The 1153433-nt window shown below is 44.0% G+C and overlaps 1 protein-coding gene and 1 long non-coding RNA gene across 3 annotated transcripts; one reads left to right on the top strand and one right to left on the bottom strand.

Annotated features, from left to right (window-relative positions):
- Positions 1 to 333683: 333683 nt before the first annotated feature.
- Positions 333684 to 337316, bottom strand: LOC123405880. Of its 2 annotated transcripts, none has more exons than XR_006611985.1 (3): positions 337274 to 337316; positions 336866 to 336932; positions 333684 to 333866 (listed from the first exon to the last, which is right to left on the bottom strand). It is a non-coding gene; the product is annotated as an uncharacterized LOC123405880 (long non-coding RNA). The 2 variants fall into 2 exon arrangements; XR_006611986.1 differs by lacking the exon at positions 333684 to 333866 and adding an exon at positions 336612 to 336654.
- Positions 337317 to 1149316: 812000 nt separating this feature from the next.
- LOC123402955 (aluminum-activated malate transporter 10-like) lies at positions 1149317 to 1151463 on the top strand. The gene is made up of 3 exons (XM_045096925.1): positions 1149317 to 1149884; positions 1150026 to 1150166; positions 1150269 to 1151463. The coding sequence occupies exons 1-3, from the start codon at positions 1149542 to 1149544 to the stop codon at positions 1151240 to 1151242; spliced, it is 1458 nt and encodes a 485-aa protein (XP_044952860.1). The 5' UTR covers positions 1149317 to 1149541; the 3' UTR covers positions 1151243 to 1151463.
- Positions 1151464 to 1153433: the final 1970 nt, after the last annotated feature.

Here is a 1153433-nt window from a genome sequence, read left to right as displayed (position 1 = left end):
GGCGATCAAATCTTGTGGGGAACGTGTGCAAAACTCTGCAGAGTGCCCAAACATAATCGATTAGCCGTGTCCACGGTCATGGACAACTTGAGCCGAAGGCATTGAAATTTCCCTGAACTCTCGAGACAACTTAATAATGTTGTGGGAATTATCAACAACTCAGATACGAGAATTGGTTGGTGGAACCATCTCGTTAACAACAAACAATGTAGTAATATTTTGCTTTCAGCCCTCTCTTGTTGTAGGAGAAAATTGGCTTTATGCTAAAACTTATAGCCCCACCTGCCAAATATGCATGTAGAGATAGTTGGTTATTATTTTTCCCTCTCTTTGATGACTTGCCGGCATATTCCATATGCTGATCTACACGGCTGCAACGTATCATGTTGCACAGTACTTTTCCGACCAGGAGTGAGGCTACGATCTATGCTGAACGACATGCCCTGGAGTCGGATGGACTCGTCTACCTGATGCTTCTGCTAGTCTTCGTTAGATATCTCATGAGATGGCCTTCAGCCACTTTATTGTAATTCATTATTGTAATAAAGTACTCGATATGAGATTTCGATTAATAAAGTTGTGTGATTGAACTCTTTATATATTCATTGATGTACTGAGTGTGTACCAGCATGATCTTGGGATGGTACGGAAACACCAGAGGCTTGACTCGTATTGAGTCGGGTTGCTACATTCATTGAAAAACTTTTGTTCAAGTAATCCTTTACGCTCTCCAAAAACTCTACATTGTTTCCAATCAGCAGTATGTCACCCACATATAATGTTAGAAATGCTACAGAGCTCCCACTCACTTTCTTGTAAATACAAGCTTCTCCTACAACTTGTATGAACCCAAATGCCCTGATCACCTCATCAAAGCGTTTATTCCAACTCCGAGACGCTTGCACCAGTCCATAAATGGATCGCTGGAGCTTGCATACTTTGTCAGCATTCTCTGAATCGACAAAACCTTTGGGTTGCATCATATACAACTCTTCCTTAAGAAACCCATTAAGGAACGCCATTTTGACATCCATTTGCCAGATTTCATAATCGAAAAATGCAGCTATTGCTAACCTGATTCGTACGGACTTAAGCATCGCTACGGCTGAGAATGTCTCATCATAGTCAACTCCTTGAACTTGTGAAAAACCCTTTGCCACAAGTCGAGCTTTATAAACGGTCACACTACCGTCCGCAACCGTCTTCTTCTTAAAGATCCATTTGTTCTGAATAACCTTGTGACCTTCAGGTAATACTTCCAAAGTCCACACTTTGTTTTCATACATAGATCCTATCTCGGATTTCATGGCCTCTAACCATCTGTTGGAATCTGGGCCCACCATTGCTTCTCCATAATTCGCAGGCTCATTTTTGTCTACAACATGATAGATAAGACAGGATTCCCGTACCACTCAGGAGTAGTACGTGCTCTTGTCGACCTGCGAGGTCCGAGAGTAACTTGATCCGAAGCTTCATGATCATCATCATTAGCTTCCTCTTCAACTGGTGTCGCCTCGACAGAAATTTCTTTCTGTCCTGCGCCACCATCTTGTTGAAGCAGAGGTTCCAGAACCTCATTAAGTTCTATCTTCCTCCCACTCAATTCTTTCGAGAGAAACTCTTTCTCAAGAAATGCTCCATTCTTAGCGACAAACACTTTGCCCTCGGATCTGAGATAGAAGGTGTACCCAACTGTCTCTTTGGGTAACCTATGAAGACGCACTTTTCCGCTTTCGGTTCCAGCTTTTCAGGCTGAAGCTTTTTGACATAAGCATCGCATCCCCAAACTTTAAGAAACGACAACTTTGGCTTCTTGCCATACCATAGATCATATGGTGTCTTCTCAACGGATTTCGATGGTGCCCGATTTAAAGTGAATGCAGTTGTCTCTAATGCATAGCCCCAAAACGATAATGGCAAATCCGTAAGAGAAATCATAGATCGCACCATATCTAATAAAGTATGATTATGACATACGGACACACCATTACGCTGTGGTGTTCCAGGCGGTGTCAACTACAAAAAAAAAACCACATTGTCTTAAGTGAGCACCAAACTCGTAACTCAGATATTCACCCCCTCGATCAGATCGTAGGAACTTGATCTTCTAGCTACGTTGATTTTCAACTTCACTCTGAAATTGTTTGAACTTTTCACATGTTTCAGACTTGTGCTTCATCAAGTAGATATAGCCACACCTACTCAAATCGTCGGTGAAGGTGAGAAAATAACGATATCTTCCGTGCACCTCCACACTCATTGGTCCGCACACAGCAGTATGTATGATTTCCAACAAGTCACTTGCATGCTCCATTGTTCCAGAGAACGGGGTCTTAGTCATCTTGCGCATGGGGCATGGTTCACATGTGTCAAGTGATTCAAAATCAAGTGACTCCAAAAGCCCATCAGCATGGAGTTTCTTCATGCGCTTAACACCAATATGACCTAAGCGGTAGTGCCACAAGAAAGTGGCGCTATCATTGTTAACTCTACATCTTTTGGTCTCAATGTTATGGATATGAGTGTCATCACAATCGAGATTAAATATGAACAAACCCCTCACATTGGGTGCATGACCATAAAATATATTACTCATATAAATAGAACAACCATTATTCTCTGACTTAAATGAGTAACCGTCTCGCAATAAACAAGATCCAGATATAATGTTCATGCTTAACGCAGGCACTAAATAACAGTTATTTAAGTTCATAACTAATCCCGATGGTAACTGAAGTGAGACCGTGCCGACGGTGATCGCATCAACCTTGGAACCATTTCCCACGTGCATCGTCACTTCATCCTTCGCGAGCCTTCGTTTATTCTGCAGTTCCTGCTTCGAGTTGCAAATGTGAGCAACAGAACCGGTATCAAATACCCAGGCACTACTAAGAGAGTTGGTTAGGTACACATCAATAACATGTATATCACATATACCTTGTTTGGCGTTGGCCGCCTTCTTTTTGACAAAATACTTGGGGCAGTTGCGCTTCCAGTGACCAGTCCCCTTGCAATAATAGCACTCAGTATCTGGCTTAGGTCCAGCCTTGGGTTCCTTCGTCGAAGGGGCAACAGTTTTGTTGCTCTTCTTGGAGTTACCCTTCTTGCCTTTGCCGTTTTTCTTGAAACCAGTGGTCTTATTGACCATCAACACTTGATGTTCTTTCTGGATTTCTGACTCTGCGACTTTCAGCATCGCAAACAGCTCACCGGCTGACTTATTCATCCCTTGCATGTTATAGTTTAACAAGCTTTCATAGCTAGGCGACAGTGATTGAAGAATTCTGTCAGTGATAGCTTCTTGCGGGAGTTCAATCCCTAGCTCAGCTAGATGGTTTGAGTACCCAGACATTCTGAGCACATGTTCACTGACAAACGAATTCTCCTCCATCTTGCAAGCATAGAACTTATTGGAGGTCTCATACCTCTCGATACGGGCGTTCTTCTCAAAGATAAACTTCAACTTCTGGAACATCTCCTATGCTCCATGACGTTCAAAACGTCTTTGAAGTCCCGGTTCTAAGCCATACAAGACTGCACATTGAACTAGTGAGTAGTCATCCTTACGCAATTGCCAAGCGTTCAAAACGTCTTGGTCAATCGTGGTGGGTGGTGCATCTCCTAGCGCAGCATCAAGGACATAATTCTTTTGGCCAGCAGCGAGGATATGCCTCAGATTACGAGCCCAGTCAACGAAGTTGCTTCCATCACCTTTCAAGTTAGCTTTCTCTAGGAACGTATTGAAATTCAGGCTTGCTATTGCGCGAGACATTGATCTAGAACATAAAATATTGCAAAGTTTACTTAGACTATGTTCAAGACAATTAGAGTTTAGCTAATCATATTACTAATAGATTCCCACTCAAATAGACATCCCTCTAGTTATTTGAGTGTGGCATGATCTAAATTCACTAACTCAAGTCTGATCATCACGTGAGTTGAGTATAGTTTCAGTGGTGAACATCTCCATGTAGATCATATCAACCATATGATTCATGCTCGACTTTTCGGTCTCTTGTGTTCCGAGGCCATGTCTGTACATGCTAGGCTCGTCAAGTATAACCCGAGTGTTCCGTGTGTGCAACTGTTTTGCACCCGTTGTATGTGAACGTTGAGTGTATCACACCCGATTATCACGTGGTGCCTGACAATCCCCGACAACGGCGCCAGAAAAGGCCTTGATGTCCCACAAGCGTATGGGATCGCAGCAGTTTTCGAGGGTAGAGTATTCAACCCAAATTTGTTGATTCGCCAAGATGGGAAGCGAAAGAATATTCTCAAGTATTAGTAGCTGAATGTGTCAGATTCAACCACACGTGAAAGATTAGTGTCTGCAAGCAAAGTATAAGTAGCAAGGTAGTATGATAGCAACGGTGGCAGGAAAAGCCTTGCTGACGGCATGGTAGTGCCACTTACCTAGACCGGCAACGGCGCCAACAAAGTCTTGCAACAAGTAACAACGGAGTAGTAAGGAACAGTACTAGTAGCTGCAGCAAAGTAACAAGTAACAGCAGTAGTGACAACATCAGCAAAGTGGCCCAATCCCTTTCGTAGCAAGGGACATGTCGGGACCCCGATCCTAAGCCATAGGAATCCAGCCTGTAACACATCGCATCCCTTTGCGGTCTCACGCACGGTTAACCCCACGGCTGCAGCCTTACCTTAGCCGGGACCGTTTGCGCCTTTTGACTCACGTATGCAATAGTGTCGCTAGCATTCCAATGACAAAGAACCCGGATCGACATGTCTAGTCATAAACCAAAGTGGCAGTTCCGCACAGGGACAGGCATACATGACCCAGCAAAGCAGGTGTCGGTCACCAGCGAATGTAGACGAGTCGTAGCAAGCTACAAGGACTCCATTACATCGCGTGACATTTCCCCAAAGGGGACAGACACAGCAGCTAAGAAGGACACACGCCGGTCAACCAATGTGTCCGGAGCAGTAGCGAGCTACCATGGCTCGTTGCATCACAAAGGGGCATTTCCCTATAAGGAGTGCTACTAAATTTTACGGCTAGGTAATCGAACCCCATACATATCAAGTACGACACACGTACGCATGGCATACCGATATGTATAGATACATCGATGGCATCACAACATAACATAAACATACAAGCTTCATTTAAGAGGCTCGAAAGAGGCACACACATAATATTACATAGTAAGGGTCTCACGACCCATCATAGAAGTCATTTAGTTACAAGCCAGCGGAAGTGTTTAAAACTGTCTGAGTACAGACAGGTGAAACTAGAAGGCACATGGCCTGACTATACTACACACCCAACCTAGGGCCAGATCGTAGCTGGGACACCAGCTACTCGTCGTCGTCGATGTCTAGGAAGAACCCTCCGTTCGGGTCATTAACAACCTCTGCAACAATTATTAAACAAACATGAGTACGAAGGTACACATCAAGACTTTAGGATAACTATCTACTCATGCAATGTATCAATAAGGAATTGTGGGGTTTCATGCGGAAAGCCAGCATTTGACTCGTGGCTAGACAACTTACATTTTAAAAAGAATTTTTGACAACTTGATTTCTCGCACACGCGTCCACTAACACCACAACAATACTCCATCATGGAATCATTCCGTCTCCATACGGAAATGCCGTCCACGACACTCATGCTTATCTTGACTATTTTATGAGTAGCCATTGAAGTTATCTATGAACAACATATCTCTCCAAGTAGTCCATATCCGCGGATGCGGCTATTCGAATAGATCATAACCCTGCAGGGGTGTACTTCGTCAGACACGCTCTCGCCACTTATCGCCATGTGCACATCATGCACCTCGGCAACCTTCAAGCGGAAGCCCAGCGAGGGAGTCGGCCACGACCGTTAACCACACTAGTATCTAGTCCAGGTCTATCGCCTATATGAGGGCAACCCGCACGGAAGTCCGGCCGAGGTTTCCGCCACGGCCCCAAACGATGTGCGCAGGGTTCCCCAGCCCACCGTCCGGGTGCCACTTGGTACACCGTGCCACTGCCAACCGCATCACAGCCCACCTCTCAGGTCAGCACTATGCACGGCCTCCAGCATGACTATAAACACCAGAATCTACTTGCAACTCCTGGACCGAGTACTAAGTGATTAATAAATCGAGCGGGGTCATATTTCCGGGCCCAGCATGTGGTAGTATCTCGTCTTGGATTACATACACGGAACTCAATTCCTACGGATGTTTCCAATGAAACAACCCGCCATGTACTCCTACACAGCCTTTCACGGGTACCTTTACCAAATCGGATTCAACACACAACCCTTGTTACCGAACACATTCTCACAATTCTTTTCATCTCCCAGATGACAGACCATACACAACTCTAAGCATAGCATGCATAGCAGGATAAGGCACATCATGGCTCAGGCAACTACCAGGTATGCTAGGTTGCAAGGTTCAGCTATTTACTGTGACAAGGACAGGTCATGCAAAGGAAGTGGGTTCAACTAACGTGGCAAAAGCATTTGAAGCATTTGATCCTAATGCAATAAGTAAGTGCAGGAGCGAGAACATGGGATTTATCGGGATGATCAAAATGGTTGCTTGCCTTGTTGCTCAGAGGAGGGACAATATCCGTCAGTCGGATATTCAGTGGAATCCGGAGGAGCGGAGCCTACCGAAAAGAGTGACAACAATCAATCACAAGCATATGCAACAAGATGATGCATGAGCATGGCATGAGGATGCAAAGTGGTATACTATTATAGCTAACATTTATTAGGTTTGAAGTTGATTTGAATGAAATTCAAATATTACTTCAAACGAGGTATTCTCGGATACCATTTTATTTGATTCGACCTGATGCTCAGATCAACTTGCTTTTAACATGCATGGAGTGACATGTTAGGTTGCTGGTTTGTGATTTGGACAGCGTTTGATCATATCATTTGTAGTGAAATTTAAATAATTTCCAAATTCCATCTCTAAAGTATTCATAAGAATTAACTTATTCATTAATCTACATGTTTGGGTTCAGTAACATTTTCAAACATGTTTGAAAATGACATATTCAGATTCCTTGAATTTTTATGATACTTTTTCATATATAAATTATTTTCATTGGACTTACAGATTATTTTCTATGATTCTTAGAAGTTTTAGACATTTCTGGAATTATTTTTATATTAGAAAATCCCTTTATTACGTCACAGTGACGTCTCTAGTCAACAGAGACTGGGCCAGGTCAAACCTGACCAGTGGGGTCCACTGGTTAGTGACCAGGGACTAATCCCCGAGTTGACCAGCCCCTAACTGGGGTTTGACCCACCCTGGGGCCCACTGTCAGCGGCTAGGGGGGTGTTTAGTGGGTAATTAGTTTGACCACGTCAGCCCCCATCGGAATATGGCCGGCGGCGACCACGGGCGGGGCGGAGGACTCGCCGGAGTTGAGCTAAACGGCGCTACACGCATCGGTTTTGGGCGCGGTTTAGTGCTACGGCTAGCTAGCGAAGCACCCCATCTAAAGGGGGAGGAGCTGGACCCAGTGGTCACCGGAATCCACGCCGGCGACGAGGTCAGCGGCGGCTGCGGCTCGGGCATCATCGGGTGTGGCGTTGCGGGGCACTAGCGAGCTGGGGAAAGGGCTCTACGGCATCTACAGAGCTCCACGAGCTCATTTCTGAGCTCGGTCTCGTGAGCGGGGTACCACAACGACGGCAACGACATGGCCGGTGACGAGGACCTTCGGGCTCCGGCGGCTAACGGGGTTACAGGAGGGGAAAGGCCTCGGGAAGAGGGGGAACGGGAAGAGGAGCTCACGGCGGTTCTTGTGAGGCTGCCGGCAGGGTCGGGGAGGACCGGGAGGCGACGGATCAACGGCGACCGGAGCTTCGGGTAGAGAGAGATCCGAGAGGGGAAAGGGGAACGAGAGGCCGAGAGGAGGAGATAAGGCCGCGGGGAGGAGGAGAAGTAGGCTCGGGGCGTCGCGCTCGCGCTCCTGGGGGCCTCCAGCGGTGAGCAGGAAGGCAGGAGGTGGTCGGGGCTTGGCTGTCGTGCTCATCTTCTCCTCGGCCTACTCGCAGGAGGAGGAAGATGACTGGGGAGCCCCTGGTGGGCTGGGCCGGCGATAGATAACAGGTAAGCTCTTCCTTTCTCTTTTCCTTCTGTTTTATTTACTAACATTGTTTCCCATTTATTTTGGCTTCACAAACAAACCATAAATAGTTTGGAAAATGCTGGGGTGTTAGTTGGAATATTTCTAATCACCCATAAAGTTTTCAGCATTTTTGAAAACTATAAATCTTTGAATTCAAATTTAAAACTTGAAACCAGTAGTCTTTTGCATTTATTTAAAATGCCAAAAGTATAAAGGAAATGGTTTCCTTCATTGCTTATTAGTTTTCAAGAATTATCAGAAAAGTTGAACATTTCTTGAGGCCATTTTGGGTTCATTGATTTGAATAAGTTTATAATTCCTTTGAATTAAGAAGTGGCTAGGGTTTTGAGTTTCCCTTCACCACTTACTTTGATCTTGTTGACATTTTCTTGGATGCAATGCAAAGAAAATATGAGCACAATGCTAAACCTTGGTTAGGGTTCCAGGGATGTGACAACTCACCCCCACTCAAAAGAATCTCGTCCCGAGATTTAGAAGTCGTCGGGAATAGCGCGGGATACTCTTGTCGAAGACGATCCTTTCTTTCCCATGTTGCCTCTTTCTCAGAATGAATTGACCATTGAACTTTAAGAAACTTAATGTTCCGACGTCTAGTAGTACGCTCACCTTGGTCGAGAATACGAACAGGGTATTCTCGATAAGAAAGGTTATCCTGGAGATCAAGCGTTTCGTGGTCCACTTCACAGATAGGATCTGAAAAGCAACGCCTGAGTTGCGAGACATGGAAGACATCATGAACCTTGGAAAGATGCGGAGGAAGTTCCAACTGGTAGGCAACTTCTCCTCGTTTGGCAAGAATGCGAAAATGACCAATGTAACGAGGAGACAACTTGCCCTTGATACCGAATCGATGGGTACCCTTCAAAGGTGTAACCCGAAGGTAAGCCTTCTCGTCAACTTCAAAGGTCACAGCCTTATGATGACGATCATATTGGCTCTTTTGACGAGACTGGCCTGTTTTCAACTTTTCTTGAATAATGTGAACCTGCTCTTCTGCATCCTGGATCATATCCGGGCCAAAGAGTTGCCTCTCTCCGGTTTCTGACCAATTAAGAGGTGTTCGACATCTTCGTCCATAGAGAACTTCAAAAGGAGCTTTGCCCAAGCTTGATTGATAGCTATCGTTATAAGCAAATTCGGCGAATGGAAGGCACTTCTCCCAATTCATACCGAATGATATAACACAAGCTCGGAGCATATCTTCTAAGATTTGATTCACTCTTTATACTTGACCACTTGATTGGGGATGGAAAGCGGTGCTAAAAGATAAGTGAGTCCCCATGGCATTCTGAAAACTTTCGCAGAAGCGAGAAGTAAAGATACTCCCACGGTCCGAGTTAATCTCCAGGGGAACACCATGAAGAGACACTACTCGAGAGATATACAACTCCGCTAGCTGGCTAGCTGTTATACTCTCACGATCGGGAAGAAAATGAGCTACTTTGGAAAGACGATCAATGACCACAAGGATAGCATTATTTCCTTTATTGGTCTTGGGAAATCCGGTAATGAAATCCATACTAACTTTATCCCATTTCCATTCACGAATAGCTAAAGGTTGAAGAGTGCCAGCAGGCCTTTGATGTTCTGCCTTAACTCGACGACAAACGTCGCAGTTAGCAACGAACATAGCAATTTCTCTCTTCATCCTAGTCCACCAGAACCTCTGGCGTAGGTCCTGATACATCTTAGTACTACCAGGATGAATGGTGAGAGGAGAATCAAGGGCCTCCTTAAGAATTAACTGCCTTAGATGTAGGTTCTTAGGAACCACTAGACGATTCTGGAAGAACACAACACCTTGATCATTCATGGAAAATTCTTTAGCGTTTCCGCTAATAATATTCTCCTTGATCCGTGATATACCCTTGTCAGTGAGAGCAACATACTGTTCACATTTATCGGAGATGAATTCTTCGAGTCCGACGTTGTGAACAAATGCATCAAACTCATCTTTGAAGCCTGCCTCAATCATAAATTCATCAGAAGGCCATTCACATGGTTGTACCTGCGCGTCCCTAGGTTGGTAAGGATCAGGCTCCCGAATCGCAAGACGGGGACCTCTCTTGCTTGAGGAACCACCATGAAATTTTCTCCTGAACATCTTCCTTTTCTGAAATTTTCAGTGACCCAAAGGAAAGGTGAACAAGGTTTAACTAAACTTCTAGCAACTACTCCCACAAGTTCCTAGAGACCATATTATGCATCAAAACTACTTGGGACCAACTAGAATAGCATGCAAAGCTCAAAAACATGGTCACCAAGGCAGCAAAAATACGCGGAGTATAAGGCACTAGAGCAAAAACTAATTGCACCAATGGAGGAGTCACTTACCATGGAGTAATTTCCCCAAAACGGTTCGGAGAACGGTGATTTGAGCAAAGAGATCGAAAATCCTAGCAAGAGGAGCAAGAACACGGGTTTGAGATGCGAAACAATTTTTTCTGGAGGTAGGAGAACTCGATGGGAGCAAGAATGAGTGGATGGGGTGCCTATGGGCCCCACAAGCCTGGGTGGCGCGACCAGGGGGGTGCCCGCTCCCCTAGGGCTTGTGGCCCACTCGTGTAGCCCCCACACGGACTCTTTGTCCCAGTATTTTTCAAAAAATCCAGAAAAAATCATACTTGATTTTCACAGCGTTCGGAGAACTTTGATTTTCGGGATATTTTTCCACCGGACGCTAAAACAGAAAACAGGGAAAACTAAACTAAAACATATCATTTTTCTTCTAAGCAACCAAAAGTGAAAGCTTGAAACACAGGTTTGTGACTCCTTGATTCATCCATCTCATGGTCATCGAAAGAAATCCGTCATTGGGATTGATCAAATCCCCTCGACAAAACTTTCTCGAATCGCAAAAGAAGACGGAGAATTTTCGAATAGTCACTAGGTCACCTCAATGGGGATGTGAATCTCCCCAACAAGCAAGTCATACTTCATCTTGACACGAGGAATAGGGCATTCAAAGCTCCCAATAAGAACCGATGAAGTCTTTTCGATAGCATTGATGCAATGTACTCGATATTGTTTCTTCAGAAAGTGCACCGTATACTCATTACCGTTGACATGGAAAGTGACAGCCTTTGTTGCAATCTATAACAACCCCTGTAGTGTTTTAAAAGGTTCTTCTGAGGATGACAGCCATGGCATCGTCCTCGGGAATATCCAAGATAACAAAGTCTGTTAAGATAGTGGTGTTAGCAACCACAACAGGCACATCCTCGCATATGTCGATAGGGAAAGCAGTTGATTTGTCAGCCATTTGTATAGAGATTTTAGTGGGTGTCAACTTATCCAGTTCAAGCCTACGATAAAGAGAGAGAGGCATAACACTAACACGGGCTCCAAGGTCGCCCAACGCAGTTCTAACATAGTTGCCTTTAATGGAGCAAGGTATAGTGGGCACACCGGGATCACCTAGTTTCTTCGGAGTTCCACCCTTGAAAGTGTAATTGGCAAGCATGGCGGAGATCTCAAGATCAGGTATCCTCCTCTTATTAGTCACAATATCTTTCATGTACTTAGCATACGGAGACATCTTAAGCATATCAGTCAAACGGATCTGCAGAAAGACAGGTCTCATCATTTCAACGAATCGCTCAAAATCCACATCATTCTTTTTCTTGGATGGTTTTGGAGGAAAGGGCATAGGTTTCTGAACCCACGATTCCCTTTCTTTGTTGTGCTTCCTAGCAGTGAAGTCATTCTTATCGTATCTCTTATTCTTAGGCTGTGGGTTATCAAGATCAACACTAGGTTCAATCTCCACATCCTTATCATTGATAGGTTGAGCATCTTCATGAACATCACTATTGATATTATCATTAGGCTCATGTTCATCAACAGATTATGTTTCAACATCAAAGATAGAGGCATCGTTTGGACTCTCAGGGGTAGCAGCAACAGGGTTGCTAGCGTGCAGGTTCCTATCATCTTTCTTCTTCTTTCTAGGATGACTAGGTGCATCAGTGCTAACTCCTTGAGAATCTTGTTCAATTCTCTTCGGATGACCCTCCGGATACAAAGGTTCCTGGGTCATTCTACTGCCTCAAGTGACGACTCTGACGAAATTGTCATTCAACTCATTGAGCAAGTCATTCTGAGCTTTAAGTACTTGTTCTACCTGAGTAGTAACCATAGAGGCATGTTTACTCAAAAGCTTAAGAACATTGACGTTTCTGTCCACACAAGCACTTAAATGACTAAGCATACGAGCATTCTTTTCCAATTGTCTGCTAACATAATCATTGAAACTCTGTTGTTTGGCAACGAAGTTATCAAATACATCCATGCATAGGCTAGCAGGTTTATCAAAAGGAATATCACTCTCATCAAACCTACGCGGAGAATTTACTTCTACTACCTGTATCGGGTTATCGAGACCATGGATCTCTTCGATAGGTGGTAGATTTTTGACATCTTCAGATTTAATGCCTTTCCCTCGCATAGATTTCTTGGCTTCTTGCATATCTTCAGGACTGAGGAATAGAATACCTCTTTTCTTCGGAGTCGGCTTAGGAGGTGGTTCGGGAATAGTCCAGGCATTCTCATTGCACAAGATGTTGTTCAGTAGAATCTCAGCTTCTTCTACGGTTCGTTCCCTAAAAACACTACCGACACAACTATCTAGGTGGTCTTTGGAAGCACCGGTAAGTCCATTATAGAAGATATCAAGTATTTCATTCTTCTCACGAGGTTGATTAGGCAAAGCATTCAGTAGCTGGATAAGCCTCCCCCAAGCTTGTGGGAGACTCTCTTCTTCAGCTTGAGCAAAGTTGTATATTTCCTGCAAGACAGCTTGCTTCTTATGGGCAGGGAAATATTTTTCGGAGAAGTAGTAGACCATATCCTGGGGGCTACGCACACAACCAGGAGCAAGAGAAGTGAAGCAGGTCTTAGCATCATCCTTTAGCGAGAAAGGAAACAGCTTGAGCATATAGTAGTGGCGGATCTTTTCCTCACTAGTGAATATGGTGGCTAAATTGTGCAGTTTGGTAAGATGGGCTACAACCGTTTCAGACTCATAACCATGAAAAGGATCAGATTCGACCAGAGTGATTAACTCAGGGTCGACAGAGAATTCATAATCCTTATCGGTCACAAAGATAGGCGAAGTGGCAAACTTCGGGTCGTATTTCATCCTAGCATTCAGAGATTTTTCTTTCCACTTGCGCAGAAGTTTCTCGACATCATAGGTATCCTTACACGCAAGAAAGTCCTCAGCTATCTCTCCCTCCATAACATAGCGCGTATCAGGCATAACAGGCAATTCAGGCATAGTAGCAGGTTCTACTTCAATAGTATCAGCAGTCTCTGAAGTGTCATCACATCTAGCAGCAACTCTAGCAATATGTGCATCAAGGAATGCACCAAGTGGCAAAGCAGTATCAGGCATAGCATCATCAGGCATAGTATCAAGCATAGCATCATCAGGCATAGTATCAAGCAAAGCATCATCAGGCATAGTATCAAGCATAGCATCATCATAAGCATCATGGGCAGCAGAAGTAGCATCATCAAGCACAGGCGACATATCAAGATTTCTAGCACGAGGCGAAGTCGCAAACTTACTCAAAACTGAAGGTTAATCAAGTGCAGAGCTAGATGGCAGTTCCTTACCTCTCCTCGTAGTGGAAGGTAGGATTTTATTTCTTGGATCTTTCGGATTCCTCATAGTGATCAGTAGACGTCAATCCCAAGTGACTCAGAGAATATAGTTGTGCTTCCCCGGCAACGGCGCGAGAAAAAGCTTTGACAATCCCCGACAACGGTGCCAGAAAAGGCCTTGATGTCCCACAAGCGTATGGGATCGCAGTAGTTTTCGAGGGTAGAGTATTCAACCCAAATTTGTTGATTCACCAAGACGGGAAGCGAAAGAATATTCTCAAGTATTAGCAGCTGAATGTGTCAGATTCAACCACACCTGAAAGATTAGTGTCTGCAAGCAAAGTATCAGTAGCAAGGTAGTATGATAGCAACGGTGCGAGGAAAAGCCTTGCTAACAGGATGTTAGTGCCACTTACCTAGACCGGCAACGGCGCCAACAAAGTCTTGCTGCAAGTAACAACGGAGTAGTAAGGAACAGTACTAGTAGCTGCAGCAAAGTAACAAGTAACAGCAGTAGTGACAACATCAGCAAAGTGGCCCAATCCCTTTCGTAGCAAGGGACATGTCGGGACCCCGATCCTAAGCCATAGGAATCCAGCCTGTAACACATCGCATCCCTTTGCGGTCTCACGCACGGTTAACCCCACGGCTGCAGCCTTACCTTAGCCGGGACCGTTTGCGCCTTTTGACTCACGTATGCAATAGTGTCGCTAGCATTCCAATGACAAAGAACCCGGATCGACATGTCTAGTCATAAACCAAAGTGGCAGTTCCGCACAGGGACAGGCATACATGACCCAACAAAGCAGGTGTCGGTCACCAGCGAATGTAGACGAGTCGTAGCAAGCTACAAGGACTCCATTACATCTCGTGACATTTCCCCAAAGGGGACAGACACAGCAGCTAAGAAGGACACACACGCCGGTCAACCAATGTGTCCGGAGCAGTAGCGAGCTACCATGGCTCATTGCATCACAAAGGGGCATTTCCCTATAAGGAGTGCTACTAAAGTTTACGGCTAGGTAATCGAACCCCATACATATCAAGTACGACACACGTACGCATGGCATACCGATATGTATAGATACATCGATGGCATCACAACATAACCATAAACATACAAGCTTCATTTAAGAGGCTCGAAAGAGGCACACACATAATATTACATAGTAAGGGTCTCACGACCCATCATAGCAGTCATTTAGTTACAAGCCAGCGGAAGTGTTTAAAACTGTCTGAGTACAGACAGGTGAAACTAGAAGGCACATGGCCTGACTATACTACACACCCAACCTAGGGCCAGATCGTAGCTGGGACACCAGCTACTCGTCGTCGTCGATGTCTAGGAAGAACCCTCCGTTCGGGTCATTAACAACATCTGCAACAATTATTAAACAAACATGAGTACGGAGGTACACATCAAGACTTTAGGATAACTATCTACTCATGCAATGTATCAATAAGGAATTGTGGGGTTTCATGCGGAAAGCCAACATTTGACTCGTGGATAGACAACTTACATTTTAAAAAGAATTTTTGACAACTTGATTTCTCGCACACGAGTCCACTAACACCACAACAATACTCCATCATGGAATCATTCCGTCTCCATACGGAAATGCAGTCCACGACACTCACGCTTATCTTGACAATTTTATGAGTAGCCATTGAAGTTACCTATGAACAACATATGTCTCCAAGTAGTCCATATCCGCGGATGCGGCTATTCGAATAGATCATAACCCTGCAGGGGTGTACTTCGTCAGACACGCTCTCGCCACTTATCGCCATGTGCACGTCATGCACCTCGGCAACCTTCAAGCGGAAGCCCAGCGACGGAGTCGGCCACGACCGTTAACCACACTAGTATCTAGTCCAGGTCTATCGCCTATCTGAGGGCAACCCGCACGGAAGTCCAGCCGAGGTTTCCGCCACGGCCCCAAACGATGTCCGCAGGGTTCCCAAGCCCACCGTCCGGGTGCCACTTGGTACACCGTGCCACTGCCTACCGCATCACAGCCCACCTCTCAGGTCAGCACTATGCACGGCCTCCAGCATGACTATAAACACCAGAATCTACTTGCAACTCCTGGACCGAGTACTAAGCGATTAATAAGTCGAGCGGGGTCATATTTCCGGGCCCAGCATGTGGTAGTATCTCGTCTTGGATTACATACACAGAACTCAGTTCCTACGGATGGTTCCAATGAAACAACCCGCCATGTACTCCTACACAGCCTTTCACGGGTACCTTTACCAAATCGGATTCAACACACAACCCTTGTTACCGAACACATTCTCACAATTCTTTTCATCTCCCAGATGACAGACCATACACAACTCTAAGCATAGCATGCATAGCAGGATAAGGCACATCATGGCTCAGGCAACTACCAGGTATGCTAGGTTGCAAGGTTCAGCTATTTACTGTGACAAGGACAGGTCATGCAAAGGAAGTGGGTTCAACTAACGTGGCAAAAGCATTTGAAGCATTTGATCCTAATGCAATAAGTAAGTGCAGGAGCGAGAACATGGGATTTATCGGGATGATCAAAATGGTTGCTTGCCTTGTTGCTCAGAGGAGGGACAATATCCGTCAGTCGGATATTCGGTGGAATCCGGAGGAGCCGAGCCTACCGAAAAGAGTGACAACAATCAATCACAAGCATATGCAACAAGATGATGCATGAGCATGGCATGAGGATGCAAAGTGGTATACTATTATAGCTAACATTTATTAGGTTTGAAGTTGATTTGAATCAAATTCAAATATTACTTCAAACGAGGTATTCTCGGATACCATTTTATTTGATTCGACCTGATCCTCAGATCAACTTGCTTTTAACATGCATGGAATGACATGTTAGGTTGTTGGTTTGTGATTTGGACAGTGTTTGATCATATCATTTGTAGTGAAATTTAAATAATTTCCAAATTCCATCTCCTAAGTATTCATAAGAATTAACTTATTCATTAATCTACATGTTTGGGTTCAGTAACATTTTCAAACATGTTTGAAAATGACATATTCAGATTCCTTGAATTTTTATGATACTTTTTCATATATAAATTATTTTCATTGGACTTACAGATTATTTTCTATGATTCTTAGAAGTTTTAGACATTTTTGGAATTATTTTTATATTAGAAAATCCCTTTATTACGTCACAGTGACGTCTCTAGTCAACAGAGACTGGGCCAGGTCAAACCTGACCAGTGGGGTCCACTGGTCAGTGACCAGGGACTAATCCATGAGTTGACCAGCCCCTAACTGGGGTTTGACCCACCCTGGGGCCCACTGTCAGCGGCTAGGGGGGTGTTTAGTGGGTAATTAGTTTGACCACGTCAGCCCCCATCGGAATATGGCCGGCGGCGACCACGGGCGGGGCGGAGGACTCGCCGGAGTTGAGCTAAACGGCGCTACACGCATCGGTTTTGGGCGCGGTTTAGTGCTACGGCTAGCTAGCGAAGCACCCCATCTAAAGGGGGAGGAGCTGGACCCAGTGGTCACCGGAATCCACGCCGGCGACGAGGTCAGCGGCGGCTGCGGCTCGGGCATCGTCGGGTGTGGCGTTGCGGGGCACTAGCGAGCTGGGGAAAGGGCTCTACGGCATCTACAGAGCTCCACGAGCTCATTTCTGAGCTCGGTCTCGCGAGCGGGGTACCACAACGACGGCAACGACATGGCCGGTGACGAGGACCTTCGGGCTCCGGCGGCTAACGGGGTTACAGGAGGGGAAAGGCCTCGGGAAGAGGGGGAACGGGAAGAGGAGCTCACGGCGGTTCTTGTGAGGCTGCCGGCAGGGTCGGGGAGGACCGGGAGGCGACGGATCGACGGCGACCGGAGCTTCGGGTAGAGAGAGATCCGAGAGGGGAAAGGGGAACGAGAGGCCGAGGGGAGGAGATAAGGCCGCGGGGAGGAGGATAAGTAGGCTCGGGGCGTCGCGCTGGCGCTCCTGGGGGCCTCCAGCGGTGAGCAGGAAGGCAGGAGGTGGTCGGGGCTTGGCTGCCGTGCTCATCTTCTCCTCGGCCTACTGGCAGGAGGAGGAAGATGACCGGGGAGCCCCTGGTGGGCTGGGCCGGCGACAGATAACAGGTAAGCTCTTCCTTTCTCTTTTCCTTCTGTTTTATTTACTAACATTGTTTCCCATTTATTTTGGCTTCACAAACAAACCATAAATAGTTTGAAAAATGCTGGGGTGTTAGTTGGAATATTTCTAATCACCCATAAAGTTTTCAGCATTTTTGAAAACTATAAATCTTTGAATTCAAATTTAAAACTTGAAACCAGTAGTCTTTTGCATTTATTTAAAATGCCAAAAGTATAAAGGAAATGGTTTCCTTCATTGCTTATTTGTTTTCAAGAATTATCAGAAAAGTTGAACTTTTCTAGAGGCCATTTTGGGTTCATTGGTTTGAATAAGTTTATAATTCCTGTGAATTAAGAAGTGGCTAGGGTTTTGAGTTTCCCTTCACCACTTACTTTGATCTTGTTGACATTTTCTTGGATGCAATGCAAAGAAAATATGAGCACAATGCTAAACCTTGGTTAGGGTTCCAGGGATGTGACAACTCACCCCCACTCAAAAGAATCTCGTCCCGAGATTTAGAAGTCGTCGGGAATAGCGCGGGATACTCTTGTCGAAGACGATCCTTTCTTTCCCATGTTGCCTCTTTCTCAGAATGATTTGACCATTGAACTTTAAGAAACTTAATGTTCCGACGTCTAGTAGTACGCTCACCTTGGTCGAGAATACGAACAGGGTATTCTCGATAAGAAAGGTTATCCTGGAGATCGAGCGTTTCGTGGTCCACTTCACGGATAGGATCCGAAAAGCAACGCCTGAGTTGCGAGACGTGGAAGACATCATGAACCTTGGAAAGATGCAGAGGAAGTTCCAACTGGTAGGCAACTTCTCCTCGTTTGGCAAGAATGCGAAAATGACCAATGTAACGAGGAGACGACTTGCCCTTGATACCGAATTGATGGGTACCCTTCAAAGGTGTAACCCGAAGGTAAGCCTTCTCGTCAACTTCAAAGGTCACAGCCTTATGATGACGATCATATTGGCTCTTTTGACGAGACTGGGCTGTTTTCAACTTTTCATGAATAATGTGAACCTGCTCTTCTGCATCCTGGATCATATCCGGGCCAAAGAGTTGCCTCTCTCCGGTTTCTGACAAATTAAGAGGTGTTCGACATCTTCGTACATAGAGAACTTCAAAAGGAGCTTTGCCCAAGCTTGATTGATAGCTATTGTTATAAGCAAATTCGGCGAATGGAAGGCACTTCTCCCAATTCATACCGAATGATATAACACAAGCGCGGAGCATATCTTCTAAGATTTGATTCACTCTTTCTACTTGACCACTTGATTGGGGATGGAAAGCGGTGCTAAAAGATAAGTGAGTCCCCATGGCATTCTGAAAACTTTCGCAGAAGCGAGAAGTAAAGATACTCCCACGGTCCGAGTTAATCTCCAGGGGAACACCATGAAGAGACACTACTCGAGAGATATATAACTCCGCTAGCTGGCTAGCTGTTATACTCTCACGAACGGGAAGAAAATGAGCTACTTTGGAAAGACGGTAAATGACCACAAAGATAGCATTATTTCCTTTATTGGTCTTGGGAAATCCGGTAATGAAATCCATACTAACTTTATCCCATTTCCATTCACAAATAGCTAAAGGTTGAAGAGTTCCAGCAGGCCTTTGATGTTCTGCCTTAACTCGACGACAAACGTCGCAGTTAGCAACGAACTTAGCAATTTCTCTCTTCATCCTAGTCCACCAGAACCTCTGGCGTAGGTCCTGATACATCTTAGTACTACGGGGATGAATGGTGAGAGGAGAATCATGGGCCTCCTTAAGAATTAACTGCCTTAGATGTAGGTTCTTAGGAACCACTAGACGATTCTGGAAGAACACAACACCTTGATCATTCATGGAAAATTCTTTAGCGTTTCCGCTAATAATATTCTCCTTGATCCATGATATACCCTTGTGAGTGAGAGCAACATACTGTTCACATTTATCGGAGATGAATTCTTCGAGTCCGACGTTGTGAACAAATGCATCAAACTCATCTTTGAAGCCTGCCTCAATCATAAATTCATCAGAAGGCCATTCACATGGTTGTACCTGCGCGTCCCTAGGTTGGTAAGGATCAGGCTCCCGAATCGCAAGACGGGGACCTCTCTTGCTTGAGGAACCACCACGAAATTTTCTCCTGAACATCTTCCTTTTCTGAAATTTTCAGTGACCCAAAGGAAAGGTGAACAAGGTTTAACTAAACTTGTAGCAACTACTCCCACAAGTGCCTAGAGACCATATTACGCATCAAAACTACTTGGGACCAGCTAGAATAGCATGCAAAGCTCAAAAACATGGTCACCAAGGCAGCAAAAATACGCGGAGTATAAGGCACTAGAGCAAAAACTAATTGGACCAATGGAGGAGTCACTTACCATGGAGTAATTTCCCCAAAACATTTCGGAGAACGGTGATTTGAGCAAAGAGATCGAAAATCCTAGCAAGAGGAGCAAGAACACGGGTTTGAGCTGCGAAACAATTTTTTCTGGAGGTAGGAGAACTCGATGGGAGCAAGAATGAGTGGATGGGGTGCCTATGGGCCCCACAAGCCTGGGTGCCGTGACCAGGGGGGTGCCCGCTCCCCTAGGGCTTGTGGCCCACTCGTGTAGCCCCCACACGGACTCTTTGTCCAGTATTTTTCAAAAAATCCAAAATAAAATCAGACTTGATTTTCACAGCATTCGGAGAACTTTGATTTTCGGGATATTTTTCCACCGGCCGCTAAAACAGAAAACAGGGAAAACTAAACTAAAACCTATCATTTTTCTTTGAAGAAACCAAAAGTGAAATCTTGAAACAGAGGTTTGTGACTCCTTGATTCATCCATCTCATGGTCATCGATAGAAATCCGTCAATGGGATTGATCAAATCCCCTCGACAAAACTTTCTCGAATCGCAAAAGAAGACGGAGAATTTTCGAATAGTCCCTAGGTCACCTCAATGGGGATGTGAATCTCCCCAACAAGCAAGTCATACCTCATCTTGACACGAGGAATAGGGCATTCAAAGCTCCCGATAAGAACCGATGAAGTCTTTTCGATAGCATTGATGCAATGTACTCGATATTGTTTCTTCAGAAAGTGCACCATATACTCATTACCATTGACATGGAAAGTGACATTGCCTTTCTTGCAATCTATAACAACCCCTGTAGTGTTTTAAAAGGGTCTTCTGAGGATGACAGCCATGGCATCGTCCTCAGGAATATCCAGGATAACAAAGTCTGTTAAGATAGTGGTGTTAGCAACCACAACAGGCACATCCTCGCATATGCCGATAGGGAAAGCAGTTGATTTGTCGGCCATTTGTATAGAGATTTTAGTGGGTGTCAACTTATCCAGTTCAAGCCTACGATAAAGAGAGAGAGGCATAACACTAACACAGGCTCCAAAGTCGCCCAACGCAGTTCTAACATAGTTGCCTTTAATGGAGCAAGGTATAGTGGGCACACCGGGATCACCTAGTTTCTTCGGAGTTCCACCCTTGAAAGTGTAATTGGCAAGCATGGCGGAGATCTCAAGATCAGGTATCCTCCTCTTATTAGTCACAATATCTTTCATGTACGTAGCATACAGAGACATCTTGAGCATATCAGTCAAACGGATCTGCAGAAAGACAGGTCTCATCATTTCAACGAATCGCTCAAAATTCACATCATTCTTTTTCTTGGATGGTTTTGGAGGAAAGGGCATAGGTTTCTGAACCCACGATTCCCTTTCTTTGTTGTGCTTCCTAGCAGTGAAGTCATGCTTATCGTATCTCTTATTCTTAGGCTGTGGGTTATCAAGATCAACACTAGGTTCAATCTCCACATCCTTATCATTGATAGGTTGAGCATCTTCATGAACATCACTATTGATATTATCATTAGGCTCATGTTCATCAACAGATTATGTTTCAACATCAAAGATAGAGGCATCGTTTGGACTGTTAGGGGTAGCAGCAACAGGCTTGCTAGCGTGCAGGTTCCTATCATCTTTATTCTTCTTTCTAGGATGACTAGGTGCATCAGTGCTAACTCCTTGAGAATCTTGTTCAATTCTCTTCGGATAACCCTCAGGATACAAAGGTTCCTGGGTCATTCTACTGCCTCTAGTGACGACTCTGACGGAATTGTCATTCAACTCATTGAGCAAGTCATTCTGAGCTTTAAGTACTTGTTCTACCTGAGTAGTAACCATAGAGGCATGTTTACTCAAAAGCTTAAGAACATTGACGTTTCTGTGCACACAAGCACTTAAATGACTAAGCATACGAGCATTCTTTTCCAATTGTCTGCTAACATAATCATTGAAACTCTGTTGTTTGGCAACGAAGTTATCAAATACATCCATGCATAGGCTAGCAGGTTTATCAAAAGGAATATCACTCTCATCAAACCTACGCAGAGAATTTACTTCTACTACCTGTATCGGGTTATCGAGACCATGGATCTCTTCGATAGGTGGTAGATTCTTGACATCTTCAGATTTAATGCCTTTCTCTCGCATAGATTTCTTGGCTTCTTGCATATCTTCAGGACTGAGGAATAGAATACCTCTTTTCTTCGGAGTCGGCTTAGGAGGTGGTTCGGGAATAGTCCAGGCATTCTCATTGCACAAGATGTTGTTCAGTAGAATCTCAGGTTCTTCTACGGTTCGTTCCCTAAAAACACTACCGACACAACTATCTGGGTGGTCTTTGGAAGCACTGGTAAGTCCATTATAGAAGATATCAAGTATTTCATTCTTCTCACGAGGGTGATTAGGGAAAGCATTCAGTAGCTGGATAAGCCTCCCCCAAGCTTGTGGGAGACTCTCTTCTTCAACTTGAGCAAAGTTGTATATTTCCTGCAAGACAGCTTGCTTCTTATGGGCAGGGAAATATTTTTCGGAGAAGTAGTAGACCATATCCTGGGGGCTACGCACACAACCAGGAGCAAGAGAATTGAAGCAGGTCTTAGCATCATCCTTTAGCGAGAAAGGAAACAGCTTGAGCATATAGTAGTGGCGGATCTTTTCCTCACTAGTGAATATGGTGGCTAAATCGTGCACTTTGGTAAGATGGGCTACAACCGTTTCAGACTCATAACCGTGAAAAGGATCAGATTCGACCAGAGTGATTAACTCAGGGTCGACAGAGAATTCATAATCCTTATCGGTCACAAAGATAGGCGAAGTGGCAAACTTCGGGTCGTATTTCATCCTAGCATTCAGAGATTTTTCTTTCCACTTGCGCAGAAGTTTCTCGACATCATAGGTATCCTTACACGCAAGAAAGTCCTCAGCTATCTCTCCCTCCATAACATAGCGCGTATCAGGCATAACAGGCAATTCAGGCATAGTAGCAGGTTCTACTTCAATAGTATCAGCAGTCTCTGAAATGTCATCACATCTAGCAGCAACTCTAGCAATATGTGCATCAAGGAATGCACCAAGTGGCAAAGCAGTATCAGGCATAGCATCATCAGGCATAGTATCAAGTATAGCATCATCAGGCATAGTATCAAGCATAGCATCATCATAAGCATCATGGGAAGCAGAAGTAGCATCATCAAGCACAGGCGACATATCAAGATTTCTAGCACGAGGCGAAGTCGCAAACTTACTCAAAGCTGAAGGTGAATCAAGTGCAGAGCTAGATGGCAGTTCCTTACCTCTCCTCATAGTGGAAGGTAGGATTTTATTTCTTGGATCTTTCGGATTCCTCATAGTGATCAGCAGACGTCAATCCCAAGTGACTCAGAGAATATAGTTGTGCTTCCCCGGCAACGGCGCGAGAAAAAGCTTTGATAATCCCCGACAACGGTGCCAGAAAAGGCCTTGATGTCCCACAAGCGTATGGGATCGCATCAGTTTTCGAGGGTAGAGTATTCAACCCAAATTTGTTGATTCGCCAAGACGGGAAGCGAAAGAATATTCTCAAGTATTAGCAGCTGAATGTGTCAGATTCAACGACACCTGAAAGATTAGTGTCTGCAAGCAAAGTATCAGTAGCAAGGTAGTATGATAGAAACGGTGTGAGGAAAAGCCTTGCTAACAGGATGTTAGTGCCACTTACCTAGACCGGCAACGACGCCAACAAAGTCTTGCTGCAAGTAACAACGGAGTAGTAAGGAACAGTACTAGTAGCTGCAGCAAAGTAACAAGTAACAGCAGTAGTGACAACATCAGCAAAGTGGCCCAATCCCTTTCGTAGCAAGGGACATGTCGGGACCCCGATCCTAAGCCATAGGAATCCAGCCTATAACACATCGCATCCCTTTGCGGTCTCACGCACGGTTAACCCCACGGCTGCAGCCTTACCTTAGCCGGGACCGTTTGCGTCTTTTGACTCACGTATGCAATAGTGTCGCTAGCATTCCAATGACAAAGAACCCGGATCGACATGTCTAGTCATAAACCAAAGTGGCAGTTCCGCACAGGGACAGGCATACATGACCCAGCAAAGCAGGTGTCGGTCACCAGCGAATGTAGACGAGTCGTAGCAAGCTACAAGGACTCCATTACATCGTGTGACATTTCCCCAAAGGGGACAGACACAGCAGCTAAGAAGGACACACGCCGGTCAATCAATGCGTCCGGAGCAGTAGCGAGCTACCATGGCTCGTTGGATCACAAAGGGGCATTTCCCTGTAAGGAGTGCTACTAAAGTTTACGGCTAGGTAATCGAACCCCATACATATCAAGTACGACACACGTACGCATGGCATACCGATATGTATAGATACATCGATGGCATCACAACATAACCATAAACATACAAGCTTTATTTAAGAGGCTCGAAAGAGGCACACACATAATATTACATAGTAAGGGTCTCACGACCCATCATAGCAGTCATTTATTTACAAGCCAGTGGAAGTGTTTAAAACTGTCTGAGTACAGACAGGTGAAACTAGAAGGCACATGGCCTGACTATACTACACACCCAACCTAGGGCCAGATCGTAGCTGGGACACCACCTACTCGTCGTCGTCGATGTCTAGGAAGAACCCTCCGTTCGGGTCATTAACAACCTCTACAACAATTATTAAACAAACATGAGTACGGAGGTACACAGCAAGACTTTCGGATAACTATCTACTCATGCAATGTATCAATAAGGAATTGTGGGGTTTCATGCGGAAAGCCAGCATTTGACTCGTGGATAGACAACTTACATTTTAAAAAGTATTTTTGACAACTTGATTTCTCGCACACGAGTCCACTAACAACACAACAATACTCCATCATGAAATCATTCCGTCTCCATACGGAAATGCCGTCCACGACACTCATGCTTATCTGGACAATTTTATGAGTAGCCATTGAAGTTATCTATGAACAACATATGTCTCCAAGTAGTCCATATCCGCGGATGCGGCTATTTGAATAGATCATAACCCTGCAGGGGTGTACTTCGTCAGACACGCTCTCGCCACTTATCGCCATGTGCACGTCATGCACCTCGGCAACCTTCAAGCGGAAGCCCAGCGAGGGAGTCGGCCACGACCGTTAACCACACTAGTATCTAGTCCAGGTCTATCGCCTATCTGAGGGCAACCCGCACGGAAGTCCGGCTGAGATTTCCACCACGGACCAAAACGATGTGCGCAGGGTTCCCAAGCCCACCGTCCAGGTGCCACTTGGTACACCGTGCCACTGCCTACCGCATCACAGCCCACCTCTCAGGTCAGCACTATGCACGGCCTCCAGCATGACTATAAACACCAGAAACTACTTGCAACTCCTGGACCGAGTACTAAGAGATTAATAAGTCGAGTGGGGTCATATTTCAGGGCCCAGCATGTGGTAGTATCTCGTCTTGGATTACATACACGGAACTCAGTTCCTACGGATGGTTCCAATGAAACAACCCGCCATGTACTCCTACACAGCCTTTCACCGGTACCTTTACCAAATCAGATTCAACACACAACCCTTGCTTACCGAACACATTCTCACAATTCTGTTCATCTCCCAGATGACAGTCCATACACAACTCTAAGCATAGCATGCATAGCAGGATAAGGCACATCATAGCTCAGGCAACTACCAGGTATGCTAGGTTGCAAGGTTCAGCTATTTACTCTGACAAGGAAAGGTCATGCAAAGGAAGTGGGTTCAACTAACGTGGCAAAAGCATTTGAAGCATTTGATCCTAATGCAATAAGTAAGTGCAGGAGCGAGAACATGGGATTTATCGGGATGATCAAAATGGTTGCTTGACTTGTTGCTCGGAGGAGGGACAATATCCGTCAGTCGGATATTCGGTGGAATCCGGAGGAGCGGAGCCTACCGAAAAGAGTGACAACAATCAATCACAAGCATATGCAACAAGATGATGCATGAGCATGGCATGAGGATGCAAAGTGGTATACAATTATAGCTAACATTTATTAGGTTTGAAGTTGATTTGAATCAAATTCAAATATTACTTCAAACGAGGTATTCTTGGATACCATTTTATTTGATTGGACCTGATCCTCAGATCAACTTGCTTTTAACATGCATGGAGTGACATGTTAGGTTGCTGGTTTGTGATTTGGACAGTGTTTGATCATATCATTTGTAGTGAAATTTAAATAATTTCCAAATTCCATCTCCAAAGTATTTATAAGAATTAACTTATTCATTAATCTACATGTTTGGGTTCAGTAACATTTTCAAACATGTTTGAAAATGACATATTCAGATTCCTTGAATTTTTATGATACTTTTTCATATATAAATTATTTTCATTGGACTTACAGATTATTTTCTATGATTCTTAGAAGTTTTAGACATTTCTGGAATTATTTTTATATTAGAAAATCCCTTTATTACATTAGAGTGACGTCTCTAGTCAACAGAGACTGGGCCAGGTCAAACCTGACCAGTGGGGTCCACTGGTCAGTGACCAGGGACTAATCCCCGAGTTGACCAGCCCCTAACTGGGGTTTGACCACCCTGGGGCCCACTATCAGCGGCTAGGGGGGTGTTTAGTGGGTAATTAGTTTGACCACGTCGGCCCCCATCGGAATATGGCCGGCGACGACCACGGGCGCGGCGGAGGACTCGCCGGAGTTGAGCTAAACGGCGCTACACGCATCGGTTTTGGGCGCGGTTTAGTGCTACGGCTAGCTAGTGAAGCACCCCATCTAAAGGGGGAGGAGCTGGACCCAGTGGTCACCGGAATCCACGCCGGCGACGAGGTCAGCGGCGGCTGCGGCTCGGCATCGTCGGGTGTGGCGTTGCGGGGCACTAGCGAGCTGGGGAAAGGGCTCTATGGCATCTACAGAGCTCCACGAGCTCATTTCTGAGCTCGGTCTCGCGAGCGGGGTACCACAACGACGGCAACGACATGGCCGGTGACGAGGACCTTCGGGCTCCGGCGGCTAACGGGGTTACAGGAAAGGAAAGGCCTCGGGAAGAGGGGGAACGGGAAGAGGAGCTCACGGCGGTTCTTGTGAGGCTGCCGGCAGGGTCGGGGAGGACCGGGAGGCGACGGATCGACGGCGACCGGAGCTTCGGGGAGAGAGAGATCCGAGAGGGGAAAGGGGAACGAGAGGCCGAGGGGAGGAGATTGTTGGAAATATGCCCTAGAGGCAATAATAAATTAGTTATTATTATATTTCTTAGTTCATGATAATCGTTTATTATCCATGCTATAATTGTATTGATTGGAAACACAATACTTGTGTGGATACATAGACAAAACACTGTCCCTAGTAAGCCTCTAGTTGACTAGCTCGTTGATCAAAGATGGTCAAGGTTTCCTGGCCATAGGCAAGTGTTTTCACTTGATAACGGGATCACATCATTAGGAGAATCATGTGATGGACTAGACCCAAACTAATAGACGTAGCATGTTGATCGTGTCATTTTGTTGCTACTGTTTTCTGCGTGTCAAGTATTTGTTCCTATGACCATGAGATCATATAACTCACGGACACAGGAGGAATGCTTTGTGTGTATCAAACGTCGCAACGTAACTGGGTGACTATAAAGATGCTCTACAGGTATCTCCGAAGGTGTTCGTTGAGTTAGTATAGATCGAGAGTGGGATTTGTCACTCCGTGTGACGGAGAGGTATCTCGGGGCCCACTCGGTAATACAACATCACACACAAGCCTTGCAAGAAATGTAACTTAATGTAAGTTGCGGGATCTTGTATTACGGAACGAGTAAAGAGACTTGCCGGTAAACGAGATTGAAATAGGTATGCGGATACTAACGATCGAATCTCGGGCAAGTAACATACCGAAGGACAAAGGGAATGACATACGGGATTATATGAATCCTTGGCACTGAGGTTCAAATGATAAGATCTTCGTAGAATATGTAGGATCCAATATGGGCATCCAGGTCCCGCTATTGGATATTGACCGAGGAGTCTCTCGGGTCATGTCTACATAGTTCTCGAACCCGCAGGGTCTGCACACTTAAGGTTCGATGTTGTTTTATGCGTATTTGAGTTATATGGTTGGTTACCGAATGTTGTTCGGAGTCCCGGATGAGATCACGGACGTCACGAGGGTTTCCGGAATGGTCCGGAAACGAAGATTGATATATAGGATGACCTCATTTGGTTACCGGAAGGTTTTCGTGCATTACCGGAAAAGTTTCGGGCTCATCGGTAGTGTATCGGGAGTGCCGGGAGGGGTGCCGGGGGACCATCGGGAGGGGTGTCACGCCCCAAGGGGTCTCATGGGCTATGGGAAGAGATAAACCAGCCCCTAGTGGGCTGGAATAAGTTCCCACTAAGGCCCATAAGGTTTGAGAAGGAAAAAACACAAGGTGGAAAGAGTTTCCAAGTGGGAAGGTGGAATCCTACTCCAAGTAGGATTGGAGTAGGACTCCTCCACCTCCAATTTCGGCCAAACCTTTAGGTTTTGAGGCTGCCTCCTCCCCTCCCTCCCACCTATATATACGGAGGTTTTAGGGCTGATTTGAGACGACTTTTCCACGGCAGCCCGACCACATACCTCCACGGTTTTTCCTCTAGATCGCGTTTCTGCGGAGCTCGGGCGGAGCCCTGCTGAGACAAGGTCATCACCAACCTCCGGAGCGCCGTCACGCTGCCGGAGAACTCTTCTACCTCTCCGTCTCTCTTGCTGGATCAAGAAGGCCGAGATCATCGTCGAGCTGTACGTGTGCTGAACGCGGAGGTGCCGTCCGTTCGGTACTAGATCGTGGGACTGATCGCGGGATTGTTCGCGGGGCGGATCGAGGGACGTGAGGACGTTCCACTACATCAACCGCGTTCACTAACGCTTCTGCTGTACGATCTACAAGGGTACGTAGATCACTCATCCCCTCTCGTAGATGGACATCACCATGATAGGTCTTCGTGCGCGTAGGAAAATTTTTGTTTCCCATGCGACGTTCCCCAACAGTGGCATCATGAGCTAGGTTCATGCGTAGATGTCTTCTCGAGTAGAACACAAAAGTTTTTGTGGGCGGTGATGTGCGTTTTGCTGCCCTCCTTAGTCTTTTCTTGATTCCGCGGTATTGTTGGATTGAAGCGGCTTGGACTGACATTACTCGTACGCTTACGAGAGACTGGTTTCATCGTTACGAGTAACCCCCTTTGCTCAAAGATGACTGGCAAGTGACGGTTTCTCCAACTTTAGTTGAATCGGATTTGACCGAGGAGGTCCTTGGATGAGGTTAAATAGCAACTCATATATCTCCGTTGTGGTGTTTGCGTAAGTAAGATGCGATCCTACTAGATGCCCTTGGTCACCATGTAAAACATGCAACAACAAAATTAGAGGACGTCTAACTTGTTTTTGCAGGGTATGCTTGTGATGTGATATGGCCAACGATGTGATGTGATATATTGGATGTATGAGATGATCATGTTGTAATAGAAATATCGACTTGCACGTCGATGGTACGGCAACCGGCAGGAGCCATAGGGTTGTCTTTATACTAACGTTTGTGCTTGCAGATGCGTTTACTATTTTGCTAGGATGTAGCTTTGGTAGTAATAGCATGAGTAGCACGACAACCCCGATGGCAACACGTTGATGGATGATCATGGTGTGGCGCCGGTGACAAGAAGATCGTGCCGGTGCTTTGGTGATGGAGATCAAGAAGCACGTGATGATGGCCATATCATGTCACTTATGAATTGCATGTGATGTTAATCTTTTTATGCACCTTATTTTGCTGAGAACGACGGTAGCATTATGAGGTGATCTCTCACTAAAATTTCAAGACGAAATTGTGTTCTCCCCGACTGTGCACCGTTGCTACAGTTCGTCGTTTCGAGACACCACGTGATGATCGGGTGTGATAGACTCAACGTTCACATACAACGGGTGCAAAACAGTTGCGCACGCGGAACACTCGGGTTAAGCTTGACGAGCCTAGCATGTGCAGACATGGCCTCGGAACACATGAGACCGAAAGGTCGAGCATGAATCGTATAGTTGATATGATTAGCATAGAGATGCTTACCACTGAAACTATTCTCGACTCACGTGATGATCGGACTTGAGATAGTGGATTTGGATCATGTACCACTCAAATGACTAGAGAGATGTACTTTTTGAGTGGCAGTTCTTAAGTAATATGATTAATTGAACTAATTCTCATGAACATAGTCTAATGGTCTTTGCGAATTACGATGTAGCTTGCGCTATAGCTCTACTGTTTTATATGTTCCTAGAGAAAATTTAGTTGAAAGTTGATAGTAGCAAACTTTGCAGACTGAGTCTGTAAAACCGAGGATTGTCCTCGTTGCTGCACAGAAGGCTTATGTCCTTAATGCACCACTCGGTGTGCTGCACCTCGAGCGTCGTCTGTGGATGCTGTGAACATCCGACATACACGTTTCTGATGACTACACGATAGTTCAGTACAAAAATACTTAATGGCTTAGAAGCAAGGCGCCGAAAACGTTGTAAAACGTCACGGAACATAAGTGATGTTCTAAAGAGATGAAATTGTGATTTCATGCTTGTGCCCTTGTTAAGAGGTACGAGACCTCCGACAAGATTCTTTGTCCACAAAGCATAGGAGAAAAGGCTCAATCATTGAGCATGTGCTCAGATTGTCTGAGTACGACAATCGCTTGAATCAAGTGGGAGTTAATCTTCCAGATGAGATAGTGATAGTTCTCCAAAGTCACTGCCACCAAGCTGTGAGAGCTTCGTGATGAACTATAACATATCAAGGATACATACAATGATCCTTGAGCGATTCGCGATGTTTGACACTGCGAAAGTAGAAATCAAGAAGGAGCATCAATAGTTGATGGTTTGTAAAACCACTAAGTTTCAAGAAAGGTAAGGGCTAGAAGGGATACTTCGTGAAACGGCAAAACAATTGCTGCACTAATGAAGAGACCCAAGATTAAACCCAAACCCGAGACTAAGTGCTTCTGTAATGAGGGGAACAATCACTGAGGCGGAGCAACTCAAGATACTTGGTAGATAAGAAGGCTGGCAAAAGTCGAAAGAAGTGTATTTGATATACATGATGTTGATGTGTACTTTACTAGTACTCCTAGTAGCACGAGGGTATTGGATACCGGTTCGGTTGCTAAGTGATTAGTGACACGAAATGAAAGCTACGGCATAAACGGAGACTAGCTAAAGGCGAGGTGACGATACGTGTTGGAAGTGTTTCCAAGATTGATATGATCAAACGTCGCACGCTCCCTCTACCATCGGGATTGGTGTTAAACCTAAATAATTGTTATTTGGTGCTTGCGTTAAGCATGAACATGATTGGATCGTGTTTATTGCAATACGATTATTCATTTAAAGAGAATAATGGTTACTCTATTTTCTTGAATAATCACCTTCAATGGTTTATTGAATCTCGATCGTAGTGTTACACATGTTCATGATATTGGTGCCAAAAGATACGAGTTGATGATGATAGTACCACTTACTTGTGGCACTGCCGCTTGAGTCATGTTAGTATAAATTGCATGAAGAGGCTCCATGCTGATGGATCTTTGTACTCACCTGATTTCGAATCACTAGTGACATGCGAATCATACCACATGAGCAAGGCCTTGTTTTCATTGAGATGAAACAAGATAGTAACTTGTTGGAGGTGATACATTATGATGTATGCAGTCCAATGAGTGCTGAGGCACGCAGTGGATATCATTATGTTCTTACTTCACTGACGACTTGAGTAGATACAGGAGTATTTACTTAATGAATCACAAGTCTGAAATATTGAAAAGTTCAATTCCGTTTCAGAGTGAAGTTCGTCGTAACAAGAGGATGAACTGTCTACGATATGATCATAGAAATGAATATCTGAGTTATGAATTTTTGGTACACAGTTAAGACAATGTGGAAATTATTTCACAGTTCATGCCACCTGGAACATCATAGTGTGATGATGTGTCTGAACGTCATAGCCACGCACTATTTGGTATGGTGCATACTATGATGTCTCTTATCGAATTACCACTATCGTTTATGGGTTATGCATTAGAGACAACCGCACTCACTTTAAATAGGGCACCGCGTATTTCCGTTGAGATGACACAGTATAGACTGAGGTTTAGAGAAATCTAAACTGTCGTTTCTTGAAAGTTTGGGGTTTTGACACTTATGTGAAAAAGTTTCAGTCTGATAGGCTCGAACCCAAAGCGGATAAATGCATCTTCATAGGATATCCAAAACAGTTGGGTACATCTCCTATCTCAGATCCGAAAGCAAAGTGTTTGTTTCTAGAAACGGATCCTTTCTCGAGAAAAGGTTTCTCTCGAAAGAATTGAGTGGGAGGGTAGCGGAACTTGATGAGGTTATTGAACCATCACTTCAACCAGTGTGTAGCAGGGCGTAGGAAGTTGTTCCTGTGGCGCCTACACCAATTGAAGTGGAAGCTGATGATGGTGATCATTGAGCTTCGAATCAAGTTACTACAAACCTCGTAGGTCGACAAGGTCACGTACTGCTGCAGAGTAGTACGGTAACCCTGTCTTGGAGGTCATGTTGTTGAGCAACAGTGAACCTACGAGTTATGGAGAAAGCGATGGTGGGCCCAGATTCCGACAAATGGCTGGAAGCAATGAAATCCGAGAGAGGATCCATGTATGAAAACAAAGTGTAGACTTTGAAAGAACTACTTGATGGTCATAAGACTATTGAGTAAAGATGGATCTTTAAAAGAAGACAGACGATGATGGTGATAAGTCACTATTAAGAAAAGCTCGACTTGTCGCAAAAAATGTTTTCGATAAGATCAAACAGTTGACTATGATGAGACTTTCTCACTCGTAGCGATGCTAAAGGTCTGTTAGAATTATGTTAGTTGTTGATGCATTATTTATGAAATATTGCACGTAGGATGTCAAAACATTGTTTTCTCGACGGTTTCCTTGAGCAAACATTGTATGTGATACAACCAGAAGGTTTTGTCGATCCTAAAGATACTAGCAAGTATGCAAGCTCCAGTGATCCTTCAATGGACTGGTGCAAGCATCTCGGAGTTGGAATATACACTTTGATGAGATGATCAATGATTTTGGGTTTGTACAAGGTTTATGAGAAACTTGTATTTCCAAAGAAGTGAGTGGGAGCACTATATAATTTCTGATAAGTATATGTGGTTGACATATTGTGGTTCAGAAGTAATGTAGAATTTCTGTAAAACATACAAGGTTGTTTGAAAGGAGTTTTCAAAGGAATACCTGGATTATGCTACTTGAACGTTGAGCATCAAAGATCTATGGAGATAGATCGAAAGCGCTTAATAGAAGTTTCAACAAGATGCATGCCTTGACAAGTTTTTGAAAGAGTTCAAAATAGACCAGCAAAGAAGGAGTTCTTGGTTGCGTTGTGAGGTGTGAATTTGAGTAAGACTCAAAACCCGACCGCGGCAGAATAAAGAGAATAGACGAAGGTCGTCTTCTATGCCTTAGCCGTAGAGTCTAAAGTATGCCATGCTGTGTACTGCACCTGAAGTGTGCCTTGACTCAAAGTATGTTGAGAGGTACAGAGAGTGATCCATGATTGAATCACTAGCAGCGGTCGAAATTTATCCTTAGTAACTAATGGACTAAGGAATTTTTCTTGATTATGGAGGTGGTTAAAGAGTTTGTCGTAAAGGGTTACGTCAATGCAAGCTTTGACACTAATCCGGGTAACTATGAGTAGTGAAACGGATTCGTATAGTAGAGTAGATATTTGGAGCATTTCCGAATAGCACGTAGTAGCAGCATCTATAAGATGACATAAAGATTTGTAAAGAACGCACGAATCTGAAATTTTCAGAACCGTTGACTAAAACCTCTCTCACGAGCAAGACGTGATCAGACCCCATAACTATATGGGTGTTGGATTCGTTGGAATCACATGGTGATGTGAACTAGATTATTGACTCTAGTGCAAGTGGGAGACTGTTGGAAATATGCCCTAGAGGCAATAATAAATTAGTTATTATTATATTTCTTAGTTCATGATAATCGTTTATTATCCATGCTATAATTGTATTGATTGGAAACACAATACTTGTGTGGATACATAGACAAAACACTGTCCCTAGTAAGCCTCTAGTTGACTAGCTCGTTGATCAAAGATGGTCAAGGTTTCCTGGCCATAGGCAAGTGTTTTCACTTGATAACGGGATCACATCATTAGGAGAATCATGTGATGGACTAGACCCAAACTAATAGACGTAGCATGTTGATCGTGTCATTTTGTTGCTACTGTTTTCTGCGTGTCAAGTATTTGTTCCTATGACCATGAGATCATATAACTCACGGACACAGGAGGAATGCTTTGTGTGTATCAAACGCCGCAACGTAACTGGGTGACTATAAAGATGCTCTACAGGTATCTCCGAAGGTGTTCGTTGAGTTAGTATAGATCGAGACTGGGATTTGTCACTCCGTGTGACGGAGAGGTATCTCGGGGCCCACTCGATAATACAACATCACACACAAGCCTTGCAAGCAATGTAACTTAATGTAAGTTGCGGGATCTTGTATTACGGAACGAGTAAAGAGACTTGCCGGTAAACGAGATTGAAATAGGTATGCGGATACTAACGATCGAATCTCGGGCAAGTAACATACCGAAGGACAAAGGGAATGACATACGGGATTATATGAATCCTTGGCACTGAGGTTCAAACGATAAGATCTTCGTAGAATATGTAGGATCCAATATGGGCATCCAGGTCCCGCTATTGGATATTGACCGAGGAGTCTCTCGGGTCATGTCTACATAGTTCTCGAACCCGCAGGGTCTGCACACTTAAGGTTCGACGTTGTTTTATGCGTATTTGAGTTATATGGTTGGTTACCGAATGTTGTTCGGAGTCCCGGATGAGATCACGGACGTCACGAGGGTTTCCGGAATGGTCCGGAAACGAAGATTGATATATAGGATGACCTCATTTGGTTACCGGAAGGTTTTCGTGCATTACCGGAAAAGTTTCGGGCTCATCGGTAGTGTATCGGGAGTGCCGGGAGGGGTGCCGGGGACCATCGGGAGGGGTGTCACGCCCCAAGGGGTCTCATGGGCTATGGGAAGAGATAAACCAGCCCCTAGTGGGCTGGAATAAGTTCCCACTAAGGCCCATAAGGTTTGAGAAGGAAAAAACACAAGGTGGAAAGAGTTTCCAAGTGGGAAGGTGGAATCCTACTCCAAGTAGGATTGGAGTAGGACTCCTCCACCTCCAATTTCGGCCAAACCTTTAGGTTTTGAGGCTGCCTCCTCCCCTCCCTCCCACCTATATATACGGAGGTTTTAGGTCTGATTTGAGACGACTTTTCCACGGCAGCCCGACCACATACCTCCACGGTTTTTCCTCTAGATCGCGTTTCTGCGGAGCTCGGGCGGAGCCCTGCTGAGACAAGGTCATCACCAACCTCCGGAGCGCCGTCACGCTGCCGGAGAACTCTTCTACCTCTCTGTCTCTCTTGCTGGATCAAGAAGGCCGAGATCATCGTCGAGCTGTACGTGTGCTGAACGCGGAGGTGCCGTCCGTTCGGTACTAGATCGTGGGACTGATCGCGGGATTGTTCGCGGGGCGGATCGAGGGACGTGAGGACGTTCCACTACATCAACCGCGTTCACTAACGCTTCTGCTGTACGATCTACAAGGGTACGTAGATCACTCATCCCCTCTCGTAGATGGACATCACCATGATAGGTCTTCGTGCGCGTAGGAAAATTTTTGTTTCCCATGCGACGTTCCCCAACAGAGATAAGGCCGCGGGGAGGAGGAGAAGTAGGCTCGGGGCGTCGCGCTGGCGCTCCTGGGGGCCTCCAGTGGTGAGCAGGCAGGCAGGAGGTGGCCGGGGCTTGGCTGCCGTGCTCATCTTCTCCTCGGCCTACTGGCAGGAGGAGGAAGATGACCGGGGAGCCCCTGGTGGGCTGGGCCGGCGACAAATAACAGGTAAGCTCTTCCTTTCTCTTTTCCTTCTGTTTTATTTACTAACATTGTTTCCCATTTATTTTGGCTTCACAAACAAACCATAAATAGTTTGAAAAATGCTGGGGTGTTAGTTGGAGTATTTCTAATCACCCATAAAGTTTTCAGCATTTTTGAAAACTATAAGTCTTTGAATTCAAATTTAAAACTTGAAACCAGTAGTGTTTTGCATTTATTTAAAATGCCAAAAGTATAAAGGAAATGGTTTCCTTCATTGCTTATTTGTTTTCAAGAATTATCAGAAAAGTTGAACTTTTCTTGGGGCCATTTTGGGTTCGTTGATTTGAATAAGTTTATAATTCCTTTGAATTAAGAAGTGGCTAGGGTTTTGAGTTTCCCTTCACCACTTACTTTGATCTTGTTGCCATTTTCCTGGATGCAATGCAAAGAAAATATGAGCACAATGCTAAACCTTGGTTAGGGTTCCAGGGATGTGACAACTCACCCCCACTCAAAAGAATCTCGTCCCGAGATTTAGAAGTCGTCGGGAATAGCACGGGATACTCTTGTCGAAGACGATCCTTTCTTTCCCATGTTGCCTCTTTCTCAGAATGATTTGACCATTGAACTTTAAGAAACTTAATGTTCCGACGTCTAGTAGTACGCTCACCTTGGTCGAGAATACGAACAGGGTATTCTCGATAAGAAAGATTATCCTGGAGATCAAGCGTTTCGTGGTCCACTTCACGGATAGGATACGAAAAGCAATGCCTGAGTTGCGAGACGTGGAAGACATCATGAACCTTGGAAAGATGCGGAGGAAGTTCCAACTGGTAGGCAACTTCTCCTCGTTTGGCAAGAATGCGAAAATGACCAATGAAACGAGGAGACAACTTGCCCTTGATACCGAATCGATGGGTACCCTTCAAAGGTGTAACCCGAAGGTAAGCCTTCTCGTCAACTTCGAAGGTCACAGCCTTATGATGACGATCATATTGGCTCTTTTGACGAGACCGGGCTGTTTTCAACTTTTCATGAATAATGTGAACCTGCTCTTCTGCATCCTGGATCATATCCGGGCCAAAGAGTTGCCTCTCTCCGGTTTCTGACCAATTAAGAGGTGTTCGACATCTTCGTCCATAGAGAACTTCAAAAGGAGCTTTGCCCAAGCTTGATTGATAGCTATTGTTATAAGAAAATTCGGCGAATGGAAGGCACTTCTCCCAATTCATACCGAATGATATAACACAAGCTCGGAGCATATCTTCTAAGATTTGATTCACTCTTTCTACTTGACCACTTGATTGGGGATGGAAAGCGGTGCTAAAAGATAAGTGAGTCCCCATGGTATTCTGAAAACTTTCGCAGAAGCGAGAAGTAAAGATACTCCCACGGTCCGAGTTAATCTCCAGGGGAACACCATGAAGAGAAACTACTCGAGAGATATATAACTCCGCTAGCTGGCTAGCGGTTATACTCTCACGAACGGGAAGAAAATGAGCTACTTTGGAAAGACGGTCAATGACCACAAAGATAGCATTATTTCCTTTATTTGTCTTGGGAAATCCGGTAATGAAATCCATACTAACTTTATCCCATTTCCATTCACGAATAGCTAAAGGTTGAAGAGTGCGAGCAGGCCTTTGATGTTCTGCCTTAACTCGACGACAAACGTCGCAGTTAGCAACGAACTTAGCAATTTCTCTCTTCATGCTAGTCCACCAAAACCTCTGGCGTAGGTCCTGATACATCTTAGTACTACCGGGATGAATGGTGAGAGGAGAATCATGGGCCTCCTTAAGAATTAACTGCCTTAGATGTAGGTTCTTAGGAACCACTAGACGATTCTGGAAGAACACAACACCTTGATCATTCATGGAAAATTCTTTAGTGTTTCCGCTAATAATATTCTCCTTGATCCGTGATATACCCTTGTCACGCTTCTGGCAAGCTATAATTTGATCCTTAAGGGTAGGCTTCACCACCAGGGTAGAAAGGAATCCTTGAGGAACAATATGAACATTCAACTTCCGAAAGTCCTCATAGAGATGTGGTTCACCTTGTTGTAGCATCAAATTGTTACAATAAGATTTACGACTTAGTGCATCAGCCATAACATTGGCCTTCCCCGGGGTGTAAGTTATCCCTAAGTCGTAATCCGAGATCAACTCAACCCACCGTCTTTGCCTGAGATTGAAATCCGGCTAGGTGAAGATATATTTCAGACTTTGGTGATCAGTGAATATTTCACAACGATTACCGAGAAGGTAATGTCGCCAGGTTTTTAGTGCATGGACCGCAGCTGCAAGCTCAAGGTCATGTGTGGGATAATTATCCTCATGTGTACGCAACTGTTGAGATGCGCATGTGATCACATGACGATCTTGCATGAGAATGCAACCTAATCCTTGTCGCGAGGCGTCGCAATAGATAACAAAGTCCTTAGAAAAATCTGGTGGTAGCAACACAGGTGCGGAAGTGAGGCGTCTTTTCAATTCCTGAAAACTATGCTCACACTGTGGTGTCCACTCAAAATTTTTATCCTTCTTGAGGAGTTCAGTTAGAGGCTTTGCAACCTTGGAGAAATTCTCAACAAAGTGGCGACAATAGCTCGCTAGACCAAGAAAACTCCTAACTTGCTTAACCGATTCAGGTTGAGTCCAATCAAGGACGGCTTGAACTCTCTCGGGATTGACAGCAATACCCTTACCCGAGATTACGTGACCTAGATAGGTCACTTCTGGTAACCAAAATTCACATTTTGAAAACTGGGCATAAAGGCGATGCTCTCGAAGTTTCATCAGTACCAGCCTTAGATGCTCGGCATGTTCTTGTTCGTTCTTTGAGTAGATGAGAATATCATCGAGGTATACCACGACGAATTTATCCAAATACACCATGAAGATTGAATTCATCAGACGAGAGAAAGTGGCTGGGGCATTGGTTAAACCGAAGGACATGACGGTGTACTCGTATTGGCCATAACGAGTAACAAAAGCCGTTTTTGGAATGTCCCCGTTCTTGATCTTGATTTGATGGTATCCCAACCTCAAACCCATTTTGGAGAAGACTGAGGATCCAGCGAGCTGATCGTACAGGTTGTTGATCCTGGGGAGCGGATACTTATCCTTTATGGTGACCAGATTAACTGGTCGATAATCTACAACCATCCGATCCGTTCCGTCCTTCTTCTTGACGAAGAGGACGGGGCAAGCCCAAGGAGAAGAGCTAGGACGAATGAAACCTTTATTCAAGGCCTCATCTAGTTGCTTCTCAAGTTCGGCTAGCTCCAGGGGTGCCATCTTATATGGTCTTCTTGCTATTGGAACAGTTCCTGGAACAAGATCTATCACGAACTCTAGATCTCTCTCAGGTGGAATTCCTGGCAGTTCCTCTGGAAAAACATCCGGGAAGTCACGGACAATCGGGATGTCTTCAAGTTCCGGAAGAGGGTTGGCATTTAGGGAATAGAGTTGGCATTTGGCAACTCGAGTAGAGACATTGACTATCTCACCCAAGGGATGGGTAAGCTGAACATTTCTAGAATGAGTATCAATCTTGGCATAGTGAGCTGACATCCAGTCCATACCCAAGATGATATTGATATCCGAAGATTTCAAGGCTATCAATGAGGCTAGAAAAACTAGCCTGTCTACTAGAATTTCATTGTCATAGGTTATCCTAAAGGTTTTCCATTTACTACCAGGAGTTTGGACAACCAATGGAATTGGCATATCACAAAAAGACATGTTATGCAACTGTGCATAACTTTCTGAAATGAAGGAATGAGAAGACCCAGTGTCAAAGAGAACAGATGCTGGGTGATGATTAACAAGAAGCGTACCCAGTATGACGTCGGGATCCTCTGCAGCTTCTTCTGCTGAGACATAGTTCACACGGCCATGTGCAGGAGTTGGCTTCACATAGTAAGCTTTGCCCGACTTGCCTTGCCCGACGGACTTTCCGGGTTGCTTGGCACCCACATTTTGAGGACACTCACGGGAATAGTGCCCTGGTTCTCCACACTTGTAGCATATCACTTGGTTGGCACGTGGTGCAGCATTGCTAGCTGGACCACCATAAGTTTTTGCTGGAGGGTTGGTCTGATTCGTCTGAGGCACTATCTAGGATGGCCTCGGAGTGTATCTTGGCGGCAGAGAACTGTTCGGAACCCACAGCCTGCGGTTTGGAAACGCGGAACCAGATGACGAGCCAAAGTCACGGGAGTGCTTCCTTGTGGCTTCAAAGTTGGTATGACCAGTCTCGGCACTGATCGCCTTGTTGACCAGGGCTTGAAAGCTTGCACACTCATGGAGGCGAAGATCACGACGAAGCTTAGGGCTCAGACCCTTACGGAATCTTACTTGCTTATTGGCATCAGTAGACACCTCCTCTGTTGCATAGCGGGCGAGGTTACCGAACTCGCGGCTATAGGCATCCACGGTCAACTTGCCATGGCTGAAAGCACAGAACTCCTCTCTCTTTCTGTCCATCAGGCCCTCTGGAATATGGTGCAGACGGAAGGCTGCACTGAAGTCTGCCCATGTGGCTGCTGGTTCCGCAGGACGCATAGCTTCAAAGTTCTCCCACCACAGATTGGCGGGTCCTTCCAGAAAATACGCCGCAAAGGTCACCTTGTCGGCCTCAGAAACATTCGTAGAGCGAATCTTGCGTGAGATGTTGCACAGCCAGTCATCAGCGTCGAGCAGATCGACGGAGTGACGGAACTTTGGAGGATTTAGCTTCACAAAGTCGTTGAGGGACACTACAGCATTCCTAGGCTGGCGAGCCATATTCTTCTCAATACGCTCTAACAGTCGGTTGGTCTCTCTTTTGTTCCTCTCTGCCTCAAGCATAACTCCCGCTAGAGAGGGCGGGTGAGGCAGGTCTTCCTGCGACGCTTGAGTACCCTCGCCTTGCTCATGAGCAGGGGCACGGTTCAACCTGGTGAACACCATCCTGGCAAACAAACTCACAGCTTAGACCAATATCATATCAATACTAGCTATGGATTATGAATGTATTGAACACACAAAATGCGGAAATGAATATCCGAACAACATGGTAACAAGCATATGCTATATATACACCATGGTTCATACACACCCTTACATAGTTCAGTACAACCTTGATCGAAGAGCAAACTACTGAAATTATGAAACTACTCATCAGAGGCTTACAAGCTTCCTATACATTATTTATCTAGGCCTCCGGAATTCATTTCACATCACAAGCATACTTCACAAGTCACGCAGGACTGTGAACGTATGACTACTACCATACTATCCTTCCGCTCACAGCTCAAACATCCGCATAGAACATATCATAGAGATTACCTTCATGGCCTGGAAGCTCAACCTGTGGATCAGGAAACACTCTGGCCTGAGATCCCTGGGATCCATAAGGACACGGATGTGGCGTTGGTCCCCTGACTGGTGGTTGTAGGGGTCCCCGAAGAGGGGTGACTCCTCCTATAGCTGGCCAGTCAACGTGGGTCGGAAGATGGGTCCTAACAGGGTTCAGCATCTCCATATCTCCGTACCCTGTCTGGACTACCGGTGCCAGCTGCGTCAAAGTCGTCCACAGACGGGCACGGGTAGCATAAAGCTCCATGCGGAGAGCACGAGCATCCCTGTCTCTGTTCTCTAGCATCTCAGCAGTGGACTGCAGTAGCGGATCCTCCATAGAGGAATCAAAATAGACTCCGCTGAGGTATCCCTCTTCACCAGGCTGAGAGGCAGGAACATAGCAGAACTCTGAATTCTGCAACAGTGCATGTCTCGCTCTCATAATGGTTAGCATTGAATAGGAAGCATCTTGTACTGCCATGTCAACAGTGACTCCCAACCCATAGGACCAACGGATTGGCTCCTCAGCTCTAGGGTAGTCTGGAAATACCCTAAGAGTGCAGATATACTGGCTCTGGTTGAAGTCTCGGTATTGTTCCTCCACTGTGTACTCGGGGTACCAGCGGTAACCGCACACCGACATCACCCTGACCAGCATAGCCGTATGACCCGGCACATCAATGCACCTGGTCAGACGTACCACCTGATGAGAAGGACGGCCAGGCATCTGAAAAATAGAGAGTAATGCAAAAGCATTAGAGCTCTCAATGCAAAATTGGGCAGCATAACGGCTGTAAATGCTCAAAAACAATTTTGACACAACCCCAAAAATAGGATGGCGTAACCACTCAACTATCAAGTTCAATTCTCTGATCATCAAACTTACTTCCTTTTTCCTAGGGATAAAAGGAACCCAATATAACTCTCGACCCGTAGTCTTATAATCTATCGATCAGAAACACGAGCCTAGAAGAAGATGAGTAACCTAGTCCTTAATTCCCGCAAACAAGACGAGGATGACCAGAATAGAATAACTTGAGAAGAGAACAAGAGTCTTACGTTCCCTTCCACAAACAATTCCCTTATATATAAATAAAGCAATTCTAGACTCAACTTCGACCAGTTTGGCTTAGTAGTCCTACAGTCAGTCAGGCTCTCATACCAACGCTGTCGGGACCCCGATCCTAAGCCATAGGAATCCAGCCTATAACACATCGCATCCATTTGCGGTCTCACGCATGGTTAACCCCACGGCTGCAGCCTTACCTTAGCCGGGACCGTTTGCGCCTTTTGACTCACGTATGCAATTGTGTTGCTAGCATTCCAATGACAAAGAACCCGGATCGACATGTCTAGTCATAAACCAAAGTGGCAGTTCCGCACAGGGACATGCATACATGACCTAGCAAAGCAGGTGTCGGTCACCAGCGAATGTAGACGAGTCGTAGCAAGCTACAAAGACTCCATTACATCGCGTGACATTTCCCCAAAGGGGACAGACACAGCAGCTAAGAAGGACACACGCCGGTCAACCAATGTGTCCGGAGCAGTGGCGAGCTACCATGGCTCGTTGGATCACAAAGGGGCATTTCGCTGTAAGGAGTGCTACTAAAGTTTACGGCTAGGTAATCGAACCCCATACATATCAAGTACGACACACGTACGCATGGTATACCGATATGTATAGATACATCGATGGCATCACAACATAACCATAAACATACAAGCTTTATTTAAGAGGCTCGGAAGAGCCACACACATAATATTACACAGTAAGGGTCTCACGACCGATCATAGCAGTCATTCAGTTACAAGCCAGCGGAAGTGTTTAAAACTGTCTGAGTACAGACAGGTGAAACTAGAAGGCACATGGCCTGACTATACTACACACCCAACCTAGGGTCAGATCGTAGCTGGGACACCAGCTACTCGTCGTCGTCGATGTCTAGGAAGAACCCTCCGTTAGGTTCATTAACAACCTCTGCAACAATTATTAAACAAACATGAGTACGGAGGTACTCAGCAAGACTTTAGGATAACTATCTACTCATGCAATGTATCAATAAGGAATTGTGGGGTTTCATGCGGAAAGCCAGCATTTGACTCGTGGCTAGACAACTTACATTTTAAAAACAATTTTTGACATCTAGATTTCTCGCACACGAGTCCACTAACACCACAACAATACTCCATCGTGGAATCATTCCGTCTCCTTACGGAAATGCCGTCCACGACACTCACGCTTATCTTGACAATTTTATGAGTAGCCATTGAAGTTATCTATGAACAACATATGTCTCCAAGTAGTCCATATCCGCGGACGCGGCTATTCGAATAGATCATAACCCTGCAGGGGTGTACTTCGTCAGACACGCTCTCGCCACTTATCGCCATGTGCACGTCATGCACCTCGGCAACCTTCAAGCGGAAGCCCAGCGAGGGAGTCGGCCACGACCGTTAACCACACTAGTATCTAGTCCAGGTCTATCGCCTATCTGAGGGTAACCCGCACGGAAGTCCGGCCGAGGTTTCCGCCACGGCTCCAAACTATGTGCGCAGGGTTCCCAAGCCCACCATCCGGGTGCCACTTGGTACACCGTGCCACTGCCTACCGCATCACAGCACACCTCTCAGGTCAGCACTATGCACGGCCTCCAGCATGACTATAAACACCAGAAACTATTTGCAACTCCTGGACCGAGTACTAAGGGATTAACAAGTCGAGCAGGCTCATATTTCAGGGCCCAGCATGTGGTAGTATCTCGTCTTGGAGTACATACACGGAACTCAATTCCTACGGACGGTTCCAATGGAACAACCCGCCATGTACTCCTACACATCCTTTCACCGGTACCTTTACCAAATCAGATTCAACACACAACCCTTGCTTACCTAACACATTCTCACAATTCTTTTCATCTCCCATATGACAGACCATACACAACTCTAAGCATAGCATGCATAGCAGGATAAGGCACATCATGGCTCAGGCAACTACCAGGTATGCTAGGTTGCAAGGTTCAGCTATTTACTGTGAAAAGGATAGGTCATGCAAAGGAAGTGGGTTCAACTAACGTGGCAAAAGCATTTGAAGCATTTGATCCTAATGCAATAAGTAAGTGCAGGAGCGAGAACATGGGATTTATCGGGATGATCAAAATGGTTGCTTGCCTTGTTGCTCAGAGGAGGGACAATATCCGTCAGTCGGATATTCGGTGGAATCCGGAGGAGCGGAGCCTACCGAAAAGAGTGACAACAATCAATCACAAGCATATGCAACAAGATGATGCATGAGCATGGCATGAGGATGCAAAGTGGTATACTATTATAGCTAACATTTATTAGGTTTGAAGTTGATTTGAATCAAATTCAAATATTACTTCAAACGAGGTATTCTCGGATACCATTTTAATTGATTCGACCTGATGCTCAGACCAACTTGCTTTTAACATGCATGGAGTGACATGTTAGGTTGCTGGTTTGTGATTTGGACATTGTTTGATCATATCATTTGTAGTGAAATTTAAATAATTTCCAAATTCCATCTCCAAAGTATTTATAAGAATTAACTTATTCATTAATCTACATGTTTTGGTTCAGTAACATTTTCAAACATGTTTGAAAATGACATATTCAGATTCCTTGAATTTTGGTGATACTTTTTCATATATAAATTATTTTCATTGGACTTACAGATTATTTTCTATGATTTTAGAAGTTTTAGACATTTCTGGAATTATTTTTATATTAGAAAATCCCTTTATTACGTCACAATGACGTCTCTGGTCAACAGAGACTGGGCCAGGTCAAACCTGACCAGTGGGGTCCACTGGTCAGTGACCAGGGACTAATCCCCGAGTTGACCAGCCCCTAACTGGGGTTTGACCCACCCTGGGGCCCACTTTCAGTGGCTAGGGGGGGTGTTTAGTGGGTAATTAGTTTGACCACGTCGGCCCCACCAGAATATGGCCGGCGGCGACCAAGGGTGCGGCGGAGGACTCGCCGGAGTTGAGCTAAACGGCGCTACAGGCATCAGTTTTGGGCGCGGTTTAGTGCGACGGGTAGCTAGTGAAGCGCCGCATCGAAAGGGGGGGGAGTTGGACCGAGTGGTCACCGGAATCCACGCCAGTGACGAGGTCAGCGGTGGCTGCGGGTCGAGCAACGTTGGGTGTGGCGTTGCGGGGCACTAGCGAGCTGGGGAAAGGGCTCTACGACATCTACAGAGCTCTAGGAGCTCATTTCTGAGCTCGGTCTCGCGAGCGGGGTACCACAATGACGGCAACGACATGGCCGGCGACGAGGACCTTCGGGCTCCGGCGGCTAACGGGGTTAGAGGAGGGGAAAGACCTCGGGAAGAGGGGGAACGGGAAGAGGAGCTCACGGTGGTTCTTGTGAGGCTGCCGGCAGGGTCGGGGAGGACCGGGAGGCGACGGGTCGACGGAGACCGGAGCTTCGGGGAGAGAGAGATCCAAGAGGGGAAAGGGGAACGAGAGGCCGAGGGGAGGAGATAAGGCCGCGGGGAGGAGGATAAGTAGGCTCGGGGCGTCGCGCTCGCGCTCCTGCGGGCCTCCAGCGGCGAGCAGGTAGGCAGCAGGTGGCCGGGGCTTGGCCGTCGTGCTCATCTTCTCCTCTGCCTACTGGCAGGAGGAGGAAGATGACCGGGGAGCCCCTGGTGGGCTGGGCCGGCGACAGATAACAGGTAAGCTCTTCCTTTCTCTTTTCCTTCTGTTTTATTTACTAACATTGTTTCCCATTTATTTTGGCTTCACAAACAAGCCATAAATAGTTTGAAAAATGCTGGGGTGTTAGTTGGAATATTTCCAATCACCCATAAAGTTTTCAGCATTTTTGAAAACTATAAATCTTTGAATTCAAATTTAAAACTTGAAACCAGTAGTCTTTTGCATTTATTTAAAATGCCAAAAGTATAAAGGAAATGGTTTCCTTCATTGCTTATTTGTTTCCAAGAATTATCAGAAAAGTTGAACTTTTCTTGAGGCCATTTTGGGTTCATTGATTTGAATAAGTTAATAATTCCTTGGAATTAAGAAGTGGCTAGTGTTTTGAGTTTCCCTTCACCACTTACTTTGATCTTGTTGCCATTTTCTTGGAGGCAATGCAAAGAAAATATGAGCACAATGCTAAACCTTGGTTTGGGTTCCAGGGATGTGACAAGACAAGCCTAGGCAAAGTAACATAGCGAAAACCAGTAGTAAAAGACTCGTAGGCAGTGGATCGGTGATGGATGAGTGTGACGAATGTGATTCATCATGTAACAACTATAACACAGAGAGATATGTAACTAGCTCACGTTCATCAATCTAATGTAGGCATGTATTCCGTATGTAGTCAGACGTGCTTAGGGAAAAGAACTTGCATGACATCTATTGTCCATCCCTCCCGTGGCAGCGGGGTCCTAATGGAAATAACGGGATATTAAGGTTCTCCTTTTAATAAAGAACCAGACCAACGCATTAACACGCAGTGAATACATGAACTCCTCATACTATGGTCATCTTCGGGAGTGGTTCCGGCTATTGTCACTCCGGGGTTGCCGGGTCATAACACATAGTAGGTGACTACAACTTGCAAGATAGGATCTAAAACACACATATATTAGCGACAACATAATAGGTTCAGATCTGAAATCATGGCACTCAGGCCCTAGTGACAAGCATTAAGCATAGCCAAGTGGTAGCAACATCAATCTAGAACATAGTGGATACTAGGGATCAATCACCGTCAAGAACTAACTTGATTACATGATATATCTCATCCAAATCATCACCGTCCAGCAAGCCTACGATGAGATTACTCACGAATGATGAAGAGCATCATGGAATTGTCGATGGAGAAAGGTTGATGATGACGATGGCGACGATTTCCCCTCTCCGGAGCCCGAAACGGACTCCAGATCTGCCCTCCAGATGAAGAACGGGATGTGGCGGCGCCTCCATATCGCAAAACGTGATGAAACCTTCGCTCTGATTTTTTTCCACGCGAAACGGAAGATATAGAGCTGAGTTTGGGGGCCGTGGTGCCACGTGGGCCCCACAAGCCTGCACGGCACGACCATAGGGGGTGGCTGTGGCCTATGGGCTTGTGCCCCACTGGCACGCCCCCTCAGGTGGATCTTTGCGCAGGTATTCTAGAAAAAATCTCCGTAAATTTTTAGGACATTCCGAGAACTTTTATTTCTGCACAAAAACAACAACATGGCAATTGTGTTGAAAACAGCATCAGTCCGGGTTAGTTCCATTCAAATCATGCAAATTAGAGTCCAAAACAAGGGCAAAAGAGTTCGGAAAAGTAGATACGACGGAGACGTATCAGTGTCTCGAAAGACGAACTGTCGCAATGGTGCACAGTCGGGGAGAACACAAGTTTATATTGAAATTTTACTAAGAGATCACCTTATAATGCTACCGTCGTTCTAAGAAAAACAAGGTGCATAAAAGGATTAACATCACATGCAAATCATAAGTGACATGATATGGCCATGATCTTGTGCTTCTTGATCTCCATCACCAAAGCACCGGCATGATCTTCATCGTCACCGGCGTCACACCATGATCTCCATCATCATGATCTCCATCATCGTGCCGCCATCAAGGTTGTCGTGCTATCTACGCTATTACAACTAAAGCTACAACCTAGCAATATAGTAAACGCATCTGCAAGCACAAACATTAGTTTACAGACAACCCTATGGCTCCTGCCGGTTGACGTAGCATCGACGTGCAAGTCGATATTTAACTATTACAACATGATCATCTCATACATCCAATATATCACATCATGTCTTTGGCCATATCACATCACATGCATACCCTGCAAAAACAACTTAGACGTCCTCTAATTTGTTGTTGCATGTTTTACGTGGCTGCTATGGGTATCTAGTATGATCGCATCTTACTTACGCAAAGCCACAACGGTGATATGAAAATTGCTATTTAACCTTCTCCAAGGACCGCCTCGGTCAAATCCGATTCAACTAAAGTTGAAAAAACAGACACCCGCTAGTCATCCTTATGCAACAAGTTGCATGTTAGTCGATGAAACCGGTCTCTCATAAGCGTACGAGTAAGGTTGGTCTGGGCCGCTTCAATCCAACAATACCGCCGAATCAAGAAAAGGCTAATGAGGACAACAAATTGAACATCAACGCCCACAAACTCTTTTGTGTTCTACTCGAGATATCATCTATGCATGAACCTAGATCATGATGCCACTGTTGGGGAACGTTGCATGGGAAACAAAAAATTTCTTACGCACATGAAGACCTATCATGGTGATGATCATCTACGAGAGGGAGATCGGATCTACATACCCTTGTAGATCACTAAGCAGTAAGTGTTAAGAAACGCGGTTGATGTAGTGGAACGTCTTCGTGATCCAAATCGCCACCGTCCCACGATCCGTCCCGATCTACTACCGAACGGATGGCACCTCCGCGTTCAGCACACGCAGCTCGATGATGATCACCACCTTCTTGATCCAGCAAGAGAGACGGGGAAGTAGAAGAGTTCTCCGACAGCGTGACGGCGCGTCGGTGGTGGTGATGATCTTATTCCTGCAGGGCTTTGCCTAAGCACCGCAGAAATCCGATATAGAGGAAGAACTATGAAGTAGAGGTTTAGGGTTGCACGTGGCAAAGTTGTGTCTCAAAAACCGTAAAAGCTCTAGTATATATAGGAGAAACCAAGGGGTGGGGCTTGCCTCCTACTCCAAGTAGACGGCTTCGGCCGAGGGAGCAGAGGAGGGATCCTCCTCCAATTCGGTTTGGAGGGAGGAGTCCCTTCCTTCCTTCCCACCTCCTCTTATTTTTTTCCTTTTTCCTTGTTTTTTCTCCTTGACCGAAATATCCCTATTGGAATGGCTTCACCAGCCCACTAAGGGCTGGTGTGCCACCCGTGGGCCTATTAGGTTCTCTCCCGGGTGGGTGGCCCCTCCCGGTAAAACCCGGGAACCCATTCATCACTCCCGGTACACTGCCGGCAATGCCCGAAATCTTTCCGAAAGCCAAATGCAACAATCCTATATATCAATCTTCGTCTCCGGACCATTCCGGAAACACTCATGACGTCCGAGATCTCATCCGGGACTCCAAACAAAACTTCGGTCACCAGCACCTATAACTCAACTATACCGAAACGTTACCGAACCTTAAGTGTGCAGGCCCTGCGGGTTCGAGAACTATGAAGACATGACCTGAGACACTCCTCGGTCGACATCCAATAGCGGGACCTCGATGTCCATATTGGATTCTACATATTCTACGAAGATCTTATCGGTTGAACCTCTATGTCAAGGATTCAAACAATCCCGTATATCATTTCCTTTGTCCTTCGGTATGTTACTCGCCCGATATTTGATCGTCGGTATCCCCATACCTATTTCAATCTCGTTATCGTAATACAATATCTCGTGACTAACCCTTTAGTCACATTGCTTGGAAGGATTGTATGTGATGTTGTATTACCGAGTGTGCCCTGATATACCTCTCCGTCACGCGGAGTGACAAATCTCAGTCTTGATCCATGCTAACTCAGTGGACACCTTCAGAGATACCTGTACAGCACCTTTATAGTCACCCAGTAACGTTGTGACGTTCCATACACATAAGGTATTCCTCCGGTGTTAGTGAGTTACATGATCTCATGGTCATAGGAATGAATACTTGACATGCAGAAAACAATAGCAACAAAATGACATGATCACATGCTACGTTTATAGTTTGGGTCTTGTCCATCACATCATTCTCCCAATGATGTGATCCCGTCATCAAGTGACAACACTTGTCTATGGTCAGGAAACCTTAACCATCCTTGATCAACTAGCTAGTCAACTAGAGTCTTACTAGGGACATAGTTTTGTCTATATATGCATACATGCATTTATGTTTTCGTTCAATACAATTATAGCATGAATAATAAACGATTATCTTAAAATAAGAAATATAATAATAACTATTTTATTATTGCCTCTAGGGCATATTTCCAACATAGCCATCACCTTAAGGAGCACCATCGTAGCCCTTACCTACCATATAACCATGCCGGCAAGACAAGGATGTTACCTCCCGTGGAGGGCCCCGAACCTGGGTACATTGTGTGTCACCACCACTTGTTCCCAATTCCGCTCCCGGAGTCCGTCAACGCAAATTGGCCCCAACCACACGAGATAAGCCACCCCATGGCATCAGTTGTGACAAAACGACGACACACTGCATTTATCCTCCCCCGTCCTCTACATCAGCCTCATCCGTGGCAATTTCTCTGCGATGGCGGCGCTAGAAACTAGTTCATCGCGACACGAGCAAGAACGCTCGTCCGACACTTTCTGCTCATCATGTCAGAAGCACCGCCTCGGTCACCGCTCACCGCACACGCCATCGTCCGACACACACTGCATTTTTCCTCGCCCGTCCTCTGTCTGAATGCTCCTCCGCACGAACTTTCTCTGCGGCCACGGCGCTAGCAACTTGTTCGCTGCGGCGCCGGGTGGAACACTTGCCCGGGACTCCGTTCTTGTTGTGTCGGTCGTGGCGCTGCAATCACTGTCCATCGCAGTCACGGCGCGCGGTGTAATTGTGTGTGTTAAGTATAAATGTTAGCTCTTAATCGTATCTCGCGTATGCAACAAAACACATTATAGTTGTATGAGCCGAGCGAATGCAGGCAACCAAACACTATGCCAAAATTGATCTCCTAATGCGAGAGGAGTAGATGCACGCAACCAAACAATGTGCATATGTTAGTTTTTGGCATGCATTTCCTGACCCAGCCTCCGATGAGCCAGCCTGTGTTAGAACGGCTGCCAAACATGCCCTTAGGGATTTGCCTCATCTCGCTATTTGCGTCGTCATCGTAGTCTACTCCAACACGGATGCTAGTGTGCACGGGTGAACGAAGAGTAGTGTTCGGTAACGTAGCATAAATTCAAAAAAAATCCTACGCATATTCAGATCTTCCTATGGAGAGACCAGTAACGAGAGAGGGGTGAGTGCATCTTCATACCTTTGAAGATCGCTAAGCGGAAGCGTTGCTAGAACGCGGTTGATGTAGTCGTACTCGCGGTGATTCAGATCGCGGTGTGATTCCGATCTAGTGCCGAACCACGGCACCTCCGCGTTCAACACACGTGCAGCCCAGTGACGTCTCCCGCACCTTGATCCAGCAAGGAGGAGGGAGAGGTCGGCGAAGATCTCCAGCAGCACGACGGCGTGGTGTCGATGGAGAGACGAGGTCTCCCGGCAGGGCTTCGCCAAGCACCGACGGAGAGGAGGAGAAAGAAGAGCAGGGCTGTGCCGAGGGAGAGGGAAAACTGTGTCTCCAAAAGCCCAAAAGTGCCCTCTATATATAGGAGGAGGGGAGGGGGGTGCCACCCCTAGGGTTCCCACCCTAGGTGGTGCGGCAGCCCTCCCCCAGATGGGAGGTGCGGCGGCCAGGGCAAGGGGAGGGGGTGGTGCACCCCTAGGTGGGCCTTAGGCCCACCAGCGCCTAGGGTTTCCCCCCCCCCCCCCCTCTCCACCTCCTGCGCCTTGGGCTGAGTGTGGGGGGCGCACCAGCCCACCTAGGGGCTGGTTCGCTCCCGCACTTGGCCCATCTAGCCTCACGGGGTCATTGCCCCCTTCCGGTGAACCCCCGGGGCCACCTCCGGTGGTCCCGGTACGTTACCGGTGACGCCCGAAACACTTCCGGTGTCCGAAACCATCTGTCCTATATATCAATCTTTACCTCTGGAGCTCCTCGTGACGTCCGGGATCTCATCCGGGACTCCAAACAACTTTCGATAACCTCGAATAACAATAACCCTAGTGTCATCGAACCTTAAGTGTGTAGACCCTACGGGTTCAGGAGACAGGCAGATATGACCGAGACACCTCTCCGGCCAATAACCATCAGCGGGGTCTGGATACCCATGGTGGCTCCCACTTACTCCACTATGATCTCATCGGATGAACCACGATGTCAAGGATTCAATCAATCCCGTATACAATTCCCTTTGTCTGTCGGTATAGAACTTGCCCGAGATTCGATCATCGGTATACCTATACCTTGTTCAATCTTGTTACCGGTAAGTCTCTTTACTCGTTCCATAGCACGTCATCGTGTGACTAACTCCTTAGTCACATTGAGCTCATGAGGATGTTCTACCGAGTGGGCCCAGAGATACCTCTGTTGGGGAACGTCGCATGGGAAACAAAAAATTTCCTACGCGCACGAAGACCTATCATGGTGATGTCCATCTACGAGAGGGGATGTGTGACCTACGTACCCTTGTAGACCATACAGCAGAAGCGTTAGTGAACGCAGTTGATGTAGTGGAACGTCCTCACGTCCCTCGATCCGCCCCGCGAACCGTCCCGCGATCAGTCCCACGATCTAGTGCCGAACGGACGGCACCTCCGCGTTCAGCACATGTACAGCTCGACGATGATCTCGGCCTTCTTGATCCAGCAAGAGACACGGAGAGGTAGAAGAGTTCTCCGGCAGAATGACGGCGCTCCGGAGGTTGGTGATGATCTTGTCTCAGCAGGGCTCCGCCCGAGCTCCGCAGAAACGCGATCTAGAGGGAAAACCGTGGAGTTATGTGGTCGGGCTGCCGTGGAAAAGTCGTCTCAAATCAGCCCCAAAACCTCCGTATATATAGGGGGAAGAGGGGGAGCCTTGCCTTGGGGCTCAAGGAGCCCCAAGGGGGTCGGCCGAGCCAAGGGGGGAAGGTCTCCGCCCCACAAACCGAGTCCAACTTGGTTTGGTGGGTGGAGTCCTTCTTCCCTTTCCCACCTCCTCCCTTTTTTTCTTTTCTCTTTGATTTTCTTCTTATGGCACATAGGGCCTTCTTGGGCTGTCCCACCAGCCCACTAAGGGCTGGTGTGCCACCCCCAAGGCCTATGGGCTTCCCCGGGGTGGGTTGCCCCCCCCCCCCCCCCGGTGAACTCCCGGAACCCATTCGTCATTCCCGGTAACTCGGAAAACCTTCCGGTAATCAAATGAGGTCATCCTATATATCAATCTTCGTTTCTGGACCATTCCGGGAACCCTCGTGACGTCCGTGGTCTCATCTGGGACTCCGAACCACATTCGGTAACCAACCATATAACTCAAATACGCATAAAACAACGTCGAACCTTAAGTGTGCAGACCCTGCGGGTTCGAGAACAATGTAGACATGACCCGAGAGACTCCTCGGTCAATATCCAATAGCGGGACCTGGATGCCCATATTGGATCCTACATATTCTACGAAGATCATATCGTTTGAACCTCAGTGCCAAGGATTCATATAATCCCGTATGTTATTCCCTTTGTCCTTCGGTATGTTACTTGCCCGAGATTCGATCGTCAGTATCCGCATACCTATTTCAATCTCGTTTACCGGCAAGTCTCTTTACTCGTTCCGCAATACAAGATCCCGCAACTTACACTAAATCACATTGCTTGCAAGGCTTGTGTGTGATGTTGTATTACCGAGTGGGCCCCGAGATACCTCTCCGTCACACGGAGTGACAAATCCTAGTCTTGATCCATACTAACTCAACGAACACCTTTGGAGATACCTGTAGAGCATCTTTATAGTCACCCAGTTACGTTGCGACGTTTGATACACACAAAGTATTCCTCCGGTGTTAGTGAGTTATATGATCTCATGGTCATAGGAACAAATGCTTGACACGCAGAAAACAGTAGCAACAAAATGACACGATCAACATGCTACGTCTATTAGTTTGGGTCTAGTCCATCACATGATTCTCCCAATGATGTGATCCCGTTATCAAGTAACAACACTTGCCTATGGCCAGGAAACCTTGGCCATCTTTGATCAACGAGCTATCAACTAGAGGCTTACTAGGGACAGTGTTTTGTCTATGTATCCACACAAGTATTGTGTTTCCAATCAATACAATTATAGCATGGATAATAAACGATTATCATGAACAAAGAAATATAATAATAACTAATTTATTATTGCCTCTAGGGCATATTTCCAACAGTCTCCCACTTGCACTAGAGTCAATAATCTAGTTCACATCACCATGTGATTCCAACGAATCCAACACCCATATAGTCATGGGGTTTGATCACGTCTTGCTCATGAGAGAGGTTTTAGTCAACGGTTCTGAAATTTTCAGATCCGTGTGTTCTTTACAAATCTTTATGTCATCTTATAGATGCTGCTACTATGTGCTATTCGGAAATACTCCAAATATCTACTCTACTATACGAATCCGTTTCACTACTCATAGTTATTCAGATTAGCGTCAAAGCTTACATCAACGTAACCCTTTACGACGAACTCTTTAACCACCTCCATAATCGAGAAAAATTCCTTAGTCCATCAGTTACTAAGGATAAATTTTGACCGCTGCTAGTGATTCAATCATGGATCACTCTCTGTACCTCTCAACAGACTTGCTGCAAGGCACACATCAGGTGCGGTACTCAGCATGGCATACTTTAGAGTCTACGGCTAAGGCATAGAAGACGACCTTCGTCTATTCTCTTTATTCTGCCGTGGTCGGGTTTTGAGTCTTACTCAAATTCACACCTTACAACGCAACCAAGAACTTCTTCTTTGCTGATCTATTTTGAACTCCTTCAAAACTTGTCAAGGCATGCATCTTGTTGAAAATTCCATTAAGCGCTTTCGATCTATCTCCATAGATATTTGATGCTCAACGTTCAAGTAGCTCAATCCAGGTATTCCTTTGAAAACTCCTTTCAAACAACCTTGTATGCTTTACAGAAATTTTACATTACTTCTGATCCACAATATATCAACCACATATACTTATCAGAAATTCTATAGTGCTCCCACTCACTTCTTTGGAAATACAAGTTTCTCATAAACCTTGTACAAACCCAAAATCCTTGATCATCTCATCAAAGTGTATATTCCAACTCCGAGATGCTTGCACCAGTCCATTTAAGGATCGCTGGAGCTTGCATACTTGCTAGTATCTTTAGGATCGACAAAACCTCATGGTTGTATATCATACAATGTTTGCTCAAGGAAACCGTCGAGGAAACAATGTTTTGACATCCTACATGCAATATTTTCATAAATAATGCAGCAACTACTAACATAATTCTAACAGACTTTTAGCATCGCTACGAGTGAGAAAGTCTCATCATAGTCAACTGTTTGATCTTGTCGGAAACATCTTTGCGACAAGTCGAGCTTTTCTTAATAGTGACTTATCACTATCATCGTCTGTCTTCCTTTAAAAATCCATCTTTACTCAATAGTCCTATGACCATCAAGTAGTTCTTCCAAAGTCTACACTTTGTTTTCATACATGGATCCTCTCTCGGATTTCATGGCTTCCAGCCATTTGTCGGAATCTGGGCCCACCATTGCTTTCTCCATAACTCGTAGGTTCACTGTTGCTCAACAACATGACCTCCAAGACAGGGTTACCGTACCACTCTGTAGTAGTACGCGACCTTGTCAGCCTACGAGGCTTGTAGTAACTTGATCCGATGCTCGATGATCACCATCATCAGCTTTCACTTCAATTGGTGTAGGCGCCACATGAACAACCTCCTGTGCCCTGCTACACACTGGTCGAAGTGATGGTTCAATAACCTCATCAAGTTCTACCACCCTCCCACTCAATTCTTTCGAGAGAAACCTTTCCTCGAGAAAGGATCCGTTTCTAGAAACAAACACTTTGCTTTCGGATCTGAGATAGGAGATGTACCCAACTGTTTTGGATATCCTATGAAGATGCATTTATCCGCTTTGGGTTCGAGCTTATCAGACGGAAACTTTTTCACATAAGTGTTGGAACCCCAAACTTTCAAGAAACGACAGTTTAGATTTCTCTAAACCTCAGTCTATACTGTGTCATCTCAACGGAAATACGTGGTGCCCTATTTAAAGTGAATGCGGTTGTCTCTAATGCTTAACCCATAAACTATAGTGGTAATTCGATAAGAGACATCATAGCATGCACCATACCAAATAGTGTGTGGCTATGACCTTCAGACACATCATCACACTATGATGTTCTAGGTGGCATGAACTGCGAAACAATTTCCACATTGTCTTAATTGCATACCAAAACTCGTAACTCAGATATTCATTTCTATGATCATAACATAGACAGTTTATCCTCTTGTCACGACGAACTTCACTCCGAAACTGAATTGAACTTTTCAATATTTCAGACTTGTGATTCATTAAGCAAATACTCTAGTATCTACTCAAATCGTCATTGAAGTAAGAACATAATGATATCCACTACGTGCCTTAGCACCCATTGGACTGCATACATCAAAATGTATCACTTCCAACAAGTTACTATCTTATTTCATCTCAATTTAAACAAGGCCTTGCTCATGTGGTATGATTTGCATGTCACTAGTGATTCAAAATCAAGTGAGTATAAAGATCCATCAGCATGGAGCCTCTTGATGCAATTTATACCAACATGACTCAAGCGGTAGTGCCACAAGTAAGTGGTACTATCATCATTACCTCGTATCTTTTGGCACCAATATCATGAACATTTGTAACACTACGATCGAGATTCAATAAACCATTGAAGGTGAATATTCAAGAAAATAGAGTAACCATTATTCTCTTTAAATGAATAATCGTATTGCAATAAACACGATCCAATCATGTTCATGCTTAACGCAAGCACCAAATAACAATTATTTAGGTTTAACACCAATCCCGATGGTAGAGGGAGCGTGCGACGTTTGATCATATCAACCTTGGAAACACTTCCAACACGTATCGTCACCTCGCCTTTAGCTAGTCTCCGTTTATGCTTTCATTTCGTGTTACTAATCACTTAGCAACCGAACCGGTATCCAATACCCTCATGCTACTAGGAGTACTAGTAAAGTACACATCAACATCATGTATATCAAATATACTTCTTTTGACTTTTGCCAGCCTTCTTATCTACCAAGTATCTAGAGTTGCTCCGCCTCAGTGACTGTTCCCCTCATTACAGAAGCACTTAGTCTCGGGTTTGGGTTTAATCTTGGGTCTCTTCATTAGTGCAGCAACTGTTTTGCTGTTTCACGAAGTATCCCTTCTAGCCCTTGCCTTTCTTGAAACTTAGTGGTTTTACTAACCATCAACTATTGATGCTCCTTCTTGATTTCTACTTTCGCAGTGTCAAACATCGCGAATCGCTCAAGGATCATTGTATCTATCCTTGATATGTTATAGTTCTTCACGAAGCTCTCATAGCTTGGTGGCAGTGACTTTGGAGAATCATCACTATCTCATCTGGAAGATTAACTCCCACTTGATTCAAGCGATTCTCGTACTCAGACAATCTGAGCACATGCTCAACGATTGAAATTTTCTCCTTTACTTTGTGGACAAAGAATCTTGTCGGAGGTCTCGTACCTCTTAACAAGGGCACAAGCATGAAATCACAATTTCATCTCTTTAGAACATCACTTATGTTTCGTGACGTTTCAAAACATCTTTGGCGCCTTGCTTCTAAGCCATTAAGTATTTTGCACTGAACTATTGTGTTGTCATCAGAAACGTGTATGTCGGATGTTCATAGCATCCACAGACGACGCTCGAGGTGCAGCACACCGAGTGGTGCATTAAGGACATAAGCCTTCTGCGCAGCAATGAGGACAATCCTCGGTTTCATAGACTCAGTCTGCAAAGTTTGCTACTATAAACTTTCAACTAAATTTTCTCTAGGAACATATAAAAACAGTAGAGCTATAGCGCAAGCTACATCGTAATTCGCAAAGACCATTAGACTATGTTCATGACAATTAGTTCATTTAATCATATTACTTAAGAACTCCCACTCAAAAAGTACATCTCTCTAGTCATTTGAGTGGTACATGATCCAAATCCACTATCTCAAGTCCGATCATCACGTGAGTCGAGAATAGTTTCAGTGGTAAGCATCTCTATGCTAATCATATCAACTATACGATTCATGCTCGACCTTTCGGTCTCATGTGTTCCGAGGCCATGTCTGCACATGCTAGGCTCGTCAAGCTTAACCCGAGTGTTCCGCGTGCGCAACTGTTTTGCACCCGTTGTATGTGAAGTTGAGTCTATCACACCCGATCATCACGTGGTGTCTCGAAACAAAGAACTGTCGCAACGGTGCACAGTCGGGGAGAACACAACTTCGTCTTGAAATTTTTAGTGAGAGATCACCTCATAATGCTACCGTCGTTCTAAGCAAAATAAGGTGCATAAAAGGATTAACATCACATGCAATTCATAAGTGACATGATATGGCCATCATTACATGCTCCTTGATCTCCATCACCAAAGCACCGGCACGATCTTCTTGTCACCGGCGCCACACCATGATCTCCATCAACGTGTCGCCATCGGGGTTGTCATGCTACTCATGCTATTACTACTAAAGCTACATCCTAGCAAAATAGTAAATGCATTTGCAAGCACAGACGTTAGTATAAAGACAACCCTATGGCTCCTGTCGGTTGTCGTACCATCGACGTGCAAGTCGATATTATCTATTACAACATGATCATCTCATACATCCAATATATCACATCACATCGTTGGCCATATCACATCACAAGCATACCCTGCAAAAACAAGTTAGACGTCCTCTAATTTTGTTGTTGCATGTTTTACATGGTGACCAGGGGTATCTAGTAGGATCGCATCTTACTTACGCAAACACTACAACGGAGATATATGAGTTGCTATTTAACCTCATCCAAGGACCTCCTCGGTCAAATCCGATTCAACTAAAGTTGGAGAAACTGACACTTGCCAGTCATCTTTGAGCAACGGGGTTACTCGTAGCGATGAAACCAGTCTCTCGTAAGCGTACGAGTAATGTCGGTCCAAGCCGCTTCAATCCAACAATACTACGGAATCAAGAAAAGACTAAGGAGGGCAGCAAAACGCACATCACCGCCCACAAAAACTTTTGTGTTCTACTCGAGAAGACATCTACGCATGAACCTAGCTCATGATGCCACTGTTGGGGAACGTCGCATGGGAAACAAAAATTTTCCTACGCGCACGAAGACCTATCATGGTGATGTCCATCTACGAGAGGGGATGTGTGATCTACGTACCCTTGTAGACCTTACAGAAGAAGCGTTAGTGAACGCGGTTGATGTAGTGGAACGTCCTCACGTCCCTCGATCCACCCCGCGAACCGTCCCGCGATCAGTCCCACGATCTAGTGCCGAACGGATGGCACCTCCGCGTTCATCACACGTACAGCTCGACGATGATCTCGGCCTTCTTGATCCAGCAAGAGAGACGGAGAGGTAGAAGAGTTCTCCGGCAGCGTGATGGCGCTCCGGAGGTTGGTGATGATCTTGTCTCAGCAGGGCTCCGCCCGAGCTCCGCAGAAACGCGACCTAGAGGGAAAACCGTGGAGGTATGTGGTCGGGCTGCCGTGGAAAAGTCGTCTCAAATCAGCCCTAAAACCTCCGTATATATAGGGGGAAGAGGGGGAACCTTGCCTTGGGGCTCAAGGAGCCCCAAGGGGGTCGGCCGAGCCAAGGGGGGAAGGTCTCCCCCCCCCAAACCGAGTCCAACTTGGTTTGGTTGGTGGAGTCCTTCTTCCCTTTCCCACCTCCTCCTTTTTTTTCTTTTCACTTTGATTTTCTTCTTATGGTGCATAGGGCCTTCTTGGGCTGTCCCACCAGACACTAAGGGCTGGTGTGCCACCCCCAAGTCCTATGGGCTTCCCCGGGGTGGGTTGCCCCCCCCCCCCCCGGTGAACTCCCGGAACCCATTCGTCATTCCCGGTACATTCCCGGTAACTCCGAAAACCTTCCGGTAATCAAATGAGGTCATCCTATATATCAATCTTCGTTTCCGGACCATTCCGGAAACCCTCGTGACGTCCGTGATCTCATCCGGGACTCCGAAAAACATTCGGTAACCATACATATAACTCAAATACGCATAAAACAGCGTCGAACCTTAAGTGTGCAGACCCTGCGGGTTCGAGAACTATGTAGACATGACCCGAGAGACTCCTCGGTCAATATCCAATAGCGGGACCTGGATGCCCATATTGGATCCTACATATTCTACGAAGATCTTATCGTTTGAACCTCAGTGCCAAGGATTCATATAATCCCGTATGTCATTCCCTTTGTCCTTCGGTATGTTACTTGCCCGAGATTCGATCGTCAGTACCCGCATACCTATTTCAATCTCGTTTACCGGCAAGTCTCTTTACTCGTTCCGCAATACAAGATCCCACAACTTACACTAAGTCACATTGCTTGCAAGGCTTGTGTGTGATGTTGTATTACCGAGTGGGCCCCGAGATACCTCTCCGTCACACGGAGTGACAAATCCCAGTCTTGATCCATACTAACTCAACGAACACCTTTGGAGATACCTGTAGAGCATATTTATAGTCACCCAGTTACGTTGCGACGTTTGATACACACAAAGTATTCCTCCGGTGTTAGTGAGTTATATGATCTCATGGTCATAGGAACAAATACTTGACACGCAGAAAACAGTAGCAACAAAATGACACGATCAACATGCTACGTCTATTAGTTTGGGTCTAGTCCATCACATGATTCTCCCAATGATGTGATCCCGTTATCAAGTAACAACACTTGCCTATGGCCAGGAAACCTTGGCCATCTTTGATAAACGAGCTAGTCAACTAGAGGCTTACTAGGGACAGTGTTTTGTCTATGTATCCACACAAGTATTGTGTTTCCAATCAATACAATTATAGCATGGATAATAAACAATTATCATGAACAAAGAAATATAATAATAACTAATTTATTATTGCCTCTAGGGCATATTTCCAACAACCTCTCCGTCACACGGAGTGACAAATCCCGATCTCGATTCGTACCAACCCAACAGACACTTTCAGAGGTACCCGTAGTGCACCTTTATAGTCACCCAGTTACGTTGTGACGTTTGATACACCCAAAGCACTCCTATGGTATCCGGGAGTTGCACAATCTCACGGTCGAAGGAAAAGACACTTGACATTAGAAAAGCTTTAGCATACGAACAATACGATCTAGTGCTACGCTTAGGATTGGGTCTTGTCCATCACATCATTCTCCCAATGATGTGATCCCGTTATCAATGATATCTAATGCCCATGACCAGGAAACCATGATCATCTATTGACTAACGAGCTAGCCAACTAGAGGCTTGCTAGGGACACATTGTGATCTATTTATTCACACATGTATTATTGTTTCCTGTTAATACAATTATAGCATGAACAATAGACGATTATCATGAACAAGGAAATATGATAATAACCATTTTATTATTGCCTCTAGGGCATATTTCCAACAAGTAGGTCTTCGAAACCTCTCGCTCTTGTGATCCTGCGTCGGAAGAGGACGAATTAACTTTGCACTACGCACGACTGTTTAAGTTTATCACCATGGGTCGTCTTTCATCTGAGTCAGACGACATCGTGTACCGATGTCTTCAACACCGTGTGCTTCAACGTATGTTGGCCAATGTTGTCGTGAGAAACATCTCCTCTGCAATAGCCACTCCTGCTTCATTTGCAACCAATTAGTACGTGTGTCGTGACATGATCGAGTCTTTTATTATGGCTGCCGTTGCGTGTGTGATGATGATGTACATGTTTTTCTGCTTATAGATGTAGGCTAGGGATCGCAGTTCTGGAAATCTATCCAGAGCATTAAGCACGAGATTAGGTTGGTCCTGCGGGTCTCGGTGGGCAATGGGTCTGGGACCCAGTTTTGGTTAGATCCCTGGTTGGAGGGGGAGCCTTTACGCTTTCGTTTTCCGAGGCTCTTTGTTGTCTGCTCCGACCCTGTTGTCCTGGTCTCTGCATCTGCTCTGGAGGATGGATGGCATGTTGCTTTCCGCCGTCCCCTTGGTTCAGCTGAGGTCCAGGACTAGGAACTACTACTGGCATTGGTTCCCCTCCCGGTCTCGGCGGTCAGCGATAGTGTTTCTTGGAGTCTTTCTCCCTCGGGAGAATTCTCTGTTAGTTCGGCCTACTAGGCGTTGTGTAGCACTACAAGGAATATGCTAATACACGACGCCATTTTTTCGTTGCTACATCGTCACGGTTTTCAATTTACGACGAACTCACGACGAAATACCAAGCATCGAAAACAGAGCGTCACAAATGAACAGCAGCGATGTTTTGATCAAAATCGTCGTAACTTTTACGACGATTCCTGGGTTGTCGTAACCTTTACGACGATCCTAAATCGTCGTTGGCAATCAAACCCAGTCCTACGTGGCAGTCCTACGTGGCAAAATTACGACAAAATCAAAACGTCAGGGTTGAAATCAGCCCAACCCATTTCAATTGATCACATGGGCTGGTTTTATTTTTTTGGTCTTTTCTTATTGGGCTTCTTTTTGGGCCTTGGCCTATTTACAGCCATTTTAGTATATTTTTTTCGAATTTTTTTTTGGGGCCCTAACCTTTTAGTGCCCAAATACATTTGGTCCAATTTCAGTTTTGGCCTTTTTTCATTTTTGAATTCAGAATTTTTTTTCCAGAACTTGGTTTCATTTCTATTTCTTGGGCCTTTTCAACCAATTATTTGTCCAATATTAAATGCAGCACTATTTCATATTCAAATCAAGAAAACTCCAAGTCAAATTAAAATCATCCATCATATAACATCACATAATACATCTCCCAGGTTTACATAACACAATAACTCATCTCATGGATACATTTCCTTACACAGGAATATAACAAAAACGGACAGAATATAGCAAATACATTTCCTCCAGCTTTCCATTCACCCGTATCGCGCCAGCGTACTTCTCTTGAAAACAGATCCATAGCAATGGCCTTCAGCATGAACAACAATGTGGAGGAAACAATTCAATCGCTGTAAAGATAAGCATGATAATTAATAATCCATTTCTTCCAAGTAGGAGAAGATATTAGTATTAGTATAACATTATGCAAGTTCAACCACTGAGGTATACCAATTTCCAGGTCTATACAGAGATATATTTATTTAAATTCTGCAAATATTGCCAAAGATAACTCGGGTTAAATGTTGTTTTATCAGCAGGCATATGTTTAACAGTCTGGAAAGATGTGATAATACAGGGGACAAACCATTTAAATTCTGTAAAAGGCTACACGAGTAACAACCTATTTATTTAAGCAAAAGGAGGCATCAATTGTGGACATAGTAAATAAGTCCAGTTATCCAAATACTAAATGTACTGTGATTGTGAGGTCTCAGTTTCTGTGTTGCCAGAGTAAGGTCTTTGTTCCGTGCGTTAGATATGATGAAATCATATATAATAAGAAAGAGACCTGGTGCAGAAAACAAGCATAACTCTCATTATGGCAAAAGGAGGCACACTTTTGCTATCTGTTATTATGTAGATGTTTTTATTAAGACAAGCAAAACAAATAGATCATGTTCTTGACAAATACTAGTACATGCACATAACACTGAGCCATGGGAAATATCCATTTTGAACACGTTCTGAAATCTCAACTGTACTAAATACGATACCCAATTTTTACATAGTTGTCAGATACAGGCAGAAATACTACATGATCAATCCACATCAAAGGATAGTTGTCGTACATGGATGGGTTAGACAGATGCTATAAAAATAGAAACTTCTCCTTGAGCATGTATTTCTGCAGCACCAAGGAAACCCAACAATTATGTCTAGCAACGGACAGTCGGACACCATATGTGCCTCTCCTAAGTTGTAAGCTCAAATGTGACAAATAAGCGATAAATTTGAGCATGGCATAAGGCAGGACAATCCTGCCGGTGGTGCGATGTAAGGTTACCATAAATATTAATAGTTAAATAGCCAGATTACGATGCGAATGATTGCTTAAAATAATAAACGAGATCTGTTGCAGAAAACAAGCATATCTATCATTATGCAAAGAGGAAACACACTTTTGCTAACTGTTGTTAACTTACTATGAAATGAATTGTTAAGGCAAGCAAAACAAATAGAACATTCTTTTGACAAATATCGGCACATGCACATGACATTGAACCGTTGTCACTATCTGAAATTTTCAAGACAGATTCTGAACTGTGCTTCCCAACAGTTCCAGATACGGTTGGAAATACTAGTACACGGCCAATCTAGAACATGTGGCATTTGCCGTACACGGATGGTTATGCAGGTCATATAAAAATAGCAACTTCTCCTTTGTAATATTGTACATGGTCCAACTAGGACTAGATCATTTGCCTCCCAACAGCTTCGTTCTGCGGCTTCCTTGCCCTGGAAAGGAGATGCGAGAGAGCAAAGAGAATCGAACCTGGGCGATGCTGATGATGAAGTCATGAAACTTGGGGTGGATGGCTGCCTGGCTCTTGAGGCGGTTGGCGATAGGCTTGGACAGCGTCCGCAGCAGCAGCGTCCCCAGCTTCATCACCGGCAGCGCGGCCATGGCAGCGGCGGCTCGGCTAGGACCTCTTGGTCGCCATGGAAGCAGAGGAGCAGACCCCTTCTGCCCTCCTCTCGAGCAAGACAGTGTTGCCGGCTGGGCGCACCCCTACATATAAGAAATATGTTCTAACTATGTGGGAAATTGCGGTCTAGGTATAATTATGGGAAATTGCGGTCTAGGTATAATTGTGGGTTATACACTAGTTGTAAATTTGAATAGAGTTGATTTCTGTGTCGAAATGAGCAAAAAGTGAAAAAGAAAAAGCATGTACATACCCCATAAAATGAAACAACTTCTTTATCCACTGTTGGATAACCAAAGTTTTTAGCTAGGTCGGCAATACACACATGGGTATCTTTCACGTACTGGCGGCTTCCAATATCTAACCAACCGCCTGATCTAACATTTGGAAGGAAATTGCTGAAGCTACTCTGCTTGAAATCAGCAGTTGTGGTGTTCTCACAGACACTCTCCATCTGTATGTTAAAAAACACATTAGCATAGCTAAGAATGTAAATAAAGTAGGCGAACCCTATAACTGAGAGCAGAAATAATAGGAAAGAATTCTGATGAAAAAGATGAAGCGCCACTTTGCATAGTGATGGCAACCCATCCCATGACAGCAGTAAGCAACATTCACGATACAATCAGGTCTATCACTGACATAGTGCAGACACTTAGAAGGGAGCAATCAACATGGATCATTGCAAGAATAACATGTCCTTCACTCAGCACAGCATTAGGGCTATGTTTGTTTAACTTCAGCCTTGGAGAGGAAAAGGTAGCAAGTACTCTAATGCACATGGAGTACTAATTATTCATGTTTGCTAGGTACTACAATGATCTCAAATTAGGACCTCCCTGCCTGCCACCATGTGGCAGTAAATCTCATCATCACAATTATCTAGCAAATGATTGGGCACAACGTGCACGCTGCGGTGGATGGACAAACAACAAACTAGTGATAGAAACATAAGCACAAACAGATCTGGCTACTGCCAAATCCTAAAACCGCAGCCGCACCTAGCATCGCACCGCGTCCTCGTCGCCGAGCGACGCCGCGAGGACTGCCTTTGTCGTTCCATCTTCATACACGGGCCTCTGCTTAATCAGCCAGAGAAAAACAACACATTAACAGTCAGAAACCGATTTCGGTTTACCAATCTATAGCCGCACAGCGTGAACACACAAAAGAAGAGCAAATGATATGATTGGCATGTCCATTATAAACCCATTCTAAATTATAAACCCATTCAAGTAAGTAAATATTCTGCATGTCCATTATACGAGTTATTTGCATAGAAGGCACGAACAAATTATAAACCATAGAAATGAATCCTACATTCAGGTATGTCACTTCTGGTTGGCACTGCAATCTGCAGTAGAACTACTTTGTATTCCGAATCCAATTCCTTGTTTTCCACAAGAAATTTATCAAAGGCCAACACCTTTTGCAGGAATCCTTTAATCATGTCTAGCCGGTCCACACCAAGTATTACCTATCACATTAGCAAACAAAAACGATTGCTTAGATGTAGATGGATGGATGGATGGATGTAGATAGATGGATGGATGTTCCTGGGCACCCATCCGTCGAGCTCGAAGGTCAAGAAGTACTTGACCTTGAGGGCCCCAGCTTTGCTATTGTGGCCAAATTAGTAAGTCTTTATTGTGTCATGGTAGTGCACATATAAAACTTCAACAACTTCAGTTTTAGATGAATAATAAAATAACTATACAATTTTAGAAGAACTAAATAGCTGGTGGAAATCGAAATCTGAAGTAAAGGGCTCACATGATCACTGGTTATTGACGCGATGAAGCTTAAAAAATCGGAGATTGGGAGATTGGCCCGAAATTTCCTTGCTTTTCAGGTGATTCAGGTCCACCCTGCCGGCTGTTGTTAGGCCGTTCCTCCTGCCCTCCTAAATCCCGAAAACGACATGGCTGGAGGTTGGAACGGACTTGCTGGACATGAGATTTCTAAGCAAGGAAAATAAGGAGACTCGATCGCAGGAACCCTAACCTCCGCGCCGATGGCCGCCAGTGCCAGACGAACAGACGCCTTGTCGCTTCGCTCGTCATCGTCGGCCGGCACGGCGTGGGCCGTCTTGTTGACGGAGTTGGTCTCGCCGGTGAGCTACCCCTGCTCGACCCGGAGGTTCGACGAGACGAGCCTGAGGACGCGCATATCGGCGGGGACCTTGTCCCCTACGCGGACCATGACGACGTCCCCCAGGACGAGGTCGCGCGCGGGGAAGGCGGGCGCCCACTCGGCGTCGCGGAGCACGGCGGCGTGGTCGAACTGGATCTGGCGCAGCGCACGAGCGCCTTCTCAGCGTTGGTCTCCTGTCAGACCCCGACGGCGGCGTTGACGACGAGGATGAGGAAGATCACGAGCGGCTCGACGAAGGCCGAGAGCGTGAGCGCGCCGGCCGACGAGGAGAGCGCGAGCGCGAACGAGACGGCGCCGGCGGCGAGAGGGATGCGCACCAGCGTGTCCTCGAACTGCTGCGCCACGAGCTGCAGCACCGAGTGCCCCGGGTGGTCGAGCAGCTCGTTGGGCCCGTGCGCGCGCCGCCGCGCCGCCGCCTCCGACGAGGACAGCCCGCGGTCCGTGTCCTCAAACGAGGTGGTGGGGATCGGGAGGGGGGCGGGGACGGGGAGGAGGTGGCGGCGGCGGCGAGGAGATGGGGACTAGGGAGGAAGGGTGGGATGGGGGGATCTGACCTAGGGTTTGGGTTGCTTTTTTTAGTTTTTTTTCTGTAGATAGATGGATGGATGGATGTGGGATGAAGAGATGGATGGATGGATGGACGGGCGCCATGTCATCGATCCGTGGGAAGGGTTTTGATTGGTTCGGAAAATCAGTGATTTAAAATACTCCCTTCGTCCCAAAATAACTGTCTCAACTTTGTACAAGCCCTAGTACAAACTTGTACTAAGCTTGAGACACTTATTTTGGGACGGAGGGAGTAGTTTGCAAATACTAAAAATAGAGGAATCTATGTTTTGGGCACATAGATGATGTGGAAAAAATTCAACTTCGATGTGTCCATTAGCTATGTGAAGCACTCATCTCAACGCCTTTTGATAGCAGCTTCGATGATGCCAAGATTCCAAGAAGCAAAACACACACAGGCCAACCTCGTGCTCCATCCAAAAGACACTGGCATGGGTGGTTGCGGCGTGGTGCACCAACTGTTTTCATCGTCGTCACCCGTCCGTTGGATCAATGCGAGGCGGCAGCCGGAGACCAGCACAATGCCCAGTCTCACCGGCAGCTGCGGACGAGCGTGTCACTGCTTTTGCGCTCATAAAACGGCAAGTGAAGAGAACTTTGGAGCGGTACAGATGAAATTTTTGATGCGGTCAAGCTTTATTCAGTTTGTTAGCAGGAAAGGAATACGATGATGGATTTGCAACCTGGAGGTAGAGCTGAAAGCATGTATATGTAGAGAGAGAGCGAGGAGGTACCAGGATGGAGTGGCAGTACGTGGTTTTGAGGATCTCCTTGATGTCCTCCCACGCGCTCTTGAGCTGCGCGGCATCCGACGCCGCCATGCATCGGACCACCCGCAGCCACGGCACCACCCTGGCGGCGCCACCGCGCGCTCTCCTCGCAGCCTTCCTTGCGCAGTTGAATAGAACCAGGTCATCGATCCAGGAGAGCTCTATTCCATCCAATAGGAAAGCTTTAAATAATTTGTGTTTCTTTAGACTATTACTTTTGTCAAAATAAACATGATAAAACTTAGTAATTTTTTTCACAAACTTTCCACGCCTTCTAGAGACTATAAACCAATACCACACCAAATTTCATAAACATGAGAGCTTGTTACATTTTCAAATAATATGAATGGTCGACATACCCGCCGTTTTGACCACATTTCGAAGTGGACGTGAAAAATTCAAAAAAAATCAAAAAAATAGAAGACCTTCACATTGTGTCATTATATGTGACAAAGTTACTAGGTAAAATAATAACCTTGTAATATGGCAATTATTTTTAAAAAATATTCTCGGAAATGAGCTATCATGTGTGAAGATTAATGGCTTTCAAGCCAAATGATCAATCTTATGATCACATTCATGGCATAGTTTTTCAAAAGATCTAATATTGTGCACAAGGGTGCATATTGAAATGGCAAACAATGTTACTTAAGGAAGTTTTCATTTTTCTTGCATGAAAAAATCATTTTCCATTTTTAAGTGCCCAAAATGAGTTTTTTTGTGAAGCCCTACCATATATTTGTAACAAAATTGTACCAAATCATTTTTCTAACATACTAGGACATATTTAATGTACAATTGACCAAATGGTTGGGTGTTAATGGATTTTATCGACCTCTCATGAAAAAGACAAATTTTCGTTGAATCAGCTAAAAACGGGTCAAATTTGAACTGCAGCTACATTATAGTTTGCTCTTTATTTTTCTTAAAAAACATTTTAGGTACACAAGTATCTATTTAATCATAGAAACACCAAAATATTGTCAAGGTTCAACCACTAGGTAGGAACGGTCATACCCGATGTTTTGACCGCGTTTTGAAATGGCCATGAAAAATTCAAAACAAATTCAAAAAAATGGAAAACCATTGCATTGTGTCATTATATGTGACAACGTTACTAGGAAAAATAATAAACAAGTAATGCGACAATTATTTTAAATAAGTGTTCTTAGAAATGGGCTATTATGTGTGAAGATTTGTGGCTTTCAAGCCAAATGATCAATCTTATGACCACATTCATGACATAGTTTGTTGAAATGAAATAATATTATGCACAAGGGTGCATATTGGAATGGCAAACAATGTTGATTAAGGAAGTTTTCATTTTCCTTGTATGAAAAATTCATTTTCCATTTTTCAAGTGACCAAAATGAGTTTTTTTGTGAAGGACCTACCATATATTTGTTTCAAAATTAGACCAAATTATTTTTATAAAATACTAGTCCATATTTAATGTACAATTGACAAAATGGTTGGGTGTTAAAATCTTTTATCCACCTCTCGTAAAAAAGACAAATTTATGTGGATTCAGCTGGAAGCGGGTTAAATTTGAACTGCAGCTGCATTATAGTTTGCTCTTTATTTTTCCCAAAAATCATTTATAGGTATATAAGTATCTATTTAATTAGAAATACATGGTGTGGTGCCTTGACGTCGAGGTTTGGATGGTGGTCGAGGGCCCCAACTCCAAAGCGCGTGAACTTGCATGCCAGCCGCATGGTCACCGCCTGACCGTTGCGTTGCCACGCGTTCTAGGTGGAATAGGCATGTCTGGTGGGTTGGACAATCCCTCGGTAGGTGTTAGCAATAAGAATACAATAGAAGAATCTCACGAGGAGACTGAACTAAGCTCAAACATAAATTAGCAGCCAAGTGTTTGATTAGCGGTGCGGGTAATTCACATAGACAATGGGACTAAATTCTGGCTGAGTATGATCATCTACTAAGGAGACTCTCTTGGCAAATTTTTAGCTCAAATGGATGAATCTAGGTGGCACTTGCTTTGCAAACTAACACATTGTGCAGAAATATGAATGTTGAAGATGGGATCAAATGAATGAATGGATTGAGCTAAAATTTGGTGTATGATGTTAATTTGGGCGTATGAAGGCACTGTATAAAAATTATAACATTTGGACATGCAAAAGTGGCACTTCCTTTACAATGTGTCAATCTGGACAGAAAATGGTAATTGAAACTGGGTTCACATAGATGATTGGATTGAGCTGAAATTTGGAGGAGGATGATAATTTGGGCACATTAAGGTACTGTAAAAATTTCATAAATTTTGGATAAAGAAAAATTATACTTCCTTCACAATGCTCTCTACTGAACAGAATATTGGGAAAAATATTGAGGGAAACTGGCTGAATTAAATGAGTTAAAATTTGGTGGAGTGAGGTTATATGGTCAGTGTCATCCCGTGGTAAATTTTCATCAACTATAAAGCAATATAAAGTATAGTTGCTTCACAAAATGGAAATATAACAGAAATAAAGATTGGATGATGAGCTCACGTGGATTGTTAGATGTGGCTAAAATTTTATGGAGAGCTATGTTTTGGGCACATAGATGATGTGGAAAAAATTCAACTCATCAGGATATTCTTATCTAGTACTTCCTTCACAAAGCTGTTAGCTGAACACAAACTTTGGAAATTTGCTGAGAAAGATTTACTAGGCAAATCGTTACGAAAGTTTTCATGAGGCAATGATTTGGATAGGAAAGAGTGCCCAAACAATATGAGGGTAATCAAAGAAATAGAAATAGCACTTCCTACACAAAGTGCTATTCTGAACAGAATAGGAAAATGAATATTTTTGAATTATTTTTGAACTATGGAAGGGAGGGTTTTCACATATTTGAAAAATATATAGTCCAAAGTATTTATGAGAATTTTTCGAGAATTTTCGGAATGATAGAATAGTAGGTTGCTTCACAAACTAGGATCAGGTGGGATAGAATGGACCCACGAGTGACATGTCAACATAGTTAGAACATGTTACGACATTTTTACAATCGTCGTAAAAGTTATGACGATCTCATCTTATGCGGTTACGACGTTTTGACTCACATCGTCGTAATTTATATGTAGATTTGATCCCCTCAAACGGTTTACGATGATCTCGGATGAAATCGTCATAGATTTATGACGAATTCGTCAACGACATTTTAAAAAGCATCACATATGAGCATATTTCTTGTAGTGTAGGATGCCGGTCCTCCCGTGGCTATCCCCACTCTGGAAGGCACCGTTGCCCTTGAAGATTAAGATTTTTGTTTGGCAGCTTCTCCGAGACCGTTTACCTTCTGTGACCGAGGTGCTGAAATGCCATGGTCCGGGTAATGGCATTTGTCCCCTGTGCCACGTCCCGGAGACTGGTTCTCACATTCTGTTCTCCTGCGTCACGGCACAGGCACTTTGGTGCTTTGTACGTGAGGCTCTGGGACCGGAGTGGGAGGCCTATGACCTTGCAGATTTTCTGCAGGTGCGGGCCACCCAGGTCGGCTGTAAACGTCGACTGTTTTGGCTGGTCTTCGCAGCTATGATGTGGACTCTTTGGACTACTCGCAATAAAATGGTGATTGAGAAGGTGTTTCAACGGCGTGCATCTGACTCGTTCTTCAAATTCCTTGCATTTTTGCAGCATTGGCATCCGCTCGTTAGACCACGAGACCGGAACCGGCTTCAGCGCTACCTGGACGCGTTGATGGTGGCCGCCCGACGGCTCTCCTCTACCTCGCTTGCAGCTTAGCTTGTCCCTGGGATGATATTTTTTGTTTCTTCTCTTTTCTTGGGCTGGATTGTGCTATTGGCCCAGCGGACCCTCTTTTCTATTTCTTTGTTGGGATATGATGTATGGATTCTGGTCTATGTGCTTTATATATAAAACGGGGCGAGAGCCTGTTTCGAGAGAGATATATGTAGGCTAGGGCATTGCATGCTAATATTTGTTTTGTTCTGAAAATAATCACGAAATTGCATGATAGCGATTGTTTTAGTGGGGGAATTTCAGATTTCCTTGGAATGTCTTGATAGGGACACATTGGAGCAACATTTTCTTACGGCCGTCAAACCAGAAAGCAACATAGTACCACTTGATCTCGCGAGATTTCCGATCCACGCCGTATGCTCGACGCTGACACGGCCGACGCAACGCGTACGGCAAGCTGACAAGGACGCGCCGTCATTCGTCCTCCCCATTAATTGTCCTCCCGATCGGGAATTTAATGGCAGCAAGCCCAGCGCGTCGTTGTCAATCACCAGCTCACCGCACAATCCAAGCACAGTTTAGACGCACACGGGAGACGCGCGCGGTGGGGCGACGGATATGCTCTCCTCTCCTACCTCGTCGCGCGGCCACGGTGCATGCATGTAGTATGATGGAGTATGTGCGTCCCAGTGCCGTGGTGATCACGGTGTCAGCCGACGTCGGTGTGCGCGCCAAGGTTCAAACATGTCGGCGCTCCATTGCGTCCTGGATCAGCCGCGACGAGCACGACGTACGATTGAGGCCGCCGGTGGCGATTCGGATCCGCGGACTGTAGCGCTTGGATTCTTGGGCGTACCGGTAGGGATCAGCAAGGTCCGACAGCTACGCCTGGTAGATCTCCTCTCCGCGACGTATACATGCAGCCGGCTAGCCTACGATCCACCACCAATTATAGCCGTCCGCTGCCTTGCCGGCTGCATGATCGGGATCGCCGGGTTGGATCTTCCTCGACCGCGACGAGAAGCGATAGTGGCAATAATGCTTGCAAGTAGAGACCTGTAGAGTGACAGGTCGGGGCCCAAGCAAGATTTGGTACTGTGGGAATGTGGGATACGATCGAGCACGTCAGCCCAAAAGCCCGACGTGTAGAAGTTCTTACGGTTTACATGTGGGCGGAGGGATGATCTTGCGATTAGGAGCTTTGGTTTCGCTCCCTCTCCCATGGTCTTGTAGCGCCAGTTGCTAGCAGGACCACCACAAGGAAGACTGGGAAAAAGCAAGGAAGAACCAAAGACGTAGCTAGAACTTTTGCCCGGCACGGCGTTGGACCATCCCCGCCAAAAATTGCGGGGTGAAGATTAGGGCATCTTCGATTATTATAAGATTATGTGCTGATAAAATTCAAGGTTGACGATGCACATATGCAGAACTAGAGAGAGTTAATCTAAGAAAATTTAACAGAGTTAACTGTGAGCAACCAAAGCGTACCTAAAAGCCTGTTTCAGACTGCTCTATTTAAGAAAATTCAGCTCCCCTTTAAAAAATGTAAATCAAACGAGATAGCTTCAAAAAACTAAAATCTGGGATCCAACTCCTTGTTTTTCTGAACCTTTCTAGGAGGTGTTCCATTAAATTATAGAAGCTGGAGTTGAAAAAAAATTATCCATCACTGCCACCTGTAAGTGGATACCTCTTCGTTTCTTACCTCTCATTCAATCAAATAGATTATTTTCATCAAATTTTCCATTTGTGAAGCTGGAGCTAATTGAGAGTCAAACATTCTCTTGAAATGGTTGCAACTCCTATATAAAATCTAAAGTGGATTTGGTGAAGTGAAACAGATTTTGACGAAGCAGAGCGGTCCCAAACATGTCCTAAATGTACCTAAAATATAAGTTATAAAGCCGATTAGTGTTACTTTTAAACTTTATGTATACGCCTGTATATTCACCGTGCAAGTTCATATACATAGGTGTAATTAACTCTTGCATAAACTTAAGTAAACTTAGAGATCGGAGTGACACTCGGCCACCATGGAGGCCTTTTATCCAAAAAAAATATTTAAAACTCATACTTTTTTGTTTTAAAAATCTCAAAAAAAAATATGTATATAAACTGTTATGTGTATGTGTGTAAAATTTCAGAATGAAAAATATTAAAAATAGACAAGTCGATTTTCTAGAACATTAAATTAGGATCCAACAGGCAGTCCTTCGTTAGAGCATCTCTAGTAGACCCCGTATAATTGGTCAAACACATAAAAAAAATTATGTTTTACAGTTTTGGTCGCAAAAAGTGTGCAGAACAAAAACCATAAAAGTGGTCCAACCCGTAAATATTTTAAGGAACAGGAAAAAGCCACACCCGAAATCCTTATTTTTGAAGGTTGGAAGGCCGATTCTAAAGGGGGGGCGTATACCGGTCAAACCTAATCGGAGCAAACACGTCGCCGCGAGTTTGCCGAAATTCGTCCTAAACTCGATGGAATTCATCACGGTACGTCCAAATAGACCGTTGGACGCTGAAACTGATCGCCGCCGGTTTGAATTGGATGAGCTCAACCTCGCCATGGCCTCCCATGACCTCTCAGTCTGGCCGCCAGAATCCTCCCAGCGCGGCAGGCAAAGGGACATGACTCGGACGGCGCGGCTGGCAACAAAGCAAGGTCAGGCGACAGGGCATTGCTGGCGGGCGACAAGGCGTGGTCGACAAGGCTGGGCGCGACCGGCATGGCGATGGGGCGCGGGCGACGGGGCGCAGCCGACAGGGTTGGACGCGCCTGGCATGGCCGGCACGGCTAGCTGGAGGAAGGGGCAGGCGACCGCCGACCGGAGCAAGAAGCACTTTATCGTAGTTTTACAGTTTCTGTTCGGGCATAACTAAAATGAACCCTTCCTTAGGATACATTTTTTTCAACCCGTATTCCAGTTTCACAGTTTTCATTTTACGGGATCTGCTAGAGATGCTCTTAGGCTGTCTTTCTCCACCAACCGTTCTTCTTTTCTAATATAGACTCGTCGAAGTTACTCCCTTCTTTTTTATTTACTCTGCATATTATGTTTGATCAAAGTTAAGCTTTATAAACTTTAACATAATTTATATAAAAAATATTAACATATATAATAACAAAACAGTGCCGTTAGATTCACTACTGTTTGTATTTTGCACATAATATCAATTTGTTATGGTAAATATTAATATTATTTTTTATGGACTTGCTCAAACTTTAAGAAATTTAACCTCAGTCAACTTTAATAAAAACAAAGGGAGTACAAATTAGTTACCTAAATTACAAATTTAGGTATAGCTACTGTGATAAACTGTAGAAAACTTGATGTAAGACAAAGCTTAGAATATATTCTGTGGGTTAATGCAGCATGTATCTCGATCTCGTGGAAATTGCAGCTTCCAGTGAGATAATCTAGCGCCCATAGATGAGTCCTTTGTGTCCAATCACGTACGGCGGAGAATGTCCGGCCGCCGCACTTTTGACCATCCCGTGATCCCTCGTTCGTCCAGGCCACCCAGGCCCCAGCTCGCCCGCCGGCCCCGATTTCACCCATCCGCCGCCTGGATCGTCGCGCTGGAGACACCTCACGTGCCCGTACCGTACCCATCACTGACCGGCTCGTCACCACCACACTCCATTGCCCATTTCTCCAGTCCATTGCCCTACACGGCTGCTACGCCCTATGTCCCTCGATCCCCGCGCGCCCGGTCGACCGGCCTTCCCCTGGCCCCGGCCGGCGACTGTCGGCCACCTGCCGCCCACCCAGGGAGCACGCTGGCCAGGAAGCACAATGCATGGCAGGCCAACACGTAGTCCCGTGGCCATGATGCTTCTTGATGCATCGCGCTCCTCCCGGCCCACTGCCACTAGAACCGCCGCGCTTCTCTGTGCCGTTGGCGCGCGGCCATGGCATGGGCTGGCTGGGCGCGGACTGTTCACTTCCCTCTCCTCGCGTCTACTATCGGCCTCCTTTTTAGGTGCAAAGCAGGCATCATCGCGGTGTTAACGCAGGGCTGGTCCTGAGTTTTCCGGGTCCCGGGACGAAGCTAAAATACTGGGTCTTCAAGATTTTATAATATCCGTAGAAAAAATTTATTTACCAACAAAAAAATAGTGAGCAAAATTTCGTAAAAATTGGTGTTGATATGAAGAGAATAACAGACATACCTCCTCTTAAATGTTGGTTTTGTTGTGGTGCCGTTCCAATATGCCTTTAGGGGTGTGGTTACGTAGGAGATCAAGTCAATTTTGCCTTTCACTAGTGGGGACGGGGCCTTTAGCCCCGGCTCATAAGGGGTTTTAGTCCCGGTTCATCAACCGGGACTAAAGGGGCGGGATTAAAGGCCTAACCTTTCGTCCCGGCCCTCTTACAAGCCGGGACTAAAGGTGCTCCACGTGGGCGCCTCGTAGCGTCCCAGGGGTTGGACCTTTAGTCCCGGTTCGTTACATGGGACGGGACTAAAGATTTTCAGATTTTGCTTATTTTCGGGTTTGTTTTTAATGAAATTATTTTTGGGTTTTAGGGTTTTAGGGTTTAGGTGTTCGGGAGATTAACGTGATGCCTCCTTTGGTGTTCGGGAATTAGTTTTCATATAATTTAAATAGAAATAATTATGCATATATATATATAAGGTTAACTTATCTTAAAAGCGAGCATATATATACAATTATATGGAGATCTGAATTATCGGGACTAGAGCCCGTCTATTTGATTACATGGACGAACATCAGTAATGGCCCCTAGCTACACTAAATCGTCCTTTGTCATCTATAGCTTCCATCCTCAGAAAGGTCGCAAGCTCCTCTGCAACAGCAATCGCGCGTTGCTCTGGTAGGACCTTCGTTGTCATGGCCGTGTGCTATATAAGAAGAGGAGATGAATATGAATATCAATCATGATAACAAAGAATGACGGGTAAAAATAGAGGTGTGAATGTTCATTGCTTACGTCGAATCTGTGATCCTTGTGCTCAGAGGTAAACGTGCGAATGGTCTCGCAAACATAGTATCCGCATAGATGCGTTCCCCGTGGCTGCTGGTCGCACTTTACGAGAATAGAATATATATAATCAAAATAATAATCTAGCATCATAAATGTATTGAAAATAGAAGTATATCATACTACTACTTACCTGAGCCGCTCTAAAGGTCAACTTCTCATGCTCGATACCGGGAGTCACGCACTTGAACCGCTTCCAAACCCTGCCCGACAAGGATAATGATTTGCCAAGTTTTTCATTAATTGATATATCAGAAAATCATCGAAAGAGACCGATAGAGCGCAAGAATGATTGAAATTACCCTTGGAGCATGTCCTGCAGGCTTTGGAACTGTTCCAAGGGTCTCGATAATGGGTCAAAGGCATCAACTCTTCCCTTATCAATTTGAATGTCCAACAGAATCCAATGAAAGCTGCACATGTATATATATATATATGTGTGTGTGTGTCAGTAACTTATCAATTACACTTATAAGTGAATGGACACAACAGAGTAAAGACCCTCACCTGAAGTTGTATGGAAACAGTATGTGGTCACAGAATTTTTGATCTGTTAGAAACCTTAGAAGGTTTTCCTCCGTCTCCTTGGGATAATTAGTTAGCGTCGCTATATGTATTTTATCTGGGTCAATAAACCCAATATTTAGGATGCTCTTACTTTTACAATCCAGAATCTTCATTCTGCATAATAGAGTACAAGTTATATATAGACAATGAATTGAAATAACTAAACAAGTTATATGTAGACAACGAATTGAAAAACTTACAGACAATAGCAACTCATAAGCGATTTGTCGAGGGCGTCGCCATTGTACATCTGGAAGAGTTCATCAAATTCGATATGGATTTGTTCGGGGCGGCCGTAGTACTCCTGTGGGACACTCAGCACGATCATCGTTCTCCTATTCTTTGATTCACTTAAGTACCATTGATGCAAGTAACGCATATTTGTTGGGAGATCATCTTTGCTGACCAAAGGCTCACCCATCACAAACTGTGGCTTAGGGGCTACCACAGCCTTGGGTATCTTGTCGTCTTGGGAAGACAACAATTCTTCAACCGAGACACCACATGCAGCCGCCAACTCCTTTGCTCTTTCTAAAGCTAGCCCCTGCACCGGAGGGCGAACATTCTCGGTTAACACCTTGAGGGGTGGGATCGACTGTTTGGCCTGTTGTCCAAGCTGAGGAACGTCTGATTTTTTCTTGTTTGTAGTTGAACTTGATTTGCTCCCACTTGCACTTGCACGTGATCTGCTCTTTTTCACTTCCTTCTGCAATGTGCGTGTATAGTCATCAGGCTTATGGTGTAAGTCATAAGGTCTGATAGGAAGATTAGCATGACGTACCTTTGGGAGGGGCGACCGTTTGCGCTTTGGGGTGCTCTGTGGCTTAGGAATCGTCGGCGGAGCGTTCTTGGTGGCACGCTCCCACTTAGTATCCGGAGCGGGCGGCTGCGGAGACGGATGACCCAAGTCCGGCGGCGGTGATCGAGATGGACTCGTGTTGTGCTGGCCGACGTCATGTGGAGGGCTTGCACGTGATCTGCTCTTTTTCACTTCCTTCTGCAATGTGCGTGTATAGTCATCAGACTTATGGTGTAAGTCATACTGTGATGGAAGGGTCGTGAAGTATTTTGCAAATGCTATTTGCTTCTAGGTGTATTCCGGGCGGGGCTCGGGTTCCTTCTTTTTCATCTGCGCATCATGATGTTCCTTTGCTATCCTAGCGTTTTCCTCGGAGGTACGATCATAAGGTCCGATAGGAAGATTAGCATGACGTACCTTTGGGAGGGGCGACCGTTTGCGCTTTGGGGTGCTCTGTGGCTTAGGAATTGTCGGCGGAGCGTTCTTGGTGGCACGCTCCCGCTTTGTATCCGTGGCAGGCTCAGGCATTGTATCCGGAGCGGGCGGCGGCGGAGCGTTCTTGGTGGCACGCTCCCGCTTTGTATCCGTGGCAGGCTCAGGCTTTGTATCCGGAGCGGGCGGCGGCGGAGCGTTCTTGGTGGCACGCTCCCGCTTTGTATCCGTGGCAGGCTCAGGCTTTGTATCCGGAGCAGGCGGCGGCGGAGCGTTCTTGGTCGCACGCTCCCGCTTTCTATCCGTGGCAGGCTCAGGCTTTGTATCCGGAGCGGGCGGCGGCGGAGCGTTCTTGGTGGCACGCTCCCGCTTTGTATCCGTGGCAGGCTCATGCTTTGTATCCGGAGCGGGCGGCGGCAGAGCGTTCTTGGTGGCGCGCTCCCGCTTTGTATCCGTGGCAGGCTCAGGCTTTGTATCCGGAGCGGGCGGCAGCGGAGACGGACGACCCAAGTCCGGCGGCGGTGATCGAGATGGACTCGTCTTGTGCTGGCCGATGTCATGTGGAGGGCTTGGAGGTAATGGAGGTGTAGGTGACGTGCGACCACTCGGAGGCGGTGTTTTCCTTGGGGCCGAGCCTGGAAGCTTGATGTAGTTCTTGTCCCATAGGATGACTCCACCCAGTACTTATCCGAGTGTCCTCTCATCTTCGGGTCCAGCTATGTCGAGCTCCATATCATTAAACCCCGTCATGATTTCATCCACCCCGACTTTAGCAAAGCCAGCTGGAATCTCACGGCCATGCCAGCGTGCATCAGGGCCAGAATGTAAAGCTTGTCCGACGGCCACCTTCATGGATATGTTCTTGAATTTCTGATGGAGTTCACATGATGTTGACTCCTTGATTCCATCCACGGGGTAGCCGGGACCGCCCTCTATCATTTTTCGTTCATCGTCGGGCGGGGCCTCAGATTCAGCCACGCTGCTTTTCCGCTTAGATGGGGCACCGGTAATATCAAGTGCAGGATCTTCCTGGCGCGGTACTCCTCTAAGCTCATCAATCTGCTTCTGTTGCTCGTTAATCATGGCAAGCAACTGGTTGAACTTGTCATTCTCCTCATCCTGCTGCCGCTTCTTTGCTCTCTCTCAGCTTCTGTGAGTGTCTTGGTCTCTGGCAAATCCAAGCCACCACGGGTAAGATGGACCGAAGCCTCGCGTTCGTCCTCCATGTTCGTCATTGCCGAGGACTAGTGTGAGCAAATCTTTATCTCTATCTACAGTGAACTTTCTTTGTCCCTCCTTAATTTCTTTCACTATTCTTTTCCAATTCTCCCTGGGTATCCTAAGATTGTCATTGCAGATGAGGCCCCCTGTTGTTTCGTCGTACGACCCACCATGCGCAAGGAACCAATTTCTTGCTCTCAATTCCCACTCATCACGGAGTGGTTCAGGTACGATGCCTTTATCTATCAGATCTTGCTCTTTCTTTTCCCACTTTGGGATGGCAGTCTCATAGCCCCCTGGCCCCAGCTTGTGGTGATATTTCTTCTTGTCGGCATTTATCTTGTTCTTTTCTGATAATGCCTGGGCATCTTCTGACTCCTTGTACTCTCAAAATTCCTTCCAGTGATTCGCCTGCTTGGCTAGATACCCCTCGAATACTGGCACTATCTTTGTCTTCAGATAGTTTTTCCATAGCTTCTTCTTCCAGCTATGGAACAGTTCGGCCATCTTCTTTAGAGTCCACTGCTTGACTTTGGCCCTCAGTTTGTCTACGGCGTCTTCATTCTCACATTCTGGCAGGTTGAAATGTGACATGAGATCATTCCAAAGATTATCTTTGTACCTTTCGGCGACATAGTCACTATCGGCTGCCCCTTTGCGCTTGTTCCACTCCCGAACGCTGATCGGGACGTGATCCCCAATAAGAACTCCGCATTGCTTCTTGAATGTGTCAGCAGCATTCTTAGGAAGCTTGGGTTCGCCCGTAGGCATTATCACCTCAAAGGTGTAATGCGTCCGTGCATCCAACTTTCTAGTCGGGCCTCGTTTCATAGATTTTCTTGATGTGGAGGCCTAAGAGGGACAAACATTCGTCAAATGAATGTATATGTATACAATATAGAGCTATCTCCAATATTTTTCACATATTACAAGTGATTGTCGAACTTCATATGTATACCTCGCCGGACTTTATTATTTCTTCATTGGCTTCTCCATCAGTGGAGCTATCACCTTCTCCATCATTGGCCCTATCTCCTGCCCCATCGGCTTCATCTTCGTGTCGCTCGACCTCCATTCCATATCCGGAGTCGTTTAGATATGACGTCGGAGATTCAGCTGGTTCAACGTCGGGGCCGTCTTTGATTATATCTTCGAGAAGTTCTTCCTCTTCGAGGTTCCTAATATGTGGATCCATAGTTCTGCAAAAAACAGACATTTGATTAACTAATAAACTAACAAACTATATAAGAGGGGCTGGAAACTTCGAAGGCTCGTTTTATATAGGAGGACCTTTAGTCTCGGGTCTTGGCTAGAACCTAAACTCTAAAATACCAGCTGGGCGGAGCCCAGTCCCGGACACTTAAGCATATACAATAGCAAAATTAAACTAGTTCTATTAATTTTCTTGCTAAAAATAAACTATTAAGACTTAAGCATATACAATAGAAAAATTAAACTATTAACACTTAAGCATATACAATAGCAAAATTAAGCAATAATCTAAGAAACACTATTAACACTTAAGCATATACACTATACAATAGCAAAATTAAATGACAAAAAAAATATTTCTTCTTCTTGTAACCCTAAACTAATTTTTCCTCTTCTTCTATTTCTCCTCTTCTTCTACTTCTTCTTCTACTTCTACTTCTCCTCTTCTCCTACTACTTCTCCTCTCCTCTTCTTCTATTTTTCCTCTTCTTCTCCTCTCCTCCTCTTCTTATTCTCCTTTTTCTTATTTTCTTCTCCTCCTCTTCTTATTCTCCTTTTTCTTCCTTTCTTCTCCTTTATCTTCCTTTCTTCCCTTTTTCTTCTTTTCTTCTCCTTTTTCTTCTTTTCTTCTCCTTCCCTTTTTCTTCCTTTCTTCTCCTTTTTCTTCCTTTCTTCTCCTTTTTCTTCCTTTCTTCTCCTTTTTCTTCTTTTCTTCTCCTTTTTTTTCCTTTCTTCTCCTTTTTCTTCCTTTCTTCTATTTTTCTTCCTTTCTTCTCCTTTTTCTTCCTTTCTTCTCCTTTTTCTTCTTTTCTTCTCCTTTTTCTTCCTTTCTTCTCCTTTTTCTTCATTTCTTCTCCTTTTTCTTCCTTTCTTCTCCTTTTTCTTCTTTTCTTCTCTTTTTTCTTCCTTTCTTCTCCTTTTTCTTCTTTGCTTGTGCTGGCCGGAGTGTTGGGGAGGAGGGGGCGTGGGGCTTACTGGTCGGAGGTGTCGACGGCGCGCGGCGAGGACGATGGGGTGGCGCGCGGCGAGGAGGGCGGCGGCGGAGAGCAGGACGACGACGACGGCAGGCGGCGGCGAGCAGGACGGCGGGCAGCCTGACGGCGTCGTCGAGTTCATCGCTGTGCCGCGCCGGGCAGGAGAACGAGAGGAAGAAGAAGAGAAATGGACGATTTGGGTTCGAAATTCTCTAACTCCCGCTTATACAGGTGGATCTTTAGTCCCGGTTCGGGGCTCGATCCGGGACTAAAGACCCCTTTAGTCACGGGTGGAGCCACGACCCGGGACTAAAGGCCCTTTTTCGGCAGACCAAAAGGCGGGAAGCAGGGGCCTTTAGTCCCGGGGCGTGGCAAGAACTGGGACTAAAGGGTGTCTTTAGTCCCGGGTGGAGCCACGACCCGGGACTAAAGACTCTTTTTCGGCAGACCAGAAGGCGGGAAGCAGGGGCCTTTAGTCCCGGGTGGAGCCACGACCCGGTGCTAAAGGCCCTTTTTCGGCAGACCAGAAGGCGGGAAGCAGGGTCCTTTAGTCCCGGGGCGTGGAAAGAACCGGGACTAAAGTGTTGCCTATATAAACCCTCGCCCCTTCCCACCATATCCCCTATTTTTTGGTTGTTGAAGTGTGACCATGCCATGCTCTTGCCACTCTAGTTCATGCACATGACGTGTTCGATGAAATGCCCGAGCCACTCTACTTAAGCTTTATCCTCTCCAAGCTCGACCTCCAAGCTCCATTTTCCTTAATATTTGTCTAGGTTTGGCCGTGCACCAACTGCGAGCACCACCGTGGTGAGCCTCTTGTTCTTATCTTCTTTTTATAATCAAAAAAATCTTACTTGTATGATTTAGATACATACTTGTATAAATTACTCACTTTCATTTTTTTTATTATATAGTGCGATGGTTTTGGTATCCGCCTCCGTCGGCCCTCGTCCTGTCTACGATTCAGATGTGGTATATATTATCTTTTATAACTATTTGTTTTATTTAGTGTTTATGACAATTATGACGACCAATGTGACATATATTTTTTTAATCTAGGAGGTATGTGAACCGGAAATTCCAACCCACATAAAAATTCTTGTCGAGAAGTTAAATTTGGTTGAAAAAGAAAACAAATACTTGAAGAAAAAATTGAAAATAATTGAGGATAAGAATATGGAACTGGAGTTGCATGTCGCCGATGTCATCGATGATCGCAAGATGAAGATCGATGCGATGCGGTTGAAGATGGATGCAATGCGCTTGAAGATGGATGAAATGCGCTTGAAGATTAGGAATATTAGAAAATATGTCATTGATAAAGAGGCTTGGTATCATTATGCTGTTGGGTCAATTGTTACCTTAGTTGCGGTTTTGATCACGTTTGTTGTTGCATTTAAATGTTTTACATAGTTGTATGTTGTTTTATGAGAAAACTTTATGTATTTATTTTTTGCAATAATAACATTTGATCACTACTGTTCTTTGGCTTTAATGTGATGATGAACTTGTATTAATTTGGTCATATGTTCTGCAATTGTTTTTTGATATATTTAATTTCATAATAGAGATGGATCGCCAATCATAATATTTAATTTCATAATATGGTTTTTTGAACTCCATACTTTTTGTGTGTTCAACAATTTCTGACTTCATTTGGTATATTTCGTGCATTTACTTATTTTTTTTTGAGCTAGTTGACCCTGAAACTGAAAAGCACTACAAATGAACTCTGAAAATGTTGAAAGTTGGCATGTTATCATCATTTCACCCACATAGCATGTGTTAAAAAGTTGAGAGGGCTACGACAAAAACTGGATGCACTTCCTGTACAAAACGGACAATCTCTCTCGAAGTATCACGGTTTCGAACGAGAACTCATCTCTTACAAAGGGATTTCATTTTTTTGAACTTATTTGAACTCCATACTTTTTGTGTGTGCAAAATGCACCATTCAAAGGCACATCACAAAATTTCAACAATTTCTGACTTCATTTGGTATATTTCGTGCATTTACTTATTTTTTTTGAGCTAGTTGACCCTGAAATTGAAAAGCACTACAAATGAATTCTGAAAATGTTGAAATTTGGCATGCCATCATCATTTGACCCACATAGCATGTGTTAAAAAGTTGAGAGGGCTACGACAAAAACTGGATGCACTTCGTGTACAAAACGGACAATCTCTCTCGAAGTATCACGGTTTCGAACGAGAACTCATCTCTTACAAAGGGATTTCATTTTTTTGAACTTATTTGAACTCCATACTTTTTGTGTGTGCAAAATGCACCATTCAAAGGCACATCAAAATATTTCAACAATTTCTGACTTCATTTGGTATATTTCGTGCATTTACTTTTTTTTGAGCTAGTTGACCCTGAAATTGAAAAGCACTACAAATGAACTCTGAAAATGTTGAAATTTGGCATGCTATCATCATTTCACCCACATAGCATGTGTTAAAAAGTTGAGAGAGCTACGAAAAAAACTGGATGCACTTCGTGTACAAAACGTACAATCTCTCTCGAAGTATCAAGGTTTCGAACGAGAACTCATCTCTTACAAAGGGATTTCATTTTTTTGAACTTATTTGAACTCCATACTTTTTGTGTGTGCAAAATGCACCATTCAAAGGCACATCACAAAATTTCAACAATTTCTGACTTCATTTGGTATATTTCGTGCATTTACTTATTTTTTTTGAGCTAGTTGACCCTGAAATTGAGAAGCACTACAAATGAACTCTGAAAATGTTGAAAGTTGGCATGCTATCATCATTTCACCCACATAGCATGTGTTAAAAAGTTGAGAGGACTACGACAAAAACTGGATGCACTTCGTGTACAAAACGGACAATCTCTCTCGAAGTATCAGGGTTTCGAACGAGAACTCATCTCTTACAAAGGGATATCATTTTTTTGAACTTATTTGAACTCCATACTTTTTGTGTGTGCAAAATGCACCATTCAAAGGCACATCACAAAATTTCAACAATTTCTGACTTCATTTGGTATATTTCGTGCATTTACTTATTTTTTTTGAGCTAGTTGACCCTGAAATTGAAAAGCACTACAAATGAACTCTGAAAATGTTGAAAGTTGGCATGCTATCATCATTTCACCCACATAGCATGTGTTAAAAAGTTGAGAGGGCTACGACAAAAACTGGATGCACTTCGTGTACAAAACGGACAATCTCTTTCGAAGTATCAGAGTTTCGAACGAGAACTCATCTCTTACAAAGGGATTTCATTTTTTTGAACTTATTTGAACTCCATAAATTTTGTGTGTGCAAAATGCACCATTCAAAGGCACATCAAAAAATTTCAACAATTTCTGACTTCATTTGGTATATTTCGTGCATTTACTTGTTTTTTTGAGCTAGTTGACCCTGAAATTGAAAAGCACTACAAATGAACTCTGAAAATGTTGAAAGTTGGCATGCTATCATCATTTCACCCACATAGAATGTGTTAAAAAGTGGAGAGGGCTACGACAAACACTGGATGCACTTCGTGTACAAAACGGACAATCTCTCTCGAAGTATCAGGATTTCGAACGAGAACTCATCTCTTACAAAGGGATTTCATTTTTTTGAACTTATTTGAACTCCATACTTTTTGTGTGTGAAAAATGCACCATTCAAAGGCACATCAAAATATTTCAACAATTTCTGACTTCATTTGGTATATTTCGTGCATTTACTTTTTTTTTGAGCTAGTTGACCCTGAAATTGAAAAGCACTACAAATGAACTCTGAAAATGTTGAAATTTGGCATGCTATCATCATTTCACCCACATAGCATGTGTTAAAAAGTTGAGAGGGCTACGAAAAAAACTGGATGCACTTCGTGTACAAAACGTACAATCTCTCTCGAAGTATCAAGGTTTCGAACGAGAACTCATCTCTTACAAAGGGATTTCATTTTTTTGATATTATTTGAACTCCATACTTTTTGTGTGTGCAAAATGCACCATTCAAAGGCACATCACAAAATTTCAACAATTTCTGACTTCATTTGGTATATTTCGTGCATTTACTTATTTTTTTTGAGCTAGTTGACCCTGAAATTGAAAAGCACTACAAATGAACTCTGAAAATGTTGAAAGTTGGCATGCTATCATCATTTCACCCACATAGCATGTGTTAAAAAGTTGAGAGGGCTACGACAAAAACTGGATGCACTTCGTGTACAAAACGGACAATCTCTTTCGAAGTATCAGAGTTTCGAACGAGAACTCATCTCTTACAAAGGGATTTCATTTTTTTGAACTTATTTGAACTCCATAAATTTTGTGTGCGCAAAATGCACCATTCAAAGGCACATCAAAAAATTTCAACAATTTCTGACTTCATTTGGTATATTTCGTGCATTTACTTGTTTTTTCGAGCTAGTTGACCCTGAAATTGAAAAGCACTACAAATGAACTCTGAAAATGTTGAAAGTTGGCATGCTATCATCATTTCACCCACATAGAATGTGTTAAAAAGTTGAGAGGGCTAGACAAAAACTGGATGCACTTCGTGTACAAAACGGACAATCTCTCTCGAAGTATCAGGATTTCGAACGAGAACTCATCTCTTACAAAGGGATTTCATTTTTTTGAACTTATTTGAACTCCATACTTTTTGTGTGTGAAAAATGCACCATTCAAAGGCACATCAAAATATTTCAACAATTTCTGACTTCATTTGGTATATTTCGTGCATTTACTTTTTTTTTGAGCTAGTTGACCCTGAAATTGAAAAGCACTACAAATGAACTCTGAAAATGTTGAAATTTGGCATGCTATCATCATTTCACCCACATAGCATGTGTTAAAAAGTTGAGAGGGCTACGAAAAAAACTGGATGCACTTCGTGTACAAAACGTACAATCTCTCTCGAAGTATCAAGGTTTCGAACGAGAACTCATCTCTTACAAGGGGATTTCATTTTTTTGATATTATTTGAACTCCATACTTTTTGTGTGTGCAAAATGCACCATTCAAAGGCACATCACAAAATTTCAACAATTTCTGACTTCATTTGGTATATTTCGTGCATTTACTTATTTTTTTTGAGCTAGTTGACCCTGAAATTGAAAAGCACTACAAATGAACTCTGAAAATGTTGAAAGTTGGCATGCTATCATCATTTCACCCACATAGCATGTGTTAAAAAGTTGAGAGGACTACGACAAAAACTGGATGCACTTGGTGTACAAAACGGACAATCTCTCTCGAAGTATCAGGGTTTCGAACGAGAACTCATCTCTTATAAAGGGATTTCATTTTTTTGAACTTATTTGAACTCCATACTTTTTGTGTGTGCAAAATGCACCATTCAAAGGCACATCACAAAATTTCAACAATTTCTGACTTCATTTGGTATATTTCGTGCATTTACTTATTTTTTTGAGCTAGTTCACCCTGAAATTGAAAAGCACTACAAATGAACTCTGAAAATGTTGAAAGTTGGCATGCTATCATCATTTCACCCACATAGCATGTGTTAAAAAGTTGATAGGGCTACGGAAAAAACTGGATGCACTTCGTGTACAAAACGGACAATCTCTCTCGAAGTATCAGGGTTTCGAACGAGAACTCATCTCTTACATGGATACTATGAAAATGAAAAGTGTTTGAAATTTAGTACATTCCATACATGCATTATATAAAAGGTTTAATACATTATTACATTATTGCACCAATATTCTTATCTATTATTTCTGTTTTCTTCTGGGTCGTAGCCATGGAGAATCTTCATCATTTAGTAGGATGCTTGGGTCAGTTTTCACTTTGAAGGGCGGAATTTCATGAAACTTATTATAATCTTCTGACATGTGTGTCTTGTCATCTACTCCCACGATGTTTCTTTTCCCTAAAGAACTATGTGGATTTTTGGCTCATCGGACGATATCTTCTTTTGCTGATTTCTTTTTCTCGTTAATGTAGACATGTCCTTTACATAGAAAACCTGAGCGACATCATTGGCTAGGACAAATGGTTCGTCCATGTACGCAAGATTGTTGAGATCCACTGTTGTCATGCCGTACTTTTGGTCTACAACTACCCCGCCTCCTGTCAGCTTCACCCATTTGCACCGAAATAAAGGGATCTTAAAAGTAGGTCCATAGTCAAGTTCCCATATCTCCTCTATGTACCCGTAATATGTTTCCAAACAGTGTCCATTCTCGTCTGTTGCATCAAAGCAGACACCACTATTTTGGTTGGTGCTCTTTTTATCTTGGGAAACCGTGTAAAATGTGTTCCCATTTATCTCATACCCTTGGAAAGTACATATAGTCAAAGATGGTGGCCTGGCCAAACAGTACAACTCATCTCCAACGGTGTCGTCATTCATGAGATGTGTCTTCAACTAACTGCCGAAAGTCTTCTCATGTTCTCCTTTAATCCAAGAGTCAGCCTTCCCCGGGTTTCCGGAGCGTAGAATATTCTTGTGTCTCACGATATACGGAGCCACCACGGTGGAATTGTGTAGAACTCTGTAGTGTGCTTGAGAGAAAGAATGCCCGTCCATACATACTTTTGCTTTCCTTCCTAGTGTGCCTTTTCCTGTCAGCCTACCCTCATACCGAGATTCAGGAACACCAATCGGCTTAAGGTCAGGAAGAAAGTCCACACAAAACTCAATGACCTCCTCTGTTCCATAGCCCTTGGAGATGCTTCCTTCTGGCCTAGCACGGTTACGAACATATTTCTTTAAGACTCCCATGAACCTCTCCAAGGGGAACATATTGTGTAGAAACACAGGACCGAGAATTCTAATCTCTTCGACTAGGTGAACTAGGAGGTGTGTCATTATATTGAAGAAGGATGACGGGAACAACAACTCAAAGCTGACCAGACATTGGACCACATCAATCTGTAACCCTGATAGACTTTCTCGATCGATTACCTTCTGAGAAATTGCATTGAGGAAGGCACATACCTTCACAATTGCCAGGCGAACATTTTCCGGTAGAATTCCCCTCAATGCAACCGGAAGCAATTGCGTCATAAGCACGTGGCAGTCACGAGACTTTAGGTTTTGGAATTTTTTGTCTTTCATATTTACGATTCCCTTTATATTCGACGAGAAGCCAGTCGAGACATTGATACTGAAAAGGACTTCAAAGAAGATTTCCTTCTCTTCCTTAGTAAGAGCGTAGCTGGCACGCCCTTGAAACTGCCCTGGATGCATGCCATCTCTTCCTTTATGACGTTCCTGGTCCTCCCGTGCTTCCGGTGTATCTTTTGACTTCCCATACAAGCCCAGGAAGCCTAGAATATTCACACAGAGATTCTTCGTCAGGTGCATCACGTCGATTGCCGAGCGGACCTCATGGACTTCCCAATAGGGTAGCTCCCAAAATATAGATTTTTTCTTCCACATGGGTACGCGCTTATCAGGGCCGTTAGGAACAGGTTGGCTGCCAGGACCCTTTCCAAAGATTACTTTTAAATCTTTGACCATATCAAATACTTCAGCACCAGTACGGATGACAGGCTTCCCCCGGGGTTCTGCCTTGCCATTGAAATGCTTGCCTTTTTTCTTTAAGGGATGCTTGGGCGGAAGAAAACGACGATTGTACGGATACACATTCTTCCTACAGTTGTCGAGATATATACTTTCTGTCTGATCCAAACAGTGCGTGCATGCATTGTATCCCTTGTTTGACTGTCCTGAAATGTTACTAAGAGCAGGCCAATCATTGATGGTTACGAAAAGCAACGCTCGAAGGTCAAATTCCTCTTGTTTGTGCTCGTCCCACACACGTACACCTGGTTCGGCCCACAGCTATAAAAGTTCATCAACTAATGGCCTTAGGTACACATCAATATCGTTGCCGGGTTGCTTTGGACCTTGTATAAGCACTGGCATCATAATGAACTTCCGCTTCATGCACAACCAAGGAGGAAGGTTGTAGATACATAGAGTAACGGGCCAGGTGCTGTGACTGCAACTCTGCTCCCCAAAAGGATTCATGCCATCTGTACTCAGACCTAACCATAAGTTCCTTGCATCAGCTGCAAATCTCAGTAACTCTCTCTCGATTTTTCTCCACTGCCGACCATCAGCGGTGTGCCTCAACTTATCGTCTTTCATACGATCTTCCATGTGCCATCGCAACAACTTCGCATGATCTTTATTTCTGAACAGACGTTTCAACCGTGGTATTATAGGAGCATACCACATCACCTTGGCAGGAACCCTCTTCCTCGGTGGCTCGCCCTCAATATCACAAGGGTCATCTTTTCTGATCTTATACCGCAATGCAGTGCATACCGGGCATTTATCCATATTCTCGTACTTCTCACCGCGGTAGAGGATGCAGTCATTAGGGCATGCATGTATCTTCTGCACGTCTAATCCTAGAGGGCAGACAAGCTTCTTTGCTTCGTACGTGCTGGCGGGTAATTCGTTCTTTCTTGGAAGCATCTTCTTCATCAGTACCAGCAACTTTTCGAATGACGAGTCAGTCACACCGGTCTCTGCCTTCCACTTCAGCAATTCCAGTGTGCTACCCAGCTTCTTCTGGCCATCTTCACAAGTTGGGTACAACAATTTGTTGTGGTCCTATAACATCTGCTCGAACTGCAACCTCTCCTTTTCTGTGTCGCAACCTCGCCGTGCATCAGAAATGACCCGGCCAAGATCATCAGCGGGCTCATCTGGTTCCCGTTCTTCATCCTGATCTTCCTCTTCATTGTCTTCAATTGCGGTATCAGCATACTCAGGGAACATAGATAGGTAGTTGTCATCATCGTTCTCTTCTTCTTTATCGTCGTCTTCCATCATAACCCCTCTTTCTCCGTGCTTGGTCCAAACATTATAGCCCGACATAAAACCGGACCAAAGCAGGTGGCTCTGAATGACTCTTGAGGAAGTGTAGTCCTTCTCATTCCGACATTCAACACATGGACAAAACATATAGCCACCACCATGCTTGTTCGCATCGGCTGCATCTCAAAAAGAATGCACGCCTTCTCTGTAAGCGGCTGTGCGTCGATCACCGTACATCCATGGATGGCTCATCTGTGTTATACGACAGTATATCAAATACAATCACGATCCTAAAAATTAGTACCGCACGGTCTAAACGAGGAAATATAGTTGCTAACCTTTTAGAATAAGTAGAAATAAAGAGGAAGAGGTTTAAGCGTGGCTCAGGCATCTCATATCGTAGTTGTGTTCGGTGAACTGAAGCGGCATCGCTCTAACACACATTTCAACAAACACCTCTAGTGCATCAAAAAAAGTGGAGAGCAAGCACCCACCTACAATCCTCCATCCAAGAAAATTGCAAGGAAGAGGGGAGAGGGGGGCTGTGCTATATATAGGCAGAGGACTTTAGTCCCGGTTTGAGACACAAACCGGGACTAAAGGTGGCGCACATGCGGGCTACCCACCGTGTAGCCCTTTAGTCACGGTTTGGGACACGAACCGGGACTAAAGACTCGTTACGGACCGGGACTAAAGCCTCGATGGAGGCATTGAGAATTGGGGCGACGTGGCCGGGCCTTTAGTCCCGGCCCAGAGGCAGACCGGGACTAAAGGGTTCAGGCCAAAGGCCCATTTTCCACTAGTGTTTACCATCTGTTGAGCCAAATTGTGCTCACGTGTGGAGGCCGAGGACTAAACTTTTTGTGGGTGAAACCGATATAGCATGTAGAGAAAGTGATATGATGCCCGAAAAATGAAGAGAAAATGATATGACATAAAATATAAACTCATCATTTATGTCCACATTAAGATCAAAGTAGGATCTATCACCAAATAAATTTTATAGGGCACTATCAATTTATAACATGGAATCAATCTTTAAAAATATATAAATTAATTTGCTAGGATTACGCCAAGTTTGCTAGGGTTTTCCTTTTTCTTCAAGTACTGTATTATTTTGCTAGGACCCCGTTGCGTGGCTAACCTAAAAGGATTTCGTCGCAGCACTGCAAAGCGAGGAGCACACTAATATCGGTTAGATTGCTAATTACATGTTTGAAAATCAAAACCGGTCAGTCCAGCTGAACATGTGCGCTCGGTGCCATAAGCCCATATTATCCTGTGGACCAATCACCACCTATTTTGCTGAAAGCCTAAGTAAGCACGCACACATTTGATGCAAAGGACAAAAAGCTCAAGGGCCAGATCGCTATCTGATAGAACGTTTCGTCTTTCTTCTTCCTCTAGCAGACACAGAACACAACTTCTGACTAGTCTAATGGTGCCTCCTTTGGGAGTAGAGTTCCTCACGGACACCTATGACAGGGCCCCCTTTGATCTGGGGCCCGGGGCAGGCGCTCCGCTCGCCCTCCTCAGAGCAACTCCAACTGATCGATCCAAACGAATGGCGTTTTGTCCGGATTTTGTCCGTTTGGATCGGCCGTCCGTCGGGTGTCCGTCTTGTTTTAAATTTGGATCGGCACTTCGCCCAACGCGCCGACCCATACATCTCTGCGGACGAAATGGATCGTCCCGTTGAAGTTGCCCTCAGGGTCGGTCCCGTGTTGTATATATATTTCCAAATAAATCCTACTTTTTATAATAAATAGGACTATCCCTACTTTTTTATGAAAATATTTATAAAAAGCATCTTATAAGAAAAGTTGGAGTTTTGAGAGTTTTGAGAGTTTTGAGAGTTTTGAAAGTTGGAGTTTTGAGAGTTTTGAGAGTTTTGAATTTTTTTATTATGAAAATATTCAAAACTCCAAAATACTTCTCTTGAACTAGGACAATTACAAATAAATTTTATAAAATTTCACAAAAAAATTGTGAGATCCTCTGATGTTTATATATCACTTTTGTGCAACAAACCATCTTTGTATTTTGAAAATTTTGAGCAAACCATGCTCTTTCCAAATCTGGTCCATATGAGGCGTATGGCTACAACCCTATTTTTCCTAGCTCAATAAATCCTCAAATTGTTCCATCTTGTAGTCCATCCAAAGAAACCCTTAAGTCCCGGTGCTCATATTCATTGCATCTTCCAAGTCCACCAAATAATCCCCTAATGTTCTGATCGAGAACTGAAATTCACCAAAACTTGCACTTGCAAGTTACACCTTGTGTTCATACAACTCTACAATCATTTTTGTCATACAATGAGTCTTCACCCTGCCAATTTTCACATTCAACAAAATATCCTACATAGCCATATCATTCCATCGAGAACCTCATATGCATGGCAGAAATTGGCTAGCTCCTAAACCCGTACTCGACATTTTCTCCTTCTAAAAAAACAAATTTGTCCAAAACCCCTATCATCCAAAGGATCATCACCCTACCAAAATCTAGCTCATTGGAACCAGCCTAGGTTACCATGGCATTCCGTCGAGCACCTTGTGTACGTGTTCAATGCGTGAGAAAAGCGCTTGTAGTGCACTCGCTGACGCTGAGCCCCTATCACTTCCCAGCTACCTCCCTCGCTCGTTCTGGTCTTCATTTAAATCACCCGATCATCCCCGAAGCTCGCCGACATCTCTCCTGGTCGCTGGCGCCGACCACCACCAACCTACACCGTCCGACTTCGTAGTCAATTCGGGGATGGTGTCGTCCAAGCCACCTAGAGCCCTTCCAAGCCAACCAGCATGCCCCACATTATCTAGCAACCACTCATGATCATCCGAAGTTCAACCAGCTTGCCACCGCCCGCATTCTGCCATCACTGGTGGATGTTGTCGCGTCCATCTCGAGAAACCGCGAAACTGGCCTCTGGTGCCTATATAAACCCTTACCGAGCTCATCTAAGCTCACACATTTCAGCCTCAACCCACTAGTAGCCCCCATCGGGAGTAATTCAATTTCTAGTGCTCGTTCCCTTCACCTATGAACGCCATTACCGTCACCGACCTCCTCTGAAATGTGAGCTATCATTAGCATAAATGCGTCGGTTACTTCCACCAGAGACCTCAACCACCACTACAAAGCTCCCTTCCTCTTCCAATTGATCCTCGATGAGCCACATGCCGAGATCACCAACAGAGTCATTGCCAGCTTCCACCATGGTTGACTATCCGCTCAATGTTGAGCTTCTCGGAGATCCCCTCCTCCTCCAATGGAAGTGGTCCATCCTCTTGAACACGTTGATGTGCCGAGCACCATGAACGGCACATCCAAGACAATCATTGGCCAAGGCTACCCCAGTTCCACCGATCGGTGCTCGCGGGAGGTAGGAGACAAACCTGAGAGGTGGGTCCCACATGTTGGCGAGTCACCTTTCCCCTCCCGTAGTGCATCCTCGTGGGTACACTTTCTTGCAAGGAAACGTACTTATGTGACTGCGCATTCTATTCCGAGAAACATATTTATAACCAAACCGTTTTCTTTTAAGACCACACGGGACCTAGATGTAGCTATTTTTAATTACAGAAAGCTCCTTGATATTAAAACCCTGACAACTTTTTATTCCTAACTCCAAATGTATTGATTCTTTGCGTGAAATTCCTCATTTTCCTCTAGTGTGTTTTAGTAATTATTTACAATTTTTTAAAGCAACTTTTTTGTACAGTTTAGAATTTATGTGGTTTATGCACATTTATGAAAAATATGAAAATGAAGGGAAAGTGATTTTTCTAAGACTTATGGATTGAACGCACCTTTTCTACACTCTCAAGGCAAGCATTCTAAAGACTTGATATGATGATTGCTTGCTATAATGTGTGATTACAGAGGGGCCAACGTGGAGGTACCGACTGATTAGCGGATTAAAGCCTGCCACTTGGTCAGGGGGCATGGATGTTTCTTGTTAGGACCGAAGAGGGGCCACCCCTAGTTGAGCACACATTATAAATATGACCATTATTCCATGCTATTCGAGGTTGTGACCTCCCCGACATAGAGTTTTTCTTGAAGGATGCTTTGGGTGATTCCTGGCAACAAGAAAATTAAAACATGGGGATACATTATGCATCACCCTTGTTTCAGCAAATATATCTCGCCACCAGTTATTTGCAACCGCTCTATCTAGCCGCACTCTCACATTCGTGCGACCTTTCTACCTATTATCACAAGTAAATTGTAAGCAAGAAAAGCCAAGATCCATTGACTCACATACCTCGAGTATGTCACAGAAAGACAATATTTGACCCTCGATGCGGGTTATGTTAGAGAAGTGTTCAAAGGACAACATAGCTTCATTGAAATCTCCAATAAGACACCATGGAAAATCAGATTGTTGCTTGAGATTCTGCATTAAGGTCCACATACTTTGCATGTTTTCTTTTCTTGGTACACCATCGACAGAAATCAAGTGCCACATAGGACCATACTCAGGGAGCCTCAGATATGTATCAGTATCTTTCATTCGACGATTGAACTTCCACATGCAAGCTATAACTCTAGAAGAGTGCAAGCCCTCCAGTCAACCCATTACAACTGACTCCAGAGAAACCACTTCGCCCTAACCTACCACGCAAATGCTTTATATTCTCCGAACACTTCCTAGCTTCACACAATAGACTAACTTAGCATGTGTTGTTTTCACCATGCCAACCAAATCACCATCTTTCAGTTTATTGGCCGCCTCCCCGCGTGTGATAGTTACAACTCATGTGTCACATTCCTAAACCTTAAGCTAGATAGTATTGTGCTCATGTCTTCTTGCATTTGCATCTAAGAAGTTTCAACAAAAACAACAAAGTGGCAAAGGAAAAACTCAAAACCCTAGCCACCATTTCAATTAAAGGAAATTTCAAACTAGTTCAAAATCAATGAACCCAAAATGGCCTCAAGAAATGTTCAAACTTTCTGATAAATCATGAAAGTAAATGAGCATTGGAGAAAACTATTTCCTTGACACTTCAAGCATTTTAAATAAATGCAAAAGCCACTGGTTTCAAATTTAAAAATTTGAAAACAGAAGCTATAATTTTCCAAAAATGTTGAAAGTCTTGGAAATGAGTGGGGACATTATAACAAATATTTCAGGAGGTTTAAAATAGTTTTTACTTTTTGTTTTGGAGCTGAAATAATTAGCAAAGCAATAAATAGCAAAACAGAAAAACAAAAACAGAAGAAAAGGGAAAAGTCTTACCTGACGCCCACGCCAGGCCCAGCCCACCTCGCCGCTCGTCCCCTTCCCCGCGCCAGTAGGCAGCAGGAGGTGGCCGTCGCCTCCTCCGGCGCGGCCACGCACCTGCGTGCCTGCCTGGCCGCCGGTTCGCGCTGGCGACGACGGGGATAAGCTCCCCAGAGCCTCCCCTATCCATTCCCCGCCTCGGTTCTCCTCCTCCGCCCGGATCCCCTCCTTCTCCCTGCTGCCGCCATTAGAGCCGAGCTCGAGCTCGAGCTGGCCGTTGCCCTGGCCACAGGAACCCCTCCCCGAGCACGCCTTTAGATCCGCCTCGTCGCCCTGGTCGTCTCTGCAGAAGCCGAAGTCCCCTCGAGCCCTGCAACGCCCGCAACGCCGTCGTCTTCTTCCTCCGGCCGCCGGACATCTCCCGTCGATTCATCGCCCCCAGGCCTTCCCCGAGCCGTCTGAGCTCTTCTCTGCACTCCCTGTGAGCATGCGGTGGTTTCCCCTAAGCTTCCCCCATCGATCCCCTTCTCTAGCCCTAGTTTCTCTGGAGCCCGACGAGCACCGCCGCTGCCGCTCGTCGCCGGTAGCCCTCCGATATCCAGCTCGTCCTCCCGTGAGCACCAGAAGCTCCAGGACGACGCGTAGATGCCGTAGCAGCTAAGATCTAAGCGTGGATCCCCCTGATTCAAAGCCCCCGACGACGGCCGAGCTTCGGCCGCCGCTCCGGCTCGTCGCCGACGCCTCTTCCGGCGACCCTAGCCTCCCCAGTTGGTCCTGCCAGATCGGCCGCTTCGCGAGCTTGCTGTAGCTGCTATCCGCGTGCGATTTGGTGCGGTGCAGCGCCGTCTAGGTCGCCTCCGGCGAGCCCTCCGCCGCGGGTTTGGTCGCCGGCGACCACCCTCCGGTGGCCGTCGACGTGGCCGGCCATTAGGGCCTAATCGCCCTCCTCTGGGTCGCTGACAGAGGGCCCCACGCCTGGTCAAACCCCAATTAGGGGCTGGTCAGCGCGGGATTAGTCCCAGAGAGGCTGACCAGTGGGGCCCCCCTGTTAGGTTTGACCTGCACAGGTCGGCTGACCTGCTGACGTCAGCCTGATGCAATAAATAGAATTTCCAGTTTAAAACTAATTCAGGAAATTGCTAAAAGTTGTAAAAATCATAGAAATTAATCTGTAACTCCAATGAAAATAATTTATATATGAAAAAGTATCAGAAAAATTCAAGGATTCTGATTATGCTATTTTCATCTATGTTTGAAAAAATTACAGAACCCTAAATTGTGAAATAAGGAATAATTCAATTCTTTTAATCACTTTATAAATGGAATTTGCAAAAATATCCAAATTTCATTATAAATGCAATGATCACACATTGCCCTAGATGTAAATCAGTACCATAACATGACATTTCATGCATGTTAACATTAGGTTGATCTGAGCATCAGGTCGAATCAATTAAACCGGTATCCGGGAATACCCGTTTGAATTACTATTCGAATGTGATTCAAATCAACTCTAAACCTAAAACATCTTGACTATAATAACTTATCACCTGTATTCTCATGCCATGCTCATGCATCATTTTGATTGCACATGATTGTTAGTGAATGTTGCCGTTCATTTCGGTAGGCTCCGCACCCCCGGATTCCACCGAATATCCGCCCGACGGATATCGTTCCTCCTCTGAGCAACAAGGCAAGCACCCCTTTTGATCATCCCGATAACACCTATGTTCTTCCTCCTGCACCTATTTAATGCATTAGGATCAAATGCTTCAACTGCTTTTGCCACGATAGTTGGACCCACTTCCTTTGCATGACTTAACCTTGTCACAGTAAATAGCCGAACCTTGCAACCTAGCATACCTGGTAGTTGCTTGAGCTATGATGTGCCTTATCCTGCTATGCATGCTATGCTTAGAGTTGTGTATGGTCTGTCATCTGGGAGATGAACAGAAATGTGGAATGTGTTCGGTGAGCAAAGGTCGTGTGTTGAACTTGATTTGGTAAAGGTACCGGTGAAAGGCTGTGTAGGAGTACATGGCGGGTTGTTTCATCGGAACCGTCCTTAGGAACTGAGTTCCGTGTATGTAATCCAAGACTAGATACTACCACATGCTGGGCCCTGAAATATGACCCCGCTCGGCCTATTAATCGCGTAGTACTCGGTCCAGGAGTTGCAAGTAGTTTCTGGTGTTTATAGAAATGCTGGAGGCCGTGCATGGTGCTGACCTGAGAGGTGGACCGTGATGCGGTAGGCAGTGGCACGGTGTACCAAGTGGCACCCGGATGGTGGGCTTGGGAACCCTGTGCACATCGTTTGAGGCCGTGGCGGAAACCTCGGCCGGACTTCCGTACGGGTTACTCTCAGATAGGCGATAAACCTGGACTAGGTACTAGTGTGGTTAACGGTCGTGGCCGACTCCCTCGCTGGGCTTCCGCTTGAAGGTTGCCGAGGTGCATGACGTGCACATGGCGATAAGTGGTGGGAGCGTGTGTGACGAAGTACACCCCTGCAGGGTTATGATCTATTCGAATAGCCGCGTCCGCGGATATGGACTACTTGGAGACATATGTTGTTCATAGATAACTTAAATGGCTACTCCTAAAATTGTCAAGATAAGCGTGAGTGTCGTGGACGGCATTTTCGTATGGAGACGGAATGATTCCACGATAGTGTATTGTTGTGGTGTTAGTGGACTCGTGTGCGAGAAATCAAGTTGTCAAAACTAATTTCAAAAAGCAAGTTGTCTAGCCACGAGTCAAATGCTGGCTTTCCGCATGAAACCCCACAATACCTTCTTGATACCTTGCATGAGTAGTTAGCCATCCTAAAGTCTTGCTGAGTACCTTCGTACTCATGTTTGTTTAATAAATGTTGCAGAGGTTGCTAATGACCCTAATGGAGGGTTCTTCGTAGACATCGACGACGACGAGTAGCTCGTGTCCCAGCTACGACCTGGCCCTACGTCAGCTCTGTAGTATAGTCAGGCCATGTGCCTTCTAGTTGCTCTGTCTGTACCCAGACAGCTTATAACTCTTCCACTGGCTTGTATTGTGTGACTGATATTATGGGTCGTGAGACCCTTAATGTGTAATAATATGTGTGAGGCTCTTCCGAGCCTCTTCAATAAAGCTTGTATGTCTATGGTTATGTTGTGATGCCATCGATGTATCTATACATATCGGTATGCCATGCGTACGTGTGTCTTACTTGATATGTATGGGGTTCGATTACCTAGTCGTGAACTTTAGTAGCACCCCTTACAAGGAAATGCCCCTTTGTGATCCAACGAGCCTTGGTAGTTCGCTACTGCTCCGGACGCATTGGTTGACCGGCATGTGTCCTTCTTAGCTGCTGTGTCTGTCCCCTTTGGGGAAATGTCACACGACGTAATGGAGTCCTTGTAGCTTGCTACGACTCGTCTACGTTCGTTGATGACCGACACCTGCTTTGTTGGGTCATGTATGCCTGTCCTTGTACGGAACTGCCACTTTGGTATATGACTAGACATGTCGATCCGGGTTCTTTGACATTGGAATGCTAGCGACACGATCGCATACGTGAGTCAAAAGACGCAAACGGTCCCGGCTAAGGTAAGGCTGCAGCCGTGGAGTTAACCGTGCGTGCGACCACAAAGGGATGCGATGGGTCACATGCTAGATTCCTATGGCTTAGGATCGGGGCCCGACATCATGTAATTCAATGCTACTCACACAGCACCTCCTGTGACCCCGTGAAGGCCACTGGTTGGTTGCCTCCATGTTATCTGCCTCGGTCACGTCCCACATGTTCACCTCCTCTGTGTTGAATAAGTTTCAGGTTCAGTTTCGTTAGGGTTTTAGGTGTCGATAGAAATGCAGTTTCATCAGAGTTTTCTTTCTGTTTGATTTAGTCTGACGACGGCGCGATTTGTGCGTTCGCGTCCTGGTCCTTAGGTGAGCCGTGCGCTCGATCCAAGTTGTGGGTTGGCACGACTTAGTAGGGATCGTGGCGATAGCCGCGGTAAGTTTTTTTCCCAGCTGAATAAGAGGAAGAACAACGCAGAAAAGCGGCAAGTCGCACGCTGCACAAAACCTCCTGAGTTCATCCTCTTCCACCCTCTCTCTCGAGCTGATTCCACCGCAGTTTGATTGCGAGATTGTAGTGGTATAGCTGACAATTGGCATCAGAGCTTTGTTGATCCATACCTGGAGGAGGGATGCCGAAGAACGGAGGAGGCGACATGTTAAAGAAGGTCGCCGACGGCGCTGACGACGCGACCAAATCCACTCTGTCCCTTCCGTGCTCCGGGCGCGATCTCGGCGGCGGCTCGGGCACGGTGTGGCCCACGTTGACGAGGACCAACTACAACTCGTGGTCGCTGCTGATGAAGGTGATCCTCCATGTACGACACCTGTGGGACGTCATCGACACCGGAGTAGGCGACTTCGACGACGATCGCATGGCGCTGCAGGAAATCCTCCGGGCTGTGCCGCAGGAGATGATTCCGATGCTCGCCGTCAAGGACACGACGAAGGAGGCATGGGACACGGTCAAGGCGATCCGGGTTGGGGCTGATCATTTCTGCGACTCGAAGGCCCAAAACTTCCGCAAGTAGTACGAGGATCTCAAGTTCAAGCCTGGTGAGTCCGTCGATGATTTTGGGTTGCGGCTGTAGGACCTGGTCCATCAGCTGGACGTCCAAGGCGACCCCATCGACGACAAGAAGGTGATCCTCATGTACCTGCGGATCGTGCCGAAGAGGTACAGGCAGATGGCGCGGTCGATCGAGAGCCTCCTCGATTTGAACACCATGTCCATTGAAGAGCTCACCGGGCGTCTCAAGGTGTGCGAGGAAGACGACGACGAGCCCGCGGGCACCACCAACGACGGCCAGTTGCTGCTCACGAGGGAGAAGTGGCGCACGCGTGGGAAGGAGGACCCTCCCTCCGGGAGTGGAGGCAGTGGCGGAAACCGCCGCGACAAAGGACGCGGCCAGGACGGCGCGCGTGACAAACCGCGCGGCGGCACTGGAGGAGCTGTCTGCGATGACAAGTGCCGTTACTGCGGCAAACTCGGGCACTAGGACCGAGAGTGCCGTAAGAAGAAATGCAAGGAATCCCACCTCGTGAAGGAGGGGGGCGAAGATGAGCCCACGGCTTACCTTGCGGCACAACTGAACCTCGTCCTCACCGTTGCTACACAGGAGCTGGACGGCGGCCGGGTGTTTCTGAACGAGGAGCACGCGATCGTGCGGCTCGGCGACGAGAAGGAGCCGGTCGACATGCCCTCGTACCTCGACAGCGGCGCAACAAATCGCATGACGGGCAGCCGCGACGCCTTCGCTGATCTGGACACCAGGATCGCCGGCACCGTGCGGTTCGGCGACAACTCCATCGTGGACATCCGAGGGCACGACACGGTGGTGATCTCGGTGAGGGGCGACGAACATCGCGCTCTGACTGACGTGTATTTCATCCCGAAGCTCAAGACCAGCATCGTCAGCCTGGGGCAGCTCGATGAAAACGGCTGCCCATCCTCGATCCGCGGCAGCTACATGTCGGTGTGGGATCGGCAAAACCGCATGCTCGCAAAGGTACCACGATCACCCAATCGCCTCTACAAAGTCAATCTGAAGATTGTACAGCCGGCATGCCTCTCTGTGCGCCGCGGCGACACGGCCTGGACCTGGCATGAACGCCTCAGACACCAGAACTTCGGAGCTCTCCGCACCATGTCCCGTAGCGGCATGGTTCGCGGTCTGCCGGAGATCGGTCATGCCGACAAGGTGTGCGACGCGTGCTTGGCAGGGAAGCAGAAGCGTGCGTCCTTCCCTCAGGTGGAAAAATTTCGGGCGACGGTGCGTCTGGATCTCGTCCATGCCGATCTTTGTGGGCCTATGTCGCCGGCAACCCCGGGCAGGAAATGCTACTTTCTCATCATGGTGGACGACTACAGCCGCTACATGTGGTTGGTGATGCTCTCCACCAAGAACGAAGCGGAGACGATGATCAGGCGCATCAAGGCCCGAACAGAAGTCCAGATCGGGTGCGTGCTGCGCACCCTGCGCACCGATCGGGGAGGGGAATTCACCTCCTGCTCCTTCAACGATTTCTGCGCCAACAATGGCGTCCAGCGCCACCTCACCGCTCCGTACACTCCGCAGCACAACGATGTCGTCGAGCGGCGCAACCAGACGATGGTGGACACCACAAGAAGCATGCTCAAGGGGAGAGGCGTTCCCAGCGTGTTTTGGGGGGTGGCAGTGACGACAACAGTCTACCTGCTGAATCGCTCCTTCACGCGCGTGGTGGACGGCAAAACCCCCTTCGAGCTCTGGCATGGGACGCCGCCGAGCCTGCATCACCTCCGTGTGTTCGATTGCGTCGTCTACATCAAGACAGCGCGGCCACACCTCAAGAAACTTGATGATCGAAGCACCAATATGGTGCTGCTCGGCTACGAGCCCGGTACCAAGGCGTGGAGGGTGTTCGATCCACTAACCCAGCGAGTGCACGTTACCAGAGATGTTGTCTTTGACGAAGCAGCGTCGTGGAGCTGGGAGAGCGCCGGCGTGGAGACGCTGAACGACGACTTCGACGTCACGTACACTCCACCAACTACGGCCCTGCGCAGCTCTGCGGGCATGCGTGAGGGCGCACCAGCCTTGTCAGAGAGCGCACCAGCGGACGTAAATGGCGAGGACGACCACGTGGAGGCGCCACCTGCTATACCACCGCCAACGGGGACCCCTACAACACCATCCGCCGCTACACCACCTGACCCACCGCGTGCGGGGGTGGAGTTCGCCATGCCAGGAACCGACAACACTCCCACCGCACAGGAACGCGATCCTCCCATTAGTAGGTACAGAACCCTGGCAAACATCGACAAAGAAGGGGAGGAACCTACAACGCTTGCAGAGGCTCAGTCTGAAGCGGGATGGCTGTGGAGATGGCATCGATCAAAGAGAACGATACTTGGGAGCTCTGTGATCACCCGGCCGGCCATCTTCCCATCGGTCTTAAGTGGGTCTACAAGCTGAAGAAGAACCCGGCAGGAGAGGTGGTACGACACAAGGCGAGGCTCGTCGCCAAGGGGAACGCACAGCGCGCCGGCATCGACTTCGATGAGGTCTTCGCACCAGTGGCGCGCCTGGATTCCGTGCGCGTTCTCCTCGCCGTAGCAGCACACCACAGCTCGGAGGTGCACCACCTTAACGTGAAGAGCGCGTTCTTGAACGGCGACTTGACGGAGGTGGTGTACGTCTCCCAGCCCCCGGCTTCGTCGTCAGCGGCGAGGAGGGCAAGGTGTTGCGCCTGAAGAAGGCGCTCTACGGTCTCCGTCAGGCACCGCGGTCATGGAACACTAAGCTCGAGTACACTCTTCGCTCACCAGGGTTTACTCGGTGCCCGTCTGAACACGCCGTGTACGCTCGCGGAGAAGCCGGCTCTCGCTTGCTACTGGGAGTGTACGTCGACGACTTGATCGTCACCAGCGGCAGCACACTGGAGATCACCAAGTTCAAGAAGGAAATGATGCACAGGTTCAAGATGAGCGACCTAGGCCTCCTCTCCTACTACCTCGGCATCGAGGTGACCCAGCAGAGCGGCAAGATCACGCTCTGCCAATCTGCATACGCTGCCAAGCTGCCGGAGAAAGCAGGCATGGCGGACTGCGCTACGGCACAGGTGCCCATGGAGCCGCGGATCAAGCTCAGCAAGACGAGCTCCAACCTGCCGGTGGACGTGACACTCTATCGCTCCATCATCGACAGTCTTCGCTACCTGGTGCACAGCAGGCCGTACATCGCCTTTGTTGTGGGGTATGTGAGCCGCTTCATGGAGAAGCCCACGACAGAGCATTTGAGCGCTGTCAAATACCTCCTCCTCTACATCGCATGCACCAAGAATTACGGGTACGTCATCCATAGCAATAGCGAGCAGCTCGAGCTCGTGGGTTACAGCGACTCGGATCATGCTGGTGACCTAGATGATCGCAAGAGCACGACGGGCAGTCTGTTCCTCATCAACGGCTGCCCGGTGAGTTGGCAGTCTGCAAAGCAGCAGGCAGTAGCTATGTCGTCGTGCAAGGCCGAGTATATGACCGCCTCTGCCACGGCGTGCCAGGCTGCTTAGCTCCAGTGTCTCCTAGGGGAGCTACTGAACAGGGAGGAGGAGATGGTGAAGATCTACATCGACAACCACAGCGCTATCCAGCTGATCAAGAACCCGGTGTTTCATGAGCGCAGCAAACACATTGATACGCGCTTCCACTACATCAGAAGGTGCGTCGAGGACGGCAAGATCGCCTTCGAGCACATCGGCACCACCAATCAACTCGCCGACATTCTCACCAAGTATCTTGGAAGAATTCAGTTCTAGGACCTGCGTGCGAGGATCAGCATCACCAACATCACCAAGGACTAAAACTTAGAGGGAGATATGTTGAATAAGTTTCAGGTTCAGTTTCGTCAGGGTTTTAGGTGTCGATAGAAATACAGTTTCGTCAGAGTTTTCTTTCTGTTTGATTTAGTCTGACGACGGCGCGATTTGTGAGTTCGCATCCTGGTCCTTAGGAGAGCTGTGCGCTCGATCCAAGTCGTGGGATGGCACGACTTAGTAGGGATCGTGGCGATAGCCACGGTAAGTTTGTTTCCCAGCTGAATAAGAGGAAGAGCAACGCAGAAAAGCGGCAAGTCGCATGATGACCCACAAGTATAGGGGATCTATTGTAGTCCTTTCGATAAGTAAGAGTGTCGAACCCAACGAGGAGCAGAAGGATCTGACAAGTGGTTTTCAGCAAGGAAATATCTGCAAGCACTGAAATTATCGGTAACAAGTGATTGTGTGGTGAGATGATTCGTAGCGAGCAACAAGTAACAAAAGTAGCAACGGTGCAGAAAAGTGGCCCAATCCCTTTTGTACCAAGGGACAAGCCTAGACAAAGTCTTATAGGAGGAAAAACGCTCCCGAGGACACACGGGAATTTCTGTCATGCTAGTTTTCATCATGTTCATATGATTCACGTTTGTTACTTTGATAGTTTGATATGTGGGTGGACCGGCGCTTGGGTACTGCCCTTACTTGGACAAGCATCCCACTTATGATTAACCCCTCTGTCAAGCATCCACAACTACGAAATAAGAATTAAGACAAAGTCTAACCATAGCGTTAAACTAGTGGATCCAAATCAGCCCCTTACAAAGCAACGCATAAACTAGGGTTTAAGCTTCTGTCACTCTAGCAACCCACCATCTACTTACTACTTCCCAATGCCTTCCTCTATGCCCAAATAATGGTGAAGTGTTATGTAGTCGACGTTCGCATAACACCACTAGAGGAAAAACAACATAAAACACATCAAAATATCGAACGAATACCAAATTCACATGACTACTATTAGCATGACTTATCCCATGCCCTCGAGAACAAAAGTAACTACTCACAAAGCATAATCATATTCATGACCAGAGAGGTAATGAGTAGCATCAAGGATCTGAACATAAACTCTTCCACCAAGTAATCCAACTAGCATCAACTACAAAGACTAACTAACACTACTAGCAACCTTACAAGTACCAATCGGAGTCGCGAGACGGAGATTGGTTACAAGAGATGAACTAGGGTTTGGAGATGAGATGGTGTTGATGAAGATGTTGATGTTGATGAGTCCCCTCGGATGAGAGGAGTGTTGGTGATGACGATGGCGACGATTTCCCCCTCCGGGAGGGAAGTTTCCCCGGCAGGATCGTCCTGCCGGAGCTCTAGATTGGTTCTGCTCAAGTTCCGCCTCGTGGCGGCGGCGAATCCACGAAAAAGCCTCCTCCTGATTTTTGTCCGGACGAAACCATTCATATAGCAGAAGAGGGGAGCCAGAGGGCCAGCTGGGTGCCCACAAGCCCCCTAGGCGCGACTAGGGGGGTGGCCGTGCCCAGCCGGCTTGTGGCCACCTGTTGGCGCCCCTCTGGCACTTCTTCGGCCCAATATTTTTTATAAATCCCGAAAAAAACCATCATTGATTTTTACGGCGTTTGGAGTTGCGCAGAATAGGTATCTCAACTTTGCTCCATTTTCAGGCCAGAATTCCAGGTGTCGGCATTCTCCCTCTTCATGTAAACCTTGCAAAATAAGAGAGAAAAGGCATAACTATTGTACCGTGAAGTGAAATAACAGCCCAAGAAGTGATAAATAACAACATGAAAGCATGATGCAAAATGGACGTATTAACTCCCCCAAGCTTAGACCTCGCTTATCCTCAAGCGAAAGCCTAGCTCAATAAATATGTCCACATGTTTAGGGAGAGAGGTGTCGACAAAACTAGATACGAACATGCATGCATCATGATCATGATCAGAACAGCAATACCAACATATAATCTCTCATGCTAAAGTGACAATCCCTTCACAAAGTAAAGTATGGATCAAGAACCTTACCGAGAAGTAACAACCGATAGTCTTTTGTCATTGAAGCAATTGCAATTTATCACAACATCAGAAAGAGTCAAATAAGAGCTTGTAAAGCAAATCAACATACTCAATCATCCTTTCGTTCTCTACAATTTCTACAACTCATGTGGTACTCATGAGATCAAAGTTTCAGCTGAACACAGAGAAAGATAGGGGCTTATAGTTTTGCCTCCCAACTGCTTACCTCAAGGGTAATGTGAGCAATAATAATTCATGAATGCTTACCTCCAAGTTGACATATGAATATAGATCTTTCCCTAGCATATGACGTTAGCAAAGATAAAGGCGAAACAAGGAATTGGTGAAGATCACCATGACTCTTTCAAGGGCAAAAAGTAAAGGTACAAGATAGGCCCTTCGCAGAGGGAAGCAGAGGTTGTCATGCGCTTTTGAGGTTTGGATGCGTGTCCTCTTAGTGTGGAGGAACGTCCCTTTATATTGCCTCCTGTGATAAAGAAGTTTATTATGCAGACTGTCGCTTTTATGTCTTCCTCATCACAGGTTCGTACAAAGCTTATTTTCCACACACTAATAGATCATACACATTAGGGAGCAATTTTTATTGCTTGTACCGATGACAACTTACTTGAGGGATCTTATTCAATCCATAGGTAGGTATGGTGGACTCTCATGGCAAAACTGGGTTGAAGGTTTATGGATGCACAAGTAGTATCTCTACTTGGTGCGGGAGTTTTGGATAATATGAGGTGGAAGCAACCGTCACATGCTAAGGGATCTCTAGTCATATAACATTGTTCAGAGAGAGGCAAACACAATTCATTATGTTGTCTTGCTTGTCCAACTTCTACTTCTAGGCATGCAATAGTTTAGTGAGTGTTCACAATCATAGATGGTGTCAAAGATGATGTATTTATATGTGAACCTCTCCTTCTTTATCACTTCCTATTAATTGCAACAATGACCAAGGTCTACGTTTGTCTACCCTCAACAAGTTTCAATCAACATTCTTTTTATATGTGAAGCCATCACTTCTCATAAGATCATTACATAATCTTTCATGATTTTATTCTTTTCTCACTCTTTTGATCATGGCAAGAGGCAAAGCCCTCAACTAAGACACTCTTTATTATATGGCTCATGAACTCGAATACATCGGGGGTGACACAAATTAAAAATCAAGACTAAAACACTAAGACTTTTATTCTACTAGAGAAAAAGAAAACTGAAAAGGAACAAACTAAAACAAAGGTAAAGGCAAAAGATGTGATGGTGATACGATATCGGGGTAACTCCCCCAAGCTTGGCAAAAGCCAAGGGGATTGCCCATACCTATGCTTAGTTGTCTTCCTTTGGAGGTGATGGTGGTGGAGTTGTTGCAACATTTGATTCCAAGAGGGCCATCAATCTTTGATTTATACCTTGGAGATCTGTGATATGTTTCTCCAGCAAAACAACTTCACGAGTGAGATAAGTATTGCAAGCACGAGTTGTTTCAGATCAGCATGTACTTGTTGAGGTAGGTGGAGACAGTAGGTGGAGGTAGGGTTGGAGGAAATCCACTTCTTCAACTTCTTCCTTGTTGACCATAGATTGCACTTCATCCCATGCCTGATTCTTCTCCTTAGCTTTGCCCTTGGTTTCTTCAGGTAGCCTTTCCTTAGCCTCCATGACCTCCATCCTTTTCAGATCAGCATGGACTTATCCATAGACTTGAGGGAGATTGTTCTCCCCCACAGATTACTGGGACGGCATCTTGCTCTAAATCTGTGGTAGAAAACAGGCTCGAAACGAAAATACAGGAAATCTGCGTGATACGAGGGTCAGACCTTTCAGGAGAATATATAATGATTTTTTCCAGACCAGAAGGAGTACTCCGCACGAAAACGGAGTCCGGAAGGCACACGAGGTGGCCACAAGCCCCCCAAGCGCGGCCAGGGGGTGGGCCCACGCCTGGCAGGCTTGTCGCTTCCTCGCGCGCTTTCCGGACTACTTCCAATTTTTCTATTTTTTCAAACATTCCAAAATGGAGAAAAATTCCTACTGGAAAAGTTTTGGAGTCTGTTTTCTTACCGAATCACATACCTCTTCGTTTTCGGAGTCTGAAACAGGCTGATAAATATCCCTTAGGTATTCTTCCGTAGTTATGGTATTGTTAATATTGCTTTCAACATTTATGGGAGTACCTGAGATATACTGCTTGATTCTCTGCCCATTTACAACTCTCGGACAATTACCTTTCGTGTTGTTGATCTTGATAGCACCGGAACGATATACTTCCTCAACAATATAGGGACCTTCCCATTTAGAGAGAAGCTTGCCTGCAAAAAATCTTAAACGAGAATTATATAGCAAGACATAATCACCTATATTGAACCCACGCTTTTGTATCCTCTTATCATGGCACCTCTTAACCTTTTTTTTGAATAACTTGGCATTTTCATATGCCTGAGTTCGCCATTCATCAAGCGAGCTAATGTCAAATAACCTATTCTCACCAGCAAGTTTGAAATCAAAGTTGAGCTCTTTGATTGCCCAATAAGCTTTATGCTCTAGCTCAAGAGGTAAATGACATGCTTTACCGTACACCATTTTGTACGAAGATATGCCCATGGGATTCTTATAGGCAGTTCTATAAGCCCACAGTGCATCATCGAGCTTCTTAGACCAATTATTTCTAGACCTGTTGACAGTCTTTTGCAGAATTAGTTTAATCTCTCTGTTGCTTAGCTCTACTTGACCACTGGACTGAGGGTGATAGGGAGACGCAATTCTATTGTTGACATCGTACTTAGCAATCGTTTTACGGAAAGCACCATGAATGAAATGTGAACCACCGTTGGTCATTAGATATCTAGGGACTCCAAATCTAGGAAAGATAACATCTTTAAGCATCCTAATAGATGTGTTGTGTTCAGCACTACTAGTGGGGATAGCTTCTACCCACTTAGTGACGTAATCAACAACAACTAGGATGTGAGTATACCCATTGGATTTTTGAAAAGGTCCCATAGAATCAAAGCCCCAAACATCAAATGGTTCAATGACAAGTGAATAGTTCATAGGCATTTCCTGACGTTTACCGATATTACCTACTCTTTGACATTCGTCACAAGACAATACAAACTTGCGGGCATCCTTGAAGAGAGTGGGCCAATAGAAGCCTGATTGGAATACCTTGTGTGTAGTTCTATCTCCCGCATGGTGTCCTCCGTAGGCCTCAGAGTGACACTTCTGTAGGATATGTCCCTGTTCATGTTCAGGTACACAACGTCTAATAACACCATCTACTCCTTCCTTATAAAGGTGAGGATCATCCCAAAAGTAATGTCTCAAGTCAAAGAAGAATTTCTTGTTTTGCTGGTATGTGAAACTAGGTGGTATATATTTGGCAACAATATAGTTTGCATAATCAGCACACCACGGTGCACTACATGAAGTATTGATGACATTCAATTGCTCATCCGGAAAGCTATCATCAATAGGTTGTGTCTCAGCAAGAACGTTCTCTAACCTAGACAAGTTATCTGCTACGGGGTTATCAGCACCCTTCCTGTCGACAACGTGCAAATCAAATTCTTGTAGCAAGAGAACCCATCTGATAAGTCTAGGTTTAGCATCCTTCTTCTCCATGATGTACATAATAGCAGTGTGATCAGTGTGAATAGTGAGTTTGGAATCAACTATGTAAGACCTGAAATTTTCACATGCAAACATGACTGCTAAAAATTCCTTCTCCGTAGTAGCATAGTTTCTGTGGGCACTGTCTAGAGTTTTACTAGCATAGTGAATAACATTCAACTTCTTATCAACTCTTTGCCCTAGAACAGCACCAACAGCATAATCGCTAGCATCACACATGATTTCAAACGACAAGTTCCAATCAGGTGGTTGAACAATAGGTGCGGTTATCAAAGCCCTCTTAAATATTTCAAAGGCTTCCTCACAATCTTCGTGAAAAACAAAAGGAATATCCTTTTGCAAGAGATTGGTGAGAGGCCTAGAAATCTTAGAGAAGTCTTTAATGAACCTTCTATAGAAACCAGCATGACCAAGGAAACTTCTTATACCTTTGATATCTGTGGGGTTTGGCATTTTCTCGATCGCATCAACCTTAGCCTTATCGACTTCAACACCTCTTTCAGAAATTTTATGTCCTAAGACGATGCCTTCATTAACCATAAAGTGGCACTTCTCCCAATTCAAGACAGGATTGGTGTCTTTACATCTCTGCAAGACTCGATCAAGGTTGCTGAGGCAATCATCAAAAGAAGACCCGTAAACGGAGAAATCATCCATCAAAACCTCGACAATCTTTTCACAAAAGTCAGAGAATATAGCCATCATACATCTTTGAAAGGTGGCAGGTGCATTACATAAGCCAAAAGGCATACGTCTATAAGCAAAGGTACCGAAAGGGCAGGTGAAAGTGGGTTTCTCCTGATCAGATTGTGCAACTGGTATTTGAGAGAAACCAGAATAACCGTCTAGAAAGCAGAAGTGTGTGTGTTTAGACAGTCTTTCTAGCATTTGGTCGATAAAAGGCAAAGGGTAATGATCTTTCCTAGTGGCTTTATTCAATTTCCTAAAATCGATCACCATCCTATAGCCAGTAATAATCCTCTGTGGGATCAATTCATCCTTATCATTAGGGACAACAGTTATACCTCCCTTCTTAGGGACGCAATGCACCGGACTCACCCAATCACTATGAGCGACAGGATAGATAATACCTGCTTCTAGGAGCTTTAGTATTTCTTTTCTTACTACTACTTTCATCTTAGGATTTAATCTCCTTTGATGATAAGCAACTGGTTTGAAATCAGGATCAATTTTAATCTTGTGCTGGCATAGAGTGTGACTAGTGCCCTTAAGATCATCAAGAGTATATCCAATAGCAGCACGGTGCTTTCTTAGAGTTTTTAGTAACTTATTTTCTTCATGCTCTAAGAGGCTAGCAGTAATGATAACATGATATATCTCTTTTTCATCAAGATAGGCATACTTAAGAGTATCTGGCAACTGTTTAAACTCGAACACAGGATCACCCTTTGGTGGGGGTGAATCCCCAAGTAGTTCAACATGCAAGTTATCTTAAGGATAGGATATTGTTCTAAGACAACTCTATCTATCTCATCCCTTTCATCCATATGCATATCATTTTCATGGTCAATCAAGTATTGCTCTACGGGATCTGTAGGAGGCACGACAATAGAAGCTAAGGCAATAGTTTCATCCTTACGGCGGTTCTCTACCAAACTTGGAGAAATTGAACTCATGTGACACACCTTCAAAGCCAACAGTGACAATTTGCTTCTCACAGTCAATATGAGCATTGACAGTATTGAGAAAAGGACTACCAAATATGATGGGACAAAAGCTATCTTGTGCGGTAGCAAGAACGAGGAAATCAGCAGGATACTTCGTTTTACCACACAAGACTTCAACATCCCTAACAATTCCCACAAGGCAGATAGTATCTCTATTGGCAAGCTGAATAGTGACATCCGGGTTCTATCTCAACAAGTGCAATCTCATCTTTGATTTCATCATATAAGGATTGAGGTATTGCACTAACACTAGCACCCACGTCATATAAACCATGATAACAATGATCTCCTATCTTAACAGAAACAAGATGCATGCCAACAACATGCCTATGTTTGTCTCTAGCGTGTGGTTTAGCAATTCTAGCAGCATCTTCACATAAGTGAATATTATGTCCCTCAACATCGTCGGACATAAGATCTTTGATAATAGCAATGCTAGGTTCAACTCTAATTTGCTCAGGGGGTGTAGGTGTTCTAATGTAGCCTCTACGTATCACAGTTGAAGCTTTAGAACGATCCTTTATCCTAACAGGGAAAGGTGGTTTCTCAATGTAAGCACTGGGACCAATAGGATCATTATAGGCAATGACTCTCTCTTCAACTGGATTGGATTTAACTACATTGACTTCTAAAGGAGGATGATATTTAAACCACTTCTCTTTGGGGATATCAATATGAGGAGCAAATGATTCACACAATGAAGCTACTATCTCATAGTCAAGTCCATACTTAGCGCTAAAATCACTAAAGGTATTTGTTTCAACAAAGGATTTAACGCAATCAAACTTGAAATTCATACCTGGCTCCTTACCTTCTTCAAGCTCCCAATCTTCAGAGTTGCGTTTAATTCTCTCCAATAAACTCCATCTGAAGTCCATATCTCTCTTCATAAAAGAACCGGTACAAGAAGTGGCAAGCATGGTGTGATCATCATGAGAAAGCCGAGCATAGAAGTTCTGAATGATAATTTCTCTCGAGAGCTCATGGTTGGGGCATGAATATAACATTGATTTAAGTCTCCCCCAAGCTTGAGCGATGCTTTCTCTGTCACGAGGCAAAAAAATTATAAATATAATTCCGATCACGATGTACTAAATGCATAGGATAAAACTTTTGCTGAAATTCCAATTTCAACCGATTGGAGTTCCATGATGTAGTATCATCACATAGCCTATAACATGTCAACGCCTTATCCTTCAAAGATAAAGGAAAGACCTTCTACTTGACCTCATCCTCGGGCAAACCTGCAAGCTTAAATAAACCACAAACTTCATCTACATAGATTAGATGAAAGTCTGGATGTGATGTTCCATCTCTTGTAAAAGGATTAGCCAGCACTTTCTCAAGCATACCCGAAGGAAATTCAAAGCAAATATTTTCAGTAGGTGTAGCAGGTTGAGGAGGAACTCTTTGTGCTTCCGTTCTAGGTGAAGATACCCCGAACAAGCCCCTCAAAGGATTAGTTTCCATAGTGACAAGTGATAATAAATTTAAGCACACTATATGAATGTTTCCTTACCAAGTTCCACTTACCAAAGGCGCTTTAATCCCCGGCAGCGGCGCCAGAAAAGAGTCTTGATGACTCACAAGTATAGGGGATCTATCGTAGTCCTTTCGTTAAGTAAGAGTGTCGAACCCAACGAGGAGCAGAAGGATCTGACAAGTGGTTTTCAGCAAGGAAATATCTGCAAGCACAGAAATTATCGGTAACAAGTGATTGTGTGGTGAGATGATTCATAGCGAGCAACAAGTAACAAAAGTAGCAACAGTGCAGCAAAGTGGCCCAATCCCTTTTGTACCAAGGGACAAGCCTAGACAAAGTCTTATAGGAGCAAAAACGCTTCCGAGGACACACGGGAATTTCTATCATGCTAGTTTTCATCATGTTCATATGATTCACGTTCGTCACTTTGATAGTTTGATATGTGGGTGGACCGGCACTTGGGTACTGCCCTTACTTGGACAAGAATCCCACTTATGATTAACCCCTCTCGCAAGAATCCGCAACTACGAAATAAGAATTAAGACAAAGTCTAACCATAGCATTAAACTAGTGGATCCAAATGAGCCCCTTACGAAGCAACGCATAAACTAGGGTTAAGCTTCTGTCACTCTAGCAACCCATCATCTACTTACTACTTCCCCATGCCTTCCTCTAGGCCCAAATAATGGTGAAGTTTTATGTAGTCGACGTTCACATAACACCACTAGAGGAAAAACAACATACAACACATCAAAATATCGAATGAATACCAAATTCACATGACTACTATTAGCATGACTTATCCCATGTCCTCAGGAACAAAAGTAACTACTCACAAAGCATAATCATATTCATGACCAGAGAGGTAATGAGTAGCATCAAGGATCTGAACATAAACTCTTCCACGAAGTAATCCAACTAGCATCAACTACAGAGAGTAATTAACACTACTAGCAACCTTACAAGTACCAATCGGAGTCACGAGACGAAGATTGGTTACAACAGATGAACTAGGGTTTGGAGATGAGATGGTGCTGATGAAGATGTTGATGTTGATGAGTCCCTTCCAATGAGAGGAGTGTTGGTGATGATGATGGAGTCAATTTCCCCCTCCGGGAGGGAAGTTTCCCCAGCAGGATCGTCTTGTCGGAGCTCTAGATTGGTTCTGCTCAAGTTCCGCCTCGTGGCGGCGGCGAATCCATGAAAAAGCCTCCTCCAGATTTTTTTCCGAACGAAACCCTTCATATAGCAGAAGAGGGGAGCCAGAGGGCCAGCTGGGTGCCCACAAGCCCCCTAGGCGCGACCAGGGGGGTCGCCGTGCCTAGCAGGCTTGTGGCCACCTGCTCGCGCCCCTCTGGCACTTCTTCGGCCCAATATATTTTATAAACCCCGAAAAAAATCATCGTTGATTTATACGGCGTTTGTAGTTGCGCAGAATAGGCATCTCAACTTTGCTCCATTTTCAGGCCAGAATTCCAGCTGCCGGCATTCTCCCTCTTCATGTAAACCTTGCAAAATAAGAGAGAAAAGGCATAAGTATTGTACCCTGAAGTGAAATAACAGCCCAAGAAGCGATAAATAACAACATGAAAGCATGATGTAAAATGGATGTATCATCGCATGCTGCACAAAACCTCCGGAGTTCATGCTCTTCCACCCTCTCTCTCGAGCTGATTCCACCGTAGTTTGATTGCGAGATTGTAGTGGTATAGCTGACACTCTGTAACCATCACCTCCCTATCCAGCTTCAGTTTCTCCAACGTCCCATCTAGACTTTGCGCCCTAATACGAACCTGCCTAACTAAAGGAATGATAGTAGTGTTGGAATCAACCACCATACTCCCCGAAGTCTATTGTTCGCCCAGTCCTCTCTTCCCCAGCGTGCATTGGCTCTTCTCACGAAACTTCGAGTAAGTAACCCGAGCATATAAGTATCAACGTGTCGCGTGATAGACTCTCCCACGTAAGGATTTATCAGCATGCCCGAGCATACAACATGTGGATCACAAGCCACCTCCATGGTCTTTCTTTCTCCTTGTGTAACAACGAAGACAACATAGACATTAGGGCTGGCCACCAGCAGGGCCGCAGTTTCCCATCGTAAGGCTTCGAGTGGGCGACACCGCTATAGGAACCCCTTTTTCAACCCCACCAACTTCCAGATTCACCATGGTTGTGTCCGACGAGTTAGCAGACAACAACGTAGTGTAAATCATCACAATAAGGCATATTTGTAGGGGTGATTGTCGATTGGTAGAACAACCTTGATTAGGTGGCTCTCGGGGTTTGATATTGGTTGCAACTACTGGATATATTCCCTAGATGCTATAATAAAGATATTTACCATATTTTCTTGTTCATGATAAATATTTATTATCCATGCTAGAATTGTATTGATCGGAAACTAAATACATGTGTGGATACTCCAACGATTACTATGTCCCTAGTAAGCCTCTACTAGACTAGCTCGTTCATCAAAGATGGTTAAGTTTTCCTAACCATTGTCATGAGTTGTCATTCGATATTGGGATCACATCATTAGGAGAATGATGTGATGGACAAACCCAACCATAAGCTTAGCGTATGATCATAGCACTTAGTTTAATTGCTAAAAATTTCTTCACATCAAGTATATGTTACTTGGACCATGAGATTGTGCACCTCACTGTCACTGGAATAATATGTATCCAAACGTCACTTCATAACTAGGTGATCATAAAGGTGCTCTATAGGTATGAGAGAAAGTGTTTGTTGGGTTGCATGGATCAAGACTGGAGTTTGTCACTCCTTATGACAAAGTGATATCTCTGGGCCCTATCAGTAACATGATATCCAAAGTACCTTGCAAGCGTGAGACTAATGAGTTTAGTCATGGGGATATTGTATTACGGAATGAGTAAATACTGAAAGCACAATTGCTCCCTAGGGTGGTTTTGATAATTGATCACAACATATGCATCATTGGACTAATATGTTTTCCAAGTATATTTCAGAAAAGTTCAAAATATGTTATGTCTAAAGGTTTATGTGGAGATGCCCCTTGATGCAAGAAAGGAATAATATTGGCTCAAGCGTCAAGCTAGAGACTCTTCATTTTCCATTTTGTGAGAACTCACATTTGAGTCCATAGGAAAGCTAATACTATTAAAAGGGGGTGAGGTAGTAAAATGAACGGATTACTCAAAGTGCTCTAAGTTAGCCATCAAAATACTCAGTCATTTTTCCCACATAACAATTCTGTCAAATTCCACTTACACAAATTCGGTGTCACCAACTTTCATGGTTCGGACCCACCGAGTTTAACCTCACACAGAAATCGTAGCCATTCCCACCAAATCGGTGCAACCGAATCCATATCAGTGCTACCAAGTTTTGGTGACCAACTTTCGGGTGCCTTGATACACAAAATCGGAATTTCCGAGTTTGAGTATGAGTGCCACTAAGTTTGGCCATCTCACCGTTAGCCAGCATTTCGGTGCCACCGAGTTTCATATATCGGTCTCACCGAGATTCAAAAGTTCACACATTTGTGCTAATCAGTACAACCTAGTTTTCAGCTTCCGCGTCACCGAGTTTGCCACTTTGTGTGTAACGGTTGGAATTTGGATGCTGCCTATATATAACCGGTCACCCACCTCTCATTCATGGGATAAGCACTCAGAACACACACTTCATATCCAGATCCATTTTCTGAGAGAGAATCACCTACTCATGTGTGGAGACCAAGATATTCCACTCAATTCATTTGAATCTTGATCTCTAGCCTCCCCAAACTTCTTTCCACCAAATCAACCTCTCCTACCCATGCATATCCTGTGAGACAGTGATTTTGTGTTGAGGAGACTATCTTTAGAAGCACAAGAATAAGGAGTTCACTGAACTACCCAATTTATTACCTTTTGGGGGGTGGTGCCTCCTAGATTGGTTAGGTGTCCTTGGGAACCTCCTACTTCATGTTGTGGAGTTGAACCAAGATGTTTGTCAAGGCAACGAGATCGCCTACTTCGTTAAGATCTACCGTGAGTAAGGCTAGTCTTCCATGGACGGAAGCCATGGTGGAATAGACAAGGCCGCTTCTTCGTGGACCCTTCGTGGGTGATTCCCTCCGTGGACTCTCGCAGCCATTACCCTCCGTGGGTTGAAGTCTCCACTAACATCGACATACGATAGCGCCACCTATCGGAACCATGCCAAAAATTGCCGTGTCAACCTCATGCGTTTGATCTCCCTACCTTACTCCTTTACGTTACAGTCGCATGTTTTACTTTCTGCTGCTACACTCTTAGAAATGCATGTGTAGGGTGTAGTTGACTTGTTCTAACTACCTTAGTTGCCTCTCAACTAAAATTGGGAAAAGGCAAAAAAATTATCTTGCCAAGTAGTCTAATCACCCCCCTCTAGACATACTTTCGATCCTACAAATAGACTTCGTGGTAACGAGATTGAACTAGGTATGGCGATACCGATGATCGAATCTCCGGACAGTAAAATATTGCTGGACAAATGGAATTGTATATTGGAATATCTAAATCCTTGACACTGTGGTTCAAACCGATAAAGATCTTCGTTGAATATGTGGGAATCCATATGGGCATCCAGGTCCCTCTATTGAATATTGATCAGAGAGGTGTCTCGGCCATGGGTGCATGATTGTCCACCCGCTAGGGTAGTATTGGGATATTCATAATGGCAAGATTGGATATTTTTTTGAGTCTCGAATGTGAAAGCACAGATGCTCCCTTGGTGGTTTTGATAATTCATGAAAACATACGTTCTCTTTGAATAATACTTTTACCTAGTATATTTCATATATAGTGCATAGAGAGGATTGGTTAAGGATTGTGAGGAGAAGCCCCAAGGAAGGAAAGGAATAGGATTAGCCAAGATTCAAGCTTCAAGACTCTATATTTTATATTTTGTGAGAAATCACACTTGAGTCCATAGGAAAGCCAATAATATTAAAAGAGGATGAGGTGGCTATGATGATCTCTTTTCTCAAGTGCTTAGAGTTATCCACAAAAAATACTCATGAAATTCTCCCACAAATATTTTGTCCAAAATCCTAAATATCCAATATTCGGTGCCACCAAGTTCTTCCATTCGGCCCTACCAATTTTTTCATCAGACATATCCAATGCCAAACCCTAGAGTCTCGACACCACCGAGTTCCATTTCGGTGCAACCGAAATTAGTGCCCCCGGATTTGTTAACCAACTTCTTCAAATAGGAATTTCCGAGTTTTGGGAATGGTTCCCACCGAGTTGAGGAAACTCACTAGGCGAGCTTCGGTACCACCGAGATTCATATATCGATCTCACCGAAAAGACAAAAGTTGCAACATTTTGCACTAGTCGGTGCCACCGAGTTTCACTTCGGTTTCACCGAGTTAGGCAATAATGTTGTAACGGTTGGATTTTTGGAGATGCCTATATACACCCCTCCACCACCTCTCATTCATAGAGGAAGCACTCACAACGACCCAACACTTTTCATATTCATTTTTCTGAGACAGATACACCTACTCATGTGTTGAGATCAAGATATTCCATTCCTACCATATGAATCTTGATTTCTAGCCTCCCCAAGTTTCTTTCCACCCAATCAATCTCTTCTACCCAAGACAAATCTGCGAGAGAGTGATTGAGTGTTGAGGAGACTATCTTTTGAAGCATAGGATAAAGGAGTTCGTCATACTACCGCGTCTATTACCTTTTGGACAGTGGTGTCTTCTAGATTGCTTAGGTGTCGCTTGGGAGCCTCCTACTTCCTGTTGTGGAGTTGAACCAAGCAGTTTGTACGGGCAAGGAGATCGCCTATTTCATGAAGATCTACCCCTAGTGAGGCTAGTCCTTCGTGGACGTAAGACATGATGTAATAGAAAAGGTTGCTTCTCCATGGACCCTTCATGGGTTGAGCCCCCCGTGCACTCGCGCGCCCATTACCCTCCATGGGTTGAAGTCTCCATCAACGTGGACGTATGATAGCACCACCTATTGAAACCACAGCAAATATCAACGTGTCAATATTTGTGTTTGATATTCCTCAACTCTACTCCTTACTTTACATGTGCATGTCTTTACTTAACGCTGATATAATCGTAGACTCGCATGTGTAGGATGTGTTTGACTTGCTATAAATGCTAAAATCTGCCAACCATTAAAATTGGGAAAAGGCTAGGTTTTAATTTGTCAAGTAGTCCTTTCACCCCCATCTAGACATCCCTTCTAGTGATCCCACAATTGTTATGAGAGCTTTGGTCTCTATAGCCTTGGTTTAATAACCATTGGAGGAAGATGGATGTGTCTACTTTGGGGAATCTTAGTTGTAGAGTTCCTATTATCAATGGGGAGTACTATAGTTAATGGAAATGTGAAATGCTTGATATATTTGATGAATTAAATTTTAGCAAGTATATTGAGAACCCCTATGTGCCTCCCATTGATCCCTCACATCCTTCTCATGATGAAGAAGTTAATATGCTTTGCAATCTTAAAACTGTTAATCTCATCACTGGAGGATTGCTAAGAATTGTGCTCAATCAAATGAAGAACTTTGAGTGTGCTTATTCATCGTGGAAACTTTTGGAGAAAAGATATCCTAACTACTCATTGAAAAATCTAGATGTCATTTTCCAAAAATCTATTGTCTTTCAAAAAATGAAGCACAATGATCCAAACTTTGATAATTGTCCATTTGAGCTTCGGGACCTCATGCGTGCTAAAGGAGATGTCATTACCATCAATAACATCATTGTTGAAGGCATTCATATTCATAAAATTGAACATTCTTATGGTGAAGATTCTAACGAATCTCTTGATTCTTGTGACGAGGATATTCCATTTGACAATGACATGGTGGAGCTTGGCTACTACGGTGAAGACGATAAGTTTGACATCGAATATGAAGAGACCATGAGCATCCTAAGTCTTATGGCAAACCTTAGAGACTACATGGATGGAGGAAAGGAGTGGATCCTCGACAGTGAATGCACCAATCACATGACCGGGGATAGAGACATGTTTCAAGAGATCACACCAAACCATGGACCACGAAGGTATGTGTATTTTGGAGACAACTCCAAGGGTAAGGTACTCGGTCTTGGTAAGGTGGCCATATCTCATGGTTGTTCCATTCAAAATGTCATGATTATTGAATCTCTTGGCTACAATCTTATTTCTGTATCTAGACTAGCGGACTTTGGTTTCAATGTGCTATTTATGAAAGTTGATTGCCAAGTGTTTCGTCAAGATAATCATAACATGGTATTTACCGGCTTTCGTAGAGGTGATCTATACATTGTCGATTTCACTAAAAAATCCAAGCCTCGTACATGTCTTATTGCAATATCTTCTAAAGGTTAGTTTTGGCATAGAAGGCTAGGACATGTTGGAATGTGTAATCTAGACAGGCTTATCCAAAGTGATCATATTCTTGGTGTTAAGGATGTCATCTTTGACAAAGATAGACTTTGTAGCGCTTGTTAAGCAGGAAAACAAGTTGGTGGAAGTCTTCCCGTGAAGAATATCATGACTACTAGAGAGCCACTTGAGCTAATTCACATGGATCTCTTTGGTCCCAATGCTCACAAGATCTTTGGTAGAAATTATTTTGGTCTAGTTATTGTTGATGATTTTTCCATATTTACATGGGTATTATTTCTGGATGACAAGTCACAGGTACAAAAGATCTTTAAGAACTTCGCTCGGAAAGCCCAAACTCAGTTTGAAGTTAGGCTCAAGAAAGTTCGAAGCAACAACAGATTGTTGTTCAAGAACACAAATGTGGATACTTTTCTTGACGAAGAGGGTATTGATACGTCTCCAACATATCTATAATTTTTTATGGTTTCATGCTATTATCTTGTCAAACTTTGGATGTTTTGCATGCCTTTTATATATTTTTTTGGGACTAACTTATTAACTCAGTGCCAAGTGCCAGTTCCTGTTTTTTCCATGTTTTTGACCCCTTTCAGAGGAGGATTTTGAACGGAGTCCAAACGGAATAAAACTTCCGAAAAGATTTTTTCCAGAACGGAAGAAGATCGGGAGACTTGAGAACCAAGGCAGGGGGTCCTCAGGGACCCCACGAGACCTCATGGCGCGGCCAGGGGGGATCCCGCATCGTCCAGGCTTCTGGGCTCCCTCGGCCACATCTGCCCTAGGTTTTACGCCTATATATTCCCAAAAATTCCATAAAAAATAAGGAGATCATCGAAAGTACTTTTCCGCCGCCGCAAGCTTCTGTCTCCACAAGATCCCATCAGGGGCACGTTCTGGTGCCCTGCTGGAGGGGGATTCGGATACGGGGGGCTTCTTCATCAACACCATGACCTCTCCGATGATGTGTTAGTTGTTCACCATAGACCTACGGGTCCATAGCTAGTAACTAGATGGCTTCTTCTCTCTCTTGGATCTACAATACAAAGTTCTCCATGATCTTCATGGAGATCTATCCGATGTAATCTTCTTTTGCGGCGTGTTTGTCGAGATTCGATGAATTGTAGATTTATGATCAGATTACCTATGAATCTTATTTGAGTTTCTTCTGATCTCTCTTATGCATGATTTCATATCCTTGTAATTCTCTTTTTGTTGTGGGTTTTGTTTGGCCAACTAGATCTATGATTCTTGTAATGGGAGAAGTGCTTGGTTTTGGGTTCATACCGTGCGGTGACCTCACCCAGTGATAGAAGGGGTAGCGAGGCACGCATCGTGCTATTGCCATCAAGGGTAAAAAGATGGGGTTTTCATCATTGGTTTGTGATTATCCCTCTACATCATGTCATCTTGCTTAAGGCGTTACTCTGTTCGTCATGAACTCAATACACTAGGTGCATGCTGGATAGCGGTCGATGTGTGGAGTAATAGTAGTAGATGCAGAAAGTATCGGTCTACTTGTCTCGGACATGATGCCTATATGTATGATCATTGCCTTAGATATCGTCATGACTTTGCGCGGTTCTATCAATTGCTCGACAGTAATTTGTTCACCCACCGTGGTATTTGCTATTTTGAGAGAAGCCTCTAGTGAACACTATGGCCCCCGGGTCTACTCCACACCATATTTTCAGCCTTACACTTTTTACTTCGTTGCACTTTCCGCCTTCAGATCTCACTTTGCAAACAATCTTGAAGGGATTGACAACCCCTTTGAAGCGTTGGGTGCAAGCTCGTTTGTGTTTGTGCAGGTACTCTGGACTTGACGAGACCCTCCTACTCGATGGATACCTTGGTTCTCAAACTGAGGGAAATACTTACTGCTCCTTTGCTGCATCACCCTTTCCTCTTCAAGGGAAAAAACAACACGAGCAAGTCTCCGTCAACGTGTCAATTTCTGGCGCTGTTGTTTGAGAAGTAGCATGAAGAATTTTTGGCGCCGTTGCCGGGGAGGAAGATCAAGTCAAGAACTCATCCAAGTAGGTGTCGCAAACTCATCTCTTGCATTTACTTTGTTTGCCAGTTGCCTCACATTTTCCTCTCCCCCACTTCACCAATTTGCCTTTTTCGTTTGCCTTTTCGTTCAATTTTTTCTCGCTTGCTCGTTGTTCGCTTGTGTGCTTGCTTGCTTGCCGAAGTCACCATGAATGAAAACACCAAACTTTGTGACTTCTCGAATACTAATAATAATAATTTTATTAGTACTCCGATTGCTCCCGCCACTAGTGCGGAGTCATACGGAATCAATGCCGCTTTGCTGAATCTTGTTATGAAAGAGCAATTCTCTGGCCTTCCTAGTGAAGATGCCGCATCCCATCTCTATACCTTCATTGAGCTTTGCGATATGCAAAAGAAGAAAGATGTGGATAATGACGTGATTAAGTTGAAGCTTTTTCTTTTCGTGTTGCGAGATCGCGCAAAAACTTGGTTTTCTTCTTTGCCCAAAAATAGTATCGATTCTTGGGATAAGTGCAAAGATGCTTATATATCCAAGTATTTTCCGCCGGCTAAGATCATCTCTCTCCGTAATGATATCATGAATTTCAATCAACTTGATCATGAACAAGTTGCACAATCTTGGGAGAGAATGAAATTAATGATTAGAAATTGTCCCGCTCATGGCTCGAGTCTTTGGATGATTATTCAAATTTTTTACGTTGGCTTGAATTTCACTTCTAGAAATATCTTGGACTCCGCCTCAGGTGGAACGTTCATGGAAATCATGTTAGGGGAAGCCACAAAGCTCCTAGACAACATCATGATGAACTACTCTCAGTGGCAGACTGAAAGGTCACCTACTAGTAAGAAGGTACACGCTACAGAAGAAATTAACTCGCTGAGTGCTAAGATGGATGAGTTAATGAATTTGGTTGCTAGTAGAAGTGCTCCTTTAGATCCTATTGATATGGCCTTGTCTTCTTTGATTGAGAGTAGCAACGCTAGCTTGGACGTTAATTTTGTTGGTAGGAATAACTTTGGCAACAACAATGCTTTTAGAGGAAACTATGTTCCTAGGCCTCTTCCTAGTAACTACTCTAATAATTTTGGCAACTCCTACAACAATACTCATGGAAATTACAATACATTACCCTCTGATCTAGAGATTAATATCAAAGAGTTCATCAACTCTCAAAAGATTTTCAATGCGTCCATAGAGGAAAAGCTACTCAAAATTGACGATTTGGCTAAGAGCATTGATAGAATGTCTAGTGATGTTGATGCTTTGAAAGTTAGATGTGCTCCTTCAAAGATCAACATGGATGAAACTTTGAAAGCTATGCGTGTTTCCATAATTGAGAGCCATGAAAGAACCGCCCAAATTCGTGCTAGACATGATTGGCTTAAAAAGGCGTGTTCTCGTGATAAGAATCACGAAGATCTTAAAGTGCTTGGTGTGACTCCCATTGAATCTTTGTTTTCTTGTGTCAAACCTAATGATTATGTGCTGGATATGAATCCACTTTGGTTGAAAAGTGCCCCAATGATTCGGAGTCCATCTATCTTGATGCTAAAAGCATTGAAAGCGGAGTAGAAGATATTAAAACTTCGAGTAGTAATGAAATTACTATTATGGATTTCAAGGAATTCAATTACGATAGTTGCTCCTTGATTGAATGCATTCTTTTATGCAATCCATGTTAAACTCTCCACACACTTATAGCCAAAACAAGGCCTTTACCGATCATATCGTCGAAGCTATGATAAAATCTCTTGAAGAGAAAATTGAATTGGAAATCTCTATCCCTAGAAAGCTTCATGATGAGTGGGAACCTACTATCAAAATCAAAAACTATGAATGCAATGCTTTGTGTGATTTGGGTGATAGTGTTTCCGCGATTCCAAAGTCTTTATGTGATGTTCTAGGTTTTAATGAGATTGAAGAGTGTTCTCTTAATTTGCATCTTGCTGATTCTACTATCAAGAAACCCATGGGAAGGATCAATGATGTTCTTATTATTGCAAATAGGAACTATGTACCCATGGATTTCATTGTGCTTGACATTGATTGCAATCCTACATGCCCTATTATTCTTGGTAGACCTTTCCTAAGGACTATCAGTGCTATCATCCATATGAAGGAAGGGAATATTAGATTTCAATTTCCTTCCAGGAAGGGCATGGAACACTTTCCTAGAAAGAAAATAAGATTGCCTTATGAATCCATGATGAGGGCCACTTATAGTTTGAGCACCAAAGACGAGGATACGTGATTCTATCGCTTTTATGCCTAACTAAGGGCGTTAAACAATAGCGCTTGTTGGGAGGCAACCCAATTGAATTTATATTTTTCTTTCTGTTTTGTTGCGTACACACCATCATAATTCTGTTGTGATTGCATTTTTTGTGTTTCTTTTTTTGTTTGAGCCAAGCAAAACCTTTATGACTAGTCTTGGTAATGGTTGTTTGATACTGCTGGAAAAAGATAGAAACTTTTCGCTCACGAGATGATTTTTCATTTTTATTCAGAAAGAGCTTTTGAGTTGATTATTTTTGCTGATGGTTGATATGCCTTTTTCCCAGGCAGTCATAAGTTTGCATATTTTTTCAGGTATCATAAGTATACGAAGTATACAGATTGCTACAGACTGGTTTGTTGTTGACAGATTCTGTTTTTGTTGAGTTGGTTGCTTGTTTTGATGAAACTATGGTTAGTATCGGGGGGTACTAGCCATGGAAAAGTGAGAATACAGTATCCCAACACCAATATAGATAGAATTCAAGTTTGCTACAGTACCAAAAGAAGTGGTAGTTTGTTTTCTTGTGCTAATGTTATCACGAGTTTCTGTTTAAGTTTTGTGTTGTGAAGTTTTCATGTTTTGGATGATGTTCTCATGGACAAAGAGATAAGGAGTGGAAGGAGCTCAAGCTTGGGGATGCCCAAGGCATCCCAAGCCAAATTCAAGGACACTAAAAAGCCTAAGCTTGGGGACGCCGAGGGAAGGCATCCCCTCTTTCGTCTTCAATCCAATGGTAACATTACTTGGAGCTATATTTTTATTCACCACATGATATGTGTTTTTCTTGGAGCGTCTTGTATCTTAGGAGTCTTTTCTTTTTGTTGTGTCACAATCATCCTTGCTGCACACCTTTTTGAGAGAGAGAGACATGCACTCATCGTGATTTTGATAGAATGCTCATAGTGCTTCACTTATATCTTTTGAGCTAGATACTTTTGCTCTATGTGCTTCACTTATATCTTTTAGAGCATGGCGGTGCGTGACTTGGTAGTTGGCTAATGCTATGAAAGTAGTCCCAAAGGTAATAGGTACCCAAAGAGGATGCAAAAACCTCCATCTTCATGTGCATTGAGTAGAAAGAAAAGTCTTGATTCCTCTCAATTAGTTTTGAGACGTGGATTCTGTAATATTAAGAGTTATGTCAGTAGGGTGTTGTGAATCTAGAAATACTTGTGTTGAAGTTAGTGATTCCCGTAGCATGCACGTATGGTGAACCGCTATGTTAGGAAGTCGGAGCATAATTGATCTATTGATTGTCATCCTTTGTGTTGAGGTTGGGATCGCGCGATGGTTAACACCTACCAACCTTTTCCCCAGGACTATGCGTTTAGCACTTTGTTTCGATTACTAATAAAATCTTTCGCAACAAGTATGTGAGTTCTTCATGACTAATGTGAGTCCATGGTATAGATGCACTTTCACCTTCCACCATTGCTAGCCTCTCTAGTGCCGCGCAATTCTCGCCGGTGCACAAACCCAACATATGCCTTCCTCAAAACAGCCACCATACCTACCTACTATGGCATTTTCATAGCCATTCAGAGATATATTGCCATGCAACTCCCACCGTTCCGTCTCATGATTTGTGCCGTCACTCTCATATTGCCATTGCATGATCGTAAGATAGCTAGCAAGATGTTTCAACGTCATACGCCAAGCTAGATCGTTGCACATCCCGGTACACTGTCGGAGGCATTTCCTATAGAGTCATCATCATTTTGAGCTTTGAGCTGTGAGTAAATAAAAGTGTGATGATCATCATTATTAGATCATTGTCCCATGTGAGGAAATAAAGAAAAAAAGAGGCCAAAGAGCCCAAAAATAAAAAAGAGAAACAAAGAGGCCCAAGAGCCCAAATAAAAAAAAGAGAAAAAGAGAGAAGGGACAATGCTACTATCCTTTTCCACACTTGTGCTTCATAATAGCACCATGTTCTTCATGATTGAGCACTTCTTGCTTTGTCACTACCATATGCTAGTGGGAATCTTCATTATATAACTTGGCTTGTATATTCCAATGATGGGCTTCCTCAAAATTTCCCTAGGTCTTCATGAGCAAGCAAGTTGGATGCACACCCACTAGTTCTCCTTTTGAGCTTTCACATACTTATAGCTCTAGTGCATCTCTTGTATGGCAATCCCTACTCATTCACATTGATATCTATTAATGGGCATCTCCATAGCCCTTTGATACGCCGAGTCAATGTGACCACGTCCTCCTTTTTGTCTCACAACCACCACCACACTCTATTTCACTTATAGTGCTATATCCAAGGCTCATGCTCATGTATTGCATGATAGTTATAAAAAGTTTGAGAAAGTAAGAGTGCGAAAACAATCACTTGGCCAATACCGGGGTTGTGCATGATTTACATTAGTTGTGTGAGGATGATGGAGCATAGCCAGACTATATGATTTTGTAGGGATAACTTTCCTTGGCCTTGTTACTTGAAAGTTCATGATTACCTTGCTAGTTTGCTTGAAGTATTATTGTTTTCATGTCAATAGCAAACTATTGTTTCGAATCTTACGGATCTGAACATTCATGTCACGTGAAAGAAGTTGCAAAGGACAACTATGCTAGGTAGCATTCCGCATCAAAAATTCATTCTTTATCACTTCCCTACTCGAGGACGAGCTGGAGTTAAGCTTGGGGATGCTTGATACGTCTCCAACGTATCTATAATTTTTGATGGTTTCATGCTATTATCTTGTCAAACTTTGGATGTTTTGCATGCCTTTTATATTTTTTTGGGACTAACTTATTAACTCAGTGCCAAGTGTCAGTTCCTGTTTTTTCCATGTTTTTGACCCCTTTCAGAGGAGGATTTTGAACGGAGTCCAAACGGAATAAAACTTCCGAAAAGATTTTTTCCGGAACGGAAGAAGATCGGGAGACTTGAAAACCAAGGCAGGGGGTCTTCAAGGACCCCACAAGCCCTCATGGCGTGGCCAGGGGGGAGCCCGCGCCATCCAGGCTTGTGGGCTCCCTGGGCCACCTCTACCCTAGGTTTTTTGCCTATATATTCCCAAAAATTCCACAAAAATCAGGAGATCATTGAAAGTACTTTTTCGCCGCCGCAAGCTTCTGTCTCCGCAAGATCCCATCTGGGGCACGTTCTGGCGCCCTGCCGGAGGGGGGATTCGGATACGGAAGGCTTCTTCATCAACACCATGACCTCTTCGATGATGCGTGAGTAGTTCACCATAGACCTACGGGTCCATAGCTAGTAACTAGATGGCTTGTTCTCTCTCTTGGATCTTCAATACAAAGTTCTCCATGATCTTCATGGAGATCTATCTGATGTAATCTTCTTTTGCGGTGTGGTTGTCGAGATCCGATGAATTTTGGATTCATGATCAGATTATCTATGAATGTTATTTGAGTTTCTTCTGATCTCTCTTATGCATGATTTCATATCCTTGTAATTCTCTTCGAGTTGTGGGTTTTGTTTGGCCAACTAGATCTATGATTCTTGCAATGGGAGAAGTGCTTGGTTTTGGGTTCATACCGTGCAGTGACCTCACCCAGTGACAGAAGGGGTAGCGAGGCACGCATCGTGTTTTTGCCATCAAGGGTAAAATGATGGGGTTTTCATCATTGGTTTGAGATTATCCCTCTACATCATGTCATCTTGCTTAAGGCGTTATTCTGTTTGTCATGAACTCAATACACTAGATGCATGTTGGATAGCGGTCGATGTGTGGAGTAACAGTAGTAGATGCAGAAAGTATCGGTCTACTTGTCTCGGACGTGATGCCTATATGTACGATCATTGCCTTAGATATCGTCATGACTTTGCGCGGTTCTATCAATTGCTCGACAGTAATTTGTTCACCCACTGTGATATTAGCTATTTTGAGAGAAGCCTGTAGTGAACACTATGGCCCTCGGGTCTACTCCACACCCTATTTTCAGCCTTACACTTTTTACTTCGTTGCACTTTCCGCCTTTAGATCTCACTTTGCAAACAATCTTGAAGGGATTGACAACCCCTTTGAAGCGTTGGGTGCAAGCTCGTTTGTGTTTGTGTAGGTACTCCGTACTTGACGAGACCCTCCTACTGGATCGATACCTTGGTTCTCAAAATGAGGGAAATACGTACTGCTCCTTTGCTGCATCACCCTTTCCTCTTCAAGGGAAAAAACAACGCAAGCAAGTCTCCGTCAACGTGTCAATTTCTGGCGCTGTTGTTTGAGAAGTAGTAGGTATCTCACATGAGTTCTCGGTGACGTACACACCTCAACAAAATGGAGTTGTTGAGGGGAAGAACCGGCCTCTCATAGAGATGGCTAGAACGATGCTTGATGAATACAAGATGCCAATACACTTTTGGGCAGAAGCCATGGAAACATCTTGTCATGCCACAAACTGACTCTGGTTACACAAGATTCTCGGTTTCTAACTTGGTTACACATCAAAGTCTCACACTTATTGTGTCTACAATAACTCCACTCAAAAAGTTGAAGAGACAATAGATGTTAAGTTTGATGAATCTAATGGTTCGCAAGTCAAACAACTCCCAAATGATGTAGGATATAAGGAAACTTAAAAAGCCATTCAAGACTTGTCCATCGGCGAGATTCATCCCAAGGAGGTGAAGGAAAGTACTTCATCCACACAAGTGGAAGCTCCTACTTCACATCAAGGCGAACCACAAAATGACATGGAGCAATCCATAAGAGGTACACGACATGATGAAGAGGAGGAAGGAGTACATCATGATGATGCACCTCAACCTTATTCACCACCACCTCAAGGAGATGCCATCTTCAACGACCACAAAGAAGAATATGATGATGAGGAAGCTCCACCATAAAACAAGTAAAAGTTGTTAGGAGGTCGAGCACAAGTGAACAAGAATCGTCCGCTAGATCAAATCTTCGGTGCTTAAAAACCAGGAGAAGCACTCTAAAACATGTTTAGCTAATTTTTGTGAGCATTACTCATTTATCTCTAGAATTCAGCCTATGAAGGTAGAAGAAGCACTTCAAGATAGGGATTGGGTGAATGCCATGCACGAAGAGCTACACAACATCGAGAGGAATGAAGTTTGGATACTCGTGGAGAAGCCCAAGTACGAGCACACCATCATTGGTACAAAAAGGGTGTTTCGGAACAAGAAAGATGAATATGGCCAAGTGGTACACAACAAGGCACGTCTCGTAGCTCAAGGTTATAGGCAAGTCGAACGTATGGACTATGGTGAGACCTATGCCCCCGTTGCTAGACTTGAAGCCTTTTGCACTCTTATAGCTTATGCCAGTAACCATAATATTACTATTTCGCACATGGATATCAAAATTGCTTTTCTAAATGGTGAAATTGAGGAAGTTTATGTCAAACAACATCCCGGCTTTGTGAACCCTAAGAAACCTAATCATGTTTATAAACTACGAAAAGAGCCCCTCGAGCTTGGTACAAATGCATAGCAAAGTTTCTTATTGAAAATGATTTTGAGATTGGTAACGCGACCTTATTCACTAAAAGATTTAATGGTGAATTATTTGTGTGTCAAATATATGTGGATGATATTATATTGGGATCTACTAATCCACATTTTAGTGAGAACTTTGGAAGGTTGATGTGCGAGAAGTATGAGATGTCCATGATGTGTGAGCTGAAACACTTTCTTGGTTTGCAAATCAAAGAAACGAGAGAAGGTACGTTTATCTCTCAAACCTAGTATACAAGGACTTGATTAACAAGTTCAACATGCCAGAGTCCAAAGGAATGAAAAATCCCATGCCTACTAGTGGACATGTTGATCTCACCAAGGAGGACAAAGCGGCTGATCAAAAGGTTTATTGATCAATGATTGATTCATTGCTATATCTATGTGCCTCCCGTCCCGATATCATGTTGAGTGTTTGCATGTATGCCCGATATCAAGCGGCACCCAAGGAGTGTCATCTAAAGTTCATGAAAATAATTGTGAGATACATGATACATACACCAAACCTTGGCATATGGTATCCCAAGTGATATTCTTTTAATCTTGTTGGCTATCTGACTCGGACTATGTCGGAGACAAGGTTGATAGAAAACCCACCTTTGATACATGTCAATTTCTTGGGAGATCTCTTATGTCTTGGTCATCTAAGAAACAAAACTCGGTATCTCTATCTACCGCCGAAGCGAAATACATTGTTGTCGGATCACGTTGTGTGCAATTGCTATGAATGGCGCAAACTCTTAAGGGTTATGGCAGTCATGTGAAACATGTCCCATTTTTATGTGAGAATGAAAGTTCTACTAAAATTTCTAATAATATCGTGCAACATTCTCGAACTAAACATATTCAAGTTCGACATCATTTCATCTATGATCATGCTGGTAAAGGAGATATTAATCTCAAGCATGTTCGTACCGATGAACAATTGAACGATATCTTTACCAAGACACTTGATGAGAGAGTGTTTAGTCACTTGAGGAGTGAATTGTACATCATTGATGCTTCAAACTTGAGCTAGACTCACTCGGATGCATGCAATGATATGAGCTTACTTAATTATTCAATGATGCTATTGATATGACACTATCTTATATCTTAGAAAATTATGCTCCCTTGTATTGCATCTAACCTTTTGTAGGTACTTGGAAGAACTACACTCCATAAGATTGCCATCAACCCAAATCAAAAGCAATGTTGCCATGGCCAAGCATCAACAACCCTCTCTTTGGAGATGGGGGAAGAAGACAACAAAATCATATCCTTGACAACTATTTGATGAATAAATTCCGTCTTGTCATTTGGATATAATATGTGCTTCCTTGCATAACTAACCCATGTATGTTAAAAGTGTATCGAAACAACAAGGATTGCTCCCAACTCAAGATGATCTTCATAAACATTGAGCATCCACAAACAAGTTCACCTACATGCCACGTCACAACATCATTCAAAGGTATGTACTCATATCCTTGATAAAGCTTTACACCAAGTGATGAGGTAAAGCAACTCAAGTGATATGAAGACATTAAAATACTTAACAAAAAATGGTAATCCCATTTGAGCTTATCGATGAGATGACCTATGATCAAGCATTCTTCCTTGGCTCCTTAAGTCAATGTACTCTAATATACGTGAACTAGTCACCGACCAACATCTAGATGAATATTCTTGTATGGTTCTAATTCACTTTGCAGGCTTTCTTCGAACCGTTCAATTCTTAGCTAGTTGTGAAATTTTCTAGCATATCTTTTTGAAAATCATGTGAAAACTTTTTGAGAGCGTTAGCCAAAATATTTGAGAATTTTTATTGAAAAAATGTCCAGGAAGGATTTACGTTTGCTTTGAAGAGTTCCCAGTCTTCAAGTAGCTAAGTTTATATTTGCAACTTGGTCTCTCCGAACTAGGAAAATTGGTCAAACCGACTTTTTCCCGAGGCCCAGGATCATTCTCGGCTCTGTCGAACCATTTTTTCCTTAAAGACTCCGAAATTTTATGCTACATGTGGCCTTAATGATTATCTCATTTTTTCCCTAAAGGAGGAATCCTTCAATAAAGTTCTCAAAATTTCAAAGGGGGAGAAACATTTGGGATCCCTACTGAAAGGGGAAGAAGTTTCAAGGAACCCTTATCAATACTCATGGGGGAGAAGAATCAAGGAACCCTTCACAAAGAAAGAAGAATCCAAGATCCCTTACTCTTAATGAACCCTTACCCTCTAAACTTTTTAAAATTAATGCCAAATGGGAGAGATATATCGAAGCTTCTACAAATCCTACACTTTCAAGGGGAGATATACCATTAAGGAGGAGAGAAATCAAAGGAGGAGAAATACTTTAGGGGGAGAGATATCGAAGAGTTATCTAAGCTTATGCTTACCGAAAGGAGGAGAACTACAAGAAGGAAATTAAAATTAAAATTTGGATGCTTCTTGTATTGGACTTGTCTCACCCTACCTACTCCCAATATTTACATGTTATGATTCAGAGGGAGAGGAAATCCTACATATTCATACTTAGGGGATAAAGTTCTAAATATTCTTGGAGACATATCTATCATCAAATCCTACTTTCAATATGTCTTCCATGTCTTGGTACTATTGAAGCTCTTTGAATCTTTACAATAGAATACTTATGTGTTATCTCACAATTGTTTTCTCAAGTGTATTCCTAGTGCTAAGATGCTCAAAAACCTCAAGGTAAGTATATGCATCATATCCTTGTTTAGGATGATCTCTTATCGCTTCCACATATTGTTTACAAGAGTGAGTCTTGAACATGGAAACATTTCATTCACATATGTTTGATGCATATAGCCAAGATTCACGTGACTTGTGTTGTCCCTTTTACTATGTGGGTGCCCATTCAGTCCAAAGAAAACATCTCTTAAAAGGGGATTGCACATATTTAGGAGGAGGTTGTATTAGTCATGTATCTTTCGAAGCTTTCATATTCTAATGCCTATTTCTATTACAAGCTTTGAGTGTATGTTGTCATAAATTACCAAAAAGGGGGAGACTGAAAACACAAATGCTTCCTTGGTGGTTTTGATAATTCATGACAACATACATTGTCTCTTGGACTAATACTTTTACCTAGTATATTTTAGATATAGTCCACAAAGAGGATTGGCTAAGGCTTGTGAGAAGAAGATCAAGAATCTATATTTTATATTTTGTGAGAAATCACACTTGAGTCCACTGGAAAGCCAATACTATTAAAATGGGATGAAGTGACTATAATTATTTGGTTTCTCAAGTGCTTAGACTTAGCTACCAAAAATACTCACGAAATTCTCACACAAATATTTTTTCCAAAATCATAAATATCCAATATTCGGTGCCACCAAGTATTTCCATTTGAACATACCGAATTTTACATTAGACATATCTCATGACAAACCCTAGAGTCTCGGTACCACCAAGTTCCATTTTAGTGCAACCGATACCAGTACCCCCAGCTCTGTTAACCAACTTCTTAAAATTGGAGTTTCCAAGTTTTGGGAATTTGTCTCACCGGGTTGAGGAAACTAACTAGGCCAACCAAAATTGGTACTACCGAGATTCATATATCGGTCTCACCGAAAAGAGAAAAGTTGCCACATTTTGCACTAGTCGGCTCCACCGAGTTTCAATTTGGATTCACCGAGGTTGGCTCTAATGTTGTAATGGTTGGATTTGTCGAGATGTCTATATATACCCCTCCACCACCTCTCATTCATAGTGGAAGCACTCAGGATGACCAATAGTTGTCATATTTATTTTTCTGAGAGAGAGACACCTACTCATGTGTTGAGAGGAAGATATTCCGTTCCTACCATATGAATCTTCATTTCTAACCTACCCAAGTTTCTTTCCACCCAATATTTCTCTTCTACCCAAGAAAAATCTGTGAGAGAGTGATTCAGTGTTGAGGAGACTATCTTTTGAAGCAAAAGAGTAAGAAGTTAATCGTACTACCACATCTGTTACTTTCTGGAGAGTGGTGTCTCCTAGATTTGTTAGGTGTCGCTTGGGAGCCTGCTACTTCGCGTTGTGAAGTTGAACGAAGAAGTGTGTATGATCAAGGAGATCGCCTACTTCGTGAAGATCTACCCTGAGTGAGTCTAGTCCTTCATGGACATAAGCCGTGATGGAATAGACAAGGTTACTTCTCTGTGGACCCTTTGTGGGTTGAGCCCTCCATGGAATTGCATGACCATTACCCTCTGTGGGTTGAAGTCTCCATCAGCGTGGATGTATGATAGCACCACCTATCGAAACCACGCCAAAAATCACCATCTCAATCTTTGTGTTTGATCTTCCTAAACTCTATTCCTTAGTTTACATGTGCATGTCTTTACTTTCCGCTGCTATACTCATAGACTTGCATCTGTAGGGTGTGTTTGACTCGCTATAAATTCTAAAAATTTACCAGCTACTAAAATTGGGAAAAAGGCTAGTTTTAATTTGTCAAGTAGTCTATTCACCCCCCTCTAGACATCCCTTCTAGTGACTCCACACGATGGGATCCATGACATCACGAGGAGCTCCAGAATGGTCTGGAGGTAAAGCTTTATGTATGAGAAGTCATATTGTGGGTTCCACAAATTGTTTGGGTTTTTTGGTATAGTATTTGGAAGGTTCTAGATGATTCGATAGTAGGGCTCACTTGCATGGGGGACCCACGTGCACACGGTAATACGTCAAGGCCCCACACACCTTGTCTAGGTGCACCAAGATCCCCCCTAAAAGGTATACACTACTGCAGGATGCTCCAAATGCGACACTACAATGAGAGACCCTTCGATGAAACTATGCCTGATGTATTAAACGCAAACTGTGTTGTAAAAAACCCACAAAAAGATGCAAAATATTTGCGATGGCGGAGACATAAAAGACGATTCAGATTAGAGTAGCGTGTGTGATGCGTAGGATACGATTCACTTGAATGAACTGTTTGCGATGGGGCAAAACAAGAGAAACGTGCAGCCAGATGAAGGTGTGTGCGATATTCGACAAACAGTTCACTCGTATGAACTATTTGTGATTAGGCAACGCAACAAAAACAGTCAGCCAGATCAAGGTGTGTGCGATATACGACATACGGTTCACTAGGACGAACTATTTTCGATTAGGAAACACAACAAAAACGGTTCAATTTAGCAAGATGTGTGTGATATGCGGCATACAATTCACATAGATGAACTATTTGCGATGAGCGAAAAGAACACAAACGATTTGCAGTGAGAAAATATAACACACACGGTTACTACCGTTAATGGTTCGAGAGTAGAGCTCAGCTGCATGGGGGGCCCACATGCAGACGGTAATAGGTCAAGGCCCCACACCCGTGGTCTAGGTGCACCAAGATCCCCCCTAAAAGGTATACACTACTACAGGATGGTCCAAACGCGACAATACAATGAGAGACCCTTCGATGAAACTATGCTTGATGTACTAATCGCAAACGGTGTTGTATAAACCCATAAAAAAGACACAAAACATTTGCGATGGCGGAGACATAAAACACGATTCAGATTAGAGTAGCGTGTGCGATGCGTGGCATACGGTTCACTTCAATGAACTGTTTGCGATGAGGCAGAACAAGAGAAACGGGCAGCGAGATGAAGGTGTGTGCGATATAAGGCAAACAGTTCACTTGTATGAACTATTTGCAATTAGGCAACACAAGAAAAACGGCCAGCCAGATCAAGGTGTGTGCGATATACGACATACGGTTCACCAGGACAAACTGTTTTCAATTAGGAAACACAACAGAAACAGTTCAATTTAGCAAGATGTGTGTGATATGCGGAACACAATTCACATAGATGAACTATTTGCGTTGAGCCAAAAGAACACAAACGATTTGCAATGAGAAAATATAACACACACGGTTACAACATGATTGTATAATCTCATTAAGCATCCAAATACATATGAGACTACACACATAACATTGGCGCACACCTCAACACACTATTACATGTATAATAAACTTACCCTACTAAAAGTATAAATATTTTGGCACAAAGTGAGTATGCAAAACAATCAACACATCATCTAGTTCCTGGGACGCTTGTCGCGACCATTCTGCTTGTGGCTCGATCCCTCGACATATTCAGGTAGGAGGGAGTTCCTCATGTCGACGATCCTCCTGAACGTCTCGTAACATGTGTACGCTTCCTTGGTCGCCGTCTGGAGGTGATGTTCATCCAGTCTCTTCGCCCAAGCCATGTGCCAGGAAACCTTGTTCTTCTCCCACTCAGCCTTCATGCCTCCATAGTAGGGGTCGATGATGGCCTCGGCCAGGTCAACATGGTTGTCCATGCCCTTCTTGCTGCCCGAGGTCTTGTAGTGGCCGCGGATGCCGGCAAGCTTCTTGCAGGCCAAGCCTGAAATCTTTAGCACCTTTAAATTGTTGGTGGTGTCCACCATAGCGAACATGTAGTCGGGGTTGTGGAAAACCTAGTAAAATGCTCGTAAGGCATTGTGGCCAGGCCGTAGTGGTAGAGGAAAACATGATGGTGCATGCACAACTGTGCGACGGAAACCTTCTAATCATGTCCGGCACGACCACCGGTGTAAGCGAGGTCAAAGCCGACCACTTTGTACTTGTCATCCTCAACAAGCAACCGCTCCACAGTGTTGATGGAGTCCTCCACCATGACTGGGTCGTTGGTGTACACCACCATGAGGTCCATCTTCCTCACGTGGGTCTCCACAAGATGCACGCCGAACTCCATTGCAACGCTACTATATATCCTCTCTATATGCGTTGTCAAGGGTGTGCTTATTATGTTGTGGGGCATCATCGAAAGTGTGAAGAGATTATGTTTAATGGCCGCGAGTATAAATGGGGGTCAGACGTCCTGGAAAACTGGCACAGGGCGACGCTCATGGCGCAACCGCATGTGTATGGAGCCCCGAACGTGATTGAGGGTAGGCCCGAACCGTTGACAAAGCGTCGTACGGTTCACTCGAATGAAGTGTTTTTTATTAGAAACACAACAGAAACGGTTCAGCTTAACAAGATGGTTTGTGCGCCGGCCCCAACCGCTAGCAGAGCACGCATGGAGGGACGTGACCTGAGCGCGACTTTGCGCCTAAACGGCGATGAGAGCACACGAAGGGACGCGAGGAAAGCGCGTTGCGGCCGCCTAAACGGCGAGCAAGCACATGCATAATTACTGCATATAACAGCAGAACATAGCCATACGAAGGTGTGTTTCGGGCTTCGAGCCTAGAACCATCAATAAATTTTAAGCTTGTTTATCATCACATTCTAGATTACCACGCAATAAGTAATTGGAAATCTCTCTCCATTGATCAAACCTAAATGTGTTCACACTTAGCACCGGGCTATATAAACTACCCACTCAAAAATTACTTCTCATTTTCTCTCCTCGTCACCCACTAAACAGTTCTTTCCTATCAAGTCTTTCCGCCATGACCGGTTGGAGGAGTTTCGGGTCGACATATAACCAGGGAGAAAAGACCAAAGCCACAAAAGCAATAGAGAGGTCTCGCCGCTGCGCAACTGATGCAACATAGATGTCCTCGCACGCTGCGGAGCCCTTGAATGAGCTCTTACCGGTAGACTAGGTCTCTCGCAAGCACACTCGCTGCATCGGCGAACACAAAGGAACGGCGGTGCTAAAGTCCTTGGCTATCGATGATGCTAGTCTTGATCGCCTAATTAGGCATGAGGAGCTGGTCGACAGATTGGTGAAGCTACTCAAGATTAGCGATTCCTCGGCTGGGAAGGTGACCAGCCTCGTCATGCGACTCATGGGTGACAATACAAAGTTCCTCAAGGAGCTCGCCAAGAAGGAGGAGGAGGTCGTTGGCTAGAAGAAGCTGTATGAGCAGAGCAGTGCCTCAGGGATGGCACTAAAAGCGGTCGTCGAGGAACTTATGGATGACTTGAGGAAGGTCCGCATCGAGCGCGAGTAGGAGGTGGAGGAATCCATGGCTGTTGTCTAGCAAATTCATGATGATTTGAAGGAGCTGGGGGAACTTTTCGCCCGGGGATCCATCGAGGATTAGAAACAGTAGCGACCTAGATCATTTTCTGCGATTTTCTTCTTCTCTTGTCCCTGTGTCTTTCGTGCCTTGCGACGTGTGGCATTTAAAATTATTAGGAAAATATAATACAATTATTAGTCGTGCCATAGTAAATTTGTTCTTGTATTATATGTTGCCATTTTATTTTCTCGTCGTATTATTCGTTGCAGCATGTGGCATTTTAAATTATCCAGAATACGATTTGGAAACAAGCTAAAATCACATTCTAAGCGAGGCACGAACAAAACAACTTCGTAACATTGAGCGAGGCCATGGGATCACAAGCAAACACCCTCCTTCCAAATGCTTTAATTAACCACATGTTCAATAGTAGCTCGGGCTGCTCGCACACGTCCCATCGAGCCTGCACGACAAACTCCTCGAGCTTTTCCCATCAGATCAAACAGTTGCACGCACACCATCGACTATGGTTAAATTTTTGCACAAAATACAAAGATGACCAATGATCCTGGACCGAGGTAGTACTCTTCAATAAAAAGAGACGTGTGGCTGCACTTAAATTGGTATAGGAACACACATGATTCACAAAATACAATCGTTTGCGATAGTAACGTGTCAGCATTGGGTATTAATGTGTGCACCTTGTCTCAAATTGGATGACTTTTTTACCAGGGCATATACGTGCCATGTCATGAAACCATGCAAAGTTTCATGATATTTGGGTGATTTATTCAGTTTACTGGGATTTATAAACCAAGATTCTCAATGTTTCAGGACGACGAGACCTATCTAATTCATTCACATTCCTTCAGTGTGACCTAAACATTTACCCAAGGACACATGTATAATTTTTGTAGACAACTTGGTGGACTGGGGCATGTATATGTAGCCATATTTGAATTAGAAAACAATACAAGGTAAGAAGAGGTATCAATTAATTAACATTTTGCCATGTTCCTTACCGGAACCACGAGGGTTCCTGTGATAAGCTCCTGTTTGTAAGAGTTTTGTAATAAAGATTGTCCCAAATTGGACAATTATCTTACCACGACATATATGTGCCATCTTGTGACACCATGCCAAGTTTCATGATTTTCTGGTGAGTTTTGGATTTACAGAGACATAAAAACTGAGATTCCCCGTGTTTGAGGCCGAGCGAGGACCCTGATATGGTTGTAATCCATTCACATTTCTTGCATGGGACTTAAACATGCAACCAAGGACACATGTAGGATTTTTCTAGACATTTCAATGCATTGGAGCATGTATTTTAGTTCAAATTTGAATTATGGACATCATATGCCTAGAAAACTCAATTAATGTATAAAAAAGCCAAACGAACCCTGAATAATTTCAAATTTGAGCATGAATCTGAAGTTGTCCCATGTTACCTATAGAAAAAAATACAATGCGAGAACAGGCAGCGATTATCATTTTGCCAATAAGGTGGACACGTTTCCCTATCGGAACCACGAGGCTTCTTGAGAGAGAAGCTCCGGTTTGTAAGAGCTTTGTAATAAAGCTTGCTCCAAAATGGACAAGAGAAATTCCATGACAAATATGTGCCATGTCATGACACCATGCCAAGTTTCACGATTTTTGGATAAGTTTTTGTTTTACGGGATCTTAAAAACCGAGATTCTCAATGTTCGAGGCCGGACCACACACCGATATGGTTGTAATCCATTTCCATTCCTTGCATGGCACTTAATAATGCACCCAAGGGCAGATGTACGATTTTTCTAGACATTTTAATGCAACGAAGCATGTATTTGTAGTTTAGTTTTGAATTATGGACATTAAATGCCCAGAAAACTCAATTAATGTATAAAAAGGCCAAACGAACCCAGAATAATTTCGAATTTCAGCATGAATCTCGTGTTGTCCCATGTTGCATGTAGAAAAAATACAATGCAAGAAGAGGGATCAATTATCGTTTGGCCCACAAGGCGGAGACATTTCCCTATCGGAACCACGAGGCTTCTTGAGAACGAAGCTCTGGTTTGTAAGAGGCTTGTAATAAAGCTTGCCCCAAATTGGACAATTTTGTTTCCATGGAAGATATGTGCTATCGTGACACCGTGCCAAGTTTCACGATTATCGGATGAGTTTTGGATTTACGGTGATTTCAAAACCGAGATTCTCATTATGCGAGGTCGATCTAGACACGGAGATAGTTGTATTTCCTTCCCATTCTTTGCATGGGACCTAAACATGCACCCAAGGACACATGTACAATTTTTTAGACATTTTAATGCACTAGAGCATGTATTTGTAGTTGAAATTTGAATATGAACATTAAATGCCTAGCACACTCAATTAATGTATAAAAAGGCCAAACGAACGCTCAACAATTTCAAATTTCGGCACAAATCTCATGTTGCCCCATGTTGCCAATAGAAAAATACAAGTGAGAAGAGGCAACAATTACCGTTTCGCTCACAAGGGTGTCACTTTTCCCTATCGGAACCACGATGGTTCTTACGATAAGCTCCGGTTTGTAAGAAGTTTCTAATAAAGATTGGCCCAAATTGGACAATTCTTTTACCATGACATATATGTGCCATGTTCTGACACCATACCAAGTTTCATGATTTTCTCGTGAGTTTTGGATTTACAGGGACATAAAAACCGAGATCCCAAGTGTTTGAGGTCAAACCAGGACACCGATATGGTTGTAATCTATTACCATTCCTTGCATGGGACTTAAACATGCACCCAAGGACACATGTAATTTTTTTCTAGATATTTTAATGCAAATTAGCATGTATTTGTAGTTCAGATTTGAATTATGGACATTAAATGCCTAAAAACTCAATTAATGTATGAAAAAGGCCAAATGAGCCCTGAATATTTTCAAATTTAAGTATGAATCTCCGGTTGTCCCATGTTGCCTATAGAAAAAATACAAGGTGAGAATAGGCAGCGATTATTGTTTCGCCCACAAGGTGGACACATTTCCCTATCGGAACCACGAGGCTTCTTGGGAGATATGCTCCGGTTTTAAGAGGCTTGTAATAAAGCTTGGCCCAAAATGGTCAATTTTTTCCATGGCAGATACGTGGCATGTTGTGACACCATGCCAAGTTTCACGATTTTCGTATGAGTTTTGGATTTACAACGATTTAAAAACAAAGATTCTCAATGTTCGAGGCTGGGCTAGACGCCGAGATAGTTGTATTTCATTCCCATTGTTTGCATGGGACCTAAACTAACATCGAAGGACACATGTATGATTTTTGTAGCTATTTTGGTGCACTTGACCATGTATTTGTAGTTCAGACTTGAATTATGCACATTAAATTAATGCTTAGAAAATTTAATTATAATGTACAAAAATGGCAAAATGAACCCTGAATATTTTCAACGGTTCTCGGCAACTTTGTGGCACTCGTGGGTAAGCACTTTGCACACATGTCGTGCTAGCTTTCACTTCCTTCTTTACTAAGTTTTACATATTATTGGTGTTATATATCCAAACACGCTACCATTTCCCACGACTTCTCCCATCAGCTTCCTACCTCTTCTCCCATTGGTTTCTCGTTGCCAGTGTTAATGCTGATATAGTAAAATTCCAGTAGCCGAGGCATTTGAACCACCACCCTCCCCCGTCCACCACCATATCCACCCACCGTTACTAAAATTTTCAGTAGCCACGGATTATCTTTAAACAACACCCTGCGTCCCCTACCTTCTCCACAACCCCCTCCAAAGTCCCCCTCTCGCTTGAACCCCAGATCACTGGCGCCGCCACCGTCGGCTTCACCACCCCCTGCCGGTCTGCACATGCCTCCTAGCTTACATAATAAAGTTCAGGTTACCCAGCGATTCCCATACCATCGTCCCCCCTAAGTCTTGAGATGAGGCCTGCGGTGTTCCTTCCCTCCAGATCAACATCCCCATACTCCAGAGAATCGCAGCCTAAGCCCGACCATGTATCCAGGGCAGCCCGTCGAGCGTTCGACTAAAAAGAGGTTTATCATGGCCTCTTAGGCGGACGTTGGTGAGCTGACCATCATTCGTCCCGAACTATCGATCCTGGAGCAACACCTCGCCGCGAAAGCCAACGAGGACGTTGACTATGTTGCCATGCCGCAGGCTTCACATCAGTGGGCTAGCGTACTATTGTATCTCCGGAAAGCTGGCTACAACATCAAGCTCGTCGACAGCGACGGCTTCACGCGGGAAATGTCACAGGTCAAGTGGTCCATCCCCAACCCCCTGGTTCAATCGCCATCGATCTCTTTGAAGGCCCTCCCGCCGATATCCTCTGCCACCCGGTCAAGGATTTGCTATCCTTGCATGCCATCGAGCCAATTTTTTCATTTCTGAAGGACACGTGTGCAACAACGGCTTGGTATACTCAACTGCCAAGTTAGATCTCATCGACCACGACCACGAGGAGGACACCCGCAAAGGGTCTTCCAAGGTGAAGCAACGCATTTGTGACATTAGAGAGTGCACCATGGGTTTGTGCCCCTCGAACTGGAAGGATCACGTCCATGACAAGTGAGGCAACATGCTATCAACAAATCTTACTTTTTCTAACTAACCAAACCACACCCTTTGTTGTAGCACATTATTCCATGCGATGTTTTAACTATGCTGTGTTTAATTATTTCATTTATGCAAAAATGTAATGTTCAATAGGGCTATGTGATGTTTAAGTATGAATAGTCCACTTCAGTTTCACGAATGGCTATATTTGGTTGTTTATAGTGAGTTGATGCCTTGTTTATATGTATTTGCTTGTTAGGTTGGTTGTAGTGAGCATTTTTCCAGTTTTCAAGAAGATGCCTTTTTATCTGTATTTGCTTGTTAGGCTGGTTGGAGTGAACATTTGTCTAGTTTTCAAGCATATGCCATGTTTATCTATATTTTCTTGTTAGGTTGGTTAAAGTGAGCGTGTGTCTAGTTTTCAGTGGCTATATTTGGTTATTATACTGATCATATATGCCTTGTTCATGTCAATTATTCACAATGTGATGTTCATTATGTCCAAGTCGGAATTGTGCAGTTTGAATTCATCAATACGAGTCGAACGATTGTATTTGGTTCCTACTATATTTGAAGTGAGCATTTGTCCAGTTTTCAATCATATACTACACATGTTGTTTATTTCAGTTTTACTCATTCATCCATTGTGATGTTTAAGCATGAGCTCTGTTCTATTCATTTTCAATAATACCAGTTTGAGTTACAATATTTGGTGGTTCTTAAGCCTATTGTAGTTAACATTCCCTTCCATTTTATATCCGATTTATCATTTGGAGATGATGTTGTTTATCTTGGCTATATTTGTTTGATGTTAAGGTTGTTGTACTTATCATGCCTTTCCACTAGTTATGCGGGACAACAATGGGAATGGCCAGCATTTTCCGCCGAGGTTAGTTTCATCCCTCGGCCAGTACTCCCTCGTCGTTCCACAATGTACTGCATATAGATCTAGGCCAGGACCTTTTTACTTTCTAATATTGATTTGTTGGTTGTAGGTACATATATCCTTGGCAAAGATCCATGCATCGACCCTTTTTGCGTATGGGGCCATGATATATTCATGAAACATCAAGTGAGGAAACTGATAAGGATTATTAGCAAAAAGATACAAATGGTGGCAATCAGATTATATAGTTACGCACTATCCAACATAATAGTGAGTTGTAGGATGGTAATTACAAACTCTGAAGCCTTCTATTTTTACTTCCCATAATGAGTTGTTACACAACAATGTGTGAATCTTTTTTTTGTAGTGGTCCCCAAAGCAGTTTACTCAAGATTACCTCGCAACGTACATTGATCGACATGCAATGAAGGTTAAAGTATTTCATCAAGACTACAATGAGAATTGAGAAGTCCTAATGAAGACAGTGAAGGATGAGCGGGCAGCCATCACAAGCGGTTAGCCTAGAGTCGTGTGCACATTACGCATGGAGGAGGGCACAATATGGGCATTCCGCTTCACCTTCTCCAGCAACCATAATGTCTTTTGCCTCTCTCCTTACTGTCTTTAGTACAACTGTGGTTCATCATTCTTTAGTTGGTGCTTCTACATGGTTCGTTATGAATTATCCATTCGTGCTTGAACCTATATTTGTAATAAACATGGTTCGATATGAAATAAGTGATTGCCTACTTTCAAATTCAAAATCTGTTATTTGGGATATTGGAGATATCACGAACAGTTGTCTCAAGGCTCGCATTTGGGATAGATGCCAGCATTGCATACGCTGAGTTACGCAAAACGTATGAATTCCCACACCCTAACCTCGACGGTTTTTGGGTCATGTCATAAGGACCCCCCTCTCGCCCACACTCACTATGCGACGGTATAAAATGCCGTCATGGAAAAGGGTTAAAACCCGTTTCTATAGCACGTCGCTACACTACTGATAGGATCATATCCTAAAAGGATAAGATCAAGATCCCCCAAAAGGGGGATAACGATCGTTGGAGAAGGAAAGAAGGGATTTCCGTCCTCACCCCTTGGCCGACGACCCTCACTACAGGAATCAGCTTCTTTGCCGTCTGCCATGACAGACGACAAAGGGCCACGTCAGCGACGACAAAGCCCTCTGTCGTCCACCGGCGGTCGGCAAAACTTCTACAACTGCTTGCGCTAGTAAAGGGACTTCTTTTCCATCTACCGGTAGGCAACGAACGGCCAAGGCCTTTGCCACCTGTTTGCCATGGCAAGCAGAGGAAAAATTATTTGGACAGCAGCCCCATGCACCTACTGCGTTAGGTGGCTAACATAGTATTTGCCGTCTGCCAGGGTCACCCCTTTGCCGTCTGCCAGGGGTCAGACCTCTGCCATCTGCATGGCGCTCCCCCCTTTGCCATCTGCATGGCGCCCCCCTTTGCCATCTGCTAGGGGTCACTCCTTTTCCATCTTCCAGGTGACCTCCCTTTGTCGCGTGTCATTTGCCAGGTGACCCCTAGGTGCCCCTCCTTTGTTGCCTGTCGTCTGCCAGGTGATTCCCTTTGCCGTCTACAGCAGACGGCAAAGTGACCATATGGTCCGGCCGGTTACCCCAGGTTGCACAGGTCAGTGACATGTGGCCCCTTTGCCGTCCGTTGGCAGACAACAAAACTCCAGCATTGCCAATGTTTTGTTTGATGTTAGTGATTTACTTGCATTTTAAAAATACACATGTGATATATATAATTTCTAACACCCACATATAGTTTCAAAATACACATATTATATAAGCAGCATATATGGCATGTATCGAACATCATCTGAGAGCAAGAAAACAAATAGGCTAGCTTCCACTACATATATACACATACTTATCTTATCTCCATACATACACATAATTTCATACTGTTTATCCATACAAACCGAAACAGAAAATAAACAGTAGCAATCCATCATGCTCGCTTCCCTGAATACCAGCTTCCATGAAGTGAATCTAATATGCAAAATGAAAATAACAAAGTTAGAACAAGAAGAAGAATAAAACTAGAACAAGAAGAAGACGAAAACTAGAAGAAGAAGAAGAAGAAAACTAGTAGAAGAAGAGTAGAAGAAGGAGAAGAAGAAGACTAGAAGAAAAAAAAGAAGAAGAAGGAGAAGAGGAAGAAGAAGGAGAAGGAGAAGGAGAAGATGATTACTTATCTTATTTTAAGCTTCTTATGTCATTTTGGAGGAAGACACGCTAAGTTATGAGCTAACCAAAGTTCTTGTGCTATTTTTGACCTAACTAAGCTAATTAAGTCATAAATGATCTAAATAAGCTAATTATGTCCTTTTGGAGGATAATTAGCTAAGTATGTCATTTTGGAGAATAAAACTAGAAGAAGAAGAAGAAGAAGAACAATCCTAGAAGAAGAAGAAGAAGGAGAAGAAGAAGGAGAAAAAGAAGAAGGAGGAGGAGAAGAAGAAGGAGAAAAATAAGGAGGAGGAGAAGAAGGAGAAGAAGGAGGAGAAGGAGAAGAAGGGGGAGAAAAAGAAGAAGAAGGCAAAGATGATTACTTATCTTATTTTGAGCTTATTATGTCATTTTATAGGAAGGTGCGCTAAGTTATGAGCTAACCAAGGTTCTTGTGCTATTTTTGACCTAACTAACCTCATGATCTCATGAATGAACTAAATAAGATAAGTATGTCATTTTTGAGGATAATTAGCTAAATATGTCATTTTGGAGAATAAAACTAGAAGAAGAAGAAGAAGCAGGATGAGAAGGAGGAGAAGAAGAAGGATGAGAAGGAGAAGAACAAGAAGAATGAATGAGAAGGAGAAGGAGAAGAAATAGGAGAAGATGATTAGTTATCTTATTTTGAGCTTATTATGTCATTTTGGAGGAAGGTACTCTAAGTTATGAGATAACCCAGGTTCTTGTGCTATTTTTGACCTAACTAAGATAATTATGTCATAAATGAACTAAATAAGTTGTGTATGTCATTTTGGAGGATAATTGTCTGTGTATGTCATTTTGGAGAATAAAACAAGAAGAAGAAGAATAAGGAGAAGAACAAGACTAGAAGAAGAAGAAGAAGAATGAGAAGAAAAAGAAGGAGGAGAAGAACGAGAAGAAGAAGAAGAAGAAGGACAAGGAGGAGAAGAAGGAGAAGACGACGAAGTAGAAGAAGTAGAAGGAGAAGGAGAAGACGATTACTTATCTTATTTTGAGCTTATTATGTCATTTTGGAGGAAGATACTCTAAGTTATGAGCTAACCAAGGTTCTTGTGCTATTTTTGACCTAACTAAGCTAATTATGTCATTTTGGAGGATAATTAGCTAAATATGTCATTTTGGAGAATCAAATTAGAAGAAGAAGAAGGAGAAGGAGAAGAACAAGACTAGAAGAAGAAGAAGAAGAAGGAGAAGAAGAAGATGGAGAAGAAGAAGGAGGAGGAGGAGAAGAAGGAGGATAAGGAGGAGAAAAAAAGAAGGAGAAGATGATTAATTATCTTATTTTGAGCTTATTATGTTATTTTGGAGAAAGATACGCTAAGTTATGAGCTAACCAAGGTTCTTTTGCTAGTTTTGACCTAACTAAGCTAATTATGTCATAAATGAACTAAATAAGCTAAATGTCATTTTGGAGGATAATTAGCTAAGTATGTCATTTTGGAGAATAAAACTTTAAGAAGAATAAGAAGGAGAAGAACAAGACTAGAAGAAGAAGGAGAAGAAGAAGAAGGAGAAGCTGGCGAAGAAGAAGGAGGAGAAAAAGAAGAAAAAAGATAATAAAAAGGAGAAGATGATTACTGTCGTGGGCATAAGTGTGACAGTAGATGTGTAGGGTACGAAAGGATGGGGAGAGCCTTAGCTACGGCGAGGTTGTATGAGTTCAGGCCCCTCTACGGTGGAGGTAAAAGCCCTATGTCTCAGTGCTCTAGGGAGCTTAGTGTCGAGTGGAATATAGGATTACAGTAAATGCCAACCCCTGCACCAGTGGGGAAGGGTGGCTTATATAGAGTGCGCTGCCCTCCACAACGGCCCGGTGGACAGGGGTGGAATAGTGGCGAATAAATGCCTACGTTACAGGTAACATATGCCTTAAATGCTAATAATGGTGTATGAAAACGTATGACCGTTGCCCTCCTGGGAGGTTACGATGTACAGAGTGGAATTCAGTCTGTACGTTAAATACGTTCCGAATGCTCGTCACCGACTGGATGATGGGGGATTCCTTAGTTCAGTCGGAACTGTCTGAGGGCCTTGTCCTTTATGAAGGGTAGTCCTTGGGTAGGACCTATAGGGCAGGCCTATGACCCTACCCTGGGACTATAACCCCATCATTAGTCCCCGAATGGACCGGGGTTGGAACGACGAAGTGATGCGTGGAGTACGGATCCGACTGGTATGGATGTGACTTTGGCGTTGTTTGCCTCGATCCATTTTATCCTTTCAACCAGTGATCCGAGTGAATATACCAGGGAAATGAACCGTCAGGGACCGAGTGCTTCCGCGGAATCTTTCGATGTGACCGGTGAAACTCATAGCGGTGGATTTTCCGGGATCCTCAAATTTCGGTTGCCGCACGCTCAGCGGGGATGACGACATCGCCATCAAGTAGTTTCTGCTGCCTCAATTATGGCGCCGTTATCTTCTCCACTAACATCGCAGCAGCCGGTCGGGGGATAAGATTTCGGGGCCACCTGTTAGTGACTTAGTCGAAAGCTTATTTAAGTCTCTCCGGCGGGGGTTTCTTGTTGCGCTACCCTTGTTACTCGCAATCACCTCGCTCCTCCTGTAGCTCCCTGCGCGCTCCAAGCCTCCTCCTTCCTCTCCTCCTCGTCGGATCTGTTGCCTTCACCATGACGAAGGGACAGACCAGCAAAGTCGAGTCGCAGAAGAAGAAGAAGAAGAAGAAGAAGAAGGGGGCGGCCCCTGCTTAGCGGCGACAGCGGGCACTGCCGGCGGGTTGGATCCAGGGGGATTTCCTCCCTTCCACGGTGACGGCGGACGACTTGCTGGAGCTAGTGGAGCACGGCATGATCGCCAACAAGTCGTGGAGGCTGCCGGCGGAGGGCGAGACGGAGCCGGCGCCGCAGGAGGGGGAGCGCGTCCTGCTGCTCAGCCACGTGTTCAGGGGCTTCTCCTTGCCTCCCCACCCCTTCTTCAGAGGTATTATGAATCAGTTCAGGGCGCAGCTCCATCATTTTCCTCCGAACGCGATAGCCCATCTTGCCGCATTCGTCACCCTTTACGAGTGCTTTATTGGATGTCCCCCCCATTGGGGGATCTTTAAGTACATCTTCTCCGCTAGGTACCAGACTGTCAAAAAGCTTAGCCAGTCGGACGATAAAACCCATCTCCTCCAGCTCTGCGGGGGCTTGGGCTTCCAGAAGAAAACGAAGAGTAGCTACCCCCCTCTCCAGTTGTCCGAGTCAGTTAGGAACTGGCAGTCGACCTGGTTCTATTGCCAGGACATCGCTTGTCAGAATGCCGCGACTGGGTTGCCACCCTTTAGCCTAGACCGTCCGGCCCCTCCCAGGCAGCTTGCGCTCTCAAAGTTGGAAAAGATCCAGATCCAACCTCTGGTCGACGCGCTGATAGCTGTCGTCCGCAAGGGAGTCACCGGCACAGATTTGCTGGAGACTTTTCTGGGTCGTCACATCCAGCCGCTGCAAGCCCGACACCACGCCATGTGGCACTACACGGGGCGTGAGGATTCCACTCGGACTCATCCAGAATGCGTGACCGGGGAGGTTGTGACAGCGTGGGTCCGCGACATCACAGGCGCATGCGACAACCCCAGAGGAGCCCGGCGGGTGAAGCCCTTCCGCGCCGATAATCCTCCTCCGAATGAGGTGAGCATCTCTTGTCGAGTGCTTTCAATCTTCTTAGATTTATCGCTGTTCTTGTACCACCGCCTGACATCTGATGTTGCCGACTGTGTCTTGTGCAGGAGTGGACCAACTGGTATTCTCCCGTCTCGAACGGGAATCCAGCTGAGGAAGAGGAGGGCAGCCAGGAGGGCAGCGTGGATAGCGCCGAGTACGTCTCCGACAGTGGGGAGACGGAGGAGGAGACTGAAGAGGAGGAGGGGGAGGTTGGGGAGCAGAGTTCGCCACCTCCACCATCAGAGCCTCGAACTAAGCGCCATCACGAACTTGCGGCTCCGCCGGCTCCTCCAGCGGCCCCGAGTGCTCCGCCAGCCTCTCCCGTGGCTCCGAGTGCTCGGAGCGTGAAGAGGACTAGGGACGCTGCTGCCGAGCCCACGGATCAGCCGTCCAAGGTGGCAAAACCTTGCGGGCCCAAGCCTTGGAAAGCTTTGCCTCGGATGAGGATCGCTGTTCCAGTCACCTCAGCGTAAGTGTCCTGTTCTCCCATCTTGCTTCAGTATCTAGTTGAACTCATGCTTATCCGTGGAGTGGATTTTACTCGACAGAGCTGCTACCTCCGCCACCTCTCTGCCGCTCCAAGATGATGATCCCATGGACACGGATAACGCTGCCACATCCCAGCAAGGTACGCTGTCATGACTCCGAGAGTTTGTATTATTGTTTCATGAGCGCTGTCTTTAATCTTGCCCTTTTTCTGTAATTTCATGTTGTTCAGTCGGGCTTCCTTCGTAGGTGATTCACCTGGAGGATGACGACCAAAGGGGGTCAGGGCCAGCTTTGGCGCATGTCCTTGAGGTTGTCCCATCTGCTGCTGCTCCCACCATGGACGTACCGCTGACCACGACGATGCCGCCGACTGAGACAGTGCCCCTCGCAGCGGAACCGACTGGAGCGGAACTTGGGATGCCCAAGGAGTCTTCTGTCGTGCCGGGTCCGTCGACCGTCCAGTACGACGCCCGACACCTCCCGAAAGACCAAGTGGGGGCCGCCAAGGAGGCCATGGTGCAGGTGGAGCTGATGGTGGATGACGCCAAGGGAGCGTAAGACTCCATCACGTCTTTGTACAAGAGAATCTTGGAACTCCGAGACAATATCTGAGTAAGTGCGATAGTAAGTGTTTACTTTCCTCTTGTTACCCACTGGGGGTTTAAGTGATATACTCGGATACGGTAGGATTAGTTTGCAGTGGGTTCACTCCGAGTGAACCCAGTGGGTGTAGTCCCCGAGACTTCTGTCGAGTGCTTGCACCGGCAGTTGTCTTTATATGCATTTTCCGTGACTTGATCAGATCAGAGCTGATCTTCCCGAATGGTACCAGTGGGGGCACTCCGAGTGCACCCACTGGGTGTAGTCCCCGAGAGTAGTGTTACTCAGGTCGGGTAATAGTAGTCTCATAGGCTTGTCTGTTTGTCATGTAGCTCAATAGGGCCGGCCTGTTCGAGCTTCATGCCAGTGGGGTCACTCTTAGTGAACCCACTGGGTGTAGTCCCCGAGATCGCTGTCGATTACTTGCATCGGCAGGGGTCTGAAGAACTTTGAGCTTTGTTTGTGTTCCTTGTTGAATGTGTCTGATCTTCCCTTTGCGCTGATTTGGCAGAAGACTTGCGAAATGGGATCCGCGTACAATGCTCTGAAGGCTGAAAAGATTCAGCTTGCTGCGGAATTGGAGGCGGCTATGAATGACTTGGCTAGTGTGAAGGAGGCTCTTGCTGACCGAGAGAAGTCTTTGGAGGAGTCCCGGGAGACCAACAAGGCATTGGTGGCCGAAATTGAGAAAATGGGCAGGCAAAGAACCGAACGGATGGGTCAGCTAAAGTTGATGAACAATCGGTGCATGGCGCAGGAGAAGTACGTCAGCGACTGGGCAAGGAAGATGATTGCACTGCTTGGTGGTAAGCTTTTTGCCGAGTGCTTCTTGTCTTTGGAGTTTATTTTGCGCTTACTTTCTTCTTGTCTTTTCTTGGCAGATTTTTGTCTGGACGCTGAGGCTGAAGCAGCCAACATTGAACGGTCGGTTGTTCCGAACGTTCCACTCGGCGACGAAGCCAACCGGGACATGCTCCGAGCGCATATTCGCCTTGGCACAATGGGACCTTTCATTGGCCGCCTGAGAGAAGTCATCGGCCGGATCGACAAGGAGCGGTGGCCCAAAGACGATTCCCGGCAAGAAATAGAAGGGTTGATGACTCGGCTGGAGGACGTCCCGAACAGAGTAAAGGCATGGAAGAAGTCTGCCGCTCATTGTGGTGCGGACGTGGCGCTATCGCTGGTCCGAGTGCATTGCAAGGAAGCTCGCGAAGAAAAGCTGAAGGCGTTGTAGGTCGCCAACACCAAGAAGCTTCGATTCGAAGATTTCATGGAGACCTTCCTCGAGACAGCCACTCGCATCGCAGACGGGATCGACCTTGACACCTTTGTGGAGCCTGTCAGTCCCGGTGCCAGTCCCGGTGACGCTTGAAAAACTTTACCTCGGTACGCCGAGTGGTATCTATATTAAACTTTGGCCACTTTTGTTGGCCGTTACATTCGTGGTTCGGTGTGGATAAGCTTGATCCATACCGAGCCGACTGATCGTAGATCCAACTTTGAATTCGAATCGAATATTTTGCTCTTCTTTCGCCAAGTTTTTTTGACACGATTTTGGCTCGTGGTTTTTGTTTGGCGATTCTTGGTGAAGCCAATGGCAAACATGCGGAGCATGCAGTTGTCATTGTCTTCACATCCACATGAGCCTCAATGAGGGTCTGCTAAGCCTCTGAGTGGATCTCGAGGATACACTCGTAGGATGCTTTTTTACTTAGGCGATTCTGGATCGCAGCTAAGTCCCCGAGTGCGGCTTTTAGTGCGCACTCGGAGCGAGTTTGTACTTAGGCGATTTTGGGTCGCAGCTAAGTCCCCGAGTGCGGCTTTTCGTGCGTACTCGGAGCGAGTTTTTACTCATGTAGTTGTCAGTTGTCTTCACATCCACATGAGCCTCGATGAGGGTCTGCTAAGCCTCCGAGTGGATCTCAAGGATACACTCGTAGGATGCTTTTTTACTTGGGCGATTCTGGGTCGCAGCTAAGTCCCCGAGTGCGGCTTTTAGCGCGCACTCGGAGCGAGTTGTTACTCATGTAGTTGTCAGTTGTCTTCACATCCACATGAGCCTCAATGAGGGTCTGCTAAGCCTCCGAGTGGATCTCGAGGATACACTCGAAGGAAGCTTTTTTACTTAGGCGATTCTGGGTCGCAGCTAAGTCCCCGAGTACGGCTTTTAGTGTGCACTCGGAGAGAGAGAGTTTTTACTTAGGTGACTCTGGGTCGCAGCTAAGTCCCCGAGTGCGGCTTTTAGTGCGCACTCGGAGCGAGTTTGTACTTAGGCGATTCTGGGTCGCAGCTAAGTCCCCGAGTGCGGCTTTTAGTGTGCACTCGGAGCGAGTTTGTACTTAGGCGATTCTGGGTCGCAGCTAAGTCCCCGAGTGCGGCTTTTAGTGCGCACTCGGAGCGAGTTTTTACTTAGGCAACTCTGGGTCACAGCTAAGTCCCCGAGTGCGGCTTTTTGTGCGCACTCGGAGCGAGTTTTTACTTAGGCGACTCTGGGTCGTAGCTAAGTCCCCTAGTGCGGCTTTTAGTGCGCACTCGGAGCGAGTTTGTACTTAGGCGATTTTGGGTCGCAGCTAAGTCCCCGAGTGCGTATTTTAGTGCGCACTCGGAGCGCGTTTTTTACTTAGGCGACTCTGGGTCGCAGCTAAGTCCCCGAGTGCGACTTTTAGTGCACACTCGAAGAGAGTTTTTTACTTCGGCGACTCTGGGTCGCAGCTAAGTCCCCGAGTGCGACTTTTAGTGCACACTCGGAGAGAGTTTTTTAGATCGGAGTGTGCAAACGCGGAAGAATTTTGGACCTGCAAGAAATCAGTCTGCTTTGTATTACTTCAATGATACTTGTTCTTTACATTGCCTCCGTCGACGGCACGTATAGAAGCGCTTCAGGAGATCTCCGTTCCATGCTCGCGGCTCGTCCGTTTCCCTGTCGAGGTTGTAGAGTCGATATGCTCCGTTGTTCAGCACCTTAGAGATGATGAAGGGCCCTTCCCAGGCGGGAGCCAACTTGTGAGGCCTCTGCTGGTCCACTCGGAGCACCAGGTCGCCTGCTTGGAATGTGCGACTCCTGACGTGCCGCGCGTGAAATCGCCGCAAATCTTGTTGATAAATTGTTGAGCGAGTCGGTGCCATCTCGCGCTCTTCTTCTAGTAGATCCACTCCGTCTTGCCTGGCTTGCTCTGCTTCGGCTTCAGAGAAGAGTTCGACTCGTGGAGAGTTGTGAAGCAAGTCACTCGGAAGGACCGCCTCTGCTCCATAAACGAAGAAGAACGGGGATCGCCCTGTAGATCTATTTGGAGTTATGCGGAGGCCCCACAACACCGAAGGTAGCTCGGTGACCCGTACGCCGGCGGCATGTTCAACTTCTCGCAGGAGTCGAGGCTTCAACCCTTGAAGAATAAGTCCATTCGCCCGCTCTGCTTGCCCGTTTGTTTGGGGATGCGCCACAGATGCAAAATTCACTCGGATACCTTGGCCTGTGCAAAAACCCTTGAATCTGTCCGAGTCAAAGTTTGTGCCATTGTCGGTGATTATGCTGTGCGGAACCCCGAATCTGGCGATGATGTCTCTGACAAACTTGATGGCCGTAAGGGCGTCAAGCTTCTTGACGGGCTTGGCTTCAATCTACTTGGTGAACTTGTCGACTGCCACCAACAGATGAGTGAATCCCCCTTGGCCTGTTCTGAATGGTCCGACTGTATCTAATCCCCACACTGCGAACGACCAAACGAGAGGGATTGTCTTCAGCGTAGATGTTGGCTTGTGGGACTTGTTCGAATAGAACTGACAGCCTTCGCATCGGTCGACCATATCTTTTGCAATTTCATTCGCCTGCAACCAGAAGAAACCAGCTCTGAATGCTTTGGCGACGATTGCTCTTGAGGAGGCATGATGGCCGCAGGTTCCCGAGTGAATTTCTTCCAGGATTAACTGTCCCTCCTCAGGGGAGATGCACCGCTGAAGGACGCCTGAAACACTTTCCTTGTACAACTGGCCATCAATGACGGTGCAGGACTTGGACCCTCGGACGATCTGCCTAGCTTGGACTTCGTCTTCTGGTAATTATTGCCTCAGGATGTACGCAATGAACGACACAGTCCAATCGGGGATGAGAGCAAGAATCTCCATGATTAAATCAACCACAGCAGGGACCTCGACTTCAGTCGGATCTGTTGAACTCTTCGGTTGTACTGGTTCCTCTGTGAAAGGATCTTCTTTTACTGAGGGAAGGTGTAGGTGCTCGAGGCAGACATCACTCGGGACCAGTCTACGAGTGGATCCAAGTTTTGCCAATTCGTCAACTGGTTGATTTTTAAGTCGCGGAACATGGTGAAGTTCCAGACCTTCAAACTTCTTCTCGAGCTTCCTTACTGCGTTGCAGTATGTAGTCATGGTGGGGTTCCTTGCATCCCACTCCTTCATCACTTGATTAACCACCAGATCTGAATCGCCATAGACCATCAGGCGACAGACGCCGAGTGTGATGGCCATGCACAATCCATAAAGGAGAGCTTCATACTCTGCCTCATTGTTGGAAGAATCGAAATGTATCTGCAACACATACTTAAGTTTATCACCTTTTGGCGATATGATCACTACGCTAGTGCCGGAGCCATTCAACATCTTGGACCCATCCAAGAACATGATCCAATGAGCCGAGTAGATGTGAGTCGGTTGCTGTTGTTCTACCCATTCTGCTATGAAGTCAGCCAGAGCTTGAGACTTTATAGCCTTCTTGGCTTCGAACTTGATGTCATAGTATAACATCTCCATAGCCCACTTCGCCACTCGGCCTGATGCGTCTCGATTGTGGAGGGTTTCCGACAACGGAGCATCAGAAATGAAAGACATCGAGTGGTCTTGGAAATAATGAGCCACCTTCTTTGCAGTCATGTAAATCCCGTAAATAAGCTTTTGATAATGGGGATACCTCTGCTTGGAAGGAGTCAGGACTTCGGAGACATAATATACTAGCCGCTGAACCTTGTACGCTTTGCCTTCTTCTTCGCGTTCGACTGTGAGAACAGTGCTGGCGAGTTGATTTGTAGCCACGATGTACAGAAGAAGGGGTTCTTTACTGAGCGGGCAGTAAGAACCGGCTGGGTGGAAAGCAGGGCTTTGAGGTCGTCGAATGCAATTTGGGCTTCGTCTGTCCACTCGAAAGTATCTGATTTCTTCATGAGTCGGTACAGAGGTAACGCCTTCTCGCCGAGTCGAGCGATAAACCTGCTCAAAGCCGCTAGGCAACCTGTGAGCCTTTGAACATCATGTATTCTGACCGGCCGCTCCATTCGGACGATGGTCCCAATCTTTTCGGGGATGACATCGATCCCTCGTTCGGAAACGAAGAAACCGAGTAACTTTCCGCTGGGAACACCGAATGAACACTTGGCAGGGTTGAGCTTCATATCGTACCTACGAAGGTTGGCGAATTTTCTTCCAAGTCAGTCAGCAGGTCGGAACCTTTGCGTGACTTGACTACGATATCGTGCATATATGCCTCCACATTTCGACCGATCTGGTCAAGGAGGCATTTTTGGATCATGCGCATAAAAGTTGCTCGTGCATTCTTCAAACCAAATGGCATAGTGATGTAGCAGAAACACCCGAATGGGGTGATGAAGGTTGTTTTTAATTCATCCGGACCATACAGACGGATCTGGTAATAGCCCGAATAGGCATCAAGGAATGATAAACGCTCGCAGCCCACACTCGAATCAACAATTTGATCAATGCGGGGGAGCGGGAAATGATCTTTCGGGCAGACCTTATTGAGATGCTTGAAGTCGATGCACATACGGAGAGGCTTGACCTTCTTGGGCACCATGACAACATTGGCGAGCCACTCGGAGTGGTGCACCTCGCGAATGAAGTTAGCTGCCAAAAGTTTAGCCACCTCCTCTCCGATTGCCTTCCTTTTGTGCGCGGCGGACCGACGCAGGCGTTCTCGGACGAGCCGAGCGGCAGGATCCACATGCAGTCGGTGCTCAGCCAACTCCCTGGGTACACCTGGCATGTCAGCGGGCTTCCATGCGAAAATGCCCCAGTTCTCACGGAGGAATTGGATGAGCTCGGCTTCCTATTTTGGATCCAGGGTGGTGGAGATATTCGTCGGGGCAGCGGTGTCGTCCGTCGGGTGGATGCTAACTTTCTTCGTGTCTCCCGCCGACTGGAATGCAGACTCCGAAGCTGGCTTCTTCGAATGCATCAAGTCAGCGGGGTCGGATGTCTTCTTGTACTCATCCAGCTCGAGGATAGCCATCTGCTGATCGGCAATCCGCGACCCCTGCTGCAGACACTCCTCGGCCCGCTGCCGATTGCCTGTGACCGTGATCACACCTTTGGGTCCCGGCATCTTTAGCTTCAAATACACGTAACATGGACGGGCCATGAAACGCGCATATGCCGGACGGCCCAGAATCGCATGGTATGCACTCTGGAAGTCCACCACCTCGAATGTCAGCTTTTCCTTGCGGAAGTTCTTGTCGCAGACGAAAACAACGTCCAACGCAATCTGGCCGAGTGACTTGGCCTTTCGTCCTGGGACGACTCCGTGGAACTGCATGCTGCTCTCGCTAAGTTTGGACATCGGAATGCCCATCCCTTGAGAGTGTCGGAGTACATGATGTTCAAGCCGCTGCCGCCGTCCATGAGGACTTTGCGCAGTCGGACTCCTTCCACCACCGGGTCGAGGACCAGAGCTTGCCTCCCTGGGGTGGGCACGTGTGCAGGATGATCCGACTGATCGAAGGTGATCGCAGTCTGAGACCATTTGAGGAGCGTGGGGTTGGTTGGGGTTGCCATGTTCACCTCCCTGTTCACCAGCTTCAATCGACTCTTGCTTTCCACGTCAGAAAAATCATCAATGTTGGATGGACTTGGGGGAACGGATCCTCCTTGTCCTCATCATCCTGCTCGTTGTCCTTTTCACTCGGCTGCCCTTCGCCGAACCCTTGGATCAGGAGGCGACATTGCCGAGTGGTGTGCTTCGGGAATATGGCGTTGCTTTCTTCGTCCATCTTCGTGTGGATTGGACATGGCTGATCCAGGATGGAATTCCCGAACTGTTTCTTCTTGGGGGTGTACTGAGCTTTCCCCTTGCCCTTGAACTTGGCATTGGTAACGGCTGCTGCCTCTGCCTGCGGAGTGGACGGAGCTTTCTGCTTCTGCTTCCGATTGCTGTTTCCATCTCCGTCGGCGACTGCCTTATGGTTGCCGCTACGTATGCGGTCCTCCTCCTCGCCATTTGCATAGCGTGCGGCTATCTCCATCATCTTGCTCATGGAGATGTCGCCTGTCCGACCAAACTTCAGGTACAGATCTCTATACCGCACGCCTGCCTTGAAGGCGCAGACCGCTTGGTGCTCTGTGACATTCTCCACCGTGTGGTAGAGGGTCGTCCAGTGCTGGATGAAATCGCGCAGGGGCTCATTCTGCTTCTGGACACAGTGCTGGAGCTCCACGAGACCAGCAGGGCGTTTGCACGTGCCCTCGAAGGTCCTGATGAAGACTCGGGACAGATCTGCCCAGTTGTAGATGCTTGATGGAGCCAACTGGTTCAGCCACGCTCGTGCCGAGCCGTCGAGCATCAGGGGGAGATGTTTCATGGCGACCTGGTCATCTCCACCACCGATCTGGACCGCCACTCGGTAGTCGTCCAGCCACGTTTCTGGCTTGGACTCTCCTGTGAACTTGCTGATCCCCGTCGCCAATCGGAAGTTGGGAGGGATGTCAGCTGAACGGATGGCCCGACTAAAGCACTCGGGGCCACAGACGATGGTCCTGCTTCCACTCGGACGGTCTCTATCGTGATCATCACGGTGGGCTCGACTCTTGTCAACCTTCCTCTGGGCGATGTACCCTCTTGCGTCGGGCCTTGGATCATACGCGTCACCGACTGAACGCCGATCATCATGATGTCAGGGCCCGTAAGGCCCACCCCACGGAGGGGTGCGTGAACGGCGACGATCTTCGGGATTCATGGAATGGCTGCCCCCTCTGCGTCGCTGATGAGAGTCGGGGCTGAAAACCGACCGATGCGTGTTCACGTGAACAGAACTGTTGTGGATCCTGTTGTGCGACTGGGAGACCGCCGAATTCTGCTGCTGCGCCATGTGCAACAGGGCACGAATCTGCTCGATCCCTTTACCAGCCTCTGAATCAGTCGGTTGGAGGGAATCGACTATCTTAGCAGCGGCAGCCAGGTTGAGGACGGGTGTGCGGAACACCTCGACGTTGCTCTGGCGAGTGCGTCAACTGGCAGAACGGTGGTGTTGATGATGAGCGCCGGATGATTCGCCGACCTCATGCTCGTTCCGACCAGTTCGGCGGGGACTTTCATGGGAATCAGCCATGAGAACTTCGGCTGCAGGCCCGCGACCCAAGTACTCGGAAGGTAACTCAGTCGGAACTGAGTCCAAGCACTGGGACGGCGGCGCGACCACAACCGACTCGAGGACTGCCACTTGAGAGGACGCGTTCTGTCGCGCCTGGGCGTGTCGCACCCAACGCTGGAGTCGCGGACGGCAGGACCGCTTGTTGCGGCGCGTGACGGGGGAGAAGATCGACAACGGGGCCGATTGCTGGAGAAGAAGGACGCCGCGGGCACCGGCACGGAAGTGCGTAGCCCCGCGACTGGGGAGCGCCTCGACGTCGAGAGCCGCATCCCGAAGCCATGCCGAATCATCGACGATGAAGGAGAGCGCGCCGAAGAGGATCTCATGACCCATGCACAAATCTCCGCCGGACGACATGATGAAAAAATGAAGTTGCAAACTCGCCGGAAGTCGCTTAGACGCCGGCCCCACGATGGGCGCCAACTGTCGTGGGTATAAGTCCGATAGTAGATGTGTAGGGTACGAAAGGATGGGCAGAGCCTTAGCTACGGCGAGGTTGTATGAGTTCAGGCCCCTCTACGGTGGAGGTAAAAGCCCTACGTCTCAATGCTCTTGGGAGCTCAGTGTCGAGTGGGATATAGGATTACAGTAAATGCCAACCCCTGCACCAGTGGGGAAGGGCGGCTTATGTAGAGTGCGCCACCCTCCACAACGGCCCGGTGGACATGGGTCGAATAGTGGCGAATAAATGCCTACATTACAGGTAACGTATGCCTTAAATGCTAATAATGGTGTATGAAAACGTATGACCATTGCCCTCCTGGGAGGTTACGATGTACAGAGTGGAATTCAGTCGGTATGTTAAATACGCTCCAAATGCTCGTCACCGACTGGATGATGGGGGAGTCCTTAGTTCAGTCGGAACTGTCTGAGGGCCTTGTCCTTTATGAAGCGTAGTCCTTGGGTAGGACCTATAGGGCAGGCCTATGACCCTACCCTGGGACTATAACCCCATCAATTACTTATCTTATTTTGAATTTATTATGTCATTTTGGAGGAAGATACGCTAAGCTATGAGCTAACCAAGGTCCTTGTCCTATTTTTGACCTAACTAAGCTAATTATGTCACAAATGAGCTAAATAAGCTAATTATGTCATTTTGAGGATAATTATCTAAGTATGTTATTTCGGAGAATAAAACTAGAGGAAGAAGAAGAAGGAGAAGAACAAGACTAGAAGAAGAAGAAGGAGGAGAAGAAGAAGAACAACAAGAAGAATAAGAAGAAGAGGGAGAAGACGAAGAACAACAAGGAGAAGACGACGACGAAGAAGAAGAATGACAAGGAGAAGGAAAAGAGGATTACATATCTTAGTTTGAGCTTATTATGTCATTTTGGAGGAAGATACACTAAGTTATGAGATAACCAAGGTTCTTGTGCTATTTTTGACGTAACTAAGCTAATTATGTCATAAAAGAACTAAATAAGCTTAGTATGTCATTTCGGAGGATAATTAGGTAAGTATGTCATTTTGGAGAATAAAACTAGAAGAATAAGACGAAGGAGAAGAACAAGACTAGAAGAAGAAGAAGAAGAAGAAGGAGAAGAAGAAGGAGAAAAAGAAGAAGGAGAAGAAGGAGAAGAAGGAGGATATCGAGAAGAAGGTGGAGGAGAAAAAGAAGAAGGAGAAGAACAATGAGAAGATGATTACTTATCTTATTTTGAGCTTATTATGTCAATTTGGAGGGAGATACGTTGAGTTATGAGCTAACCAAGCTTGTCCTATTTTTGACCTAACTAAGCCAATTATGTCCTAAATGAACTAAATAAGCTAATTATGTCATTTTGGAGGATAATTAGCTAAGTATGTCATTTTGGAGAATAAAACTAGAAGAAGAAGAAAAAGGAGAAGAACAAGACTTGAAGAAGAAGAAGAAGAACGAGAAGAAGAAGAAGAAGAAGGAGAAGAAGAAGAAGGAGAGAAGAATGAGAAGGAGGACAAAGAGAAGAAGGACAAGATGATTACTTATCTTATTTTGAGCTTATTATTTCATTTTCTAGGAAGATACCCAAAGTTATGAGATAACCAAGGTCCTTCTGCTATTTTTGACCTAACTAAGCTAATTATGTCATAAATGAACTAAATAAGCTAAGTATGTCATTTTGGAGGATAATTAGCTAAGTATGTCATTTTGGAGAATAAGACTAGAAGAAGAATAAGAAGCAGAAGAACAAGACTAGAAGAAGAAGAAGAAGAAGGAAAAGAATAAGGAGAAGAAGGAGGAGGAGAAGAAGGAGAAGAAGGAGGAGAAGGAGGAGAAGAAGGAGCAGACAAATAATAAGAAGGAGAAGATGATCACTTATCTTATTTTGAGCGTATTTTGTCATTTTGGAGGAAGATACGCTAAGTTATGAGCTAAGCAATGTTCTTGTGCTATTTTGGACCTAACTAAGCTAATTATGTCATAAATGAACTAAATGAGGTAATTCTGTCATTTTGGAGGATAATTAGCTAAGTATGTCATTTTGGAGAATAAAACTAGAAGAAGAAGAACAAGACTAGAATAAGAATAAGAAAAAGAAGAAGGAGAAGAAGAAGAAGAAAAAGCAGAAGAAAGAGAAGATGGAGAAGAAGGAGGAGAAAAATAGGAAAAAGGATAAGATGATTACTTATCTTATTTTGAGCTTATTTTGTCGTTTTGGAGGAAGATACAACAAGTTATGAGCTAACCATGGTTCTTGTGCTATTTTTTTTACCTAACTAAGCTAATTATGTCATAAATGAACTAAATAAGCTAAGTATGTCGTTTTGGAAGGTTGATGTTCGAGAAGTATGAGATGTCCATGATGTGTGAGCTGAAACACTTTCTTGGTTTGCAAATCAAAGAAACAAGAGAAGGTACGTTTATCTCTCAAACCTAGTATACCAAGGACTTGATGAACAAGTTCAACATGCAAGAGTCCAAAGGAATGAAAAATCCCATGCCTACTAGTGGACATGTTGATCTCACCAAGGAGGACAAAGCGGTTGATCAAAAGGTTTGTTGATCGATGATCGATTCACTGCTATATCTATGTGCCTCCCGTCCCGATATCATGTTAAGTCTTTGCATGTATGACCTATATCATGCGGCACCCAAGGAGTGTCATCTAAAGCTCATGAAAATAATTGTGAGATACATGATACATATACCAAACTTTGGCATATGGTATCCCAAGTGATATTGTTTTAATCTTGTTGGCAATCTGACTCGGACTATGTCGGAGACAAGGTTGATAGAAAATCCACCTTTGATACATGTCAATTTCTTGGGAGATCTCTTATGTCTTGGTCACCTAAGATACAAAACTCGGTATCTCTATCTACCGCCGAAGAGGAATACATTGTTGTCGGATCACGTTGTGTGGAATTGCTATGGATGACGCAAAGTCTTAAGGGTTATGGCATTCATGTGAAACATGTCCCATTTTTATGTGAGAATGAAAGTCCTACTAAAATTTATCATAAGCTCGTCTAACATTCTCGACCTAAAGATATTCAAGTTCGACATCATTTCATCTATGATCATGTTGGTAAAGGAGATATCAATCTCAAACATGTTCGTACCGATAAACAATTGGACGATACCTTTACCAAGACACTTGATGAGAGAGTGTTTTTTCACTTGAGGAGTGAATTGAACATCATTGATGCTTCAAACTTGAGCTAGAATCACTCGGATGCATGCAATGATATGAGCTTACTTGATTATTCAATGATGCTATTGATATGACACTATCTTATATCTTAGATAACTATACTCCCTTGTATTGCATCTAACCTTTTGTAGGTACTTGGAAGAACTACACTCCATAAGATTGCCATCAACCCACATCAAAAGCAATGTTGTCATGGCCAAGCATCAACAACCCTCTCTTTGGAGATGGGGGAAGAAGACAACAAAATCATATCCTTGACAACTATTTGATGAATAAATTCTCTCTTGTCATTTGGATATAATATGTGCTTCCTTGCATAACTAACCCTTGTATGTTAAAAGTGTATAGAAACAACAAGGATTGCTCCCAACTCAAGATTACCTTCATAAACATTGAGCATCCACAAACAAGTTCACCTACATGCCACGTCACAACATCATTCAAAGGTATGTACTCATATCCTTGATAAAGCTTTACACCAAGTGATGAGGTAAAGCAACTCGAGTGATATGAAGACATTAATATGCTTAACAAAAAATGGAAATCCCATTTGAGCTTATCAATGAGATGACCTATGATCAAGCATTTTTCCTTGGGTCTTAAGTCAATATACTCTAATATACGTGACCTAGTCACCGACCAACATCTAGATGAATATTCTTGTATGGTTCTAATTCTCATTGCAAGCTTTCTTGGAACCATTCAATTCTTAGCTAGTTGTGAAATTTTCTAGCATATCTTTTTGAAAATCATTTGAAAACTTTCTGAGAGAGTTAGCCAAATATTTGAGAATTTTTATTGTAAAAATGTCCAGGAAGGTTTTACGTTTGTTTTGAATAGTTCCCATTCTTCAAGTAGCTATGTTTATATTTGCAACTAGGTCTCTTCGAACTAGGAAAATTGGTTATACCGACTATTTGCCGAGGCCCGGGATCATTCTCGGCTCCGTCGAACCATTTTTTCCTTAGAGACTCCGAATTTTTTATGCTACATGTGTCCTTAATGATTATCTCAATTTTTGCTAAAGGAGGATTGCTTTGATAAAGTTCTCAAAATTTCAAAGGGGGAGAAGTTTCAAGGAACCCTTATCAATACTCATGGGGGGGGGAGTAGAATCAAGGAACCCTTCACAAATAAACAAGAATCCAAGATCCCTTACTCTTAAGGAACCCTTACCCTCTAACCTTTTTGAAAATTAATGCCAAATGGGAGAGAGATATCAAAGCTTCTATCAAATCCCACACTTTCAAGGGGAGATATATCATTAAGGGGGAGAGATATCAAAGGACGAGAAATACTTTAGGGGCAGAGATATCAAAGAGTTATCTAAGCTTATGCTTACCCAAAAGAGGAAAACTACAAGAAGGAAATTAAAATTAAAATTTGATGCTTCTTTTATTGGACTTGTCTCACCCTACGTACTCCCAATATTTACATGCTATGATTCAGGGGGAGAGGAAATCCTACATATTCATACTTAGGGGATAAAGTTCTAAATATTCATATCTATCATCAAATCCTACTTTCAATATGGCTTCCATGTCTTGGTACTATTGAAGCTCTTTGAATCTTTACAATAGAATACGTCTTTGTTATATCACAATTGTTTTCTCAAGTGTATTCCTAGTGCTAAGATGCTCAAAAACCAGAAGGTAAGTATATGCATCATATCCTTGTTTAGGATGATCTCTTCTCACTTCCACATATTGTTTTCAAGAATTAGTCGTGAACATGGAAACATTTCATTCACATATGTTTGATGCATATAGCTAAGATTCACTTGACTTGTCTTGTCCCTTTTACCATGTGTGTGCCCATGTAGTCCAAAGAAAACATCTCTTAAAAGGGGATTGCACATATTTAGGGGGAGGTTGTATTAGTCATGTATCTTTCGAAGCTGTCATATTCTAATGCCTATTTCTGTTACAAGCTTTGAGTGTATGTTGTCATAAATTACCAAAAAGGGCGAGACTGAAAACACAAATGCTTCCTTGGTGGTTTTGATAATTCATGACAACATACATTGTCTCTTGGACTAAAACTTTTACATAGTATATTTCAGATATAGTCCACAAAGAGGATTCCCTAAGGCTTGTGAGGAGAAGATCAAGAATCTATATTTTATATTTTGTGAGAAATCACACTTGAGTCCACTGGAAAGCCAATACTATTAAAATGGGACGAAGTGACTATAATGATTTGGTTTCTCAAGTGCTTAGAATTAGCTACCAAAAATACTCATGAAATTCTCAAACAAATATTTTTTCCAAAATCCTAAATATCCAATATTCAGTGCCACCAAGTTTTTCCATTTGAACATACCGAATTTTACATTAGACATGTCTCATGACAAACCCTAGAGTCTCGGTACCACCAAGTTCCATTTTAGTGCAACCGATACCAGTACCCCCAGCTCTGTTAACCAACTTCTTAAAATTGGAGTTTCCAAGTTTTGGGAATTTGTCTCACCGGGTTGAGGAAACTAACTAGGCCAACCAAAATCGGTACTACCGAGATTCATATATCCGTCTCACCGAAAAGAGAAAAGTTGGCACATTTTGCTGTAGTCGGCTCCACCGAGTTTCAATTCGGATTCACCAAGGTTGGCTCTAATGTTGTAACGGTTGGATTTCTCGAGATGTATATATATGCCCCTCCACCACCCCTCATTCATAGTGGAAGTACTCAAGATGACCCAATAGTTGTCATATTTATTTTTCTGAGAGAGAGACACCTACTCATGTGTTGAGAGGAAGATATTTCGTTCCTACCATATGAATCTTCATTTCTAACCTACCCAAGTTTATTTCCACCCAATATTTCTCTTCTACCCAAGCCAAATCTCTGAGAGAGTGATTCAGTGTTGAGGAGACTATCTTTTGAGGCACAAGAGTAAGAAGTTAATCGTACTACCACATCTCTTACCTTCTAGAGAGTGGTGTCTCCTAGATCGGTTAGGTGTCGCTTCTGAGCCTGCTACTTCGTGTTGTGAAGTTGAACCAAGAAGTGTGTATGATCAAGGAGATCACCTACTTCGTGAAGATCTACCCCAAGTGAGCCTAGTCCTTAGTGGACGTAAGCCGTGATGGAATAGACAATGTTGCTTCTCTATGGACCCTTTGTGGATTGAGCCCTCCATGGACTTGCATGACCATTACCCTCCGTGGGTTGAAGTCTCCATCGGTGTGGATGTATGATAGCACCACCTATCGAAACCACGCCAAAAATCACCATGTCAATCTTTGTGTTTGATCTTCCTAAACTCAACTCCTTAGTTTACATGTGCATGTCTTTACTTTCCGCTGCTATACTCATAGACTTGCATCTGTAGGGTGTGTTTGACTCGCTATAAATGCTAAAAATTTACCAGCTATTAAAATTGGGAAAAAGGCTAGTTTTAATTTGTCAAGTAGTCTATTCACCCCCCTCTAGACATCCCTTCAAGTGACCCCACACGATGGGATCCAGGACATCACGAGGAGCTCCAGAATGGTCTGGAGGTAAAGCTTTATGTATGAGAAGTCATATTGTGGGTTGCACAAATTGTTTGGGTTTTTTTGTATAGTATTGGGAAGGTTCTAGATGAGTCGATAGTAGGGCTCACCTGCATGGGGGACCCACATGCACACGGTAATAGGTCAAGGCCCCACACCCCTTGTCTGGGTGCACCAAGATCCCCCCTAAAAGGTATACACTACTGCAGGATGGTCCAAATGCGACACTACAATGAGAGACCCTTCGATGAAACTATGCATGATGTATTAAACGCAAACTGTGTTGTAAAAAACCCACAAAAAGATGCAAAATATTTGCGATGGCGGCGACATAAAACACGATTCGGATTAGAGTAGCGTGTGTGTTGCGTAGCATACGGTTCACTTGAATGAACTATTTGCGATGGGGCAGAACAAGAGAAACGGGCAGCCAGATGAAGGTGTGTGCAATATTCGGCAAACAGTTCACTCGTATGAACTATTTGTGATTAGGCAACACAACAAAAACAGTCAGCTAGATCAAGGTGTGTGCGATATACGACATACGGTTCACTAGGACGAATTGTTTTCGATTAGGAAACACAACAGAAACGGTTCAATTTAGCAAGATGTGTGTGATATGCGGCATACAGTTCACATAGATGAACTATTTGCGATGAGCCAAAAGAACACAAACGATTTGCAGTGAGAAAATATAACACACAAGGTTACTCCGTTAATTCGTGTGCGATTCTCAATGTAGAAAAAACTTTGGAAACTGCAAACTTGTTAAGCATCCAAATAACAACATGATTGTATAATCTCATTAAGCATCCAAATACATATGCGACTACACACATAACATTGGAGCACACCTCAATACACTATTACATGTATAATAAACTTAGCCTACTAAAAGTATAAATATTTTGGCACAAAGTGAGTATGCAAAACGATCAACACATCATCTAGTTCTTCTGACGCTTGTCGCGACCATTCTGCTTGTGGCTCGATCCCTCGACGTATTCAGGTAGGAGGGAGTTCCTCATGTCGACGATCCGCCTGAACATCTCGTAGCATGTGTACGCTTCCTTGGTCACCGTCTGGAGGTGATGTTCATCCAGTCTCTTCACCCAGGCCATGTGCTAGGAAACCTTGTTCTTCTCCCACTCAGCCTTCATGCCTCCATAGTAGGGGTCGATGATGGCCTCGGCCAGGTCAACATGGTTGTCCATGCCCTTCTTGCTGCCCCAGGTCTTGTAGTGGCCGCGGATGCCGGCAAGCTTCTTGCAGGCCAAGCCTGAAATCTTTTGAACCTTCAAATTGTTGGTGGTGTCCACCATAGCGAACATGTAGTCGGGGTTGTGGAAAACCTAGTAAAATGCTCGTAAGGCATTGTGGCCAGGCCGTAGTGGTAGAGGAAAACATGATGGTGCATGCATAACTGGGCGACGGAAACCTTCTAATCATGTCCGGCACGACCGCCCGTGTAAGCGAGGTCGAAGCCGACCACTTTGTACTTGTCATCCTCAACAAGCAACCACTCCACAGTGTTGATGGAGTCCTCCACCATGACTGGGTCGTTGGTGTACACCACCGTGAGGTCCATCTTCCTCACGTGGGTCTCCACAAGATGCACGCCGAACTCCATTGCAGCGCTACTGGATATCCTCTCTATATGCGTTGTCAAGGGTGTGCTTATTATGTTGTGGGGCATGATCGAAAGGGTGAAGAGATTATGGTTAATGGCCACGAGTATAAATGGGGGTCGGACATCCTGGAAAACTGGCACAGGGCGACGCTCATGGTGCAACCGCATATGCACGGAGCCCCGAACGTGATCGTGGGTAGGCCCGAACCATTGACAAAGCGTCGTACGGTTCACTCAAACGAAGTGTTTTTGATTAGAAACACAACAGAAACGGTTCAGATTAACAAGATGGGTTGTGCGCCAGCCCCAACCGCTAGTAGAGCGCGCACGGAGGGACGCGACCCGAGCGCGACTTTGGGCCTAAACGGCGATGAGAGCACACGAAGGGACGCGAGAAAAGCGCGTTGCGGCCGCCTAAACGGCGAGCAAGCACATGCATAATTATTGCATATAATAGTAGAACCTAGCCATACGAAGGTGTGTTTCGGGCTTCGAGCCTAGAAACATCAATAAATTTTAAGCTTGTTTATCGTCACATTCTAGATTACCACGCAATAAGTAATTGCAAATCTCTCTGCACTGATCAAACCTAAATGTGTTCACACTTAGCACCGGGCTATATAAACTACCCACTCGAAAATTACTTCTCATTTTCTCTCCTCGTCACCCACTAAACAGTTCTTTCCTATCAAGTCTTTCCGCCATGACTGGTAGGAGGAGTTTCGGGTCGACATATAACCAGGGAGAAAAGACCAAAGCCACAAAAGCAATAGAGAGGTCTCGCTGCTGCGCAACTGATGCAACATAGATGTCCTCGCGCGCTGCGGAGCCCTTGAATGAGCTCTTACCGGCAGACGAGGTCTCTCACAAGCACACTCGCTGCATCGGCGAACACAAAGAAATGGCGGTGCTAAAGTCCTTGGCTATCGATGATGCTAGTCTTGATTGCCTAATTAGGCATGAGGAGTTGGTCGACAGATTGGTGAAGCTACTCAAGATTAGCAATTCCTCGGTTGAGAAGGTGACCAGCCTCGTCATGCGACTCATGGGTGACAATACAAAGTTCCTCAAGGAGCTCGCCAAGAAGGAGGAGGAGGTCGTTGGCTAGAAGAAGCTATATGAGCAGAGCAGTGCCTCAGGGATGTCACTAAAAGCGGTCGTCGAGGAACTTATGGATGACTTGAGGAAGGTCCGCATCGAGCGCGAGTAGGAGGTGGAGGAATCAGTGGCTGTTGTCAAGCAAATTCATGATGATTTGAAGGACCTGGGGGAACTTGTCGCCCGGGGATACATCGAGGATTAGAAACAGTAGCGACGTAGATCATTTTCTGCGATTTTCTTCTTCTCTTGCCCCTGTGTCTTTCGTGGCTTGCCGCGTGTGGCATTTAAAATTATTAGTAAAATATAAGACAATTCTTAGTCATGCCATAGTAAATTTGTTCTTGTATTATATGTTGCCATTTTATTTTCTTGTCGTATTATTCATTGCAGCATGTGGCATTTTAAATTATCTAGAATACGATTTGGAAACAAGCTAAAATCACATTCTAAGCGAGGTACGAACAAAACAACTGCGTAACATTGCGCGAGGCCATGGGATCACAAGCAAAAACCCTCCTTCCAAATGCTTTAATTAACCGCATGTTAAATAGTAGCTCGGGCTGCTCGCACACGTCCCATCGAGCCTGCACGACAAACTCCTCGAGCTTTTCCCGTCAGATCAAACAGTTGCACGCACGCCATCGAATATGGTTAAATTTTTGCACAAAATACAAAGATGACCAATGCTCCTGGACCGAGGTAGTACTCTTCAATAAAAAGAGACGTGTGGCTGCACTTAAATTGGTATAGGAACACACATGATTCACAAAATACAATCGTTTGCGATAGTAACGTGTCAGCATTGGGTATTAATGTGTGAGCCTTGTCTCAAATTGGATGACTATTTTACCAGGGCATATACGTGCCATGTCATGAAACCATGCAAATTTTCATGATATTTGGGTGAATTATTCAGTTTACTGGGATTTATAAACCAAGATTCTCAATCTTTCAGGACGACGTGAGCTATCTAATTCATTCACATTCCTTCAGTGTGACCTAAACATTTACCCAATGACAAATGTACTATTTTTGTAGACAACTTGGTGGACTGGGGCATGTATATGTAGCCATATTTGAATTAGAAAACAATACAAGGCAAGAACGAGGGTTCTTGTGATAAGCTCCTGTTTGTAAGAGGTTTGTAATAAAGATTGTCCCAAATTGGACAATTATCTTACCACGACATATATGTGCCATCTTGTGACACCATGCCAAGTTTCATGATTCTCTGGTGAGTTTTGGATTTACGGAGACATAAAAACTAAGACTCCCCGTGTTTGAGGTCGAGCGAGGACCCCGATATGGTTGTAATCCATTCACATTCCTTGCATGGGACTTAAACATGTAACCAAGGACACATGTAGGATTTTTCTAGACATTTCAATGCATTGGAGCATGTATTTGTAGTTCAAATTTGAATTATGGACATCATATGCCTAGAAAACTCAATTAATGTATAAAAAGGCCAAACGAACCCTGAATCAAAATTTGAGCATGAATCTCAAGTTTCCCATGTTACCTATGGAAAAAAATACAATGTGAGAAGAGGCAGCGATTATCATTTCGCCAATAAGGTGGACACGTTTCCCTATCGGAACCACAAGGCTGAGAGAGAAGCTCCGGTTTGTAAGAGCTTTGTAATAAAGCTTGCTCCAAAATGGACAAGAAAAATTCCATGACAAATATGTGCCATGTCATGACACCATGCCAAGTTTCACGATTTTTGGATAAGTTTTGGTTTTACGGGCTTTTAAAAACCGAGATTCTCAATGTTCGAGGCCGGACCACACACCGATATGGTTGTAATCCATTTCCATTCCTTGCAGGGCACTTAATAATGCACCCAAGGGCAGATGTACGATTTTTCTAGACATTTTAGTGCAACGAAGCATGTATTTGTAGTTTAGTTTTGAATTATGGACATTAAATGCCCAGAAAACTCAATTAATGTATAAAAAGGCCAAACGAACCCAGAATAATTTCAAATTTCAGCATGAATCTCGTGTTGTCCCATGTTGAGTGTAGAAAAAATACAATGCAAGAAGAGGGAGCAATTATCGTTTGGCACACAAGGCGGACACGTTTCCCTATCGGAACCACGAGGCTTCTTGAGAACGAATCTCTGGTTTGTAAGAGGCTTGTAATAAAGCTTGCCCCAAATTGGACAATTTTGTTTCCATGGAAGATATGTGCTATGTCGTGACACCGTGCCAAGTTTCACGATTATCGGATGAGTTTTGGATTTACGATGATTTCAAAACCGAGATTCTCATTATGCGAGGTCGAGCCAGACACGGAGATAGTTGTATTTCCTTCCCATTCTTTGCATGGGACCTAAACATGCACCCAAGGACACATGTACAATTTTTTAGACATTTTAATGCACTAGAGCATGTATTTGCAGTTGAAATTTGAATATGAACATTAAATGCCTAGCACACTAAATTAATGTATAAAAAGGCCAAACGAAGCCTGAACAATTTCAAGTTTCAGCACAAATCTCATGTTGTCCCATGTTGCCAGTAGAAAAAATACAAGTGAGAAGAGGCAACAATTACCGTTTCGCTCACAAGGGCGTCACTTTTCCCAATTGGAACCACGAGGGTTCTTACGATAAGCTCCGGTTTGTAAGAAGTTTGTAATAAAGGTTGGCCCAAATTGGACAATTCTTTTACCATGACATATATGTGCCATGTTCTGACACCATACCAAGTTTCATGTTTTTCTCGTGAGTTTTGGATTTACAGGGACATAAAAACCGAGATTCCAAGTGTTTGAGGTCAAACCAGGACACCGATATGGTTGTAATCTATTACCATTCCTTGCATGGGACTTAAACATGCACCCAAGGACGTAAATTTTTTCTAGATATTTTAATGCAACGTAGCATGTATTTGTAGTTCAGATTTGAATTATGGACATTAAATGCCTAAAAACTCAAGTAGTGTATGAAAAAGGCCAAATGAACCCTGAATATTTTCAAATTTAAGTACGAATCTCCGGTTGTCCCATGTTGCCTATAGAAAAAAATACAAGGTGAGAATAGGCCGCGATTATTGTTTCGCCCACAAGGTGGACACGTTTCCCTATCGGAACCACGAGGCTTCTTGGGATATATGCTCCGGTTTTTAAGAGGCTTGTAATAAAGCTTGGCCCAAAATGGTCAATTTTTTCCATGGCACATATGTGGCATGTTGTGACAGCAGGCCAAGTTTCACAATTTTCGTATGAGTTTTGGATTTACACGGATTTAAAAACAAAGATTCTCAATGTTCGAGGCTGGGCTAGAGGCCGAGACAGTTGTATTTCATTCCCTTTGTTTGCATGGGACCTAAACAAACATCGAAGGACACATGTATGATTTTTGTAGCTATTTTGGTGCACTTGACCATGTATTTGTAGTTCACACTTGAATTATGCACATTAAATTAATGCTTAGAAAATTTAATTATAATGTACAAAAATGGCAAAATCAACCCTGAATATTTACAATGGTTCTCGACAACTTTGTGGCACTCATGGGTAAGCACTTTGCACACGTGTCGTGCTAGCTTGCACTTCCTTCTTTACTAAGTTTTACATATTATTGGTGTTATATATCCAAACACGCAACCATTTCCCACGACTTCTCCCACCAGCTTCCTACCTCTTCTCCCATTGGTTTCTCGTTGCCAGTGTTAATGCTGATATAGTAAAATTCCAGTAGCCGAGGCATTTGAACCACCACCCTCCCCCGTCCACCACCATATCCACCCACCGTTACTAAAATTTTCGGTAGCCACGGATTATCTTCAAACAACACCCCGCGTCCCCTCCCTTCTCCACATCCCCCTCCAAAGTCCCCCTCTCGCTTGAACCCCAGATCACCGGCGCCGCCACCGTCGGCTCCACCACCCCCTGCCGGTCTGCACATGCCTCCTAGCTTACATAATAAAGTTCAGGTTACCCAGCGATTCCCATACCATCGTCCCCCGTGAGTCTTGAGATGACCATCCCCATACTCCAGAGAATCGCAGCCTAAGCCCGACCATGTATCCTGGGCAGCCCGTCGAGCGTTCGACTAAAAAGAGGTTTATCATGGCCTCTTAGGCGGACGTTGGCGAGCTGACCATCATTCGTCCCGAACTATCGATCCTGGAGCAACACCTCGCCACGAAAGCCGACAAGGACGTTGACTATGTTGCCATGCCGAAGGCTTCACATCAGTGGGCTAGCGTACTCTTGTATCTCCGGAAAGCTGGCTACTGTTGGGGAACGTCGCATGGGAAACACAAATTTTCCTACGCGCACGAAGACCTATCATGGTGATGTCCATCTACGAGAGGGGATGAGAGATCTTCGTACCCTTGTAGATCGTACAGCAGAAGCGTTAGTGAACGCGGTTGATGTAGTGGAACGTCCTCACGTCCCTCGATCCGTCCCGCGAACAATCCCGCGATCAGTCCCACGATCTAGTACCGAACGGACGGCACCTCCGCGTTCAGCACACGTACAGCTCGATGATGATCTCGGCCTTCTTGATCCAGCAAGAGAGACGGAGAGGTAGAAGAGTTCTCCGGCAGCGTGACGGCGCTCCGGAGGTTGGTGATGACCTTGTCTCAGCAGGGCTCCGCCCGAGCTCCGCAGAAACGCGATCTAGAGGAAAAACCGTGGAGGTATGTGGTCGGGCTGCCGTGGAAAAGTCGTCTCAAATCAGCCCCAATACCTCCGTATATATAGGTGGGAGGGAGGGGACCTTGCCTTGGGGCTCAACGAGCCCCAAGGGGGTCGGACGAGTCCAAGGGGGGAAGGCTCCCCCCAAAACCGAGTTGGACTTGGTTTGGTGGGTGGGAGTCCTTCCCTTCCTTCCCACCTCCCTTTTTTTTCTCTTTGATTTTTCTTTGTATGGCGCATAGGGCCCTTTTGGGCTGTCCCACCAGCCCACTAAGGGCTGGTCCGCCACCTTTATGGCCTATGGGCTTCCCCGGGGTGGGTTGCCCCCCCCCCCCGGTGAACTCCCGGAACCCATTCGTCATTCCCGGTACATTCCCGATAACTCCGAAAACCTTCCGGTAATCAAATGAGGTCATCCTATATATCAATATTCGTTTCCGGACTATTCCGGAAACCCTCGTGACGTCCGTGATCTCATACGGGACTCCGAACAACATTCGATAACCAACCATATAACTCAAATACGCATAAAACAACGCCGAACCTTAAGTGTGCAGACCCTGCGGGTTCGAGAACTATGTAGACATGACCCGAGAGACTCCTCGATCAATATCCAATAGCGGGACCTGGATGCCCATATTGGATCCTACATATTCTACGAAGATCTTATCGTTTGAACCTCAGTGCCAAGGATTCATATAATCCCGTATGTCATTCCCTTTATCCTTCGGCATGTTACTTGCCCGAGATTCGATCGTCAGTATCCGCATACCTATTTCAATCTCGTTCACCGGCAAGTCCCTTTACTCGTTCCGTAATACAAGATCCCGCAACTTACACTAAGTTACATTGCTTGCAAGGCTTGTGTGTGATGTTGTATTAACTAGTGGGCCCCGAGATACCTCTCCGTCACACGGAGTGGCAAATCCCAGTCTTGATCCATACTAACTCAACTAACACCTTCGGAGATACCTGTAGAGCATATTTATAGTCACCCAGTTACGTTGCGACGTTTGATACACAGAAAGCATTCCTCCGGTGTCAGTGAGTTATATGATCTCATGGTCATAGGAATAAATACTTGACATGCAGAAAACAGTAGCAACAAAATGACACGATCAACATGCTACGTCTATTAGTTTGGGTCTAGTCCATCACGTGATTCTCCTAATGACGTGATCCAGTTATCAAGCAACAACACCTTGTTCATAATCAGAAGACACTGACTATCTTTGATCAACTGGCTAGCCAACTAGAGGCTTGCTAGGGACGCTGTTTTGTCTATGTATCCACACATGTAAATGAGTCTTCATTCAATACAATTATAGCATGGATAATAAACGATTATCTTGATACAGGAATTATAATAATAACTATATTTATTATTGCCTCTAGGGCATAATTCCAACAGTCTCCCACTTGCACTAGAGTCAATAATCTAGCCCTCACATCATCATGTGAATTACATTGTAATAAATCTAACACCCATAGAGTTATGGTGTTGATCATGCTTTGGCCGTGGAGGAGGTTTAGTCAGCGGGTCTGCTACATTCAGATCTGTGTGCACTTTGCATATATTTACGTCCTCTCCCTCGACGTAGTCGCGGATGAGGTTGAAGCGTCGTTTGTTGTGTCTGGTCTTCTTGTGAAACCGTGGTTCCTTTGCTAAGGCAATGGCACCCGTGTTATCACAGAACAAGGTTATTGGATTCAGGGCGCTTGGCACCACTCCAAGATCCGTCATGAACTGCTTCATCCAGACACCCTCCTTAGCCGCCTCCGAGGCAGCCATGTACTCCGATTCACATGTAGAATCTGCTACGACGCTTTGCTTGGAACTGCACCAGCTTACCGCACCCCCATTAAGAATAAATACGTATCCGGTTTGCGACTTAGAGTCGTCCGGATCTGTGTCAAAGCTTGCATCGACGTAACCTTTTACGGCGAGCTCTTCGTCACCTCCATACACGAGAAACATCTCCTTAGTCCTTTTCAGGTACTTCAGGATATTCTTGACCGCTGTCCAGTGATCCACTCCTGGATTACTCTGGAACCTACCTGCCATACTTATGGCCAGGCTAACATCCGGTCTAGTGCACAACATCGCATACATGATAGAACCTATGGCTGAAGCATAGGGGACGGAGCGCATATGCTCTCTATCTTCATCAGTTGCTGGGCACTGAGTCTTACTCAATCTCGTACCTTGTAGAACTGGCAAGAACCCTTTCTTGGACTGTTCCATTTTGAACCTCTTCAAAACTTTATCAAGGTATGTGCTTTGTGAAAGTCCTATGAGGCGTTTTGATCTATCCCTATAGATCTTAATGCCTAGAATGTAAGCAGCTTCTCCTAGGTCCTTCATAGAGAAACTTTTATTCAAGTAACCTTTTATGCTCTCCAAAAACTCTACGTTGTTTCCAATCAGCAATATGTCATCCACATATAATATTAGAAACGCCAGAGAGCTCCCACTCACTTTCTTGTAAATACAAGATTCTCCAACCACTTGTATAAACCCAAATGCTTTGATCACCTCATCAAAGCGTTTGTTCCAACTCCGAGATGCTTGCACCAGTCCATAAATGGATCGCTGGAGCTTGCACACCTTGTTAGCATTCTTAGGATCGACAAAACCTTCGGGTTGTATCATATACAACTCTTCCTTAAGGAAACCGTTAAGGAACGCCGTTTTGACATCCATTTGCCAGATTTCATAATCGAAAAATGCAGCTATTGCTAACATGATTCTGACGGACTTAAGCATCGCTACGGGTGACAAAGTCTCATCGTAGTCAGCTCCTTGAACTTGTGAAAAACCCTTTGCCACAAGTCGAGCTTTATAAACGGTCACATTGCCGTCAGCGTCGGTCTTCCTCTTAAAGATCCATTTGTTCTGAATGGCCTTGCGGCCCTCAGGTAGTACCTCCAAAGTCCACACTTTGTTCTCATACATGGATCCTATCTCGTATTTCATGGCCTCTAGCCATTTGTTGGAATCTGGGCCCACCATTGCTTCTTCATAATTTGCAGGTTCATTGTTGTATAACAACATGATTGATAAGACGGGATTACCGTACCACTCCGGAGCAGCACGTGGTCTCGTCCACCTGCGTGGTTCGATAGAAACTTGAACTGGAGTTTCATGATCATCATCATTAACTTCCTCCTCAACCGGCGTCGCAATGACAGAGGTTTCCCCTTGCCCTGCGCCACCATCCAGAGGGATGAGAGGTTTGACAACCTCGTCAAGTTCTATCTTCCTCCCACTCAATTCTCTCGAGAGAAACTCCTTCTCGAGAAAAGCTCCGTTTTTAGCAACAAACACTTTGCCCTCGGATTTGAGATAGAAGGTGTACCCAACTGTCTCTTTTGGGTAACCTATGAAGACGCACTTTTTCGCTTTGGGTTCCAGCTTTTCAGGCTGAAGCTTTTTGACATAAGCATCACATCCCCAAACTTTAAGAAACGACAACTTTGGCCTTTTCCCATACCACAGTTCGTATGGTGTCGTCTCAACGGATTTTGATGGTGCCCTATTTAAAGTGAATGCAGATGTTTCTAATGCATAACCCCAAAACGATAACGGCAAATCCGTAAGAGACATCATAGATCGCACCATCTCTAATAGAGTACGATTACGACGTTCGGACACACCATTACGCTGTGGTGTTCCAGGCGGTGTTAACTGTGAACAATTCCACATTGTCTTAAGTGAGTACCAAACTCGAAACTCAGATATTCACCCCCACGATCAGACCGTAGGAACTTGATCTTCTTGTTACGATGATTTTCCACTTCACTCTGAAATTGCTTGAACTTTTCAAATGTTTCAGACTTGTGCTTCATCAAGTAGACATAACCATATCTACTTAAATCGTCAGTGAAGGTGAGAAAATAACGATATCCGCCGCGTGCCTCCACGCTCATCGGACCACACACATCGGTATGTATGATTTCCAACAAGTCACTTGCACGCTCCATTGTTCCGGAGAACGGAGTCTTAGTCATCTTGCCCATGAGGCATGGTTCGCACGTGTCAAGTGAATCAAAGTCAAGTGACTCCAAAAGTCCATCAGCATGGAGTTTCTTCATGCGCTTTACACCAATATGACCTAAACGGCAGTGCCACAAAAATATGGCGCTATCATTGTTAACTCTAACTCTTTTGGTCTCAATGTTATGTATATGCGTATCGCTATCAAGATTCAATATGAACAATCCTCTCACATTCGGTGCATGACCATAAAAGATGTTACTCATAGAAATAGAACAACCATTATTCTCTGACTTAAAAGAGTAACCGTCTCGCAATAAACAAGATCCAGATATAATGTTCATGCTCAACGCAGGCACTAAATAACAATTATTTAAGTTCATCACTAATCCTGACGGTAACTGAAGTGACACTATGCCGATGGCGATTGCATCAACCTTGGAACCATTTCCTACGCGCATCGTCACTTCATCTTTCGCCAGCCTTCGTCTATTCCGCAGTTCCTGTTTCGAGTTGCAAATATGAGCAACAGAACCGGTATCGAATACCCAGGCACTACTACGAGAGCCGGTTAAGTACACATCAATAACATGTATATCAAGTATACCTGATTTTTCTTTGGTCGCCTTCTTATCTGCCAGATACTTGGGGCAATTGCGCTTCTAGTGACCCATACCCTTGCAATAGTAACACTCCGTTTCAGGCTTAGGTCCAGCTTTGGGTTTCTTCGTCGGATTGGCAACAGGCTTGCCGCTCTTCTTTGAATTTCCCTTCTTGCCTTTGCCGTTTCTCTTGAAACTAGTGGTCTTATTCACCATCAACACTTGATGCTCTTTACGGAGTTCAGACTCTGCGACTTTCAGCATCGCAAACAACTCGCAGGGAGACTTGTTCATCCCTTGCATGTTGTAGTTCAACACAAAGCCTTTATAGCTTGCGGCAGTGATTGAAGGATTCTGTCAGTGATAGCTTCTTGCAGGAGTTCAATCCCCGCCTCAGCTAGACGGTTTGAGTACCCAGACATTTTGAGCACATGTTCACTGACAGATGAGTTTTCCTCCATCTTGCAAGCATAGAATTTATCGGAGGTCTCATACCTCTCGATCCGGGCGTTCTTCTGAAAGATAAACTTCAACTCCTGGAACATCTCAAATGCTCCATGACGCTCAAAGCGACGTTGAAGTCCCGGTTCTAAGCCATACAAGACTGCACATTGAACTATTGAGTAGTCCTCCTTACATGCTAACCAAGCGTTCTTAACATCCTGATCAGCCGTAGCGGGTGGTTCGTCTCCTAACGCAGCATGAAGGACATAATCCTTCTTCCCAGCTTGTAAGATTAGCTTAAGATTACGAGCCCAGTCTACAAAGTTGCTTCCATCATCTTTCAACTTAGCTTTCTCTAGGAACGTATAAAAATTCAGGATGACTGTCGCGTGAGCCATGATCTACAACACAAATATATTCAAAGTGGACTTAGACTATGTTCAAGATAATCAGAGTTTAACTTAATCAAATTATTCGCTAAACTCCCACTCAAAAAGTACATCTCTCTAGTCATTTGAGTGGTTCATGATCCACTTACACTAGCTCAAGTCCGATCATCACGTGAGTTGAGTATAGTTTCCGTGGTAAGCATCCCTATGCTAATCATATCATCTATATGATTCATGATCGACCTTTCGGTCTCATGTGTTCCGAGGCCATGTCTGCACATGCTAGGCTCGTCAAGTTTAACCCGAGTGTTCCGCGTGCGCAACTGTTTTGCACCCGTTGTATGTGAACGTTGAGTCTATCACACCCGATCATCACGTGGTGTCTCGAAACGACGAACTGTAGCAACGGTGCACAGTCGGGGAGAACACAATTTCATCTTGAAATTTTAGTGAGAGATTACCTCATAATGCTACCGTCGTTCTAAGCAAAATAAGGTGCATAAAAGGATTAACATCACATGCAATTCATAAGTGACATGATATGGCCATCATCACGTGCTTCTTGATCTTCATCACCAAAGCACCGGCACGACCTTCTTGTCACCGGCGCCACGCCATGATCTCCATCAACGTGTTGCTATCGGGGTTGTCGTGCTACTCATGCTATTACTACTAAAGCTACATCCTAGCAAAATAGTAAACGCATCTGCAAGCACAAACGTTAGTATAAAGACAACCCTATGGCTCCTGCCGGTTGCTGTACCATCGACGTGCAAGTCGATATTTCTATTACAACATGATCATCTCATACATCCAATATATCACATCACATCGTTGGCCATATCACATCACAAGCATACCCTGCAAAAACAAGTTAGACGTCCTCTAATTTTGTTGTTGCATGTTTTACGTGGTGACCAAGGGTATCTAGTAGGATCGCATCTTACTTACGCAAACACCACAACGGAGATATATGAGTTGCTATTTAACCTCATCCAAGGACCTCCTCGGTCAAATCCGATTCAACTAAAGTTGGAGAAACCGACACTTGCCAGTCATCTTTGAGCAACGGAGTTACTCGTAACGATGAAACCAGTCTCTCGTAAGCGTACGAGTAATGTCGGTCCAAGCCGCTTCAATCCAACAATACCGCAGAATCAAGAAAAGACTAAGGAGGGCAGCAAAACGCACATCACCACCCACAAAAACTTTTGTGTTCTACTCGACAAGACATCTACGCATGAACCTAGCTCATGATGCCACTGTTGGGGAACGTCGCATGGGAAACAAAAATTTTCCTACGCGCACGAAGACCTATCATGGTGATGTCCATCTACGAGAGGGGATGAGAGATCTACGTACCCTTGTAGATCGTACAGCAGAAGCATTAGTAAACGCGGTTGACGTAGTGGAACGTCCTCACGTCCCCCGATCCGCCCCGCGAACAATCCCGCGATCAGTCCCACGATCTAGTACCGAACGGACGGCACCTCCGCGTTCAGCACACGTACAGCTCGACGATGATCTCGGCCTTCTTGATCCAGCAAGAGAGACGGAGTGGTAGAAGAGTTCTCCAGCAGCATGACAGCGCTCCGGAGGTTGGTGATGACCTTGTCTCAGCAGGGCTCCGCCCGAGCTCCGCAGAAACGCGATCTAGAGGAAAAACCGTGGAGGTATGTGGTCGGGCTGCCGTGGAAAAGTCGTCTCAAATCAGCCCCAATACCTCCGTATATATAGGTGGGAGGGAGGGAACCTTGCCTTGGGGCTCAAGGAGCCCCAAGGGGGTCGGCCGAGTCCAAGGGGGAAAGGCTCCCCCCCCCAAACCGAGTTGGACTTGGTTTGGTGGGTGGGAGTCCTTCCCTTCCTTCCCACCTCCCTTTTTTTTCTTTCTCTTTGATTTTTCTTTGTATGGCGCATAGGGCCCTTTTGGGCTGTCCCACCAGCCCACTAAGGTCTGGTGCGCCACCCTTATGGCCTATGGGCTTCCCCGCGGTGGGTTGCCCCCCCCCCCCCGGTGACCTCCCGGAACCCATTCGTCATTCCCGGTACATTCCCGGTAACTTCGAAAACCTTCCGGTAATCAAATGAGGTCATCCTTTATATCAATCTTCGTTTCCGGACTATTTCGAAAACCCTTGTGACGTCCATGATCTCATCCGGGACTCCGAACAACATTCGGTAACCAACCATATAACTCAAATACGCATAAAACAACGTTGAACCATAAGTGTGCAGACCCTGCGGGTTCGAGAACTATGTAGACATGACCCGAGAGACTCCTCGGTCAATATCCAATAGCGGGACCTGGATGCCCATATTGGTCCTACATATTCTACGAAGATCTTATCGTTTGAACCTCAGTGCCAAGGATTCATATAATCCCGTATGTCATTCCCTTTATCCTTCGGTATGTTACTTGCCCGAGATTCGATCGTCAGTATCCGCATACCTATTTCAATCTCGTTCACCGGCAAGTCTCTTTACTCGTTCCGTAATACAATATCCCGCAACTTACACTAAGTTACATTGCTTGCAAGTCTTGTGTGTGATGTTGTATTACCGAGTGGGCCCCGAGATACCTCTCTGTCACACGGAGTGACAAATCCCAGTCTTGATCCATACTAACTCAACTAACACCTTCGGAGATACCTGTAGAGCATCTTTATAGTCACCCAGTTACGTTGCGACGTTTGATACACACAAAGCATTCCTTCGGTGTTAGTGAGTTATATGATCTCATGGTCATAGGAATAAATACTTGACACGCAGAAAACAGTAGCAACAAAATGACACGATCAACATGCTACGTGTATTAGTTTGGGTCTAGTCCATCACGTGATTCTCCTAATGACGTGATCCAGTTATCAAGCAACAACACCTTGTTCATAATCAGAAGACACTGACTATCTTTGATCAACTGGCTAGCCAACTAGGGGCTTGCTAGGGACGGTGTTTTGTCTATGTATCCACACATGTAAATGAGTCTTCATTCAATACAATTATAACATGGATAATAAACGATTATCTTGATACAGGAATTATAATAATAACTATATTTATTATTGCCTCTAGGGCATAATTCCAACAGCTACAACATCAAGCTCGTCGACAGCGACGGCTTCAAGCGGGAAATGTCACAGGTCAAGTGGTCCATCCCCAACCCCCCCGGTTCAATCACCATCGATCTCTTTGAAGGCCCTCCCACCGATATCCTCCGCCACCAGGTCAAGGATTTGCTATCCTTGTGCGCCATCGAGCCAATTTTTTCATTTCTGAAGGACACGTGTGCAGCAACGGCTTGGGATACTCAATTGCCAAGTCAGATCTCATCGACCACGACCACAAGGAGGGCACCCACAAAGGGTCTTCCAAGTTGAAGCAACGCATTTGTGACATTAGAGAGTGCACCATGGGTTTGTGCCCCTCGAACTAGAAGGATCACGTCTATGAAAAGTGAGGCAACATCCTATCAGCAAATCTTACTTTTTCTAACTAACCAAACCACACCCTTTGTTGTAGCACATTTTTCCATGCGATGTTTTAACTATGCCGTGTTTAATTATTTCATTTATGCAAAAATGTAATGTTCAATAGGGCTATGTGATGTTTATGTATGAATAGTCCACTTCAGTTTCACGAATGGCTATATTTGGTTGTTTATAGTGAGTTGATGCCTTGTTTATATGTATTTGCTTGTTAGGTTGGTTGCAGCGAGCATTTTTCCAGTTTTCAAGAAGATGCCTTTTTATCTGTATTTGCTTGTTAGGCTGGTTGTAGTGAGCATTTGTCTAGTTTTCAAGCATATGCCATGTTTATCTATATTTGCTTGTTAGGTTGGTTAAAGTGAGCATGTGTCTAGTTTTCAGTGGCTATATTTGGTTATTATACTGATCATATATGCCTTTCTTATTTCAATTATTCACAATGTGATGTTCATTATGTCCAAGTCGGAATTGTGCAGTTTGAATTCATTAATACGAGTCGAACGACTGTATTTGGTTCCTACTATATTTGAAGTGAGCATTTGTCCAGTTTTCAATCATATACTACACATGTTGTTTATTTCAATTTTACTCATTCATCCATTGTGATGTTTAAGCATGAGCTATGTTCTATTCATTTTCAATAATACCAGTTTGGGTTACAATATTTGGTGGTTCTTAAGCCTATTGTAGTTAACATTCCCTTCCATTTTATATCCGATTTATCATTTGGAGATGATGTTGTTTATCTTGGCTATATTTGTTTGATTTTAAGGTTGTTGTACTTATCATGCCTTTCCACTAGTTATGCGGGACAACAATGGGAATGGCCAGCATTTTCCGCCGAGGTTAGTTTCATCCCTCGGCCAGTACTCCCTCGTCGTTCCACAATGTACTGCATATAGATCTAGGCCAGGACCTTTTTACTTTCTAATACTGATTTGTTGCTTGTAGGTACATATATCCTTGATAAAGATCCATGCATCTACCTTTTTTGCGTATAGGGCCATGATATATTCATGAAACATCAAGTGAGGAAACTGATCAGAATTATTAGCAAAAAGATACAAATGGTGGCAATCAGATTATATAGTTACGCACTATCCAACACAATAGAGAGTTGTAAAATGGTGATTACAAACTGTGAAGCCTTCTCTTTTTTACTTCCCATAATGAGTTGTTACACAACAATGTGTGAATCTTTTTTTTGTAGTGGTCCCCAAAGCAGTTTACTCAAGATTACCTCGCAACGTACATGATTGATCGACATGCAATGTAGGTTAAAGTATTTCTTCAAGACTACAATGAGAATCGAGAAGTCCTAATGAAGACAGTGAAGGATGAGCGGGCAGCCATCACAAGCGGTTAGCGTACAGTCGTGCGCACATTATGCATGGAGGAGGGCACAATATGGGCATTCCGCATCACCTTCTCCAGCAACCATAATGTCTTTCGCCTCTCTCTTTATTGTCTTTAGTACAACTGTGGTTCATCATTCTTTAGTTGGTGCTTCAACATGGTTCGTTATGAATTATCCATTCGTGCTTGAACCTATATTTGTAATAAACATGGTTCGATATGAAATAAGTGATTGCCTACTTTCAAATTCAAAATCTGTTATTTGGGATATTGGAGATATCACGAACAGTTGTCTCAAGGCTCGCATTTGGGATAGATGCCAATATTGCATACGCTGAGTTATGCAAAACGTATGAGTTCCCACACCCTAACCTCGACGGTTTTGGGGTCATGTCATAAGGACCCCCCGCCCCTCTCGCCCACACTCACTAGGCGACGGTATAAAATGCCGTCATGGAAAAGGGTTAAAACTCGTTTCTATAGCACGTCGCTGCACTACTGATAGGATCATATCCTAAAAGGATAAGATTAAGATCCCCCAAAAGGGGGATAACGATCGTTGGAGAAGTAAAGAAGGATTTCCTTCCTCACCCCTTGGCCGACGACCCTCACTACAGGAATCAGCTTCTTTGCCGTCTGCCATGACAGACGACAAAGGGCCACGTGAGTGACGGCAAAGCCCTTTGCCGTCCGCCGGCGGTCGGCAAAATTTCTTCAACTGCTTGCGCTAGTAAAGGGACTTCTTTGCCATCTACCGGTAGGCAACGAATGGCCAAGGCCTTTGCCACCTGTTTGCCATGGCAAGCAGACGACAAATTATTTGGACAGCAGCCCCACACACCTACTGCGTTAGGTGGCTAACATAGTATTTGTCGTCTGCTAGGGTCACCCCTTTGTCGTCTGCCAGGGGTCAGACCTCTGCCATGTGCATGGCGCTCCCCCCTTTGCCATCTGCATGGCGCCCCCCTTTGCCATCTGCTAGGGGTCACTCCTTTGCCATCTTCCAGGTGACCACCCTTTGTCGCGTGTCGTCTTCCAGGTGACCCCCAGGTGCCCCTCCTTTGTCGCCTGTAGTCTGCCAGGTGACTCCGTTTGCCATCTACAGCAGACGGCAAAGTGACCATATGGTCCGACCGGTTACCCCAGGTTGCACAGGTCAGTGACATGTGGCCCCTTTGCGGTCCGCTGGCAGACAACAAAACACCAACATTGCCAATGTTTTGTTTGATGTTAGTGATTTACTTCCATTTTAAAAATACACATGTGATATATGTAATTTCTAACACCCACATATAGTTTCAAAATACACAAATCATATATGAATCATATATGGCATGTATCGAACATCATCTGAGAGCAAGAAAACAAATAGGCTAGCTTCCAATACATACACATACTTTCAATCATCATATATACACATACTTATCTTATCTCCATACATACACATAGTTTCATACTGTTTATCAATACAAACCGAAACAGAAAATAAACAGTAGCAGTCCATCATGCTCGCTTCCCTGAATACCAGCTTCCATGAAGTGAATCAAATATGCAAAATGAGAATAACAAAGTTAGAAGAAGAAGATGAAAACTAGAACAAGAAGAAGAAGAAAACTAGTAGAAGAAGACTAGAAGAAGGAGAAGAAGAAGACTAGAAGAAAAAGAAAAAGAAGAAGAAGGAGAAGAGGAAGAAGAAGGAGAAGGAGAAGGAGATGATTACTTATCTTATTTTAAGCTTCTTATGTCATTTTGGAGGAAGACACGCTAAGTTATGAGCTAACCAAGGTTCTTGTGCTATTTTTGACCTAACTAAGCTAATTAAGTCATAAATGATCTAAATAAGCTAATTATGTCCTTTTGGAGGATAATTAGCTAAGTATGTCATTTTGGAGAATAAAACTAGAAGAAGAAGAAGAAGAACAAGACTAGAAGAAGAAGAAGAAGAAGGAGAAGAAGGAGAAAAAGAAGGAGGAGGAGAAGAAGAAGGAGAAAAATAAGGAGGAGGAGAAGAAGGAGAAGAAGGAGGAGAAGGAGAAGAAGGGGGAGAAAAAGAAGAAGAAGGCAAAGATGATTACTTATCTTATTTTGAGCTTATTATGTCATTTTAGAGGAAGGTACGCTAAATTATAAGCTAACCAAGGTTCTTGTGCTATTTTTGACCTAACTAACCTAATTATCTCATGAATGAACTAAATAAGATAAGTATGTCATTTTTGAGGATAGTTAGCTAAGTATGTCATTTTGGAGAATAAAACTAGAAGAAGAAGAAGAAGCAGGATGAGAAGGAGGAGAACAAGAAGGATGAGAAGGAGAAGAAGAAGAAGAATGAATGAGAAGGAGAAGAAATAGGAGAAGATGATTAGTTATCTTATTTTGAGCTAATTATGTCATTTTGGAGGAAGATACACTAAGTTATGAGATAACCCAGGTTCTTGTGCTATTTTTGACCTAACTAAGCTAATTATGTCATAAATGAACTAAATAAGTTGTGTATGTCATTTTGGAGGATAATTGTCTGTGTATTTCATTTTGGAGAATAAAACGAGAAGAAGAAGAATAAGGAGAAGAACAAGACTAGAAGAAGAAGAAGAAGCATGAGAAGAAAAGGAAGGAGGAGAAGAACGAGAAGAAGAAGAAGAAGAAGGAGAAGGAGGAGAAGAAGGAGAAGACGACGAAGAAGAAGAAGCAGAAGGAGAAGGAGAAGACGATTACTTATCTTATTTTGAGCTTATTATGTCATTTTGGAGGAAGATACTCTAAGTTATGAGCTAACCAAGGTTCTTGTGCTATTTTTTGACCTAACTAAGCTAATTATGTTATTTTGGAGGATAATTAGCTAAATATGTTATTTTGGAGAATCAAATTAGAAGAAGAAGAAGATGAAGAAGGAGAAGAATAAGACTAGAAGAAGAAGAAGAGGGAGGAGGAGGAGAAGGAGGAGGATAAGGAGGAGAAAAAAAGAAGGAGAAGATGATTAATTATCTTATTTTGAGCTTATTATGTTATTTTGGAGAAAGATACGCTAAGTTATGAGCTAACCAAGGTTCTTGTGCTAGTTTCGACCTAACAAAGCTAATTGTGTCATAAATGAACTAAATAAGCTAAGTATGTCATTTTGGAGGATAATTAGCTAAGTAGGTCATTTTGGAGAATAAAACTTTAAGAAGAAGAAGAAGGAGAAGAACAAGACTAGAAGAATAAGGAGAAGAAGAAGAAGGAGAAGATGGCGAAGAAGAAGGAGGAGAAAAACAAGAAAAAAGACAATCACAAGGAGAAGATGATTACTTATCTTATTTTGAATTTATTATGTCATTTTGGAGCAAGATACGCTAAGCTATGAGCTAACCAAGGTCCTTGTCCTATTTTTGACCTAACTAAGCTAATTATGTCATAAATGAACTAAATAAGCTAATTATGTCATTTTGAGGATAATTATCTAAGTATGTTATTTCGGAGAATAAAACTAGAAGAAGAAGAAGAAGGAGAAGAACAAGACTACAAGAAGAAGAAGAAGAAGGAGAAGAAGAAGAACAACAAGAAGAATAAGAAGAAGAGGGAGAAGAAGAAGAACAACAAGGAGAAGACGACGAAGACGAAGAAGAACGACAAGGAGAAGGAAAAGAGGATTACATATCTTATTTTGAGCTTATTATGTCATTTTGGAGGAAGATACACTAAGTTATGAGATAACCAAGGTTCTTGTGCTATTTTTGACCTAACTAAGCTAATTATGTCATAAAAGAACTAAATAAGCTTAGTTTGTCATTTTGGAGGATAATTAGGTAAGTATGTCATTTTGGAGAATAAAACTAGAAGAATAAGACGAAGGAGAAGAAAAAGATTAGAAGAAGAAGAAGAAGGAGAAGAAGAAGGAGAAAAAGAAGAAGGAGAAGAAGGAGAAGAAGGAGGATATGGAGAAGAAGGGGGAGGAGAAAAAGAAGAAGGAGAAGAACAATGAGAAGATGATTACTTATCTTATTTTGAGCTTATTATGTCAATTTGGAGGTAGATACGCTGAGTTATGAGCTAACCAAGCTTGTCCTATTTTTGACCTAACTAAGCCAATTATGTCCTAAATGAACTAAATAAGCTAATTATGTCATTTTGGAGGATAATTAGCTAAGTATGTCATTTTGGAGAATAAAACTAGAAGAAGAAGAAGAAGGAGAAGAACAAGACTAGAAGAAGAAGAAGAAGAAGGAGAAGGAGATCGAGAAGAAGAAGAAGAAGAAGAAGGAGAAGAAGAAGAAGGAGAGAAGAATGAGAAGAAGGAGGAGAAAGAGAAGAAGGAGAAGATGATTACTTATCTTATTTTGAGCTTATTATTTCATTTTCTAGGAAGATACCCAAAGTTTTGAGATAACCAAGGTTCTTTTGCTATTTTTGACCTAACTAAGCTAATTATGTCATAAATGAACTAAATAAGCTAAGTATGTCATTTTGGACGATAATTAGCTAAGTATGTCATTTTGGAGAATAAGACTAGAAGAAGAATAAGATGCAGAAGAACAAGACTAGAAGAAGAAGAAGAAGAAGGAAAAGAATAAGGAGAAGAAGGAGGAGGAGAAGAAGGAGAAGAAGGAGGAGAAGGAGAAGAAGAAGGAGGAGACGAATAAGAAGAAGGAGAAGATGATCACTTATCTTATTTTGAGCGTATTTTGTCATTTTGGAGGAAGATACGCTAAGTTATGAGATAAGCAATGTGCTTGTGCTATTTTGGACCTAACTAAGCTAATTATGTCATAAATGAACTAAATGAGGTAATTCTGTCATTTTGGAGGATAATTAGCTAAGTATGTCATTTTGGATAATAAAACTATAAGAAGGAGAAGAACAAGACTAGAATAAGAAAAAGAAAAAGAATAAGGAGAAGAAGAAGAAGAAGAAAAAGAAGAAAGAGAAGATGGAGAAGAAGGAGGAGAAAAATAAGAAAAAGGATAAGATGATTACTTATCTTATTTTGAGCTTATTTTGTAATTTTGGAGGAAGATACAACAAGTTATGAGCTAACCATGGTTCTTGTGATATTTTTTACCTAACTAAGCTAATTATGTCATAAATGAACTAAATAAGCTAAGTATGTCCTTTTGGAAGGTTGATGTTCGAGAAGTATGAGATGTCCATGAGGTGTGAGCTGAAACACTTTCTTGGTTTGCAAATCAAAGAAACGAGAGAAGGTACGTTTATATCTCAAACCTAGTATACCAAGGACTTGATCAACAAGTTCAACATGCAAGAGTCCAAAGGAATGAAAAATCCCATGCCTACTAGTGGACATGTTGATCTCACCAAGGAGGACAAAGCGGTTGATCAAAAGGTTTGTTGATCAATGATCGATTCACTGCTATATCTATGTGCCTCCCGTCCCGATATCATGTTAAGTGTTTGCATGTATGACCTATATCATGCGGCACCCAAGGAGTGTCATCTAAAGTTCATGAAAATAATTGTGAGATACATGATACATACACCAAACTTTGGCATATGGTATCCCAAGTGATATTCTTTTAATCTTGTTGGCTATCTGACTTGGACTATGTCGGAGACAAGGTTGATAGAAAATCCACCTTTGATACATGTCAATTTCTTGGGAGATCTCTTATGTCTTGGTAATCTAAGAAACAGAACTCGATATCTCTATCTACCGCCGAAGAGGAATACATTGTTGTCGGATCACATTGTGTGGAATTGCTATGGATGACGCAAAGTCTTAAGGTTTATGGCATTCATGTGAAACATGTTCCATTTTTATGTGATAATGAAAGTCCTACTAAAATTTCTCATAATCTCGTCTAACATTCTCGACCTAAAGATATTCAAGTTCGACATCATTTCATCTATGATCATGTTGGTAAAGGAGATATTAATCTCAAGCATGTTCGTACCGATAAAAAATTGGACGATATCTTTACCAAGACACTTGATGAGAGAGTGTTTTTTCACTTGAGGAGTGAATTGAACATCATTGATGCTTCAAACTTGAGCTAGAATCACTCGGATGCATGCAATGATATGAGCTTACTTGATTATTCAATGATGCTATTGATATGACACTATCTTATATCTTAGAAAACTATGCTCCCTTGTATTGCATCTAACCTTTTGTAGGTACTTGGAAGAACTACACGCCATAAGATTGCCATCAACCCACATAAAAAGGAATGTTGTCATGGCCAAGCATCAACAACCCTCTCTTTGGAGATGGGGGAAGAAGACAACAAAATCATATCCTTGACAACTATTTGTTGAATAAATTCTCTCTTGTCATTTGGGTATAATATGTGCTTCCTTGCATAACTAACCCATGTATGTTAAAAGTGTATCGAAACAACAAGGATTGCTCCCAACTCAAGATGACCTTCATAAACATTGAACATCCACAAACAAGTTCACCTACATGCCACGTCACAACATCATTCAAAGGTATGTACTCATATCCTTGATAAAGCTTTACACCAAGTGATGAGGTAAAGCAACTCAAGTGATATGAAGACATTAAAATGCTTAACAAAAAATGGTAATCCCATTCGACCTTATCAATGAGATGACCTATGATCAAGCATTCTTCCTTGGCTCCTTAAGTCAATATACTCTAATATACGTGACCTGGTCACCGACCAACATCTAGATCAATATTCTTGTATGGTTCTAATTCTCATTGCAAGCTTTCTAGGAACCATTCAATTCTCAGCTAGTTGTGAAATTTTCTAGCATATCTTTTTGAAAATCATTTCAAAACTTTCAGAGAGCGTTAGCCAAAATATTTGAGAATTTTTATTGTAAAAATGTCCAGGAAGGATTTACGTTTGTTTTGAATAGTTCCCATTCTTCAAGTAGCTAAGTTTATATTTGCAACTTGGTCTCTCCGAACTAGGAAAATTGTTCATACCGACTATTTGCCGAGGCCGAGGATCATTCTCGGCTCTGTCGAACCATTTTTCCATCTAGACTTCGAATTTTTTATGCTACATGTGTCCTTAATGATTATCTCAATTTTTGCTAAAGGAGGATTGCTTTGATAAAGTTCTCAAAATTTCAAAGGGGGAGAAGTTTCAAGGAACCCTTATCAATACTCATGGGGGGGGGAGAATCAAGGAACCCTTCACAAAGAAACAAGAATCCAAGATCCCTTACTCTTAAGGAACCCTTACCCTCTAACCTTTTTGAAAATTAATGCCAAATGGGAGAAAGATATCAAAGCTTTTATCAAATCCTACACTTTCAAGGGGAGATATATCGTTAAGGGGGAGAGATATCAAAGGAGTAGAAATACTTTAGGGGCAGAGATATCAAATAGTTATCTAAGCTTATGCTTACCCAAAAGAGGAAAACTACAAGAAGGAAATTAAAATTTGGATGCTTCTTTTATTGGACTTGTCTCACCCTACGTACTCCCAATATTTACATGCTATGATTCAGGGGGAGAGGAAATCCTACATATTCATACTTAGGGGATAAAGTTCTAAATATTCATATCTATCATCAAATCCTACTTTCAATATGTCTTCCATGTCTTGGTACTATTGAAGCTCTTTGAATCTTTACAATAGAATACGTCTTTGTTATCTCACAATTGTTTTCTGAAGTGTATTCCTAGTGCTAAGATGCTCAAAAACCTGAAGGTAAGTATATGCATCATATCCTTGTTTAGGATGATCTCTTCTCGCTTCCACATATTGTTTTCAAGAGTTAGTCGTGAACATGGAAACATTTCATTCACATATGTTTGATGCATATAGCCAAGATTCACTTGACTTGTCTTGTCCCTTTTACCATGTGTGTGCCCATGTAGTCCAAATAAAACATCTCTTAAAAGGGGATTGCACATATTTAGGGGGAGGTTGTATTAGTCATGTATCTTCCGAAGATGTCATATTCTAATGCCTATTTATGTTACAAGCCTTGAGTGTATGTTGTCATAAATTACCAAAAAGGGGGAGACTGAAAACACAAATGCTTCCTTGGTGGTTTTGATAATTCATGACAACATACATTGTCTCTTGGACTAATACTTTTACCTAGTATATTTCTGATATGGTCCACAAAGAGGATTGGCTAAGGCTTGTGAGGAGAAGATCAAGAATCTATATTTTATATTTTGTGAGAAATCACACTTGAGTCCACTGGAAAGCCAATACTATTAAAATGGGATGAAGTGACTATAATGATTTGGTTTCTCAAGTGCCTAGAGTTAGCTACCAAAAATACTCATGAAATTCTCAGACAAATATTTTTTCCAAAATCCTAAATATCCAATATTCGGTGCCACCAAGTTTTTCCATTTGACCATACCGAATTTAACATTAGACATATCTCATGACAAACCCTAGAGTCTCGGTACCACCAAGTTCCATTTTAGTGCAACCGATACCAGTACCCCCAGCTCTGTTAACGAACTTCTTAAAATTGGAGTTTCCAAGTTTTGGGAATTTGTCTCACCGGGTTGAGGAAACTAACTAGGCCAACCAAAATCGGTACTACCGAGATTCATATATCGGTCTCACAGAAAAGAGAAAAGTTGGCACATTTTGCACTAGTCGGCTCCACCGAGTTTCAATTCGGATTCACCGAGGTTGGCTCTAATGTTGTAATGGTTGGATTTTTTGAGATGTCTATATATTCCCCTCCACCACCTCTCATTCATAGTGGAAGCACTCTGGATGACCCAATAGTTGTCATATTTATTTTTCTGAGAGAGAGACACCTACTCATGTGTTGAGAGGAAGATATTTCGTTCCTACCATATGAATCTTCATTTCTAACCTACACAAGTTTCTGTCCACCCAATATTTCTCTTCTACCCAAGACAAATCTGTGAGAGAGTGATTCAGTGTTGAGGAGACTATCTTTTGAAGCACAAGAGTAAGAAGTTAATCGTACTACCACATCTGTTACCTTCTCGAGAGTGGTGTCTCCTAGATTGGTTAGGTGTCGCTTGGGAGCGTGCTACTTCGTGTTGTGAAGTTGAACCAAGAAGTGTGTATGATCAAGGAGATCACCTACTTCGTGAAGATCTACCCCGAGTGAGGCTAGTCCTTCGTGGACGTAAGCTGTGATGGAATAGACAAGGTTGCTTCTCTGTGGACCCTTTGTGGATTGAGCCCTCCGTGGACTTGCATGACCATTACGCTCCGTGGGTTGAAGTCTCCATCAGCGTGGATGTATGATAGCACCACCTATCGAAACCACGCCAAAAATCACCATGTCAATCTTTGTGTTTGATCTTCCTAAACTCTACTCCTTAGTTTACATGTGCATGTCTTTACTTTCCGCTGCTATACTCATAGACTTGCATCTGTAGGGTGTGTTTGACTCGCTATAAATGCTAAAAATTTACCAGCTATTAAAATTGGGAAAAAGGCTAGTTTTAATTTGTCAAGTAGTCTATTCACCCCCTCTAGACAACCCTTCTAGTGACCCCACACAATGGGATCCAGGACTTATGTATGAGAAGTCATATTGTGGGTTCCACAAATTGTTTGGGTTTTTTGGTATAGTATTGGGAAGGTTCTAGATGAGTCGATAGTAGGGCTCACCTACATGGGGGACCCACATGCACACGGTAATAGGTCAAGGCCCCACACCCCTTGTCTAGGTGCACCAAGATCCCCCCTAAAAGGTATACACTACTGCAGGATGGTCCAAAATTCGACACTACAATGAGAGACCCTTCGATGAAACTATGCATGATGTATTAAACGCAAACTGCGTTGTAAAAAACCCACAAAAAGATGCAAAATATTTGCGATGGCGGCGACATAAAACACGATTCGGATTAGAGTAGCGTGTGTGATGCGTAGCATACGGTTCACTTGAATGAACTATTTGCGATGGGGCAGAACAAGAGAAACGGGCAGCCAGATGAAGGTGTGTGCGATATTCAGCAAACAATTCACTCGTATGAACTATTTGTGATTAGGCAACACAACAAAAACAGTCAGCTAGATCAAGGTGTGTGCGATATATGACATACAGTTCACTAGGACGAACTATTTTCGATTAGGAAACGCAACAGAAACGGTTCAATTTAGCAAGATGTGTGTGATACGCGGCATACAATTCACATAGATGAACTATTTGCGATGAGTCAAAAGGACACAAACGATTTGTAGTGAGAAAATATAACACACACGGTTACTACCGTTAATTCGTGTGCGATTCTCAATGTAGAAATAACTTTGGAAACTTCAAACTAGTTAAGCATCCAAATAACAACATGATTGTATAATCTCATTAAGCACTCAAATACATATGCGACTACACACATAACATTGGAGCACACCTCAATACACTATTACATGTATAATAAACTTAGCCTACTAAAAGTATAAATATTTTGGCACGAAGTGAGTATCCAAAACGATCAACACATCATCTAGTTCCTGTGACGCTTGTCGTGACCGTTCTGCTTGTGGCTCGATCCCTCGACGTATTCAGGTAGGAGGGAGTTCCTCATGTCGACGATCCGCCTGAACATCTCGTAGCATGTGCACGCTTCCTTGGTCACCGTCTGGAGGTGATGTTCATCCAGTCTCTTCACCCAGGCCATGTGCCAGGAAACCTTGTTCTTCTCGCACTCAGCCTTCATGCATCCGTAGTAGGGGTCGATGATGGCCTCGGCTAGGTCAACATGGTTGTCCATGCCCTTCTTGGTACCCCAGGTCTTGTAGTGGCCTCAGATGTCGACAAACTTCTTGCATGCCAAGCCCGAAATCTTTAGCACCTTTAAATTGTTGGTGGTGTCCACCATAGCGAACATGTAGTCGGGGCTGTTGAAAACCTAGTGAAATGCTCGTAAGGCACTTTGGCCAGGCCGTAGTGGTAGAGGAAAACATGATGGTGTGATACGTCTCCGTATTATCTATAATTTTTAATTGTTTCATGCCAATATTCTACAACTTTCATATACTTTTGGCAACTTTTTATACAATTTTTGGGACTAACATATTGATCCAGTGCCCAGTGCCAGTTCCTGTTTGTTGCATGTTTTTTGTTTCATAGATTATCCATACGAAACGAAGTCCAAACGCAATAAAAAACCTACGGGGATTTTTTGGAATATTTATGAATTTTGGGAAGAAGAATCTACGTGAAACGATGCCCAAGGAGGTCACAAGCCCCCTAGGCACGCCCTAGGGGGGGTCACGCCTGGTAGGCTTGTGACCAATCCCTAAGGCGTTTGGAGCCCTTCTCTCGCAGAAAGAAATCTAATATCCAGAAGAAAATCGTGTTTAAATTTCTGCCCAATCGGAGTTACGGATCTCCGGGAATTTAAGAAACGGTGAAAGCCAGAATCTGGGATTGCAGAAACAGAAGGACACAGAGAGAGAGATCCAATCTCGGTGGGGCTCTCGCCCCTTCGCCGCCATGGATACCATGGACTAGAGGGGAAACCCTTCTCCCATCTAGGGAGGAGGTCAAGGAAAAATAGGAAGGGGGGCTCTCTCCCCCTCTCTCCCGGCGGCGCTAGAACGCGGCCCGGGACATCATCGTGTGACGGCAATCTACACCAACACCTCCGTCATCTTAACCAACACCTCCATCACCTCCCCCCATCTATATTCAGCGGTCCACTCTCCCGCAACCCGCTGTACCCTCTACTTGAACATGGTGCTTTATGCTTCATATTATTATCCAATGATGTGTTGCCATCCTATGATGTCTGAGTAGATTTTCGTTGTCCTATGGGTGATTGATGAATTGCTATGATTGGTTTAATTTTCTTGTGGTTATGTTGCTGTCCTTTGGAGCCCATCATATGAGCGCGCGCGTGGATCACACCATAGGGTTAGTAGTATGTTGATAGGACTATGTATTGGAGGGCAAGGGTGACAGAAGCATCAGCCTAGCATATAAATTGATGCATACAGGATTGAAGGGGGACCAATATATCTTATTGCTATGGTTGGGTTTTACCCTAATGAACGTTAGTAGTTGCGGATGCTTGCTAATAGTTCCAATCATAAGTGCATAGAATTCCAAGTAAGGTATGCCATGCTAGAAGTGGCCTCTCCCACATAAAACTTGCTATCGGTCTAGTAATGTAGTCAATTGCTTAGGGACAATTCCGCAACTCCTACCACCACTTTTCCACACTCGTTAAACTAACGTAATTGTTTCTTAACAGCCCCTAGTTTTTATTTACGTGTTCTTTCTTTTCTTGCAAACCTATCCTATCACACCTACTAAGTACTTCTAGTTTCATACTTGTTCTAGGTAAAGCGAACGTAAAGTGTGTGTAGAGTTGTATCGGTGGTCGATAGAACTTGAGGGAATATTTTTCCTATCTTTAGATCCTCATTGGGTTCGACACTCTTACTTATCATGAAAGGCTACAATTGATCCCCTATACTTGTAGGTTATCAAGACCTTTTTGTGGTGCCGTTGCCGGGGAACAATAGCATGGGGTGAATATTCTCGTGTGTGCTTGTTTGCTTTAGCACTAAGTAGATTTGTTTGCTGTTCTAAGTTGTTCTCTATCTTTAGTTATGGATATGGAACACGAAATACCAAAACAATTAGGTGTACTTGCTACTCATGGAGATGCGGAACCTCCTAAAACCCTCAATGCTCGCTATGTGGAAAATATTATGCACTTCTTTAATAATCTTGAGAAAACCCCATCAAATTATATAATGGGAGACATGTTGGATAAACGTGAATACTTTAGGGATTATCGCTTGACTCAAAAAGGGAAACTATTATGGGATCAAATTCATATGTTGAAATGGTATGCTTGGGAGCGATGCTCGAGATATGATATTACTTGTTGATCTAGGATGAAGGCTAAACACCTTCCCTTTTCTTGCAAATTTAATTCTAATGAAACCTTGGCTTCTTATGCTAATGGTATATATGATTACTATGATGTGGAGCAAATAGAAGAGTTTGTTGCTTTTATGGGCGCTTATGAAATTGAAGCTATGTTTAAAGGGTGTGATGATAATGATGATGCTGCTTACCGATCTGAAAATTTGGTTATGCTTTGTTATTGTTATACTCATTATGAATATAATGCCCATATTTATCGATTTATGGAGAAATTATACGCTGCCCAAGAAGAGATTAATATTTTGCAGGAAACTATGGAAGAAGAAAATGCTGAAACTGTGAGCTCATTAGATGAAAAACATGACGAGGAGAGCGAAGAACAAAAGGAGGAAGAGCGGACTAGCTACCCGTTCCCACCTTCTAATAAGAGTAACTCTTCAACTCATACATTGTTTAATTTCCCTTCGTTCTTACCGTAGGATGAATGCTATGTTGATTGCTATGATCCCTTGGATTCGTTTGAAATATCCCTTTTTGATGAACTTGATGCTTGCTATGCTTGTGGCCATGATGCCAATATGAATGATGATTATGAAGATGAACTTGCTATAGTTCCTTATGTTAAACATGGAATTGTTGCTATCGCACCCACTTATGATAGTCCTATTATCTTTTTGAACTCGCCCAACTACACTATATCGGAGAAGTTTGCTCTTATTAGGGATTACATAGATGGGTTGCCTTCTACTATTACACATAATGATTTTGATGAATATAATATGCATGTGCTTGCTGCTCCTACTTGCAATTATTACGAGAGAGGAACTACATCTCCACCTCTCTATGTTTCCAATACGATAAAATTGCAAGAAACTGCTTATGCTATGTATTGGCCTTTACTTGATGTGCATGAATTGTTCTTTTATGACATGCCAATGCATAGGAGGAGAGTTAGACTTCGTCATTGCATGGTATATGTTACCTTGTGCTCACTACTAAATTACAAATCATTGTTAATTAAAATTGGCTTTGATATACCTTGGGATCCGGGTGGATCCATTACTTTAGCACTTTATGCCTAGCTTAATGGCTTTAAAGAAAGCGTGCCTAGGAGACAACCCGGAAGTTTTAGCGAGCCTTTTATTTATGTTGAGTGCTTTTATATAGTTTAAAAACAAAAAAATATAGATGGGAACTTAAAACTTTTTCAAAAAGAGAAGTGATTGAAACACCTTCCCTTCTTGTTGCTCTAGGATGAAGGCTAAACATCTTCCCTTTTCTTGCAAATTTAATGGTAATGAAACCTTGGCTTCTTATGCTAATGGTATATATGATTACTATGATGTGGAGAAAATAGAAGAGTTTGTTTCTTTTATGGGTGCTTATGAAATTGAAGCTCTGCTTAAAGGGTGTGATGATAATGATGATGATGCTTACCGATCTGAAAATTTGGTTATGCTTCGTTATTGTTATACTCATTATGAATATAATGCCCATATTTATCGAGCAAGCAACCGCTCCACAGTGTTGATGGAGTCCTCCACCATGACCGGGTCGTTGGTGTACACCACCATGAGGTCTATCTTCCTCACGTGGGTCTCCACAAGATGCACGCCGAACTCCATTGCAACGATGTTGGATATCCTCTCTATATGTGTTGTCGAGGGTGTGCTTATTATGGGGCATGATCAAAACTGTGAAGATATTATGGTTAATGGCCGTGAGCATAAATGGGGGTCAGACGTCCTGGAAAACTGGCACACGGCGACGCTCATGGCGCAACCGCATGTGTACGGAGCCCCGAACGCAACGATGTTGGATATCCTCTCTATATGTGTTGTCGAGGGTGTGCTTATTATGGGGCATGATCAAAACTGTGAAGATAATATGGTTAATGGCCGTGAGCATAAATGGGGGTCAGACGTCCTGGAAAACTCGCATACGGCGACGCTCATGGCACAACCCATCGTGGGCCGGCGCACAAACCGTTGACAAAGCGTCGTATGGTTCACAAGGACAAACTGTTTTTGATTAGAAACACAACAGAAACGGGTCAGGTTAACAAGATGGGTTGTGCGCCGGCCCCAACCGCTAGCAGAGCGCGCAGGGAGGGATGCGACCCGAGCGTGACTTTGCGGCTAAACGGCGATGAGAGCACACGGAGGGACGCGAGAAAAGCACGTTGCGGACACCTAAACGGTGAGCAAGCACATGCATAATTATTGCATATAGCAGTTGAACATAGCCATATGAAGGTGTGTTTCGGGCTTCAAGCCTAGAACCATCAATAAATTTTGAGCTTGTTTATGGTCACATTCCAATTACCATGCAATAAGTAATTGCAAATCTCTTTGCACTGATCAAACCTAAATGTGTTCACACTTAGCACCGGGCTATATAAACTACCCACTCGAAAATTACTTCTCACTTCCTCTCCTCGTCACCCACTAAACAGTTCTTTCCTATCAAGTCTTTCCGCCATGACCGGTAGGAGGAGTTTCTGATCGACATATAACCAGGGAGAAAAGACCAAAGCCGCAAAAACAATAGAGAGGTTTTGCCACTGCGCAGCTGATGCAACATAGATGTCCTGGCGCGCTGCGGAGCCCTTGATGAGCTCTTACCAACAAACAAGGTCTTCCGCAAGCACAATTGCTGCATCGGCAAACACAAAGAAATGGTGGTGCTGAAGTCGTTGGCTATCGAATATGCTAGTCTTGATCGCCTAATTAGGCATGAGGAGCTGGTCGACAGATTGGTGAAGCTGCTCAAGATTAGCGATTCCTCAGCTAAGAAGGTGACCAGCCTCGTCATGCGACTCATGGGTGACAATACAAAGTTCCTCAAGAAGGAGGAGGAGGTCGCTGGCTAGAAGAAGCTACATGAGCAGAGCAGTTTCTCGGGGATGACACTAAAAGCGGTTGTCGAGGAACTTATGGATGACTTGAGGAAGGTCCGCATCAAGCGTGAGTAGGAGGTGGAGGAATCCTTGGCTGCTATCAAGCATATTCGTGATGATTTGAAGGGGCTGGAGAAACTCGTCGCCCGGGGATCCATCTAGGATTGGAAGCAGTAGCGACCGAGATCATTTTCTGCGATTTCCTTCTTCTCTTGCCCCTCTGTCTTTCGTGCCTTGCTGCGTGTGGCATTTAAAATTATCAGGAAAATATACGACAATTATTAGTCGTGCCATGGTAAATTTTTTCTTGTATTATATGTTGCCATTTTATTTTCTTGTCGTATTATTCGTTGCAGCATGTGGCATTTTAAATTATCCAGAATACGAGTTGGAAACAAGCTAAAATGACGTTCTGAGCGAGGCACAAACAAAACAACTGCTTAACATTGAGCGAGGCCATGGGATCACAAGAAAACACCCTCCTTCCAAATGCTTTAATTAACCGCATGTTAAATAGCAGCTCGGGCTGCTCCCACACGTCCCATCGAGCGTGCACGACAAACTCCTCGAGCTTGTCCCATCAGATCAAACAGCTGCACGCACGCCATCGACTATGGTTAAATTTTTGCACAAAATACAAGGATGACCAATGATCTAGGACCGAGGTAGTACTCTTCAATAAAAATAGATGTGTGGCTGCACTTAAATTGGTATAGGAACACACATGATTCACAAAATACAATCATTTGCGATAATAACGTGTCAGCTATTTGTTCCAAAGGACTGCATTGGGTATTAACGTGTGCACCTTGTCTCAAATTGGATGAATTTTTTACCAGGGCATATACGTGCCATGTCATGAAACCATGCCAAGTTTCATGATATTTGAGTGATTTTTTTCAGTTTACTGGGATTTATAAACCAAGATTCTCAATGTTTCAGGACGACGTGACCTATCTAATTCATTCACATTCCTTCAATGTGACCTAAACATTTACCCAAGGACACATGTACTATTTTTATAGACAATTTGGTGGACTGGGGCATGTATATGTAGCCTGATTTGAATTAGAAAACAATACAAGGCAAGACGAGGTATCAATTAATTATCATTTTTCCATGTTCCCTACCGGAACCACGAGGGTTCTTGCGATAAGCTCATGTTTGTAAGAGGTTTGTAATAAAGATTGTCCCAAATTGGACAATTATCTTACCACGACATATATGTGCCATCTTGTGACACCATGCGAAGTTTCATGATTTTCTGGTGAGTTTTGGATTTACGGAGACATAAAAACTGGGATTCCTAGTATTTGAGGCCGAGCGAGGACCCCGATATGGTTGTAATCCATCACATTCCTTGCATGGGACTTAAACATGCAACCAAGGACACATGTAGGATTTTTCTAGACATTTCAATGCATTGGAGCATGTATTTATAGTTCAAATTTGAATTATGGACATCATATGCCTAGAAAACTCAAATAATGTATAAGAAGGCCAAACGAACCCTGAATAATTTCAAATTTCAACACGAATCTCATGTTGTCCCATGTTGCCTATATAAAAAAATACAATGCGAGAAGAGGCAGCGATTATAATTTCGCCCATAAGGTGGACACGTATCCCTATCGGAACCACGAGGCTTCTTGAGAGAGAAGATCCGGTTTCTAAGAGGCTTGTAATAAATCTTGCTCCAAAATGGACAAGAAAAATTCCATGACAAATATGTGCCATGTCATGACACCATGCCAAGTTTCACGATTTTTGGATAAGTTTTGGTTTTACGGGATTTTAAAAACCGAGATTCTCAATGTTCGAGGTCGGGCCACACACTGATACGGTTGTAATCCATTTCCATTCCTTGCATGGCACTTAATAATGCACCCAAGGACAGATGTACGATTTTTCTGGACATTTTAATGCAACGAAGCATGTATTTGTAGTTTAGATTTGAATTAAGGACATTAAATGCCCAGAAAACTCAATTAATGTATAAAAAGGCCAAACGAACCCAGGTTAATTTCAAATTTCAGCATGAATCTCGTGTTGTCCCATGTTGCGTGTAGAAAAAATACAATGCAATAAGAGGGAGCAATTATCGTTTGGCCCACAAGGCGGACATGTTTCCCTATCGGAACCATGAGGTTTCTTGAGAGCGAAGCTCCGGTTTGTAAGAGGCTTGTAATAAAGCTTGCCCAAAATGGACAATTTGGTTTCCATGGAAGATATGTGCTATGTCGTGACACCGTGCCAAGTTTCATGATTATCGGATGAGCTTTGGATGTACGGTGATTTCAAAACCGAGATTTACATTATGAGAGGTCGAGCGAGACACCGAGATAGTTGTATTTCATTCCCATTCTTTGCATGGGTCGTAAACATGCACCCAAGGATAGATGTACGATTTTTTAGACATTTTATTGCAGTAGAGCATGTATTTGAAGTTGAAATTTGAATTATGAACATTAAATGCCTAGCACACTCAATTAATGTATAAAAAGGCCAAACGAACCCTTAGTAATTTCAAATTTCAGCACAAATCTCATGTTGTCCCATGTTGCCAATATATAAAAAATACAATGTGAGAAGAGGCAACAATTACCGATTCACTCACAAGGGTGTCACTTTTCCCTATCGAACCACGAGGGGTCTTACGATAAGCTCCGGTTTGTAAGAAGTTTGTTATAAACATTGGCCCAAATTGGACAATTCTTTTACCATGACATATATGTGCCATGTTCTGACACCATACCAAGTTTAATGATTTTCTTGTGAGTTTTGGATTTACGGGGACATAAAAACCAAGATTCCGAGTGTTTGAGGTCAAACCAGGACACCGATATGGTTGTAATCTATTCCCATTCCTTGCTTGGGACTTAAACATGCACCCAAGGACACATGTAATTTTTTTCTAGATATTTTAATGCAACGTAGCATGTATTTGTAGTTCAGATTTGAATTATGGACATGAAATGCCTAGAAAACTCATTTAAAGTATGAAAAAGGCCAAATGAACCATGAATTTAGTACGAATCTCCGGTTGTCCCATGTTGCCTATAGAAAAAAATGCAAGGCAAGAATAGGCCGTGATTATTTTTTCGCCCACAAGGTGGACACGTTTTCCTATTGTAACCACGAGGCTTCTTGGGAGATATGCTCCGGTTTGTAAGGGTCATGTAATAAAGCTTGGCCCAAAATGGTCAATTTTTTCCATGGCAGATATGTGCCATGTCGTGACACCATGCCGAGTTTCACGATTTTCGTATGAGTTTTGGATTTATGACGATCTAAAAACAAAGATTCTCAATGTTCGAGGTCGGGCTAGACGCCCAAACGGTTGTATTTCATTCCCATTGTTTGCATGGGACCTAAACAAGCATCGAAGGACACATGTATGATTTTTGTAGCTATTTTGGTGCACTTGACCATGTATTTGAAGTTCAGACTTGAATTATGCACATTAAATTAAAGCTTAGAAAACTTAATTATAATGTACAAAAATGGCAAAATGAACCCTGAATCTTTACCACGGTTCTCGTCAACTGTGTGGCACTCGTGGGTAAGCACTTTGCACACGCGTCGTGCTAGCTCGCGCATCCTTCCTTACTAAGTTTTACATATTATTGGTGTTATATATCCAAACATGCTACCGTTTACCACGACTTCTCCCATCAGCTTCCTGCCTCTTCCTCCCATTGGTTTCTCGTTGCCAATGTTAATGTTGATATAGTAAAATTCGAGTAGCCGAGGCATTTAAACCACCACCCTCCCTCGTCAACCACCATATCCACCCACCATTACTAAAATTTTCAGTAGCCACAGATTATCTTCAAACAACACCCCACGTCCGTGATACGTCTCAAACGTATCTATAATTTTTGATGGTTTCATGTTGTTATCTTGTCAACTTTGGATGTTTTATATAGCTTTTATATCTTTTTTGGGACTAACTTATTAATTCAGTGCCAAGTGCCAGTTCCTGTTTTTCTGTGTTTTTGACTCTTTTCAGATCTAATTTTGGAACGGAGTCCAAATAGAATGAAATACCCGAAATAATTTTTTCCAGAACAAAAGAAGATCGGGGGACTGGAGGGCCAAGGTAGGGGGCCCACAGGGAGCCCACAAGCCCTGTTGCCGCAGCTAGGGGGGCCCACGGCAACCAGGCTTGTGGCCTCCCTAGCACTCCCCTGCCCTAGCTCTTTCGCCTATAAATTCCCTAAAATCGCAAAAAAATCAGGGCATCCACGAAAACACTTTTCCGCCGCCGCAAGCTTCCGTTTCCGCGAGATCTCATCTCGAGACCCTTCCCGGTGCCCTGCTGGAGGGGACTTTGGAGTTGGAGGGCTTCTACATCAACATCATCGCCTCTCCAATGACTCGTGAGTAGTCCACTTCAGACCTACGGGTCCATAGTTAGTAGCTAGATGGCTTCTTCTCTCTCTTGGATCTTCAATACAAAGTTCTCCATGATCTTCATGGAGATCTATCCGATGTAATCCTCTTTGGCGGTGTGTTTGTCGAGATCCGATGAATTGTGGATTTGTGATCAGATTATCTATGAATTATATTTGAGTCTTTGTTGATTTCTTATTTGCATGATTTGATATCCTTGTAAGTCTCTCTGAGTGTTGGGTTTTGTTTGGCCAACTAGATCTATGATTCTTGTAATGGGAGAAGTGCTTGGTTTTGGGTTCATACCGTGCGGTGACCTTTCCCAGTGACAGAAGGGGCATCAAGGCACGCATCATGTTGTTTCCATCAAGGGTAACAAGATGGGCTTTCATCATAGATTGGAGATTGTTCATCTACATCATGTCATCTTGCTTAAGGCGTTACTCTGTTCCTTTGAACTTAATACACTAGATGGATGCTGGATAGCGGTCAACGTGTGGAGTAATAGTAGTAGATGCAGAAAGTATCGGTCTACTTGTTTTGGACATGATGCCTATAGATATAATCATTGCCATAGATAACATCATGACTTTGCGCGGTTCTATCAATTGCTCGACATTAATTCATTCACCCACCGTCTACTTGCTTTCATGAGAGAAGCCACTAGTGAACACTACGGCCCCCGGGTCTATTCACAACTATCGTCTCCACTTTCACTTTTACTTTGCTTTGTTTACTTTTTGCTTTCAGTTCTCACTTTGCAAACAATCTATAAGGGATTGACAACCCCTTCATAGCGTTGGGTGCCAGTTATTTTGTGTTTGTGCAGGTACTTGGGACTTGACGCGATCCTCCCACTGGATCGATACCTTGGTTCTCAAACTGAGGGAAATAATTACCGCCGCTGTGCTACATCACCCTTTCCTCTTCAAGGGAAAACCAACGAAAGGCTCCAAGGCCGCGGGGAAATCCTTTGCATATTTGCCAAGGAAGTCCCTATAGGCGCCGTTGCCAGGGAAGGTCTGTTGTCGCAGTAGCAGAAGGATTTCTGGCGCCGTTGTCGGGGAAGGTCTGTTGTCGCAGTAGCAGAAGGATTTCTGGCACCGTTGCCGGGGAGGAGAGATCAAGTCAAGATCTATCCAAGTAGGTGTCACAAACTCATCTCTTGCATTTACCTTTTTAGCCAGTTGCCTCTCGTTTTCGTCTCCCCCACTTCACATTTGCCGTTTTCATTCGCCTTTCTCCCTTGCCGTTTTCATTTGCCTTTTTGACTTTCTCCTTTGCCGTTTTCTTTTGCCTTTTGCCGTTTTCCTTTGACAGTTTTCTTGCTTGCTTGTGTTCTTGTTGGTTCGTTGAAGTCATCATGGCTGAAAACATCAAACTCTGCGACTTCTCGAGTACCAATAATAATGATTTTATTAGTACTCCGATTGCTCCCGCCACTAGTGCGGAATCTTATGAAATCAGCGCTACCTTGTTGAATCTTGTTATGAAAGAGCAATTCTCTGGCCTTCCTAGTGAAGATACCGCATCCCATCTCAATACCTTCATTGTACTTTGCGATATGCAAAATAAAAGAGATATGGATAATGACGTGATTAAGTTGAAGCTTTTTCCTTTCTCGTTGCGAGATCGCGCAAAAACTATGTTTTCTTCTTTTCCTAAAAATAGTATCGATTCTTGGGATAAGTGCAAAGATCCTTACATATCCAAGTATTTTCTGCCGGCTAAGATTATCTCTCTACATAACGATATCATGAATTTCAAGAAACTTGATCATGAACACGTTGCACAATCTTGGGAGATGATGAAGATAGTGATTAGAAATTGTCCCGCTCATGTCTTGAGTTTGTTGATGATTATACAAATCTTTTACACTGGTTTGAATTTTTCTTCTCGCAATATCTTGGACTCTGCCTCAGGTGGAACGTTCATGGAAATCACGTTAGGAGACGCTACAAAACTCCTAGACAATATCATGACCAACTACTCTCAGTGGCACACTGAAAGGTCACCTGCTAGCAAAAAGAAATTAACTCGCAGTGCTAAGATGGATGAGTTGATTAATTTTGTTGCTAGTATAAATGCTCCTTTTGATTCTAATGACATGCCACTATCTTCCTTGACTGAGAGTAGCAACGCTAGTTTGGACGTTAATTTTGTTGGTAGGAACAATTTTGGCAACAACAATGCTTTTAGAGGAAACTATGTTCCTAGGCCTTTTCCTAGTAACTCCTGTAACAATTATGGCAATTCGTACAACAACACTTATGGAAATCATAACAAATTACCCTCTGATTTAGAGAGTAATATCAAAGAGTTCATCAACTCTCAAAAGATTTTCAATGCGTCCATAGAGGAAAAACTACTCAAAATAGACGATTTGGCTAAGAGCGTTGAGAGGATGTCTTGTGATATTGATGCTTTGAAAGTTAGATGTGCTCCTCCCAAGGTCAACTTGGATGAAACTTTCAAAGCTATGCGTGTCTCCATGCATGAGAGCAAAGAAAGAACCGCCCAAATTCATGCTAGGCATGAATGGTTTAAAAGGGTGCGTTCTAGTGATGCAAATCACGAAAATCTTAAAGTGCTTGGTGTGACTCCTCTTGAATCTTTGTTTTCGCGTGTCAAACCTATTGATGAAGGGGCTGGATATGAATTCACTTTGAAAAACGCCCCAATGACTCGGAGCCCACCTATCTTGATGATAAAGGTGTGGAGAGTGGAGTAGAAGAAATCAAAATTTTGGGTAGTAATGAAACTCCCACTTTGGCTTTCAAGGAATTCAATTATGATAGTTTCTCCTTGTTTTAATGCATTTCCTTGATCCAATCCATTCCAAACTCTCGACATGCTTATAGCCAAAGCAAAGCCTTTACCGCACATATCGTATATGCTATGATGAAATCTTTTGAAGAGAAGCTCGAATTAGAAGTCTCTATACCTAGAAAACTTCATGATGAGTGGGAACCTACTATCAAAATCAAGATCAAAAACTATAAATGCAATGCTTTTTGTGATTTGTGTGCTAGTGTTTCCGCGATTCCAAAGTCTTTATGTGATATTCTTGGTTTTCATGAGATTGAAGAGTGTTCTCTCAATTTGCATCTTGCGGATTCTACTGTCAAGAAACCCATGGGAAGGATCTATGATGTTCTTATTGTTGCAAATAAGAACTATGTACCTATGGATTTCATTGTACTTGACATAGATTGCAATCCTTCATGTCCCATTATTCTTGGTAGACCTTTCCTAAGGACTATTGGTGCTATCATCGATATGAAGGAAGGGAATATTAGATTTGAATTTCCTCTAAAGAAGGGCATGGAGTATTTTCCTAGAAAGAAAATAAGATTTCCTTATGAATCTATGATGAGGGCTACTTATGGGTTGAGCACCAAAGATGACTATACGTGATTCCATCACCTTTTGCTTTGCTAAGGGCGTTAAACAATAGTGCTTGTTGGGAGGCAACCCAACGAATCTATCCTTTTTATTTCTCTTTTTGTTTTCCACACTTTCATAATTCTATTATGATTGTGTTTTTTGTGTTTATTTTTGCGTTTGTGCCAAGCAAAACCGTTATGATTAGTATTGGGGATGATCGTTTGGTCTTGCTGGAAAAGACAGAAACTTTCTGCTCACGAACAGTATTTTCATTTTTTTCTATAAGAGATTTTGAGTTGATTCTTTTTGCTCCTGATTGCTACGCAAATTCTTCAGACTGTCGCAATTGTTCAGAAATTTTGAAGTACCATAAGTATACAAAGTATACAGATTGGTACAGACTGGTCTGTTGTTAACAGATTATGTTTTTGTTGAGTTGGTTGCTTATTTTGATGAAACTATGGATAGTATCGGGGGGTACTAGCCATGGAAGATTGAAAATACAGTAACCCAACATCAACATAAGTAGAATTTAAGTTTGCTACAGTACCTAAGGAAGTGGTGGTTTGCTTTCTTATACTAATGTTATCACGAGTTTCTGTTTATGTTTCGTGTTGTGAAGTTTTCAAGTTTTGGGTGAAGTTCTTATGGAAAAAAAGATAAAGAGTGGCAAGAGCTCAAGCTTGGGGATGCCCAAGGCACCCCAAGTTGATTCAAGGATGCCGTAAAAGCCTAAGATTGGGGATGCCCTGGGAAGGCATCCCCTCTTTCGTCTTCAATCCATCGGTAACATTACTTGGGGCTATATTTTTATTCACCACATGTTATGTGTTTTGCTTGGAGCGTCTTGTATCGTAGGAGTCTTTTATTTTTGTTGTGTCACAATCTTCCTTGCTGCACACCTATAGAGAGAGACATGCACTCACCGTGATTTTGTCGAGCTTCACTTATATCCTTTGGTTAGACAATTTAGCTCACATGTGCTTCACTTATATCTTTTGAGCTAGTTGATTTTTCTCTATGTGCTTCACTTATATATTTTAGAGCACAGCGGTGCGTGCATTGGTAGTTGATCTATGCTATGATAGTAGTCTCAAAAGGGGTAGTTATCCAAAGGGATATGAAAACTTCCACCTTCATGTGCATTGAATAGTTAGAGAAGTTTGATTCATCTCAATTAGTTTTGAGTTGTGGTTGTGGTAATATTCAATTTATACTAGTAAGGTGTTGTGAATCTAGAAATACTTGTGTTGAAGTTAGTGATTCCCGTAGCATGCACGTATGGTGAACCGCTATGTGATGAAGTCTGGGAATGATTAGTCTATTGATTGTCATCCTTTGTGGGGCAGTCGGGATCGTGCGATGGTTTATACCTACCAACCCTTCCCCTAGGAGTATGCGTTGAATGCTTTGTTTCGATTACTACTAAAACTTTTGCAACAAGTATATGAGTTCTTCATGACTAATGTTGAGTCCATGGTTTAGATGCACTTCCACCTTCCACCATCACTATGTTCTTTAGTGTCGTGCAACTTTCGCCGATGGACCAAACCCACCATATAGCCTCCCTCAAAACGGCCACCATACCTACCTACTATGTCTTTTTCAAAGCTATTCCGAGATATATTGCCATACAACTACCACCATGACATGTGCCACCACTTCTACATTGCCATTGCATGATCATAAGATAGCTAGCATGATGTTTCCATTGATGTCTATGCCATGCTAGATCATTGTCACGGTACACTACCGAAGGAATTCCATATAGAGTCATCATTGCTCTAAGTTTTGAGTTGAAAGTGTGATGATCATCATTGATGGAGCATTGTCCCATGTGAGGAAATAAAAGAGGCCAAAGATGCCCACCAAAAAAGGAGTCCAAAGAGCCCACCAAAAAAATGAGAGAAAAAGAGAGAAGGGACACTGCTACTACCTTTCCACACTTGTGCATATTAAGCACCATGATCTTCATGATTGAGAGTCTGTCGTTTTGTCACCACCATATAGCTAGTGGGAAATTTTCATTATATAACTTGGCTTGTATATTCCAATGATAGGCTTCCTCAAAATTTCCTTAGGTCTTCGTGAGCAAGCAAGTTGGATGCACACCCACTAGTTTTCTTTAAGAGCTTTCACATACTCTTAGCTCTAGTGCATCATTCGTATGGCAATCCCTACTCATTTACGTTGATATCTATTGATGAGCATCTCCACAGCTCATTGATATGCCTAGTCAATGTGACCACCTTCTCCTGGTTTCCCTTGCAACCTCCACCACACTCCATTCCACTTCTAGTGCTAAAACCATGGCTCACGCTCATGTATTGCATGAGAGTTGAAAAAGGTTGAGAAAGTAAAAGTGTGAAAACAATTACTTGGCCAATACCGAAGTTGTGCATGATTTAAATTCGTTGTGCAAGGATGATAGAGCATAGCCAGACTATATGTTTTTGTAGGGATAACTTTCTTTTGGCCTAGTTATTTTGAAAGTTAATGATTACCTTGCTAGTTTTCTTGAAGTATTATTGTCTCCACGTCAATAGCAAACTATTGTTTTAAATCTAATGGATTTGAACATTCACGTCACATAAGAGGAGTTACAAAGGACATCTATGCTAGGTAGCATGAAAGCATCAAAAATTCATTCTTTATCACTTCCCTACTCGAGGACGAGCAGGAGTTAAGCTTGGGGATGCTTGATACGTCTCAAACGTATCAATAATTTTTGATGGTTTCATGTTGTTAATTTGTCAACTTTGGATGTTTTATATACCTTTTATATCTTTTTTGGGACTAGCTTATTAATTCAGTGCCAAGTGCCACTTCCTGTTTTTTCTTTGTTTTTGACTCTTTTCAGATATGATTTTGGAATGGAGTCCAAACGGAATAAGATCCCCGAAATAATTTTTTCCAGAACAGAAGAAGATCGGGGGACTTGAGGGCCAAGGCAGGGGGCCACAGGGAGCCCACAAGCCCTGTTGCCTCGACCAGGGGGGCCGCGGCAACAAGGCTTGTGGCCTCCCTGGCGCTCCCGTGCCCTAGATCTTTGGCCTATAAATTCCCTAAAATCGCAAAAAAAATCAGGGCATCCACGAAAACACTTTTCCGCCGCCGCATGCTTCTGTTTCTGCCAGATCTCATCTCGAGACCCTTCCCCGTGCCCTGCCGGAGGGGACTTTGGAGTTGGAGGGCTTCTACATCAACATCATCGCCTCTCCAATGACTCGTGAGTAGTCCACTTCAGACCTATGGGTCCGTAGTTAGTAGCTAGATGGCTTCTTCTCTCTCTTGGATCTTCAATACAAAGTTCTCCATGATCTTCATGGAGATCTATCCGATGTGATCTTGTTTGGCGGTGTGTTTGTCGAGATCCGATGAATTGTGGATTTGTGATCAGATTATCTATGAATTATATTTGAGTCTTTGTTGATTTCTTATTTGCATGATTTGATATCCTTGTAAGTCTCTCCGAGTCTTGGGTTTTGTTTGGCCAACTAGATCTATGATTCTTATAATGGGAGAAATTCTTGGTTTTGGGTTCATACCGTGCGGTGACCTTTCCAAGTGACAGAAGGGGCAGCAAGGCACGCATCGTGTTGTTGCCATCAAGGGTAACAAGATGGGCTTTCATCATAGATTTGAGATTGTTCATCTACATCATGTCATCTTGCTTAAGGCGTTACTCTATTCCTTTGAACTTAATACACTAGATGCATGCTGGATAGTAGTCGACGTGTGGAGTAATAGTAGTAGATGCAGAAAGTATCGGTCTACTAGTTTTGGACGTGATGCCTATAGATATAATCATTGCCATAGATAACGTCACGACTTTGCGTGGCTCTATCAATTGCTCGATAGTAATTCGTTCACCCACCGTCTACTTGCGTTCATGAGAGAAGCCAGTAGTGAAAACTACGGCCCCCGGGTCTATTCACAACTATCGTCTCCGCTTTCACTTTTACTTTGCGTTGTTTACTTTTTGCTTTCAGTTCTCACTTTGCAAACAATCTATAAGGGATTGACAACCCCTTCATAGCGTTGGGTGCATGCTCTTTGCGTTTGTGCAGGTACTTGTGACTTGACACGATCCTCCCTTTGGATCGATACCTTGGTTCTCAAACTGAGGGAAATACTTACCGCCGCTGTGCTACATCACCCTTTCCTCTTCAAGGGAACACCAACGCAAGGCTCCAAGGCCGCGGGGAAATCCTTTGCATATTTGCCAAGGAAGTCCCTATAGGCGTAGCCCGTAGCAGCAGGATTCCTCGCGCCATGGCCAGGGAAGGTATGAAAGTGCGTTATATCGACTAGAGGGGGGTGAATAGGAGATTTTTAGAATTTCATCACTGAGGAAATTCCTTTTGAGGAAATTCCTCACTGATGACTAACTTACAACGGAAATAGTAAAGGATCAGAAGTGCAAAGTTTCACAACAGCAGTTTTTCAGAGTGAAGAATGTGAAAACAGATTGCACTGTGAGCAGGCACGCAGAATACAGATGAGGATTAACTAACGTGAAGAATTTGGGGTTGAGGAAATTCAGATAAAGTCTTCAGCAAATTCTTCAAACAGGCGCAGTGAAAGTCATCAAAACATAATACGAGGAAAGTAAGGAGTCGAGGAATTAGAACCCGTTTGTCAGTGAAGATAGTCGTTGATGACCCAGTTCCAACTGTTGTGACAGTCGTACATCTGGTTTGGAGCGGCTTGGTATTGAAACCAAAGGACACACAGTCCCTACCATATTCTCCTTGAGCTAAGGACACACAGTCCTCGCCCAACACTCGTGGTAAGTCTTCAGGGCAGACTTCCAAACCCTCACAAACTTGGTCACCCGGCGATCCACAATTGACTGCTGGAAAGCTCTAGACCATGACGCCTAACCGTCTGGAGGATGCACAGTCCTCAAAGGTAAAAGGCTTCAGTCCCACACAGGAACAACTTCTTCAGTGATTCTCAATCACTAGGTTTGGTTTGTGGTTTCGGTGTATGGGGTATTTCCTCACTGATGAATTACTCTCTAAGGCACTGAGGAATTGGGTTGCTCTTCTGACAAGTGTCAGTTTCTAACGGAGCAGCCAACCAGCTAGTGGTTGTGGGGGTGGCTATTTATAGCCTGGGAGCATCCCGGCATGATTTGACACTAATGCCCTTAAATAATATGACCGATGGAGTGGATAAGACCAATGACTTGGTGTGGCTATCGAAACGGTCGGAACACTCAACTCTGAGAGTCCTCATGTCACTCGTATTCCTCACTTGAGGCTTTTGGTATGATTAGGCTTGGGTTGAGCATCATGAGTAAATTCATTCCAAAGTGTAACTTCGACCCCCTTTAACAGTACGGTGTTCCTTTTACTCAAATGCGAAGAAAATAAAACAGAAACTGTAAATCTTCATGCTTCAAATTCTTCAGAGTGATTTTCTTCAGGACACACCGGACTTCTCAATATCAGTATCTTCATGAGGAATATCAATTTCATCGTAGATTCCTCGCGATTCATTTCTTCAGCTTCAGACCAATTTGTTCAACTGAAGACATACATTTTTAGGGGTCGATATTCTTCAAATATCTCAAACTCCTCAATGACTTATAGATCCTGTGTATACTCACAAACACATTAGATATTTAACCTATAAGTCTTCAAACCACCAAAATCACTAAGGGACACTAGATGCACTTACAAGGTCTGTTGTCGCAGTAGCAGAAGGATTTCTGGCGCCGTTGCCGGGGAAGGTCTGTTGTCGCAGTAGCAGCCCCCTCCCTTCTCCACAGCCCCTCCAAAGTGCCCCTCCCACACGAACCCCAGATCACCGGCGCCGCCACCGTCGGTGTTGCCACCCCTTGCCGGTCTGCACATGCCTCCTAGCTTACATAATAAAGTTCAGGTTACCCAGCGATTCCCATACCATCGTCCCCCCTCAGTCTTGAGATGAGGCCTGCGGTGTCCCTTCCCTCCAGATCAACATCCCCTACTCCAGAGAATCGTAGCCTAAGCCCGACCATGTATCCTAGGGAGCCCGACGAGCGTTCGACTAAAAAGAGGTTTATCATGGCATCTTAGGTGATAGTTGGCGAGCTGACCATCATTTGTCCTGAACTATCGATCCTGGAGCAACACCTCGCCGCGGAAGCCGACGAGGACGTTGACTATGTTGCCATGCAGAAGGCTTGACATCAGCGGGCTAGCGTACTACTTTACCTCCGAAAAGCTGGCTACAACATCAAGCTCGTCGACAGCGACGGCTTCACGTGAGCCATGTCACAGGTCAAGTGGTCCATCCACAAGCCCCCCGGTTCAATCGCCATCCATCTCTTTGAAGTCCCTCTCGCCGATATCCTCCGCCACCCGGTCAAGGATTTGCTATCCTTGCACGCCATCGAGCCCATTTTTTCATTTCTGAAGGACGCGTTGTTCAGCAACAGCTTGGGATCCTCAATTGCCAAGTCAGATCTCATCGACCACGACCACGAGGAGGGCACCTACAAAGGGTCTTCCAAGGTGAAACAACGCATTTGTGACATTATAGAGTGCACCATGGGTTTGTGCCCCTCGAACTGGAAGGATCACGTCCATGACAAGCGAGGCAACATCCTATCAGCAAATATTACTTTTTCTAACTAACCGAACCACACCCTTTGTTGTAGCACATTTTTCCATGTGATGTTTTAACTATGACGTGTTTAATTATTTCATTTATGCAAAAATGTAATGTTCAATAGGGCTATGTGATGTTTAAGTATGAATAGTCCACTTCAGTGTCACGAATGGCTACATTTGGTTGTTTATAGTGAGTTGATGCCTTGTTTATAATTATTTGGTTGTTAGGTTGGTTGCAGTGAGCATTTTTCCAGTTTTCAAGCAGATGCCTTTTTTGTATGTATTTGCTTGTTAGGCTGGTTCCAGTGAGCATTTGTCTAGTTTTCAAGCATATGCCCTGTTTATCTATATTTGATTGTTAGGTTGGTTACAGTGAGCGTGTGTCCATTTTTCAGTGGCTATATTTGGTTATTATACCGATCATATATGCCTTGTCTATTTCAGTTATTCACAATGTGATGTTCATTATGTGCAAGTCGGAACTGTGCAGTTTGATTTCATCAATACGAGTCGAACGACTGTATTTGGATCCTACAATATTTGAAGTGAGCATTTGTCCAGTTTTCAATCATATACTACACATGTTGTTTATTTCTGTTTTACACATTCATCCAGTGTGATTTTTAAGCATCAGCTATGTTCTATTCATTTTCAATAATACCAGTTTAAGTTACAATATTTGGTGGTTGTTAAGCCTGTTGTAGTTAACATTCCCTTCCATTTTTTATCCGCTTTATCATTTGGAGATGATTTTGTTTACCTTGGCTATATTTGTTTGATGTTAAGGTTGTTGTACTTATCATGCCTTTTCACTACTTATGCGGGAGAACAATGGGAATGGCCAGCATTTTCCGCCGAGGTTAGTTTCATCCCTTGGCCTGTACTCCCTCGTCGTTCCACAATGTACTGCATATAGATCTAGGCCAGGACCTTTTTACCTTCAAATATTGATTTGTTGCTTCTAGGTACATATATGTTTGGCAATGATTCATGCATCGACCCTTTTGCGCATGGGGCCATGATATATTCATGAAACATCATCAAGTGAGGAAACTGATAAGGATTATTAGCAAAAAGATACAAATGGTGGCAATCAGATTATTTATTTACTCTCTATCCAACACAATAGTGAGTTGTAGGATGGTAATTACGAACTCTGAAGCCATCTCTATTTACTTCCCATAATGAGTTGTTACACAACAATGTGTGAATCTTTTTTGTTTACAGTGGTCCGCAAAGCAGTTTACTCAAGATTACATCGCAACGTACATGATTGATCGACATGCAATGAACTTTAAAGTATTTCATCAAGACTACAATGAGAATCGAGAAGTCCTAATGAAGACAGTGAAGGATGAGCGGGCAGCCATCACAAGCGGTTGTCCTAGAGTCATGCGTGCATTACGCATGAAGGAGGGCACAATATGGCCATTCCTCTTCACCTTCTCCAGCAACCATAATGTCTTTCGCCTCTCTATTTACTGTCTTTAGTACAACTCTGGTTCCTCATTCTTTAGTTGGTGCTTCAACATGGTTCGTTATGGATTATCCATTCGTGCTTGAACCTATATGTCTAATATACATGCTTCGATATGAAATAAGTGATTGCCTACTTTCAAATTCAAAATCTGTTATTTTTAATTGTAGGGATACATTTTGTTCTACACGACAGTACCATGCACACGGTTTGCAAAAATTTGGTACAATTTTAAATAGCAGCAATTAAATTAGGGTGATAATACGGCCTGCAGATCATTACACGCACACGGTCTATAAAGCACATCGTGTGTGATATACATCATAATACGACATTGTTCATGGAGAGGAAACGCGTGTAACCATGCACACAGTTGTTGTTTGCAAAGTGTGTGTGATGTGGCATGCATCTAAACATAGAGCCAGTTTGGTATATGCCTGGAAAAATCCCATGCATGGACTCTCCGTGCACTGGGCCTGGTAATTAAGGTAAACCACAAAAGTCCGACAATGATGGTAATGCGATCACAAACGAGTAGCAAGGATTGAGCATTTGGGATATTGGAGATATCACAAACAGTTGTCTGAAGGCTCGCATTTGGGATAGATGCCAGCATTGCATACGCTAGCAAAACGTATAAATTCCCACACCCAAACCTCGACGGTTTTTGGGTCATGTCGTAAGGACCCCCTATCGCCCACACTCACTAGGCGACGGTTTAAAATGCCGTTATGGAAAAGGGTTAAATCCCGTTTCTATAGCACATCGTTGCACGATTGATAGGATCATATCCAAAAAGGATAAGATCAAGATCCCCCAAAAGGGGGATAACGATCGGTGGAGAAGGAAAGAAGGGATTTCCTTGCTCACCGCTTGGCCGATGACCCTCACTACAGGAAGCAAAGGGCCACTTCACGGACGACAAAGCCCTTTGCTATCCACCGGCGGTCGGCAAAACTTCCATAGCTGCTTGCGCTAGTAAAGGGCCTTTTTTGCCATCTACCGGTAGGAAACGAACGACCAACGCCTTTGCCATCTGTTTTCCATGGCACGCGGACTGCAAATTATTTGGACGGCAGCCCCACGCACCTTCTGCATTAGGTGGCTAACAGGGTATTTGCCGTCTACCAGGGTCACCCCTTTGCCGTCTGTCACGGGTCGGACATTTGTCTCTGCATGGCGCCCCCGCCCCTTTGCGTCTACATGGCGCCCCCCTTTGCCATTTGCTAGGGGTCACTCCTTTGCCGTCTTCCAGGTGACCTTCCTTTGCCGTGTGCCGTCTGCCAGGTGCCCCCCAGGTGCCCCTCCTTCGTCGTCTGTCATCTGCCAGGTTACCCCCTTTGCCATTTAAAGCAGACGACAAAGTGACCATATGGTCCGGCCGGTTGCACTGGTCAGTGACACGTGGCCCCTTTGTCGTCCGCTGCCCGACGACAAAGCCCTTTGTCGTCTGCTGGCAAACAACAAAAAACCAGCATTGCCACTGTTTTGTTTGATGTTAGTGATTTACTTGCATTTTAAAAATACACATGTGATATATATAATTTCTAGTACCCACATATAGTTTCAAAATACACATATCATATAACAGCATATATGGCATGTATCGAACATCATCTAAGAGCAAGGCAACAAACAGGCTATCTTCCAATACATATACATATTTTCAATCATCATACATACACATACTTATCTTATATAGTTTCACACTGTTTATCAATACAAATCGAAACAGAAAAAAAACAGTAGGAGTCCATCATGCTCGCTTCCATGAATACCAGCTTCCATGAAGTCAATCAAATATGCAAAATGAAAATAACATACTTAGAATAAGAAGAAGAAGAATAAAACTAGAACAAGAAGAAGACAAAAACTAGAAGAAGAAGAAGAAAACTAGAACAACAAGACTGGATGAAGGAGAAGAAGAGGACTAGAAGAAAAAGAAAAAGAAGAAGAAGGAGAAGAGGAAGAATAGGAGAAGGAGAAGGAGAAGATGATTACTTATCTTACTTTGAGCTTATTATGCCATTTTGGAGGAAGGTACACTAAGTTATGAGCTAACCAAGGTTCTTGTGCTATTTTTGACCTAACTAACCTAATTCTGTCGTAAATGAATTAAATAAGCTAAGTATGTCATTTTTGAGGATAGTTAGCTAACTATGTCATTTTGGAGAATAAAACTAGAAGAAGAAAAAGAAGAAGAAGAAGGAGAAGAACAAGGAGAAGAAGAAGAAGGATGAGAAGGAGAAGAAGAAGGAGGAGAAAAAGAAGAAGACGGAGAAGAAATTGAGGAAGATGCTTACTTATCTTATTTTGAGCTTATTATGTCACTTTGGAGGAAGATACACTAAGTTCTGAGCTAACCCAGGTTCTTGTGCTATTTTTGACCTAACTACGCTAATTATGTCATAAATGAACTAAATAAGCTGTGTATGTCATTTTGGAGGATAATTGTCTATGTATGTTATTTTGGAGAACAAAACGAGAAGAAGAAGAAGAACGAGAAAAACAAGAGTAGAAGAAGAAGATGAAGAAGAAAAAGAAAGAGGAGAAGAATGAGAATAAGAAGAAGAATAAGAAGAAGGAGAAGGAGAAGAAGAAGGAGAAGACGAAGAAGAAGAAGGACAAGGAGAAGACGATTACTTAACTTATTTTGAGCTTATTATGTCATTTTGGAGGAAGATACGCTAAGTTATGAGCTAACCAAGGTTCTTGTGCTATTTCGGACCTAACTAAGGTAATTATGTCATATTGTAGGATATTTTGCTAAGTATGTCATTTTGGAGAATAAAATTGGAAGAAGAAGAAGAAGGATAAGAAGAACAAGACTAGAAGAAGAAGAAGAAGAAGAAGAAGAAGAAGGAGAAGAAGATGGAGAAGAAGGAGGAGGAGGAGGAGAAGAAGGAGGATAAGGAGGATAAGGAGAAGGAGGAGAAAAAGAAGAAGAAGGAGAAGATGATTAATTATCTTATTTTGATCTTATTATGTTATTTTGGAGGAAGATACGCTAAGTGATGATCTAACCAAGGTTCTTGTGCTATTTTTGACCTAACTAAGCTAATTAATTCATAAATGAACTAAATAAGCTAAGTATGTCATTTTGGAGGATAATTAGCTAAGTATGTCATTTTGGAGAATAAAACTTTAAGAAGAAGAAGAAGAAGGAGAAGAACAATACTAGAAGAAGAAGAAGGAGAAGAAGAAGAAGAAGGAGAAGAAGAAGAAGGAGAAGAAGGAGGAGATGGCAAAGAAGAAAGAGGAGAAAAAGAAGAAAAAGGAGAATAACAAGGAGAAGATGATTACTTTTCTTATTCTGAGTTTATTATGTCATTTTGGAGGAAGATACGCTAAGTTATGAGCTAACCAAGGTTCTTGTCCTATTTTTGACCTAACTAAGATAATTGTGTCATAAATTAACTAAATAAGCTAATTATGTCATTTTGAGGATAATTAGCTAAGTATGTTATTTTGGAGAATAAAACTAGAAGAAGAAGAAGAACAAGGAGAAGAACAAGAATAGAAGAAGAAGAAGAAGAAGAAGAAGAAGAAGAAGAACGAGAAGAAGAAGAAGAAAAAGGAGAAGAAGAACAACAACAAGGAGAAGATGACAAAGAAGAAGAAGAACGACAAGGAGAAGGAAAAGAGGATTACTTATCTTACTTTGAGCTTATTATGTCATTTTGGAGGAAGATATGCTAAGTTATGAGATAGCCTAGGTTCTTGTGCTATTTTTGACCTAACTATGCTAATTATGTCATAAATGAAATAAATAATATAATTATGTCATTTTGGAGGATAATTAGCTAAGTATGTCATTGTGCAGAATAAAACTAGAAGAAGAAGAAGAAGGAGAAGAAGAAGACTAGAAGAAGAAGAAGAAGAAGGTGAAGAAGAATGAGAAGAAGAAGAAGAAGAAGAAGAAGGAGGAGCAGGAGAAGGAGAAGAAGGAGGAGAAGGAGAAGGGGAGGAGAAAAAGAAGAAGAAGGAGAAGATGAATTCTTATCTTATCTTGAGCTTATTATGTCATTTTGTAGGAGATACGTTTGACGGGGAACGTTGCATGGGAAACAAAAAAATTCCTACGCACACGAAGACCTATCATGGTGATGTTCATCTAAGAGAGGGAGATCGGATCCACATACCCTTGTAGATCGCTAAGCGGGAAGCGTTAAGAAATGCGGTTGATGTAGTGGAACTACTTCGTGATTCAAATCACTGTCGTCCCACAATCCGTCCCGATCTAGGACCAAACGGACGACGCCTCCGCATTCAGCACACGTACAGCTCGATAACGATCTCCGCCTTCTTAATCCATAAAGAGAGACGGGTAACTAGATGAGTTCTCCGGCAGCGTGATGGCGCGCCAGTGATGGTGATGATCATATTCCTGCAGGGCTCCGCCCGATCTCCGCAGAAATCCGATCTAGAGGAAGAACTATGAAGTAGAGGTTTGGGGTTGCACGTGGCAAAGTTGTGTCTCAAAAAACCCTAAAACCTCTAGTATATATAGGAGGAGGGGAGGGGCTAGCCTTGAGGCTCAAGGGAGCCTCTAGGGCGTCGGTCGAAGTAGGAGGAGGAGGGATCCTCCTCCAATTCGTTTTGGAAGGAGGAGTCCCTTCCTTCCTTCCCACCTCCTCATTTTTTTCATTTGCATTGTTTTTTCTCCTTGGCCGAAATAGCCCTATTGGGCTGGCTACACCAGCCCAGTAAGGGCTGGTATACCACCCATGGTCCTATTAGGTTCACTCCCGGGTGGGTGGCCCCTCCCGATAAAACCCCAGAACCCATTCGTCAATTCCGGTACACTGCCGACAATGCCCGAAATCTTTTCGGAAGCCAAATGCAACGATCCTATATATCAATCTTCGTTTTCGGATAATTCCGGAAACCCTCGGGATGTCTGTGATCTCATCCGGGACTCCGAACAAAACTTCGGTCACCAGCACCTATAACTCAACTATACCAAAACATCACCGAACCTTAAGTGTGCAGACCCTACGGGTTCGAGAACTATGCAGACATGACCTGAGACACTCCCCGGTCAATATCCAATAGGGGCACGTGGATGTACATATTGGATCCTACATATTATACGAAGATCTTATCGGTTGAACCTCTGTGCCAAGGATTCATATAATCTCGTATACCGTTCCCTTTGTCCTTCGGTATGTTACTTGCCCGAGATTTGATCGTCGGTATCTCCATACCTATTTCAATCTCGTTACCGACAAGTCTCTTTACTCGTTCTGTAATACAAGATCCCCTGACTGACTCTTTAGTCACATTGCTTGCAGGGCTTATATGTGATGTTGTATTACCGAGTGGGCCCCGAGATACCTCTCCGTCACACGGAGTGACAAATCCCAGTCTTGATGCATGCTACCTCAACGGACACCTTCGGAGATACCTGTAGAGCACCTTTATATTCACCCAGTAACGTTGCGACGTTTGATACACACAAGGTATTCCGCCGGTGTCAGTGAGTTACATGATCTCATGGTCATAGGAATGAATACTTGACACGCAGAAAACAATATCAACAAAATGACATGATTACATGCTACGTTTATAGTTTGGGTCTTGTCCATCACATCATTCTCCCAATGATGTGATCCAGTCATCAAGTGACAACACTTGTATATGGTCAGAAAACCTTAACCATCCTTGATTAACTGGCTAGTCAACATGAGGCTCACTAGGGACATAGTTTTGTCTATATATCCACACATGCATTTAAGTTTTCATTCAATAGAATTGTAGCATGGATAATAAATGATTATCTTGAAACAGCAAATATACTAATAACTCCTTTATTATTGCCTCTAGGGCATATTTCCAACAGTCTCCCACTTGCACTAGAGTCAATAATCTTGTCTCACATCGCTATGTTATTTACATTGGAATGAATCTAACACCCATACAGTTCTGGTGTTGATCATGCTTCCCTCGTGGAAGAGGTTTAGTCGGTGGATCTGCAACATTCAAATCCGTGTGCACTTTGCAAATATTTACGTCCTCTCCTTCGGCATAGTTGCGGATGAGGTTGAAGCGTCGTTTGATGTGTCTGGTCTTCTTGTGAAACCTTGGTTCCTTGTCTAGAGCAATGGCACCAGTGTTGTCACAGAACAAAGTTATTGGATTTAGTGCGCTCGGCAAAACTCCAAGATCCGTCATGAACTGCTTCATCCAGACACCCTCCTTAGCCGCCTCCGAGGCAGCCATGTACTCTACTTCACATGTAGAATCTGCTACGACGCTTTGCTTGGAACTGCACCAGCTTACCGCACCCCCATTGAGAATAAATACGGATCCGGTTTGAGACTTAGAGTCATCCGGATCAGTGTCAAAGCTTGCATTGACGTAACCCTTTACGACGAGCTATTCGTCACCTCCATAAACGAGAAACATTTCCGTAGTCCTTTTCAGGTACTTCAAAATACACTTGACCGTCGCCCAGTGTTCCACTCCTGGATCACTTTGAAACCTGCCTGCCATACTTATGGCCAGGCTGACGGGCCGTCTTGTGCACAACATTGCATAGATGATAGACCCTATGGCTGAAACATAGGGGACGGTACTCATCTTTTCTCTATCTTCTGCAGTTACTGGACACTGAGTCTTACTCAACTTTATACGTTGTAACATAGGCAAGAACCCTTTCTTGGATTGTTCCATTTTGAACTTCTTCAAAACTTTCTCAAGGTATGTGCTCTGTGAAATTCCTATCAGGCATCTCGATCTATCTCTATAGATCTTAATACCTAATATGTAAGCAACTTATCCTAGGTCTTTCATTGAAAAACTTTTGTTCAAGTAATCGTTTACGCTCTCAAAAAACTCCACATTGTTTCTAATCAGCAATATGTCATCCACATATAATATTAGAAATGCTACATAGCTCCCACTCACTTTCTTGTATATACAAGATTCTCCTACAACTTGTATAAACCCAAACGCCTTGATTACCTCATCAAAGTGCTTATTCCAACTCCCAGATGCTTGCACGAGTCCATAAATGGATCGCTGGAGCTTCCATACTTTGTGAGCATTCTTTGGATCGACAAAACCTTCGGGTTGCATCATATACAACTCTTCTTTAAGAAACCCAATAAGGAACGCTGTTTTGACATCCATCTACCAGATTTCATAATCGAAAAATGCAGCTATCGCTACTAGGAAAAGGGCTATAGATGATATAGACACTAATGGCGCACCAGACAAGTAGTGCGCCACTACTATATAGCAGTGGCGCACCATGTACATGTGTGCCATTAGTGTGACGGATACTAATGGCGCACCACACACTCGATGCGCCACTACTATAAATTTTTTTGCAAAACTACTAATGGCGCACCACCAGCTGGTGCGCCATTAGTAACTAGGGTTACTAATGGCGCATTTGTAGGTGGTGCGCCACTAGTATATTTTTTTGCAAAACTACTAATGGCGCACCACCAGCTGGTGCGCTATTAGTAACCAGAGTTACTAATGGCGCATTTGTAGGTGGTGCGCCACTACTATAATTTTTTTATGCAAAACTACTAATGGCGCACCACCAGCTGGTGCGCCATTAGTAACCAGGGTTACTAATGGCGCATTTGTAGGTGGTGTGCCATTAGTAACCTGGGACCAGCTAGATATTTTGGACAGCCACCTACCACACTCACTTTCCCCACTTTCATTCTCTCCACCTCCTCCTCCAAGATTGTCTCGGGTGCCTCCTCCTCCTCACCTCATTTGCATCATAGATTCACCCAAATTAAGTAGTTAAATTACCTTTTTTGATAGGTAAGTAAGGGGAAAGCATTTATGTTGTAGATCTACTTTTTTCTCCCTCCAACAACGTGCACATGCACTTTTTATGGCCTAGCTAGATCTACGTATGTTTGTGGTGTTGCATATGTTTGTGGTGTTGCATATATGTTTGTGTTTGCAGGTACCGGTATTTGAAATGTGATAGTTGCTAATATTTTGCCGGAATGTTGATTCATTTCCGTTTCGGCGAGAATTTGGCACTATGCATTCTTTTTGGTCCTATTTTTAGGCAAAGTCGTGCCAAATTGTTTTTGGTTCTAAAATATCGGTTTGCTCTACCCCGTAGGCGACCATGGTACGCACGATGACCGAAGGCATCGTGAATAGGTTTTTGAGCTCCGCGAAGGCCGAGATGCTTCAAAAGAACGAGACGGAGATAAGTTGTCCGTGTCGAAGATGCAAGCTGAAGAGCCTTATGGACCCGGATTCCGTAAAGGTGCGGGACCATCTGCTCTTGCGTGGTTTCATGGATGGCTATCGGTGGCAAGGTGATGAAGATGATTATCAAGTCGTCCATGGGGGCCGGGCAAGAAATGAGGAAAGGCATGAGCAAGACAACCGCGGTGAGGGCGGGCGAGAAGACAAAGAATCTCCAGGACACAATCATCATGTAGAAGATGCCGGACATGATGATGAGGAAGATGCCGGAGCAAACGAAGGGCATGATCATGAAGATGAAGATGCCGGAGCAGACAACGATGGACCATCGATGGCCTGGGTGTAGGACCCTCGTATTCAAGAGCTGCTTCTCAGGCAGACGGATAACGCAAAAGCTGCCGCCAGAGAGAAAGCCCAGCTGGATCAATTGGAGATAGACGCGGTTACTCCATTGTATGAAGGATGCAGGCCCGAGGATACCTGCCTGAAAGTAATGCGCATGGCTCTAGAGATGAAGGTAAAACACAAAATGACCGACGCATGCTTCGACGAGAACATGTCATTCTGGCACGAACGTCTTCCCAAGGGGAACAAGTGCCCGACCAGTTTCGAGGAGGCGAAGAAAATCCTGTGTCCTCTGGATTTACCGCACGTGAAATACCAAGTGTGCATGAACAATTGCATCATTTATCGGGACGAGCACGCGGAGTCTACCATATGTCCGGTGTGCGGCGTCAGTCGATACAAGAAGAGGAAGAAAGCTCCTCGAAAAGTGGTGTGGTACTTTCCGATCACTCCTCGTCTGCAGCGGTATTTCGCGGACCCTAAGGTAGCGAAGCTCCTGTGTTGGCACGCGGATAGGGAGGAGAAAAAGAGAGAAGATGACGGAAATGATCCGGAGATAAATAAAAAAGACAAGATGCTGAGTTTCGCTAAGGATGCGAGCCAGTGGCAAGCGTTGAACTTCGAATACCCAGAATTTGGGGACGATCCAAGGAACATCGTGCTGGGCGTGAGCACCGATGGAGTCAATCTGTTTGGAAGCCAGAGAAGCACACATAGCACCTGGCCTATGTTTGTGTGGATGTATCTGGGGCTGCTGAAAGAGGAGCTAGACACGCTGTGGAAAACGCCAGCCAATACGTGGGACGCCGCACAGAAAGAATATTTCCCGATGAGAGCCGCACTGCTCACGACATTACACGACTATTTCGGTTAAGGATATGTCACAGGGCAGGTGGTCCATGGATTTTCTGGATGCGTCAAGTGCATGGATGACACAACGTATCGCTAGCTAGATAGAGATCCCGGGTCTTCGAAAACCGTGTTCATGGGACATCAAAGGTGGCTTCGCGATGATGAGTCATGGAGAAAACGCAAGGATCTATTCGATGGTGAAACCGAATCCCGAAGACGCCCCAGTATGAGGAGCAGCGAGGAAATAGACGAGCTTTTGAAAAATTGGAAAGAGTGCCCACCGTCGGGAAAGGAGCCAGAGCCGGGAAAGAAACGGAAGGCGCCAAAGCCGCTGCTGAAGGTATGGAAAACCAGGTCTGTTTTCTGGGACTTGCCGTACTGGAAGATCCTCCGTCTGCCTCACAGCCTTGATGTCATGCATATCATGAAGAACGTGTGCGAGAGTCTGCTTGGTACCCTGCTCAACATGCCAGAGAGGACCAAAGATGGGCCGAAAGCAAGGGCAGACTTGAAATCAATGGGCATCAGGGAGGAGCTTCACGCTAATAATGATGATGATGATGATGATGATGATGAGGTTAAGCAGGACACGGAAAGTCATCGCAAAGGCAAAAAGGCCAAGAAGACTGGAAATGACTTCCCTCCCACGTGCTTCACTCTAAGTCAGGAGGAGATCGATCAGTTTTTCACCTGCCTCGTAGGAGTAAAACTTCCTTATGGTTACACTGGGAAGATAAGCAGATACCTAGACTCAGCGAAGCAGAAGTTCAGCGGGATGAAGTCTCACGACTGTCATGTGCTGATGACGCAGATACTTCCAGTTGCAATCCGTGGGATCATGGACGCGCACGGCCGTGAAACGCTATTTGGCCTATGCAACTTTTTCGACATCTTCTCTCGGAAGTCGGTTGGCGTGAGGCAACTCAAAATGCAGCTATTGCTAACATGATTCGGACAGATTTAAGCATCGCTACTGGTGAGAATGTCTCATCGTAGTCAACTCCTTGAACTTGTCAAAAACCCTTTGCCACAAGTCGAGATTTATAAATGGTCACATTACCGTCTGCGTCCGTTTTCTTCTTAAAGATCCATTTGTTCTGAATAGCCTTGCGACCTTCAGGTAATACTTCCAAAGTCCACACTTCGTTTTCATACATAGATCCTATCTCGGATTTCATGGCCTCTAATCATTTGTTGGAATCTGGGGCCACCATTGCTTCCTCATAATTCGCAGGCTCATTGTTGTCTAACAACATGATAGATAAGACAGGATTCCCGTACCACTCAGTAGTAGTACGTGATCTTGTCGACCTGCGAGGTCCGATGGTAACTTGATCTGAAGCTTCATGATCATCATCATTAGCATCCTCCTCAACTGGTGTTGCCTCAACAGAGATTTCCCTCTGCCCTTTGCCACCATCATGTTGGAGCAGAGGTTCCACAACATCATCAAGTTCTATCTTCCTCCCACTCAATTCTTTCGAGAGAAACTCTTTCTCAAGAAAAGCTCCGTTCTTAGAAACAAACACTTTGCCCTCGGATCTGAGATAGAAGGTGTACCCAACTGTCTCTTTTGGGTAACCTATGAAGACACGCTTTGGGTTCCAGCTTTTCAGGCTGAAGCTTTTTGACATAAGCATCACATCCCCAAACTTTAAGAAATGACAACTTTAGCTTCTTGCCATGACATAGCTCATATGGTGTCGTCTCAACGTATTTTTATGGTGCCCTATTTAAAGTGAATGCAGCTGTCTCTAATGCATAGCCCCAAAACGATAATGGCAAATCGGTAAGAGACATCATAGATCGCACCATATCTAACAAAGTATGATTACGACGTTCGGACACACCATGACGTTGTGGTGTTCTAGGCGGTGTCAACTGTGAAACGATTCCACATTGTCTTAAGTGAGCACCAAACTCATAACTCAGATATTCACCCCCTCGATCAGATCGTAGGAACTTGATCTTCTTGCTACGATGATTTTCAACTTCACTTCGAAATTGTTTGAATTTTTCAAATGTTTCAGACTTGTGCTTCATCAAGTAGATATATCCATACCTACTCAAATCATCGGTGAAGGTGAGAAAATAACGATATCCGATGCACGCCTCCACACTCATTGGTCCGCACACATCAGTATATATGTTTTCCAAAAAGTCACTTGCACGCTCCATTGTTCCACAGAACGGAGTCTCAATCATCTTGACCCTGAGGCATGGTTCGCACGTGTCAAGTGATTCAAAATCAAGTGACTCCAAAAGCCCATCAACATGGAGTTTCTTTATGCGCTTTACACCAATATGACCTAAGTGGCGGTGCCACAAAAAGGTGGCGCTATCATTGTTAACTCTACATCTTTTGGTCTCAATGTTACGGATATGTGTGTGATCACAATCAAGACTCAATATTAACAAACCCCTCACATTGGGTGCATGACCATAAAATATATTACTCATATAAATAGAACAACCATTATTCTCTGACTGAAATGAGTAACCGTCTCGCAATAAACAAGATCCAAATAATATGTTCATGCTTAACGCAGGCACTAAGTAACAATTATTTAAGTTAATAACTCACTACTCGAAGACAGTTTTTTGCCATCTGCTGCTTCTTTGCCGTCTGCTGGCTGGTGGCAAAGACCCTCTTTGCCATCAGCTACCAGAAACAAGACGGCAAAGAGTAGGCTGATGCCAAAGGTACTATTTGCCATCAGCCAGCTCTTTGTCGTCTGCCAGCTCACGGCAAAGAGCATTCAGGCATACGGCAAAGAGCATGGGCGGCCCACCCCGCAGCCCCTCTCTCCCCCCTAACGGCCTCTCTCTTTGCTATCCGCTTTTCTTCTGTGTGTCGTCGGGAGGCGGACGGCAAAGAGGGTGCCCCCTAACGTCCGTTAGCCCCACCCCCATGCACCTCTCTCTCACCCCTAACGGCCACCCCAACCCCTCTCTCTCACCCCCGACACCACCACCGCTGTCGTGCCCTCCTCCGGCCTCCATGCGCCGCCGCCCCTCCTCCTCCGGCATCCCTGCGCCCCCTCCTCCTCCGGCCTCCCTGCATCCCCTCCTCCTCCGGCCTCCGGCCTCCTTGCGCCGCCGCCCCCTCCTCCTCCGGCCTCCCTCCGCCCCCTCCTCCTCCCTCCTCCGGCCTCCGGCCTCCCTGCGCCCTCCTCCGGCCTCCCTGCGCCCCCTCCTCCCTGCGCCCCCTACTCCACCACGCCCACTCCTCCTCCCCGGGACCTCCTCCTCCACCACCGCCGTCGACGCTCGCCCCTTCTCCACCACCACCCCCTCCGCCACCACCGCCGTCTCCTCCATCGCCGCATCCTCCTCCTCCTCCCCGGCCGCCCCCCTCCGGTGAGTCCTTTTTTTTCTTTTTTTGCTCAATTACATATTTAGTTTTGTTTTGTTAATTAGTGGTAGCTAGATTATTGTTCGTAGTTTTAGTGGTAGATTTAGTTAGGTTAGTAGTTTTAGTTAGGTTAGTTAGTTAGCTTGGTTAGTTAGGTGGAGGAGGAGAAGAGGAGAAGAGGAGGAGGTGGAGGACGAGAAGAGGAGAAGAAGAAGAGGAGTAGGAGGAGGAGGAGGAGGAGGAGAAAAAGAAGAAGAAGAAGAAGAAGAAGAAGAGGAGAAGAAAAAATAAGAAGGAGAAGAAGAAGAAGAAGAAGAAGAAGAAGAAGAAGAAGAGAAGAAAAAATAAGAAGGAGAAGAAGTAAATAAGAAGAGAAGAAGAGAAGAAGAAAAAAATAAGAAGGAGAAGACGAGAAAAAAGAAGAAGAAGTTGATTTTTTATTGTTTGGTATTTAGTGGTAGCTAGATTCTTTTTTAGTTACTTAGTGGTAGATTCTGTTTTTTTTTGCTGTTTAGTGCTATCTAGGTTTAGCGATAGGTTTAGTTAGCTTGGTTAGTTAGGTTAGTTAGTTAGTTAGCTTAATAGAAAGAATAGGAAGAAGAAGAAGAGGAGGAGGAGGAGAAGAGGAGAAGAGGGGGAGGAGAAGAAGAAGAAGAAGAATAAGAAGAATAAGAAGAGGAGGAGAAGACAAAAATAAGAAGGAGAAGAAGAAAAGAAGAAGAAAAGAAGAAGAGAAGAAGAAGAGAAGAAGAGAAGAAGAATACCTTCTCCTCCTCCTTCTTCTCCTCCTTCTCCTCCTCCTCCTTCTCCTTCTTCTTGATTTCTTCTTCTTCTCCTCCTCCTCCTCTTTCTTCTCCTCTATCTTATTCTCCTCACCTTATTTTCCCCAACAATGAGATAATTAGCCCATTTAGCTACAAAATGGCATAAAACCTTGGTTACCTCATGAATATTATATTCTTAACTTGTTTTCCTCTAAAATGACATAATTAGAATATTTGTGTTGATCGGGTGGATTTACATGTGATAGTTGTCTCATCGCTGTGAGGTCTGCTGTGCGAAGACCTGCCCGTGCGTTGTACGAGCTCCACCCCTGCATTCGTGGGTCAGTACAAATTTCATCTCCTCCCCGCCCCTTCATTTACTGTGGCTCGGTTTCCGGATGAAACTTTCTAGATTTAGGTAATTAATTTAATTTATCAGTATGCGTCTCCCGTTCGAAAGGGTGACATATATAAATATGCATGTCTTTGCATATTTATAACCGCCATCCTTTCGAATTGTCCAACATTATCCATGGACAGCCCGAGTATGTGTAGATTGGGTTCGTTTTTCTGTATGTTGTGTTCTGGATCCGATGCGGAATTTCGTCAGTGCCTCCCTGTTGTTCTCCCGATGCACATCCTCTCTGTTTATTGCGGAGACGTGTATCAGGAGAACAACGGGGAGGTGCTGCCGAAATTTTGCATTGGATCCGGAGCAGAGCATGGGAAAACGAACCCAATCTACACATACTCGGATGGGATTAGGACCTATCTTTACCTATTAGCGTCTAGGTTGCCTGGACGTAATAAAAATGGCGAACCTGATTAACCGATGAATATAAATGCTAAATTATATATAAATATATTTCTTCTGTCTTTAGTAGCTATGCAAGATGAGTGATCGTGCGTGGATGTATACCGGTCACCCTAGTCAGAAAGAGATGACGAAAGAATGGTTTGTAAAAACAAAGGAATTTGTGGAAGCCGCATTCGCAAATGGCCAGGAAAGAAACTATTGCCCCTGTTCTGGATGCGACAACTATAAAAAGACGACAGAGGCTGTAATGATTAAACACCTGCAGAGGAGGGGTTTTAAGCCTAATTATACGGTGTGGACATTTCATGGTGAGTCTATACAACGCACAAGAGCTGAGGTGGTCCGTCGTCGCACGGACGAGCATGGTACCAGGATCGAAGACATGGTGCAAGACCTTGATGATGCTTGGGATTCGGAAGATGAGATGGATGAATCTGCAAAAGCCTTTTATGAAATGTTGGAGTCTTCAAAACGTCCTCTCCATGAGCACACTTAGCTCTGTCAGCTGGATGCAATTGCACAAGTAATGGCTCTGAAGGTTCAGTTCAACTTGGGAAGAGAATGCTACGACGCGATGATGACACTATTTGGACGCTTCCTACCCAAAGGCCATGTCATGCCTGCAAACCTGTACCAGTCGGACAAAATACTTCATGTACTTAAGATGCCCTATGAGAAGATAGATGCATGTGAGAAAGGATATGTCTTATTTAGGAAGGAGTATGCACACTTGGACTATTGTCCCAATTGCGAGTCTTGCAGGTATCTTGTGGTAGACAACGGTATGGGTGAGAAGAGGCAGACCAAAATTGCAGTTAGTGTTCTTTATGTATATGCCAATCGTACCAAGACTTCGACCTCTTTTCATGGTCGAAGAGACAGCGAGACAGATGACATGGAACAAATTGGGCAAAAGAACCGAACTAGATGCGGATGGGAATAAGATGATGGTACACACATTGGATGGGGAAGCGTGGAAACATTTCGATGGATTGCTTCAGGATAAAGCGGCAGATCCAAGGAATCCTCGAGTCTGCACCGCCACGGATGGTTTTAATCCCTTCGGCATGACGGCAACCTAATACAGTTGTTGGCATGTATTTGTCATTCCACTCAATCTCCCCCCCGGGCAGATTATGCAAAGAAAGAACATATTTTTGACGTTGATAATTCCAGGGCCCAATTATCCGGGGAAGAATATGAATGTGTACCAGCAACCACTTAAGGATGAATTGGAAGAAGCTTGGGATAATGGGGTCAAGACATACGATGCCGCTAGAAAAGAAAACTTCAAAATGCATGTGTGGTACATGTACTCTATGCATGACTTGCCAGCGTATGCGCTATTCTCTGGATGGTGTGTGCATGGAAAGTTCCCATGCCCCAATGCAAGGCAGCTCTTCAGTTTCATTGGTTGCAGGAGGGTCGGAAGTATTCTTGCTTTGACTTGCATAGACAGTTCCTGGATCTTGACCATCAGTTTAGAAAAGACAAGAAGAACTTTACCAAAGGTAAAGTTTTCAAAAACTTGGCACCACATGCGTTCACAGGCCAACAGATCCTGGATCAGTTAAACGCCCTCGAGCCTGATCCAGAGCGTCCAGGGTATTTCAAGGGGTATAATTCAAAACACGCCTGGACTCACAAGGCATGCTTCTGGGATCTGCCTTACTTCGAAGACCTCCTTCTTCCACACAATAACGACATGATGCACACTGAAAAGAATATCGGAGAGGCTATTTTTGGTACATTGTTCGACATAGATGGGAAGACAAAGGATAATATTAAGGCTAGAGTCGATCAAGAGACACTATGTCATAGACTGTTACAAAACAAGCGAGAAGGCAAAGGAAAGCAGAAGTGGTCGAAGCCAATGGCCTGGTTCAATCTTGGAAGGCCAGCTATGAGGGAAATTATCTTGTGGTTCAAAATGCACTTGATGTTCCCCGATGGGTATGCAGCGAATCTAAAGAGGGGAGCGAGTCTTGAAAAAATTAAAATCTTTGGTCTCAAGAGTCATGATTGGCACATATGGCTAGAGCGGGTAATGCCGGTGACGTTATGTGGCTTTATTCCTGAGGATGAATGGCTAGTACTGGCGGAGCTGAGCTATTTCTTCCGTGTTCTTTGTGCGAAAGAATTTTCACCCGGCGTGGTAGAAGACATGGAGGGGTTTGCACCGGAGTTGTTGTGCAAGTTAGAGAAGATCTTTCCACCGGGCTTCTTTAATCCAATGCAGCATTTGATTTTACATCTACCGACCGAGGCAAGATTGGGTGGGCCCGTGCAAGATCGTTGGTGCTATGCAACTGATAGGATGCAGAAGACCCTTCGAGCTAAATGTAAAAATAAGCGTAGAATTGAAGCATCGATGGCTGAGTCATTCAATACTGAGGAGGTGGCAAACTTTGTGACAACACACTACGAAGCCAAAAATCATCATTTGCATAATACGAAGCCTCATGGGTCCAATCTCAGCCTATTCAAAGGGAAGCTCGCACCAGCCGGTGCTTCGAAACCAATAACGTTGGATGTCGAAGAATTGCGGAACATTTCGTTGTATATCTTCAACAACCTAACAGAAGTGCGGCCGTACATCGAGTGAGTTCTCGGCACATTGATGAGATGGACCAGACCACGGCACGATGGCATAAGAACCTTGGTTAGCTCATGAATATTATATACTTAGCTTGTTTTCCTCTAAAATGGGATAATTAGCCCATTTAGCTCCAAAAAGACATAATTAGGTAATTTAGCTCCAACAAGAGGAGAAGAGGAGAAGAAATAGGAAAAATGAAAAGAAAGAAGAAGAAGAAGAAGAAGAGAAGAAGGAGAAGGAGGAGGAGGAGGAGGAGCAGGCCAAGGAATTTCTAGTCCTTCTCCTCCTTCTCCTCCTTCGTCTTGATTTCTTCTTCTTCTCCTCCTCCTCCTCTTTCTTCTCCTCTTTCATATTATCCTTGCTTCAATTTCCCCAACAATGACATAATTAGCCCATTTAGCTCCAAAATGCCATAATAACCTCAAAATGGCATAAGAACCTTGGTTAGCTCATGAATATTATATTCTTAGCTTGTTTTCCTCTAAAATGGTATAATTAGCCCATATAGCTCCAAAAAGACATAATTAGGTAATTTAGCTCCAACGAGAGGAGAAGAGGAGAAGAAATAGGAAAAATGAAAAGAAAGAAGAATAAGAAGAAGAAGAGAAGAAGGAGAAGGAGGAGGAGGAGGAGGAGGAGGAGAAGGCCTAGGACCTTCTAGTCCTTCTCCTCCTCCTCCTTCTCCTCCTTCTCCTCCTTCTTCTTGATTTCTTCTTATTCTCCTCCTCCTCCTCTTTCTTCTCCTCTTTCATATTATCCTTGCTTTAATTTCCCCAACAATGACATAATTAACCCATTTAGCTCCAAAATGCCATAATAAGCTAAAAATGGCATAAGAACCTTGGTTAGCTCATGAATATTATATTCTTAGCTTGTTTTCCGCTAAAATGACATAATTAGCTCAAAAACATCATATTTTGTTCTTCTTCTGACTTTCTTATTCACATTTTTGCAGATTGGATAAACTACATGCATGGAAGCTGGCATTCATGGAGTTGAACAATGTCGATGGATGAAGTTTATATGTATATCATCTAGTTTTCATTTGAGTTGATGAACAATGTCGAACTATATGTATATTTATATATGGATAAACAGTGCAATACTTTGTATGTTGGTTCTTTCGATATATGGGGATGTACATTGATTTATATGTATATCATATATGTGTGGTGAATTATATATATATATATATGTGTGTGTGTGTGTGTGTGTGTGTGTGTGTGTGTGTTGGCAAGTATATGTGTGGTGAACTATATATCATATATGTGTGGTGAATTATATAAATGTGTTGTCAAATATATATATGTGTGTGTGTGTGTGTGTGTGTGTGTGTGTGTGTGTGTGTGTGTGTGTTGTGAAATAATATAAAACAAGAAAACAGGTACTATATGGGCTCTTTGCCGTCTGCCAGCTGATGGCAAAGACGTGTGCCATCAGCTGGCAGACGGCAAAGGTGCCACATGGCACCCAGCTATGCATCCTTGGGTGTCCATATAGGCTCTTTGCCGTCTGCTTCCAGGGTGGGCAGACGGCAAAGAAGAGGGCATAGAGGAGGGGGAGGAGGAGGCAGACGACAAAGAGTGGAGGGCGGGAGGAGGAGGAGGCAGACGGCAAACAAGAGGGGGGAGGCAGACGGCAAAGCCTCCGTTAACCGCTAACGGAGGCAACGCCTGTCGGCTGCCGTCTCGAGCACTTTGCCGACTGCTCCTATGAAAAGCTGACGGCAAAGCTCTTTGCCATCCGCTTTGGGGAGACAGACGGCAAAGAAGGTACGATGCCGTCGTAGGCTGACGCAGAAATTTTGCCGGGCGTGAGATTCTTTGCCGTCTATGGTATTCTCTTTGCCGTCCGGGATTTACTCTTTGTCGTCTGTGATGGCAGACGACAAAGAAGCTGATTCCTGTAGTGACTAATCCCGATGGTAACTGAAGTGAGATCATGCCGACGGCGATTGCATCAACCTTGGAACCATTTCCCACGCTCATCACCACTTCATCCTTTGCGAGCCTTCGTTTATTCCGCAGTTCCTGCTTCGAGTTTCAAATGTGAGCAACGGAACATGTATCAAATACCCAGGCACTACTACGAGGGTTGGTTAGGTACACATCAATAATATGTATATCACATATACCTTGTTTGGTGTTGGCCGCCTTCTTATCAGCCAAGTACTTGGGGTAGTTGCGCTTCCAGTGACCCAACCCCTTGCAATAATATCACTTAGTTTCTGGCTTAGGTCCAGCCTTGGGTTTCTTTGTCGGAGGGGCAACAATTTTGCCGCTCTTCTTGGAGTTACCCTTCTTGCTGTTGCCGCTTTTCTTGAAACCAGTGGTCTTATTGACCATCAACACTTGATGTTCTTTCCGGATTTCTGACTCCGCAACTTTCAGCATCGCAAATAACTCAATGGGTGACTTATTCATCCCTTTCATGTTATAGTTCAACACAAAGATGGTTTGAGTACCCAGATTGAAGAAATCTGTCAGTGAGAGCCTCTTGCGGGAGATCAATCCGGAGCTCACCTAGACGGTTTGAGTACCCAGACATTTTGAGCACATGTTCACTGACAGACGAATTCTCCTCCATTTTGCAAGCATAGAATTTATCGGAGGTCTCATACCTCTCGATCCGGGCATTCTTCTCAAAGATAAACTTCAACTCCTGGAACATCTCATATGCTCCATGACGTTCAAAGCGTCATTGAAGTCCCGGTTCTAAGCCATACAAGACTGCACATTGAACTACTAAGTAGTCCTCCTTACGTGCTTGCCAAGCGTTCAAAACATCTTGTTCAGCCGTAGCGGGTGGTTCATCTCCTAGCGTTGCATCAAGGACATAATTCTTTTGCCCAGCTTGTAGGATAAGCCTCAGATTACGAGCCCAGTCTACAAAGTTGCTACCATCATCTTTCAGCTTAGCTTTCTCTAGGAACGTATTGAAATTCAGGGTTGCTACTGCGCGAGCCATTGATCTACAACATAAAAATATTGCAAAGTTTACTTAGACTATGTTCAAGACAATCAGAGTTCGGCTAATCATATTACTAATAAAATCCGACTCAGATTCATAATCCTCTAGTTATTTGAGTGTCACATGATCCAAATTCACTAACTCAAGTCCGATCATCACGTGAGTTTAGTGTACTTTCAGTGGTAAACATCTCTATGTTAATTATATCAACCATACGATTCATGCTCGACCTTTCGGTCTCTTGTGTTCCGAGGCCATGTTTGTACATGCTAGGCTCGTCAAGTTTAACCCAAGTGTTCCGCGTGTGCAACGGTTTTGCACCCGTTGTATTTGAACGTTGAGTCTATCACACCCGATCATCATGTGGTGTCTCGAAACGACGAACTGTCGCAACGGTGCACAGTAGGGGAGAACACAATTTTGTCTTGAAATTTTAGTGAGGGATCACCTTATAATGCTACCGTCATTTTATGCAAGATAAGGTGCAGAAAAGGATTATCATCACATGCAATTCATAAGTGGCATGATATGGCCATGATCTTGTGCTTCTTTATCTCCATCACCAAAGCACCGGCATGATCTTCATCGTCACCGGCGCCACACCATGATCTCCATCGTCGTGCCGCCATCGAGGTTGTCGTGCTATCTATGCTATTACTACTAAAGCTACAACCTAGCAATATAGTAAACGCATCTGCAAGCACAAACGTTAGTTCAAAGACAACCCTATGGCTCCTGCCGGTTGCCGTAGCGTCGACGTGCAAGTCGATATTTAACTATTACAACATGATCATCTCATACATCCAATATATCACATCATGTCTTTGGCCATATCGCATCTTACTTACACAAAGCCACAATGGTGATCTGCAAATTGCTATTTAACCTTTCTCCAAGGACCGCCTCGGTCAAATCCGATTCAACTAAAGTTGAAGAAACAGACACCCGCCAGTCATCTTTATGCAACAAGTTGCATGCTAGTCGATGAAACTGGTCTCTCGTAAGCGTACAAGTAAGGTTAGTTTGGGCCGCTTCAATCCAACAATACCGCCGAATCGAGAAAAGACTAAGGAGGGAAGAAAATCGAACATCAACGTCCACAAAAACTTTTGTGTTCTACTCGAGATAACATCTATGCATGAACCTAGCTCTGATACCACTGGTGGGGAACGTAGCATGGGAAAAAAATTCCTACGCACAGGAAGACCTATCATGGTGATGTTCATCTACGAGAGGGAGATCGGATCCACATACCCTTGTAGATCGCTAAGCGGGAAGCATTAAGAAATGCGGTTGATGTAGTGGAACTGCTTCGTGATTCAAATCACCGGTGTCCCACGATCCATCCCGATCTAGCACCTAACGGACGGCACCTCCGCGTTCAGCACACGTACAGCTCGATGACGATCTCCGCCTTCTTGATCCAGCAAGAGAGACAGGGAAGTAGATGAGCTCTGGCAGCATGACGGTGCGCCGGTGATGGTGATGATCTTATTCCTGCTGGGCTCCGCCCGAGCTCTGCAGAAATCCAATCTAGAGGAAGAACTACGAAGTAGAGGTTTAGGGTTGCACGTGGCAAAGTTGTGTCTCAGAAAACCCTAAAACCTCTAGTATATATAGGAGGACGGGAGGGATTAGCCTTGAGGCTCAAGGGAGCCTCTAGGGCGTCGGCCGAAGTGGGAGGAGGAGGGATCCTCCTCCAATTTGGTTTGGAGGGAGGACTCCCCTCCTTCCTTCCCACCTCCTCTTTTTTTCCTTTTGCATTGTTTTTTCTCCTTGGCCGAAATAGCCCTATTGGGCTCGCTACACCAGCCCACTAAGGGCTGGTTTACCACCCATGGGCCTATTAGGTTCTCTCCCGGGTGGGTGGCCCTTCTCGGTAAAACCCCAGAACCCATTTGTCACTCCCGATACACTGCCAGCAATGCCCGAAATCTTTTTGGAAGGCAAATGCAACAATACTATATATAAATCTTCGTTTCTGGACCATTCCCGAAACTCTCGTGACATCTGTGAAATCATCCGGGACACCGATCAAAACTTTGGTCACCAGCACCTGTAACTCAACTATACCAAAATATTACCGAACCTTAAGTGTGCAGATCCTGCGGGTTCGAGAACTATGCATACATGACCTGAGACACTCCCCGGTCAATATCCAATAGCGGGACTCGGATGTCCATATTGGATCCTACATATTCTACAATGATCTTATCGGTTTAACCTCTGTGCCAAGGATTCATATAATCCCGTATACCATTCCCTTTGTCCTTGGTATGTTACTTGCCCGAGATTTGATCGTCCGTATCCCCATACCTGTTTCAATCTCGTTACCGTCAAGTCTCCTTACTCGTTCTGTAATACAAGATCCCGTGTCTGACTCTTTAGTCACATTTCTTGTAAGTCTTGTATGTGATGTTGTATTACCAAGTGGGCCCCGAGATACCTCTCCGTCACACGGAGTGAAAATTATAAGTCTTGATCCATGCTAACTCAAATGACACCTTCGGAGATACCTGTAGAGCACCTTTATAGTCACCCAGTAATGTTGCGACGTTTGATACACACAAGGTATTCCTACGGTGTCAGTGAGTTACATGATCCCATGGTCATAGGAATGAATATTTGACACGCAGAAAACAATAGCAACAAAATGACACAATGACATGCTACGTTTATAGTTTGGGTCTTGTCCATCACATCATTCTCCCAATGATGTGATCCAGTCATCAAGTGACAACACTTGTATACGGCTAGAAAATCTTGACCATCCTTGATCAACTGGCTAGTCAACTAGAGGCTCACTAGGGACATAGTTTTGTCCATATATCCACACATGCTTTTACGTTTTCATGCAATACAATTGTAGAATGGATAATAAACGGTTATCTTGAAACAGGAAATGTAATAATAACTATTTTATTATTTCCTCTAGGGCATATTTCCAACAACGTTAAGTTATGAGCTAACCAAGGTTCTTGTGCTATTTTTGACATAACTAAGCTACTTATGTTATAAATGAACTAAGTAATCTAAGTATGTCATTTTGGAGGATAATTAGCTAAGTATATCATTTTGGAGAATAAAACTAGAAGAATAACAAGAAGGAGAAGAACAAGAATAGAAGAAGAAGAAGAAGGAGAAGGAGAAGAAGAAGGAGAAGGAGAGGAAGAAGTAGGAGAAGAAGGAGAAGGAGAAGGAGAAGGAGAAGGAGAAGGAGAAGAAGAAGGAAAAGGAGAAGGAGAAGGAGAAGACGATTACTTATCTTATTTTGAGCTTATTATGTCATTTTGGAGGAAGATACACTAAGTTATGAGCTAACCAATGTTCTTGTGCTATTTTTGACCTAACTAAGCTAATTATGTCATAAATGAACTAAATAAGCTAATTATGTCATTTTGGAGGATGATTAGCTAAGTATATCATTTTGTGGAATTAAAATAGAAGAAGAAGAAGGATAAGAACAAGACTAGAAGAAGAAGAAGAAGAAGAAGAAGAAGAAGAAGAAGAAGGAAAAGAAGAAGATGGATGAGGAGGAGAAGAATGAGAAAAAGGAGGAGAAGGAGAAGATGGAGCACAAAAGGCAGAAGGAGGAGAAGGAGAAGATGGAGCACAAAAGGCAAAAGGAGGAGAAGAAGAAGGAGAAGACGATTACATATCTTATTTTGAGATTATTATGTTATTTTGGAGGAAGATACACTAAGTTATGAGCTAACCAAGGTTCTTTTGCTATTTTTGACCCAACTAGGCCAATTATGTCATAAAAGAACTAAATAAGCTCAGTATGTCATTTTGGAGGATAATTAGCTAAGTATGTCATTTTGGAGAATAAAACTAGAAGAATAAGATGAAGGAGAAGAACAAGATTAGAAGAAGGAGAAGAAGAAGGAGAAAAAGAAAATGGAGAAGAAGGAGAAGAAGGAGGATATGGAGAAGAAGGAGGAGAAAAAGAAGAAGAAGGAGAAGAACAAGGAGAAGATGATTACTTATCTTATTTTGAGCTTATTATGTCAATTTGGAGGAAGATACACTGAGTTATGAGCTAACCAAGGTTCTTGTCCTATTTTTGACCTAACTAAGCCAATTATGTCCTAAATGAACTAAATAAGCTAATTATGTCATTTTGGAGGATAATTAGCTAAGTATTACATTTTAGAGAATAAAACTAGAAGAAGAAGAAGAAGAAGAACGATAAGAACAATACTAGAAGAAGAACGAGAAGAATAACGAGAAGAAGAAGAAGAAGGAGAGAAGAATGAGAAGAAGGAGGAGAAAGAGATGAAGGATAAGAAGAAGGAGAAGATGATTACTTATCTTATTTTGAGCTTATTATGTCATTTTCTAGGAGGATACCCTAAGTTATGAGACAACCAAGGTTCTTGTGTTATTTTTGACCTAACTAAGCTAATTATGGCATAAATGAACTAAATAAGCTAAGTATGTCATTTTGGTGGATAATTAGCTAAGTATGTCATTTTGAAGAATAAGACTAGAAGAAGAATAAGAAGGAGAAGAAGAAGACTAGAAGAAGAAGAAGAAGGAAAACAAGAAGGAGAAGAAGAAGCAGGAGGAGAAGAAGCAGAAGAAGGAGGAGAAGGAGAAGAAGAAGGAGGAGACAAAGAAGAAGAAAGAGAAGATGATTACTTATCTTATTTTGAGCTTATTTTGTCATTTTGGTGGAAGATACGCTAAGTTATGAGCTAAGCAATTTTCTTGTGCTATTTTGGACCTAACTAAGCTAATTATGTCATAAATGAACTAAATAAGCTAATTTTGTCATTTTGGAGGATAATTAGCTAAGTATGTCATTTTGGAGAATAAAACTAGAAGAAGAATTAGAAGAAGGAGAACAACAGGACTAGATTAAGAAGAAGAAGGAGAAGAAAGATAATATGGAGAAGAAGGAGGAGAAAAATAAGAAAAAGGATAAGATGATTACTTATCTTATTTTCAGCTTATTCTGTCATTTTGGTGGAATATACAATAAGTTATGAGCTAACCAAGGTTCTTGTGCTATTTTTTACCTAACTAAACTAATTATGTTATAAACAAACTAAATAAGCTAATTGTGTCCTTTTGAAGGATAATTAGCCAAGTATGCCATTTTGGAGAACAAAACTAAAAGATGAAGAAAAAGGAGAAGTATAAGACTAGAAGAAGAAGAAGGAGAAGGAGAAGGAGAAGAAGAAGAAGGGGGAGAAGAAAGAGAAGAAGGAGGATAAGGAGAAGAAGGATGAGAAAAAGTAGAAGAAGGAGGAGAAGAAGGAGAATATGATTACTTATCTTATTTTGAGCTTATTATGTCATTTTGGAGGAAGATACGCTTAGTTATGAGCTAACCAAGATTCTTGTGCTATTTTTGACCTAACTAAGCTGATTATGTCATAAATGAACTAAATAAGCTAATTATGTCATTTTGTTGGATAATTAGCTAAGTATGTCATTTTGGAGAATAAAACTAGAAGAAGAAGAATAAGAACAAGACTAGAAGAAGAAGAAGAAGAAGGAGAAGAAGAAGGTGAAGATGAATACTTATCTTATTTTGAGCTTATTATGTCATTTTGGAGGAAGATATGCTAAGTTATGAGCTAACCAAGGTTCTTGTGCTATTTTTGACCTAACTAAGCTAATTATGTCATTTTGGAGGATAATTAGCTAAGTACGTCATTTTGGAGGATAATTAGGTAAGTATGTTATTTTGGAGAATAAAACTAGAAGAAGAAGAAGAAGACTAGAAGAAGAAGGAGAATAAGAAGAAGAAGGAGAAGAACAAGGTGAAGATGATTACTTATCTTATTTTGAGTATTTCATTTTGGAGGAAGATACGCTAAGTTATGAGGTAACCAAGGTTCTTGTGCTATTGTTGACCTAACTAAGCTAATTATGTCATTTTGAAGGATAATTAGCTAAGTATGTATTTCTGGAGGATAATTAGCTAAGGATGTCATTTTGGAGAATAAAACTAGAAGAAGAAGCAAAATAAGGTGAAGAAGAAGACTAGAAGAATAAGGAGAAAAAGAAGAAGAAGGTCAAGATGCTTGCTTATCTTATTTTGAGCATATTATTTCATTTTGGAGGAAGATATGCTAAGTTATGAGCTAACCACGGTTTTTGTGCTATTTTTGACCTAACTAAGCTAATTATGTAATATTGGAGAAAATAAGGTAATATGCCGCAGAGCACTAGGGAAAACTTACCGTCGTCGTCATCAAGGATGTCAATCATGGGGGTTGCTAGGGGTGGGTTGACTTGGAGAACATTGCCTTGGAGAAGGGTTGTGCGATGCGGCTTGGGGGTTATTATGAACCAAAGGTATTTTGCAAAGTATTTTTACCATGATGACACCCAAATGTTAATACTACTTACAAATAACCATTGAAATGAAACTCGCTCCTCCAACCCGAGAAATGTCCGGCATCGGCGGAGGGGCCTGACCATTCTGGAGGCACATAGACTACACATTTGGTTTTGAAGGGTCAGTCATATCAGTTAGTAATGAAACGGACATTGCATGCATGATTTGGCTAATGTGAAAAAGAAACTTACCACAAGGAGATCGTACATGGCCCTGTTAGCTGCCTCATCCCATGCTCTCTCCTCCTCCGACAACCAAGCCATGTTCTCCACCGCGGCCCGGTCCCTCTCCTCCAAAAGTGCCTGGGTTGCTGCTCTCTCTTTCTGAAGAGCAGCATGCAAGACCACCCCTCGTTAGCATTGTAATTGTCGATGGCCACACACACAATGTAATGGATGAAAGTTTTATAAGTCCGTATAACTAACTCATTGGCGAGATCGACTGGCCGTGGACGAGGCCTTATCTTAGGACAGGAGCTCGACTAGCGCGCCTTGTTCTGCGGGAGAGTGAGTGGACAACGTATCACCCCATCTCCAATGGCTATCGAGCCATGGGGCCTCCCGTAACCAGATATCATCAACAGCTCTGGATCCAAAGGTTCCTGGCTCGGGTTAAAGTCCTCCCCTCTCCTCTTCTTCCCCTCGTCCTTGTATCTCACGAGTTTGTTGTGGGAGGATATGTTGGTGAACTTCTTTGGTTGATCAAGGTCGGACTCAGAGAATGCCTTGGCCTTCATGTAGGAGGCGGTATGGGCCATGCCATAGAGATCGTACAACTCTGGCACCTTCGTATTATTGTGATGCGCCTAAAAGAGATGAACAAAGTGTTAGTAAAGGGCTCAAGCTAGCATGAAGAATGAATTGCATGAATCATGAAGAAAACCACATACCCACTTCTGTCCTAACTAAAATAAGTTGGCGCTGCCTTGATGGTATGGCACACCATCCATTAGGGTACGCCGGTCCTTCGCATTGTTGTGGACGGCACGCCATTGGCATGTGCACCACTCATCCACCAACGCCTCCTAACAATCCATCTGATCTGCACACCATCTCGGGGGCACCTTGTGACACCCTCGATTTAATCGTACGCTAATCATACACGCAAATGCGTGTGATCAAACTCAAGGACTCACGGGAGGATATCACAACACAACTCTAGTCATAAATAAAACAAAACAAGCTTCATTTTACAAGCCAGGGTCCTCGAGGGCTTGAATACAGAATCTCGATAAACACACGAGTCAGCGGAAGCAACAATATCTGAGTACAGACATTAAACATAGGGTGCCTTAGAGAAGGCTAGCACAAAAGATACAACGATCGAACAAGGCGAGGCCTCCTGCCTGGGAACCTCCTAACTACTCCTGGTCTTCAGCGGCCTCCACATAGTAGTAGGCACCGTCGGGGTAGGAGTCGTCGTCGGCGGGATACTCCATCTCCTGGGCTCCATCGTCTGGTCGCAGCAACGGATCAAGGGGGTAACGGTGTGGGCGGGAAGCAACGATGAGTGCTCATCCAAAGTACTCGCAAGACTTATGTCAGAACTATGCTAAGTATGCATCAGTTTCAAAGAAGGGGGTTTATATGTAGACTGACTGCAGCAATGCAAGAACAGAGAGAGAAGGCCTAGTCCTATCAAAGACTAGCATCTTCAGGGGGTCTCGCAGCAAAAGACAAGAGTAGAACACGGAACACAAATAATAGTCATATTGTCATGGGCCCACTTGCCCTGTGCGCTCCTCCATGATGCGTGGCCGACTAAGGTCAGTCCTAGCACCTCTTACTACAAGCGCGATGCATCTCGGGACCACTCGGGCGCGAGCCGCTCCATTGCTGACGTCTAAAATGCTTCGGTTTATACCACGGAGTCGAATACCCATAATTCTTCCCACGCAGACGGTTAGTGCGTAATAAGGCCTTCCGACCAACCCAGATCAAACACCCAAATCCATTATCATTTTAATTAAGTCATCGACACATCCACGCGGAAATCCACCCGCCTAACATCTATTCATCAAAGATCCGAGTAACAAGGTAAAGTAACTGTCTGGTTGTAACATCAGGGGGAATCCAAGGTATCACCCTCTTTGGATTCCGAACGATGTAACCGGCAAGGTGGACTTAGAGGAATCACCTTGAGGGTCCCACACTTAAGGGGTTGCACGGTAGAGACATCGTCGAGAGTGGTGAAGGAGGAATCAACCTCGATAACCACGACCGACTAGCTGTACTACCGAGATATCATCCTGAGTACTTCGTGAGGTGTCACCCTCAGTACCCGATAGTAGCTGTGTAGTGCCGCACAACTAAGGGGTTGTAAGTGTTGTGCTGGGTTTGGCTCGTCGATCAGGGATCGACACTTGATGACAAAGCGGGGAAACTGGACTAAGGGGTCAGAGGGGATGACTGTTCCACCTATACTAAACAATTTTAAAGTACAGTACTGAAAGTAGCAGTTCATCAAAATTAGGCTATGCATCAGATATAGGAGCTAACTACAACAGTAGGAAAATAATAATGCAAGCAAGAGGGAGAAAGAATAGGCGATATAGGAATGATCAAGGGGGTTTGCTTGCCTTGTTGCTCTGCGGCAAAGGGCTGGTCATCGAGTGGGTAGATGTACCCGACAGAAGTGTTAGTCTCGGGGTCTACCGGTAAGAAGACGGGGAGAAACAATAAATAACAGCAACATGTGCAACACTAAGCATGACATGACAATATGCGGGTTTAGGCATGAGCTAACGCAGTAACATTCGTCATGGACAGATCGGAAAAATATCAGATGATATTTTCCGGGTCTCTGGCTACTACCGGTCGGACGAAAAATGGTGGATAAGTTCCACGTTTTCTATGCTAGGGACGCGTGACAAACGAATGGACCGTATATCCGGGTTTGTCTTGTTGTGCTGTTCAACTTTCATGTTGAAAATATATTCATGTGAGCTACGGTTTATTTTATATTAAATTTCAAAGTTTTATTAATATTTACGAATTAAAAACAGATTTAATTAATTTAATTAAAAGCATTTATGACATCAGCACCAACAGAGCTGACTCGTCAAACTGACAAGTGGGTCCCATGTGTCATAGACACAATTTTTAATTAGGGTTAATTATTAATTAATTAGATTAATTTAGTAGGGGAGCCAAGTGTCATACACATATTAGGCTAATTTATTTATCTATATTAACATATTTATTTAATTTATCTATTTACTTTTAATCATATCAATAACTCCTAATTATCTAATTAATTAATTCACTAGTTAATTAATTAATGAACTTAACTAATTATTTATAGATAAATTAATTAATTAATTATTATTATTATTATTATTACTTTATTTTTTTTGCTTTCATTTTCTCTTTTAGCTTTAAACGTTTTAGGGGGGTGGCCCCACCAGTAAGTGGCATCGGCCACACCACAATTCACAAACACACTACACACATATATATTCCTCCACCCATAATACACACATGCATCTATACACATTTATACACGCATTTCACATGTACGCAACATACATATGAACATACATATACATATATTTGCATACATACACATACCACTTTCTACATACACACATACATATATCCATTTATTTTACTTTCTTTTCCTATCATCTCTTTTATTTTTCTCTCTTCTATCTATCTGCTCTACCTCTATTCTAACTCTCTCTCTCTCTCTCTCTCTCAACTGACAGAGGAGGAAAATACTCCACCTCCTCCTCTTACAGGAGAGATCAACGCCCCGGGATGAGGCGGTGAACGCCGGAATGGAATCGGAGGGGGAAGGAAAGGAGAGGGGGCGTTCTCACCCACGTTGTAGGGGGGCGGGTCGGTGAGGCTCGATGGAGCCGTCGGAGATGAGATGAGGAGGTCGGTGAAGAGGAGGGGGAGTGGATCCGGCGGTGCGGTGGCCTGGGGCGGTGGAGGAAACTCAGTGGCAGCGGAGCCCTAGCGGGAGAGGAGGGAAGGGCTCCGGTGGCCTCGGTGTGGTGGTGGTGAAGTGAAGGGCGTCCCGGAGCGGGGTGTCGCGGCGCCGCCGACGCGGATTCCGCGAGAAGGGAGTGCAGTGTCGGCGACGAGAGGCATCTGGGAAGGAGAGAGCGTGGCGTGGGGGGGCTCGAGCCAGGGAATGGAGAGGGTGACGAGGGGAGGAGAGAGAGCGGGCGTTGGGGGGGGGGCTCGCTCGATGGGATCGGGGGGCATGGGGGTTCCTGGCGAGCGAGACTTGGGTGGGGGGTTCGATGCGGGGGTGTCGTGGGGCTGAGGGGGAGACGAGGGGGGTTGTCCCCTCGTCATTTCTGGCGGCGGGGCAGGGAGGAAGTGGGAGCATGGGGAGGGGCTTATGGTTTCCCCTGGGCGTCTTATACCCCGAGGTGGATGGGCTGGTGGGGTTGGGCCGTTTGGCCTAGTTGGGCCTTGGCCTTTTGAGTTTTTTATTAGTTATTTTTTTAATAGTTTGTGTTTTAAGTATATAGGGGTTCCAAATAATTTGAAAAATCTCCGATGCAACTTTATAAATTATTAGGAAATTTTTGTAACTCATCCGACATTTTTATTTTAACATTCGAAAACTTTTCTCGTTTGACTTATTTTAAAATTTTGAATTTGACTCGGTTTCGACTAAGACGAGATCAACGATAGAAATCATAGTGATGTGGCATCATTAGCGTGGGATCACTGTAGCTTAATTACATATATTACTGTAGAAAAAGTTAAGGATGTCACAACTCTCCCCTACTAATAAGAATTCTCGTCCCGAAAATTAAGAGGTAGAACGAAAGAGCTCGGGGTATTCATCACGAAGATGATCCTCACGTTCCCAAGTGGCTTCATCTTCAGAATGATTTGACCACTGCACTTTAATAAACTTTGTGACTTTGCGACGAGTCTGACGTTCAGCCTGGTCGAGAATGCGGACTGGATGCTCCTTATAAGAGAGGTCTTGTTGCAGCTCAAGCATATCATGATCCACTGCTCGAATAGGATCAAAGCAGCGGAGGACCTGAGACACATGGAAGACATCATGAACCTGTGAAAGGTTCGCCGGTAGTTCCAATTGATAAGCCAGTTTTCCACGCCTTTCGAGAATAGTGAAAGGACCAATATAGCGAGGAGCCAACTTGCCCTTGATCCCAAAACAGTGTGCACCTCTCATTGGTGTGACACGAAGATAAGCCTTTTCGCTAGGTTGATAGACCATATCTTGATGATGACGGTCATACTGACTCTTCTAACGAGACTAAGCAGCCTTTAGATTCTCATGAATAATGCGGACTTGATCTTCAGCATGTTGGATAATATCCAGACCGAAGAGTGATCGTTCCCCAGTTTCTGACCAATTCAGAGGAGTTTGACACCTTCGTCCATACAATACTTCGAAAGGGGCCATCTTCAGACTAGCTTGATAGCTATTGTTGTAAGAGAATTCGGCATACGGGAGAGATTCCTCCCATTTCTTATTGAAAGAAATAACACAAGCTCGAAGCATGTCCTCGATAATTTGGTTGACTCGTTCAATTCGTCCCCGGGATTGAGGATGAAATGCAGTGTTGAAGGACAGATGAGTCCCCACAGCTTTCTATAAACTTTCCCAGAATTTTGAAGTGAACAAGCTGCCACGGTCCGAGATGATTACCAACGCAATACCGTGCACAATTCTTGACATATAAAGAACTGCCAGCTGACTAGCATTAATTGTTTCTTTGAAGGCCAGGAAATGTGCAACTTTGGACAGTCGGTCAATAACGACAAGAATAACATCATTACATTTCTGAGATTTGGGAAAACCAGTGACAAAGTCCATTTCAACGTGGTCCCATTTCCACCTAGGAATAGAGATAGGTTGGAGAGTTCTAGCAGGCTTTTGATGTTCTGCTTTGATCCGCCAGCAAATATCACATTCTTCTACATATCATGCAATGTATTGTTTCATACTGGGCCACGAGAATCTCTGACGGATGTCTTGGTACATCTTGGTACTACCTGGGTGAATAGACAATGGTGTGTCGGGAGCTTCTTTCATCACCTCTCCGGTCATTCTGAGATTTTCCTTCTTATTTGGGACGAATAGACGACCCTTGAAGTACAAGGCGCCATCTGCAGCAACAGTGAAAAAGGAGGGTTTACCATTCGCAAGATAGCTTTTAATCCTGTTGACATCATCGTCAAAGCCTTGCAGATTCTTGATGGTGCCCACAAGATCTGGTTGAACAACCAGGTTACTAAGGGAACCCTCATTAACAACACGAAGGTTCATCTTTCGGTACTCTTCAGGAGGGGGAACAAGGTAACCGCGAGGAACAATATGGAGGTTCAGCTTACAAAATTCCTCTTGCAGGTGATCGTGAATCTTATGAACCTAGAGTTGGTTGCAGTATAACTTGCGACTCAAGGCATCAGCCATTATGTTAGCCTTGTCGGGGGTATATGATATACTACAGTCAAAATCTGCTATACGCTCGATCCATCTTTGTTGACGTAGATTCAGCTCCGGTTGAGTGAACAAGTACTTCAGACTTTGATGGTCGATGTAGATTTCACAGCAATTACCGACAAGGTATTGTCACCATTCTTTCATTGCATGAATAACTACGGCAAGTTCCAGATCATGAACTGGGTAGTTCTCTTCATGAGGACACAGCTGACGTGAGGTATAAGCAATCACCTTGCGATCCTGCATAAGGATACAGCCTAATCCTTGACGAGAAGCGTCACAATACATGACGAAATCCCTTTTTGTATCTGGAGGCGCAAGTACTGGAGCGGATGTCAGTTTTTCCTTGACTGTCTGTACACTTTCCTGACATTTATCAGTCCACTCATACTTAACACCTTTGTGAAGCAGATTGGTTAAGGGCTTCACAATCTTGGAGAAGTTCTCGACGAATCAACGGCAATAGCTAGCGAGTCCGAGAAAACTTCTGACTTGCTTGACATTCTTTAGGGGAGTCCACTCAAGAATAGCTTGAATTCATTCGGGGTTGACTGCAATATCATCCTTGGAAATCACATGACCAAGGTATGTCACTTTGTCTAGCCATAATTCACATTTGGAATACTTCGCATAGAGTTTATGCTCCCGAAGCTTATCTAGTACAAGACAAAGATGTTCGGCATGTTCTTCTTTATTCTTCGAAAATACCAGAATATCATCCAGATATACCACGACGAATTTGTCAAGGTAGTCCATGAATATATAATTCATCAATCGAGAGAAGGTTGCCGGTGCAGTGGTTAAGCCGAAGGACATGACGGTGTACTCGTAAGATCCATAACGAGTAACAAAGGCGGTCTTTGGAATATCCTCTTTGCGAACACAGATCTGGTGGTATCCCAACCTCAAGTCGAGTTTAGAGAAGACTTTGGAACCAACAAGTTGATCATACAAATCATTTATCCGAGGAAGAGGATATTTGTTTTGAATAGTGGCCTGGTTGATAGGACGATAGTCTTGAACCAATCGATTTGTCCCATCCTTCTTCTTAACAAAGAGAGAAGGTGCTCCCCAAGCAGAGGAACTCGGCCGAATAAAACCCAGACGAAGCGAGTTGTCAATTTCTTGCTTAAGTTCAAGAAGTTCATGTGGTGGCATTTTATAAGGACGCTTGGAGATAGGAGTGGTACCGGGTACGAAGTCAATGACAAACTCGACAGCTCGAGCAGGGGGAATCCCGAGAAGTTCTTCTGGAAAGACATCTTGGAATTCTAGGACAACTGGAATGTTTTCGATCACCCCAAGAGGCGACGCATTTAATGCATTCAAGGTATATAGTCGTGCCTGAGCATCTCGAACGAGATGAGCATGGTAGCTTACTAATTCATCTGAAGGGTGTAGGAGGTGGATGGTCTTGGTGGCACAAACGATCGATGTCGTATGAGCATTCAACCAGTCCATTCCAAGTATGAGATCAATGTTGGACGACTTTAGTAAGATGGGGTTGGCAAGGAATTTAAATCCTTCAATTTCAACTGAAACATGGGGGCAAACCACAGAGGTTCCGCATTAACCCCCCGGGGTGTTTACCACTATCGGGATGTTCATCTCTTCGCTCCTAATGTCATGCATGTATGCAAAATTTTCTGACATGAAGGAATGCGATGCTCCTGTATCAAACAATAAGAAGCAGGTACTGAGTTAACGAGAAGTGTACCCATCAAGGTAGTTGGCTGGTCCTGAGCTTGACCCATCTCAATGTTGTTGGCCTGACCACGAACACAAGCAGGCTTAGCATTGTTGTTGCGGTTCGGGTTGTTGCCACTGCCAGTTGAAGGAAGTGCCAGCTGATTTGGATTCTGCCTGCAGTCTCTAGCACGATGACCTGGACAGCCACACTTGAAGCACAGCCCGTCCTTAGGTCGGAAAGGAGGAACTCGAGGCAGTGGAGCTGGAAGCCTTGGCTGCCTAGGTGGTGGAGGAGGCAGGCGAGGTGCAGCATAGGACGGCCTTGGAGCAGGAGCAGGTGCATAGTACATGTTGTTGGGAGTCCAGATCTTCCGCTTCTGTGCAGATGAGCCCGAAGATGAGCCCATGTCACAATTGCACTTGCTGCTATCCTTGTATTCCTACACACCAGTCTCAACCTGAATGGCCTTGTTCACCAGGGTGTCGAAATCAGCATAGTCCTGAACGAGGAGCGCCAGCTTGATGTCAGGGTGAAGGCCCTCATGGAATTTCTCCTGTGTGCGTGCATCAGTTGCAATGTCTTTTTCAGCATAGCGAGATAAGTCCAGAAACTCCCGTTAATAAGCATCCACAGTCTTGTTGCCTTGGACAAGGTTGCGGAACTCACGCTTCTTCCGGTCCATGATTCCCTAAGGAATGTAGCAAGCATAGAAAGCAGCCTTGAACTCCGTCCAAGTGATGACAGTTCCAACGGGCTAAGAGCGCCTGTGACTGTCCCACCATTGAGCAGCGGGACCCTTCAGGAAGTAGGCGGCAAAGTTAACATAGCTCGTCAGGGGCACGTTGGCAGACTCCAGCTCATAGGTAATGTCACGGAGCCAGTCATGAGCATCAAGAGGCTGAGTTGAGCTGCGGTAGATCATAGGGTTGAGGCGGCAGAAGTCTTGTAGTGTCACGCCTTGCTGCTGGTTCATGTTCGCCGTTGGAACTGATCCATGAGCCCTTGCATAAACTGGCGGTTCAGTTCAAACAGTCGGATCATCCCCGCCATATACTCAGAAGGCGGGGTGGTGCACCGTTGGCGGGGCCACGCGGGCGGCCAGTTGGTCTAACCATCCTACTAAATATTTAATAGGGGTAGTTTAGCTTAAAGTAATTGCAAAGGCATCGTACGCATTCATCAAGTAATCAAGCATGACGAAAAGGAAATGCGATAGATACTTCATAGTAGTTGAGTTCGACATACATACCCATACATAAGTTCGATTACAGACCATCGATTACAAATTATAAATTTGGCGATAACCTGGACTCACTAGGCGGCACGCACGCACACAGTGGAAGAGTACCACAACGAGACATAGCGATAAGGCTACATCAATGTCGGAGAAGACGAACAAATCCTGGTAGCTGGCGATGATAGAAGGTAGGAACAGGACCATGCGTTCCATGGTGACTCTGGTGAAGGTACTACATCCAGTCGGGGAGGAGAGGTCCAAGTGCAGGGGTACTACCCCCAACATCAGTCCACTCAAGACCTGATGGTAGCTCTGTCCTGCTCGGCTCGCGGATGTGCGCAGGGGGAACCCTCGGGTGGTGTGCTGGCTGCAGCTCTGTCAACGCGTCGTAAAGACGAGCACGCATAGCGTACAGCTCCACAGTCAGAGCTCGAAAAGCACGATCCAGTGCCTCAGTGTACTACACCAGAACCAGTGCGTCGTAGCGACGCGTCACGTAGGGGGCACACAGCAAGCTACGACCGGTCATTGCCCTCCCGAACGCTAGCAGTGTAGGCAGTGAGATCACACCCAGTCACATCCCCAGCAAGAACATACGGGATGTATCTGAAAGCACTGTCCTCTAGGTGAGGGTACGCTCCACGGAGATGGGTGATAGCAATATAGGCCGCATCATGGATGGCCATCTCGATCGACAATCCAATACTGCAGAAGGCCTGGCGCTCGTGGGTGGAGTTGCCCATCAGGTCGAAGATGCGAACATCAGCCTGGTACCAATACTGATTGAACTCGCGAAAATCCTCGTACACAGTGTACTCGGGGTACCAGTGATATCCCAGCCTGGTCAATAGGTCGACCAAAATGGCCGGGAACCCAGTCTTTCCAGTGGCCAGTGTCAGGCGCACGTGCTGTCTCGTGGGACGCATCTTAAAATAAAGATTCACGGATGTCAAATGACATTGTGTGCAATATATATTTAGACGAAAAAGAGTAGATAGTCCAGCCCTCCGGGTCGATATGATTACGAGAACCTAATGTTAGAATTAGCAAAATCTTTAACCCGAAAGAGAAGAGAGAGTAGAGCCCAGAGTATAGGAAAGGAGTAAAAGATACTAATACCACCCAATTGAGATGTGGGCCCGTAAGCCACAACATCAGTGTTAGTAAAGTTTTTCAAACACTAGACTCAACTTCGGCCAAGGAGTTGGAAAGGGGGCTACCTACAAGCAGTCGGCTCTGATACCAACTTGTGACGCCCTCGATTTAATCGTATGCTAATCATACACGCAAATGCGTATGATCAAACTCAAGGACTCATGGGAAGATATCACAACACAACTCTAGACACAAATAAAAGAAAACAAGCTTCATATTACAAGCCAGAGGCCTCGAGGGCTAGAATACAGAAGCTTGATAAACACACAAGTCAGCGAAAGCAACAATATCTGAGTACAAACATTAAACATAGGGTGACTTAGAGAAGGCTAGCACAAAAGATACAACGATCGGACGAGGCGAGGCCTCCTGCGTGGGAACCTCCTAACTACTCCTGGTCTTGAGCAGCCTCCACGTAATAGTAGGCACCGTCGGGGTAGCAGTCGTCGTCGGCGGGATACTCCATCTCTTGGGCTCCATCATCTGGTCGCAGCAAAGGATCAAGGGGGAAAAGCAACGGTGAGTACTCATCGAAAGTACTCGCAAGACTTATATCAGAACTATGCTAAGTATGCATCATTATCAAAGAAGGGGGTTTATATGTGGACTGACTGCAGCAATGCAAGAACGGAGAGAGAAGGCCTAGTCCTATCAAAGACTAGCCTCTTCACGGGGTCTTGCAGCAAAAGATGAGTGTTGAACAGGGAAGACAAATAATAGTCATATTATTGCAGCAATATTAAAGTGAAGTCACGAACAGAGATCCTTGATACGTCTCCAACTTATCTATAATTTTTTATAGTTTCATGCTATTATCTTGTCAAACTTTGGATGTTTTGCATGTCTTTTATTTATTTTTTGGGACTAACTTATTAACTCAGTGCCACGTGCCAGTTCCTTTTTTTTCATGTTTTTGACCCCTTTCAGAGGAGATTTTGAAACGGAGTCCAAACGGAAGAAAATCCCCGAAAAGATTTTTTTTGGAATGGAAGAAGATCAAAGAACTTGGGAGCCAAGCCAGAAGAGCCCTAGGGGCCACACAAGCCCCCACCCCGCGGCCAGGGGGCGCACCATCCAGGATTGTGGGCCCCCTAGAGGTCCCCTGACCTAGATCTTGCGCCTACATATTCCCCAATATTTCCAAAAAAATCAGGAGAGGATCGCAATCTCTTTTCCGCCGCCGCAAGCTTCTGTCTCCGCAAGATCCCATCTGGGGCACGTCCTGGTTCCCTGTCGGAAGGGGGATTCGGACACGGAAGGCTTCTCCATCAACACCATGACCTCTCCAATGATGCGTGAGTAGTTCACCATAGACCTACGGGTCCATAGCTAGTAACTAGATGGCTTCTTCTCTCTCTTGGATCTTCAATACAAAGTTCTCCATGATCTTCATGGATATCTATCCGATGTGATCTTCTTTTGTGGTGTGTTTGTCGAGATCCGATGAATTGTGGATTTATGATCAGATTATCTATGAATCTTAATTGAGTTTCTTCTGATCTCTCTTATGCATGATTTCATATCCTTGTAATTCTCTTCGAGTTGCGTGTTTTGTCTGGCCAACTACAACTATGATTCTTGCAATGGGAGAAGTGCTTGGTTTTGGGTTCATACCATGGGGTGACCTCACCCAGTGACAGAAGGGGTAGCGAGGCACGCATCGTGTTGTTGCCATCAAGGGTAAAAATATGGGGTGTTCATCATTGGTTTGAGATTATCCCTCTACATCATGTCATCTTGCTTAAAGCGTTACTCTGTTCGTCATGAACTCAATACACTAGATGCATGTTGGATAGCGGTCGATGTGTGGAGTAATAGTAGTAGATGTAGAAAGTATCGATCTACTTGTCTTGGAAGTGATGCCTATATGTATGATCATTGCCTTAGATATCGTCATAACTTTCCCCGGTTCTATCAATTGCTCGACAGTAATTTGTTCACCCATCGTAATACTTGATATTTTGAGAGAAGCTTCTAGTGAACACTATGGCCCCCAGGGTCTACTCCACACCATATTTTCAGCCTTACACATTTTACTTCGTTGCACTTTCCACCTTCAGATATCACTTTGCAAACAATCTTGAAGGGATTGACAACCCCTTTGAAGCGTTGGGTGCAAGCTTGTTTGTTTTTGCGCAGGTACTCTGGACTTGACGAGACCCTCCTTCTGGATCGATACCTTGGTTCTCAAACTGAGGGAAATACTTACTGCTCATGTGCTGCATCACCCTTTCCTCTTCAAGGGAAAAACCAACGCAAGCCCAATCTCCGTCAACGTGTCAATTTCTGGCACTGTTGTTTGAGAAGTAGCAGAAGGATTTCTAGCGCCGTTGCTGGGGAGGAAGATCAAGTCAAGATCTCATCCAAGTAAGTGTCGCAAACTCATCTCCTGCATTTACTTTGTTTGCCAGTTGCCTCTCGTTTTCCTCTCCCCCACTTCACCAATTTGCCTTTTTCGTTTCCCTTTTTGTTCGCCCTTTTCGTTCGCCCTTTTTGGAAAGGTCATTGGGTCGCCTTTGGAAGCTAAAGCGAAAGTTGTAGGCGTGCTTTTTGTTTGCTTGTGTGCTTGCTTGCTTGTTGAAGTCACCATGAATGAAAACACCAAACTTTGTTACTTCTCGAATACTAATAATAATGATTTTATTAGTACTCTGATTGCTCCCGCCACTAGTGCGGAGTCATACGAAATAAATGCCGCTTTGCTGAATCTTGTTATGAAAGAGCAATTCTCTGGCCTTCCTAGTGAAGATGCTGCATCCCATCTCAATACCTTCATTGAGCTTTGCGATATGCAAAGTAAAAAAGATGTGGATAATGACGTGATTAAATTGAAGCTTTTTCCTTTCTCGTTGCGAGATCACGCAAAAACTTGGTTTTCTTCTTTGCCCAAAAATAGTATCGATTCTTGGGATAAGTGCAAATATGCTTATATATCCAAGTATTTTCCGCCGTCTAAAATCATCTCTCTCCGTAATGATATCATGAATTTCAAGCAACTTGATCATGAACATGTTGCACAAGCTTGGGAGAGAATGAAATTAATGATTAGAAATTGTCTCGCTCATGGCTTGAGCCTTTGGATGATTATTCAAATCTTTTACGCTGGCTTGAATTTTGCTTCTAGAAATATCTTGGACTCCGCCTCAGGTGGAACGTTCATGGAAATCACGTGAGGAGAAGCTACAAAGCTCTGAGACAACATCATGACGAACTACTCTCAGTGGCACACTGAAAGGTCACCTACTAGTAAGAAGGTACACACTATAGAAGAAATTAACTCGTTGAGTGCTAAGATGGATGAGTTAATGAATTTGGTTGCTAGTAGAAGTGCTCCTTTGGATCCTAATGATATGCCTTTGTCTTCTTTGATTGAGAGTAGCAATGCTAGCTTGGACGTTAATTTTGTTGGTAGGAATAACTTTGGCAACAACAATGCTTTTAGAGGAAACTATGTTCCTAGGCCTTTTCCTAGTAACTCCTCTAATAATTTTGGCAACTCCTACAACAATACCCATGGAAATTACAATAGGTTACCCTCTGATCTAGAGAGTAATATCAAAGAGTTCATCAACTCTCAAAAGATTTTCAATGCGTCCATAGAGGAAAAACTACTCAAAATTGACGATTTGGCTAAGAGCGTTGATAGGATTTCTTGTGATGTTGATGCTTTGAAAGTTAGATGTGCTCCTCCCAAAATCAACATGGATGAAACTTTGAAAGCTATGCGTGTTTCTATGATTGAGAGCCAAGAAAGAACCGCCCAAATTCGTGCTAGACATGAATGGCTTAAAAAGGCGTGTTCTCGTAATGAGAATCACGAAGATATTAAAGTGCTTGGTGTGACTCCCATTGAATCTTTGTTTTCTTGTGTCAAACCTAATGATTATGGGGCTGGATATGAATCCACTTTGGTTGAAAAGTGCCCCAATGATTCGGAGTCCATCTACCTTGATGCTAAAAGCATTAAAAGTGGAGTAGAAGACGTTAAAACTTTGAGTAGTAATGAAATTACTACCGTGGATTTCAAGGAATTCAATTATGATAGTTGCTCCTTGATTGAATGCATTTCTTTGATGCAATCCATGTTGAACTCTCCACACGCTTATAGCGTAAACAAAGCCTTTACCGATCATATCGTCGAAGCTATGATGAAAGCTCTTGAAGAGAAACTTGAATTGGAAGTCTCTATCCTAGAAAGCTTCATGATGAGTGGGAACCTACCATCAAAATCAAAATCAAAAACTATGAGTGCAATGCTTTGTGTGATTTGGGTGCTAGTGTTTCTGCAATTCCAAAGTCTTTATGTGATATTCTGGGTTTTAATGAGATTGAAGAGCGTTCTCTTAATTTGCATCTTGCTGATTCTACAGTCAAGAAACCCATGGGAAGGATCAATGATGTTCTTATTATTGCAAAATAGGAACTATGTACCCGTGGATTTCATTGTGCTTGACATTGATTGCAATCCTACATGCCCTATTATTCTTGGTAGACCTTTCCTAAGGACTATTGGTGCTATCATCGATATGAAGGAAGGGATAATTAGATTTCAATTTACTTTAAGGAAGGGCATGGAACACTTTCCTAGAAAGAAATTAAGATTGCCTTATCAATCCATGATGAGGGCCACTTATGGTTTGAGCACCAAAGACGACGATACGTGATTCTATCGCTTCTATGCCTAGCTAAGGGCGTTAAACAATAGCGCTTGTTGGGAGGCAACCCAATGAATTTATATTTTTCTTTCTGTTTTGTTGCGTCCACACTTTCATAATTCTGTTGTGATTGTGTTTTTTGTGTTTCTTTTTGTGTTTGAGCCAAGCAAAGCCTTTATGATTAATCTTGGTAATGGTTGTTTGATCCTGCTGGAAAAAGACAGAAACTTTTCGCTCACGAGATGATTTTTCATTTTTATTCAGATAGAGCTTTTGAGTTGATTCTTTTTGCTGCTGATTGATTTTCTTTTTCCCCAGACCTTCGTAATTGTTCAGATTTGTTGAGGTACCAGAAGTATACGAAGTATACAGATTGCTACATACTGGTCTATTTTTGACAGATTCTGTTTTTGTTCAGTTGGTTGCTTGTTTTGATGAAACTATGGTTAGTATCGGGGGGTACTAGCAATGGGAAAATGAGAATATAGTAGCCCATCATCAATGTAGATAGAATTCAAGTTTGCTACAGTACCAAAAGAAGTGGTAGTTTGTTTTCTTGTACTAATGCTATCACAAGTTTCTGTTTAAGTTTTGTGTTGTGAAGTTTTCAAGTTTTGGGTTATGTTCTCATGGACAAAGATATAAGGAGTGGAAAGAGGTCAAGCTTGGGGATGCCCAAGGCACCCCAAGCCAAATTCAAGGACACCAAAAAGCCTAAGCTTGGGGATGCCCCGGGAAGGCATCCCCTCTTTCGTCTTCAATCCATCCGTAACATTACTTGGAGCTATATTTTTATTCACCACATGATATGTGTTTTGCTTGGAGCATCTTATATCATAGGAGTCTTTTCTTTTTGTTGTGTCACAATCATCCTTGCTGCACACCTTTTTGAGAGAGAGAGAGACATGCACTCATCGTGATTTTGCTAGAATGCTCATTGTGCTTCACTTATATCTTTTGAGCTAGATACTTTTGCTCATGGTGCTTCACTTATATCTTTTGAGCTAGATACTTTTGCTCATGTGCTTCACTTATATCTTTTGAGCTAGATACTTTTTCTCATGTGCTTCACTTATATCTTTTGAGCTAGATACTTTTGCTCATGTCCTTCACTTATATCTTTAGAGCACAGCGGTGCGTGATTTGGTAGTTGGCTTATGCTATGCAAGTAGTCCCATGTGCTAGGTACCCAAAGAGGATGCCAAAACCTCCATCTTCATGTGCATTGAGTAGAAAGAGAAGTTTCGATTCCTCTCAATTAGTTTTGAGACATGGATTTGATAATATTAAGAGTTATGTTAGTAGGGTGTTGTGAATCTAGAAATACTTGTGTTGAAGTTAGTGATTCCCGTAGCATTCACGTATGGTGAACCGTATGTTAGGAAGTCGGAGCATAATTGATCTATTGATTGTCATCCTTTGTGTTGAAGTCGGGATTGCGCGATGGTTTACACCTACCAACCCTTCCCCTCGGAGTATGCGTTTAGTACTTTGTTTCGATTACTAATAAAAACTTTCGCAACAAGTATGTGAGTTCTTCATGACTAATGTTGAGTCCATGGTATAGATGCACTTTCACCTTCCACCATTGCTAGCCTCGTAGTGTCGCGCGATTCTCGCTGGTGCACAAACTACCAAATTCCTTCCTCAAAACAGCCACCATACCTACCTACTATGGCATTTTCATAGCCATTCCAAGATATATTGCCATGCAACTACCACCGTTCCGTCTCATGACTTGTGTCGTCACTCTCATATTGCCATTGCATGATCATACTAGATCGTTGCACATCCCGGTACAGTGTCGGAGGCATTTCCTATGGAGTCATCATCATTGTGATCTTTGAGCTGTGAGTAAATAAAAGTGTGATGATCATCATTATTAGAGCATTGTCCCATGTGAGGAAATAAAAAAAGGCCAAAGAGCCCAAAAACAAAAAAAATAGAGAAAAGAGAAAAAAAGAGGCCTAAGAACCCAAATAAAAAAAAGAGAGAAAAAGAGAGAAGGGACAATGCTACTATCTTTTTCCACACGTGTGCTTCATAATAGCACCATGTTCTTCATGATTGAGAGCTTCTTGCTTTGTCACTACCATATGCTAGTGGGAATCTTTGTTTTATAACTTGGCTTGTATATTCCAATGATGGGCTTCCTCAAAATTGCCTAGGTCTTCATGAGCAAGCAAGTTGGATGCACACCCACTAGTTTTCCTTTTGAGCTTTCATATACTTATAGCTCTAGTGCATCTCTTGTATGGCAATCCCTACTCGTTCACATTGATATCTATTAATGGGCATCTCCATAGCCTATTGATACGCCGAGTCAATGTGACCATCTCCACCTTTTTGTCTCACAACCACCACCACACTCTATTCCACCTATAGTGCTATATCCATGACTCACGCTCATGTATTGCGTGATAGTTATAAAAAGTTTGAGAAAGTAAGAGTGCGAAAACAATTACTTGGCCATTCCGGGGTTGTGCATGATTTATATTAGTTGTGTGAGGATGATGCAGCATAGCCTGACTATATGATTTTGTAGGGATAACTATCTTTGGCCTTGTTATTTCGAAAGTTCATGATTACTTTGCTAGTTTGCTTGAAGTATTACTGTTTTCATGTCAATAGCAAACTATTGTTTTGAATCTTAAGAATCTGAACATTCATGCCACATGAAAGAAGTTGCAAAGGACAACTATGCTACGTAGCATTGCACATCAAAAATTCATTCTTTATCACTTCCCTACTCGAGGACGAGCAGGAGTTAAGCTTGGGGACGCTTGATACGTCTCCAACGTATCTATAATTTTTTATGGTTTCATACTATTATCTTGTCAAACTTAGGATGTTTAGCATGTCTTTTATTTATTTTTTGGGACTAACTTATTAACTCAGTGCCAAGTGCGAGTTCCTGTTTTTTCCATGTTTTTGACCCCTTTCAGAGGAGATTTTGAAACGGATTCCAAACGGAAGAAAATCTCCGAAAAGATTTTTTCTGGAACGGAAGAAGATCGGAGAACTTGGGAGCCAAGCCTGAAGAGCCTGATACGTCTCAAACGTATCTATAATTTTTGATGGTTTCACACTGTTATCTTGTCTTCTCTGGTTGTTTTATGTGCCTTTTATATCTTTTTTGCGACTAACTTATTAATTCAGTGCCAAGTGCGAGTTCCTCTTTTTCCGTGTTTTTGACTCTTTTCAGATCTGATTTTGGAACGGAGTCCAAACGGAAGAAAAACCCCGAAATGATTTTTTCCCAAACGGAAGAAGACCAAGGGCCCTTTGGGCCAAGCCAGGTGGGCTCCAGGGAGCACACAAGCTCCCACAACGCCACCAGGGGGGAGGCGGCGGTCGGCAAGCTTGTGGCCACCCTGGCCGCCCCCTAAGCTAGATCTTTGGCCTATAAATTCCCAAATATTCCGCAAAAAATCAGGGGAGCCTCGAAAATACTTTTCCGCCGCCGCAAGCTTCCGTTTCCGCGAGATCTCATCTGGAGACCCTTCCCGGCACCCTGCTGGAGGGGACTTAGGAGTTGGAGGGCTTCTTCATCATCATCATCGCCCCTCCAATGACTCGTGAGTAGTTCACTTCAGACCTACGGGTCCGTAGTTAGTAGCTAGATGGCTTCTTCTCTCTCTTGGATCTTTAATACAAAGTTCTCCATGATCTTCATGGAGATCTATCCGATGTAATCTTCTTTGGCGGTGTGTTTGTCGAGATCCGGTGAATTGTGGATTTGTGATCATATTATCTATGATATATATTTGAGTCTTTGCTGATTTCTTATATGCATGATTTGATATCCTTGTAAGTCTCTCCGAGTCTTGGGTTTTGTTTGGCCAACTAGATCTATGATTCTTGCAATGGGAGAAGTGTTTGGTTTTGGGTTCTACCATGTGGTGACCTTTCCCAGTGATAGTAGGGGCAGCATGGCACACATCAAGTAGTTGCCATCAAGGGTAAAAATATGGGGGTTTTATCATTGGTTTGAGATTATCCCTCTACATCATCTCATCTTGCTTAAGGCGTTACTCTGTTCTTATGGACTTAATACACTAGATGCATGCTGGATAGCGGTCGACGTGTGGAGTAATAGTATTAGATGCAGAAAGTATCGGTCTACTTGTTTCGGACGTGATGCCTATAGAAACAATCATTGCATAGATATCGTCACGACTTTGCGCGGTTCTATCAATTGCTCGACAGTAATTTGTTCACCCACCGTCTACTTGCTTTCATGAGAGAAGCCACTAGTAAACACTACGTCCCCCGGGTCTATTCACATCCATCGTTTACACGTTCGCTTTTACTTTGCTTTGTTACTTTGTTGCTTTCAGTTCTCACTTGGCAAACAATCTAAAAGGGATTGACAACCCTTTCATAGCGTTGGGAGCAAGTTTTTGTTTTTGTGCAGGATCTTGAGATACTCCTCCACTGGATTGATACCTTGGTTCTCAAACTGAGGGAAATACTTACCACCGCTACGCTACATCACCCTTTCCGCTTCGAGGGAACACCAATGCAAGGCTCCAAGGCCACGGGGGAAATCCTTTGCATACTTGCCTAGGAAGTCCCTTCAGGCGTAGCCGCAGCAGAAGGATCAAGCCAAGTATTCTCCCGTCTACGTGCCTATTTATGGCGCCATTGGAAGGTCTTTTGTTGCAGTAGTAGAAGCATTTCTGGCGCCGTTGTCGGGGAAGACAAATCAAGATCTATCCAAGTAGGTCTCACAAACTCTTCTCTTGCATTTACTTTTGTTGCCAGTTGCCTCTCGTTTTCCTCTCCCCACTTCACATTTGCCGTTTTCATTCTCATTTCTCCGTTGCCGTTTTCTTTTGTCCTTCCCGTTTTCCTTTGCCGGTTTCTTGCTTGCTTGTGTGCTTGTTTTTTTGTTGAAGACATCATGTATGAAAACATCAAACTTTGCGACTTCTCGAGCACTAATAATAATGATTTTATTAGTACTCCGATTGCTCTGCCACTAGTGCGGAATCGTATGAAATCAACGCAACTTTGCTGAATCTTGTTATGAAAGAGCAATTCTCTGGCCTTCCTAGTGAAGATGCCGCATCCCATCTCAATACCTTCATTGAGCTTTGTGATATGCAAAAGAAAAGAGATGTGGATAATGATGTGATTAAGTTGAAACTTTTTCCTTTCTCGTTGCGAGATCGCGCAAAAACTTGGTTTTCTTCTTTGCCTAAAAATAGTATCGATTCTTGGGATAGGTGCAAAGATGCTTACATATCCAAGTATTTTGCGTCGGCTAAGATCATCTACTTACGTAACGATATCATGAATTTCAAGCAACTTGATCATGAACACGTTGCACAATCTTGGGAGAGGATGAAGCTTATGATTAGAAATTGTCCCGCTCATGGCTTGAGTTTGTGGATGATTATACAAATCTTTTACGCTGGCTTGAATTTCGCTTCTCGCAATATCTTGGACTCCGCCTCTGGTGGAACATTCATGGAAATCACATTAGGAGACGCTACAAAACTCCTAGACAATATCATGACCAACTACTCTCAGTGGCACACTGAAAGGTCGCCTGCTAGCAAAAAGGTGCACGCTATAGAAGAGATTAACTCGCCTAGTGATAAGATGGACGAGTTGATGAATTTGGTTGCTAGTAGAAACGCTACTGTAGATCCTAATCACATGCCACTATCTTCTTTGATTGAGAGTAGCAATGCTAGTTTGGACGTGAATTTTATTGGTAGGAACAATTTTGGCAACAACAATGCTTTTAGAGGAAACTATGTTCCTAGGCCTTTTCCTAGTAACTCCTCTAACAATTATGGAAATTCCTACAACAACACTTATGGAAATCACAACAAATTACCCTCTGATCTAGAGAGTAATATCAAAGAGTTCATCAACTCTCAAAATATTTTTCAATGCGTCCATAGAGGAAAAACTACTCAAAATAGACAATTTGGCTAACAGCGTTGATAGGATGTCTTGTGATATTGATGCTTTGAAAGTTAGATGCGCTCCTCCCAAGATCAAATTGGATGAAACTTTTAAAGCTATGCGTATCTCCATGAATGAGAGCAAAGAAAGAACCACCCAAATTCGCGCTAGACATGAATGGTTTAAATGGCTGTGTTCTAGTGATGCAAATCACAAAGATCTTAAAGTGCTTGGTGTGTCTCCTCTTGATCTTTGTTTTCACATGTCAAACCTACTTATGGAGGGGCTGGATATGAATCCACTTTGGTTGAAAAACGCCCCAATGATTCGGAGTCCACCTATATTGATGATAAAGGTGTGCAGAGTGGAGTAGAAGAAGTCAAAATTTTGGGTAGTAATGAAACTCCCACTTTGGATTTTAAGGAATTCAATTATGATAATTGCTCCTTGTTTGAATGCATTTCTTTGATGCAATCCATTGCAAACTCTCCACATGCTTATAGCCAAAGCAAAGCCTTTACCACGCATATCGTAGATGCTATGATGAAATCTCTTCAAGAGAAGCTCGAACTAGAAGTCTCTATACCTAGAAAACTTCATGATAAGTGGGAACCTACTATCAAAATCAAGATCAAAAACTATGAGTGCAATGCTTTGTGTGATTTGGGTGCTAGTGTTTCCACGATTCCAAAGTCTTTATGTGATATTCTTGGTTTTCATGAGATTGAAGAGTGTTCTCTTAATTTGCATCTTGCGGATTCTACTGTCAAGAAACCCATGGGGAGGATCGGTGAGTTTCTTATTGTTGCAAATAAGAACTATGTACCCGTGGATTTCATTGTACTTGACATAGATTGCAATCCTTCATGTCCCATTATTCTTGGTAGACCTTTCCTAAGGACTATTGGTGCTATCATCGATATGAAGGAAGGGAATATTAGATTTAAATTTCCTTTAAAGAAGGGCATGGAGCACTTTCCTAAAAAGAAAATAAGATTGCCTTATGAATATATGATGAGGGCTACTTATGGTTTGAGCACCAAAGATGACTATACGTGATTCCATCACTTTCGCCTAGCTAAGGGCGTTAAGCAAAAACGCTTGTTGTGAGGCAACCCAACGAATCAATCCTTTTTCTTTCTGTTTTGTGTTTTCCACACTTTCATAATTCTGTTATGATTGTGTTTTTTGTGTTTATTTTTGCGTTTGTACCAAGCAAAACCGTTATGATTAGTCTTGGGGATGATCGTTTGGTCATGTTAGAAAAGACAGAAACTTTCTGCTCACGAAAAGAATTTTCATTTTTTTATGTAAGAGATTTTGAGTGGATTCTTTTTGCTGCTGATTGCTACGCAAATTCTTCAGACAGTTGTAATTTGTCAGAATTTTTCATGTACCAGAGGTATACGAAATATACAGATTGCTACAGACTGGTCTGCTGTTAACAGATTCTGTTTTTGTTGTGTTGGTTGCTTATTTTGATGAAACTATGGATAGTATCGGGGGGTATTAGCCATGGAAGATTTAAAGTACAGTAACCCAACATCAGCACAAGTAGAATTTAAGTTTGCTACAGTACCTAAGGAAGTGGTGGTTTGCTTTCTTGTACTAATGATATCACGAGTTTCATTTTAAGTTTCGTGTTGTGAAGTTTTCAAGTTTTGGGTGAAGTTCTTATGGACAAAGAGATAAAAAGTGGCAAGAGCTCAAGCTTGGGGATGCCCAAAGCACCCCAAGAGATTCAAGGATGTCGTAAAAGCCTAAGCTTGGGGATGCCCCGGGAAGGCATCCCCTCTCTCGTCTTCAATCCATCGGTAACGTTACTTGGGGCTATATTTTTATTCACCACATGTTATGTGTTTTTGCTTGGAGCGTCTTGTATCGTAGGAGTCTTTTATTTTTGTTGTGTCACAATCATCCTTTGTGCACACCTATAGAGAGAGACATGCACACACCGTGATTTTGTCGAGCTTCACTTATATATTTTGGTAGACAATTCAGCTCACATGTGCTTCATTTATATCTTTTGAGCTAGATACTTTTGCTCTATGTGCTTCACTTATATCTTTTAGAGCGCAGCGGTGCGTGGCTTGGTAGTTTATCTATGCTTTTAAAGTAGTCTCAAAAGGGGTAGTTATCCAAAGGGATACGAAAACTTCCACCTTCATCTGCATTGAATAGTTACAGAAGTTTGATTCATCTCAATTAGTTTTGAGTTGTGGTTATGGTAATATTGAAGTCATGCTAGTAAGGTGTTGTGAATCTAGAAATACTTGTGTTGAAGTTAGTGATTCCCGTAGCATGCACGTATGGTGAACCGCTATGTGATGAAATCTGAGCATGATTAGTATATTGATTGTCATCCTTTGCGTGGCGGTCGGGATCGCGCGATGGTTTATACCTACCAACCCTTCCCCTAGGAGTATGCGTTGAATGCTTCGTTTCGATTACTAATAAAACTTTTGCAACAAGTATATGAGTTCTTCATGACTAATGTTGAGTCCATGGTTTAGATGCACTTTCACATTCCACCATCACTATCTTCTTAGTGCCATGCAACTTTCGCCGGTGCACAAAACCCACCATTAGCCTCCCTCAAAACAACCACCATACCTACCTGTTATGGCTTTTTCAAAGTCATTCTGAGATATATTACCATGCAACTACCACCATGACATGTGCCACCACGTCTACTTTGCCTTTGCACAATCGTAAGATAGCTAGCATGATGTTTCCATTGATGTCTATGCCATGCTAGATCATTGCCACGGTACACTACCGAAGGCATTCCATATAGAGTCATAGTTGCTCTAAGTTTTGAGTTGAAAGTGTGATGATCATCATTAATGGAGCATTGTCCCATGTGAGGAAATAAAAGAGGTCAAAGAAGCCCACAAAAAAGAGGCCAAAGAGCCCACCAAAGTCTAAAAAAATGAGAGAAAAACAGAGAAGGGACAATGCTACCACTTTTTCCACACTTGTGCATATTAAAGCACCATAATATTCATGATTGAGAGACTCTCGTTTTGTCACCACCATATAGCTAGTGGGAAATTTTCATTATATAACTTGGCTTGTATATTCCAATGATAGGCTTCCTCAAAATTGCCTTAGGTCTTCGTGAGCAAGCAAGTTGGATGCACACCCACTAGTTTTCTTTAAGAGCTTTCGCATACTCGTAACTCTAGTGCATCATTTGTATGGCAATCCCTACTCATTCACATTGATATCTACTGATGAGCATCTCCACACCTCATTGATATGCCTAGTTAATGTGACTATCTTCTCCTTTTTTGTCTTGCAACCTCCACTACATTCCACACCATCTATAGTGTTATAACCATGGCTCATGCTCATGTATTGTGTGAGAGTTGAAAAGGTTTGACAAAGTAAAGGTGTGAAACAATTACTTGGCCAATACCGGGGTTGTGCATGATTTAAATTCGTTGTGCAATGATGATAGAGCATAGCCAGACTATATGCTTTTGTAGGGATAACTTTCTTTTGGCCTTGTTATTTTGAAAGTTCATGATTACCTTGCTAGTTTGCTTGAATTATTATTGTTTCCACGTCAATAGCATACTATTGTTTTGAATCTAATGGATCTCAACAGTCACGTCACATAAGAGGAATTACAAAGGACACCTATGCTAGGTAGCATGAAAGCATCAAAAATTCATTCTTATCACTTCCCTACTCGAGGACGAGCAGGAGTTAAGCTTGTGGATGCTTGATACGTCTCAAACGTATCTATAATTTCTTATGGTTTCACGTTGTTATCTTGTCTTCTTTGGTTGTTTTATGTACCTTTTATATCTTTTTTGGGACTAACTTATTAATTCAGTGCCAAGTGTTAGTTCCTGTTTTTTCCGTGTTTTTGACTCTTTTCAGATCTGATTTTGGAACGGAGTCCAAACGGAAGAAAAACCCCGAAATGATTTTTTCCCGAACGGAAGAAGACCAGGGGGCCTTTGGGCCAAGCCAGGTGGGCTCCAGGGAGCCCACAAGCTCCCACCACGCCACCAGGGGCGAAGCGGCGGTGGGCAAGCTTGTGGCCACCCTGGCCGGCCCCTGGCCTAGGTCTTTGGCCTATAAATTCCCAAATATTCTGCAAAAAATCAGGGGAGCCTCGAAAATACTTTTCCGCCGCCGCAAGCTTCCGTTTCCGCGAGATCTCATCTGGAGACCCTTCCCGGCACCCTGCCGGAGGGGACTTTGGAGTTGGAGGTCTTCTTTATCATCATCATCGCCCCTCCAATGACTCATGAGTTGTTCACTTCAGACCTACGGGTCCGTAGTTAGTAGCTAGATGGATTCTTCTCTCTCTTGGATCTTCAATACAAAGTTCTCCATGATCTTCATGGAGATCTATCCGATGTAATCTTCTTTGGCGGTGTGTTTGTCAAGATCCGATGAATTGTGGATTTGTGATCAGATTATCTATGATATATATTTGAGTCTTTGCTGATTTCTTATATTCATGATTTGATATCCTTGTAAGTCTCTCCAAGTCTTGGTTTTTGTTTTGCCAACTAGATCTATGATTCTTGCAATGGGAGAAGTGCTTGGTTTTGGGTTCTACCATGTGGTGACCTTTCCCAGTGACAGTAGGGGCAGCAAGGCACACATCAAGTAGTTGCCATCAAGGGTAAAAAGATGGGGGTTTTATCATTGGTTTGAGATTATCCCTCTACATCATGTCATCTTGCTTAAGGCGTTACTCTGTTCTTATGGACTTAATACACTAGATGCATGCTGGATAGCGGTCGACGTGTGGAGTAATAGTAGTAGATGCAGAAATCATCGGTCTAGTTGTTTCGGACGTGATGCCTATAGAAACAATCATTGCATAGATATCGTAACGACTTTGCGCGGTTCTATCAATTGCTCGACAGTAATTTGTTCACCCACCATTTACTTGCTTTCATGAGAGAAGCCACTAGTAAACACTACGGCCCCCGGGTCTATTCACATCCATCGTTTACACCTCCGCTTTTACTTTGCTTTGTTACTTTGTTGCTTTCAGTTCTCACTTGGCAAACAATATATAAGGGATTGACAACCCCTTCATAGCGTTGGGAGCAAGTTTTTGAGTTTGTGCAGGATCTTGAGATACTCCTCCACTGGATTGATAACTTGGTTCTCAAACTGGGGGAAGTACTTACCACCGCTACGCTACATCACCCTTTCCGCTTCGAGGGAACAGCAACGCAAGGCTCCAAGGCCATGGGGGAAATTCTTTGGATACTTTCCTAGGAAGTCCCTTAAGGCGTAGCCGCAGCAGAAGGATCAAGCCAAGTATTCTCCCGTCGACATGCCCATTTCTGGCGCCATTGGAAGGTCTTTTGTTGCAGTAGCAGAGCCCCAGGGGCCCCACAAGCCACCACCCCGCGGCCAGGGGGCCGCGCCATCTAGGCTTCTGGGCCCCTTGGAGGTCCCCTGACCTAGATCTTGCGCCTATATATTCCCAAATATTCCAAAAATCAGCAGAGGATCGCAATCGCTTTTCCGCCGCCGCAAGCTTCTGTCTCCACAAGATCCCATCTGGGGCACATCTTGGTGCCCTGCCGGAGGGGGGATTTAGACATGGAAGGCTTCTCCATCAACACCATGACCTCTCCGATGATGCGCGAGTAGTTCACGATAGACCTACGGGTCCATAGCTAGTAATTAGATGGATTCTTCTCTCTCTTGGATCTTCAATAAAAAGTTCTCCATGATCTTCATGGAGATCTATCCGATGTAATCTTCTTTTGCGGTGTGTTTGTCGAGATCCGATGAATTGTGGATTTATGGTCAGATTATCTATGAATCTTATTTGAGTTTCTTCTAACCTCTCTTATGCATGATTTCATATCCTTGTAATTCTCTTCGAGTTGTGGGTTTTCTCTGGCCAACTAGATCTATGATTCTTGCAACGGGAGAAGTGCTAGGTTTTGGGTTCATACCGTGCGGTGACCTCACCCAGTGACAGAAGGGGTAGCGAGGCACGCATCGTGTTGTTGCCATCAAGGGTAAAAAAATGTGGTTTTCATCATTGGTTTGAGATTATCCCTCTACATCATGTCATCTTGCTTAAAGCGTTACTCTGTTCGTCATGAACTCAATACACTAGATGCATGCTGGATAGCGATCGATGTGTGGAGTAATAGTAGTAGATGCAGAAAGTATCAGTCTACTTGTCTCAGACGTGATGCATATATGTATGATCATTGCCTTAGATATCGTCATGACTTTGCGCGGTTCTATCAATTGCTCGACAGTAATTTGTTCACCCACCGTAATACTTGCTATTTTGAGAGAAGCCTCTAGTGAACACTATGGCCCCCAGGGTCTACTCCACACCATATTTTCAGCCTTTCACTTTTTACTTCGTTGCACTTTCCGCCTTCAGATCTCACTTTGCAAACAATCTTGAAGGGATTGACAACCCCTTCGAACCGTTGGGTGCAAGCTTGTTTGTTTTTGCGCAGGTACTCTGGACTTGACGAGATCCTCCTTCTGGATCGATACCTTGGTTCTCAAACTGAGGGAAATACTTAGTGCTCCTGTGCTGCATCACCCTTTCCTCTTCAAGGGAAAAACCAACGCAAGCCCAATCTCCGTCAACGTGTCAATTTCTGGCGCTGTTGTTTGAGAAGTAGCAATCCTCCCTCGACTCCCTGCGAGGAAGCAATCCCGGGGCAACTAATTTTAGTTAAGTAACAGTTGTAGTTGTATAAGATCAGGGCACAACTCCAAGTTGTCCTGTAACCGTGGACACGGCTATCCGAATAGTTCATTTCTTCCCTGCAGGGGTGCAGAACATATTCCCCGTCACGCTCGATAACACTCTGGCCGGACACACTTTTTTGGGTCATGTCCGGCCTCGGAATATCGACACGTCGCACCCTCACCTAAGCTCAACAGAGAGGCCAGCCAGCTGGTCTAAATCCTGAGCACAAGGGGTCATGGGCCCACTTGCCCTCTGCGCTCTGCATGATGCGTGGGCGGCCGAGGTCAGTCCTAGGACCCCTTACTACAAGCGCAATGCATCTCGGGACCACTCGAGCGCGCGCCGCACCATTGCTGACGTATGAAAAGCTTCGGCTGATACACGACGGCGAGAACCCATAATTCTTCCCACGCAGATGGTTAGTGCGTAATAAGGCCTTCCGACCAACCCAGATCAAATACCCAAATCCATTATCATTTTAATTAAGTCATCGACACATCCACACAGGAATCCACTCGCCTAACATCTATTCATCAAAGTTCCCAGCAACAAGGTGAAGTAACTGTGTGGTTGTAACATCAGGGGGAATCCGAGGTATCACCCTCGTTGGATTCCGAACGACGTAACCGTCAAGGTGGACTTAGAGGAATCACCCTGAGGGTCCCATGATACGTCCATTTTGCATCATGCTGTCATGTTGATATTTATCGCTTTTTGGGCTGTTATTACACTTCACGGTACAATACTTATGCCTTTTCTCTCTTATTTTGCAAGGTTTACATGAAGACGGAGAATGCCGGTAGCTGAAATTCTGGCCTGAATAAGGAGCAAGTTTGAGATACCTATTCTACGCAACTCAAAAAGCCGTGAAAATTAACGTGGATTGTTTTTGGGATTTATAAAAAATACTGGGCCAAAGAAGTACCAGAGGGGCGCCAGCAGGAGGCCACAAGCCTTCTAGGCGCGGCCTCCCCCCTGGCCGCGCCTAGGGGGCTTGTGGGCTCCCACTTAGCCCTCTAGCCTCCCCCTTTTCCTACAAGAAGGGTTTCGGTCTGGAAAAAATCAGGAGGAGGCTTTTCGGAGGATTCGCCGCCGCCACGAGGCGGAACTTGAGCACAACCAATCTAGAGGTCCGACAGGACGATCCTGCCGGGGAAACTTCCCTCTCGGAGGGGGAAATCGTCGCCATCGTCATCACCAACACTCCTCTCATCGAAGGGGACTCATCACCATCAACATCTTCATCAACACCATCTCATCTCCAAACCCTAGTTCATCTCTTGTAACAAATCTCCGTCTCGCGACTCCGATTGGTACTTGTAAGGTTGCTAGTAGTGTTAATTACCCTTTGTAGTTGGTGCTAGTTGGATTACTTGGTCGAAGATTATATGTTCAGATCTTTGATGCTACTCATTACCTCTCTGGTCATGAATATGATTATGCTTTGTGAGTAGTTACTTTCATTCCTGAGGACATGGGATAAGTCATGCTATAAGTAGTCATGTGAATTTGGTATTCGTTCGATATTTTGATGTGTTGTATGTTGCTTTTCCTCTAGTGGTGTTATGTGAACATTGACTACATAACACTTCACCATTATTTGGGCCTAGAGGAAGGAATTGGGAAGTAGTAACTATATGATGGGTTGCTAGAGTGACAGAAGCTTAAACCCTAGTTTATGCGTTGCTTCGTAAGGGGCTGATTTGGATCCACTAGTTTAATGCTATGGTTAGACTTTGTCTTAATTCTTCTTTCGTAGTTGCGGATTCTTGCGAGAGGGGTTAATCATAAGTGGGATGCCTGTCCAAGTAAGGGCAATACCCAAGCGCCGGTCCACCCACATATCGAACTATCAAAGTAACGAACGCGAATCATATGAACATGATGAAAACTAGCTTGACAGAAATTCCCATGTGTCCTCGGGAGCGTTTTACCTCCTATAAGAGTTTGTCCAGGCTTGTCCCTTGCTACAAACGGGATTGGGCCACTTTGCTGCACCGTTGTTACTTTTGTTACTTGTTGCTTGCTACGAATCATCTCGCCGCACAACTACTTGTTATCGATAATTTCAGTGCTTGCAGATATTACCTTGCTGAAAACCACTTGTGAGATCCTTCTGCTCCTCATTGGGTTCGACACTCTTACTTATCAAAAGGAATACGATAGATCCCCTATACTTGTGGGTCATCAAGACTCTTTTCTCGCATCGTTGTCGGGGAGTGAAGCGCCTTTGGTAAGTGGAATTTGGTAAGGAAACATTTATATAGTGTGCTGAAATTTATTGTCACTTGTCACTATGGAAACTAATCCTTTGAGGGGCTTGTTCGGGGTATCTTCACCTCGAACGGAAGCACAAAGAGTTGCTCCTCAACCTACTGCACCTACTGAAAATACTTGCTATGAATTTCCTTCGGGTATGCTTGAGAAACTGTGGGCTAATCCTTTTACAGGAAATGGAACATCACATCCAGACTTGCATCTAATCTATGTAGATGAAGTTTGTGGTTTATTTAAGCTTGCAAGTTTGCCCGAGGATGAGGTCAAGAAGAAGGTCTTTCCCTTATATTTGAGGGATAAGGTGTTGACATGTTATAGGCTATGTGATGATACTGGATCATGGAACTACAATCGGTTGAAATTGGAATTTCATTAAAAGTTTTATCCTATGCATTTAGTACATCATGATCGGAATTATATTTATAATTTTTGGCCTCGTGACAGAGAAAGCATCGCTCAATCTTGGGGAGGCTTAAATCAATGCTATATTCTTGCCCCAACCATGAGCTCTCGAGAAATTATCATTCAGAACTTCTATGCTCGGCTTTCTCATGATGATCGCACCATGCTTCACACTTCTTGTACCGGTTCTTTTATGAAGAGAGATATTGACTTCAAATGGAATTTATTGGAAAGAATTAAACGCAACTCTAAAGATTGGAGCTTGATGAAGGTAAGGAGTCAAGTATGAATTTCAAGTTTGATTGCATTAAATCCTTTGTTGAAACAAATACCTTTTGTGATTTTAGGGCTAAGTATGGACTTGACTCTCAGATAGTAGCTTCATTGTGTGAATCATTTGCTGCTCATATTGATCTCCCCAAAGAGAAGTGGTTTAAATATCATCCTCCCTTAGAAGTCAATGTAGTTAAACCCAGTCCAGTTGAAGAGAAAGTCATTGCCTATAATGATCCTATTGTTCCCAGTGCTTACATTGAGAAACCACCTTTCCCTGTTAGGATAAAGGATCATTCCAAAGCTTCAACTGTGATACGTAGGGGCTACATTAGAACACCTACACCCCTTGAGCAAATTAGAGTTGGACCTAGCATTGCTATTATCAAAGATCTCATGTCCGACAATGTTGATGGCCATGATATTCACTTCTGTGAAGATGCTGCTAGAATTGCTAAACCACATGCTAGAGACAAACATAGGCCTATTGTTGGCACGCCTGTTGTTTCTGTTAAGATAGGAGATCATTGTTATCATGGTTTATGTGATGTGGGTGCTAGTGTTAGTGCAATACCTCAATCCTTATATGATGAAATCAAAGACGAGATTGCACCTGTTGAGATAGAGCCTATTGATGTCACTATTCAGCTTGCCAATAGAGATACTATCTGCCCTATGGGAATTATTAGGGATGTTGAAGTCTCGTGTGGTAAAACGAAGTATGTTGCTGATTTCCCCGTTCTTGCTACCACACAAGATAGCTTTTGTCCCATCATATTTGGCAGACCTTTTCTCAATACTGTCAATGCTCATATTGATTGTGAGAAGCAAATTGTCACTGTTGGATTTGAAGGTGTGTCACACGAGTTCAATTTCTCCAAGTTTGGTAGACAACCTCATGAAAAAGAGTTGCCTAGTAAGGATGAAACTATTGCCTTAGATTCTATTGTCGTGCCTCCTACTGATCCTTTAGAGCAATACTTGCTTGAGCATGAAAATGATATGCATATGGATGAAAGGGATGAGATAGATAGAGTTGTCTTAGAACAATATCATATCCTTAAGAATAACTTGCATGTTGAACTGCTTGGGGATCCACCCCCACCAAAGGGTGATCCTGTGTTCGAGCTTCAATAGTTTCCAGATACTCTTAAGTATGCTTATCTTGATGAGAAAGAGATGTATCCTCTTATTATTAGTGCTAGCCTCTCGGAGCATGAAGAAAATAAGTTACTAAAAACTCTGAGGAAGCACCGTGCTGCTATTGGATATACTCTTGATGATCTTAAGGGCATTAGTCCCACTCTATGCCAACACAAGATTAAAACTGATCCTGATTCCAAACCAATTGATGATCATCAACGGAGATTAAATCCTAAGATGAAAGAGGTAGTAAGAAAAGAAATACTAAAGCTCCTGGAAGCAGGTATTATTTATCCTGTTGCTCATAATGATTGGGTGAGTCTGGTGCATTGCGTCCCTATGAAGGGAGGCATTACCGTTGTCCCTAATGATAAGGATGAATTGATCCCATAGAGGATTATTACTGGCTATAGGATGGTGATCGATTTTAGAAAATTGAATAAAGCCACTAGGAAAGATCATTACCCTTTGCCTTTTATCGACCAAATGCTAGAAAGACTGTCTAAACACACACACTTCAGCTTTCTAGACGGTTATTCTGGTTTCTCCCATATTCCAGTTGCACAATCTGATCAGGAGAAAACCACTTTCACCTGCTCTTTCGGTACCTTTGCTTACAGACGTATGCCTTTTGGCTTATGTAATGCACCTGCCACCTTTCAAAGATGTATGATGGCTATATTCTCTGACTTTTGTGAAAAGATTGTTGAGGTTTTCATGGATGACTTCTCCGTTTACGGGTCTTCTTTTGATGATTGCCTCAGCAACCTTGATCGACTCTTACAGAGATGTAAAGATACCAATCTTGTCTTAAATTGGGAGAAGTGCTACTTTATGGTTAATGAAGGCATCGTCTGAGGACATAAAATTTCTGAAAGAGGTATTGAAGTCGATAAGGCTAAGGTTGATGCAATCGAGAAAATGCCATACCCCACAGATATTAAAGGTATAAGAAGTTTCCTTGGTCATGCTGGTTTCTATAGGAGGTTCATTAAATACTTCTCTAAGAATTCTAGGCCTCTTACCAATCTCTTGCAAAAGGATATTCCTTTTGTTTTTGACGATGATTGTGAGGAAGCCTTCGAAATACTTAAGAAGGCCTTGATAACTGCACCTATTGTTCAACCACCTGATTGGAACTTACCTTTTGAAATCATGGTGATGCTAGCGATTATGCTGTTGGTGATGTCTGAGGGTAAAGAGTTGATAAGAAGTTGAATGTTATTCACTATACTAGTAAAACTCTAGATAGTGCCCAAAGAAACTATGCTACTACGGAAAAGGAATTTTTAGCAGTCGTGTTTGCATGTGAAAAGTTCAGATCTTACATAGTTGATTCCAAAGTCACTGTTCACAGTGATCATGCTGCTATTAAGTACCTCATGGAGAAGAAAGACGCTAAACCTAGACTTATCAGATGGGTTCTCTTGCTACAAGAATTTGATTTGCATGTTGTCGACAGAAAGGGTGCTGATAACCCCTTAGCAGATAACTTGTCTAGGTTGGAGAACGTTCTTGATGACCCACAACCTATTGATGATAGCTTTCCTGATGAGCAATTGAATGTCATCAATACCTCACGTAGTACACCGTGGTATGCTGATTATGCAAACTATATCGTTGCCAAATATATACCACCTAGTTTCACATACCAGCAAAAGAAGAAAATCTTCTTTGATTTAAGACATTACTTCTGGGATGATCGTCACCTTTATAAGGAAGGAGTAGATGGTGTTATTAGACGTTGTGTACCTGAACACGAAAAGGGACAGATCCTATAGAAGTGTCACTCTGAGGCCTACGGAGGACACCATGCAGGAGATAGAACTGCACACAAGGTATTGCAATCAGGTTTCTATTGGCCCGCTCTCTTCAAGGATGCCCGTAAGTTTGTCTTGTCTTGTGACGAATGTCAAAGAATAGGTAATATCGGTAAACGTCAGGAAATGCCTATGAACTATTCACTTGTCATTAAACCATTTGATGTCTGGGGATTTGATTATATGGGACCTTTTCCAAAATCCAACGGGTATACTCATATCCTAGTTGCTGTTGATTACGTCACTAAGTGGGTAGAAGCTATCCCCACTAGTAGTGCTGATCACAACACCTCTATCAGGATGCTTAAAGAAGTTATTTTCCCTAGATTTGGAGTCCCTAGATATCTAATGACCGATGGTGGTTCACATTTCATTCATGGTGCTTTCCGTAAAACGCTTGCTAAGTACGATGTCAACCATAGAATTGCGTCCCCCAATCACCCTCAGTCAAGTGTTCAAGTAGAGCTAAGCAATAGAGAGATTAAACTAATTCGGCAAAAGACTGTCAACAGGTCTAGAAAGAATTGGTCTAAGAAGCTCGATGATGCACTGTGGGCTTATAGAAATGCCTATAAGAATCCCATGGGCATGTCTCCGTACAAAATGGTGTACGGTAAAGCATGTCATTTACCTCTTGAGCTAGAGCATAAGGCTTATTGGGCAATCAAAGAGCTCAACTTTGATTTCAAACTTGCTGGTGAGAAGAGGTTATTTGATATTAGCTCGCTTGATGAACGGAGCACTCAGGCATATGAAAATGCCAAGTTGTTCAAAGAAAAGGTTAAGAGGTGGCATGATAAAAGGATAGAGAAATGTGAGTTCAATGTAGGTGACTATGTCTTGCTATATAATTCTCGTTTAAGATTTTTTGCAGGCAAGCTTCTCTCTAAATGGGAAGTGATAGGTCTCCAACATATCTATAATTTTTGATGGTTTCATGCTATTATCTTGTAAAACTTTGGATGTTTTGCATGCCTTTTATTTATTTTCTGGGACTAACTTATTAATCCAGTGCCAAGTGCTAGTTCCTATTTTTCCATGTTTTTGACCCCTTTCAGAGGAGATTTTGAAACGGAGTCCAAACGGAAGAAAATCCCCGAAAAGAATTTTTCTGGAACGGAAGAAGATCGGAGAGCTTGGGGGCCAAGCCAGAAGAGCCCCAGGGGCCCCACAAGCCCCCACCCTGCGGCTAGGGGGCCGCGCCATGCAGGCTTGTGGGCCCCCTGGAGGTCTCCTGACCTAGATCTTGCGCCTATAAATTCCCAAATATTCCCAAAAAAATCAGGGGAGCATCGTAATCACCTTTCCGCCGCCGCAACCTTCTGTCTCCGCAAGATCCCATCTGGGGCACGTTTTGGTGCCTTGTCGAAGGGAGGATTCGGACACGGAAGGCTTCTCCATCAACACCATGACCTCTCTGATGATGCGTGAGTAGTTCACCATAGACCTACGGGTCCATAGCTAGTAACTAGATGGCTTCTTCTCTCTCTTGGATCTTCAATACAAAGTTCTCCATGATCTTCATGGAGATCTATCCGATGTAATCTTCATTTGCGGTGTGTTTGTCGAGATCCGATGAATTGTGGATTTATGATCAGATTATCTATGAATCTTATTTGAGTTTCTTCTGATCTCTCTTATGCATGATTTCATATCCTTGTAATTCTCTTCGAGTTGTGGGTTTTGTTTGGCCAACTAGATCAATGATTCTTGCCATGGGAGAAGTGCTTGGTTTTGGGTTCATACCGTGCGGTGACCTCACCCAGTGACAGAAGGGGTAGCGAGGCACGTATCGTGTTGTTGCCATCAAGGGTAAAAAGATGGGGTTTTCATCATTGGTTTGAGATTATCCCTCTACATCATGTCATCTTGCTTAAAGCGTTACTCGGTTCGTCATGAACTCAATGCACTAGATGCATGTTGGATAGCAGTCGATGTGTGGAGTAATAGTAATAGATGTAGAAAGTATCGGTCTACTTGTCTCGGATGTGATGCATATATGCTAGATCATTGCCTTAGATATCGTCATGACTTTGCGTGCTTCTATCAATTGCTCGACAGTAATTTGTTCACCCACCGTGATATTTGCTACTATGAGAGAAGCCTCTAGTGAACACTATGGCCCCCAGGGTCTACTCCACACCATATTTTCATCCTTAGACTTTTTACTTCGTTGCACTTTCCGCCTTCAGATCTCACTTTGCAAACAATCTTGAAGGGATTGACAACCCCTTTGAAGCGTTGGGTGCAAGCTTGTTTGTTTTTGCGCAGGTACTTTGGACTTGACGAGGCCCTCCTTTTGGTTCGATACCTTGGTTCTCAAACTGAGGGAAATACTTACTGCTCCTATGCTGCATCACCCTTTCCTCCTCAAGGGAAAAACCGATGCAAACCAGATAAGTAACAAGAAGAATTCCTACGCGCCAGGGAAGGACTTCTGTTGCCGCAGCAGAAGAATTTCTGGCGCCGTTGCCGGGGAGGAAGATCAAGTCAAGAACTCATCCAGTAAGTGTCGCAAACTCATCTCTTGCATTTACTTTGTTTGCCAGTTGCCTCTTGGTTTCCTCTCCCCGACTTCACCAATTTGCCTTTTTTTCTCGCTTGCTTTCTGTTCGCTTGTGTGCCATGTGCCTTCAATATGCTTGCATCTTTGCTTGCTGAAAATCTAGTGATATGGATCCTCATCCACTTGCTAATCTCTTTAAGAGATCCAATTATGTTGATCCAATTGCTAGTGAGTTGAGTGCACTTGACTATCTTTATGAAGTTTTGCTTGAGATGCGTGAATTTGAAAATTGTGAGGAAGAAATTTATGAAGTGATTCACGAGGGCTCCTTGAATGAAAAACATGATTGCAATGCTTTCATTATAAATTCTATTAATGACAATCATGCTAAAAATGTGCAAAACCCTAAGCTTGGGGATGCTAGTTTTGCTTTGTCCACTACTTGTTGCAATGATATTTGCAACAATATTGAAAGTGGGTTTGGAGAAGTCATGACTTTAGTTGATGATAATCCCACTATTTTTGAAGAGCATCAACTTTGCATGCATGTGGATCATGAAAAGAATATCCTTTGTGATAGCTATTTTGTTGATTTTGATTATGATCCCACATGTAATTGCTATTGTCTCTCGTTATGTGGAGATTGCTATTGTCTCTTTCTTCTTCCTTGCATATGGCAACTATTGGTTGTCTTGACAATCTGTTTTCCTATAAAATGCCTATGCACAGGAAGTATGTTAGACTTAGATGTGATTTTCACATGCTTTATGATGCTCTCGTTGTGCTTCAATTCTTGTCTTTTGTGTGAGCATCATTGAATTATCAATGCCTAGCTAAGGGCGTTAAACAATAGCGCTTGTTGGGAGGCAACCCAATGAATTTATCTTTTTCTTTATGTTTTGTTGCGTCCACACCATCGCAATTCTGTTGTGATTGTGTTTTTTGTGTTTCTTTTTGTGTTTGAGCCAAGCAAAGCCTTTATGATTAGTCTTGGTAATGGTTGTTTGATCCTGCTGGAAAAAGACAGAAACTTTTCGCTCACGAGATGATTTTTCATTTTTATTCAGAAAGAGCTTTTGAGTTGATTATTTTTTATGCTGATTGATATGCGTTTTTCCCCAGACCTTCGTAATTTTTCAGAATTCTTGAGGTACCATAAGTATACGAAGTATACAGATTGCTACAGACTGATATGTTTTTGACAGATTCTGTTTTTGTTGAGTTGGTTGCTTGTTTTGATGAAACTATGGTTATTATCGGGGGGTAATAGCCATGGAAAAGTGAGAATACAATATCCCATCATCAATATAGATGGAATTCAAGTTTGCTATAGTACCAAAAGAAGTGGTAGTTTGTTCTCTTGTACTAATGTTATCACAAGTTTCTGTTTAAGTTTTGTGTTATGAAGTTTTCAAGTTTTGGGTGACGTTCTCATGGACAAAGAGACAAGGAGTGGAAAGAGCTCAAGCTTGGTGATGCCCAAGGCACCCCAAGCCAAATTCAAGGACACCAAAAATCCTAAGCTTGGGGATGCCCCGGGAAGGCATCCCCTCTTTCGTCTTCAATCCATCGGTAACATTACTTGGGGCTATATTTTTATTCACCACATGATGTGTGTTTTGCTTGGAGCGTCTTGTATCTTAGGAGTCTTTTCTTTTTGTTGTGTCACAATCATCCTTGCTGCACACCTTTTTGAGAGAGAGATGCGCACTCATCGTGATTTTGCTAAAATGCTCATAGTGCTTCACTTATATCTTTTGAGCTAGATACTTTTGCTCTAGTGCTTCACTTATATCTTTTGAGCTAGACACTTTTGCTCTAGTGCTTACCTTATATCTTTTGAGCTAGATACTAATGCTCTTGTGCTTCACTTGTATCTTTAGAGCACGGCGGTGCGTGATTTGGTAGTTGGCTTATGCTATGAAAGCAGTCCCATGTGCTAGGTACCCAAAGGGGATGCAAAAACTTCCATCTTCATGTGCATTGAGTAGAAATAAAAGTTTTGATTCCTCTCAATTAGTTTTGAGACATGGATCCGGGAATATTAAAAGCTATGTTAGTAGGGTGTTGTGAATCTAGAAATACTTGTGTTGAAGTTAGTGATTCCTGTAGCACGCACGTATGGTGAACCGCTATGTTAGTAAGTCGGAGCATAATTGATCTATTGATTGTCATCCTTTGTGTTGAGGTCGGGATCACGCGATGGTTTACACCTACCAACCCTTCCCCTCAGAGTATGCGTTTAGCACTTTGTTTCGATTACTAATAAAAACTTTCGCAACAAGTATGGGAGTTCTTTATGACTAATGTTGAGTCCATGGATTAGATGCACTTTCACCTTCCACCATTGCTAACCTCTCTAGTGCCGCGCAATTCTCGCTGGTGCACAAACCCACCAAATTCCTTCCTCAAAACAGCCACCATACCTACCTACTATGGCATTTTCGTAGCCATTCCGAGATATATTGCCATGCAAGTACCACCGTTCCGTCTCATGACTTGTGTCGTCACTCTCATATTGCCATTGCATGATCATACTAGATCGTTGCACATCCCGGTACACTGCTGGAGGCATTCCCTATGGAGTCATCATCATTGTGATCTTTGAGCTTTGAGTAACTAAAAAGTGTGATGATCATCATTATTAGAGCATTGTCCCATGTGAGGAATTAAAAAAAGAGGCCAAAGAGCCCAAAAACAAACAAAAAAGGAGAAAAGAAAAAAAGAGGCCTAAGAGCCCAAATAAAAAATAAGAGAAAAAGAGAGAAGGGACAATGCTACTATATTTTTCCACACTTGTGCTTCATATTAGCACCATGTTCTTCATGATTGAGAGCTTCTTGCTTTGTCACTACCATATGCTAGTGGGAATCTTTTATATAACTTGGCTTGTATATTCCAATGATGGGCTTCCTCAAAATTGCCCTAGGTCTTCGTGAGCAAGCAAGTTGGATGCACACCCACTAGTTTTCCTTTTGAGCTTTCACATACTTATAGCTCTAGTGCATCTCTTGTATGGCAATCCCTACTCATTCACATTGATATCTATTAATGGGCATCTCCATAGCCTATTGATACGCCGATTTAATGTGACCATCTCCTCCCTTTTTTGTCTCACAACCACCACCACACTCTATTCCACCTATAGTGTTATATCCATGGCTCGCGCTCATGTATTGTGTGATAGTTATAAGAAGTTTGAGAAAGTAAGAGTAAGAAAACAATTACTTGGCCAATTCTGGGGTTGTGCATGATTTACATTAGTTGTGTGAAGATGATGGAGCATAGCCAGACTATATGATTTTGTAGGGATAACTTTCTTTGGCCTTGTTATTTTGAAAGTTCATGATTACTTTGCTAGTTTGCTTGAAGTATTAATGTTTTCATGTCAATAGAAAACTATTGTTTTGAATCGTACGGATCTGAATATTCATGCCACGTGAAAGAAGTTGCAAAGGACAACTATGCTAGGTAGCATTCCACATCAAAAATTCATTCTTTATCACTTCCCTACTCGAGGACGAGCAGGAGTTAAGCTTGGGGATGCTTGATACGTCTCCAACGTATCTATAATTTTTGATGGTTTCATGCTATTATCTTGTCAAACTTTGGATGTTTTGCATGCCTTTTATTTATTTTCTGGGACTAACTTATTAATCCAGTGCCAAGTGCCTGTTCCTATTTTTTCCATGTTTTTGACCCCTTTCAGAGGAGATTTTGAAACGGAGTCCAAACGGAAGAAAATCCCCGAAAAGAATTTTTCTGGAACGGAAGAAGATTGGAGAGCTTGGGGGCCAAGCCAGAAGAGCCCCAGGGGCCCCACAAGCCCCCACCCCGCGGCCAGGGGGGTCGCGCCATGCAGGCTTGTGGGCCCCCTGGAGGTCCCCTGACCTAGATCTTGTGCCTATAAATTCCCAAATTGTAGCGACCCAACTCAAAACGAGTCAAGCCTCTGTGTATCTGTGCCATCCCCGGATCAGTATGCTGGCACACACAGTACATCAATGTATATATCAAAGTGCAATCACATGTAAATAGCGTAAAACTGATATATACCTGAAATATCTCAGCGGAAGCAGTCAAGGGAGTGGAGTCCCAATAAACACCAACGGCAAGTTGAGTGCGGATCGTAACCCTGAATCGTACTCTTACTTGTCGAAGAAAAATATTTGCAACATAAGATGTTGCAGCCGTGTAGGCCAGCATATTGAATATGCCGGCAAGTCACATAAGAGAGGGGTGAAAAGTAATCATCTATACTATATGCATATCTGGCAGGTGGGGCTATAAGTTTTTAGCGAAAAGCAAGTTTTCTCCTACATCAAGAGAGGGTTAAAAGCAAAATGTTACTACGTTGTTTGTTGTTAACGAGATGGTTCCGCCAACCAATTCTCGTACCCGAGTTGTCAATAATTCCCACATCCATATTATTATTTGTGTTGAGAATTTCAGATATCTTCAGTTCCTTTGGCTCAAGTTGTCCATGACCGTGGACACGGCTAATCAATTAGGTTTGAGTACTCTGCAGAGTTTTGCACACGTTCCCCACAAGATTTGATCGCCTCCGTGTATGTCCTCGCACTTCAGGGTGTTTGAAGACCGGATGATCAAAACATGGTCTTTCAACGGGTCCCTCTGAATCCCTGTCGGTGCCCATCCAATCCTACCGTTTTTCTACATCTGCTAGCACCGCCTGTCCAGAGTCGCCGCGTTGTCCAACCAAGCCAGAGCCCATAATGACTTGTGGCTGTGCAGGTAAGCCTTGGGTCTTGAAAATATCCGCCCGTCTCTTTGAGCCTGGGTGAAGCTTTCCGCAAGATGTCATGGCCGTCTCCAGCATCCCGGGTCATCCACTGGTTTCTCCATGGAGCCGATCAACCGTCCTTCACCCAGAGTTGCATTGCATCACGAGGTCTTGAAAAGTCTTGACTTAACCGGTCTTGGTTATTAAATTATTCTCGCATCACTCGTGATAAACTCTCAACCAGAATCCCGTCTACTCAAGCATAGCAATATGAAATTTGTCGTCCCGGGCCAAGTAACGGGGTTGTTGGGTGCCTACCACATGATACTATAGTATGTAACCATAATTTCCAAGTACCTGCTCAGCAAGCAATTGGGCATAGGATGGTAGAACTACGATGCATAAAACATAGGTGATACATGATCAAATGACTTGCCTGGCGATGTTGACAAAGACGAATTTCTCGAGAAATAACTTCATAGACTACTCGTCACTCTCCGATGGAAATCTAACATAAGCACTCATACTAGCGATCATTCTAGCAATCAAAACAAAAGAGAGAGTGAATAAGAATCCGGAGGAAACATCAAATAAGACTAGGGAGTCTTCTACTACATCAAACACTAAATAGTTTTTGTCCAACAGAAAATAATAACAAGGAACTAAGATAAAATAGAGTATTTTTCACAAAACTTTTTGAAAGTATTTCCAAACGGGATTTGAAACAGTGGAGAAACCAATTGCAAGTTATTAGAGAACTAGAATTTATTTCATGATAACATATAAAAATAAAAATAAAAACTTGTTGCAAACCTACTGTTAACTAACAGAAACAAAACATAATCTTTCTGAAATATAAAAGAAAATAATTTAAAAACAATTATAGAAAAGGAATTAGCCATAGTCCTAAAAGAGGTGAAACAGAAAATGTTTCACAAGAAACAATGAGCTAAAATACTCAACTAATTCTGAATTTATACCACTGATAACTAAGATCACTAGTGATCAGTAGCAAAAAGAATCAAATTAAAAGCTATTTTTAAACTCCTGGAATAAGCAAAACAAGGTTTAAAATAAATCTGATCTAATTCAAATTTCAAACATAGACAAATTATATGTTTTTAAAAACTACAGAACAATTGAGATCTACTGGAACAAGTTTCAACTCTATTGGAGTTCGGGATCAAAAGCTATGATCAAAACAAGATTGGAACTTTCTCTGTTTTCTAATCTAAAACAGAAAAAGAAGAAAAACTACTAGTGGACACGGGGGTATGTGACAACTCCTGATTGGCCTAGATGGTGTGTGCTGCGGGGCTAACTAGCAAACGGCCAATAACTAAACAAAACTCCGGCTAAAAATAAGTGAGACAGAAAACCGTTCGATTCTTTAACTAAAAACCGAAGGGGTAAGTTGTTTTTAATGTACGCGGTTGGATCTAGATCTAACGGTAGGCTACACAATACAAAAACAAAAACAAAACAGACAAAAGAAAAAAAAAAGGAGGAGTTACCTCCCATGGATGGAGTTGCTGGGCACGACAAAGGTGTTCCGGCGAGGGGGCTACGCCGGTGAGGTGGGGGAGAGCAGCTCCGGCGTGGGGAAAGGGTCGCCGGCGGGGTGGGGTGGGGGAGGAGGGGGCCGGTGGAGGAAGGGGTCTCTGGTGGGGGGAGAGGCGCTCCTGGGCGAGGGGCCTGGCGTCGTTCCTGGCAGGGAGGCGCCGGCGCTGGGGTCCTGCAGGTGACGGGGTAAGTGGGGGCGTGGGGTGGTGGAGCGGGGTAGGGGAGGGCTGCAGGGGGGTGCGGCAGGAGGGGGTGCGGCGGGAGGGGGAGACCAGAAGGCTCCCGGAGCTTCGGCTCCGGCGATTTTGAGGCGGGTGGCGCGGCGTCGTGGGGCAGGGGGCGGTAGTGATGGTGAGGAAAATGGAGAGAGGAGGACGGTGGGGATTTATAGGCGGCCTCGGATGTGCTCCAAGAGGCAAGGGGAGGGAGATCGCGGCAGATCCGATGCTTCCCACCATGGATGGAAGTTCCTGGAACGAAAGAAGGAAGGAGATGATCAGGGGAAGAAGAAAGGGGATCGGGCCCAAACCTTCCTATTGGGCCTCAGGCGATTTTCCTAATTTAGGAAGATTTTCCTTTTAATTAAAATAGGAAGGTAAAAGGAAGATTTAGGCAATCAAAACAATTCCGAATATGGGCATGTTATATACCAAAATTATCAGCAGAAAATATAGAATTAGTTTAACATTTTTCCACGATAAAAATAAAAACTAAGAAAAAATGTTTTTCAGAAAATCCCCTAAATGCTTTATTTCTTTTTGCAAATAAATTTTTAAATAAAACTTTGGTTTTTATTGGCTCAAATATTTTAAAAATATCCCTGATTTGGGAGGGTCATTTTCCTTCGCTCTTTCTTGCTTGGCAAGAATTATTTTCGGGGTATTTCTTGGGGAAGAAAAATATAGAAGCAAGGGCAAATATTTGAAAGGATTCAAATGCAAACTCCATTCAAATTCTTTATAGTTGAAGAAGTCATGTCATCTTCTCTCTTTGCTTTTATATGATTGAATTTGAATTCACCAGAGAAGGGGAAAGTCATTTTATTCCCTCTCATTCAAAAGTTTTGAAAAGTTTTCAAATTTCATTCAAGTTTCAATCACTCAAAACAAACAAACAATCAATCTAATGATTATATTAACATTCCAAAATTTGGGATGTTACACAAATATTCCCAAAAAAATCAGGGGAGCATCGTAATCATTTTTTCGCAGCCGCAAGCTTCTGTCTCTGCAAGATCCCATCTGGGGCACGTCCTGGTGCCCTGCCGGAGGGGAGATTCGGACATCGAAGGCTTCTACATCAACACCATGATCTCTCCGATGATGCGTGAGTAGTTCACCATAGACCTACGGGCCCATAGTTAGTAACTAGATGGCTTCTTCTCTCTCTTGGATCATCAATACAAAGTTCTCCATGATCTTCATGGAGATCTATCCGATGTAATCTTCTTTTGCGGTGTGTTTGTCGAGATCAGATGAATTGTGGATTTATGATCAGATTATCTATGAATCTTATTTGAGTTTCTTCTGATCTCTTATATGCATGATTTCATATCCTTGTAATTCTCTTCGAGTTGTGGGTTTTGTTTGGCCAACTTGATCTATGATTCTTGCAATGGGAGAAGTGCTTGTTTTTTGGATCATACCGTCTGGTGACCTCACCCAGTGAAAGAAGTGGTAGAAAGGCACGCATCATGTTGTTGACATCAAGGGTAAAAAGATGGGATTTATATCTATTGCATGAATTTATCTCTCTACATCATGTCATCTTGCTTAAGGCATTACACTGTTTGTCATGAACACAATACACTAGATGCATGCTGGATAGCAGTCGATGTGTGGAGTAATAGTGGTAGATGCAGAGAGTATCGGTCTACTTATCTCTCTTATGCATGATTTCATATCCTTGTAATTCTCCTCGAGTTGTGGGTTTTGTTTGGCCAACTAGATCTATGATTCTTGCCATGGGAGAAGTGCTTGGTTTTGGGTTCATATCGTGCGGTGACCTCACCCAGTGATAAAGGGGTAGCGAGGAACGCATCGTGTTGTTGCCATCAAGGGTAAAAAGATGGGGTTTTCATCATTGGTTTGAGATTATGCCTCTACATCATGTCATCTTGCTTAAAGCGTTACTATGTTCGTCATGAACTCAATACACTAGATGCATGCTGGATAGCGGTCGATGTGTGGAGTAATAGTAGTAGATGCAGAAATTATCGGTCTACTTCTCTCGGACGTGATGCCTATATGCTACATCATTGCCTTAGATATCGTCATGACTTTGCGTGCTTCTATCAATTGCTCGACAGTAATTTGTTCACCAACCGTGATATTTGCTACTACGAGAGAAGCCTCTAGTGAACACTATGGCCCCCAGGGTCTACTCCACACCATATTTTCAGCCTTAGACTTTTTACTTCGTTGCACTTTCCGCCTTCAGATCTCACTTTGCAAACAATCTTGAAGGGATTGACAACCCCTTTGAAGCGTTGGGAGCAAGCTTGTTTTTTTTGCGCAGGTACTTTGGACTTGACGAGGCCCTCCTTTTGGTTCGATACCTTGGTTCTCAAACTGAGGGAAATACTTACTGCTGCTGTGCTGCATCACCCTTTCCTCTTCAAGGGAAAAACCGACGCAAACCAGAGAAGTAACAAGAAGAATTCCTACGCGCCAGGGAAGGACTTCTGTTGTCGCAGCAGGAAGGTCCTTACATTGTTGAGGAAGTATATCGTTCCGGTGCTATCAAGATCAACAACACGGAAGGTAATTGTCCGAGAGTGGTAAATGGGCAGAGAATCAAGCATTATATCTTAGGTACTCCCATAAATGTTGAAAGCAATATTATCAATGCCATAACTCCAGAGGAATACCTAAGGGATATTTATCAGCCTATTTCAGACTCCGAAAATGAAGAGGTATGTGTTTTGGTAAGCAAACAGACTCCAAAACTTTTCCAGTCAGAATTTTTCTCCGTTTTGGAATTGTTGAAAAAATAGAAAAATTTAAAGCAGTCCGGAAAGCGCACGAGGAGGCGACAAGCCTGCCAGGCACGGGCCACCCCCTGGCCACGCCTAGGGGGCTTGTGGCCACCTCGTGTGCCTCCCGGACTCCGTTTTCTTGCGGAGTACTCCTTCTGGTCGGAAAAAAAATCATTATATATTCTCCCGTAAGGTGTGACCCTCGTATCACGCAGATTTCCTCTGTTTTTGTTTCGAGCCTGTTTTCTGCCGCAGATTTAGAGCAAGGATGCCGTCTCAGGAATCTGTCAGGGAGAAGAATTTCCCTCAAGTCTATGAAGAACTAGATGCTGATCTGAAAAGAGTGGAAGTCGTGGAAGCCAAGGGCAGAACTAAGGAGAGGAATCAGGCGTGGGACGAAGTACAATCTGTGTTCAACAAGGAAGAAGTTGAAGAAGTGGATTTCCTCCAACCCTACCTCCACCTACTATCTCCATGCTTGATTGAACTCTTGAGGTTTTGTGAAACAACTCATGCTCGCAATACTTATCTCACTCATGAAGTTGTTTTGCTGGAGAAACATATCACAGATCTCCAAGGTATAAATCAAAGACTGATGGCCCTCTTGGAATCAAAGGACAAAACAACGCCATCACCATCACCTCCAAAGGAAGACAACTAAGCATGGGTATGGGCAATCCCTTGGCTTATGCCAAGCTTGGGGGAGTTGCCCCGGTATCGTAGCACCATCACATCTTCTGCCTTTACCTTTGTTTTAGTTTGTTCCTTTTCAGTTTTCTCTTTCTCTAGTAAAATAAAGGTCTTAGTGTTTTAGGCTTGAGTTTTGCTTTGTGTCACCCCCGATGTATTCGAGCTCGTGAGCCATATAATAAAGAGTGTCTTAGTTAAGGGCCTTGCCTCATGCCATGATCAAGAGAATGAGAAAAGAACAAAAGCATGAAAGATCATGCAATGATCTTATGGGAAGTGATGGCTTCACATAAAACAAGAATGATGATTGAAACTTGTTGAGGGTAGACAAACGTAGACCTTGGCCATTGTTGCAATTAATAGGAAGTGATAAAGAAGGAGAGGTTCACATATAAATATATCATCTTTGACACCATCTATGATTGTGAAGACTCACTAAACTATTACATGCTCAGAAGTAGATGTTGGTAAAGGAAGAAAACATAATGAATTGTGTTTGCTTGGTTCTGAACAATGTTATATGACTAGGGATCCCTTAGCATGTGACGATTTCTTCCACCTCATATTAGCCAAAACTCCCGCACCAAGTAGAGATACTACTTGTGCATCCATAAACCTTCAACCCAGTTTTTCCATGAGAGTTCACCATATCTACCTATGGATTGAATAAGATCCCTCAAGTAAGTTGTCATCGATGCAAGCAATAAAAATTGCTCCCTAATATGTATGATCTATTAGTGCGTGGAAAATAAGCTTTGTACGAACCTGTGATGAGGAAGACATAAAAGCGACAGACTGCATAATAAAGTTCTTTATCACAGGAGGCAATATAAAGTGACATTCCTCCACACTAAGAGGACACACATCCAAACCTCAAAAGCGCATGACAACCTCTGCTTCCCTCTGCGAAGGGCCTATCTTGTACCTTTACTTTTTGCCCCTAAAAGAGTCATGGTGATCTACACTAATTCCTTATTTCGCCTTTATCTTGGCTAACGTCATATGCTAGGGAAAGATCTATATTCATATGTCAACTGGGAAGTAAGTATTCATGAACTATTATTGTTGACATTACCCTTGAGGTAAGTGGTTGGGAGGCGAAACTATAAGCCCCTATCTTTCTCTGTGTCCGACTGAAACTTTGATCTCATGAGTACCACGTGAGTTGTAGCAATTGTAGAAGACAAAAGGATGATTGAGTATGTGGATTTTCTTTACAAGCTCTTATTTGACTCTTCCTGATGTTGTGATAAATTGCAATTGCTTCAATGACTAAAGGCTATCGGTTGTCAATTCTCAGTAAGGTTCTTGATCCATTCTTTACCTTGTGAAGGAATTGTCACTTTAGCATAAGAGATGATATAATGGTATTGCTGTTCTGATCATGATCATGATGCCTGCATGTTCGTATCTTATTTTGTCAACACCTCTCTCTCTAAACATGTGGGCATATTTATTGATCTCGGTTTTCGCTTGAGGACAAGCGACGTCTAAGCTTGGGGGAGTTGATACGTCCATTTTGCATCATGCTTTCATGTTGATATATATCACTTTTTGGGCTGTTATTACACTTCATGGAACAATACTTATGCCTTTTCTCTCTTATTTTGCAAGGTTTACATGAAGAGGGAGAATGCCGGCAGCTCGAATTCTGGCCTAAAAAAGGAGCAAGTTTGAGATACCTATTCCGCGCAACTCCAAAAGCCGTGAAAATCACGTGGATTTTTTTTGGGATTTATAAAAAATACTAGGCCGAAGAAGTACCACAGGGGCGCCAGCAGTAGGCCACAAGCCTGCTAAGCGCGGCCTCCCCCCTGGCCGCGCCTAGGGGGCTTGTGGGCTCCCACTTGGCCCTCTGGCTTCCCCCTTTTGCTACAAGAAGGGTTTCGGTCTGGAAAAAATCAGGAGGAGGATTTTCGGAGGATTCGCCACCGCCATGAGGCGGAACTTGAGAAGAACCAATCTAGAGCTCCGGCAGGACGATCCTACCGGGGAAACTTCCCTCCCGTAGGGGGAAATCATCGCCATCGTCATCACCAACACTCCTCTCATAGGAGGGGACTCATCACCATCAACATCTTCATCGGCACCATCTCATCTCCAAACCCTAGTTCATCTCTTGTAACCAATCTCCGTCTCGCGACTCCGATTGGTACTTGTAAGGTTGCTAGTAGTGTTAATTACTCTTTGTAGTTGATGCTAGTTGGATTACTTGGTGGAAGATTATATGTTCAGATCTTTGATGCTACTCATTACCTCTCTGGTCATGAATATGATTATGCTTTGTGAGTAGTTACTTTCATTCCTGAGGAAATGGGATAAGTCATGCTATAAGTAGTCATGTGAATTTGGTATTCGTTCGATATTTTGATGTCTTGTATGTTGCTTTTCCTCTAGTGGTTTTATGTGAACGTCGACTACATAACACTTCAACATTATTTGGGCTAGAGGAAGGCATTGGGAATGTTGGAATTATGCCCTAGAGGCAATAATAAATATTGTTATTATTATAATTCCTGTATCAAGATAATTGTTTATTATCCATGCTATAATTGTATTGAATGACGACTCATTTACATGTGTGGATACATAGACAAAACACTGTCCCTAGCAAGCCTCTAGTTGGCTAGCCAGTTGATCAAAGATAGTCAGTGTCTTCTAATTATGAACAAGGTGTTGTTGCTTGATAACTGGATCACGTCATTAGGAGAATCACGTGATGGACTAGACCCAAACTAATAGACGTAGCATGTTGATCGTGTCATTTTGTTGCTACTGTTTTTTGCGTGTCAAGTATTTGTTCCTATGACCATGAGATCATATAACTCACTAACACCAGAGGAATACTTTGTGTGTATCAAACGTCGCAACGTAACTGGGTGACTATAAAGATGCTCTACAGGTATCTCCGAAGGTGTTCGTTGAGTTAGTATGGATCAAGACTGGGATTTGTCACTCCGTGTGACGGAGAGGTATCTCGGGGCCCACTCGGTAATACAACATCACACACAAGCCTTGCAAGCAATGTAACTTAGTGTAAGTTGCGGGATCTTGTATTACGGAACGAGTAAAGAGACTTGCCGGTAAACGAGATTGAAATAGATATGCGGATACTGACGATCGAATCTCGGGCAAGTAACATACCGAAGGACAAAGGGAATGACATACGGGATTATATGAATCCTTGGCACTGAGGTTCAAACGATAAGATCTTCGTAGAATATGTAGGATCCAATATGGGCATCCAGGTCCCGCTATTGGATATTGACCGAGGAGTCTCTCGGGTCATGTCTACATAGTTCTCGAACCCGCAGGGTCTGCACACTTAAGGTTCGACGTTGTTTTATGCGTATTTGAGTTATATGGTTGGTTACCGAATGTTGCTAGGAGTCCCGGATGAGATCACGGACGTCACGAGGGTTTCCGGAATGGTCCAGAAACGAAGATTGATATATAGGATGACCTCATTTGATTACCGGAAGGTTTTCGGAGTTACCGGGAATGTACCGGGAATGACGAATGGGTTCCGGGAGTTCACCGGTGGGGGCAACCCACCCCGGGGAAGCCCATAGGCCTTGAGGGTGGCGCACCAGCCCTTAGTGGGCTGGTGGTACAGCCCAAAAGGGCCCTATGCGCATTGGAAGAAAAATCAAAGAGAAAAGAAAAAAAAAGAGGAGGAGGTGGGAAAGGAAAGAAGGACTCCACCCACCAAACCAAGTAGGACTCGGTTTGGGGGGGAGTCCTTCCCCCCTTTGGCTCGGCCGACCCCCTTGGGGCTCCTTGAGCCCCAAGGCAAGGTCCCCCCTCTCCCACCTATATATACGGAGGTTTTAGGGCTGATTTGAGACGACTTTTCCACGGCAGCCCGACCACATACCTCCACGGTTTTTCCTCTAGATCGTGTTTCTGCGGAGCTCGGGCGGAGCCCTGCTGAGACGAGATCATCACCAACCTCCGGAGCGCCGTCACGCTGCCGGAGAACTCTTCTACCTCTCCGTCTCTCTTGCTGGATCAAGAAGGCCGAGATCATCGTCGAGCTGTACGTGTGCTGAACGCGGAGGTGCCGTCCGTTCGGCACTAGATCGTGGGACTGATCGCGGGATAGTTCGCGGGGCGGATCGAGGGACGTGAGGACGTTCCACTACATCAACTGCGTTCACTAACACTTCTGCTGTATGGTCTACAAGGGTACGTAGATCACTCATCCCCTTTCGTAGATGGACATCACCATGATAGGTCTTCGTGCGCGTAGGAATATTTTTGTTTCCCATGCGACGTTCCCCAACAGTGGCATCATGAGCTAGGTTCATGCGTAGATGTCTTCTTGAGTAGAACACAAAAGTTTTTGTGGGTGGTGATGTGCGTTTTGCTGCCCTCCTTAGTTTTTTCTTGATTCCTCGGTATTGTTGGATTGAAGCGGCTTGGACCGACATTACTCGTACACTTACGAGAGACTGGTTTCATCGCTACGAGTAACCCCGTTGCTCAAAGATGACTGGCAAGTGTCGGTTTCTCCAACTTTAGTTGAATCGGATTTGACCGAGGAGGTCCTTGGATGAGGTTAAATAGCAACTCATATATCTCCGTTGTGGTGTTTGCGTAAGTAAGATGCGATCCTACTAGATACCCATGGTCACCACGTAAAACATGCAACAACAAAATTAGAGGACGTCTAACTTGTTTTTGCAGGGTATGCTTGTGATGTGATATGGCCAACGATGTGATGTTATATATTGGATGTATGAGATGATCATGTTGTAATAGATAATATCGACTTGCACGTCGATGGTACGGCAACCGGCAGGAGCCATAGGGTTGTCTTTATACTAATGTTTGTGCTTGCAGATGCGTTTACTATTTTGCTAGGATGTAGCTTTAGTAGTAATAGCATGAGTAGCACGACAACCCCGATGGCGACACGTTGATGGAGATCATGGTGTGGCGCCGGTGACAAGAAGATCGTGCCGGTGCTTTGGTGATGGAGATCAAGAAGCACGTGATGATGGCCACATCATGTCACTTATGAATTGCATGTGATGTTAATCCTTTTATGCACCTTATTCTGCTTAGGACGACGGTAGCATTATGAGGTGATCTCTCACTAAAATTTCAAGACGAAATTGTGTTCTCCCCGACTGTGCACCGTTGCTACAGTTCATCGTTTCGAGACACGACGTGATGATCGGGTGTGATAGACTCAACGTTCACATACAACGGGTGCAAAACAGTTGCGCACGCGGAACACTCGGGTTAAGCTTGACGAGCCTAGCATGTGCAGACATGGCCTCGGAACACATGAGACCGAAAGGTCGATCATGAATCATATAGATGATATGATTAGCATAGGGATGCTTACCACTGAAACTATACTCAACTCACGTGATGATCGGACTTGAGCTAGTGTAAGTGGATCATGAATCACTCAAATGACTAGAGAGATGTACTTTTTGAGTGGGAGTTTAACTAATAATTTGATTAAGTTAAACTCTAATTATCTTGAACATAGTCTAAGTCCACTTTGAATATATTTGTGTTGTAGATCATGGCTCACCTGACAGTCACCCTGAATTTTAATACGTTCCTAGAGAAAGCTAAGTTGAAAGATGATGGAAGCAACTTTGTAGACTGGGCTCGTAATCTTAAGCTAAACTTACAAGCTGGGAAGAAGGATTATGTCCTTAATGCTGCGCTAGGAGATGAACCACCCGCTACGGCTGATCAGGATGTTAAGAACGCTTGGTTAGCACGTAAGGAGGACTACTCAGTAGTTCAATGTGCAGTCTTGTATGGCTTAGAACAGGGACTTCAACGTCGCTTTGAGCGTCATGGAGCATTTGAGATGTTCCAGGAGTTGAAGTTTATCTTTCAGAAGAACGCCCGGATCGAGAGGTATGAGACCTCCGATAAATTATATGCTTGTAAGATGGAGGAGAACTCGTCTGTCAGTGAACATGTGCTCAAAATGTGTGGGTACTCAAACCGTCTAGCTGAGCTGGGGATTGAACTCCCGCAAGAGGCTATCACTGACAGAATCCTTCAATCACTGCCGCCAAGCTATAAAGGCTTTGTGTTGAACTACAACATGCAAGGGATGAACAAGTCACCCGGCGAGTTGTTTGCGATGCTGAAAGTCGCAGAGTCTGAACTCCGTAAAGAGCATCAAGTGTTGATGGTGAATAAGACCACTAGTTTCAAGAGAAACGGCAAAGGCAAGAAGGGTAATTCAAAGAAGAGCGGCAAGCTTGTTGCCAATCCGACGAAGAAACCCAAAGCTGGACCTAAGCCTGAAACAGAGTGTTACTATTGCAAGGGTATGGGTCACTGGAAGCGCAATTGCCCCAAGTATCTGGCAGATAAGAAGGCGGCCAAAGAAAAATCAGGTATATTTGATATACATGTTATTGATGTGTACTTAACCGGCTCTCGTAGTAGTGCCTGGGTATTCGATACCGGTTCTGTTGCTCATATTTGCAACTCGAAACAGGAACTGCGGAATAGACGAAGGCTGGCGAAAGATGAAGTGACGATGCGCGTAGGAAATGGTTCCAAGGTTGATGCAATCGCCGTCGGCACAGTTTCACTTCAGTTTCCATCAGGATTAGATGAACTTGAATCATTGCCTGCGTTGAGCATGAACATTATATCAGGATCTTGTTTATTGCAAGACGGTTACTCTTTTAAGTCAGAGAATAATGGTTGTTCTATTTCTATGAGTAACATCTTTTATGGTCATGCACCCAATGTGAGAGGATTGTTCATATTGAATCTTGATAGCGATACACACATACATAACATTGAGACCAAAAGAGTTAGAGTTAACAATGATAGCGCCATATTTTTGTGGCACTGCCGCTTAGGTCATATTGGTGTAAAGCGCATGAAGAAACTCCATGTCGATGGACTTTTGGAGTCACTTGACTTTGATTCACTTGACACGTGCGAACCATGCCTCATGGGCAAGATGACTAAAACTCCGTCTCCGGAACAATGGAGCGTGCAAGTGACTTGTTGGAAATTATACATACCGATGTGTGTGGTCCGATGAGCGTAGAGGCACGCGGCGGATATCGTTATTTTCTCACCTTCACTGACGATTTGAGTAGATATGGTTATGTCTACTTAATGAAGCACAAGTCTGAAACATTTGAAAAGTTCAAGCAATTTTAGAGTGAAGTTGAAAATCATCGTAACAAGAAGATCAAGTTCCTACGGTCTGATCATGGGGGTGAATATCTGAGTTTCGAGTTTGGTGCTCACTTAAGACAATGTGGAATTGTTTCATAGTTGACACCGCCTGGAACACCACAGCGTAATGGTGTGTCTGAACGTCGTAAACGTACTTTATTAGAGATGGTGCGATCTATGATGTCTCTTACCGATTTGCCGTTATCGTTTTGGGGTTATGCATTAGAAACAGCTGCATTCACTTTAAATAGGGCACCATCAAAATCCGTTGAGACGACACCATACGAACTGTGGTATGGCAAAAGGCCAAAGTTGTCGTTTCTTAAAGTTTGGGGATGTGATGCTTATGTCAAAAAGCTTCAGCCTGAAAAGCTGGAACCAAAAGCGGAAAAGTACATCTTCATAGGTTACCCAAAAGAGACAGTTGGGTACACATTCTATCTCAAATCCGAGGGCAAAGTGTTTGTTGCTAAAAATGGAGCTTTTCTCGAGAAAGAGTTTCTCTCGAGAGAATTGAGTGGGAGGAAGATAGAACTTGACGAGGTTGTCGAACCTCTCATCCCTCTGGATGGTGGCGCAGGGCAAGGGGAAACCTCTTTCGTTGCGACGCCGGTTGAGGAGGAAGTTAATGATGATGATCATGAAACTCCGGTTCAAGTTTCTGTCGAACCACGCAGGTCGACGAGATCACGTGCTGCTCCAGAGTGGTACGGTAATCCCGTCTTATCAATCATGTTGTTGGACAACAATGAACCTGCAAATTATGAAGAAGCAATGGTGGGCCCAGATTCCAACAAATGGCTAGAAGCCATGAAGTCCGAGATAGGATCCATGTATGAGAACAAAGTGTGGACTTTGGAGGTACTACCTGAGGGCCGCAAGGCTATTCAGAACAAATGGATCTTTAAGAGGAAGACAGACGCTGACGGCAAAGTGACCGTTTATAAAGCTCGACTTGTGGCAAAGGGTTTTTCACAAGTTCAAGGAGTTGACTACGATGAGACATTCTCACCCGTAGCGATGCTTAAGTCCGTCAGAATCATGTTAGCAATAGCTGCATTTTTCGATTATGAAATCTGGCAGATGGATGTCAAAACGGCGTTCCTTAACGGTTTCCTTAAGGAAGAATTGTATATGATGCAACCCGAAGGTTTTGTCGATCCTAGGAATGCTAACAAGGTGTGCAAGCTCCAGCGATCCATTTATGGACTGGTGCAAGCATCTCGGAGTTGGAACAAACGCTTTGATGAGGTGATCAAAGCATTTGGGTTTATACAAGTGGTTGGAGAATCTTGTATTTACAAGAAAGTGAGTGGGAGCTCTGTGGCGTTTCTAATATTATATGTGGATGACATATTGCTGATTGGAAACAACATAGCGTTTTTGGAGATCATAAAGGATTACTTGAATAAAAGTTTCTCTATGAAGGACCTAGGAGAAGCTGCTTACATTCTAGGCATTAAGATCTATAGGGATAGATCAAAACGCCTGATAGGACTTTCACAAAGCACATACCTTGATAAAGTTTTGAAGAGGTTCAAAATGGAACAGTCCAAGAAGGGGTTCTTGCCAGTTTTACAAGGTACGAGATTGAGTAAGACTCAGTGCCCAGCAACTGATGAAGATAGAGAGCATATGCGCTCCGTCCCCTATGCTTCAGCCATAGGTTCTATCATGTATGCAATGATGTGCACTAGACCGGACATTAGCCTGGCCATAAGTATGGCAGGTAGGTTCCAGAGTAATCGAGGAGTGGATCACTGGACAGCGGTCAAGAATATCCTGAAGTACCTGAAAAGGACTAAGGAGATGTTTCTCGTGTATCGAGGTGACGAAGAGCTCGCCGTTACGTCGATGCAAGCTTTGACACAGATCCGGACGACTCTAAGTCACAAACCGGATACGTATTTATTCTTAATGGGGGTGCGGTAAGCTGGTGCAGTTCCAAGCAAAGCGTCGTAGCAGATTCTACATGTGAAGCGGAGTACATGGCTGCCTTGGAGACGGCTAAGGAGGGTGTCGGGATGAAGTAGTTCATGACGGATCTTGGAGTGGTGCCAAGCGCACTGAATCCAATAACCTTGTTCTGTGACAACACGGGTGCCATTGCCTTAGCAAAGGAACCACGGTTTCACAAGAAGTCCAGACACATCAAACGACGCTTCAACCTCATCCGCGACTACGTTGAAGGAGAGGACGTAAATATATGCAAAGTGCACACGGATCTGAATGTAGCAGACCCGCTGACTAAACCTCTTCCACGGCCAAAGCATGATCAACACCAAAATTGTATGGGTGTTACATTTATTACAATGTAATTCGCATGATGATGTGAGGGCTAGATTATTGACTCTAGTGCAAGTGGGAGACTGTTGGAATTATGCTCTAGAGGCAATAATAAATATAGTTATTATTATAATTCCTGTATCAAGATAATCGTTTATTATCCATGCTATAATTGTATTGAATGAAGACTCATTTATATGTGTGGATACATAGACAAAACACTGTCCCTAGCAAGCCTCTAGTTGGCTAGCCAGTTGATCAAAGATAGTCAGTGTCTTCTGATTATGAACAAGGTGTTGTTGCTTGATAACTGGATCACGTCATTAGGAGAATCACGTGATGGACTAGACCCAAACTAATAAACGTAGCATGTTGATCGTGTCATTTTGTTGCTACTGTTTTCTGCGTGTCAAGTATTTGTTCCTATGACCATGAGATCATATAACTCACTAACACCGGAGGAATACTTTGTGTGTATCAAACGTCGCAACGTAACTGGGTGACTATAAAGATGCTCTACACGTATCTCCGAAGGTGTTCGTTGAGTTAGTATGGATCAAGACTGGGATTTGTCACTCCATGTGACGGAGAGGTATCTCGGGGCCCACTCGGTAATACAACATTACACACAAGCCTTGCAAGCAATGTAACTTAGTGTAAGTTGCGGGATCTTGGAATGAGTAAAGAGACTTGCCGGTAAACGAGATTGAAATAGGTATGCGGATACTGACGATCGAATCTCAGGCAAGTAACATACCGAAGGACAAAGGGAATGACATACGGGATTATATGAATCCTTGGCACTGAGGTTCAAACGATAAGATCTTCGTAGAATATGTAGGATCCAATATGGGCATCCAGGTCCCGCTATTGGATATTGACCGAGGAGTCTCTCGGGTCATGTCTACATAGTTCTCGAACCCGCAGGGTCTGCACACTTAAGGTTCGACGTTGTTTTATGCGTATTTGAGTTATATGGTTGGTTACCGAATGTTGTTCGGAGTCCCGGATGAGATCACGGATGTCACGAGGGTTTCCGGAATGGTCCGGAAATGAAGATTGATATATAGGATGACCTCATTTGATTACCGAAAGGTTTTCGGAGTTACCAGGAATGTACCGGGAATGACGAATGGGTTCCGGGAGTTCACCGGGGGGGCAACCCACCTCGGGGAAGCCCATAGGCCTTGAGGGTGGCGCACCAGCCCTTAGTGGGCTGGTGGGACATCCCAAAAGGGCCCTATGCGCATTGGAAGAAAAATCAAAGAGAAAAGAAAAGAAAAGAGGAGGAGGTGGGAAAGGAAAGAAGGACTCCACCCACCAAACCAAGTAGGACTCGGTTTGGGGGGGAGTCCTTCCCCCCTTTGGCTCGGCCGACCCCCTTGGGGTTCCTTGAGCCCCAAGGCAAGGTCCCCCCTCTCCCACCTATATATACGGAGGTTTTAGGGCTGATTTGAGACGACTTTTCCACGGCAGCCCGACCACATACCTCCACGGTTTTTCCTCTAGATCGCGTTTCTGCGGAGCTCGGGCGGAGCCCTACTGAGACGAGATCATCACCAACCTCCGGAGCACCGTCACGCTGCCGGAGAACTCTTCTACCTCTCCGTCTCTCTTGCTGGATCAAGAAGGCCGAGATCATCGTCGAGCTGTACGTGTGCTGAACGCGGAGGTGTCGTCCGTTCGGCACTAGATCGTGGGACTGATCGCGGGATAGTTCGCGGGGTGGATCGAGGGACGTGAGGACGTTCCACTACATCAACCGCGTTCACTAACGCTTCTGTTGTACGGTCTACAAGTGTACGTAGATCACTCATCCCCTCTCATAGATGGACATCACCATGATAGGTCTTCGTGCGCGTAGGAAAATTTTTGTTTCCCATGCGACGTTCTCCAACAGGGAAGTAATAAGTAGATGATGGGTTGCTAGAGTGACCGAAGATTAAACCCTAGTTTATGTGTTGCTTCGTAAGGGGCTGGTTTGGATCCACTAGTTTAATGCTATGGTTAGACTTTGTCTTAATTCTTCTTTCGTAGTTGCGGATGCTTGTGAGAGGGGTTAATAATAAGTGGGATGCTTATCCAAGTAAGGGCAGTACCCAAGCGCCGGTCCACCCACATATCAAACTATCAACGTAACAAACGCGAATGATATGAACATGATGAAAACTAGCTTGACAGAAATTCCCATGTGTCCTCGGGAGCGTTTTACCTCCTATAAGAGTTTGTCCAGGATTGTCCCTTGCTACAAAAGGGATTGGGCCACTTTTCTGCACCGTTGTTACTTTTGCTACTTGTTGCTTTCTACGAATCATCTCACCGCACAACTACTTGTTACCGATAATTTCAGTGCTTGCAGATATTACCTTTCTGAAAACCACTTGTCAGATCCTTCTGCTCCTCGTTGGGTTCAACACTCTTACTTATCGAAAGGACTACGATAGATCCCCTATACTTGTGGGTCATCATCCCACACTTGAGGGGTTGCACGACAGATACATCATCGGGAGTGGTGAAGGAGGAATCACCCTCGATAACCATGACCGACTAGCTGTACTACAGAGATATCATCCTGAGTACTTCGTGAGGTGTCACCCTCGGTACCCGATAGTAGCTCTGTAGCGCCGCACCAACTAAGGGCGTGTAAGTGTTGTGCCGGGTCTGGCTCGTCGATCAGGGATCGAGACTTGATCACAAAGCGAGGCAACTGGAATAAGGGGTCAGAGGGGATGACTACTCCACCTATACTAAACAGTTTTAAAGTACAGTACTGAAAGTAGCAGTTCATCAAAATTAGGCTATGCATCAGATATAGGAGCTAACTACAACAGTGGCAAAATACTAATGCAAGCATGAGGGAGAAAGAATAGGCGATATAGGAATGATCAAGGGGGTTTGCTTGCCTTGTTGCTCTACGGCAAAGGGCTGGTCGTCAAGAGGGTAGATGTACCTGGCAGAAGCGTCAGTCTCGGGGTCTACCGGTAAGAAGAGGGGGAGAAACAATAAATAACAGCAACAGGTGCAACACTAAGCATGACATGACAATATGCAGGTCTAGGCATGAGCTAACGCAGTAATATCCATCATAGACGGATCGAGAAAATATCACATGATATTTCTCGGGTCTCTGGCTACTACTAGTCGAACGGAAAACGGTGGATAAGTTCCATGTTTTCTATGCTAGGGACGCGTGAGAGACGAATAGACCGTGTATCCGGGTTCGTCTCGTTCCGTTGATCAACTTTCATGTTGAAAATATATTCATCTGAGCTACGGTTTATTTTATAATAAATTTCAAAGTTTTATTAATATTTAGGAAATAAAAACAGATTTAATTAATTCAATTAAAAGCATTTATGACATCAGCAGCCAACAGAGTTGACTCGTCAAACTGACCAGTGGGTCCCATCTGTCATAGACACAATTTTTAATTAGGGTTAATTAATAATTAATCATATTAATTTAGTAGGGGACCCAAGTGTCATACATAGATTAGGCTAATTTATTTATCTATATTAACAGATTTATTATATTTATCTATTTACTCTTAATCATATCAATAACACCTAATTATCTAATTAATTAATACACTAATTAATTAATTGATTACTGAACTTAACTAATTATTTATCGATAAATTTATTATTATTATAACTTTATTTTCTTTTGCTTTCATTTTCTCTATTAGCTTTAACATTTTAGGGGGGTGGCCCCACCGGTAAGTGGCATCGGCCACACCACAATTCACAAACACATTACACACATATATATTCCTGCACCCATAATACACACATGCACCTTTACACATTTATACACACATTTCACATGTATGCAACATACATACATACATATACATATATTTGCATACATACACATACCACTTTCTACATACACACATACATATATCCATTTATTTTATTTTCTTTTCCTATCATCTCTTTTCTTTTTCGTTGTTCTATCTCTCTATTCTACCTCTATTCTAACTCTCTCTCTCAAGTGACAGAGGAGGGAAATACTCCACCTCCTCCTCTTACAGGAGAGATCAACGGCGCCGGGACGAGGCGGTGAACGCCGGAACGGACCGGAAGGGTGAAGGAAAGGAGAGGGGCGTTCTCACCCACGTTGTAGGGGGCGGGTTCGGCGAGGCTCGATGGAGCCGTCGGGGACGAGATGAGGAGGCCGGCGAAGAGGAGGGGGGAGTGGATCCAGCAGTGCGGCGGCCCGGGGCGGCAGAGGCAACTCGGTGGCGGGGGAGCCCCGGCGAGAGAAGAGGTAGGGGCTCCGGTGGCGTCGGTTCGGTGGTGGTGCAGTGAAGGGCGTCCCGGGGCGGGGTTCCGCGGTGGCGCCGGCGCGTCCCCGACGTGGATCCCGCGAGAAGGGAGTGCAGGGCCGGCGACGAGGGGCGATCTGGGGAGGAGGGAGCGTGGCATGGGGGGGCTCGAGCCAGGGAATGGAGAGGGTGACGAGGGGAGGAGAGAGAGCGGGTGATGTGGGGGCTCGCTCGATAAATGTCTGATCCAACTTTATAAACTATTAGGAAATATTTGTAACTCATCCGACCTTTTTATTTTAACATTCGAAAACTTTTCTCGTTCGACTTATTTTTAAATTTTGAATTTGACTCGGTTTTGACTAACATGAGATCAACGATAGAAATCATGGTGACGTGGCATCATTAGTGTGGGATCACTGTAGCTTAATTACATACATTCGAAAAGTAGAGGATGTTACACACCTGTAAGTTAGTAAGGAAAAATTTGAGCGCAATGCGTACGAATCAAATCAAGAAAACTATGTACAAGGCCTTAAGAATAGGTAATTACCTTCATGTACTGCTCCTTCTTCAGATACTTTTCATGGCACAACTTCTTGTCCTTCTTAATACCATGCATGGTGTAGTAGTCTCGAACAGCCTGCGACCGAACCTCGTGGCGTAAGTTGTGTAATAGCCGCTTGCACTCGACTTCAATAACATTGGCTGCCGCCTCCTCATATCCCTCCTGACACCTTTAAAAGGTCTGCAATTACACGAGACAACACTGGTTATTAAAATAACTAGCTATATTGTTAATTTTAGATTGTGTAAAAGGAAAAAATACCCAAAATCTGTTGATCACCATCTCGTCCCTCTTGTGGCACAAGAAACCATTGATAATCTCCTCCGACGGGGCCTGGGCAGCCTGGTAGTGCTCCCAGCTCAATCCTAGTGTAGGAAGCTCACCCTCACCGGGCAACGTGACAACCCCCGGGAAATTTTCCCGGCAAAGCACACTAAGGACGGTGTTTAGCTTGCGGACTCCAAGGGGTGACTCCAACCCCTATAGTATGACAAGGACAACATATTCGATATTTGAAAAAACTTGAAGACAAAAGGTACAAAAAGAGTAAATGCACTTACTTCTTCCATTCAGGCTTAATCACCAGCCTCTGCTCGCGGCTCGCTAGCATGACCGGGAGACGTGTACTACCACGTTGGTACACGGTGAACTCCTCAACCACATCGCCTCACTATCAGTAAACTCATCACTGGCCTCCCCGCCACCATCAGAATGTCCACCAGGCCCCTCGGTCCGATCCGCCCAGGTATCCCATCCGGACGTCTCCGTGTTGGTCGAAGCCTCTGGGCGGGAGTCTCCTGGGACGTAGCCCCTGGTACAGGAGTCTCGTGGGCCGGAGCCTTAGGAAGCGCAGTCTCATGGGTCAAATGCCCATCGACTCGAGGCTCCTGGACCGAAGTCCCTGTAGCCTCCACCTCAAACGGGTCCACCATAGTAGTCATGTGCTCGGGTGAATCAGATGGGGTGGTGGTGAGGACGGCGTAGCAGTCCGCCTACCTCTCCCACGGCCACGTCATATACCCTTCGCCTTCTTCACAGTCCGACCTCCCCTCCTAGTGAGAAATGACACCGACGAAAAAGCACCTATGGGTGTCCCCAGACTATCTGCCAAGAATCTACGGAGAGACTGGGGTGGAATAGAAGTACCCCTCGCGCGGTCCGCCGAGCGATCTGGACCCGCGCCCACCATCTTTCAACACCTGCCATGATAAAGAGTAAAAGAAATTAGTACAACATAAAAAAATTGAATACATGACATGAATAATAATATGTACATATATAATTTAAGTTGGGCTGCATACAAACTAATAGTAGTCTGGATCAATAAATGCATCATCATCATCACTATCACGCGTGTCTTCATGAATGACGTGCTCATCGGGTTCACCGGCATCAACTTGTGGAAGGCCTTTCTGTTATCGGTCAAGCATTGATAGGTCATACACAACAATAACCTCTTCTAGTTCCGGCTCAGGGGTGAAGTCGGATTCACTGTCGCTATCTACTTCCACGTTCTCGGATGAAGTACAACGGTTCTTGAGACGTTTCTTCAAAAGACGTGTTTCTTGGAAGAATTCTCCGTCATATGTGTCAGGGTTAATGTGAGGTTCATAATACTCTTCATCTAGGGGAGGTGGTCTAGCATGTGGCGGCACTTCATAAACAACATCTCAACCATTCAAATTCTTATTAGTTTGACGGGCCCATGGTAGATAGAAAACTTTGGTCGCCTGTTGAGCCGTAATATAGACATCGGGAACATCTAAATGGGTGCTTTGTTTGATTTCGACTAGATCTATATGTTCGTGAGTCCTTCTAGTCTCCTTCGTTTGGAACCAATAACATTTGAAGACTACAACGTACGGTGGGTTTTCACCATAGAATTGAAGTTCATAAACTGCTTCAACTCTTCCATAATACTCGGTACCTCCGTCAGCGATAGCAGAGACACCACAATTTGTAGATTTCTGGTCGGGCATAGATAGTTGTTTGCCAAAGGTACAAAAGCGATACCCGTTGATGTTGTATTTAAATGAACGGACCTTTTAGTCAAAACCATTAGCGTCTTGTCTCAATTCGACGTCCATAGACTTTAAATTAGCCTACAAGTTTAATACAAAATGATTGTTGCATTAGCCACAAATTAGACCAAGAAATGAAATGGTCCATTATTGATAATTACCGTTTGTTTGAACCAAGAGATGAAACCGGGATAGCCGCCTCCATGCTTTGCCAGAACCTCATACTCTTCGACTAAATCAATTTAGTTGACCTCTCCATCTGAGAATTTGGTGACATATCGACTGTATCAAATATCCGGGAATAAGAGCATATCAAAGGAATTAGAAGTTGCGGAAAAATGTACAAAGAACTTACTCGATGTACAGCCGCACTTTTGTTAGGTTGTTCAAGGTATACATCGAAATGGTCCGCCATTCTTTGACATCCAACATTATTGGTTTTGAAGCACCGGTGGAGCGAGCTTCCCTCTGAATAGGCTGAGGTTGGATCCAACTTTTTTAGGGTCGGCATCATTGTACCGAGGCTTCGAATTATGCAAATGACGATTTTTGGCTTCGTATTTTGCTGTTGTGAAGTTTGCCACCTCCTCAGTAATGAATGCCTTGGCCAGCGATGCTTCAATTCTACATTTATTTTTACATTTAGTTCGAAGCGTCTTCTGCATCCTCTTAGTTGCAAAGCACCAACTATTTTGCACGGGTCCACCCAATCTTCCCTTGGTCGGGAGATGTAAAATCAAATGTTGCATTGGATTAAAGAAGCCCAGTGGAAAGATGTTCTCTAACTTGCAGAGCAACTCCGGCGCCAACTCCTCCATGTAATCTACCACGCCAGGCGATAGTTCTTTCGCACAAAGAACATGGAAGAAATAACTCAGCTCTGCTAGTACTAGCCATGCATCCTCAGGTATAAAGCCACATAACATCACCGGCATTACCCGCTCAAGCCATATGTGCCAATCACAACTCTTGAGACCAAATATTTTCAATTTTTCAAGACTCGTTCCCCTCTTTAGATTCACTGCATACCCATCGGGGAACATCAAGTGCATTTTGACCCACAAGATAATGTTCATCATATCTGGTCTTCCAAGATTGAACGAGGCCTTTGGCTTCGACCAGTTCTGATTTCCTTTTGATTTTCACATGTTTTGTAACGGTCTATGACATAGAGTCTCTTGATTGACTCTAGCCTTAGGATTATCCTTTGAAACAACCTCTATGCCGAACAATGTACCTAAAATGGCCTCTCTGATATTCTTTTCAGTGTGCATCATGTCAATGTTGTGTGGAAGAAGGAGGTCTCTGAAGTAAGGAAAATCCCACAAGCATGGCTTGTGAGTCCAGGCTTGTTCTGAATTATACCCCTTGAAATACCATGGACGCTATGGATTAGGCTCAAGAGCGTTTAACTGATCGTGGATCTATTGGCCTGTCAATGCAGGTGGTGCTTAGGTTTTGATAACTTTACCTTTGGTAAAGTTCTTCTTGTCTTTTCTAAACTGGTGGTGAGGATCCAGGAACTGTTTATGAAAGTCAAAGCAAGAATACTTCTGACCCTCCTGCAGCCAATGAAACTGAAGAGCTACCTTGCATGTGGTGCACGGGAACCTTCCATGCAAACACCAGCCAGAGAATAGCGCATACGCCAGCAAGTCATGAATCGAGTACATGTACGAGACAAGCATTTCAAAGTTTTCTTTTCTAGCAGCGTCATATGTCTTGACCCCATTATCCCAACCTTCTTGCAATTCATCCTTAAGGGCTGCATGTACACATTCATATTCTTCCCCGAATAGTTGGGTTGTGGAATTATCAACGTCGGGAATATGTTCTTTGTTTGCATAATCTGCCCGGGAGGGGGGTGAGTGGAATGAAAAATACAGGCCAACAACTGTATTGGGTTGCCATCATACCAAAGGGAATTAACCCATCCTTGTCAACGCAGACTCGAGGATGCCTTGGATCTGCCGCTTTTATAAGGATGCAATGCATCGAAGTCCTTCCACGCTTCCCCATCCGATGTGTGTACCGACATCTTATTCCCATATGTATCTAGTTCGGTTCCTTTGCCCAATTTGTGTCATGCCATTTGTCTGTCCATCTCTTCGACCACGAAAAGACATTGAAGCCTTGGTATGATGGGCACATACCAAAGAACATTAACTAGGATTTGGGTTTGGCTCTTCTCATCCATACCGTTGTCTACCACAACATACCTGGAAGACTTGCAAATGGGACAATATTTCAAATCTGCATACTCAAGCCTAAAAAAGGAACATTCTGTCTCACAAGCATGTATCTTCTCATAGGGCATCTTAAGTACACGAAGTATTTTGTCCGACTGGTACAGGTTTGCAGGCATGACATGGCCTTTGGGTAGAAAGCGTCCAAATAGTGTCATCATCGCGTCGTAGCATTCCCTTCCCAAGTTGAACTGAGCCTTTAGAGCCATTACTTGTGCAATGGCATCCAGCTGACAAAGCTCAGTGTGCTCATGGAGAGGACGTTTTGAAGACTCCAAAATTTCATAGAAGGCCTTTGCAGATTCCTCCATCTCATCGTCTGAATCCCGAGCATCATCGAAGTCTTGCACCATGTCTTCGATCCCGGTACCATGCTCGTCGGTGCGACGACGAACCACCTCAGCTCTGGTACATTGTATAGACTCACCATGAAATGTCCACATCGTATAATTAGGCTTAAAACCCCTCCTGTGCACGTGTTTAATCATTACAACCTCTGTCCTGTTTTTATAGTTGTCGCACACAGGACAGGGGCACTAGTTTGTTTCCTGGCCATTTGCAAATGCGGCTTTCACAAACTCCTTGGTTTTTATAAACCATTCTTTGGTCATCCCTTTCTGACTAGTGTTACCGGTGTACATCCACACACGATCGCTCATATTGCCTAGCTGCTAAAGACACCATATATATATATATATATAATTCAGCATGTATATTCATCAGTTCATCTAGTTTCTAAATTTTTTACGTCCTTGCAACCTACAAGCTAATAGGTAAAGATAGGTCCTAATCCCACCTGAGTATGTGTAGAGTGAGTACGTTCTCCATGCTCTACCCCATTCCGAGACAAAATTTTGGCAGCATCTTCCCGCTATTCTACAAATACACGTCTCGACAAAAAGCCGAGAGAACATGCATCCGGAGAACAACGGGGAGGCGCTGCCGAAATTTTGTCTTGGAATGGGGTAGATCATGGAGAACATACCCAATCTACACATACTCGGGTTGTCCGTGGAAATCAATGGACATTCCGAACGAGTTACGGTGATAAATATGGAATTCAATGCATATTTATCGATGCAACCCTTTCGTACGGGAGACGCCTAGGTTACACGACTTAGCATGAAAATAAAATCTACTGACATGATTAAAACAGCGTAGGAGGTGAAGGTGCATTCGTAGCTCACCCTCGGCTGTAGCGCAAGTAGTCGAACAACTACGGGATCATGGACCAAAAACTTCAACGACGATGACTCCAAGGAGATGAAATAGGACAAACCCTGTAAATTTTACCGTGTGAAAAAAAATTAGGGCATCACATCACATAAAGCATTAACAGTTCAAACTATGAAAAAATCATATTGCTAATTACATCTCCTCTCATCCTCCTCCTCCTCCTCCTATTCTTCTTCTTCTTTCCTTCTCATGTTCTTCTTCTTCTTCTTCTCTACTTATTCTTGTTCTTCTTCCTCTTTCCTTCTCCTCCTCCTCCTCCTCTTCTTCTTCTTCTTTCCTTCTCATGTTATTCTTCTTCTTCTTCTCTACTTATTCTTGTTCTTCTTCCTCTTTCCTTCTCCTCCTCCTCCTCCTCTTCTTCTTCTTCTTCTTCCTTCTTTTCCTTTTTCCTCTTCTTTCTTCTCCTCTTCTCTTCTTCTTCTTCTTCTTCTTCTTCTTCCTTCTTTTCCTTTTTCCTCCTCTTTCTTCTCCTCTTCTCTTCTTCTTTTTCTTCTTCTTCTTCTTCTTCTTCTTCTTCTTCTTCTTCTTCTTCTTCTTCTTCTTCTTCTTCTTCTTCCTCTTCTTCTTCTTCTTCTTCTCCTCATCCTCTTCTTCTTCTTCTTCTTCTTCTTCTTCTTCTTCTTCTTCTTCTTCTCCTCCTCCTCCTCCTCCTCCTCCTCCTCCTCTTCTTCTTCTTTTTCCTTCGGAGGGGCGTCGGAGCGGCAGGGTCACTAGGAGACCGAAAAGGTGTCGGGGGTCGGGGTGATTGGCATCGGGAGCAACATATTAACAGTTACGTGGGGTATTGTAACGGTGATCTATCAGTGACATCTTCCCGTCGCCACACGCAGGTGCAGGTTTGTGGTGTCGTGCCGGGCTATCATCTCGTGGTGTCATCGGGGTGTCGTGACGGTCGCCGGGTTGTCATGTAGGGGTGTCGTGTAGGGGGCTCATCGGTGGGGCGTTGCCGGGGGTGTTATGTTGGAGTGTTGTGCCGGGGGTGTCGTGGAGGGGGCTCACTGGAGGGGCGTCATCGGGGTGTCGTGTCGGGGTGTCGGGGAGTCGTGTCGGGGCGTTGTGTCGGGGCGTCGGTGTGTCGTGTCAGGGTGTCGAGGTGTCGTGTCAGGGTGTCAGGGTGTCGTTTTCTTACTCTTCCTATCCTTCTTTTTTTCATCTTCTTCCTTTTCTTCTTCTTCTTCTTCTTCCTTTTCTTCCTTTTCTTGTTCTTGTTCTTCCTCTTTTTCCTCTTCCTGTTCTTCCTTTTCTTCATTTTCTTCTTCTTCTTCTTCTTCTTCTTCCTCTTCTTCCTCTTCTTCATTTTCTTCCCTTTCTTCTTCTTCTTCTTCTTCTTTCTTCTCCTCCACCTCTTCTTCTTCTTCTTCTTTTCCTTTTTCCTCTTCTTCTTCTCCTCCTCTCCTCCTTTTCTTCTTCTTCTTCTTCTTCTTCTTCTTCCTTTTTTTTCTTCTTCTTCTTCTTCTTCTTCTTCTTGTTCTTCTTCTTCTTGTTGTTGTTCTTCTTGTTGTTGTTCTTCTTCTTGTTGTTGGTCTTGTTCTTCTTCTTCTTCTTCTTCTTTTCTTCTTCTCCTCTTCTTCTTCTTCTTCTTCCTCTTCTTCCTTTTTTCCTTTATCCTCTTCTTCTACTTAATTATTCTTCTTTTCTTCCTTTTCTGCACTAAGCTAATTAACCTAAACTAACAATAACCTATTTAACACTAACAGTGACCTAAATTAACATTAAAAATGACCTAAACTAACCCAATTAGCCCAAACTATCACATGCAATGAAATGAAAAAAAATGCAAAAAAATATAAAAAGGATGAACACACCGGTACCGTAGGTGAGGTGCCGTCGGGGTGGAGGAGGGCCGTGGGGAGGGGGCTCACCACAGGGAGGGAGGGGTAGCGTCGCGGGCTGGCTTGAGCAACGGGGCTCTTCGCGGGGAGTGGGCAACATGGTGGGGCAAGATGCGGTGGCTCCGTCGATGGGGAAAGGGGGTGGCGCCCACGACGGGGAAGGGGGTGGCACCGCGGGGAGGGGCGCACCATGGTGGGGGAAGGGGGTGGTGCTGCGGAGGTTGTGGTGTGTGGGGGAGGGATAGAGACAGAGGGGTGGAGAGGAGAGAGAGGGAGAGGGGTGTTGGTCCGGGGGAATGACCATTAGGCTAGGAGCCCTCTTGATCCTCTGCGGGAGACGACAAATAGGGGGGTGGGGTGGGGGTGGCGTCGATCATTAGGGCATCCTCTTTGCCGGCTGCCTGCCCCTTCTTTGTCGTCCGCTGGTAGATGACAAAGTGGGGGAGGGCATCAGCCCTTTGGCGTCTGCCTCCACCTTCTGTGCCGTTTGCTGGCAGACGGCAAAGATTTGACTAATGGCAAACACTGTCTTTTCCATCGTCCATATCTTTGTCGTGTGTTTTATGGAAGCTGAGGTAAAGAGGCTCTTTGCCATCAGCCTGCAGATGGCAAAGAACTAGCTGATGGAAAATTCCCTTATTCCAGTAGTACCTAGGGTCTATGAGAGAAATCCGCTAACCCCTCCTACCCTTATATAAAGGTGGGGAGACATAGGGGCAGTACCCGACCATCCTTGGCCACCCGCTTCTCCCATATCTCCTTCTCTCATATGTAGCTCTTAGTGAAGCCTTTCCGGTGTTTCGTTGCCACCACTCTCACCATGCCGTTGTGCTAGCCTAAATACCATCTACCTCTCTTGTCCTGCTTGCTGGATAAGGAAGTAGGAGAAATCGCTGAGCTATATGTGTGCTAAAGTCGGAGGTGTCGCTCATGTGGTGTTTGGATCGGACTGGATCCTCACGCGAGTATGACTACACCAAACATGATCTTGATTGTTAACATTTTTGGTCTATAAGGGTATGTATATACCTCTCCCTCTCGTTGCTTGGATCTCCATAGAATATATATTGGGTGTTGACAGGATTTTGTTTGTTTTTCATGCAATGTTCCCCAACAGTGGTATAATGAGCTCGGTCAGATGTTATTTGCACGAGTAGAAGACAAATTGGTTGTGGGCGTTGATGTTCAAATTGCTTACTTCCTTTGTTATTCTGGATTTGGTGGTATTACGGGATGAAGCAGCCCGGACCAAGCTTACTTGTCCTCCCACAAGAGATCGATTCCACGACTAACAAGCAACTTGTGTTGCATATGTGGATGGCGGGTGCTTGTCTCTCCCACTTTAATTTAATTTGAATTGACAATGATGGTCCTCGTATAAGGTTTAAGGAAACTTGTATATCACCATTTTTTGTGTAGGCAAGAACGATTCTTATTAGTTGCCCTACAAGCCACGTAAAAGATGCAACAACAAAGTAGAGGATGTCCTAGTTATTTTTGTGGGGCATGTGATGTGATGCGGTATGGCCAATATGGTGATTTGATATTTGTTGATGTATGAGATGATCATGTTTTCTAATAGGTTCACAACTCGCATGTCGATGAGTATGACAACTCGCAGGAGCATAGGGTTATCTTAATCTATTGTATGACATGTGTGTCAATAATTAAACGCCATGTAATTGCTTTACTTTATTCCTATGAGTTGGCAGTAGCTCTAGTATCAATAGTTGGCAGAGTCAACTATGTGACGAAGCCTCAAAGATGATGGAGATGAGAGGGCTATCCCAATGATAATGGAGATCAAGCCGGTGCTTTGCAAATGTAGATCAAAAGCACATGATGATAATGGCCATATCATGTCACATATTGATTGCATGTGATGTTTATCCTTTATGCATCTTATTTCACTTAGAACGATGGTAGAATTATAGGATAATCCTTCACACTTAATATCAAGATAAAAGTGTTCTCCCTTAGTATGCACCATTACAAAAGTTCATCATTTCGAAGCACCTCGTGATGGTCGGGTGTGATAGACTCTACATTCCAATACAATGGTGTAAGCCGGTTTTACACATGCATAAATACTTTGGTTATCTTGATGAGCCTAGCATGTACACACATGTCCTGAGAACACGGAGGACCCAAAGGTCGAACATGGCACATCTAGAAGATATGATCAACATGGAGATGTTCACCATTAAAAGTACCCCATCTCATATGATGATGAGACTTGGGTTAGTGGATTTGGATCATGTATCACTTAGCTACTTCAAGGATGTTGATTTAAGTGCGAGTTCATTAGTAATATTATTAGTTGAACTAATTATATTGAACATAGTCTAAAAACATCTTTGCAAATATCTAGTAGATCACTGGCTCGCGTTGTAGCTCTTCCCAATTTTAATGCATTCCTAGAGAAAGAAAAGTTGAAAGATGATGTAAGCAACTTATGAGGATTGGCTTCATGATCTAAGGATTATCCCTACTCATGCACATAAGGCTTATGTCCTTGATGCATCACTAGAAGTGCCACCATTCCCTGCGTTTGTAGATGCTATGAACATCAGGCATACATGCAATGATGACTACTTGATAGTTCAGTGCGCCATGCTTTACAGCTTAGAACCAAGGTTCCAAAGAAGTTTTGAGGACCACGGGATAGGTGAGATGATTGAGGAACTAAAAATGATATATCACACTAACGCCCGAGTGGAGAGGTATGAAGCCTCGGAAAGTTCTATAGTTGAATGATGGAGGAGAACAACTCTGTTACTCAGCACGTACTCAGAATGTTTGGGTATGCCAACCGCCTAAATTAGTTTGGGAAAAACATTGTTGAGGAAGTTTCGGTTGATAGAGATATTCAGTCATGGCCACCAAGCTACAAGGGCTTTGTGATGAGCTACTATATGCAAGGGATGAACAAGTCACTCTTTGAGCTTTTCGCGATGCTTAAAACCGCGGAATGAGAGATCAAGAAAGAGCATCAAGTGTGATGGTTAAGAAGACCAACAATTTGAAGAAAGGGAATTTCAAGAAGAATGGCAAGCCAGTTTCCACTCCTATGAAAAACCGAAGGATAGACCCAAATCTTAGACTGGGTGGGTACTTCTATTGGAAGGGGAATGTCCACTAGAGGTGGAACTGCCCCAAGTATTTGGCAGACGAAGTCTTGGAACGTCAACAAACGTATATTCGATATACATGTTATTGATGTGTATCTTACTAGTGCTCGTACTAGTGCCTCGGTATTTGATACTGGTTTAGTTGCTAATATTTGTAACTCAAAACATGAGCTATGGAATAAACGAACACTAGCTAAGGACGAAGTTACGTTATAAGCTCGAAATGGATCCAAGGTTGATGTGATCATCGTTGATACACTCCCTCTATGTATACCTTCGGGATTAGTTTTTAACATAAATATTTTTTATTTCATGCCTCCGTTAAGCATGAACATTATATCTGGATCTTGTTATTGCGAGGCAGATATTCATTTAATCCTAAGAATAATGGTTGTTCTATTTGTATGAGTAATATCTTTTATGGTCATGCACCCAGTGTGAATGGTTTATTCTTGTTGAATCCTTATAGTAACGATGCACATGTTCATTATATTGATACCGAAAGATGCAAGATCAATAACAATAATACCAGGTCATATTGGTGTAAACCACATAAGGAAACTCCATACTTATGCACTTTTGGAATCACTCAATTTTGAATCGCTTCACACATGACTAAGACCCTATTTTCTGGTAAAATGGACCGGGCAAGCGACATATTGAAAATAATACATATATACTGATGTATGTGGTCCGATGAGTGTTGAAGCACATGTTGTATATCATTATTTGTTGACCCTAACATATGACTTAAGTAGATATGGGTATATTAACATAATGAAACACAAGTCTGAAGCATTTAAAAAGTTCAAGAAATTTCAGAGTGAAGTTGAAAATCATTGATCATGGTGGTGAATATCTGAATTACGAGTTTGGTGTGCATTTAAGATAATATGGAATTGTTTCACAACCGACGCTAGTTGGAAAACCACGATGTAATGGTGTGTTCGAACGCCATAATTGTACTCTATTACATATGGTACATCCTATGATGTCTCTTACCATTTAACACCCCAAATTTTTTAATTTGGTTTAAAAAATTATTTATTTAAAGAGGGTTATATGAAAATTTTGGTAAAGACTTCCTTTTTAAAATCTTATTGGTTGAAAAACCGTGATAAAACTTTTCATGAATTTGATTCTTGACTTCCAAGATTTCAAACTTGCTTCTTTCAAGACCAAGATTTTCCACGGTGTATATTTTCTTTTTATTAGAAAGAAAGCAATTGAAGTTTATTCTTATATCTTCTCTTGAAAATCTTTTGTCACTTCTTATCTTAGCCTATATCCAAATGTTCTTCCACAATATTTCTCCCATGCCCCAAGACAACAACCTCATCATATTTATTAAGATTATACCATTCTAGATATTTATAGTCCACTCAACTTGTTTTAAAACAATTTCTAAAAAATTATTTGGACCCCTAGCTTTTTGTAAAGGATCTCCGAGCTGCCTTGAGCTTTTGACCCCAAGTTAATTGCCCCTGCCAGTCCTTAGTGTCTACAACCTAGTTATCCAAAACCCTTTGGTGAGCTGTTCAAATTTTTCAAATTTTGTTTGAAAGAAATTTGGACCTGATTTGCATTTCTTGCTGAAAACCCCTCTTCCTATTCTTCAAAAATTCTCAACAAATTCATGGGACCTCAAGTCACTCCAGTCAAGCCTCACACCAAAAATCTGCTCTAGGAAAATTGTTTAGAGACCATTGGCATTTCGTCGAGCATATGGTGGGAAAGATTTCAGTGATTAGTCAAATCTGAACCCAATCTCACTGGTGCGTGGTTTTGGTCCATTCTTCCTGCTCGTCAGAGCCACCAGCGCGCCGCACGGTCTTTTGGGGCGTGTTTGGTTGGGTGGCTCGCACCTGGCTTGCATCCGAGATGCAAAATGGCCCATGTTTGGTTGGCTGCATGGTCTTCTCAGCCTGGCCCAGTCGATGCAAAAAAAGGCCTCCCAGCCAGGCTGAGGGAAACGCAGGATCGGAGCGTTTCTTTCATGCAGGCTCGTTCTTGCCTTTTGCCTGCACCCGCGATGCAGCCCACCACTCCGCCGTCGTCATCCTCGCCGGAGGATGATGTCGCTCCTCCATGCCTTTCACTGGGCCACGAGTCTACGCGCCGCCATGCCAGCCCCTTCCCCACCACCGGCGCCACCCCTCTCCCCCACCGCAACGCCCCCTCCCTGCGGCGAGCCCCACGGCCAGAGCCAGCTCGCGGCCACCCCCTCCCTCCCTGCGGCGAGCCCTCCCGCCTCATCCAGCCCGCGGCCACCCTCCTTCCCCACCACCGGCGCCACCCCTCTCCCCCACCGCAACGCCCCCTCCGTGTGGCGAGCCCCACGGCCAGAGCCAGCTCGCGGCCACCCCCTCCCTCCCTGCGGCGAGCCCTCCCGCCTCAGCCAGCCCACGGCCACCCTCCTTCCCCAACACCGACGCCACCCCTCTCCCCCACCGTGGCGCCCCTCCCTGCGGCGAGCCACCTGCTAGAGCCATCCCGCGGCCACCCCCTCTGTCCCCGTGGCGAGCCCGCCGCCACAGCCAGCCCGCGGCCACCTCCTCCCTCCCCGCGCCGAGCCATCCCGCGGCCACCCCCTCCCTCCCTCCCCCTGTTACATAATTAAGCTCAATTTTTACTCGAAATAATTAAGCCCAATTCAGCCTACCAAACAACATCTGTCATGTATAGCATCTCTGGTGCATCCGTATCATGCAATCAACCAAACACTCATCTCACCCCATCCCTGCATCCACTCAAACAGGCCAGGCTCACCCAGGATGCCCCATACGATGCAGGCTAGAGCCACCCAGGCAACCAAACACGCCCTTGGCCGCCTCTGCGGCTCTGCCTCTCGCTGATGAGCTGGCACATCGGTGCCATCCTCATCCACAGCGACAGTAGCATCTGCTGCGATCACTAGGGGGCACATCTAGAAGAACGGCGCCGTCCAGCACTGTCCCTTGCCCCTGAGAGAGTTGCGTGTGTGTCCCCAGCATGCCTGCACCGCCTGTTCGTCGCAACATCCGAGACAGCAGAGAGCGCGGTGACTACCATCCGCCGCACCCATGAGCCCGTTCCGTCGCGCCATAGACTTAGCTCGAATTCGAGCTTGATTAGGCCATAAATGAAGGTGTTGGATCGTACCTAACCCTTCCCACCACCGTAAACGACCGTAGAAGCCCCGTGCCTCGCCGTCATCCATGCTGAAGTAATCTGTCATGGCAACCATCTCTGTCCGTCCTATATATAGACCCACTAGCTACCCCTCGACCTTGCACCACCATCACCATAGAACTCCCAATTCCGTGCCTAGCCCCGCAGGAGGCCTCAGGGTGGTCTTCGTCACCAGCTTCCCCTGAGCGTGCCTGCATCTTCCCCTTCCCTGGTTCACTGAGCGTGCCTGCATCTTCCCCTTCCCTGGTTCACTGCCGATCATCGTCGGTGACCGTTGTAGTCCTCCGTCGCTGGTGAGTTTTTAAAACCTGATGAGAGGGACCCACTCGTCAGGATCCTCTCCTTTTCCAATCATTTTCTGAAAGCGTATTTCCCCGAAAATAGTTTCCCTCTCTGGCTCGTGTATTTTTTCCCAAAAACATTTTCTATTTTCTCACTCTACCCCCTTGGAACTTATGTGTTTACCACAAATAGGTCCCTAAACTTGCTTTCTTCATAAATTTTTGTCAAAAAATAATTTGATGGTGATTCTTTTTCTGAAAATTTTCTTTTTCAATCGACTTTTTTGTAGTATTTATCTGAAATTTTTTGGGACAAATATTTATACCAGCACAGTATTTACATAGATATCCCATGTTCTATGGTATAGATATCGAAGGAGGAAGCGCTGCCGTCAATTTCATAGAGTCTGCTTCTGACTACGTTGATCCAGGCAAGCATGTTTGAACCTTTGATATGATGATTGTTGTCATGTCTACGTAATAAAATTTTGCTGCATGTAGACACGATAGCATGATCTGGTTGTTGTGTTGCATGCATGAATGCTTTGCATATGAGCTAAAACTTGGTAAGATCATGAAATGATTTGATGGCCTAGTCACGGATGGCGTAATAGGTTGTAGCGTGGTCATGTTGGAGCATGATAATAATATAACAAGCTAAGTAACTCCAGTATCGTCATAGATCGAGTCTTGTCCCAGTGTTACCTTACTTTTTCTGTGCTACCACATGTTTTTCCGAAAGAGGATACTATTTAGTAACTTGCAAACCTATTTCCATATACGCGGTATAAGTTTTTCTTCGGTGTGGCTTCGGGTGATTCCAAGCCTCGTGAGATGAAATGGGTGTGTACTGATTATGTGTGTTTACTTCCAAAATACTGTAAGCGGAATTAGTCACTCTGACTATTGAAAGCCATTGCCTATGGGTAAAGAGTAAAACTTTTGCAGAGTCAAAACTATTCGAATAGTCATGTCCACGATCAAGGACATGTCGGTCTCAATGTTGGTCTCTAGCGAGTAAATAATTTTCATGACAGAATTAAACATATGATTTATATGAGTATTATGGTTGCTTCTTGACTAACCTGTTAAATTTATTGATTCCTCAAGTATCACTTGGGATTTTTGAATATAAGCCCTTTTCCTAGTGTCGCCGAGACGTCCGACTATGGCACACATGTTATTATTTTTAATATAAGTCTTTTATGTTGCGTCATCCGACGTCCGATTGTGGCAGTTTATATGTTTTACCTTTCGAGGCCTTGCTCCACACACCCGATGAGTTTATTTTGTTTTCTATTTACCTTTCGAGGCATCGCTCCAGACACCGGATCAGTTTATTTTATTTTCAATTTACCTTTCGAGACGTCACTTTAGACACCCGATTGGTTTACCTTACTTTCTTATTCACCTTTCAAGCCGTCGCTTCGGACACCCGATGAGTTTATTTTATTTTCTGCTTACCTTTTGAGCGTCGCTTGAGACACCAGATTAGTCTATTTTTACCTTTTTGGAAATTTTGGGACGATTGCCGCCCGACTTCTCCACTTCATGAATTATTTCATTTCTCAATTGAAATACTATGCTTGTTGAAATATATTATTTAATCTAAATTGAATATGTGCATTCTATCGGCATTCAATATATGTTATGTCCAAACTATCTTGCGAGTACATTCAAAGTACTCACCTGGCTTGTTGATTTGACCAGATTTTGATGAAGGCGGTCGTATGGATGAAGATTACGTTAACGAGTCTGGCACATAGAGGAGTCCAAGTCAGTCATTAGTGATCCTGGAGTCCACCACTTGTATTATCCAGCGATGCTTCCGCCACGCGGATAGATTGTCGAACCTCACCTTGACACTTGTACTGTTGTAAAATATTAGAGTCATGTCACCCACTCCATTGTGATATATCCACCACCACCATTTATCGCGAGTCAGTAGTACTACCACCATTTCAACTCGGACATATCTGCCTGTATAATAAATATTGGCGCACTTGTAATAAATTGTTGAGCCGCGTTGGCTCAACCATGTATAATATTAAATACTACTAGATTTACGTATCAATGATTGTCTACCACTGTGAATTACTTTCTATGTTGGAATGACATTAAGGGCTATATTTCGGTAAGCATTTTATTCGGAAATCGGTCCTGACAATTTTTCACTATCGTTTTGGGGTTATGCATTAAAGACAGTTCCATTCACTTTTAATAGGGCACCATCTAAATCGTTGAGACGACACCATATGAATTATCGCTTGGCTAAAAACCTAAGTTGTCACGTCTTAAAGTTTGGGGATGTGACGCTTATGTCAAGAGGCTTCAGCCTGATAAGCTTGAACCCAAAGCGGAGAAGCGCGTCTCCATAGGTGTAACAACCCGAAATCGAGGCTCCAAAAGATTCCCCTTTTATTCTGTTGTCATTGTGTGATTTACATCGTTGTCGCATTCATCATCACATCATGCACATCATCGGCATTGCATCGGCACTCCGTTGCTATCAATTTCCAAAACTTGCATCCGTTATTAGTTGTCAGTTATCTCTATTTTTGTCGTTGACCGTTTTGAGACCAACCACACACGCACGCGCCCGCGACATCGTTAAATATTGTTTTTAAAAGTGTGTATAAAACTTCCTCGGATTGGGTTGAAAGTTGGTGTGCGGCCTTATTATCATGTAGGTAGAACGTGTGCCAAATTTCATCACAATCGGAGTCCGCTTGATACCCGAACCATTAAACCTATAGCGGCACTATAGTCGGTTTAATTATCGGACCTTTTTGGGTTTTAAAACTCGTGTCACAGGATGCCAGTTCTGTCCCTTCTTGTCCAACCACTCTTCATGGCCCACTAAGCCCAGCAACCCACCTCTCCGATCAGACCATCCGATCGCGATCGGTGGGTCAAAAAACCACCCCTAGTCCCAAACCCTAGCCCCATTTGTTATATATATATATATAGCCCCCTCGTCCATTTTTGGCCTCCCCTAGCCACCACAGTTGATTTCCGCGCCCCTCCTAACCCTAAATGCCACTTGGCGCTCCGTGTCTTCCTCCTAACCAAACCTGGCCAAACGGGCCGGGCTAAACAGGTCGGCCCGCCACGACGGCACGAGCCCGGCCCGGCATGATTTAAACGGGTCGTGTCAGGCACGCGGCACGCCTCGGGCCGTGCCTGGACCTGAGGGCTGGGCACGCGGGCCGACACGGCACGACCCGTTTATTTTTTTATTTTTTTAATATATAGGATAAAAAAATAACCTAATAGATCAAAATTGGTCCAAAACACAGCCCAATATATTAAAATAGGTCCCAAAAACAGCCTAACAGGCAAAAATCAGCCCAACAATAACCTAAAAAAACTAACAGGCAAGCGGGTCTGGCGTGTCTACGGGCAGGCCCGTATAGCCTTCGTGCCGTGCCTGGGCCGAAAGGCTGCGCCGGTGGGCCGGCACGACATGGCCCGGCTAATAATTGGGTCCAGGCATGCCGTGCCTGGCACGATTATGGTGGCCCGGACCGTGCCGGCCCGTTTGGCCAGGTCTGCTCCTAATCGCCAGGCCCGCCGAGCCCAGACGAGGCCCAAGCGAGGCCATCTGACGATGCCGCCGCTTGGAGCCCGAGCCCCCGTGCGCCACCCCAGGCCTCACGTCTGCTGGATCTCACCGGGGGTCGCCGGACGCTGTCCACGTCGGAGCCAGGCCGGATCTCGCCGTCGCCCTCTCCTTCTTCCCCCTGGATCGTCCTCCTCTCAGATCTCTCTCTCTCTCTTGCACGCGTGCAGGACCCCACGCCCGCCATGGCCTCAAGCTTTGTCTCGCAGCCACCAGGGGGTCGTAGATGCCCTCGTCGGTCGCCATGCCCTGCCTCGTCGCCCGCGCTCGTCCCATCCACGTCGCCGCTCCAAGGCCGCCTCGCATGGGAATCCCCCTGCCCGCTCTGCTCCGTTCGTTTGGGAGGACAAGGACGCCCTGCTCGATCTCCTCGCCCGTGTTGACCACACCCTAGTCAGCGTCCGCACGAGCTAGCCTAGACAACCTGCTGGCACTAGCCCAGCCGCGGCCTTGCCTCATCCCCAACCAACCCAAACGCCCTTGGTGAGCGCCCGTGCCCTATCCAGCACGTGTGCACTGTATTGCTATGTGACACCCATGCATGTTGGCCCACTAGCTGCAGAATTCGGCCCATGTATATTTTTTCACCACTTTTGAATGTGCCTAATTATCCATCAAATTTCTGAATTACAGAAAATTGCATCATTTTGCATTGCTAATAAATATGTATCCATGCATCATATGTAAAAACTTAGATATGTATAATTTTCAGAATTTTGTGTGCATTAAGAATATCCCACTTTCACACATGTTAAAAATATTTAAACATGTTATATGCATTGTTTTGCATGATGCTATATTAAAATTATTTAATTTAAAGCAAATTAAGCGTGCATTGGATTTAAAAACTTTATACATTAAAATGCTTAGAATTTTATGTAGATTAACAATATCCAACTTTCAACCATGCTGAAAATATTGAACTTGCTGTTTTTATGTAATTTGCATTAATGTCATATAAAAATGGTTGTCTCATAATTGATTAACCATTGCTCCCATTAAAATGATACACATATGTAACTCGACTAGAAAAATGTGTAGAATAACATGGTGGCATTTATTTCCTGTTAAACAACTATAAAATTGTGTTATAGGCAAAACAATACTGAAATATTAATTTGCATATCGGGACCTTCCAGAATTGTTGTTCGTTGTTCCGGCCTCATCTAAACTTGCGTAGAATTTTGTGTAGTTTTATAATATCTTGTTTGCGTCCATTTCAACATGCTAGTGGCTGTCATTTGCATACATTTTGCATTCATGACATATCATCTTGTGTTGCTCATATCTTTTAAACTAGCTCCGTTGTAAATGATCTAGACATGTAAATCAACTAGAATGATGTGTAGAATCACATGATCAACTTTATTTTGCTGTTTAATAAATATAAAATGTGTTTAGTACAGATCTAGACCAATTTCTAAATTAACATATGGGGTCACCTCGGAATTCCTATAAGTTGTTTCCGACCTCATTTAAAATGCCTAGATAGTGTAGTTTATTTATGCTTCACCTTTTGCCATGTTTAACAATATTTAATATTATCGAGTACCTAAACAGGAGTGAACTAAGTAATTAAATGTGGAGTTTCGTCAATATGCAACTCATTGCATATTGAGCTTCATTTAATGTGTAATAATAAATCATTGTGCTCTGTCGTGTTATGCATAATTAAATGGACATGCATCATAATTGCTCGCACATCATGTCATGCATATGTTGTGGTGTTTATCGTGTGTGAATTGTTATTTTCGGATTGTTTCTTCTCGATAGAGTTCCGAACCACTTCGGAGTGTGAGGATTCGTTCGACTACGTTGGTTCGTCTGCTTCACAGATTCGTTATTCTTCCAAGCGGGATCAGAGGCAAGATGATCATTTCCCTAGATATCATTGCTATCATTGCCATGCTAATTGTCTCGTTTCTATCGCTATGTATCGCTGCCTACCACTTAAATGTCAGCCTTCCAACATTGCCCTGAAAAGCCTCTAACCCCCTCCACATCCCAACAAACCACTATCTGGCTATGTTACTGCTTGCTCAGCTTTCTTATAGTGTAGCTAGTTGCACGTGCAGTTGCTTTCCATGTGAAAACATGGGTTCCTTGATATATACCATACTATTGATATTTAATTTAATGCATCTATATACTTGGTAAAAGGTTGAAGGCTTGGCCTTCTAGCTTGGTGTTTTGTTCCATTTTTGCATCCCTAGTTACTTGTGTACCGGTGTTATGTTCCATAATTGAGCACTCCTAACATGATTTGGGATAAAACTCTTCTCGCAAGGCCCAACATTGGTACTACATTTTCCTAATAACTAATAAACTTGCATAAGGACACGTCGACCATCATGGATAATTAATCAACCCCCCCCAAGGTCCAATGCTCCTCATGAGTGTTGGTCCAACCGAGTGCAACTTATTAACGCTACCCGGGGCAACTTGGTGTTTGGTGTGGTAACCATCACTCATCCGTCGTGTCCTGAGAACGAGATACGCGGCTCCTATCGGGATTTTCGACACGCCTGGCGCCCTTGCTGGAATTGTTTTACTTTTCTCGAACGTCTTGTGCGAGAGATTCCGAGGATACTTCGGGCTATCTCGAGGTTGAGGTTTTCAACCAAGAATCCAAGGAGATCACGAGTTTTCTGTGGTCGAGTTTTCCGATGCAGCTTATGGTAGTTTAAGATGGACTAGTTGGAGCACCCGTGTAGGGTTAAATATTTCTCAAAGTCGTGCCCACGGTTACGTGGCAACTTGGAAGCTTTGTTTAACACCCGGTCATAACAAATTGAAGTAAGCTTAAATTAAATATGCCAACTCTGTGCGTTACCCTGACTGTCTCTTCTCATTAGTTCTGCACCTGGAAGAGGAAACAGTGGGGTTATGTTTGACCTAAGTATGTGTTTAAGATCACTTCGTGATCATTATTAGTTCATGTACGTTTATGCGTAGATCGCCCCCTCTTTTTCTTATACTCGTAAGTTAGCCACTCAAATAAATGCTTAGTTGCTTGTTGTAGCCTTACCACTTAGCCATACCTCACCCATTAAGCTTTGCTAGTCTTGGCACATTTGGAAATGAGATTTATAAGTTTGTGTGGCTCACATATTACTACAACAACAGTTGCAGGTACATGTAAAACGATACTTTGATGTGAGCGCGATGATTATTCTATTTGGAGTTTCCTTCTTCTTCTTCTTCTTCTTCGATCTAGGATGGGTTCCACGCCAGCAGCCTGGGATAGTAAGGATGGACGTTGTTTTTTTATCATTTGTTTTCATCCGTAGTCGGATCCTCGTCTTCTACATGGTGATTGACTCTATTGTTGTAATGTGATGTTCATGTTCTAGCTTGTGGAGAGTGTAAGCGAATTCCATATACTCATCTCTTATGTACATGTACTTGTAATGATATCCATTCTTGCAAAACGTCGAGATTGGCTTCCATCTGTGTCGAGGCCCTCGAGCAAAAATAAGGATATGATCGCATCTTGGGTGTTATAAATTGGTATCAGAGCAGTACCGACCTAGGATCCCCCTTGATTGTTCGAACTTGGCCGAGTCGAGTCTAGTGGAAAACTATTTTGGGTCTTAGTTATATCAGAGAGTAGGATTCTCTTTACTCTTCTTCTATGCTCTAGTGAGGAATCCTGACGTAAGAATTTTAATTCTACTCCTCTTCTCACTCATGCGGGTATTTTGGAATCTCTACGATATCGTTGTGACCGAGATTTTGTTCTTAGTGCATCTTGTTATCGAGGAGCTGAGCTCCAAGTGATTCTTGTCACACTCTCTATCGTTCAGTTTTCTTAGTATCTCGGGGTGGAGGATGTTCAAAACTGCTTCAATACTAGTAGTGGCGAGAGGAGTCTGTCCTCCCTAGTACTGGTGGAGAGTGTCCACATGTCCCGCCACAATTGGTATCTTTGTTATTACGAGGGTCTGAGGTAGATGAGTTTCCGAGATCTCTGATTATGTTTTCACGGAGACAATACACTAGACGGGAAGTGTTATTGCTAGGAGTTAAGTGATGGATTTTACTCCTTGTATCCGTGAACCCGATTACATAACCGGAAAAATTCGAGAGTTCTCAGATGGGAATTCAAGTAGTTACCTATGATTATCTTCCAATAGATGTATGATGTGAGGTTGGGGTTCGACATCTTGTGGATTCATTTATTCACGGTCTTTCTTACAGACTATAGTATCGATATACGTCGTTAGATCTGCTTCGCCAGGGCTTGTAGTTCTCCACACCTATGGAGCATACTCGATCGTCATTTCAATATGACAATCAATTGTACGATCAAGCCCGTGCGAACCTTACCACGAAAATATCAGACAAAATCTCTCTTATGTATTTGTTTCTGGTTTAATTTGTGAGCCTCATCCTTTGTTTTGTTGGAATATGGTCATTCGAGTTGCTTCAATGTCAAGTGATGAGTTCATATATTTTCTAAGTGGTGTTCTCATATTTCTAAGAGAGTGCTAATCATTTTTCTCAATCAACTGTCATGTCAATTCTTTGAACTGGTGTGCTTCTCTTCAAGTGAATCCTATCCTTCTCAATATTTGCAAGATCAATCCTTTTATTTCTTATGGAGTTCGTTTCATCCATCCAAGTTGTATTTGTTTTTTCATTGCCCTCCTTCCCTTTTTTAGTGATTTAATTACCATCCAAGTGCATTTCTTTTCTTGATGCTTCCATTATCTTCTCTTTCGTGTTGTATCTGGTGATTCATTCTGAAGATGCTTCAGTGCTAAGCTCATCATTCTTCATTCTTTTTTTCTTCTCTGGTGGAATCAATTCATGATTTTGGTGTTCATCGTATCATTTTAATGCTTTCTATGCTTTATCATGTTGGTAATTCTTATCCAAGCCTGTCTTATTTATTCATCACTCTCTATTCTATCTCGAGTGCTGAAGATGTTTCAGAAGATTCATGTTTTTCATTCAATCCTTTCAATTATTTTGGTGTTCATCATATCATTTTTAGTTTCGTATCGGTGCAATCTCTCCTTCTAAGCAATTGTTTCAACAATGTTCTCTTTGAGGTGGCCCGTAACCCAGAGGTTTTCCTAGGATCTTACCTAGCTCTTCTAATATTTTCCGGAGATCTCTAGATCTTTTCAAGTATGACGTAAGTATGGATTCCATCAGTCATATTGCTTGTACAAGATCGCTTAAAATTATTTTCGTGGTTGGCCCAACCATTCCTTATTAATTATTCTGGAGTGTCTCAGTAATTCTTGATGCTCTTGCCATCATTCTCTGCATTGAAGACAGAAGAATGATGGTTTCAGATTAATGCTATCCTCTCAATTCTTTCTGATCATGAGAATCCTTTTCATAGCTATCCGATGCTTTTCAGTGTTGTGTTCATTTCTTGATCCTCCGAAGGCCTTCATTTCAGAAGAGTTCTTCGATCTCATCTTTCAACTTTTGTTCTCAAACTCTTCTCCATTGTTGTCTCTTCGTTCGTATCTCAATTATTTTGGTGCCTCATTCAAGTTTCCTGTTAGGTGGCTCAAGATCTCTTCGTTCTCGTCTATCTTCATTCATTCATCATATCCCCATTCGTTTGAAATTCTTACCGGTGGTTGTTCAAGCATTCGCTAATCGAATCATGAACTCCTTGTCCTCATGTAGCCCAGTTCATTTGTAGTATCCTCTTTCATTCCAAATTCATGCAGGTGGTTCGTTTAAGACTTCTTCAATTTGTGTATCTATCTCTCCAATCCTTTGAAGACGAATAAGTGGTATGCTAAATCCGTTGCTTGTCATCAATTAAACTTGATGGAGGATAAGCATAACATAATTCTTATTCTTGTTCATTAAAGTGATTTAAATTATTCTTCTAGAGTTGTTCATGATATCAAATCCTCGATTTCAAGTGTTCTCATATTTTTTGCCCGGAGTCCCATGTTTTCTCAACTATCTCTTCGCGAAGTTCCATCTAAATCTTGGCAAGGTTTATCTTGTTCTTTACAACCTTCATTTCTTTTGATCATTCTTGTGTATATGGAGATTCTTCATAGTGTTTCTTCAAGGATTTAATTCATTCTCAAGGGGTTCTTGTTGGAGAACCTCAAGTGTTCTTTCTCTTGCATTTCAAAGTGCAATGCTTCCTCCATTATCCTTTGAGGTGGTTTTATAGCATTTTTGATTCATGAAGAGTCTTGAATAGAAATTGTTTCAACAATGAGATATTTAAACCCACCAATTCTTTGATCATTTGATATTTTCAACTCATGGTGAAGTTATCTTGGATTGTATTTCACCTAAATCTTTTTCTAAGGATTGTTGCTATTATGGTGATTATCATTGATCCAAGTTCTCATTGTATCCTCTTGGTGAAAGAAGTTTTGGATATCTTGTTGCTCCCAAGCAATCTCTGTTTCTCTTAGTGGTTGGTTGTCACCTCATTATTTGTGATGGTTTTCCTAAGTACACTACAAGATTTTTCTTTTCGTTGTTGATTTTCCAACAACTCCTTTCAATTCTTCTTGTAAGGATACTCTTCAATTCGATATGTCAGAAGTAGTTATTTCATTATCCGTTCTTTTCTTTCTAGAGATCTAGTTTCTATTCTTTTGTTCCGGAGGCTTTGTGATGTTGCCTTATTTCATCCATTATCTTGTTTTATCAAGATCATGTTCTTCCTTGTTTATCCATTTAATCGAAGTGTTGTGAAATCTTTTCAAGTTCTTTCCATCTTATCAAGTTTTGGCTCTTTTCCTATCGAAGTGGTGCCGGAATTTCTATTGAATTCTCTCTTGTTTCTCATGTCATTCTTCATCTTTCGCAACCTTAAAAGAAGCAACTAAAATTTACCTCGCCCTCTTCTCTCCATCTTCCCCTTTCATTCTTAGATCTCAGTTCGAGATCTCTTGTTAATGGAGGAGAGTTGTAATAGCCCAGAACCGACGCACCAGAAGATTCCCCTTTTATTCCATTGTCATTGTGTGACTTATTTGGTTGTCGCATTCATTATCGCATCATGGACATCATCCGCATTGCAAAGACACTCCGTTGCCATCAATTTTCAATACTTGCATCCGCTAATAGTTGTCGGTTTCCTCCTTTTTGTCGTTGACCGTTCCGAGACCGACCACACACACACGCGCCCATGGCATCATTAAAATATTGTTTTTAAAAGTGTGTATAAAACTTTCTTGGATTGAGTTAAACGTTGGGGTGTGGTCTTATTATTGTGTAGGTAGACCGCCTGCCAAATTTCCTCGCAATCGGAGTCCGTTTGATACCCGAACCGCTAAACCTATAGCGGCACTATAGTCGGTTTAATTATCGGATGTTTTGGGGTTTTAAAACTCGTGTCACAGGCTGCCACTTCCCTCTCTTCTTGGCCCGACCACTCTTAATGGCCCAGTAAGCCCAACAACCGACCTCTCCGATTGGACCATGTGATCGCAATCGGAGGGTCGAAAAACCACCCCTAGACCCAAACCCTAGCCCCATTTTCTATATACAGACAATCCCCTCTTACATTTTTGGCCTCCCCTAGCCGCCGCCCTTGATTTTTGTGTCCCTCCTAACCCTAGCGACCACTTGGTGCTCCTTCTATCCCTCCCAGCCAACAGGCCCACCAAGCCCAGATCGGGCCCAAGCGAGTCCACCTGGAAGTGCCGTCACATGGAGCCCGAGCCCCCGAGCGCCCGAGCCGCTAGAAGATCCACCCCGAGCCACCCACAGAACCCGTGTGCCACCCGAGGCCTCATGTCGGCTGGACCTCGCCGGAGGTCGCCGGACGATGTCCACGCTGGAGCCAGGCCGGATGCCCCGTCGCCCTCTCCTTCTTCCCCCTGGATCGTCCTCCTCTGAGATCTCTCTCTATCTCTCTCTCTTGCACACGCGTGCAGGACTGCCCTCCTTTCATGGCCTCATGCTTCGGCTCGCAGCCACCGGGGCCGCCGTAGGTGCCGTCGCCGATCGCCATGCCCCGCCTCGCCGCCGGTGCTCGCCCCATCCCTGCCGCTGCTCCAAGGCCGCCTCCCATGGGAATCCACCTGCCGGCCTCTCCTCCGTTCGTTCGGGGAATTTTTGTCCAAAAGGACCCCCTGTCGAGTGGGATTGTCAAAAGAGACCACCTGCGAGTGCAAATGAGAAAAAAGACCCCCACCCTGGGTGGCGGCAGGCGCGCCAGGCGGCACGTGGCACCTGCCGCCACCGCACGAGGCGGCCGTGGGGCCTGCCGCCACCACCCCTGGCGGCCGGGGCCTGCCGCCACCGGCAGAGGCGGCCAGTGCCGGAACCCGTTCCCGCCCACTCCTGTCCGTAACGGACAAAGCCGGGTGGGCCGTGCCGCCTCGGGAGCAGGCGGCCAGGCCACTGTTTCCGTGCGGCCGACACTGTTGCTGATTGCGCTGATCTCCGCGCAGCCAGATTCCCAGGCTTATTTCCCGCTCGCACCAACGAAACAGTGGGAATTTTTCCCGCTCTCCACCGACGAAACAGTCAAAATTTACTCCTGCCAACTTGCTCCGGTTCGGACCGTGCAATCCTTTTGAACAAAAATATTGTGCAAGTTGCACGGATGGCTAAGTGCATGGCAGGCATATACTATGGATATTTTGTTGGGCCGTGGTTATCCCCCATCCCTCGAACCAAACCAAGATATCCACGCCGGTGAAGGCGGGCGGTTTTTTCCGTGGTTTCACGGGGCTCTCATCTTCGGGTCAGCATTGTTCACCGCGGCGATTTCAGAGGGACTCTTTGTCTCCTGGTCGACACTGTTCGTTACGGTGGTTTCGTGTGGCTTTTATCTCTAGGTCGACATTGTTTACAATAGCGTTTCTTATATTTATTTATAGAGAAAGTATGGTTTAGCTCTCGATCAAATATTTTGGGAGTGAATGTTTGATTTCTATAGCAGTAGTGACACTGCCATGGAATAAAGTAGAAAACATTACTAACTAATCACTTGGTGATGTTGCTCTCGTTGGTCGCCATAATATGTAATCTTAATACTTAAAATGCAACTATCATTTACATGAAAGTAAATGATTTTGAATCCTTGTTCGTATAATCACACACAATTCTCTTTCATGGTTCTATAATGATGCTCTTAGTAAAGTTGGTCTTTTTTTTGTATGACGCTTAGAGCTTTGTACTTGTTTCTTCTTTATCTTCTATAATGATAACACACAATTCTCTGTCATGGTTTGAAAAAAAAATATCATTTATACAAAAGTAACTACAAGAGTCTTTTAAGAGTTCGTACTACAAGACTACATATGGATGTATATGGACTTATTTTAGAATGTACACGCGATAACGACGGACGAGCAGTGCAATAGTTTCCCGCCTAATTTTCCCGCGTTATTTTCCCGCCAAATTTTCCCGCTGCAGTTTCTCGTTTTCGCGTCCTTTTTTCCCTTGTAGACATCTGACAGAGCCTATAAAAGGAGGCAGGGAGTGAAACTCTCTTCACCATCAGACAGACTTCAAAGCACCTGCACCTCCATAGTCAGTATGAATTTGCCTTGTTCGGATCAGAGCATTAGGCCTAGGAAAATGCAGAGTGCAAGCTTGCCTCGGGGAGTGGAAGCAGTTCGATGTTGGTGCGGAGATGTCTGCAAGGTGAAGGAGGTGACGGATTTTTCAGATTGGTTGGGCATGAAGTTTTTCATGTGCGCCAATTATGAATCTGATCCACCCGAATCTATTTCTGCGTACGTCAGGCCTCCGGTATGCTCAAGTCATCCAGATTATTGTTATTTGATATTATTGTTTACTTGAATCTGATCCATCCTTTAGTCTCCTCCTCCTCTCTGCATGTACTATCGTTGGATTGACACGAAAATGTCGGACTGGGCGGTGACCGAGATTCGTGAAAGAGGTCGCCGTGCATGGGCTAGCTTGGACTTGGAAGAGCGTCGTGAGAAGGCTGAAGCAGAGGAGAAAGCAGAGCAGAAGAAAGAGTGGGAAGATTACTGTGTGGAGCAGAGGGCTTTTCTTGATGAGATGATAAGGAAAAATCAAGAAGAGAAACTTCGGCTGGAGGAGGTTTACAGACAGCGGGAACAGGCCCGTGAAGCTGAGAGGGAGAGAAAGAGAGAAAGGGCTCGTGCCGCCAAGGCAGCAGAAGAAGCTGGTGATGGAAAAGGAAAATATCCATGTTGGACTCAGTAGATTTATTTTATTGTATGTTAAGTTGTGTTAGTTGTATCTTAATTTCTGCAAGTTGTATCTTAATTTCGGCAAATTGTATCTTATTTTCAGTAATGTGTATCTTAATTTCCGCAATGAGTATCTTAATTTCAGCTACGTGTATGTTCATTTTATCCCGCCATTTATTTGTCGCCTCGCTTTCCCGCCATTTTATCCCGCGTATAGCTTTGCCGCCAGTTTGTTCCCGCCTCGCTTTCCCGCCCTTGCTTTCCCGCCCTCGCTTTCCCTCCTCGTTTTCCCGCCATTAGTTATTCGTCTCGCTCTGCTGCACCTATAAAACCCCCTCCAGACCAAGGTGGGTAAGGAGTGTGCTGAAAATGTCTCATTATCCTTTCGATCGTAGTTTTCATAGTGGTATGTCCGAGTGTCTTCTGCGCTTAGCTAGCAATTTCAAGATAGATAATAGAATAGTTTCATGGGACGAACTCATCAGTAGTGACACGCTACTGAATGAGGTTGCCCACGCATTAGCTAGGAAGGGGTGGCCTGCAAGGACATATGAGGAGATTCGGAAAGAACTTCTGCGGTTGAATGAAAGATGGAAGAAGAAAGGCCAACACATACGCGGTGGAGGTGGAGTAAAACATCCCTTCTTATGGATTGACGATAGTGAGGACGAATACGATTTCTTCATGCCGAGTACCAAGAGCGCGTCATCGACGAAGGCCAAGAGCGCATCATCATCGAAGGCCAAGAGTAGCGCTTCGTCAAAGGGCGAGAGCTCTGCATCGTCGAAGGATGACGACGACTTTATGTAGTTTTTTTATGAACTCTACATCTTAATGTATCTTATTTTATGTATGTTATTTTATGTATGTTATTTTATGAATCTTATTTTATGTATCTTATTTTATGGAAGCAACTTCAAATATATCGCGAACTTTTATTTCATGAAACTACATAGATGTCTTGTACGTACATATGAAAGTTTGAAACTGACATAGAGAGATGCAATTGTTCGCACACATACATAGACGAATCACCCTATGCGACGACGACCAGCTGGCCTTGCCCGACGACCGGAGGGTGACAATCGATCAGGGGGTCTGTGTTCACGAAGACCACGACCGTACTGTCCCTCGTGTTCCTGTGTCTGCGACTCATGCATAGGTGGTGGAGTCTGAAATCCATATTGAGATGATGATTATAAATTGTAGGTGAATGGTTGTGACTCAGAATTGATGTAATATGGACCAATAACGTCCTGCTCGAAAAAATCATTTATCATTCCTGGGAGCGTGCATTGAGTATCATGGGTTTCTGTGAGTATTTCTTTCTGTACGCCACGCTGGGTATGTTCATCTCCCCATGATGGATCATTAATTTCCTGCTCCACGAAAAAATGTTTTTAAAATAAATTGTGTGTAGCAAAAAGATGTGTAAATAGAAGTTATGTAATTGCTTATTATAATTGTACATACCTGACCGCTGTTGTAGCTTTGTGCTCCCTCGCTTGTCTCAGCCCAACGATTCTCCTCGGGCATCCTAATCCCTCGCGTGGGAAGATATGGCTGAGATCCTTGAATGTGTGCGCCATATGCTGTATATGCATCCTGCTCCACGAAATGAGTCTGTTCGGGTGTCGAACCTACATCTGGAGCATTTACCTGTGATGTCTGCCCATGTATTGGTAGAGACGAGTCATGTTGTGGAAGTGTCGGCGTAGTATTACGACCCTCTCCCCACCGCATGGACGACGACGGCGCCGCACTCGGTCTAGCTGACCTCGGATCCGGAATGTTGTACGCTGCAGTGACAACGTCGTTCTCTGTACCGCATCTCGTAAACCTTGTGCTCACGAATTCGCTAATTTTTTTAAACCACGACATGCCTTTAGGATCAATTCCCTGGGCTCACATTCCTTCACTCGCCATCGCTTGTACTTGGGTGCAAATATCAATCTGAAAAAAATCGTTGTTCGTTGGTTAAATTGTTCATGAAATGATGGACCTGAATAGCAAGATGTTCATTATTACCGCGGAGTCACGATAGTAAGCTGATGATGTGTCCATCCGTCTCTGCAACTGTTCCATATGCGTTGGATGTGTTGGCATCGTAGGTGGTTCACTCGTCAGTCTAGTACGCGTGCTCATGCGATACCAATTATAGTACGCTTCTGTCGTAGTTACATCGTACGTTCTGCATAAATAAATTAACATTACTAAATTGACATCACATTCTGTATTTTATAAGCACATAATTAAATTAACATTAGTAAAATTACCGTTGCTGAGGCACTATATTTTGTAGAGCTTTATTATTCCACTGATTTATCCATTCAATGTTTTCTGCATTCCAGTCCACACCAGATCTGCCCATATTGCTCATCATGTAATTATAGATAACAAAAAAAAATTCAAGAATAGTTGATGGAATATCTATTTAGCTAGGTCACATCTTACTTACTTATGAGTTTCTTCGTCGATACATCTTGGAACCGGTGGTGGAATATCTTGATATAGACCGAACTGTCTCATGACACGGTCAGGATTATACGGTTCCACAAACCATAGATAGAGTAAATTGCAGCGAGTCATCCAAAAGGCACTATCTCTCACGCATTCCACTGGCATGTGTTGCGAACCAAATACCATATCAATGTGCGCCTCAGTCCACGGGTTCCATGTTATTAGTGAGTCGTTAAGAAGCTCAAACTGATCATGGTATATGGGGTAACAATTTTTTGCAATTTTAGTAGACCATTTTTTCGACCCAGCATCCACCGAGTGGACATAGTTACAACACCCTCACCATAGTTGTACGGGGTTGCGGGTTCTACTATCTGCGGTCGTCCTACAGGTAAGTATTCCCAGGACCACAACTGTAGAAACTCGTAGGAGACACAAAGTAATGGAGCTTTATATGTGAATGCCGTTTTTTGAGTGGCATCACACAACCCTCGGTATGTGTGAGAAAGCAAAGCAGAACCAAAGCTATATGGTGGATTTTGGGGTAAAGGTTCGTCTACTATCTTTGCGGCAAAATAGATGAGACCAGGCAAAACTACATCCCCGTGAGAATTAGGAAACATCACACCGAAGAGCCACAACAAATATGCAAACAAGTGTGTCTTCGTTGTCTCAGGATCAGCATGGGTAGATAAAATTTCGAAGTTAATACGAAGCCAGCTGTGTGGGACACCTCGAGGCGGACCAGAACGATCTGATATGGGCATTTCGAGCCTCATACGGGCAGAGACATCTGCTGGCCAGTTAGGAGAAACTCGTGGGTGTACCACTAGCACACCTCTAATTGGTAAAGCTGTGATCATTGACACATCTTTTAGAGTAGGTGCAAGCTCTCCACATTGAAAGTGAAATGTGTGGGTCTCCGGTCTCCATCTATCAACGAGGGATGTCAAAAGGGATGGGTCGGCAGTAAAACTACCTCGACGAGCTGCAATGTTCGCAAAATGTAGGAGTCCATAAGCCTCAAGGTGTTCAAGGAACCGATTCTCTATTGACCAGGGCGTCTTTACAGTTCGAAGCCGGAAGGTCTGAGGAGGATTTTCATGATTTGGATTTATGAAAAGCTGGCAACGGTGGTGGTTGTCGTGATAACCATTCAAAAGCTGGGGCATTTCAGCCATAACCTGCAATCACGATGAAAAAAAATTAAATATTCCGAATATTACATCACGATTAAATTAAAATACATATTCTGAATATTACATCACGATTAAATTAAAATACATATTCCGAATATTACATCACGATTAAATTAAAATACATATTCCGAATATTACATCACGATTAAATTATGAATACATAGCATGATTACATATCACGCAGTGTTGTTGTTACGATACGGACACTCCCTACGCGGGTGACCAGCACACCTACATACGCGGCATCGCCTTGGTTCTCCCAACTGGCTGTGGTCCATGTCATTGCGATGACGCCTAGACTGACGACGTCCCTTGCTGGTTCGCATCAATGCGGGATCTGGAACCCATGTGGTGCCTTCTGGCCATAATTGCTTGTAGTTCGTATCAATGCCCCATGCCCAAAACTCACCGTTCCAAGTGTTGTACAAATTGAGCATGTTGAAGTATGGTGATACGTATGGCTCGACACTAATTTGTTGATCTGCAGCTGCCCGTAATACGTGACTACAAGGATATCCCAGAAGCTTGGGCTTGTTGCAAGTGCACTCACACGAGGTTGCGCCAAGCGTCACAACTTGTTTTTTTTCTCCCCTGTGGTGACCCTTCACAAACTTTGCTCGCACACTAACTTCCCATTTATTCCTAAGTGCATCTACCTGCCTGCACCCATGTCTTTGCGACTTCTTTGCTTTGTCATCAAGATGTCTTTGCATCTTCTCAGACCAGGTCTTGTTCAAGTCAACTAGTGCCTTGGCAACGGTGACTCTATCTGCAAAGTATGACACAGTCCGGTTCCAAGTTTCATCAATTAGTGTTGTGATAGGTAGTGCCCTCACCCCTTTAAGAACACCATTGTACACCTCGAACATGTTGCTTGTCATTATACCGTATCTAGCGCCTGTGTCATGAGACTGCGCCCACTTGTACAAATTGGGACAATTCTCATTAATCCACTGGCTCAAATTTATTGCTGTTCGACGACCCCTCCGGTCTTCTCTCGCCGGGAGGGATGCGCGCTTGATCTGACCATTGATACCTGCCCAGATAGCATTCATTTTTGCTGTAGTTTTCTGCATGCACATCCTCTTGAATAGCTTGAACCAATCTTTGTTTTTGAATTTCGAATAAAAATTAGCTGCCAAATGCCTCATGCACCACCTTGTCTCCAGATCGGGCCACCCCCAATCTGGATCTAGTGAAGCCTTAATTATCTCAAGCGCGCTTAATAGTCCGGTGTTGCGATCAGAGATGATGCAAACCCCTTCCCGATCTTTGATGACACCCATCTTCAGGCAACACAGGAACCATAGCCAACTATGTTTGTTTTCGCTCTCCACTAGTGCATAGGCAATAGGAAGAATTTGATTGTTTGCATCAGCTGCCATCGCCACTAAGAGTGTGCCCTTGTACTTTCCAGTGAGAAATGTACCATCAATTGATACAACCGGATGACAATGCTTGAATGCTTGTATAGTCTGGGCGAATGCCCAGAATAAGCGGTCCAGGATTTGCTCGTCCGGGTTCAATGGATTTGGACGTTCTTTCCGGAAAACTTGAGTCCCCCTATTAGCAACTGAAATCTGATGCAACATTCTAGGGGCAAAAGAGTACGCCTCCTCATAGGTTCCATACAACCTCTGAAATATCTTTTCCTTTGCATGACGAGTCTTGCTATAGCTGACAGGGAAACCAATCAGATCAGATGCAGTTGCACGCAAAGACCTAATACTAATATTAAGACTTTGCTGCACAATGGTTTGCATCACCTGTGACACATATTCTGCAGTCACGTTGCGGTGCTCTGAAAGAGTGCCGGTTTGCTCACAACCATGTTGCTCTATTTTTGTGACATGCCATGGCTGACATACCCCAGGCTTCTGGCGAGCAATAACTCTTCCGCGGCAACCCGCTTCGCGATGGATGCATATGAGCTTCAACTCCTTTTTATCATACTGCTTCACTCTATGTTGCCTGTGTATAGCAATTGCATAGCTATGTATTGCTTGTTTAGCAGATTTCTTATCTGGGAAAATCTGTCCAACGGCCAGACTCCCCGCGTCTAGGCCAGCAACAGAGTGAAATTCATTGGTGATGCTCATAACCTGTAAAAACTCTGGGTTGATTGCTGCAGCGACCGCATTCTCAGGAGGAACAACTTCATCATCATCTGATTCCGAAGACGCAGAAGAATGACCATCATCGTCATCATCTAGCGCCTCCGGCAATCCCTCGACATGTTCGCTCATGTCAACGACCGCAGACCAATATCCCGTGTCATACACTTGTTGGCCACCTGTTGGTTCCGTTGGGCCGGCGTCGGGGGCTACAGTTATGGCCATATGTTCGCCACCGCTTGGTTCCGATGGGCCGGCGTCAGGGGCTACAGTTATGGCCAACTCGGCCTCACCGGCACCGCTACTGCACTCGGCGACATCACTGGCACAAATGAACTCCACATAAACCATGGGTTGTCCATACATGGAGTTATTTGGATTGCTTGCAAAACCCATGTACGACGCCCATGCTCTTTCACCAGTAACCCGTCGCAGAACCCAACGATTTCCTCCCTCAACCACGAAAGCCTCCAGGGTCATTTTTTTTCCATTCATCGCTGAACCAAACACCGATCGGATGCACCTTCTAACTGCCGCATACTCTACATTAACCATGTCTTTCACTACAACCGTAGTCATCCCGCACCTAGACACATCCACACCAGAAGGACCCTCACGTACGATGTGCCCATAAAACACTAACAAATTTTCCATAGTACCTAACGAGCAGCCATATTTACATCGTTAGTCCACTAAAAATCATATTTTTAGATTTACATTGTAATAACAACATCCATTACTTATCTTTTTTACATATAACAATTTAACAACATCCATTACATCTACGCATAATAATTTATATTGTATCATTTATCGTGACACTATATCTATAAAATAAATAGAAGATGAATTACAATATGTCATTCATACCTCTGGTTTAAATAAGGATATCCTTCCGAATATAATATATCACCAGAATAATATCAGCGAATTCCACCTATTTTCATATGAACAAAAATATTACACACATAATTATTTCCGTGCTAGCAAAAGTCTAAAAATACATACTGCATATATATATATATATCACGAGTCATATTTCTATGGGGTTGACAAATTATCAAATAAACAAATATATTACACACGCGTCTTGCATGTAATAATACTAATGGAGCTAACATATTATTACATATTTTTTACAAAAATGCTAGTTACATAGGCATTTTTCCGGCTCCTTTCTAAATACCAGTTGCATGCAAACACGAACAAATCATCGGTAATATATGAACATAGTCGACCTATTATCACATGAACACAAATATGAACAAAGTCTCATACCTTGATCTTCAACTTAGTAGTTCATATCGCATGACAAAATAGTTCCACAAAAGTGATAATACGCTCCCTAAGACAAAAGAAAACACATACTTAGAAACTAATCAAACAAAATAAAAACATCATGCATGCAAACACGACCAACAGAAATGGAAAGCTCTTACCTTGATCTATCTTTTCTTCAACTACAACGTCTTCAAAATAGTTCCACAAAAGTGATAATACGCTCCCTAAGACAAAAGAAAACACATACTTAGAAACTAATCAAACAAAATAAATACATCATGCATGCAAACACAACCAACAGATATGGAAAGCTCTTACCTTGATCTATCTTTTCTTCAACTACAACGTCTTCAAAATCTAACTTTAAACCGTCCTAAATCGCCACATAAACATTCATACGGAGTAGCTCTTGTGAGAAAGAGAAGAGAGTGAGAAAGAGAAGAGAGTGAGAAAGAGGAGTGACATGGGAGGAAACGGCAGGAGAAGAGAGTGAGAGAGGAGGCAGCGACGCGGTTCTCTTATAAAGAAGAAGTTTCGCACTGTTTCGTCGGTGGAGAGCGGGAAAAATTCCCACTGTTTCGTCGGTGCGAGCGGGAAATAAGCCTGGGAATCGGGCCGCGTGGAAATCAGCGCAATCAGCAACAGTGTCGGCCGCGCGGAAACAGTGGCCTGGCCGCCTGCTCCCGAGGCGGCAGGGCCCACCCGGCTTTGTCCGTTACGGACAGGAGTGGGCGGGAACGGGTTCCGGCACTGGCCGCCTCTGCCGGTGGCGGCGGGCCCCGGCTGCCAGGGGTGGTGGCGGCAGGCCCCACGGCCGCCTCGTGCGGTGACGGCAGGTGCCACGTGCCGCCTGGCGCGCCTGCCGCCACCCGGGGTGGGGGTCTTTTTTCTCGTTTGCACTCGCAGGTGGTCTCTTTTGACAATCCCACTCGACAGGGGGTCCTTTTGAACAAAAATTCCTTCGTTCGGGAGGACGAGGACGCCCTGGTCGATCCGCTCACCCGTGTTGACCGCGCCCGAGTCAGCACTCGCACGGGCCAACCCACACGGCGTGCCAGCCCAAGCACAGTCGCGGCCTCGCCTCCTCCCCAACCGACTCGAAGGCCCTTGGTGAGCTCCTCTGCCCTATCCAGCAAGTGTGCACTATATTGCTATGTGATGCCCATGTGTGTTGGCCCACTAGCTGCAGAATTCGGCCCACATATATATTTTTCACCTATTGCGAATTTGCCTAATTATCCAGAAAATTTCATAATTATAGATAATTGCATCATTTTGCATTGCTAATAAATATTTATTCGTGCATCATATGTAAAAACTTTAGATATTTAAAATGTTCAGAATTTTGTGTAGATTAAGAATATCCCACTTTCACACATGTTATTAATATTTGAACATTTTGTTTCCATTGTTTTGCGTGATGTTATATTAAAATGATTCAATTTGTAGAAAATTAAACGTGCACCGGATTTAAAAACTTTATACATGAAAAATGCTTTAGAATTTTGTGTAGATTCGCAATATACAACTTTCAACCATGCTGGAAATATTTAACTTGATGTTTTCATGTAATTTGCATATGGGGACCTTCTGGAATTGTTGTTTGTTGTTTCGACCAGCTTGCGTAGGATTTCATGTAGTTTCATAATATCTTGTTGCATCCATTTTAACATGCTAGTAGCTGTCATTTACATACATTTTGCATCCATGGCATATCATTTTCTGTTTCTCATATCTTTTAAACCTTAGCTCCGCTTTAAATGATCTAGATACGTAAATCGACTAGAATGATGTGTAGAATCACATGGTCCTCTTTATTTTGTTGTTTAATAAATATAAAATGTGTTCAGTACGGATTTGGACCAATTTCTAAATTAACATATGGGGTCACTTCGGAAATCCTATAAGTTGTTTCCGACCTCATTTAAAATGCCTAGATAGTGTACTTTATTTATGCTTCACCTCTTTCCATGTTTAATAACATTTAATATTGTCGAGTACCTAAATGGGAGTGACCTAATTAATTAAATGTGGATTTTTATCCATATGCAACTTGTTGCATACTGAGCTTCATTTAATGTGTACTAGTAAATTGTTGTGCTTTGTTGTGTCATGCATAATTAAGTGGACATGCATCATAATTGCTGGCACATCATCTCATGCATATGTTGTGGTGTTAATCATGTGTTGATTGTTGTTTCTACATTGTTTCTTTTCGGTAGAGTTCCAAACCGCTTCGGAGTGTGGGGATTCTTTCGACTACGTTGGTTCGTGTGCTTCATGGATTCGTTCTTCTTCCAAGCGGGATCACATGCAAGTTGATCATTTCCCTAGATATCATTATTATCATTGCCATGCTAGTTTACGCGTTTCTATCGGTATGTCTCACTGCCTACCACTTAAATGTCAGCCTTCCAAAATTGCGTTGAAAAGCCTCTAACCCCCTCCACGTCCGAGCAAACCAATGTTTGGTTCTATTACTGCTTGCTCAGCCTTCTTATAGCGTTGTTGGTTGTAGGTGTAGTTGCTTTCCATGTGAAAACATGTGTTTCCTAATATATCACCATGCTATTGCTATTTAATTTAATGTAGCTATATACTTGGTAAAATGTGGAAGGCTTGGCTTTCTAGCTCGGTGTTTTGTTCCATCTTTGCCGCCCTAGTTACTTGTGTACCCATGTTATGTTCCATAATTGAGCGCTCCTAATATGCTTGGGGTTGTTATGGGGACCCCCTTGATTTTTGTTTTGGGATAAAACTCTTCTGGGAAGGCCCAACATTGGTACTACATATGCCTAATAACTAATAAACTTGCAGAGGGACCCATCGACCTCGTGGATAATTAATCAACCACCCCGCTCCAGTGCTCCTCATGAGTGTTGGTCCAACCCAGAGCAGCTTATTAATGCTACCTAGGGAAACTCGGAGTTTTGCATGGTAACCATCACTCATCTGTTGTGTCCAAAGTATGAGTTATGCGGCTCCTATCAGGATCGTCGACACATCGAGCGGCCTTGCAGGATTTGTTTTACCTTTCTCTAACGTCTTGTGTGAGAGATTCTGAGGATACTTTTATCTATCTCGAGGTTGAGGTTTTCCACAAGGAATCCGAGGAGATCACGGGTTTTTCGTGGTCGAGGTTTCCGACGCAGCTTGTGGTAGTTTGCGATGGACTAGTTGGAGCACCCGTGCAGGGTTAAATATTTCTGAGAGTCGTGCCCGTGGTTATGTGGCAACTTGGAAACTTTATTTAACATCAGGTAATAGCAAACTTGAAGTAAAATTAATTAAAATATGACAATTGTCTGCGTAACCGTGACTGTCTCTTCTCGTGAGTTCTGCACCCGGAAGAGGAAAAAGTGGGGTTACGTTTGACGTAAGTAGGTGTTCAGAATCACTTCGAGATCATTATTATTTCACGTACGTTTATGCGTAGATCACCCCCCCTCTTATTCCTATACTCGTAAGTTGGCCACTCAAATAAATTCTAAGTTGCTTGTTGCAGCCCCACCACTTAACCATACCTCATCCATTAAGCTTTGCTAGTATTGATACCTTTGGAAATGAGATTGCTGAGTCCCTATGGCTCACAGATTAATACAACAACAGTTCTAGGTATAGCTAAAGTGATACTTTGACGTGAGCGTGATGATTGTTCTATTTGGAGTTTCTTTCTTCTTCTTCTTCATCTATCTATGATGGATTCCGGGTCGGCAGCCTCGGATAGCAAGGACGGACATCGTTCTTTTATCGTTTGCTTTCCGTAGTCGGACCCTGCTCTTCTACATGGTGATTGATTGTATTGCTATAATATGATGTTCATGTTGTAGCTTGTGGCGAATGTAAGCCAATTCCGTATACTCATATCTTCTGTACATGTACTTGTAACGATATCCATTCTTGCAAAACGACGAGATGCGCTTCTATCCCTGTCGAGGCCCTCGAGCCAAAATAATGATAGGATCACATCTTCGACCTTACAATAGGATACCCTAAAGAGACAATTGAGTATACCTTCTATCACAAATCTGAAGGAAAAACCTTTGTTTCAAAAATGGATCCTTTATAGAGAAGGAGTTTATGTCGAAATAAGTGTGTGGGAGGAAGGTAGAAGTTTATGAGGTTATCAAACCTTCTCTTGAATTAGAAATTAGTGTAACATAGAAAGATGTTACTATGGAGCCTACACCAACTGGAGAGGAAGCTAATGATATGATCATGGAACTCCGGATGAAGATCCTACAGAACTTCGTAGGTCGACAAGGACACATATTGCACGTGAGTGGTATGGTAATCCTATCTTGCACGTCATGTTGTTAAACAACAGCGAGCCTGCGAACTATGAGGAAGCGATGAAGGGCCCGAGTTCTGACAAACGGCTAGAGGTCATGAATTCGAGAATAGGATCCATGTATAAAAACCAAGTATGGACTTTGGAGGACTAGCCACATGATCGTAAGGACGTTGCGAATAAATGTCCCTTCAAGAAGAAGACGAACGGCGATGGTAATGTCCTTGTCTATCAAGCTTGACTTGTCGCAAAATGCTTTCGGCAAGTTCAAGGGATTAACTTCGATGAGACTTTCACACCCGTAGTGTTGCTAGAGTCTATTAGGATTATGTTAGCAATTGATGCATTTTTTTTATTATGAAATCTCTTAGTTGGGCGTCAAAACACCGTTCCTTAATGGTTTCCTTAAGAAAGAGTTGTATATAATTTAACACGAAGGTTTTTTTCGGACCTAAGGATGCTAATAAGGTATGCAGGATCCAGCCATCCCTTGTTGTCTCGTGCAAGCAACTCGGAGTTGAAATCTTCGCTTTGATGAGGTGATCAAATATTTTGGATTTATACAAGTTTATGGATAAGTTGTATTTATAGGAAAGTGAGTGGGAGCTCTATAAAAATATTAATACTATATATGGATGATGAAAAGGACGTGGATGTCGCCTAGAGGGGGGGGGGTGAATAGGCGCTTTAAAATAGTTAAGGTTTAGGCTTGAACTAATGCGGAATAAAACTAACGTTTAATATGTCAAGCACAAAACCTACAAACAACTAGGCTCACCTATGTGCACCAACAACTTATGTTAAGCAAGATAAACAATTAAGTGATAGCAAGATATATTACAATAAACAATATGTCTATCACAAAGTAAAGTGCATAAGTAAAGGGTTCGGGTAAGAGATAACCGAGGCACGGGGAGACGATGATGTATCCCGAAGTTCACACCCTTGCGGATGTTAATCTCCGTTAGAGCGGTGTGGAGGCACAATGCTCCCCAAGATGCCACTAAGGCCACCGTAATCTCCTCACGCCCTCGCACAATGCAAGATGTTGTGATTCCACTAAGGGACCCTTGAGGGCGGTCACCGAACCCGTACAAATGGCAACCCTTGGGGGCGGTCACCGAACCCGTACACGTGGCAACCCTTGGGGGCGGTTACCGGTACCCGTACAAATTGCTCGGGGCAATCTCCACAACCTAATTGGAGACCCCGACGCTTCCCGGAGCTTCACACCACAATGATTGAGTTCCGAGACACCACCAAGCTTCTAGGACGCCAAAGCATCCATGAAGAACAATATCAAGGGTACTAAGTACCAAAGGTAGTAAGCTTCTCAACTTCTCACTTCCACGTATCACCGTGGAGAACTCAAACCGATGCAACTAATGCAATGGCAAGAACACACGAAGTGGTCAAGTCCCTCACACTCAAATCCCTCCACAACAACAAAAGCTATGGTGAAATATGAGAGGAAGAACAAGGAGATCACAAAGAACTCCAAGATCAAGATCCAAGGGGTTCCCCTCACATAGAGGAGAAAGTGATTGGTGGAGATGTGTATCTAGATCTCCTCTCTCTTTTCCCTCAAGAACAAGCAAGAATCATTGGAGGGATCGAGAGTAATCAAGCTCTAAGAATGTCAACAATGGAGGTAGAACAAGAGCTCAACTAATGGATAAGGCCAAGGGGAAAGAAGACCCCCTTTATATAGTGGGGGAAAGAATCAGACCGTTACCCCCACTCTCTGCCCGAGCTCCAGCGGTACTACCGCTGGCTGCAGCGGTACTACCGCTGGCCCCAGCGGTACTACCGCTGGGCCCCTGGTAGTGCAAAGGCACTACCACCGCCAAGAAAGTCTTCGCAAAAAGGTCCGTCCACGAACAACCGCTAGGCAGGCGGTACTAAGCTCCTGGAGCGGTACTACCGCTGACCAGGGGCGGTACTACCGCGAGCCAGCGGTACTACCGGTAGGGCCAGCGGTACTACCGCCAACTCTAGCGGTACTACTGCTAGGTCCAGCGGTACTACCGCTCGCCACTCAAACAGCCATAACTTTCGCATACGAGCTCCGAATCGAGCAAACCCAAGCTTGTTGGATTCAGGACGACAAGGGCTATCCAAACAGAGAATATGCCAAAGATATAGAGATGTGAGATCTCTATGAATGAAGAACCGGCAAAAACTCCAACATCGAAAACATCATAGTAGATGCATATGGACTCCGTTTTCGATGAACTCGAGCTTGTCACGAAGATGACCATAAGCTCTAAAACTCACAAAGAGAAACACCAAACAAGAACCAAGAAGTATGATGCAAGGATGCAAATGGTTTGAGCTCTCGACGAACGATACGATCAAGCTACTCACTTGAGAGCCCCCCTTGATAGAACAGCAATCTATCCTAACCAGAAAACCTATCAAGGGCAAACCTATACCTTGCACCTCGTCCTCTTGAGCTAGATGATGATGATCTTGGCTTCCTCAAGAAGGACCACCTTTCTTGATTGTGTTGGCTTGATGAAGACTAGTCGATTGCTCCCCCATACTCACTATGGGTGAGGCACTCTTCAGCATATCTTCACAAGTCCATTGCCACCACAATGGACGACAAGCTTCAAGCATGCTATCTTCGTGCTGATCCACTTTAACTTGCACATCGCAATCTTGATGACGATCACAACTTGACGTCATACTCCATGGGTTGTATGAGATCTTCCCTTTGACGCAAGCCCATGGAAACACACCTAACCCCCATATAGAACTCTCACGAAGACCATGGGTTAGTACACAGACACGTAATGGATAATGCTTACCATACCATGGGATCACTTGATCCCTCTCGGTACATCTTGTACGCTTTGTGTGTTGATCATCTTGATTTACTCTTTGTCTGAGATCTTGATCAACCATTGATGATGATCACAACTTGACGTCATACTCCATGGGTTGTATGAGATCTTCCCTTTGACGCAAGCCCATGTAAACACACCTAACCCCCACATAGAACTCTCACGAAGACCATGGGTTAGTACACAAACACGTAATGGACAATGCTTACCATACCATGGGATCACTTGATCCCTCTCGGTACATCTTGTACGCTTTGTGTGTTGATCATCTTGATTTACTCTTTGTCTGAGATCTTGATCAACCATGTGTCTCTATGACCATTCTTTGGATAATACCTTGAATACCATCTTGGTCATCATATAAACTCCTTGAACCCAACAGATGGACTTCAAGAAGTGCCTATGGACAAATCCTATAAATGTAACTTAAGGCAACCATTAGTCCATAGGAATTGTCATCAAGTACCAAAACCACATATGGAGATATATGCTCCAACAGATGACATATTATTGATTGGAAATAATATAGAACTTCTGAAAAGAATGAAGGGATATTTGAACAAGAGTTTTTTGACCTCACAGAAGCATGTTACATATTGGGCATTAAGATCTATAGAGATAGATCAAGACGCTTAATAGGACTTTCATAGAGTACATACCTTGACAATGTTTTGAAGAAGTTCAAAATGGACCAGTCAAAGAAGGGGTTATTGAATGTGTTGCAAGGTGAGAAGTTGTGTAAGATTCAATGCCCACCAACGGTAGAAGATAGAGAAAACATGAGGGTCATCCCCAATGCCTCAGCCATAGGCTCTATCATGTATGTCATGATGTGCACTAGACGTGATGTATGCCTTGCCATAAGTATGGATGGAAGGTTCCAGAGTGATCCATGAGTGGAACACTGAATATCAGTCAAAAATATCCTAAAGTGCCTAAAGAGGACGAAGGAAATGTTTCTCATTTATGAAGGTGATGAAGAGCTCGTCATAAAGGGTTACGCCGATGCTAGCTTTGACCGAATGACTCAAAGTCTCACTCCAGATACATATTTGTTTTGAATGGTCGAACGGTCGTTTGGAGTAGCTCCAAGTAGAGCATGGTAGCATCATGTACATGTGAGAGACATTTTCAAAGTACATATGGGTCTGGATTTTGCAGACCCGTTTACTAAACCTCTTCCACGATCAAAGCATGATTAACACCAGAACTCTAGGGGTACTAGATTCATTATGATGTAAACTAGATTATTGACTCTAGGGCAAGTGGTAGAGTTTTGTAAATATGTCCTAGAGTCAATAATAAAGATATTATTATCATATTTCCTTGTACATGATAAATATATATTATCCATGTTAGAATTGTATTGACCGGAAACTAAATACATGAGTGGATACACAAATGAATATCGTATCCCTAGTAAGCATCTACTAGACTAACTCATTAATCAAAGATGGTTAATTTTTCCTAAACATATACATGCTTTGTCATTTGATAACGGGATCACATAATAAGGAGAATTATGTGATTGATAGACCCAACCGTAAGCTTAGCATAGATCGTATCACTTAGTTTAATTGCTATAACATTCTTCATGCGCATATGTTCATTAGACCATGAGACCGTGCAACTCTCTTACACTGAAAGAATGCTTTATGTGTATCTGAACATCACTTCATAACTGGTTGATCATAAAGGTGATTTACACGTATCACGAGAAGTGTTTGTTTGGTTGCATGGATCGAGACTGGAATTTCTCACTCTGTATGACAAAGAGATATCTCTCGACCCTCTCGGTAACACCATATCCAAAGTAAGTTGCAAGCGTGTGTCTAATGAGTTTAGTCACGGGGATATTGTATTATATAATGAGTATAAGGATTTGCCGATAACGAGATTGGACTAGGTATGGCGATACCAACGATCGAACCTCTGGCAAGTAGCATATCGCTGGACAAAGGGAATTGTATGTGGGATTATCTGAATGTTCCACAATGTGGTCAAACCAATAATAATCTTCGTTTAATATGTATGAATCAATATGGGCATTCAGGTCCCTCTATTGATTATTGATCAAAGAGGTGTCTGAGTCATGTATGCATGATTCACGAACGTGTAGGGTCACAGAGTTAACGTTCGCTAACGGTAGGGTAGTATTGGGATATTAATAATGGCAACACAAAATATTGTTCGGAGTCTTAGATGGTATCCAAGACATCACGAGGAGGTCCAGAATGGTTCAGAGGTAAAGATTTATATATGGAAAGTCATATTCCGGGTTCTAGGAAATGTTCAGGGTTTTCGGTATTATACCAGGAAGGTTCTAGAAGATTCTAGAGTGGGGCCCACCTGCATGAGGGACCCACATGGACATTAGTAGCGGGAAAAGTCCCCACACCCCTCGTCTAGGCGCACCAAGAGCCCCCTATAAGGAATTGGACCATATCCCGAAAGGATAAGATCAAGATACCTATTAAGGGGGATAGCAATTTGTGGGGAACGAAAGAAGGGATTTCCTTCCTCCCTCCTTCACCAACGACCCCACGGGCTTTGAGAGGAATCCACCAACCCCTTCTACCCATATATAAAGGTGGGGAGGCGTAAGGGGCACTACCGGACCACCCTTGGTCTCTCCCTTCTCCCATATCCTCATTCTCCGTGTAGCAAAGCGCTCTCGGTGTTCCGATGCCATCATCACCACGCCGTCGTGATGGCCAAGATCCCATCTACCTCGCCTTCCCATTTTCTAGATCAAGATGGAGCATACATGACAAAGTCATGTGTGTGCAAAACTCGAAGGTGCCGCTCGTGCAGTGCTTGCGTCGGATTGGATTGCGACGCGAGTACGACTACGCCAACCACAATCTCTAGATTCTTAACTCTTTCGGTCTACAAGAGTATGTAGACACCTCTTCCTCTCATTTCTAGCATGTCCATAGAATAGATCATGGGTGTTCGTATTTTTTTGTTTTACATGCAATGTTCCCCAAGAGTAACAATGAGCCTCAGTCTCATGGACTATGGGAAGGATGGGGCCTCCAATTTCTTGACGGAGGGACTAGGGTTTCGTAGCTACATCAGACTCGTTCTTTTGTATGGGATATGAAGTCACAATCATTGTCTTTCCAATCTGATAAGTAACTAATCTGCCACGAGCACGCAGCCCCAGTAGAGAACAGGTGGACATGGCTACAACGGGTCCATAGCCCTCCCAGAAGACATGAAAACGGCGCCGACTGCCACGAGGCATATACAGCGAGTGATAGCAGCGTTGCCTCGGACGTAACCCTAGAATCGCCTAACCCTCGCATAACGTTTCATTGAGTTTAGCTTGATGCAACATATCTAAAACTAACTCACAAGTAACACTTATGTTACGAAAAAGTTTCACAAGTAACACTTTGATTTTCTTTTAAGGGTACCATGACACTTTACACTTTAAGGTCTATTTCATTATTTTTTTTAATTGCGGTCTAGTTCATTGTTACACACGCGCGCGCGTGTGCACATACATAGAGACACACAGAGAGAGAGATGTGGGAAAGAGATGTGGGAGCGTCTATAGCTGACATATTTTGAATTGGAAGTCGCTCTCACCCACGGTCACGCCGGTCATGGGTCGGCCCCAACTGTCAATTCTGCATCATAATGTCCTGAGTAGTGCAGTACGGCACAACTATGATTGAGTGGCAGTTAGTAAGCTTCGTGCACTTTGCTTGTTTTCCTATATCTTTTGTTAAGAAACGGTACTGCATTGTAGGTATATTTTTTTCATGTACTTATAAGTCCCGAGAATTTTTTTAAACATTAATGTATTTAAAAAAGTGTTGGTGCATGCATTTTTTAAATATGTTCAACATGTGTTCAAAGGATGCTCGTTGTGTATTTTAAAAGTTTCAATATCTTAAAATGTTCAACAAATAAATTGTCACAATGTATTTAAAAAACCTAATGTCTATCTTAAAAAGACCAGCAAATTAAAAAATGTTCCTCATAAATTTATAAACACTCAAAATATATCTTAGAGAGTGATCAACTTATATTTTTTAAACGTCCACCATGTACTTATAAAATATTGACATCTATTTGCATTTTGAATTTGCTTCTGGAGAATGCTGACATATATGTGAAAAATAAGTTCATGTATTCGAAAAATCAACAGGTATTTCAATTTCTTTTTAACACATATCTGAAAAATATTCAAAACATATATCCAAAATGTGTCAACGTGTATCCAAAAAATGAAAAAATAAACATGAAAAAGGAATATAAAAAGAGAAACCCAAGAAAAACGATAGTAGACAAATCATAGAAAATCATCCAAAGCACATTCATAAAAAATATTGTTTTCTTTTTTTGAGAAAAGAAACAAGACTGGGCAATTTTGTTAAATGGGGCGTGTAGCGTTTGTAAATGGGCTGGCCCATCCAGGCGCCGTTTTACGATTTTTTAATAAATTCTGTAAAAAAAAGTAAATATCGTTGAAAGTTCTTAAATTTTGATGATTTCTTTTAAGATTGATAAAGGTTTCTCTGAAAGTTGATGAACCTTTCCTAAAACATTAAAATTCTATGAACTTTGTTGAATAAAGATGAACTTTTTTAAAATTTGATGAATATCTTTTCAAGAATAGATGATTTTTTATAAAAATTACTGAACTTTTTAAAGATTTATGAACTTCTTCGGTTCAAGGAATGAACTTTAAAAAAATATATATGAACTTTGCCTTAATTTTTGTGGAATTTTTTCTTATTGAATGAACTTTTTAAAAATGTAATGAACCTTTTCCAAATTGGATGAACGTTTTTTCAATTTTAGTGAACTTTTTTTTCAAATTGATGAACCTTTCTAAAGGTATGATTTTTTTTTCAAATCTATGAACCATTTTCTTTAAATCTGTAACCCGTTTTATATCATATTTTTATTCTCGTAACCAATAGAAAATTTGGGTTTTTTTCCTACTCGATCAACAGAAAAAACCGATTAAAAAACTAGACAGCATGCTAGTGGGCCGGATCGTTAAAGGACGCATGCAGCGTTGCATACAAAATCTACTGGTGGCCTGCTGATCTGCCGAGCCAGAGCCCGAAACAGGACTCGCATTGGCATGGCTATATGTGTTGCCCATGGAAGCACTAGTTAGCGAGCGCTCCTTCAGAACTCTCGCAGCCATCACTTTCACGCGTCATCACTTGTCATGTTCTCAGTCACCGCCACGTGTCGCGTTCTAAGCATTTCCTTTGGATTTTTTTTATTTTTTTATTTTTCCGCACATGTTTTCGGCTTTTTAGATTGTTTTTTTCGATTTTTTTGGTGTTTCGGTTTTTCATAGGTCTTTCTTAGCTTTTTGATGAAAAAACTCAATTTTTGAGAGTTTAGTTTTGCTTTCGCGAGAGGCATGGTTTTTCTTTCGCGAGAGGCACCGTTTTGCCTTCGTGAGAGGCACAGCCGTGCGTCTCAAAAACGAAGAAAACGTGTTTTTTGATATATTGTTTGCGAGAGGCACGGTTTAGCTTCCGCAAGAGACACGGTTTTGTCTTCACGATAGACACGGACGTGTCTCTCGGAAAGGAAAAAAATTCATTTTTTGTTTTTTTCGCAAGAGGAAGGGTTTGCTTTCACGAGAGCCATGGTTTTGCCTTCATGAGAGGCACGCCCGTGCCTCTCGGAAAGGGGGAAGAACATGTTTTTTTTGCAAGAGGCACGATTTTGTTTCCGCAAGTGGTATAGTTTTACCTTTATAAGAGGCACGTCAATGGCTCTCGGAAAGGAAAAAAAACACGGAAAAAACGTGTTTTCTAGTTTTTTCCTATCACGAGAGGCATAATTTTTTGTCCGCTTTTTTTATGAAAAAAAGTTCGTCAAAATCTATCATCATGAGATCTATTTTTGAAGATGTCGACGCGAGAAACCCAACAGTGAAAACGCGAGATTTAGACGCACGATTTAGGAGATAAAACATTCTAAAAATACGAATCTATGAAAAAAGAAAAAACTCCTAGGTTGAGACAAGTGGCATGCATGCAATGCACCACTTGTCACAATCTGGAAAGATGAGAGTGATCTTTGAAAGACGTACTCCTCAATTAGTGATTTCGGATGCCCATTGCGATTCCTAGCATGGGATCGCCTACAGGAGTGGTTGCTGGCTGGCACAATAACTACCTGGTTGTGTCATGCTAATGTCACTATATCTACACAATTCTGTTTAGTATTTCGTTTTACTTTTAATATTGTTTATACTTCGAGATAATTTGAATATATATATTACAAAAAACAGTCTATATAAAACTTCAAAAAATTTAGTCATGCATTTTGAAAGTGCTAAATGTGTATCAGAATACTTTAATCATCTATAAAAATATATTTGTGACATCCAAAAAATTGCATGCATTTTAAAAACTATATGTGACATTAAAAAAATCGTACAATGTAAAACCATGTTTGCGAAATTCAAGAAATATGTTCCATACATTAACATAAGTCCTTATTCTAAAATATATTGACCTGTTTCAAAAACTTTTTTCTGATATTTTGAAAAACAGTGTATACAATGTAAAAATATGCGCTTGCATAATGTAAAAACCTGTTTTATACCATTAAATATACATGTGAAATTTATTTGAAAAAAATGCATACAATTTAAGAAATTCTTAAAAACGTGGATTTGTAAAATGTCAGTATGTATGCAAAATGGTGTTTGAAACATGTATTTTCTAAAAAATATGTACATGATCTATTTAAATAATGTGTGAAGTATATCTAAACAATGTTCCACATGTGTGCTGAAAATGTAGATTGTGTTGTGAGAAAAATATACATGTGTCAAAAAACGACAATCGGTTAAAATCAACAAAGGAGAAAAGAAGAAAAGAAATAAAAATCAATCAATATGAAAAAACCAAGAAATAAACAAAAGAAATCCAAAAAAAAAGAAAATACAACAACGGAGAAGTATAATGGAGATTTTTTTTAAAGAAATCCAATGAAAGATAAGGAAAAAACCATAAGAAACGCAAAATGATGTAAAAACAGTAGCAGAATGTGCGGACTTACATTTACGTACGAACGACACGAGTGACTGAGTTGGTGGGATCGTTGGAGTCGCTCATTCGTAGGCGATTTCCTAATAATAATTGTTTGAGGCGACACTTAGCCCCGACGTAGATTTAGTGGCAAATTCTATCCACCGCCTACGTGCAAGCTAAAACTTTTTAAGTATTGTTAGTTAGCTCATTATCCTCGCCGCGGCCAAGCTGGCATCTTTCAAAGTGAACCTTCAAAAGAGAACTGGAAAACTCTTGTCCCTCATTCATAATGTTGCTGTTGTTATTTAGACGGCTTTTCAAGACTTGCAATATAGCACGATGCAAAGGAGGCGGTAGGCCTTGATCTTGCCGACAATATCCCACGAGTTGAAGAAAATAGTAGATCCAGATGGGCCTCTCCTAAATTATGACACATGTAACGCTTGCTACTTTTCAATAATTACAATCCTATTACATGTTGAAAAGATAGTAACTTCTGCCAAGAAAATAATTCTAGAAAATTATACACTTGCACTCACTTTGAGTTGCACTTGTTTCTAGTCATGCCAAGCCACCTCGTCCATGTTCACATTGTGTACCCATAAAATCGGCCCTTTGTACCAAAAAATATGATCATGCAAAGAATTGTAACTCCCTTAATTCTAGAATATTAGCATCAAAAAGAGCATCATGACTATTCATATTGTTCATAACTGAGCAGGAAGACTTACTGTGAATTATGATTGTTTATGTTTGCACATACTCTTATCCAATACATCTTTCACCAGAATCCCAACAATAGTTTTTCCTCTTGTGTGCGGATTTAACTAACCTTGTTTTATTCGTGATGTTGCAAGAACCATCAGAAGGATGTTCATATGAAGTTAAAGCCTACATGTACATGGTTTCTAATGTCAGCTTCCTGCAATGATTTTCTTTAACTTTTTAGCCGTATGCTAGATGTATAGTGAGGTTTGTTTCCTGTACATATCATTGTGCCCGATCTGACTATTGGCTTAGCAATGATTATTTTGAACATAATACCTTTCCCTCTACATCTTTGTCGAGAGAACATGTACATATCTCGAAAGAAAAGGAGGAACCATAATCCTGCTCTAACAAACAATCTACTATTTAGATCTAGGTTACTATGAAATATTTAAGAACTGCACTTTGCCTCAAAGTAATATATTGATGTTGATTTTGGTTGTTTCAAAATGTACAAGGGATATCACTTAATGATTATATAGCTATTTTTAATTCCAAGTACCATATATCTTAATTTAGAGCTATTTACATGTTGTTTACTTGAGTAAAAACCCAAGTTGTCTTCGGTCATAGCTCTGACTATATCAAGAAGGATGTCTTATGCAAACGTATATACATCACAACCACCAAGACCCATTGGTTGTCATCGTTTTTTGTAACAATCAAGATGTAGCCAGTTTCTGACCATGGCCTTAGTAAGAAACTCTCATCTTTAGCAATGCCCGGAAGAATGGAAGGTAGAAATCCTAATCAGCCATAGTTCAAAATATCATCTTAGCCAAATCATTATGTTTATGTCTGTATGTAATGTTTGGTTCATGGATAATTGCATTTATAGTGAGAAATGGTGTAAAAACCGAAGAGCGAGAAGTATCTTATTAGTGGACCATGTACGCCGTTGTAGTAGCATAGAGCACTCGAATAAAAACCACAATTATATATATATTGGTGTTATTGAACTACTTTCAAGGGAAGCATGGGCATCAACATTAGCATATGAGTACATTCTTTGTTCATAAAATGATGTAAGTTTTGCATAGGTCTGCAGAAGAAAACAACACATTGTTATATGTGTTAGCATTGCACTCTGAAATTACATAGATAAGAGCGTCAATAGCTACTTACCTTTGCATATGGATCAGCAGATTGTTGATGCACTAGGGGCCATGTCGTTGTACCCACCGCATCAATCTTCTTGCGAGAGCATCCAATGGAGCATTTAACCAAATAGTGAGTCCTTTCTTCAGATAAATCCTGCAAACCTCACACAATAAAATTTGTAAGCATTGCCTTAAAGACCAACTCGGGCTAGATAGGCAAAGCCGAGTGCAGTTTTCGGCGACTACGACCAACACAATGTGCGCCAATAGAACACTAATCATATCGTGGATATGGGGCACGAGTATCCTCATGGAGGAAGGTCGTGGACCATCATGGGATGTGGCCCAGCAGTCCGACTTAAACAATCTGAGTAAGACACGGACTTCTATCCGTCTTGTAAATAGAAGATGAGACTAGTTTGTATCCTACTAGGACTCTACATGTAAGCCGACCCCTTGAACCTATATAAGGTGGGGCGAGCGCCCTGAAAGGCACACGTTAGAACATGATCTCTAGGGCAAGACAGAACTAGAGGAGAGCAGACACATAGTGACAACTCCCCCATGAACATATGGGATAAGACCTAGCCACAAACAACATGTAGGGCTATTACTGGATGATGTTTCCTGGGGCCCGAAGCTGTCAGAATCTTGTCTCTTGTGTAAACCCACCTCGATGATCTCAACACATACCAATCCTTACAATCATGATCGGTTGATACCCACTGGTAAACAACATCGACATTGGAGCCTACCGTGGGGCCTGCGCAGAGTGGTATTGTATTTTTCCAGGGTGCTCTCCTAAAGACGAGAAGTTTGCGGTCGGACACATGAGGAAGAGTCAACATGGAGAGATCTACATCAACAACTCAACTTGGGTCCAGACTCGACCGAGTTAGTATTCTAGGTCGACCTTCAGCAAAATCAACGAATTCATCGAAGAAGAGGCCACCTTGGAAGAGATGACCATAGAGGATCCGACCCTGCACAAACCAGCAGCGTTGGCAAAAAGTTCAGTCTCTCCAAAATTCCGGCTTACGATCAGAAGTTTTAGCTGTGCAAAATTCCAGCTTATGACCAAAAGTTATGGCTCTCCAAAATTCTGGCTTATGACTAAAAGAACGACTTATGAGCAAAATTTTGGCTTATGAATAAAAGTTCCGTCTCTCCAAAATTCTGGCTTATGACCAAAAGCCCAGTTTATAACCAAAACTTCTGGCTCTCCGAAATTCCATCATATGACTAAAAGTCCAGCTGATGACCAAAACAATTCTGGCTCTCATAAAAACGGAGCTCTCAGAAAATTCCGTCTTTGAGAAAATTCGAGCTCTCAGAAACTTCTGGCTCTAAGAAAATTAGGTCTCCCACAAAAATCCTGGTTCTTGGAAAAATGCTTGTTCTTTGAAAAGTGTCGGCTTTCGCCACCATCTCAAACCACCCGTCGGGTTGCCGACTTGTGCCTCCTCAAATCTTCGTTGGTTTATACTATGTCATCAAATGTTGAGGTTGCCAAAGAGGACTACGATGCTTGTGATCTGCGTTGAGTTTTCCCCGAAAAGGAAAAGGTGATGCATCACGATATAGGTAAGTATTTCACACAGTAGAGAACCAAGGTTTATCGAACCAATAGGAGTAACAACTAACCCCCTCTTCCAAGGCTGGACAAAAAAGTAACAAACACTTGCACCCAACGCGGGCAAGAGGGTTGTCAATCCAGTTGTCTCGTTATTTGCAAGCAACTAAAGTGTGTAGATAGAAGTTAGAAAGTGAAAAGTAAAAAAAAAGTAAAGTCAGGTAGCGAGGAATAGTAACGTTTCTAAACTTATAAGTGAATAGACCCGAGAGTCGTAGTTTTCCCTAATGGCATCTCTTATGTAGTAGGCATACGATGGGTACACAAATTACTGTAAGGCATTTCATAGACAAGCTCATAGTTATATGATATTCACCGCAATGATCATATGTATATAGGCATCACGTCCATAAGCAAATAGGCCAACTCCTGTCTACACCTATTACTATTACTCCACTTCAAGAGCGCTTCTATGCTTGCCTCTTTATGTATTAAGTTCATGACAAATAGAATAATGCTTGGAGAAAAGTGACATGATGTAGACAAAGAGAATTTGAATTAACCCCATCATTTTATCCTTAGTGGCAACAATACAAAGATTTATCTTGTCCTCTTCTGTAACTGAGATATAGAAATCCGTCATATTGAACCCACTATGATGCACCCCTCTCACTGAAGAAATATCAATCTAGTTGGCCAAACTATTTCAATAGATCGGAGAGATTTATGAAGCTATGATAATCATGCAAATAAGAATCATAATTAGAATTCATAGAAGACTCAAATTTTGATCATTAATAATCTGAACATAAACCCACAATTCATCGAATCACAACAAACGCACAGCACAAAATAATTACATTGGATAGATCAAAGCGAATATGCAATGACCATTGTATTGAAGATCAAGAGAGAGAGGGAGAGATAGCCATCTAGGTACTAACTATGGACGCGTAGGTCTGTGGTAAACTACTCACACGTGACCAAGGGAGCAGCATGGTTGATGTAGTGGTCACCCTTGATCGATCCCCCTCTGACACGGCACCGGAAAAGGGCTCCAGATGGCCTCACAACGGAACAGAGACTTGAGGTGGCAAAAAAAGTATTTCGTGTGGATCTCAATAGTTTTTGTGGTATTTGAGAATTTAGAGGACGAAGAGTTGCGCCACGAGCCACAAAGGGGGGCGAACACACATCAGGGCACGACCAACCCCCTGGGTGCAACCTTTTTGTGCTGCCACCCTCGTGCATCGTGTGGTCTCCCCCAATGCTTCCACGTCTTCTTTTGGTCCAAAAGAAGCATAGAAAAGTTTTGGGGCAATTGAACTTCATTTGGTACTACAAACCAGAAAAGCCAAAAACATGCAGAACACAACAACTGGAACTGGGCATTGGGTTAATATGTTAGTACTCAAAAATAATATTAATCAGTAAATAAATACCCAAAATACCCTAGAACGGTAATATTATAGCATGGAACAATAAAAAAGTATAGATACGTTGGAGACCTATCATCATCCCCAAGCTTAATTCATGCTCGTCCTTGAGTAGGTAAATGATAAAAATAGAATTTTTGATGTGACATTTAAAGTGCGTTATATCAACTAGAGGGGGGGGGGGTGAATAGGCGATTTTTAGAATTTCATCGTCAAGGAAAGTCCTTTTGAGGAAATTCCTCACTGATGAATAACGTGCAGCGGAAATAGTGCAGGATCAGAGGTCCAAAGATTACAACAACAATTTACTTGATGAAGATTCCTCATGATAGTTTTCTAAGACTCAAGTGTAAAAAAGCGAAACAGAAAGAGTAAGTCTTCACGCTTCGAAGTATTCAGATAGTTTTTCTTCAGGACACACCGAATTCCTCATCTTCAATATCTTCATGAGGAATTTCAATTTCATCGCAATTTCTTCGCGATCAAAGTCTTCAAGTTTAGACCAATTTCCTCAACCGAAGATATTCATATTTAGGGGTCGATATTCATTGTATAACTCAAACTCCTCAGCGACTTATAGATCATGTGTACACTTATAAACACATTAGTTACTTAACCTATAAGTCTTCAAACCACCAAAATCACTAAGGGCACTAGATGCACTTACAATCATCCCATTTTTGGTGGTTGATGACAATTAGGTTAAGTTTTCCACGGGGATAACAATATGAAGTGTAAATACTGAGTTTGAGGAATTTGAAATCAAGATACTAAGAGACTCCCCCTGAAGATGTGCATATTTTGAGGAATGTGCTTTTCACAGCAGATGTACATTGATGATTTATATCATGGAGATCTCCCCCTATATCTTGTAAATCATGCATACATTTGACATATAAAATGAGGAATTTGAGAATGCATGATCAGAAATGGTGTCTGACGAATTTCAGCATGCCTGCATTAATATACTTTGAGGAATAAGCATGCGAAGAAAAAAGTTCAAAAAAGTCAGCGCGCCATCGGGCTTAAGTTACAACTCATTACATAAAACATTTTAGAAGAACCAAGAGTTTGTAACTTAATAATGTTTATAAGCCCCAAAATAGATCCCGTTTGAAGACTACCTCAGATTTCTCCCCCTTTGTCATCAAGTGACGAAAAGGGACAAAACTAAGGACTAACGCCCTTTGAAGAAATTCACTTCTTGGCTGGTGAAGAGGCGTGAGGATTCTTGGCGATAGGCTTCTTCCTTGGACCAGTTGCAGTGTCTTCTGGTTCTTCATCCGACTCAGCAGTGCAAAATGAAGAAAAAGAACTATCCTCAAGGTCAGGAACTGCAATTGGCTTGAATTTCTTCTTGGGAGGCCATGACCAGTCGAAATCCTATGTAAACTCCAATTCAGCAAGTTCCTCTTCAGTCTTCAGATGAGCCAAGCTAGCCCAGGTACGATCAAACACCTCATGAAGATAATAGTGATTTTTCCTCACTGCATTCTGATTCTCGCTGATGGTTTTCACAATGGCACTGAATTGACGTTTGACCCATTTGTGATTGTGATCGACCTTCTGATAAAGACTAAGGAGTAGCTCTCTGTTATTCGTCACTCTTGGGGCAGTAGGGCTTGGTGGATCTTGGGTAGCAGTGTCATCATATGAAGAATATGACTCCGCTTGACGAAACTGGCCATCAAGGGGCCGATTTCCTTCATCAATCACAGATTTGCCTTTGCCTTCAACATGCTCAAATGTTTTCTTGATGACTCTGATTGGCGGCAGATATCCGATGTGATTAGGAAAATCAGCATGGTAGTTGATGCCTAACCTGCTTCTGATGAATCTCATGATCCATGGTGCATAAACTTCATTTCAAAGCGCGACAGTGCATTATCAGCCAAAGTCCTTAGGAAGAAATCATGAAGATTCATTGGTATGCCATGGGTGACATTGAAAAGGATATTCTTCATGATGCCTATGACATCTTCTTCATCATTGTGCCCTTTGATAAGAGTGATGATATTGGCCAGGATTCTGTAGACTGTTCGTGGTTCATACCTCAGGTCTTGAACCAGAAAGCGAGTCCGTTGAGGTTGGTCCTTGGCCAAAGGCTTCATAAGGACTTCCATCAGTCTGTTAGGCAGTTCACGTTCATCATACATCAGCACTACATCTCTCAAGGAATTGAGACTGGAAGAACTCGAAGAAATTCAGTGGCAGGAGCTTTGTAGTGCGTGTGCTCAGTCATCCAATCCAAAACCCAAGTATTGACATCCTTTGGGTCGCCAGAGATGTGCAGAGTGGCGTAGAACTGAACAATGATGTCGTAGTTCCAGTCACCAATGTCAGTGCAGAGAGGCAGTAATCCATCTTCGTGAAGAACGTTGAGGACTGGAGTGAAGCAAGGTATTTCCTCCATATCACAGTGAGGAATATGTTTGTGCTAAAATATCTTGTCCCTCACATAGAGCACTGAAGCATAGTAGTTGAGTTGGTTCCTTGTCCAAAACTTCATGTGCCTGATGCGAAGCTTATCATATGGATTCTCGCCAGTAAAGTACGCGCGTTCTTCATAAAATGCCTCATTTTGAAACTTTGGACTTTTGGAGAAATGCTGATTCTACTGCGGTTGAAGATTATGCTGCTATTCTTGAGGGGGGCTACTATCATTGTCGTTTCTATGTTTACCACAACAATAGAAGTTCCAGTGTTTGGGGCAGGAGCATTTTCTTCATTCTGAGCATTTTCATTAGGTTGAGGGTTTTCCTCAGCTTGAGGATTTTGCTTGTTGGAGGAGGCTGTTGTTGCATTTGTCGCTGCATTTTCTTTAGCTGATGCAGCTCATTCTTGAGCAGATTCCTCACTAAAGGTCTTCCATCAGATCCAGTGAGGATTTCTGTTGCCGCAGGAGTCGGAGGAATTTGAGTTGACCTGGTGAGCGATGAGTTTCTTCCTAGAAGTCATCATGAATCACTGGTGTCCTGCACCGAGTTTCATCATCACCCACACGTTCTTCAGAGGTCTTTTGAGGAATGGTGGATTGAGGAATATCGTCAATCAGTAATTCCTCATCCATGATTTCTTCAGCTTCAGCACCCTCCATTTCTTCATCATCTTGAGGAATGACGCAGTCAACTCCGAAGGGAACCATTAAGTAAGATGGATCTACATTCAGAGGAGTAGCATCAACCGGGGCAGTTGAAGATTCTGACTGAGTGACCTTTTGGCGCTTTGCCTCTGAGGATTCTGAGGTCATTGAAGCTTTTCTATTCTTTGCTTCTTTCTCAGTAGCTTTGGTCTTCTTCACGTCTGATGCAGATGTAATCATCTTCTTCACCTTTGATGGTTGAGATGAAGGAATAGTTTCATCACGAGCTATTGCTGATTCAGTCCTGACAGTTTCCTCAGCTGAAGCATTTTTTTCAGCTGGAACAGTTTCTTTAGCAGGAGCAGTTTCTTCAGCTGAAGTATCTTGAGGAATTTTCTCAGCAGCAGGTTCAACGGCTTCATCTTCCTCTATGAGCTGAACCGTGTAGCTAGACTCAGGTAGCTTTTGTTGCATAGGAGGAGCAACTTTCTTGTTGTATTTATCAAGTGCAACTGTTGCAGCCTTGATGAAATTAACCTTGACGATCAGATAGACTTGTGTACTTACCTGTCAAGGTTTTCAGTTTAGCCTGAGTTGATATAAGAGCTTCAGGCATCAACTTGAGGAGATTCTGCTTGAGAATTTTCTCCTTCTTGAGTTTAGCAGCCTTTGCTTGTTTGGCTTACTGTTCTTTCCATTTTGCCTTGTTGATGAAAGTTGCAACCATGTGGATTACACCAGGGGGAAGCTTCAAGTGTCCAATGGGAGTGTTTGGATCTTCATACCAGAGGTTGATGAAGTCCAGCAGAACCTTAGGGTCCATGGCAAGAGGAATAGAGCTGCCTGAGGCTTGAGCAACTCGTGCCTGCTTGTTTCTCATGATGGCTTGAAGTGTTTCATCATCAAATTCCTCACTTCCTTATGATGCAGAAGGAACATTGATGACTTTGCTAGGACTGGGCCTGATGCCTCTTCCAGCAGTCGTTTTAGTCTTCAGTAGTGGTGGTGAAGACTTTGTAGCAGAGCTCGTGGAAGACGTCACTGAGGAAATTGATTGAGCAGGCTGATGCTTAATTATCTGCTTCTGTTGAGGCTGTGAGGACTGTGGTGCTGTTGAAGATTTTGGCACTGGTGCAGCCTTCCGAGGCAATTGCTCTTTTGGCACTGAGGCCTTTGTTTTCTTCGGCACAATCTTCTTGTCAGGAATTGCTGTACCAGAGGCCTTAGCAGCTGAAGAGGTGGCGGCAGTGGCAGCAGCAGCACAGTCATCGTTGAATTTTTTCACGGCTGCTTGTGTCTTCTTCTGTAACTTAGACAAATATTTGTCTTTCTCATCAGGGTAATCCTCAATAGTTTCTACTCTTGAGGGATGAGCAGCTTGTTGATCACCATGAGGAGGCCTCTTGCAAGGTGGCTTGAGGGCGAATTTCTTCACATATTTTGGAGTAACATATTTGTACTCCTTACACTCCTTACCCCACCTGCGTTCAATCTTCTGAAGCCTTATATTGCGCTTCGCCATGGTTTCTTTTCCATGAATTTCCTCATCACGAGTGCAGTAGTCAGCGTATATATCTTCAGGAATCTCAAAAGCTGTGTTCTGTTCAAGCTTCTTTCCTCCCTTCTGCTTCCTGTCATCTTCCATTTTCTTCAACTGAGGCTTTTGCTGAGGAATTTGCACTCTTGAAGATTCTGATGACACTGGTAAAGTTTCTTCGAGAAACGCTGCAAATGAGTTAAGTTGATGAGAACTTAGTGATTCATCAGCTGACATTTTTGTACCTGTGAATAGTGTATAGGTGCGAAGAACTTGGAGAGGTCATATGCGTTCTTAGATTTGAAGAAATTGAAAATTTTAGAAGTTGAGGAATTTGACCAGTGGGTTGAGGAATTTGACTAAGCATTCTGATCTTGGGTTAGAGAGTTGTGCAGATTCGAGAATTTACACAATTGACGAATCTCATGAAGAATTTGAGTGGCTTAGTGAAATTTATCAAGTGTTTGCGGAATGAGTGTGCGTGGCTGACAGTCACTCTGATGAAAAACAGAGTTCACGAGTCTAACATGAAATAATGGATTAACACACGCAGCAAAATAAGATTTTAATTACCCTGAGCGAAGAACATGAAGAACAGGAGTAGTAAGAGTGAAGTTCTTTGGTTCAGATCTTCTGCGTCCTAACTTGGCGGCAGAAATCAGCTACGACGATGGCGGAGGGAGAGATTCCGCTTCTGGCGTGAGTTTGGCGAGGGCGAGGGCGAGGTAGTGAAGCTTTTCCTCACCGGCGACGAGATTGGTAGCAGTGGCGCTAGGGTTGAGCTCGAGCGGGAGAGAAGATGAGAGGACGAAGAGTTTTGACTGAGGGGGTAAGGGCCTATTTATAGCTTAGGTGAAAAACTGTTCGGCCGAAACTTTCGTTCTCAACTGCCCTTGCCCATTCATTTCCGCACGACACGTGGAGCCCATGATTGAAGCGGTGGAGTTCGTGGTTATCCAATCATGGGAAGTGGGTCCAGTTAGTGTGTAACGTTATAAATATTGATTTTTGAAGTTTTGAGGATTTCATTGCAAAGTCCTCAGGTGACAAGGACACACTGAGGATTTTGAACAAGTGTCAAGTAGAACGCATATCAAGAAATGAATAGACTGGGTTGAGCTTAGCATAGAGGGGAGTCGGGTCCGATCACATTCACTTAGATGAAATATCAAATTGAAGACTGGGCTATATGTGAATGTTGTTGAGGACTTTGAAATGTCATTCTATATATATATATATATATATATATATATCTAAGCAAATGAAAATCATCAAACATTTGGAATAATTTGAAGATTTTGAAAAACTTGAGGATTTTGTAACTCATCTTGCTTGTTTCGGAAAATCCACTTGGTGCCGATGACATTGTGCTTGTGAGGATCTGGTCGTTTGATTAGTTCCCACACGTCATTTAGCTTGAATCAAAGAAGTTCATCTTGCATGGCTTGAATCCACACAGGTTCCATGAAAGCTTCAACAAGTTTTGAGGGTTCTGTGATAGACACAAAATAGGAATGCCCACAAGTTAACTAAATGTGAAGCTTTTGAGCGAGTGAGAGGACCTGGTGCATCGATGTCATCGAGGATTTTGTTGAGTTCTACTTCATTTGCAATCCTTAGATGAGCTGGTTGAGGATTTTGTCTGGGCTGAGGAATTTGATCTTGAGCAATTTCCTCAGGAGCACCTTCTTGAATTTTATCAGTGCTGAGGATGATTTCTTCAGTAATTTTCTTAGTAGGAATAATGTCTTCAGTATCTTTGAACTTGATTGCTCCCTTAGGAGATAATTTATCTGGCACACGAGGCAATTGCTCTCTTTGCGAGCCATTAGTTTCATCGAACCGCACATCTACAGTTTCAACAACATTGTTGTGATAGGAGTTGAAGACTCTGTAGGTGTGCGAGTCCTTTTCGTAATCAAGCATAGAACCCTCATGTGCTTTAGGTGCTAATTTTGAGCTATGGTGAGGATTTGTAATCCAACATTTTGCACCGAAGACTTTGAAATAACTTACATTCCATTTCTTATCAGTGAGGAGTTCATATGATATTTTCTTGAGGAATTTGTGAAGATATACCCTGTTGATGATGTGGAAAGCAGTGTTGATTGCTTCAGGCCAGAAATGACGAGGAGTCTAATATTCTTCAAGCATAGTCGATGCCGTTTCAACCAGAGTCTTGTTCTTGCGTTCAACGACGCCATTCTGTTGAGGAGTATAAGGAGCACATAATTCGTGAGTAATACCAAGTTCATCAAGATAATCATCAAGACCAGTGTTTTTGAATTCTGCCCCATTGTCACTCCTGATGTGTTTGATCTTGACGCCAAAGTTCGTCGAGGCCCTTGAGGAAAATAATTTGAAAACTTCCTGCACTTCAGTTTTATACAGAATGATATGTACCCAAGTATATCGAGAATAGTCATCAACAATGACAAAGCCATATAAGGATGCTGCATTGGTTAGAGTAGCATAATGAGTAGGTCCAAATAGATCCATGTGAAGCAATTCAAACGGACGAGTAGTAGTCATGATAGTCTTTGAGAGGTGTTTGGATCTGGTCATTTTTCCACACTCACAAGCACCGCAGAGGTGCTTCTTGAGGAATTTGACCGATTCGATGCCAATGACATGCTTTTTCTTTGCCAGCGGGTGCAAATTCCTCATGCCTGCATGACAAGTCTTTGATGCCATAGCCAGCCTTCTGAGGTTTTTGCTAGTAAGCATGTGGCTGGTTGAGGACCTGTGGAAAAATCAACAATGTACAAACCTCCACTCCTAAAGCATTCGAAGACTTTGGATCTGTCAGATTCCATGATGACTACACATCTATATTTTCCAAAGATAACAACCATATAAAGATCACAAAGCATTGAGACTGACATGAGGTTAAACCCAAGGGATTCGACAAGCATCACTTTGTCCATGTGCCTATGCTTGGAAATAGCCACTTTGTCAAGTCCCAATACCTTGCTTTTACCTTTGTCAGCATAAGTGATTTGCTTCAGTGGTGATGGAGTCACTGGCATATTCATCAGCAAGCTTTTATCAACAGTCATGTGGTTTGTGCAACCACTATCAAGAACCCACTTAGTACTCTTGGGGTTTCCATCCTGTAGATGAATTAGTATACCTTACCATCTCATATGCTTCAGACTTGAAGAATATGATATCAATTTCATCAGATAGGAATTTCATCATAATCAGTAAATTTGTGGACGTGTGAAATGTTATCATTTCATCAATTTTAGCTTGCGTCCAATCAAGCATTTTCCTCAGGTCTCCAGCAAATTCTTCAGATGATGATTTTCATCTGGAGACCTGACCTGCAGAAGTGATTAGTTCAAATTCTTCACCACCCACATCTGAAGGGGTGGCAAAGAGTCCATCATCCCGCGACCACCATATGAGAAAGGGGGCACTGAAGCTAATACACAAATGAATAAGCAAAGAAGTGCTTTGAGGATTTGTGAACATAATGATTTGAGGTATAATGCTCATATTCATATACCTTGTAATTTCCCTGCATATCAGAAGTATTAACACGAGTACGAGCATAGTTTTGACCATTTGAGGATTTTGATCCTCTTGAAGACTTTGGTCCACCTGAGGAATTTGATCTTGGGTTCACGTTCTTCACATGTGGTGTCATGAGGACATTAACCTGAAGATTTTCCAAGCATCTTTTGGGGACCCAGATTTTCCTCGGGGGTGGTCCATTCCTGCAGTTAGTTCCAACATATCAAGTAAATACTTCACGAGATTGATTTTTGAACTATTTATAGTTGGAGTCAAATGACTCATCTGAGGAATAGGTTAATTCACATGCAAAGCCTGTTAGATTGGATGGATCAACAGGAGGTCCTTTAGCACCAACCCATGAGGTTTTGGGATATTGCTCAGGTTTCCAGTATGATCCATCAGCATTCAGTTTCCTTTCAAAGGCAATTCCTTCTTTCCTTGGGTTCCTGTTCAAAATCTGTTTTTTGAGCACATCGCAAAGGGTTTGATGCCCTTTGAGACTTTTGTACATGCCTGTCACATACAATTACTTCAGTCCTGCATTTTCGTCCGTAACATTCGTGGTTTCCTCAAGTGAGGAATTTGATACCACAGGAGCAGTTGAAGAATTTGTAGCAATAGAAGCATTTGATGATTGTGGTGAAGAATTGGAAGTTTCACGCTCGATGCATTTGAGACATGGTGGAGTGAATTCAACCTGAGCGGCACTGATCTGTTGAGAAAGTAGTGAATCGTTTTCCTTTCGAATGTCATCTTGAGACATCTTCAACTTCTCAAGATCAAGTTTCCTTTGAAGAAATTCACAAGAAAGTTTTTCATGATCAGCCAAGAATGTGCCATAACGATCTTGAAGACTATCAAATCTGGATTGAAGACTTTTCACATCTTCAGTGAGGATTTGAGTATGATTCATTTCATCATTCAACAAGTCATCGCTTCTGTCTAGTAGTTTTTGAAGCTTTTAAATTGCACTTTGTTGTTTAGTTGCAATGTAGGCAAGTTTACTTTAACTGGGGTTTTTATAATCATCAGGTTCATAGTCACTTGAATCAGAGGAGGAAGTGTCGTTCGGTACCTTTGAACCTTTTGCCATGAAGCAATAGCTTGGAGCGAAGTCATCAGCATAGTCATCAGTGTAGATATCGTTGTCATTTTCTTTAAGGTTGAAGATTGACTTGCTGATGAATGTGGTAGCCAGTGCAAGACTTGCCACACCAGATTCCGAGACTTCTTCAGAACCTTCCTCTTGATCACATTCCTCAGATTCTTCCTCATAATCCATTTCCTTGCCAATGAGTGGCCGAGCATTTCTGAAACTCGTCTTCTTGTGCGATGAGGACTTTGAGGATGAGGATTTTGAAGATTTCTTTTGTTTCTTCGAGTCATCAGAACTTTCATCCTGGTATTTCTTCTTCTTTGATTCCTTCACCCAGCGAGGACAATAAACAATATAGTGACCAGATTTCTTGCATTTGTGGTAGGTTCTTTTCTTGTAGTCCTGAGATGAAGATTCTGATTTCCTCATATCTCTTCTTGAAGATTTACCAAACTGGCCACGCCTTGTAAACTTCTGGAATTTCCTCACGAGCAGTGCAAGCTCCTGTCCAACTTCTTCAGAATCACCAATGCTGCAATCTGAGTCTTCTTCTTCAAATGAGGAAATTGCTTTGGCCTTCAGCGCACGAGGTCTAGAGTAGCTTGGTCCATACATATCTCTCTTATCTTCCCGTTGGAATTCATGAGTATTGAGTCTTTTGAGTATATCAACACGATCAAGCACCTTGTAGTCCGCTCTTTCTTGAATCATCCGAACCAGTGTATCAAATGACGGATCCAGATATCTTAGCAGTTTCTTCACAACTTCATGGTCAGTGATGTCTCGAGCTCCGAGTGCTTGCAGTTCATTTGATATGTCAGTGAGGCGATCAAAGGTGTCTTGGCAGCTTTCATTGTCAAGCCTCTTGAAGCGATTGAACAGATTGCGAAGAACATCGACACGAGAGTCATGCCGAGTTGAAATTTCTTTATTGACTTTGGACAGCCTATCCCAGATAAGCTGTGCTGTGCCCAAAGCACTCACTCTGCCATACTAACGTTTGCTCAGATGGCCACAGATGATATTCTTTGCTTGAGAATCAAGTTGTTTGAATTTCTTCACATCAACGACAAAGACAGTAGCAACGATGGAGGGAATGCCATGTTCCACAATGTACCAGAGATCATTGTCAATAGCCTAAAGATGCATCTGCATCTTGGTCTTCCAGTAGGGAATGTCCTTTCCTTCGAAGGTAGGACATCCTGCAGTAACCTTGATCATACCTACAATCGACATAACTAAAACTCCAGGTGGTTAAACCAAAATCACACAAAACAAGGGAGTACCTTGCTCTGATACCAATTGAAAGTGCGTTATATCGACGAGAGGGGGGTGAATAGGCGATTTTTAGAATTTCATCGCTGAGGAAATTCCTCACTGATGAATAACGTGCATCGGAAATAGCGTAGGATCAGAGGTGCAAAGAGTACAACAGCAGTTTACTTGACGAAGATTATGAGAATCGGTTTGCACAGTATGCAGTCAAAGAATAAGCAGGTGAAGATTAACTCGTATGAATAATTTGAGGTTGAGGAAATTCGGAGAAAGACTTCAGCAAATTCTTCAAACAGTGACAATGAAAGTCTTCAACATACAATATTGAGAAATTTAAGAGTTGAAGAAATAGAACCAGTATGATGATGAAGATGGTCGTTGATGACCCAGTTCCAACTGCTGTGACAGTCGTACGTCTGGTTTGGAAGCTTGGTATTGAAACCAAAAGACACACAGTCCCGGGACACACAATCCCTACCATATTCTCCTTGAGATAAGGACACATTGTCCTCGCCCAACACTCGTAGTAAGTCCTGAGGGCAGACTTCCAAACCCTCACAAACTCGGTCACCCGGCGAGCCACAATTGACTGTTGGATGCTCTAGACCATGACTCCTAACCGTCTGGAGGATGCACAGTCCTCAAAGGTAAAAGGCTTCAGTTCCACACAGGAACAAATTCTTCAGTTATGCTCAATCACTTGGTTTTTGGTTTGTGGTTTGGTGTTTGGAGTATTTACTCACTTGATGATTTACTCTCGAAGACTGAGGAATTTGGGTTGCTCTAAATAACAAGTGTCAGTTTCTCGTGGAGCAGCCAACCAACTAGTGCTTGTGGGGGGTGGCTATTTATAGCCTGGGAGCATCCCGACATGATTTGACATAAATGCCCTTAACTATTGTGACCGTTGGGTGGATAAGATCAGTGAGGTGGCGCGTGGCGCGGCAACGGTCAAAACTTTCAACTGTGAAAGTCCTCATGTCTCTCATATTCCTCACTTTGAGGCTTTGGTAGGTTTTGGCTTGGGTTGAGCATCATGAGGAAATTCATTCCGTAGTATTACTTCGACCCTCTTTAACAGTACAATGTTCTTAAGACTCAAGTGTAAAAAAACGAAACACAAAGAGTAAGTCTTCACGCTTCGAAGTCTTCAAATAGTTTTTCTTCAGGACACACCGAATTCCTCATCTTCAATATCTTCACGAGAAATATCAATTTCATCGCAATTTCTTCGCGATCAAAGTCTTCAAGTTTAGACCAATTTCCTCAGCCGAAGAGATTCATTTTAGGGGTCGATACTCATCGTATAACTCAAACTCCTCAGCGACTTATAGAGCATGTGTACACTTATAAACACATTATTTACTTAACCTATGAGTCTTCAAACCACCAAAATCACTAAGGGCACTAGATGCACTTACAGACATGCTACCCAAGATTAATTCCTACTTGTACTCTTTAACACACTTTAGCTTATTATTACATACTCAATATATGAGCGTGAACCATGGATATAGCATAAAACTGGAATACAATATGTGCTATGTTTCAAAGGGGTGAAAGTGGAGAAGAAAGTCTCGCTTCAACTAGGCATATCAATGGGCTATGGATATTCCCATTAGTAGATATCAATGCGAGGAGTAGGGATTGCCATGCAACCAATGCACGAGAGCTGTAAGTGTATGAAAGCTCAACTAAAGGTAAGTGGGTGTGCATCCAACTTGCTTGCTCATGAAGACTTCGGGCATTTGAGGAAGCCCGTCATTGGAATATACAAGCCAAGTTCTGCAATGAAAATTTCCGTGTAGCATAAGAAAGTGACAAAATATGAGACTCTATATGAAGAACATGGTGCCACTTTGAGGCACAAGTGTGGAAAAAGAGGTAGTAGCACTGTCCATTCTCTCTTTCCTCTCATTTATTTCTTTTTTTTCGTTTTCCCCTTTCTTTTCTTTTTTCTTTTTTTTCTTTCTCATTTTTCGTGCGGAGTCTCATCCCGACTTGTGGGGGAATCATTGTCTCCATCATCCTTTCCTCACTGAGACAATGCCCTAATAATGATCACCATCACACTTTTATTTATTTACAACCGAACATGAAAATTGTAGTATGCCTCTATATAAATGCCTCTGGCAGTTTACCAAGATGTGCAATGATCAAGTGTAACATGTATAAAAAATGATGAACGGTGGCTTTGCCACAAATACTATGTAAGCTTACATGATCATTCAAAGCAATATGACAATGGAAGTAATAGTCATATGATGTGACGGCGGAAGTTGTATGGCAATCTATCTCAGAATGGCTATAGAAATGCCATGCTAGGTAGGTATGGTGGCTGTTTTGAGGAAGATATAATGATGCTTATGTGCAACGGAGCGTATAATGTCACGGGTTTTGGATCCACCTGTGAAGGTTGCATCCATCCTCGAGGTGAGAATGGGCAATGCATGGTACAGAAGAGGCTATCAAATATATGGAGGTGAGAGTGCGTATATCCATGGATTCACATTAGTCATTAAAACTCACATACTTACTGCAATATTTTATTATCTCTCTTGAAGCAAAGCACTACTCGCATACCCCGAGGGAGGGGGTTGGTAGGAGTAATCATCGCGCACCCTCGGCTCAAATACCACTAGGATTTCAACGAGGAATAAGTATGCTCACACATCATCACCATGCCATAAAAATATTTGGATAAACTGCAAGTTAACACCTCTAATTCACGATACCTATATTAACCAATGAACATCCGCTCATGATTTTTCAAATTACCACAATAATATCATTAACCATGATTTCTCTTTTATGTGCTACATGTGGTTTTGATTATGCACTCATTGAATACATATTATTTTTGAACTAATTTTATAACCCGTGCAAATGAACGTTGTTGTTTATTATCTATCAAACAAATATAAATGAAGAACTAGAGTTCAGTTATTTCTTTGAAATCTATACGCCATTGTTCTCTAAAAGAAATAAGTGAAGCACTAGAGCAACTTCTAAGCTCACAATATATAAGTGAAGCACATAGATTATTCTAATAAATCAAGGTGATCTTGTGTCTCTCTCAAGTGGGTGTAGTCAAAGAATGATGATTTTGGAAAACTAAAACAAAGACAAACTAAATCAAATGATGCTCCAAGCAAAACTCATATCATGTGACGAATAAAAATATAGCTCCAACTGACATACTGATGGATTGAGACGAAAGAGGGGATGTCCTCATGGGCATCCCCAAGCTTAGACGCTTGCGTCTTCCTCAGAATATTACCTTGGGCATCCCCAAGCTTCGGATCTTTCTGCTCCTTCTTCCTTCATCCGTCGTGATAACACCCAAAACTTGAATACTTCAGCACACAAAACTCAATAGAAACTTCATGAGATCTGTTAGTATAATAAACCTATGAAATACTTTAGGTACTGTTATAAGTTGATTCATATTTTATTATTGCATAAGATACTGTATTCTAACTTTTCCATGACTTATTCCCCGTGATACAATCCATGGCATTATCAAAACAAGCAAACTATGGAAGCAAAAGAGAATCTATCTAAAACAGAATAGTCCGTAATGATATAGTTAACTACCATACTTGTGTAACTCCAAAAATTCTGAAACAACTAGAAGATTTAAGGAATTTTTATAGAAATACAATATAGAAAATTCAGATAAAAAATACGTCTCAGTAAAATCAGAGAAATTCAGCGCTAGACGCTAAAGCTTTTGGTTTTGCACCACCTCAATTCTACTATCATTCAAATCACCCCAAAGGCTTTACTTGGCACAAACACTAATTGAAACACAAAAACACAATAATTACAGTGGTAACAATCACTTTATCACACACAAACAGAAAGTAAAAGCAAAATATGAAGATAAGTATTGGGTTGCCTCCCAACTAGTGCTATTGTTTTACGCCCCTCGCTAGGAATAATGCAAATGGTTCACGTTTGTCATCTTTGACAAGCCATCCCAATTTGTAATTGAGGACTTTCATTTAATTTTTCAAGTTTTTGATCCAAATTTTCAAATATTTTATTTTGCATAACAACATTCCTGTTGATTTTAGTAGTCATGTTGTAAAGTCCCCTAAAATTGGTTTCCATGATAGCCTTAGTTTCGTTTATTAGCTCAGTTTGACAATGGCTAACCAATATGGTAGGTTCAATAGTTTCTTTGTTGGGTTGACCAAATACAATTTTCATATTTTCGTAATTATGAATGGCATTATTCCCAAGAAAATATTTTTCAAACATGGAGTCGAGAACACATTTATGGAATATAGTTAAGACAATGTAAAAACTCCTCAAAAGTAATTTAATGTGACACTTGGGATTATCTCTCATTTGTATCAGTGGTAACCTATCCCAGGCTTCCTTTGAAGATTCTTTACCAAAGTACTTAAAATTCAAAACCGAGAACCTTCTTCCAAGTTCTAGCAAGCAAAAAAGTAAACTAGTGACAAGCAAAGATAAATATTTTTTTATTTTTGATTTTTATAGCGTGAACTAAATAAATAGAAAATAAAAAGAAGAACAAGTGAATGATACTTTCTGTGAAGTTACTTGATAGTAGGTTGATGATATTCCCCAGCAACGACGCGAGAAATCCTTCCTGATGCTTGTGATGTGCGTTGGGTTTTGTGTGCAGAGGAATGGGTGATGCAACACAATATAGGTGAGTATTTCCCTCAGTAGAGAACCAAGGTTTATCGAACCAATAGGAGTAATAACCAACCCCCATCTTCAGCGACTGCACACAAAAGAAACAAACACTTGCACTCAACGCGGGCAAGAGGGTTGTCAATCCCCTTGTCTCGTTATCTACAAGCAAGTAAAGTGTGTAGATAGAAGTTGCAAAGTGAAAAGTAAATAAAAAGTAAAGTAAGGCAACGAGGAATTGTAACTTTTGTAAACTTATAAGTGAGTAGACCCGTGGGCCGTTGTTTTCCCTAATGGCATCTCTCGTGTAGAAGGCATATGGTGGTAAAAAAATTATTGTTTCACAATTGATAGAAATGGGCATAGTTATGTGATATTCACGGAAATTATCATATGTATATAGGAATCATGTCCATAAGCAAAGAGGCCTACTCCTGCCTAATCTATTATTATTACTCCACTTTAAGAGCGCTTCTATGCTTGCCACTCTATGTATTAAGTTCATGGCAAACAGAGTAATGCTTGGAGAACAATGACATGATGTAGACAAAGCAAACTCAATCAATACGAATTAACCACATCGTTTTATCTTTAGTGGCAACAATACAAAGATGTATCTTGTCCCCTTCTGTCACTGGGATATAGTAATCCGTCAAATTGAACCCACTACAATGCACCCCTCTCACTGAAGAAATATCTGTCTAATTGGCCAAACTATTTCAATAGATCGGAGAGATTTAGGAAGCTATGACAATCATGAAAATAACAATAATAATTAGAATTCACATAATACTCAAATCTTTATTATGAATAATCTAAATATAAACCCATAATTCAACGGATCCCAACAAACGCACCGCACCAAAAAATTACATCGGATAGATCAAAACGAAGATGCAATGATCATTGTATTGAAGATCAAGAGAGAGAGAGAGAGATAGCCCTCTAGGTACTAGCTACAGACATGTAGGTTTGTGGTAAACTACTCACACATCACCAGAGGAGCAGTAAGGTTGATGTAGCGGTCCTCCATGATCGATCTCCCCTCCAGTAGGACACCAGAAAAGGGCTCCAGATTGCCTCACAATGGAATAGAGACTTGCGGCGGTGGAAAAACTATTTCGGGTGGCTCTGCAGGATTTTTGGTGTATTTGAGAATTCATAGCATGAAGAGTTGCGCGAAGGGCTATAGAAGGGGCCAACAGACAACACGGTGCGACCACTCCCTGGGCGCGCCCTGTTGCGTGCTGCCTCCCTCGTGCAGCGTCTGGTCTCCTCCCGATGCTTCCAGGTCTTCTTTTGGTCGAGAAAAATCAAAAAAAAGTCTCGGGGCAATTGGACTTCGTTCGATAATGTAAACCTAAAAAAGCTAAAAACATGCAGAAAACTGAAACTCGCACTGGGCACTAGGTTAATAGGTTAGTTCTCAAAAATAATATTAAATGGTATATAAACACCCAGAAAGCATCCCAGAATGATAATATTGTAGCATAGAACAATCAAAATTATAGATACGTTGGAGATGTATCACACTAGGTGCCACGGTGCGCTGTTCAAACATAGGTATCCCGCCTTATTAGGGAAAAATTAAAGGTTTACAAACAGGACTAGCTGCCATGATGCGCAGTTCAAACATAGGTATCCTACCTTATTGACGACAAATTATATGTTGCGGAAGAGGACTAGCTGCCATGGTGTGCAGTTCAAACATAGGTATCCTACCTTATTGGCAAAAAGTAAGGTTACCAAAGAAGACTAGCTGCCATGATGCATAGTCCAAACATGGGTATAATGGTCAGTAATGATCAAGGGAATAAAGATGGCACCTGTGGAGATGAGAGTTTTGTTGTTTCACTTCATAATATCGTGTTGTTTAGTCCTTATTCTTTGATCATTGGTCAGTTGGGGCTTCTAACTCATTGAGTTTAGCCGTTAATATCCCTCTCGACCCGGAAATGCCATCATTACACTTGGTTAAACATGTGTGTTAGCTTGATGCTACTCCGACAAGGTGACACCGATGTCTACTGTGCAACTTTATTCTTATATACGTTGTTGGGCCTTCAAGTGCAGAGTTTTGTAGGACATAAACAAATTTCCCTCAAGTGGGTGACCTAAGGTTTATCAATCCGTGGGAGGTGTAGGATGAAGATGGTCTCTCTCAAAGAACCCTCCAATCAAATACAAGAAATCTCTTGTGCCCCCAACAGACCTAATACAATGATAAATTGTATAGGCGCACTAGTTCGACAAAGATGTTGATACAAGTTTAGTATGGATAGTAGAACTATTTTTTTATAATCTGAATAAATAAAAATAGAAACGTAACAAGTAGTAAGTACCAAACAAAATGTTATATAAATGCTTGGAAATGAGTCCTAGTGTCAGGCCCGGTTTTTCGGGATATAAGATTCCAAGCAAATGACCCTTGTGTTCACAAGCCTCAAGATTACTGTTAGCTGGTGGACACTCACTTGATACAGAAATTCCAACCAAATTACAAAACAGAGGGTACATGACCATGAAGGTCCATGGGGTATAACAAAATGTCTAGTGGATGATGGCGGACGACACTCGTGGATCTCCAACATCCATGGGACTTAATTCCTAGAGGAACAACTAACCAGGATAACTCCTATCTCGCAAAGCTGTTATTCTTGACGCCTAGGTTCCAGGGTTTTCATCATCGTACTCCTCTTCAAATATGCGATCTGGCCAAGACAATAGTGAGGGTCAAGCCAGTGAGTATGTTTGAATGTACTCGCAACATCATGAAAACAGACAAGTTACAGTAGGTGAGATGCATGCACTAGTAATTCAACAACATCTGACGTGCCACAAGATTTAATTTATGAAGGAAATTATGCAGATAATTCATTTCTACTGATGACAAATAATCAATTAAAGGAATAAAGTAACAATAACATAAAATGTGCAGATCGGGCATCTGAAACGAGACCTCGAAAGGACACGCAAAACGAGCCACACTCGAGCGTGTGAGTGATGCCTCATAAGGGGCTGTAAATTGAAATTAATAACACAACTGCCATAGTCGGGCATCTAGAGCAACACCGCATAAAGGGCTTATAAAAAAATTAATGACAGAATTGCCGCGGTCGGGCGTATGGAGCGATGCCACATAAAGGGCTCATAAAGTGAATAATAACATGCATGCAAAAGTTGGGCGTCTGAGCGATGCCACATAAAGGGCTTATAAGAAGATAATAACAACGAGTATCGAGGAGGTAGAACCTTCCCAAGGACACTCAAAAAAATCATATACAGGAAATGGTTAGTCTACAACAAAATTCATAATAATTATGATCATCCATCATGATTCACGATCATCATCATATTCCAATTAATTCCTCCAAAGACCGACAGTTGACACAACCCAGACTGTAGTCCTTAACAGCGCACACGGCTATTCAAATAGTCATTTACTCAGCAAAGTGTGTACTCTTTACCCGCGAGAAATGGATTTCCATAGTCAACTTGAGACGTTGGCTAATTCCGCTTACGGTCTTTGGGTTGAAAACACACCTAACCGCACACACCGGCTTAACTTCCCAATGCCAGAAATCATCCAAGGCGACCGCTAAGTAAAACTCTAAGTGGGGAGACCACTCCAGTAGCATGGGATCAACATATTTATAATGCGCACAAACAGGTGCGCTACCCCCTCGGTGCAACCGGAACACCCATGCCCCCGGACCAGGTGACATGCCTACCAGTGATTAGTGGTACCTTTCACAAAGGCGTTTTTGTACGGTGTGTGCAAGGAAAGGGGTTGTCGACTTACTAAACCGTACCCTACCCGTGGCTGGGACAAGTGGTAGAACAATTCAAGTATGGGGGTTACTGGCACAAGACTCGATCTATGGTCGAGTCAGGAGGTTTAATTTTCCCTGCAATGGTTAGCATCACAAAATTTTGGAAAGATATCCAACAATGTTACCACCATCATGGATAAATATGAAAATAAAATAGATGAAATTTAAAAAATAATAGAAAATGTATCAATCCATTTGGAGTTATGGTTTAAAAGCTAGTGCTAGTCAAAGTTAGGTCAAGTTTCTATTTTTAAATAAACTAAGAAAAGAAAATGTTTCAGGAAACAACATGCTACTGGGGCAGTAAAGGCGTACTTATAGGAGCACGCTTCCTCCGAGAGAACACGCACCACAAGGGATGCACCATTGGTGTCAAGGGTTGGCTCACCGATAGGTGGGACCCACCTGTCGGGTTCATCTCCTTCCCCTCACGCACACGAACACAGGAAGGGGCAGACTTCGATGATGATTGCCGGTGCTAGGATGCACCGTTCCGGGTGTTGGGAATACCTACGTGCTGAGGGGGAAGACCACATCCTCTGGAAGGCAAGGGGGACGCCGAAGAGATTGAGGGTGAGCACACCTTCAACCATAGCGGAAGGGAGGCTCCGACGTACAGAGCTTCTGCCTACGGGCTCGTTTTGGTGAAATAGGGCATGGAAATTGGTTCCATGAGTCATGATAGAACTATTGAGGGTTAAGGTGGATAGGGAGGGGCTCCGGTGCGCTGGAATTCGACCGGAGGTTGGTGGCGGACGAGGTGGCCAAAGATGAGAAGGATGGTCGTCCCCGGTTAAATTGCCGCTATGGGAGGGTTACTACGGGTCTAGAGAGGGTGATGGCATGCGCTGAGAGCTTGGGGGAAACCTTTTACAGGCGTGCGACATCGGTTCGTCGGTTGCCAATGGATAGGCACGGCGGTCAGCTACTAGAAGAAGATGGGAGGTGGTGGCTGGTGGCGGAGTTTTGTTGGGGATGCTGATATGGCTCTGGATGAGCTCGACGACCTTGAGCGCTTGGGGGGGGGGGGCTCGCCTGGAGGCTTGGTCGGTGCTGAACACCGTAGGCGGTGGTGGCGGATAACGTCTGACGCGTCGGGGGCGTGGCGGGGTGCTACAGAGCAAGAGGGGGAGGTTGTTTGGGGGCTTGGCGCGACGCAGGGAGCAACAAACATATCAGAACAAGCGGGGGAAAGGGACAACCCTTGGACATGGTGGCTCGGACGCGAGCACGTGCAAAACGCGCGCTCTGCTCGTGCTCGGGGCACGCACGGAAAGTGCTCGACGGAATGTCGCAATGACTAATCATGCTTTGATGAAACTAGGAGTTAACATGGTGATGGTTTAGGGTAAAAAGGGTCTAGAGGACATGTTTTCTTAGCCAGATAAGTAAGTTTCGAATGCAGGTTTAGGAAATGGCCAATATCTGTCATGTCCATAAGGTGTATGATGAATTGACCGAAGGACCTAGGTGTTTTAGTTGACTACTGAAATACCCACGATGATGTGTCTTTAGGTCAAATACTTGATGGGGGGCTTGGTTTGAGGAAAGAGGAATCTTGCTAATGCAATTTTTGCAAAAATGAAGTTCTATACAGAAATTACAAAGAATATTTTGGCAAACTTAGAGGATGAAACTGGGGCTAAAATCTTGGAATTAAGAGTTTGGTTGGAAGGACTACTGGAGGGAAACTTTTCATGACCATTAGAGAAAAATAAAATAGGGTTGCAGTTCAAACTACTAAACTGGACTAGAATAGAAATTGAGATGTTTTGCTCAAAATTTTCAAAGAACAAAAGTGGGTTTTTTCATAAAAGTGAATTATATACATCACGTGACATCTCCAAATTTTTATGGAACTTTTAAATAAAGCTTCTGAAATGGTTGCAGTGCAACACGCGCCCTTAAAAGAATGAAAATGTCTTTAAAAGAATTTTAATGTGGAAATTGTTTTTATAAAAATATTTGCCCACTACATTTATAAAATGAAATGAAACGATTTCCAACAAACACTCAAGTCCACAATGCTTTTAAAAAAAGTTCTACTTGGAGAGATTTTTTTAGAAAGGAAGGTTCTCAAATAAGCAAAGAAGGAATTTATATTAGAAGTTTTATTTTAGGGAAAATTTAATTAATAAAATATCTTTAATTTGTTGGGGTGTTACAAACTCTAAGGCCCTTAAAGAAAAATATCGTCCTCGAAAGTTGCTAAGGAAAACAAAGTAAATCTCGTTTGAACACGGTAACAAAATCACTCACATGCAAATGCAATCAGAACAATCATTTATAACACAGATTCATTGATATCGCATCATGCAAATAACTCTTAGACTAATTAACACTCCGTTGGATGCTAACAAAGGTACGATCAATAGGGCTCCGAAGAAATATCCTTGGTCATGGGGACACATTCTACTTCCCCTTGGAGCAGTTCGGAGACTGTGCCCTCCCTGATGTGGCAATAGCCATCTATTGGGGTGATTCAAGGATTCAAAATAGCAAGAGTGTGGAAATAATCCATCAGTTGCTGTCCAATGCTCATGGCGATGACATATTGGACAAGGTTGGTTAGTCATGTGCGTGTCTACATTGGGTTCTGGGGAAACGCGGATTCTGCTCCGGTGCTGCCTGGCTCGGGGGTAAAAATTATCCTTTCCTCTAACTCCTATTTCCACACATCAAGGACGGACAATTTCCTTGAAGGCATCAACTTCTATGGCCATGTCTGGTGTCGGCATGGATTCCCCGACAATGATGATGTTTAGAAAGGGTTACTTGTCTGGGTTTATTAGTGGGTCATCCCTAATTGTCCAATATTTTGAGAAACAGTTAGGCATCCTTCCTTTGAAAAACTCGCACTGGGTTTGGTGGGGTAAAGCCAAGAATGTTACGGATGGAACCTCACAATATCCTGACTAAGCTGTCGGGGTTGCATCCAGGGTTTCCAGATGAATCCCAATGTGCAACATGGGGAAAGAGGGTTGTGGGGGAAGTGCACACGGTGAGGAGTGCTTGTGATGGCCATGGACGTGGTCTCATACAGAGTGCCTAGTTTAGGGGCCTACAATTTGCACTTTGTGCGATCTCGGGTTGTCGGGTCCAGGGTCTCGGATATCAATTCCCAAGGTGACGTATCACTGGGTTTGCTAGTTAAGTGGTCTTTGTATTCACGCCCAAAATCTTTACTTTAAAGCCATACAACAACTTGTTTATGCTGGTTGCACATATTACCGTTGAAATAGCGGCATACAGGCATCCTGCAATTTTATTTAAGACGGCCTTATTACAACTTTAGGAAATACACGGATATAGCATTACATGGCAACACGACCACTAGGGCCTGACAACTACTCTAGTGGACTCGCTCCACCTACGATAGCTTCTAAGCTGACGTGCTCAGAAATCGACGAGGCTTCTCCGGTTGCTATAGCTCCAGGGTTGACTCGGCCATGTAACAGAGTTGCAGGGTTGCTATGACGACGATGTCTTGGGTGGCGCGCCCTAGGCACAATCTCATTGCAGTAGGCATTCAAATTACGATGAAGCTTTTCTTGGGTCATGATCAGGTTGTCTAAAGGGAATACTGGGGTAGACCTCGAGGATCCAACAGGTCTTCCAAATAACACGAGTTGGTTGCTGGAGGCGGCTGCAGCTTCACTGCTTACCGGGGTGTGGTGAGCAAACATCATGTAGTTTTCTACCACACCAAAGGTGATCTGATCAATCAGCACCTCTTGCGCTCTTAAGTTGCGCACTACATGCACCAATGCCGAATCCATCTCAAGGTCTCCGTTGCCGACTTGGGTCTGGCTACCATAGCCTTCACGGCTAGGACAATAAAAGAATGGGCGGCTATTCACCGTCGGTGACAAATGGCGAAACTCGACTATATCTTCTCGGGCTGCAAGCTGACGGGCTTGGGATTCACTGGTAGCCGCTCTTCCAGTGTAATGGTAAGGGCGTTCCAATGAGGTACTCCCTCCTTAGATGTGTACCGTTACCCAAAAGAGATGGATAGCGTCACTCACAGGCTACTCATGCACAACATACATTGGGGTTCTTCTATGCCAAAAGCTTGGCAGGTGAAGTCAACGAGCATGGCTACAAGTCTTCAGGCTTGGATGCGGTGGTATCGTTGCAAATGACGGGGCCTGAAATCTTGTTGGTGTGGGGTTATTAGACTGGGATTGAAGGTTGTGGGGTGCTGGGTTGAGGCAAAGCTTTCCTTTATAGGCCAAGGGAGTCTTCCATCCCACGCTAGGGGATGCGATAACTCTAGTGTCAGTCACGGACAAATGACCTATGGGCTAGGCTGATAGGTTGGACACCGACTACCAAAAAGGTGTCCGATGGCCACTATGGAGGCTATCGGGTAGGTGAAACCACAACTTCTCCCTAAGGTGGTTTTGATAATTAATAACAACATATGTTTCATTGAACTAATGATCTTATCTAAGTATGTTTCAGAAAAGTTCAAAGATGCATTGGCCAAGGATTGCGAGGAGAACCCATTGAAACAAGGAAAGTAATATGATTGGCCAAGCTTCAAGCTACAAGACTACATTTTATATTTTTGAGAAATCACATTTGATTCCATAGGAAAGCCAATACTATTAAAAGGGGGTGAGGTATCTATGATGAATTGGTTGCTCAAGTGCTTAGATATAGCCATGAAAAATACTCATCCATTCTCCAACAAAAGTTCTTTGTCCAAATCCTAAACATCAAAATTGGTGCCGCCAAGATTTTCCATTCAGCCATACCAATTTTCCACCAGACAGAACCTTTGACGAACCCTAGAGTCTCGGTACCACGAACATTTCTTTCTGTGCCACCGAAATCAGTGACCAAGTTTCTGGTATGTCATTTTCAAGAATCGGAAATTCTAAGTCTTGGAATCGGTCTCACCGAGATTTGGAAACTGCCCTAGGTCACCATATCGGCACCACCTAGATTCCTATATCGGTCTCACCGAATTGGGCAATAATGTTTAACAGTTGGATTTTTGGAGATGGCTATATATATCCATTCACCACCTCTCATTTGCAAAGGAAGCACTCAGAACACACATACACTTGCCATATTCATTTTTCAGAGAGAGAGCCACCTACTCATGTGTTGAGATCAAGATAATCCATTCCTTCCATATGAATCTTGATTTCTAGCCTCCCCAAGTTGCTTTCCACCTAGTCAATCTCTTCTACCCAAGCCAGATTTGTGGGAGAGTGATTGAGTGTTGAGGAGACTATGTTTTGAAGCACAAGATCAAGGAGTTCATCATACTAAACCATCTATTTCCTTTTGGAGGGTGGTGCCTCCTAGATTGGTTAGGTGTGGCTTGGTAGCCTCCTACTTCGTATTGTGGAATTGAACCAAGAAGTTTGTAAGGGCAAGGAAATCGCCTACTTTGTGAAGATCTACCTTGAGTGAGGCTAGTCCTTCGTGGACGTAAGCAATGATTGAATAGACAAGGTTGCTTCTCCATGGACCCTTCATGGGTTGAGCCCTCCATGGACTCGCATGACCATTACCCTCCATGGGTTGAAGTCTCCATCAACGTGGATGTATGATAGCACCACCTATCGCAACCACGCCAAAAATCTCTGTGTCAACCTTTGTGTTTGATCTTCCTATCCCTACCCTCTATTTAGATGTGCATGTCATTACTTTCTGCTTCTATACTCTTAGACTTGAATGTGTAGGGTGTGCTTGACTTACGATAATTTCTAAAACTTGCCCAGAACTAAAATTGGGAAAAGGCAAAGTATTTATTTGGTCGAGTAGTCTAATGACCCCTCTCTAGACATACTTCGGATCGTACAAGAGTTATGAGAGCATTGGTCTCCATTGCATTGGTTTCACAACCTAGGAGAGTATGTCATCTAGTGAAAGAAATTACCACCGTAGAGGTCCATTTGATGGTACAAACTTTGCTAGTTGGAAGCATAACATGAAAATGCATATTCTTGGTCATAACCCTGTTGTTTGTGTTGTTATTCGTGTTGGTTTGCAAGATGAATTCTTTGGTGATGGAAAGGAACCGGATCGTGACACAAGTGTAGAAGAACTGAAGATGTTGCAATACAACGCTCAAGCATGCGACATTCTATTCAACTGCCTATGCCCCCAAAGAGTTCAACAAGATTAGTCGTCTTGAGAATGCCAAGTAGATTTGGGACAGTTTGGCATGAAGGTACCAAATTTGTCTGGGAATCTAAGTTGGATGTGCTATAAAGTCAGCTTGACAAGTTCAAGATGAAGGATGGTGAAGGAGTCGCTGAGATGTACTCTAGGCTTGCTCTCATGACAAATGAGATTGCTGGCTTAGGAAGCAAAGAGATGACCGGCAAATTCATCATCAAGAAGATACTTAGATCCTTAGATTGGAAAGTACGACACCATGTGCACATTGATCCAAATGATGCCAAACTACAAAGATCTCAAGCCAACGGAAGTCTTTGGAAGGGTTGCCGCTCATGAAATGTCACTCCGGGACATAAAAGAGTTGCACAACAAGTCAAGCGGTGCTTACAAAGCTTCAAGTGATGCTCCCACTACTTAAAATGAAAACCTTATCACCAATGACGAGATAAGACTCATTGTCAAGAAATCCAAAAAGTTCTACACGAGTAGAGGCAAAGAGAGAAGCTCCAACTCTGGATATGAAGAGAAGCGTTCATGTAGTCGTGACCAAAGCTGCTATAATTGTGGAAGGACCGGACACTACTCCAATGAGTGCTCCCCCCAACAAAGGAAGAGAAGAGTCACCTATAAGACGAAGCTCAAGAGAAGAGTCACCTCGAAGAGAGAGAGAAGGAGTAGAGAAGATCGTTACGAATGAAGACCCTCCCGGAGAAGCAAGGAATCAAAGAAGAAGGACAAGTACAGCAAGAGCCACTCAAGAAGAAGACATCAAGCTCATGTTGGGGAATGGGTATCCGGCTCCGAGTCCTACAACCAATCTGAGATAAGCTAGCACTCCAACTCCGACTATAGTCAAGATGAAGGTGTTGCCGGTTTTGCACTCGTATCCTCCAACTCCTGTGACATATGAAGGGATTGGAAACTGCTTCATGGCTAAAGGCTCGAAGGTATCACACTCCTAGTACTCTGACTTTAATAGTGATGAGGATCACTTATTAGGAGATGATGACTTGTTATTTGATAAAACTAGTGATATCAATGAAAATTAACTTGATGATAATCATGGTAATAAAGTTATGTCATGTGATGATAATAAGAAGGAGATTGAGCGGCCAACTAAATAATTAAACACTCTTAAGTTAGCTAATGAATCTACTCTAGAAGATCACTGAGAGGATGCAAAAGATGCTTTGAGAAAAATGTACAAATAAACATAGAATTGAAGCATCAATGGCCGAGACATTCATTACTAAGGAGGCGACAAACTATGTGAAGTCACACTACAAAGCCAAAAATCATCATTTGTATAATCCAAAGCCTCGATACAATGCTGACGACCCTAAAAAGGTTGACCCAACCTCAGCGTATTCAAAGGGAAGCTCGCACCAGTTTGTGCTTCAAAACCAATAGCTCTAGATGTCGAAGAATGGCGGACCACTTCGTTGTATATCTTCAACAACTTAACATAAGTGCGGCCATACACCGAGTAAGTTCTCGGTACATTGTTTCGCACCTTCTAATTCCTTTGAACTCCTCTTATTCCCAGATATTTCATATAGTCGATACGTTGCCAAATTCTTGGATGAAGAGGTGATCCAAAAGGATTCCATCGAAGAGTATGAGATTTCGGAAAAGCATGGAGGCGGCTATCGTAATTTCATATCTTGGTTCAAACCCATGGTAATTACCATTAATACACCGCTTCATTTCTTCGTCTAATTTGCTGCTAATGCAACAATCCTTTCGTATTAAACTTGTAGGCTAATTCAGAGTCTATGGACGCCGAATTGAGATAAGCCACAAACGGTTTTGACTATAAGGCCTGTTCATTTTAGAAATACGACTTCAATGGGTGTCACTTTCATACCTTTGGCAAAGAGCTATCTATGGCCAACCAAAAATCTACAACTTGTGGTGTCTCTACTAACGGCAAAGGAGGTACCGAGTATTAAGGAAGAGTTGAAGCAATTTATGAACTTTTATTCTATGGTGAAAACCCACCGAACGTCGTAGTCTTCAAATGTTATTTGTTCCAGAGACTAGAAGGACATATCTAGTTGAAATCAAACAAAGTATCCATTTAGATGTTCCCGATATATATATTACGGCTCAACAGGCGACCCAAGTTTTCTATCTATCGTGGGCGTGCCAAACTAATACAAATATGAATGGTTGGGATTTCGTTTATGAAGTGCCGCCACGTGCTAGACCACCCCCCCACAATGAACATGATTATGAATCTCACATTAACCGAGACACATATGAAAGAGATTTCTTCGAGGAAACACGACTTTCCAAAAAATGTTTCCACAACTGCTCTACTTTGCCACAGAACATGGAAGTAGACAATGATAGTGAATCTGACTTCACCCTTGAGCCGGTAGAAGAAGATGTTACTGTTGCGGATGACCTGTCAATGCTTGACCGATTACACAAAGGCCATCCACATGTTGATGCCGCTGAACCCGATGAGCACGTCATTCATGACGACCCGAGTGATAGTGATATTGATGATGCATTTATTTATCCCGAAGCATATATAGACGATCCAGACTATTATTAGTTTGTGTGCATCCTAACTTAAATTATATACATATTATTATTCATGTGAGGGATTCAATTTTTTTAATGTTGTATTAATTTCGTTTACTCTTTTGTCTTGGCTGGTGTTGAAATATGGTGGCCGCGGGTCCAGAGCGATCTGCGGGTACTTCTTCGTCGGCGGCCCATGGGAGGGCTACTTCCATTCCACCCCTATCTCTCCGGAGAGCATTGATAGACAGTATGGGGACACCAGCGGGCGCTTCTTCGTCGACATTGTTTCCCACCGGGAGAGGAGGTTGGGGAGGGAAGAAGAGAGGTAAAGGACGTGGTCACAGGAGAGGTAGGTAGATTGCTACACCTTCATCGCCAACACCCCATGTCATTCAACCAAGCATAGGACTACTAGCGTGGATCCATCTGAGCTGGAGGCTATGCGGACTCCGAACCACAAGCTTCGGCCCACGAGACTCGGAACCAGGACAGGGATCGGGCTTTGTCCCAGGAGACGTACGGATGGGGTACTACATAGCCTAAGAGGCCGAGTGGTCATGCTGATGGTGGCGGGGACCGGTCTACTGATTTTTAGGGTGAGGTGGTTGAGGGGATCACCGTGTACCAGCGTGGTGGTACACGGCTCTCACCCTTGCCGGCGAACCGCGACCGAAGGCTGATGCTTACGCGTGATGGGGAGAAGTAAGTGTGTTTATTCTTTTTGTAACTTTTTCCTTCACATTTCTTAAAATATCTCATGTGTTGGCGTTGTCATACTGTACAGGTTGGCGACACGCCATTGGACTCTGCAAGCCCAACGACATCCTTGGTGTGCTTTGCTGGCAAAATTTATCATGGTTTGTCACATTTCCTGTTGAGGGTTAGCTTCCAAAGCTAGGATTGAGCTGGGAGCACTACTTGGCTGCCCCGACCCCGTCGGAGGCGATGATCGACGGTGTCTTGTGCCACACGAGGGCCGAGATGGTGATCATAAGATTTTGGGTTATTTATCATTTACAAAATAAGAAGTTAACAATAACAAGTTATTATACTAATCAATGTTTTCTCGTTTGATTGCAGATCTTCTACATGTGTGAGGAGGGATACGAGGAGGCTGCGGCAAAGGTTATCGATACCGAGTGAAAAGGCCTATTACATAACTTATGACATGAGGCTCGACCGCATGCTGTTCAAGACTACTACACCACACGTGGTATTAAGACGGACAAGCCATCGTGCCGTGAAAAGTTTCTGAAGAAGAGCCAGTACATGAAGGTAATTATCTATTCTTAAGGCCTCCTACTTAGTTTCCTTGAATTGATTCGTGGGAGTAGCACTCAAATTTAACTTTACTAACTTAGGTGCCCCCGAGATGGTGTGTCGATAAGATGGATTATTGGGAGGCGTTGGTGGATGAGTGGTTCATAGACCACTAGAGAGCCATCCACAACAATGCCAAGGACAGACGTGCCCAAATTGTTGGTGTGGCAGACCATCAAGGCGGCGCCAACTTATTTCAGTTTGGGTGGAACTGGGTATGTGGTTTGCTTCATGATTCATGCAATTCATTCTTCATGCTAGCTTGATCCCTTTACTAATAGTTTGTTCCTCTCTTTTAGGCACGACAAAATAACACAGAGGTTCCAGAGGTGTACGACCTCTATGCCATGGCCCATACTGCCTCGTACAAGAAGGCCAATGCATTCCTTCAGTCTGACCTCGATCATCTAGAAAAGTTCACCAACATCTCCTCCCACCACAAGCTCATTATGTGCAACAAGCAGACGAATGCGAGGACAGGGAATGACTATAACCCGAGCCGACATCCTAATGATCCACAGATGGTGATGATAGCTTGTGGTGGGAGGCCCCATGTCTCAAGAGCCATTAGAGATGGACTGATATGTTGTCCTCTCACTCTCCCAGAGATCAAGGCACGCCAAACGAGGCCCTGTCCTAATATAAGGACTTGTCCACGACCAGTCGATCCCTCCATCGAGGTTAGTTATACAGACTCGAATATCTTTCCTCCATTACATTGTGTGTGCGGCCATCGATGATTACAATGATAATGAGGAGTGATGTTGCAGGCCGAGCAAAAACTCAGGCCCTTCTCGAGGATAGGGACTGGCTGGTGACGGAGAAGGAACTACCGGCGAAGGAGAGGATAGCTAGGTTGTTGGAGGAGGAGAGGACACGGAATGAGGCGGCTCACTAGGCCATGTATGAGCTCCCTGTGGTAAGTTTCTTCTGTATATTTGCCAGATCATTCATGTAATGTTCGTTTCATTACTAACTAATAGGAATGACTCATCAAAACCGAATGTGCAGTCTGTGTGTGAGAAGACCGGTCATACCCCTCTACCGATGCCAGTCATTACTCTGGTGGGAATGGTGGGCTTCATTTGAATGGTCATTAGTTACTAGTCTTAACATTTGTGTGTCATCATGCTACCAATACATTGCAAATGATCTTTGGTGTAGAACAACTCGCGAGCCGCATGGCACAACCCTTCTGTATGGCAATGTTCTCTAGGTGAAACCGACCCGAGCAACCCCTGTGCTTGACCTCCGTCATGATGATGACGGTAAGTTTTCTCTAGTGTTTTACTTAACAAATGCATATTTAGCTTCGTACATGCTAGTTAGCACAAATATGCCATAGACTTAGCTTATTATCCCCCAAAAAAGACATACTTAACTAATTATCCTCCAAAATGACATAATTAGCTTATTTAGTTCATTTATGACATAATTAGCTTAGTTAGGTCAAAAATGGCATAAAAACCTTGGTTAGCTCCTGAATGTCACATACTTAACTTACTTTCCTCCACATGACATAATAAGCTAAGTTAGCTCAATAATGACCTACACTTACCTAAGTTATCTCAATAATGACCTATACTTAGCTTCTTTTCCTCCAAAATGATACAAATGAGGAATAAGAAGAAGAAAAACAAGGAAGAGGAGAAAAAGAAAGAATAGAAGAAGAAAGAGAAGAAAAAGAAAGAATGAAATAAGAAGAATGACAAGGAAAAGGATAAAAAGATAGGAGAGAAGAAGAAAGATGAGAAAATCAGAGAAGAAGAGGAAAATATGTTCGTATTCTTCCTTTTTCTCTTATTTATTTTTCTCCATCTTTTACCCCTTCTTCTTATTCTTATTCTTCTTCTTTCTTATTCTTCTTTCTTTCTTCTTCTTATTTTCTTCTCTTTCTTCTTCTTCTAGTCTTCTTCTTCTTCTTCTAACTTTCTTGTTCCCATTTTCAAGATTTGATTCACTTCATGGAAGCTGGTATTGATGGACTGCTAGTGTTTAGTTTTTGTTTTGATTTGTACTAATGAACAATGTGAAACTATGTATGGAAGAACAATGTGAAACTATGTATGTATTGGTTCTTTTAATAGCATGTGTGTTCTCTTGTTTAATGTTTCACGAGGATGTTGGATAGTATGCACTATTTGTTGGAATACATTGCCTACGCTAGTGCTTGAAACTATATATATCATATATGTGTTGTTGAAATACAGGAAATAACAGAAAACAGATAAAAAGTGGTAATACAAGCACTTTGCCGTCTGCCAGCAAACGTCAAATCCCTTTGCCGTCGCTAGGCAGACGGCAAAGGTGCCACGTGGCAGCAACCTCTGCAACTTAGGGGCAACATGTGTGCTGGCAGATGGAAAGACAAAGCACAAAAAACGGCAAAGGAAAAGAAGGAGTAACGTGCAGCACATGTCTGCTGACGAAAGAGGGGAGACGAAAAAGGCAAGTGTCTGTTTGCCGTCCGCACGCAGACGAAAAAGTTTGTCGTCAGCCATCTAACGGGACTAATAGCTATATTTGTCGTCTAGTACCTTTGTAGTTAGTGAGGGAGTATAGGATTAGGGGGGTCCTTGGGTCGCCTATGTTTCTTCCTAAGCCGGGCCCAGTGGCCTATTCGAGCGTCGACAGAAGTATTGGGCTCGAGATGGACTCTTCCGAAGACTTGGCATGTAATCCAAGAAGATGTAGTAATCGGAAAATTTCTTCTTTGTTGTAACCGACCTTGTGTAAGCCCTCGCACCCCTGGCGTCTATATAAGCCAGGGGTCATAGCTCATAGGACACATCAAGCTCATTATGATTAATTAGGGTTTAGACCACAACGTCAATCTCGGAGTAGATCAACTCTGTATTCTCTACTACCCCATTAATAAGTAACAAGGGTAGGACGTAGGGTTTTACCTCGATCAAGAGGGCCCAAACCTGGATAAACACCGTCTCCATCGTCTCTTGTTACCCATCGACCTTAGATCCACATTTCGGACCCCCTACTCGAAATCGACCGATTTTGACACTAACATTGGTGCTTTCATTGAGAGCTCCTTCGTGAGATCGCAAAAGGCTCGATGGCTCGCTTGGGCACCAGCGACAATGTTAAGTACGGAGATATCTTTGCCTCTGGCCAATCCTCTACTTTCACTAGTACCTCACACTTCGAAGCGGCTCATCGTCAGATCGATGGGGTCACCCCGGGTCAGGAATTTAAGTTCGGTGAGTTGGAATTTGTTGTTAACACCCGGGGCGACCCGATCCTTTCCGAGGTTCCAGCTATGCTGAAAACCTTGAAACATCCGAAGCTTTAAATTCGGGCCCTATTCTAGACTTCTAATGTGGAATAGATTTTAAGCTTCATTCAACCTCGAGCCAAGATCCGGGCATAGAATCCGAGGGCACGGGGGTCATCCGTCCCGAACACACGTCCTACGCCCAAGCCTAAGGACACAGTTCTGTCATGGCTCCAAGTGCCAGTCCGAGAAATCTCTCATGGTCGAATGTGACAAGGACCCAAGCCCGCCCGATGACTATTTGGACAAGCGTTCTCTGACCCAAGAGCTTTCCGGCCCTAGAGCTAGGTGTAGGGAACTTTATTCCCCACCCACCACTCACTTCGTCGCCACCATCGAAGATCTAACCGATCTGTTAGACTTCTTTACTGAATAAGCCGAAGACATGGACATGACTTTTCAATCACCAGACCCTCCTGTAACGGGACGATGGACATCCACCTCCACATACGATCTCTACATGGTGGACACTCCCACGGACGAAGGTGATACAGGAAAAAGCGATGATGACAGCCCAGCCAAAAACAACGGTGACGAACCCTTCAAACGCCACTGCCAGCACAAAAAGCCTAAAGCTCGTAAGGGCCATGAAAGCAATGCAGACATAGGGGAAAATCCAGATCCCGAGGATACAGAAAATCTCGCCGAATCATCAAAACCTTCATACATTGCTTATGACCTGGACTTATCACGATACATGGATACACACGAGCCTAAAGATCTCGATGACTCCAAAAACACCAACTACGACCCTTCGATCGAGGAGGACGAGAGCGTGGGAGCTGAAGATTTTATTGTCCCCGAAGACCCATTGGATCAGGAAGTGTTCATGCAACAACTCATTACAACTGCTTGGAGCCTTAAGCTAAAGCAGAGACAGATCAAATCCGAACAAGACTCCATTAATGAAAGATGGACCAAAGTCTTGGCCGCTGAAGTAGGGTACGGACAGGAGCGACACGGGCAAACCAAGAGTTACCCATGTCAACGCCTATTACCAGAATTCAAAGACAAGTCCTTGGAGCCCGCACCACCCAGATTCACACAAGATGATCAACCAAACCATCCTCCTCGAGGACGGCACAAGCAAAAGGAACTCGTTCAACCGAAAGGCCGATATGATGTGGATCCGAAAAATTAACTGTAAAGCAGAACAAACCAGATCCATTTACGGATCCGGAAGTCGCACTCCCGCAAGACAGAACATATACCAAGCTCGTCCCAACCAGAACCATGGAGTTCGGGGCATGCAACACGGTAGAACCTTGATCGATCTCCAGCATGACATAGCTCGAATAAGGGGAGCCGCTGACACAATGTGCTTCACAAATGAGGTAATGCAGCATTAGTTCCACGAAGGGTTTAAACCCGTAAATATCGAATAGTTAGACGGAACAAAAGATTCGACTATCTGGATCGAGGATTTCCTCCTTCATATTCACATGGCCCGTGGAGATGATCTCCTTGTCATTAAATACCTACCACTTAAGCTCAAAGGCCCAGCTAGGCACTGGCTGAACAGCCTCCCAGAAAACTCTATCTGGAGTTGGGAGGATCTTGAAGACGCCTTTCAACACAACTTTCAAGGCACTTATGTTCGGACACCTGGGTCCGATGACTTAAGCCACATAATCCAGCAGCCCGATGAGTCATCATGAGAATTGTGGAACATATTCCTCGTGAATTAAAATCAGATTGTTGATTGTTTGGACGCTGAGGCATTAGCTTCCTTCCGCAACAACATTCGTGATGAATGGCTTGTCAGGACACTTGGACAGGAAAGGGCGAGGACAATGGCCGCCCTCACCTCCCTCATGACCCGTCATTGCGTGGGTGAGGATACTTGGCTAGCTCAGCGAAATAACCCTCCCACAAACCCATGCACTTCTACAGTTCGGGACAGTAATGGAAAGCCACGACGGAACAAGAATACGTGTCAGCAGAATGACGGTGAAGCCGATGACACGACGGTCAATGCCGGATTTGGCAACTCTAGGCCTAGACCCAAGAAGAAACCTTTCAAGGGAAAACGGGACGGGCCGACAATGCTGGACAAAATACTCGAGAGGCCGTGTCAGATACATGCCACTGAAAATAAGCCTACTACACACACAAACCATAACTGTTGGGTGATCAAAGCGGTGGGTAAGAGCATGGGTGAAGATCAGGCCAAGAGCCCGCACAACAAGGACGACGAAGAGCCTTGTCACCCAAACTACGGGGCCCAAAAATAGTTTCCCCTGAGGTAAAAATGGTGAACATGATCTATGTCACCCACTTTCACAAAAAGGAGAGGAAGCATGCGCTTCGGGATGTATATTCCATAGAGCCGGTAGCCCCGAAGTAAATTACATGGTTGGCACGTACAATCACCTATGATCGCACAGACCACCCCACCATTATTCGGCATGGGGGTCAGCGGCCTTGGTACTCGATCCCATCATTGACGTGTACCATGTCACAGTGTCCTCATGGGGGCAACAGCCTTATTCTTATTTACGAGGATACAATGCGGAAAATGGGTATTGATCCATCGCAAATCAAACCCAGCAAGACCACATTCAAAGGATTAATTCCTGGAATCAAAGCTTGCTATTCGGGTACGATAACCCTAAAGGTAGTGTTCGACTTACCCAACAAGTTTTGCAACGAAGATTTGATCTTCGACATCGTCCCTTTCTGCAGCGGGTACCATGCACTCCTCGATCATACGCCATTCGCTCGCTTCAATGTCGTCCCCCTTTATGCATACCTCAAGGTGAAGATGTCAGGGCCTAAAGGTGTTACTACAGTCAATGGTAACACCGAACGATCCATTCAGACCGAGGAACACACTGCGACCTTAGCAGCCGAAGTACATGCCGGTGACACGATTCCCAAGCCAAAGGTATTTGTCAAGGAGCATAAATGGCCTCGTGCCCCGCCACAGTCACATAACTAAGGCAGGTAAATAGGGATAAGCTGCTCATAGAAGCACTTTGCCACTAGCAAAGTATGTACCTCGAAGACACAATTTTGGACTCAAGATACCATAGGCAGCTATGAGGAGTAATAATATAAGGCTTACTATTTTGATAAACCGCAAAATGGGCACTACAGTCTTCGGACATATGCAGGTACCATTAAGGACCGATCTCTACGTCAAGCACGCATACACATCAGCGGCTTCTCAATACCACCATTGACCACAAGAGCTGTTCATCGAAGTTCTCTCATGTCCAAGGAATATTCTCCGACGAGTAAAGTCATAGACGTGCAACATGATGCTTATAGGAACAACCCAACCCTATCTAAACTTCTACTCTTTACCATTTCATTCATCTATACATATACAACTACTTGTGAAGTTTGGATTATACAATTCAAAACTCTTCGAAAGTATGGAACACTCTTTGTTATTTATGAGCTTTCCAATGGTTTTTTGCTCCCTAACTTTCTCGAACTGCTTCCCAAACACTAATACAAGTTTGGTTTTACGCACATAGTGGCTGAGTTAACGGGAGGCTTGGTCATCACAACCGCCCCTTTCAAACCGTTACATTAGCATTTGGCATTTCATGAGTGTGGCATCTTGGATTTGTGTTATATGCATCAGTTCTGAATTATGTCTTTCGTTAAACGTTGGGTTGCCCCGCCTGTGTGTTTACCCATTTATGTTCCGCTAGTTCGGCTAGAAAGGGTAAAGGGAGAACCACTGCGATTGTATTTCCGTTTAGTCTGGTTAAGTACCTCAGTGGAGAAAGCCGAAAAATGAACGGCATGATGAGCGAGAGCTCGTCTGCAATTCGAAGGCAAGTGTTAAACTACAGAATCTTTAGGGGTTCATCTCTTCTTGCAAAAGGTTTGAAGTCATTCAGACCAAGTGATTACAGGTTTTTACACCACGGCATAAGCTGAATATCACAAATTTTCGAAAGGGTTTCACTTAGCATCCATGGACAAGATCTTATGGTTAAATGAAAGCATTAATGCCATATAGTCTGATTGTCTGGTTTTCTCCCACATTACCGCCTTAAGGGTGCCAAGACGTTGGCAAAGGCTAACTATACAGAAGCGGAAACACCCTCGCCAGAGTCTCGGGGGGGGGGGGGGGGGGCTGAAGCCGACGACTGGAAACTTTCAATATCAAAATAACCAAAACAAGAGTTGCAATTTAAAGACATGGTCTACAATGAAATAATTACAAGGCATTGTATTGTAGAACCACTTTTACATCATATTATTTTCTAATCAAAGACTACGTCCTTAGGAGATAGTTCCTCTATAGCTCGAGCACCTTCCATAACAGTGACGAAATACCGTTCAGGGCGCGTGTGCTCTGTCCCACGCGGCAGAGGTGCGGTGCCCATCTTCATGAGCTCTAACTTCGGAAAATGCGTCATTGTTTCCGCGAAGGCAATACAAGCTCCTTTTATGCAGACCGAACGGTTCGAAACGTCGATTCGTGGAACCGCAGCAATCATCTTTTGAAGCAAGCCGAAGTAGCTACTCGGCAAGGGCTCGGCCGGCCACAACCTGATGCACAAGTCCTTCATGGTAGGCTCGGTCATCTTGTGCATCTCCATCAGCTGCTTCAATTGATCAGATGCCAGCTGAGGATGCTCCGAATTTTGGAACTATGCCCCGAAGAGCCTTTGTTGCACCGCGCCCTCCTGAGAAGCATAGTACTTCTCAGCCTTTGCCGCACTCTTCGGTAGATCGGGAATGACACTTATAGAATTCCATATTTTATTAAGAGATAGAAATCTTAGCCCATCAAATGTACAATGTAGTAAATATCGCTTACCAACTGCGATTTTATTGATTTGATGGACCTCTTTCCGGAGATCGTGTGCCTCCTTCCGCGCTTCATGGAGGGTAGTGGTGGCAGTATTCGTGATGGCCTCCTTAAGTTCTTACTGAACTTCGCTGACCCGGGGCTCGATGTTATCGCTAACATCTTTTGCATGTACGATGACTGCCCTTTGTTTGGTAGCCTCTTCTTTGGCTTGGCCCAGTTTGGCTTTGAGTTGATCAACGTCAGCAGCAAAAACTATGATAGTCATTTGGACAACACTCATTTAGGGACAAATATTGCAAATAGTTTGATAAGAGAGCTAAAGCTTGCACACTTACTTTGAGCGTCTTCAGAACGCTTGTTCGTGCGATCCAACTCCTCTTTGGAAACTTTTAGTTTCTAGTTCATCTCCTCCAACTCCAGAGAGTTGGGGGCCATGGCTAATATAGAAGCGTGCAAAAGAACATATTTTGTTAGTTTTCAGATTCTTTCAAACTATTTTTGCGAGGGTGCGTTCTAATCAACCCACCAAAGCCTTGGGGGCTACACGCACTATTTCAGAATCATTCTAACCCCGCATGAGTCTTTCAAACTCACACAGGGCTTGGGGCCTACTGGCATAATAAAAGTTTTAGACAATGCATAATTACATACATAACAGTATGCAGATTACCTTGATGCCTGCTATGAGTGCGTTGAAAGCTTCTTTCGGACCGTTATCAACGGACTGAATCCTTTGCAAAACCACACTCAGATGAGTGCGACATTCTTTAGGAATGGAAGGATAATTTAGACCGTCCTCCCTCAAGTTAGGCCATCAAGTCCGGAGTGGCTCCATTGTGGATGGCTTCGAGTGTGTTGTAGAAGGCTCCCTTTGTGGAGAGACTACTACTGATGGCAGCGGAGAGGGAGGACCCTCGGGAGTTGTCTTCGGAGGAGACGTGGAAGGTCTGGGCCCTCCCTCCTTTGCCTCCAGGGGGAGTTCATCCTCCTGATCCTTTGTGGCTGAAGTATAGACCTCGGCCATAATATCATCACCCCCTGCCATGGTATCCAGCACAGGGGGGACCTCCCTCGATACCACCTCTCCAATCCCCTCGGTTACAGGGGGAGGTGAGTGGGGCGAGTGTTGGAAATATGCCCTAGAGGTAATAATAATTAGTTATTATTATATTTGTTTGTTCATGATAATCGTTTATTATCCATGCTATAATTGTATTGATTGGAAACACAATACTTGTGTGGATACATAGACAAAACACTATCCCTAGTAAGCCTCTAGTTGACTAGCTCGTTGATCAAAGATGGTCAAGGTTTCCTGGCCATAGGCAAGTGTTGTTACTTGATAACGGGATCACATCATTAGGAGAATCATGTGATGGACTAGACCCAAACTAATAGACAGAGCATGTTGATCGTGTCATTTTGTTGCTACTGTTTTCTGCGTGTCAAGTATTTGTTCCTATGACCATGAGATCATATAACTCAGTGACACCGGAGGAATGCTTTGTGTGTATCAAACATCGCAACGTAACTGGGTGACTATAAAGATGCTCTACAGGTATCTCCGAAGGTGTTCGTTGAGTTAGTATGGATCGAGACTGGGATTTGTCACTCCGTGTGATGGAGAGGTATCTCGGGGCCCACTCGGTAATACAACATCACACACAAGCCTTGCAAGCAATGTGACTTAGTGTAAGTTGCGGGATCTTGTATTACGGAACGAGTAAAGAGACTTGCCGGTAAACGATATTGAAATAGGTATACGGATACTGACGATCGAATCTCGGGCAAGTAACATACCGAAGGACAAAGGGAATGACATACGGGATTATATGAATCCTTGGCACTGAGGTTCAAACAATAAGATCTTCGTAGAATATGTAGGATCCAATATGGGCATCCAGGTCCCGCTATTGGATATTGACTGAGGAGTCTCTCGGGTCATGTCTACATAATTCTCGAGCCCGCAGGGTCTGCACACTTAAGGTTCGACGTTGTTTTATGCGTATTTGAGTTACATGGTTGGTTACTGAATGTTGTTCGGAGTCCCGGATGAGATCACAGACGTCATGAGGGTTTCCGGAATTGTCTGGAAACGAAGATTGATATATAGGATGACCTCATTTGGTTACCGGAAGGTTTTCGTGCATTACCGGAAAAGTTTCGGGCTCATCGGTAGTGTACTGGGAGTGCCGGGAGGTTTGCCGGGGACCATCAGGAGGGGTGTCATGCCCCAAGGGGTCTCATGGGCTATGGGAAGAGATAAACCAGCCCCTAGTGGGCTGGAATAAGTTCCCACTAAGGCCCATAAGGTTTGAGAAGGAAAAACACAAGGTGGAAAGAGTTTCCAAGTGGGAAGGTGGAATCCTACTCCAAGTAGGATTGGAGTAAGACTCCTCCACCTCCAATTTCGGCCAAACCTTTAGGTTTTGAGGCTGCCTCCTCCCCTCCCTCCCTCCTATATATAGTGGGGTTTTAGGGCTGATTTGAGACAACTTTTGCCACGGCAGCCCGACCACATACCTCCACGGTTTTACCTCTAGATCGCGTTTCTGCGGAGCTCGGGTGGAGCCCTGCTGAGATTAGATCACCACCAACCTCCGGAGCGCCGTCACACTACCGAAGAACTCATCTACCTCTCCGTCTCTCTTGCTGGATCAAGAAGGCCGAGATCATCGTCGAGCTGTACGTGTGCTGAACGTGGAGGTGTCGTCCGTTCGGCACTAGATCGGAGCGGATCGTGGGACGGATCGCGGGACGGTTCGTGGGGCAGATCGAGGGACGTGAGGACGTTCCACTACATCAACCGCGTTTCATAACGCTTCTGCTGTGCGGTCCACAAGGGTACGTAGATCGGAAATCCCCTCTCATAGATGGACATCACCATCATAGGCCTTCGTGCGCGTAGGAATTTTTTTTTGTTTCCCATGCGACGTTCCCCAACAGTGGCATCATGAGCTAGGTTCATGCGTAGATGTCTTCTCGAGTAGAACACAAAAGTTTTTGTGGGTGGTGATGTGTGTTTTGCTGCCCTCCTTAGTATTTTCTTGATTCCGCGGTATTGTTGGATCGTAGCGGCTCGGACCGACATTACTCGTACGCTTACGAGAGACTGGTTTCATCGCAACGAGTAACTCCGTTGCTCAAAGATGACCGGCGAGTGTCGGTTTCTCCAACTTTTGTTGAATCGGATTTGACCGAGGAGGTCCTTGGATGAGGTTAAATAGCAATTCATATATCTCCGTTGTGGTGTTTGCGTAAGTAAGATGCGATCCTACTAGATACCCATGGTCACCACGTAAAACATGCAACAACAATTAGAGGACGTCTAACTTGTTTTTGCAGGGTATGCTTGTGATGTGATATGGCCAACGATGTGATGTGATATATTGGATGTATGAGATGATCATATTGTAATAGTTAATATCGACTTGCACGTCGATGGTACGACAATCGGCAGGATCCATAGGGTTGTCTTTAAACTAACGTTTGTGCTTGCAGATGCATTTACTATATTGCTAGGACGTAGCTTTAGTAGTAATAGCATGAGTAGCACGACAACCCCGATGGCGACACGTTGATGGAGATCATGATGATGGAGATCATGGTGTGACGCCAGTGACAAGAAGATCGTGCCGGTGCTTTGGTGATGGAGATCAAGAAGCACATGATGATGGCCATATCATGTCACTTATGAATTGCATGTGATGTTAATCCTTTATGCACCTTATCTTGCTTAGAACGACGGTAGCATTATGTGGTGATCTCTCACTAAAATTTCAAGACGAAATTGTGTTCTCTCCGACTGTGCACCGTTGCGACAGTTCTTCGTTTCGAGACACCACGTGATGATCGGGTGTGATAGACTCAACGTTCACATACAACGGGTGCAAAACAGTTGCACACCCAGAACACTCGGGTTAAGCTTGACGAGCCTAGCATGTGTAGACATGGCCTCGGAACACATGAGACCGAAAGGTCGAGCATGAATCGTATAGTTGATATGATTAGCATAGAGATGCTTACCACTGAAACTATTCTCGACTCACGTGATGATCGGACTTGAGATAGTGGATTTGGATCATGTACCACTCAAATGACTAGAGAGATGTACTTTTTGAGTGGGAGTTCTTAAGTAATATGATTAATTGAACTAATTGTCATGAACATAGTCTAATGGTCTTTGTGAATTACGATGTAGCTTGCGCTATAGCTCTACTGTTTTTATATGTTCCTAGAGAAAATTTAGTTGAAAGTTGATAGTAGCAAACTTTGCACACTGAGTCTGTAAAACCGAGGATTGTCCTCGTTGCTGCGCAGAAGGCTTATGTCCTTAATGCACCACTCGGTGTGCTGCACCTCGAGCGTCGTCTGTAGATGTTGTGAACATCCGACATACACGTTTATGATGACTACACGATAGTTCAGTACAAAATACTTAATGGCTTAGAAGCAAGGCGCCGAAGACGTTTTGAAACGTCACGGAACATAAGAGATGTTCTAAAGAGATGAAATTGTGATTTCATGCTTGTGCCCTTGTTAAGAGGTATGAGACCTCCGACAAGATTCTTTGTCCATGAAGTACAGGAGATAAACTCAATCGTTGAGCGTGTGCTCAGATTGTGTGAGTACGACAATCACTTGAATCAACTGGGAGTTAATCTTCCAGATGAGATAGTGATGGTTCTCCAAAGTCACCGCCACCAAGCTGTGAGAGCTTCGTGATGAACTATAACATATCAAGGATAGATACAATGATCCTTGAGAGATTCGTGATGTATGACACTGTGAAAGTAGAAATCAAGAAGGAGCATCAACGGTTGATGGTTAGTAAAACCACTAAGTTTCATGAAAGGCAAGGTCTAGAAGGGATACTTCGTGAAACAGCAAAACAGTTGCTGCACTAATGAAGAGACCCAAGTCTGAACCCAAACCCGAGACTAAGTGCTTCTGTTATGAGGGGAACGGTCATTGAGGCGGAGCTACCCTAGATGCTTGGTAGATAAGTAGGCTGGCAAAGTCGAAAGAAGTATATTTGATATACATGATGTTGATGTGTACTTTACTAGTACTCCTAGTAGCACGAGGGTATTGGATACCGGTTCGGTTGCTAAGTGATTAGTGACACGAAATGAAAGCTACGGCATAAACGGAGACAAACTAAAGGCAAGGCGACGATACATGTTGGAAGTGTTTCCAAGGTTGATATGATCAAACGTCGCACACCCCCTCTACCATCGGGATTGGTGTTAAACCTAAATAATTGTTATTTGGTGCTTGCGTTAAGCATGAACATGATTGGATCGTGTTTATTGCAATACGATTATTCATTTAAAGAGAATAATGGTTACTCTATTTGCTTGAATAATCACCTTCAATGGTTTATTGAATCTCGATCGTAGTGTTACACATGTTCACAATATTGGTGCCAAAAGGATACGAGGTAATGATGATAGTACCACTTACTTGTGTCACTCCCGCTTGAGTGATGTTGGTATAAATTGCATGAAGAGGCTCCATGCTGATGGATCTTTATACTCACTTGATTTTGAATCACTAGTGACATGCAAATTATACCACATGAGCAAGGCCTTGTTTTCATTGAGATGAAACAAGATAGTAACTTGTTGGAAGTGATACATTTTGATGTATGCAATCCAATGGGTGCTGAGGCACACAGTGGATATCATTATGTTCTTACTTCAATGACGATTTGAGTAGATACAAGAGTATTTACTTAATGAATCACAAGTCTGAAATATTGAAAAGTTCAATTCTTTTTCAGAGTGAAGTTCGTCGTAACAAGAGGATAAACTGTTTACGATATGATCATAGAAATGAATATCTGAGTTACGAGTTTTGGTACGCAGTTAAGACAATGTGGAAATTGTTTTTCCAGTTCATGCCACCTGGAACATCATAGTGTGATGATGTGTCTGAACGTCATAGCCATGCACTATTTGGTATGGTGCATGCTATGATGTCTCTTATCGAATTACCACTATCGTTTATGGGTTACGCATTAGAGACAACCGCATTCACTTTAAAATAGGGCACCTCATATTTCCGTTGAGATGACACAGTATAGACTAAGGTTTAGAGAAATCTAAGCTGTCGTTTCTTGAAAGTTTGGAGCTGCGATGCTTATGTGAAAAAGTTTCAGTCTGATAAGCTCGAACCCAAAGAGGATAAATGCATCTTCATAAGATATCCAAAACAGTTGGATACATCTCCTATCTCAGATCCGGAAGCAAAGTGTTTGTTTCTAGAAACGGGTTCTTTCTTGAGGAAAGGTTTCTCTCGAAAGAATTGAGTGGGAGGGTGATAGAACTTGATGAGGTTATTGAACCATCATTTCGACTAGTGTGTAGCAGGGCACAGGAAGTTGTTCGTGTGATGCCTACACCAATTGAAGTGGAAGCTGATGATGGTGATCATTGAGCTTCGGATCAAGTTACTACAAACCTCGTAGGTCGACAAGGTTGTGTACTACTACAGAGTGGTATGGTAACCCTGTCTTGGAGGTCATGTTGTTGAACAATAATGAACCTACGAGTTGTGGAGAAGCGATGGTGGGCCCGGCTTCCGACAAATGGCTGGAGGCCATGAAATCCGAGAGAGGATCCATGTATGAAAACAAAGTGTAGACTTTGGAATAACTACTTGATGGTCGTAGGACTATTGAGTAAAGATGGATCTTTAAAAGGAAGACAGACAACGATGGTGATAAGTCACTATTAAGAAAAGCTCGACTTGTCGCAAAGATGTTTCCGACATGATCAAACAGTTGACTATGGTGAGACTTTCTCACTCGTAGCAATGCTAAAAGTCTGTTAGAATTATGTTAGTAGTTGTTGCAATATTTTTCAAATATTACACATAGGATGTCGAAACATTGTTTCCTCGATGGTTTCCTTGAGCAAACATTGTATGTGATACAACCAGAAGGTTTTGTTGATCCTAAAGATACTAACAAGTATGCAAGCTCCAGTGATCCTTCAATGGACTGGTGCAAGCATCTCGGAGTTGGAATATACACTTTGATGAGATGATCAAAGATTTTGGGTTTGTACAAGGTTTATGAGAAACTTGTATTTCCAAAGAAGTGAGTGGGAGCACTATAGAATTTCGGATAAGTATATGTGGTTGACATATTGTTGATCAGAAGTAATGTAGAATTTCTGTGAAGCATAAACGGTTGTTTGAAAGGAGTTTTTCAAAGGAATACCTGGATTGAGCTACTTGAACGTTGAGCATCAAGATCTATGGAGATAGATCAAAACGCTTAATAGAAGTTTCAACAAGATGCATACCTTGACAAGTTTTTGAAGGAATTCGAAATAGATCAGCAAAGAAGGAGTTCTTGACTGTGTTGTAAGGTGTGAATTTGAGTAAGACTCAAAACCCGACCACGGCAGAACAAAGAGAATAGACGAAGGTTGTCTTCTATGCCTTAGCCGTAGACTCTAAAGTATGCCATGCTGAGTACCGCACCTGATGTGTGCCTTGCAGCAAGTCTGTTAAGAGGTACACAGAGTGATCCAGGATTGAATCACTGATCAGCGGTCAAAGTTATCCTTAGTAACTAAATAGACACTAATCCGAATAACTATGGAGGTGGTTAAAGAGTTCGTCGTAAAGGGTTACGTCGATGCAAGCTTTGACACTAATCCGAATAACTATGAGTAGTGAAACGAATTCGTATAGTAGAGTAGATATTTGGAGCATTTCCGAATAGCACGTAGTAGCATCATCTATAAGATGACATAAAGATTTGTAAAGAATGCACAAATCTGAAAGTTTCAGAACCGTTGACTAAAACCTCTCTCACGAGAAAGACGTGATCAGACCCCAAAACTATATGGGTGTTGGATTCGTTGAAATCACATGGTGATGTGAACTAGATTATTGACTCTAGTGCAAGTGGGAGACTCTTGGAAATATGCCCTAGAGGAAATAATAATTAGTTATTATTATATTTCTTTGTTCATGATAATCGTTTATTATCCATGCTATAATTGTATTGATTGCAAACACAATACTTGTGTGCATACATAGACAAAACACTGTCCCTAGTAAGCCTCTAGTTGACTAGCTCGTTGATCAAAGATGGTCAAGGTTTCCTGGCCATAGGCAAGTGTTGTTACTTGATAACGAGATCACATCATTAGGAGAATCATGTGATGGACTAGACCCAAACTAATAGACGTAGCATGTTGATCGTGTCATTTTGTTGCTACTGTTTTTTGCATGTCAAGTATTTGTTCCTATGACCATGAGATCATATAACTCACTGACACCGGAGGAATGCTTTGTGTGTATCAAACGTCGCAACGTAACTGGGTGACTATAAAGATGCTCTACAGGTATCTCCGAAGGTGTTCGTTGAGTTAGTATGGATCGAGACTGGGATTTGTCACTCCGTGTGACGGAGAGGTATCTCGGGGCCCACTCGGTACTACAACATCACACACAAGCCTTGCAAGCAATGTGACTTAGTGTAAGTTGCGGGATCTTGTATTACGGAACGAGTAAAGAGACTTGCCGGTAAACGAGATTGAAATAGGTATACGGATACTGACGATCGAATCTCGGGCAAGTAACATACCGAAGGACAAAGGGAATGACATACGGGATTATATGAATCCTTGGCACTGAGGTTCAAACGATAAGATCTTCGTAGAATATGTAGGATCCAATATGGGCATCCAGGTCCCGCTATTTGATATTGATCGAGGAGTCTCTCGGGTCATGTCTACATAGATCTCGAGCCCGCAGGGTCTGCACACTTAAGGTTCGACGTTGTTTATGCGTATTTGAGTTATATGGTTGGTTACTGAATGTTGTTAGGAGTCCCAGATGAGATCACGGACGTCACGAGGGTTTCCGGAATGGTCCGGAAACGAAGATTGATATATAGGATGACCTCATTTGGTTACCGGAAGGTTTTCGTGCATTACCGGAAAAGTTTCGGGCTCATCGGTACTGTACTGGGAGTGCCGGGAGGGGTGCCGGGGACCATCATGAGGGGTGTCACGCCCCAAGGGGTCTCATGGGCTATGGGAAGAGATGAACCAGCCCCTAGTGGGCTGGAATAAGTTCCCACTAAGGCCCATAAGGTTTGAGAAGGAAAAAACACAAGGTGGAAAGAGTTTCCAAGTGGGAAGGTGGAATCCTACTCCAAGTAGGATTCGACTAGGACTCCTCCACCTCCAATTTCGGCCAAACCTTTAGGTTTTGAGGCCGCCTCCTCCCCTATCTTCCTCCTATATATAGTGGGGTTTTAGGGCTGATTTGAGATAACTTTTGCCATGGCAGCCCGACCACATACCTCCACGGTTTTACCTCTAGATCCCGTTTCTGCGGAGCTCGGGCGGAGCCCTGCTGAGATTAGATCACCACCAACCTCCGGAGCGCCGTCACGCTGCCGGAGAACTCATCTACCTCTTCGTCTCTCTTGCTGGATCAAGAAGGCCGAGATCATCGTCGAGCTGTACGTGTGCTGAACGCGGAGGTGCCGTCCGTTCGGCACTAGATCGGAGCGGATCGTGGGACGGATCGCGGGACGGTTCGTGGGACGGTTCGCGGGGCGGATCGAGGGACGTGAGGACGTTCCACTACATCAACCGCTTTCTTAACGCTTCTGCTATGCGATCTACAAGGGTACGTAGATCGGAAATCCCCTCTCGTAGATGGACATCACCATGATATGTCTTCGTGCGCGTAGGAATTTTTTTTGTTTCCCATGCGACGTTCCCCAACAACGAGCCGGTCCTACTTTCAGCCAGATCGGCTAGCAAGGAATCCCCCTCCAAAATTTGATTGGTGGGGATATCACACTGCAGGCTGTAATGCGGAGTGTGAGCCTAATTATAACCATGACAAATAGAGTGAAGGTATATTCAGATTTTTTGTAAATACCTTCTAGCTCGGGGTTTTGTGGCACCCCGATAGAGGGCCAACACACGTCCATCCCCAGGATAGGACCGGACACACGTCAAGAGCATGATACAGAAATTCCAGGCAAATATGGCTTTATTAATATGATGGAGTGTTACAATACTATTGCTTACAATAATATTACATGACTCCAAGGCTAGCTAAATGGCAGCAGAGGTCTCGATACAGCGGCAACGACGTCCCTGGCTGGGCTCCATAACTTGCAGGACTGGCTTGGCTACGATCTAGCACGACGAGTCTTCTCCTGCAACTAGCCACGTGCAAGGCCAGGTGAGTACTTTGAATGTACTCGGAAGACAACCAAATACATAGCAATCAAACAAGCATGTAACAACGCAAGCACAATGATTATATAATAGCTATTCTAAGCATGGCATGGAATCAACATGAAAAATATAAATCAAGCATAGCATGACATGGCTAAACATGTAATCTACCTCACTAGCATGGCAAAGATCACAACAATTACTTAACCAGCTTACTGTCACCAAATATCAACTTACTCTTTTCTAGGTTGTACCACAACCCTCGACATACTCATAATCGAACCTGAATGGATCACATGACACGGTCATCTGACCGCTCATCATGTAGCCTTCTCTTGGCTACCACATCATGTTATCAACATCCTCTGATGTTCATACGAGACGAGTTCTTCCATCATTACTAACACTGATATGGTTGACCATCTCCTGAGGTCTGATCGGGCTTTCCATTGCCGTCGACTCGTCTATTCAAATAGGTCTGACACTCTGCAGAGGTTGCACACTTTACCCACACTCTGGAGCACTGACCTCGTGATCCCATTCGGGTGGACCAACATTGCTCCAACGAAACTTTCCTAACCCGTGACTCTCTCAACGTACCACCGGCAACCACTCCCTTCTGGAGTCCTGCCCTGGGTGGCCCTGTGTCCTCATGTCACCTGCCACCGTCGTGGCCAAACAAAACTGTCCCAACCATGGACGGGTACCCAACTCAACTTAACTGGGCTCACAGGATTATCATCGCCTACCTGATCAGGGTCAGCGCGCGTGCATAATCCTCCCTCTTTGGAGGTACTGGTGAGAGATCACGTGATCAGCTCAAGTCACGGCCGTCCCATATCGGCAAGAGGTGGTTGTGCGGATGGGCCCGGACAGGTGACTCTAATCAACCAACTAGGTATCTTATCTATCTTAGCTGATGCTACAATGTCATAGCAATCTGATAATCAGATCAAGCTATTACTGTTAAGCTACATTCAAAAAGTGTCGGATAAAACACAAAGTAATCATAGACAGTAATCTCAACAGTATAATGTAAATGGCAAACTATTACTTCACCGATTATAACTATAAGCTGGACCTTCGAAACCCTCGCATAAAATCAGCAAATAAATCGGTAGCCACTAGATCGGTCTTTACAACACAGATGTGGGACATTACCGGAATAACTCAACCCCAGCTTAAGATGGCTGGAAAGCAGCTCATAGCATGAGACGGTGTTGATAAGAAGAAAGTAGCAGTTCCCTAAGACGGTTGAAGCACAGCTCAGAGCATAGGGTCACCGCTATGGAGAGGAATTCAACAATTTCCTGTGACGCTCGAAAAGCAGCACAGAACACGAGATGGCTGCTGACAAAATAAATATAAAATTGGCATCCACCCCGGACGGCTGGAAACATCACAGACTCAGGCATGGTGCTAGTATTGAAGGAAATGCGAGCAAGGGTTCGTCAGCGTCACACACATCACCTCACTATGTACTCTGATATAAGCATTATAAATTAAATATGCAAGAGCAACATCTCAGGGCGTATGTTGGATGAAAAGTAGTACTAGGAACTATTATTAATGTCATCACAGTTATATGCAAATGGAGGCTAACCGGTGATACAGGTAAACACACAAAGTGCAAGCAAAGTGATCACGCAAGTCCGGAGCTCATGGTAAGAGGTTGGCTTTCCTGGGGGTCGATGAATACTCCGGGAAGAAGCGCAATAACACACCAGAAAGCTTTGCCGGAGAGGGTTTCCCTCTCGGAAGGCTCAAACAAAGGCAAGGGAAAAATGGTCATTTCTACTATGCAAACACATTATGAAAATGATATTATCAAAACGGGCTCAACAAGACGAAGACGTGGGCGCTGGTTTTACCTCAGTCGGAGTTACGGTTACGGAGATACGCTCGTTAGAGCACCATGGACCAATCTGTAAAAAGAATAATTACAAATGAGTCCCTGTCGCTGAAACGGAGAGCGGCTTTCGTCAGAATACGTTTTCCCAACAGGAAAAGGAAAACGTATTCTTCGAGAATGCGTCTCCACTTAAAAACGCGCGGGCCCGGGGGGGTTGACTCTCTCTCTCTGACTGGTGGGTCTCTCCTCTATCTCCCTGACGAATGGGGCTGTCACACCCAGTTTTTGGCTTTCCTGAATAATTAACTCATTTCAAAATTTAGGACCAATTAATTTTTTTTTGTGAATGCTTGTGATGCTTGGAGTGACTATTGTTGCCTGTTTGCTTGAGTGCATGTGATTGCTCCCCAATAATTCTCTCTATCCTCCAACTCACCTCCTCATCCCATGTTCCTCTGCCTAATGATCATGCCATGTGTTTAGGATCAAAATCTATTTTTACCAGATATTGTTTCATCAAAAAGCATTTCTTTGAATTGAACTTTCAAACCCCTGAGATGGGACTTGCACTACAAGTCCTCAAATTAGGGAATTTCTTTGCACCAATTATTTTATTTAAAACCTATTATCAAAATATCTTCCAAAAACCACCATACTATTATTTTAAAAGTTATTTTATTATTTTATTTAAAAGCCTTTCTGTGAGGCCAGAAATGGTCTCCTATGAAGTAAAGTTATTTTTATTGCTTTCAAAATATTTAAGAAAATTTAGGGAAACTCAGTGGATATATTTATTCCATATATATGAGTTTCAACATATGGTCATGTTCAAATATTGGGCAAACCCCTCCAAAACCATACCTGCCTATTTCAAGATTTTGAAATATTTCTATTAGAAATATTCTCAATAAATTCCAGTAAAATTCTATCAGGTCATCTATGATATTATTGATGATCTTGCCAAGCTTCATCTCAATCCAAGTTGATTTGACACTCCAAATAACTCTAAAACCCTTCCTGTCCAGATTCAAAATTGAGCAACTCTACATTGTGAAGTGCCTCCAATGGTGCTCAAATTTGGTGGACATGTTCTAATACTCCAGTAAGGTATCCACACCAAGTGGTACATCAAGGAGAATAGAAGAACTTGTACATCAATAAGGTATCCACACCAAGTGGTACATTATAAAGTTTCTCCAATTGACCTCAAACTTTTTGTGCATGCCTTAATACTCAATTAATGCCCCTACACAAAATATTGGATTTGTGGGAATTTATTTGAATAGGGTCGTAAGCAGAAATCCATTTCTGCCCATTTTAGGGGTTTTCCAAGTCTACATCGGAAAACTTCTCCAGCAAATCCCAAATTTGGTGTGCAAGCCTATTTTCATCTATTATTTGATCGTGTTAAGTTTCATAGCCATTGGAATCCATCTGGTAGCCTAACCACAAATCAAACACCTTGTGTGCACTCACTAAATTGGCTTCTTTTGCCCCTTCCACTTTTACCCTTGAAATCAACTTTCTACCACAGCCTCACATAGTTACATTTTACCCCCAGTAACATCCCCATGGCCACTCCTCAATTATTAGAGAAGGACCCTTTGTAACTATCTCTTATTTTACCCTTGAAATCACTATTTTTACCTCTCTTCTCATACTTCTGCTTAACCCAAGGCTCCCAATTCTTTCCAGAGCCTCTTTAGTGTGTCAATGCTTCATTTCAAACAAAGATATGGCATGATCATGTAGGAAAAATGAGCAGCACCTCTTCAAGTAGATTTCTGGCTGAAATGTAGCTTGTACAACAAGTACTAGCTACCCTTCTCCTCTTGATCTCAAACTTGGCAGAGATGTAGTCCTTGTATAGCTAGCACTACTAGAAATGCTTGTTCCCCATTATCTCTCCTGTTAGTGCCCTCATTAGTAGCCCTAACTTTTCTACTGCAAACTTATCACCAGTCAAAACCTATTCAAATCAACTCCACTAGGGACCAAACTCCTCACTCACCTTCCAGGTAGCATGCCCCACCTCCCAGACGTCTTTGACTGCTCATTAGGACCCTGTACGCACAGGTGGCCGTGGTGACCACCACCCAGACCACACCTAGCCAAGCCAGCATGCCCCAATATGTCGCAGCCCTTGCTTTTGACCGTTCAAACCGTTCCCCACCATCAGCTAGCCTCCAAGCTCCTCTTGGGGTGCGTGGCGACCATGCACCGAGAGCTCCAGAGAGCTCCCGAGCTGTCTCATCCTTCCCCTCTCATATCTTCTCACCCCAAGCCTATCTGGTTCCCTCAGATCCTCCTCCTCTTCCCCTGTGAACCTCCTCGAGCTCTCCCTTCTCCCCTACGCCTTCCTTCCCTCCTCCTTCTTCCATGGCCGCGGGGTCGAGCTCCGGTCTCCGCATGGGCTGGCGTGCTCGGAGCCTCCCCTCACCTCCTTTCACCCCTGTCGGAGACCCCAGGCCGCCGCAACTCCTCTGCAGCACCTCCTGCTCTCTCCCTTCGCTGCTGGTGCCGAAACCAGGGGGTAGACGGCCTCCGAGTAGCCTCGTCACCGGTGCCCTGGCAGCCCTCCCCTGCAGGTGCTGAGCAGGGGAACGGGTGCGGCTCGCCTCCCTGAGCTCTCCGATGGTTGGAGCACTGGGAGCTGTGCCGTGTAGCTCCGGAAGCCGCCGCCGGCCTTCCCTGCTCTCTTCTGCGATGGGAGGTTGAAGACGGCCGCGGGCCCACGCGTCAGACGGCTGGCAAGACCGCCAGGTGGGCTGCGCGACTTAAGTGGCCGCGCCTCGGTGGGATGCCGTCACCCCGCGCAGAAAGCGCATTTCGCGCAAGGCGCCTCCTGCGTGGCCCCTCGTTGGTGGCCCGAGCCACTGGGCCGGCCCGAAGGCCTATCTGGTGCTGGTGGTGCAAGATAACCCCCAGAGGCTGAGCTCTTCTTATTTTCATTTTTCTCCTTAAATTGTAAATTCCCTCATAAATTCATACTAACTCCAAACTTGATGATTCAAAATTCTGCAGGTTTCTAAAATCCAGTTCTATCCAGATTTGAGCATTGCACCCTTTTCCAAAATACTTCCCTGTGATATTAATATCTAAATGCCCATTTAGATATGTGAAAACCATCTTTGCAAATTCCTAGCAGATTAAAATCAACTCCAATTGGAGTGATTCAAATTTCCAGAGCCTTCTTATATCATTCCCTATTTTTAGAACCCTGGTCAACATTTTTGTGTGACTTACTTCTACTGCAATAAATAAATAGCTTCATATTGCTATTTATTCCACATTAGAAAATTCCTAGTATATTCATTCCAACTCCAAATCTAGTGAAACAACTTCCTAAATATTTCTAAAATCATGCTCTGTTTATTGAGTGCCCCCACTCATTTTTAAGAGAATGATTTCTGTAGGCTTCTTCAATAATCACCTACTGCTCTTTCCATCCATTCAAAAATCCTCGATGATCCAAACCTCCTATGGCAAACTTCAGGTATTTATCTTATGACCAGAGAGGTCTAAGGTAAAATAAAACTTCTATTTATAGGACACTTTTATTTCTGCTTAGTGTGTGGCTTACCGTGGTTATTTCCGACGATAGTTGACGGGTAGACGGAGTATTCAGAGTTGGAGTGGAAGACCTCGAAGACTCCGAGGACTTACGTGACCAAGGCAAGCAACCCTTTGACCATGATTGAGCATATGTTACTTTGCATGTTAAGATAGCAAGTTATTCCCGTGGCATATGATCATAACTGCCGGTAATCATTTGATATGATTTCACCGAAGGCTCCTCCGGAGCATTTGCATTGAGCTTGACTCTACCCCTTGAGGGTCATGCTAATACCATGTTGACAAGTAAAGATAGAAGTAGTGTTATCATGAGCATGTCGTTATCATAAAGCAAGAGTTTATGAAAACCCCGTCGGGTGCCACTAATACCCGAGGGTGATGATGAGTTAGGCGGTCACTTTTGGTGAAGTGATGCACCCGGTATTTGTGTGAGTATGGTTTCGGAAATGGGATTAGATATATAATGTGTCGACCGTCCCAACCATACCAGTACGACCACGTTACCCCTTATGGGACGGGGCTGTGTTAATTACTCTGGTTGGTGCTAGCAAAGAGCCACATTACTAGTGTCGGGAGTGATGTGTGGTCACTCTCGTGATGGGGTCATGCCGGGTAGGACGACTATGCCATTTTTATGAGTTCCAGTCACACCGTTGGTCCCCGCATGGTTGGTACTGTCCAGAGTTGGTGCTCGTAAGACGTACAACATGTGGGCTGGGTACCAATCGAGTGGATCTCTTTGGCTAGTATCGTCAGGGGAAAGACATTGATCGGGTACTTACCTCGGGTATGTGATATACCGCGAGTCGTGGATGACACGGAAGTTTCTCGGATCTCGTGGGTCCTGCGTACTACCTCTGCAGAGAGTAAACTATTCAAATAGCCATGTCCACGGTCAAGGACAGTTGGGTAATCCTGCTTAAACTACGTCCTGATATTTCTGCATAAACCAAGTGTGTGTGAGTGAGTGTGTGTGTGTGGTGATGAGAAAGGTGTTGCTATGATAGCAATGATATGACCAAGTTCGGTGACTGATGTGGTTATAGTCCCAGGGTAGGGTCATAGGCCTGCCCTATAGGTCCTACCCAAGGACTATCCTTCATAGAAGGCAAGGCCCTTAGACAGTTCCGACTGAACTAAGGACCCCCCATCATCCAGTCGGTGACGCGCATTCGGAGCATATTTATCGTACCGACTGAATTCCACTCTGTACATCATAACCTCCCAGGAGGGCAACGGTCATACGTTTTCATACACCATTATTAGCATTTTAGGCATATGTTACGTGTAACGTAGGCATTTCTTCACCACTATTCCACCCCTGTCCACGGGGCCGTTGTGGAGGGCAGCGCACTCTATACAATCCGCCCTTCCCCACTGGTGCATGGGTTGGCATTTGCTGTAATCCTATATTCCACTCGACACTAAGCTCCCAAGAGCACTGATACGTAGGGCTTTTACCTCCACCGTAGAGGGGCCTGAACTCATACAACCTCGCCGTAGCTAAGGCTCTGCCCATCCTTTTGTACCCTACACATCTACTATCAGACTTATACCCACGACAGTTGGCGCCCACCGTGGGGCAGGCGTCTAAGCGACTTCCGGTGAGTTTGCAACTTCACCTTTTCATCATGTCGTCCGGCGGAGATTTATGCATGGGTCGTGAGATCCTCTTCGGCGCACTCTCCTTCATCGTCGACGATTCGGCATGGCTTCGGGATGCGTCTCTCGATGTAGAGGCGCTCCCTAGTCGCGGGGCTACGCACTTCCGTGCCGGTGCCCGTGGCGTCCTTCTTCTCCAGCAATCGGCCCCGGCGTCGATCTTCGCACCGTCACGCGCCGCAACAAGCGGTCCCGCCGTCCGCGGCTTCAGCGTTGGGTGCAACACGCCCAGACGCGACAGAACGCGTCTTCGCAAGTGGCGGTCCTCGAGTCGGTTGTGGTCGCGCCGCCGCCCCAGTGCTTGGACTCAGTTCCGACTGAGTTACCTTCCGAGTACTTGGGTCGCGGGCCTGCAGCCGAAGTTCTCATGGCCAATTCCCATGAAAGTCCCCACCGGACTGGTCGGAATGAGCACGAGGTCGGCGAATCGTCCGGCGCTCGCCGTCAACACCACTGTTCTACCAGTCGATGCACTCGTCAGAGCAACGTCGAGGTGTTCCGCACACCCGTCCTCAACCTGGTTGCCACCGCCAAGATAGCCGATTCCCTCCAACCGACTGATTCAGAGGCTGGTAGAGGGATCGAGCAGATCCGTGCCCTGTTGCACACGGCGCAGCAGCAGAATTGGGCGGTCTCCCTGTCGCACAACAGGATCCACAATAGTTCTGTTCACGCGAACACGCATCGATCGGTTTTCAGCCCCGACTCTCATCAGCGACGCAGAGGGGAAGCCATTCCATGAATCCCGAAGATCGTCGCCATTCACGCACCCCTCCGCGGGGTGGGCCTTACGGGCCCCGACATCACGATGATCGACGTTCAGTCGGTGACACGTATGATCCAAGGCCTGACGCAAGAGGGTACATCGCCCAGAGGAAGGTCGACAGGAGTCAAGCCCACCGTGATGGTCATGATAGAGACCGTCCGAGTGGAAGTAGGACCATCGTCTCTGGCCCCGAGTGCTTCAGTCGAGCCATCCGTTCAGCTAACATCCCTCCCAACTTCCGATTGGCGACGGGGATCAGCAAGTTGACACGAGAATCCAAGCCAGAAACGTGGCTGGACGACTACCGAGTGGTGGTCCAGATCGGTGGCGGAGATCACCAGGTCGCCATGAAACATCTCCCCCTGATGCTCGACGGCTCGGCACGAGCGTGGCTAAACCAGTTGGCTTCATCAAGCATCTACAGCTGGGCAGATCTGTCCCGAGTGTTCATCAGGACCTTCGAGGGCACGTGCAAACGCCCTACTGGTCTCGTGGAGCTCCAGCACTATGTCCAGAAGCAGAATGAGCCCCTGCGCAATTTCATCCAGCGCTGGACGACCCTCTACCACACGGTGGAGAACGTCACAGAGCACCAAGCAGTCTGCGCCTTCAAGGCAGGCGTGCGGTACAGGGATCTATACCTGAAGTTCGGTCAGACAGGCGACATCTCCATGAGCAAGATGATGGAGATAGCTGCACGCTATGCAAATGGCGAAGAAGAGGACCGCATACGTAGCGGCAAGCACAAGGCAGTCACCGACGGAGATGGGAACAACAATCAGAAGCAAAAGCAGAAAGATCCATCCACTCCGCAGGCAGAGGCAGTAGCCGTTACCAATGCCAAGTTCAAGGGCAAGGGGAAAGCTCAGTACACCCCCAAGAAGAAGCAGTTCGGGAACTCCATCCTGGATCAGCCATGTCCAATCCACACGAAGATGGACGAAGAAGGCAACGCCATATTCCCGAAGCACACCACTCGGCAATGTCGCCTCCTGATCCAAGGGTTCGGCGAAGGGAAGCCGAGTGAAAAGGACAACGAGCAAGATGATGAGGACAAGGAGGATCCGTTCCCCCCAAGTCCATGCAACATTGATGATTTTTGCTGACGTGGAAAGGAAGAGTCGATTGAAGCTGGTGAACAGGGAGGTGAACATGGCAACACCAACCAACCCCATGTTCCTCAAATGGTCTCAGACAGCGATCACCTTTGACAAGTCGGACCATCCAGCACATGTGCCCACCCCAGGGAGGCAGGCTCTAGTCGTCGACCCGGTGGTGGAAGGAGTCCGACTGCGCAAAGTCCTCATGGACGGCGGCAATGGCTTGAACATCATGTACGCCGACACTCTCAAGGGGATTGACATTCCGATGTCCAAACTTAGCGAGAGCAGCATGCAGTTCCACGGAGTCGTCCCAGGACGAAAGGCCAAGTTAGTCGGCCAAATCGCGTTGGACGTCGTTTTGGGCTCTGACAAGAACTTCCGCAAGGAAAAGCTGAATTCGAGGTGGTGGAGTTCCAGAGTGCATACCATGCAATTCTGGGCCGTCCGGCGTATGCACGTTTCATGGCCCGTCCATGTTAGATGTATTTGAAGCTGAAGATGCCGGGTCCCAAAGGTGTGATCACGATCACGGGCAATCGGCAGCGGGCCGAGGACTGTCTGCAGCAGGGGTCGAGGATTGCCGATCAGCAGATGGCTATCCTCGAGCTGGATGAGTACAAGAAGACAGCCGACCCCGCTGACTTGATGCGTTCGAAGAAACCAGCTTCGGAGTTCGCATTCCAGTCGGTGGGCGACACGAAGAAAGTCAGCATCCACCCGACGGACGACACCGCCGCCCCGACGAACATCTCCACCACCCTTGATCCAAAATAGGAAGCCGAGCTCATCCAATTCCTCCGTGAGAACTGGGACATTTTTGCATGGAAGCCCGCTGACATGCCAGATGTACCCAGGGAGTTGGCTGAGCACCGATTGCATGTGGATCCTGCTGCTCGGCCCGTCCGAGAACGCCTCCGTCGGTCCGCCGTGCACAAAAGGAAGGTAATCGGAGAGGAGGTGGCTGAACTTTTGGCAGCCAACTTCATTCGCGAGGTACACCACTCCGAGTGGCTCGCCAATGTTTTCATGGTGCCCAAGAAGGACAAGTCTCTCCGTATGTGCATCGACTTGAAGCATCTCAATAAGGTCTGCCCGAAAGATCATTTCCCGCTCCCCCGCATTGATCAAATTGTTGATTCGACTGCGGGCTGCGAGCGTTTATCATTCCTAGATGCCTATTCGGGCTATCATCAGATCCGTCTGTATGGTCCGGATGAATTAAAATCATCCTTCATCACCCCATTCCGGTGTTTCTGCTACATCACTATGCCATTCGGTTTGAAGAATGCAGGAGCAACTTTCATGCGCATGATCCAAAAATGCCTCCTTGAGCAGATCGGTCGAAATGTGGAGGCATATATGGATGATATCGTAGTCAAGTCACGCAAAGGTTCCGACCTGCTGACTGACTTGGCAGAAACATTCGCCAACCTTTGTAGGTACGATATCAAGCTCAACCCTGCCAAGTGTTCATTCGGTGTTCCCAGCAGAAAGGTACTCGGTTTCTTCGTTTCCGAACGAGGGATCGATGTCAACCCCGAAAAGATCGGGACCATCGTACGAATGGAGCGGCCGGTCAGAATACATGATGTTCAAAGGCTCACAGGTTGCCTAGCAGCTTTGAGCAGGTTTGTCGCTCGACTCGGCGAGAAGGCGTTACCTCTCTACCGACTCATGAAGAAATCAGATACTTTCGAGTGGACAGACGAAGCCCAAATTGCATTCGACGACCTCAAAGCCCTGCTTTCCACCCAGCCGGTTCTTACTGCCCCGCTTAGTAAAGAACCCCTTCTTCTGTACATCGCGGCTACAAATCAAGTCGTCAGCACTGTTCTCACAGTCGAACGCGAAGAAGAAGGCAAAACGTACAAGGTTCAGCAGCCAGTATATTATGTCTCCGAAGTCCTGACTCCTTCCAAGCAGAGGTATCCCCATTATCAAAAGCTTATTTATGGGATCTACATGACTGCAAAGAAGGTGGCTCATTATTTCCAAGACCACTCGGTGTCTGTCGTTTGTGATGCTCTGTTGTCGGAAATCCTCCACAATCGAGACGCATCAGGCCGTGTGGCGAAGTGGGCTATGGAGATGTTATACTGTGACATCAAGTTCGAAGCCAAGAAGGCTATAAAGTCTCAAGCTCTGGCTGACTTCATAGCAGAATGGGTAGAACAACAGCAACCGACTCACATCTACTCGGCTCATTGGACTATGTTCTTCGATGGGTCCAAGATGTTGAATGGCTCCGGCGCTGGCGTAGTGATCATATCGCCAAAAAGTGATAAACTTAAGTATGTGTTGCAGATACATTTCGATTCTTCCAACAATGAGGCAGAGTATGAAGCTCTCCTTTATGGATTGCGCATGGCCATCACACTCGGCGTCCGTCGCCTGATGGTCTATGGCGATTCAGATTTGGTGGTTAATCAAGTGATGAAGGAGTGGGATGTCAGGAACCCCACCATGACTGCATACTGCAATGCAGTAAGGAAGCTCGAGAAGAAGTTTGAAGGTGTGGAACTTCACCATGTTCCGCGACTGAAGAACCAAGCAGCTGATGAGTTGGCAAAAGTCGGATCCACTCGGAGACCAGTCCCGAGTGATGTCTGCCTCGAGCACCTACATCTGCCTTCGGTGAAAGAAGATCCTTTTACAGAGGAACCGGTACAACCGAAGAGTTCAACAGATCCGACTGAAGTCGAGGTCCTCGCTGTGGTTGATTTGATCATGGAGATTCTTGCTATCATCCCCAATTGGACTGTGCCATTCATTGCGTACATCCTGAGGCAAGAATTACCAGAAGACGAAGTACAAGCGAGGCAGATCGTCCGCAGGTCGAAGTCCTTCACCGTCATTGATGGCCAGTTGTACAAGGAAAGTGTTTCAGGAGTCCTTCAGCGATGCATCTCCCCTGAGGAGGGACAGTTAATCCTGGAGGAAATTCACTTGGGAACCTGCGGCCATCATGCCTCCTCAAGAGCAATCGTCGCCAAAGCATTCAGAGCTGGCTTCTTCTGGTTGCAGGCGAATGAAATGGCAAAGGATATGGTCGACCGATGCGAAGGCTGTCAGTTCTATTCGAACAAGTCCCACAAGCCAACATCTGCGCTGAAGACAATCCCTCTTGTTTGGCCGTTCGCAGTGTGGGGATTAGATACAGTCGGACCATTCAGAACAGGCCAAGGGGGATTCAGTCATCTGTTGGTGGCAGTCGACAAGTTCACCAAGTGGATTGAAGCCAAGCCCATCAAGAAGCTCGACGCCCTTACGACCATCAAATTTGTCAGAGACATCATCGCCAGATTCGGAGTCCCGCACAACATAATCACTGACGATGGCACAAACTTTGACTCGGACAGATTCAAAGGTTTTTGCACAGGCCAAGGTATCCGAGTGGATTTTGCGTCTCTGGCGCATCCCCAAACAAACGGGCAAGCAGAACGGGCGAATGGACTTATTCTTCAAGGATTGAAGCCTCGACTCCTGCGAGAAGTTGGACATGCCGCCGGCGCATGGGTCACCGAGCTGCCTTCGGTGTTGTGGGGCCTCCGCACAACTCCAAATAGATCTACAGGGCGATCCTCGTTCTTCCTCGTTTATGGAGCAAAGGCGGTCCTTCCGAGTGACTTGCTTCACAACTCTCCACGAGTCGAACTCTTCTCCGAAGCCGAAGCAGAGCAAGCCAGGCAAGACGGAGTGGATCTACTAGAAGAAGAGCGCGAGATGGCACTGACTCGCTCAACAATTTATCAACAAGATCTGCGGCTTTTTCACGCGCGGCACGTCAGGAGTCGCACATTCCAAGCAGGCGACCTGGTGCTCCGAGTGGACCAGCAGAGGCCTCACAAGTTGCCTCCCGCCTGGGAAGGACCCTTCATCATCTCTAAGGTGCTGAACAACGGAGCATATTGACTCTACAACCTCGATAGGGAAACGGACGAGCCGCGAGCATGGAACGGAGATCTCCTGAAGCGCTTCTACACGTGACCGCCGACGGAGGCAATGTAAAGAACAAGTATCATTGAAGTAATACAAAGCAGACTGATTTTTTGCAGTTCCAAAATTCTTTCGCGTTTGCAGACTCCGGTCTAAAAAAAACTCTCTCCGAGTGTGCACTAAAAGTCGCACTCGGGGACTTAGCTGCGACCCAGAGTCGCCTAAGTAAAAAACTCTCTCCGAGTGTGCACTAAAAGTCGCACTCGGGGACTTAGCTGCGACCCAGAATCGCCTAAGTACAAACTCTCTCTGAGTGTGCACTAAAAGTCGCACTCGAGGACTTAGCTGCGACCCAGAATCGCCTAAGTACAAACTCTCTCCGAGTGTGCACTAAAAGTCGCACTCGGGGACTTAGCTGCGACCCAGAGTCGCCTAAGTAAAAAACTCTCTCCGAGTGTGCACTAAAAGTCGCACTCGGGGACTTAGCTGCGACCCAGAATCGCCTAAGTACAAACTCTCTCCGAGTGTGCACTAAAAGTCGCACTCAGGGACTTAGCTGCGACCCAGAGTCGCCTAAGTAAAAAAACTCTCTCCGAGTGTGCACTAAAAGTCGCACTCGGGGACTTGGCTGCGACCCAGAATCGCCTAAGTACAAACTCTCTCCGAGTGTGCACTAAAAGTTGCACTCGGAGACTTAGCTACGACCCAGAGTCACCTAAGTTAAAAAACTGGCTCCGAGTGCGCATTAAAAGCCGCACTTGGGGACTTAGCTGCGACCCAGAATCGCCTAAGTACAAACTCGCTCCGAGTGCGCACGAAAAGCCGCACTTGGAGACTTAGTTGCGATCCAGAATCGCCTAAGTAAAAAGCTTCCTTCGAGTGTATCCTCGAGATCCACTCGGAGACTTCGCAGACCCTCATTGAGGCTCATGTGGATGTGAAGACAACTGAAAACTACATGAGTATCAACTCACTACGAGTGCGCACGAGATGCCGCACTCGGGGACTTAGCTGCGATCCAGAATCGCCTAAGTAAAAAGCTTCCTTCGAGTGTATCCTCGAGATCCACTCGGAGGCTTAGCAGACCCTCATTGAGGCTCATGTGGATGTGAAGACAACTGACAATTACATGCTCCGCATGTTTTCCATTGGCTTCACCAAGAAAGGCCAAACAAAAACCACGAGCTAAAATCGTGTCAAAAAAAACTTGGCGAAAGAAGAGCAAAATATTCGATTCGAATTCAAAGTTGGATCGGCTCGGTGTGGATAAGGCTTATCCACACCGAACCACAAATGTGACGGCCAACAACAGTGGCCAAAGTTTGATACAGATACCACTCGGCATACCGAGGTAAAGTTTCTCAAGCGTCACCAGGACTGGCAGGCTCCACAAAGGTGTTAAGGTCGATCCTGTCCGCGATACGAGTGGCTGTCTCGAGGAAGGTCTCCATGAAATCTTCGAATCGAAGCTTCTTGGTGTTGGCGACCTGCAACGCCTTCAGCTTTTCTTCGCGAGCTTCCTTGCAGTGCACTCGGACTAGCGATAGCGCCACGTCCGCACCACAACGAGCGGCAGACTTCTTCCATGCCAGCACTCTGTTTGGGACGTCCTCCAGCCGAGTCATCAACCCTTCTATTTCCCGCCGGGAATCGTCTTCGGGCCACAGCTCCTTGTCGATCCGGCCGATGACTTCTCACAGGCGGCCAATGAAAGATCCCACTCTGCCAAGGCGAATATGTGCTCGGAGCATGTCCCGATTGGCTTCGTCGCCGAGTGGAACGTTCGGAACAACCGACCATTCAATGTCGGCTGCTTCAGCCTCAGCGTCCAGACAAAAATCTGCCAAGAAAAGACAAGCACAAAGTAAGCGCAGAATAAACTCCAAAGACAAGAAGCACTCGGCAAAAAGCTTACCACCAAGCAGTGCAATCATCTTCCTTGCCCAGTCGCTGACGTACTTCTCCTGCGAAATGCACCGACTCTTCATCAACTTCATCTGACCCATCAGTTCAGTTCTTTGCTTCCCATTTTCTCAATTTCGGCCACCAATGCCTTGTTGGTCTCTCGGGACTCCTCCAAAGACTTCTCTCGGTCAGCAAGAGCCCCCTTCACACCAGCCAAGTCATTCACAGCCACCTCCAATTCCGCAGCAACCTGAATCTTTTCAGCCTTCAGAGCATTGTATGCGGATCCCATTTCGCAAGTCTTCTGCCAAATCAGCGCAAAGGGAAGATCAGACACATTCAACAAGGAAAACAAACAAAGCTCAAAGTTCTTCAGACCCCTGCCGATGCAAGCAATCGACAGCGGTCTCGGGGACTACACCTAGTGGGTTCACTAAGAGTGACCCCACTAGCATGAAGCTCGAACAGACCGGTCCTATTGAGCTACATGACAAACAGACAAGCCTATGAGACAGTACTATCACCCGACCTGAGTAACACTACTCTCGGGGACTACACCCAGTGAAATGCACTCGGAGTGCCCCCACTGGAAACATTCAGACAGATTAGCTCTGATCCACTCGGGTAATGGAAAATACATATAAAGACAACTGGCGGTGCAAGCACTCGACAGAAGTCTCGGGGACTACACCCACTGGGTTCACTCGGAGTGAACCCACTGCAAACTAATCCTACCGTATCCGAGTATATCACTTAAACCCCCAGTGGGTAACAAGAGGAAAGTAAACACTTACTAGCGCACTTACTTGGATATCGTCCCGGAGTTCCAAGCTTCTCTTGTACAAAGACGTGATGGAGTCATACGCTCCCTTGGCGTCACCCACCATCAGCTCCACCTGCACCATGGCCTCCTTGGCGGCCCCCACTTGGTCTTCCAGGAGGTGTCGGGCGTCGTACTGGACAGTCGACGGACCTGGCACGATAGAAGACTCCTTGGGCATCCCAAGTTCCGCTCTAGTCGGTTCCCCCGCGAGGGGCACCGTCTCAGTCGGCGGCATCGTCTCGATCGGCGGCACGTCAATGGTGGGAGCAGCAGCAGATGGGACAACCTCAAGGACAGGCGCCAAAGCTGGCCCTGACCCCCTTTGGTCGTCGTCCTCCAGGTGAATCACCTCCGAAGGAACCCCGACTGAACAACATGAAATTACAGAAAAAGGGCAAGATTAAAGACAGCGCTCCCGAAGCAATAATACAAACTCTCGGAGTCGTGACAGCGAACCTTGCTGGGATGTGGCAGCGTTATCCGTGTCCATGGGATCATCGCCTTGGCGCGGCAGAGAGGTGGCGGAGGTAGCAGCTTTGTCGAGTAAAATCCACTCGGCGGATAAGCATGAGTTCAACTAGATACTGAAGCAAGATGGGAGAACAAGACACTTACGTTGAGGCGACTGGAACAACGATCCCCATCCGAGGCAAAGCTTTCTGAGGCTTGGGCCCGCTAGGTTTTGCCACCTTGGATGGCTGTTCCGTGGGCTCGGCAGCAGCGTCCCTAGTCCTCTTCACGCTCCGAGCACTCGGAGCCACGGGAGAGGCTGGCGGAGCACTCGGGGCCGCTGGAGGAGCCGGCGGAGCCGCAGGTTTGTGACAGCGCTTAGTTCGAGGCTCTGATGGTGGAGGTGGCGAGCTTTGCTCCCCAACCTCTCCCTCCTCCTCTTCAATCTCCTCCTCCGTCTCCCCACTATCGGAGACGTACTCGGCGCTATCCACGCTGCCCTCCTGGCTACCCTCCTCTTCCTCAGCGGGATTCCCGTTCGACACGGGAGAATGCCAGTTTGTCCACTCCTGCACAAAATATAGTCGACAACGTCAGACATCACGCGGCGACACAAGAAAAGCGATAAATCTAAGAAGATTGAAAGCACTCGACAAGAGGTGCTCACCTCATTCGGATGAGGATTATCGGCGCAGAAGGGCTTCACCAGACGGACTCCTCTGGGGTTGTCGCATGCGCCTGTGATGCCGCGGACCCACGCTGTCACAACCTCCCCGGTCACGCATTCTGGATGGGTCCGAGTGGAATCCTCAGGCCCCGCATAGTGCCACATGGCGTGGTGTCAGGCTTGCAGCGGCTGGATGCGCCGACCCAGAAAAGTCTCCAGCAAATCTGTGCCGGTGACTCCCTTGCGGACGACAGCTATCAACGCGTCGACCAGAGGTTGGATCTGGATCTTTTCCAACTTTGAGAGCGCAAGTTGCCTGGGAGGGGCCGGACGGTCTAGGCTAAAGGGCGGCAACCCAGTCGCGGCATTTGGACAAGCTATGTCCTGGCAGTAGAATCAGGTCGACTGCCAGTTCCTAACTGACTCGGACAAGTGGAGAGGGGGGTAGCTACTCTTCGTTTTCTTTTGGAAGCCTAAGCCCCCACAGAGCTGGAGGAGATGGGTTTTATCGTCCGACTGGCTAAGCTTTTTGACAGTCTGAGACCTAGCGGAGAAGATGTACTTAAAGAGCCCCCAATGGGGACGACATCCAATAAAGCACTCGCACAGAGTGGCGAATGCGGCAAGATGGGCTATCGCGTTGGGAGTAACATGATGGAGCTGCGCCCCGAAGTGATTCATAATACCTCTAAAGAAGGGGTGGGGAGGCAAGGAGAAGCCCCTGAACACGTGGCTGAGCAGCAAGACGCGCTCCCCCTCCTGCAGTGCCGGCTCCGTCTCGCCCTCCGCCGGCAGCCTCCATGACTTGTTGGCGATCATGCCGTGCTCCACCAGCTCCAGCAAGTCATTCGCCGTCACCGTGGAAGGGAGGAAATCCCCCTGGATCCAACCCGCCGGCAGTGCCCGCCGTCGCCGTTGAGCAGGGGCCGCCCCCTTCTTCTTCTTCTTCTTCTTCTGCGACTCGAGCTTGCTAGTCTGTCCCTTCGTCATGGTGAAGGCGACAGATCCGACGAGGAAGAGAGGAAGGAGGAGGCTTGGAGCGCGCAGGGAGCTACGGGAAGAGCAGAGTGAATGCGAGTAACAAGGGCAGCGCAACAAGAAACCCCCGCCGGAGAGGCTTAAATAAGCTTCCGACTGGGTCACTAACAGGTGGCCCCGAAATCTTATCCCCCGACTGGCTGCTGCGATGTTAGTGGAGAAGATAACGGCGCGGTCATCGAGGCGACAGAAACTACTCGATGGCGATGTCGACATCCCCGCTGAGCGTGCGACAACCGAAATTTGAGGATCCCAGAAAATCCGCCGCTGTCAGTTTGACCGGTCACATCGAAAGATTCCGTGGAAGCACTCTGTCCCTGACGGTTCGTTTCACTGGTATATTCACTCGGATCACTGGTCGAAAGGATAAAATGGATCGAGGCAAACAATGCCAATGTCACATCCATACCAGTCGGATCCGTACTCCAGGCACCACTTCGTCATTCCAACCACGATCCATTCGGGGACTAATGATGGGGTTATAGTCCCAGGGTAGGGTCATAGGCCTGCCTTATAGGTCCTACCCAAGGACTACCCTTCATAGAAGGCAAGGCCCTTAGACAGTTCCGACTGACCTAAGGACGCCCCATCATCCAGTCGGTGACGAGCATTCGGAGCATATTTATTGTACCGACTGAATTCCACTCTGTACATCGTAACCTCCCAGGAGGGCAACGGTCATACGTTTTCATACACCATTATTAGCATTTAAGGCATACATTACCTGTAACGTAGGCATTTATTCGCCACTATTCCACCCTGTCCACCGGGCTGTTATGGAGGGCAGCGCACTCTATATAAGCCGCACTTCCCCACTGGTGCAGGGGTTGGCATTTGCTGTAATCCTATATTCCACTCGACACTAAGCTCCCAAGAGCACTGAGACGTAGGGCTTTTACCTCCACCGTAGAGGGGCCTGAACTCATACAACCTCGCCATAGCTAAGGCTCTGCCCATCCTTTCGTACCCTACACATCTACTGTCAGACTTATACCCACGACAGTGACTTGGCATACAGGGTGAACTCGGATGGTTCAGCCCTCGGCAGATATATTGATATTTGTAACCTGTTCTTCAAGAGTAATTATTAAACTTGATGCATATTCATGATCATTCCACCCAGATGAGTTACACTAAAGATGCATGATATTGTTAACCTTCACTTTCGTTGTTCATGTCGTGGGCTGTTTGCGAGTACATTCAAAGTACTCATTGGCTTGCCACTGGTTATTTCATTGACCACGTATGAGAGAACAGGATGTGGTGAAGATTAACTGCGTGACGTTCTTGCGAGCTAGGATGCTTCCCAGTCAGAATTCCTGTAGGTTAAGGTTGATGGCATGGGTTCACGCTTTCAACCTGTAATTCCGCTGTTGGTCCAGTTTGGAGTGTGAGCCTTTAAGGCCCTATATATGTAAAATTCTACCGAGGTGGTCATTTATTGTATCAAACGACACGTATGGATGCAAGACTCATTTATTCGGTATCTGTGTTCGGTGAGCATTGATCTCTGGGATCACTGAGCACGGCGGTCTCAACTCATAAGTCGGGGTCCCCACAGAGCTGGTATCAGATCCATCCTGACTGTAGGAAGCCCTTAGTTAGCACGGACATTAGTTAGGATAAAACTGCTTTCCAGATCCTTCAAAATACTTACAAAACCTATATATTTTCTCGACTCTCCTAAATCTTCAAAGAAATTGAAGGTTATGCTCTAGCCTTCCACTCTTATTTTCTTGACACTCCTCGTCTACTTTTTCAAAATTGGCAAATGGTCGCTAGTACCTTATGCCCTATGACCACGGGATAAATTAAAATCCTCGTGGGCAGCCCGGAAGGAAGTAACCTTTCCAGGCAAACACCTGTGCTTGAAGATAGAGAAGACAACTCAGCTACCAGACGACACCAACAGAAGTACCTCCATGAGGAACACGGACATCGAGGCTTAGAAGATGGTGAAACCCTAGGCACTGTTCCAGAGTGATGACACTCTCGCCTACGATAATCTGGACATAATGTATGCAAACCTTGATCTGCATCACTAATAGAGCGACCCTGTCAATTATAAGGATTGTGTCGACCACCACCGGTGGATGAGAACCTCACCATTTGGTCCGCCTCACCTTAGTGAGCAGGAAAACGGTTCTCTTCATCCCCCGCTCTAGGTGTCGATATCGCAACTAGTATGATTGACAGATCAGAACTCTATCATGTCTTGCAAAAATCGATGCATGAAGATGTCCACTTGAGACTCTCGAGGCCTCAGAAGACAAGAAGCGAAGACAGGATCATGAGGACAACAGAAGACCCTGTCAAAGATAGCCATGAAGAACCACCTTCGTCAGCAACTTCCTAGACGAGAAGACAACAAGAGTTCTTTACAACTCAAGCGAATTGCTTCGGCAAGCGATAACAAGAGGCGTGACAACACCATGAGAAGGTCCAGAAGACTTAGCGGACTCCTCTCTGAGGCATGAAGCAAGCACGACTGTCGAGTCCCAGAACCTAGGCTAGGATGAGTCGTGAATTCCCTATGCGAAGTTGAGTCCATGAGATGGTTCGGATGGACCATGTTGTGTGTTGCTTATTTTGTTGTTTGTGCTATAATATAAGTCGCACGTTTGCCTAGGCAACGAGCATGCAGATATATCACTTGTCTTATTTGGATATTCAAAATAATTTTAGCACTTGTTTGAGTTGACTTTTCAACGCTTGTTTGATTGCACCAAGACCCTTAGACACTCCCCTCTGTTCTCTCTCTCTCACCCCTCTCGACAACTGAATACGACAAGGCAAGATGCACCAAGGATCCACTTCGAGGGACGACTGACGCTGAAGACACTGACTGTGCTATGCTTACCCACACGTAACCGTGATAGTGATGCCTTTTCCTGAAGATTGGAGAACCACGCTAGACCAGACTAACTTCCACAAGCTTTTCCGGCTCAAGTATTTTGGTCGCGTGTCTAGTACACGGACATGCCAGAACACCGGTAGATCCCCGATAAACCCCTCATAGCACTAGGTTCTTGATGGAACCAGAGATCACAGTGAACAAGTATCCTTCAATCTTAAGCTAGCACTGTAACCTTGATGCCATAAGAGGATCGTTCTTGGATATAGAGTATCAGACTAAAGATTGTCGTGATGATATGTGTCCTGAGGATATAGCTAGACTATCTTAGTGGATCATAAGACCCTTATGAAGGTAGGTAAATTTGGTGGAACAAATAGATATAGTAGCATAACATGCATATCCTTGGAGTAAGATTGGATTAAGTAGGACTATCCTTATCGCGATCAACAATATTTTGGTGGTATACATGACTTTAGCAAGTAGTTGGCATGATTTGATGCCCTTACCATAATGGCTCGGAGTATCAAGTAGGCTTCTTAATGGATTTGAGTCTTGGATTTAGATAGTTAATCTTAATAGAGCATCGAGGATGACAGAGACCACATGGTTCGGAGTAAATTGGATTTAGCCCGATAATCTCGATCATGATACCATGTTTCTCGGTGGATATAGAGTGCGTATACTTGGAGTTGCCAAATTGATTTACAACCTATGTGGTTGGGCCTTGGAGATTAGCTGGCCATGATTATTGAAGTTGGTGGATATACTATGACGTAATCCTTGCAGTAATATGTGAATTATGAGGACTCTAAGAGATTATGTAGAATCCCGTCAATATTGGATTTGTAGGAGTGACAGGTCCAGTAATGAATGATCGGAATGATGGATCACTTGATCGGATTCATAAAAAGGAAACAAGATATTGGATTGGTATACTATGTGTTGGGGATATTATCTGCCATGTGACCCGCCCTATTTGGGCCGGGTCACCAAGTGGGCGACTCATACTTTGGCGGTTCAAGCTTTGGCCCAGAAGGCCCAGGAGCTGGATGGCAGTTCAAGATCTACATGGAGGATAAGTCATCAGGGAGTCCTCTGGTCTTGGAAAGCATGGCGATTTAGAGATTAAAGGAATCATGACTTATGTTATGGCAAGGACTCTTGTAAACCCTAGGGCCTCGACCTGTATATAAAGGCGAGTCCTTGGAGAGGGGAGGTTAGGTTAGAAATCATCGAGAGCTAGGTCAGGCGAGTTACGCCCTCCTTGTAATCGAAACATCGTCAATACAACACAAAGTAGGACGTAGGCTTTTACCTCCTCACGAGGGGCCGAACCTGGGTAAATCTGAGTCCCACTTCCACTCAAACCCCTTTGAGTCGCCACCAAGGTGCGATGGCTCCATCATTAAGTCCTTTCACTAGGACATCTGCCGTGAGAAAACCATGATAGTTGGTGCCCACCGTGGGGCCTACAGATGGTGGAGTTGAGTTCTCGAAGGGAGCCCTACCAGGGTCAGGGAGCTACGCGGCTGGCTCATGACCCGGAGCCGCCGCGGAAAGTACTACATCGACAACTCGCTGTGGAGACCCAAGGCCAATTCGACCGAATCCGGTTACAGAGTCCCCTTCGGCAAGGTCAACATCTTCATCGGCATGGTCGGAGCACCCATGCCTGAGCCGGACATCTTCACCGACACCGTCCAGCCGACCAGGTATGTCCGTCCTGTCACGCCACAAAGCCTGACGCGCCCAGTTTTCGTCGGCTTCACGCATGGATCTGATGAGCCAGAGCGGTCGGTGACTCGAGAGGCCACGCCGGTCAACTCTGACGACGAGTCATCCATGGGCGACACAGATTCAATCCAGTCAGTGCATGAAGGCCGCCTCGGAGATCTGTCGCTGGTGATGGATCATGAAGTCCTCGACCGGACCCGTCGTCAGATCGCCATATACATGGCGGGGGCAACACAACCCCAGTAAGACCCTGTAGGCAACAACGAGGCTGGCGGCCCATCCAAAAGCCCAGCTGCGGTCCTGGTGGACCTGTCGGCGGAGATAACGAGGCTCATGGCAACCCGTGTGACGGTAGAAAACCAGGAAACGATCAACGCCGAGTTGGCAAAGCTGCGAGATGAGATGGCGAAGGCCCAGCGAGATGCAGAGGCAGAAGCCGCCAGGATTGCGACCCAGCAAGCTCAGATCGCCGCGGAGACGGCCCGCTTAAACACCGAGAGCTGGCGACTTGAAAGACAGTAGCATGAGTTCGACGGTGTCCATCAGAGGAGGCACCAAGGGCGTTTACCCCCTGATCTGAACCCTATCCGCCTTTTCGACACTCCGCGTACCCCTGGGATGGGAACCATTCCAGGGGGAGGGCCCGCTCAGCCACGAAACCCACCGCCTCAGCCAGCGGAGGATCGCGTTCCCCATTTCCAAACACCTTAGGGCCACTTTTCCAACCACATGGACAATGTGCTCGCAGCAACTCGCCACTTGGGGTCCCTTCCAATTTATGGAAACTCCCCGGCTGAAGTAGAAGTAAGAAACGCCATTGAGATGTTGAAAATGGCGGTGGTCCAGAACGCGCAATTCTCACACTACCTCGACTAGCTACACTCCCCCCTCAGGCGAGCCACACCAGAAGCCGGCCGGAGGATCCACCCGCCGTCACCAGCGGACCGCGACACCTACCTCAGGTTAACTCGCTCGACCATCGGGACCCTCCCGCCCGCAACACCGTTGGTGCGACATGCCAGGATCATCAAGGTCACATCCAAACCCACCCAGCGTCACTCAGCGGAGGCGGCAGGCACGTCGGGGTGCCGTGTTTGGCCCTTGCCCTGCGCAACGAGCGAATGCCGAAGGACTTCAAAGGACCAAGGAATGTGCCCAACTACACCCCGGATCTTGAGCCGGCATCGTGGGTTGAGAGTTATGAACTCGGGATGGACATGCTCGACTTGAGTGAAGCGCTCTGTGCCAGGTACTTCACAATGATGCTCGAAGGAACGGCGCGCACTTGGTTGAAAAACCTGCCACCCAACTCCATCCAGACTTGGGCTGAACTGAAGGAGCGTTTCATCAAAAACTTTCAGGGAACTTGCAAATGCCCAATGATGATCGTCGACTTACAACATTGCATTTAGCGGCCTGATGAGTCAGCTCATCATTGGGCGCGGCGGGTTGCAGAACTGCCACAATCATCCACTCGTCGGACGACATCACGACGGCTCTGGCTGTGCTGATTCTGGAGCAAAACTGCCACTACGAGCCCCTGGTACAGAAGCTGGGGCGGCTCAAGCTTAAGGTCCAGGATATGGGAGAATTGATGGATACCCTCACTTGGTACACCGAAGCGGACGATACCAAATATCCAGGAGAGGACGGTAGCAAGGCCAACCCGCCAAGGAAAGGTGAGTCATCCAAGTTTCAAGGACGCGCCCACCATAATAATGGTGGAAATGCCAAGAGAAGGCAGCTGGAAGGACCCACGGATTTCGTCGCCAATACCAACGCTAACAATGGCAACCACCGCCAGAAGAAGAGGGGTTACGGTGGCAAGAAGCCGCACAATTATACTGAGATACCTAAGGGCCCCTGCCCGCATCACGCCATGGCAGAAGGACCGGCGACCCACTCTTGGGAAGACTGCTACGTGATGCAAGAATTTCGGGCGGAGGCACTCAAGAAAGGCCAAGCCAGCGACCAGAGCCAACGGCAGGAACAGTTCGGTGCGCCTAATCAACGTCAGAACCCGTTCGGCGGCTTTCCTGAACCAGGACCCCAGGGCGGCTCGCAACCAAGCAGTGGCCAGTACCCTGTGCATAACCAGTAGCGGTATAACCCGCCCGGAGTGTTTCAGCAGCCACCCCCGCAGGGGGCTCCACAGGGGCAAGATGACAATGGCGGATTCCGCAGCAATCCCAAGCAATTGAACAACGGACAATACCATGTATTCACCACCAGTTCCTGTAAGCGAGACAAGAAGGTGAAGCACAAGACGTATAGCGTGTCCGAGCCGGCGCTCCCTAGGTACCTCCATTGGTCTGAGCAAAATATCACTTGGAGTAGGGAGGACCACCCGCCCAGAATTGACAACCCCGGCGACTTAGCACTAGTCGTGGCCCCCAAGTCGGTGGATATACCCTTTCAAAAGTTCTTATGGATGGTGGCAGCAGCATCAACATATTATATTTCGACACCTTTCGAAGGATGAACCTCTTGGAGAAGGACCTAATGCCGTCAACTACGGTTTTCCATGGTATCGTTCCGGGTAAGTCGGTATACCCAATTGGGCGAGTCAAACTTAACGTGGCTTTTGGTACAACATCCAATTACAGGAGCGAGTCGCTTATATTTGAGGTGGTCAAGCTGAAGATCCCTTATCGTGCAATGTTCGGGCGGCCGGCTTATGCCCGGTTCATGGCTCGCCCCTGCTATGTCTACCTTAAACTCAAGATGCCTGGCCCTAAGGGACCCACCACGGTCGATGGTGACAGGAGGATAGCAAAGGAGTGTGAGGAAGGAGATGCGGCTTACGCAGAAATCGCTTGCGCCGCGGAAGAGCTCAAGTATCACCAAGCCAATGTTGACCCGGCGGATATGTCGCCTCTCAAGAAGCCAACAACTGATGCTGAGCCGCCCCTCAATTTTAAGCCGACGGATGACACTAAGATGATGGACTTCACTCCTGGCGACTCGTCCAAGCAGTTCACTATCGAGGCGGGTCTGGATCCCAAATAGGAAAGCACGCTCATCGAATTCATCCATGAGAATCGGGACATCTTCGCATGGAAACCTTCTGACATGCCTGGTGTACCGAGAGAATTCGCTGAGCACCATCTTAATGTTGACCCTAAGGCAAAGCCGATTCAACAATATCTTCGCAGATTTAATGAGGAGCGACGCAAGGCGATCGGAGAAGAAGTCGCCCGTCTTTTGGCCGCCGGATTCATCGTTGAGGTCTTCCACCCTAAATGGATGGCTAACCCGGTCCTGGTGCTCAAGAAGAACGACACTTTTCGCATGTGCATCGACTACACCGACCTCAACAGAGCTTGCCCAAAAGATCCTTTCTCCCTTCCCCGCATTGATCAAATCATTGACTCGGTTGCGGGATGCGTGCGTTTGTGTTTCTTGGATGCCTACTCCGGATACGACCAGATCAAGATGGCTGTGGAAGATCAGGAGAAGACGACCTTCATAACCCCGTTTGGGGCTTTTTGCTATGTATCCATGCCATTTGGGCTCAAGAGCGCTGGGGCGACTTACCAGCGTTGTATCCAAAACTGTCTCCGCGGCCAAAGCGTATGCAACGTCCATGCTTATGTTGATGACCTTGTGGTTAAATCTCGCAAGAAGGAGACGCTCTTGGAGGATCTCAAGGAAACCTTTGACAATTTGCGTGTGTATCAGATGAATCTTAATCCCACGAAATGTGTCTTTGGTGTTCCTGCAGGAAAGCTTTTGGGTTTTTTGGTGTCAGAACGCGGCATTGAGGCCAACCCGGACAAAATCGAAGCAATCACCTCGCTTGGGAAACCAGCGAATATTAATCAAGTCCAACGCATGGAGGGTCGTATTGCGGCCTTGAGTCGCTTTATAAGCCGTCTGGGGGAGAAAGCCATTCCCATCTATCCGTTGCTTAAGAAAGTTGATCAGTTTGTTTGGACGGACAAGGCCAACGAAGCTTTTGAAGCCCTAAAGCAGCAACTGGTCAACCTGCCGGTTCTGGCCGCCCCGACTGAAAAGGAGCCTATGCTCTTGTACATCGCAGTGAATACCAAGGCGGTGAGCGTGGCAGCGGTTGTTGAACGGAAGGAAGATGGAAAGGAATACTCGGTACAGCTCCCGGAGTATTTTATCAATGAGGTTCTAACCCTCTCCAAGCAACGTTATCCACATTGGCCGAAGTTGGTTTATGGGGTGTTTATGGCGAGTCGGAAGCTAAAACATTACTTCCAAGAACATCCTATCACGGTGGTTAGCTCTGCTCCTCTTGGGGATATCATCCAGAACCGAGAAGCAACGGGACGAATCACCAAGTGGGCAATTGAGCTCGGGCGACACCACGTGCGGTATACGCCTCGCACGGCTATCAAGTCCCATGCATTGGTCGACTTCATCAATGATTGGACCGAGTTACAGATTCCCGAAGACAGGCCTGATCTCACGTACTGGACCATCTACTTTGACGGGTATAGGAAATTGGAGGGCTCAGGGGCTGGCGTGGTGTTGATTTTACCCCAGGGAGACAAGTTCTGTTATGTTCTCCGACTCATGTTCCCGTGTACCAATAACGCTGCGGAGTATGAAGCCCTGCTTCATGGTTTGTGACTCGCCAAGGAGATGAACCTCACACGCGTCAGGTGCTTGGGCGATTCCGATCTGGTGGCACAACAAGTTTCAGGTACATGGGATTCCCGGGACCCCCTAATGGAGGCTTACAGAAGGGCTGTGTCTGATGTGGCGGGTCATTTCCATGGTTATCATGTTGATCATATCAACCGACGACTCAACGAAGCAGCTGATGCCCTCTCGCGTCTCGGCTCGCAACGTAAGCCGGTTCCTCCTAATGACTTTTTGGATATTATGCATAATCCTTCTGTGAAGTTGCCTTCAGAAGAGGAATTGGCGATACCAGATCCTGAGTCTCAGCTTGTGGCGGCTCTACGTGTTACCCCGGATTGGGTTCTTCCTTACTTGGCATACCTCACACAAGGCGAGTTACCTTCGGATGAGGTGTTGGCCCGTCAAATCGTATGTCGGAGCAAATCCATGGTCGTCATCAACGACGAGTTATACAAGCGAAGTACTTCTGGGGTATTTCAAAGATGCGTTTCTTCTGAAGAAGGGTGCATAATTCTCAACGAAATCCATGTAGGAGATTGCGGGCATCACGTCGGGTCACGTTCCCTGGTTTCCAAGGCGTTCCGACATGGATTCTTTTGGTTGACGGCTCATGCGGATGCAGAAGAGATAGTTCGTCGATGTGATGGCTCTCAACGTTTTGGACGATAGGTTCATGTGCCGGCTCAAGAATTAAGGATGATCCCCATCACTTGGCCTTTTGCGGTCTGGGGGTTAGATATGGTTGGTCTCTTTAACATGTCATCCAATAAAAAGACTCATCTACTGGTGGCGGTCGATAAATTCACCAAGTGGGTCGAAGCAGAGCCCGTTGGCAGAGAAACAACCGTCAAATTCTTGAAAAAGTTGATATTCCGGTTTGGATACCCACACAACATTATCACTGATAACAGTACCAACTTATCACAAGGGGCGATGCAGGAGTTTTGCAACCGGGAGCATATCCGACTTGATGTGTCTGCGGTTGCTCATCCACAATCTAATGGACAGGTAGAACGGGCGAATCTCTACGAGTTTTACTCCTTTCTTCTTGGTGTACGGAGCAGAAGCCATTCTTCCTAGTGACATTAGGCATGACTCGCCACGAGTCACCGCTTATGTGGAGCAGGATAATGAGTTGGCACGACAAGATTCTTTGGATGCTTTGGAGGAAGCACGCGCTTTGGCTGCCTCCCGATCGGCTATATATCAGCAAGACTTGCGGCATTATCATAGCCGCCGGGTCAAGAGCCGAGTTTTTTACGAGGGCGACTTAGTGCTCCAGTTGATCCAAGATTGCATTGGCATGCATAAGTTGTCACCGCCATGGGAAGGACCGTTTGTCGTCAGCAAAAATCTTCGCAACGGGTCATACTATTTGGTGGATCTTCGGCCTGATCGGCCAACCACGGAGGCTGAGTCAACTCGCCCCTAGAACATAGCCCATATGCGGCCTTACTACACTTGAGCTATTGGCTCCCCTTTTTCCTTTCTCTCTCATCTTTGGAAAATGTAAGTCCTTTGTTTATATAAAGCAATAAAGTTGATACCCACAAATTTTGGGTTTTCCTGCCACTTCATCTTCTTGAAAGCATGGATCTTTATTGTTCTTCAACAAGTTGCCCAAGCATGGATGCTATCAATACCAGAGAGCATAAGTCGCCATGCTGCACTTATTACAACACTGGGTATCGATAAGCCAAAGAATATTAAGTCGCTACAAGCGCACGATTCAAACATGGGCGCCTTATATGATTCTGAGGATTAGGCCGGCTTACTTGGGGGCTATCAGCTCCCAAGTCGTTTTGTGGTAAGAGCGTATACGCTTCTACAATCCTATGACTGGTCTTTCCCCTAATGATAGGTCACTTGGGGGCTTCCTCTCAGTGAGATCAGCCTAACTACCCATTTGGCTAGCCAAAAATCACCGCACTACAAATGGTTATACTGGACTGTGTGTTGGCCAAATCGCCATATGGACCCATCAACTCTTGGCGAGTCAATCCGCTATTTGGACCCTGAACTCACCTTGGTTAAAACATGCATGGTACCGGCTAGCGCCCCACATGGAAAATAGAAAAACCATTGGTTCACTGAACCTGCTTCATCGAAGCTTGACTCGCGCCTAATCAACCGGTCTAAATACTTGAGTTTTTTTATACAAAAAGTCTCCTTTGGGTAGCACTTGAGTTTTTCTAACTCGTCCTATCCTGTCGCGACTTGAACGAGCCGACAAAGTTCTTACTATCACCTTCCTGGCACTTCCACAAGGTTTCATACATTTATGAGACTCGCCGTGTCTCGTTGAGCCGGTTTTCTTCATGCAATTGGCCAAGACACCTTGAGTCGGTTATTATTTATCATCATCCATTACTCATTGAGATGGTTTGATATATGCTTTTGCTAGAAAAACAGGTTTGTGATCGAATCTTTACTGACATGGCGGGTCAAGCATTATGGCACCCCAAGGGTGGCCCAAGGTTTTTTTCAAAGGTCACAGAAGAGTTCCACAATAGACATAAGCAAAGGATTGTTTTCTACAATGCCCTATTACATGGCTCAGATGGCCAAATCAGTAGGGTCTATTCTCCTGGTGCCGCCGGGTCAACTTGCCTCGAGCTCTGGCCGACTTCAATTTGTAAATCGCCCAGTACCCAATTACACTTAGATAGAGCCGCAAATTCGTCTTCATCGTTCAAGAATGCCGATAGATCCGACTCCAAATCAAAAGGGTTCTTGGGCCGACGAGGAGTTAAGCTGGTTGTCACAGATGTAGGCGAATTTACTTTCTTGTTCTTGTCATCATAAGCGGCTTGGTACTTTGATAAATCCACGCTTGCTGCTAGCTAAGTCGCCGCCGAGCGTGATTCCTTGACGACGCAATGATAATCATCTTGAGTAAACTCCGACTCGTCATACTTGAGATGCTGGAATCCTGCTGCTACCTCTTCGGGCTTCAGTTCTGGAGCATATGCTAAACACCGACTCAAGGTAGTCAGCGCCCCCTTCCAGGCGGCTGATCGAGTGAGCTCACCTATCTGAGGTAGAAGGGTGGATAAGCATCCAAGCATCTTTTTGATTGATGTGATTGGTTCCTTGGTGCCCATTACTGCCTTCATGGTCAGCATGCTCCCAGTATACAGCTACTCAGTCAGTGTGTAAATCACCTTTAACTTCAAGATGTAGTCGTCCTGAAGGTTGGCGGCTCTCGGACATAATGGTTAGTACTTTGTTTTTCACACTAATTTTTTCTTTCAGAGATACGAAACTAGGAATTCCTTCTTACCAAAGATGGCCTGTGTCATACTAGAAATATGTTTCTCTAAATCGGCCAGCTCTTGTTGCACGGCTCCCAGTTTTGTTTCAGCCGTTTCAACTCGCTTTAGCACGGTGGCTTGATCAACTTGAGATTTCTTGTTGGCGGCTTTCAGCTTTTCCATATCAGCTAAGATCACCTGGTATTTTTCTTCTGCTTGAGCCCGCGCGTCTTGCTGGTCGGCTAAACTTTTCTTTAAGTCGCCCAACGTCGACTCGCTTGGGTCATTGTTTCCTGTCAACATATTTTGGAGGGACAAGTCTCAGAATTGTTGCAAGCAACATCCCTGACACATGGGGGCTAATGTATATTTTTTTTAAAAACAAAATTATACCACGAGCAAGACCTGGCTCATCTTTCAATAGATGACCCGGCCCTTAGGGGTTACAGGTCGAAGATTTTTTCTAAGTCAAGACCCGGCTCATCTCTCAAAAGATGACCCGACCCTTGGGGGTTACAGGTCGAAGATTTTTTCTAAGTCAAGACCCGGCTCATCTTTCAAAAGATGACCCGACCCTTGGGGGTTACAGGTCGGAGGATTTTCTAACGCAAGACCCGGCTCATCTTTCAATAATATGACCCGGCCCTTGGGGGCTAATGAGGAGGGCATGCATTAAGGCGTACCTCATGTTTATTCTTCATCATATGGAGCAGGTTCTTATCCATTTCATAACTTGTTTCCAGGCGACTTGCGAAACCGGAGCAGAGTTCATCAAACTCAAGTTTTTCATATTGAGGTAGTTTGGCCTTGGAGATCTCATGTCTGGTGGAAGGATGGGACGATGTTGATACATGCTTCCTTGGGAGAACTTGGAAGGTTAATTCGGTCATCAGGTATATCTTTTGCCGGGTCAACATGAGCCGGTGCTGGGTCTTCTTTAAGCTCTAGAGCAGAAGGCGTGGAAGTTGAGCCGCCAGTTTTCCTCTTCTTTGCTTGCGCTCTAAGAAAAAAGAGGGTCATGTTTAAAGCAAGCATCATTATCATCAGAAAGACATAAGTATTATAAGGACTTACCCTTGTACATGAATCATTGGCGGAAGGGCCAACATCACTGAGTCGCCCGATGAAGGGGGAGAAGTCTGCAAAAGTAATATCTCAAAATACGAGCGAGTTACAAGTGTGATCCAAAAGAAAACAAAGGTGGAAATTGATAGAGGGTACCTCATTTCACCGTTTCTTGGTAGGGGTTTTTTCTGGTAACCTGGACATCAAATCCACTGAGTGGCTTCAAGTTTTCCGAAGGGAGGTGTGTTGCGCCTTCTTCAAGAGGAAATTAGGGTCCAGACAAGCATTCGGGTGAGACATGGGAACTTTCCTACAGACTCGCCTGGCCGGCTTACGCGAAGGAGAAGTTGAGTCGGAAGAAATGGAAATTACCTCTACGGTGTCACCCTGGCTTTCATTATCATCATTCTATACATGGAAATGCAGAGATATAAGCACAAATTAGAGTAAAAGGGCGTCAAGACAAAGAGGATAAAATTTTACCTCTGAAGACGCTTCGCCGACTTGGGATTCGTCCACATCAGACGATTCGGCGACAGCGGCTTGGTTTTTACCCTTGGACTTGTTTTTTGGAGGCGGTTTGGTTTGCTTCAGGGCAAGCTTCTTCGGCCTTCGTGACCAGAATCGGTCGCCCTTCTGAGGTAGAATTGTCATTATGCAAGTCAGAATCCGGGTAAGTCGGAAAGAGTGAACCAAGGGCGGGTCAAATTATTTACCTTAGGAGCCGGGTTAATCTTGCAAAATGGCCTAAGCCCTATTTTGCTACACTTGGCCAAAGGCTTGCCGGTTTGTTTCTTGATGATGCTCACAATGTCTTCCTCTGTGAGTGTTGTGTGGAAGTAGCATTGCGGGTGGTTCAAAGTACCATCAAACTCGCACATCAAGCCGTCTCGGCGACTCAAGGGAAGGATGCGCCATTCCACCCAGCAGCGGATCAGATCAATTCCAGTAAGACCATTGTTTGTCAAAGATCGTAACTCAGATATCACTGGAATGAAATCCGACTCATGTTCTTCGGTGAGCTTGTGAGGAAGTTTGAAGTTTGTGGGCAGACGCTCATTCCTGTAGCCTAGGAGTTTGTTCTCACCCGAAGGAGAAGTGTCTCGGCAATAAAACCATGAGTCAGCCCAGCCTTTGGGGTGGCTGGGCATGGCGAGTGATGGGAATGGACTGTCCTTGCGTCGTTGAACGTTAACCCCTCCAAGTTCTAAGCTAGGGCCATTGGAGAACTCGGTCTGGCGATTCAGGTGGAAGAAATACCAAAACAAAGTGACCGACGGTTCCATTCGTAGGTAAGCTTCACAGAATACCTAGAATTGGCACATGTTGCTGATTGAGTTGGGGCCTAGGTCTTGGAGGCGGACATTGATGAAAACAAAGCATCCCAGAGGAACTTTGACCCTGGCGGCTTAAACCCTTGTTCGAGGTGGTCAGCAAAAACAACTATTTCCCCTTCGGACAGGTTGGGAATTTCGTCGCCTAGTCCAGATCGCCATCCAATGACTTCCTTCGGGTCAAGGTTCCCTGTCTTTACGCACTACTCGAGGAAGGTGTCGTCAATTTTGGTCGGGAGCCATTCGGCCTTAAAGACGGTACCCATAGCTACAAAGGAAAAGGTCATGGGTAAGTTAACCCGCCAAAACGCTTGTCGAGTGGCTGAGGGAATCTATTAACTCGCCAACAAGGGACCAGGTTTGGGCACGAGTGTGATTTAGGAATTTCCCATTACTCAGAGGAGGTATCTCAGGGTATCAAGAACATGCAGAAAAATGATGAAGTATGAATCTACAAACAGTCTTCTACATAGCAAGCAATGCAATGTGGATCTACGAGACAGGTAAAATAACGGAGAAAGCCTGGATAAAGTGAAACAGGTCACGGTTGAAAGCAAATACGGCAGGGGTGATTTAACCAAAGCCCTCTTGGCTCTCTAAACCGAAATTAAATGGATTGGAGATGCGAGCGGTGCTAATATGCTGAGCTACCATTTTTAATCGAATGGCAACACCGAGGAGTTCGAGGAGTTCTAGGGCGCAGCGAATGGCGAACGTTGAAAAGCTCGGATCTGTTCGTAATGGCGGAGGATTAACCTGTTAAATGACGTCCGGAGGCGGTTGTGCAGGCCCGCGGTGGAGATGGTGTCCCCGTTTAGCTCCATGATGCGACGGATGCAGTGGCCGGTGACGGAGACCCTGGGGCGGCGGCGGAGTTCCTTGCGTGGCTACAAGGAAGAAGAAGAATTAGAAGACGAGTGGGCAAAGATTCCCTCCGCCCCTGTTCCCGAGCCTATTTAATAGGTCAGGTGTCGGGATCAAGGCGCCTCGCGCGGGAACTGAAGGGGGCAAATTAAAGATTCACACTTATGGCGCCAAGATTTTTGGGATATTTGCGCCGAGAGATCCGGTGGGGATTGTGTCATCATTTTTCAGAATTAGAGGGATAAGGTGATGTTATCAGAAACGGTTCGGTGACTTGGGTATTTCCATGGTGGATGGCGGCTTAAGCGTATGGTGCACGAAAAAGGTGGAATAAGTCGTTCCTAAACTAGGTAAAAGTTTATGGGCATGAACAGGTTCAAGTCAATCTGGGACCTAATGTTGGGGATATTATCTGCCATGTGACCCGCCCTATTTGGGCCGGGTCACCAAGTGGGCGACTCATACTTTGGCGGTTCAAGCTTTGGCCTAGAAGGCCCAGGAGCTGGATGGCGGTTCAAGATGTACATGGAGGATAAGTCATCAGGGGGTCCTCCGGTCTTCGAAAGCACGACACTATGATTTAGAGATTAAAGGAATCACGACTTATGTTATGGCAAGGACTCTTGTAAACCCTAGGGCCTCGACCTATATATAAAGGTGAGTCCCTGGAGAGGGGAGGTTAAGTTAGAAATCATCGAGAGCTAGGTCAGGCGAGTTACACCCTCCTTGTAATCGAAACATCATCAATACAACACAAAGCAGGACGTAGGCTTTTACCTCCTCACGAGGGGCCGAACCTGGGTAAATCTGAGTCCCGCTTCCACTCAAACCCCTTTGAGTCGCCACCAAGGTGCGATGGCTCCATCATTAAGTCCTTTCACTAGGACATCTGCCGTGAGAAAACCACGACACTATGTGTTTCCTTAATATAGTAATGTAGTACCCTGTCCATTTGATGACCTAGATGGACATTTGGATTTGTTGTGTCTTAAATTCAATCATAGGAGCTTGTATGTCTCCCCGAGGTTCTTGCATGGAATGCATGTGCATCGTTGCTACACCATACTTGTAGTGTTTGGGTTTAGTTCTTCCCTCAACCCGGAGTTTGCTAGCATGACCAATATGGAGTTGACCCACGTGGGATGGTATCTTTGATGAGATGAGGTGATATAGTCCCGAGATTTGAAGTCGAACTATTGGCATCTAAGGAACGTGCTTAGAGATAAGATGATAACTGATCGCCCACATCCTAAGTTCCTTGAGACCCTAAAGCTTCGCTGAGCCACAAGATGGACGGATTACGACCATAGAAGACGACTTTAAGTCATTAAAACATGGCTAGTGACCGCCCATCGAAAGTTCCCGTTCTCCTCACCTCACTCTTGAGCACTGTGCTTATGTCTTGTTTGGGGAAAGTGTGTGGTCATCCTCACTAATGACACACTTATTCACCTAGTGAGAGGACGAGAGCCTCAGTGCCGTTTAGATGAACCACAGACACCGCAGACTGCAATCCTCCGGCAACCGAAGGTAGTCTCCACGAGCATGGTGAAGCATCCACATGATCAAGGAGCCTCGGCGACACCAAAGAAACGACACATTTTATTGCCACACCAACATCGACTACGCCGGCCACAACATGCTAGGTAGTAAGGCCAGCAAGGGCAAACACACCGGGAGCAGCCTCCAGCCGGACCACGACTGTGTTCACGGCCACACACCACATCAACGCCTAACCACTTGCCACTATGGCACACCTCGTTTCCTTCATAAGAAGAGACCGCACGGACACCACTAGCACACCAACACCACACATGCACCGAGCCGATGCCTAATCATCATGAACCCTGCCGCTGCGGAGAGCCACCGTGCGGATAGCAGCATCTTGGCGATGATCATGGACGATCGCGCAGTACAACGTCGAGACCCCGACCAGCAACGCCACCATCCCAGATAGGAAGATGATGAGCCATCCTGGGGTCTCGTCCACCATTGGCATCCCTCCTCGGGCACCTGCAGCAGAAGAAGGAGAGAACCGGAGCAGCAGCAAGTAGCGAGGCTGGGTGGAGAACGAGAAGGACTCCCTGGCCAATTTATAGTCAGGCTCAAAGAGCCACTAGCCTGGCCACCAGCCCCGTTTGTCGCTCGGCCGTCGGTGCTCGCTCGGAATCCCAGAGCAGTGCCGACATACCAGGCCCGCGAGGTGAGTGCTCGCTGCACCGGCAGATGGCTCACCGCACACCACCGTAGAGCGGCCCCGGACACGGTAAGCCTAGACACTGCAAGTGGAGGCAGCCACGGGACTCACCCAAGAAAGAAGAATCACAGGAAGAAGAAGAGGCTGACGGCGGACCCTAGGCCCACTTGTCAGCCGGAGTAGGTACTGAGCAACATGTATGACTAGCAACCAGGTATGACAACTTTCCCTTTCTCCAACATCCTCGTAGAACGCAGATGCACTAATAAGTGGCACTCTTGAGGTGACCTCATCAGACCGCGTATTTGGATTATTGCTGCTAGTAAGTCCTGCAGCATAGCAGGAGTAGACCGTTGATTCCGCCTTAACAAATCTCGGGGACGAGATTTTCATAAGGGGGTAAGGTCTGTCACACCCAGTTTTTGGCTTTCCTGACTAATTAACTCATTTCAAAATTTAGGACCAATTAAATTGTTTTGTGAATGCTTGTGATGCTTGGAGTGACTATTGTTGCCTGTTTGCTTGAGTGCATGTGATTGCTCCCCAATAATTCTCTCTATCCTCCAACTCACCTCCTCATCCCATGTTCCTCTGCCTAATGATCATGCCATGTGTTTAGGATCAAAATCTATTTTTACGAGATATAGTTTCACCAGAAAGCATTTCTTTGAATTGAACTTTCAAACCCCTGAGATGGGACATGTACTTCAAGTCCTCAAATTAGGGAATTTCTTTGCACCAATTATTTTATTTAAAACCTATTATCAAAATATCTTCCAAAAACCACCATACTATTATTTTAAATGTTATTTTATTATTTTATTTAAAAGCCTTTCTATGGGGCCAGAAATGTTCTCCTATGAAGGAAAGTTATTTTTATTGCTTTCAAAATATTTAAGAAAATTTAGGGAAACTGAGTGGATATATTTATTCCATATATATGAGTTTCAACACATGGCCATGTTCAAATATTGGGCAAACCCCTCCAAAACTATATCTGCCTATTTCAAGCTTTTGAAATATTTCTATTAAAAATATTCTCAATAAATTCCAGTAAAATTCTATCATGTCATCTATGATATTATTGATGATCTTGCGAAGCTTCATCTCAATCCAAGTTGATTTCACACTCCAAATAACTCTAAAACCCTTTCTGTCCAGATTCAGATTTGAGCAACTCTACATTGTGAAGTGCCTTCAATGGTGCTCAAATTTGGTGGACATGTTCTAATACTCCAATAAGGTATCCACACCAGGTGGTACATCAAGGAGAATAGAAGAACTTGTCCTAAGACCCTCAAAACTCTCTCTGTTGATTTCTGACTTTGGTTAACTTTACATTATAAAGTTTCTCCAATTGACCTCAAACCTTTTGTGCATGCCTTAGTGCTCAATTAATGCCTCTACACAAAATATTGGATTTGTGGGAATTTATTTGAATAGGGTTGTAAGCACAAATCAATTTCTGCCCATTTTAGGGGTTTTCCAATTCTACATTGGAAAACTTCTCCACCAAACCCCAAATTCGGTGTGCAAGCCTATTTTCATCTATTATTTGATCCTGTTAAGTTTCATAGCCATTGGAATCCATTTCGTAGCCTAAGCACATATCAAACACCTTGTGTGCACTCACTAAATTGGCTTCTTTTGCCCCTTCCACTTTTACCCTTGAACTCAACTTTCTACCACAGCCTCACATAGTTACATTTTACCCCCAATAACATCCCCATGGCCACTCGTCAATTATTGGAGAAGGACCCTTTGTAACTAACTCTTATTTTACCCTTGAATTCACTATTTTTACCTCTCTTCTCATACTTCTGCTTAACCCAAGGTTCCCAATTCTCTCCAGAGCCTCTCTAGTGTGTCAATGCTTCATTTCAAACAAAGATATGGCATGCTCATGTAGGAAAAATGAGCAGCCCCTCTTTAAGTAGATTTCTGGCTGAAATGTAGCTTGTACAGCAAGTACTAGCTACCCTTCTCCTCTTGATCTCAAACTTGGCTGAGATGTAGTCCTTGTATAGCTAGCACTACTAGACATGCTTGTTCCCCATTATCTCTCCTGTTAGTGCCCTCATTAGTAGCCCTAAGTTTTCTGCTGCAAACTTATCACCAGTCAAAACCTATTCATATCAACTCCACTAGGGACCAAACTCCTCACTCACCTTCCAGGTAGCATGCCCCACCTCCCAGACATCTTTGACTGGTCATTAGGACCCTGTAGGCATAGGTGGCCGTGGTGACCACCACCCTGACCTGCAATTAGAAAGCTTTGCACCTTGTCTCCTTCTTCCAGACCACACCTAGCCAAGCCAGCATGCCCCAGTATGTCTTAGCCCTTGCTTTTGACCGTTCAAACCGCTCCCCACCATCACCTAGCCTCCAAGATCCTCCTGGGGTGCTTGGCGACCATGCACCGAGAGCTCTAGAGAGCTCCCGAGCTCTCTCGGCCTTCCCCTCTCATATCTTCTCACCCAAGCCTATCTGGTTCCCTCAGATCCTCCTCCTCTTCCCCTGTGAACCTCCTCGAGCTCTCCCTTCTCCCCTAAGCCTTCCTTCCCTCCTCCTTCTTCCACGGCCGCGAGGTAGAGCTCCGGCCTCTGCACGGGCTGGCGCGCTCGGAGCCTCCCCTCGCCTCCTTCCACCCCTGCCGGAGACCCCAGGCCACCGCAACTCCTCTGCATCATCTCCTGCTCTCTCCCTTCGCTGCTAGTACCAAAACCAGGGGGTACACGGCCTCCCAGTAGCCTCGTCGCCGGCCCCCTGGCAGCCCTCCCCTGAAGGTGCTGAGTAGGGGAACGGGTGCGGCTCGCCTCCCTGAGCTCTCCTGTGGTTGGAGCGCTGGGAGCCGTGCCCTGTAGCTCCGGCAACCGCCGCCAACCTTCCCTGCTCTCTTCCATGGCGGGAGGTTGAAGAAGGCTGCGGGCCCACGCGTCAGACGGCTGGCAAGACCGCCAGGTGGGCCGCGCCTCGGAGGGATGCCGTCACCCCATGCAGAAAGCGCATTTCACGCAAGGCGCCTCCTGCGTGGCCCCTCGCTGGTGGCCCGAGCCACTGGGCCGGCCCGAAGGCCTATCTGGCGCTGGTGGCGCAAGATAACCCCCCCAGAGGCTGAGCTCTTCTTATTTTCATTTTCTCCTTAACTTCTAAATTCCCTCATAAATTCATACTAACTCCAAACTTGATGATTCAAAATTCTGCAGGTATCTAAAATCCAGGTCTATCCAGATTTGAGCATTGCACCCTTTTTTCCAAAATACTTCCCTGTGATATTAATATCTAAATGCCCATTTAGATATCTTAAAACCATCTTTGCAAATTCCTAGAAGATTCAAATCAACTCCAATTGGAGTGATTCGAATTTCCAGAGCCTTCTTATATCATTCCCTATTTTTAGAACCTTGGTCAACATTTTTGTGTGACTTACTTCTGTTGCAATAAATAAATAGCTTCATATTGCTATTTATTCCACATTAGAAAATTCCTAGTATATTCATTCTAACTCCAAATCTAGTGAAACAACTTCCTAAATATTTCTAAAATCATGCTCTATTTATTGAGTGCCTCCACTCATTTTTAAGAGAATGATTTCTGTAGGCTTCTTCAATAATCACCTATTTCTTTCCATCCATTCAAAAATCCTTGATGATCCAAACCTCCTATGGCAAGCTTCAGGTATTTTTCTTATGACCAAAGAGGTCCAAGAAAAATAAAACTTCTATTTGTAGGACACTTTTATTTCTGCTTGTTGTGTGGCTTACCGTGGTTGTTTCCGACGATAGTTGATGGGTAGACGGAGTATTCAGAGTTGGAGCGGAAGACCTCGAAGACCCCGAGGACTTACGTGACCAAGCCAAGCAGCCCTTTGACCATGACTGAGCATATGTTACTTTGCATCTTAAGATATCAAGTTATTCCCGTGGCATATGATCATAAGTGCCGGTAATCATTTGATATGATTTTACCGAAGGCTCCTCCGGAGCATTTGCATTGAGCTTGACTCTACCCCTTGAGGGTCATGCTAATACCATGTTGACAAGTAAAGATAGCAGTAGTGTTATCATGAGCATGTTGTTATCATAAAGCAAGAGTTTATGAAAACCCCGTCGGGTGCCACTAATGCCCGAGGGTGATGATGAGTTAGGTGGTCACTTTTGGTGAAGTGATGCACCCGGTACTTGTGTGAGTATGGTTTTGGAAATGGGATTAGATTTATGATGTGTCGACCGTCCCAACCTTACCAGTACGACCACGTTACCCCTTATGGGACGGGGCTATGTTAATTACTCTGGTCGGTGCTAGCAAAGAGCCACATTACTAGTGGCGGGAGTGATGTGTGGTCACTCTCGTGATGGGGTCGTGTCGGGTAGGATGACTATGACATTTTTATGAGTTCCAGTCACACCGTTGGTCCCTACATTGTTGGTACTGTCCAGAGTTGGTGCTTCTAATACGTACAACATGTGGGTTGTGTACCAATCAAGTGGATCTCTTTGTCTAGTATCGTCAGGGGAAAGGCATTGATCGGGTACTTACCTCGGGTATGTGATATACCGCGAGTCGTGGATGACACGGAAGTTTCCCGGATCTCATGGTTCCAGCATACTACCTCTACAGAGTGTAAACTATTCGAATAGCCGTGTCGACGGTCAAGGATAGTTGGGTAATCCTGCTTAATCTACGTCCTGATATTTCCCCATAAACCAAGTGTGTGTGAGTGAGTATGTGTGTGTGTGGTGATGAGAAAGGTGTTGCTATGATAGCAATGATATGACTAAGTTCGGTGACTTGGCATATAGGGTGAACCTGGATGGTTCAGCCCTCGGCAGATATATTGATATCTGTAACCTGTTCTTCAAGAGTTATTCTTAAACTTGATGCATATTCATGATCATTACACCCAGATGAATTACACTAAAGATGCATGATATTGTTATCCTTCACTTTCGTTGTTCATGTCGTGGGCTGTTTGCGAATACATTCAAACTACTCATTGGCTTGCCACTGATTAATTCATTGGCCAGGTATGAGAGAACAGGATGTGGTGAAGATTAACTCCATGACGTTCTTGCGAGCTAGGAAGCTTCCCAGTCAGAATGCCTGTAGGTTAAGGCTGATGGCATGGGTTCATGCTTTCAACGAGTAATTCCACTGTTGGTCCAGTTTGGAGTGTAAGCCTTTAAGGCCCTATATATGTAAAATTCGACCGAGGTGGTCATTTATTGTACCAAACGACATGTATGGATGCAAGACTCTTTTATTTGGTATCTGTGTTCGGTGAGCATTGATCTGTGGGATCACTGAGCACGGCGGTCTCGACTCGTAAGTCGGGGTCCCACAGGGGCCCGCCCCATTCTCTCTCTCTCCTCTCCTCTCCTGCCCGACTCCTTCTTCCTCCTCTCGCCGCTGGGGTTACAAACCTTCCCCCCTTAGAAGAATCTCGTCCTCGAGATTCCCAGGGTTAGCTTAGCACAACAACCATTACTACTACGCCTCCTAGAGAAACTTCTGGGTTCTGCCTTAACCCTGTGGTCGAAAATAACAGAGTTAAGAGTACCAAAATTGGCACACCCAGAGCGATACACAACTATCACGGGGTCTACTCTATACGCGGGGATCACTTGGTAGCCCTATCATTTAAAAAAAGCAAAATTTCCCTTTTCCAAAAATGCTTGGGGTACCCTCATGAACAGTGGCCTCCACTCGCTGGCGAGTGGGACCAGGGTCCACTCGAAGCCTTCTCCTTCTTCTCCAGCCAACAGCTCTCACTCTCTCTCGCTCCTGCGTCGCTCGGAGTGCGGCTAGGCACTGCGCACTCCTAGCTCCTAGGGTGTAAAGCACCCTATGACGGTAGTGCGCAGCGTGCACGAGGCCGACGCAAAGAGCACTACCATGGCGGGCCAACGTCGGTCGACACTGCTCTCGTATTCCCTCCTGGATGCCGGTGATCAAGCAGTGCACGGGCTCCTGGACCTCGCTCACCGTATGCCAGACCAGGGCTAGAAAAGCGACCTTGGTCTCTCTGTCTTCTACCTCGCATCCTCCCTCACTACTTCCTCCTCTTCTCCTACTCTTTCCGGTTGCAGGAGCACGAGCCAAGGCGCTAATGGCGGGCGTGGGGTCGGAGCTGCTCACAATCCTCCTGGCTGGTCTACTAGCGGCGCTGGTCGGCGGATCGATGCTACTGTGCGCGATAATCCTCGATGATCGTCGTGATGTTGTGGCTAAAGAGATAGCTGAGGGTCAACTACGCCATCTCAAGCAGGCGAAATAAGCGCCAGCGGGGCGGCAAGGGCGGCTTGTCAACATCGCACCGGATGATGACAGAGGCGCTGCTGGGACTGGGGTTAGCGTGGTGTAGTCAGCACAGTTCTCGCAGTGCGGAGACCATGTTGCTGGTTGCTCCTGGCTGAACAGCATCCACAGCTAGTGGGCACTAGGGGTAGAACTACGGTCTAGGCCTTGGTGTGGAAAGGGTTGTAACGGCCTATGCTGCAATAAACTCTCTCGAAATCTCTCGGAGATTGCAACACTGCTCACATGATGCACAAGCAATCTATTTAGACTAATATGCAAGACGATGCAGAATGCACATGATGGCAAAATGCAGGCAAAGAAAGAATCACAACAAGCCGATTACACTAAGGTGTTTTAATGTTAGTGGGTGTATGTACTCCCGGCATACATACACCTGCACCAACTCGCATTTTATTAGGGACTCTGGGCGAGTCCGATGTTTACTAGGTGTAAGTGTGCTACTGACTAGGATCTTGTTAAGAAACCACTGTTAGCTCTATTAAACATTTCTGCTTAACAAGGTGACAAATGATTCCAAGCACAGAGAGCAAACATGCATACATATAATTATAACAACACACAGGTGCAAGCAGTACAACAACACACGGCCCAACTGGGCGGCTACGAACAACGCACTCCAAACAACAGCGTCCTAATCCTATGTGCGGGCAAATAAACAGTATTCGCAGCACACCTATGTGCGGCATCTTCTGGCTTCGTTCACTCTCGAAGCCACCAATGGGCTTACTCCTGTTGGGGCTCTCCTAGGGGACCAAGGCTAAGCCAACTTTTGTCTAGGTCTTCGGGCACTACTATGGGTTGGGACTCAACTGCTGGAGCTGCAAAGGGGGCTTGACGGGACACATCCCGACGACGAAGTCACCTGATCGCTCCCAGGATGGAGTTACGGTGGATGTCTCCGGGCTGATATGGGTCCACGGGTTGCGAGGGCAGTACGAGCTGCGAAGGTGGCACCGAGCCTGGCAATAGGGACTGGGTTGACTGGGGCTCCACTTGATGGGCTGTACGGTATGGTTCCGCAACAACCCGCGTGGCGTCCTGATCCACGGCCTTAAGCTCTTTGAGAATGCCGAAGAGCAATAATCCCTGGGCAGCAGCAAACTGGATCAGCCAATCTATTGCTGGGTCTACATCTTTGACTGTGCCGGAGGGATTGCAGCCTCTGTCCGATGCAGGGGGATAATAGCGAAGTTCCTACATCTCCCCCACTTGCGGAAACTGAAGCCGAAGATGGGTGATAGCGTCCGCAGCAGCTATCTAGACAGCCAACTCAAGAGTGGGCATGGGATGGCCACGAATATTCGTGGGTTTCCCATCCGCCGCTGGCCCTGGGTTGATATGCACCTTTGCATAGAACCGACAAAGATGGGGGACGGGTTCCGACTAGAACACCAAATACATTGGGGGCTTACTAAGGCCAAAGGCTCAGGAGAGCATACTAGAAAGGATGGGCGGGAAGCCAGCATAACCTTTGGCTAGGGTTCGGCTATGGAAAGTGGGTGTCTTGGAGGAACTGGCCATGGCTACTGGTTTGGGGATACTGGTCTAGGTTCTCTTGCAAGGCTCTGGCTTACTGGGTGGGGAGAGCTACAGCTCAAAAGTGGGAAGGGTTTAAATAGGTAGTCGGGCTGGATCACACCAAAATGGTGTAGATCCTTCTCGTGCCGGGTAGAAGATACACTCACACGGCCGACAACTAGGTAGGGTCACATCCAATCTAGAGTGGCTGGGTGGGCAGACAACTGGGTAGGGATACGTCCATTCTGACTGTGCCATCTATTGGTGAATAGTGGCCATGTCGGATGCCAGAGACGGGTCAAATCTATCGGGCTCACTACCGGTCGATACTAAGGTGGTTTGGGTGCTAGGGTAACGTATAGCCAGCCTAGCTCTGATACCACATCTTGTGGCACCCCGATAGAGGGCCGACACACGTCCGTTCCCAGGATAGGACCAGACGCATGTCAAGAGCATGATACAAAAATTCCAGGCAAATATGGCTTTATTAATATGATGGAGTGTTACAATACTTTTGCATACACCAATATTACATGACTCCAAGGCTAGCTAAATGGCAGCAGAGGTCTCGATACAGCGGCAACGACGTCCCTGGCTGGGCTCCATAACTCGCAGGACTGGCTTGGTTACGATGTAGCACGACGAGTCTTCTCCTGCAACTGGCCACGTGCAAGGCCAGGTGAGTACTTTGAATGTACTCGCAAGACAACCAAATACATAGCAACCAAACAAGCATGTAACAACGCAAGCAAAATGATTATATAATAGCTATTCTATGCATGGCATGGAATCAACAGGAAAAATATAAATCAAGCATAGCATGACATGGACTAAACATGTAATCTACCTCAGTGGCATGGCAAAGATCACAACAATTACTTAACCAGCTTACTGTCACCAAATATCAACTTACTCTCTTTTGGGTTGTACCACAAGCCTCGACATACTCGTAATCCAACCTGAATGGATCACATCACATGGTCATCTGACCGCTCATCATGTAGCCTTCTCTTGGCTACCGCATCATGTTATCAACATCCTCTGATGTTCATACGAGACGAGTTCTTCCATCATTACTAACACTGATATGGTTGACCATCTCCTGAGGTCTGATTGGGCTGTCCATTACCATGGACTCAGCTATTCGAATTTGTTTGACACTCTGCAGAGGTTGCACACTTTACCCACACTCTGGAGCACTGACCTTGTGATACCATTCGGGTGGACCAACATTGCTCGAACGAAACTTTCCTGACCCATGACTCTCTCAATGTACCACCGGCAACTACTCCCTTCTGGAGTCCTGCCCTGGGTGGCCCTGTGTCTTCATGACACTTGTGTCCTCATGACACCTACCACCGTCGTGGCCAAACAAAACTGTCCCAACCGGGGTCGGGTACCCAACTCAACTTAACTGGGCTCACAGGATTAGCACCGCCTACCTGATCAGGGCTAGCGCGCGTGCATAATCGTCCCTCTTTGGAGGTACAGGTGAGAGATCACGCGATCAGCTCAAGTCACGGCCGTTCCATATTGGCAAGAGGTGGTTGTGCGGATGGTCCCGGACAGGTGACTCTAATCAACCAACTAGGTATCTTATCTGTCATAGCTGATGCTACGATGTCATAACAATCCGATAATCAGAACAAGCTACTACTGTTAAGCTACATTCATAAACTGTCGGATAAAACACAAAGTAATCATAGACAATAATCTCAACAGTATAATGTAAATGGAAAACTATTACTTTACTGATTATAACTATAAGGTGGACCTTCGGAACCCTCGCATAAAATCAGCAAATAAATCGGTAGCCACCAGATCGGTCTTTACAACAAAGATCTGGGACATTACCGGAATAACTCAACCCCGTCTCAAGACGGCTGGAAAGCAGCTCAGAGCATGAGACGGTGTTGATAAGAAGAAAGTAGTAGTTCCCTAAGACTGTTGAAGCACAGCTGAGAGCATAGGGTCACCGCTACGGAGAGGAATTCAACAGTTGCCCGCGACGGCCGAAAAGCAGCACAGAACACGGGACAACTGCTGACAGAATAAATATAAAATTGGCATCCACCTCGGACGGCCGGAAACAGCACAGACTCAGGCATGGTTCTAGTATTGAAGGAAATGCGAGCTAGGGTTCGTCAGCGTCACACATGGCAGCTCACTATGTACTCGGATATAAGCATTATAAATTAAATATGCAAGAGCAACATCTGAGGGCGTATGTTGGATAAAAAGTAGTACTAGGAACTATTATTAATGTCATCACAATTATATGCAAATGCAGGCTAACCGGTGATACAGATAAACACACAAAGTGCAAGCAAAGCTATCACGCAAGTCCGGAGCTTATGGTAAGAGGTTGGCTTGCCTAGGGGTCGACGAATACTCCGGGAAGAAGCGCAATAACACACCGAAAAGCTTTGCCGGAGAGGGTTTCCCTTTTGGAAGGCTCAAACAAAGGCAAGGGAAAAATGGTCATTTCTACTGTGCAAACACATTATGAAAATGATACTATCAAAACGGGCTCGACGAGACGAAGAAGTGGGCGCTGGTTTTACCTCAATCGGAGTTACGGTTGCGGAGATACGCTCGTTAGAGCACCAGCGACCAATCTGTAAAAAGAATAATTACAAATGAGTCCCTGGCGCTAAAACAGATAGTGCCTTTCGTCAGAATACGTTTTCCCAATAGGAAAATGTATTCTTCGGGAATGCGTCTCCACTTAAAAACGCGCGGGCCCGGGGGGGTTGACTCTCTCTCTCTCTCTGACCGGTGGGTCTCTCCTCTCTCTCTCTCTAAAGAATGGGGCCCGCCCCATTCTCTCTCTCCTCTCCTCTCCTGCCCGACTCCTTCTTCCTCCTCTCGCTGCTGGGGCAGAGGAGATCGGCCGCTGGTCAGCCGGCAACTGGCGGCCGCGGGAGTGCCGGCCGGCGAGTGCGGGAGCTCTGCCACTCCCCGGCGAGCTCGCCTGTGGCCACGGGGTCGGTTAGGGTGGCCCGTAGCATTTTTGCCATGGCTCGGGCGCCTTGGCCGGAGACGGCCGAAGGTGGGCGACGCCAGCAGGCCTTCTCGGCAAAAACAGAGGGCGGCGGTGGCTTCACCAGCTTCTATAGGGGCTCTGGCCGAAGAGAGGGGAGAGGGGGAGCACTGTGGAGCTGACTTCGCCATGGGGACCTGATGGGAGCTCTCGGCCATTGGAGGGGCAGGGAGCTCCTGGAGCTCAATTAGGAGGGGGAATGGGACTGCGAGAACTCGATGGTTGACATGGGGGACTCAGGACATGCCTAAATACCCTCAGGAGGGAGCTCTCGCGACATCGGGAGAAGCTCCAAGAATCCATGGCGGGATTCCCTTCGGTGCACGCCTCCAGGGGCAAGAGGACGAGGGGGAGAGGGTTCCAGAGCATGCGGGAGAGTAGTGGGGATCTTGCCGACACCTCAAGACAAGATAGGATCCACTGTAATCGAGCTTACATCAACTCGAACGCATAGAGCTCTGTTTTGGCATGCTCTGCCCATGGTCAGCATGTGGTCATGGCCTTGGCTTGCCCCTCAAGCTGCCAAACTCTGTCTAAGCTTATCTACATACTGTTCTAAGGATAAATGACACAACACACACCACTGGGGAGCACTAAGGTGACAACACCAAGGTCAAATAGTCTCCAACATCAAGGTGTTTGTGTTGTGGTGTCACCACCACAGTGCACCTCTTGGCATGATATTTGGCTGAGGTTGACCACTCACTAGGGTCACTATACTGGCCAAAATGCATCACAATCCAATAAGTCTATGGGGAACTTCCTTTGTAACTTGGCATATGCTACCTCTCCAACGTATCTATAATTGTTGATGGTTCAATGCTATTATCTTGTCAAACTTTGGATGTTTTGTATGCCTTTTATATCTTTTTTTTGGGACGAACTTATTAACTCAGTGCCAAGTGCCAATTCCTGTTTTTTCCGTGTTTTTGACCCTTTTCAGAGGAGAGTATTAAACAGAGTCCAAACGAAATAAAACCTCCCAAAATATTTTTTCCGGAACAGAAGATACGCAGGGAGCTTGAGAACCAAGGCACAGGGCACCAGGGGAGGCCACAAGCCCCCTAGCCGCGGCCTGGGGGCGCGTGCCTAGCAGGCTTGTGGGCCCCCTATGGCTCCTCTGCCCTACTTCTTCCGCCTATAAATCCCCGAAAAATCCAAAACCACGGAAGAGAGCCACGACTTTTCCACCGCCGCAAGCTTATGTATCCGCAAGATCCCATCTGGGGCACGTTCTGGTGCCCTGCCGGAGGGGGGATGCGGACACGGAGGGCTTCTTCATCAACACCATTGCCTCTCCGATGATGCGTGAGTAGTTCATCATAGACCTTCGGGTCCATAGCTAGTAGCTAGATGGCTTCTTCTCTCTCTTGGATCTTCAATACAAAGTTCTTCATGATCTTGATGGAGTTCTATCCGATGTAATCTTCTTTTGCGGTGTGTTTGTCGAGAGCCGAGGAATTGTGGATTTATGATCAGATTATCTATGAATCTTATTTGAGTTTCTTCTGATCTCTTATATGCATGATTTCATATCCTTATAATTCTCTTTGAGTTGTGGGTTTTGTTTGGCCAACTTGATCTATGATTCTTGCAATGGGAGATGTGCTTGTTTTGGGTTCATACCGTGCGGTGACCTCACCGAGTGACAGAAGGGGTAGCAAGGCATGCATAGTGTTGTTTCCATCAAGGGTAAAAAGATGGGGTTTATATCTATTGCATAAATTTATCCCTCTACATCATGTCATCTTGCTTAAGGCGTTACTCTGTTTGTCATGAACTCAATACACTAGATGCATGCTGGATAGCGGTTGATGTGTGGAGTAATAGTAGTAGATGCATAAAGTATCGATCTACTTGTCTTGCACGTGATGCCTATATGTATGATCATTGCCTTAGATGTCGTCATGACTTTGCGCGGTTCTATCAATTGCTCGACAGTAATTCGTTCACCCACCGTAATATTTGCTATCATGAGAGAAGCCTCTAGTGAACACTATGGCCCCCGGGTCTACTTCACATCATATTTTCAGCCTTACACTTTCACTTTGTTGCACTTTCCCCATTTAGATCTCACCTTGAAATCAATCGTGTAGGGATTGACAACCCCTTTGTAGCGTTGGGTTTAAGTTTTCTGTTTTTGCGCAGGTATGGGGGAGACTTGGCTTGATACTCCTGCTGGATTGATACCTTGGTTCTCAAACTCAGGGAAATACTTACTGCTACTGTGCTGCATCAACCTTCCTCTTCAAGGGAAAAACCAACGCAAGCTCAGGAGGTAGCAAGAAGAATTTCTGGCGCCGTTGCCGGGGAGCATCAAGTCAAGAATAGTCTTCCTCCAACGTGTCAATTTCTAGCACCGGGGATTATTCTACGTGAAGCTTATCCAAGTAAGTGTCGTAAACTCATCTCTTCCATTTACTTTTTGAAATCTCGTTTTCCTCTCCCCCACTTCTGAAAAACAAAAATTTGCAAATAAAATATTTGCCTTTTTCGTTCGCCTTTCCTTTGCTTGTGTGCTAATTGCCTTCAATATGCTTGCATCTTCGCTTGCTGAAAATCTAGTGATATGGATCCTCACCCACTTGCTAATCTCTTTAAGAGATCCAATTATGTTGAACCAATTGCTAGTGAGTTGAGTGCACTTGACTTTCTCTATGGAGTTTTGCTTGAGATGCGTGAATCTGAAAATCGTGATGAAGAAATTTATAAAGTGATTCACGAGGGCTCCTTGAATGAAAAGCATGATTGCAATGGTTTCACTATAAATCCTATTAGTGTCAGTCATGCTAAAAATATGCAAAACCCTAAGCCCGGGAATGCTAGTTTTGCTATGTCCACTGCTTGTTGCAATGATCATGATTGGGGTAATGATTTTTCTTATGATCTTGAAAATTTGTTTAAGCCTCATTATGATTATGGTATTTGCAATAATATTGAAAGTGGGTTTGGAGAAGCCATGACTTTAGTTGATGATAATCCCACTATTTTTGAAGAGCGTCAACTTTGCATGCATGTGGATCATGAAAAGAATATCTATGCGATAGCTATATTGTTGAATTTGAATATGATCCCACATGTAATTGTTAAGAGAGAAGAAAATATTGTGGTAGAAACTTTCATATCACTAAATCACCTCTCGTTATGTTGAGACTGCTATTGTCCGTTTCTTCTTCCTTGCATATGGTCGTTATTGCTTGTCTTGATAATTTGTTTTCCTATAAAATGCCTATGCATAGGAAGTATGTTAGACTTATATTTGATTTTCACATGCTTTATGATGCTATCTTTGTTCTTCAATTCTTGTCTTTTATGTGAGCATCATTGAATTATCAATGCCTAGCTAAGGGCGTTAAACAATAACGCTTGTTGGGAGCCAACCCAATGAATTTATCTTTGCTTTTTTCTTTCTGTTTTGTTCTGTCCACACCATCATAATTCTGTTATGATTGTGTTTTTTATGTTTCTTTTTGTGTTTGAGCCAAGTAAAACCTTTATGACTAGTTTTGGTGATGGTTGTTTGATCGTGCTGAAAAAGACAGAAACTTTTCGCTCACAAAATTATTTTTCATTTTAATCCAGAAAGAGATATTGAGTTGATTCTTTTTGCTGCTGGTTGATATGCCAATTTCCCAAATGTTCGTAATTGTTCAGAATAGTTGAGATACCAGAAGTATACGAAGTATATAGATTGCTACAGACTGGTCTGTTTTTTACAGATTCTGTTTTTGTTGTGTTGATTGCTCATTGTGATGAAACTATGGATAGTATCGGGGGGTACTAGCCATGGAAATGTGAGAATACACTAATCTAACACCAATATAAATAGAAATCAAGTTTTCTACGGTACCTAAAGAGGTGGTAGTTTGTTTTCTTGTGCTAATGTTATCACGAGTTTTTGTTTAAGTTTTGTGTATTGAAGTGTTCAAGTTTTTTGTGATGTTCTCATGGACAAAGGGATAAAGAGTGGAAAGAGCTCAAGCTTGGGGATGCCCAAGGCATCCCAAGACAAATTCAAGGACACCAAAAATCCTAATCTTGAGGATGCCCCGGGAAGGCATCCCCTCTTTAGTATTCAATCCATCGGTAACATTACTTCGAGCTATATTTTTATTCACCACATGATATGTGTTTTGCTTGGAGCGTTGTGTATTATAGGAGTCTTTTCTTTTTCTTGTGTCACAATCATCCTTGCTGCACACCTTTTGAGAGAGACATGCACTCATCGTGAATTTGCTAGAATACTCATTGAGCTTCACTTATATCTTTTGAGTTAGGCAATTTAGCTCACATGTGCTTCACTTATATCTTTTGAGATAGATAACTTTGCTCTAAGTGCTTCACTTATATCTTTTAGAGCACGGCGGTGTCATATTTTGGGGAAATAAGAACTCTCGATCTTCACTTATATCTTTTTGAGAGTGCTCTCTCTCAGTAACTTGGTAGTTGGCTTGTGCTATGAAATTAGTCCTAAAGATGATAGGTGTCCAAAGAGGATATTATAAAACTTCCATATTCTTGTGCATTGATTAGAAAGAGAAGTTTGATTCCTCTCGATTAGTTTTTAGACATGGATTTGGTAATATTAATAGACATGTTAGTAGGGTGGTGTGAATCTAGAAATACTTGTGTTGAAGTTAGTGATTCCCGTAACATGCACGTATGGTGAACCGCTATGTTAGGAAGTCGGAGCATAATTGATTTATTGATGGTCATCCTTTGTGTTGCGGTCGGGATCGCGCAATTGTTAACACCTACCAACCCTTCCCCTTGGAGTAGGCGTTTAGCACTTTGTTTCAATTACTAATAAAAACTTTCGCAATAAGTATGTGAGTTCTTCATGACTAATGTGAGTCCATGGTATAGATGCACTTTCACCTTCCACCATTGCTAGCCTCTCTAGTGCCGTGCAACTTTCGCCGGTACCCAAAACCACCATAGATCTTCCTCAAAACAGCCACCATACCTACCTATCATGGCCTTTTCATAGCCTTTCCGAGATATATTGCCATGCAATTCCCACCGTTCCGTCTCATGACTTGTGCCGTCACTTACATATTGCCATTGCATGATCATAAGATAGCTAGCGAGATGTTTCAACATCATACGCCAAGCTAGATCATTGCACATCCCGGTACACTGCCGGAGGCATTTCCTATAGAGTCATCATCGTTCTAAGCATTGAGCTGTGAGTAAATGAAAGTGTGATGATCATCATTATTAGAGCATTGTCCCATGTGAGGAAATAAGAAAAAGAGGCCAAAGTTACCCACAATAAATAAATAATATATATATATATATGGAAAGAGGCCAAAGAGCCCAAACAAAAAAAAGAGAAAAAGAGAGAAGGGGCAATGCTACTATCTTTTTCCACACTTGTGCTTCATGATAGCACCATGTTCTTCATGATTGAGAGTCTCTTGTTTTGTCACCACCATATACTAGTGGGAATCTTCATTATATAACTTGGCTTGTATATTCCAATGATGTGCTTCCTCAAAATTGCCCTAGGTCTTCGTGTGCAAGCAAGTCAGATGCACACCCACTAGTTCTCCTTTTGAGCTTTCACACACTTATAGCTCTAAGTGCATCCATTGCATGGTAATCCCTACTCTTTCACATTGATATCTATTGATGGGCATCTCCATAGCCCTTTGATACGCCGAGTCGATGTGACCATCTCCTCCTTTTTGCCTCACAACCTCCACCACACTCTATTCCACCTATAGTTCTATATCCATGGCTCACGCTCATGTATTGCGTGAGAGTTGAAAAAGGTTTGAGAAAGTAAGAGTGCGAAAACAATTACTTGGCCAATACCAGGGTTGTGCATGATTTAAATTCGTTGTGTGGGGATGATGGAGCATAGCCAGACTATATGATTTTGTAGGGATAACTTTCTTTGGCCTTGTTATTTCAAAAGTTCATGATTACCTTGCTAGTTTGCTTGAAGTATTTTTTTCATGTCAATAGCAAACTATTGTTTTGAATCTTACGGATCTGAACATTCATGTCACATGAAAGAAGTTACAAAGGACAAATATGCTAGGTAGCATTCCACATCAAAAATTCATTCTTTATCACTTCCCTACTCGAGGACGAGCAGGAGTTAAGCTTGGGGTTGCTTGATACGTCTCCAACGTATCTATAATTTTCGATGGTTCCATGCTATTATCTTGTCAAACTTTGGATGTTTTGTATGCCTTTTATATCTTTTTTTGGGACTAACTTATTAACTCAGTGCCAAGTGTCACTTCATGTTTTTTCCGTGTTTTCGACGGAATAAAACCTCCGAAAAGATTTTTTCCAGAACAGAAGATACGCAAGGAGCTTGACAACCAAGGCAGAGGGCACCAGGGGAGGCCTCAAGCCCCCTAGCCGCGGCTTGGGGGGCCGTGCCTAGCAAGCTTGTGGGGCCCCTGTGGCTCCTCTGCCCTACTTCTTCCGCCTATAAATCCCTGAAAAATCCAAAACCAGGGAAGAGAGCCACGAAAATACTTTTCCGCTGCCGCAAGCTTCTGTCTCCACAAGATCCCATCTGGGGCACGTTCTAGTGCCCTTTCGGAGGGGGATTCGGACACGGAGGGCTTCTTCATCAACACCATTGCCTCTCCAATGATGCGTGAGTAGTTCATCATAGACCTTCGGGTCCATAGCTAGTAGCTAGATGGCTTCTTCTCTCTCTTGGATCTTCAATACAAAGTTCTTCATGATCTTGATGGAGATCTATCCGATGTAATCTTCTTTTGCGGTGTGTTTGTCGAGAGCCGAGGAATTGTGGATTTATGATCAGATTATCTATGAATCTTATTTGAGTTTCTTCAGATCTCTTATATGCATGATTTCATATCCTTGTAATTCTCTTCGAGTTGTGGGTTTTGTTTGGCCAACTTGATCTATGATTCTTGCAATGGGAGAAGTGCTTGGTTTTGGGTTCATACCGTGTGGTGACCTCACCCAGTGACAGAAGGGGTAGCGAGGCATGCATCGTCTTGTTCCCATCAAGGGTAAAAAGATGGGGTTGATATCTATTGCATGAATTTATCCCTCTACATCTTGTCATCTTGCTTAAGGCGTTACTCTGTTTGTCATGAACTCAATACACTAGATGCATGCTGGATAGCGGTCGATGTGTGGAGTAATAGTAGTAGATGCAGAAAGTATCGTTCTACTTGTCTTGGACGTGATGCGTATATGTATGATCATTGCCTTAGACATCGTCATGACTTTGCGCGGTTCTATCAATTGCTTGACTGTAATTCTTTCACCCACCGTAATATTTGATATCATGAGAGAAACCTCTAGTGAACACTATGGCCCCCGGGTCTACTTCACATCATATTTTCAGCCTTACACTTTTACTTTGTTGCACCTTCCGCCTTCAGATCTCATCTTGCAATCAATTGTGAAGGGATTGACAACCCCTGTGTAGCGTTGGGTGCAAGTTTGCTGTTTTTGCGCAGGTATGGTGGAGACTTGGCTTGATACTCCTACTGGATTGATACCTTGGTTCTCAAACTGAAGGAAATACTTACTGCTACTGTGCTGCATCACCCTTTCCTCTTCAAGGGAAAAACCAACGCAAGCTCAAGAGGTAGGAGCATACTGACCAGAAATGAAGAAGATAATGCTGGGGTCAAATGGCTAAATGGAAATGTCTGAAATTTGGAGGAGAATCATGATTTAGGCATATGAAGGTACTAGCAAAGATTCATACCATTTGCACAATTATAAATGGTACTTCCTTTACAATGCTTCATTCTGGACAGGATCTTAAATAATTTGTTGGGGAAGAATGAGATGATGAAATGGGCTAAATTTTGGTGGACAAAGATTATTTAACATGGTGAACCACTCTGCAAAATTTCAACTCAAGGGGAACAAGGAATCAAGGACTTTCTTTGCAAACAGAAGATTAGGATGGAATTTTGCAAAGGGACATTGTGCTCAATTTTTGAACTAGGGAACTTGGTATTTTGATGGAAATGATGATTATATGGATATTAGAAGCTCCACATATTATTTGGGATTTTTCCTAGCTACCAAAATGGTAGTTCCTTTGGAAAGGCCCCAAAATGTCATATTGGCATAAAATAGGAAAATGCAATTTTCCTATATTCTATGATGGACAATATTTTATGGGAGATCAATATGATCACAAATAATATCTCTACAAGATTTCATGAGCATTAGAGATGGATAGCTATTTTCCAAGATTTAATTCCTCACATAAGCAGAAGCAGGAATTAATTCCAAAGGGGAAATATTGCATATGACCTGGCAATATTTTTGCACATCTGGGGGTCTATGAGGCAATAATGATCTGTGGGAAGACCTGGAGGATCAACAGAGCAAGGGAAATGATGGCTCCTTTGAAAACACAAAAAACAGGATTCCCCGTTCCAATATTTCGAAGCTAGGGTTTCCAAGAGGTTCGGAGTTTACTCAGCAAGGACAAGAGGGCACAAGGATATGGAAAAGCACTGAGAGGTTGAGGATAGACTGGATTCACCTGGTCATTTGCCAAATTCCAGAGGAAAAATCCGGGAGAGAAAAGCTAGGAAGGAATAACAACACAAAAATCGATCACCCAATTTTTCGGGTGTTACAGTTTCACCCTGGGGGTCCTTAGAGGGACCGGTGCCTCATCGGCGGACTCCTCATCTTTGTCTCGTATGTCATTGAATAGGGCCATAGGGGCCCTATGTGGCTTCTTCAAGGCAACGATATCTTGATCTCCCTCGACATTTTTGCATGCCGCTCTGTTTTTGGTGTGGGAGGAGTCACTTACCTCCTCCTCATCTTCCTCTTTCTCTCCCTCAGTGTGGGAGGGAGCTAGTGTCTCTTCGGACTTAGTGGCCGGGGGACACTTCGACCGAAGACCCTCCCGGTTCTTCTTCTTCCCCTTATTCTATTCCCCCTTCTCCCTCGGAGCCGTATACGGCTTCTTGACGAGCATGGCTGCGAGCAGAGGGGTCATGACATCCTCGAGAAAAGGCGTCGGATAGTTAATACGTTCAGATTTCTTCAGCTAGATCTGTAGGTATTTGGGGAGGAAGGGGTCAGTGCCTTGCTAAAATTGGAAGCGATGAAATTTAAACGACATGGTAAAAATATTACCGGTCCTGCATGATTGAGGAGGGAAATGCATTCGTGTTCCTCCTTGTTAGGCCAAGTCTGTTGCGACTTGAGCAGTGCGTTCCACAATTTCTCGAGTGTGGTATAGAAAAAGCTCTGCACTGGGCCAACCAAACTGTCTGGATTCTTCAGATTATATTCCCACATCTGGACAAGGCCGTGATGTAGCATCACTTGAACCACATTTGTGAGGTCGATTTTCTCCATTAGACCAGATATCCTCTTCGTGAGCTCCTTCACCTCCATGGCCTCCGCCAATCTAGGGACTTTTTTGTCCAGGACACAAGACACGTGGGGGGCAGATCTGAATGCAGCACGAGCTTCCTTGCCTGCATTGCGCAACTCGATGATGTAGAACCATGACTTGTTGGTGTTGGTGATTGTGCCCTTCGGCCATGTAACCCCATTGAACTTATCGATCATCGTCCCTCCATAGTCAGCCTGCTCGCTGTTAACAACCTTGGGATTGACATTGAGAACCTATAGCCATAGGTCGAAGTGAGGTTGGACCCTCAAGAAGTCCTCGCAGACCGTGATGAAAGCAGAATGGTGGGTGATGGAGTTTGGGGGAGATCGTGGAAGTCAAGCCAATAGTAAAACATGATCCCCCGAGAAAATGGGTAAAGGAGAAAACTTAAGCTTCTAATGAAAAAAGGAATGAAAACTACTCTTTCCCCATCTCTAGGGGTGGGGATAACCTGGTCCTTCTTTCGAGCACACTCGGCTATGTTCCCTGGAAGATAGCCGCAACTCTTCAACTCCAAAATGTCCTTTTCAATGATCGACGATGCCTGCCACTTGCCCTTGGAACTGGTGCTGGCCATTGCTAGACTGGTGAGGCGATTCGAGAGCTTGGGAGAGCAAGGAGAGCTAGGGCGCTAAAGCTTTGGGATCAGGAAATGGCGATGGTGAGTGAGATCTTAGGTGCGTGAGCAGGCCAAGGTGACGATTTTTACCTATTCTAACTCGCCAGAATACCGAAGGCCTCACAACTGCACCATAAAGTCCGCCACATCCCAATAAAATCGTGATTTTGGGGCATGGGATAAACCCAAACCATAAACCATATCCTTGGAATAGGGGGGCACGATATCAACGAGTGGACGTGTCAATAAAACGGTCTCGAATAGCTTGTTCAAAAAAAAGCAAGCCCTCGCCAACTGCGACCTTTCGAATTAGGAAAGATGTCGCTCATTGCTAAATGGTTAGCCTAGGGATAAAAGTTTATATATATATATACATATATATATATATGTGTGTGTGTGTGTGTGTGTGTGTGTGTGTGTGCGTTTAAAGAAGAAGGAGTCATCGGGAGCCGAACTATCTTCGGTTAAAGGAAAAAATAATAACTCACCTCGCAAGCTAGAGCTCCCGTGACATCATAAATGGAGGAAGATTTTGGCGTTGGAGGCTAGTTCGGGGGGATACTTAGGGAGTCCGGGATTAGGGGGTCCTTGGGCTGCCTACCTGTCTTCCTGGGCCGTACCCTGTAGCCTGTTCCATTGTCGGCAGAAGTATTGGGCTCGAGATGGACTCTTCCAAAGAATTCGTGTGTAATCCAAGGTGATGTAGTAATTGGCATATTCCGTCTCTCTTGTAACCAACCATGTATAAACCCTGACACCCCGACATCTATATAAGCCAGGGGTCATAGCTCGTAGGACACATCAAGCTCATTAAGATTAGGGTTAGACCACAACATCGATCTCGCAGTAGATTGATGACCCACAAGTATAAGGGATCAATTGTAGTCCATTCGATAAGTAAGAGTGTCGAACGCAATGAGGAACAGAAGGAAATTACAAGCGATTTTCAGCATGGTAATTGCTATAAGCACTAAAATAGAGGTAACAAGGTGTTCGATAGCAAGATAATTGTAACAAGTGACGGGTAGAAATAGTAACAATAGGTGCAATAAGGTAGCCAAATCCTTTTGTGTCAGAGGAAAGGCCGGATCAGTTTCCTATAATATTCCAAGCGTTCTTGAGGGCCCACGGGAATTTCATCTAGTCACTTTGTCATGTCGAGTTAATTCGCGTTCGGGACTTTGATAATTTGATATGTGGGTGGACCGTTGCTCGGATGCTATTCTTACTTGAACAAGCCTCCAACTTATGATTACACCTACTGCAAGCGTCCGCAACTACGAGAAAAGTATTAAGAAAAATTTCTAACCTTAGTATTGAACATATGGATCGAAATCAGCCTGTTATGGAATATCGCATAAACTAGAGTTTATTTTTCTATCACTCTCTTAACTCATCATCTAATACTACTCCACAATACAGTGTTATGTAGTCGACGGTCACATAACAACACTAAGGGAATCACACCATTCATATCATCAAAATAAAGAATGAATATAAACTTCACATGACTACTTGCAACATGACTTCTCTCGTGGCCTCAAGGACAAAAGTAACTACTCACAAGTGATAAACATGCTCATGATCAGACATGTATTAAATAGCATATTGGATCTAAACATATGATCTTCCACTGAATAAACCATAAAACATTAATTACAAGATGTAATCAACACTGTTAGTCACCCCAGGTACCAATCTGAGGTTCCGGTACAATATTGAGAACAAGAGATGAACTTGTCTTTTGATAGGAGATGGTTCTATTGAAAAATGTTGATGAAAATTGGCCTCCTCAAGATGAGAGGGTTGTTGGTGATGATGATGGCCTAGATTTCCCCCTCCGGGAGGGAAGTTCCTCCGATGAAATCGCTCCGCCGGAGGGCAAAAGTGCTCATGCCAGGTTCCGCCTTGAGATGCCGACGCTTCGTCCTGAAAGTCCTCTCTTGATTTTTTTTCTAGGTCAAAAGATAATAAATACGAGAACATGGTCGCCGGAAGTGGGTTGGGTGGCCCACTACCCACCAAGCCGTGCCACGGGGACTGGTGCGCCCAGATCCCTAGTAGCCACCTGGTAGCCCCCTCTGGTACTTATTTCCTTCAATATTTTTTATTTACGCCATAAACATTCCTCTTAATTTTTCAGCCCATTTGGAGATGTTCAGAATATGTATCTGTGACGTAGCTTTTTGAGGTCGAGAATTCCATATGTCCGCATTCTCCCTCTTGGTGTAAACCTTGTATATTATGAGAGAAAAGGTAGTAGAATTACTCCATAAAGTGGTATAATGCATAAAAACACTATAAATAACACTAACAAAACGTGATGCAAAATGGACATATCAACTCCCCCAAGCTTAGACCTCGCTTGTCCTTAATCGAAAGCCAATAAGGAAAATCATGACTACATGCTTTGAGAGAGAGGTGCCGATAAAAACAAAATACGAGCATAGTAGCATCATTCTCATTATTATAACAACAAATAAAGTTTATAAAATGCTTCGTCGCAGCATTTGCATCATATAAGTTTCATCATAAAGACATCTTATAAACAAGTAACAATCCGTCACAACATCAAAGCATGAAGCATAAACTATGTTGAAAACTAATAAACTATGTTTTAGTCAACTTTGCAACACAATTCATCACATTTTTAGGGAGGGTCACATATCGGAGCTTTTAAGGAATTCTACATACTCAACCATCATTTAGTCTTGTATGATTGCTAACACTCATCGCATACATATGAGCAAACAATTTGAACCGTACACATAGAAAGATCGGGGCTTAAAGTGTCGCCTCCCAACATATTCACCTCAAGGGTGATGTCAACAATAATAACTCATGACCATCCACATTCAACTGTATATATATGTCTAGATATTTCCCCACCACATGATGCTTGCAAAAGAGGAAATAAACATGAGTAGAAAAGAATACTTGGACTCTTGCATAAAAGTAAATACATAAAACTAAAATACAGGTTGTTCGCACAGGGAGGAGGTTGTCATGCGCTTTTTGGTTATATGTCAAATCCCTTAGTGCAAAGGAACGTGACGTTATATTGCCCCTTATGATGCCAGCCTTTATTATGTGGTTTATCAGTTTTATTATTGCCATCACAAGTTCGTACAATGCTTAATTTCCCTTACACTAAATGATCGAACACGTTTAGAAGCAATTTTTATTGACTTGTGCACCGATGACAACTTACTTGAAGGATCTTACTCAATCCATAGGTAGGTATGGTGGACTCTTAAAACATAGATTTGGGTTTAAGGTTTTGGATGGACACGTAGTATCTCCACTTAGTGTGGAATTTTTCCTAGCAAAGATATTGGGAAAACATCACATGTTAGAGGATCTATAACAATATAACTTCTATGTGAATGTGAACAAACATAAATCATTACGTTGTCTTCCTTGTCCAACGTCAATAGTGTTGGCATACTATAATTAATGGGGGCTCACAATCATAAAAGATGTCAAGCATAGTGTATTTGCATGTAAATCTTCTCTTCCCTTATTAATTCTTTCATGTGTTGCATAACCGTCCAATGCTATGTTTGTCAACCTTCAACAAATTTTACCACTTATACTTCTCCTTATGTGATGTCACTACTTACTATAAGATTATCATATGATATTTTCATTATTTTACTTTATTTTGATTGAAGAAAGAAAGTAAAGAAGCAAAAAACAAAAACTAAACTTTATGATATAACTCTCACTCGATTACATAAATAGATAGATAGATCACAAAACTAGTAGTCAAATATACTGATGGAACTAAACTTTTATTTTACCAAATCGCGAAATAACTAAAGATCGAACTAACATGGATAAAGGTAACAAGAGTTATGGTGATACAATACTGGGGCACCTCCCTCAAACTTGGCACAAGCCAAGGGGAGTGCCCATACCTGTATACTCAAGTCTCTTTATTTGGTGATGAATATGAAGGTGGTGGTGGTGTAGATGATGAGGTAGCGTCACAATGTAGCCTCAAGAGGTTATCAAGTTGTTGAATAACTCTCTGGAGGTCGATGAATTGGTCCTTTAACAAAATATTTTCATGAGTATGATATTTATTCTGAACATGAACTGTTTCAAAGGCACTAAAGGGTTCGATTTTAGTAGGGGTGAGATGCTCATAGTTGAGTTGGAGGTATTCTTCTCCCTCCTCTTCCTTTGCCGGCATGGCCGACCCTTCTTCTCGAGATTGACCCCCCTTGACTTCCTTGCCCTTGTTATCCTTGGTGGCTTCAAGTGGTTCCTCATTCTCCAGTTCCATCTTTATTAGCCAAGCATCCTCTTGTACGCGGTTGGAGGAGGGAGAAGACATGATGCCCGGCTTGATAGTTCTGACAAAAAAACAGCACGAAACAATAGCATAGGCTTTCTCCATGGTACTTGGGTCAAATCATCGGGAGATATATATAAAGATTGTTTTATATATGGAAATACTTGTCCTATAAGAAAATAGAACCAAGAAGGTGCCTGAGGGGCCCACTACCCACCAGGTTGCGCCAAGGGGGCTGGCGTGCCCTGGTTCCTAGTGGGCACCGGGGTTGCCTTCCCTTGTGTTTATCAATGTCCTAATTTTTCTACTATTCCAAAGCTAACGGAATTTTTTTTTGCGGATTTTTGGGGTCCATTTACTTATTGTATCACATACCTCTTCCTTTTAAGGGTTCTGGAGTGTTCTAGAAGGTCTCCTTTATGTGTTCCACCGGTGTCATCTTCTCAATAATATTTGTTTGACAATTAATAGGTGTACCCGAAATATAATGCTTTATTCATTATCCATTTATCACCTTTGGGTTAGTGCCTTGAGGATTATTGATCTTAATTGCTCCAGACCAATAAGCTTCTTCGATGATATATGGTCCTTCCCATTTGGAGAGAAGTTTTCCTGCAAAAAATCTAAGATGATAATTGTACAATATAACATATTCACCAACTTAGAATTCTTGCTTTTGGATACTTGTTTCATGCCATGTTTTAACTTTTTTTGAATAGTTTGGCATTTTCATAAGCTTGGGTTCTCCATTCATCTAATGAGCTTAGATCAAATAACCTCTTTTCACCAGCAAGTTTGAAATCATAATTCAATTCTTTAATTTCCTGATAATATTTATGTTCTACCTCAAGAAGTAAATGACATGCTTTTCCATAAACCATTTTATAAGGGGATATACCCATAGGATTTTTATAAGTTGTTCTGTACGCCGACAATGCATCATCTAACTTCTTAGGCCAATTCTTTCGGGACCTATTGGCAGTCTTTTGCAATATTAGTTTTATTTCTCTATTGGTTAATTCTACTTTACTAGTAGATTGCAGATGATAGGGAGATGCAACTCTATGGTTAACATCATATGTAGCAAGCAACTTACGAAAAACACCATGAATAAAATGTGAACCACCATCAGTTAAGTATCTAGGGACTCCAAAACATGGGAAAATAACTTCCTTACGCATTTTAATAGATATGTTATGATCACCACTATTGGTTGGAATAGCTTCTACACACGTAGTGATATAATCAACAATGACAAACATATGTGTATACACATTAGAGGAAGGAAATGGTCCCAAATAATCAAATCCCCAAACATAAAATGGTTCAATAACAAGTGAATAATTCATAGGCATTTCTTTACGTCTACTAATATTACCAATTCTTTGACATTCATCACAAGAGAGGATTAACTAACGAGCATCTTTGAAAAGAGTAGGCCAATAAAATCCAGACTGTAATACCTTGTGTGTAGTTCTATCTCCCACATGGTGTCCTCCATAGGCCTCAGAGTGACACTTTCGAAGGATTTGTTCCTATTCACGCTCATGTATACAAGGTCTAGTAATACCATCTACTCCCTCTTTATAAAGATGTTGGTCAACCTAAAAGTAATGTCTTAAATCAAAGATGATTTTTTTCTTTTGCTGATAGGTGAAACTAGGTGCTATGTATTTAGCAAGAATGTAATTAGCATAATCAGCAAACCATGATGTGTTATGAGAAACATTGACCAGAACTAATTGTTCATCACGGAAGCTATCATCAATAGGTTGTGGGTCATCAAGATTGTTTTCAAACCTATACAAGATATCAACTATGGGGTTCTCTGCTCCTTTCCTATCAATAATATGCACATCAAATTCTTAAAACAAAATAGCCCACCTAATAAGCCTAGGTTGAGGATCTTTCTTCTCCATAACATATTTAATACCAGCATGATCAGTGTGACCAATTACTTTAGAATCAACAATGTAAAGATCTGAATTTATCACCAGAAAATACAACTCATAAGTATTCTTTTTTAGTGGTAGCATAATTTCTCTTGGCACTTTCTACAGTTTTACTAGCATAATGGATAACATTTAATTTCATATCAACTCTTTGTCCTAGAACAACACTAACATCATAATCACTACCTTCACACGTAATTTCAAAAGGCAAGTTCCAATCAGGAGGTTGAACAATGGGTGCAGAAGTTAAGGCTTTCTTAAGTGTTTCAAAGGCTTCTACACAATCATGATTAAAAACGAAAGGAACATCCTTTTGTAATAAATTAGTAAGAGGCCTAGAAATTTTAGAGAACTCTTTAATAAACCTTCTATAGAAACCAGCATGACCAAGGAAAGTACGAATACCTTTAATACCTTTAGAACATGGCATCTTCTAAATTGTATCTACTTTAGCCTTATCTACCTCAATACCATGTTCGAAAATTTTATGACCCAAGACAATACCTTCATTTACCATAAAGTGTCACTTTTCCCATTCAAGACAAGGTTAGTTTGCTCACATTTTTACAAAACTCGATCAAGGTTGCTTAATCTATCATCAAAAGAAGTTCCATAAACGAAAAAATCATTCTTGAAAACCTCAACAATCTTTTCACAAAAATAAGAGAATATAGCAGTCATACATCTTTAAAAGGTAGTATATGCATTGCATAATCCAAAAGGAATATGTCTATAATCATAGGTTCCAAAAGGACAAGTAAAGGTGGTTTGCTCTTGATCACGTTGTGACACGGGTAATTGAGAAAAAACAGAATAACCATCTAGAAAGAAAAAATGTTCGTGCTTCGATAACCTTTCTAGAATTTGGTCTAAGAAAGGTAGAGGATAATGATCTTTTCAACTAGCTTTGTTTAATTTTCTAAAATCAAATACCATTCTATAGCGAGAGAGAATTCTTTGTGGAATGAGTTCATTTTTATCATTAGGAACAACAGTAATATCTCCTTTCTTAGGAACACAATGAACGGATCTTACCCATCTACTATCTTCTATGGGATAAATTATACCTACTTCGAGAAGATTTATTATTTCATTTCTTACAACTTCTTTCATTTTGGGATTCACTCTTCATTGGTGATCAACAACGGGTTTAGCATGTGGTTCCATATTAATCTTGTGCTGACAAAGATTGGGACTAATGCCGTGTAGATCATCAAGAGTATACACAATAGCCGCTTGGTACTTCCTTAGAGTTTTTAACAATCTTTCTTCTTCATTCTCTCTAAGGCTAGCACTGATAATAACAGGATATATCTTCTTTTCATCAAGATAAGCATATTTTGAAGTGTTAAGTAATTGCTTCAATTCAAACACAGGATCACCCTTGGGTGTAGGAGGGCCTCCTAGAGTTTCAACATACAAGTTGTGTTTAAGGATATGCATTTGCTCAAAGAACATTTTATCTAGTTCATTTCTTTCACGCATATGCATATCATTTTCATTGTCTAGAAAATATTTTTCTAATGGATCAGTAGGAGGAATGGAAATATAAGCAAGACCAATTACTTCATCTTTACTAGGAAATTATTTATCATGGGGTTTCTTACTGAACTTGGAGAAATTAAACTCATGAGACATACCACCAAAATTAACACAGACATCTTCCCTTTTGCAATCTATTTGAGCATTGAGAATGTTCAAGAAGGGTCTATCAAATATTATGGGACAAAAATCATCTTTTGGTGAGCCAAATAGGATATTTTACTTTTCCACACAAGACTTAACAATCCCAAGTCGTGTGATGGTGTCTCTATTAGCAAGTTTAATAGTAACATCTATGTCTTCTATTTCAGCGGGTGCTATCTCATGAATAATTTCTTGATACATGGTAAAAGAATAGCACTAACACTACAACCCATATCACATAAACCATGATAACAATGATCTCCTATTTTGACTGAGATGATAGGCATGCCAATAACGGGTCTATTTTTATATTTAGTATCACGTTTGGCAATTCTAGCAGCTTCATCACATGAATAAATAACATGCCCATCAATATTTTCGACCGGGAGATCTTTAACCATAGCAATACTAGGTCCTACCTTGATTTTCTCAAAGGGTTTGGTTGTTCTAACATAACTTTTGTTAACTTGGTTGAAGCTTTAGCATGTTCCTTTATCCTAACAGGAAGGGTGGTTTCTCAATATAAGTAGTAGGCACAACTGGGTCAACATTGGAAATGATAGTTTCATCCTCAACTTTAATTGGTTCTTCAAATTTTTCTGTAATAGGTGGATGATATTTAAACCATTTCTCTTTAGGGAGATCAACATGAGCAACAAAGGTTTCACAAAATGAGGCTACTATCTGAGAGTCAAGTCCATATTTAGTGCTAAAATCATTGAAAGCATTGTTATTCATAAAAGATTTAACACAATCAAACTTAAGTTTTATACCTGACGCTTTACCTTCATCGAGTTCCCAATGTTCAGAGTTGAATTTAATTCTTTCCAAAAGATCCCACCTGAATTTAATAGTCTTCTTCATAAAAGAACCAAAACAGGAAGTGTCGAGCATGGTTTAATCATTACGAGAAAGCCAATCATAAAAATTCTGCATAATAATTTCCCCCGGGAGCTCATGATTGGGCATTAATATAACATTGACTTAAGCCTCCCCCAAGTTAGAGCGATACTTTCTCCTTCACGAGGCCAAAAATTATAGATAAAATTCTGATCACGATGAACAAGATACATAGGATAAAATGTTTCGTGAAACTCCAATTGCAATCGATTCGAGATCCAAGATCATGTATCACAACATAGCCTATCCCATGTCAATGATTTTACCCCCAAATAAAAAGGGAAAACCTTCTTCTTGATTTCATCCCCGAATAAACCAGCAAGCTTAAAGAATCCACAAACTTCATCCACATAGATTTCGTGCATATCGGGATGTTTTGTACCATCACCTCCATAAGTATTGGCTACAGTTTCTCTATCATACCCGAAGGAATTTCATAATAAACATTTTAAGTAGGTTCAGCAGGTTGAAGAGCAACTCTTGGTGTTTCTGGTAGAGGTTAAGATACCCCGAACAAACCCCTCAAAGGATTACTTTCCATAGTGAAAAGTGACGGAAAATTTCAACACGTAATATAATTTTTCCCTTACCAAATTCTGCTAACCAAAGTCGTTTCACTCCCCGGCAATGGCACCAAAAAAGAGTCTTGATGACCCAAAAGTATAGGGGATCAAACATAGCACTTTCGATAAGTAAGAATGGCGAACCCAATGAGGAGTAGAAGGAAATGACAAGGGGTTTTTAGTAAGTTAATTTCTGCAAGCACTGAAATTGCGGTAACAAGGTGTTTTATAGCAACATAATTGTAACAAGTAACGAGTAGGAGTAGTAACAATAGGTGAAGCAATGTAGCCCATTCCTTTAATCGCAAAGGACAGGTCGGAACTGTTTCTTATAATACGGAAAGCGTTCTTGAGGGCACATGGGAATTTCATCTGGTCACTTTCGTCATGTCGAGTTAATTTGTGTTCGGTACTTTGATAATTTGATATGTGGGTGGATCGGTGCTTGGTTGTTGTTCTTACTTGAACGAGACTCCCACTTATGTTTAACCCTCCTGCAAGCATCCGCAACTATGATAAAAGTATTAAGAATAAATTCTAACCACAACTTTAAACATAGGGATCCAAATCCGCCCTTTACGGAATAGCGCATAAACTAGGATTTAATTTTCTGTCACTCTTGCAACCCATCTGTCGGTACATTAAACACTGGGGTCCTTGGTGCCCCAGACTTGTGCACGGGCACAAAGAGCCCCTGCCAGCAGAGCACGACAGGGCCCACACAAGATACATCCCCAAGAGATAATCAAGGCCTCGGCAAGCCTGCCTTGCAGGGAAGATAATCAAGACCTCGGCAAGCCTACCTTGCCGGGGTGTGTCCAAGCCACACCTGTTTGGTGGGCGTGATGAGCTCACCAAGTACAAGACCTCGGCAAGCCTCCCTCGCCGGGATGACAACGAAGCCCTCAGCAAGCTTCCTTGTCGGGACAAAGATCCAAGGCCTCGGCAAGCTCCCTTGCCGGGATGACGAGGCTAGGCACTAGAGGGCGACCACCCTTACCACACTGCCACCACCCCCAAGTTCCAGCGCATTCCACATGCGCCAGCACGACGTCCGGGTGTCGAAACACCTGGATACGTGTCTTCACCAGCACATTGCTGATAAGGACAAAACATGCATTTAATGCACCTGACAGCGGTAGATGGATAAGCACCGCTCTAGGTTCACTGTAACTTCTTGTGAACCCACCACCGAGCACTGTAGGTGACCACTTTCTCCTATAAAAGGAGGCCCTTAGCTCATTCACAAGTGGTTAGACTCTTTGGAAGATTTCCCAGAAGAACGATCATCAATGTAATAAACAACAACACGCTTAATACAACCAAACAAGCCGAACGTAGGGTTTTACGCGTAAGCAGCCCGAACCTGGGTAAAAAGGCTTGCCGGGTGCTGATCGTTAGCTCTGCTCTGGACGTCATCTTTCCCCGCCCTACAATCACAATGGTTTCACGTTGATTCCTATATGTTTCGACCTAGCTTCGCCGACATCTTCGGCACGCCAGGTAGGCGGTGCGGAGCTGTGCGTGAATCAGAGCAAGCTCGGCACCAGATTCTTCGAAGTTTGGGTGCTACGCCCCGTTCGCCCGGAAATGGGGTACCGCGGCGGACGCTTTGTTATGCTACGGCTTCCCAAGGCCTGCATGAGCGTGGGGTAGGGAGGCAGAGGCTCCAAGGGCGGTGCCGACAGGCCGATGCGTTGCTCGGGGCCAACACACGGCTGTCGAGCGCGTGTCTGTGCGCTTCACAGATGCCTCGGTGCATACTCCGGCGGACGCACCTCCGCGGAGTGATGCATAGTCGTTGAGGATGCGCCACACGGTCCCGAAGCCCCGACGCGCACTCCGGCGCAAGTGTTGCGCCCCCAAGAGCGTCGCATCATCGCCCAAGGACGCGCCCGGGGGCTCCGCGAGCACAACCTAGGAAGAGAAATGCAAAGGGGTTACACCATGGCTAGCTTTTTCTCCAAACGGTAGTCACGGGCCGTCGACAAGAAGTCTTTGCCCGAGAAAAGGCCGCCGGGAGAGGTGATTTCCTGCTTGCCGAGGGCTCCAATGCCCCGGCGAAAGATTCAAGCGCCTCGCAGCCACGGCGTGAACATATAAGTTTTGCCGTTTAAGAATCAGATCTGAGATAGATAGATTCTCTGCTTTCCCCTTTGAAACTTTCCAATCTTTGTCTGTGGAGTTTACTCGTACTAGGACCTTCCCAAAGTTCAGTACACCTTGTCTTTGTTTCGAACTCGTTCAAACGACCTGAACGGCCATAGAGTGCCTTCAAACAGTTGTGAACCTGATCAACAGAGCAAGCGGCTACGTAGCACCCGATTTCGTCTCAAGCTGCGCTTGGCGCTTTCCATGGTTGTACTGAATGCGGCAAGGAGCCTTGTCGGTAGTTGCCAACGAGCTCCCAGATTATGCAAAGACGAATCATACAAAGAACGGAACCGGAAAAAGGGAAAACAGTCTTTTCATTCATTTGTTTGGGATATTCTCAAGCATATTACATGGGTGATATTATTTACTCTAACCTAGAACTATTTTCCTTGGCGAGGAACTACGCTCGCCGAGCTAGAGTTCAGGAAGACGGGAAGCACCCCCCGCACGATCCAGGCTGGTTCATCCGGGCCCTGCATTGCATGGAGGAGAACGAAGCCCGAAGAGATGTAGGAGCAGAAGTCGGGGCGCTGACGGGAAGATGAGGCAGCTCCGGTCGGTCTGGCGCGGATGGGAGCGAGCGGCAGACTGACGGCGATGGTACGGTCGGCGGTTAGCCCAAGGACATGCCCTCTTACGCAGATAATGTCTGCAAGGGACGTGACCCGCTTCTGTTGTTGTCATCATTCGTCTCTTCCTCGCCACTCCCACGCGAGGAAGGGCTTTCAGTCCCGCTCGAGCTCTCTTCGCAGCAGCCGAGACGCGCACCCGAGCTCTCATATAGCTTGACAGAGAGCATGTTGACCGCCACCCTCTTGAAGCGGAGAACGTGCCTATCCTAGAGGCTATGGGCGCGGGTGAATCTTTTCCACCCGCGGCCGAGGAATAGGGTTCGAGGCCTAGTACGCTCCGCAACCACTGGCACGGCACCATTGCCGCACCCATGCATGCGGAGCCACAGGGTCGGGGCCCGCTCTCCTTCCGTTGCCTCGGCAAAGACACCAGGGAGTCAGAGACAGGACCGGATAGGTCCTCGTAACTCGAAGAGGAACTCCATCAGGTTCCTTTCAACATGGACCACCTCAGGAGCAAGCCCCGAGGAAGGTGGAGGCGTTGTAGTAGCGCTCCGCCTCCCCCGGCCTCGACATCCACGACGGCCGCGGCCCCTCGCCCTTCCTCCGCCACGTGAAATCGGTCCGTCTTCCGCCGCGGCGCCCCCAGAAGCTGTAGCATGATCCGAACGGGATCCGCTCGCCGCCCTGACAACCGACGGTGGCCGACCCCGTCCCCTAACCATGGTTAGGGGCGAGTTCCACCCGCAGACAAAAGAAGATTCTGAAGACCAAGGCGGAGGAGTTGGTGGATTCAAGGGGAGTTGGGTGAGCAAAACCCCTCGCACACCCTCCCAATTTATAGGACGGGGCGCGGGGGCTAGCGTCCCTTACTCCAGAATCCACCACACTTCTCGCCCAATCGCTCGACCTCACGGGAGAACAGAGAACCGCCCTGTTGCACCAATGCATGCACGGGCGTTCCCAGCCACCACTGCGCCTTTCGAGGCCACGCCTGCCACCAGTCCGTCCTAACAGTGCATGCCACGCGCGTGGCCGAGGCGTTTCAGGAGGCGGAGAGGCCAGTCCGCGCATGACCTCCCATTTCACGCATCCGATGCACGACGTGGGAAACGCAACCGCCAGCAGATCCAGCCACGGAGGCCCGTGCACCTCTTTGGACCTGGCCTAACAACGCTTCGCACGCATGCGTGTCCCAGGCCTAGGGGCTCCTGTCGGTGCACTAAATACTGGGGCCCCTAGTGCCCCACGCTTGTGCATGGGCGCAAAGAGCCCCTGCCAGCAGGGCACGACAGGGCCCAGACAAGATACATCCCCCAAGAGATAATCAAGGTCTCGGCAAGCGTGCCTTGCCAGGAAGATAATCAAGACCTCGGCAAGCCTGCCTTGCCGGGAGGGTGTGCAAGGCCACGCCCATTTGGTGGGTGTGATGAGCTCACTAAGTACAAGAGCTTGGCAAGCCTCCCTCGGCGAGATGACAACCAAAGCCCCCGAAAATCTTCCCTGCCGGGACAAAGACCCAAGGCCTGGACAAGCTCCTTTGCCGGGATGACGAGCCTAGGCACTAGAGGGCGACCGCCCTTGCCACAGTGCCATCGCCCCCAAGTTCCAGCGCATTCCACATGCGCCAGCACGACGTCCAGGTGTCGAAACACGTGGATACGTGTCTTCACCAGCACATTGCTGACAAGGACAAGACGTGCATTTAATGCACTGGACAGTCGTAGATGGATAAGCACCGCTCTAGGTTCACTCTAACTTCTCGTGAACCTACCACCGAGTAGTGTAGGTAACCCCTTTTGCCTATAAAAGGAGGCCCTTAGCTCATTCACAAGAGGTTAGACTCTTTGGACGATTGCCCAGAAGAACGTTCATCACCAGTCACTGTAACAAACAACAAAACGCTTAATACAACTAGACGAGTAGGACATAGGATTTTACACGTAAGCGGCCCGAACCTGGGTAAAAAGGCTTGCCGGGTGCTGATCGTTAGCTCTGCTCTGGACGTCATCTTTCCCCGCCCTACGATCACAAGGGTTTCACGTTGATTCCCATAGGTGTCGACCTAGCTTCGCCGACACCATCATATAATAACTACTCCACAATGCATTCCCTTAGGACCAAAGATGGTGAAGTCTTATGTAGTCGACGTTCACCTAACACCACTAAGGGAATGACAACATTCATATCATTAAAATATCAAACGAACATCAACTTCACATGACTACTTGCAACATGACTTCTTCCCTGGCCTCAAGAACAAAAGTAACTACTCACAAGCGATAAACATTCTCATGATCAGAGAGGTATTAAATAGCATATTGGATTTGAGCATATGATCTTCCACGAAATAAAACATAAAACATCAACTACAAGATGTAATCAACACTACTAGTCACCCCCATGTACCAATCTGAGGTTTCGGTACAAGATTTAGCACAAGAGATGAATTGGGTTTCAGGAGGAGATGGTGTTGTTGAAGATGTTGATGAAAATTGGCATCCCCAAGATGAGAGGGTTCTTCGTGATGAAGATGTCCTCGATTTCCTCCTTCAGGAGGGAAGTTCCTCCGACAGAATCGCTTCGAAGGAGGGAAAAAGTGCTCCTGCCCAGGTTCCACCTCAAGACAGAGTCGTTTAATCCCGAAAGTCCTCTCTTAATTCTTTCGAGGCCAAAAGAGAATATACACTGAAAGATAGTCGCCACAAGTGGGATGGGTGGACCAGTACCCATCAGGCCCCGCCAGGGGGGCTGGCGCGCCCTGGTGCCTAGTGGCTACGTGGCAGGCCCCCTATGATACTTATTTCCTCAAATATTTCTTATTTATTCCATAAAAATTCCTCGTAAAGTTTAATCCCATTTGGAGATGTGCATAATAGGTATATTTCACGTAGCTTTTTAGGGTCCAGAATTCCATGTGTCGGCATTCTCCCTCTTGTTGTAAACCTTGCATATTGTGAGACAAAAGGCAATAGAATTACTCCATAAAGTGGTATAATGCATAAACCACTATAAATAACAGTAAAAAAACATGATGCAAAATGGACGTATCATAGATCAACTCTGTATTTTGTACTACCCCATCAATAAAAACAAGAGCATGATGTAGGGTTTTACCTCCATTAAGAGGGCCCGAACCTGCGTAAAACACCGTCTCTATCGTCTCCTCATACACACTAATATTAGATCCACAGTTCGTCCCCTACTTGAGATCGGCCTATTTTTACAACGACAGTCAGCTAATCTAGGAAGGCGAACTACAAACATCTTTATCATCCGATCTGGTTTTGCAAACAGCAAAGACGTTCATTATTGTGGCTTCTATTGCTGAAGGTGGCGCCGTCAGCCAACACACAACAAAGGTCTTTGCCGCCAGTGTCCTAGTCCTTTTCCATCCACTATGGCATATGTCAAAGTAACTGATTCCTGTAGTGCCTAGGGTAGGATGAGTTGTGTATCCCCTATACGAAGTTGAGTCTGTGAAATGGTTCTAATGGAACCGTGCTGTGTGTTGCTTGTTTTGCTTGGATATAAGTCGCACTTTCTCCCTAGGCAACAAGTACATGACTATATCACCTATCTTGTCTTAATGTTGCGTTTGCCTTTCTGGCACTTGTTTTATTACACTTGCACTATAACACCCCCTTTTGGTACCTCCCCTCTATGCTACTTTTATTTATCACCTTTCTAAAAAACTGAAGACCGACAAGAGAAGATACACCAAGGACCCACCTCGACTAGCACTGAAAAGATTAGTGACAACCTATCATGACCTAGTTCAACCCAGTGGACATATGATTTTACCTCAAGATTGGAAACCCCTCCCTAGACCAACCTAGAATTCAGAAGCTACCCCATCTCAAACCTTTGATCAAGTGTTTAATACACAGTTTTGCCAGAGCACGTGTTTAGCTTTAATAGCCCTGCTTGGCATTGGGTTCCTTATGGAATGAATGATCATAGTGAACATCTTTATTCGTAAGATAGCACCAGAACCTTGATGCTAAAGGAAGGATCATTCTAAGTATATACGACATGTAAGTAATGATTAGAGGTGACTATAATAGGTGTCTTGAGGTTGTAGCTAAGACCCCTTGGTGCATCGTAAGAACCTTGTGTTGGTGGATCAAAGTTGATAAAGTAGCATAACTTACATATCCCTTGAGTAAATTGAATTTAGTAGGAAAATTGGGGTCACAAGTCAAAATTCTTGGTGGTATGAAAATTGACTTCGACAATTACTGGTCGTGGATTGATGATAATGAATTGAAGTAACGAGTAGAAATTCTTGTTAGACATGAGATTTGGATTTAAATAGGTCATCCTAATAGAGTGTTGGTGTTAAGTAAGTCTACATGGTTCGGAGTAATCTGGATTTAGTGCAATAATCTTGATCATGTTACCATGTTTCTCGGTGGATGCTAAGTATAAGAAATTGGATGATGACAAGGATGATTTAAGAATCTATACAAGAGTGACCTTGGAGTTTACTTGGTCATGATATTGGAAGTTTGTGGATATACTGTGATAATAGTCCTTGCAATGATATGTGGATTATAGGAACTCTATGAAATTATGTAGAACTCCATCAATATCGGATTGATAGGAGTAGTGGGTCATGTAACGATTCATGGCATTTAAGGACCACTTGATCGGGTTCGTAGGATGGCAACAAGATCTTGGATAGATATAATACATGTTTCCTTGGTATAGAAGTGCAGTACCTTAGATCTTGGATAGGCAAGTAGAGCACTTGGATTTGTACTTCCATGATCAATCTTAGCAGCTTGTAAGCGTTCTCGAGAATCCTTACATAGGAGTACATGTGAATTGGCTATAGTATACATAAGAGATTTTTGTTTAGTCTTTCGCTCAAAACCTTGGAGTTGACATATATATATGAGATGGTACTTTTGATGATATTGGATGATTCTGTTTGGAGAAATAGGTTGGACTATTGGCATCTAAGGACTATGCTCAAGGATAAGATGATAGATGTTCACTCACATCCTAAGCTCCTTGAAACCCGGAAGCTTTACCGAGACATAATCTGGTCGGATTAAGACCATAGGTCTTGGCTCCAAGTCCTTATACTATGGCCAATAATCCACCTCGACCACCACCAGTCATGTCCATGAGGAAGGTGGACATGAAGAACTAGATTATGTTGGATCACAAACCCCTGGACAAGTGACCATCCGTAACAAATGCCCACTCCTCTCACATATCACATAAGCAATGTGCTTATGTGATAGTTGGAGAAATATGTTGTTGTCCCCATGGATGACATACTTATTTACCCAATAAGAGAAGGAACACCTTAGTCCTATTTGGATAAGCCCAAGAAGCATCGATTGCCATTCTTCTCAAGTGTAAGGTTTTACCTTGAAGAAGTGGACTCCCTGAAGCACCCTCCAAGAAGCAGAAGATAATCTTACCCAAGCAAGATGAAGAACCACTGCGGTATGGAAACAATGAAAAAGAAGCAATAAAAGTCAACCACCACTCCTGTGCATGCTACATCAGCCAGACTATGTCAAGAAGCATCGGCCTTGAAGCACGATGAAGCCTTTGGGTATTAAGAGATATTAAAGAGCCCCTTTTTGGTCCAATCAAGGATGTGAATCCTGACTATATCATGGTGAAACCCATGTAAAAGGTGGTTCACCCCTCTTGCCAAGCCTCGGACCTAGGGGATTGGATGGCTAATCTATACTTTTGGGTAGCCAGCTCATCTAGGACCCCCTTAAAAACTCTCCTAGGTGGTAGAACCCATTTTAACACAAAGTCTCTAAACTTAGCCTTAGGGACGAGACTCAACCCAGACTCTTACCATGAATGGCTACGAAGGAACCAGAAGACCAAACGCTCGAAGGAACGCCGAAAACATGCATCCACGACCATGAAGACAAGTGGAAGAAGACGAATGAAGAGCATACCTAGGCAACTTACTCATGCAGAAAATCTCGACAAGAAGCCTACATTGACACTTCAACACTCTCAAGGATGAAGCACACCTCCGATTAAGATTGCTTGCTTTAAGAAAGTCAAGGATTTTCCTATTAAAAAGAAGGTACACCAAAATCTTGACCCTTCTATTCTAACACGATATATATAGATGTCAATAAACAACGTAAGTAATCACGGGACCAGCACGCAGACACACTACCTTGCCACGTATCCCGGCTGTTGGAATACACACGCAAGCCAAGCCCTTGACCTTTAGTAAAGCCTATCATATTACAAGAACCTCATTCGCCCTCAGATAAAGCCCATCAGAGAACTCAAAGATGTATCGTCAAGCACTTCAAGGTCAAATGGAGCAATCACGGCGCAGAAGAAGCAACACGGGAACGTGAAGACTACCTTAGACCCAGATTTCATTATCTCTTAAACGCCTAGCCTAGGTATCTCAGTGATGAGATTCTTGTTAGGGGGTAGGACTGTCAAACCGTGTGTTTTGCCTCTCCTCACAAAGTTGACATAGCTCAAAAATTAGGACCAAGAAAAACTTTTTTCTTTGTACTTTGATGCTTCAATTGATTGCTATTTGCTTGCTTGTTTGTTACTTCGGTAACTTAGAAAATTCGAAAAAATCATGACATGTTAACCAATTTTCATAATAGTATTGTGCAAATTTTCACAAGTTTTTGACATTCTAGTAAAAAAGGAAAACTCAAACACTATAGCCAAAGTTTCTATTTTGTAGAACACATATCAAACAAGAAATTTAAACATCGAAAAGGTAAATCTTGGCACACTATATTTATATTACAATGGATTTATACATGGGGATAATTATTTTAGTTGAAAAGTTGTTGTAATCAAGATTCACAACTTTTCCATGGGATGAACAAAGTTCAAGGCTAGCACCCACTTCAATGGTGCTCATCCTTTTTTACTTTTCTTTTTGAAAACGTTTTAGGTTCCCCACTTTATTTTTTTTGTTTTTAATTTTTTAAGAGCACACACCAAAATAAAATGACTCACTAAATCTTTTGGGTTGTCTCCCTACCAGCGCTTTATTTATTGCCATTAAGCTAGGCATATAGTGCGCAAGTAATTGATCCACCCGGATCCCAAGGTATATCAAAGACAATTTTAATTAACATTAATTTATAATTAAGAACTCAGTTAATAGCATAAGTAGTTTCTTGCAGTCTTATCATATTGGAAACATAGAGAGGTGCACATTTGGTTCCTTTATCATAATAATTGCAAGTAGGAGCAGAAAGCACATGCATATTATATTCATCAAAATATCATGTGCGGGTACAATAGCAACAATTTCATGCTTAACATAAGGAAGTATAACAAGTTCATCTCTGTAAGCATAATTCATATTGGCATAATGGCCGCAAGCATAACCAACATCAAGTTCATCAAAAAGGGATATTTTAAATGAATCCAAGGGGTCATACAAATCATCATAGAATTCATCCTTCGGCATGTGCAAAGGGAAATTAAATAATGTATGAGTTGAAGAATTACTCTCATTAGAAGGTGGGCATGGGTAGCAAATCTGCTCTTTCTCCTTTCGTTTTTCTCTCTCCTCCTCATCGTTTTCATCTAATGAGCTCACAATTTCAGCAATTTCTTCTTCCATAGATTCCTACAAATTATTAATCTCTTCCAAGGCAGTTGACATTTTCTCAATAAATTCATTAATATAGGCATTCAATTCACAATTCTCATGGCAATACTTAAGTTTGGCAAAATTTTCAATCAAAGAAGCAATTTCATAAGCACCCTTAAAAAGCAAAAAATTGCTGTATTTATTCCACATCATAGTAATCATAAAAACCATTAGCATAAGAAGTCAACGTTTCATTGTCATTAAATTCACATTCGAAGGGAAGGTGTGGAGCCTCCATGTTAGAGCAACAAGTATAATCAAATCTCAAGCATAAATTCCAAGAATACCAACTAATTTGATCCCGTAAGTGTTTCCATTTGTGAGTCAAGTGATAATCCCTAAAGTACTTAGGTTGATCCAACATGTTTCCCATTATCAAGTTAAATGGGGTTTTCTCAGGATTATCAAAGTAGTATTTAATGTTTTCCACATAATATCGTCAAGGGTTTTAGGAGGTGCACCATCTCCATGAGTAGCAAGTACAACTAATTTTTTGGTGTTTCGTGTTCCATATCCATAAGTAAAGATATAAAACAACTTATAACAGAAAGTAAAATTACTTAGTTATAAAGCAAACCAGCACGCACAAGAATATCTACCGTTGCACTATTGCTCCCGAGCAACGGCGCTAGAAAAAGTTCTTAATAACCCACAAGTGTAGGGGATCTTTTCTAGCCTTTTTTGGTAAGTAAGAGTGTCGAACCCAACAAGGATCTAAAGGTAGAATTAAAATTCTCTCAACTTCTATCGACCATGATACAACTCCACACGTGTTAATGCTTACTTTACCTAGAATAAGTATGAAGCTACTTTGGAGGAAGTATACTAGAAGTACTTAGTAGGTGTAATAGATAGTTTTGCTAGTTAATAAAGAACATGAAAATAAAAGTTAGGTGTTGTTTAGATAAAGATTAATTAAGTTAGTTGTTTAGTTGAAATCTTTCTGTAGGGAAAGATAAATATTGTCCCTTGTCAATTGAATATAACACGATAGATACTTATCATATGCAATGAAGGTGAGGCATATGTTAAGAAACTTTCGTACTTGGATCATATGCACTTATGATTAGAAATCTAGCAAGCATCCGCAATGACTAAAGAGATCTACTCAAACATTATAAGATAGAAACAGATCATTGGATAGTAATATACAACATTAAGGACCGTTTTAATTAGAGATTGCAATGGGGAAGAGAGGTTTTACACCGCTGCATAGAGGACGAGAGAGTTGGTGGTGACGGCGGCGACATGGCTGGTGTAGATCGCCATCATGATGGTTGTCGTGGAGATATCGGTAGAGAGGGAGACAGATCCCCCTCCTTCTTCTTATTCCTTGGTCTCCCCGAAAGATGAGAGGAGAGTATACCCTCTGTTCCATGGCTCCCATGGCTCCCCAAGGGCAAGAGCCCCTCCGGGATTGGATCCCCCTCTCTATTTCTCTCCTATTTTGGCTATAGTTTTCTATACCTTCACTTTTTCTTAAATACCCAAATATCCGTAACTTTGATTGGGATGAAATTTTGAGGCGATTTTTATCGAGAAATTATCTTTTTTGTGGAAAACTAGGGCCCCAACAGACTTAAGGGGTGGCCACAAGTAATGATCCTCAGGCATTGTGTTGTGGGGCCCTCAGGCATTGTGTTGCATTGAATATTCTTTCCAAAATTCACATATATTCGAAACAAAATCTATGTAAGTATTTATCGTGTTTGTAATACGCTTGATATGGATTTTCCACAAAATAAAAAACACACAAAAAAGGAACTGGCACTAGGGACATGATAGCTAATTTAGTCCCAAAAATAATATAAAATATTGCCAAAAGTGTATGGATGTTGTATAATATTTTCATGAAACAATAAAAAATTATAGATATGACAAAGACGTCTAACGCACGGTGCTGTGTCTTCTTTCCAAAATTCACATATATTCCAAAAAAATGTTTGTAAATTTTTATCGCGTTTGCACTCTATTGGATTTTCTCGAAAAGATACAAATACAATAGGAACTGGTACTAGGCACTGGATGAGTAAGTTAGTCGCAAATATTATATGATGTTACCACAAGTATATGAAAGTTGTATAGTAGTGGCATGAAACAATCAAAAATTATAGAACACGATACTACTTTGAAGCAAAAGTGTGGTAAAGGATAGTTGCAAAGTCACTTCTATCTTTTTCTCTCATTCTTTTTTCCTATTTTTTCCTTTTCTCTTTTTTTTCCTTTTTTTCTTGATGGGCTCATTTGGCCTCCCCCTTTTTCATTTAAGGTCAGGAGTCTCATCCTAAAGTGTGGGGGAATCATAGTATCCATCGTCCTTTTCTCACTGAGACAATGCTCTAATAATGATGATCATCACACTTTTATTTAATAACTCGATATAATGATAAATCTATACAGGATGACTCTTTATAAATGCATGTGGCAGTGTACCAGGATGTGCAATGATCTAGCATATCAAAGCTATCGAAAAATGGACAAACTAGGGAATTATCATGCTAGCTATCTTACGGTCATTCAAAGCAATATGACAAGGAGTGCTCAAGTAATATATATGATGATGGTGGAATTTGCATGGCAATAAATCTCAGAATGGCTATGGAAATTCCATAATAGGTTGGTATGGTGGCTATTTCGAGGAAGATATAAGGTAGTTTATTTATGATAGAGTGTATCATATCACGGGATTTGGATGCACTAGCGAAGGTTGCACCGATCCTCGAGGTGAGAATGGGAAATGCACGGTACCGAAGAGGCTAGTAGTTATGAAATGTGAGAGTGCGTATATTCATGGATTGTAACATCCCAAATTTTGGAATGTTAGAATAATTATTAGATTGTTTGTTTGTTTGCTTGAGTGATTGAAACTTGAGTGAAATTTGAAACTTTTCAAAAACTTTTTATCGAGAGGGAATAAAATGACTTTCCCCATCTCCGATGAATTCAAATTCAATCTTTTAAAAGCAAAGAGAGAAGATGACATGACTTCTTCAACTAATGAGAATTTGAACAGAGTTTGCATTTGAATCCTTTCAAAATATTTGCCCTTGCTTCTTTATTTTTCTTCCCCGAGAAAATACCCCGACAAAATTCTTGCACGCAAGAAAGAGCGGAGGAAAATGACCCTCCAAAATGTGAGGCATTTCTGAAATATTTTGAGCCAAGAAGACCCAAGTTTTATGGAGAAAGTATTTTTCCAAAAGAAAATAAAGCCTTAGGGATTTTTCTGAAAAAAAACAAATCGGGGGCCAGATCCTCCCAGATCGCTCGGAGGGAATTCCCAAGGAGCGAGATCGCTGGCCAACCACCCCTCCAGCGCACCCCCATCCTTTTTTTTCTCTTTCTTTTCTTTCCGTTCTGTTTTCTTTCCTTCTTTCTTCTTCCTTCCTTTTCTTCCCCACGTGACTTCTTCTTTCCCCAGCGACCAGCCCCTCCATGGCGCACATCCTGCAACCTCCTGGATCGCTAGGATCCCTCCCGATTCCCCCTCCCCTTCCTTCCCTCGGCGCCCCCTGCCCCCTATATAAGTCGCCACCCCGAGCCCCCCCTCGACCCCCTCCTCCCCACGCCGCCAGGCCTCGCCCCAGCCCCGTGCTGCCTCGCCGGAGCAACACCAGAGAACCGCCCCGCCACCCTACCGTGCCACCGCCGCCTCCCTGCCCCAACCGAGACCACCATCGAGTTCCCCTCGTCCACCGCGCTCCATTTTCCCCCTTCGACAGCCCCCTCGCCGCTCCACGTTGCCGCTCCTCACCTCGCCAGAGACCGAGCTCCACAGGAACTCCCCGACCGCCCCGACTCCCCTTCGCTTCGACGACGACGTCGTTCGACGGAGGAGACCCGCTGCCACCTCCCCAACACCTCGGACGCCATCACCGACCACCACCGCGACGCCGACGACGAGCAACTCTTCTCTGTCTCGCCTGAGAAGAAGCAGCCCCAGCAACTCACGGTGAGACCCCCCAACTTTCATGTAGCCGTTAGATCAAAGATCAACGCCCGAGGATATAACCTGCGTACCCCTTCGGTCTTCTATTTAAAACCGAACGGTTTTTCCCGTCACTTATTAGTTAGCCAGTGCTTTTGCTTACATACCGGTCGTTTGCTAGATAGCCCCGCAGCACACACCATCTAAGCTAATCAGAAGCTGCCACCTAACCCCCTGTCCAGTAGTAGTTTTTCTTCTTTTTTGTTTTAGATTAGAAAATGGAGTTGAAACTTATTCCAGTAGATCACAATTTTTCTGTAGTTTTTAAAAACATATAATTTGTCTATGTTTGAAATTTTCAAATTTGAATTAGATCAGATTTAGCTTAAACCTTGTTTTGCTTATTCCAGGAGTTTAAAAATAGCTTTTAATTTGATTCGTTTTGCTACTGATCACTAGTGATCTTAGTTATCACAGGTAAAAATTTCAGAATTATTTGAGTATTTTACCTCATTGTTTCTTGTGAAACAATTTCTGTTTCACCTCTTTTAGGATTGTGACTAATTTCCTGTCCTTAGTTGTTTTTAAATTATTTTTCTTTTATATTTCAGAAAGATTATGTTTTGTTCCTGTTAGTTACCAGTAGGTTTGCAACAAGTTTTGATTTTTATTTTTATATGTTATCATGAAATCAATTCTAGTTCCCTAATAACTTGCAATTGGTTTCTCCACTGTTTCAAATCCCGTTTGGAAATACTTTCAAATAGTTTTGTGAAAAATACTTTATTTATCCTAGTTAAATTTATATCTTAGTTCCTAGTAATTTAAGTATTTTATTTTCTGTTAGACAAAAACTATTTAGTGTTTGACGTAGTAGAAGACTCCCTAGTCTTATTTGAAGTTTCCTTCGGATCCTTATTCACTCTCTCTTTTGTTTTGATTGCTAGAATGATTGCTAGTATGAGTGCTTATGTGAATGATATGTTTGTTATATAGATTTCATCGGAGAGTGACGAGTAGTCTATCAAGTTACTTCTCGAGATATTCTTCTTCGTCAATATCGCCAGGCAAGTCATTTGATCATGTATCACCTATGTTTTATGCATCGTAGTTCTACCATCCTATGCCCAATTGCATGCTGAGTAGGTACTTGGAAATTATGGTTACATATTGTATTATCATGCGGTAGGCACTCAACAACCCCGTTACTTGGCCCGGGACGACAAATTTCATATTGCTATGCTTGAGTAGACGGGATTCTGGTTGAGAGTTTACCACGAGTGATGCGAGAATAATTTAATAACAAAGACCGGTTAAGTCAATACTTTTCACGACCTCGTGATGCAAATGCAACTCTGGGTGAAGGACGGTTGATCGGCTCCCTCGAGAAACCAGTGGATGACCCGGGATGCTGGAGACGGCCATGACATCCCGCGGAAAGCTTCACCCAGGCTCAAAGAGACGGACGGATATTTTCAAGACCCAAGGCTTACCTGCACAACCACAAGTCATTATGGGCTCTGGCTTGGTTGGACAACGCGGCGACTCTGGACAGGCGGTGCTAGCAGATGTAGAAGAACGGTAGGAATGGATGGGCACCGACAGGGATTCAGAGGGACCCGTTGAAAGACCATGTTTTGATCATCCGGTCTTCAAACACCCTGAAGTGCGAGGACATACACGGAGGCGATCAAATCTTGTGGGGAACGTGTGCAAAACTCTGTAGAGTACTCAAACCTAATCGATTAGCCGTGTCCAAGGTCATGGACAACTTGAGCCAAAGGAACTGAAGTTATCTGGATTTCTCAACACCATTATATACATTTGATGAGGGTAATAATGATAACTCGGGTATGAGAACTGGTTGGCGGAACCATCTCATTAACAACCAACTACGTAGTAATATTTTGCATTTAGCCCCTCTCTTGTTGTAGGAGAAAATTTGCTTTCCGCTAAAACTTACAACACCACCTGCCATATATGCATATAGTATAGATGATATTTTACCCCCTCTCATATGTGACTTGCCGGCATATTCAATATGCTGACCTACACGGCTGCAACGTCTTATGTTGCAGATATTTTCTTCGACGAGTAAGAGTACGATTCAGGGTTACGGTCTTCACTCAACTTGCCGTTGGTGTTTATTGGGACTCCACTCCCTTGACTGCTTCCGCTGAGATATTTAAGGTATATATCAGTTTTACGTTATTTACATGTGATTGCACTTTGATATATACATTGATGTACTGTGTGTGCCAGCATACTGATCGAGGGATGGCACAGAAACACAAAGGCTTGACTCGTTTTGAGTCGGGTCCCTACAGAAATGGTATCAGAGCACATGTTGACTGTAGGACGTGACCCTAGAAACTGGAAATTTCTTAGGAAAGGATCTCTCAAAATTTCTATTTTTCAAGAACACCTTTTACTTCTCATCTCTTCTGATTTCATCAAACGTTCTCTCTCACCTCAAATAGTTAGACAACGCCTTTTCCCCTTTGACCATGTGAAGGATCAACCGACTCCCACTTCAAAGTAAAGAGGGTTTCATCATGCAGTTGAAGCTACACCAAGTGAAGACTCTCAAGACCCGAAGAACTCGAAGACCCCGAAACGTTCCAATGTTTGATAAAAGTCCAAACCCCAATTATATACCCACGTTAGTTACGATGATTTGTGAGCCATCATTGGTGTGTGTTTTCCGACGGCCACAACTAAAACCTATTCTCAAAAATATTGTTTGTATTGTGTGTATCTCCCTCCCTCTCTTACCCTTCTCATCCCCAAAACAACCACCCTACCAGATGGAGTATGAAGCTGGACTTGTAGTCTCTGGACCAATGACACAGCTGGAGGCTGAAATATGGATTCAGAACATGGAGAATCACTTCGGGAGCAACTTGATCTCAAGGAAGTATGAAGTGGAACATGCTCTTCAGTACTTTACACAAAGTGCTGCAATCTGGTGGAAAATGCATCATGCCATACAAGGATTTAGTGGAGCAGAAACCTGGACGAATTCAAGAAGACTTTGTTAAGATCCCGTCTTATTCAGAAGTGCTATGATAATCCGAAGGAGAAGACCTGTGCATGCAAGATCTGTGGAGAAATAGGACACACCCAGGAAGAACACAAGGATGGATGCACTCATTGTGAAGAAAATCACCCAGCTAAGGAATGCCCAACTAGTCAGGTGACTTGTTTCTTGTGTGAAGGAACCACCCACTACCCAGCGGTGTGTCACATTTACCCGAAGTATGCCTGAAACCCACAGACCCCAGGACTAACAAGGATCAAGTACTATCTTTTTGGAGAAAGAAACTTGTATCAGCAAACGTTTTCTTAGGAGCATACGACAATCTGAGAGTGGTGAAGAAACGATAGATATTTTGTTCAGCTTGCAGAACCAATGGTTTATCCGAACTTCGTTCGTGGACAAGAGAAACTCTGTAACACTTGTGAGGATGCCCAAGTGTTAGTATACGAGATTCACTAAACCTTATACAAGGTAATGATTTCAGTGCGACATGGCTTGGCCACCATGATGACTTACTCTTATCATTCTCTTGCTATTCGGAAAGGTAAATCTGAGAGACTTACCCACAGTGAGAGACGACGTCCTTTGAAGCTTTTGTTTGAGCCTTAGAATGGTATAATGAAAGCCCATGTACATGGCACTTGTTGTCACGCGTTGGAAATTTTACGGTGAGGATGAAGACAAGACCCCTCTCTCTGCAGGATAACCACAAATGGTACACCACCATGAGAACCATCGATATGTTATTTAGAATTGACCGTGAGACTGTCAGTTAAGAAGACCCAGTAACGGAAGAAGCTTAAATCAACAGAAGAACTCTCGATTTTGATGGAAAACGTTAAGAATGTAATGAAAGAGCTTCACCAGAGGAGTTAGTATGAAGACTGTGAGGAGTCAGATGCCAAAAACCCCAGAGGTTTGTTAAAATCTTAAGGGACCAGTAGCACTCATTTTAAGTGTGGTAGCATCCCACTTTGCCGGAAGTTGGATTTGTTAGAAGACCCCCAAACCCTAACCTTTCTTTGTAGCCTCTTCGAATCTCGAGGACGAGATTCATTTTAAGTGTGGTAGGTTTGTAACATCCCAAATTTTGGAATGTTAGAATAATTATTAGATTGTTTGTTTGGTTGCTTGAGTGATTGAAACTTGAGTGAAATTTGAAACTTTTCAAAAACTTTTGAATGAGAGCGAATAAAATGACTATCCCCATCTCCGATGAATTCAAATTCAATCTTTTAAAAGCAAAGAGAGAAGATGACATGACTTCTTCAACTAATGAGAATTTGAACAGAGTTTGCATTTGAATCCTTTCAAAATATTTGCCCTTGCTTCTTTATTTTTCTTCCCCGAGAAAATACCCCGACAAAATTCTTGCACGCAAGAAAGAGCGGAGGAAAATGACCCTCCAAAATGTGAGGCATTTCTGAAATATTTTGAGCCAAGAAGACCCAAGTTTTATGGAGAAAGTATTTTTCCAAAAGAAAATAAAGCCTTAGGGATTTTTCTGAAAAAAAACATTTAAAAAAAATTATTTTGGTTTTGGAAAAATTATAATCAATTAGGAAAAAAATTTCTGATCGATTTGGTATATAATACCCCATATAAATATTTTTATTTGTTTCCTTTTATTATTGTTTCTCTTGCTGTTTAAAAAAAACAAATCGGGGGCCAGGTCCTCACAGATCGCTGGAGAGAATTCCCAGGGAGCTAGATCGCTGGCCAACCACCCCTCGAGCGCACCCCCTTCCTTTCTTTTTTTTCTCTTTCTTTTCTTTCCTTTCTTTTTTCTTTCCTTCTTTTTTCTTCCTTCCTTTTCTTCCCCACGTGACTTCTTCTTTCCCCAGCGACCAATCCCTCCATGGCGCAAATCCTACAACCTCCTGGATCGCTGGGATCCCTCCCGATTCCCGCTCCCCTTAATTCCCTCGACGCCCCCTGCCCCCTATATAAGTCGCCACCCCGAGCCCCCCTCGACCCCCTCCTCCCCACGCCACCAGGCGTCGCCCCAGCCCCGTGCTGCCTCGCCGGAGCAACACCAGAGAACCGCCCCGCCACCCTACCACGCACCGCCGCCTCCCCGCCCCAACCGAGACCACCATCGAGTTCCCCTCGTCCATCGCGCTCTATTTTCCCCCTTAGACAACCCCGTCGCCGCTCCACGCTGCCGCTTCTCACCTCGCCGGAGACCGAGCTCCACAGGAACTCCCCGGGCGCTTCCCCGACCGCCCCGACTCCCCTTCGCTTCGCCGACGACGCCGTTCGACGGAGGAGACCCGCCACCACCTCCCCAACACCTCAGACGCTGTCACCGACCACCGCCACGACGCCGACGACGAGCACCTCTTCTCTGTCTCGCCTGAGAAGAAGCAGCCCCAGCAACTCACGGTGAGACCCCCCAACTTTCCTGTAGCCGTTAGATCAAAGATCAACGCCCGAGAATATAACCCGCGTACCCCTTCGGTCTTCTAGTTAAAACCGAACGGTTTTTCCCGTCACTTATTAGTTAGCCAGTGCTTTTTCTTACATACCGGTCGTTTGCTAGATAGCTCCGCAGCACACACCATCTAGGCCAATCAGAAGCTGCCACCTAACCCCCTGTCCACTAGTAGTTTTTCTTCTTTTTTGTTTTAGATTAGAAAACAGAGAATGTTCCAATCTTGTTTTAATCATAGCTTTTGATCCCGAATTCCAATGGAGTTGAAACTTATTCCAGTAGATCAGAATGTTTCTGTAGTTTTTAAAAACATATAATTTGTCTATGTTTGAAATTTTCAAATTTGAATTAGATCAGATTTAGTTTAAACCTTGTTTTGCTTATTCCAGGAGTTTAAAAATAGCTTTTAATTTGATTCTTTTTTCTACTGATCACTAGTGATCTTAGTTATCAGTGGTAAAAATTGCAGAATTATTTGAGTTTTTTAGCTCATTGTTTCTTGTGAAACAATTTCTGTTTCACCTCCTTTAGGATTGTGACTAATTTCCTTTCCTTAGTTGTTTTTAAATCATTTTTCTTTTATATTTAAGAAAGATTATGTTTTGTTTCTGTTAGTTACCAGTAGGTTTGCAACAAGTTTTGATTTTTATTTTTATATGTTATCATGAAATCAATTCTAGTTCCCTAATAACTTGCAATTGGTTTCTCCACTGTTTCAAATCCCGTTTGGAAATACTTTCAAATGGTTTTGTGAAAAATACTTTATTTTATCCTAGTTAAATTTATATCTTAGTTCCCAGTAATTTAAGTATTTTATTTTCTGTTAGACAAAAACTACTTAGTGTTTGATGTAGTAGAAGACTCCCTAGTCTTATTTGAAGTTTCCTTCGGATCCTTATTCACTCTCTCTTTTGTTTTGATTGCTAGAATGATTGCTAGTATGAGTGCTTATGTGAATGATATGTTTGTTATATAGATTTCATCAGACAGTGACGAGTAGTCTATCAAGTTACTTCTCGAGATATTCTTCTTTGTCAACATCGCCAGGCAAGTCATTTGATCATGTATCACCTATGTTTTATGCATCGTAGTTCTACCATCCTATGCCCAATTGCATGCTGAGTAGGTACTTGGAAATTATGGTTACATATTGTAGTATCATGTGGTAGGCACCCAACAACCCCGTTACTTGGCCCGGGACGACAAATTTCATATTGCTATGCTTGAGTAGACGGGATTCTAGTTGAGAGTTTACCAAGAGTGATGCGAGAATAATTTAATAACCAAGACTGGTTAAGTCAAGACTTTTCAAGACCTCGTGATACAAATGCAACTCTGGGTGAAGGACGGTTGATCGGCTCCCTCGAGAAACTAGTGGATGACCCGGGATGCTGGAGACGGCCATGACATCCTGCGGAAAGCTTCACCCAGGCTCAAAGAGACGGACGGATATTTTCAAGACCCAAGGCTTACCTGCATAGCCACAAGTCATTATGGGCTCTGGCTTGGTTGGATAACGCGGCGACTCTGGACAGGCGATGCTAGCAGATGTAGAAGAACGGTAGGAATGGATGGGCACCGACAGGGATTCAGAGGGACCTGTTGAAAGACCATGTTTTGATCATCCGGTCTTCAAACACCCTGAAGTGCGAGGACATACACGGAGGCGATCAAATCTTGTGGGGAATGTGTGCAAAACTCTGTAGAGTACTCAAACCTAATCGATTAGCCGTGTCCACGGTCATGGACAACTTGAGCCAAAGGAACTAAAGTTATCTGGATTTCTCAACACCATTATATATATTTGATGAGGGTAATAATGATAACTCGGGTATGAGAACTGGTTGGCGGAACCATCTCATTAACAACCAACTACGTAGTAATATTTTGATTTTAGCCCCTCTCTTGTTGTAGGAGAAAATTTGCTTTACGCTAAAACTTACAACACCAGCTGCCATATATGCATATAGTATAGATGATATTTTACCCCCTCTCATATGTGACTTGCCGGCATATTCAATATGCTGACCTACACGGCTGCAACGTCTTATGTTGCAGATATTTTCTTCGACGAGTAAGAGTACGATTCAGGGTTACGGTCTACACTCAACTTGCCGTTGGTGTTTATTGGGACTCCACTCCCTTGACTGCTTCTGCTGAGATACTTAAGGTATATATCAGTTTTATGCTATTTACATGTGATTGCACTTTGATATATACATTGATGTACAGTGTGTGCCAGCATACTGATCCAGGGATATAAAGAACTCACATACTTATTGTAAATCCCATTAGCTCTCTCGAAGCAAAGTACTACTCGCATGCCCCTAAGGAGGAGGTTAGTAGGAGGTAACCATCGCCCCCAGTTATAATAGCAAAAAGGATTTCAATGCAGGATAAATTATGCTCCAAATTTATCGCAAAAGTAGAGACCATACATGTATGCTTCGGGAACCACTGACTTTAACACCAATATTCTTACTAAACCACAATCATTCACCAGGACCCCCATATATGACCATCTTAATATCACAAAATTATTACAAGGAAAACATATCATATTCAATAATTCACGTTAACTCCGTAAATAGCTATAAGTGAAGCACGAGAGTTTAATTTGTTTATACAAAAGTCCACACTCTAATATGTATAATTGAATAAAAAGAGCTTTCTACAAATAACGGTTTTCTATATATATATATAGAAATAACACTACAAGGAATACGATCTATTGCAACAAAATATATTTCTACAACAAACTTTCGTGGCAATAAAATGCTATATTACCACAAACTTTCAGTTCGTGGTAATATGCCCTACATATTGCCACTTTTCAGTTTTGTCGCTCTAAGTACTCCGTTTTGTTGCAATAGAAATCGTGTATTGCCACGAACTGGATCACCGTTGTAATATGGCAGTGATATTGCAACAAATAAGTTTTGTTGCGGGAGTTAGTCATTTTGTTGCGATAGAGACTTAGGTAATGCAACAAAGTAAATCTTTGTGGTAATATGCTGGCGCATATTGCAACAATTTCGAAGTGAGGCACTAGACATAGACATTGTTGCAAACAAATGGCTTTGTATTGCGACAATACACGTATTGGTTGTAATAGGACGACGTTTTGCCTCACCTTCATTGTGTTGCAATAACTATTATATATTGCGACAAATTGTGCAATCATGGTAATATCTACAGCATGTTGCAACAATCCCCTAGTGATGCAAAAAAGGAGCAATAGAACATCTCTGCATTTTCGTCTTAATTATGGACATATAATTAATATTCGGATTTATAGATACTATGTGAAGATTTTTGCAAGTTTTAAGGAGGAATTAAAGTATTTATTAATTGCATAAATTTTAATTAACCAAAACAATGAACAAAGTTTACAAATGGATATAGCACATTTTCTGCTAAAAATACCAATTTTATTTTTCTGATAGGAATGCATATTTTATTTTGGAACTAGGGTGTTTTCTCCCAAAAACAAGGACTTGTGGGATAGAAATAAAAAACAAAGTGGTGCAAGGATTCGTACTCACGCCCTCTAGGGTGCACAAGCAGATTCAAACCACTGGGATATTAACATCGCGTCAACGTTCCTATTTTTATGTGTGTTGTTTTGCATGCAACGGAGATTAACCTTCTGTCTTAATTTTAATACAGTTAGTTTGTTACAATAGAGTCTTCCATGCCTCCACTAAGGATGGGAGTATGTACACCCAGGAGTATAAAACAACAGTCGCTATATATTTATACATACACACACACACACACACACACACATATATACTACTCCCTCCGTCCCAAAATTCTTGTCTGATATTTGTTTACTGTCATGTTCTTAAATATTCATACATTGCAGCTGAACAAGTTTCTTTATCTCCTTTGTAGAAAAGATCTACAAACTGAAAATTAAGATTATCCGAGTAGTCTCTACCAATGACTCGTGGTACATGGGCTGTAAGATCTGTTTGAAAAGGTTAAAGACACATAAAAATGCTATATTGAAGTGATCTGACTTCCCCGGGGTTGATGCAGTTAAGCAGTGGCTATTCAAAGTATATGCACTCTTATATGAACGAATCATAAATTGTGATTGGTACAACAGATGAAACATGAAGCAAGTTCTAACATCTTGCAAAATGCGTTGATGACATTTTAACATCTTGGACCGCAGAGTGCTATTGATACCAAAAGATTATTAGCAACTATAGTGCAAGACACGAGCAGGTGTCTTAGCCTTCAGGAACATACGGGACCTTCCCATACAAGTCACAGTACATGTAAAATTTCATGCATATTTCCGGGCTACAGATGCTTAGTAATGTGTGGCAAAGATCCTCGGCGTTGCTTTCAGTAACTGACTGATGGAAAGTTATCATCACTACTTTTAGCACTGTTGCCCAATTAAGCAACCGTTCCACAAAAGCAACTTCATTTTCAGTTCCACTCCAGGCCCTGATTTGAATTATTTCGAGGTGACTCAACAGGAGTTCGTTAGTTTTCCAGTTTGGTGGCTGATGGCATATGCAACCGAGTGAGCATGTAGTTTGAGCCTGAAACAACATATCGGCTCAATAAGAATAAGTGAATAACTGTTATGATTTGATGATGTAAACTGAGAGTGATTAAACTGAAAATTATCAAACTATGACCTAAATACTTTGAGATATGCCATCAACAACATTAGCAAAATTATACTACCTAGAGATTAGTTGGGGCCAACCTATTGCAGAAAATTGGTACCTTTTCATCAGTTCTATCAATTGAGATTTAGTCAAAGGTTATTGGTGCTTGATTTCCCACTAGGTTTCTTCTTACAATATATCATCTGAAAGAGATAATTCCATTTTTGGATTGTATATCAGCCAAAGTAGTTACTTCATCATTCTCTTTCCACCATGGGGTTTCACTGCTGTAGGTCCAGATGCAAGGCCATCAGCAACATAATCAGTTGCATTAATCAGAAAGTGTAAAACAAGTATGTTGCTCTGAGCCGGTCAAGGACTCACATCGCATCTTTGTTGAGGCTCTTAAGTTCTCTCTTAACCTACAAAATAATTTCTGTAGGATTATTGTTTATGTTATCATATATCTAATATCTTTTGCAATTTTTGTAGCGACCCGACCTGAAACGGCCAAGTCTCTGGTGTTTCCGTACCATCCCAGGATCATGTTGGTACACACTCAGTACATCAATGTATATATCAAGAGTTCAATCACACAGCTTTATAAATCGAAATCTCAAATCGAGTACTTTATTACAATAATGAATTACAATAAAGTGGCTGAAGGCCATCTCATGAGATAACTAACGAAGACTAGCGAAAGCTTCAAGGGTAGACGAGTCCATCCGACTCTAGGGCATATCACCGAGCGTAGATCGTAGCCTCACTCCTGGTCGGAAAAGTACTCTACAACATGATACGTTGCAGCCGTGTAGGTCAGCATATGGAATATGCCGGCAAGTCACCAAAGAGAGGGGTGAAAATAATAATCAACTATTCTACATGCATATATGGAAGGTGTGGCAAAGTTTTAGCGTAAAGCAAATTTTCTCCTAGAACAAGAGGGGGCTAAAAGAAAAATATTACTACATTGTTTGTTGTTAACGAGATGGTTCCGCCAACCAATTCTCGTACCCGAGTTGTCGATAATTCCCACATAATTTTAAATTGTGTTGAGAGTTCAGGAAAATTTCAATGCCTTCGGCTCAAGTTGTCCATGACCGTGGACACAGCTAATCGATTAGGTTTGTTTACTCTGCTGAGTTTTGCACATGTTCCCCAGAAGATTAGATCGCCTCCGAGTATGTCATCGCACTTCAGGGTGTTTGAAGACTGGATGATCAAAACATGGTCTTTCAACGGGTCCCTCTGATCCCCTGCCAGTGACCATCCAATCCTACCGTTATTGTACATCTGCTAGCACCGCCTGTCAAGAGTCGCCGCGTTGTCCAAGAAAGCCAGAGCCCATAATGACTTGTAGCTGTGCATGTAAGCCTTGGGTCTTGAAGCCTCCGTCCGTCTCTTCGGGCCTGGGTGAAGCTTTCCACAAGATGTCATGGCACGTCTCCAAGCATCCCGGGGTCGTCCACTGGTTTCTTCAGGGAGCCCGTCAAACCGTCCTTCACCCAGAGTTGCATTGCTATGCGAGGTCTTGAAAATCTTGACTTAACCGGTCTTGGTTATTTAATTATTCTCGCATCACTCGAGTTATGCACTCAACCAGAATCCCGTCTACTCAAGCATAGCAATATGAAATTTGTCGTCCCGGGCCAAGTAATGGGGTTGTTGGGTGCCTACCACATGATACTACAACGTGTAACCATAATTTCCAAGTACCTACTCAGCATGCAATTGGGCAAAGAAAGGTGAAACTACCATGCATAGAAAACATAGGCGATAGTATGATCAAAGTGACTTGCCTTGCTGATAGTTGTCGTGATCGAGCGCTTCTAAGTAGCAAGCTTCGCACTCCGGGTGATATATCGATACAAGCAAATACACACCATAAGCACTACAATCAACAACAAGCAAAAATAACAACACAAGCATAAAGTTACTTTGCCATAAAGTGAAGGAATTCACTTCACCTAACAAAAATAGAAACTGTTTTTGATAAAACCCCACGTAAAATTATTTCAAAAAATTTGAAACTTATACTACAGAAAGATATAATCACTAGGAAACAGTAGCAAAAAGAATCAAATTAAAAAATATTTTTAAACTTCTGGCAAAAGCAAAACAAGGTTTAAACTAAATCTGATCTAATTCAAATTTGAAAATTTCAAACATAGACAAATAATATTTTTTTGAAAACTACAGGGACATTGTGATCTACTGGAACAAGTTTCAACTCCATTGGAGTTCTGGATCAAAGGTTATGGAGGAAACAAGATTGAAACTCTCTCTGTTTTTGAATTAAAACTAAAAAAAGATTAACTAACTAGTGCACGGGAGGGGGTATGTGGCGTGCTCTGATTGGTCTAAGGGTGTGAGTGCTCCGGTGATAACTAGTAAACTTCCGATATTTAGATAAAACCCCTCGGTTAAAAAGTAAGTGAAGTAAAACTCGGTTCGGTTTTTAACTAAAAACCGAAGGGGTACCTCGTTCTAATCTATACCGTAGAAGGAAGATCCTACGGCTACAGGAGGGAGATGGGGAAACTCACAGCGGTAGGAGCTCCGGTGAGGTCTCCGGCGAGGCCGAGGCGGAGCTGGCGATGGGGAGGGGCTTCGGTGGTGTCCGACGAGGCCTAAGGGGTCGAGGAGATGGCGGCGGTCCTCCTCCGTCGGTTGGTGGCAGTGGGGAGGCAAGGGAGGCGGCGGAGCGAGAAGTAGGGCGGCCGGGAGCTTCGGCTCTGGCGAGCTCGGGCACGGGGCGGTGAGGGGTTGGGCAGGGCATCGGCGAGGGGTAAACGGGGTGAGGAGGGGGCCGGGGTGCGGGCTTTATAGGGGGGAGAGAGGGCTTAAAGGGGAAGGGAATCGGGGTGGAGAGAAACTCCGGCGAGGGCGGGCTCCGTCGGCTGAGAGGAAGGAAAGGAGGGAGCCAGAGAAGGAAGGGGGAGGTGGGGCAAGGCCGATGCGGGGGTGGGGTCGGGCGGTGGGGCCGGGCGGTCAGCAAGAGTGGCGCAGAGTCGGGTCGGTCGGTCGACCGAAATGGAAGGCGCAGGGGATCCCGGGCCAGGCGGTGGCGGCCGACACAAAATCGCGCCCAGGGCGCTTTCCTTCCCGTTTTGATTTTTTTTCAAAAACAGCAAGTAATAATAAAAAAAAGGAAACAAAATAAATAATAAATATAGGGGTATTATATACCAAAATTTTCAGACAAAAATTCTCTATCCGTTTGACATTTTTCCAAGGAAAAAATAAAAACTTAAAAAAATGTTTTTTTTAGAAAAAATCCCTAAGGTTTTATTTTCTTTTTGGCAATTATTTTCTGTGTAAAACTTTGGTTTTTCTTGGCTCAAATATTTTCGCAAATACCCCTGATTTGGGAGGGTCATATTCCTCCACTCTTTCTTGCTTGCAAGAATTTATTTGCGGGGTATTTCTTGTGGGAAGAAAAATAGAGAAGCAAGGAGCAAAAATTTGAAAGAATTTCAAATGCAAACTTTATTTCAAACAAAGTGCATAGATGCTTTGCTATATTTGTAAAACATTCCAATGTAGGAAATTTGGGATGTTACAAACCTAGCCACCTCGAGATTCGGGTTGGCTAGCAAATAGGTGCGGGTGGTCTCGACGAAGATCCTCTTCTCGTTCCCAGGTGGCTTCTTCCTCGGTGTGGTGGCTCAACAACACCTTGCAGAACTTGATGATCTTGCTGCGGGTAACTCTGTTGGCAGTCTCGAGAATCCTGACGGGTTTATCCTCATATGTCAGATCACTGTCAAGGTGTATGGCCTCTAGGGGCACTGTATCTCTCAATGGTACATCAGCCATCTCAGCGTGGCATTTCTTCAACTAGGAAACATGGAAGACATCATGAACGCCGGACAATCCTTCCGACAATTCCAGTTTATATGCAACTTCGCCTCTACGTTCAAGAATTTTGTAGGGGCCAATGAATCGGGGTGCTAACTTTCCTTTCACACCAAATCTCTTGATTCCTCGAAGTGGAGACACCCGTAGATAAGCTCGCTCTCCCACTTCGTATGTCACTTCCTTGCGTTTGCTGTCAGCATAACTTTTCTGGCTGGACTGAGCTATCTTGAGTCGGTCGCGAATCAGCTTGACCTTCTCTTCAGAATCTTGGATAAGGTTGGGACCAAAAAGTTGTCGGTCTCCAACTCCATCCCACATCAATAGTGTTCTGCACCTCCTTCCGTATAGAGCTTCGAAAGGGGCCATCTTCAGACTTGTCTGATAGCTGTTGTTGTATGAGAACTCGACATAGGGTAAATTGTCATCCCAGCTAGACCCATAGTCTAGTGCGCAAGCTCTCAACATGTCCTCCAGAATCTGATTGACTCTCTCGGTCTGTCCGTCGGTCTAAGGGTGAAAAGTTGTACTGAACTCCAATCTTGTTCCCAAGGTTTCGTGTAGTTGGTGCCAAAATTTTGACGTGAATTGAGTCCCTCTATCTGACACAATACTCTTCGGTACTCCATGCAGACATACGATCCTGGTCATATAGATCTTGGCCAGCTTGGCACTCGTGTAGGTAGTCTACACGGGAATGAAGTGAGCTACCTTGGTCAAAGGATCGACCACAACCCAAATAGAATCATAACCAGAATGGGTCCTGGGTAATCCTGTGATGAAGTCCATACCAAGCTTTTCCCATTTCCATTCGGGTATCGGTAGAGGTTGAAGCAAACCTGCTGGCTTCTGATGCTCCGCTTTTACTCGCTGACAAACATCGCATATTGCTACAAATTCGGCAATGTCTTTCTTCATTCCTGTCCACCAAAAACTTTCTTTCAGATCCAGATACATCTTGGTGTTGCCTGGGTGTATCGAGTACGGGGAATCATGGGCCTCCTAAAGTATCAACTTCCTGAGTTCGGGATCATTGGGTACATAGATGCGATCCTCAAACCATAAAGTTCCGTGTTCATCCTCACGAAAACCTTTAGCCTTCCCGTCTTTCATTTTCTGCTTAATCTCAGCTATCTCCGTGTTTGTCTTCTGTGCTTCGCGGATCTTTTCGGTCAAGGTGGACTGAATTTCCAGTGTTGCTACATATCCTCTTGGAACTATCTCCAATTTGAGCTCTCGGAGATCATCGGCTAACTCCTGGGGTAATCCTCCCACTATGAGTGTGTTCACATAACTCTTGCGGCTCAACGCATCGGTTACAACATTTGCCTTGCGTGGGTGATAATGCAATCTCATGTCATAGTGCTTGATCAACTCTAGCCATCGCCTCTGTCTGAGGTTCAACTCCTTCTGTGTGCAGATATATTTCAGGCTCTTGTGATCATGTAAACATCACAACTATTTCCGATCAGGAAATGTCTCCAGGTCTTGAGAGCGTGCACTACGGCTGCTAGTTCCAAGTCATGCGTGGCATAATTCAACTCATGGGGTCTGAGCTGTCTGGATGCATAGGCTACGACTTTACCTTCTTGCATGAGCACTCCTCCAAGTCCTTGACGAGAAGCGTGACACTAAACCTGGAAATCCTTCCGATTGTTCGGCAATATCAGCACTGGGGCTGTAACCAGACGTTTCTTCAACTCTTGAAAACTGGCTTCACATTCCTTGGTCCAAACATACTTCGACTCCTTCTTCAACAACTCTGTCATGGGCTTGGCGATCTTTGAGAAATTCTCAATGAACCTCCGGTAATATCCAGCAAGTCCGAGGAAACTGCGGATCTCCTTAACTGAAGTGGGTGCTACCCATTCGGTGACTGTTGCAACCTTAGCAGGATCCACTGCTATTCCTTCTCCTAAAATGATGTGTCCGAGGAATCCGACTTCCTTCAACCAAAATTCACATTTGCTGAACTTCGCATACAGCTGATGCTCTCGAAGTTTCTCCAGAATTAGACGCAGATGTTCCTTGTGTTCTTCCTCGTTCTTGGAGAATATCAGTATGTTATCGATGAACACCACGACAAACTTGTCCAAGTATTCCATAAATACCTTGTTCATCAGATTCATAAAGTATGCCGGGGCATTAGTCAGTCCAAATGACATGACCGTGTACTCATACAGACCATACCGGGTGGTGAAGGCTGTCTTGGGTATATCTTGTTCACGAATCTTCAGCTGATGATACCCAGATAGAAGATCGATCTTGGAGAACACTCGGGCTCCGACTAACTGGTTAAACAAGTCATTGATCATCGGCAAAGGGTACTTGTTCTTGATCGTCGCCTCGTTCAATGCACGATAATCGACAACCATTCTCAAGGACTTATCTTTCTTTTCAACGAAGCGCACCGGGGCTCCCCAAGGTGAAGAACTCGGGAGAATATACCCTTTGTCCAACAACTCCTTAATTTGCTTCTTGATTTCTACTAAGTCATTTGCACGCATCCGATAGGGTCTCTTGGATATCGGTGTGGTTCCGGGTAATAGCTCAATGAGGAACTGAATCTCTCTATCCAGTGGCATGCTCGGCAATTCTTCCGGAAATACATGTGGGTATTCTTGGACAATCGGTACTTCCTCCTGAACTACTCCCGTGAGAGAGTTTACTCGTTTACTCCGTGTCGGGCGCTGGGATACGTACTTGATCCGCTTTTGCTCGGGGGTGGTGAGCAAAATAGACTTAAGGGCACAATCAATATTCCCTTCGTACTTGGCCAACCAATCCATGCCTCGGATTACATCCAATCCCTGAGACTCTAATACGATGAGGTCGGTGGGAAACTTATGGTTCCCGATGTTGAGACTCAAAGCATGGCATCCTATCCCGGCTGTTATCATGCCTCTTGGGGAACTGACCTTAATAGGCTGGCTGAGGGTTCTAGTTGGCAAAGTATACTTTTCCACAACTACCCTTGATATGAATGAATGCGTCGCACCAGAATCAAAAAGTACCAATACTGGACGTGAATTTAGCAAAAACTTACCAACCACAATATCGGGGTGAACATAGACCTCTTCAACATCAATGTGATTCACCTGAGCTCGAGGAAAAGGGTTGGGCTTCTTTGCTGCTGAGTTGCCATTGCCGTTTCCATTTCCCTGCTTGTTCTGAGGACATTCAGTGGCATAATGTCCCGTCTTCTGACACTTGAAGCAGGTGATATGAGTCAGGTCCTTCTGAGCTGGAGCGGAATGATGTTGAGTGCCGGTACCGCCATTCTTGAAGTTGCAGTTGTTGCGGTGGTTCCCATTTCCTCCATGGTTGTGGCCTCCATGGTTGTGCACTGGGTGGTTATGCTGGACGTGTCCTCCAAACTTATCGAATCCAGTCCTGGTATTCCCTGAATCGGGGGTGTCTCGGGGCTTCTACTAAGTGCCGGAGTTGAACTTCCCATTGCCATACTTGCGCTTGCGGTTCTCCATCTGCTGATGTTTCCCCTCCAAGATGAGGGCCTTATCTACCAGCTCCTGGTAGTTGTTGAAGTTGGCTACAGTCAGCTGGATGCTTAGCTCATCATTGAGTCCCTCCAAGAACTTTTCCTGCTTGGCCGCATCATCGGCCACATCTCCAGGTGCATAACGGGCAAGCATGCTGAATTCATCAACATACTGAGCAACAGAGCGATTTCCCTGGCGTAAGTTGCGAAACTCACGCTTCTTCAGACTCATTGCACCAGCTGAGAGATGTGCGGTGCGGAAAGCTTGCTTGAACTGCTCCCAAGTGACTCTAACAATGGGGTATGTGGTGGTGTAGTTCTCCCACCATGCAGCTGCACGGCCTTCAAGTTGATGCGCGACAAAGTGCACCTTCTCAGCTTCAGTACTCCCAGCAGTGATTAGTTTCCGCTCCATCTTGCGGAGCCAATCATCTGCCACAATGGGTTCAATGCTGCTGGAGAAAGTCGGAGGGTTCAACCTCAGGAAACGGGTGAGATTGTCGGCCTGGGGTGGATGATGGTTGTTGTTATTGTTCTGGTTCTGAATGATCAGCTGCATCAGGGTATTCTGTTGGTGAATCAACTATGTGAGTTCCGGCGGGAAGTTGGAAGCAGGGTCACGTCTCGGAGGCATTTGGTGTTTGTAGAGGGGTGAGATTAGCATAGAACAATGGTCTAAAGAGTAATTACACTACCCATATGAAATGCAACAAACAAGTAGCACACCACACATTTTATTCAATACCATCACAAAAGTTTCACACACGGGGATACAAGTTTCAATAACCTAAACATCTGCCTAAGCGTTTAACGCTAAGATAAATTGGTGGACTAGTCTAAGTGTCCTCCTCAGAAAAGCATGGTGGTGGGTTCTTTCGTGGAGCTTTCTTCGTAGTCCTCCTCATTGCTGATCAAGGGGGCTACGTCTCCTTCAGGATGAAGGTTCTCGCCCATGTCCAGTTCTTCCTCCAGATACGCGACACGAGTCTTCAACTTATCGATCCTCTCAAGGAAGTCCTTCACCTCCAATTCATGTTCATAGTGGGCTTCCCGGGCTGCTTCTTCGAGTTCGAGTTCGCGGAGCGACAGTTGCTTGATCTTCCAGGCGTCCTTGATCACACGATGCTCCAGAGTCCCGCTGTGCTTCTCCAGGGTCTAGGCATAGGACAGGAGAGCGTCCTTGGTCTTGCTTGAGATGATTTCTCCATCTTCTCCTCTCCGGGATATCGTGAATAGGTCCGGTGAAATAGGGCAGCCTCTGTACACTTCTTTGATACGTCTGAGTGTACAATGGACCGCATGTCTCTTCCGAGAATCCAGCTGGGTGCGATGAACTTGAAGTCCACAGGCTCAGTGCGCGACTCGAGTGTCCTTCTCGGAACGTGCACCTCAATCATGTAGCATGAATCCTCCGGGTAAGACGAAGTAGGCTTCCCTGTGATAGTCGGTAGAACAATCCTCAAGTCCTTGGTGATCTGCATCAGCTCCTTTCCGAAAGTCATAGTGGCGTCGGGCTGGCAAAACTCCGTGAACTTAACGGGGATGAAGGTGGCCATCTAAAACATTGAAAAATCGGAGAGAAGTGAGAAATGATCAGAAGAGGAAATAGAAGATTTATAGACATACGAAAATAGTTTTCTTCCTAAGGCTTTTCCATTCCTAGAGGTTACGTCCTACGGTCAGCGTGTGCTCTGATACCATTTCTGTAGTGACCCGACCTAAAACGGCCAAGTCTCTGGTGTTTCCGTACCATCCCAAGATCATGCTGGTACACACTCAGTACATCAATGTATATATCAAGAGTTCAATCACACAGCTTTATTAATCGAAATCTCAAATCGAGTACAATAAAGTGGCTGAAGGCCATCTCATGAGATAACTAACGAAGACTAGCGGAAGCTTCAAGGGTAGACGAGTCCATCCGACTCCAGGGCATATCACCGAGCGTAGATCGTAGCCTCACTCTTGATCGAAAAAGTACTCTGCAACATGATACGTTGCAGCCGTGTAGGTCAGCATATGGAATATGCCGGCAAGTCACCAAAGAGAGGGGTGAAAATAATAATCAACTATTCTACATGCATATATGGTAGGTGGGGCTAAGTTTTAGCGTAAAGCAAATTTTCTCCTACAACAAGAGGGGGCTAAAAGCAAAATATTACTACATTGTTTGTTGTTAACGAGATGGTTCCGCCAACCAATTCTCGTACCCGAGTTGTCGATAATTCCCACATCATTTTAAATTGTCTTGAGAGTTCAGGAAAATTTCAATGCCTTCGGCTCAAGTTGTCCATGACCGTGGACACGGCTAATCGATTAGGTTTGGGTACTCTGCAGAGTTTTGCACATGTTCCCCACAAGATTTGATCGCCTCCGAGTATGTCCTCGCACTTCAGGGTGTTTGAAGACCGGATGATCAAAACATGGTCTTTAAACGGGTCCCTCTGATCCCCTATCGGTGCCCATCCAATCCTACCGTTCTTCTACATCTGCTAGCACCGCCTGTCTAGAGTCGCCGCGTTGTCCAACCAAGCCAGATCCCATAATGACTTGTGGCTGTGCAGGTAAGCCTTGGGTCTTGAAGCCTCCGTCCGTCTCTTCGGGCCTGGGTGAAGCTTTCTGCAAGATGTCATGACACGTCTCCAAGCATCCCGGGGTCGTCCACTGGTTTCTCCAGGGAGCCCGTCAAATCGTCCTTCACCCAGAGTTGCATTGCTACGCGAGGTCTTGAAAATCTTGACTTAACCGGTCTTCGTTATTTAATTATTCTCGCATCACTCGGGTTATGCACTCAACCAGAATCCAGTCTACTCAAGCATAGCAATATGAAATTTGTCGTCCCGGGCCAAGTAACGGGGTTGTTGGGTGCCTACCACATGATACTACAACATGTAACCATAATTTCCAAGTATCTACTCAGCATGCAATTGGGCAAAGAAAGGTGAAACTACCATGCATAGAAAACATAGGCGATAGTATGATCAAAGTGACTTGCCTTGCTGATAGTTGTCGTGATCGAGCGCTTCTAATTAGCAAGCTTCGCACTCTGGGTGATCTATCGATACAAACAAATACACACCATAAGCACTACAATCAACAACAAGCAAAAATAACAACACTAGCATAAAGTTACTATGGCATAAAGTGAAGGAATTCACTTCACCTAACAAAAACAGAATCTGTTTTTGATAAAAACCCAAGTAAAATTAGTTAAAAAATTTCAAACTTATACTACAGAAAGATATAATCACTAGGAAGCAGTAGCAAAAAGAATCAAATTAAAATCTATTTTTAAACTCCTGGAATAAGCAAAACAAGGTCTAAACTAAATCTGATCTAATTCAATTTTGAAAATTTCAAACATAGACAATTAATATGTTTTTGAAAACTACAGGAAAATTTGATCTACTGGAACAAGTTTCAACTCCATTGGAGTTCTGGATCAAAAGTTATGGAGGAAACAAGATTAAACTCTCTTTGTTTTTGAATTAAAACTAAAAAAACAGATTAACTAACTAGTGCACGGGAGGGGGCATGTTGCGTGCTCTGATTGGTCTAAGGGTGTGAGTGCTGCGGTGATAAGTAGCAAACGGACGATATTTAGATAAAACCCCTCGGTTAAAAAGTAAGTGAAGTAAAACTCGGTTCAGTTTTTAAATAAAAACCGAAGGGGTACCTCGTTCTAATCTATACCGTAGATGGAAGATCCTACGGCTACAGGCAGGAGCTCCGGCGAGGCCGAGGCGGAGCTGGCGATGGGGAGGGGCTCCGGTGGTCTCCGGCGAGGCCTGAGGGGTTGAGGAGACGGTGGCGGTCCTCTTCCGTCGGTTGGTGGCGGCGGAGAGGCAAGGGACGCGGCGGAGCGAGCAGTAGGGCGATCGGGAGCTTCGGCTCCGGCGAGCTCGGGCATGGGGCGGCGAGGGGTTGGGCAGGGCGTCGGCGAGGAGTAAACGGGGCGAGGAGGGGGCGGGGGTGCGGGCTTTATAGGGGGGGAGAGGGGGCTTAAAGGGGAAGGGAATCGGGGTGGAGAGAAACTCCGACGAGGGCGGGCTCCGTCGGCTGAGAGGAAGGAAAGGAGGGAGAGAGAGAAGGAAGGGGGAGGTGGGGGAAGGCCGATGCGGGGGCGGGGTCGGGCGATGGCGCGGGCGGGCAGCGAGAGTGGCACAGGGTCGGGTCGGTCGGCCAACCGAAATGGAAGGCGCAGGGGATCCCGGTCCAAGCGGTGACAGCTGGCACTAAATCTCGCCTAGGGCGCTTTCCTTTTAAAAAAAATTACCTTCCCGATTTGATTTTTTTCAAAAATAGCAAGTAATAATAATAAAAAGTAAAGAAAATAAATAATAAATATAGGGTTATTATGTACCAAATTTTTCAGAAAAAAATTCTCTATCCGTTTGTCATTTTTCCAAGGCAAAAATAAAAACTTAAAAAAAATGTTTTTTTTCAGAAAAAACACCTAAGGTTTTATTTTCGTTTTGGCAATTATTTTATCCGTAAAACTTTGGTTTTTCTTGGCTCAAATATTTTCACAAATACCCCTGATTTGGGAGGGTCATATTCCTCCACTCTTTCTTGCTTGCAAGAATTTATTTGCGGGGTATTTCTCGTGGGAAGAAAAATAGAGAAGCAAGGAGCAAAAATTTGAAAGAATTTCAAATGCAAACTTTATTTCAAACAAAGTGCATAGATGCTTAGCTATATTTGTAAAACATTCCAAGGTAGGAAATTTGGGATGTTACAATTTTCTTATAGGCACCAACATAAATGTCTGCTTGGTTCTCAAAAGTAATAGTGATAATGTTCCATGGTACATGAAAAGAGAGTATGGATTCGTTGCTATATTGTAGTAGTTATGGACAATTCAAATTTTGCGCCGAGGAATTTTATTTTGACTGATGTGAGTATTTCTTAGCCATCCTTTATATTCTGCTTTGACTGAAAATAACTCTCCTGAAAACTGTTGGCAACACTTACAATGTAGCCTACAAAGTATTTGAGGGTCTTGCTTCATAACTTGGCCGGTGGGAAGAAAATGTGTTTGTTAGTACCATTCATGCATTCGCTTTCACAAATCGTTTAACATGGCTTCTTATTTTACTTTTAAATGGCTGCTAAGGCCTATAGGAAATAAAGCAATATGTAGCATTTTGGCTACAAGTAAGGAAACATGTACCTTATTTCTGCTTAGACGTGCTATGTTTGTTTATAAGTGTTTTGCATTCCCTATAGAAGCTGACTGGCTAAACTTATATTTGGTACACCAGCATAGTTTCTTGAGTACCACTCGTAGGTAACCATAAAAAAAGTTCAGGAATTCATATTCATGGCTTAAACATGTGAAAAGCACCTTACCAAGATATTTAAGTCTACACAAAGAACCCCTCGTCATCATCCAATTCTTCTTCTCCCAAAGGAGCAACGTGGCCATCATTTACATAAGCATCACCATCATCCGTATCATCATCAGATTCGAATTGAACATCTTCAAACTCAATAGGTTTTATATTTGTTATGACTAAAACATCAACGCTTGATCCTTCGTCATCATTTCTACTCCAACTAGTGATCTCTTCAGGTAGTGTAATCTTTGGCATTGTAAATTCTGCATCTATGACATCCATTACATGTTCCTCACCACCTTCATCGTCTTCAATAGCTTCATCAAGTCCTACACCATTTAAAACAGAAGGAGCAAACAAATTGCGTGGATTCATTTTAATAATAGTTGCCCAATCACGGTTCTTCACATCTCGCACCCTGCCATACATCGACTCATTGTTGCAGATATGATAGTGCGTACAATCTTTTTCACATGTGTTATCTTACTTTACTATCTATAATGTAGTGCTTATGTATGTTCATTTGTTGTATGCTTTACAGGATAGATGGGATCTGGAAGATACACCTAACATAGAAGAAAAGGTACTCACAATTGCGAAAGAGCGATACAGAGGCTGGCGATCAACTCTAAGCTCCACTTACAATGCATACAAAACAGATGCAGCTAGATTGGCTAATCTACCGGAAGATTTACAACCAGAAGAATGGGAATGGATGATTGAGTATTTTGGCACTGATTTAAAATTCCAGGTTATCTCTAAGAACACAATTTGTCTACTATGTGTTAAGATGAAATGGCTTGTTTGACTCGTTATATTTGGTTTTCATGAATTGATAGGAACGTAGCCAAAAGAACACCGATAACCGTAAGAAACAAAAGACAAAACACATAATTGGATCAAAATCTTACTCGCAAGTAAGTTTTGAGAAGGTATGAGTCTAACTAATTATTTATGCCTCGTTGCTAAACATGGTTTCATGTTTCAATCTTCTCATTGTTATATCACTTGTAGAGAAACCCGGAAACTGGAGAAGAGCCATATTGTATTACTCTGTGGGAACTCACCCACACGAAGAATGGAACATGGTCTAACACAGAGTCACAGGATGTTTATGTGAGTACACTGACTTTTGATATTCTATAGTTATTCAATGATGTGCATTCTACATGCTTCATCATCAGCTGGGGTTATTCATGCATTGGATCGTGTTATTCTTGTTTCATATTTTATAATGTTAAAATAATGCCATATTTATAATTGTTCTTTCCATTTTTAGGACAAAGCATGTGAAGAGGTTAAAAACAAAGAGACTAAAACTCAAGGTCCACTTTCAGATGAGCAAAGACACAATATTTTCTAGACCACATACAAAGGCACTCTGCAATGCAAGTCATCGCAGCCTCGTGGGTACGGATACATGGCCAAACCGTCAACTGGTTCTAAAAGGATTCATATCCAGATTGAAGAGAAAGCTCGTGCTACAGCAGCCTTCCAGCAGCGAAACTCTGAGCTCAGCCACCAGGTCAATGATTTACAAGATCAACTATAGGCTGAGCGTGCAAACACACAAGAGATTATTAACTTGGAGCGTGCTGAGAGAGAACAATTTGAGGGCAAGTTAAAAGAAGAGCTTGCTGAAAGGGAAAGATTGTTGGAAGCGGAGCGAACATCAAGATTGAAATTTGAAAAAAACATCATGGCAAAGTTTGCAGAATTCAGCATACAGATGGGAACCCAACAGGTGATTACATGCATATGTTTCAAACCTCTTAAGATTTATGTTGGTTACTTGCATTGTTAAAAGTGCACTTCTATTTACAGGTGTTTACGAACAGGATTGACAAAGAAAATAGTAATCCAAACTCCAAAATACTCTTTTACAGAGACCTAGTCCTAATAAGGCTCCAGGTGCAAGGCCAACTATTATTTCTTCAAATGCTCTCATACATGCTTCAACAAGAAATTGTCGAATGTTTAAAGCAATTGTAAGTCACAACTTTGCTTTCTCTTCATTTTCACCTGCATTTTATATGTCATCGACCTTCATAATTATCAAGCTTCTTATTCTTTTTACCATGTGTTGTTGTTGCATCGAGTCACAACTTGAACAAAAACCGAATATGTGCTAGGTAGGACATGAACTTAACTAAAATTATACACCGATTCACAAATTAAATCAATAGTGGAAGCTATACACTCTAGGGGACCACTCTCAGGAACGCAGTAACCCGAGTACCTTGGCTACTGGCCACATGGAAACTGGGACGCAGGTGTAGCATCAACCGTTTTTTCTGCAGTTTGACTATCTAGTGCAGTTACATGTGTAGGGTGGTCTCCTAAGTTCTGGAGTAAATATTCTTAGTCTTCCACCATTAGAAAATATAACCACACATCCCCTGCTATTTGGTACACGCAAGTAAATATACATTGTGATATATATAGGTAACTACTAATTGTATTTTGCCAGATTGATTAATCAATACATCTGTCTCCACGGTTCACATATAATTGCAAATAAGATCTTGCAATATCTAAACATTACTTCACTGTGCAAGGAATTATATCAATTCATGGAGATTCTGCTCATCGTCTTACCTCGATGATGCATGAAGAAATAGGATTCCCAATCTTCATAGAAACTAATGGTTACTACAAGTCAAGACCTTAATCAAGAATTAAATAGATAGTCAGGGCAGAAAGGAGAAATCAGAATTTTAATCATGGTCCACTAAAAAAGCATGTGAAAATAGGAATTTCAGGATCAAAATATGTTTATTAAAATTCATATATTTATCCTAACCTCGTCGGAAGAGATTCAGATTCAACAAGTAAGAAGCGAGAGGAATCAGATGAAGGAGTGCTACACGGGGCTTTTTTAGGGAGAGGTGTAGTACAATTTTTTGTTTGACAAAATAGGTAGGTACAACTATTCATACATGGAGTCATGCTACAGGTCTCTTGTTGTTGAAAAAGTATACTTCCAGAATGATTGAGTGGTTTGATTGATACAACGTTATTAAGATTAACCAAGTGGACTCATAGTGTCCCCATCTCCTACTCCATCAAACGGATGTAGTTTAGTTCAGGTTTGAGCCTTGTCACGTGTATTTTGAGTCTTTTTTTCCACCATGAGAGTAACATAAATTGTGGGGTTAAGATTGATCAATTATATATGTCAATGGTGTAATTAATTTTAGTGATGTGGATTATTGTGGAGATTCGTATGGTGCATCCAATTAGTAAATATGAGATTTTGCATTATTGCAGTACCATTGATATGATTTTTTAGGTATGTTATACTAGGCTCATTAAATGGATTTTTTTTGATTTCTTGATTGCAGGGTCCAAATAACTAGCTGGACTGGACTCGAGACGACGGAGGATCCAAAAAACTACCTGGACTAGACTCGAGACCACACACAATTTAGTCTATGGCTGGCCAGTTTCTTTTGATGGTTTGCTATGAGAATTATGAGTTTTATGAATCTATTATATGGACGGTTTTGAATAGTGTAATTGAATGCCATTTTTTTATGGTTGTAATAGGCTATTACCATGACCCACTTTTGGTTGCCACATGTTTGCACAACGAAAAATATAGTGTTGCAATAGAGCACTTTATATTGTCGCAATAGCTTTGGCACCACAATTTTTCCCCATGATGCAATAACTATGTGGCGCGACAAATGCAAGTTTTGTTGAAATAGATTATCACCACCAAAAGTTTACATTGTCGCGGTAGCTTCTCGCTACAAACATGTTGACGTTGCGATAACTATTTGGTGCCACCAAGATAAGTTTTGTTGAAATACAGTATCACCACGAAATTTGTAAATTGTCGCAATAGTTTCTCGATGTAAACATTTCATCCGCTGCGATACCTTTTTATCACCACCAACATGATTTTGTTGCAATTTCCTGTTACGATGAATGGAATATTTGTTGGGATACGTTAATGCCACAAGTGTAGTGGTTCGTGGCAAAATTCCTAATGCCACGAAAATAAGGATTGTTGCCACAATTTACTATTGCCACGAAAGACTATGCGCCACAAAATGATCGTCGTTGTTATAGGTTCTTTCCACAAATGTCTACCGCCACAAACTATGAGGCACGATGATTTGTGGCATGTTGCATTAAAGCTATCTCCACAAATCAAATTGTGGCATCAGGTGAGTATTGCGACGGGGGAACATGTGGCAACTTCCCGCAATGGATGTTGCAATAGATCACTTTATTGCCACGATTGATTTTTTGTGGCAATAACCTATTACCATGCATCCAGTCGCAAGGGCTACCAACGAATGTCGTTTTGTGGCAATAGGTACTTATCGCCACAAATCGTCATGTATTGCGACGAACGATTTCGTTGCAATAGACCGAAATTCTTGTAGAAGCATCCAAAGTTCAAAAGATATAAGTGAAGCACACGAAGCATTCTATAAAGCCATAGTCAAAAGATATAAGTGAAGTGCATGAAGTATTCTATAAATCAACCAAGGACTATCCCATACAAGCATGGTACATTGCTAAAACAAAAATAAAAGGCACACGACGCTCCAACAATTTACACGTACCATGTGAACAAAAGAAAAATTGAGAAATACCGATAATTGTTGAGGAAGAAAGATGGGATGCCTTCCGGGGCATCCCCAAGTTTAAATGCTTGAGTATCCTTTAATATTTAATTGGGGTGCCTTGGGAATCCCCAAGTTTTAACTCTTGCCTCTCCTTATTCTTCTCATATCGATACCTCCTCGATCTTTGAAAACTTCACCCACACAAAACTTAACAAATATTTGATTAGAAAGGTTAGTACATATAACATCAAATATCATCATGTAATGCCATAAAATAACATTATAATTATAATATAACATTAGCTAATGTATTGTATCACAATTTTATGGCTCCCAAGTCAATGGGGCTCAACAAGAATTTAAACATAAGCAAACAATGAAACTATAACAACAATTTGTGAAAAACACGATAGTGTGTAAAGATGCACATGAAACATATACTTGTGTAACTCCAAAAATACTGAAAAATTAGGACGTGGTAAACAATTTGTATAAGAGTAGGTTGTAAGTTTTCATAATTTTTTATTGTTACAGTAAAATAGGAAAAATCAAACACTACACCCACAGTTTGTGTTTTGCACAACACATATAAAACAAGCAATTTAAACATCCTAAAGGTAAATCTTGGCACATTTTTTTATAATACAATATATTTGTACAAGGGGATACGTATTTTTGTTGAAAATTTTTTGTAATCAAGATTCACCAAGTTCCCATTGGCAAGAACAAATGTTGAAGGATGCCCCCACTTCATTGGTGCTCATCATTGTTACTTTCACTTTTCTTTTTGAAAATGTTTTAAGTTCCCCATTTTATTTTTATTTTTTAATTAGTTTAAAAGCACATAACAGAATAAAATGACTATCTAAAACTTTCGTGTTGTGTCCCTGGCAGCGCTTTCTTTAAAGCCATTAAGCTAGGCACATAGTGCTAAATTAATTGATCCACCCGAATACCAAGATATATCAAAGCCTATTTTAATTAACAATGATTTGTAGTTAAGTAGTGAGTACAAAGTGATATATATCATGTATAAACAAATTCTATATCTCTCCCTATGCTTTGGCATGTCATAAAAAACAATTCATTCACACAAAGTAAAGGCCAACACATATCATATGCAGTTTCTTGCAATTTTATCATATTGGAAACACAGAGAGGTGAAGATTTGGTTCCTCCCTCATAATAATTGCAAGTATGAGGAGAAATCACATGCATATTATATCCATGAAAATCCCAATGTCTAGGGGTAAAACGCACCTATTAATATAATCCTTAATAAGTGAAAACTTCTCCGATATGGTATGGTAGAATTCAAAAAGATAATAGGACTATCATGTGTGGGTGCAATAGCAATAATTTCATTCTTAACATAAGGAACTATAGAAAGTTCATCTCCAGAAGCATAATCCATATTCGCATCATAACCACATGCATAGCAAGCATCAAGTCCATCAAAAAGGGATATTTCAAACAAATCCAATGGATCATAACAATTATTATAGAATTCATCCTTCAGTATATGAAAAGTGAAATTAAACAATTTATGAGTTCAAGAGTTACTCTGATTAGAAGGTGCATGAGCAGCTAATCCGCTCTTCCTCCTATTTATTTTTGCTCTCCTCCTCATCTTTTTCATCTAATGAGCTCACATTTTCAGAAATTTCATCTTCCATAGATTCATGCAAAATATTGGTCACTTCCAAGTTAGCAGGCTTTTTCTCAAAAAGTTCATCAATATTGGCATCCTATTCATAGTTCTCACAACAATATTTAAGTATAAAATATTTTCAGATTTGTAAAAAATAGCATCATACTTTTCAATCAATGAAGCTATTTCATATGCACCCTTAAAAGCAACAAATTGTTATATTTGTTCCACATCATAGTAATCATAAACACCACTAGCATAAGAATCCAATGTTTCGTTATCATTAAATTCACATTGAAAGGGAAGGTTTGGAGCCTCCATCTTAGAGCAATAAGTGTAATCACATCTCAAACATAAGTTCCAAGCATACCAACACAACATTTTAATTTGATCCCGTAAGTGTTTCCCTTTTTGAGTTAAGTTATAATCCCTAAAGTACTCACGTTGATGAAACGTGTCTCCCATTATCAAGTTGAATGCGGATTTCTCGGGATTATCAAAGTAGTATTTAATGTTTTCCACACAACCAGCATCGAGGGTTTTAGGAGGTTCCCCATATCCATGAATAGCAAGTACAATTATTTTTTGGTGTTTTGTGTTCCATACCCATAACTAAAGATATAAAACAACTTATAAAATGAAATTAAATTACTTAGTGATAAAGCAAACAGCCACACACAAGATTATCAACTCCACACTACTGCTCCCAAGCAACAGCACTCCAAAAAAGTATTGATAACCCATAAGTGTAGGAGATCATTTGTAGTTTTTCATAAGAACAATGTCGAACCAAACAAGGACATAAAGCTGGAATTAGTATTATCTCAAGTTCTATCGACGATCGATACAACTCTAGGCGTGCTAACACTTACTTTACCTAGAACAAGAATGAAATTATTTTGCGGGAATAAAACTACTAGTACTTTGATAGAATAATACTAAAGATACTTTGCAAGATAATAAAAGCTAGTTGTTTAGTAGAAAGATTTCTGTAACACAAGAGAAAGATTTGTCCCTGGGCAATCCATAACTAGATCGGTAATCATTATTGAAGTTTTATATGAGGGAGAGGCATGAGCTAACATACTTTCCGTACTTGGATCATATGCACGTATATTGGAACACTAGAAAGAGTTCACAACTAATAAATATCATTAAGGTAAAACCCAATGATAGCGTTAAGGAAAAAGTCTGATTTACTCATGTGATTCCCCCGCCTTACCCGTATGCTAATCGCACATGCAAATGCATATGATCAAGATCAGGGACTCACGGGAAGATGCCACAACACAACTCTAGACACAAATAAAATAATACAACATTTATATTACAAGCCAGGGGGCGTGAGGGTTCGAATACATAAGCTCAAATACAAATGTGTCAGCGGAAGCCAAAACATCTGAGTACAGACATAAACACACAAGTTTGCTTTAAGAAGGATCTACAAGAATGCGAAAGAGAAAGGAAAGAAATAGTACTATCGATGACTAGCATCTTTAGTGTCTTGCAGCATTAGAAGAGTTCAGATTATTAAAACATATACAAACATGTTATAGCAAGTCCCAAAGATCCTTCCTCGACTCCCCGTGAGGATGCGATACCAAAGCCAACATTTCAATTTAATATAACAAGTATCCAATTCTAGTTATAGAAGATGAGTATATTCTCGGAGCATCTGTTACAGTGGACATGGTTGTTTGAATTGATGTACTTCCCTGTAGGGGTGCACAACATTGTCGAACACACTTGATTAACTCCGACCGGACACACTTTCCTGGGTCATGCCCAGTCTCGGTTGATCGACAAGCCGTAGTTCTACCTAGGATAAACAGAGAGGCCACACACGGTATACATCCTAATCGCATAGGGTCATGGGCTAATCACCCTTTGCAATACTGCGCGTTGCAAGGACGGCCGATGTCAGTCCTCGCACCTCTTAATACAAAGATGGTGCTTAAGCGAACCACCCGGGCGCGTACTTCTCAACTGTGACGTCTGACGAGCTTTTGGGAGAATGTACAATTTAGAGTTCCCATACTTATTCCCACATGGTGGTTAGTGCGATAAAGGGCAAAGGCCTACTGAGACCATATATCCAAATCCATAAATATTTTGTTAGCTACGGTAACGATGAATGATCCTGCCAATCCTGTTGGCCCGTCTCGAGGACTTGCGGCAAGGGTCAGGCCCATCCCTCTCCTGGATGGCCTTCTTGCCCAACCACGCCTCGTAATTATCTCACCGGTGCTTTTCGGGGCCGACCTGAGTGACAGGAGTGTGTCAAAAATTCAGGTCCACCTCAATAGGGGTGGTACCACTTATCCCTTCAGTCCCACCCCATGAGTAAATGGGCTATATTTAAAAGTAAACGTGTTTCCTTGTTATCAAGGGGGAATTCCGAAGAATCACTCTCGATTAGTTTCCATATATGTAACTATGAGGGTGAATTAGAAGGTACCACCCTCGATAGTTGGTAGTAGTTTTGTAGCATCATACATCCAGGGTGGTGTGCGATGATGTGTCAGTGTTGTCTTGTCAATCACCTGGATTGGATCTTCCATCACCCTTGATAGTCAGTAGTAGCTCGGCAGAGTCGTACAACTAAGGGGGATGATGTGATGTGTCGGGCTTAGGATTTCGATGAGGTTCACCGAGTCATCACTGATGAAGGAGGGACACCATGGACAAAGTGAGGGGGTTGATATGTCTCCAATGTATTTATAACTTTTGATTGTTCCATGCTATTATATTATCATCCTATGATACTTATTGGGTCATATTTACCAATTTATATTATTTTTGAGCACTAACCTATTGACCTTGTGCCTATGCTAGTTGTTGTTTTGTGTGTGTTTTTTACTTTTCAGGTTTACAGTACCAAATGAAGTCCAATTGCCCCAAAACATTTTTATGAATTTTTGGACCAAAAGAAGACCTAGAAGCCTCGGGAGAAGATCATATGCCACAGGAGGGAGGCACAAGCCAACAAGTCGTGGCCACGGCGGGAGGGCCAGCTTGGCATGATGGCTTCTCCATCCCCGGTGTCCCCTCTGCCTTCGTTCTATAGCCTATAAATTCTCATATATTCCAAAAACCCTAAATATCATCGCCAAACACCTTTGCCACTATCACGAGTATCTGTTCCATGATGACGCCATCTGGAGCTCCATCCTGACGCCTCTCGGAGGGGGATCGATCATGGAGGGCCTCTTCATCAACCTTGCTACCCTATTGATGATGTGTGTGTAGTTTACCACAGACCTATGGGTCCGTAGTTATTACCTAGATGGCTATTTCTCTCTCTCTCTCTCTCTCTCTCTCTCTTGATCTTGATCTTCAATACAATGATCATCATATCTTCGCTGTGATCTATCCAATCTAATTCTTTTGTATGGTGCGTTTGTTGCGATCCGATGAATTGTGGGTCTATGTACAGATTATTCATAAAATTATTTGAGTCTTATCTGAGTTTTACGATTCTTATTTTCATGATCATCGTAGATTCGTAATTCTCTCCGATCTATTGAATTGCTTTGTCCAAGTAGTTTGGTATTTCTTCAGTGAGAGGGGTGTGTTGTAGTGGGTTCAAACTTGCGATTTTCTATATCCCAATGATAGAAGGGGACAAGTTGCATCATTGTGTTGTTTCCACTAAGGATAAAACAATGGAGTTTATTCATATTGCTTAAGTTTACTTTCTCTACATCATGTTATCGTTCTCCATGCATTACTCTGTTTCTCATGTACTTAATACGTAGAGAGGCAAGCATAGAATCCCTCTTGAAGTGGAGTAATAATAGTAGGTGCAGGCATGAGTCATCCTATTTCATTATGGATGTGATGCCCATATACACATGATCATTGCCGTGAAAATCTCATAACTATCTGCTTTTCTGTCAATTGCTCAACAGTAATTTATTTACCCACCATATGTTGCTTTCATGAGAGATGCCACTAGAGAACACTAAAACCCCTAGGTCTATTCACCTATATATTGAGAAAACTTATAATTTCCTTGCTGTTCTTATTTGTCTTTTGAGTTTATTTTGCAATTTAAAATTATCTACACACCTCATTTGCTTGCACATAACGAGATCAAGGGGATTAACAACACTCTTGCCCGCATTGGGTGCAAGTTGTTTGCTCTTTTGTGTGCAGCCCTTAAAGATGGTTGAGGATTGATATTCCTATTAGTTTGATAAACCTTGGTTTCCTAACTAAGGGAATTACTTACATGTATTGTGCTACAATTACCCGTTCCTCTTCATGAAAAACCCAACGCAGATCACAAGTATCAGGTTTCACACAAATTATCGTGGAATATCATCACCAACTATCAAGTAACTTCACACAAATTATCATTCAATTTTTCTTATTTTTATTTTCTATTATTTATCTTTATTAAAAAACAAAAATACAAAAAAATTACTTTTGCTTGTCACTAGTTTGCTTCTTTGGTTGCTAGTTCGCTTGCCGTGCTTGTTACTTTGATTGCTTGGTCACCATGTCTCAAGATACTACTAAGTTGTGTGACTTCTGAAATACTAATAATAATGATTTTATTAGTACTCGTATACCCCTCGCGAGTACTGCGAAGGCTTTTGATATCAATGCTGCAATGCTGAATTTGTCATGAAAGAACAATTTTCGGGAAGTCCTAATAAGGATCCCGCTGCACATCTTAATACATTTGTTGAACTTTGTGATATGCACAAGAAAAATGACATGGATAATGATATTGTGAAATTAAAATTATTTCCTTTTTCACTAAGAGATAAAGCTAAGGATTGGTTTCCATCTTTACCGCGTAATAATATTGGAACATGGTGAAAGGATCGATATGGTTAACTAGAGGGGGCTGAATAGGCAACTACCAATTTTTATCTTATCTTAACAAATTAGCGTTAGCAACTAAGCTTCTCTATGTGAACAATTAGGTGAGAAACCTATATGATGCTAACTACAAGGATAACAAGTGCAAGCAAAGTATAAACCACAACAACAATAAGTGCAAAGTAAAGGTAAGAGATAACCACAAGTGGAACCGGTGCAGACGAGGATGTGTTATCGAATTTCCTTCCCTTTGACAGGAAGTACGCCTCCGTTGGAGCGGTGTGGAGGCACAATGCTCCCCAAGAAGCTACTAGGGCCACCGTATTCTCCTCACACCATCACACAATGTGAGATGTCGTGATTCCACTATTGGTGCCCTTGAAGGCAGCAATCGGACCTTTGCAAACAAGGTTGGGGCTATCTCCACACAAAGCTTGGAGGCTCCCAACCAGACCACGAAGCTTCACCACAATGGAATGTGGCTCCGAGGTGACCTCAACCGTCTAGGGTGCTCAAACACCCAAGAGTAACAAGATCCGCAAGGGATTAGTGGGGGAATCAAATATCTCTTGCTAGAAGTGTAGATCAAGGCCCTCACAAGCAATCCCTAGAAAATCAACAAGTTTGATTGGCTAAGGAGAGAGATCGGGCAAGAATAAGCTTATGGAGCAACAATGGAGCTTGGAGAGGTTAAAGGTGATCTCCTCGAAGAAGAAGACACCTTTATATAGTGAGGAGGTCAGATCCAACCGTTACCCACCCACCACAGCAATAGCCAAGCGGTACTACCGCTCTGGGAGCGGAACTACCGCTGCTATGAGCGGTACTACCACTCTGCATCTCACCAAAAGTTTGCGAAAAAGTCCGTCGGAACGGTAGTAAAAAATTACTACCGCTCTGAGGGCGGTAGTACCGCTCATGGAGCGGTAGTAAAAAATTACTACTACTCTGAGAGCGGTACTGCCACTGTGCGAGCGGTACTACCGCTGGCCCTTTTGCATAGATATTAAAGATGGGTATGGAGCTCCATTGTAGCTAGGGAAAAGGTGGTGCACTAAATGTGTATGTGATGATTCCACCCAAAACTTTCGGACGCGGACCCCCTCTTAATATTACGTCTTTCCTACGACTCAAATTCACCATAGAGAAATGTAGAAAGCAATCGTCTTCAAGAGATTCAGAGGGGCATCGAATCGTCTTGTGCCTAGATATGAATTATCTGAAATGCTCAATGCACATGATTAGTCCGCACACGCATTGTCATCAATCACTAAAACCACTTAAGTAGAAATATGCCCTAACAATCTCCCCCTTTTTGGTGGATTGATGACAATACAGGATTTGCACATAAAGGATATAGAGAAAGCATATGGAAAACCCGAAATCTATAAACTAGAGACAAGCTCCCCCTGGGTGTGTGCAAACCAACACACAACCAAGGACAAATGACTCCCCCTAGATTTTATTGACTAAGCAATCCTTGCAACATAAAAGAGTAGATAATTATATATGGAAGCAAGGCATAGCATGTGAGCATGAAGATAAATGCACAATATAATAGGACTCACAAGCTATTAATAAAAAGGATAATAATGAGATAAAGAATATGGAGGATATAGCATATGTCTCACACCATATGATAAAGTCTGACGTCTCATAGTTTCACTCATAAAGCAAAGACAACCAACAAAATCAACTAAGTTTCAACAAACCAAAACAACCATGAAAACGAGAAAACGAGGAAATCCTACACTCTCCCCCCCTTTGGCATCGGGACACCAAAAAGGCAGAGAGGACACCTACGACATAGATGGTAGCTCGAACTGGAGAGAATATATCCATCAGTCTTCGGTCTCCCACTACTAGGGAAAATCCTATACACAGGACCTCACTAGTAGCGCTGGAAAAAATAACACGCTGCTGCTAATTAGCAGTAGCGCTGATCCAGTTGGGCGCTTCTACTAAGAGCTTAGCAGTAGCACTGATCCAGTTGAGCGCTACTACTAAGAGCTTAGCAGTAGCGCTGCTTGTCAGGATAGCGCTACTACTATGTGGGACCAGACGATGCCACCGATGCTAGCTGTAGTAGCAGCGTTGTCCATAATCCAGCACTACTGCTAAGTTTTTAGCGGTAGCGCTTTGTTTTGCACCACCGCTGCTGCTAGTGGGCCCCAATTAGTAGTAGCGCGCTTCTGTAACAAGCGCTACTACTACAATAATAGCAGCAACGCGTTCTGGTATGCAGCGCTACTGCTAGTTGCGGCTGGTGCCACCTTTCTACCCCTCTCCCCCACTTTGACCTACCTCCCCCTCCTTTCCCCTCTCCACTCTCCACACCATTGTTGCTCTTCTTCTCTCTTCCTCCTACCTCTATTCTCTCCTCATTAATGTCCCCCTCCACCATAACTCTCCTTCATAAATGGCCTCTCTCACATCTCTCTTGGTCCTAGCTAGATAGATCTCTTCCTTTCCCCATTAATGCCCCCCTCCACCATAACTCACTCTCCATTAGATAGATAACTAGATTCACCTCTTATCCCCAACAACTAGATGTAGCTAGCTATTAAGCCATCCACACGTGCTCTTTCAATCGGTCACTCTCTCATCATCTCTCTCGTACCGGGAGGTATATAGGTGAGTAAAAAAATTGTTCATTTGAAGAACGGGAATATGTGTGTTTGGGAGAGATTTGTGCGAGTGTGACATGCCCTTGAGTTGCTTATGTTTTGCCTAAATGTTGATTTATTTCTGTTTCGGTGAATTTCGAGCAAACTCAATATGTCCTATTGTTAGGCAAGGTCATGCCAAAATTTTATATGACTTTGAAGCATGCATGCATGCATTATTTATTTTATAACCCTTTTGCTTGTTATATACCGTAAAGTCGGTCATGAAGGTGAGTGGATAGAAGGTGGAGCGGTACATACAATCCGCGGTGATGGACATGCATGCAAATAATCGGACTAGGATTAGATGTCCGTGTGCAAGATGCAAGGAAGGAGTCCTTTTGGACCCTTTTGATCGTGGCACTTTGAAGGCGCACCTGCTGATGAATGGTTTCACTGATGGATATACTAGGTGGATAAGTGAAGAAGAAGATGATTATGTGGACGTACAAATGGCAGGGAATAACGACATGGGGCTAGACAAAGAGATGACCGATCGACACGAAGACCATGGTGATGTACATGGTGGCGGGGAAGACTCCCGAAATGACGGCGGCGGAGAAGATTCCGGACACGGCGAAGAAGAGTCCGGACATGGCGGAGAAGAGGCGGTGCTCACGCCGCAGTCTTCGACGCTACTAAGTGTAGTCGTGCAAGACCCTCATGGTCAAGACCTCCTTCGCAAGAGTACGACTAGCGAGAGAGCTACTTCTAGAGAGGAGGCCAAGCTAACTCAACTTGAAGTGGACTCGAAGACTCCATTGTATGACGGTTGCGATCCCGAGGTGACCCGGTTGAGTTTCACGCTCGGACTTCTAAAGACGAAGGCCAAAAACAAATGGACAGACAAAAGCCTCGATGAGCATTTGAAGTATCTACATAATAAAGTTCTTCCAGCGGAGAACCTGTGTCCTAGAAGTGTCGAGGAGGCCAAGAAAATCGTTTGCCCTTTTGATTTGTCGCACATTAGGTACCACGCATGCATCAACTATTGCATCAATTATCACGGGGGGGACTCGGAAAAAACCAACTCTCTATTGTGCAATGCTTCTCGATAGAAGAAGGAAGGAAAGAAAGCTCCTCAGAAAGTTGTATGGTACTTTTTGATCACTCCCCGTCTGCGGTGGTATTTCGTAGATCCTAAGGAAGCAAAGCTCATGAGCTGGCATACGGAGAGGAAGAAGCCCGACGATGGAGATGATCCGAGGCTGAGACACTTCGTAGATGGTAGCCAGTGGAGATCATTCAACGCCGTATATGGATTTGCTAAAGAAGATTCAAGGAACATCTTGCTTGGTGCGAGTACCGATGGCATGAATCCGCTTGGAAACCAGAACACCAACCACAACACATGGCCCATGTTTGTATGGATGTAGAACCCCCCCCCCCCATGGAAATGCATGAATACAAAGTACATACACATGTGCATGCTGATTCAAGGGCCGAAACAACCGGGAAATAGTGTTAACCTGTATATGGGGCTTCTGCAAGAGGAGCTAGACACATTATGGAAATCACTGGCATAGACATGGGACGCCAGCAAAGGAGAGTATTTCCATATGAGAGCCGCGTTGATGACGAAGGTGCATGACTAACTCGGTTACAAGTACACCGCAGGCCAGGTGTTCCACGGATACAACGGATGCACGAGGTGCATGGATGATACAACGTCTCAGCAGCTTACGTCAACGAAAGATGGAGGTTCTGGGAAAATCGTGTACATGGGGCATCGTAGATGGCTCGAGAAGGATGACCCGTGGAGAAAGCGTGGAGATCTATTCAATGGGTTGGCTAAGCTTCGAGGACTTCCACGTAAGAGGAGCGGTGCCGAAATCGCCTCGTTGTTGAGAAACTGGGAACAATGCCCCAAGCCAGGAAAGATCAAAAAGGCGCCAGAGCCGCTGCTGAAGGTATGGAAAATGAGGTCTGTTTTCTGGGACTTGGAGTACTGGCCCAATCACGACACGCCTCATTGCCTTGATCAAATGCATATTACGAAGAATGTCCTCGAGAGATCGCTTGGCACACTGACGAACATGCTGGAGAAGACCAAGGATGGGCCGAAGGGGGAAAGGGGCAGAAAGGTCGAAAAGAAGGAGGAGGATTATTGCCCCCCTTCTTGCTTCACCTTAAGTCCGAAGGAGATCGATCAATTCATCAAGTGCCTTATGGGAATCAAAGTCAGTTCCGGTTACTATGGGAAGATAAGCAGATTTCTAGACCCCAAGAAGAAAAGGTTTAGCGGGATGCAATCTCATGACTGTCACGTGATGATGACGCAGATACTCCCGGTTTCCATTAGAGGGATAATGGAAAAGCACGTCCGTGATACACTTACTATTCTCTGCAACTTCTTCGACGTTATCTCTCGAAAGTCTGTAAGTGTGAAGCAGCTCCGAAGGCTATAGGAAGAGATCGTTGTCATACTATGTGAGCTTGAGATGTACTTCCTGCCCATGTTCTTTGACGTCATTGTGCATCTGTGTGTCCACATCGTGGACGACATCATCGACCTCGGGCCGAAATTCCTTCACAGCATGATGCCGTTCGAGAGGATGAATGGGGTGATCAAAGGATTCGTTCGTAACAATGCCCGTCCCGAAGGGAGCATCGTCCAGGGGTATCTGACGCATGAGTGCGTCTCCTTTTGCGAGAATTATATAAGCGTCGGAGACCCTGTTGTTGGTTTTCCCATCAACAAGCACGATGGATACTCGAAGGAGATGGTCACAACAATGGCCGGAGGGAATTGCACGTGCACTACTCGGATCGATGGAACGACTTTGACATGGCTAACTTAGTAGTGCTACAAAACCTAGATGTGGTAGATGATTATGTGGCACGACACAAAGTAAGCATCACAAAGAAGTACCGTGATAAGGGGATGCTCAAGACGGACGACGAAATTATTGTACAACACAACACTAGTTTCTTGTGTTGGTTCAAAGAGCAAGTTCTTGAAAATCCCCCAGAAGAGGGTAGTTCGGACGGATTGCTCATACACGCCTTAGCACATGGCCCTGCGCCCAAGCTTGCGACCTATCAGTCCTACGGTATCAATGGGTACACGTGCTACACGGAGGCCAAAGATATGGACAGTGATTACCAGAACTCCGAGGTGACAATTCAATGTGTGACCGACGCCAACGGCACAACTGAAAGATTCTACGGAAGGGTCGAAGAGATGTGGGAGCTTGACTATGCTGGAATGCACGATGCGACGATGTTCCGTGTTAGGTGGGCCAAGGACGTCGTAAGAGAAAACAAGTATTTCACCACCATGTCTATACCCGACGCGAAGAGCACTCCCGTGAACGTTAACATCATTGCCAAAAATGAGCCATGGGTACACGCTAAGCACTTGACACAATGCTTCTTCATAACCTCCCCAGCCAATCCCAGCTGTGTTGTTGTGAGGAGATCCAAAAGGAGCATCGTCGGAATGGATGGAGTCGCCAACGAGGAAGACTACGACCAATATGACAACTCGATGAGGGAAGATGATGATGACCATGTAGCATACGTGAAAAGAAGATTCAAGGCTACATGGCGGCGGAACGATCGTACTCCATGGCTCCGGAAAAGTCACAAGGAGGTGCTCCATTACTCAGAAACGAACAAGAAAGGGAAGAAGAAGCTCAATGTGAAACGTCGTCGACGCAGCTGATCAGAAACTTACATTTATATATTTGTATATATTTTGTGTAAGCACTTAAGTAACCGTTATCGGTCAACTGATATGTTACCACATGCATGGTTCCGGTGATATTCGCGCATAGGGGGGAGAGGGAGATGTCGTCGTCGTCGGGAGAAAAACAAATAATAAAAAGAAAAGAAAAGTAAACAGAAAAGGAAAGAAAAATAATAAAAAGAAAAGAAAAATAATAAAAAGAAAATAATAAAGAAAAATAATAAAAAGAAAGTAATAAATAAAATAAAGTAAAGAAAGTTATTTAGCAGTAGCGCTCGTACTAAACCAGCGCTACTACTATAGCAGTTAGCCGTAGCGCTCGTACAAAGCGAGTGCTACTACTATGGCTTAGGAGTAGCGCTGGTACAAAGCCAGCGCTACTAATATGGCACTTAGCGGTAGAGCTGGTACAAAGCCAGCGCTACTACTATAGTTAACCCGGCCCAAAATATCCTAACTCCCCCGCCCTCTCCCTCCACTCCCCCCTATCGACCCCCCTCTCCAAACGCTCTTGTTTTGCCGCCGCCACCCGCGGAGACCTTCAGGCGCTGCCTCCCCCTCCAGGCACCGCTGCACCCCCTCCAGGCGCCGCCTCCCCCCTCCAGGCGCCGCCGCACCACTCCAGGCGCCTTCGTCGCACCCCCTCCAAGCGCTCCCTCGACCTCACATCGCCCCCTCGATCCAAGCGCCACCGCACCCCTTCATGGCGGCCTCTTCTCCCCAGTAAGTCCTCCGCGCCCCTCCATTCTCCTCGACATTCCCTCTCAGAGCATGTGGGTACCTGTAAATTAAGTGTCAATGGTGAACTTCAAACATCAGAGTAGGAACAGTACCTCTCGTTCCAACATCAGTGTAGGACACTTTACTGAGATTTATAATTTTTCATTTTTAACATATATTATCTTGGCACTGATAACCTACAAGTAAAGGGGATCGCAACAGTTTTCGAGGGTAGAGTATTCAACCCAAATTTATTGATTCGACTCAAGGGGAAGCGAAATAATATTCTCAAGTATTAGCAGCTGAGTTGTCAATTCAACCACACCTGAAAGATTTAGTATCTGCAGGAAAGTATTAGTAGCAAAGTAGGGTCATAGCAGCAGTAGCAACAGTAACCAGTAGCAGCAAAGTGACAGCAGTAGCGGCAAAGTAACGTAGCAAGGACCAGTAGTGAAAGACTCGTAGGCATTGGATCGGTGATGGATGATTATGCCAGATCGATTCATCATGTAACAGCTATAACACGGAGAGATAAGTAACTAGCTCCAGTTCGTCAATCTAACGTAGGCATGTATTTTGTATGTAGTCATACGTGCTTAGGGAAACGAACTTGCATGACATTTATTGTCCATCTCTCCCGTGGCAGCGGGGTCCTAATGGAAACGACGGGATATTAAGGTTCTCCTTTTAATAAAGAACCGGACCAACGCATTAACACTTGGTGAATACATGAACTCCTCATACTATGGTCATCTCCGGGAGCAGTTCCACCTACTGTCACTCCGGGGTTGCCGGGTCATAACACATAGTAGGTGACTACAACTTGCAAGATAGGATCTAAAACACATATATATTGGCGACAACATAATAGGTTCAGATATGAAATCACGGCACTCGGGCCCTAGTGACAAGCATTAAGCATGGCAAAGTAGTAGCAACATCAATCTCAGTACATTGTGGATACTAGGGATCAATCCCCGTCAAAACTAACTCGATTACATGATAGATCTCATCCAACCGATCAGCGTCCAGCAAGCCTACGATGACATTACTCACGAACGGTGAAGAGCATCAGGGAATTGGCGATGAAGGAAGGTTGATGATGACGATGGCGACGATTTCCCCTCTCCGGAGCCCAGAACGGACTCCAGATCTGCCCTCCAGATGAAGAACAGGAGGTGGCGACGCCTCCTTATCGTAAAACGCGATGAACTCTTCTCCCTGATTTTTTTTCCGTTCGAGACGGACTAAATAGAGCTGAGATTGGAGGCGGTGGAGCAACGTGGGCCCCAGAAGCCTGCCAGGCGCGGCCAGGGGGGCCCGCGCCTGGTGGGCTTGTGGGCTCACAGCTCCACCCCTCCAGTTGATTCTTGCGCTAGTATTTTTGATTAATTCTAGAAAAATTCTCCGTCAATTTTTAGGTCATTCCGAGAACTTTTATTTCTGCACAAAAACAACACCATGGCAATTCTGCTGAAAACATCGTTAGTCCGGGTTAGTTCCATTCAAATCATGCAAATTAGAGTCCAAAACAAGGGCAAAAGAGTTCAGAAAAGTAGATACGACGGAGGCGTATCAGGCACCAAGTTGAAAGGGAGATAAATGTTTACCTTCCATTTTGTATAGAAATAGCCAATGGTTCCAACAACAATAGCAGTTAAACCATAAGCACTAGCGTCTGAAGAGAACGAATTCGATTCATTCAGTATAAAAACATATTTGATACAAATTCAATTTGTAGCAATTTAAATTAATCTAACAAACATTGACAAATAAAGTATATTCTCTGATATTTAGGTTCACATAGGTAGAGGCAACATGGGATCACGTAGCACTTATTTGGTGCCATCTAGGAAACACCCATTCTACAAAGCTTGGAAATAATAATCTCCATCCATATGTAACTTTGTATGGCTCACATATGATCCACTGATCGAGGATTTGAGCTACCTCTAGACGTGAGGATGACGACGACGATGGCAGGGGCATGTATATATTAACTATTTGTTTGTTCGCATGAACAAGCAACAACCTTTATGTTTGGACAAGGAGAAGGAAGCCATCATGCATGAAAATAGTAAAAAGACGGCATACTGGACCCTGCAACCATAGTTTCATTTTATTGCCTGGCTAATTAACTTCCATATATTAGTGAGGAACAAGAATTAATCCTTGCATATATAAAAAGAAAGAGGTGCTCTGTTGGATTCCAAAGCACATATAGTATTAAACAATGATCACGTGGTCTACTGGATTGTGTAGCCAAGAATTTATTACTAAGAATCTAAGAAAAATAGGCGCACCCTACAAACATAAATGCAAATCAACATGCATATATTTGTTCCCAAGCAGAGCCTCGATGATCCAAGCTAACTTAAATGTTTATAATCAGCGTGTATGAAATGGTTAGATATTTCGGGTAGCTTGCCAAAGAAAAGTTTTGCATCCCTTTGCTATGTGGCAATATTCATAATCTGCATGTGGCAATATTCATAATCAGCATGTGGCAATATTCATAATCAGCATGTGGCAATATTATTTTCTGTTTATATTTGTATAAATAATCTTCTGATCGTGTCAAAAGAAGATTCTCATGTTATCCCTCCTTGCCATTGATTTTTTGCCAGAATGTCCGAGTGGCCTATGTTTTGCCGGAATGTTGATTCATTTCCGTTCTGGCAAATTTCAGGCGCTCCATGTGTCCAATTTTTAGCAAAGGTCATGCCGAAATTTTTGGCATGACTTGTGCTAGAAACTAGGATATATGGAGTACCCGGGATTTGCCGGAAGGGGAATGAATCAACATTCCAACCAAATATAGGCCCCTTTTTTCTCTTCATTATATCTTTTATTTACAATTGTTGCATAGGAAACATGTCTACCAACGCCGAAGTCGTGGGTGGTTCTGCTCCCTCCGCAGACCCAATGGAGGCAGCAAATCACTATTTCGATTACCTGGACGAACACGCCTTGGGGTTGCATGCTGGCGGCAGTGGTCCTAACCCCGACACCGGCACCAGCACTGGCACCAGCACCGACACCGCCCCCGAGACCGACAACGATGATGTCTTAGCCAGTAAAGCACCGAAGAAGAAGAGGACAAGAAAACCAAATGCGCTTGGCATCGGACAAATTGTGGTCACGGAGATTCACCCCAAGAAGTTAGAGCCAACGACGCCAGAGGAAGCGCGCAAGTGCTGGGGCAATCAACTTGGATGCGTGCTCAGGGAAACCGCCAACATCAACGACGAGAGGTTGAAGCACATACCACATATGGAGCACATGCGCCTAAAGAAGTTGCACAATAGGTTCATGTTCCCTGGCCAGAATTGAAAGGAATATAAAGAGTCGTGGGATGATCCCGTCATGACAAAAATAAACGAGAAGGTGATGGTGACGTTCACAACTGACTTGTCCTCCTGGAAAGTTCGGGTGAAAAGCGGTTGGGAAAAATGAACCGTGGTCCAAGATTCATGCCGATAATCCGAAAATAACGAAAGATGACTTTGCAAAATTCCTGGAGAATTGCGAAAAAGAAGAAGCCAAGGCAAATTCGGAGAAAATGAAGGCACTCCAGGCCAGGAACACGCCTCCCCACTGCCTTGGAAGCCATGGTTAGGAGGGGAAGAGGCACATATGGGACAAGGAGGACGTCGAACGTGAAAGTCTCGGGATCCCAAACCCCTTGGCGGAGTTCAGTGACCCACTTGATCATGACTGGATTAGGGCCCGGTACAAGTGGGACAAAGAGAGAAAGATCTTTTACACGGACCCGAACATGAGGGAGTTCATGAGACTTCTGGTAATTGTTATATTACCACATTATCTTATTAATTAGCATCCAATCAATTCGACTGCAAGTTTTGTCGCATTAGTAAACCATCCACATTCCTTTTGCAGAAAGAGCAGCACGAGAAGGCAACAGAAAGCGACGAGTCGTCACAGTCGTCGGCGACGCCCAAGTGGGACACCCCATTCAACCGGGCCCTGATTATACTGAAAAAGGTCCCGGTGGACAAGTCGTCATCCTATGGACGTGTGCATGGCGTCGGAGATGGGGCCTTGTGGAAGACGTGCTACCCCGAGGAGCCAAAGGAGAGAAGGAAGAGATGGTTGGTCGTCACTCAGGAGAGCATCGACGAGAAGGTCGTGATTGCGGTCAATAAGACCAAAGCTGAGACCAAAAAAGGGTTGGTCGGGGTAGTCAGTGGGTTGGTTACTGACGCGGTGGCCAGCTTGATTCCGGCAATTTTCAATTACACGAAGAACAATCAAAATGCACAGCTGGAGGACTTTCCAATTCCCAGCTTTGTCGGGAGCAACTCGGCGAACACCACAGCACCAGCACCTGCCCAAGCAACCGCAAAAGGTCCCGTTCCTGTTCATAGCAGCCCGACCTCAGTCTCTGGCATGCTCGACGGGCCTTCCTCGCTGGCTGAGCTCGACGCCCTCATGGTAATTAAGCGTCATACCATTTTCACCAGCATCTCTATAGTCTTCCATTTCAGTTGCCTTTCAGATGTTTGATGTCATACACATGTCTCCTTCGTAGGCTCACGACACCCCGTGCACCCTACTCTACGACATCAAGGGCCCGAGGTGGATGTGGGAAAGGAAACCATCGTGAAGCCGAAGGACCGCATGTTCCACAACCGACAAATGCCGATGGCGTCTTCAGGGTTATCATGGCCAGTGTCTTATCGGGCTACGTGAATTTGCCTCCTCCTATACTAGTTGATGACGACGAGACCCCTAAGACGATTGGCGCATGCAAGAACTGGTTCTTGACTTGGTCGAAGTCTCTTCTTCGTCTCGAGGAGCCCAGTATCATCACTCCAACGCAAACTTCTCAAGAAGGTATGAACACCACCCCACCTACCACAATACATGTACCTATCATGGAGGATGATGGTAGCATAGGACGCGAGGGAGAGCCTCCATTAGTGCGAGATCATGTCGCCCCCGTTGTCGACGAAGCAAATGTTGATGATGACATGGAGGATGATGATGATGACCCGAACCAGTATTTCAATACCTCCTATGATGGATTGATGGCTCAGGACGCCGAAGACTCAGGCTATGACCGTGCAGATGATGACTTCATGCTGCCTCAGGCCGGATCCGGAAGGTCCTAAGGTGGAATGCAAAAAGTCTCTCTTCAAGCCATCCTCGCAGGAGACGCAGTTGTGTGGTGAGATGATTCGTAGCAAGCAACAAGTAACAAAAGTAGCAGCGGTGTAGCAAAGTGGCCTAATCCCTTTTGTAGCAAGGGACAATCCTCGACAAAGTCTTATTGGAGGAAAAACGCTCCTGAGGACACACGGGAATTTCTGTCATGCTAGTTTTCATCATGTTCATATGATTCACGTTCGTTACTTTGATAGTTTGATATCTGGGTGGACCGGCGCTTGGGTACTGCCCTTACTTGGAGAAGCATCCCACTTATGATTAACCCCTCTCGCAAGCATCCGCAACTACGAAAGAAGAATTAAGACAAAGTCTAACCATAGCATTAAACTAGTGGATCCAAATCAGCCCCTTATGAAGCAACGCATAAACTAGGGTTTAAGCTTCTATCACTCTAGCAACCCATCATCTACTTACTACTTCCCAATGCCTTCCTCTAGGCCCAAATAATGGTCAAGTGTTATGTAGTCGACGTTCACATAACACCACTAGAGGAAAAACAACATACAACACATCAAAATATCGAACGAATACCAAATTCACATGACTACTGTTAGCATGACTTATCCCATGTCCTCAGGAACAAAAGTAACTACTCACAAAGCATAATCACATTCATGACCAGAGAGGTAATGAGTAGCATCAAGGATCTGAACAAAAACTCTTCCACCAAATAATCCAACTAGCATCAACTACAAAGAGTAATCAACACTACTAGCAACCTGAAAACTACCAATCGGAGTCGCGAGACGGAGATTGGTTACAAGTGATGAACTAGGGTTTGGACATGAGATGGTGCTGATGAAGATGTTGATGGTGACGAATCCCCTCCGATGAGAGGAGTGTTGGTGATGACGACGGCGATGATTTCCCCCTCCGGGAGGGAAGTTTCCCCGACAGGATCGTCTTGTCGGAGCACTAGAATGGTTCTGCTCAAGTTCCACCTCGTGGCGGCGGCGAATCCACGAAAAAGCTCTTCCCTGATTTTTTTCCAGACGAAACCCTTCAAATAGTAGAAGAGGGGGGGCAGTGGGCCATCAGGCTGTCCACGAGCTCCCTAGGCGCAGCCAGGGGGTGGCCGCACCTAGCAGGCTTGTGGACACCTGCTCGCGCCCCTCTGGCGCTTCTTCAGCCCAGTATTTTTTATAAATCCGGAAAAAAAGTCCTCGCTGATTTTTACAGCGTTTGGGGTTGCGCAGAATGGGTATCTCAAACTTGCTCCACTTTCAGGCCAGAATTCCAGCTGCCGGCATTCTCCCTATTCATGTAAACCTTGCAAAATAAGAGAGAAACGCATAAGTATTGTACCGTGAAGTGGAATAACAGCCCAAGAAGCGATAAATATGAACATGAAAACATGATGCAAAATGGACGTATCAACTCCCCCAAGCTTAGACCTCGCTTGTCCTCAAGCGAAAGCCGAGCTCAATAAATATGTCCACATGTTTAGGGAGAGAGGTGTCGACAAAACAGAATACATACATGCATGCATCATGATCATGATTAGAACAGCAATACCAACATATAATCTCTCATGCTAAAGTGATAATTCCTTCACAAAGTAAAGCATGGATCACGAACCTTACCAAGAAGTAACAACCGATAGCCTTTAGTCATTGAAGCAATTGCAATTTATCACAACATCAGAAAGAGTAAAATAAGAGCTTGTAAAGCAAATCCACATACTCAATCATCTTTTCATTCTCTACAATTGCTACAACTCACGTGGTACTCATGAGATCAAAGTTTCAGCTGGACACAGAGGAAGATAGCGGCTTATAGTTTTGCCTCCCAACTGCTTACCTCAAGGGTAATGTCAACAATAATACTTCATGAATGCTTACCTCCAACTTGACATATGAATATAGATCTTTCCCAAGCATATGAGGGTAGCCAAGATAAAGGCGAAATAGGGAATTGGTGAAGATCACCATGACTCTTTCAAGGGAAAAAAGTAAAGGTACAAGATAGGCCCTTCGTAGAGGGAAGCAGAGGTTGTCATCCGCTTTTTGGTTTGGATGCGTGTCCCCTTAGTGCGGAGGAACGTCACTTTATATTGCCTCGTGTGATAAAGAACTTTATTATGCAGTCTGTCACTTTTATGTCTCCCTCATCACACGTTCGTATAAAGCTTATTTTCCACACACTAATAGATCATACATATTAGAGAGCAATTTTTATTGCTTGCACCGATGACAACTTACTTGAGGGATCTTATTCAATCTATAGGTAGGTATGGTGGACTCTCATGGCAAGACTGGGTTGAAGGTTTATGGATGCACAAGTAGTATCTCTACTTGGTGCGGGAGTTTTGGCTAATATGAGGTGGAAGCAATCATCACATGCTAAGGGATCTTTAGTCATATAACATTGTTTGGAACCAAGCAAACACAATTCATTTTGTTGTCTTCCTTGTCCAACATCTACTTCAAGGCATGTAATAGTTTAGTGAGTGTTCACAATCATTGGTGGTGTCAGAGATGATGTATTTATATGTGAACCTCTCCTTCTTTATCACTTCCTATTAATTGCAACAATGACCAAGGTCTATGTTTGTCTACCTTCAACAAGTTTCAATCATCATCCCTTTTATATGTGAAGCCATCACCTCCCATAAGATCATTACATGATCTTTCATGCTTTTGTTCTTTTCTCACTCTTTTGATCATGACAAGAGGCAAAGCCCTTCAACTAAGACACTCTTTATTATATGGCTCACGAGCTTGAATACATCGGGGGTGACACAAAGAAAAACTCAAGACTAAAACACTAAGACTTTTAGTCTACTAGAGAAAAAGAAAACTGAAAAGGAAAACTAAAGCAAAGGTAAAGGCAAAATATGTGATGGTGATACGATACCGGGGCAACTCCCCAAGCTTGGCACAAGCCAAGGGGATTGCCCATACCCATGTTTAGTTGTCTTCCTTTGGTGGTGATGGTGGTGGATTAGTTGCAGAGGTCTTGAGCTTGTTTAATTTCACCCTGAGCATAGAATTCTGCTCCCTCATATCATCATTTTCCTCTTCAAGCTTCAACACCCTTTGGCATAATTCCTGCTTGCTCTCCTGCAAGAAACGAGAAGGGATAAACAAAGTTTTAGGGTTCTTCCTCGAGTCAGGGAGGCTCGACTTCTTGAACTCCACATGGGTGTGTCCACGTTGAGGTAGAGGAGCCTCCTCTTCTCTGGAGCTTGTTTGTTCCTTCCCCTTGGGATCATAATCTTCTTCCTCATCAGTGGTCCAGCCATAAGGATCCAAGTCCCCATATACCTTGGGGTTAGCGAGGTCAGCCACATAGCTCTCCCCCTCTGAATCCTGAGAAGACATCTTGACCGAGATTTGCGGCAGAAAACAGGCTCGAAACAAAAACAAAGGAAATCTGCGTGATACGAGGGTCAGACCAAATGGGAGAATATATATTGATTTTTTTTAGACCAGAAGGAGTACTCCGCACGAAAACGGAGTTCGGGAGGCGCATGAGGTGGACACAAGCTCCCGAGGCGCGGCCAGGGGGTGGGCCCGCATCGGGCAGGCTTGTCGCCTCCTCGCGCACTTTCTGAACTACTTCCAATTTTTGTATTTTTTCAAATATTCCAAAACGGAGAAAAATTCCTACTAGAAAAGTTTTGTAGTCTGTTTTCTTACTGAATCACATACCTCTTCGTTTTCGGAGTCTGAAATAGGCTGATAAATATCCCTTAGTTATTCTTCCGGAGTTACGGTATTGATGATATTGCTTTCAACATTTATGGGAGTACCTGCGATATAATGCTTGATTCTGTGCCCATTTACAACTCTTGGACAATTACCTTCCGTGTTGTTGATCTTGATAGCACCGGAACGATATACTTCCTCAACAATATAGGGAATTTCCCATTTAGAGAGAAGCTTGCCTGCAAAGAGTCTTAAACGAGAGTTATATAGCAAGACATAATCACCTACGTTGAACTCACACTTTTGTATCCTTTTATCATGCCACCTCTTAACCTTCTGTTTGAAAAACTTGGCATTCTCATATGCTTGAGTTTTCCATTCATCAAGTGAGCTAATGTCAAACAACCTCTTCTCACCAGCATGTTTGAAATCAAAGTTGAGCTCTTTGATTGCTCAATAAGCTTTATGCTCTAGCTCAAGAGGTAAATGGCATGCTTTACCATAGACCATTTTGTACGGAGACATGCCCATGGGATTCTTATAGGCTATTCTACAAGCCCATAGTGCATCATAGAGCTTCTTAGACCAATTCTTTCTAGACCTGTTGATAGTCTTTTGCAGAATCAGTTTAATCTCTCTATTACTTAGCTCTACTTGGCCACTTGACTGCGGGTGATAGGGAGACACAATTCTATGGTTGATATCGTACTTAGCAAGCGTTTTACAGAAAGCACCATGAATGAAATGTGAACCACCGTCGGTCATTAGATATCTAGGGACTCCAAATCTAGGGAAGATAACTGCTTTAAGCATCCTGATAGAAGTGTTGTGATCAGCACTACTAGTGGGGATAGCTTCTACCCACTTAGTGACGTAATCAACAGCAACTAAGATGTGAGTATACCCGTTGGATTTTGGAAAAGGTCCCATATAATCAAAGCCCCAAACATCCAATGGTCCAATGACAAGTGAATAGTTCATAGGCATTTCCTGACGTATACTGATGTTACCTACTCTTTGACATTCGTCACAAGACAAGACAAACTTACGGGCATCCTTGAAGAGAGTGGGCCAATAGAAACCTGATTGCAATAGCTTGTGTGCAGTTCTATCTCCCGCATGGTGTCCTCCGTAGGCCTCGGGGTGACACTTCTGTAGGATCTGTCCATGTTCATGATCAGGTACAGAACGTCTAATAACACCATCTACTCCTTCCTTATCAAGGTGAGGATCATCCCAAAAGTAATGTCTCAAGTCAAAGAAGAATTTCTTCTTTTGCTGGTATGTGAAACTAGGTGGTATATATTTGGCAACGATATAGTTTGCATCATCAGCATACCATGGTGCACTACGTGAAGCATTGATGACATTCAGTTGCTCATCGGGAAAGCTATCATCAATAGGTTGTGGGTCATCAAGAATGTTCTCCAACCTAGACAAGTTATCTGCTATGGGGTTATCAGCACCCTTCCTGTCGACAACGTGCAAATCAAACTCTTGTAGCAAGAGAACCTATCTGATAAGTCTAGGTTTAGCGTCCTTCTTCTCCATGAGGTACTTAATAGCAGCGTGATTAGTGTGAATAGTGACTTTAGAATCAACTATGTAAGACCTGAACTTTTCACATGCAAACACGACTGCTAAAAACTCCTTTTCCGTAGTGGCATAGTTTCTTTGGGCACTGTCCAGAGTTTTACTAGCATAGTGAATAACATTCAACTTCTTCTCAACTCTTTTCCCTATAACAGCACCAACAGCATAATCGCTAGCATCACACGTGATCTCAAAAGGCAAGTTCCAATTAGGTGGTTGAACAATAGGTGCAGTTATCAAAGCCCTCTTAAGTATTTCGAAGGCTTACTCACAATCAACGTCAAAGGAAAAAGGAATATCCTTTTGCAAGAGATTGGTAAGAGGCCTAGAAATCTTAGAGAAGTCTTTAATGAACCTTCTATAGAAACCAGCATGACCAAGGAAACTCCTTATACCTTTGATATCTGTGGGGTATGGCATTTTCTCGATTGCATCAACCTTAGCCTTATCGACTTCAACACCTCTTTCAGAAATTTTATGTCCTAAGACGATGCCTTCATTAACCATAAATTGGCACTTCTCCCAATTCAAGACAAGATTGGTATCTTTACAACTCTGCAAGACCCTATCAAGGTTGCTGAGGCAATCATCAAACGAAGACCCGTAAACGGAGAAGTCATCCATCAAAACCTCAACAATCTTTTCACAAAAGTCAGAGAATATATCCATCATACATCTTTGAAAGGTGGCTGGTGCAATACATAAGCCAAAAGGCATACGTCTATAAGCAAAGGTACCGAAAGGGTAGGTGAAAGTGGTTTTCTCCTGATCAGGTTGTGCAACTGGTATTTGGGACAAACCAGAATAACCGTCTAGAAGGCAGAAGTGTGTGAGTTTGGACAGTCTTTCTAGCATTTGGATGATAAAAGGCAAAGGGTAATAATCTTTCCTAGTGGCTTTATTCAATTTCCTAAAATCGATCACCATCCTATAGCCAGTAATAATCCTCTGTGGGATTAATTCATCCTTATCATTAGGGGCAACGGTAATGCCTCCCTTCTGAGGGACGCAATGCACCGGACTCACCCAATCACTATGAGCAACATGATAGATGATACCTGCTTCCAGGAGCTTTAGTATTTCTTTTATCACTACTTCTTTCATCTTAGGATTTAATCTCCTTTGATGATCAGCAACTCGTTTGAAATCAGGATCAGTTTTAATCTTGTGCTCGCATAGAGTAGGACTAATGCCCTTAAGATCATCAATAGTATATCCAATAGCAGCACGGTGCTTCCTCAGAGTTTTTAGTAACTTCTTTTCTTCAGGCTCTGAGAGGCTAGCACTAATAATAACAGGATATATCTCTTTTTCATCAAGACAAGCATAGTTAATAGTATCAGGCAACTGTTTAAGCTAGAACACAAGATCACCCTTTGGTGGGGGTGGATCCCCAAGCAGTTCAACAGACAAGTTATTCTTAAGGATAGGATATTGTTCTAAGACAACTCTATCTATCTCATCCCTTTCATCCATGTGCATATCATTTTCATGCTCAAGCAAGTATGGCTCTAAGGGATCAGTAGGAGGCACGACAATAAAAGCTAAGGAAATAGTTTCATCCTTACTAGGCAGCTCTTTTTCATGAGGTTGTCTACCAAACTTGGAAAAATTGAACTCATGTGACACACCTTCAAAGCCAACAGTAACGGTTTGCTTCTCACAGTCAATATGGGCATTGACGGTATTGAGAAAAGGTCTACCAAATATGATGGGACAAAAGCTATCTTGTGAAGTAGCAAGAACGAGGAAATCAGTAGGATACTTCGTTTTACCACATAAGACTTCAACATCCCTAACAATTCCCACAGGGCAGATAGTATCTCTATTGGCAAGCTGAATAGTGACATCAATAGACTCTATTTCAATAGGTGCAATCTCGTCTTTGATTTCATCATATAAGGATTGAGGTTTTGCACTAACACTAGCACCCACGTCACATAAACCATGATACCAATGATCTCCTATCTTAACAGAAACAAAAGGCCTATGTTTGTCTCTAAAGTTAGGTTTAGCAATTCTAGCAGCATCTTCACTGAAGTGAATATTATGTCCCTCAACATCGCCGGACAAAAGATCTTTGATAATAGCGATGCTAGGTTCAACTCTAATTTTCTTAGGGGGTGTAGGTGTTCTAATGTAGCCTCTACGTATCACAATTGAAGCTTTAGAATGATCCTTTATCCTAACAGGGAAAGGTGGTTTCTCAATGTAAGCACTGGGAACAATAGGATCATTATAGGCAATGACTTTCTCTTCAACTGGAATGGGTTTAACTACATTGACTTCCAAAGGAGGATGACATTTAAACCACTTCTCTTTGGGGAGATCAATATGAGCAGCAAAAGATTCACACAATGAAGCTACTATCTCAGAGTCAAGTCCATACTTAGCGCTAAAATCACTAAAGATATTTGTTTCAACAAAGGATTTAACGCAATCAAACTTGAAATTCATACCTGACTCCTTACCTTCTTCCAGCTCCCAATCTTCAGAGTTGCGTTTAATTCTCTCCGATAAATTCCATTTGAAGTCAATATCTTTCTTCATAAAAGAACCGGCACAAGAAGTGTCAAGCATGGTGGGATCATCATGAGAAAGCCGAGCACATAAGTTCTGAATGATAATTTCTCTCGGGAGCTCATGATTGGGGCATGAATATAACATTGATTAAGCCTCCCCCAAGCTTGAGTGATTCTTTTTTCTGTCACGAGGCCAAAAATTATAAATATAATTCCGATCACGATGTACTAAATGCATAGGATAAAACTTTTGATGAAATTCCAATTTCAACCGATTGTAGTCCCATGATCCAGTATCATCACATAGCCTATACCATGTCAACGCCTTATACTTCAAAGATAAAGGAAAGACCTTCTTCTTGACCTCATCCTCGGGCAAACCTGCAAGCTTAAATAAACCACAAACTTCATCTACATAGATTAGATGCAAGTCTGGATGTGATGTTCCATCTCGTGTAAAACGATTAGCCAGCAGTTTCTCAAGCATACCCGAAGGAAATTCAAAGCAAGTATTTTTAGTAGGTGCATAAGGTTGAGGAGCAACTATTTGTGCTTCCGTTCGAGGTGAAGATACCCCGAACAAGCCCCTCAAAGGATTAGTATCCATAGTGACAAGTGACAATAAATTTCAGAACACTATATGAATGTTTCCTTACCAAGTTCCACTTACCAAAGGCGCTTCACCCCCCGGCAACGGCGCCACAAAAGAGTCTTGATGACCCACAAGTATAGGGGATCAATCATAGTCCTTTTGATAAGTAAGATTGTCGAACCCAACGAGGAGCAGAAGGATCTGACAAGTGGTTTTCAGCAAGGAAATATGTGCAAGCACTGAAATTATCGGTAACAAGTAGTTGCGTGGTGAGATGATTCGTAGCAAGCAACAAGTAAAAAAAGTAGCAACGGTGCAGAAAAGTGGCCCAATCCCTTTTGTAGCAAGGGACAAGCCTGGAAAAAGTCTTATAGGAGGAAAAATGCTCCCGAGGACACACGGGAATTTCTGTCATGCTAGTTTTCATCATGTTCATATGATTCACGTTCCTTACTTTAATAGTTTGATATGTGGGTGGACCAACGCTTGGGTACTGCCCTTACATGGACAAGCATCCCACTTATTATTAACCCCTCTCGCAAGCATCCGTAACTATGAAAGAAGAATTAAGAAAAAGTCTAACCATAGCATTAAACTAGTGGATCCAAATCAGCCCCTTACGAAGCAACGCATAAACTAGGGTTTAAGCTTCTCTCACTGTAGCAACCCATCATCTACTTACTACTTCCCAATGCCTTACTCTAGGCCCAAATAATGGTGAAGTGTTATGTAGTCGACGTTCACATAACACCACTAGAGGAAAAATAACATACAACACATCAAAATATTGAACGAATACCAAATTCACATGACTACTGTTAGCATGACTTATCCCATGTCCTCAGGAACAAAAGTAACTACTCACAACGCATAATCATATTCATGACTAGAGAGGTAATGAGTAGCATCAAGGATCTGAACATAAACTCTTCTACCAAATAATCCAACTAGCATCAACTACAAAGAGTAATCAACACTACTAGCAACCTTACAAGTACCAATCAGAGTCGCGAGACGGAGATTGGTTACAAGTGATGAACTAGGGTTTGGAGATGAGATGGTGCTGATGAAGATGTTGATGGTGACGAGTCCCCTCCGATGAGAGGAGTGCTGGTGATGACGATGGCGACGATTTCCCCCTCCGGGAGGGAAGTTTCCCCGGTAGGATTGTCCTGCCGGAGCACTAGATTGGTTCTGCTCAAGTTCCGCCTTGTGGCGGCGGCGAATCCACGAAAAATCTCCTCCCTGATTTTTTTTCCAGACGAAACCCTTCAAATAGTAGAAGAGGGGGGGCAGTGGGCCAGCAGGGTGCCCACAAGCCCCCTAGGCGCGGCTAGGGGGGTGGCCACGCCTAGCACACTTGTGGCCACCTGCTGGCGCCCCTCTGGCGCTTCTTCGGCCCAATATTTTTTATAAATCCTGAAAAAATCCTCGTTGATTTTTACGATATTTGGAGTTGTGCAGAATAGGTATCTCAAACTTGCTCCACTTTCAGGCCAGAATTCCAGCTGCCCGCATTCTCCCTATTCATGTAAACCTTGCAAAATAAGAGAGAAAAGGCTTAAGTATTGTAACGTGAAGTGGAATAACAGCCCAAGAAGCGATAAATATCAACATGAAAACATGATGCAACATGGACGTATCAGACGCCTCCAGATGCCGCCTCTACCCAGCAACCCCCAAGGCCCGTCCACTGTTTAGCCCGAGGACACTTGGGGTGGTGGTTAGGGAAGGTATGGTGGGCTCACTACCGCCACCCCCAAGAAGCAAAGGAAGAGACCGACCAAGAGACCTAAAGGCGCAATAGGTGCTTCAAGCAGCCAGCCGCCTATGAAACCCCTGGTGGTAGACAGAATACCTGTCGAAGGTAAGCCGCGTGTCCACATCGCCGGCGAGTCGATCCTACCTGCCAAAACGCTAGATCACATACTCAACAATGATCTAAAGAGACTCCATGAAGATGTGCTGGACAGAGAGAAAAACCTTCTTGCCATGAAACATCCAGGATACCCGCTTTATGCGGCTCATGTGCCGGGTGGGAAGATGTACGTCGATACCTGGCCCGCGAATACGTTCATCCTGCGATTTGACTACATCTACAACATGTTCCACATGACCAATCTGGATTTCCAGTTAATCCGCATGTATGCGCTGTATCTCGACTACGTCATCAGGAGGGAGAGCATCAACTATATCTGCGTCGCGGACCCATACTATATGCACAAGAGCTTCTTGGAAGTATGCAAAGAGCACCGTGAGTATGCGAGAAAGTACCTCGGCGAATTCATGATCACTAATAAGGACAAGGAAGTGATTCTCCTGCCTTATCATCCCTCATAAGTCATCCGCGCATATCCTTTCGACATGTTAATCATTCCTTTGCAAGCATGGTGGCACAACTGAGGTGTACTTAATTTGCACAGCGGGGACGGCGCCGTCCTCATCATTCTGTACCCGGAATACTCCCATGTTGTGTACTTGGACTCATTGAAGAACCTGTAGAAAAAGGATTACACGTACGTCAAGAATGTTCTCAACTCTGCCATCTGGACCTTCAGCATGATTGGTGGATATATCAAGGTGAAAAGGTCCAGGAATAAAGCACCAGCTTTCGGCCATAAGATCGACTTCTGCTGCATCCAGCAACCGAACGAGAGTCAGGGTGATGGATTCTACCTCATGCACCACCTGCTGGAGAATAGAAGGGATCATCAACGCCTTCGCATGTCAGCTACTGCAGAAGATGCCGAGATTGTTAGCTGGGCCACAAGCATTGGAAAGACACCGGATCATCGAATTCGAGCTGAGTTTTATAATGTACAGTGTGAACTAGCTCAGGTAATCATGAAGTAAGTCCTCGAACCAACGGGGAGGTTCTACCATGGGCCAATCACGTGGGTTGATGTCCGAGCACTTCTAAGCGCTCAGCGTCTGGACATGAAGCCTTTCACGAAGCTCGGTTGCGTCCTCCCTGACTATAAAGATTGGAACGCCGACCTGGACGACTGATTGTCAATGACAATGCGTTGTAACTAAACCGTGGTCCTGAACTAGCGCGCCTTATCAGTACTATCTTTCTATGGAAAAACTTTGAAATAATGCACGGTGAAACTATGTGATGTAACTAAACCGTGGTCCTGAACTAGCGTAGATCGTTCTAGTTAATTAGTTTGGGTATGAGGAACTTCGTCATTTATGTTTACTATTGGTTGCTTTTATTTTAGTAATCATGTCTCTTTTTGTTTTCTTAAGTAAATTATGTAGCATATTATCGTTCAAATCAACAACTCACGGTGCAGGTACTAGCTAGATCACATATGGCGAATGGCTACTACGTCGTGTACGTTGGGAGGGTTCCAGGAGTCTACAACCACTGGCCAGACGCTGAGGCCCAGGTGCGCAGGTACCCGGGTGCTAGCCACAGAGGGTTCGACACCAGAGCCAAAGAGGAAATTAGTTACTTGAGGTGGTCGACACTCCAGCATGAGCAGGGGCGGCACCGTCGGTACTACATAGTCGCGCTCGTCTTCATGTTGATTGCTCTTCTGTTCTACATCATGTTGTAGATAGAGATGATGAAACTTGTGGGTGTGCCATGACCATGCAGTTGCACTTACTCGAGACATGACATGATCGCACTTATGTATCGCTATTTTCGAGACTATGTGATGATATTTTCTGTTGATTGATAATGATGATGATGATGATGATGATGATGCATGGTATTATGACAAGACTATTGTATGTCTATGATATGTGAGAAGGGTCTATGTTTAATATGATGTGATGAAACTATTGTATAGAATCTATATAAATAAATCACAAATACGTAGAGGTTGCAAATCTGCAAAAACTGTAAAAGTTAGCAGTAGCGATGGTAAATACTTACCAGTGGCGCGCCTTAGTAGCAGCGCTTTCTGTGAGCATGCGCTACTACTATAGTTAGCAGTAGCGTTGGAGGGGGAAGCGCTACTGCTAACTATACTTACCAGTAGTGCTGCCCATACCAGCGCTACTACTAGTTATTAGCTGTAGCGTGATAGCAGTAGCGCTCGCCGAGCGCTACTACTATAGGATTTTCAAGCGCTACTGGTAGGATTTTCCATAGTAGTGTCCTCCTGAACATACTCCTCATCTGAGTCATCGACGGTCTCCTCTGCAGAGTCCTCGTCAGACGTAGACCACTGTAGATTGTTCTTCTGCATCCACTCAGCCTCCGGGGTGATCTCTCGCTCTGATCCACTAGAGATGTGCACATCAAGCTTCCTCATGATCAGCTTATCACGCTGACGACTCTCCTTCTGAGCGACATGGGTCATGTACTATCCCTTGGCCTGCATGCAGAACAAGGTCTTCATCTTGTTGGTGAGCTTTTTGTCCCATGAAGGCTCGGCAGAGGAAGGCATACGTGACTCTACAACAGCCTCATCCTCAGCAGCAGCCACATCCTCATCAGAATCCCTAGGGCCAGCAGGTGTATGTAGTTGAATTGTTTGCCCATTTGTCCTTCTCGCGCAGTTTGATGGGCTCATGACGAATCCAATTAGGAGCAAGAAACTTAGTAGTTGGAAATATCTTGGTCCACGTTATCTTGATAAGGTAGAACAGATAAGGACCGTAGATTGAGACCTTACGATTGAAGACCGCGGGGTACAGCTCACTCCACATAACATGAGAGACATCCAGTGGTCCAAAGGGGCGAATCCGCCCTTTCTGACACATGATAAGCATATCTACCAGGTATGAGTGGACCTGGTCCTTGGTGCTAACTATAGGAAACAAGGTGTTGCGAAAAATGCGGTGCATCACATCCAGAAATGGGTTCATAACATAGGAGACATCACCAGATGGGGTTTCCTTCACAATATAGTATGGTAGCAAGTTCTCCTTGGCTATGGCAGTAGGGTTGGCATGTGGGCACAAGCCGATTGGATGGTGAAGCCCCGCATCCTAGACATGCAGAAGATCCATGAAGTCCTTCCACTTAGCAGACAACACTTCCCCATTTGTCAGTGAGGTCATGGTGCATTCATCATCAGTATGAAAGTGAACAATAGCGAAGAAGTGTGCCAAAATCTTGTAATCAAAATCTTGCTGAAAAGTAATAAGTTCCTCAATCTGAAGCTGGTCCACTATGGACAGAGCATCACCAAAGTATGCAAGGTCTTCCTTCAGATGGTGATATCAATCCACTACACAGGAACATACATATTCTTCTTTGTTTTGGTGACGTCTTCACAAATAAGAAACTGATCTTTATTTCAGAACATTGCACCTCCAGGGAACTGTTCCCTATTGCTATTGTACGGGTTCACCTTTCCACGTAGCTGAAACTCTGCAAGAGGCATGGGATTCCAGTCAACAGTCTTCCTAGGCTTCTGAGCAGTCTTCTTGATGCCCTTGGGTGCTTTGGAACTTTCGGGGACATCTCATGAGCGGGGACGCTTGGAGCTGGCATCCCGAGGTGGGTTAGAGCGCCTGGAACCACCACCTATGATACGCAAAAAGCAAACACAACACAAAGGACACAAGACATCAAGGCAAAGATCAAGAATCAACAGAAAAGCCCCAAAAGGAGAGGGTACAATGTGTGTGCTAAAGGAAGGGCGGTAGTACCGCCGCTGGAGCGGTAGTAAAATTTTACTACCGGTCTAGCAGCTGTAGTACCGCTCTAGGAGCGGTAGTACTGCCGCTGGAGCGGTAGTAAAATTTTACTACTGCTCTCACAGCGGTAGTACCACTCCGGGAGCGGTAGTACTGCAGCTCGAGCGGTAGTACCGCACAGGAGGCAGAGTGCCAGATCTGACAGTTCCATGAAACCAAAAATCCCCAATCCTTCGAAACAAAACCTGAGCTCTGGAACTACTGGGCATCCCTACACACAATACACCGTACTACAAGAAGGATATACTACCCAAAATCCCCAATCCCTATAGGAAGAGGATAGGGTGCCATGAAGAAAAGAACATATATCTGCCCTTAACCCAAGATCCAACAAAAACTAAGAAAAAACAAAGGGAAAGAGGGGCAGCACCAAGGTCCATGGCACGTGGGAGAGGATCCCACAAAACGGAATCGGAGAAGGGTGGCCGGAGATGGAGATCCCGCGAGTCTCTTGGGCAACAACTTGAGAGAGGAGAGAGAGAAAAGAAGAACTCGGGATGAATGGGTATAGGGGAAAAACTGCCTCCCCTGCCCTTTGAATAACCCCCGAGGTCGTGGTGGCGCGGTAGTACCGTTGTCATTGCGGTAGTACCGCTTGGCCAACGGTAGTACCGCTCGCCGAGCGGTAGTAAAAGTTTACTACCGTGCTGGGGGCGGTAGTACGGTGCCCCTATTAACAAAACTGCCTGGAAAACTAGTTCTACTCTCCTCTACAATAAAAAGAACTTGAACAATGCCAGTCATCAAGAAAAGAGAACAGAAAACCCAAACAACGATAAGAAGCAAGACCGAATCTTCTAACGCAGAGAGGGCAGTGGCCGAAGCCACCAATGTTTGAGACAAATGGTATGACACCGCGAAGAATTATCCTTGCGTTCATGACCACTGCTCGTCTTTGAAGCACAAGTGCCATTAATAATGGATAATGTGAAAGATTTGATCAATTTATGCATAATAGGGGGAGGAGAATTTCATTGAGAGAACAACACTCCCCCTATGTCCATGCCTATATCTAGAGCCAAGTATCATGATGAGTGAGGTGTGATGTGCCTGATTTCAATCTACATTACTTGAATCAATGATATTAAGCTCATGCCTTAACTCGCGAAACCTTGCTTCATCTAGAGGTTTGGTGAAAATATCTGCAAGTTGCTCTTGAGTGTTGATGAAGAGGACCTCAATATCTCCTTGCTTGATATGATCTGGAATGAAATTATGACGTATATCAATTTGCTTTGGCTTGCCATGTTGCACCAGATTAAGGGATATCTTGATAGCACTCTCATTGTCACACAGAAAAGGCACTTTGTCACAAGTGACACCGTAATCCTTTAAAGTTTGCCTCATCCATAATATTTGAGCACAACAACTTGCAGCAGCTACATACTCAGCTTCGGTGGAAGAAAGTGACACACAATTTTGCTTCTTTGAAGACCAACTTACCAAGGAACGGCCAAGGAATTGGCATGTTCCATAGGTTGAATTCCTTCCAACATAGTCTCCAGCCCAATCTGAGACAGAGTAACCTAATAAACTGAAGCTTGTTCCTTTGGGGTACCATAAGCCAAAGTTTGGGGTATGAGACAAATATTGAAAGATTCGCTTGACTTCCGCATAGTTTCTTTCCTTTGGTGTGGATTGAAACCGTATACAGATTCCCACACTCAGCCTGATATTGGGTCTAGATGCACAAAGGTAAATCAAGGATCCAATCATGGAGCGATATACCTTTTTATCCACGGCTTTCCATTGGGATCACTATCGAGCTTGCATTTGGTTTGCACGGGAAATTTGACTAGCATAATGTCCTCGAGCTCGAACCTCTTGAGCATGTCTTGTGTGTACTTGGCTTGTTTGATGAATGTTACTTCTCTTTCTTGTTTGATTTCAAACCCGAGAAAGAACTTCAACTCTCACATCACCGACATCTCAAACTTCTCGGTCATTAGTGCAACAAATTCTTCATTGAAATATTTGTTAGGAGAACAAAATATAATATCATCAACATATAGTTCGCATAAGAACAACTCCCCTTTGACCTTCTTGGTAAAAAGAGTGGGATCAATTTTCCCAATCTCAAACCCACGGTCTTGAAACAACTCAGTAAGGTACGCATACCATGCACGTGGGGCTTGTTTAAGACCATAGAGTGACTTCCTGAGTTTGTATACATGAGTGGGGAACTTGGGATCCTCAAATCTCGGGGGTTGTTGAACATATACCAACTCATTTAAAGGACCATTAAGAAAAGCACTCTTCACATCCATTTGTTGCAATTTAAAGTCATGATGAGAAGCAAAATTAAGTAGCATGTGAATAGATTCAAGACGAGTGACACGAGCAAAGGTCTCACCGTAGTCGATACCCTCGACTTGGGAGTAACCTTGCGCCAACAGTCTTGCCTTGTTTAGAATGATCACACCATTTGTATCCTGCTTGTTCTTGAAGATCCATTTAGTTCCAATGACATTATGTTCCTCCATTGATCTTGACACTAATTCCCAAACTTGATTGCGCTCGAAGTTGTTAAGTTCATCATGCATAGCTTCAAGCCAATCCTCATCATCAAGCGCATCATCTACCTTTGGGGGTTCAACACACAAAACAAACGTGTGATGCATTCAAAAGTTTGATAATTGTTGACGAGTGGTTACCTCTTTATTGAAGCTACCTATCACATTCTTGAAGATGTGTTGTCGAACTCGGAGTTTGTTCGCTATCTTGGCAGCACACGGCTTCATAATTTCCCTACTTGATATTGGAGGGTTTTTTGCTTGAACACTTTGAGCACCGTCTTGAGCTTACACACCATATTGCCCTTGATCTTGTGGTAGCACTTGATCTTGAGGTTGCACTAGATCTTGAGCAGGCTCGGAATCTGGAGCATGATCTTGGACATCATTGGGTGCGACACCATCTTCATGAGGTTTATCTTGTCCTTAATCAGGTTTGTCAGGTTGAGGGCCTTCACTTTGTTTTTCGGAAGCGTGTGGGTCTAGAGCAAAGACCACTTTCCTCCACTTGGGAGCTATTATTCTCATCAAACTCCATGTTACACGTCTCCTCAATGAGTCCGGTGGACTTGTTGAGAACACAGTAAGCATGGGAGTTTGTAGCATAACCAACAAATATGCCCTCTTGAGCTCTAGCTTCAAATTTAGACAAATGAACACTTTTCTTGAGTATGAAACACTTACAACCGAACACACAGAAGTACTTGAGGTTCGGCTTGTTCCCGGTAAGAATCTCATACATAGTCTTGTTCAAACCTTTGCAGAGGTAGAGCCGATTGGATGCATGACACGCGGCGCTAATGGCTTCAGCCCAAAAGTTGTACAAATATTTGAATTCCGCCATCATGGTTCTTGTCGCGTCCATCAATGTCCAGTTCTTCCTTTCCGCAACACCATTCTGTTGGGGGTATAGGGTACTGAATATTGATGCTTAATCCCCTCACCACTAAGGAACTCATTTAAGGTGTACTTCTTGAACTCAGTACTGTTGTCACTTCTAATCATCAATATCTTTGCTTCATGTTGACGTTGAGATTCATTAGCAAAGTCGGTGACAGTTTGTTGAGTCTCACTCTTCTTCTTGAAGAAATATACCCAAGTGTGTCTTGAGTAGTCATCCACGATCACCAAGCAGTACTTTCTTCCCCCAAGACTATCAAAAGAGGGAGGTCCAAAGAGATCCATGTGAAGGAGATCCAAAGGCCTTTTAGAGTAGATGACACTTGTGGGACGGTGAGCTATTTCATGAAGATTTCCTTCAATACAAGCACTGCAAGCATGGTCTCTGGCAAAACTCACATTTGTTAGTCCATGAACATGGTCCCCTTTGATGAGACTTTGGATACATCTCATATTGACATGGGCTAGTCGGCGATGCCATAGCCAACCCACATCAACCTTAGCCATTAGACAAGTCGCGGTTTTAGTAGGTCGCTCAAAAAAGTTCACTGCATAGAGATTGTTCTCGACATATCCAACAAAGGCTACTTTAAGAGTCTTCCTCCACAAAAGGGCCACGGTATCAAGATTAAAGAATGTTGCGAAGCCCATAATTGCAAGCTGAGAAACTGCAAGCAAATTTTATGCAAGGTACGCAACAAGCATGACCTTCTCTATAGGCAAATCTTGAGAGATGACCACCTTACCAAATCCCATTACCTTAGATGTTGAAGCCTTAGCAAATTGGACATGGGTGGGCATAGATGGTATCGGATGTAGATCCACCACCAAGTCCTCGCTCCCGGTCATATGATTTGTTTCTCCACTATCAAGCAACCATGACACTGCACCCGAAGAAAACTCCTGCAATAGATCAATGCTTGTATTTAGGTACCCATTTTTGAATGGGTCCTTTAATGTTAGAAACAAGGGTATTAGAAACCCAAATAGCCCACTCAATGAACTCATAATAAGAACCAACAAATTTGGCATAAACATGCCTATGACTAGCACGACATAAAACATAAGAGGGGTTAAAATCGCCGGCAGTGTTGGTGGGAGTCGTTTTGCCCTTCTTGACATTGTCACCCCCTTCCTTGTTCTTCATCTTCTTATGAGTACTTGCACCCTCTTTGACAAAGTTGTCCTTGAGATAGCAAGATGACTTGGTCGTGTTCTTCCTTCTCTTCTTAGTCTTGGTTGCAAACCCAAGTCCTTTGTTTCCCGCAACTTCCTTTTGATTACTCAAAAGATCATTTAGGTTTTTGTCCCCTTGGATGCACGTAACAAGGCCCTTTTCAAGCTGTTCTTTCAACTTGGCATTCTCTTCCACAAGATGCACATGCTCCCAACAAGGGTTAGTAGCACAAGCATTATCAATTAGAACAAAAGGAGGACATGTAGAAATCTACTTGTTTAGTTTTACTTGGTGTTGATCATCAGACTCCTTACGGGAGGAATGATAACTTTTCAAGACCTTGTGGGACTTGTCAAGTATGTCCAATTATTCCTTGAGTCTATCAAGGCCAACCCCGAGTGAAACTTTCTCAGATTTAAGCACACGAGTAAGAACACTAGCATGATCAAGATACTTTGGTAATTTAGCATGATCAACGTTGTGTGACTCGTCAAGAGTCAAATGAAAACCACGCTCTTCTTCTAGAGCGATGGATAGATCTGCTATCTCATCAGTGTAATCACGACTATGTTCTTGCATCTTGGAGATAGTATCCACATGAGTCTCAATGAGATCATTGGCTTCACCAAGTTGTTCCAAAAGAGCAACAAAGTGTCTTTTGGTTTCACCCTTGATCTTACACAAGAATTTATCAAATTCATTTTCATCAAGTTCTACTACCTCTCTATTATCAACACAGTCTAATAATGAACGATAGGTACTGAGAGTGGTCTTGATGCTAGGGGTTACCTTATTGATACCTTTGGCCATGAGGCACTTGGCGATACGGTTCTCGTTCGTGGCACCGAAGAGAGTTACCTTGGGCGAGGAAGTGGCAAGGGCGACGGTGTCTCTTTCCATCCCCTCACTGCCTGTATCGTCTTCATCATCATTGGAGGTGTACTCTTCATGGGCCAACAATCCCCTTGGATGAGTCTTCTTGGTGAAGGTGTTCTTGTTAGGGAAGGACTTGGGCCTATCCTTGTGAATGAGCTTGCCCCCGTTGTCCTCCCTCTTCCCATAGGGACAATCTACAACAAAGTGACTCACATTGCTAAAGTTGTAGCATGTCCGTACTCGTTGTTTGTTCTTGGACCCACTTGAGTTGTCCTCGGAGAAGTTGGGTCTTGTGTTCTTTTGTTTCCCCAAAACTACCTTGAAGCAAGAGCCATGTGCTCATGATAAGTTTACTTTGTGTCTTCGGGGCAGCCATCTTCTTCCTCTTCTTCTTGATCAACAATGGCCTTGGTTTTTAAGGCAAGGTTGGGTGATGCTGTTTTTGACCGAACAGGAGCAAGAGCATTGTTGGCGGTCTTGTTCATAATATCCATAGCAATGAACTCATCCAACACTTCGCCTGAGGACAAGGAGTGAAAATCCGGTCTTTGCCGAATGACGGAATACATGGCTTTGTTGAAAGGCATGATGGCCTTGAGAAACTTGCGCTTGATCCATGTGTCATCCGTATCTTTGCTCCCATGGTCTTGGAATGCAACAATGAGGGCAGTCACCCTCCGATAGAGATCACGGGGGTCCTCATCTTCTAGCATCACAAACTCATCGGCCTAATCAAGGACCACTTCAAAGTTTGACCGTTGAATGCTTGAGTTCCCCTTGTACAGCACCATGATGTACTCCCAACAATCCTTTGCACGAGTGAAGGGCCGCATGTGTGGAAGATCTTCTGGCATAACTGCGGATTGCAGGATGAACAATGCGGAATGGTTGTATTGGTTGTCCGCCTCTTCTCTTGGAGTAAGGTTCCTTGGATCATGAGGATAATAACCTTGCTCGATGAGTCAAAGATTTGTTTAGCTGTGATTCAAATGAGTCTTGATAGAAAAAACCCAATTAGCGAAATAACCTTTAACAAGTTTTGGAGGAGGTCCTAGGTTATTAATATGCACGGTTGGAAACGGTCCTCCATAGACCGGGGGAGGGGGAACCGAGACAAAAGTCCCCGTCCCATTCTTGTTATGAGGGGAGGAGGTTTGAGTACCTTTAACCGCTTCCTTATCGGAATTGGCCTCCGACACCAACGAGGTGGGTTTAACCACAAGCAACGGGTCGGGAGAATGTCACATCCCCTCAAGTAATTCTTTAAGCATGGCTTTGTGTAACATCCCAATTTTCATAAATTCAGATGTTAATAGATCATTCATATGCATCTCATATTTTCCTATGCATTATTTGCTCTTTTGAAAATTTATTCATTATGTAACTTCGGGCAATTTATTGGAGTGGAGATAATATGACTTCTCCCCTGTCAAATAAAAGTGCATAATGTTTCGAATATTATTTGGAGTCACCGATTTTGTTTTGCAAATTTTATAAACTTCAATTTATGTTTAGTTGAGTTCTCACTCCTCATTGTGTGGCCTATTGCATAAAACTCATTTTTCAAAATTTTGCATTAGGTGGAACTAGGGTTCCTTTATTTTTTTTATTAGTGGATATTATATATACATATATATTAGTATATATATTTTCTGTTTTTCTAAGTATTTTACTATACGTTTTCTGGTATTTATTTTAGCTAGAAAATATATTTTTATTTTACTTTTTGTGGCTGTTGTATTTTTTTTTAAATGAAGTACAAGCTGGTCAGGCCGAGCCAGGTTGGCTCAGCCCAGCCAAACCGAGCCACCAGCACGAGCCCCAGCCAGCCCCAGCAGCTCCCATCGCCCTTGGGATAGGGACCGAGCCCCAGCCAGCCCCAGGTGGCTAGTTCGCCCCAGGACACGAGCAAGGCAGCTCCACGGACCGAATCCCAGGGACTCCTGTCCCGAGCCGGACCCGAGCGATCCCCAAAACCGAGCCAGCCTCTGCCTTTTTTCTTTCCAGGAGCCTCGTGCTCATATATCAGGAACCATAGCATTGTTCCGATATGATTCCTCTATTTGGATTCGTTTTTCCCCACAACCTAAATTCCTTGCTGCCCCAAATTCGACCATCACTGGAGCCTCGTCCACCGGAGCATCACCAGAGTTCGTGCGTGTCCACCGGAGTTTATCCGTGTTTGCCGGAGTTCGCGAAGCTGCCGTCACCGGAGTTCATTCGACCGCCACCGGAGCACCGACGGACGAGCCATACTGAGACCGTTCCGTTTTTCCCCGCTGTTCGTGGTGAGCACACGCACGATCCGATTCAGCCAACTCTGATGAACTGCTACAGGACGAAATTAAATTTGTTTTTGCCCTATTTATTTTCGAGACAAATTCTCGATAACATCTTTTTGCTCGTAACTCCGAATTAGGAAATTCTTTTTTCCTGTGATCTTGTATTGATGAGTAGAACATGATAGAACCAATAGTTTTCAGGTTTGCGAAGTTTAAAATTTTAGTTGGATCAGATTTGATTTAAACCTACTAGAGGCCATATTTTGCAAACAGTTAGTCCAATTTAGTTGTTTCCTTTTGCGTTGTGATTGTATCAGCATGTAGATGATTTTATACCTACTGCCATGCTATTTATGCTTTGGTTTTAAACAAGTTGTTTTATTGCCGTTGGTTTTATTTGGTGTTATGTGATTGTGGTGATTGATTGGTGTGATTGTTTGCAACGTGTAGATTGTCCGGAGTGCGACGCAAACTATTGTCACGAGTGTGACTTTCTGAACCAGAATCAAGGCAAGTTACATGTTGATCTTCCTTTACCTACTATTTTCTATGCATGTAGTATTATATCACCCTATGAAAATTATGCATGTATAGGAATATTATTATTATTGCTATGCTATTGAGCTATATTCCCTCGTCATTGAAGATCGTGGTATTTTTAGTTTTGCTATGCTATGTAGACGGGGATTGGTTCCTGTATTAATTGAGATTATGTGAGGATTACTACAAAATAAATTGAGTAGTAATTAAGGATATAATACACCTCTCGGCGGATATGGCATTGCTGGGTGGTTTCAAGAACATCATGGTTTCAACCCTCTGAATGTAAGTGGAATGCCGCCCAGGTTCAAAAAGATCAAACAGACTTAGTGACTAGTAGCTTCCTTGTGCGACCACTGGCTATTATGGGCTCTAGCTTAGTTGATACCTTACCCGGATGTGCCAGCTGATGTAGCTATGATAGGTGGGATGGGCCTCCTGTGGGACTAGGTGACTGCTTCTGAAAGACTTCGTCTCAATCTTCGGGTTGGGTCCAGTGGGTACAACGTACTAACCTCTGTAGAGTGTATAAACTAATCATGATTAGCCGTGTCCCCGGTTATGGACAATTTTGAGCCGCTAGACCATTACAGTTGTTGGATGATCTTGACAGATGACACACTTAATAAAACTTGGTGGGAAACTTAATAATGGTAATAGGTTGGAGTTGGAGATGCCAATTCAACCATATGTGAGTTATTGTAGCAAATAAACTAAAACTTGACTATTAGGTAGTTGTGAGGATAAAATCAGCTTTCTACAAAATAACCATCAGCCTTTCTCTTGTTATACTGTGCATATACATGTAGGTCTATTATATTACTTTCCGTGTGTAACTTGCCAATACATTCAAAGTATTGACCTATATGGCTGCAACGTATCATGTTGCAGGATATTCAGATGAGGAGTAAGGTACCGTTTGGGTCGCGAGTCTTCACTCAACATCGCCAGTGGGCTATGATGGGACTCATCGTTATTATTCTGCTACTTTTCCGCTATTTCATAGAATAAGGCTAGCTAAGTGCTATGCAGATTGATATACTTTATAAATTATGGATCATACATTTTAATAAATGATGCACTTGCTATATCTGGTTTTCACTATACTGTGTGTGCTAGCGAGTCGATCCAGGGACTAGCACAGTAAAGGACACAGACTCAAATCCTTCGAGGTTTGGTCATTACAGATGGCATCAGAGCAATGCGTTGACTATAGGTCGTGGCCCTAGAATATGGATTAGAAAAGCCATAGGAGTGAGTGAAAAATTATTCGATAAACTTTATCTACATCTTGCTCTTTCATTAGATAACCACTCTAGTATCTTCACCAGCTTAAGTAGGAACTAGTGCAGAGACCACCACTTATCTTGTTTTATTTGTGATATTAACGTGTTAGCGTATCTAATTATGCCCGCTTTGTGGCATGACGATACTAGGTTGCTTGCTTGATTGTTATTTTGCTTGTTTGTTAAACTAGGATGTTGTCGAAATCATTCGACTATATATATAGATATGTTTGATTAATTTCATGCTTGTTTGTGTTTTGTTGCCTCATATATATTACCTACCGGAGGCCATATTTTGCAAACCGTTAGTCCAATTTAGTTGTTTCCTTTTGCGTTGTGATCGTATCAGCATGTAGATGATTTTATACCTACTGCCATGCTATTTATGCTTTGGTTTTAAACAAGTTGTTTTATTACCGTTGGTTTTATTTGGTGTTATGTGATTGTGGTGATTGATTGGTGTGATTGTTTGCAACGTGTTGATTGTCCGGAGTGCGACGCAAAATATTGTCAGGAGTGTGACTTTCTGAACCAGAATCAAGGCAAGTTACATGTTGATCATCCTTTACCTACTATTTTCTATGCATGTATTATTATATCACCCTATGAAAATTATGCATGTATAGGAATATTATTATTATTGCTATGCTATTGAGCTACATTCCCTCGTCATTGAGGATCGTGGTATTTTTAGTTTTGCTATGCTATGTAGATGGGGATTGGTTCATGTATTCATTGAGATTATGTGAGGATTACTACAAAATAAATTGAGTAGTAATTAAGGATATAATACACCTTTGGGCGGATATGGCATTGCTGGGTGGTTTCAAGAACATAATGGTTTCAACCCTCTGAATGTATGTGGAATGCCGCCCAAGTTCAAAAAGATCAAACAGACTTAGTGACTAGTAGCTTCCTTGTGCGACCACTGGCTATTATGGGCTCTCGGTTAGTTGATCAGTCGTGGAAACCTTACCCGGATGTGCCAGCTGATGTAGCTATGATAGGTGGGATGGGCCTCCTGTCGGACTAGGTGACTGCTTTTGAAAGACTTCGTCTCAATCTTCGGGTTGGGTCTAGTGGGTACAGGGTACTAACCTCTGCAGAGTGTATAAACTAATCATGATTAGCCGTGTCCCCGATTATGGACAATTTTGAGCAGCTAGGCCATTACAGTTGTTGGATGATCTTGACAGATGACACAATTAATAAAACTTGGTGGGATTTTTAATAATGGTAATATGTTGGAGTTGGAGATGCCAATTCAACCATATGTGAGTTATTGTAGCAAAGAAACTAAAACTTGACTATTAGGTAGTTGTGAGGATAAAATCAGCTTTCTGCAAAATAACCATCAGCCTTTCTCTTGTTATACTATGCATATACATGTAGGTCTATTATATTATTTTTCCTGTGTAACTTGCCAATACATTCAAAGTATTGACCTATATGGCTACAACGTATCATGTTGCAGGATATTCAGACGAGGAGTAAGGTACCGTTAGGGTCGTGAGTCTTCACTCAACATCGCCAGTGGGCTATGATGGGACTCATCGTTATTATTATGCTACTTTTCCGCTGTTTGACAGAATAAGGCTAGCTAAGTGCTATGCAGATTGTTATACTTTATAAATTCCGGATCATACGTTTTAATAAATGATGCACTTGCTATATCTGGTTTTCATCTATATTGTGTGTGCTAGCGAGTCGATCCAGGGACTAGGATAGTAAAGCACAGATACTCAAATCCATCGAGGTATGGTCGTTACAATTTGACTTCGGTAGTCATGGACGTCTTGAGTGAAGCCATGGCCTCATTCAAGTCATCCTGTGTGACCGAAACCACCTCCATGGCCTCCGACCCTTCGGGCCGAACCTCACCATCATCAACCATACTCTTCGGGTGGTGAAACCCTAAATAAAGAGACGTAGCTCTGATACCAATTGAAAGGATCGATATGGTTGACTAGAGGGGGGTGAATAGGCAATTACCAATTTTTAACTTATCTTAACAAATTAGCGTTAGCAAGGAAGGTTATCTATGTGAACAACTAGGTGAGCAACCTATATGATGCTAACTACAAGGATAACAAGTGCAAGTAAAGAATAAACCACAACAATAATAAGTGCAAAGTAAAGGTAAGAGATAACCGCAAGTGGAACCGGTGGAGACGAGGATGTGTTACCGAAGTTCCTTCCCTTTGACAGGAAGTACGTCTCCGTTGGAGTGGTGTGGAGGCACAATGCTCCTCAAGAAGCCACTAGGGCCACCGTATTCTCCTCACGCCCTCATACAATGCGAGATGTCGAGATTCCACTCTTGGTGCCCTTGAAGGCGGCGACCGGACCTTTACAAACAAGGTTGGGGCTATCTCCCCACAAAGCTTGGAGGCTCCCAACCAGATCTCCAAGCTTCACCACAATGGAATGTGGCTCCGAGGTGACCTCAACCGTCTAGGGTGCCCAAACTCCCAAGAGTAACAAGATCTGTAAGGGATTAGTGGGGGGAATCAAATATCTCTTGGTGGAAGTGTAGATCAAGGCCCTCTCAAGCAATCCCTAGAAAATCAACAAGTTTGATTGGCTAGGGAGAGAGATCGGGCAAAAATAAGCTTATGGGGCAACAATGGAGCTTGGATAGGTTAAAGGTGAGCTCCTTGAAGAATAAGACACCTTGTATTAGTGGGGAGGTCAGATCCAACCGTTACCCACCCCCCACAATAATAGCCAAGCGGTACTACCGCTGTGGGAGCAGTACTACCGCTGCTCTGAGCGGTACTACCCCTCCTAAGATCGATACTACCGCTCTGCATCTCACCAACCACCTACTACTACGGGGGGAAAAGTATGCACAAAAGTCCGTCGGAGTGGTAGTAAAAAATTACTACCGCTCTAAGGGACGTAGTGCTGCTCATGGAGAGGTAGTAAAAAATTACTACCGCTCTGAGAACGGTACTACCAATACTTCTGCTGGCCCTTCTGCATAGACATTCAACATGGGTATGGAGAACCATTATAGGTGGTGCACTAAATGTGTACGTGATTATTCCACCCAAACCTTTCCGACGCGGACCCCATCTTAATAGTACTGCTTTCCTACGACTCAAATCCACCAAAGAGAAACGTAGAAAGCAACCGTATTCGAGAGATTTAGAGGGGCATCGAATAGTCTTGTGCATAGATATGAATTTTCTGAAATGCTCAGTCACACGATTAGTCCGCACAGACATTTTCATCAATCACTAAAACCACTTAAGGAGAAATATGCCCTAACGTATGGGATAAGTTTAAAGTTGCTTTTATTGCCAAGTATTTTCCTCCTACTAAGATCATCTCCCTTAGAAATCAAATAATGAATTTTATGCACATGATCATGAACATGTTGCATAAGCTTGGTAGAGGGTGACATTAATGATTAGAAATTGTCCTACTCATGGTTTAAATTTTGTATGATTATCCAAAACTTCTATGCTGGACTAAAATTTGTATCTAGAAATCTTCTAGATTCGGCCGCAGGTGGTACCTTCATGGAGGTGACCTTAGGAGAGGCCACCAAACTTATGTACAACATCGCAAACAACTATTCTCAATGGCATACTGAAAGAGGTCCAACTGGTAAGAAGGTAAATCGTATTGAGGACATTGCTACTTTGAGTGAAAAAATGGATGCTCTTGTGAATTTGGTTGCTAATTAAAATGCTCATGTTGATACTAATGACATGCCCTTGTCTACTTTGATTGAGCAAAATGATAATGCCAATGATGTGTATTTTACCTCGCGAAATAATTTTAACAACAATGCCTATAGGGGTAATTTCCATGCTAGGCCATATCTCAGTAATCCTTCTAGTGGTTATGACAACTCTTATGGCAATTCTTATGGAAATCCTTCTACCAATAATAATAAGTTCTCCTATGATCTTGAAAACACGATTAAATAATTCATTAATGCTCAAAAGGTTTTCAATACTATGGTAGAAGAAAAGCTACATATGATCGATACTTTGGCTAAAAATATAGATATAATTTCTCTTGATGTACAAACTCTTAAAAGTAAAGCTTTTCCACACAAGCATGATTTTAATGAGAATATTAAATCTATCCAAATTTCTATTAATTAAAGAAAGGAGAGGACTGCTAAGTTGAAAGCTAAGCGATAATACCTAGAGAAAGCTCTCCTACTCGTTTTTACTGAAATCATGATGAAGATCTTAAAATGACTGGCACTTCTCCTATTGAATATTCATTTGCTCCTCTCAAAATAAATGATGTGAGTCAACTTTAACTAGAGAGTGTCCCGTTTTCTTGGAGGGTGATGATTCTAATGTTAAAACTAAAAAAAGTGGGTTCGGAGACATCAAAAGTTTAACTAGTGATATGCCCACTATCTTGGATTACAAGGACTTTAATTATGAAAGTTGGTCTTTAGTAGAATGTATTTACTTGTTACAAACCATTATTAGCTCACCCAATGCTTATGGATAAAACAAGGCTTTGACTAATCATGTAGTGGAAGCAATGATAAAAGCATATGATGAGAAACTTCAACTAGAAGTTTCTATTCCTAGAAAATTGCATGATGAGTGGGAACGTACTATCAAAATAATATAAATAAATATGAATGCAATGCTTGGTGTGACCTTGGTGCTAGTGTTTCAACAATACCCAAATCCCTTTATGATGTGCTTGGTCACACTAATATTCAAGGGTGTTCCCTAGACTTGCATCTTGCGTATTCTACCATTAAGAAACCCTTAGGTAGAATTAATGATTTTGTCATTATTGGAAATAAAAATTGTGTGCCTATATATTTCATTGTGCTTGATATATATTGCTATCCTACTTGTACAATAATACTTGGAAGACCTTTCTTACAAACTATAGGTGCAATTATGGATATGAAATAGGGAAACATAAGGTTCCAATTTCCATCAAAGAAAGGGATGGAACACTTCCTAGAAAGAGAATCAAACCACCCTATGAATCCATCATGATGGCTACATATGGGTTGAGTGTCAAATATGAAAACACTTGATCCTATGCATTATGCCTAGCTAGGGGCATAAAACAATAGCGCTTGTTGGGAGGCAACCCGATAGATATCTTAACTTTTGCTTCTTACTTTCTGTCTTAGTGCGATCACAAGATTATTGCCTCTGTAATGATTGTGTTTTATGTTTAAATTAGTGTTTGTGCTAAGTAAAGCATTTGGGATCACATGTATGATAAGTTGAATTGATACGGTGCAACAATAGAAACTTTGACGTCTAGTACAACATTTCTTTGGTTTCACTCGAAGCTCTTTTGAAGATGAATTTTGATAGACTATTGTTGTACAAACTCCTGAGGTCATACTAATTTTTCAGAATTTATGGAGTTACAAAAGTATAGGTTCTTTATAGATCATTGTAGGCTGTTCTATTTTAGAAAAGTTCTGCTTTTTGCTTGCTTTGATAATGCTATGGATTGTGTTGGGGGTATAAGCCATTGATAACCCCACAAGTATAGGGGATCGCGACAGTCTTCATGGGTAGTATTTTAGCCTAATTTATTGATTTGGCACAAGGGGAGCCAAACAATATTTATAGGCCTTGTCAGTTGAGTTGTCAATTCAACCGCTCGTGGGATATCTCTCTATATCAAAGGATTAGTATCACAACAAACAGTAGTAGTAACAGTAACAGTGATAGTAGAAATTTTGGTATCGGCAGTAACAATAGCAATGGAGTAACAGGTGTGACAGTAACAACAGCATTAGTAACTTAGCAAGATTCAGTATATGTAAAGCGTAGGCGCATGCATCAATGATAAAAAGATATGGATGACATCAATCATGTAATAGTTACACACTAGAGCGACACAGAACTAGCTCCAATTCATCAATATCATGTAGGCATGTATTCCGTACATAGTCGTACGTGCTTGCGATAAGAATTCTCATGACATCTTTTGTCCGACCCTCCCTTCACAACCGGGTTATATTGGAAACTTAGGGGTATTAAGGCCTCTTTTAATAGAGAACCGAAACACATCATCAACATAGAGTGAATACATGAACTCCTCATACTACGATAATAACCGAAAAGAATCCCAATTATTATCACCTTGGGTATGCAGATTAGGACACGTAATAGGTTCATACAACTTGCAAAATAGGATCTAAATATTTTTCATATTCACAGAGAACATAATAAGTTTAGGTACGAAAACATGGCACTCGGGCCCTAATGAGAAGCATTAAGGATAGCAAATTCATAGAAACATCAATCCCGGAATATAGTGGATACTAGGGATCAAACCCTATCAAACTTAACTCGATTACATGATCAATCTCATCCAAACCTCATCACCATACAGCAATCCTACTAAGAAATTACTCACACCCGATGGTCAGCATCATGGAATTGTTGATGGAGAAGGGTTGATGATGATGATGGTGACGTATCCCCCTCTCCGGAGCCCTAAATGGACTCGATATTAGCCCTCCCGAGGAAGAACATGAGGTTGCGGCGGTTCCTTCTCGTAAAACATGATGAAATCTTCTCTCTATTTTTTTTTCTCTCAAGATGTCAATCTAAAGGACTGGAATTAGGGTTGATGGATCCACGTGGGCCCCACAAGCCGTCAGGGTGCGCCCAGGGGGTGGCACAGGGAGAGGTCTAGGGTTCGGGGAGGGAGAGAGAGCACGGGGGTGCTCTTATCCACCCGGGGAGCCGTGGGATGGCCGACACGGCACCATCGATGGCCATGGCTGCTTGGATGGACGCCACGACCCCCTGCTCCCACTGTTGTGGGAGGTAAGAGATGACCCAGGTGGACTGGGCTCTCCTATGCACTAGAGGCCAAGTAGTGCAATAAGTTTTAGTCTTTTCTTTTTAATTTTTGTGCCTTTATTTCCTCTAATGCTTTGTATTTTGTTGAGCAACTAAACAAAATTAGTTAAATGTGAAATTTAGCACATAAATATTATGCATTATTTTAATGTAGCACAAAAATTTTGAAGTCATTTGGAACAGCTTAAATGTTTGTTTATTTTTGAAAAAGGCTATTTTAGTTGCTATTGGACCACTTCATAATTTCCTATGGGTTAATGGGTGGGCCAAATAATGTTGGATTCAACATGACAATTACTTAGTGAATATTTGCATCCCAACCTACTTTTTTTACTGCTCGAAGAAATAATTTACTTGACTTTATTTTAAATTTTGAATTTGGCTTTGTTTTTTGTCAAGTAGCAATTTGTCTTAGTCAAACCTGGTGACATGGCAACATTAGTGTGAGGTCATCGTAGCATGACATTAGGGGTGTTACAACTCTCATACGGAAAAACAACCCCATTACTCGGGTGTAAGCTTCTGTCACTCTAGCCGCCCTCTATAAGCGAATCATGAACATATTGCAAACCCTGTAGTGGGGATCCTACGTGCTTGCGCGGCGTGGAGGGCACCATAGGATAGCACAAAATAAACCATATAACTCAAACCTATCACGATCATCAATCGACCCATAGGACAGAAGATATCTAATCAAACATCATAGGATAGACACACATCATTGAATAATAATACATAGCATTAAGCACCATGTTTAAGTAGAGATTACAGTGTTAAAAATAGGTTTTACACCACTGCATAGAGGGGGATTAAGTTGGTGATGACGGCGGCGAACTTGTTAGTGGCGATCACCGTCACGATGGTTGCCCCAGCGGTCTTTCGGCGCCACCGGCAGAGAGAGGGATAGAGACCATTCCTTCATATTCTTCCTTGGTATCCCCTAGATGGGAGGAAAGATTCCCCTCTAGTCCATGGTTGACATGGCTTCCAGAGCGCAAGAGCCCCTCCAAGATTGGATTTTTGTCTCCGTTTCTCTTTTGTTTTTGTGACTATTTTTTGACCCCTTCACCGTTTGTTAAACATTCGGCGACCCATAAATTGTATTGGGCTGAAATTTTGAGGGAATTTCTGTTGGAAATTGTCTTTATTGTGGCGAAAGAAGGGCCCCAACCGATTTACGAGGTGGTCCCAAGCCATGAGGGCACTTTGCTGCATTGATTCTTCTTCACAAAATTCACGTATTTTCCAAATACAATCTTCATATATTTTTATCATGTTTGGACTCCGTTGGATTTTCTTCAAAGCCATGCAAAAAAAGGAACTCGCATAGGGCACTAGATCAGTAAGTTAGTCCCAAAACTATTATATAATGTTACCAAAAATATAGGAAAGTTGTAGAGTATTGGCATGAAACAACCAAAAAATACATATACGCCGGAAACATATCAATTGCTTTTCCCTTTCCGACTATTGTTGTGGACGAAAAGGAGATGAAATAGGATGAAAATGGAGCTTTTCGCTCTGTTCTCCAGACGTTGGAGCTTGAGGGGCTTGGACGTTGGAAGAAATGATGAAGGGGTAAAAATGAACTAGATTCATCTTGCTTACTTTACACACCGATAAAATAATACCAAGAGGAACAATGTCGCACGGTAATTTCACTATTACCCAACACAACATGCATTATATGTGTGCAAGAATTAAGGGATTTTTGTTGAGGATGCTGCTGAAAATTCAGAGCACGATCCCTTTAATGATGGGGCATGCCAATGTAACGACGTAGATCCATGGTAAATCATGGTCTAAGAACCGCTGATGGAACAGTTTGATTCTAAACTATATGGTGGTGGTTCATTTTTCAGTCAAAGTTTAAAAGGACGGCCCTATCACCTTACTACTCCATTCCAACAAATACTTCATTCTTAAGTTATCAATGTTGATGTGATTTCTTCGGATTCGACAACACAGAAACATCTTGAAGAAGGTTGTTAATATAATGTCCACGGATCTGTGAAGTATACAACTTCTCATGCTCAAATGGTTGCAATAAATATAAATGACAAAGGGGCTAGGTCAATCATCTTGCATGTGCTTTGGGTCGAGTGATGTCCTTGGATATGTGATACATCCATTTTGCATCATGTTTTGTTAAAGTTTTTGTAGTGTTTTTATGCATTTTTCCACTTGGTGGAGTAATTCTAATGCATTTTCTCTCATAATATGCAAGGTTTACATCAAGTGGGAGAATGTCGGCAGATGGAATTCTGCACCTGAAAAAGCTACGTCAGAGATACCTATTCTTCACATCTCCAATTGGGATGGGGATTTACGGAGATTTATTTTATAATAAATAAAACTTAATGGAATGAAGAAGTGTCGGAGGGGGCCACCAGGCAGTCACTAGACACCAGGGCACGCCAGGCGCCCCTAGCGCGGCCTGATGTCTAGCAGGCCACCTGGCCCACCTCTGGTGCCAATCTTGTGGTTTAAATTCTCCTTCACCTAAAAAAATTAAGGAGAGGAATTTCAGGATGAAGCGCCACCGTGTCGAGGCGGAACCTCGGCAGGAGTACTTTTTTTTTATGGAGGAGCGATTCCGCCAGAGGAACTTCCCTCCGAGAGGGGGAAATCAAGGCCATCGTCATCACCAACAAGCCTCTCATGTCAGGGAGGCCAATCTTCATGAACATCTTCATCAGCACCATCTCCTCTCAAAAACCTAGTTCATCTCTTGTACTCAATCTTGTACAGGAACCTCGAATTGGTACCTTGGGTGTGTCTAGTAGTGTTAATTACATCTTGTAGTTGATGCTTTATGGTTCATTTGGTGGAAGATCATATGTTAAGGTTCATTATGCTATATAATACCTCTCTGATTATGAACATATTTATCACATGTTAGTAGTTAATTTTGTTCTTGAGGCCACGGGAGAAATCATGTTGCAAGTAGTCATGTGTAGTTGATATTCTTTCGATATTTTGATTATATGAATGTTGTGATTCCCTTAGTGGTGTTATGTGAACATTGACTACATAACACATCACCATATTTTGGGTGAAGGGAATGAATTGTGGATTATTGATTAGAGGGTGGGTTGCGAGAGTGATAGAAACTTAAACCCCAGTCTATGCACTACTCCGTAAGGGGCTGATTTGGAAACCTATGTTTAATGCTATCGTCAGGATTTATTCTGAATACTTATCTCGTAGTTGCGGATTCTTGCGGGAGGGTTAATCATAAGTGGAAAGTTTTTTCAAGTAAGAACAGAACCCAAGCACCGTTCCACCCACATATCAAACTATCAAAATACTGAACGCGAATTAACCCAACATGACAAAAGTGACTACATGAAATTCCCGTGTGCCCTCAAGAACGCTTTCCCTATTATAAGAATTTGTTCTGGCCTCTCCTTTTCCACAAAAGGATTGGGCTACCTTGCAGAACCAATTGTTACTATTGCTACTTGTCACTTTTTACAATTATCTTGCTATCAAACAACTTGTTACCACTATTCCATTGCTTGCGGAAATTGCCTTGCTGAAAACCGCTTGTTATTTCCTTCTGTTCCTCGTTGGGTTCGACTCTCTTACTTATCGAAAGGACTATGGTTGACCACCTATACTTGTGGGTCATCAAGACTCTTTTCTGGCGTCGTTGTTGGTGTTAGATCCCCGGATTATGCTACAGTTACCATTGTAATTAAGCTATAGTGATGGTCGTGATCAATGCCAAACAGTGCATGATCACCTTGAACTTCGTATCTTATTTCAATTTGCTATTGGAATTCAAAATACAGTTAATGAGTGGAATAATGAGTGGAATTCAAACACGAAAACAAAAATCATGGTTAGATTGCAAATATTCATGTGATAATTATAAAATATGAAACCCTATTTATCAAGCCCTTTTTTGTCTCAAAACAATTATTAACTGTGTCCAATGCATTATTAAATGCCCTTTTATTTTAGCCAATTTCAAATAATAAATCTCAAATATTTTATGATATTGCCACAAATTGCAATATGAATACTAAAGCATGCCATATTTTTACAAAAGTTTTTTTATTACACAATAATGAAAACAGAAGTAAATAAAGAAAACCTATATAACAAAAAGAATAAAAAAGTAAAACAAAAGGAAGTTGAAAAAGAAATTAGAAAACCCCCACCCTTATTTGGGCCGGCCCCAGCCAGCCCATCATCCCACCTAAAATGGGGGGGGGGGTATTTAAACCCCCCAAAACCTAGACCCCCACCCGAGCCTCGCATTCGCGACATACACACCCACCAACCGCTCCCTCCCCCTCCCCTCCCGATCCAGATCAGATCGGGGCTAAGGCCGCGCCGCCCCGTCGGTGCCCCACCGCCGGGCCACTACCGCCCACGCCATCGGCCGCTTCCCCATCGGACTGCCCCGCCTCCTCCTGACCAGACCACCCCACGCCTCTACCACAGCTACAACGGTGGTGTGCACCACCCAGGGACCCCTCTCCTCCTCTCTTTCTATCCCCTCTCTCGGCGCGCCTCCCCTAGCTCCGGCCGCCGCCCTCGGCCCTTCGTCTGCACTCCTACGGACCCTGGCCCCCTTTGGTCTCCCCCCGTGCTCTGGCCTTGCCCCTGGCTGTGTCGTGCCTTCGGCCGCCCCACCAGCGCGTCACTCAATCACGCCACCCCGTTCGGCCCCCGTGTGTAGCTCGCCTTGCTGCCGCAACTTCGCACGCTAGCCCGCGCAGCCGTGCCCTGGCTCGTCCAGCCCTGACCCGTCTCGCCATGTCGTGGCCTCGCCCGGCAACTACTCTGGCCGTCCGGGCCGTCCCCATGGCCATGGTCGCGCCCCAGCGTGGCTCCGGCCGCTGCATCCTAGCTCAGCATGCGCCCTGACCCTGCCATGCGCTGCCCCCCCAGCAGGCCTCTCCGGCCTCCCCCTCGCCTATTGCCGCCGTAGTTGGCCCTTGCCAGGGGCGGCTCGATGTGGTTAGTGGGGAGCTAACAACCCCACTAACCCCCCCCCCCCCCTTGTGTGGATGAAAACACGGGCCCATCCCCCTGCTAATTAGAATTGTTAAAAGATGAATATAAAAATGTTTACAATAATTAATAACTAATTAAATAATTAAGTAGTTAATTAACTTAATTAGAGTAATTAGATAGTTTTTAAAACACTCTTAAGTTGTTGTGAAAATGACATGTGGATCTAGCCGCATTAACAACTAATTAAACATCTTAGTTTAATTCTGTTAATTTATTAATCTTATCGGTGAATGACAGGTGGGTCCCCCCTAAATTAAGTTGGTTAATTATTAATTAAATAAAAATTAAAATGTGGTTATGACATGTGGGACCCACTAGTCAGTTTGACCAGTCAACATGACTATTGAGTGCACATGCGAGCATGACATCATGTTGATGTCATAAATAATTAATGAATTTAAGTAAATCTGTTTAATTCCTAAATAATTAATAAAACTATGAAAAATAATATAAAATAATCCGTAATCTGGATGAAAATAATTTGTACATAAAAGTTGATTAGCAAAACGAGACAAACCCGGATACCCTATCCGTTCGTTTGTCACGCGTCTCTAAAATAGCTAACATGGAACTTTTCCATCCATTTCACGTGTCCGGTAGTAGCTAGAGACTTGAGAAATATCATCAGATATTTTCCCGATCCGTCGATGATGGGTGATACTGCGTTAGCTCATGCCTAGAGCTGCATATAGCTATGGCATGCTTTGTTATGCATTTGATTGCTCTGTTATTTAGTGTGTTTCCCCCACGTTGCTTCCTTTCTGGGAGACCCGAGACCGAAGATGATCCGCTGATTGGCTACTCTCCGGTCGAGGATCTGTATGTCTCTGCAAAGCAACAAGGCAAGCAAACCCCCCTTGATCATTCCTATATCGCCTATTCCTTCTCCCTCATGCTTGCATTAGAATTTTGCTATTGTTGTAGTTAGCTCCTATACCTGATGCATAGCCTGTTTTTGATAAACTCCTACTTTATAATACTACACCTTAAAACTGTTTAGTATAGGTTTAGTAGTGATTCCTTTGACCCTTAGTCCACTTGCCCCAGCTTTTTCCTCAAGTCTCGATCATCTGATTGATGAGCCATGACCCATCACAGCACTCACACCCCCCTTAGTTGAACGACGTTGCAGAGATACTATCAATACATACTCCTGATGTTAGCTTTGTAGTGTAATTAATCGGTAGTGGTTCTCAGAGCGTGATTCCTCCTTCGCCACTTCCGGTAACGAATCTGTCGTATAACCCTTCAAGTGTGGCCCATCATGGGTGATTCCTCCCTGGCCACCTTGACGGGTACATCGTTCGGAATCCATCGAGGGTGATTCCTCGGATCCCTGTGATGTTACAGCCGCCCAGCTACTTGACCTTGTTACTGGGAACTTGATGAATGGTGTGTTGCAGGTAGATTCCCGTGTGGATGTGATGATGAGTTAATTAAAATGCTAATGGATTTGGGTATTTGATATGGCTTGGTCGGATACCTTTTCTCACTAACCGTCTACGTGGGAGAAGTTATGGGTACTCGACGTCGTGGTATCAGCCGAAGCTCTTCAGACGTCAGCAATGGAGTAGAGCGCGCACGAGTGGTCTGGATAAGCATCGTTCTTTTTATAAGAGGTGCCAGGACTGACATCAGCTGCACACGCAACATGCAGGGGCGCAAAGGGTGATGGGCCCATGAACCCTGTGCGCTTATGATTTGGACTGGCGGGCTGGCCTCTCTGTTGAGTCTAGGTGGGGTTGCCACATGTTATTGTTCCGAGGTCGGGCATGACCCAGGAAAGTGTGTCCGGCCAGAGTGTATCAAGCGTGACGGGAAACTTGGTACACCCATGCAGGGAGGAAAATTAACTATTCTAATGCCATCTCCATGGTTACCGAACGATTTGGAGTTGTGCCCCGATCTTATACAAGTACAACTGTTACTTAACTAGAATGTTTGCTCGAGGATTGTTTTCTCGCAGGGAGTTGAGGAAGGATCTTTGGGCGCGACCTCATATTAAAATTGTTGTAAGAATATGATTGTATCTATGTTACTTGCTATACTCTCATCTATTTTTGCAAGACATTGAAGATGCTAGTCTTCAATAGGACTAGTCCCCTCTCTCTATTCTCTCATTTCTGCAGTCAGTCCATATATAAACCTTCCTTTGATACTGATGCCTAACTTAGCATAGTTCTGACGTCATCTTGCGAGTACTTTGGATGAGTACTCACCATTGCGTTGCTCCCCTTTTCCCCTAGATACATTGTTGCGACCATATGATGGAGTCTAGGAGATGTATCCTGCCGATGACGGCTGCTAACCCCAACGGTGCCAGCTTCTACGTGGAGGCCGCTCATGACCACGAGTAGTTTAGGAGGTTCCCAGGTAAGAGGCCTCGCCTCATTCGATCGTTGTATCTTTTGTGCTAGCCTTCTCTAAGGCATTATCATGTTTCATGTTTGTGCTTCGATATTTGTTCCTTCCGCTGACTCGTGTGTTTATCGTGATTCTATATTCTAGCCCTCGAGGCCCTGGCTTGTCATATGAACCTTGTATGTTTTTATTTGTGTCTAGAGTTCTGTTGTGATATCTTCCCATGAGTCCTTGAGATTGGTCGTACGCATTTGCGTGTATGATTAGCGTACGATGAAATCGAGGGTGTCACAAGTTGGTATAAGAGCCGACTGTCTGTAGGTATCCCCCTTTCCAACACCTTGGCCGAAGTTGAAAAACTTACTAACATTGTTGTGTGGCTTACGGGCCCACATCTCAATCCGGTGGTATTAGTATATTTTACTCCTTTTCTATACTCGGGGTTCTACTCTCTCTTCTCTTTCGAGTTAAAGATTTTGCTAACTCTAACATTAGGTTCTTGTAATCACATCGACCCGGAGAGCTGGATTATCTACTGTTGTTCTTGTGATAATATGGTACACACATTATCATTTGACATCCTTGAATCTTCCTTTTCTGATGCGTCCTGCAAGGCAGGTCGTATGCCTAACTATGGTTGTCAATGCGACTGGGTTCCCAGCCATTCTGGTCGACTTCTTGTTCATGTTGGGATATCGCTCGTACCCCGAGTACACTGTATACAAGGACTTCCGCGAGTTGAACCAGTGCCAGTACTAGGCTGAGGTTCACATCTTCGATCGGATGGACACCTCCACCAACAAGCTCCACACCTTCTGTGGTGTTGGGTTGTGGAGCGTACCCTTCTCTGGAGGAGACTTTTTTCACATACATCCCGTATACTCCTGCTGGGGATGAGACCACATCTGATCTTACTGCCTACACTGCTCGCGTTCGGGAGCGCAAAGCCCGATCCTACGTCGCTGTCTGCACCCCCTACGTAAGGTGTCGCTACAACCCACATGTTTTCGTGCAGTACATGGCGGCGCTGGATCGTTCCTTTCCGAGCTCACACTATGGAGTTGTACGCCATGCATACCCGTCTTTACAACGCGTTGGCACAACTGCAGCCAGCAGTCAACGCGAGGATCCACCCTGCGTTCATCCTCCACCCGTGCAGGACAGAGCTACCACCAGGTCTTGAGTGGCCTGTTGTTGGAGGTCGTAACCCTGCACTTGGACCTCTGCTCCCCTATTCGATGTGGTACGAGCACAGGAGTCGCCACGGGATGCAGAATCCAGCCCCTAGGTTCTCCTATCAGGGTCACCGTCAGCTACCTGGATTTAGCCGTTTTCTCCGACGTTGATGTAGCATTATCGCTATGTCTCATTGTTGTATCCCTACACTGCGTGCCTGCGTGCCACCTAGTGAGTCAAGGTTATCGCCTAATGTGTCCAGGTTATCTCCTAATTTCGAATTTGTAATCGATGATCTGTAATCAAACTTATGTATGGGTTTGTATGTCGAACTTGGCTACTATGAAGTATCTATCGCATTTCCTTTCGTCATGCTTGATTTCTTCATGAATGACTACTATGCCTTTGCAATTACTTTATGCTAAACTACCCCTGTTAAATTTTAGCAGGATGGTTAGACCACTTGGCCGCCCGCGGGGCCCCGCGAACGGTCCACCACCCCCACCTCCTGAATATATGGCTGGGATGATCCAACTGTTTGAACTGAACCGCCAGTTTATGCAATGGCTCATGGACTAGTTCCAAAGGCCGAACATGAATCAGCAGCAATGCGTCACCCTCCAAGACTTCTGCCGCCTCAACCCTCCAATGTACCGCAACTCAACTCACCCTCTTGATGTTGATGACTAGCTCCATGACATTGCTTATGAGCTCGAGTCTGCCAATGTGCCCCTGGTGAGCTATGTCAACTTTGCAGCTTACTTTTTGAAGGGTCCCGCTACTCAATGGTGGGATAGTCACTCGCGCTCTCAGCCTGCTCGAACTGTCATCACATGGATGGAGTTCAAGGCTGCCTTATGTGCTTGTTACATTCCTCAGGGTATCATGGACCGGAAGAAGCGTGAGTTCCCCAACCTTGTCTAGGGCAACAAAACCGTGGATGCTTATTAGTGGGAGTTTCTGGACTTATCCCACTATGCTGAAGAAGATATTGCAACTGATGCTCGCAGACAGGAAAAATTCTGTGATGGCCTCCTGTAACGACCAAGATGCGTTCCTTTCCGATCTGGGGGTCGAGGCCCCCGAATAGGAAAGAAGCGCATCTAAGCGTTTCGCAAGCAAGTAACATAGCACAAATAATAATAAAAGTAGACAATTCGGGATTCAACTGCCTTCTTATATATAACTCAGAGTACATCACAGATACAATCAAGGTAGTTCCGCTACGGACTACAAAACATGGAAATGCTATGCTACCCGGCCTGCAGGCCCACGATCACTTCCACGCCTCGGTCCTCTGGATAGTTCACGTAGAGGCGGTCTGTCTCCTCGTCGTACTACCACGCTAGCTGGGTGCCGTCGGGATCATCTGTCTTTGGGGTACCTGTACCTGCTGGGAGTTTCGGAGGAATCCGTGAGCCACGGGGACTCAGCAATCTAAGACCTTGGTGCCAGAACTAGTCATGTTATTAGGTAGGGTAAGGGTGAAGTGTATAAGGTTGCAGCTTCCTAAGCTTGATTAAATGGCTAACTTACGCAAAGTAATTGTGAAGGTGGTCTACACTAGCGGACGGGATTACTTGATCACTAAGTGATCCTGAACACCTACCTACGGCATTCATAACCCCACCGTGTTCCCGATCGAGGAGAGATCTTCAAGGGGACAGTCACGGTTACGCACACAGTTGGCAATTTTATTAGCTTATGTTTGAGTTCTCTAATACCGGCTGTTAACAAAATATTGCAAGTTGCCACATAACCGCGGGGACGGCTTTCCGAAAGATTAAACCCTGCAGGGCTGCTCCAAATAGTCCATCACAAACAAACACAGGCCGCAAAGGCATCCTCTCTCACGAATTTCGTGATTCGTGAGATTCCTTAGAGGAAAACCTCAACTCTGGGGGAAACCAAAGCTTCACTGGGATTCCTATACGCTAGATATACCGCTAAGGTAAGACAAGACTAGGAGGACCTCCCGACGTGTCAACGACCCTGATAAGAGCCGCGTATCTCAGTCTCAGGACACGCCGGATAAGCGAAGCGTACGGTGGTCAGAGAAATCTCCCGAGTTGCCCCGGGACGGCCCCGCACGGTGCTCTAGTTTGGACCAACACTCATGAGGAGCACTGGCCCGGGTTGTTGATTAAAATCCTCAGGGTAGCTATTCCCTATGCAATTTATTATTAAGTGATTAGTAAATTAACACCAAATTTGGGTCCTGCTGGACAAGCCTTAGCACTACGCGATTTATCGAGGGGGTCCCCATAACAACCCCGAACGTGTTAGGAGCGATTATTATGGAACCAAACACCGGTAACCGGTAACTAAGGCGGCAATAACGGAACAAAACACCCGGCAAAAGGCTAGGCCTCCCTCCATTTACCAAGTATATAGGTGCATTGATTAAATAACAGAATTTAAGATAATGATATCAAGCTCATGTCGTCACATGAGTCAAAGCACCTGCATCTAGCAATGCTAACATTAGTAGCTGAGCAAAGCCTACTTAGCCATACAAGTATTGCAAGGAAGGAGAACAGTGTTTGGGCTCATGGCATATCAAGAGGCAATTTAATTTAGTGGTAGGCAGCGAGCAATCTGACATGGAAACGAAACTAGCATAACAAGTCTAGTGATGGAATCAAGGTCATATCATCTTGCCTGTGATATCCTCAGCTTGGAATGGTTCTGGTTCGTCCTCCACGTACTCTCCTGACTCCACGTATTCGTTCTCCAAACCCGGTTCTACCCAACATAATAATAACAGCCAAAGAACAGCAGCACCTCAAGATGCAACAATCACATGATGCATGAGATGAAAATTGAGCATGCACCACTATTTCTATCACTAGCACAAGCAAAATAAACTACTGCAAGTTTCTGGACAGAAATGTACACTAAGATATTTTGACATGCATGAGGATGGCATGAACAGATGCAGCTCGTGACAACGATGCAAAACCATATAAAGAACATTGCAAACAGAGCTACGGATCAACGGGAATCAACGAAACAAGATATGAAGCTCTACGTGGAAGAATCAACACCACACTCACAATTGGCACAAATCTGGTATTCCCAGGTTGCCAAGACATATAAAAACCCAACATGAATGGATGGGAGCAAGGAAGAACACCACAACATCAACTAAGCACACACATTGATCAAAATGACTATACTACATAATCTGCCATAATCTGCATCTTAGCTCTTTGGGAGCTACATTCAACATAGCTACAGACCTCCAAACATGACAAATAATATATGTGGTTGTAGCCCAGCAAGAACACTACCAACACCAGCTATAATCACAGCAAAAGGAATTAAACTCTAGAAGATACAAGGCCACAAACTTTCCCAAAACCATCAGATCTCAGGGACTTAGTGAAAATTCCTGCACCTGAATTTCTGTCTTTGTTCTGAAGCTTTTTGACAGCACTCAAAACACAACCTACTGGACTCCAAATGAGACTAAATTTGACAGGGAGCTTCAAAAACATATCAGGTCCAAAATCCTAGCACCGAACTAAGGCTAGTTCTCAACAGAATGACCAGCACATCCTCATCTATAAGAGAAGAAAATGTTACCAGATTCCCAGACTTGGTGAAAATCCAGATTTCACTAAGCTGGACTTTTTTCAGCCACATGCCCACTTTGTCTAGGCATAGTTTGCATGCAAATAACACCAAGTGATAAATGACACCACTATGGTGTAGAGCAAAACCCCTACTTCTATCACTCAAAAACACATGCCCTTGGGCTCCACCTAATCCATGGAAACCAAGATCAAACTTGCAACAAATCTGAATATGTCCACTCCATAAAGTTTCCCAATGGCAAAAGTAACTTCACCACTGGATTCCTTGGGAGTTTCTACCCTAAGATCATATATAAAATGTGGGCACCTACTTGGGACAAGTGACCACAAATTAAGGGAGAGAGAACTACTTCAAATCATGCCTAGGGAATGAGCATCATTTCATGTAGTTCCTAGTACAACAACAACTACAAAGGTGGAGCTCATGTGCACAATGACAAAGTGACATGGGGGTTTGAACCCCATGTTTTTGTCATGCACATCAACTTCCCAAACCTTACTACTAAGCTTCTCACACAACTATCATGCCATGCCCTCTCACATACGGACATGTGGAGGTGCAAGGCTTGCTTGCCAAGGTGGCGTGCTACTCACACACACTCCTAGTCCACATCACCCACAAGCACTACATGCTCAAGATCATCACCACACACTTACACATATTATCTTAGCAACCAACTAGAACAAGGTCCACTCCATATATAAGCACACAACCTAGTGCATCACCAAATGATAGTACCTACTCAAAGAAGAAGCTACACAAGTTACCACTTCACTTGCTAGCTTTACCTAGGATAATCTACTAGGTAACACCACCCTGCACTCACAACAAGTAAAGCTACTCCATATATATATGGCCTCACACACACATGGAATTCTCACAAGCCACACACTACATCACCTAACATAGATATAACAGCAAGACAATAGAATAGAGACAAGATGCCTTGATCACCTATGATTGTAAGAGGAACTACAATAGCAAAGATGAAATAATATTGCAGCAACGGGAAAAACAAAAAAAGGGGGGGACTTCCTGGGATTCGAAACCAGTACTCCCTCTGGTAAACCAGAGCACCACTACCACTCTACTCGTCACCATGCACTCGACACAGGAGGGGAACATAGCAGGTTAACCTCTCTGCTGCTGCTACTACTATCAACCAAAAAAATGAAATAAAAAAGGGGGGAAGATCCACCACCGAGGATTTGATCCCTGCACCTCCAGAGAACAAACAGAGACCACAACCACTGCGCTACAAATCGGCTACTGACGGAAGGAGGGGGCATTTCTAGGAATACCACCACCTCCCCTGTCTCTGCTCTGCACCTGCGCGCCAGAGACGCGCCGGCGACAGGGAAGGGACACCAGCGCCTCGCCGTGCTGCTGCGCCACCAAAGGAACCCTCCACCACGACAAGCAACACAAAGGGGGAGATCCCCTGCTACTGCTACAAGCCTACATGTCGCCCTGATAGAAAGATACACACGCACACATCCCCTGCTGCCCTGGTACACCCTGCTTGACAAGAACCTGGCGACAGGGAAGAAGGTGGCACGCCGTGCTGCCGCAGCGGCTTCGACGCGCCGGATGGACGCGAGCTCCTGCTCCTACTACTACCAATCAACAGCATCACGCATATCACACCACGCTATACACACGCGTCACCTCGCTACTCTCTGACAAACGGCAACAGAGAGGGAAACGACGAACCCTTCTTCGGATCTTGACCGAACCAAGGAGGAGGAGGCAAGGGGGCGATGATCCTCACCTTGGGGAGGCAGTAGGGTTTTCGAGTCGGAGACATTGGCGCCCCCGGAGAGGAAGAAGAAGGCTGGGGAGGTTCCTGCTGTCGAACCGACGGAGAGGTGGAAGAACGCCGCGGGCACGTCCTTGACGGGCTCAGGGTCGTCAGTGTGGTCGATCCCCAGGGCTCCTAGCGCCGGGAATGGATCGCGGGGATCCACCCCGAGCTCCCGGACATGGCGATGGCGGCGAACAGAGACGGGGGCGCGGCGGACGTCGGTGATGGCCTTCTACCTCTCTGTGCTGCTCCTACCAGGGCCTTACCTGACAGAGGAGAGGGGGAGAGAGATGGGGAAAGAGATGGTGGCGGCGTGAGATGGGAGAGAAGGAGGAACCCAAGATGAGGGGAAGAGGGCACGGACACCAACGCGTTTAAAAGGGGGGACCTCGACGTCCGTGAGACCTCACGGCGTCGCGCGTGTTCTCTCTGGCGCCTGACGGTCAGCTCGCGCGGGGAGGAAATGGCGTCAGAAGGAGGGAAGGAGGCCGCGGGCGTGGGCTCCTAGCGCGAGGGAGGGCGGTTAGATGGGCCAGCAAAGTGGGAGGGAGCCCACATAGTGCGCCGGATAGAAGAGAGAGGTCCTCTGGCTCTTTTCCTATAAAAATTAAACCAGAGAAAGAAAATAGGTACAGGGCAAACTAAGGAAGATAAAATCAACACAAAAATGGCCCTGGACCTGAAAATGAACATACTATTTAAATAAAATACTAAAAGTATTTATGGGGCTACTTTAATAAATACCAAAACAGCATTTAAATAATCTGTTTTGTTATTTATTTGCACCCTCAAGTCAAACAATAAAACTCCAAACTATCACATCATCAACTCCACAATATACTCTAAACACAAGACATTTTTAAATCAGCTTTGGGGAAGATGGAATTTTTAACATGAAATAAAAGGAAAAGAAAAGGGTTTGAATTGCAAGGAGTTTTGAAAATACATAGCAACCACTCCTACACTCCTCAAACCATCACCACATGTGCATCAACACATGAAATCACAAGTCTCCACTCTAAGACATGGAAAGGTATAGATGCAAGCAAAACAAGGCATGGTAAGAATGGTATGGCATGGATGCATGCATGCAAAAGAAGAAATACAAGGTGACACATGAATTCATACATGCATAGATAGCTCTCATGACAATGTCAAGGTGGTCCCACATGGAAGGTTACAAAAAGGGAAAGCTTTACACTTGGGGCACTACAAACTCTCCCACACTACAAAAAAGATCTCGCCCCGAGATCTACGCCTGAAAGAAATCGGGAAATTCGGAATGGAGGTGATCCTCGCGTTTCCACGTAGCCTCTTTATCGGAATGGTGAGACCACTTCACTTTGAGAAACTTGACAGTCTTGTTACGGGTCTTGCGCTCAGTCGCCTCGAGAACCGCAACTAGATGCTCACGATAAGAAAGGTCAGGTCGAAGGTCGATATCTTGAAGATGCACAGTGCGCTCGGGGTCTTGAAACACCTCCGAAGCTAAGAAACATGGAACACATCATGGACATTTGCAAAGGTTGACCGAATGTCGAGCTGGTACGCAAGGTCGCCGCTCTTGCCAACCACTCTGAACGGACCAACGAAATGAGGCGCAAGCTTGCCTTTGATGCCAAAGCGCTGCATACCCTTCATAGGCGACACCTTGAGATAGACAAAGTCATCAAGCTCATAAGACATGTCACGGTGCTTGCTATCGTAATAGCTCTTCTGACGGGACTGCGTTGCTCTGAGGTTGTCGCGAATGATCCGACACATCTCCTCAGCTTCTTCGATCATATCATTGCCAAGGATCTGACGCTCGCCTGTCTGGGACCAGTTGAGCGGAGTAGGCACTTCCCGCCGTAGAGAATTTCAAACGGAGCCTTGCCAGAACTAGCTTGATAACTGTTGTTATACGAGAACTCCGTGAAAGGCAGACAATCTTCCCACTTCATGCCAAAAGAGATACCACAGGTTCTCAGCATGTCCTCAAGAACTTGATTCACTCTCTCCACTTGACCACTAGTCTGAGGATGGAACGTTGTGCTGAAGCGGATCTTCGTGCCCATAGCAGACTGAAAGGAGTCCCAGAACTTGGAAGTGAAGATACTTCCGCGATCTGAAGAGATCATCATCGGCACTCCGTGCAAAGAGACAATCCTGGAGGTGTACAACTCTGCCAGCTAAGCTGCTGAAATGGACTCATTGACTGGAAGGAAATGAGCCACTTTACTGAATTTGTCGATGACGAAGAAGATAGCATCATTGCCCTTCTTGGACTTCGGAAACCCGGTGACGAAGTCCATCTCAATGTGATCAAACTTCCACTCGGGAATCGACAAAGGCTGCAAGAGGCCTGCTGGTCTTTGATGTTCTGCTTTCACCCTTCCACATACATCACACTCATTTACGAACTGTGCAATTTCACGTTTCATACGAGTCCACCAGAAAGTCTGCTTCAAGTCATGGTACATTTTGGAACTTCCAGGATGAATAAAGAGCAGAGAGTTATGAGCTTCTTCCATGATCACCTTCCTGAGATCACCTTTCGGGACGACAAGGCGATCCTCGAAAAACAATGTGTCCCTGGCATCAACAGTGAAACACTTATACTTGGGAAGACTCTTTCCCACGCCAATCTTGACCTTTTTCACCATAGCGTCAAGTAGTTGAGCTGCTCTGACCTGATCTTCCAAGGTAGGAGAGATCTGAAGGTTCACAAGAAAACCCTAAGGAACTAGCTGAAGATTAAGCTTCCTGAAAGACTCAGAAAGACCCGGCTGGAGAGGTTGCAGAATCAGACTGTTGCAATGTGCCTTCCTGCTCAATGCATGTGCCACAACATTTGCCTTGCCTGGCGTGTACTCAACACTCGGATTAAAATCCTAGAGCATTTCCACCCAACGTGTTTGCCGAAGATTCAAGTTAGGCTGAGTGAAGATATACTTGAGACTCCTGTGATCGGTGAAACCTTCAACCTTACGTTCCAACAAGAGATGTCTCCAAGTCATCAAGGCGTGCACAACAGCTGCTAGCTCGAGATCGTGCATAGGATAGTTCTTCTCCGCAGGCTTCAGCTGCCTGGAGATATAAGCAACCACCTTCCTATCTTGCATCAAGACTGCACCGAGACCCTGGAGAGAAGCATCGCAAAAGACCTGGTACGGCTTGGAATCATCCGGAGGGGCCAATACCGGAGTGGAGATAAGCTTCTCTTTGAGTGTATCGAAACCAGTTGACACTCTGGAGACGAAACATACTTGACACCCTTCTGAAGAAGACTAGATTGCGGCTTGGCGATTTTGGAGAATTTCTCAACGAATCTTCTGCAATATCCGGCAAGCCCGAGAAAGCTTCGAAGCTACTTCACATTCTGCGGAGGCTCCCATTCAACAATGGCTTGAACCTTGGATGGATCAACCTTAATGCCCTCGACAGAGATAATATGCCCAAGATAAACCACTTCTTTCAGCCAGAACTCGCACTTGGAAAACTTGGCATACGGCTTGTATTCTCTCAGTTTATCAAGCACCAACCTGAGATGTCTCTCATGTTCTTCCTCATTCTCAGAAAAGGCCAGAATGTCGTCGAGATAGAGCAAGACAAATTCATTCTTGTGTGGTGAGAAAATAAAGTTCATCAATCGACAAAAAGTCGGAGGAGCATTAGCCAGACCAAAAGACATGACCGTATACTCATACGAGCCAAAACTAGTCCTGAATGCCGTCTTCGGAATATCTTCCTCGCGAATGCGAATCTGATGATAGCCCATTCCGAGATCAAGCTTGGAGAATACTTTAGCACCTTTCAACTGTTCGAACAACTCAGTTATGTTCGGAAGTGGATATTTGTTCTTGATTGTCTTCTTGTTCAATGGGCGGTAATCGACACACAGCCGGTCCGAACCATCCTTCTTCTTGACAAATAGAACACCACATCCCCAGGGAGACGAGCTTGGTCTGATCAAACCCAAACGCTCCTGCTCATCGAGTTGCCTCTTGAGTTCCTTCAATTCTTCTAGACCCAGCTTGTACCGCCGTTTGCACACTGGCTCTGTGCCTGGCTCAAGCTCAATGACGAACTCAACTTCACGGTGCGGAGGCATGCCTGGTAGCTCTTGAGGAAACACATCTTGACATTCGCAGACCACTTGAACATGCTCAATAGGATTGATCTCACCCTTTTCATTCAAGGAGAACAAACAGATTGTATCATCGCGCGCCGCGAATATAATCACATCCTCCGAAGAGTGGGTAAGCTTGACTTCTTTAGCTTCACAATCAATTGACGCCTTGTTCATGGCCAACCAGTCCATACCAAGAATCAAGTCGATGTCGGAATTGCCCAAGACATACGGAGACGCCATAAAGGAATAATTGCCCAACTTGATAGAAACATCGGGAACTCTACAATTTGACCTCATCTGAGCAGCCAGAGAAACAACACCCAAAGGTCTATGCAAACTTGTCGAGGGAAAATCATGCTTAATGAAAAATGAGTTTGACATAAAGCAATGCGAAGCACCAGAATCGAACAAGACTTTAGCAGGAAAATCATTGACTAGGAGATTACCCATGATCACATCAGAGGAGTTGTCTGCTTCAGCTGCATTCACCATGTTGACTCGAGCTGATGTGGGGTTGAATTTGACAAGAGCGTTGCTTGGAGGTTTGCCTAGAGGAGGAGGCGGCAGACGGAGCTGAGAAGTACATTTGTTCGCATAGTGACCTTTCTGCCCACATTTGTGACAAGTGACATCTGCGTGGGTGGGAAGAACCACGTCCACCTGAGTGCTTCAGCTGCTGTGAGTGCCGAGGAGGAGGAGGAGAAACCCAAAACTGTTGTTGCTTCTGAACCACCTGAGTCGAGGAAGAGCTGGACTCTCTGAAGCGCTTCTTGGAGTTTTCCACCCCGAGCAAGGCTGCCTCTGCTCGGAGAGCTAAGTTGTAGAACTTGTCAAACTCCTCATGATCGTGCAAAGCAAGCGCTAACTGCAAATCCTCCTTTAAGCCACCCCTGAACTGGTAGATCTTGTTCTTCTGGTCCGGGACATCCTGCAGCGCGTAACGGGCCAGCTCGTGGAACTCGACATTGTACTTGTACACATAATTGCTGCCCTACTTCAAACGCCTGAACTTCTCATGCATCTCCTCAACAAAACTGGATGGGATGTAGTGGGACCTGAAATCACGACAAAACTCATCCGAAGACATCACCCTATCACCTCTGGAGTCCTTAAGCTGCTGCCACCAAATAGAAGCCTGCCCCTTCAACTGAAACGTTGCAAACTTGAAATAGTCCTCCAGATGCACATTGCTACAGTCGAAATGCTTGTTCATATCACGGATCCAATCTTCCGCATCAAACGGCTGGTCGCAAGATGTGAACGTCTTAGGCTGGTTTGAGAGGAACTGACTCAGATTGGCGAAGTGATTGCCACCCTGCTGGAAATTGCCCTGCTGATGATTGGCTCTCTCCTGGATCAACTGCAATAGCATCTGAGTGTTTGCATTAGTGGCTGCCATCATCGCCTGCCAGGCCTCTGCAGGAGGAGGCGGCGGCGGCAGAGGAGGAGGTGGAGGCGGCATATCCTCACGCCCTGGGGTCTGACGAGTCGGTGGAGCCATCCTGAAGATGGGCAGCATATTAGTCCACAGAATAATTGAAGATATTGCTGAATCAAAAGACAAGAATATCTGAACAGAATTTAGCATTGCACTCGAACAACATAGCAAGAGTGCATCCTCAAAGTAACAGATGACAAAATTCCGATAAGGACCACTGGAAACAAGTGTGAGCTAGAACTGCTCGGAACAAACATATGACCGAGATTTCCCAAACCTCAATCAAGTGTCCGTAGGAAGATAGTCCTATAAGATACTACTAGATATCCCACCTATGAATTCCCGAAATAACTGGTCATGCAATCAGGTACACGGATACAAGGAGTATTTCACACAACTCCTAAACTAACCCGTCACCTGTATCACATCCTTCAACACACGACCAGCATCTCGGACCTTCATCTACAACAGATCCTCGTGATCACAACGATACCAAGTGTGGTAGTACCCCCGAACAATCTACACCAGTACTGGGGACATCAGGGTTATCTCACCACTACCAGTATTGAAGCAATAACGAACAAACTCCGTTCTTAGATACTCAGAAATCTGAATGATGGTGATGTGCGCGATAAACCCTGGAGCTCAACTCCCCTGATACTTAGAGCAGATAGGAAGCACCAGGACAGGATTCCGTCACATCGAAATCATATAGATTTCACAAATACCCGCGTGACCCTAAAAATTTTGAGCGAGAAAAGGAGTAGAGTTAAAGATTTCCTAAGACTGGAACCTCACCAGAGCATAGAAGAGGAGAAAAAAAAGAATCCTACTCTCCAATATAACTAAGACTCCAAACATTTTCTAGACTCGACTCGGCCAAGTACGATCACACAAAGGCTCCTATGGTCGTAAGGCTCTGATACCAACTTGTAACGACCAAGACGCGGTCCTTTCCGATCTGGGGGTCGAGGCCCCCGAATACGAAAGAAGCGCATCTAAGCGTTTCGCAAGCAAGTAACATAGCACAAATAATAATAAAAGTAGACAATTCGGGATTCAACTGTCTTCTTATAAATAACTCAGAGTACATCACATATACAATCAAGGTAGTTCCGCTATGGACTACAAAACATGGAAATGCTATGCTACCCGGCCTGTAGGCCCACGATCACGACCACGCCTCAGTCCTCTTGATAGTTCACGTAGAGGCGGTCTGTCTCCTCGTCGTACTGCCACGCTAGCTGGGTGCCGTCGGGTCATCTGTCTTTGGGGTACCTGTACCTGCTGGGAGTTTCGGAGGAATCCGTAAGCCACGGGGACTCAGCAATCTAAGACCTTGGTGCCAGAACTAGTCATGTTATTAGGTAGGGTAAGGGTGAAGTGTATAAGGTTGCAGCATCCTAAGCTTGATTAAGTGGCTAACTTACGCAAAGTAATTGTGAAGGTGGTCTACACTAGCGGACGGGATTACTTGATCACTAAGTGATCCTGAACACCTACCTACGGCATTCATAACCCCACCGTGTTCCCGATCGAGGAGAGATCTTCGAGGGGACAGTCATGGTTACACACACAGTTGGCAATTTTATTAGCTTATGTTTGAGTTCTCTAATACCGGATGTTAACAAAATATTCCAAGTTGTCACATAACCGCGGGCACGGCTTTCCGAAAGATTAAACCCTGCAGGGGTGCTCCAACTAGTCCATCACAAACGAACACAGGCCGCAAAGGCATCCTCTATCACGAATCTCGTGATCTCGTCGGATTCCTTAGAGGAAAACCTCAACTCTGGGGGAAACCAAAGCATCCCTGGGATTCCTATACGCAAGATATACCGCTAAGGTAAGACAAGACTAGCAAGACCTCCCGACGTGTCGACGACCCTCATAAGAGCCACGTATCTCAGTCTCAGGACACGCCGGATAAGCGAAGCGTACGGTGGCCAGAGAAATCTCCCGAGTTGCCCCGGGACGGCCCCGCACGATGCTCTAGTTTGGACCAACACTCATGAGGATCACTGGCCCGGGTTGTTGATTAAAATCCTCGGGGTAGCTATTCCCTATGCAGTTTATTATTAAGTGATTAGCAAAATAACACCAAAGTTGGGTCCTACCGGACAAGCCTTAGCACTACGCGATTTATCGAGGGGGTCCCCATAACAACCCCGAACGTGTTAGGAGCGATCATTATGGAACCAAACACCGGTAACCGGTAACTAAGGCGGCAATAAAGGAACAAAACACCCGGCAAAAGGCTAGGCCTCCCATCATTTACCAAGTATATAGGGGCATTGATTAAATAACAGAATTTAAGATAATGATATCAAGCTCATGTTGTCACATGAGTCAAAGCACCTGCATCTAGCAATGCTAACATTAGTAGCTGAGCAAAGCCTACTTAGCCATACAAGTTTTGCTAGGAAGGAGAGCAGTGTTTGGGCTCATAGCATATCAATAGGCAATTTAATTCAGTGGTAGGCAGCGAGCAATATGACATGGAAACGTAACTAGCATATCAAGTCTAGAGATGGAATCAAGGTCATATCATCTTGCCTGTGATATCCCCAGCTTGGAATGGTTCTGGTTCGTCCTGCACGTACTCTCCTGACTCCACGTATTCGTTCTCCGAACCCGGTGCTACCCAACATAAGAATAACAGCCAATGAACAGCAGCACCTCTGAAAAGACCTCGATGACGCCTAGAGGGGGGTGCCTAGGCTATTTAAAAACTTCTTCAGATTTGGCTTGAACCTAATGCGGAAATAAACTAAGAGGGTACTTGTCAAGCACAAATCCTAATGCACTAGGCACTACAACGTGTATCAACAACACGATCTACCAAGATGGACACAATGCAGTTACTAACAAGCACAAGTAAGTTACACAAACTTACTTGAGCTATATCACACGACAAGTAGGTGAACAACACAAGATACTAGATCACACTATATCACACGATATATCAAGGGCTGCAAGTATGTACGTGTGGATATAGAGGGTATGCTTGAATGATTAATCTTGTACAAGACATAGCCAACACAATATAATGAGCACAAACAATATGCAATGTATGTATGCTCAAGTAACACAAGTAAACAACAAGTAAGGAGTTAGGGTTAAGGATAACCAAGGTCACTGAGACGAAGATGTATCCCGATGTTCACTTCCTTGGAGGGAAGCTAGTCACCGTTAGAGAGGTGGATGTTACCACGAAGGCACACCAACGCCACGAAGGCTCACCCTATTCTCCCTTTCAGATAACACCACGAAGGCGTTTCTCAACCACTAGTGGTAAGCCTTTGAGGTGGCTTCCAAACCCTCACAAACTTTTCCGGGGGAAATCATACGAATTGATTCCTCTCCGAAGAACTCCTACCGCCTAGGAGTCTCCAACCTCCAAGAGTAATAAGATCACGGGGAATGCTCAAAACTTGCTGAAATCACAAATATCTTGGGTTGAGAGAAGGACAGGGAGAAGATCTATCTTTTGATTGGAATAACTCTCAAAGGGGCTCGCTAATGCTCTTGGGATCTAAGATTTGGAGTGAGCAAATGTGTGTGAGGTGGAAGTGTGTTCTTATGACGATAAGGCTGTGTTAGACAACCCTCTCATGAAGTGGGAGGGGGGTATTTATAGTGTGGAGAGAAAAAGAGCCGTTGGGGACACTTTAAGTCACACAGGGTCCGGACGTCCGACAGTTGTCGGAAGTCCGGGCGACCGCGAGGGGTCGGACGTCCGACAGGGGTCGGTCGTCCGGGGCCTGTAGATACGACTAAAACTATTTTGAAATAAACAGCGACCGGACGTCCGACAGGGGTCGGTCGTCCGAGGCCTGTAGGTGTGCCTAAACATATTTGAATTCATCAATATAAGGACGTCCGGAGTGGCCCGGAAGTCCGTGTTATACAGCACAAGTTCTACTGGTGGTGGCTTCCGGATTTCCGATGGGTGTCGGACATCCGGTGCTCGGGCATCCGGAGGAAGCCGGATTTCCGAGATATAGTGCACACATTCTACTGGTGTTGACCTCCGGATTTCCGGAGCTTGACCGGACGTCCGGCCCTCGGACGTCCGGAGGTAGCCGGATTTCCGAGATATAGAACTCAACTTCTACTGGTGCAGGCTTCCGGATTTCCGGGACTTGGCCGGACATCCGGGCCTCGGACGTCCGGAGGTAGCTGGAAGTCCGAGTAAAATGGCTCTGATTTCTCTGGTATAGGATGCCGGATTTCCGAGGTAGTCGGTCGTCCGGCCCTCGGACGTCCGGAGGAAGCCGGATGTCCGAGGCACTGGTTCTGTTCACAAATAGCAGCAAAGCAGTGGAGATGTGGTCTGAGCAGAAAGTGAAGTTGTAGTTTGAGGAAGTTCATCGCAAAACCTGTGATCCCCTCTTAATAGTGTGGGATCCCTAAGGACTCAAGAATCATAAAAGAGTACTGATGATCCGTACTTGAGTGTATACTTTTATTCGCTCATCATCACTCCGCACCACTAACGTCAAAGGAACTGATACCTTTGAGTTAGCCCTTTCACCTGAGCTTGATGTTGTTGTTCCTTCTTGGCTCAAGTTGAAAGCAGGACATGATGAAGTCTTCAAGTAGCTTTCCCATACACAATGTGGAAAGCCTAGCTTATGTATTTATCTTCATTTGTCCACCATGTGAACATCCACAAGAATCAAGCATGTAGTGCTCAAGAATGCTTATCTTGATCTTGTCCTATCCACCAAGTTTAGAGAGTTTACTTTGGATATGTTTAGAGGGTTTTTCTTTTATTGCGTAAGCATTTACATCTTGCTCACATGCACTATTACCTTGTATGTGTGCGCTTGGTTATGCTTATTTCCTTATATAAACTCCCTTGAAGTGGTTGTCTTCAATTACCAAAATGGGGGAGATTGTTAGAGCATAATATATCTCCGTATGTGGTTTTGGTAATTGATGACAATTCCTATGGACTAATGGTTGCCTTAAGTTATATTTATAGGATTTGTCCATAGGCACTTCTTGAAGTCGATCTGTTGGGTTCAAGGAGTTTATATGTTGACCAAGATGTTATTCAAGCTATTGTCCAAAGAATGGTCATAGAAACACTAGGTTGATCAAGATCTCAGACAAAGAGTAAATCAAGATGATCAACACACAAAGCGTATAAGATGTGCCGAGAGGGATCAAGTGATCTCATGGTACGCATTTGTCCATAGGCACTTCTTGAAGTCCATCTGTTGGGTTCGAGGAGTTTATATGTTGACCAAGATGTTATTCAAGCTATTGTCCAAAGAATGGTCATAGAAACACTAGGTTGATCAAGATCTCAGACAAAGAGTAAATCAAGATGATCAACACACAAAGCGTATAAGATGTGCCGAGAGGGATCAAGTGATCTCATGGTACGGTAAGCATTGTCCATTACGTGTTTGTGTACTAACCCATGGTCTTTGTGAGACTCCTATGTGGGGTTAGGTGTGTTTCCATTGGGCTTGCGTCAAAAGGAAGATCTCATACAACCCATGAAGGATGACATCAAGTGGTGATCGTCATCAAGACTGCGGTGTGCAAGTTCAAGTGGATCAGCACGAATATATCATTGAAACTATTGTCAATGATCATGTGTTGATAAGGAAAATCTCATGTGCTAACAAGGACAAGATCAAGATAAGCATGTAGTGCTCAGGAATGCTTATCTTGATCTTGTCCTTGTTAGCACATGAGATTGTCCTTATCAACACATGATCATTGACAATAGTTTCAATGATATATTCGTGCTGATCCACTTGAACTTGCACCCCGCAATCTTGATGACGATCACCACTTGACGTCATCCTTTATGGGTTGTATGAGATCTTCCTTTTGAAGAAAGCCCAATGGAAACACACCTAACCCCCACATAGGAGTCTCACAAAGACCATGGTACACAAACACGTAATGGACAATGCTTACCGTACCATGAGATCACTTGATCCCTCTCGGCACATCTTATACGCTTTGTGTGTTGATCATCTTGATTTACTCTTTGTCTGAGATATTGATCAACCTAGTGTTTCTATGACCATTCTTTGGACAATAGCTTGAATAACATCTTGGTCAACATATAAACTCCTTGAACCCAACAGATGGACTTCAAGAAGTGCCTATGGACAAATCGGTACCTTGAGATCACTTGATCCCTCTCGGCACATCTTATACGCTTTGTGTCTTGATCATCTTGATTTACTCTTTGTCTGAGATCTTGATCAACCTAGTGTTTCTATGACCATTCTTTGGACAATAGCTTGAATAACATCTTGGTCAACATATAAACTCCTTGAACCCAACAGATGGACTTCAAGAAGTGCCTATGGACAAATCCTATAAATATAACTTAAGGCAACCATTAGTGCATAGGAATTGTCATCAATTACCAAAACCACATATAGAGATATATTATGCTCTAACAATCTCCCCCATTTTGGCAATTGAAGACAACCACTTCAAGAGAGTTTATATAAGGAAATAAGCATAACCAAGCGCACACATACAAGGTAATAGTGCATGTGAGCAAGATGTAAATGCTTAAGCAATAAAAGCAAAACCCTCTAAACATATCCAAAGTATACTCTCTAAACTTCTCCCCCATTGGCATCGATTGCCAAAATGGACGAAAAGTTTATAAAGCAAATATAGTAGGTGGTCCTCCAAAAAGTGTGTACTTCTCGGCAAATGAGTGCAAAAAAATACACAAATACAATGATAAGTAGTTGGAGGAAAACAAACTATTTTAAGGACCCAAAGATTGCAAAAAGAATCGTATGCCACAAAGACATACAAAGATAGAGGCAAGCAATCAAAAGATTCCAGATGGAACAAACAATCATATGGTCCTTCGAACCACATGAATAAAAGATATTATGATAGAGGCAACATAGTGCTTTATCAAAAACTAGAGAAGCTCCCCATGATTTATGCACTAATATGAGATTTTTGTATTTGACACAGGTGCACAAAATAGGATCGTTGCTCCCCTAGAATTAATAGACACACACAACGAGTGCAAGATGATAGATGAGACAATAGGCATATAAATTGCACAAAACTAATGGTTGAACAACATGTAAAGGAAGAAACTCAAGAATAAGCTCAACCAAAGTAATGTGTGTGAGTCATGGCAAAGCACTTGAGAAGACTTAAGATAAGGATGAGCATTGCTCATCAACATAGTCTTGATGAATATGAGATACAAAGTGCAAGACATATCATTCCCACACACACATACTAAAAAATGGGTTCACAAGCTTACTAATAAACAAAATAAGAACCAACGCTTGTGACAACCCATTGTGAAGATAGGAAGTAAGAATCTTGTCAAGAGGAGGGATACTAATTGAAAATGGCAAAACCCTCATCAAGACAAGCATGAGGAAAAATAATCTTCACGCCAAAGAGTGCACCAAGATGTAGGAAAATAAGATACGCACTCAAAACAAATCCTTTCACGTTGCCACCAAAACCGAAAAAAAGGAAATGCAGCGGTGGAAGTGAAAGAAAAGAGGATATCAATTAGAGATGTAACTTCTCTCATGTGACCAAGATGCTAAGTAGAAGACAATCATGATGATATATATATCCACAAAGAAGGATGTACACACGAAATGGTTACAAGAAGGAAGAACACTAGATATCCAAAAAGGGAAGTCATAAATATATCAATGAAATCTTTTGCTTGGAAGCATAGCACATGGCCTAATATTTTCTTATTGTATAATATGAACTTCCAACATACGAACATCAAAGACATCCCAACTAGCAGTAAGACATCATTGTTCGGATGCTTTGAGAAAGCAAACAAGTACTACGAGAACAAATCAAGAGATTCATGCCATGATGCAACCTGGAAAAGAAAAGACAGGTTGGGTCCTTTGCAACAAAAGAATGCATGAAGTGGATACTTGTTACCGAGACAACATTGGATTGATGTAGTAGATAGTTGTTCTTTGATCATCCTAACTTGGCTCCAATAATCACATGGTCTCAACATCTTCCTTATAGGTGAGCCGAGCATCCAATGCATCTCCAGTTGTTCCTGGAACAACAAAAACAAACAAAATCGTGCCCAAACTCATTGGGACCAAAGAGTTAGAAAACCAGCAACACATAGGACAAACTCCACACACATATGTGCATATAGATATGAATTTGAATTTCATGCACACCTTAGCCAATTTATGACAGGGTGGAGTTTCCCTTGTATATTGGGTCAAAGGAGGAAAGCACGCAAAAGAAGTTGTATATAGTAGCTAGATATGCATGCTCAAGACTCTCAAGAATCAACTCAACACAAAGTTGATAAGTCATCAAAAGACAAGATATCAAGTGATAATAAGATCCTAAAACAAAAGAACTATCACTTGAAAGATATCAATTAAAAGATACATCAAGGAATGAGATATCCATTGACACATGCCAAATAGAAGGCAACAAGAAACCAATTAAAGGAAAACAAACACGAGGTATCTAGTTTCTAAGAGAGAGCTAGGTTCCAACAAACAAAGCCCTCTACAAATTTTCATGATGGCACAAAGAATCATAAAGAGCAAGACTTGCCTCCCATCAACACACACTTGATGGGGATCAAATGATTTTATGATGGGTGAATAAGGAGAGTGTTTTTAAAGAGAATAGGATAGCTCCCCAAGAGACGTGCATTATATAGAATTTGCATTTGAATACAAAACGCACACGATGGGATCATCACTTTCTCTATATCTATAACCACACTAGACATGTTAGAAATAGATTCATAAGAGGCAAGAAAGACAAACGAAACACAAAATCCAATGTAAAGATGATTATCAATTCCAATCATATGATGGGAATACCAATTGTCAAGGACAAGAAGTATTTTTGAAATGATGCTCATTGGTAGATCACAAATATATCCAAGATCATCTTTACCCATACAACGCAAGCAAATGACACTTGTAGAGCTAACATGCCACCTAGGAACAGGATAATTTACAATATCAACACTAAGTGGCAACACCTCAGATGTACATATTTTCTAGGTTTTTAATATGCACATACCATATTACTCCCCCATAATGTGATAAACCAACAATATTAACAAGTGGCAAATTTAAACCAACAAGAGATACTTAATGGACCATATAGAATTTGAATTTCTCATGAGTAAGACATACCACATAGACACTAGATAATCTTGAAGCATCAAAACTAAGTGGTATTCCCCATGTATACACATTTATAGGATTGTGAGGTGTGCAAAGCACAGCACTCCCCCACAATGGGATAGTCCATTAATCTCTCACAAGAGCCAACAGAAATACAGACAAGATGCAAATAGGCTCAATACAGGACTCACATGTACATGATGTGCAAAACAACATACACATACTCGATTACTCAAGATAAGCAAGTTGGAAGCACAACATATACAAACGCATGCAAGGTACAAAACCACAACATGCATAGGGGCAAGCACCTAACAATGTAAACAGTTTAAGTATAAGTTACCGTAAAGGAGGCACATTGGATATAAGGTAGGAACTCGGTAATCCAAATGACTTGGCTTGAGATAATATGAATGATGAAGACCCCTTAATTCTTCATTAGGTATCCAAGTCTCTAATGTCCTCCAAGGTCACCTATTGATCAAGTTTGAGCTTGTTGGTCCCCAACTACGTTGGGTCCTAAGAGGTTAATGACAATAGGCTTGGCAACCCAAATGGTTCTTTTCTTGACACCATTTTGAGTACCAACAAACTTGGCAAACACATTGCCAACCTTATCCATCCCAAGGGAATATGTATCCTCAATAGTGATTGGGTTGGATAAGTTACCTTTCGTGCAAGACGAAGCGACGTGACCCTTCTCACGACATAAGTAGCAACATCTACCCTTTGTTTTCTTCCCAGTTGATTTGTCACCTTGGGGAGTGTTGGCTTGGGTCTTATTGGGAAGAGGCCTTCCTTCAACTTGTAGTTGAATATGTGATTGAGTTTGTGGCCGCTTCCCTTGTTGCTTGTGACTTTGAGACTTCATCTTTAGAGGGCAAGATCTAACATGGTGCCCTTTAACTTTGCACTTGAATGAAATGATTTTGGCCGAATTCTTGACTTGTTCTAGGCCCCTCTTGTTCTTGTTTGAGTTTACTCCAAACTCATTTTTGTCATTCGGAGATGTTTGCTCACACAGGACGTTGTTGAGTGTGGGCATCCCTTCATGACACTGTTCCAAGTCTTTCTTCAAAGAAGTGACTTGGGCCTTGAGCTCTTTGATTTCCTCTGCACGGTTAGTATCAATGCAAGTACTAGAGGAAGTGTAGGCTTCAATGTTAGAGCAACAAGGCAAGGAAAGTAATTCATCACATGAGGTAGCAACATTATGAGTAGACGAATTACGAGGACTAGCACATGGAAATATAGTACTTTGACTAGAAGTAGTGCCATTGTCCACATGAGGCTCGCTTGATGTTACCTTGGTGATGATAGCCTCATGAGCTAACTTTTGCACATTATGGGATGTTAGAAGATCGGCATGAGAGCTTGTGAGCATTACATGGTTTTCTTCCAACTTCCCATAATTGCTAGTTAGTAAATCAAGTTGAGCACGTAGCTCAACATTCTCCTTCAATGTTGATACTTCAAAAGAGGTAGAGTTAGATGTACAAGTATCATCAACAATATGAGAGGAGTAAGTAGCAAATAGAGACTTCTCATGAGTAGATTGAAGCTCCTCATAGATCTTAGAGGTTTTGATGAGCTCTCCCTTGACATTATTGCATTCAAGGAGAAGGACCTCAAAATCCCTTTTAAGTTTATCATGAGCAACTTCAATCTCTCCTTTTGAAGATCTTAAGTCTCTACATGCTTGATGACTCTTCTCAAGTTCATGTTCAAGTTGTTCACTTTTAGCTTGTTCATGATTAAGTGAATCATTACATTTTTCAAAGTAAGCAAGAACATCTTGGAACCTTTGAAGAGAGTTATTTTTAGCTTTATGAAGAATTTTATTGATCACATAGATATTTTCAGTCAAGTCATCATCATCATCCTCATCGCGAATATCATCGTTATTGCACAGGGAAGATGATACCTCATTATTACCTCTTGCCATGAGGCACATGTGAACTGGAGGAGTTGATGATGATTCTTTTGGTGAATCAGATTCTTCATTAGTCAAAAGTATTTCATATTTCTTGATTTCCCCTAAATGGTTAGTCATAGAGCAACTAGGGAGAACCAAGATATTTTGATCAAGAGGACACGAGGAAGCAGGCATATCACCACAGACATTTGTCAAGGAATCTTTAGGTGAAATGCATGACCTATCAGCACAATAATTTACACTATGTGTGGTGCTAGATATGCTCGTGTCCATAGAGGCTATGCCATTTTCATCAACATATATTTCTTCACTCACCATGTCATTACCTTGTGAGATTGAAGATGCTGAGGTGTGCAAGCAATCGGATATGGGAGTAGTGGTGGACTCTTTAAGATCGAAAAGAGTGAAGAGCTCATGCACCAACTCCTTCATCATAATACCGTCTTCATCAAGATTGGACCCACCATATATATCTTCAAGTTTAGTCCAAACTTCATGAGCTGACTTGCAAGTCGAGATAGACTTGAACACTTCAGGACTTATGGTTCTATGAATGGCAAGAAAGGCCTCGCAATCAAGATACATTTCATTAGTAGATGAAGATGCATCATCCCTTTTGTCGGCAATCCCTACAAGAACAATTCGTAAAGTATTTGGGCCCATGGCCCGAAAGTGATGAAGCATACGAATTATCCATAGGGTATAATTTGTGCCATCAAAGTCAAAGATGCCATTGTGCACTAATCCAATAGTCGACATCGATACTCTCTAGGTCATGAAACCTAATTAAAGAGAGACCTAGCTCTGATACCAATTGAAAAGACCTCGATGACGCCTAGAGGGGGGGTGAATAGGCTATTTAAAAACTTCTTCAGATTTGGCTTGAACCTAATGCGGAAATAAACTAAGAGGGTACTTGTGAAGCACAAATCCTGAATGCACTAGGCACTGCAACGTGTATCAACAACACGATCTACCAAGATGGACACAATGCAGTTACTAACAAGCACAAGTAAGTTACACAAACTTACTTGAGCTATATCACATGACAAGTAGGTGAACAACACAAGATACTAGATCACACTATATCACACGATATATCAAGGGCTGCAAGTATGTACGTGTGGATATAGAGGGTATTGTGGCGACCCGACTCAAGACGAGTCAAGCCTCTGTGTTTCTGTGCCATCCCTGGATCAGTATGCTGGCACACACAATACATCAATGTATATATCAAAGTGCAATCACATGTAAATAGCGTAAAACTGATATATACCTTAAATATCTCAGCGGAAGCGGTCAAGGGAGTGGAGTCCCAATAAACACCAACGGCAAGTTGAGTGTAGACCGTAACCCTGAATCGTACTCTTACTCGTCGAAGAAAAATATCTGCAACATAAGACGTTGCAGCCGTGTAGGTCGGCATATTGAATATGCCGGCAAGTCACATAAGAGAGGGGTGAAAAGTAATCATCTATACTATATGCATATATGGCAGGTGGGGCTATAAGTTTTTTTTTAGCGAAAAGCAAGTTTTCTCCTACATCAAGAGAGGGCTAAAAGCAAAATGTTACTGCATTGTTGGTTGTTAACGAGATGGTTCCGCCAACCAATTCTCGTACCCGAGTTGTCAATAATTAGCCTCATCAAATATATATAATGGTGTTGAGAAATCCAGATAACTTCAGTTCCTTTGGCTCAAGTTGTCCATGACCGTGGACACGGCTAATCGATTAGGTTTGAGTACTCTGCAGAGTTTTGCACACGTTCCCCACAAGATTTGATCGCCTCCGTGTGTGTCCTCGCACTTCAGGGTGTTTGAAGACCGGATGATCAAAACATGGTCTTTCAACGGGTCCCTCTGAATCCCTGTCGGTGCCCATCCATTCCTACCGTTCGTCTACATCTGCTAGCACCGCCTGTCCAGAGTCGCCGCGTTGTCCAACCAAGCCAGAGCCCATACTGACTTGTGGCTGTGCAGGTAAGCCTTGGGTCTTGAAAATATCCGTCCGTCTCTTTGAGCCAGGGTGAAGCTTTCCGCAGGATGACATGGCCTCTCCAGCATCCCGGGCATCCACTGGGTTTTCCAGGGAGCCGATCAACCGTCCTTCACCCAGTGTTGCATTGCGTCCGAGGTCTTGAAAATCTTGTCTTAGTCCGGTCTTGATTATTATATCAACCTCGCATCACTCGTGGTATACACTCAACCGATAACCCGTCTACTCAAGCATAGCATTAAGAAATTGTCGTCCCGGGGCCAAGTATCGGGGTTGTTGTGTTCCTACCACATGATACTACAACTTATGCTAAAGTTTCCAAGTACCTAGGCAGCATGCAATTGGGCATATGATGGTAGAACTACGATGCATAAAAACATAGGTGATAGTATGATCAAAGTGACTTGCCTGGTATTACTTGATGAAGATAGTCGCTCTCATAATCCTGATAATTCTACCCGCCACACTCCGAGCAATCTATCGTAAACAAATAGCATTCAATAAACATTCATGCCAAAAAGGAAGAACCAAGAGAACATAAAAACAAAGCATGTCTTGGTGCAAAATAACAACGTACTAAGGTTTAATAAGAAGGTCCTAAGTGTGTTGTAAAGTGAAGGTGCATGAATGAGATCAAAAGAGTTAATGGACGATGAACTATTGCTATATAAGCTCGACTTGCATATACTATGGGAGATGATAAAAATATATTGGGAGAACAACATGAATGTTATTTGACAAATAGTATAAGACATACGAATTTATTTGTAGAAAGAATTTCTTGAAATGGAGCACTACAACGCAAGTTATAGCGAATTGAAGTATGAATTGAATTTGCATTCAAAAGGTCAAGAGAAGTTGAACTGAAGTACGATGGTTACGTACAAAAAGATATGACATGAGTGTTTAGGGGTAAAAGGAATCAATTGAAAAGGTGGTACGATTTGCAAGATAAGATCAAATGAATGTTCGAATACAAATTTGAATCGCTCAAATTTGTAAGGTTCAAAGGTCGAAACTAATGATGCCACTAGATATAGGAGATCAATATGAGCGTGTAGAAAAAAGAATTACTAGATTTGAACTAGCGGATCAAAAGATACAAATACGTCAATATAACATTGAATCGGCTTAAAACGATGTGAACACTTTTGGGCACTAATAGATAAATCTGATTTGATCAAAATCATAAGTTGAAAAGTTAAAACTAATGATACAAACGGAAAGATTAGTTTGATACGGACCCGACGCAATTGAATTCATCTAAAATGGAGCTACGGATAAAAAGATATGATCAAAAGAAGTTTGAGTATGAACATGAACAAATTTCGAAATTTGAAAATTTCAAAAAAAGTTGATATGATAGGTTCATCGGATAGGTGGGATCAAGATGAAACTCTAGGCGTTGGTTTCATCTAATTCGGATAAACGAGTAAAAAGTTATGGCTATTTGAAAAATCAGGGCCAAGCTGTTTTACGGAAGAAAAGTGCTATGTCTAAAAGAATTCTAGTACTAATGTGTAAATACACAGACTAACTGATAAATCTAATTACTCTATCGTATACTGGTGTAGGAATAATAGTCTAGAAATAATAAACTACGGGAGTATAAAAAAATACAAAGCAAAATACCTTTAGAATGCAGAGTAAGAATTAATTCCAATGAGCAGACGACTTCGAGAAATCCCGCCGAAGAGAAAAGAATATTTTTATTTAATAAATCTAGTTAAACCAAAAGATTGATTTAACCCGAAATAGATGATTTTTGGATGCTCCTATGGGTCTATATTTATAGGTGGAAGGGAGGTCTAATGGTCCATAGATAGGCAATGTGGGACTAAACATATACGTAAAGAGGAGGAAATAGAAAAGAAAAAAGAATAAGTGCCGCATGGGCTGAACGGCCAGCATGCATGCACACGGCCGGCCATGGCGTTTGTTTTTTTTTTTTTGTTTGCGAACGAACAAATTTTTTTTCTTTAAAAAAACAAAAAAGAAAACGTATAAATAAAAAAAAGAGAACATTTTATATAGACATATTATATATCAAAATTTTCAGAATAAAATTTTCTAAAACATGAACATATTTTAAAAACCAAAAAAAATACTTTTAAAAAAAAATTATTTTTTTGCAATAACTTTAAAATGAAAAGGAATTTGAATTTCGAATAAATTGCAAATACTTAAAATTTGAATCAGGACATAGCCTCTGATTTTGGAGGGTCATTTTCCTCCTCTCGTTTGATTTTTTTTTTAATCAAAGGGTTTTGAAAATATTCAAACTCAAAATTAAAAAGGGATTCAAAATAGAAAATTTTGGGAAAGTCATTTTATTGCCTCTCATTTTTTTTTTTTTTGAGAAGTTTCAAATTCCACTCAAGTTTCAATTACTCAAACAAACAAACAGTCAATCAATCTAATAATTGTATTAACATTCCAAAATTTATAATTTTGGGATGTTACAGGTATGCTTGAATGATTAATCTTGTACAAGAAATAGCCAACACAATATAATGAGCACAAACAATATGCAATGTATGTATGCTCAAGTAACACAAGTAAACCACAAGTAAGGAGTTAGGGTTAAGGATAACCAAGGTCACTGAGACGAAGATGTATCTCGATGTTCACCTCCTTGGAGGGAAGCTAGTCACCGTTAGAGAGGTGGATGTTACCACGAAGGCACACCAACGCCACGAAGGCTCACCCTATTCTCCCTTTGAGATAACACCACGAAGGCGTTTCTCAACCACTAGTGGTAAGCCTTTGAGGTGGCTTCCAAACCCTCACAAACTTTTCTGGGGGAAATCACACGAATTGATTCCCCTCCGAAGAACTCCTACCGCCTAGGAGTCTCCAACCTCCAAGAGTAATAAGATCACGGGGAATGCTCAAAACTTGCTCAAATCACAAATAGCTTAGGTTGAGATAAGGAGAGGGAGAAGATATATCTTTTGATAGGAATAACTCTCAAAGGGGCTCACAAATGCTCTTGGGATCTAAGATTTGGAGTGAGCAAATGTGTGTGAGGTGGAAGTGTGTTCTTATGAGGGTAAGGCTGTGTTAGACAACCCTCTCATGAAGTGGGAGGGGGGTATTTATAGTGTGGATAGAAAAAGAGCCGTTGGGGACACTTTAAGTCACACAGGGTCCGGACGTCCAACAGTTGTCGGAAGTCTGGGGGACCGCGAGGGGTCGGACGTCCGACAGGGGTCGGTCGTCCGGGGCCTGTAGATACGACTGAAACTATTTTGAATTAAACAGCGACCGGATGTCCGACAGGGGTTGGTCGTCCGAGGCCTGTAGGTGTGCCTAAACATATTTGAATTCATCAGTATAAGGACGTCCGGAGTGGCCCGGAAGTCCGTGTTATACAGCACAAGTTCTACTGGTGGTGGCTTCCGGATTTCCGATGGGTGTCGGACATCCGGTGCTCGGGCATCTGGAGGAAGCCGGATTTCCGAGATATAGTGCACACATTCTACTGGTGTTGACCTCCGGATTTCCGGAGCTTGACCGGACGTCCGGCCCTCGGACGTCCGGAGGTAGCCGGATTTCCGAGATATAGAACTCAACTTCTACTGGTGCAGGCTTCCGGATTTCCGGGACTTGGCCGGACATCCGGGCCTCGGACGTCCGGAGGTAGCTGGAAGTCCGAGTAAAATGGCTCTGATTTCTCTGGTATAGGATGCCGGATTTCCGAGGTAGTCGGTCGTCCGGCCCTCGGACGTCCGGAGGAAGCCGGATGTCCGAGGCACTGGTTCTGTTCACAGATAACAGCAAAGCAGTGGAGATGTGGTCTGAGCAGAAAGTGAAGTTGTAGTTTGAGGAAGTTCATCGCAAAACCTGTGATCCCCTCTTAATAGTGTGGGATCCCTAAGGACTCAAGAATCATAAAAGAGTACTGATGATCCGTACTTGAGTGTATGCTTTTATTCGCTCATCATCACTCCGCACCACTAACGTCAAAGGAACTGATACCTTTGAGTTAGCCCTTTCACCTGAGCTTGATGTTGTTGTTCCTTCTTGGCTCAAGTTGAAAGCAGGACATGATGAAGTCTTCAAGTAGCTTTCCCATACACAATGTGGAAAGCCTAGCTTATGTATTTATCTCCATTTGTCCACCACGTGAACATCCACAAGAATCAAGCATGTAGTGCTCAAGAATGCTTATCTTGATCTTGTCCTGTCCACCATGTGAACATCCACAAGAATCAAGCATGTAGTGCTCAGGAATGCTTATCTTGATCTTGTCCTTGTTAGCACATGAGATTGTCCTTATCAACACATGATCATTGACAATAGTTTCAATGATATATTCGTGCTGATCCACTTGAACTTGCACACCGCAATCTTGATGACGATCACCACTTGACATCATCCTTCATGGGTTGTATGAGATCTTCCTTTTGACGCAAGCCCAATGGAAACACACCTAACCCCCACATAGGAGTCTCACAAAGACCATGGGTTAGTACACAAACACGTAATGGACAATGCTTACCGTACCATGAGATCACTTGATCCCTCTCGGCACATCTTATACGCTTTGTGTGTTGATCATCTTGATTTACTCTTTGTCTGAGATCTTGATCAACCTAGTGTTTCTATGACCATTCTTTGGACAATAGCTTGAATAACATCTTGGTCAACATATAAACTCCTTGAACCCAACAGATGGACTTAAAGAAGTGCCTATGGACAAATCCGTACCATGAGATCACTTGATCCCTCTCGGCACATCTTATACGCTTTGTGTGTTGATCATCTGGATTTACTCTTTGTCTGAGATCTTGATCAACCTAGTGTTTCTATGACCATTCTTTGGACAATAGCTTGAATAACATCTTGGTCAACATATAAACTTCTTGAACCCAACTGATGGACTTCAAGAAGTGCCTATGGACAAATCCTATAAATATAACTTAAGGCAACCATTAGTCCATAGGAATTGTCATCAATTACCAAAACCACATATGGAGATATATTATGCTCTAACAAACTCAAGATGCAACAATCACATGATGCATGAGATGAAAATTGAGCATGCACCACTATTTCTATCACTAGCACAAGCAAAATAAACTACTGCAAGTTTGTGGACAGAACTGTACACTAAGCTATTTTGACATGCATGAGGATGGCATGAACAGAAGCGGCTCGTAACAACGATGCAAAACCATATAAAGAGCATTGCAAACGGAGCTACGGATCAACGGGAATGAACGAAACAAGATATGAAGCTCTACGTGGAAGAATCAACACCACACTCACAATTGGCACAAATCTGGTATTCCCAGGTTGCCAAGACATATAACAACCCAACATGAATGGATTGGAGCAAGGAAGAACACCACAACATCAACTAAGCACACACATTGATCAAAATGACCATACTACATAATCTGCCATAATCTGCATCTTAGCTCTTTGGGAGCTACATGCAACATAGCTACAGACCTCCAAACATGACAAATAATATATGTGGCTGTAGCCCACCAAGAAAACTACCAACACCAGCAAGAATCACAGCAAAAGGAATTAAACTCTAGAAGATACAAGGCCATAAACTTTCCCAAAACCATCAGATCTCAGGGACTTAGTGAAAATTCCTGCACCTCAATTTCTGTCTTTGTTCTGAAGCTTTTTGACAGCACTCAAAAGACAACCTACTGGACTCCAAATGAGATGAAATTTGACAGGGAGCTTCATAAACATATCAGGTCCAAAATCCTAGCGCTGAACTAAGGCTACTTCTCAACACAATGACCAGCACATCCTCATCTATAAGAGAAGAAAATGTTACCAGATTCCCAGACTTAGTGAAAATCCAGATTTCACTAAGCTGGACTTTTTTCAGCCACATGCCCACTTTGTCTAGGCATAGTTTGCATGCAAATAACACCAAGTGATAAATGACACCACTATGGTGTAGAGCAAAACCCCTACTTCTATCACTCAAAAACACATGCCCTTGGGCTCCACCTAATCCATGGAAACCAAGATCAAACTTGCAACAAATCTGAATATGTCCACTCCATAAAGTTTCCCAATGGCAAAAGTAACTTCACCACTGGATTCCTTGGGAGTTTCTACCCTAAGATCATATATAAAATGTGGGCACCTACTTGGGACAAGTGACCACAAATTAAGGGAGAAAGAACTACTTCAAATCATGCCTAGGGAATGAGCATCATTTCATGTAGTTCCTACTAGAACAACAACTACAAAGGTGGAGCTCATGTGCACAATGACAAAGTGACATGGGGGTTTGAACCCCATGTTTTTGTCATGCACATCAACTTCCCAAACCTTACTACTAAGCTTCTCACACAACTATCATGCCATGCCCTCTCACATATGGACATGTGGAGGTGCAAGGCTTGCTTGCCAAGGTGGCGTGCTACTCACACACACTCCTAGTCCACATCACCCACAAGCACTACATGCTCAAGATCATCACCACACACTTACACATATTATCTTAGCAACCAACTAGAACAAGGTCCACTCCATATATAAGCACACAACCTAGTGCATCACCAAATGATAGTACCTACTCAAAGAAGAAGCTACACAAGTTACCACTTCACTTGCTAGCTTTACTTAGGATAATCTACTAGGTAACACCACCATGCACTCACAACAAGTAAAGCTACTCCATATATATATGGCCTCACACACACATGCAATTCTCACAAGCAAGACGATAGAATAGAGACAAGATGCCTTGATCACCTATGATTGTAACAGGAACTACAATAGCAAAGATGAAATAATATTGCAGGAAAGGGAAAAACAAAAAAAAGGGGGGACTTCCTGGGATTCGAACCCTGTACTCCCTCTGGTAAACCAGAGCACCACTACCACTCTACTCGTCACCATGCACTCGACACAGGAGGGGAACAGAGCAGGTTAACCTCTCTGCTGCTGCTACTACTATCAACCGAAAAAATGAAATAAAAAAGGGGGGAAGATGCACCACCGGGGATTCGATCCCTGCACCTCCAGAGAACAAACAGAGACCACAACCACTGCGCTACAAATCGGCTACTGACAGAAGGAGGGGGGCATTTCTAGGAATACCACCGCTTCCCCTATCTCTACTCTGCACCTGCGCGCCAGAGATGCGTCGGCGACAGGGAAGGGACACCAGCGCCTCGCCGTGCTGCTGCGCCACCGAAGGAACCCTCCACCACGACAAGCAACACGAAGGGGGATATCCCCTGGTACTGCTACAAGCCTACATGTCGCCCTGATAGAAAGATACACACGCACACATCCCCTGCTGCCCTGGTACACCCTGCTTGACAGGAACCTGGCGACAGGGAAGAAGGTGGCACGCCGTGCTGCCGCAGCGGCTTCGACGCGCCGGATGGAGGCGAGCTCCTGCTCCTACTACTACCAATCAACAGCATCACGCATATCACACCACGCTATACACACGCGTCACCTCGCTACTCTCTGACGAACGGCAACAGAGAGGGAAACGACGAACCCTTCTTCGGATATTGACCGAACCAAGGAGGAGGCGGCAAGGGGGCGATGATCCTCACCTTGGGGGGGCAGTAGGGTTTTCGAGTCGGAGACGTTGGCGCCGCCGGAGAGGAAGAAGAAGGCCGGGGAGGTTCCTGCTGTCGAACCGAAGGAGAGGTGGAAGAACGTCGCGGGCACGTCCTTGACGGGCTCGGGGTCGTCGGTGTGGTCGATCCCCGGGGCTCCTAGCACCAGGAATGGATCGCGGGGATCCACCCTGAGCTCTCGGACATGGCGACGGCGGCGAACGGAGACGGGGGCACGGCGGACGCCGGCGGTGGCCTTCTACCTCTCTCTGCTGCTCCTACCAGGGCCTTACCTGACAGAGGAGAGGGGGAAAGAGATGGGGAAAGAGATGGTGGCGGCGCGAGATGGAGAGTACGAGGAACCCTAGATGAGGGGAAGAGGGCATGGACGCCAACGCGTTTAAAAGGGGGGACCTCGACGTCCGTGAGACCTCACGGCGTCGCGCGTGTTCTCTCTGGCGCCTGACCGTCAGCTCGCGCTGGGAGGAAACGGCGTCAAAAGGAGGCAAGGAGGCCGCGGGCGTGGGCTCCTGGCGCGAGGGAGGGGGGTTAGATGGGCCAGCAAAGTGGGAGGGAGCCCACATAGTGCGCCGGATAGAAGAGAGAATCCCTCTGGCTCTTTTCCTATTAAAATTAAACCAGAGAAAGAAAATAGGTACAGGGCAAACTAAGGAAGATAAAATCAACACAAAAATGCCCCTGAACCTGAAAATGAACATACTATTTAAATAAAATACTAAAAGTATTTATGGGGCTACTTTAATAAATACCAAAACAGCATTTAAATAATATGTTTTGTTATTTATTTGCACCCTCAAGTCAAACAATAAAACTCCAAACTATCACATCATCAACTCCACAATATACTCTAAACATAAGACATTTTTAAATCAGCTTTGGGGAAGATGGAATTTTTAACATGAAATAAAAGGAAAAGAAAAGGGTTTGAATTGCAAGGAGCTTTGAAAATACATAGCAACAACTCCTACACTCCTCACACCATCACCACATCTGCATCAACACATGAAATCACAAGTCTCCACTCTGAGACATGGCAAGGTATAGATGCAAGCAAAACAAGGCATGGTAAGAATGGTATGGAATGGATGCATGCATGCAAAAGAAGAAATACAAGGTGACACATGAATTCATACATGCATAGATAGCTCTCATGACAATGTCAAGGTGGTTCCACATGGAAGGTTACAAAAAGGGAAAGCTTTACACTTGGGGCACGACACCTCCACCATGACATCAGGCTTCCGCTCCTTGTTCATAACTATGCTGATTTTCCCACCCTGGTGAACAAGTTCATTCAGGTTGAGACTGGTTTACAAGAACACAAGGATAGCAGCAAGCGCAACTGTGACATGTGCTCATCTTCGGGCTCATCTTCTCACAATCGGAGGATTCCCCAAAACATGTACCACGCACTTGCTCCTGCTACAAGGACGTCATATGCTGCACCTCGTCTGCCTCCTCCACCACCTAGGCAGCAAAGGCTTCCAGCTCCAGTGCCTCGAGTTCCTCTTTCCCGTCCTGAGGACGAGTTGTGCTTCAAGTGTGGTCGTCCTGGTCACCGTGCTAGAGGCTGCAGGCAGAATCCGAACCAGCTGGCACTTCCCTCAACTAGTAGTGGCAACAACAATCCGAAGCCTACTTATGTTCATGGTGTGGCCAACAACATTGAGATGGGTCACGCTTAGGACCAGCCTACTACCGTGATGGGTACAGGAGCATATTGTTTGATACAGGAGCATCACATTATTTTATGTTAAAAAAATTTGCAGACATGCATGACATCAGAAGCAAAGAGATGAACCTTCCAATAGTGGTAAACACCCCTCGGGGCCAATGTCGAACATATGTGGTTTGCCCCAATGTTCCTGTAGAAATCGAAGGATTGGAATTCCTTGCCGCTCCCATTTTACTGAAGTCCTCCAACATTGACCTTATACTAGGGGTGGACTGGTTGAAAGCTCATACGGCTTTAATCGTTTGTGCTACCAAAACTGTACACCTCCTACACCCTTCAAATAAATTAATAAGCTATCATGCTCATCTCGTCCGGGATGCTGAGGCATGGCTATATGCCTTGAATGCATTAAATGCGTCACCACTTGAAGGGATTGATGTTTTCTTGAAGAACTTCCGGGTATTCCCCCTGCTCGAGCTCTCGAGTTTGTCATCGACTTGGTACCCGGTACCACTCCTAGCGCCAAGCGTCCTTATAAGATGCCACCACATGAACTTCTTGAACTTAAGAAAGAAATTAACAATGCTCTTCGTCTGGGTTTCATTCGTGCAAGTTCCTTTGCACGGGGAGCACCTTCTCTCTTTGTTAAGAAGAACGATGGAATAAATCGTTTCGTTCAAGACTACCATCTTATCAATCAGGCCACTATTCAAAACAATTATCCTCTTCCTTGGATAAATGATCGGTATGATCAACTTTTTGTTTACTCGGTCTTCTCTAAGATCGACTTGAGATTAGGATACCACCAGATCCGTGTTCGCAAAGAGTATATCCCAAAGACCACCTTTGTTACTCTCTATGGATCATACGAGTACACAGTCATGTCCTTTGGCTTAACCAATGCACCGGTAACCTTGTCTCAGTTAATGGATTATATATTCATGGACTACCTTTAAAAGATTCATCATGGTATATCTGGATGATATTCTGGTATATTCGAAGAATAAAGAAGAGCATGCCGAACATCTTCGTCTTGTACTAGATAAGCTTCGGGAGCATAAACTTTATGCAAAGTATTGCAAATGTGAGTTCTGGCCAGACGAAGTGACGTACTTTGGTCATGTGATCGCCAAAGATGGTATTGTGGTCAACCCCAAATGAGTTCAAGCTATTCTTGACCGGACTCCAGTGAATAATGTCAAGCAAGTTAGAAGTTTTCTCGGACTCGCCAACTATTGCCATTGATTCGTCGAGAACTTCTCCAAGATTGCAAAGCCCTTAACCAATCTGCTTCACAAAGACGTTAAGTATGAGTGGACTGATAAATGTCAGGAAAGTTTCCACCCACTCAAGTACAAACTGACGTCCACTCCGGTACTTTCTCCTCCGGATACAAATGTCAGGATATATTGTGACGCTTCTCGCCAAGGAATAGGTTGTATCCTTATGCAAGATCGCAAAGTGATTGCTTATACATCACGTCAGTTGTGTGCTCATGAAGAGAACTATCTAGTTCATGATCTCGAACTTGCTGCAGTTGTACATTCACTACAAGATTGGTGACAATACCTTCAATGTAATCAGTGTGAGATCTACACCGATCATCAAAGTCTAAAGTATGTGTTCACTCAGCCGGATCTGAATCTACATGAGCAGAGATGGATGGAAAGCATAGCAGATTTTGAGTGTGGTATATCATATACCCCTGGAAAGGCTAACCTAATGGATGATGCCTTGGGTCACAAGTCATACTACAACCACCTCCAGGTTCATAAGGTTCATGACCGTCTTCAAGAAGAATTCCGTAAGCTGAAGCTCCATATTGTTCCTCAGGGTTACCTTGTTCCCCCTCCTGGAGAGTTTCAAAAGATGAACCTCCATGTTGTTAATTAGTGTCCCTCGATAACCTGGTTGTTGAACCAGATCTCGTGAGATCCATCAAAGCTATTCAACTATTTGACCCTGAAGTCGACAAGCTTAAGAGCTACCTTGCAGAAGGTAAACCCTCTTGTTTCACTCTTGCTGATGATGGCGCCTTGTACTTCAAGGGTCGTCTTTACATACCGCATAAGCGAGAAAACCCGAGGATGACTGGAAAGGTGATGAAATAAGCTCATGATACCCCACTATCTATCCATCCGGTAGTACCAAGATGTACCAAGACATCCGTGAAAGATTTTGGTGGCCAAATATGAAACAAGACATTGCACGATATGTTGCAGAATGTGACATTTGCCGGCAAATCAAAGTAGAACACCAAAAGACTGCTGGAACTCTGCAACCTATCTCTATTCCTGAATGGAAATGGGACCATGTTGAAATGGACTTTGACATTGGTTTTCCCAGATATCAGAAAGGTAATGATGCTATTATTGTCTTCATTAACCGACTGTCCAAAGTTGCACATTTTCTGGTCGTGAAAGAAACAATTACTGCTAGTCAGCTGGTAGATCTTTATATGTCTAGAGTTGTTTCACTTCACGGTATTCCGTTGATAATCATCTCGGACCGTGGTAGCTTGTTCACTTTGAAATTCTGGGAAATTTTTCAGAACTCTATGGGGACTCATCTGTCCTTCAGTACCGCATTTCACCCTCAATCCCAGGGACAAGTTGAATGAGTCAACCAAATTCTTGAAGACATGCTTCGAGCTTGTGTCATTTCTTTTGGTAAGAAATGGGAGCAATCTCTCCCATATGCCAAGTTCTCCTACAACAATAGCTATCAAGCTAGTCTTAAGATGGCCCTTTCGAAAGGTTGTATAGATGAAACTAGGGAACGATCACTCTTCGGTTCAGATATTATCCAATATGCCGAAGATCATGTCCGTGTTATTCATGACAATCTGAAGGCTGCTCAGTCTCATCAGAAAAGTCAGTGTGACCGTCATCATCAAGATATGGACTATCAACCTGGCGAAAAGGCTTATCTTTGTGTCACACCAATGAGAGGTGCACAACGTTTTGGGATCAAGGGCAAGCTAGCTCCTCGGTATATTGGTTCATTCACTATTCTCGAAAGGCGTGGAAGAGCGGCCTATCAATTGGAACTGCTGATGAACCTTTCTCAGGTTCATGATGTCTTCCATGTGCCTCAGCTCCGCCGCTACTTCAAAGGTCATGTTAGAGCAATGGATAATGATATGCTTGAGCTGCAACAAGACGTCTCTTATAAAGAGCATCCGGTCCACAATCTCGACTACTAAACGTCAGACTCGACGCAAGGTCACCAAGTTCTTTAAAATGCAGTGGTCAAATCATTCTGAAGATGAAGCCACTTGGGAACGCGAGGATCATCTTCATGATGAATACCATGAGCTCTTTCCTTCTACCTCTTGATTCTGAGGACGAGAATTCTTGTTAGTAGGGGAGAGTTGTGACATCTCCGGATTATGCTAGAGTGATCATTGTAATTAAGCTACAATGATGGTCGTGATCAATGCCGAATCTTTTTGCTAAATTGTGAGTGGTCACCTTCAACTTCGTATCTCATTTCAATTTCCTATTGGAATTTAAAATTCAGTTAATGAGTGGAATAAATATTTTTGTCAAACACGAAAACAAAAATCATGGTTAGATTGCAAATATTCACCTCATAATTATAAAATATGAAACCCTATTTATTCAGCCCTCTTTTGTCTCAAAACAATTATTAACTATGTCCAATGCATTATTAAATGCCATTTTATTTTAGTCAATTTCAAATAATGAATCTCAAATATTTTAAGAGATTGCAATAAATTGCAATACGAATACTAAACCATGACATATTTTTACAAAAGGTTTTTTATTACAGAACAATTAAAACAGAAGTAATTAAATAAAACCTATAAAACAAAAAGAATAAAAAAATAAAACAAAAGGAAATTTTAAAAGAAATTAGAAAACCCCCACTCCCATTTGGGTCGGCCTTAGCGAGCCAATCAGCCCTCCTAAAATGGGGGGGGGGGGGTATTTAAGCCCCCCAAAACCTACCCCCCCCCCCCCACCCGAGCCTCCCACTCGCGACCCCCACAGCCACCCACCACTCCCTCCCCCTCTCTCCCAATCCAGGATCGGATCGGGCCTGACGTCGTGCCGTCCCGCACGTGCCCTGCCACAGGGCTACCATCGGCCCATGCTGCCGGCCTCTTCCCCGTCGGACTACTCCGCCTCCTCCTCACCGGACCACCACACGGCTGTGCCACCCCTACAATGGTGGTGAGCACCACTCGGGGCCCCCTCCCCTCCTCTATTTCTCTCCACTTTCCCGACGCTTATCCAATAGCTCTGGCCGCCGCCCTCGGCCCTCCGTCCGCACTCCGGTGGACCCCGGCCCCCTCCGATCTCCCCTCGCACGCCGGCCTCGCCCCTGGTCGCGCCATGCCTTTAGCCGCCCCACCAGCGCCCCACTCCATCGTGCCACCCCGTTCGCACCCCTATGCAGCTCGCCTCGCCCCCGCGGCTTCGCACGCCATCCCGCGCCGCTCCGGGACGCACCCTGGCTCACCCAGCCCCGACCCTCTCACCACGTCGTGGCCTCACCCGGCCACCGCTCTTGCCGTCCAGCTCGTCCCCGTGGCCATGGTCGCGCCCCACCGTGGCTCCAGCCACCGCATCCCCGCTTGCCATGCGCCCTGATCCCACCATGCACCTGCCTCCCCATAGCGCGCCTCTCCGGCCTCCCCCACGCATGCTACCACCGCTGCTGGCCCTTGCCACGGCGGACTCGATCTGGTTAGTGGGGAGCTAACAACCCCACAACCCCCTCCCCCCTCCGTGGATGACAGCACGGCCCCATCCCACTACTAATTAGAATTGTTAAAAAAATGAAGAAAAATGATAATAAAAAAATTTAAAATACTTAATTATGAAATAAACAAATTATTTAAATAGTTAATTAACTTAGTTAGAGTAATTAGATAATTTTTAAAACCCTGTTTAGTTGTTGTGAGAATGACATGTGGGTCTAGCCGCATTAATAACTAATTAAACCTCTTAGTTCAATTTTGTTAATTGATTAATCTTATGAGTGAGTGACAGGTGCCCCCCCCCTAAATTAATCTGATTGATTATTAATTAAACTAAACTAAAATGTGGGTATGACACGTGGGACCCACTGGTTAGTTTGACTAGTCAACAGGACTGTTGACAGCTGATGTCAGCATGACTTCATGCTGATGTCATAAATAATTAATGAATTTAATTAGATTTGTTTAATTCCTAAATAATTAATAAAACTTTGGAAACTAATATAAAATAATCTGTAATCCGGATGAAAATAATTTGTACATGAAAGTTGATATGAAAAACGAGACGAACCCAGATAACTATTCGTTCGTGTGTCACGCGTCTCTAGCATAGAGAACGTGGAACTTATCCATCTGTTTCCCCTGTCCGGTAGTAGCCAGAGACCCGCGAAATATCGTTAGATATTTTCCCGATCCGTCCATGATGGGTGATACTGCGTTAGCTCATGCCTAGCGCTGCATATAGCTATGTCATGCTTTTTTATGCATTTGATTGCTCTGTTATTTATTGTGTTTCTGTTATGTTGCTTCCTTTCCGATAGACCCCCAGACCTTTGATGATCCGGTGATCGGCTACTTCCCGGTCAAGGATTTGTATCTGCGTGAAGAGCAACAAGACAAGCAAACCCCCCTTGATCATCCCTATATCACCTATTCCTTCTCCCTCTTGCTTCCATTAGAATTTTGCTACTGTTGTAGTTAGCTCATATATCTGATGCATAGCCTCTTTTTGTTAAACTGCTTTTTTATTCTACTATACCTTAAAACTTTTTATTATAGGTGGAGCAGTGATCCCTTTGACCCTTAGTCCAGTTGCCCCTGCTTTTTCCTCAAGTCTCGATCATCTAATCAATGAGCCATGACTCGTCACATCACTCGCACCCCCCTAGTTGTACGACACTGCAGATCTACTATCGAGTACCAGGGTGACTCCTCGATACGTACTCGTGATGTTAGCTCTGTAGTGTAATTAATTGGCGGTGGTTCTCAGAGGGTGATTCCTCCTTCGCCACTTTCGGTAACGACTTTGTCGTACAACCCTTCAAGAGTGGCCCATCGAGGGTGATTCCTCCCTGGCCACCTTGATGGGTACATCGATCGGAATCCATCGAGGGTTATTCGTCGGATCCCTCTAATGTTACAGTCGCACAGCTATTTGACCTTATTACTGGGAACTTGATGAATGGTGTGTTGCGGGTGGATTCCCGTGCGGATGTGATGATGAGTTAATTAAAATGCTAATAGATTTGGGTATTTGATCTGGGTTGATCGGAGACCTTTTCGCACTAACCGTCTACGTGGGAAAAGTTATGGGTGCTCGATGTCGTGGTATCAACGGAAGCTCTTTAGACGTCAGCAATGGAGGGGGGCACGCTCGAGTGGTCTGGATAAGCATCGTTCTTGTATAAGAGCTGCCACGACTGACATCAGCCGACCACGCAACATGCAGGAGTACAAAGGGTGATGGGCCCATGAACCCTACGCGCTTAGGATTTAGAATGGCGTGTTGGGCTCTCTGTTGAGTATAGGTGGGGTTGCGACATATTGATGTTCTGAGGCCGGGCATGACCCATGAAATTATTTCCGGCCTGAGTTTATCAAGCGTGACGGGAAACTTGGTGCACCCCTGCAGGGAAAAAATAACTATTTGAATAGCCATGTCCACGGCTACAGGACGAGTTGGACTTGTGCCCCGATCTTATACAACTACAACTATTACTTAACTGGAATGGTTGCTCCAGGATTGCTCTCTCGAAGGGAGTCAAGGAAGGATCTTTGGGCGTGACCTCATATTAAAATTTCTACAACAATATGATTATATCTGTGTTACTTTCTCTACTCTCGTCTATTGATGTAAGGCGCTGAAGAGGCTAGTCTTTGATAGGACTAGTCCCCTCTCTCCATTCTTCCATTTCTATAGTCGGTCCACATATAACCCTTCCTTTGAAACTGATGCATAACTTAGCATAGTTCTGATGTCAGTCTTGCGAGTACTTTGGATGAGTACTCACTGTTGCTTTGCTCCCCCTTTTCCCCTTGATATGTTGTTGCGACCAGATGATGGAGTCCAGGAGATGGTGTGTCACGGTGACAACGGCTTCTAGCCCCAACGGTGCCTGCTTCTACGTGGAGGCCGTTGACGACTAGGAGTAGTTTAGGAGGTTCCTAGGAAGGAGGCCTCGCCTCTTTTGATCATTTTATCTTTTGTGCTAGCCTTCTCTAAGGCATTATCATGTTTCATGTCTGTTCTTAGATATTTGTTTCTTTCGCTTACTCGTGTGTTTATCCAGCTTCTATATTCTAGCCCTCGAGGCCCCTGACTTGTAACATGAAGCTTCTATGTTTCTAGTTATGTCTAGAGTTGTGTTGTGATATCTTCTCGTGCGTCCTTGAGCTTGGTCATATGCATTTGCATGTATGATTAGCGTATGATCAAATCGTGGGCGTCACATTCTGGGAGTGAAGCGCCTTTCGTAAGGGAAAAATTACATTATGTGCTGAAAATTACTATTAGTTGTCACTATGGAAAGTAATCCCTTGAGGGGCTTGCTCAGGGTATCTTCATCACGACCAGAAACACCAAGAGTTGTCCCTCTACCTACTGAACCTACTGAAAATGTTTACTATGTAATTCCTTCAAGTATGATAGGGAAACTGCTAGCTAATCCTTGTACGCCAGATGGAACAAAACATCCAAATATACATGTAATCTATGTGGATGAAGTTTGTGGATTATTTAAGCTTGCAGGTTTATCCAGAGATGAAGTCAATAAGAAGGTTTTCCCTTTATATTTGGAGGGAAAAGCATAGACATGGTATAGGCTATGTGATGATATAGGATATTTGAACTGGAATCGATTGCAATTGGAGTTTCACCAAAAAAATTGTCATATGCATCTTGTTCATCGTGATCAGAATTTTATCTATAATGTTTGGCCTCGTGAAGGAGAAAGTATCCCTCTCACTTGGGGGAGGCTGAAGTCAATTCTATATTCATGCCCCAATCATGAGCTCTCAAGAGAAATTATTGTTCAGAAGTTTTATGCTCGGCTTTCTCGTAATGACCAAACCATGCTCGATAATTCTTGCTCAACAAAGTTAACTCTAAATATTGGGAACTCGACAAAGGTAAAGAGTCATATATAACACCCAAGTTTGATTGTGTTAAAGCTTTTATGAATACCTATGCTTTCAATGATTTTAGCACTAAGTATGGACTTGACTCTGAGATAGTAGCCTCATTTTGTGAGACCTTTGATGTGCATGTTGATCTCCTAAAGAGAAATGATTTAAATACTATCCACCTATTAACTAAAATATTGAGGAACCAATTAAACTTTAATCTGAAGCTATCACTTACAATGTTGATTTAGTTGTGCCTACTCCTTATATTGAGAAACCACATTTCCGTGTTAGGATAAAGGACCATGCTAAAGCTTCAACTATGCTTTACAAAAGTTATGTTAGAACAACTAAAACCTTTGAGCAAATCAAGGTGGAACCTAGTACCGCTATGGTTAATGATCTCTTGTAGACAGTATTGATGGGCATGTTATTTATTTACGTAATGAAGCCGCTAGAATTGTCAAACCTGATACAAAATATAGGAATAGACCTGTTGTTGGCCAGCCTGTCGTTTCAGTCAAAATATGAGATCACCGCTATCATGGTTTATGCGATATGGGTGCTAGTGTTTGTGCTATCCCTTTTACCTTATATCAAGAAAATATGCATGAGATAGCACCCCCTGAGATATAAGACATAGAGGTTACTATTAAACTTGCTAATAGAGACACTATCATACCACTTGGGATTGTTAGAGATTTTGAAGTCTTGTGTGGAATAGTAAAATACCCTACTGATTTTCAGTACTTGGCTCACTACAAGGTAATTTTTGTCCCATAATATTTGGTAGACATTTCTTGACCACTGTTAATGCTCAAATAGATTGCAAAAACGGAACTATTAGTGTTAATTTAGGTGGTATGTCTGATGCGTTTCATTTCTCGAAGTTTAGTAAGGAACCCCATGACAAAGAATTTGCTAGTAAAGATGAAGTAATTGGTCTTGCTTCTATTTCCATTCCTCCTACTGATCCATTAGTACAATATTTTCAAGACTATGAAAATGATATGCATATGCATGAAAGAAATGAAATAGATAATATGTTCTTTCAGCAAAAACCTATCCTTAAACACAACTTGTCTATTGAAACTCTAGGAGGTCCTCCTCCAACCAAGGGTGATCCTGTGTTCGAATTAAAGCAATTACCTCACACTTTGAAATACGATTATCTTGATGAAAATAAGATATATCATGTTATTATCAGTGCTAACCTTATAGAGCATGAAGAATAAATATTATTAAAAAATTGGAGGAAGCACCGAGCAGCTATAGGGTATGCTCTTGATGATCTTAAGGGCATTAGTCCCACTCTGTGTGAGCACAAGATTAATATGGAACCAGATGCTAAACATGTTGTTGATCACCAACGAAGACTGAATCCCAAAATGAAAGAAGTGGTGAGAAATGAAGTATAAGGCTTCTACAAGTAGGTATAATTTATCCCATAGCTCATGGTAGATGGGTAAGTCCTGTTCATTGTGTTCCTAAGAAAGGAGGTATCACTGTTGTCCCTAATGATAAAAATGAACTCATTCCACAAAGAATTGTGACTGGCTACAAAATCGTAATTGATTTGAGAAATTTACACAAAGCTACTAGAAAATATTATTATCCTTTACCATTCATAGACAAAATGATAGAAATATTATCGAAGCACACACATTTTTGCTTTCTAGATGGCTATTTTAGTTTCTCTCAAATACATGTGTCACAACCTCATCAAGAAAAAACCAACTTTACTTTTCCTTTTGAAACCTATGGTTATAGACACATGCCTTCTGGATTATGCAATGCACCTACAACCTTGCAAAGATGTATGACTGCTATATTCTTTGATTTTTGTGAAAAGATTGTTGAAGTTTTCATCGATGATTTTTATGTTTACGGAACTTGTTTTGATGATTTCTTAAGCAACCTTGGTTAATTTTTCTAGAGAGGTGAGCGAACTAACCTTGTCTTGAATTGGGAGAAGTGTCACTTTTTGGTGAATGATGGTATTGTCTTGGGTCATAAAATTTCCGAACAGGCTATTGAGGTGGATAAGGCTAAAGTTAATGCAATTGAGAAGATGCCATGCCCAAAAGATATTAAAGGTATCTATATTTTCCTTGGTCATGTTGGTTACTATTGGAAGTTTATTAAAGACTTGTCTAAAATTTCTAGGCCTCTTACTAATTTATTACAAAAGGATGTTCCTTTCGTTTTTTATGCTGAATGTGTAGAAGCCTTCGAAACACTTAAGAAAGCCTTAACTTCTATACATATTGTTCAACCAACTGATTGGAACTTGCCTTTTGAAATTATGTGTTATGCTAGTGATTATGCTCTTGGTGATGTTATAGGACAAAGAGATGATAAGAAATTAAATGTCATTCATTATGCTAGTAAAACTCTACACAGTACCCAGAGAAATTATGCTATCACTGAAAAAGAATTCTTAGCAATTGTATCTGATTGTGATAAATTCAGATCTTAGATTGTTGGTCCTAAAGTAATTGTTCACATCGATCATGTGTGGGGACCCCGACTTACGAGTCGAGATTGTCGAATGAACGTGCTCAATGATCCCACATATCAATGCTCACCCAATGATCCCACATATCAATGCTCACCGAACAAACATATACTGAATATTAAGAGTCCTACATCCATATACCGAATTATTACATCACGTGACCAAATGGTTAAGTTCACTAGGTAGGGCCTATAAGGCCAAATCACACGGATACAACTAGTAGAGGAAATCTTAGGGCTAAGTGGGTGCCCATGCCATCAGCCTACACCAACAGGCATTCTGACTAGGAAGCATCCTAGTTCGCAGGTGCGTCTCTGAAGACGTACTCATCTCCAAACTCCGGTCCTTCCATGTCTGGTCAATAATATAACTAGTGGCAAGCCTATGAGTACTTTTGGATGTACTCGCAAACAGCCCATGATATGAACAATGCAAGTGAAGGATAACAATAATATGTATCTTTGGTGGACAACATCTTGTTGTAATAAACATGATCATGTGCATGCAACATACTAAATGTTACTTTTGAAGAACAGGTTGTAGATACCAATATATCTGTCAAGGGCAGAACACTCTGGGTTCACTGTGGGGACCCCGACTTACGAGTCGAGACCGCCGTGCTCAGTGATCCAAAAGATCAATGCTCACCTAACACAGATACCGAATAAAAGAGTCTTACATCCTTACATATCATTTGATACAATAAGTGACCACTTTGGTCAAGTCTTACATATATAGGGCCTTATAGGCCAACACACCAAACTGGACCAATAGCAGAATGATTGGTTGAAAGCGTTAACCCATGTCATCAGCCTTAACCTACAGGCATTCTGACTGGGAAGCATCCTAGCTCGCAAGAACGTCACCGAGTTAATCTTCACCATATCTGTTCTTTCATCCTGGTCAATGAAATAACCAGTGGCAAGCCAATGAGTACTTTGAATGTACTCGCAAACAGCCCATGATATGAACACTGAAAGTGAAGGATAACAATGTCATACATCTCTAGTATAACTCATCTGGGTAGAATGATCATGAATATACATCAAGTTAAAGAATTACTCTTGAAGAACAGGTTACAGATATTGACATATCTATTGAGGGCGGAACCATCCGGGTTCACCCTATATGCCAAGTTACCGAACTTGGTCATATCCTCAATATATCAGTTGAGGGCTAAACCATCCGGGTTTAGCATATATGCCAAGTCACCAAACTCGATCATATTATTACTTTCATAACAACATATTTTTCCAACACCACACACACACATACTCACACACACTTGGTTTATGCGGAAATATCAGGACGTAGTTTAACCAGGATTACCCAACTGTCCTTGACCATGGACACGGCTATTCGAATAGTTTACACTGTGCACAGGTAGTATGCTGGACCCACGAGATCCGAGAAACTTCTGTGTCATCCATGACTCGCGGTATATCACATACCCGAGGTAAGTACCCGATCAATGCCTTTCCCCTGACGATACTACACAAAGAGGTCCACTCGATTGGTACCCAGCCCAAATGTCGCACGTCTTACGAGCACCAACTATGGACCATACCGACCATGCGGGGACCAACGGTGTGACTGGAACTCTTAAAAATGGCATAGTCGTCCTACCCGGCATGACCCCATCACGAGAGTGACTATAATCACTCCCGCCACTAGTAAGGTGGCTCTTTGCTAGCACCGACCAGAGTAATTAACATAGCCCCGTCCCATAAGGGGTAACGTGGTCGTACTGGTAAGGTTGGGACGGTCGACACATCATAAATCTAATCCCCTTTTCGAAACCTTACTCACACAAATACCGGGTGCATCACTTCACCAAAAGTGACCACCTAACTAATCATCACCCTCGGGCATTAGTGGCACCCGACGGGGTTTTCATAAACTCTTGCTTTGTGACAACAACATGCTCATGATAATGCTATTGCTATCATGACTTGTCAACATGGTATTAGCATGACCCTAAGGGGTAGGGTGAAGCTCAATGCATGTGCTCCGGAGGAGCCTTTGGTAAAATCATATCAAATGATTACCGACACTTATGATCATATGCAACGGGAATACTTGCTATCTTAACATGCAAAGTAACATATGCTCAGTCATGGTCAAAGGGCTGCTTGCCTTGCTCACGTAAGTCCTCGGGGTCTTCGAGGTCTTCCGCTCCAACTCTGAATACTCCGTCTACTCGCAAATATCGTCGGAAACAACCATAGTAAGCCACATAAGAAGCAGAATAAAAGTGTTCTATAAATAGAAGTTTTATTTGTCTGGGACCTCTCTGGTTATAAGAAAAATACATGAAGCTTGATATAGGATATTTTGATCATCAGAGAATTTTTGAATGGATGAAAGGTGAAATAGGTGACCATTGGAGAAGCCAACAGAAATCATTCTGTTAAAAATGAGTGGAGACACCCATTTAACAGAGAATGAATTTATAAATATTTAGGAAGTGGTTTCACTGGATTTGGAGTTGGTATGAATATTCTAGAGATTTTACAATGTGGAATAAATAGCATTAGGAGCTATTTATTTATTGCAACAGAAGTAAGCCACACAAAGATGTTGACCAAGGTTCTAAAATTAGGGAATGAATTTAGATGTCCCTAGGAATTGGAATAACTCCATTTGGAGTTGAATTGAAGCCTCTAGGATTTTCACAACTGGGGTTCAAATTAACCAGAATTGGATTTAAATAAAGACACCACAGTAACATGTCTTGGAAAAATGTGCAAGTCACATAGGTGGATAGAGCTTGAATTTAGGAACCTGTAGAAATTTGAATCATGCAATTTGGAGTTAGTATGAATTTATGATGGATTTTATAGTTAAGGAAATATTTAAAAAGGAGAAGGGCTCGGCCTCTGGGAAAGGTTATCTTGCGCCACTGGCACCAGATAGGCCTTCGGGCCGGCCCACTGGCTTGGCTTGGCCAGCCGAGCCACGCAGGAGGCGCCTTTGAGCGAAATGCGCTTCCCACGTGGGGAGACGGCATCCCACCGAGGCGCAGCCACTTAAGTGGCGCGGCCCCACCTCGCGGCCTAGCCAGCCGGCTGACGTGCGGGCTCGTGGCCTTCTTCAACCTCCCGCCACGGGAGAGAGCAGGGGAGGCCGACTGTGGCTGCCGGAGCTACACGGCATGGCTCCCAGCGCTCCGACCACAGGAGAGCTCAGAGAGGCGAGGCGCGCCCATTCCCATACCGAGCGCGAGCTGGAAGGGGCCGAGGTGGCGGCGCCTCGGACGACCGCGGAGGTGGCCGTCGGAAGTCGCGGCCTCGAGCTCTTGGCGCCCCCGGGAGCGAATGAGGGCTGACCGAGGGTTCCACACGGAGGTGCCATGGCGCCGGAGGGGGTCAGGGGAGAGGGGAGGCTTGGAGGACCTCAAATTTGAGAGGAGGCCGAGGCGGCTCTGCTGCAGCCGTTAGAGGATTGGGGAGCTCGGGAGCTTATGCGGCTCGGTCCAGGGGTTCCTAGTGAGAGAGGGGAGTGTATTCGAGGCTCTGGTGCGCGGGGAGGCCCTAAGTGGGGGAAGGAGGAACCGAGAAGGACCTCAGATCTCTCTGGTGCACCCAGGGCACGGCGGCCACGCATCCCTGAGCCTTCTTGGAGCCTTGCTGGCATCGTGGAGGGGCTCAAGGAGGGATGGGGGATGCTCTGGCGCTCTGGGGCATACTGCAGCTGCGGGACATGAGCTAGGGAACAAGGAAATGGTGCAGAGCACCATTAGTGCAGGCTGACAGCGTGGTCACCATGGCCACGCGTGTCTAGGGTGTCTATTCGACCTGAAAAAGATGTCTCCCATGCAAGGCATGCTTGCGAGAGGTCACTGGTGGAGTTTGGAGCCAAGTGTAGAAGGTTTGAATGTGTGCTGACTTTGATTTAGTTTGCAGCAGCAAACTATGTGCTAGCAAAACTAGTTTCTACAGGGAGTTAGTTGAGGGAAAACCATGTCCAGCACTCTTGTTAATAGAAGGACTACTAGCCTGCCAAATTTCTGCTCAGGAAAGTGAGCCTAGCTAGTACTTCTAGTGCAATCCTATATTTTGGCCAGAAATAAACTTGAGGAGGTGCTTCTCATTTTCTCCACATTATCATGCTATATATTGGTTCTAAATGAAGCCTTGGCATATAATAGATGCTCTGGAAAGAGTTGGGAGCCTTGGGTTAAGCGGAAGAATGGGAAGGAGGTGTAAAATAGTGATCCAAGGGTGAAAATGAGAGAAAGTTACAAAGGGACCTTCTCCAATAATTGACCAGTGGCCAAGGGAAAGTTACTGGAGGTAAAATTTAACTAGTTATAGCTGTGGTAGAAATCTGAGCTCAAGGGTTAAAGTGGAAGGGGCAAAAGAAGCCAAATTAGTGAGTGCACACAAGGTGTTTGATCTGTGGTTGGGCTACCAGATGAATTCCACTGGCTATGAAACTTAACAGCGTCAAATAATAGATGAAAATAGGCTTGCACACCAAATTTGGGATTTGCTGGAGAAGTTTTCCAATGTAGACTTGAAACACCCTAGAAATGGGCAGAAATGGGTTTCTTCTTAGAACCTATTCAAATAAATTCCCGCAAATCCAATATTTGGTGTGGGGCATTATTTGACAATTAAGGCATGCACAAAAAGTTTGGGGGTCAATCGGAGAAACTTTATAATGTAAAGTTTACCAAAGCCAGAAATCAACAAAGAGGGTTTTGAGGGTCTTAGAACTAGTTCTTCTATTCTCCTTGGGGTACCACTTGGTGTGGATGCCTTATTGGAGTATTAGAACATGTCCACCAAATTTGAGCACAATTTGAGATACTTCACAATGTAGAGTTGCTCACATTTGAATCTGGACAGATAGGGTTTTAGGGTAATTAGGGGAATCAAATCAACGTGGATTGAGGTGAAACTTGGCAAGATCGTCAATAATATCATAGATGACATGCTAGAATTTTACTAGAATTTATTCGGAAAATTTCTAATAGCAATATTTCAAAAGCTTGAAATAGGCAGGAACGGTTTTGGAGGGATTTGCCCAATAATTTCAACATGACCATGTGTTGAAACTCATAAATATGGAATAAATATATCCACTCAGTTTCCCTAAATTTTCTTAAATATTTTGAAAGCAATAAAAATAACTTTCCTTCGTAAGAGACCATTTCTGGTCTCACATAAAGGCTTTTAAATAAAATAATAAAATAACTCTTAAAATAATAATGTGGTGGTTTTTGGAAGATATTTTGATAATAGGTTTTAAATAAAAGTATTGGTGCAAAAGAAATTCCCTAATTCGAGGACTTGTAATACAAACCTCATCTCACGGGTTTGAAAGTTTAATTCAAAGAAATGCTTTTTGGTGAAAATAATATTTGGTGAAAATAGATATTTATCCTAAACACATGGCATGATCATTAGGTAGGAGATCATGGAATGAGGAGGTGATTAGGAGGATGGAAAGAATTAATGGGGAGCAATCACATGCATTCAAGCAAACAGGCAAACAGTAGTCACTCCAAGCATCACAAGCACTCACAAATTTTTTTAATTGGTCCTAAATTTTGAAATAAGTTAATTATTCAGGAAGTCCAAAAACTGGGTGTTACAGACCTTACCCCCTTAAGAAAATCTCGTCCCCGAGATTTCTAGGGTAGGGGTTGGTGAGATACAAAATCTAGAGTCGGAGGTAGTCTTCATGTCCCCATGTTGCTGTGGTGGTCTTGAGGTGCGTGATGATACAACTTCGAATGTTTGCACGTCCTTGCGTGATCGTGGGTGGGGTCTAGCAATAAGTTATGCTTGACCGAGGTCAAGGGCTTGGTGAACTAAGTTCGTGCAAGGTTCTGGCTTGCGAATGTATTCCAAAGTCAGAAAACATGGCAAGATGGTGTGTCTGGGATCTGGTCCTAGGGCTTCGCATGCCGGTTAGTGACATCAAGATGTCTCGTGTTAGAACGCACTACCAAAGTCTTCGTGTAGCTTCCCACTTACGGGGAAGTCTTTGACTTTCTTTCGGCAGTCAAGCTATGGTCGCAAATAGTCTTCGAAGGCTTCTCGTGGAAGGTCCGGGTTGGGTCTGACCCATGAGTCTAAGCTTGAAGCCTCAGAGTTCAAAATAGGTCCTGCCATCTGGGAGGGGTTGCGAGGGTTTCTGGATGAGCTGGCTACCCAAGAGTATAGGCCAATCATCCATTCCCATGGTCTGCGACTCGGCAAGCGGGAATCGCCTTTAGCAGGTCTTCACCATGACTTATTAGTACTCGCGTCCTTGATTTGGACCAAGGAGAGGCTGCCTGATTCTCTCGCTTGTCCAAAGGCTTCATCATCTTGAATCGTCGAGGCTTCTTGACGTCGTTGATGTAGTCGGTGCACGGTCGGTGGGTGACCTCTATTGCTTCATCTTCATTGTCGTGGCTTCCTCGCCACGGCGGTTCTTCGTCTTGACTTGAGTAGGATAGACTCCCGTCGTCTTGAGATTGCTTCAAGAAGTCTACCTTCTCGAGATATCCATGTACCCTCGAGAGGCCTAACAACCGGCGTTCCTGGGCTCGTCCACGCAGGACTAATGTGTTCCCCCTCTTACTGGGTGAGTAAGTATGTCACCTGTGAGGATGACATCATAATTTCCTCGAACATGACATAAGCACAGTGCTCAAGAGTCGGGTGAGGAGATAAGAACTTTTCTACAGGCGGGTACTAGCCACATTTTAACGACTTAGAGTGGTCTTCTATGGTCGTAATCCGTCCATCTTGTGGCTCAGCGAAGCTTTAGGGTCTCAAGGAACTTAGGATGTGGGCAAACCGTTATCATCTTATCTCTAAGCACATTCCTTAGATGCCAATAGTTCGACCTCAAATCTCGGGACGATATCACCTCATCTCATCAAAGATACCATCCCACGTGGGTCGACTCCACACCGCTCACGCTAGCCAACTCCAGGTTGAGGGAAGAACTAAACCCAAACACTAGAAGTATGGTGTAGTTACGATGCACATGCATTCCTATGCAATAACCTCGGGAGGCATACGAGCTCCTATGATTGAAGTTAAGACTCCACAAATCCAAATGTCCATCTAAGTCATCCAATGGACAGGGTACTGCATTACTATATTAAGAAAACACACAATATACCAATCCAATATCTTGTTTTCTTTCTACGAATCCGATCAAGTGATCCATCAATCCGATCAATCATGACTAGACTCACCACTCCTACGAATCCAACATTGATGGGGTTCTATATAATCTCTTAGAGTCCTCATAATTCCCATATTACTGCAAGGATTACGTCGTAGTATATCCACCAACTTCAATAATCATGGCCAGCTAATCCCCAAGGCCAAACTACATAGGTTGTAAACCAATCTGACAACTCCAAGTACACACACTCTATATCCACCGAGAAACATGGTATCACGATTAAGATTATCGGGCTAAATCCAATTTACTCCGAACCATGTGGCATCATATACCACCAACAACCTTTGGGACTACCTATTAAATCCAAAACTTATGTCCAATAAGGACTCTTACTCGATGCTCCGAGTCATCATGATAATTATCTCCAAACCATGCCAACTACTTGCTAAAGTCATGTATACCACCAAGAATAATGTTCGCGATCATAATCGTCCTACTAAATCCAATCTTACTCCAGATTATGTAGGTTATGCTACTATACCAACTTGTTCCACCAAGTTCACCTACCTTTATAAGGGTCTCACGATCCACCAAAATAGTCTAGCTGTATCCTCAAGACACATATCATCATCACCATGATAGTCTTTAATCTATACTCCATATCCAAAAACAATCCTACTTATGGCATCAGGGTTGTGGTGCTATCTTTAGATTGAAGGATACTGGTTCACTGCGATCACTCGTTCCATAAGAACCCGGTGCTAAGCGGGGTTTATCGGGGACCTACAGGTGTTCTGGTAAGTCCGTGTACTAGACACGTGACCAGAAAATTTGAGCCGGAAATGCTTGTGGAGGTTAGTCTGGTCTAGTGTGGTTTTCCAATCTTGAGGGACAAGCATACTCCTACGGGTTGCGTGCGATTAGGCATAGCACAGTCAGTGTCTTCAGCGTCAGTCGTCCTTCGAAGTGGATCCTTGGTGCATCTTGCCTTGCCGTCATTAGTTGTCGAGAGGGGTGAGAGAGAGCACAGAGGGGAGTGTCTAAGGGTCTTAGTGCAATCAAACAAGCATTGGATAGTCAACTCAAACAAGTGCCAAAATTCTTTTTGAACATAAAAAATAAGACGAGTGATATAACCGCATGCTTGTTGCCTAAGCAAAAGTGCGACTTATATCAAGCACAAACAATAAAAACAAACAACACATAACATGGTCCATCCGAACCATTTCACGGACTCGACTTCGCATAGGGAATTCACGACTCATCCTATCCTAGGTTCTGGGAATCGACAGTCGTGCTTGCTTCTTGCTCCGGAGAGGAGTCCGCTAAGTCTTCTAGACCTTCTCATGGTGTTGTCACGCCTCTTGTTGTCGCTTGCCGAAGCAATTCACTGGAGTTGTAAAGAACTCTTGTTGTCTTCTCGTCTGGGAAGTTGCTGACGAAGGTAGTTCTTCATTGCTGTCATTGATAGGGTCTTCTGTTGTCTTCATGATCTTGTCAGTGTCTTCTTGTCTTCCGAGGCTTCGAGAGTCTCAAGTGGACATCTTCATGCACCGATGTTTGCATGACATGATAGAGTTATGATCTGTCAATCATACTAATTGTGATATCGACACCTAGAGCGGGGGATGAAGAGAACCGTTTTCCTGCTCACTAAGGTGAGGCAGACCAAACGGCAAGGTTCTCATCCACCGGTGGTGGTCGACACAATTACTTATAACTGACAGGGTCGCTCTATTAGTGATGCAGATCAAGGTTTGCATATATTATATCCAGATTATCGTAGGCGAAAGTGGCATCACTCTAGAGCAGTGCCCAGGCTTTCACCATCTTCTAAGCCTCGATGTCCTTGTTCCTCATGGAGGTACTTCTGTTGGTGTCCTATGGTCGTAGAGTTGTCATCTCTGTCATTCAGCACAGGTGTTTGCCTGGAAAGGTTACTTCCTTCCGGGCTACCCATGAGGATTTCAAATTATCCCGTGGTCAGAGGGCATAAGGTACTAGCGACCATTGCAAGTTTTGAAAAAGTAGAGGAGGAGTGTCAAGAAAATAAGAGTGGAAGGCTAGGGCATAACCTTCACTTTATTTGAAGATTTAGGACAGTCAAGAAAATATATAGGTTTTGTAACTATTTTGAAGGATCTGGAAGGCAGCTTTATCCTAACTAACGTCCATGCTAACTAAGGGCTTCCTACAGTCAGGATGGCTTTGATACCAGCTCTGTGGGAACCCCGACTTACGAGTCGAGACCGCCGTGCTCAGTGATCCCAGAGATCAATGCTCACCGAACACAGATACCGAATAAAAGAGTCTTACATCCTTACATATCGTTTGATACAATAAGTGACCACTTCGGTCAAGTCTTACATATATAGGGCCTTATAGGCCAACACACCAAACTGGACCAATAGCGGAATTATCGGTTGAAAGCGTGAACCCATGCCATCAGCCTTAACCTACAGGCATTCTGACTGGGAAGCGTCCTAGCTCGCAAGAACGTCACCGAGTTAATCTTCACCATATCTTGTTCTTTCATACCTGGTTAATGAAATAACCAGTGGCAAGCCAATGAGTACTTTGAATGTACTCACAAACAGCTCATGATATGAACATTGAAAGTGAAGGATAACAATGTTATACATCTCTAGTATAACTCACCTGGGTAGACTGATCATGAATATGCATCAAGTTAAAGAATTACTCTTGAAGAACAGGTTACAGATATCGACATATCTATTGAGGGCTGAACCATCCGGGTTCACCCTATATGCCAAGTTACCGAACTTGGTCATATCCTCAATATATCAGTTGAGGGCTAAACCATCCGGGTTTAGCATATATGCCAAGTCACCAAACTCGATCATATTATTACTTTCATAACAACATATTTTTCCAACACCACACACACACATACTCACACACACTTGGTTTATGCGGAAATATCAGGACGTAGTTTAACCAGGATTACCCAACTGTCCCTTATCGTGGACACGACTATTCGAATAGTTTACAATCTGCAGAGGTAGTGCGCTGGACCCACGAGATCCGGGAAACTTCCGTGTCATCCACGACTCGCGGTATATCACATACCCGAGGTAAGTACTCGATCAATGCCTTTCTCCTGACGATACTAGACAAAGAGGTCCACTCGATTGGTACCCAGCCCACATGTCGTACGTCTTACGAGCACCAACTCTGGACCGTACCAACCATGCGGGGACCAACGGTGTGACTGGAACTCATAAAAATGGCATAGTCGTCCTACCCGGCACGACCCCATCACGAGAGTGACTACAATCACTCGCGCCACTAGTAATGTGGCTCTTTGCTAGCACCGACCAGAGTAATTAACATAGCCCCATCCCATAAGGGGTAATGTGGTCGTACTGGTAAGGTTGGGACGGTCGACACATCATAAATCTAATCCCATTTCCGGAACCTTACTCACACAAATACCGGGTGCATCCCTTCACCAAAAGTGACCACCTAACTCATCATCACCCTCGGGCATTAGTGGCACCCGATGTGGTTTTTATAAACTCTTGCTTTCTGACAACAACATGCTCATGAGAATGCTACTGCTATCATTACTTGTCAACATGGTATTAGCATGACCCTAAGGGGTAGAGTCAATCTCAATGCATGTGCTCCGGAGGAGCCTTCGGTAAAATCATATCAAATGATTACCGACACTTATGATCATATGCAACGGGAATACTTGCTATCTTAACATGCAAAGTAACATATGCTCAGTCATGGTCAAAGGGCGTCTTGCCTTGCTCACGTAAGTCCTCGGGGTCTTCGAGGTCTTCCGCTCCAGCTCCGAATACTCCGTCTACTCGTAACTATCGTCGGAAACAACCATAGTAAGCCACATAACAAGCAGAATAAAAGTGTTCTATAAATAGAAGTTTTATTTTTCTTGGACCTCTCTCGTTGTAAGAAAAATACCTAAAGCTTGATATATGATATTTGGATCATCAGAGAATTTTTGAATGGATGAAAGGAGGAATAGGTGACCATTGGAGAAGCCAACAGAAATCATTATGTTAAAAATGAGTGGAGACACCCATTTAACAGAGAATGATTTTAGAAATATTTAGGAAGTGGTTTCACTGGATTTGGAGTTGGTATGAATAATCTAGAGATTTTACAATGTGGAATAAATAGCATTAGGAGCTATTTATTTATTGCAACAGAAGTAAGACACACAAATTTGAATCATGCAATTTGGAGTTAGTATGAATTTATGATGGATTTTATAGTTAAGGAAAAAATTAGAACGGAGAAGGGCTCAGCCTCTGGGAAGGTTATCTTGCGCCACTGGCGCCAGATAGGCCTTCGGGCCGACCCACTGGCTTGGCTTGGCTAGCCGAGCCACGCAGGAGGCGCCTTTGCACGAAATGTGCTTCCCACGCGGGAAGACGTCATCCCACCGAGGCGTAGCCACTTAAGTGGCGCGGCCCCACCTGGCGGCCTAGCTAGCCGGATGATGTACGGGCCCATGGCCTTCTTCAACCTCCCACCACGGGAGAGAGCAGGGGAGGCCGACGGCGGCTGCCGGAGCTACAGGGCATGGCTCCCAGCGCTCCGACCACAGGAGAGCTCAGAGAGGCGAGAGCACCCATTCCCATGCCGAGCGCGAGCTAGAAGGGGTCGAGGTGGCGGCGCCTCGGGCGACCGCGGAGGTGGCCGTCGGAAGTCGTGGCCTCGAGCTCTTGGCGCCCCCGGGAGGGAATGATGGCTGACCGAGGGTTCCACACGGAGGTGCCATGGCGCCGGAGGGGGTCAGGGGAGAGGGGAGCCTTGGAGGACCTCGAATCTGAGAGGAGGCCGAGGCGGCTCCACTGCGACCATTAGAGGATTGGGGAGCTCGGGAGCTTATGCGGCTCGGTCCAGCGGTTCCTAGCGAGAGAGGGGAGTGGATCCGAGGGTCTGGTGCGCAGGGAGGCCCTAAGTGGGGAAGGAGGAACCGAGAAGGACCTCAGAGCTCTCTGGTGCAACCAGGGCACGGCGGCCACGCGTCCCTGAGCCTTCTTGGAGCCTTGCTGGCGTCGTGAAGGGTGTCAAGGAGGGATGGGGGATGCTCTGGCGCTCTGGGGCATACTGCAGCTGTGGGATACTACTGTGACAACAGACCTTCCCTGGCAACGGCGCCAGGAATCCTTCTGTCACGGGCTACGCATTTAGGGACTTCCTTGGCAAATATGCAAAGGATTTCCCCGCGACCTTGGAGCCTTGCATTGGTGTTCCCTTGAAGAGGAAAGGGTGATGTAGCACAGCGGCGGTAAGTATTTCGCTTAGTTTGAGAACCAAGGTATCGATCCAGTGGGAGGATCACGTCGAGTCACAAGTACCTGCACAAACACAAAGAGCTTGCACCCAACGCTATGAAGGGGTTGTCAATCCCTTATAGATTGTTTGCAAAGTGAGAACTGAAAGAAAAAACTAAACAAGGCAAAGTAAAAGAGAAAGTGGAAACGATAGTTGTGAATAGACCCGGGGGCCGTAGTGTTCACTAGTGGCTTCTCTCATGAAAGCAAGTAGACGGTGGGTGAACGAATTACTGTCGAGCAATTGATAGAACCGCGCAAAGTCGTGACATTATCTATGGCAATGATTATATCTATAGGCATCACGTCCAAAACAAGTAGACCGATACTTTCTGCATCTACTACTATTACTCCACACGTCGACCGCTATCCAGCATGCATCTAGTGTATTAAGTTCATAAGAACAGAGTAACTCCTTAAGCAAGATGACATGATGTAGATGGACAATCTCATATCTATGATAAAATCCCATTTTGTTACCGTTGATGGCAACAACACGATGCGTGCCTTGCTGCCCCTTCTCTCACTGGAAAAGGTCACCACACGGTATGAACCCAAAACCAGGCACTTCTCCCATTGCAAGAATCATAGATCTAGTTGGCCAAAAAAAACCCAAGACTCGGAGAGACTTACAAGGATATCAAATCATGCATATAAGAAATCAGCAATGACTCAAATATAATTCATAGGTAATCTGATCACAAATCCACAATTCATCGGATCTCGACAAACACACCGCCAAAGAGGATTACATCGGATAGATTTCCATGAAGATCATGGAGAACTTTGTATTGAAGATCCAAGATAGAGAAGCCATCTAGGTACTAACTACGGACCCGTAGGTTTGAAATGGACTACTCACGAGTCATTGGAGAGGCGATGATGTTGATGTAGAAGCCCTCCAACACCAAAGTCCCCTCTGGTAGGGCACCGGGAAGGGTCTCCAGATGAGATCTCACGGAAATGGAAGCTTGCGGCGGCGGAAAAGTATTTTCGTGGATGCCCTCATTTTTTCTGGGATTTTAGGGAATTTATAGGCGAAAGACCAAGGGAAGGGGAGCTCCAGGGGGGCCACAAGCCTGGTAGCCGTTGCCCCCCTGGTAGCGGCTAAAGGGCTTGTGCGGCCCCTATGGCGCTCCTGCCTTGGCCCTCAAGTCCCCTGATCTTCTTCTGTTCTGGAAAAATTTATTTCGGGGATTTTATTCCGTTTGGACTCCGTTCCAACATCAGATCTGAAAAGAGTCAAAAAGACAAAAAAACAGGAACTGGCACTTGGCACAGAATTAATAAGTTAGTCCCAAAAATGATATAAAAGGTACATAAAACATCCAAAGTTGACAAGATAACAACATGAAACCATCAAAAATTATAGATACGTTTGAGACGTATCACGGGACACGAGCTAGGGATCAGGGAAATGGTGCAGAGCACCATTAGTGCAGGCTGACAGCATGGTCACCATGGCCACGCGTGTCCAGGGTGTCCATTCGACCTGAAAAAGATGTCTCCCATGCAAGGCATGCTTGCTAAAGGTCACTGGTGGAGTTTGGAGCCAAGTGAAGAAGGTTTGAATGGGTGCTGACTTTGATTTAGTTTGTAGAAGCAAACTTAGTGCTAGCAAAACTAATTTCCACAGGGAGTTAGTTGAGTGAAAACCAATGTCGAGCACTCTTGTTAATAGAAGGACTACTAGCGTGCCAAATTTCAGCTCAGGAAAGTGAGCCTAGCTAGTACTTGTAGTGCAATCCTATATTTTGGTCAGAAATCAACTTGAGGAGGTGCTGCTCATTTTCTCCACATGAGCATGCTATATATTGGTTCTAAATGAAGCCTTGGCATATAATAGATGCTCTGGAAAGAGTTGGGAGCCTTGGGTTAAGCAGAAGTATGGGAAGAAGGGGTAAAATAGTGATCCAAGGTTGAAAATGAGAGAAAGTTACAAAGGGACCTTCTCCAATAATTGACCAGTGGCCAAAGGAAAGTTATTGGAGGTAAAATGTAACTAGTTATAGCTGTGGTAGAAATCTAAGCTCAAGGGTAAAAGTGGAAGGGGCAAAAGAAGCCAAATTAGTGAGTGCACACAAGGTGTTTGATCTGTGGTTCGGCTACCAGATGAATTCCAATGGCTATGAAACTTAACAGGGTCAAATAATAGATGAAAATAGGCTTGCACACCAAATTTGGGATTTGCTGGAGAAGTTTTCCAATGTAGACTTGAAAAACCCTAGAAATGGGCAGAAATGGGTTTCTGCTTAGAACCCTATTCAAACAAATTTCCCACAAATCCAATATTTGGTGTGGGGGCATTATTTGAGCATTAAGGCATGCACAAAAAAGTTTGGGAGTCAATTGGAGAAACTTTATAATGTAAAGTTTACCAAAGCTAGAAATCAACAGAGAGGGTTTTGAGGGTCTTAGGACAAGTTCTTCTATTCTCCTTGGTGTACCACTTGGTGGGGATGCCTTATTGGATTATTAGAACATGTCCACCAAATTTGAGCACAATTGGAGATACTTCACAATGTAGAGTTGCTTACATTTGAATCTGTACAGATAGGGTTTTAGGGTAGTTAGGGGAATCAAATCAACTTGGATTGAGGTGAAACTTGGCAAGATCATCAATAATATCATAGATGACATGCTAGAATTTAACTGGAATTTATTGGGAAAATTTCTAATAGAAATATTTCAAAAGCTTGAAATAGGCAGGAATGGTTTTGGAGGGATTTGCCCAATAATTTCAACATGACCATGTGTTGAAACTCATAAATATGGAATAAATATATCCACTGAGTTTCCCTAAATTTTCTTAAATATTTTGAAAGCAATAAAAATAACTTTCCTTCATAAGAGACCATTTCTAGCCTCACAGAATAGCTTTTAAATCAATAATAAAATAACTTTTAAAATAGTATGAGGTGGTTTTTGGAAGATATTTTGATAATAGGTTTTAAATAAAAGTATTGGTGCAAAAGAAATTCCCTAATTTGACGACTTGTAATACAAACCTCATCTCACGGGTTTGAAAGTTTAATTCAAATAATTGTTTTTTGGTGAAAATAATATTTGGTGAAAATAGATATTTATCCTAAACACATGGCATGATCATTAGGCAGGAGATCATGGAATGAGGAGGTGATTAGGAGGATGGCAAGAATTAATGGGGAGCAATCACATGCATTCAAGCAAACGGGCAAACAATAGTCACTCCAAGCATCACAAGCACTCACAAAAAAAATTAATTGGTCCTAAATTTTGAAATAAGTTAATTAATCAGGAAGGCCAAAAACTGGGTGTTACATTCACCCTATATGACAAATCATCAACCTTGGTCATATCCACTGTTTAATTTAACACCATGTTACCACATACTCACACACACTTGGGTTATGCGGAAACCACTAGACGTAGTTTAAGCAGCACCACCCAACTGTCCTTGACTGTGGACATGGCTATTCGAATAGTTTTACCCTCTACAGAGGTAGTACGTTGGACCCACGAGATCCGGGAAACTTCTGTGTCATTCACTACTCACGGTATATAACATACCCGAGGTAAGTACCCGATCAATGCCTTTCCCCTGACAATACTATACAAAGAGGTCCACTCGATTGGTACCCAACCCACATGTTGTACGTCTTACGAGCACCGACTCTGGACAATATCAACCATGTGGGTACCAACGGTGTGCCTGGAACACGTAAAAACGGCGTAGTCGCCCTACCTGGCACGACCCCATCACGAGAGTGACCACACATCACTCCCGCCACTAGTAATGTGGCTCTTTGCTAGTACCGACCAGAGTAATCAACACAGCCCCGACCCATAAGGGGTAACGTGGTCGTACATGTAAGGTTGGGACGGTCGACACATCATAAGTCTAATCCCATTTCCAAAATCATACACACACAAACACCCGGTGCACCACTTCACCAAAAGTGGCCACTTAACTCATCATCACCCTCGGGCATTAGTGGCACCCGACGGGGTTTTCAGAAACCTTTGATTTATGTCATCATCATGCTCATGCTATTACTATTCTAATATTACTTGACAACATGATATTAGCATGACCCTCATAGGTGGTAGGATCAAGCTCAATGCATGTGCTCCGGAGGAGCCATCGGTAACATCACTTCAATGATTTACCGGTACTTTGATCATATGCAATGGATATATTTGCTACACTAGCGTGGATCATATCATATGCTCAGACATGGTGAAAGGGTTGCTTGCCTTGGTCAGCTAGGTATTCGGGGTCTTCGAGGTCTTCCGCCCCGACTCCTTCGTCACACGGGTTTTCTATCGTCGTATAAAGATAAAAAATAATAAGTAGCTCACTCCAAAACAGATCACAAAGTCATTTTAAAATGTTGGTTATTTTTGATAAATCCAACTTGTTATTTTGAAAATATTTGCTTCTGTTTTTAGTGAAGGAATATTTTTAAATCAACTTAACAGAAGCAAAACTATTCCAATTTAATCATTTTTATTATTATAAAACAGAATAGTTGCTGCAAAAATTCAACCAATGGTTCTGTTAAATACTAAACATTTTTAGAAGAATAACAGTGGAAAAATAATATTTTTACACTGATTAAATATTTTTATAAAAATCATTTAAACTCACGTTATAAATAAAAATAATAAGGCTACATACCCTGGCCTGGCTTGGCCTGGGACTGGGCCGGCCCAAAAGCCAACCAACTAGCCTGCCCAGGCGCGTGCGCCGTCAGGTTTGAACGTGACGCGCGGGCCCTTGCGGTCAGTGGCTGCGGGCAGCGAGGGAGAGAGAGATGGGCCACCGACTGGTGGGGTACACTTGTCGGGGTCATCTCTGATGACCCACAAGTGTAGGGGATCGATCGTAGTCCTTTCGATAAGTAAGAGTGTCGAACCTAACGAGGAGCAGAAGGAAATGACAGTGGTTTTCAACAAGGTATTCTCTGCAGGCACTTAAATTATCGGTAACAGATAGTTGTGTGATAAGATAATTCGTAACGGGTAGCAAGTAACAATAGTAAGAAAGGTGCAGCAAGATGTCCCAGTCCCTTTTGTAGCAAGGGACAAGCCTGGACGAACTCTTATATAAGGTAAAGAGCTCCCGAGGACACATGGGAATTTCTATCAAGCTAGTTTTAATCATGTTCATACGATTCGCGTTCGCTACTTTGATAGTTTGATATGTGGGTGGACCGGTGCTTGGGTGCTGTCCTTACTTAGACAAACATCCCACTTATGATTAACCCCTCTTGCAAGCATCCGCAACTACGAAAGAAGAATTAAGACAAGGTCTAACCATAGCATTAAACTGGTGGATCCAAATCAGCCCCTTGAGAAGCAACGCATAAACTAGGGTTTAAGCTTCTGTCATTCTAGCAACCCATCATCTACCAATTACTTCCCAATGCCTTCCTCCAGGCCCAAATAATGGTGAAGTGTCATGTAGTCGACGTTCACATAACACCACTAGAGGAAAGACAACATACAACGCATCAAAATATCGAACGAATACCAAATTGACATGACTACTTATAGCAAGACTTATCCCGTGTCCTCAGGAACAAACGTAACTACTCACACAGCATAATTATGTTCATGAACAGAGAGGTATGGAATAGCATTAAGGATCTGAACATAAGATCTTCCACCGAGTAAACCAACTAGCATCGACTACAAGGAGTAATTAACACTACTAGCAACCTTACAAGTACCAATCGGAGTCGCGAGACGGAGATTGGGTACAAGAGATGAACTAGGGTTTGGAGATGACATGGTGCTGATGAAGATGTAGATGGAGATGAGTCCCCTCCGATGAGCGAAGTGTTGGTGATGATGGTGGCGACGATTTCCCCCTCCGGGAGGGAAGTTTCCCCGGCAGGACGACCCTGCCGGAGCTCTAGATTGGTTCTGCTCAAGTTTCACCTCGTGGCGGTGGCGTTTCTTCCCGAAAGCTCTCTCCTAATTTTTTCTGGGACGAAACCGTCCTTATAGCAGAAGACGGGAGCCGGAGGGGTAACAGGGGGCCCATGAGCCCCCCAGGCGTGCCTCGCAGGCTCGTGACCTCCTGGTGGCTCCCCTCGAGTATTTCTTCCACCAAATATTTTTTATATATTCCAAAATAATTCCTTGCTGATTTTCACGGCTTCTGGAGTTGTGCAGAATAGGTATCTCAAACTTGCTCCTTTTCCAGCCCAGAATTCCAACTGCCGGCATTCTCCCTCTTCATGTAAACCTTATAAAATAAGAGAGAAAAGGCATAAGTATTGTACCATAATGTGTAATAAAATCCCATAATGCGATAAATATCAATATAAAAGCATGATGCAAAATGGACGTATCAACTCCCCCAAGCTGAGACCTCGCTTGTCCTCAAGCGGAAGCCGAGATTAATAAATATGCCCACATGTTTAGAGATAGAGGTGTCGATCAAATAAAATACGGACATGCAGGCATCATGATCATATTTAGAACAACAATATCGTCATATAATCTCTGATGCTAAAGTGAAAATTCCTTCACAATGTAAAGTATGGATCAAGAACCTTATTGAGAATTAACAACTAATAGTCTTTAGTCATTGAGGCAGTTGCAATTTATCATAACATCGGAAAGAGTCAAATAAGAGCTTGTAAAGCAAATCCACATACTCAATCATCTTTTAGTCTTCTACAATTGCTAAAACTCACGCGGTACTCATGAGATCAAAGTTTAAGTTGGACACACAGAAAGATAGGGGCTTCTAGTTTCGCCTCCCAACTGTTTACCTCAAGGGTAAAGTCAACGATTACTTACTTCCAAGTTGATATATGAATATAGATATTTCCCTAGCACATGACGCTAGCCAAGATAATGACGAAATAAGGAATTGGTGTCGATCACCATGACTCTTCTAAAGATAAAAATTAAAGGTACAAGATAGGCCCTTCGTAGAGGGAAGCAGAGGTTGTCATGCGCTTTTGGGGTTTGGATGTGTGATCTCTTAGTGTGAAGGAACGTCACTTTATATTGCCTCCTGTGATAAAGAACTTTATTATGCAGTTTGTCGCTTTTATGTCTTCCTCATCACAGGTTCGTACAAATCTTATTTTCCACACACTAATAGATCATACATATTTAGGGAGCAAATTTTTTATTGCTTACACCGATGACAACTTACTTGAGGGATCTTATTCAATCCATAGGTAGGTATGGTGGACTCTCATGGCAAAACTGGGTTGAGGGTTAATGGATGCACAGGTAGTATCTCTACTTAGTGCGGAAGTTTTGGCTGATATGAGGTGGAAGCAAGCGTCACATGCTAAGGGATCTCTAGTCATATAACATTGTTCGGAACCAAGCAAACATAATTCATTATGTTGTCTTCCTTGTCCAAGATCTACTTCTTAGCATGTAATAGTTTAACGGGTGTTCACAATCATAGACGGTGTCAAAGATGATTTATTTATATGTGAACCTCTCTTTCTTTATTACTTCCTATTAATTGCAACAATGACCAAGGTCTACGTTTGTCCACCCACAACAAGTTTCAATCAACATTCTTTTTATATGTGAAGCCATCACTTCCCATAAGATCATTACATCATCTTTCATGCTTTTGTTCTTTTATTATTCATTTCGTTAGATCATGGCATGAAGCAAGGCCCTTAACTAAAACACTCCTTATTATATAACTCACAAACTCGATTACATTGGGGGTAACATAAAGCAAAACTCAAGCCTAGATCATACTAAGAACTTTATTCTACTAGATAAAGATATTACCAAAAAGGATAGAACTAAGATAAAGGCAAAGGCAAAAGATGTGATGGTGATACGATACCAGGGCAACTCCCCCAAGCTTGGCACAAGCCAAGGGGAGTGCCCATACCCATGTGTTTAATTGTCTTCCTTCAGAGGCGATGGTGGTGGAGTTTTTTGAGTCTGGGGTTGATTCTCCGTCTTACAAGGCATAGATTCTCCATCATGGGAAGATGATTGAGTCTCCGCAATCCTCAGATCTGCAGCCAACCGCATTGCTTTAAATCAATACTCATACTCACAGTTTTGGTTCTGTAGGTCGTAGATCTGGGCTTGGAGATGATCGATTCTGTCATAGAGCTTGAAGAGGTGCTCCCCGATGTCCTTGGCATCGATCTTGTGCTTGTTGGTGAAATCCGTGATCATCATGTGGTTGGCGTTGATTCTGCGTTCCACCATCCCTTGGCACTTGAAGACTTGCTGCTCCATTGCTTCGAGCCTCGCCTCTACGCTTCCGGTCCTCTTGGGCCCCTCAACATCATGGATGTGCAACACCCCCTCATGCATCTCGATAGATTGAGGGTGTCGCAGCACCTCCGCAAGGTAGGGATTGATGACCTTCTCGAAGAACTTGTCCTTCGGAACTTTTGGGGACGCCATAGCGATCTGGATCTGTCTGCACAGTAGCTCGAAATGAAAACAGAGTATATTTGCGTGATACGAGGGTCAGACCTTTCGGGATATTATATAATGAATTTTTACCGACCAAAAGGAGTATTCCACAAGAAAACGGAGTCCGAGAGACACACGAGGTGCTCACGAGCCCCCCATGCGCGCCCAGGGGGTGGTGCGCGCCTGGCAGGCTTGTCACCTCCTCGTGCGCTTTCCGGACTACTTTAAATTTTTCTATTTTTCTAAATATTCCAAAACGGAGAAAAATTGCTATTGGAAAAGTTTTGGAGTCGGTTCACTTACCGTATCACATACCTCTTCGTTTTTGGAGTCTGAAACAAGCTGGTAAATATCCCTTATGTACTCCTCCGGAGTTATGGTATTAATAATATTGCTTTCAACATTTATGGGAGTACGTGAGATATAATGCTTGATTCTTTCCCCATTTACAACTCTCGGAAAATTACCTTCCGCGTTGTTGATTTTTATGGCACCGGAATGATATACTTCCTCAACAATGTAAGGACCTTCCCATTTAGATAGAAGCTTGCCTGCAAAAAATATTAAACGAGAATTGTATAGCAAGACATAATCACCTACATTGAACTCACGTTTTTGTATCCTTTTATCATGCCACCTCTTAACTTTTTCTTTAAACAACTTGGCATTTTCATATGCCTGAGTTCTCCATTCTTAGCAAGGCATTTCCTGACGTTTACTGATATTACCTATTCTTTGACATTCATCACAAGACAAGACAAACTTACGAGCATCCTTGAACACAGTGGGCCAATAAAAACCAGATTGCAATACCTTGTGTGCAGTTCTATCTCCCGCATGGTGTCCTCCGTAAGCCTCGGAGTGACACTTCTGTAGGATTTGTCCCTGTTCATGCTCAGGTACACAACATCTAAAACACCATCTACTCCTTCTTTATAAAGGTGAGGATCATCCCAAAAGTAATGTCTCAAATCATAAAAGGACTTTTTCTTTGCTTGGTATGTGAAACTAGGTGGTATATATTTAGCAACAATATAATTAGCATAATCAGCATACCATGGTGTACTACGTGAAGCATTGATGACATTCAATTGTTCATCTCGAAAGCTATCATCAATAGGTTGTGGGTCATCAAGAATATTCTCTAACCTAGACAAGTTATCTGCTACTGGGTTCTCTGCACCCTTCCTATCAACAATATGCAAATCAAATTCTTGTAGCAAGAGAACCCATCTAATAAGTCTAGGTTTAGCATCTTTCTTTTCCAAGAGATATTTAATAGCAGCATGATCAGTGTGAATAGTAACTTTGGAATCAACAATGTAATATCAGAAATTATCACATGCAAACAAAACTGCTAAAAATTCTTTTTTAGTAGTAGCATAGTTTCTTTGGGAACTGTCTAGAGTTTTACTAGCATAATGAATAACATTTAATTTCTTATCAACTCTTTGTCCTAGAACAGCACCAACAGCATAATCAATAGCATCACACATAATTTCAAAAGGTAGGTTCCAATCAGGTGGTTGAACAATAGGTGCAGTTATCAAGCCCTTCTTAAGTATTTCAAATGCTTCTTCACAATCATCATCAAAAACAAATGGAATATCTTTTTGCAAGAGATTGGTGAGAGGCCTAGAAATCTTAGAGAAGTCTTTAATGAACCTTCTATAGAAACCAGCATGACCAAGGAAACTTCTTATACCTTTAATGTCTGTAGGGCATGGCATTTCCTCGATCGCATCAACTTTAGCCTTATCGACCTCAATACCTCTTTCAGCAATTTTATGTCCTAAGACGATGCCTTCATTAATCATAAAGTGGCACTTCTCCCAATTCAAGACAAGGTTAGTATCTTTACATCTCTGCAAAACTCGATCATGGTTGCTCAAGCAATCATCAAAAGAAGATCCGTAAACGGAGAAATCATCCATGAAAACCTCAACAATCTTTTCCCAAAAGTCAGAGAATATAGCCATCATACATCTTTGAAAGGTAGCAGGTGCATTACATAAACCAAAAGGCATACATCTATAAGCAAAGGTTCTGAAAGGGAAAGTAAAATTGGTTTTCACCTGATCAGATTGTGCAACAGGTATTTGGGAGAAACCAGAATAACCATCTAGAAAGCAAAAGTGTGTATGTTTAGACAATATTTCTAGCATTTGATCAATAAAAGGTAAAGGGTGATGATCTTCCTTAGAAGCTTTATTTAATTTCCTAAAATCAAATACCATCCTATAGGCAGTAACAATTCTTTGTGAGATCAATTCATCTTTATCATTAGGGACAACAGTAATACCTCCCTTCTTAGGGACACAATTCACCGGACTTGCCCAATCACTATGACCAACAGGATAGATAATACCTGCTTCCAGGAGCTTTAGTATTTATTTTTCTTACCACCTCTTTCATCGTAGGATTTAATCTTCGTTGATGATCGACAACTGGTTTGGAATCAGGATCAGTTTTAATTTTATGCTGGCATAGAGTGGGACTAATGCCCTTAAGATTATCAAGAGTATATCCAATAGCAGCACGGTGCTTCCTCAGAGTTTTCAATAATTTCTTTTCTTTATGCTCGGAAAGGTTAGCACTAATAATAACAGGATATATCTCTTTTTCATCAAGATAAGCATACTTAAGAGTATCAGGTAATTGTTTAAGCTCAAACACAGGATCACCCTTTGGTGGAGGTGGATCTCCAAGTAATTCAACAGGCAAATTATTCTTAAGGATAGGACGTTGTTCATAGATAACTCTATCTATCTCATTCCTTTCATCCATATGCATATCATTTTCATGTACAAGCAGGTATTGCTCCAAAGGGTCAGTAGGAGGCACAACAATAGAAGCAAGAGCAATAATTTCATCCTTACTAGACAATTCTTTTTCATGAGGTTGTCTACCAAACTTAGAAAAATTAAATTCATGTGACACACCTTCAAAGCTAATAGTAACAGTTTGTTTCTCACAATCAATATGAGCATTAACAGTATTGAGGAAAGTTCTACCAAATATGATGGGACAAAAGCTATCTTGTGTGGTAGCAAGAACGAGAAAATCACTAGGATACTTAGTTTTACCACACAAGACTTTAACATCTCTAACAATTCCCACAGGGCAGATAGTATCTCTATTAGCAAGTTTAATAGTAACATCAATAAATTCCATCTCAACAGGTGCAATCTCATTTTTAATTTCATTATATAAAGATCGAGGTATTGCACTAATACTAGCACCCATGTCACATAAACCATGATAACAATGATCTCCTATCGTAACAGAAACAACAGGCATGCCAACAATAGGTTTATGTTTGTCTCTAGCATGAGGTTTAGCAATTCTAGCAGCATCTTCACAGAATTGAATAACATGCCCATCAACATTATCGGCCAAGAGATCTATAATAATAGCAATGCTAGGTCCAACTTTAATTTGCTCAGAGGGTGTGGGTGTTCTAATGTAGCCCTTAAGTATCACAGTTGAAGCTTTAGCATGATCCTTTATTCTAACAGGGAAAGGTGGTTTCTGAATGTAAGCACTAGGAACAATAGAATCATTATAAGCAATAACTTTCTCTTCAACTGGATTGGGTTTTACTACATTGACTTCTATGGGAGGATGATATTTAAACCACTTCTCCTTAGGGAGATTAATATGTGCAGCAAATGATTCACATAATGAAGCTACTATCTCAGAGTCAAGTCCATGTTTAGCGCTAAAATCACGAAAAGTATTTGTTTTAGCAAAGGATTTAACGCAATCGAACTTAAGATTCATACCTGACTCCTTACCTTCATCAAACTCCCAATCTTCAGAGTTGCATTTAATTCTTTCCAATAAATCCCATTTGAAGTCAATATCTCTCTTCATAAAAGAATCGGTACAAGAAGTGTCAAGCATGGTGCGATTATCATGAGAAAGCCGAGCATAGAAGTTCTGAATAATAATTTCTCTCGAGAGCTCATGGTTCGGACATGAATATAACATTGACTTAAGCCTCCCCCAAGCTTGAGCGATACTTTCTCTATCACGAGGCCAAAAATTATAGATATAATTCCGATCACGATGTACCAAATGCATAGGATAAAACTTTTCATGAAATTCCAATTTCAATCAGTTGTAGTTCCATGATCCAGTATCATCACATAGCCTATACCATGTCAATGCTTTATCCCTCAAAGATAAGGGAAAGACCTTTGATACGTCTATTTTGCATCATGCTTTCATGTTGATATTTATCGCTTTATGGGCTGTTATATTACTTTGTGGTACTATACTTATGCCTTTTCTCTCTTATTTTGCAAGGTTTATTTGAAGAGAGAGAATACGGGCAGCTGGAATTCTGGACTGAAAAAGGAGCAAGTGTGAGTCCTCTATTCTGCACAACTCCAAATGCCCTGAAAATCGACGTGGATTTTTTTAGAATATATAGAAAATAGTGGGCGAAAGAAGTGCCACAGGGGAGCTACCAGGGGCCCACAAGCCTGGTAGCTGCCACCTACCCCCCTCGCGGCGGCTACAGGGCTTGTGGGCACCCTGGCCCCCCTCTTTTGCTATATGAAGGGCTTCGTCCGAGAAAAAATCAGGGTGGAGCTTTTTCGTGGATTCTCCGCCGCCACGAGGCGGAACTTGAGCGGAACCAATCTAGAGATCCGGCAGGACGATCCTGCTGGGAAACTTCCCTCCCTGAGGGGGAAATCGTCGCCAGCGTCATCACCAACACTCCTCTCGTCAAAGGGGAGTCATCTCCATCAACATATTCATCAGCACCATCTACTCTCCAAACCCTAGTTCATCTCTTGTAACCAATCTCCGTCTCACGACTCCGGTTGGTACTTGTAAGGTTGCTAGTAGTGTTGATTACCCTTTGTAGTTGATGCTAGTTGGATTACTTGGTGGAAGAGTTTATGTTCATATCCTTGATGCTATTCATTACACCTCTGATCATGATTATGATTATGCTTTGTGAGTAGTTACTTTTGTTCCTGAGGACATGGGATAAGTCATGCGGATAATAGTCATGTGAATTTGGTATCCGTTCGGTATTTTGATATGTTGTATGTTGTCTTTTCCTCTAGTGGTGTTATGTGAACGTCGACTACATAGCACTTCACCATATTTGGGCCTAGAGGAAGGCATTGGGGCGTAGTAAGTAGATGATGGGTTGCTAGAGTGATAGAAGATTAAACCCCAGTCTATGCATTGCTTCGTAAGGGGCTGATTTGGATCCACTAGTATAATGCTATTGTTAGACGTTGTCTTAATTATTCTTTCGTAGTTGCGGATGCTTGCGAGAGGGTTAATCATAAGTGGGATGCTTGTCCAATTAAGGGCAGTACCCAAGCGCCGGTGCACCGACATATCAAACTATCAAAGTAACGAACGCGAATCACATGAACATGACGAAACTAGCATGACAGAAATTCTCGTGTGTCCTCGGGAGCGTTTTTCCTCCTATAACACTTTGTTCAGGCTTGTCCCTTTCTACAAAAGGGATTTGTCCACTTTGTTGCACCGTTTCTACTACTTGTTACTTGTTACTTTTCACCTGCTGCGTTTCACCTCACTACACCATCACTTGTTACCGCTACTTTCAGTGCTTGCAATTATTACCTTGCTCAAAACCGTTTATCAGAGCCTTCTGCTCCTCGTTGGGTTCGACACTCTTACTTATCGAAAGGACTATTATTGATCCCCTATACTTGTGGGTCATCAACACTCTTTTCTGGCGCCGTTGCCGGGGAGTGAAGCGCCTTTGGTAAGTGGAATTTGGTAAGGAAACATTTATATACTGTGCTGAATTTATTGTCACTTGTCACTATGGAAACTGTTCCTTTGAGGAATTTGCTCAGGGTATCTTCACCACGAACGGAAGCACGAGGGGTTGCTCCTCAACCCAAGGTACCTACTAAAAATATCTTTTATGAAATTCCTTCGGGTATGCTTGAGAAACTGCTGGCTAATCCTTTTACAGGAGATGGGTCATCACATCCACACTTGCATCTAATCTATGTAGATGAAGTTTGTGGTTTATTTAAGCTTGCAGGTTTGCCCGAGGATGAGGTAAAGAAGAAAGTCTTTCCTTTATCTTTTAAGGATAAGGCGTTGACATGGTAAAGGCTATGTGATGATACTGGATCATGGGACTACAATCGGTTGAAATTGGAATTTCATCAAAAGTTTTATCAAGCATAGCTCAAGCTTGGGGGAGGCTTAAATCAATTCTTTATTCATGCCCCAATCATGAGCTCTCGAGAGAAATTATCACTCAAAACTTTTATGCTCGGCTTTCTCATGAAGATCGTACCATGCTTGACACTTCTTGTACCGGTTCTTTTATGAAGAAGGATATTGACCACAAGTGGAATTTATCGGAAAGGATCAAACGTAACTCTGAAGATTGGGAGCTTGAAGAAGGTAAGGAGTTAGGTATGAATTTCCAGTTTGACTGTGTTAAATCTTTTGTTGAAACAAACACTTCTAGAGATTTTAGCGCTAATTATGGACTTGACTGTGAGATAGTAGCTTCTCTATGTGAATCTTTTGCTTCTCATGTTGATCTTCCCAAAGAAAAGTGGTTTAAGTATCATCCTCCTGTAGAAGTCAACATAGTTAAACCCAATCTAGTTGAAGAGAAAGTCATTGCCTTTAGTGATCATATTGTTCCTTGCGCCTACGCTAAGAAACCACCTTACCCTGCTAGGAAAAAGGATTAATCTGAAGCTCCAACTCTGATACGTAGGGGTTACATTAGACCACTTGCACCCCCTGAGGATATTAGAGTTGAACCTAGTGTTGCTATTATCAAAGATCTCTTAGCCGAAGACATAGACGGGCATGTTATCAAATTCTGTGAGGACTCCGCTAGAATTGCTAAACCTCACGCGAAAGACAAATACGGACCTGTAGTTGGCCTGCCCGTTGTTTCTGTCAAGGTAGGAGATCACTGTTATCATGGTTTATGTGATATGGGTGCTAGTGTTAGTGCAATACCCCGGTCCCTATACGATGAAATCAAAGATGAGATCGCACGTGCTAAGTTAGAACCCATTGATGTCACTATTACGCTAGCTAATAGAGACACTATCTGCACTCTCGGAATTGTGAGAGACGTAGAATTCCTGTGTGGTAAGACGAAGTATCCTACTGATTTCCTCGTCCTTGCTACTGCACAAGATAGCTTTTGTCCCATCATATTTGGTACACCCTTTCACAACACTGTCAATGCTCATATTGATTGCATTAAACAGACTGTCAGTGTTAGTTTCGAGGGTGTGTCTCATGAATTTAACTTCTCCAAGTTTGGAAGACAACCCCATGAAAAAGTGTCGTCAGGTAGGGATGAAATCATTGCTCTTGCCTCTATTGTCGTACCTCCTACGGATCCTTTAGAGCAATATCTGCTTGAGCATGAAAATGATATGCATATGGATGAAAGAGATGAGATAGATAAAATTGTTTTAGAACAATATCCTATTCTCAAGAATAATCTGCTTGTTGAACTGTTTGGGGATCCTCCCCCACCAAAGGGTGATCCTGTGTTCGAGCTAAAACAGTTACCAGATACTCTTAAGTATGCCTACCTTGATGTGAAGGAGATATATCATGTTATTATTAGTGCTCACCTCTCGAATCACGAAGAGAAGAAGTTATTAAAAACTTTGAGGAAGCACCGTGAGGCCATTGGATATACTATTGATGATCTTAAGGGTATTAGTTGCACTCTATGTGAGCACAAGATTAAAACTGATCCTGATTCTAAACCAGTTGCTGATCATCAAAGGAGATTAAATCCTAAGATGAAAGAGGTAGTGAGAAAAGAAATATTAAAGCTTCTGGAAGTAGGAATCTTTTATCCTGTTGCTCATAGTGATTAGGTATGTCCAGTACATTGCGTACCTAAGAAGGCAGGTATCACTGTCGTTCCTAATGATAAGAATGAACTAATCCCACAGAGGATTATTACTGGTTATAGGATGGTGATAGACTTCCGGAAACTGAACAAGGCAACCAGGAAAGACCATTATCCTTTGTCGTTTATCGACCAAATGCTAGAAAGGCTATCTAAACACACACACTTATGCTTTCTAGACGGTTATTCAGGTTTCTCGCAAATACCTGTTGCACAATCTGATCAGGAGAAAACCACTTTCACCTGCCCCTTCGGTATCTTTGCTTATAGACGTATGCCTTTTGGCTTATGCAATGCCCCCGCCACCTTTCAAAGATGTATGATGGCTATATTCTCTAACTTCTGTGAAAAGATTGTTGAGGTTTTCATGGATGATTTATCCGTTTATGGTTCTTCCTTTGACGATTGCCTCAGCAACCTTGATCGAGTCTTACAGAGATGCAAAGATACCAACCTCGTCTTGAACTAGGAAAAGTGCCACTTCATGGTTAATGAAGGCATCGTCTTAGGACACAAAATCTCTGAGAAAGGCATTGAAGTTGATAAGGCTAAGGTTGATGCAATTGAGAAAATGCCTTGCCCCACAGATATCAGAGGTATACGAAGTTTCCTAGGTCATGCTGGTTTCTATAGAAGGTTCATTAAAGACTTCTCTAAGATTTCTAGGCCTCTTACCAACCTCTTGCAGAAGGATGTTCCTTTTGTTTTTGATGAGGATTGTGAGGAAGCTTTCGAAATACTTAAGAAGGCCTTGATAACCGCACCTATTGTTCAACCACCTGATTGGAACTTGCCCTTTGAAATCATGTGCGATGCTAGTGATTATGCTATTGGTGTTGTTCTAGGACAAAGAGTTGACAAGATGTTGAATGTTATTCACTACGCTAGTAAAACTCTAGACAGTGCCCAATGAAATTATGCCACTACGGAAAAGGAGTTTTTAGCAGTCGTGTTTGCATGTGAGAAGTTCAGATCTTATATAGTTGACTCCAAAGTCACTACTCACTCTGATCATGATGCTATTAAGTACCTTATGGAGAAGAAGGACGCTAAGCCTAGGCTAATCAGATGGGTTCTCCTGCTACAGGAATTTGATTTGCACGTTGTTCACCGAAAGGGTGATGATAACCTTGTAGCAGATAACTTGTCCAGGCTAGAGAATGTCCTTGATGACCCATGACCTATTGGTGACAGCTTTCCTGATGAGCAATTAAATGTCATCCGCACTTCACATAGTGCACCGTGGTATGCTGATTACGCAAACTATATCGTAGCCAAATACATACCACCCAGTTTCACCTACTAGCAAAAGAAGAAATTCTTCTTTGACTTGAGACACTACTTTTGGGATGATCCTCACCTTTATAAGGAAGGAGTAGATGGTGTTATTAGACATTGTGTGCCTGAAGATGAACAGGGACAGATCTTGCAGAAGTGTCATTCCGAATCCTACGGAGGACTCCATGCTGGAGACAGAACTACTCATAAGGTATTGCAATCAGGTTTCTATTGGCCCACACTTTTCAAGGATGCCCGTAAGTTTGTCTTGTCTTGCGATGAATGCCAAATAATAGGGAACATCAGTAAGCGTCAGGAAATGCCTATGGACTATTCACTTGTCATTGAACCGTTTGATGTCTGGGGCTTTGATTATATGGTACCATTCCCGAGTTCCAATGGGTATACTCACATCTTAGTCGTTGTTGATTATGTCACTAAGTGGGTAGAAGCTATCCCCACTAGAAATGATGATCATCACACTTCTATTAAGATGCTTAAAGAAGTCATTTTCCCAAGATTTGGAGTCCCTAGATATTTGATGACTGATGGCGGTTCACACTTCATTCATGGTGTTTTCCGCAAGATGCTTGCTAAGTATGATGTTAACCATAGAGTTGCATCTCCTTATCACCCTCAGTCTAGTGTTCAAGTGGAGTTGAGTAATAGGGAGATCTAATTGATCTTACAAAAGACTGTCAATACATCTCGAAAGAATTGGTCTAGCAAACTTGACGATGCACTATGGGCTTATAGGACTGCTTATAAGAATCCCATGGGCATGTCACCGTATAAAATGGTTTACAGTAAGGCCTGTCATTTACCTCTTGTGCTAGAACACAAAGCTTATTGGGCAATCAAAGAGCTCAACTTCGATTTCAAACTTGCCGGTGAGAAGCGGTTGTTTGATATCAGCTCATTAGATGAATGGAGGGGCCCAGGCATATGAGAATGCCAAGTTGTTCAAGGAAAAGGTTAAGAGATGGCACAATAAAAGAATACAAAAACGAGAGTTCAATGTAGGTGATTATGTCCTGCTATCCAATTCTCGCTTAAGATTCTTCGCAGGCAAGCTTCTCTCTAAATGGGAAGGTCCTTACGTTGTCGAGGAAGTATATCGTTCCGGTGCCATCAAAATCAATAACACGGAAGGTAATTTTCCTAGAGTGGTGAATGGGCAAAGAATCAAGCATTATATCTCTGGTACTCCCATAAATGTTGAGACCAATATCATAACTCCAGAGGAGTACATAAGGGATGTTTATCAGCCTGTTTCAGACCCTGAAAACGAAGAGGTATGCGTTTCGGTAATTAATTGGACTCCGAAACTTTTCCAATAGGAAACTTTCTCCGTTTTGGAATTTTTGGAAAAATAGAAAAATAAAAATCAGTCTGGAGAGCGCATGAGGCGGCCACAAGCTTCGTAGCCGCCACCTACCCCCCTGGCGGCGGCTATAGGGCTTCTGGGCACCTCGTGTGCCTCTTGGACTCAGTTTTCTTGCGGAGCACTCCTTCTGGTCTAGAAAAAATCATTATATATACGGCCGAGGGTTTTGATCTCCGTATCGCGCAGTTTTCCTTTGTTTTCGTTTCGAGCCTGTTTCTGTTGCAGATCTAGATCGTCATGACTTCCCCAAAAGCTCCTAAGGACAATTTCTTCGAGAAGGTCATCAATCCCTACCTCACGAAAGTGCTGAAACAACCTCAATCTATCAAGATGAGTGAGGGGATGTTTCACATCCGTGATGTTGAGGGGCCTAAGAAGACCGGAAGCATGGAGACGAGGCTCGAAGCAATGGATCAACAAGTCTTCAAGTGCCAAGGGATGGTGGAGCTGGACTCAATGCCAACCACATGATGATCACGGAGTTCACCAACAAGCACAAGATGGATGCCATTGACATTGGGAAACACCTCTCCAGGCTCTATGACAGGGTTGATCAACTCCATGGCCAGATCTATGACCTGCAGAACCAAAACTGTGAGTATGAGTATAGATTTAAATCAATACGGTTGGCTGTAGATTTGAGGATTCCGGCAACTCGTTCATCCTGCCATGATGGAGCACCTATGCCTTGGAAGACGGAGGATCAGACTGCTTCAACAACACCACCACCATCAGCACCAAAGGAAGAAAATTAAGCATTGGTATGGGCAATCCCCTTGGCTTTTGCCAAGCTTGGGGGAGTTGCCCTAGTATCATATCACCTTTATATCTTTTGCTTTTACCTTTGTTTTAGTTCTTTCCTTTTCAGTATTTATTTCTTCTCTTAGTGGAATAAGTCTTTAGTGTTTAGTTTGACTCTTTTGCCTTGTGTCTCCCCTGATGTATTCGAGCTTGCGAGCTATATAATAAAGAGTATCTTAGTCAAGGGCTTTGTTTTGTGTCGTGATCAAAAGTATGAAAAGAATGATAGCATGAAAGATCATGAGATGATCTTATGGAAAGTCATAGCTTCACATATAACAAGTATGATGATTGAAACTTGTTGAGAATAGACCAACATAGACCCGAGTCATTGTTGCAATTAATAAGAAGTAATAAGGAGAGAGAGGTTCACATATAAATATATCATCTTACACACTTTTTACAATTGTGAGCACTCACCAAACTATTACATGCTTAGAAGTAGATGTTGGACAAGGAAGACAACATAATGAATTGTGTTTGCTTGGTTCCAAACAATGTTATATGTCTAGAGATCCCTTGGCTTGTGATGATTGCTTCCACCTCATATTAGCCAAAACGCCCGCACCAAGTAGAGATACTACTTGTGCATCCATAAACCTTAAACCCAGTTTTGCCATGAGTGTCCACCATACCTACCTATGGATTGAATAAGATCCCTCAAGTAAGTTGTCATCGGTCCAAGCAATAAAAATTGCTCTCTAATATGTATGATCTATTAGTGTGTGGAAAATAAGCTTTATACGAACCTGTGATGAGGAAGACATAAAAGCAACAGACTGCATAATAAAGTTCTTTATCATAGGAGACAATATAAAGTGACGTTCCTCCGCACTAAGAGGACATGCATCCAAACCTCAAAAGCGCATGACAACCTCTGCTTCCCTCTGCGAGGGTCCTATCTTGTACCTTTACTTTTTGCCCCTGGAAGAGTCATGGTGATCTTCACCAATTCCTTATTTTGCCTTTGTCTTGGCTACCGTGACATGCTAGGGAAAGATCTATATTCATATATCAACTTGGAGATGAGTACTTATGCTTTATTACTGTTGACTTTACCGTTGAGGTAAATGGTTGGGAGGCAAAACTATAAGCACCTATCTTTCTCTCTGTCCAGCTCAAACTTTGATACCATGAGTACCACGTGAGTTGTAACAATTGTGGAATACAAAAGAGATGATTGAGTATGTGGGTTTGCTTTACAAACTCTTATTTGACTCTTTCTGATGTTATGATAAATTGCAATTGCTTCAAGGACTATAGATTGTTGTTGGCTACTTCTCGGTAAGGTTTTTGTTTCATACATTGATTTGTGAAGGAATTGTTACTTTCCATAAGAATATTTATGATGTATTGCTGTTATATGTGTGATCATGATGCCCTCATGTCCGTATTATGTTTTATCGACACCTTCATCCCTAAACATGTAGACATGTTTATGGATCTTGGTTTTCGCTTGAGGACAAGCGAGGTATAAGCTTGGGGGAGTTGATACGTCCATTTTGCATCATGCTTTCATGTGGATATTTATCGCTTTATGGGTTGTTATATTACTTTGTGGTACTATACTTATGCCTTTTCTCTCTTATTTTGCAAGGTTTATTTGAAGAGGGAGAATACGGGCAGCTGGAATTCTGGACTGAAAAGGAGCAAGTTTGAGTCCTCTATTCTGCGCAACTCCAATTGCCCTGAAAATCAATGTGGGATTTTTTGGGAATATATAAAAAATACTGAGCGAAAGAAGTGCCAGAGGGGAGCTACCAGGGGCCCACAAGCCTGGTAGCCGCCACCTACCCCCTGGCGGCGGCTACAGGGCTTGTGGGCACCCTGACCCCCCTCTTTTGCTATATGAAGGGTTTCGTCCGAGAAAAAATTAGGGTGGAGCTTTTTCGTGGATTCTCCGCCGCCACGAGGTGGAACTTGAGCAGAACCAATCTAGAGCTTGTTGGGGAACGTCGCATGGGAAACAAAAATTTTCCTACGCGCACAAAGACCTATCATGGTGATGTCCATCTTTGAGAGGGGATGTGTGATCTACGTACCCTAGTAGACCGTACAGCAGAAGCGTTAGTGAACGCGGTTGATGTAGTGGAACGTCCTCACGTCCCTCGATCCGCCCCGCGAACCGTCCCGCGATCAGTCCCACGATCTAGTGCCGAACGGACGGCACCTCCGCGTTCAGCACACGTACAGCTCGACGATGATCTCGGCCTTCTTGATCGAGCAAGAGAGATGGAGAGGTAGAAGAGTTCTCCAGCAGAGTGACGGCGCTCCGGAGGTTGGTGATGATCTTGTCTCAGCAGGGCTCCGCCCGAGCTCCGCAGAAACGCGATCTAGAGGAAAAACCGTGGAGGTATGTGGTCGGGCTGCCGTGGAAAAGTCGTCTCAAATCAGCCCTAAAACCTCCGTATATATAGGGGGAAGAGGGGGAGCCTTGCCTTGGGGCTCAAGGAGCCCCAAGGGGGTCGGCCGAGCCAGGGGGGGAAGGTCTCCACCCCAAACCGAGTCCAACTTGGTTTGGTGGGTGGAGTCCTTCTTCCCTTTCCTACCTCCTCCTTTTTTTTCTTTTCTCTTTGATTTTCTTCTTATGGCGCATAGGGCCTTCTTGGGCTGTCCCACCAGCCCACTAAGGGCTGGTGTGCCACCCCCAAGGCCTATGGCCTTCCCCAGGGTGGGTTGCCCCCCCCCCCCCCCCCCCGGTGAACTCCCGGAACCCATTCGTCATTCCCGGCACATTCCCGGTAACTCCGAAAACCTTCCGGTAATCAAATGAGGTCATCCTATATATCAATCTTCGTTTCCGGACCATTCCAGAAACCCTCGTGACGTCCGTGATCTCATCCGGGACTCCGAACAACATTCGGTAACCAACCATATAACTCAAATACGCATAAAACAACATCGAACCTTAAGTGTGCAGACTCTGCGGGTTCGAGAACTATGTAGACATGACCCGAGAGACTCCTCGGTCAGTATCCAATAGCGGGACCTGGATTCCCATATTGGATCTTACATATTCTACTAAGATCTTATCGTTTGAACCTCAGTGCCAAGGATTCATATAATCCCGTATGTCATTCCCTTTGTCCTTCGGTATGTTACTTGCCCGAGATTCGATCGTCAGTATCCGCATACCTATTTCAATCTCGTTTACCGGCAAGTCTCTTTACTCGTTCTGTAATACAAGATCCCGCAACTTACACTAAGTCACATTGCTTGCAAGTCTTGTGTGTGATGTTGTATTACCGAGTGGGCCCCGAGATACCTCTCCGTCACACGGATTGAAAAATCCCAGTCTTGATCCATACTAACTCAACGAACACCTTTGGAGATACCTGTAGAGCATCTTTATAGTCACCCAGTTACGTTGCGACGTTTGATACACACAAAGTATTCCTCCGGTGTTAGTGAGTTATATGATCTCATGGTCATAGGAACAAATACTTGACATGCAGAAAAACAGTAGCAACAAAATGACACGATCAACATGCTACGTCTATTAGTTTGGGTCTAGTCCATCACGTGATTCTCCGAATGACGTGATCCAGTTATCAAGCAACAACACCTTGTTCATAATCAGAAGACACTGACTATCTTTGATCAACTGGCTAGCCAACTAGAGGCTTGCTAGGGGCAGTGTTTTGTCTATGTATCCACACATGTAAATGAGTCTTCATTCAATACAATTATAGCATGGATAATAAACGATTATCTTGATACAGGAATTATAATAATAACTATATTTATTATTGCCTCTAGGGCATAATTCCAACAGTCTCCCACTTGCACTAGAGTCAATAATCTAGCCCTCACATCATCATGCGAATTACATTGTAATAAATCGAACACCCATACAGTTCCGGTGTTGATCATGCTTTGCCCATGGAAGAGGTTTAGTCAGCGGGTCCGCTACATTCCGATCCTGTGCACTTTGCATATATTTACGTCCTCCCCTTCGACGTAGTCGCGGATGAGGTTGAAGCGTCGTTTGATGTGTCTGGACTTCTTGTGAAACCGTGGTTCCTTTGCTAAGGCAATGGCACCTGTGTTGTCACAGAACAAGGTTATTGGATTCAGTCCGCTTGGCACCACTCCAAGATCCGTCATGAATTGCTTCATCCAGACACCCTCCTTAGCCGCCTTCGAGGCAGCCATGTACTCCGCTTCACATGTAGAATCTGCTACGACGCTTTGCTTGGAACTGCACCAGCTTACCGCACCCCCATTTAGAATAATTACGTATCCGGTTTGCGACTTAGAGTCGTTCGGATATGTGTTAAAGCTTGCATCGACGTAACCTTTTACGGCAAGCTCTTCGTCACCTCCATACACGAGAAACATATCCTTAGTCCTTTTCAGGTACTTCAGGATATTCTTGACCGCCGTCCGGTGATCCACTCCTGGATTACTCTGGAACCTACCTGCCATACTTATGGCCAGGCTAACGTCCGGTCTAGTGCACAGCATTGCATACATGATAGAACCTATGGCTGAAGCATAGGGGACGGTGCGCATATGCTCTCTATCCTCATCAGTTGGTGGGCACTGAGTCTTACTCAATCTCGTACCTTGTAAAACTGGCAAGAACCCTTTCTTGGACTGTTCCATTTTGAACCTCTTCAAAACTTTATCAAGGTATGTGCTTTGTGAAAGTCCTATCACGCGTTTTGATCTATCCCTGTAGATCTTAATGCCTAGAATGTAAGCAGCTTCTCCTAGGTCCTTCATAGAGAAACTTTTATTCAAGTAATCCTTTATGCTCTCCAAAAACTCTACGTTGTTTCCAATCAGCAATATGTCATCCACATATAATATTAGAAACGCCACAGAGCTCCCACTCACATTCTTGTAAATACAAGATTCTCCAACAACTTGTATAAACCCAAATGGTTTGATCACCTCATCAAAGCGTTGGTTCCAACTCCGAGATGCTTGCACCAGTCCATAAATGGATCGCTGGAGCTTGCACACCTTGTTAGCATTCTTAGGATCGACAAAACCTTCGGGTTGCATCATATACAATTCTTCCTTAAGGAAACCGTTAAGGAACGTCGTTTTCACATCCATCTGCCAGATTTCATTATCGAAAAATGCAGCTATTGCTAACATGATTCTGACGGACTTAAGCATCGCTACGGGTGAGAATGTCTCATCGTAGTCAACTCCTTGAACTTGTGAAAAACCCTTTGCCACAAGTCGAGCTTTATAAACGGTCACATTGCCGTCAGTGCCCGTCTTCCTCTTAAAGATCCATTTGTTCTGAATAGCCTTGCGGCCCTCAGGTAGTACTTCGAAAGTCCACACTTTGTTCTCATACATGGGTCCTATCTCGGACTTCATGGCTTCTATCCATTTGTTGGAATCTGGGCCCACCATTGCTTCTTCATAATTTGCAGGTTCATTGTTGTCCAACAACATGATTGATAAGACGGGATTACCGTACCACTCTGGAGCAGCACGTGGTCTCGTCGACCTGCGTGGTTCGATAGAAACTTGAACCGGAGTTTCATGATCATCATCATTAACTTCCTCCTCAACCGGCGTCGCAACGACAGAGGTTTCCCCTTGCCCTGCGCCACCATCCAGAGGGATGAGAGGTTCGACAACCTCGTCAAGTTCTATCTTCCTCCCACTCAATTCTCTCGAGAGAAACTCCTTCTCGAGAAAAGCTCCGTTTTTAGCAACAAACACTTTGCCCTCGGATTTGAGATAGAAGGTGTACCCAACTGTCTCTTTTGGGTAACCTATGAAGACGCACTTTTCCGCTTTGGGTTCCAGCTTTTTAAGCTGAAGCTTTTTGACATAAGCATCACATCCCCAAACTTTAAGAAACGACAACTTTGGCCTTTTGCCATACCACAGTTCGTATGGTGTCGTCTCAACAGATTTTGATGGTGCCCTATTTAAAGTGAATGCAGCTGTTTCTAATGCATAACCCCAAAATGATAACGGCAAATCGGTAAGAGACATCATAGGTCGCACCATCTCTAATAAAGTACGATTACGACGTTCGGACACACCATTACGCTGTGGTGTTCCAGGCGGTGTCAACTGTGAAACAATTCCACATTGTCTTAAGTGAGCACCAAACTCGAAACTCAGATATTCACCCCCGCGATCAGACCGTAGGAACTTGATCTTCTTGTTATGATGATTTTCAACTTCACTCTGAAATTTCTTGAACTTTTCAAATGTTTCAGACTTGTGCTTCATTAAGTAGACATAACCATATGTACTCAAATCGTCAGTGAAGGTGAGAAAATAACGATATCCACCGCGTGCCTCTACGCTCATTGGACCACACACATCGGTATGTATGATTTCCAACAAGTCACATGCACGCTCCATTGTTCCGGAGAACGGAGTTTTAGTCTTCTTGCCCATGAGGCATGGTTCGCACGAGTCAAGTGAATCAAAGTCAAGTGACTCCAAAAGTCCATCGGCATGGAGTTTCTTCATGCGCTTTACACCAATATGACCTAAGCGGCAGTGCCACAAAAATATGGCGCTATCATTGTTAACTCTAACTCTTTTGGTCTCAATGTTATGTATGTGTGTATCGCTATCAAGATTCAATATGAACAATCCTCTCACATTGGGTGCATGACCATAAAAGATGTTACTCATAGAAATAGAACAACCATTATTCTCTGACTTAAAAGAGTAACCGTCTCGCAATAAACAAGATCCAGATATAATGTTCATGCTCAACGCAGGCACTAAATAACAATGATTCAAGTTCATAACTAATCCTGATGGTAACTGAAGTGAAACTGTGCCGATGGCGATTGCATCAACCTTGGAACCATTTCCTACGCGCATCATCACTTCATCTTTCGCCAGCCTTCGTCTATTCCGCAGTTCCTGTTTCGAGTAGCAAATATGAGCAACAGAACCGGTATCGAATACCCACGCACTACTACGAGAGCCGGTTAAGTACACATCAATAACATGTATATCAAATATACCTGATTTTTCTTTGGCCGCCTTCTTATCTGCCAGATACTTGGGGCAATTGCGCTTCCAGTGACCCATACCCTTGCAATAGTAACACTCTGTTTCAGGCTTAGGTCCAGCTTTGGGTTTCTTCGTCGGATTGGCAACAGGCTTGCCGCTCTTCTTTGAATTACCCTTCTTCCCTTTGCCGTTTCTCTTGAAACTAGTGGTCTTATTCACCATCAACACTTGATGCTCTTTACGGAGTTCAGACTCTGCGACTTTCAGCATCGCAAACAACTCGCCGGGAGACTTGTTCATCCCTTGCATGTTGTAGTTCAACACAAAGCCTTTATAGCTTGGCGGCTGTGATTGAAGGATTCTATCAGTGATAACCTCTTGCGGGAGTTCAATCCCCAGCTCAGCTAGACGGTTTGAGTACCCAGACATTTTGAGCACATGTTCACTGACAGACGAGTTCTCCTCCATCTTGCAAGCATAGAATTTATCGGAGGTCTCATACCTCTCGATCCGGGCGTTCTTCTGAAAGATAAACTTCAACTCCTGAAACATCTCAAATGCTCCATGACGCTCAAAGCGACGTTGAAGTCCCGGTTCTAAGCCATACAAAACTGCACATTGAACTACTGAGTAGTCCTCCTTACGTGCTAACCAAGCGTTCTTAAGATCCTGATCAGCCGTAGCGGGTGGTTCATCTCCTAGTGCAGCATTAAGGACATAATCCTTCTTCCCAGCTTGTAAGATTAGCTTAAGATTACGAGCCCAATCTACAAAATTGCTTCCATCATCTTTCAACTTAGCTTTCTCTAGGAACGTATTAAAATTCAGGGTGACTGTCGCGTGAGCCATGAACTACAACACAAATATATTCAAAGTGGACTTAGACTATGTTCAAGATAATTAGAGTTTAACTTAATCAAATTACTCGCTAAACTCCCACTCAAAAATTACATCTCTCTAGTCATTTGAGTGGTTCATGATCCACTTACACTAGCTCAAGTCCGATCATCACGTGAGTTGAGCATAGTTTCAGTGGTAAGCATCCCCATGCTAATAATATCATCTATATGATTCATGATCGACCTTTCGGTCTCATGTGTTCCGAGGCCATGTCTGCACATGCTAGGCTCGTCAAGCTTAACCCGAGTGTTCCGCGTGCGCAACTGTTTTGCACCCGTTGTATGTGAACTTGAGTCTATCACACCCGATCATCACGTGGTGTCTCGAAACGATGAACTGTAGCAACGGTGCACAGTCGGGGAGAACACAATTTCATCTTGAAATTTTAGTGAGAGATCACCTCATAATGCTACCGTCGTTCTAAGCAAAATAAGGTGCATAAAAGGATTAACATCACATGCAATTCATAAGTGACATGATATGGCCATCATTACGTGCTCCTTGATCTCCATCACCAAAGCACCGGCACGATCTTCTTGTCACAGGCGGCGCACCATGATCTCCATCAACGTGTCGCCACCGGGGTTGTCGTGCTACTCATGCTATTACTACTAAAGCTACATCCTAGCAAAATAGTAAACGCATCTCCAAGCACAAACGTTAGTATAAACACAACCCTATGGCTCCTGCCGGTTGCCGTACCATCGACGTGCAAGTCGATATTATCTATTACAACATGATCATCTCATACATCCAATATATCAAATCACATCGTTGGCCATATCACATCACAAGCATACCCTGCAAAAACAAGTTAGACGTCCTCTAATTTTGTTGTTGCATGTTTTACGTGGTGACCAGGGGTATCTAGTAGGATCGCATCTTACTTACGCAAACACCACAACGGAGATATATGAGTTGCTATTTAACCTCATCCAAGTACCTCCTCGGTCAAATCCGATTCAATTAAAGTTGGAGAAACTGACACTTGCCAGTCATCTTTGAGCAACGGGGTTACTCGTAGCGATGTAACCAGTCTCTCGTAAGCGTACGAGTAATGTCGGTCCAAGCCGCTTCAATCCAACAATACCGCGGAATCAAGAAAAGACTAAGGAGGGCAGCAAAACGCACATCACCGCCCACAAAAACTTTTGTGTTCTACTCGAGAAGACATCTACGCACGAACCTGGCTCTGATACCACTGTTGGGGAACGTCGCATGGGAAACAAAAAATTTCCTACGCGCACGAAGACCTATCATGGTGATGTCCATCTACGAGAGGGGATGTGTGATCTACGTACCCTTGTAGACCGTACAGCAGAAGTGTTAGTGAACGCGGTTGATGTAGTGGATCGTCCTCACATCCCTCGATCCACCCCGCGAACCGTCCCGCGATCAGTCCCACGATCTAGTGCCGAACGGACGGCACCTCCGCGTTCAGCACACGTACAGCTCGACGATGATCTCGGCCTTCTTGATCCAGCAAGAGAGACGGAGAGGTAGAAGAGTTCTCCGGCAGCGTGACGGCGCTCCGGAGGTTGGTGATGATCTTGTCTCAGCAGGGCTCCGCCCGAGCTCCGCAGAAACGCGATCTAGAGGAAAAACCGTGGAGGTATGTGGTCGGGCTGCCGTGGAAAAGTTGTCTCAAATCATCCCTAAAACCTCCGTATATATAGGGGGAAGAGGGGGAGCCTTGCCTTGGGGCTCAAGGAGCCCCAAGGGGGTCGGCCGAGCCAAGGGGGGAAGGTCTCCCTGAAGGGGAACGTCGCATGGGAAACAAAAATTTTCCTACGCGCACGAAGACCTATCATGGTGATGTCCATCTACGAGAGGGGATGTGTGATCTACGTACACTTGTAGACCGTACAGCAGGAGCTTTAGTGAACGCGGTTGATGTAGTGGAACGTCCTCACGTCCCTCGATCTGCCCCGCGAACCGTCCCGCGATCAGTCCCACGATCTAGTGCCGAACGGACGGCACCTCCGCGTTCAGCACACGTACAGCTCGACGATGATCTCGGCCTTCTTGATCCAGCAAGAGAGGTGGAGAGGTAGAAGAGTTCTCCGGCAGCGTGACGGCGCTCCGGAGGTTGGTGATGATCTTGTCTCAGCAGGGCTCCGCCCGAGCTCCACAGAAACGCGATCTAGAGGAAAAACCGTGGAGGTATGTTGTCGGGCTGCCGTGGAAAAGTCGTCTCAAATCAGCCCTAAAACCTCCGTATATATAGGGGGAAGAGGGGGAGCCTTGCCTTGGGGCTCAAGGAGCCCCAAGGGGGTCGGCCGAGCCAAGGGGGGAAGGTCTCCCCCCCCCAAACCGAGTTCAACTTGGTTTGGTGGGTGGAGTCCTTCTTCCCTTTCCCACCTCCTCCTTTTTTCTCTTTGATTTTCTTCTCACGGCGCATAGGGCCTTCTTGGGCTGTCCCACCAGCCCACTAGGGGCTGGTGTGCCACCCCCAAGGCCTATGGGCTTCCCCGGGGTGGGTTCCCCCCCCCCCCCCCGGTGAACTCCCGGAACCCATTCGTCATTCCCGGTACATTCCCGGTAACTCCGAAAACCTTCCGGTAATCAAATGAGGTCATCCTATATATCAACCTTCGTTTCCGGACCATTCCGGAAACCCTCGTGACGTCCGTGATCTCATCCGGGACTCCGAACAACATTCGGTAACCAACCGTATAACTCAAATACGCATAAAACAGCGTCAAACCTTAAGTGTGCAGATCCTGCGGGTTCGAGAACTATGTAGACATGACCCGAGAGACTCCTCGGTCAATATCCAATAGCGGGTCTTGGATGCCCATATTGGATCCTACATATTCTACGAAGATCTTATCGTTTGAACCTCAGTGTCAAGGATTCATATAATCCCGTATGTCATACCCTTTGTCCTTCGGTATATTACTTGCTTGAGATTCGATCGTCAGTATCCGCATACCTATTTCAATCTCGTTTACCGGCAAGTCTCTTTACTCGTTCCGTAATACAAGATCCCGCAACTTACACTAAGTCACATTGCTTGCAAGGCTTGTGTGTGATGTTGTATTACCGAGTGGGCCCCGAGATACCTCTCCATCACACGGAGTGACAAATCCCAGTCTTGATCCATACTAACTCAACGAACACCTTCGGGGATACCTGTAGAGCATCTTTATAGTCACCCAATTACGTTGCGACGTTTGATACACACAAAGTATTCCTCCGGTGTTAGTGAGTTATATGATCTCATGGTCATAGGAACAAATACTTGACACGCAGAAAAATAGTAGCAACAAAATGACACGATCAACATGCTACGTCTATTAGTTTTGGGTCTAGTCCATCACATGATTCTCCTAATGATGTGATCCCGTTATCAAGTAACAACACTTGCCTATGGCCAGGAAACCTTGACCATCTTTGATCAACGAGCTAGTCGACTAGAGGCTTACTAGGGACAGTGTTTTGTCTATGTATCCACACAAGTATTGTGTTTCCAATCAATACAATTATAGCATGGATAATAAACGATTATCATGAACTAAGAAATATAATAATAACTAATTTATTATTGCCTCTAGGGCATATTTCCAATAGTCTCCCACTTGCACTAGAGTCAGTAATCTAGTTCACATCACCATGTGATTCCAACGAATCCAGCACCCATATAGTTATGGGGTATGATCACGTTTTGCTCGTGAGAGAGGTTTTAGTCAACGATTCTGAAACTTTCAGATCCGTGTGTTCTTTACAAATCTTTATGTCATCTTATAGATGCTGCTACTATGTGCTATTCGGAAATACTCCAAATATCTACTCTACTATACGAATCCGTTTCACTACTCATAGTTATTTGGATTAGTGTCAAAGCTTGCATCGACGTAACCCTTTACGATGAACTCTTTAACCACCTCCATAATCGAGAAAAATTCCTCAGCCATCAGTTACTAAGGATAAATTTTGACCACTGCTAGTGATTCAATCATGGATCACTCTCTGTACCTCTCAACAGACTTTGAGTCAAGGCACTCATCAGGTGCGGTACCCAGCATGGCATACTTCATATTCTACGGCCAAGGCATAGAAGACGACCTTCGTCTATTCGCTTTATTCTGCCGGGGTCGGGTTTTGAGTCTTACTCAAATTCACACCTCACAACACAACCAAGAACTCCTTCTTTGCTGATCTATTTTGAACTCCTTCAAAAACTTGTCAAGGCATGCATCTTGTTGAAACTTCTATTAAGCGCTTTCGATCTATCTTCATAGATCTTTGATGCTCAACATTCAAGTAGCGCAATCCAGGTATTCCTTTGAAAAACTCCTTTAAAACAACCTTGTATGCTTTACAGAAATTCTACATTACTTCTGATCCACAATATGTCAACCACATATTCTTATCAGAAATTCTATAGTGCTCCCACTCACTTCTTTGGAAATACAAGTTTCTCATAAACCTTGTACAAACCCAAAATCTTTGATCATCTCATCAAAGTGTATATTCCAACTCCGAGATGCTTGCACCAGTCCATTGAAGGATCGCTGGAGCTTGCATACTTGCTAGTATCTTTAGGATCAACAAAACCTCCTGGTTGTATCACATACAATGTTTGCTCAAGGAAACCGTCGAGGAAACAATGTTTTGACATCCTTTGTGCAATATTTCATAAATAATGCAGCAACTACTAACATAATTCTAACAAACTTTCAGCATCGCTACGAGTGAGAAAGTCTCATCATAGTCAACTGTTTGATCTTGTCGAAAACATCTTTGTGACAAGTCGAGCTTTTCTTAATAGTGACTTATCACCATCATAGTCTGTCTTCCTTTTAAAGATCCATCTTTACTCAATAGTCCTATGACCATTAAGTAGTTCTTCCAAAGTCTACACTTTGTTTTCATACATGGATCCTCTCTCGGATTTCATGGCCTCCAGCCATTTGTCGGAATCCGGGCCCACCATTGCTTTCTCCATAACTCGTAGGTTCATTGTTGCTCAACAACATGACCTCCAAGACAAGGTTACCGTACCACTCTGCAGTAGTACGCGACCTTGTCAACCTACGAGATTTGTAGTAACTTGATTCGATGCTCGATGATCACCATCATCAGCTTTCACTTCAATTGGTGTAGGCGCCACAGGAACAACTTCCTGCGCCCTGCTACACACTGTTTGAAGTGATGGTTCAATAACCTTATCAAGTTCTACCACCCTCCCACTCAATTCTTTCGAGAGAAACCTTTCCTCGAGAAAGGATCCGTTTCTAGAAACAAACATTTTGCTTTCGGATCTGAGATAGGAGATGTACCCAACTGTTTTGGAATTCCTATGAAGATGCATCTATCCGCTTTGGGTTCGAGCTTATCAGACTGAAACTTTTTCACATAAGTGTCGAAGCCCCAAACTTTCAAGAAACGACAGTTTAGATTTCTCTAAACCTTAGTCTATACTGTGTCATCTTAACGGAAATACGCGGTGCCCTATTTAAAGTGAATGCGGTTGTCTCTAATGCATAACCCATAAACGATAGTGGCAATTCGATAAGAGACATCATAGAATGCACCATACCAAATAGTGCGTGGCTATGACGTTTAGACACATCATCACACTATGATGTTCCAGGTGGCATGAACTGCGAAACAATTTCCACATTGTCTTAACTGCGTACCAAAACTCGTTACTCAGATATTCATTTCTATGATCATATTGTAGACAGTTTATCCTCTTGTTACGACGAACTTCACTCCGAAACAGAATTGAAATTTTCAATATTTCAGACTTGTGATTCATTAAGTAAATACTCTTGTATCTACTCAAATCGTCATTGAAGTAAGAACATAATGACATCCACTGCGTGCCTCAGCACCCATTGGACTGCATACATCAAAATGTATCACTTCCAACAAGTTACTATCTTGTTTCATCTCAATGAAAACAAGGCCTTGGTCATGTGGTGTGATTTGCATGTCACTAGTGATTCAAAATCAAGTGAGTATAAAGATCCATCAGCATGGAGCCTCTTCATGCAATTTATACCAACATGACTCAAGTGGCAGTGCCACAAGTAAGTGGTACTATCATCATTACCTCGTATCTTTTGGCACCAATATCATGAACATGTGTAACACTACAATCGAGATTCAATAAACCATTGAAGGTGATTATTCAAGCAAATAGAATAACTATTATTCTCTTTAAATGAATAATCGTATTGCAATAAACACGATCCAATCATGTTCATGCGTAACGCAAGCACCAAATAACAATTATTTAGGTTTAACACCAATCCCGATGGTAGAGGGAGCGTGCGACGTTTGATCATATCAACCTTGGAAACACTTCCAACACGTATCGTCACCTCGCCTTTAGCTAGTCTCCGTTTATGTCGTAGCTTTCATTTCGTGTTACTAATCACTTAGCAACCGAACCTGTATCCAATACCCTCGTGCTACTAGGAGTACTAGTAAAGTACACATCAACATCATGTATATCAAATATACTTCTTTCGACTTTTGCCAGCCTTCTTATCTACCAAGTATCTAGAGTTTCTCCGCCTCAGTGAATGTTCCCCTCATTATAGAAGCACTTAGTCTCGGGTTTGGGTTTAATCTTGGGTATCTTCATTAGTGCAGCAATTGTTTTGCCGTTTCACGAAGTATCCCTTCTAGCCCTTGCCTTTCCTGAAACTTAGTGGTTTTACTAACCATCAACTATTGATGCTCCTTCTTGATTTCTACTTTCGCAGTGTCAAACATCGCGAATTGCTCAAGGATCATTGTATCTATCCTTGATATGTTATAGTTCATCACGAAGCTCTCACAGCTTGGTGGCAGTGACTTTGGAGAACCATCACTATCTCATCTGGAAGATTAACTCCCACTTGATTCAAGCGATTGTCGTACTCAGATAATCTGAGCACACGCTCAACGATTGAGCTTTTCTCCCTAACTTTGTGGACAAAGAATCTTGTCAGAGGTCTCGTAACTCTTAACAAGGGCACAAGCATGAAATCACAATTTCATCTCTTTAGAACATCTCTTGTGTTCCGTGACGTTTCAAAACGTCTTCGGCGCCTTGCTTCTAAGCCATTAAGTATTTTGTACTGAACTATCGTGTAGTCATCAGAAACGTGTATGTCGGATGTTTACAGCATCCACAGACGACGCTCAAGGTGTAGCACACCGAGTGGTGCATTAAGGACATAAGCCTTCTGTGCAGCAACGAGGACAATCCTCTGCAAAGTTTGCTACTATCAACTTTCAACTAAATTTTCTCTAGGAACATATAAAAATAGTAGAGCTATAGCGCAAGCTACATCGTAATTCGCAAAGACCATTAGACTATGTTCATGACAATTAGTTCAATTAATCATATTACTTAAGAAATCCCACTCAAAAAGTACATCTCTCTAGTCATTTGAGTGGTACATGATCCAAATCCACTATCTCATGTCCGATCATCACGTGAGTCGAGAATAGTTTCAGTGGTAAGCATCTCTATGCTAATCATATCAACTATACGATTCATGCTCGGCATTTCGGTCTCATGTGTTCCGAGGCCATGTCTGCACATGCTAGGCTCGTCAAGCTTAACCCGAGTGTTCCGCGTGTGCAACTGTTTTGCACCCGTTGTATGTGAACGTTGAGTATATCACACCCGATCATCATGTGGTGTCTCGAAACGAAGAACTGTCGCAATGGTGCACAGTCGGGGAGAACACAATTTCGTCTTGAAATTTTAGTGAGAGATCTCCTCATAATGCTACCGTCGTTCTAAGCAAGATAAGGTGCATAAAGGATTAACATCACATGCAATTCATAAGTGACATGATATGGCCATCATCATGTGCTTCTTGATCTCCATCACCAAAGCACCGGCACGATCGTCTTGTCACCAGCGTCACACCATGATCTCCGTCATCATGATCTCCATCAACATGTCGCCATCGGGGTTGTCGTGCTACTCATGCTATTACTACTAAAGCTACGTCCTAGCAATATAGTAAATGCATCTGCAAGCACAAACGTTAGTTTAAAGACAAGCCTATGGCTCCTGCCGGTTGCCGTACCATCGACGTGCAAGTCGATATTAACTATTACAACATGATCATCTCATACATCCAATATATCACATCACATCGTTGTCCATATCACATCACAAGCATACCCTGCAAAAACAAGTTAGACGTCCTCTAATTGTTGTTGCATGTTTTACGTGGTGACCATGGGTATCTAGTAGGATCGCATCTTACTTACGCCAACACCACAACGGAGATATATGAATTGCTATTTAACCTCATCCAAGGATCTCCTCGGTCAATTCCGATTCAACTAAAGTTGGAGAAACCGACACCCGACAGTCAGCTTTGAGCAACGGAGTTACTCGTAGCGATGAAACCAGTCTCTCGTAAGCGTACGAGTAATGTCGGTCCGAGCCGCTTCGATCCAACAATATCGCGGAATCAAGAAAAGACTAAGGAGGGCAGCAAGACACACATCACCGCCCACAAAAACTTTTGTGTTCTACTCGAGATTACATCTACGCATGAACCTAGCTCATGATGCCACTGAAGGGGAACGTCGCATGGGAAACAAAAAATTTCCTACGCGCACGAAGACCTATCATGGTGATGTCCATCTACGAGAGGGGATGTGTGATCTACATACCCTTGTAGACCGTACAACAGAAGCGTTAGTGAACGCGGTTGATGTAGTGGAACGTCCTCACGTCCCTCGATCCGCCCCGCGAACCGTCCCGCGATCAGTCCGACGATCTAATGCCGAACGAACGGCACCTCCGCGTTCAGCACACGTACAGCTCGACGATGATCTCGGCCTTCTTGATCCAGCAAGAGAGATGGAGAGGTAGAAGAGTTCTCCGGCAGCATGACGGCGCTCCGGAGGTTGGTGATGATCTTGTCTCAGCAGGGCTCCGCCCGAGCTCCGCAGAAACGCGATCTAGAGGAATAACCGTGGAGGTATGTGGTCGGGCTGTCGTGGAAAAGTCGTCTCAAATCAGCCCTAAAACCTCCGTATATATAGGGGGAAGATGGGGAGCCTTGCCTTGGGGCTCAAGGAGCCCCAAGGGGGTCGGCCGAGCCAAGGGGGGAAGGTCTCCCCCCCCCAAACCGAGTCCAACTTGGTTTGGTGGGTGGAGTCCTTCTTCCCTTTCCCACCTCCTCCTTTTTTTTCTTTTCTCTTTGATTTTCTTCTTATGGCGCATAGGGCCTTCTTGGGCTGTCCCACCAGCCCACTAAGAGCTGGTGTGCCGCCCCTAAGGCCTATGGGCTTCCCCGGGGTGGGTTGCCCCCCCCCCCCCGGTGAACACCCGGAACCCATTCGTCATTCCCGGTACATTCCCGGTAACTCCGAAAACCTTCCGGTAATCAAATGAGGTCATCCTATATATCAATCTTCGTTTCCGGACTATTCTGGAAACCCTTGTGACGTCTGTGATCTCATCCGGGACTCCGAACAACATTCGGTAACCAACCATATAACTCAAATACGCATAAAACAACGTCGAACCTTAAGTGCGCAGACCCTGCGGGTTCGAGAACTATGTAGACATGACCCGAGAGACTCCTCGGTCAATATCCAATAGCGGGACCTGGATGCCCATATTGGATCCTACATATTCTACGAAGATCTTATCCTTTGAACCTCAGTGTCAAGGATTCATATAATCCCGTATGTCATTCCCTTTGTCCTTCGGTATGTTACTTGCCTGAGATTCGATCGTCACTATCCGCATACCTATTTCAATCTCGTTTACCGGCAAGTCTCTTTACTCGTTCCGTAATACAAGATCCCGCAACTTACACTAAGTCACATTGCTTGCAAGGCTTGTGTGTGATGTTGTATTACCGAGTGGGCCCCGAGATACCTCTCCGTCACACGGAGTGACAAATCCCAGTCTTGATCCATACTAACTCAACGAACACCTTTGGAGATACCTGTAGAGCATCTTTATAGTCACCAAGTTACGTTGCGACGTTTGATACACACAAAGTATTCCTCCGGTGTTAGTGAGTTATATGATCTCATGGTCATAGGAACAAATACTTGACACGCAGAAAAACAGTAGCAACAAAATGACACGATCAACATGCTACGTCTATTAGTTTGGGTCTAGTCCATCACGTCATTCTCCTAATGACGTGATCCAGTTATCAAGCAACAACACCTTGTTCATAATCAGAAGACACTGACTATCTTTGATCAACAGGCTAGCCAACTAGAGGCTTGCTAGAGACAGTGTTTTGTCTATGTATCCACACATGTAAATGAGTCTTCATTCAATACAATTATAGCATGGATAATAAACGATTATCTTGATACAGGAATTATAATAATAACTATATTTATTATTGCCTCTAGGGCACAATTCCAACAGAGCTCCGGCAGGACGATCCTGCCAGGGAAACTTCCCTCCCGGAGGGGGAAATCGTCGCCATCGTCATCACCAACGCTCCTCTCATCGAAGGGGAGTCATCTCCATCAACATATTCATCAGCACCATCACCTCTCCATACCCTAGTTCATCTCTTGTAACCAATCTCCGTCTCGCGACTCCGATTGGTACTTGTAAGGTTGCTAGTAGTGTTGATTACCCTTTTTAGTTGATGCTAGTTGGATTACTTGGTGGAAGAGTTTATGTTCAGATCCTTGATGCTATTCATTACACCTCTGATCATGATTATGATTATGCTTTGTGAGTAGCTACTTTTGTTCCTGAGGACATGGGATAAGTCATGCTGATAATAGTCATGTGAATTTGGTATTCGTTCGGTATTTTGATATGTTGTATGTTGTGTTTTCCTCTAGTGGTGTTATGTGAACGTCGACTACATAAAACTTCACCATATTTGGGCCTAGAGGAAGGCATTGGGGAGTAGTAAGTAGATGATGGGTTGCTAGAGTGATGGAAGCTTAAACCCAAGTCTATGCGTTGCTTCGTAAGGGGCTGATTTGGATCCACTAGTTTAATGCTATGGTTAGACGTTGTCTTAATTATTCTTTCGTAGTTGCAGATGCTTGCGAGAGGGGTTAATCATAAGTGGGATGCTTGTCCAAGTAAGGGCAGTACCCAAGCGCCGGTCCACCCACATATCAAACTATCAAAGTAACGAACGCGGATCACATGAACATGACGAAACTAGCATGACAGAAATTCCCGTGTGTCCTCGGGAGCGTTTTTCCTCCTATAAGACTTTGTTCAGGCTTCTCCCTTGCTACAAAAGGGATTTGGCCACTTTGCTGGACCGTTGCTACTATTTGTTACTTGTTACTTTTCACCTACTACGTTTCACCTCACTACACCATCACTTGTTACCGCTACTTTCAGTGCTTGCAGTTATTACCTTGCTGAAAACCGTTTATCAGAGCCTTCTGCTCCTCGTTGGGTTCGACACTCTTACTTGTCGAAAGGACTACAATTGATCACCTATACTTGTGGGTCATCAACCTTCTTCTTGACCTCATCCTCGGTCAAACCTGCAAGCTTAAATAAATCACAAACCTCATCTACATAGATTAGATGCAAGTCGGGATATGATGTAACATCTCCTGTAAAAGGATTAGCCAACAGTTTCTCTAGCATACCCGAAGGAATTTCATAATAAATATTTTTAGTAGGTGTAGTAGGTTGAGGAGCAACTCTTTGTGCTTCCGGTCGAGGTGAGATACCCCTCACAAGCCCCTCAAAGGATTAGTTTCCATAGTGACAAGTGACAATAAATTTCAGCACACTATATAAATGTTTCCTTACCAAATTCCACTCACCAAAGGTGCTTCACTCCCCGACAATGGAGCCAGAAAAGAGTATTGATGACCCACAAGTGTAGGGGGTCTAACGTAGTCTTTTTGGTAAGTAAGAGTGTCGAACCCAGCGAGGACCAGAAGGAAATGACAAGTGATTTTCAGCAAGGTATTCTCTGCATGCACTGAAATTATCGGTAACAGACACTACAAGAAATAAGGTCAATTATGACTCCCTATATTGGTCACTAATTCGTCATTGTTGTCGTTTATTGACCTTTTTTGACCAAATTTACAACGTCAACAGTTGGCCGTCAAGAATGAACAAACATGACCTTTCTAAACTTTTGGTCGCAGGTCTCTATCGACCAAATTTTTGGTTTGGTCATTACCCATTTGTGTGAGCCACGTAGGATCTGACGTGGCCAAGCTGACGTGGCATTGCTAGTGACCAAATGGGGATCGCGAAGAGAGATGGGGTCGTGGGATTTTTGTCTTTCACTTTGGGCAGCCAGCCTATCACATGCGAGGCCACGGATCCCATCCCAGAAACAGATCCTGCCCATCCACTCCTCCTACATCCAACGCTCCAAAACCCTTCCCTCATGCAACACACCTCTATCATTTGTTCTCTTCTTCTTTTTTCAATTGGTAGCACTTAATGACCAATTTGTGCAATAGTATCATGACCTAATGGACGCAAAAGGTCATAACGTTATGGGCTTTGGACCCTCTTAGACTTGTCATGACTAATTTTGGAATTTTGGTCATGGATCAATGACCAATTAAACCACCATCATTTTTTTGGGTCATAATTGAGCATTTTTCTTGTAGTGAGATAGTTGTGTGATAAGATAATTCGTAACGGGTAGAAAGTAACAATAGTAACCAAGGTGCAGCAAGATGGCCCAATCCCTTTTGTAGCAAGGGACAAGCCTGGACGAACTCTTATATAAGGTAAAGCGCTCCCGAGGACACATGGGAATTTCTGTCAAGCTAGTTTTCATCATGTTCATATGATTCGCGTTCGCTACTTTGATAGTTTGATATGTGGGTGGACTGGTGCTTGGGTGCTTTCCTTACTTGGACAAACATCCCACTTATGATTATCCCCTCTCGCAAGCATCCGCAACTACAAAAGAAGAATTAAGACAACGTCTAACCATAGCATTAAACTGGTGGATCCAAATCAGCCCCTTGTGAAGCAACGCATAAACTAGGGTTTAAGCTTCTGTCACTCTAGTAACCCATCATCTACCTATTAATTCCCAATGCCTTCCTCTAGGCCCAAATAATGGTGAAGTGTCATGTAGTCGACGTTCACATAACACCACTAGAGGAAAGACAACATACAACGCATCAAAATATCGAACGAATACCAAATTCACATGACTACTTATAGCAAGACTTATCCCATGTCCTCAGGAACAAACGTAACTACTCACAAAGCATAATTATGTTCATGATCAGTGAGGTATGGAATAGCATTAAGGATCTGAACATAAGATCTTCCATCGAGTAAACCAACTAGCATCAACTACAAGGAGTAATTAACATTACTAGCAACCTTACAAGTACCAATCGGAGTCGCGAGACGGAGATTGGGTACAAGAGATGAACTATGGTTTGGAGATGAGATGGTGCTGATGAAGATGTTGATGGAGATGAGTCCCCTCCGATGAGAGGAGTGTTGGTGATGACGATGGCGACGATTTCCCCCTCCAGGAGGGAAGTTTCCCCGGCAGGACGGCCCTACCGGAGCTCTAGATTGGTTCTACTCAAGTTCCGCCTCGTGGCGGCGGAGTTTCTTCCCTAAAGCTCTCTCCTAATTTTTTTTGGGACGAAACCCTCCTTATAGCAAAAGATGGGAGCCGGAGGGGTAACAGGGGGCCAACGAGCCCCAGGCGCGCCCAGGGGGTAGGGCGCGCCTCACACGCTCGGGACCTCCTGATGGCTCCCCTCCAGTATTTCTTCCTCCCAATATTTTTTTATATTCCAAAATAATTCCTCGCTGATTTTCACGGCTTTTGGAGTTGTGCAGAATAGGTATATCAAACTTGCTCCTTTTCCATCCCAGAATTCCAGCCGCCGTCATTCTCCCTCTTCATGTAAACCTTATAAAATAAGAGACAAAATGCATAAGTATTGTACCAGAATGTGTAATAACAGCGCATAATGCGATAAATATCAATATAAAAGCATGATGCAAAATGGACGTATCAGTCTCCTACCTCTGGCCAGAGAGGAGGAGGAGCACGCTGGCATGGCTACCGACGTCCTCGGGCCCTAACGGCGACAGGAATGGGTCCGACTCATCATTGCCTACCTGATGGTGGTCGAGACAACGTCGGAGGGGCTCGGGTTCACCGGCGATGAGGTAGCCGCGGCGGAGGGGTTTGGGGCGAAGGTGGAGGTGGTAGCTAGGGGCACGGATTTGCTCGGGGAAGAAGGGGGAAAGATTCCTGGTGTCACAGGGAGTGGTTTGGTGGGCAGAGTCATGCAGGAGCCGACGTGTAACCGGAGATCGTCCGGAGCTCCGAGGCGGAGGGGCCTCGGTCGATCTCGAGCACCGGGGCTCTGCTGGCTTACTAGGGTGGCTACAGAGGTGATTGAGGTTGTTGCGATGAGGTTTGAGGGGTGCTGGAGCGAGGGGGAGGCTATATATAGGCCCGCGACGGTGAGCCCACTCGGGAGCGCCGGTGATTCACCGTGGCGCGCATGGGGGTGCAGAGATGAGTTGGGGTCGAAACCACGATCTCAGCACGTGGTTTTGGATTGCCATGACTCACTGCGAGGAAGGGAGAGAGAGGAGAGGCGAACACCCGTGGCGGCGCATCTGTGGTTGGTTCTGGTGCGCGCGGGCACGCATCGCACCAGCTCTTAACGCGGGAGAGGAGGGGCCCTGATGGTCGCCTGATGCACAGGGGCTGTCGGGGAAGAGGTTAGACACTTCGGGGGAGGTTGGAACTGGCCGAGGGTCTCGCCCCCACCTCGGTGGTACTCTGTAGCATGCCAAGAGCGCAGCTTTGGCATGCCACAGCATGCTGGCGCGCTCTGGGTGCCTTGGACGTGTCTAGCATGTCCTGGGCACTGGCTGAGAGATGCCTAGCCGTTGGAGACCCGTGGGAGCTTCGGCTGGTCAAGGGGGACAAGGAAAATAGGTGTTGTCAGCCTTGAGCTAAAGCTTAGATTGTGGTTTTTGTCATTTCTACTTTGAACCAGAGAGGGGCCAGTTGAGTGGGGCTTGGCATTGATGTTGGCCACCTAATCTGAGAGTTTGGGAGAAAGGATTGGGGTTTAGCTAATGTTAGAAGGGTTTTTACCCATCTGAAAGAAGGTGCTCGACAGTGGTTTGTGGTGGTTGCACCCCACCACTGGCTCTGCAACTTAACAGGATTGGGTTTGGTGCTAAAACAAGGGGCTTCACCAAGTTTGAGCTCCACTGGACAAGTTTAGCTTTGTAAACTTGAAAACATCATCAAATGACCAGATATGTTCCTTCCAAAGAGAGTGTGGGCAATATAAGTCCCACAAATCCCATTTTTGGCATGGAGCCCTCATTTGAGGTATTAGGCACTCATGCAAAGTTTCAACTCCATTGGACAAACTTTGTTGTGCAGAGTTTCTCTAACTTCATTCTGGACAGAAGGGGTTTTGCAACTATTTGGTGTCCTTAATCACCTTGGATCAAGGTGAAATTTTATATGGGCACCAAATATGGCTTAGGGATACCATTGGAGTTTTCTAGGAATTTATTGAGAATATTTCCTTTGGAAACATTTCAAAAGGTCAAAACACACAGAAAGGGTTTTCAGGGTTTTACTCAAATAATAATAATAATAGGGGGTTGAAATTCTTATTTATGGAAAATATATGTCCTTCTCATCATCTCCAAATTTTATCAGATTTTTTGCAAGGCAGAAAAGTATTTTTCCATATAGGAATACCATTTCTAGCCTCACAAATGGACATGCAAATAAATTAAAAAATAATTCATAAAATAATTATTTTGTGGTTTTGGTGCACAAAAATGGTGCTAGAACCAAATCACCAACTTTGGGTAAGAACACTTCTTGCTATCAAGGACTTGTAGTGCAATCCCAAGCAGGGTTTTACTTTAACCAGAAATAATAAAAGGGTTTTGAAAATAATTAAGTCATGAGAAATGTGGTTTGTGATATCACATGATCAAGCATACAAGCATACAGTGACATTCATGGAACTCACAACATTAGTTTTGAAAAAGTTTTAATAAACTCTTTCAATTACAGAGAAAGTGGTAGTGAAAACAGGGTGTGACATGATGCTGCTATTAAATATCTTATGGAAAAGAAAGATGTTAAGCCTAGACTTATTAGGTGGGTTCTCTTGCTACAAGAATTTTATTTGCATATCATTGATAGGAAAGGAGTTGAGAACCCCGTAGCTGATAACTTGTCTAGGTTAGAAAATGTTCATGATGACCCACTACCTATTAATGATAGCTTTCCTGATGAATAACTAGATGTGGTCAACGTTTATCATAATACATCATGGTTTTCTGATTATGCTAATTACACTGTTGCTAAATACATACCACCTAGTTTCACCTATGAACAAAAGAAAAAAAAATTCTTTGATTTAAGACATTACTTTTGCGATGACCCACATCTTTATAAAGAGGGAGTAAATAGTATTATTAGACATTGTATACCTGACCATGAACGTGAACAAATCCTTCGGAAGTGTCACTCTCAGGCTTATGGAGGACACTGATACGTCTCCATCGTATCTACTTTTCCAAACTCTTTTGCCCTTGTTTTGGACTCTAATTTGCATGATTTGATTGGAACTAACCCGGAGTAACGTTGTTTTCAGCAGAATTGCCATGGTGTTGTTTTTGTGCAGAAATGAAAGTTCTTGGAACGTCCTGAAAATTTACGGAGAATTTTTCTACAAATATGAAAAATACATGCGCAAAGATCCACCGGAAGGGATGGGCCAGCGGGCCACAAGCCCTCTTGCCGCGGCCACCCCCCTGGCCGCGGCAACCAAGCTTGTGGGGCCCATGTGGCTCTGCCGCCCCCAATCTCAGCTCTATAAATTCACTTTCGTCCAGAAAAAAATCAGAAGAGAAGATTTCGTCGCGTTTGCGATACGGAGGCACCGCCACATCCTGTTCTTCATCTGGAGGACAGATCTGGAGTCCGTTTTGGGCTCCGGAGAGGGGAAATCATCACCATCGTCATCATCAACCTTCTTCCCTCTCCAATTCCATGAATCTCTTCATCGTTCGTGAGTAATCTATTCGTAGGCCCACTGGACGGTGATGAGTAGGATGAGATCTATCATGTAATCGAGTTAGTTTTGACGGGGATTGATCCCTAGTATCCACTATGTTCTGAGATTGATGTTGCTACTACTTTGCCATGCTTAATGCTTGTCACTAGGGCCCGAGTGCCATGATTTCAGATCTGAAATTATTATGTTTTCACCAATATATGTGTGTTTTAGATCCGATCTTGCAAGTTGTAGTTACCTACTATGTGTTATGACCCGGCAACCCCGGAGTGACAATAACCAGAACCACTCCCGATGATGATCATAGTTTGACGAGTTCATGTGTTCACCAAGTGCTAATGCATTGTTCCGGTTCTTTATTAAAAGGAGAACCTTAATATCCCGTAGTATCCTTTTGGACCCCGCTGCCACGGGAGGGATGGACAATAGATGTCATGCAAGTTCTTTTGCCTAAGCACATATGACTACACACGGAATGCATGCCTACATCACATTGACGAACGGGAGCTAGCCACATATCTCTCCGTGTTATAACGGTTGCATGATGAATATCATCCAAACGAATCACCGGCCCATTGCCTACGAGTTTGCCCCACTCCTGCTGTTACTTGTCTTGCTATGCTGCTACTGCTGTTACTACTGTTGCTGCTACTGTTACGTGCTTTGCTGCTACTACTGTTACTTGCTTTGCTCTACTGTTGTTACTATTGTTGCTACTTGGTACTCCTGTCACTACTGCTGTTCCTTGCCACTTCTGTTACTCGTTACACTGCTGCTACTGCTACAACTCTGGTTCGCTCGTCGTTGATGGGAAAAGACAATTTCCGTCAATGGGCAACTTCTAGCGCCATTGATACGAGCATTAGAAATAGTCTGCCGTATCAACAGATCGTTTCTCACACCGTTGTTATCATACTACTTTGCTGCTGATACTTTGCTTGCAGATACTAATCTTTCAGGTGTGGTTGAACCTGATACATTTAGCTGCTAATACTCGAGAGTATCCTCTCACCTCCTGCCTGGCGAATCAACAAATTTGGGTCGAATACTCTACCCTCGAAAACTGTCGCGAACCCACGCGCTGGTGGGCCATCAACAGCATTCTTCTGGTGTCGTTGCAGGGGAAGGTCTGTTGTCACAGTAGCAGCATTTTTCTGGCGCCATTGCCAGGGAGGTATTGCTATATTCTCTGAGTCACTTGGGATTTATATCTGCTGATCACTATGAAGAATCTGAAGGATCCAAAAACCAAAGTCTTGCCCTCAACTACGAGGGGAGGTAAGGAACTGCCATCTAGCTCTGCACTTGATTCACCTTCAGTTATGAGTATGTTTGCGACATCACCTCCTGCTAGAAATCTTGATATGTCGCATGTGCTTGATGATGCTTATGATGCTACTATGCCTGTTGTTATGCCTGATACTGCTAGAGATGTTATGCCTGATACTGCTATGCCTGATACTGCTAGAGATGCTATGCCTGATACTGCTAGAGATGTTATGCCTGATGTGCCACTAGGGGTATTCCTTGATGCTCATATTGCTAGAGTTACTGCCAATGCTCGTGATGCTTCTGAAACTGCCGATACTATTGAGATAGAACCTGCTTTTGCTCCTGCTAGATCTAGCTCTCCTAGATATGAATTGCCTGATATACCTGAGGGTTACGTATGGAGGGAGAGATAGCTGAGGATTTTCTTGCGTGTAAGGATGCCTATGACGCTGATAAATTACTTCTCAAGTGGAAGGAAAAATCTCTGAAAGCTAGGATGAAATACGACCCGAAGTTTGCCACTTCACCTATCTTTATCACCGATAAGGATTATGAATTCTCTATCGATCCTGAGATAATCTCTCTAGTCGAACCTGATCCTTTTCACGGTTATGAATCTGAGACGGTCGTAGCCCATCTTACCAAACTGCACGATATAGCCACCCTTTTCACTAGTGAGGAGAAGATCCGCCACTACTATATCCTTAAGCTATTTCCTTTCTCTCTAAAGGATCACGCTAAAGCCTGGTTCACTTCTCTTGCTCCTGGATGTGTGAGTAGTCCCCAGGATATGGTCTATTACTCCTGTGAGAAATATTTCCCTGCCCATAAGAAGCAAGCTGCCTTGCAGGAAATATACAACTTTGCTCAACTCAAAGAAGAGACTCTCCCACAAGCTTGGGGGAGGCTCGTCCAGCTATAGAATGCTTTGCCTGATCACCCTCTTAAGAAGAACGAGATACTTGATATGTTCTATAACAGACTTACCGATGCTTCTAGAGACCACCTAGATAGTTGTGCCGGTTGTGTTTTTAGGGAACGAACTGTAGAACAAGCTGAGGCTCTACTGAATAACATCTTGATCAACGATAATGCTTGGACTATTCCCGAACCACCTCCTAAGCCAACTCCTAAGAAAAGAGGTATTCTATTCCTCAATCCCGAAGATATGCAAGAAGCCAAGAAATCTATGCAAGAGAAAGGCATTAGATCTGAAGATGTAAAAAATCTACCACCTATCGAGGAGATCCATGGTCTCGATAACCCGATACAGGTAGTAGAAGTAACTTCTCTGCGTAGGTTTGATGAGAGTGATATTCCTTTTGATAAACCTGCTAGCCTATGCTTTGATGAATTTGACATCTTTGTTGCCAAACAACAGAGTTTCAATGATTATGTTAGCAGACATTTGGAACAAAGTACTCGTATGCTTAGTCATTTAAGTGCTTGTGTAGACAGAACTATCAATGATCTGAAGCTTCTGAGTAAACATGCCTCTATGATTACTACTCAGGTAGAACAAGTACTTAAAGCTCAGAATGACCTGCTCAATGCATTAAATGACAACTCTGTCAGAGTCATTACTAGAGGAGGCAAAATGACTCGGGAACCTTTGTATCCTGAAGGTCATCCTAAGAGAATTGATCAAGATTCTCAAGGAATTAATGCAGATGCACCCAGTCATCCTAAGGAGAAGAAGAAGGATGATAGAAACCTACATGTTAGTTCACCAAATACTGTCACACCTGAAGAACCAAATGATATTTCTGCGTCTAATGCAGAAACACAATCTCGTGATGAACATGAACCTGATGACGATGTGGACAGCGATGTTCATAATGATGCTCAACCTAGCAATGATAAGGATGTGGAGGTTGAACCTATGGTTAATCCTGATAACCCACAACCTAAGAGATACGATAAGAATGACTTCACTACTAGGAAGCATGGTAAAGAAAGGGAGCCATGGGTTCACAGACCTAGGCCCGTTCCTCCTAAGCCATCCAAGAAAAAGGATGATGAGGATTTTGAGCGCTTTATTGAAATGATATGACCCGTCTTTCCGCAGATGCGGTTAGTTGATATGCTCAAAATGTCTCTGTATGCCAAGTACATGAAAAGATATCGTGACCAATAAACAAAAGATACCAGATCTTGAGATCTCCACCATGCTTGCCAATTACACTTTCAAAGGTGGAACTCCTAAGAAACTTGGTGATCCCGGAGTGCCCACTATACCTTGCTCCATTAAAAGAAACTACGTAAGAACTGCCTAATGTGACCTTGGAGCCAGTGTTAGTGTTATGCCGCTCTCTCTTTATCGTAGACTTGAACTGGATAAGTTGACACCTACTGAAATTTCTCTGCAAATGGACGACAAATCAACTGCTTTCCCTGTTGGCATTTGTGAGGATGTGCCTGTTGTGGTTGCTAACACCACTATCTTAACAGACTTTGTTATCTTGGATATTCCCGAGGACGATGCCATGGCGGTCATCCTCGGAAGACCCTTTTTAAAAAATTCAGGGGCTGTTATACATTGCAACAAAGGCAATGTCACTTTCCATGTCAATAGTAATGAGCATACCGTGCACTTTCCGAAGAAACTATATCAAGTACATTGCATCAATGCTATCAAAAAAACTTCATCGATTCTTATTGGGAGCTTTGAATGCCCTATTCCTCGTGTCAAGATGAAGTATGAATTGCTTGTTGGGGAGATACATATCCCCATTGAGGTGACTTAGTGGCTATTTGAAAATTCTCCGTTCTCTCTTGCGATTCGAGAAAGTTTTGTCATAAGGATTTGATCAACCCCATTGATGGATTTCTTTCGATGACCAAGAAATGGATGAATCAAAGAGTCACATACCTCTGTTTTAAGCTTTCACTTTCTTTTTCTTAGAAGAAAAATGATAGGTTTAGTTTAGTTTTCCCTATTTTCTGTTTTAGCGTCCCGGAGAAAATTACCCCAAAAATAAAAGTTTTGTGATGGTCCTGAAAATCTAGTATGATTTTTTCTGGAATTTCTGAAAAATACTGGGACAAAGAGCTGGCCTGGGGACCACCCCAGTGGGCCAGAAGCCCTATCACCGCGGGCTACCCCTTTGGCCTCGGGGAGCAAGCTTGTGGGGCCCACAGGGCCCCCCTCCACTCACTCCAGCTCCCATCCTCTTCTTCTTCCTCCAGAAAAAATTGTTTCGCAGCTCAAACCCGTGTTCTTGCTCATTTGGCTGTGATTTTCGATCTCCTTGCTCAAAGCATCATTCTCCGAACCGTTTTGGGGAAATTGCTCCTTGGTAAGTGACTCCTCCATTGGTCCAATTAGTTTTTGCTCTAGTGCTTTATCCTTCGCGTATTCTTGCTACCTTGGTGACCCTGTTCTTGAGCTTGAAATGTTGATTTTAGCTGGTCCCAAGTAGTTTTAGCACGTGATACGGTCTCTAGGCACTAGTTGGAGTAGTTGCTACAAGGTGTGGTTGGTCTTTATTCACTTTTCTCTTGAACTTCAAAATTTCAGCAAAGAGAAATTATGTTCAGGAGGAAGTTTCATGGTGGTTCCTCAAGTAAGAAGGGTCCCCATCTTTCTTTTCGGGAGCCCGATCCTTATCAACTAAGGGACGCACCGGTACAACCATGTGAATGGCCTTCCGATGAGTTCATGATCGAAGCAGGCTTCAAGGATGAGTTTGATACACTTGTCCGCAATGCCGGGTTAGAAGAATTCCTCTCAGACAAATGTGAACAGTATGCTATGCTCACTGCCTCTTTCGTGCGTAGATTTAAATTTTCAGTTGGCCGTGACTCATCCATACTGTTTGATCTGTATGATAAATCCTATGCCATGGATTTGGAGGATTTCAATAGGATTTGCAAAATACCCGATGGGGGTAATCTTAAAGATCCTGCTAAATCTTCGGTTAGAGATTTTTTTCTCTAGTATTTCTATTGGAGAAACTAGAGACATCACGCAAGCTACCATAGGAAGCATTCATCTCCCTGCCTTGCACTACTTTGCCCTCTTCATAGGAAGATGCATTAACCGTAAGGTTGAACATTGTCACCTATGCGCATCCGACCTTACTATCCTTAAGAGCGCAGTTACGGGTGACAAAATCTTCAACGTGGGAGCTATTATAGGAAGGAGGCTGAATAAAAACGCTATTGAGGGAGATTTCTTTGGCGGCATCTATGCCACTCGCATAGCAAATTTTCTTGGAGTACCCATCCGCGCAGGAGATCCCCCGCTCCATACAGCTTTCCTTGACCGCGTCGCTTTGACACGCTACCAGTTTCTTGAGAGGCATGATGAATCCCTCCTATACCGATTGATATTTAACTGGCAGCGTGTCTTCCATATTACCCTTCCTGCTCCTGCTTTCTTTGACTTTCAGGTAAAACGGAGATACTACATAACCATAGGAGAGGCAGAGGAGTATGAGAGGGAGGCAACGGCTGCTCGTCTTCGTGAGGCAGCTATTCAGGCAGTGGCTGCAGCACTCCTGTATAACCCCGATTATGATTTTGGGTTTCGCCAAGACCATCCTTGGGAGTAGACCAAGCTAGGCCAAAAGCCTAATCTTGGGGGAGTACGTGTTCTCACCGATCTTACATTCATGCTTATGCATTTACTTTCTTCGTCGGTGTTTACACTTTGCCACTGTATTATCCATGCTAGTTTATTTTCTTTTTCTTGTTTTCTTGCTTTGTGTCCTTTTGCGAAAACCCAAAAAGATTTTCCTTTCTTCTTTTGCTTGCTGGGAGCTTTCCCGTGTAAATAGTTTTCTTTTTCTTTGGGTCAAGGTAGAAGATATTGGTTACAATGTTTAGTGGCTTTTGCATGCATACCTGTTTAGCTTTCAAAGAGCCATATTACTTTGTCTTCTCCTTTGTGTTTGCCTGCAGATTCAGCTTAGTCCGTTGCACGAGCACGCTTATTATTGTTCACATCGTTCGACGTGCAAGTGAAAGGTAATGATGATGATATATGATGAAGTGACTGAGACTGGAAAAGCTGGTATGAACTCTATCTATTTTGTTTTTGTAAATATGACTAACTTGTCATCCCACATTCAGCTTTGTTGTGAGAGAACCATTTTTGCAATGACAACTTAGAGATCATAGTTTCTGATGCCATGCTTATTTAGCTAGGAGCTTATAATGGTTTGTCTTGAATGCCAACATAGATTTTGAGATGACTATGATGTAGTATGATAGGATGGTATTCTCCTTTGAATGATTCAAGTGGCCTGACTTGGCGCATGTTCATGCATGTAGTTGAAACAAAATCAACATAGCCTCTATGATGTTCGTGTTCATGGTGATTTATATCCTATTCATGCTTGCACTCCATGTTAGTCAAACTCATTGCATTTTGATGACTGTTGTCGCTCTCCAGTCGGTTGCTTCCCAATCTTTTGCTAGCCTTCACTTGTACTAAGCGGAATACTGCTTGTGCATCCACTACCATAAACCCAAAGTTGTGACATATGAGTCCACCATACCTACCTATGTGCAGTATCTACCTGTCGTTCCAAGTAAATTTGCATGTGCCATTCTCTAAACCTTGAAAAAATAATCTGTTTTGCATGCCCGAACTGCTCATGTGGTGACAGGGGGCTATTGATATCTTCCATGTTAGGCGTTTTATCCTTGACATGTGTTTATTCACTGTCATTCACGAGAAAGGGGCCGGTAATTGGAATGCCCAGTTCCACGCTTAAATCAAAAACATAGTTGTAAAACAAGACTCCCCCTGGATTGATGTTAGTATGGACGGTACCCGAGGATTCGGCTAGCCGTGGAGTGTGATTGATTGGTGGTGGGGGGGTTAAAACTTTACTTTTCTGTTTGGGAACCGCCTATAGCATGAGTAGCGTGGAAGATATTGAGAACTCTTGGTCATTGCGTTGACAATGAAAGCATGTCACCCAAAATTATTATCTCTTTTTTCAAAGCTTGAGCTCTCGCACCTCTGCAAATCAATGCTTCCTCTACGAAGGGCATGTCTATTTACTTTCCTGTTGAGTCATCCTCTTCTTATAAGCACCAATTAGAGAGCACCTTTGTCATTTTTATGCTTTGCTTTTGATTGATATTGAGTATGAATATGACTGGATCTCTGTTGCTATGAATTACAATGTTTAGTCAGCCCTTGATCTTTGAAAGTGCTCTGCGTTTATGTTTTGCGGTCTCAAAAAGAGCTAGCGAGATACCACCTATTCATATTGCTTCATGACTGTTTTGATTGAATTGTTGGTAACTGAAACTCATTATTATTTGTTCGCTAGTTGATTATGCCATTGATATTAGTTTACCGTGAGACCTTTGTGTCACTTGCTTATGTGGTTAACTTGTGCTCTTGCTGAAATTCTGTTTACGAGTTAGACATAGTTGCAACAACAAGATCAAATAGAGTTTGTCAAAGCTTTTCTTTCTCTTTCAGTTTGTCAACTGAGTTGCTTGAGGACAAGCAAGGTTTTAAGCTTGGGGGAGTTTGATACGTCTCCATCGTATCTACTTTTCCAAACTCTTTTGCCCTTGTTTTGGACTCTAATTTGCATGATTTCAATGGAACTACCCCGGACTGACGCTGTTTTCAGCAGAATTGCCATAGTGTTGTTTTTGTGCAAAAATGAAAGTTCTCGGAACGTCCTGAAAATTTACGGAGAATTTTTCTGGAAAATATGAAAAATACCTGTGCAAAGATCCACCGGAGGGGATGGGCCAGCGGGTCACAAGCCCTGTTGCGGCGGCCACCCCCCTGGCCGCGGCAACCAAGCTTGTGGGGACCACGTGGCTCTGCCGCCCCCAATCTCAGCTCTATAAATTCACTTTCGCCCAGAAAAAAATCAGAACAGAAGATTTCGACGCGTTTGCGATACGGAGGCACCGCCACACCCTGTTCTTCATCTGGAGGACACATTTGGAGTCCATTTTGGGCTCCGGAGAGGGGAAATCGTCACCATCGTCATCATCAACCTTCTTCCCTCTCCAATTCCATGAAGCTCTTCATCGTTCGTGAGTAATCTATTCGTAGGCTCGCTTGGCGGTGATGAGTAGGATGAGATCTATCATGTAATCGAGTTAGTTTTGACGGGGATTGATCCCTAGTATCCACTATGTTCTGAGATTGATGTTGCTACTACTTTGCCATGCTTAATTCTTGTCACTAGGGCCCGAGTGCCATGATTTTAGATCTGAAGTTATTATGTTGTCACCAATATATGTATGTTTTAGATCCGATCTTGCAAGTTGTAGTTACCTACTATGTGTTATGACCCGGCAACCCCGGAGTGACAATAACCGGAACCACTCCCGATGATGACCATAGTTTGAGGAGTTCATGTGTTCACCAAGTGCTAATGCATTGTTCCGGTTCTTTATTAAAAGGAGAACCTTAATATCCCGTAGTACCCTTTTGGACCCCGCTGCCACGGGAGGGATGGACAATAGATGTCATGCAAGTTCTTTTCCCTAAGCACGTATGACTACACACGGAATGCATGCCTACATCACATTGACGAACGGGAGCTAGCCACATATCTCTCCGTGTTATAACTGTTGCATGATGAATATCATCCAAAGGAATCACCGACCCATTGCCTACGAGTTTGTCCCACTGCTGATGTTACTTGTCTTGCTCTGCTGCTACTGCTGTTACTACTGTTGCTGCTACTGTTACTTGCTCTGCTGCTACTACTATTACTTGATTTGCTCTGCTGCTGTTACTACTGTTGCTACTTGCTACTACTGTCACTACTGCTATTCCTTGCCACTGTTGTTACTCGTTACACTGCTGCTACCTGCTACAACTCTGGTTCGCTCGTCGTTGACGGGAAAATACAATTTCCGTCAACGGGCAACTTCTGGCGCCATTAATACGACCGTTAGAAATAGTGTGCGGTATCAACAGATCGTTTCTGACACCGTTGTTATCATACTACTTTGTTGCTGATACTTTGCTTGTAGATACTAATCTTTCAGGTGTGGTTGAATTTGATACATTCAGCTGCTAATACTCGAGAGTATCCTCTCACCTCCTGCTTGGTGAATCAACAAATTTGGGTCGAATACTCTACCCTCAAAAACTGCCGCGAACCCACGCGCTGGTGGGCCATCAACAGCATTCTTCTCGTGTCGTTGCAGGGGAAGGTCTGTTGTCACAGTAGCAGACACCATGTGGGAGACAGAAATGCACACAAGGTATTACAGTCTGGATTTTATTGGCCTGCTCTTTTCAAAGATGCTCGTAAGTTTGTCCTCTCTTGTGATGATTGTCAAAGAATTGGTAATATTAGTACACATCAGGAAATGCCTATGGACTATTCACTTGTTATTGAACCATTTGATGTTTGGGGATTTTATTATATGGGACCTTTTCCTTCCTCCAATGGGTATGCACATATTTTGGTTGATGTTGATTATGTCACTAAATGGGTAGAATACATTCCAACCAATAGTGTTGATCATAACACCTCTATTTTAAGATGCTTAAGGAAGTTATTTTCCCATGTTTTTGAGTCCCTGAATACTTAATGACTAATGGTGGTACATTTTATTCATGGTGCTTTTCATAAGCTGCTTGCTACATACGATCTTAACCGTAGAATTGCATCTCCCTATCATCCCCAGTCTAGTGGTCACGTAGAATTATCCAATAGAGAAATAAACTTAATATTGCAAAAGACTGTTAATAGGTCCCGAAAGAATTGGTATAAGAAATTAGATGATGCATTGTGGTCCTAAAGAATAGCTTATAAAAATCCTATGTGTATGTCTCCTTATAAAATGGTTTATTGGAAATCATGTCATTTACCTCTTGATTTAGAACGTAAAGCTTATTGTGCAATTAAATAACTCAACTATGACTACAAACTTGTTTGTGAAAAGAGGTTATTTCATATTAGCTCATTAGATGAATGGAGAACCCAAGCTTATGAAAATGCCAAACTATTCAAAGAAAAAGTTAAAAGATGGCATGAAAAAAGAATCCAAAAGCGAGAATTCAAAGTTGGTGAACATGTTCTATTGTAAAATTCTCGTCTTAGATTCTTTGCACGAAAATTTCTATCCAAATGGGAAGGACCATATATCATTGAAGAACTTTATCGGTCTAGAGCTATTAAGATCAATAATCCCGAAGGCACTAACCTGAAGGTGGTCAATGGAAAAAAGAATAGAGCACTATATTTCAGGTAAACCAATTAATCTTGAAAGAAATATTATCCAAACCATGACACTGGAGGAGCACATTAGGGAAACCTTCCAGAACACTCCACGACCCTTAAAAGGAAAGGTATGTGATTCGGTAAGTAAACAGTCTTAGAAAAAACCGTAAAACTAATTTCTGGCAGTTTTGGAATTTTAGAAAAAATAGGAAATTGTGAAACACACGAGAAGACAACCCACATGTCCACTATACACCAGGGTGCGACAGCCCCCCCTGGCGCGGGTTGATGTCTATTGGGCCCCTCGGGTACCTTCCTGGCTCTGTTTTCTTGTGGAACATGTATTCCCATGTATAAAAGTTCTCTCTATATATATATATATCTCCTAATTATTTGACCCCGGTACCATAGAAAAATCCTCTATTCATGTTTCTTCCTGTTTTTTTGTCAGAACTATCAAGTCGGACATCATGTCTTTTTCCTCCTCCAACCACTTAGAAGAAGATGCTTGGCTTATGAAGATGGAGGTGAAAATGAGGAACCGAAAGAAACTATCAAAGAGGAGTTCATTTCTCCTTTTCAATCTGAGGGATGGCACGAGAAATTCACGAGCTCAGTCCTGCCAGATTCGGTTAAACCTCCCAATGCTAAGTTCATCTCTTATAATAACTGGAGAAGGAGTGTTGCTTTTACCCCGTAGCCAGGTTACATCCGTGGGTGGACGGTGCATTAACTATCATCGGAAAGCTATGTAAGGAAATAATGGAGCTTAAATATCTAGTAAACAATCTCGAGGTGTAAAATCATATCCTTAGGGGCATCATTGCCAATAATCTACCATCTTCACCACCAAAGAAGGAGACTTGAGTACACGGGTATGGGCACTCCCCTTGGTTTTTGCCAAGCTTGGGGGAGGTGCCCTATATCGTATCACCATCACTCTTCTTTGTATTTACCCTTCCTATCCTTAGTTATTTCGTGATCTAGTCAAATAAAAGTTCAGTTGAATCTTTTCTTTGAGTGCTAGTTTCGTGATTTATCTATCTATCTATGTAATCGAGCGAGAGTTATATAATAAAGTTTAGTTTGAGTTTTGCTTCTTTACTTTCGTGCTGCAATCAAAATAGAGGAAAATAATGAAAAAATATCATATGCCAATCTTATAGTAAGTAGTGACATCACATAAGGAAAAGTATAAGTGGTAAAATTTGTTGAAGGGTGATCAACATAGCATTTGTCGGTTATGCAACACTTGAAAGAATTAATAAGGGAATGGAAGATTTACATGCAAATACACTATCCTTGACATGTTTTATGATTATGAGCCCCCATTAATTATAATATGCCAAAATTGTTGACATTGGACAAGGAAGAAAACGTAATGATTTATGCTTATTCACATTCACATGGAAGTTATATTGTTATAGATCCTCTAGCATGTGGTGCTTCCCCAATACCTTTGCTAGCCAAAACTCCGCACTAAGTAGAGATACTACTTGTGCATCCAAAACCTTAAACCCAAATCCATGTTTCAAGAGTCCACCATACCTACCTATGGATTGAGTAAGATCCTTAGAGTAAATTGTCATTGGTGCACAAAGCAATAAAAATGCTTCTAAACATATTTGATCACTTAGTGTGAGGGAAATTAAGCATTGTAGAAACATGTGATGGCGATAATAAAAGCGACGGACTGCATAATAAAGGTCTCCATCACAATGGGCAATATAACATAATGTTCCTTTGCACTAAGAGATTTAGCATACAACCAAAAAGCGCATGACAACATGTGCTTCCCTATGCGAAGGGCCTATCTTTTACCTATATGTATTTACTTTTGTGGAAGAGTCAAAGTATTTTCCTCTAATTCATTTATCTTCTCTTTGGCAAGCATCATGTGGTGGAGAAATATCTAAACATATAAATCCAGCAGTATGTGGGTGACCATGAGTTATTATTGTTGACATCACCCTTGAGGTGAATACATTGGGAGGCAACACTATAAGCCCCTATCTTTCTATGTCTTTGGTTGAAACCTTTTGCTCATATGTATGCGGTGAGTGTTAACAATCATAGAAGACTAAATGATGGTTGAGTATGTAGACTTGCTTAATAGCTCCGACATGTGACCCTTCCTGAAAATATGATGAATTGTGTTGCAAAGTTGAGTGAGAACATAGTTTGTTCGTTTTTAATAGAGTTTATGCTTCATACTTAAATGTTGTGATGAATTGCTACTTGTTTATAAGAAGCATTTATGATAAAAGTTATATGATGAGAATGTTGTGATGAATTATTTTATAAAGTTTTATTTGCTGTTATAAGAATGAGCATGATTCTGCTATGTACGTATTTTTTTATCAACACCTCTCTCTCAAAGCATGTGGTCATGATTTTCGCTATCAGCTTTCTCTTAAGGACAAGCAAGGACTAAGCTCGGGGGAGTTGATACGTCTATTTTGCATCATGTTTTGTTACTGTTGTTTATAGTGTTTTATGCATTTTGCCACTTGCTGGAGTAATTCTAATGCCTTTTCTCTCATAACATGCAAGGTTTACATCAAGTGGGAGAATGCGGGCAGATGGAATTTTGGACCTGAAAAAACTACATCACATATACCTATATTGCACATCTCCAATTGGGCTAAAAATTTGTGGAGATTTATTTTATCATAAATAAAAATACTCGAACAGAGAACTGCTCCAGGGGGGCACGAGGTTTCCACTGGACACTAGGGCGAGCGAGGCATCCCTAGCACGGCCTGATGTCCACTGGGCCACCTATGGTGCCCATCTTCTAGTATAAATTCTCCTTTGCCCTAATAAAATTAAGAAGAGTACTTTCCGGACAAAGCCCCGCCGTCTCGAGGCGGAACCTGGGCAGGAGCACTTTTGCCCTCCGATGGAGCGATTCCGCTGGAGGAACTTCCCTCCTAGAGGGAGAAATAGAGGCCATCGTCATGACCAACAAACCTCTCATACTGGGGTGGGAAATATTCATCAACATCTTCATTAGCACCATCTCCTCTCAAAACCCTAGTTCATCTCTTGTACCGGAACCTCGGATTGGTACTTAGGGTGTGTCTAGTAGTGTTAATTACATCTTGTAGTTGATGCTTTATGGTTTATTTGGTGGAAGATCATATGTTCATATTACTTGTGCTATATAATACCTATCTGATCATGAATATGCTTATGACTTGTGAGTAGTTACTTTTGTTCTTGAGGCCACGGGAGAAATCATGTTGCAAGTAGTCATGTGAAATTGATATTCATTTGATATTTTGATGATATGAATGTTGTGATTCCTTTAGTGGTGTTACCTGAATCTCGACTACATAACACTTCACCATATTTTGGGCCTAAGGGAATGCATTGTGTATTAGTAATTAGAGGGTGGGTTGCAAGAGTCACATACACTTAAACCCGAGCCTATGCAATACTTCGTAAGGGGCTGATTTGGATCCCTATGTTTAATGCTATGGTTAGAATTTATTGTTAATTCTTTCTCATAGTTGTAAATGCTTGCGGAAGGTTTAATAATAAGTAGGAGGTTTGTTCAAGTAAGAATAGCACCCAAGCACTGGTCCACCCACATATCAAATTATCAAAATACCGAACGCGAATTAACCCAACATGATCAAAGTGACTAGATGAAATTCCCATGTGCACTCAAGAATGCTTTCCCTATTATAAGAATTTGTTCTTGCCTCTCATTTGCCAAAAAAGGATTGATCTATCTTGTTGGACCTATTGTTACTATTTCTAATTGTCACTTGTTACAATTATCTTGCTATCAAACAACTTTTTACCACTATTTGAGTGCTTGCAGAAATTACCTCGCTGAAAACTGCTTGTCATTTCGTTCCACTCCACGTTGCATTTGACACTCTTACTTATCGAAAGGACTACGACTAACCCCCTATACTTGTGGGTCATCAATATGCAATTAACAAACAAGCATCAAAGTTTGTTGAACCCGCCTACGAAGCCAAAGACTCAAGTTGAATCCACTACGAGGAGTTCTCCAATATCCTCAACTTGAAGAATTGTTCAGGGGATACTAACGGCATCCTAGACTACGGGTTCTAGCCACATCGGCCTATGAGCCACGGGCCGAGACAAGGACCCACATACAAGCTAAGAATGAGCCACATTTATCATGGTCCCTAGCTTACCCAAGATGGAATCCGCTGAAGGCTTGGCGCACACTTCAAGACAATTTTATCCATAGATGTAATCGACCAATTTGTAACCCTAGGTACCCCGGTCCTATATAAGCCATGGGATTTAGTCCATAGGTTTACATTAAGTTAGATACATACAATTGATCTCAAGGTATATCATGTTGTACTGTATACTCCAACACAATAAATATAACAAAAGAAGGACATATGGTTTTACCTCCTCGAGAGGGCCCGAACCTAGGTAAACACCATGTCTCTTGTTTCACTAGTTACTATCAATCTAAGACCACTTTCATGTCGACCTATTCCATTCTTTGATGACGTCGATCTGCCCGGGAAATTCGCATCACCTTATCTGCCTGCAACAACCATGATCCTCACACGACCCTGAATTTTGTTCCATAGTCATCATTTCCCCGAGTCATCATGGATCGCGTCATGTCATCACTCCTTTCTCTACCGCGTCGAGGCTGGCTTGGGGGATGAGAGCTCATCTCTCTATGAGCTCTGACCGTGTCATCAAAGCCTGGAGCAGAAAAATAACTCAGCGACTTTCATTCTTAAACATTTTATTTTTTTACTTTATCTTTTAGTTTTATTAGACATTATATGTGAGTTGAACAAATATATGTTAAGCTCTGTTTACTTTTCTTGTTCAAAATGATTTACCTTGTCATTCTCCTAGTCGTTTGATTTGGTTCCGCCGGGACGGACTCTAGGCTATTATGGCCATTATTCAATTTGCGCTGCTAATTGGTGTAAGAATTTTGTTCCGTAGTTGTTTGCTAGTTTTCTCTCCTATGAGTTTTGAGTTGTGTCCTTGTCCAAGCCGGGTTATGTTGCTCCGATGACTGCCCTTAATTTCCGCTAGTTCATCTATGTTTTCTATGGGAGCACTGCTTTAATTTGCAGCCTCAGTTTGGCTAATCGGCTCTGAAGGAGGTTGAAGTCGAATACTAGACGACATAATTCACGAATTGATATGAAGGATTTTTGAAGGCATAATAGAAGAAAAAATTAATATTTTAACACCAAGTAACTTAGCACAGGAGTAAAAATAGATTCAATCTTTAAGTTTTTACATGAGCAATTCATATTTTCGAGCTCATGACACGGCCAAGCTGTTATATGATTTTGATCCAAGAGGCGGGACTTTCCTTGGTTGTGGTTGAGTACCGGGAGGTTAATCCATGATTTTTTTTCTCAACACGTAAAGTATCATAGATAGGTGCTCATGACGAATATTTTGATCCTTTGGATGGCTTTCCAACCCGGCATGAGTTCCAGGGGTTACTAGATCCATATTTAATGAAAGACTGAGCCAATTAACAAGGAGATTTGGTCCTCAGGTCAGCCAGTTTCCCGACCTAAGTGTCGGGTACCACATCGCATATCATGTTGGTGTTTCACATGCTAACTGATGGATCGTGCAGAACCTAGCTTGAGGACTATTTGCGCCCATGCCACAAGTCGGCTAAATTATATTTGAGGTAGACATCTAACAAGTTGAGCGACGGATCCTGCAGAACCAACTCTAGGGTCTTTTTGCGCCCATGTCATTGGTTGACAAAATTATATTCGAGGATGACATGTGACAGTTCAATCGATGGATCTCATAGACCAAGAGAAGGGCTTTTTGCTTCCATGACACTCATCAACTAAATCATATTCCGGTCTGATGTCTCGCAAGTTGATCAACGGATCCTGCACAACCAAGCCTGGAGGCTACTTGTGTCCAAATTCCGCTACTTGGATGAGGTAGTTTCCAAGGGGAGATTCAATCACCAAGTCGACCATATGTTTCCCAACGTGATTCTAGGGGCTACTGAGTTGATGTGTTAGTCAAAATTTCTAAGTGCATTGAACAATCCAAGAAGATTTGATCCTTGGGTGAGCCATTCTGCCCTACTTGACTCTCGGGGACCACTTCACACCATTTCTGTTGGGGAACGTCGCATGGGAAACTAAAATTTACCTACGCTCAACAAGATCAATCAATGGAGATCAACAACTACGAGAGGTAGAGTGCATATATGAAAGCACAGCTACTCCCTAGGGTGGTTTTGATAATTGATCACAACATATGCATCATTGGACTAATGTGTTTTCCAAGTATATTTTAGAAAAGTTCAAAAGATGTTATGTGTTAAAGTTTATGAGGAGATACCCCTGTATGCAAGAAAGGAATGATATTGGCTCAAGCTTCAAGATAGAAGACTCTTCATTTTATATTTGTGAGAAATAACTTTTGAGTCTATAGGAAATCCAATACTATTAAAAGAGGGTGAGGTAGTAGAATCAAGTGATTTCTCAAATGCTCAAAGTTAGCCACCAAAACACTTAGTCAATTTTCCCACATATCCACTCTCTCAGGTTCCATATACACAAATTCGGTGTAACCAACATTGCCACTTTGTACCCACCGAGTTTGAACCTCAGACAGAACCCTAGCCATTTCCACGAAATTGGTGCAACCTAAACTGTATCGGTGCTAACAAGTTCAGTGTCACCAACATTCTGATGCCAAGATACACAAAATCGGAATTTCCGAGTTTGAGTATCGGTGCCACCGAGTTTGGTCATCTGATCGTTAGTCACATTTCCGGTGCCAATGAGTTCTATATACCGGTCTCACTGAGATTCAAAGTTCACACTTTTAGTACTAGTCGGTACCACTGAGTTGTCCACTTAGGTGTCACCGAGTTTGCACTTTTGTGTGTAACGGTTCTATTTTGGTTGCTGCCTATATATACCCCTTCACCCATCTCTCATTCGTGGCAGAAGCACGCCGAACACACACTTCACTTCCATATCCATTTTCTGAGAGAGAACCACCTACTCATGTGTTGAGACCAAGATAATCCAATCCAATCGTTTGAAACTTGATCTCTAGCCTCCCATAACTGCTTTCCACCAAATCAACATGTCCTACCCATGCATATTCTGTGAGATAGTGATTTGTGTTGAGGAGAATATCTTTAGAAGCACAAGAGCAAGGAGTTCATTGATCTACCACATCATTACATTTTGGAGGGTGGTGCCTCCTAGATTGGTTACGTGTCGCTTGGGAGCCTCGTACCGTGTGTTGTGGAGTTGAACCAAGATGTTTGTGAGGGCAAGGAGATCGCCTACTTCGTGAAGATCTACCGTAAGTGAGGCTAGTCATGTGTGGACATAAGCTGTGGTGGAATACACAAGGTCGCTTCTTTGTGGACCCCTTGTGGGTGGAGCCCTATGTGGACTCTCGCAGCCGTTACCCTCCGTGGCTTGAAGTCTCCACTAACATGGATGTACAATAGCGCCACCTATAAGAACCATGCCAAAAATCGTCGTGTCAACCTCATGTGTTTGACCTCCCTACCTTACTCCTGTACTTTACACTTCCATGTTTGTTTCCGCTGCTATACACTTAGAACTACATGTGTAGGGTCTACTTGACTTGTCATAACTGTCGTAGCTTCCTCTCAAGTAAAATTGGGAAAAGGCGAAAAATATATCTTGTCAAGTAGTTTAATCACCCCCCCCCCTCTAGACATACTTTCAATCCTACAAGTGGTATCAGAGCTTTGGTCTCCATTTCATTGGTTTAGCAACCTAGGAGAGTATGGCATCTAGTGAGGGAAATTATCATCATAGAGGTCCTTACTACGATGGCACTAATTTTGCTAGTTGGAAGCATAAAATGAAAATGCATATACTTGGCTTTAATCCACATGTTTGGGTTGTTATTCGTGTTGGTGTGCAAGGTAACTTCTTGAGAGAAGGGCATGAACCAGATCGTGATGCAACAGCTGATGAACTGAAGATACTCCAAGTGAATGCTCAAGCCTACGAGATCATCTTCAACTGCCTTTGCCGCGAAGAATTCAACAAAATCAGTCGTCTTGAGAATGCAAAAGAAATTTGGGATACGTTGGTTGACATACACGAAGGTACTGATTCTGTCAGAGAATCTAAGTTGGATGTGCTTCAAAGTCAGATTGACAAGTTCAAGATGAAGGATGGTGAAGGAGTCGCTGAAATGTGCTCTAGGCTAGCTCTCATCACCAATGAGATTGCTGGCTTAGGAAGCGAAGAGATGACCGACAAATTCATCATCAAGAACATACTTAGAGCTCTTGATAGCAAGTATGACACGGTGTGCACATTGATTCAAATGATGCCAAATTACAAAGATCTCAAGCCAACTGAAGTCATTGGTAGGATTTTTGCTCATGAGATGTCAATCAAGGACAAAGATGAGCTGCACAACAACTCAAGCGGTGCTTATAAAGCTTCATGTGATGCTCTCGCTACTTCAAAATAAAATCTTGTCAGTGATGAAGAGATAAACCTCATGGTCACAAAATTCAACAATTTCTACAAGAGTAGAGGCAAAGATAGAAGCTCAATTCAAGACACGATGAGAAGCATTCGTCCAGTCGTGACCGGAACTACTACAAGTGTGGGAAGCCCAGACACTACTCAAATGAGTGCTCGGCTCCCTACAAACAAAGAGAAGAGTCACCTCGAAGACGAAGCTCAAGAGATGAGTCACCTTGTAAAGAGAGAAGGAGTAGAGAAGATCACTATGAATGAAGGCACCCACGAACGGGCAAGGAATCGAAGAAGAAGGACAAATACACCAATAGCAGTTCAAGAAGAAGACATCAAGCTCATGTTGGAGAATGGGTCTCTAGCTTCGAGTCTGATCACCACTCCGAGAGAATCTATCACCTTAACTCCGACTATAGTCAAGATGAAGGTGTTGCCGGGATTGCGCTTGTTTCCACCAACTCCTACGACTTATTTGATTCACCAAATGAGGGAGTCGGAAACTGCTTCATGGCTAAAGGCCCCAAGGTATCACACCCTGAGTATCTTGATTTCAATGGTGATGAGGATGACTAGTTAGGAGAAGATGACTTGCTTCTACATAAAGCTGGTGAATGCACTAAAAATGAACTTGCTATTTATCATGCTAGTCAAGAAAAATCGAATGATGATGATAAGAAAGAAATTGAACAACTAACTCAAGAATTAAAAACTCTTAAGTTAGCTCATGAGACTACTCTAGAAGATCATAGAGAGCTTGCAAGAACCCATGATAAGCTATGCTTCGAGAAGCTCAACTTGGAGCAAGACCATGAGTTCTTAAAAGCAATCAATGATGATCTTCCAAAGAAGAGTTCTTGTTATCTAGCCAAATGAGGTATCTTTTCTAACTTTGTTCCACAAGTTAAACCTAAGAACACTTGTAACAAAGGCAAGAAGGTTCCTTCACCTAGTAACAACAATGCTAAAGCTAAATACAATAATCTTGTTGCTAGTACCTCTATTGATTCCACTAACAATTCTGTTAGCCGAGTTACACTTGAGCAAGAATATGATCTATTGGAAGGAATTATAGAGAGAGGTGTCTTCATGAGTCTTACCGGTAGTAAGCAATTTGAGGAAATTGTGCGCAAGCAAGGAGGACGTCGGAAGAAAAAAGGTGTTGGCTACTTCAACGTCAACGGAGATATTTGGGAAGAAGGTCCATATCCCACTCCCAAGTTTGTTCCCCAAGAGGAGAAGTCAACTCCTTCCAAAGGAAAAAAGCTCACAAGATGGCCTTCTACCACAAGACCACAAAGGCAAGGGAAAGCTTCAAGATGACATTGACCTATTTGAAGAAGAACCCCAAGCCAATGTCAAGTGGGTTCCCAAAGACACTGCAAGCTCTACCTCAGCAAGTGCTACCACAACTCCAAGGATTCCCATCAATTTGGTGTGGATTACCAAGAGGAAGAACTAGAAGTTCTTGAGGGGTGACTCTGCCAATGAAATTCACTCTTAGTCATATTGGCAAGAACTATATGCAATCAACCTCAACCATGTGCATTAGTTCGATGAGTCACACATTCCCTCAAGGTAAGCAAGGAACAAGGTAATTAATGCATCTTTGGACATTATCCCATGTGTGCTTCACTCCATGTCCATAGATATTCTTGCATATGTTCCTTTGGCTTTGGGACTAACCCATGTAGGTGAGAAGAGTATGAAAACAACAAGGATTGCTCCCAACTCAAGATGATCTTCATCAACATTGAGCATCCACCACTACTTCACCTACCTGAAGTCTTCTACGACAAAATCCAAGGTTAGTTGATCCCTCTTAGTGGGGATATCATATCAAGGTGGAGCTTTACTCTAAGACTTGAGTATAAGCATCTCCTAAGGATATGAACACATTAATGCTTATGTAAAAGTGGTAAACCCACTTGTGTTTAATGATGAGTATGACCTATGATCAAGTATTCTTACTTGGCTCCTAAGTCAATATACACATATATAGATGACTTTGTCATCGCCCAAGTGCTTGATAGTTGCTAGGATGTGTGTGCATGTTCACCATGTTTTATTCATCATCCTTATTGTGTGAGCATGTTGGTCTGCATGTGTTCGATCATTCGAGGATATCCAATTATTGTTATTTGGCTTTTGATTTATCTTTTGCCAATTGGATGGACAAGAATGCTTAGGACCCTTCTATAGCTATCTATGCTATATCATCTCAAGTTCTATTCATTCTTCATCACAAAACTTGAACAAGCACTTGTCGATCCCTATGTGTGAAGGTGCACTTGGAGTTCCGTATCGTCAAAGGCTGCCTTCCAAAACCTCTTTGAAAAACTCAGTGTGACCAACTCCACAAACTCGGCGCCACTGATTTTTCAAAGTTGATCAGATTTTCCTATCTTGGTACCACCAAAATCGCCAACTCGGTTACACCGAGTTTCCCAGTCAGCTGACAGTTGAGGAACTCGGTGACACCGATTTTCCCATCTCAGTGACACCGACAGCGCACGGGTATATATACATGCAGACCGAATCTTTGACATCACTTCGTCAAAACATTTCGTTCGCCAAAACCCTCGCTGCCCAAGAGACCCCCGGTCATTGCCATTGACTCCCCGAGTGCCGCCGCCTCTAGGATTCGCCAGCGTCGACGCAATCGGCCCCGCCGTCCTTGCCGTAGCCGGACCACCGCCAAGTTAGGGTACGGTTCGATCTCCTTTGCGTTTCCCCGTCTGAATCTCACGCATTGGAATCTTTATTTCTCTTACCACCATGTGCAAACCCTTCATTCCACCAGATGAATCTTGTAGTGTAGAAGAAGTAGAAATTTAGGATCTTATCTTCCACACCATGCAACTCGGTGAGACAGAGTTTGCAAAATCAGTTCCACCGATTTCTGTTTTAGGGTTCGTGAGAAGCAACTCAGTGAGACCGAGCAGCTCTTTTCGGTGCCCCCAAAAATAACTGCCGAGTCTCTGTTAAGCGAGTAAGCCTTTTCCGTGACTCCAAAAATGCCAACTCGGTGCCACCAACTTACATCCTGCAGAAGATCATACCGTGAGTTTCAAAACTTCAAATTTTCAAAAACCATCTCAATTTTGTGATGCTTATCAATTTTTTCTTTCCTATATCCACTTCACAGGTTCTGTTGTTTTCTGCTGAGCGTGTTTGTCAGTATGTCAAGTTCAGATGACAGTCAGAATGATTTCAGAGAGTTGAGTGTCAAGATGCATGCTAGCACTAGTCCACAGAGAACAGACTCTGACCCGGGATCATATAGTTCTCATGGCTTGCCCAAGGCAGCCACCAGGCAAAGGAGGAAGCTAAATTCTGATGAGGAGGAATTTTTGCTAGAAGAAACTTCAGCCCCTCCTAAGGCTCCTCCAAGGAAAGTTGTCAGGAAGATGTCTGCCGGTGCTGCTGATCAGAGAGCACCTGATTATGCCAAGAAGGGGAAAATTATTGCCAAGGAAGAACCTGCAAAGAAGGCTGGTGTGAAGAGGCCCAGGAAGAGAACTATCCATCTTGTTGGCAGAAAGACTTCTATGTTTGAAGACCCAGAAGAAGGTGAGGAAGAAGCTCCTGAGGAGATCCCAGTTCCTCCCAAGAAGAAGAAGCTAATGGGTGATGCAATGAACTCTGCTCCAAAGCCTGTTGCTAAAGCAAAGAAGGATGTAGCTTCCACGAAGGCCACTAAAGATATACCTGCAGCTGCTAACAGCAAAGGCCGTGCATCAAGTGCCCATGATGCAGAAGAGGAAGAAGATGAGAATGCTCAAGTTCTTAGGAAGCTCAGACCATACCTTCCAATCTACAATGATGCTCATCATGTAGTAGAATACATGAAGAATAGGAAGGATGTTGGATTAAGAAAGTGACGAGTTGCTGATCCATATGCTGTCAGAAGAAGAACTGTTGTTGATCCAAGGTTTCACACCAAGGAACAACAAGATTTTTATGAGACTGTCTTATATGACAAGGGTCCTACTGTTAGTGATATGAGGTATGTCGACTGGGCATACATCAAGGAGAATGAGAATTTCTTTCCACATGTTCAAGAGAACTTCAGGCTAGTTGGCATAGAAGATTTTGTTGGGAAGGAGATGACCCCATGGAATGACGAGATGATCATGGAATTTTATGCAACAGTTCATATCTATGATGACTCTTTAGTCTGGATGACCGATGGACACAGGTATGATGCTACAATTGCTGAATGAGCTGCTATCATTGGTGTTCTCAAGCAGGAAGAAGCAGATGTAGATGTGTATGCACAGGCTAAGCAGAATCACAACTCCATGGCCAACATCTACAAGACCATTCCACATCAGTACTTGTCCAGCTTGAGTTCCACAGCTCAGAACTCAAGCTGAGAAAATGGAATTTCTAGTAAGCACTGTCCAAGGCATGGAGAGGAACATTCAGGAGATTATGCAAAATCAGAAGAGTCCTGAGAGAGTTGTGGAGACAAAATTCCACAACATGGATATGAAGGTAACTGAGTTGACCCCCATTGTCAGACAGCTTCAACATGAAGTTGACTCTGTGAAGATTCCACGCTCAGAGGATGAAGATGAAGATGAAGATGATGATGACGAGGATGAGTCTCCTCCTCCCACTACCACATAGTTCAGCACCAGGTCCCAGTCAGTTGATGTTCCTTCTCTGGAGACAAGACACACATGTTCAGCACAAGCTTCAACACCTTCAGCACCATCTCTAGCTCAAGCTCCTTCCGTATCAACTCCTCCAGCTCTAGGGACGTCAGGAGAAGCCTTCGCTGACGATGTTTTATCGACTCCATCATCAACTGCCCACAGAGACGAGTAGTTCTATACTTTTGAACTTTTTGGTAACTTGTTGCCAAAGGGGGAGAAATGTATAGATCATAGACTTCGTGTCAGAGAGAGCTTTTGACTTTATTTTCTCTCGTTTGGTTTTAAAAACTTTAGTTTTTGGATGACTTTATCCTATCTGTGTGTGTGATCATACGCTTTATCCTGTGTGATGCTACAATATCATCTTTTAGCTATCCCTGCGATGATCACTCACTTATCATGTTGGTGTCATGTAAATTACTTTTACTTTTACGCACCACCAAGATGTATGTGACATGGAAGAGTAACCCATGATCCTAATCGATTGTGAATTTTCATTGAAACGCAAATTTTAAATAATGCACAAATTTAGGGGGGGGGGGCTCTTGCTTTTCACATAGTTCTCAAAGCGTCGATGCTAGTCATTGATTATGTATCTTGTCAAAGCTTTGATCTATATGTTGTCATAAATTACCAAAAAGGGGAAGATTGAAAGCACAATTTCTCCCTAGGGTGGTTTTGATAATTGATCACAACATCTGCATCATTGGACTATTGTGTTTTGCAATTATATTTTAGAAAAGTTCAAAATATGCTATGGCTTAAGGTTTATGTGGAGATACCTGTGGATGCAAGAAAGGAATGATATTGCCTCAAGCTTCAAGGTAGAAGACTCTTCATTTTATATTTGTGAGAAATCACTTTTGAGTCCATAGGAAGGCCAATACTATTAAAAGGGGGTGAGGTAGTAAAATGAACTGATTGCTCAATTGCTCAAAGTTAGCCACAAAAAGACCCAGTCATTTTTCCCACATATCCACTCTGTCAAGTTCCACATACACAAATTCGGTGTAACCAACATTGCCTCTTTGGACCCACCGAGTTTGAACCTCACACACAACCCTAGCCATTTACACCAAATCGGTGCAACCGAAACTCCATCGGTGCTATCGAGTTCAGTGTGACCAACATTCTGTGGCCAAGATACACAAAATCGGAATTTCTGAGTTTGAGTATCGGTGCCACCGAGTTTGGTCATCTGACCGTTAGTCACCTTTTCGGTGCCACCGAGTTGTATATATCGGTCTCACTGAGATTCAAAGTTCACACTTTAGTACTAGTCGGTACCACCGAGTTGTCCACTTTGGTGTCATCGAGTTTCCACTTTTGTGTGTAAAGGTTGGATTTTGGTTGCTACCTATATATACCCCTTCACCCACCTCTCATTCGTGGGAGAAGCACTCAGAACACACACTTCATTTCCAGATCCATTTTTATGAGAGAGAACCACCTACTCATGTGTTGAGACTAAGATATTCCAATCCAATCCTTTGAAACTTGATCTCTAGCCTCCCCAAACTGCTTTCCACCAAATCAACCTCTCCTACCCATGCATATTCTTTGAGAGAGTGATTTATGTTGAGAAGACTATCTTTAGAAGCACAAGAGCAAGGAGTTCATTGATCTACCACATCTATTACCTTTTGGAGGGTGGTGCCTCCTAGATTGGTTAGGTATCGCTTGGGAGCCTCCTACTGTGTGTTGTGGAGTTGAACCAAGATGTTTGTGAGGGCAAGGAGATCACCTACTTTGTGAAGATCTACTGTGAGTGAGGCTAGTCATGTGTGGACATAAGCTGTGGTAGAATATACAAGGTTGCTTCTTCAGGGACCCCTTACTAGTGGAGCCTTGTGTGGATTCTCGCAACCGTTACCCTCCGTGGGTTGAAGTATCCACTAACGTGGATGTACTATAGCGCCACCTATCGGAACCATGCCAAAAATCGCCATGTCAACCTCATGCGTTTGATCTCCCTACCTTACTCCTCTACTTTACACTTGCATGTTTTACTTTCGGCTGCTATACTATTGGAACTGCATGCGTAGGGTGTACTTGACTTGTCATAACTGTCGTAGCCGCCTCTCAAGTAAAATTGGGAAAAGGCAAAAAAATTATCTTGTCAAGTAGTCTAATCACCCCTATCTAGACATATTTTAGATCCTACTATATACATACCCATGTAGATCGCTAAGTGGAAGCATTTATAAACACGGTTGATGTAGTCTAACGTCTTCGCGGTCTAATCACGATCCGTCTCGCGATCCAATCATGAACGTCCCGATCAAGTGTCGAACGGACGACACCTCGGCGTTCAGCACACGTACACCTTGATGACGCCTTCAACACCTCGATCTAGCGTCGATGGGAGAGGTAGTAGCTGAGTTCTCCGGCAACATGACAGCGTGGTGGTGGTGCTATTCCGACAAGGCTACGCTGAGCGCTACCGAATCCATAAAAGGAGGAGAAAAAGATCTAGGGAGATGGAGGGGCGCCAAGGGCTTGGTATCTCCTCTTGGGGCACCCCCTCCCCTTTATATATAGGTGGAGGGGTGTGGGGAACAGCCCCTCCAACCCCTAGAGTGCAGCCAAGATGGCAGAAGGTGGAATCCAAGTCCTCCTTCTTCCCTTCCATACAAAGGTGGACTTTCCTCCTTTCCCAACTACATGGGCCTTGAGGGAGTTGTGCGCTTGGCCCAATAAGATCAGGGCACCTACCCTCAACACATGCAAACCCTTGGGACCTGGTGGAACCCTTGGTGGACTTCTGGACTCCTTTGGAAGTTTCCGGAACCTTCGAGAAGCTTCCCGGTACCATACCGGAAAAACCTGAAACTTTTTCGGTAGCCAAAATATGACTTCCCACATATAAATCTTTACCTCTGGACCATTCCGGAGCTCCTCGTCACGTCCAAGATATCATCTGAGACTCTGAACAACATTCGGTCACCAACGCAATAACTCAACTATATCTATATCGTCATTGAATGTTAAGTGTGCACACCTTGCGGGTTCGAGAACTATGCAGATATGACCAAGACACCTCTATGATCGATAACCAATAGTGGGACCTGGATGCCCATATTGGTTCCTACATATTCTACGAAGATCTTTATCAATCGAACCACAATGTCAAGGATTCAGTTAATCCCGTATGGAGTTCGCTTTGTCCATTGGTATGTTACTTTCCCGAGATTCGATCGTGAGTATCTCCATACCTAGTTCAATATCGTTACCAACAAGTCTCTTGACTTGTTCTATAATACAAGATCCCGTGACTAACTCTTTAGTCACATTGCTTGCAAGCTTACGGTGATTTTGTATTACCAAGTGGGCCCCGAGATACCTCTTCGTCACACGGAGTGGCAAATCCCGGTCTTGATCCATGCCAACTCCATAGACACCCTAGGAGAAATCTATAGAGAATCTTTATAGTCACTCGGTTACATTGTGAAGTTTGATACACACATGGCATTGCTCTGGTGTCAGTGAGTTTCATGATCTCATAGTCATAGGAACAGATACTTTGGCATGCACAAAGCAATAGCAGTAAACTGAATACGATCAAACTCTATGCTTAAGGTTTGGGTCTTGTCCATCACATCATTCTCCTAATGATGTGACCCCTTTATAAATGACAACTCATGTCTATGGATAGGAAACCTTAACCATCTTTGATCAACGAGCTAGTCCAGTAGAGGCTCACTAGGGACACGATGTTGTCTATGTATCCACACATGTACCTGACTTTCCAATCAATACAATTATAGCACGGATAATAAATGATTATCATGAACAAGGAAATATGTTAATAACTAATTTATTTTTGCCTCTAGGGCATATTTCCAACAGGTTCAATCTAGTTCAAGTATACGTGGATGGTTTCATACTTAGGTTGGCTTTTTGAACCGTCGTGAATCTCACGGGCTACTAGATCAGTGATTTTACAATAAGTTATAATGTGAGGAGATTTGATCCACAGGTCGGTCATTCTGCCATTGAAAGTGCGTTATATCGACTAGAGGGGGATGAATAGGAGATTTTTAGAATTTCATCACTGAGGAAATTCCTTTTGAGGAAATTGCTCACTAATGACTAACTTACAGCGGAAACAGTAAAGGATCGGGAGTGCAAAGTTTCACTACAACAGTTTTTCAGGATGATGAATGTGAAAACAGATTGCACGCGTGAAGAATTTCGGGTTGAGGAATTTCAGAGAAAGTCTTCAGCAAATTCTTCAAACAGTGAAAGTGAAAATCATCAACACATAATCTGAGGAATATAAAGAGTTGAGGAATTAGAACCCGTTTCACAGCGGAGACAGTAGGTTATGACCCAGTTCCAACTGTTGTGATAGTTGTACATCTGGTTTGGAGTGGCTTGGTATTGAAACCAAAAGACACACCGTCCCGGGACACACAGTCCCTACCGTATTCTCCTTGGGCTAAGAACACACAGTCCTCGCCCAACACTCGTGGTAAGTCTTCAGGGCAGACTTCCAAACCCTCACAAACTTGGTCACCCGGCGATCAACAATTGACTGCTGGATTGCTCTAGACCATGAAGCCTAACCGTATGGAGGATGCACAGTCCTCAAAGGTAAAAGGCTTCAGTCCCACACAGGAACAACTTCTTCAGTGATGCTGAATCACTTGGTTCTCGGTTTGTGGTTTGGTGTTTGGGGTATTTCCCCAGTGATGAATTACTCTCGAAGACTCTGAGGAATTTGGGTTGCTCTTATGACAAGTGTTAGTTTCTAACGGAGCAGCCAACCAGCTAATGGTTGTGGGGGCGGCTATTTATAGCCTGGGAGCATCCCGACATGATTTGACATTAATGCCCTTAAATAATATGACCGTTGGTGTGGATAAGACCAATGATGTGTCGTGTCTATCGAAATGGTTGGGACCCTCAACTGTGAGAGTCCTCATGTCACTCATATTCCTCACTTGAGGCTTTTGGTAGGATTAGGCTTGGGTTGAGCATCATGAGGAAATTCATTCCAATGTGTTACCTCGACCCCCTTTAACAATACGGTGTTCCTATTACTCAAGTGTGAAGAAAACAAAACAGAAAGAGTAAATCTTCATGCTTCGAAGTCTTCAGAATGATTTTCTTCAGGACACACCGAATTCCTCAATTTCAATATCTTCATGAGGAATATCAATTTCATCGCAAATTCTTCGCGATTCAAATCTTCAGCTTCACACCAATTTCTTCAACCGAAGATATACATTTTTAGGGGTCGATATTCATCGAACATTTCAAACTCCTCAGCGACTTATAGATCCTGTGTACACTCACGAACACATTAGATACTTAACCTATAAGTCTTCAAACCACCAAAATCACTAAGGGGCACTAGATGCACTTACAATCTCCCCTTTTTTGGTGGTTGATGACAATTAGGTTAAGTCTTCAACAGGGATAAAAATATGAAGTGTAAATACTCATTTGAGAAATTTGAAATCAAGATCGAGAGAGACTCCCCCTAAAGATGTGCATATCTTGAGGATTTTTCTTTTCACAGAAAATGCACATTGATGATTTATATCATGGAGATCACCCCCTGAGTCTTGTAAATCATGCATATATATGACATATAGTATGAAGAAATTGAGGATGCATGATGACAAATGGTATCTGACGAATTCCAGCATGCGTGCATTAAAATTTTGATGAATAAGCATGCGAAGAAAAACGTTCAAAAGCATCAGAGTACCATCGGGCTTAAGTTACAACTCATTACATAGACACTTCAGAAGAGCCAAGAGTTTGTAACTTAAATATAGTTCATAAGCCCCAAAATATCCCACGTGAAGACTAACTCTCAAGTTTCTCCCCCTTTGTCATCAAGTGACAAAAAGGGACAAACTGAGGACTAACGCCCGTGAAGACTTTCACTCCTTGGCAGTTGATGAAGACGCGTGAGGATTCTTGGGAGCAGTCTTCTTCCTTGGACCGATGGTAGTTTCTTGTTGTTCTTCATCAGATTCACCAGTGCGGTATGAAGAAAAAGAATTGTCCTCAAGGTCTGGAATTGGAATTGGCCTGAATTTCTTCTTTGGTGGCCACGACCAGTCAAAGTCTCGCACAAACTCCAAATCTTCAAGTTCTGTCGGAGTCTTCAGATGAGCAAGTGTGGCCCGGGTGCGATCAAAAACCTCATGAAGATAATGATGGTTAAGCTTCACAGCATTCTGCGTTTCATTGAGGGTTTTCACAATGGTGCCGAACTGGCATTTGACCCACTTGTGATTCTGATCCACCTTCTGGTGAAGACTGAGAAGAAGCTCTCTGGTATTCAGCACCCGAGGAGCAACAGGACTTGGAGGATGAGTCTCAGTGTCATCCCATGAAGAATAAGCTTCGGGCTCTGTGAACTGGCCATCAAGGGTCCTACGGCCTTCATCAATGACAAACTTGCCTTTTCCTTCAATAGGCTCGAAAGTCTTCTTGTTGACCCTTATAGGAGGCATATAACCAACATGGTTGTTGAAACCGGCGTGATAATTGATGCATGACCTTGTTCTGATGAATCTCATGATCCATGGAGCATATATCTTGTGGTCAAAAGGACACATTGCATTGTCGGCCAAAGTCCTCAAGAAGAAGTCATGGATGTTGATTGGAATACCGTGTATGATGTTGAAGAGGATATTCTTCATGATGACTACGACATCTTCTTCATCATCATGGCCCTTGATTGGCGCAAGAACGCTGCAGACGACTCTGTAAACCGTCATGGGTTCATATTTGAGCTCATGGATGAGGAAGGTTGTTCTTGGTGGTTGCCCCTTAGCCAAAGGCTTCATGAGGACTTCCATCATCTTGTTAGGAAGCTCACGCTCATTATAAAGCTTCACGGCCTGCTCTGAGGGAATTGACACTGGTAATTCAAGCACGAGCTCAATGGCAGGAGCCTTGTAGTGTGTTGTTTGCGTCATCTAGTCAAACACCCATGTGTTGATGTCTGTGGGATCTCCTGATATGTGAAGAGTTGCATAAAATTGAAGAATGAGCTCACTGTTCCAATCACAGATATCTGAGCACATTGGGAGGAGTCCAGCTTCATGAAGGACGTTGAGGACTGGAGCAAGGCATGGTATTTCTTCAAGCTCAACATGAGGAATATGCCTATGCTAGAAAATCTTGTTTCTTCCACACAGCACAGAGGCATAGTAATTGAGTTGTGTCCTCGTCCAAAACTTCAGATGCCTGATGCGAGGCTTGTCATAGGGATTTTCTCCGATGAAGAACATGCGTTCTTCAAAGAAGGACTCCTTTTGAAACTTTGGCCGCTTGGAGAACGGCTCACGCTGCATGGGCTGAAGGTTTTGCTGTTGGACCTGAGGGAAGACAACTATTGCAGACTTTGGGTTGAGGACGACGAAGGCATAGTCTGGGTCTGGTCCATTTTCCTCAGCATGGTCCTCAGGGTGAGGAATTTCATCAGCTTGAGCTTCAGGCTAAGGAACATGCTCTGGTTGCGCTTCAGGCTGAGGAATTGGGTCTGGTTGAGCTTCAGGCTGAGGAATGTCGTCAACTGGAGCATCCCGTTGAGGGTTTTGCTCTGGAGGAGGAATAGGTTCGTCCTGAGCCTCAGCTTGAGGATCTTGCTCAGGAGGAGGAGGAGTTGGGTCAGCCTGATCCTCAGGTTGAGGATTTTGCTCAGGACTGTGACTTTCATCAGCTTGAGGATTTTCACTTTGTTCTTCCTCAGCTTGCTTGGTGATGGAGCCAGATTCATCAGCTGGTGCAGCTGATCCTTGTGCAGTCTCTTCAGGAGGAATGGAGGGTTGAGGACTGTCATCAATGCGAATTTCCTCATCAGTGTGTTCCTCAGTTTCGACATTCTTCATTTCCTCATCTGCCCCTTGCTCCTGGTCTTCGCTTGCGAAGGGAATCATCTCAAGGCCGTGAAGCTCTTCTTCGCCGGTGTCGAGACTTCTAGCGGTGGCGCTAGGGTTTGGAGCTTTGTTGTAGCAGGAGGGCGATGGAGCGAAGAAGATTTTACTGAGGGAGATGGGGACATATTTATAGCCAGGTGGTAACAGTTGGCGCGAGGAAATTGGACCAAATATCCCATGTCTCTACGTCTCCGCAGGACACGTGTAGCTCACGAGAGAAGCGGTGGAGATCATGGTTATCCGAATGAGGAAAGTGGGGTTCAGTTACTGTGCATTAAAAAAACATTTTTGAAGATTTGAGGATTAAGATTTGAGGATTTTGTTACAAAATCATCAGCTGTCAAGGACGTGGTGAGGATTTCGAACAAAGTTTCAAGTAGAACGCATATGAAGAATTGAATAGACTGGGTGAGAATAGCATAGAGGGAAAGTTGGGTCCGATCACATTCACTTAGATGAAATATCAAATTGATGAAATAGCTATAAGTGAATGTTGTTGAGGACTTGAAATCACAGTCTATCTAGGTAAATGAAAATCATCAAGTGTTTTTGAAGATTTGAATGACTTGAGGATTTTATGACAAATCGTCACTATGATGAATTTCAATTTTGAAGAAAAACGATTTTGAAGAACAATTGTTTTGAAGAAAATCAAATTTTGAAGAAATGAAGCTTTGAAGAAATTCAACTTGAGGAATTTCACGTTGGGCGGTGGCGTGACCCACCATATAAGAATGTTGATTACACACGCCGCGTACAATTGTCGTAGGGCCCTGAGAATCAATTTCTTCGTTGATTTCTTCACACTAAGAGTGATATTCTTCATTGGTTGAAGAAAATCGATTCATCGTGTGTTGCACATCTAAGTCAACAATTTTGCATAAGTGTTAGGATGTGTGCATGTTTTTACAAAACATTTGAAGATTCTAAGATATTTAGCTCACACCGCAACTTGCAAAACCTTTTCTCATCCAAGGGCTTAGTGAAGATATCAGCCAGTTGATCACCAGTCTTCACATGGTCGATGAGGATATTGCCCTTGAGGACATGGTCCCGAAGAAAATGATGACGAATCTGGATGTGCTTGGTCTTTGAGTGTTGTACTGGGTTGTATGCAATCTTGATTGCACTCTCATTGTCGCAGTAGAGAGGCACATTCTTCATGTTGATGTCGCAGTCCTTGAGGGTTTGCTTCATCCATAACAATTGAGCACAGCATGAACCAGCAGCAATGTACTCAGCTTCGGCAGTGGAGAGTGATACGCAGTTCTGCTTCTTTGAGGACCAGCAGACTAGTGATCTTCCGAGGAAATGGCATGTGCGAGAGGTTGACTTGCCATCCACACGGTCACCAGCATAGTCAGAATCAGAATACCCTACCAGATGAAGATTTGAGCCCTTGGGGTACCATAATCCTAGTGTTGGTGTGTGAGCTAAGCATCGAAGAATATGCTTCACAGCTTTATGGTGTGATTCCTTCGGTTTTGCTTGAAAACGTGCACACATGCAAACACTAAGCACTATATCTGGCCTTGATGCACATAAATACAATAAAGAGCCAATCATAGAGCGATATACCTGCTGATCGAATTCTTTACCATTTTCGTCAGCGCAGAGGTGGCCGTTGGTAGGCATTGGTGTCTTGGCACCTTTGCATTCATGCATGTCGAATTTTCTCAGAACATCCTTGAGGTATTTCTCCTGTGATATGAAGATTCCATTGCGTTGTTGACGAATTTGAAGACCTAAGAAGAATTTCAGCTCCCCCATCATAGACATCTGATATTCTTCACTCATCATGTAAGCAAATTCATCACTGTATCGTTTGTCAGTACAGCCAAATATAATATCATCGACATATATCTGGCACACAAATAGCTCATTATCATAGGATTTAGTGAAAAGAGTTGGATCGAGTGAACCAGGTTTGAAGCCTTTCTTCGTGAGGAATTCCTTCAATGTATCATACCATGCCCGAGGGGCTTGCTTGAGACCATAGAGCGCCTTTTTAAGTCTGAAGACTTTGTCTGGATTCTTGGGATCCTCAAAACCTCGGGGCTGAGCAACATATACTTCTTCCTCAAGCTTACCATTGAGGAATGCACTTTTCACATCCATTGATATAAGATGATGTTATGATGATTAGCATAAGCAAGTAGTATTCGAATAGCTTCAAGTCTAGCAACAGGTGCAAAAGTTTCATCGAAATCTATTCCTTCAACCTGGGTGTAGCCTTGGGCTACAAGTCGTGCCTTATTCCTCACCACTTGACCATCCTCATCTTACTTGTTTCGGAAAATCCACTTGGTTCCGATGATATTGTGCTTGCGAGGATCTCGTCGTTTGACGAGCTCCCGTACGTCATTCAGCTTGAATTGAAGAAGTTCGTCTTGCATAGCTTGGATCCACTCCGGTTCCAGAAAAGCCTCAGCAACTTTTGAAGGTTCTGTGATAGATACAAAGAATAAATGCCCACAAAAGTTAACTAAGTGTGAAGCTTTTGAGCGAGTGAGAGGACCTGGCGCGTTAATGTCATTGAGGATTTTGTCAAGTTCCACTTCATTTGCAATCCTCGGATGAGCTGGTTGAGGATTTCGTCTGGGCTGAGGAATTGGTTCTGGAGCAATTTCATCAGGAGCACCTTCTTGATTTTCATCAGTGATGGGTATGATTTCTTCATCAATTTCCTTAGTGGGAACAATGTCTTCAGTAGGTTTGAGTTTTATTGCTTCCTCAGGAGATAGCTTATCTGGATCAAAAGGCAATTGCTCTCTTTGCGAGCCATAGTTTCATCAAACCGCACATCTACAGTCTCAACAACTTTGTTGTGATAGTTGTTGAAGACTCTGTAGGTGTGCGAGTCCTTTCCATAACCGAGCATAAAACCCTCATGTGCCTTAGGTGCAAATTTTGAGCTATGGTGAGGATCTCTAATCCAACATTTTGCACCGAAGACTTTGAAATAACTTACATTGGGTTTCTTATCAGTGAGGAGTTCATATGAGGTTTTCTTGAGGAATTTGTGAAGATATACCATGTTGATGATATGGCATGCAGTGTTGATTGCTTCAGGCCAAAAGTGACGAGGAGTCTGATATTCTTCAAGCATGGTTCTTGCCATTTCTACCAGAGTCCTGTTCTTCCTTTCAACGACACCATTCTGTTGAAGACTATAAGGAGCAGATAATTCGTGAGTAATACCAAGTTCATCAAGATAATTATCAAGACCAGTGTTTTTGAACTCTGTTCCATTATCACTCCTGATATGTTTGATCTTGATGCCAAAGTTCGTCGAGGCCCTTGAAGAAAATCGTATGAAGATTTCCTGCACTTCAGTTTTATATAAGATGATATGCACCCATGTATATCTGGAATAATCATCAACTATGACGAAACCATATAAAGATGCTGCATTTGTTAGTGTGGCATAATGAGTAGGTCCAAATAGATCCATGTGAAGCAATTCAAATGGACGAGTAGTGGTCATGATAGTCTTCGAGGGATGCTTGGATCTGGTTATTTTCCCAGATTCACATGCACCGCAGAGATGATCCTTGAGGAATTTGACTGATTCGATGCCGATGACATGCTTCTTCTTCGCGAGCGTGTGCAAATTCCTCATGCCTGCATGACCGAGTCTTCGATGCCACAGCCACCCTTCTGAGGCTTTTGCTAGTAAGCAAGTGGCTGGTTGAGGACCTATAGAGAAATCAACAATGTAAAAATCCCCTATTCTAACACCTTCGAAGAATAAGGTTAAATCCAAGGGATTCAACAAGCATCACTTTGTCCATGTGCCTATCCTTGGAAATAGCCACCTTGCCAAGTCCCAATACCTTGCTTTTACCTTTGTCAGCATATGTGATTTGCTTCAGAGGTGATGGAGTTAGTGGCATATTCATCAGCAAACTTTTATCACCAGTCATGTGATGTGTGCAGCCACTATCAAGAACCCACTCAGTACTCTTGGGTTTGTCATCCCGCAGATGAATTAGTACAGCTTACCATCTCATATGCTTCAGACTTGAAGAATATGATATCAATTTCATCATTACAGAATTAAAACGACGTGTGAAATATTTCTATTTCATCAATATTAGCTTGCGTCCTATCAAGCATTTTCCTTAGGTCTCCAGCAAATTCTTCATATGATGATTTTCATCTGGAGACCTGACCTGCAGAAGTGATTAGTTCAATTTCTTCACCACCCACATCTGAAGGGGTGGTAAAGCGTTCATCATCCTGCGAGCACCATTTGAGAAAGGAGGCATTGAAGCTAATGCACTTCTCTTAACAGTAGGGGGGTTAAAGTACTCATATGAATATGCAGAGAACTGGTTTGAGGATTTATGAACATAATGATTTGAAGAGTAACGCTCATATTCATATTCCTTGTAGTTTCCCTGCATGTTAGAAGCATTAGCACGGGTATGAGCATAGTTTTGACCAGTTGAGGATTTTGATCCTCTTGAAGACTTTGGTCCTCCTGAGGAATTTTATCTGGGGTTCAAATTCTTCATCGGTGGTGTCATCAAGACATTCACTTGAAGATTTTCAAGACAACTTTTGGGAACCCAGATTTTCCTCGAGGGAGGGCCATTCCTGCAGTTAGTTCCACCATATCGAGCAAATACTTCACCGGATTGATTTTTGAACAGATTATAGTTGGAGTCAAATGACTCATGTGAGGAATAGGATAATTCACATGAAAATCTAGCTAGATTGGATGGATCAAAAGGAGGCCCAGTAGCAGCAACCCATGAGGTTTTCAGATACTGCTTAGGTTTCGAATAAGGTCCATCAGCATTCAATTTCCTCTCGAAGGCAATTCCTTCTTTCCTCGGGTTCCTGTTCAAGATCTGCTTTTTGAGCACATCACAAAGGGTTTGATGTCCTTTGAGACTTTTGTATATGCATGTCACATACAATTCCTTCAGCCCTGCATTTTCATCAGTGACATTTGTGTTTTCCTCAAGTGAGGAATTTGATACGACAGGAGCAGTTGAAGAATTTGTGGCAATAGAAGCATTTGATGATTCTGGTGAAGAATTAGCAGTTTCACGTTCAATGCATTTAAGACATGGAGGAATGAATTTAGCTTGAGCAGTGCTGATCTGTTGAGCTAGTAATGAATCATTTTCCATACGAAGATCATCATGAGAAATCCTCAACTTCTCTAGATCAAGCTTCCTTTGAAGAAATTCATAGGAAAGTTTCTCATGGTCAGCGAGGAGTGTATCATGACGATCTTGAAGATTATCAAATCTAGACTGAAGACTTTTCACATCTTTAGTGAGGATTTGGGTAATATTCATTTCATCATTCAACATATCATCGCTTCTATCTACCAGTTTCTGAAGCTTTTCCAGGGCAGTTTGTTGTTTAGTGGCAATGATAGCAAGTTTACTGTAACTGGGTTTTTTATAATCATCAGGTTCACATTCACTTGAATCAGAGGAGGAAGCATCATTCGGTACCTTTGAACCTTTTGCCATGAAGCAATAGGTTGGAGCGAAGTCACCAGCATAGTCATCAGTGTGGATGGTGTTATCATTTTCTTCAAGGTTGAAGATTGACTTGCTGATGAATGTGGTTGCAAGTGGAAGACTAGCCTGTCCGGATTCTAAGTCTTCATCAGAACCCTCTTCTTCATCACATTCCTCGGATTCTGCCTCGGAATCCATTTCCTTGCCAATAAGTGCCCGAGCTTTTCTGAAACTAGTCTTCTTGTGCGATGAGGACTTTCAAGATGAGGATTTTGAACATTTCTTCTTTTTCTTTGAGTCATCAGAACTGTCATCCTTGTATTTCTTCTTCTTTGATTCCTTTCCCCAACAAGGACAATCAGCAATGTAGTGACCAAATTTCTTGCATTTATGGCAGGTTCTTTTCTTGTAGTGCTCACATGGAGATTCTGATTTCCTCATGTCTCTTCTTGAAGATTTACCGAACTGGCCACGTCGTGTAAACCTCTGGAATTTCCTCACGAGCATTGCAAGGTCCTGTCCAAATTCTTCAGGATCGCCAATGCTATCATCCAAGTCTTCTTCTTCAGATGAGGAAATTGCTCTTGCCTTCAGTGCACGTGGTCTAGAATAGATTGGTCCATATAGATCTCTCTTTTCTTCTTGCTGGAATTCATGAGTATTGAGTCTTTCGAGTATATCAGCTGGATCAAGCATCTTGTAGTCTGGTCTTTCTTGAATCATCAAAACTAAAGTATCAAATGAAGAATCCAAAGATCTTAGCAGTTTCTTCACAACTTCGTGATCAGTAATGTATCGAGCTCCCAGTGCTTGCACATCATTTGATATGTCAGTGAGGCGATCAAAGGTATCTTGGCAGCTTTCATTGTCAAACCTCTTGAAGCGATTGAAGAGATAGCGAAGAACATCAACACGAGAATCACGCTGGGTTGATACTCCTTCATTAACTTTGGACAGTCTTTGCCAGATAAGTTTCGCTGAGCCCAAAGCACTCACTCTGCCATACTGGTCTTTGCTCAGATGGCCACAAATGATATTCTTCGCTTGAGAATCAAGTTGCTTGAATTTCTTCACATCAGCAGCAGAGATACTAGAAGAGATGATGGGGACGCCATCTTCCACAATATACGAGAGATCATTGTCAATAGCTTGTAGATGCATCTGCATCTTGGTCTTCCAGAAGGGAAAGTCCTTTCCTTCGAACGTAGGACATGCTGCAGTAACCTTCATCATGCCTGCAGTCGACATAACTAAAAATCCAGGTGGTTAAACCAAAATCACACAGAACAAGGGAGTACCTTGCTCTGATACCAATTGAAAGTGCGTTATATCGACTAGAGGGAGGTGAATAGGAGATTTTTAGAATTTCATCACTGAGGAAATTCCTTTTGAGGAAATTCCTCACTAATGACTAACTTACAGCGGAAACAATAAAGGATCAGGAGTGCAAAGTTTCACTACAGCAATTTTTCAGGATGAAGAATGTGAAAACAGATTGCATAGTAAGCAGGCACGCAGAAAACAGATGAGGATTAACTTGCGTGAAGAATTTGGGGTTGAGGTATTTCAGAGAAAGTCTTCAGCAAATTCTTCAAACAGTGACAGTGAAATCATCAACACATAATCTGAGGAATATAAAGAGTTGAGGAATTAGAACCCGTTTCACAACGAAGACAGTAGTTGATGACCCAGTTCCAACTGCTGTGACAGTTGTACATCTGGTTTGGAACGGCTTGGTACTGAAACCAAAAGACACACAGTCCCGGGACACACAGTCCCTACCGTATTCTCGTTGGGCTAAGAACACACAGTCCTCGCCCAACACTCGTGGTAAGTCTTCAGGGCAGACTTCCAAACCCTCACAAACTTGGTCACCCGGCGATCCACAATTGACTGCTGGATTTCTCTAGACCATGACGCCTAACCGTCTCGAGGATCCACAGTCCCCAAAGGTAAAAGGCTTAAGTCCCACACAGGAACAACTTCTTTAGTGATGCTCAATCACTTGGTTCTCGGTTTGTGGTTTGGTGTTTGGGGTATTTCCTCACTGATGAATTACTCTCGAAGACTCTGAGGAATTTGGGTTGCTCTTATGACAAGTGTTAGTTTCTAACGGAGCAGCCAACCAGCTAATGGTTGTGGGGGCGGCTATTTATAGCCTGAGAGCATCCCGACATGATTTGACATTAATGCCCTTAAATAATATGACTGTTGGTGTGGATAAGACCAATGATGTGTCGTGGCTATCGAAACGGTCGGGACCCTCAACTGTGAGAGTCCTCATGTCACTCATATTCTTCACTTGAGGCTTTTGGTAGGATTAGGCTTGGGTTGAGCATCATGAGGAAATTCATTCCAATGTGTTACCTCGACCCCCTTTAACAGTACGGTGTTCCTATTACTCAACTGTGAAGAAAACAAAACAGAAAGAGTAAATCTTCATGCTTCAAAGTCTTCAGAATGATTTTCTTCACGACACACCGAATTCCTCAATTTCAATATCTTCATGAGGAATATCAATTTCATCGCAAATTCTTCGTGATTCAAATCTTCAGCTTCAGGCCAATTTCTTCAAGAGAAGATATACATTTTTAGGGGTCGATATTCATCGAATATTTCAAACTCCTCAGCGACTTATAGATCCTGTGTACACTCAAGAACACATTAGATACTTAACCTATAAGTCTTCAAACCACCAAAATCACTAAGGGGCACTAGATGCACTTACAACCATACCTAAGTCTTGGGGGCTACGACCCTTTTTTTAAAGTCTAGAATAAGATGACCACAACCCAGTACTAGCCTATAACTCAGGAGCTAGGATACACGAAAGTGTGGAAGGGCTCTAAGGACCTATGATGTGGATTAGATGTAGTGTCAATCTGCACCGTAAGGGCTACTAGCTATATTACTTGGCAGAGAATAAATTGTATTGATTTGAAATTTTACAAGTGCTTCACAGGAATATATGACTATAGAGGCCGGCTTGGCGGGAGGGTATTCTGTCAAATATGACTTACCTCATCAACATTTTTTCATGTGTCCTGTAGAAAATCGTCTTGCAAGAGCTGACTTCATGGAAAATCATTCTGCGAAGGCCGGCTATCTACATCGAAAACTCAAAACCAATATTTTGCGTGCCATTTCAAAAGCAGTCCTGACAGGGAGGCCGATTGTGAGAAAATGTTGTTGAGAAAGTTCTACTAAATTGGTTACTCTGGTATCAAAGATGTTGTGTAGCTCCAAGATGGTTGCGAATGAACTAAGTTTAAAGAACGGTTTAGGAGTTACTCATGATATCCGGACCGGGTCTCTCTCAAGGCGTCAGTTCTCGGTCAAGCTGGTTGGGCTGTGGACCCTTCGTCGGTTCTACCATGGGTCATAATTGGTGGTGGATAGCGTGTTATACTAAATCTATAGAAGCCTTGCCGTCCATGAAAAGGAAGCGAGATCCATGGAGGATTCTCGTCCACCGACGTAGCTGACTAGGAGTCTCATAAGCATAGGCCGCTGGTATCTTTATAAGCGGGTTTGAGCTAGTCAAGGGATTGTTCACATTGCAATATCTCAGTACTTACATGTACTTTGTACGCACCCCAACGAAATGTACACAAGTAAGATGTAGGCTATTATCTCCTTTATTAGAGCATCAACATGGGTAAAACCTTGCCCCTATTACCATCGTACGAAGTTGCGTGCTAAGATACCCTACCATGGGATCTGCCAGATTTAGTTTGAACACACAACATCGAGAAGCATTAAAGAACTAAATGACAACGACATATTCGATCATTTTTAAGAAAAACTTTACATTTTTTGGAACTCCAGAACAAATATTTGAAAGCCGCAAACATTTTTTGGATATGTGAATTATTTTTTAAAAACAAAAACATTTCAATTAGACTGAAACAACATCATACAAAAATGAATCGGTTGTCTGAATTATTCATGAGTGGATCAAAAAATTGGGATGAGAATTTGATTAGGCAACTTTTTACCATCATGATGAGGAGGGGATTCTATAGACGCGAGTCCAGTCTAGGGTGTGAAGATTTTGTTGCATGGCATTATGAAAGGAATAGTATCTTCTCAGTTAAAAGCGTGTATAATTTGGCACTTAATGTTAAGGGGAGTAAGGAGGATTTTGGGACGACCAACACGACACCAAAGAGGGATAGGATACTTTGTGATATTATGTGATACTATTTGGATGGCCAATGTCCCTTATAAGATAAGGATTTTTGCTTGGCGCGTCGTAATAAATAATTTGGCAGTTTAACATAATAGAGTTTAACACCACGGTCCCTTTCAGGTATGTGCTCTATTTTGTGGTGTGAAATATGAGAATGCTTTTCACGCTGTTATGACTTGTCATAAGGCTCGTGTGCTACGTTTCACTTTGAGGGGAGTTTCGAACCTTCTTGGGAAGAGGCTTTATCCTTTATAAGGCTGGATTGGTTGCTAGTTTTGTTGGATCAACTCAGCTTGCATTAGCATGAGCAAATATTATTTTTCTACTAAAAGGCAAACCATTTGAGAAATGACTTGATTTTCGCAAGGATAAGGAATCGGTTGTTGCATCCGCATTTTTTGTCGGTAATTATTGGTCGTCATTCTCGTGTGTCAGTTATAATGTCCTCGTGGTTTCTAACAACAAAGAAAAAAAAGGAAAGGTGGATTGGTTTAAAAGTGCAACCGGTAACTCGAAGATCAACGTTGGCATTAGTTTTGTGGACAGTTTAGGCGTAGCCAACGTGGGAAGCTTCTAGTCGGCGCCTCAAGCGCCAGCTACCGCCCACATGCCCTGCAAATTGGGTCGGTCCATAAAATGCTTCGACTAGCAAACTCGTGCAAAATTATCCCAAAAAAATTAGCGGCTACAGGATTCCAACCGAGGACGCCCGTTCCACTTACGAACAAGCTAACCAATGGAGCTACCGTCCTAAAGTGATTTGTTAATACCTGAAAAACCTAATAACACGGTCCCAACGCTATTTGGTAATACATAACCATGTACTGAATCGCTCAATTTTTTTGAAAAAAAATCGTGATAATTTTTATGGATAAAACATGGTGACAAACTTGAAAAAAGTACATCAAAATTCAGAAATGTTTGTATATTTAAAATTTTCATAAATTTTAAAAAAAACTTCATAGAAATTGAAAAAAGTTTGTATATTAAAAAAGTTCATCAATTTTGAAAACAATTCATCAAAATTTAAAAATTGTTCATGACTTCACAAAAAAAGGAAAACTGCAAATTTGTAGATCGATTGAATTTTGATTTGTTTTTTAAAAAAAGTACACCTGTTTTGAAAAAGTTCACCGGTTTTAGGAAAAAGTTCATCAAATTTGAAAAAATGACAATTTTGGAAAAAAGTTCATCGAATTTGAAAAGAGTTCATGAAATTTGAAAAAACGTTCGTCGATTTTAAACAAAAGTTCACCGAGTTGGGAAAAGTAAATCATCAAATTTAAAAAAAATTCAAAATTTTGAAAACATTTCAACATTTGAATTTTTTTATAAAATTTTAAAAAATCATCAAATTTGTAAAAATATTCATAGATTAATAAAAATGTGGACGCATTTGTAAAAAAATCATTGAACAAGTAAGAAGGAAAAATAAGAAAGAAACCCGAAAAACCAAAACACAAAACGAAAAACAGAAAAAATGAAAAAAAACAGAAAAAGAGAAAATAGTAGAGACGAAAGAGAAGATGAAAAAAACAAAACCTGCTTGCATTAGCACATGAAGTTCTCGCGGTGGATTGGGAGATCCCGGTTTGATTCCTTGCTCTTGCATGCTTGTTTCGCTGGACGGGAAGCGAGCAAAACGGACCGAGCCCAGCTAGCGCAGCTGCAGGCGTCCATTTACAAAAATGCATGTTAACATGCACGTGTGGCATTAAATAGGGATTGCCGTTAATGTGGGCGTTGTGGTGAGGAATTCCTCCGTGAAGTCATTCTCTCATCATGAGATTTTATAGGACGATGCCCGTGTGTGAATGTAGGTGAGCTTCGGGCGTGCTTGGCTGGTCTCTACATTGGTATATCTCTTCACATGTCTATTATTTTAGAGTGTAAGTGCGCGTCTGTGGCTTTCATCTTTGCAAATTAATATCTTGATAGGTCGCCTCTTATTGATATGAAGGAGGCCTTGTCTATTTCAAAGATGCTTCGATATTTTCAAAAAAAAAAAAAAAATCGACTCGCGAACGGGGTGGCGCATGAGATTGCGATGCATAGTTCCGTACTGCGTGGCTTATGTTGTAACGAATGATTCTAATAACATTTCGAGTAATTAATATATGTGTTTTCTTCAAGAAAAAGGAAAACCTTTTTTAAAGCCCGAAAGTTGATATGTAGGCAATTAAACACACACTTATTTCTTCGGATCAAATCAAACACACACTTAGAGCAACTCCAATGGGGTGGCCCATTTCATCCGTCGTCGTCCGTTTAGGTTGGCGCGGACGAAAAGTCGGCCCAACGCGTTGGTAAAAATGGACGCGCGTCCGCTTTTTATCCGCGTGTCGATCCATTTCTGGTCCAATTTTATGCCTGGTGGACACGAAGCGGACGCGCGCGGTGCGCGCCTACTTCCCTCTCTGGCCCTCAAGTCAGCGACAAAGCGGCCACTTTTTCCCATCATTTCCCTCAAACTCTCCTGCTCGCTCCCGCGCCCGCTCCCACCGCCATCGACGACGACTTCGAGGCCGCCGCCGCCATCGCCTCAATGGCCACGTCCATCGCCGCCACCGAAGGCAGAGGCAAGGCTCGAGCCCCCCGAAAGGCCGGGGCGCCGCCCAAGAAGAAGAACAAGGAGTTGACTCACGAGGAGTTGGTCATGGAGTCGGCCAAGAGGAAGGGCCGGAGGCACGCGCAGGATGCAAGGGGCGAGGCAGCTGCCGTCGCCGCCTTTGCCGCCGCCGTGCAGCAGGAAGACACCAATGCCCGGGTGAATGTGGCAACGATGGAGGCCTTGTTGTACCTAGGGGTAAACCCTAGCGAGGACGAGCTTGTCAACGCGTCGTTGCCACGGCCGCGGCGAGCACGGGCTCGTCACCATATCCTCGGATGATGTTGTCAGTGTCGCCACGCGCGTCTTGCACGCAGCCGATTCCCGGCTTCCACGTCTACCCGCAAGGCAGCCGCTTCTCCGGGGAATGCTCCCCAGAGGTGAGCATCGTGCCTCCTTCCACGCCCACGCCGGTGACCATCGACCTCAATGCCGCACCGGTGGCAGGTAGATCATCGTCCGGGGGCATGAGAAAATGCAAGCACGAGATTCCAGCCGACATGCTCACCAGCGCCCGCAATCTGTTCGACGGAATGCCAGCGGCCGTCGACGATGACACGGCCAACCATTTACTAGAGAACATGATCTTCAAAGGTGCGCGAGCGGCTGGTGTGTACGATCCCGATGAGACCCAAAGCTAGGACGGCCGAGCGCCGTTCATGCAAGCCACCAATGATCTACATGACGCCTTCATGGAAGATCAGGTTGGCCTAGACGGCTTCCCGCTCGATCATGAGTTCCTGAAGGACTACGGCCTTGAGGAGGAGGACGATGACATGGACATCGACGGGGAGCCTTTGTTCGAGGAGGAGCTCGCTAATCAAACTGCTGTTGGGACGAAGCCAACGCGCAAGAGCAAGCGGACAAAGGCATACACGATGACCGAGGACAAGCTCCTTTGCAAGTGTTGGACGAACGTTGGGCAAGACCCGAAGATCGGCGTCGAACAAAAGTGGTCAGCCTTATGGACTCGTGTTCATCGTGAGTTTCATGAGCACAAGAAGTATTCCCCGTACCAAATGCAAAGCAAGCGTGGATGGGTCTCACTTTCAAAACGTTGGAGGGTGATTCAACAAGGGCGCAAAAAGTTTTGTGCCACCTATGTGAGTATCAAGGCACGCCCCGTGAGCGGCCTTGGCATGCAAGACATGGTATGCTTTTGGTGCCACGTTTTTTCCCGTGGATTGCTTGTCCATTTGCTCACATATGCTTGCTTGGTTTCAATTGTAGGTGTTTCAAGCTTTGAAGGCATTCAAGGTTCAGCACGACGGCAAAGCCTTCCATCTCGCCCATTGTTTGACTATCATCGATGGGGAGAAGTTCAAGGCGCAATATGCCGCCCTCTTGGCCCGTGGGGGGGAAAGAAGTTGTGCAGGACCATGGTGACGGTGAGAAGGCCCGGTCGCGGGAGAAGGCCAACTCGAAGAACGAGGACAAGCGGGACGCGACGTCGATCGCCTTGCTTGAAAAGGTGGAGGGCATGCTAAGCAAGAAGGACTTGAGGAAGGACAAGTGCCGGCAAGAAAAAGAAGAGCAAATGCACGCCTTTATGGAATTCCAAAGGAGGAGGCTCGAGATGGACGAAGAGAGGCAAGCCAAGATGCTTGAGTTGGAGGAGGCGAAGCAAGCCAAGATGCTCGAGATCGAGGCCACCAATGACAGGACCAAGGCGAACGAAGTGGCCCTCGCAAGTATGAAGACGGGCACGGAGATCAGGAAGGTTGATCTAAACACCGTGTCGCCGAGGAAGAGGCTATGGTTCGAAAAGATGCAGGCCAAAATGCTCAAATTCGACGATCTGTGATCTGCTCAAGTTCGACGACCTTTTTTGTATGCCGGCAAGTGTGCTGGCATGACCACGGGCGTGGTCGAATTCTCGCGTCTTTTGTGTGCTGGCATGTGCCGGCCGCTGGCAAGTTTGCCAGCATGAACTGCGCGGTAATTTTATGTAGGATGACAATGTATGGCAATCGTGCCGGCATGAACTCTTGGACGTCGGCATGGAGCCTTTTTCAATCTAATGTACGGACATAAAATGAGTCGTCCGCATTAAATACATGGCCGACTCAAAAAAAAAAACGAACGAACGCCGAACTGATGACCGACCTACACGGACAAAAAACAAACAAAATCAAATTCGTTTGGACAGGCCTCTTGGAGTTGCTCTCGGAAAGGATGTGCGTTTCCAACGAAGAGAAGGCCGGATTCAATCAGCGTCAAGCTGACGGTAGCTGCTGCCTAGATGCTCCTGAATTTTGTTGCTTTCAGGCCGTGCGGCAACCAACGTACGTACGTATACGTACGCACGCATTTCATTTTGTCGTGCCACTGCTTTATTTTGTCGTTCCACTGCTCTATGTGATAGGAGATTTGGCCTTTCAATCACCGATTTGCAGCGGTAGCATGATAGCGCCTTTTGCACGGCGAGATAAGTGCTCTCTCCTGCGCTCGCAACCATCCGTCGGGGCTGCGGCCGCTTTTACACCATCGTCAGAATAAAAATTTACGACCGTTGAAAGGTTGCTTAGCCACATGATTAGGTTGGGTCGATGATCGTCGTCCACCTCTTCTTTTCCTGGTAGGAGAGCAGGTTCGGTAGTGATGACCTAATTCTACCATTCACTTGGAGTTCTCTTTTTTCCTCTTTTCTAGAGGGAGTATCTGTAAACAAAAACATATTTTGCACACCTTCAGGACATACTTTACACTTGGAGTTAAAGTAGCATATAGTACTGTGTTTTCATAAGAGAAAGTAGCACCTTGAGTACTGAACGAGTGGGCCGTAGCACTGTTAGTAATGTTACATACATCATGGGAGAGGGGGGTGAAGCACCACCGAGTTATACATGACAAAGAAACAATCCACACTGTCTGGACGACAACTTTCTGCTACGAAAGTAACGGATAGCCCGCGAGCACGTTCACATGATTTACTGTCGCGGAGCAATTTTTTGCAAATTAGGATTTCGCCTCTGCTGTGTGCATGCCAAACGTGCCGGCATGGTGGCCCAGACTGTAACACCGATGGAGTTGGTGAACAAAAGATCAAGACATGCACAAACTCCATTCTGGAATTTGGTTCTTGTCTCCCTGGCCAAGGTCAACCCCCCATCTTTTACGTACTCCGTAGAAGTCAAACTTTCTAGGTACGGACTTGCGATGGTGGTGTACGAGACCAACTTTCAGGTGCCGCACCGACGAACGCCATGATGCAACAGCGGTCGCCAGGCCTCTCACCGCATGATTCATCGCTGGACATTTCACGTAAAGTCTGGAGAAAAGCTGGCCTCGTATGAAGCGGTACAGACGCCGTACGATCGTCCTTCCAATCTCCTTGTCAAACTGTACTCCACAGTTGACACAAACATTCGGTTCTTCCTAGTAAGATCCTCGTTCCGCATGTGGGTGGCACATTGGGCCAGTGCGTTCTACAGGGAAAACGTGACGCCTTCAACCTACGGACCGCATCAACTTGCTTCCGCCTGGCGATGTCGTCGTATCTTGCATCCACTAGTATATTTATATTAATATAGTATATATTAAGTATTTTGCACCTCACATCTTACCTAGTAACACTGCAGAAGATCATTCAGGCCTGCTTTTGCTAAGCACATGACAGCGTCATCAGCAAGCAGGTCGCCAACTCGGGTACGGTGCATCGGAGTGCTCTTTTCCATCAGTGCAAGCACCGCTTTATGCACCCATCAGCCGCACGCTGGAGATTTGAAGTACAAGAGGGTACGTACCAGGGTTCGTGGCCTGCCTTTTCCAGGTCCAAACCCTAAATTATACCAAGGAGATAGCCTCCATTCCAGACATTAGATATTGTTGCATCCACTTTGCTTTCACCAGTTTTGGGCCAGACCATGATCGAAACCCCGCAAGGACGGTACGAGATGCACGGAGAAGAGGGCCGAAACACCGAGGAGTGAATGAGTGAGGGAGTGACCGATGAGTGCGCACGATAGCGACTCTGTCAGTTGAAATCCTTGTGCGCTTACCGAACTGGCTTTACTTTACATAATCCGCGAGGCAGATCAGATGATGCTCTGATAGGATGTCGGAGTGAGGATAAATGGTATGTAAGCTTTTGTGCGTCGTGCTTTGCAGAGACACGGGGGCACGGCCTGCCGATGTGTCAATAGGTGGTCGCTTTGAAGCTACACGTTGGAGGCGCATTTGTCTGACAAGGTGCGCCAGGTTAAATTATGAGCCCTAGCCGCGTGGTTGATGCAGATTTGTTGGGGAAGTGGCAGAGAATTAAAACAAAGATAATAGTACAGTCACCACCAGTTGGCTGTATAAAAAGCACTATCTTTATACTATAATAATTGTAGTTGGAGAGACTATAAATAATGGCCGTTTTTACGGTACCCTGTACTACTGAGCAGAGAGTGGACGGTATACTAAAATCTCATCATTGATTTTGTGAGGTAGGAAAGACATTTTGTGTACTAGAAACTACTCCACGAAGTGGGCGAGAGCTTTTTTTAAGCAAGGCTCGACTAAGTCGATCGATCTATTCGCCCCTTCTATCCATGCCATCGCCCATCACCACTCGCCAGTCGCCGCCACTATCCCGCGCTCCCTCACATACATGTACCTTCGGCCGCGGCCCCCCTACTCTATGAGCCAGGACTCAACCTGTGGCCAGCCATGGAAGAGCACCATGCTGGAGCCTCACGGCCTGTTAGGAGAGACCTGTACCACGCTGTTGACCGCCTGGTTCACATGGCGAAGAAAGAGAAGCCGAGCTGATGAAGGAAGAGGAACACGACAGTGGCCTCTGCCAATGAGGGGTTGTGTGCGTGCCGTGACAGTTAGGGCGCTCGCGGCGGCCAGAACCTTAGGGGCGTCGTTGACTAATATTGGCGACCAAAAATAAGTATGGCTTGCGTGCCCGCAGCGGCCGGAACCTGGGGCCAACCGTGGTCCTTCCCGGCCAGCCGCCATCACGAACGAGCAACATGCGCCTCGAGTCGTCGGATTTACAGAAGGCGTACACTTCGGTAGTAGTTCGGTTCAGTCGTCGTGCAACTTGCCGGCCCAGACGTGCTCACCCGGGGAGGCGGTAGCGGTCGTCCCCGGAGGGCGATACAGCAAGGTTGAAGTCGGCGGCGCGGCCAAGCCGGGGTAAGGATGCGCGCTCTAAGGAAGATGAGATGGTCGACACACACGCGGGCGGGCTGAAACTGTGTACATCCCAAAATGCCCCTAGAACTTGTATAGTGGAGGACGGGATGGAAGCGGTTCCAACTATGCCGCTTACGATTCCACTCGCAAATTGGAGCAGTACCAATTGGTCATCGCCGTTAGATTTCATGAATGAATGGTCTATATTGGACGCAAGGTATCATAAAAGAGCTCATAAATAATACTACCTCTATACCATAAAATAGAACTAGATGAAATAGACGGTGCCTAAATTAATCAATCTGGTGCCTGTTTTTTATTTGGAAACTAAGCCGTGACTAAAGGAGCAAAATACATGAGATTAATGTTCAAACTTGTCCAAGAGTGTAAATATGGTGCTCTTGGGGCAACGAAGCACGACAACTATGGGATCGCGTGGGTCCCTTTACGGTTTGGCGGGGAGGGGGAGAGATTGCACCAAGAGCAGAACAAACAATCGAGCGTGAGGGGAGTTTTACCCATGTTTGGGCAGTTCGGAAGCGTAAAACCCTACTCTTGCTTTGTGTATATTGTACGTGTTCTAAGGTTCGAGCTACAGGAGCGCTATGCCATGCACAACAACTACGTACTAAGACTCTAAAGCACTAGAGATTGCGTGTGGGATCGATGCCAGGTAGATGCTGGATCGTAGATCAGATACTAGATGCCCCTCTAAGCTGCGCCTTGGGCCTTCTTTTATAGGTCAAAGGGGTCACCAACAATGGCAAAATAGGGCAGCCACGGGGTGCACAGTTAATAGTGCAGGCACATGATGTACAATGCTTAATGATGCTCAGGGCACGTGCATTAAATGTCTGTCATGCTCCGACACCTCCCGTGACACGGGACAGAGAAGCGTGCTATCAACACTGCTCATCCCCCAGATATCGCTCGACACTTATCCTGAAGGATCGACACGTATCAAGGGAAAAAGGACAGTTGGTCGCTGCGCTGGAGTGGTGACGGATTGGGACCTTGCCGGGACCTTCACTAGCTCCCCCGGCAAGGATCTTGCGGGGGGCCTTAGCCTTCGGTCTTCAGTCGTGCTTTGCGGAGAGATGGGCGCACGGCGTGCCGATGTGTCAATAGGTGGTCGCTTCTGAAGCTACATGTTGGGGGCGCATTTGTCTAACGAGGTGCGCCAGGTCAAATTGTGAGCTAACCGCGCGGTTGATGCAGATTTGTTGGGGGGAGGCAGAGAATTAAAACAAAGATAATAGTACAATTACCAGCAGTTGGTTGTATAAAAAATATTACTTCTATATCATAATAGTTATAGTTGAAGAGAATCAGATGAAATAGACGGTGCCTAAACTAGTCAGTCTGTGCCTGTTTTTTATTTGAAAACTAAGCCGTGATTAAAAGGGCAAAATACATGAGACTAATGTTCAAACTTGTTCAAGAGTGTAAATACGGTGCCTTCTTTTAATATACTTTGTCCGTGTGTCGTGCCAGCATGGCGGTAGCCCACGTGTCAGTGGATACATGGGGTGAGGCGTTGGTGCCCGGCTCGTGAGAATTTATTTTTGTAAAAACACCCTTCATATTTTATTAGGTTGTGGCAAAGGATTGGAGCAAACATAATAGTACAATCACCAACCGTTGATTGTATAAAAATAAAGCCAAATAGGAGTACGTCGGAAGTGTCTAAACTTGTTAATACCGATCTGTTTAGTGCTTTTTTTATACGAAACTGGATAGTGTCTAAAGTTGCAAAATACATTAAACTAGTGTTCGAATTTGTTCATATGTGCAATGCCTCCTTCCAGCACGGCGATGGCCCACATGCTTGTGGATACATGCGAAGAGGCGTTGAATGCCCAGCTCGTGAAGAATTATTTTGCAGAAACACGCCCCGTATTTTGTTTAATCATGTAGAAAAGCCCCCTAGTGTATGCTAGAAAGAAATAAGATGAAAAAACAAATCTATAAAGGGGTTTCGATCCGGTCAAGTGGGCAAACTATCCGGTACATGCAAGTAATGACATGTACAATGGTTGAATGGTTGATAAGATAGTCTTAAATTAAGTTTTGTCTTTAGTTTAAAGATGAAAAAAATATATCTTACAATGAGTCATCTCTTAGCTTTATCTTTAATAACTAGTTATTCCTAAAAACATGGTGAGATATATTTTGTTAAGAGATCACCTCTTGTTCTCTCTTAAATAAGAGAAGACAAACATTTTCTTATGAGTTCTCACTTCTCTACCTCATCATTTATCCTACATAACACTTCTAAGTTAACATCATTATACATACCCTAATAGCTAGAGAGTCATGTAGACCAATCCCACGTGTCGCTTTGCAATTTTTCTAATGAATTATCTACATGTTTTATTTTTATTTTTTTTCAAGTTCCTGTTTAGTTTTATGATATAAAAATACGATAATTATCAATATGCAATTAGTCTGTATTTTTATATATTTTCTATTTTACATCATTGTGTACTTTGAAGAGATAAAATTAACTTTTTCAAAAATTTATGAGGATTTAAAACTTTCAACCAATATTTAAAATTATTTTAAATTTATATATCTTGATTCCGGACCATAAGTGATGGAGTCCTAGATTAGAATGTACTTGGTCGCCGACAATTATGCGGTACCCTAAAGTGCAACAATGTCATCCTGGGTGATTACGCCTAGCCTTTTATCCCCCTTGTGCTCGCCCCTTCTAGCTTTCACCCATTGCCTTCTCCCATGGTGGCCTTCTTGTCGCCCCTCGAGGCCTTCGCCACTACAGTGAGGGCACCCTCGTCGACCAACTCTGGGAGCTGTAAGGAGAAAGGGTGAGCTGGAAGCTTTTTTGTGCTCTGGATCTTGGGAGCTGGAGCTCAAGGAGGACGAAGCATGAATGAGATTGGAAGCGTAAACTCAAATCCTCCTTACCTATAGCCTCTTAGAGAATCTCTAGCAGATCCCTTATTTCCGCGAAAATTGTAAAATAACCGTCGTTTTGCCGTTTCGGGCCGAAAACGCACACACACGAGATCCCGCAAAAGTGACCGGCCTCCAAAAAAATTCGAGGGGCGCGGCAGTTTTCCCCGCGGAACTGTCAAAATCGCGTTTTGCACGGTCGACCCGGCGGCGACCTCTATTCTAGATCGATTTGGCGGGAGGGACATTTCACCGCGGCAGTTCACCTTTCCTCTTCCCCTGCTGCCGAGGATCTTCACCTCCCCGCTCCAGCCGAGCTCCCGGCGGCCCTCCAGCGCAGCGATGGATACCCCCGACCCCGCGCTCATCATCGTGGAAGTAGAGGTAGCCAAATCAATGGCGGACGGAGCTGCGGTGGATCTCCCCGTCGGCCATCTCCGGGCCGCGCCGGAAGCCTCCTCCAACATCGTTCCTTCCAAACGCCTTGGTAACATCATTGTGCAGGGAGGCGCGCCCGTTCCCGTTGCCACCGTTGCCGCCAGCAAGGGGGACGGTCGCCCTAAAGCTCGCCCTCCCGCTCGGTATAGGGACGCCGACAATATTTGCGAAACCGAGGCGGCGGAGGCAGCGAAGAAGAAGGTCGTGCTCAAACGCAACGGGCGCCTCCAGCCAACAAGGCCCCGACGATTTCTACGCGTGCGACCGCCGCCGTCCCACCCGTGTTCGACGAAATGCCCGAAAGGTACTTTCGACCAAATTACGTATTCTTCTTCGTCGCCCTTGGGGGTTTTTGCTCAAGAATTCACCATCTCTTTTCTAGGTCTATTTCACATCATCATGGTTTCGCCACTTTAATGTGGTTCTTTTGATGCAAAAATGATCTATTCGGTTGTTTGGATGCTTAAAACTATATTATTTTCTATTTGTATGTGAGAACTATGTTGAATTTCCGAACTTTTCATGTTAATTGTCGAAATTTATTTTTGTTTGTGCAATTCTGTTTTTGCGGTTTGTAGGTCCACTTTTGGCTGCGGCAGAACAGACACCGCATTGCCGAACTGCAAAACAGAAAATTCTGTTTTACGATTCGGCAATGCGGTGTTTGTTCTACCGCAGCCAAAAGTGGACCGGCAAACCCGTTTTTCACGCCCCGCATCGCGGGTTTGCAGGCTGGCGAAATGTGGTGTCTGCTAGAGATGCTCTTATAGGCAAGTGAAAATGCAGGTTGCGTACCACGTGACAGTGAACTCGTGGGTTCCCCATGCGGTATGCGTTAAATACACTCAAGAATAAAGGGGCTTGTTGATAGTGTAGCTAAAAATCCGATGCACTATCTTTTTATTAATTTTGCATGCCAATAGCAGAGGCCTCGAGCTGCATTCTCGCGTTATGATGACATCTGAAATGATTGCATGACGTAGTAGTGGGTGGTGACGCTTCGGGTAATTCAAGGTTGTGAGAGCAGGACCAGACTGTCATCCTTATCACAACCCGAGAAGGCTTCGCCACTAAGCTAACCCCACCTTGGGAAGGGGTCCTCGAATCTAAGGTTTTTTTCACGATGAGAAGAACCATTTATTTAAATGAAGGGAAAAATTGTTGCGGGGGGGGGGGGGGGGGGGAGGGCTCGAATGCCCAAGGTATACGGTCATCCAAGACTTGATCACTTCGGGAACCGCATAAGGAACTAACTGAACCACCTTGTAAGACTAAAGACCAAAGTTGGAGAACAACTCAGAAGGATCGAGGAGCATCCTTAGCTTGAAGAACGGTTCATGGGCTACTGATGAAGTCCTGGATTATGGGGTACTTGCCACGCCGACCGCCACTCGTATGGGCTGGGTCGAGGACCCCTTAAGATTATCAACCGATGGGCCTCGCTCTTCAAGTCCAAAGAGCTCCAAGGAGGAATCTCCCAATGATTTGACGCATACTCCAAAGTTTAAAGGTAGTCTTTGACCAATTTGGCCCTAGATGCAATCAACCTAGTAACCCAAGGTACCCCCCCCGGTATCTATAGAAACCGAGGGGTGAAGATGGTAGACCCTCTCCCCCCTAAAAAAATCATACACACACGATCTCACGGTGTATCACATGTACATTGTACCACTTCGACAACAATACAATAAAAGCATGAGTAGGGGGTTATTTCTTTTGTGAGAGACATAACCTGGGAAAATATTGTGTCTCATGTTACCATCATGCCAAGGTTACCTGTTTGAGACCCCCTAACTAAGATCCGTCGGATTCAGCTCCACAATTACTGGCCCATACATGTCCCTCTCGGTAGTCAAATCGGCTCAATGGCGCTCCTCCAGTTCAACATCGGTTGTGGCATGAACTTTTGTCATGACAACTTTTTGTCTTAAACAACATCACCCTCCATGTATATTCAACTGCCAACCTCAGGCAGATCAAAATGTCGCTCGAGTACAGATCGTTAGATTTGGGAACCTAGAATATGCCGCACATTCTCGCGGCATACCGTATCAAAAACCATATTGACACACCCTTTCAACCTCAAAATTAATCCCAGCTCAGGACGACACTGCGATCCCAACCTCGGATCCGACTTTGAGTCTGGAATCGAGCACCCTCGTTAAGGCTCAAGCATCCAACTTGGCCGATGAAGAGCCCAAGACCATCTCAAATCGGATCTCGTACAAGTTCCTATTGGACCTGATTTGATCCGGTCATGGATGAACGCGAGAAGACCCTCATGTATGAGATGTTTGTTCGCATGCAGAAGCTCACCATCTTGGATGATCAGACCTTGGTTCACAAGCGGATCTGGGGATCACCAGGCATGATCAAAAGAATTGTCCCACCCAACACACACCTAGTGGCCAACATCGAGAATTTAACCTACGTTCTCACCAGCGCCTCCGAGAATACAATAGACATGGCTGAAGATGTCAAAGAAACTTCAGATAATATGAACATTTTCAAAAACAGGTTATAACTTTTAAAATATATATTGTCAATTTTTTTTTCCAAAAAATGTTATTATTTTTATGGCAGTTATAAATTTTCTTACATTCCTTCTCTCAAAAGGTTAAAACCGATATGAAAAACAAAAATAAAAATAAAACCTACAGACCCATAGGAGAAACATATATAAATAGATCTCTTGAACATGTACGTAGCAACGAAAGTGGAATTTTGGGGCACTCTAGCCACCGAACATGTCTTTTTCATTTTTAAGGGTTAAAAACTAACTGAAAGGACGTGGATGTCGCCTAAGGGGGGGGGGTGAGCAGGCACTTTTAAAATAATTATGGTTTACGCTTTGAAGAAATGCGGAATAAAACTAATGTTTAATTTTTCAAGCACAAAACCTAAAACAACTAGGCTCATCTATGTGCACCAACAACTTATGCTAAGCAAGATAAATGATGACCCACAAGTATAGGGGATCAATCGTAGTCCTTTCGATAAGTAAGAGTGTCGAACCCAACGAGGAGCAGAAGGCTCTGATAAACAGTTTTCAGCAAGGTAATAACTGCAAGCACTGAAAGTAGTGGTAACAAGTGATGGTGTAGCGAGGTGAAACGTAGCAAGTGAAAAGTAACAAGTAACAAGTAGTAGCAACCGTGCAGCAAGTGGCCCAATCCCTTTTGTAGCAAGGGACAAGCCCGAACAAAGTCTTCTAGGAGGAAAAACGCTCCCGAGGACACACGAGAATTTCTGTCATGCTAGTTTCATCATGTTCCTCTCAATCCTCATCAAAAACAAAAGGAACATCCTTCTGCAAGAGGTTGGTAAGAGGCCTAGAAATCTTAGAGAAGTCTTTAATGAACCTTCTATAGAAACCAGCATGACCTAGGAAACTCCGTATACCTCTGATATCTGTGGGGCAAGGCATTTTCTCAATTGCATCAACCTTAGCCTTATCAACTTCAATGCCTCTTTCAGAAATTTTATGTCCTAAGACGATGCCTTCATTAACCATAAAGTGGCACTTCTCCCAATTCAAGACGAGGTTGGTATCTTTGCATCTCTGTAAGACTCGATCAAGGTTGCTGAGGCAATCATCAAAGGAAGACCCGTAAATGGAGAAGTCATCCATGAAAACCTCGACAATTTTTTCACAAAAGTCAAGAATATAGCCATCATACATCTTTGAAAGGTAGCAGGTGCATTGCATAGGCCAAAAGGCATATGTCTATAAGCAAAGGTACCGAAGGGGCATGTGAAGGTGGTTTTCTCTTGGTCAGATTGTGCAACGGGTATTTGCGAGAAACCTGAATAACCGCCTAGAAAGCAGAAGTGTGATTGTTTGGATAGCCTTTCTAGCATTTGGTCGATAATCGACAAAGGATAATGGTCTTTCCTGGTTGCCTTGTTCAGTTTCCGGAAGTCTATCACCATCCATAGCCAGTAACAGTCCTATGTGGGATTAGTTCATCCTTATCATTAGGAACGACGGTGATACCTTCCTTCTTAGGTACGCAATGTACTGGACTTACCCAATCACTATGAGCAACAGGATAAATGATTCCTGCTTCCAGAAGCTTTAATATTTATTTTCTCACGACCTCTTTCATCTTAGGATTTAATCTCCTTTGATGGTCAGCAACTGGTTTGAAGTCAGGATCGGTTTTAATCTTGTGCTGACATAGAGTGGGACTAATACACTTAAGATCATCAAGAGTATATCCAATAGCCGCACGGTGCTTCCTCAGAGTTTTTGATAACTTCTTCTCTTCGTGAATCGAGAGGAGAGCACTAATAATAACAGGATATATCTCCTTCTCATCAAGGTAGGCATACTTCAGAGTATCTGGCAAATGTTTAAGCTCGAACACAGGATCACCCTTCGACGGGGGAGGACCCCCAAGCAGTTCAACAGGCAGATTATTCTTGAGAATAGGATATTGTTCTAAGACAGTTTTATCTATCTCATCTCTTTCATCCATATGCATATCATTTTCATGCTCAAGCAGATATTGCTCTAAAGGATCCGTAGGAGGTACGACAATAGAGGCAAGAGCAATGATTTCATCCCTACCAGACGACTCTTTTTCATGGGGTTGTCTTCCAAACTTGGAGAAGTTAAATTCATGAGACACACCCTCGAAACTAACAGTGACGGTCTGCTTAATGCAATCAATGTGAGCATTGACAGTGTTGAGAAAGGGTCTACCGAATATGATGGGGCAAAAGCTATCTTGTGCAGTAGCAAGGACGAGGAAATCAGTAGGATACTTCGTCTTACCACACAGGACTTCTATGTCTCTCACAATTCCCAGAGAGCTGATAGTGTCTCTATTAGCTAGCGTAATAGTGACATCAATGGGTTCTAACTCAGCAGGTGCAGTCTCATCTTTGATTTCATCATATAGGGAACGGGGTATTGCACTAACACTAGCACCCATATCACATAAACCATGATAACATTGATCTTCTATCTTGACAGAAACAACGGGCAGGCCAACTACATGTCCGTATTTGTCTTTCGCGTGAGGTTTAGCAATTCTAGCGGAGTCCTCACAGAATTTGATAGCATGCCCGTCTATGTCTTCGGTTAAGAGATCTTTGGTAATAGAAAAACTAGGTTCAACTCTAATTTCCTCAGGGGGTGCAAGTGGTCTAATGTAACCCCAACGTATCACAGTTGGAGCTTTATAATAATCCTTTTTCCTAGCAGGGTAAGGTGGTTTCTCAAAGTAGGCACAAGGAACAACAGGATCACTAAAAGCAATTACTTTCTCCTCAACTAGATTGGGTTTAACTATGTTGATTTCTACAGGAGGATGATACTTAAACCACTTCTCTTTGGGAAGACCAACATGAGCAGCAAAAGATTCACATAGAGAAGCTACTATCTCAGAGTCAAGTCCATACTTAGCGCTAAAATCTCTAGAAGTGTTTGTTTCAACAAAAGATTTTATGCAATCAAGCTGGAAATTCATACCTGACTCCTTACCTTCTTCAAGCTCCCAATTTTTAGAGTTACGTTTGATTCTTTCCAATAAATTCCACTTGTGATCAATATCCTTCTTCATAAAAGAACTGGTACAAGAAGTGTCAAGCATGGTACGATCTTCGTGAGAAAGCCGAGCATAAAAGTTTTGAGTGATAATTTATCTCGAGAGATCATGATTGGGGCATGAATATAGCATTGATTTAAGCCTCCCCCAAGCTTGAGCTATGCTTTCCCTGTCACGAGGCCAAAAGTTATAAATATAATTCCGATCACGATGTACTAAATGCATAGGATAGAACTTTTGATGAAATTCCAATTTCAACCGATAGTAGTCCCATGATCCAGTATCATCACATAGCCTATACCATGTCAACGCCTTATGCTTCAAAGATAAAGGAAATACTTTCTTCTTTACCTCATCCTCGGGCAAACCAGCAAGCTTAAATAAACCACAAACTTCCTCTACATAGATCAGATGCAAGTTTGGATGTGAAGATCCATCTACTGTAAAAGGATTAGCCAGCAGTTTCTCAAGCATACCCAAAGGAATTTCATAAAAGATATTTTCAGTAGGTACCTCAGGTTGAGGAATAACTCCTCGTGCTTCCGTTCGTGGTGAAGATACCCCGAACAAACTCCTGAAAGGAACAGCTTCCATAGTGACAAGTGACAATAAATTTCAGCAGAGTATATAAATATTTCCTTACCAAATTTTACTTACCAAAGGCGCTTCACTCCCCGGCAACGGCGCCAGAAAAGAGTCTTGATGACCCACAAGTATAGGGGTTCAATCATAGTCCTTTCGATAAGTAAGAGTGTCGAACCCAACGAGGAGCAGAAGGCTCTGATAAACAGTTTTCAGCAAGGTAATAACTGCAAGCACTGAAAGTAGCGGTAACAAGTGATGGTGTAGCGAGGTGAAACGTAGCAAGTGAAAAGTAACAAGTAACAAGTAGTAGCAACGGTGCAGCAAGTGGCCCAATCCCTTTTGTAGCAAGGGACAAGCCTGAACAAAGTCTTATAGGAGGAAAAACGCTCCCGAGGACACACGGGAATTTCTGTCATGCTAGTTTCATCATGTTCATATGATTCGCGTTTGTTACTTTGATAGTTTGCTATGTGGGTGGATCGGCGCTTGGGTACTGCCCTTACTTGGACAAGCATCCCACTTATGATTAACCCCTCTCGCAAGCATCCGCAACTACGAAAGAAGAATTAAGACAACGTCTAACCATATAATTAAACTAATGGATCCAAATCAGCCCCTTACGAAGCAACACATAGACTGGGGTTTAAGCTTCTGTCACTCTAGCAACCCATCATCTACTTACTACTCCCCAATGCCTTCCTCTAGGCCCAAACATGGTGAAGTGTTACGTAGTTGACGTTCACATAACACCACTAGAGGAAAAGACAACATACATCATATCAAAATACCGAACGAATACCAAATTCACATGACTATTATCAATATTACTTATCCCATGTCCTCAGGAACAAAAGTAACTACTCACAAAGCATAATCATAATCATGATCAGAGGTGTAATGAGTAGCATCAAGGATCTGAACACAAACTCTTCCACCAAGTAATCCAACTAGCATCAACTACAAAGAGTAATCAACACTACTAGCAACCTTACAAGTGCCAATCGGAGTCGCGAGACGGAGATTGGTTACAAGAGATGAACTAGGGTTTGGAGAGGAGATGGTGCTGATGAAGATGTTGATGGAGATGACTCCCCTCCGACGAGAGGAGTGTTGGTGATGACGAAGGCGACGATTTCCCCCTCCGGGAGGGAAGTTTCCCCGGCAGGATCGTCCTGCCGGAGCTCTTGATTGGATCTGCTCAAGTTCCGCCTCGTGGCGGCCGAGAATCCACGAAAAAGCTCCTCCTTGATTTTTTTCTAGAACGAAACCCTCCATATAGGAAAAGAGGGGGCCAGTGGGCCGTCAGGGAGCCCACAAGCCCTGTAGCCGCCTCCAGGGGGGTGGCGGCTACCAGGCTTGTGGGGCCCTGGTAGCTCCCCTCTGGTACTTCTTTCGCCAAGTATTTTTTATATATTGCCAAAAAATTCCACTATGATTTTCAAGGCATTTGGAGTTGTGCAGAATAGAAGACTCAGACTTGCTCCTTTTCCAGTCCAGAATTGCAGCTGCCGGTATTCTCGCTCTTCAAATAAACCTTGCAAAATAAGAGAGAAAAGGCATAAGTATGGTACCACAAGGTAATATAACAGCCCATAAAGTGATAAATATCAACATGAAAGCATGATGCAAAATGGACGTATCAATAAACAACTAAGTGATAACAAGATATATAACAAGAAACAATATGTCTATCACAAAGTAAAGTGCATAAGTAAAGGGCTCGGGTAAGAGATAACCGAGGCACGCGGAGATGACTATGTATCCCGAAGTTCACACCCTTGCAGATGCTAATCTCCGTTTGGAGCGGTGTAGAGGCACAATGCTCCCCAAGATACCACTAAGGCCACGGTAATCTCCTCATACCCTCGCACAATGCAAGATGTCGTGATTCCACTAAGGGACCCTTGAGGGCGGTCACCGAACCCGTACGAACAAGATCGGGGCCATCTCCACAACTAAATTCAGGGCTCCCTACAACACCACGAAGCTTCACCACAATGGAATATGGTTTCGAGGTAACCTCAAATGCTCGGGGTAATCTCCACAACCTAATTGAAGACCCCAGAGCTTTACACCACAATGATTGAGCTCTGAGGCACCACCAAGCTTCTAGGACACCAAAGCATCCATGAAGAACAATCTCTAGGGTACCAAGCACCCAAGGGTAATAAGCTTCTCAACTTTTCACTTCCACGTATCACCGTGGAGAACTCAAACCGATGCAACTAATGCAATGGAAAGAACACAAGAAGTGGTCAAGTCCCTCGGACTCAAATCCCTCCACAACAAAAAAAGATATGGAGGAATATGAGAGGAAGAACAAGGAGCTCACAAAGAACTCCATGATCAAGATCCAAGGGGTTCCCCTCACATAGAGGAGAAAGTGATTGGTGGAAGTGGATCTAGATCTCCTCTCTCTTTCCCCTCAAGAACTAGCATGAATCTTTGGAGGGATTGAGAGTTAGCAAGCTCAACGAAGGTGAACAATGGGGGGGGGGGGCAAATACGAGCTCAACGGATAAGACACAATTGGGGAAGAAGACCCCCTTATATAGTGGAAGAAAATCTGACCGTTTTCTGCCCATAAGTCGTCGAGGAGCGGTACTTCCGCTTGCAAGGAAGTACACGCCGAGCCAACAAGCAGTCTACAAGGGGAGCGGTAGTTCCACTGGAGCGATACTACCACTCCAACCAGCGGTACTACCACTACTCACTGACAAGGAAGAAACAAGGTAGAAGTACCGCTCAAGGCGGTACTTGCGCTCCAAAATAATTGCTAAGCAGAATCAAAAAACTGGAAACATAAGCGGAAGTGAGGCCGGAAGTAGGAAGCGGCAGTACCACCTAAGAGATAGTATCGCTCTACTCCCAACGGTACTTCCGCCCAAGCGGTAGTACCGCTCTACTCCCAGCTGTACTTCTGCCTGAGAGAGAAAAACTACCATATCACTAAAACCGCCGTAACTTTTGCATACGAGCTCCGAAGTGAAAAAACTCAAGCTTGTTGGACTCAAGACGACAAGGGCTTCGAATTGAGCTAACTCAAGCTTTTTCGACTCAGGAAATCTTAAGAATATCCAGTTATGAAAATTCCAATGATATAGAGATGTGAAACCTGTATGAATGAAGAACCGTCAAAAACTCCAACATCGAAAATATCATAGAAGCTGCACATGAACTCCGTTTTCGATGAACTCGATCTTGTCATAAAGATAACCATAAGCTCTAAAACTCACAAAGGGAAACACCAAAAAAGAACCAAGAAATATGATGCAAGGATGCAAATGGTTTGAGCTCTTCACTAACGATACGATCAAGCTACTCACTTGAGAGCCCCCCTTGATAATACGACAATCTATCCTAAAATAGAACACCTATCGAGGGAAAACATATACCTTTCACATAGTCCAATTGAGCTAGATGATGACGATCTTGACTTCCTCAATGTGGACCACCTTTCTTGATTGCGTTGGCCTGATGAAGACTAGTTGATTGCTCCCCCATACTCACTGTGGGTGAGCCACTCTTCAGCACATCTTCACAAGTCCATTGCCACCACAATGGACGACAAGCTCCGAGCATGCTATCTTCGTGATGCTCCACTTGAACTTGCACACCGCTTGCTGACGATCACCACTTGATGTCATCCTTCATGGGTTGAATGAGATTTTCCTCTTGACCCAAGCACATGGAAACACACCTAACCCCACATAGAACTCTCACGAAGACCATGGGTTAGTATAAAAAAGCCTAATGGACAATGCTTACCATACCATGGGATCACTTGATTCCTATCGGGACATATTGTACGCTTTGTGTAATGATCAATTTGATTTACTCTTTGACTTAGTCTTGATCAACCTTGTGTCTTTATGACCATTCTTTGGATAATACCTTGAATTCCACCTTGGTCATCATATAAACTCCTTGAAACCAATAGATGGACTTCAAGAATTTACCATGGACAAATCCTTCGAATATAACTTAAGGCAACCATTAGTCCATAGGGATTGTCATCAGTTACCAAAACCACATCTACAGAAATATCCACTAACACTAACACTTAAAAGTTCCAAATAATCACACAAAAAACGTACGCATGTGCACTCACTCTCAAGTTTCGTTCAAAATTATGTTATATGATACCCTGGAATAAACACTAAACTTCGGCGAAAATCCATGCTGACTTTTTTTCATGTATTTGTCTTTGCTATATTTCTCACATACAAACACAGATTTAGATGAAAATTCACATAGTAGATTACATTTCTATGTGTGCGTGTATAATATTTTTTGTTTATCTTTTTATATTTCTCATGGAAGTCCACCGTGCATACATTGGCGTGTGGATAGCCTGTGCGTTCAATGCAATCTACGACTCTGAGATCCCACATCGAGTCTTTTTATTAATACAATACATACGGAAGCGCTCATATATACGTGCATACACCAACTCTTATAAATGCACATATGCACATCATACCCCTACGAACACCTTCGAGAGACTGAGCCGGCATTTCATCTTCAAATTTATGAAGTCACCGTAGGCACCTCATCGTCGGGAATGTCTCCTCTCACTAAAAGCATATCGCGAGAAATCCTGAAATAAATTCAGGAATAATGCAAGCACCAGGACTTGAACCCACTAGGGCTAGGGATACCACTGTCTCTTTAATCATCAAACCACAGGCTAGTTTGCACCTAACATCGAGTCTATATCATACAATTTACTGCTGGTTTTCCTACATGATGATTAAAAAAATTGTGGGGTGAGGGAGGGGCGGGGTCGCAAAAAAAAAAACTCATGCGTGGGCCACCCAGCGCATCCCCCGCCCTCCACCATATACATCTGGGCCCTCCACCACATACATCTGAGCCACTGTCACTATTTTTGAAATAACATTTAGACTTTATTCATCCGAGATAACTAGTACATCATTTTAAGAATCATTACAATATTATTTAAAGGTTCCTCAAATCATTCAAGACTCAATGAAAGCCTAGCTTATCTAGCAAGCTCATGAGCAACATTATTTGCTTCTTTATTACAATGTTTGAATCTAGTAACTAAGAAATCACAAGCATAATGAAAACAATGGTCAAAATATTTCTGCCGCTACGCCCGTCGACCGTCCTCCATCCTTCATAGTATCAATTACCTTCAGGTTGTCTGAACTAATAATGAGACAATTACATCCCGCCCTTTGCGTCAAAGTTAGACCGAACTTGAGAGCCAACGCTTTAGCCATCAAGACATTTGCGCAATAGTCAACCTTCCCATTCCCTTCGGTGATAAATCTACCTTTGTCATCTCTCCTTACCGCCCCCATCATGCCCGTGAGAAAGTCATGATCAAAAGAAGCGTCAACGTTTAGTTTCACAAAACTCCGAGAATGACAAGACTAGCCCCTCCTTCTTATATAGGCCTTTAGGGAAGATGCATTAACAAAGTTTGTCGTAAGAGCTAGGATTCCCATGGAGATCTGATGCACGTTCTCGGTCGCCTCCTTGTGCATTAATTTACGTCTTTTTCACCATATATAGCATGTTGAGTTGGCAATCAGTTCACGCACATTGTATTGGCCCATAATCCATAAATCTTGATCTTATATAAGAAGTAAATACTCCAATAGTGCCTCTCCACCCGATCAACCTCACAAGCTTTTTCAATGATATGATCCAACCCCAAACCTCCTTTGCTTATGTCACGAGACATAGTATTTGCATGGTTGAACAAGTTCGAGCACCAGTTTTGTGGATTTTGCAACTTTAGGAACCAAATTTACTGCACGGAACAAGTTAGAGCACCCCTAGTATATTTAACTCTAAAAAACATCATATCATGTGTAAGATTAATTCTTAATTAGTTATTATTTTCATCTGCTTTTCTTCTTTTCATTTAATGTTTTATTTAGGAGCATGTGTAGTGGTTTAGGGAATCGCCAACGCTATCCTCTAAAATATACATACTACCTCCGTCACGGTTTAGAAGGCACAGATGTACGTGCATTTTCACAATAGACAAGGTTTAAGACGCATTGCATTTATTGCTAGCAACTAATTAGTACTACGTTGTACTACTTCTATATGCATGCGTAGTGTGAATGCTATTTTTTAATCCATCTCACATCCAATAAATAACCACCTAGGTTACAGAGCATTTCCAAACATGTTTTCTAAACCGTAACGGAGGAAGTAATATTTGTCTGCAAACACATCCCCACATAGTCATAGGAGAGACGTCCATCAATGCTAGTCACGAACGTCCACACGCAATACAAAAAGATTTGGATGAATTCTTGTAAACAAGACAAAATTCATTTAAGTTTGAATATAATTCAAATGAAACGTACGATATTACATTCATTCAACTAATTTTATGAAAACTAAACTAGCTTGTTGCGTACGGTGACCATGTATGTGTGGCCAATCTAGTATTCACCTCCTACACCGTTCAGGCCGTTGTCCTCATAAGAGTGGTCCCTCTAGGGGCAGAAGGGCATGGAAGCCATAACTGACCACCGCCTCGTGCTCACGGAGGATCCACTCCGCTCCCTCATTCGTCGTGTGGAGGGTCTCCTCGACCAACGCCGAACCTTGCTGGGTTTCCCTCGTCTTGACCTGCCGACAACGGCGGAGGTGTCATAGTGTGAACACTCCTCGATGATCTTGGCGTGCAACCCATTAAGGAGGTGTGGTAGAAGCATGGACATTTCCATTATCGTCATCGACCAGTTGCAGGCTGAACCCTTCTGGTGGCACCGCGCGACCCCAAACGAACGTCCGTTTTGTCCGGATACGGTTCGTTTGGGTAGGGAGATGGGTGGTGTCCTGCCCTGTCCTAGGATGCGATGGCCGTGCGCCTAGCGCGTGGCCGCATCCTTTTGCCCCATCCTGTCCGCCAAGGCCTAAAATGCCCATATTTTCGTATCAAAACAAGTTTGCACATCAACCCAAATTGAAATTGTCACTAAATAAAATAGTTTTACAACCAAATCAAAATTGTCTCTAAATAAAATAGTTTTACATCTATTGGTTGCCAATATGTTCCCACATGTGCTCAATCAAGTCATTTTGAAGATTCAAATGAGTGTGCCAATCACGCATCTCACGACGGAACTGGACAAATTGTTGAATTGTGACCGGTTCTTGGTGCAGGGGCTCAACATTTTCACCTTGAAAATCAAATCCTTGATCAAAGATACTGTCATCACGATTCGTCCTCGACGATCATGTTGTGCATGATCACACAAGCAGTCATCACCTCCCAAAGCTTCCTTTCATCCCATGACAGTGGAGGGTTTCGAACGATACCCCATCGGGATTGAAGCACACCAAAAACACGTTCCACATCCTTTCTAGCACTCTCTTGCATTTGGAAAAAAATATTGCTCTTCTCATCTTTGGGGTCCGAAATTGTCTTCACAAAAGTTGACCACTTAGGATATATACCATCAGCTAGATAGTATCCCTTGTTGTACTGGTGGCCGTTGATCTCAAAGTTGAAAGGTGGGGAGTGGCCTTCTGCAAGCCTGGCGAAGACTGCAGAACGCTGCAGGACGTTGATATCATTGTGAGAACCTGCCATGCCGAACAAAGAATGCCATATCCAAAGATCCTGCGAAGCCACCACTTCTAATATGACAGTGCACACTTTTACATGGCCCTTCTACTGGCCCTGCCAAGCAAATGGACAGTTCTTCCACTCCCAGTGCATACAATCTATGCTGCCAAGCATGTCTGGAAATCCTCTAGCTGCGTTGGTTGCCAACAATCTCTCTGTATCAACGGCAGTTGGCTGCCTCAAGTACTCAGGGCCAAACACCTCGATCACAGCTTGGCAGAACTTGTACATTGACATCAGACATGTTGTCTTACTCATACGCACATACTCATCCACCAGATCGCCTGGAATTCCATATGCAAGCATGCGGATGGCCGCGGTGCATTTCTGGTAAGAGGAGAATCCTAGCTTGCCAAGGGCATCCGTCTTGCACTCGAAGTATGGGTCATGAGCAACCACTTCCTCTCGAATACGACTGAACACATGCCTTGCCATACGAAAATGGTGACGAAATTTATGCGGCTTGAAGAGCGGTGTGTTTTCAAAGTAATCGACATAGAGCAGGGCCTGGCCTCTCTCCCTGTTGCGGTTCAGGTTCGGAGCACGGCCAGGGTGTGATCCCTTGTACCGAGGAAGCTGCCGTTCAATGTGGTCGTGAACCATCACTGCAGCCACCACAATATATTCATCATCGGACGACTAATCGTTCGATGAATAGATGAAGTGGTGGAAGAAAAACTCGTCACCACTGTCCATACCTTTGCGGGCAAAGTGTCGAACACCTTGCACTCGTGGTGGAAAAGAGGCCGCGATGGCCACCTCGATGCAGGGGTGGTTGGTGGCTGGCTACTGGCCACTCTGTAGCACTCGTCGGAAGCTGCCGCGGCCATCGTGGTACGTCGCCTGCGGCCGTATCCACTCTATTGCTGGCTACGACGCCGACGGCCAAACCTCCTCCGATCGATGCCCAAACTACGGAGAAAGCGCGGGTGTGGTGGCGGCCATGGCGAGACGGGATTTTCTATGGACGGTCGGGGGATGTGGTGGCCGAAGAATAGCGGTGGCGCCGTCGGCGGGGCGGGGCGGGAGAGGGGGTGGAGGCGCTGGAATTTTTGGGAGTGCTTGTGTCCCCGACACGCGGGGCACGGGCGGACAAGGGCGTGCGGCGAGCGCGTCCGCGTGATGTCCGTTTCCCCCAAACTGGGCGCAAGTTTGGGCCGGGGATGGGTCGAAAACGGACGAAATCCAAACATTTGTCCATTTGGGTCCGCGCGTTGGGCCGTGGTATTCGCTCGTTCTACCCCAAATGGACGCGCGCATACAAGATGGGTTCGCGCGGTGGAGTTGGCCTGATGACCCATGCAGTGTGGCGTCGAATTTGATTAATGTTGAGCACCAGCCGCTCCTATCGCACCAGCTGCATGTCCACCCTCTCTTCTGGCATGCCGATGCTCCGTCACGAGGAGGAGCCGCAACCATTGCGACTAACGTGGTGGCGAAGGAGTCGCCCGCGCGCCTTCTTGATTGTCGACGACACATGTTTTCGTCCTTGTCGTGCAAGTCGCTCGCGACGACGCTGCTTGTTGATGTGGCCGTATCGGATATGCACTAAAGATGTCACGACATGTACAATGGTTGATAAGATAGTTTTATTTTAAATCTTGCATGTAATTTAGAGATGATAAAAAAAGTCTATAATGAGTCATCTCTTAGCCTTATCTTCTATAATTAGCTATTCCTAAAAACATGGGGAGACATATTGTCCTAAGAGATCACCTCTTGTCTTCTCTTAAATAAGAGAAGGCAAAGCCTTTTTTTTCGAATTCTCTCTCCTCCACCTCATCATTTATCCTATGTAGCACTCTTAAGATATCATCATTGTACACGCCCTTAGATTATCCTTCACGCGGAGCCGATTTGGACGCCGCGGTTATGCGTGAGGGAGGGGCTCTGCCTTTACACTATGGAGACGTGGCATCGCTTGTTCCATTTTGAGGCGGGTTTGCGGGGTGTTACTTTGTAGATGCGTTGGATTTTTTTCCTAAGAGGAAGGGATGATGTAGTAAAGTAGAAATAAATATTCTCCTCGGTTGTGAACCAAGGTATATCGAATCAATAGGAGAATCACACAAACATCTGTCGACAGTACTTACACACACAAGAGTAAATACTTGCATCCAACGTGGGCAAGAGAGTTGTCAATCCCCTTGTACTTGTAATTGCAAGAATCAAATCTGATAGTGGAGATAGATAAATAGCAAAGTAAAATAAAAGTAAAAGAATTACAACAAGATATTTTGGGTTTTAGTAAATATGTTGAATAGACCTGGATGTCATAATTTTCAGAAGTGACATCTCTCTTAAGAACATAGTATATAGTGGATAGATAAATTATTGTTGGGCAATTGATAGAAAAGTGCATAGTTATGATGTTATTCATGACATGATCATGTATATAGGCATTACGTCTGTGACAAGTAGACTGACTCATGCGTGCATCTACTACTATTACTCCACCAATCGACCACTATTAGCATGCATATATGGTATTGAGTTCATGACAAAGAGAGTAACACTTTAAGAAAGATTACATAACATAAACAAAATAGAATCAAGCAATATGATTAAACTACATCTTTTTGTCCTTACTATAAACAATAAAATAAGTGTCTCGCTACCCCTTCGGCCACTGGATGAGAACACCGCAATATTAAACCTATTAATATGCACCACTCCCTTTATGATCTATTCATATACTTGGCCAAAGCAAATTCATAAATCAGAAAGCATACATAGCTATAGAAATCACACATAATAAAGTTTAGGAAAAACTCAATTACTTATAATGAATAATCTGATCATAAACCCACAATTCATCGATTACCATCAAACACATTGCAAAAGAGGATTACATCATATGGAGCTCCTAAGAGAACATATGATTCAACTATATTAACAAAGCTCGTGATACATCAAGATCGTGTGAAATAAAGAACACGAGAGAGAGAGAGAGAAATCTAGCTAATCACTATGGACCCGTAGGTCTCTGGTGAACTCTCATATATCACCATGGAGACAACAAGGTTGATGAAGATGACCTCCATGATCGATTCTCCCTCCGACAGAGTACCAACGGAGGGATCTAGATGGGATCGAGGAAGATCGAACGCTTGTAGTGGGGAAAATTATTTAGGGTCTCCCTCTTGAGTTTTGGGGATTTATGGGAATTTATAGAAGTGAAATTAGGGCAGACAGAGCTACGATTGGCCCACAAGCTCAGGTGGGGGCGTGCCATGTGAGCTTGTGGCCCTCTCGTAAGTCTTCTAGACTTATCTTGAAGCTTCTGAGCCCCTTCTGCTCCACAGAAAATTACTGTAAACTTTCATTGCGTTTGAACTTCGTTTGGTATTGGTTTTCTCCGAAGCAAGACAATAGGCAAAAGGAGGAACTGACACTGGGCACTAGGTTAATAGGTTAGTTCCTAAAAATCATATAAAATGGCATATAAAGTATACAAAGTTGATAATCTAATAGCATGAAACAATAACAATTATAGATACGTTGGAGACACATCTGGCGGCGATGCCACGGTAGACCAACGACTGCTTGATCATGAGATCCATCTATCGGTGAAGATGACAATGTCCTTCTTATCGAAGGAGACGACAACCATAGAGGTCAAGGAGAGATACATCGGCGACGAAAAGATACAGAAGGAGATCCGCCGTCGCAGTCAGAGCGGAAAATCAAGACTTTTACATGGTGAGGACACGATGGTTTATACGGTGTCAAAGACGAGGGGATTATAGAGGCTGCGAGCAAAGAGGAAGAGGGTGATGCAGTGTGGTGAAGACGGTGTTGAAGCCCTATTTAAATAGGCAAGGCTAGGTAATGGGACGGGATGCCGACTTTAATGCAGCGACCCGAGTTGGCTTCTCAGACACGACATTGGCATTGAAGCGGTTCCACCAATCTTCGGGATGCGTTACTCTGACCAGCATTATTGCCGTGGAGTTATGTCCGCTCTGGAGAGACACTTACTGGCATGAATGCGTGACAACTACTTCGCGCGGAGAGGGTTCTTCAGGCAAAGAGGTTTTTGGATAGGATCGGGTTGTCACATGGGTACGTGATGGAGGTCCAGAAACCCGTAAAGCCCCTGGTTTACTTCCCTTTGTAGGAAAACAAACAACCGGTTGGGTGCATAGACCAATGAAGTATTGTATTGCATGATAAACTATGTCCACACTACTTGGTCTAGATTGTTGCGGGCGTTTTAAGAGTCTGCTTGGAGAAACCATTACTGTTGCATAAGATCTCACTTTTTCCTTGGTTCTTTCTTTCATATAGAAAAAATTGATTTATAAGGCCATCTTTAATTCGTAGAATTCTCAAAACGCAAGAACGTAAAAAATGTAGAATTGGAGTGGCATCCCCACTTGAATTTTACAGGATTAGCATAGAGTTTTTGATCGCACACGGAAAACAAATAAATTCTAAAAGAGGTTGGAATAGATGCTACATTTTCAATGAAACGTAGTACAGATAATTTCATAGAGAAAATCCTATTGGATTCGATTCTATGTATGAAACCTCGAATTGTTTTATAGGTAATCCTATAAATCCAATGATCAACTTAGAGATAAAAAATCCTAAAAGTTATAATCCTCCATAAACATGCTTATATCATAATATTATGCTTGCTCTCATGAGGGTTGTATGATGGGCCTTCTATGGCTTCATGGATGGAAGCATCAAGGAGCAGCTGGTGTGCTCGACAAACACGACACAATGAGTGAGACAACCTCATCCACCTGGTCTAGTGGGTCCCTCTAGGGACTCACGGGATGACTCGCCGCCACCGTCCCAGTGCACGTCCTCCAGACGCTCCTCCCCTTGTTGCTATCGTCGGTAGACTCTTCGCAGGCCCGCGATGGCGGTGGGTCCTCCCTTCCTTCTCCTGCTCCCCTCTACACTTGATCCCGTAGTGGCAAAATTCATTGTTTTGACCTTTTTGCTAAAGTTAAGCCGGATTTGACCTCGTTTGCAAACTTTTTTCGGATCTGACCCTTTTGCTACCGCCAGACCTTTGGCGGTAGGGTATGACAACCTACCGTCAAGGTCCGTGGCGGTAGGCAAGTGGCCTACCGTCGCAGGGGATGGCGCTAGCATGTATAACCCTTCCGCCAAGGGGTCCGGCGGTAGGCACGTACGCGCGCTGTGTCCGCAACTTAGAATTTTTTATGGTAGATGTGCAACCCTACCGCCAGGGGCCTCGGCGGTAGGTTGTTGTACCCTACCGCCAAATGGTCCGGTGGTAGCAAAAGGGTCAGATCCGAACAAAGTCAAACGGGGCAGATCCGGCTAAATTTTAGGGAAAAGGTTAAAACAGTGAATTTTGCCTTTCGTAGCGCCTCCCGGCCTTCAACTGTAGTTGGTCCCTTTCGCCTTGATCTTGGAACTCAGACTGTCGTACCAGCGCTCCCGCTGTAGTACACCGGGCCAGGTCAGGGGCCTTGCCCTCGTATGGTTTGGTCGGAGCCAGTCTTTCGGATTTGACGGCGGTCGGGTCCTACTAGATGTTGCCATCCGTATTGGCTCAACATCTGACCCATGCAGCACCTCTATAGGAGATCCTCCAAGGCGCAGATCTAGATGGTGGAGGCAACGCTCGCGTCAGCTTCTCCAGCGATAGTGTTGCGGGGCGACGATGGCTGGTGAGTGGCTCGGAGGGATCACGTAGTGGTTTTGACCTAGCGTTCTTCTTCCCCCAAATCGTCTTTCTGCCATATGTTGACCTCTTGGATCTGGCCACTGGCGAGTTTCGGTCTTTCCGTGTGAGATCTATATGGATTGGTGTATCTCCCCCTGGATATCTATATCGGAAAGGCTCCGATCATTCGTGCTCATATTATCAGCCAACACAACCTTAAGAGGGTGCGCCGTGAAGCTTAGATTTCTTATTCGTGTCATGGGACATGTCTAATTCAAGATTCCCAAGGCATTGATGGAGGTGGAGAAAGTCATGATGACTACGATTGGTGATCTTGAAGCTTTGGTGGAAGGGTGTATCGGATGCGATGAAGACTTTGTGCCAAGTGTTTGGTGACTTGCAATAGTGGTCTCGGCAAGCGGGGGCATCAACATTGGAGGACTGCATTTTGGTGGTGCTACTCGAGTATCAAGTCTCGATCCAAGGGTGAAACCCAAGGACTGGTCTTTATTGGTTGTACATGTCAATGGCCTTGTTGAAGGAATTGTTTTTGATTGAACTCGTACATTCTCTAAGATGAAAACATAAGATCTTCGATCGGGCAACAACAACGTGTGCATTGTTTCCTTCTTGAACGTGTTGCTTTTGAAGAACCTCTTTTGTAATCTCGGTGCTGTATCCGGTAGTCGTTAGAGTGTTGTTGATGCTAGTGATTGATCACCGTAGCACAACGTTTTTTCTTCTATTCTTTTTATTTTTATTTTGTGGTTGTGTGTATCCTTGAAAGCTTTGAACATCTTGTTGATATAAAGGCCGGGTGTAATTGATATCATCGCAAAGATAATATATTCCCTTTTGTAAATAAAGAATATCTACTAGACTACTAGTATCCTCCCAAAACGTATAGGCTAAGAGCGATGATCATTGTCTAGATAGAAAATAGGAGGAAAAAAGTGACCCCTCACTTTATTCCCATGTGTTCGGATTTTCCACAAATTTTTGTATTCACGTCATATATAAGGAGGATATAAGGATATTTGGACGTGTCCGGGCAGTTCTTTATGTAGGATCGGGCTCACCCTGAATCATCTTTTTTTTATTCTTTCTTTACTCTCTCTCCCTCGGGCCCATCAATCACATGTATTTGAAGAAAAAATTGAAAACAATATAGGCTATAGTTACATGCATAAATAATAAAATCTTGAAACAAACATGCCCACACGGTTACTGAATGCGAAGATAAACATTTGAAGTGCCAAATTTGTCTAGTATGTTTATAGACGCCCTAAGTTTAAGCGATAACTAATGTGTAAAAGCAACACGGCCTGGATACTGAACTACTGTGCTTGGCTGGCATGGCAAAAGAGATACTTACGTTAGGGCATCTACGACACTATCCATAAGTTTCATCAGTACCCGTCCGTGAACAGGAGGGCCAGTCCGTACACATGAATGTAGGAGCTAGCCACACGATCCATAAATTTCTTTTGTATCTGTCTGTGAACAGGAGGACTAGTCCGCACACACGGATCTAGAAGTTGACCATGCAACCATGCCCTCAAATGTCCATTTTTATTAATTTAAAATATATTAACCAAGCCGTTCAAAGATTCTTTGGGCCAATTAATCCATCCACCTTTCGCCTAATCCGATGGTGCATTAGCATTTAAATAACAATTATACAACCTTACATCAAGTAACAAGTTGACCTAAAATGGCCTTCAGCCAACACCATGACATAATAGCCCATTAATTAGCAAGTACTAACACTAATTAAAATATTATAGTGATTTTTTACTAACACTAAGAGAACTCCAATGTGTCAACCAATTTTTTCTCCGACGTGTCCGCTTGGGTCAAAATGGACACAAAAGTCGGCCCAACGTGTCGACTGATACGTTCCCAATGTATCTGTAACATGTTATTGTTCCATACTATTATATTATCAATCTTGGATACTTTATATGCATTTATGTCTTGTATCATATCATTTTTAGGAACTAACCTATTAACCAAGTGTCCAGTTCGAGTTGTTGTTTTCTGCATGTTTTTCACTTGTTTAGTAAATCAGTACCAAACGAAGTCCAAATGAAAAGAAACTTTTTGATGATTTTTCTGGACAAAAATAACATATGGAAGCTTCGAAGGGAGGCCAGACACCACATGATGTGGTGCCAAGGCAACAAGGTGCGCCACATGGGGTAGGCGGGCCCTTAGGGACACCCCATGTCGCCTCCTGACCTAACTCCACCTTTATAAATCTTCTAAAATCGAGAAAACACGAGAGAATCATTTGAAACACTTTTTCCGTCGCCGCAAGTCTTTGTTCTGTTGTGATCCCATCTGGAGCCCTGTCCCGGTGCCTTGTTGGAGGGGGGTCAATTACAGAGGGCCTCTACATCAACCTTGCTGCTCCCATGATGTTGTGTGAGTACTCTACCACAGACCTACGGGTCCATAGCTAGTACCTTGTTGGTTATCTCCCTCTCTCTATTTCTCCCTCTATGTTCTTCAATCTAAAGTTCACCATGATTTCCGCGATGATCTATTTGATGTAGTCTTCTTTGCGGTGTGTTAGTTGGGTCCGATGAATTGTGGGTTTATGATCAGTTTATTCATGAATAAATATTCAGTATTTTCTGAATTCTTTATGCATGATTATTATAGCTTCGTATTTCTCTCTGATCTATCGGTTTAATTTGGCCAACTAGATTGGTTTATCTTCACTGGGAGTGGTGCGTGTCATTGGTACAATCTTGTGGTGCTCAATCCGAGTGATAGAAAGGGACATGACGTGTATTTGTGTTGTTGCCATTAAGGATAAAACATGAGGTTTATTCATATTGCTTGAGTTAGCTTGTCTGCATCATGTCATGTTGCTCCAAGCATCACTCCGTTTCAGACTTAATACTCTAGATGCATGTTGGATAACGGTCGATGAGTGGAGTAATAGTAGTAGATGCAGGCAAGAGTTGGTCTACTTGGTTATGAACGTGATTCCTATATACACGATCATTTTCGTGAATAAATATGTCATAACTATGCGCTTTTCTATCAATTGCCCAACAATAACTTATCTACCCACCTTATGCTATCTTCGATAGTGATGGCACTAGAGAAAACTATGCCCCCCCGGGTGTACATAAAACATACTACATAAAAACGTAAAAATATCACTGCCATTTATATTTTAAAATTTTATTTATTTTTATATTTATATTATCCTTCTGTAACTATTTAATCCTTGGAAGTAAAAAGTTAAAGGGGCTTGACAACGCTTTTGCCCGTGTTGGTTGCAAGTCTTTTCTCTTGTATGTGTGTAGGTGCTGACGACGAGAATTTGCGTGGTTCTCCTATTGCTTAGATAACCATGGTTCTCACTGAGGGAAATACTTATCTCTACTGTGTTACCTCTCCTCTCCTCTTAGGAGAAAATCCCAACGCGGTTTACAAGTAGCAGGAAGAATTTCTCGTGTCATTGCCGTGGAGACATCATCGGATTCTTGTCAGTTACCTATGCACACATTATCATTCACTTGTTCTACTCTCTATTTGCCTACCAATGCTATCTTTATCTTTGTCACACAAAAACACAAAGTAAAACAAAATTTTAAGATAATTGGATCCTTATCCACTTGCTAATCTTTTCAAAAGACGTGATTATGTTGTACGAGTTGATAGTGAGTTGAGTGGACTAGCTCATCTCTATGAGGTCTTGCTTGAAAATTGTGATGAAGTGTTAAACGAAATTTACAACGTGATTCATGATACTTCGCTGAATAAAAAGTATGATTACAATGTTCTTAGTATAAATTCTATGAATGTCAATTGTGCTAATGATCATAATTTGGGTGCTAATCATGACACTCTCAGAGGCATCCATATATAGTCCTTTATTTCGTCATCATGGAGTTGTTATATCGAGTTGTAAGTAAGTAGAAGTGGGATGTTCATCATTATTAGAGCACTGCCTCAGCTAGGAAAGGATGATGGGACTATGACCCCCCCACAAGTCGGGATGAAACTCCACACAAAATAAAAAGAGGAAAAAAGAAAGAAAAAAAACAAATAAATGAGAGAAAAGAGAGAAGGGACATTGCTACTACCTCTCTTTCCACACTTGTGCTTAGAGAAAGCACCATATTTTTCACATAGAGTCTCATGATTTATCATTTTCATATGCTAATGGGAATTTTTCATTATAGAACTTGGCTTGCATATTTTGAGCAAGCAAGTTGGATACACACCCACTTAGCTTCCGTTGAGCTTTCATACACTTATATCTCTAGTGCATCCGTTGCATGGAAATCCCTACTCCTTGCATTTATATAGATTGATGGGCATCTCTATTCCACCCATGCTATGTCCATGGTTCACGCTCGATAACTGAGTGAGGTTGAAAATGTTGAAGCAAGTTAAGAAATACGATTTAATTGCCCGACTTAACACCGAGGTGTTCATCATTTGTTTTTATGTGGTGAAGACGGAGCCATGCCATGATAATATGATAAAATGAGTGGGGAGTAACATTCTTTAGGGATCGTGTATTTTGAAAGTCAATGATTGTGTTACTTATGTTTATGGATATTACTATGTTGATCTTTATTACTTCATCACTTCTAAATGATCATACGTGGAAAATATAACATGTTAGGTAGCATGTCACATCAAAAGTTTTATTTTTATCATTTGCCCACTCGAGGACGAGCGGGAATTAAGCTTGGGGATTCTCGTACGTGTCTAATGTTTCTATAATTTTTTATTGTTCCATGCTATTATATTATCATTCTTGGATACTTTATATGCATTTATATCTCATTTTATATCTTATTGGGAACTAACCTATTAACCCCGTGCCTAGTGCAAGTTGTTGCGTTTTTTTGGCATTTCCGGAAATCAATACCAAACGAAGTCCAAATGCAATGAAACTTTTTGGCGATTTTTTCTCACGAAAAATAAGACTTGGAAGCTCCGGAGGGAGACCGGAGGCCGCTGATATGTCTCCAACGTATCATAATTTATGAAGTATTCATGACATATTTGGCTATGTTTACAATACTTTTATAAGGTTTTGATGCACTTTATATGATTTATTAATAACTATCACGAACTAACAATGTTTTCAGCAGAATTACCATGGTGTTGTTTTTGTGCAGAAAATAAAAGTTATCAGAATTGTTGGGGAACGTAGCATGGGAAACAAAATTTTTCCTATGCACACGCAATACCTATCCATGGTGATGATCATATACGAGAGGGGAGAGTGAATCTACATATCCTTGTAGATCGCTAAGCGGAAGCGTATATAACGTGGTTGATGTAGTGGAACATCTTCGCGATTCAAATCGCAGCTCGTCCCGCGATCTCATCACGATCCGTCCAGCGATGCCATCATGATCCATCCCGATCTACAGCCGAACGGACGGCACCTCCACGTTCAGCACACGTACATCCTGATGACGACCCCGCCTTCTCGGTCCAGCAAGATATAAGGGGAAGTAGATGAGTTCTCTGGCAACATGACGGTGCGCCGGTGATGGTGGTGATCTATTCCTGCGGGGCTTCGCCTAAGCACCACAGAAATCAGATCTAGAGGAAGAACTACAAACTAGAGGAGAGGGTAGCACGTGGCTGAAATTGTGTGTCTTAACAAAACCCACAATACCTCTAGTATATATAGGATGGAGGGAGGGGAGGAGGGAGCCTCAAACCCTCAAGGTTTGGCCGAATTGGAGGTGGAGGAGTCCTACTCCAATCCTAATAGGAGTGGGATTCCTCCTTTCCACTTGGAAACCCTTTCCACCTTTTCCACCTTTGGGGTTTTTCCTCTCAAACCTCATGGGTCTTAGTGGGAGCTTATGTCAGCCCACTAGGGGCTGGTTTGTATCCTCCCACAGCCCATAACGCCCCTCGAGGCGTGACACCCCTCCCGATGGTCCCCGGCACCCTCCCGGTACTCCCGGTACAGTACCAATGAGCCCAAAACTTTTCCGGTGACCAAAACAGGACTTCCTATATGTCAATATTTACCTCCAGACCATTCCGGAGCTCCGCGTGATGTCCGGGATCTCATCCACGACTCCAAACAATTTTCGGTTACCAACACCTATAACTCAACTATACCGAAACGTCACCGAACCTTAAGTGTGCAGACCCTGCGGGTTCGAGAACTATGCAGACATGACCTGAGACATTCTCCGGTCAATAACCAATAGCGGGACCTAGATGTCCATATTGTCTCCTACATATTCTACGAAGATCTCTATCGGTTGAACCTCTATGTCAAGGATTTAGTTAATCCCAGTCTTGATCCATGCCAACCCAACAAACACCTTTGGAGATACATGTAGAGCACCTTTATAGTCACCCAGTAACGTTGCGACGTTTGATACACACAAGGTATTCCCCCGGTGTCCGAGAGTTGCATGATCTCATGGTCATAGGAACACATACATTGACATGCAGAAAAACAGTAGCAATAAACCGACACAATCATATGTTACGTTTATAGTTTGGGTCTTGTCCATCACATCATTCTCCTAATGATGTGATCCTGTTATCAAGTGAGAGCACTTGCCTATGGCCAGGAAACCTTGACCATCTTTGATCAACGAGCGAGTCAACTAGAGGCGCACTAGGGAGAGTGTGTTGTGTATGTATCCACACATGTATTTGAGTTTCCAATCAATACAATTCTAGCATGGATAATAAACGATTATCATGAACAATGAAATATAATAATAACCAATTTATTATTGCCTCTAGGGCATATTTCCAATATTCTCCCACTTGCACTAGAGTCAATAATCTAGTTCACATCAGTGTGTGATTGTAATGAATCTAACACCCATACAGTTCCATGGTTCGATCATGTCTTGGTTGTGAGAGAGGTTTTTAGCTAACGGATCTGAACCTTTTAGATCCGTGTGTGCTTTACAAATCTCTATGTCATCCTATAGATGCTACTACGTGCCATTTGGAACTATTCCAAATGACTGCTCCACTATACGAATCCGGTTTACTACTCACAGTTATTCGGATTAGTGTCAAAGCTTGCATCGACGTAACCCTTTACGACGAACTCTTTAATCACCTCCATAATCAAGAAAAATTCCTTAGTCCACTAGTTACTAAGGATAACTTTGACCGCTGTTTAGTGATTCAATCCTCGATCACTCTTTGTACCCATTGACAAACTCATGGCAAGGCACACATCAGGTGCGGTACACATCATGGCATACTTTAGAGCCTACGACTAAGGCATAGGGGACGACCTTCGTCCTTTTTCTTTCTTCTGCCATGGTCGGGCTTTGAGTCTTACTCAAATTCACACCTTACAACACATCTAAGAACTCCTTCTTTGTTGATCTATTTTGAACTCCTTCAAAAACTTGTCAAGGCATGCATTTCATTGAAAGTTCTATTTAGCGTTTTGATCTATCTCTATAGATCTGGATGCTCAATGTTCAAGTAGCTCTATCCAGGTTTTCCTTTGAAAAAATCCTTTCAAATAACCCTTTGTGCTTTCCAGAAATTCTACATTACTTCCGATCAACAATATGTCAACCACATATACTTATCAGAAATTCTATGGTGCTCCCACTCACTTCTTGGAAATACAAGTTTCTCATAAACCTTATATAAACCCAAAAGCTTTGATCATCTCATCAAAGCGTCTATTCCAACTCCGAGATGCTTGCACCAGTCCATAGAAGGATCGCTGGAGCTTGCATACTTGTTAGCATCCTTAGGATCGACAAAACCTTCTAGTTGTATCATATACAACCTTTCCTCAAGGAAATCTTCGAGGAAACAATGTTTTGACATCCTATGTGCAATATTTCATAAATAATGCAGCAACTACTAACATAATTTCAACAGACTTTTAGCATCGCTACGAGTGAGAAAGTCTCATCATAGTCAATTCTTTGAACTTGTTGGAAACATCTTTGCGACAAGTCGAGCTTTTCTTAATGGTGACTTTGCACCATCATCGTCTGTCTTCCTTTTAAAGATCCATATGTACTTAATTGTCTTATGACCATCAAGTAGTTCTTCCAAAATCTACACTTTCTTTTTATACATGGATCCTCTCTCGGATTTCATAGCCTCCAGCCATTTGCCGGAATCCGAGCCCACCATCGCTTCTCCATATCTCGTAGGTTCATTGTTGTTCAACAAGATGACCTCCAAGACAGGGTTACCGTACCACTCTGTAGCAGTACGCGACCTTGTCGACCTACGAGGTTTGTACTAACTTGATCTGAAGCTTAATGATCACTATCATCAGTTTCCACTTTAATTGGTGTAGGCGCCACAGGAACAACTTCCTGCGCCCTGCTACACACTGGTTGAAGTGACGGTTCAAAACCTCATCAAGTTCCACCACCCTCCCACTCAATTCTTTTGAGAGAAACTTTTCCTCGAGAAAGGACCCGTTTCTAGAAACAAACACTTTGCTTTCGGATCTGAGATAGGATGTATACCCAACTGTGTTGGGTGTCCTATAAAGATGCATTTATCCGCTTTGGGTTCGAGCTTATCATGCTGAAACTTTTCCACATAAGCATCGCAACCCCAAATTTTTAAGAAACGACAGCTTATGTTTCTCCAAACTATAGTTCATACGGTGTTATCTCAGCGTAAACACGTGGTGCCCTATTTAAAGTGAATGTGGTTGTCTCTAATGCATAACCCATAAATGATAGTGGTAATTCAATAAGAGACATCATAGTATGCACCATATCAAATAGGGCGCGGCTATGACATTCGGACACACCATCACACTATGGTGTTCTAGGTGGCATGAAATGTGAAACAATTTTCACATTTGTCTTAAATTGTGTAACAAAGTCGCAACTCAGATATTCATCTCTATTATCATATCGTAGACATGTTACCCTCTTGTCACGACGGTCTTCAACTTCACTCTGAAACTACTTGAACCTTTCAATAGTTCAGACGTGTGTTCCATCAAGCAAATACACTAGTATCTACTCAAATCATCTGTGAAGTAAGAACATAACGACATCCACTGCGTGCCTCAGCTCTCATTGGACTGCATACATCCAAATGTATTACTTCCAATAAGTTATTTTCTAGTTCCATCTCACTGGAAAACGAGGCCTTCAGTCATCTTGCCCATGTGGTATGATTTGCATGTCTTAAGTGGTTCAAAATCAAGTGATTCCAAATGATCCATCTGCATGGAGTTTCTTCATGCGTTTATACCAATAGGTATGGTTTTCATGTCTCAAACATTTCAAAAACGAGTGAGTACAAAGATCCATCAGCATGGAGATTCTTCATGCATTTTATACCAACATGACTCAAGCGGCAGTGCCACAAGTAAGTGGTACTATCATTACTACTTTGTATTTTTTGGCATCAATATTGTGAACATGTGTAGCACTACGATCGAGATTCAATAAACCATTGAAGGTATTTATTCAAGCGAATAGAATAACCGTTATTCTCTTTAAATGAATAATTGTATTGCAATAAACACGATCTAATCATGTTCATGCTCAACGCAAACACCAAATAACAATTATTTAGGTTTAGCACTAATCCCGATGGTAGAGGGAGCGTGCGATGCTTGATCACATCAACCTTCGAATTACTTGCAACACACATCGTCACCTCACCCTTGCTAGTATCCATTTAATCCCTAGCTATAATTTTGAGTTAATAACACTTAGCAACTGAACCGGTATCTAATACCCTCGTGCTACTAGGAATACTAGTAAGGTACACATCAATATCACGTATATCCAATATACTTTTGTCGACTTTGCCAGCCTTCTCATCTACCAAGTATGTAGGGTAGTTCCGGGTCAGTGACCGTTCCCCTCATAACAGAAGCACTTAGTCTCGGGTTTGGGTTCAACCTTGGGTTTCTTCACTAGAGCAGCAATTGGTTTGCCATTTCATGAAGTATCCCTTTTTGCCCTTGCCCTTCTTGAAACTTGTGGTTTTACTAACCATGAACGATTGATGCTTGATACGTCTCCAACGTATCTATACTTTTTGATGGTTTCATGCTATTATCTTGTCAAACATTGGATGTTTTGCATGCTTTTTATTTATTTTCTGGGACTAACTTATTAACTCAGTGCCAAGTGCGAGTTCCTGTTTTTTCCATGTTTTTGACCCCTTTTAGAGGAGATTTTGAAACGGAGTCCAAATGGACGAAAATCCCCAAAAAGATTTTTTTTGGAATGGAAGAAGATCGGAGAACTTGGGAGCCAAGCCAGAAGAGCCCCAGGGGCCCCACATCCAGGCTTGTGGGCCCCCCCTGGAGGTCCCCTGACCTAGATCTTGCGCCTATATATTCCCAAATATTCCCAAAAAATCAAGAGACGATCGCAATTAATTTTCCGCCGCCGCAAGCTTCTGTCTCCGCAAGATCCCATCTGGGGCACGTTCTGGTGCCCTGCCGGAGGGGGGATTCGGACACGGAGGGCTTCTTCATCAACACCATGACCTCTCCGATGATGCGTGAGTAGTTGACCATAGACCTACGGGTCCATAGCTAGTAACTAGATGGCTTCTTCTCTCTCTTGGATCTTCAATACAAAGTTCTCCATGATCTTCATGGAGATCTATCTGATGTAATCTTCTTTTGCGGTGTGTTTGTCGAGATCCGATGAATTGTGGATTTATGATCAGATTATCTATGAATGTTATTTGAGTTTCTTCTGATCTCTCTTATGCATGATTTCATATCCTTGTAATTCTCTTCGAGTTGTGGGTTTTGTCTGGCCAACTAGATCTATGATTCTTGCAATCGGAGAAGTGCTTGGTTTTGGGTTCATACCATGCGGTGACCTCACCCAGTGACAAAAGGGGTAGCGAGGCACGCATCATGTTGTTGCCATCAAGGGTAAAAAGATGGGGTTTTCATAATTGGTTTGAGATTATCCCTCTACATCATGTCATCTTGCTTAAAGCGTTACTCCGTTCGTCATGAACTCAATACACTAGATGCATGCTGGATAGCGGTCGATGTGTGGAGTAATAGTAGTAGATGCAGAAAGCATCGGTCTACTTGTTTCAGACGTGATGCCTATATGCATAATCATTGTCTTAGATATCGTCATGACTTCGCGCGGTTCTATCAATTGCTCGACAGTAATTTGTTCACCCACCGTGATATTTGCTATTTTGAGAGAAGCCTCTAGTGAACACTATGGCCCCCAGGGTCTACTTCACACCATATTTTCTGCCTTACACTTTTTACTTCGTTGCACTTTCCGCCTTCAGATCTCACTTTGCAAACAATCTTGAAGGGATTGACAACCCCTTTGAAGCGTTGGGTGCAAGCTTGTTTGTGTTTGCGCAGGTACTTTGGACTTGACGAGACCCTCCTTCTGGATCGATACCTTGGTTCTCAAACCGAGGGAAATACTTGCTGCTCCTGTGCTGCATCACCCTTTCCTCTTCAAGGGAAGAACCAACGCAAGCCCAGCCTGTGTCAACGTGTCAACTTCTGGCGCTGTTGTCTATGGGATATCAGAAGAATTTCTGGCGCCGTTGCCGGGGAGGAAGATCAAGTCAAGAACTCATCCAAGTAGGTGTCGCAAACTCATCTCTTGCATTTACTTTGTTTGCCAGTTGCCTCTTGTTTTCCCGTCCCCCACTTTACCAATTTTCCTTTTTCGTTTTCCTTTTTCGTTTGCCTTTCCTTTGCTCGTGTGCTATGTGCCTTCAATATGCTTGCATCTTCGCTTGCTGAAAATCTATTGATATGGATGCTCATCCACTTGCTAATCTCTTTAAGAGATCTAATTATGTTGATCCAACTGCTAGTGAGTTGAGTGCACTTGACTATCTTTATGGAGTTTTGCTTGAGATGCGTGAATCTGAAATCCGTGATGAAGAAATTTATGAAGTGATTCATGAGGGATCCTTGAATGAAAAGCATGATTGCAATGATTTCATTATAAATTCTATTAATGACAATCATGCTAAAAACATGCAAAACCCTAAGCTTGGGGATGCTAGTTTTGCTATGCCCACTACTTGTTGCAATGATCATGATTGGGGTAATGATTTTTCTTATGATCTTGGAAACTTGTTTAAGCCTCATGATGATTATGATATTTGCAATAATATTGAAAGTGGGATTGGAGAAGTCATGACTTTATTTGATGATAATCCCACTATTTTTGATGAGCGTCAACTTTGCATGCATGTGGATCATGAAAAGAATATCCTTTGTGATAGTTACATTGTTGAATTCGAATATGATCCCACATGTAATTTCTATGAGAGAGGAAAATATCGTGGTAGAAACTTTCATGTTACCAAATTACCTCTCGTTATGTGGAGATTGCTATTGTCTCTTTCTTCTTCCTTGCATATGGCAACTATTGGTTGTCTTGATAATCTGTTTTCCTATAAAATGCCTATGCATAGGAAGTGTGTTAGACTTAGATGTGATTTTCACATGCTTTATGATGCTCTCTTTGTGCTTCAATTCTTGTCTTTTGTGTGAGCTTCATTGATTTATCAATGCCTAGCTAAGTGCGTTAAACAATAGCGCTTGTTGGGAGGCAACCCAATGAATCTATCTTTTTCTTTCTTTTTTGTTGCGTCCACACCTTCACAATTCTGTTGTGATTGTGTTTTTGTGTTTGAGCCAAGCAAAACCTTTATGACTAGTCTTGGTAATGGTTGTTTGATCCTGCTGGAAAAACACAGAAACTTTTCGCTCATGAGATGATTTTTCATTTTTATTCAGAAAGAGGTTTTGAGTTGATTCTTTTTGCTGCTGGTTGATATGCTTTTTGCCCAGGCCGTCATAATGTTTCAGATTTTTTGAGGTACTAGAAGTATACGGAGTATACAGATTGCTACAGACTGGTATGTTTTTGACAGATTCTGTTTTTGTTGAGTTGGTTGCTTGTTTTGATGAAACTTTGGTTAGTATCGGGGGGTACTAGCCATGGAAAAGTGAGAATATAGTAGCCCATCATCAATATATATAGAATTCAAGTTTTCTACAGTACCAAAATAAGTGGTAGTTTGTTTTCTTGTACTAATGCTATCACAAGTTTCTGTTTAAGTTTTGTGTTGTGAAGTTTTGAAGTTTTGGGTGACGTTCTCATGGACAAAGAGATAAGGAGTGGAAATAGCTCAAGCTTTGGGATTCCCAAGGCATCCCAAGCCAAATTCAAGGACACCAAAAAGCCTAAGCTTGGGGATGCCCCGGGAAGGCATCCCCTCTTTCGTCTTCAATCCATCGGTAACATTACTTGGAGCTATATTTTTATTCACCACATGATATGTCTTTTGCTTGGAGCGTCTTGTATCATAGGAGTCTTTTCTTTTTGTTGTGTCACAATCATCCTTGCTGCACACCTATTTTGAGAGAGATAAACATGCACTCATCGTGATTTTGCTAGAATGCTCATAGTGCTTCACATATATCTTTTGAGCTAGATACTTTTGCTCTAGTGCTTCACTTATATCTTTTGAGCTAGATACTTTTGCTCTTGTGCTTCACTTATATCTTTAGAGCACGGCGGTGCGTGATTTGGTAGTTGGATTATGGTATGAAAGTAGTCCCAGATGTTCTAGGTACCTAAAGAGGATGCAAAAACCTCCATCTTCATGTGCATTGAGTAGAAAGAAAAGTTTCGATTCCTCTCAATTAGTTTTGAGACGTGGATTCGGTAATATTGAGAGTTATGTTAGTGGGGTGTTGTGAATCTAGAGATACTTGTGTTGGAGTTAGTGATTCCCGTAGCATGCACGTATGGTGAACCGCTATGTTAGGAAGTGAGAGCATAATTGATCTATTGATTGTCATCCTTTGTGTTGAGGTCGGGATCGCGTGATGGTTTACACCAACCAACCCTTCCCCTCGGAGTATGCGTTTAGCACTTTGTTTCGATTACTAACAAAACTTTCACAATAAGTATGTGAGTTCTTCATGACTAATGTGAGTCCATGGTATAGATGCACTTTCACCTTCCACCATTGCTATCCTCTCTAGTGCCGAGCAATTCTCGCCGGTGCACAAACCCACCAAATTCCTTCCTCAAAACAGCCACCATATCTACCTACTATGGCATTTTCATAGCCATTCCGAGATATATTGCCATACAACTCCCACTGTTCCGTCTCATGACTTGTGCCGTCACTCTCATATTGCCATTACATGATCGTACTGGATCGTTGCACATCCCGGTACATTGCCGGAGGCATTTCCTATGGAGTCATCATCATTGTGATCTTTGAGCTGTGAGTAAATAAAAGTGTGATGATCATCATTATTAGAGCATTTTCCCATGTGAGGTTAAAAAAAGAGTCCAAAGAGCCCAAAAACAAAAAAAAGAGAAAATAAAAGAAAAGAAAAAAAGAGGCCTAAGAGCCCAAATAAAAAAATAGAAATGAGAGAAAAAGAGAGAAGGGACAATGCTACTATCTTTTTCCACATTTGTGCTTCATGTTAGCACCATGTTCTTCATGATTGAGAGCTTCTTGCTTTGTCACTACCATATGCTAGTGGGAATCTTCATTATATAACTTGGCTTGTATATTCCAATGATGGGCTTCCTCAAAATTGCCCTAGGTCTTCGTGAGCAAGCAAGTTGGATGCACACCCACTAGTTTTCCTCTTGAGCTTTCACATACTTATAGCTCTAGTGCATCTCTTGTATGGCAATCCCTACTCATTCACATTGATATCTATTAATGGGCATCTTCATAGCCTATTGATACGCCGAGTCAGTGTGACCATCTCCTCCTTTTTGTCTCACAACCACCACCACACTCTATTCCACCTATAGTGCTATATCCATGGCTCGCGCTCATGTATTGCGTGATAGTTATAAAAGGTTTGAGAAAGTAAGAGTGCAAAAACAATTACTTGGCCAATTCCGGGGTTGTGAATGATTTACATTAGTTGTGTGAGGATGATGGAGCATAGCTAGACTATATGATTTTGTAGGGATAACTTTCTTTGGCCTGGTTATTTTGAAAGTTCATGATTACTTTGCTAGTTTGCTTGAAGTATTATTGTTTTCATGTCAGTAGCAAACTATTGTTTTGAATCTTACGGATCTGAACATTCATGCCACGTGAAAGAAGTTGCAAAGGACAACTATGCTAGGTAGCATTCCACATCAAAAATTCATTCTTTATCACTTCCCTACTCGAGGAGGAGCAGGAGTTAAGCTTGGGGATGCTTGATACGTCTCCAACGTATCTATAATTTTTGATGGTTTCATGCTATTATCTTATTAAACTTTGGATGTTTTGCATGCTTTTTATTCATTTTCTAGGACTAACTTATTAACTCAGTGCCAAGTGCCAGTTCCTGTTTTTTCCATGTTTTTGACCCCTTTCAAGGAGATTTTGAAACGGAGTCCAAACGGAAGAAAATCCTCGAAAAGAATTTTTTTGGAACGAAAGAAGATCGGAGAACTTGGGAGCCAAGCCAGAAGAGCCCCAGAGGCCCCACAAGCCCCCACCCCGTGGCCAGGGGGGCGCCATCCAGGCTTGTGGCCCCCCTGGAGGTCCCCTGACCTAGATCTTGCGCCTATATATTCCCAAAAATTCCCAAAAAAATCAAGAGACGATCGCAATTACTTTTCCGCCGCCGCAAGCTTCTGTCTCCGCAAGATCCCATCTGGGGCACGTTCTGGTGCCCTAGCGAAGGGGGGATTTGGACACGGAGGGCTTCTTCATCAACACCATGACCTCTCCGATGATGCGTGAGTAGTTCACCATAGACCTACGTGTCCATAGCTAGTAACTAGATGGCTTCTTCTCTCTCTTGGATCTTCAATACAAAGTTCTCCATGATCTTCATGGAGATCTATCCGATGTAATCTTCTTTTGCGGTGTGTTTGTCGAGATCCAATGAATTGTGGATTTATGATCAGATTACCTATGAATCTTATTTGAAATTCTTTTGATCTCTCTTATGCATGACTTCATATCCTTGTAATTCTCTTCGAGTTGTGGGTTTTGTCTGGCCAAGTAGATCTATGATTCTTGCAATGGGGGAAGTGCTTGGCTTTGGGTTCATACCGTGCGGTGACCTCAGCCAGTGACAGAAGGGGTAGCGAGGCACGCATCGTGTTGTTGCCATCAAGGGTAAAAATATGGGGTTTTCATCATTGGTTTGAGATTATCCCTCTACATCATGTCATCTTGCTTAAAGCGTTACTCTGTTTGTCATGAACTCAATACACTAGATGCATGTTGGATAGCGGTCGATGTGTGGAGTAATAGTAGTAGATGCCGAAAGTATCGGTCTACTTGTTTCGGACGTGATGCCTATATGCCTAATCATTGCCTTAGATATCGTCATGACTTTGCGCGGTTCTATCAATTGCTCGACAGTAATTTGTTCACCCACCGTGATATTTGCTATTTTGAAAGAAGCCTCTAGTGAACACTATGGCCCCCAGGGTCTACTTCACACCATATTTTAAGCCTTACACTTTTTACTTCGTTGCACGTTCCGCCTTCAGATCTCACTTTGCAAACAATCTTGAAGGGATTGACAACCGCTTTGAAGCATTGGGTGCAAGCTTGTTTGTGTTTGCGCAGGTACTCTGGACTTGACGACACCCTCCTTCTCGATCGATACCTTGGTTCTCAAACTGAGGGAAATACTTACTGCTCCTGTGCTGCATCACCCTTTCCTCTTCAATGGAAGAACCAACGCAAGCCCAACCTCTGTCAACGTGTCAACTTCTGGCGCTGTTGTCTATGGGATAGCAATGCTCCTATTTGATTTCTACTTTCGCGATATCAAACATCGAGAATAGCTTTAGGATCATCATATCTATCCTTGATATGTTATAGTTCATCATGAAGCTCTAGTAGCTTGGTGGAAGTGACTTTGGAGAACCATCACTACCTCATCTGGAAGACTAACTCCCACTCAATTCAAGCGATTGTAGCACTTAGACAATCTGAGCACATGCTCAACGATTGAGCTTTTCTCCCTTACTTTGTCGACAAATAATCTTGTTGGAGGTCTCATACCTCTCAACAAGGGCACGAGCATGAAATCCCAATTTCATCTCTTGGAACATCTCGCATGTTCCATGACGTTCAAAACGTCTTCGGTGCCTCAATTCTAAGCCGTTTAAGCATTACACACTGAACTATCATGTAGTCATCAAAAAACATGTATGTGAGATGTTCGCAACATCCACAGACGACGCTCGAGGTTCAACACACCGAGCGGTGCATTAAGGACATAAGCCTTCTGCGCAGCAATGAGGACAATCCTCAGTTTACGGACCCAGTCCGCATAATTGCTACTATCATCTTTCAACTAAATTTTCTCTAGTAACATATCAAAAACAGTAGAGCTACAACACAAGCTTCAACATAATTTGCAAAGACCTTTTGACTATGTTCATGATAATTGAGTTTAGCTAATCATATTACTAATAACTCCCACTCAAAATAGACATCCGTCTAGTCATTCGAGTGGCGCATGATCCGAATCCACTAACTCAAGTCCGATCATCACATGAGTTGAGTATAGTTTCAGTGGTGAACATATCCATGTTGATCATATCAACTACATGATTCATGCTCGAATTTTCAGTCTCTTGTGTTCCGAGGCCATGTCTGTACATGCTAGGCTCGTTAAGTTTAACCCGAGTGTTCCGCGTGAGCAACTGTTTTGCACCCGTTGTATGTGAACATTGAGTCTATCACACCCGATCATCACGTGGTGTCTCAAAACGACGAACTGTCACAACGGTGCACGGTCGGGGAGAACACAATTTTATCTTGAAATTTTAGTGAGGGCTCACCTTATAATGCTACAGTCTTTCTAAGCAAAATAAGGTGCATAAAAGGATTAACATTACATGCAAATCATAAGTGACATGATATGGCCATGATCTTGTGCTTCTTGATCTCCATCACCAAAGCACCGACATGATCTTCATCATCACCGGCGCCACACCATGATCTCCATCATCATAATCTCCATCATTGTGCCGCCATCGAGGTTGTCGTGCTATCTATGCTATTACTACTAAAGCTACTACCTAGCAATATAGTAAACACATCTACAAGCACAAACGTTCGTTTAAAGACAACCCTATGGCTCCTGCCGGTTGCCGTAGCATCGACGTGCAAGTCGATATTTAACTATTACAACATGATCATCTCATACATCCAATATATCATATCATGTCTTTGGCCATATCACATCACATGCATACCGTGCAAAAACAAGTTAGACGTCCTCTAGTTTGTTGTTGCATGTTCTACGTGGCTGCGATGGATATCTAGTATGATCGCATCTTACTTACGCAAATCCACAATGGTGATATGCAATTTGCTATTTAACCTTCTCCAAGGACCGCGTCAGTCAAATCCGATTCAAGTAAAGTTGAAGAAATAGACACGCGCCAGTCATCTTTATGCAACTAGTTGCATGTTAGTCGATGAAACCTATCTCTCGTAAGCGTACGAGTAAGGTTGGTTCGGGCCGGTTTAATCCAAAAATACCGTCGAATCGAGAAAAGACTAAGGAGGGCAGAAAATCGAATAACAACGCCCATAAACTATTTTGTGTTCTACTCAATATATCATCTACGCATGAACCTAGCTCATGATGCCACTGTTGGGGAACGTAGCATGGGAAACAAAAAAATTCCTACGCACACGCAATACCTATCAATGGTGATGATCATCTATGAGAGGGGAGAGTGAATCTACATACCCTTGTAGGTCGCTAAGAGGAAGCGTATGTAATGCGGTTGATGTAGTGGAACATCTTCGTGATTCAAATCGCAGCCTGTCCCGCGATCTCATCACGATCCGTCCTGCGATCCCATCACGATCCATCCCGATCTAGTGCCGAACGAGCGGCACCTCCGCGTTCAGCACACGTACAACTCGATGACGACCACCGCCTTCTCGATCCAACAAGAGAGACGGGGAACTAGATGAGTTCTCCGGCAGCGTGACGACGCGTCGATCATGGTGGTGATCTCTTCGTGCAAGGCTTCGCCTAAGCACCGCAGAAATCCGATCTAGAGGAAGAACTACAAACTATAGGAGAGGGTAGCACGTGGCTGAAATTGTGTGTTTCAAAAAACCCTCAATACCTCTAGTATATATAGGAGGGTGGGAGGGGAGGAGGCAGCCTCAAACCCTCAAGGTTTGGCCGAAATTGGAGGTGGAGGAGTTCTAGTCCAATCCTACTAGGAGTAGGATTCCTCCTTTCCACTTGAAAACACTTTCCACCTTTTCCACCTTTGGGTTTTTGCCTCTCAATCCTCATGGGCCTCAGTGGGAGCTTATGTTAGCCCACTAGGGGCTGGTTTGTATCCTCCCACAGCCCATAAGGCCCCTCGGGGCGTGACATCCCTCCCGATGGTCCCTGGTACCCTCCCGACACTCCCCATACACTACCGATGAGCCCGAAACTTTTCCGGTGACCAAAACAGGACTTCCTATATATCAATATATACCTCCGGACAATTCCGGAGATCCTCGAGATGTCTGGGATCTCATCCGGGACTCCGTACAACTTTCGATTACCAACACCTATAACTCAACTATACCAAAACGTCACCGAATCTTAACTGTGCAGACCCCGCGGGTTCGAGAACTATGCAGACATGACGTGAGACATTCTCCGGTCAATAACCAATAGCGGGACCTGGATTTCCATATTGGCTCCTACGTATTCTACGAAGATCTTTATCATTTAAACCTCTATGTCAAGGATTCAGTTAATCACGTATGATGTTCCCTTTGTCCTTCGGTATTTTACTTGCCCGAGATTTGATCGTCGGTATCTCCATACCTAGTTCAATCTTGTTACAGGCAAGTCTCTTTACTTATTCCATAATACAAGATCTCGTAATTGACTCCTTAGTCACATTGCTTGCAAGGCTTGTTGTGATGTTGTATTATCGAGTAGGCCCCGAGATACCTCTCCGTCACACAGAGTCACAAACCCCAGTCTTGATCCATGCCAACCCAATAGATACCTTTGGAGATACCTATAGAGCACCTTTATAGTCACCCAGTAACGTTGCGAAGTTTGATACACACAAGGTATTCCTCCGGTGTCCGGGAGTTGCATGATTTCATGGTCATAGAAACACATACATTGACATGCAGAAAAAGTAGCAATAAACTGACATGATCATATGCTACGTTTGTAGTTTGGGTCTTGTCCATCACATCATTCTCCTAATGATGTGATATCGTTATCAAGTTACAACACTTGCCTATGGCCAGGAAACCTTGACCATCTTTTATCAACGAGCTAGTCAACTAGAGGCTCACTAGGGACAGTGTGTTATATATGTATCCACACATGTATTTGAGTTTCCAATCAATACAATTCTAGCATGGATAATAAACAATTATCATGAACAAGGAAATATAATAATAACCAATTTATTATTGCCTCTAGGGCATATTTCCAACAAGAATCGACCGAAACTTCTTTATGATTTTTTGGAGGAAATAAGAAATAGCGGAGCGAAGAACAAACAGAGGGAGCCACCTATCAGCCACAAGCCAACAGGGAGCGCCCACCCCCCTTGGCACGCCCTCATTGCTTGTGGGGCCCATGTGGCTCCGTTTGGCGTGTTTCAAACACTGAGAAATCCTATATACATAGAAACATATGAAACTAAACCTAGAACTTCTGCTCCAGCGCCGCAACTCTCTGTATCGACGAAAAAACCCATCTGGAGCCTTTCCAGTACCCTTCCGGAGGGGGAAATCATCTCCAGTGTCCATCTTCATCATGTTGGCACAAGCCATGATAAGGAGGGAGGCTGAGGGTATGCAGCAGTATCTATGTGTTCAGTCTCTCTCTCTCGTGTTCTTGAGATGGCACAATTTTGTTGTATCACGGGCTTTGTTAATATAGTTGGATCATATGGTGTTCTGCCATTGCTATCTTGTTGTTATGAATCGAATATTTGTCTTTGAGATCTCATTATGTTGGATTGACTATTTTGGTTTGAGAAGACTTGATGTATGTCTCGCATGTGGATACTCGTGGCGACAGTGGGGTATTTTATTGATTCACTTGATATATGTTATGACATCAACTTGCGACTTCCGGTGACGTTGGGGATCCATGCATAGTGGTTGATTGCATGTTTTCATACTATGTTCTCCGACATAAATCTTGGGGTACTCTTTGAAGTTCTTTGTGTTGGATTGAATATGATGAATCTGAAATTGTTTCATACATGTCATATAATTAGCCCACAGATACTTGAGGTGACATTGGAGTATCTAGGTGACATTAGGGTTGATTGATATGTATCATGGGTGTTATTCTAGTACAAACTCTCGGGCTGTTTGTGACACCTATAGTAATAGCCCATAAGATTGATCAGAAAGAATAACTTTGAGGTGGTTCGCTGCCTACAACAATTTCATCTTATGTTCTCTGCTACTTGTGAATTTTGGAGTGATTCTTTGTCGTACGTTGAGGGATGACCATTTGATTCTACTATGTTAGCATTGTTGAGAGATTGGACTAGCGAAAGTATGAACCATATGCCTTATTTACAAGCATTGCTATAACATTTTGCTCGCTGTTTTTCACTTGCTACCTTGTTGTTTTTATGTTTTCAGATTACAAAAACCTATATCTACTATCCATACTACACTTGTATCACCATCTCTTGACCGAAGTAGTGCACCTATACAATTTGCCATTGTATTGGGTGTGTTGGGGACACAAGATATTTCTTGTATTCAATTGCAGGGTTATTTGAGATGGACTGTGACAGCCCGAAACCGACACTCCCGAATATTCCCCTTTTAATTTGTTGTTGGCGTGTTAATTATTTGGTTGTCACATTCATCATTGCATCATTTACATCATCCACATTGCATCGGCACTCCGTTGTCGTCATTGTTTTCAAAGTTTGCATCCACGTTACTTGCCGGTTCTCTCCGATCTTGTCATTGACCGTTACAAGACCAACCACACATGCACGCGCCCATGGCACCGTTAAAATATTGTTTTCAAAAGAGTGTATAAAAATTTCTTGGATTGGGTTGAAAGTTGGTGTGTGGTCTTACTATAGTGTAGGTAGGCCGCCTGCCAAATTTCATCACAATTGGAGTCCGTTTGGTACCCAAACCTTGAAATATATAGCGGCTCTAGCTGGTTTATTAGTGGACGTATTCGGTGTTAAAATAACTCTGTTGCCGGGCCGCAAACCTCCCTCTCATCTCAGCCTAGCACTCTAACATAGACTAGCTATCCCACCTAAACCTACCCCGCGATCGGAACCGTCCGATCACTACTGGAGGATCCGAAAATGGGAAAAATGCCTAAACCTAGCCCCCTTTCCCTATATAAACACCCCCTACCTAATTAGGGAACCCTAGCCTCTCCATCGAAATCCGTGTAGCCGTCATCCTCCCAAACCTGTGGCCGCAATCTCCACCCACCTCCAGTCGTTGGTCTGCCGAGCCCATCTAGTGCCCGCCTGGGCCCGGAACCGCGTCGTCGAACCGTAGCCTGGCCCGCCGCCCGCGCGAGCGCGCGTGTCCGAGCTGCTCGAACTAGTGCCCTAGCCATAGAGCTCCTTGCTCGCCCCGTGCCCCGACAACCCACCGGAGCCTCTACCGTTGTTGGACAGGTCGTCCACATGGTAACCCCAGGTCCTTGCCGCTCTGCCCGCCTCTCCTCCTTCATCTCTCTCTCACCCCTTGGTCTCTCTCCCTCTTCCCCATAGATCATCACCACCGTGGACTCCGACCGCCGCTAGCGCGAGTCGTTGCCGGACGCGCTCCTTCGGTGGCCAGATCTCCCGTGCGCTTTCATCCCCGGCTACCTGCGGCGCATCCCATCGACACCCTGCAGCACGTCGCCGCCGCGCCCATGGCCTCGCCTCGGCCTCGATTGTAGGAGATCGAGGACGAGCCCCGCCAAACAACCCGCATGGGCCGGACCAACGCCTCCATGGCCCACCTGCACGAGCACCATGGCCCAGCAGCTCTACATTGGCCCGACTCCGCATCGCTAGCGCCGCGCCCAACACCTCCAAGGCTGGCCCAGTCGCACCCCACCCGACCGGTCTACCTCCGCTCCTCTCCTCGGCCCAAGGCCACTCTGGTGAGCCACCCGATAAAACCCGCCCGTGCACCATTTTGCTATCTGTCGCCCATGCCTCTATTCGGGCCCATTGCAGATTCGGCCCGTGTATCATTTTTTTCCTGTTGCGATTTATCTATTTTCCAGGATCTTACAAAATTACAGAAAATTGCATGATTTAAAAATTCTAATAACTAATTAACCGTGCATGCATGTAAAAACTTTCAACATGTAAAATGTGTAGAATTTTGTGTAGTTTAATAAAATCCAACTTTGAACTGTGTTTAAAAATGTTTAACTTGTTATTTGAATTTAATTTGCATTTCCATGTTAAAATGGTTTATTTCGTAACTAAATAACCGTAGCTCCGATTAAAATGATCAACATATGTAACTTGATTAGAAAATGTGTAGGCACAATAGTTCCGAAATCTTAATTTGCATATGGGGACTTTTGGGAATTGTTATTCGTTGTTTTGGCCTCATTTAAACTTGCCTAGAATTTTATGTAGTTCCGTAATATCTTGTTGCATCCATGATTTAACATGCTTGTGGTTGTCATGAGCAAACATTTGACATTCATGACATATTCATCTTGTGTTGGTCATATCTTTTAGACGTATCTCCGTTTTAGATGATCTATATATGTAAATCAACTAGAATGGCGTGTAGAATCACATGGTCCACTTTATTTCGATTTTTAATAAATATAAAATGTGTTTACTTCAAATCTGGACCAATTTCAAAATAAACATATGGGCTCATTTCTAAAATGCTATAAGTTGTTTCCGACCTCATTGAAAATGCCTGGATATGTAGTTTATTTATGCTTCACTTCTTGCCATGTTTAACAACATTTAATATACCTAAACGGGAGTGAACTATGTAATCCAAATGTGGATTTTCGTCAATATGCGACTCGTTGCATATTGAGCCTCACTTAATGTGTAGTATTTGATTGTTGTGATTGTCATGCCCCGCATATTTATACTGGACATGCATCATATGTGTTTGTGCATCATGTCATGGATATGTGGTGGTGTCTATCTTGTGTTGATTGTTGTTTTTGGAAAGTTTCTTGTCGATAGAGTTTCGAAACCGCTTAAGAGTGTGAGGATTCGTTTGACTATGTTGGTTCGTCTATTTCATGTATTCGTTCTTGTTCCAAGCGGGATCACATGCAAGATGATCATTTTCCTAGATACGACTACTATATTGCTATGCTAGTTGTCTCGTTTTTATTGTTATGTCTTGATGCCTACCACCTATTATGTCAAGCCTCCCAACATTGCCATAAAAAGCCTCTACCCCCCTCCACACTCGTGCAAACCTTTGTTTTGCTATGTTACCGCTTGCTTAGCCTTCTTACAACATTGCTTGTTGCAGGTGCAGTTGCTTCCATGTGACAACATGGATTCTTTGTATCACCATATAATTGCTATTTAATTGAATGCACCTATATACTTGGTAAAAGGTGGAAGGCTTGGCCTTCTAGCTCGGTGTTTTGTTCCACCTTTGCCGTCCTAGTTACTTGTGTACGGGTGTCATGTTACATATTGAGTGCTCCTAACATGTTTAGGGTTGTTATGAGGACCCCCTTGATTTTCGTTTTGGGATAAAACTCTTCTAGCAAGGCCCAACATTGGTAGTATTTGCTTAATAACAACTAATAAAATTTGCATAGGGCACTGATCACCCCGTGGATAATTAATCAACCCCCATGGCCAGTGCTCCTCATGAGTGTTTGTCTGATGACCCACAAGTATAGGGGATCTATCGTAGTCCTTTCGATAAGTAAGAGTGTCAAACCCAACGAGGAGCAGAAGGATCTGACAAGTGGTTTTCAGCAAGGTAATATCTGCAAGCACTGAAATTATAGGTAACAAGTAGTTGTGTGGTGAGATGATTCAAAGCGAGCAACAAGTAACAAAAGTAACAACGGTGCAGCAAAGTGGCACAATCCCTTTTGTAGCAAGGGACAAGCCTGTACAAAGTCTTATAGGAGGAAAAAACGCTCCCGAGGACACACGAGAATTTCCGTCATGCTAGTTTTCATCATGTTCATATGATTCGTGTTCGTTACTTTGATAGTTTGATATGTGGGTGGACCGGCGCTTTGGTACTGCCCTTACATGGACAAGCATCCCACTTATGATTAACCCCTCTCGCAAGCATCCGCAACAATGAAAGAAAATTTAAGACAAAGTCTAACCATAGCATTAAACTAGTGGATCCAAATCAGCCCCTTATGAAGCAACACATAAACTAGGGTTTAAGCTTCTGTCACTCTAGCAACCCATCATCTACTTACTACTTACCAATGCCTTCCTCTAGGCCCAAATAATGGTGAAGTGTTATGTAGTCGACGTTCACATAACACCACTAGTGGAAAAACAACATACAACACATCAAAATATCGAACTAATACCAAATTCACATGACTGCTATTAGCATGACTTATCCCATGTGCCCGGGAACAAAAGTAACTACTCACAAAGAATAATCATATTCATGACCAGAGAGGTAATGAGTAGCATCAAGGATCTGACCATAAACTCTTCCACCAAGTAATCCAACTAGCATCAACTACAAAGAGTAATTAACACTACTAGCAACCTTACAAGTACCAGTCGGAGTCGCGAGACGAAGATTGGTTACAAGAGATGAACTAGGGTTTGGAGATGAGATGGTGCTGATGAAGATGTTGATGGTGATGAGTCCCCTCCAATTAGAGGATTGTTGGTGATGACGATGGCGACGATTTCCCCCTCTGGGAAAGAAGTTTCCCCGGCAAGATCGTCCTGTCGGAGCTCTAGATTGGTTCGGCTCCAGTTCCGCCTCGTGGCGGCGGCGAATCCTGTTGGGGAACGTCGCATGGGAAACAAAAAAATTTCCTATGCGCACGAAGACCTATCATGGTGATGTCCATCTACGAGAGGGGACGTTTGATCTACTTACCCTTGTAGATCGTACAGCAGAAGCGTTAGTGAACGTGGTTGATGTAGTGGAACGTCCTCACGTCCCTCCATCCGCCCCGCGAACCGTCCCGCGATCAGTCCCACGATCTAGTGCCGAACGGACGGCACCTCCGCGTTCAGCACACGTACAGCTCGACGATGATCTCAGCCTTCTTGATCCAGCAAGAGAGACGGAGAGGTAGAAGAGTTCTCCGGCAGCGTGACGGCGCTCCGGAGGTTGGTGGTGATCTTATCTCAGCAGGGCTCCGCCCGAGCTCCGCAGAAACGCGATCTAGAGGAAAAACCATGGAGGTATGTGGTCGGGCTGCCGTGGAAAAGTCGTCTCAAATCAGCCCTAAAGCCTCCGTATATATAGGGGGAAGAGGGGGAGCCTTGCCTTGGGGTCCAAGGACCCCTAAGGGTTTCGGCCGAGCCAAGGGGGGCAGCCCTCCCCTTCCAAACCGAGTCCAACTAGGTTTGGAAGGAGGAGTCCTTCCCCCTTTTCCCACCTCCTCCCTTTTTTTTCTTTTCTCTTTGATTTTCTTCCTATGGCGCATAGGGCCTTCTTGGGCTATCCCACCAACCCACTAAGGGCTGGTGTGCCACCCCCAAGGCCAATGGGCTTCCCTGGGGTGGGTTGCCCCCCGATGAACTCCCGGAACCCATTAGTCATTCCCGGTACATTCCCAGTACATCCTATATATCAATCTTCGTTTCTGGACCATTCCGGAAACCCTCGTGACGTCCGTGATCTCATCCGGGACTCCGAACAACATTCGGTAACCAACCATATAACTCAAATACGCATAAAACAACGTCGAACCTTAAGTGTGCAGACCCTGCGGGTTCGAGAACTATGTAGACATGACCCGAGAGACTCCTCGGTCAATATCCAATAGCGGGACCTGGATGCCCATATTGGATCCTACATATTCTACGAAGATCTTATCGTTTGAACCTCAGTGCCAAGGATTCATATAATCCCGTATGTCATTCCCTTTGTCCTTCGGTATGTTACTTGCCCGAGATTCGATCGTCAGTATCCGTATACCTATTTCAATCTCGTTTACCGGCAAGTCTCTTTACTCGTTCCGTAATACAAGATCCCGCAACTTACACTAAGTCACATTGCTTGCAAGGCTTGTGTGTGATGTTGTATTACCGAGTGGGCCCCGAGATACCTCTCCGTCACACGGAGTGACAAATCCCAGTCTCGATCCATACTAACTCAACGAACACCTTCGGAGATACCTGTAGAGCATCTTTATAGTCACCCAGTTACATTGCGACGTTTGATACACACAAAGTATTCCTCCGGTGTCAGTGAGTTATATGATCTCATGGTCATAGGAACAAATACTTGACACACAGAAAACAGTAGCAGCAAAATGACACGATCAACATGCTACGTCTATTAGTTTGGGTCTAGTCCATCACGTGATTCTCCTAATGACGTGATCCAGTTATCAAGCAACAACACCTTGTTTATAATCAGAAGACACTGACTATCTTTGATCAACTGGCTAGCCAACTAGAGGCTTGCTAGGGACAGTGTTTTGTCTATGTATCCACACATGTATATAAGTCTTCATTCAATAAAATTATAGCATGGATAATAAACGATTATCTTGATAGAGGAACTATAATAATAACTATATTATTATTGCCTCTAGGGCATAACTCCAACAAATCCTCCAAAAAGCCTCCTCTCGATTTTTTCAGACCGAAACCCTTCTTGTAGCAAAAGAGGGGGGCCAGTGGGCCAGAAGGGTGCCCACAAGCCCCCTAGGCGCGGTTAGGGGGGTGGTCGCGCCTAGCAGGCTTGTGGCCACCTGCGGGCACCCCTCTAGCACTTCTTCGGCCCAGTATTTTTTATAAATCCCAAAAAAAATCCACGTTGATTTTCACGGCTTTTGGAGTTGCGCACAATAGGCATCTGAAACTTGCTCCTTTTTCAGGCAAGAATTCCAGCTGCCGGCATTCTCCATCTTCATGTATACCTTGCAAAATAAGAGAGAAAAGGCATAAGTATTGTACCATGAAGTGAAATAACTGCCCAAGAAGCGATGAATATCAACATGAAAGCATAATGCAAAATGGACGTATCAACTCCCAAAGCTTAGACCTCGCTTGTCCTCAAGCGAAAACCTAGATCAACAAACATGCTCACATGTTTAGGGAGAGAGGTGTCGACAAAACAAGATACGAACATGCATGCATCATGATCATGATCAAAACATCAATACCATCATATCAACTCTTATGCTAAAGTGACAAATCCTTCACAAAGTAAAGTATGGATCAAGAACCTTATCGAGAATTAACAACCGATAGCCTTTAGTCATTGAAGCAATTGCAATTTATCACAACATCAGAAAGAGTCAAATAAGAGCTTGTAAAGCAAATCCTCATACTCAATCATCTTTTCGTTCTCTACATGCTACAACTCACGTGGTACTCATGAGATCAAAGTTTCAGCTGAACACAGAGAAAGATAGGAGCTTATAGTTTTGCCTCCCAACTGCTTTCCTCAACGGTAATGTCAACAATAATAATTCATGAATACTTACTTCCAAGTTGACATATGAATATAGATCTTTCCCTAGCATATGACGTTAGCCAAGATAAAGGCGAAACAAGGAATTGGTGAAGATCACCATGAATCTTTCAAGGGCAAAAAGTAAAGGTACGAGATAGGCCCTTTCGCAGAGGGAAGCAGAGGTTGTCATGCGCTTTTGAGGTTTGGATGCGTGTCCTCTTAGTGCGGAGGAACGCCACTTTATATTGCCTCCTGTGATAAAGAACTTTATTATACAGTTTGTCGCTTTTATGTCTTCCTCATCACAGGTTCGTACAAAGCTTATTGTCCACACACTAATAGATCATACATATTAGGGAGCAATTTTTATTGCTTGCACCGGTGACAACTTACTTGAGGGATCTTATTCAATCCATAGGTAGGTATGGTGGACTCTCATGGCAAAACTGGGTTGAAGGTTTGTGGTTGCACAAGTAGTATCTCTACTTGGTGCGGGAGTTTTGGCTAATAAGAGGTGGAAGCAATCGTCACATGCTAAGGGATCTCTAATCATATAACATTGCTCGGAACCAAGCAAACAAAATTCATTATGTTGTCTTCCTTGTCCAACATCTACTTCTAAGCATGCAATAGTTTAGTGAGTGTTCACAATCATAGATGGTGTCAAAGATGATATATTTATATGTGAACCTCTCCTTATTTATCACTTCCTATTAATTGCAACAATGACCAAGGTCTACGTTTGTCTACCCTCAACAAGTTTCAATCATCATTCTTTTTATATGTGAAGCTATAACTTCCCATAAGATCATTACATGATCTTTCATGCTTTTGTTCTTTTCTCACTCTTTTGATCATGGCACGAGGCAAAGCCCTTAACTAAGACACTCTTGATTATATGGCTCACGAGCTCGAATACATCGGGGGTGACACAAAGCAAAAGTCAAGACTAAAACACTAAGACTTTTAATCTACTAGAGAAAGTGAAAACTAAAAAGGAACAAACTAAAACAAAGGTAAAGGCAAAATATGTGATGGTGATACGATACCGGGGCAACACCCCCAAGTTTGGCACAAGCCAAGGGGATTGCCCATACCCATGCTTAGTTGTCTTCCTTTGGAGGTGATGGTGGTGGAGTTGTTGCAACATGGGTTTGATCCTCCGTCTTCCAAGGCATAGGTGCTCCATCATGGAAAGATGAACGAGTCTCTGGAATCCTCAAATCTGCAGCCAACCGTATTGATTTAAATCTATACTCATACTCACAGTTTTGGTTCTGCAGGTCATAGATCTGGGCCTGGAGGTGATCAATCCTGTCATAGAGCCGTGAGAGGTGCTTCCCAATGTCATTGGCATCGATCCTGTGCTTGCTGGTGAATTCCATGATCATTATGTGGTTGGCGTTGAGTCCACGCTCCACCATCCCTTGGCACTTGAAGACTTGTTTCTCCATTGCTTTGAGCCTCGCCTCCACGCTTCCAGTCTTCTTAGGCCCCTCAACATCACGGATGTGCAACATCCCCTCACGCATCTCGATAGATTGAGGGTGTTGCAGCACTCCCGTGAGGTAGCGATTGATGACCTTCTCGAAGATCTTGTCCTTCACAGCTTTTGGGGACATCATAGCAATCTAAATCTGCAACAGAAACAGGCTCGAAACAAAAACAGAGGAAAGTTGCGTGATACGAGGGTCAGACCTTTCGGGAGAATATATAATGATTTTTTTTGACCAGAAGGAGTACTCCGCACGAAAACGGAGTCCGGGAGGCACACGAGGTGGCCACAAGCCCCCCAGGCGCGGCCAGGGGGTGGGCCCGCGCCTGGCAGGCTTGTGGCCTCCTCGCGCACTTTTCGTACTACTTCCAATTTTTCTATTTTTCAAATATTCCAAAACAGAGAAAAATTCCTTCTAGAAAAGTTTTCGAGTCTGTTTTCTTACCAAATCACATACCTCTTCGTTTTCGGAGTTTGAAACAGGCTGATAAATATCCCTTAGGTATTCTTCCGGAGTTATGGTATTGATAATATTGCTTTCAACATTTATGAGAGTACCTGAGATATAATGCTTGATTCTTTGCCCATTTACCACTCTCGCACAATTACCTTCCATGTTGTTGATCTTGATAGCACCGGAACGATATACTTCCTCAACAATATAGGGACGTTCCATTTAGAGAGAAGCTTGCCTGCAAAAAATCTTAAACGAGAATTATATAGCAAGACATAATCACCTACATTGAACTCACAATTTTGTATCCTCTTATCATGCCACCTCTTAACCTTTTCTTTGAACAACTTGGCATTCTCATATGCCCGAGTTCTCCATTCATCAAGCGAGCTAATATCAAATAACCTCTTCTCACCAGCAAGTTTGAAATCAAAGTTGAGCTCTTTGATTGCCCAATAAGCTTTATGCTCTAGCTCAAGAGGTAAATGACATGCTTTACCGTATACCATTTTGTACGGAGAAATGCCCATGGGATTCTTATAGGAAGTTCTATAAGCCTACAGTGCATCATCGAGCTTCTTAGACCAATTCTTTCTAGACCTATTGACAGTCTTTTGCAGAATTAGTTTAATATCTCTATTGCTTAGCTCTACTTGACCACTGGACTGAGGGCGATATGGAGACGCAATTCTATGGTTGACATCGTACTTGGCAAGCGTTTTACGGAAAGCACCATGAATGAAATGTGAACCACCATCAGTCATTAGATATCTAGGGACTCCAAATCTAGGGAAAACAACTTCTTTAAGCATCATGATAGAGGTGTTGTGATCAACACTACTAGTGGGGATAGCTTCTACCCACTTAGTGAGGTAATCAACAACAACTAGGATATGAGTATAGCCATTGGATTTTGGAAAAGGTCCCATATAATCAAAGCCCCAGACATCAAATGGTTCAATGACAAGTGAATAGTTCATAGGCATTTCCTGACGTTTACCGATATTACCTATTCTTTTACATTCGTCACAAGACAAGACAAACTTATGGGCATCCTTGAAAAGAGTGGGCCAATATAAACCTGATTGCAATACCTTGTGTGCAGTTCTATCTCCCACATGGTGTCCTCCGTAGGACTCGGAGTGACACTTCTGTAGGATCTGTCCCTCTTCATGTTTAGGTACACAACGTCTCATAACACCATCTACTCCTTCCTTATAAAGGTGAGGATCATCCAAGAAGTAATGTCTCAAGTCAAAGAAGAATTTCTTCTTTTGCTGGTATGTGAAACTAGGTGGTATATATTTGGCAACGATATAGTTTGCATAATCAGCATACGACGGTGCACTACGTGAAGTATTGATGACATTCAATTGCTCATCAGGAAAGCTATCATCAATAGGTTGTGGGTCATCAAGAACGTTCACCAACCTAGACAAGTTATCTGCTACGGAGTTATCAGCACCCTTCATGCCGACAACGTGCAAATCAAATTCTTGTAGCAAGAGAGCCCATCTGATAAGTCTAGGTTTAGCGTCTTTCTTCTCCATGAGGTACTTAATAGCAGCATGATCAGTGTGAATAGTGACTTTGGAATCAACTATGTAAGACCTGCACTTTTCACATGCAAACACGACTGTTAAAAATTCCTTTTCCGTAGTAGCATAGTTTCTTCGGGCACTATCTAGAGTTTTACTATCATAGTGAATAACATTCAACTTCTTATCAACTCTTTGTCCTAGGACAACACGAACAACATAATCACTAGCATCAGACTTGATTTCAAAAGGTAAGTTCCAATTAGGTGGTTGAACAATAGGTGCAGTTATCAAGGCCTTCTTAAGTATTTCGAAGGCTTCCTCACAATCATTGTCAAAAACAAAAGGAATATCCTTTTGCAAGAGATTGGTAAGAGGCCTAGAAATCTTAGAGAAGTCTTTAATGAACCTTCTATAGAAACCACCATGACCAAGGAAACTTCTTATACCTTTGATATCCGTGGGGTATGGCATTTTATCGATCGCATCAAGCTTAGCCTTATCAACTTCAATACCTCTTTCAGAATTTTATGTCCTAAGACGATGCCTTCATTAACCATAAAGTGGCACTTCTCCCAATTCAAGTCAAGATTGGTGTCTTTACATCTCTGCAAGACTCGATCAAGGTTGCTGAGGCAATCATCAAAAGAAGACCCGTAAACGGACAAGTCATCCATGAAAACCTCGACAATCTTTTCACAAAAGTCAGAGAATATAGCCATCATACATCTTTGAAAGGTGGCAGGTGCATTACATAAGCCAAAAGGCATACATCTATACACAAAGGTACCGAAAGGGTAGGTCAAAGTGGTTTTCTCTTGATCAGCTTGTGCAACTGGTATTTGGGAGAAACCGGAATAACACTCTAGAAAGTAGAAGTGTGTGTGTTTAGACAGTCTTTTTAGAATTTGGTCGATAAAAGGCAAAGGGTAATGATCTTTCCTAGTGGCTTTATTCAATTTCCTAAAATCAATCACCATCCTATAGCGAGTAATAATCCTTTGGATGGTCATTTCATCCTTATCATTAGGGACAACGGTAATGCCTCCCTTCTTAGGGACGCAATGCACCGGACTCACCCAATCACTATGAGCAACGGGATAGATAATACCTGCTTCCAGGATATTTAGTATTTCTTTTCTTACTACCTCTTTCATCTTAGAATTTAATCTCCATTGATGATCAGCAACTGGTTTGGAATCATGATCAGTTTTAATCTTGTGCTGGCATAGAGTGGGACTAATGCCCTTAAGATCATCAAGAGTATATCCAATAGCAGCACGGTGCTTCCTTAGAGTTTTTAGTAACTTGTTTTCTTCATGCTCTGAGAGGCTAACACTAATAATTACGGGATATATCTCTTTTTCATCAAGATAAGCATACTTAAGAGTATCACACAACTATTTAAGCTCGAACACAGGATCACCCTTTGGTAGGGGTGGATCCCGAAGCAGTTCAGCACACAAGTTATTCTTAAGGATAGGATATTGTTCTAAGACAACTCTATCTATTTCATCCCTTTCATCAATATGCATATCATTTTCATTCTCAAGCAAGTATTGCTCTAAGGGATCAGTAGGAGGCACGACAATAGAAGTTAAGGCAATAGTTTCATCCTTACTGGGCAACTCTTTTGCATGAGGTTGTCTACCAAACTTGGAGAAATTGAACTCATGTGACACACCTTCAAAGCCAACAGTGACAGTTTGCTTCTCACAGTCAATATGAGCATTGACGGTATTGAGGAAGAGTCTGCCAAATATGATGGGAGAAAAGCTATCTTGTGCGGTAGCAAGGACGAGGAAATCAGCAGGATACTTCATTTTACCACACAAGACTTCAACATCCCTAACAATTCCCACAGGGCAGATAGTATCTCTATTGGCAAGCTGAATAGTGACATCAATAGGCTCTATCTCAACAGGTGCAATCTCGTCTTTGATTTCATCATATAAGGATTGAGGTATCGTACTAACACTAGAACCCACGTCACATAAACCATGATAAAAATGATCTCCTATCTTAACAGAAACAACAGGCGTGCCAACAACAGGCCTATGTTTGTCTCTAGCGTGTGGTTTAGCAATTCTAGCAGCATCTTCACAGAAGTGAATGTTATGGCCATCAACATTGTCGGACAGGAGATCTTTGATAATAGCAATGCTAGGTTCAACTCTAATTTTCTCAGGGGGTGTAGGTGTTCTAATGTAGCCTCTACGTATCACAGTTGAAGCTTTAGAATGATCCTTTATCCTAACAGGGAAAGGTGGTTTCTCAATGTAAGCACTGGGAACAATAGGATCATTATAGGCAATGACTTTCTCTTCTACTGGATTGGGTTTAACTACATTGACTTCTAAAGGAGGATGATATTTAAACCACTTCTCTTTGGGGAGATCAATATGAGGAGCAAAAGATTCACACAATGAAGCTACTATCTCAGAGTCAAGTCCATACTTAGCGCTAAAATCACAAAAGGTATTTGTTTCAACAAAGGATTTAACGCAATCAAACATGAAATTCATACCTGACTCCTTACCTTCATCAAGATCCCAATCTTCAGAGTTGAGTTTAATTCTCTCCAATAATATCCATCTGAAGTCAATATCTCTCTTTGTCATGGTTTTGTCACGGCAGATGTCTTCGTGAAAGGACTTAGTATTGGAGCCATCGCACCTTGGTGGCGACTCAAAGGGGTTAAGCGGGATAGACACGGCGATTTACCCAGGTTCGGCCCCTCATGAGGAGGTAAAGGCCTACGTCCTGATTTGCTTTGTATTGATGTGGTTTCGATTACAAGGAGGGGGTAACTCGCCAAACCTAGCACTCGATGATTTCTAACCTGCCCTCTCCTCCCCTGGGACTCGCCTTTATATACAGGTTGAACCCCTAGGGTTTACAAGGGTGCTTTCCTTCCTACAAATCATGATCCCTATGGTCTCTAAATCGCCGTCTTCCAAAGCTTGGAGACCTTCCAGAAATCACAAACCGTCATACGACCTTGATCCGTCCAGGACAAGGCCCAAATAATAGTTTGGGTGAATCGCCTGATTGGTAACCCGACCCAACTAGGGCGGGTCATTAACAAGTAATATCCCCAACATTAGGCCCCAGATTGACTTGAACTTCTTTTTCACGCCAATACTTCCGCTTAGTTGAAGGCCATTCATTCCTCATTTTTCTTCATACGTCAGAAATTGTAACCCGCCATCTGGCACCGAAAACTCTTTAAGTCGCCAAACCATTTCTTGTTGGCCTCTTCTTATCCCTTGATTTTTGGGAAGACTGACATAACCCCAACGGATCTTAGTGCATCGTTATCCGAAAATCTTCGGACCGCATTTATAGCGAATCTTTTTATTCCCCGGCGGTTCCCGCTCGCGGCGCCTTGATTCCAGCGCCCGCCCTGATAAATAGACGGGGGGGGGGGGGGAGGGGGGGACAGGACTGGCGCTTCCCACCTACCAGTCTCGTCAATCTCCTCCCCATTATCACAGCGAAGAAATCTCGTCACCTCCCGAGGGCTCCGCCGCCGATCACACTCTCCGTCTTCGCCCAAGAAGTTCTGGCGCCGCTCAAAGGCCTTCGTCGTCATCAAGCTTCGCACTGCGGCCAATCTGTCTGCCGCCATTGACCGTCGCATCGTCGTCGACCATCTCGCCGTTCGCGACGAACTCCATTGCCGTCGAAGATCTCTTCGCTTGACGGGGCCTTTGTGCTTTTCCAACAACCTTCGTCACCGTCGGCCTCCTTCGACCGAGAGCATCAAGTTAGGCCTCCACCTATTTAGGAACAGATCCAACCTCCGCTTGAAGCTCCAGCCACTGTCATGTTCTTGATGTTCTTCGCGTGTCGGTGTCGCATACCCTAAACTGATTAGCATAAACATCGACGAGATAGCCAATGTTTTGAATACCTTTATTCCTCTGCCCTTGCTTGTGAACTGAGAATAATGTTTTATCAAACGAAGGGCGTCACCTTGCCTCGGTAATAAATTGCTGTATCCAGCCATTTTTCCCACGTTTTTTCACCTGCCTGATAGATCCATCTTTTACCTACTGTTTGTAGAAAGTTGTTTGTAGTCTTTACACTTTGACGTTTTGAACAAACGTGTCCATCATCCATAGAACGTAGCTCCCGAGAATAACCAGACTTCGTAAGTCGCCATAGCAACCCAACTCGGCTCTTGATATGGCGGGTCAAGTTTCCCTCTCCGTACGCGAACAAATTACTTGGCGCGTTAGATGAACTTATTTCACCCCTTACAGTAGATGTTCAAGGCGTATAAATCCATACTTTACTTCTTTGTAGCATGGGCGCCGTCTTCAAAAGTGACTGGCTCCCTACCAAGGTCGATGACACCATACTAGCAGACTATGTAAAAACGGGCAACTTGGACCCTCAGAGTGTTATTGGCTGGCGTACCGGGTTCGGAGAAGATCTCCCTAACCCCAGAGAAGGGGAAATAGTCGTTTTTGTTGAACACCTGGAGCGCGGTTTTAAGCCGCTCGGATCGAAGTTTCTTAGAGACGCCATGGCTTTCATGAACGTCCGCTTCCAGGATTTGGGACCCAATTCCATAAGTAACTTATGCCAATTCCAAGTGTTCTAGGAGGCTTATCTGCGGATTGAGCCCTCTGTTCCTTTATTCTGGCACTTTTTCCATCTGAATCACCAAACGGAATTCCACAACGGCCCCAGCCTGGAACTTGGCGGTGTCAATGTCCAGCGTCGCAGGGATAGCCCATTTCCCTCACTCGCCATGCCCAGCCATCCCAAAGGTTGGGGCGAGTCTTGGTTCTACTGTCAAGAGACTTCTCCTGCAGGCGAAAACAAGCTTCTGGGCTACGGAAAAATCGCCTTCCAACGAACTTCAAGCTTCCAGACAAGCTTATCGAGGAGGAGGAATCAGAATTCATCCCAGTACTGTCCGAGTTAAGATCCTTGACAAACAACGGCCTTACTGGGGTTGACCTAATCCGCTGCTGGGTCGAATGGCGTATTCTCCCTCTGAGTCGTCGGGACGGTCTGATGTGCGAATTTGATGGCACCCTAGATCATCCTCAATGTTATTTCCATACGGCTTTAACAGAAAAGGACATCATCACCATTATCAAGAAGCTGACTGGCGAGCCTGCGGGAAAATGCGGCCAAATCGGCCTCAAGCCTTTCTGCAAAATTAACCCGGCGCCCAAGGTGAACAAATCTAACCCGCCTTTGGTCTTTACTTCTTATGCTTCATTTGTATTGTGGCTTTTGTAACATACGCTATTTCAGAAAGGCGATAAGTTTTGGTCCGGGAAGCCCAAAAGGCCAGCCATGAAAAATGTTAAGCCGCCTTCAAAGAAAACCAAGGGTAAGGGCAAAGCTGCTATGGCTGAGCCGTCCGAAGTCGATGAATCTCAAGTCGGCGATGCACTTTCGGAGGTAAAAGTTCACCCTCTTTTTACTTGCCATTCACTACTGTTAATCTTTGTATTTATATCTTTGTCTCTCTTGAAATAGAATGAAGACAACGAAAGCCAGGAGGACTCTGTTGAGGTAATTTCTGTTTCCTCCGATTCATCTCCTTCTCCACCTAAGCCGGCCAGGCAATTTTGTGGGGAAGTTCCCTTATCACACCCAAATGCTTGTTTGGACCCAAATTTCCTACTGAAGAAAGCACAGCATACTTCAAATCGGAAGACCCGAAGTCATTCCGGTGATCTGGTGTCCGGCTTACCAGCAACGAACAAAAGGAAACCAAATGAGGTACTTATGAATAACAATTCTTCATGTTTCTTTGGATCACATCTGTAACCCGCCTACATCTTTGACTTATAATTCTTGTAGAACTCTCCTCCCACATCTGGCGACTCAGTGATGTCGGCACTTCCGCCAATGATTCGAGTTCCTGGGTAAGTCTTTTGATAATCTTACTTTGAATTCTGAGGGTAATAGACTTCCAGTTCCTTATTGCGCTTCTCCCTTATTTTAGGGCACATGCCAAGAATAGGAAAACCAGCGGATCAACTCCTGTCACAACTTCAGAGCCCATCAAAGAATCAATGCCGACTCAGGACAACCCGGACCAAGGCGAGCCTGAAAATCAAATGGATCTTCCAGACTCGCCCAAGGAAGCAATGGATGCCCCTAAGTCGCCAAGCCCATTGATGACAACAGAAGACCCGGATGCTGTAGTTATTACTGGTACCGGCTTCTCTAAGTCGGCGGCAACGGTTTTGTCAAGGCATGTGGCATCCTCTTCTCAAACCATTCCCGAATGTGGACTCTCCAAGACGAAGCTTTCTGAATATGAAAATCTGGAGTTCAAGGAACTCTGCTCTGGTTTTTCAAGTCGCCTGGAGGCGAGCTACGAGATGGAGAAAAGCCTGCTGCGGATGTTGAAAAACAAACATGAGGTAAGTTTGTTATATTGTATTACTCCCATTAACCCCCAAGGGCCGGGTCATCAGTAAAAAGTTGAGCCGGGTCTTGAAAAAACTGAGAAAAACTTTGCGACCAGTAACCCCCAAGGGCCGGGTCATCAGTAAAAAGATGAGCCGGGTCTTGAAAAATTTAGAAAAAACTTTGCGACCAGTAACCCCCAAGGGCCGGGTCATCAGTAAAAAGATGAGCCGGGTCTTGAAAAATTTAGAAAAACTTTTGCGACCAGTAACCCCCAAGGGCCGGGTCATCAGTAAAAAGATGAGCCGGGTCTTGAAAAATTTAGAAAAAACTTTGCGACCAGTAACCCCCAAGGGCCGGGTCATTAGTAAAAAGATGAGCCGGGTCTTGAAAAATTTAGAAAAACTTTTGCGACCAGTAACCCCCAAGGGCCGGGTCATCAGTAAAAAGATGAGCCGGGTCTTGATATTGTATAATTTCATCTGAAAAGAAAAATAAATATATATTAGCCCCCAAGTGTCAGGGATATTGCTTGCAATAGTTCTGAGACTTGCCCTTGTTTTGTACTTTCAACAGGAAACTCTTCCTCAGACAGAATCGGCGCGTGGCGATTTAAAGAAAAACATATCTGGTCAGCAAGACGCCCGAGCTAAGTCGGAGGAGAAATATCAATTGGCCTTGGCTGAGCTGGAAAAACTCAAAGCCGAGTTGAAAAGAGCTCGGGCTAAGCAAGATGCCGCCATACAAAGAGTAGAGAAGGCTGAAGCCAGGCTGGCCACTGTGCAAAACAGGAATTGTCCGGCTTGAAGCGTCATATCTCCAACATGACGCAAGCCGTCTTCAGTAAGCTTACTCAAACTTTTGATCTCCTCTTCTTTTTTATAAATAATTCTTATCATAAGTCGCTGATCATCATGACCCCTTACTCAGGTCCAAGAGCCGCCAACCTTCAAGAAGACTGCGTGCTGATGCTGAAGGCGATTTACACGCTGACAGAGCAACTGTACACCGGCAGTGTCTTGACTGCTAAAGCTGTGATGGGTGCTAAAGAGCCTATAACTTCCATAAAGAAGGTGCTTGGCTGCCTATCCACACTTCCCCCTCAGATTGGCGAGCTAACTCGGTTAGCCGCCCGAAAGGGTGTTCTGACTGCCCTGAGTCGCTGCTTGGCGTATGCTCCAGAGATCAACCCGGAAGAGGTAGCAGCAGGCTTTCCTCAACTTAAAGACGATGGGTCAGAATTCGTTGAAGAGGACTATCAACGTGTTGTCAAGGACTCCCGGCTGGCAGCAACCCAACTCGCAGCAAGTCTTGATTTATCAAAGTATCAGGCGGCTTATGATAGCAAAAACAAGAAGGTCAACCCGCCAACCTTTGTGTCGACCAGTTTAACTCCTCGGTGACCCAAGAACCCTTTTGACTTGGAAGCAGACCTGGCATCAATCCTGACTGATGAAGATGACTTCGCAGCTCCGGCTAAGTGCAACTGGGTACTGGGCGACTTGCAAATTGAAGTCGGCCAAAGCTCACAACAGAATGATCCTAAGGTGCCAGCAGAATAAACCTCATTGATTTGGCCTGAGAGCCATGTAATAGGTCTTTTTCACAAGTCGGTACTATTTTTGTGATACCCTTTCGAAGGAATCTTTATATCGCCCTTAAGGCGATTTGAAATATTTGACCTGCCCTTTGAGAATCCTTTATGATGCTTAATTCGCCATGGACGAAGTAATTCTGATCATCATCCTGACTTAAGCTTTGAAAATAGCATATGTGAAACCAAACAAATGATAACAAATATTTTCAATAGGCATCAGAAAGAAAAGTTAAAAACCCTCGAGGCTATGCCACGAAGAAAAAATAGCAAACAGCAATTTCGTCGGCTCATAAGGTCGCGACAGGATGGGGCGAGTCAGAAAGCTCGAGCACACACCTTAAATGCAGGTTTCGTCGGCTCATAAGGTCGCGACAGGATGAGGCGAGTCAGAAAGCTCGTGCACACACCCTAAATGCAGGTTTGTTCGGCTCATAAGGTCGCGATAGGATGGGGCGAGTCAGAAAGCTCGAGCACACACCCTAAATGCAGGTTTCGTCGGCTCATAAGGTCGCGACAGGATGAGGCAAGTCAGAAAGCTCGAGCACACACCCTAAATGCAGGTTTCGTCGGCTCATAAGGTTGCGACAGGATGAGGCGAGTCCGAAAGCTCGTGCACACACCCTAAATGCAGGTTTCGTCGGCTCATAAGGTCGCCACAGGATGAGGCGAGTCAGGAAGCTCGAGCACACACCCTAAATGCAGGTTTCGTCGGCTCATAAGGCCGCGACAGGATGAGGCGAGTCAAAAAGCTCGTGCACACACCCTAAATGCAGGTTTCGTCAGCTCATAAGGTCGCGACAGGATGAGGCGAGTCAGGAAGCTCGAGCACACACCCTAAATGGAGGTTTCGTTGGCTCATAAGGTCATGACAGGATGAGGCGAGTCAGAAAGCTCGTGCACACACCCTAAATGTAGGTTTCGTCGGCTCATAAGGTCGCGACAGGATGAGGCGAGTCAGGAAGCTCGAGCACACACCCTAAATGCTGACTCTGTCGGCTCATAAGGTCGCAACAGGATGACACAATTGCTCTTTAGTGAAAAAGCCCCCAAGCCAGGGAGTATTTGTAACTTTATTACTTCATAATGAAACTGAAAAACTTACAAAATGTAGAGCTTAAGAGCTCAAGTGTAATAAGGCCGCAGGTGGGCAATATTCCAGGGGCGAGTTGAATCAGCCTCCGTGGTTGTCCGGTTAGGCCGGAGATCCACCAAATAATATGAGCCATTGTGGAGGTTCTTGCTGACGACGAACGGCCCTTCCCAAGGTGGTGACAACTTGTGCATGCCTGCACGATCTTGTATCAACCGAAGAACTAAGTCGCCTTCCTGAAAGGTCCGACTTTTAACCCGACGGTTGTGATAACGCCGCAGATCCTGCTGGTAGATAGCTGAACGGGCCGCAGCCAGGTCATGCGCCTCCTCTAAGGCGTCCAAAGAGTCTTGACGCGCCAGCTCATTGTCTTGTTCCACATACGCGGCGACTCTAAGTGAGTCATGTCTTATGTCAGTAGGGAGAACAGCCTCTGCTCCATAGACCAGAAAGAAAGGGGTGAAACCCGTGGATCGGTTCGGGGTGGTCCGAATACTCCACAACACTGAAGGTAGTTCTTCAACCCAACACCCTGGGGTTTTTTCCAGGGGAACCATGAGTCGGGGCTTAATCCCTCGCAACACCTCCTGATTCGCCCGCTCTGCCTGCCCATTAGATTGTGGGTGAGCGACTGCAGAAACGTCAAGTCGGATATGTTCTCAATGATAAAACTCCTGCATCGCCCCTTGGGACAAGTTAGTACCATTATCAGTAATGATACTGTGCGGATATCCAAACCGGAAAATCAACTTCTTCAAGAATTTGACCGCTGTTTCCGCATCGCAAGCTCCAATAGGTTCCGCCTCAACCCACTTGGTGAACTTGTCAACCGCCACCAGCAGATGGGTCTTCTTGTTAGAGGACATTTTAAAGGGGCCGACCATGTCCAGCCCCCAGACTGCAAAAGGCCAAGTGATGGGGATCATTCTTAATTCTTGAGCCGGCACATGAGCCTGCCGCCCATAACGCTGGCACCCTTCGCACTGACGAACTATATCTTCTGCATCTGCATGAGCCGTCAGCCAAAAGAAACCATGACGGAAAGCCTTTGATACCAAAGAACGTGACCCGACGTGATGCCCACAGTCTCCGGAATGAATGTCATTTAAGATTATGCATCCTTCTTCGGAGGAAACACATCGCTGAAAAACTCCAGAGGCGCTCCGCTTATATAACTCGCCATTGATGATGACCATGGATTTGCTGCGCCGAACGATTTGACGAGCCAAAACTTCATCTGCCGGTAACTCGCCCCGAGCGAGATAAGCCAGATAAGGAAGAACCCAATCCGGCGTGACATGGAGAGCCGCCACAAGCTGAGACTCAGGATTTGGTATTGCTAATTCCTCCTCCGATGGTAGAGTCATGGATGGTTTATGTAAGATATCGAGAAAAACATTAGGAGGAACCGGCTTTCTCTGGGAGGCAAGTCGTGAGAGGGCGTCAGCTGCCTCGTTGAGGCGCCGATCAATATGGTCCACCTGATAACCATGAAAATGACCCGCCACATCAGACACAGCTCGCCTGTAAGCCGCCATCATGGGGTCCCGAGAATCCCAGGTACTCAAAACTTGCTGTGCCACCAAATCAGAGTCGCTAAAGCATCTGACTCGTGTTAGATTCATCTCCTTGGCCAGTCGCAAGCCGTGAGGCAGAGCTTCATATTCCGCCGCATTGTTAGTGCACGGAAACATGAGTCGGAGAACATAACAGAACTTATCTCCTTGAGGGGATACCAACACCACTCCAGCCCCCGAGCCTTCCAGCTGCCTAGACCCATCAAAATAAATGGTCCAGTAAGTGAGATCAGGCCGTTCTTCCGGAGCCTGTAACTCCGTCCAGTCGTTGACGAAATCAACTAAGGCCTGGGACTTAATGGCTGTGCGGGGAGTATACTGTATGTGATGGGGCCCAAGTTCTATTGCCCACTTGGCGATTCGCCCTGTTGCCTCCCGATTCTGGATGATGTCCCCAAGAGGGGCAGAGCTAACCACCGTGATAGGGTGTTCTTGGAAATAATGCTTAAGTTTTCGACTCGCCATAAACACCCCATATACCAATTTATGCCAATGTGGGTACGCTGCTTGGAAAGAGTTAGCACCTCGCTGATAAAATATACCGAACGTTGCACTGGGTATTCCTTCCCTTCCTCCTTTCTCTCAACGACCACCGCCACACTTACTGCTTTGGAATTTGCCACGATACACAGAAGCATGGGCTCCTTTTCAGTTGGGGCAGCCAGGACCGACGGGTTAACCAATTGGCGTTTCAAGGCTTTGAGCGCCTCGTCTGCCTCATTTGTCCAAACAAACCGATCGGATTTCCTCAATAACTGATAATGAGGGATCGCCTTCTCCCCCAGGCGACTCACAAAACGACTTAGGGCCGCAATGCGACCCGCCAGTAGTTGAGCTTGCTTAACGTTCGCCAGCTTTCCAAGGGATGTAACCGCTTCGATCTTGTCCGGGTTAGCTTCAATGCCGCGCTCCGATACCAGGAAACCCAGTAATTTCCCTACAGGTACACCAAAAACACACTTGGTGGGATTTAGCTTCATCTGATATACCCGTAGATTATCGAACGTTTCTTTGAGATCCTCCAGTAGCGTCTCCCCTTGGCGGATCTTGATTACAATATCGTCGACATAGGCATGGACGTTGCGACCAATTTGGTTACGGAGGCAATTTTGGATGAAGCGTTGATAAGTCGCCCCCGCACTCTTGAGTCCAAAGGGCATGGACACATAACAAAAGGCCCCAAAGGGGGTTATGAAGGCTGTTTTCTCTTGATCCTCCACGACCATCTTGATTTGGTGATATCCTGAATAGGCGTCCAGAAAGCACAATCGTTCGCATCCAGCCACCGAGTCAATGATTTGGTCGATGCGGGGAAGAGCGAAGTGATCTTTTGGACAAGCTCTGTTGAGGTCTGTGTAGTCAATACACATACGAAAGGTACCATTCTTCTTGAGTACCAAAACCGGGTTAGCCAGCCATTTGGGGTGAAAAACATCCACGATGAACCCGGCGGCTAAAAGACGGGCAACTTCTTCCCCAATTGCCTTGCGTCGCTCCTCGTTAAATCTGCGAAGGTACTGCTGGATGGGTTTGCACATTGGGTCAACATTAAGATGGTTCTTAGGGAATTCTCTCGACACACCAGGCATGTTAGAAGGTTTCCGTGCAAAGATGTCCCGATTCTCACGGATGAATTCGATGAGCGCCCTTTCCTATTTGGGGTCCAGACCCGTCCCAATGGTGAACTGCTTGGATGAATCGCCAGGCACGAAATCAATTGTCTTAGTGTCATCTGTTGGTTTGAACGTGAGGGGCGACTCAGAATCTGTAGTCGGTTTCTTCAGGGGTGACATATCTGCCGGGTCAACATTGGCCCGATGGTGTTTGAGCTCTTCCGCAGCACAAGCGACCTCCGCATAAGCCGCGTCCCCTTCTTCGCATTCCTTTGCAATCCTTCTATCTCCATCAACCATGATGGGTCCTTTGGGACCAGGCATTTTGAGCTTGAGGTAGACATAGCACGAGCGAGCCATGAAGCGGGCATAAGCCGGCCGCCCAAACAGCGCATGGTAGGGACTTTTCAATTTGACCACCTCGAAGATCAGTGACTCCGACCTACAATTCTGCGCAGTTCCAAACGCCACTGTGAGCCTGACCCGGCCTATGGGATAAGCCGACTTGCCTGGGACAATTCCGTGGAAAACCGTGGTTGAAGGCATCAGATCTTTTTCCAATAGGTTCATCCTTTGGAAAGTGTCAAAGTATAGGATATTGATGCTGCTGCCACCATCCATTAGCACTTTTGATAGGGTGTAACCCCCGACTTGGGGAGCCACGACCAACGTCAGATCGCCCGGGTTATCAACTCTCGGCGGGTGATCCTCCCTTCTCCACGTTATGGTTTGCTCAGATCAATGGAGGTATCTGGGAAGCGCTGGTTCAGATACACTGTACGCCCGGTGACTCACCTTCTTATCATGCCTGCAAGCATTAGTGGTGAAAACATGATACTGCCCATTACTTAACTGTTTGGGGTTGCTGCAGAAGCCCCCATTATCGTCCTGACCCTGCGGAGCCCCCTGTGGCGGTGGCTGCTGGAAAACTCCTGGCGGGTTATACCGCCGCTGGTGGTGCACCGAGTATTGGCCGCCGCCTGGCTGCGGGCCTCCCTGAGCCCCCTATTCGGGAAAGCCGCCGAAAGGGTTCTATCTTTGGTTGGGTGCGGCGAATTGCTCCTGACGCTGGTCCGGGTCATCGTTTTGACTCTTCTTGATCGCCTCCGCCCGAAACTCTCGCATCACGAAGCAGTTTTCCCAAGAGTGAGTCGCCGGACCGTCTGCCGTGGCGTGGTGCGGGCAAGGGCCTTTGAGTAGCTCTTCGTAGTTACGCGGCCTCTTCCCGCTGAACCCCCGATTTTTCTTCTTGCCGTTGTTGGCGTTGGTGTTGGCGACTAAGGTCGAGGGCTCCTCCTGCGGTCTCCGCTTGCCATTGGTCCCTTGATTGTGACGGTTATGCCCCTAGAACCGGGTATGATTTTTGGATGACTCGCCCTTCTTAGGCGAGTTAGCCTTACCATCCTCGCCAGGACCTTTGGTATCATCGGCCTCAGCGTATCTAGTGAGGGTGTCCATCAGTTCTCCCATGTCTTGGACCTTTCGCTTGAGTCGCCCCAATTTTTGCACCAAGGGTTCGTAATGGAAATTATGCTCGAGGATGAGCACAGCTTGAGCCGCCGTAATACCATCTGATGAATGGATAATTTCTGCAACCCGCCGTGACCAATGGTGGGCCGACTCATCCGGGCGCTGAACACAGTGTTGTAGATCGACGATCGTCATCGGACGTTTGCAAGTTCCTCGGAAGTTTTTGATGAAACATTCTTTTAACTCGGCCAGGTCTGGATGGAATTGGGAGGTAAGTTTTTCAACCAAGTGCGTGCTGACCCTTCGAGCAACATCGTGAAGTATCTGGCGCAAACCGCCTCGTTCACGTCGAGCATGTCCATGGCGATTTCATAACTTTCGATCCATGATGCCGGCTCGAGGTCCGGGGTATAATTAGGCACTTTCCTTGGCCCTTTGAAGTATTTGGGCATCTTTTCGTTACGAAGGGTGGGGGACAAGCATGGTACCCCAACTCGCCCTCCGCCCCCGACGAGGGGGGCCGGGGCGTCTTGGGTGTTCGGGAGATCCCGGCCCGGCAGTTTCCGTTCAGGCGGGTTGTCCTGTGGGACATGTCGTGGCCCGCTGTTTACGGCGGGCTGGTCCTCTGGCCGGCTCCTGGTGTAACCTGCCTGGGGGATGGAATGCAATCTCTCGAGGCTATGCGAGAACTGGGCGTTTTGAACCACCGCCGTCTTCAACATCTCGATGGCGTTCCTTGCTTCTATCTTGGCAGGGGTGTTGTCGTGAATCGGAAGAGACTCCAGATGGCGAGTTGCACCAAGCACGTTATCCACCGGGTTGGAAAAGTGGCCTTGAGGCGTCCGGAATCGGGGAATGTGATCCTCAACCGGTTGAGCCGGCGGGTTAGGCGGGCGGCCCGGTCCTCCCCCCGGGGCGGCTCCCGCCCCAGGGGTTCGTGGAGTGTCGAACAGGCGGGTCGGGTTGATATCATGGGGCAGGCGACCCTGGTGTCTCCGCTGATGGACAGCGTCGGACGCGCTCTGCTGTCTCTCGAGCTGCCAGTTGTCAGTGTTTAAGCGCATCCTTTCAGCCGTAATTTGAGCTTGTCGAGTCTCGATCCTGGCGGACTCCATCTCGGCGTCCCGATGAGCCTTTGCCAGTGCCTTTCTGAGTTTCGCCAGCTCCGTGTTTATCTCCTCTTGGTTCTCTGGTGTGAGGGGAGTCGCCATTAGCCTTGTGATCTCCGCCGCTAAATCCACCAGGACTACGGCCGGGTTCCTGGACGTCTCGCCGGTTCCATCGCCTCCAGTAGGGTTTTGTGTGGGCTGAGTCGCCCCAGCCATGTAGATGGCGATCTGGCGGCAAGTTCGGTCAAGGATTTCTGGGTCCATGGCCAGCGACAAGCCCCCAAGACAATCCCCATGCAGAGAGCGGATTGAATGTGAGTCGGCCATGGATGATTCGTCATCAGAGTTGACCGGTGTAGTTTCCTGAGTCGCCGAGCGTTCTGGCTCCTCCGATCCCTACGTGAACCCCACAAAGACCGGGCGAGTCAGATTTGGCGTTATGACTTGGCGGACGTACCTGGCCGGCTCGACGATGTCGGTGGAGATGTCCGGCTCAGGCGCGGATGATCCGGTCATGCCGATGAAGATGTTGATCTTGCCGAAGGGGACCCTGTAACCAGATTCAATCGAATCCTCTTCAGGTCCCCATTGCTGGTTGTCGCTGTAGGTTATCCCGTGGCGGCTCCGAGTCATGAGCCCCGTCGCGTAACTCCCAAAACCTGGTAGGGCTCCCTTTGAGAACTCAACTCCACCGTGCGTAGGCCCCACGGTGGGCGCCAACTGTCGTGGTTTTGTCACGGCAGATGTCCTCGTGAAAGGACTTAGTACTGGAGCCATCGCACCTTGGTGGCGACTCAAAGGGGTTAAGCGGGAGAGACACGGCGATTTACCCAGGTTCGGCCCCTCGTGAGGAGGTAAAGGCCTACGTCCTGCTTTGGTTTGTATTGATGTGGTTTCGATTACAAGGAGGGCGTAACTCGCCAAACCTAGCACTCGATGATTTCTAACCTGCCCTCTCCTCCCCTGGGACTCGCCTTTATATACAGGTCGAACCCCTAGGGTTTACAAGGGTGCTTTCCTTCCTACAAATCGTGACCCCTATGGTCTCTAAATCGCCGTCTTCCAAAGCTTGGAGACCTTCCAGAAATCACAAACCGTCATACGACCTTGATCCGGCCAGGACAAGGCCCAAATAATAGTTTGGGTGAATCGCCTGATTGGTAACCCGGCTCAACTAGGGCGAGTCATTAACAAGTAATATCCCCAACACTCTTCATAAAAGAACTGGTACAAGAAGTGTCAAGCATTGTGCTATCATCATGAGAAAGCCGAGCATAGAAGTTCTGAATGATAATTTCTCTCGAGAGCTCATGGTTGGGGCATGAATATAACATTGATTTAAGCCTCCCCAAGCTTGAGAGATGCTTTCTCTGTCACGAGGCCAAAAATTATAAATATAATTCCGATCACGATGTACTAAATGCATAGGATAAAACTTTTGATGAAATTCCAATTTCAACCGATTGTAGTTCCATGATCCAGTATCATCACATAGCCTATGCCATGTCAACGCCTTATGCCTCAAAGATAAGGGAAATACCTTATTCTTGACCTCATCCTCGGGCAAACCTGCAATCTTAAATAAACCACAAACTTCATCTACATAGATTATATGCAAGTCTGGATGTGATGTTCCATGTCCTGTAAAAGGATTAGCCAACAGTTTCTCAAGCATACCCGAAGGAAATTGAAAGCAAATGTTTTCAGTAGGTGCAGCAGGTTGAGCAACAACTCTTTGTGCTTCCGTTCTAGGTGAAGATACCCCGAACAAGCCCCTCAAAGGATTAGTTTCCATAGTGACAAGTGACAATAAATTTCAGCACACTATATGAATGTTTCTTTACCAAGTTCCACTTACCAAAGGCGCTTCACTCCCCGACAACGGCGCCAGAAAAAAGTCTTGATGACCTACAAGTATAGGGGATCTATCATAGTCCTTTCGATAAGTGTCAAACCCAACGAGGAGCAGAAGGATGTGACAAGTGGTTTTCAGCAAGGTAATATCTGCAAGCACTGAAATTATCGGTAACAAGTAATTGTGTGGTGAGATAATTCGTAGCGAGTAACAAGTAACAAAAGTAACAACGGTGCAGCAAAGTGTCCCAATCCCTTTTGTAGCAAGGGACAAGCCTGGACAAAGTCTTATAGGAGGAAAAAAGCTCTCAAGGACACACGGGAATTTCTGTCATGCTAGTTTTCATCATGTTCATATGATTCACGTTCATTACTTTGATAGTTTGATATGTGGGTGGACCGACGCTTGGGTACTGCCCTTACTTGGACAAGCATCCCACTTATGATTAATCCCTCTCGCAAGCATCCACAACTATGAAAGAAGAATTAAGACAAAGTCTAACCATAGCATTAAACTAGTGGATCCAAATGAGCCCCTTACGAAGCAACGCATAAACTAGGGTTTAAGCTTCTGTCACTCTAGCAACCCATCATCTACTTACTACTTCCCAATGCCTTCCTCTAGGCCCAAATAATAGTGAAGTGTTATGTAGTCGACGTTCACATAGCACCACTAGAGGAAAAACAACATACAACACATCAAAACATCGAACTAATACCAAATTCACATGACTACTATTAGCATGACTTATCCCATGTCCTCAGGAACAAAAGTAACTACTCACAAAGCATAATCATATTCATGACCATAGAGGTAATGAGTAGCATTAAGGATCTGAACATAAACTCTTCCACCAAGTAATCGAACTAGCATCAACTACAAAGAGTAATTAACACTACTAGCAACCTTACAAGTACCAATGAGAGTCGCGAGCCAGAGATTGGTTACAAGAGATGAGCTAGGGTTTTGAAATGAGATGGTGTTGATGAAGATGTTGAAGGTGACGAGTCCCCTCCAATTAGAGGAGTGTTGGTGATGACGATGGCGACGATTTCCCCCTCCGGGAGGGAAGTTTCCCCGGCAGGTTCGTCCTGCCGGATCTCTTGATTGGTTCTCCTCAAGTTTCGCCTCGTGGCGGCGGTGAATCCTCTGAAAAGCCTCCTCTCGATATTTTTCAGATCGAAACCCTTCTTGTAGCAAAAGCGGGGGGGGGGGGCAGTGGGCCAGCAGGGTGCCCACAAGCCCCCTAGGCGCGACCAGGGGGGTGGCCGCACCTAGCAGGCTTGTGGCCACCTGCTGGTGTCCCTCTGTCACTTCTTCGGCCTAGTACTTATTATAAATCCCAAAAAAATACACGTTGATTTTCACGGCTTTTGGAGTTGTGCAGAATAGGCATCTCAAACTTGCTCCTTTTTCAGGCTAGAATTCCAACTGCCGGCATTCTTCCTCTTCATGTAAACCTTGCAAAATAAGAGAGATAAGGCATAAGTATTGTAACATGAAGTGAAATAACAGCCCAAGAAGCGATAAATATCAACATGAAAGCATGATGCAAAATGGACGTATCATGGTCAAACCAGAGCATTGTGCGGGGCCAACCCAGGGCAACTTGGGTGATTTCTATCACACATCCGTACGCGTAGCTTAGCTGACGTGTCCTAAGAACGAGATATGTGACTCTTATCAGGGTCGTCGCCACATCGGGTGGTCTTGCTGCATTTGTTTTACCCTTCTCGAATGTGTTGTGCGAGGGATTCCGAGGATACTTTGGGCTATCTCGAGGTTGAGGTTTTCCATCGGAATTTCTAAGGACACTATGTGTCTTCTGTGGTTAAGGCTATTCCACACAGCTTGTTGTAGTTTGTGATGTGGAGCACACTTGCAGGGTTAAATCTTTCTGAGATCCATGGCCACGGTTATGTGGCAACTTGGAAACTTTGTTTAACATCCGGTCATAGCAAACTTGATGTAAACTCAAATAAAATATGCCAACTGTGTGCATAACCATAACTGTCTCTTCTCGTGAGTACTTATACGAGGAAGGACAAAATAGAGTTATATTTGACTCGTAAGTAGGTGTTTAGGATCATTTCTTGATCATCATTAGTTCACGCACGTTTATGCGTAGATCACCCCCTCTTATTCTTGTACTCGTAAGTTAGCCATCCAAGTAAGTCCTTAGTGCTTCCTATAGCCTCACCACTTAACCATACCTCACCCATTAAGCTTTGCTTGTCTTGATACCTTTGGAAATGAGATTGTTGAGTCCTTGTGGGTCACAGATTACTAGAACAATAGTTGCGGGTGCAGGTAATGCGATGATTTGACGTGAGAGCAATGATTGTTTGATTTCGTGTTCTTCGTCTTCTTCTTCCTCATCGATCTAGGATGGGTTACAGGTTGGCAGCCTAGGATAGCAAGGATGGACGTTGTTTTATTCATTTGATTTTGTCCGTAGTCGGACCCTGCTCTTCTGAATGGTGGTTGAATGTATGTTTGTATTGAGATGTTCATGTTCTAGCTTGTCGCGAGTGTAAGCCAATTCCATATACTCATCTCTTCTATACATGTACTTGTAACGATATCCATTCTTGCAAAACAACGAGATGCACTTCTATCCTTGTCGAGGCCTTGGAGCCAATCTAACGATAGGATCGCATCATGGGCGCTACAGAGACCATCTTGATACTACACCTCCCACGGATTGATAAGCCTTAGGTCATCCACTTGAGGGAAATTTGTTGTTATCCTACAAAACTCTCCACTTGGAGGCCCGATACCGTCTACAAGAATAAAGTTGCCTATTATACATTAGCCACACGGAGTGGTGCGAAGCCAACATGGCACACCCAGGGGGAGTGGCCGCACCCTGATAGCTTGGGACCACCTACTGATACGTCCATTTTGCACCATGCTTTTATATCAATATTTATTGCATTATGGGCTGTTAATACACATTATGGTACAATACTTATGCCTTTTCTCTTTTATTTTACAAGGTTTACACGAAGAGGGAGAATTCCGGTAGCTGGAATTCTGGACCAGAAAAGGAGCAAATCTAAGAGACCTATTCTGCACAGCTCCAAAATTCCTAAAAAGTTACGGAGAATTGTTTTGGAATATAAAAAAAATATTGGGCGAAAGAAATACCGACCCACCAAGAGGTCACAAGCTAGGGGGCGCGACCTACCCCCTAGCCGTGCCCTGTAAGCTTGTGGGCCCCCTGGCAGGCCTCCGGTGCCCATCTTCTGTTATGAAGGGATTTGACCAGGAAAAAAAATCATATCACAGCTTTCGGGATGAAGCGCTGCCGTCTCGAGGAGAAACTTCGACATAACCAATCTAGAGCTCCGACGGAGCTATTCCGCTGGGGAAACTTCGCTCCCGGAGGGGGAAATCAAAGACATCATCATCACCAACGATCCTCTCATCGAGAGGGGGTAAATCTCCATCAACATCTTCATCCGCACCATCTCCTCTCCAAACACTAGTTCATCTCTTGTATCCGATCTTTGTCTCAAAACCTCAGATTGCTACATGTCGGTTGATAGTAGTGTTGATTACTCCTTGTAGTTGATGCTAGTTGGTTTATTTGGTGGAAGATTATATGTTCAGATCCTTAATGATTATTATTTATTAATACTCCTCTGATTATGAACATTAATGTGCTTTATGAGTAGTTACGTTTGTTCCTGAGGACATGGGATAAGTCTTGTTATAAGTAATCATGTGAGTTTGGTATTAGTTCGATATTTTGATAAGATGTATGATGTCTCTCCTCTAGTGGTGTCATGTGAACGTCGACTACATGACACTTCGCCATTATTTGGTCCTAGTGGAAGGCATTGGGAAGTAATAAGTAGATGATGGGCTGCTAGAGTGATAGAAGTTTAAACCTAGTTTATGTGTTGCTTTGTAAGGGGATGATTTGGATCTATATGTTTCATGCTATGGTTAGATTTATCTTAATTCTTCTTTCGTAGTTGCAGATGTTTGCGAGAGAGGTGAACCATAAGTGGGAGGTTTGTAAAAGTATGGGCAACACCCAAGCACTGGTCCAACCACATAGCAAATTATCAAAGTAACGCACGCGAATCATATGAGCATGATGAAAACTAGCTTGACATAAATTCCCATGTGTCCTCGGGAGCGCTTTTCTTTATATAAGAGTTTGTTCAGGCTTGTGCTTTGCTACAAAAAGTATTGGGACACTTTTCTACACCATTTTTACATTTGTTACTTGCTACCTGGTACAAATTACCTTATCACAAAACTATCAGTTACAGATAATTTCAGTTCTTGCATAGAATACCTTATGGAAACCGCTTGGTCATTTCCTTCTGCTCCTCGTTGGGTTCGACACTCATACTTATCGAAAGGATTATGATATATACCCTACACTTGTGGGTCATCAATACTCTTTTCTGCCACCATTGCCGGGGAGTGAAGCGCCTTTGGTGAGTATGGAAAAATTTATATATTGTGCGGAAATTTACTGTCACTTGTCACTATGGAAAATAATCCTTTGAGGGGCTTGTTCGGGGTATCGTCACCCCGACCATAAGCACAAAGAGATGCTCCTCAACCTGGTGCACTGATAACCCACTAGTATAGGGGATCAATTGTAGTCCTTTCGATAAGTAAGAGTGTCGAACCCAACGAGGAGCAGAAGGCTCTGATAAATGGATTTTAGCAAGGTAATAACTGAAAGCACTGAAAGTAGCGGTAACAAGTGATTGTGTAGCGAGGTGAAACGTAGGAAGCAAAGAGTAACACGTAACAAGTAGTAGCAACGGTGCAGCAAGTGGCCCAATCCGTTTTGTAGGAAGGGACAAGCCTGAACAAAGTCTTATAGGAGGAAAAACGCTCCCGAGGACACAAGGGAATTTCTGTCATGCTAGTTTCATCATGTTCATATGATTCACGTTCGTTACTTTGATAGTTTGATATGTGGGTGGACCGGCGCTTGGGTACTCCCTTACTTTGACAAACATCCCACTTATGATTAACCTATCTCGCAAGCATCCACAACTACAAAAGAAGAATTAAGACAAATTCTAACCATAACATTACACTAGTGGATCCAAATCAGCTGCTCACGAAGCAACGCATAGACTGGGGTTTAAGCTTCTATCACTCCAGCAACCTATCATCTAGTTACTACTTCCCAATGCCTTCCTCTAGGCCCAAATATGGTGAAGTGTGATGTAGTCGACGTACACATAACACCACTAGAGGAAAAACAACACACAACATATCAAAATACCGAACGAATATCAAATTCACATGACTATTATTAACATGACTTATCCCATGTCCTCGGGAACAAAAGTAACTACTCACAAGACATAATCATAACCATGATCAGAGGTGTAATGAATAGCATCAAGGATCTGAACATAAACTCTTCCACTAAGTAATCTAACTAGCATCAACTACAAAGAGTAATCAACACTACTAGCAACCTTACAAGTACCAATCAGAGTTGCGAGACGAAGATTGGTTACAAGAGATGAACTAGGGATTGGAGAGGAGATGGTGCTGATGAAGATGTTGATGAAGATGCCTCCCCTCCGACGAGAGGAGTGTTGGTGATGACGATGGCGACGATTCCCCCCTCCGGGAGGGAAGTTTCCCCGACAGGATCGTCCTGCCGGAGCTCTAGATTGGATCTGCTCAAGTTCCGCCTCGTGGCGGCGGCAAAACCACGAAAAAGCTCCCTCTTGATTTTTTATGGACCAAAACCTTTCATATAGCAAAAGGGGGGAGCTAGTGGGCTGTCAGGCAGCCCACAAGCTTGCCCTCGCCACGAGGGGGGTGGTGGCGGTGGCAGGGCTTATGGAGCCGTGGTGGCCCCCCTCCGGTAGTTCTTTCGCCCAGTATTTTTTATATAATCCAGAAAAAATCCACGTAACTTTTCAGGGCATTTGGGGACGTGCAGAATAGTGGACTAGGATTCGCTCCTTTTCCAGTCCAGAATTCCAGCTCCCTGAATTCTCCCTCTTCAAATAAACCTTGCAAAATAAGAGAGAAGGCATAAATATGGTACCACAAGTAATATAACAGCCCAAAAAGCAATAAATATCAACATGAAAGCATGATGCAAAATGGACGTATCATGCACCTACTGAAAATATTTTTATGAAATTCCTTCGGATATGATAGAAAAACTGCTAGCTAATCCTTATGTAGGAGATGGAACACTATATCCTGATTTGCATCTAATCTATGTAGATGAAGTTTGTGGATTATTTAAGCTTGCACGTCTTCCCGAGGATGATGTCAAGAAGGTATTTCCTTTATCTTTGAAGGAAAAGGCGTTAACATGGTATGGCCTATGTGATGATATTGGATCATGGAGTTACAACCGATTGAAATTGGAATTTCATGAGAAGTTTTATCCTATGCATCTGGTTCATCGTGATCGGTAATATATTTATAATTTTTGGCCTCGTGAAGGAGAAATAATCGCTCAAGATTGGGCAAGGCTTAAGTCAATGTTATATTCATGCCCCAATCATGAGGTCCCAAAAGAAATTATTATTCAGAAGTTTTACGCTCGGCTCTCTCGTAATGATCAATCCATGCTCGACACTTCTTGTGCTGGTTCCTTTATGAAGAAAGATATTGAATTCAAATGGGACTTATTGGAAAGAATTAAACGCAACTCTGAAGATTGGGAACTCGACGAAGGTAATGAGTCGGGTATAAGCCTTAAGTTTTATTGTGTTAAATCCTTTATAGACACCGATGTTTTTCGTGAATTTAGCACTAAATATGGACTTGACTCTCAGGTAGTAACTTCATTCTGTGAATCTTTTGCTACTCATGTTGATCTCCCCAAGGAGAAGTGGTTTAAATATCATTCTACCATTGAAGTTAAAGTGGTTGAACCTATTAAAGTTGAAGAAGAAACTATTATTTATTATGCTGATCCTATTATTCCTACTGCTTATATTGAAAAACCACCCTTTCTTGTTAGGATAAAGGAACATGCTAAATCTTGAACTAGGAAAAAATCCACGTAATTTTTCAGGGCATTTGGAGATGTGCAGAATAGTGGAGTAGGATTTGCTCCTTTTCCAGTCCAGAATTGCAGCTGCCTGAATTCTCCCTCTTCAAATAAACCGTGCAAAATAAGAGAGAAAAGGCATAAATATGGTACCACAAGTAATATAACAGGCCAAAAAGCTATAAATATCAACATGAAAGCATGATGCAAAATGGACGTATCAAGTCCCCCAAGCTTAGAACTCGCTTGTCCTCAAGCGAAAACCAAGTTCCATAAACATGTCCACATGTTGAGGGACGAAGGTGTCGATAAAACATAATACGGACATGAGGGCATCATGATCACACATAGAACAACAATACATCATAAAGATTCTTATGGGAAAGTAACAATTCCTTCAGAAAGCAAAGCATGAAGTAAAAACCTTACCGAGAAGTAACCAACAATAGTCCATAGTCATTGAAGCAATTGCAATTTATCACAACATCGGAAAGAGTCAAATAAGAGCTTGTAAGGCAACCCCACATACTCAATCATATCTTTTGTTTTCCACAATTGTTACAACTCACGTGGTACTCATGGTGTCAAAGTTTTAGCTGAACACAAAGGAAGATAGGGGCTTATAGTTTTGCCTCCCAACCATTTACCTCAAGGGTAAAGTCAACAACAATAAAGCATAAGTACTCAACTCCAAGTTGATATATGAATATAGATCTTTCCCAAGCATGTGACGGTAGCCAAGACAAAGGAAAAAGGGAATTGGTGAAGATCACCATGACTCTTACAAGGGCAAAAAGTAAAGGTACAAGATAGGCCCTTCGCAGAGGGAAGCAGAGGTTGTCATGCGATTTTGAGGTTTGAATGCGTGTCCTCTTAGTGCGGAGGAACGTTACTTTATATTGCCTCCTGTGATTAAGAACTTTATTATGCAGTCTGTCGCTTTTATGTCTTCCTCATCACAGGTTCGTACAAAGCTTATTTTCCACACACTAATAGACCATATATATTAGAGAGCAATTTTTATTGCTTGCACCGATCACAACTTACTTGAAGGATCTTATTCAATCCATAGGTAGGTATGGTGGACTCTCATGGCAAAAGTGGGTTGGAGGTTTATGGATGCACAAGTAGTATCTCTACTTGGTGCGGGAGTTTTGGCTAATATGAGGTGGAAGCAATGGTCACATGCTAAGGGATATCTAATCATATAACATTGTTTGGAACCAAGCAAACACAATTCATTATGTTGTCCTCCTTGTCCAACATCTACTCCTAGGCATGTAATAGTTTGGTGAGTGCTCACAATTGTAAAAAGTGTCTAAGATGATATATTTATATGTGAACCTATCTTTCCTTATTACTTCTTGTTAATTGCAACAATGACAGAGGTCTATGTTGATTTATTCTCAACAAGTTTCAATCATCATACGTGTCATAAGTGAAGTTATCAACTTCCATAAGATCGTCTCATGATCTTTCATGCTATCGTTCTTTTCATACTTTTGATCATGGCGTAAAGCAAAGCCCTTGACTAAGATACTCTTTATTATATTGCTCGTAAGCTCGAATACATCGGGGGAGAGACAAAAGCAAAAGACTCAAACTAAAAACTAAAGACTTATTCCTCTAAGAGAAGAAATAAAAACTGAAAAGGAAAGAACTAAAACAAAGGTAAAAGCAAAAGATATAAAGGTGATACGATACCAGGGCAACTCCCCCAAGCTTGGCAGAAGCCAAGGGGATTGCCCATACCAATGCTTAGTTGTCTTCCTTTGGTGGTGGTGGTGTTGTTGTCGGAGTAGTCTGATCCTCCGTCTTCCAAGGCATAGGTGCTCCATCATGGCAGGATGAACGAGTCGCTGGAATCCTCAAATTTGCAGCCAACCTTATTGATTTAAATCTGTACTGATACTCATAGTTTTGATTCTGCAGGTCATAGAACTGGCCCTGAAGTTGGTCAACCCTATCGTACATCCTGGAGAGGTGTTTCCCAATAGCAATGTCATCCATCTTGTGATTGCTAGTGAACTCCGTGATCATCGTGTGGTTGGCGTTGAGTCCACGCTCCACCATCCCTTGGCACTTGAAGACTTGTTGCTCCATTGCTTCGAGCTTCGTCTCCATGCTTCCGGTCATCTTAGGCCCCTCAACATCACGGATGTGCAACATACCCTCGCTCATCTTGATAGATTGAGGGTGTTTCAGCACTTCTGTGAGGTAGGGATTGATGACCTTCTCGAAGATCTTGTCCTTAGGAGCGTTTGGGGAAGTCATGATGATCTGGATCTGTCACAGAAACAGGCTCGAAACGAAAACAGAGGAAAACTACGCGATACGGAGATCAAAACCTTCGGGCGACTATATATTGATTTTTCTGGGCCAAAATGAGTCCTCCGCAAGAAAACGGAGTCCGGGAGGCACACGAGGTGCCCACAAGCTTGCCCTCTGCCACCATGGGGGTAGGGGGCGGTGGAAGGGCTTGTGGCCACCTCGTTCGTTCTCCGGACTGATTTTTATTTTTCTAATTTTCCAAAAATTCCAAAACGGAAGACATTTCCTATTGGAAAAGTATCGGAGTCCAATTTCTTACTGAAACAGATACATCTTCGTTTTCAAGGTCTGAAACAGGCTGATAAACATCCCTTATGTACTCCTCTGGAGTTATGACATTCATGATATTGGTCTCAACATTTATGGGAGTACCAGAGATGTAATGCTTGATTCTTTGACCATTTACCACTCTAGGAAAATTTCCTTCCGTGTTATTGATTTTGATGGCACCGAAACGATATACTTCCTCGATAACATAGGGACCTTCCCATTTAGAGAGAAGCTTGCCTGCAAAGAATCGCAAACGAGAATTGTATAGCAAGACATAATCACCTACATTAAACTCTCGTTTCTGTATTCGTTTGTCGTGCCATCTCTTAACCTTTTCCTTGAACAACCTGGCATTCTCGTATTCCTGGGCTCTCCATTCATCTAACGAGCTGATATCAAACAACCGCTTCTCACCGGCAAGTTTGAAATCAAAGTTGAGCTCTTTGATTGCCCAATAAGATTTGTGTTCCAGCTCAAGAGGTAAATGACAGGCCTTACCGTAAACCATTTTATACGGTGACATGCCCATGGGATTCTTATAAGCAGTCCTATAAGCCCATAGTGCATCGTCAAGTTTGCTAGACGAGTTCTTTCGAGATCTATTGACGGTCTTTTGTAGGATCAACTTGATCTCCCGATTACTCAACTCCACTTGACCACTAGACTGAGGATGGTAAGGAGATGCAACTCTATGGTTGACATCTTACTTAGCTAGCATCTTGCGGAAAATACCATGAATGAAGTGTGAACCGCCATCAGTCATCAAGTATCCATGGACTCCAAATCTTGGGAATATGACTTCGTTAAGCATCTTAATAGAGGTGTGGTGATCAAAAATTTTAGTGGGGATAGCTTCTACCCACTTAGTAACGTAATCCATAGCAACTAAGATGTGAGTGTACCCATTGGAACTCGGGAAGGGTCCCATATAATCAAAGCCCCAAACATCAAATGGTTCAATGACAAGTGAATAGTTCGTAGGCATTTCCTGATGCTTACTGATGTTCCCTATCCTTTGCCATTCGTCACAAGACAAGAAAAACTTACGGGCATCCTTTAAGAGAGTGGGCCAATAGAAACCTGATTGCAATACCTTATGGGCAGTTCTATCTCCACCATGGTGTCCTCCGTAGGCTTCGGAATGACACTTCTGCAGGATCTGTCCGTGTTCATGTTCAGGCACACAACGTCTAATAACACCATCTACTCCTTCCTTATAAAGGTGAGGATCATCACAAAAGTAGTGTCTCAAATCAAAGAAGAATTTCTTCTTTTGTTGATAGGTGAAACTGGGTGGTATGTGTTTGGCTATGATATAGTTTGCATAATCGGCATACCACGATGCACTATGTGAAGTGCGAATGACATTTAATTGCTCATCAGGAAAGCTGTCATCAATAGGTAGTTGGTCATCAAGGACATTCTCTAGCCTAGACAAGTTATCTGCTACAGGGTTATCAGCACCCTTTCGGTCAACTACGTGCAAATCAAATTCCTGTTGCAGGAGAACCCATCTGATCAGCCTAGGCTTAGCGTCCTTCTTCTCCATGAGGTACTTAATAGCAGCATGATCAGAGTGAATAGTGACTTTGGAGTCAACTATGTAGGATCTGAACTTTTCACATGCAAACACGACTGCTAAAAGTTCCTTCTCCATATTGGCCTAGTTTCCTTGGGCACTGTCTAGAGTTTTACTAGAGTAGTGAATGACATTCAACTTCTTGTCAACTCTTTGTCCTAGAACAACACCAACAGCATAATCACTAGCGTCACACATCATTTCAAAGGGCAAGTTCTAGTCAGGTGGTTGAACAATAGGTGCGGTTATCAAAGCCTTCTTAAGTATTTCGAAAGCTTCCTCACAATCCTCATCAAAAACAAAAGGAACATCCTTCTGCAAGAGGTTGGTAAGAGGCCTAGAAATCTTAGAGAAGTCTTTAATGAACCTTCTATAGAAACCAACATGACCTAGGAAACTTCGTATACCTCTGATATCTGTGGGGCAAGGCTTTTTCTCAATTGCATCAACCTTAGCCTTATCAACTTCAATGCCTCTCTCAGAAATTTTGTGTCCTAAGACTATACCTTCATTAACCATAAAGTGGCACTTTTCCCAATTCAAGACGAGGTTGGTTTCTTCGCATCTCTGTAAGACTCAATCAAGGTTGCTGAGGCAATCATCAAAGGAAGACCCGTAAACGGAGAAGTCATCCATTAAAACCTCGACAATCTTTTCACAAAAGTCAGAGAATATAGCCATCATACATCTTTGGAAGGTGGCAGGTGCATTACATAAGCCAAAAGGCACAGGTCTATAGGCAAAGGTACCGAAAGGGCAGGTGAAAGTGGTTTTCTCTTGATCAGATTGTGCAACAGGTATTTGCGAGAAACCTGAATAACCGTCTAGAAAGCAGAAGTGTGTGTGTTTTGATAGCCTTTCTAGCATTTGGTCGATGAACAACAAAGGATAATGATCTTTCCTGGTTGCCTTGTTCAGTTTCCGGAAGTCTATCACCATTCTATAGCCGGTAATAATCCTTTGTGGGATTAGTTCATCCTTATCATTAGGAACGACGGTGATACCTCCCTTCTTAGGTACGCAATGTACTGGACTTACCCAATCACTATGAGCAACAGGATAAATGATTCCTGCTTCCAGAAGCTTTAATATTTATTTTCTAACGACCTCTTTCATCTTAGGATTTAATCTCCTTTGATGATCAGCAACTGGTTTAAAGTCAGGATCGGTTTTAATCTTGTGCTGACATAGAGTAGGACTAATACCTTTAAGATCATCAAGAGTATATGCAATAGCAGCGCAGTGCTTCCTCAAAGTTTTTAGTAACTTCTTCTCTTCGCGCTCTGAGAGGAGAGCACTAATAATGACAGGATATATCTCCTTCTCATCAATATAGGCATACTTAATAGTATCAGGCAACTGTTTAATCTTGAACACAGGATCACCCTTTGGTGGGGGAGGATCCCCAAGCAGTTCAATAGGCAGATTATTCTTGAGAATAGGATATTGTTCTAAGACAATTTTATCTATCTCATCTCTCTCCTCCATATGCATATCATTTGCATGCTCAAGCAGATATTGCTCTAAAGGATCCATAGGAGGTACAACAATAGAGGCAAGAGCAATGATTTCATCCCTACCAGACGACTCTCTTTCATGGGGTTGTCGTCCAAACTTGGAGAAGTTAAATTCATGAGACACACCCTCGAAACTAACTATGACAGTTTGCTTAATGCAATCAATGTGAGCATTGACAGTGTTGAGAAAGGGTCTACCAAATATGATGGGACAAAAGCTATCTTGTGCAGTACCAAGGACGAGGAAATCAGTAGGATACTTCGTCTTACCACACAGGACTTCTACGTCTCTCACAATTTCCAGAGGGTAGATAGTGTCTCTATTAGCTAGCGTAATAGTGACATCAATGGGTTCTAACTCAGCAGGTGCAATCTCATCTTTGATTTCATCATATAGAGAACGGGGTATTGCACTAACACTAGCTCCGATATCACATAAACCATGGTAACAGTGATCTCCTATCTTAACAGAAACAACGGGCAGGCCAACTACAGGTCCGTGTTTGTCTTTCACGTGAGGTTTCGCAACTCTAGCGGAGTCCTCACAGAATTTGATAACATGCCCATCTATGTCTTCAGCTAAGAGATCTTTGTTAATAGCAACACTAGGTTCAACTCTAATCTCCTCAGGGGGTGCAAGTGGTCTAATGTTAACCCTACGTATCACAGTTGGAGCTTTAGAATAATCCTTTATCCTAGCAGGGTATGGTGGTTTTTCAGTGTAAGCACAAGGAACAACATGATCACTAAAAGCAATGACTTTCTCCACAACTAGATTGGTTTTGGCTATGTTGCTTTCTACAGGAGGATGATATTTAAACCACTTCTCTTTGGGAAGATCAACATGAGCAGCAAAAGATTCACATAGAGAAGCTACTATCTCAGAGTCAAGTCCATACTTAGCGCTAAAATCTCTAGAAGTGTTTGTCGCAACAAAAGATTTAATGCAATCAAACTGGAAATTCATACCTGACTCCTTACCTTCCTCTAGATCCCAATCTTCAGAGTTGCGTTTGATTCTCTCCAATAAATTCCACTTGTGATCAATATCCTTCTTCATAAAAGAACCGACACAAGAAGTGTCAACCATGGTACAATCTTCGTGAGAAAGCTGATCAAAAAAGTTTTGAGTGATGATTTCTCTCGAGAGCTCATGATTGGGGCATGAGTATAGCATTGATTTAAGCCTCCCCCAAGCTTGAGCTATGCTTTCCCAGTCACGAGGCCAAAAGTTATAAATTAAGTTCCGATCACGATGTACTAAATGCATAGGATAGAACTTTTGATGAAATTCCAATCTCAACCGATTGTAGCCCCATGATCCAGTATCATCACATAGCCTATACAATGTCAACGCCTTGTCCTTCAAAGGTAAAGGAAAGACTTTCTTCTTTACCTCATCCTTGGGAAAACCTGAAAGCTTAAATAAACCACAAACTTCATCTACATAGATCAGATGCAAGTCTGGATGTGAAGATCCATCTACTGTGAAAGGATTAGCCAGCAGTTTCTCAAGCATACCCGAAGGAATTTCATAAAAGATATTTTCAGTAGGTACCTCAGGTTGAGGAGCAACTCCTCATGCTTCCGTTTGTGGTGAAGATACCCCGAACAAACTCCTCAAAGGAACAGTTTCCATAGTGATAAGTGACAATAAATTTCAGCACAGTATATAAATGTTTCCTTACCAATTTCCACTTACCAAAGGCGCTTCACTCCCCGTCAACGGCGCCAAAAAAGAGTCTTGATGACCCACAAATATAGGGGATCAATCGTAGTCCTTTCTACAAGTAAGAGTGTCGAACCCAACGAGGAGCAGAAGGCTCTGATAAATGGATTTTAGCAAGGTAATAACTGCAAGTACTGAAAGTAGCTGTAACAAGTGATTGTGTACCGAGGTGAAACATAGCAAGCAAAGAGTAACAAGTAACAAGTAGTAGAAATGGTGCAGCAAGTGGCCCAATCCCTTTTGTAGCAAGGGACAAGCCTTAACAAAGTCTTATAGGAGGAAAAACGCTCCCGAGGACACACGGGAATTTCTGTCATGCTAGTTTCATCATGTTCATATGATTCGCGTTCGTTACTTTGATAGTTTGATATGTGGGTGGACCGACGCTTGGATACTGCCCTTACTTGGAGAAGCATCCCACTTATGATTAACCTCTCTCTCAAGCATGCGCAACTACAAAAGAAGAATTAAGACAAAGTCTAACCATAGCATTAAACTAGTGGATCCAAATCAACCCCTCACGAAGCAACGCATAGACTGGGGTTTAAGCTTCTGTCACTCCAGCAACCCATCATCTACTTACTACTTCCCAATGCCTTCCTCTAGGCCCAAATATGGTGAAGTGTTATGTAGTCGACGTTCACATAACACCACTAGAGGAAAAACAACATACAACATATCAAAATACCGAACTAATATCAAATTCACATGACTATTATTAACATGACTTATCCCATGTCCTCAGGAACAAAAGTAACTACTCACAAGACATAATCATAATCATGATCTGAGGTGTAATGAATAGCATCAAGGATCTGAACATAAACTCTTCCACCAAGTAATCCAACCAGCATCAACTACAAAGAGTAATCAACACTACTAGCAACCTTACAAGTACCAATCGGAGTTGCGAGACGAAGATTGGTTACAAGAGATGAACTAGAGATTGGAGAGGAGATGGTGTTGATGAAGATGTTGATGAAGATGCCTCCCCTCCGATGAGAGGAGTGTTGGTGATGACGATGGTGACGATTCCCCCTCCGGGAGGGAAGTTTCCCCGGCAGGATCGTCCTGCCGGAGCTCTAGATTGGATCTGCTCAAGTTCCGCCTCGTGGCGGCGGCGAAACCATGAAAAAGCTCCCTCTTGATTTTTTCTGGACCAAAACCCTTCATATAGAAAAAGGGGGGAGCTAGTGGGCCGTCAGGCAGCCCACAAGCTTGCCCTGCGCCACTAGGGTGGGTGGTGGCGGTGGCAGGGCTTGTGGAGCCCTGGTGGGCCCCCTCCAGTAGTTCTTTCGCCCAGTATTTTTTATATAATCCAGAAAAAATCCATGTAACTTTTCAGGGCATTTTGAGATATGCAGAATAGTGGACTAGGATTTGCTCCTTTTCCAGTCCAGAATTCCAGCTGCCTGAATTCTCCCTCTTCAAATAAACCTTGCAAAATAAGAGAGAAAAGGCATAAATATGGTACAACAAGCAATATAACAGCCCAAAAAGAAATAAATATCAACATGAAAACATGATGCAAAATGGACGTATCATGCACCTACTAAAAATATTTATTATGAAATTCCTTCGGGTATGATATAAAAACTGCTAGCTAATCCTTATGAAGGAGATGGAACACTATATCCTGATTTGCATCTAATCTATGTAGATGAAGTTTGTGGATTATTTAAGCTTGCACGTCTTCCCGAGGATGATGTCAAGAAGAAGCTATTTCCTTTATCTTTGAAGGAAAAGGCGTTAACATGGTATAGGCTATGTGATGATATTGGATCATGGAGTTACAACCGATTGAAATTGGAATTTCATGAGAAGTTTTATCCTATGCATCTGGTTCATCGTGATCGGTATTATATTTATAATTTTTGGCCTCGTGAAGGAGAAATAATCGCTCAAGATTGGGCAAGGCTTAAGTCAATGTTATATTCATGCCCCAATCATGAGATCCCAAGAGAAATTATTATTCAGAAGTTTTACGCTCGGCTCTCTCGTTATGATCAATCCATGCTCGACACTTTTTGTGCTGGTTCCTTTATGAAGAAAGATATTGAATTCAAATGGGACTTATTCGAAAGAATTAAACACAACTCTGAAGATTGGGAACTCAACGAAGGTAATGAGTCGGGTATAAGCCTTAAGTTTGATTGTGTTAAATCCTTTATAGACACCGATGCTTTTCGTGAATTTAGCTCTAAATATGGACTTGACTCTCAGGCAGTAGCTTCATTCTGTGAATCTTTTGCTACTCATGTTGAACTCCCCAAGGAGAAGTGGTTTAAATATCATTCTACCATTGAAGTTAAAGTGGTTGAACCTATTAAAGTTGAAGAAGAAACTATTAGTTATAATGCTGATCCTGTTATTCCTACTGCTTATATTGAAAAACCACCCTTTTTGTTAGGATAAAGGAAGATGCTAAATCTTGAACTAGGAAAAAATCCATTGAAGTTAAAGTGGTTAGAGATATTGAAGTCTTGTGTGGGAAAATAGAGTATACTACTGATTTTCTTGTTTTTGGTTCCCCACAAGATGATTTTTGTCCCATTATATTCGGTAGACCCTTCTTGAATACTGCTAATACTAAGATTGATTGTGGAAAAGAAACGGTTATTGTAAGTTTTGGGGATGCATCTCATGAGTTCAGTTTCTCTAAATTTTGTAGACAACCCCATGACAAAGAATTGCCTAGTAAAGATGAAATTATTGGTCTCGTTTCTATCGCTGTGCCTCCTACCGATCCCTTATGACAATATTTTCTAGACCATGAAAATGATATGCATATGAATGGAAGGAATGAAATAGATAAGATTTTATTTGATCAGAAGCCTATTTTGAAAGACAACCTGCGTGTTGAAATACTTGGGGGTCCTCCTCCACCTAAGGGTGGTCCCATGTTTGAGCTTAAACAATTACCTGATACTCTGAAGTATGCTTATCTTGATGAAAAGGAGATATATCCTGTTATTATTAGTGCTAACCTTTCAGAGCATGAATAAAAGAGATTATTGAAAACTCTCCGGAAGCACAATGCCGCTATTGGATATACTCTTGCTGATCTTAAGGGATTAGTCCCACTCTACGTTAGCACAAAATCAATATGGAGCCTAATTCTAAACCAGTAGTTGATCACCAACGACGATTAAATCCTAAATTGAAGGAAGTGGTAAGAAATGAAATACTAAAGCTTCTGGAGGCATGTATAATTTATCCTATTGTTGATAGTAGACGGGTTAGTCCCGTTCATTGTGTCCCTAAAAAGGGAGGCATTACCGGATTTTCTAATGGTAAAGATGAATTGATCCCGCAAAGTATTGTTACTGGATATAGAATGGTAACTAGTTTCAGGAAATTAAATAAGGCTACTAGGAATGATCATTACCCACTACCTTTTATTGATCAAATGCTAGAAAGACTATCCAAACATACACATTTTTGCTTTCTAGATGGTTATTCTAGCTTCTCTCAAATACGTGTATCAAAAGAAGATCAAGAGAAGACCACTTTTACTTGCCATTTTGGTACCTTTGCTCATAGATGTATGCCTTTTGGTTTATGCAATGCACCTGCTACCTTTCAAAGACGTATGACGATATATTCTCTGACTTTTATGAACAGATTGTTGAGATTTCCATGGATGATTTTTCTGTCTACAGAACTTCTTTTCATGATTTCTTGAGAAACCTTGATCGAGTTTTGTAGAGATGTGAAGAAACTAAGCTTGTCTTGAATTGGGAGAAGTGCCACTTTATGGTAAATGAAGGCATTGTCTTGGGACGCAAAAAATATCCGAAAGAGGTATTGAAGTTGATAAATCTAAAGTTGATGCCATTGAAAAAATGCCATGTCCAACAGATATCAAAGGTATAAGAAGCTTCCTTGGTCATTCTGGTTTCTGTAGGAGATTTATTAAAGACTTCTCTAAGATTTCTAAGCCTCTCACTGATCTTTTGCAAAAGGATGTTCCATTCGTTTTTTATGATGATTGTGTAGAAGCATTTGAACTTCTTAAGACAGCCTTGATCACTTCACCTGTTGTTCAACCACCTGATTGGAACCTACCCTTTGAAATTATGTGTGATGCTAGTGATTATGCTGTTGTTCATGTTCTAGGACAAAGAGTTGATAAAAAAATTAAATGTCATCCATTACGCTAGTAAAACCCTAGACACTGCTCAGAGAAACTAAGCTACCACTGTAAAGGAATTTATAGCAGTTGTGTTTGCTTGCGATAAGTTTAGACCTTATATTGTTGATTCCAAAGTAACTGTTCACATTGATCACGCTGCTATGAAGTATCTTATGGAAAATAAAGATGCTAAACCTAGACTTATTCGATGGGTTCTTCTGCAACAAGAATTTGACCTACATATTATTGATAGAAAGGGCGCTGATAACCCCGTAGCAGATAACTTGTCTAGATTAGAGGATGTTCTTGATGACCCACTATATATTGATGATAGCTTCCTTGATGAACAATTAGTTGTCATAGATGCTTCATGCAATGCTCCTTGGTATGCTGATTATGCTAACTACATCGTTGCTAAATTTATACCGCCCAGCTTCACATACCAACAAAACAAAAAAGTTCTTCCATGATTTAAGACATTACTTTTGGGACGATCCAGACCTTTAGAAAGAAGGAGTAGATGGTATTATTAGACGTTGTGTACCTGAGCATGAACATAGACAAATCCTACAAAAGTGTCACTCCGAGGCCTACAGAGGACATCACGCTGGAGATAAAACTGCACACAGAAGGTATTGCAATCTGGTTTTTATTGGCCTACTTTCTTCAAGGATGCTCGTAAGTTTGTCTTGCCTTGTGATGAATGTCAAAGAATTGGTAATATTAGTAGTCGTCGGGAAATGCCTATGAATTACTCTCTAGTTATAGAACCATTTGATGTATGGGGTTTTAATTATACGGGACCTTTTCCAAAGTCCAACGGGTATACTCATTTTCTAGTTGTTGTTGATTATGGTGCTACGTGGGTAGAAGCTATTCCAATTAGTAGTTCTCATCATAAAACTTCTATTAAAATGCTGAAAGAGGTTATTTTCCCTAGATTTGGAGTCCCTAGATATTTAATGACTGATGATGGTTCACACTTTATTCATGGTGCTTTCCATAAATTGCTTGCTAGCTATGATGTTAATCATAGAATTGCATCTCCTTATCATCCTCAGTCTAGTGGGGAAGTATAATTGAGCAATAGAGAAATTAAATTCATCTTGCAAAAGACCATTAACATATCTAGAAAGAATAGGTCTAAGAAACTTGACGATGCATTATGGGCTTATAGAACCCCTTACAAAAACCCTATGGGTATGTGTCCTTATAAAATGGTGTATGGTAAAGCATGTCACTTACCTCTAAATCTAGAACATAAAGCTTATTGGGAAATTAAAGAGCTTAACTATGACTTCAAACTTGCTGGTGAAAAGAGGTTAGTTGACATTAGCTCACTTGATGAATGGAGAACCCAGGCCTATGAGAATGCTAAATTATTTAATGAAAAGGTTAAGAGATGGCATGATAGAAGGATACAAAAGAGGGAATTCAATGTAGGTGATCATGTCTTGCTATACACCTCTCGTTTAAGATTTTTTGCAGGAAAACTTCTCTCTAAATGGGAAGGGCCTTACATTATCGATGAAGTATATCGTTCCGGTGCCATCAAGATCAACAACGCCGAAGGCGCAAATCCAAAAGTGGTGAATGGACAAATAATCAAACGTTGTATCTCAGGTACTCCCGTAAATGTTGAAACTAATATTATCAATACCATAACTCCGGAAGAGTACATTAGGGAGACATATCGTAACGTTTCTGACTCCGAAAAGGAATATGTATGTGTTACGGTAAGCAAACCGACTCCAAAACTTTTCCAGTGGCAATTTTTATCAGTTTTGGAATATTTAAAAAATTAGGAAAATTTAAAGCAATCCGAAGAGTGCACGAGGAGGCACAAGTCAGGAGGGCGCGACCTACCCCACTGGGCGCGCCCTGCAGGCTTGTGGCCACCCCGTGTACCCTCCGAACTCTGTTTTCTTGTGGTATATTCCTTCAGGTTTTGACCTTTGTATCATGACAATAGCTCCTGTTTTTGTTTTGAGCTGTTTCTGTAACAGATTTAGATAAACATGATGTCTTCAAGAACTCTCAAGGACAAGTTCTTTGAGAGGGTTATCAACCCCTACCTTGCGGAGCTGCTGCAACACCCTCAAACTATTGAGATGCATGAGGGGGTGCTGTACATCCGTGATGTTGAGGGCCAAAGAAGACCGGAAGCATGGAGAGAAGGCTCGAAGCAATGGAGCAACAAGTCTTCAAATGACAAGGGATGGTGGAACGAGGACTTAATGCCAATGAGCCGATAATCGTGGAGTTTACCCATAAGCACAAGCTAGATAGCAAGGACCTCTGGGATCATGTCTTCAAGATTTATGAGAAAATCGAGCACCTCTATGCCCAGATCTATGATCTGCAAAACCAAAACTATGAGTAAGAATACATAATTAAGAAAATGAGTTTGGCTGAAGGCTTGAGGATCTAGGAGACTAGTTCATATTTTCACGATGCTGAGCCCATGCCTTGGAAGACGGAGGACGAACCTTCAAACTTACCAAGAACTCCAACATCACCACCTCCGAAGAAAGACAACTAAACACATGGGTATGGGCACTCCCCTTGGCTTGTGCCATGCTTGGTTATATCTTGATCTAGTAGAATAAAGTTTTAGTGTGATCTAATTTTGAGTTTTTCTTTATGTTCCCCCTATGTAAGCAAGTCCGAGTGTTATATAATAAAGAGTAGTTTTGAGTCAAGGTCTTTGCTTGCATGCTATGATCTTGAGAAAAGGAAATAGAAAGAAGTATAGAATAAAAGCAAAATAGCATACATAATGATCTTATGGGTAGTGATGACTTCACATATATAAAGTATGTCGATTGAAATTTGTAGTGAGTTGGAAAACAAAGATATTGGTCATCGTTGCAATTAAAAGGAAGTAATAAAGAAAGAGAGGTTCACATATACATATATTATCTTGGACATCTTTTATGATTATGAGCACTCATTAAAATATTATATGTTAGAAAGTTGATGTTGGACAAGGATGACATCATAATGAGTTATGTTTTCCTATTTCTGAATAGAAGTTTTATTGTTGTATATCCTTAAACATGTGTCGCTTGCTTCCACCTTATATTAGCTAAAAACTTCTTCACCAAGTAGAGATACTACTTGTGCATCCAAAAACCTTTAACCCAGTTTTGCCTTGAGAGTCCACCATACCTACCTATGGGTTGAGTAAGATCCTACAAGTAAGTTGTCATTGGTGCAGGCAATAAAAATTGCTCTTCAAATATGTGTGATTTATTAGTGCGAGGAAAAAAACTTTATAGAACTTGTGATATAGAAGAAATAAAAGCGAAAAATTGCATAATAAAGTTCTTTATCACAAGGGGCAATATAAAGTGACGTTCTTTTGCATTAAGGGATTGCGCATCCAACTACAAAAGCACATGACAACCTCTGCTTCCCTCTGCGAAGGGCCTATTTGTTACCTTTATGTAAGAGTCATGGTGATCTTCACCATTTCCTTTATTTCGATGTTATATTTCGGCAAGCGTCATCTGTCCGGAATGATCTAGACAAATATATGCACTCGGATGTGGGTGATCATGAGTTATTATTGTTGACATTATTGTTAAGGTAAATAGTTGGGGGGCGAAATTATAAGCCCATATCTTTCTCTGTGTCTGATTGAAGCTTTCACCTCATAGGTACCGCGTGAGTGTTAGCAATTATGAAAGACCATAAGATTATTGAGTATGTGGATTTGCTTTACAAGATCTTATATTGACTCTTTCCTACTTTGCGATAAATTGGAATTTCTTCAATGATTGAAATCATAGTTTGTTAGTTCTCAATAGAGTTCTTGATTCATATTTTGCCTTGTGAATAAATTGTTACTATAGCATAAGATATTCTATGTCAATATGTGTTGCTGTTCTAAATATAACCATGAAGCCTTCATGTCCATGTTTTATTTTATCGACACCTCTATATCTAAACATGTCGGCATATTTATCAATCTCGGATTTTGTTTGAGGACAAGCGAGGTCTAAGCTTGGGGGAGTTGATACGTCCATTTTCAATCATGATTTTATATCAATATTTATTGCATTATGGGTTGTTCATACATATTATGTTACAATACTTATGCCTTTTCTCTCTTATTTTACAAGGTATACATGAAGAGGGAGAATGCCGTCAGCTGTTATTCTGGAACGGAAAAGGAGCAAATCTGAGAGACCTATTCTGCACAACTCCAAAAGTCCTAAAAAGTTACGCAGAATTGATTTGGAATATATAAAAAATATTGGGAGAAAGAAATACCAGAGGGGACCCACGAGGAGGTCACAAGCCATGGGGGGCAGCCTACCCCCCTGGTCGCGTCCTTCAGGCTTGTGGGCCCCCTGGCAGGCCTCCGGTGCCCATCTTTTGCTATATGAAGGGTTTTGAACTGGAAAAAAATAATATCAGAGCTTTCGGCATGAAGCCCCGCCGTCCTAAGGCAGAACTTCGACAGAACCAATCTAGAGCTCCGGTGGAGCTATACCGTTGGGGAAACTTCCCTCCCGGAGGGGGAAATCGAAAACATCGTCATCACCAGCGATCCTCTCATCGAGAGGGTGTCAATATCCATCAACATATTCATCAACACCATCTCCTCTCCAAACCCTAGGTCATCTCTTGTATCTGATCTTTGTCTCAAAACCTCATATTGGCACCTGTGGGTTGCTATTAGTGTTGATTACTCCTTGTAGTTGATGATAGTTGGTTTATTTGGTGGAAGATTATATGTACAGATCCTTAATGATTATTAATACTCCTCTGATTATGAATATGAATATGCTTTGTGATTAGTTACGTTTGTTCCTGAGGACGTGGGATAAGTCTTGTTATAAGTAATCATGTGAATTTGGTATTCGTTCGATATTTTGATAAGATGTATGGTGTCTTTCCTCTAGTGGTGTCATGTGAACGTCGACTACATGACACTTCACCATTATTTGGGCCTAGGGGAAGGCATTGGGAAGTAATAAGTATATGATGGGTTGCTAGAGTGACAGAAGCTTAAACCCTAGTTTATGCGTTGCTTTGTAAGGGGCTGATTTGGATCTATATGTTTCATGCTATGGTTAGATTTATCTTAATTCTTCTTTCGTAGTTGCAGTTGTTTGCGAGAGAGGTTAACCATAAGTGGGAGGTTTTTCCAAGTATGGGCAGCACCCAAGTACCGATCCACCCACATACCAAATTATCAAAGTAACACACGCGAATCATATGAGCATGATGAAAACTAGTTTGACATAAATTCCCATGTGTCCTCAGGAGCGCTTTTATTTATATAAGAGTTTGTTGAGGCTCGTACTTTTCTACAAAAAGGACTGGGACACTTTTCTTCACCATTTTTTACATTTGTTACTTGCTACCTGGTACGAATTACCTTATCACAAAACTATCTGTTACCGATAATTTCAGTGCTTGCATAGAATACCTTACTGAAAACCGCTTGTCATTTCCTTCTGCTCCTCGTTGGGTTCGACACTCTTACTTATCAAAAGGACTACGATAGATCCCCTACAGTTGTGGGTCATCACCTACCAATGCCTCCTCACTTAACTCCTCCTTTATAATCCTAAAATATTGGGAAAATACCAGAGAGCCACCCGAAACACCTTTTTCATCGCCGCAAGTTTCTTTTCCACCGTGATCCCATCTGTAGCCCTCACTACTGGAATCAGAGATTTTGCCGTCTGCCTACTCTTTGCCGTCAGCTAGCAGACGGCAAAGACACTCTTTGCCATCAGCTTCAGCAAAACTGACGGCAAAGAACTAGCTGATGGCAAAGAAGGTCTTTGCCAGCAGTCAGCTCTTTGCCGTCCGCGGGAGATGGCAAAGAAGGCGCCAACAGACGGCAAAGATGCTCATCTGGCCGGGGGAACCTTAGGTCAACCTACTCCCTTATTTGCCGTCTGCTGGCTGACGGCAAAGATGCCAGAGGCAGACGGCAAAGAGTATAGACCCCTTTGCCATGTGCCAGCAGACGGCAAAGGTCTTGAATTAGTAACGGCTGTCCCGCCCCCACCGCAGCCCTCTCTCTCTCTCAAATGGCCCCTCCCTCTCTCTCTCCTCCCCCGACGCCCAACGCCGCCACCACTGTCGCCCGGCCACCCCCGGCGCCGCCCCGGTGCCCCTGGTGCCGCCCCGAAGCCCCACGACCCCCCGACGCCCCCTGGTGCCGCCCCTCAAGCCCCACCGCCGGCGCCCCGTGGTGCCCCTGTTGCGCCCCCGCTGCCCCACCCGAGCGCCCCTGGTGCCGCCCCCGCAGCCCCACCGCCGGCGCCGCCGGCCCAACCACTGCCCCGCAGGCCTCGGCGCCGCCCCCACAACCCCACTGCCGGTAAGCCCATCCACCCCCGCCCCCTTGGATTTTTATTTTTTGGTATTTAGTTCTTTGGAATTAGATTATAACTACCGGCATGATTTTTTATTGTTGTTGTAGTAGTTGTTCTTGTTATTGTAGTTGTTGTTGTTATTGTAGTTCTTGTGGCATATATAGTTTAGTTGGTAGGTTAGTTAATTAGTAGTTTTAGTGGTAGTTTAGTTAGTTGGTAGATTTAGTTAGTTAATTAGTAGATTTAGTAGGTAGTTTAGTGGTAGATTTTGTTTTGTTATTTAGTGGTAGCTAGATTATTTTTTAGTTACTTAGTGGTAGATTCTGTTTTTTTTGTTGTTGTTTAGTGCTATCTAGGTTTAGCAATCGGTTTTGTTAGCTTGGTTAGTTAGGTTAGTTAGTTAGTTAGCTTACTAGAAAGAATAGGAAGAAGAAGAAGAGGAGGAGGAGGAGAAGAGGAGAAGAGGAGGAGGAGAAGAAGAGAAGAAGAATAGGAAGAAGAAGAAGAGGAGGACGAGGAGAAGAGGAGAAGAGGAGGAGGAGGAGGAGAAGAAGAAGAAGAAGAATAGGAAGAAGAAGAAGAAGAATAGGAGGAGGAGAAGACAAAAAGAAGATCACATGTTTGGTATTTAGTTTTTTGGAATTAATTAGTCCATTTAGCTCCAAAATACCATAATAAGCTCAAAATGGCACAAGAACCTTCGTTAGCTCATTAATATTATATACTTAGCTTGTTTTCCTCTAAAATGACATAATTGGAACATTTAGCTCAAAAAAGACATAATTAGATAATTTAGATCCAACAAGAGGAGAAGAGGAGAAGAAATAGGCAAAATGAAAAGATAGAAGAAGAAGAAGAAGAAGAGAAGAAGAAGAAGAGAAGAAGGAGAAGGAGGAGGAGGAGGAGGAGGAGGAGGAGAAGGCCAAGGACCTTCTAGTCCTTCTCCTCCTCCTCCTCCTTGATTTCTTCTTCTTCTCCTCCTCCTCCTCTTTCTTCTCCTCTTTCATATAATCCTTGCAATTGCTTTAATTTCCCCAACAATGACATAATTAGTCCATTTAGCTCCAAAATACCATAATAAGCTCAAAATGGCATAAGAACCTTGGTTAGCTCATGAATATTATATACTTAGCTTGTTTTCCTCTAAAATGGGATAATTAGCCCATTTAGCTCAAAAAAGACATAATTAGGTAATTTAGCTCCAACAAGAGGAGAAGAGGAGAAGAAATAGGCAAAATGAAAAGAAAGAAGAAGAAGAAGAAGAAGAGAAGAAGGAGAAGTAGGAGGAGGAGGAGGAGGAGGAGGAGAAGGCCAAGGACCTTCTATCCTTCTCCTCGTCCTCCTCCTTCTTCTTGATTTCTTCTTCTTCTCCTCCTCCTCCTCCTCCTCTTTCTTCTCCGCTTTCATATTATCCTTGCTTTAATTAACCCAACAATGACATAAGTAGCCCATTTAGCTCCAAAATACCATAATAAGCTCAAAATGGCACAAGAACCTTGGTTAGCTCATGAATATTATATACTTAGCTTGTTTTCCTCTAAAATGACATAATTGAAATATTTGTGTTGATCAAAGGATTTACATGTGATAGTTGTCTCGTCGCTGTGAGGTCTGCTGTGCGAAGACCTGCCCGTGCGTTGTACGAGCTCCGCCCCTGCATTCGTGGGTCAGTACAAATTTCATCTCCTCCCCGCCCCCCTTCATTTACCGTGGCTCGGTTTTCGGATGAAACTTTCTAGATTTAGGTAATTCAATTAATTTATCAGTATGCGTGACCAGTATGCGTCTCCCGTTCGAAAGGGCGACATCTATAAATATGCATGTCTTTGCATATTTATAACCGCCATCCTTTCGAATTGTCCAACATTATCCATGGACAGCCCGAGTATGTGTAGATTGGGTTCGTTTTCCCGTATGTTGTGCTCTGGATCCGATGCGGAATTTCGTCAGTGCCTCCCTATTGTTCTCCGGATGCACATCCTCTCTGTTTATTGCGGAGACGTGTATCAGGAGAACAGCGGGGAGGTGCTGCCGAAATTTTGCGTTGGATCCGGAGCAGAGCATGGGAAAACGAACCCAATCTACACATACTCGGGTGGGATTAGGACCTATCTTTACCTATTAGCGTGTAGGTTGCCTGGACGTAATAAAAATGGTGAACCTGATTAACCGATGAATATAAATGCTAAATTATATATAAATATATTTCTTCTGTCTTTAGTAGCTACGCAAGATGAGTGATCGTGCGTGGATGTATACCGGTCACCCTAGTCAGAAAGAGATGACGAAAGAATGGTTTTTAAAAACAAAGGAATTTGTGAAAGCCGCATTCGCAAATGGCCAGGAAAGAAACTATTGCCCCTGTCCTGGATGCGACAACTATAAAATGATGATAGAGGCTGTAATGATTAAACACCTGCAGAGGAGGGGTTTTAAGCCTAATTATACGGTGTGGAAATTTCATGGTGAGTCTATACAACGCACAAGAGCTGAGGTGGTCCGTCGTCGCACAGACGAGCATGGTACTGGGATCGAAGACACGGTGCAAGACTTTGATGATGCTCGGGATTCGGAAGATGAGATGGAGGAATCTGCAAAGGCCTTTTATGAAATGTTGGAGTCTTCAAAACGTCCTCTCCATGAGCACACTGAGCTCTGTCAGCTAGATGCAATTGCACAAGTAATGGCTCTGAAGGCTCAGTTCAACTTGGGAAGAGAATGCTACGACGCGATGATGACACTATTTGGACGTTTCCTACCCAAAGGCCATGTCATGCTTGCAAACCTGTACCAGTCGGACAAAATACTTCATGTACTTAAGATTCCCTATGAGAAGATAGATGCATGTGAGAAAGGATGTGTCTTATTTAGGAAGGAGTATGCACACTTGGACTATTGTCCCAATTGCGAGTCTTGCAGGTATCTTCTGGTAGACAACGGTATGGGTGAGAAGAGGCAGACCAAAATCGCAGTTAGTGTTCTTCGGTATATGCCAATCGTACCAAGACTTCAACGTCTTTTCATGGTCGAAGAGACAGCCAGACAGATGACATGGCACAAATTGGGCAAAAGAACCGAACTAGATGCAGATGGGAATAAGATGATGGTACACACATCGGATGGGGAAGCGTGGAAACATTTCGATGGATTGCATCACGACAAAGCGGTAGATCCAAGGAATCCTCGAGTCTGCGCCGCCACGGATGGTTTTAATCCCTTCAGCATGACGGCAACCCAATACAGTTGTTGGCCTCTATTTGTCATTCCACTCAATCTCCCCCCCGGGCAGATTATGCAAAGAAAGAATATATTTCTGACGTTGATAATTCCAGGGCCCAATTATCCGGGGAAGAATATGAATGTGTACCTGCAACCGCTTAAGGATGAATTGGAAGAAGCTTGGGAAAATGGGGTCAAGACATACGATGCCGCTAGAAAAGAAAACTTCAAAATGCATGTGTGTTACATATACTCTATGCATGACTTGCCAGCGTATGCGCTAATCTCTGGATGGTGTGTGCATGGAAGGTTCCCGTGCCCCCAATGCAAGGCAGCTCTTCAGTTTCATTGGTTGCAGGAGGGTCGGAAGTATTCTTGCTTTGACTTGCATAGACAGTTCCTGGATCCTGACCATCAGTTCATAAAAGACAAGAAGAACTTTACCAAAGGTAAAGTTGTCAAAAACATGGCACCACCTGCGTTCACAGGCCAATAGATCCTGGATCAGTTAAACGCCCTTCAGCCTGATCCAGAGCGTCCAGGGTATTTCAAGGGGTATAATTCAAAACATGCCTGGACTCACAAGCCATGCTTGTGGGATCTGCCTTACTTCAAAGACCTCCTTCTTCCACACAATATCGACATGATGCACACTGAAAAGAATATTGGAGAGGCTATTTTTGGTACATTGTTCGACATAGATGGGAAGACAAAGGATAATATTAAGGCTAGAGTCGATCAAGAGACACTATGTCATAGACCGTTACAAAACATGCGAGAAGGCAAAGGAAAGCAGAACTGGTCGAAGCCAAAGGCCTGGTTCAATCTTGGAAGGCCAGCTATGAGGGAAATTATCTTGTGGGTCAAAATGCACTTGATGTTCCTCGATGGGTATGCAGCGAATCTAAAGAGGGGAGCGAGTCTTGAAAAATTAAAAATCTTTGGTCTCAAAAGTCAAGATTGGCACATATGGCTAGAGCGGGTAATGCCGGTGATGTTACGTGGCTTTATTCCTCAGGATGAATGGCTAGTAGTGGCGGAGCTGAGCTATTTCTTCCGTGTTCTTTGTGCGAAAGAATTGTCGCTTGGCGTGGTAGAAGACATGGAGGAGTTTGCACTGGAGTTGTTGTGCAAGTTAGAGAAGATCTTTCCACCGGGCTTCTTTAATCCAATGCAGCATTTGATTTTACATCTACCGACCGGGGCAAGATTGGGTGGGCCCGTGCAAGATCGTTGGTGCTATGCAACTGAGAGGATGCAGAAGACCCTTCGAGCTAAATGTAAAAATAAGCGTAGAATTGAAGCATCGATGGCTGAGGCATTCATTACTGAGGAGGTGGCAAACTTTGTGACAGCACACTACGAAGCCAAAAATCATCATTTGCATAATCCGAAGCCTCGGCACAATGATGGAGACCCTAAAAAAGGTGGGTCCAACCTCAGCCTATTCAAAGGGAAGCTCGCACCAGCCGGTGCTTCGAAACCAATAACGTTGGATATCGAAGAATGGCGGAACATTTCGTTGTATATCTTCAACAACCTAACAGAAGTGCGGCCGTACATCGAGTGAGTTCTCAACATTCATCCCATGAGACTCCGGTCGAGGAGCAGCCTCGGGTCGAGGTGCATTCGGCCCAGGAGCAGCCGGAGGAGACTACGGTTCCGGAGGCTTCACCCGACGTGGAGAGGGTCGGATGGGAGCCTTAGCCGGATTGTACCGAGTTGCCGGATTGGACCAAGGATCTGGGTGGCTCAAGGGGCGGGGATGGCGGGGATGAGCTTACAGATAATGAGGGCGATGTGCAGGTGGACGGGGCCACCGTGTACAAGCGTGGTAGTACACGTCTCTCGGTCGCCCCGGCTACCCGCGAGCAGAGGCCGGTGATTAAACCTGAAGGAGATACGTAAGTACCCTTTTTTAGCTTTTTCCTTCAAGTTTGTTCAAATATCTAATGCGCTGACCTTATCATACTGCAGGGGATGGGTACACCCTCTTGGAGTCCGCAGGCCGAACTCCGCCCTTGGTGTGCTTTGCCGGACAAATTTCCCGGGGTTTGTCACGTTGCCTGGTGAGGGTCAGGTTCCTACACTAGGATTTACCTGGGAGCACTACCAAGCTGCGCAGGCCCCGCCGGAGGAGATTATAGATGGTGTCTTGTGCCACACGAGGGCCGAGATGGTGATCAGGAGCTTTTGGGTAAATTATCCTTTTACAGAATCTAAAATTAATAATATACCTAATTATTGTACTAATCGGTGTTTTCACGTTTGATTGCAGACCTGCTATAGGTGTGAGGATGGATATGAGGAGGAGGCGGCCAGGGTTCTCGAGGTCGAGTGTAGGCGGTTACTACAGAACTTGCGCCACGAGGCTAGGCCGCAGGCTATTCGAGATTACTACGCCACGCGTGGTATTAAGAAGGAGAAGAAGGATTGCCGCGGAAAGTTTCTTAAGATGGAGCAATACATGAAGGTAATAACCTATTCTTAAGTCCTTCTACGTAGTTTTCTTGATTTCATTCATAGGCGTAGCGCTGAAAATTCTTTCTAATAACTTACAGGTGCCCCCGAGATGGTGTGCGGATAAGATGGATTGTTGGGAGGCGTTGGTTGATGTGTGGTGCACAGGCAGCTGGCGAGCCGTCCACGAGAATGCGAAGGATCGGCGTAGCCAAATGGTTGGTGTGCCACACCATCAAGGCAGCTCCAACTTACTTCAGTTTGGACGAAACTGGGTATGTGATTTGCTTCATGATTCATGCAATTCATTCTTGATGCTAATATTTTGTTCCTCTCTTTTAGGCGCATCACAATAAGACTGAGATGCCACACTTGTACGACCTTTATGGCATGGCCCATACTGCCTCATACAAGAAGGCGAAGGCATTCTCTGAGTCTGACCTGGATGATCCCAGTAACTTCACCAACATATCATCCCACCAGAAGCTCGTGGCATACAGGGACGCGGGGAAGGCTACAAAAGGGGATGACTTTAACCCTAGCCAGGAACCTTTGGATCCAGAGCTGGTGATGATATCTGGTGGCGGGAGGCCCCATGGCTCGATAGCCATTGGAGATGTGATAGTACGTTGTCCACTCACTCTTCCGGAGATCAAGGCGCGCCAGTTGAGAAGATGTCCTGAGATAACGCCTCGTCCACGGCCAGTCGAACTTGCCATCGAGGTTAGTTGTACGGACTAAGAACACTTTCATCCATTTCATTATGTGTGTCACCATAGATCATTACTGTGGTAACGAGGAATGGTTTTTCAGGCTGCTCTTCAGAAAGAGAGAGCGGCAAACCAGACTGCTCTTGAGAAAGAGAGATTGGCAAGCCAGGCTGCTCTTCAGGCTGCTCTTGATGAGAGGGACCAGACCACGACACGATTGCTTGAGGAGGAGAGGGCCCGGAATGAGGCGGGTCAACGGGCGCTGTACGAGCTTTTTGTGGTATGTTTTTTTTCACATTAGCCAAATCAGGTGTGTAATGTCTGTTTCAATACTAACTAATATGACCCACTCTTCAGGGTCTGTGCGAAAAGAGCGGTCAAGTCCCTCCGCCGATGCCCGTTTTCTCTTCGATTAGCACGGTGAGAATTATTATAAACTAGTATTAATAATTGAGTGTCATCATGCTAACTGAGACATTGCAAAATATATTTTCTGCACAGTAACTCCCGAGCGGCATCGCACGACCCTTCTCCAGGGAAACCGTCTCCAAACGAAGCCGGCGCGAGCAACCGTGGTGTTTCTCCTCCTTGATGACCACTACGGTAAGTTTCTCCTCCAAACTTAGCTTGTTTTCCTCTAAAATGAGATAATTAGCCCATTTAGCTCGAAGAAGACATAATTAGGTAATTTAGCTCCAGCAAGAGGAGAAGAAATAGGAAAAATGAAAAGAAAGAAGAAGAAGAAGGAGGAGGAGTAGGAGGAGGAGGAGGAGGAGAAGGCCAGAAGGTCCTTGGCCTTCTCCTCCTCCTCCTTCTTCTTGATTTCTTCTTCTTCTCCTCCTCCTCCTCTTTCTTCTCCTCTTTCATATTATCCTTGCTTTAATTAACCCAACAATGACACAATTAACCCATTTAGCTCCAAAATACCATAATAAGCTCAAAATGGCACAAGAACCTTGGTTAGCTCATTAATATTATATACTTAGCTTGTTTTCCTCTAAAATGACATAATTGGAACATTTAGCTCAAAAAAGACATAATTAGATAGTTTAGCTCCAACAAGAGGAGAAGAGGAGAAGAAATAGGCAAAATGAAAAGATAGAAGAAGAAGAAGAAGAGAAGAAGAAGAAGAGAAGAAGGAGAAGGAGGAGGAGGAGTAGGAGGAGGAGGAGGAGGAGAAGGCCAAGGACCTTCTAGTCCTTCTCCTCCTCCTCCTCTTTGATTTCTTCTTCTTCTTCTCCTCCTCCTCTTTCTTCTCCTCTTTCATATTATCCTTGCAATTGCTTTAATTTCCCCAACAATGACATAATTAGTCCATTTAGCCCCAAGAAGAAGGAGGAGATGGAGAAGAAGAGAAGAAGAAGGAGAAGGAGGAGAAGAAGAAGGAGAAGGAGCCCTCCTTCTTCTTCTCTCCTTCTTCTCCTCCTTCTTCTCCTTCTTCTTCTCTTCTTTTTTCTTCTTCTCCTCCTCCTTCTCCTTCTCCTCCCCTTCCCCTCCTCCTCCTCCTCCTTCTTGTTTTTCTTCTCCCTGTTCTCTTCTTGCTTCTTCTCTTTCTTATTCAATTTAGCTTATTTGTCATATATATGTTGTTGTTGTTCTTCTTCTTACTTTCTTATTCCCATTTTGCAGATTGGATGTACTACATGCATGGAAGCTGGCGTTGGAGTGCTTTAGTTTCCGTTTTTATTTGAGTTGATGAACAATGTGTTGGTTCTTTGTATGTGTTGATGAACAATATATGTGCAACTATATGTATGTATATATATATGGATGAAACTTTGTATGTGTTGGTTCTTTTGATATATGGGATGTACGTTGATGAACAAATGGCATTGATGAGCTTTATATGTATATCATATATGTGTTGTGATCTATTTATGATATATGTGCTATGAATTATATGTATATGTGCTGTGAAATAGAAAAATAAATAAAAATGTGACAATATAGGCTCTTTGCCGTCTGCCAGCTGATGGCAAAGGCCTTTGCCGTTAGCCAGCCGACGGCAAAGGTGCCACGTGGCGCCCAGCTGTGCAACCTGGGCAGTAGCAGCTGGCCATATAGTATCTTTGCCGTCTGCTCCCTGGGGGCAGACGGCAAAGAAGAGGGCACAGAGGAGGGGGGAGGAGGAGGAAGGCGACAAAGAGTGGAGAGAGGGGGGGGGAAGGACCCGGTAGACGGCAAAGATTGACGGGGAGGCAGACGGCAAAGATGGAGGGGAGGGGAGGGGAGGAGAAGGCAGACGACAAAGATTGACGGGGAGGCAGACGGCAAAGATTGACGGGGAGGCAGACGGCAAAGGCTCCGTTAACCCCTAACGGAGGCAACGCCTATCGGCTGCCGTCTCAAAAGCTTTGCTGACTGCTCCTAATGAAAGCTGACGGCAAAGAACTTTGCCGTCCGCTTTGGGGGGGCAGACGGCAAAGAAGGTCCTATGCCGTCGTAGGCTGACGCAGAAATTTTGCCGGCCATGACAATCTTTGCCGTCTGTGGTATTGTCTTTGCCGTCAGGGATACTGTCTTTGCCGTGTGTGATGGCAGACGACAAAGAAGGTGATTCTTGTAGTGCCTGTTCCGGTGCCCTATCGGAGGGGGGATCAATCACGATGGCCTCTAAGTAAACCTTGCTGCTCCCATGGTGATGTGTGAGTAGTATACCATAGACCTACAGGTCCACAGCTACCACCTTTATGGTTATCTCTCTCTTTGTTTTCCAATACAAAGGTCACCGTGGGAATCTATTCGATAATCCTCTTTGCGGTGTGTTTGTTAGGGTCCGATGAATTGTTAGTTTATGGTGAGATTATTCATGAAAATATATTGAGTCTTCTATGAATTTATTATGCATGATTATTATAGCTTCATATTTCTCTTCAATCTATCTGTTTGGTTTGGCCCACTAGATTGATTTATCTTCATTGAGAGTGGTGCATTGGGATGGGTTTAATCTTGCACTGCTCAATCCCAGTGACAGAAGGGGACGTGTCGGGGGGATAACCCCGGGGTAGGCTCATCAAGCCTATTCCTTCATTTCCTGTCCAATGAACATGAACGTATACAGATTCCCAAGGCCCAAGTCTTCTGGGCGGCTAGGCATCACCTACCGGCTAGAGGATGAGGCGGCCATCCTTCTGGTCGGCCAGGCAACCCATGTCGGCTAGAGTCAAGGCGGCCTCCTCTTCTGAGTCGGCCTGGTCCCGCCAGCCAGACTAGGGAGGAGGCGGCCGCACTTAAGCCGGCTAGCCAAGCAGGCTAGCCGGCCGAAGATCACATGTCACATCAGATCATAGGTCATGATAAGACCTCACGATTAAAGATAGCTACGCATCAGCAAAGGTATTGGATCGGGGCGCCCGACAGGTACGAGCGTCGGCGGCCACGCCGCTGACCTACCCCGGCTCTGATCCATCACCTAGCATAGTGTCGGACCGTCACACTACCACTCCATTACTGCACTCGGCGTGGGGAACAGTGGAGGCGGCCGTACTACCTGCCCATGAAGAATCTCGCGGGGTGACGCTTGACGTATAGCGCGTGCTCGGCGTCAACCTTACGCGAAAGCCTCATTGGCCAGCCGGCGGGTCCCACGGGCAATCGAGACCATGCAGCCGGCGGGCCCCTCAAGCGACAAGACAAGACTCTTATGGGCCCCTGGCCAGCCGGTGAGGCTGCCATCCGGGTCCCACACTTGTACCCTTTATCCATATTGTAGGCCGGCGGGTTCGCCTATAAAACCCCCCGGTGGCCCTCCATGCAGGGGGGATGATCATTCACCAGTCATACAACACAACACCTTCACCAACCACAGAGGGAGAGGGAGAGACGAGCCGGCTGCTCCCATCTTCCTCCGCCCAACACAGCTCCAGGAGCAACATTGTACTCTGTTCATATACATCAAACACTCCGGCAGGATTAGGGGTATTATCTCTACGGAGAGACCTGAACCTGGGTACATCGTGCGTCCCATGCGTGTACCAACCTCGTTCCCAGCGTCCACCTTTGTCCCTTCAGTTCTCACCGACTTTACCCTACCTATGGAATATGTTCTGAGTATTCACCGAGATTTGGCGCCCACCGTGGGGCCGATCGCGGCATCGGCTGGCTTTACGCGCTGGGCGGGGCCCCGCATCTACACCATCGGATGCATCGCGTTCAGATCAGTTTGCATGCGTGTGGAGCCCGCTTTCGACGAGGCAACACCCATGATGATCGATGTCCCCGTCCGGCATGCGGATTCAGACGAAGATTCTGATGATGAGGCGCTCCCTAGCATCATCGTCGCTGCTATGGAGAACCTCACTGTTCTCTTCAGCGACCTTCGTCTCAACGACGGCCCGCGCTACTTCGGCGAGGACTTCGACGTTGAGGCGCTCTCCGCCAGCTTCAACAGCCTGCCCACAACGTATATACCAGCAACGTCCTCGTCTTCGACGGCCCTCCGCCGTCGATGGGGTTCTTCACCCCATCCACGTTGCTGCAGTCTCCAACACTGTGGAAATGATGGTTATCCACGCCGGCACTAGAACGGCTCCCGACAAGGCATCACCAGGTGCTAGCGAGCCCGCTGCTGCCGCCGCCGATACTCTTCGGGACGCCATCGCTGGCCTGAAGACACCCGTCACCGCTTCTGCAAACCCTACTGACGCTCGGGCCTCGCTGGAGGAGGCTCGGAAGCGCATCCTGGAGGAGGGCATCGCTGTAGCTTCGGCGAAACGTCGGTTGGAGGCTACACAGCGCGAGTATAACTCCGCATACGGCCTTACTCCGATTTCCGAGGCCCCTAGCCGGCTCGGATCGGTCCGTAGCCGCGGCCGGTTCATTGCCGAGGTCCTAGGCGGCGATCTGCCCACCTACGACACTCCTGCGGACAACATGCGAGCGGCACAGGCAGCCATGGAGGAGATGGCAACTCTGGAAGGCGAGGAGCGCGCCTTCCAGGAGAAGCGGGTCTAGGATCTCCTTGACGCCGCCAACTAGCAACACGCTCGGCTTGACCCCGGTCAGGCTCAATCGGAGTCCCCAGGACCCAACTCAGGGGCACGCCGCAATCCTAGCGGTTAGCACCATGCAGAAGGATCTTCCTCGCATCACCCTTCCGGCCGGAGGGGCGAGGAAAGCCAAGACCGGCGCTCTTAGCGCCAGAGCGAGCACACTTCGTGCTTGCGTCGCGGAGGCGACGAGGGCGATTTGGAGTGTGAGATTCTTCCCCCGCGAAGAACTCACGTCTCTGGCTCACGAGGCGCCTCCCCTGTCGCCACCAGGGCTGGTGCTCACGACACCCAGGATGAGCGGGACGCCTGCCGGCGTCTCATCCTCCTGGCCCAGTCAGCCCTCCTAGAGGAAGACGGACCCATCGGTCCAGCATGCTTCAGCCCCCGGATCCGAGGGGAGGCATTCCCCCGAGGTTTCACCCTACCTCGGGACACGCCAAAATACAATGGCACGGCCAAGCCACAAGACTAGCTGATTGACTACACCACGGCCATCGGCATTGCCAGGGGCAACAAGCGCGTAGCACTCCGCTACATGCCACTCATGTTGACCGTCTCGGCCCGGACTTGGCTTAACAGCCTCCCAACTGACAGTGTCAACTCCTGGGTGGACTTCGAGGAGGCGTTCGTCCGTAACTTCACTGGCACCTACAAGCGCCCTGGTTGGCCCCGCGAGTTGGCTATGTGCGTCCAGAAGGCCGACGAACCCCTCCGCGACTACGTCACCCGGTGGACTGAGCTCCGTAATTCCTGTGAGGGGGTGCATGAGGTACAAGCCATCCAGTACTTCATCGACGGCTGCCGAGACGGCACCCTCCTCAAGAACAAGCTCATGTGCACCGAGCCCACCTCTCTGGCGGTGCTCATGGCCAAGGCGGACGAATACGCCTCGGCCGACTCAGCGATGCGCGTCAAGGTGACCGCCTCGGACAAAGTTGTGCCTACGCCGGCTACTCCCAAGCCGGCTGGGGACAACCGAGGCGGCGAGAACAACTACAAGCGCAAGGCGGATCAGATGGATCCCCGCTCCAACAACAAGTTGGTGACCAGCGTGGAGGGAGAAGCATTGGCTCCTCAAGCCGGCCCTCCACGAAAGCGTCCCAACTGGAGCAACTCCAACTGGCTGCCCAAGCATTCCTTCGAGGAGCTGCTCGACGCCCCGTGCAAGATACATTCTGGGGTGAAACTGTCTACCCAAACCTTTCGACAGTGCAGCTTTGCGCGCCGGCTGTCGCAAGGAGATGGCTTGCCAGCTCCTCCAGGTGCGCAGGCGGTCCCTTGTGCACCGGCTCCCAACCATGCTCCGGCTCCGCCGCCGCCGCCTCGCAATGACGATCACCACCAAGACGACTACCCTCATAAAGACGGAGTGTTCGTCGTCTTCACCAGCGAAGGCGACGAAAAGCACAGCCTGCGCCAGAGGCGGCGCGAGGTAAACGCCACAGTCCCCCCGGTTCCCCAGTACATGCATTGGTCTGACAAACCAATCACATGGAGCCGGGTGGACCATCCTGCGGTGATGCCCAAACCGGAATCATACGCACTCGTCCTCGACCCCACCTTTGCCTCCAAAAGGCTCACCTACCGATTCTCCCGGGTGCTGGTCGACGACGGCAGCAGCATCAACATCCTCTACCTCGAGACTCTCCTCAAGCTCGGGCTCAAGGAGACGGACGTCCTACAAACCAGTACTGTCTTCCATGGCATCGTGCCTGGGCAGTCCTGCTCGCCCATCGGCAAGATCCAGCTGGACGTCCTCTTCGGCGACAAAGCCCACTTCCGCCGAGAGTCCATATGGTTCGAGGTAGTGGACTCAGTAGCCCGTATCACGCGCTGTTGGGAAGACCCGCTCTGGCCAAGTTTATGGCTATTCAGCATTACGCCTACCTAAAGATGAAGATGTCGGGTCCCAAGGGCATCATCACTGTTGTTGGTGACTACAAGAAGTCGCTCGAGTTGCCCAAGATAGCAGCCGCCTCGCCGACGCCTTGGTGATTGCTGAGGAGAAGCGGCAGATCGACCGGCTCGTGGCCCAGGCTACCGAGCAGCCGGCGATTCCTTCTCCTCCGTTCCAATTGGCTGGCGAGGGCTCTTTCAAGCCGGCTAAAGAGACCAAGCAGGTCCCACTCGACCCTGCCAACCCCAAGCAATGCATCACCATCGGGGCTGGCCTCGGCCCCAAATAGGGAGGCGAGCTCGTCGACTTCCTATGTGAGAATCGGGACATCTTTGCATGGTCCCCCAAGGACATGCCGGGTGTTCCGAGGAAGTACGCCAAGCACAAACTTCACGTGCGACCGAATGTGAAGCCGGTGAAACAACCCCTGCGCCGCTTCGCCGAGGGGAAGCGGCGCATGATCGGAGAAGAAATCACCCGGCTCCTTGCAGCCGGCTTCATCATGGAGGTTTTCCACCCGGACTAGCTGGCTAACCCAGTCCTGGTGCTGAAGAAGAACAACACATGGCGAATGTGTATCGACTACACTAGCCTGAATAAGGCTTGTCCGAAAGACCCTTTCGCGTTGCCTAGGATAGATCAAGTGATCGACTCCACTGCAGGTTGCGAACTGCTGTCGTTTCTGGATGCTTATTCAGGCTACCATCAAATCAAGCTGGATCCAGCTGATCGCCTGAAGACCTCCTTCATCACGCCCTTCGGGGCCTACTGCTGCACCACCATGATGTTCGGTCTGAAGAACGCAGGTGCGACATTCCAACGCTGCATGCAGCAGTGCCTACTGCCATAGATTGGCAGAAACATCCACGTCTATGTGGATGACATTGTCGTCAAGGTGAAGCAGCACTTCAGCCTCCTCGACGACCCGCGGGAGACTTTCGCCAATCTGCGCGAGTACAAGATCCGGCTCAACCCTGAGAAGTGCGTCTTCGGGGTTCCAGGCGGCAAACTCTTGTGGTTCTTCATGTCTGCCCGCGGCATCGAGGCGAACCCTGAGAAGATCGGCACCATCGAGCGGATGGTGCGGCCGGCTCGAATCCTCGACGTCCAGAAGTTCGCCGGCTGCTTGGCGTCCCTTAGCCGGCTCGTCAGCCGGCTTGGCGAGAAGGCCTTTCCACTCTACCAACTCATGAAGAAGACAACAAAGTTCGAGTGGAACGACCAGGCGGACGAAGCCTTCCGCGACCTCAAGCGGGTAATCTCAAGCCTGCCAATCTTGGCAGCACCGTCTGAAAGGGAACCCATACTCATATACATTGCGGCGACCACCCACGTGGTTAGCATAGTGTTGGTAGTTCAGCGTTAAGAGGAAGGCAAGGCCCTGCCAGTGCAGCGCCCTGTCTATTACCTTAGCGAGGTCTTGTCCACCTCTAAGAAGAACTATCCACATTATCAAAAAATGTGTTATGGTGTTTACCTTGCTGCAAAGAAATTAAAGCAACACTTCCAAGAGCATGCCATCACTGTGGTGAGCACCGCTCCGCTCTCAGCGATCATGGGAAACCGTGATGCCACGGGCAGAATTGCCAAATGGTCCATCGCCATGGTGGACCATGATATTCGGTACGAACCTCGCACCGCCATAAAATCGCAGGTGGTGGCTGACTTCTTAGTCAACTGGGCCCAGACCCAGTTTGAGCCACCGCCTCCAGACTCCACTCATTGGCGAATGCACTTCGACGGCTCGAAGATGCGGACATGACTGGGAGCTGGCATCATATTGACGTCTCCAAAAGGGGACCAGCTCAAGTACGCTCTCCAGATCCATTTCACCGCCTCCAACAACGTTGCCGAGTATGAACACTGGCTCATGGCCTCCGACTTGCCAAGGAGATCGGTATCCGGCAGCTCATATGCTTCGGCGATTCAGACTTAGCGGTGCAGCAGGTCTCTGGAGAATGGGACGCCAGGGACGCCAACATGGCGAGCTATCGCTTCCTCATCCAACAGCTCAGCGGTCCTTTCGAGGGCTATGAGTTTCACCATGTTCCCAGGGCGGAAAATGAGGCGGCCGATACACCGGCGAAGATCGGCTCCACAAGACAGGCCATTCCAGTCGGCGTCTCCCTCGAGCAACTCCATAAACCGTCTATTAGGCCGTCTCCCGAGTCGGCATCGATCTTTGTGCCGGCCGACTCTACGATGCAAGCGTCGTCAGCTCCAATAGTTACACCGGCTGCAGACCTCGCGCCGGTTGCGCTAACGGCGCCGACTCCAAAAGCGGCACCGACTGAATCCACGGTGCAAGCGCCGTCGGCTCCACCAACTACGCCGGCTGCGGTTCCTATGCCGGCTAAATTGGTCCCACCGACTCCAATGCCGGCGCGGGCTACGACAACAACCCTGGCTCTGCCCGGGCTTGAATCCTCCCAGTGGGTGGACGTCATGGAGGTAGACGGTGAGCCGGCTGCTGTGGCAGCACTAGAGACACCATCAAGCTTGGGGGCTGCAGAAGCTCCCAACAGTCAAGACAAAGCGGAGGCGGCCCTTGTGTCGGCTCCATCATGGGCTCAAACTATTCTGGCCTTCCTTCTTCACGGTGAACTTCCTCAGAACGAGGCGGAGGCGAGACAGCTCCAGCACAGGTCCGCCGCCTACGCCATCATCAATCGCGAACTGGTACGACGCAGCGCGACCGGCGTGTTCCAACGCTGCGTCGAATCAGAAAAGGGGCAGGAGATCCTCAGAGACATCCACCAGGGGGAGTGTGGGCATCACGCCGCCTCCAGAACCCTGGTGGCCAAAGCATTCCGCCATGGATTCTACTGGCCCACGACCCTCGAGGAGGCCGTGGATCTGGTTGACAAGTGCAAATGTTGCCAGCGCTTCAGTGCGCAGAGCCACATGCCGCCTTCGGCCCTCAAAACCATTCCCCTGTCATGGCCATTCGCCATTTGGGGATCGGACATGGTAGGGCCCTTTAAGACGGCTCGCGGAGCGATGACACATCTTTTGGTGGCCGTCGACAAATTTACCAAGTGGATCAAAGCCAGACCTATCAAAAAGCTTGACGGCCCTACTCCTGTCAGGTTCATCACACACATCTCTCTCCGATATGGCGTTCCCCACAGCATCATCACCGACAATGGCAACAACTTCGCCAAAGGCGCTCTAGCGCTCTACTGTTCTAAGGTAGGCATCCGGCTCGACTTGGCTTCAGTGGCACACCCTCAGTCGAATGGCGAAGCAGAGAGGGCCAACGGCCTGATTCTAGCCGGCATCAAGTCAAGGCTGGTGGCAACACTGGTCAGATCAGCCGATTGCTGGATTAAAGAACTGTCGGCTGTGCTATGGAGCCTCCGCACCACGCCCAATCGGTCGACCGGCTTCACTCCATTCTTTCTGGTATATGGGTCCGAGGCTATTATTCCCACGGATATCGAGTTCGACTCGCCTCGGGTCACCTTGTACACAAAAACGGAGGCGAAGGAGGCAAGAGAAGACGGTGTGGATCTCCTCGAAGAAGCAAGGGACTTGGCCTTGAGCCGGACGACCATCTATCAACAGAAGCTGAGATACTACCACAGCAAAAAGATCAAGCCTCTCTCTTTCAGGGAGGGAGACTTGGTCCTCAGAAGAATCCAGCGCACTGCCGGCCAGCACAAGCTCTCATCCCCATGGGAGGGACCCTTCATCATCAGTAGGGAGTTGCACAACAACGCTTACTACCTGATTGACGCCCAAAAGCCAAGGAAGCACAAGAGGGACGACTCCGGCCAAGAAACGGAACGTCCAGGGAACGCGGCGTTGCTTCGCCCGTTCTATTGCTAAAAGGCAAAATACAAGCAAAGGAAAGAGCATGCACATGTATCTTTCTCCCTCTTCAGGGAACAACAAATGCAATAAAAAGAGCATGCTTCATGTTTCTTTTTATTGAGAGTTTTCACTCAGTGTACGCCCTCTGACTCGCTTCAGTAAGCTCTGGGGCTACACTGCGTTCACCCCTTGCTGGCTTAATCAAGCTCGGAGGCTATGCAGCACATGCCCCTTGCTGGCTTTAACAAGCTCGGGGGCTCGCTAGCCGCTCGTACGCCTTCCCTATTGTAAATGAACACATAGTCTAACCGGCTGATCCCTGGTCACCTCGTACGAGCCTGCGGGTTGGCTCCAGCCGCCTGGTTTGCGAGGTGACGCCAGGTCAGGTCAGATACTTGCAAAGTTTGGCTACAAAGGGTCACCGGCTCGGGCTGGCTCGATCATATATACGATCTCATTCAAGTCAGCCTCTGATTGGCTTATGTCTTGTTCTTTAAGTCTTGATGGCTTCGAAAAAAGGAGTCAACCAGGAATCAAAAGACAAGGTCATAAGACAACACGCTTGGCATACTAATATAATGCTGAATATATACATTCACAAAAGCATTGGCCCACGGCCCACGTTCATTACATCCCTCCGGGGGTAGAACAAAGCACAAAAGGACACCGACTACGGGGCTGCGGTCTCATCGGTCGCCCCGGCCGCTGCTCCTCATGGGAGACCTCGAGGACCTCGCGCTCCTGCACCTTACTCGCATCAGTAAGGCGGGCAACCTCCTCCTCGAGAGTCGCTGCAGACTCCAAAGCCTTGGCCAGCTGAGTCTGCTTCTGGACAAGGGCCTCCTCCTTCTCCCTCAAGGCGGCGTCCTTGAGGTCCATCTCCTTGAGATGAAGCAATGCAAGGCGGTCCACGTCGGCAGAGTAGGAGGCCTCCTTCTCCTGCAACGTGGCATGCAACCGCTCCAGCTCGACCCGGCCGGCCGCCTCGAGCTCTTTCTTCTCCGTTTGAAGAAGGTCCAACTGCTCCTGGAGCTGGTTGCCGGCGTTACGCAGGGCGTCCCGCTCCGCGGCAGCCTCACCCAGCCAGGCTTCAAGCTCGGCGATCCGGCTATCGGCCCCCAGGTGCTGGGTCCGCAGGTCATTATAGGCCTGTGCCTGAGCATCATAAAGCGCCTGCCAAAAGAGCGAAAAAGGAACATGATTAAGACTCGACCTGGTTAAAACCTAACAAGCCCGATTCTCGGGGGCTACACCTAGTCGGTGTGCTAGCGCGCCCCCAGTGAAGAAAACCATGCAGGGAAAAGGGCCTCCAAGAGATTCGGACCGGTCGACAATCGACCCGCCCGATTGTCAGGGGCTATACCCAGTGGGTGCGCTGTGGCGCCCCCATTAACGCCAAAGGAAGAGAAAAAAATACAAAAAGCCAAAAAGGTAACACCTACCTGGGTGCGGGCCTCCAGGCGCTCCATGTCGCTGCATACCACGCGGGCCGACTGCTCCATGTTGGACCGGCTGCTGGAAAACATCGTCACCAACTCTGGTACGCTGGAAAGCACGGTGCCGGCGGGCAGTCGCAGGCGGGCTAGGTTTGCCGACCGCCATGTCTTCATGGGCCGGCTCCCAGCCCGACCCTCGGCTCCTGGGGCAATAGGGCCGTACTGGGGAACGACGATGGCACCGGCTCGTGGCACCGGCTCAGCAGCCGGCTCGGGCGCCATCCCAGCCGGTGCTACCTCCTCTGCGGGAGGCGGATGGGCCGCGTCCGGCGCATCCGTAGTCGCCCCTGGGCGTCAGGGGCCGTGTCCGGCGTAGCCAAGTCCAGCTCTGGCGCGTCGGGTGCCGCCTCGGCCCTGGGAAAGGCATGGACCATCTCTAGGTCCACTTGCGTCGGGGCTTCCAGCTTTGATGGCTGGGCCCCCTCGTCCCTTGGGGCTGGCCTAGAGGCGGACTCGCTAGCTGGCTCCTCCACACGAGCATGTGCAGGGGGGTCATGTCTAGCCTTCGCACACTTCTCCACCGGCCTCTCGACCCGGCTGGGGCGAGGCTGGCCCACCGGCGCTTGGACTCCGTCTCAAGATCCCTCTGGGCAGCATCAGCTGCTGCCCAGCCAGCCCGCTCGGATGCGTAGGCGGTGTATTCATCCACATCCTCCGCCTCCCTGTCAAGCAAAACTCCTAAGGAACGAAGCTCATCACAAGATGGACAAAGGAAAAGAGGAGGAAATCTTACCCCGTTACCACAGGGACCTGCCTCCGGTCAGCACCACGGCGTCTCTTGACGCTGCCTGCTTGCTGTCCGGCTAGAGGACCCCACGCCGGCCGCTTAGAAGCCGGCCGGGAAGCTGTGGCACCCTTGCCCTTCTTCCCGGCTGCCTTGTCAGTAGTGGTCGCTCTGCCCCTTTGACGCCTGACGCGCTCAGTGGTGGGCTGGTGGCCTCCTCCACCTCATCAGAGTCCTCCTCGAAGGCTGCACTAGAATAGAATGAGGCTATCTCGTCGTCGTCCATCCAGTCTGGAACGACGGGTCGTGCGTACTCACCAGACGGCGGCAAAGGAGTCTGAGCGGGATTCCATCACGCCCTCGTCCTCAATCTCCGAGGCGTCACACACCTCCACATCGGGGGCGGGCGGACGGAGGGACCCCCGCAGGGTCTCGAACAACTACGGAAAAGGATTCAACCAACGGCTCAACAACACAACCGGCTTCAACACAAACAACAGAGAAGAAAGAGGCCACCTACCATCGGAGGCGGATGAGCCCTGTTGAAAGGGGACATCCCCCACGTCCATTCCCCGCTCTCATCCATGCGGGCGATGGAGATCAGGTTCACCCTTCGCGCTACAGCACCGGGGGTGAACCTCTTGGTGGATAGCCGGCATGGATCATGCCGGCCGCCCATCTGGCAGACCAGATGCGGCCGCCTCTGCAAGGGTAGAATCCGGCGGACCACCATGGTGGTGAGAAGGTCGTGGCCGAAGAGGCCGCTCTTCTCCAAAATGTCGAGGTGGGCACAGATTAGCGCCACCTCAGGAATCGGCTTGGGAGTCTTCGCATCCCAGTTCCGCTGCGTCGGCGGGGCGATGTCGAACGGGGGCATGTTGAGGGCGTCCTAGGATGGGTCGGCGCTCTTCACGTAGAAGAAATCCTTCTGCCAATGCTTGATGGATTCTTGCAGAGGCATCTGGGGGAAGCCGGACTTCGAGCGGTGATGCACCAACGCGGCCCCGCACGGCGTCATTGGGCATGGCCCCTTGAGCTTCTCCACCTCGGATTTCTCCATGTCGATGGATTGCTGTTTGAAGAAGAACAGGTTGTCCCAGAGATCGACGCGAGGCTCGATCCCCACAAAGCCCTCGCACAGGACCACGAAGGCAGCCAGCTGCAGTATGGCGTTTGGCGCCAGATGATGCGGCTGCAGGCCAAAGAAATGGGGCCATTCGGTGAAAAAAGAGCTAGCCGGGAGCCCGAATCCCCGGTAGAAGTGCTCGACAAAGACCACGACCTCTCCCGCGGCAGGTGCGGGAGTGGTCTCGGCGCCAGGGAGGTGCACCAATACTTGGGAAGCCGGGGGCAGCAGTCGATGGTGACGAAGCACCTCGACGTGCCCCTCGTCGACCTCACTGCCCAACCAGGCTCCCTGCGAAGACGCCTTCGGCGCCAAGGACTTCTTCGAGGAAGAACCGCCGGCCATGGCTGCGGGTGACGAGAGCCGAAGTGGTCGGCGATGTCGGGACGATGAAGACGAAGAAGACGAAGGGCGCAAGCTCTTCTTCTCAGAACGCAGGGAGGAAGAGAGCGCGAATGCGGGGCAAGGAGGGGGGGCGAATAGCCTCCTCGGAACCCTCGCATCCCATTTAAACTCCCACGAAGCGTCATGGGGAGGGGATCCGGTGCGCACCGGGCTCCATTAACCACGTGTATTACGGGCGGTAGCGCTTCCCCAAGCCTAACCGTCGCGGAGTAAAACGGCAGAGGATCTCCCGCGCGGAGGCCGAGGGGGCGTCGTGGCGGGACCCAGGGCCTAGGCCCGGTCCCATCAACAGTAATCGCCATAATTACGCCAGGCGGGGCCTAGCACGTGGCATTCTCCGAGCAAGTTATGACTAGACCGAGGCGTCGCTTCGAAGCCACCCGGTTTCGAAGCCGGCGTCCTTCGTCGCGAATAGCGGCCAAAATATCAAGACAAATCAACCAGCCGGTGAGGCCGCCCGCCCGCAGGCGGCAGGCCTCGCCAGCTTCGGGGACTACTGTCGGGGGGATAACCCCGAGGTAGGCTCATCAAGCCTATTCCTTCATTTCCGGCCCAATGAACCTGAACGTATACAAATTCCCAATGCCCAAGTCTTCTGGCCGGCTAGGCATCACCTACCGGCTAGAGGACGAGGCGGCCATCCTTCTGGCCGGCCAGGAAACCCCTGCCGGCTAGAGTCAAGGCGGCCTCCTCTTGTGAGCTGGCCTGGTCCCGCCAGCCGAACTGGGGAGGAGGCGGCCGCACTTAAGCCGGCTAGCCAAGCAGGCAAGCCGACCGAAGATCACAGGTCACATCAGATCGTAGTTCATGATAAGACCTCACGATTAAAGATAGCTACGCGTCATCAAAGGTACTGGATCGGGGTGCCACGCCGCTGACCTACCCCAGCTCTGATCCATCACCTAGCATAGTGTCCGACCGTCACACTCCCACTCCATTACTGCACTCGGCGTGGGGAACAGTGGAGGTGGCCGTACTACCTGCCCATGAAGAATCTCGCGGGGCGAGGCTTGACGTACAACGCGTGCTCGGCATCAACCTTACGCGAAAGCCTCATTGGCCAGCCGGCGGGTCCCACGGGCACTCGAGACCATGCAGCCGGCGGGCCCCTCAAGCGACAAGACAAGACTCTTGTGGGCCCCTGGCCAGCCGGCGAGGTTGCCAGCCGGGTCCCACACTTGTACCCTTTATCCATATTGTAGGCCGGCGGGTTCACCTATAAAACCCCCCGGTCGCCCTCCATGCAGGGAGGACGATCATTCACCAGTCATACAACACAACACCTTCACCAACCAGAGAGAGAGAGGCAGAGACGAGTCGGCTGCTCCCATCTTCCTCCTCCCAACACAGCTCCCGGAGCGATATTGTACTCTGTTCATATACATCAAACACTCCGGCAGGATTAGGGGTATTATCTCTATGAGAGCCCTGAACCTGGGTACATCGTGCGTCCCATGCGTGTACCAATCTCGTTCCCAGCGTCCACCTTTGTCCCTTCGGTTCTCACCGACTTTAGCCTACCTATGGCATATGTTGTGAGTATTCACCGACAGGACGTGACCCATATTTGTTTTCCTGACATTAAGGATAAAACTACGGGGTTTATGAATATTAATTGAGTTTACTTTTTCTACATCTTGTCGTCTTTCTCTAAACATTATTGTGCTTCATACTTCGTACTCTAGAGGCATGTTGGATAATGGTCGATGAGTGGACTAATAGTAGTAGATGCAAGCAGGAGTCAGTCTACTTGCTTATGGACATGATGCCTTTATACAAGATAATTTTGAGAATAAATATTTCATAACTATGCGCCTATCAATTGCCCAACAGTACTTTGTTTACCGACCATATGCTATCTTCGAGAGCGATGCCACTAGATAAAACAATGGCCCGTGGGTCTTCATAAATTACATTACAAAAACCCCCCAGAAGAATGCTTTCTTTTATATTCTTCTATTTTATTTTATATTTATATTTTTTATCTATAACTACTTAATCCTTGCAAGTAACAAGTTCAAGGGGATTTACAACTCTCTTGACCGCGTTGGGTGCAAGTTTTTGCTCTTTTGTGTGTAGGTGTTGAAGACGGGAATTTACGTGTTTCTCAAATTGGTTCGATAACCTTGGTTCTCACTGAGGGAAATACATACCTCTACTCCACGACATCTCCTCTCCTATTTGGGGAAAATCCCAACACAGTTTACAAGTAGCACTCATAAACATTATGTTTTTACTCATGAGTTTATATTGGACTGTTATACTTTCTTTCTACTTGATTTCATTTATTGTCTCAAAATTTGGCTCAAAGTTTACCATTTTTTATTTCAATTAAGATTATTATAGTGGTATTGTGTCCAAGATTTTTTTGATTCTCTTTAACTAGCAAAACTATGGCAATCTTGTTTAGAGACAAAAACACAAACCGAAAACAAAAACCTTCCATCTACCTCCGTGCATACGTGTTGCCATAACAGATGGACAATATTCTTTATATGTGTCATGTGTACAAATCATGACACCCGGGGACAACGGGTGTCCTCTATTTGAGTTCGGAGAGAGGTTGACACGCTCGATATCTACCATGATGATGAAGATGGAGTGGAAAGATGAGTTTTACCCAAATTCGGGCCATTGTAAAATGTAATACTCTACGTCTTATTGTATTTATTTATTGGATGTCGAGTTTGGTGTATACAACAGATAAACACTTCTTGCCGGGAGCCAACTTAGTTCTACGTATGTGGTGTGCTCAAATGCCGAAGGTTGTAACCCTCTTCTACATAGCCATGTGGCTCCTTTTATATATGTGAAGGGGCTACCATATTGTTCGTTGTAGTAGAATACCTACCCCATTAAATGTGGAGGTATGTTTCACTCAAAGCCATTGCCGGGAGGGTACGACGCTTGCCTTATTGCACAGCTTGTAGGTACAGTTGTTTTGGCTATGACATGTAAGTGTCAAATGCATGGTAGAAGGAGTAGTGAATTGCTACCTCTTGAGCTTGCATTGGTTTTTTCCTTGAAGAGGAAAGGATCATGCAGCACAGTAGCAGTAAGTATTTCCCTCAGTATGAGAACCAATGTGTCAATCCAGTAGGAGTATCAAGCCAAGTTTCCAAAGTACCTGCGCAAAAACAGCAAACTTGCACCCAATGCTACAAAGGGGTTGTCAATCCCTTCACGATTGATTGCAAGGTGAGATCTGAAGGCGGAAAGTGCAACGAAGTAAAAGTGTAAGGCGGAAAATATGATGTGAAGTAGACCCGGGGGCCATAGTATTCACTAGAGGCTTCTCTCAAAATTCCAAATATTACGGTGGGTGAACGAATTACTGTCGAGCAATTGATATAACCGCGCAAAGTCATGACAATATCTAAGGCAATGATCATACATATAGGCACCACGTCCGAGACAAGTAGACCGATACTTTCTGCATCTACTACTATTACTCCACACATCGACCGCTATCCTGCATGCATCTAGTGTAGTGAGTTCATGACGAACAGAGTAACGCCTTAAGCAAGATGACATGATGTAGAGGGATAAATTCATGCAATAGATATAAACCCCATCTTTTTAACCTTGATGGCAACAACACGAGGCGTGCCTCGCTTCCCCTTCTTTCACTGGGAGAGATCACCGCACGGTATGAACCCAAAACCAAGCACTTCTCCCATTGCAAGAATCATAGATCAAGTTGGCCAAACAAAACCCACAACTCGAAGAGAATTACAAGGATATGAAATCATGCATATAAGAGATCAGAAGAAAATCAAATATGATTCATAGATAATCTGATCATAAATCCACAATTCATCGGATCTCGACAAACACACTGCAAAAGAAGATTACGTCGGATAGATGTCCATGAAGATCATGGAGAACTTTGTATTGAAGATCCAAGAGAGAGAAGAAGCCATCTAGATACTAGCTATGGACCCGAAGGTCTATGGTGAAATACTCATGCATCATCGGAGAGGTCATGGTGTTGATGAAGAAGCCCTCCGTATTCGAATACCCCCTCCGGCAGGGCACTAGAACGTGGCCCAGATGGGATCTTGCGGAGACAAAAGCTTGCGGCGGCCGAAAAGTAATTTCATGGATCTCTGCTGTAGTTTTGGATTTTTCGGGAATTTATAGGCGCAAGAGGTAGGGAAGATGAGCCACAGGGGGCCCACAAGCCTGCTAGGCGCGGCCCCCTGGCCGTGCCTATTGGGCTTGTGGCCTCCCCTGGTGGCCTCTACCTTGGTTCTCACGCCCCCTGCGTATCTTCTGTTCCGGAAAAAATCTTTTCGAAGGTTTTATTCCGTTTGGACTCCGTTTAATATTCTTCTCTGAAAAGGATCGAAAACACAGAAAAAACAGGAACTTGCACTTAGCACTGAGTTAATAAGTTAGTCCCAAAAAAGATATAAAAGGCATACAAAACATCCAAAGTTTGACAAGATAATAGCATGGAACTATCAAAAATTATAGATACGTTGGAGACGTATCATGAATCACCCTGGCCTCTCATACGTCTTCAACGTATCTATATTTTCTGATTATTCCGTGCTATTCTATAATCACTCTAGGGTACTTTTTAAGCATTTACTTGTTGTTTTATATTATTTTTGAGTACTGACCTATTAGCCGAGTGCCCACTACCACTTGTTGTTTTCTGCATGTTTTTGGCTTTTCAAGAATACTATACCAAATGAAGTCCAAATACCCCGAAACATTTTGATTATTTTTTCTGGACAAAAATAAAAACTAGAAGCTTCAGAGGAAGATCGGAGGGCACACATGTACCCCCAATCCAACAGGGCCCGCCGAGGGGGGTGGTCGCGCCCTGATGGCTTGGGGCCACCTCCCAGCTCCTTTGGCCCTCATCTCTTCGCTATAAATTCACATATTTGGGAAAAACCCTAGAGAGCCTCCGGAAACACATTTTCCGCCATCGTAAGTCTATGTTCTACCATGTGCCTGAGAACCCACAAGTATAGGGGATAGTCTGTAGTCCTTTTCGTCTAATAAGGGTGTCAAACCCAACGAGGAGCTAAAGGTAGAACAAATATTCCCTCAAGTTCTATGGACCACCGATACAACACTATGCACACTTAACGCTTCCTTTAGCAAAAACAAGAATAAACCTATAAGTACTTAGTAGGTGTAATATATAGGTTTGCAAGATAATAAAGAACAAGTATATAAACGTTAGATGTCGTTTAGTATAAAGCTTTTGGTGTAACGCAAGAAAAAGATCGTGCATAGGAAATTGAATATAACATGACAGATACTTATCATGTGCAATGAGGGAGAGGCATACGTTAACACACTTTCCGTACTGGGCTCATATGCACTTATGGTTGGACCTCTAGCAAGCATCCGCAACTACCGGAAGTCATTAAGGTAAATCCAATCATAGCATTGAACATCAAGTCCTATTTACTCCATACGAGCACAACTCCCTTACTCAGTTGTAAGTTCATGTCACTGTCGCCACCCACTATAAGCGAATCATGAACATATTGCAAACCCTCCAGCGTGTATCCTTCATGTGTAAGTCTCACGGAAGTCACCTTAGGATAGCACCATATAAACACACAACTCATATCACAATTAACCCGTAGGACAAAATGGATCTACTCAAAGATCATAGGATAGCCACATATCATTGGGAAATAGTATGTAGTCTCGAGCACCATGTTTAAGTAGATAGTTTTAGCGGGAAAAGTGGTGTTACACCTTTGCATAGTGGGGGATAGAGTTGGTGTTTACGGAGAAAAGATTGTTGATGTAGGTCGCTGTGATGCTCCTTGCCCCGGTGGCACTCTGGTGCCACCGGGAGAGAGGGGGAGAGAGCCCCCTCCTTCTTATTCTTCCTTGCCCCCTAGATGGGAGGAGAGTTCCCCATCTCATCCATGGCCTCCATGGAGGCGGAGGGGCGGGAGCCCGTCGAAGATTGGATCTCCCTCTCTGTTATCTTCTGTTTCATGTTCTCGTTTTCTGCCCCTTCGTCGTTTCTTAAATTCCTGGAGATCCGTAACTTTGATCAGGCTGACATGTTTAGTTGATTTTTCCCCATAAATTAGCTTTCTTGCGCCTGAAGAAGAGCCCCAACCAACCTACGGGGTGGCCACTAACCACCACCACGTGTCAGGGGGTATGTGCCGTGCCCTGGTGGGTAGTGTAGGCCATGGACCTTCATTTATGTTGATTGCACCTCCCAAAAATCACATGTATTCCAAAATAATTCTCCAAAACAATTTGTGACGTTTGGACTTTGTTTGGTATGGATATTCTACGGAAAAAACATGCAACAAACATGAATTGGCACTTGGCACTGGATCAATATGTTACTCCAATAAATCATATAAAATGTTGCCAAAAGTATTAGAAAGTTGTATAATATTGGTACGGAACAATCAAAAATTATAGATACGACGGAGACGTATCAATGACCATTTGGATCCTTGTTCCAGTGTCCTGTCGGAGGGGGATCGATCACAGAGGGCCTCTACATCAACCTTGCTGCTCCCATGGCGATGTGTGTGTAGTTTTCACCACATACCTCTCTCTCTCTCTCAATGTTCTTCATTGCCAACATCACCGCGATTCCCATGGTGATCTATCTTACGTAATCACTCTTTGCGCTATGTTTGTTGGGATCCTATGAATTGTGGGTTTATGTTCAGATTATTCATAAATAATATTTGAGTCTTCTCCGAAGTCTTGTATGCATGATTGTTATAGCTTCATAATTCTTTGTGATCTATCGGTTTGGTTTGGCCAACTAGACTAATTTATCTTCAATGGTAGAGGTGCGTTCTACTGGGTTCAATCTTGCGGTGCTCAATACAAGTGATATTAATGGACATGACACATATTGTATTGCTTCCATTAAGGGTAAAACGATGAGGTTCATTCATATTAATTGGATTTACTTTGTTTACATCATGTCATTATCCTCCAAGTATTACTTTGTTTGTACTTAATACTCTAGATGCATGATGGATAGCGGTCGATGGTAATAGTAGTAGACGCAGGAAGGAGTCGGTCTACTTTATTATGGATGTGATGCCTATATACATGATCATTTACATGAATAAATATTGCATGATTATCCGCTTTTATATCAATTTCCCACCAATAATTTGTCTACCCACTATATGCTTTGTTCGAGAGAGCACCCTCTAGCAAAAACTATGGCCCTCGGGTCTCTTCACAAATATATTTATAAATACTCTAAATACCTTGCTGCCATTGTTTACTTTCCTTTTTATTTTCAATTTATATTTACAAAACTATCTATCTAGCACTATGTATTGCTTGCAAGTAACGAGTTCAAGGGGATTGACAACCCTCTTGCCCGCGTTGGGTGCAAGTATGTGCTCTTTTGTGTGTAGGTGCTGAAGATAAGAAATTGTGTGGTCCTCCTATTAGTTCTATAACTTTCATTCACACTAAGGGAAATACTTTCTCTACTGTGTTGCATCATCCCCTCCTCCTCGGGGAAAATCCAAACACAGTTCACAACACTAGTAGAAAACAGGGTTTTGGTCCAGGTCCTGAAATCCTATTAGTCCGGTTCACATACGAACCAGGATCTATGGTGACATTGGTCCCGGTTCGTGAGGCCAAGGCGCCCGCCGGGGATCGTGGGGCATTGTTTCCGGTTCGTCTCAACCCTTTTGTCTTAGTTCCAGTCCAGAACCAGGACCAATAGGCCGGCAACCGTTCGTATCCCCTTTAGTCCCGGTTGGTGGATCAAACAGGGACTAAGGTGTGGTGGCGGGCATTCGTACAACCGTTCGTATCCTCCTTTACTCCCGGTTGGTGGATCAAACCGGGGTGGCGGCCCTTCGAATCACCCCTTTAGTGTTGGTTTGTCGTCCAACCCGGGACTAAAGGTCCAAACGGTTCGCCCTCCCTCTTCGTTTCCAGCGATGAAAACTGCAAGTGAAGCAGAATCTCTCGCCATTCTCTGTTCTTCTCCTCTCCTCCGTTCTTCTTCTTCCTCTCTTCTTCCCCTTTCTTCTTCCATTCTTCTTCCACCATGACATATCTAGTCGGAGAGGTGCGCGCACATGGCATGACCTGGCTCACGTGCGGGTACACGAACGAGAGCAGGGTGGTGCCAAATTTTCTGTCATTGTTCCGGGAGTGGGTTGACGCCGCGCTGGAGCATGAGGCGTTCTTGGGGCTTGATCTGGAGTTCACGCCCAACCATCAAGGTGTTGCCGTCATCCAACTGTGTTTCAAACAACATGTCTTGATCTTCCAATGGGCGACATAAGTTCTGTGTCTTTCTTTGATCCAAGGTTATGAAAATTGCATGTATTGATCTTCTCTAGGTTCCATTTGATAGCAATATAGAGTTTCTTTATATGTTCCATTTGATCGCAATATGAAAATTGCATAGGATAGCAATATGTGTTACAACATTGGATATATTGATCTCCCTAGGTTCCATTGATAGCATATATTGATCTCGCTAGGTTCCACTCGATAGCATATATTGATCTCCCTAGGTTCCATTGGATATATTACAACATAGGCTTTATTTGATCCAAGGTTATGAAAATTGCATATATTGATCTCCATAGGTTCCATTGGATAGCAATATGCAGTTTCTATATATGTTCCATTGCATATATAGTTAATTGAGGGTTTCTTGATCAATTCACAGGATATGAAAATTGCATAGGATAGCAATATATTACGATATTGGAATCGTATAAATATTAATTTCTCTTTAGTTGTAGTGAAACAATTTTTCATTGGTAAGTTTTGAGGCTTTCTTTGATACAAATGTTATGAAAATTGCATATACTGATCTCTCTAGGTTCCATTGGATAGCAATATGTAGTTTCTTTATATGTTCCATTGGATAGTTAATTGAGGGTTTCTTGATTAATTCATAGGATATGAAAATTGCATAGGATACGAATATGTTACAAAATTGGAATCCTATAAAGATCAATTCATAGGATATGAAAATTGCATAGAATAGCAATATGTTCTATTTAAATTGTTATGATAAATTTCTCTTATGTTGTATTGAAATATTTTTCCTTGTTGCAGCAGTATGTAACATTTTTTTCTTTTTAATTTGTTGATGTTACAGTAGTGAGAAGCAATGTCCACAACTCATGGACTTCCTTCGCAGCGGCATACGTTTCACTAGCGTTGACATAACGAACGACGAGATGAATGTGAGGCACATCTTTGGTATTGAGATACCAGTTGCGTGCCACATTGATCTCCAAGGTCTATTCCAGCTTGATTATTTGAGGACTTCGACGGCTGATATGGCAGTCGCCTTGATCTACGAGGAGTACCATGATATGAAGAAGGCTTTCCCGAAGGATCATCACAAAAAGTGGGGGAAGACCCCACTTGACCCTATCAACCTTGAGTATGCAACAAAAGATGCATACATTGCATACGAGTTGTACCGCAAGATTAAGACCGTGAGATATGACCAGCTTTGGGACAGTCTGATTCAGATTCAGATTCAGACGAGTAGTGTTCAGAACGGCGAACACTTGTATATATATGTATGCTAGCTATTATTATGTAGTGCTTGCATGTATTATTATGTATTGCTTGGACCAATTTATATGTATCTAGTTTCTGTTTGTGCCATTATATAGAGTTTCCAAATTTGAATGGTTATTTAGCCCTTACTTTATTCATCACCACTTTAGGTACTGTTGTGAACTAATTCTTTATTCATATTGGTGTAATATTTACTACATTCAAACTTCTCCATGGTTCATACCCCCCGATATAACCCATAGATAAATCGATATAAGCAAACAACACAAAGAAAACATAATCTGTCAAAAACGGAATACTCAGAAGTAATCTGTATAATTCGAATACTTATGTACCTCCAAAAATTATGAAAAATGAAGACAATCTGGTTAAATTGTATATGAATATTGTGTAAAAAATTGAGCTCAAAAGCACGTTCCAGTGAATTGAAAAAATTAAATTGCAAACACCGTTGAATCCGAAATAGTTGAAAATTGAAGATGTGGCCTTGAATGGTGCATTTTGAACACAAAAAAGGTGTGGAGTTCAAATAATTCCAAAAAATGAAATCCCTTTTGTAAGAGATGACTTTTTGTATGAAACCGTGATACTTCGAAAGAGATTGTCCGATTTGTACACGAAGTGCGTCCAGTTTTTGCCGCAACCCTGTCAACTTTTTAGCACATGCTATGTGCGTGAAATGACTATACCATGCAAAATTTCAACATATTAACAGTTCATTTGTAGAGCTTTTCAATTTCTGGGTCATTTAGCTCAAAAATATCAATAAATGCATGAAAAATACCAAATGAAGTGAGAAATAGTTGAAAATTGATGACCTGGCTTTGAATGGTGCATCTTGAACACACCAAAGTTCTGGGGTTCAAATAATCCTAAAAATTAAATCCCTTTTGTAACAGATGAGTTTTCGTATGAAACCCTCATACTTCGAAAGAGATTGTCCGATTTGTACACGAAGTGCGTCCAGTTTTTGCCGCAACCCTCTCAAATTTTTAGCACATGCTATGTGGGTGAAATTATGATACCGTGCTAACTTTCAACCTATTCAGAGTTCATTTGTAGTGCTTTTCAATTTCTGGGTCATTTAGCTAAAAAATCAATAAATGCATGAAAAATACCAAATGAAGTCAGAAATAGTTGAAAATTGATGATGTGGCTTTGAATGGTGCATTTTGAAGACATAAAAGGTGTGGAGTTCAAATAATTTCAGAAAATGAAACCGCTTTTGTAACAGATGAGTTTTCGTATGAAACCAAGATACTTTGAAAGAGATTGTCCAATTTGCACACGAAGTGCGTCCAGTTTTTGCCGCAACCCTCTCAACTTTTTAGCACATACTATGTGAGTGAAATGATGATACCATGCCAACTTTCAACCTATTCAGAGTTCATTTGTAGTGTTTTTCAATTTCTGGGTCATTTAGCTCAAAAAATCAATAAATGCATGAAAAATACCAAATGAAGTCAAAAATAGTTGAAAATTGATGATGTGGCTTTGAATGGTGCATTTTGAACACACAAAAGGTCCGGAGTTCAAATAATTCCAAAAAATGAAATCCCTTTTGTAAGAGATGAGTTTTCGTATGAAACCCTGATACTTCGAAAGAGATTGTCCGATTTGGACATGAAGTGTGTCCAGTTTTTGCCGCAACCCTATCAACTTTTTAGCACATTCTATGTGGGTGAAATGATGATACCATACCAACTTTCAACCTATTGAGAGTTCATTTGTAGTGTTTTTCAATTTCTGGGTCATTTAGCTCAAAAAAAAAATCAATAAATGCATGAAAAATACGAAATGAAGTTAGAAATGGTTGAAAATTAATGATGTGGCTTTGAATGGTGCATTTTGAACACACAAAAGGTCTGGAGTTCAAATAATTCCAAAAAACGAAATCCCTTTTGTAAGAGATGAGTGTTTCGTATGAAACCCTGATACTTCGAAAGATATTGTCCAATTTGTACACGAAGTGCGTCCAGTTTTTGCCGCAACCCTCTGAACTTTTTTTGCACATGCTATGTGGGTGAATTGATGATAGCATGCCAACTTTCAACCTATTCAGAGTTCATTTGTAGCGCTTTTCAATTTCTGGGTCATTTTGCTCAAAAAAATCAATAAATGCATGAAAAATACCAAATGAAGTCAGAAATAGTTGAAATTTTATGATGTGGCTTTGAATGGTGCATTTTGAACACACAAAAGGTCTCGAGTTCAAATAATTCCAAAAAATGAAATCCCTTTTGTAACAGATGAGTTTTCGTATGAAACCCTGGTACTTCGAAAGAGATTGTCCGATTTGTACACGAAGTGCGTCCAGTTTTTCCCGCAACCCTCTCAACTTTTTAGCACATGCTATGTGGGTGAAATGATGATACCATGCCAACTTTCAACCTATTCAGAGTTCACTTGTAGTGCTTTTCCATTTCTGGGTCATTTAGCTCAAAAAAATCAATAAATGCATTAAAAATACCAAATGAAGTCACAAATAGTTGAAAATAGATGATGTGGCTTTGAATGGTGCATTTTGAACAGACAGAAGGTGTGGAGTTCAAATAATTTCAACAAAATGAAAGAACCACTCAAAAACAGTAAGTAGGAACAATTTTTTTATTTAAATGTCAACTGATGGGCCACCACAGCCTAAATACGAATAGAAACCCAACTAGACAGTTGGGCCAGGATTCAGGCCCACAGAAAGCCCAACAGCTAGTGACAGTTTAAGCCCGGAAGCGTGCATATGAGAGGAGCTCGAGACAGTGTGCGCACAAGCGCTTGTAAACCACCAAACTTCTTGCTCGGCTAGCAAGGTGGGACCAAACATCTAACCGCACCGCGGCTGTGCGAGGCACATGCCTTTCATGTCGGTTTGTGGCACAAACCGGGACCAGAAAAGGACTTTCGTCCCGGTTGGTTCCGCAAACCGGGAGTAAAGGTATCTTCTTCCCCGCCATTTGGCAACTGAAAATTGACCATTAGTCCCAGTTTGGTGAGTCAACCGGGATGAAAGGGTGGTATTGGTGCCGGTTCGGGACACCAACCAGGACAGAAGGTTTTCGCATATAGGCGGGAGTTGTCGAAATTTCTCCCAACACTCTCCCATTGCTCGTCGCCGTCCCCCGAGCCAGTCCTCGTCGCCGCCGCCTCCAATCCAGTCCTCCTCATCGTCGCCGCCGTCCCCGAGCCCGTCGCCGTCGCCCCAAGCACATCGCCGTAGCCGTCGCCCCCGATCCAACCCTCTTGGCCGCCGTCGACGCCCCGAGCACGTCGTCGTCACCATCCCCGATCCCATCGACGTCGCCGCCCCGAGCCCGTCGTTGTCGCCGCCCCCAGCCCGTCGGCCCCGATGAGCTCCTCCTCTGCGCGTGCTCTTCTTGTCGCCGCCGCCGCTCGTGCATGTTGTTGTTCATAAAATTTTTGTTCAAATATATATTATACTAGAGATGTATTCGAGATTAAATTTGAGATGTATTAATTTGATATTGGTTCTAATTGAAAGAAAACCTTTTTGCCTATATATCACTAGCTAGTAAGCATGCCCGTGCGTTGCAACGGGAGAGTAGAACAATAATAATATCTTGTAACATGCAACTGTAACAAAGTATAAAGCAGGATTCGTCGGTTTGACAAAAGTTCCCAATGGTGCAACATCTAGACAGTGTCATCCGGCGCCAGGGAGGCACATGCCAAAGTCTAGAAAAAATACATATGAAACGACATTTTTGTAGGTGAAAGAGAAAAAGTTATGTATTCTAGTCATGTAGCACTTAACGGATAATATAAGAAAGATACAAATTATCTATTTTAATGTAGCTCGCCAAATCAACCGGTGTTGTTTTATATCTGTGTGTTGCTAGCTTTGAAATATTTGAGGTACCTGAGGTTTAACAAAATCTTAATATATAAAATTTCATTATACTGATAAAATGTTGTTGGGGGAGATAATGCTCGGTGATTATTTGCAGAAACTATATATAACAAAGAGAACAGTTGTTTGGGGAGATAACGCTAGGTGATTATTTGTCGTATCTCAACGACACCGATGGTCTAGAAAGAGAGGATGACGGCTCTGATGGTCGAACAATGGAGGAGGAAGGACATGATCATGATGGCTCTCATGACCGAAGGCCGGAGGAAGAAGGAGACCAAGATGATGGCTCCGGTGACCGAACGGAGGAGGGAGATGTTGCAAAGTCCGGCGAGGTATATATATTAATTAAGCCCGAAGGTATGTACATATATTAACACTTCATTCTTTCTTCTTTTATAGCCCTTCGGATCGAGCCAAACTTCGGTAAAGAGACGAGGCCCGAAGAGGAGGTTGCACATGGATGAAAAGCTCATAATCACAGCAATCGCGGCCGATGGCCTACCGATTGAACCCAAGCCGACCAAGGACACATTTTCTGCTCAGTGCGGAGCTATTTTAGGGACAACATCCGGATCAGCGTCAAGCAATGGGAAAAGCCTAAGGGCGACCGCGCTGAAGGCAAATTTCACCCTACCGCCAGAGGTAGATCCGGATAAGCTAGCTATAGAGCCCCTTGTCAAGGCGTGTGCTCTTAAGAAGATGACACATCTATTTGGGAAGTGGAAGAATGATTTGAAATCAATGTTTGTCGACAAAGGGAAGACTCCAAAATTCGTCGGCCGATTTGAGAAGATAAGAGATCACTGGCCCGCATTTGTGGCCTACAAGTCATCGAAGAACAGTAAGAAAATGTTAGAGATAAACAAGAAGAATGCCGCAAAGAAGCAGTATCACCATCACACGGGGTCATGTGGCTACCTCAAAGCCCGGCTGTTTTGGGACAAAGCTTAGAATGACATGATTGCTAAAGGGGCCAACTATAGACATTGAACTGGCCAGAGCGTTCAAGGACTTGGTTCTTCGGGGTTGGGCGAATTTTGGACCCTGAAACAGGGAAGTGTCGTTGGACGGACGAGCAACTCGCAATACCACTGATCAAGCTTCAGAAGTGTATCGCCGCAGTGCAGGAAGGGACGTTCATTCCAGATAGAGAGAATGATGAGCTGACTGAGGACCTAGGGAATGCTAAGCACCCTCGACGAACACGAGGCACACCAGGCTCCGTTCCGTGGAAGTTTGGGTTTTCATACGTCTCCAACGTATCTATAATTTTTTATGGTTCCATGCTATTATCTTGTCAAACTTTGGATGTTTTGTATGCCTTATATATATTTTTTGGGAATAACTTATTAACTCAGTGCCAAGTGCGAGTTCCTGTTTTTTCCGTGTTTTTGACCCTTTTCAGCGGAGAATATTAAATGGAGTCCAAACGGAATAAAACCTTCAAAAAGATTTTTTCCGGAACAGAAGATACGCAGAGAGCTTGGGAACCAAGGCAGAGGGTGCAGGGGAGGCCACAAGCCCCCTAGCCGCGGCCAGGGGGAGCCCGCGCCTAGCAGGCTTGTGGGCCCCTTGTGGCTCCTCTGCCCTACTTCTTCCGCCTATAAATCCTCGAAAAATCCAAAACCACGAGAGGGATCCACGAAAATACTTTACCGCTGCCGCAAGCTTCTGTCTCCGCAAGATCCCATCTGGGGCACGTTCTAGTGCCCTGCCGGAGGGGCGATTCGGATATAGACGGCTTCTTCATCAACACCATTGCCTTATCGATGATGCATGAGTAGTTCACCATAGACCTTCGGGTCCATAGCTAGTAGCTAGATGGCTTCTCCTCTCTCTCGGATCTTCAATACAAAGTTCTCCATGATCTTCATGCAGATCTATCCGATGTAATCTTCTTTTGCAGTGTGTTTGTCGAGATCCGATGAATTGTGGATTTATGATCAGATTATCTATGAATCATATTTGATTTTCTTCTGATCTCTTATATGCATGATTTCATATCCTTGTAATTCTCTTCGAGTTGTGGGTTTTGTTTGGCCAACTTGATCTATGATTCTTGCAATGGGAGAAGTGCTTGGTTTTGGGTTCATACCGTGCGGTGACCTCACCCAGTGACAGAAGGGATATCGAGGCACACATCATGTTGTTGCCATCAAGGGTAAAAAGATGGGATTTATATCTACTGCATGAATTTATCCCTCTACATCATGTCATCTTTCTTAAGGCGTTACTCTGTTTGTCATGAACTCAATAAACTAGATGCATGCTGGATAGCGGTCGATGTGCGGAGTAATAGTGGTAGATGCAGAAAGTATCGGTTTACTTGTCTCGGACGTGATGCCTATATGTATGATCATTGCCTTAGATATCATCATGACTTTGTGTGGTTCTATAAATTGCTCGACAGTAATTCGTTCACCCACCATAATATTTGCTATCTTGAGAGAAGCCTCTAGTGAACACTATGGCCCCCGGGTCTACTTCACGTCATATTTTCAGCCCTACACATTTACTTTCTTGCACTTTCCGCCTTCAGATCTCACCTTGCAATCAATCGTGAAGGGATTGACAACACCTTTGTAGCGTTGGGTGCAAGTTTGTTATGTTTGCGCAGGTACATTGGTGCCTCATCTTGATACTCCTACTGGATTGATACCTTGCTTCTCAAACTGAGGGAAATACTTACTGCTACTGTGCTGCATCACCCTTTCCTCTTCAAGGGAAACAAACCAACGCAAGCTCAAGAGGTAGCAAGAAGAATTTCTAGCGCCGTTGCCGGGGAGCATCAAGTGAAGCTTATCCAAGTAAGTGTCGCAAACTCATCTCTTGCATTTACTTTTTTGCCTCTCGTTTTCCTCTCCCCCACTTCTGAAAAACAAAAATTTACAATAATATTTGCCTTTTTCGTTTGCCCTTTTCTTTCGCTTGCTTTCTGTTCGCTTGTGTTCTTGTCTGCTTGCTGAAGTCACCATGACTGAAAACACCAAACTTAGTGAATTCTCGAATACTAATAATAATGATTTTATTAGTACTCAGATTGCTCCCGCCACTAGTGCGGAATCATATGAAATCAATGCTGCTTTGCTGAATCTTGTTATGAAAGAGAAATTCTCCGGCCTTCCTAGTGAAGATGTCGCATCCCATCTTAATACCTTCATTGAATTATGCGATATGCAAAAGAAGAAATATGTGGATAATGATGTGAGTAAATTGAAGCTATTTCCGTTCTCATTGCGAGATCAAGCAAAAACTTGGTTTTCATCTTTGCCCAAAAATTGTATTGATTCTTGGAAGAAGTGCAAAGATGCTTATATATCCATGTATTTCCCACCGGCTAAGATTATCTCTCTCCGTAATGATATCTTGAATTTTAAGCAACTAGATCATGAACATGTTGCACAATCTTGGAAGAGAATGAAATTGATGATTAGAAATTGCCCCGCTCATGGCTTGAGTCTTTGGATGATTATACAAATCTTCTACGCTAGTTTGAATTTTGCTTCTAGAAATATCTTGACTCCGCCTCTCGTGGAACTTTCATGGAAATCACCTTAGGAGAAGCCACAAAACTCCTAGACAATATCATGACAAATTATTCTCAGTGGCACACTGAAAAGTCACCTACTAGTAAAAAAGTACACACTATAGAAGAAATTAACTCGTTGAGTGCTAAGATGGTTGAGTTAATGAAATTGTTTCCTAGTAAAGTTGCTCCTTTAGATCCAAATGATATTCCCTTGTCTTCGTTGATTCAGAGTAGCAATGAGAGCTTGGATGTTAATTTTGTTGGTACGAATAATTTTGGCAACAACAATGCTTTTAGAGGAAACTATATTCCTAGGCCTTTTCCTAGTAATCCCTCTAATTACTTTGGCAACTCCTACAACCATTAATGCTCATGGAAATTACAATAAATTACCCTCTGATCTATAAAGTAATATTAAAGAGTTTATCAACTCGCAAAAGATTTTCAATGCATCCATAGAATAAAAACTACTCAAAATTGATGATTTGGCTTGGAGCGTTGATAGAATGTCTCTTGATATTGATGCTTTAAAAGTGAGATGTGCTCCTCCCAAGACCAATATAGATGAAACTTTGAAATCTATGCGTCTTTCCATGAATGAGAGTACAGAAATAACCGCCTAAATTCATGCTAGACATTAATGGCTTAAAAATGCGTGTTCTCGTGATGAGAATCACGAAGATCTTAAAGTGCTTGGTGTGACTCCCATTGAATCCTTGTTTTCTAGTGTCAAACCTAATGATGATGGGGCTGGATATGAATCCACCTTGGTTGAAAAACGCCCCAATGATTCGGAGTCTATCTATCTTGATGTTAAAAGCATTGAAAGTGGAGTAGAGGATTTTAAAACCTTGAGTAGTAATGAAACTACTACTTTGATTTCAAGGAATTCAAATATGATAGTTGCTCTTTGATTGAATGTATTTCCTTGATGAAATCCATACTAAACTCTCCACGTGCTTATAGCCAAAACAAGGCCTTTACCGATCATATCGTCGATGCTATGATGAAATCTCTTGAAGAGAAACTTGAATTGGAAGTTTCTATTCCTAGAAAACTTCATGATGAGTGGGAACCTACTATCAAAATCAAGATCAAAAACTATGAATGCAATGCTTTGTGTGATTTGGGAGCTAGTGTTTTCGCGATTCCAAAGTCTTTATGTGATGTTCTAGGCTTTAATGAGATTGATGAGTGCTCTCTTAATTTGCATCTTGCGGATTCCACTGTTATGAAACCTATGGGAAGGATCAATGATGTTCTTATTATTGCAAATAGGAACTATGTACCCGTAGATTTCATTGTGCTCGATATTGATTGCAATCCTACATGTCCTACCATTCTTGGTAGACCTTTCCTAAGGACTATTGGTGTTGTCATCGATATGAAGGAAGGGAATATTAGATTTTAATTTCCATTAAAGAAGGGCATGGAACATTTTCCTAGAAACAAAATAAGATTGCTTTATGAATCCATGATGAGGGCTACTTATGGTTTGAGTACCAAAGACGACGATATGTGATTCTATCACCTTATGCCTAGCTAAGGGCGTTAAACAATAGCGCTTGTTGGGAGGCAACCCAATGAATTTATCTTTGCTTTTTTGCTTTCTGTTTTGTTGCATCCACACCATCATAATTCTCTTATAATTGTGCCTTTTGTGTTTCTTTTTGTGTTTGAGCCAAGTAAAACCTTTATGACTAGTTTTGGTGATGGTTGTTTGATCTTAGTGGAAAAAGACAGAAACTTTTCTCTCACAAAATTATTTCTCATTTTTATCCTGAAAGAGCTTTTGAGTTGATTATTTTTGCTGCTGGTTGATATGCCAATTTCCCAAACTGTCGTAATTAGTCAGAATTTTTGAGATACCATAAGTATACGAAGTATACAGATTGCTACAAACTGGTCTGTTTTTGACAGATTCTGTTTTCGTTGTGTTGATTGCTTATTTTGATGAAACTATGGATATTATCGGGGGGTACTAGCCATGAAAAAGTGAGAATACAGTAATGTAACACCAATATAAATAGAAATCAAGTTTGCTAGAGTACCTCAAGAGGTGGTAGTTTGTTTTCTTGTGCTAATGATATCATGAGTTTCTGTTTAAGTTTAGTGTTGTGAAGTTTTCAAGTTTTGGGTGATGTTCTCATGGACAAAGGGATAAAGAGTGGAAAGAGCTCAAGCTTGGGGATGCCCAAGGCATCCCAAGCCAAATTCAAGGACACCAAAGAGCCTAAGCTTGGGGATGCCCCGGGAAGGCATCCCCTCTTTCGTCTTCAATCCATCGGTAACATTACTTGGAGCTATATTTTTATTCACCACATGATATGTGTTTTTCTTGGAGCATCGTGTATTATAGGAGTCTTTTGGTTTTTGTTGTGTCACAATCATCCTTGCTGCACACCTTTTGAGAGAGACATGCACTCATCATGAATTTGCTAGAATACTCATAGAGCTTCGTTTATATCTTTTGTGTTAGGCAATTTAGCTCGCATGTGCTTCACTTATATCTTTTGAGCTAGATAACTTTGTTCTAAGTGCTTCACTTAGATCTTTTAGAGCACGGCGGTGTCATATTTTGGAGAAATAAGAACTCTCGATCTTCACTTATATCTTTTTGAGAGAGCTCTCTCTGAGTAAATTGGTAGTTGGCTTGTGCTATGAAAGTAGTCCTAATGATGATAGGCATCCTCATGATAGGCACCCAAAGAGGATACAATAAAACTTCCATATTCATGTGCATTGATTAGAAAGGGAAGTTTGATTCCTCTTAATTAGTTTTGAGACATGTATTTGGTAATATTAAGAGTTATGTTAGTAGGGTGTTGTGAATCTAGAAATACTTGTGTTGAAGTTAGTGATTCCCGTAACATGCACGTATGGTGAACCGCTATGTTAGGAAGTTGGAGCATAATTGATTTATTTAGTGTAATCCTTTGTGTTGCGGTCGGGATCGCGCGATGGTTAACACCTACCAACCCTTCCCCTAGGAGTATGCGTTTAGCACTTTGTTTCGATTACTAATAAAAACTTTTGCAATAAGTATGTGAGTTCTTCGTGACTAATGTGAGTCCATGGTATAGATGCACTTTCACTTTCCACCATTGCTAGCCTCTCTAGTGCCGCGCAACTTTCGTCAGTGCAGAAACCCACCATATACCTTCCTCAAAACATCCACCATACCTACCTATTATACCATTTTCATAGCCATTCCGAGATATATTGCCATGCAACTCCCACCGTTCCGCCTCATGACATGTGCTGCCACTTTCGTATTGCCATTGCATGATCGTAAGATAGCTAGCGAGATGTTTCAACGTCATACGCCAAGCTAGATCGTTGCACATCCCGGTACACTGCCGGAGCTATTTCCTACAGAGTACGCATCGTTCTAAGCATTGAGTTGTGAGTAAATTAAAGGGTGATGATCATCATTATTAGAGCATTGTCCCATGTGTGGAAATAAAAAAGAAGAGGCCAAAGTTGCCCACAAAAATAAAGAGAGATATATATGGAAAGAGGCCAAAGAGCTCAAAAAAAGAGAGAAAAAGAGAGAAGGGACAATGCTACTATCTTTTCCACACTTGTGCTTCATAATAGCACCATGTTGTTCATGATTGAGAGTCTCTTATTTTGTCACCACCATATACTAGTGGGAATCTTCATTATATAAGTTGGCTTGTATATTCCAATGATGTGCTTCCTCAAAACTGCCCTAGGTCTTCGTGAGCAAGCAAGTTGGATGCACACCCACTAGTTCTCCTTTTGAGCTTTCACATACTTATAGCTCTAAGTGCATCCATTGCATGGTAATCCCTACTCTTTCACATTGATATCTATTGATGGGCATCTCCATAGCCCTTTGATATGCCGAGTCGATGTGACCATCTCTTCCTTTTTGTCTCAGAACCTCCACCACACTCTATTCCACCAATAGTGCTATATCCATGGCTCACGCTCATCTATTGCATGAGAGTTGAAAAAGGTTTGAGAAAGTAAGAGTGCGAAAACAAATTACTTGGCCAATACCGGGGTTGTGTATGATTTAAATTAGTTGTGTGGGGATGATGGAGCATAGCGGGACTATATGATTTTGTAGGGATAATTTTCTTTGGCCTTGTTATTTCGAAAGTGCATGATTACCTTGCTAGTTTGCTTGAAGTATTATTGTTTTCATGTCAATAGCAAACTATTGTCTTGAATCTTACGGATCTGAACATTCATGTCACATGAAAGAAGTTACAAAGTGTTGGGGAACGTCGCATGGGAAACAAAAATTTTCCTACGCGCATGAAGACCTATCATGGTGATGTCCATCTACGAGAGGGGATGTGTGATCTACGTACCCTTTCAGACCGTACAGCAGAAGCGTTAGTGAACGCGGTTGATGTAGTGGAACGTCCTCACGTCCCTCGATCCGCCCCGCGAACCGTCCCGCGATCAGTCCCACGATCTAGTGCCGAACGGACGGCACCTCAGCGTTCAGCACACGTACAGCTCGACGATGATCTCGGCCTTCTTGATCCAGCAAGAGAGACGGAGAGGTAGATGAGTTCTCCGGCAGCGTGACGGCGCTCCGGAGGTTGGTGGTGATCTTATCTCAGCAGGGCTCCGCCCGAGCTCCGCAGAAACACGATCTAGAGGTAAAACCGTGGAGATATGTGGTCGGGCTGCCGTGGCAAAAGTTGTCTCAAATCAGCCCTAATACCTCAGTATATATAGGAGGGAGGGGGAGGGAAGAGGCAGCCTCAAACTCTCAAGGTTTGGCCGAAATTGGAGGTGGAGGAGTCCTACTCCAATCCTACTTGGAGTAGGATTCCACCTTCCCACTTGGAAACTCTTTCCACCTTGTGTTTTTTCCTTCTCAAACCTTATGGGCCTTAGTGGGAACTTATTCCTTCCCATAGCCCATGAGACCCCTTGGGGCGTGATACCCCTCTCGATGGTCCCCTTCACCCCTCCCGGCACTCCAGGTACACTACCGATGAGCCCGAAACTTTTCCGGTAATGCCCGAAAACTTTCCGGTAACCAAATGAGGTCATCCTATATATCAATCTTCGTCTCCGGACCATTCCGGAAACCCTCGTGATGTCCGTGATCCCATCCGGGACTCCGAACAACATTCGGTAACCAACCATATAACTCAAATACGCATAAAACAACGTCGAACCTTAAGTGTGCAGACCCTGCGGGTTCGAGAACTATGTAGACATGACCCGAGAGACTCCTCGGTCAATATCCAACAGCGGGACCTGGATGCCCATATTGGATCCTACATATTCTACGAAGGTCTTATCGTTTGAACCTCAGTGCCAAGGATTCATATAATCCCGTATGTCATTCTCTTTGTCCTTCGGTATGTTACTTGCCCGAGATTCAATCGTCAGTATCCGCATACCTATTTCAATCTCGTTTACCGGCAAGTCTCTTTACTCGTTCCGTAATACAAGATCTCGCAACTTACACTAAGTCACATTGCTTGCAAGGCTTGTGTGTGATGTTGTATTACCGAGTGGGCCCCGAGATACCTCTCCGTCACACGGACTGACAAATCCCAGTCTCGATCCATACTAACTCAACTAACACCTTCGGAGATACCTGTAGAGCATCTTTATAGTCACCCAGTTACGTTGCGACGTTTGATACACACAAAGCATTCCTCCGGTGTCAGTGAGTTATATGATCTCATGGTCATAGGAACAAATACTTGACACGCAGAAAACAATAGCAACAAAATGACACGGTCAACATGCTACGTCTATTTGTTTGGGTCTAGTCCATCACATGATTCTCCTAATGATGTGATCACGTTATCAAGTAACAACACTTGCCTATGGTCAGGAAACCTTGACCATCTTTGATCAACGAGCTAGTCAACTAGAGGCTTACTAGGGACAGTGTTTTGTCTATGTATCCACACAAGTATTGTGTTTCCAATCAATACAATTATAGCATGGATAATAAACGATTATCATGAACAAAGAAATATAATAATAACTAATTTATTATTGCCTCTAGGGCATATTTCCAACAGTCTCCCACTTGCACTACAGTCAATATTCTAGTTCACAGCACCATGTGATTCCAACGAATCCAACACCCATATAGTTATGGGGTCTGATCACGTCTTGCTCATGAGAGAGGTTTTAGTCAACGGTTCTGAAACTTTCAGATCCGTGTGTTCTTTACAAATATTTATGACATCTTATAGATGCTGCTACTATGTGCTATTCGGAAATACTCCAAATATCTACTCTACTATATGAATCCGTTTCACTACTCATAGTTATTCGAATTAGTGTCAAAGCTTGCATCGACGTAACCCTTTACAACGAACTCTTTAACCACCTCCATAATCGAGAAAAATTTGTTAGTCCATCAGTTACTAAGGATAAATTTTGACCACTGCTAGTGATTCAATCATGGATCACTCTCTGTACCTCTCAACAGACTTTGAGTCAAGGCACACATCAGGTGCGGTACCCAGCATGGCATACTTCAGATTCTACGGCCAAGGCATAGAAGATGACCTTCGTCTATTCTCTTTATTCTGCCGTGGTCGGGTTTTGAGTCTTACTCAAATCCACACCTTACAACACAACCAAGAACTCCTTCTTTGCTGATCTATTTTGAACTCCTTCAAAAACTTGTCAAGGCATGCATCTTGTTGAAACTTCCATTAAGCGCTTTCGATCTATCTCCATAGATCTTTGATGCTCAACGTTCAAGTAGTGCAATCCAGGTACTCCTTTGAAAACTCCTTTCAAACAACCTTGTATGCTTTACAGAAATTCTACATTACTTCTGATCCACAATATGTCAACCACATATATTCATCAGAAATTCTATAGTGCTCCCACTCACTTCTTTGGAAATACAATTTTCGCATAAACCTTGTACAAACCCAAAATCTTTGATCATCTCATCAAAGTGTATATTCCAACTCCGAGATGCTTGCACCAGTCCATTGAAGGATCGTTGGAGCTTGCATACTTGCTAGTATCTTTAGGATCGACAAAACCTCCTCGTTGTATCACATACGATGTTTGCTCAAGGAAACCATCGAGGAAACAATGTTTTGACATCCTATGTGCAATATTTCATAAATAATGCAGCAACTACTAACATAATACTAACAGACTTTTAGCATCGCTACGAGTGAGAAAGTCTCCTCATAGTCAACTGTTTGATCTTGTCGGAAACATCTTTGCGACAAGTCAAGTTTTTCTTAATAGTGACTTATCACCATCATTGTCTGTCTTCCTTTTAAAGATCCATCGTTACTCAATAGTCCTATGACCATCAAGTAGTTCTTCCAAAGTCTACACTTTGTTTTCATACATGGATCCTCTCTCGGATTTCATGGCCTCCAGCCATTTGTCGGAATCCGGCCCCACCATTGCTTTCTTCATAACTCGTAGGTTCACTGTTGCTCAACAACATGACCTCCAAGACAGGGTTACCGTACCACTCTGCAGTAGTACGCGACCTTGTCAACCTACTAGGTTTGTAGTAACTTGATCCGATGCTCGATGATCACCATCATCAGCTTTCACTTCAATTGGTGTAGGCGCCACAGGAACAACTTCCTGCGCCCTGCTACACACTGGTTGAAGTGATGGTTCAATAAACTCATCAAGTTCTACCACCCTCCCACTCAATTCTTTCGAGAGAAACCTTTCCTCGAGAAAGAATCCGTTTCTAGAAACAAAACTTTGCTTTCGAATCTGAGATAGGAGATGTACCCAACTGTTTTGGATATCCTATGAAGATGCATTTATCCGCTTTGGGTTCGATCTTATCAGACCGAAACTTTTTCACATAAGTGTCGAAGCCCCAAACTTTCAAGAAACGACAGTTTAGATTTCTCTAAACCTTAGTCTATACTGTGTCATCTCAATGGAAATACGCGGTGCCCTATTTAAAGTGAATGCGGTTGTCTCTAATGCATAACCCATAAACGATAGTGGTAATTCGATAAGAGACATCATAGCATGCACCATACCAAATAGTGCGTGGCTATGACGTTCAGACACATCATCACACTATGATGTTCTAGGTGGCATGAACCGCGAAACAATTTCCACATTGTCTTAACTGCGTACCAAAACTCGTAACTCAGATATTCATTTCTATGATCATATTGTAGACAGTTTATCCTGTTGTTACAACGAACTTCACTCCGAAACAGAATTGAACTTTTCAATATTTCAGACTTGTGATTCATTAAGAAAATACTCTAGTATCTACTCAAATCGTCATTGAAGTAAGAACATAATGATATCCACTGCGTGCCTCAGCACCCATTGGACTGCATACATCAAAGTGTATCACTTCCAACAAGTTACTATCTTATTTCATCTCAATGACAACAAGGCCTTGCTCATGTGGTATGATTTGCATGTCACTAGTGATTCAAAATCAAGTGAGTATAAAGATCCATCAGCATGGAGCCTCTTCATGCAATTTATACCAACATGACTCAAGCGGCAGTGCCATAAGTAAGTGGTACTATCATCATTACCTCGTATCTTTTGGCACCAATATCATGAACATGTGTAACACTACAATCGAGATTCAATAAACCATTGAAGGTGATTATTCAAGCAAATAGAGTAACCATTATTCTCTTTAAATGAATAATCGTATTGCAATAAACACGATCCAATCATGTTCATGCTTAACGCAAGCACCAAATAACAATTATTTAGGTTTAACACCAATCCCGATGGTAGAGGGAGCGTGCGACGTTTGATCATATCAACCTTGGAAACACTTCCAACACGTATCGTCACCTCGCCTTTAGCTAGTCTCCGTTTATGCCGTAGCTCTCATTTCGTGTTACTAATCACTTAGCAACCGAACCGGTAGCCAATACCCTCGTGCTACTAGGAGTACTAGTAAAGTACACATCAACATCATGTATATCAAATATACTTCTTTCGACTTTTGCCAACCTTCTTATCTACCAAGTATCTAGAGTTGCTCCGCCTCAGTGACTGTTCCCCTCATTACAGAAGCACTTAGTCTCGGGTTTGGGTTTAATCTTGGGTCTCTTCATTAGTGCAGCAATTGTTTTGCCCTTTCACGAAGTATCCCTTCTAGCCCTTGCCTTTCTTGAAACTTAGTGGTTTTACTAACCATCAACTATTGATGCTCCTTCTTGATTTCTACTTCCGCAGTGTCAAACATCGCGAATTGCTCAAGGATCATTGTATCTATCCTTGATATGTTATAGTTCATCACGACGCTCTCACAGCTTGGTGGCAGTGACTTTGGAGAACCATCACTATCTCATCTGGAAGATTAACTCCCACTTGATTCAAGCGATTGTCGTACTCAGATAATCTGAGCACACGCTCAACGATTGAGCTTTTCTCCCTTACTTTGTGACAAAGAATCTTGTCAGAGGTCTCGTACCTCTTAACAAGGGCACAAACATGAAATCACAATTTCATCTCTTTAGAACATCTCTTATGTTCCGTGACGTTTGAAAACGTCTTCGGCGCCTTGCTTCTAAGCCATTAAGTATTTTGTACTGAACTATCGTGTAGTCATCAGAAACGTGTATGCCGGATGTTCACACCATCCATAGATGACGCTTGAGGTGCAGCACACCGAGTGGTGCATTAAGGACATAAGCCTTCTGCGCAGCAACGAGGACAATCCTCTGCAAAGTTTGCTACTATCAACTTTCAACTAAATTTTCTCTAGGAACATATAAAAATAGTAGAGCTATAGCGCAAGCTACATCGTAATTCGCAAAGACCATTAGACTATGTTCATGACAATTAGTTCAATTAATCATATTACTTAAGAACTCCCACTCAAAAAGTACATCTCTCTAGTCATTTGAGTGGTACATGATCCATATCCACTATCTCAAGTCCGATCATCACGTGAGTCGAGAATAGTTTCAGTGGTAAGCATCTCTATGCTAATCATATCAACTATACGATTCATGCTCGACCTTTCGGTCTCATGTGTTCCGAGGCCATGTCTGCACATGCTAGGCTCGTCAAGCTTAACCCGAGTGTTCCGCGTGTGCAACTGTTTTGCACCCGTTGTATGTGAACGTTGAGTCTATCACACCCGATCATCACGTGGTGTCTCGAAACACAATTTCGTCTTGAAATTTTAGTGAGAGATCACCTCATAATGCTACCGTCGTTCTAAGCAAGATAAGGTGCATAAAGGATTAACATCACATGCAATTCATAAGTGAGATGATATGGCCATCATCATGTGCTTCTTGATCTCCATCACCAAAGCACCGGCACGATCTTCTTGTCACCGGCGTCACACCATGATCTCCATAATCATGATCTCCATCAACGTGTCGCCATCGGGGTTGTCGTGCTACTCATGCTATCACTACTAAAGCTACGTCCTAGCAATATAGTAAACGCATCTGCAAGCACAAATGTTAGTTTAAAGACAACCCTATGGCTCCTGTCGGTTGCCGTACCATCGACGTGCAAGTCGATATTAACTATTACAACATGATCATCTCATACATCCAATATACCACATCACATCGTTGGCCATATCACATCACAAGCATACCCTGCAAAAACAAGTTAGACGTCCTCTAATTGTTGTTGCATGTTTTACGTGGTGACCATGGGTATCTAGTAGGATCGCATCTTACTTACGCAAACACCACAACGAAGATGTATGAATTTCTATTTAACCTCATCCAAGGACCTCCTCGGTCAAATCCGATTCAACTAAAGTTGGAGAAACCGACACTCGCCGGTCATCTTTAAGCAACGGAGTTACTCGTAGCGATGAAACCAGTCTCTCGTAAGCGTACGAGTAATGTCGGTCCGAGCCGCTTCGATCCAACAATACCGAGGAATCAAGAAAAGACTAAGGAGGGCAGAAAAACGCGCATCACCGCCCACAAAAACTTTTGTGTTCTACTCGAGATTACATCTACGCATGAACCTAGCTCATGATGCCACTGTTGGGGAACGTCGCATGGGAAACAAAAATTTTCCTACGCGCACGAAGACCTATCATGGTGATGTCCATCTATGAGAGGGGATGTGTGATCTACGTACAGCAGAAGCGTTAGTGAACGCGGTTGATGTAGTGGAACGTCCTCACTTTCCTCGATCCGCCCCGCGAACCGTCCCGCGATCAGTCCCACGATCTAGTGTCGAACGGACGGCACCTCCGCGTTCAGCACACGCACAGCTCGACGATGATCTCGGCCTTCTTGATCCAACAAGAGAGACGGAGAGGTAGATGAGTTCTTCGGCAGCGTGACGGCGCTCCGGAGGTTGGTGGTGATCTTATCTCAGCAGGGCTCCGCCCGAGCTCCGCAGAAACGCGATCTAGAGGTAAAACCGTGGAGATATGTGGTCGGGCTGCCGTGGCAAAAGTTGTCTCAAATCAGCCCTAATACCTCAGTATATATAGGAGGGAGGGGGAGGGAAGAGGCAGCGTCAAACCCTCAAGGTTTGGCCGAAATTGGAGGTGGAGGAGTCCTACTCCAATCCTTCTTGGAGTAGGATTCCACCTTCCCACTTGGAAACTCTTTCCACCTTGTGTTTTTTCCTTCTCAAACCTTATGGGCCTTAGTGGGAACTTATTCCAGCCCACCAGGGGCTGGTTTATCTCTTCCCATAGCCCATGAGACCCCTTGGGGCGTGATACCCCTCTCGATGGTCCCCTTCACCCCTCCCGGCACTCCCGGTACACTACCGATGAGCCCGAAACTTTTCCGGTAATGCCCGAAAACTTTCCGGTAACCAAATGAGGTCATCCTATATATCAATCTTCGTCTCTGGACCATTCCGGAAACCCTCGTGACGTCCGTGATCCCATCCGGGACTCCGAACAACATTTGGTAACCAACCATATAACTCAAATACGCATAAAACAACGTCGAACCTTAAGTGTGCAGACCCTGCGGGTTCGAGAACTATGTAGACATGACCCGAGAGACTCCTCGGTCAATATCCAACAGCGGGACCTGGATGCCCATATTGGATCCTACATATTCTACGAAGGTCTTATCGTTTGAACCTCAGTGCCAAGGATTCATATAATCCCGTATGTCATTCTCTTTGTCCTTCGGTATGTTACTTGCCCGAGATTCAATCGTCAGTATCCGCATACCTATTTCAATCTCGTTTACCGGCAAGTCTCTTTACTCGTTCCATAATACAAGATCTCGCAACTTACACTAAGTCACATTGCTTGCAAGGCTTGTGTGTGATGTTGTATTACCGAGTGGGCCCCGAGATACCTCTCCGTCACACGGAGTGACAAATCCCAGTCTCGATCCATACTAACTCAACTAACACCTTCGGAGATACCTGTAGAGCATCTTTATAGTCACCCAGTTACGTTGCGACGTTTGATACACACACAGCATTCCTCCGGTGTCAGTGAGTTATATGATCTCATGGTCATAGGAACAAATACTTGACACGCAGAAAACAATAGCAACAAAATGACACGGTCAACATGCTACGTCTATTTGTTTGGGTCTAGTCCATCACATGATTCTCCTAATGATGTGATCACGTTATCAAGTAACAACACTTGCCTATGGTCAGGAAACCTTGACCATCTTTGATCAACGAGCTAGTCAACTAGAGGCTTACTAGGGACAGTGTTTTGTCTATGTATCCACACAAGTATTGTGTTTCCAATCAATAAAATTATAGCATGGATAATAAACGATTATCATGAACAAATAAATATAATAATAACTAATTTATTATTGCCTCTAGGGCATATTTCCAACACAAAGGACAAATATGCTAGGTAGCATTCCACATCAAAAATTCAGTCTTTATCACTTCCCTACTCGAGGACGAGCAGGAGTTAAACTTGGGGATGCTTGATACGTCTCCAACGTATCTATAATTTTTTATGGTTCCATTTTATTCTCTTGTCAATCTTTGGATGTTTTGTATGCCTTTTATATCTTTTTTGGGACTAACTTATTAACTCAGTGCCAAGTGCCGGTTCGTGTTTTTTCCATGATTTTGACCCTATTCAGAGGAGAATATGAAACGGAGTCCAAACAGAATAAAACCTCCGAAAAGATTTTTTCCGGAACAGAAGATACGCAGGGAGCTTGGGAACCAAGGCAGAGGGCGCCAGGGGAGGCCACAAGCCCCCTAGCCGCGGCCTGGGGGGGCCCGCGCCTAGCAGGCTTGTGGGCCCCCTGTGTCTACCCTGTCCTACTTCTTCCGCCTATAAATCCCCGAAAAATCCATAACTACGAGAGGGATCCACGAAAATACTTTTCCGCCGCCGCAAGCTTCTGTCTCCGCAAGATCCCATCTGGGGCATGTTTTGGCTGCAGCCCTGTCGGAGGGGGGATTCGGATACGGAGGGCTTCTTCATCAACACCATTGCCTCTCCGATGATGCGTGAGTAGTTGACCATAGACCTTCGGGTCCATAGCTAGTAGCTAGATGGCTTCTTCTCTCTCTTGGATCTTCAATACAAAGTTCTCGATGATCTTCATGGAGATCTATCCGATGTAATCTTGTTTTGCGGTGTGTTTGTCGAGATCAGATGAATTATGGATTTATGATCAGATTATCTATGAATCTTATTTGAGTTTCTTCTGATCTCTTATATGCATGATTTCATATCCTTGTAATTCTCTTCGAGTTGTGGGCTTTGTTTGGCCAACTTGATCTATGATTCTTGCAATGGGAGAAGTGCTTGTTTTTTGGTTCATACCGTCTGGTGACCTCACCCAGTGAAAGAAGGGGTAGAAAGGCACACATCATGTTGTTGACATCAAGGGTAAAAAGATGGGATTTATATCTATTGCATGAATTTATCCCTCTACATCATGTCATCTTGCTAAAGGCGTTACTCTGTTTGTCATGAACACAATACACTACATGCATGCTGGATAGCAGTCGATGTGTGGAGTAATAGTGGTAGATGCAGAGAGTATCGGTCTACTTGTCTCGGATGTGATGCCTATATGTATGATCATTGCCTTAGATATCGTCATGACTTTGCATGGTTCTATCAATTGCTCGACAATAATTCGTTCACCCATCGTAATATTTGCTATCTTGAGATAAGCCTTTAGTGAACACTCTGGCCCCCGGGTCTACTTCACATGATATTTTCAGCCCTACACTTTTACTTTGTTGCACTTTCCGCCTTCAGATCTCACCTTGCAATCAATTGTGAAGGGATTGACAACCCCTTTGTAGCGTTGGGTGCAAGTTTGCTGTTTCTGCCAAGGTACATTGGTGCCTCATCTTGATACTCCTACTGGATTGATACCTTGGTTCTCAAACTGAGGGAAATACTTACTGCTACTGTGATGCATCACCCTTTCCTCTTCAAGGAAAAAAACCAACGCAAGCTCAAGAGGTAGCAAGAAGAATTTCTGGCACCGTTGTCGGGGAGCATCAAGTGAAGCTTATCCAAGTAAGTGTCACAAACTCATTTCTTGCATTTAATTTTTTGCCTCTCGATTTCCTCTCCCCCACTTCTGGAAAACAAAAATTTACAATAATATTTGCCTTTTTCGTTCACCCTTTTCTTTCGCTTGCTTTCTGTTCGCTTGTGTGCTTGTCTGCTTGCTGAAGTCACCATGACTGAAAACACCAAACTTTGTGACTTCTCGAATACTAATAATAATGATTTTATTAGTACTCCGATTGCTCCCGCCACTAGTGCGGAATCATATGAAATCAATGCTGCTTTGCTGAATCTTGTTCTGAAATAGAAATTCTCCGGCCTTCCTAGTGAAGATGTCGCATCCCATCTTAATACCTTCATTGAATTATGTGATATGCAAAATAAGAAAGATGTGGATAATGATGCGATTAAATTGAAGCTATTTCCGTTCTCATTCCGAGATCGAGCAAAAACTTGGTTTTCATCTTTGCCCACAAATAGTATTGATTCTTGGAACAAGTGCAAAGATGCTTATATATCCAAGTATTACCCACCGGCTAAAATTATCTCTCTCCGTAATGATATCATGAATTTTAAGCAACTAGATCATGAACATGTTGCACAATCTTCGGAGAGAATGAAATTGATGATTAGAAATTGTCCCAATCATGGCTTGAGTCTTTGGATGATTATACAAATCTTCTACGCTGGTTTGAATTTTGCTTCTAGAAATATCTTGGACTCCGCCTCCGGTGGAACTTTCATGGAAATCACCTTAGCAGAAGCCACAAAACTCCTAGACAATATCATGACAAATTATTCTCAGTGGCACACTGAAAGGTCACCTACTAGTAAAAAAGTACACGCTATAGAAGAAATTAACTCGTTGAGTGCTAAGATGGATGAGTTAAGGAAATTGTTTGCTAGTAAAGGTGCTCCTTGTCGGGACCCCGATCCTAAGCCATAGGAATCCAGCATGTAAGACATCGCATCCCTTTGCGGTCTCACGCACGGTTAACTCCACGGCTGCGGCCTTACCTTAGCCGGGACCGTTTGCGTCTTTCGACTCACGTATGCGATAGTGTCGCTAGCAATCTAATGTCAAAGAACCCGGATCGACATGTCTAGTCCTAAACCAAAGTGGAAGTACCGCACAAGGACAGGCATACATGACCCAACAAGGCAGGTGTCGGTCATCAGCGAATGTAGACGAGTCGTAGCAAGCTACAAGGACTCCATTACATCGCGTGACATTTCCCCAAAGGGGACAGACACAACAGCTAAGAAGGACACATGCCGGTCAACCAATGTGTCCGGAGGAGTAGCGAACTACCAAGGCTCATTGGATCACAAAGGGGCATTTCCTCGTAAGGAGTGCTACTAAAGTTCACGACTAGGTAATCGAACCCCATACATATCAAGTACGACACACGTACGCATGGCATACCGATATGTATAGATACATCGATGGCATCACAACATAACCATAAACATACAAGCTTTATTTAAGAGGCTCGGAAGAGCCACACACATAATATTACACATTAAGGGTCTCACGACCCATAATAGCAGTCATTCAGTTACAAGCCAGCGGAAGAGTTATAAACTGTCTGAGTACAGACAGGGCAACTAGATGGCACATGGCCTGACTATACTACAGACCCAACGTAGGGCCAGATCGTAGCTGGGACACCAGCTACTCGTCGTCGTCGATGTCTACGAAGAACCCTCCATTAGGGTCATTAGCAACCTCTGCAACATTTAGTAAACAAACATGAGTACGAAGGTACTCAGCAAGACTTTAGGACAACTAACTACTCATGCAAGGTATCAAAAGGTATTGTGGGGTTTCATGCGGAAAGCCAGCATTTGACTCGTGGCTAGACAACTTGCATTTTAAAATAATTTTGACAACTTGACTTCTTGCACACGAGTCCACTAACACCACAACAATACACTATCGTGGAATCCTTCCGTCTCCGTACGGAAATGCCATCCACGACACTCACGCTTATCTTGACAATTTTATGAGTAGCCATTGAAGTTATCTATGAACAACATATGTCTCCAAGTAGTCCATATCCCCGGACGCGGCTATTCGAATATATCATAACCCTACACGGGTGTACTTCGTCACACATGCTCTCGCCACTTATCGCCATGTGCACGTCATGCACCTCGGCAACCTTCAAGCGGAAGCCCAACGAGGGAGTCGGCCACGAGCGTTAACCACACTAGTACCTAGTCCAGGTTTATCGCCTATCTGAGAGTAACCCGTACGGAAGTCCGGCCGAGGTTTCCGCCACGGCCTCAAACAATGTGCGCAGGGTTCCCAAGCCCACCATCCGGGTGCCACTTGGTACACCGTGCCACTGCCTACCGCATCATGGCCCACCTCTCAGGTCAGCACCATGCACGGCCTCCAGCATTACTGTAAACACCAGAAACTACTTGCAACTCCTGGACCGAGTACTACGCGATTAATAGGCCGAGCGGGGTCATATTTCAGGGCCCGGCATGTGGTAGTATCCAGTCTTGGATTACATACACGGAACTCAGTTCCTAAGGACGGTTCCAATAAAACAACCCGCCATGTACTCCTACACAGCCTTTCACCGGTACCTTTACCAAATCAGATTCAACACACAACCTTTACTTACCGAACACATTCTCACAATTCTGTTCATCTCCCAGATGACAGACCATACACAACTCTAAGCATAGCATGCATAGCAGGATAAGGCACATCATAGCTCAGGCAACTATCAGGTATGCTAGGTTGCAAGGTTCGGCTATTTACTGTGACAAGGTTAGGTCATGCAAAGGAAGTGGGTCCAACTAACGTGGCAAAAGCAGTTGTAGCATTTCATCCTAATGCAATAAATAAGTGCAGGAGCAAGAACATGGGAATTATCGGGATGATCAAAAAGGGTTGCTTGCCTTGTTGCTCAGAGGAGGGACGATATCCGTCAGACGGATATTCGGTGGAATCCGAGGGCGCGGAGCCTACCGAAATGAATGGCAACATTCAATAATAATCATATGCGATCAAAATGATGCATGAGCATGGCATGAGAATGCAAGGTGATAAGTTATTATAATCAACATGTATTAGGTCTAGAGTTGATTTGAATCACATTCGAATATCAATTCAAACGGGGTATTCTCGGATACCAGTTTAATTGATTCGACCTGATGCTCAGATCAACTTGATGTTAGCATCCATGAGATGTCATGTTAATGTACTGATTTGTAATTACGACAGTGTGTGATCATGGCAATCATAATGAAATTTGAATATTTTCCAAATTCCATTTAAAAAGTAATTATAAGGGTTGAATTATTCCTTATTCTACATGTTAGGGTTCTGTAACTTTTTCAAACATAGTTGAAAATAGCATATTCAGAATCCTTGAATTTTTCTGATACTTTTTCATATATAAATTATCTTCATTGGAGTTACAGATTAATTTCTATGATTTTTACAAGTTTTAGAAATTTCCTGGATTATTTCTATACTGGAAATTCTCTTTATTGCATCAGCCTGACATCAGCAGGTCAGCCGACCTGTTCAGGTCAAACCTGACAGTGGGGACCCACTAGTCAGCCTCTCTGGGACTAATCCCGCGCTGACCAGTCCCTTAACTACGTTGACTTGGTCTTGGGCCCACTTTCAGCGAGTGATTAAGCTCCTAATCTGCTGGATTAGCTTTGCCACGTCGGCCCCCACCGGAGCATGGCCGGCGACGACCACGGGCGCGGCGGAGGGCTCGCCGGAGAGGGCTAGACAGCGCATCGGCCGTCGGTTTTGGGCACAGAAAGGAGCTACGGGTAGCTGGTGCAACACCGCATCTAGCAGGGCCATCAGGGGAGGCTAGGGTCGCCGGGAGAGGCGCCGGCGACGAGCCGAAGCGGCGGCCGAAGCTCGGACTTCTACTGTTGATGGCTCTAGGGCACGGTGAGGGCAGGTAAAGGGCTCATCACACTCCTGGAGGCTCCAGGAGCTCGATCCCTGGCTCGAGCGCGTGGAATAGACACCACAGCAACGGCGACGACATGACCGGCGGCGAGGAGCTCTCGACCTTGGTGGGGAACGGGGCTACGATGCACGGAAGAGCGTGGGGCGAGAGGGAAAACGACGATGAGCTCACGGCGGTTCCGATGGTGTTGTTGAGGGGCTCGGGGGTGCGCCGGAGGGAGCGAATCGACGGGAGAGGTCCGGCGGCCGGAGGTGGAAGACGATGGCGTTGGGGCGATGCAGAGCTCGGGGAAGCTTCGGCTTCTGCAGAGATGACCAGACCGACGAGGCAGAGCTCCTGGACTACTCGGAGGAAGGTTCCCGTGGCTAGAAGCGCTGCGGCTCGAGCTCGAGCTCGTGGTAATGGCGGCAGCAGGAGGGAGGAAAAGATCCGAGAGGAGGGGGAAACCGGTGCTGGGGAATGGATAGAGGAGGCCTCGGGGAGCTTATCCCCGTTGTCGCGCTGTCCCGGGGGCTCTGTAGCTCGCCACGGCGAAGCAGGAGGTGGAGGGGCCGCCATGGTCGATCTCCCCTCTGCCAGAAGGCAGAGGAAGAAGACGACCCTGCCCCTGGTGGGCTGGGCCTCCTCAAGCGTCAAGTAAGGTTTTTCTTCCTCTTATTTCTTTTCTGTTTTGTTCTGTTTTGCTAACTAATGTTTTGCTATTTAGTTCAGCTCCAAAATGGTGGTAAAAACTATTTTAAACACACCTGAATATTTGTTATAATATTCCCAACCATTTCCAGAGTTTTCAACTTTTTTGAAAATTTAAAGTTTCTGTTTTCAAATTTAAAACTTGAAACCAGTAGCTTTTTGCATTTATTTAAAATGCTTAAAGTGTCAAGAAAATAGTTTTCTCCAATGCTCATTTACTTTCATGATTTATCAGAAAGTTTGAACATTTCTTGAGGCCATTTTGGGTTCATTGATTTTAACTAGTTTGAGATTTTCTTTATTTAAAGTAGTGGCTAGGGTTTTGAGTTTTTCCTTTGCCACTTTCTTGTTCTTGTTGAAATTTCTTAGATGCAAATGCAACGAAGACATGAGCACAAGACTAACTTGCTTAAGGTTTCAGGGATGTGACACTCCTTTGGATCCAAATGATATGCCCTTGTCTTCCTTGATTGAGAGTAGCAATGAGAGCTTGGATGTTAATTTTGTTGGTAGGAATAATTTTGGCAACAACAATGCTTTTAGAGGAAACTATATTCCTAGGCCTTTTCCTAGTAATCCCTCTAATAACTTTGGCAACTCCTACAACAATGCTCATGGAAATTACAATAAATTACCCTCTGATCTAGAGAGTAATATTAAAGAGTTTATCAACTCGCAAAAGATTTTCAATGTGTCCATCGAAGAAAAAAATACTCAAAATTGATGATTTGGCTAGGAGCGTTAATAGAATGTCTCTTGATATTGATGCTTTGAAAGCTATGTATGTTTGCATGAATGAGAGTAAAGAAATAACCTCCCAAATTCGTGCTAGACATGAATGGCTTAAAAAGGCGTGTTCTCGTGATGATAATCACGAAGATCTTAAAGTGCTTGGTGTGACTCCCATTGAATCCTTGTTTTCTAGTGTCAACCATAATGATGATGGAGCTGGATATGAATCCACCTTGGTTGAAAAACGCCCCAATGATTCGGAGTCTATCTATCTTGATGCTAAAAGCATTGAAAGTGGAGTAGAGGATATTAAAACCTTGAGTAGTAAAGAAACTACTACTTTGGATTTCAAGGAACTCAATTATGATAGTTGCTCTTTGATCGAATGTATTTCCTTGACGCAATCCATGCTAAACTCTCCACATGCTTATAGCCAAAACAAGGCCTTTACCGATCATATCGTCGATGCTATGATGAAATCTCTTGAAGAGAAACTTGAATTGGAAGTTTCTGTTCCGAGAAAACTTCATGATGAGTGGGAACCTACTATAAAAATCAAGATCAAAAACTATGAATGCAATGCTTTGTGTGATTTGGTGTAGCGACCCGACTCAAGACGAGTCAAGCCTCTGGTGTTTCTGTACCATCCCAAGATCATGCTGGTACACACACAGTACATAATGTATATATTCAAGAGTTCAATCACACAGCTTTATTAATTGAAATCTCATAAAGAGTACTTTATTACAATAAAGGATTACAATAAAGTGGCTGAAGGCCAACTCATGAGATATCTAACAAAGACTAAGCGGAAGCATCAGGTAGACGAGTCCATCCGACTCCAAGGGCATGTCGCTGAGCGTAGATCGTAGTCTCACTCCTGGTCGGAAAAGTACTCTGCAACATGATACGTTGCAGCCGTGTAGGTCAGAATATTTAACATGCCGGCAAGTCATCAAAGAGAGGAGCAAAATAATAATCAATTATCTCTACATGCATATTTGGCCGGTGGGGCTAAGTTTTGCATAAAGCCAGTTTTATCCTACAACAAGAGGGGTTGGAAGCAAAATATTACTACAATGTTTGTTGTTAACGAGATGGTTCCGCCAACCAATTCTCATACCCGAATAGTTGTTAACACCCACATCATTATTAAGTTGTGTCGAGAGTTCAGGGGAAATTCAATGCCTTCGGCTCAAGTTGTCCATGACCGTGGACACGGCTAATCGATTAGGTTGGGCACTCTGCAGAGTTTTGCACATGTTCCCCACAGGATTTGATCGCCTCCGAGTATGTCCTCGCACTTCAGGGTGTTTGAAGACCGGATGATCAAAACATGGTCTTTCAACGGGTCCCTCTGAATCCCTGTCGGTGCCCATCCATTCCTACCGTTCGTCTACATCTGCTAGCACCGCATGTCCAGAGTCGCCGCATTGTCCAACCAAGCTAGAGCCCATAATGACTTGTGGCTGTGCAGGTAAGCCTTGAGATTTGAAGTCTCCGTCCGTCTCTTCGAGCCTGGGTGAAGCTTTCCGCAGGATGACATGGCCTCTCCAGCATCCCGGGCATCCACTGGGTTCTCCAGGGAGCCGATCAACCGTCCTTCACCCAGAGTTGCATTGCGTCCGAGGTCTTGAAAATCTTGTCTTAGCTGGTCTTGATTATTATATCAACCTCGCATCACTTGTGGTATACACTCAACCGATAACCCGTCTACTCAAGCATAGCATTAAGAAATTGTCGTCCCGGGGCCAAGTATCGGGGTGTTGTGTTCCTACCACATGATACTACAACTTATGCTAAAGTTTCCAAGTACCTAGGCAGCATGCAATTGAGCAAATAAAGGTGATCTACCATGCATCGAAAACATAGGACAATAACATGATCAAAATGACTTGCCTTGATGATAGTTGTCTTGCTCGAGCGCTTATAAGTAACACTCTTCGCACTCCGGATGATCTACCGATACAAACACAAAGCACACCATAAGCACTTCAATCATGCCACAAGTAAAAATAACATCACAAGTAATGATTTGCGAAAGCCTAAGCAAAAGAATTTATCACGCGCCGGTATGGCAGAAAGTTGTCTCTGTTGAAAACACCAGTAAAAATACTTTACAAATTTTGGAACTTCTACCACAGTAAGATTTTATCACTAGAAAGCAGTAGCAAAAAGAATCAACTCAAAATCATTTTTCAAACTCCTGGAATAGACAAAACAAGGTTTAAACTAAATCTTCTCTAACTTATATTTGCAAATTTCAAACATAGACAAATTATATGTTTTTAAAAACTACAGGAAATTTTTGAGCTACTGGAAAAAGAATCAATGTCATTGGACTTCGGGATAAAAAGTTGTGGCCAAAACAAAACAGAAAGTTTTCTGTTTTTGTAATATAGACAGAAAAATAAAACTAACTAGTACTAAAAAGAGGGTCCACGTGGCAAGCTACTGTTGGCTGGGAGGCGTGTTTGTTGCAATGCTATGGGCAAACGGCCGAGGCTAAGCAAAATTTCTGGTTAAAAGATAAGTGGAAATAAAACCGTTGGTTTTCTAATTTAGACCGAAGGGGTATTCCTAAGATCTAATCTAAGCCACAGAATCAAGATCTAAGGGTTAAAAAGAAAGAACAAGAAATAACAGAGAGATGGAGGGGAGTACCGTGGCTGGGACAATAGCTCCGGCGAGGGAGTTGCTGCCGGCGAGGGAGGGGGAGCTCCGGGGCGGTGGAGGGGTCGGGGCGGCGGCAGTGGTGCTCCTCCTCCGAGGGGAGGCGGCGGTGGGGGTGGAGAGGGCGCTCGGGCTGCTCCTGGAGGCGGGGCAGAAGGTGGCAGCACTGCTGTCGGCGAGGTGGTGCTGGGGCTTCGGGCTGCGGCGGCTCGTCGGGGTAGGGTTGGGAACGGGGTCGGTCGAGGGTGCTGGGTTTATATAGGCTAGGAGGGAGGGGTAGAAAGGAAAGGGGAGAGAGGAAACGGGGAAGGAAATCCCGAGCTGGGAGAAGGCTCGGTCTCGGCTTCGTTTTGGTAGGAGGAAGAAGAAAGGCTGACGGGAGATTGGCTCGGCCAGGTGGGCCCTTCGGGCAGAGAGAGGGGGAGGAGAGGGAAGGGGTCGGTCACCCTACATTTAAGGGATTGGATCCCAACGGCAGGAGATTTCGGCCCAATAGCTATATAGCGCTCGGGCGGTTACTAAAGAAAAAAAAATCCTTTCCTATTTATAACTTTTCCGAGACAGAAAATAAAAACGAAAAAAAGGAAAGTAAATCAAAATATTAATATATGGTATTATATACCAAAAAAATCAGAAAAATATCCTCTACCCAAATAACATTTTTCCAAAGCAAAAATAAAAACTTTAAAAAAATATTTTTTCAGAAATTCCCAATTTGCTTTATTTTCTTTTTGCAATTATTTTTGCAAATATTCTTTGGGTTTTCTTGGCTCAAATATTTCAGAAATTTTCCCGCACTTTGGAGGGTCATTTTCCTCCGCTCTCTCTCTTGCGTGCAAGAGAGTATTTTCTCCGGGCTTTTCTCGTGCGAGGAAAAATAGAAATGCAAATCAAAGACGAATGAAATTTCACGTGCTAAAGTTATTTCAATCAACACGCATAGATGCTTAGCTACAATGTAAAACATTCCCAATTAGGAAAATTGGGATGTTACAAACCTACCCACCTTAAGATGAATCTCGCCCTCGAGATTCGGGTTGGCTAGAAAATAGGTGCGGGTGGTCTCGACGAAGATCCTCTTCTCGTTCCCAGGTGGCTTCTTCCTCGGTGTGGTGGCTCCACAACACCTTGCAGAACTTGATAATCTTGCTGCGGGTAACTCTGTTGGCAGTCTTGAGAATCCTGACGGGTTTCTCCTCATACGTCAGATCACTGTCAAGCTGTATGGCCTCTAGGGGCACTGTATCTCTCAACAGGACATCAGCCATCTCAGCGTGGCATTTCTTCAACTGGGAAACATGGAAGACATCATGAACTCCGGATAATCCTTCCGGCAATTCCAGTTTGTATGCAACTTCACCTCTACGTTCAAGAATTTTGTAGGGGCCAATGAAACGAGGTGCTAATTTTCCTTTCACACCAAATCTCTTGATTCCTCGGAGTGGAGACACCCGAAGATATGCTCGGTCTCCCACTTCGTACGTTACTTCCTTGCGTTTGCTGTCGGCATAACTCTTCTGCCTGGACTGAGCTATCTTGAGTCGGTCACGAATTAGCTTGACCTTCCCTTCAGAATCTCGGATAAGGTCGGGACCAAAAAGTTGTCGGTCTCCAACTCCATCCCACATCAACGGTGTTCTGCACCTCCTTCTGTATAGAGCTTCGAAAGGGGCCATCTTCAGACTGGTCTGGTAGCTGTTGTTGTATGAGAACTCGGCGTACGGTAAATTGTCATCCCAACTAGACCCATAGTCTAGTGCGCAAGCTCTCAACATGTCTTCCAGAATCTGATTGACTCTCTCGGTCTGTCCATCTGTCTGCGGGTGAAAAGCTGTACTGAACTCCAATCTTGTTCCCAAGGTTTCATGCAGTTGGTGCCAAAATTTTGATGTGAACTGAGTCCCTCTATCTGACACAATGCTCTTTGGTACTCCGTGCAGACATACGATCCTCGTCATATATATCTTGGCCAACTTGGCACTCGTGTAAGTAGTCTTCACCGGGATGAAGTGAGCTACCTTGGTCAAACGATCGACCACAACCAAAATAGAATCATAGCCAGAACGGGTCCTGGGTAATCCTGTGATGAACTCCATACCAAGCTTTTCCCATTTCCACTCGGGTATCGGCAGAGGTTGGAGCAAACCTGCTGGCTTCTGATGCTCGGCTTTTACTCGCTGACAAACATCGCATATTGCTACGAACTCAGCAATGTCTTTCTTCAATCCTGTCCACCAGAAACTTTCTTTCAGATCCAGATACATGTTGGTGTTGCCGGGGTGTATCGAGTACGGGGAATCATGGGCCTCCTGAAGTATCAACTTCCCGAGTTCGGGATCATTGGGCACATAGATGCGATCCTCAAACCATAAAGTTCCATGTTCATCCTCATGAAAACCTTTAGCTTTCCCGTCTTCCATTTTTTGCTTAATCTCAGCTATCTCCTTGTCTGATTTCTGTGCCCCGCGGATCTTTTCGGTCAAGGTGGACTGAATTTCTAGAGTGGCAACAAATCCTCTTGGAATTATTTCCAATTTGAGCTCTCGGAGGTCATCGACTAACTCCTGGGGTAATCCTCCCGCTGTGAGCGTATTCACATAACTCTTGCGGCTCAACGCATCGGCTACAACATTTGCCTTGCCTGGGTGATAATGCAATCTCATGTCATAGTCCTTGATCAACTCTAGCCATCGCCTCTGTCTGAGGTTCAACTCCTTCTGCGTGAAGATATACTTCAGGATCTTGTGATCAGTGTAAACATCACAACTATTTCTGATCAGGAAATGTCTCCAGGTCTTGAGAGCGTGCACTACGGCTGCTAGTTCCAAGTCATGTGTGGTATAATTCAACTCATGAGGTCTGAGTTGTTTGGATGCATAGGCTACAACTTTGCCTTCTTGCATGAGCACTCCTCTGAGTCCTTGACGAGAAGCATCACAGTAAACCTGGAAATCCTTCCGAATGTTCGGCAATATCAGAACTGGGGCTGTAACAAGACGTTTCTTCAGCTCTTGAAAACAGGTTTCACATTCCTTAGTCCAAATATACTTGGATTCCTTCTTCAACAACTCCGTCATGGGCTTGGCAATCTTTGAGAAATTCTCAATGAACCTCCGGTAATATCCGGCAAGTCCGAGGACACTGCGGATCTCCTTGACTGAAGTGGGTGCTACCCATTCGGTGACTGCTGTGTCCTTGGCAGGGTCCACTGCTATTCCTTCTCCTGAGATAACGTGTCCGAGGAATCCGACTTCCTTCAACCAAAACTCACATTTGCTAAACTTTGCATATAGCTTGTGCTCTCGAAGCTTCTCCAGAACTAGAAGCAGATGTTCCTTGTGTTCCTCTTCGTTCTTGGAGAATATCAGTATGTCATCGATGAACACCACGACAAACTTGTCCAAGTATTCCATAAATACCTTGTTCATCAGATTCATAAAATATGCCGGAGCATTAGTCAGTCCAAATGACATGACCGTGTGCTCATACAAGCTATACCGAGTGGTGAAGGCTGTCTTGGGTATATCCTGTTCACGAATCTTCAACTGATGATACCCGGATCGAAGATCGATCTTTGAGAATACGCGAGCTCCAACTAACTGATCAAACAGATCATTGATCATCGGCAAGGGGTACTTGTTCTTGATTGTCACATCGTTCAATGCATGATAATCGACAATCATTCTCAAGGACTTGTCCTTCTTTTCAACCAAGAGCACTGGGGCTCCCCAAGGTGAAGAACTTGGGCGAATATACCCTTTGTCCAATAACTCCTTAATTTTCTTCTTGATTTCTATCAAGTCATTTGCGGGCATCCGATAAGGTCTCTTGGATATCGGGGCTGTTCTGGGTAATAGCTCAATCAAGAACTCAATCTCTCTATCGGGTGGCATGCCCAGCAATTCCTCCGGAAATACATCTGGATACTCCTGTACAATCGGTACTTCCTCCTGGACTACTCCCGTGAGAGAGTTTACTCGCTTACTTCCTGTCAGGCGCTGAGACACGTACTTAATCCGCTTCTGCTCGGGGGTGGTGAGAAAAATAGACTTAAGGGCATAATCGATATTCCCTTCATACTTGGCCAACCAATCCATGCCTAGGATTACATCCAATCCCTGGGACTCTAATACGATGAGGTCGGTGGGAAAATTATGGTTCCCGATGTTGAGACTCAAAGCATGGCATCCTATCCCGGTTGTCATCATGCCTCCTGGGGAACTAATCTTAATAGGCTGGCTGAGGGTTCTAGTTGGCAAACTATACTTTTCCACAACTACCCTTGATATGAACGAATGTGTTGCACCAAAATCAAAAAGTACCAATACTGGATGTGAATTTAGCAAAAACTTACCAACCACAGTATCGGGGTGATCATAGACCTCTTCAACATCAATGTGGTTCACCTGAGCTCGAGGAAAAGGATTGGGCTTCTTTCCTGCAGAGTTCCCGTTGCCATTTCCATTTCCCTGCTTGTTCTGGGGACATTTAGTGGCATAGTGTACCGTCTTCTGACACTTGAAATAGGTGATGTGAGTCAGATCCTTCTGTGCTGGAGCTGAATGCTGCTGGGTGCCAGTACCGCCATTCTTGAAGTTGCTGTTGTTGCGGTGGTTCCCATTTCCTCCATGGTTGTGGCCTCCATGGTTATGCACCGGGTGGTTATGCTGAAGTGTCCTCCAAACTTACCGGATCCAGTCCCGGTATTCCCTGGATAAGGGGTGTATCGAGGCTTCTGCTCAGTGCCGGAGTTGAACTTTCCAACCCCATACTTTCGCTTGCGGTTCTCCATCTGCTGGTGTTTCCCCTCCAAGATGATGGCCTTATCAACCAGCTCCTGGTAGTTGTTGAAGGTGGCTACAGTCAACTGAATGCTCAGCTCATCACTGAGTCCCTCCAAGAACTTTTCCTGCTTGGCCGCATCATCGGCCACATCTCCAGGTGCATAACAGGAGAGCATGCTGAATTCATCGACGTACTGGGCCACAGAGCGATTCCCTTGGCGTAAGTTGCGAAACTCACGCTTCTTCAGACTCATTGCACCAGCTGAGACATGTGCGGTGCGGAAGGCTTGCTTGAATTGTTCCCAAGTGACTCCAGCAATGGGATAAGTGGTGGTGTAGGTCTTTCACCAAGCAGCTGCAAGGCCTTCAAGTTGATGCGCGGCAAAGCGCACCTTCTCAGCTTCAGAACAACCAGCAGTGATAAGTTCACGCTCCATCTTGCGGAGCCAATCATCTGCCACAATGGGCTCAATGCTGCTGGAGAAAGTTGGAGGGTTCAACCTCAAGAAACGGGTGAGATTGTCAGTCTGGGGTGGGGGACGGTTGTTGTTATTGTTCTGGTTCTGGATGATCAGTTGCATCAGGGTGTTTTGTTGCTGGATCAACTGGGTGAGTTCCGGCGGAAAGTTGAACTCAGGGGCGCGTCTCGGAGGCATCTGATGTTTGTAGAGGGGTGAGATTAGCATAGAAAAATGGTCTAGGAGAAATTACACTACCCATATGTATGCAAAACACAAGCATCACACCACACATTTTATTCAATGTCATCACAAAGGTTCACACGGGGATACAAAATTCGATAATCCTAAACATCGGCCAAAAACTTACAACGATAAAGTAAATTTGGTGGTCTAGTCTAAGTGTCCTCCTCAGAAAAGCATGGTGGTGGGTCCTTCGGTGGAGCTTTCTTCATAGTCCTCGTCGTTGCTGGTCAAGGGGGCTACGTCTCCTTCGAGATGAAGGTTCTCGCCCTTGTCCAGTTCCTCCTCCAGGTATGCAACTCGAGTCTTCAGCTTCTCGATCTGCTCCAGAAAGTCCTTCACCTCCAGTTCATGTTCATAGTGGGCTTCCCGGGCTGCTTCTTCTAGTTCAAGTTCGCGGAGTGATAGTTGCTTGATCTTCCTGGCGTCCTTGATCACCTGATGCTCCAGAGTCCCGTTGTACTTCTCCAAGGTCTGAGCATAAGACACGAGAGCGTCCTTGGTCTTGCTTGAGATGATTTCTCCGTCTTCGTTTCTCCGGGATACGGTGAATAGGTCTGGAGAAATAGGGCAGCCTTTGTATTCTTCCTTGATACGTCCGAGTGCACAATGGATCGCCATGCCCCTCCCGAGAATCCAGTTGGGTGCGATGAACTTGAAATCCATCGGCTCAGTACGCGGCTGGAATGTCCTTCCGGGAATATGCACCTCGATCCTGTAGCGTGAATCCTCTGGGTAAGACGAAGTTGGCTTCCCTGTGATAGTCAGTAGAGCAATCCTCAAATCCTTGGTGATCTGCACCAGCTCCTTGCCGAACGGCATAGTGGCGTCGGGCTGGCAAAACTCCGTGAACTTAACAGGGATGAAGGTGGCCATCTAAACATTGGAAAATCGGAGAGAAGTCAGAAATGATCATAAGAGGAAATAGAAGATATATAGACATAAGAGAAAATAGTTTTCTTCCTAAGGCTTTTCCATTCCTAGAGGTTACGTCCTAAGGTCAGCGTGTGCTCTGAATACCATTTCTGTAGCGACCCGACTCAAGACGAGTCAAGCCTCTGGTGTTTCTGTACCATCCCAAGATCATGCTGGTACACACACAGTACATAATGTATATATTCAAGAGTTCAATCACACAGCTTTATTAATCGAAATGTCATAAAGAGTACTTTATTACAATAAAGGATTACAATAAAGTGGCTGAAGGCCAACTCATGAGATATCTAACAAAGACTAAGCGGAAGCATCAGGTAGACGAGTCCATCCGACTCCAAGGGCATGTCGCTGAGCGTAGATCGTAGCCTCACTCCTGGTCAGAAAAGTACTCTGCAACATGATACGTTGCAGCCGTGTAGGTCAGCATATTGAATATGCCGGCAAGTCATCAAAGAGAGGAGCAAAATAATAATCAACTATCTCTACATGCATATTTGGCCGGTGGGGCTAAGTTTTGCATAAAGCCAGGTTTAATCCTACAACAAGAGGGGTTGGAAGCAAAATATTACTACAATGTTTGTTGTTAATGAGATGGTTCTGCCAACCAATTCTCGTACCTGAATAGTTGTTAACACCCACATCATTATTAAGTTGTGTCGAGAGTTCAGGGGAAATTCAATGCCTTCGGCTCAAGTTGTCCATGACCGTGGACACGGCTAATCGATTAGGTTGGGCACTCTGCAGAGTTTTGCACATGTTCCCCACAAGATTTGATTGCCTCCGAGTATGTCCTCGCACTTCAGGGTGTTTGAAGACCGGATGATCAAAACATGGTCTTTCAACGGGTTCCTCTGAATCCCTGTCGGTGCCCATCCATTCCTACCGTTCGTCTACATCTGCTAGCACCGCCTGTCCAGAGTCGCCGCGTTGTCCAACCAAGCCAGAGCCCATAATGACTTGTGGCTGTGCAGGTAAGCCTTGAGTCTTGAAGTCTCCGTCCGTCTCTTCGAGCCTGGGTGAAGCATTCCGCAGGATGACATGGCCTCTCCAGCGTCCCGGGCATCCACTGGGTTCTCCAGGGAGCCGATCAACCGTCCTTCACCCAGAGTTGCATTGCGTCCGAGGTCTTGAAAATCTTGTCTTAGCCGGTCTTGATTATTATATCAACCTCGCATCACTCGTGGTATACACTCAACCGATAACCCGTCTACTCAAGAATAGCATTAAGAAATTGTCGTCCCGGGGCCAAGTATCGGGGTGTTGTGTTCCTACCACATGATACTACAACTTATGCTAAAGTTTCCAAGTACCTAGGCAGCAAGCAATTGAGCAAAGAAAGGTGATCTACCATGCATCGAAAACATAGGACAATAACATGAACAAAATGACTTGCCTTGATGATAGTTGTCTTGCTCGAGCGCTTCTAAGTAACACGCTTCGCACTTCGGATGATCTACCGATACAAACACAAAGCACACCATAAGCACTTCAATCATGCCAGAAGTAAAAATAACATCACAAGTAATGATTTGCGAAAGCCTAAGCAAAAGAATTTATGATGCGTCGGTATGGCAGAAACTTGTCTCTGTTGAAAACACCAGTAAAAATACTTTACAAATTTTGGAACTTCTACCACGTGGAAAGCCTAAGCAGTAGCAAAAAGAATCAATTCAAAATCATTTTTCAAACTCCTGGAATAGGCAAAACAAGGTTTAAACTAAATCTGCTCTAACTTATATTTGAAAATTTCAAACATAGACAAATTATATGTTTTTAAAAACTACAGGAAATTTGTGAGCTACTGGAAAAAGAATCAATGTCATTGGACTTCGGGATAAAAAGTTGTGGCAAAGCAAAACAGAACGTTTTCTGCTTTTGTAATATAGACAGAAAAATAAAACTTACTAGTACTAAAAAGAGGGTACACGTGGCAAGCTACTGTTGGCTGGGAGGGGTGTTTGTTGCAATGCTATGGGCAAACGGCCGAGGCTAAGCTAAATTGCTGGTTAAAAGATAAGTGGAAATAAAACCGTTGGTTTTCTAATTTAGACCGAAGGGGTATTCCTAAGATCTAATCTAAGCCACAGAATCAAGATCTAAGGGTTAAAAGAAAGAACAAGAAATAACAGAGAGACGGAGGGGAGTACCGTGGCTGGGACAGTAGCTCCGACGAGGGAGTGGCTGTCGGCGAGGGAGGGGGAGCTCCGGGGCGGTGGAGGGGTCGGGGCGGCGGAGGTGGTGCTCCTCCTCCGAGGGGAGGCGGCGGCGGGGGTGGAGAGGGCGCTGGGGCTGCTCCTGGAGGCGGGGCAGAAGGTGGCAGCACTGCTTCCGGCGAGGTGGTGCAGGAGCTTCGGGCGGCGGCGGCTCGTCGGGGTAGGGTTGGGAACGGGGTCGGCCGAGGGTGCTGGGTTTATATAGGCTAGGAGGGAGGGGTAGAAAGGAAAGGGGAGAGAGGAAACGGGGAAGGAAATCCCGAGCTCGGAGCAGGCTCGGTCTCGGCTTCGTTTTGGTAGGAGGAAGAAGAAAGGCTGACGGGAGATTGGCTCGGCCAGGTGGGCCCTTCGGGCAGAGAGAGGGGGAGGAGAGGGAAGGGGTCGGTCGCCCTACATTTAAGGGATTGGATCCCAGGGGCAGGAGATTTCGGCCCAATAGCTATATAGCGCTCGGGCGGTTACTAAAGCAAAAAATCCTTTCCTATTTATAACTTTTCCGAGACAGAAAATAAAAACGAAAAAAAGGAAAGTAAATCAAAATATTAATATATGGTATTATATACCAAAAAAATCAGAAAAATATCCTCTACCCAAATAACATTTTTCCAAAGCAAAAATAAAAACTTTAAAAAATGATTTTTCAGAAATTCCCAATTTGCTTTATTTTCTTTTTGCAATTATTTTTGCAAATATTCTTTGGGTTTTCTTGGCTCAAATATTTCAGAAATTTGCCCGCACTTTGGAGGGTCATTTTCCTCCGCTCTCTCTCTCTTGCGTGCAAGAGAGTATTTTCTCCGGGCTTTTCTCGTGCGAGGAAACATAGAAATGCAAATCAAAGACGAATGAAATTTCACGTGCTAAAGTTATTTCAATCAACATGCATAGATGCTTAGCTACAATGTAAAACATTTCCAATTAGGAAAATTGGGATGTTATATTTGGGTGCTAGTGTTTCCGCGATTCCAAAGTCTTTATGTGATGTTCTAGGCTTTAATGAGATTGATGAGTGCTCTCTTAATTTGCATCTTGCAGATTCTACTGTTAAGAAACCTATGGGAAGGATCAATGATGTTTTTATTATTGCAAATAGGAACTATGTACCCGTAGATTTCATTGTGCTTGATATTGATTGCAATCCTACATGTCCTATCATTCTTGGGAGACCTTTCCTAAGGACTATTGGTGCTGTCATCTATATGAAGGAAGGGAATATTAGATTTCAGTTTCCATTAAAGAAGGGCATGGTACATTTTCCTAGAAATAATAAGATTGCCTTATAAATCCATGATGAGGGCTACTTATGGTTTGAGTACCAAAGACGACGATACGTGATTCTATCGCCTTATGCCTAGCTAAGGGCGTTAAACAATAGCACTTGTTGGGAGGCAACCCAATGAATTTATCTTTGCTTTTTTGCTTTCTGTTTTGTTGCGTCCACACCATCATAATTATGTTATGATTGTGTGTTTTGTGTTTCTTTTTGTGTTTGAGCCAAGTAAAACCTTTATGACTAGTTTTGGTGATGGTTGTTTGATCCTACTGGAAAAAGACAGAAACTTTTCGCTCACGAAATTATTTTTCATTTTAATCCATAAAGAGATTTTGAGTTGATTCTTTTTGCTGCTGGTTTATATGCCAATTTCCAAAACGGTCGTAATTTGTCAGAATTTGTGAGATAACATAATTATACGAAGTATACAGATTGCTACATACTAGTCTGTTTTCGACATATTCTGTTTTTGTTGTGTTGATTGTTTATTTTGATGAAACTATAGATAGTATCGGGGGGTACTAGCCATGGAAAAGTGAGAATACAGTAATCTAACACCAATATAAATAGAAATAAAGTTTGCTACAGTACATCAAGAGGTGGTAGTTTGTTTTGTTGTGCTCATGATATCACGAGTTTCTGTTTAAGTTTTGTGTTGTGAAGTTTTCAAGTTTTGGGTGATGTTCTCGTGGACAAAGGGATAAAGAGTGGAAAGAGCTCCAGCTTGGGGATGCCCAAGGCATCCCAAGACAAATTCAAGGACACCAAAAAGCCTAAGCTTGGGGATGCCCAAGGCATCCCAAGACAAATTCAAGGACACCAAAAAGCCTAAGCTTGGGGATGCCCCGGGAAGGCATCCCCTCTTTCGTCTTCAATCCATCGGTAACATTACTTGGAGCTATATTTTTATTCACCACATGATATGTGTTTGCTTGGAGCGTCGTGTATTATAGGAGTCTTTTCTTTTTGTCGAGTCACAACCATCCTTGCTGCACACCTTTGGAGACAGACATGCACTCATCGTGAATTTGCTAGAATACTCATTGAGCTTCGCTTATATCTTTTGAGTTAGGCAATTTAGCTCGCATGTGCTTCACTTATATATTTTGAGCTAGATAACTTTGCCCTAAGTGCTTCACTTAGATCTTTTAGAGCACAGAGGTGTCATATTTTGGAGAAATAAGAACTCTCGATCTTCACTTATATCTTTTTGAGAGAGGTCTCTCTGAGTAACTTGGTAGTTGGCTTGTGCTATGAAAGTAATCCTAAAGATGATAGGCACCCACAGAGGAAACAATAAAATTTCCATATTCATGTGCATTGATTAGAAAGAGAAATTTGATTCCTCTCAATTAGATTTGAGACATGGATTTGGTAATATTAAGAGTTATGTTAGTAGGGTGTTGTGAATCTAGAAATACTTGTGTTGAAGTTAGTGATTCCCGTAACATGCACGTATGGTGAACCGCTATGTTAGGAAGTCGGAGCATAATTGATTTATTGATTGTCATCCTTTGTGTTGCGGTCGGGATCGCGCGATGGTTAACACCTACCAACCCTTCCCCTAGGAGTATGCGTTTAGCACTTTGTTTCGATTACTAATAAAAACTTTCGCAATAAGTATGTGAGTTCTTCGTGACTAATGTGAGTCCATGGTATAGATGCACTTTCACTTTCCACCATTGCTAGCCTCCCTAGTGCCGCGCAACTTTCGCTGGTGCACGAACCCACCATATACCTTCCTCAAAACAGCCACCATACCTACCTATTATGGCATTTTCATAGCCATTCCGAGATATATTGACATGCAACTCCCACCGTTCCGTCTCATGACATGTGCCGCCACTTGCATATTGCCATTGCATGATCGTAATATAGCTAGCGAGATGTTTCAACGGCATACGCCAAGCTAGATCATTGCACATCCCGGTACACTACCGGAGCCATTTCCTATAGAGTCCTCATCGTTCTAAGCATTGAGCTGTGAGTAAATTAAAGTGTGAAGATCATCATTATTAGAGCATTGTCCCATGTGAGGAAATAAAAAAGACGAGGCCAAAGTTGCCCACAAAAAGAGAGAGAGAGATATGGAAAGTGGCCAAAGATCCCAAAAAAAGAGAGAAGGGACAATGCTACTATCTTTTCCACACTTGTGCTTCATAATAGCAACATGTTCTTCAAGATTGAGAGTCTCTTATTTTGTCACCACCATATACTAGTGGGAATCTTCATTTTATAACTTGGCTTGTATATTCCAATGATGGGCTTCCTCAAAATTGCCCTAGGTCTTCATGAGCAAGCAAGTTGGAAGCACACCCACTAGTTCTCATTTTGAGCTTTCACATACTTATAGGTCTAAGTGCATCCATTGCATGGTAATCTCTACTCTTTCACATTGATATATATTGATGGGCATCTCCATAGCTCTTTGATACACCGAGTCAATGTGACCATCTCATCCTTTTTATCTCACAACCTCCACCACACTCTATTCCACCTATAGTGCTATATCCATGGCTCACGCTCATGTCTTGCGTGAGAGTTGAAAAAGGTTTGAGAAAGTAAAAGTGCGAAAACAAATTACTTGGCCAATATCGGGGTTGTGCATGATTTAAATTAGTTGTGTGGGGATGATGGAGCATAGCCAGACTATATGATTTTGTAGGGATAATTTTCTTTGGCCTTGTTATCTCGAAAGTTCATGATTACCTTGCTAGTTTGCTTGAAGTATTATTGTTTTCATGTCAATAGCAAACTATTGTCTTGAATCTGACGGATCTGAACATTCATGTCACATGAAAGAAGTTACAAAGGACAAATATGCTAGGTAGCATTCCACATCAAAAATTCAGTCTTTATCACTTCACAACTCGAGGACGAGCAGGAGTTAAGCTTGGGGATGTTGATACGTCTCCAACGTATCTATAATTTTTGATGGTTCCATGCTATTATGGTGTCAATCTTTGGATGTTTTGTATGCCTTTTATACCTTTTTGGGACTAACTTTTTAACTCAGTGCCAAGTGCCAGTTCGTGTTTTTTCCGTGATTTTGACCCTTTTCGGAGGAGAATATGATACGGAGTCCAAACGGAAAAAACCTCCGAAAAGATTTTTTCCGGAACAGAAGATATGCAGGGAGCTTGGGAACCAAGGCAGAGGGCACCAGGGAAGACCACAAGCCCCCTAGCCGCGGCCTGGGGGCCGCGCCTAGTAGGCTTGTGGGCCCCCTGTGGCTCCTCTGCCCTACTTCTTCCGCCTATAAATCCCCGAAAAATCCAAAACCACGAGAGGGATCCACGAAAATACTTTTCCGCCGCCGCAAGCTTCTGTCTCCACAAGATCCCATCTGGGGCACGATCTGGTGCCCTGCCGGAGGGGGGATTCGGATACGGAGGGCTTCTTCATCAACACCATTGCCTATTCGATGATGCGTGAGTAGTTCACCATAGACCTTTGGGTCCATAGCTAGTAGCCAGATGGCTTCATCTCTCTCTTGGATCTTCAATACAAAGTTCTCCATGATCTTCATGGGGATCTATACGATGTAATCTTCTTTTGCGGTGTGTTTGTCGAGATCCGATGTATTGTGGATTTATGATCAGATTATCTATGAATCTTATTTGAGTTTCTTCTGATCTCTTATATGCATGATTTCATATCCTTGTAATTCTCTTCGAGTTGTGGGTTTTGTTTGGCCAACTTGATCTATGATTCTTGCAATGGGAGAAGATCTTGGCTTTGGGTTCATACCGTGCGGTGACCTCACCCAGTGACAGAAGGTGTAGCGAGGCATGCATTGTGTTGTTGCCATCAAGGGTAAAAAGATGGGGTTTATGTCTATTGCATGAATTTATCCCTCTACATCATGTTATCTTGCTTAAGGCGTTACTCTGTTTGTCATGAACTCAATACACTAGATGCATGCTGGATAGCGGTCGATGTGTGGAGTAATAGTGGTAGATGCAGAAAGTATCGGTCTACTTGTCTCGGAAGTGTTGCCTATATGTATGATCATTGCCTTAGATATCATCATGAATTTGTGCGGTTCTATCAATTGCTCGACAGTAATTCGTTCACCCACCGTAATTTTTGCTATCTTGAGAGAAGCCTCTAGTGAACACTATGGCCCCCGGGTCTACTTCACATCATATTTTCAGCCCTACACTTTTACTTTGTTGCACTTCTCGCCTTCAGATCTCACCTTGCAATCAATCGTGAAGGGATTGACAACCCCTTTGTAGCGTTGGGTGCAAGTTTGCTGTTTTTGCGCAGGTACATTGGTGCCTCATCTTGATACTCCTACTGGATTTATACCTTGGTTCTCAATCCGAGGGAAATACTTACTGCTACTGTGCTGCATCACCCTTTCCTCTTCAAGGGGAAAAACCAACGCAAGCTCAAGAGGTTGTAAGAAGAATAACGCAAGCGGTTACAGAAGACGGGAGAGAAAGAAGAAAGCGGAGCTGAACGACATGCAACACATCAAGGCAAGACTGCGAAAGCTAGAGGAACTTGAGAGCCAGCGAGCTATCGGCCAACCATCTCAGCGGCACGAAGCTATCCTATAAGGTACCCCACCATCTAAGCGGAGAAGCAGTGTGGCTTCCATGGAGGCTCAACGTTGCACGCTTATGATGAAATGTCGGAACCTCACATTCATGGAGGCTGTCGGCTCTGTTGAACCTCCTCAACCCAACGGAACTTTTCACTGCCTTCCGATTCCACATGGCTATGCTGTTGTGATGGTGGATCAAGTAATGGAGAATTTTGAGCAGCTCGAGCTTGACCACCCTACAGGTGAAGGGGAGATTCAGCTGGTTCATGCTGTGGGGAGTACATGTCTATGGTAGAAGGAGTTATTCAAGCTTCCAAACTGGACGCCTCCGCCTCCTCGTCCTCCTCTGACTAGTGAGGGCACTCCACCTGCTCCCCCTCCTCCTGCTCCGACGAGTGATCAGGCACTCCGCCTCCTTCTCCAGCTCCTCCAACGCGTGAGGGCACTTCGCCTCCTCCTTCGCCTACTCTGGCGCGTCAGAGTTGTATGCCTCCTCCTTCGGCTCGTCAGCAACGTTGGAAGACAAACGCTGCCGCTCCGGCTCGTCCGGCGTGTCAGAGCAGTCTGCCTCCTTCTCTCAAGCGGAAGAGATACGCCTCCCCTTCTCCGGCGGCTAGGAGTACAAGCAGAGGCAGGAAAGTCGGTCCATCTCTCAGACCTCTGGAAAATTTACCATATGAGAGGACCAATGAGGAAAACGAGGAGATATGTCGTGCCGAATTGAGGGCCCGTTTTGCAAAGAAAACTCGACCTCCGAAGGAGAAGCTAGATCCAGTGAGAGTGGAGCGCACTATCAATCAACTGCAGCATCCACCACCGCCACCGCCAGATTCCAAGTATGACCGCATTTTTAAAAAGACATATGCACAAGCGGTGCGGTCAGGAACTACTTCTAGTGATGCAAGGTTAGTAGAACGAAGAAGTGGGAAAACAATTCCCGAGCTCGATATCGTCGTCGCTAATCATCCGGAGATGGTGCCCGGTACCAATCCTGATGATTACTTGGGGGATGATGTAACAAAAGAACAATATAAATATGAGCACGGGAAGCCTCTCACCAAACCTGGTCTTCCTGCTCTAACAACGGTGATGCACAGATTGAATGAGTGGTACATGAAAACCTGCAGGGAGTCTGGGAAAAAAGCTATGTATGTGGCAGTGAAACTAGAGCACGAATTTGTTGGACTTCCCATGATTACTATTCAATTTGAGGAGTTATTTCAGTTATACAATCAACTGGCCCTCGACAAACAACTCATGGCTTCCTACTGTCTGTAAGTATTATTTCTATAGTGAAGTCTCTAGCTCAGCTTGTTCATTGCATGTATATATAATTATCCTCACTATATATATTATGTAGACTGAAGATCGTCGAATTAAAAAAGCAGGAATCGTCGACGTTGGGTTCATTAGCCCAGATGTCGTAAATGAATTTACGGTACGAAACTCAATCAAAGAGACCGAGGAGAACTTGCTAAACTCGTTCCCTATATATAAAAAAAAGTGGAAATAATCTTTACTTACAACTTCAAGTGAGTGTTGATGTCTTCTGTGTAAACTCGGTCTTGCTTACTCGAGGTTAATTAAGTAATGTAATTCATGAGTTATATATGTGTGCGCAGAGACCACTTTATTCTGCTATCCATTGACGTTGGCACGGAAGTAGTAAATGTCTTAGACTCAAGACATAAAGCCGAAGATGATTATGTGGACATTACCGTAATGCTCAAGAAGTAAGTTCAGTCAATATACTGAGATCAAATCGGCATGCAACTTTCGTTAATTTCCTGATATCAAGTAATCATTTTCTTTGCCTCGCAGGGTTTGGACGAATTTCGCCAATATGGTTCCCGGTTTAAACAAAGAGTTGCGATTTACGCACCCCAAAGTAAGTAGTACTAGCTAGTTCCGCGCATCTCTAATTGATTCAAATTTTCATCAATATATCATTACCATGCTTGCTTATCAGTTTGATTGAATTCTATTCTCGTAAAGTTTATGTACCAGAAAGAAGGCATTGTTTTATGTGCATACTACGTATGCGAGTTCATTCGCCACTCGACCTCTGAGCGGGTATTCTGTGAGAAACAATTTCAAGTACGTAAATAATATTCACAATTGCCTTGAGTTTTATTCATATATATGCATGTATTGACCCCTTCTTTAAATTAGATCTACGAGATGTGGGATCAACTCCTACCATATGATCGCATACGAGCAATTCAAGAGGAATTGGCGGGATTCTTTGTTGACCACGTCATACCTAAAGACGGAGAATGCCATGTGGATTTGTCATTGGATATTATTTAGATGATGTTTCGGATTAATTGAAAAGATGTTATATTGTATATATGTAATAGCGTCGACTAGATATACGAAAACTTGTTGTTCGACCAAGCATGGAGAAACAGAGGACACATCTCTCTATTAGCTAGCTAACACAATATGAAACCACTAAATTAAGGCTCCACTCCACCCCAAACCCACCCCCTCCCCCCATTGAAAAGAAAACAAAAACCCAGCTCCGGCCAAATTCTGACGCGTGGATGCCATGTTGTCTCGGTTGGTGTGACCAACCGAGACTAAAGAACCTCCTGGCCGGGCTACCCGCAGAGGCCACGTGGAGACCCTTCGGTCCCGGTTAGTAAGGGAACCGAGACTAATGGTTATGGGCTTTAGTCCCGACCATTTAGTCCCGATTCAAGAACCCAGGCTAATGGGCCTCTCGAACCGGGACAAATGTCCCATTTTCTACTAGTGCTAGTATGCGGAAAGATTTCTGGCACTGTTGTCAGAGAGTATCTCCAAATGCGTATCAAGTACATTCTTACAAATTGTCATTCGCTTGTTGTACTTTTCAGTTGTTGTTATAGTTTGCTTTCTATATAAATCAAAAATACAAAAATATTTCTCTTTCCTAGTTCACTTGTTTGCTTGCCATACTTGCTAGCTTGGTAGTTTTGCTTGTTACTTTGCTTGTTTCGTCATTATGTCTCAAGATATATTCTATAATATTTCTTACTACCAAAGGATGGATGAAATTGAAATTCCATAAAGACTTTCATGACCACACAACATGAGAAAAATAAATTATTTAATGCTAAAATTAAGGAACACTCAACCTTATTATATGCTACTAGTAAGCAACTTGATTAAGTCAATAGGGAAGTATCTAATCTCCAATCACAATCTGCTCAAACTAAAGAGTTAATAGGAAAGATATCTAATAAGGAAACCACTCTAGTAAATAGGATGTCCACTAAATCGAAATCTTTCCCTATTAGTAAATATGAGGAAGATCTTAAAATGGTTGGTACTTCTCCTATTGAAGTTTTTGCTTACTAATATGAAATTAGATAATAAAGGGACTAGAGATGAGTCAACTTTAGCTAGAAGGTGTCCCGTTTGTTCGGAGGATGATAATATTAATGATAAAAATGAAAAATGTGGGTTTGGAGAGATCAAAACTTTAACTAGTGATGTTCCCACTATCTTGGATTACAAGGATTTTAATTATGAGAGTTGTTCTTTAGTAGAATGTATTTCAATGTTGCAATTCATTATTATGTCACCCAATGCCTATGGAAAAAATAAAGATTTTACTAAACACTAGTATAATTCCCTTGCTTTGCCATGGGCTAGCAAAGTATAGGTAGAATGAGAAATATGCTAATAAAAATATATACAAAGATAATTTTTATGTGATACGGGAGTCATAGACAACTGACATGTGATGATATTTCATGCTTGTATTGCGGTAGACAAATGCATCTCCTCGTCATCTTTCTTTTTGCCTCCCTCCCTCACAATCATTTCTTCTTCACATGTTTCTCAGGGGGCAAAACATAATCATTGATATGAATAGTCATTAAAATATAAAATCATTACAACTCACAATCTATCATCTGCTTCAAATTTAACATCTATGATTATCATACATACCGGAAAAAACAACTGCGATGTTGTTGTCAAGATAATGTTTCGGAAGAACATTTTTCTCAAATCAGTATTAATGGATCAGGCATGGACAAAATGATTTTTGATAGTGTAAAGCAGACCAAATGACATGACAGACACACAAATCTATTCCGGACTGTTAGGTTAATCAAACTATTTCTTCGGCACATGCTAGCTATATAAATAGTGCACATATCATTCATGTTGATAGAAATTAGCAATGCTCACAACTACGTACGGTATTGGCCAAACACAATTATCTAGCATCTTTCTACTTTTATACAGCGTCGCATGCCGAGTTTAAAAAGATTGAACTTCTTAATAATGACGTGATTCACGTCCATGCAGGAGTTTTAGTGTCAATCTGGACAATAAATTGCTCAAAGTCTAGTAAGGAATCTTTCATACGAGCTTATGTAGCCCCTCCGCCATACATATCTGGCCGTCTCCACATACTCGCCTCATAGGTGGCGGATACTTGGAGTGTGGAGCCACTCATTGCCGTCTCCACTCACTCCCCCTAGGAATATTGAACCATAAAAATATGTTCAGAGTATTAGACTTGTATCATGAATTATGTTCGCCTCCATTAACACCTCAAGACATGAATCTTTTGTGTTTGGTAATAAAATTTAGGAGATATGGAGGTAAAATGAAATCATCAATATAATTCCTGCATACACTATTGCATGGAACAAACATGAAATATCGTGGAAACTGTTGAAACTTACTTTTCTGAAAGAATGATACATAGTGTTCATGAGTGACTTCCACATACTTTGCAATTAGCAAAAAGCTTGATCAAGTATGTAGATGCGGTGAACGGGAACATGTACTTGGATAGAATACTAATACTTTCTAATGACTATTGCTGGATTTGCTTCCTTGTAATCAAAAAATAATTATGATTAGGTGAAATACAAGTTTCACGACAATTCAAAAGGCACCATACGCACATTTGTCAGTGGCACAAATTAAAGGTTGTCTAAATGCAGATTTTGCAAAGTCCTTGTTTTGTCATGATTGGAACCACCACTGAGCTAAAATATCCATATAACTTGTTCCTCATTATACTTGAACATTAAAGTTGGAAATATAATGTGTTGGGCACCACAGTGCTACATTTCATAGGACAATATATTTGATAAAATTTAAGTGATTGGTATAGAAATTCTCTGATATTACTCGAACACATTTAGTGTAGAATTTCTCTGATATTACTCGAACACATTTTTGATCTGAATTTATTGCACAGTATTGGTATAGAAATTCCAGTTTTTCCTTATTTTTCAGAATTGTTTTAGTTACATAAGTATGGTGTTTTTGCAAATAACTATAGAATGTTCTCTTTTAGACAAATTCCGTTTTTGTTTGCATAGTTTTCTTGTTTTGACGATGATATGGATTATATCAGGAGGATATAAGTCATGGACAAGTTAGAATGTAGTACCTTATGCAATAATAAAATGTGAATCAATTTATAACAATACCTAAAGTTTATGGTTCGCATATCGTACTAATGGATCTCACGAGTTTTCTGTTGAGTTTTATGTGCTAGATTTTTCAAGTTTTGGGTGCGATCATGATGGATGAAGGAATAAGGAGCGGCAAAGATCCTAAGATTGGGAATGCCCAAGGGAAACCAATGTAAATTCTAGGAAGACTCAAGCATCGAAGCTTGGGGATGCCCAAGGGAAACCAAGGTAAATTCTAGCAAGACTCAAGCATCTAAGCTTGGGGATGCCCTGGAAGGCATCCCCTCTTTCGTCTCAATCCATTGGTATCTCACTTGGAGATACAGTTTTATTCATCACATGATATGTGTTTTGCTTGGAGCATCGTGTGTTATAGTTTGCACTTGTTTTATTTTTCCACAATCATTTTTTTCTAGACACACCTATTTGAGAGAGACCCATGTTCACCATGATTTGTTAGAGTACTCTATGTGCTTCACTTATATCTTTTGAGCTAAGCAATTGCTCTTGTGCTTCACTTATACCTTTCGGAGTCTGATGGCATATAGATTTTTTTAAATAATAGCACTCTCATTCTTCTCTTAATTGTTTTGAGAGTTTAATAAGTAGTGACGGTAATTTGCATGGGTTATAAGACTAGTCTGAAAATAATAGGTATTCGAGGAGTGGATAATCAAAACCTTCATGTAGCACATAAAAGAGAACTGTGGGTTCATGATATTGATGTGGTAATCTGAAAGGGTGTGAGTGCATGGTTGTTGGTTAGTAGAAATAACAATAGTTGAAGGGTCTTAACTTATTGTTCATCTAAATATTGGTTATGGTACACTAATGATGTGTGAGCATTATTATTCCTCATCGAAATCCGAGTGCTTGATACATGTCCAACATACCTATAATTTTGATTGTTCCATGCTATTATATTATCATTCTTGGATACTTTATATGCATTTATATCTTGTTTTATATCTTTTTGGAAACTAACCTATTAACCTAGTGCCTAGAGTGAGTTGTTGTTTTCTCCATGGTTTTGACTTTTCAGGTATACTATACCAAACGAAGTCCAAATACCCCAAATCCTTTTGATGATTTTCTCTATACAACTATATTGATTTATCTTCAATGGGAGAGGTGCGTTGTAGTGGGTTGAAACTTACGGTGCCCAATCCCAGTGACAGAAAAGGACATGACACGTATTGTATTGCTTCCACTAAGAGTGAAACGATGGGGTTCATTCATATTAATTGGATTTACTTTGTCTACATCATGTCATCATCCTCCTAGCATTACTCCGTTTTCACTTAATATTGTAGATGCATGTTGGATAGCGGTTGATGCATAGAGTAATAGTAGTGGATGCACACAGGAGTCGGTCTAGTTGTTTACGGACGTGATGCCGTTATGTAATGATAATTGCCATGAATAAATATTACATAACTATGCACTTTTCTATCAATTGCCCAACTCTAATTTATTTATCCATCGTATGGTTTCAATGAGAGAGAAGCCTCTAGAGAAAACTATGCCCCCTAGTTCTATTCAAAAATATATTTACAAGAACTCTAAATTCCTCGTTGCATTTATTATTTGTATTTCCTTTTTATATTTGATATATTTAAACTGTCTATCTATCAGTACTTATCGCTTTAAAGTAACGAGTTCAAGGGGATTGACAACCCTCTTGCGTGTGTTGGGTGCAAGTGTGTGCTCTTTTGTGTCCAGGCGCTAAAGACGGGAAATTGCGTGTTCCTCCTATTGGTTTAATAACCTTGGTTCTCACTAAGGGAAATACTTACACCTACTATGTTGCATCACCCCTCCTCTTCAGTCAAAAACCCAACACAGATCACAAGTATTAGTATTGTTTAGGTCGGGGTCGCACGATAGTTAACTCCTACCAACCTCCTCCCTAGGGGCATGTGAGTAGTACTTTGCTTCGAGAGAACTAATGAGGCTTTGCAATAAGTATGTCAATTCTTCATGACTAATGTGAATCCATGGATGTACGGACTCTCACCTCCTCATATTTGGTAGCCTCTTTGGTACCGTACATTGCCCATTCTCATCACGAGGATCGGTGCCAACTTCGCCAGTGCATACAAACCCTGCGATATGACACACTCTATTGCACATAAGCCACCCTATATTTTCCTCAAAATAGGCATCATACCAACCTATCATGGCATTTCGAAATATATTGGCATGCAACTTCCACCATTACGTCTCATGACTTTTGTGTTCATAGTCATATTGCTTTGCATGATCATATAACTGACATAGTATTTATCACCAAGCCACCGTTCATCATTTTTACATGTTACGCTATATCATTGTATATCCTCGTACACTCCCAGAGGCATTAATATAGAGTCAACTTGTTTAGTAGTTTTTTATATCGATTTGTAAATAAATAGACGTGTGATGTTTATCATTATTAGAGCACTGTCTTAGTGATTAAAGGATGATGGATATAATGATTCCCCCATAAGTCGGGATGAGGCTCCACACAAAAAAAAAGCAAAAAAAGAGAACAAAAGAAAAAAAGGAAAAAAGAGAGAAAAATTAAATAAGTGAGAGAAAAGAGAGAAGGGAGAGTGCTACTACCTCTTTTTCCACACTTGTGCTTCAAAGTAGCACCATATTTTTAATTTACACATTCTCATGTTTTGTCATTTTCATATGCTAGTCGAAATTTTTCATTATAGAACTTGGCTTGTATATTTCAATGACGGTATTTCTCAAATGCCCAAGGTCTTTATGAGCAAGCAAGTTGGATGCACACCCACTTAGCATCAATTGAGCTTTCATACACTCATAGGTCTAGTGCATTCGTTGCATGGCCCATTGATATCGATTGATGGGCATCTCCATAGCCCATAGATCCGCCTAGTTGATGCGAGACTTTCTTCTCTACTTTCACCTGCTTGAAAGCTACCACTTTAAGTGCATCTAGTGCGCCTTAGTGATTTTGGTGTATTGAAGACTTATAGGTTAAGAGATTAATGCGTTTGTGAGTGTACACAAGCTCTATAAGCCACTGGCGAGTTTGAGTTGTTCTAACTCAGGAGTTTGGTTTTCAACAGTGCGAATTACCTTTGCTGCGCTGCGAGCCAACTGTCCCCAAATCTTATCCACATAACGGTCATATCGTTGGGGCATTTATGTCCAATCATGCCGGGATTGCTCCCAGGCTATAAATAGCAGCCCCCATAACCAATAGTTGGTTGGCTGCTCCAAGAGAGAAACTGACACTTGTCATTTGAGAGCCACCCATTCCTCGGAGACTTTGAGAGAAAATCATCAGTGTGAAAAAAATCCAAACACCAAACCCAAAGTGATTGAGCATCACTGAAGAGATTGTTCCTGTGTGGAACCGATGCTTGTTACCTTTGAGGACTGTGCATCCTCGAGACGGTTTGGCGTCACCGGTCTAGAGCATCCTGCAGTAAATTGTGGATTGTCGGGTGACCAAATTTGTGAGGGTTTGGACGTTTTCCCTGAAGACTTACCACGAGTGTTGGGCGAGGATTGTGTGTCCTTAGCTCAAGGAGAAGACGGTATGGACTAAGTGTCTGGGGACTATGTGTCCTTTGGTTTAAATACCAAGTTGCTCAAAACCACAGATTCGACTATCACAACAGTTGGAACTTGGTCATGAAATAACTATCTTCACCAAGTAACTGGTTCTATTTATTCAACCCTGCTATTCCCTCATCTATGTGTTGATGAAATTGATTGTCACTCTTTGAAGAATTTGACTGAAGACTTTCTCAACTTCCTCATCTCAAATTATGCACTTGACTTGTTCTTCACCTACGTATCCTAATCATGCTACTCACGCTAAGTGCCTCTTTCATTTCATCATGAGGTGTAAGCTTTTGCTATGTTGCGCTTACACGTGAGTACTTATTCCGCTGCAAGCTGTTCGTGATTGAGCAATTTCCTCACTGGTAAATTACTCAATGACGAATTCATAAAAATCACCTATTCACCCCCCTCTAGTCGATATAACACACTTCCAATTGGTATCAGAGCAAGGTACTCCCTTATTCTGTGTGATTTTGGTTTAACCACCCAGTGTTTTAGTTATGTTGACCGCAAGTATGATCAAGGTCACTACTGGTTGTCCTACCTTTGAAGGGATGGACTACCCCTATTGGAAGAACAAGATGCACATGCATCTTTAAGCAATTGACAATGATCTCTGGTATGTTGTGGAAAATGGTGTTCCCTCTGTCACCCCAACTATCAACACTGCTGATGTGAAGAGATTCAAGCAACTCGACTCTCAAGAAAAGAATATCATATGTGGCCATCTGAGAAAAGGTCAATATGACATAGTGAGTGCTTTGGGATCTGCAAAGCTCATCTCAGAAATGATGTCCAAAGTCAACGAAGGAGTCTCTACTCAACGTGACTCTCGGGTTGATGTTCTTCGCAATCTCTTCAACCACTTCAAATGACACGATAATGAAATTTGTCAGCAAACCTTCGATCGCCTCACTAATATCTCCAATGAGCTACAAGCTCTTGGGGCCCATGACATCACCGACCATGAGGTGGTGAAGAAATTCCTGAGATCTCTTGATTTTTCATTCGATACACTTGTGCTGATGATTCAAGAGCGTAGAGACTACAAATCTCTACATTCTACTGATATTCTTGAGAGACTCAATACTCATGAATTCCAACAACTAAGAAGAGAGCTCTCTATGGACCGAGCTATGGAAAACCTCGTGCTCTGAAGCTAAATGCTATTTCCTCATCTGAAGAAGAAGAATCTGATTGTAGTCTTGGTGGTCCTGAAGAACTTGTTCAGGAACTTGCTATGCTTGTGAGGAAATTCCAAAAGTTCTCCACACGAGGTCAGTTCAGAAAATCTTCAAGAAGAGATGTGAGGTAATCAGAATCTTCATCTGAGGACTACAAGAAAAGAACCTCCCATAAATGCAAGAAGTCTGTTCACTACATTGTAGACTTTCCTTGCTGGGTGAAGGAATCAAATAAGAAGAAATACAAGGATGACAGTTCTTATGACTCAAAGAAAAATAAGAAATCTTCAAAATTCTCATCATCAATGTCCTCATCGAACAAGAAGAATAGTTTCACGAAGGCTCGGGCTCTTATTGGAAAGGAAATGGATTCCGAGGAAGAATCTGAAAAATGTGATGAAGAGGAAGGGTCTAGGGAGGAGTCAGAGTCTGTGTGGCAAGTCTAGATCTTGCTACCACGGTTGTCAGCAAGTCCATCTTCAACCTCGAAGAAAATGACAACATCAATAACACTAATGACTGCAACGGCGACTTTGCTCCCACCTATTGCTTCATGGAAAAAGGTGACAAGGTACCCAAAAACACTTCCTCTTGTGACTCAAGTGACAATGAATCCGATGACTATCAGAAACCTAGTTACTACAAACATGCTAATATTGCCACTAAGCAACAAAATGCTCTTGAAAAGCTACGGAAACTGCTAGACAAAAGCAATGACTTGTTGAACGAGGAAAAGGATCGGACTCAAACTGTCACTCATGATGTTCATAGTCTTCAGTCTAAGTTTGATAGTCTTCAAGAATGTCATGAAACTCTCTTGGCAGATCATGAGAAGCTTTCTTATGAATTTCTTCAAAGAAAGCAAGATCTTGAGAAACTAAGGGCGTCTCATGATGACCTTTGAAGTGAAAATGATTCTTTGCTTGCTCAACAAATCAGTACCACTCAGGGAGAATTTATTCCACCGTGCATGAAATGCATCAAACGATAATCTGCTAATTCTTCACCTGAAAGTTCAAATGCTTCCACTCCTTCAAATTCTTCAACTGTATCTGTGGTCATTGCTACTGCAAGAAAAGACCTTCCAACGGCGCCAGAAACACGTGCTGACGGGAGACTATTCTTGTCTTGATACTCCTCAGCAACGGCACCAGGAATCCTTATGCTAGGGCTACGCCTTTAGGGACTTCCTAGGAAAATATGCAAAGGATTTCCCCCGTGGCCTTGGACCCTTGAGTTGGTGTTCCCTCGAAGCGAAAAGGGTGATGTAGCACAGCGGCGGTAACTATTCCCCTCAGTTTTGAGAACCAAGGTATCGATCCACTGAAGGAATATCACAAGTACCTGCACAAACACAAAGAGATTGCTCCCAACGCTACGAAGGGGTTGTCAATCCCTTATAGATTTTTTGCCATGTGAGAACTAAAAGCAACAAAGTAACAAAGCAAAGTAAAAGCGAAAGTGGAAACGATAGGTGTGAATAGACCTGGGGGCATAGTGTTCACTAGTGGCTTCTCTCATGAAAGCAAGTAGACGGTGGGTGAACAAATTACTGTCGAGCAATTGATAGAATCGCGCAAAGTCGTGACGTCATCTATGGCAATGATTATATCTATAGGCATCATGTCCAAAACAAGTAGACTGATACTTCCTGCATTATTACTATTACTCCACACGTCGACCGCTATCCAGCATGCATCTAGTGTATTAAGTCCAAAAGAACAGAGTAACGCCTTAAGCAAGATGACATGATGTAGATGGACAATCTCATATCTATGATAAAAAGCTCATCTTGTTACCCTTGATGGCAACAACAAGATGCGTGCCCTGCTGCCCCTTCTGTCACTGGGAAAGGTCACCACACGGTATGAACCCAAAACCAAGCACTTCTCCCATTGCAAGAATCATAGATCTATTTGGCCAAACAAAACCCAAGACTCGGAGAGACTTACAAGGATATCAAATCATGCATATAAGAAATCAGCAAACACTCAAATATATATGATAGATAATCTAATCACAAATCCACAATTCATCGGATCTCGACAAACACACCGCCAAAGACGATTACATCGGATAGATCTCCATGAAGATCATGGAGAACTTTGTATTGAAGATCCAAGAGAGAGAAGAAGCCATCTAGCTACTAACTACGGACCCGTAGGTCTGAAGTGAACTACTCACTAGTCATTAGAGGGGCGATGATGTTGACGAAGAAGCCCTCCAACTCCAAAGTCCCCTCCGGCAGGGCACCGGGAAGGGTCTCCAGATGAGATCTCGCGGAAACGGAAGCTTGCGGCGGCGGAAAAGTGTTTTCGTGGATGCCCTGATTTTTTCTGGATTTTTAGGGAATTTATAGGCCAAAGACCTAGGGCAGGGGGGCGCCCCAAGCTTGGTTGCCGCGGCCTCCCCCCTGGTCACGACAACAGGGCTTGTGGGCCCCCTATGGGCCCACTTGCTTGGCCCTCAAGACTCCCAATCTTCTTCCGTTCTGGAAAAATTTATTTCGAGGATTTTATTCCGTTTGGACTCCGTTCCAAAATCAGATCTGAAAAGAGTCAAAAACGCAGAAAAAACAGGAACTGGCGCTTGGCACTAAATTAATAAGTTAGTCCCATAAAAGATATAAAAGGTAAACAAAACATCCAAAGTTGACAAGATAACATCGTGAAACCATCAAAAATTATAGATAAGTTTGAGACGTATCAAGCATCCCCAAGCTTAACTCCTGCTCGTCCTCGAGTAGGAAAGTGATAAAGAATGAATTTTTTATGCTTTCATGCTGTCTAACATAGATGTCCTTTGTAACTCCTCTTATGTGACGTGAATGTTCAGATCCATTAGATTCAAAACAATAGTTTGCTATTGATGTGGAGACAATAATAATTCAAGCAAACTAGCACGGTAATCATGAACTCTCAAAATAACAAGGCCAAAAGAAAGTTATCCCTACAAAAGAATATAGTCTGGCTATGCTCTATCATCGTTGCACAACGAATTTAAATCATGCACAACCCCGGTATTGGCCAAGTAATTGATTTCACACATTTACTTTCTCAAACCTTTTCAACTCTCACGCAATACATGAGCGTGAGCCATGGTTTTAGCAGTATAAGTGGTGTGGAGTGTGGTGGAGGTTCCAAGACATACAAGGAGAAGATGATCACATTAACTAGGCATATCAATGAGCTGTGGATATGCTCATCAATAGATATCAATATGAATTTGTAGGGATTGCCATACAAATGATGCATTAGAGCTAAGAGTATGTGAAAGCTCTTAAAGAAAACTAGTGGGTGTGCATCCAACTTGCTTGCTCACGAAGACCTAAGGCAAATTTGAGGAAGCCTATCATTGGAATATACAAGCCAAGTTATGTAATGAAAATTTCCCACTATCTATATGGTGGTGACAAAACAAGAGACTCTCAATCATGAAGATCATGGTGCTTAATAAGCACAAGTGTGGAAGGATAGTAGCATTGTCCCTTCTCTCTTTTTCTCTCATCATTTCATTTCATTTTTTTGGTGGGCTCTTTGGCCTCTTTTTTTTATTTTTTATTTTGGTGGGTATCTTTGGCCTCTTTTATTTCCTCACATTGGACAATGCTCCATCAATGATGATCATCACACTTTCAACTCAAAACTTAGAGCAGCGATGTCTCTATATGGAATGCCTTCGGTAGTGTACCGTGACAATGTTCTAGCAAGGCGTAGACATTAATGGAAACATCATGCTAGCTATCTTACGATCATGCAATGGCAATGTAGAAGTGGTGGCACATGTCATGGTGGTAGTTGCATGGCAATTTATCTCGGAATGACTCTGAAAAAGCCATAGTAGGTAGTAATGGTGGCTTTTTGAGGGAGGCTAATAGTGGGTTTTGTGCACCGGCGAAAGTTGCACGGCACTAAGAAGATAGTGATGGTGGAAGGTGAAAGTGCATATAAACCATGGACTCAACATTAGTCATGAAGAACTCATATACTTGTTGCAAAAATTTTAGTAGTAATCGAAACAAAGCATTCAACGCATACTCCTAGGGGAAGGGTTGGTAGGTATAAACCATCGCGCGATCCCGACCGCCACACAAAGGATGACAATCAATAGACTAATCATGCTCGGACTTCATCACATAGCGGTTCACCATACGTGCATGCTATGGGAATCACTAACTTCAACACAAGTATCTCTAGATCCACAACACCTTACTAGCATAACTTCAATATTACCACAACCACAACTCAAAACTAATTGAGATGAATCAAACTTCTCTAACTATTCAATGCACATGAAGGTGGAAGTTTTAATATCCCTTTGGATAACTACCCCTTTTGAGACTACTTTCAAAGCATAGATAAACTACCAAGCCACGCACCGCTGTGCTCTAAAAGATATAAGTGAAGCACATAGAGCAAAATCAACTAGCTCAAAAGATATAAGTGAAGCACATGTGAGCTGAATTGTCTACCAATGGATATAAGTGAAGCTCGACAAAATCACGGTGACTGCATGTCTCTCTCTCTAGGTGTGCAGCAAGGATGATTGTGACACAACAAAAATAAAAGACTCCTACGATACAAGACGCTCCAAGCAAAAACACATAACATGTGGTGAATAAAAATATAGCCCCAAGTAACGTTACCGATGGATTGAAGACGAAAGAGGGGATGCCTTCCCGGGGCATCCCCAAGCTTAGGCTTTTATGGCATCCTTAAATCATCTTGGGGTGCCTTGGGCATCCCCAAGCTTGAGCTCTTACCACTCTTTATCTTTTCGTCCATAAGAACTTCACCCAAAACTTGAAAACTTCACAACACGAAACTTAAACAGAAATTCGTGATTACATTAGTATAAGAAAGCAAACCACAACTTCCTTAGGTACTGTAGCAAACTTAAATTCTACTTATATTGATGTTGGGTTACTGTATTTTCAATCTTCCATGGCTAATACCCCCCGATACTATCCATAGTTTCATCAAAACAAGCAAACAACACAACAAAAACAGAATCTGTTAACAACAGGCCAGTCTATAGCAATCTGTATACTTCGTATACTTCTGGTACTTCAAAAATTCTGAAAAATTGCAACAGTCTGAAGAATTTGTGTATAAATCAGAAGCAAAAAGAATCAACTCAAAATATCTTACAGAAAATAAAATTCTTTTCGTGAGCAGAAAGTTTCTGTCTTTTCCAGCATGACCAAAGGTAGGGCTGGGCGTTCGGTAGAAACCAAAAATTCGGTTTATACTGTTCGGTATTTTGTTCAATTCGGTTAGCAAAACTAATAACCGAAAATAGCAACTCAAATAAACTAACCGAAAATTTGGTTAACCGATAATTCGGTTCGGTTTTCAGTTTTACTCCGATCAATTTGTCAGAGTACAACACAACTGCTAGCGCATCTATACAGAGAACCCATGATCTCTTATATTAGCGAGAACCTCATCCCATCGAGCGTAGCTACTCGATGTGGTACTAAAAATAGGACTCTCTTTCCCTGCACATTCCACCAACGCGCTTGGGCCTTGTAATTGGTGTGGAGGCCTTATCTTAGACACAGAAGGCTCTAATCACGTGCCTTAGCTCGCAATTGGGCCTGCCGCCTGTGCTAAAAAAACTCGCATGTTGGCAGAAACACGTGTGTAGTCCTATAGACACAAGCGACTGGCAGCATGATCCTGGCGTGCGACGTGAGGACTGGATCCCACGTGCTTCGGTTTTACGGTTTCCTACCGAACCGATGGATTTTAATTCGGTTATTAAAAGGGCAAACCGAATTTTACTGTCGCAATTACAAAAACCAAAAATTCAGTTTTATCGCTTTCGGTATCGGTTCGGTGTTCGGTTGGTTGGTTTTTATGCCCACCCTGAACCAAAGGATCATCCCCAAGACTAATCATAACGGTTTTGCTTGGCACAAACGCAAAAAGAAACACAAAAAACACAATCATGACAAAATTATGAAAGTGTGGAAAACACAAAACAGAAAGAAAAAGGATAGATTCGTTGGGTTGCCTCCCAACAAGCGCTTTTGTTTAACGCCCTTAGCTAGGCAAAAGGTGATGGAATCATGTATAGTCATATTTGGTGCTCAAACCATGAGTAGCCCTCATCATAGATTCATAAGGCAATCTTATTTTCTTTCTAGGAAAGTGCTCCATGACCTTCTTTAAAGGAAATTGAAATCTAATATTCCCTTCCTTCATATCGATGATAGCACCAATAGTCCTTAGGAAAGGTCTACCTAGAATAATGGGACATGAAGGATTGCAATCTATGTCAAGTACAATGAAATCCACGGGTACATAGTTCTTATTTGCAACAATAAGAACATCATCGATCCTTCCCATGGGCTTCTTGACAGTAGAATCCGCAAGATGCAAATTAAGAGAACACTCTTCAATCTCATGAAAACCAAGAATATCACATAAAGACTTTGGAATCGCGGAAACACTAGCACCCAAATCACACAAAGCATTGCACTCATAGTTTTTGATCTTGATTTTGATAGTAGGTTCCCACTCATCATTAAGTTTTCTAGGTATAGAGACTTCTAGTTCGATCTTCTCTTCAAGAGATTTCATCATAGCATCTACAATATGCGCGGTAAAGGCTTTGCTTTGGCTATAAGCATGTGGAGAGTTTGCAACGAATTGCATCAAAGAAATGCATTCAGACAAGGAGCAATTATCATAACTGAATTCCTTGAAATCCAAAGTGGGAGTTTCATTACTACCCAAAATTTTGATTTCTTCTACTCCACTCTCCACACCTTTATCATCAAGATGGGTGGACTCCGAATCATTGGGGCGTTTTTCAACCAAAGTGGATTCATAACCAATCCCTTCATCAATAGGTTTGACACGCGAAAACAAAGATTCCAGAGGAGTCACACCAAGCATTTTAACATCTTCGTGATTTGCATCACTAGAATGCACCCTTTTAAACCATTCATGCCTAGCGCAAAGTTGGGCGGTTCTTTCTTTGCTCTCATTCATGGAGTCGCGCATAGGTTTTAAAGTTTCATCCAAGTTTACCTTGGGAGGAGCACATCTAACTTTCAAAGCATCAATATCACAAGACATCCTATCAACGCTCTTAGCCAAATCGTCTATTTTGAGTAGTTTTTCCTTTATGGACGCATTGAAAATCTTTTGAGAGTTGATGAACTCTTTGATATTACTCTCTAAATCAGAGGGTAATTTTTTGTGATTTTCATAAGTGTTGTTGTAGGAATTGCCATAATTGTTAGAGGAGTTACTAGGAAAAGGCCTAGGAACGTAGTTTCCTCTAAAAGCATTGTTGTTGCCAAAATTGTTCCTACCAACAAATTAAACGTCCAAACTAGCGTTGCTACTCTCAATCAAGGAAGGTAGTGGCATGTCATTAGGATCTAAAGGAACATTTCTACTAGCAACCAAATTCATCAACTCGTCCATCTTAGCACTAAGCGAGTTAATTTCTTCTATAGTGTGTACCTTTTGCTAGCAGGTGACCTTTCAGTGTGCCACTGAGAGTAGTTGGTCATGATATTGTGAAGGAGTTTTGTAGCGTCTCCTAACATAATTTCCATGAACGTTCCACCTGAGGCGGAGTCCAAGATATTGCGAGAGGGAAAATTCAAGCCAGCGTAAAAGATTTGTATAAGCATCCACAAACTCAAGCCATGAGCGGGACAATTTCTAATCATTAACTTCATCCTCTCCCAAGATTGTGCAACGTGTTCATGATCAAGTTTCTTGAAATTCATGATATCGTTACGTAAGGAGATGATCTTAGCCGGCGGAAAATAGCTGGATATGTAAGCATCTTTGCACTTATCCCAAGGATCGATACTATTTTTAGGCAAAGAAGAAAACCAAGTTTTTGCGTGATCTCGCAACGAGAAAGGAAAAAGATTCAACTTAATCACGTCATTATCCACATGTCTTTTTTGCATACCGCAAAGCTCAATGAAGGTATTGAGATGGGATGCGGCATCTTCACTAGGAAGGCCAGAGAATTGCTCTTTCATAACAAGATTCAGCAAAGCTGCGTTGATTTCGTACGATTCCGCACTAGTGGCGGGAGCAATCGGAGTACTAATAAAATCATTATTATTGGTACTCGAGAAGTCGCAAAGTTTGGTGATTTCATCCATGATGACTTCAACAAACAAACAAGCACACAAGCAAGCCAGAAAAACGGTAAAGGAAAACGGCAAAAAGGCAAAAGGCAAAAGAAAATTGCAAAGGAGAAAGGCAAATGAAAATGGAAAATGTGAAGTGGGGGAAGGAAAACGAGAGGCAACTGGCAAAAAAGTAAATGCAAGAGATGAGTTTGTGAGACCTACTTGGATAGATCTCTCCTTCCCCGGCAACGGCGCCAGAAATACTTTTGCTACTGCAACATCAGACCTTCCAACGACGCCAGAAACACGTGCTGACGGGAGACAATTCTTGTCTTGATACTCCTCAGCAACGGCACGAGGAATCCTTCCGCTACGGCTACGCCTTTAGGGACTTCCTACTCAAATATGCAAAGGATTTCCCCCGTGGGCTTGGAGCCTTGCGTTGGTGTTCCCTCGAAGCGGAAAGGGTGATGTAGCACAGCGGCGGTAAGTATTTCCCTCAGTTTTGAGAACCAAGGTATCGATCCAGTGAAGGAATATCACAAGTACCTGCACAAACACTAAGAGCTTGCTCCCAATTCTATGAAGGGGTTGTCAATCCCTTATAGATTGTTTGCCAAGTGAGAACTGAAAGCAACAAAATAACAAAGTAAAGTAAAAGCGAAAGTGGACATGATAGGTGTGAATAGACCCGGGGTCGTAGTGTTCACCAGTGGCTTCTCTCATGAAAGCAAGTAGACGGTGGGTGAACAAATTACTGTCGAGCAATTGATAGAACCGCGCAAAGTCGTGACGTCATCTATGGCAATGATTATATCTATAGGCATCACGTCCAAAACAAGTAGACCGATACTTTCCGCAGCTACTACTATTACTCCACACGTCGACCGCTATCCAGCATGCATCTAGTGTATTAAGTCCAAAAGAACAGAGTAACGCCTTAAGCAAGATGACATGATGTAGATGGACAATCTCATATCTACGATAAAAGCCCATCTTGTTACCCTTGATGTCAACAACACAATGCATGCTTTGCTGCTCCTTCGGTCACTAGGAAAGGTCACCACACGGTATGAACCCAAAACCAAGCACTTCTCCCATTGCAAGAATCATAGATCTAGTTGGCCAAACAAAACCCAAGACTCGGAGAGACTTACAAGGATATCAAATCATGCATATAAGAACTCAGCAAAGACTCAAATATATATCATAGATAATATGATCAGAAATCCACAATTCATCGGATCTCGACCAACACACCGCCAAAGAGGATTACATCGGATAGATCTCCATGAAGATCATGGAGAACTTAGTATTGAAGATCCAAGAGAGAGAAGAAGCCATCTAGCTACTAACTACGGACCCGTAGGTCTGAAGTGAACTACTCACGAGTCATTGGAGGGGCGATGTTGTTGATGTAGAAGCCCTCAAACTCCAAAGTCCCCTCCGGCAGGGCACCGAGAAGGGTCTCCATATGAGATCTCGCAGAAACGGAAGCTTGCGGCGGCGGAAAAGTGTTTTTGTGGATTCCCCTATTTTTTCTGTATTTTAGGGAATATATAGGCGAAGGAGCTAGGTCAGGGGGCACCAGGGAGGCCACAAGCTTGGTAGCCGCCGCCCCCTGGTGGCGGCTACAGGGCTTGTGGGCCCCTTGTAGCTCTCCTGCCTCGGCCCTCAAGCCCCCTGATCTTCTTCCGTTCGGGAAAAATTTATTTCGGGGATTTTATTCCGTTTGGACTCTGTTCCAAAATCAGTTTTGAAAAGATCCCAAAACACACACAAAACAGGAACTGGCACTTGGCAGTGAATCAATAACTTAGTCCCGAAAAAAGATATAAAAGGTACATAAAACATCCAAAGATGACAAGATAACAGCATGAAACCATTAAAAATTATAGATACGATTGAGACGTATCAGTCATAAATTCCCCACTTCAAGAAACCACAAATGTCACTAACAAAAATGCAAGGTTGAAGGAATTGTATGTGACAGGCATATACAAAAGCCTAAAAGGGCATCAAACCCTTTGCGATGTGCTCAAAAAGAAGATTCTGAACATAAACCCTAGGAAAGAGGGTATTGCATTTGAGAGGAAATTGAATTTTGATGTATCATACTAGAAACCTGAGCAGTATCCCAAAACCTCATGCGTTGCTACAAAAGGACCTCTCCTTGATCCATCTACATTATCTTGCTTTGGATGTGAAACTACATATTTCTGTGATGAGTGATTTGACTACAACTATAAATTGTTCAAAAATCAGAATGGTCAAGTATTTGCTAGATATGTTGGAACTAACTACAGGAATGGAGCACCCTTGAGGAAAATCTGGGTTCCCGGAAGGAACTTGGAAAGTCTTTAGGCAAATTCCACAAGTGGACCAAAGTTTTCACGAGAATCAAATTCCTCATATGGTCAAAACTATGCTCATACTCATACTAACATTTCTGCAATGCATGGAAATTACAAGGATCGTGAATATGTTTATTATTCCTCAAACCATTATGTTCATAAGTCCTCAAAGAATTTATGTGTACATGCATTCGAGTACACTAACCCCCCCCCCCCTCCTGTTAAACGAAGTGCACTAGATTCAATGCCAAAATTATCATATGGTGCTCGCAGGATGATGAAATCATTGCTACCCCTTCAGATGTGGGTGATGAAGAAATTGACCTAATCTCTTATGCAGGTCAGGTCTTCAAATGAACATGATCAACTAAAGAATTTGCTGGAGACATGAGGAAAATGCTTGAAAGGATGCAAGCTAATCATGATGAAATGATTATCATTTCTCATGTTCACACATTATCTTAACTTTATTCTATATGATGAAATTCAAGTCTGATGAATTTGATATCATGTTTTTCACTCTGAAGCATATGAGATGGTAAGCAGTACTAATTCATGTGCATGATGACAACCCCAAAACCACTGAGTGGGTTGATACACCCATTTTGCATCATGTTTTGTTACTATTATTTATAGTGTTTTATGTATTTTAGCACTTGGTGGAGTAATTCTAATGCATTTTCTCTCATAATAAGCAAGGATTACATCAAATGGGAGAATGCCGGCACATGGAATTCTGGACCTGAAAAAGCTACATCAGATATACCTATTATGCACATCTCGAGTTGAGCTGAAAATTTAGGGAGATTTTTTTATAATAAATAAAAAATACTGGAAAAAAGAAGTATCGGAGGGGGCCACAAGGTGGCCACTAGACACCAGGGCTTCCAGGCACCCCTTCTGGTATATATTCTCCTTTGACCTAGAAAATTTAAGGAGAGGACTTTCAGGACGAAGCGCCACTGTCTCGAGGCAGAACCTGCGCAGGAGCACTTTTTCCCTCCGGTGGAGCGATTTCGATGGAGGAACTTCCCTCCCGGAGGGGGAAATCGAGGCCATCGTCAGGACCAACAACCCTCTCATATTGGGAATGACTTCATCAACATCTTCACCAGCACCATCTCCTATCAAAACTCTAGTTCATCTCTTGTACTCCATCTTGTACTGGAACCTCAGATTAGTACCTCGGGTGTGTCTAGTAGTGTTAATTACATCTTGTAGTTGATGCTTTACGGTTTATTTGGTAGAACATCATATGTTCAGATCCATTTGTTGGGGAACGTCGCATGGGAAACAAAAAATTTCCTACGCGCACGAAGACCTATCATGGAGATGTCCATCTACGAGAGGGGATGTGTGATCTACGTACCCTTATAGACCGTACAGCAGAAGCGTTAGTGAACGCGGTTGATATAGTGGAACATCCTCACGTCCCTCGATCCGCCCCGCGAACTGTCCCGCGATCAGTCCCACGATCTAGTGCCGAACGGACGGCACCTCCGCGTTCAGCACACGTACAGCTCGACGATGATCTTGGCCTTCTTGATCCAGCAAGAGAGACGGAGAGGTAGATGAGTTCTCCGGCAGCGTGACGGCGCTCCGGAGGTTGGTGGTGATCTTATCTCAGCAGGGCTCCGCCCGAGCTCCGCAGAAACGCGATCTAGAGGAAAAACCGTGGAGGTATGTGGTCGGGCTGCCGTGGAAAAGTCGTCTCAAATCAGCCCTAAAACCTCCGTATATACAGGGGGAAGATGGGGAGCCTTGCCTTGGGCTCCAAGGACCCTCAAGGGCTTCGGCCGAGCCAAGGGGGGCAACCCTTCCCCTTCCAAACCGAGTCCAACTAGGTTTGGAAGGAGGAGCCCTTCCCCCTTTTCCCATCTCCTCTTTTTTTTCTCTTTGATTTTCTTCCTATGGCGCTTAGGGACTTCTTGGGCTGTCCCACCAGCCCACTAAGGGCGGGTGCACCACCCCCAAGGCCTATGGGCTTCCCCGGGGTGGGTTGCCCCCCCCCCTGAACTCCCGGAACCCATTCGTCATTCCCGGTACATTCCCGGTAAGTCCGAAAACCTTCAGGTAATCAAATGAGGTCATCCTATATATCAATCTTCATTTCCGGACTATTCTGGAAACCCTCGTGACGTCCGAGATCTCATCCGGGACTCCGAACAACATTCGGTAACCAACCATATAACCCAAATATACATAAAACAACGTCGAACCTTAAGTGTGCAGACCCTGCGGGTTCGAGAACTATGTAGACATGACCCGAGAGACTCCTCGGTCAATATCCAACAGCGGGACCTGGATGCCCATATTGGATCCTACATATTCTACGAAGATCTTATCGTTTGAACCTCAGTGCCAAGGATTCATATAATCCCGTATGTCATTCCCTTTGTCCTTCGGTATGTTACTTGGCCGAGATTCGATCGTCAGTATCCGCATACCTATTTCAATCTTGTTTACCGGCAAGTCTCTTTACTCGTTCCGTAATACAAGATCCCGCAACTTACACTAAGTCACATTGCTTGCAAGGCTTGTGTGTGATGTTGTATTACCGAGTGGGCCCCGAGATACCTCTCCGTCACACAGAGTGACAAATCCCAGTCTCGATCCATACTAACACAACGAACACCTTCGGAGATACCTGTAGAGCATCTTTATAGTCACCCAGTTACGTTGCGACGTTTGATACACACAAAGTATTCCTCTGGTGTCAGTGAGTTATATGTTCTCATGGTCATAGGAACAAATACTTGACACTCAGAAAAACAGTAGCAACAAAATGACACGATCAACATGCTACATCTATTAGTTTGGGTCTAGTCCATCACGTGATTCTCCTAATGACGTGATCCAGTTATCAAGCAACAACACCTTGTTCATAATTAGAAGACACTGACTATCTTTGATCAACTAGCTAGCCAACTAGAGGCTTGCTAGGGACAGTGTTTTGTCTATGTATCCACACATGTATATAAGTCTTCATTCAATACAATTATACCATGGATAATAAACGATTATCTTGATACAGGAATTATAATAATAACTATATTTATTATTGCCTGTAGGGCATAATTCCAACAGTCTCCCACTTGCACTAGAGTCAATAATCTAGCCCTCACATCATCATGTGAATTACATTGTAATAAATCTAACACCCATACAGTTCTGGTGTTGATCATGCTTTGCCTGTGGAAGAGGTTTAGTCAGCGGGTCTGCTACATTCAGATCCGTGTGCACGTTGCATATATTCACGTCCTCCCCTTCGACGTACTCGCGGATGAGGTTGAAGCGTCGTTTGATGTGTCTGGACTTCTTGTGAAACCGTGGTTCCTTTGCTAGGGCAATGGCACCCGTGTTGTCACAGAACAAGGTTATTGGATTCAGTGCGCTTGGCATCACTCCAAGATCCGTCATGAACTGCTTCATCCACACACCCTCCTTAGCCGCCTCCGAGGCAGCCATGTACTCCGCTTCACATGTAGAATCTGCTACGACGCTTTGCTTGGAACTGCACCAGCTTACCGCACCCCCATTAAAAATAAATACGTATCCGGTCTGCGACTTAGAGTCGTCCGGATCTGTGTTGAAGCTTGCATCAACATAACCTTTTACGGCGAGCTCTTCGTCACCTCCATACACGAGAAACATCTCCTTAGTCCTTTTCAGGTACTTCAGGATATTCTTGACCGCCATCCAGTGATCCACTCCTGGATTACTCTGGAACCTACCTGCCATACTTAAGGCCAGGCTAACATCCGGTCTAGTGCACATCATTGCATACATGATAGAACCTATGGCTGAAGCATAGGGGACGGTGCTCATATGCTCTCTATCCTCATCAGTTGCTGAGCACTGAGTCTTACTCAATCTCGTACCTTGTAAAACTAGCAAGAACCCTTTCTTGGACTGTTCCATTTTGAACCTCTTCAAAACTTTATCAAGGTATGTGCTTTGTGAAAGTCCTATCAGGCGTTTTGATCTATCCCTCTGGATCTTAATGCCTAGAATGTAAGAAGCTTCTCCTAGGTCCTTCATAGAGAAACTTTTATTCAAGTAATCCTTTATGCTCTCCAAAAACTCTACGTTGTTTCCAATCAGCAATATGTCATCCACATATAATATTAGAAACGCCACAGAGCTCCCACTCACTTTCTTGTAAATACAAGATGCTCCAACCACTTGTATAAACCCAAATGCTTTGATCACCTCATCAAAGCGTTTGTTCCAACTCCGAGATGCTTGCACCAGTCCATAAATGGACCGCTGGAGCTTGCACACCTTGTTAGCATTTTTTGGATCGACAAAACCTTCGGGTTGCATCATATACAACTCTTCCTTGAGGAAACCGTTAAGGAATGCCGTTTTGACATCCATCTGCCAGATTTCATAATCGAAAAATGCAGCTATTGCTAACATGATTCTGACGGACATAAGCATCGCTACGGGTGAGAATGTCTCATCGTAGTCAACTCCTTGAACTTGTGAAAAACCCTTTGCCACAAGTCGAGCTTTATAAACGTTCACATTGCCGTTAGCGTCTGTCTTCCTCTTAAAGATCCATTTGTTCTGAATAGCCTTGCGGCCCTCAGGTAGTACTTCCAAAGTCCACAGTTTGTTCTCATACATGGATCCTATCTCGGACTTCATGGCTTCTAGCCATTTGTTGGAATCTGGGCCCACCATTGCTTCTTCATAATTTGCAGGTTCATTGTTGTCTAACAACATGATTGACAAGATGGGATTACCATACCACTCTGGAGCAGCACGTGGTCTCGTCGACCTGTGTGGTTCGACAGAAACTTGAACCGGAGTTTCATGATCATCATCATTAACTTCCTCCTCAACCGGTGTCGCAACGACAGAGGTTTCCCCTTGCCCTGCGCCACCATCTAGAGGGATGAGAGGTTCGACAACCTCATCAAGTTCTATCTTCCTCCGACTCAATTCTCTCGAGAGAAACTCCTTCTCGAGAAAAGCTCCGTTTTTAGGAACAAACACTTTGCCCTCGGATTTGAGATAGAAGGTGTACCCAACTATCTCTTTTGGGTAACCTATGAAGATGCACTTTTCCGCTTTGGGATCCAGCTTTTCAGGCTGAAGCATTTTGACATAAGCATCACATCCCCAAACTTTAAAAAACGACAACTTTGGCCTTTTGCCATACCATAGTTCGTATGGTGTCGTCTCAACGGATTTTGATGGTGCCCTATTTAAAGTGAATGCAGCTGTTTCTAATGCATAACCCCAAAACGATAACGGCAAATCGGTAAGAGACATCATAGATCGCACCATCTCTAATAAAGTACGATTACGACGTTCGGACACACCATTACGCTGTGGTGTTCCAGGCGGTGTCAAATGTGAAACAATTCCACATTGTATTAAGTGAGCACAAAACTCGAAACTCAGATATTCACCCCCACGATCAGACCGTAGGAACTTGATCTTCTTGTTACGATGATTTTCAACTTCACTCTAAAATTGCTTGAACTTTTCAAATGTTTCAGACTTGTGCTTCATTAAGTAGACATAACCATATCTACTCAAATCGTCAGTGAAGGTGAGAAAATAACGATATCCGCCGCACGCCTCTATGCTCATCGGACCACACACATCGGTATGTATGATTTCCAACAAGTCACTTGCACGCTCCATTGTTCCGGAGAACGGAGTTTTAGTCATCTTGCCCATGAGGCATGGTTCGCACGTGTCAAGTGAATCAAAGTCAAGTGACTCCAAAAGTCCATCGGCATGGAGTTTCTTCATGCGCTTTACACCAATATGACCTAAGCGGCAGTGCCACAAAAATATGGCGCTATCATTGTTAACACTAACTCTTTTGGTCTCAATGTTATGTATGTGTGTATCACTATCAAGATTCAATATGAACAATCCTCTCACATTGGGTGCATGACCATAAAAGATGTTACTCATAGAAATAGAACAACCATTATTCTCTGACTTAAAAGAGTAACCGTCTCGCAATAAACAAGATCCAGATATAATGTTCATGCTCAACGCAGGCACTATATAACAATGATTCAAGTTCATAACTAATCCTGATGGTAACTGAAGTGAAACTGTGCCGACGGCGATTGCATCAACCTTGGAACCATTTCCTACGCGCATCGTCACTTCATCTTTCGCCAGCCTTCGTCTATTCCGCAGTTCCTGTTTCGAGTTGCAAATATGAGCAACAGAACCGGTATCGAATACCCAGGCACTACTACGAGAGCCGGTTAAGTACATATCAATAACATGTATATCAAATATACCTGATTTTTCTTTGGCCGCCTTCTTATCAGCCAGATACTTGGGGCAATTGCGCTTCCAGTGACCCATACCCTTGCAATAGTAACACTCTGTTTCAGGCTTAGGTCCAGCTTTGGGTTTCTTCGTTGGATTGGCAACAGGCTTGCCGCTCTTCTTTGAATTACCCTTCTTGCCTTTGCCGTTTCTCTTGAAACTAGTGGTCTTATTCACCATCAACACTTGATGCTCTTTACGGAGTTCAGACTCTGCGACTTTCAGCATCGCAAACAACTCACCGGGTGACTTGTTCATCCCTTGCATGTTGTAGTTCAACACAAAGCCTTTATAGCTTGGCGGCAGTGATTGAAGGATTCTGTCAGTGGTAGCCTCTTGCGGGATTTCAATCCCCAGCTCAGCTAGACGGTTTGAGTACCCAGACATTTTGAGCACATGTTCACTGACAGACGAGTTCTCCACCATCTTGCAAGCATAGAATTTATCGGAGGTCTCATACCTCTCGATCCGAGGGTTCTTCTGAAAGATAAACTTCAACTCCTGGAACATCTCAAATGCTCCATGATGCTCAAAGCGACGTTGAAGTCCCGGTTCTAAGCCATACAAGACTGCACATTGAACTACTGAGTAGTCCTCCTTACGTGTTAACCAAGCGTTCTTAACATCATGGTTTGCCGTAGCGGGTGGTTTATCTCCTAGCACAGGATTAAGGACATAATCCTTCTTCCCAGCTTGTAAGATTAGCTTAAGATTACGAGCCCAGTCTACAAAGTTGCTTCCATCATCTTTCAACATAGCTTTTTCTAGGAACGTATTAAAATTCAGGGTGACTGTCGCATGAGCCATGATCTACATCACAAATATATTCAAATTGGACTTAGACTATGTTCAAGATAATTAGAGTTTAACTTAATCAAATTACTCGCTAAACTCCAACTCAAAAAGTACATCTCTCTAGTCATTTGAGTGGTTCATGATCCATTTACACTAGCTCAAGTCCGATCATCACGTGAGTTGAGCATAGTTTCAGTGGTAAGCATCCCCATGCTAATCATATCATCTATATGATTCATGATCGACCTTTCGGTCTCATGTGTTCCGAGGCCATGTATGCACATGATAGGCTCGTCAAGCTTAACCCGAGTGTTCCGCGTGCGCAACTGTTTTGCACCCGTTGTATGTGAACGTTGAGTCTATCACACCCGATCATCACGTGGTGTCTCGAAACGACGAACTGTAGCAACGGTGCATAGTCGGGGAGAACACAATTTCGTCTTGAAATTTTAGTGAGAGATCACCTCATAATGCTACCGTCGTTCTAAACAAAATAAGGTGCATAAAAGGATTAACATCACATGCAATTCATAAGTGACATGATATGGCCATCATCACGTGCTACTTGATCTCCATCACCAAGCACCGGCATGATCTTCTTGTCACCGGCGCCACACCATGACCTCCATCAACGTGTCGACATCGGGGTTGTCGTGCTACTCATGCTATTACTACTAAAGCTACATCCTAGCAAAATAGTAAACTCATCTGCAAGCACAAACGTTAGTATAAAGACAACCCTATGGCTCCTGCCAGTTGCCGTACCATCGACGTGCAAGTCGATATTATCTATTACAACATGATCATCTCATACATCCAATATATCACATCACATCGTTGGCCATATCACATCACAAGCATACCCTGCAAAAACAAGTTAGACGTCCTCTAATTTTGTTGTTGCATGTTTTACGTGGTGACCATGGGTATCTAGTAGGATCGCATCTTACTTACGCAAAAACCACAACGGATATATATGAGTTGCTATTTAACCTCATCCAAGGACCTCCTCGGTCAAATCCGATTCAACTAAAGTTGGAGAAACTGACACTTGCCAGTCATCTTTGAGCAATGGGGTTACTCGTAGTGATGAAACAAGTCTCTCGTAAGCGTACGAGTAATGTCGGTCCAAGCCGCTTCAATCCAACAATACCGCGGAATCAAGAAAAGACTAAGGAGGGCAGAAAAACGCACATCACCGCCCACAAAAACTTTTGTGTTCTACTCGAGAAGACATCTACGCATGAACCTAGCTCTGATTCCACTGTTGGGGAACGTCGCATGGGAAACAAAAAATTTCCTACGCGCACGAAGACCTATCATGGTGATGTCCATCTACGAGAGGGGATGTGTGATCTACGTACCCTTGTAGACCGTACAGCAGAAGCGTTAGTGAAGGTGGTTGACGTAGTGGAACGTCCTCATGTCCCTCGATCCGCCCCGCGAACCGTCCCGCGATCAGTCCCACGATCTAGTGCCGAACGGACGGCACCTCCGCGTTCAGCACACGTACAGCTCGACGATGATCTCGGCCTTCTTGATCCAGCAAGAGAGACGGAGAGGTAGATGAGTTCTCTGGTAGCGTGATGGCGCTCCAGAGGTTGGTGGTGATCTTATCTCAGCAGGGCTCTGCCCGAGCTCCGCAGAAACGCGATCTAGAGGAAAAACCGTGGAGGTATGTGGTCGGGCTGCCGTGGAAAAGTCATCTCAAATCAGCCCTAAAACCTCCGTATATATAGGGGGAAGAGGGGGAGCCTTGCCTTGGGGTCCAAGGACCCTCAAGGGCTTCGGCCGAGCCAAGGGGGGCAACCCTCCCCTTCCAAACCGAGTCCAACTAGGTTTGGAAGGAGGAGTCCTTCCCCCTTTTCCCACCTCCTCTTTTTTTTCTCTTTGATTTTCTTCCTATGGCGCATAGGGCCTTCTTGGGCTGTCCCACCCCCCCCGGTGAACTCCCGAAACCCATTCGTCATTCCCAGTACATTCCCGGTAACTCCGAAAATCTTCCAGTAATCAAATGAGGTCATACTATATATCAATCTTCATTTCCGGACCATTCCGGAAACCCTCGTGACGTCCGTGATCTCATCCGGGACTCCGAACAACATTCGGTAACCAACCATATAACTCAAATACACATAAAACAACGTCGAACCTTAAGTGTGCAGACCCTGCGGGTTCGAGAACTATGTAGACATGACCCGAGAGACTCCTCGGTCAATATCCAACAGCGGGACCTGGATGCCCATATTGGATCCTACATATTCTACAAAGATCTTATCGTTTGAACCTCAGTGCCAAGGATTCATATAATCCCGTATGTCATTCCCTTTGTCCTTCGGTATGTTACTTGCCCGAGATTCGATCGTCAGTATCCGCATACCTATTTCAATCTCATTTACCGGCAAGTCTCTTTACTCGTTCTGTAATACAAGATCCCGCAACTTACACTAAGTCACATTGCTTGCAAGGCTTGTGTGTGATGTTGTATTACCGAGTGGGCCCCGAGATACCTCTCCGTCACACGGAGTGACAAATCCCAGTCTCGATCCACACTAACTCAACGAACACCTTCGGAGATACCTGTAGAGCATCTTTATAGTCACCCAGTTACGTTGCGACGTTTGATACACACAAAGTATTCCTCCGGTGTCAGTGAGTTATATGATCTCATGGTCATAGGAACAAATACTTGACACGCAGAAAAATAGTAGCAACAAAATGACACGATCAACATGCTACATCTATTAGTTTGGGTCTAGTCCATCACGTGATTCTCCTAATGACGTGATCCAGTTATCAAGCAACAACACCTTGTTCATAATCAGAAGACACTGACTATCTTTGACCAACTGGCTAGCCAACTAGAGGCTTGCTAGGGACAGTGTTTTCTCTATGTATCCACACATGTATATAAGTCTTCATTCAATACAATTATAGCATGGATAATAAACGATTATCTTGATACAGGAATTATAATAATAATTATATTTATTATTGCCTCTAGGGCATAATTCCAACACCATTATGCTATTCAATACCTCTCTGGTCATGAACATGTTTATCACTTGTGAGTAGTTATTTTAGTTCTTGAGGCCACGGCAAAAATCATGTTGCAAGTAGTCATGAGAAGTTGATATTTGTTTGACATTTTGATGTTAGGAATGTTCTGATTCCCTTAGTAGTGTTATGTGAACTTCGACTAGATAACACTTCACCATATTTTGGGCCTAAGGGGATGCACTGTGGAGTAGTATTAGGGGGTGGGTTGCGCGAGTGGGAGAAATTTAAACCCCAACCTATGCTCTAGTTCGTAAGGGGCTGATTTGGATCCCTATGTTTAATGCTATGGTTAGAATTTATTCTTAATTCTTTTCTCGTAGTTGGGGATGCTTGCGGGAGAGTTAATCACAAGTGGCAGGCTTGCTCAAGTAAGAACAACACTCAAGCACCGGTCCACCCACATATCAAATTATCAAAATACCGAACGCAAATTAACCCAACATGACAAAAGTGACTAGATGAAATTCCCGTGTGCCATCAAGAATGATTTTCCTATTATAAACACTAGTAGAAAAAGGCCCATTTGTTCCGGTTCCATAGGCCCACTAGCCCCGGTTCTTGAACCGGGACTAAAGGGTCGGGACTAAAGGCCCAAACCTTTAGTCCGGCTTGGCTTATGAACCAGGCCTAAAGGAGCTCCACGTGGCCGTTGAGGGGAGCCCAGGCAGGAGGAACTTTAGTCCCGGTTGGTCACACCAACCGGGACCAAATGGCATCCACACATGAGCATGTGGCCAGAGCTGGGATTTTTTTCGAATGGGGCGGGGGGGTGGAGGGTTAATTTAGTGGTTCCATATTGTGTTAGCTAGCTAATAGAGAGAAGTGTCCTCTCTTTCTCCGTGCTTGGTCGAACAACAAGTTTTCGTATATCTATCCGACGCTATTACATATATACAATATAACATCTTTTACAATTAATCCAAAACATCATCTAATTAAGATCCAATGATAAATCCACATGGCATTCTCCGTCTTTAGGTATGACGTGGTCAAGAAAGAATCCCGCCATTTCCTCTTGAATTGCTCGTATGCGATCATATGGTAGGAGTTCATGCCGCAGCTGCGAGATCTAATTTAAAGAAGGGGGTCAATACATGCATATATATGAATAAAACTCAACACAATGATGAATATTATTTACGTCCTTGCAATTGTTTCATAGAGAAGACCCGCTCAGAGGTTGAGTGGCGAATGAACTTGCATACATAGTATGCACATAAAATGGTGCCTTCTTTCTGGTACATGCACTTTACGAGAATAGAGTTCAATCAAACTGATAAGCAAGCATGGTAATGATATATTGATGAAAATTCGAATCAATTTGAGATACGTGAAACTAGCTAGTACTTCTTACTTTGGGTGCGTAAATTGCAACTCTTTGTTTAGACCAGGAACCATATTGGCGAACTTCATCCAAACCCTACCAAGCAAAGAAAATTATTACTTGATATCAGGAAATTAACGAAAGTTGCATCCCGATATGGTCTCGATATATTGACTGAACTAACTTCTTGAGCATTGCAGTAATGTTCTCATAATCCTCTTCGTCTTTACGTCTCGAGTCTAAGACATTTACTAATGCCCTGCCAACGTCAATGGATAGCAGAATAAAGTCGTCTCTGCGCACGCATATATAACTCATCAATTACATTACTTATATAACCTGGAGTAAGCGAAACCGAGTTTATAGAGAAGACAGCAACACTCACTTGAAGTTGTAAGGAAAGATTATTTTCCCTTTTTTTATGTATAAGGAAGAGTTTAGCAAGTTCTCCTCGGTCTCTTTGATTGAGTTTCGTGCCGTCAATTCATTCACGACATCTGGGCTAATGAACCCAACGCTGACGATTCCTGCTTTTTTTAATTCGACGATCTTCAATCTGCATAATATATATAGTGAGGATAATTATATATACATGCAATGAATGAGCTAAGCTAGAGACTTAACTATATAAGTAATACTTAGAGACAGTAGGAAGCCATGAGTTGTTTGTCGAGGGCCAGTTGATTGTATAACTGAAGTAACTCCTCAAATTGAATAGTAATCGCCGGAAGTCCAATGAATTCATGCTCTGGTTCCACTACCACATATATAGCGTTTTTCCCAGACTCCCTGCAGGTTTTCATGTACCACTCATGCAATTTGTGCATCATCGTTGTTAGAGCAGGATGACCAGGTTTGACGAGAGGCTTCCCGTGCACGTATTTATATTGTTCTTTTAATACATCATCCCCCAACTAATCATCACGATTGGTACCGGGCACCATCTCCGTATGATTAGCGACGACAATATCGAGCTCGGGAATTGTTTTCCCACTTCTTCATTCTGCTAACCTTGCATCACTAGAAGTAGTTCCCGACCGCACCGCTTGTGCATATGTCTTTTTAAGAATGCAGCCATAGTCGGAATCCGACGGAGGCGCTGGTGGTCACTGTAGTTGGATAGTGCGCTCCACATTCACCAGATCTAGCTTCTCCTTCAGAGGTGGAGTTTTCTTTGCAAAATGGGCCCTCAATTCGGCACGACATATGTCCTCGTTTTACTCCTTGGTCCTCTCATATGGTAACTTTTCTAGAAGCTTGAGACATGGACCGTAGTTCCCGCGTCTGGTTTTACTGCTAGCCGCCTGAGAGAAGGAGGTGTATCTCTTCCGCTTGAGATAAGGAGGCAGAGTGCTCTGACGCGCCGGAGGAGCCAGAGCGGCGGCGTTTGTCTTCCGACATTGCCTACGAGGTGAATGAGGAGGCCGACTGCTCTGATGCACCGGAGTAGGCGAAGGAGGGGGCGAAGTTCCCTCACGCGTCGGAGGAGCTGGAGAAGGAGGCGGAGTGCCCTGATCACTCGCCGGAGGAGGAGGAGGGAGAGGAGGCGGAGTGCCCTCACTCGTCGTCGTCGTTGGAGGAGGCGGAGGCGTCTAGTTTGGAAGCTTGATGAACTCCTTCTGCCATAGACATGTACTCCCGAGAGCATGAACCAGCTGAATCTCCCCTTCACCTGTAGGGTGGTCAAGCTCAAGCTGCTCAAATTCCTTCATTACTTGATCCACCGTCACAACATCATAGCCATGTGGAATCGGAAGGTAGTGAAGAGTTTCATTGGGTTGAGGAGGTTCAACAGAGCTGATGGCTGCCTTCAAAGTGAGGTTCCGACATTTCATCATAAGCTTGAACGTTGAGCCTCCGTCATAGTATCCACGGGGTAGCTAGGAGTCGTGAAGTCATGTTGAACGCTCTCTGTGGAAGCCACACTGCTTCTCCGCTGAGATAGCGGGGTACCTTCTAGGGTAGCTTCATGCCGCGGAGATGGTTGGCCGGTAGTTCGCTGGCTCTCAAGTTCCTCAAGCTTTTGCAGTCTTGCCTTGATCGGTTGCATGTCGCTCAGCTCCGCTTTCCTCTTTCTCTCCCGACTTATGTAACCGCTTGCGCTAGGAAACCCATAAAACGGAGCCTGGTGTGCCTCGTGTTTGTCCAGGGTGCTCAACATTCCCTAGGGCCTCAGTCAGCTCGTCCTTCTCTCTCTCTCTGGAATGAACGTCCCTACCTGCGCTGCGGCGATACACTTCTCAAGCTTGATCATGGTTATTGCAATTTGCTCGTCCGTCCAACGGCACTTCCCTGTTTCAGGGTCCAAAGTTCCCCCAACCCCGAAGAACCAAGTCCTTGAATGGTCTGGCCAGTTGTCTGTGGTTGGACCCCTTTTGCAATCAGATCATTCTCAGCTTTGTCCCACAACGGCCGGGCTTTGAGGTAGCCACCTGAGCCCATGTGATGGTGATACTACTTCTTTGTGGCATTGTTCTTGTTTGTCTCTAACATTTTCTTACTCTTCTCCGATGACTTGTAGGCCACAAATGCGGGCCAGTGATCTCTTATCTTCTCAAATCGACCGACGAATTCTAGAGTCTTCCCTTTGTCGACAAACATTGATTTCAAATCATTCTTCCACTTCTCGAATAGATGTGCCATCTTCTTAGGAGCACACGCTTTGACTAGTGGCTCTATACTGGCATATTCAGATCCTCCTCTGCTGGTAGGGTGAAATTTGCCTTTAGCGCCGTCCAAAGATCATCTTTCTGCCTATCGGTGACATAATCACCTTCAGGGACGTCGTCTCCCTTAGGATTTTTCCATTGCTTGACGCTGATCGGGATGTTGTCCCTAACAATAGCTCCGTACTGAGCAGAAAATGCGTCCTTGGTCAGCTTGGTTTCAATCGGTAGGCCAACTTTTCATCCATGCGCAACCTTCTCTTCGGGCCTCGTCTCTTTAAAGAAATTTGCTCGATCCAGAGGGCTATAAAAGAAGAAAGAAGAGTTAATATATGTACATACCTTCGGGCTTAATTAATATATATACCTCGCTGGACTTTGCAACATCTCCCTCCTTCGTTCGGTCATTGGAGCCGTCATCATGGTCTCCTTCTTCCTCCGACCTTCGGTCACCGGAGCCATCCTGATCATGTCCTTCCTCTGATCCGTCATCCTCTCCTTCTGGACCATCGATGTCGTTGAGATATGACAAATAGTCACCGAGATTTGTCTCCCCCAACAATTGTTCTCTTTGATCCATATAGTTTCTGCAAATATTTCAGCTCCTTGTATGAATAACCGAATTACACGAACTTCTATGTTTTAAACATGCACAAACTTTTTTATATCTCATTTCCAAATGTTGAATAGTTCATAGATGTACGTTCCGATATATAATGCAATAGATCTCAAGAGGCAAAAAGGTTTTCTTTCAGTTAGAACCAATAATCAACTTAATACATCTCGAATTTCATCTCGAATACATCTCTAGTATAATCTCTTCCACTCGCGGTTCATCATCAAACTGATCACCCAAAGAATACATCTCTAGTATAATCTCTTCCACTCGCGGTTCATCATCAAACTGATCACCCAAAGAGCTTTCGTTGTACTGAGGCACGGGCGGTGGAAACCCACAGAGAAGGAACCATAACATGATCATAGCTTGGGTGAGATACCTGAAGAACCTGCCAGGTATGCGAGAACCTGGCGTCCAACGCAACAAAGTAGCGACGGACGTGCTCGTCCTCCTCCCTCACACGGCGAAGTACCTCCTCCTCGGGGGCCGGCTGCCTCCGCATCGAAAGTGGTACACGCGACCGCCACCAAAGAAGCTCCGGGTCTACGACGGGAGCTTGATTCCTCGCCAAGATGCGCGCCTAGAAGGTAGCACCTCCGAGTGCTAGCGCGGCGGAGCCCAGTCCCGCACATGTTGGCGCCTATAAAGAGGTGGTCGCCACCGAGTCGACGACGTGGATGCGGGATGGGCATCGTCGACGTCGAGAACAAGTTCTACAACTATTTAAAGCCCTACTATTTGAAGAATAAATCTGGAATTAATATATGTCATTGATGATTTGTTTGCAAATTCCAATTTAGTTAGGTAGCAATGGGTAGGAATTGGGAAACAAATATGCATTCATTTTTCAAAATAAAATTAAAGAGATTCAAAAGCACGATTCATCACATATGAATGACAGTTTTTATACCGCATTGCCCTTATCTGTCTCACCAATCTACCTTTTATGTACATGATTTCTATGAACGAAAATTGTATGAACACAAATTTTATGTACTGGAACTAATATATACTGCAAAGCCATTATATCTACACATACGTTATATGAACAAATTTCTACGAACAAAAAATGTATGAACATAAAAATTGTATGAACACAAATTTATCTACTGGAATTAATATATAATACTAAGGCATTATATCTACACGTACGTTATATGAACACAACTTTCTATGAACAAAAATTGTATGAAAAGCAATTGCAGGGGCAGCGGCGGGGACAAGCAGAGCACGAAGAGGAGGAGCTCACCCGGGATGACGGGCTCGGGGCGGCGACGACGACGTGCTTGGGGCATCGACGGCGGCGAGGAGGACAGGATCGGGGGCGGCGACATGCTCGGGGCGACGCCGATGGCTCGGGGATGGCGGCGACGGGCTCGGGGACGGCGATGATGACGAGGAGGACTGTATCGGGGGCGGCGATGACGAGGACTAGCTCGGGGGGCGGCGGCGAGCAATGGGAGAGTTTTGGGGGAAATTTCGACAACTCCCGCCTATATGAGAAAACCAGTGGTCCTAGTTCGATGCACAAACCGGCACCAATGTACCCCTTTCGGCCCGGTTGGTGCCTCAAACCGAGATTAAGGCCAATTTCCAGTAGCCCAAAGGGCGAGAAGAAGAGACCTTTAGTCCCGGTTGGTGCCAACAACCGACACGAAAGGGCGTCTTTCATGTTGGCTGGTGGCACAAACTAGGATTAAAGGCCTATGCGTGCCACAGCCGCGGTGCGGTTGGATGTTTAGTCCCACCTCGCTAGCCGAGACAGCCCGGGAGTGGTTTATAAGCGTTGGTGCACAGACCCTCTCGAGCTCCTCTCAACTGCAGGCTTCCGGACCTTATTTGTCACTATCTGTGGGCCTAATGGGCCATCTACGGTCCTAAATCGTGGCCCAGCTCTTTGGTTTGGTTTCTAGTCATATTCAGGCAGTGGTGGTCGAGTAGGTGGCATTTTTATTTAAAAACTAGTTTTTAGTTTCCTTTTTTACTTTATTTATTTTATATTGTGACTAACTTTACTAAAAAATAGATTTTTGAGTGTTTCTTTTTGCTGGTATTTAATATTACTCTGTTTTTATCATTAAATTCAATTTGGTAGGTTTTAGGTTATTTCAAATGACTGTTTAAATCAAAACCAGATCTGTTACAAAAGGGATTTCATTTTTTTGAACTTATTTGAAATCAGGACTTTTCGTGTGTTCAAAATGCACCATTCAAGGCCACATCATCAATTTTCAACACTTTCCGAGTTCATTTGGTATTTTTCATGCATTTACTGATTTTTTTTGTGAGCTAAATGGCCCAGAAATTGAAAAGCACTACAAATGAACTCTGAATAGGATGAAATTTGGCATGGTATCATGATTTCACCCACATAGCATGTGCGAAAAAGTTAAGAGGGTTGCGGCAAAAACTGGATCCACTTTGTATACAAATCGGACAGTCTTTTTCGAAGTATCAGGGTTTCTTACCAAAACTCATGTGTTACAAAAGGGATTTCATTTTTTGAACTTATTTGAACTCAAGACTTTTTGTGTGTTCAAAATGCACAATTCAAGGCCACATCATCAATTTTCAATACTTTCCAAGTTCATTTGGTATTTTTCATGCATTTACTGATTTTTAGAGCTAAATGGCCAGAAATTGAAAACCACTACAAATGAACTCTGAATAGGTTGAAAGTTGGCATGGTAACATCATTTCACCCACATAGCATGTGCTAAAAAGTTGAGAGGGGTGCGGCAAAAACTGGATGCACTTCGTGTACAAATCGGACAATCTCTTTCGAAGTATCAGGTTTCTTACCAAAACTCATGTGTTACAAAAGGGATTTCATTTTTCGAACTTATTTGAAATCAATACTTTTTGTGTGTTCAAAATGCACCATTCAAGGCCACATCATCAATTTTCAATACTTTCCGAGTTCATTTGGTATTTTTCATGCATTTACTGATTTTTTGAGCTAAATGGCCCAGAAATTGAAAAGGACTACAAATGAACTTTGAATAGGTTGAAAGTTGGCATGGTATCATCATTTCACCCCATAGCATGTGCTAAAAAGTTGAGAGGGGTCCAGCAAAAACTGGATGCACTTCGTGTACAAATCGGACAATCTCTTTCGAAGTATCATGGTTTCTTACAAAAACTCATGTGTTACAAAAGCGATTTCATTTTTGATCTTATTTGAAATCAATACTTTTTGTGTGTTGAAAATGCACCATTCAAGCCCACATCATCAATTTTCAACACTTTCCTAGTTCATTTGGTATTTTTCATGTATTTACTGATTTTTTGAGCTAAACAACCCAGAAATTCAAAAGCACTACAAATGAACCCTGAATAGGTTGAAAGTTGGCATGGTATCATCATTTCACCCACATAGCATGTGCTAAAAAGTTGAGAGGGTTGCGGCAAAAACTGGATGCACTTTGTGTACAAACCGGACAATCTCTTTCGAAGTATTAGGGTTTCTTACCAAAACTCATTTTTACAAAAGGGATTTCATTTTTTGAACTTATTTGAACTCAAGTCTGTTTGTGTGTTCAAAATGCACCATTCAAGGCCGCATCATCAATTTTCAACACTTTCTGAGTTCATTTGGTATTTTTCATGCATTTACTGATTTTTTTAGCTAAATGGCCCAGAAATTGAAAAGCACTACAAATGAACTCTGAATAGGTTGAAAGTTGGCATGGTATCATCATTTTCCCCACATTGCATGTGCTAAAAAGTTGAGAGGGTTTCGGCAAAAACTGGATGCACTTCGTGTAGAAATCGGATAATATCTTTCGAAGTATCAAGGTTTCTTACCAAAACTCATCTGCTACAGTAGGGATTTTATTTTTTGTACGTATTTGAACTCCAGACTTCTTGTGTGTTCAAAATGCACGATTCAAGGCAACATCATCAATTATCAACACTTTCTGAGTTCATTTGGTAGTTTTCATGCATTTACTGATTTTTTGGGATAAATGGCCTAGAAATTGAAAAGCACTATAAATGAACTCTGAATAGGTTGAAAGTTGGCATGGTATCATCATTTCACCCACATAGCATGTGCTAAAAAGTTGAGAGGGTTGTGGCAAAAACTTGATGCACTTCGTGTACAAATCGGACAATCTCTTTCGAAGTATCAGGGTTTCTTACGAAAACTCATGTTTACAAAAGAGATTTCATTTTTTAACTAGATGTTTCGTTTTTCACTTTATTTATTTAATTTTTTAAATAAATTTACTAAAAATAGATTTTTGAGTGATTCATTTTCCTGCTATTTAATATTACTGTGTTTTAATCATTATATTCAGTTTGGTAGGTTTTAGGTTATTTTAAATGACTCTTTTAATCAAAAACAGATCTGTTACAAAAGGTATTTCATTTTCTAAAACTTATTTGAACTGAAGACTTTTTCTATATATATGTGGCCGAAATGCATGATACCATGAAGTTAGAAAGGTCTAAACCATTCAAAAGTAGCAAATGAAGTTAGAAAGGGCTAAACCTTTCAAATTTGGAAACTATAATGGCACAAACAGAAACTAGACATATATAAATTGGTCCAAGAATACATAATGATACTAGTCCAAACAGTACATAATAATAGCTAGCATTGATATATATACAAGTGTTCGCCGTTGTGAACACTACTCGTCTGAATTAGAATGTCCACCTTGTGTGAGGTGACACCGGCCATAGTTGACGATTCGAATCTTGCGGTACAACTCGTATGAAACGTATGCATCTTTTGCTGCATACTCAATGTTGATACGGTGAAGTGGCACTACTAGGAAAAACCTTATAGGCAAGACCTTAGTAGTAGTGCTGAAAAAAGGCAAATGCTGCTGCTAATTAGCAGCAGCGCTGATCCAGTCAAGCGCTACTACTAACACCTTAGCAGTAGCGCTGCTCACCAAAAACACGCTACTATTATGTGGGACCAGACGATGCCACTGACGATAGCTGTAGTAGGAGTGCACCCAAAATCCAACAGTACTGCTAAGTGTTTAGCGGTAGCGCTTTGTTTTTGCAGCACCGTTGTTGCTAGTGGCCTGATAACCCACAAGTATAGGGGATCGCAACAGTTTTCGAGGGTAGAGTATTCAACATAAATTTATTGATTCGACTCAAGGGGAAGTGAAAGAATATTCTCAAGTATTAGGAGTTGAGTTGTCAATTCAACCACACCTGAAAGTTTTAGTATCTGCATTAAAGTATGAGTAGAAAAGTAGGGTGATAGCAGCAGTAGCAACAGAGTAACAGTAACAGCAGTGACAGCAGTAGCGGCAAAGTAACGTAGCAAGGAGCAGTAGTAAAAAGCTCGTAGGCATTGGATCGGTGATGGATGATTATGCCGGATGTGATTCATCATGTAACAGTTATAACACAGAGAGATTTGTAACTAGCTCCCATTCGTCAATCTAATGTAGGCATGTACTCCGTATGTAGTCATACGTTCTTAGGGAAAAGAACTTGCATGACATCTATTGTCCATCCCTCCCGTGGCAGGGGGTCCTAATGGAAACTACGGGATATTAAGGTTCTCCTTTTAATAAAGAAACGGACCAACACATTAACATTTGGTGAATACATGAACTCCTCATACTATGGTCATCTCCGGGAGTGGTTCCGCCTATTGTCACTCTGGGGTTGCCGGGTCATAACACATAGTAGGTGACTACAACTTGCAAGATAGGATCTGAAACACACATATATTGGCGACAACATAATAGGTTCAGATCTGAAATCATGGCACTCGGGCCCTAGTGACAAGCATTAAGCATGGCAAAGTAGTAGCAACATCAATCTCAAAATATAGTGGATACTAGGAATCAATCCCCGTCAAAACTAACTCGATTACATGATAGATCTCATCCAACTCTTCATCGTCCAGCAAGCCTACGATGAGATTACTCACGAACGGTGAAGAGCATCATGGAATTAGTGATGAAGGAAGGTTGATGATGACGATGGCGACGATTTCCCCTCTCCGGAATCCAGAACGGACTCCAGATCTTCCCTCCAGATGAAGAACAGGAGGTGGCGGCGCCTCCGTATCGTAAAACGCGATGAACTCTTCTTCTTGATTTTTTTCCGGACGAAACGGACTATATAGAGCTCGATTGAGAGGCGGTGGAGCTTTGTAGGCCCCACAAACCTGCCAGGCACGGCTAGGGGTGCCCGCGCCTCGTGGGCTTGTGGGCTCACGACTCCACTTCCTGTGCTGATTCTTGCGCCGATATTTTTCATAAATTCCAGAAAAATTCTCCGTAAATTTTCAGGTCATTCCGAGAACTTCTATTTCTGCGCAAAAACAACACCACGGCAATTCTGCTGAAAACAGCGTTAGTCTGGGTTAGTTCCATTCAAATCATGCAAACTAGAGTCCAAATCAAGGGCAAAAGAGTTCGAAAAAGTAGATACGACGGAGACGTATCAACTCCCCCAAGCTTAAGGCCTTGCTTGTCCTCAAGCAATTTAGTTGTCAAACTGAAAGAGACAAAAGAAAAACTTTGACGAACTCTGTTTGATCTTGTTGTTGCAACTATGTCTAGCTCATAACCAGAATTTCAGCAAAATCACAAGCAAAACACATAAGCAAATGACATCTAGGTCTCACGGTAAACTCATATCAATGGCGTAATCAACTAGAGAGCAAATAATAACAAGTCTCAAACGTCAACACTTCAATCAAAACAATCATGAAGCAGTACGAACAGATGGTATCTCGCTAGCTCTTTTTGAGACCACAAAACATAAATGAAGAGCACCTTCAAAGACCAAGGGCTGACTAAACATTGTAATTCATGGCAAAGAAGAACCAGTCACAGTCATACTCAACACAGTTAAAAGCAAAGCATAAAAATGAGAGAGGTGCTCTCTAATTGGTGCTCTTATAAGAGGAGGATGACTCAACAGGAACATAAATAGAAAGGCCTTTCGCAGAGGGAAGCATTGATTTGCAGAGGTGCCAGAGCTCAAGCTTTGAAAACAGAGATAATAACTTTGGGTGGCATGCTTTCATTGTCAACGCAATGACTAAGAGTTCTCAACATCTTCCACGCTACACATGCTATAGGCAGTTCCCAAACAGAAAAGTAAAGTTTTGACTCCCCCACCACCGATCAATCACACTCCACGGCTAGCCGAATCCTCGTGTGCCGTCCATACCAACATCAACCCAGGGGGAGTTTTGTTTGTAATTATATTTTCGATTTGAGCATGGAACTGGGAATTCCAATTATCGGCCCCTTTCTCGTGAATGATAGTGAATAAACACATATCGAGGATGACATGCCTAGCATTAAAGATACTGATAGCCCCCTGTCACCACATGAGCGGTTCGGGCATGCAAAACACATTATTTCTTGAAGGTTTAGAGAGTGGCACATGCAAATTTACTTGGAACGGCAGGGAGATACAGCATATAGGTAGGTATGGTGGAGTCATATGGAACAACTTTGGGTTTATGGAGGTGGATGCACAAGCAGTATTCCTGCTTAGTACAAGTGAAGGCTAGCAAAAGACTGGGAAGCGACCAACTAGAGAGCGACCAGTCATCAAAATGCATAGAGATTAACTAACATTGAGTGCAAGCATGAGTAGGACATAAATCACCATGAACATGAATATCATAGAGGCTATGTTGATTTTGTTTCAACTACATGTGTAAACATGCGCCAAGTCAAGCCACTTGAATCATTCAAAGGAGGATACCATCCTATCATACTACATCATAGTCATCTCAAAATTCAAGTTGGCATCCAAGGCAAACCATTATAAGCTCCTAGCTAAGTAAGCATGGCATAAGCAACTATGATCTCTAAGTTGTCATTGCAAACATGTTTCTCTCACAACAAAGCTGAATCAGGCACGACGAGCTAGTCATATTTACAAAAACAAAATAGATCGAGTTCATACCAGCTTTACCAAGCTCAGTCACTTCATCATATATCGTCATTATTGCCTTTCACTTGCACGACCGAATGATGTGAACAATAATAAGAGTGCTCGTGCATTGGACTAAAGCTAGAATCTGCAGGCAAACAGAAAGCAGAAGACAAAGTAATATGGCTCTTTAACAGATAAACAGATATGCATGCGAGAGCCACTAAACATTGTAACCATGGTCTTCTACCTTGACCCAAAGAAAAAGAAAACTATTTACACGGGAAAGCTCCCAACAAGCAAAAGAAGAAAAGAAAATATTTTTTGGTTTTCTCAAACTAGACAGACACATGAAAAAGAAAACGATAAAAATAAAATAAACTAGCATGGATGATACAGTGGCAAAGTGTGAACACCGACGAACAAAGTGAAAGCATAAGCAAGAATGTAAAGTCGGTGAGAACACATACTCCCCCAAGCTTAGGCTTTTGGCCTAAGTTGGTCTACTCCCAAGGAGGGAAATAACCAGCTCCGGGGTACTCCGGAGTGGACTGAGGATGCCACTGCTGTGTGAGTTCCTCTGGCTCCCACTGATAAACTGGCGTCTGGTACTCGACTGGTGGCTCGGGCACGGGCACCTGTAGTTGGGCCAAGCCCCAATATGAGTAGATGTCCGAGGGCATAATAATGTACGTGCCTGCATGAAGATTGAACAAAGAAGGAGCAGGCAAAGTAATAGTCTCACGAGTACCCTGACTAAATACCAGGTTATAAATCATCCTTCTCTTTATATCTCTATCAAGACAGTCATGGCGAACCATGCTATCATAATGTAGATATCTCTCGGGAAAAAGAATTTCTTCTTCCTCGTCCTGTCTAAGTGTCTGGCAAGACGAGTAGCATAGATACCTCCATAGACAATGCCTTTAGAATGGTTCGTGTTCAACCGTTGAGCTACTATGGCGCCCAAGCTATAAGTTTTATCATTATAAAGGGTTCGCGCAAAAGCGCAAGATCTGGGGAACTAAGTGACCCAGCTTTCCGACGGCCAATCAAACATTTTCCCACAAATAATGAGAAGTACCGAAGCACGGGAAAATGAACGCTAGCAGCTCAAGCACAAGACACTCCTCTCTCCTCTCCTACATCAATAGTATTGATGAAAGCTTCCAAATCCCGTGGACGAGGTCATGAATATCCCCAACGTAAGGTAATTTGCAAACATTGCAAAAATCCTGGAGTGACATGCACTGGGGGATATCATAAAGTTTGAACTCAACCATAGGAGGATTCTGCCTCGGATAGAAGTTAAAGCTTTGTATGAAGATATTAGTGAGGAGGAGGTATTGGAGACACTTATCTTCAACGAAGGCGGTAAGGCTTGCGTTCTCCACCAAGTAGTAAAAGTCCTCATAAAGTCCATCAACGCATAAGAACACATCGCTTGGCCACTCGCACGCTCGAACTTCTACGACTCGAGGGACCAGATACTTGGCCTTCTTCTCACTTCCATCATCCTTGGGGTCACGGCTTGAAGAGCCTCTTAAGAACCTCCTCATCTTTTCCCTTTTCTATCTTTGAAAATTTCCGAAATTTTTAGTGACTCTAAGGAAAAGTGAGCAAGGCTCAACAAAACTCATAGCAACTACTCCCACAAGTCCCTAGAGGCCTTATTACGCATCAAAACTACTTGGGACTAGCTAAAATTAGCATGCAAAGCTCAACAACAGGGTCACCAAGGCAGCAAAAATACGCGAAGTATAAGGCACTAGAGCAAAAACTAATTGGACCTATGGAGGAGTCACTTACCAAGGAGTAATTTCCCCAAAATAGTTCGGAGAATGGTGCTTTGAGCAAAGAGATCGAAAATCCCAGCAAGAGGAGCAAGAACACCGGTTTGAGCTGCGAAACGATTTTTATTGGAGGTACGAGAACCAGATGAGAGCAAGAATGAGTGTAGGGGGTGCATGTGGGCCCCACAAGCCAGGTAGGTGTGGCCAGGGGGGTGCCCGCGCCTCCACGGCTTGTGGCCCACTTGTGCAGCCCCCAGACTAGCTCTTCGTCTCAGTATTTTTCAAAAATTCCAGAAAAAATCATACTTGATTTTTAGGACGTTCGGAGAACTTCTATTTTCGGGGTACTTTTCCACCAGACGCTAAAACACAGAACAAGGAAAACTAAACCTATCATTTTTCTTCTAAGCAACCGAAGGTGAAAGCTTGGAACAGAGGTTTGTGACTCCTCGATTCATCCATCTCATGGTCATCGAAAGAAATTTCGTCAATGAGGTTGATCAAGTATCCTCGACGAACCTTTTCGAATCGCAAAAGAGAACGGAGAATTTTCGAATAACCACTAGGTCACCTCAATGGGGATGTGTATCTCCCCAACAAGAAAATCATACTTCATATTAACAGGAGGAGTAGGGCATTCAAAGCTCCCAATAAGAATCGATGAAGTTTTTTCGATAGCATTGATGCAATGTACTCGATATTGTTTCTTCGAAAAGTGCAGTGTATGCTCATTACAATTGACATGGACAGTGGCATTTCCTTTGTTGCAATCTATAACAGCCCCTGCAGTGTTTAGAAAGGGTTTCCCAAGGATGACCGCCACGGCATCGTCCTCGGGAATATCTAGAATAACAAAGTCCGTTAAGATAGTAACGTTAGCAACCACAACAGGCACATCCTCGCAAATGCCGATAGGGAAAACAGTTGATTTGTCGGCCATTTGCACAGAGATTTTAGTGGGTGTCAACTTATCCAGTTCAAGTCTACCATAAGGAGAGAGAGGCATAATACTAACACCGGCTCGAAGATCGTATAAAGCAGTTCTAACGTAGTTACCTTTAATGGATCAATGTATAGTGGGCACACCAGGATCACCTGGTTTCTTAGGAGTTCCACACTTAAAGGTATAATTAGCGAGCATGGTGGAAATCTCAATCTCAGGTATCCTCCTCTTATTAGTCACAATATCCTTCATGTACTTAGCATACAGAGACATTTTGAGAATATCTGTCAAATGCATTTGCAGAAAGGCAGGTCTAATCATTTCAACGAATCGCTCAAAATCCTCATCATCCTTTTTCTTGGATGGTTTGGGAGGAAAGGGCACCGGTTTCTGAACCCATGGTTCCCTTTCTTTACCATGCTTCCTAGCAGTGCAGTCATTCTTATCGTATCTTCTATTCTTAGGTTGTGGGTTATCAAGATCAACAGGTTCAATCTCCACATCCTTTTCATTGCTAGGTTCAGCATCATCATGAACATCACTATTGATATTATCATTAGGTTCATGTTCATCACCAGATTGTGTCTCAGCATCAGAAACAGAGGCATCGTTTGGACTCTCAGGTGTAGCAGCAACAGGGTTGCTAGCGTGCAAATCCCTACCATCTTTCTTCTTCTTTCTAGGATGACTAGGTGCATCAGTGCTAACTCCTTGATAATCTTGTTCAATTCTCTTAGGATGACCCTCAGGATACAAAGGTTCCTGGGTCATTCTACCGCCTCTAGTGACGACTCTGACAGAATTGTCATTCAACTCATTGAGCAAGTCGTTTTGAGCCTTAAGTACTTGTTCTACCTGATTAGTAACCATAGAGGCATGTTTACTCAAGAGCTTAAGATCATTGACATTTATGTCCACACAAGCACTTAAATGACTAAGCATACAAGCATTTTGTTCCAATTGTCTGCTAACATAATCATTGAAACTCTGTTGTTTGGCAACAAAGTTATCAAATTCATCCAGGCATAAGCTAGGAGGTTTATCAAAAGGAATATCACTCTCATTGAATCTACGAGGAGAATTTACTTCTACTACCTGTATCGGGTTATCAAGACCATGGATCTCTTCGATAGGTGGTAGATTTTTGACATCTTCGGATTTAATGCCTTTCTCTCGCATAGATTTCTTAGCTTCTTGCATATCTTGAGGACTGAGGAATAGAATACCTCTTTTCTTCGGAGTTGGCTTAGGAGGTGGTTCGGGAATAGTCCAGGCATTCTCATTGCACAAATTGTTATTCAATAGAATTTCAGCTTGTTCTACGGTTCTTTCCCTAAAAACACAAACATCACAACTATCTAGGTGGTCTTTGGAAGCATCGGTATGTCCATTATAGAAGATATCAAGTATTTCATTCTTCTCAAGAGGGTGATCACGAAAAGCATTCAGTAGCTGGACGAGCCTCCCCCAAGCTTGTGGGAGACTCTCTTCTTCAACTTGAGCAAAGTTTTATATTTCCTGCAAGGCAGCTTGCTTCATATGGGCAGGGAAATATTTTTCAGGGAAGTACTAGACCATATGCTGGAGGCTACACACACAACCAGGAGCAAGAGAAGTGAACCAGGTCTTAGCATCATCCTTTAGCGAGAAAGGAAACAACTTGACGATATAGTAGTGGCGAATATTTTCCTCACTAGTGAATAGGGTGGCTATATCGTGCAGTATGGTAAGATGGGCTACAACCGTTTCAGACTCATAACCGTGAAAAGGATCAGATTCGACCAGAGTGATTAACTCAGGGTTGACAGAGAATTCATAATCCTTATCGGTCACAAAGATAGGCGAAGTAGCAAACTTCGGGTCGTATTTCATCCTAGCTTTCAGAGATTTTTCTTTCCACTTGCGCAGTAATTTGTCAACATCATAGCTATCCTTACACGCAAGAAAATCCTCAGCTATCTCTCCCTCCATAACATAACGCTCAGGCATATCAGGCAATTCAGACATAATAGCAGGTTCTACTTCAATAGTATCAGCAGTTTCAGAAGTATCATCACATCTAGGAGCAACTCTAGCAATTTGTGCATCAAGGAATGCACCTAGTGGCAAAGCAGTATCAGGCATAGCATCATCAGGCAAAGCAGTATCAAGCATAGCATCATCAGGCAAAGCAGTATCAAGCATACCATCATGGGCAGCAGAAGTAGCGTCATCAAGCACAGGCGACATATCAAGATTTCTAGCACGAGGTGATGTCGCAAACTTACTCATAACTGAAGGTGAATCAAGTGCATAGCTAGATGGCAGTCCTTACCTGTCCTCGTAGTTGAGGGAAAGACTTTAGTTGTTGGACCTATCGGATTCCTCATAGTGACCAGCAGACGTAAATCCCAAGTGACTCAGAGAATATAGTTGTGCTTCCCCGGCAACGGTGCCAGAAAAAGGTCTTGATAACCCACAAGTATAGGGGATCGCAACAGTTTTTGAGGGTAGAGTATTGAACCCAAATTTATTGATTCGACTCAAGGGGAAGCAGAAGAATATTCTCAAGTATTAGCAGTTGAGTTGTCAATTCAACCACACCTGAAAGATTTAGTATCTGCAGCAAAGTATCAGTAGCAAAGTAGGGTGATAGCAGTAGTAGCAACAGAGTAACAGTAACAGAAGTAACAGCAGTAGCGGCAAAGTAACGTAGCAAGGACCAGTAGTAAAAAGCTCATAGGCATTGGATCAGTGATGGATGATTATGCCGGATGTGATTCATCATTTAACAGTTATAACACGGAGAGATATGTAACTAGGTCCCGTTCGTCAATCTAATGTATTCCGTATGTAGTCATACGTGCTTAGGGATAAGAACTTGCATGACATCTATTGTCCATCCCTCCCGTGGCAGCGGGGTCCTTATGGAAACTACGAGATATTAAGGTTCTCCTTTTAATAAAGAACCGTACCAACGCATTAACATTTGGTGAATACATGAACTCCTCATACTATGGTCATCTCCGGGAGTGGTTCCGGCTATTGTCACTCTCGGGTTGCCTTGTCATAACACATATTAGTTGACTACAACTTGCAATATAGGATCTAAAACACACATATATTGGAGACAACATAATAGGTTCAGATCTGAAATCATGGCACTCGGGCCCTAGTGACAAGCATTAAGCATGGCAAAGTAGTAGCAATATCAATCTCAGAACCTAGTGGATACTAGGGATCAATCCCCGTCAAAACTAACTCAATTACATGATAGATCTCATCCGACTCGTCACCGTCCAGCAAGCCTACAATGACATTACTCACGAACGGTGAAGAGCATCATGGAATTGGCGATGAAGGAAGGTTGACGATGACGATGGTGACGATTTCCCCTCTTCGGAGCCCAGAACGGACTCCAGATCAGCCCTCCAGATGAAGAACAGGACGTGGCGGCGCCTCCGTATCGTAAAACGCGATGAACTCTTCTTCTTGATTTTTTCCGGATGAAACGGACTATATAGAGCTGGATTGAGAGGCGGTGGAGCTTTGTGGGCCCCACAAGCCTGCCAGGCGCGGCCAGGGGGGCCCTGCCTGGTTGGCTTGTGGGCTCACGGCTCCACTTCCTCCGTTGATTGTTGTGCTGGTATTTTTCATAAATTCCAGAAAAAATCTCCGTCAATTTTCAGGTCATTCCAAGAACTTTTATTTCTGCGCAAAAACAACACCATGGCAATTCTGCCATAAACAGCGTTAGTCCGGGTTAGTTGCATTCAAATCATGCAAATTAGAGTCCAAAAAAAGGGCAAAAGAGTTCGGAAAAGTAGATACGACGGAGACGTATCATGGCCCACTTAGTAGTAGCGCTTGAGGGAATGCAGCGCTACTGCTAGTTGCGGTTGCTGCCCCCCGTTGACTTCCTTTTTTAGTTTTGCAGAAAATAAAAAATTTATAAAATCTTCAAGAAATAAAATCTTTTGAGATGTAGTTAGGTTTTAGTGCCTAGTTGGTATACAAATTTTGAATATATGTATTTTGACCATTTTTCCAAAAAAGGGAACGGCCATAACTTATGCATACGACGTCGAAAAAAAGTTTAATATATCGAAAAAAACTAGAGAAAAATTGGGACTCGATTTCACCTCGGCTTGCCCGGTGAACTTTTCTCACATGCTCAAAATTCCAAATGTAAAAAAAGTTATGGCAAAAAGAAGTTTTTTCCAGAAAAATAAGAAAAACTAATTTTAAAAATAAATTTTATTACTTATTTTATTTTCAATTAAGCTTCAATATTATTATTACTTAGTTTGTTTATTTTAATAATTATTTGGATTTCAAACAATTAAATCATGCGACATCAAGACCTAAGGGTTAATAGGATTGATAGCTTACTATTGTGAGGAAAACAACAAGTGCACACTTGGAAACTAGGGGCGATAGAACGAGGAAGTTAAGCGTGCTTGGGCTGAAGCAGTGACAGGATGGGTGACCGTTCAGGAAGTTAGACGATTTGGAATGATTGATCCACGGTGGAGCAGTGATTAAAATGTCAAATAATTCAAAGATTTGAAAATTAGAATAAAACATAAAAACAAATCAAAACATATTCAAAAATTTGAAATAGTGACTATCAGTAGCGCTGGACACGGAAGCGCTACTGCTAAAATTACTTACAAGTAGCACTGCCCATACCAGCGCTACTGCTAAGAGTTAGCTGTAGCGCGATAGCAGTAGCGCTTGTCCCATCGCTACTACTAGGGTTTTCCCTAGTAGTGTGGGGTCCTCTCCCAAAGTCTGTGCTGTATCTTTGGGAATTTGGTCTTCGTATGACCATACTCCTCGTCGATCAAGGCGACTGCGATATGAGCCGTCGAAGTCCTGGCATGTCGAAGCCTGAATTCTTGTTGGAGATCAATGAGGCAATCAACTGGTATCTCAAAACCGAAGTTGTGCCTCATCTTCCGCTTGTTGTTCGTTATGTCAACGGTAGCAAAAGTTATGCCGCTACGAAGGAAGTTCATGAGTTCTGGACAATGCTTGCCACTACTGCAACAACAAGAAATTAAAATGGAACAAATCTTACATACTGCTGCAACCAGGGAAAATGTTTCACTACAACTAAAGAGAAAATTATCTTTAGGATTCAAATGGAACATATTGCTATCCTATGCAATTTCCATATCATATATATATATATATATATATATATATATATATATATATATATATATATATATATATATTCTCCCACGGTTTTGCAAATATGCAACAAGCTAGACATATTGCATATTTCTATCCAATGGAACCTAGAGAGATCACTATAGGTACCCAATGGAACCTAGAGAGATCACTAGCTATATGCAATTTTCATAACTATGACATATCATATTGCTATCCAATGGAACCTAGAGAGATCACTAGCTATATGCAATTTTCATAACCTTGGATCAAATAACACGGCATAAAATTGTTTCACTACAACTAAAGAGAAATTGATCCTATGCAATTTTCATATCCTATGAATTTATCAAGAAACCCTCAATTAACTATCCAATGGAACATATATAGAAACTGTATATTGCTATCCAATGGAACCTAAAGAAATCACTATATATATGCCATTTTCATAACATTGGATCAAAGAAAGCATCAAAACATACCTCGCCCATTGGAAGATCAAGACATGGTGTTTGAGACATAGTTGGATGACGGCGACACCTCGTTGATCGGCCGTGTACTCTAGATCAAGCCCTAAGAACTTCTCATGATCCACCACGGAGTCAAGCCACCGTTCCTTCAACTTTATAAGAAAATGAGGCACCTCCCTACTCTCATTCGTGTGCCATGTGCGAGCACCTCTTCGAAGCGAGTTGGCATGGTGGAGGAAGAGAAGGGTAGAAGAGAGCGAGAGAGGAGAAGAACAGAGAAATGGTGAGACTCTGCTTCGGTTGTGCTTTTAAGAAGCGGGATGCAAACCGTTTGGGCCTTTAGTCCCCGGTTGAGCCAACAACCGGGACTAAAGGGTGATATGAACGGTTGCCACCACCACTTCGTCCCCGTTTGCTCTACTAATCGGGGCTAAAGGGGGATACGAACGGTCCACCTGGTCCAAGTTTGACCCACCAACCGGGACTAAAGGGGGATACAAACGGTCCGTGCCTATTGGTCCCGGTTCGTGTCTGGAACCGGGACCAAAGGGTTGACATAAACCGGGACCAATGGCCCATGATGTCGGCCTGGCGCCCTGGCCTCACGATCTGGCACCAATGACACCATAGGTCCCGGTTTGTGGGTAAACCGGGACTAATGGGATTTCTTCAAGTGGACCAAAGCCCTGTTTTCTACTAGTGAAAACCTGTTTTGGCATGTCCTTTGCCACAAAAGGATTCGGCTACCTTGCTGGACCTATTTTTACTATTGCTACTTGACACATGTTACAGATATCTTGCTATCAAACAACATGTTACCACTATTCTAGTGCTTGCAGAAATTACCTTGCCGAAAACCGCTTGTCATTTCCTTCCGCTCCTCATTGAGTTCGACACTCTTACTTATCGAAAGGACTACGATTGACCCCTATACTTGTGGGTCATCAAGACTCTTTTCTCGCGCCGTTGAAGGGGAGTGAAGCGCCTTTTGTAAGCGGAATTTCGTAAGGAAAAATTTCTATTACGTGCTGAAATTTATTTTTACTTTTCACTATGGAAGGTAATCCTTTGAGGTGTTTGTTCGGGGTATCTTCACCTCGACCGGAAATATCAATAGTTATCCCTCAACTTGACGCACCTACTGAAAATATTTACTATGAAATTCCTTCAGGTATGATAGAGAAACTACTAGCTAATCCTTATGCAGGAGATGGAACAAAATATCCCGATATGCACCTAATCTATGTGGATGAAGTTTGTGGATTATTTGAGCTTGTAGGTTTATCCGAAGATGAAGTCAAGAAGAAAGTTTGCCCTTTATCTTTTGGTGGAAAGGCATTGACATGGTATAGGCTATGTGATGATGCAACATCTTGCAATTGGAATCGACTGCAATTGGAGTTTCACCAAAAACAATATCCTATGCATGTTGTTCATTGTGATCAGAATTTTATTTATAATTTCTGGCCTTGTGAAGGAGAAAGTATCGCTCTAGCTTGGGGGAGGCTGAAGTCAATGTTATATTCATGCCCCAATCATGAGCTCTCGAGAGAAATTATTATTCAGAATTTTTATACCCCGCTTTCCCGTAATGATCAAACCATGCTCGATACTTTTTCCTCTCGTTCTTTTATGAAGAATACTATTGAATTTAGGTGGGAACTTTTGGATAGAATTAAATGGAACTCTGAATATTGTGAGCTTGACAAAGGTACAGAATCAGGTCTAAAACCTAATTTGATTCTGTTAAATCTTTTATGAATATCGATGCTTTCAATGATTTTAGCACTAAGTATGGACTTGACTCTGAGATAGTAGCCTCATTTTGTGAAACCTTTGCTATTGATGTTAGAGAGAAGTGGTTTAAATACCATCCACCTATTAAATAAAAGATTGAAGAACCAATCAAAGTTGAAGCTGAAACTATTATTTACAATGTTGACCCAGTTGTGCCTACTACTTACATTGAGAAACCACCTTTCCATGTTAGGATAAAGGAACATGTTAAAGCTTCACCTGTGGTTAATAGAAGGTATGTTAGAACAACCAAACCCTCTGAGAAAATTAAGCTAGAACCTAGTACCGCCATGGTTAAAGACCTCTTTGTAGACAATATTGATGGGCATGTTATTTATTTCTCTAATGAAGCTTCTAGAATTACCAAACCAGATACTAAAGATAAAAATAGACATGGTGTAGGCATGCCCGTTGTTTCAATCAAAATAGGAGATCATTGCTTCCAGTTGCTCAACAATTAGCAATTGTCTTGCAATGGCCCACCAGCGCATGGGATCGCGGCAGTTTTCGAGGGTAGAGTATTCAACCCAAATTTGTTGGTTCGGCACGTTGGGAGTGAAAGGATATTCTCCAGTATTAGCAGTTGAGTTGTCGGCTCAACCACACCTGAAAGATTAGTATCTGCAAGCAGGATATAAGAAGCAAAGGTAGTATGATGGCAACGGTGCTAGGAAAGAATCTGTTGACGGCAGATTATTCCTAACTGAACTATGAATGGCGCTACTGGAATCTGTTGGTTTGCCCACAGCCAGAGCTGACGGCAAAGGACAGTTTAACTGATGGCAAAGGCTTTGCCGTCAGTGAGCTGTCGGCAAAGGTACAGGCCAAGATTTTATCGGCAATCACCTCCTTTGCCGACAGCTGGAGCTCCACCGACGGCAAAGACTTTGCCATCAGCTTTGTAGCACGGGCTGACGGCAAAGAGCAGTGGCGGCAACGGCGCAGGCCGAGCTCCGTTAGAAGGTTAACGGCAGGCTTTGCCCACACCCGTAGCAAAGCTGACTACAAAGCCTCTCCTCTTTGCCCACATCCATAGCAAAGCTGACGGCAAAGCCGAAACCCCTAGGCCCCTAGGTCCCCTCTTTGCCCACAGCCGTAGTAGAGCTGACGGCAAAGCCCCCTTGGCCGCCTCTTTGCCGACAGCTAGAGCCCAGCTGATGGCAAAGCCGAGAATTTGGTATTGCCAGGATACACAGGCTGCCGCCACGTGTCTTCTTTGCCTACAGCTCACTGACGGCAAAGGCTTTGCCGTCAGTGAGCTGTAGTCAAAGACCCTCTCTGCTTTTTTTCATATTTGTTTTCTGTTAATTCCCTGCATTTGCAAAACATAGATACAAACAGCAACATATATATATTGAATATGCCTCTAAACAGCACCACAAGTGCATCACGAAGTGCAAACAGCACAACACAAGTGCGAACAGCACGAATATATGTCATTAAAGTGCAAACAAGATCACAAAGTATTACAAAGCATCACAAGTGCATCCACAAATACAATTGCATTACAAAGTTCATCTAGGACTACACAAGTGCATTACAAAGTCTCGAGCATCCATCCATATGCCATGCTGCTTCATCAAAATCTGCATAATGAGAAAGAATTTAGAAGAAGAATACAATAAGAAAGAAGTTATCTAAATTAAGCTAAGCAATTAGAAGAAGAAGTGGAAGAAGAAGAAGAAGAACAAGAAGAAGAAGTGGAAGAAGTGGAAGAAGAAGAAGAAGAAGAAGATAGAATTTACTAAGCTAACTAAACCATGACGGAATTTATAATGAGGCATTTTTGATTTTTGAGCTCTAATATCAACTAGAATTTCTACACGAAGGCTATTGGTTGCATGCTCCCTCTTATGGATGCTGAGTATGCCAGTTTCTACACGAAGGGTGTGATGGCAGTCTTAATCAGAGAATTCAAGTCCCCAGATGAGGAGATGAAGAAGATTGTCCTGAAGGTTGTGAAGCAGTGTGCCAGCACAGAGGGTGTACAGGCTGATTATATCCGGAGTCAGTGTGTCATCAGCACACAGTGTTTAGATCCTGATTGTATCCGTAGTCACACCGTCCTTTCAGCGTTCTTCAAATACTTCTGGGTTAGGAGAATGGCTCTAGATCGTAGGACCTATAAGCAACTTGTGGAAACAACAGTAGAGATGGCAAACAAGGTGGGAGTTACTGATATCGTTGGGAAGATTGTTGAGGACCTGAAAGATGAAAGTGAGCCTTACAGGAGAATGGTGATGGAAACAATTGAGAAGGTGTTGGCTAACTTGGGTGCCTCGGATATTGGTCCTCGCCTGGAGGAGCTGCTTATTGATGGCATCCTGTATGCTTTCCAGGAACAGATAAGTGATGATGCAAATGTCATGCTTAATGGCTTTGGAGCTGTTGTGAATGCGCTCGGCCAGAGGGTCAAGCCTTACCTTCCTCAGATATGTGGTACCATCAAGCGGCGGTTGAACAACAAGAGTGCAAAAGTTAGGCAGCAAGCAGTTGATCTGATCTCAAGGATAGCTATTGTGATGAAGCAGTGCCAGGAGGAGCAGCTTATGGATCACCTAGGTGTTGTGCTATATGAGTACTTGGGGGAGGAGTATCCTGAGGTGCTGGGTTCAATTCTTGGAGCGTTGAAGGCTATCGTGAATGTTATTGGCATGACCAAGGTGACGCCTCCAATCAAGGATCTTCTTCCTCGTCTGACCCCCATCTTGAAAAATAGGCATGAAAAGGTCCAAGAGAACTGCATTGATCTAGTTGGTAGGATAGCTGATCGCGGAGCAGAATTCGTACCAGCTCGGGAGTGGATGAGGATTTGTTTTGAGCTGCTGGAAATGTTGAAGGCTCGCAAGAAGGGTATCAGAAGAGCCACCGTGAACACATTTGGTTACATTGCCAAGGCAATCGGGCCTCAGGATGTGTTGGCCACTCTGTTGAATAACCAGAAGGTGCAGGAGCGACAGAACCGTGTTTGCACGACTGTAGCAATTGCTATTGTTGCTGAAACATGCTCGCCGTTCACAGTTTTGCCTGCCCTCATGAATGAGTACCGGGTTCCGGAGCTCAATATCCAGAATTGTGTTTTGAAATCTCTCTCTTTACTCTTTGAGTATATTGGTGAGATGGGCAAAGATTACATATATACTGTCGCTCCCTTGCTTGAAGATGCTCTGATGGACTGGGATCTGGTTCACAGGCAGACTGCTGCGTCCGCTGTCAAACATATGGCTCTAGGAGTTGTAGGCTTGGGTTGTGAGGATGCTCTTGTCCATTTGCTCAACTTTGTCTGGCCCAACATATTTGAGACATCTCCCCATCTCATAAATGCCGTCATGGAAGCTATCGAGGGGATGCGAGTTGCTGTAGGCATTTTTGATTTTTGAGCCCTAATATCAACTAGAATTTACTAAGCTAACTAAACCATGGATAATATCAACTAGATTTTACTAAGCTAACTAAAGCCTGGCATAATCTAAGTTGATCTAAACAATAAGAAGAATAAGAAGGAGAGGAATAACTTACCAAATGCCAGGAAACGAAGGAGAAGCTGCATCTCCGTTGGTCGCTGGGTTGCTAGGGCTCTCACCATGAGAAGTAAAGGGATCATGGGATTCAACTCTTGAATGATGCTGCAACAAGGCAAGAGTTAAAATATGTGGTTAGCACGACAACAGACAATGGTATAAGACCGCGCAAGGTTGGTCATTGAAAGGGAACTCACATTCCCACCGGAGAAGGCATCGGCGGAGGGGGCGGCAAACCTTGCTTCTCACACATAGCCTGCAAATTAGTTTTCGAGGAGTCAAAGAAATAGCCTTGTTGCGTCTCACACATAGCCTTGCTTCTCACACAACTGACTTACCGCAACGAAGTCGTACATGGCCTTCGCATGGGCATTATTGCGTGCCCTCTCCTCGTCACGCAACCTCTGCGTATTCCGGTCCCTCTCCTCCAACAAGAGCCTGGTGGCCTCCCTCTCCTTCATAAGTGCGGCCTGCAACCCCTCCTCAAAAGGAATTTTCATCATCCATCCAGGGACAAAAGAACGAAAGAAATAATGAAGAAAACTAACCTCGATGGCAAGATCAACTGGCCTCGCGCGTTGCCGTATTGCAGGAGCGGAGCTCGTTTGCCTCGACTTGATCTGAGATAGAGTCTCAGTGATAGGGACGAATCCATCACACATGGCCAGCGTGTCATGACTCTTACCGCCACCAGAGATCATTAACGCCTCTGGATCGATAGGATTCTGGCTCGGGTCAAAGTCAGGCCCGCGCAGCTGTTTGACCACCTCAGAATAAGACGTCATCTTGCTGTAGGCGGACAGGCTTGTGTACGCCGACGGCCCGTCCCCCTGAGAATATGCCTTCGCCGTCTTGTACGAGCCCTTATGGGCCATGCTAAACGCGGCGTATCCCTCAGGCTCGGGATGGTTATTGTGTTTGGCCTACACGAAAAGACAAAGAATTAGTACAACAAAAATCATGAACGAACGAATTATTGATGAAACAAAACAAGGCACACATACCCATTTTTTGGCGTATTGCTTGATGTTGGCATTGCCTTGGTGGTGTGGCACACCAACCAATTGGGCACGACGGTCCTTGGCCATAGTGTGGGTGCTCAACCAAGCCTCTGTGCACCACCTGTCCGCTATCATCTCCCAACAATCCATCTTATCGGCCAACCATCTCGGGGGCACCTATGAATGTAAGTTAATGAAGAATGAAACTAAGTATTATAACTAAATAGACCTAACTAGCCCTAAGAATTGATCTTTGGAATGTACATACCTCCATGTACTCGGTCTTATCAAGGAAAATATTTCGACATTCAGTCTTTCTCTTCGGCTCCCCTTGCTTGGCGTACCAATCTCGAACAGCCTGAACACGCAGCTCGTGCCTCGTGTTATTCAATAAACTCTTGCACTCTTTCACGAGGTTCTTCTTGGCCTCCTCCTCCGTCCCCTCCTCGACCCTAAAGTAACTCTGCAATTATGCCAAATAGATGCACAGATGAATAGTGAAATGATTTGGAAGGAAATAACAATATATAACATTGTATACTTTTTATTGGGTAAAATAATAGTTACCCAAAAATCAGCCAACACCTTGTCGGCCACGCTCACGCAAACAACACCATTGACATGTGTGTTTTCCGGGAGCAGAGCGGCTTGGTAGTGCTCCCACTTGAGTCCTGGCTCGGGAACCATACCCTCACCGGGCAACTGCACTATCCCGGGGAAGTGCTCCCTAAGTAAAGCACCAAGGAGGCAGTTTGGATTCCGGGTATTCTGCGGGTAATCCCATCCCCTACATAATGATAAGGCAAAGACATTAGCTACTTGGTGAAATATAATGATATAAGGTACACAATATATATCAACTTACTTCTCGCCTTCTGGCTTAATTAACGGCCTGTGCTGCAAGTCCAATCGGTCTGGAACTCGTGTCATACCACGTTGGTAGACCGACTTGCTGGCAGCCCCCTCAGCCTCCGCCTCAGCACCCTCCGCCTCAGCCTCCGCCTCAGCACCCTCTGCATCAGCACCCTCCGCCTCAGCACCCTCCGCCTCAGCCTCCACCTCAGCACCCTCCGCCTCAGTCTCCGCCTCAGCCCCCTGCATTGGTGTCTCCTCCTGGACGGTAGGATCCCGCACCGGTGACACCATCGTCTGCAAGGGTGAAGTGGCTGAGACAGAAGTAGCCGAGGGTGGTGGCGACTGGCTCCTATCATGCAGCCTCCCTCTCCCACGACCACGTCCTCTGCCTCTCTTCTTTCCTACGCCTCTCCCACGGGGCTCCTCGGCAAAGCTCTGCAACAAAGTTCTCCGTAGCTGCCCAGGTGCTATCCTCAACTTATCCCCGCCTGCCATGTCTCACCACCTGTAACGATAAATAGTTAAATAATTAGTACAAATTCAAGGACAATAATTAAATGAACAATAATAAATACATGAATAATTCAACTAATAATTGAATAATTAAACAACAATGTTTGGATGCATACAAAGTACTAATAGTCTGGATCATCTGTCTCTTCTCCATGGTCAATTGAAGCAAAATCATCATCAGTATCACACGTGTCGTCATGACTGATATCGTCATCGGGTTCAAGGACATCATGTGGAAGGCCTTTTTGTAACCGATCAAGCATTGATAGCTCATCGGCATTGGTAACTTCTTCTACTTCCACTTCTTCCTCATCATCACGTGAGTCTTGTTCCTCCGTGTTCAGGGTGGACGTAGAGCAGTTTCGGGTACGACGTCTGACACCACGTGATTCTTGGAAAAATTCTCCATCATATGTTATTGGGTCAATTTGAGGTTCATAATCGTCTTCATTTGGGGGAGGTGGTCTAAGATGTGGCGGCACATCGAACACGACATACCAACCTTCTAGGTTCTTAACACTTTGACAACAGTATGGTAGATAGAAAACTTGGGTGGCCTGTTGAGCCACAATATAGACATCGGCACCGCTTAACTGCCTGTCTTGTCGAATTTCGACAATCCCAAGATGTTCATGAGTCCGTCTTGTCTTAGTAGATTCGAACCAATGACATTTGAACACAACAACGTTCGGAGGATTTTCACCATAATAATGAAGTTCGTAGACTTCTTCAAGTCTTCCATAATACTCAACACCTCCCTCGCCTATAGCAGAGACACCGGAATTGTTTGTTTTTCGACCGGGCATTGAAAGCTCTTTGCTAGCAGTACGAAAGCGATACCCGTTGATGTCGTACTTCTGAAATGTACAGACCTTAAAGTCAAAACCATTAGCTATTTGTCTCAATTCATCGTCGACTTGCTCATCTGAATTAGCCTAGAAGTTAAGAAAAGATAGAGTTTGGTGTGTTACTCATGAGTAATAGCAACAAAGGAAATCACTTATTATATATAAGGGAGGTACCGTTTTTTGAACCAAGAGATGAAACCGGGATAGCCGCCTCCTGTCTTTTCAAGAAGTTCATACTCGAGAATGGATTCTTTCTCGATTTCAACACCATTCGAGAATTGTTCGACGTATCGACTGTATCAATTAATAATAGTTGTTAGACACAAAACTTGTTAAAAGATGCGAAACAATGTACAGAGCACTTACTCGATGTATGGCCGAACTTCTGTTAAATTGTTCAATATATACATCGTTAGTGTGCGCCACTCCTCGACGCACAGCAACTTTGGTTTTCCCACACCAGAAGGTGCGAGCTTCCCTTTGAAAAGGCTGAGATTGGATTCACGTCGTTTGGGGTCGCCCAGATTGTACCGAGGCTTTGGATTATGCAAGCTGTGCATAGTGGCATGATAGTGTGATGTTATGAAATTTGCCGCCTCGTCGGTAATGAACGCCTCGGCCATCGATGCTTCAATTCTATGTTTATTTTTCCATTTTCCTCGAAGTGTCTTCTGCATTATTTCAGTTGCTTAGCACCAACGATTTTGCATAGGGCCACCCAATCTTTCCTCGGTTGGGAGATGCAAAATCATGTGTTGCATCGGATTAAAGAAGCCCGGTGGAAAAATCTTCTCTAACTTGCAGAGCAACTCAGGCGCCAACTCTTCCATGTCATCTATCAAGGCACGCGACAACTCTTTAGCGCAAAGAACACGGAAGAAATAGCTCAACTCGGCCAATACTAGCCATTCAGCCTCGGGGATATAGCCACGCAACATCACCGGCATTATCCGCTCAAGCCATATGTGCCAATCATGACTCTTGAGCCCAAAAATTTTCATTTTTTCAATGCTCGCTCCCCTCGCTAGATTCGCAGCATACCCATCGGGGAACAACAACTTTTTTTGCACCCACAAGAGGATTTCCCTTATTGCTCCCTTCTCAAGATTGTACCAGGCAGGTGGTTTGGACCCATTTTTCTTCCTTTCGGTTCTCGCATGTTTAGTGATGGCCTATCACACAGAGTCTCCTGGTCAACTCTAGCCTTTGTATTATCTTTGCCCTTATCAGTGCCAAAAAATGTGCCAAGAAGGGCCTCGGCGATATTCTTTTCAGTGTGCATCATGTCAATGTTGTGTGGAAGTAAGAGGTCTTCGAAGTAGGGGAGATCCCAGATGCATGGCTTGTGGGTCCAAGCGTGTTCCTCATTATAACCCAAGAAATACCCTGGACGGTTTGGATCAGGCTCCATAGATTTTAACTGTTCGTTAATTTGTGCCCTCGTCAACGCAGGTGGTGCAGAGTGTTTGACAACTTTACCTTTCATGAAATTCTTCTTGTCTTTTCTGAATGGATGGTCCATAGGCAAGAACTGTCTATGCAAGTCAAAGCAGGAATATTTCCCACCCGCCGGCAACCAATGAAACTTAGGAGCTGCCTTGCATTGTGGGCATGGGAACCTTCCATGCACACACCAGGCAACGAAAAGCGCAAATGCTGGCAGATCATGCAACGAGTATTGGTACCAAACATACATTTGAAAGTTCTCTTTCTAATCTGCGTCGTATGTGTTGACCCCATTCACCCAAGCTTCTTTCAAGTCATCCATCAGCGGTTGCATGTACACACTCATATTCTTCCCCGAGTATTTTGGCCCTGGAACTATCAACGTCAGAAATATGTGCTTTCTTTGCATAATGGATGATGGTGGAAGATTGAGGGGAATAACAAATACAGGCCAGCAACTATATTGGGTAGCCGTCATACCAAAAGGATTGAACCCATCGAGGCTGATGGCGATTCGACAATTCCTTGGTTCTTTTGCTTTTTCCTTATGTATACTATCGAATGCCTTCCATGCGTCACCATCTGAAGGGTGTACCAACATCGGAGCTCCGTGTTCATCTAATTCTTTCCTAATTCCATGTTTGTGCCATGTCATCTGTTTTGCTGTTTCTTCGAGCATGTAAAGTCGTTGAAGTCTTGGTAGGATCGGCAGATACCGTAGGACACTCACGGGGATTTTGCTCTGCTTCTTCTCACCTTCACCGTTTTCTACCTCAACATATCTGGAGGACTTGCAAAATGGACAATATGTTTCCTCCGCATACTCTTTCCTAAATAAGGCACATCCCTTCTCACAAGCATGTATCTGCTCATACGGCATCTTGAGTGCACTAAGGATTTTGTCTGACTCATATAGGTTTGAAGGCATAATATGACCTTCTGGTAAAAAGCGCCCAAATAGAGTCATCACTGAGTCAAACAAATCTCTTCCAATGTTGAACTGGGCTTTCAGAGCCATTACTTGTGCGATGGCATCTAGCTGAGAAATCTTAGTGTGCTCGTGAAGAGGACGTTTTGAAGACTCCAACATGGCATAGAAGGCGTTCGCGGATTCCTCCATCTCTTCGTCCTTGTTCCGAGCATCATCAAAGTCATTCACCATGTCTTCAATCCCTGTACCATGATCATCGGTGCGCCGACGCAACACCTCGTCTCTGTTACGTTGGGCCGACTCACCATGAAATGTCCACAAGGTATAGCCGGGAGTAAAACCACACATCTGCAGGTGTTTACCCATTACATACTTTGACTGTCGCGAATAATTCTTGCACTTAGTGCAGAGGCACCATGTTTTTGGCTGGCCTTTAGAAAACGCCGTTTCCACGAATTCATAGGTTGTGCTCAACCATTCATCGGTCATATCTCTCTGACTATGGTGACCGGTGTACATCCATTCACGATCAGTCATTCTGGCAAGCTAGCTACATAGTATCCACATATAAAACAATATAAAATATCAATTCATCAAGTATGTTAAATTAATTATGGCCATTTTTTAATCATGGTTAATACATTGGGATGCACAGCATGCACACCTACCAGCTACTAGGTAAAGATGGGTCCTAATCCCACCCGAGTATGTGTAGATTGGGTCATTTCCCACTGCTCTGCTCCCGACCCAACGCAAAATTTCGGCAGCACCTCCCCGCTGTTCTCCTGATACACGTCTCGGCAACTAACCGAGAGGATGTGTACCCAGAGAACAACAAGGAGGAGCTATCGAAACTCTGCATGGGATCCGGAGCAAAGCGTGGGAAACGACCCAATCTACACATACCCGGGCTGTCCATGGATAACGTTGGACCATTCGAAAGAATCACCGTCATAAATATGCAAATGCATGCATATTTATGACAGGAACCCTTTCGAACGGGAGATGCATATTGGTTACGCAACACCTTTGCATTTTAATACTAAAAATAGCTAGCTAGATAGTGTCATCAGCACGAAGGCCGGAACAGAGCAAAATAAAGGGGGTGGAGGAGGAGTTAACAAATGTGCTCACTTTCGAATGCAGGGGAGGTCGTCGAAAACAAATCCCTCGCGGAGAAGTTACTGCACATTTAAATGCACTCAATCAACACAAATACGCACTCGCAGTAATTAAGCTAACTAATACTAAAATCTATCATTTAAATGCATTTTTCTAAAACTCTGAATGTCCATATCTTTACGGTGTAGATTACTCTATATAATATGAAGTTTGCAATATATATTATGTTATTTTTATACTATGGAAATACCAGATATTTCCAATTCAATCTCTCACATATCCGTTTTTGTCAGTTACGCATCCCTCACGTATCTCTATCTCAAAAAATAATATCTCTAACGTATCTCTCTCTCTCTTAACATATAGTCCAAGTTTTTTACAACAGCACCACGTTCTACTTTGCAGAGTTGTATTGCCTAGTTTGGTACCTTATGTTGGCATGGAATTTAGAAGCTCAGACGAGGCTTGGTCATATTGGCTTAGCTACGGTGGGCAGAAAGGCTTTGAGGTTAGGAAAAGGTATACAAACAAGAGACGGGGGGAGTGGCAGGTGGTGGTGGTGCAGAAGTTGCAAATGATAGAGTTTATAGGGATAATGCCAAGGAGCCTGAAGGTTACAAGACCAACCTTAGCTTCACTCAGTTGTTGATGGTATAATCTTGCTCATGTAGTTTAAAAATCTAGAATGATCCCAACTAGAGATGGCAAAATCTTGCTCATACGTTATTCTTATTTATTTAATTTTCAGGGGCCAATTACTGATGATCTTTTCACTGGGTCATGGTGAAGTACTGTTGTTTTTCGAAAATGAATCAGAGGGGCCTGACCCGATTAATCACTTGTCACAACAATAAATTGACCCAAATGATAAGTAGCAAAGATAAGGTAATCTTAGCATGATCACCCACTGATAAGCAATACATTGGCTGATAAATCAGTGAATTGGAAAATATCTTGATTATTTTGTGAGTGTATTTTTGCTGAACAGTGGTAAATTAAAAAAACTACGAGTAAGTAAATTAAAAAAACTAAGGCCTAGTTTGGTAACATGGTTTTTTCAAAACAATAGTATTACAAAACCTCAGTATTTTCGTGTGTGGGCAATAAATACTTTTGGTTTCTAAAAAGCGTAGTTTTTTTCTCAGTTTTGGTAAAACTGTGGAGGCGTTTGGCAAATGGCAATTTTTAGTAAGTTTCTCTAATTTTGAAAGATTGTTCTGTCGTTGCATGGATAATCTTGACGATAACTATAGCCAAACCTAACTCAGCTGTACTCACGGCCAGATCAACTCGTGCTAACAGGCACCGTATACATGTTGGGCATGAGCAGGTTCTCTCTGTAGTGCTAGAATACATAGTCGAGTTATCTCTTGTGATGCATCAAAGGCGGAGCGTTGTGACAGGCACTGAAGGTGCAGCTCGTGCGTCTAGAAGTGATCAGAAGCAACACACCCCTGTAAGAATCGCCTCCGCGTGCACTTGTTTCCGGCCGGTGCTAAGTCATACGTACATCTATGCAGTATGCACACCTCGATCTTGCCTGACTGGCCAGATAGATCTATCGTCTAGCAACTATTGGTCATAAGTTGATGGATTTAGAGAGACCAATGAGCCAGCGTTTCTCAGTTTTAAAAAAAGAGGTCCCGACCTCTTTTTCAAATACTACAATAATACCATAGTTTAAGAGATACTATGGTTTGTTAGGCTGCAGTATTTTTTTAATTCAAACACCTTAAAGTATTTAATACTGAAGTTTTTTCATAAACCATAGTATTCCTAGAAAACCTTAAAAATACTTAGCTTCCAAACGCACCCTAAGTAGCAAAGATAAGGTAATCTTAACAGTGGTAAACTAGTTGATTTTTCTCTCCTCTTGTGACCCGGGATGCTTTTTCTTCCATGCAGGGGCAGAGACAAGGGCGAACGAGTAGGGGCCTGACCCGATTAATTCCTCCGGCAGCTGCCGGCGGGGGGGGGTGGCGGGGGCCCGAGCCGGAGGAGGAGGAGGCGACTCCGGCGGCGTCGGACGGGGGGCCGGCGGGGGCCGGGGCGGGCGGCGCCTCGTCGTCCGGCGGCTGGCGGCGGGGGGGGGCGGCGGGGGCCCGAGCCGGAGGAGGAGGATGGGGACTCCGGCGGCGGGGGCCCGAGCCGGAGGAGGAGGAGGGGACTCCGGCGGCGGGGGGGCGGCGGGGGCCCGAGCCGGAGGAGGAGGAGGGGACTCCGGCGGCAGGGGCCGGGGCGGCGGCGGGGGCTGGGGCGGTGCAATGTGGGGGAGAGCAGCTGTATGCGTGTGGGAGGGTGAGAGAGAGAACGGTGAGAGAGAGAGAAGAGGTAGGCACGGGGGATAAGGCAGTTTTCTTTTTCTTTGCCCTCAGCCAGCTGTCGGCAAAGACAGCCGTTAGTCTTTGCCCTCAGCTGGCTGTCGGCAAAGAGAGCCCCCTTTTTTTTTCTGGTCGAGGCGGCGACTGTGTTAGCCCCTATGCCGTCAGCCTTTCTATGCCGACAGCTTTTTTGTCCTTTGCCGTCAGCTGGCTACCGGCTTAGATAAAGCGGACGGCAGATATTTTATTTGCCGTCAGCCCCTCCTATGCCGTCAGCTTTTATTTTGGCTGAGGGCAATGTCTCTTTGCCCTCAGCCCCGTGAAATTGCTGACGGCAAAGCTTAAAGCTGCCGGCGCTAGAAAAGTATTGTAGCAGGAAGTAGGAGGGTAACGAGTAACAGCAGTGGCAAGGAACAACAGTAATGACATCAGTAGCAAGTAGAAACAGTAGCAAGTAACAGCAACATCAAATAACAGTAGTAGCAACAGTAGTGGCAGCAGTAGCAGGACAAAGCAAGTAACAGTAGCAGCAACAGTAGTAACAGCAGCAGAGCAAAGCAAGTAACAATGGCAGTGGGACAAACTCGTAGGCAATGGACCGGTGATATGTTGGACGACATTCATCATGCAACAGTTATAACACGGAGAGATATGTGGCTAGCTCCCATTCGCCAATGTGATGTAGGCATGCATTCCGTGTGTAGTCATACGTGCTTAGGGAAAATACCTTGCATGACATCTATTGTCCATCCCTCCCGTGGCAGCGGGGTCCAAATGGATACTATGGGATATTAAAATTCTCCTTTTAATAAAGAACCGGACCAACGCATTAGCACTTGGTGACCACATGAACTTCTCAAACTATGGTCATCACCGGGAGTGGTTCCGGTTATTGTCACTCCGGGGTTGCCAGATCATAACACATAGTAGGTAGCTACAACTTGCAAGATCGGATCTAAAACACACGTATATTGGTGACAACATAATAATTTCAGAGCTGAATTCATGGCACTCGGGCCCTAGTGACAAGCATTAAGCATGGCAAAGTAGTAGCAACATCAATCTTAGAACATAGTGGATACTAGGGATCAATCCCCGTCAAAACTAACTCGATTACCTGATAGATCTCATCCTACTCATCACCGCCCAGCGAGCCTACGAATAGATTACTCACGAACGACGAAGAGATTCATGGAATTGGAGAGGGACAAAGGTTGATGATCATGATGGCGACGATCTCCTTGATCCGGAGCCCAAAACAGACTCCAGATCTGCCCTCGAGGGCAAGAAAGGGATGTGGCGGCGCGTGTGGATCATGAAACGCGATGAACTCTTCTCTCCTGATTTTTTCCGGGACGAAAGGGAATAAATAGCGCTGGAATTGGGGGCGGCAGAGCCACGTGGGCCCCACAAGCCTGGTATGCGCGGCCAGGGGGAGGCCTCGGCTACAAGGCTTGTGGCCCACTAGCTCGTTCCCTCCGGTGGATCTTTGCGCAGGTATTTTTCATATTTTCCAGAAATATTCTCCGTAAATTTTTAGGACGTTCCGAGAACTTTCATTTCTGTACAAAAACAACACTATGGCAATTCTGGTGAAAACAGCGTGAGTCCGGGGTAGTTCCATTCAAATCATGCAAGTTAGAGTCCAAAACAAGGGCAAAAGAGTTTGGAAAAGTAGATACGATGGAGACGTATGAACTCCCCCAAGCTTAAAATCTTGCTTGTCCTCAAGCAATTCAGTTGAAAAACTGAAAGAGAAAGAAAAACTTAGATAAACTCTGTTTGTTCTTGTTGTTGCAACTATATCTAACTCATAACAAGAATTTCAGCAAGATCACAAGTTAACCATATAAGCAAGTGAAACATAGGTCTCACGGTAAACTAATATCAATGGCATAATCAGCTAGCGAGCAAATAATAATGAGTTTCAGATACCAAAAATTCAATGCAAACAAGCATGAAACAATATGAATAGGTGGTATCTCTCTAGCTCTTTCTGAGACCGCAAAACATAAATGCAGAGCACTTTCAAAGATCAAGGGCTGACTAAACATTGTAATTCATAGCAACGAAGATCCAGTCATAGTCATACTCAATATCAATCAAAATCAAAGCATAAAAATGACAGAGGTGCTCTCTAATTGGTGTTTATATAAGAAGAGGATGACTCAACAGGAAAATAAATAGACATGCCCTTCGCAGAGGGAAGCATTGATTTGCATAGGTGCCAAAGCTCAAGCTTTGAAAACAAAGATAATAATTTTGGGTGGCATGCTTTCATTGTCAATGCAATGACCAAGAGTTCTCAATATCTTCCATGCTACTCGTGTTATAGGCGGTTCCCAAACAGAAAAGTAAAGTTCTAACTCCCCCACCACCAACCAATCACACTCCACGGCTAGCCGAATCCTCGGGTACCGTCCATACTAACATCAATCCGGGGGGGTCTTGTTTTACAGTTATGTTTTTGATTTAAGCGTGGAACTGGGCATTCCAATTACCGGCCCCTTTCTCGTGAATGACAGTGAATAAACACATGTCGAGGATAACACGCCTAACATGGAAGATACCAATAGCCCCCTGTCACCACATGAGCGGTTCGGGCATGCAAAACAGATTATTTCTTGAAGGTTTAGAGAATGGCACATGCAAATTTACTTGGAATGGCAGGTAGATACCGCAAATAGGTAGGTATGGTGGACTCTCATGGAAAAACTCTTGGGTTTATGGAAGTGGATGCACAAGCAGCATTCCGCTTAGTACAAGTGAAGGCTAGCAAAAGACTGGGAAGCGACCAACTAGAGAGCGACAACAGTCATCAAGATGCAATGAGTTTGACTAACATTGAGTGCAAGCGTGAGCACGATATAAATCACCATGAACACGAACATCAAAGAGGCTATGTTGATTTTGTTTCAACTACATGCATGAACATGCGCCAAGTCAAGCCACTTGAATCATTCAAAGGAGAATACCATCCTATCAAACTACATCATAGTCATCTCAAAATCTATGTTGGAATTCAAGACAAACCATTATAAGCTCCTAGATAATTAAGCATGGCATCAGAAACTATGATCTCTAAGTTGTCATTGCAAACATGGTTCTCTCTCAACAAAACTGAATCTGGGACGACAAGCTAGTAATATTTACAAAAACAAAATAGATAGAGTTAATACCAGCTTTTCCAGTCTCGGTCACTTCATCATATATCATCATTATTGCCTTTCACTAGCACGATCGAACGATGTGAACAATAATAAGAGTGCTCGTGCATTGGACTGAGCTGAATCTGCACGCAAACACAAAGGAGAAGAGAAAGTAATATGGCTCTTTAACAAATGAACAGGCATGCATGCGAGAGCCACTAAACATTGTAACCATGGTCTTCTACCTCGACTCAAAGAAAAAGAAAACTATTTACACGGGAAAGCTCCCAACAAGCAAAAGAAGGAAGGAAAATCTTTTTGGGTTTTCTCAAAAGGACACAAAACAAGAAAACAAGAAAACAAAAATAAACTAGCATGGGTAATACAGTGGCAAAGTGTAAACACCGACTAACAAAGTGAAAGCATAAGCAAGAATGTAAAGTCGGTGAGAACACGTACTCCCCCAAGCTTAGGCTTTTGGCCTAACTTGGTCTACTCCCAAGGAGGGAAATAACCAGCTCCGGGATACTCCGGAGCGGACTATGGATGCCACTGCTGTGTGAGCTCCTCTGGCTCCCATTGATAAACTGGCGTCTGGTACTCGACTGTCGGCTCTGGCACAGGCACCTGTGGTTGGGCCAAGCCCCAATATGCGTAGATGTCCGAGGGCATTATAGTGTACCTGTCTGCATGAAGATTGAACAAAGAAGGAGCAGGCAAAGTAATAGTCTCACGAGTACCCTGACTAAATACCAGGTTATAAATCATCCGTCTACTAGCATCTCTATCCAGAAAATCATGGAGAACCATGTTGTCATAATCCAGATATCTCTGGGAAGAAGCATCTCTTCTTCCTCCTCCAGTCTCACGGGTATCTCAAAGTGTCTGGCAAGACGGGTAGCATAGATACCTCCATAGACGACACCTTTGGAATGGTTTGTGTTCAACCGCTGAGCTACTATAGCACCTAGGTATAAGTCTTATTATTATAAAGGCCTTCGCGCAAAACCGCAAGTTCTAGAGAGCTAAGTGATCCAGCCTCCGCACGGCCAATCAAACATTTTCCCAAAAATAATGAGAAGTACCGAAGCACAGGAAAATGTATGCTAGCAATTCTAGCACGAGACACTCCTCTCTCCTCTCCAACAGCAATAGTATCTATGAAAGCCTCCAAGTCCCGTGGACGAGGATCATGAATATCCCCAACATAAGGTAATTTGCAAACATTGCAAAAATCATGTAGTGTCATGTGCTGGGGGATATCGTATAACATGAAATCAACCATAGGAGGATTCTTCCTCGGATAAATGTTGAAGCTTTGAACGAAAATATTGGTGAGAAGGACGTATTGTGGGCACTTATCTTCGATGAACGCGGTAAGACCAGCGTTCTCCACCAAGTAACAAAAGTCTTCATAAAGCCCAGCGGCGCGCAAAAATTCATCACTTGGCCACTCGCACGTTCGAACTTCTGTGACTCGAGGAACCACGTACTTGGGGTGGTTCTTCTCATCCTCCTTGGGGTTACGGCTTGAAGAGCCTCTCAAGAACCTCCTCATCTTTTCCCTTTTTCTAACTCTGAAAAATTCTGAAATTTTTAGAGACTTCGAAAGAAAAGTGCGTAAGGATTAACCCAACTCGTAGCAACTACTCCTACTAGTGTCTAGAGACCGTATCACGCGTTAAAACTACTTGGGACCAGCTAAAATCAACAGTTCAAGCTCAAGAACAGGGTCACCAAGGTAGCAAGAATACGCGAAGGATAAAGCACTAGAATAGAAACTAATTGAACCAATGGAGGAGTCACTTACCAAGGAGTAATTTCCCCAAAACGGTTCGGAGCATGGTGCTTTGAGCATGGAGATCCAAAATCACAGCCAAATGAGCAAGAACACGGGTTTGCGCTGCGAAACGATTTTTTCTGGAGGTAGAAGAAGAGGATGGGAGCTGGAATGAGTGGAGGGGGTCCCTGTGGGCCCCACAAGCTTGGTAGCCGCGGCCAGGGGGGAGGCCGCGGCTATAGGGCTTGTTGCCCACTGGTGTGGCCCCCAGGCCAGCTCTCAGTCCCAGTATTTTTCAAAAAATCCTGAAAAAATCATATTTGATTTTCAGGACCATCGGAGAACTTTTATTTTCGGGGTACTTTTCTCCGGGACGCTAAAACAGAAAACAGGAAAAACTAAACTAAATATATCATTTTCCTTCTAAGCAACAGAAAGTGAAAGCTTAAAACAGAGGTATGCGACTCTTTGATTCATCCATTTCATAGTCATCGAAAGAAATCCGTCAATGGGGTTGATGAAATCCTCATGACAAAACTTTTTCAAATCGCAAAAGGAAACGGGGAATTGTCGAATAGCCACTAAGTCACCTCAATGGGGATATGAATCTCCCCAACAAGCAAATCATACTTCATCTTAACACGAGGCATAGGGCATTCAAAGCTCCCAATAAGAATGAAGTTTTTTCGATAGCATTGATGCAATGTACTTGATATCTTTTCTTCGGAAAGTGCACTGTATGCTCATTACTATTGACGTGGAAGGTGACATTGCCTTTGCTGCAATCTATAATAGCCCTTGCGGTGTTTAAGAATGGTCTTCCAAGAATGATCGCCATGGCATCATCCTCAGGAATATCCAGGATAACAAAGTCTGTTAAGATAGTAACATTAGCAACCACAACAGACACATCCTCGCAAATGCCGATAGGGAAAGCAGTTGATTTGTCGGCCATTTGCAAAGAAATTTCAGTGGGTGTCAACTTATCCAGTTCAAGTCTACGATAAAGAGAGAGAGGCATAACACTAACACCGTCTCCAAGGTCACATAAGGCAGTTCTTACGTAGTTTCCTTTAATGGAGCAAGGTATAGTGGGCACTCCAGGATCACCAAGTTTCTTAGGAGTTCCACCTTTGAAAGTGTAATTGGCGAGCATGGTGGAGATCTGAAGATCTGGTATCTTCCGTTTATTAGTCATGATATCTTTCATGTACTTGGCATATGGAGACATTTTTAGCATATCAATTAACTGCATCTGCAGAAAGACGGGTCTCAACATTTCAATACAGCGCTCAAAATTCTCATCATCCTTTTTATTGGATGGCTTAGGAGGAAAGGGCATGGGTCTCTGAACCCATGGCTCCCTTTGTTTACCATGCTTCTTAGCAGTGAAGTCATTCTTATCGTATCTCTTAGGTTGTGGGTTATCAGGATTAACCGTAGGTTCAATCTCCACATCCTTATCATTTCTAGGTTGAGCATTATTATGAACATCACTATCCATATTGTCACCAGGTTCATGTTCATCACCAGATTGTGTTTCTGCAACAGACGCAGAAATATCATTTGGTTCTTGAGGTGTGACAGTATTTGGAAAACTGACATGTAGGTTTCTATCATCCTTCTTATTCTTCTTAGGATGACTGGGTGTATCAGCATTAATTCCTTGAGAATCTTGATCAATTCTCTTAGGATGGCCTTCAGGATACAAAGGTTCCTGAGTCATTTTGCCTCCTCTAGTAATGACTCTGACAGAGTTGTCATTTAATTCATTCAGCAAGTCATTCTGAGCTTTAAGTACTTGTTCTACCTGAGTAGTAATCATAGAGGCATGTTTACTCAGAAGCTTCAGATCATTGACATTTTTGTCTACACAAGCACTTAAATGACTAAGCATACGAGTACTTTGTTCTAATTGTCTGCTAACATAATCATTGAAACTCTGTTGTTTCGCAACAAAGTTGTCAAATTCATCAAAGCATAGGCTAGCAGGTTTGTCAAAAGGAATATCACTCTCATTGAATCTACGCAGAGAATTCACCTCTACTACTTGTATCGGGTTATCGAGACCATGGATCTCTTCGATAGGCGGTAGATTTTTGAAATCTTCAGATCTAATGCCTTTCTCATGCATAGATTTCTGGGCCTATTGCATATCTTCGGGACTGAGGAATAGAATACCTCTTTTCTTAGGAGTTGGCTTAGGAGGTGGTTCGGGGATAGTCCAAGCATTATCGTTGATCAAGATGTTATTAAGTAGGATCTCAGCTTGTTCTATAGTTCGTTCCCTAAAAACACAACCGGCACAGCTATCTAGGTGGTCTCTAGAAGCATCGGTAAGTCCGTTATAGAAGATATCAAGTATCTAGTTCTTCTTAAGAGGGTGATCAGGCATAGCATTCTGTAGCTGGATGAGCCTCCCCCAAGCATGTGGGAGACTCTCTTCTTTGAGTTGAGCAAAGTTGTCTATTTCCTGCAAAGCAGCTTGCTTCTTATGGGCAGGGAAATATTTCTCACAGAAGTAATAGACCATATCCTGGGGACTACTCACACATCCAGGAGCAAGAGAAGTGAACCAGGCTTTAGCGTCATGCTTTAGAGAGAAAGGAAATAGCTTAAGGATATAGTAGTAGCGGATCTTGTCCTCACCAGTGAAAAGGGTGGCTATATCGTGTAGTTTGGTAAGATGGGCTACGACCGTCTCAGACTCATAACCGTGGAAAGGATCAGATTCGACTAGAGAGATTATGTCAGGGTCGATAGAGAATTCATAATCCTCATCGGTGATAAAGATAGGTGAAGCGGCAAACTTCGGGTCGTATTTCATCCTAGCTTTCAGATATTTTTCCTTCCACTTGAGAAGTAATTTCTCACGGTCATAGGCATCCTTACACGCAAGAAAATCCTCAGTTATCTCTCCCTCCATAACATAACCCTCAAGTATATCAGGCAATTCATATCTAGGAGAGCTAGATCTAGCAGGAGCAAAAGCAGGTTCTATCTCAATAGTATCGGCAGTTTTAGAAGCATCACGAGCATTGGTAGTAACTCTAGCAATATGAGCATCAAGGAATACCCCTAGTGGCATATCAGGCAAACTAGTATCTTAAGAAGTATCAAGCATAGCATCATCAAGAAAAATAGCATCTCTAGCATCATCAGGCAAAGCAGTATCAAGCATAGCATCATGGATAGCAGTATCAGGCATAACATCTCTAGCAGTATCAGGCATAGCATCTCTAGCAGTATCAGGCATAGCATCTCTAGCATCATCTAGCACATGCGACATATCAAGATTTCTAGCACGAGGTGGTGTCGCGAACTTACTCATAACTGAAGGTGAATCAAGTGCAGAGCTAGATGGCAGTTCCTTACCTCCTCTCGTAGTTGAGGGCAAGACTTTGGTTCTTGGATTTTTCAGATTCTTCATAGTGATCAGCAGATATGAATCCCAAGAGACTTAGAGAATATAGCTATCCCTCCCCGGCAACGGCGCCAGAAAAGAGCTGCTTCGAGTTGCTCAACAATTAACAATTGTCTTGCAATGGCCCACTAGCGTGTGGGATCGCGGCAGTTTTTGAGGGTAGAGTATTCAACCCAAATTTGTTAGTTCGACACGATGGGAGTGAAAGGATATTCTCCAGTATTAGCAGTTGGGTTGTCGGCTCAACCACACCTGAAAGATTAGTATCTGCAAGGAGGATATAAGCAAGAAAGGTAGTATGATAGCAACGATGCTAGGAAAGAATCTGTTGACGGCAGATTATTCCTAACTGATGTATCAATGGCGCCAGAAAATTATTGTAGCAGGTAGTAGCAGGGTAACGAGTAACAGCATTGGCAAGGAACAGAAGTAGTGACAGCAGTAGCAAGTAGCAACAGTAGCAAGTAACAGCAACAACAAGTAACAGTAGTAGCAACAGTAGTGGCAGCAGCAGCAGGACAAAGCAAGTAACAGTAGCAGCAACAGTAGTAACAGCAGTAGAGCAAAGCAAGTAACCATGGCAGCGGAACAAACTCGTAGGCAATGGATCGGTGATTTGTTGGATGACATAGCAAAATTTATAACACGGAGAGATACGTGGCTAGCTCCCGTTCGTCAATGTGATGTAGGCATGCATTCCGTGTGTGGTCATACGTGCTTAGGGAAAAGAACTTGCATGACATCTATTGTCCATCCCTCCCGTGGCAGAGGGGTCCAAATGGATACTACGGGATATTAAGGTTCTCCTTTTAATAAAGAACCAGACCAACACATTAGAACTTGGTGAACACATGAACTCCTCAAACTATGGTCATCACCGGGAGTGGTTCCGGTTATTGTCACTCCGGGGTTGCCGAATCATAACACATAGTAGGGAACTACAACTTGCAAGATCGGATCTGAAACACACATATATTGGTGACTACATAATAGTTTCAAATCTGAATTCATGGCACTCGGGCCCTAGTGACAAGCATTAAGCATGGAAAAGTAGCAGCAACATCAATCTCAGAACATAGTGGATACTAGGGATCAATCCCCGTCAAAACTAACTCGATTAAATGATAGATCGCATCCTACTCATCACCGCCCGGCGATCCTATGAATAGATTACTCACGAACATTGAAGAGCTTCATGGAATTGGAGAGGGAAGAAGGTTGATGATGACGATGGCGACGATCTCCTTCATCCGGAGCCCAAAACGGACTCCAGATCTACTCTCCAGGGCAAGAACGGGATGTGGCGGCGCCTCTGGATCGTGAAACGCGATGAACTCTTCTCTCCTGATTTTTTCCGGGAGGAAAGGGAATAAACAGCGCTAGAATTGTGGGCGGCAGAGCCACGTGGGCCCCACAAGCCTGGTAGCCGTGGCCAGGGGGGAGTCTGCAGCTATAGGGCTTGTGGCCCACTGGCCCGTCCCCTCCGGTGGATCTTTGTGCATGTATTTTTCATATTTTTCAGAAATATTCTCCGTAAATTTTCAGGACGTTCCGAGAACTTTCATTTCTGCACAAAAACAACACCATGGCAATTCTGCTGAAAACAGCATCGGTCCGGGTTAGTTCCATTCAAATCATGCAAGTGAGAGTCCAAAACAAGGGCAAAAGAGTTTCGAAAAGTAGATACGATGGAGACGTATCAATCATTGCTATCTTGTTTTATGTGATATATATTGGTGCTAGTGTTAGTGCTATCCCTTTTATCTTATATCAAGAAATTGTTGGGGAACGTCGCATGGGAAACAAAAAATTTCCTACATGCACGTACGATCTATCCATGGTGATGACCATCTATGAGAGGGGAGAGTGCATCTACATACCCTTTTAGATCGCTAAGTGGAAGCATATATAATGCGGTTGATGTAGTGGAACATCTTTGTGATCCAAATCGAAGTCCAGCCAACGATATCATCACGAACCGTCCCGCGATCCCATCACGATCCATCCCGATCTAGTGCCGAACGGACGACACCTCTGTGTTTAGCACACGTGCAGCTCGATGACGATCTCCACCTTCTTGATCCAGAAAGAGAGACGAAGAGGTAGATGAATTCTCCGGTAGCACGACGGCATGGCAGCGATGGTGGTGGAGCCACTCCGACAGATCTTCGTCGTACCATACCAAACTAGCTAGGGGGTGCCACGAAGTGGTGGAGGGAGAGAGGGCTGCGCCTTGGCTTGAAGTGCCAAAAGACTCTCTCACCTCCACTATATATAGAAGGGAGGGGAGGGGTGGTGACCTAGGGCAATGCCCTAGGATGCGGCCGAACCAAGAGGAGGAGGAGGAGTCCTCCTCCAACACAACTTGGAAGGAGGAGTCCTCCTTCCCCAATTCAATTTCGGCCCACCCTCCTTTCCTTTTCTCCCTTGGACGAAATAGCCTCCTTTGGGCTGGCCACCAGCCCACAAAGAGCTGGTGCACCATCCTTGGGCCTCTTTGGTTCTCTGATGGGTGGCCCCTCCCGGGGAAACTCCGAAACCCATTCGTCACTCCCGGTACTTTACAGGTAATGCTAGAAAACCTTTCGGAAGCCAAATGGATACTTCCTATACATCAATATTCGTGTGCGGACCATTCTGAAAACTCTCTTGACGTCAGGGATATCATCCGGGACTCCAAACAACCTTCTGTTATAACATCAATAATTCAATTATACTGAAACGTCACCGAACCTTAAGTGTGCAGACCCTGTGGGTTCGAGAACTATGCAGACATGACCTGAGACACTCTCCGGTCAATAACCAATAGCGGGACCTAGATGCCCATATTGGATCCTACATATTGTATGAAGAACTTCATCGGTTGAACCTCTATCTCAAGGATTCAGTTAATCCCGTATGCTATTCCCTTTGCCCATCGGTATGTTACTTGCCCAAGATTCGATCGTCGATATCTACATACCTGGTTCAATCTCGTTACCGACAAACTCATTCCGTAATACAAGATCCCCTCACTAACTCCTTTGTCACATTTCTTTCAAGGCTTATTGTGATGTTGTATTACCGAGTGGGACCCGAGATACCTCTTCGTCATACGGAGTGACAAATCCTAGTCTGGATTCACGCCAACCCAACAGACACCTTCACACATACCTGTAGAGCACCTTTATAGTCACCAAAATATGATGCAACGTTTGATACACACAAGGTATTCCTCCGGTGTCCGGGAGTTGCATGATCTCATGGTCATAGGAATAGATACTTTGACATGCTGAAAATAGTAGCAATAAACTGACATGACCATATGCTAAGTTCATAGCCCGTCACATCATTCTCCTAATGATGTGATTCCGTTATCAAGTGACAACCCTTGTCTATGGCCAGGAAACCTTGACCATCTTTGATCAACGAGCCAGTCAACTAGAGGCGCACTAGGGATAGTGTGTTGTCTATGTATCCACACATGTATTTGAGTTTCCATTTAATACAATTCTAGCATGGATAATAAACGAATATCATGAACAAGGAAATATAATAATAACCAATTTATTATTGCCTCTAGGGCATATTGCCAACAGTCTCCCACTTGCACTAGAGTCAATAATCTAGTTCACATCATTATGTGATTTGTAATGAATCTAACACCCATATAGTTGTGGGGTTTGACCATGTCTTGCTTGTGAGAGAGGTTTTTTAGTCAACAAGTGTGAACCTTTTAGATATGTGTGTTCTTTACAAATCTCTATGTCATCGTGTTGATGTTGCTACCACGCGCCATTTGGAACAATTCCAAATGATTGCCACTATACGAATCTGGTTTACTACTCTGAGTCATCCTTATTAGTGTCAAAGCTTGCATCGACGTAACCCTTTACGACAAACTATTTTATCACCTTCATATTCAAGAAAAATTCCTTAGCCACTAGTTACTAAGGATAATTTTTTACCGATGTCCAGTAATCCATTCCTGGATCACTTCTGTACCCCTTGACAGATTCATGGCAAGGCATACATCAGGTGCGGTACACAACATAGCATACTACAGAGCCTACGGCTAATGCATAGGGGACGACCTTCGTCCTTTCTCTTTCTTCTTCCATGGTCGGGATTTGAGTCTCACTCAATATCACACCTTACAACACAGCCAAGAACTCTTTCTTTGACTGATCTATTTTGAACTCCTTTAAAATCTTGTCACGGTATGTATTCATTTGAAAGTTAAATTAAGTGTTTTGATCTATCTCTATAGATCTTCATGCTCAATGTTCAAGTAGCTCAATCCAGGTTTTCCTTTGAAAAACACTTCTCAAACAACCCTATATGCTTTCCAGAAATTTTACATCATTTCCGATCAACAATATGTCAACCACATATACTAATCAGAAATACTATAGTGCTCCCACTCAATTCCTTGGAAATACAAGTTTCTCATAAACTTTGTATAAACCCAAATGATTTGATCATCTCATCAAAGCGCATATTCCAACTCTCAGATACTTACTCCAGTCTTTATAAGGATCGATGGAGCTTGTATACTTGTTAGCATCCTTAGGATCGAAAAAACCATCTGGTTGTATCACATACAACCTTTCCTTAAGGAAACCGTCGAGGAAACAAAGTTTTGACATCCATCTGCAAGATTTCATAATTGAAAAATGCAGTAATTGCTAACATAATTCCAACAAAATTTTAGCATCACTACGAGTGAGAAAGTCTCATCGTAGTCAACTCCTTGAACTTGTGGGAAACTTCTTTGCAACAAGTTGAGATTTCTAAATGGTGACTTTCACCATCATCATCTGTCTTCCTTATAAAGATCCATCTATACTTAACAGTCTTACAACCATCAAGTAGTTCTTCCAAAGTCCACACTTTGTTTTCATACATGGATCCTCTCTCGGATTTCATGACCTCCAGCCATTTGTCAGAATTCGAGCCCACCATCGCTTCTCCATAGCTCGAAGGTTCATTGTTGTCCAGCAACATGACCTCCAAGACAGGATTACCGTACCACTCTGGAGTAGTGTGTGTCCTTGTCGACCTACGAGGTTTGGAAGTAACTTGATCTGAAGCTTCATGATCACTATCATTTTCTTCCACTTCAATTGGTATAGGCGCTACGGGAACAACTTCCTGCACCCTTCTACTTTGTGGTTGAAGTGTTGGTTCAGTAACCTCATAAAGTTCCACCATCCTCCCACTCAATTCTTTCGAGAGAAACTATTTCTCGAGAAAGAACCCGTTTCCCTAAAACAAACACTTTTCTTTTGGATCTGAGATAGGAGGTATACCCAACTGTTTTGGATGTCATATGAAAATGCATTTATCCGCTTTGGGTTTGAGCTTATCAGGCAGAAGCCTTTTGGCATAAGCATCATAGCCCCAAACTTCAAGAAATGACAACTTAGGGTTCTCCAAACCATAGTTCATATGGTGTCATCTCAACGGAACTCTGTGGTGCCCTATTAAAGTGAATGTTGTTGTCTCCAATGCATAACCCCAAAATGATAGTGGTAATTCGATAAGAGACATCATAGTGTGCACCATATCTTAATAGGGCATGACTACGATGTTCAGACACACGATCACACTATGGTGTTCCAGGTCGCATTAGTTGTGAAACAATTTTCACAATGTCTTAAATGTGTACCACCCTCGCAACTTAGATATCCATCTCTACGATCATATCGTAGACATTTCATCCTCTTGTCACGACGATCTTCAACTTCACTCTCAAATTACTTGAACCTTTCATTAATTCGGACTCGTGTTTCATGAAGTAAATATACCAGTATCTACTCAATTCATGTGTGAAGTAAGAACATATAATGATATCCACTGCATGCCTCAACACTCAGTAGACTGCATACATCAAAATATATTACTTCCAATAAGTTACTTTCTTGTTCCATCTCACTGGAAATCTCGAGTGATTCAAAATCAAGTGAGTCCAAACGATCCATCTGTATGGAGTTTCTTCTTGCGTTTACACTAATAGGCATAGTTCGCATGTCTTAAACGATTCAAAAAGGAGTGAGTCCAAAGATCCTCAGTATGGAGCTTCTTCATGCGTTTTATACCAATATGACTCAAGCACCAGTGCCACAAGTAAGTGGTATTATCATTACTATGTTGTATCTTTTGGCATCAATATTATGAACATGTGTATCACTACGGTCAAGATTCTATAAACCATTCATATTAGGTGTGTGACCATTGAAGGTATTATTCAAGTAAATACAGTGACCATTATTCTCTTTACATGAATAATTGTATTGCAATAAACACAGTCCAATCATGTTCATGCTTAACGCAAACACCTAACAACATTTAGGTTCAATACTAATCACGAAAGTAGAGGGAGGGTGCGATTGTGATCACATCAAACTTGTAAACACTTCCAAAACACATCATCACCTCGCATTTAGCTAGTCTCCGTTTATTCCGTAGCTTTTATTTCGAGTTACTAACACTTAGCAACCGAACCGGTATCTAATACCCTGGTGCTACTAGGAGTACTAGTACACATCAATATCATGTATATGCAATATACTTTTGTCGACTTTGCCAGCCTTCTCATCTACCAAGTAACTAGGTTATTTTCGCTTCAGTGATCGTTCCCCTCATATTAGAAGCACTTAGTCTCAGGTTTGAGTTTAACCTTGGGTTTCTTCACTAGACAGATAACTGGTTTGCCATTCATGAAGTATTCCTTCTTGCCCTTACCCTTCTCAAAACTAGTGGTTTCACTAACCATCAACAATTGATGTTCCTACTTGATTTCTACTTTCGTGATGTCAAACATCACGAATAACTCAGGGATCATCTTGTGCATCCCTGATATGCTATAGTTCATCACGAAGCTCCAGTAGCTTGGTGGCAGTGACTTTGGAGAACTATGTCAATCACTATCTTATCTGGAAGATCAACTCCCACTTGATTCAAGCGATTGTACTACTCAGACAATCTGAGCACATGCTCAATGAGCTTTTCTCCCTTAATTTTAAGCAAAGAATCTTGTTGGAGGTATCATACCTCTCAACACGGGCACGAGTCTGAAATCCTAATTTCAGCTCCTGGAACATCTCATATGTTCCGTGACGTTCAAAACGTCTTGGATGCCTCAATTCCAAGCTGCTAAGCATTACTCACTGAACTATCACGTAGTCATCAAAAATGTGTAGGTCAGATGTTCGCAACACCCACAAACGATGCTCGGGGGTGGCACACCGAGCGGTGCATTAAGGACATAAGACTTCTATGCAGCAATGAGGACAATTCTCAGTTTACGGATCGAGTCCGCATAATTGCTACTATCATCATTCAACTAAGTTTTCTCTAGGAACATATCAAAAACAGTAGTGCTACATCGCAAGCCACAACATAATTTGCAAAGACATTTTGATCCAAATTAATCATATCACTTGAGAACTCCCACTCAAATTCATGATAATAAATCCTCAGTTCATGATAATAAGTTCAATTAATCATATTACTTAAGAACTGTTGGGGAACGTCGCATGGGAAACAAATATTTTCCTACGCGCACGAAGACCTATCATGGTGATGTCCATCTACGAGAGGGGATGCGTGATCTACGTACCCTTGTAGATCGTACAGCAGAAGCGTTAGTGAACGCGGTTGATGTAGTGGAACGTCCTCACGTCCCTCGATCTGCCCAGCGAACAATCCCGCGATCAGTCCCACGATCTAGTACCGAACGGACTGCACCTCCGCGTTCAGCACACGTACAGCTCGACGATGATCTCGGCCTTCTTGATCCAGCAAGAGAGACGGAGAGGTAGAAGAGTTCTCCGGCAGCGTGATGCCGCTTCGGAGGTTGGTGATGACCTTGTCTCAGCAGGGCTCCGCCCGAGCTCCGCAGAAACGCGATCTAGAGGAAAAACCGTGGAGGTATGTGGTGGGGCTGCCGTGGAAAAGTCGTCTCAAATCAGCCCCAATACCTCCGTATATATAGGTGGCAGGGAGGGGACCTTGCCTTGGGGCTCAAGGAGCCCCAAGGGGGTCAGCCGAGTCCAAGGGGGGAAGGCTCCCCCCCCCAAACCGAGTTGGACTTGGTTTGGTGGGTGGGAGTCCTTCCCTTCCTTCCCACCTCCCTTTTTATCTTTCTCTTTGATTTTTCTTTGTATGACGCATAGGGCCCTTTTGGGCTGTCCCACCAGCCCACTAAGGGCTTGTGCGCCACCGTTATGGCCTATGGGCTTCCCCGGGGTGGGTTGCCCCCCCTCCCCCCCGGTGAACTCCCGGAACCCATTCGTCATTCCCGGTACATTCCCGGTAACTCCGAAAACCTTCCGGTAATCAAATGAGGTCATCCTATATATCAATCTTCGTTACCGGACTATTCCGGAAACCCTCGTGACGTCCGTGATCTCATCCGGGACTCCGAACAACATTCGGTAACCAACCATATAACTCAAATACGCATAAAACAACGTCGAACCTTAAGTGTGCAGACCCTGCGGGTTCGAGAACTATCTAGACATGACCCAAGAGACTCCTCGGTCAATATCCAATAGCGGGACCTGGATGCCCATATTGGATCCTACATATTCTACGAAGATCTTATCGTTTGAACCTCAGTGCCAAGGATTCATATAATCCCGTATGTCATTCCCTTTATCCTTCGGTATGTTACTTGCCCGAGATTCGATCATCAGTATCCGCATACCTATTTCAATCTCGTTCACTGGCAAGTCTCTTTACTCGTTCCGTAATACAAGATCCCGCAACTTACACTAAGTTACATTGCTTGCAAGGCTTGTGTGTGATGTTGTATTACCGAGTGGGCCCCGAGATACCTCTCCGTCACACGGAGTGACAAATCCCAGTCTTGATCCATACTAACTCAACTAACACCTTCGGAGATACCTGTAGAGCATCTTTATAGTCACCCAGTTACGTTGCGACGTTTGATACACACAAAGCATTCCTCCGGTGTCAGTGAGTTATATGATCTCATGGTCATAGGAATAAATACTTGACACGCAGAAAACAGTAGCAACAAAATGACACGATCAACATGCTACGTCTATTAGTTTGGGTCTAGTCCATCACGTGATTCTCCTAATGACGTGATCCAGTTATCAAGACACTGACTATCTTTGATCAACTGGCTAGCCAACTAGAGGCTTGCTAGGGACGGTGTTTTGTCTATGTATCCACACATGTAAATGAGTCTTCATTCAATACAATTATAGCATGGATAATAAACGATTATCTTGATACAGGAATTATAATAATAACTATATTTATTATTGCCTCTAGGGCATAATTCCAACAGTCTCCCACTTTCACTAGAGTCAATAATCTAGCCCTCACATCATCATGTGAATTACATTGTAATAAATCTAACACCCATACAGTTCTGGTGTTGATCATGCTTTGGCCGTGGAAGAGGTTTAGTCAGCGGGTCTGCTACATTCAGATCCGTGTGCACTTTGCATATATTTACGTCCTCTCCCTCGACGTTGTCGCGGATGAGGTTGAAGCGACGTTTGATGTGTCTGGTCCTCTTGTGAAAACGTGGTTCCTTTGCTAAGGCAATGGCACCCGTGTTATCACAGAACAAGGTTATTGGATTCAGTGCGCTTGGCACCACTCCAAGAACCGTCATGAACTGCTTCATCCAGACACCCTCCTTAGCCGCCTCCGAGGCAGCCATGTAGTCCGCTTCACATGTAGAATCTGCTACGACGCTTTGCTTGGAACTGCACCAGCTTACCGCACCCCCATTAAGAATAAATACGTATCCGGTTTGCGACTTAGAGTCGTCCGGATCTGTGTCAAAGCTTGCATCGACGTAACCTTTTACGGCGAGCTCTTCGTCACCTCCATACACGAGAAACATCTCCTTAGTCCTTTTCAGGTATTTCAGGATATTCTTGACCGCTGTCCAGTGATCCACTCCTGGATTACTCTGGAACCTACCTGCCATACTTATGGTCAGGCTAACATCCGGTCTAGTGCACAACATCGCATACATGATAGAACCTATGGCTGAAGCATAGGGGACGGAGCGCATAGCTCTCTATCTTCATCAGTTGCTGGGCACTGAGTCGTACTCAATCTCGTACCTTGTAGAACTGGCAAGAACCCTTTCTTGGACTGTTCCATTTTGAACCTCTTCAAAACTTTATCAAGGTATGTGCTTTGTGAAAGTCCTATCAGGCGTTTTGATCTATCCCTATAGATCTTAATGCCTAGAATGTAAGCAGCTTCTCCTAGGTCCTTCATAGAGAAACTTTTATTCAAGTAACCTTTTATGCTCTCCAAAAACTCTACGTTGTTTCCAATCAGCAATATGTCATCCACATATAATATTAGAAACGCCCAAGAGCTCCCACTCACTTTCTTGTAAATACAAGATTCTCCAACCACTTGTATAAACCCAAATGCTTTGATCACCTCATCAAAGCGTTTGTTCCAACTCCGAGATGCTTGCACCAGTCCATAAATGGATCGCTGGAGCTTGCACACCTTGTTAGCATTCTTAGGATCGACAAAACCTTCGGGTTGTATCATATACAACTCTTCCTTAAGGAAACCGTTAAGGAACGCCATTTTGACATCCATTTGCCAGATTTCATAATTGAAAAATGCAGCTATTGCTAACATGATTCTGACGGACTTAAGCATCGCTACGGGTGAGAAAGTCTCATCGTAGTCAACTCCTTGAACTTGTGAAAAACCCTTTGCCACCAGTCGAGCTTTATAAACGGTCACATTGCCGTCAGCGTCCGTCTTCCTCTTAAAGATCCATTTGTTCTGAATGGCCTTGCGGCCCTCATGTAGTACCTCCAAAGTCCACACTTTGTTCTCATACATGGATCCTATCTCAGATTTCATGGCCTCTAGCCATTTGTTGGAATCTGGGCCCACCATTGCTTCTTCATAATTTGCAGGTTCATTGTTGTCTAACAACATGATTGATAAGACGGGATTACCATACCACTCCGGAGCAGCACGTGGTCTCGTCGACCTGCGTGGTTCGACAGAAACTTGAACTGGAGTTTCATGATCATCATCATAAACTTCCTCCTCAACCGGCGTCGCAATGACAGAGGTTTCCCCTTGCCCTGCGCCACCATCCAGAGGGATGAGAGGTTCGACAACCTCGTCAAGTTCTATCTTCCTCCCACTCAATTCTCTCGAGAGAAACTCCTTCTCGAGAAAAGCTCTGTTTTTAGCAACAAACACTTTGCCCTCGGATTTGAGATAGAAGGTGTACCCAACTGTCTCTTTTGGGTAACCTATGAAGACGCACTTTTCTCCTTTGGGTTCCCGCTTTTCAGGCTGAAGCTTTTTGACATAAGCATCACATCCCCAAACTTTAAGAAACGACAACTTTGGCCTTTTGCCATACCACAGTTCGTATGGTGTCGTCTCAACGGATTTTGATGGTGCCCTATTTAAAGTGAATGCAGCTGTTTCTAATGCATAACCCCAAAACGATAACCGCAAATCAGTAAGAGACATCATAGATCGCACCATCTCTAATAGAGTACGATTACGACGTTCGGACACACCATTACGCTGTGGTGTTCCTGGCGGTGTTAACTGTGAAACAATTCCACATTGTCTTAAGTGAGTACCAAACTCGAAACTCAGATATTCACCCCCACGATCAGACCGTAGGAACTTGATCTTCTTGTTACGATGATTTTCCACTTCACTCTGAAATTGCTTGAACTTTTCAAATGTTTCAGACTTGTGCTTCATCAAGTAGACATAACCATATCTACTTAAATCGTCAGTGAAGGTGAGAAAATAACGATATCCGCCGCGTGCCTCCACGCTCATCGGACCACACACATCGGTATGTATGATTTCCAACTAGTCACTTGCACGCTCCATTGTTCCGGAGAATGGAGTCTTAGTCATTTTGCCCATGAGGCATGGTTCGCACGTGTCAAGTGAATCAAAGTCAAGTGACTCCAAAAGTCCATCAGCATGGAGTTTCTTCATGCGCTTTACACCAATATGACCTAAACGGCAGTGCCACAAAAATATGGCGCTATCATTGTTAACTCTAACTCTTTTGGTCTCAATGTTATGTATATGCGTATCGCTATCAAGATTCAATATGAACAATCCTCTCACATTCGGTGCATGACCATAAAAGATGTTACTCATAGAAATAGAACAACCATTATTCTCTGACTTAAAAGAGTAACCGTCTCGCAATAAACAAGATCCAGATATAATGTTCATGCTCAACGCAGGCACTAAATAACAATGATTTAAGTTCATCACTAATCCTGACGTTAACTGAAGTGACACTGTGCCGACGGCGATTGCATCAACCTTGGAACCATTTCCTACGCGCATCGTCACTTCATCTTTCGCCAGCCTTCGTCTGTTCCGCAGTTCCTGTTTCGAGATGCAAATATGAGCAACAGAATCGGTATCGAATACCCAGGCACTACTACGAGAGCCGCTTAAGTACACATCAATAACATGTATATCAAATATACCTGATTTTTCTTTGGTCGCCTTCTTATCTGCCAGATACTTGGGGCAATTGCGCTTCCAGTGACCCATACCCTTGCACTAGTAACACTCCGTTTCACGCTTAGGTCCAGCTTTGGGTTTCTTCGTCGGATTGGCAACATGGTTGCCGCTCTTCTTCGAATTGCCCTTCTTGCCTTTGCCGTTTCTCTTGAAACTAGTGGTCTTATTCACCATCAACACTTGATGCTCTTTACGGAGTTCAGACTCTGCGACTTTCAGCATCGCAAACAACTCGGCGGGAGACTTGTTCATCCCTTGCATGTTGTAGTTCAACACAAAGCCTTTGTAGCTTGGCGGCAGTGATTGAAGGATTCTGTCAGTGATAGCTTCTTGCGGGAGTTCAATCCCCAGCTCAGCTAGACGGTTTGAGTACCCAGACATTTTGAGCACATGTTCACTGACAGATGAGTTTTCCTCCATCTTGCAAGCATAGAATTTATCGGAGGTCTCATACCTCTCGATCCGGGCGTTCTTCTGAAAGATAAATTTCAACTCCTGGAACATCTCAAATGCTCCATGACGCTCAAAGCGACGTTGAAGTCCCGGTTCTAAGCCATACAAGACTGCACATTGAACTATTGAGTAGTCCTCCTTACGTGCTAACCAAGCGTTCTTAACATCCTAATCAGCCGTAGCGGGTGGTTCATCTCCTAACGCAGCATTAAGGACATAATCCTTCTTCCCAGCTTGTAAGATTAGCTTAAGATAACGAGCCCAGTCTATAAAGTTGCTTCCATCATCTTTCAACTTAGCTTTCTCTAGGAACGTATTAAAATTCAGGATGACTGTCGCGTGAGCCATGATCTACAACACAAATATATTCAAAGTGGACTTAGACTATGTTTAAGATAATCAGAGTTTAACTTAATCAAATTATTCGCTAAACTCCCACTCAAAAAGTACATCTTTCTAGTCATTTGAGTGGTTCATGATCCACTTACACTAGCTCAAGTCCGATCATCACGTGAGTTGAGAATAGTTTTAGTGGTAAGCATCCCTATGCTAATCATATCATCTATATGATTCATGATCGACCTTTCGGTCTCATGTGTTCCGAGGCCATGTCTGGACGTGCTAGGCTCGTCAAGCTTAACCCAAGTGTTCCGCATGCGCAGCTGTTTTGCACCCGTTGTATGTGAACGTTGAGTCTATCACACCCGATCATCACGTGGTGTCTCGAAACGACGAACTGTAGCAACGGTGCACAGTCGGGGAGAACACAATTTCGTCTTGAAATTTTAGTGAGAGATCACCTCATAATGCTACCGTCGTTCTAAGCAAAATAAGGTGCATAAAAGGATTAACATCACATGCAATTCATAGGTGACATGATATGGCCATCATCACGTGCTTCTTGATCTTCATCACCAAAGCACCGGCACAACCTTCTTGTCACCGGCGCCATGCCATGATCTCCATCAACGTGTTTCCATCGGGGTTGTCGTGCTACTCATGCTATTACTACTAAAGCTACATCCTAGCAAAATAGTAAACGCATCTGCAAGCACAAACGTTAGTCTAAAGACAACCCTATGGCTCCTGCCGGTTGTCGTACCATCGACGTGCAAGTCGATATTTCTATTACAACATGATCATCTCATACATCCAATATGTCACATCACATCGTTGGCCATATCACATCACAAGCATACCCTGCAAAAACAAGTTAGACGTCCTCTAATTTTGTTGTTGCATGTTTTACGTGGTGACCAAGGGAATCTAGTAGGATCGCATCTTACTTACGCAAACACCACAACGGAGATATATGAGTTGCTATTTAACCTCATCCAAGGACCTCCTCAGTCAAATCCGATTCAACTAAAGTTGGAGAAACCGACACTTGCCAGTCATCTTTGAGCAACGGAGTTACTCGTAACGATGAAACCAGTCTCTCATAAGCGTACGAGTAATGTCGGTCCAAGCCGCTTCAATCCAACAATACCGCGGAATCAAGAAAAGACTAAGGAGGGCAGAAAAATGCACATCACCGCCCACAAAAACTTTTGTTTTCTACTCGAGAAGACATCTACGCATGAGCCTAGCTCATGATGCCATTGTTGGGGAACGTCGCATGGGAAACAAAAAATTTCCTACGCGCACGAAAACCTATCATGGTGATGTCCATCTACGAGAGGGGATGTGTGATCTACGTACCCTTGTAGATCGTACAGCAGAAGCGTTAGTGAACGCGGTTGATGTAGTGGAACGTACTCACGTCCCTCGATCCGCCCCGCGAACAATCCCGCGATCAGTCCCACGATCTAGTACCGAACGGACGGCACCTCCGTGTTGAGCACACGTACAGCTCGACGATGATCTCGGCCTTCTTGATCCAGCAAGAGAGATGGAGAGGTAGAACAGTTCTTCGGCAGCGTGACGGCACTCCGGAGGTTGGTGATGACCTTGTCTCAGCAGGGCTCCGCCCGAGCTCCGTAGAAACGCGATCTAGAGGAAAAACCGTGGAGGTATGTGGTCGGGCTGCCGTGGAAAAGTCGTCTCAAATCAGCCCCAATACCTCTGTATATATAGGTGGGAGGGAGGGGACCTTGCCTTGGGGCTCAAGGAGCCCCAAGGGGGTCGGCCGAGCCCAAGGGGGGAAGGCTCCCCCCCGCAAACCGAGTTGGACTTGGTTTGGTGGGTGGGAGTCCTTCCCTTCCTTCCCACCTCCCTTTTTTTTCTCTTTGATTTTTCTTTGTATGGCGCATAGGGCCCTTTTGGGCTGTCCCACCAGCCCACTAAGGGTTGGTGCGCCACCCTTATGGCCTATGGGCTTCCCCGGGGTGGGTTGCCCCCCCCCCCCCCCGGTGAACTCCCGGAACCCATTCGTCATTCACGGTACATTCCCGGTAACTCCGAAACCTTCCGGTAATCAAATGAGGTCATCCTATATATCAATCTTCGTTTCCAGACTATTCCGGAAACCCTCGTGACGTCTGTGATCTCATCCGGGACTCCGAACAACATTCGGTAACCAACCATATAACTCAAATACGCATAAAACAACGTCGAACCTTAAGTGTGCAGACCCTGCGGGTTCGAGAACTATGTAGACATGACCCGAGAGACTCCTCGGTCAATATCCAATAGCGGGACCTTGATGCCCATATTGGATCCTACATATTCTACGAAGATCTTATCGTTTGAACCTAAGTGCCAAGGATTCATATAATCCCGTATGTCATTCCCTTTATCCTTCGGAATGTTACTTGCCCGAGATTCGATCGTCAGTATCCGCATACCGATTTCAATCTCGTTCACCGGCAAGTCTCTTTACTCGTTCCGTAATACAAGATCCCGCAACTTACACTAAGTTACATTGCTTGCAAGGCTTGTGTGTGATGTTGTATTACCGAGTGGGCCCCGAGATACCACTCCATCACACGGAGTGACAAATCCCAGTCTTGATCCATACTAACTCAACTAACACCTTCGGAGATACCTGTAGAGCATCTTTATAGTCACCCAGTTACGTTGCGACGTTTGATACACACAAAGCATTCCTCCGGTGTCAGTGAGTTATATGATCTCATGGTCATAGGAATAAATACTTGACACGTAGAAAACAGTAGCAACAAAATGACACGATCAACATGCTACGTCTATTAGTTTGGGTCTAGTCCATCACGTGATTCTCCTAATGACGTGATCCAGTTATCAAGCAAAAACACCTTGTTCATAATCAGAAGACACTGACTATCTTTGATCAACTGGCTAGCCAACTATAGGCTTTCTAGGGACGATGTTTTGTCTATGTATCCACACATGTAAATGAGTCTTCATTCAATACAATTATAGCATGGATAATAAACGATTATCTTGATACAGGAATTATAATAATAACTATATTTATTATTGCCTCTAGGGCATAATTCCAACAAGAACTCCCACTCAAATTGACATCCCTCTAGTTATTCGAGTGAGACATGATCCAAATTCACCAACTCAAGTTCGATCATCACGTGAGTTGAGTTAGGTTCAATGGTGAACATCCCTATGTTGATTATATCTACTAATATGACTCATGTTCGACCTTTCGGTCTCTTGTGTTCCGAGTCCATGTCTGTACATGCTAGGCTCATCAAGTTTAACCCGAGTGTTCCGGGTGTGCAACTGTTTTGCACCCGTTGTATGTGAACGTAGAGTCTATCACACCCGATCATCACATAGTGTCTCGAAACGACGAACTGTCGCAACGGTGCACACTCGAAGAGAACTCAATTTTATTATGAAATTTTAGTGAGGGATCAGCTTATCATGCTACCCTCGTACTAAGCAAAACAAGGTGCACAAAAGGATTAACATCACATGCAAACCATAAGTAACATGATATGGCCATGACCTTGTGCTTCTTGATCTGCATCACCAAAGCACCCGCATGATCTCCATCGTCACCGGCGCCACATCATGATCTCCATAATTGTGTCGCGCTAACTATGTTGTTACTACTAAATCTACTCACTAGCGATAAAGCAAAGCATCACCAAGCGCAAAATAATTAAAGACAACCATATGGCTCATGTCAGTTGTCGTAGTATCGACGTGCAAGTCGATATTTAACTACTACAACATGATCATCTCATACATCAAATATATCATATCATGTCTTGGGCCATATCACATCACATCATACCCTGCAGAAACAAGTTAGACGTCCTCTATTTTATTGCTACAAATTTTAAGTAGCTGCTATGAGTATCTAGTATGATCGCATCTTACTTACGCAAAGCCACAATGGTGATATGCAAGTTTCTATTTAACCTTCTCCAAGGACCACCTCGGTCAAATCCGATTCAACTAAAGTTGAAGAAACAGACACCCGCCAGTCATCTTTATGCAACAAGTTGCATGTTAGTCAATGAAACCGGTCTCTCGTAAGTGTACGAGTAATGTTGGTCTGGTCCGCTTCATCCAACAATACCACCGAATAAAGAAAATACTAAGGAGGGAAGCAATATGAAAATCAATGCCGACAATCTCCTTTGTATTCTACGCGAGATGTCATATATGCATAGACCTAGCTCATGATGCCACTGTTGGGGAAAGTCACATGGGAAACCAAAATTTTCCTACGTGTGCATAAGATCTATACATGATGATGACCATCTACTAGAGGGGAGAGTGCATCTACATACCCTTGTAGATCGCTAAGAAGAAGCGTATATAATGCGGCTGATGGTGGAACATCTTCGCAATCCAAATCACAGTCTGTCCCGCAATCTCATCACGAACCGTCCCGCAGACCCATCACAATCCATCCCGATCTAGTGCCGAATGGATGGCACCTCGGCGTTCAGCACACATGCAGCTTGACGATGATCTCCACCTTCTTGATCTAGAAAGAGAGACGAAGAGGTAGCTGAATTCTCCGGCAGCACGATGGCGCGGTGGCGATGGTGGTGGAGCTACTCCGACAGGGCATCGTTGTATCGTACTGAACTAGCTATGGGGTTTCACAAAGTGGTGGAGGGAGAGAGGGCTGCGCCTTGGCTTCAAGTGCCAAAAGGCTCTCTCACCTCCACTATATATAGGAGGGAGGGGCGGGGTGGTGCCCTAGGGTTCGGCCGAACCAAGAGGAGGAGGAGGAGTATTCCTCCAATACAACTTGGATGGAGGAGTCCTCTTTCCCCAATTCGGTTTTGGCCCACCCTCCTTTCCTTTTCTCCCTTCGCCGAAATAGGCCTACTTTGGGCTGGCCACCAGCCCACTAAGAGCTGGTTCTTGATAACCCACAAGTATAGGGGATCGCTAACCCACAAGTATAGGGGATCGCAACAGTTTTCGAGGGTAGAGTATTCAACCCAAATTTGTTGGTTCGACACAAGTGGAGGCAAAGAATATTCTGGAGTATTAGCAGTTGAGCTGTCAATTCAACCACACCTGAAAGACTTAGTATCTGCAGCAAAGTTTCAGTAACAAAGTAGTGTGATAGTAACGGTAGCAGTGGTAACAGTAGCAGTAGTGACAGCAGTAGCGGTAAATTAACTTAGCAAGGACCAGTAGGAAAAGCTCAGAGGCATTGGATCGGTGATGGATAATTATGTTGCATGACATTCATCATGTAACAGTTATAACATAGGATGATATGTAACTAGCTCTAGTTCGTCAATGTAATATAGGCATGTATTCCGTATTTAGTCATACGTGCTTATGGAAAAGAACTTGCATGACATCTATTGTCCATCCCTCCCGTGGCAGCGGGGTCCTAATGGAAACTAAGTGATATTAAGGTCGCCTTTTAATAGAGAACCGGAACAAAGCATTAGCACATAGTGAATACATGAACTCCTCATACTATGGTCATCTCCGGGAGTGGTTCCGGCTATTGTCACTCCGGGGTTGCCGGGTCATAACACATAGTAGGTGACTACAACTTGCAAGATAGGATCAAGAACACACATATATTGATGAAAACATAATAGGTTCGGATCTCAAATCATGGCACTCGGGCCCTAGTGACAAGCATTAAGCATAGCAAAGTAGTAGCAACATCAATCTTAGAACATAGTGGATACAAGGGATCAAACCCCATCAAAACTAACCTGATTACATGATAGATCGCATCCAACCCATCACCGTCCAGCAAGCCTATGATGAGATTACTCACGAATGATGAAGATCATCATGGAATTGGCGATGAAGTATGGTTGGTGATGAGGACGGCGTCGATTTCCCCTCTCCGGAGCCCAGAACGGACTCCAGATCTGCCCTCCCGAGGAAGAATAGGTGGTGACGGTGGCTCCGTATCATGAAACGCGATGAACTCTTCTCTCCTAATTTTTTCTGGGTGAGAGAAAATATATAGAGATGGAGTTGGAGGCTGCGGAGCCACGAGGGCCTCACAAGCCCGCCACGCGCGACCTAGGGGGGTCCCGCCTCCTCGGCTTTTGGGCTCCTAGCTCCGCGTCTCCACGTAATTCTTCCGTTAGTATTTTTTATATATTCCACAAAAAATCCTCGAAAATTTCCAGGTCATTTCGAGAAATTTTATTTCTGCGCAAAAACAACACCATGGCAATTATGCTGAAAACAACGTCAGTCCGGGTTAGTTCCATTCAAATCATGCGAACTAGCGGGGTGACCCGCGCATTTGCGCGGCTAGATTTCCTATTTATTGATATATATGTTCCTATTTTGTACTAAGTTGGTGTCAAAAATCTGGACGTGTGACACCCAAAGACGAAATACTCTTTTACCTTGATATTTTGTCTCAACTTTTTATGGTATTTAGGGAATATGTAATATTCATTGCTTATATATGAACCTTATTATCCATTCAATTCCCTCCTTCGTCAGTTGTCATATTGAAATTATGTTTTTCTGCTAATATTATCTCGTACATGAGCGACATGCTTCGACGTCTTCTCTTCTTACTCCAGGCCTCTATGTTGTTCAGTCTAAGTCAATGTAATTATTGGTTAATGGTGTCGAAACTGGTACAATCTTCTTCTTGCCACATTGTAACTATGTTTTTCTAATGGTACTATAGCATACATGATCCACATGCTTTGATGTCCTAACCTCATCAAAGTAGCAATGGTATATTCCAAATTATAGCATAAAAATAATAAAATATTTATATTAAGTGCACAATTGTTGGCAAACACTGGTTGTGACTTAAATTAAACGGTTTCACTTAGGTTGAGATTAAGTTATAGCTTTTTAGCCAGACGCTAACCACCAAAGCGAAAAATATGCCTATTAACTAATCTTGCTGGTACTTTGACAACCCACTATTAAATGAGCGATTTCTTGTAACTGGTCACTTATGTTTTGTAAAACCATTTTTTCATCAAAATTGTGTACATCACGATTTTGCACCATCATGCCTGCCCTTTCATTATCCACATTATAAATATTTTCCAATAATATGTATTAAAAAATACTAATAACCACAATTAACCGAAATCGGGTTAGAGCACAACAATTTATCTTAAATCAACATACTTGTGGCATTAAAGTTCCTGATTGTTTGGACTAACTTCGCATGTGCTCTTCTAACAGCGTCACTTACATGCATGGAATGTTTTGCCCGGTTGCGGTAAGGGTCATGTTTACTCCATTGAGCTAACAGTTTTTCTTGTTCCGTTATCTACTTATTGCTGGTCCACCTTTCCGAAATTCTTATATAGCTGATATAAAATTATTGGGCATATATGCCTTATGCAAAAGTATTGCCTTCCTACATACCGTTGGCTTTGTCATGTCTTGTGCAACTCATATATCCAAACGTAAAATGCTACGGTTCTCATTCGGAGTATAGATCCTCCTATCAGGCTAGCAGTTTGATTATTTTTATGTAGGTACATGAATAATAATGCTAGATGAATGTACGTGATCTTGTTATTCCGAGATATGGTATGCGAATAATGCTATGTAAAACTTTTGTATGTTTTAATCACGACCATTATATATAGAATGAACGGATCAATTTTGGATACATTTGATTAGTTCTCTATATTTAGATATATCAATTTATGAATCAGTTTTCGTATTTTTATTGCAATTTTACGCTACATAGTCTATATTGTTGTATTTTGAACACCTATGTATACCCTTTTTTCACGCCTTTATTTATATTTGACATATCTCCGATTGCACTTCCATATTTTTCTTAATGGTACCAAATTATGTTCCGAATCCATGGATGCAATACCAAATTATGTGTGGAACGTACCTTCTAAGAAAATACATGATGCATATGTTCCGGCATTTTTGTCACTAAATTTTCACGCTTTGAAGTTTTTTATTATTGTATCTGGAACCACAGTGTGTTGCCGCAAAAGAAACAAAAACTATATATATATTCTTTAATAATGTTTAATATTATTTCAAATATCTCCAACTATTATGATTTTTAATTGCACAACCATATTTTTTTCCTCATCTCTCGTTCCATTACATGCTCCGGGTCACTAAATTATGTACCAAGTAGACCCTGTGCCCGTGGTTAATGAGCAAATAAAATTGATGCTTGCTACCTTCTGTAATGTCAATAAGACATCACGGATAGAACTGAAACATATGACCTTTTAGAGATTTCTACACAGACTACATACGGATGTATTTAGACATAATTTAGAACGTAGATTGATACATTTTGCTTTTTATGTATTCATAGTAAAATCTTTTAAAGGGTTTATATTTAGAAATGGAGGAAGTAATTAGCATACATGAATCGGTTTTGCTGATGTCTACAAATTAAGAAGTTCTAGCATGAGAAAAATATATATATTTTTGCGGTGAAGAAAAAAAAATTGAAGGCTAATTCCTTTGATTTTAATTTTATGAGCAAGCTAGTTCCTTTGATTAGCACGTAATGTAGTGGAGGTTAAAAAAAAGCTAATGTATGTCTTTTCTCTGGACTTCAACCTCTGCTTGACCCACCAATATAAAATTAGGCTCCAGCCCTGGAGGCAGTACATCTCTCCTAATTAGCGCTTAAAATATTGAGTTACCTAGAAAGAAACACGTATGTACGATGGAAAGACTCCTCTGTATTGGGCCCGGACTCAAGCATGCCTCACAATTGTTTTTTTACCCTCACTCATCCGTTTTAGGTTGGCTGTAAACGTATGGTATAAGGAGACATGCTTAGACCTTATTCTATCATGCGAATCACAGCCGGTTCTTTTTAACTATTTCTCTATTGTTACATCTGAGCCCTACGTTTTCTATCGATTTAAGTATATAATAGATTGTTACATCTGCGCCCTACGTTTTCTATCGATTTATGTATAGAATAGATAGATAGATAGATTGGAGTCCAAAACAAGGACAAAAGAGTTTGGAAAAGTAGATACGTTGGAGACGTATCAACTCCTCCAAGCTTAAAGCCTTGCTTGTCCTCAAGCAATTCAGTTGATAAACTCGAAGAGACAAAAGAAAAACTTTTACGAACTTTGTTTGATCTTGTTGTTGTAATTATGTCTAACTCATATTCAGATTTTCAGCAAGATCATAAGCTAACCACATAAGCAATGACATTTAGGTCTCATGGTATACTCATATCGATGGCATAATCAACTAGCGAGCAATAATAATAAGTTTCAAATGTCAACACTTCAATCAAAACAATCATAATACAATATGAACAGGTGGTATCTCGCTTGCCCTTTCTGAGACCGCAAAACATAAATGCAGAGCACCTTCAAGACCAAGGGCTGACTGAGCATTGTAATTCATGGCAAAGAAGATCCAGTCATAGTCATACACAATATCAATTAATAGCAAAGCATAAAAATGACGGAGGTGCTCTCTAACTAGTGCTTTTATAATAAGAGGATGACTCAACAAAAACGTAAATAGATAGGCCCTTCGCAGAGGGAATCATTGATTTGCAAAGGTGCCAGAGCTCAAGCTTTTTTTAAACAGAGATAAATAATTTTGGGTGGTATGCTTTCATTGTCAACGCGATGACCAAGAGTTTTCACCATCTTCCATGCTACACAAATTATAGGAGGTTCCCAAACAGAAAAGTAAAGTTTTGGCTCCCCCACCACCGATCAATCACACTCCACGACTAGCCAAATCCTCGGGTGCCGTCCATACCAACAACAATCCAGGGGGAGTTTTGTTTACAATTATATTTTTGATTTGAGTATGAAATTGGGCATTCCGATTACCGGCTCCTTTCTCGTGAGTGATAGTGAATAATCACGTATTGAGGATAACACGCCTAGCATGGAAAATTATTATTTGAAGATTTAGAGAGTGGCACATGCAAATTTACTTGGAATGGCAGGTTGATACCGCATATAGGTAGGTATGGTGGATGCATATGGAACAACTTTGGGTTTATGGAAGTGGATGCACAAGCAGTATTCCCGCTTACTACTCGTGAAGGCTAGCAAAAGACTGGGAAGTGCTACTCCTCAAACAACAACGCCAGAAATTGACACGTTTGCGGAGACTTGCTTGTGTTGGTTTTTCCCTTGAAGAGGAAAGGGTGATGCAGCACAGGAGCCGTAAGTATTTCCCTCAGTTTGAGAACCGAGGTATCAATCCAGTAGGAGAATCTCGTCAAGTCCAGAGTACCTGCGCAAACACAAACGATCTTCCACCCAACACTATAAAGGGGTTGTCAATCCCTTCAAGATTGATTGCAAAGTGAGATGAGAAGGCGGAAAGTGCAACGAAGAAAAAGAGTAAGGCTGAAAATATGATGTGAAGTAGACCCGGGGGCCATAGTGTTCACTAGAGGCTTCTCTCAAAATAGCAAATATTACGGTGGGTGAACAAATTACTGTCGAGCAATTGATAGAACCGCGCAAAGTCATGACGATATCTAAGACAATGATCATACATATAGGCATCACGTCCGAGACAAGTCGACCGATACTTTCCGCATCTACTACTATAACTCCACACATCGACCGCTATCCAACATGCATCTAGTGTATTGAGTTCATGACGAACAAAGTAATGCCTTAAGCAAGATGTCATGATGTAGAGGGATAATCTCAAACCAATGATGAAAACCCCATCTTTTTACCCTTGATCGCAACAACACGATGCGTGCCTCGCTACCCCTTCTGTCACTGGGTGAGGTCACCGCACAGTATGAACCCAAAACCAAGCACTTCTCCCATTGCAAGAATCATAGATCAAGCTGGCCAAACAAACCCACAACTCGAAGAGAATTACAAGGATATGAAATCATGCATATAAGAGATCAGAAGAAACTCAAATAAGATTCATAGATGATCTGATCATAAATCCACAATTCATCGGATCTTGACAAACACACCGCGAAAGAAGATTACATCGGATAGATCTCCATGAAGATCATGGAGAACTTTGTATTGAAGATCCAAGGGAGAGAAGAAGTCATCTAGCTACTAGCTATGGACCCGTAGGTCTATGGTGAACTACTCACGCATCATCGGAGAGGTCATGGTATTGATGAAGAAGCCCTCCGTATCCGAATCCCCCTCCGGCAGGGCACCAGAACATGCCCCAGATGGGATCTTGCGGAGACAAAAGCTTGCGGCGACGGAAAAGTACTTTCGATGATCTCCTGATTTTTTCTGGAATTTTAGGGAATATATAGGCGGAAGACCTAGGGCAGAAGAAGCCCAGGGAGCCCACAAGCCTGGGAGGCGCGGGGCCCCCTGGCCGCGGCTAGGGGGCTTGTGGGGTCCCTGGTGGCCCCCTCCCTTGGTTCTCAAGCTTCCCGATCTTCTTCTGTTTCGGAAAAAATATTTTTGGAAGTTTCGTTCCATTTGGACTCCTTTTAAAATCCTCCTCTGAAAGAGGTATAAAACACGGAAAAAACAGGAACTGACACTTGGCACTGAGTTAATAAGTTAGTCCCAAAAAAGATATAAAAGGCATACAAAACATCCAAAGTTAGACAAGATAATAGCATGAAACCATCAAAAATTATAGATACGTTGGAGACGTATCAAGCATCCCCAAGCTTAACTCCTGCTCGTCCTCGAGTAGGGAAGTGATAAAGACTGAATTTTTGATGTGGAATGCTACCTAGCATAGTCGTCCTTCGTAACTTATTTCGTGTGACATGAACGTTCAGATCCGTATGATTCAAAACAATAGTTTGCTATTGACATGAAAACAATAATACTTCAAGCAAACTAGCAAGGTAATCATGAACTTTCAAAATAACAAGGCCAAAGAAAGTTATCCCTACAAAATCATATAGTCTGGCTATGCTCCATCATCCTCACACAACTAATTTAAATCATGCACAACCCCGGTATTGGCCAAGTAATTGTTTTCGCACTCTCACTTTCTCAAACTTTTTATAACTATCACGCAATACATGAGCGTGAGCCATGGATATAGCACTATAGGTGGAATAGAGTGTGGTGGTGGTTGTGAGACAAAAAGGGAGGAGATGGTCACATTTACTTGGCGTATCAAAGGGCTATGGAGATGCCCATTAATAGATATCAATGTGAATGAGTAGGGATTGGCATACAAAGGATGCACTAGAGCTATAAGTATGTGAAAGCTCAAAAAGGAGAACTAGTGGGTGTGCATCCAACTTGCTTGCTCACGAAGACCTAGGGCAATTTTGAGGAAGCCCATCATTGGAATATACAAGACAAGTTATATAATAAAGATTCCCACTAGAATATGGTGGTGACGAAATGAGAGGCTCTCAATCATGAAGAACATGGTGCTATTATGAAGCACAAGTGTGGAAAAAGATAGTAGCATTGTCCCTTCTCTCTTTCTCTCTCCTTTTTTTTATTTGGGCTCTTGGGCCTCTTCTTTTTCTCTTTTTTTAATATTTGGGCTCTTTGGCCTCTTTTTGTTTATCCTCACATGGGACAATGATCTAATAGTGATGATCATCACACTTTTATTTACTCATAGCTCAAAGCTTAGACCGATGATGACTCTATAGGAAATGCCTCCGACAGTGTACCGGGATGTGCAACGATCTAGCTTGGCATATGACGTTGAAACATCTCGCTAGCTATCTTACGATCATGCAATGGCAATATGAGAGTGACGGCACAAGTCATGAGACAGAACGGTGGGAGTTGCATGGCAATATATCTCGGAATGGCTATGAAAATGCCATAGTAGGTAGGTATGGTGGCTGTTTTGAGGGAGGCATATGGTGGGTTTGTGTACCACGAAAATTGTGCGGCACTAGAGAGGCTAGCAATGGTGGAAGGTGAAAGTGCGTCTATACCATGGACTCACATTAGTCATGAAGAACTCACATACTTGTTGCGAATTTTTTTATTAGTAATCGAAACAAAGTGCTAAACGCATACTCCTAGGGGAAGGGTTGGTAGGTGTAAACCATCGCGCGATCTCGACCTCAACACAAAGGATGACTATCAATAGATCAATTATGCTCCGACATCCTAACATACTGGTTCACCATGCGTGCATGCTACGGGAATCACTTTCAACACAAGTATTTCTAGGTTCACAACACCCTACTGACATAACTCTTAATATTACCAAATCCACGTCTCAAAACTAATTGAGAGGAATCAAAAATTCTCTTTCTACTCAATGCACATGAAGAATGAGGTTTTTGTATCCTATTTGGGTACCTATCACCTTTGGGACTACTTTCATATCATACGCCAACTACCAAGTCATGCACCGCCGTGCTCTAAAAGATCTAAGTGAAGCGCATAGAGCAAAATTATCTAGCTCAAAAGATATAAGTGAAACACGATGAGCATTCTAGCAAAATCACGATGAGTCCATGTCTCTCTCAAAAGGTTTGCAGCAGGGATGATTGTGACACAAGAAAAAGAAAATACTCCTACGATACAAGACGCACCAAGCAAAACACATATCACGTGGTGAATAAAAATATAGCTCCAAGTAATGTTACCGATGGATTGAAGACGAAAGAGGGGATGCCTTCCTGGGGCATCCCCAAGCTTAGGCTTTTTGGTGTACTTGAATTTGTCTTGGGATTCCTTGGGCATACCCAAGCTTGAGCTCTTTCCACTCCTTATCTCTTTGTCCATGACAACATCACCCAAAACTTGAAAACTTCACAACACAAATCTTAAATAGAAACTCGTGATATCATTAGCACAAGAAAACAAACTACCACCTCTTGAGGTACTGTAGCAATCTTGATTTCTATTTATATTGGTGTTAGATTACTGTATTCTCACTTTTCCATGGCTAGTACCCCCCCCCCAATACTATCCATAGTTTCATCAAAACAAGCAACCAAATCAACAAAAAACAGAATATGTCAGAAACAGACCAGTCTGTAGCAATCTGTATACTTCGTATAATTCTGGTACCTCAAAAATTCTGAAAAATTACGACTGCCTTGGGAAAAGGCATATCAACCATCAGCAAAATGAATCAACTCAAAAGCTCTTTATGAATATAAATTAAAAATAATCTCATGAGCGAAAAGTTTCTGTCTTTTTCCAGCAGGATCAAACAACCATCACCAAGACTAGTCATAAAGGTTTTGCTTGGCTCAAACACAAAAAGAAACACAAAATACACAATCATAACAGAATTATGATGGTGTGGATGAAAGAAAACAGAAAGAAAAAGAAATAAATTCATTGGGTTTCCTCCCAACAAGCGCTATTGTTTAACACCCTTAGCTAGGCATAAGGCGATAAAAACACTTATCATCGTCTTTGGTGCTCAAACCATAAGTAGCCCTCATCATGGATTCATAAGGCAATCTTATTTTCTTTCTAGGAAAGTGATCCATGCCCTTCTTTAAAGAAAATTGAAATCTAATATTCCCTTCCTTCATATCGATGATATCACCGATAGTCCTTAGGAAAGGTCTACCAAGAATAATAGGGCATGTAGGATTGCAATCAATGTGAAGCACAATGGAATCCACGGGTACAGAGTTCCTATTTGCAATAATAAGAACATCATTGATCCTTCTCATGGGTTTCTTGACAGTAGAAACCGCAAGATGCAAATTAAGAGAACACTCTTCAATCTCATTAAAACCCAGAACATCACATAAAGACTTTGGAATTGCGGAAACACTAGCACCCAAATCACACAAAGCATTGCATTCATAGTTTTTGATTTTTATTTTGGTAGTAGGTTCCCACTCATCATGAAGCTTTCTAGGGATAGAGACTTCCAATTCAAGTTTCTCTTCATGGGATTTTATCATAGCTTTGACGATATGATCGGTAAAGGCCTTGTTTTGGCTATAAGCGTGTGGAGAGTTTAACATGGATTGCATCAAGGAAATGCATGCAAGCAAGGAGCAACTATCATAATTGAATTCCTTGAAATCCAAAGTAGTAATTTCATTACTACTCAAAGTTTTAGTATCTTCTACTCCACTTTCAATGCTTTTAGCATTAAGATAGGTGGACTCCGAATCATTGGATTCATATCCAGCCCCATCATCATTTGGTTTGACACAAGAAAACAAAGATTCAGTGGGAGTCACACCAAGCACTTTAAGATCTTCGTGATTCTTATCACGAGAACACGCCTTTTTAAACCATTCATGTCTAGCACGAATTTGGGCGGTTCTTTCTTTGCTCTCACTCATGGAAGCACGCATAGCTTTCAAAGTTTCATCCATATTGATCTTGCGAGGAGCACATCTAACTTTCAAAGCATCAATATCGCTAGACATTCTATCAATGTTCTTAGCCAAATCCTCAATTTTGAGTAGTTTTTCCTCTTTGGACGCATTGAAAATCTTTTGCGAGTTGATAAACTCTTTGATATTACTCTCTAGATCAGAGGGTAATCTATTATAATTTCCAGGAGTATTGTTGTAGGAGTTGCAAAAGTTATTAGAGGGGTTACTAGGAAAAGGCCTAGGAACATAGTTTCCTCTAAAAGCATTGTTGTTGCCAAAATTATTCCTACCAACAAAATTGACGTCCAAGCTAGCATTGCTACTCTCAATCAAGGAAGACAAGGGCATAACATTAGGATCTAAAGGATCACTTCTACTAGCAACCAAATTCATTAACTCATCCATCTTAGCACTCAACAAGTTAATTTCTTCTATAGCGTGTACCTTCTTACTAGTAGGTGACCTTTCAGTGTGCCACTGAGAGTCATGATTTTGTCTAGGAGTCCTAATTTGATTCCCATGAACGTTCCACCTAAGGCGGAGTCCAAGATATTTCTAGAAGCGGAATTCAAGACAGCGTAAAATATTTGTATAATCATCCAAAGACTCAAGCCATGAGCAGGACAATTGTTAATCATCAATTTCATTCTCTCCCAAGATTGTGCAACGTGTTCATGATAAAGTTGCTTAAAATTCATGATATCATTACGGAGAGACATAATCTTAGCCGGTGGAAAATACTTGGATATATAAGCATCTTTGCACTTATCCCAAGAATCGATACTATTTTCGGGCAAAGACGAAAACCAAGTTTATGCTCGATCTCGCAACGAGAAAGGAAAAAAGCTTCAATTTAATCACATCATTATCCACATCTTTCTTCTTTGGCATATCGCAAAGCTCAATGAAGGTATTTAGATGGGATGCGGCATCTTCACTAGGAAGGCCGGAAAATTGCTCTTTCATAACAAGATTCAGCAAAGCGGCATTTATTTCTTATGAATCCGCACTAGTGGCGGGAGCAATCGGAGTACTAATAGAATCATTATTATTAGTATTCGAGAAGTCACAAAGTTTGGTGTTTTCAGTCATGGTGACTTCGGCAAGCAAGCAAGCACACAAGCGAATAATGAGCAAGCGAGAGAAAAGGGCGAATGAAAAGGCAAACGAAAAAGGCAAATATTTTTTTGTAATTTTTGTTTTTCGGAAGTGGGGGAGAGGAAAACGAGAGGCAAAAAAGTAAATGCAAGAGATGAGTTTGCGACACTTACTTCGATGAGTTCTTGACTTGACCCTCCCCGGCAACGGCGCGATAAATCCTTCTGCTACTTCTCAAACAACAGCGCCAAAAATTGACACGTTGATGGAGACTTGCTTGCGTTGGTTTTTCCCTTGAAGAGGAAAGGGTGATGCAGCACAGGAGCAGTAAGTATTTCCCTCGGTTTGAGGACCAAGGTATCAATCCAGTAGGAGAATCTCGTAAAGTCCAGAGTACCTGCGCAAACACAAACGAGCTTGCACCCAACGCTATAACGGGGTTGTCAATCCCTTCAAGATCGATTGCAAAGTGAAATCTGAAGGCGGAAAGTGCAACGAAGAAAAAGAGCAAGGCTGAAAATATGGTGTGAACTAGACCCGGGGGCCATAGTGTTCACTAGAGGCTTCTCTCAAAATAGAAAATATTACGGTGGGTGAACAAATTATTGTCGAGCAATTGATAGAACTGCGCAAAGTCATGACGATATCTAAGGCAATGGTCATACATATAGGCATCACGTCCGAGACAAGTAGACCGATACTTTCTGCATCTAATACTATTACTCCACACATCGACCGCTATCCAGCATGCATCTAGTGTACTGAATTCATGACGAACTGAGTAACGCCTTAAGCAAGATGACATGATGTAGAGGGATAATCTCAAACCAATGATGAAAACCCCATCTTTTTCCCCTTGATGGCAACAACATGATGCGTGCCTCGCTACCCCTTCTGTCACTACCCCTTCTGTCACTGGGTGAGGTCACCGCACGGTATGAAGCCAAAACCAAGCACTTCTGCCATTGCAAGAATCATAGATCAAGCTGGCCAAACAAAACCCACAACTCGAAGAGAATTACAAGAAACTCAAATAAGATTCATAGATGATCTGATCATAAATCCACAATTCATTGGATCTCTACAAACACCCCGCAAAAGAATATTACATCAGATAGATCTCCATGAAGATCATGGAGAAGTTTGTATTGAAGATCCAAGAGAGAGAAGAAGCCATCTAGCTACTAGCTATGGACCCGTAGGTCTCTGGTGAACTACTCACGCATCATCGGAGAGGTCATGGTGTTGATGAAGAAGCCCTCCGTATCCGAATCCCCCTCTAGCAGGGCACCAGAATGTGCCCGAGATGGGATCTTGCGGAGACAGAAGCTTGCGACGGCGGAAAAGTACTTTCGATGATTTCCTAATTTTTTCTGGGATTTTAGGGAATATATAGGCGGAATACCTAGGGCAGAGGAGGCCGAGGGAGCCCACAAGCCTGGGAGGCAGGGCCCCCCCTAGCCGCGGCTAGCGGGCTTGTGGGGTCCCTGGTGGCCCCCTGCCTTGGTTCTCAAGCTTCCCGATCTTCTTCTGTTTCGGAAAAAAACTTTTTGGAAGTTTCGTTCCGTTTGGACTCCATTTAAAATCCTCCTCTGAAAGGGGTCAAAAACACGGAAAATATAGGAACTGGCACTTGGGACTGAGTTAATAAGTTAGTCCCAAAAAAGATATAAAAGGCATACAAAACATCCAAAGTTTGACAAGATAATAGCATGAAACCATAAACAATTATAGATACATTGGAGACGTATCAGGAAGCGACCAACTAGAGAGCGACAATAGTCATTAATATGCATTGAAATTAACCAATGTTGAGTACAAGCATGAGTAGGATATAAATCACCATAAACATGAATATCATAGAGGCTAGTTTCAACTACATGCGTGAACATGTGCCAAGTCAAGCCACTTGAATCATTCAAAGGAGGCTACCATCCTATCATACTACATCATAATCATCTTGAAATTCATGTTGGCATCCAAGACAAACCATTATAAGCTCCTAGCTAATTAAGCATGGCATCAGAAACTATGATCTCTAAGTTGTCATTGCAAACATGTTTCTCTCATAAAAATGCTAAATTAGGAACGATGAGCTAGTCATATTTACAAAAAAAAAATAGGTCGAGTTCATACCTGCTTTTCTAGGCTTAGTCACTTCATTATATATCGTCATTATTGCCTTTCACTTGCACGACCGAATTATGTGAATAATAATGAGAGTGTTCGTGCATTGGACTAAGCTGGAATCTGCAAGCAAACTCAGAGGCAAAGACAAAGTAATATGGCTCTTCGACGGATAAAAAATAATGCATTTGAGAGCCACTAAACATTTTAACCATGGTCTCCTGCTTTGACCCAAAGAAAAAGAAAACTATTTACACGGGAAAGCTCCCAACAAGCAAAAGAAGAACGGGAAATCTTTTTGGGTTTTGTTTTTAAATACCACTAAGCAAGCTGGAAAGTAAACTTACAACTAATTATTTTGTTTTTATCAATTTAAACAAACACACGAGAAGAAAGCGAGAAAAAGAAATAAACTAGCATGGATAATACAATGGCAAAGTTTGAACACCGACTATCAAAGTGAATGTGTGAGCATGAATATAAAGTCGGTGAGAAACACGTACTCCCCCGAGCTTAAGATTTTGGCCTAAGTTGGTCTACTCCCACGGAGGGAAGTAACCGTCTCCGGGGTACTCCGGAGTGTACTGAGGGTGCCACTGTTGGGTGAGCTCCTCTGGCTCCCACTGATAAACTGGCGTCTGGTACTCGCCTGGTAGCTCGGGCACGGGCGCCTATGGTGGCGCTATGCCCCAATATGCGTAGATGTCCGAGGGCATAATAATGTACCTGCCTAGATGAAGATTGAACAAAGAAGGAGCAGGCAAAGTAATAGTCTCATGAGTACCCTGGCTAAATACCAAGTTATAAATCATCCTCTTATTATTATCTTTATCAAGAAAGTCATGGCGAACCATGCTATCATAATCTAAATCTCTCTTAGGAAGAAGCATCTCTTGTTCCTCGTACATTCTAATAGGTATCTCAAAATGTTTAGCAAGACGGGTAGTATAGATACCTCCATAAATAGCGCCTTTAGTTCGGTTCGTGTTCAACCGTTGAGCCACTATAGTGCCCAAGCTATAAGTTTTATCTTTATAAAGAGCTTCGCGCAAAACAGCAAGATCTGGGGAGCTAAGAGCCCCAGCTTTCGCATAGCCAATCAAACATTTTCCCACGAATAATGAGAGATACCGAAGCACGGGAAAATGTACGCTAGCAACTCTAGAGCAAGACACTCCTCTCTCCTCTCCTACAGCAATAGTATCAATGAAAGCCTCCAAGTCTCGTGGACGAGCTTCATGAATATCCCCAACATAAGGTAAATTGCAAACATTGCAGAAATCCTGAAGTGACATGCGCTGGGGGATATCATATAACTTGAACTCAACTATAGGAGGAATCTTCCTTGGATAGAAATTAAAGCTTTGCACAAAAATATTAGTGAGGAGGAGGTATTGTGGACAGTTATGTTCGACAAAAGCGGTAAGGCCTACGTTCTCCACCAAGTAATAAAAATCCTCATAAAGACCTGCGGCACGTAAGAACACATCGCTTGGCCACTCACACGCTCGAACTTCTGCAACTCGGGGGACGAGATACTTGGGTTTCTTCTTCTCATTTTCATCTTCCTTGGGGTCACGGCTTGAAGAGCCTCTTAGGAACCTCCTCATCTTTTCCTTTTTCTTTCTCTGAATTTTTTTGAAATTTTTAGTGACTCAAAAGAAAAGTGAACAAGGCTCAACAAAACTCATAGAAACTACTCCTACATGTGCCTAGAGGCCATATCATGCATCAAAACTACTTGGGACCTACTAAAATTAACATGCAAAGCTCAAGAACAGGGCACCAAGGCAGAAAAAATGCACAACGAATAAAGCACTAGAGCAAAAACTAATTGGACCAATGGAGGAGTCACATACCAAGGAACAATTCCCCAAAACAGTTTGGCGAATGCACCAAGAAGAGCAAGAACAAGAACACGGGTTTGAGCTGTGGAATGATTTTTTCTGGAGGTAGAAGAAGGAGATGGGAGTTGGAATAAGTGGAGGGGTGCCACGTGGCACCCACAAGCCTGCCAGGTGCGACCAGGGTGGTGGTCGCGCCTCCTGGGCTTGTGGCCCACTGGTGCATCCTCCTGACTAACTTTCTATCTCGGAAATTTTCAAATATTCTAGAAAAAATCATACTTGAATTTTAGGGTATTTGGAAAACTTTTATTTTTGGGGCACTTTTCTAAGGGACGGAAAAAAGCAGAAAACAGGAAAAATAAAGCTAAATTTATCATTTTTCTTCTAAACAACAAAAAGTAAAAGTTGGGAACAGAAGGTTCTGACTTCTAGATTCATCCATCTCATGATCATCAAAAGAAATCCGTCAATCAGGTTGATCAAGTCTCCTTGACAAACTTTTTTGAATCACGTAAAACCGGAGAATTTTCGAATAATCACTAGGTTACCTCAACGGGGATGTGCATATCCCCTACAAGTAAATCATACTTCATCTTGACAGTAGGTATAGGGCATTCAAAGCTTCCAATAATAATTGATGAAGATTTTTCAATAGCATTGATGCAATGAACTCGATATTGTTTCTTCGGACAGTGCACCGTGTGCTCATTACCATTAACATGGAAAGTGACATTGCCTTTGTTGCAATCAATAATATCCCCTGCAGTGTTTAAAAAGGGTCTTCCAAGGATGACCGCCATGGCATAATCCTAGGGAATATCCAGAATAACAAAGTCCGTTAAGATTGTAACGTTCGCAACCACCATAGGCACATCCTTGCAAATGCCGATAGGAAAAGCAGTTGATTTGTCGGCCACTTGCAAAGAAATTTTAGTGGGTGTCAACTTATCCAATTCAAGTCTACGATATAAAGAGAGAGGCATAACACTAACACCAGCTCCAAGATCACATAAAGCAGTTCTAACACAATTTCCTTTAATGGAGCAAGGTATAGTGGGCACTCCGGGATCACCTAGTTTCTTAGGAGTCCCACCCTTGAAGGTGTAATTAGCAAGCATGGTGGCAATCTCAACCTCAGGTATCTTCCTTTTATTAGTCACAATATCTTTCATGTACTTACCATAAGGATACATTTTAAGCATATCTGTCAAACGCATTTGCAAAAAGACATGTCTAATCATTTCAACAAAGCGCTCAAAATCCTCATCATCCTTTTTCTTGGATGGTTTGGGAGGAAAGGGTATGGGTTTATGAACCCATGGTTCTCTTTCTTTACCATGCTTCCTAGCAATAAAGTCGTACTTATCATATCTCTTGTTCTTAGGTTGTGGGTTATCAAGATCAACAACATGTTCACTCTCCACATCCTTATCATTAGTAGGTTGAGCATCAACATGAACACTGTCGTCGTTTTGTCACGGCAGATGTCCTCGTGAAAGGACTTAGTACTGGAGCCATCGCACTTAGGTGGCGACTCAAAGGGGTTGAACGGGAGAGAGACGGCGATTTACCCAGGTTCGGCCCCTCGTGAGGAGGTAAAGGCCTACGTCCTTCTTTGAGTTGTATTGATGGAGTTTCGATTACAAGGAGGGCGTAACTCGCCAGACCTAGCAATCAATGATTTCTAACCTGTCCTCTTCTCCCCTGGGACTCGCCTTTAAATACAGGTCAAGTCCTTAGGGTTTACAAAGATCCTTTTCTTTTCACCAATCGTGACCCTTGCGATCTTTAAGTCGCCTCCTTCCGAAGCTTGGAGACCTTCTTTATTATGGACTCCTTCCGAAAGTCATAAACCGCCATACTACTCTTGACTCTACCAGACCAAGGCCCAAACTACATCTTAGATGAGTCGCAAGCTTTGGTGACCCGGCCCAATTAGGGCGGGTTATCAACAGATAATATCCCCAACATTAGGCCCCAGATTGACTTGAATTTCTTTCACGCCAATATCTTTGCTCAACTTAAAGGCGATTCATCTTCACTCTTCTTATGCACCATGCACTCGAACCGCCATCTGTTGCAGAAAAACCTGTGTCGCCAAACTGCTTCTTGTTAGCTCCTTCCTCGAATCCCGGAAAGGATATCGACGTAATCTCTCAACGGATCCTTCGACATCATCATCCCAAAAATTTCGGGGGCGCCATCATGGCGAATCTTTTCCGTTCGGCAGTTCCCGCTCACGGCGCCTCGATTCCAGCGTCTGCCCTGTTAAATAGGTGGGGGGACAAGACTGGGCGCATTCCACCCACCAGTCTCGTCACCTTTCCTCCCCATTACCGCAGTGAAAAACTCACCGCCACCCGAGAGCTCCGCCGCCGTCCAAAGTCCTCGTCGCCGCCCGAAAGCTTTGGCGCTGCCTGAAGGCTTCGTCGCCGCCGAACACCCCGTCAGGGCCGAGCAGTTCTCGTCGCTGTCGAATGCCTCGCCGCCGTCGAGCTCCTCATCACCGCCGTACGTTTCGTCACCGCCGAATACTCCGACGCCGCCCGAGGTTTCCGCGCCCCTCCAGAAGCCTTCGTCGCTGTCGGCCACCTCCGGCCGAATCCACTAGGTTAGGTCTCCGTTTACTCAAGAGCAGATCCCTATTCTTTTTCGAAGTTCATCACTGCCATGTTCTTGATGCCCCCCCCCGAATAGTTGTTACCTGTTCTTGATTTGTTGATATCGATGATGACTAGAAAACCAACGTCTCTAACACCTTTATTTGTCCGCCCTTGATTTGCACACTTAGAGTAGCATTTCACCAAACCAACAGCATTGTCACATCTTGGTCATAGGTTGCCGTATCCGGTTAGTTTCCGCATTTATTCTCAGCTGTCCAATAGATCCATAATCTACCGCTCGTTATACGAAAATTGTTTGTAGTCTCCATACTTCACCATTTTTGGATAAATGCCTCTGACGCCTTGATACACAACTCCTTTAAGTAGCCAAACTTCATAAGTCGCCATAGCAACCTGACTCGGGCCTTCGTTTGGCGGATCAAGATTTTTCCTTAGCCCGCGGACAAATTACTTGGCGAGTCAAATCAAATTGTTTCACCTCTTACAGTAGATGTTTTGGCGTGTCAATTCACCCAAACTTTATTCCTTTGTAGCATGGGCGCCGTTTTCAAAAGTGACTGGCTTCCTACCAAGGTCGATGAAGCCATACTAGAGGATTATGTGAAAACGGGAAATTTGGACCCTCAGGATGTTATCGGTTGGCGTACCGGGTTCGGAGAGGAAATCCCCAATCCCAAAGAAGGGGAAATAGTTGTTTTCTTTGAACACCTTGAGCGGGGTTTTAAGCCGCCCGGATCGAAGTTCCTTAGAGATGCCATGGCTTTCATGAATGTCCGCCTCCAGGATCTAGGGCCCAATTCGATAAGCAACCTATGCCAGTTCCAGGTGTTTTGTGAGGCTTACCTGCGGATGGAACCCTCAGTTCCCTCATTCTGGTATTTCTTCCACTTAAATCGCCAAACGGAATTTCACAATGGTCCCAGCTTGGAACTCGGCGGTGTAAATGTTCAGCGCCGCAGGGATAGCCCATTTCCATCACTCGCCATGCCGAGCCACCCCAAAGGCTGGGGCGAGTCATGGTTCTATTGTCAAGAGACCTCGCCTGTAGGTGAAAACAAGCTTCTGGGTTATAGGGAAGATCGCCTCCCAACGAATTTCAAGCTCCCGGAAAAGCTCACCGAAGAAGAAGAATCAGATTTTATCCCGGTTTTCTCCGAATTAAGATCTTTGACAAACAACGGCCTTACTGGGGTTGACTTGATCCGCTGCTGGGTCGAATGGCGCATCCTCCCTCTAAGTCGCCGGGACGGGTTAATGTGTGAATTTGACGGCACTCTAGACCATCCTCAATGTTACTTCCGCACGGCTCTAACGGAAAGCGATATTGTCACCATCATCGAGAAGCTGACCGGCGAGCCTGCGGGAAAATGCAGCCAAATAGGTCTCAAACCCTTCTCAAAGATTAACCCGGCACCGAAGGTAAGCAACTTTAACCCGCCTTTTGTCTTTTACTTCTTATGTCTCATTCGAATTATGGCCTCTTACGACATATGCCATTTCAGAAAGGTGATAAATTTTGGTCTAAGAAGCCCAAAAAGCCAGCCATGAAGCAAGCTAAGCCGTCGCCAAAGAAGAAAACCAAGGGAAAGGGCAAAGCTGCTGTGGCTGAACCATCCGAGGCCGATGAATCCCAAGTCGGCGATGTACCTTTGGAGGTAAAAACCTATCTTCTCTTAACTCGCCATCCATTACTATTAACTTTGTATTTATACCTCTGCATCTCTGGAATAGAATGAAGACAACGAAAGCCAGGTGGATTCTGTAGAGGTAATTTCTGTTTCCTCCGATTCGTCTCCTTCTCCAGCTAAGCCGGCCAGCCGAATTTGTGGGAAAGTTCCCTTCTCACATCCAAATGCTTGTTTGGACCCAAATTTTCTTCTGAAGAAAGCACAATACACTTCGAATCGGAAGACTCGAAGTCAATCCGGTGATCTGGTGTTCGGTTTACCCACAGGGAGCAAGAAAAGGCCAAATGAGGTATCCTTTAACAACACTTCTTCATGTCTCTTTGTATCGCATTTGTAACCCGCTTATATCTTCGACGTGCAACCCTTGCAGAATTCTCCTCCTACATCTGGTGACTCAGTAATGTCGGCACTTCCGCCAATGATCCGTGTCCCTGGGTAAGTCTTTTGATAATTTTTACTTTGAACCTGATGGTGATAAATTCTCAGTCCTTAAACGCGCCTCTTTCCTCTTTCAGGGCACAGGCGAAGAAAAGGAAAACTGGCGGGTCAACTCCCATCATAATCTCAGAGCCTATCAAAGAGTCGGCGCCGATCCAAGGTAACCCGGACCAAGACAAACCTGAGGATCAAGTGGATCTCCCTAGCTCTCCCAAGGAAACAGTGGATGCCCCCAAGCCGCCAAGTCCATTGACAACAGCAGAAGACCCGGACGCTGTAATTATCACTGGTACCAGCTTCTCTAAACAGGTCACAGCGGTTTTATCGAAGCATGTCTCGTCATCATCTCAAACTGTTCCTGAATATGAACTCTCCAAGGCTAAGCTCTTCCAATATGAACATTTGGAGTTCAAAGAACTTTGCTCTGGTTTTGCAAGTCGCCTAGAGGCGAGTTATGAGATGGAGAAAAGCCTGCTTCGGATGCTGAAAAACAAACATGAGGTAAGTTTTGTTGTATACCATATTATCTTCGTTAACCCCCGAGGGCCGGGTCGTCACTAAAAAGATGAGCCGGATCTTGATGACTAGAAAAACTTTCGACCAGTAACCCCCAAGGGCCGGGTCATAAGTAAAAAAGATGAGCCGTGTCTTGATGATTAGAAAAACTTTCGACCAGTAACCCCCAAGGGCCGGGTCATCAGTAAAAAGATGAGCCAGGTCTTGATGCTATATAATTTTGTCTCAAAAATTATACATTAGCCCCCAAGTGTCAGGGATATTGCTTGCAATAGTTTTGAGACTTGCCCCTTAATTATATGCTTCAACAGGAATCTCTTATCCAGACTGAGTCAACACTTGGCGACTTGAAGAAAAGCTTATCTGATCAGAAGGATGCCCGAGCCAAATCAGAGGAGAAGTATCAACTGGTCTTAGCTGAGATGGAAAAACTAAAAGCCGATTTAAAAAGGGCTCAAGCTGACCAAGATGCTTCAAAAAAGCGAGCAGAGAAGGCTGAAGCCAAGCTGGCTACTGTGCAACAAGAGCTGTCCGGTTTAAAACGTCATATCTCAAACATGGCGCAAGCCGTCTTTGGTAAAATACTAACTCTTGACCTTTTTAAACAAATAACTCTTATCTGAGTCGCTGATTATCATTACCCCTTGTGCAGGTCCGAGAGCCGCCAACCTTCAGGATGATTGCGTTCTGACGCTGAAGGCGATTTACACGCTGACAGAACAGCTATATACCGGTAGTGTACTGACTGTGAAAGCAGTGATGGGCGCCAAGGAGCCTATAACCTCCATAAAGAAGATGCTTGGCTGCCTATCCACGCTTCCTCCCCAGATTGGCGAGTTAACTCGGTCAGCCGCCCGGAAGGGAGTGCTGACTACACTGAGTCGCTGCTTAGCATATGCTCCAGAACTCAACCCAGAAGAAGTAGCGGCAGGCTTTCCTCAACTCAAGGATGATGGATCAGAATTCATCGAAGAGGACTACCAGCGTGTTGTCAAGGACTCCCCTCTGGCGGCGACTCAGCTTGTTGCAAGCCTGGACTTATCAAAGTACCAGGCCGCCTATGATAGCAAGAACAAGAAGGTCAACCCGCCAACCTTTGTGACGACCAGCTTAACTCCACGGTGACCCACAAATCCTTTTCACTTGGACGCGGATCCTTCATCAATCCTAACCGATGACGATGAATTTGCCGCTCTGTCCAAGTGTAACTGGGTACTGGGCGACTTGCAGATTGAGGTTGGCCAAAGCTCGCAACAGGCTGATCCCAGGGCGTCAGCAGAATAAATTTTCATCGAATTGGCCATGAGAGCCATGTAATAGGTCTCCTTTAGGAATCGATACTGCCTTTGTGATACCTTTAAAAAATCCTTATATCGCCCTTAAGGCGATGTGAAATACTTGATCCGCCGTTTGAGGCTTTTTTATGATGCTTAATCCGCCACGGATAGAGTGATCTCGATCATCAATCTGTTCTAAGCTTTTGAAAAACATGTGTGAAACCATCTTAGTGAATAATAACTGATTTACAAATAGAAGTCGCCCCAAAATATTTAAAGGCAAATCAGAAAAAAGGTCTGAAAAACCTTGTGTCAGTGCGAGGAAGGTAAAAAATAGTACTTTCGTCGGCTCATAAGGTCGCGACAGGATAGGGCGAGTCAAAAAACTCAAGCGCCACCCAAGGTTGCAGTTTCGTCGGCTCATAAGGGCGCGACAGGATAGGGCGAGTCAGAAAACTCAAGCACCACCCAAGATAATAATTTCGTCGGCTCATAAGGTCATGACAGGATCGGGCGAGTCAGAAAGCTCAAGCGCCGCCCAAGATAATGATTTCGTCGGCTCATAAGGTCGCGACAGGATCGGGCGAGTCAGAAAGCTCAAGCGCCGCCCAAGATAATGATTTCGTCGGCTCATAAGGTCGCGACAGGATCGGGCGAGTCAGAAAGCTCAAGCGCCGCCCAAGATAATGATCTCGTCGGCTCATAAGGTCGCGACAGGATCGGGCGAGTCAGAAAGCTCAAGCGTCGCCCAAGATAATGATTTCGTCGGCTCATAAGGTCGCAACAGGACGGGCGAGTCAGAAAGCTCAAGCGCCGCCCAAGATAATGATTTCGTCGGCTCATAAGGTCGCGACAGGATCGGGCGTGTCAGAAAGCTCAAGCGCCGCCCAAGATAATGATTTTGTCAGCTTATAAGGTCGCGACAGGATCGGGCGAGTCAGAAAGCTCAAGCGCCGCCCAAGATAATGATTTCATTGGCTCATAAGGTCGCGACAGGATCGGGCGAGTCAGAAAGCTCAAGCGCCGCCCAAGATAATGATTTCGTCGGCTCATAAGGTCGCGACAGGATAGGGCGAGTCAGAAAGCTCAAGCGCCACCCAACATAATAATTTCATAGACAAAAATGGTAATAAAGCTGATCTCAATAAGAGGAAGCCCCCAAGTCGGGAGGCGTTTAATTTTATTGCTTTATAATAAGGACTTAAAAAACTTACAAAATGCGGATCTTAAAAGCTCAAGTGTAGTAAGGCCGCAAGTGGGCAATATTGCAGGGGCGAGTCGACTCAGCCTCCATGGTTGGCCGGTCAGGCCGGAGATCCACCAGATAGTAAGAACCATTGTGAAGATTTTTGCTGACGACGAACGGTCCGTCCCATGGTGGTCATAACTTATGCATGCCAGCACGATCCTATATCAGCCGAAGCACTAAGTTGCCTTCCTGAAAGGTTCGGCTCTTGACCCGGCAGTTGTGATAATGCCGTAAATCCTGCTGATAAATGGCCGATCGGGCCGCAGCCAAGTCACGCGCCTCCTCTAAGGATTCCAACGAGTCTTGACGTGCCAGTTCGTTGTCCTCTTCCACATAAGCGGCGACTCTGGCCGAGTCGTGCCTTATGTTAGTGGGAAGAACAGCTTCTGCTCCATAGACCAGAAAGAAAGGGGTAAAACCCGTGGACCGGTTCGCGGTGGTCCGGATGCTCCATAACACTGACGGCAACTCCTCAACCCAACATCCTGAGGTCTTTTCCAAGGGAACCATGAGTTGGGGCTTAATTCCCCGTAAAACTTCCTGATTCGCCCGTTCCGCCTGCCCATTAGATTGCGGGTGAGCGACCGCAGAAACATCAAGCCGGATATGCTCTCGACGGCAAAACTCCTGCATCGCCCCTTGAGACAAGTTAGTGCCATTATCAGTAATGATACTGTGTGGATATCCAAACCGGAAAATCAGCTTCTTCAAGAATTTGACCGCCGTCTCCGCATCGCAAGTTCCAATAGGTTCTGCCTCTACCCACTTGGTGAACTTATCAACCGCCACCAGCAAATGGGTTTTCTTGTTGGATGACATTTTAAAGGGGCCAACCATGTCTAACCCCAGACCGCGAAACGCCAAGTAATGGGAATCAGTCTTAGTTCTTGAGCCGACACATGAGCCTGTCATCCATAACGCTGGCATCCCTCGCACCGATGAACTTTCTCTTCTGCATCTGCATGAGCTGTCAACCAAAAGAAACCATGACGGAATGCCTTTGAAACCAAAGAGCGTGATCCGGCGTGATGCCCGCAATCTCCGGAATGAATGTCATTTAGGATTATGCATCCTTCTTCAGAGGAAACGCATCGTTGAAAAACTCGAGAGGCACTCCGTTTATATAATTCGCCATTGATGATCACCATGGATTTGCTCCGTCGAACAATTTGGCGGGCCAAAACTTCGTCTGTTGGTAACTCGCCCCGGGCGAGATAGGCCAGATAGGGAAGAACCTAATCCGGCGTGACGTGGAGAGCCGCCACGAACTGAGTCTCAGGATCTGGTATTGCCAACTCTTCCTCCGACGGCAAACTCACGGAGGGATTGTGTAGAATATCCAAAAAACATTGGGGGGAACCGGCTTTCGCTGGGAACCAAGACGTGAAAGGGCATCAGCTGCCTCGTTGAGGCGCCGGTCAATGTGATCAACCTGATAGCCAGGGAAATGACCCGCCACATCGGACACAGCTCTTATGTAAGCCGCCATCACGGGGTCTCGAGAATCCCAAGTGCGTGAAACTTGTTGCGCCACCAGATCAGAGTCGCCAAAACATCTAACCCACGTAAGGTTCATCTCCTTGGCGAGTCGCAAGCCATGAAGCAAAGCTTCATATTCTGCAGCATTGTTAGTGAACGGAAACATGAGTCAGAGGACATAACAGAATTTGTCTCCTTGAGGGGATACCAGTACCACACCAGCCCCCGAGCCTTCCAGCTTCCTGGATCCATCAAAATAAATAGACCAGTACGTAAGATCAGGACTGTCCTCCGGGGCCTGCAATTCCGTCCAATCATTGACGAAATCAATTAAGGCTTGAGATTTAATGGTTGTACGAGGGGTGTATCGTACGTGATGCAACCCAAGTTCAATCGCCCATTTGGCGATTCGCCCTGTTGCCTCCCGATTCTGGATGATGTCCCCGAGAGGGGCGGAACTCACCACCGTGATGGGATGCTCTTGGAAATAATGCTTAAGCTTCCAACTCGCCATAAACACCCCATACACTAACTTCTGCCAATGTGGTTACCGTTGCTTAGAAAGAGTTAGCACTTCGCTGACAAAATATACCGGGCGCTGCACTGGGTATTCCTTCCTTTCCTCCTTCCTTTCAACGACCACCGCCACACTTACTGCTTTAGAATTTGCCACAATATACAAAAGCATGGGTTCTTTCTCAGTCGGGCGGCCAAGACCGGCGGGTTGACCAGTTGCCGTTTCAAGGCTTCGAAAGCCTCATCTGTCCAAAAAAAATGGTCAGATTTCTTTAGTAATTCAAAAGGGGGATCGCCTTTTCTCCCAGGCGGCTTACGAAGCGACTTAAAGCCGCAATGCGACCGCCATCCGTTGGACTTGGTTAACGTTTGCCGGTTTCCCAAGGGACGTGACTGCTTCGATTTTGTCTGGGTTAGCTTCCATGCCACGCTCAGACACGAGGAAGCCCAACAATTTCCCTGCAGGGACACCAAAAACACACTTGGTGGGATTCAGCTTCATCTGATACACCCGCAGATTATCGAAAGTTTCCTTGAGATCCTCCAGTAGCGTCTCCCCCCGGCGGGTCTTGATCACAATGTCGTCGACATAGGCGTGAATGCTGCGTCCGATTTGGCCGCGGAGGCAGTTCTGGATGCACCGCTGATAAGTCGCCCCTGCACTCTTGAGCCCAAACGGCATGGATACATAGCAAAAAGCCCCAAAGGGGGTTATAAAAGTTGTTTTCTCTTGATCCTCCACGGCCATCTTGATTTGGTGATAACCAGAGTAGGCGTCCAAAAAACACAGACGTTCGCATCCCGCCACCGAGTCAATAATCTGGTCGATGCGGGGAAGAGCGAAAGGATCTTTGGGACAACCTCTGTTAAGGTCCGTGTAATCAATGCACATACGGAAAATGCCATTCTTTTTTAGTACCAGGACCGGGTTAGCCAACCACTTGGGGTGGAAAACTTCCACGATGAATCCGGCGGCTAAGAGCCGGGCAACCTCTTCCCGGATTGCCTTGCGCCGCTCCTCGTTAAACCTGCGAAGATACTGCTGGACAGGTTTTGCTTTTGGGTCAACATTGAGATGGTGCTCATCGAATTCTCTCGGCACACCAGGCATGTCAGAAGGTTTCCATGCAAAGATGTCCCGATTCTCACGGATGAATTCGATGAGCGTGCTTTCCTATTTGGGATCCAGACCCATCCCAATGGTGAACTGCTTGGATGAATCGCCAGGAACAAAATCAACTATTTTAGTGTCATCTGTTGGTTTGAACTTGAGGGGCGGCTCAGCATCTGTCGTTGGCTTCTTTAAGGGCGACATGTCAGAAGGATCAACATTAGCCTGATGATACTTGAGCTCTTCTGCAGCGCAGGCGACTTCTGCATAAGCCGCGTCCCCTTCTTCACACTCCTTTGCAATTCTTCTATCACCGTCCACCATGATGGGTCCCTTAGGACCAGGCATCTTGAGTTTAAGTTAAACATAGCATGGGCGAGCCATGAACCGGGCGTAAGCCGGCCGCCCAAATAGCGCATGGTAGGGGCTTTTCAGTTTGACCACCTCAAACATCAGCGACTCACTCCTGTAATTATATGCTGTTCCAAATGCGACTGTGAGCCTGACTTGGCCTATAGGGTACGCCGACTTGCCCGGGACGATTCCGTGGAATACCGTGGTTGAAGGCATCAAATCCTTCTCCAATAGATTCATCCTTCGGAAAGTGTCAAAATATAAGATATTAATGCTGCTGCCACCGTCCATTAGTACCTTGGACAGGGTGTAACCCCCAACTTGAGGAGCTACGACCAACGCTAAGTCGCCAGGGTTGTCAATTCTTGGCGGGTGATCCTCCCTACTCCATGATATGGTCTTCTCGGACCAGTGGAGGTACCTGGGAAATCGCGGCTCAGACACACTGTACGCCCGGTGACTCACCTTCTTATCACGCCTGCAAGCATTGGTGGTGAAAACGTGGTACTGCCCATTGCTTAACTGCTTGGGGTTGCTGCGAAAGCCGCCGTTGTCATCCTGACCCTGCGAAGCTCCCTGTGGGGGTGGTTGTTGAAAAGCCCCGGGCGGGTTATACCACCGTTGGTGATGCACTGGGTACTGGCCGCTGCTTGGCTGCGGGCCCCCCTGAGCCCCCGGCTCGGGAAAACCGCCAAAGGGGTTCTGACGTTGGTTGGGTGCAGCAAACTGCTCCCGCCATTGGTCCGGGTCACCATTTTGGCTTTTCTTGATCGCTTCCGCCCGAAACTCCCGCATCACAAAACAGTTCTTCCAGGAATAATTCGCTGGTCCGTCTGCCATGGCATGGTGCGGGCAAGGGCCCTTGAGTAACTCTTGATAATTACGCGTCTTCTTGCCACTGTAACCCCTGTTTTTCTTTTGGCTATGGTTGCCATTGTTGGTGTTGGTATTGGCGACTAAATCCGAAGATTCCTCTTGCTGCCTTCTCTTGCCATTGGCTCCCTGATTGTGGTGGTTACATCCCTGGAACCAGGTATGATTTTTGGATGACTCGCCCTTCTTTGGCGAGTTAGCTTTACCGTCCTCACCGGGATCTTTGGTGTCGTCCGTTTCAGCGTATCTAGTGAGAGTATCCATTAGCTCCCCCATGTCTTGGACCTTTCGCTTGAGTCGCCCCAACTTCTGCACCAGGGCTTCGTAGTGGCAATTCTGCTCGAGGATCAACACAGCCTGAGCCGCCGTGATACCGTCTGATGAATGGATAATTTCCGTGACCCGCCATGACCAATGGTGGGCCGACTCATCGGGGCGCTGAACACAGTGCTGCAGATCGACAATCGTCATTGGTCGTTTGCAGGTTCCTCGGAAGTTTTTGATGAAGCTCTCTTTCAATTCAGCCCAGGTCTGGATGGAGTTGGGGGTAGGTTTTTTAACCAAGTACGTGCTGACCCTTCGAGCATCATCGTGAAGTATCTGGCGCAAACTGCTTCGTTTATGTCGAGCATGTCCATGGCGATTTCATAACTCTCGACCCACGATGCCGGCTCAAGGTCCGGGGTGTAATTAGGCACCTATTTTGGTCCTTTAAAATCCTTTGACATTCGTCCGTCGCGGAGGGCGGGGGCCAAGCACGGCACCCCCACTCGTCCACCGCTTCCGACGAGAGGGGCTGGGGCGACTTGGATGTTCGGGAGATCCCGGCCCGGCGGGTTTTGATGGTCAGGCGGGTTGTCCTGGGGGATGAGTCGCCGTCCGCTGTTTACAGCGGGCTGGTCCTCTGGCAAACTCCTGGTGTGACTCGCCTGGTGAGTGGAATGCAGCCTATCTAGGCTATGTGAGAACTGGGCAGATTGAACCACCACTGTCTTCAACATCTCAATGGTGTTTCTTGCTTCTATCTCGGCAGGAGTATTGTCGTGAATCGGAAGAGATTCCAAATGGCGAGTTGCAGTAAGGACGTTGTCCACTGTGTTGGAAAAGTGACCTTGAGGTGTCCGGAATCGGGGAACGCGATTCTCAGTTGGTTGAACCGGCGGGTTAGGCGGTTGGCACGGTCCTCCCCCTGGGGCGGCTCCCGCCCTGGGAGTTCGGGGAGTATCGAACAGGCGGGTCGGGTTGAGATCAGGGGGTAGGCGACCCTGGTGCCTTCGCTGGTGGACGTCGTCAGGTGCGCGCTGGTGTCTTTCGAGCCGCGAGTTGTCAGTATTTAAGCGAATTCTCTCGGCGGTAGTTTGAGCCTGCCGGGTCTTGATTCTGGTAGATTCCACCTCGGCATCCCGATGAGCTTTTGCCACTTCTTCTCTTAGCTTCGCCAATTCCGTGTTTACTGCCTCCTGGTTTTCCGGTGTGATGGGAGTCGCCATAAGCCTCGTAATTTCTGCTGCTAATTCCACCAAGACAGCGGTCGGGCTTCTAGATGTCTCGCCAGGCCCATCCCCGCCTGCCAGGTTTGGCGAGGGTTGAGTCGCCCCAGCCATGTAAATAGCGATCTGGCGGCGGGTTTGGTCAAGGACTTCGGGGTCCATGGCCAACGACAAGCCCCCGAGACAATCCCCATGTAGAGACCGGATTGAATCTGAATTGCCCATGGATGATTCATCATCTGTGTTGACGGGTGTGGTTTCCAGGGTCGCTGAGTGTTCTGGCTCCTCAGATCCCTGCGTGAATCCAACAAAGATCGGGCGAGTCAGATTTGACGTTGTTAGTGGGCGGACGTACCTGTCCGGCTCGACGATGTCGGTGGAGATGTCCGGCTCAGGCACGGATGATCCAATCATGCCGATGAAGATGTTGATCTTGCCGAAGGGGACCCTATAACCAGATTCGATCGAATCCGCCTTGGGCCCCCATTGCAGGTTGTTGATGTAGAACTTCCCACGGCGGCTCCGGGTCATGAGCCCCGTCGCGTAGCTCCCAAACCCTGGTAGGGCTCCCTTTGAGAACTCAACTCCACCGTGCGCAGGCCCCACGGTGGGCGCCAACTGTCGTGGTTTTGTCACGGCAGATGTCCTCGTGAAAGGACTTAGTACTGGAGCCATCGCACTTAGGTGGCAACTCAAAGGGGTTGAACGGGAGAGAGAAGGCGATTTACCCAGGTTCGGCCCCTCGTGAGGAGGTAAAGGCCTACGTCCTCCTTTGAGTTGTATTGATGGAGTTTCGATTACAAGGAGGGCGTAACTCGCTAGACCTAGCAATCAATGATTTCTAACCTGTCCTCTTCTCCCCTGGGACTCGCCTTTATATACAGGTCGAGTCCTTAGGGTTTACAAGGATCCTTTTCTTTTCACCAATCGTGACCCTTGCGATCTTTAAGTCGCCTCCTTCCGAAGCTTGCAAACCTTCTTTATTATGGACTCCTTCCGAAAGTCATAAACCGCCATACTACTCTTGGCTCTACCAGACCAAGGCCCAAACTACATCTTAGAAGAGTCGCCAGCTTTGGTGACCCGGCTCAAATAGGGCGGGTTATCAACAGATAATATCCCCAATAAACACCACTATCAATACTATCACTAGGCTCATGTTCATCACCAGATTGTGTTTCGGCATCAGAAACAGAGACATCATTTGGATTCTCGGGTGTAACAGCAACAGGTTTGCTAGCATGCTAGTTCCTATCATCTTTCTTTTTCTTCCTATTACCAGGATGACTAGGTGCATCAGTGTTAATCCTTGAGAATCTTGTTCAATTCTCTTAGGATGGCCCTCAGGATACAAAGGTTCCTGAGTCATTCTACCACCTCTAGTGACAACTCTAACAGAATTGTCATTCAACTCATTGAGCAAGTCATTTTGAGCCTTAAGTACTTGTTCTACTTGAGTAGTGATCGTAGAGGCATGTTTACTCAAAAGCTTAAGATCATTGACATTTCTATCCACACAAGCACTTATATTATTAATCATACGAGCATTATGTCTCAATTGTCTGCTAAAATAATCATTGGAACTTTGTTGTTTGGCAAGAAAGTTATCAAATTCATCTAAGCATAACCTAGCAGGTTTATCATAAGGAATATCACTCTCATTGAATCTACGAAGAGAATTTACTTCTACTGCGTGTGTCGGGTTATCATGACCATGTATTTCTTCGATAGGTGGTAGATTCGTAACATCTTCATATTTAATACCTTTCTCTTGCATATATTTCTTGGCTTCTTGCATATATTCGGGACTGAGGAATAGAATACCTCTTTTCTTTGGAGTTGGCTCCGGGGGTGGTTCGGGAATAGTCCAAGCATTATCATTGCTCAAGATATTATTCAATAGAATTTCAGCTTGTTCCACAGTTCTTTCCCTGAAAACACAACCAGCACAACTATCTAGGTGGTCCCTAGAAGCATCTGTTAGTCCATTATTAAAGATATCAAGTATTTCATTCTTCTCAAGAGGGTGATCAGGCAAAGCATTAAGTAACTGGGCAAGCCTCCCCCAAGCTTGTGGGAGACTGTCTTCTTCAACTTGCACAAAGTTATATATATCCTGCAAGGCAGCTTGTTTCTTATGGGCAGGAAAATATTTCTCAGAGAAGTAGTAAATCATAGCCTAGGGACTACGCACACAACCAGGAGCAAGAGAATTAAACCAAGCCTTAGCATCACCCTTTAGTGAGAAAGGAAACAACTTAAGGGTATAGTAATGGTGAATTTTTTCCTCATTCGTGAATAGGGTGGCTATATCATTCAGTTTAGTAAGATGTGCTACAACCGTTTCAGACTCATAGCCATGAAAAGGATCAGATTCAACCAAAGTGATTAACTCGGGATCGACAGAGAATTCATAATCCTTATCAGTAACAAAGATGGGTGAAGTAGAAAACTTAGGATCGTATTTCATTCTAGCATTCAGAGATTTTTCTTTCCACTTGTGTAATAAATTCTCAAGATCATAGCTACCTCTCCCTCCATAACATAACCCTCAGGTATATCAGGCAATTCATATCTAGGAGAGCTAGGTCTAACAGGTGTAACAGCAGGTTCCACTTCAATAATTTTATCAGTTTTAGAAGTATCATCACATTCAACAGTAACTCTAGCAATTTGTGCATCAAGAAATGCACCGAGTGGCAAATCATTATCAAGCAAAACATCATCATAAGCATCATGGATAGCAGAAGCAGCATCATCAAGCACATGTGACATATCAGAATTTCCAATAGGTGGTGGTGTCGCAAATTTACTCATAACTGAAGGTGAATCAACTGCAGAGCTAGATGGCAGTTCCCTACTTGTCCTCGTAGTTGAGGGAAAGACTTTAGTTTTTGGATCTCTCGGATTCCTCATAGTGATCAAAAGACGTAAATCCCAAGTGACTCACAGAATAGAGTTATGCTTCCCCGGCAACGGCGCCAGAAAAAGGTCTTAATAACCCACAAGTATAGGGGATCGCAACTGCTTTCGAGGGTAGAGTATTCAACCCAAATTTGTTGGTTCGACACAAGGGGAGGCAAAGAATATTCTCGAGTATTAGCAGTTGAGTTGTCAATTCAACCACACCTGAAAGACTTAGTATCTGCAGCAAAGTTTCAGTAGCAAAGTAGTGTGATAGTAATGGTAGTAGCGATAACAGTAGCAGTAGTGACAGCAGTAGCGGTAAAGTAACTTAGCAAGGACCAGTAGGAAAAGCTCGTAGGCATTGGATCAGTGACGGATATTTATGTTGGATGACATTCATCATGTAACAGTTATAACATAGGGTGATATGTAACTAGCTCCACCTCGTCAATGTAATGTAGGCATGTATTCCGTATTTAGTCATACGTGCTTATGGAAAAGAACTTGCATGACATCTATTGTCCATCCCTCCCGTGGCAGCGGGGTCCTAGTGGAAACTAAGGGATATTATGGTCTCCTTTTAATAGAGAACTGGAACAAAGCATTAGCACATAGTGAATACATGAACTCCTCATACTAAGGTCATCTCCGGGAGTGGTTCCGGCTATTGTCACTCCGGGGTTGCCGGGTCATAACAGATAGTAGGTGACTACAACTTGCAAGATAGGACCAAGAACACACATATATTGATGAAAACATAATAGGTTCAGATCTGAAATCATGGCACTCGGGCCCTAGTGACAAGCATTAAGCATAGCAAAGTAGTAGCAACATCAATCTTAGAACATAGTGGATACTAGGGATCAAACCCCATCAAAACTAACTTGATTACATGATAGATATCATCCAACCCATCACCGTCCAGCAAGCCTATGATGAGATTACTCACGAACGATGAAGAGCATCATGGAATTGGAGATGAAGGATGGTTGGTGATGATGAGGGCGTCGATTTCCCCTCTCCGGAGCCCAGAACGGACTCTAGATCCGCCTCCCGAGGAAGAACAGGTTGTGGCGGCAGCTCCTTATCGTGAAAAGCGATGAACTCTTCTCTCCTAATTTTTTCTGGGCGAGAGAGAATATATAGAGCTGCAGTTGGAGGCTGCGGAGCCACGAGGGCCTCACAAGGCTGCTAGGCGCGACCTAGGGGGTCGCACCTCCTGGGCTTATGGGCTCCTGGCTCCACGTCTCTAGGTAATTCTTGCGCCAGTGTTTTTATATATTCCACAAAGAATCCTCGTAAATTTCCAGGTCATTCCGAGAACTTTTATTTCTGCACAAAAACAACACCATGGCAATTCTGCTAAAAACAGCGTCAGTCCGAGTTAGTTCCATTCAAATCATGCAAATTAGAGTCCAAAACAAGGGCAAAAGAGTTTGGAAAAGTAGATACGTTGGAGACGTATCACTGGTGTGCCATCCTTGGGCCTCTTTGGTTCTTTCCCTGGTGGGTGGCCCCTCCCAGTGGAATTCCGGAACCCATTCGTCACTCCCGCTACTTGACCGGTAATGCCTGAAAACCTTTCGGAAACCAAATGGATACTTCCTATATATCAATCTTTGTCTCCAGACCATTCCGGCAACCCTCTGACTTCTGGGATCTCATTAGGGACTCCGAACAACCTTCAGTTACCAACATCAATAATTCAACTATACCGAGACGTAACTGAACCTTAAGTGTGCAGATCGTGCGTGTTCGAGAACTATGCAGACATGACCTGAGACACTCTCCGGTCAATAAGCAACAGAGGGACCTAGATGCCCATGTTGGATCCTACATATTCTATGAAGATCTTCATCGGTTGAACCTGTATGTCTAGGATTCAGTTAATCCCGTATGCTATTCCCTTTGTAGATCGGTATGTTACTTTCCCGAGATTCGATCGTCGGTATCTCCATACCTAGTAAAATCGCGTTACCGGAATGTCTCTTTACTCGCTCCGTAATACAAGATCCCATGACCAACTCCTTGGTCACATTGCTTGCAAGGCTTGTTATGATGTTGTGTTACCGAGTGGGCCCCAAGATATCTCTCCATCATATGAAGTGCAAATCCCAGTCTCGATTCACGCCAACCCAACAGAAACCTTCGGAGATACCTGTAGAGCACCTTTATAGTCACTCAGTTACATTGCGACGTTTCATACACACAAGGTATTCCTCCGGTGTGCGAGAGTTGAATGATCTCATAGTCATAGGAATAGATACCTTGACATGTAGAAAACAGTAGCAATAAACTGACACGATCATATGATACGTTCATAGTTTCGGTATTTTCCATCACATCATTCTCCTAATGATGTGATCCCATTCTCAAGTGACAACCCTTGTCTATGGCCAAGAAACCTTGACCATCTTTGAACAATGAGCCAGTCAACTATAGGCTCACTAGGGACACTGCATTGTCTACGTATCCACACATGTATTCAAGTTTCCAATCAATATGGTTCTAGCATGGATAATAAACAATTATACTGAACAAGGAAATACAATAATAACTATTTTATTATTTCCTCTAGGGCATATTTCCAACAATATTCTCCTTCGACCTAAAAAAATAAGGAGAGAACTTTCGGGATGAAGTGTCGCGATCTGGAGGTGGAACCTGGGAAGGAGCACTTTTGCCCTCGGGCGGAGTGATTCATCCGGAGGAACTTCCCTCCCGGAGGGGGAAATCCAGGCCATCGTCATCACCAAAAACTCTCTCATCTTGGGGAGGCCAATATTCATCAACATATTCACCAACACCATCTTCTATCAAAACCCTAGTTCATCTCTTGTACTCAATCTTGTACCGGAACCTCGGATTGGTACCTCGGGTGTGTCTAGTAGTGTTAATTACATCTTTTAGTTGATGCTTTATGGTTTATTTGGTGGAAGATCATATGTTAAGATCCATTATGCTATTCAATACCTCGCTGATCACGAACATGTTTTTCACTTGTGAGTATTTACTTTTGTTCTTGAGGTCACGGGAGAAATCATGTTGCAAGTAGTCATGAGAAGTTGATATTCTATTGATTTTAATGATATGAATGTTTTGATTCCCTTAGTTGTGTTATGTGAACGTCTAATAAATAACACTTCACCATATTTTGGGCCTAAGGGAATGCATTGTGGACAAGTAATTAGAGGGTGGGTTGCGAGAGTAACAAAACCTTAAACCGAAGTCTATGCACTACTTCGTAAGGGGCGATTTGGATCCCTATGTTTAAGGCTATGGTTATACTTTATTCTTAATACTTTTCTCGTAGTTGCGGATTCTTGCGGGAGGGTGAAAGAACAATTTATCCCTAGGTTGGTTTTGATAATTGATCACAACATATGCATCATTGGACTAATGTGTTCTCCACGTATATTTCAGAAAAGTTCAAAAGATGATATGGCTTAAGGTTTATGTGGAGATACCCCTTGATGCAAGAAAGGAATAATATTGGCTCAAGCTTCAAACTAGAAGACTCTCCATTTTATATTTGTGAGAAATCACTTTTGAGTCCATAGGAAAGCCAATACTATTAAAAGGGGTGAGGTAGTAAAATGAACTGATTGCTCAAATCCTCGAAGTTAGCCACCAAAACACTGAGTTATTTTTCCCACATATCCACTCTGTCAAGTTCCACATTCACAAATTCGGTGTCACCAACATTTCCATATATGGCTCACCGAGCTTGAACCTCAGATAGAACCCTAGCCATTCCCACAAAATTGGTGCAAGTGAAACTGCATCGGTGCTACCGAGTTCAATGTGACAAACATTTTGTTGCCAAGATACACCAAATCGGAATTTCCTAGTTTGAGTGTCGATGCCACTGATTTTGGTCATCTGACTGTTAGTCACCTATTCAGTGCCACCGAGTTCTATACACCAAATCGGAATTTCCTAGTTTGAGTGTCGATGCCACTGAGTTTGGTCATCTGACCGTTAGTCACCTATTTAGTGCCACCGAGTTCTATATATCGGTCTCATCGAGATTCAAAACTTCACACTTTTAGTACTAGTCGGTACCACCGAGTTGTCCACTTCGATGTCACCGAATTTGCACTTTTGTGTGTAACGGTTGGATTTTGTCTGGTCCCTATATATACCCCTTCACCCACCTCTCATTCGTGGTAAAAGCACTCACAACACACACACACACACACACACTTCATTTCCAGATCCAATTTCTGAGAGAGAACCACCTGCTCATGTGTTGAGACCAAGATATTACAATCCAATCATTTGAAACTTGATCTCCAGCCTTCCCAAACTGCTTTCCACCAAATCAACCTGTCCTACCGATTCATATTCTGTGAGAGAGTGATTTGTGTTGAGGATACTATCTTTAGAAACACAAGAGCAAGGAGTTTATTAATTTACCCCATCTATAACCTTTTGGAGGGTGGTGCCACCTAGATTGGTTAGGTGTCCCTTGGGAGCCTTGTACTTCGTGTTGTCGAGTTGAACCAAGATGTTTGTAAGGGCAAGGAGATCGCCTACTTCATGAAGATCTACCGTGAGTAAGGCTAGTCCTCTGTGGACGTAAGCTGTGGTGGGATAGACAAGGCCGCTTCTTTGTGGACCCTTCTTGGGTGGTGTCCTCCATGGACTCTCGCAGCCGTTACCCTCTATGGGTTGAAGTCTCCACTAACATGGTCGTACCATAGCACCACCTATCGGAACCATGCCAAAATTCATCGTGTCAACCTCATGCGTTTGATTTCCCTACCTTACTCCTCTACTTTACACTTGCATGTTTACTTTCCTCTGCTATACTATTAGAACTACATGTGTAGGGTGTACTTGACTTGTTATAATTGTCGTAGCTGCCTCTCAAGTAAAATTGAAAAAAGGAAAAAAATTATCTTGTCAAGTAGTCTAATCACCCCCCCTCTAGACATACTTTCAATCCTACAAGTGGTATCAGAGCTTTGGTCTCCATTTCATTGGTTTAGCAACCTAGGAGAGTATGGCATCTAGTGAGGGAAATTATCATCTTAGAGGTCCTTACTTCGATGGCACTAATTTTGCTAGTTGGAAGCATAAATTTAAAATGCATATACTTGGCTTTAATCCTCATGTTTGGGCTGTTATTCGTGTTGGCGTGTAAGGTAACTTCTTTGGTGAAGGGCATGAGCCAGATCGTGATGCGACAGGTGATGAACTCAAGATGTTGCAACTTAATGCTCAAGCATGTGATATCATCTTCAACTGCCTTTGCCACAAAGAATTCAAGAAAATCAGTCTTCTTGAGAATGCAAAAGAAATTTGGGATACTTCGCTTCATATGCACGAAGGTACTAATTCTGACATAGAATCTAAGTTGGATGTTCTTCAAAGTCAGCTTGACAAGTTCAAGGTGAAGGATGGTGAAGGAGTCGCTGAAATGTACTCTAGGCTAGCTCTCATCACCAATGAGATTGCCGGCTTAGGAAGCAAAGGGATGACTGACAAATTCATCATCAAGAAGATACTTAGAGCTCTTGATGGCAAGTATGACACACTATGCACATTGGTCCAAATGATGCCAAATTACAAAGATCTCAAGCCAAATGAAGTCATTGGTAGGATTGTTGCTCATGAGATGTCACACAAGGCCAATGATGAGCTGCACAACAACTCAAACGCTGCTTATAAAGCTTCATGTGATGCTCTCACTACTTCAAAAGACAATCTTGTCACTGATGAAGAGATAAGCCTCGTGGCCAGAAAATTCAACAAGTTCTACAAGAGTAGAGGCAAAGATAGAAGATCAAGTTCAAGACATGATGAGAAGCGTTCGTCCAGTCATGACCGAAACTGCTACAATTGTGGGAAGCCCGGGCACTACTCAAATGAGTGCTTGGCTCCCTACAAAAGAAGAGAAGAGTCACCTCGAGAACGAAGATCAAGAGATGAGTCACATTGTAGAGAGAGAAGGAGTAGAGAAGATCACTACGAACGAAGACACTCGCGGAGAGGCAAGGAACCAGAGAAGAAGGACAAATACACCAAGAGCAGTTCAAGAAGAAGATATCAAGCTCATGTTGGCGAATGGGTCTCTGGGTCTGAGTCTGATCACCACTCCGAGAGAAGCTATCACTCCAACTTTGACTATAGTAAAGATGAAGGTGTTGTCGGGATTGCGCTTGTTTCCACCAACCCCTACGACTTATTTGATTGACCAAATGAGGGAGTCAGAAACTGCTTCATGGCTAAAGGCCCCAAGGTAGCACATCGTGAGTATCTTGATTTCAATAGTGATGAGTATGACTTGTTAGGACAAGATGACTTGCTTCTAAATAAAACTAGTGAATGCACTGAAAATGAACTTGTTGTTTATCATGCTAGTCGAGAAATTGAATGATGATGATAAGAAACAAATTGAACGACTAATTCAAGAATTAAAAACTCTTAAGTTAGCTCATGAGACTACTGATACGTCTCCAACGTATCTATAATTTTTTAAGGTTTCATGCTATTATCTTGTCAAACTTTGGATGTTTTGTATGCCTTTTATATCTTTTTTGGGACTAAATTATTAACTCAGTGCCAAGTGCCAGTTCCTGTTTTTTCCTTGTTTTTGACCCTTTTCAAAGGAGGATTTTAAACGGAGTACAGACGGAATAAAACTTCTGAAAAGAATTTTTCCGGAACAGAAGATACGTAGAAAGCTTGGGAACCAAGGCAGGGAGTCCCCGGGGAGGCCACAAGCCCCCATGGCGCGGCCAGGGGGAGCCCGCGCCTCCGAGGCTTGTGGGATCCCTGGGCCTCCCCTGCCCTAGCTCCTTCGCCTATAAATTCCCTGAAATCTCTAAAAAAATCAGGAGACACACAAAAACACTTTTCTGCCTCCGCAAGCTTCTGTCTCCGCAAGATTCCATCTGGGGCACGTTCTGGTGCCCTGTCGGAGGGCAGATTCGGATACGAAGGGCTTCTTCATCAACACCATGACCTCTCCGATAATGCGTGAGTAGTTCACCATAGACCTACGGGTCAATATCTAGTAGCTAGATGGCTTCTTCTCTCTCTTGGATCTTCAATACAAAGTTCTCCATGATCTTCATGGAGATCTATCCGATGTAATCTTCTTTTGCGATGTGTTTGTTGAGATTCGATGAATTGTGGATTTATGATCAGATTATCTATGAATCTTATTTGAGTTTCTTCTGATCTCTCTTATGCATGATTTCATATCCTTGTAATTCTCTTTGAGTTGTGGGTTTTGTTTGGCCAACTTGATCTATGATTCTTGCAATGGGAGAAGTTCTTGGTTTTGGGTTCATACCATGCGGTGACCTCACCAAGTGACAGAAGGGGTAGCGAGGCACGTATCATGTTGTTGCCATAAAGGGTAAAAAGATGGGGTTTTCATCATTGGTTTGAGTTCATCCCTCTACATCATGTCATCTCGCTTAAGGCGTTACAATATTCGTCATGAACTCAATACACTAGATGCATGCTAGATAGCGGTCGATGTGTGGAGTAATAGTAGTAGATGCAGAAAGTATCGGTCTACTTGTCTCGGATGTGATGCGTATATGTATGATCATTGCCTTAGATATCGTCATGACTTTGTGCGGTTCTATAATTGCTCGACAGTAATTTGTTCACCCACCGTAATATTTGCTATTTTCACAGAAGCCTCTAGTGAATACTATGGCCCCCGGGTCTACTTCACACCATATTTTCAGCCTTACACTTTTACTTTGTTGCACTTTCCGCCTTGAGATCTCACTTTGCAATCAATCTTGAAGGGATTGACAACCGCTTTATAGCGTTGGGACAAGCTCTTTTGTGTTTGCGCAAGTACTCTGGACTTGACAAGGTTCTCCTACTGGATTGATACCTCGGTTCTCAAACTGAGGGAAATACTTACTGCTCCTGTGCTGCATCACCCTTTCCTCTTCAAGGGAAAAACAAATGCAAGCCAAGTCTCCGTCAACGTGCCAATTTTTGGCGCTGTTGTTTGAGAAGTAGCAACTACCCTAGAAGATCATAGAGATCTTGCAAGAACCCATGAGAATATACGCTTCGAGAAGCTAAACTTGGAGCAAGAGCATGAGTTCTTAAAAGCAATCAATGATGATCTTCGAAAGAAGAGTTTTCGTATCTAGCCAAATAATTACTCTTGTCTAAGTTTGTTCCACAAGTTAAACCTAGGAACACTAGTCACAAAGGCAAGAAGGTTTCTTCATCTAGTAACAACAATGCTAAAGCTAAATCCAATATGTTGTTGCTAGTACCTCTATTGGTTCCACTTACGATTATCTTAGCCAAGTTACACTTGAGCAAGAAGATGATCTATTGAAAGGGATTATAAAGAGAGGTGTCTTCAAGAGTCTTGCCGGAAGTAACCAACTTGAGGAAATTGTGCGCAAGCAATGAGGACATCGGAAGAAATAAGGTGTTCGCTACTTCAACGTCAATGAAGATGGTTGGGAAGAAGGTCCATATCCCACTCCCAAGTTTGTTCCCCAAGAAGAGAAGTGTGATTCCACTTCTTTCGAAGGAACGAGATCACAAGATGGCCTTCTACCACGAGACCACAAAGGCAAGGGAAAGCTTCAAGATGAGATTGACCTATTTGAAGAAGAAGCCCAAGCTAAGGTCAAGTGGATTCCCAAGTATACTACTAGCTCTAGCTCAACAAGTGCTACCATAACTCCAAGGATTCCCATCAATTTGGTGTGGATTCCCAAGAGGGAGAACTAGAAGTTCTTGAGGGGTGACCCTGCCAATGAAATTCACTCTTATTCATTTTGGCAAGAACTATATGCAATCAACCTCAACCATATGCATTAGTTCCAGGAGTCACACATTCCCTCAAAGGTAAGCATGGAACAAGGTAATTAATGCATCTTTGGACATTATCCAATGTGTGCTTCACTCCATGTCCATAGATATCCTTGCATATGTTCCTTTTCTTTGGGACTAACCCATGTAGGTGAGAAGAGTATGAAAACAACAAGGATTGCTCCCAACTCCAGATGATCTTCATCAACATTGAGCATCCAATACTACTTCACCTACTTGAAGTCTTCTACGACAAAACCCAAGGTTAGTTGATCCCACTTAGTGGTGATATCATATCAAGGGGGAGGTTTACTCTAAGACTTAAGTATAAGCATCTCCTAAGGATATGAACACATTAATGCTTATGTAAAAGTGGTAACCCCACTTGTGCTTAACGATGAGTATGACCTATGATCAAGTAATCTTACTTGGCTCCTATGTCAATATACTCATAATAGATGACTTTGTCATATCCCAAGTGCTTGATAGCTGCTAGGATGTGTGTGCATGTTCACCATGTTTTATTCATCATTCCTATCGTGTGAGCATGTTAGTCTGCATGCGTTTGATCATTCGAGGATATCCAATTGTGGTTATTTGGATTTTGATTTATCTTTTGCCAATTGGTTGGACAAGAATGCCTAGGATCCTTCTCTAGCTATCTATGCTATCTCATCTCAAGTTCTATTCATGCTTCATCACAAAACTTGAACAAGCACTTGTCGATCCCTCTATGTGAAGGTGCACTCGGAGTTCCGTATTGTCAAAGGCTGCCTTCCAAAACCTCATTGAAAAACCCGGTGTGACCAAATCCACAAACTCGGCGCCGCCGCTTTTTCAAAGTTGATCAGATTTTCCAATCTCGATACAACCGAAATCCTCAACTCGGTTACACCGAGTTTCCGTGTCGACCGGTGACACCGATTTTGCCATCTCGGTGACACCGACAGCGCACGGGTATATATATCTGTGGACCGAATCTTTGACTTCACTTCGTCAAAATGTTTTGTTTGCCAAAACGCTCGCTTCCCCCGAGACCCCAGGTCATTGCCTTTGTCTCCCTGAGCACTGCCGCCTCCGAGATTTTCCGCCATCGATGCAATCTGCTCCGCCGTCGTCGTCGTAGCCAGACCGCCACCAAATTTTGGTACGGATCGGATTTCCTTTGCGTTCCCCATATGATTCTTACGCATTAAAAAAGTTTTTCTTCGAGCCACCATGTGCAAACCCTTCCTTCCACCAGAGGAATCTCGTAGTGTAGAAGAAGTAGAAATTTTGGATCTGATCTGCCGTAGCATGCAACTCGGTGAGACCGAGTTTGCAAAATCAGTTCCACCAATTCTTGTTTTAGGGCTACTGAGAAGCAACTCGGTGAGACCGAGCAGCTCTTTTCAGTGCCACCAAAAATTACTGCCAAGTCTGTGTTAAGTGAATAAGCCTTCTCGATGACTCCGAAAATGCCAACTCGGTGCCACCGATTTACATCCTGTAGAAGATCATACCCTAAGTTTCAAACTTTAAATTTTCAAAAACATCTGAATTTTGTGATGCTCATCCATTTTGTCTTTCCTATATCCACTTCACAGGTTATGCCATTTTTTGTTGAGCGTGTCTGTCAGTATGTCACGTTCAGATGATAGTCAGAATGACTTCAGAGAGCAGAGTGTCGTGATGGACTCCGGCACTAGTCCAGAGAAGACTGCTTCAGACCCAAGTTCTCCCAGTTCTCATGGCTTGCCCGAAGCAGCCACCAAGCAAAGGAGGAAGATAGTTTCTGATGAGGAAGACTCCAACTTTTTGCCAGAAGAAACTTCAGCCCCTCCTAAGGATCCTCCAAGAAAGCTGTCAGGAAGATTTCTGCTAGTGTTGCTGATCTGAGAGCACCTGAGTATGCAAAGAAGGGCAAAGCAATTGTCAAGGATGCACCTGCAAAGAAGGATGGTGTGAAAAGGCCCAGGAAGAGAACTATTCATCTTGTTGGAGAAAGACTTCTATGTTTGAAGATCCAGAAGAAGCTCCTCAGGAGATCCCAGTTCCTCCCAAGAAGAAGAAGTTGATGGATGATGCAATGGAATCTTCTCCTAAGCCTGCTGCTAAAACAAAGAAGGTTGTAGCTTCCAGGAAGACCACCAGAGATATTCCTGCAACTGCTAAGAGCAAAGGCCCTGCATCCAGTGCCCATGCTGCACAAGAGGAAGGAGATGAGAATGCTCCAGTTCTTAGGAAGCTCAGACCATTCCTTCCACTCCACAATGATGCTCATCCTATAGCAGAAGATACGAAAAAGAGGAAGGATGCCGGACTAAGAAAGTGGAGAGCTATTCATCCATATGTTGTCAGAAGAAGAACTACTATTGATCTAAGGTTTCACACCAAGGAGCAACAATATTTTTATGAAACTTTCTTGTATGACAAGAGTCCTGCTATCAGTGATATGAGGTATGTCGACTGGGTATACGTAAAGGAAAATGAGAATTTCTTTCCACATGTTCAATAAAACTTCAGTCTAGTTGACATAGAAGATTTTGTTGGGAAGGAGATGACCCCATGGAATGACGAGTTGATCATGCAATTCTATGCAACTGTTCACTTTTATGATGACTCTTTAGTCTCGATGACTGATGGGCACAAGTATGAAGCCACAATTGCTGAATGGGCTGCTATCATTAGTGTCCCCAAGCAGGAAGCCTCAGATGTAGATGTGTATTCAGAAGCAAAGCAGAATCACAACTCCATGGCCAATATGTACAAGACCATTCCACATCAGTACCTGGCCAGTGACAAGTTTGGTTCAGTATATTTTCTGCAAGCTGGCATTCCCATGACAAACACCATACTAGGATGCACTCTCATGCCTAAGTCAGGAGATGACAAGATGATTAGAGGATATTATATCAACCTGTTGCACCTACTTGATACTCATACCAGATTTAAAGTGATGGATTTGATAGTTGAGACTATCCGAAGGACTGTTGCGGATCAGAAGAGATCCTGTGGATATGCACCTTATATTCATATGCTCATCAATGCCAAGCTAGGAAAGCATGCATATCTACTTGATCATCCCCATCTACCTCTTCAGCCCGAATTTGAAGATAATGAGGTTGTGATGGATGAAAATGATCCTGATACGTCTCTGTCGTATCTACTTTTCCAAACTCTTTTGCCCTTGTTTTGGACTCTAATTTGCATGATTTAAATGGAACTAACCCGGACTGACGCTGTTTTCAGCAGAATTGCCATGGTTTTGTTTTTGTGCAGAAATGAAAGTTCTCGGAAAGCCCTGAAAATTCACGGAGATTTTTTATGGCATAAAAGAAAAATACCTGCGCAAAAATCCACAGGAGGGGGCGTGCCAGTGGGCCACAAGCCCACAAGCCGCGACCACCCCTATGGTCGCGCCGTGAGGGCTTGTGGGGCCCACGTGGCACCACCGCCCCCAATCTCAGCTCTATATCTTCCGTTTCGCCTGGAAAAAAATCAGAGAGAATGTTTCATCGCGTTTTGCGATATGGAGGCGCCGCCACATCCTATTCTTCATCTGGAGGGCAGATCTGGAGTCCGTTTCGGGCTCCGGAGAGGGGAAATCGTCGCCATCGTCATCATCAACCTTTCTCTATCGACAATTCCATGATGCTCTTCATCGTTCGTGAGTAATCTCATCGTAGGCTTGCGGGACGGTGATGAGTTGGATGAGATCTATCATGTAATCGAGTAAGTTCTTGACGCGGATTGATCCCTAGTATCCACTATGTTCTAGGTTGATGTTGCTACTACTTGGCTATGCTTAATTCTTGTCACTAGGGCCCGAGTGCCATGATTTCAGATCTGAACCTATTATGTTGCCGCCAATATATGTGTGTTTTAGATCCTATCTTGCAAGTTGTAGTCACCTACTATGTGTTATGACCCGGCAACCCCGGAGTGACAATAGCGGGAACCACTCCCGGAGATGACCATGGTATGAGGAGTTCATGTATTCACCGTGTGTTAATGCGTTGGCCCGGTTCTTTATTAAAAGGAGAACCTTAATATCCCATAGTTTCCATTAGGACCCCGCTGCCATGGGAGGGATGGATAATAGATGCCATGCAAGTTCTTTTCCCTAAGCACGTATGACTACATACGGAATACATGCCTACATTAGATTGATGAACGGGAGCTAGCCACATATCTCTCTGTGTTATAGTTGTTACATGATGAATCACATCCGTCACACTCATCCATCACCGATCCACTGCCTACGAGTCTTTTACTACTGGTCCTCGCTACGTTACTTTGCCTAGGCTTGTCCCTTGCTACAAGAGGGATTGGGCCACTTTGCTGCTATTACTTTGCTGCCGTCGCTACTGCTGTTACTTGTTACTTTGCTGCTGCTACTACTGTTCCTTGCTACTCCGTTGTTACTTGTTGAAAGACTTTGTTGGCACTGACATCCCGTCAACAAGGCCTTTTTCTGGCGCCATTGATACAACAGTTAGGAATAGTCTGCCGTCAACAAATCGTTTCTCGCAACGTTGCTATCATACTACTTTGCTAGTGATACTTTGCTTGCAGACACTAATCTTTCAGGTGTGGTTGAATCTGACACATTCAGCTGCTAATACTTGAGGATATTCTTTCGCTTCTCGTCGTGCGAACCAACAAATTTGGGTTAAATACTCTACCCTCGAAAACTGCTGCGATCTCATACGCTTGTGGGACATCAAGGCTTTTTCTGGCGCCGTTCCCGGGGAAGCACAGCTATATTCTCTGAGTCACTTGGGATTGACGTCTGCTGATCACTATGAGGAATCCGAAAGATCCAAGAACTAAAATCTTGCCTTCCACTACGAGGAGAGTTAAGGAACTACCATCTAGCCCTGCACTTGATTCACCTTCAGTTTTGAGTAAGTTTGCGACTTCGCCTCCTGCTAGAAATCTTGATATGTCGCATGTGCTTGATGATACTACTTTTGCTGCTTATGATGCTATGCTTGATACTATGCATGATGATGGTATGCTTGATACTCTGCCTGATGATGCTATGCTTGATACTATGCCTGATGATGCTATGCCTGATACTGCTTTGCCACTTGGTGCATTCCTTGATGCATATATTGCTAGAGTTACTACTAGATGTGATGATACTTCTGAAACTGCTGATACTATTGAAGTAGCACCTGCTACTATGCCTGAATTGCATGTTATCCCTGATGTGCGCTATGTAATGGAGGGAGAGATAGCTGAGGACTTTCTTGCGTGTAAGGATAGCTATGATGTTGAGAATCTTCTGCGCAAGTGGAAAGAAAAATCTCTGAACGCTAGGATGAAATATGACCCGAAGTTTGCCACTTCGCCTATCTTTGTGACCGATAAGGATTATGAATTCTCTGTCGACCCTGAGTTAATCACTCTGGTCGAATCTGATCCTTTTCAGGGTTATGATTCTGAAACGGTTGTAGCTCATCTTACCAAACTGCACGATATAGCCACCCTATTCACTAGTGAGGAAAAGATCCGCCACTACTAAATGCTCAAGCTGTTTCCTTTCTCGCTAAAGGATGATGCTAAGACTTGGTTCACTTCTCTTGCTCCTAGTTGTGTGCGTAGCCCCCAGGATATGGTCTACTACTTCTCTAAAAAATATTTCCTTGCCCATAAGAAGCAAGCTGCCTTGCAGGAAATATACAACTTTGCTCAAGCTGAGGAAGAGAGTCTCCCACAAGCTTGGGGAGGCTTATCCGTCTACTGAATACTTTGCCTGATCACCCTCTTGAGAAGAATGAGATACTTGATATCTTGTATAATGGACTTACCGATGCTTCTAAAGCCCACCTGGATAGTTGTGCCGGTAGTGTTTTTAGGGAACGAACCGTAGAACAAGCTGAGATTCTGTTGAATAACATCTTGTGCAATGAGAATGCTTGGACTATTCCCGAACCACCTCCTAAGCCAACTCCAAATAAAATAGGTATTCTATTCCTCAGTCCTGAAGATATGCAATAAGCCAAGAAATCTATGCGAGAGAAAGGCATTAAGTCTAAAGATGTCAAAAATCTACAACCTATCGAAGAGATCCATGGTCTCGATAACCCATACAGGTAGTGTCGTGGTTTTGTCACGGCAGATGTCCTCGTGAAAGGACTTAGTACTGGAGCCATCGCACCTTGGTGGCGACTCAAAGGGGTTAAGCGGGAGAGACACGGCGATTTACCCAGGTTCGGCCCCTCGTGAGGAGCTAAAGGCCTACGTCCTGCTTTGGTTTGTATTGATGTGGTTTCGATTACAAGGAGGGCGTAACTCGCCAAACCTAGCACTCGATGATTTCTAACCTGCCCTCTCCTCCCCTGGGACTCGCCTTTATATACAGGTCGAACCCCTAGGGTTTACAAGGGTGCTTTCCATCCTACAAATCGTGACCCCTATGGTCTCTAAATCGTCGTCTTCCAAAGCTTGGAGACCTTCCAGAAATCACAAACTTTCATACGACCTTGATCCGGCCAGGACAAGGCCCAAATAATAGTTTGGGTGAATCGCCTGATTGGTAACCCGGCCCAACTAGGGCGGGTCATTAACAAGTAATACCCCAACATTAGGCCCCAGATTGACTTGAACTTCTTTTTCACGCCAATACTTCCGCTTAGTTGAAGGCGATTCATTCCTCATTTTTCTTCATACGTCAGAAATTGTAACCCGCCATCTGGCACCGAAAACTCCTTAAGTCGCCAAACCATTTCTTGTTGGCCTCTTCTTATCCCTTGATTTTCGGGAAGACTGACATAACCCCAGCGGATCTTAGCGCATCGTTATCCCAAAATCTTCGGACCGCATTTATAGCGAATCTTTTTATTCCCCGGCGGTTCCCGCTCGTGGCGCCTCGATTCCAGCGCCTGCCCTGATAAATAGACGGGGGGGGGGGACAGGACCGGCGCTTCCCACCTACCAGTCTTGTCAATCTCCTTCCCATTATCACAGTGAAGAAATCTCGTCACCTCCCGAGGGCTCCGCTGCCGACCGCACTCTCCGTCTTCGCCCGAGAAGTTCTGGCGCCGCTCAAAGGCCTCCGTCGTCATCAAGCTTCGCACTGCGGCCAATCTGTCCGCCGCCATTGACCGTCGCATCGTCTTCGACCATCTCGCCGTTCGCCACGAACTCCATCGCCGTCGAAGATCTCTTCGCTTGACGGGGCCTTCATGCTTCTCCAACAACCTTCGTCACCGTCGGCCTCCTTCGACCGAGAGCATCAGGTTAGGCCTCCGCCTATTTAGGAACATATCCAACCTCCGCTTGAAGCTCCAGCCACTGTCATGTTCTTGATGTTCTTCGCGTGTCGGTGTCGCATACCCTAAACTGATTAGCATAAACGTCGACGAGATAGCCAATGTTTTGAATACCTTTATTCCTTCGCCCTTGCTTGTGAACTGAGAATAATGTTTTATCAAACGAAGGGCGTCACCTTGCCTCGGTAATAAATTGCTGTATCCAGCCATTTTTCCCATGTTTTTTCACCTACCTGATAGATCCATCTTTTACCTACTGTTTGTAGAAAGTTGTTTGTAGTCTTTACACTTTGACGTTTTGAACAAACGTCTCCATCATCCTTAGAACTTAGATCCCGAGAATAACCAGACTTCGTAAGTCGCCATAGCAACCCAACTCGGCTCTTGATATGGCGGGTCAAGTTTCCCTCTCCGTCCGCGAACAAATTACTTGGCGCGTTAGATGAACTTATTTCACCCCTTATAGTAGATGTTCAAGGCGTATAAATCCATACTTTACTTCTTTGTAGCATGGGCGCCGTCTTCAAAAGTGACTGGCTCCCTACCAAGGTCGATGACACCATACTAGCAGACTATGTAAAAACGGGCAACTTGGACCCTCAGAGTTTTATTGGCTGGCGTACCGGGTTCGGAGAAGATCTCCCTAACCCCAGAGAAGGGGAAATAGTCGTTTTTCTTGAACACCTGGAGCGCGGTTTTAAGCCGCCCGGATCGAAGTTTCTTAGAGACGCCATGGCTTTCATGAACGTCCGCCTCCAGGATTTGGGACCCAATTCCATAAGTAACTTATGCCAATTCCAAGTGTTCTACGAGGCTTATCTGCGGATTGAGCCCTCTGTTCCTTTATTCTGGCACTTTTTCCATCTGAATCGCCAAACGGAATTCCACAACGGCCCCAGCCTGGAACTTGGCGGTGTCAATGTCCAGCGTTGCAGGGATAGCCCATTTCCCTCACTCGCGATGCCCAGCCATCCCAAAGGTTGGGGCGAGTCTTGGTTCTACTGTCAAGAGACTTCTCCTGCAGGCGAAAACAAGCTTCTGGGCTACAGGAAAAATCGCCTCCCAACGAACTTCAAGCTTCCAGACAAGCTTACCGAGGAGGAGGAATCAGAATTCATCCCAGTACTGTCCGAGTTAAGATCCTTAACAAACAACGGCCTTACTGGGGTTGACCTAATCCGCTGCTGGGTCGAATGGTGTATTCTCCCTCTGAGTCGCCGGGACGGTCTGGTGTGCGAATTTGATGGCACCCTAGATCATCCTCAATGTTATTTCCATACGGCTTTAACAGAAAAGGACATCGTCAGCATTATCAAGAAGCTGACTTGCGAGCCTGCGGGAAAATGCGGCCAAATCGGCCTCAAGCCTTTCTGCAAAATTAACCCGGCGCCCAAGGTGAACAAATCTAACCCGCCTTTGGTCTTTACTTCTTATGCTTCATTTGTATTGTGGCTTTTGTAACATACGCTATTTCAGAAAGGCGATAAGTTTTGGTCCAGGAAGCCCAAAAGGCCAGCCATGAGAAACGTTAAGCCGCCTTCAAAGAAAACCAAGGGTAAGGGCAAAGCTGCTATGGCTGAGCCTTCCGAAGTCGATGAATCACTAGTCGGCGATGCACTTTCGGAGGTAAAAGTTCACCCTCTTTTTACTTGCCATTCACTACTGTTAATCTTTGTATTTATATCTCTGTCTCTCTTGAAATAGAATGAAGACAACGAAAGCCAGGAGGACTCTGTTGAGGTAATTTTTGTTTCCTCCGATTCATCTCCTTCTCCAACTAAGCCGGCCAGGCGAGTTTGTGGGAAAGTTCCCTTCTCACACCCAAATGCTTGTTTGGACCAAAATTTCCTACTGAAGAAAGCACAACATACTTCAAATCGGAAGACCCGAAGTCATTCCGGTGATCTGGTGTCCGGCTTACCAGCAACGAACAAAAGGAAACCAAATGAGGTACTTATGAATAACAATTCTTCATGTTTCTTTGGATCACATCTCTAACCTGCCAATATCTTTGACGTATAATTCTTGTAGAACTCTCCTCCTACATCTGGCGACTCAGTGATGTCGACACTTCCGCCAATGATTCGAGTTCCTGGGTAAGTCTTTTGATAATCTTACTTTGAATTCTGAGGGTAATAGACTTCCAGTTCCTTAATGCGCTTCTCCCTTCTTTTAGGGCACATGCCAAGAAAAGGAAAACCAGCGGATCAACTCCTGTCACAACTTCAGAGCCCATCAAAGAATCAATACCGACTCAGGACAACCCGGACCAAGGCAAGCCTGAAAATCAAATGGATCTTCCAGACTCACCCAAGGAAGCAATGGATGCCCCTAAGTCGCCAAGCCCATTGATGACAACAGAAGACCCGGATGTTGTAGTTATTACTGGTACCGGCTTCTCTAAACCGGCGGCAACGGTTTTGTCATGGCATGTGGCATCCCCTTCTGAAGCCATTCCCGAATCTGGACTCTCCAAGACGAAGCTTTCTGAATATGAAAATCTGGAGTTCAAGGAACTCTGCTCTGGTTTTTCAAGTCGCGTGGAGGCGAGCTACGAGATGGAGAAAAGCCTACTGCGGATGTTGAAAAACAAATATGAGTTAAGTTTGTTATATTGTATTACTCCCATTAACCCCCAAGGGTCGGGTCATCAGTAAAAAGATGAGCCGGGTCTTGAAAAAACTGAGAAAAACTTTGCGACCAGTAACCCCCAAGGGCTGAGTCATCAGTAAAAAGATGAGCTGGGTATTGAAAAATTTAGAAAAAACTTTGCGACCAGTAACCCCCAAGGGTCGGGTCATCAGTAAAAAGATGAGTCGGGTCTTGAAAAAATTAGAAAAACTTTTGCTACTAGTAACCCCCAAGGGCCGGGTCATCAGTAAAAAGATGAGACGGGTCTTGATATTGTATAATTTCATCTGAAAAGAAAAAATTATACATTAGCCCCCAAGTGTCAGGGATATTGCTTGCAATAGTTCTGAGACTTTCCCTTGTTTTGTACTTTCAACAGGAAACTCTTGCTCGGACTGAATCGGCGCTTGGCGATTTAAAGAAAAACTTATCTGGTTAGCAAGACGCCCGAGCTAAGTCGGAGGAGAAATATCAATTGGCCTTGGCTGAGCTGGAAAAACTCAAAGCCGAATTGAAAAGAGCTCAGGCTGACCAAGATGCCACCATAAAAAGAGCAGAGAAGGCTGAAGACAGGCTGGCCACTGTGCAACAGGAATTGTCCGGCTTGAAGCGTCATATCTCCAACATGACGCAAGCCGTCCTCGGTAAGCTTACTCAAACTTTTGATCTCCTCTTCTTTTTTATAAATAATTCTTATCGTAAGTCGTTGATCATCATGACCCCTTACTCAGGTCCGAGAGCCGCCAACCTTCAAGAAGACTGCGTGCTGATGCTGAAGGCGATTTACACGCTAACAGAGCAACTGTACACTGGCAGTGTCTTCACTGTTAAAGCTGTGATGGGTGCCAAAGAGCCTATAACTTCCATAAAGAAGGTGCTTGGCTGTCTATCCACACTTCCCCCTCAGATTGGCAAGCTAACTCGGTCAGCCTCCCGAAAGGGTGTTCTGACTGCCCTGAGTCGCTGCTTGGCGTATGCTCCAGAGATCAACCCGGAAGAGGTAGCAGCAGGCTTTCCTCAACTTAAAGACGATGGGTCAGAATTCGTTGAAGAGGACTATCAACGTATTGTCAAGGACTCCCGGCTGGCAGCAACCCAACTCGGAGCAAGTCTAGATTTATCAAAGTATCACGAGGCTTATGATAGCAAAAACAAGAAGGTCAACCCGCCAACCTTTGTGTCGACCAGTTTAACTCCTCGGCGACCCAAGAACCCTTTTGACTTGGAAGCAGACCTGGCATCAATCCTGACTGATGAAGATGACTTCGCAGCTCTGGCTAAGTGCAACTGGGTACTGGGCGACTTACAAATTGAAGTCGGCCAAAGCTCACAACATAATGATCCTGAGGTGTCAGCAGAATAAACCTCATTGATTTGGCCTGACAGCCATGTAATAGGTCTTTTTCATAAGTCGGTACTGTTTTTGTGATACCCTTTCGAAGGAATCTTTATATCGCCCTTAAGGCGATTTGAAATATTTTACCTGCCCTTTGAGAATCCTTTATGATGCTTAATTCGCCATGGACGAAGTAATTCTGATCATCATCCTGACTTAAGCTTTGAAAATAGCATATGTGAAACCAAATAAATGATAACAAATATTTTCAATAGGCATCAGAAAGAAAGGTTAAAAACCCTCGAGGATATGCCACGAAGAAAAAATAGCAAACAGCAATTTCGTCGACTCATAAGGTAGCGCCAGGATGGGGCGAGTCAGAAAGCTCGAGCACACACCCTAAATGCAGGTTTCGTCGGCTCATAAGGTCGCGACAGGATGAGGCGAGTCAGAAAGCTCGTGCACACACCCTAAATGCAGGTTTCGTCGGCTCATAAGGTCGCGACAGGATGAGGCGAGTCAGAAAGCTCGAGCACACACCCTAAATGCAGGTTTCGTCGGCTCATAAGGTCGCGACAGGATGAGGCGAGTCATAAAGCTCGTGCACACACCCTAAATGCAGGTTTCGTCGGCTCATAAGGTCGCGACAGGATGAGGCGAGTCAGGAAGCTCGAGCACACACCCTAAATGCAGGTTTCGTCGGATCATAAGGTCATGACAGGATGAGGCGAGTCAGAAAGCTCGTGCACACACCCAAAATGCAGGTTTCGTCGGCTCATAAGGTCGCGACAGGATGAGGCGAGTCAGGAAGCTCGAGCACACACCCTAAATGCAGGTTTCGTCGGCTCATAAGGTCGCGAGAGGATTAAATGCAGGTTTCGTCGGCTCATAAGGTCGCGAGAGGATGAGGCGAGTCAGAAAGCTCGTGCACACACCCTAAATGCAGGTTTCGTCGGCTCATAAGGTCGCGACAGGATGAGGCGAGTCAGGAAGCTCGAGCACACACCCTAAATGCTGACTCTGTCGGCTCATAAGGTCGCAACAGGATGACACAATTTCTCTTTAATGAAGAAGCCCCCAAGCCAGGGAGTATTTGTAACTTTATTACTTCATAATCAAACTGAAAAACTTACAAAATGTAGATCTTAAGAGATCAAGTGTAATAAGGCCGCAGGTGGGCAATATTCCACGGGCGAGTTGACTCAGCCTCCATGGTTGGCCGGTTAGGCCGGAGATCCACCAAATAATAAGAGCCATTGCGGAGGTTCTTGCTGACGACGAACGGCCCTTCCCAAGGTGGTGACAACTTGTGCATGCATGCACGATCTTGTATCAACCGAAGAACTAAGTCGCCTTCCTGAAAGGTATGACTTTTAACCTGGCGGTTGTGATAACGCCGCAGATCCTGCTGGTAGATAGCTGAACGGGCCGCAGCCAGGTCACGCGCCTCCTCTAAGGCGTCCAAAGAGTCTTGACGCACAAGCTCATTGTCTTGTTCCACATACGCGGCGACTCTAAGTGAGTCATGTCTTATGTCAGTAGGGAGAACAGCCTCTGCTTCGTAGACCAGAAAGAAAGGGGTGAAACCCGTGGATCGGTTCGGGGTGGTCCGAATACTCCACAGCACTGAAGGTAGTTCTTCAACCCAACACTTTGGGGTTTTTTCCAGGGGAACCATGAGTCGGGGCTTAATCCCTCGCAACACCTCCTGATTCGCCCGCTCTGCCTGCCCCTTAGATTGTGGGTGAGCGACTGTAGAAATGTCAAGTCGGATATGTTCTCGACGACAAAACTCCTGCATCGCCCCTTGGGACAAGTTAGTACAATTATCAGTAATGATACTATGCGCATATCCAAACCGGAAAATCAACTTCTTCAAGAATTTGACCGCTGTTTCCGCATCGCAAGCTCCAATAGGTTCCGCCTCAACCAACTTGGTGAACTTGTCAACCGCCACCAGCAGATGGGTCTTCTTGTTAGAGGACATTTTAAAGGGGCCGACCATGTCCAACCCCCAGACTACAAAAGGCCAAGTGATGGGGATCATTCTTAATTCTTGAGCCGGCACATGAGCCTACCGCCCATAACGCTGGTACCCTTCGCACCGACGAACTATATCTTCTGCATCTGCATGAGTCGTCAGCCAAAAGAAACCATGACGGAAAGCTTTGATACCAAAGAGCGTGACCCGGCGTGATGCCCACATTCTCCGGAATGAATGCCATTTAAGATTATGCATCCTTCTTCGGAGGAAACACATCGCTGAAAAACTCCAGAGGCGCTCCGCTTATATAACTCGCCATTGATGATGACCATGGATTTGCTGCACCGAACGATTTGACGAGCCAAAACTTCATCTGCCGGTAACTCGCCCCGAGCGAGATAAGCCAGATAAGGAAGAACCCAATCCGGCGTGACATGGAGAGCCGCCACAAGCTGAGACTCAAGATCTGGTATTCCTAATTCCTCCTCCGATGGTAGAGTCACGGATGGTTTATGTAAGATATCCAAAAAAACATTAGGAGGAACCGGCTTTCTCTGGGAGCCAAGTCGTGAGAGGGCGTTAGCTGCCTCGTTGAGGCGCCGATCAATATGGTCCACCTGATAACCATGAAAATGACCCGCCACATCAGACCCAGCTCGCGTGTAAGCCACCATCATGGGGTCCCGAGAATCCCAGGTACCCGAAACTTGCTGTGCCACCAAATCAGAGTCGCCAAAGCATATGACTCGTGTTAGATTCATCTCCTTGGCGAGTCGAAAGCCGTGAAGTAGAGCTTCGTATTCTGCCGCATTGTTAGTGCACGGAAACATGAGTCGGAGAACGTAACAGAACTTATCTCCTTGAGGGGATACCAACACCACTCCAGCCCCTGAGCCTTCCAGCTGCCTAGACCCATCAAAATAAATGGTCCAGTAAGTGAGATCAGGCCGTTCTTCCGGAGCCTGTAACTCCGTCCAGTCGTTGACGAAATCAACTAAGGCCTGGGACTTAATGGTTGTGCCGGGAGTATACTGTATGTGATGGGGCCCAAGTTCTATTGCCCACTTGGCGATTCGCCCTGTTGCCTCCCGATTCTGGATGATGTCCCCAAGGGGGGCAGAGCTAACCACCGTGATAGGGTGTTCTTGGAAATAATGCTTAAGTTTTCGACTCACCATAAACACCCCATATACCAATTGATGCCAATGTGGGTACCGCTGCTTGGAAAGAGTTAGCACCTCGCTGATAAAATATACCGGACGTTGCACTGGGTATTCCTTCCCTTCCTCCTTTCTCTCAACGACCACCGCCACACTTACTGCTTTGGAATTTGCCGCGATATACAGAAGCATGGGCTCCTTTTCAGTTGGGGCAGCCAGGACCGGCGGGTTAACCAATTGGCGTTTCAAGGCTTCGAGCGCCTCGTCTGCCTCATTTGTCCAAACAAACCAATCGGATTTCCTCAATAACTGATAAAGAGGGATCGCCTTCTCCCCCAGGCGACCCACAAAACGACTTAGGGCCTCAATGCGACCCGCCAGTCGTTGAACTTGATTAACGTTCGCCGGCTTTCCAAGGGATGTAACCGCTTCGATCTTCTCCGGGTTAGCTTCAATGTTGCGCTCCGATACCAGGAAACCCAGTAATTTCCCTGCAGGTACACCAAAAACACACTTGGTGGGATTTAGCTTCATCTGATATACCCGTAGATTATTGAATGTTTCTTTGAGATCCTCTAGTAGCGTCTCCCCCTCGCGGGTCTTGATCACAATATCATCGACATAGGCATGGACGTTGCGACCAATTTGGTTACGGAGGCAATTCTGGATGCAGCGTTGATAAGTCGCCCCCGCACTCTTGAGTCCAAAGGGCATGGACACATAACAAAAGGCCCCAAAGGGGGTTATGAAGGCTGTTTTCTCTTGATCCTCCACGGCCATCATGATGATTGGTGATATCCTGAATAGGCGTCCAGAAAGCACAATCGTTCGCATCCCGCCACCGAGTCAATGATTTGGTCGATGCGGGGAAGAGCAAATGGATCTTTTGGACAAGCTCTGTTGAGGTCTGTGTAGTCAATACACATACGAAAGGTACCATTCTTCTTGAGTACCAAAACCGGGTTAGCCAACCATTTGGGGTGAAAAACTTCCACGATGAACCCGGCGGCTAAAAGACGAGCAACTTCTTCCCCAATCGCCTTGCGTCGCTCCTCGTTAAATCTACGAAGGTACTACTGGATGGGTTTGCACTTTGGGTCAACATTAAGATGGTGCTCAGCGAATTCTCTCGGCACACCAGGCATGTCAGAAGGTTTCCATGCAAAGATGTCCCGATTCTCACGGATGAATTCGATGAGCGCGCTTTCCTATTTGGGGTCCAGACCCGTCCCAATGGTGAACTGCTTGGATGAATCGCCAGGCACGAAATCAATTGTCTTAGTGTCATCTGTTGGTTTGAACGTGAGGGGCGACTCAGAATCTGTAGTCGGTTTCTTCAGGGGTGACATATCTACCGGGTCAACATTGGCCCGATGGTGTTTGAGCTCTTCCGCAGCACAAGCGACCTCCGCATAAGCCGCGTCCCCTTCTTCGCATTCCTTTGCAATGCTTCTATCTCCATCAACCGTGATGGGTCCTTTGGGACCAGGCATTTTGAGCTTGAGGTAGACATAGCACGGGCGAGCCATGAAGCGGGCATAAGCCGGCCGCCCAAACAACGCATGGTAGGGGCTTTTCAATTTGACCACCTCGAAGATCAGTGACTCCGACCTATAATTCTGCGCAGTTCCAAACGCCACTGTGAGCCTGACCCGGCCTATGGGATAAGCCGACTTGCCTGGGACAATTCCATGGAAAACCGTGGTTGAAGGCATCAGATCTTTTTCCAATAGGTTCATCCTTTGGAAAGTGTCAAAGTATAGGATATTGATGCTGCTGCCACCATCCATTAGCACTTTTGATAGGGTGTAACCCCCGACTTGGGGAGCCACGACCAACGCCATATCGCCCGGGTTATCAACTCTCGGTGGGTGATCCTCCCTGCTCCACGTTATGGTTTGCTCAGACCAATGGAGGTATCTGGGAAGCGCTGGTTTAGATACATTGTACGCCCGGTGACTCACCTTCTTATCACGCCTGCAGGCATTAGTGGTGAAAACATGATACTGCTCATTACTTAACTATTTGGGGTTGCTGTGGAAGCCCCCATTATCGTCCTGACCCTGCGGATCCCCCTGTGGGGGTGGCTGCTGGAAAACTCCTAGCGGGTTATACCGCCGCTGGTGGTGCACCGGTTATTGGCTGCCGCCTGGCTGCGGTCCTCCCTGAGCCCCCTGTTCGGGAAAGCCGCCGAAAGGGTTCTGTCTTTGGTTGAGTGCAGCGAATTGCTCCTGACGCTGGACCGGGTCATCGTTTTGACTCTTCTTGATCGCCTCCGCCCGACACTCACGCATCACGAAGCAGTTTTCCCAAGAGTGAGTCGTCGGACCGTCTGCCGTGGCGTGGTGCGGGCAAGGGCCTTTGAGTAGCTCTTCGTAGTTACGCGGCCTCTTCCCGCTTAACCCCCGATTCTTCTTCTTGTCGTTGTTGGCGTTGGTGTTGGCGACTAAGTCCGAGGGCTCCTCCTGCGGTCTCCGCTTGCCATTGGTCCCTTGATTGTGACGGTTACGCCCCTAGAACCGGGTATGATTTTTGGATGACTCGCCCTTCTTAGGCGAGTTAGCCTTACCATCCTCGTCAGGACCTTTGGTATCATCGGCCTGAGCGTATCTAGCGAGGGTGTCCATCAGTTCTCCCATGTCTTGGACCTTTCGCTTGAGTCGCCCCAATTTTTGCACCAAGGGTTCGTAATGGCAATTATGCTCGAGGATGAGCACAGCTTGAGCCGCCGTAATACCATCTGACGAATGGATCATTTCTGCAACCCGCCGTGACCAATGGAGGGCCGACTCATCCGGGCGCTGAACACAGTGCTGTAGATCGACGATCGTCATCGGACGTTTGCAAGTTCCTCAGAAGTTTTTGATGAAACGTTCTTTTAACTCGGCCCAGGACTGGATGGAATTGGGAGGTAAGTTTTTCAACCAAGTGCGTGCTGACCCTTCGAGCATCATCATGAAGTATCTGGCGCAAACCGCCTCGTTCACGTCGATCATGTCCATGAAGATTTCATAACTTTCGATCCATGATGCCGGCTCGAGGTCCCGGGTATAATTAGGCACTTTCCTTGGCCCTTTGAAGTCTTTGGGCATCTTTTCGTTATGAAGGGCGGGGGACAAGCATGGTACCCCAACTCGCCCTCCGCCCCCGACGAGGGGGGCCGGGGCGTCTTGGGTGTTCGGGAGATCCCGGCCCGGCGGTTTCCGTTCAGGCGGGTTGTCCTGTGGGACATGTCGCGGCCCGCTGTTTACGGCGGGCTGGTCCTTTGGCCGGCTCCTGGTGTAACTTTCCTGGGGGGTGGAATGCAATCTCTCGAGGCTATGCGAGAACTAGGCGTTTCGAACCACCGCCGTCTTCAACATCTCGATGGCATTCCTTGCTTCTATCTCGGCAGGGGTGTTGCCATGAATCGGAAGAGACTCCAGATGGCGAGTTGCCGCAAGCACGTTATCCACCGGGTTGGAAAATTGGCCTTGAGGCGTCCGGAATCGGGGAATGTGATCCTCAACCGGCTGAGCCGGCGGGTTAGGCGGGCGGCCCGGTCCTCCCCCCGGGGCGGCTCCTGCCCCAAGGGTTCGTGGAGTGTCGAACAGGCGGGTCGGGTTGAGATCATGGGGCATGCGACCCTGGTGTCTCCACTGATGGACAGCGTCGGACGCGCGCTGCTGTCTCTCGAGCCGCCAGTTGTCAGTGTTTAAACGCATCCTTTCGGCCGTAATTTGAGCTTGCCGAGTCTCGATCCTGGCGGAGTCCATCTTGGCGTCCCGATGAGCCTTTGCCACTGCCTCTCTGAGTTTCGCCAGCTCCGTGTTTATCTCCTCTTGGTTCTCTGGTGTGAGCGGAGTCACCATTAGCCTTGTGATCTCCGCCGCTAAATCCACGAGGATTGCGGCCTGGCTCCTGGACGTCTCGCCGGTTCCATCGCCTCCAGTAGGGTTTTGTGTGGGCTGAGTCGCCCCAGCCGTGTAGATGGCGATCTCGCGGCGAGTTCGGTCAACGATTTCTGGGTCCATGGCCAGCGACAAGCCCCCAAGACAATCCCCATGCAGAGAGCAGATTGAATTTGAGTCGCCCATGGATGATTCGTCATCAGAGTTGACCGGTGTAGTTTCCTGAGTCGCCGAGCGTTCTGGCTCCTCCGATCCCTGCGTGAACCCCACAAAGACCGGGCGAGTCAGATTTGGCGTTATGACTTGGCGGACGTACCTGGCCAGCTTGACGATGTCGGTGGAGATGTCCGGCTCAGGCGCGGATGATCCGATCATGCCGATGAAGATGTTGATCTTGCCGAAGGGGACCCTGTAACCAGATTCAATCGAATCCACTTCAGGTCCCCATTGCTGGTTGTCGATGTAGGTCATCCCGCGGCGGCTCCGAGTCATGAGCCCCGTCGCGTAACTCCCAAACCCTGGTAGGGATCCCTTTGAGAACTCAACTCCATCGTGCGTAGGCCCCACGGTGGGCGCAAACTGTCGTGGTTTTGTCACGGCAGATGTCCTCGTGAAAGGACTTAGTACTGGAGCCATCGCACCTTGGTGGCGACTCAAAGGAGTTAAGCGGGAGAGACACGGTGATTTACTCAGGTTCGGCCCCTCGTGAGGAGGTAAAGGCCTACGTCCTGCTTTGGTTTGTATTGATGTGGTTTCGATTACAAGGAGGGCGTAACTCGCCAAACCTAGCACTCGATGATTTCTAACCTGCCCTCTCCTCCCCTGGGACTCGCCTTTATATACAGGTCGAACCCCTAGGGTTTACAAGGGTGCTTTCCTTCCTACAAATCGTGACCCCTATGGTCTCTAAATCGTCGTCTTCCAAAGCTTGGTGACCTTCCAGAAATCACAAACCGTCATACGACCTTGATCCGGCCAGGACAAGGCCCAAATAATAGTTTGGGTGAATCGCCTGATTGGTAACCCGACCCAACTAGGGTGGGTCATTAACAAGTAATATCCCCAACAGGTAGTAGAAGTAAATTATCTATGTAGGTTTGATGAGAGTGATATTCCTTTTGATAAACCTGCTAGCTTATGCATGGACGAATTTGATAACTTTGTTGCCAAACAAGAGAGTTTCAATGATTATGTTAGCAGACAATTGGAAAAGAATGCTCGTATGCTTAGTCATTTAAGTGCTTGTGTGGACAGAAATGTCAATGATCTTAAGCTTCTGAGTAAGCATGCCTCTATGGTTACTACTCAGGTAGAACAAGTACTTAAAGCTCAGAATGACTTGCTTAATGAGTTGAATGACAATTCCGTCAGAGTCGTCACTAGACGCGGTAGAATGACCCGAGAACCTCTGTATCCTGAGGGTCATCGAAGAGAGTTGAACAAGAGTCTCAAGGAGTTAGCACTGATGCACCTAGTCATCCTAGAAAGAAGAAGATAGATGATAGGAACCTGCACGCTAGCAACCTTGTTGCTGTTACCCCTGAGAGTCCAAACGATGCCTCTATCTCTGATGCTGAAACACAATCTGGTGATGAACATGAGCCTAATGATGATATCAATAGTGATGTTCATGAAGATGCTCAACCTAGCAATGAAAAGGATGTGGAGATTGAACCTGATCTTGATAACCCACAGCCTAAGACTAAGAGATACGATAAGAATGACTTCGCTGCTAGGAAGCATGGTAAAGAATGGGAGCCATGGGTTCAGAAACCTATGCCCTTTCCTCCCAAACCATCCAAGCAAAAGCATGATGAGGATTTTGAGCGCTTCGCTGAAATGATCAGACATGTCTTGCTGCAGATGCGTTTGACAGATATGCTCTAGATGTCTCCGTATGCTAAGTACATGAAAGATATTGTGACTAATAAGAGGAGGATACCTGATCTTGAGATCTCCGCCATGCTTGCCAATTATATCTTCAAGGGTGGAACTCCGAAGAAACTAGGTGATCCCGGTGTGCCCACTATACCTTGCTTCATTAAAGGCAACTGCGTTATGCGACCTTGGAGCCGGTGTTAGTGTTATGGCTCTCTCCCTCTCTTTACTGTAGGCTTGAACTGGATAAGTTGACACCCACTGAAATCTCTCTGCCAATGGCCGACAAATCAACTGCTTTCCCTATCGGCATTTGCGAGGATGTGCCTGTTGTGGTTGCTAACACCACTATCTTAGCAGACTTTGTTATCTTGGATATTCCTGAGGACGATGCCATGGCTGTCTGTGACAGCCCGCTGCCGACGTTCCAGAAGCTTCCCCTTTTCTTTCCGTTTTCGTCGTGTGGGTATTTTCAGTTGCCGCATCATCATCGCATCATGCGCATCATCAGCATTACATCGGCATCTCCGTTGCCGCCAGTTTTCAAACTTGCATTCGTTGTTAGTTGTCGGTTCGCGTCGTCGTCCGTTCTGAGCCCGACCGCACTCGCACGCGCCCGCGGCACCGTCGAAACCCTGTTTTCAAAGTGCGCTTAAAACTTTCTCTGATCGAGGTGAAACTTGGCACGCGGTCGAGATTAGATATAGCTAGGCCTCCTGTCGATTTTCGTCGCGATCGGAGACCGCCTGGTACCCGAACGGTCGACCGTAGCGGCACCGTCTTCGGTTATTCGTCGGACGTCTGTCGGTGTTTTAAAAGTCGATGCCGCGCCGCACCACTTCCCTCTCATCTTAACCAACGCCACTCTACACACCTAACCCCGACCCGCCTCTCCGATCGGACCGCACGAACGCGACCGGAGGGTCGAAAAACCCCCAGATACCCTGCACCCTAGCCCCTTCCCCTATTTAAGCACCCCTCCCTACCTATTTTTGGGCGCCCCCTAATCCTCCTCGGGATCCATGCCCTAACCCTAACCCTAGCCGCGCCGCCCCACCTCTCTCTCCCCTGCCGGCGCCGCCGGGCCCGCGAAGCCCATCGCAGGCCCGCCTGAGCCCGAGCCGCCGCCGCCATGGCCCGAGCTCCTGCCCGAGCACGACCGGAGACTCCTGCGCTCGCGAGCCCGGGCCGCCTCCAGCCGCCGCCGCCGGAGCCTCTGTGCCTCGCCCACCGGACTTCCTTGCCCCGCCGCCGCCGGGATCTCGCTGGATCCGGCCGCCGTCCCCTCGCCTGCGCCGTCCGCCGCCGTCAGCCCTCTGGTCGCCACGTCGCTCCTCGAGCCGCCAGTCAGCCCCCGGATCCGCGGCCGCCATCCCTTCGTCGCCGCGCTGCTGCCTCCATCCCGCGCCGCCTCGCCGCCTCCCCCCCGCCGGCACCGCGCCGCCTCCCCGCGCCGCCGATCCCGTCGCTGCCAGGCGCCTCGCTCGATCTGGAACGGCGCCAGATCGGGGAGCGTCCCCCCGCGCGGATCCTTCCTGGGCCGCTCTAGCGCCCCCTGGGCCCTGTGCCGGCCCAGCTTCCCCCAGCGCCTGAGCCGGGCCCAGCAGCCGGCTCGGCCCCACCTCGCCTCTCTCCCCCCGGCCTGCTCCACCCGCAGCACCAGGCCGGCCCAAGTGGAGGCTTGCTAAGGTGAGCAGCCCCCCCCCCCCCCCAAGGCTCTATTTTTTTGCCCTTGCACTCTTTAGATAATTTACGCCCATGCACGTGTTGTAGATCCAGCCCGGTAGTGTTATTAATTTGTAGTTTTAGATTTAATTAGTTCGGGGAATATGGATATAGTAGAATGCCCGTAGAATATTATCCGTAAGTCGGATCGCGAAGTTTTAGATATGTATCTCGTGTAACTTTTCGTGTAGAATCCGAATTTAAAACTTGCACATGTGTTTGACGTCGTTGGGCGTGCCGTATGCATAGATTTACTTGCTGTCCCAATACTAGATAAATGCCTATTTTCCGCGGCTCTAAAATACAAGTAAAAAAATGGCCCCTAAAACATAGGCATTTATCTACGGGGTCCCGGCTCTTCGAACACGCGCGGAAAATAAATACGGAACATATTGGGATAGCAAGTAAATCTATGCATACGGCACGCCAAACAACGTCAAACACATGTGCAAGTTTTAAATTCGGATTCTACGCAAAAAGTTACACGAGATACATATCTAAAACTTCGCGATCCGAGTTACGGATAATATTCTACGAGCATTCTACTATATCCATATTCCCCGAACTAATTAAATCTAAAACTACAAATTAATAACACTACCGGGCTGGATCTACAACACGTGCATGGGCCCAAATTATCTAAAGAGTGCAAGGGCAAAGAGGCTTGGGGGGGCTGCTCACCTTAGCAGGCCTCCACTTGGGCCGGCCTGGTGCTGCGGATGGAGCAGGCCGGGGGGAGAGAGGCAAGGCGGGGCCGAGCCGGCTGCTGGGCCCGGCTCAGGCGCTAGGGGAAGCTGGGCCGGCGCGGGGCCCACGGGGCGCTGGAGCGGCCCAGAAAGGATCCGCGCGGGGGGACGCTCCCCGATCTGGCGCCGTTCCAGATCGAGCGAGGCGCCTGGCGGCGACGGGATCGGCGGCGCGGGGAGGCGGCGCGGTGCCGGCGGCAGGGAGGCGGCGCGGGATGGAGGCAGCAGCGCGGCGACGAAGGGATGGCGGCCGCGGATCCGGGGGCTGACTGGCGGCTCGAGGAGCGACGCGGCGACCAGAGGGCTGACGACAGCGGACGGCGCAGGAGAGGGGGCGGCGGCCGGATCCAGCGAGATCCCGGCGGCGGCGGGGCGAGGAACTCCGGTGGGCGAGGCGTAGAGGCTCCGGCGGCGGCGGCTGGAGGCGGCCCGGGCTCGCGAGCGCCGGAGGCTCCGGTCGTGCTCGGGCAGGAGCTCGGGCCATGGCGGCGGCGGCTCGGGCTCGGGCGTGCCTGCGATGGGCTTCGCGGGCCTGGCGGCGCCGGCAAGGGAGAGAGAGGTGGGGCGGCGCGGCTAGGGTTAGGGTTAGGGCACGGATCCCGAGGAGGATTAGGGGGGCGCCCAAAAATAGGCGGGGAGGGGTGCTTAAATAGGGAAAGGGGCTAGGGTGCAGGGTATCTGGGGGTTTTTCGACCCTCCGGTCGCGTTCGTGCGGTCCGATCGGAGGGGCGGGTTGGGGTTAGGTGTGTAGAGTGGCGTTGGTTAAGATGAGAGGGAAGTGGTGCGGCGCGGCATCGACTTTTAAAACACCGACAGACGTCCGACGAATAACCGAAGACGGTGCCGCTACGGTCGACCGTTCGGGTACCAGGCGGTCTCCGATCGCGACGAAAATCGACTGGCGGCCTAGCTATATCTAATCTCGACCGCGTGCCAAGTTTCACCTCGATCATAGAAAGTTTTAAACGCACTTTAAAAACAGGGTTTCGAAGGTGCCGCGGGCGCGTGCGAGTGCGGTCGGGCTCAGAACGGACGACGACGCGAACCGACAACTAACAACGAATGCAAGTTTGAAAACTGGCGGTAACGGAGATGCCGATGCAATGCTGATGATGCGCATGATGCGATGATGATGCGGTAACTGAAAATACCCACACGGCGAAAACGGAAAGAAAAGGGGAAGCTTCTGGAATGTCGGCATCGGGCTGTCACAACTCTCCTACACTACAAGAGGATCTCGCCCCGAGATCCAAGAATGAAAGGGGGAGAGGATGAGAAAGAACAAGAGGTAAAATTTAGTCGCTTCTTTGACCAACGAGTGAAACCAATGACCTTTGAAGGTTGTAAGGAGATGAGGAATGATATGAGAAAGAAGCAAGAATTCACAGAAAATTTCGGCAGCACTTCGGTAGGAAAATGGGACAAAAAAATTCGAAAAGGTAGGAGAAATAGACAATATTCACAACAAACAAATAAATAGAGCAAGGGATCACCATGATCTTGATAGAACAAGATGAAAGACCCAAAAGAGCAACATCACAAAGCCTCCGGAACAATAGAATAGGAACTAACTCAAGCGGAAGAAGAGAATGAAGAAAGGAATGACAACTATATCACAAATGAACTGCAGAGCCTCCCGACAGAGAATTGACTTAGAAGTTGGAAAACCAACAACAAAAAGAACAAGATAGTAGTGGGCTTACGAAAATCATCTCAACAAATATGAGGTGACAACCAACCACTAAAAGAAACAAGGATAGATTAGGAGAAACAAGATATGAACAATTTCTTACACCAAGAGGGTACATTGAGAACTGGGATTAATGACAGCACCATGATAGCAACAACCCATAGGAAAAGCTTTAGGTGAAATCCAAAACAAGACAGCTCAATGAAGAAATCATGGGTTGAAATATCTCATGACCATAGAATTGGTGGGTTTAATTATCTCATTCCTGAAAGGAAACTCTTCGAGGCTCCTACACTAACAAGAAGGCCATAAAACCACCTCAAAGGATAAAGGAAGAACAAATGCACTTGGGAATGCAAGAGAACGGATACTTGAGGTACTCCAACAAGAATCTTAAAGAACACTTAAGAATGGATTGAAACCTTGATGAACCACCAAGAAGGACCTCCGTATACTAATGAATGATGCAAAGATAACAAGGTAGAAAAGAATAAGATTATGACCTTGCCAAGATTTAGATGAAGCTTCACAACGAGATACTGAAAGACTTGGAACTCCGGAAAAGAAATATAGGCACTTGAGAAAAGAATTGATATCATGAGCCACTCCGGAAGAAGAATTGAAATCTCTTGGAAGAAGGAAGAAGAAGAATAAGAATTAAGTTATGATTATCCTTCATCAAGTTAAATTGATGGCAAGCAACGGATCTAGCATACCACTTATTCTTCTTGAAATGATTAAGGAGAGATATAAGCACAACCTAGAATAAATCTTGAAAGAGGCACCGGTGAGAATTGAAATGAATGAGCCAACCCTGAATGACTGGAGATACATGAGAAAGAAGAGATCATGAGCCACCTTAGAGAAAACTAGAACAAGGCACCGGATAAACGAGAGACAACGAAGAGACAACAATTGAGAAGAATTGAAGATGAAAGCTGAAAGCTGAGAACGAAGAATCTTCTAAAATGATGGCCTTCGGAGGATCGAGAATGAAAACAACTCAGAAAAGCACCGGATAGCAAGAAAATGGATTACACATGATTGAAAACAAATTCAAGATGATAACACGAAGCTGAGATGACAATCTTCACAAGAATGGAAAAAGACTGAGAGAAACACTCCTTCGAATTGCAAGCTGAGAATGATGACGAGGAACAACACCCAGAATAGATGAGACACTCCGGAATAAAGAAGAATGAAAGGTTGAGCCAAATATGAGAATTAACTCCAATTAATCTTGAAGAATGGATATGACTGATGAAAATCATACTTACGTCATAGTTGAAAAGAATTAAAGACCTCCAGAAAAGATTAAAGAGCCAAGTAGGATCCTGGGAAGAACCTATGGGTTATGGGCCCACTCAAAGAAATCACAGTTGAAAAGATTGCTAGAAAGAGGGATATTGCACCGGTATGAAGAGAACTAGATGAGGTTAGCACCTCAATATCAATGAAAGAATTTGAAAACAAGAATTTCTGAGATAACTTCAGCACACCGGATTAAAAGAGAGGAATGAATAACCAAGATAGGCTCATAAGAATTTCCAACATAGAAAAGAATTACAAGGATGAATAGGATATGATGAACACGGACAACTGAATTAAATTCACCGGGAAGGAAGAAAATGAAGAAATGATAAACTCGACTCCTGAGAATGTTCACCATGAATCACCGGTTACGAAAGGAAGAAGAGATAGCGGAAGCAACAATGAAATGAAATGCACTTGGATGACATCCACTCACTGAAGAAAAGGGTGGGAGGGCAGGGAAAAACAAAGACGACTTGGGACAGATGAGATGAACTCCGGAAATAATTGGGAGAATGAACTGCAAAATTTTGAAAGGATTGAATTCACTGAAGAGAAGCACACCGGTTGGATGGAATTGAAATGACAACTCTGGTTGACAAGAATTGACATAAGAATTGAACGAACAAAAGAATTTGCATTCTCACATAAAAATATGACAACACCTCGTAGGAAAGATCTGAAATCACCACTTGACATCGAACGACTGAATTACCATAATCCAACAAAACAAAGGGCGCGGCTTGCAATTAGCCAGAACAAACTCATGAGAAAGATTTCCGTTCGATATTTTCGTGGACAAGATCGCACGGGCTCGATTTAGAGTAGCCATCAAGTGCAAGGTAGTGCACCCGACATACAAAGCGTCCCCGAGTCGTAGCAAGCTACAAGGACTCTTTAAGACACAACGTGTACTGCTGTAAGTCGACCGTGAACAAACGAATCCACTAGATGTCGAACCCCAACCTAACATCATTCATTTGTTGGAAGATTGTCCTATAAGCAACTACTTGAATTCCCACCTATGAATTCCCGAAATATCTGGTCATGCAATCTGGTACACGGATACAAGGAGTAATAACACACAACTCCTATACTAACACGTCACTTGTATCACATCCATCAACACACAACCAGAATCTCGGACCTTCATCTACAACAGACCCTCGTGATCACAACGATACAAAGTATGGCAGTACTCCCGAACAATATGCACCAGTACTGGGGACATCGGGGTTATCTCGCCACTACTAGTATTGAAGCAATTACGAACATCCTTCGTTCTTAGATACCAAGAAATCTGAATGATAACGATGTGCTCAAGAATCCCCTGGAGCTCAACTCCCCGGAAGAAAATCAAGTCAGACAGGAGGCAATAAGACAGAACTCCGTCACATCGGCATCATATAGATTCCAAAAATATCCGCGTGATCCTAAAAAAAATTGAGTGAGAAGAGGAGTAGAGTAAATTATTACGTCAAGATTCCTCACTAGAGCATAGAAGAGGAGAAAAAATGAACCCTACTCTCCGATATATAACTAAGACTCAAATAGTTTTCACTAGACTCGACTCGGCCAAGTTCGATTAATCAAGGGGGCTCCTAGGTCGGTCCTTGCTCTGATACCAACTTGTCACGCCCAAGATGCGACCCTAACCTCAATTTGGCACGAGGGCCTCGTCAGGGATAGAAGCGCATCTCGTCGTGTCGCAAGAATGGATATCGTTACAAGTACATGTGCTGAAAAGAAGAGATATATAAAGAGTTGGCTTACACTCGCCACAAGCTACATCAGAGTCACATCAGTACATTACATAATCATCAAGACTAAGAGCAGGGTCCGACTACGGACGAAAACAAACGACAAAAGAAGAACGACGTCCATCCTTGCTATCCCAGGCTGCCGGCCTGGAACCCATCCTAGATCGATGAAGAAGAAGAAGAAGAAGAAGAAGCAACTCCAAATGAACAATCAACGCGCTCGCGTCAAGTGACCTTTACCTGTACCTACAACTGGTGTTGTAGTAATCTGTGAGCCACAGGGGCCTCCGCAATCTCATTTCCAAAGGTATCAAGACTAGCAAAGCTTAATGGATGAGGTATGGTTAAGTGGTGAGGTTGCAGCAGCGGCTAAGCATATATTTGGTGGTTACACTTACGAGTACAAGAATAAGAGGGGGAAGATCTACGCATAGCGGACGAGAGATACAAATGATCAAGTGAATGATCCTGAACACCTACCTACGTCAGACATAACCCCACCGTGTCCTCGATCGGAGAAGGAACTCACGAAAGAGACAGTCACGGTTAAGCACACAGTTGGCATGTTTTAATTAAGTTACTTCAAGTTATCTAGAACCAGTGTTAAACAAAGTTTCCACGTTGCCACATAACCGTGGGCACGGCTTTCCGAAAGATTTAACCCTGGAGGGGTGCTCCAACTAGTCCATCACAAATTACCACAAGCCGCATAGAAATCCTCAATCACGAAGCTCGCGATCTCGTCGGATTCCCTAGTGGAAAACCTCAACTCTGAGATTACCCAAAGCATCACCGGAATCCCGATGCGCGAGATATCTCGTCAAAGGTAAAACTAATCCAGCAAGGCCGCCCGACGTGTCGACGATCCCGATAGGAGTCGCGTACCTCGTTCTCAGGACACGACGAATGAGCTAGACGTCGGGATCGCTAAACCTCCGGGTGACCAGAGGGGCGCCGGACATCGCTCAGGTGGGGCCAACACTCATGAGGAGCACTGGCCCGGGGGTTGATTAAATTATCCTCGGGGTCCGAAAAGTCCCTATGCAATTTTATTAGGTGTTTAGGCAAATGTAGTACCAAAGTTGGGCCTTGCCAGACCAGTCTTAATCAAAAACGAATTATCAAGGGGGTCCCCATAACAACCCCGATCGTGTTAGGAGCGCTCAAATATCGAACATAACACCGGTAGCCGAAACTAAGGGGGCAAAGGTGGAACAAAACACCAGGCTAGAAAGGCCGAGCCTTCCACCTTTTACCAAGTATATAGGTGCCTTAAATTAAATAGCAATTAATATGGTGATATAACAAGGAACCCATGCTTTCGCATGGAAGCATCTGCACCTGCAACTAGCAACGCTAACACAGGGTTAAGCAAGCGGTAACATAGCCAATCAGTGGTTTGCTAGGTCGAACAGGTTGAAGGTAATCATGGCATTGTTGAGAGGCTGATATGTAACAGGTGGTAGGCAACGAGACATAATCGATAGAAGCGATAATATTAGCATGGCAATGATAGTAATGGTATCTGGGGAAATGATCATCTTGCCTGAGATCCCGCTTGGAAGAAGAACAACTCCGTGAAGCAGACGAACCGACGTAGTCGAACGGGTCCTCACATCCGACACGCTTGCGGAACTCTATCGAGACGGGGAAACCGGAAGAAGCATCAACACACGATATTCACCACACGATGCACAACACATATGATGCATGAGCTACTTAATACATGCAAGTCACGGCATGACGAATCACACAATCACGCCTACACATTAAGTGAAGTTCAATATGCAACGACTTGCATATTGACGAAACTCCACGTTAATTATTTAGTTCTATCCCGATTAGTTACGCGGCAATATTAAATGTGGTTAAACATGGCAAGAGGTGAAGCGGAAGTTATACTACCTATCTAGACATTTTAAATGAGGTCGGAAATGACATTTCCCCAAACTAATTAAATCTAAAACTACAAATTAATAACACTACCGGGCTGGATCTACAACACTTGCATGGGCGCAAATTATCTAAAGAGTGAAAGGGCAAAAAAATAGAGGCTTGGGGGGCTGCTCACCTTAGCAGGCCTCCACTTGGGCCGGCCTGGTGCTGCGGGTGGAGCAGGCCGGGCGGAGAGAGGCGAGGCGGGGCCGAGCCGGCTGCTGGGCCCGGCTCAGGCTTTGGGGGGAAGCTGGGCCGGCGCGGGGCCCACGGGGCGCTGGAGCGGCCCAGGAAGGATCCGCGCAGGGGGACGCTTCCCGATCTGGCGTCGTTCCAGATCGAGCGAGGCGCCTGGCGGCGACGGGATCGGCGGCTCGGGGAGGCGGCGTGGTGCCGGCAGCAGGGAGGCGGCGCGGTGCCGGCGACGGGGAGGCGGCGAGGCGGCGCGGGATGCAGGCAGCAGCGCGGCGACGAAGGGATGGCGGCCGCGGATGCGGGGGCTGACTGGCGGCTCGAGGAGCGACGCGGCGACCAGAGGGCTGACGGCGGCGGACGGCGCAGGCCAGGGGGCAGCGGCCGGATCCAGCGAGATCCCGGCGGCGGCGGGGCGAGGAACTCCGGTGGGCGAGCCGCAGTGGCTTCGGCGGTGACGGCTGGAGGCGGCCCGGGCTCGCGAGCGCAGGAGGCTCCGGTCGTGCTCGGGCAGGAGCTCGGGCCATGGCGGCGGCGGCTCGGGCTCGGGCGGGCCTGCGATGGGCTTCGCGGGCCCGGTGGCGCCGGCAGGGGAGAGAGAGGTGGGGCGGCGTGGCTAGGGTTAGGGTTAGGGCGCGGATCCCGAGGAGGATTAGGGGGGCGCCCAAAAATAGGCGGGGAGGGGTGCTTAAATAGGGAAAGGGGCTAGGGTGCAGGGTATCTGGGGGGTTTTCGACCCTTCGGTCGCGTTCGTGCGGTCCGATCGGAGAGGCGGGTTGGGGTTAGGTGTGTAGAGTGGCATTGGCTAAGAATAGAGGGAAATGGTGCGCTGCGGCATCGACTTTTAAAACACCGACAGACGTCCGACGAATAACCGAAGACGGTGCCGCTACGGTCGACCGTTCGGGTACCAGACGGTCTCCGACCGTGACGAAAATCGACAGGCGGCCTAGCTATATCTAATCTTGACCGCGTGCCAAGTTTCACCTCGATCAGAGAAAGTTTTAAACGCACTTTAAAAACAGGGTTTCGACGATGCCGCGGGCGCGTGCAAGTGCGGTCGGGCTCAGAGCGGACGACGACGCGAACCGGCAACTAACAACGAATGCAAGTTTGAAGACTGGCGGCAACGGAGATGCCGATGCAATGCTGATGATGCGCATGATGCGATGATGATGCGGCAACTGAAAATACCCACACAACGGAAACGGAAAGCAAAGGGGAAGCTTCTGGAACGTCGGCATCGGGCTGTCACACTGTCATCCTTGGAAGACCCTTTTTAAACACTGCAGGGGATGTTATAGATTGCAACAAAGGCAATGTCACCTTCCATGTCAACGGTAATGAGCATACGGTGCACTTTCTGAAGAAACAATATCGAGTACATTGCATCAATGCTATCGAAAAGACTTCATCAATTCTTATTGGGAGCTTTGAATGCCCTATTCCTCGTGTCAAGATGAAGTATGATTTGCTTGTTGGGGAGATACACATCCCCATTGAGGTAACCTAGTGACTATTCGAAAATTCTCCGTTCTCTTTTTGCGATTCGAGAAAGTTTTGTCGAGGGGATTTGATCAACCCCATTGACGGATTTCTTTCGATGACCATGAGATGGATGAATCAAGGAGTCACAAACCTCTGTTCCAAGATTTCACTTTAGGTTGCTTAGAAGAAAAATGACAGATTTAGTTTCGTTTTCCCTGTTTTCTGTCTTAGCGTCCGGTGGAAAATTACCCCGAAAATAAAAGTTCTCCGAACGCTGTGAAAATCTAGTATCATTTTTTCTCGAATATTTGAAAAATACTGGGACAAAGAGTCTGTCTCGGGCCACACGAGTGGGCCACAAGACCTAGGGGCGCGGGCACACCCTGGCCCCGCCACCCAGGCTTGTGGGGCCCACAGGCACCCCCTCCACTCATTCTTGCTCTCATCCGCTTCTCCTACCTCCAGAAAAAATTGTTTCGCAGCTCAAACCCGTGTTCTTGCTCCTCTTGCTGGGATTTTCGATCTCTTCGCTCAAATCACAGTTCTCTGAACTGTTTTGGGGAAATTACTCCATGGTAAGTGACTCCTCCATTCGTCTTGCTCTGGTGCCTTACACTCCGCGTGTTTTTGCTGCCTTGGTGACCATGTTCTTGAGCTTTGCATGCTGATTTTAGCTGGTCCCAAGTAGTTTTGATGCGTAATATGGTCTCTAGGCACTAGTGGGAGTAGTTGCTACAAGTTTAGTTGAACCTTGTTCACCATTCCTTTGAGTCACTGAAAATTTCAGAAAAGGAAGATGTTCAGGAGAAACTTTCATGGTTGTTCCTCAAGCAAGAGAGGTCCCCGTCTTGCGATTCGGGAGCCTGATCCTTACCAACCTAGGTACGCGCAGGTACAACCATGTGAATGGCCTTCTGATGAATTTATGATTGAGGCAGGCTTCACAGATGAGTTTGATGCATTTGTTCGCGACGTCGGACTCGAAGAATTCATCTCCGATAAATTTGAACAGTATGTCGCTCTCACTTCCTCTTTTGTTCGTAGACTCAAATTTTTGGCTGGCCGGGAGCCATCAGTACTGTTTGATCTCTATGATAAATCATATACCTTGGATTTAAAGGATTTCAGTAGAATCTGCAAAATACCTACTTGGGGTAGCCTCAGTGATCCTCCTAAATCTTCGGTTAGAGATTTTTGCGCTGGTATTACGGTTGGAGAAACTAGAGACACTACGCAAGCTACCATGGGGAGTATTAATTTTCCTGCCTTGCATTACTTTGCCCTCTTCATAGGCAAATGCATTAATGGCAAGATTGAGCATTGTAACCTCTGCGCACCCGACCTTAGTATCCTTAAGAGCGCAGTGACGGGTGAAAAAAGCTTCAACATGGGAGCTATTATAGCAAGGAGGTTGAATAAGAATGCTATCGATGGGGATTTCTTTGGTGGGATCTATGCCACTCGCGTAGCAAATTTTCTTGGAGTACCCATTCGCGAAGGAGATCCCCCGCTCCATACAGCTTTCCTTGACCGCGTCGCTTTGACACGCTACCAGTTCCTTGAGAGGGATGATGAATCCCTCCTATACCGATTGATATTTAACCGACAGCGTGTTTTCCATATTACCCTTCCTGCTCCTACTCTCTTTGACTTTCAGGTAAAACAACGATATTACATAACCAGAAGAGTATGAGAGGGAGTCGACGGCTACTCGTCTCCGTGAGGCAGCTATTCAGGCAGTGGCTGCAGCGCTCCCGTATAACCCCCATTATGATTTCGGGTTTCGCAAAGACAATCCTTGGGAGTAGACCAAGTTAGGCCAAAAGCCTAAGCTTGGGGGAGTACGTGTTCTCACCGACTTTACATTCTAGCTTATGCTTTCACTTTGTTAGACGGTGTTCACACTTTGCCACTGTATCATCCATGCTAGTTTTATTTTCTTTTTCTCGTTTTCTTTTCGTGTGTCTGTCTAGTTTGAGAAAAACCAAAAAGATTTTCTTTTTCTTATTTTGCTTGTTGGGAGCTTTCCCGTGTAGATAGTTTTATTTTTATTTGGGTCAAGGTAGAATATATTGGTTACATTGTTTAGTGGCTCTTGCATGCATACATGTTTAGCTTTCAAAGAGCCATATTACTTTGTCTTCTCCTTTGTGTTTGGCTGTAGATTCCAGCGTAGTACAATGCACGAGCACGCTTATTATTGTTCACGTCTTTCGGTCGTGCAAGTGAAAGGCAATAATGATGAAGTGACTGAGCCTGGAAAAGCTGGTATGAACTCGATCTATTTTGTTTTTGTAAATATGACTAGCTCACTGTTCCTAGTTCAGCTTTGTTGTGAGAGAAACATGTTTGCAATGACATCTTAGAGATCATAGTTGCTTATGCCATGCTTACTTAGCTAGGAGCTTATAATGGTTTGTCTTGGATGCCCACATGAATGTTGAGATGACTATGGTGTAGTTTGATAGGATGGTATCCTCCTTTGAATGATTCAAGTGGCTTGACTTGGCGCATGTTCACGCATGTAGTTGAAACAAAATCAACATAGCCTCTATGGTGTTCATGTTCATGGTGATTTATGTCCTACTCATGCTTCCATTTAATGTCAGTTAATCTCAATGCATTTTGATGACTGTTGTCGCTCTCTAGTTGGTCGCTTCCCAGTCTTTTGCTAGCCTTCACTTGTACTAAGCGGGAATACTGCTTGTGCATCCACTCCCATAAACCCAAAGTTGTGCCATATGAGTCCACTATACCTACCTATGTGTGGTATCTACCTGCCGTTCCAAGTAAATTTGCATGTGCCACTCTCTAAACCTTCAAGAAATAATCTGTTTTGCATGCCCGAACCGCTCATGTGGTGACAGGGGGCTATTGGTATCTTCCATGCTAGGTGTGTTATCCTCGATATTTTTTTATTCACTATCATTCACGAGAAAGGGGTCGGTAATTGGAATTCCCAGTTCCATGCTCAAATCGAAAAGATAATTGCAAACAAAACTCCCCCAGGATTGATGTTGGTTTGGACGGTACCCGAGGATTCGGCTAGCCGTGGACTGTGATTGATTGGTGGTGGGGGAGTCAAAACTTTACTTTTCTGTTTGGGAACCGCCTATAGCATGTGTAGCGTGGAAGATGTTCAGAACTCATAGTCACTGCGTTGACAATGAAAGTATGCCACCCAAAATTATAATCTCTGTTTTCAAAGCTTGAGCTCTGGCACCTCTGCAAATCAATGCTTCCCTCTGCGAAGGGCCTATCTATTGATGTTCTTGTTGAGTCATCCTCCTCTTACAAACGCACCAATTAGAGGGCACCTCTGTCATTTTTATGCTTTCTTTTTAACTGTGTTGAGTATGACTATGACTGGATCTTCATTGCCTTGAATTACAATGTTTAGTCAGCCCTTGGTCTTTTAAGGTGCTCTGCATTTATATTTTGTGGTCTCAGAAAGAGCTAGCGAGATACCATCTATTCGTACTGCTTCATGTTGTTTTGATTGAAGTGTTGAGATTTTAGGCTTATTATTATTTGCTCGCTAGTTGATTATGCCATTGATATGAGTTTACCGTGAGATCTAGATTTCATTTGCTTATGTGGTTTGATTGTGATGTTGCTGAAATTCTAGTTGTGAGTTAGACATAGTTGCAACAACAAGATCGAACAGAGTTCGTCAAAGTTTATCTTTTGTCTCTCACAGTTTGTCAACTGAGTTGCTTGAGGACAAGCAAGGCTTTAAGCTTGGGGAGTTGATACGTCTCTGTCGTATCTACTTTTCTGAACTCTTTTTCCCTTGTTTTGGACTCTAATTTGCGTGATTTGAATGGAACTAACCCGGACTGACGCTGTTTTCAGCAGAATTGCCATGGTGTTGTTTTTGTGCAGAAATGGAAGTTCTCGGAACGTCCTGAAAATATACGGAGATTTTTTCTGGAATAAAAGAAAAATACCTGCACAAAGTTCCACCGGAGGGGCCGTGCGAGTGGGCCACAAGCCCACAGGCCGCGGCCAGCCCCTATGGCCATGTTGTGCGGGCTCGTGGGGCCCACGTGGCACCATCGCCCCCTATCTCAGCTCTATATCTTCCGTTTCGCCTGGAAAAAATTCAGAGAGAAGGTTTCATCGCGTTTTGCAATACGGAGGCGTCGCCACATCCTATTCTTCATCTGGAGGGCAGATTTGGAGTCCGTTTCGGGCTCCGGAGAGGGGAAATCGTCGCCATCATCATCATCAACCTTTCTCCATAGACAATTCCAAGTTTCTCTTCATCGTTCGTGAGTATTATCAACGTAGGCTTGCTGGACGGTGATGAGTTGGATGAGATCTATCATGTAATCGAGTTAGTTCTTGACAGGGATTGATCCCTAGTATCCACTATGTTCTAGATTGATGTTGCTACTACTTGTCTATGCTTAATGCTTGTCACTAGGGCCCGAGTGCCATGATTTCAGATCTGAACCTATTATGTTGTCGCCAATATACGTGTGTTTTAGATCCTATCTTGCAAGTTGTAGTCACCTACTATGTGTTATGACCCGGCAACCCCGGAGTGACAATAGCCGGAACCACTCCTGGAGATGACCATAGTATGAGGAGTTCACGTATTCACCGCGTGTTAATGCATTGGTCCGGTTCTTTATTAAAAGGAGAACTTTAATATCCCGTACTTTCCATTAGGACCCCGCTGCCACGGGAGGGATGGACAACAGATGTCATGCAAATTCTTTTCCCTAAACACGTATGACTACAAACGGAATACATGCCTACATTAGATTGATGAACTGGAGCTAGCCACATATCTCTCCATGTTATAGATGTTACATGATGAATCACATCCATCACACTCATCCATCACCGATCCACTGCCTATGAGTCTTTTACTACTGGTCCTCGCTACGTTACTTTGCCTAGGCTTGTCCCTTGCTACAAGAGGGATTGGGCCACTTTGTTGCTCTTACTTTGCTGTTGTCGCTACTGCTGTTACTTGTTACTTTGTTGCTGCTCCTACTACTGTTCCTTGCTACTCCGATGTTACTTGTTGAAAGACTTCGTTGGCACCGACATCCCATCAACAAGGCATTTTTCTGGCGCCATTGATACAACAGTTAGGAATAGTCTGTCGTGAACAGATCGTTCTGGCACTGTTTCTATCATACTACTTTGCTACTGATACTTTGCTTGTAGACACTAATCTTTCAGGTGTGGTTGAATCTGACACATTCAGTTGCTAATACTTGAGGATATTCTTTCGCTTCCCGTCGTGTGAACCAACAAATTTGGGTTGAATACTCTACCCTCGAAAACTACTGTGATCCCATACGCTTGTGGGACATCAAGCCCAACTCAGCTCGAGCAAGAATGGCAGCACAGGTAGCTGAGGCTAAAGCTGCTAGAAATAGGCCACCTCCAGTTCCATAGCTCACAACTCAAGCTGAGAAAATGGCATTTCTAGTGATCACTGTTCAAGGCATGGAGAAGAACATCCAAGAGATCATGCAAAATTAGAAGAGTCATGAGAGAGTTGTGGAGTCAAAATTCCACAACATGGATATGAAGGTAACTGAGTTGACCACCATTGTCACACAGCTTCAATATGAAGTTGACTTTGTGGAGATTCCACGCTCAGAGGATGAAGATGAAGATGAATATGATGATGAAGACGAAGAGTCTCCTGCTCCCACTACTACACAGTTCAGCACCAGGCCTGGGTCAGTTGTTGTTCCTGCCTAGGTGACAAGACAGACATCTTCAGCACAAGCTTCAGCATGTTCAGCACCAGCTCCAGCTCAAGCTCCTTCAGTATCAACTCCTCCACCTCCGGGACATTCAGCAAAAGCATTCACCTTCGTTGTTCTATCGACTCCATCATCAGCTGCCTAGAGAGACAGGTAGTTCTATACTTTTGAACTTTTTGGTAACTTGTTGCCCAAGGTGGAGAAATGTATAGATCATAGACTTTGTGTGAGAGAGAGATTTTGGCTTTATTTGCTCTAGTTTGGTTTTAAAAACTTTGGTTTTTGGATGACTTTATCCTATTTGTGTGATTGATCATACGCTTTATCCTGTGTGATGCTACGATATCATATTTTAGCTATCCTTGTGATGATCACTCACTTATCTTGTTGGTGTTATGTACATTGCTATTATTTTTACGCACCACCAAGATGTATGCCACATGGAAGAGTAACCCATGATCCCAATTGATTGTGCATTTGCATTCAAATGAAAATTTTAAATAATGCACAAATTTAGGGGGAGCTCTTGCTTTTCACATGCTTCTCAAAGCGTCGATGCTAATCATTGATTATATCTTTTGTCGAAGCTTTGGTCTATATGTTGTCATCAATTACCAAAAAGGGGGAGATTGAAAGCACAATTACTCCTTTGGGTGGTTTTGATAATTGATCACAATATATGCATCATTGGACTAATGTGTTTACCAAGTATATTTCAGAAAAGTTCAAAAGATGCTATGGCTTAAGGTTTATGTGGAGATACCCCTTTATGCAATAAAGGAATAATATCGGATCAAGCTTCAAGCTAGAAGACTCTTCATTTTATATTTGTGGGAGATCACTTTTGAGTCCATAGGAAAGCCAATACTATTAAAAGGGGTGAGGTAGTAAAATGAACTGATTGCTCAAATGCCCAAAGTTAGCCACCAAAATACTCAGTCATTTTTTCCCACATATCCACTCTGTCAAGTTCCACATTCACAAATTCGGCGTCACCAACATTTCCATATCGGACCCACCGAGTTTGAACATCAGATAAAACCCTAGTCATTCCCACCAAATTGGTGCAACCAAAACTACATAGGTGATACCGAGTTCAGTGTGACCAACATTGTGTTGCCAAGATACACAAATTAAAATTTCCGAGTTTGAGTATCGGTGTCACCGAGTTTGGTCAACTGACTGTTAGTCACCTTTTCGATGCCACCGAGTTCTATATATCGGTCTCACCGAGATTCAAAAGTTCACACTTTTAGTACTAGTTGGTACCACCGAGTTGTCCACTTCGGTGTCACCGAGTTTGTACTTTCGTGTGTAACGGTTGGATTTTGGCTACTGCCAATATATATCCCTTCACCCACCTCTCATTCGTGGGAAAAGCACTCAGAATACACACTTCATTTCGAGATCCATTTTCTGAGAGAGAACCACCTGCTCATGTGTTGAGACCAAGATATTCCTATCCAATCATTTGAAACTTGATCTCTAGCCTCCACAAACTTCTTTCCACCAAATCAACCTCTCCTACCCATTCATATTCTATGAGAGAGTGATTCGTGTTGAGGATACTATCTTTAGAAGCACAAGAGCAAGGAGTTCATTGATCTACCCCATCTATTATCTTTTGGAGGGTGGTGCCTCCTACATTGGTTAGGTGTCGCTTGGGAGCCTCCTACTTCGTGTTGTGGAGTTGAACCAAGGTGTTTGTAAGGGCAAGGAGATCGCCTCCTTCGTGAAGATCTATCGTGAATAAGGCTAGTCCTCCGTGGACGTAAGCCGCGGTGGGATAGACAAGGTCTCTTCTTTGTGGATCCTTCGTGGGTGGAGCCCTCCATAGAGGTCTCTTCTCACAGCCATTACCCTCTATGGGTTGAAGTCTCCACCTAACATGGACGTACAATAGTGCCACCTATCGGAACCATGCCAAAAATCATCGTGTCAACCTCATGCGTTTGATCTCCCTACCTTACTCCTCTACTTTTCACTTGCATGTTTACTTTCCGCTGCTATACTATTAGAACTACATGTGTAGGGTGTACTTAACTTGTTATAACTGTCATAGCTTCCTCTCAAGTAAAATTGGGAAAAGGAAAAAAAGTTATCTAGTCAAGTAGTCTAATCACGCCCCCCCCCCTCTAGACATACTTTCGATCCTACATAGGGTTAATCATAAGTGGGAGGCTTGTTCAAGTAAGAACAGGATTCAAGCACTGGTCCACCCACATATCAAATTATCAAAATACCGAATGCGAATTAACCCAACATGACGAAAGTGACTTGATAAAATTGTCGTGTGCCCTCAAGAACACTTTGCCTATTATAAGAAACTGTTTTGGCTTGTCCTTTGCCATAAAAGGATTGGGCTACCTTGCTAGACGTATTGTTACTGTTACTACTTGTCACTTGTTACAATAATCTTTCTATCAAACAACTTGTTACCACTATTTCAGTGCTTGCAAAAATTACCTTGCTCAAAACCGCTTGTCATTTCCTTCCGCTCCTCATTGGGTTCGACACTCTTACTTATCTAAAGGACTATGATTGACCCCCTATACTTGTGGGTCATCATGGGTTCTTGACAGTGGATGTACAAATCACGTGAATGGTGATAAAAGCTTATTGATGAACATTCCATTGACTCCATCACCACTGAAGCATATCTCCTACGCAGACAAAGGAAAAAAAGCAAGGTACTTGGTCTTGGTAAGGTGGCTATATCCAAGGACCGACACATGGACAAAGTCATTCTTGTCGAATCCCTTGGGTTTAACCTCATGTCAGTCTCAATGCATTGTGATCTTGATATGATTGTCTTCTTCGGAAAATATCGTTGCGTAGTCATCATGGGATCTCTCAAATCCAAAGACTTCGAAGGCTTTAGGAGAGGAGACCTGTACATTGTCGATTTCTCTACAGGTCCATAGCCGGCCACATGTCTACTTGCAAAAGCCTCAGAGGGATGGCTATGGCATCGACGATTTGGTCATGCAGGCATGAGGAATCTGCAAACTCTTGTAAAGAATAAGCATGTCATCGGCATGGAGGGTGTCAAATTCTTTAAGGATCATCTGTGTGGGGCTTGTGATTATGGAAATGACCAGATCCAAGAATCTCTCGAAGACTATCATGAACACCACTCGTCCTTTTGAATTGCTTCGCATGGACCTCTTTGGACCTACTCATTATGCTAATCTAACAAATGCAGCATCTCTATATGGATTTTTCATCGTTGATGATTATTCACGTTATACTTGGATGAATATTATCCGTTACAAAACTGAAGTGCAGGAAGTCTTCAAACAATTATCCTCATGGGCATCGACGAACTTCGGTGTCAAGATCAAGCACATCATGAGTGACAATGGAACAGTGTTCAAGAACACTGGTCTTGATGATTATCTTCATGAACTTGATATTACTCATGAGCTATCTGCCCCTTATACTCCCCAACACAATGGTGTCGTGGAGCGCAAGAAAAGGAGTCTTGTTGAGTTGGCTCGCACTATGCTTGAAGAATATCATACTCCTCGTCGCTTCTAGCCTGAGGCAATCAACACAGCCTACCACATCATCAACGGGGTATATCCTCACAAATTCCTCAAGAAAACTTCATATAAACTCCTCACTGACAAGAAACCCAATGTAAGTTATTTCAAAGTCTTTGGTGCAAGATGTTGGATTAGAGATTCTCACCACAGTTCTAAATTTGCATGAGGGTTTTATGCTTGGTTATGGAAAGCACATGAGGGTTTTATGCTTGGCTATGGAAAGGACTCGCATACCTACAAAGTCTTCAACAACTATCACAACAAAGTTGTTGAAAATGTAGATGTGCGGTTTGATGAAACTAACAGCTCGCAAAGAGAGCACCTACCTCCTGTGCTAGATGAAATGCCTCCTGAGGAATCCATTAGGTTCAAGGCTACTGAAGATACCATCCCCACTGAAGACCTCTTCCCGTTGAAGAAGTCATCCAAAACAACAAAGAAATTCGGGCTGGTGCACCTGAGGAAATTGTTGCTGATCAAATTCCTCAACCCAAATAAAGTCTTCAACCTGCGCATCCAAGGATTGCAAAAGAAGTGCAGATTGACAAAATCCTCGATGACAAATGCACCAGGTCCCCGCACTCGCTCAAAAGCTTCACATTTAATTAACTTTTGTGAGAACTCTTCCTTGGTGTCTATCACAGAACCCTCAGAAGTTGATGAAGCCTTCATGGAGCCTGGGTGGATTCAAGCAATCCAAGAAGAACTTCATCAATTCAAGCTCAACAATGTGTGGGAACTTGTCAAACGGCCCAATCCTCACAAGCACAATATCATCAGTATCAAGTGGATCTACCAAAACAAGCAAGATGAAGATGGGCAGGTAGTGAGGAACAAGGCACGACTTGTAGCACGAGGCTACACACAGGTTGAGGGAATTGACTTTGATGAAACTTTTGCTCTTGTTGCTAGACTTGAAGCTATTCGTATATAGCTTGCTTATGATAACCACCACAATATCACCTTATATCAAATGGATGTGAAAAGTGCATTAGTAAATAGTAAGCTTGAGGAAGAAGTATATGTTGCTCACCCCCCCAGGTTTTCAAGACCCAAAGCATCCTGACAAAGTCTTCAAACTCAATAAGGCTCTCTATGGCCTGGAGCAGGCTTGTCGGGCGTGGTATGACACGCTGAAGAAATTCCTCATGAAGAAAGGCTTCAAACACGGTTCACTTGACCCAACTCTTTTCACAAAATCCAATGACAATGAACTATCCATGTGCCAAATATATGTAGACGCCATTATCTTTGGTTGTACTGCCAAAGGTTACAGTGGCGAATTTGCCTACATGATGGGTGAAGAATATCAAATGTCCATGATGGGGGAGTTGAAATTCTTCATAGGTATACAAATTTGTCAACAACGCAATGGAATCTTCATCTCTCAAGAGAAATAACTCAAAGGTGTCCCGAAGAAATGCGGCATGCAAGATTGCAAAGGCGACAAAATTCCAATGCCTACAAACGACCACCTGTGCACTGACGGAAGTGGTAAAGATTTCGATTAGAAGGTATATCGCTCCATGATTGGCTCTTTATTGTACCTATGTGCATCTAGGCCAGATATTATGCTTAGTGTTTGCATGTGTGCCCGTTCCCAAGCAACACCTAAGGAATCACACCATAAGGTTGTGAAGCATATTCTTCGATATCTAGCTCACACACCAACGCTTGGATTGTGGTACCCCAAGGGCTCAAAACTTCATCTAATTGGATATTCTCACTCTAACTATGCTGGTGACTGTGTGGATCGCAAGTCAACATGAGGCACCTCCCATTTCCTTGGAGGATCCTTAGTCTGCTAGTCCTCGTAGAAACAGAATTATGTGTCACTTTCCACTTCTGAAGCTGAGTATACTGCTACTCGTCCGTGCTGTGCTCAACAACTGTGGATGAAGCAAACACTCAAGGACTACGACATCAATGCGAAGGATGTGCCACTCTACTGCGACAATGAGAGTGCAATAAAGATTGCATACAATCATGTACAACACTCGAAGACCAAGCACATCCAGATTCGTCACCATTTTTTTCGTGATCATGTAGTCAAGGGAAGCATCTTCCTCCACCACGTGAAGACTGAAGAACAATTGGCAGATATCTTCACTAAGACCTTGGATGAAAAGAAATTCTGCAAGTTGTAGTGTGAGCTAAATACCTTAGAATCTTCGAATATTCTCTGAATGGACACACATCCTAACACTTATGCAAAATTGATGACTTAGATGTGAACACACGAAGTAAAAATTTTCCTCTATCAAAGACTAACACACTAAATGTGAACAAATTAATGAAGAATTTGATTCTCACAACCCTACGACAATTGTAAGCGGAGTGTGAAATCATCATTCTTATATGGTGCGATACGCCACCAACCAATGTTGAAATTCTTCAAACTTGAGATTTTTTGAAAATTCTTCACATGTTCAAATTCGTCAAGTTGGCAAATTCCTCAAAAAGTTCAAATTCTTCAAAAAAAATCAATATGTGTTCTTCATTGAATATATATATATATATACTCTTCATTGACTATATATATATATATATGTATATATATGTATATATATATGGTAGTTACCACCACTTGCGTTTTGTATGTTGTATGTAGTATCTTACAAATCGGAGAGTATGTATGCGTAGTATGTAGTATACAATAATGTTTAGATAGTATATTTTTTTGTAGTATGTATGATATTTTATGTATGTTCTTTTTTACGTATAAAAACATATGTATTTCACAAATATAATAAAAAACTATGGGCTAACTTATAATATTCTCATGTAAATCACTTTGAAAAATATTATATATAATATATAAACATAATAAAAATGATAAATTAATATATATACTACCGCATGATAGTATATGGAACATGTTGGGTAACTACCCCTGGGTAGTAGAATGTATTTTTCCTATACACACACACACATTATATATATATATATATATATATTTGAGCTTTCAAAATCCTCAACAGCATTCACTTATTGCTAGGTCTTCAAGTTGGTTTTTCTTCAAAGTGAATGTGATCGGACCTGTTCCCCTCTATCCTAAGCCCAACCCACTCTGTTCTCAAATTTTTCATATGCGTACTATTTGAAACCCGTTCAAATTCTTCACTCAATCCTTGTGAGCTGAAATATTTGCAAACAAAATATTCATAAAACCTTCACATATTTTCGGGCGTTGCCGCTCAAACCGCACCCACTACGCACATCTAGATAACCACGATCTCCACCTAACTCCAACGCTTAATACGCGGGTGACACATGTCGAGAGGAGAGAAAGAGTCAGGGGAAGTTTGTTCCGAAATCCTCGGGCTGGACCATTTTCACCTGGGCTATAAATACCCCTTCACTCCCCTCAGTTACTTTCTTCCTCCTGTTCCCACTTCTCACACCTTGAATCCCACACCTAGTACCGCAGCTGGAAATCATCATCGCCGGTGAGGATGATCTTCACTGCCTCGACCTCCTCGTCATTATACTCGCACTGTTCGCGGACATCATCCCTCCACCGCCGCCATAGCTATCGATAGTCGCCAAGTTAGGGCACTGAAGATCAAACCCGACGAGCTTCTAACCCACTTCCTCGTGTTCGTCGTGTTCTTCGGCAAGGATAATTAAAATCTAGTTTTATTGTCCTTGTGGATCTTTGTGTTTCCATAAAATCTTCAAGAAGTGTTTATTCCTCAACAAATTCATCATATGAACACTCCCTATGCTTAGATTAGTTGATAGATTTCCCAAAGTTTCACCATTTTCAAAAGATTCCTCAATTGTGTGAATTCTCGGATCTGCACAGCTCCGGAACATAAGTCAAGAACACTTAGCGAAATTCTTCCAGACATTATTGGTCAAATTCCTCAACTTGAGTTATTTTTGAAATCTTCTGAGAACGCATATGACCTCTTCAATTTCTTTGCACATATACTATGTTCACGGGTATAAAATGGCTGTTGACGAATCTCTAGGTTCTCACCAACTTAACTAATTTGCAGCATTTCTTGACAAAAATTACTCAAGGGAAGAAACAAGAAAAGGGTGGAAAGAAGCGATAGACCAAAACTGCTTTTGAAATCCCTGAAGAAATTTATGCTGAATACTGCATGCCAGATGAATAATTATATGGGAAGGAAACAAAGGAAAAGTGCAAGACGCGCGTACAGAAAATAGAAAGGAGATGTGCCACAGAGTGGATGGAGTACAGGTATGTGACTACCAAGTACATGAAGAAATTCGTTTTGAAACCTCTAGGCCCAAGATCTCCTCTTGGTATTCAACAAGTTGATGATCCCACTAGTCTTGTCACTTGTGAGGACTTTCCTATCGAATGGGTTAAGTATTAGACAAAATTGTAGAAGACTGCAAAAGATGCAGTCAGGAAATTCAATTTCGAAAATGTTGTTGTAGTTGTTGCTGCCTCGTCCTCTGTTGCTAGAGCTTCTGGCATAGAAGCTGCTCCGAAGCAAGCTTTGGTGAAGAAATCAGGTGTGAAGACAAAGACTTCAACTTCACATTCCTCATAGGAAATTCCTCAACCAGATCGAACTGTGTCTGCAATGTCCTGAGCGACTGCCACAAAGTCCTCACTATGAGTGCAAATGGAAACAAGTCAGCGTACAATGGGATCTACAATTCCCTCAGGACCCTCCACTCCTGGCTCTGCACACACTTCTTCAAGTGCAACCATGAAGAAAAATATGACCGTTGGGTGGGGAAAATGATCAAGCCCTAACAAGGTGGTCTTCAACATTCCATCTAGATCTGAGGAAGAAGAGGCTAATGATGAAGAACTTGCTGCTATCATCAGAAATAAACAAGAGAGGTTTGCTCAAGCCAAAGGCATAAATATTCCCCTCATGATGGATCCCAAGGTGGTGTTAGACTTCATTGACACCTGGTATCAAAATCCTCAAACTCCGATTGATAGTTTGAAGCTTCCACCTGGACCAAGTCATATGCTTACGACTTTAATTTCTGAAGAAAAATGTAAAGTTTAGAAGTCCGAAAGAGCTAGAAAAAGCAAACTCGAAAGGAGAGGTTTCTCAAGGACAACATCCTCTCATTCACCGCTGATCAGCTCATCTCCGAACAAACTAAGATCAAAAACCTCAGTGAAGAATATAGTCGTTGTCACGCTGACTAGAAGGGTGCAAACATCAGATTCGTCAACGTCGCTACCAAAGCCATCATGGATCAGAACATGATGATTGCAGTCCAAACGCAACCACAAATTCCTCAGGCCATCTCATGTGCTCTACCGCGTGAAGAAACATTCACGACTGAAGAAATTCAACCACCTGAAGACTTTGCAGCTAAAGAAACTGCCAGGTCTGGTGAAGAATTTCCCGCGCGTGAAGAAATTCAACCACCTGAAGAATTTGCCACTCAGGATATTGCTGCACTGGTCTTTGATGAATCTGCAAAGCATGTTCCTCACACTGAAGAAAACGTGGTTGAAGAAACTGCTCCTCCTCAAGGTGAGAATACTGCTGATGAGCCTCATGTTCAAAATCCTCAGTCAGCAGTAGTTTTGGCTCAAGTTCCTCAGACTAAAGAAGAGATCTCAAGACTTGAGGGCACATACATGCCAAATCTTCAACCCAAGACTCTACAGCCCTTCAGAGGTACAAACAGACCAAAATCCCTCAAGGACAAATTTTTTGATGAACATCATTTTATCATCGGTGCAAATATGTATGACTGTGTGAGGATAATGCGCAAGAGGTTCTGGACTGGCACTCAAATGAAATTTTATGGCATTGTTCTCTTTGGGAAGAATAAACTCTTTCAGCATCAACAAATTCCTCATGCACACATGGAATTCACTCCGTGCTTCACGCCAGTTCTCAATGTTCTTCATGATGCTGGCCTACTACCGCTCTACGTGTATATATGTGAATGGAATGAAGAGCTAATTCTTCAATTCTATGCCGCTCTGCATCTTTCTTGTGAAGCACAAGATGTAAACACTTGGGTTCCTGACTAGATGACCAAAGACACACACTACGCTGCTCCTACAACGGAATTGTTTCGTGTGGTCCCAGTTGCAATCCCCTCAGAAGGAGCCAGACACATCTATGATGAACTTGATCTACCCAGTCACGTGATGCAAGTGTTGACGAAGCCTTTGGCTCCTCGCAAGCCACCAATGACCACATTCCTCGTCAAGGATATGCTCTATGTACCAAGGATTGTGTACCATATCTTGACAAAAACCCTCAGCCCCATCAAGGGTCACAACTCTGAAGAAGAACACATGGTGGGAATCATGAAGAATTTTCTATTCAACATCATTCATGGGATTCCCATAAATCTTCACGATTTCTTCATGAGGACTTCGGCAAATATTGCTATGTCACTGTCTGAACTGATGCCTTATGCGCTATGGATCATGAAATTCATCACGGCCAGACCCTCAATTCCTTACAAAGATGATTTTCATAATCACTTCAGCTATTTGCCCCCACTTGAAGTTATCAAGGAGTCCTTTGAGCTGACTGAAGGCAATGGCAAAATGGTTATTCATGAAGGATCTCATCCCCTTGATGGCCAATTTTGCAAAGCAGCATCTTACTCAACAAATGATGACACTCCTTCACAAGACTCTGCTGCTAAAGCCTTATCTCAAATTCCTCGTGAGTCTGCCATGCGCGTGATGACTGGCCGTGAGCTTCTGCTAAGTCTTCATTAAAAGGTCGATCGTAGTCACAAGTGGGTAAAGCGTCAGTTTGGTGCCATTGTCCGTGACATGACTGTGACGCATACTGTCGTGAGGAAGAATTACTACTAACTTCATCAAATCTTCAACCGCGCATGGGACATTCTGTTTCACCTCAAGACTCCTGAAGAACTCAAGGAGATGGAAGTTTAGCAAGACTTTGATCGGTCGTGGCCGCCCAAGAAGAAATTCAAGAAAGTTCGCGTTCGTCTGTTGGTGACTAGTTCATATTATTCATCGTGCTCAACTAATGAAGCTGAGGATCTTGACGACACTACTGTCGGCCCGACAACAACAAACGAACGCGACAACACTAGCGCTCGTCCTCCGCAAACAAGTTGAAATTCTTGAGGAGCGTTAGTCCTCAGTTTCATTCCTTTTCGTCACTTGATGACAAAGGGGGAGAAATCTGAGATAGTCTTCAAGCGGGTCTATATTATGGGCTATATTTTTGTGAAGTTGCTACTCTCGTTTTTCTAAAGTTTTTGGCTGTATGAGTTGTAAACTTAAGTCCGATGGTGTGGTGACACTTTTGAACCATTTTCTTCACATGCTTATACCTCACGTTGATTAATGCATGCATGCTGAAATTCGTCAGACACCACTTTTCATCATGCATCTTAATTTCCTCATGATATATGTTAAATGCATGCATGGGTTAAATATATAGGGTGATCTCCATCGTATAAACCTACAATGTGCATTTGCAGTCCAAAGCAAATTCCTCAAATATGCACCATCTTCAGAGGGAGTTTTTCTATATCTTGCAATCAAATTACTCAAACTTAGTACTTACACTTCATATATTTATCGCCATTGAAAACTTAACCTATTTGTCATCAATCACCAAAAAGGGGGAGATTGTAAGTGCACATAGTGACCCTTAGTGATTTTAGTGTATTGAAGACTCATAGGTTAAGAGACTAATGTGTTTGTGAATGTACACACACTCTATAAATCGCTGAGGTGTTTGAGTTATTCGAAAAATATTGACCCCTAAAAATGAATGTCTTCGGCTGAAGACTTTGGTAATTCCTCAAAGACTTTGAAAGCGAGGAAATTGGTGTGTCCTTGAACATATTAATGCGAGGACTTTGAAGCATGAAGACTTTTGTTTTCGTAGTTTCATTTCCTTTTATTTGAGTCATAGGAAGAACACATTGTTAAATGGGGTCGAGGTAAAACTAAGGAAAAGTTTTCAAGTGATGCTCATATCAAACCTACACATACCCAATCCTTCGAGTGAAGCCTTTGGAAATCTTTTACAGTTTAGTCAATTTCTTCAGTGAGAGAGACGAAGATCTTCTGGTCTCTGAGGAAATTGTTCTAACTGAGAAGTTAGGTTTTCGCTAGTGTGAATTACCTAAAAGTGAGGAATATGAGAGACATGAGGACTTTCACAGCTTGAAAGTTCCAACCGTTGCTGTGTCGCGTGCCAGCTGTCCCCAAACCTTATCCACGTAATGGTCTTATCATTCGGGCATTTATGTCAAATCATGTCGAGATTTTCCTAGGCTATAAATAGTCGCCCCCCATAACCACTAGCTGGTTGTCTGCTCCGATAGAGAAACTAACACTTGTTATTTGAGAGCAACCCATTCCTCGAAGACTTTGAGAGAAAATCATCAGTGAGGAAAAACCCCAAACATCGAAACCAAAACCCAAAACCCAAAGTGATTGTGCATCACTAAAGATATTGTTCTGTGTGGAACCGACGCTTGTTACCTTTGAGTAATGTGCATCCTCCAGATGATTAGGAATCACTCATCTAGAGCATACAACAGTAAATTGTGGATTGTCGGGTGACCGAGTTTGTGAGGGTTCGGAAGTCTGCCCTGAAGACTTACCACGAGTGTTGGGCGAGGACTGTGTGTCCTTAGCTCAAGGAGAATATGGTAAGGACTAAGTGTCCTAGAACCATGTGTCCTTTGGTTTAAATACCAAGCCGCTACAAACCAGTCGTACGACTGTCACAAGAGTTGGAACCGGGTCATCAAATTAGTGTCTTCACCGAGTACCTTGTTCTATTTCTTCAACCCTTCTATTTCCTCATTTATGTGTTGATGAAATTGATCATTACTCTTTGCAGAATTTGACTGAAGACTTTCTCAACGTCCACATCTCAAACTCTTCACTTCACTGGTTCTTCACCTGCATATCTTTATCATGCTACTCGCTCTAAGTGCCTCTTCATTTCATCATGGGGACTATGATTTTGTTGTGTTACGCTTACGCGTGAGTACTTATTCCGTTGCAAGCTGTTTGTGACTGAGCAATTTCCTCACCGGTAAATTCCTAAGTGATGAATTCATAAAAATCGCCTATTCACCCCCCCCCCCTCTAGTCGATATAACGCACTTTCAACCACCATATTCTATTCCACCTATATGATATGTCCATGGTTAACGCTCATGTGCTGAGTGAGGTATAAAATGCTGAAACATGTTAAGAAGTATGATCCAATTGCTTATCTTAATATTATGTTGATTGACATTTGTATTTATGTTGTGAAGACACAGCCATGTCATGCTAATATGGTGAAATGAATGGGGGGTAAACATTCTTTAAAGCCAATATATTTGAAATGTTGACGATTGTTTTACCTATGTTTATGGATATTACTATGTTGAGCTTTGTTGATTCGTCATTTCTCAATGATCATACCGAAAAATATTACATGTTGAGTAGCATGTCACATCGATTGTTTTTTATCATTTATCTACTCGAAGATGAGCAGGAATTAAAGTTGGCGATGTTGATACATCTCCAACATATTTATAATTTATTACTGTTCTGTGCTACTATATTATCATTCTAGGATACTTTTTAAGCATTTACTTGTTGTTTTATATTATTTTTTAGCACTAACCTATTAACCCAGTGGCCGATGCTAGTTGCTCTTTCCTGCATGTTTTTGGCTTCCACGAATATTGTACCAAACAAAATCCAAATACCCAAAAACTTTTTGATAATTTTTTTCTAGACAAAAATAAGATCTCGAAGCTTCAGAGTAAGACCGAAGGTAACACAAGGTGCCCCCGAGCCAACAGGGTGCACCCAAGGGGGTGGTGGCGCCGTGATGGCTTGGGGCCACCTCTTAGCTCCTCTGGCCCCAACCTCTTTGCTAGAAATTCACATATTTGGGGAAAACCCTAGAGAGCCTCCCGAAACACTTTTTACGTCGCATAAAGTCTCTATTCCGCCCTGTGCCCATCTGGAGCCCTCTTCAAATGACTTGTCGGAGGGGGTCGATCATGGAGGGCCTCTACATCAACCTTGTTGCTCCCATGGTGATGTGTGAGTAGTTCACCACAGACCTACAATTTCGTAGTTAGTACCTAGATGGCTATCTCTCTCTTTATTCTTCGTTGCCAAGATCACTCGATTCCCATGGTGATCTATCTTATGTAATCACTCTTTATGGTGTGTTTGCTGGGATCAGATGAATTGTGGGTTTATGTTCAGATTATTCATGAATAGTATTTGAGTCTTCTCTGAATTCTTGTATCCATGATTGTGATAGCTTCATAATTCTCTGTGATCTATCAGTTTGATTTGCCAACTAGATTGATTTATTTTAAATGGGAGAGGTGCTTTGTAGTGGATTCAATCTTGCGGTACTCAATCCAAGTGTTAGAAAGGGACATGACATGTATTGTATTGCTGCCATTAAACGATGAGGTTCATTCATATTAATTGGATTTACTTTGTATACTTCATGTCATTATCCTCCAAACATTGTTCGTTCTTACTTAATACTCTAGATGCATGCTGGATAACAGTCGATGGGTGGAGTAATAGTAGTAGATGCAAGCATGAGTCAGACTAGTTGCTTATGGACATGATGCCTATATACTTGATCATTGTCGTGAATAAATATTGCATGATTATCCGCTTTTCTATCAATTTCCCAACAGTAATTTATCTATCCACCGCATGCTTTCTTTGAGAGAGGAGCCTCTAGCGCAAACTATGCCCTTCGGTTCTCTTCAGAAATATATTTACAAAAGATCTAAATACCTTGCTGCGATTATTTACTTTATTTTTATTTTAAATTTATATTTATCAAACTATCTATCTATCTATCTATCACTACTTACCGCTTGTAAGTAACGAGTTCAAGGGGATTCACAACCTTGTTCCACGCATTGGGTGCAACTGTTTGCTCTGTTGTGTGTAGGCGCTGAAGACGGGAAATTGCATGGTCCTCCTATTGGTTCGATAACCTTGATTCTCATCGATGGAAATCCTTACATCTACTATGCTGCATCATCCATCCCTCTTCACGGAAAACCCCAATGAAGTTCACAAGTATCAGCCTGTGCCTAACAGCCTCGTGACAGCTCCACCGCACGCGAGGCTACCGCGCACTGCCATAGGCAACGAGCGGTATATCAGCTATACCCAGGCTCTACCCTCGACAACTATTGTGAGGGCGAGCCTTCCTGGAAAGGAAATGTTAAAGGTTTTGCTAGCGCCCATGTGTTATCAGGACGTTCTTACCGGTAGTTGTTCAGTAGACGATGTTCCCGGGAAGTTAATACCTTCTGGTGGTAATATTGACCTTCGCATTGCCAATGGTGTCAGAAGACTCGACCTCAAGGATGATGGTCTTGCTAGTTAGTGTCTTCACAAAGAACCGCATCTTCAGATATTAAGATAGATCTATATCTTGCGTTTTTGACAAAAATATGCATACCACACATTACCGAGAGGCAAGCTGAGGTATGGATCCCTTCTCGATCTTGTATTCAGCAATCGTGCTACCATCCTCAAGCTGCGTGCCAGCAACGAGCTTACACTGCCTATTGAAGGGAAAGATTCACCTTGCCTTGGATCGACCAAGATATACATGCCATGGATTAGTCTGGGTGACCCTGATACTCACTAGACCGGCGGTATCAAAAAGTATTGTTACCTGATGAAGAATCTTACAATGGTGCAGGAAAAAAAATTGGTTACCAAAACATACTGCCAACTAAATTATGATATGGACAAACTTTGAATTTGCATCTTGTTTTAGTAAGTGTGGAAATAGAGCACTCCTCACAACTTGTTGCAAAATATCAATGCGATCATGTATGCAAAACATAAGGGAGGGGATGCGGCTCCTCCCTCTTGTTGCAAACAAGTTTTCTATAATATTTATCTTAACTGACATAAAATTATTTTCTCACAAATATTTTGACTTCTGTTAATTAAACAAATTACAAGCAATAGATTAAACTGGGAAGTACATGAGTAACCAAGATCAAAGTTTTTATTTTGATCTTTCTCTAATTATCTCGTGAAGGAACTTTGTAAGACCAAAATTGCCATGCTAGACTAATCTTATAGATTTTTTTAAGAAAACACATAGTCCATCCACCCCAGTAGGAGAGAACAACTCATTGAATGCACAATGGTCCATAATACATTCCTTGCAAGACATGTTGTCTAATTATTGCTTTAATTTTACAGTGTCGTAAAAGTGAGAAAACAAAAATGTGAAATAGGAGAATCACTAACCCAGTCAACTTCACATTTGCTTTTCTCCATAACCACCATGATTGACCAAGCATCATAAGGTAGATAGGCGGATCTAGAAAAGGCGACCCGTGGGAAAAAAACATCATAGAATCTCTGTACTATGTCGTGTCGGCCATAATGATCACACCAGGACAAAAGCAGACTTCTCTAATACAATGGAAGTTTAAGAACATAATTTTACTAACACAGTAAATATTTGAACTTGAGAACTCATATTGGATCCCACAACTCCACAATTAAACCACCTATGTTTATGAAATAGTTGGAATACACAATACTTAACCAAGTCAGACAATTAAATTTTGAATTGATCAGTGACTTATTGTACATAATATTCTTTTTTCATAGTGGGCGGGAGATGGGAGGTTAAATGGTGTAACCATGTGGCAGTCTTGTACTACGTCGTGCCATAGCTTAAACATTATTTTGATCGTACCGAATGTGGGGAAAAGTGTAACCAATTGTGTGTCACGAGAAAAAAGGGTTTGAAATAACTATAAGTGTAAAAAACCTACAATTGGTATTTTGTTTTCGCATTTGCTATTCTTTAGTTGCGTGAAAGTAGCGAGTATTTCCATCGATTTTTGCAAGAAAAACAATGCTGGGAAGTGAGGAGGGGACTCGACGATGGGGTTGACCAAAATCTCCCCACGAGGATGAGCTAGAGATGGAGACACCGTGGCTAGGTGCCGACTCATTGACAGAGGGGTTTGTGGGATGACGGTGCTGGTATGAAGAAGAACAGGGTGGTTTAGTGGTGTCAAAGGGGGTGGAGGGCACAGGGATGACTGGGGCGGTGGTGGGCAGAAAAGGAGGCGGCTTCGGCTGGACGGGGTAGCGATGTCGGGCGCATGTGACAGGAACGACAGTTCACCTGGTGACAATGGGTGGGTTATGGTGAGTAAACGATGGACGGACAAGAGTCGAATGAAACATAACCATTTTTGTTTCATGGAGTGTAAGGGTATCTCCAACGCCGAACCACAAATTCCTCCGGTATAAGTCCGTTTTTATGTTCGGACATGGTCCGCGGACATGATACGGAAGGGAGTCATCTAACGTTAATTACAAAGTATCCGGTTGGGAGGAGAACAAATTGGTGGAAACCATGCGTGTCATGGGGAAATTAGTGGTTTAGTGTTCGATTGGAAGGGGGCCGAGAAGAGAGGGACCATGCATGTGCGAATGGGAGGAGAAAGAGAATAAAACCTATCAGAAATATAGGCTTCAGACCCAGTTCATTTGGGCCATTAGCCCCGATTCAGGAACCGGGATCAGAAAAGCGGGACTAATGCTAGCACCGGTTTGGCCCCGAACCGGCGCTAATGGTGTTCCATGTGGCGGGGCTGGGAGCGAGGGGGAGGGGTGTTAGTCCCGGTTCTTATTACGAACTGGGGTGTCGGGACCCCGATCCTAAGCCATAGGAATCCAGCCTGTAACACATCACATCCCTTTGCGGCCTCACGCACGGTTATCCCCACGGCTCCAGCCTTACCTTAGCCGGGACCGTTTGCGCCTTTTGACTCGCGTATGCAATTGTGTCGCTAGCATTCCAATGTCAAAGAACCCGGATCAACATGCCTAGTAATAAACTCAAGTGGCAGTTCCGTACAGGGACAGGCATACATGACCCAGCAAAGTAGGTGTCGGTCATCTACGAGTGTAAACGAGTCGTAGGAAGCTACAAGGACTCCATCACACCGCGTGAGATTTCCCAAAGGGACAGACACAGCAGCTAAGAAGGACACATGTCGGTCAACCAATGTGTCCGGAGCAGTAGCGAGCTACCATGGCTCGGTGGAAACACAAAGGGGCGTTTCCCCGTAAGGAATGCTACTAAGGCAAACGACTAGGTGTTCGAACCCCATGCATATCAAGTACAACACACGTACGCATGGCATACCCGATATGCATAGATACATCGATGGCATGACAACATAACCATAAACATACAAACTTTATTTACAAGGCTCGAAAGAGCCTCACACATAATATTAGACAGATAGGGTCTCACGACCCATCATCACAAGTCATCCAAACACGTCCTACAAGCCAGCGGAAGATTAAAATTGTCTGAGTACAGACAGATGGAAAAGTAAAAGGCACATGGCCTGACTATCTACAGACCCAACCTAGGGCCAGATCGTAGATGGGACACCAGCTACTCGTCGTCGTCAACGTCTAGATAGAACCCACCATTAAGGTCATTAGCAACCTCTGCAACAATTTATTAAGCAAACGTGAGTACAAAAGTACTCAGCAAGACTTTAGAATAATCTATCTACTCATGCAATGTATCAACAAGGAGTTGTGGGGTTTCATGCAGAAAGCCAGCTTTGACTGTTGGCTAGACAAACTACATTTTTAAATAGTTTTGACAACTTTGTTTTCTCGCACACGAGTCCACTAACTTCACAACAATACACCATCGTGGAATCATTTCGTATCCCTACGGAAATGCCATCCACGACACTCACACTTATCTTGACATTTTTATGAGTAGCCATTATAGTTGTCTATGAACAACATATGTTTCCAAGTAGTCCATATCCGCGGACGCGGCTATTCGAACAGATCATAACCCTGCAGGGGTGTACTTTTTCACACACGCTCTCGCCACTTATCGCTATGTGCATGTCATGCACCTTGGCAACCTTCAAGCGGAAGCCCAGCGAGGGAGTCGGCCACGACCGTTAACCATGCTAATACCTAGTACAGGTTTATCGCCTATCTGAGGGTAACCCGCACGGAAGTCCGGCCGAGGTTTCCGCCACGGCCCCAAACGATGTGCGCAGGGTTCCCAAGCCCACCATCCGGATGCCACTTGGTACACTGTGCCACTGCCTACCGCGTCATAGCCCACCTCTAAATTCAGCACTATGCACGGCCTCCAGCATGACTATAAACACCAGAAACTACTTGCAACTCCTCGACCGAGTACTAGGCGATTAATAAGTCGAGAGGGTCAATTAAGTATCCCAACGTGTGGTAGTATCTAGTCTTGGATTACATACAGGGAACTCAGTTCCTAAGGACGCTTCCAATGAAACAACCCGCCATATACTCCTACATAGCCTTTCACCGGTACCTTTACCAAATCAGGTTCAGCATGCAACCTTTATTAACTGAACACATTCTCACGATCCTGTTCATCACCCAGATGACAGACCATACACAACTCTAAGCATAACATGCCTAGCAGGATAAGACACATCATGGCTCAAGCATCTACCAGGTATGCTAGGTTGCAAGGTTTAGCTAATTACTGTGACAAAGACAGGTCATGCAAAGGAATGGGTTCAACTAACGTGGTAAAAGCATTGAAAGCATTTTGACCTAATGCAATAAGTAAGAGCACGAGCAAGAACATGGGATTTGTCGGGATGATCAAAATGGTTGCTTGCCTTGTTGCTCAGCAGAGGGGTGATATCCGTCGGTTGGATAATCAGTCGTATCCGAAGGGGCGGGGCCTACCGAATAACAACATACAAATATTAACAATCATATGCAACAATCATGGTGCATGAACATGGCATGAAATTAAAGGTGATAAGATTCAATGTGGTTGGTGAAACCTTAGTTTGCATCTGGTTTGAAATCCAAATTCAAATATTATTCAAAATGGCATATTCATCTTAATTATTTAATTGATTTGACCTGAAGTTGTTTCATAACTTTGTTTCTCATGCATGAAAGTAGCACCATTGTGTTCCTTGAATTTTTCTGATCAATTTGCATATATTATTTGTCTGATTTGGAGTTATATTCAAATTTCTATGAATTTCCAAAGTTTTGCAATTATTCTGGAATTATATTAAAGCCAGAATTAGATTTATTGCATCAGCATGACATCACCAGGTCAGCTGGTCGTTGAAAGTCAAACCTGTCCAGTGGGACCCACTGGTTAATGACTCTGGCCATTTTTAGATTAAGTTTAAACTTAATTAGCTAATTAACAGGGCTGGACCCACATGTCAGTGGCTAGTTAGGGATTTAATTAATTATTTATTTTCATTAACTTAAACTTAACTACTCAGGGGCTGGCCCCACCTGTCATAGGCTCAGGGGGGTTGAACCCACCGGCGGCGAGGTCGATCTCGTCGGCGGTGAGCCTCCGGAAGCACTAGAGACGGCGGAGGGCGTTGGAAACGCGTCTCCGATGACCAAACGCACGGCGGAGGGCACTAGGAGAACGGCCACTCGATGGCGCGCATGATGAAGCAAACCCCAGGGGCTGGGGTGGCCGGAATCGACGCCGGCGACGAGCTTGGCGGCGGCCGAAGCTCGGCCATCGACGAGGTCATCGAAAACGGGGGTAAAATGCACGGGGCTAGGCTACTAAAGCACCTACACGATGAGCTGAAGCTGTTGCAGGCCTCGGCTGGACCAACCGGTCACCGTAGGGTCGATACGTCTCCAACATATCTATAATTTTTTATGGTTTCATGCTATTATCTTGTCAAACTTTGGATGTTTTGTATGCCTTTTATATCTTTTTTGGGACTAACTTATTAACTCAGTGCCAGGTGCCAGTTACTGTTTTTGCCATGTTTTTGACCCTTTTTAGAGGAGGATTTTAAACGGAGTCCAAACAAAACGAAACTTCCAAAACGATTTTTTCTGAAACAGAAGAAGATCGGGAAGCTTGAGAACCAAGGCAGGGGGTCTCCATGGACCCCACAAGCCCCCTAGCCGCGGCCAGGGGGGCCGCGCCTCCCAGGCTTGTGGGTTCCTTGGGCCTCCTCTGCCTTACGTCTTTCACCTATATATTCCCATAAATTCCAGAAAAAATCAGGAGATCATTGAAAGTACTTTTCCACCGCCGCAAGCTACTGTCTCCGCAAGATCCCATGTGGGGCAAGTCCTGGTGCCCTGCCGGAGGGGGGATTCGGATACGGAGGGCTTCTTCATCAACACCATGACCTCTCCGATGATGCGTGAGTAGTTCACCATAGACCTACGGGTCCATAGCTAGTAGCTAGATGGCTTCTTCTCTTTCTTGGATCTTCAATACAAAGTTCTCCATGATGTTCATGGATATCTATCCGATGTAATCTTCTTTTGCGGTGTGTTTGTCGAGATCCGATGAATTGTGGATTTATGATCAGATTATCTATTAATCTTATTCGAGTTTCTTGTGATCTCTCTTATGCATGATTTCATATCCTTGTAATTCTCTTCGAGTTGTGGGTTTTGTTTGTCCAACTTGATCTATGATTCTTGCAATGGGAGAAGTGCTTGTTTTTGGGTTCATACTGTGTTGTGACCTCACCCAGTGATAGAAGGGGTAGCGAGGCACGTATCGTGTTGTTGCCATCAAGGATAAAAAGATAGGATTTTCATCATTGGTTTGATTTTATCCCTCTACATCATGTCATCTTGCTTAAGGCGTTACTCTGTTCGTCATGAACTCAATACATTAGATGCATGTTGGATAGCGGTTGATGTGTGGAGTAATAGTAGTAGATGCTGAAAGTATCGGTCTACTTTTCTCGGACGTGATGCCTATATGTATGATCATTGCCTTAGATATCATCATGACTTTGCGCGGTTCTATCAATTGCTCGAGAGTAATTTGTTCACCCGCTGTAATATTTGCTATTTTGAGAGAAGCCTCTAGTGAACACTATGGCCCCCGGGTCTACTTCACACTATATTTTCAGCCTTACTCTTTTACTTTGTTGCACTTTCTTCCTTCGGATCTCACTTTGCAATCAATCTTGAAGGAATTGACAACCCCTTTATAGCGTTGGGTGCAAGCTCGTTTGTGTTTGCGCAGGTACTCTGGACTTGACGAGATTCTCCTACTGGATTGATACATTGGTTCTCAGACTGATTGAAATACTTACTGCTCCTGTGCTGCATCACCCTTTCCTCTTCAAGGGAAAAACTGACGGAAGCAAGTCTCCGTCAACGTGTCAATTTTTGGCGTTCTTGTTTGAGAAGTAGCAAGGGTCACCGGCGACGAGCTACGGCAGCGGTCCTCGTCGGGCTCCGGTGAAACTAGGCCTAGAGCTCCGGAAAGAGAGGGGAAGATGGGGGAAACACTCTGGAGCTCACTGCAGTGACGAGGGGATGCTCAGACTGCTCGAGGAGGCACTAGATCCGGAGAATCGACGGTGGCTTGCCGGCGGCCGAAGGTTGAAGACGACGGTGACGAGGGCAATGCAGGGCTCAGGGGCTCTTCTCCTTTGGCAGGGACGAACAGCTCGTTGAGGCGGAGCGAACGGCACACTCAGAGGCGAGGGAGGACGATCGGAGCGATGGCTAGCTCGAGCTCGAGCTCGCAGCAATGGCGGCCGAGAGAGGAGAGGACAGGGGGCGAATGAGGAGGAGAGAGGATGGGAACGAGCTCTGGGAGGCATATCCTCCCTCTCCAGCTCATCCGGGCAAGCGAGGCACGAACACAGGTGCGTGGGCGCGCCGGGAGAAGCGGTGGCCAGCTCCTGCTCCGACTGGCGAAGGAGGAAGATGACAGAACGGGAGGAGATGGGCCTGGGCCAAGGTCAGCGTGTGATAACTCTTTTTTCATTTTTTTTCTCTTTTCTGTTTGTGTTAAAACATTTCTGATATGATTTTATTTTATTTTTGGCTCCAAACTATTCCTAAAATAGTTTGAAACATGCTGAAGTGTTATTTGGAATATTTCCAAATATAAACAAAAGTTTCAGCATTTTTGAAAACTTTGGATTATTTGAAATCAATTATATAGTTGATTTCAGTAGCTTTTAAATTTAACAATAAAATGCCACAAGCATTTTGAAAATATATTTCACCCCTGATATTTTGTTTTCAACATTTATCAGAAATGATGAACTATTCTAATAGCCATTTTGGAATCTTTAATTTGCGACCAATTTGAATTGCTTTTGAATATAGGGTTGTTAGGGTTTGCTTTTGTTTTCTTTGCTTTGCTTTTGATTTCATTTAATTTACTTGTATGCAAAAAAGAAGACATGAGCACAAACTTGCTATACTCTATTAGGGATCAGGGATGTAACACGGGGCTATTGCCTCGCTGCCTTTTTTAGCACTTTTTAGGGTTTAGGGTTTTGCACTAAATTAGATGAGGGCTATTTTGCTGCCCCTTTTTTGATTGCTATTTTCCCATTTATTTGTTTTGGGGACTTTTTAATTTTTGTTTTGCACTAAATTGGATGGTACATACACATCAATAAAGGAACAACTATATTGCACATCATCGTCACGAATATATTACACCATCTCACCTGTCGTGCTTTGTCGAGCATATTACAAAATGTAGACACGAGTTACATGCACATATGCATCTCTTTTACACTTTAACATTTCACTTCAACCGGCGGGCAATAGTATTCTCCCTTCAGATCTAGGACCTCTGCATCTAAGAATCCGGCAATTTCCTGTTGAATTGCTCGTACGTGTTTATGTGGTAGAAGACCGTCCCACAACCGTTCGATCTAATTTAAAGAAGGGTTCAATATATATCAATGAAACGAACACAATTGATGGTAATAAAATAAAGTTGTGAGTATTGTTTATCGTACTTCATTTTTTTGAAGTCCCCGTTTTTGCCCGTCTCATGGGTCGTCTCGCGAATGAACTCACAAACATAGTATCCATAAAAATTGTTCCCCTGTTCCTGCCTCAAGAACTTGACGACAATAGAGTTCAATCAAAAACATAATCAAGCATGATAATGGTATTGAAACTAGAATAAAGAGATGCGCGGATCTAGCTATTAGTACTTACATCCATTTGTTTAAATGTAAGCTCTCGCTTCCAAACACCCCGACACTTGGCGGTGAACCGTTTCCAAGCATTGCCAAGAAAAGGAAATGAATAAAGGAGTTCTATATTAATTACTTGCTATGAGGAAATGAACGAAAAGTTGCTGATATAGTGCCATAATGATTGAAATTACCTCTCGAGGCATTCCTGCATGTTCGCCCAATCAGCGAGGGGTTTGCGTTTCGAGTCCATGACTTTTACTAGTCCATCGTCACATACAATGATTACCAGTTATGCAATCTTCGCATTTTTGTTGGTAGCTCGTTGACTAACTCAGGTTTGATGAGAGGATATGTGTGCCGGTACCGATATGCTACGTCAGCCAACTCTTGTATATGGTTTAAGTACCGAACAGTAGACATGCCATGAACCTTGGCCGCTTCTCCGTACAGTGCAACAAACTCAGGATTGATATCAGTTGTTTCATCATACCTCTGCTCCGACGCAGCTCCGCTCGAGCACACCTCTGTATTAGAATACACTTTGAGTGGGGGGCAAGTCGGGAACTCCTCACCGGCGATCGTCGGGGACTCCTGTGACGACCGTCGGGGACTCCTCTAAGGACCGTCGGGGTCTCCTCATCGGCGATCATCGCGGACTCCTTCGACGATCATCGGGGACTCCTCACCGGTGATCATCGGGGAATCCTCACCGGCGATCATCGAGAAATCTTCACCTGCGATTTTTGGGGACTCCTCTGATGATCGTCGGGGACTCTTGTGATGACTGTCAGGGACTCCACACCGGCGATCATCGGGGAATCTTCACCGGTGATCGTCCGGGATTCCTGTAACGACCGTCGGGAACTCCTTCGACGATCGTGAGGGACTCCTCACCGACGATCGTCGGGGACTCCTAAGACGATCGTCAGGGACTCCTCACCAGCGATCGTCGAGGACTCCTCCGACGATCGTCGAGGACACATCTCATCTAACTCATTATGCAACGAAAAAGCCAAAGCACATGCAAATTTTAACATTTGTTTCTCTATCTAAAAAAGCCTAAAAGAAATTCTCTCAGATCATATCATCTCTCTCACATTTCCACAAAACATTTCATCTCATCTTCACAAAACATCTCATACATCTCATCTAAAAAACAGAGCACATCTAAAAATGCCATACTACAATCCGAAGTGGGAGGGTGCAGCGATGATGAGGAGGCTCGGGGGAGGGCACGGCGACGATGGCATGGGTCCCGCATAGACGGCGGGGGCACGAGGTCGACGATGGTGTGGGCGCGACGGTGGAAACAGGAGGAGCTCACTGGGGAGCCGGGGATGGAGCTAGCTGTGGAGGCTGGCGACAACAAGGAGCCGACTCGGCGACGGGGAGGAGGGCGCGAGGAGGTGTTCCGGCGCACCAGGAGGTGGTCCGGCGCGCGAGGAGGTCCGACGCGAGGAGGTGGTCGTCGGTGCAGTCACGCGAGAGGAGGAAGAAGGAACTGGCGACGTGTATTGGAAAAATTCCATCGACCAACTTATATAGGTGGACCTTTAGTCCCGGTTTGGGGCTCCTTCTCTCTTGGTTGTTCTTCCTCAATTCCCTCACCGGATGGGTTAAGGTATTGTGTGCAATCATCGCCTGCTTCTTCATTCTCTTCGTTTCCATAGCGTATCATGTCATACAGGACATCATGTTGATCATGGTCTCTGTCTCTACCGTCCATAGCTTAACTAACCGACAAAAAGATAAAACAATTTAGTATTCACTTTAGCTAGCAAGATAATCGTGTATATATAATATCACTAATACATCGAATAATCCACTTAAATAATGCATCATCCAATAATCCATTTAATATTATCGAATATATAATCTCGAATACATCACTAATACATCTCTCGAATAATATCTAACTGATCAACCAACAAAGAGCTGTCGCTATACTGAGGCATGGGCGGTGGACACCCAAGGAGTAGGAACCACCACCGGATCATAGCTCGGGTGAGATCCCTAAGAAACCTGCCACGTATTGGAGAACCTGGCTTCCAACGCCTCCATGTAGCGACGGACGTGCTCGTCCTCCTCCCTGACACGGCGACGTACCTCCTCCTTAGGGGCATGCAGCCTCGGCACCGAAAGTGGCGCACACGACCGCCACCAAAGAAGCTCCGCGTCGACGACGGGAGCCCGGTTCCTCACCAAGATGCGCGCCCCTAAAGGTAGCTCTTCCCAGTGCCAGCCAGGCGGAGCCCAGTTCCGCACATGGTGGCACCTCTCAAGTAGGTGATTGGCACCAAGTCGACGAGGAGGATGCGGTCCAGGCATCGTACGTCAACGCAGAGAACCAATTCTACAACTATTTCAATTCCTACTATTTAATAAAAATTTCTAAACTTTTACTGCTAGATACTAGTAGCAACTATTTAATTAGGTTCAGCAAAAAACTTAACAAAAAGAAAATATTTCTTATAGATAATAGTTGTTATGTTATATAATCCCCAATGATGCAATCAAGCACTGCTAACTAATTTTTGCATAACTAATTTTTGCACTGCTCGTCGGGGATTTTTGCATAACTAATTTTTGCAATAGAGATGGAAGTACTATTTGCAATAGTAATGTTTGCACTGCTAACTAATCCCTCTAATAATTATTGCCTGCACCTTCTCATGGGGGCGCCTGAGCGCGGGGGTTCATGGCACCAGTGAGGGGAGAGGATGGGGGCGCCTGAGCGCGGCGTGGGGAGGGGAGGGGCCGCCGGAGCGTAGCCCGATAGGAGGCGGACGGAGCTAGAGGAGGAGAGGGAGGAGTGGCGGCGGAGCTCACCGTGGGAAGCTGAGGAGGGTCGGGGCGCGGCAGCTGCTCGTCGGTGGGCAGATGGAGGAGGTGCAGGTAGCCAGCGTAGGTGGCGGCGACGACGAGGACGGCTTCGGGGGCGGCAGCAACTCCGGTAGCCTGGCGGTGTCGGTGTTGGGATCGAATGGAGGGAGGGGAAGAGATCAAAATGTTTAAACCACCGCTTATATAGCCCCATCTTTAGTCCCGGTTGGTGGCTTCAACCGGGACTAAAGGTACCTCTATAGTCCCGGTTTATGCCACCAACCGGGACTAAAGCTCATTTTCGGCAGGCCGAATGGCGGTAAGACAACCGGGACTAAAGGGAGGACTTTAGTACGAGTTCAAGCCCCAAACCGGGACTAAAGGGGGGTGATGTCGCGACCAAATGTTTAGTCCTACCTCGCTAGTTGAGAGGAGCTGAAAGAGGTTTATAAGCCCCGTTGTGCCGACCCTCTCGAGCTCCTCTCAAACGTAGGTCTATGGGCCTAAACGCATTCTCTCTACCCTCTGGTCCTACTCCGCCTTCTATGGGCCTGCATCATGGCCCATCTAGCTTGTACGGTTTCTAGTCGTATGCACGCTGTGATCGCCTTGTAGCTGGCATTTTTTTTATTTTTTTTACTTTAATAATTTTTAGTCCTAGTTTATATTTTAATTCTTTGCTATTAAAGATTTTTTTTTCTCTTTTATTTTAGTTTTCTATTGAAGAGTTTAAGAAAAAACAACTTTATGAAAATTCTTCTGTGTTCATATTTTTGTGAGTCTTTGTAGTTAATTAATGTTTTACTTGATTCTATTTAACAAATAACCATATTGATAATTTTAGTTGATTCTTTTTAGTTCATTGTTTTTAGTTAATGTTTGAGTTGATTATTTTTACTTCATTGTTTTTGCTATTAGTTTATTCTTTGACCTCATTGACCTTCAAACTGAAAAGCACTACAAATGAACTCTGAAAAGGTTTAAAGTTGGCATTGTATCATCATTTCACCCACATAGCATGTGCTACAAAGTTGAGAGAGTTACGGAAAAATTTGGATGCACTTCATGTACAAATCGGACAATCTCTTTCGAAGTATCATGGTTTCATACGAAAACTCTTCTGTTACAAAGGGATTTCATTTCTTCAACTTATTTGAACGCGAGACTTTTTGTGTGTTCAAAATGCACCATTCAAAGTCGCATCATCAATTTTCCACCCTTTCTGACTTCATTTGGTATTTTTCATGCATTTACTAATTCTTTGAGCTAATTGACCCTGCAATTGAAAAGCACTACAAATGAAATCTGAAAAGGTTGAAAGTTGGCATGGTATCATCATTTCACCCAATAGCATGTGCTAAAAAAGTTGAGAGGGTTACGACAAAAACTGGATGCACTTCATGTATAAATTGGACAATCTCTTACGAAGTATCAGGGTTTCATACGAAAACACTTCTGTTACAAAGGGATTTTATTTCTTCAACTTATTTGAACTCCAGACTTTTTGTGTGTTCAAAATGCAACATTCAAAGCCACATCATCAATTTTCAACCCTTTCTCACTTTATTTGGTATTTTTCATGCATTTACTGATTCTTTGAGCGAAATGACCCTGAAATTGAAAAGCACTACAAATGAACTCTGAAAAGGTTGAAAGTTGGCATGGTATCATCATTTCACCCGCATAGCATGTGGTAAAAAGTTGACAGGGTTACAGTAAAAACTGGATGCACTTCGTCTACAAATCGGACAATCTCTTTCGAAGTATCAGGGTTTCATACGAAAACTCATCTGTTACAAAGGGATTTCATTTCTTCAACTTATTTGAACTCAAGACTTTCTGTGTGTTCAAAATGCACCATTCAAAGCCACATCATCAATTTTCAACACTTTTTGACTTAATTTGGTACTTTTCATGCATTTACTTATTCTTTGAGCTAAATGACCCTGAAATTGAAAAGCACTACAAATGAACTCTGAAAAGGTCGAAAGTTGGCATGGTATCATCATTTCACCCACATAGCATGTGCTAAAAAGTTGAGAGGGTTACGGCAAAAACTGAATGCAGTTTGTGTACAAATCAGACAATCTTTTTCGAAGTATCAAGGTTTCATACGAAAACTCATGTGTTACCAAGGGATTTCATTTCTTCAACTTATTTGAACTCCGGACTTTTTGCATGTTGAAAATGAACCATTCAAAGCCACATCATCAATTTTCAACCCTTTCTGACTCCATTTGGTATTTTTTTCATGCATTTACTAATTCTTTGAGCTAAATGACCCTAGAATTGAAAAGCACTAGAACTAAAATATGAAAAGGTTGAAAATTGGCATGGTATCATCATTTCACCCACATAGCATGTGCTAAAAAGTTGAGAGGGTTACTTTGGTAATGTTTAGGTTATTTTAAATGGGTGTTTTCATAAAAAAAGAGATTTTTGTTATTTTAGTTTGCTATTAAAGTTTCTAACAAAAAATACTTTATGAAAATTGTTTTTGCTATTAATGTTTTGAACAAAAAATACTTTGATAATTTTACTTGCATAAATTTTATATAATTTTAGTGTAAAAAATACTAGAGGTTTATAAAAGCTTTTTAGTTGATTCTTTTTGCTATTGGAGTTTTATAAAAGCTTTTTAGTTGATACTTTTTGCTATTGAAGAATATTATAGTTTTGTTTTAGTTGATCATAACAAAATATTTTAATTGATTATTTTTAGTTCATTATTTTTGCTATTAATGGAATATTTTAATTAATCATAACAGAATACTTTAAGAGAATATTTCAATTTCAGGGTCATTATTTTGTACCAGCAAATGAAGTGTGCTATATATGTGGTCGAAATGCATGATACCATAAAAATTAGCAAATGCAGTTAGAAAGGGTTAAACCATTCAAATTTGGAAACTAATGGCACAAACAGAAACTAGACATAAATTGGTCCAAGCAGTACATAATAATACTCGTCCTAGCAGTACATAATAATAGCTAGCAGAGATATATATACAAGTGTTCACCGTTGTGAACACTACTCGTGTGAAGCAGAAAGTCCCCAAACTGGTGGTGTTGGTGCTGGTGCGAGGTGCCACTGGCCGTAGTTTATGATTCGAATCTTGCGGTACAACTCGTATGAAACGTATGCATCTTTTGCTGCATACTCAATGTTATACCGTCAAGTGGGGCCCTCTCCCACTTTTTGTGCTGATACCCTGGAAATTTGATCTTCATATCAACGTACTCCTCGTCGATCAAGTCGACTGCCATATGAGCCATCGAAGTCCTCTCATGTTCAAGCTTGAATTTGTCTTGGATATCAATGTGGCAGTCAGCTGATATCTCAATATCGAAGTTGTGCCTCAGCTTGAGCTTGTCGTTCCTTATATCAACACTAGCAAAATATATGTCGTTGTGAAGGAGGCCCATGAGTTCTGGACAATGCTTGTAACTACTATAACAACAACAAATTAAAATGAAACAAATGTTACATACTGCTACAACAAGGAAAATTGTTTCACTACAGCTAAAGAGAAATTCATCTTTAGGATTCAAATGGAACATATTAGTATCCTATGCAATTTTCATATCGTATGAATTGACCAAGAAACCCTAAATCAACTATGACATATATATATATATATATATACACTAGTGGAAAACGGGCCTTTGGCCTGGACCCTTTAGTCCCGGCCTGCCTCTGGGCCGGGACTAAAGGCCCGGCCACGTTGCCCCAATTCCCAATGCCTCCCTCGAGGCTTTAGTCCCGGCCCGTAGGGAGCCTTTAGTCCCGGTTCGTGTCCCAAACCGGGACTAAAGGGCTACGCGGTGGGCAGCCCGCATGTGCGCCACCTTTAGTCCCGGTTTGTGTCTCAAACCGGGACTAAAGTCCTGTGCCTATATATAGCACAACCACCCTCTCCCCTCTTCCTTGCATTTTTCTTGGATGGAGGATTGTGGGTTGGTGCTTGCTCTCCACTTTTTTTGATGCACTAGAGGTGTTTGTTGAAATGTGTGTTAGAGCGATGCCGCTTCAGTTCACCGAACACAACTACGATATGAGATGCGTGAGCCACACTTAAACCTCTTCCTCTTTATTTCTACTTATTCCAAAAGGTTAGCAACTATATTTCCTCGTTTAGACCATGCGGTACTAATTTTTTGGATCATGATTGTATTTGATATACTGTCGTATAACACAGATGAGCCATCCATGGATGTACGATGATCGACGCACAGCCGCTTACAGAGAAGGCGTGCATTCTTTTTGAGATGCAGCCGATGTTTACAAGCATGGTGGTGTCTATATGTTTTGTCCATGTGTTGAATGTCGGAATGAGAAGGATTACACTTCCTCAAGATTCATTCAGAGCCACCTGCTTTGGTCCGATTTGATGTCGGGCTATAATGTTTGGACCAAGCACGGAGAAAGAGGGGTTATGATGGAAGACGATGATGAAGAAGAAGAGAACGATGATGACAACTACCGATCTATGTTCCCTGAGTATGCTGATAACGCAATGGAAGACAATGAAGAAGAAGATCAGGATGAAGAACGGGAACCAGATGAGCCCGCTGATGATCTTGGCCAGGTCATTTCTGATGCACGGCGAGGTTGCGACACAGAAAAGGACAGGTTGCAGTTCGAGCAGATGTTACAGGACCACAAAAAATTGTTGTAACCAACTTGTGAAGATGGCCAGAAGAAGCTGGGTAGCACACTGGAATTGCTGAAGTGGAAGGCAGAGACCGGTGTGACTGACTCGTCATTCGAAAAGTTGCTAGTACTGATGAAGAAGATGCTTCCAAGAAAGAACGAATTGCCCACTAGCACGTACGAAGCAAAGAAGCTTGTCTGCCCTCTAGGATTAGACGTGCAGAAGATACATGCATGCCCTAATGACTGCATCCTCTACCGCGGTGAGAAGTACGAGAATATGGATAAATGCCCGGTATGCACTGCATTGCGGTATAAGATCAGAAAAGATGACCCTGGTGATATTGAGGGCGAGCCACCCAGGAAGAGGGTTCCTGCCAAGGTGATGTGGTATGCTCCTATAATACCACGGTTGAAACGTCTGTTCAGAAATAAAGATCATGCGAAGTTGTTGCGATGGCACATGGAAGATCGTATGAAAGACGATAAGTTGAGGCACACCACTGATGGTCGGCACTGGAGAAAAATCGAGAGAGAGTTCCCGAGATTTGCAGCTGACGCAAGGAACTTATGGTTAGGTCTGAGTATAGATGGCATGAATCCTTTTGGGGAGCAGAGTTGCAGTCACAGCACCTGGCCCGTTACTCTATGTATCTACAACCTTCCTCCTTGGTTGTGCATGAAGCGGAAGTTCATTATGATGCCAGTGCTTATCCAAGGTCCAAAGCAACCCGTCAACGATATTGATGTGTACCTAAGGACATTAGTTGATGAACTTTTACAACTGTAGGCCGAACCAGGTGTACGTGTGTGGGACGAGCACAAACAAGAGGAATTTGACCTTCGAGCGTTGCTTTTCGTAACCATCAATGATTGGCCTGCTCTTAGTAACATTTCAGGACAGTCAAACAAGGGATACAATGCATGCACACACTATTTGGATCAGACAGAAAGTATATATCTGGAAATGTAGGAAGAATGTGTATCCGTACAATCGTCGTTTTCTTCCGCCCAAGCATCCCTTAAAGAAAAAAGGCAAGCATTTCAATGGCAAGGCAGAACCCCGGGGGAAGCCTGTCATCCGTACTGGTGCTGAAGTATTTGATATGGTCAAAGATTTAAAAGTTATCTTTGGAAAGGGTCCTGGGAGCCAACCTGTTCCTAACGGCCCTGATAAGCGCATACCCATGTGGAAGAAGAAATCTATATTTTGGGAGCTACCCTACTGGGAAGTCCATGAGGTCCGCTCGGCAATCGACGTGATGCACCTGACGAAGAATCTCTGCGTGAATATTCTAGGCTTCCTGGGCTTGTATGGGAAGTCAAAAGATACACCGGAAGCACGGGAGGACCAGGAACGTCATAAAGGAAGAGATGGCATGCATCCAGGGCAGTTTCAAGGGCGTGCCAGCTACGCTCTTACTAAGGAAGAGAAGGAAATCTTCTTTGAAGTCCTTTTCAGTATCAAGGTCCCGACTGGCTTCTCGTCGAATATAAAGGGAATCATAAATATGAAAGACAAAAAATTCCAAAACCTAAAGTCTCATGACTGCCACGTGCTTATGACGCAATTGCGTCCGGTTGCATTGACGGGAATTCTACCGGAAAATGTTCGCCTGGCAATTGTGAAGGTATGTGCATTCCTCAATGCAATTTCTCAGAAGGTAATCGATTGAGAAAGTCTATCAGGGTTACAGATTGATGTGGTCCAATGTCTGGTCAGCTTTGAGTTGTTGTTCCCGCCATCCTTCTTCAATATAATGACACACCTCCTAGTTCACCTAGTCAAAGAGATTAGAATTCTCGGTCCTGTGTTTCTACACAATATGTTCCCCTTCGAGAGGTTCACGGGAGTCTTAAAGAAATATGTTTGTAACCGTGCTAGGCCAGAAGGAAGCATCTCCAAGGGCTATGGAACAGAGGAGGTCATTGAGTTTTGTGTGGACTTTCTTCCTGACCTTAATCCGATTGGTGTTCCTGAATCTTGGTATGAGGGTAGGCTGACAGGAAAAGGCACACTAGGAAGGAAAGCAAAAGTATGTATGGACGGGCATTCTTTCTCTCAAGCACACTACACAGTTCTACACAATTCCACCGTGGTGGCTCCGTATATCATGAGACACAATAATATTCTACGCTCCGAAAACCCGGGGAAGGCTGACTCTTGGATTAAAAGGGAACACGAGAAGACTTTCGGCAGTTGGTTGCAGACACATCTCATGAATGACGACACCGTTAGAGATGAGTTGTACTGTTTGGCCAGGCCACCATCTTCGACTATATGTACTTTCCAAGGGTATGAGATAAATGGGAATACATTTTACACGATTGCCCAAGATAAAAAGAGCACCAACCAAAATAGTGGTGTCCGCTTTGATGCAACACATGAGAATGGGCACTGTTTAGAAACATATTACGGGTACATAGAGGAGATATGGGAACTTGACTATGGACTACTTTTAAGATCCCTTTGTTTCGGTGCAAATGGGTGAAGCTGACAGGAGGCGGGGTAGTTGTAGACCAAAAGTACGACATGACAACAGTGGATCTCAACAATCTTGCGTACATGGATGAACCATTTGTCCTAGCCAATGATGTCGCTCAGGTTTTCTATGTGAAGGACATGTCTACAAAAACGAGAAAAAGAAATCAGCAAAAGAAGATATCGTCCGATGAGCCAAAATGCCACATAGTTCTTTCAGGGAAAAGAAACATCGTGGGAGTAGATGACAAGACATACATGTCAGAAGATTATAATAAGTTTCATGAAATTCCGCCCTTCAAAGTGAAAACTAACCCAAGCATCCTACTGAATGATGAAGATTCTCCATGGCTACGACCCAGAAGAAAACAGAAATAATAGATAGGAATATTGGTGCAATAATGTAATAATGTATTAAACCTTTTATGTAATGCATGTATGGAATGTACTAAATTTCAAGCACTTTTCATTTTCATAGTATCCATGTAAGTGATGAGTTCTCGTTCGAAACCCTGATACTTCGAGAGAGATTGTCCGTTTTGTACACGAAGTGCATCCATTTTTTGTCGTAGCCCTCTCAACTTTTTAACACATGCTATGTGGGTGAAATGATGATAGCATGCCAACTTTCAACATTTTCAGAGTTCATTTGTAGTGCTTTTCAATTTCAGGGTCAACTAGCTCAAAAAAAATAAGTAAATGCACGAAATATACCAAATGAAGTCAGAAATTGTTGAAATTTTGTGATGTGCCTTTGAATGGTGCATTTTGAACACACAAAAAGTATGGAGTTCAAATAAGTTCAAAAAAATGAAATCCCTTTGTAAGAGATAAGTTCTCGTTCGAAACCCTCATACTTCGAGAGAGATTGTCCGTTTTGTACACGAAGTGCATCCAGTTTTTGTCGTAGCCCTCTCAACTTTTTAACACATGATATGTGGGTGAAATGATGATAGCATGCCAACTTTCAACATTTCTAGAGTTCATTTGTAGTGTTTTTCAATTTCAAGGTCAACTACCTCAAAAAAAATAAGTAAATGCACGAAATATACCAAATGAAGTCAGAAATTGTTGGAATTTTGTGATGTGCGTTTAAATGGTGCATTTTGAACACACAAAAAGTATGGAGTTCAAATAAGTTCAAAAAATGAAATCCCTTTGTAAGAGATGAGTTCTCGTTCGAAACCCCGATACTTCGAGAGAGATTGTCCGTTTTGTACACGAAGTGCATCCAGTTTTTGTCGTAGCCCACTCAACTTTTTAACACATGCTATGTGGGTGAAATGATGATAGCATGCCAACTTTCAACATTTTCAGAGTTCATTTGTAGTGCTTTTCAATTTCAGGGTCGTGGCTCCACCCGGGACTAAAGACACCCTTTAGTTCCGGTTCTTGCCACGCCCGGGACTAAAGGCCCCTGCTTCCCGCCTTTTGGTCTGCCGAAAAAGGGCCTTTAGTCCCGGGTCGTGGCTCCACCCGGGACTAAAGGGGTCTTTAGTCACGGATCAAGCCCCGAACCGGGACTAAAGATCCACCTGTATAAGCGGGAGTTAGAAAATTTCGAACCCAAATCGTCCATTTCTCTTCTTCTTCCTCTCGTTCTCCTGCCCGGCGTGGCACAGCTAGCGACGAACTCGACGACGCCGTCAGGCTGCCCGCCGTCCTGCTCCCCGCCGCCTGCCGTCCTCGTCGTCGTCGTCCTGCTCGCCGCCGCCGTCCTCCTCGCTGCGCGCCGCCCTCCTCGCCGCATGCCGTCGACACCTCCGGCCGGTAAGCCCCACGCCCCCTCATCCCCAACACTCCGGCCAGCACAAGCAAAGAAGAAAAAGGAGAAGAAAAGAAGAAAAAGGAGAAGAAAGGAAGAAAAAGGAGAAGAAAGGAAGAAAAAGGAGAAGAAAGGAAGAAAAAGGAGAAGAAAGGAAGAAAAAGGGAAGGAGAGAAGAAAAGAAGAAAAAGGAGAAGAAAAGAAGAAAAAGGAGAAGAAAAGAAGAAAAAGGAGAAGAAAAGAAGAAAATGGGAAGAAAGGAAGAAAAGGAGAAGAAAGGAAGAAAAAGGGAAGAAAAGAAGAAAAATATTTTTTTTGTCATTTAATTCCTATTGTTATTAGGTTTGTGCTAGATTATTAGGGTTAGTAATATGTAGAATTAGGAAAAAGGAAAATAAGAAGAGGAGGAGAAGAAAAGAAGAAAAATGAGAATAAGAAGAGGAGGAGAGGAGAAGAATAGGAAAAATATAAGAAGAGGAGAGGAGAAGTAGTAGAAGAAGAGGAGAAGTAGAAGTAGAAGAAGAGGAAAAATTAGTGTAGGGTTACAATTCGTTGTCTACATATAACTTGTTTAGTTATTTCAATTCATTGTCTATATATAACTTGTACTCTATTATGCAGAATGGAGATTCTGGATTGTAAAAGTAAGAGCATCCTAAATATTGGGTTTATTGACCCAGATAAAATACATATAGCGACGCTAACTAATTATCCAAAGGAGAGGGAGGAAAACCTTCTAAGGTTTCTAACAGATCAAAATTTCTGTGACCACATACTGTTTCCATACAACTTCAGGTGAGGGTCTTTACTCTGTTGTGTCCATTCACTTATAAGTGTAACTGATAAGTTACTAACACACAGATATATATATATATATACATGTGCAGCTTTCATTGGATTCTGTTGGACATTCAAATTGATAAGGGAAGAGTTGATGCCTTCGACCCATTATCGAGACCCTTGGAACAGTTCCAAAGCCTGCAGGACATGCTCCAAGGGTAATTTCAATCATTCTTGCCCTCTATCGGTCTCTTTCGATGATTTTCTGATATATCAATTAATGAAAAACTTAGCAAATCATTATCCTTGTCGGGCAGGGTTTGGAAGCGGTTCAAGTGCGTGACTCCCGGTATCGAGCATAAGAAGCTGACCTTTAGAGCGGCTCAGGTAAGTAGTAGTATGATATACTTCTATTTTCAATACATTTATGATGCTAGATTATTATTTTGATTATATATATTCTATTCTCGTAAAGTGCGACCAGCAGCCACGGGGAACGCATCTATGCGGATACTATGTTTGCGAGACCATTCGCACGTTTACCTCTGAGCACAAGGATCACAGATTCGACGTAAGAAATGAACATTCACACCTCTATTTTTACCCGTCATTCTTTGTTATCATGATTGATATTCCTATTCATCTCCTCTTCTTATATAGCACACGGCCATGACGACGAAGGTCCTACCAGAGCAACGCGCGATTGCTGTTGCAGAGGAGCTTGCGACCTTTCTGAGGACGGAAGCTATAGATGACAAAGGACGATTTAGTGTAGCTAGGGGCCATTACTAATGTTCTTCCATGTAATCGAATAGACGGACTCTAGTCCCGATAATTCAGATCTCCATATAATTGTATATATATGCTCGCTTGTAAGATAAGTTAACCTTATATATATATAGGCATAATTATTTCTATTTAAATTATATGAAAACTAATTCCCGAACACCAAACGAGGCATCACGTTAATCTCCCGAACACCTAAACCCTAAAACCCTAAAACCCAAAAATAATTTCATTAAAAAAAACCCGAAAATAAGCAAAATCTGAAACTCTTTAGTCCCGGCCCGTGTAACGAACCGGGACTAAAGGTCCTGCCCCTGGGGCGCTACGAGGCGCCCACGTGGAGCACCTTTAGACCCGGCTTGTAACAGGGCCGGGACTAAAGGTTAGGCCTTTAGTCCCGCCCCTTTAGTCCCGGTTGGTTAACGGGACTAAAGCCCCTTACGGGCCGGGGCTGAAGGCCCCGTCCCCACTAGTGATATATATATATATATATATATATATATATATATGTGTGTGTGTGTGTGTGTGTGTGTGTGTGTGTGTGTGTGTGTGTGTGTTCTCACATGATTTTGCCAATATGCAACAAGAAAAATTGTTTCACTACAACTTAAGAGAAATTGATCTTTAGGATTCAAATGGAACATATTGCTATCCTATGAATTAATCAAGAAACCCTAAATTAACTATGACATTTGTATCCAATGGAACATAGAAACTACATATATTATAAAAACTGCATAAATTAACTATGACATATATATATATATTGTTATCCAGTGGAACCTCGATCACTATATGAAATTGATATCCAATGGATCATAGAAACTACATATTGCTATCCAATGGAACCTAGATCACTATATGCAATTTTCATAACCTTGGATCAAAGAAAGCCTCAAAACTTACCTCGTCCATTGGAAGACCCTGACATTTCTCTTGAAACATAGTTGGATGAAAGCAACACCTTGTTGATTGGCAGTGTACTCCATATCAAGCCCCATGAAATTCTCATTCTCCTCCGCCACTTGAAGCCGTTCCTCGAAATAGGAAAGAAAATCCGGCACCATGGCAATGTCGTTCGTGTACACGACATTGAGTTCGGTCGTGTCATGTGCGAGCACCTGTCCGTAGCGAGTGGTTGGCATGGTGAAAGAAGAGAAGGAAAGAAGAGATGGGAGAAGAGAGGAGAGCGAGAGAGAAGAAGAAACAGAGAAATGGCAAAACTCTGCTTCGATTCATGCTTTTCATCGCTCGAAACGACGTGGGAGGCGAACCGTTTGGACCTATAGTCCCAGGTTGAGCCACCAACCGGGACTAAAGGGGGATACGAATGGTTTCCATCACTCCTTAGTCCAGGGTTGAGCCATCAACCGGGACTAAAATGGAATACGAACGGTTGCCACCAGAAGCGAGGACTATTGGTCCCGGTTCATGTTTGAAACCAGGACCAAAGGGGTGATATGAACCGGGACCAATGGCGCATGAGGCTCGGCCGGCGCCCTGGCCTCACGAACCGGGACCAATGCCCACATAGGTCCTGGTTCGTAAGTGACCCGGGACTAATGGGATTTGAGGCCGTGGACCAAAGCCCTCTTTTCTACTAGTGAAAGGGGCATGCATGTGATTTGTCAAGTGCATGTCCGGATTCCCATAAAACTCCCACACATTTGTATTCACTTTCTAGAATCCGTACGTTCAACTGTTAAACATACATATGAAGAGCTGCGTTGGATGGCAAAAGTGATCTAAACAATATGATCTAAATATGTATCGAAGGTTTGAGGGTTCGTCTTAAAAATGACCTAAGGTAGTCGATCCCTTTTATTCTTTTTACAGCACTCGAAATGGATTCTTGCACCAAATTTTGCATATTCACGTTATCTGAAACTTTTCAGAATTACCACAGGGGTGCCACTTGCACCACGCATGTGCAATTTTTTCTTTTTTTTTTGCAGGGATGCATGTGCAATTTAACCATGCATTTTCCCAAGCCAGCACGCCTATGGAAAGTATTCTGATGCGATGTACGGGGCTTTTCTGGTGTCAGTTTCCTTCGTCACGGAGCGAAGAGAGTCGCGTGTGGAACAATGATTCTCCATGGATGATAGAGAGCACCCATGGTGCCTGGCCCATGGACGAAAGCGGAAAACGCGTGCGGCATAGACGCATGGTGGCTGGTCCGCTGGAAACGGGCCACCGAAATGCCGAACAGCTGCGTGGTGTCAAGTGACTCGAAATCTATTCAACTTGTGTCGATGGACAGAAACCGTGATGTGTATATAATCAACGCAACTTGTATCTCAAGAGACATGCATGCGTACATAGTGTGGAGTGACTCTGTTGGGATGTGCGTGACTGTACTTAATTTCCTGTGGACTGTGGGCACAGCCGCGTTATCCGCTACGGTTGTGCTCTCCCTCTCGGGCCACCTCTACGTGTGTGTTTTTTAATTAAGTATTTTAGAGCAACTCTAATGTGTCGATCCATTATGTCCACGTGCGTTTGTTTAGGTTGACGCAGACAGAAAAGTCAACCCAACGTGTCGATCCAAACGGATGCGGCTCGGTTTTTTGTCCGTCGACCGACCCATTCCCGACCGAATTTTGGGCCTCATTTGTGTCGGCACGGACACAAAATGAACGGGTGCGGCGCCCGCCTACTCTTCCCCCTGCCCCGCTAATCGGTGGCACTTTCGCCATCCGCTCCCACCCAAGATCAATAGCAAGCCCTCGCCGCCGACGTCGGTCGCTATCGCCGTCCATTTTTCGGGTGTCTCTGCCAGCAGCCGGTGCCGACACATCTCCCTCGATGTCGCCACCTCCCACGTCGCCACCACCACCGTCTCGCCGACGCAGATCCGAAGCTTCCCGACTCCACCTCCCCCACGCTGCCGCGAGCAGGGAGCCGCCCTCGCCGCCCTCACCAACTCCTTCGCCCTGACGCTGACATGTTGGTCGGACGCCTCCAAGCCAGCCACCTGGTCCAAGGGAGGCGTGCCTCCCTTCGCTGGTCGGCTCCTTCGTCGTCGCCCGCAAGGTGTTCGACAGTTTCTCAAGGTACAAAATGGACTTCGACGACAAGGTTGACGATTTCTTTTTTCATAATATCCTCTGCGACTCCGACGGTTCCTCGTCCAAGGATGAGAAGGAGATTTTGGTTGCCGTGTTGGTCCATCACCACCTCAATAGCCAACTCCCGTTGTTCCGTGGCTCCATCTCGGGGCACATTCCGACATTGAATCACAACCGAGACATCGGCCATTTCCTTCTTTGGAAGGACTACTTCGACACAGCCAACCCATTGTTCAAACATAACAAATTTCGATGGTGTTTTCATATGGCTGGGCATGTTTTCAACCGTATTCGACAAGGGGTGGTCGGATATGATGATTATTTCGAGTGCAAAGAGTATGCCCGTGGAAAGATTGGCTTCTCATCTTATTAGAAATGCACTGTAGCTATCCGGATACTTGCATACGGAGTGCCTGGTGATCTTAATGATGAATACGTCCCTATGAGTGAAACTACGTGCCTAGAGTCACTGTACAGGTTCTGCAAAAGCTGTAATTGCGGTGTTTGGCCTTGAGTACTTGAGGGAGCCCAATGCTCAAGATGCAGCCTGCCAGCAGGGGCTTCCTAGGCATGCTTGCTAGCATAGGTTGCATGCACTGGGAGTGGAAGAACTACCCTTCTGCTTGGCAAGGGCAGTATAAGGGCCATGTCAGGGCTTGCACTGTCATACCTGAGGCCATGGCCTCTCATGATCTCTGGATCTGGTACTCTTTCTTTGGCATGGCAGGATCACACAATGATATCAACGTCCTTCAATGGTCATCACTGTTTGCAAGGCTTGCCGAAGGAATTAGCCCACCGGTGAATGTTACCATCAACGGCCACAACTACGAAAAAGGATACTATTTAGGTGATGGTATCTATCCCCAATGGACCTCTATTGTGAACACAATCCCCAACCCCGTCGGGGATAAGAGGAAAATATTTTTCCAAGAGCAAGAGAGTGATAGGAAAGACGCCGAGCATGCCTTTGTTGTTTTGCCATCTCGATGGGGCATCGTTGGACATCCTGCTAGGAGAGCACGAAGAAACTGTGGGAGGTGATGACTGCTTGTGTGATCATGCACAATATGACCATAGAAGATGAGCATCTCGAACGTCTCTACGATCAAGGGTTTCAGTTTCAGGGTGAGAATGTTGTGCCTCAGCATGGAGTAGCGGCGACGTTTGAACAATTCACTCAATTTCATCATGAAATGCGTGGTTGGGAAACTCACATGCAGCTACAAAATGATTTGGTTGAGCATATGTGGGCTCATGTTGGCAACCAATAGATGCATCTTTTTCATATGTATTTGAGACGAATTGATTTTTATTCGGCTTGTAAAACTATCTAAATTTATTTGGTTGTGAAACCATACTTTCTATTTTGGTTTGGTTGAAACTATGAAAAATATGTGCATATTTGTTCAAAAAGTGCGGCAGGCCGCACGGGCAAATTTTGGTCGGCGCGTTAGGCACGGTGTCGTCCCAAATCATAAACCGTGCGGACACCGAGCGGGCGGCCGACCCAAACGGATAAAAAAGCAGACAAAAGTGACGTCCGTTTGGGTCGGCCGGTTGGAGTTTCTCTTAGAGCATCTACAGTCGGACTCCTCAAACGTCCGGACAGGCCGCCCGGTCACTATACGGCCACAAAAAATCGACCGAGACGAGCCTCTCAAACCGGCCTCAATCGCCCGGGCTAACCGACACCCCCCATTTCCAGCTCAAATATGAGGCGGATATGGGGGAGCCCGCACGTCCAGACACGCTTGTCACGTTGGACCCAACAGCCTGACCCTACCGTCAATTGCACCAAATCCACCCCGCAGAACTGCCGGATCCAGTTTCTGTTTTCCTCTCTTCTTCCTCCGTGCGTCGTCCATCTCGCAAATTTGTCGTCGCGCTCGCTCCGTCGCCTAGTATCCTCTACCACCCCATTCACTCGCCACCACATTCACTTGGTGAAAGGGATCATCTCTCCCGACCTCTCCCCGTAGGACGTTGTCGCCAGCCCGGAAGACACCGCAGTACGTCCCGCAACTCTTTGGTTGTGCCTTGCGCCGGATGTGTTCGACAAAATGTGTGGCCGGATTTCTTGGTCAAATTTTTAGGGGAAATGATGGATTGCAGTGCTTCGTCCGACGAGGAGTATGGACCGGCGGAGCTTGATCAAGTGATTCAAGATGAGTTCTTCGATTCATCATATTCGAACGAAGAAGTGGACATGATGATGCCCATGAGCATTCAAGAGGAAATGGGCCGGGAAGTGGAGCACATTCTTAATTTTAAGGGCTCAATCAAAGGGAGAACAGTTATCAATCGGGATAGGGTATCCGGAGCAAAGCTACTGCAGAAGGATTACTCAATGATGTGATGGACCATATGTGGACCCAGACCCACAATGGAACTCAGAGAGTAGATGATTGATTGTGCACTTCATATAAAATTGACGTAAATCCCTTTTATGTTCGGTACCAACACTTATTTTACGTGTGATGTTTATTATCGAATGATTTACGTGCATGGTTTTTTATGGATTTGAGAGTCCGGATATAAGATATGTGCATGCACGGAACGAAATATGAGGGGCTGTTCGGATGCGTGTGCAGGTGTGCCCGGGCGCGTTCGCGTGCGTTTGAGGGACCGGATTTGAGAGGTCCGGTTGTAGATGGTCTTACGCTTCACATACACTTATCCTACGAACGTGCGTATACGGACCTTATTTTTATAGGCACCTTGAAAAAACTAAACCGACACATAATTTTAAAATTGGTGAAGTCGTCATAGATGCGTTCGTAATTGGCGGGAATGTCTTCTCTCACTACGCGAACATCGCCAGAGTCTACGACTGGAACCGTGGTGAGTTAGTTCCACCAAAGCAAGATAATTGTCTTAGCTACTCTCGGTTTGCATATGTGTGCTTTCGATATGCTCAAAAGGAACATATATACTAATATAAACCAGATAAGAAAAAAAGAATAGTTTGGTTTTTTGATCGGAGGAGCAAGTGTGTAGATTGGATCGGTTGAGCATGCGCTGTTTTTCTTTTGAAAGGGAGGCAAAATCTTTGCCTTATCTTATTAAATAAAAAGGATAAGAACAAGGTTCTTAAAGGTGTTATAGGACCAGAAGGTCCAAAAAGTGGGATCACTCTTATAATAAAACGTTACCCAAAAATCTAGCCCCGACCACTATCCAAGTTTTAGCATCATCCCTAATCTTCGCCGCCACCCTAGTGGGCATTCCTTTCGTTCCAAATCTCCCATCATATGAGCGTTTGTAGGGAGTTTATCTCCTTTCTCAAGTATCTTGGTTGTCCTTCGTCCGAATTCCACCATTGTTTCACCGTGTGTAAGTCGTGCCAAGAAGGTGTCGATGATTGTTGTCCCAACCAAACATAAATCAGGTTCCAAACCCTTATAGTGTAGCGACATTTGAACATCAGGTGGGCCGCGGTTTCCTGCTCCCTTTTGCAGAGCTAACAGAGGCCACAGTTTGGCCACAATCTGCGAAGCAATCTGTCTGTCGTCCAAACTCTGTCTTCAAGAATCAACCAAGAGAAGAGTTTGATCTTGGGAGGTGCCCAAATCATCCACACCATCCTGGGCATTTCTGGTTTGATCAATCCAGCAAACTGCATCTTGTAAGCGGGGGCTGCGAAGTAGCAACCATCGATTGTGAATTTCCGTGGAATGTCATCGTTGATTCCTGGGGTGAGCTCCACCTCAAGGCATTTACTCCAAAGAGTATAGAATTGGTGTATGATGGTCACCGCCATACTACCCTCGAGGTTGATGTGTCGTATCCATTTATTGTTGTTCATTGCCTTGGCAACCGAGACTTTGGTGAGCCTAGAACAAGCAAAGATGGATGATGCAATGCCCTTTGGATTTTGTCCATTGAGCCATGGCGAGTGCCAGAATGGAGCCGCCAAGCCATCGCCAATGGTTATTGTCATTGCTGCAAAGAAGAGTTCCATGTCATCATCATTACAAGGGGTTTCAAGGCCTACCCAAGCTCTCAGCGGATCCACCCAGGCAAACCAAAGCCAGTGAAGCCTCAGGGCCCTGGCAAACTTGTAGAGCTCAAGAATGCCTAGACCGCCAAGATTGGTGGGGCAGCAGACCATCTTCCAGTTGACTTTACATTTGGCGCCCGAGACCTCTCAGTCTCCTCCCACAGGAAAGCTTGTAGAATCTTGGTAATACTTTTGTTGCTGCTCTTAGGGATATCTAATGCAGTAATGTGGTAGATGACCAAGAATGTCAAGACAGATTTGACAAGTGCAGAACGGCCAACAGTGTTGATGTTTTTTTCTTGCGAGGGTGGGAGCTTGGCCACTACCTTTCCACCAGGAATTGGCAGTCCGACTTCTTAAGGCATTGTGTGGAAAGAGGGAACCCGAGATATCGGATTGGTAATCCAACATGTTTTGCCGGAAAGCTCTGGAGGATGTTGTCAAGATCAAGGTCGCGACAGCGGGTTGTGGTGGCCATGCTTTTGAGAGGGTTTGCAACCAATCCCGTGACCTCACCAAAAGAAGTCAAAATGGGTGCGTGGCAATATCCTTCTTGATTGGAGCGACAAAAATGACGGTGTCATCAACATACAAGGAGGCATGGATGGTTGTAGAGCGGCCCCTTAACCGGTGTAGAAGACCTTGGTCTGTGGCTTTTGCAAGCAACTGTTGAAGAGCGTCGATCGCGATGATGAAGATTAAAGGGGATATCGGGTCGCCTAGCTGAAGTCCTTGCCCAAAATTAATCGGCTTGCGAGGCATGTCATTGAGCAACACTCTCGAGGAGGACGAGACTAACAGAGTGGCAATCCTCTTTTGAAATTTGGCAGGAAAGCCACGACGTTGGAGAAGGTCTAGAAGATAGTCCCAACAAACTGAGTCGAAAGCTTTCTTAATATCTAGCTTGAGGAGTGGGGCTGTCATTTTATTCCGATGCGAGCGACTGGTGAAGCCTTTGACGAACATGAAATTGTCATGTATGCTTCTAGTCTTGATAAAAGCGCTCTGGGATCTAGATACCAGTTGATTCATGAATGGTCTCAATCGATTTTTCAAAACCTTTGCGGTTATTTTTGCAAAGGAGTGGATCAAGCGGATAGGCGAAAATCTGCCATATCTTTAGCACCATCCTTCTTAGGAAGCAACACGATATTCGTCGAGTTGAGCCAGTGTAGGTTGGGCGTCTGCAGATTTGAAAAGGATTGGATCTCCTTCATCATGTCCACTTCGATAATATCCCAACACGACTTGAAAAAGGCACTAGTGAATCCGTCGGGACCGGGGGCCTTGTCCCCAGGTAACTCAGAGATGGTTGCAAGAACCTCGTCCTTGTTCAGAGTATCGCTGAGGCTGGAAAGATTCGCACCCTCGAGGTCTGATGCATCCTAGTTGAAATTCTTTGTCCGCCTTTGTGCTTTGTATGTATTACTAGATGATATCCCATACGTTGTTGCGGCAATCTTGTTAAAAGATATGCACTAGATGCTACATAAACAAATAAAACTAATGAAAATGAAATGTGATCGATCTCGATTTACACTTTAGAAAGATTAAAAATATGAAGCATATAGAAAAATGATATGTAAAAGATTAAAACATAGATTGCAGTTAAAAGAGAACCATTCAAAAAAAGGTAAAGGACCAACCATATGGGTATGTTCTAAGCGCCCAACACATATGTCATGTCCATGTGAGCATGATATTTAGTGAAAATAATAATAATTGATAATTTAGATGCATGGATTGATGATGTGGCATGACAGCGTCGTATGGATATATTAATGCAAAAAATAACTTACATGCATAACTCACTCATATAGCATGGCCGAATGACTAGAAAAAATAAACAATAAGTTATAGCTATTTAGCAATAGAGGAAAAATTTGTTGTTTCAAAAAAAAAGTGAAGGATCAACTATATAAGTATGCTCCAAAGCACCCAACATAAATACTGTTTCTATGCAATCACAAAACATAATGCAAAAAATTAACCAACGACTCGTATGCATGAAGTGATGATACGGCAATGCTGCATGAATATGCTAATGCAAAAATATAACCCCTTACTTACATACATGGCTTGATGGTGTGGAATAGTGAGGAAAATAGATAGTGGGTTCTAATGCATGTGACAATTAAGGCCTTGTTTGAAACCACTCAGATTATATAATCCAGTTTTTATAATCTATTTTGTCTTCAAACAGGACAGATTATGGTGTAGATTATAAAAACTAGATAGACAGATTATTAAAAACTCATAATCTACTCTATCCCAGCTAAAATCAGATTATGGATTGCTAATGACCCATTACCTTTGTAAAGTTGGAGATAATTATATTCCTGCCACCGCCACCCATCTCTTTTTAAAAAAAACAGAGGGCAGACAAGTCATTATGCAATGTAAAACCTGGATTACGGTTTATATAATCTAGCCTCCAAACGTGTCCACCTAGATTATTTTTATAAACAAGATTATATAATCTATCTTCATAATCCAGATTATCATAATCTATTGTGGTTTCAAACAAGGCCTAACATCATGTGATTTAAAACACACTTAGGACGTACTACTACGTTTTACATGATAAAGGATCCAATAATGGGTGTATCCAAGGATGCTGGTGGATCAAGCTAGTAAATCTAACAATTATAAGTTGTTTTTGATGATGTGAAAGCATGCACGTTATAAGATACTAGCAAAAGAGCCCGTCCGTTGCAACGGGAGAGAAAATAACACACGCTCTGAACGCAATATATTTTCACATGTCATCACATTTGTGTTGCCGACGATGGCCTTAGTGCTCACACAACGAAAACGCGTTTGAATGTACAGTCACTCGGAATAAGATGAGAAATATGTTGTTTCTCCCCACGAGGTTTTTCAAAGGTGTGCATGTGTGATTAACGATGTTTTCTCTCCTCTCAATTTGGTTTTAATTTAATGAATGTTTATTGCAATTCGTATCGTCGTCGGAAATGGAGAAAAAAAGATTAAGTTTGCATCAAAAATAATATTTAAGAAGTATTCATCAGCTAAAAATAACATCTTATTTAAATTCTACACATTTTTTTAATCAAATTTCATATATAACATGTTAAAATCGGAGTTACGGTTTAAAAGATATGGATAATTTTGTTTGACATAAAATGTGGATTGATTAACTGAAAAGTTAGGGTTTTTTGTTAAAACAAAAAAAAATGTTTCGGATGACTTAAATCTAGACTGCGGGTTGATTACCTGAAACATTAGGGATTTTTCAGAAAAATACAAAAAACGATTCGTTTCTGACTTAAATCCGGACTGCGGGTTGATTACCTGAAACATCAGGGGGTTTTCTGAAAAATGCAAAAAAACGATTCGTCCTCTGCCGGACTGCGGGTTGATTTCAGAAAACATCAGTTTTTTTTTATAAAAGTGGCACGACGGACGACAGAAGCAGTAGACGTTTTATTACTATTAGGGAGAGAATAAAATAAAATGGGACTGCTCCTTTGGTATTGGTATATAGAATTCCACGTGGACAGATCAACAGAACTTACCGGAGGGCACGAATGTGGCAGGTCGTGATTGAGCAATGCTTTGACAAAACTCTTGGCCAGCAACTAAACCAAGCATGTATGTCACTTGATCCGTTGATGTCAACGAATTTCCCAAGAGACCAACAGTTGCAGCGCCATGTAACACAGATGGTTCGCACGGAACCTCTAAACGGGGCAACTATTCGTGCGGTGCTAGAGTAGCGATGTTGGAATTGACTGGTGCGCATCGCGTTGCGTCTCCGTCGCACACACTCGATGAGTCGATGAGCGTGTCGTATGACACCAGTTTGCGCAATTCCGGACTCTACCGGAGTAGGCAATTAGGCCATTCGCTAAATAAGCCAGGAGACAGCGACCGGACGGTCAAGCAATACCCTCCATGATGAAAAAAACAAAGTCCCGATCGGATCTCCATTGGTCGCTCTTCATGATCATCTCGGTATGACGACGGAAGAGATGGAAGCTCCTGGTCGAAAGCACCATCGACCCCGGCCTGACCGGAGAACGTACCGTGGGAGCTTAGCCAAAGCGAAGCCAAGATTCTGTCGACCACAAGTAACATGCGCTGGCGTGGGCACGTTGTTTCTTCAGCCCGTACGGCGAACGGCCGGCGTAGGAAACGCGGCCACGAGTGCGTGGAACTAGCCAGCGGAACTGCGGAAGGAAGTGTGCTATGGATGTGCTGCGCATTGTACCTACCAACCAGTCATCCGCCACAACCGGTGAGGGCGTGAGGCGACAGCGAGGGACAACGTACTCGCGAGTGCGGGCGGGGTACGGGTGCGCTGGTGACTCGGGAGACCCAAGGTGGGAGGGACGGGGAGAGGCTAGTTGCAGGCCGCCCTTGCCGTCGGCCGCGAGTTGGAGCGTGATATTTCGGCGGCTCGATCCATCCATCTGTATGTTGGTTACAGCTGCTGCCACTAGCTAGTTCTAGATCTTGATCATTGATTAGGCCACGCTAGATAAATGCAAGTCCTGGGATATTTTCCAATTCTTTTTTACGGGATATTTTTTTTTCCCAAGGCTATGCATCTCCGGCAACTTTTGCTACATCTACGGACAATTACGGAAGCTTACGGGCTGAATCGCCCAGCCCACCAGTTGAAATAAGCGGGGGCTAGATCTGGATGACGGATAGATTGGAGAAGGAGGCTGGAAGAATTGCGGTCTGTGTACTCAATGTAGAAGGGATAATGAAACGGCCGCGCATCTAATTCTATCGGTGCAGATTCATGTTGCGTGTTTGAAGACTGGTAAAGGAGTGGCTTGGCCTTGGGTCCCTGGACACTTGCCAATGGTCGACTGAGCGGACGATGAACAGGAAGGCCATCGCTGACTATGCTTGTCAGTTGGGTAATCTGGAATGAGAAAAACCCTAGTCTTTAGAAAAAAAATCGACACCACACATATACATCCTCAAGCTGATCCAAGACGAAGCAAAGCTTTGGCTCACGACACAAGCGGGGCACCTGAGCAGCATCATGCCGCGAGAGTAGTTGCCATTTACCGTGTGCTTGGCCGGGCTATGATGTAAGGCCATTTACCTACTTTGTAAAACTCTCCTCCTTTATTATTAATATATGAGGCAAGTCTTTTGCCTCTGTTCAAAAAAAGCGGGGGCGGTTAATTAAGAGGGAAAGGTTAATTAGACCAATTACAAAAGGACAAGTCAGTTGATCCATAAAAATTTATAGCTTTAGTCTGTATGACTAGCATTTTTGCATCTGCGGTATCCACGCGTACCGTATCAGCAGTTCGGTAGCACTCGTAGTCGAAGCCGAAAAGAGATGACACAAAGAGGAGCAGTGAGCGTAGTTTTTTCTTTGCAGGTGAAACTTTGTATTACTCAAGTGGAAAGTCCATAGTCTGCATTACAAAGTTCAATGACCTCTGATAATCCAGAGTTAAGCCAAACTACTATTCTACTCTTAGTTCTAGCAAACTTGGCCAAAAATTACTAACATTATTTTGACTACGATGAACATAACTGAAGTAGTATTACGAAGATTCCTCGGAAGCTTGATTTCCTTCCGCAGTGAAGAAAAGGTCGATCTATCAATTGAATCACTAGTGATCATGTTTAAAGCCTCCTGTGAGTCCATCTCTACCTGAATAGGTAGCTCTGTTCTCTGAATAGCTAGCGAGAGACCCTCCATACATGTGCTTAGTTCTGCCTTCAAATCATTTCTGCAGGAAAAGAGCTCCCTGCATGATGTATATATGATTTGACCCTTGCTATATCGGAGAACCGTACCAACTCTTGCTCTCCCATCGACTGTCCAAGAGCCATCGATGTTGAGCTTAGACCAACCCTTCATAGGCAAAACCCACGCAATATTTGGAGTTACAGGTGGTATCATATGTGGTATAGAAAAATGATCATATGTGACAACATGTTTCCCCTTCAGCGGTTCCTCATCTGAATACTTAAGTGATAGCAAGGAATCCAAGTATCCCATTAGAAACCGTTTGGATGCCTCCATCAGAGGTGGTTCTTTGTTGTGTGTTACCTCATTTCGGTTGTGCCACGCCCACCACAAAGACATCATTAGCATGCCCCTCTCTATCTCTCGGAGTGGATAGAGCACTTCGAGCAGCCATACAGTGCCTCTGTTCTTCAATTCCTCACGCTTCGGCAGTCGCCAAACAGATGCCATACATTCCCACAGTTGCACTGCTAGAGGACACTTACAGAGAGCATGGAAGGTGTCTTCCTCTTCCATCTCGCAGATTGGGCATGTCCCAGCCGTTTCTAAGTTGCGCTTGTATTTGTTCTGCCAAGTTGGAAGGGAGTTCACCGCAACACGCCATGCAAAGTTCTTGACCGTAGGCGGCACAAAGCTTTCCCAAATAAGCTTCTAGTAGGCCCGACGCCATCCGGAACAGCACTTGACGATTCTGCAGTGGCCCTATATGTTTCCTCAAAAGCTAACTCATATGTTGATTTCACAGCAAAGACACCAGATTTCGCCGGACCCCATGCCAGCACGTCCTCCTCGAGCCGAGGTGATGCTCTCATTTTCAAAATCTCCTGTACATCACACGGTAGAAATGCTTCTTGAAGCAAATTATAATTCCATGTGCCATTGTGTTGTAGCAATTGTAACACATATCGATATTTGCACGTACCTTGAACTGATATAGGTGTGTAGGAGAAAGGTCTAGGGATCCAAGGGTCCCTCCAAATTCTGATGTTGTTCCCTTTCCCTACTCTCCATATTAGTCATTTCTCAAGAAGATCTAGGCCATGACTGGTTGCAGTCCAGGTTGAAGAAGCATTTCCCGAGAAAACCGTATCCCCAAGTTTACCATTGGGATAGTATTTTTTCTTGAGCAATCTTGCACACAAGCTGTGAGGTTGAGTCAACAATCTCCACGCCTGCCTAGCCAGTAAAGCCTAGTTAAACAAGCGTTAATCTCTGAATCCTGCACCACCTTTGCTCTTCGGTCTCTGCAACTTTTGCCAAGATTTCTAGTGCATTTTACGGTGACCTTTGGTCGCTCCCCAATAAAAATTTCTGACCATCTCCGTGAGATCATCGTAGACCAAAAAGGGTAGCTTGAAAACTCCCATGATGAAGACCGGTAGTGCCTCAGCAACCGACTTGATGAGAACTTCCCTGCCTGGTTGAGCTAGATGCCCATTGTCCCATTGAACTAATCTTTTTATAAGTTGTGCTTGTAGGTTTTGAAACCGACCTTTCATCATTCTCCCATTAGGGATTGGTAGCCCTAGGTATTTCTCTTCAAACCCTGCAACAGTAACATTCAGAACCTCCTGGACGTCCTCATGTGCATTAGCTGGGCACATTTCTCCAAACATAATCGAGCATTTATTATAATTAAGAAGTTGGCCAGTAGCATTTGCATAAATATCAAGACAAGATTTAACTTGTTCGTATTGAGCTCTTGAAGCCTCAAAGAAAAGGAGCGTGTCATCCGCAAACAGAAGATGGGAGATGCCGGAGGCACGCCGACAAATCTTTACTGGTGTTATTGATCCCACATCCACACGTTGTCGTAGGATTGCAGAGAGGCCGTCAGCAACAAAGAGAAACAAGAAAGGGGAGAGTGGGTCACCTTGTTGTAGACCACATGACGGTGTAAATGAATCCAAGAGGGTTCCACTAAATCTTACTGAATCTCTCACCGATGTGACACAAGTCATAATCCAGTCGATCCATCGATGATCAAAACCCGGCTTTTGCATCACTTGCCTCAAGAAATTCCAATCTACACAATCATATGCTTTTGACAGGTCTAATTTGTATGCACATAAGCTTTTTGTTGGATCTTTTTCTTACTTGATATAATGAATGCACTAAAAAGCAATTAGTGCATTATCAGTTAACATTCTGCCAGAAACAAAGGCACTTTGTTCAGGTGAGATAATATCATCCAACACAGGACTTAGTGTGTTCACCAGACACTTAGACACCACCTTATAAATCACATTACATAAGCTGATGGTATGAATTGGGAGAGTTTTGTGGGATTAGCAACTTTAGGGATTAAGACAACAGAGGTGTCATTCACCCCTTCTCGCATCACACCCGATCTGAAAAACTCCTTTGCTGCCTTGACAATATTTTCCTTCAACACATCCCAATTACGATGAAAGAATCTCGGTGGAAACTTGGTAAGGGGGTTTTCAATCCCCTCGCCTTGCTAGTTGCAAGGTTAGAAATCAAACAATGACATGACAAAAGGGTAAAATAGTAAGTGTAATTAAAAGAGTGATTGAGGAACACAAGTATTGATAAAGAATGGACCTGGAGGCATAGATTCACTAGTGACTTTTTTGTTGAAAACAAATAAACAAATTATTATCGTACAACAAACAGAAAAATAATATTCATAACTATGATCATTCATGGCATAATCTTGTATAGATATCACATCCGTGACAAATAGACCGTGATATAACTTCATCTGTTACTATTACTCAACCCCAAACCCCTATTCATCATGCATCTCAAAGCATTACGATGAAAAACATAGTAACACAATAAGCATGATGACATGATATAGACAGAAAGAAACATGGCAATAAGATCAATCTCCATCGTTTTATCCTTAAGTAATAACACATCATGTGTCGTCTCCGCGTTCTATCACTAGGATATAGATCACCGTGCGGTTGAACCCACTACTATCCACCACTCTAAAGAATTACCCATATATCTTGGCCAAAGAGCACAAATAAGTCAAAAAGCGTACATAGCTACTTAATTATAAAGGAAAGCCATTTCAAAAGATTCAGCTATATTCAATGAACAATCTCATCGTAAATTCACAATTCATTGGATCCCAACAAATAGACCGTAAGAATTATATCGCATTGACCGCAAAGGAGATCATTGTATTGAAAATGAAAAAGAGTGATAAGAAGCCATCTAGCTACTACTATGGACCTGTAGGTCCTAAAAAAATACTCGCACGTCATCATAGAGGCATCAAGGTTGACAAAGAAGCCCCCCGTGGTAGTTTCCCCTTCCTCCAAAGCACCGGAACAGGGCTCCAGATGGGATCTCTTCGGAACAGAATCTTGTGGCGGCGATAAAATTATCTCGTTTTTTCTCTTTAATGGTTTTGGGAAATATGAAACTTATAGATAGAGGAATTAGGTCAAACTAAGCAGCAACGGCCCCACAAGCACAGCTGGCACGACGAGCCCCCTCGCCGCGCTACCTCCCCTCGTGGATAGTTGGTGGGTCCTCCTGTGGTCTACCAAAGCTTCTAGGGTCCTTCATAATCCCAAAAAATGATCAAAAATTGGCATCGTATTTGACCTTCCTAGATATGGTTTCTTTGCAAAACAAAAAACAAGTAAAACACAGGAATTGGTGTTGTGCACTAAATTAATAAATTAGTCTAGAAAATAATATAGAAAACATATAAATGTGATAACATAATAGTATTGAACAACAAAATTGCATATGTTTGAGATGTATCAACATGCCCAAGCTTAACTCATGCTCGTCTTTGAGTAGGTAAATATTAAACAAAGATATTTTTTTGATGTTAAATGCTACCTGCCATGTACTTAATCAAATGATGTAATCATGGTATGAATTTGGCATACAAATGATTAAAGGCAGTAGTCTATCAATTTGATCAAAATAATAATACATCCCAAAGAAACAATTATTGTCTTTCCAAAATAAAGATGCTAAAGAACGTGATATATACACATTTAATCATGATAATCATGACCTGCTTGGTCTTTCTAGCATAAATATATCAAATCATGAACAACCCTGATGCCAAATCAAGTAGTTAAATCATACTTTTATCGCTTCGGCTTCCAATTCCCATGCAATACTTGAGCGTGAACCATGGTCCTAGCACTCTCGATGGCATAGAGAATGATGATAGGGGCTTAACTGGGAAGACAAAAAGTTATAAGAAAGTCTAACATCAATGTGGCTTAGTCGTTAGGTAATGGAAAGACCTTACAATCGATATTAATGTGAGGAGTAGGGATTGCCATTCAAAAGATGCACTAGAGCTATGAGTGTATGAAAAGCTCTCCTAATGAGGCTAAGTGGGTGTGCAATCAGCTTACTTGCTCGTGAAGACCTCGAGCATTTGGAAGAAACTCGTCATCGGCATATGCAAGTGAAGTTATAATAATGTAAAAACCCACTAGCATATGAAAGTGAAAATCATGAAAACTCTCTATATGAAATGCGTTGTGGATAGTAGTGTGGCCCCTCTCTCATTTTCTCTCTTTTTTAGTGGTCTCTTTTCACTCTTTTTTATCCTCGCGGGTAGGGGCGCACCCTAATAATGCACCACATATTATTTTACTTATAACTCAAAATATGAATACTATGATGACCACATATGAATGCATATGGTAGTGTATCAGGATGTGTAATGATCAAGCATAATATGTATAATGATGAATAGTGACTTTGCCGAAAATATCATGTCAACTCTATATAATCATGCAAAATGAAATGACAATGAATGCTCAAATCATGTGATGACTAGTAACAATGGCAGTTGCATGGAAAAATATTTTGGAATGGCCATCAAAATGCCATAATAGATCAATATGGTAGTTGTTTTGAGGAAGATATAATGGAGCTTATTTGTGAGAGAATGTGTCATGTCACGAGTTGGATTCACACGTGAATCTTGCACCATCTCCCGAGGTGAGAGTGAGCGTCAATATGGCTCCAAATAATATATACCGATGGGTGTGACTAGGAAACAATGATTCTTATGACCAACAAACAAAACTAAACAAAGCAAATGATGCTAAAGCAAAACACATATCATGTGAAGAATTAAAACATAGCTCCAAACAAGATATATCGATAGTTTCGAAGACGAAAGAGGAGATGCCATACGGCGAATCCCCAATCTTGGACGCTTGAGTATTACTTACATATTACCTTGGGGTACCTTGGGCATTGATGTCTACGACGCAACCTTCTCCTTGTAGACGTTGTTGGGCCTCCAAGTGCAGAGGTTTGTAGGAAACTAGCAATTTTCCCTCAAGTAGGTGACCTAAGGTTTATCAATCCGCGGGAGGCGTAGGATGAAGATGGTCTCTCTCAAGCAACCCTGCAACCAAATAACAAAGAGTCTCTTGTGTCCCCAACACACCCAATACAATGGTAAGTTGTATAGGTGCACTATTCGGCGAAGAGATGGTGATACAAGTGCAATATGGATGGTAGATATAGGTTTTTGTAATCTGAAATTATAAAAACAGCAAGGTAACTAATAATAAAAGTGAGCATGAACAGTATTGCAATGCGTGGAAACAAGGCCTAGGGTTCATACTTTCACTAGTGAAGTTCTCTCAACAATGATAACATAATTGGATCATATAACTAGCCCTCCACATGCAACAAAGAGTCACTCCAAACTCACTAATAGAGGAGAACAAACGAAGAGATTATTGTCGGGTACGAAACCACCACAAAGTTATTTTTTCTGATTGATCTATTCAAGAGTCCGTAGTAAAATAACACGAAGCTATTCTTTCTGTTCAATCTATCCTAGAGTTCGTACTTGAATAACACCTTAAGACACACATCAACCAAGACCCTAATGTCACCTAGATACTCCATTGTCACCTCAAGTATCCGTGGGCATGATTATACGACATGCATCACACAATCTCAGAATCATCTATTCAACCAACACATAGAGCTTCAAAGAGTGCCCCAAAGTTTCTACCGGAGAGTCAAAACGTGTGCCAACCCATATGCATAGGTTCCCGATGTCAAGAAACCCGCAAGTTGATCACCAAAACATACATCAAGTACTCACATGAATGTCCCATTGTCACCACAGATAGACACGTGCAAGACATACATCAAGTGTTCTTAAAGACTCAATCTGATAAGATAACTTCAAAGGGGAAACTCAACTCATTACAAGAAGGGAGATGGGGAATAACATCATAAGATCCAACTATAGTAGCAAAGCCCGCGGTACATCGAGATCAAGACATCTCAAGAACACGAGAGAGAGAGAGAGAGAGAGAGAGAGAGAGATCAAACACATAGCTACTGTTACATACCCTCAGCCCCGAGGGAGAACTACTCCCTCCTCATCATGGAGATCGCCGGGATGATGAAGATGGCCACCGGGGATTCCCCCTCCGCCAGGGTGCCGGAACGGGCTCCCGATTGGTTTTTGGTGGCTACAGAGGCTTGCGGCAGCGGAACTCCCGGTCTAGGTTTCTTTTTGGGGTTTTTTGTATTTATAGGAATTTATGGCGGTGGAATTACGTCGGTTGGGCCCACGAGGAGGTCACAAGCCTGCTAGGCGCAGCCTGGGGGTGCCTCCTAGGCTTGTGACTCCCTCGTGGCTCTTCTGGCCTTCTTCCAAAGCTTCGGAGGTCTCTTTTGGTCCAAAAAAAATCATTGTGAAAGTTTTATTCCATTTGGACTCAGTTTGATATTCTTTTCTGAAAAGGGTCAAAAACTCGGAAAAAACAGAAACTGGCACTAAGCACTGAGTTAATAGGTTAGTCCCAAAAATGATATAAAATGACATATTCATGCATATAAAACATCCAAAGTTGATAATATAATAGCATGGAACGATCAAAAATTATAGATACGTTGGAGACGTATCAAGCATCCCCAAGCTTAATTCTTGCTCGTCCTCGAGTAGGTAAATGATAAAAACAGAATTTTTGATGTGGAATGCTACCTAGCATATATTGTGGCATGAATATTCAGATCCATATGATTCAAATCAAAAAGTTTAATGTTGACATAAGAACAATAATACTTCAAGCATACTAACAAAGCAATCATGTCTTCTCAAAATAACATGGCCAAAGAGAGTTATCCCTACAATATCATATAGTCTGGCTATGCTCCATCTTCCACACACAACGTATTTAAATCATGAACAACCCCGGTATTAGTCAAACAATTGTTTTCACACTTTTACTTTCTCAAACCTTTTCAACTCTCACGCAATACATGAGCGTGGGCCATGGACATAACATTATAGGTGGAATAAAATATGGTGGAGGTTGTGAGGCAAAAGGAGGAGATGGTCACATTAACTAGGCATATCAACGGGCTATGGAGATGCCCATCAATAGATATCAATGTGAGTGAGTAGGGATTGCCATCCAACAGATGCACTAGAGCTAGAAGTGTATGAAAGCTCAAAAGAAACTAAGTGGGTGTGCATCCAACTTGCTTGCTCACGAAGACCTAGGACAATTTGAGGAAGCCCATCATTGGAATATACAAGCCAAGTTTTATAATGAAATTCCCACTAGTATATGAAAGTGACAATATATGAGACTTTCTGTCATGAAGATCATGGTGCTACTTCGAAGCACAAGTGTGGTAAAGGATAGTAGCATTGTCCCTTCTCTCTTTTTCTCTCATTTTTTTGTTTGGGCTCTTTGGCCTCTTTTTTTCATTTTAATTTTTTTGTGGGATCTTTGGCCTCTTTTATTTGATTTTTATAGTCCGGAGTCTCATCCCAACTTGTGAGGGAATCATAGCTTCCGTCCTTTCCTCACATGGGACAATGCTCTAATAATGATGATCATCACACTTTTATTTACTTACAACTCGATACTTAGAACAAAATATATGACTCTATATGAATGCCTCCGGCAGTGTACCGGGGTGTGCAATGAATCATGAGTGACATGTATGAAAGATATGAATGGTGGCTTTGTCACAAATACGATGTCAACTACATGATCCTGCAAAGCAATATGACAATGATGATGCGTGTCATAATAAACGAAACGGTGGAAGTTGCATGGCAATATATCTCGGAATAGCTATGAAAATTCCATGATGGGTAGGTATGGTGGCTGTTTTGAGGAAGGATATATGGTGGGTGTATGCACCGGCGAAAGTTGCGCGGTACTAGAGAGGCTAGCAATGGTGGAAGGGTGAGAGTGCGTATAATCCATGGACTCAACATTAGTCATAAAGAACTCACATACTTATTGCAAAAGTTTTATTAGTAATCGAAACAAAGTATTAGACGCATGCTCCTAGGGGAAGGGTTGGTAGGAGTTAACCATCGCGCGATCGCGACCTCCACACAAAGGATGACACTCAATAAAAACATCATGCTCCGACTTCCTAACATAGCGGTTCACCATATGTGCATGCTACGGGAATCACAAACTCTAACACAAGTATTTACACCAATCCATAATTACTAACTAACATGACTCTAATATCACCATCCTTATGTCTCAAAACTATATGCAAAGAATCAAACTTCTCATAGTACTCGATGCACTCTGTATGAAAGTTTTTATTATATCAATCTTGGATGCCCATCATATTAGGACTAGATTCATAACCTAAGAAAATTACCACGCTGTTTAAGACTCACAAAATAATATAAGTGAAGAATGAGAGTTCAACTATTTCTATAAAATAAAATCATCGCAATGCTCTACAAAGATATAAGTGAAGTACTAGAGCAAAAGGCAAACTACTCCAAAAGATATAAGTGAAGCTCAATGAGTAGTTGAATAATTATTTGGCTATGTGAATACTCTCCCATCTAAGAATTTCAGATCTTAAGTACCTTATTCAAACAAAATAAAATGACACTCCAAAGATAGCACAAATCATGTGAAGAAGCAAAAACTTAGGTTCAACCGATATTAACCGATAATTGTTTGAAGAAGAAAGGTGGGATGCCATCCGGGGCATCCCCAAGCTTAGATGCTTCAGACTTCTTGAAATATGGGTTGGGGTGTCTTGGGCATCTCCAAGCTTGGGCTTTTGTGTCTCCTTAATTCCTCTCAAATGATGGTTTCCGAAATCTTAAAAACTTCATCCACACAAAACTCAATCAAGAACTCGTGAGATAGCTTAGTATAAATCAATGCAAAACTTTCTCATCCACTACTGTAGAAAATCACTAAAATCATTATTTGACATTTCATACTAAATTCCTCTGCATATTTAAAACTCCCATCCTCAAATGGAGTCATTAAACAAGCAAACATATGCGAACAATGCAAACATAACAACAATCTGCCTAAACAGAACAGTCTCTGAAGAATGCAGCAAGATCCATACTTAATTAACTCCAAAAAATCTTCACAAATTCCATGGTGTAGAGAATTTATAATATCATACTGTGTCCAAATTTCAAGTTATTCTAACAGACAGAAAAATCTAGGGAATTTTTGCACTACAAGCAAACTTTCTGTTTTGGAACAGCAACTCCTAAACTTGCAAATTAAGCATGGTAAAGGCTATCCTTGACATTTTTATTGAACTAAATGATGAAAAACATTAATATAAATAACAGAAATCAAGTAATAATAAAATAAAATGATGCTCCAATAAAAACACATATCATGTGGTGAATAAAAATATAGCCCCAAGTAAAGTTACCGATGGATTGAAGACGAAAGAGGGGATGCCTTCTCGGGGAATCCCCAAGCTTAGACTCTTTGGTGTCCTTGAATATGGCTTTGGGGTGCCTTGGGCATCCCCAAGATTAGGATCTTGCCACTCCTTGTTCCATAGTCCATCGAAACTCTACCAAAACTTGAAAACTTCACAACACAAAACTTAACGGAACTTTGTGAGATGGGTTAGTATGATAACGAGCAAATCAATCACTTGGGTATTGTCAAAACAAGACTCATAATTATTTTCACACAATGACTACTATATATTACTATTTCCACAATTTATATTACTCAATATAATCTATGGAAACATCAAAACAAGCAAACTATGCATTGAAAACAGAATCTGTAAAAAACAAAACAGTCTGTCATGATCTGAATAATAACCATCCTTCTGCACTTCCGAAAATTCTGAAACAATAATGATAATTAAGGCAATTTGTATATAAATCAGCAGAAAAAAATAATCAACCTAAAATCACTCTCTGGATAGAAATTAGAAATTATTTAGCGAGCACAAAGTTTCTGTCTTTTTCAGCATGATCAAACAACTATCACCCAAACTAATCATAAAGGCTTTACTTGACACTTTATTGAAACTAAGGCAATAAAACATGATTAATACAATAGCTTTATCATGTGAACACACAAAATCATTAAGGATACATATTGGGTTGTCTCCCAACAAGCACTTTTCTTTAATGCCTTTCAAGCCAGGCATGATGATTTCAATGATGCTCACATAGAAGATAAGAATTGAAACATAACGGGAGCATCATGAAGCATATGACTAACACATTTAAGTCTAAACCACTTCCTATGCATAGGGATTTTGTGAATAAAAAACTTATTGGAGCAAGAATCATCTAGCATAGGAAGTCAAATCAAGCATAGCTTCAAAAATTTCAACACGTAGAGGGGAAACTTGATATTATTCCAATACGTAGAAGCATATGATCCTCTCTCATAATAATTTTCAGTAGCATCATGAATGAATTCAACAATATAACCAGCACCTATAGCATTCTTTTCATGATCTATAAGCATATAAATTTTACTACTCTCCACAATAGCGAATTTATTCTCATGATTAATAGTGGGAGTATGGTAAAAGACTTGAACACTACGAATTGTTCCCACATTAAAATAGTAATGTTCAGTAAAAGGGTACTCATAATTGTGACAAGTTTTATCATCTTTATTCTTTATAGCATAAGTATCATCACAATAATCATCATAGATAGGGGCATGCTTTCATCATAATAATTTTAATCATTCAAAGTGGGGGAACTAAAAAGATCATCTTCATCAAACATAGCATACCCAAGCTTGTGGCTTTGCATATCATTAGCATCATGGGTATTCAAAGAATTCATACTAACAACATTGCAATCATGCTCACCATTCACATATTTTATGCCAAGCAATCTATGTAATTCTTCTTCTAGCACTTGAGCACAATTTTCCTTCCCATCATTTTCACGAAAGACATTAAAAAGATGAAGCATATGAGGCAACCTTAATTCCATTTTTTTGTAGTTTTCTTTTATAGACTAAACTAGTGATAAAACAATAAACTAAAAGATTCAATTGCAGGATCTAAAGATATACCTTCAAGAGCTAACCTTCCCGGCAACGGCGCCATAAAAGAGCTTGATGTCTACTACGCAACCTTCTCCTTGTAGATGTTGTTGGGCCTCCAAGTGCAGAGGTTTGTAGGACAGTAGCAATTTTCCCTCAAGTAGGTGACCTAAGGTTTATCAATCCGCAAGAGGCATAGGATGAAGATGGTCTCTCTCAAGCAACCTTGCAACCAAATAACAAAGAGTCTCTTGTGTCCCCAACACACACAATACAATGGTAAGTTGTATAGGTGCACTAGTTCGGCGAAGAGATGGTGATACAAGTGCAATATGGATGGTAGATATAGGATTTTGTAATCTGAAATTATAAAAACAGCAAGGTAACTAATAATAAAAGTGAGCATGAACGGTATTGCAATGCGTGGAAACAAGGTCTAGGGTTCATCCTTTCACTAGTGAAGTTCTCTCAACAATGATAACATAATTGGATCATATAACTAGCCCTCAACATGCAACAAAGAGTCACTCCAAAGTCACTAATAGCAAAGATCAAACGAAGAGATTATTGTCGGGTACGAAACGACCACAAAGTTATTCTTTCTGATCGATCTATTCAAGAGTCCGTAGTAAAATAATACGAAGCTATTCTTTCCGTTCAATCTATCCTAGAGTTCGTACTAGAATAACACATTAAGATACACATCAAACAAGACCCTAATGTCACCTAGACACTCCATTGGCACCTCAAGTATCCGTGGGCATGATTATACGATATGCATCACACAATCTCAGAATCATCTATTCAACCAACACATAGAACTTCAAAGAGTGCCCCAAAGTTTCTACCGGAGAGTCAAAACGTGTGCCAACCCATATGCATAGGTTCCCGATGTCACGAAACCCTCAAGTTGATCACCAAAACATACATCAAGTACTCACATGAATATCCCATTGTCACCACAGATAGACACGTGCAAGACATACATCAAGTGTTCTTAAAGACTCAATCCGATAAGATAACTTCAAAGGGGAAACTCAATTCATTACAAGAAGGGAGGGGGGAAGAACATCATATTACTAATTAAATCCCACTCAAATAGACATCCCTCTAGTCATTCGAGTGTCGCATGATCCAAATTCACTAACTCAAGTCTGATCATCACGTGAGTTGAGTATAATTTCATTGGTGAACATCTCCATGTTGATCATCTCAACTATATGATTCATGCTCGACCTTTCGGTCTCTTGTGTTCCGAGTCCATGTCTGTACATGCTAGGACCGTCAAGTTTAACCCGAGTGTTCCGTGCGTGCAAATGTTTTGCACCCCTTGTATGTGAACGTTGAGTCTATGACACCCGATCATCACGTGTAAGTCGATATTTAACTATTACAACATGATCATATCATACATCCAATATATCATATCATGTATTTGGCCATATCACATCACATGCATACCCTGCAAAAACAAGTTAGACGTCCTCTAATTTATTGTTGCATGTTTTACATGGCTGCTATGGGTATCTAGTATGATCGCATCTTACTTATGCAAAGCCACAATGGTGGTATGCAAATTGCTATTTAACCTTCTCCAAGGACCGCCTCGGTCAAATCCGATTCAACTAAAGTTGAAGAAACAGACACCCGCCAATCATCTTTATGCAACAAGTTGCATGTCATTCGATGAAACCAGTCTCCCGTAAGCGTACGAGTAAGGTTGGTCCGGGCCGCTTCAATCCAACAATACCGCCGAATCAAGAAAAGACTAAGGAGGGCAGCAAATTGAACATCAACGTGCACAAACTCTTTTGTGTTCTACTCGAGATATCATCTACGCATGAACCTAGCTCATGATGCCACTGTCGGGGAACGTTGCATGGGAAACAAAAAAATTCCTATGCACACGAAGACCTATCATGGTGATGATCATCTACGAGAAGGAGATCGTATCTACATACCCTTGTAGATCGCTAAGCGGGAAGCGTTAAGAAACACGGTTGATGTAGTGGAACGTCTTCGCGATCCAAATCGCCGCCGTCCCACGATCCGTCCCGATCGAACACCGAACGGACGGCACCTCTGCGTTTAGCACACATACATCATGATGACGATCTCCTCCTTCTTGATCCAGCAAGAGAGACGAAGAGGTAGCTGAATTCTCCGGCAGAACGACGGCATGGCGGTGCTGGTGGTGGAGCTACTCCGGCAGGGCTTCGTCGTGTCGTACCGATCTAGATATGATATGTCATGAAGTAGTGGAGGGAGAGAGGTTAGCACAAAGTCTTGAGGTACAAAAACCCTCTCAAACCTCCACTATATATAGGAGGAACCAAGGGGTGGCTGCCTTGCCTCCTACTTCAAGTAGGAGGGGTCGACCGAGCCAAGGAGGAAGGTTTCCTCCTCCAATTCGGTTTGGAGGAGAGTCCTTTCCTTCTTGCCCACCTCCTCTATTTTTTTCCCTTTGTTGTTGTGTTAGCCGAAAATAGGCTTATTAGGCTGGCCTCAGCAACCCACTAAGGGCTTGTGCGTGCTACGGCGACAGAAATCTTCTGTCATCTCTTGAGCTTGCGTTGGTTTTCCTTTGAAGAGGAAAGGGCGATGGAGCACAGGAGCAGTAAGTATTTCCCTCAGTTTGAGAACCAAGGTATCAATACAGTAGGAGAATCTCGTCAAGTCTAGAGTACCTGCACAAACACAAAAGAGCTTGCACCCAACGCTATAAAGGGGTTGTCAATCCCTTCAAGATTGATTGCGAAGTGAGATCTGGAGGCGGAAAGTGCAACGAAGTAAAAGTGTAAGGCCGAAAATATGGTGTGAAGTAGACCCGGGGGCCATAGTGTTCACGAGAGGCTTCTCTCAAAATAGCAAATATCACGGTGGGTGAACAAATTACTGTCGAGCAATTGATAGAACCACGCAAAGTCATGACGATATCTAAGGCAATGATCATACATATAGGCATCACGTCCGAGACAAGTGGACCGATACTTTCTGCATCTACTACTATTACTCCACACATCAACCGCTATCCAGCATGCATCTAGTGTATTGAGTTCATGACGAACAGAGTAACGCCTTAAGCAAGATGACATGATGTAGAGGGATAAACTCAAACCAATGATGAAAATCCCATCTTTTTACCCTTGATGGCAACAATACGAGGTGTGCCTCGCTACCCCTTCTGTCACTGGGTGAGGTCACCGCACGGTATGAACCCAAAACTAAGCACTTCTCCCATTGCAAGAATCAAGATCAAGCTGGCCAAACAAAACCCACAACTCGAAGAGAATTACAAGGATATGAAATCATGCATAAGAGAGATCAGAAGAAACTCAAATAAGATTCACAGATAATCTGATCATAAATCCACAATTCATCAGATCTCGACAAACACACCGCAAAAGAAGATTACATCGGATAGATCTCCATGAAGATCATGGAGAACTTTGTATTGAAGATCCAAGAGAGAGAAGAAGCCATCTAGCTACTAGCTATGGACTTGTTGGTCTATGGTGAACTACTCACGCATCATCGGAGAGGTCATGGTGTTGATGAAGAAGCTCTCCGTATCCGAATCCCCCCTCCGGCAGGGCACCAGAACGTGCCCCAGATGGGATCTTGCGGAGACAGAAGCTTGCGGTGGCGGAAAAGTACTATCGATGATCTCCTGATTTTTTCTAGGATTTTAGGGAATATATAGGCGGAAGACCTAGGGCAGAGGTTGCCCAGGGAGCCCACAAGCCTGGGAGGCGCGGGCCCCCCTGGCCGCGGCTAGGGGGCTTGTGGGGTCCCTGGTGGCCCCCTGCCCTGATTGTCAGGCTTCCCGATCTTCTTCTGTTTTGGAAAAAATCTTTTTGGAAGTTTCGTACCGTTTGGACTCCGTCTAAAATCCTCCTCTGAAAGGGGTCAAAAACATGGAAAAAACAGGAACTGACACTTGGCACTGAGTTAATAAGTTAGTCCCAAAAAAGATATAAAGGCATACAAAACATCCAAAGTTTGACAAGATAATAGCATGAAACCATCAAAAATTATAGATACGTTGGAGACGTTGCAAGCATCCCCAAGCTTAACTCCTGCTCGTACTCGAGTAGGGAAGTGATAAAGACTGAATTTTTGATGTGGAATGCTACCTAGCATAGTTTTCCTTTGTAACTTATTTCATGTGACATGAATGTTCAGATCCGTAAGATTCAAAACAATAGCTTGCTATTGACATGAAAACAATAATACTTCAAGCAAACTAGCAAGGTAATCACGAACTTTCAAAATAACAAGAGTTATCCCTACAAAATCATATAGTCTGGCTATGCTCCATCATCCCCACATAACTAATGTAAATCATGCACAACCCCGGTATTGGCCAAGTAATTGTTTTCCCACTCTTACTTTCTCGAACTTTTTATAACTATCACGCAATACATGAGCGTGAGCCATGGATATAGCACTATAGGTGGAACAGAGTGTGGTGGTGGTTGTGAGACAAAAAAGGAGGAGATGGTCACATTGACTCGACATATCAAAGGGCTATGGAGATGCCCATTAATAGATATCAATGTGAATGAGTAGGGATTGCCATACAAAGGATGCACTAGAGCTATAAGTATGTGAAAGCTCAAAAGGAGAACTTGTGGGTGTGCATCCAACTTCCTTGCTCACGAAGACCTAGGGCAATTTTGAGGAAGCCCGTCATTGGAATATACAAGCCAAGTTATATAATAAAGATTCCCACTAGCATATGGTGGTGAGGAAACGAGAGGCTCTCAATCATGAAGAACATGGTGCTATTATGAAGCACAAGTGTGGAAAAAGATAGTAGCATTGTCCCTTCTCTCTTTTTCTCTCCTTTTTTTGGTGGGCTCTTGGGCCTCTTTTTTTCTTCTTTTTTTTTATTTGGGCACTTTGGCCTCTTCCTTTTTTTTATTTCCTCACATGGTACAATGCACTAATAATGATGATCATCACACTTTTATTTACTCACAGCTCAAAGCTTACAACGATGATGACTCTATAGGAAATGCCTCTAGCAGTGTACCGGGATGTGCAACGATCTAGCTTGGCGTATGACGTTGAAACATCTCGCTAGCTATCTTACGGTCATGCAATGGCAATATGAGAGTGACGGCACAAGTCATGAGACGGAACGGTGGGAGTTGCATGGCAATATATCTCGGAATGGCTATGAAAATGCCATAGTGGGTAGGTATGGTGGCTGTTGTGAGGAAGGCATATGGTGGGTTTGTGCACCGGCGAGAATTGCGCGGCACTAGAGAGGCTAGCAATGGTGGAAGGTGAAAGTGCATCTATACCATGGACTCACATTAGTCATGAATAACTCACATACTTGTTGCGAAAGTTTTTATTAGTAATCGAAACAAAGTGCTAAATGCATACTCCTAGGGGAAGGGTTGGTAGGTGTTAACCATCGCGCGATCCCGACCTCAGCACAAAGGATGACAATCAATATATTAATTATGCTCCGACTTCCTAACATAGCGGTTCACCATACGTGCATGCTACGGGAATCACTAACTTCAACACAAGTATTTCTAGATTCACGACACCCTACTAACATAACTCTTAATATTACCAAATAAATGTCCCAAAACTAACTGAGAGGAATCAAGACTTCTATTTCTACTCAATGCACATGAAGATGGAGGTTTTTGTATCCTCTTTGGGTACCTATCACCTTTGGGACTACTTTCATAGCATAAGCCAACTACCAAGTCACGCACCGCCATGCTCTAAAAGATCTAAGTGAAGCACAAAGAGCAAAATTGTCTAGCTCAAAAGATATAAGTGAAGCACGATGAGCATTCTAGCAAAATCACGATGAGTGCATGTCTCTCTCTAAAGGTGTGCAACAAGGATGATTGTGATGCAACGAAAAGAAAAGACTCCTACGATACAAGACGCTCTAAGCAAAACACATATCATGTGGTGAATAAAAATATATCTCCAAGTAATGTTACCGATGGATAGAAGACGAAAGAGGGGATGCCTTCCCGGGGCATCCCCAAGCTTAGGCTTTTTGGTGTCCTTGAATTTGGCTTGGGATGCCTTGGGCATCCCCAAGCTTGAGATATTTCCACTCCTTATCTCTTTGTCCATGAGAACATCACCCAAAACTTGAAAACTTCACAACACAAAACTTAAACAGAAACTCGTGATAACATTAGCACAAGAAAACAAACTACCACCTCTTTAGATACTGTAGCAATATTTAATTCTATTTGTATTGGTGTTAGATTACTGTATTCTCACTTTTTCATGGCTAGTACTCCCGATACTATCCATAGTTTCATCAAAACAAGCAACCAACTCAACAAAAACAAAATCTGTCAAAAACAGACTAGTCTGTAGCAATCTGTATACTTCGTATACTTCTAGCACCTCAAAAATTCTAAAAACTTACGAATGCCTGGGCAAAAGGCATATCAACCAACAGCAAAAATAATAAACTCAAAAGCTCTTTCTGAATAAAAATTAAAAATCATTTCGTGAGCGAAAAGTTTCTGTCTTTTTCCAGCAAGATCAAACAACCATCACCAAGACTAGTCATAAAGGTTTTGCTTGCCTCAAACACAAAAGACACAATCATAACAGAATTATGATAGTGTGGACGCAACAAAACAGAAAGAAAAATAAATAAATTCATTGGGTTGCCTCCCAACAAGCGCTATTATTTAATGCCCTTAGCTAGGCATAAGGCGATAGAATCACGTATCGTCGTCTTTGGTGCTAAAACCATAAGTAGCCCTCATCATGGATTCATAAGGCAATCTTATTTTCTTTCTAGGAAAGTGCTACATGCCCTTCTTTAAAGGAAATTGAAATCTAATATTCCCTTCCTTCATATCGATGATAGCACCGATAGTCCTTAGGAAAGGTCTACCAAGAATAATAGGGCAAGTAGGATTGCGATCAATGTCAAGCACAATGAAATCCACGGGTACATATTTCCTATTTGCAATAATAAGAACATCATTGATCCTTCCCATGGGTTTCTTGACAGTAGAATCCGCAAGATGCAAATTAACAGAACACTCTTCAATCTCATTAAAACCCAGAACATCACATAAAGACTTTGGAATCGTGGAAACACTAGCACCCAAATCACACAAAGCATTGCATTCATAGTTTTTGATTTTGATTTTGATAGTAGGTTCCCACTCATCATGAAGCTTTCTAGGGATAGAGACTTCCAATTCAAGTTTCTCTTCAAGAGATTTTATCATAGCTTCGACGATATGATTGGTAAAGGCCTTGTTTTGGCTATAAGCATGTGGAGAGTTTAGCATGGATTGCATCAAGGAAATGCATTCAATCAAGGAGCAACTATCATAATTGAATTCCTTGAAATCCAAAGTAGTAATTTCATTACTACTCAAAGTTTTAATATTTTCTACACCACTTTTAATGCTTTTAGCATCAAGATAGATGGACTCCGAATCATTGGGGCGTTTTTCAACCAAAGTGGATTCATATCCAGCCCCATCATCATTAGGTTTGACACAAGAAAACAAAGATTCAATGGGAGTCACACCAAGCACTTTAAGATCTTCGCGATTCTTATCACGAGAACACGCCTTTTTAAGCCATTCATGTCTAGCACGAATTTGGGCGGTTCTTTCTTTGCTCTCACTCATGGAAACACGCATCGCTTTCAAAGTTTCATCCATATTGATCTTGGGAGGAGCACATCTAACTTTCAAAGCATCAATATCACTAGACATTCTATGAATGCTCTTAGCCAAATCGTGAATTTTGAGTAGTTTTTCCTGTATGGACGCATTGAAATTTTTTTGCGAGTTGATAAACTCTTTGATATTACTCTCTAGATCAGAGGGTAATCTATTGTAATTTCCATGTGTATTGTTGTAGGAGTTGCCAAAGTTATTAGAGGAGTTACTAGGAAAAGACCTAGGAACATAGTTTCCTTTAAAAGCATTGTTGTTGCCAAAATTATGCCTACCAAAAAAATTAACGTCCAAGCTAGCGTTGCTACTCTCAATCAAGGAAGACAAGGGCATATCATTGGGATCTAAAGGAGAACTTCTACTAGCAACCAAATTCATTGACTCAGCCATCTTAGCACTCAACGATATAATTTCTTCTATAGCATGTACCTTCTTACTAGTAGGTGACCTTTCAGTGTGCCACTGAGAGTAGTTCGTCATGATATTGTCTAGGAGTTTTGTGGCTTCTCCTAACGTGATTTCCATGAATGTTCCACCGAAGGCGGAGTCCAAGATGTTTCTAGAAGCAAAATTCAAGCCAGCGTAAATGATTTGTATAATCATCCAAAGACTCAAGCCATGAGCGGGACAATTTCTAATCATCAATTTCATTCTCTCCCAAGATTGTACAACATGTTCATGATCAAGTTGCTTAAAATTCATGATATCATTACGGAGAGAGATAATCTTAGCCGGCGGAAAATACTTGGATATATAAGCATCTTTGCACTTATCCCAAGAATCGATACTATTTTTGGGCAAAGACGAAAACCAAGTTTTTGCTTGATCTCGCAACGAGAAAGGAAAAGGCTTCAATTAAATCACATCATTATCCACATCTTTCTTCTTTTGCATATCGCAAAGTTCTATGAAGGTATTAAGATGGGATGCGGCATCTTCACTAGGAAGGCCGGAGAATTGCTCTTTCATAACAAGATTCAACAAAGTGGCATTGATTTCATATGACTCCGCACTAGTGGCAGGAGCAATCAGAGTACTAATATAATCATTATTATTAGTATTCGAGAAGTCACAAAGTTTGGTGTTTTCAGTCATGGTGACTTCAGTAAACAAGCAAGCACACAAGCGAACAAAGAGCAAGCGGGAAAAAAGGGCGAATGAAAAAGGCAAAGATTATTTTGTAAATTTTTGTTTTTCAGAAGTTGGGGAGAGGAAAACGAGAGGCAAAAAAGTAAATGCAATAGATGAGTTTCTGACACTTACTTGGATGAGTTCTTGACTTGATCCTCCCCGGCAATGGCGCCAGAAATTCTTCTACTACAGCAACAGAAATCTTCTGTCGTCTCTTGAGCTTGCGTTGGTTTTTCCCTTGAAGAGGAAAGGGCGATGCAGCACAGGAGCAGTAAGTATTTCCCTCAGTTTGAGAACCAAGGTATCAATCGAGTAGGAGAATCTCGTCAAGTCCAGAGTACCTGCACAAACACAAAAGAGCTTGCACCCAACGCTATAAAGGGGTTGTCAATCCCTTCAAGATTGATTGCAAAGTGAGATCTGGAGGCGGAAAGTGCAACGAAGTAAAAGTGTAAGGCTGAAAATATGGTGTGAAGTAGACCCGGGGGACATAATGTTCACTAGAGGCTTCTCTCAAAATAGCAAATATCACGGTGGGTGAACAAATTACTGTCGAGCAATTGATAGAACCGCCCAAAGTCATGACGATATCTAAGGCAATGATCATACATATAGGCATCACGTCCGAGACAAGTAGACCGATACTTTCTGCATCTACTACTATTACTCCTCACATCAACCGCTATCTAGTATGCATCTAGTGTATTGAGTTCATGACGAACAGAGTAATGCCTTAAGCAAGAAGACATGATGTAGAGATTTAAACTCAAACCAATGATGAAAACCCCATCTTTTTACCCTTGATGGCAACAACACGATGCGTGCCTCGCTACCCCTTCTGTCACTGGCCACGATGGTATGAACCCAAAACCAAGCACTTCTCCCATTGCAAGAATCATAGATCAAGTTGGCCAAACAAAACCCACAACTCGAAGAGAATTACAAGGATATGAAATCATGCATAAGAGAGATCAGAAGAAACTCAAATAAGATTCATAGATAATCTGATCATAAATCCACAATTCATCGGATCTCGACAAACACACCACAAAAGAAGATTACATCGGATAGATCTCCATGAAGATCATGGAGAACTTTGTATTGAAGATCCAAGAGAGAGAAGAAGCCATCTAGCTACTAGCTATGGACCCGTAGGTCTATGGTGAACTACTCACGGATCATCGGAGAGGTCATGGTGTTGATGAAGAAGCTCTCCGTATCTGAATCCCCCCTCCGGCAAGGCACCAGAACATGCCCTGGATGGGATCTTGCGGAGACAGAAGCTTGCGGCGGCGGAAAAGTACTTTCGATGATCTCCTGATTTTTTCTGGGATTTTAGGGAATATATAGGCGGAAGACGTAGGGCAGAGGTGGCCCAGGGAGCCCACAATCCTGGGAGGCGCGGCCCCCCTGGCCGCGGCTTGGGGCCTTGTGGGGTCCCTGGTGGCCCCCTGCCCTGATTCTCAGGCTTCCCGATCTTCTTCTGTTTCGGAAAAAATCTTTTTGTAAGTTTTGTTCCGTTTGGACTCCGTTTAAAATCCTCCTCTGAAAGGGGTCAAAAACATGGAAAAAATAGGAACTGGCACTTGGCACTGAGTTCATAAGTTAGTCCCAAAAAAGATATAAAAGGCATACAAAACATTCAAAGTTTGACAAGATAATAGCATGAAACCATCAAAAATTATAGATGCGTTGGGGACATATCAGTGCACCACCCATGGACCTATTAGGTTCTCTCCGAGGTGGGTGGCCCCTCCCGGTAAAACCCCAGAACCCATTCATCACTCCCGGTACTTTACCGGTAGTGCCCGAATTTTTTTCGGAAGCCAAATGCAACAATCCTATATATCAATCTTCGTTTCCGGACCATTCCGGAGACACTCGTGACGTCCGGGATCTCATCCGGGACTCCGATCAACATTCGGTTACCAACATCAATAATCCAACTATACCGAAAACGTCATCAAACCTTAAGTGTGCAGACCCTGCGAGTTCGAGAACTATGTAGACATGACCGAGACAATCTCTGGCCAATATCCAATAGCGGGACCTAGATGTCCTTGTTGGATCCTACATATTATACGAAGATCTTATCGGTTGAACCTCTATGTCAATGATTCACACAATCTCATATGTCATTCCCTTTGTCCTTTGGTATGTTACTTGCCCGAGATCGATCGTCGGTATCTCCATACCTATTTCAATCTCGTTACTTGCAAGTCTCTTTACTCGTTTCGTAATACAAGATCCCGCAACTAACTCTTTAGTCACATTGCTTGCAAGGATTGTTTGTGATGTTGTATTACCGAGTGGGCCCCGAGATAGCTCTTCGTCACGCGAAGTGACAAATCCCAGTCTTGATTCATGCTAACTCAACGGAGACCTTCGGAGATGCCTGTAGAGTACCTTTATAGTCACCCAGTAACGTTGTGACGTTTGATACCATAAGGTATTCCTCCGGTGTGAGTGAGTTACATGTTCTCATGGTCATAGGAATGAATACTTGACATGCCGAAAACAATAACAACAAAATGACACAACCATATGCTACGTTTATATTTTGGGTCTTGTCCATCACATCATTTTCCTAATGACGTGATCCCGTCATCAAGTGACAACACTTGTGTATAGCTAGGAAACCTCAACCATCTTTGACCAATAGGCTAGTCAACTAGAGACTCACTAGGGACATTGTTTTGTCTATATATCCACACATGTATTTATGTTTCTGTTCAATACAATTATAACATGGATAATAAACGATTATCTTGAAACAAGAAATATAAAAATAAGTATTTTATTATTGCCTCTAAGGCATATTTTCAACAGAAAATGCTGACAAAAATATTGTCAATTAAATATCGCACTTATTTCATAAGTTGGGTATGTCCAATACCATTGTTTAGGAAAACAGGATCATATGCAATACATGAGCTAGTCTTAGAGGTGAGACTAGGGGTCCACTTGGTGTTTATGTTTTCACATATGCCACCGAGTTTCCCCTCAAATCTCACATTCTATAATAAATGTAATTATAGCACAAAAATATGAACTTGATTATGAACATGAAAATAAATAATAACATTTTACATTGCCTGCAGAGCATATTTTCAACACCATTGCATACTAGTGAAACGAGACAAAGAATCAAGGAAATTCAAGTCCTGATAGAGAGCTTGTTGGATCAAGAGGAGATAATCTGGCTACAGAGAGCAAGAGCAAACTGGTTGGTGCACGGTGATAGAAACACTTCTTTCTTTTATAAAGCAGCATCAACCCGGAAGAAGAAAAATTGTATTAGGAGGTTGATGGATGATACGGGGGTATGGAGTGAGGATACACATGAGACTAATTCGATCTTCACAGGATATTTTAGTGAGCTATTCACATCCCAAGTTTCAGTGCTAGATGTTGATGTCTTGAATCAGGTGCCATCCAAAGTTACATCGAATATGAATGAAGTTCTCCTGGCTCCATACACAGCAGAAGAGGTTAAGAAGGCGTTGTTCTCTATTGGTGATCTCAAAGCCCCTCGGCCAGATGGACTACATGCAATCTTCTACAAGAGGTTTTGGTTGATGCTAGGGGTGATCTGGTTTCTGAGGTTTTAAATGCAGTAAACTTGCATATCATGCCTCAAGGGTGGAATGAAACAACAATAGTTATGATCCCCAAGCTGAATTCTCCAAAGAAGGTCACCCAGTTTTGGCATGTTAGTTTATGCAACGCTGTGTATAAAATTATCTCAAAGATGATCGCCATGAGATTAAAACCGTTCTTGCCGGAGATAATAAGCCCAACCCAAAGTGCCTTTGTCCCAGGGAGATTGATCACACATAACGTGCTTATTGCTTATGAAAGTTTGCACACTATTAAGCAAAAGAAAACAGGCAAGGATGGATGGTGTGCAGTCAAACTGGATATGCAGAAAGCATACGACCGAGTTGAGTGGGTGTTCTTGGAGGCGATCCTTTTAAAGCTCGTGTTCCATGAAGATTGGGTGAAAATGATCATGGTGTGCATTTCCTCGGTTGAGTATAGGGTGAGATATAACACAACGAAAACAGACTCCTTTAAACCAACTAGAAGCCTTCGAGAGGGGGATCCGCTATCGTTGTATCTTTTTCTCCTCTGTACTCAAGGGCTCGCGACTCTTGGCGCAAGCAGAGGCCGAAGGTGAACTTGTGGGAGCTAAAGTATGTCGGGACGCACCGGCAGTAACAAACCTGCTGTTCGCGGATGATTCATTGATCCTAATGAAGGCAAATGCAGCTAACACCTCCTGTTTAAAAGCAGTATTGGATCGCTACTGCTCGACATCGGGGCAACTAGTAAGTGTTCAAAATCGAGCATCCTTTTCAGACCGAGTACGGAAGCCAATGTTAAAGCTGACGTTTGCACAATCCTGGGGATCATGACAGAAGCGTTGAATGACAGATACTTGGGGCTCTCATCTAATCTGGGGGTCGATAAAAGCGATGATTTTCAATACCTTATTGATCGACTGGTTCAAAAATGGATGGGATGGAAAGAGAGATGCCTATCTACTGGGGGGAAAGAGGTGCTTTTGAAATCAGTTGCACAAGCCATACCAACTTATGCGATGTCAATCTTTAAAATTCCTAAAAAAATCTGCAAAGGAATTACCAACGCGATATCGAGATTTTGGTGGGGTGATGATGCAGCGAACAGAAAGATGCATTGGTTCTCGTGGAGAAAGATGTGTATCCCAAAGAAGTTTGGAGGTATGGGTTTTAGGGATATCCGCTGCTTCTGTTGGGGAACGTCGCATGGGAAACAAAAAATTTCCTACGCGCACGAAGACCTATCATGGTGATGTCCATCTACGAGAGGGGATGAGTGATCTACGTACCCTTGTAGATCGTACAGCAGAAGCGTTAGAGAGCGCGGTTGATGTAGTGGAACGTCCTCACGTCCCTCGATCCGCCCCGCGAACAATCCCGCGATCAGTCCCACGATCTAGTACCGAACGGACGGCACCTCCGCGTTCAGCACACGTACAGCTCGACGATGATCTCGGCCTTCTTGATCCAGCAAGAGGGACGGAGAGGAAGAAGAGTTCTCCGGCAGCGTGACGGCGCTCCGGAGGTTGGTGATGATCTTGTCTCAGCAGGGCTCCGCCCGAGCTCCGCAGAAACGCGATCTAGAGGAAAAACTATGGAGGTATGTGGTCAGGCAGCCGTGAGAAAGTCGTCTCAAATCAGCCCTAATTGCTCCATATATATAGGAGGAGGGAGGGAGACCTTGCCTTGGGGTCCAAGGGACCCTCAAGGGGTCGGCCGAGCCAAGGGGGGGAGGACTCCCCCCCAAACCGAGTTGCACTTGGTTTGGTGGGAGGAGTCCCCCTCCCTTCCCACTTCCTCCCTCTTTTTTTTTCTTTTCCTTTGATTTCTTTTTCTTGGAGCATAGGCCCCCTTGGGGCTGTCCCACCAGCCCACTAAGGGCTGGTGTGTCTCCCCAAAGCCTATGGGCTTCCCCGGGGTGGGTTGCCCCCCCCCCCGGTGAACTCCCAGAACCCATTCGTCATTCCCGGTACATTCCCGGTAACTCCAAAAACCTTCCGGTAATCAAATGAGGTCATCCTATATATCAATCTTCGTTTCCGGACCATTCGGGAAACCCTCGTGACGTCCGTGATCTCATCCGGGACTCCGAACAACATTCGGTAACCAACCATATAACTCAAATACGCATAAAACAACGTCGAACCTCAAGTGTGCAGACCCTGCGGGTTCGAGAACTATGTAGACATGACCCGAGAGACTCCTCGGTCAATATCCAATAGCGGGACCTGGATGCCCATATTGGATCCTACATATTCTACGAAGATCTTATCGTTTGAACCTCAGTGCCAAGGATTCGTATAATCCCGTATGTCATTCCCTTTGTCCTTCGGTATGTTACTTGCCCGAGATTCGATCGTCAGTATCCGCATACCTATTTCAATCTCGTTTACCGACAAGTCTCTTTACTAGTTCCGTAATACAAGATCCCGCAACTTACACTAAGTTACATTGCTTGCAAGGCTTATGTGTGATGTTGTATTACCGAGTGGGCCCCGAGATACCTCTCCGTCATACGAAGTGACAAATCCCAGTCTTGATCCATACTAACTCAACTAACACCTTCGGAGATACCTGTAGAGCATCTTTATAGTCACCCAGTTACGTTGCGACGTTTGATACACACAACGCATTCCTCCGGTGTCAGTGAGTTATATGATCTCATGGTCATAGGAATAAATACTTGACACGCAGAAAACAGTAGCAACAAAATGACACGATCAACATGCTACGTCTATTAGTTTGGGTCTAGTCCATCACGTGATTCTCCCAATGACGTGATCCAGTTATCAAGCAACAACACCTTGTTCATAATCAGAAGACACTGACTATCATCGATCAACTGGCTAGCCAACTAGAGGCATGCTAGGGACGGTGTTTTGTCTATGTATCCACACATGTAAATGAGCCTTCATTCAATACAATTATAGCATGGATAATAAACTATCGTCTTGATACAGGAATTATAATAATAACTATTCATTTATTATTGCCTCTAGGGCATAATTCCAACAGTCTCCCACTTGCACTAGAGTCAATAATCTAGCCCTCACATCACCATGTGAATTACATTGTAATAAATCTAACACCCATACAGTTCTGGTGTCGATCATGTTTTGGCCGTGGAAGAGGTTTAGTCAGCGGGTCTGCTACATTCAGATCCGTGTGCACCTTGCATATATTTACGTCCTCCTCCTCGACGTAGTCGCGGATGAGGTTGAAGCGTCGTTTGATGTGTCTGGTCTTCTTGTGAAACCTTGGTTCCTTTGCCAGGGCAATGGCACCAGTGTTGTCACAGAACAAGGTTATTGGATGCAGTGCACTTGGCACCACTCCAAGATCCGTCATGAACTGCTTCATCCAGACACCCTCCTTAGCCGCCTCCGAGGCAGCCATGTACTCTGCTTCACATGTAGAATCTGCTACGACGCTTTGCTTGGAACTGCACCAGCTTACTGCACCCCCATTAAGAATAAATACGTATCCGGTTTGCGACTTAGAGTCGTCCGGATCTGTGTCAAAGCTTGCATCGACGTAACCTTTTACGGCGAGCTCTTCGTCACATCCATACACGAGAAACATCTCCTTAGTCCTTTTCAGGTACTTCAGGATATTCTTGACCGCTGTCCAGTGATCCACTCCTGGATTACTCTGGAACCTACCTGCCATACTTATGGCTAGGCTAACATCCGGTCTAGTGCACAACATCGCATACATGATAGAACCTATGGCTGAAGCATAGGGGACGGAGCGCATATGCTCTCTATCTTCATCAGTTGCTGGGCACTGAGTCTTACTCAATCTCGTACCTTGTAAAACTGGCAAGAACCCTTTCTTGGACTGTTCCATTTTGAACCTCTTCAAAACTTTATCAAGGTATGTGCTTTGTGAAAGTCCTATCAGGCGTTTTGATCTATCCCTATAGATCTTAATGCCTAGAATGTAAGCAGCTTCTCCTAGGTCCTTCATAGAGAAACTTTTATTCAAGTAACCTTTTATGCTCTCCAAAAGCTCTACGTTGTTTCCAATCAGTAATATGTCATCCACATACAATATTAGAAACGCCACAGAGCTCCCACTCACTTTCTTGTAAATACAAGATTCTCCAACCACTTGTATAAACCCAAATGCTTTGATCACCTCATCAAAGCGTTTGTTCCAACTCCGAGATGCTTGCACCAGTCCATAAATGGATCGCTGGAGCTTGCACACCTTGTCAGCATTTTTAGGATCGACAAAACCTTCGGGTGGCATCATATACAACTCTTCCTTAAGGAAACCGTTAAGGAACGCCGTTTTGACATCCATCTGCCAGATTTCATAATCGAAAAATGCAGCTATTGCTAACATGATTCTGACGGACTTAAGCATCGCTACGGGTGAGAAGGTCTCATCGTAGTCAACTCCTGGAACTTGTGAAAAACCCTTTGCCACAAGTCGAGCTTTATAAACGGTCACATTACCGTCAGCGTCCGTCTTCTTCTTAAAGATCCATTTGTTCTGAATAGCCTTGCGGCCCTCAGGTAGTATCTCCAAAGTCCACACTTTGTTCTCATACATGGATCCTATCTCGGATTTCATGGCTTCTAGCCATTTGTTGGAATCTGGGCCCACCATTGCTTCTTCATAATTTGCAGGTTCATTGTTGTCTAACAACATGATTGATAAGACGGGATTACCGTACCACTCTGGAGCAGCGCGTGATCTCGTCGACCTGCGGGGTTCAACAGAAACTTGAACTGGAGTTTCATGATCATCATCATTAACTTCCTCCTCAACCGGCGTCGCAACGACAGAGGTTTCCCCTTGCCCTGCGCCACCATCCAGAGGGATGAGAGGTTCGGGAACCTCGTCAAGTTCTATCTTCCTCCCACTCAATTCTCTCGAGAGAAACTCCTTCTCGAGAAAAGTTCCGTTCTTAGCAACAAACACTTTGCCCTCGGATTTGAGATAGAAGGTGTACCCAACTGTCTCTTTTGGGTAACCTATGAAGACGCATTTTTCCGCTTTGGGTTCCAGCTTTTCAGGCTGAAGCTTTTTGACATAAGCATCACATCCCCAAACTTTAAGAAACGACAACTTTGGCCTTTTGCCATACCACAGTTCGTATGGTGTCGTCTCAACGGATTTTGATGGTGCCCTATTTAAAGTGAATGCAGCTGTTTCTAATGCATAACCCCAAAATGATAACGGCAAATCAGTAAGAGACATCATAGATCGCACCATCTCTAACAAAGTACGATTACGACGTTCGGACACACCATTACGTTGTGGTGTTCCAGGCGGTGTTAACTGCGAAACAATTCCACATTGTCTTAAGTGAGTACCAAACTCGAAACTCAGATACTCACCCCCATGATCAGACCGTAGGAACTTGATCTTCTTGTTACGATGATTTTCCACTTCACTCTGAAATTGCTTGAACTTTTCAAATGTTTCAGACTTGTGCTTCATCAAGTAGACATAACCATATCTACTTAAGTCGTCAGTGAAGGTGAGGAAATAACGATATCTGCCGCGTGCCTCCACGCTCATTGGACCACACACATCGGTATGTATGATTTCCAACAAGTCACTTGCATGCTCCATTGTTCCGGAGAACGGAGTCTTAGTCATCTTGCCCATGAGGCATGGTTCGCACGTGTCAAGTGAATCAAAGTCAAGTGACTCCAAAAGCCCATCAGCATGGAGTTTCTTCATGCGCTTTACACCAATATGACCCAAGCGGCAGTGCCACAAAAATATGGCGCTATCATTGTTTACTCTAACTCTTTTGGTCTCAATGTTATGTATATGCGTATCGCTATCAAGATTCAATATGAACAATCCTCTCACATTCGGTGCATGACCATAAAAGATGTTACTCATAGAAATAGAACAACCATTATTCTCAGACTTAAAAGAGTAACCGTCTCGCAATAAACAAGATCCAGATATAATGTTCATGCTCAACGCAGGCACTAAATAACAATGATTTAAGTTCATCACTAATCCCGATGGTAGCTGAAGTGACACTGTGCCGACGGCGATTGCATCAACCTTGGAACCATTTCCTACGCGCATCGTCACTTCATCTTTCGCCAGCCTTCGTCTATTCCGCAGTTCCTATTTTGAGTTGCAAATGTGAGCAACAGAACCGGTATCGAATACCCAGGCACTACTACGAGAGCCGGTTAAGTACACATCAACAACATGTATATCAAATATACCTGATTTTTCTTTGCCCGCCTTCTTATCTGCCAGATACTTGGGGCAATTGCGCTTCCAGTGACCCATACCCTTGCAATAGAAGCACTCTGTTTCAGGCTTAGGTCCAGCCTTGGGTTTCTTCGGCGGATTGGCAACAGGCTTGCCGCTCTTCTTCGAATTTCCCTTCTTGCCTTTGCCGTTTATCTTGAAACTAGTGGTCTTGCTCACCATCAACACTTGATGCTCTTTACGGAGTTCAGACTCTGCGACTTTCAGCATCGCAAACAACTCGCCGGGAGACTTGTTCATCCCTTGCATGTTGTAGTTCAACACAAAGCCTTTATAGCTTGGCGGCAGTGATTGAAGGATTCTGTCAGTGATAGCCTCTTGAGGGAGTTCAATCCCCAGCTCAGCCAGACGGTTTGAGTACCCAGACATTTTGAGCACATGTTCACTGACAGACGAGTTTTCCTCCATCTTGCAAGCATATAATTTATCGGAGGTCTCATACCTCTCGATTCGGGCGTTCTTCTGAAAGATAAACATCAACTCCTGGAACATCTCAAATGCTCCATGACGCTCAAAGCGACGTTGAAGTCCCGGTTCTAAGCCATACAAGACTGCACATTGAACTATTGAGTAGTCCTCCTTACGCGCTAACCAAGCGTTCTTAACATCCTGATCAGCCGTAGCGGGTGGTTCATCTCCTAGCGCAGCATTAAGGACATAATCCTTCTTCCCAGCTTGTAAGATTAGCTTAATATTATGAGCCCAGTCTACAAAGTTGCTTCCATCATCTTTCAACTTAGCTTTCTCTAGGAACGTATTAAAATTCAGGATGACACTCGCGTGAGCCATGATCTACAACACAAATATATTCAAAGTGGACTTAGACTATGTTCAAGATAATTAGAGTTTAACTTAATCAAATTATATGCTAAACTCCCACTCAAAAAGTACATCTCTCTAGTCATTTGAGTGGTTCATGATCCACTTACACTATCCCAAGTCCGATCATCACGTGAGTTGAGTATAGTTTCAGTGGTAAGCATCCCTATGCTAATCATATCAACTATATGATTCATGATCGACCTTTCGGTCTCACGTGTTCCGAGGCCATGTCTGCACATGCTAGGCTCGTCAAGCTTAACCCGAGTGTTCCGCGTGCGCAACTGTTTTGCACCCGTTGTATGTGAACGTTGAGTCTATCACACCCGATCATCACGTGGTGTCTCGAAACGACGAACTGTAGCAACGGTGCACAGTCGGGGAGAACACAATTTCGTCTTGAAATTTTAGTGAGAGATCACCTCATAATGCTACCGTCGTTCTAAGCAAAATAAGGTGCATAAAAGGATTAACATCACATGCAATTCATAAGTGACATGATATGGCCATCATCTCGTGCTTCTTGATCTCCATCACCAAAGCACCGGCACGATCTTCTTGTCACCGGCGCCACACCATGATCATCCATCAACGTGTTGCCATCGGGGTTGTCGTGCTACTTATGCTATTACTACTAAAGCTACATCCTAGCAAAATAGTAAACGCATCTGCAAGCACATATGTTAGTATAAAGACAACCCTATGGCTCCTGCCGGTTGCCGTACCATCGACGTGCAAGTCGATATTTCTATTACAACATGATCATCTCATACATCCAATATATCACATCACATCGTTGGCCATATCACATCACAATCATACCCTGCAAAAACAAGTTAGACGTCCTCTAATTTTGTTGTTGCATGTTTTATGTGGTGACCAAGGGTATCTAGTAGGATCGCATCTTACTTACGCAAACACCACAACGGAGATATATGAGTTGCTATTTAACCTCATCCAAGGACCTCCTCGGTCAAATCCGATTCAACTAAAGTTGGAGAAACCGTCACTTGCCAGTCATCTTTGAGCAAAGGGGGTTAGTCGTAACGATGAAACCAGTCTCTCGTAAGCGTACGAGTAATGTCGGTCCAAGCCGCTTCAATCCAACAATACCGCGGAATCAAGAAAAGACTAAGGAGGGCAGCAAAACGCACATCACCGCCCACAAAAACTTTTGTGTTCTACTCGAGAAGACATCTACGCATGAACCTAGCTCATGATGCCACTGTTGGGGAACGTCGCATGGGAAACAAAAATTTTCCTACGCGCACGAAGACCTATCATGGTGATGTCCATCTACGAGAGGGGATGAGTGATCTAAGTACCCTTGTAGATCGTACAGCAGAAGCGTTAGAGAACGCGGTTGATGTAGTGGAACGTCCTCACGTCCCTCGATCCGCCCCGCGAACAATCCCGCGATCAGTCCCACGATCTAGTACCGAACGGACGGCACCTCCGCGTTCAGCACACGTACAGCTCGACGATGATCTCGGCCTTCTTGATCCAGCAAGAGAGACGGAGAGGTAGAAGAGTTCTCCGGCAGCGTGACGGCGCTCCGGAGGTTGGTGATGATCTTGTCTCAGCAGGGCTCCGCCCGAGCTCCGCAGAAACGCGATCTAGTGGAAAAACTATGGAGGTATGTGGTCGGGCAGCCGTGAGAAAGTCGTCTCAAATCAGCCCTAATTGCTCCATATATATAGGAGGAGGGAGGGAGACCTTGCCTTGGGGTCCAAGGGACCCTCAAGGGGTCGGCCGAGCCAAGGGGGGGAGGACTCCCCCCCCCCCAAAACCGAGTTGGACTTGGTTTGGTGGGAGGAGTCCCCCTCCCTTCCCACTTCCTCCCTCTTTTTTTTTCTTTTCCTTTGATATCTTTTTCTTGGCGCATAGGCCCCCTTGGGGCTGTCCCACCAGCCCACTAAGGGCTGGTGTGTCTCCCCAAAGCCTATGGGCTTCCCCGGGGTGGGTTGCCCCCCCCCCCCCGGTGAACTCCCGGAACCCATTCGTCATTCCCGGTACATTCCCGGTAACTCCGAAAACCTTCCGGTAATCAAATGAGGTCATCCTATATATCAATCTTCGTTTCCGGACCATTCCGGAAACCCTCGTGACGTCCGTGATCTCATCCGGGACTCCGAACAACATTCGGTAACCAACCATATAACTCAAATACGCATAAAACAACGTCGAACCTTAAGTGTGCAGACCCTGCGGGTTCGAGAACTATGTAGACATGACCTGAGAGACTCCTCGGTCAATATCCAATAGCGGGACCTGGATGCCCATATTGGATCCTACATATTCTACGAAGATCTTATCGTTTGAACCTCAGTGCCAAGGATTCGTATAATCCCGTATGTCATTCCCTTTGTCCTTCGGTATGTTACTTGCCCGAGATTCGATCGTCAGTATCCGCATACCTATTTCAATCTCGTTTACCGACAAGTCTCTTTACTAGTTCCGTAATACAAGATCCCGCAACTTACACTAAGTTACATTGCTTGCAAGGCTTATGTGTGATGTTGTATTACCGAGTGGGCCCCGAGATACCTCTCCGTCATACGAAGTGACAAATCCCAGTCTTGATCCATACTAACTCAACTAACACCTTCGGAGATACCTGTAGAGCATCTTTATAGTCACCCAGTTACGTTGCGACGTTTGATACACACAAAGCATTCCTCCGGTGTCAGTGAGTTATATGATCTCATGGTCATAGGAATAAATACTTGACACGCAGAAAACAGTAGCAACAAAATGACACGATCAACATGCTACGTCTATTAGTTTGGGTCTAGTCCATCACGTGATTCTCCCAATGACGTGATCCAGTTATCAAGCAACAACACCTTGTTCATAATCAGAAGACACTGACTATCATCTATCAACTGGCTAGCCAACTAGAGGCATGCTAGGGACGGTGTTTTGTCTATGTATCCACACATGTAAATGAGCCTTCATTCAATACAATTATAGCATGGATAATAAACTATCGTCTTGATACAGGAATTATAATAATAACTATTCATTTATTATTGCCTCTAGGGCATAATTCCAACAGCTTCAACCTTGCTCTCCTAGCAAAATAGGCATGGCGTCTTATTGATGCGCCAGAATCGATATTTGCGAGCATCCTCAAGGCAAAATACTACCCAAATGATGATCTGTTGGCCGCGACTCTTGAACCAAGATCATCGTATACATGGCAAAGTATTCTGGCAGGGGTAGAAACACTCAAAAGGGGATATATCTGGAGGATTGGTGATGGGCAAAAGGTTAACATCTGGGAGGACTCATGGATTCCACAATCACCGAACAAAAAAGTGTTAACGATCAGAGGGAGCAACTTGATATCTAAAGTTTTTGATTTGGTTGATCCGGTGACGGGGGACTGGGATATCCAGCTTGTGAACCAAACGTTCTGGCCGGTGGATGCTCATCGAATCCTAGCGATTCCCTTGCCCGTATATGACATGAATGATTTTATTGCATGGAGTCCGTCGAAGAATGGTGTCTTCTCAGTTCGATCAGCATACCAAACGGAATGGAATTCCCGGTTTTGCGCCCTAATACAGCCAGTACAGGTTCATCATCAACTATCGACAAATGGAAGCTGGTATGGAGCTTGGAATGCCCAGCTAAAATCAGAATTTTCATATGGCGAGTTCTGCAGTGTGCTATCCCTTGTCGGGCAGTCCTAGCATCTAAGCATATGAAGGTTAAAGTCCAATGTCCAGAGTGCAAGAAGGGTCCGGATAGCATCCGCCATTTCCTGTTCAAATGTCCAAGTTCATCAGAAGTTTGGAAACAGTTGGGACTATATGATATTGTTAAAAGAAAATGCACAAAATACAGTTCGGGAGAGGAAGTGGTTCTTGAGCTATTGCATATGGACGCTTTAGAAATCATCATATTGGGGTGCCCTAAATGGCGAGAGATAGTCGCTACCGCTAGTTGGTACTTGTGGTTTGAGCACCGGAAGGTTTATAATGGGGATGAAATCCAAACAGCGTCTCGAATAGCCCTAGCTATACGTGGACTATCGGCCAACTTTAGTATTGCATGTGCTCACACAGCAAAAGTTCGAACTGGGGAATGGAATAAGCCACCGCAGGGATATGTTAAACTAAATGTTGATGCAGGATTTGATCAGGATCTTATCCAAGGCTCGGTTGGGGCTATCATCAGGGATCAAAAAGGTCTGTTCATTGCGGCGGCAAATGAAAGGATAGATATCTGTTATGATTCGCACACGGCAGAAGCTTTGGCGGTCAGATTTGAAATGAACCTTGCAAGAACTATTGGGTGCAGCAAGATCGTGGTCAACTCTGATAATTTGGAGATAGTGGAGGCTCTAAAGAAGGGATACTCTTCCTCGGCAGCTTCGGCAATCATCGACGACGGCTTCTTCTTGGGTTCGGAATTCAATCATGTTATATTTGAACATTGTGTTTGAGAAAGTAATCAGGTGACGCATGAACTAGCTAAGTTAGTAAAGGTTTCTCCCCCTAGATGCTGGATGGACTCAGCTCCACCTGAGGTTATTCCAGCAATTGTAAATGATATGATCACTCTTGTTTCTGAGTAAAGTGGGATGTATGTGTCAAAAAAAAAGGGAGGGCGTCGGCTAGTAAGTGGTGTCCTTTTATTAAACTAAACGATACCCCTCATGTTGGCACAGAATTGGATATCTAATTTTAAAATACTGTATAAAATACTAATTCAGTCACACACATAAAATACGTAAGCAGAAAGAACTTACCATGTGTTCATTACAGAAATAAATACAATGTAACTCAAAATTCACACAAAATGCGCTAACTGGGCCTTCTTAGAACCCCCCTTCTGGGATCCGCCGTGATTTATCGGCATCTGTAACCTCATCTCTCTTCCTTTCGGGTTTTTTCCCTTTTTTCCTTGATCCTAGGATCGCATCCATCCTTTGTTTTTCCCACACTGCTATCTGCTTCGATCAATATATGTCAGCCCAAGCTGGGTCTTTTAAAAAAAAACATGTTGCATGATAAAATATTCTCATGCTTAGATTGAACGCATGCCATTGGATTAAGCTACTAAATCGAACGACTACAAGAATTCCGATGATGTTGACGCACACATGTTGAGATAATTAATTAATTAGAAATAGTGGGAATCATTCTTGTAGGTACATAGAATATCAGTTGCTGCATAGTTTCATACTTCCTCCGTCCGAAAATAAGTATCGCTGCTTTAGTATTAAATTTATACTAATTTAACACTAAATTTGTGACATTTATTTTGAGACGGAGGAAGTACGTTTTATTGTCACCTCTAGATAAATTGACCCTCCTGAGCTGTATGCCCTGATTCATTTAAGTATGTTCACACACTAATACAATATGTGATTCTGTTTTCCTTGTGTCAAATCCCCATTGCATACCGTTGAGAGCGAGACAATTAATTACTTTTTGCTAATTCTAAGTTGCTTGGTAAGCTGAATACATAAAAATAGTTAAGTGTGCGACCTGCAAAATTAACTTAGATGTAGGTGTGGCGAATCTACAATGACAATGGAGGGTGGACTGAAAATATCAAGTCCTAAGCTTAGTTAGCAAATGCACTAGAATTGTTACATGTAAATTACTTCAATGTAATTTTCAAGTGGTATGTTTAGCTCACTAATTAGTAGTAATAACATTTCTGAATGGCGGGCTTTTTTTCTTTGATGGAAGACGGTGTATTTTGCCTTTTATTTTCTTTGAGGGAATCAGTCTATTTTGCTGTGTAGCCTTGTAGATACGCACCTTATTTGACTTCCACAAATGAAAATGGACAGGTTCAAAAAAGAAGCAGGAAAATGGAAAAGGTTTTCTTTTTGATTTAGAAAAGCCTGTTATAAAAGTGGAAAGGCTACTGCATGCACCCACGCACTAATGTCTGGCTAGTCATAATTACAAGGAGCTACTTACTATAGCTAGTGAGTGCAGCCGAAGTACAGATTGTACCACAAGATCCATGTACGACCACCGATTTCTAAGCCTTTTCTTGTGCACTTTGGGTTGAGGGTTACGAATATGCTCCCAATATCCAATTTAGCGGCGATTGGAGCAATTCTTGCTGCATTTGAATAATTTTCGTCCATCCAAATTCCATGTAGATTTTCTTTTTCTTTTTTTAAAACGGAGGCAAAAGATTTGCCTCATCCAATAATTAAGCAGAAGAGAATTGCTCGGTTAATTAACGAAGAATCGGACGAAAACCGTCACAAACCGCTGAGCTGCACATACACACCGTACCAGAACTCAGCCACCCGCGTCAAGGGCAGCGCAGGTCCGACTCTGAAGGACAGATCCAAAGAAGAACTATGCCAGGCTGGCGCCGTGGAAGACCACTGAACGGACCACCTGCTGCCTGTCATCGTTGCCACAGGGGCCCCGCCGCCGCAACTCCGACTTCACCACAACAAACAAAACTGAGGTAATCTCATGGACATGTCCGAGAAGAGCCGACTACCGCAACCACTGAAACGCCTCCGACTTCACTCGCCCCATCATCGTTGTCACAGAAGCCTCGACTCCACATCAACGCCTTCCATCAAATAACCTCCCAACACACTCATTGGGCCCTCTGACCGGATTAACCTCCAAAATCGATGCCCTCAAGAGAGGAACGACGTCCATGCCGCCAACGACCGACCCTCGGGTCTGGAGTTTCCCCCGGAGTTGTCCCTCGCAGAGGAAGAGAGAGCATCCCGTCGACGCCTTCAGGAAGGTCACGGCGTCCGCGGACGCCGCCGTCACAGGCTCCAGCCATGGTCAGAAACGGGTTTTCACCCAGCCCTCGAAATCCTCTGCTCGATAACCAATCCGTCAACCCACCTTCGGACCTGCCCTCGCTGCACCTCCACACATCAGCCACCCATGCAGCCAAATTTTGCATCCCCATCGCCGCAGCAGGATGGGATGCCTCGCCGGTCGCCTCTCTTTCGCCCAGGCCAGAGCCTGAGCACCCACGTTGACTCCAGATCTGAGCGCCAAGCCCCACAACCCGCCGCGCTCCGGTCCGCAGCCAACACCACCGCGTCGCCCAGCGAGAACGACGCCCGAGCTTCGGGGCCGCCCCGGCGTCCAGCCTCAGCCCCCTGCAGCACCACATCCGCGCAGCCTCCATCAGCACTTCCTCCTTACCGCGTGCAACCACCGACAGCCGCACACGCCGCGCCCCTGCCGTGCCCGCGCGGCCTCGCTGCCCGCGGTCGCAGCTAGCCTGTCCCCGTGCCGCCCTGTCCCTTGATGCGCCAGATCCGCGCCCGGCCGCGCCAGCCTGCGCCGAAATCGCGCACACGCGCCCTGGCCGCCCCCTCCGTTGGACCCCGGCGAAGCCCGAGCCGCGCCCTCCGCATCCTGCGGCCACCGGAACCCGACGACGCCCGAGATGCGCTTCTCTGCTTGGCAGGGTCGGCCCATGCCGCTCACGCGCCTTGCGAGAGGGGAGAAGGGCCCTGCCGCCGCCCACACCGCACGGGCTTTGCCCGGCGGCGCCCTCCGGCAGCGGCGAGGGAGGGGAGGGATGGGATGAGGGCTGGTGGCGGCGCCGCTAGGTTTTGCTCCCGCGCCGCTCGCGGGAGCGACACGGGAGATCTGTGGGTAGGGTGCAGATTTTATTCCATGTAGATCTCATCCCTACCATAAAACGAGCACATCTTTTTTTTCTTTTTGGCGGGAAAAGGAATCGTATTAATGAGTGTTTTGGCCTCAGGGGCTTACAATCTCATCAGGGCCCGAGCGCAACCAGCTGCATGCGGAGAAGAATGCCCCAAGCCCCCAACCGGGCAAGGCTATGGCTAACAACCTTGCAACTTGCAACAATTTTGAACTCCCCGTCTCCTTCGAGTAAACGTTTGATTTACACGATCAAAGCCGTCACGGGAGATCTATTAGTAGTACCATGCTCAATGCATCATCGCCGCTGCGCGCGACTCTCAAGGATGAAAGGGGCCGAGCTCATCTTGATGGCGTCTCGGTCTCTGCATCGATCGCCCGATCGAGTTTGTGTCCAACAAGTTCGGACTACATGCGTGTCACTTACAGTGTCCCTATCGGTCTCAGAGACTTGAGTAACTGACAGTTACGCAAGCAGCAAATCTCTAGACGGTTCGAATTTGTCGCACTACAAGTTTCGGACCGAATTGGCCAAAGACGAAACTGCTGATGCGACGCGGTAACTGACGAGTAACTAATCGAAGCAGTGACCACGAATTCAGGATCGACCTCAGGCAGAGAGAGAAAGAGGGACAAGCAGATGGTGATCTTGTGGCGAGCAAAACTACGACGACGATGAGATGAGATGAGAAAACCGCACTCGATCTGTACGTAGTACCACGCCTCCATTATATTACATGATCCTGTTGGCGATCCACTCGCCGCCTTTGCCAAAAAACGCACGCTTTCGTGCGCGAGGTCGGTCGTCTCCAATCTCCACCCTGACAAATGCAAAGCCTGGCCCCCACGTCAAAGTCCACTGGGCAGTGATCGGAAAATTCCGTCCCTATATAAGCAAGCCCCCTGGTGTCTCACAACATTCCAAGACAGGGAGATCGTTCGCCCGGCAGCCTTTCCTTTCCCCCGTTCCTTCCTTGGAAGGTTGCGTTGCTTCCCTTCTCCCTCCTGTCAGCTCGCAGCATAAACCCAACAGAGCAAGTGACGCCGAGGTCAACCTATATATACATAGTCCTAGAGCCGGCCAGCCGGGCAGCATTTTCTTGGCACGCTTACAGTGGGGAGAGAGTCGTCTGAGGTTGCTTCTGCCGGTGATCATGGAGGCCGCCGCGAGGGACGCGCAGAGTGGGCTGGAGTGGCGGGTGACGGTGCCGGAGGGCGCGTCGGTGACGGTGGAGTACGAGGCCGGGCCGGCCGGGAGGGCGTGGGCGTGGCTGGTCGCCGGCGTGCTCATGCTCGGAGCCACGGTGTCCGGCTTCGCCAAGAAGGTGTGGAAGATCGGGGCCGACGATCCGAGGAGAGTGGTGCACGGCGTCAAAGTCGGCGTCGCTCTTACCTTGGTCTCCGTCTTCTACTACACCAGGCCTCTCTACGACGGCGTCGGCGGGGCTTCCATGTGGGCCATCATGACCGTCGTCGTCATTTTCGAGTATACTGTTGGTAAGTCGATCGCGCGCGCCGGAAATTACAAAAACGGATCAGTAGCAATCGATCGCGTATCTCCAGCAATCAGCATGCATGTATTTTACGTACGTACTCTTGGGTTGGTCACTGATTTTATTTTCTTGTATGGACGTGTAGGTGGCAGCGTGTACAAAGGGTTCAACAGGGCCGTGGCGACGGCGAGCGCCGGCGTGCTCGCGCTGGGCGTGAACTGGGTGGCGAGCAAGTCCGGCGACAAGCTCGAGCCGTTCATCACCAGCGGTTCCCTCTTTCTGCTTGGTACGTACGGTGCTATAACCCTTCGCGCGCACTTGTAAACCGGTCACGCTTTGTGCACACACGTACTGATTACCTTATCTTATCTTATGTGTGCGCGTGCAGCTGCGGCAGCCACCTTCTCGCGGTTCATACCCACGGTGAAGGCCCGGTTCGACTACGGCGTGACCATCTTCATCCTGACATACAGCCTGGTGGCCGTGTCGGGGTACCGCGTGGACGAGCTGGTGGCGCTGGCGCAGCAGCGGCTGGTCACCATCGCCATCGGCATCTTCATCTGCCTCGCCGTCTGCGTGCTCATCTGGCCCGTGTGGGCCGGCCAGGAGCTGCACCAGCTCACGGTGCGCAACATGGAGAAGCTCGCCGCCGCCGTGGAAGGCTGCGCCGAGGACTACTTCGCCGAGGAGGGCGCGCAGGCCAAGTCGGAGGGCTACAATTGCGTGCTCAACTCCAAGGCGTCCGAGGACTCGCAGGCCAACCTGGCGCGGTGGGAGCCCGCGCACGGCAAGTTCGGCTTCCGCCACCCCTACGCCCAGTACACCAAGCTCGGCGCCGCCATGCGCCAGTGCGCGTACTGCGTCGAGACCCTCAACAGCTGCGTCGGCGCCGAGGTGCAGGCCCCCGAGAACGTCAAGCGGCTCCTCGCCGACGTGTGCACGAGGCTGGGCGCGCAGTGCGGGCGGGTGCTGAGGGAGGCGTCCAGCTCCATCGCCAACATGACGACCTCCCCGACGCTGGACTTCGCCGTGGCAGACATGAACACGGCCGTGCACGAGCTGCAGGGCGACATGCGGGAGCTCCCGTTTACCCTGGCCGGGGAGCCGGGGGAGGCGTCGCTGATCGACGCCATGCCGCTCTTCACCGTGGCGTCGCTGCTGACGGAGATATCGACGCGGATCGAGAACGTGGTGGACGCCGTCGACACGATGGCCTGCCTCGCCAGCTTCAAGCAGGCGGAAGATGATGACGACAAAAAGGGAGATGCCGAGCTCAAAATGAAAGTACATCCATTGAACGAGACAGACTCCGACGAGCCACCTGAAGAAAACAAAACATCCAAACCTTCTGAACAGGCTTAAAACGAGCGTCGTCTACGAAGGCGCGCGCTCCGGAGCAGCTGGACTTATCGGACCGGACGAGTATGATCAGATTTAACCTGACAATACCATCGACTTAGCTATATCCTAGTAATTACATTCTTGTTTATAGTGTTGGTTATTATTTTCCGCGGAGAGAGAGAAGGTGATGCATAAACTTCTGATCCGCGGCGTACAGGTCGAATAAAACCGGCTTATGATCATCGCAAAGTAGACCGGCAATTACCATTTCATGTTGTACATACATGCAGATGTGCCCACATATATGTTGACACCATCATACAAACTGATGATGAAATGACACTGCTAGTTGCTAGTACGTACCCGTGTACCACTTGTACTCCTACATGCAGACGGGAAAAGGCCCCTGAGCACAAAGTGAATCAGGCCATGAGCTTCCGTGGACGGGCTAAAATAAGCCATCCTATGGACACGGCGCCATGCTTTTTCCCTGGTCGATGGGGGCATGCTTAAATTTCTCTGGTGCAGCCCGTTGCATTACAGCAGCGCGGCGCACTAGAGGATCGTGCCGGGAGAAAAGCGTCGTCCTTAGCTTGTCCGCCCGATGGCGGCGCGCGGCGTGATGGTGATGCAGGTGCAGTGCAGTGCAGTGCAACCCAGTGAGCTGAGTGAGCCCTGGAGCGCGGAAAGCGGCCCTGTATCGTACCTGCTGCCGAGGTTAGGACGACAGTGGCATGGGATTCGGCTCATCTAGCAGCTCCTAGTGGAGTACAAACACAGCTGCACCCAGCGAGATGGGAGAGGACCCCCTGAACCTCATGGCTGGGTAGATGACGCTTCATGCATATCTGAAATGGCGGCCCACTGGATCAATTAGTTGGTATCATCATCTTCGAGCTGAGCAATAGCAGCGGGATAATGTTTTGGTGGCAGTAATGCGTGTGGAAACAGCGGTATCTCCATAGTTAGCCATGGCTGGATAATATCTTCTCACCAGATATTGCGATCTTCAAATTTCAGTAGCCCCCATGCAGGTGCTCTGGCCAACATGCTAAAGGTATGCAGCCGCAGGTAGCACTCACAACTCTTTATACATCAACTTGGTACGTAATTTATGCGTTGATGAAATATATAAGCATTTTTGATATGGAAGCAATAGCCCACGCCTTTCTGTTTCATCTGGAAAGACACTCATGCTCGTATTCGGAGACAATTGCGCTTCATCGTGCTGCGCGGGCGCCTTATGTGAACAAACTTACATAGTTTTAGGACAAAAACTGCAGTTTCAAAGTTATAAGAGTAAGGCTGTGTTTGATAAAAAAGTATTATATAAACCAAAGTATCGAAAACTACAATAATTTTACCTGTAGGTATGAGATACCATGGTTTTATCAAAACACAGTATTTTGAAGTATTCACAATACATAGAACCTATTTGGTTGCTGCCGCACAACGCTGTAAATTTTGCTGCCTAGCCATTGCGTTCAAACACTCAGCAGCTCTACCTAGCCGTTGTGTTGGATATATGTATCAGTTAGACTAATTATGATTAGCGGCAGCGACGGCGGCGGACTAATTAGGCAGATGACCTGTGAAAAATCCGAATCAAGCTTCTTGCCTACTCTGATGAAACAAGCGATGTGTTCAAGTACTGCAGCTGGAGGTAAAGAACAACTAACAGACCTCACTCAGCTCACACAGTTTCTACTTGCAGACAGGGGTGCTTACAGCCTAATCTCCGTCCCTACTCAATCCCTCAGCCGCAGCAGCAGCTCATCATGCTTTGGAGATAGCAAGAACCAAATAAATCTAGTGCCCTGGCCTATTCCATCAAGGCCGAAGGAAGGAGTTCGCGGCCGGCATGGAGATGCGGGAGGATGAAGGACGGTGTACTCGTCTTTGGTCTCTCCGTCACCGTCTCTTTGTTTACCCATGACAGACGAGGGAAATATCTTCAAAGACGACAAGGCAGCGCGGCGGCCGCGTGGGACCGAGGCCAGAGCGAGTTGTTGCGAGTCTTTTTTTTTTGGCTGCTCTGTTTTTCAAAAAGAGGTCTGAGTTTTTTTTTTATACAAAGAAAAAAACCACAGTTTTGCCAATACTACAATATTAAAACCATAGTTGTTAGGGGCAACCAAACATATCATTATGAATAAAACTAAGGTAATCTTAAAAACTGTAGTATTCTCTAAATACTTCAAAAAATACATTG

The sequence above is a fragment of the Hordeum vulgare genome, chromosome 6H, assembly GCF_904849725.1.
Source record: "Hordeum vulgare subsp. vulgare chromosome 6H, MorexV3_pseudomolecules_assembly, whole genome shotgun sequence".
Lineage (NCBI taxonomy): Eukaryota > Viridiplantae > Streptophyta > Magnoliopsida > Poales > Poaceae > Hordeum > Hordeum vulgare.
This window is presented reverse-complemented; position numbering and strand designations above follow the sequence as displayed.

What these genes read in the sequence shown, in the direction of transcription:
- LOC123402955 (XM_045096925.1), top strand. Translation starts at nt 1,149,542, where the DNA reads ATGGAGGCCGCCGCGAGGGACGCGCAGAGTGGGCTGGAGTGGCGGGTG. An exon ending in CATTTTCGAGTATACTGTTG is followed by an intron (nt 1,149,885 to 1,150,025) that starts GTAAGTCGATCG and finishes ATGGACGTGTAG; the next exon opens with GTGGCAGCGTGTACAAAGGG. An exon ending in CGGTTCCCTCTTTCTGCTTG is followed by an intron (nt 1,150,167 to 1,150,268) that starts GTACGTACGGTG and finishes GTGCGCGTGCAG; the next exon opens with CTGCGGCAGCCACCTTCTCG.